Genomic DNA, 1,090,344 nt, shown 5'->3' with positions numbered 1-1,090,344 from the left:
ATAAAAAACGCAACAAATCTGCAGGTGCGTTTTCTGCCAGGAGAGGCAGAATCCGCACCAGAAATTCCTAAGCCTAATCTGCAACGTGTGCACATAGCCAAGGCCTCATTCACACGGCAGTGTTTAACCCCTTACCGGCATCGGACGTACTATACCGTCCGATGCCGGCTCCCCTGCTTTGATGCAGGGCTCCGCGGTGAGCCCGCACCAAAGCCGGGACATGTCAGCTGTTTTGAACAGCTGACATGTGCCCGTAATAGGCGCGGGCAGAATCGCGATCTGCCCGCACCTATTAACTAGTTAAATGCCGCTGTCAAACGCAGACAGCGGCATTTAACTACCGCTTCCGGCCGGGCGGCCGGAAATGACGTTATCGCCGACCGCCGTCACATGTCCGGGGGTCGGCGATGCGTCTCCATTGTAACCATAGAGGTCCTTGAGACCTCTATGGTTACTGATTGCCCGTCGCTGTGAGCGCCACCCTGTGGTCGGCGCTCACAGCACACGTGCAATTCTGCTACATAGCAGCGATCAGCAGATCGCTGCTATGTAGCAGAGCCGATCGGCTTGTGCCTGCTTCTAGCCTCTCATGGAGGCTATTGAAGCATGGCAAAAGTTAAAAAAAAAAGTTTAAAAAAATGTGAAAAAAATAAAAAAAACATAAAAGTTTAAATCACCCCCCTTTCGCCCCAATCAAAATAAATCAATAAAAAAAATATCAAATCTACGCATATTTGGTATCGCCGCGCTCAGAATTGCCCGATCTATCAAATAAAAAAAAGTATTAACCTGATCGCTAAACAGCGTAGCGGGAAAAAAACTCAAAACGCCAGAATTACGTTTTTTTGGTCGCCGCGACATTGCATTAAAATGCAATAACGGGCGATCAAAAGAACGTATCTGCACCGAAATGCTATCATTAAAAACGTCATCTCGGCACGCAAAAAATAAGCCCTCAACCGACCCCAGATCACGAAAAATGGAGACGCTACGAGTATCGGAAAATGGCGCAATTTTTTTTTTTTTTTTTTAGCAAAGTTTGGAATTTTTTTTCACCACTTAGATAAAAAATAACCTAGTCATGTTTGGTGTCTATGAACTCGTAATGACCTGGAGAATCATAATGGCAGGTCATTTTTAGCATTTAGTGAACCTAGCAAAAAAGCCAAACAAAAAACCAATGTGGGATTGCACTTTTTTTGCAATTTCACCGCACTTGGAATTTTTTTCCCGTTTTCTAGTACACGACATGTTAAAACCAATGATGTCGTTCAAAAGTACAACTCGTCCCGCAAAAAATAAGCCCTCACATGGCCAAATTGACGGAAAAATAAAAAAGTTATGGCTCTGGGAAGGAGGGGAGCGAAAAACGAACACGGAAAAACGAAAAATCCCCTGGTCATGAAGGGGTTAAAGACGTATAAGAAAAAATACCATGTCATCAGTGTGTCTGTTTTTACCATCAGTGTGTCATCCGTGTGTCTGTTTTTCCCATCCATGTGTCCGTTTTTACCATCAGAGTGTCATCCGTGTGTCCGTTTTTACCATCCGTGTGTCTGTTTTTACCATCAGTGTGTCATCCACAGGGCCGCCATCAGTGCATTACTGCCTTGATTGGCGTATGGGGCCTGGTGGGCAGAGGGGGCCCACATCGGGCCCCGTCTCATCTGCTCACCGGGCCCCTACCGGCAGGCTAAACCGGGCCCTTAGCGGCGCTGCGGCAACACTATTGACGTTCGGGTGCAGGCCCGCGCCCGCACCTCAATAGTTAACAGCCACCAGCCAGTCGGAGGCTGACAGCTGACGTCAGCCGCAGTGCGCACATTGCCGGCGTCTGACGTCAGTGTCAGTTGCTGGCAAGTGCGCGCTTCAGCTGAGTGGAGGGAGCTTTGTCTTCGCCACAGGAGCGCGGCCAGGTAAGAAGAACTTTTTTTTTATTACTGAGAGCGCCAATCCGGGGGGGGGCTTCCACAAAGAAATAGCAATATGAAACAGCCCCCCGCTAGCACTTTGAAGCGGGGTGTTTGTTTCGCTTATAATGATTCCTTTTGCAAATGGAACAATAATTGTAGATTCCGTCACGAATGCTCTTTCTGTGGAAACTCGCACCCAATGGTTAAATGCTTCAAGAAGCAAGCCGCTCAGCAGTCCTCTGTTAAAGAGCACATTAATAAAAGCGCAGACTCCAGTGAACCTGGCAAACATGTCCCCTTGGCTAAGCAAATTTCCAGATCGAGTGATCAGTGAATTGTTGTTTTCTGGGTTTTTAGAAGGATTTTTCGTACCTCAATTTAAAGGGGAGGGTTGTTTAGTCGTTCCTAATTTGCCGTCCTTAAAGGCCAATCAAGATGTTGCTAGGGATAAAATTATCAGTGAAATTCAACTTGGTGGAGTTTCTGGGCCTTTTGAATCACCTCCTTTTGTTAATTTTCGTATATCTCCTTTGGGCTTAGTACCTAAAAAAGATGAGGGCTCTTTTCGTTTGATTCATCACTTATCCCACCCACCAGGTTCTTCTTTGAATGATGAGGTGGATAAGTCCTTAGTTTCAGTAGCTTACTCTTCTTTTGATTCTGCATTAGAGATCCTTAAAAAATTCGGCTGCAATGCTTTGATGTCCAAATCGGACATTAAGTCTGCATTTAGACTCCTTATTTATTTATTTAACTTATGTAACCCTGAATAAACTACGCGGCCATTTTTATCCAAAAAGAACTTAGTGTTTGTGTTTTCTTTGTATGAATGGGTTTTGTGAGGCCATGTTAGCCCCCCCGCGTGAACCCAGAAGAAATACAGCGGGGCTCTCATGGCCTCATAGACCCTATAGTTTTTAATATGACTATTTTTCTATGGGTCATTTAGAGGTCAGGTCAGTCAGATGAGGTGAGGAGAAACTGGTTTTATCCAGTTCCTTCTGGTCTGCCTGGCGACCAATTTTAACTGTTTTGATTGGTTATTGAATTGCTGGGCGCCCAAATATTTGTGTATAAAAACCCTGGTTTCAGGGGATTTAGTCATTCTGCTGGTGAAGAAGAAAAGAAGAAGCCCGCCCTCCTTCCCCCTTTTTTAATGTTTGTAATGCACTGTCGTGTAGTTTAATTGTGGGAAAATCACCCATGTATGGGTGGATTGGTTTATTGGAGTAATATGGAAATTGAGTTTTAATTGAAGTATTTATTTATTGGTATTTATTTATTTAACTTATGTAACCCTGAATAAACTACACGGCCATTTTTATCCAAAAAGAACTTAGTGTTTGTGTTTTCTTTGTATGAATGGGTTTTGTGAGGCCATGTGTTCTGCAAGCGGAGCTCGAGATAACTGTGTTATTTCCTGCAGAGATGAGCCCTGGCTGGATGAAGTGACGACGGTTTGTGCTGGATGACAGATGAAAAACAAAGATGACGGACTTCACCTAGAGACGTCACTGGTGAGTCAGTGTGTTACCTATACACTGACACTATACACTGTATACTAAATACAGAGCTCCTGTGTATAATGTCATCGGTGATCACTGTATTACCTCTACACAGACACTGTATACTAAGTACAGATCTCCTGTGTATAATGGCACTGATGGAGATAGTATTGTGTTTTTTTTAATTACTGATCAGTATTGTAGTATTCAGTCACTATGTGGTGGTAATATGTGGTCTGGACATGGTGTTGCGGTATTTGTCCCTTGTATGTGGTATTTGGTCACTTTGTGGTGGTAATATGTGGTCTGGTCATGGTGCGGTGGTATTTGTTCCTTGTATGTGATATTATTCGGTCACTGTGGTGGTAATATGTGGTCTTGTCATGGTGCAGTGGTATTTGTTCCCTGTATTTGATATTATTCGGTCATTGGTGGTATTATGTGGTCTGGTCATGGTGTAGCGGTATTTGTTCCTTGTATGTGATATTATTCGGTCACTGTGGTGGTAATATGTGGTCGGGTCATGGTGCGGTGGTATTTGTTCCCTGTATTTGATATTATTCGGTCATTGGTGGTATTATGTGGTCTGGTCATGGTGTAGCAGTATTTGTTCTTTGTATGTGATATTATTCGGTCACTGGTGGTAATATGTGGTCTGGACATGGTGCGGTGGCATTTGTTCGTTGTATGTGATATTATTGGTCATTTTAAAAATTGAAAAATAAATAAAAATATACCTAAATTGTATTGCATATTTTAACAAATATTTAGTAGGTTACAGTAGAGTAGAGCCCGGCCAAAAGTGTCTACCTTTTTATGGTGGTGGCTTAAAAAATCTTTTGGCCAAATCAAAAGCTGCTGGCTATATGTGTGATCTGGTGATGGGAACTGTTAATGTGTGATAGGTGAGAAGTGGAGTTTTTCCAAGAGAGAGCTGGGGTACTGTGGACAGTTCGAGGGGTGGAGCCTGGGCGGAGTTTCAAGGGGGCCCCGAAAATTTTGCCAGTATGGGGCCCCGAAATTTCTAGTGGCAGCCCTGGTCATCCATGTGTCTATTTTTACCATCAGTGTGTCATCCGTGTGTCTATTTTTACCATCATTGTGTCATCCATGTGTCCATTTTTACCATCCGCGTGTCCGTTTTTACCATCAGAGTGTCATCCATGTGTCCATTTTTACCATCAGTGTGTTATCAGTGTGTCTGTTTTACCATCAGTGTGCGATCCATGTGTCCATTTTTACCATCAGTGTGTCATTCTTGTGTCCATTTTTACCATCAGTGTGAATGAAGCAGGTACCAGGATGCAGTAACGGTCGGAGGCAGATTAAGGGTTAACAGAGGAATTTAATGTAACAGCGTTACGCCACACAGGGAAGGGATAAATGGAGGGGAGGATAAACAAGTTATACTTTGTAAACTTAAGGGCAACAGTTGTGGGATTGGGTAGGGGAGAGTTCAAAGGTATCAAAACTTATCGATCTGACGTGGATGAGGAACAGTCTCTTCGACGATGACGTCACGGCTTGAACACTTGAAGGATCTGTAGTCTGTGGTGCAGAAGATGTCCTGGGTCCCGATGTCGTCGGTGGTCCTGAGATGTCCAGTCGTGGGTCCTGGATCCAAGAGAGGAACCACTGGAAAGGTGACAGTCCATTTTTTTAAGCACCAGCACAGCGCTACGGTATGCAGGAGCAGATATTTCAGGTAGCCGTATTCTTCCTGCGGCCTGGTTGTCCTGTCTCGAGGTACGCCCCCTGCGGTCGGGTCGTGAAGAGGAATCGCTCACGCTCAGTGGCGTTACGGGAGTTGGAACTGTCAGGGATGCGGGGAGGCGTCTCTGCCTTTTATCTCCGGTAAGTCTCCATGGGTCCCCCGGGCTTCGGCCTACTTTGTCCTGACTATACAGCAAGGGAGGACTCACAGTTGACCTCCGCGCACTACAGCTTCCCGACGCCACTCTGCCTGTTCCCGTTCACTGTCGCCCTTTTATATCCTTCACGCCTCCCGCTCTCAAGTTCAAAGGTCTGTCTAGAGAACTAAACTTACCCACCTGCAACTCGGGTGACAACACCGATGATTCCGGACTCGTCCCGGACAAGGCACACCAGGGTCGTCTCTCCTCCTTACATGTTATCCATGTATCCACTTTTACCATCAGTGTGTCATCCGCGTGTCCATTTTTACCATCACTGTCTCAGGGATGGATAAAGAAAGAAATAGCTTAAAGTTTCTCCTGTACTTTGCAATGTTAACCCCTTAGTAACCAGGTCAAGTTTTACAATTCTCACCAGTGTCATTTTATGTGGTAATAACTGGAACGCTTCAACGAATCCCACTAATTCTGAGATTGTTTTTTTGTGACACACTGTACCTTGTATTAGTGGTAAAAGTTGTCCTCTATAGCTTGTGTTTATTTATGAAAATATTGCAATTTTGCCCAAAATTTTGGGAAAAATATCACAATTTTCAAAATTTCAATCTTTTTATCCTTAAACCAGTTAGTCATGCTGTACAAAATAATTAATAAATAACATTTACCTTATGTACTTTATATCTGCATAATTTTTCAAACATCATTTTATTTTGTTAGGATGTTATCATTCAATATATTTTTATTAAACAATTTGAATATTTTTGGTAACATCTGAAACATTACATATTAAACAAATGAAATAGACAAATACAGAGTCAATCAAACCTCTTCCCCCTTTCAAATGCTATTTCTGTACTAGTATGGTGAACCATTTGTGTTCATGTTATAGCATGTAACTTGTATATAATTCTTAAATGCGGCGAGAGAGAGATTAATATCATTAAGGCTAGGTTCACATTGCGTTTAGTTCAATCCATTTAACGGATGCGTTAAACACATGTACTAAAACGAGCCAAATTTGGGGAAAATTTGGCTTCACCTTAACGCTTGCTTTAACGCACGTGACTGCGTTATGTCATTTTGTTGTCCATTCGTGAAGCATCTGTTTGTCTGCCTTCAGGCACTGTCAAAAAAGTTGTTCTCATTTTTTTTTTCTTTTGTCAGCATCGGGTGTGGGTGCATACACATTCTCCATTTTGAAAGCATTGAGTGAACTTCTGCAAGCAAGATGTTTGTGTCTGAGCTCGTTCGATTTTGCTTGATGCAGTTGCGATTTCGACAGAGAAGGCGTATTTCCCGATATTGGATTCATGAAGTGAATTTTTTACGGACTACATATGGTGCCTTTCACAACCTGTATGTTCAGCTTCGGGATCATCCATTTAAATTTCAACGTTATCTTCGGATGTCCATTGAGACCTTTGATGTTCTGCTCTCGCATGTGAAGGATGAGATACATTATCAGCGCAGCACTTTCCGTGACAGTATTTGTGCGGAGCAACGTTTAGTGGTGACTCTGAGGTAATTATTCTTTTTTTTAACATTGTTCTATTGACAAAGACAGGATGTAATTTATCGTGGATCATGTCTGTACACTTTGGCAATTGTCCTATTCCATTTGCCTTTATTTTAGTTGTCCGTTTAAATCTTAACAATATGTCCATAGTGCTAATTATTTTCTTGGGGGATTGTCGACAGATATCTGGCTACTGGAGAATCATTTGCGTCACTGCATTTTCAATTTCGACTGGGGAAATCAACCATTTGCCAACTAGTTCGTGAAACTTGTGATGCCATTTGGAACAACTTACAACCACTTGTGCTACCAACCCCGACAATAGAAATGTGGCTATCGATTTCCAAACATTTCGAGGATGTGGCTAATTTCCCCAATTGCATTGGTGCCGTGGACAGCAAGCACATTCGGATTCAGAAACCAGTGCTTAGTGGATCCCTATACTATAACTATAAAAAATACTTTTCCATTGTATTGATGGCTATTGCGGATGCTAGATACCGTTTTGTTGCAGTGGATAATGGTGCATATGGACGGACGAACGATTCCAGAATCTTCAAAGAGTCCAACATGGGGAAATGTTTGTACAGCAACAGCTTCAACATACCCTCAGCACGACCACTTCCGGGGACTGAAGGCCCAAGTTTGCCTTATGTTTTAGTTGGGGATGAGGTGTTCCAACTAGGACGCAATCTCCTAAAGCCATACGCAAGCCGTAGTCTAAACCACACAAGACGCATTTTTAATTATCGCTTGAGCCGGGCAAGACGTTATGTGGAGTGTACCTTTGGTATTTTGACCGCAAAATGGCGTATTTTACTAACTTGCATGCAACTGCAACCTGAAAATGTGGACCGTGTAGTGAAGGCATGCATCTGTCTGCACAAATTTGTTTCCAGACATGAACCCCAGGTGGCTGACCCCGATGACTGTGAGTCAAACCTTATGAGCATAGATTCGACAACTGTTCGGTCTACAGTTGAAATAATGAGGATTCGTGATCAATTTGCAAATTACTTCATACATGAAGGTCTTGTTCCATGGCAAGACATACAAGTGTGAAAATGTTGAAGCCTGTTTATATTGGTGCAATGTGTGGGGCAATTCTTTTTTTTTTTTTTTTAGTTTATATAACCTTAATAAATTTTAAAAAGTTAAATCCATACAAGAATATGAAATGTTAATAATAACTGTAAAATTTACTAAAAATATTTTGATGACATTGTTCGTCCAACCTGATTGTTGGTAGTCATTTTTAACATACATTGGTAGGCATTTTAACATATGAGATCCCATAGGGATGAACAAAAACATACACAATAGGTACACAAAAATTTTACCCAAACATTTTAAAGGGTGTAATTGCCAAAGTTTGGTGATTTTTTTAACAGTAGTTACAGACTGTGATATTGCGTGAGCGTATTGTCTGCCCAACTGTACGCTGGACTGCTACATTGCCTTTGCATTTCCATACTCGGTTCACCCTGGCCTCTGTATTGTGGTTTGTATGACGGCATGTCCATGGTTCTTGGTCTCGAGGAAGTGGGTTCCTGAGGGGCCAAAAATTCCTCAAACAGATCATGAAATCTTTGCCTAAACATTAAATTTCTGTGCGGCGGTATCTTTTGGGCTAAAGGCACATATGACAAAAACAGGAGCTTCCACTCATTGGCTGCATATACTGATTTACGGGATTGCAAGTCCGTAATTTCCCGTCTTAGATCTCTGTGTTCACTGCGACACAGATCCTCTAACCGTTGGAGTCCATCAACAATTATGGCATCGACTTCATCTTTGGCAGATGATCGCTTGCGTCCGCGGTGTGCTTGCAAACGGGCACTGACAACAGGAGCCACAGTACTACTTTCCATTGATCGTGGCTCGTTCAGGCCAGACACATCTTCAGCGCCAGTCTGCTGGCTTGTTTCCTGTTGACATGGCTCTGGTTCCTCTGCCTCTCGAAGCGCAGAGGTACTGCATATCGTTCTATAAAAAATATATATTATTTTAAGAGATTTTAATTAAATACTTGGTCCTCTATCACACCGTAAACTTTTTACTTACGAGCGCTGGGACAACGTTTTCTGTAGAAACAACAATTGCTCATAATGAATATACGAGGTGACACATTTGCCACCAGATCCACTGGGGGTGTTTTGGCTGCTGCGGAAGTCCCGTACAAATCGATCTCTAATGGATCTCCACCGGGTATGGACAGCATCGGCTTCAAAGAAAAAAAATTTTTTTCACAACTTGCAATCTTAACATTTGAGGAATTTAAGTTCAGCAATAATTACCAATTTTTTTCTTAGAGGATGCGGACTTATCCAAATACCGTGGGTCCAACTGGCATATTATATTCTCCCACAACTTCCAGTTTTTAATAATATCGTTGTGGGAGCTGTCACTTTGATCCCATATGGACGGATTCGCTTCCACTAGTGTTATAAGTGTCTCGTTTTCTATGTCCAAGGGCTCTTCGTCAACCGCTATGTTCCTTCTTTTTTTGGCGGGCTGCTTGGACTATGTAAACACAAAATGTTATATTAACATGTAGACGTTAATTTTGGGTTGCAAACATTTATCTCATCCCCAAAACTACATTATTTTTAAGGTCAGTTATCCAAATTTTTTACATTTTTTAACACTTTTAACATTTCAAAAATTATACTGCAATGTTTTATCGTTTTTTTGTTGGTGGTCCTTGTACTGTTTGGTTTATGTTATGACATGTACGGTATGTAGTTTTTTAAACCAGTGATTTAAACGTTGTTTAAATATGTTTCTTGTGTTATGTTTGTTTTGTATGTTTAATGATGTATTATTAAAAAAAATGAAAAAAATAATTTAGTATTTTTTGGTAAAAAAGGTATTTTTTGCATGATATTTACCACTTCTAGGTGAGGTGAAGACAGATGGCTAGGCTGAATTTTTTTTTTGCCTTTTTCAACAACCTACAGCGTAGGGAAAAAAAAGAAAAAAACATTACAATTCTTATCAATTAATTTATGTGTAAAAAGACACTTAATTTGTGGCATGTACCTTCTTGGACACTTTGGACACTTTTTTGGGGGGTGGCCTGGCAGGTTCGGGATCAGAAGATTCCTATATGCAATAAAAACATGATTACACATGATTACCTCAATACACTGGAGTGACACACAACATTATTGTGGCTTTTTAAATCGAAAGCCTACCGATTGTGATGAGAACACTGCAGACACGCTGCTGCTGCTGCTGCTCGATCCCTCACTATCCGACATCTGCATACAAACAAAACAATACATTTAGTACACATACATCCGACGGCCACTACACACTCAGATGATGTATACAGAAAAATGTAATACATAGAATTGTACTTACATTGCCTCTGATCGCTCACAAGATACACACCCTGTGTTGCTGGCATTTTCAGAGTGTGTTTGCAGAGTCTCTGCTCCAAAATGGCTGCAATCATATTTCCTGTCACATGACCACATGGACTAGCCTCATTAACGCAATCCAACGCATGGTTTCATTTGGACATTTTGCTTGATTTGCGTCTGGCTGCGTTAGCAATAGACTTCAATGGCAGAATTAACGCTTCCGTTAATCTTGCGTTAGCTTGACCCGACCCGAAAACGCTGCAGGCCGCGTTGGAAGGTGTGTAATAAAAAAACGGAATGTTGGAAACGCATGCCAATTTTGACATGCGTTACGATGCGTCATACAAATGCAAGTCTGTGGGTGCGTTACAATGTCTGTTACATTGCGTTTTACCTACTTAAAAAACGTGTCCGTTAGATGGACTGCCCTAGCGCAATGTGAACCTAGCCTAAGAAGTATGGTTGAAAGAAGGAAAAAGCAAAGTAAGAAAGAAAAGACAGAAGTAAAAGACAGAAAGAAATAAAGAAAGTGGATATCGGAGATCTCATATCCCAACAGCCCCATTTGTCAAGGGATTCAAAAACACACACCTTATGTTAACCACGTCTGAAAATATTGTGATTCTTTAAATTGGATCCATGGGTACCATATCGCAAACCACTTAGTACATGTCTTGTCATCAAATGCCCTGATCTCCTCCATGCGCTGTAAAGCATTCATCGCCTCTACCCAATCTATTTGCTTTGGTAAAACCGTAGATCTCCAGGGTCTAGATATAATTTGACTCATAGCTATTGCAAAAAATGGTAGCAGATCTTTCTTGATTTTCGATATGGTACCTGGAAAAATGGACAACAACTCTATTTCTAGAGATGCTTCCACGTGAGTTTTGGTAATATGGTTATATAGCTGGAATATTTCATTCCACAAGGATCTAACCCCTGGACAGTCCCACCATACATGTAACATTGATCCAATCGCGGCAGTACACATCCAGGACATATCTGAAACCGCTGGGTACATCTTATGTACGTTAACAGGTGTTCTGTACCAGCGCTTCAAGATTTTATAGTTTAGCTCCTGGATCCTGAAAGAGACCGACATCCCATGCGTGAGAGCAAATGATTTAGACCCCATCTTATCCGTAATTTCCTTATTTAACTCCTTTTGCCACTGAATCGTACATTTAAGTGGCCCATCTCCCATCCCCTCCAACACTATCAGACCATATATCATAGCGTGCGCCGGACTCTGTGACAGAAAACACAGGCGCTCAAAAGAGATAGGTGCATGTGGCGATGTCCACCCCAGAACCAGGGATGTAATATAACTCTGAAGTTGAAAGTATTGCAGCCAAAATCCCGGAGCTTGTCTTCTATCTCCCAAAATGTCCTCCATGGACTTGACACCCTTCTGATCAATAACATCTTTAATTCGTGATATTACTCCCTGGATGACGGGAGGTATGATAGAAGTTGATCCTTGCAACATAGTAGGGAGGTGGGGGTTGTCCATAAAAGGAGTCAGCGGTCCACGTATTATTGCCAACGAGAGGCGCTTTGCGAAACGCCTCCAAGCTAATACTATAGTGTATAATGTGGAATACATATCAATCTTCTTTAAATCAATATCATATGGTAGCCAGAACACCCACTGGTAAAGATTTGGAGATAATTCATGCTCAATGTCCACCCACAGTTTAGATGTCCTATTATGAAAAAGATCTAATATGCAATTTCCAATGCTCGCCACGTGGTATGCTTCTATGTCTGGAAGGCCCGTCCCCCTGTTATCCTTGTGTCTGATTAGTTGGGTGTGGCTAAGGCGAGAACCACCATTGTGCCAAACAAATTTCCTCATTGTTTCGTACTATTGGATTAATAATGGATAGGTGTCATAATTGACGCCTCTCCATTATTAACCTGGCTTAATGTCACCTTACAATAGCAAGGTGACATTAACCCTTCATTACCCCATATCCCACCACTACAGGGGAGTGGGAAGAGAGAGGCTAAGTGCCAGAATAGGCGCATCTTCCAGATGTGCCTTTTCTGGGGTGGCTGGGGGCAGATGTTTTTAGCTAGGGGGGGCAATAATCCTGGTCCCTCTCTAGGCTATTAATATCTGCCCTCAGCCACTGGCTTTCCCACTCTAGCGGAGAAAATTGCGGGAGCCCACGCCAATTTTTTCTGGGATTTAACCCTTTAAAATTTAATACCTAGAAACCCAAAATTTGACACACGGACACTTCTTACATTAGTAGTGAGGAATATGTAATAAAAGAAGGCATATGAGATGGTTTACTGTATGTAAACCATGTCTCATATCCTGTCGAGTTTGTGAAGGAGATAGGAAAAGCCGGCAATTGAATTACCGGCTTTTCTGCTATCTAGCGCTGAATTAAATATAAATATATATATATATATGTGTCTCACTGACAAATATATATATGTATATAGACTGTATATATGTTTTTAAGAATATTTGAGCCGATTGATCCATGATATGTCCATTTTGAAAGCCTGCGAGAAAAAAATCGCCGTACGGAAGCCATACGGATGACACACGGATAAATTTGTGCGTAAAAATCGCATCCTCGCATTGAATACGGAACAGTGTTTTGGGACAATTACTGCATATTACGGCTGTAAAAAACAGACCGTATTTACTTACGCCTAGTGTGACGCCGGCCTGAGAGTGGAAGATTCTGCCATGTTTCAATCTCCTTTTCCAAAACTCATTTAAGAGGGGGGAAATTGAGATCAAATATTTTCTGAGGGTCTGCAGGAATATTAATTCCTGGATATTTAATATAATGTTGACTCCATCGGAAAGAAAAGTCAGATTAAAGCTGATCCACTTCATACTCAGAGTGATGTTGAGCAATTCTGATTTCTGGAGATTCACCTTAAAGTTACTCAACCTACTAAATCTGTCAAATTCATTCAACATAGATGGGAGGCTAATTTTGGGAGAAGAAATACACATCAAGAGGTAGTCTGCGAATAAGGCTAACTTATGCTCTGTATGCCCCACTTGTATTCCCTTTATAGATGAATTCTGTCTAAGTGCATTTGCCAGTGATTCCAATACTAAGATATATAAATATGGAGACAACGGGCAGCCCTGTCTAATCCCATTCCTTATTGGGAATGAGGCCGACAGGCACCCATTTACCCCTACCCTAGCAGAGGGATCACAATATAGGGCCATAATCCACTGTATCATTCTTGGCTGTATACCAATTGCTTCTAATGTGGCCTCCATGAAGCTCCAGTTTACTCTGTCGAATGCCTTCTTGGCGTCTACTGAGAGTATTCATAATGGGATCTTCCTAATTCGGGACCTCGAGATCAGGAACATGGTTTTTACAGTGTTGTCCCTTGCTTCTCTACCCGGTACAAACCCCACTTGTTCTCTATGAATTATATTCGGGATATGGGGAGTTAATCTTAGAGCTATCATCTTGGAATATAGCTTAACATCGACATTGATCAAAGATATCGGGCGAAAACTAGAACATAATGAGGGGTCCATACCTTCTTTAAGCATCACTGTAATATGTGCCTGCGTGGAGTGGAGTGAAATGGGAAATGGCAAGTCTCAGATATTGTATTGAAAGCTTTCAACATTAATGGGGAGCATAATTCCTGGCAGGTTTTATAGAACCTGGGTGTGAACCCCTCAGGTCCCGGACTTTTTCCTACTATTAAATTCTGGATAGCCTCATTCAGCTCCTCGTCAGAGAAGTATTGTTCTAATGAATGAGTCACCTCTTGGAGAGCACTCGGAGAATAACTCTCCAAATACTCCGCTAATTTCTGTTTTGTGACTGAAGTAGAAATATTAATCTGCTGAAATAAATTATAGTAAATAGTATAATGTGCTCGAAATTCCTTCAAAATTTCAGATGTTGAATGAATTAAAGTCCCAGATGAAGAATTTATATTAAGAACTAGCTGAAGAGCCCGGCGTTGCCTGGGCATAGTAAATATCTGTGGTTAGTTATAGCACCTCACTTCTCTTATTTTCCCATCATGCCTCTCATTTTCCCAATCACATCTTTCATTTTCCCCCTCACATCTCTCATTTTCTCCCTCACACCTCTCATTTTCTCCCTCACTCCTCTCATTCCCCCCTAACACTTGTCATTTCAACCTCACATCTGTCATTTTCTGATCACTCCACTATTTTTCCTCACTTCTCTCATTTTGCACTCACACCTTTTCATTTTCATCTCACACCTCTCATTTTCACCTCATCACCTCAGTATATACATGTTTGTCATCTCCCTTATATATAGTATACATTTGTATGTCATCTCCTGTATATAGTATATACCTGTATGTCATCTCCCCTGTATATAGTATATACCTGCTGTGTGTCATCTCCCCTATATATAGTATATACCTGAATGTCATCTCCTTCTATATATAGTATATACCTGTATGTCATCTCCTCCTGTATATAGTATATACCTGTGTGTCATCTCCCCTGTATATAGTATATATCTGAGTGTCATCTCCTCCTGCATATAGTATATACCTGCATGTCATCTTCTATATATAGCATATACCTGTATGTCATCTCCTCCTGTATATAGTATATACCTGTGTGTCATCTCCCCTGTATACAGTATATATCTGAGTGTCATCTCCTCCTGCATATAGTATATACCTGCATGTCATCTTCTATATATAGCATATACCTGTATGTCATCTCCTCCTGTATATAGTATATACCTGTATGTCATCTCCTCCTATATATATATGTACCTATATGTCATCTCCTCCTCTATATAGTATATACCTGTGTGTCATCTCTCCTGTATATAGTATATATCTGTGTGTCATCTCCCCTGTATATAGTATATACCTGTGTGTCATCTCCTCCTGTATTAGACCTCGTTCACACGTTATTTGCTCAGTATTTTTACCTCAGTATTTGTAAGCTAAATTGGCAGCCTGATAAATCCCCAGCCAACAGGAAGCCCTCCCCCTGGCAGTATATATTAGCTCACACATACACATAATAGACAGGTCATGTGACTGACAGCTGCCGTATTTCCTATATGGTGCAATTGTTGTAGTTTGTCTGCTTATTAATCAGATTTTTATTTTTGAAGGATAATACCAGACTTGTGTGTGTTTTAGGGCGAGTTTCGTTTGTCAAGTTGTGTGTGTTGAGTTGCGTGTGGCGACATGCATGTAGCGACTTTTGTGAGATGAGTTTTGTGTAGCAACATGCGTGTAGCAACTTTTTGTGTGTCGAGTTACATGTGACAGGTTAGTGTAGCAAGTTGTGTGCAGCAAGTTTTGCGCATGGCGAGTTTTGCGCGTTGCGAGTATTATGTGTGGTGCCTTTTGAGTATGTGCAAGTTTTGTGTGAGGCAACTTTTGCATGTGTTGCAACTTTTGTGCATGTGGCAATTTTTCCGCGTGTACAAGTTTTGCGTGTGGCGAGTTTTTCATGAGGAGAATTTTGCACTTGTGGCGAGTTTTGCAAGAGCCTAGTTTTTGCATGTGGCGAGTTCTGCGCGTGGCGAGTTTTGAGTGGCGACTTTTGTATTTTGACTTTTATGTGGCGAGGTTGGTGTATTTGTGGTGAAATGTGTGCTGAGGGTAATATGTGTTCAAGCACGTGGTAGTGTGTGGCGCATTTTGTGTGTGTTCATATCCCCGTGTGTGGTGAGTATCCCATGTCAAGGCCCCACCTTAGCAACTGTACGGTATATACTCTTTGGCGCCATCGCTCTCATTCTTTAAGTCCCCCTTGTTCACATCTGGCAGCTGTCAATTTGCCTCCTACACTTCTCCTTTCATTTTTTCCCATTATGTAGATAGGGGCAAAATTGTTTGGTGAATTGGAAAGCGCGGGGTTAAAATTTCACCTCACAACATAGCCTATGACGCTCTCGGGGTCCAGACGTGTGACTGTGCAAAATTTTGTTGCTGTAGCTGCGACGCTTCCAACACTTTTCCTTTCACTTTTTCCCCATTATGTAGATAGGGGCAAAATTGTTTGGTGAATTGGAACGCGCGGGGTTAAAATTTCACCTCACAACGAAGCCTATGACGCTCTCAGGTTTTTGAAATGTATTCTCTAGCCTTCTGATCGTGCACTCCCCGCCTCCTAGCTTCAGGTGTTTTAATTATAGTAGGTCCAATACCCCTCCACATAGAGAGAGAATTTGAGTCCAAGAAGAGGTTTTTACATGTACCCATTCAGATGGAGATGTTTATTCTCAGTGAGGTAGGTCAAGCGTAGGACCTCGTATAAGAGAGATGCCTTAACGTGGCTACGAGGTACACATAAAATTGGCCATTTTTGTGTGCTAAAAGCTCTCATTTTTCATATTTCTAGTGCAGTAATGCAGTTCAAATTTCGTTTTTTCAAGTTTGCATGTTTTGGCGCTGCAGTGTGCTGCCCTATTTATTTAACTATGACGCTCTCAGGGTCCCGACGTGTGACTGTGCAAAATTTTGTTTCTGTAGCTGCGACGCCTCCAACACTTTTCCTTTCACTTTTTTTCCCCATTATGTAGATAGGGGCAAAATTGTTTGGTGAATTGGAAAGTGCGGGGTTAATATTTCACCTCACAACATAGCCTATGACGCTCTCGGGGTCCAGACATGTGACTGTGCAAAATTTTGTTGCTGTAGCTGTGACGCTTCCAACACTTTTCCTTTCACTTTTTTCCCCATTATGTAGATAGGGGCAAAATTGTTTGGTGAAATGGAACGCGCGGGGTAAAAATTTCGCCTCACAATATAGCCTATGACGCTCTCGGGGTCCAGACGTGTGACTGTGCAAAATTTTGTGGCTGTAGCTGCGACTCCTCCAACACTTTTCCTTTCACTTTTTCCCATTATGTAGATAGGGGCAAAATTGTTTGGTGAATTGGAACGCGCGGGGTTAATATTTCACCTCACAACGTAGCCTATGATGCTCTCGGGGTCCAGACGTGTGACTGTGCAAAATTTTGTTGCTGTAGCTGCGACGCTTCCAACACTTTTCCTTTCACTTTTTTCCCCATTATGTAGATAGGGGCAAAATTGTTTGGTGAATTGGAACGCGCGGGGTTAAAATTTCGCCTCACAACATAGCCTATGACGCTCTCGGGGTCCAGACGTGTGACTGTGCAAAATTTTGTGGCTGTAGCTGCGACGGTGCAGATGCCAATCCCGGACATACACACATACACACACACACACACACATTCAGCTTTATATATTAGATTGGTGTCTGAGCAATCCTAGGATGAAGCGACCTTGCCAGTAAGCATCCACATTTATCTCCAAATTCAAAATAATTTTTACGCATCTTGTCTCTCATACATAGAGTCTTTTGTTCCAAAATAGAAAGAGCTTTTTGTCTTAGAGACAAAATTTCTGCTTTAAGTATATCATTGGAGGCCGCTTTATTGGCTGTTTCTTTGGTACCCAGCAAAACAAGAGTATCTTTTAAGGTTTGGGCCCTTTCTTTCTTGAGTCTAGATCCATGAGTTATAGAAAATACCCCTCAATATACATTAAAGTGCTTCCTATTTAATAGGTTCCGGTGTGCAGTCATTAGAATGATCTATTGAGAAATTGTTAACCGCCCTTTTAATATCCGCCATACATGATTCATCCTTTAGGAGGTTGTCATTTAATCTCCATATGTATCCCCTACCTCCTCCCCCCTCGTGTATCTCCAGCTTTCCATATACCGGAACATGATCTGACCACAGAATAGTATCTACAGAGCAACCTGGATTATTGTCTAGTAGAGCGTGTGAAATTAATATATGATCTAGTCTAGAGTAACTGTTGTGTGCCAATGAGTGATAGCTATTGTCCCTGATCCCTGGGTTGAGCACCTGCGACATGTCCACCAGACTAAGAGCAAGCAGATCCTTTTTTAATTCACGCGGTGCCGGAAGGGAGACAGAGGACCTACCCGAAGATGAATCCAATGAAGGGTCCAGAGTGAGATTAAAATCTCCTCCCAAGATGATGTTAGAGCCATCTGCAAAATCCGTCAGCAATCGCAGGACCTCAGAACCAAAACTCACTTGACCCTGGTTTGGAAAATATAGTTCAAGAAAGTAGAGTTCAAGAAAGTAAGCTTGAAGAAAATAAATCTCCCTTCTGAGTCTATCTTTGTGTCAGTTACCTTAGGTTGGAATGTCTTGTGGAATGCGAACGAGACCCCACAAACCTTACGGGAAGGATGAGGGCAGTGATACCAGACTGGGTAGAATTTAGAGACACATTTGGGTTCATTGGTGGCTAAGAAATGAGTCTCCTGGAACATAACTACATTTATTTTTTTCCTATAAAAGCGATATAGTACTTGTCTCTGTTTTTCAGGTTTATTAAGACTCCGTGCATTATAGGTGCAAAATGTTAACCCTGACATCCACAAAAGTCGTCAGAAAGATTAGAAAAGATAATAGAAAAGAAAGATATAGAAAAAGAAAGCAAAAAAGAGAAAAATATAAAGGGTTATCTTTAGGATAACAACCCCAGAAAGTTTCTAATATAGACAATTGTCTAAAACAGCAGTTACGCTGTAAACCCTAGGTGAGGCAACAAAGCTGCACATGGCCAGTGGCAAGCTCCCCGCGTCTCAGCATATATATATGAGACCCCTCGGGTCATCTGCATAAAGAGACATATGAGAATATATATGCATGATATATAAGGCATAGGGAAGAAAAGGAGAAAAAAACTTAAATCAGTTCCTTTCCAGAAACTTCTGGTGAATCATGTTATAATATTTCCATGCCTTATCGGTATATTAACAGTAAACATGAGAAGAGACACAATAAGAAACATAGATCAAACCAAAGTATAGCTAAATAGGTAAGACTATTTCCATCTTCTTGAATCCAACTGCACAGTGGGAAAACCACTTCCAAAAGAACCATTCTCAGAAAGATATAAGTGCCCTGAGTGAGTTGAAGCCGACATCCCTTCACGGAACAACCGGGGACCGATTGTCTCCGGTCTGTCTTGATCTTGGAGAGGCTGGTTGCCATTGTTCTCTGGAAGGCAGGGGTTTCAGGGATTTCAGCGTCGGCCAGTCTGGAAGTTTCATCATAGGTATTTCAAATGTTCCAAGGAACTTTGGACGATCACTCAGATGACGAAAAATTGCTGTCTTTCCTCCTTTTCTGGCAATCAGTTGAAAGGGATATCCCCAACGAAATTGAATATCTCTGTCTTTAAGCGAGCTCAACATAGGCTTCAAAGCCCGGCGGAGCTGTAATGTTTTGCGAGCCAGGTCAGGTAATGCTAAGGAGGGAATGTCTTTATATGAAATGGGGCCTCCATCCCTGATTCCTTTTAGAATTGCTTCCTTTTCTTTATAAAAATGGATCCGTCATATAACATCCCTGGGTCTAGTTGAATCCGTGGGTTTGGGCCCCAGAGCTCTATGTATGCAATCAATTTCAATATTGCCCTGTTTTGTATTTTGCAATATGTCACTGGAAAATGTTTGGGCCCATTTTTCCAGTTGTGGAGGTTTCACTTCCTCACTAAGGCCACGAATACGTAAATTATTACGCCTGTGTCTGTTTTCAATGTCATCCAAGTGAGTGAGAATATCATTGATTTGAATGGAGTGATCTTGTAGCACTTGTCAATGACAGTATAGCTGTTTGTAATGCTGTTCCTGTATACCCTCCTTGTCCACAATGCGCTGTCCCACATGTTTTACTTCCCTTTTGAGAGTAAGGCTATGTGCACACGTTCAGGAATTCATGCAGAAAATTCCTGACAATTCCGGACATTTTCTGCATGAAATCCGCAAGAAAACCGCGTGCGTTTTTGCCGCGATTTTGCCGCGGTTTTGACGTGTTTTTGCCGCGGTTTTTTCCGGACACTTCCCAATGCATTTTGGGGTGGGAAATCCGCAAAAAAAACGCAAAAAGATAGAGCATGTCCGGATTTTGTGCCTGATGCGTTTTTTTGCGGAAAAAAACGCATCATGTGCACAAAACATGCGGAATTCATTATAAATGATGGGATGCTTATTGTATGTGGTTTTTTTGCGGTTTTATAGCGTTTTTATCGGGAAAAACCGCGAAAAAACCGCGAAAAAACCGGAACGTGTGAACACAGTTGGGATGGCTTTAATATGTGTTTTCCAGTCCCATTCCTTGTCTGCCATCTGCACCTGTGGGGTTTGCCCGCGCCCCGAGGACGTGCTGCAGGGGGAGGATGATGGTGATAGGGAGTTCTCACAGTGTCCGGGTGGCTAAGCCCGATATGATACGTGGGATGGGGTTTCTTTTGGAGTGATGCTGCTCCATTTTGTTCCCGCTCCCTTCCGCTGCCCGGAACCTGTTGCATACGAGGAACGCCAGCCAGCGCCATCTTGGACAGCATGTCTCCGGTCTGCTGGAGCGTGGCATGTTCGAAAAAGCAGGTAATTTCACCTTTTCCTCTGTTCAGGGATGCTGTAGCTGACGAGGATTTCGTCTTACGTCTCATTCCAGGAGCCTTGTTGTGGTTTTATGTCTCTGTGTTGGGTTTTTGCTGAAATCACGCCGGATCTCTGCCTCCCTGCTTCCTAACCGGCCATAGGCAAGCCACGCTCACCTATTTCGTTAGTATGTTAGAGGGGTTAAAAGTTTAGCAACAATTTCTCAATTTTTCAACAAATTTACAAAATCTGTTTCTTTAGGGACCTATACAGATTTCTATGGAAACTCCCCAAAAGTGATACCATTTTAAAAACCACACCCCTCAAATACTTGAAAACTACTGTCAGAAAAAAAATTAACTTTTCACTTGCTACACTGGAATTAATGCAATGCGGAATGAAAAAAGCTGCATTTTAATTTTAACTCTAAAATGTTGCTTTAGCCCCAATTTTTTCACTTTTGACAGAGGAAACACCAAATAGTGGACACCACAGTTTTTTACCCACTTTCTTACGAGTGTTTCGATACCCCACATATAGTCCAAAAGTTCTGTGTGGACAAATGACAGGGCTCGGAATGGAAGGAGAAACGTTTGAATTTTGGAACTTAAATAGACTGAAATAGATTGTGGGCGAATTGTTGCATTTGTAGGGCCCCTAAGCAGCAGAAACCCCCACAAATGACCTCAACTTGGAAACTACACCACTCAAGGATTTTATCCAGAGGTATAGTGATCATCTTGAACCCGAAGGTGCTACACAGAATTGTCGTCATTTTGAATATGTTGTCATTAGTGTTGGAAGAAACAAAACTTGAAGTAATGGGTTAATCTGCACTGCCGCAGCAAAAGAATGAGGGATGCAGATCTAAGTTTAGACGATTTAATGTCAACTCTTTTCAAAGTTTTACAACTTCTTCATCAGGACAAACCACAATATAGTCACAATCAGCCTGTTTTAAATCGGCGATGAGGGATTAAGGCTCCTTAGCGGGCACCATTTTAATGCATGTCGGCAGACGTTAAGGAGATAAACACGAACAACACACAGCTGGCTAAGGCCTCATTCAGACACCGGAGTTGCATGTGCGTGATCTATCTGTTCTTTTCATGGATACAACATGTGCCCATTATAATCTATTCACATGGGCTGAGCAAACAAGAAAAAAGACTAATGATGGTACAGTTATATGAAAAAGTTTGGGCACCCCTATTAATCTTAAGCTTAAAGGGACACTGTCACCTGAATTTGGAGGGAACAATCTTCAGCCATGGAGGCGGGGTTTTTGGGTTTTTGATTCACCCTCTCATTACCCGCTGGCTGCATGCTGGCTGCAATATTGGATTGAAGTTCATTCTCTGTCCTCTGTAGTACATGCCTGCACAAGGCAAGATTGCACCTTGTGCAGGCGTGTACTATGGAGGACAGAGAATGAACTTCAATCCAATATTGCAGCCAGCATGCAGCCAGCGGGTAAGGAAAGGGTGAATCAAAAACCCAAAAACCCCGCCTCCATGGCTGAAGATTGTTCCCTCCAAATTCAGGTGACAGTGTCCCTTTAATGTTTTATAAAAATTGTTTTTTTGCAACAGCTATTTCAGTTTCCTATATCTAATAACTGTTGGACACAGTAATGTTTCTGCTTTGAAATGAGGTTTATTGTACTAACAGAAAATGTGCAATCTGCATTCAAACAAAATTTGACAGGTGCATAAGTATGGGCACCCTTATCATTTTCTTGTTTTAAATACTCCTACCTACTTTTTGCTGACTTACTAAAGCACTTTTTTGGGTTTTCTAACCTCATTGAGCTTTGAACTTCATAGCCAGGTGTATGCAATCATGAGAAAAGCTACTTAAAGTGGCCACTTGCAAGTTGTTCTCCTGTTTGAATCTCCTCTGAAGAGTGGCATCATGGGCTCCTCAAAACAACTGTGTTTTTCGAGTACACAAAAATGTCTGAACAGAGCTTCCAAGAATTGCTGCTACGTGTCAGAGGATCCATCACCAGGCAGGACTCACAGCTACGTAGAGCAATTCCTGCTGAGGAACGTCTTTTGGTGACCCTTTGGTACGTAATTTTGAAAAAGAAACACCTGTCATTAATATTCTTGTAATAAAAGCCATGTACTGATTTTGTTTTCCCATTTTATTTTCAACAAATTCCTGGTTACCGGAGAGACCTTAAGATCTCTACATTTTCAATTTCGGATTGGACTGTGCACCCTTTCTGTGATTGTTGGAGACACCTGCCGTGCATTGTGTGACTCTCTGTGTGCAGAATTCCTCCCCCAACCGACAACTGAACTCTGGCTGAAAAATGCAGAAAAATTCAATGAAATTTGTAATTTTCCAAACTGTGTGGGGGCTGTGGACGGCAAACGTATTTGGATTCTTACACCTGCTGGAAGTGGATCCGAGTACTTCAATTATAAAAAAATACTTTTCCATTGTTCTCATGGCGATTGCAGATGCTGAGTGTCGATTTGTCGCTGTTGACGTTGGCTCATTTGGATGAGGAAATGACTTACAGACTTTCAAAAACTCTGACATGGGACAACGTTTGTATGGTAATAATTTTAATATTCCACCACCACAACCTCTTCTGAACAATGAAGGACCGCCAATGCCATTTGTTGTTGGGGATGAGGCGTTTCAAATGTGTGCCAACCTCATAAAACAGTGCTCGAGTCTGGACTTGATTCAAACAAAAAGGATTTTCGACTACAGACTGACAAGGGCACGAAGGACTGTGGAGTGTGCCTTTAGTTTGCTGATTTGTAAAAAATTAGTCTGCACTCTGCTAAAGAATTGTTTGGGGTGCTGGTGTAACGGACTAGAGTCCTAAGTACAGTAATCAGAGAATACACCGCACTCACAGGTGGAATATAATGCAACATTTTTTAACAATTTATTGTGTACATACACACATGAATCAGTGTTAACCATATATAGTGAAAAGCGTTACAAATACATGACATTTCGAACCCATCGGGTTCTTAATCATATATCGCTTTTACAAAATATAGAAAATATCAATACAATCCCAAATGTTTTCCCATTTGGGATTGTATCAATATTGCCTTTAGTTTGCTGGCAGCTAAATGGCACATTTTGGGAACACCAATCAATCTTACAATAGAAACAATTGATGATGTTGTGAAAGCATGTGTTGTTCAGCACAATTACATCATGTCAAAAGATCAACCCCACTTCGAACTTGAGGAACCTGTTAACACTACATTGCCGGATTACCATGCTCACCCTCTGAGGACAACAGTGGAAGTTGCCCAAATGAGGGATACATTTGCTGTCTACTTTGTCTCTGATATTGGACGTGTGGTATGGCAAGATGAAATGGTTCAAGCTGTATAAGTCAAATGTAGCTGTAATGTTATGTACCTGTAATTTTTTCTGACTAATATTAACACCTTGACTGTAACTTTAATAATAAACACCTTAACTGTAACACCCGTTAATACTTCAGTCAACAATACACTCAGCAATGCACACATGTTTAACCCCTTCCTGACCTGTGACACAGCATATGCATCATGAAAGTCGGTGCCAATCCGACCTTGATGCATATGCTGTGTCACAGAATGATCGTGTTACTGCGTGTCAGGTGACCAGGGTTAATGAAAGGTCACCCGACCCGCCCCCCCGGGGCTACGATCACTGCTGCTGACCTTTTTGTCACCTCCCTCAGACCTGATTGAAGCTAGCGTCCATGTGACGCTAGCCCTCCAATCAGATGTGAAGGGGTGGAGTAAATCAATGGCTGCCTCGCTCTTCAGCATCATCCCATCCGTGGAAGCTGAGGAGCGAGGTGCCTGACTTCTCACCTGTCCCACAGAACCCGTGATTGCCACCGCATGCTCCTGCACGCTGCTGCCACTGCCACTGCCAGCACCACCGCTGCTGCTGAGAACAGGTACCTCCCCTCTCCTGTCCTCCACTCCCCCTGACCTCCCAATCACCCCCCCCGCTCCGGTAATCACCCCCTGCCCCCCTTTATCACCTGCTGCTGTCTGCTCCATTTGCTCCTCACCTGCCCCCCCTGTGCCTGACAGCCCCCTCCTCCCCAGGTGTTGTCATGATTAAGGGAGCTTAGTCTCCAGAAATGCGTTGAGATTATTACCCATATGGTTTGTGCTGAAGTCTGTAGCCTCCATGTTTAAAGTTTGTGAATAAAGAAAACTCTTTTTACAGATTCAGTGAAGCTGGACATTCTCTTCTTTTTTCCTCCTGCCATCCCTGTGCCTGACAGCTCCATCCTCCCCTGGTGATCATCCCCTCAGTGATCACCCCCCGGCCCCCCTGACTGATCACCCCCTGCCCCCTGATCATCCCCTGCCCCCTGATCACCCCTTGCTCACCTGCTGCTGCCGGCTTCATCTGTAGCTGGTCCTCTGCTCCCCTTCTCCCCCCGTGTCTGACAGCCCCATCCGCCCTTGGTGATCACGCCCTCAGTGATCACCCCAATTACCCCTTGCCCCCCTGATCACCCCTTGCCCCCGATCACCCCCTGATCGCCTGCTGCTGCCGGCTTCATCTGTAGCTGGTCCTCTGCTTCCCTTCTGCCCCCCAGTGTCTGACAGCCCCATCTACCCCTGGTGATCACCCCAATCACCCCTTGCCTTCCTGATTACCCCCTGCCCCCCTGATCACCCCCTGATCACCTGCTGCTGCGGGCTTCATCTGTGGCTGGTCCTCTGCTTCCCTTCTGCCCCCTCGCACCTGACAGCACCATCCACACCTGGTGATCACCCCTCCAGTGATCACCCCAATCACCTCTTGCCCCCCTGATCACCCCCTGCCCCCTGATCACCCCCTGCCTCCCTGATCACCCCTTGATCACCTGCTGCTGCCGGCTTCATCTGTAGCTGGTCATCTGCTTCCATTCTGCCCGCAGCACCTGACAGCCCCATCCACCCCTGGTGATCACCCCCCAGTGATCACCCCCAGTGACCACCCCAATCACCCCTTGCCCCCGATCACCCCGAGCGCCCCTGATCACCTGCTGCTGTCGGCTTCATCTGTAGATGGTCCTCTGCTTCCCTTCTGCCCCCCAGTGCCTGACAGCCCCATCTACCCCTGGTGATCACCCCAATCACCCCTTGCCCTCCTGATCACCCCCTTCTCCCCTGATCACCCCCTGCCCCCCTGATCATCTGCTGTGGGCTTCATCTGTAGCTGGTCCTCTGATTCCCTTCTCCCCCCCGCGCTTGACAGCCCCATCCACCCCTGGTGATCACCCCTCCAGTGATCACCCCAATCACCTCTTGCCCCCTTGATCACCCCCTGCCCCACTGATCATCACCGCCTCCTGATCACCCCCTGCCTCCCTGATCACCCCGTGATCACCTGCTGCTGCCGGCTTCATCTGTAGCTGGTCCTCTGCTTCCATTCTGCCCCCCGCACCTGACAGCCCCATCCACCCCTGGTGATCACCCCCCAGTGATCACCCCAATCACCCCTTCCCCCCTGATCACCCCCCCCCCGCCCCCCTGATCACCCCCTGATCACCTGATGCTGTTGGCTTCATCTGTAGCTGGTCCTCTCCTCCCCTCCTGCCCCCCCTCCCGTGCGTGACAGCTCCATCCTGCCCTGGTAATAACCCCCCAAGAGATCATCCCAATCATCCCCCAGCCCCCCTGACTGCTCACCCCCTGCCCACTGATCATCCCCTGCCCCCCTGATCACCCCTTGGTCACCTGCTGGTGTCGGCTTCATCTGTAGCTGGTCCACTGCTCCCCTTCTGCCCCCCGCGCCTGACAGCCCCATCCACACCCCTCAATGATCACCCCAATCACCCCTTGCCCCCTGATCACCTCTTGCCCCCTGATCACCCCCTGATCACCTGCTGCCAGCTTTATCTGCAGCTGGTCCTCTGATTCCCTTCTGCCCCCCGCGCCTGACAGCCCCATCCACCAATGGTCATTACCCTCCTATTGATCAACCCAATCACCCCTTGCCCCCCTGATCACCCCCTTCCCCCTTGATCACCCAATGCCCCCCTGATCACCCCCTGATCACCTGCTGCTGCCGGCTTAACTGTAGCTGGTCCTCTGCTTCCCTTCTGCCCCCCAGTGCCTGACAGCCCCATCTACCCCTGGTGATCACCCCAATCACCCCTTGCCCTACTGAGCACCCCCTTCCCCCATGATCACTCCCTGCCCCCCTTATCACCCCCTGATCACCTGCTGCTGCGGGCTTCATCTGTAGCTGGTCCTCTTATTCCCTTCTGCCCCCCCGCGCCTGACAGCCCCATCCACCCCTGGTGATCACCCCTCCAGTGATCATCCAAATCACCTCTTGCCCCCTTGATCACCCCCTGCCCCCCTGATCACCCCCTGCCCCCTGATCACCCCCTGCCTCCCTGATCACCCCTTGATCACCTGCTGCTGCCAGCTTCATCTGTAGCTGGTCCTCTGCTTCCCTTCTGCTCCCCCGCACCTGACAGCCCCATCCACCCCTGGTGATCACCCCCAGTGATCACCCCAATCACCCTTTGCCCTCATGATCACTCCCTGCCCACCTGATCACCCCCTGATCACCTGCTGCTGCCGTCTTCATCTGTAGCTGGTCCTCTGCTTCTCTACGCCCCCCCGCACCTGACAGCCCCATCCACCCCTGGTGATCACCGCCCAGTGATCACTCCAATCACCCCTTGCCCCCTTGATCAACCCCTGCCCCCCTGATCACTCCCTACCCCCCTTATCACTCCCTGCCTCCCTGATCACCCCCTGATCACCTGCTGCTGCCGGCAACATCTGTAGCTGATCCTCTGCTTCCCTTCTGCCCCCCCCCCCCCCGCACCTGACAGCCTCATCCACCCTTGGTGATCACCACCCAGTGATCACACCAATCACCCCCTGCCCCCTGATCACCTGCTGCTGCCGGCTTCATCTGTAGCTGGTCCTCTGCTTCCTTCCCTTCTGCCCCCCCACGTCTGGCACTCCCATCCACCCCTGGTGATCACTTCCCCAGTGATCACCCCAGTCACCCCTTGCCGCCCTGATCACCCCCTGATCACCCCCTGCCCCCTGATCACCTGCTGCTGCCGGATTCATCTGTAGCTGGTCCTCTTCTTCCCTTCTGCCCCCCCGCACCTGACAGCCCCATCCACCCCTGGTGGTCACCCCCAGTGATCACCCCAATCACCCCTTGCCCCCCTGATCACCCCCTGCCCCCCTGATCACCCCCTTATCACCTGATGCTGTTGGCTTCATCTGTAGCTGGTCCTCTGCTACCCTCCATTCCCCCCCCCTCCCCTCCCCCCCGTGCGTGACAGCTCCATCCTGCCCTGGTAATAACCCCCCTAGTGATCATCCCAGTCACCCCCTGGCCCCCCTGACTGATCACCCCTTGCCCCCCTGATCACCCTTTGTCACCTGCTGGTGCCGGCTTCATCTGTAGCTGGTCCTCTGCTCTCCTTCTGCCCCCCCCCCCGTGCCTGACAGCCCCATCCAACCCCAATCACCCCTTGCCCCCTGATCACCCCTTGCCTCCCTGATCACCCCCTGATCATCTGCTGCTGCCGCCTTTATCTGTAGCTGGTCCTCTGCTTCCCTTCTGCCCCCCCCCGCGCCTGACAGCCCCATCCACCAATGGTGATTGCGCCCCCAGTGATCAACCCAATCACCCCTTGCCCCCCTGATCACCCCCTTCCCCCCTGATCACCCCCTGATCACCTGCTGCTGCCGGCTTCATCTGTAGCTGGTCTTCTGCTTCCATTCTTTCCCCCACACCTGACAGCCCCATACACCCCTGGTGATCACCCCCCAGTGATCACCCCAATCACCCCTTGCCCCCCTAATCACCCCCTGCCCCCCCTGATCACCCCCTTATCAACTGATGCTGTTGGCTTCATCTGTAGCTGGTCCTCTGCTCCCCTCCTGCCCCCTCCCCGCCCCGTGCGTGACAGCTCCATCCTGCCCTGGTAATAACCCCCCTAGTGATCATCCCAGTCACCCCCTGGCCCCCCTGACTGAACACCCCCTGCCCCCTGATCACCCCTTTGTCACCTGCTGGTGCCGACTTCATCTGTACCTGGTCCTCTGCTCTCCTTCTGCCCCCCCGTGCCTGACAGCCCCATCCACCCCTGGTGATCACCCCCCAGTGATCACCCCAATCACCCCTTGCCACCTGATCACCCCTTGCCTCCCTGATCACCCCCTGATCATCTGCTGCTGCCGGCTTTATCTGTAGCTGGTCCTCTGCTTCCCTTCTGCCCCCCAGTGCCCGACAGCCCCATCTACCCCTGGTAATCACCCCAATCACCCCTTGCCCTACTGATCACCCCCTTCCCCCTGATCACCCCCTACCCCCCTGATCACCCCTTGATCACCTGCTGCTGCGGGCTTCATCTGTAGCTGGTCCTCTTATTCCCTTCTGCCCCCCACGCCTGACAGCCCCATCCACCCCTGGTGATCACCCCTCCAGTGATCACTCAAATCACCTCTGGCCACCTTGATCACCCCCTGCCCCCTGATCACCCCCTGCCTCCCTGATCACCCCTTGATCACCTGCTGCTGCCGGCTTCATCTGTAGCTGGTCTTCTGCTTCCATTCTTTCCCCCACACCTGACAGCCCCATACACCCCTGGTGATCACCCCCCAGTGATCACCCCAATCACCCCTTGCCCCCCTAATCACCCCCTGCCCCCCCTGATCACCCCCTTATCAACTGATGCTGTTGGCTTCATCTGTAGCTGGTCCTCTGCTCCCCTCCTGCCCCCTCCCCCCCCGTGCGTGACAGCTCCATCCTGCCCTGGTAATAACCCCCCTAGTGATCATCCCAGTCACCCCCTGGCCCCCCTGACTGAACACCCCCTGCCCCCTGATCACCCCTTTGTCACCTGCTGGTGCCGACTTCATCTGTACCTGGTCCTCTGCTCTCCTTCTGCCCCCCCGTGCCTGACAGCCCCATCCACCCCTGGTGATCACCCCCCAGTGATCACCCCAATCACCCCTTGCCACCTGATCACCCCTTGCCTCCCTGATCACCCCCTGATCATCTGCTGCTGCCGGCTTTATCTGTAGCTGGTCCTCTGCTTCCCTTCTGCCCCCCCGCGCCTGACAGCCCCATCCACCAATGGTGATTACCCCCCAGTGATCAACCCAATCACCCCTTGCCCCCCTGATCACCCCCTTCCCCCCTGATCACCCCCTGATCACCTGCTGCTGCCGGCTTCATCTGTAGCTGGTCCTCTGCTTCCCTTCTGCACCCTGCGCCTGACAGCCCCATCCACCTCTGGTGATCACCCCCCCAGTGATCACCCCAATCACCTCTTGCCCCCTTGATCACCCCCTACCCCCCTGATCACCCCCTGCCCCCTGATCACCCCCAGCCTCCCTGATCACCCCTTGATCACCTGCTGCTGCCGGCTTCATCTGTAGCTGGTCTTCTGCTTCCATTCTTTCCCCCACACCTGACAGCCCCGTACACCCCTGGTGATCACCCCCCAGTGATCACCCTAATCACCCCTTGCCCCCCTGATCACCCCCTGCCCCCCTGATCACCCCCTTATCACCTGATGCTGTTGGCTTCATCTGTAGCTGGTCCTCTGCTCCCCTCCTGCCCCTCCCCCCCCCGTGCGTGACAGCTCCATCCTGCCCTGGTAATAACCCCCCTAGTGATCATCCCAGTCACCCCCTGGACCCCCTGACTGATCACCTCCTGCCCCCCTGATCACCCCTTTGTCACCTGCTGGTGCCGGCTTCATCTGTAGCTGGTCCTCTGCTCTCCTTCTGCCCCCCCCCCCCCCGTGCCTGATAGCCTCATCCACCGCTGGTGATCACCCCCCAGTGATCACCCCAATCACCCCTTGCCCCCTGATCACCCCTTGCCTCCCTGATCACCCCCTGATCATCTGCTGCTGCCGGCTTTATCTGTAGCTGGTCCTCTGCTTCCCTTCTGCCCCCCCCCGCGCCTGACAGCCCCATCCACCAATGGTGATTGCCCCCCCAGTGATCAACCCAATCACCCCTTGCCCCCCCAGATCACCCCCTTCCCCCCTGATCACCCCCTGATCACCTGCTGCTGCCGGCTTCATCTGTAGCTGGTCCTCTGCTTCCCTTCTGCCCCCCAGTGCCTGACAGCCCCATCTACCCCTGGTGATCACCCCAATCACCCCAATCACCCCTTGCCCCCTGATCACCCCCTTCCCCCTGATCACCCCCTACCCCCCTGATCACCCCCTGATCACCTGCTGCGGGCTTCATCTGTAGCTGGTCCTCTTATTCCCTTCTGCCCCCCGCGCCTGACAGCCCCATCCACCCCTGGTGATCACCCCTCCAGTGATCACCCAAATCACCTCTTGCCCCCTTGATCACCCCCTGCCCCCCTGATCACCCCCTGCCCCCTGATCACCCCCTGCCTCCCTGATCACCCCTTGATCACCTGCTGCTGCCAGCTTCATCTGTAGCTGGTCCTCTGCTTCCATTCTTTCCCCCACACCTGACAGCCCCATACACCCCTGTTGATCACCCCCCAGTGATCACCCCAATCACCCCTTGCCCCCCTAATCACCCCCTGCCCCCCTGATCACCCCCTTATCACCTGATGCTGTTGGCTTCATCTGTAGTTGGTCCTCTGCTCCCCTCCTGCCCCCTTCCCCCCCGTGCGTGACAGCTCCATCCTGCCCTGGTAATAACCCCCCTAGTGATCATCCCAGTCACCCCCTGGCCCCCCTGACTGATCACCCCCTGCCCCCTGATCACCCCTTTGTCACCTGCTGGTGCCGGCTTCATCTGTAGCTGGTCCTCTGCTTCCCTTCTGCCCCCTGCGCCTGACAGCCCCATCCACCTCTGGTGATCACCCCCCCAGTGATCACCCCAATCATCCCTTGCCCCCCCGATCACCCCCTACTTCCCTGATCACCTGCTGCTGCCGGCTTCATCTGTAGCTGGTCCTTTGCTTTCCTTCTGCCCTCCTCGCCTGACAGCCCCAACCAGCAATGGTGATCAACCTCCAGTGATCACCCCAATCACCCCCTGCCCCCCTGATCACCCTCTGCCCCATGATCACCCCCTGATCACCTGCTGCTGCCGGCTTCATCTGTAGCCGGTCCTCTGCTTCCCTTCTGCCCCCTCTGCACCTGACTGCCCCATCCACCCCTGGTGATCACCCCCAGTGATCACCTTAATCACCTTTTGTCCCCCTGATCACCCCTGCCCCCTTATCACCCCTTGCCCCCCTGATCACCACCTGATTACCTGCTGCTGCCGGCTTCATCTGTAGCTGGTCCTCTGCTTCCCTTCTGCTCCCCCGCACCTGACAGCCCCATCCACCCCTGGTGATCACCCCCCAGTGATCACCCCAATCACCCTTTGCCCCCCTGATCACTCCCTGCCCACCTGATCACCCCCTGATCACCTGCTGCTGCCGTCTTCATCTGTAGCTGGTCCTCTGCTTCTCTATGGCCTACCGCGCCTGACAGCCCCATCCACCCCTGGTGATCAACCCCCAGTGATCACTCCTATCACCCCTTGCCCCCCTGATCAACCCCTGCCCCCCTGATCACCCCCTACCCCCCTGATCACTCCCTGCCTCCCTGATCACCCCCTGATAACCTGCTGCTGCCGGCTACATCTGTAGCTGATCCTCTGCTTCCCTTCTGCCCCCCTGCACCTGACAGCCCCATCCACCCTTGGTGATCACCACCCAGTGATCACACCAATCACCCCCTGCCCCCTGATCACCCCCTGATCACCTGCTGCTGCCGGCTTCATCTGTAGCTGGTCCTCTGCTTCCTTGCCTTCTGCCCCCCCACGCCTGACACTCCCATCCACCCCTGGTGATCCCTTCCCCAGTGATCACCCCAGTCACCCTTTGCCCCCCTGATCACTCCCTGCCCACCTGATCACCCCCTGATCACCTGCTGCTGCCGTCTTCATCTGTAGCTGGTCCTCTGCTTCTCTATGGCCCCCCGCGCCTGACAGCCCCATCCACCCCTGGTGATCAACCCCCAGTGATCACTCCAATCACCCCTTGCCCCTCTGATCAACCCCTGCCCCCCTGATCACCCCCTACCCCCCTGATCACTCCCTGCCTCCCTGATCACCCCCTGATAACCTGCTGCTGCCGGCTACATCTGTAGCTGATCCTCTGCTTCCCTTCTGCCCCCCTGCACCTGACAGCCCCATCCACCCTTGGTGATCACCACCCAGTGATCACACCAATCACCCCCTGCCCCCTGATCACCCCCTGATCACCTGCTGCTGCCGGCTTCATCTGTAGCTGGTCCTCTGCTTCCTTGCCTTCTGCCCCCCCACGCCTGACACTCCCATCCACCCCTGGTGATCCCTTCCCCAGTGATCACCCCAGTCACCCCTTGCCCCCCTGATCACCCCCTGATCACCCCCTGCCCCCTGATCACCCCCTGATCACCTGCTGCTGCCGGATTCATCTGTAGCTGGTCCTCTTCTTCCCTTCTGCCCCCCCCCGCACCTGACAGCCCCATCCACCCCTTGTGGTCACCCACCCAGTGATCACCCCCTGCCCCCCTGATCACCTTCTGCTGCCAGCTTCATGTGTAGCTGGTCCTCTGCTTCCCTTCTGCCTCCCGCGCCTGACAGCCCCATCCACCCCTGGTGATCACCCCAATCACTCCTTGCCTCCCTGATCACCCTCTGCCCCCCTGATCACCTTCTGCTGCATCCGGCTCCATCTCCATCTGCTTCTGCATCTCCTCAGTGCCCCCTGCGCCTGACAGCCCCCCTGCGCCTGACAGCCCCCTCCTGCAGAAGAAAGTTTCACCAAACACTCGCACATACACACGCAACACTATAATAAAGTTTAGGTTTTTTTTACACACTCACACACACCACACGCACAATGTCCCGCTCTTCCCAGTCATCCCAATCACAAAGGCTGTACTCAGCTGAGGAGGCATATTTCTTTATTGCCTCCGAAGCTGATAGTGAGGGAGAGGACCCCACCTTTCTCTATTCCTCCCACTCTTCCTCCTCCAGAGACACGCACTCACCACCACCAAGAAGTCGCAGGACGAGAAATCATCGGGAGCCCAGGGAAGAAGAGCCGGAGCCCAGGCGAAGAGACCTACAGCAAAGTGTAAGTAACCCCCAACCCAGTGCTGGTCACGCCCAACCTAGCACTAGTGCCCCCGTCTGGACCCCCGACCCTGTAAATTTTGCTCCACGGATTCCTGATTTCATTCCCCAATCAGGAATCCAGTTCGAAAGTGCCAATCTCAGGGAAATAGACTTTTTCAATGTCTATTTCTCAGAGTCAATCGTCAGTCTCATGGTGGAACAAACAAACTTGCATGCCCTCCAATTTTTTTGCCCAAAACCCAAATTCATCATTTTCTGCTTGGAGTCCCGTTGACTCTGTAGAAATGTTGAAATATTTGGGACTTGTCCTTCACATGGGGATTGTGAAGAAACCAGAAATTTGCCATTACTGGAGTACTGATATTTTATATCAAACTCCAATATATGGCATGGTTATGATTAGCAAATTTGGTTATGATTCATAATTTTCTTCATTTTAGGAACAATACGGACATCCTTCCCCGTGATGACCCGAATTTTGATAGACTGTTCAAAATTCGGCCAGTCATCGAACACTTCAGCAACAAGTTTGCTGAAGTGTACATTCCCCGAAGGGAAATTTGTGTGGATGAATCCCTCATCCACTTCAAAGGGAGGTTTCAATTCCGTCAGTACCTGACCAGTAAGAGGGCGAGGTACGGGATAAAACTCTACAAGCTATGTGAGAGTACCTCAGGGTACACTCTCAGCTTTAGAGTTTATTAAGGAAAGGACACCAGGATCCAACCCCAGAATGTCCACCTGCTCTGGGGATGAGTGGGAAAATAGTGTGGGATTTGGTCCACCCACTGCTTGATAAAGGTTACCATCTGTACTTTGATAACTTTTATACAAGCATCCCACTCTTTCAATCCCTCTCTGCCAGACCTACCGTCGCTTGCGTACCGTGCGCAGAAACCAGAGGGGTCTCCCTTTGTCATTAATTGAGCAGGCTCTCCCAAAGGGTGAGAGCCGAGCCCAATGTAGTGACAACATGCTTGTGGTCATGTTCAAAGACAAAAGGGACGTCTTTTTCTTGATATGAATCCATGGTCCCGGCACCTCGGCCACCACCGTTTGAGGTACCCCAGCGCAGGTCCACAAACCGGTCTGTGCCCTGGGGTACAACAAACACATGGTGGGAGTTGATCTTTCTAATCAAGTCCTCCAGCCCTATAGTGCCATGCGGAAGACGAAGGTGTGGTATAAAAAAACTGACTGTTCACATCATACAAATGGTACTGTATAACGCATACGAGCTATCACAATGTGCAGGTCAAACCAACAACACCTTCCTTCAGTTCCATGAGGTGGTGATAAAGGCCCTGATGTTTGGAGATGAGGAAGGAGTGGGACCCAGCACCCCTGGACCTCAAGTTTCCCGTATGGTACCAGGGCAACATTTTCCCAGAGAGGGGATAAGAAAAAGGTGCCGAGTGTGCTATAAAAGGGGGACAAGAAAAACAACTAGTTTCCAATGTGAAACGTGTCCTGACAAACGTGGACTGTGAATGAATGCTTCAGAATTCATCACACGTCCGTGGACTAAACACATCGTGACATTCCACTACAGAACTCACCCACACCAGCCTGACATACACAACACCACACACACACCAACCTGATGTACACTACACCACACACCAACCTGACATACACTACACAACACACACCAACCAACCTGATGTAGTGTGTCAGGTTGGTGTATGTGGCGTAGTGTACGTCAGGTTGGTGTGTGGTGTGGTTTAGTGTACATCATGTTGGTGTGTGTGTGCTGTATACTACACCACACACACCACCCTGACGTACACTACACCACACACCATCCTGACATACACTACACCACACACACCAACCTGACGTACATTACAACACACACACCAACCTGACGTACACTACACCACACACACCAACCTGACGTAGTGTGTCAGGTTGGTGTATGTGGCGTAGTGTACGTCAGGTTGGTGTGTGGTGTGGTTTAGTGTACGTCAGGTTGGTGTGTGTGTGTGCTGTATACTACACCAAACACACCAACCTGACATACACTACACCACACACCATGCTAACATACACTACAACACACACACCAACCTGACATACACTACACCACACACACCAACCTGACGTAGTGTGTCAGGTTGGTGTGTGTGGCGTATTGTACGTCAGGTTGTTGTGTGGTATAGTGTACGTCAGATTGGTGTGTGTGTGTGGTGTGTACTACACCACACACACCAACCTGACGTACACTACACCACATACCAACCTGACATACACTACACCACAAACACCAACCTGACGTAATGTGTCAGGTTGGTGTGTGTGGCGTAGTGTATGTCAGGTTGGTGTGTGGTGTGGTATAGTTTACGTCAGGTTGGTGTGTGTGTGTGGTGTGTACTACACCACACACACCAACCTGAGGTACACTACACCACATACCAACCTGACATACACTACACCACACACCAACCTGATGTAGTGTGTCAGGTTGGTGTGTGTGGTGTAGTGTACGTCAGGTTGATGTGTGTGTGTGGTGTATACTACACCACATACACCAACCTGACGTAGTGTGTCAGATTGGTGTGTGTGGTGTAGTGTACGTCAGGTTGGTGTGTGTGTGCGCGGTGTATACCACACACCAACCTGACGTACACTACACCACACACACCAACCTGATGTAGTGTGTCAGGTTGGTGTGTGTGGTGTAGTATACGTCAGGTTGGTGTGTGATGTGGTATAGTGTACGTCAGGTTGGTGTGTGTGTGTGGTGTATACTACACCACAACACACAGACCAACCTGACATACACTACACCACACACCAACCTGACATACACTACACCACACACCAACCTGGTGTAGTGTGTCAGGTTGGTGTGTGTGGTGTAGTGTACGTCAGGTTGATGTGTGTGTGGTGTATACTACACCACACACACCAACCTGACGTACATTACACCACACACCAACCTGACGTACACTACACCACACACCAACCTGACGTACACTACACCACACACCAACCTGACATACACTACACCACACACACACCAACTTGACGTATACTACAACACACACCAACCTGACATACACTACACCACATACACCAACCTGATGTAGTGTGTCAGATTGGTGTGTGTGGTGTAGTGTACGTCAGGTTGGTGTGTGTGTGCGCAGTGTATACCACACACCAACCTGACGTACACTACACCACACACACCAACCTGACATACACTACACCACACACCAACCTGACATACACTACACCACACACACACACACCAACTTGACGTATACTACAACACACACCAACCTGACATACACTACACCACATACACCAACCTGACGTAGTGTGTCAGATTGGTGTGTGTGGTGCAGTGTACGTCAGGTTGGTGTGTGTGTGCGCAGTGTATACCACACACCAACCTGACGTACACTACACCACACACACCAACCTGATGTAGTGTGTCAGGTTGGTGTGTGTGGTGTAGTATACGTCAGGTTGGTGTGTGATATGGTATAGTGTACGTCAGGTTGGTGTGTGTGTGTGGTGTATACTACACCACAACATACACACCAACCTGACATTCACTACACCACACACCAACCTGACATACACTACACCACACACCAACCTGACATACACTACACCACACACCAACCTGATGTAGTGTGTCAGGTTGGTGTGTGTGGTGTACGTCAGGTTGATGTGTGTGTGGTGTATACTACACCACACACACCAACCTGACGTACATTACACCACACACCAACCTGACGTACACTACACCACACACCAACCTGACGTACACTACACCACACACCAACCTGACATACACTACACCACACACACACACCAACTTGACGTATACTACAACACACACCAACCTGACATACACTACACCGCATACACCAACCTGACGTAGTGTGTCAGATTGGTGTGTGTGGTGTAGTGTACGTCAGGTTGGTGTGTGTGTGCGCAATGTATACCACACACCAACCTGACATACACTACACCACACACCATCCTAACATACACTACAACACACACACCAACCTGACATACACTACACCACACACACCAACCTGACGTAGTGTGTCAGGTTGGTGTGTGTGGCGTATTGTACGTCAGGTTGTTGTGTGGTATAGTGTACGTCAGATTGGTGTGTGTGTGTGGTGTGTACTACACCACACACACCAACCTGACGTACACTACACCACATACCAACCTGACATACACTACACCACAAACACCAACCTGACGTAGTGTGTCAGGTTGGTGTGTGTGGCGTAGTGTATGTCAGGTTGGTGTGTGGTGTGGTATAGTTTACGTCAGGTTGGTGTGTGTGTGTGGTGTGTACTACACCACACACACCAACCTGAGGTACACTACACCACATACCAACCTGACATACACTACACCACACACCAACCTGATGTAGTGTGTCAGGTTGGTGTGTGTGGTGTAGTGTACGTCAGGTTGATGTGTGTGTGTGGTGTATACTACACCACATACACCAACCTGACGTAGTGTGTCAGATTGGTGTGTGTGGTGTAGTGTACGTCAGGTTGGTGTGTGTGTGCGCGGTGTATACCACACACCAACCTGACGTACACTACACCACACACACCAACCTGATGTAGCGTGTCAGGTTGGTGTGTGTGGTGTAGTATACGTCAGGTTGGTGTGTGATGTGGTATAGTGTACGTCAGGTTGGTGTGTGTGTGTGGTGTATACTACACCACAACACACAGACCAACCTGACATACACTACACTACACACCAACCTGACATACACTACACCACACACCAACCTGGTGTAGTGTGTCAGGTTGGTGTATGTGGCGTAGTGTACGTCAGGTTGGTGTGTGGTGTGGTTTAGTGTACATCATGTTGGTGTGTGTGTGCTGTATACTACACCACACACACCACCCTGACGTACACTACACCACACACCATCCTGACATACACTACACCACACACACCAACCTGACGTACATTACAACACACACACCAACCTGACGTACACTACACCACACACACCAACCTGACGTAGTGTGTCAGGTTGGTGTATGTGGCGTAGTGTACGTCAGGTTGGTGTGTGGTGTGGTTTAGTGTACGTCAGGTTGGTGTGTGTGTGTGCTGTATACTACACCAAACACACCAACCTGACATACACTACACCACACACCATGCTAACATACACTACAACACACACACCAACCTGACATACACTACACCACACACACCAACCTGACGTAGTGTGTCAGGTTGGTGTGTGTGGCGTATTGTACGTCAGGTTGTTGTGTGGTATAGTGTACGTCAGATTGGTGTGTGTGTGTGGTGTGTACTACACCACACACACCAACCTGACGTACACTACACCACATACCAACCTGACATACACTACACCACAAACACCAACCTGACGTAATGTGTCAGGTTGGTGTGTGTGGCGTAGTGTATGTCAGGTTGGTGTGTGGTGTGGTATAGTTTACGTCAGGTTGGTGTGTGTGTGTGGTGTGTACTACACCACACACACCAACCTGAGGTACACTACACCACATACCAACCTGACATACACTACACCACACACCAACCTGATGTAGTGTGTCAGGTTGGTGTGTGTGGTGTAGTGTACGTCAGGTTGATGTGTGTGTGTGGTGTATACTACACCACATACACCAACCTGACGTAGTGTGTCAGATTGGTGTGTGTGGTGTAGTGTACGTCAGGTTGGTGTGTGTGTGCGCGGTGTATACCACACACCAACCTGACGTACACTACACCACACACACCAACCTGATGTAGTGTGTCAGGTTGGTGTGTGTGGTGTAGTATACGTCAGGTTGGTGTGTGATGTGGTATAGTGTACGTCAGGTTGGTGTGTGTGTGTGGTGTATACTACACCACAACACACAGACCAACCTGACATACACTACACCACACACCAACCTGACATACACTACACCACACACCAACCTGGTGTAGTGTGTCAGGTTGGTGTGTGTGGTGTAGTGTACGTCAGGTTGATGTGTGTGTGGTGTATACTACACCACACACACCAACCTGACGTACATTACACCACACACCAACCTGACGTACACTACACCACACACCAACCTGACGTACACTACACCACACACCAACCTGACATACACTACACCACACACACACCAACTTGACGTATACTACAACACACACCAACCTGACATACACTACACCACATACACCAACCTGATGTAGTGTGTCAGATTGGTGTGTGTGGTGTAGTGTACGTCAGGTTGGTGTGTGTGTGCGCAGTGTATACCACACACCAACCTGACGTACACTACACCACACACACCAACCTGACATACACTACACCACACACCAACCTGACATACACTACACCACACACACACACACACCAACTTGACGTATACTACAACACACACCAACCTGACATACACTACACCACATACACCAACCTGACGTAGTGTGTCAGATTGGTGTGTGTGGTGCAGTGTACGTCAGGTTGGTGTGTGTGTGCGCAGTGTATACCACACACCAACCTGACGTACACTACACCACACACACCAACCTGATGTAGTGTGTCAGGTTGGTGTGTGTGGTGTAGTATACGTCAGGTTGGTGTGTGATATGGTATAGTGTACGTCAGGTTGGTGTGTGTGTGTGGTGTATACTACACCACAACATACACACCAACCTGACATTCACTACACCACACACCAACCTGACATACACTACACCACACACCAACCTGACATACACTACACCACACACCAACCTGATGTAGTGTGTCAGGTTGGTGTGTGTGGTGTAGTGTACGTCAGGTTGATGTGTGTGTGGTGTATACTACACCACACACACCAACCTGACGTACATTACACCACACACCAACCTGACGTACACTACACCACACACCAACCTGACGTACACTACACCACACACCAACCTGACATACACTACACCACACACACACCAACTTGACGTATACTACAACACACACCAACCTGACATACACTACACCGCATACACCAACCTGACGTAGTGTGTCAGATTGGTGTGTGTGGTGTAGTGTACGTCAGGTTGGTGTGTGTGTGCGCAATGTATACCACACACCAACCTGACATACACTACACCACACACCATCCTAACATACACTACAACACACACACCAACCTGACATACACTACACCACACACACCAACCTGACGTAGTGTGTCAGGTTGGTGTGTGTGGCGTATTGTACGTCAGGTTGTTGTGTGGTATAGTGTACGTCAGATTGGTGTGTGTGTGTGGTGTGTACTACACCACACACACCAACCTGACGTACACTACACCACATACCAACCTGACATACACTACACCACAAACACCAACCTGACGTAGTGTGTCAGGTTGGTGTGTGTGGCGTAGTGTATGTCAGGTTGGTGTGTGGTGTGGTATAGTTTACGTCAGGTTGGTGTGTGTGTGTGGTGTGTACTACACCACACACACCAACCTGAGGTACACTACACCACATACCAACCTGACATACACTACACCACACACCAACCTGATGTAGTGTGTCAGGTTGGTGTGTGTGGTGTAGTGTACGTCAGGTTGATGTGTGTGTGTGGTGTATACTACACCACATACACCAACCTGACGTAGTGTGTCAGATTGGTGTGTGTGGTGTAGTGTACGTCAGGTTGGTGTGTGTGTGCGCGGTGTATACCACACACCAACCTGACGTACACTACACCACACACACCAACCTGATGTAGCGTGTCAGGTTGGTGTGTGTGGTGTAGTATACGTCAGGTTGGTGTGTGATGTGGTATAGTGTACGTCAGGTTGGTGTGTGTGTGTGGTGTATACTACACCACAACACACAGACCAACCTGACATACACTACACTACACACCAACCTGACATACACTACACCACACACCAACCTGGTGTAGTGTGTCAGGTTGGTGTGTGTGGCGTAGTGTACGTCAGGTTGATGTGTGTGTGGTGTATACTACACCACACACACCAACCTGACGTACATTACACCACACACCAACCTGACGTACACTACACCACACACCAACCTGACGTACACTACACCACACACCAACCTGACATACACTACACCACACACACACCAACTTGACGTATACTACAACACACACCAACCTGACATACACTACACCACATACACCAACCTGACGTAGTGTGTCAGATTGGTGTGTGTGGTGTAGTGTATGTCAGGTTGGTGTGTGTGTGCGCAGTGTATACCACACATCAACCTGACGTACACTACACCACACACACCAACCTGACATACACTACACCACACACCAACCTGACATACACTACACCACACACACACACACACACACACCAACTTGACGTATACTACAACACACACCAACCTGATGTACACTATACCACACACCAACCTGACATACACTACACCACACACCAACTTGACATACACTACACCACATACACCAACCTGACGTAGTGTGTCAGATTTGTGTATGTGGTGTAGTAAACGTCAGGTTGGTGTGTGTGTGCGTGGTGTAGACCACACACCAAACCTGACGTACACTACACCACACACACCAACCTGACGTAGTGTGTCAGGTTGGTGTGTGTGGTGTAGTATACGTCAGGTTGGTGTGTGAGTGTGGTGTACACTACACCACACCACACACACCAACCTGACGTACACTACACCACACACCAACCTGACATACACTACACCACACACCAACCTGACGTAGTGTGTCAGATTGGTGTGTGTGTGTGGTGTAGTGTACGTCAGGTTGATGTGTTTGTGGTGTATACTACACCACACACACCAACCTGACGTACATTACACCACACACCAACCTGACGTACACTACACCACACACCAACCTGACGCACGCTACACCACACACCAACCTGACATACAGTACACCACACACCAACTTGACGTATACTAAAACACACACACCAACCTGACATACACCACACCACACACCAACCTGACGTATATTACACCACATACCAACCTGACATACACTACACCACACACCAACCTGATGTAGTGTGTCAGTTTGGTGTGTGTGGTGTAGTGTATGTCAGGTTGATGTGTGTGTGGTGTATACTACACCACACACACCAACCTGACGTACATTACACCACACACTAACCTGACGTACACTACACCACACACCAACCTGACGTATGCTACACCACACACCAACCTGACATACACTACACCACACACACACCAACTTGACGTATACTACAACACACACCAACCTGACATACACTTCACCACACACACCAACCTGACGTAGTGTGTCAGGTTGGTGTGTGTGCTGTAGTGTACGTCAGTTTGGTGTGTGATGTGGTATAGTGTACGTAGGTTGGTGTGTGTGTGTGTGGTGTATTCTACACCACACCACACACACCAACCTGACGCACACTACACCACACACCAACCTGACATAGTGTGTACGTCAGGTTGGTGTGTGCGTGTGGTGTATACTACACCACACACCAACCTGACGTACACTACACCACATACCAACCTGACATGCACTACATACTTTCAATATGTGACATGGTGTCCGCTAACGATTGGAGGTAATTTTCCATTCAAAAAGTCAAATAGCGCTCCTTCCCTTCCGAGCCCTGCTGTGCGCCCCAACAGTGGTTTATGACTACATATAAGGTATCAGTGTACTCAGGAGAATTTGCTCAACAAATTTTAGGATCCATTTTATCCTGATGCCCATGTGAAAATTAAAAAAATTGAGGCTAAAAGAAAACTTTCGTGAAAAAAAAGGACTTTTTCATTTTTACTGATCAATTTGTGAAGCACCTAGGGGGTTCAAAGTGCTCACTATGCATCTAGATAAGTTCCATGGGGGGTCTAGTTTCCAAAATGGGGTCACTTGTTGGGGAGCTCCAATGTTTAGGCACACAGGGGCTCTCCAAACGTGACATGGTGTCCGCTAACGATTGGAGCTAATTTTTCATTCGAAAGTCAAATGGCGCTCTCTCCCTTCCAAGCCTTGTAATGTGCCCAAACAGTGGTTCACCCCCACATGTGAGGTATCGGTGTACTCAGAAGTTTCCCAACAGATTTTAGGATACATCTTATGCTGATACCCATGTGAAAATAAAAAAATTGAGGCTAAATATAATTTTTGTGGAAAAAAGTACTTTTTCATTTTTACGGATCAATTTGTGAAGCACCTTGGGGTTCAAAGTGCTCACTATGCATCTAGATAAGTTCCTTGTGGGGTCTAGTTTCCAAAATGGGGTCACTTGTGGGGGAGCTCCAATGTTTAGGCACACAGGGGCTCTCTAAACTCGACATGGTGTCCGCTAAAGATTGGAGCCAATTTTTCATTCAAAAAGTCAAATAGCGCTCCTTCCCTTCCGAGCCCTGTCGTGCACCCAAACAGTGGTTCCCCCCACATATGGGGTATTGGCGTACTCAGGACAAATTGTACAATAACTTTTGTGGTCCAGTTTCTCCTTTTATCCTTGGGAAAATCAAAAAATTGTTGCTAAAAATAATTTTTGTGACTAAAAAGTAAAATGTTCATTTTTTCCTTCCATGTTGCTTCTGCTGCTGTGAAGCACCTGAAGGGTTAATAAACTTCTTGAATATGGTTTTGAGCACCTTGAGGGGTGCAGTTTTTAGAATGGTGTCACTTTTGGGTATTTTCAGCCATATAGACCCCTCAAACTGACTTTAAATGTGCGGTGGTCCCTAAAAAAAATGGTTTTGTAAATTTTGTTGTAAAAATGAGAAATCGCTGGTCAAATTTTAACCCTTATAACGTCCTAGCAAAAATAATTTTGTTTCAAAATTGTGCTGATGTAAAGTAGACATGTGGGTAATGTTATTTATTAACTATTTTGTGTCACATAACTCTCTGGTTTAACAAAATAAAAATTCAAAATTTGAAAATTGTGAAATTTTCAAAATTTTCGCCAAATTTCTATTTTTTTCACAAATAAACGCAAAAATTATCGAACTAAATTTACCAAAAACATGAAGCCCAATATGTCACGAAAAAACATGAAGGGGTTAAATAAAGAGATAAATACTTCACTCAACAATACACTTAACAATACACATGTGGCACCCCAGGAGTCCGGTTGCCACAGTGGCATTGCTTCCCTTACAGGGAGCAATGTCATGCCTGGAAGCAAGGAGGGGTCCCCTTACCAGGTGTTAAAGGGACACTGTCACCTGAATTTGGAGGGAACAATCTTTAGCCATGGAGGCGGGGTTTGGAGGTTTTTGATTCACCCTTTCCTTACCCGCTGGCTGCATGCTGGCTGCAATATTGGATTGAAGTTCATTCTCTGTCCTTCATAGTACACACCTGGGCAAGGCAAGATTGCCTTGTGCAGGCATGTACTTCGGAGGACAGAGAATGAACTTCAATCCAATATTGCAGCGAGCATGCAGCCAGCGGGTAAGGAAAGGGTGAATCAAAAACCCCAAAACCCCGCCTCCATGGCTAAAGATTGTTCCCTCCAAATTCAGGTGACCGTGTCCCTTTAATAGGAGAGAAGTAGAGCAGAACCTGGGGAGTGGAGTGATTAAACTAGCCCCCGAGCTGAGAGCTAGGAACCAGATACCAGAGTCCGTGGTTGTGTGGGTATTGAAGTCCCAGTAACTAAATCCGGAGGGCAGGGGACTGCAGGTCTCCTGGCCCAATCTAATACCCAGCGGCACAGCAGCATACCAGAGCCTGGAGCCGACACAAAGGAGCTGCACCTGTGATAGGCTCGAGCTGCCTGCCATGCGGGCAACAGTCCTTGTGTCCTCCAGTGATCTCTTGCGTCCTGAGTCCTGCACTACAAGGTACATGAAGCCTGACATAAACAGAACCGGTAGCCCTGGGGCCCTGCTCCACCTGTAGGTAGTAGAACCATCCCAGCTGCCTCACCATTAACCCCAGCGGTCTCCTTTAGCAGCGTTGGCCATACGTTGCCAAACACCACAGGTTGCGTCACGTTAAATCCCATATACATATTCCCCATTTTAATAATAATAATAATAATAATTTTATTTATATAGCGCCAACATATTCCGCAGCGCTTTACAAATTATAGAGGGGACTTGTACAGACAATAGACATTACAGCATAACAGAAATACAGTTCAAAACAGATACCAGGAGGAGTGAGGGCCCTGCTCGCAAGCTTACAAAGCAAGCTTATAAACTATTTTACTGCACAGCCAGGGCCACGGAGTCGAGTCACGGCCCCGTGACTTCCCCAAAGAACTGTCTGACCCGTTCCCGAGTACCCCATGGCCCTGGTGGGCATGTCACACACATGTTTAAATGTTTAAATAAAGAGCTAAAGAAAGCACAGTGAGACAGTTATTGTGAATCAAAATAATTTTTACTAACAAAAATAAAAACAATTTGACATTTTAATTAAAAAAGGACAATGTGATTTACTTTCGGGGTCTGCGGGAGGAAGTTACATGGTGGACCTGGGGGGTGTCGGGCTGAGATGGTAGGCTGGGGGTGGTTGGGGAAGTAGGGGAAGTGGAAGTGGCAATCAATTGGAGGATTGGGTCAGAAACATTGGCAGAGGACACATTAGGGGAGAGGACACATTAAGAGTGGAAAACAAGTTGGAAGGGTTTGACACATTGAATGGTAAAGAGCCAAGGGAAGGTGTGGACAGACTTGAAAAAAAGACACATTCGGAGGTGAGGGTGGATGGGGTGGGTAATGTCTCTTAGCAGCTTTTCGTTTCCTGGACTTTGTTTTGCTGCTTGCTCGGGCTTTTGGTTCCTTTTGCTGCATGTTGGAAGTGGAAGTCTGGGCTGCTGCACTCGGCTGCATGGTTGAAGTGGAAGGCTGGGCTGCTGCACTCAGATGCGTGATTGAAGGGGAAGGCTGGGCTGCTGCACTCAGCTGCATGGTGTAGCTGTGTACTATTGGAACAGTCCTAATGTCCAGCGGTGGTTGTGGTGGTGGTGAATAGTGCCACTGATGCTGTCCTGGAGCTTGTTGCTCTGTAGAGAATGAAGTTTATGCCTGCTGCTGATATCGGGACCGCTGCATGGCCTCTGTATAAGCAGCCTGACAGGCCTTCATCACATAGTGCTGGAAATCAGTACTAAGGTTTTCCGTCACGCCCCATTCTATAGCGGAAAAATAATGTCGCGCCTGGCTGTTAAGGTCGGCTTCCACGTCAAGGCACCTGTGGACTTCCTGGAATAGCATGTTCACATGAGTGAACCCACTATCCCGTCTTTCTACAACTGCCTTCATCCCAGCCTGGAAGACTGAGCTTAAGTGAATAAACTGGGGCATGACTGACCTCTCCCAGGCCCTCTGCCATTGGCTAGCAGACCCAAGTAAAGTAGTGGCAGAGGGCTTGGAGAGGGGAAAACCTGATGGCCCGGCTTCCTGTTCCTCAGCCTGTGAAGCCTGCCTGGTTGCTCCATTGCTGGTGGATGAATGGGACTGGGCTTGTTCGTTGGCTTGTCAATGAGGGGCCGCTCCAACAGAGGACGATCCAGGTTGTGTGGTGCTGCAACAGCTTCTGTGTGGAAAATAAATGAAAAACATTAGTAAAAGAAATTTGAAGTTTAAATAATAGTAAGACAACACAAAGATACTCATGTATGCTGAGCAAGCGCAAGCTTCAGAAAAGAAAGCCGATTATGGTACTGGCAGACGCGGTACTGAATAAGGTGCACGTCTCTGACTGGGGAGCACCCATGGAGAGCAGCAAGAAAAGGATGTCAGTGCCAGTTCCCTCCCTAGCATCACTCCCCCTTAGTGATGCACTAATTAGAAGACCCCCAGCCGGCCAGTGGTTACTAGAGGGGAGGGGTCCTACGGCCACTCCTACAGGGGTTAAATCCAGGTGTCCGGCCGAGAACTTCCTCTTTTCCTCTCGGCGGACACCTGGAAGCTTTTGTCCCACCCACCCTCCCTTTTTAAGGGCTATTGATGATACTAACCTGCGGTATAATGTAAATGTGTAAATTATGTTGTAATATTAAAAAAAAAAAAAATAATAAAATGTATATACGTATGTGATATAACTAACCTAGTAACTTTTATTCACAGCAGAAGAAGCGGAGGAGGGCAAAGGTCGTAACCACTCGTTGGGCCAATTCCCCTGTCAATCACGGACAGGAGCTCGGCGCGAGCCGCCCGTTACGATATCTAATTGCCTTTCTCTGCTTATTTAATTAATAAACTGTGACCGACCTGTTCAACCCATCCAGGACTGTGGGTGTTTCATTACGGAAGCGATGGGAGGGGGGAAGGCACTGGTTACGACACCCAGGTCTCCACAGTCTTATATTTCCTGACTTTTGGATCAGCATCACTTCAAACCCGAATCTCCTCTCCCATGTCCTTATTGAAGCGATCCTTCATCGAATGATGGAAGAAGCATAACGTGAAGCGGCTCTGTCGGGGTGAGCGCACGAGGTAGCAGGGAGTCTTTACATTCAGCACTTTACAGGTATTGTGCTGCTTATAACATTATGGGATACACAACAGACCTTTACTGGCATTTATCGCATTTATTAAGATTGGTTTGAAACCCATGCACAATTCATGGTAAATATTAATATTGCACTATGCACTATGCATTTTATTTGTAATTCATGAATTAGAACTGACTCTATGCCAAATTTTCTTTGCATGGGCTTTTTTTCCATTCATTCTAGGCAGTACAATTTTCCTTTATGCAGACAAATATTTTTCATGTCCCGATGCTCCTGCATTACTCGTATGTTCCTCAGCTTGAGTTCACTGTATTTAATATTTATTTTATTTCATGTTCATAATGAAAATTCAATTTTTTACCATACAACAGTTGTTGCAATTTATCGTCATGCCTCTATACTTACATTGATGTTGTGTTTGTAGATATTTAGAATAGACGTTTTTGCTCATTATTGTTTTTCTTGGACTGTGTTAATTTATGATTTTACATTAATACATGTATAGTATTGACAGTCAATACATACCAATCAGTAAACCAAATGTGATTACATAATCAGTGTCATGTCCACTTTCGGAAGCTTCAGTGGAGGACATGTTGGAAGAGCAGGCAGCAGTCAAGTGAAACACTAGAGAAAAAGAAAAGATAAGAAAAATTTAACTTGTTAAGAGCCAAACAAAATGTAGTCCAAAACAAAAAACAAACAATGGACACCAATACTTACATTACAGGCAGTAGTCCAACAGCACAGCAGTCAGGCAGCACCAGGACAGCAGCACCAGGAAGATAGCAGCACCAGGAAGACGGCAGCAGCACCAGGATGGCAGCAGCACCAGGAAGGCAGCAGATAAAGGGCGTTGATCCAGGGAACGAGTCTGATTGCCATATGTGGAGTCGGGAAGGAATTTTTTCCCCCAATGTGGAGCTTACTCTTTGCCTCATGGTTTTTTTTTGCCTTCCTCTGGATCAACATGTTAGGGCATGTTAGGTTAGGCTATGGGATGAACTAGATGGACTTAAAGTCTTCCTTCAGCCTTAATAACTATGTTACTATGTAGATAAAGGAAGATGGCAGCACCACTAGGACGGCAGCAGCACCAGGATAGCAGCAACAGGATGGCAGCACCAGGAGCAAAGCAGCACACAGTCTGCAAGGAACAGAAAAAAATTAGTACAGAGTACAGACTGCAAAGACAAGCATTTTTAAAGATTCTATACTTACATATAGAAACCAGGGATTCAAGCTTGAGGAGGATAATTTGCATATTCCAGGTGCCTTCTGGGAAAAGCGAAGAGTCTCCCTCAGCAAGAAGATCGTTGGGTACAGCCGGGACCAGCTGCTTGGAAAGCATCACCAAACCAGGGATTCAAGCTTGAGGAGGATAATTTGCATATTCCAGGTGCCTTCTGGGAAAAGCGAAGAGTCTCCCTCAGCAAGAAGATCGTTGGGTACAGCCGGGACCAGCTGCTTGGAAAGCATCACCAAACCAGGGATTTAAGCTTCAGGAGGATAATTTGCATATTCCAGGTGCCTTCTGGGAAAAGCGAAGAGTCTCCCTCAGCAAGAAGATCGTTGGGTACAGGCGGGACCAGCTGCTTGGAAAGCATCATCAAACCAGGGATTCAAGCTTGAGGAGGATAATTTGCATATTCCAGGTGCCTTCTGGGAAAAGCGAAGAGTCTCCCTCAGCAAGAAGATCATTGGGTACAGCCGGGACCAGCTGCTTGGAAAGCATCGCCAAACCAGGGATTCAAGCTTGAGGAGGATAATTTGCATATTCCAGGTGCCTTCTGGGAAAAGCGAAGAGTCTCCCTCAGCAAGAAGATCGTTGGGTACAGCCGGGACCAGCTGCTTGGAAAGCATCACCAAACCGCTCGCCTTACGGCGTGTGAATTTTTGCCTGTAGGACATTATTGCAAGAAAGCTTGGCTGAGTAGATTACACAAGAAGGAAAACACACAGCAAGTCAGCAGGATCTAGGAGCAACATGGCAGATGTGACAACCTACATAGTGAGCTGCAGCATGTGCTACATGTTCACAGATCAACCAGAAGAAGAATCCAATTTCACCTGTCAGAAGTGTAGACTAGTGGCCCTTTTAGAAGAAAAGTTGCAGGGTCTGGAAGAAAGAATAGCAACTTTGAAACTCATCAAAGAGAATGAAGACTTCCTAGACAGAACAGAAGCATCTCTACTGGTCACAGAAGGTGAAAAAAGTGTCAGAGAACCTCCAAAAGCAGATGAGTGGAAGCATGTGACCAAAAGATGCAAGAAGACCATGGAGAAATCACCAACCACACAACTGAAGAACCGATATCAAATCTTTGTAGAGGATGAAGATGGCACACCTAAGGATGAAGCAATACCAGCAAGCAAAAAAGAAAAGGGCACACAGCAACAAGTGACAGCAAAAGTACAGCCAAGAAGCAACGAAGAGTGGTGGTGGGAGACTCACTACTGAGAGGCACAGAAGCAGCCATCTGCAGACCGGACATAACCGCAAGAGAAGTATGCTGCCTTCCAGGTGCGATGATCAAGGATGTGACCGATAGGATACCAAAGCTCTTCAGCTCCAAGGACGTCCACCCATTTCTTCTGATACATGTTAGCACCAATGACACGGCAAGGAAGGACCTACCGACAATCTGCAAGGACTTTGAAGAGTTGGGGAAGAAAGTAAAGGAACTGGATGCACAGGTAGTTTTTTCTTCTATCCTACCAGTAGACGGGCATGGCACCAGGAGATGGAACAGGATCCTTGATGCGAACAACTGGCTAAGACGATGGTGCAGACAACAAGGATTCGGATTCCTGGACTACGGTGTGAATTACTTGTACGATGGACTCCTCGCCAGAAACGGACTACACCTCAACAAACCTGGGAAACACACATTCACCAGAAGACTCGCTACACTCATCAGGAGGGCGTTAAACTAGAAGAAGAGGGGACGGGAAGAAAAACATTAGACTCGAACAAAGAAGACCCAGGAAAACATACTCAGAAGGGAGGTAAGAACATTTCTAAAACAATCCACAGCGAGGAGATTAGAACAAAACAAAATCCTCTAAACTGCATGCTCGCAAACGCCAGAAGCCTGACAAACAAGATGGACGAACTAGAAGCAGAAATATCTACAGGTAACTTTGACATAGTGGGAATAACCGAGACATGGTTAGATGAAAGCTATGACTGGGCAGTTAACTTACAGGGTTACAGTCTGTTTAGAAAGGATTGTAAAAATCGGAGAGGAGGAGGGGTTTGTCTCTATGTAAAGTCTTGTCTAAAGTCCACTTTAAGGGAGGATATTAGCGAAGGGAATGAGGATGTCGAGTCCATATGGGTCGAAATTCATGGAGGGAAAAATGGTAACAAAATTCTCATTGGGGTCTGTTACAAACCCCCAAATATAACAGAAACCATGGAAAGTCTACTTCTAAAGCAGATAGATGAAGCTGCAACCCATAATGAGGTCCTGGTTATGGGGGACTTTAACTACCCGGATATTAACTGGGAAACAGAAACCTGTGAAACCCATAAAGGCAACAGGTTTCTGCTAATAACCAAGAAAAATTATCTTTCACAATTGGTGCAGAATCCAACCAGAGGAGCAGCACTTTTAGACCTAATACTATCTAATAGACCTGACAGAATAACAAATCTGCAGGTGGTCGGGCATCTAGGAAATAGCGACCACAATATTGTACAGTTTCACCTGTCTTTCACTAGGGAGTCACAAAAACACTGAACTTTAGGAAGGCAAAGTTTGACCAGCTTAGAGATGCCCTTAATCTGGTAGACTGTGACAATATCCTCAGAAATAAGAATACAGATAATAAATGGAAAATGTTTAAGAACATCCTAAATAGGCACTGTAAGCGGTTTATACCTTGTGGGAATAAAAGGACTAGAAATAGGAAAAACCCAATGTGGCTAAACAAAGAAGTAAGACAGGCAATTAACAGTAAAAAGAAACCATTTGCACTACTAAAGCAGGATGGCACCATTGAAGCTCTAAAAAACTATAGGGAGAAAAAATACTTTATCTAAAAAACTAATTAAAGCTGCCAAAAAGGAAACAGAGAAGCACATTGCTAAGGAGAGTAAAACTAATCCCAAACTGTTCTTCAACTATATCAATAGTAAAAGAATAAAAAATGAAAATGTAGGCCTCTTAAAAAATAGTGAGGAAAGAATGGTTGTAGATGACGAGGAAAAAGCTAACATATTAAACACATTCTTCTCCACTATATTCACGGTGGAAAATGAAATGCTAGGTGAAATCCCAAGAAACAATGAAAACCCTATATTAAGGGTCACCAATCTAACCCAAGAAGAGGTGTGAAACCGGCTAAATAAGATCAAAATAGATAAATCTCCGGGTCCGGATGGCATACACCCACGAGCAGGGCCGTATTTGCCACTAGGCACGCGATGGCACGTGCCTAGGGCGGCGACATTGCGGGGGGCGGCACCTGAGCAAGGTGTGTTTATTTTTTTTTTATTTTTTATTTTTTTTATAAGTCCCGGCCCAGGTCAAAAACGCGCCTGACGGCCCCGCCACCCCGCCTCCAAGTCCCCCCAGGCCCCCACCTCCGAGTCCCCCCACCTCCAAGTCTCCGAGTCCCACCCACCCTCCCTGAAGAGAATACTCACCTGCTCCAGCGATGCCTGGTCTCAGCGTCTGTAGCGCGTCCTGAGTGAGCGGTCATGTGGCACCGCTAATTAAGGTCATGAATATGCACATATTCATGACCTTAATTAGCGGTACCACATGACCGCTCACTCAGGAAGAAGGCGCTGCGGCGCCGCGGGACAGAGCCGGAGCCGGAGGGATGTCGGCGCGGCGTGTGGGACAGACAGGCAGCTGATAGGTGAGTATGACTGAGGGACGGGGGACGGGGGGAGGATGGAGGATGGGAAACCACCCGCGCCATGCAAGATGGCCTGGGAGAAGTAGCGGGGGAGGGGGTGGAGAGATGAGCCATGCCATGCATAGGGAGGGTGTTGTGAATTCTGTGGCCAAGCTCCCTCCTGTGGTCGTGAGTGGTACTTCGGCTGGTTCTGTCTATGAGCTTCCTTTGGTGGATGAGAGTGGTACTGCGGCTTCTGAGTTTCCTTCCTCAGGTGATGAGGTTAAGTCGTTAGGTGCTGCTCTATTTAACTCCACCTGGTGCTTTGATCCTGGCCTCCAGTCAATGTTCTAGTATTGGTCTTGCTTCCTCCTGGATCGTTCCTGTGGCCTGCCTATCCTGCATAAGCTAAGTTCTGCTTGTGTTACTTTTTGTTTGCTATATTTTCTGTCCAGCTTGCTATATTGGTTTTTCTTGCTTGCTGGAAGCTCTGAGGCGCAGAGGGAGCACCTCCGTACCGTTAGTCGGTGTGGAGGGTCTTTTTGCCCCTCTGCGTGGTTGTTTGTAGGTTTTTGTGTTGACCGCAAAGCTATCTTTCCTATCCTCGGTCTATTCAGTAAGTCGGGCCTCACTTTGCTAAATCTATTTCATCTCTGTGTTTGTATTTTCATCTTTACTCACAGTCATTATATGTGGGGGGCTGCCTTTTCCTTTGGGGAATTTCTCTGAGGCAAGGTAGGCTTATTTTTCTATCTCCAGGGCTAGTTAGTTTCTCAGGCTGTGCCGAGTTGCATAGGGAGCGTTAGGCGCAATCCACGGCTACCTCTAGTGTGGTGTGATAGGATTAGGGATTGCGGTCAGCAGAGTTTCCACGTCTCAGAGCTCGTCCTATGTTTTTGGTAAATGTCAGGTCACTTTGTGTGCTCTGAACTTCAAGGTCCATTGTGGTTCTGAATTACCTGTTCATAACAGGAGGGATAGGGAGGGGGGGGGGAATTATGAGCGCCATCAGCCATGCATAGTGAGGGGGGGGGAATTATGAGCGCCATCAGCCATGCATAGGGAGGGGAGGGGGGGGATTAATTATGAGCGCCATCAGCCATGCATAGGGAGGGGGGGGGAATTATGAGCGCCATCAGCCATGCATAGGGAGGGGGGGGGAATTATGAGTGCCATCAGCCATGCATAGGGAGGGGGGGGAATTATGAGCACCATCAGCCATGCATAGGGAGGGGGGGGGAATTATGAGCGCCATCAGCCATGCATAGGGAGGGGGGGGAATTATGAGCCATCAGCCATGCATAGGGAGGGGGGGGGGATTATGAGCCATCAGCCATGCATAGGGAGGGGGGGGGAATTATGAGCCATGCATACAGGAGGAGGGGAGGGGGATATGAGCCATGGCCATTATACAATATGGAGCATCATGTGCGGCCATTATACAATATGGAGCATCATGTGCGGTCATTATACAGTATTGAGCATCATGTGCGGCCATTATACAGTATGGAGCACCATGTGTGGTCATTATACAGTATTGAGCATCATGTGCGGTCATTATACAGTATGGAGCATCATGTGCGGCCATTATACAGTATTGAGCATCATGTGGGGCCATTATACAGTATGGAGCATCATGTGCGGTCATTATACAGTATTAAGCATCATGTGTGGTCATTATACAGTATTGAGCATCATGTGTGGCCATTATACAGTATGGAGCATCATGTGCGGTCATTATACAGTATGGAGCATCATGTGGGGTCATTATACAGTATGGAGCATCATGTGCGGTCATTATACAGTATGGAGCATCATGTGGGGTCATTATACAGTATTGAGCATCATGTGTGGTCATTATACAGTATTGAGCATCATGTGTGGCCATTATACAGTATGGAGCATCATGTGCGGTCATTATACAGTATTGAGCATCATGTGGGGCCATTATACAGTATGGAGCATCATGTGCGGTCATTATACAGTATGGAGCATTATGTGGGGTCATTATACAGTATGGAGCATCATGTGCGGTCATTATACAGTATTGAGCATCATGTGAGGCCATTATACAGTATGGAGCATCATGTGCGGTCATTATACAGTATGGAGCATCATGTGTGGTCATTATACAGTATGGAGCATCATGTGCGGTCATTATACAGTATTGAGCATCATGTGTGGCCATTATACAGTATGGAGCATCATGTGCGGTCATTATACAGTATGGAGCATCATGTGTGGTCATTATACAGTATGGAGCATCATGTGTGGTCATTATACAGTATGGAGCATCATGTGCGGTCATTATACAGTATTGAGCATCATGTGTGGCCATTATACAGTATGGAGCATCATGTGTGGTCATTATACAGTATTGAGCATCATGTGAGGTCATACAGTATGGAGCATCATGTAGGGCCATTATACAGTATGTGGAGCACTGCGTAGCCATTATACAGTATGGAGCACTGCGTGGCCATATTTTTTTGGTTTTAAATATTGTATATGAAACAGTGAGATCAGCAGTGCTGAATGGGTGTGGTTGGGACTTGGATATGGGTGTGATTAGTTGTGAAATGGGTGTGGTCAGAGGTGTGGCCCAAAATTTGCCGCAACCTTTACACCTTTTTCCCTTCTTCAAAAGTTGGGAGGTATGGTACCGCATTTCCCAGATCACAGCAAGTACCGCAAATCCCATAGGGAATGAATGAAACCAAACGCAGTGTTGCCGTAAGTGATCCGTTACGCGGCAGATGCAGAAAAACTGCCCGATCTGCTGCAAAAGGCGACTTTCACATCAGCGATTCTTGCCAAAGTCACTGCGGATAGTGTCATACTCACCAATGGGGGAGGAAGCACTAAAAGTGCCTAGGGCAGCAGAAACTCTAAATACGGCCCTGCCCACGAGTACTAAGAGAACTAAGTAATGTAATAGATAAACCATTATTTCTTATTTTTAGGGACTCTATAGCGACGGGGTCTGTTCCGCAGGACTGGCGCATAGCAAATGTGGTGCCAATATTCAAAAAGGGCTCTAAAAGTGAACCTGGAAATTATTGGCCAGTAAGTCTAACCTCTCTTGTTGGTAAAATATTTGAAGGGTTTCTGAGGGATGTTATTCTGGATTATCTCAATGAGAATAAGTGTTTAACTCCATATCAGTATGGGTTTATGAGAAATCGCTCCTGTCAAACCAATCTAATCAGTTTTTATGAAGAGGTAAGCTATAGGCTGGACCACGGTGAGTCATTGGACGTGGTATATCTCGATTTTTCCAAAGCGTTTGATACCGTGCCGCACAAGAGGTTGGTACACAAAATGAGAATGCTTGGTCTGGGGAAAAATGTGTGTAAATGGGTTAGTAACAGGCTTAGTGGTAGAAAGTAGAGGGTGGTTATAAATGGTATAGTCTCTAACTGGGTCGCTGTGACCAGTGGGGTACCGCAGGGGTCGGTATTGGGACCTGTTCTCTTCAACATATTCATTAATGATCTGGTATAAGGTTTACACAGTAAAATATCGATATTTGCAGATGATACAAAACTATGTAAAGCAGTTAATACAAGAGAAGATAGTATTCTGCTACAGATGGATCTGGATAAGTTGGAATCTTGGGCTGAAAGGTGGCAGATGAGGTTTAACAATGATAAATGTAAGGTTATACACATGGGAAGAAGGAATCAATATCACCATTACACACTGAACGGGAAACCACTGGGTAAATCTGACAGGGAGAAGGACTTGGGGAACCTAGTTAATGATAAACTTACCTGGAGCAGCCAGTGCCAGGCAGCAGCTGCCAAGGCAAACAGGATCATGGGGTGCATTAAAAGAGGTCTGGATACACATGATGAGAGCATTATACTGCCTCTGTACAAATCCCTAGTTAGACCGCACATGGAGTACTGTGTCCAGTTTTGGGCAACATTGCTCAGGAAGGATATAATGGAACTAGAGAGAGTACAAAGGAGGGCAACAAAATTAATAAAGGGGATGGGAGAACTACAATACCCAGATAGATTAGCGAAATTAGGATTATTTAGTCTAGAAAAAAGACGACTGAGGGGCGATCTAATAACCATGTATAAGTATATAAGGGGACAATACAAATATCTCGCTGAGGATTATTATTATTATTATACATTTTTATAGTGCCATTTATTCCATGGCGCTTTACATGTGAATACGAGGCAAATATAGACAAATACATTAAACATGAGCAGATAACAAGGCACACGGGTACATAAGGAGGGAGGACCCTGCCCGCGAGGGCTCACAGTCTGCAGGGGATGGGTGATGAAACACTAGGAGAGGGTAGGATCTGTTTATACCAAGGAAGGTGACGGGCACAAGGGGGCATTCTTTGCGTCTGGAGGAGAGAAGGTTTTTCCACCAACATAGAAGAGGATTCTTTACTGTTAGGGCAGTGAGAATCTGGAATTGCTTGCCTGAGGAGGTGGTGATGGCGAACTCAGTTGAGGGGTTCAAGAGAGGCCTGGATGTCTTCCTGGAGCAGAACAATATTGTATCATACAATTATTAGGTTCTGTAGAAGGACGTAGATCTGGGGATTTATTATGATGGAATATAGGCTGAACTGGATGGACAAATGTCTATTTTCGGCCTTACTAACTATGTTACTATGTTACATCCAGCAGCACCACGACGGCGGCAGCACCGGGAAGGTGGCAGCACTAGGAAGACGGCGGCAGCAGCAGGAAGACGGCAGCACTAGGAAGATGGCAGCACCAGGACCGGAGCAGCAAACGGTCTCCAAGGAAAGAAAAAAATTAGTACAGAGTACACACTGCAAAGACAAACAGACATTTTCAGAGATTCTATAATTACATCCATAGTCTTGTCTTGAGTCTTGTGCTTGATTCCAGAGTCTTGAGAGTAATGAACTTCCTGTCTCCATACTCCCTTTTATACATCAGTGATTTTGCTGGTGGTAACATCATTTCCTGGACATGATTAGTGTGAAGCACACATGTCCTTGCGTACCAATGCATTCCCTTAGAGAGTAATGCATCTTTTTGACGTAATTATCCGCGTGCGGACGTTTGCGCAATATTTGACGCCTCAAAGAATGCAACATATTGCGTTCGCCGGACACCGCCACACACCGCGAAACGATACATGCGTATGCATCCATATGCGAATGTATGTCCCTGTGTACACATGTTAAAGATATGGCCGCATAACGCATGCGGATGTATACGGATCATACGTTGCACACAGAAACGCTAATGTGAACCCGGCTTAAAGCAGCGAATTCTTGTTCAATAGAATTTATTCAAAATATCATAGAAATAAATGACAAATCATTGAAGAAAGTTGAACAAGATATTGAATGTCTGTGAAAAAATCTGCAACAAGAAATGAAAGCTGATGAATTTAAAGAAGCTCTTCTAACTTTTCACAAAGATTTTGAAAAGTGGGAAAAGACAATTAGCGCTGACAAACAGAAGAAATATGAACGAGACCTCAATGATTTTCAAAATCAGAAAATCTTCCAATGGCTGCAAAGAAAATTGACAAACAAAAGGGACATGTCCAGGACCTCTTCAACTCAGTCTTTGTCATCTCTCTAGGTGAAATTAGTACTTGTTTTTCTGAACCTGAAAGACCAAAAACTTGTCATTCTCAAAAGAAGAGAACATATGGAACTTTCTCCAACAGTTACTGTAGGGATGATTCTTTGAAGGTAGTTAATTTATCTTCACATATCCTGACGACAGAGCAAACAATGATTTTACAAAAAGGTTTAAACTTTTCTCCTTCATCCTGTTTAGACACGTTTTCAGCAAAAAAGGATATACACTTATTTGCGAGAAAACTGGTCTTAAAGGGAACCTGTCACCCCCAAAATGGAAGGTGAGCTAAGCCCACCAGCATCGGGGGCTTATCTACAGCATTCTGATAAGCCCCCGAAGTATCCTAAAAGATGAGAAAAAGAGGTTAGATTATACTCACCTGGGCGGGCGGTCTGATCCAACAGGCGTCGCGGTCCGGGGCCTACCATCTTCTTACGATCACGTCCTCTTCTTGTCTTCACGCTCCGGCGCAGGTGTACTTTATCTGCCCGTTTGAGGGCAGAGCAAAGTACTGCAATGCGCAGGCGCCGGGAACGGTCAGAGAGCCTGCTGTTATGAAAGGCAATTCAGTACTACAATGGACATAGCGGTCAGAGCACATACAGTGATCTGACAATAACCCAAAATCATAGAACGAGCTCTGAGACGTGGGAACTCTGCAGACCGCAATCCCTAATCCTCTCCAAACAACACTAGAGGCAGCCGTGGATTGCGCCTAACTCTGCCTATGCAACTCGGCACAGCCTGAGAAACTAACTAGCCTGAAGATAGAAAATAAGCCTACCTTGCCTCAGAGAAATACCCCAAAGGAAAAGGCAGCCCCCCACATATAATGACTGTGAGTTAAGATGAAAAGACAAACGTAGAGATGAAATAGATTCAGCAAAGTGAGGCCCGACTTTCTTAACAGATCGAGGATAGAAAAGGTAACTTTGCGGTCTACACAAAACCCTAAAGAAAACCACGCAAAGGGGGCAAAAAGACCCTCCGTACCGAACTAACGGCACGGAGGTACACCCTTTGCGTCCCAGAGCTTCCAGCAACAAATTAGACAAGCTGGACAGAAAAAATAGCAAACAAATAGCAAAGAAGAACTTAGCTATGCAGAGCAGCAAGCCACAGGAATGATCCAGGGAAAAGCAAGTCCAACACTGGAACATTGACAGGAAGCCAGGATCAAAGCATTAGGTGGAGTTAAGTAGAGAAGCACCTAACGACCTCACCAGATCACCTGAGGGAGGAAACTCAGAAGCCGCAGTACCACTTCCCTCCACCAACAGAAGCTCACAGAGAGAATCAGCCGAAGTACCACTTGTGACCACAGGAGGGAGCTCTGCCACAGAATTCACAACAGCCTGCACTCTGCAGTACTTTGCTCTGTACTTTGCACAAAGTACGCCTGCACCTGAGCCGCAGCATGAAGACAAGAGGAGGACGTCATCTGATGAAGATAGGAGGCGCCAGACCAGACCGCGACTCCCATCGGACCGGGACTGTGACCGCCGCCCCTGAGTGAGTATAATCTAACCTTTTTTTCTCATCTTTTAGGATACATCGGGGGCTTATCTACAGCATTACAGAATGTTATAGATAAGCCCCTGATGCTGGTGGGCTTAGCTCACCTTCCATTTTGGGGGTGACAGGTTCCCTTTAAAGAAGTTACACCATAAAACTGACCTCTATGAAATGTTTCCAGCAAATGAAGAGAGAGAGGCAGTGAACATTTTGCAATCACTGATCGAGGAGAATGAAAATGAGGTGAGTTCTTTCCCCACACAATTAGTGACTAGCTCCAAAAAAATCTCCCCCTCTTTCTCTGGTACCAGCCGTTAAGGTATTCACTAAAGTAATGAGCAAGGAAATAGAAAAATTGGCAGGAAATTCTGTACATTACTTAAATTCCAGAGAGAGAGAGAGTCACCCTGAAAGAGATGGAACAATGGAGTGGTGTTGTTTTCAAGAATGCTGATAATGGTGGCAATACTGTCATGTTATAAACTTTTAACATGTAATCCTACTAAAAAATGTCTGGAAGAATTGGTGGCAATCCTAATTTGAGGCTTTTGAAAAGGGCATCATTCCCAAGAGACTATAGGATCTCTACAAGAATTTGCATCCTAAATTAGCAACATTTTATTTAATTCCAAAAATACATTAAGATGCAGAGAATCCTCCAGGGACAACAATAGTCTCTGGGAATGATAGCCTTTGTGAATTGATTTGCAAAATTGTGGATCATTATTTGAAACCCTTGGTGTCAGAATTGCCATCACAATTGGAAAATTTGGACCACATGATTTTGAATGAAAATATGATGCTTGTAACAGCTGATGTTGAATATTTATATACGTCAATTCAAAATCATGATGGTCTGAAGGCAGTAGATTGTTTTTTTAGTCATGTAACATTGACAAACCTATGGTGAGTCTTTTGGTCACTCTGTTAAATTTCATCTTGACCCATAATGCTTTTAGTTTTAAGAAAAAAATCTATCTGCAACAACAAGGGATAGCAATGGGGGCAGCTTGTGCTCCCTCGTATGCAAACCTTTTTTGGGGGTATTGGGAATGAGAGATCTTTCAGAGTGAATCCATTCCTGGTATTGATAAAATCCAGGAACAGATAACATAGATGACATTCTGTTTATTTTTGAGGGATCAATAGAGGGCCTGACCAAATTAATGGAGAGACTCAATGCCAACAATTATAATATAAAACTAACCTTTAAATATGGTAAATCAGTTGAATTTTTAGATTTATTAATCTCTGGCTTTGATGGACATTTAACTACTACCATATTCAAAAAACCAACCGCGACCAATTCACTTCTTGAGGCCACATCCTCTCATTCAAGATCTATAATTAAAGGAATACCAGTCTGGCAATTTTTAAGATTAAAAAGAATCTGTTCAGAAGAAAGTGATTTTTTGACACAATTCAAACAGCTATCAATGTGCTTGACAGAAAGAGGCTATAGCCATTGCAACATCAAAAGAATCTTTCAACCAGCCAGAGATACTTCAAGAAATTCTCTACTATACAAAAATGATTCTAGAGATTCAAAAAGGACAATTGAAGATGAGGTACGATTAACTACTAACTTTCATTCACAGTGGTATGACTTTAAACAAATTATAATACGTCATTGGGACATTCTATCAACTGACCCCATTCTAAAAAGAATTCTAACCCCCAGCCCTTCTATTGTGGCTAGATGCTCAAAAAATGTGCGTGATCTCTTCATCCACAGCCATTATGAACCGAAACAATGGGGAAATAAAATTAAGAATGAAACCAATGGATTTTTCCCATGTGGGTTATGCAAGGCTTGTGCAAACTTGATAAAAAGCAAAAATTTTACCTCCAGGACTTATGAGATATGTAAACACATGTAGCTCAAATGGTATAATCCATCAGGCTAAATGTCCATGCCAGAAAATTTACGTTGATCTCACTAGTAGAGAAAAAGCTAAGAGCACAACCGATGACTCCACTCTTAAAATGCTCCCTAGGCATTTCAAGAGATTCCATTGATGTAACCCTAAACTTGTTAAAGTTCGAGGGATAGACCTTGTTTCCATGGGATTCATATTTGGTGATTTATGTAAACTGTTGGCAAAAAAAGAAAGTTGGTGGATTTTCAAGCTTGGTTCATTAAAACCACAAGGCCTTAATGAAAGCTTTTGCTTTGGGACTTTTCTTTAAAATTATTTGTGACGCCGCAGGGAGGTGAGCCCTAAGAGTGGACCCTCTGGACCGTGGAACAGACCTACCCCTGGGCAAGCTGGCCTAGTGAAGTCTGACCCCTATACAAGGATTGTCAGGAGCAAGCCTAGAAGTCACTAGACCACAGTAGCCGATACCAAAAGGGGCGGCTCAGACATTGAATGGAGACCGAGACTGAGTGGAACCATGGGAGAGCGCTGGATCCAGTAGTACAGGAGCCGGGGACACGGATGCAAGGACCCCATACGGGTACAGGAAGCAAGGACACTGGAAGTGAACGCCAGGATAGGACTACAGGAGGGCTGAAATGGGAGGCAGCTGTGAAGAGAGAAGGCATTAAACGGGAAGGGGAATATGCCGCTAGGGCAGTATACTGGAGTACTGCTATTCAGCTATTGACACGGTTGCCCCTCTCGTCCATGGCAGAGCGCGACGTATCAATAGACAACCTTGGCATAATAACACCACCAAAAAGCTAAGGCAAGTGTCCAGGGTTGCGGAGCGGCGTTGGAAGAGAACACACTCGCAAGACAACTTCACTGTATTCAAACAAGCAACACTCGCTTTTAAATCTGCACTCACCTCTGCTAAACAGGCCTACTTCACAACCCTCGTATCTTCCCTATCCCACAACCCCATACAGTTATTCAAAACATTTAACTCCCTCCTCCGCCCCCCACTGCCCCCTCCAACCTCCCTCATCTCTGCTGAGGACATTGCCACACACTTTAAAAATAAGATCGACCAGACAAGGCAAGACTTTATTGTTCAACCACCACAACCCCTTTGTATACGAGACCAATGCCCAAACCCCATAACCTCCCTATCCAACATCACTGAAGGGGGACTTAATTGTCTCCTCTCCAAATCCCACCTCACCACCTGTGCGCTCGACCCCATCCCATCCCACCTCCTCCCCAACCTCACCACCACACTTTTCCCATCCCTAACCCACCTCTTCAACCTATCACTAAATTCTGGCACCTTCCCCTCTGCGTTCAAACATGCCACAATCACGCCTATCCTTAAAACCAACCAACCCTCGATCCAACTGCTATGTCCAGCTATCGCCCAATATCGCTGCTCCCATTTGCTTCCAAACTCCTGGAGCAGCACGTCCATGCTGAACTCTCCTCCCACCTCTCATCTAACTTGTTGTACGACAATCTACAATCTGGTTTCCGCCCCCATCACTCAACTGAGACTGCCCTGACCAAAATCACTAACGACCTACTTACCGCCAAAGCTACAGGACAATACTCTGTACTCCTCCTTCTAGACCTGTCCTCTGCTTTCGACACAGTTGACCACTGCCTCCTACTACAGATCCTCTCCTCCTTTGGCATCAAAGACCTCACCCTATCCTCGATCGCCTCGTACCTTTCCAACCGCACATTCAGCGTCTCCCACTCCCATACTACCTCCTCATCCCACCCTCTCTCTGTTGGAGTCCCCCAAGGCTCTGTTCTAGGACCCCTACTCTTCTCAATCTATACACTTGGCTTGGGACAACTCATAAAGTCCCATGGATTCCAGTACCACCTCTATGCTGACGACACTCAGATCTACCTCTCTGGCCCAGACGTCACCGCTCTGCTGTCCAGAATCCCAGAGTGCCTATCAGCCATATCCTCCTTCTTCTCCTCTCGCTTCCTCAAACTCAATGTGGACAAATCTGAACTCATCATCTTTCCTCCATCCCACAAATCTTCCTTACTTGACCTATCTATCGCAGTCAATGACATCATGCTTTCCCCTGTACCCGAAGTCCGCTGCCTCGGAGTAACCTTCGACTCTGCCCTGTCCTTCAAACCACACATCCAAGCTCTTTCCACCTCCTGTCGCCTCCAGCTCAAAAATATCTCCAGGATCCGTCCTTTCCTCAACCCCCAATCTACTAAACTGCTTGTGCACGCCCTCATCATTTCCCGCCTTGACTACTGCAACATCCTTTTCTGTGGCCTCCCTGCTAACACCCTTGCACCTCTCCAGTCCATCCTTAACTCTGCTGCCCGACTAATCCATCTCTCTCCTCGCTACTCCTCCACTTCCCCCCTCTGCAAATCTCTTCACTGGCTCCCATTCCCTCAGCGTATCCAGTTCAAATTACTAATACTGACCTACAAAGCCATCCACAACCTGTCTCCTCCATATATCTCTGAACTAATCTATCGATATCTTCCCTCACGTGACCTCCGGTCCTCCCAAGACCTCCTTCTCTCCTCCACACTTATTCGCTCCTCATCCAATCGCCTCCAAGACTTCTCCCGAATATCCCCCATCCTCTGGAACTCTCTGTCCCAACACGTCCGACTATCAACCACAGTCGGATCCTTCAGACGGAACCTGAAAACCCATCTATTCAGGAAAGCCTACAGCCTGCACTGACACCGCTGCTGCCTCATCACCAACGAAGCTACCGCCTCACCAACACCGGAGCTACTGCCTCACCAACACCGGAGCTACCGCCTCACCAACACCAGAGCTACCGCCTCACCAACACCGGAGCTACCGCCTCACCAACACCGGAGCTCCTGCAACCCTCAACCTACTGTCTCCTTCCCCATAATCCTGTAGAATGTAAGCCCGCAAGGGCAGGGTCCTCGCCCCTCTGTATCAGTCCGTCATTGTTAGTTTGTTTACTGTATGTAATATTTGTAACTTGTATGTAACCCCTTCTCATGTACAGCACCATGGAATCAATGGTGCTATATAAATAAATAATAATAATAATAATAATAATACAGAGAGCAGGCAAAGCACAAAGACACGAGCGTACAGGTTGCAGGCAGGACAGCGCAACAGAGCAAGTGTACTTGGGTAGCAGAAGGAACGCAAGCGCATAAAGTAGCAGGCGCAGGCCAAAGTTACTGAGCAGAGAACAAACTAATAACCAGGCACCTCCCCTTAGAGGAGGTGTCCTGAAATACCCCATGATTTACCCAGATCGGCTGCCTGGGATTTCCGGGCTAAGGCATCCGAGGGCATAAAATGCTGAAGAAGTGTGTGGTTGCCTTTTAAGGGACCAAGGGCACATGCGCAGATGCCGGGAAGTCCTGGCAGATCGTGAAAGCGGAAGCTGAGGGGAAACATGGCGGGACCGAGCAGAGACAGTGCATCGGGGCCCGGGAGCGTAGCCAGAGGGGTCATCACCCACAGCGGAAGGGTTGACCGCAGCGGACCAAGTAAGTGACCGGTGGGCAGGCACAGCAGGGGTGAGATTATTCATGAGGGTTTGTCAATCATATAATGGTGTATTGAATTGGAATGACATTTTATTTGTAATTTACAATGGTTTTAGGATTTTTGTGTTATTTGTATTATATGGTGGATATGGTTTTAATTATTGTTTTTTTTATCAATTCTAGTCTGTGCATACTTACATGATGTTTTGGTCATGGCATCGATCATTGTGAGGACTGTATGTTGTCTTCGGGTCAAATCTGAAAAGAGAAAAAAGAAATTTAGGATAATGTCCAAGAATTATTTGTCTTTTTCGGAATGAAAAAGGAAAAGACATGAAACAATAGGAAATATTTTTTCCATAGTTTTTATGGACATGTTTTTTTCCTTATGATATTAATTAAAGTCATCTGTTCATCCTCAAATAATTACTGTGGCATTATTTGCAATACTGGTATATGGGGTACTAAATGGGGAAAAAATTAAGTATGTGAACAACACTATTCTTTTTTTCCTCAGTCAGTCCTTGTATGGTCTGAAAATTGTTGTATTATGAGGATCTGGCCATACATACCTCTTTTCTAGAATTTTCCATGTGATCTTTTTAGATCTTGTTCATCTTTTCATGTTATTCTACTTTCTTCATATTCTTTTGAATATCTGAGGTGGTTGGCAATAAAAATTACTATTTTATTTTTACTCTTTTGTCTTATTTTGTTTTATTTTTCTTCACCATTGCACATCTTTTCCTTAATATGTCATTATATTCACTTAATTAACTGTTGGTTAAAAAAATAAAGGGAACACTAAAATCCCACATCCTAGATATCACTGAATGAAATAGAAATATTCCATTTGTAAATCTTTATTCATTACATAGTGAAATGTGTTCAGAACAATAAAATTTAAAAATTATCAACGTAAATCACAATTAATATCTCACGGAGGTCTGGAGTTAGAATGATGCTTAAAATCAAAGTGGAAAATAAACTTACAGGCTGATCCAACTTCAGTGGAAATGCCTCAAGACAAGGAAATGATGCTCAGTAGTGTGTATGGCCTCCACGTGCCTGTATGACCTCCCTACAACACCTGGGCATGCTCCTGATGAGGCGGCGGATGGTCTCTTGAGGGATCTCCTCCCAGACCAGGACTAAAACATCCGCCAACTCCTGGACAGTCTGTGGTGCAATGTGACGTTGGTGCGAGACATGATGTCCCAGATGTGTTCAATTGGATTCAGGTCTGGGGAACGGACGGGCCAGTCCATAGTTTCAATGGCTTCATCTTGCAGGAACTGCTGACACACTCCAGCCACATGAGGTCTGGCATTGTCCTGCATTAGGAGGAACCCAGGGCCAACCGCACCAGCATATGGTCTGACAAGGGGTCTGAGTATCTCATCTCGGTACCTAATGGCAGTCAGGCTACCTGTGATGAGCACATGTAGGGCTGTGTAGCCCGCCAAAGAAATGCCACACCATTACTGACCCACTGCCAAACCGGTCATGTTGAAGGATGTTGCAGGCAGCAGATCACTCTCCACGGCATCTCCAGACTCTGTCACGTCTGTCACATGTGCTCAGTGTGAACCTGCTTTCATCTGTGAAGAGCACAGGGCAAATTTGCCAATCCTGGTGTTCTGTGGCAAATGCCAAGCTTCCTGCATGGTGTTGGGCTGTGAGCACAACCCCCATCTGTGTATGTTGGGCACTCAGACCATCCTCAAGGAGTCAGTTTCTAATCATTTGTGCAGACACATGCACATTTGTGGCCTGCTGGAGGTCATTTTGGAGGTCTTCGGCAGTGCTCCTCCTGTTCCTCCTTGCACAAAGGCTGAGGTAACGGTCCTGATGCTGGGTTGTTGCCCTCCTACAACCCTCTCCACATCTCCTGGTGTACTGGCCTTTCTCCTGGTAGCGCCTCCAGCCTCTGGACATTACTCTGACAGACACAGCAAACCTTCTTGCTACAGCTTGCATTGATGTGCCATCCTTGATGACCTGCACTACCTGAGCCACTTATGTGGGTTGTAGAGTCCGCCTCATGCTACCACGAGTGTGAAAGCACAACCAACATTCAAAAGTGACCAAAACAAAATGTTAGGACTATTTTTTCAATATATATACACACACACACACTGTATACGATGAATGCAAGATTGTGCGAGGTAGCACCAGCGGAACACCATCGCGTACACGCCGCTGGGATCAGCTAAATGATTTACTGACTGCAGCCATTTTTGTACAGGAGGAGCTCATGCGCAGTTTTAGTGTGACCGCTGCTATCTGTTTGCACAAAGATGGCGGCGGTCTTATTTATTGCACCTGCGCGAATTCCGCAATGAATCATTCGGCTGATCCCAGCGGCAGATGCACAACATGTCTACAGGCAGAGGAAGCCGGCCACATTAAAGGGGTTTTCCCACGAACGAAAGTTAATTTTAAAAATTGTCCGTGTCTGACGATTTACGGAGCATGCTACATCTCCTTGGCAGGGGGAGGTAGCAAAAGACAATACTGACATTACAGCAGGAGATCACAGAGGATTTCTTTTGTCAGGTAAAATATTTCACTGACTGTTTCTAAACAATATTTTACCTCTCAAAATGTATCCTCTGTGATTAAAGCGCACAAGGGTGAGAGAGACAGAGCACAGGGGGGAGGCAGCTCAAACGGGACAGCACATGAGGGGATAACACATAACAGGAAGGAGAGAGACAGCAGACAAGGGGATAGCACATGGGGTAGACAGGTCAAAGAAGAGAGCACAGATGTGAGTAGTCAGCACATGGAGAAAGAGAGAGTGGATAGGTGTGTGAGCACATGGGGGGTAGAGATTCTCAACACTGCAAAGCCTGCCTCCATCCTGACATTACCGCACTTCCGATGCGATAGCATCGAGCCTCCATCTAATATACACTACCATTCAAAAGTTTAGGGTCACTTAGAAATTTCCTTATTTTTGAAAGAAAAGCACATCAGGCGCAGGCCTGTACTACGGAGGACAGAGAATGAACTTCAATCCAATATTGCGGCCAGCATGCAGCCAGCGGGTGAGGAAAGGGTGAATCAAACACCTGAAAACTCCGCCCATATGACCCAAAACCAGTCCCGCCAAATTCAGGTGACAGATTCCCTTTAAATCCCCCTTTCGCCCCATTCAAAATAAAACGATAAAAAAAATCAAACCTACACATATTTGGTATCGCTGCATTCAGAGTCGCCCGATCTATCAATAAAAAAAGGATTAACCTGATCGCTAAACAGCGTAGCGAGAAAAAAAATTGAAACCCCAGAGTTAAGTTTTTTGGTCGCCGTGACATTGCATTAAAATACAATAATGGGCGATCAAAAGAACGTATCTGCACCAAAATGGTATCTTTAAAAACGTCAGCTCGGCACATAAAAAATAAGCCCTCACCCGACCCCAGATCACGAAAAATGGTATCGGAAAATGGCGCAATTTTTTTTTAGCAAAGTTTGGAATTTTTTTTACCACTTAGATAAAAAATAACCTAGACATATTTGGTGTCTATGAACTTGTAATGACCTGGAGAATCAAACGGCAGGTCAGTTTTAGCATTTAATAAGCCTAGCAAAAAAGCCAAACAAAAAAACAAGTGTGGGATTGCACTTTGTTTGCAATATCACCGCACTTGGATTTTTGTTTTACCAATTTTCTAGTACACGACATGCTAAAACCAATGATGTCGTTAAACAGTACAACTTGTCCTGCAAAAAATAAGCCCTCACATGGCCATATTGATGGAAAAATAAAAAAGTTATGGCTCTGGGAAGGAGGGGAGCGAAAAAGTAAAACGCAAAACCAAAAAAAGCTGGGGTCATGAAGGGGCTAATGTTAGGCCAGTTTCACATTAGCTTTGTGGACGGCTGCGGACTTCCTCCTTGAAGCCCCACCCTCGGCCGCACCTCCGCCGCTAGCTCCGCCTACTTCTGCATGCTGCTGGCATGCTGCCTGCGTACCTATCTTTAACATTAGGTACGCAGGTCATGCCGCTGTATGCGAATGCTTCCGCATGCGTCGTTTTGACGATGCGGCGACCAGCGTAGAACGCAGCTTGTAGCAATTTTTCATCCGCATACAGCGGCATGACCTGCGTACCTAATGTTAAAGATAGGTATGCCTGCTGCATGCCGGCCGCATGCAGAAGTAGGCGGAGCTAGTGGCCAAGGGCGGGATTTCATGGAGGAAGTCCGCAGCCCTCCGCACCTCCTCCAAACGTTAGTGTGAAACTAGCCTTAGATTGTTTGAAAACTTCAGAAAGTTTTGTATCTTAACCCCTTAGCGACCGCCGATACGCCTTTTAACGGCGGCCGCTAAGGGTACTTAAACCACAGCGCCGTTAATTAACGGCGCTGTGGAAAAAGTCAATAGCGCCCCCCAGAGGCCGATTTTCTCCAGGGTCTCGGCTGCCGAGGGTAGCCGAGACCCCAGAGAACATGATTCGGGGGTTTTTTAACCCACCCCGCATTTGCGATCGCCGGTAATTAACCGTTTACCGGCGATCGCAAAAAAAAAAAAAAAAAAACGCGATCTCTTTTTAATTTCTCTGTCCTCCGATGTGATCGAACATTGGAGGACAGAGAAAAGGGGTCCCAGGTGGCCCCCCAATACTCACCTAGCTCCCCCGATGCTCCTTGTGTCTCCCGGTGGGCGCCGCCATCTTCAAAATGGCGGGCGCATGCGCAGTGCGCCCGCCAGCCGGCACCGGGAGAATCTTTGGGATCTCGGCTGCCAGGGGTAGCCGAGACCCCAAAGAGCATGATCGGGGTCGGTATTACCGACCCCTGTTTAGCGATCGCCGGTAATTAACTGTTTACCGGCGACCGCAAAAAAAAAAAAAAGTAAAGTGTAATTCTCTGTCCTCTGATGTGATCGCACATTAGAGGACAGAGAAATAGGGGGATTCGGGGACCCTAGCATACTCACCTAGGTCCCTAGATCCTCTTCTGCTCCTCCTGGCCGCCGGCAGAAGAAAATGGCGGGCGCATGCCCAGTGCGCCCGCCATCTGTCTCCATCTGCCGGCCGGCAGGAGAACAGCAGTTGGGGCTAAACTTAGGGTTAGGGTTAGGGGTAGGGTTAGGGTTAGGGGTAGGGTTAGGGGTAGGGTTAGGGTTAGGGTTAGGGGTAGGGTTAGGGGTAGGGTTAGGGGTAGGGTTAGGGGTAGGGTTAGGGGTAGGGTTAGGGTTAGGGGTAGGGTTAGGGTTAGGGGTAGGGTTAGGGTTAGGGGTAGGGTTAGGGGTAGGGGTAGGGTTAGGGGTAGGGGTAGGGGTAGGGTTAGGGTTAGGGGTAGGGTTAGGGTTAGGGTTAGGGGTAGGGTTAGGGGTAGGGTTAGGGCTAGGGTTAGGGTTGGGGCTAAATTTAGGGTTAGGGTTGGGGCTAAATTTAGGGTTAGGGTTGGGGCTAAATTTAGGGTTAGGCTTCTTTCACACTTACGTCGGTACGGGGCGGTCGCAATGCGTCGGCCCGACATACCGACGCACGTTGTGAAAATTGTGCACAACGTGGGCAGCAGCTGTAGTTTTTCAACGCATCCGCTGCCCAATCTATGTCCTGGGGAGGAGGGGGCGGAGTTACGGCCACGCATGCGCGGTCAGAAATGGCGGATGCGACGTACAAAAAAACGTTTCATTGAACTTTTTTTGTGCCGACGCTCCGCCAAAACACAACTGATCCAGTGCACGACGGATGCGACGTGTGGCCATCCGTCACAATCCGTCGGCAATACAAGTCTATTGGCAAAAAACGCATCCTGCGGGCACATTTGCAGGATCCGTTTCTTGTCCAAAACGACGGATTGCGACGGAATGCCAAACGACGCAAGTGTGAAAGTAGCCTTAGGGCTAGGGTTAGGGTTGGGGCTAAAGTTAGGGCTAGGGTTGGGGCTAAAGTTAGGGTTAGAGCTGGGATTAGGGTTAGGGTTTGGATTAGGGTTGGTATTAGGGTTAGGGTTGGCATTAGGGTTACGCTTGGGATTAGGGTTAGGTTTGGGATTAGGGTTAAGGTTAGGGTTGTGATTAGGGGTGTATTGGGATTAGGGTTAGGTTTGAGGTTAGGGTTGAGATTAGGATTAGGGGTGTGTTGGATTTAGGGATTTGATTAGGGTTATGGTTAGGGTTGACATTAGGGTTGTTTTGGGGTAAGGGTTGTGATTATGGTTAGGGTTAGTGATTAGGATTATGGATCAGGTTGGGATTAGGGTTAGGGGTGTGTTGGGGTTAGGGTTGGAGCTAGAATTGGGGGGTTTCCACTGTTTAGGTACACCAGGGGGTCTCCAAACACGACTGCCAATTTTGCGCTCAAAAAGTCAAATGGTGCTCCCTCCCTTCTGAGCTCTGCCGTGTGCCCAAACAGTGGGTTACCCCCATATATGGGGCATCAGCGTACTCGGGATAAATTGGACAACAACTTCTGGGGTCCAATTTCTCTTGTTACCCTTGTGAAAATAAAAACTTGGGGGCTACAAAATCTTTTTTGTGAAAAAAAAAATATTTTTTATTTTCACGACTCTGCATTCTAAACTTCTGTGAAGCACTTGGGCATTCAAAGTTCTCACCACATATCTAGATAAGTTCCTTGGGGGGTCTAGTTTCCAAAATGGGGTCACTTGTGGGGGGTTACTACAGTTTAGGTATATCAGGGGCTCTACAATCGCAACATAATGCCCACAGACCATTCTATCAAAGTCTGCATTCCAAAAAGGCGCTCCTTCCCTTCCGAGCTCTGCCGTGCGCCCAAACAGTGGGTTACCCCCACATATGGGGCATCAGCGTACTCGGGATAAATTGGACAACAACTATTGCAGTCCAATTTCTCCTGTTACCCTTGTGAAAATAAAAACTTGGGGGCTACAATATCTTTTTTGTGGAAAAAAAAATATTTTTTATTTTTACGACTCTGCATTCTAAACTTCTGTGAAGCACTTGGGCATTCAAAGTTCTCACCACACATCTAGATAAGTTCCTTGGGGGGTCTAGTTTCCAAAATGGGGTCACTTGTGGAGGGTTTCTACTGGTTAGGTACATCAGGGGCTCTGCAAACGCAACATAATACCCGCAGACCATTCTATCAAAGTCTGCATTCCAAAACGGCGCTCCTTCCTTCCGAGCTCTGCCGTGCGCCCAAACAGTGGTTTACCCCCACATATGGGGTACCAGCATACTCAGGACAAATTGGACAACAACTTTTGGGGTCCAATTTCTCTTGTTACCCTTGTGAAAATAAAAACTTGGGGGCTAAAAATCTTTTTTGTGGAAAAAAAAAATATTTTTTATTTTCACGGCTCTGCATTATAAACTTCTGTGAAGCACTTGGGCATTCAAGGTTCTCACCACACATCTAGATAAGTTCCATGGGGGGTCTAGTTTCCAAAATGGGGTCACTTGTGGGGGATTTCTACTGTTTAGGCACATCAGGGGCTCTCCAAACGTGACATGGCGTCCGATCTCAATTCCAGCCAATTCTACATTGAAAAAGTAAAACGGCACTCTTTCTCTTCCAAGCTCTGCGGTGCGCCCAAACAGTGGTTTACCCCCACATATTGGGTATCAACGTACTCAGGAGAAATTGCACAACAACCTTAGTGGTCTAATTTCTCCTGTTACCCTTGTGAAAATAAAAATTTGTGGGCAAAAAGATCATTTTTGTAGAAAAAATGCAATTTTTTTTTTCACGGCTCTACGTTATAAACTTCTGTGAAGCACATGGGGGTTCAAACTGCTCGCCACACATCTAGATAAGTTCCTTAAGGGGTCTAGTTTCCAAAATGGTGTCACTTGTGGGGGGTTTCCACTGTTTAGGCACATCAGGGGCTCTCCAAACGCGACATGGCGTCCAATCTCTATTCCAGCCAATTCTACATTGAAAAAGTAAAACGGCACTCCTTCTCTTCCAAGCTCTGCGGTGCGCCCTAACAGTGGTTTACCCCCACATATTGGGTATCAGCGTACTCAGGAGAAATTGCACAACAACTTTTGTGGTCTAATTTCTCCTGTTACCCTTGTGAAAATAAAATTTGTGGGCAAAAATATCATTTTTGTAGAAAAAATGCGATTTTTTTTTCACGGCTCTACATTATAAACTTCTGTGAAGCACATGGGGGTTCAAAGTGCTCACCACACATCTAGATATGTTCCTTAAGGGGTCAAGTTTCCAAAATGGTGTCACTTGTGGGGAGTTTCCACTGTTTAGGCACATCAGGGGCTCTCCAAAAGCGACATGGCGTCCAATCTCAATTCCAGCCAATTCTACATTGAAAAAGTAAAACGGCGCTCCTTCACTTCCAAGCTCTGCGGTGCGCCCAAACAGTGGTTTACCCTCACATATGGGGTATCGACGTATTCAGGAGAAATCGCACAACAACTTTTGTGGTCTAATTTCTCCTGTTACCCTTGTGAAAATAAGAATTTGTGGGCGAAAAGATCATTTTTGTGTAAATAAAAGCGATTTTTTTATTTTCACGGCTCTACGTTATAAACTTCTGTGAAGCACTTGGGGTTCAAAGTGCTCACCACACATCTAGATAAGTTCGTTAAGGGGTCTAGTTTCCAAAATGGTGTCACTTGTGGGGAGTTTCCACTGTTTAGGCACATCAGGGGCTCTCTAAACGTGACATGGCGTCCGATCTCAATTCCAGCCAATTCTGCATTGAAAAAGTCAAACGGCGCTCCTTCACTTCTAAGTTCTGCGGTGCGCCCAAAAAGTGGTTTACCCCCACATATGGGGTATTGGCGTATTCAGGAGAAATTGCATAACAAAATTTATGGTTACATTTCTGTTTTTACACTTGTGAAAATAAAAAAAATGGTTCTGAATCAAGATGTTTGCAAAAAAAAGTTAAATGTTCATTTTTTCCTTCCACATTGTTTCAGTTCCTGTGAAGCACGTAAAGGGTTAATAAACTTCTTGAATGTGGTTTTGAGAACCTTGAGGGGTGTAGTTTTTAGAATGGTGTCACACTTCATTATTTTCTATCATATAGACCCCTCAAAATGACTTCAAATGTGATGTGGTCCCTAAAAAAAAATGGTGTTGTAAAAATGAGAAATTGCTGGTCAACTTTTAACCCTTATAACTCCCTAACAAAAAAAATTTTGTTTCCAAAATTGTGCTGATGTAAAGTAGACATGTGGGAAATGTTATTTATTAACTATTTTTCGTGACATATCTCTCTGATTTAAGGGCATAAAAATACAAAGTTTGAAAATTGCAAAATTTTAAAAATTTTCGCCATATTTCCGTTTTTTTCATAAATAATCGCAAGTAATATCGAAGAAATGTTACCACTAACATGAAGTACAATATGTCACGAAAAAACAATCTCAGAATCAGCGGGATCCATTGAAGCGTTCCAGAGTTATAACCTCATAAAGTGACAGTGGTCAGAATTGCAAAAATTGGCCTGGTCATTAAGTACCAAATTGGCACTGTCACTAAGGGGTTAATTTAAAATAGGTAAATATTTATGTATGATGTTAATTATTTCAGGATATTGAGGACTATAATCTGTAGAAAAAGCAATAAAAGACTTGTTGAGAATTTCCCTAGGATGATCTGATAATAGTTTTTGTCTATCAATTTTGCTAACAATAGATGCAGCTCTGTTAAGATGATGATTGGTATATCCTCTTTGTTTTAGTCTATTAATAGTTTTTAGTTGTTCTGTAGAGAAAATATCATTAGAAGAACAATTCTAGTTAATTTCCCAACAGGAATATTATGTACTAGATGGTGGCCTGATTCTAACGCATCAGGTATTCTAGAATATATATGTAGTATATAGCACAGCCCTCGTACTATATTGCACAGCCACACAGTATATAGAACAGCCCATGCAGTATATAACACAGCCATGTAGTATATAGCACAGCGCACGTAGTATATAGAACAGCCCATGCACTATATAACACAGCCCTCGAAGTATATAGCACAGCCCACGCAGTATATAACACAGCCCACGTAGTATATAACAAAGCCCACGTAGTATAGAGCACAGCCCATGTAGTATATAACACAGCCCATGCAGTATATAACACAGCCACGTAGTATATAGCACAGCCCATGTAGTATATAGCACAGCCCACGTAGTATATAAGAATTAAAATAAAAAATAGTTATATACTCACCTTCCGGCGGCCCCTGGATCCAGGCCAGGCCTTGACCGATGCTTGTCGCGATGCTCCGTTCCCAGTAATACATTGCGGCAATAACACGTGATGATGTAGCGGTCTCGCGAGACCGCTACGTCATCATCTCGCGAGACCGCTACGTGATCTCGAGTCATTGCGGCAATTCATTCTTGGGCCCGGAGCGTCGCGAGGACCGGAAAAGGCTGGCGTGAATGGCGGAAGGTGAGAATATAATGTTTTTTTATTATTATTTTTAACATTATATGTTTTTACTATTGATGCTGCATAGGCAGCATCAATAGTAAAAAGTTGGCCACACTGATACGGTAATGGCAACGTTAACGGACTGCGTTAGACCGCGTTATGTTGTGGTGTAACGCAGTCCTAAAACGCTATGTGGGCACTGACTGGAGGGGAGTAGGGAGGGGGAACTGACTGGATGGAAGTAGGGAGGGGCTAATTCACGGCCAGACTGTGCCTGTCGCTGATTGGTCGCGGCCAATCAGCGACCCGGGATTTCCGTTACAAACAGACGGAAGTACCCCTTAGACGATTATATAGATAGATAACATGTGGGGGAAGACTAGCCTTCCTCTGGATCAACATGTTGGGGCATGTTAGGTTAGCCTATGGGTTGAACTAGATGGACTCAAAGTCTTCCTTCAACCTTAATAACTATGTTATTATGTTACTATGTAAGATAGAATTGCTATCTGTAGGTTGTTTATATGGTAGAATTGAAATTTGATTAGTATTGTGATCTCCTATAAGAGTGACATCTAGATAATTAACATGTGTAGTAGACAAAATATGTGTAAATTTTAAATTAAAATTATTGTCGTTCATATAGGATATAAATGCATTAGCATTTGATTGCATACCTTTCCAAAATATAATTACATCATCAATGTAACAACCAAAAAATCTTGTTATGGAAAATATTTTTTGAGGAAAATATAAAATATTATTCCCAAACATGTACAACCACGTTAGCAAGGGAGGAAAATATTAACATCCCCTTGTCTGGAGAAAGAAATGACCTGCAAAAAAAAAAATAGTGCGATAATAAAAAAGAAACTGCTAGCAATAAAAAATCCTGTTTCTCCTTCTTGTAGTTGCTACATTTAGCCCAAAAAATTTTTAAGCTCGATAAGGCGACATCATGCGGAATAGAGCGATCTATTTGGACTATCTGTATTGTGCCTACACTGGCTGTATGATTTTAATGGACTAATTAAAAGCAAAAATCCAAACAATTACATTCTGAACATCTTTTAGAAAACAATGTAAAGAACAAATACAGAGATTAGAAGGACAAATACACAGTACAGTTAAATGAAAAATAAGGGATCACACCCCCTAGTGGTGAAAAACCAAAGTGTAAAGTGATACAATAATAATAATAATAATAATAATAATTTTTATTGATATAGCGCCAACATATTCCGCAGCACTTTACAATTAAGGCAGCACTTTTACAATGAATGTAAAAATTATGAAATATTTCCCAATAAAGGAATGTTTAACCCCGCTATGAACTACCTCCATCCATTAATCTACTATCTGATAACTGAATTTCACATAAAAAGACAAGGCTTAAACATTAAAGGATGGGGAGGAGGCAGCGTTGGACTGGAGCACCTTGGGCCCACCAGGGAAAATAATTCTTGGAGCCCACTATGTAGCTACATAGAAATAGATACAAGACCACCAATTGTGCGGTAAAAAGCGCTAATATCAGGGTATAATATAAGGTAGTACACGTCTCAATTATGTAGCAAGGGTTGGGGTAGCCCCCTCGCAGAATATAATTTAGCCCCCTCATAAAATATAACTCAGTCCCCTCTAATAGAATATAATGCAGCACCCCACAAAATATAATGCAACCCCCTCAGGTATAACGCAGTCCCCACCATAGAATATAACGTAGCACCCTCATAGGGTATAATGCAGCCCCCTCATATAGTATAATGCAGCCACCACAGAATATAATGTAGTCAACTGAGAGAATGCAGCCCCACCACAGAATATAATGCAGCCCCCATAGAGTATACTATAGCCCCCTCACATAGTATGATCTAGCCCCCATAATATAATGTAGTTTCCTGAGAATAATGCAGTCCTCCCACCGAATATAATGTAGCACCCTCATAAAGTATAATGCAGCCCCTCTCCACCCCCATCATTGTCCTGATCACTACCTCCATCATTGCCTTTTCCCCCACCACCCCTATCATTCTCCCCCACCACCTCCATCACTGCCCATTCCACCACCTGCATCATTGCCTCCTCCCCCACCATCATTGTTCATTTCATCACCTCCATCATTGCCTCCCCCACCATCATCATTGTCTCCCCCACCACCATCCTTGCCTCCCCCACCACCATCCTTGCCCATCACCTCCATCATTGCCTCCCCCCACCACCATCATTGCCCATTTCATCACCTCCATCACTGCCTCCCACCACCACCATTGCCCATCACCTCCATCATTGCCTCTCCCCCACCACCATCATTGCCCATCGCCTCCATCATTGCCTCCCCCACCACCATTGCCCACCACTATTGCCCATCACCTCCATAATTGCCTCCCCCCACCACCATCATTGCCCATTTCATCACCTCCATCACTGCCTCCCACCACCACCATTGCCCATCACCTCCATCATTGCCTCTCCCCCACCACCATCATTGCCCATCACCTCCATCATTGCCTCCCCCCACCACCATTGCCTATCACCTCCATCATTGCGTCCCCCCCACCACCATTGCCCATCACCTCCATCATTGCCTCCCCCCACCACCATCACTGCCCATCACTTCCATCATTGCCTCCCCTCACCTCCATCATTGCCTCCCCACCTCCACCATCATTGCCCATCACCTCCATCATTGCCTCCCCCATCATCATTGCCTCCCATCACCCTCATTGACCATCACCTCCATCATTCCCTCCCTCACCATGATTGCCCATCACCTCCATCATTGTCTCCCCCACCATCACTGCCCATCACTTCCATAATTGCCTCCCCTCACCTCCATCATTGCCTCCCCACCACCACCATCATGCCCATCACCTCCATCATTGTCTTCCCCCCACCATCATTGCCCATCACCTCCATCATTGTCTCCCCCAACCAACATCATGGCCCATCACCTCCATCATTGTATCCCCCCACCAATATCCTTTCCTTCACCACACACACACAGCTCACTACAGCTCATCACACACACACACACACACATACATGCACACACACACACACTCACACACACACACACGCAGGCAGGCACGCAGCACAGCTCACCTCCCCGCAGCAGCAGCTCATTCCAGCAGCCTCTTCCTCGCTGGATTCCTGGAAGCTTTCTGAATGAGACAGCAGCACGCTGGATGATGATGTCATCCAGCTGGGCTGTCTCAGACAGGAAGCAGCAGGACGTCGGGAGGTGAGCTGCTCTGTGAGTCTGTGTGCCTGCGTGTGTATGTGTGCGGTGCAGTGCTGTGTGGGTGTGTGGTACTTTGTGAGTGTGTGTGTGTGTGGTGCGGCTTTACATGCGCGCAGTGTTAGCTGCACCCTGCGGCTAACGCTGCCCGCTATTAAAGAGAAATGGTATTCACGCCTCTCCACTCCCATAGGAGCATGGGGAAGCGTGAATAATCATTTGGCTTTAGCAGCGGGGACAGGATCCTGTCTCCAGCTGCTGCTACTGGCACAGGGCGGGCCCCCTTGACTCAGGGGCCCATAGCCACTGGCAAGGGGCCCCTGGAGCAGTGGGGGCCCTAGGCAGCTGCTGGCCAGTATGCCAGCAGGTGTCAGTGCCTGGGCCCACCAGAGAATCCTGGGAGGAGGCACAGGTCCTAAAGAAGTAGTAAAAGAAGAAACACCCAGCCGCTAATCTGAGCCCAATAATAGTCCCAAGGGGCCAAAACTGTATCAAATATACCCAATTTCACTCCCAACAAGGCTGTCATATATTCCATCCTAAAAATGCCTGACATTCTGTTCAGTAAATGTTGATGAGAGGGGGGAGAGGTCTGCTTCCAGTTAAGAGCTATCAAGCGCCTTCTGCAGTAAGAATGTGGAGTGATAGTCTAGCTGAATCCTTCCCCATCCCTATAGGAGAGACTTTTAGGAGATAGATAGCTGGGTCCATCTCAACCTTCACAAAAGAACCCTACTTATTAAGGCTCTTACATCTTATCAAACACTAATGATCTCCAAACAAGACCAAAAGATGTGGTATTGAGAGGCCATCTCTGAGCCACAACGCCAACAGAGGATCGAGAACTGAGGGTTCAATTTGTGAAGGAGCTCTGGTGTATACCGTATCATCAAAATTTTGTACTGATTCTCCTTATAGAGAGTGAAAATTTAAGACTTGTCAGGGGTGACAACCCCTTCCTCAAAATTGACTCCCATCTACTCATGTATTATTATTATTATTTATTTATTTATGTAGCACCATTGATTCCATGGTGCTGTACATGAGAATGGGTTACATACAAGTTACAGATATCACTTACAGTAAACAAACTAACAATGACAGACTGATACAGCAGGGCGAGGAACCTGCCCTTGCGGGCTTACATTCTACAGGATTATGGGGAAGGAGACAGTATGTTGAGGGTTGCAGGAGCTCCGGTGTTGGTGAGGCGGTAGCTCCGGTAGTGATGAGGAGGCAGCGGGGTCAGTGCAGGCTATAGGCTTTCCTGAAGAGATGGGTTTTCAGGTTCCGTCTGAAGGATCCGAATGTGGATGATAGTCGGATGTGTTGGGGCAGAGAATTCCAGAGGATGGGGGATATTCGGGAGAAGTCTTGGAGGTGATTGGATGAGGAGCGAATAAGTGTGGAGGAGAGAAGGAGGTCTTGGGAGGACCAGAGATTACGTGAGGGAAGATATCGGGAGATTAGTTCAGAGATATATGGCGGAGACAGGTTATGGATGGCTTTGTAGGTCAGTATTAGTAATTTGAACTGGATACGCTGAGGGAATAGGAGCCAGTGAAGAGATTTGCAGAGGGGGGAAGCGGAGGAGTAGGGAGGAGAGAGATGAATTAGTCGGGCAGCAGAGTTAAGGATGGACTGGAGAGATGCAAGGGTGTTAGCAGGAGGCCGCAGAAAAGGATGTTGCAGTAGTCAAGGTGGGAGATGATGAGGGCATGCACACACAGTTTAGTAGATTAACGGTTGAGGAAAGGATGGATTCTGGAGATATTTTTAAGCTGGAGGCGACAGGAGGTGGACAGAGCTTGGATGTGCGGTTTGAAGGACAGGGCAGAGTCGAAGGTTACTCCGAGGCAGCGGACTTCCGGTATGGGGGAAAGCATGATCTCATAGATAGGTCAGGTAAGGAAGATCTATGGGATGGAGGAAAGATGATGAGTTCAGATTTGTCCACATTGAGTTTGAGGAAGCGAGAGGAGAAGAAGGAGGATATGGCTGATAGATACTCTGGGATTCTGGGCAGCAGAGCGGTGACGTCTGGGCCAGAGAGGTACTGTAGATTGCTAAAGGATCAGTTTATTGAGGGACTCCTGTCCAACACCCACAGGACACAGCTGCACATCATGGCCCTACAAAACTCTGACCTGGACTTTGCGCACTTTAAAGATAGGGCCATCCGGGTGCTGCTTGAGCCAAATTTCAGCGGCATCGCGCCATCTAGGCACCCAAAAATTACATACCACCAGGAAACGGAATCCTTTTCCCAGACCCTCGTGGAAGCCGACGTGCAGACCCTAGATAATGAGCCTTCTGCAGAACTTCATCTCCAGGTCCAGGAGCTGACCAAAAGTGTGGCTGCACTAAACAAAACCATGCGGTCCATGCAAGTGCCCCCAAAGGAGAAGATCCAGCTGGCCTCCACTCCAGATGATATCCCATGGCAACGGAGCAAGAGAATCACACTGACCAGAGGGAGAGGCAGCGCTCGCTATGATGAGGATGGACAGCCCATCTGTCGCCGCTGCAACAAGGAGTGCACATCGCAAGATTCTGCAATTTAAACGCGTAACCACTGGGGCAGAAGCCAACCGTCAAGAATAAGACAACCAGGCCCACAAAGCTGGGGAGACAAGTATGTCGGAGGACGACCAGTCCAGCCCATTGTGATTGATGGCATCCCGATGAATGCTTTACTGGACACGGGCTCCCAGGTGGCGACTATGCCATACAGTATATTATTTACGTTACTGGGCTGACTCTGATATTACCCGCAACCCAGATCATAATTTAACAATAGTCGCCAGCAATGGTCAGCCTTTGCCACAAGTGGGGTATAAAGAGGTGACTATTAAGGTGGGGTGAGTAGTTGAAAACCCAAGGTCTGATAATTGTAGATATTGATCGCGAGAATGTAACCCAATGATGACCTTAGGTACCAATGTGATAGAAAATTGTCTTGGCGAGGTTATTTTTTTATTGCAGCAGGTAGCCGAAACAGTCAGTTACGGTGAGGAGCGAGTCCTGCAAAAAGAGATAAAATCCCTGATGCAGAGGCAATAGGTAAAGCTATCTGGTGGAGAAGTCGGCAGTGTCTGAGTGAGTGACCCAATCCTCATTGCAATACCCTTTAGGAGTGAAATGTTAATCTGGTGTCAAGCAGCAATAGGCCTCAGGGTTCAAGACTACCAGGCCCTGGTAGAATCCGTGTACTCTGATAGTAGGCCCACTATCCTGACAGCCAGAGGGGTAGTCGATGTCCATAAGGGGAGGGTACCGATACACATTCTTAATTGTGGGGAAAAAGAGGTCTATTTACCCCGATACACCACCCTTGCTAAGCTGTTCACTGTTAGTAACAACGCAATACAGGCAGTAGAACCCTTGGTCCCATCCGACCAGGTGGAGGAAAATGGCTCTGCATAACAGCTGGAGGATTGGTATCAGAAAATGCACGTAGTCATTGACTCCACCCCTTTGCACCAAAAGCATGGGGCTTACCGAGTGGTCCAAGAATATGATCGGGTCTTTAGCAAAAACCCTCTAGACTTTGGGCAGGTAAAAGGGATCCAACACCATATCCCCACCAGAGATCATCCGCCCATTAAAGAGAGGCACCGTCCTGTACCTCCAGCCCCACTATCAATGTGCCACGGGTATGTTACGGGAGATGAAGGAGGCTGGGGTGATGAGAGACAGTTGTAGCCCCTGGTCAGCTCCGTTAGTCCTCATTAGAAAGAAAGATGGTACAATGAGTATGTGTGTTGACTACAGGCAGGTTAACCACATTACACATAAGGACGCCTATCCATTACCCAGAATTGAGGAATTATTAGCTGCCCTGAAATCCGCTAACTATTTCTCCACCTTAGATTTCTCCAGTGGGTATTGACAGGTTCCAGTGGCAGAGACGGATAGAGAGAAGACAGCGCTTACAACACCAATGGGCCTCTACGAGTTCAACTGCGTGCCATTTGGGCTCTGCAATGCTTTGGGAATGTTTCAGTGGTTAATGGAATGCTGCCAAGGACATAAATACTTCTGTTGTACCTGGATGACGTTATCGTCTTCTCCAAAACCTATGAAGACCACTTGAAGCTCCTGGCCGAGGTGTTCGAAGCCCTGTACAACTTTGGCCTGAAAGTGAAGCCGACTAAGTGCCACCTGTTGAATCCCAAGGTGCAGTACCTCGGCCACGTGGTAAGCACCGAAGGTGTGGCATCAGATCCTGACAAAGTCACCGTTATCAGGGAGTGACAAAACCCCAACACCATTCATGAAGTACGGCAGTTCCTTGGGTTGGTAGGCTACTACTGGAGATTCATCAAGGGCTTCATCAAGATAGCCACACCCCTGCAAGACCTTCTAGTGGGCCAATCCAAGAAGGCCAAGAACAAGAATCCGCTGTTCAAGTGGAACAGCAGGCTAGAAGAATCCTTCACCTGGATGAAGTTGGCTCTCACGGGAGATGAAGTCCTGGCCTATCCGGACTATGACCAACCATTCATACTTTACGCTGACACCAGCAACGTGGGAATGGGAGCAGTGCTGTCACAAGTGCAGAAAGGCAGAGAGAGAGAGAGTGATTGCCTATGCCAGCAGGAAGCTTCATCCCACTGAAAGGAACCCAGACAACTAAAGTTCATTCAAGTTGGATTTTCTCGCCATAGTCTGGGCTGAGACCGAGTGATTGAAACACTACCTGGCTTCAGCGAAGTTTACTGTCTTCACGGATAATAATCCACTGACTCACTTGGAAACCGCAAGGCTGAGTGCACTGGAACAGCGATGGATATCCCGGCTGTCAAACTACAAGTTTACCATCAAGTAACGAGCGGGGCATAAGAACGATAATACTGATGCGCTGTCCAGGATGCCCAATTTACCAGATGAGTGAGAAGAAATCAAGATACCAGCCTTCCACCACCGCGAGGCGATCCAGTGCTCCCATTGCGTGAGGAACAAGCGCTATGTCATGCAAGAGGCCACGTTTAACCTGTTGCCCCTCCATGGATGGGCAGATATGCAAGATAGCAACCCAGCAGTCCGCCTAGTAAAGGAGTTGCTGACATAAGCTGACTCACACCCTGGCTCAGATGCTCCACAGGAAACACAACAGTTTTGGAAGGAGAAGGGCAAGCTGTTCATCTATGAGGGTAAGCTGTGTCAGAGGAACATCAACTCGCGCACACACGAACTGGTCTGGCAAGTGGTAGTCCCGAAGTAGGATGCGCCAATGGTCTTAGAGGCGTACCACAATGGAGCAGGACACTTCAGATGGAAGAAGCTGGAGGTCCTACGTCGTGAAAGATTCTACTGGATTGGTGTGAGGAAAGTCATTGAGAGGTGGTGCCAAGAATGTGGCCCATGCAACCTGTGCAGGAAAGACCGTAACAGCCAGCGAGCCCCATTACAGACGATCATCAAAAAGCAGGTGCTTGAACTGGTAGCTTAGGATCACGTGAAGTTGACTCCGAGTAGGACTGGCTACATCTACGCTCTGACCATAGTGGACAATTACGCAAGGTTCCTGGGAGTCATGCCTGTCAAAGACCAAATAGTAACCGTGTTGTTGTTTTATCTTTTTGGGTTTTTGTAATTTTTTAAATTTTTTAAGACTTTGTAAATTTTCATTAATTGTTATTAATTGTTCACTTATTAATGTTTTATGTTTAGTCAGTCCTGGAATATTGAATTGCACTAGGGAGAATGTGGCACACCAGGAGTCATGTTGCCACAGTGGCATTGCCTCCCTCACAGGGGGTGATGTCATGCCTGGAAGCAAGGAGGGGTCCCCTTACCAGGTAATACCAGCATCCAACACCTTCCTGACTTCAGACCAGAAGGGGGAGCTCTAACACCCAGTTTCAGGGGAGCTTCCCTATAAGTTGTGGCCTGGGGGTGGAGTTAGTGGGTTTGAATGTAGTGAGGAGTCTGAGAGGGAGAGGGGAGCAGGCAAGTCTAGGAGAACCTGGGGAGTGGACCTGTAGCCAGGCTCACCCCAGAAGAGAGCGCTGACAAGAAAGGACACTAGAGTCCTTGGCTGTGTGAGTGCTGTACGCACCGACAGCCGAATCTGGAGGGCAGGGAACTGCAAGCTCCCTGGCCACACTGAATGCCTGGAGGCCCTGCAGCAGACCAAGACCTTGGGCTGCCAGTGAAGAGGCAGTGCTCGTGATAGGGTCACGCTGCCTGCCATACAGGTTAGAAGCAACACGCAGGAGAGGATCTTGAACAGAGCTTAAAGCAGCAAGGACCTAGAAGAATAATGCATAAGGAAGGCCTCCAAACCCACCTGGCTAGGTGGATCCCAAGTTGCTTCCAGGTTGCCCGGACCCCATCACTACCTGTTACTCGTGCCCCGGACTGCACCTGCAACTGGTAAAGGAAACTGCAATCCTTGTGTCCTCCAGTCATTTCCTGCACCCTCAGTCCTGCACCCCACCGTCTACGATCCCTTACCAACGATACCGGTTGCCCTGGGGCCCTGCTCAACCTGTGGGGAACAGAACCATCCCAGCTGCATCACCATCGGCCCCAGCGGTCCAATTAAGCAGCGTCGGCCATCCATTGCCGAACACCACAGGTGGTGTCAGGAACTAACTCCCTATAAACTCTATTTCCCCTTCATTTCATTAATTTTATTGGACGCCCAGGGCCACGGACCCGGTGACTGCTGCTGTGACGACCCCCTTGAGAACCATTGGACCTGGCCCGAGTACTCCATGGCCCTAGCGGGCGCTCCATTTACATGGCTTAGGTTTCCTGCTTGGCGATTGGTGTGGAACCAATATAGGGTAGGTAGGGTAGACAGGATGTTACTAGATCTCCCTAGGGGTCTCCACCCCCCCTTCCCCTAGCATTTGGGCTTCCTTTCCCTCATCCCCTCATGTTGCACTTAGTCTTCCTACACTATGCGAGACTATATCATCAGCCATGCATATTTTAGAAAAAAAAGAAAAGAAAACTGACACATTGTTTTATTTGTGTTTGTTTTTTTTCCTTGGGTGTGTTTTTTTTTTCTTTCTCCCTTTGTTATGGATATGGTCTCAGGGCTGGCAAAGCAGCTACGCTGTCTGTCTCTGGTGGTGAATGACCTCCGCTATGAGGTTCAGCAGCAACAACAGTGGCTGCAGGCCGATGATGTTGGGAACTCTGCAAGTAGGCCGATTGAGCTGGACCCCAAGATTCCTTCCCGGACAGATTTTCAGGAGGTAAGGACAAGTCTTTTGTGTTCAAGGAAGCTTGCAAACTGTATTTTAAACTTTCTCCTCACGCCTTTGGAAATGAGGAGCAGTGAGTTATAATTGTGATCTCTCTCCTGCAAGGAGATCCTTAATCCTGAGCTTTCTCTTTGCCGCAGGATTCGGTTTGCCTCCAGTCTGTGGTGGAATTTTTGGGCTCTAGCCCTTATCTATGATGATCCTGACCGAGTCTCCTTGGCTGAGTCCAGGTTGCATTACCTTCAGCAGGGAAATCGATCAGTTGAAACATCAGTTGAAACATACAGTTCCGAATTCGACAGATGGGCAACTGATACTAAATGGAATGATCCGGCTCTCAGAAGCCAATTTCTTTAATGTCTTACTGAAAGGTTGAAGGATGCTTTGGCAGTGTATGAAACCCCTAGGTCCTTGGAGGCTGCCATGTCATTGGCTATACATGTTGATAGACGTCTTTGGGATAGGTGGGTAAGGCCACCTTCTCCAGAGCCTCCTTTTTTGGGTATTGAATCAGTTCTGGGGAAAGTGGAGGGGGTGCTTCTGCATCGTACATTTCCCCAGAGATTCGCAAAAAGAAGGGAGCGTGGGTTTTTGTGGAAGAAAAGGTACATTTTATTGCGACCTGTCGTTTGATGCCTAAGCAAAAGGAGACTCGTTTAACCCTTGGTATTCTGGAGTTGAATAAGCAAGGGGTTATTTATTGTCAACCTGCAGATGCCGGTTTGTCCTGACAGTAGAGGTGGTGCTGGAGAGCAAAACCGAGGAGATTTCTATGTTTGTTGACAGTGGAGCTGGAGTCAGCATGGTTAATGCTGAGTTTGCTAGAACTCATGGGCTTGCTTGCTGTACTTTAGCTAAGCCCATTCCCATCTTCGCCATCGGCTCTGCGCCACTTGCACAGAAAGCTCTGACTCAGATTGTATATAATGTAAGACTGTGGGTGGGGTCGGATCATTATGAGATAATTTCTTGCTGTGTCCTAGACGGTCTTCCCACCCCAATTGTATTGGGTCTTCTCTGGTTGATGAAACATAATTTGTTGGTGGATTAGCAAGTCGGGGAGATAATTGAGTGGGGAGATTACTGCCATGAGAACTGTTTAAGGATTTCATTGGGGAAATTCTAGGGAAGGGACATATCCGACCCTTATCTTCGCCCGTGGCGGCAGGGTTCTTTTTCGTGAAAAAAAAAGATTGCTGTCTACATCCCTGTTTAGAAATGCAACACTCGCTAGGGCCGTGGGGTACTCAAAACTGGGACGGATGGCTCTTAAAGGGGTGATCACGGCAGCAGTGACCCGGTCTGTGGCCCTGGGCACGCAATAAAAGGGATGAGGGAAATGTATGTAGGTGATTATTCGTGATGCCACCTGTGGTGTTTGGTTAGAGATGGCCGACAATGCTTAAGGGGACCGCTGGGGCCAGTGGTGTTATAGCTGAGATGGTTCGACTCCCCACAGGTGGAGCAGGGCCCCAGAGCTACCAGAACAGTCTATGAGAGGTTGTGGATGTTGGGGTGCAAGCATAATTGGAGGACACAGGGACTGTAGTTTCTTTACCTTTAATTTTAGGTGCAGTACAGACACAGGTAACAGGTGGTATTAGAGATCCGGGCAGCCTGGAAGCAGTTCAGAATTCCCCTTGCCAGGTTGTGTTGGAAGCCTCCTTACTGCGCTGCTCTCTGATTTCCTGATGCTTGTAGTTCTCCTCAAGTCCCACTCTCAGTCTGTCCACTTAGTGAAATGCTAGCCGCATGGCAGGCAGCTTGAGCTTTTTCCAGGGGTGACTCCATCGTGGTGACTCCGGGGTCTGGTATGCAACTGTGCCTTCGGGTGTCAGTTGTGGCCAGGAGACCTGCAATCTCCTGTCCTCCAGATTTGGCTGTGGGGCCTGAAGTTCCCACACAACCACGGACTCCATTGTCTTCTCTGTTATGCTCAGTCCTGGGGTAAGCTCAGTCGCAGCTCCACTCCCAGGTTCTCCTAACATGCTTCCTCTCCCTTCACTATCTCATACTGAACTCACTAACCCCGCCTCCAGACCAGAACTTATAGGGAAGCTACCCTGAAACCGGGTTTAGAGCTCCCGCTTCTGGTCTGGAGTCAGGAAAGGTATTATAAGCCAGCATACCTGCTAAGGGAATACCTTCTTGCTTCCAGACATGGCATCATCCCCTGTGAGGGAAGCAATGCCACAGTGGCAATCGGACTTCTGGGGTACCACAGATTTCCGGAAATTAAATCAGATCTGAGATCCATTCCATCTTCCTCTGATTCCGGATCTGTTCAGCCAGGTCGTGGGAGCTAAGGTGTTCTCCAAGTTGGATTTAAGGGGGGCCTACAACCTGGTTAGAATCAGAGAAGGGAATGAATAGAAAACGGCATTCAATACTCCTGAGGGTAGGTAATTTCGAGAGTCTGGTCATGCCTTTCGGTCTGACTAATGCACCTGCACTAAATATATTTTCCATCATTTAGTGGGCAGGTTTATAGTGGTCTATCTGGACGATATTTTGGTTTAGGCTGGTTTCACATTTACGTTTTTTGTCGCTGCATTTTAGCGCAAAAAAACACATGCTTTTTTTTATATACTTAACATTAAAAATGCATGCGTCGTTTCTATGCTTGCGTTTTGTTGCAGAAATGCAACATGTAGTAATTTCTAGCTGTGTTTTTTTGCGGCAAAAAAAGTATTGCTGTCTATGTAAACGCATGCATTTTTAAGCACATGTGTTTGCATGCATTTTTAAACGCATGCGTTTCAATAGAAAAACACAAGAATACAAACTGATAAGCCACTCCCCAACCCTAACCCTAACCCTAAAGGGATCCTAACCCTAACCCTAACTCTAACCATAACCATAGGGATCCTAACCCTAACCCTAACCCTAGGGATCCTAACCCTAACCCTAAGGGTTAGGGTTAGGGTTAGGATCCCAAGGGTTAGGGTTAGGGTTAGGATCCCTAGGGTTAGGGTTAGGATCCCTACGGTTAGGGTTAGGATCCCTAGGGTTAGGGTTAGGGTTAGGATACCTAGGGTTAGGGTTAGGGTTAGGATCCATAGGGTAACTAGGGATCCTAACCCTAACCCTAGCTATTTCTGTTTATAGTGGGTTCTCTAGTTGATTTTGATGATTGGCAGCTGTCACACACTTCTCATCATGCGTTTCAAAAACGCAGGAAAAAATGTATGTAAACGCATCAAAACACCATGTTTGTTTTAACACATGCAAAAACGCATGTGTCTAAAAAATGCAGCGTTTGCACGCGTTTACATGCGTTTTTTTCACCACCTGCGTTTGCGTTTTTATCGCTGCATTTTTAAACGCAAATGTGAAACCAGCCTTACTCACTGGAATTTTGAGACACATCAAGTTAAGCACCACACCATGTTAAACAGGTGCTGCAAATATTAAGGGATAACAAACTACAGTGGGTACGGAAAGTATTCAGGCCCCTATACATTTTTCACTCTTTGTTTCATTGTAGCTATTTGGCAAATTCAAAAAAGTTCATTTTTTTCTCATTAATGTACACTCTGCACCCCATCTTGACTGAAAAAAACAGAAATGTAGAAATTTTGCAAATTTATTAAAACAGAAAAACTGAAATATTACATGGTCATAAGTATTCAGGCCCTTTGCTCAGACACTCATATTTAAGTCACATGCTTTCCATTTCCTTGTGATCCTCCTTGAAATGGTTTTACTCTTTCATTGGAGTCAAGCTGTGTTTAATTAAACTGATAGGACTTGATTTGGAAAGGCACACACCTGTCTGTATAAGACCTCACAGCTCACAGTGCATGTCAGACCAAATGAGAATCATGAGGTCAAAGGAACTGGCCAAGGAGCTCAGAGCCAGAATTGTGGCAAGGCACAAATCTGGCCAAGGTTACAAAAGAATTTCTACAGTATTCAAGGTTCCTAACAGCACAGTGGCCTCCATAATTCTTAAATGGAAAAAGTTTGGGACCACCAGAAATCTTCCTAGACCTGGCTGTCCAGCCAAACTGAGCAATCGTGGGAGTAGAACCTTGGTGAGAGAGGTAAAGAAGAACCCCAAGATCACTGTGGCTGAACTCCAGAGATACAGTAGGGAGATGGGAGAACGTTCCACAAAGTCAACTGTCACTGCTGCCCTTCACAAGACAGGCCTTTATGGCAGAGTGGCCAGACGGAAGCCTCCCTTCAGTACAAGACATATGAAAGCCTGCATAGAGTGCTAAAAAACACATGAAGAACTCCCAGACTATGAGAAATAAGATTCTCTGGTCTGATGAGACGAAGATAGACATTTTTGGTGACAATTCTAAGCGGTATGTGTGGAGAAAACCAGGCAATGCTCATCACCTGCCCAATACAATCCTAACAGTGAAACATGGTGGTAGCAGCATCATGCTATGGGGGTGTTTTTCAGCTGCAGGGACAGTATGACTGGTTGCTATTGAAGGAAACATAAATGCGGCCAAGTACAGAGATATCCTGGATGAAAACCTCTTCCAGAGTGCTCTGGACCTCAGACTTGGCTGAATGTTCACCTTCCAACGAGACAATGAGCTTAAGCACATCGCTAAAATAAAGGAGTGGCTTCAGAACAAGTCTGTGACCATTCTTCACGACTGGCCCAGCCACAGCCCTAAACCCAATTGAGCATTTCTGGAGAGACCTGAAAATGGCTGTCCATCAATATGTAAGAGGGTGGTGCTGTTATGGACAATAAGAAACACGCTGTCACTTTAAGAGGCTGCATCCCCTTGTCTGGTGTGATGGTATGTTCTGCTGTTCTCCCCTGCTCTTATGTTTGCTATGAACTGGTCGGGGCTGTGTGCAGGGGTGGAGCTGAAGCAGCGTGTGGAGGAAAAGTTTCAGAGGGAACTGAGAGAACTTTGTGCTGTCCTGTCTGCAAGGAAGAGTCGTTGGCTGCAAGAAAGATTACACAGCTTGAGAAGAACTGCATTTGTTAAATAGACTTTCCCGGTTTCAGCAAAGGGTGGCTGTTCTGTGCTGGTTTGTGAAGCCACGAAGATACTGAGAAGGGGACTTACAGTTTCCAGGAGCAAGGAGAAGACCACGCTTTGCAGAGCTGACAGGAATCCGTGCGCACCACCGTTTTGGACTTCGGGGTCCCCCTGGGACTGGACCTGTGTCCCCAACATCACCATGAGTTTGTTCCTGTATGGTGCACCAGTGAGGGCCTAGTGTAGGCTTCAGTAGTTAGAGCACGGTAGCCGTGCGGCCTGCGTAGTAAAGGCCAGGGAGGTTATATGCAGAGTAGCATTGATATATGTTTTATTGTGTAAAGTTGCTTGTGAGACAGATTCTGAGTTTGTAATTGTTGAAGCACTGTGCTATTTTACAGACAAGATAACTCATGTGCATTATCTTTTGCTATTGTAAACCCCTGTTTGCACCTTCCTTGTCCCTTCCATTCCCTGTCTCCCAATAAATCTATCCTTTGTTGTTTGCACCTCATCTTGTGTACAGTAGTCTTCCTGCACCGTGGTGGTCCCCCGGCTATCGCTTCAAGTGGCGCTGCGAGCAGGGTACTGTCACCAAGATGGAGGCAGCAGACAGCAATGGCGGGAATGCTAACATTAATAGGGATGCTGTGGGCATTGGTGGAACCCCTGCAAGGACACTCCCTATGGGCACCATATTTAGTGTGCTCCCAAAGTTTGATGGCAAGAATATGCCACTATCCGACTGGGTGTCCCGGCTGCAATGCACCCTGAAGATTTAAAACATCAGCCCAGACCTTGAAGCGGACATTGCTTTAACTGCCCTAGAGGGGGAAGCCCGCAGAAACGTCTGCTTACAACCAGAACTCACCCACAGTACCCTGAAGGAGCTAGTGAAGTTCCTGGAAGAGATCTACGGCGAGACTGCTAGCGCGGGACATCTAGCTAGCTAGCGCGCCAAATTTTTCTCTAGGCTGCAGCGGGAAGAAGAAGGAATTTCTCAGTATGCAACAGCACTGCAAGAAGTGTTTGAAGAGGTGCAGAGAAAGGAGGCAGATGGATTTGGCAGCATGGGCTCTAAAGACACAGCACATCCTTGAGGCGAGCACTGTCAGAACGGGTCCGGGCAGATCCAGCCCTTACGTTTCGTCAAGTTCTGGCGGAAACAGTGGCCCGAAGTAAAGAAGAAAGCAATGCGTCTGGAATGATGCGTGTCCAGGGCGCCAATTCCAGAGGGGACCCAAACCATCAAGACGTGCTGGTCCAGGTAATGCAAGACTTGCAGCGGTCCCTTGTTAACGTGCAAGAGAAACTGACCCAGATGGAGCGAAGAGTGGGGGAACTACAAGAGACTGACCCACCATACTCATGCAACAGTTCTTCAGCCCGATCGACAAGGGATCAGTGGGAACAAGCCCCCTCCCGTCAGGCATCGGCGGCACAAGGACAAGCTCGAAGTACCCCTCGGCGAGGAGGAGGCATTCAATGCTGGGAGTGTGGAGGACGGGGGCACCTTGCCAGAGACTGTCGGAACTATACTCAAGGCCAGTGGAAGCCGCCGTTAAACTACCAACCCCCGCAGTATTGCACTCTGCGGGGGAGGCGAGAAGAGAGGCCGCTTCATATCATAATGAACACTTGATTGCTGGGAGCCCCATCCTACGTGCTGAATTTGAAGGAGTTCTGGTGGATTGCCTGGTAGACACCGGGTCACAAGTGACAATGATGCCAGAAGCGTACTTCAAGCAGCATTTCCAGAACCTGGCCAAGCCAGAAAAAGAGACATTGATTCGCTTGTTTGCTGCCAACCAACAACTGATTCCGGTCACAGGGGTCGTGTGGATGAATATTCGAATCTGTGGGCAAGAAGTTGGAAGAAAAGGGATCCTGCTAGTCCCTGAGCCTGTCAAGGAAGATGTGCCTGTAGTACTGGGAATGAATATCCTACGTGAACTCGATCAGATTATGTTTACCAAACGGGGACCTGGATATTGGAAGAAGTCTACTCCACATAAGCCTACTCAAGAAGCCCTTCAACGACTGATCCGCATCTGTGGGACGCAGAAGAGTGTGCCATCTTATCAGACGGTAGGGGTCATCCGGGCTCCTGGTAAAGAACCTGTAATCCTACCTCCCGAGCGAGAAACTATAGTATACCTTCCAGTGGGGACTCACCGCAATCTTGATGGGTTGGAAGTGGTTGTTCAGCCTGTGGTAGGTGGAGGAGTGGATCAAGAAGTCATGATAGCTCGTACGATAGCTGTGGTCCAGCGAGGACATGTCCCCATAAGAGCTTTGAAGGTGAGCCCCAGGGAGGTCACCTTGCCACGAGGGACAGATCTGGCCCTGGGGTACCTACATAAGGGTGAAGTGGTGAGTCAGAAGGAGATGTCTTTATCACCGAAAGAAGGCGTGGGGTGGACCCTAGCAGTTGCTGCGGGAGATGAAGAGACACCATCCCTGGAGTGGACGGGTCATCCTTGAGCAAATGGAAGTGGATGTGAAGGCTATGGGCCCTGAGCATGTGCAAGCAATAGAAACTATGCTGTGGGAAAATCAGGCCGCATTCGCCCGTCATGCCGAAGATTTCGGTTGTACTGAAGCCATCACGCATGAGATCCCGACTGGGGAAACTCGTCCAATTCGAGAACGATACTGGCAGATCCCGCCCAAGATGTACCAAGAGGTGAAAACATTATTGAGGCAGATGCTGGATTCAGGAGTGGTGCAGAGAAGTCAGAGCCCTTGGGCAGCCCCGGTGGTGCTCGTCAAGAAAAAGAATGGGACCATCCGGTTCTGTGTAGATTACAGGAAACTCAATGCCTGCACTGTTCGAGACTCGTATCCATTGCCCCGCATCGAGGAATCCTTGACAGCGTTGGGGAAAGCCAAGTACTTCTCCACCCTGGACCTAGCAAGCGGATACTGGCAAGTAGCTGTTGCAGAGAAAGACAGAGAGAAAACCGCCTTCATCCTCCCTATGGGACTGTTCGAGTTTAACCGGATGCCCTTCGGGCTCTCCAATGCTCCAGGCACCTTTCAACGGCTGATGGAAAAGTGTTTGGGAGATTTAAATTTCGAGGCTACCCTGATCTATCTGGATGACATCATTGTGTTTCATCCTCAATCGAAGACCACCTTGCCCGGCTTGGACAGGTAGTCGGAAGACTGAGGGCGCATGACCTGAAGTTGAAGCCAAAAAAAAATGCCACCTCTTCAAGAGGGAGATCGAGTACCTAGGCCACATACTGTCGCAAGATGGAGTTCTACCCTCGCCAGAAAAAGTGGCTGCTATCCAGAAGTGGCCAGTCCCTCAAACAGTGAGAGAACTCCAGGCCTTCCTGGGACTCGCGGGGTACTACCGCTGGTTTGTTAAAGACTTCGCAAAGGTGGCAGGTCCTTTCAATGAGTTGCTGAGGGGGACCGCTGGAGTGCCGAAGACCCAGCGCATCCCCTGGGCACAGGGACAACACGAGGCCTTCCAGGCTATAAAGAATGCCCTTACTTCAGCCCCGATTTTGGCCTACGCAGACTTCGATCAACCGTTCCTGTTGTACACCGATGGTAGCCTTCATGGACTCGGTGCAGTACTTTCTCAGACACAGGATGGACATGAGAGAGTTATCGGGTATGCTAGCAGATCCCTGCGAGACAGCGAAAGAAACCCTGACAATTACAGCTCCTTCCGGTTAGAGCTCCTGGCCCTGGTGTGGGCCATGACAGAAAAGTTTGCAGGCTTCCTGACAGGAACCAAAATTCAAGTTCGAACAGACAATAATCCCCTGGCCCACCTTGAGAATGCTAAACTGGGGGCCTTAGAACAACGGTGGATGGCTCGCCTGGCCAAGTTTGACTTTACCATCCGTTATCGCTCTGCTACCGAAAACGCAAATGCGGATGGGCTGTCAAGAGTGTCTGTGGAGACTCCAGTGGGGGATCTTGATGAGCAACTCGAAGAGGAGGAAACCCCAGACTTCAATAAGTTCAAGCCCCCAATGGTTGTGGCCCAGTCAAGAAGGGAGGCCTGCGCATTACCCCGGTCCCTGGGGAGAACCAATGCGGAATGGGGACACTTTCAGGATGAAGACGAAGGGCTGAGACAGATGAAATGGTGGGTAACGCAAAAGCAGAAGCCTGGCAAACAAGAGAGAGAGATAATCTGGACTCTGAAATGAGGAGTGTGTTGCACCAGTGGGATAGACTGCAAGTGCGAGAGTCAGTACTATATCGTAAGAGGCAACAGCCAAAAGATATCGAAGTAAGGTGGCAAGTGGTCATCCCAGGAAGAATGGCTCAAGAAATAGCTAAAGTAGCCCACGAATTCGGAGCGCACTTCGGCCCCACAAAGACCTACCAATGGTTGCAGCGGTATGTGTATTGGCCCCGGTTGGAGCTTGTGGTGGAAGAGGTTTGCCGGCAGTGTCGAGTATGTGACCTCATTAAGAGTACTGAACAGAGGGCACCTGTTATGAATAGGTAATTCAGAACCACAATGGACCTTGAAGTTCAGAGCACACAAAGTGACCTGACAATAACCAAAAAACATAGGACGAGCTCTGAGACGTGGAAACTCTGCTGACCGCAATCCCTAATCCTATCCAACCACACTAGAGGCAGCCGTGGATTGCGCCTAACGCTCCCTATGCAACTCGGCACAGCCTGAGAAACTAACTAGCCCTGAAGATAGAAAAATAAGCCTACCTTGCCTCAGAGAAATACCCCAAAAGGAAAAGGCAGCCCCCCACATATAATGACTGTGAGTTAAGATGAAATTACAAACGCAGAGATGAAATAGATTTAGCAAAGTGAGGCCCAACTTACTGAACAGACCGAGGATAGGAAAGATTGCTTTGCGGTCAACACAAAACCCTACAAACAACCACGCAGAGGGGGCAAAAAGACCCTCCACACCGACTAACGGTACGGAGGTGCTCCCTCTGCGTCCCAGAGCTTCCAGCACGCAAGAAAAACCAATATAGCAAGCTGGACAGAAAAAACAGCAAACAAAAACAACACAAGCAAAACTTAGCTTATGCAGGATAGAAAGGCCACAGGAACGATCCAGGAGGAAGCAAGACCAATACTAGAACATTGAGTGGAGGCCAGGATCAAAGCACTAGGTGGAGTTAAATAGAGCAGCACCTAACGACTTAACCTCATTACCTGAGGAAGGAAACTCAGAAGCCGCAGTACCACTCACATCCACCAACGGAAGCCCATAGACAGAATCAACCGAAGTACCACTTGTGACCACAGGAGGGAGCTCGACCACAGAATTCACAACAGGCACCCATCCAGACCATACAAACTAAGGAACCGTTGGAAGTCTTGATGATCGACTATCTCCTCGTGGGACACTCGGCCCGGGGGCTGCAATACTGTTTGGTGATGACTGATCATTTCTCTAAATTCGCAGTAGTCACTCTGACTAGAGACCAGACTGCGGAATCGGCGGCGCGGGCCATCTGTCAAGACTTCATCCGGGTGTATGGGTGCCCAAAGCGCATCCACTCCGACCAAGGCGCATGTTTCCAAGGCAAGGTGATGGAAGAATTGTATCGCATGTATGGCATCGAGCGGTCCCGGACCACCCCTTACCATCCTCAAGGCAATGGAGCTTGCGAACGCTTCAACAGAACCTTGCTTCAGATGCTGAGAACATTGGAGGAGGATAAGAAGGTGTGTTGGCCAGACTATCTGCCAGAATTGGTCTGGACCTACAACAATCTGGTCCACTCCACCACGGGTTATACCCCCTATCTACTGTTGTTTGGAAGAGCTGGACGAGAGATCATTGAGCTGAATGTGGAACACCCAGAGGAGCTGATGGGGCGAAATGTCACCTCATGGGTGAAAGAGCATCGGCAACATTTGCAAACGATACGGCGGTTGGCGGGTCAGCAACTGCAAGAAAAAGAACATACGGCCCACAAACCGACTCAAGAGTTACCGCTCCAACCTGGAGACCGGGTATTGGTTAGAGAGAAACGCCCTAAGGGAAAACTAAGTGAGAGATGGGAAGTACAGCCGTACAAGGTTATCGAGCGAGTGTATGCTAACGGCCCTGTCTACAAGGTACAGATTGAAGATGGGGCATCTGCCCCTAGAGTACTTCACAGAAATATGCTGCGGCCTTGCCGGTCTGAGGTCTGTTCTATGCCATTGTCGCCTCGAGGCGCCACTCTACTTCCTGAATCTGTCATACCTTATGACCAAATCGATGATGGGTGGTGGACCGTCCCTGACACAGTAGGGGGTCCTCAGCCGCCCAGAGACGGTAATCTCATGGATGTACCAGTACCGCCATGCGAGGATGAGACCAGACAAGAGCGCACAATGTCCCCTGCAACAAGTTTTCCTCTGGAAGATAGTCAAGCCTTGCCTGACAGCCAAGAGCTTCGGAGATCCCAGAGGGCTAATGCAGGGGTTCCACCAGTCCAATATGTAGAACAGTGTGCTCTGTCTGTTTTTACACCTTTGTTGCCTCCTCCATTACACTTTTACCCTGATGCTGTGATGGCCGAGGACGACCATCAATAAGAAGGGTGGCATGTAAGAGGGTGGTGCTGTTATGGACAATAAGAAACACGCTGTCACTTTAAGAGGCTCATCCCCTTGTCTGGTGTGATGGTATGTTCTGCTGTTCTCCCCTGCTCTTATGTTTGCTATGAACTGGTCGGGGCTGTGTGCAGGGGTGGAGCTGAAGCAGCGTGTGGAGGAAAAGTTTCAGAGGGAACTGAGAGAACTTTGTGCTGTCCTGTCTGCAAGGAAGAGTCGTTGGCTGCAAGAAAGATTACACAGCTTGAGATGAACTGCGTTTGTTATATAGACTTTCCCGGTTTCAGCAAAGGGTGGCTGTTCTGTGCTGGTTTGTGAAGCCACGAAGATACTGAGAAGGGGACTTACAGTTTCCAGGAGCAAGGAGAAGACCACGCTTTGCAGAGCTGACAGGAATCCGTGCGCACCACCGTTTTGGACTTCGGGGGCCCCCTGGGACTGGACCTGTGTCCCCAACATCACCATGAGTTTGTTCCTGTATGGTGCACCAGTGAGGGCCTAGTGTAGGCTTCAGTAGTAAGAGCACAGTAGCCGTGCGGCCTGCATAGTAAAGGCCAGGGAAGTTATATGCAGAGTAGCATCGATATATGTTTTATTGTGTAAAGTTGCTTGCGAGACAGATTCTGAGTTTGTAATTGTTGAAGCACTGTGCTATTTTACAGACAAGATAACTCATGTGCATTATCTTTTGCTATTGTAAACCCCTGTTTGCACCTTCCTTGTCCCTTCCATTCCCTGTCTCCCAATAAATCTATCCTTTGTTGTTTGCACCTCATCTTGTGTACAGTAGTCATCCTGCACCATGGTGGTCCCCCGGCCATCGCTTCAAATGTTCACCATCCAATCTGATGGAACTGGAGAGGATCTGCAAGGGAGAATGGCAGAGGATCCCCAAATCCAGGTGTGAAACACTTGTTGCATCATTCCAAAGAAGACTCTTGGCTGTAGTAGCTCAAAAGGGTGCTTCTACTCAATACTGAGCAAAGGGTCTGAACACGTATGACCATGTGATATTTCAGCTTTTCTTTTTTAATAAATTTGGAAAAAATGTCTACATTTCTGTTTTTTTTCAGTCAAGATGGGGTGCAGAGTGTACAATAATGAGAAAAAAATATACTTTTTTGAATTTACCAAATGGCTGCAATGAAAGAAAGAGTGAAAAATGTAAAGGGGTCTTAACGCTTTATGTACCCACTGTATATGCCAAACTAGAAAAATGTGTTTTCGCCGTTCTGGAGGTGCTGTTTTTGGGGTACCTGTTGTCATCTTCAGATTTTCGGATGGATCTGGAGGTTTGATTGGGACCATCCCTAGAACCTGGTTCTCTACAACGTTTTCGGGGCTTTACTAATTTTTACCGGAAATTCATCCAAAATTATTCATTAATTGTGAAACCCCTTACTGTCATGACAAGGAAAGGGTCTGATTTTTCCAAATTGTCAGATGCTGTCCTACAGGCTTTTTCCTTCCCAAAGAGCTGTTTAACCATGGCCATGGCCCCCAATAGTCAACCCAGTGTTTCCCAACCCTTTGTTGTAGAGATTGATATGTAGGAGGTGGGGGTTGGGGCTGTGTTGTCTCAGGGTCCGTCCCCTGGTAAATGGCATCCATGCTCTTTCTTTTCTAGGAAATTGTCTTCAGCTGAAATTATGGCATGGGCAATAGGGAGCTTTTAGCGATTAAATTGGCATTTGAAGAATGGTGACATTGGTTGGAAGGGGCTGTCCATCCCATTACTGTTAATACTGACCATAAGAACCTTTCAAATCTTCAATCGGCTAAACGTCTCAACCCTAGGCAATTTAGATGGTCCCTGTTTTTTACTAGGTTCAATTTTGTTGTCACTTTCCATCCAGGGATCAAAAATGTCAAGGCAGATGCTTTGTCTAGGAGCTTCCCTGGTGACAGTGACCATGAGAACCCTGCCCTGATTTTGCTCAAGGGGGTAGTTATTTCAGCATTGTACCCTGAGCTGGAGGGTGAGATGTTGGAGGCCCAGAGGGACACCCCTGCCTCCTGCCCTTCAGGAAGGTTATTTGTACTATCTAATCTGCTCCGCAAAGTAATTAAGGACTCTGTGCTTGCTGGTCATCCAGGTGGTAAGGGTAACTGTGGACCTCACTTTTCATCTTTTTTGGTGGGCGTGGTTGCATTGGGATGTGGTTGAACACATATCTGCTTGTTGTATCTACACACGTTCTAAAGTATCGCATACCTGTCTGATTGATACTCTTCTTCCGCTACCTATTTCTAGCAGGCCATGGACACACTTGTCCACAGATTTTATTACTGACCTACCAGTATCTGCAGGCAAGACTGTGGTTTTGGTGTTTGTAGATAGGTTCAGTAAGATGGTTCATTTCGTCGCATTACCAGCACGTCCGAATGCCAAGACTCTTGCTCAGGTGTTTATGAATGAGATTGTGAAGCTTCACTGGGTTAATTTGAAGATCATGAGATACAGGTGCAAACAAATGGATGACAGAAAACGTTTGCCAGGTCTGGACCTGAATGTGAATGATTTTGTGTGGTTGTCTACCAGGAATATCAACTTGAGGGTTCCTTCCTTGAAGTTGGGTCCTAGATTTATTGATCCCTATAAAACAACTTCCGTCATTAACCCAGCAGCGTTTCGCCTTGAGCTACCTCAGGCCTTTAAGATCCACAATGTCTTTCAGAGGTCTCTGCTCAAGAAATATGTGAAACCTCGTGAGTCCTCACCCCTACCGCCACCCCCAATAATGGTTCATAGTAGTCTAGAGTTTCAGATTTCCAGGATTGTAGATTCTCACCTCCAAAGTCGTTCCCTACAATATTTGGTGCACTGGAAGGGTTATGGCCCAGAGGAAAGGATGTGGGTTTCAGCATCAGAGGTGAATGCCCCCAGGCTGGTTCGTTCATTCGAGATCTCTTATCCTAAGAAACCTTGTTCTGAGTGTCCGGAGGCCACTGGTAGAAGGGAGGGTACTGAGATGCAACAGACAGTCGCTCTGCATCTTGCTGCATAAGGTCTCTGCATTTGGCATTGTAGACACCTTCTTAATCCTTCTGAATTTTGGACCCAGTGGCAATCTCCCTCCGGCTCTAATTGACACACCTGTATCTGGGTATTTATAGACTCTCAGTCTGCTTCAGGGAGCCGCTGGTGATATTCACATTTTCCATTGTGAAGGCTTGGAGCTATAGCAGTTGGCTTACTTTCTCTATGGTGCTCTTGGAGGGTGTTTGGTGTTTCATCTCTGAAGTCTGCTCAAGCTAAGTTTCCTCACCCTTGTTTAACTCCCTTCTTGTCTTAAGTGTACAGTGGGAACAGATTGGTGCTCATCCCCCCTTCCCTATTCAGGGCCTAGCTCTAGGGATATACAGGGCTTAGGTTTCCTGCTCTGCGATTGGTGTGGAACCAATATAGGGACGGTAGGGTAGGCAGGGTGCTATTAGCTTTGCCTAGGGGTCTCCTCCCCCCTTTCCCAAGCATTTGGGCTTCCTTACCCTCATCCCCTTGCTGCACTTGGTCTTCCCACACTGTGTGTGACAGTTGATCTCTGTAATCAAGTCCTCCAGCCCTACAGTGCCATGCAGAAAGCTAAGGTGTGGTAATCAATTTGTCGGAACATGTACTTACTCAGCCGCAAATAGAGGTTCTTTCTAAGGCGTTAACTTTTTCTCCTGTTAACAACTTAGACTCTTTTACAGCAATAAAGGACCTTTTCCTTTTTTCACGGAAACTGATCTTTAAGAAGTTGCATACAAGGGGAGTAGGTGGGCAGCGTGTTAATGATCAGGCTGAGGAGGAGGCCCTATGGGCCATGGAAGAACTACTAAATGAACAAGAACCTGGTGCCGCAGGTTTGTTCCCTCTGTCAATATACCCACATTCCACCGGCTTTTCCCTCTTGTCGGTCTGCCCGGCAGTTGATATATTCACAAGGCTAGTTATGGATGATTTCAGACGTATATCTGAAACATGGGGAAAAGATAACCTCACGTCTGTACAACGAACTGCCTTAAAAGAGCTTAAGAACTATGATCATATAAAGCCGGCTGACAAGGGGGGAAATATAGTGATATGGCCACAACATCTGTACGAAAAGGAAGCACTGAGACAGTTAAGGGATAAAAGACATACCTTCGATTGGACTCTAGCCCATTGGCAGCTTTCTCTTCAGAATTGGAAATGATACTTTACCAGGCCTTTGAGAAGGCAATTATCCCCAAAAAGGTCTTGGAGGGACTGCTAACTAAATCCCCTAGAGTCCCTACAATATATTTCATACCAAAAATCCATAAGGAAGCAAAAGAGGGGAGAAGCCAGCGCTTCCTATGGTTAAAACGCAATACATAAATACAGTTAGAAATCAATATGTGCATTTGCACTTTATGTATTGCGTTTTAACCATAAGCAGTGCTGGCTTCTCCCCTCTTTTGCTTTGATATTGGTACGTGGCTGACCACCACTGTTGCCGTGCGCGCAGGGTTACGTGCGCCATTCTTTCTGTGTTTCTGTGATTGATAGGCTGCTGTACACACATACAGCAGCCCTGCCCTGCCCTAGGCTTTGTTTAATTTTGCACCTGTGTCTCAGCCTGTCTCACCCTTTATCTGTGGTGCTGGCTGGGCAGTGTGGAGGTTGGACCTGAAATGTCTATGTCTGCACCTGGTCAACCTTTGTCCTTGCTTGCCCCTTTGGCACCATGGGAGTGATTCAGTAATGCTCCAGGTACAGCTTGCATTTAATGTGGTCTAGCTTTTAATTCGTTTAGGAGGCCTTTATGGCACAGTGAATATAAAAAACGTAGAGTAGGACTGCCCCATTATGAGAATGCCGTGAAGTGGCGTAGTAGCTCAAAGAATTGATCAATTGTTTGCTAAATGTCTCATTTTGAAAATACAGTTAGAAATCAGTATGTGCATTTGCACTTTATGTATTGCGTTTTAACCATAGGCAGCGCTGGCTTCTCCCCTCTTTTGCTTTAAAAATCCATAAGGATCCACTTGATCCACCTGGCCGACCCATCGTGTCCGGCATTGGAGGGCTATGCGAACCCATATGCAAATTTATAAATTATTATCTGAAACCATTAGTGGAGTCTCTGCCCTCCTATGCTCGGGACACGATGGATGTTTTGGTCAGGATTGATGGTATGACCCTGGACCATGACATGTTGTTAGTTACAGCTGATATTGAGTCGCTGTACACATGCATCCGGCATCGTGATGGGCTGGCGGCCTTTCGCTTTTTCCTCTCCAACAGAAACTGGGATGGCCCCATGTGTGATTTTATTTTGGAACTGCTTCAGTACAGTTTGACTCACAACTTTTTCCGGGATATTTTTTATCTACAGAAATGTGCCACTGCCAAGGGGGCGGCCTGTGCGCCCTCTTTCGCTAACCTCTTCCTGGGTTTTTGTGAGAGGGGGTGTTTGGCGGGGAGGGCGCCAAGGCCGCGGACCATGTGCAGTGCTGGCTACGATATATAGATGACCTCCTCATTATTTGGCAGGGTAGTGAACAACAATTGCGGTCCTTTATGCCTAAATGCAAATGTATTCAATATTAAATTGACTTATAAGTACAGCAGGACTGAGGTGGACTTCCTGGATATTAAAATACTTGTTGATAGGCATATGCAATTGCAGACAGATGTCTACCGGAAGCCCACCTCGGTCAATTCATTGCTGCACGCGGGATCCAGCCATCCGCAGAGCACCATTAGGGCCATCCCGGTTGGCCAATTTCTGAGGATCAGGCGAATTTGTTCGTTTGAGGAGGGTTTTGAGCGGCAGGCCGCCGACCTAAGTGATCGGTTCCGGATGCGTGGGTACAGCGGCAAATCTATTAGAAGAGGGTACATACGAGCTTGGGGAAGCAGTCGTGCTACACTCTTGCATTCTCAGCCTAAGACCAAAAAAGGACAGGATCAGATTAGATTTATCTCAACATTTAATGGACAGTGGGCACAGATGAGGGAATGCCTCCAACGCCACTGGAATATCCTGCAGACTGCATGCATGCATGTTACTTGCATGATTGTATGGCTATTTTATATTTTTTCTGTCTTGTGTACTCACTTGTTGTTTTCTTTTTCTACTAAGTGACGAATTTTATCCACCATCCTATTTTCCTGACTAACAAGGGGTATTTCCAAGATGGATGAAGATTCCTCTGTCTTTCGCTTTCTGGATGGACAAAGTTTTTTACAATGTCGAAGAGAGGAGGGGCCACGGTCTATGAATTGACCGAAGAAATGGACTCTATATTAGTGCACTTTATTCTCCCTTTCCCTCGTCCCTCTTTTCTCTGATATTAAGAAAATGTGGACTTCTGATATATTGAGCTATACAAATGTTTATACATGAATTTGATGCATGTTGACATATGGATTATATATTTATATACGTGGCTAGCTATATGTATTTTTTGCAGTGGCTTTGTTATGTATTTGTTCTCACTATGTAGTTGTCCTTTGTCCCCATACATGGTCAGCTCTGGTGCGCGTGGGGTACGGTCCTATGTCTTCGCCCTGTGTGTCGGCGTCACGGTCTGTATACCTGGTTGCGTGGTGACGGCTAGGCGCCTGCCGCCCGACGTGACTGGGTTCGGATTGGTGGCGTCGATGTGCAGCGGTGAGCAGCGCTGTGGCCGTGCGCACGCGCACCAGGCATCCCCTTTGTTGATGTCTGGTTGCACGGCAACAGCTAGACGCCGGCTGCCCCATGTGATCGGGTCTGTTACTGTTAACGTCAGTGCATGTGTGCACTGGGCATCTGAGTTATTGGTGTTCTCCTGCCATGTGATCAGTTAGCCGGATATAAAGACAGGGATTCTCCCCTCCTTAAGCCATACCCCCTGAAGAAGGAGATCTGTACCGAAACATATGTCAGGGAGTGAGTTCCTGCTCACCTGCTCTGCACCATCATGGGTAATAGAATTTAACCTTACTTATTGATCTTTTTACTGCCTTCATATGTGGTATATAGTAAATGCGGCTAACATATATAGCTATTTGGGGCCAAGAGGTCTTTTCCTTGAACTCTTTGCTGGTAGCTGGTTGCACCTATTAGAAATTTACTATGACCACTAAAGGCATCTTAGCTGAGCCAAATCATTAGCCACTAGTGAATTAATATTTATAGCAGTAACTGTACACTTCTTTTTCTATATTTACCCACGGTGCTACGCATTGTGAGCGGTACTCATCATCTTGGAGTTTTTTATCACTGACCCAGTATACATATTTCATTTCTATACTGCTCTATACGTCGCTTTTTTAAATTTTGTATTGACTTGTGCGATTTACGGGCTTGAAATAAAATATTATCAACTTTGTTAAACTAGCATTGACTCAGTTTTTCTTTTGTTTATACGGTGTGATACAAAAGCTGGCCCTGCACATTGTACAGATGGCAATTATGTGCAGGCCAGACTGGGACTGTTAGGTTGAACAATTTAATAATAAAATGTTCACTTCACTTAAGTTGCCTACTCCTGGCCTAATGGATATTGATCAGGTGCGCACCAATGAAATAAACATATAACAACACACAGTCATATGTAAACTCTCCATGATCAATCTATGGCCCAGCTGCAAGGGAAAAAGAGACTTTATTCAGGCAAGACACAGATTTATATATCCCCTGTAAGGGGGCTCGGTTAGCTCTAAAATGGGAGTGATCGGATGCATTCCATTGGTTAGTGGGTTGGGCAATGAGCAAGTCCATGGGTGGATCCATGAGGTCATCAGGGTGGGTTGGTCCATGAGGTCATCAAGGTGGGCGTCACTGTGGGTGGATCCATGAGGTCATCAGGGTGGGCGTCATCTTGGATACCAGCCAGGCAGCCGCATGGTTCTCTGATACAGGAAATGGCAGCCATCTTTAGTGTCTTACTTTCATCTAAAAAAACTTATGTAAGATCAAACAATACCTGTTATGGGTTGCTTCTCTCAATCTCTTATGTCTTGGGGTTAATTAAGTATTTGATCTTATGGCTCTCCTCAACAGTCCCCCCTAAATACTTTATTAACCCTTTTTTTTATCTTGATCCCACCGTGGTTCCCTAACCCACCAGTGTTAAGTGTCACTATGACATCAGAGGCTTCATGACAATACAGATGCTATAGACACCAGAGAATGTGTGACCAATCATGGATATATCAGGAGGTATCTCGGAGCGCGCTACCAGCGTCCTCGGGACTTTTCTACCTGCTGGATCTATTACACTCCAATCTCCCATCTCCATGGTTACATAAAATACACATGTCACTCACCCTGATGTAACACATCCTAGATCTGACCGTCTTGCCCGGGAGGGGGGAATTGGAGTTTTCACCAGTTTGAGACAAGTTTTCCCTTGTGGAAAACCTCCCTTTGTAGCTGGACTTTGACAAGCAGGTCAGATCCTACTCTGTCCCTAACTGTCTAACAAGTTTATAACGTGAGAGATGGATTAAATGGCGCTATAACAATAAATAATAATAATAATAATAATATGGATCCAGGAGATGCTCAGCAATCCTGACTGAAGTAGGAGTAGTCAGGAGCACTTGGTAGGAACCCTCAAATCTCGACTCCAGGGATGTCTTTCTGATGAACTTCTTTACCAGCATGTAGTCACCAGGTTGGAAATCATGGGTACTTTCACTGGAATCTGGATCTGGAATGGATGATAAAACTTGTGATGTGTTACTGACAGTTCTTTTAGTAAGGACAATTACATAAAGAGTATCACTTCCTAAAGCTAGTTGTTGTGGAAAATATTGACCCAACCTTGGAGGCTCCCCCCAAAAAGAATCTCATGTGGTGTGTTTGGTGGGACCCCTTGGAGTGTTTCTGACTGAGTATAAGGCAATGGGCAAAATGTCTGTCCAAGTCTGACCTCCTAACTGGCTTTCAGTATTTTATTTTTCAAGGTAACATAGTAACATAGTTAGTAAGGCCAAAAAAAGACATTTGTCCATCCAGTTCAGCCTATATTCCATCATAATAAATCCCCAGATCTACGTCCTTCTACAGAACCTAATTGTATGATACAATATTGTTCTGCTCCAGGAAGACATCCAGGCCTCTCTTGAACCCCTCGACTGAGTTCGCCATCACCACCTCCTCAGGCAAGCAATTCCAGATTCTCACTGCCCTAACAGTAAAGAATCCTCTTCTATGTTGGTGGAAAAACCTTCTCTCCTCCAGACGCAAAGAATGCCCCCTTGTGCCCGTCACCTTCCTTGGTATAAACAGATCCTCAGCGAGATATTTGTATTGTCCCCTTATATACTTATAAAGAAGATGAACACTCTGGTTCCCCCACAGAGAAAGAGTAGGGCTCGTCCGGTGCCATTCAGTGTTTCTACTCTCCCACTGCTCTGTGGGTGATATGGAGTATGTAAACCCAAATCAGCTCCCACCAATGTCCATAGTTCCTTAGTCAGTGCTGCAGTGAACGCAGGTCCTTGGTCACTCTCAATTGTCTCTGGGACCCCATATCTGCATACTACTTCAGTCATCAGTCTCTTAACAGTCACTCTGGCAGTCATGTTGGTTACTGGATAGGCTTCGGGCCATCCTGAGAACATGTCAGTCACTACCAGTACATACTCGTACTTCCCTACTATTGGCATTTGAATGTGATCAATCTGAATCCTCCGAAAGGGAGAGTGGTTTAGCCAATGTTTCTGAGTAACTTTCTGGGGCGGTGCTGGATTGCATGTTGCACACACAAGGCAGGAATTGCAGTATTTTTGGGGTGACAGTAGATGTCCCAAGTGCCATGTAAGTCTTCCAAATCAGGTCAATCATCTGATTCCTGCCTCTGGGCGATACCGTGTGCCCATTCTGTCTCCGAGGAATACAGATTACGGGGTAGACAGAACTTTTTGTTCACCCTCCAGACGCCATCTTCATCCTTTTTTAGCTCCTCCTTCTTGCCATGGCTTCTTTTTATCATCCGATGTCTTGATGTAGATGGATAATCCTCATAAGAGAGCCTTTAGTCCCTTCTTCAGTGTTTTGTGACACGCACACCGCTGCTTTCTCTTTCCCAAATGGATCCGCAGCATAGGTTTTTGCTGTTTTGTCAGCAAAGAAGTTCCTCCTTGCTTCTGGAGAATCCAATCTTCCGTGAGCTTTGATCTTGATCACTTCAACCTCCGAAAGTAGATCAAGAGCGGCCACAAGTTCTTGTATGGTAGCAGCATGTTTTACAGGAGTTCCACTGGACGTTAGGTATCCTCTGGCTGCCCAGATACTGCCGAAGTCATGAGCCACTCCAAAAGCATATCTTGAATCCGTGTAGAGGTTGACCACCTTCTCCGTTGCTTCCAGACAAGCCAGCATCAAAGCTTTAAGTTCAGCTTCTTGTGCAGACATGTGCGGTGGTAGTGATCCAGCTGAGATGACCTGGTCATGTGTAACCACGGCATATCCCGTATGGAACCTTCCCGTTTCATCTGCAAATCTGGAACCATCAGTGAGGAACGTCAGGTCAGCATGTGGGAATGGGTCTTCAGACACGTTTTTCTTGGAGGCTACTTCTTTCTGCATTTGTTCAAGACAGTCATGATCCTCCTTTGAGTGTGTAGAGGCATCTTCTCCGAGAGCATCAGCATCATCATCCACATCCCCCCTGGAAAGAGGAAGCAGCATGGACAGTTTGAAGATGCTGCAGCGGACAAGAGTGACATTATCCGGAACCAACAGCGAATATTGTAGTCTCATATGACGCTGCACCAACAGATGTTTAGGGTTGCAGGAATAGCAATTATGTCGTGTGGAGCCATTAAGAGAACTGGATGTCCTCAGATGATATCAGAATTTGGGATTCCAAAAGCTGGTGCAGACTGTATGGCCTGTTTAAGAGCGTAGAAAGCTTCCACGGATTTGGTACATAGTGGAAACGCTGATGTCTTGAGGTCTTCGTACAATGGCTGCATCAGCTTTGAGGCATCTGGAATCCTTTGGCGACAATAAGTGATAGGTCAGCCAGCTCATCCGAGGCCCATGTCTTGGGTTCTTGGCAGAACTCAACACCAGAGTCCCATGTTTTGTCACTGGCAAGTGAGTCATCATTGAACACGATATCCATAACAGGCCAATATGCATCGACTGCTTTAAGATTTGCCAGGGAAATTAGATCTTGCCACGTAGCTGGGTAAGTACTTTGGATTTGAAGCATGCTTCTGTAGAAAGGCATCGGCTGTTTTTCTGGATCTGGAGCTTGGTACAACAGAGTAGCAGCTTGCTGGGGTGTAAACTTGACGTAGAGGGTGGGCTCCTCAGACATGAGCATTGGCACTGTTGGTGGTGACACCTGAGGCGGGAGTAGAGATGGCACCGGAATTGTCAAGGTCTCAATTTGCTCACTAATATTCGCATACTCTAAAATGCGAGTAATTGCTGCATGAAGTTGTTGAGCACTAACGTCTGGATGAATACGGTCAAAAGTAGGGGTCACAGCGTGTATGATCATTCTACATGGAAGATTGCCAGCTTTAGTCACCACTATGTCCCCAACAGCTATCTGACCACGTGACTCAACAATGATTTGACTGTCTGCTTGAATAGTCGCCCCTCCTGCTTCCACTATAGCTCTAGCTACACCTCCATTATGCTCTAACCGAGAATTAGCAGCATTAACAATAGCGTCTGTCTCCATTTTTGTTATGTCACCCTTTCCCACCACTAACAAGGGTCCCTCAGGAAGTTCTTTTTCGAAAACAGGTTGCCAACATTCCCTCCCCTTTGTGCTTCCTGTGCTATTGACATCCCCCTCCCAGATTGAGCCCCCCCTTGATACAGTTGCCACCGTCCCATACAGGTGTACGCTTGGCTGCGAGAGAGCCTGTGAGGTACCGGGTATAGGGTTAGGTACACTGCGTGAGAGTGCTGTTGTAGTGGAAGCATTGGGAGGAGAGGCCGTTGCTTGGAGCATCTCGTGTGGGTGTGTGGCTAAATTGGTAGTGGAAGTGACAGTAGAAAGGGTCGGTGCCGGGGACGATCCAGGTGGGAGGATAACTGGATTCACGACAGGAGTGATAGGGGAAAGGGTCGGTGCCCCATTGGAAACCACTGAGACAGGAAACATGGGTAAAGCCTGTTCACTTCCCGAAGGAATATAGTATTGGCCATTAGTGGTCATTACTGGGTAACAAGGGTTTGGTGATGTGGTGTGTAGCCTTAGACTAAGATGTTCACCACGAGTAGCATCACTTTTGCCAACCACAGAATGACTGCTGCTAGAACTAGTACCTTTGTCATTCACAGAATGGCCGCCGCCAGCATGAACACATTTGCCATCCATAAAATGGCTGCTACCAGCATTAACAAATTTACCATTCACAAAATGGTTACTACCAGCATTAACAAATTTACCATCCACAAAATGGATGCTACCAGCATTAACAAATTTACCATTCACAAAATGGCTACTACCAGCATTAACAAATTTACCATCCACAAAATGGCTACTACCAGCATTAACAAATTTACCATCCACAAAATGGATGCTACCAGCATTAACAAATTTACCATTCACAAAATGGTTACTACCAGCATTAACAAATTTGCCATCCACAAAATGGATGCTACCAGCATTAACAAATTTACCATTCACAAAATGGCTACTATCAGCATTAACAAATTTACCATTCACAAAATGGCCGCTGCCAGGGTTAGCACATGGCTCTGGGCCACCATTATAAGGTGGTGGCCGCTCACAGGATATATTTTTGTAATACACATAATTCAAAACTCTGCCCTTTTTATTCCTTTCCTCTTCTACCCAATTTTCTCTATACAGACTTTCAGAGACTCTCTCCCATGCCCTAGTAGTAGACAAAAATCCATTATCTTCTAGGATACCCTTTCTTTCTTTCAAGACAATCTTCCACTCCAGGGGCTGTAACCTTCCCCTTCTGGCATTCCACACAACTTCATAAGCTTTTTACATTGTTTAACATGACTCTTCCCTTCACAAGTCGCTACTAATGTGCACGAGTCTATCTTGCCATCTGAATTTGGCTTAGTGCCAATACAGCAGAACTGCATTAATTTCTCCATCTTTCTATAGATATCTATATCTCTCTCAAGATAACAAACACCAAACAAACAATAAGACGGGGGAGATGACTCAACCCTGAGATTCTAAAGAGAACTGAGTCTGCAGCACTCAGTTCCTACTCCCTCTTGTCACGTGGTCCCTGTCTGACTTCCGTGTTCCGTACTTTAGAAACCAATTATTCCCTACTTAGTCAAATTGCTCCCTAACTTACCAGTCCTCGTGCAGAGTCAACTCACTCGATGCCACGGGGCAAAAAAACTGCTCCCTAACTTACCAGTCCCCGTGCAGAGTCAACTCACTCAATGCCACGGGGCAATAAATTTATTTATTTGGCTCGAACTGAGTCATCTCACTCCAAGTTTTACCGGGCCCCCCTAGGCCGAGTCAATCACTCAAGGTCCTAGTCTCTCTTATACAGAACTGAAAATCTTATCACAGGCGACAACCATGTACTGTACCACAGACAAAAATAATAATAATTTTTTTTTTCTTACACTTGCTTGCTTTTCTTTTCTAAAAACTTGCTTTTCCTGTTCTAACACTTGCTTTTCCTTCTCTAAAAAAAAACTTGCTTTTCCTGTTCTAACACTTGCTTTTCCTTCTCTAAAAAAAAAACTTGCTTTTCCTGTTTTAACTACCAGTCATCTCCCCTCCTCACAAAACATACCAGGCAGTAGGCAACTAAAACATGTGACGGTTCTTGCAATTAAATGACCAGCAGCGGAAAGACCCTTCTGCCGTCTTACAGATACCACGAAGACCGGACACGGTCAGGCAATCTGCACAGGATACCCCGAAGGACACAGGTAAAGACTACAGATTATAAAAATCAGCAGACTTACAGTGTTCTGATAAGGAAGTGATCAGTCTCCACGTTCGGGGTATTCAGCGCGTTCTGCCGTTCCAGTCGCCGGTCCTCAGGGTTCAGGGCTCTTCCTCTGCTGGCCCCACGTTGGGCGCCAAATTGTTAGGTTGAACAATTTAATAATAAAATGTTCACTTCACTTAAGTTGCCTACTCCTGGCCTAATGGATATTGATCAGGTGCGCACCAAAGAAATAAACATATAACAACACACAGTCATATGTAAACTTTCCATGATCAATCTATGGCCCAGCTGCAAGGGAAAAAGAGACTTTATTCAGGCAAGACACAGATTTACAGTGGGGCAAAAAAGTATTTAGTCAGTCAGCAATAGTGCAAGTTCCACCACTTAAAAAGATGAGAGGCGTCTGTAATTTACATCATAGGTAGACCTCAACTATGGGAGACAAACTGAGAAAAAAAAATCCAGAAAATCACATTGTCTGTTTTTTTATCATTTTTTTTGCATATTATGGTGGAAAATAAGTATTTGGTCAGATACAAACAATCAAGATTTCTGGCTCTCACAGACCTGTAACTTCTTCTTTAAGAGTCTCCTCTTTCCTCCACTCATTACCTGTAGTAATGGCACCTGTTTAAACTTGTTATCAGTATAAAAAGATACCTGTGCACACCCTCAAACAGTCTGACTCCAAACTCCACTATGGGGAAGACCAAAGAGCTGTCAAAGGACACCAGAAACAAAATTGTAGCCCTGCACCAGGCTGGGAAGACTGAATCTGCAATAGCCAACCAGCTTGGAGTGAAGAAATCAACAGTGGGAGCAATAATTAGAAAATGGAAGACATACAAGACCACTGATAATCTCCCTCGATCTGGGGCTCCACGCAAAATCCCACCCCGTGGGGTCAGAATAATCACAAGAACGGTGAGCAAAAATCCCAGAACCACGCGGGGGGACCTAGTGAATGAACTGCAGAGAGCTGGGACCAATGTAACAAGGCCTACCATAAGTAACACACTACGCCACCATGGACTCAGATCCTGCAGTGCCAGACGTGTCCCACTGCTTAAGCCAGTACATGTCCGGGCCCGTCTGAAGTTTGCTAGAGAGCATTTGGATGATCCAGAGGAGTTTTGGGAGAATGTCCTATGGTCTGATGAAACCAAACTGGAACTGTTTGGTAGAAACACAACTTGTCGTGTTTGGAGGAAAAAGAATACTGAGTTGCATCCATCAAACACCATACCTACTGTAAAGCATGGTGGTGGAAACATCATGCTTTGGGGCTGTTTCTCTGCAAAGGGGCCAGGACGACTGATCCGGGTACATTAAAGAATGAATGGGGCCATGTATCATGAGATTTTGAGTGCAAACCTCCTTCCATCAGCAAGGGCATTGAAGATGAAACGTGGCTGGGTCTTTCAACATGACAATGATCCAAAGCACACCGCCAGGGCAACGAAGGAGTGGCTTCGTAAGAAGCATTTCAAGGTCCTGGAGTGGCCTAGCCAGTCTCCAGATCTCAACCCTATAGAAAACCTTTGGAGGGAGTTGAAAGTCTGTGTTGCCAAGTGAAAAGCCAAAAACATCACTGCTCTAGAGGAGATCTGCATGGAGGAATGGGCCAACATACCAACAACAGTGTGTGGCAACCTTGTGAAGACTTACAGAAAACGTTTGACCTCTGTCATTGCCAACAAAGGATATATTACAAAGTATTGAGATGAAATTTTGTTTCTGACCAAATACTTATTTTCCACCATAGTATGCAAATAAAATGATAAAAAAACAGACAATGTGATTTTCTGGATTTTTTTTCTCAGTTTGTCTCCCATAGTTGAGGTCTACCTATGATGTAAATTACAGACGCCTCTCATCTTTTTAAGTGGTGGAACTTGCACTATTGCTGACTGACTAAATACTTTTTTGCCCCACTGTATATATCCCCTGTAAGGGGGCTCGGTTAGCTCTAAAATGGGAGTGATCGGATGCATTCCATTGGTTAGTGGGTTGGGCAATGAGCAAGTCCATGGGTGGATCCATGAGGTCATCAGGGTGGGTTGGTCCATGAGGTCATCAAGGTGGGCGTCACTGTGGGTGGATCCATGAGGTCATCAGGGTGGGCGTCATCTTGGATACCAGCCAGGCAGCCGCATGGTTCTCTGATACAGGAAATGGCAGCCATCTTTAGTGTCTTACTTTCATCTAAAAAAACTTATGTAAGATCAAACAATACACGTTATGGGTTGCTTCTCTCAATCTCTTATGTCTTGGGGTTAATTAAGTATTTGATCTTATGGCTCTCCTCAACAGGACCTTCCTTCAGTTCCAGGAGGCAGTGATCGAGGCTCTAATATTTCTAGATCTGCAAGGGGAAGGGCCCAGTACCTCTGTAAGTGAAGGTGCCCGTATTGTATCAAGTCAACATTTCCTTGTTGAGGTCCCTCAAACAGAAAAGAGAGGATGGTTGCAAAATAGGTGCGAAGTGTGCTACAGATGGGGGATACGAAAGCAGAACACTTGTCTATGTGACACCTGCCCTGAGAAACTTTGCGTAACTTTCCCTTATCATCCCCTCTTTTGAAGTCAACTCTGTCCACATCTACTCTTTCTCCAGCCTCCAAATGACCGTCATATACCGACCTCCGGGCCCAACCACTGCCTTTATTGACCAATTCTCCACCTGGCTCCTTCACTTTCTGTCTGCTGACATTCCCACCATCATCATGGGTGACTTCAACATTCCCATTGACACTCACCACTCAGCAGCCTCCAAACTCCTGTCCCTTCATTCATCTTTTGGACTTATTCAGTGGTCCTCCTCAGCCACCCACACAGACGGACACACATTAGACCTGGTCTTCATCCATTTCTGCTCCCTGTTGTGAATTCTGCTCTTGGGCTCCCTCCGGTGGTTATGAGTGGTAGTGCTGCGGTAGTTGGATCGCAGCATTTATCAGGAGTATCTATTTTTTGCAATTTGGGCTGGGCTATATAGCCTTGCTTGTTCCTTTAGTCAGTGCCAGTTGTCCATTGTTTTTGGAGGATTCACATCCCTTCTGGTCTCTCCTGTTTGCTGTGCTTTTCTTCAAAGATAAGTCCTGGCTTTGTTTTTGCTGTCCACCTGCTGTGGACCTTATAGTTCTGTGCATTTTTCATGTTTTGTCTTGTCCAGCTTTGTTGTGAAGGATTTTTTGCAGCCTAGCTGTGTCTCTGGAGATGCAGATATACCCTCCATGTCTTTAGTCAGATGTGGTGTTTTGTATTTTCTGTGGTGGATATTTTCTAGTGTTTTAATACTGACCGCATAGTGTTCTATCCTTTCTTTTTAGCTAGTATGGCCTCCTATGCTAAATCCTGATTTCATGTCTGCGTATGTTATTTCCCTCTCCTCTCACAGTCAATATTTGTGGGGGGCTGTCTATCCTTTGGGGATTTTCTCTGAGGCAAGATAGGTTTCCTGTTTCTGTCTTTAGGGGTAGTTAATTCTTAGGCTGTGTCGAGGGGTCTAGGGAGCGTTAGGTACCCCCCATGGCTGCTTCTAGTTGCGCTGCTAAGTTCAGGGTTTGCGGTCAGTACAGGTGACACCTTCTCCAGAGTACGTCTCATGCTGCTCCAAGGCCACCAGATCATAACAGCTCCCTATCTAACTTCACCACCTCCCCTTTCACTCTATCTGACCACCATCTACTAACTTTCTCATCACTGTCCTCCACATCTGTCACCCATGTCCAGCAACATGCACACCTCTGCAGAAACCTCACACTGCCACTAATTTCTACAATGCCACTCTGGCATCAGCCATCAACTCAGTCGCTCCAGTCATGCATAGCAGAGTGCAATTAATCAATAGACAACCCTGGCACAACAACATCACTAAAAAGCTTCGGCAAGTATCCAGAATTGCAGAATGGCGTTGGAAGAAAACGCATTCGCAAGATGATTTCATTGCACTCAAACAAGCAACACTCACATTCAAATCAGCTCTCACCTCTGCTAAACAGGCCTATTTCACATCCCTCGTATCTTCTTTATCCTACAACCTCAAGCAGTTGTTAAACATCTTTAACACCCTCCTCCGCCCACCACTGCTCCCTCCGACTTCCTTAATCTCTGCTGAGGACTTTGCCACACACTTCAAGATAGACCAAACGAGGCAAGTCTTTGTATGACAACCCCTTTGTATGCCATACCAATGCCCTAACCCCATAACTTCCCTCTCCAAAATCACTGAAGGACAGCTTGCTCATCTTCTCTCCAAATCACACCTCACCACTTGTGCGCTTGACCCCATCCCATCCCACCTCCTCCCCAACTTCACCACTACACTAATCCCATCCCTAACCCATCTCTTCAATCCATCACTAACTTCTGGTACCTTCCCCTCTGCTTTTAAACATGCCACAATCACACCTATCCTCAAAAAGCCTTCCCTTGACCCGAGCACTATGTCCAGCTACCGCCTCAAATCTTTGCTCCCATTTGCTTCCAAACTACTTAAGCAGCATGTCTACGCTGAACTTTCCTCTCACCTTGCATCTAACTCTATTGTCAACAGCCTACAATCTGGCTTCCGTCCCCACCATTTCACTGAGACTGCCCTGACCAAACTTACAAGCAACTTACTTACAACCAAAGCTAACAGACAATTCTCTATAATCCTCCTTCTAGACCTGTCCTCTGCCTTTGACACAGTTGAACACTGCCTCCTACTACAGATCCTCTCTTCCTTTTGTGTCAAAGACCTCGCACTATCCTGGATCTCCTCATACCTCACCAACCGCACATTTAGCGTTTCCCACTCCCATACTACTTCGTCATCTCGCCCCCTTTCTGTTGGTGTCCCTCAAAGCTCTGTCCTAGGACCTCTTCTCTTCTCAATCTATACCCTTGGCCTGGGACAACTTATAAAGTCCTATGGCTTCCAGTACCATCTATATGCCGATGACACTCAGATCTACGTCTGTGGCCCAGATGTCAACTCTCTGCTCTCCAGAATCCCAGAGTGTCTATCAGGCATATCCTCCTTTTCCTCTCGCTTCCTCAAACTCAATGTGGACAAAACCAAACTAATGATCTTTCCTCCATCTCGCACACCTTCCCTACCTGATCTATCTATCACAATAAATGAATTCACACTTTCCCCCATCCCGGTAATCCGCTGCCTTGGAGTAACCCTCGACTCTGCCCTGTCCTTTAAACCACACATCCAAGCTCTTGCCACCTCCTGTCACCTCCAGCTCAAAAATACTTCCAGAATCCGTCCTTTCTTCAACCCTCACTCTACCAAAATGCTTTTGCATGCCCTAATCATCTCTCGCCTCGACTACTGCAACATCCTCCTTTGTAGCCTACCCTCTAACACCCAGTCCATCCTTAATTCTGCTGCCTAACTAATTAATCTCTCGCCTTGCTACACTCCTGCTTCCCTTCTTTGCAAATCCCTTCACTGGCTCCCAATTTCCCAGCGTATCCAGTTTAAACTACTAACACTGACCTACAAAGCCATCCATAACCTTCGTCCTCCATATATGTCCATACTAATCTCTCAATATCTTCCATTGTGTAATCTCCGGTCCTCCCAAGACCTCCTTCTCTCCACCACGCTTATTTGCTCCTCACCCAATCGCCTCCAAGACTTCTCCCGAATATCACTCATCATCTGGAATTCTGTGCCCCAACATGTCCGGTTATCCACCACATTTGGATCCTTCGAACGGAACCTGAAAACCCATCTCTTCAAAGAAGCTTACAACCTGTAATGACCACATGACCACCTCAACACCATCGGACCTACCGCAACCCCCGACCCACTGTCTCCTTCCCCACAATCCTGTAGAATGTAAGCCCGCAAGGGCAGGGTCATCTCCCCTCTGTATAAGTCTGTCATTGTTAGTTTTGTTTACTGTAAATGATATTTGTATTTTGATGTAACCCCGTCTCATGTACAGCACCATGGAATTAAAGGTGCTATATAAATAAATAATAATATTAATAATAATAATAATAATAATGAAAGACTGTTTCAAGGTCTAACATTCATCCATGGACTACTAAATTTATTTCTGCACAACTTGATGTACTCTACACAACTTAGATATGCCCACCTGATACACTCTACACAACTCGCATGTCAACCTGATATACTCTATACAACTCACATATTATAACACGATGCACTCTACACAACTCATATATTCTAACCCAATGCACTCTACAGAACTCACATATGCCAACATGATGCACTCTACACAACTTACTTATGCCACCATATTATGAAATTCACACACCAGGAAAACAGTAGTTCGATTTCAAAATAGGGTCATTTGTGGGGGGTCCATTTTGTCATGCTCCCCTTGAGAAAAGGAAAACCTTTGCCCTAAAGCAACATTTTTATAGGAAAAATCAAATTATTTCTTTTTCGTAGTTCAATGTTGTAAAATTCTGGGAAGCACCTGTGGGTTCAAGGTGTTCATGACCCATCTAGATAAATTCCTTGAGGGGTCTAGTTTCCAAAATTGGGTCACTTGCAGGGGGTTTCCATTGTTTAGGCACATCACGTGCTTTCCAAACATGATATGGTACCGACAGACGATTCTATCTAAGTCTGCAATTGAAAATGTCACTCCTTTTTGGAGCTTGGCAGCAATGTCAGACTGGGGTGCCAAGAGCCCTCCAGTAACCAAAACCAAGGCCAAACTTTTCAACTACATGTAAATGTGACAATATCCTCAATTACAAATACAGTGGGAAAAAAAGTATTTGTCAGCCACCAATTGTGCAAGTTCTCCAACTTAAAATGATGAGAGAGGCCTGTAATTGACATCATAGGTAGACCACAACTATGAGAGTCAAAATTGTGAAAACAAATCCAGAAAATCACCTTGTCTGATTTGGCAAGATTTATGTTCCAAATTATGGTGGAAAATAAATATTTGATCATTAATAAAAGTTCATCTCAATATTTTGTTATATATCCTTTGTTGGCAATGACAGAGGTCAAACGTTTTCTGTAAGTGATCACAAGGTTGGCACACACTGTTGGTGGTATATTGGTCCATTCCTCCATGCAGATCTCCTCTAGAGCAGTGATGTTTTGGGCCTGTCACTAAGCAACATGGACTTTCAACTCCCTCCAAAGGTTTTCTATGGGGTTGAGTTCTGGAGACTGGCTAGGCCACTCCAGTACCTTCATATGCTTCTTACAAAGCTACTCCTTCATTGCCCTGGCGGTGTGCTTGGGATCATTATCATGCTGAAAGACGCATCCATATTTCATCTTCAATGCCCTTGCTGATGTAAGGAGGTTTGCACTCAAAATTACATGATACATAGCCCCATTCATTCTTTCATGTACACAAATCAGTCGTCCTCATAGTTTTGCAGAGAAACAGCCCCAAAGCATGATGTTGCCACCCCCATGTTTCACAGTAGGTTTGGTGTTCTTTGGATGCAACTCAGTATTCTGTCTCCTCCAAACATGACGAGTTTTGTTTCTACCAAACAGTTCTACTTTGTTTTCATCAGACCATTTGACATTCTCCCAATACTTTTCTGGATAATCCAAATGCTCTCTAGCAAACTTCAGATGGGCCTGGACATGTACTACCTTAAGCAGGGGTACACGTCTGGCACTGCAGGATCTGAGTCCATGACAGCGTAGTGTGCTACTGATAGCAGCCTTTGTTACGGTAATCCCAGCTCTATGCAGGTCATTCACTAGGTCCCCCTGTGTGGTTCTGGGATTTTTGCTCACCATTCTTGTGATCATTTTGACTCAACAGGGTGAGATATTGTGTGGAGCCCCAAATCGAGGGCTATTATCAGTGGTTTTGTAAGTCTTCCATTTTCTTATTATTGCTCCCACAGTTGATTTCATCACACCAAGCTGCTTGCCTATTGCAGATTCAGTCTTCCCAGCCTGGTGCAGGGCTACAATTTTGTTTCTGGTGTCCTTCGACAGCTGTTTGGTCTTCACCATAGTGGATTTTGGCGTGTGACTGTTTGAGTTAGTGGACAGGTGTCCATACTGATAACAAGTACAAACAGATGCCATTACTACAGGTAATGAGTGGAGGACATAGGAGCCTCTTAAATAAGTAGTTACAGGTCTGTGAGAGCCAGAAATCTTGTATGTTTTTAGGTGACCAAATACTTATTTTCTACCATAATTTGCAAAAAAAATGTTTTGCCAAATCAGACAAGGTGATTTTATGGATTGGTTTTCTCAATTTTGATTCTCATAGTTGTGGTCTACCTATGATGTCAATTACCGGCCTCTCTCATCTTTTTAAGTGGGAGAACTTGTACAATTGGTGGCTGACTAAATACTTTTTTCCCCACTGTATATATAACAATGAACCTGATTGTTAAATGAATAAGATGCTGCCTTTGCCTGTAGATAGTGATTCAAGTATATTATGCCAAGTACTGCTCATATAAGAAGTATGTGGCCCACTCTTGCACAGGGGTCCTTCAGAGGATTTTTTTCTTCTCTGAGCCAGTAAAGGCCTGCTTTGCAGAGTATCAAAATAGTAGTTTCCCACCACATTTTGGGTATCTGCGTACTTAGGAAGAATTACACAACAAATTTTGGGTTCCATTATCTCCTGTTAACCAGATGATACAAAACTATGTAAAGCAGTCAATACAAGAGAAGATAGTATTCTGCTACAGATGGATCTGGATAAGTTGGAAACTTGGGACGAAAGATGGCAGATGCGGTTTAACGATGATAAATGTAAGGTTATACACATGGGAAGAAGAAATGAATATCACCATTACACACTGAATGGGAAACCACTGGGTAAATCTGACATGGAGAAGGACTTGGGGATCCTAGATAATAATAAACTTAACTGGAGTAGCCAGTGCCAGGCAGTGGCTGCCAAGGCAAACAGGATCATGGGGTGCCTTTAAAGAGGTCTGGATACACATGATGAGAGCATTATACTGCCTCAGTACAAATCTCTGGTTAGACCGCACATGGAGTACTGTGTACCAGTTTGGGCACCGGTGCTCAGGAGGGATATAATGGAACTTGAGCGAGTAGAAAGGAGGGCAACAAAATTAATAAAGGGGATGGGGGAACTACAATACACAGAGAGATTAGCAAAATTAGGATTATTTAGTCTAGAAAAAAGACAACTGAGGGGAGATCTAATAACCATGTATAAGTATATAAAGGGACAATACAAATATCTCTCTGAGGATCTGTTTATGCCAAGGCAGGTGATGGTCACAAGGGGGCATTCTCTGCATCTGGAAGAGAGAAGGTTTTTCCACCAATATAGAAGAGGATTCTTTATTGTTAGGGCAGTCAGAATCTGGAATTCCTTGCCTGAGGAGGTGGTGATGGCGAACTCAGTCGAGGGGTTCAAGAGAGGCCTGGATGTTTTCCTGGAGCGTAACGATATTGTATCTTACAGTTATTAGGTTCTTTAGAAGGACGTAGGTCTGGGGATTTATTCTGATGGAATATAGGCTGAACTGGATGGACAAATGTCTTTTTTCGGCCTGGCTAACTATGTTGCTATGTTACTTGTGAAAATGAAAAATTTGGAGCTTAAACAGCATTTTTGTGGTGAAAAATGTGCTCTTTTATTTCCACGGCTCAAATTTTAAAAATTCTGTTCAGCACATGGGAGTTCAAAGTGCTCACCACATGTCTAGATCAATTCCTTGAGGGGTCTAGTATCCAAAATTAGGTCACTTGGGGGGTTCTACTGTTTAGGCACACTGAGGGCTCTCCTAATGCAACACGGCATCCACTATCAATTCCATCCAATTTTGTGCTGAAAAATCAAATAGAACTTCTTCATTCCAAACCCTGCCGTGCACCCAAACAGTAGTTTTTCCCCACATATGAGATATTGTTGTACTCAGGAGAAACAACAAGTTGTAAGGTCCATTTTGTCCTGTTACCCTTGTGAAAATAAAAAAAAATTGGGGGTTAAAATAACATTTTTGTGAAAAAAGAAAAATGTTAATTTTTTTTCTTCCACATTGCTATATTTCCTGTGAAGCATCAGAAGGGTTAATACATTTCTTGAAAGTGGTTTTGAGGGCTAAAATAAACTTTCTGTAAAAAAAGAAAAAAAAACGAAGATGTTATTTCTTTTTTCCCTCCACATTGCATTAATTCCTGTGAAGCACCAGAAGGGTTAATAGACTTCTTGAATGTGATTTTGACGACTTTTTGGGGGCAGTTTTTAGAATGGAGTCACTTTGGGGTATTTTCTGTCGCATAGCCCCTGAAAGATGCTTCAAATGTGATGAGGTCCCTAAAAAGATTGTTTTGTAAATTTTTTGGGAAAAATGAGAGTTTGCAATAAAATTTCCACCCTACTACCTTCCTATCCAAAAAATGATATTTAAAAAATGATTTAGATGTAAAGTAGACATGTGGTAAATGTTATTTATTAACTACTGTATTTTGAATGACAAATTTCTGGGTTAAGGGCACTAAAAGTTTGAAAATTGCAACATTTTCAAAATTTTCTCCAAATTTCCCATATCTTCACAAATAAATTCAAGTCACGTTGAGCAAATTTTACCACTATCATGAAGTGCAATACGTTACGAAAAAACAACCTCAGAATCACTGGGATCCACTAAAGCATACTTTAATTTTGGTTTTGGCCCCCCAAAAAAGTGTGAAATAGCTATGAGTTGGATTTTTCTTTGGTTGCGCTCACATTATGTTCTTTTCCCTCTGTTGTTACCTGTTGGTTGGATGTAAATATTGCCAACTAATCACGGCATCTGCAAGCCCCGATGACAAGCCCCGAGCATATAAGTACAAGCTTAATGTATTCATAAATCAAACTTATTATATACACAGTAGCAGCATTAAATAATATCAGAAGAAATGCTTTAGCTATTTTGTTTATTTGTATTCAGCCAGCTAGAGAGGATGGATAGGTACAGGACACTTACATTATGACAAGAGGCTTTGTAGGACATTCAGTGTCAGAAAAGCAACGAGTTAAAGAAGTTATTTTCACAATTTCTTCTTGTTCTCTGTCACCCCATCCTGCACTCGGTTACTATCGGGAGTCTTGATACCCTTGTATGAACCCAATTTTTTTTTTATAAGCCTTCACCACCTGTCGTTCTGTATTCCACTTGTGTCTTTCTGCAGTTGGTAAAACTTTCTAACTTCAGACAATACTAATACACTGAATATTAATATCGCCATCTCCGAAGTTCTCTATCGGTGTTCATATGTAAGAGAATGGCAAAAAAGACACAGTAGAACTATCAGGACCTGAGGGGACACACGTGTGTGTGTATATATATATATATATATATATATATATATATATATATATACACACCCGATTTGTGATTTGCATAGACAGTTCATTTATAGAAATGTCCTGACATCCGTCCCTTAGTTGCAATAGTTCTCCAGTTCATACAACGAGCATGTGCTATGGCAGCACTGTTCAACGATGCCTCTCTTCCTCATCTGATATTCCTGTGATGGGAGCTGCATGCCATCCAGATCACTGCCTTGGCCTCCGTTCACTGCAGAAACAGGAAAATATAGAAGCACATTGTTAGATTAGACCAAGGTCTGGCCCCATAAAACTGTCCCAGCATCTCTACGTGAAAATATATTGCTATACTATGATACTATTATGGTGGTTTCATGATACTTTATGTTGGTCGGTAGAAAAAAATGAATTATAGTTTATTAGTTCATAAGGACAAAGTTAGATCAACTTTTATTTTTCTTCATTTATACAGTGCCATTACAGTATACTCTGCAGAGCTATAAAGAGATACTTACGGTATCTTTCATCGGTCATGGTCTCCAATAGGGCCCACTATCTACATTTTCAATGAATGCCTTGGGATAATTGACCTACAAAGCCGTGCAAGGGTGTGTACTGTACTATCTCTTTCCTGTCCCTGAGGACAACAATCACGTCTTGTCAACAGTGTCATGCGTTTTAATATATAGATACTGTATGTTGTGCCATGTGAAGTGTGAACTATGTCATGTGGTCCTTGGACGTGTTAGGTAGTCATCTGATGTGATGTGAATTGCATAAGCAATAAGAGGAAAAAAAATGATCAGGCAGCCCAAGAGTGAATAAAAATATAAATACTTTATTATCATAATTGTATCAAAACGCATGATGCTAATTGTGCCGCTTTATACCTTCATGGCCCAGCCACAATACCAGCTTATTTTACCTGCTATTTGACATCACACCACTTGGTACTGATTCTGGGCTATTGGTCTGTAAATTCTACATACTAATGTGATGACCTTTGGCCAAATGTAATATACTGTATTTACTGTTTGACCATCAGTTTGCACCGTGTATCCTGCACTCTGTACTGCACATATTCACTTTTTTCTCTCCCCTTTCATCTGTTTTGATACAATTATGATAATAAAGTGTTTATATTTTTATTCACTTTTGGGCTGCATGATCGGTTTTTCCTCTTCTTTGCTTACCTATGTATAGGTATCATAATGGATATTAATTATTAAATATTACTTATTAATTGATAACGGTACGGTTATCCCCGTTGGGCTATTTTTAATGTACAAATAATGTAAAGTGTAGGGATGATCGAGAACTTAAATGCTCAGCTGCTCGTTACTCGAATTGAGCAATTCCTAATGCTTAGATGCTCAAGTAGCGAGTATAATGGGAGTGAATGGGAAATCCAAGAATTTTTCTGGCAGACCCTACAAGGAGGCCTGGGGGGGCAGTGAAAATGTTGAAATGGATGGGAAAAGTGCTGAATGGAAGAACAACATCATGGGGAAGACCCCTGGAAGCATCTCTGATGCCCAGATCACTTCTGAGAACAATGGTGTAACACTTTTACTCCACTTTAAGGACTGACAATAAAGTATTCAAAGTCAACGAGAAATTGGAGTTTACAGGTAAAAAAAGTTAAGAAACCTTTTTTCATGTATACTTACTTGAATAAAAGTAACATTTTAAAATGATTAACAAAAAATAAGTAAACAAAATTTTTAATTTTTATTAAATCATTGGAAGTTTCAGTGTAATTTATGAATTATGCAAGAACTGCCAAAAATTTGGATAGAAGAGGGACTCAGAACCTGTATTAGACATAAAGGAGGGCTTGATTCACATTTTGTTCAAATGGTCATGTAGTAGTATGCCTAGATTCATAAAGGCTATGCACTAAATGCAAAGCCTGCCAAAAATTACAAGCAGGGTCATCCATACACCCTTGAAGACACCAACTGTAGTGCCTAATTCAAATATTGTGAGCAAACTGTAGTTGTAGTACTCTTACATTCATAAAAGCTTTGCATACAGTGCAAAACCTGTCAAATATTACAAGCAGGGTTATCCATACACCCTTGAAAACTCCAACTGTAGTGTCGCATTCAAATATTAAGAACGTGTAGTAATGGTACTCCTACACTCATAAAGGCTCTGCACACAGTGACAAGCTAGAAATAAATTATAAGGAGGGTCATACATACACCCTTGAAGGCACCAATTGGAGTGCCTCATAAAAAAATTATGCAAGTGTAGATATGGCACTTCCACACTCATAAAGGCTTTGCACACAGTGCAAAGCCAGGAAAAATTATAAGGATGGTCATCCAGTCATCCATCGACTCTTGAAGGTAAGAACTGGCGGGCCTCATTAAAATATTTTGAATGTGTAGTTGATGTACTCCTATGCTCATAAAGGCTTTGCACAAAGTGAAAGGCAGGAAAAAATTATAAGGATGGTCATCCAGTCATCCATCGACTCTTGAAGGTAAGAACTGGCACTCCTTATTAAAATATTTTGAAAGTGTAGATGATGTACTCCTACATTCATAAAGGCTTTGCACAAAGTGCAAAGCTAGGGAAAAATTATAAAGAGCATCATCCATAGACAACAATGGCATCAACAGGAGGACCTCATTAAAATATTTTGAAAGTGTAGTTGATATATTCCTACACTCATAAAGGCTTTGCACAAGGTACAAAGCCAGAAAAAAAATTATAAGTGCAACCATCCAGTCATCCATATACCTTTGAAGGCAACAACTAGTGAGCCTCATTAAAATATTGAAGATTAAAAACATCTTATGTGCTGCTGTCATTTGGTGGTGTAGAAAAGTCAGGGCTAATCCAGGCTTTAATTATTTTTATCAGAGTGAACCACCTTTTAACATTTTCTGTTGCCAGGTGAAAGTGCCTTTCTATTATGACCCCCTGCTGGCACTGAAACCCCTTTCAGACAAGACACTACCGGCAGGGCAGCAAAACACCTCCAAGGCATAAAGGAACAGCTCATGCCAGGTGTCCAGCTTTGAGATCCAATAGCTTAAGGTTGCAGAGGAATTAGGGAGTATGCTGTTTTTTCAGCCAAGTATTGCTTGACCATCTTAAAAACCTTTTCTCTACTTATCAAAAATACTTTGTCATCAGGGCTTGGAAGCTGTGAGGGTACAACGACATTAAAATAAATCTCAATAATTTTTATAAATACATCAATGTGAAAAAGAAAAAGATGGTATCGGGGCCTTAATGACAAGATAAATATAGTGGGCAAAGAAGAGGCTGAGATATTAAACAGGCACTTTTCATCCATTTTCACCAATGACCTGTCTGTGCATTGATTTTCAATAAGGCAAAACTCAAAGTTCACCAACTGATATAATTAGTTTAACACAAAAAGCAGTATGCCTGAGTCTCAGAACATTGACAAATCCAGCGATCCAGATGGAATTCCTCCTGATACTGAGGGAATTGAGCTCAGTAATTGACAGACCGCTGTATCTCTTATTCTTAGACTCTCTTGTAACAGGGGTGGTGTCACAGGATTGGAGGATGGCTGATGTGGTACTGATATTTAAGAAATGTAAGAAAGTGGATCCAAGTAACTATCATCCAGTAAGTCTGACATCAGTAGTGTGCAAAGTTTTGACAGCATCATAAGATATGGCCTGCAGAGAATTGCAGAATATAATCTAATAAATGACAGCTAGCACAGACTTCATGAAAGTTAGGTCGTGTCTAACCAACATGTTGAATTTCTGTGAAGAGGTAAGTGTAAATCTGGATGTTGGTCATGCGACTGATGTGATTTATCTAGACTTTGCAAAGGCATTTGATACTGTATCACATAACAGCCTTATACTGAAGTTATAGAAGCAAGGACTGGGGGAAACTATATGCAGATGAGCAAGAAATTGGCTAAATGACAGGAAACAAAGTCGTCATAAATAGTACGTTCTCTAAATGGGATACAGTCAGCAGTGGGGACTGCAGGGATCTGTGCTAGGACCGATTCTTTTTAACTTCTTTATTAATGACCTAGAGGATGGGATTGAGAGTAAAGTGTCAGTCTTTGCTGATGACCAAACTATGTAGGATATTAAAATCTGACCTTGACATTGCAATATTGCAAATCTATCTGGATAAGATGACTGGATGGGCAAACACTTGGCAAATTAGGTTTAATGTAGATAAATGTAAAGTAATGCACCTAGAACGTAATCCTATTGCTGCATATACATTAAATGAGAGTATACTCGGGACTACAGAACAGGAGAAGAACTTGGGTATTCTGGTTATAAGTAAGCTGAGCAGCAGTACTCAATGTCAAGCAGCAGCTGCAAAAGCAAACAAGATTTTATGATGTATAAAAAGCTAGATAAAATGCAGCAATCCCAACATATTGTTATTCCTTTATAAATCACTGGTGAGGCCACATTTAGAACATGGGATCCAGTTTTGGGCTTCATGTTTTAAAAAGGATATTCAGAAGTTAGAGTCAGTTGAAAATCAGGCAACTAGATTATTATAAGGGATGGAAGGCCTCTCATATGATGAGAGGATGGAAACGTTGGGCTTGTTTAGCTTAGAAGAAAAGATGCCTCAGAGGAGATCACATTTACATGTATAAATATATGTGTGTGGTCAGTACAAATGACTTGCACATGACTTATTCCTTCCAAAGACATACTGAGGACCAGGGAACATTCATTATGGGTGGAAGAAAGGCGATTCCAGCAGCTAAATAGGAACAGGTTCATTACAGTTAGAGCAGTCAGACTGTGGAATTCTCTACCACAAGAGGTAATAGTGGCAGACACTATAACTGCTTTTAAAAAAGGACTGGATTATTTCACATAACATTGTGGGTTATAGTTAAATTAGTGACAAAATGTACAATTGGTGGAGAATGGTTGAATTTGATGGACCTAGGTCTTTTTTTCAACCTATGTAACTATGAGAGGGTCACGGGAAAGGTATAGGTACATAAATTCGGCCATATGTGCCAAGCTACCTATAGTAAACCCTTCCCTGTCTCCACCATCATGACTACTCTCCATCTCCTCTTCTTCCTTTATTTCTACCTCCTCAATCCCTACCTCAGTCAATCCATGTAGGAGAGACAGGATGAAGCTTGTGTGGCTACTAGCCTCTGTTGCGCTATCAACTACCTCCTGTTCCTCCTACTCAGACCTCCTCCTCATTGGTACCCAAGCTGCGTTGAGCAGATGACTTGAGGCTTGGCTGGGTAGTACCTCCCTGTCTCATGTCTTCCTCCATCTCCAACTGGTCCATATGCAAAGCTTCAGATTTAATTGTGTGTAGTGACTGTTTAAGTAGGCACAGAAGCGGGATTGTTGCGCTGATTATGGTGTCATTGCCGCTTACCATCTTTGTGTAGTGCTCAAAGTCTTGGAGAGCAACACAAATCGCAGACATCCATTCCCACTCTTCAGTTGTTATGTGTGGAGGCTGACCAGAATACAGACGGGCATGATCTAGCTGGTATTACACAACTCGCCTCTGCTGCTCACAATGCCTTGACTGCATTTGCAGTGGGGAGTTCCAGAGCATGGTCACGTCACACACCAATTGATGTGCTGGCACTTGCATGCGCTGCTGCAGCATTGCCAGAACAGCGGCAGTTGTAGCCGGAAATGGATGCTGATGTGGCGTACCCTGACCAGAAGCTCTGGCAAATCTAAGTAGGTTTTCAGAAATTTATGAACCTCCAAGTTTAGCACGAGAGTTAAGCATGGTACATGTGTGATTTTGCCAAGCACCTCCAGGATGTGGCTATAATCACACACAACCATGCCTGATTATAGGTTTAGTGGGTAGAGCCACACATCTGTCTGGTTTGTTATTCCTTTCACTAACTGCCACGGTGTGTGGTTTGTCTCTTCGACATATTAGCTTAAACAGAGTCTGTTGCCGCTTCGCTGAGGAAGTGCTGTAGAGCTTCAAGCTTCAGGCTGATTTTGACCACATGCTCTGAGATAACATAGGTAACTTTTATTTTGTGGTTGAGGAAAGTCTGCTTGATAATGGGCGTAGCTAGAAAATTAGTTTGGCATTGAAATGGGCATGTGTTTTTAAAAGAGCGTGGTTTCCAAACACAAACTGGGAACCCGTTGTTAAAAAATTGATTCCCACCCTTGGCTGTGCCTCAATTGAAGCTGCAAATGGGGGTTCCCTGACTACCAAAATTTTAACCACATCTTGTGAATAGCGCATAAATGCTTTCAATGGGAAACGTTGGCACACAAGTAAAACCATCATATAAAAAAACATAATAGTCACTTATTTTACCTGAGATTAGTTATATTCCAGATTAGAAATTTTCAGTAAACCAGAATGATTTAGGTTACATAAAAAAGAATTATATAATTCACTCTTATGTGGAACATTACTATCAGGATATTGAAAATGATTATTCAAACCAACCACAAGCACTCGGTGCACCCTTAATGTGGCTCAGCAGTGCAGTGCAAATTTCATCTATCTCCCCATCCCTATTGCTCCTATAAATCCAGACCTGTCAATCAAGAAAGAAGAGCGCAAGTATAGATTATAAACAACTATGTGGGAATGGTGCACTGAACTGCGTGGCCACGCGAAGTGTGCATAAAAGATATGTGCTTGGTTAGAATAGTCACTTTTTGGCTTTTCCTTAAAGAGAAAATCTAAGATAAAAGTAAAGTGAGCAAATACCCTGCAGTAAATAAAAAAAATAGTAATAGTGCATAAAAATAATATAGGGTACTTGGTTAACATAATTTTGATCAAAAAAGTCAAAGCCACCCTACCACATCACAGGGAACCTTATCTGGATGCTCCTAACCTCTAATATTAAAACCTTACCATATGTCAAATGATGTAAATGTGAATAAGGACCGAGCAGGACCAATACCCTGACCAATGGACACCTAGCAATGAGGAGCTATATAAATGTAATGTCCAGCTCAAAGAAAAGTGAGGCCATTTCATTTTTTGTGCAGTGTGCAAAACCCTGAAGCAAAAACCTAAAGAAATGAACTGCACTTACAAGTTGGCATGCATGCATCATGTAGGCACATGTTCACACTGGCCAATAAACAAACAAAGCCTAAGAAAATAATAAGGTGAGCAAATACCCTGTAGTAAATAAATAGCAATAGGACATGAAAATAATATAGGGTACTAGGTTAAATTGGTTAACATAATTATTCAAATCAATAAAGGACGGATGTGCAGTACACGGCCACAACCATTATTAGTAAACTGAGCAGTTCCGTATCGGCTGGGGAAGTGTCCCAACGCAGTCTGACACTATAATTTGGTGTGAGTTTGGCATAAATACACATGGCCGCCTTTAGACGCATAGAATGTAAAATATATTGGGGCTTATGTTCAACTATTGCAAATAAAAAAGTAAAATGTGGCAAATGAAGAAACTGAAAGTAAGCTTTAGGCTGTTGTCATAGTCAGGGCCACTCTTACATTTTAGCACCAATTTTTAAGGATAATTCACCATTATCTACCAATCTGATCGACAAAATTATTTTGGCTCTATTGTCAAAATCTGAAACTTTATATCTGAATTTTGAAATTACGTTCACATCTTACCTAATGGCTGTTCAAGGTCTCGTCTGACCTTAGGGTAGTAATAGAAGCCTCTTTCACCGCACACCAAGTACAAGGCTTCTACAAGGTGAGGCCCACATAGGTGCTGGTTAGCTAAGGCTTGGGTGGTGGGTGTAAATAGGATTAGAAGAACTGCCAACGGGAGACATTGTATCCACAGGGCCATGATGGAAGGTGGATCTGTGCACAGAAGTAAAGGATTTATGAGCCGTACTTAACTGTGAGAAATATGCTGAAATAGTACATAATTTAAAGGGAACCTGTCAGCAAGATTGTGCGCAGTATCTTACACACAGCATCAGGTCGGCACCACTATACTGATTAAAATCATACCTTGATTGATGAAATCCGCCTTGTGTTAGTTGTTTAATCTTAATTTTCAGTTTTCAGTTAATGAGATTCTCGTGCTCCGGGGCGGCCTGTGGGGGAGGTCTTTATGTGGTGCTCTGATTAGCTATTCATCTGTATGGCTTCTGACAGGTCACTGATCCTTCAGTGACCTGCCCTCTAGTTTATATAATGAATATTTTATATATATATATATATATATATATATATATATATATATATATATATATATATATATATATATATATATATATATCTTGAAGAAAGAAAAATCCCCTTCTGCAGGCATTACTGTATATATGCATTATCACATATATAATGTGTATGTAATCCTTTTCTTTCATTTTATCCATACATTTCTAAAAAAAAAAACAGTTTGAAAATGGCACCAACAGCGCCTGCACAGTAGCAGCTACCAGCGGCGCCATCTTGGAGGAGGTAATTTTTCTTATCTAGCAAGATGGCGCGCTGGCGCCTGCGCAGTAACAGCTATCAAATCACCGATAGTGGACGCCGTTTTCAAACTGATATTTTTTTTAGGAATTTATGGATAACATGAAAGAAAAAGATTACAGACACATTATGCATGCGATCATGCTGCAGCGCAGATGCCACCGCTGGAGCCTGCATGCAGAAGGGGATTTTTTTTCAAGATATATATATAATATTCATTATGTAAAATAGGGGGCAGATCAATGACCTGTCAGAAGCCATACTGTCGAATACTTAATCAGAGCACCACATGAAGTCTCCCCTACAGGCCGCCCCAGAGCACGGGCATATCATTACCTCAAAGCTGAAAATAAAGATTAAACAACAACCACAAGACAAATTTTATCAACCAACGTATCATTTTAATCAGTATAATGGCGCCGACCTGATACTGTCTGTAGGTTACTGTGCACAATTCTGCTGACAGTTCCCTTTTATGAGTGTATAAAATAAAAAACTGAAATATTCTTTCACCCTTTATATATAGAAAAAAATATATATATATACTGTATATATATATTTGTACTGTTAGCCAGTAGAAAGAAAAATATAAACATTTGAGATTCCTCAGTGGTTGATACCTTATAATGGCTAACTGAAAAGATGGTAAATTGCAAGCTTTCGAGACTACTCAGGTCTCTTCATCAGGCATAGAATAACACACAATACTTATTCCTGAGTCCTGTTGCATATAAATAATGTTTTGTGTTATTCTATGCCGATAGAAGAGACCTGAGTAGTCTCAAAAGCTTGTAGTTTGTTACCATCTTTTCAGTTAGCCATTAAAAGGTATCAACCACTGAGGACTCTCAAATGTAAATATTGTTCATGCTTTATGTAGTGATTTAACATTGACATTAATCTTTACACAGACATAAATGGTACAAATCTATTGTTAAACGGTGGATATACAGTAGCTACAGTATGTCATTGGTTTAAATCAACATTTAAAGGCCATTTTTTCAGTAGGATCAACCCTCCTACGAAATGTGCATGGGCATGCAGTCATAGGAAGCTGAATAAAATGACACCTTGATATCTCTGATAAGATGTTTTATTACAAAAAAATCCATGTTTTTCTTAATATGTAAATGAGTTGTTACATATTATGGGCCTATGGGCTGAACATAGATATCCCTGAGAATCTGCTCCAAAGCTTATGAGCTTATTTTCAATAAAAGGAGGCATGGCCAGTGGGAAATATGTAGATCAGGAGATTAGACTGTCAGTTATTACATGGCTCACACTGCTAACACCCCCTTTATCTAATATAAGCTCTGGAGGCAGATTCTCAGGGAGATCTATGTCCGGCCCATAGATCTTAAACGTTCATTGCATATTAAGAAAATGTGGATTTCTCTGTAATAAGACATCAGACTGCAGATATCAAGGTATTATTTTATTCAACTTTCTATGATCTGTGTGCCTAAAGGAGAGTGGATCCTACTGATAGATTCTTTCTACTTCTCTGCCTCAGTATATATATTAGGTGGTGATTTGGTAGAAATTAATACACATAAAGAAACCAAACAAACTAGTACATAATGTAAGATTCTTAATCTTTTTTTCCACTCTATATCCAGCTTCAAACTTCTAAGCTAACCTCTTGTTAAGTAGCCATCCAAACCCCAACCACAATGACATGACACTTACCTAGAGAAGTGCTAGAGAAGGACCTTAAGGAGGGATAGCAGGTGTAAGTGTGATCTTCATGCTCCTGCAAACCCATTTTATACATCACAAAGCACCTTAGCTAAGCAGCCCTGCCAAATTCTGCCAGCTCATTAGCTGCTCCTCCCAATGAGGTGAACAGTTACCTATTAAATTTGCAAGTTCTCTGGAAATAAGGATCATTGACTTAATTTCTCAGCATCAACACTTGTTCTAATTAAATGACCACCTGCCAGACTAATTCTGCAAAAACGAATACACAAGGAAATAGAGCAAAGATATCTGTAGACATGACAATTTTAAAAACAGAAAACAAAATAAATGTCATTATATATACAGTTAGGGCCAGAAATATTTGGACAGTGACACAATTTTCGCGAGTTGGGCTCTGCATGCCACCACATTGGATTTGAAATGAAACCTCTACAACAGAATTCAAGTGCAGATTGTAACGTTTAATTTGAAGGGTTGAACAAAAATATCTGATAGAAAATGTAGGAATTGTACACATTTCTTTACAAACACTCCACATTTTAGGAGGTCAAAAGTAATTGGACAAATAAACATAACCCAAACAAAATATTTTTATTTTCAATATTTTGTTGCAAATCCTTTGGAGGCAATCACTGCCTTAAGTCTGGAACCCATGGACATCACCAAACGCTGGGTTTCCTCCTTCTTAATGCTTTGCCAGGCCTTTACAGCCGCAGCCTTCAGGTCTTGCTTGTTTGTGGGTCTTTCCGTCTTAAGTCTGGATTTGAGCAAGTGAAATGCATGCTCAATTGGGTTTAGATCTGGAGATTGACTTGGCCATTGCAGAATGTGCCACTTTTTGGCACTCATGAACTCCTGGGTAGCTTTGGCTGTATGCTTGGGGTCATTGTCCATCTGTACTATGAAGCGCCGTCCAATCAACTTTGCAGCATTTGGCTGAATCTGGGCTGAAAGTATATCCCGGTACACTTCAGAATTCATCCGGCTACTCTTGTCTGCTCTTATGTCATCAATAAACACAAGTGACCCAGTGCCATTGAAAGCCATGCATGCCCATGCCATCACATTGCCTCCACCATGTTTTACAGAGGATGTGGTGTGCCTTGGATCATGTGCCGTTCCCTTTCTTCTCCAAACTTTTTTCTTCCCATCATTCTGGTACAGGTTGATCTTTGTCTCATCTGTCCATAGAATAGTTTTCCAGAACTGAGCTGGCTTCTTGAGGTGTTTTTCTGCAAATTTAACTCTGGCCTGTCTATTTTTGGTATTGATGAATGGTTTGCATCTAGATGTGAACCCTTTGTATTTACTGTCATGGAGTCTTCTCTTTACTGTTGACTTAGAGACAGATACACCTACTTCACTGAGAGTGTTCTGGACATCAGTTGATGTTGTGAACGGGTTCTTCTTCACCAAATTAAGTATGCGGCGATCATCCACCACTGTTGTCATCCGTGGACGCCCAGGCCTTTTTGAGTTCCCAAGCTCACCAGTCAATTCCTTTTTTCTCAGAATGTACCCAACTGTTGATTTTGCTACTCCAAGCATGTCTGCTATCTCTCTGATGGATTTTTTCTTTTTTTTCAGCCTCAGGATGTTCTGCTTCACCTCAATTGAGAGTTCCTTTGACCGCATGTTGTCTGCTCACAGCAACAGCTTCCAAATGCAAAACCACACACCTGGAATCCACTGCTGACCTTTTAACTACTTCATTGATTACAGGTTAACGAGGGAGACGCCTTCAGAGTTAATTGCAGCCCTTAGAGTCCATTGTCCAATTACTTTTGGTCCCTTGAAAAAGAGGACGCTATGCATTACAGAGCTATGATTCCTAAACCCTTTCTCCGATTTGGATGTGGAAACTATCATATTGCAGCTGGGAGTGTGCACTTTCAGCCCATATTATATATATAATTGTATTTCTGAACATGTTTTTGTAAACAGCTAAAATAACAAAACTTGTGTCACTGTCCAAATATTTCTGGCCCTAACTGTATATATATACTGTATAGTATGATGGCTCCACAGCTCCTTATCTATATCATGATGGCCTCCCAGCCCATTATACGTGGAATTATGGCCCAACAGTCCACTAAATATACCATGATGGTGTCACGAGGGTGTCACGTCCATCTGGAAGACCTGGAGTTAGATGGTCACATTGGGTAATGAATCGCAGGTCTTCTTTAGAGATGGTGTGATTTGTGTCCCATATTAAATGGATTTAGTTTCTTCTGGTGCTGAAGCAGTTAATGACCTGTTGTATGCTGGTCAGAGAACATACAGTCCCATTCGGCTGCTTCTAATCATTACCTCTTCCTATATAAACTGGTCAGACCTTTTTGTCCCTGCCGGTGATAGATTAGTCTTCTTGTGCTGTGTGCTAAATCAAAATGTTTAGAGTAGAGTTGTTGTAATAGTGTTCTGTGGTCTGTTGTAGTACATGTGTGTTTATCTACTGGTCCCTGTTCCCGTTTAGTTTATTCCTCCATGTCTCTATCCTCCTCCCTATTGTTGGTTAGTGCTTTTGTATGATAGAGATTTCCTGTTATCCTTGTTTTGTTTTTTGTGTCTTGTTTACATTACATTTCTGTCCCTTGCCTTATGGGGTGGGGGAGGGGACAGACCAGGGCTTAACAGGAGCATAGTAAAATCGGAGACTCAGGTCTCCAGGGACAGTTTGATGCACCCTTCCTCACTGAGATAAAGCATGATGGGCCATTAGTCCTATTTTAAATAGTATGATGGCCCCACAACCCCTTTATATATAATATGATGTTCTTCATCCCCTCTTTATATATAGTATGATGGCCCCACAGCCTGATCATATGAAAAACAATAAATATTATACTCAACTAATCCTGATTGCCATCTCCTCTTCTATGACGGGCCTGCAGAGCAGCGAAATGCAATGACATCATCGCGCTACCTACGTGAGTATGCTGACCTCTCATAAACCCTTCTGTCTGTGGCTTTGAGACGAACAGTGATAGAACAGGAAGCTTGTTCCTCACTGCTCTATCACTAAATTGAATTGTGTCAGCGTCATTTGAACACTGACACAGTTCAATGCGGCAGTCATAAGAGATTCATGGCTCAAGGCAAGACGTTTGGGGCCGGGGCCTCGGAACCTTGACTCTAATGATGACCTTGAGTCTCACCAAGGGGAGGTATGTGAGCGTCACCTTGATCTAATAAAAAGTAGAATTTGGGTTATTGTATTTTGTCAGTCCTGGAAGTTACAACTTGATTCTGTCTGTTTTCCTAAGGAGTACCTCTCTCCACTAAGCTCTGATCCATTCCTGTGAAACAGGTTCAGTACTTTTTCTTTTGTTATCCCTTTTAGGCTATGTGCACATGTTCAGGAATTCATGCAGAAAATTCCTGTGGAAATCCGGACATTTCTGCCAGATTTCCATATGAAATCTGCATGCGTTTTTTTGCACGTTTTTGTGCGGTTTTGATGTGTTTTTTGCTCGTTTTTTGCGCGTTTTTTCCCGGACATTTCCCAATGCAATAGACAGTGGAAAATCCGAGAAAAAAACGCAAAATTAATGAACAGGTTCATTATATTTCCGCAATGCGTTTTTCATGCGGAAAAACGCACATCATGTGCACAGAAATTGCGGATTCCATTATAAATGATGGGGTGCTTAATATATGCAGATTATTTGCGGTTTTATAGCGTTTTTATAGCGCAAAAACGCTAAAAAACCTCAAATAATCTGCAACGTGCAACTATGTGATTGTATATGCTATATTGTTTTGTTCCCGTTTTGTAACATAACATCATTGGATATTTTTTTTATAAACACTGATTAAATTTCCAGATTAATTATATAAAATGTAATAGCTCTGTCCCTCTTGCTCTGTAAACCAAAGCCCTGAAACTATACTCTACCTGTAATAGGTGTCAAATTGGCCTATGTAAATGATTGGTGGTGCAACCGTAATGTCGACATCCCTGCATGATCCACCTCCCTCCTCCTGGCAGGGACACTGACATGATCACCGCCACAGGCGCTCTGTTCCAGTCCCTGCCACAGTTTCCTGCTCCAAGGGCCTGTGCATGCCATGCAGGTTTCCCAGCAACGCGCTTAAGGTGCGCGTGCTCCCAGCTTCTTAAAGGGGCAGTGCGTGCACTCAGGAAATGTCTACAGCTTATAGCTGGGAGGCATCAGGTACTTAAGGCACCCTCCTCTGTAGGGAGGTGCCTGAGCCATGTTAGTTCCTAGTTAGTGTTTGTATCCATTAGTCTGTTGTCAGGTCCCTTTTCCTGAACCCATTCTGTCTGAACCTGAACATGTTTCTAAGCCTGTCTTCTCTGAACCTATTCCATTCCTAAGTACTTCCTGACTGTACCTGATTCTGAGTCCTAAACCCATCCAGTCTGAACCTGCACCTGCATGCTCTGCCATTGTACCAGAACCTGTCTAAGGCCGGGATCACACTTGCAAGTGCAATGCGAGAAACTCACGCAAGTTTCTCACCTCAATACCCAGTACTGGGGCCGGAGCATGCAGCTGCATGTATTTCTATGCAGCTGAACGCTCTGGTCTCATGTGCCGGTGGCAGTGTTGGGTATTGAGGCGAGAGACTCGCGTGAGTTTTTCGCATTGCACTCACAAGTGTGACCCCGGCCTAAGTACTGCATCCATTCCATCTGAAGATACTGTTCTGTCTGAACCTAATCCTGTTTGAACTGGCTCCGATATCCATTCTAACCATGATTCTGAATCCTGTCCCGCCAGTGACTCCGGGTCCATGTCCGTATCTGTGATCCTGACCCATGGAGTCAACTGCTGCAGTATCCGGAGTTGCCTTGGAGTGGAACCTGGGGCTACTTGCAGCTCAAGCCTAATCCACCATCAGTGGCTCTAGTGAAATCCATGTATCTGCTTAGCCACGCTCCTCCAGAATAGGCCTGATCCATGCCACAGTAGGTTGGTCCACAGTTCATCAGCGTGACTACACAGCCAGCAATCCACACACTTGGACCTGCCCTCATATGCCTGCTACACCTAGATATGATGGAGATCCCAAGCAATGCCGTGGGTTCATCAATCAGTGGACGTTGTACTATGAACTGTTATCTCAGTAATGCCCCAGCTGTCTTTCAGGGATTAGTGAATTACATTTTCTGAAAACTCCTTTACTCTTGCGTGGTGGTTTCTCTGGATAATATCCTGGTTTTTCTCCAGATCTGAGGAATGCTCACCAATTCTTACAAAGACTTGCCAGAACTCTGAATTTGAGAAATGCATCTTTTAACATCTCTGCCTATCCTAGGATACATCATCTCAGATACTAGTTTGAAAATGGATCCAGAGAAGGTATATTCAATTCTGAAATGGCTGTGTCCTGCGGGCCTTATTATTGTTATTATTATTATTCATTTTTATAGCACCATTTATTCCATGGCGCTTTAAATGTGAAAAAAGGGGCATACATAGACAAGTACAATAAACATGAAGAAGAGAGGACCCTGCCCACGAGGGCTCAGAGTCTACAGGGTGTGGGTGAGGATACACAAAGAGACTGTGGAGCTGGTTGTGCGGCTGTTCAGTAGACTGAGGATCACTGCAGGTTGTAGGCTTGTCGGAAGAGGTGGGTCTTCAAGTTCTTTTTGAAAGTTTCCGTGCTAGGCGAAAGTCTGATGTGTTGGGGTAGAGAGTTCCAAAGTATGGGGGAAGCACGGGAGAAGTCTTGTATGAGAGAGTAGAGAAGGAGATCTTGATAGGATAGAAGGTTACATGTAGGTATGTACCGGGAAACCATGTCACAGATGTATGGAGGAGAAAGGTTGTGGATTGCTTTATACAGTATGTCATAGTTAGGGTTAGGGAGCTTCTGGACAATAGGAAGCCAGTGAAGGGCTTGGCAGAGAGGAGAGGCTGGGGAATAACGTGGAGACAGGTGGCTTAGTCGGGCAGCAGAGTTTAGGATAGATTGGAGTGTGTTGTGAATTCTGTGGCTGAATTCACTCCTGTGGTCACAAGTGGTACTGCAGCTTCTGAGCTTCCTCCCTCACGTGTTCTGGTGAGCTCGTTGGCTGCTTTGTTATTTAACTCCACCTGATTCTGTCTTCCTTGCTCTTTGTCAATGTTCCAGTGTTGGATCTGAGCTTCTGGATCTTTCCTGTGGCCTGCTGCTCTGCTTAGATAAGTGCTTCTTTGCTTTTGTTGCTACTTTTTCTGTCCAGCTTGTTAATTCGTTTTGCTGGAAGCTCTGAGACGCAAAGGGTGTACCGCCGTGCCGTTAGTTCGGCAAGGTGGGTCTTTTTGCCCCCTTTGCGTGGTTTTTTGCTTTAGGGTTTTTTGTAGACTGCAAAGTTCTCTTTGCTATCCTCGCTCTATCTAGAATATCGGGCCTCACTTTGCTGAATCTATTTCATCCCTACGTTTGTCTTTTCATCTTGCTAACAGTCATTATGTGTGGGGGGCTGCCTTTTCCTTTGGGGTATTTCTCTGAGGCAAGTCAGGCTTGTTTTTCTATCTTTAGGCTAGTCAGCTCCTCAGGCTGTGCCGAGTTGCATAGGTAGTGTCAGGCGCAATCCACAGCTGCCTTTGGTTGTGTTTAGGATAGGTTCAGGTATTGCGGTCTACAGAGATTCCACGTCTCAGAGCTCGTTCTATTGTTTTTTGGGTTATTGTCAGATCACTGTATGTGCTCTGATTGCTGGCACACTGTGTCACTGGATTGCCTACATAACAGTACAAGGAGCCAACCTAATGATTCTCAATAGAGGGAAAAAAGAAGTTCTGACATCATTTTTTTTTCTCAGCTCTGTGTTCAGTCTTTTTTTTCCCCTAGACATTTGGGTGTTTCAGGACACAGGTGTGGACATGGATATTCAGGGTCTGTGCTCTTCAATGGATAATCTCGTTACAAATGTACAAAGGATTCAAGATACTATTGATCAGAAATCTATGTTAGAACCAAGAATTCCTATTCCTGATTTGTTTTTTGGTGATAGAACTAAGTTTCTTAATTTCAAAAATAATTGTAAGCTATTTCTGGCCTTGAAACCTCATTCTTCTGGTAATCCTATTCAACAGGTTTTGATTATTATTTCTTTTTTGCGCGGCGACCCTCAGGACTGGGCATTTTCTCTTGCGCCAGGAGACCCTGCATTGAGTAATGTCAATGCGTTTTTCCTGGCGCTCGGATTACTTTACGATGAGCCTAATTCAGTGGATCAGGCTGAGAAAAATTTGCTGGCTTTGTGCCAGGGCCAGGATGATATAGAAGTATATTGTCAGAAATTTAGGAAGTGGTCGGTACTCACTCTGTGGAATGAATCTGCGCTGGCAGCTTTGTTCAGAAAGGGTCTCTCTGAGGCTCTTAAGGATGTCATGGTGGGTTTTCCTATGCCTACTGGTTTGAATGAGTCTATGTCTTTGGCCATTCAGATCGGTCGACGCTTGCGCGAGCGTAAATCTGTGCACCATTTGGCGGTATTGTCTAAGATTAAACCTGAGCCTATGCAGTGCGATAGGACTATGACCAGAGTTGAACGGCAAGAACACAGACGTCTGAATGGTCTGTGTTTCTACTGTGGTGATTCCACTCATGCTATTTCTGACTGTCCTAAGCGCACTAAGCGGTTCGATAGGTCTGCCGTCATTGGTACTGTACAATCCAAATTCCTTCTGTCCATTTACTTGATATGCTCTTTGTCATCGTATTCTGTCATGGCGTTTGTGGATTCAGGCGCTGCCCTGAATCTGATGGATTTGGATTATGCTAAACGTTGTGGGTTTTTCTTGGAGCCTTTGCGGTGTCCTATTCCGTTGAGAGGAATTGATGCTACACCTTTGGCCAAGAATAAACCTCAGTACTGGACCCAGCTGACCATGTGCATGGCTCCTGCACATCAGGAAGTTATTCGCTTTCTGGTGCTACATAATCTGCATGATGTGGTCGTGTTGGGGTTGCCATGGCTGCAAACCCATAATCCAGTATTAGATTGGAAATCTATGTCGGTATCCAGCTGGGGTTGTCAGGGGGTACATGGTGATGTTCCATTTTTGTCTATTTCGTCATCCACTCCTTCTGAGGTCCCAGAGTTCTTGTCTGATTATCAGGATGTATTTGAAGAGCCCAAGTCCGATGCCCTACCTCCGCATAGGGATTGTGATTGTGCTATCAATTTGATTCCTGGTAGTAAAATCCCAAAAGGTCGATTATTTAATTTATCCGTGCCTGAACACGCCGCTATGCGCAGTTATGTGAAGGAATCCCTGGAGAAGGGACATATTCGCCCATCGTCATCACCACTGGGAGCAGGGTTCTTTTTTGTAGCCAAGAAGGATGGTTCGCTGAGACCGTGTATTGATTACCGCCTTCTTAATAAAATCACTGTTAAATTTCAGTATCCCTTGCCATTGTTATCTGACTTGTTTGCTCGGATTAAGGGGGCTAGTTGGTTCACTAAGATAGATCTTCGTGGTGCGTATAATCTGGTGAGAATCAGGCATGGAGTTGAATGGAAAACTGCGTTTAATACGCCCGAGGGTCATTTTGAGTATCTAGTGATGCCGTTCGGACTTGCCAATGCTCCATCTGTGTTTCAGTCTTTTATGCATGACATCTTCCGTGAGTATCTGGATAAATTCCTGATTGTTTACTTGGATGACATTTTGATCTTCACAGATGATTGGGACTCTCATGTGAAGCAGGTCAGAATGGTTTTCCAGGTCCTGCGTGCTAATTCTTTGTTTGTGAAGGGATCAAATTGTCTCTTCGGTGTGCAGAAAGTTTCATTTTTGGGGTTCATCTTTTCCACTTCTACTATCGAGATGGATCCGGTTAAGGTCCAAGCCATCCAGGATTGGACTCAGCCGACATCTCTGAAAAGTCTGCAAAAGTTCCTGGGCTTTGCTAATTTTTATCGTCACTTCATCTGTAATTTTTCTAGCATTGCCAAACCATTGACCGATTTGACCAAGAAGGGTGCTGATTTGGTTAATTGGTCTTCTGCTGCTGTGGAAGCTTTTCAGGAGTTGAAGCGTCGTTTTTGTTCTGCCCCTGTGTTGTGTCAACCAGATGTTTCTCTTCCGTTCCAGGTCGAGGTTGATGCTTCTGAGATTGGAGCGGGGGCGGTTTTGTCACAGAGAGGTTCTGGTTGCTCAGTGTTGAAACCATGTGCTTTCTTTTCCAGGAAGTTTTCGGCTGCTGAGCGTAATTATGATGTGGGCAACCGAGAGTTGCTGGCCATGAAGTGGGCATTCGAGGAATGGCGTCATTGGCTTGAAGGAGCTAAGCATCGCGTGGTGGTATTGACTGATCATAAGAACCTTACTTATCTTGAGTCTGCCAAGCGCTTGAATCCTAGACAGGCCCGTTGGTCGTTATTTTTTGCCCGCTTCGATTTTGTGATTTCGTACCTTCCGGGCTCTAAAAATGTGAAGGCGGATGCTCTGTCTAGGAGTTTTGTGCCCGACTCTCCGGGTTCATCTGAGCCGGCGAGTATCCTCAAGGAAGGAGTCATTGTGTCTGCCATCTCCCCTGATTTGCGGCGAGTGTTGCAAAAATTTCAGGCGAATAAACCTGATCGTTGTCCGGCGGAGAAACTGTTCGTCCCTGATAGGTGGACTAGTAAAGTTATCTCTGAACTTCATTGTTCGGTGTTGGCTGGTCATCCTGGAATCTTTGGTACCAGAGAGTTAGTGGCTAGATCCTTCTGGTGGCCATCTCTGTCACGGGATGTACGTACTTTTGTGCAGTCCTGTGGGATTTGTGCTAGGGCTAAGCCCTGCTGTTCACGTGCCAGTGGGTTGCTTTTGCCCTTGCCGGTCCCAAAGAGGCCTTGGACACATATTTCGATGGATTTCATTTCTGACCTTCCCGTTTCTCAAAAGATGTCAGTCATTTGGGTGGTCTGTGATCGCTTTTCTAAAATGGTCCATCTGGTGCCCTTGGTTAAATTGCCTTCCTCCTCTGATTTGGTGCCTTTGTTCTTCCAGCATGTGGTTCGTTTGCATGGCATTCCTGAGAATATTGTTTCTGACAGAGGTTCCCAGTTTGTTTCAAGGTTTTGGCGAGCCTTTTGTGGTAGGATGGGCATTGACCTATCTTTTTCCTCGGCTTTCCATCCTCAGACTAATGGCCAGACCGAACGAACCAATCAGACCTTGGAAACATATCTGAGATGTTTTGTTTCTGCAGACCAGGATGATTGGGTGTCCTTTTTGCCGTTGGCTGAGTTCGCCCTTAATAATCGGGCCAGCTCGGCTACCTTGGTCTCTCCATTTTTCTGCAATTCTGGGTTCCATCCTCGTTTCTCTTCAGGACAGGTTGAGTCTTCGGACTGTCCTGGTGTGGATTCTGTGGTGGACAGGTTGCAGCAGATCTGGACTCAGGTAGTGGACAATTTGACCTTGTCCCAGGAGAAGGCTCAACTTTTCGCTAATCGCAGACGCCGTGTGGGTCCCCGACTTCGTGTTGGGGATCTGGTTTGGTTATCTTCTCGTCATATTCCTATGAAGGTTTCCTCTCCTAAATTTAAACCTCGTTTTATTGGTCCATATAGGATTTCTGAGATTCTCAATCCTGTGTCTTTTCGTCTGACCCTCCCAGACTCCTTTTCCATACATAATGTATTCCATAGGTCGTTGTTGCGGAGATACGTGGCACCTATGGTTCCATCTGTTGAGCCTCCTGCCCCGGTTTTGGTGGAGGGGGAATTGGAGTATATTGTGGAGAAAATTTTGGATTCTCGTGTTTCTAGACGGAAACTCCAGTATCTGGTTAAATGGAAGGGTTATGCTCAGGAAGATAATTCCTGGGTTTTTGCCTCTGATGTCCATGCTCCAGATCTTGTTCGTGCCTTTCATGTGGCTCATCCTGGTCGGCCTGGGGGCTCTGGTGAGGGTTCGGTGACCCCTCCTCAAGGGGGGGGTACTGTTGTGAATTCTGTGGCTGAATTCACTCCTGTGGTCACAAGTGGAACTGTAGCTTCTGAGCTTCCTCCCTCAGGTGTTCTGGTGAGCTCGTTTGCTGCTTTGTTATTTAACGCCACCTGATTCTGTCTTCCTTGCTCCTTGTCAATATTCCAGTGTTGGATCTGAGCTTCTGGATCTTTCCTGTGGCCTGCTGCTCTGCTTAGATAAGTGCTTCTTTGCTTTTGTTGCTACTTTTTCTGTCCAGCTTGTTAATTCGTTTTGCTGGAAGCTCTGAGACGCAAAGGGTGTACCGCCGTGCCGTTAGTTCGGCACGGTGGGTCTTTTTGCCCCCTTTGCGTGGTTTTTTGCTTTAGGGTTTTTTGTAGACTGCAAAGTTCTCTTTGCTATCCTCGCTCTATCTAGAATATCGGGCCTCACTTTGCTGAATCTATTTCATCCCTACGTTTGTCTTTTCATCTTGCTAACAGTCATTATGTGTGGGGGGCTGCCTTTTCCTTTGGGGTATTTCTCTGAGGCAAGTCAGGCTTGTTTTTCTATCTTTAGGCTAGTCAGCTCCTCAGGCTGTGCCGAGTTGCATAGGTAGTGTCAGGCGCAATCCACAGCTGCCTTTAGTTGTGTTTAGGATAGGTTCAGGTATTGCGGTCTACAGAGATTCCACGTCTCAGAGCTCGTTCTATTGTTTTTTGGGTTATTGTCAGATCACTGTATGTGCTCTGATTGCTGGCACACTGTGTCACTGGATTGCCTACATAACAGGAGTGGTGCAAGAGTGCTAGAGGGGAGGCCAGAGAGTAATAGGTTGCAATAGTCAAGGCGCAGTAGCGTAGCTACTGGGGGGGCAGAGGGGGCCATTGCCCCGGGCCCCGCGCTCTGAGGGGGCCCACCAGGAGCTATGGTACTGTAACTGCATCGGCACATGCAGCGCACCGATGCTGTTACAGTCTGCAGCAGAGCAGGGAGAATCGATCTCCCTGCTCTGCCGCTGTGGGGCCCTTGAGCAGGTGGGAGCCCAGTGCCAGCAGTGGGCCCCCTGCCCATTATCGCAAGGTGAGCTGTATTGGCATCTAGCCAATCCAGCTCACCGCAGTGATGAGGGAAGTTCAAGGAGCGCTGCGCTGCGCTCCTCCCATCATCCCCTACATCGTCCGCTGTCAGATGAGCGGGAGCAGGAGCAGAAAGCACCGCTGGGACAAGGAGTTAGAGGGGTGAGTATTTATTTACTGTGTTTTTATGGGGGCTGCCTTATTTTACAGTATCTGCCTATAGGGGGGAAGGCTGCCTTATATACAGGATCTGCCTATAGGGGCAGTGCTGCCTTATATACAGGATCTGCCTATAGGGGGAGTGCTGCCTTATTCTACAGTATCTGCCTATGGGGGGGGTAGTGCTGCCTTATATACAGGATCTGCCTATAGGGGGGGAGTGCTGCCTTATATACAGGATCTGCCTATAGGGGGAGTGCTGCCTTATATACAGGATCTGCCTATAGGGGGGAGTGCTGCCTTATATACAGGATCTGCCTATGGGGGGGTGCTGCCTTATATACAGGATCTGCCTATAGGGGGGAGTGTGGCCTTATATACAGGATCTGCCTATAGGGGGTAGGGAGGAGTGCTGCCTTATATACAGGATCTGCCTATGGGGAGGAGTGCTGCCTTATATACAGTATCTGCCTATGTGGGGGGAGTGCTGCCTTATATACAAGATCTGCCTATAGGGGGGAGTGCTGCGTTATATACAGGATCTGCCTATGGGGGGAGTGCGGCCTTATATTCAGCATCTGCCTATAGGGGGGAGTGCTGCCTTATTCTACAGTATCTGCCTGTGGGCGGAGTGCTGCCTTATATACAGTATCTGCCTATGTGGGGGGAGTGCTGCCTTATATACAAGATCTGCCTATAGGGGGGAGTGCTGCGTTATATACAGGATCTGCCTATGGGGGGAGTGCGGCCTTATATTCAGCATCTGCCTATAGGGGGGAGTGCTGCCTTATTCTACAGTATCTGCCTGTGGGCGGAGTGCTGCCTTATATACAGGATCTGCCTATAGGGGGAGTGCTGCCTTATATACAGGATCTGCCTATAGGGGGGAGTGCTGCCTTATCTACAGGATCTGCCTATAGGGGGGAGTGCTGCCTTATATACAGGATCTGCCTATAGGGGGAGTGCTGCCTTATATACAGGATCTGCCTATGAGGGGGAGTGCTGCCTTATATACAGGATCTGCCTATAGGGGGAGTGCTGCCTTATATACAGGATCTGCCTATAGGGGGGAGTGATGCCTTATATACAGGATCTGCCTATAGGGGGGAGTGCTGCCTTATATACAGGATCTGCCTATGGGGGGAGTGCTGCCTTATATACAGGATCTGCCTATAGGGGGGAGTGATGCCTTATATACAGGATCTGCCTATAGGGGGAGTGCTGCCTTATATACAGGATCTGCCTATAGGGGGGAGTGGTGCCTTATATACAGGATCTGCCTATAGGGGGGAGTGCTGCCTTATATACAGGATCTGCCTATGGGGGGAGTGCTGCCTTATATACAGGATCTGCCTATAGGGGGGAGTGCTGCCTTATATACAGGATCTGCCTATAGGGGGAGTGCTGCCTTATATACAGGATCTGCCTATAGGGGGGGAGTGCTGCCTTATTTACAGGATCTGCCTATAGGGGGGAGTGCTGCCTTATATACAGGACCTGCCTATAGTGGGGAGTGCTGCCTTATATACAGGATCTGCTTATAGGGGGGGAGTGCTGCCTTATATATAGGATCTGCCTATGGGGAGGAGTGCTGCCTTATATACAGTATCTGCCTATAGGGGGGAAGTGCTGCCTTATATACAGGATCTGCCTATAAGGGGGAGTGCTGCCTTATATACAGGATCTGCCTATGATGGGAGTGCTGCCTTATATACAGGATCTGCCTATAGGAGGAGAGTGCTGCCATATATACAGGATCTGCCTATAGGGGGGAGTGCTGCCTTATATACAGGATCTGCCTATAGGGGGGATTGCTGCCTTATATACAGGATCTGCCTATAGGGGAGGAGTGCTGCCTTATATACAGGATCTGCCTATAAGGGGGAGTGCCAAGGAAGGAGAGTTTGTTGGTGATAAAGAGGTCATGGATATATGACAGTTTGTTGCAAACAGAACGTGCGTTCCATAGTGCTCCAGGTAGGGGGACCGGGGGAGTGAGGGATGGATGAATAAGTATGAGGTTATCATCATTGCGAAAATGTGTAGAGGATTGTGGCAGGGGGTTAGAAATGAGTGTGGGGATGTGTTGGGGACATGAAGTGGACATGTGTGTCTGGAGAAAAAGGATTGTATGTGGAGGGACAGTTCTGAGAAGAAGGTGAGATGGCTGGGGAGGATGGAAGGAGAAATGACTAGTTCTTTACTAGGTGGAGAGATTGCAGGATATTGTAAGAAGGAAAGTAGTATGGAGTGAAAGTGAAAAGAAACAGAAACATTGTAGTGGTTTTCTATCCTATTACCTTACAGTCAATTCCAGTCCAATTCAAGTCTAATTCAAAGTATTGTACTTCGAAATCTGTACTTTGACAGATGTAATTTGAAAGATACATGGATCTGACTAAAGTCTGGATCAGACTCATGGGTCTGAATATATCTCCAGCTAAGGGCAATCAGGTGTGAATGAGGAGGTGGGTATGTATGGCGAGACCAGATGCTGAGAGTTAAGCAAAGGTCATAAAGATAGAGAGGGGTTGGAGTGACCACTCAAAGATATGCCAGAATAAAATAGGAAGAGAAATGAAACAGATCATGGATCATCTGGATCAGATGGTAGCTAAGAAAAGCATGCCATAAAAAGATTATATGCGCTGAACATAGACAGTCACATGCCAGGGAAAGCTGAGTAGATATAAAGCATACCAGAAAAAGATTATATGTGCTGCACATTGAGAGTCAGATGCCAGGGAAAGCTGAGTAAATTGGCCAATTCATGAGAGCCAACTAGCCATCAACAAGGTCTACCTTATTGTTAGGAGCCTATCCTAAATTACAACTCTCCTGGGCTGAATAGTTGGTGTGTTAGGGTCTCATGAATTGGCCAGTTTAAGTACATTTATATTTACAAAAAATATATACCCTAATTTTGGATATGCCAGTCAGTTTTTTCTATTTGTAACTCCTCCTGACCTGAGCACTCCTACACACAGAAGCCTATGGCGGTTTAATTAGCTGGATCCTGCCCTATAAATTGTAGGCTTTTCAGCCAAGGAGAGGTGTCAGTCAGGAAAAGTTCCCAGTAGGGATGAGCAGACCCGTGGATGTTCGGGTTCTTAGGGTTTGGCCGAACAGTCATCCAAAGATCGGTTCAGGCATCAGAACTTAACCTCGAACCCAATAGAAATCAATTGGGACCCGAACTTTGGTGTTGTAAAATGGTCATAATAAGGCCTATGGGGCTGCAAAAGGAAGGAAAATGGGGGTAAGAGCAGGACAACTGACCTGCAAACAAATGTGGAATGGAAAATGCCTATAATTAGCAGAACATCCCCAAAAAATAATAACCTTGAACCAGGAGGTGGAGGTCAAAGTGGAAGAGGAGGTGGAGGTAGACGTGGCAGTGTAGAAAGAAAAGACAGTGTAGGAGGTAGCCAAAACTTTGTTTGCTTGTTGTTGTTTTTTATTAATTTTTAAGGGGTTATTCTAAAAACAGGCTTTGTGTTTGGGGCACGCTGCAAACAGGCAGTGTAATAATCTGCTGACCTTTCCCTCTCTCTGTATATAGGCCGTGTAATACTCTGCACTTTTTTAGGGTGCAAAGAATGTGGAGAGCATCAAATATGGGATGTGGTTGTGTTGTTGCTGGTGGTGGTGTAGCTGATGCAGGGAGAGGACATGGTCAATTTGTGCTGTGCGCATGCGCTCAAATGGAACACCTTACTCTGGTGAAGGCAGGCAGCAGGACGTTCTGCGTAATTTCATAGGCCCGAGTATAGCTGGACAAATGGTGAGACCAGAACAAGTAGAGCCGGTTTTAGATTGGATGGGTAAGAGTGAATCATAGAATGTTAGACTTTAAAGGGACCTCCAGGGTCATAGTGTGCTACCTTTTGATCAATACAGGATTTATTGGGTGCCTCCAGTTTCTTCGGTTTGTCTTCCACCCAGTCCCCTGCTGAAAGCACAGAGTTTGCACCTGCAGACCATGGATATATGTCTTCCAAATCAGGTAAGCTGTTTGAGCCCCAAGTCATGCAGCAGTCACTTCTGCTTTTTGATGACTCTGCTGGCTGTGGTTCTGAGAGCCATCCACCTGGCCCTGCACCACAAGTCAAAGAGATTGAGTTCACTGAAGGTCAACCACTTGTTCTCTTTTAGTATGAGTATGTGGGGGGAGGGAGGGGTAGTTCAAACGTTCAATGGCCCACCACTCTCTGATGATGATGATGACGAAACACAAGTGCCAACTGTCTGCTGTCTGCAGACTGACAAGGAGAGCAGGAGGTGGGAACTGGGTGGAAGATCATGGGGGGAATATTATTATTATTATTTTGTGATGACACATTTATTTTTAATTATGCCGGACGTATATTTAGTAGGCCCAGGTATATGAGCTATTGTTCATATGAGCCTGAATGTTGACTCTTGTTGTAGATTGAATTGATGTTTGTGAATTATTGAATGGTTGCTGTTTACCTATTGTATCAGTCATTGCAGCTTATTGTTCAACTATCCTTGGGAATTCACCTGCTGCCTGGAGGACTACAAATTCTAGTGAGTCGAAGCGGGGCTGCAGAGCCGAGCAGAGGCTGCATTAAAGTGCAGAGGCGGCAGAAAGGTACATAGTTAAATACAAAATTATAGTTTAACTCAAGAACATTGATTGGTGTTTTCCTTACTAGCTTTACATTGTTTTTTCTGCTTTTATCTGTATTGTTTATCCCCATTTAATATGTGACTAATAGACAATTCTACCAGGTGGGCATCTTGTCAGATGTTTGTGTGTCTTGCACAGCCGTTTGAGGGTGAATATACAGTACAGACCAAAATTTTTGGACACACCTTCTCGTTTAAAGATTTTTCTGTATTTTCATGACTATGAAAATTGGACATTCACACTGAAGGCATCAAAACTATGAATTAACACATGTGGAATTATATACTTAACAAAAAAGTGTGAAACAACTGAAATTATGTCTTATATTCTAGGTTCTTCAAAGAAGCCACCTTTTGCTTTGATGATTGCTTTGCACACTGCTTGGCATTCTCTTGATGAGCTTCAAGAGGTAGTCACCAGGAATGGTCTTCCAACAATCTTGAAGGAGTTCCCAGAGATGCTTAGCACTTGTTGGCCCTTTTGCCTTCACTCTGCGGTCCAGCTCACCCCAAACCATCTTGATTGGGTTCAGGTCTGGTGACTGTGGAGGCCAGGTCATCTGGCGTAGCACCCCATCACTCTCCTTCTTGGTCAAATAGCCCTTACACAGCCGGGAGGTGTTTGGGGTCATTGTCCTGCTGAAAAATAAATGATGGTCCAACTAAATGCAAACCAGATGGAATAGCATGCCGCTGCAAGATGCTGTGGTAGCCATGCTGGTTCAGTATGCCTTCAATTTTGAATAAATTCCCAACAGTGTCACCAGCAAAGCACCATCACAGCATCACACCTCCTCCTCCATGCTTCACGGCCGGAACCAGGCATGTAGAGTCCATCCGTTTACCTTTTCTGCGTCGCACAAAGACACAGTGGTTGGAACTAAAGATCTCATATTTGGACTCACCAGACCAAAGCACAGATTTCCACTGGTCTATTGTCCATTCCTTGTGTTCTTATGCCCAAACAAGTCTCTTTTGCTTGTTGCCTGTCCTTAGCAGTGGTTTCCTAGCAGCTATTTTACCATGAAGGCTTACTGCACAAAGTCTCCTCTTAACAGTTGTTGTAGAGATGTGTCTGCTGCTAGAACTCCGTGTCGCACTGGTCTCTAATCTTAGCTACTGTTAACCTGCGATTTCTGAGGCTGGTGACTCGGATAAACTTATCCTCAGAAGCAGAGGTGACTCTTAGTCTTCCTTTCCTGGGGCGGTTCTCATGTGAGCCAGTTTCTTTGTAGCGCTTGATGGTTTTTGCCACTGCACTTGGGGACACTTTCAAAGTTTGCCAAATTTTTTGGACTGACTGACCTTCATTTCTTAAAGTAATGCTGGCCACTCATTTTTCTTTACTTAGCTGCTTTTTTCTTGCCATAATACAAATTCTAATGGTCTATTCAGTAGGACTATCAGCTGTGTATCCACCAGACTTCTGCACAACACAACTGATGGTCCCAACACCATTTTTAAGGCAAGAAATCCCACTTATTAAACCTGACAGGGCACACCTGTGAAGTGAAAACCATTTCCGGTGACTACCTCTTGAAGTTCATCAAGAGAATGCCAAGAGTGTGCAAAGCAGTCATCAAAGCAAAAGGTGGCTACTTTGAAGAACCTAGAATATAAGACATATTTTTAGTTGTTTTACACTTTTTTGTTAAGTATATAATTCCACATGTGTTAATTCATAGTTTTGATGCCTTCAGTGTGAATGTCCAATTTTCATAGTCATGAAAATACAGAAAAATCTTTAAATAAGAAGGTGTGTCCAAACTTTTGCTCTGTACTGTATCTGTGCTCGGTGTCAGCTATTACATGTTTTGAATCCCAGATAATGAATCTAAATGTGCAGCTTGCAACTCAGGAGTATTGCAGTCCTGGAGAGGAGTTTAGAGCTCACTGAGTATGCGATGGCTGGGGCCAGTGATATGGAGGAGGGAGTAGGTGGGGAACATCAGGACCCAGAGGTAGCTAGATAACAAAAGAAGGGATAGGGGGAAAAGTGGCAGGGAGCTCAGTCATGATCGAGCACAGCCTAGTACGTAAATATGACTGTTTGGCTGATATTAGGAATGCAAGCCCAGGACTGGGATCACTACAGCAGGATGTTGCCCCTAGTATCCAGGAACACTACTGCTATAAGAAGTATGAAGTTAAGAGTTAAATAAAGGCAAGACAGGTGTTGGTGGTAGGAAAATCTATAATTAGGCAGACAGGGTCATCTGCCGCCAAGACCGTGAATGCCGAACAGTGTGTTGTTTGCCGGGTGCTCAGGTTTGACATATTGAAGATCGGATAGACTGATTGCTGGGTGGGGCTGGGAAAAACCCAGCAGTCATGGTACACATCAGCAGCAATGACAGAGTTAGAGGGAGCTTGAAGGTCCCTAAAAATGATTACAGAGAACTCTGAGAGAAGGCCAGGACCTCCAAGGTGGTGTTTTCAGAAATACTGTCGGTGCCACGAGTGTCACTAGAAAGACATCGTAAGCTTAGGGAGATAAATAAGTGGCATAGAAATTGACGCAGGAAGGAAGGATTTGGGTTAATTGAGAACTGGGCTGAATTCACTGTTGGCTACAGGCTCTACGGTAGGGATGGGCTGCGCTTCAATGGGGAGGGTGCAGCTGTGCTTGGTGAAAAACCGTTAGAAGTATGGAGGAGCATTTAAAGTAGAATCTGGGGGGAGGGAGGGTAGTTGTGCTAGTAAGGGACTAGATAAAGTAGACAAAGAGAGTTAGACAGTAGGGGCCAATAAGGATTTAGGGGGCTGGGATATGCAAGGAAAGTAGGGAGCTGAATAGTTGTAAAAAAATGTGCTAATAGTATTAAATGTCTGCTGGCAAATGCAAGCAGTCTCGCAAACAATATGAATGAACTGGAGACTTTTTTGTAGTAAAGGCAGGGCCTGAGGCAAAAAGCGTTTTGGCGCATGTCCTACCAACACCAAGGATTGCTGGATGTCTTCTGGTCCATGTTGCCTCCTCCTCCTACTACGCTTCCTCCATCTCCTCCTCATTTAGTCAGTGTAACACCTGCATGGCACACTTCCGCACAGCCAGGAGCAAACAACAGCATGCTGTTCTGAAACCCATGTGTTTGGGGGAAAATTCTCACACCCAGGGCCGGACTGGGACTAAAATTCAGCCCTGGCATTTGAAGTTACACAGGCCCACTTGTCACATGGTGACTGTATAATATCTTTGTACACTTGTAGGCCGGGCCGGTTTTAGGCAAAGTGGGGCCCTATGCCTAGGCAAAGTTTAAAATGGGTCCCCAAATGCTAACATATTGCACATCACACAAAAGCATTTTGGTTGTATTTACAAGCGCTGAGTTCAGGCCACTAAATGAGTTTGATCAACAATACTGAAGTTGTTCAACACTTGTTTCCTGGCCTCTTTCCACCAGCTGAGGAACAATGATGGGACAGAACGATCACTAACAGATCACCATACAGTATCATGTTATAAGCAGCACATCTACAGTTTACACCGGCAATGTTCTGCTGAGAACAATGATTTTTGTTCCAGCAAAAACAATCTGAATATGCAGCATTTTACTTGTTTAGTAAAGTACACCCCATAGTCCTCCATATATTATAATGTGCACCACAGTCCTCCATATAGTATAATACACTCCCTATAGTCCTCCATATGTTAAAATACACTGCTCAGTCCTCCATATAGCATAATACACTCCTCATAGTCCTCCATATATAGCATTACACTCCTCATAGTGCTCCTTCTAGTATAATGCACCGCCATAGTCATCCATGTAGTACAATTCACTTCCTATAGTATAATGCACCCCATAGTTCTTCATATAGTATAACGTATTCCCCATAATCCTTGATACAGTATAATGCAGCCCACATATAGTATAATGCAGCCACCACCCTACAGAATATAATGCAGCCACCCCAGAGTATAATGCAGCCACCCCAGAGTGTAATACAGCTACCCCAGAGTATAATGCAGCCACCCCATAGAATATAATACAGTCCACCTCCCCATAATATATAATGTAGCCCCCATTGAATATAATGCAGCCCCCCATAGTATAACACAGCCTCCCCCATAGAATATATACTATTGTGGGGGTATATTATAACAGCCACATAGTATATAACACGGCCTCCTCCATAGAATATAATATACCCCCATAGTATATAGCACAACCCACATAGCAGATAACAGCCCACATAGCAGTATACAGCACAGCCCATGTAGCAGTATACAGCACAGCCCACATAGTAGTATACAGCACTGCCCACATAGTAGTATACAGCAGAGCCCAAACAGTAGTATACAGCACTGCCCACATAGTAGTATATAGCACAGCCCACATTGCTGTATACTACTATGTGGCCTGTGCTATATACTACTATGTGGGCAGTGCTGTATACTACTGTGAGGGCTCTGCTGTATACTACTGAGCCCTCACAGTAGTATATAGCACAGTCCACATAGTAGTATACAGAACTGCCCACACAGTAGTATATAGCACAGTCCATATAGTAGTATACAGCACTGCCCACATAGTAGTATGCAGCACTGCCCACATAGTAGTGTATAGCACAGCCCACATAGCAGTATACAGCTAGTAGTGTATAGCACAGCCCACGCAGTAGTATACAGCAGAGCCCACATAGTAGTGTATAGCACAGCCAACAGTAGTATACAGCACTGCCCACATAGTAGTGTATAGCACAGCCCACATAGCAGTATACAACAGAGCCCACATAGTAGTGTATAGCACAGCCCACACAGTAGTATACAGCAGAGCCCACATAGTAGTGTATAGCACAGCCCACATAGCAGTATACAGCAGAGCCCACATAGCAGTATACAGCAGAGCCCACATAGTAGTATACAGCAGAGCCCACATCTCCCCTCCCCCCTAGAATGGCCCCCCAGTACAGTAAAAAAAAAAACACTCCTCACCTCCCCTCGTGCCTGCGGTGCTCCCTGCTCCTGTCAGTGTCAGAGACTGAGCGGGGAATGATGGGAGAGGGAGCGTCAGGTGACGCTCTCTCCTCCATCATTGCATTCAACTGTACAGGCATCTATGACGCCGGTATAGTTGAATACGACAGCGGCGGCGCTGGGGGAGGGGAAGGGTGAGTCGGTGCGCAGCGGCCCACTACTGGCACCGGCCCTTCTGGCATTTGCCAGAACTGCCCGATGGCCAGTCCGGACCTGCTCACACCACGCAGGAGCTATGGACGGGGATGAAACAACAGACCAATGAGTGGTTGGTGTCGCTGTATGACAAGCTTGGCCTATTGATGTGGGATAGCGGGCAAAATCTCGTAGCAGGTCTGGGCCTAGCATCTCTTGCTTAATATGCATGTGCTAAATTTGGTGGTGCAGAGCTTCCTGAAAAATTACCCTGAAATAACAGAGCTGCTGCAGAAAGTGTGGGCCATGTGTGTGCACTTTCAGCGTTCTCACCCTGCTGCTGCTCACCTGTATGCGCTGCATCTTCACTTAAGACATCCTACTCACCACCTCATATGCGACATACCCACAAGGTGAAACTACACCTTGCATATGTAAGAAACAGCTGGAACACGGGATGCAGTTACAGGCAGGAGGCAGAGCAAAAGATTTATTAACAGGAGAATTCTCCACGCAGGGAAGTAAAGGGTTAAACAAGGGATTAACAGTATAAATGGTAAAAGGATAAGATGAGGCAAAGAACAATGATTAAGATAATGACAGTTTGGTAGCATGTGTATGAAGAAGTCCTTAAACCGTAACTCCTTCTGTGAACTCAATAGTGCCAGCAACGGCTGGCACAGTGTATCTTCCAAGGAGGTCCTGTAAGCAACAAAACCCCCATCTTCTGGTGTCAGCGGTCGGTCTCCGGCACCTTCCGCTGCCCCTAGTCTACATACTACTGTGGTCAGAGGAGCGTGGGTGATGGTATTGTCTGAGCCCAACGTGGCTCCACAACAGCGGTACTCACGGTCATGTAGAGTGCGGCACCCGGTTCTCTGGCAGTCCATGGATGCACACTGCACATCCCGCTCTCCCAGGTCCCCACTGTTGGCGGTGAGCGATGCTGGTCTGCGTGGCACTGGTGCTCCCGAGCAGAGCGCTTCCCTCTGTCGCTGCTGCAACACCTGGATCAGCTCTGTTCTGTGTGCACGGCTCTGCTCTGGACGGCTCTACTCTGCAGCCATCTCTCTCTCCCTCAGAGCTGCAGTCCTTGCCCTTCAGGCCTACTGCAGCTCGGCCCGTCACAGCCCCGGCACTCTCTGGTGGGAGAAGCAGAGCGCGCTACTCACTGCTCTGCGCTGGCGCCACACTCACTTGCTTCGTGCACTTTTTCCTTTTATTCCTTTTATTCCTCCTTCCCCTGACGAAGCCGTACGGGTTACGGCGATACGCGTTGGGTCGCTCCCATTTTCATCTGGGGCCCCCTCCTGGTTGGTATCTCCCTCCTTTGTTGCCCTGCTAGTGAAATATTTTTACTATGGCTTGTGCATTTGGCTCTGTGCTACTTCAGGTGCACACATGATTAGGGCCGTGTGTTACGGTTCTTCATCCGTGCTGGCCTGATTACATGTCTTCTATGGGCTATGGTGGCTTGCCTCTCGGATTATTCCAGAGCATGACCAATTCTCTGTTATGGGTCTATATTGGTCCGAGTAGGATACATATTAGCCACTTAACTAGCCGTGGCTGAGCGTTTTGTATGTTACATGGTCACTATAGGAGGTTTTATATATTTGCCATTCCAGATGCATTTGTATTAGCCTACATGGTTTTGATGACTATTATATATTTATATTTCTTACTATTTTGTATTTATTGTCATCATATCATTAATTGTGTATTACATGGTTGTCATGTTTGTAGGGGGTCCATGAGTGGGGTGCTATTGTGCTGTTTTTACTTATGTTTTATATGTGTTTTTTGCTGTTTTTGTGTACCCAATCAAAATTTCATACATTATTTGGTGTAGTGTGCGGGCTTTACGGTAGTCTTTATCTCCTTTTTGTTCATGTGGCTTCTTACTACCGGCCTTTTGGCACCTCCCTGCTATTTGATTCACGGTTGTGTGCCTTGTTTTTGTCTATTGTAGCCTCTGGGAACCTTTGCACATACTGTACGAGCGACTACATTCTGCTTTGCCTGCACAACAAGTGCCGAGTTGCCCAGATTGTTGCCTGGACTGCACACTGACTCAGTGGTTAGCACTGGGTTCTAGGTTCAAATCGCACTAAGGACTACATCTGCAAGGAGTTTGTATGTTCTTCCTATGTATGCGAGGGTTACCTCTGGGTACTCCGGTTTCCTGCCACACTCCAAAGACATATTGATAGGGAATCTAGTTTGTGAGCCCCAAAGGAGACAGTGATTATAAAGTATGTAAAGCGCTGTGGAATTAGTGGTGCTATATGAGAGAGTAAAATAAGTAAATATATTATTACCAGTGCTGATTACTACAACAGCATGGTGGAGGAGTATGTGTCCACACATCTCCACATACTGAGTGATAGGTCTGCCCCAGGCTCGGACTGGCCCACCGGGGAACCGGAGGATCCTCCGGTGGGCCCTGACACTGGCATCTGCTGGCAGGGCCTCCCCCAGCTCCAGGGCCCTCCCCCCGCTCCAGGGCCCCCCCGCCGCCGCCCGCCCGCTCGCTCGCTCGCTCGCCTGCTCGCCTTGAATACTCACCCTGCCTGCTCCAGCGATGGTCTCGGCGTCTGCACTGCACGAGCGGTCACGTGACACCGCTCATTAAGATCATGAATATGCACATATTCATGATCTTAATGAACGGTGTCACATGACCGCTCAAGCAGGAAGAAGGTGCTGCGCCGGCGCCGCCGCCTGGAGTCGGGACAGAGGGATGTCGGCACGGCCGTGCAGTGGGAAGACAGGTGAGTATGAGGGACGGGAGAACGGGGGGGGGGATGAAGGAGGACATAAGCCGGCGCCGAGCAGGAGCGGAGAGATAAACCTGCATACAGGGGGGAATATGAGCCATGCAGGGGGGGATATAAGCCATGCAGGGGGGAATATTAGCCATGCAGGGGGGGATATGAGCCATGCAGGGTGGGATATGAGCCATGCAGGGGGGATATGAGCCATGCAAAGGGGAATGTGAGCCATGCAGGGGGGAATATGAGCCATGCAGGGAGGGATATAAGCCATGCAGGGGGGAATATGAGCCATGCAGGGGGGGATATGAGCCGTGCAGGGGGGAATATGAGCCATGCAGGGGGGGATATGAGCCATGCAGGGGGGGATATAAGCCATGCAGGGGGGAATATGAGCCATGCAGGGGGGGATATGAGCCATGCAGGGGGGAATATGAGCCATGCAGGGGGGGATATGAGCCATGCAGGGGGGGATATAAGCCATGCAGGGGGGAATATGAGCCATACAGGGGGGAATATGAGCCATGCATACAGGAGGGGTAATATGAGCTATGTATATGGGATAGGAGGGAGATGAGCCATGCATACAGGAGGGGGGTCATTATACAGTATGGAGCATCATGTGTGGCCGTTATACAGTATGGAGCATCATGTGTGGCCGTTATACAGTATGGAGCATCATTTGTGGTCATTATACAGTATTGAGCATTATACAGTATGGAGCATCATGTGTGGCCATTATACAGTATGGAGCACCATGTGTGACCATTATACAGTATGGAGCATCATGTGTGGCCGTTATACAGTATGGAGCATCATTTGTGGTCATTATACAGTATGGAGCATCATGTGTGGCCGTTATACAGTATGGAGCATCATTTGTGGTCATTATACAGTATTGAGCATCATGTGCGGTCATTATACAGTATTGAGCATTATGTGGGATCATTATACAGTATGGAGCATCATGTGTGGTCATTATACAGTATGGAGCATCATGTGCGGCCGTTATACAGTATGGAGCATCATGTGTGGTCATTATACAGTATGGAGCATTATGTGGGATCATTATACAGTATGGAGCATCATGTGCGGCCGTTATACAGTATGGAGCATCATTTGTGGTCATTATACAGTATTGAGCATCATGTGTGGTCATTATACAGTATGGAGAACTGTGTGGCCGTTATACACTATGGAGCATCATGTGTGGTGGCCGTTATACAGTATTGAGCATCATGTGCGGTCATTATACAGTATGGAGCACTGTGTGGCCATATTTTTTTGTTTATAATTATTGTATATAAAACAGTGTGATCAGCAGTGCTAAATGGCTGCCGTTGGGACGTGGATATGGGTGTGACTAGTTGTGAAATGGGTCTAGTCAGAGGCGTGGCCTAAAATTTGCCGCGGCGCACTACGCGCGCCGCAAACTTTATACCTCCTTCCCTTCTTCAAAAGTTGGGAGGTATGGTACCACATTTGCCAGATCACGGCAAGTGCCGCAAATCCCATAGAGAATGACTGAGGCCGAACGCAGTGTTGCCATAAGTGATCCGTTACGCGGCAGATGCAGAAAAACTGCCCGATCTGCTGCAAAAGGCTACTTTCACAACAGCGATTCTTGCCAAAGTCACTGCCGATAGTGTCATACTCACCAAAGAGGGAGGCAGCGCTAAAAGTGCCTAGGGCAGCAGAAACTCTAAATACGGCCCTGCTTTTGGGCATAGTAGTAGTCCCTCAGAGGCTGGTGATTTTTGGCAGAGTACTCAGACAGAGATACATGCAGAATACACAAACAGGCTTTTGGGCAAAGTACTCAGACAGAAATGCATGCAGAGTAAACAAACATGTTTATGGGCATAGTGCTCAGAAAGAGACACATGCAGAGTAAACGAACAGTCTTTTGAGCAGAGTACTCATACAGAGACACCTGTTTGTTAGGCAATCCCTGCATTTGTTGTGTCTGTCGAACAACCGCGAGACATGCAGCTGCGGGGACTCTAACATATTTTTCGAGCATGCCGAAGACACTCGGTTAGCACACGAGCATGCTTGGATAACAAACTATCAGAGCACGTTCACTTATCACTAGTGTTGAGCGATACCTTCCGATATCGGAAAGTATCGGTATCGGATTGGATCGGCCGATATTCAAAAAATATCGGATATCGCCGATACCGATACCCGATCCCAATGCAAGTCAATGGGATCAAAATATCGGAATTAAAATAAACCCTTTCTTTCCTTGTAGGTTCATTGTACATGAAGGAAAACAACTAAGAATAATGCAGGATGTATTTGGGGAGGTGGCGGAGACATTAAAGTCATAGAGGTTTAGCCCAATCAAATAGAATAGCATTATTTTTTTTTTTCTTAAAGACGTTCGGAGTGACAAAGATATTGACTATGTAATTTTTTTTTTTATTTTGTCAGATATTGATGTTTCACTATTCCACGCCCTTCCCCTTCTTTTTTTTTACTTTTCCCATACTTTCATCTTCTTCATCATCAGCATCTTTGACATTAACTTCTTCACCTTATTCATCTTCTTCTTCATCTTCTACCTATTTTTTTTTTTATTACATTCTTCATATTCATTTTATTCAACTATTATTATTCTTCCTATTCTACTTCTTCATCATATTCTCATTTGTGACAGGCATTCCCGTAGTTGTAATCTATAAAAGTTTGAAGATTACACCTTCCGTTCTGCCAGTCACAAAAGTTACATTTGTCCGCGTTCAGTTTGGCCTGCAGCATCAGGCTTTATCCAGGGGCACCACGAGGAGGAACGGACTCACCCCCATACACTGCTTAGTCTTCTTCTGCATATAATTTAGATAATATCTTTTGCTCTGATATTAAGTGTTATGCTTGATGTTCTTCTGCTCTTTGTTCTGCAGCCTATTGTTCTTCTGCTTCTCGGTCTTCCATGTCGTCGTCTCCAGGGTCGTCGTCTCCAGGGTCGTCGTCTCCGCCGTCGTCGTCGTCGTCGTCATCGGGGTGGTCTTCCGGGTCGTCGACTTTAGGGTCTTCAACTTGGAAATGTAGCAGAAGGTACAAGAAGGCTGAGAAAATGCCAAGAACCAGCTGATGGAACTGGAACTCGGATGGCTACCCGAAGGTTCAAGAGCCTATGGAACTACCGAGGACCAGCTGACGTTACTGGAACCCGGTTACTAAGCAGGAGGTACCCGTGCTAAAAAGCACTACCAAGGACCGCCTGATGTTGGCGGAACTCGGATACCCAGAAGGAGGCACCTAAGCCAAAGGCTCTGCCCGGAACCAGCTGACGTTACTGGAACCAGGATGGGGAGCAGAAGGTACAAGAGCAAAAGACACTGCCGAGAACCAGCTGACGGTACTGGAACCCGGATGGGTAGCCGAAGCTCCAAGAGCCAATGGAACTACCGAGGACCAGCTGACGTTACTGGAACCCGGTTACTAAGCAGGAGGTACCCGTGCCTGAAAGCACTACCAAGGACCATCTGACGTTGGTGGAACTTGGATACCCAGAAGGAGGCACCTAAGCCAAAGGCTCTGCCCGGAACCAGCTGACGGTACTGGAACCAGGATGGGGAGCAGAAGGTACAAGAGCAAAAGACACTGCCGAGAACCAGCTGACAGTGCTGGAACCAGGATGTGGACCAGAAGGTCCACAGTAGAGGAGAGAACAGCTAGGCCGCGAGGCAGCCGCAGTTACTGAACCCCAACAGTCCTACAGGGGGAGCTTGGCCTACTGGCACTACAGAACCAGCCTTGACTACCAATTCACGCAGCCCACATAGGAAGCTCCTAAACTGGAGGCACCCTGGAGTTGGCTAACCCGACCACAACACGACGGGGCAAGCATAGGTGTCTCAGTGAGCTTGACACTACCCGGAAACAGCTGACGGTGCTGGAACCAGGCTGGGCACGAGGGAGTACCTGTGACAAAAACACTGCCGAGAACCAGCTGGCGGTGCAGGAACCCGGATGCGTCGCCCCAGTGTGCAAGAGCCAATGGCACCGAGGACCAGCTGACGGTGCTGGAACCCGATTACTAAGCTGTAGGTGCCCGCGCTTAAAAGCACTACCAAGGACCGCCTGACGTTGGCGGAACTCGGATACCCAGGAGGAGGCACCTAAGCAAAAGGCTCGGCCCGGAACCAGCTGACGGTGCTGGAACCAGGTGGTGGACCAGAAGGTCCACAGGAGAGGAGAGAACAGCTAGGCCGCGAGGCAGCCGCAGTTACCGAACCCCAACAGTCCTACAGGGGGAGCTTGGCCTACTGGCACTACAGAACCAGCCTTGACTACCAATTCACGTAGCCCACATAGAAAGCTCCTAAACTGGAGGCACCCTGGAGTTGGCTAACTCGACCGCAACACGACGGGGCAACGCATAGGTGTCTCAGTGAGTTTGACAGTACCCGGAAACAGCTGACGGTGCTGGAACCAGGCTGGGCACGAGGGAGTACCCGTGACAAAAACACTGCCGGGAACCAGCTGGCGGTGCTGGAACCCGGATGCGTTGCCCCAGTGTGCAAGAGCCAATGGCATGACCGAGGACCAGCTGACGGTGCTGGAACCCGGTTACTAAGCTGTAGGTGCCTGTCATGATCCCAATGGCAGGGGATCACAAAAGGACAAGCACAAAAAACAAAACAAGCTCTAGGGTGATGGAAACTGAGCTGACCGCGATCCTGAACCTAAACACACAACTAGCTGTAGCCGGGGAACTTGCCTACGATGATTCCTAGACGTCTCGCGCCAGCCGAAGGACTAACTTCCCCTATTAGAAGAAACACAGACCTCTCTTGCCTCCAGAGAAACACCCCACAGAAATAGCAGCCCCCCACATGTAATGACGGTGAAATGAGAGGAAAGCACATACGTAGTTATGAAAACAGATTCAGCAAAATGAGGCCCGCTAAAGCTAGATAGCAGAGGATACAAAAGTGAACTGCGCGGTCAGCGAAAAACCCTACAAAAAACCATCCTGAAATTACTTGAACTCATGTGCCAACTCATGGAACATGAGGAGTAATATCAGCCCACTAGAGCAACCAGCAAAAAGGAATCACATATCTGCAAGCTGGACTAAGACAAAAATTAAGCAAAACGTGGAACAGGGAAATCAAAAACTTAGCTTGTCCTGAAGATTACAGAAGCAGGAAGCAGAGGTAACAAGACACACTGATTACATTGATAGCCGGCGAGGAAATGACAAGAAAGCCAGGTTAAATAGGAAACTCCCATATCCTGATAGAACAGGTGGACACCAGAGACCGCAGAAAACACAAGTCACCCAGTACCATCTGTAACCACCAGAGGGAGCCCAAAAACAGAATCCACAACAGTACCCCCCCCTTGAGGAGGGGTCACCGAACCCTCACGAGAACCACCAGGGCGACCAGGATGAGCCCTATGAAATGCACGGACCAAATCAGCAGCATGAACATCAGAGGCAACCACCCAAGAATTATCCTCCTGACCATAACCCTTCCACTTGACCAAATATTGGAGTTTCCGTCTGGAAACACGAGAATCCAAGATCTTCTCAACAACATACTCCAATTCTCCCTCCACCAGCACCGGAGCAGGAGGTTCAAGCGAAGGAACAACAGGTACCTCATACTTCCGCAACAACGACCGATGGAACACATTATGAATAGCAAACGATGCCGGGAGATCCAAACGAAACGACACAGGGTTAAGAATTTCCAAGATCCTATAGGGACTGATAAACCGAGGCTTGAACTTAGGAGAAGAGACCTTCATAGGAACAAAACGAGAAGACAACCACACCAAGTCCCCAACACGAAGTCGAGGACCCACGCGGCGACGGCGATTAGCAAACTGCTGAGCCCTCTCCTGGGACAACTTCAAATTGTCCACCACATGACTCCAAATCTGATGCAACCTATCCACCACCATGTGCACTCCAGGACAATCAGAAGGCTCTACCTGACCAGAGGAAAAACGAGGATGAAACCCCGAATTACAAAAGAATGGAGAAACCAAGGTAGCAGAACTAGCCCGATTATTAAGGGCAAATTCAGCAAGCGGCAAAACGGTAACCCAGTCATCCTGATCAGCAGAAACAAAACACCTTAAATAAGTTTCCAAGGTCTGATTAGTTCGTTCCGTCTGGCCATTCGTCTGAGGATGGAATGCAGACGAAAAGGACAAATCAATGCCCATCTTAGCACAGAACGTGCGCCAAAATCTAGACACAAACTGGGATCCCCTGTCAGAAACGATGTTCTCCGGAATCCCATGCAAACGAACCACGTTCTGAAAAAACAGAGGGACCAACTCAGAGGAGGAAGGTAACTTAGGCAAGGGTACCAGATGAACCATCTTAGAAAAGCGGTCACACACAACCCAGATGACGGACATTTTTTGAGAGACAGGGAGATCCGAAATAAAGTCCATGGAACTGTGCGTCCAAGGCCTCTTCGGCATAGGCAAAGGTGACAACAATCCACTGGCGCGAGAACAGCAAGGCTTAGCCCGAGCGCAAACTTCACAAGACTGCACAAAAGAACGCACATCCCTCGACAAGGAAGGCCACCAAAAAGACCTGGCCACCAAGTCTCTAGTACCAAATATTCCAGGATGACCTGCCAACGCAGAAGAATGGACCTCGGAGATGACTCTACTGGTCCAATTATCCGGAACAAACAGTCTTTCAGGCGGACAACGATCAGGTTTATCCGCCTGAAACTCCTGCAAAGCACGTCGCAAGTCTGGGGAGACAGCCGACAAAATCACCCCATCCCTAAGGATACTAGTGGGCTCAGAATTTCCAGGGGAGTCAGGCACAAAACTCCTAGAAAGAGCATCCGCCTTCACATTCTTTGAACCTGGCAGGTATGAAACCACAAAATCGAAACGGGAGAAAAACAGTGACCAACGAGCCTGTCTAGGATTCAGACGCTTGGCAGACTCAAGGTAAATCAGATTTTTGTGATCAGTCAAGACCACCACACGATGTCTAGCACCCTCAAGCCAATGACGCCACTCCTCAAATGCCCACTTCATGGCCAAAAGCTCCCGATTACCAACATCATAATTCCGCTCAGTGGGCGAAAACTTTCTAGAAAAGAACGCACATGGCTTCATCACTGAGCAATCGGAGCTTCTCTGCGACAAAACCGCCCCCGCTCCAATCTCGGAAGCATCAACCTCAACCTGAAAAGGAAGCGAAACATCTGGCTGACGCAACACAGGAGCAGAAGAAAACCGGCGCTTAAGTTCCTGAAAGGCCTCCACAGCCGCAGGAGACCAATCAGCAACATCAGCACCCTTCTTAGTCAAATCCGTTAAAGGCTTAACAACACTAGAAAAATTAGTTATGAAACGACGATAAAAATTAGCAAAGCCCAAGAACTTCTGTAGACTCTTAAGAGATGTAGGCTGCGTCCAGTCACAAATAGCCTGAACCTTGACGGGATCCATCTCAATAGTAGAAGGGGAAAAAATATACCCCAAAAAAGAAATCTTCTGGACTCCAAAGAGACACTTTGAACCTTTTACAAACAAAGAATTGACCCGCAGGACCTGAAACACCTTCCTGACCTGCTGAACATGGGACTCCCAGTCATCAGAAAAAACCAAAACATCATCCAAATACACAATCATAAATTTATCCAGGTATTCACGGAAAATATCGTGCATAAAGGACTGGAAGACAGAAGGAGCATTAGAAAGTCCAAAAGGCATCACCAAATACTCAAAATGGCCCTCAGGCGTATTAAATGCGGTTTTCCACTCATCACCCTGCTTTATCCGCACAAGATTATACGCACCCCGAAGATCAATCTTAGTGAACCATTTAGCCCCCTTAATGCGAGCGAACAAATCAGTCAACAATGGCAAAGGATACTGATATTTGACTGTAATCTTATTCAAAAGACGGTAATCTATACAAGGCCTCAAGGAACCATCTTTTTTGGCCACAAAAAAAAAACCTGCTCCCAAAGGGGACGAAGATGGACGGATATGTCCCTTTTCCAAGGACTCCTTAACATAATCCCGCATAGCAGTATGCTCTGGCACTGACAGATTGAACAAACGTCCTTTAGGAAATTTACTGCCAGGAATCAAATCTATAGCACAATCGCAATCCCTGTGAGGAGGAAGCGAATTGAGCTTAGGCTCCTCAAAAATATCCCGATAATCAGACAAAAATACAGGAACCTCAGAAGGAGTAGATGAAGCGATAGAAATCGGAGGTGCATCATCATGAACCCCCTGACATCCCCAGCTTAACACAGACATCGTTTTCCAGTCCAAGACTGGGTTATGAGTTTGTAACCATGGCAGACCAAGCACCAAGACATCATGCAAACTATACAGTACCAGGAAGCAAATCACCTCCTGATGAACGGGAGTCATACGCATGGTCACTTGTGTCCAGTACTGAGGTTTGTTCATAGCCAAAGGTGTAGAGTCAATTCCCTTCAAAGGAATAGGGACCTCCAGAGGCTCCAGACTAAACCCACAGCGGTTGGCAAATGACCAATCCATAAGACTCAGGGCAGCGCCTGAATCCACATAGGCATCGACGGAAATGGCTGATAATGAACAAATCAGAGTCACAGACAGAATGAACTTAGACTGTAAAGTACTAATGGCAACAGACTTATCAACCTTTTTTGTGCGTTTAGAGCATGCTGATATAACATGAGCTGAATCACCACAATAAAAACACAACCCATTTTTCCGCCTATAGTTTTGCCGTTCACTTCTGGACGGAATTCTATCGCATTGCATTGTCTCAGGTGCCTGTTCAGACGACACCGCCAAATGGTGCACAGGTTTGCGCTCCCGTAAACGCCGATCAATCTGAATAGCCATAGTCATAGACTCATTCAGACCTGTAGGCGCAGGGAACCCCACCATAACATCTTTAATGGCCTCAGAAAGGCCATCTCTGAATCTTGCAGCCAGGGCGCACTCATTCCACTGAGTAAGCACCGACCATTTCCGAAATTTCTGACAATATATTTCTGCTTCATCTTGCCCCTGAGAGAGAGCCAATAAAGCTTTTTCAGCCTGAATCTCTAGGTTAGGTTCCTCATAGAGCAAACCCAATGCCAGAAAAAACGCATCCACATTGAGCAACGCAGGATCCCCTGGTGCCAATGCAAATGCCCAATTCTGAGGGTCACCCCGCAGGAAAGATATAACAATTTTGACTTGCTGAGCAGGGTCTCCAGAGGAGCGAGATTTCAAAGAAAGAAACAACTTGCAATTGTTCCTAAAATTCAGAAAACTAGATCTATCTCCAGAAAAAAACTCTGGGATAGGAATTCTAGGTTCAGACATAGGAGCATGTACAACAAAATCTTGTATATTTTGAACCTTAGCAGCAAGATTATTCAGGCTGGAAGCCAAACTCTGGACGTCCATGATAAACAGCTGAGGTCAGAGCCATTCAAGGATTAAGAGGAGGTAAGACGCAGCCAGGCTGCAATTAAGGCTAGGCAGCAAACTCTGAGGGGACAAAAAAAAAAAAAAACTTCCTCAGACTACTTTTCCTCCTACTTCAGCCAATACGATTACCACTTTCTGGCCGGCTATACTGTCATGATCCCAATGGCAGGGGATCACAAAAGGACAAGCACAAAAAACAAAACAAGCTCTAGGGTGATGGAAACTGAGCTGACCGCGATCCTGAACCTAAACACACAACTAGCTGTAGCCGGGGAACGTGCCTACGATGATTCCTAGATGTCTCGCGCCAGCCGAAGGACTAACTTCCCCTATTAGAAGAAACACAGACCTCTCTTGCCTCCAGAGAAACACCCCACAGAAATAGCAGCCCCCCACATGTAATGACGGTGAAATGAGAGGAAAGCACATACGTAGTTATGAAAACAGATTCAGCAAAATGAGGCCCGCTAAAGCTAGATAGCAGAGGATACAAAAGTGAACTGCGCGGTCAGCGAAAAACCCTACAAAAAACCATCCTGAAATTACTTGAACTCATGTGCCAACTCATGGAACATGAGGAGTAATATCAGCCCACTAGAGCAACCAGCAAAAAGGAATCACATATCTGCAAGCTGGACTAAGACAAAAATTAAGCAAAACGTGGAACAGGGAAATCAAAAACTTAGCTTGTCCTGAAGATTACAGAAGCAGGAAGCAGAGGTAACAAGACACACTGATTACATTGATAGCCGGCGAGGAAATGACAAGAAAGCCAGGTTAAATAGGAAACTCCCATATCCTGATAGAACAGGTGGACACCAGAGACCGCAGAAAACACAAGTCACCCAGTACCATCTGTAACCACCAGAGGGAGCCCAAAAACAGAATCCACAACAGGTGCCCGCGCTTAAAAGCACTACCAAGGACCGCCTGACGTTGGCGGAACTCGGATACCCAGGAGGAGGTACCTAAGCCAAAGGCTCGGCCCGGAACCAGCTGACGGTGCTGGAACCAGGTGGTGGACCAGAAGGTCCACAGGAGAGGAGAGAACAGCTAGGCCGCGAGGCAGCCGCAGTTACCGAACCCCAACAGTCCTACAGGGGGAGCTTGGCCTACTGGCACTACAGAACCAGCCTTGACTACCAATTCACGCAGCCCACATAGGAAGCTCCTAAACTGGAGGCACCCTGGAGTTGGCTAACCCAACCACAACACGACGGGGCAAGCATAGGCGTCTCAGTGAGCTTGACACTACCCGGAAACAGCTGACGGTGCTGGAACCAGGCTGGGCACGAGGGAGTACCCGTGACAAAAACACTGCCGAGAACCAGCTGGCGGTGCTGGAACCCGGATGCGTCGCCCCAGTGTGCAAGAGCCAATGGCACCGAGGACCAGCTGACGGTGCTGGAACCCGGTTACTAAGCTGTAGGTGCCCGCGCTTAAAAGCACTACCAAGGACCGCCTGACGTTCGCGGAACTCCGATACCCAGGAGGAGGCACCTAAGCCAACGGCTCGGCCCGGAACCAGCTGACGGTGCTGGAACCAGGTGGTGGACCAGAAGGTCCACAGGAGAGGAGAGAACAGCTAGGCTGCGAGGCAGCCGCAGTTACCGAACCCCAACAGTCCTACAGGGGGAGCTTGGCCTACTGGCACTACAGAACCAGCCTTGACTACCAATTCACGCAGCCCACATAGAAAGCTCCTAAACTGGAGGCACCCTGGAGTTGGCTAACCCGACCACAACACGACAGGGCAAGCATAGGCGTCTCAGTGAGCTTGACACTACCCGGAAACAGCTGACGGTGCTGGAACCAGGCTGGGCACGAGGGAGTACCCGTGACAAAAACACTGCCGAGAACCAGCTGGCGGTGCTGGAACCCGGATGCGTCGCCCCAGTGTTCAAGAGCCAATGGCACCGAGGACCAGCTGACGGTGCTGGAACCCGGTTACTAAGCTGTAGGTGCCCGCGCTTAAAAGCACTACCAAGGACCGCCTGACGTTGGCAGAACTCGGATACCCAGGAGGAGGCACCTAAGCCAAAGGCTCGGCCCGGAACCAGCTGACGGTGCTGGAACCAGGTGGTGGACCAGAAGGTCCACAGGAGAGGAGAGAACAGCTAGGCCGCGAGGCAGCCGCAGTTACCGAACCCCAACAGTCCTACAGGGGGAGCTTGGCCTACTGGCACTACAGAACCAGCCTTGACTACCAATTCACGCAGCCCACATAGGAAGCTCCTAAACTGGAGGCACCCTGGAGTTGGCTAACTCGACCGCAACATGACTGGGCAAGCATAGGCGTCTCAGTGACCTTGACACTACCCAGAACCAGCTGACGGTGCTGGAACCAGGATGCGTTGCCTATTAAAGATTGTCTTCCTACAGCCCCAACTATCGGTGTTGGAGCAAAGGGTAAGCAGGGGGAGCAGAGTGTAGGCCGAAGCCTGCACTGGAGGCAGCTTTGTGTCTGCGTTGCGTTTGCAGGACACTTTGCCGGCTACACAGTGGGGGAACAACTGGCGTTGCTGAACCCCACTGACACAATGGCGGGTGTTTTTCTCTGTGCAGCTAGCACTTCCGGGCAAAAACTAGCGGTGTTAGAGCCCAGGGGCAGCAGGAGGAGGAGAGGAGCAGAGTGTAGGCCGAAGCCTAGTTGAACCAATTTCAAAGGAAACCTTTAACCCCCCCTCAGGTGTTACAAAGTACAAGAGCCACACCTTGTGCAGTATTAATGCTGCACAAGTGAAAGGTTGCTTTATTAATTTGTCTACTTGCACACGCTGAATGAAAGACGTACACAATTTTGCCCATTCTACAGTCAAACTGTAGTGGAGGCGTGACTTGTCTTTTTAAGGAGACGCAGCACAGGTGTCCCAAATAACGCCTTGGTGCTTGGCGCAGCTTCCTGAGCGTTGTTATTTGCTGTACAGGAGTCTGCGCTCTTGTTAGCGCCCTGTTAGCGCTGCCCGTCTTATGACCTCATTTCATGTTGGCCGCTGCAGTTAACGATGGCCATAAATCCCAGACCCACAGTGCGTTTTCATAAAGTCACACTGCGGTGCTGGGATTCGTGGCCTTGAGCAGTAAATATTTTCGCCGCTCACACACTTCCTTACACCTGCTTCAGACTGGGCGGCTTCTGCTGATCCCTTCTCGCATGCCGCGGCCATGAGGCCGCACAGTCTGAAGAAGGCGGAAGGAGATGAGTGACGACAGGCGAACATATGCACTGATCGTGCCCATAAACCACACCCTCGCTGACAAAATAAATAAGACAACGAGGGGCGTTGTTTCAAGCAGGGCGGACGCACAGGCGCAGCCAGCTAACCAATGATGTCAACAGACGGGCAGCGCTACCAAGGGTGGTGCTGCGTATCATTAGAAAGGAAAGTCACAACTCAGGGACAGTGGAATGGTCTCAATGAGACACATTTTGTACGTGTTGAGTTCCACGTGGGCAAGTAGAAAAAGTCAGCCACCTTGTACAAATGCAGCATTACTGCTGTACAAGGTGGCTGTTATACATAGAAACACCTGGGGGTGGGGGGCAGGCTCCCTTCAATTTCAGTTCATGTGCCTGCGTGGCGTTTGCAGGTCACGTTGCCGGCTACACAGCAGGGGAACAGCTGGCGGTGCTGAACCCCACTAACACATTGGCTGGTGTTCTTCTCTGTGCAGCTAGCACGTCCGGGCAGAAACTGGCGGTGTTTGAGCCCAGGGTCAGCAGGAGGAGGAGAGGAGCAGAGTGTAGGCCAAAGCCTAATTGAACCAATTTCAAACGTAACCTTTAACCCACCCTCAGGTGTTACAATGTAGAAGAGCCACACCTTGTGCAGCAGTAATGCTCCACAAGTCAGAGGTTGCTCTTTAAATTTTGCTCATTGCACACGCAGAATGAAAGACGTACACAATTTTGCCCATTGTACAGTAGAACTGTATTGGAGGCGTGACTTGTCTTTTTAAGGAGAGGCGGCACAGGTGTCAAAATTTACACCTAGGTGCTGGGCGCAGATTCCTGAGCGTTGTTATTTGCAGTACAGGAGTCTGCGCTCTTGTGTTATCCCTTGGCAATACCCTGTTAGCGCTGCCCGTCTTATGACCTCATTTCATGTTGGCTGGTGCGGTTAACGATGGCCATGAATCCCAGACCCACAGTGCCTTTTCATAAAGTCACACTGCGGTGCTGGGATTCGTGGCCTTGAGCAGTAAATATTTTCGCCGCTCACACACGTCCTTATACCTGCTTCAGACTGGGCGGCCTCTGCTGATCCCTTCTCGCATGCCGCGGCCATGAGGCCGCACAGTCTGAAGAAGGCGGAAGGAGATGAGTGACGACAGGCGAACATATGCACTGCTCGTGCCCATAAACCACACCCTCGCTGACAAAATAAATAAGACACCGAGGGGCGTTGTTTCTAGCAGGGCGGACGCACAGGCGCAGCCAGCTAACCAATGATGTCAACAGACGGGCAGCGCTACCAAGGGTGGTGCTGCGTATCATTAGAAAGGAAAGTCACAACTCAGGGACAGTGGAATGGTCTCAATGAGACACATTATGTACGTGTTGAGTTCCACGTGGGCAAGTAGAAAAAGTCAGCCACCTTGTACAAATGCAGCATTACTGCTGTACAAGGTGGCTGTTATACATAGAAACACCTGGGGGTGGGGGGCAGGCTCCCTTCAATTTCAGTTCATGTGCCTGCGTGGCGTTTGCAGGTCACGTTGCCGGCTACACAGCAGGGGAACAGCTGGCGGTGCTGAACCCCACTAACACATTGGCTGGTTTTCTTCTCTGTGCAGCTAGCACGTCCGGGCAAAAACTGGCAGTGTTTGAGCCCAGGGTCAGCAGGAGGAGGAGAGGAGCAGAGTGTAGGCCGAAGCCTGCACTGGTGGCAGCTTTTGGTCAGTTGTGCCAGTGTGGCTTGTGCTGGACACGATGCCAGCTACACAGCAGGGGAACAGCTGGCGGTGCTGAACCCCACTAACACATTGGCTGGTGTTTTTCTCTGTGCAGCTAGCACTTCCGGGCAAAAACTAGCGGTGTTAGAGCCCAGGGTCAGCAGGAGGAGGAGAGGAGCAGAGTGTAGGCCGAAGCCTAGTAGAACCAATTTCAAAGGTAACCTTTAACCCCCCCTCAGGTGTTGCAAGGTACAAGAGCCACGCCTTGTGCAGCATTAAGTAAAAGGTTGCTCTATTAATTTTGCTCCTTGCACACGCTGAATAAAACACGTACACTATTTAGCCCATTATACTGTCAAACAGTAGTGGAGGCGTGACTTGTCTTTTTAAGAAGACGCAGCACAGGTGTCAAAATTTACACCTAGGTGCTGGGCGCAGATTCCTGAGCGTTGTTATTTGCTGTACAGGAATCTGCGCTCTTGTTATCCCTTGGCCATGCGCTGTGAGCGCTGCCTGTCTTCTGACCTCATTTCATGTTGGCCGGTGCGGTTAGCGATGGCCATGAAACCCAGACCCGCAGTGTCTTTTCTTTAAGTCACACTACGGGGCGGGGATTCGTGGCCTTGCGCAGTAATTTTTTTCGCCTGTCACTCATGTCCTTACACCTGATTCAGACTGGGCGGCCTCAGCTGATCCTTTCTCGCATGCTGCGGCCATGAGGCCGCACAGTCTGAAGAAGGCGGAAGGAGATGAGTAAAGACAGGCGAAGATATGCACTGCTCGTGCCCATCAATCACACCCTCGCAGTCAAAATAAGTAAGACAACGAGGAGCGTTGTTTCAGGCAGGGCGGACGCACAGGCGCAGCCAGCCAACCAATGATGTCAGAAGACGGGCAGCGCTACCAAGGGGGGTGCTGCGTGTCATTAAAAAGGAAATATACACCTCAGGGACATTGTAATGGTCTGTAATGAGACACATTTTGTACGTGTTACATTCAACGTGGGCAAGGAGAAAAAGTCAGCCACCTTGTACAAATGCAGCAGTACTGCTGTACAAGGTGGCTGTTATACATAGAAACACCATGGGGTGGGTGGCAGGGTTTCCCTTTAATTTCAGTTCATGTGCCTGCGTGGCGTTTGCAGGTCACATTGCCGGCTACACAGCAGGGGGACAGCTGGCGGTGCTGAACCCCACTAACACATTGGCTGGTGTTTTTCTCTGTGCAGCTAGCAGTCCCGGGCAAAAATTGGCGGTGTTAGAGCCCAGGGTCAGCAGGAGGAGGAGAGGAGCAGAGTGTAGGCCGAAGCCTGCACTGGTGGCAGCTTTTGTTCTGTTGTGCCAGCGTGGCTTGTGCTGGACACGTTGCCGACTACACAGCAGGGGAACAGCTGGCGGTGCTGAACCCCACTGACACATCAGCTAGTGTTTTTTCTGTGTAGACAACACTTCCAGGTGGCAACTGACAGTGTTGAAACCCAGGGAATCAAAGAGGAGCAGAGTGTAGGCCGAAGCCTGCAGTGGAGCAAGTTGAAAGGGAACCTTTAACCCCCCCCAGGCATTTGTTGCTGAAAGAGCCATCTTGTACAGCAGTAATACTGCACATGGAAAATGGTGGCTCCTAAAATTATGCTCCTTGCAAACGCTGAAGTACACACTCATATAATGTGTCCCCTCACACCGTCAAACCGTCACGGAAGTGAGACTTTCCTTTGTAATGTGACACAGCACAGCCGTCATTCCAACCCCCTTGGTGCCGTGCGCCACCTCCTCAACGTTGTTTGGTTCTGTCACGGAGCCCGCGCTATAATGTTATCCCTTGGCCATGCACAGTTAGCGGTGCCCGTCTTCTGACATCATTTAGGTGTCAGGCTGGCAGTGCCTGTGCGTCAAAGGTGCCCGAGATACAACCTCGCAGTGTCATCTAATGTAATCCCACTGCGGGCCAGGGATCCATGGGCATGCGCAGTGCATATCATCGCCTCTCACTTACCTCCTTCCTGCTTCTTCAGACTGTGCGGCGTCACGGCCGTGGTATGCTATTAGGGATCAGCTGACGCCGCCTAGTCTGAAGAAGCGTGAAGAAGGGGAGTGAGAGGCTAGTATATGCACTGCACATGGCCATGGATACCAGGCCCACTGTGGGATCACATTAGACGACACTGCGAGGTGTCATTTCGGGCAGCGTGGACGCACAGGCGCAGCCAGGACGACAACAAATGATGTCAGAGGACGGGCAGCGCAAACTGTGCATGGCCAAGGGATAACATAACAGCGCAGGGTCCATGACGGAATCAAACAACGCTAAGGAGGCAGCGCACGGTGCCAAGGGGGTAGGAATGACGGCTGTGCTGCGTCACATTACAAAGGAAAGTCCCACCTCCGGGACGGTTGGACGGTGTGAGGGGACACATTACATGAGTGTGTAGTTCAGCGTTTCCAAGGAGCATAATTTCAAGAGCGACCTTTTCCTTGTGCATTATTAGTGCTGCACAAGGTGGCTCTTTCAGTAACAAACGCCTAGGGGGGGGGACAGGTCCCCTTACATTTTAGTTGTGCCAGCGTGGCGGTCGCATGACACGTTGCCGGATACACAGCTGGGGATCAGCTGACGTTACTGAACCCCAATAACAGAGGAGCGACTGTTGACTGTGCAGACAGCACTTCCAGGCACCAACTGGCGGTGTTAGAGCCCAGGGACAGCAGGAGGAGTAGATTGGAGGTATTGCCGCACACACAGCTGGGGATCAGCTGACGTTACTGAACCCCAATAACAGAGGAGCGACTGTTGACTGTGCAGACAGCACTTCCAGGCACCAACTGGCGGTGTTAGAGCCCAGGGACAGCAGGAGGAGCAGAGGAACAGAGTGTAGGCCGAAGCCTGATTGGAGCAAGTTGAAAGGGAACCTTTAACCCCCCCCCAAGACGTTTGTAGCTGAAAGAGCCATCTTGTACAGCACTAAGGATGCAAAAGGAAAAGGTTGCTCTTTTAATTATGCTCCTTGCAAACACAGAAGTAAACACTAAAAATGTGTCACTTTATACGGTAAAACCGTCCCGGAGTTGGGAATTTCCTTCGTAATGGGACGCAGCACAGCTGTCATTCCTATCCCCTTGGTGCCGTGCGCTGCCTCCTCAGCGTTGTTTTAAGCTGTCACGGAGCCTGCGCTGTTCTGTTATCCCTTGGCCATGCCCAATTTGCGCTGCCTGTCTTCTGACATAATTTGGTGTCAGGCTGTCAGTGCCTGTGCGTCCACGCTGCTCCAGATCTCACCTCGCAGTGTCGTCTAATGTAATCCCACTGCGGGCCTTGGATCCATGGGCATGCACAGTGCATATCCTCGACTCTCACTCCCCTCCTTCCCTCTTCTTCAAACTGTGCGGCGTCACGGCCGTGGCATGCTATTAGGGATCAGCTGACGGCGCACAGTCTAAAGAAGGCAGAGGGAGATGGGCGAGAGCCCGAGGTGAAGACATGCACTGCGCATGCCGATGGATCCCAGGCTCGCAGTGTGATCAATCAGAAGACACTGCGAGGCGGGTTCTCGGGCAGCGCGGGCGCACAGGCGCAGCCATCCTGACACCAAATTATGTCAGAAGACAGGCAGCGCAAACTGGCCATGGCCAAGGGATAACAGAACAGCGCAGGCTCCATGACAGCTTAAAACAACGCTGAGGAGGCAGCGCATGGCACCAAGGGGGTAGGAATGACGGCTGTGCTGCGTCACATTATGAAGGAAAGTCCCAGCTCCGGGACGGTATAACGGTATCAGTGAACACATTTTATAAGTGTTAAGTTCTGCGTGTGCAAGGAGCTAAACTAAAAGAGCTACCTTTTCCTTGTGCAACATTACTGCTGCACAAAATGGCTCTTTCAGTAACAAACGCCGAGGGGGGGGGGGACAGGTTCCCTTACATTTAGGTTGTTGTACCAGCGTGGCGGTCGCAGGACACATTGCTGGCTACACAGCTGGGGATCAGCTGACGTTACTGAAACCCAATAACACTGGGTCGTATGTTTTGACTGTGCAGCCTGCACTTCTGAGCCGCAACTGGCGGTGTTGGAGCCCAGGAATAGCAGTTCAGGTGGTAGAAAGATGAACACATCAGGAGACCTGGATGACACTCAATTACTTAATCAGGCAGAGGAGTGGCAAATTCCTGCGAGATCCAGGCCTGGTTCATTTTCAGGAAAGTAAGCCGGTCAATGTTATCGGAGGATAGTCGCATGCGACGGTCTGTTAGTACACCACCTGCGGCACTAAAGACACGTTCCGATAAGACACTAGCCGCAGGGCAAGCCAGCACCTCCAATGCATACTGGCTTAGCTCTGGCCATGTATCCAGCTTAGAGACCCAAAACTTGAACGGGGAAGAGCCGTCTGGGAGTACACTAAGAGGGCAAGCCATGTAGTCTGTCACCATCTGACAGAACCGTTGCCTCCTGCTGACTGGAGCCACCGGTGATGGTGTAGACATTTGGGGCGGGCACACAAAAGTTTTCCACAGTTGTGCCATACTGGGCTTGCCTTGGGCAGAGGCACTGCTTCTGCTCCCTCTTTGTGCAGAGCCTCCTCCTCCACTGCCTCGACGCACTGAGCTGCTTTGTAAAGCACTAGCAGCACTCCTCTCAGTTGGACTGGAGAAGATGATGGAATTCACCAGTGTGTCGTGGTACTCCCGCATTTTACGCTCCCGTGTCAACGCCGGGATGAGGTTTTGGACATTGTCACGGTAGCGAGGATCGAGGAGGGCGTACACCCAATAATCAGGCACGTTGAGAATGTGGTCGATGCGGCGGTCGTCTCTCAGGTACTGCAACATGAAATCAACCATGTTAAGACCAAAAAGAAAGAAAAGATCATGTCCATAAAAATGGGAGCACCTCAGACAGATATATAAAATGCAAAGTTTTTATTATATATCAACAAGATAATGTACCACACACAAAGAAAACATAAGGTATAAAAACATTTAAAAGTGCAAAATGCAACAAACAAAGAGAAACACAGCAGTCATATCCTAATATAGGATATGACTGCTGTGTTTTCTTTGTGTGTGGTACATTATCTTGTTGATATATAATAAAAACTTTGCATTTTATATATCTGTCTGAGGTGCTCCCATTTTTATGGACATGATCTTTTCTTTCTTTTTGGTCTTATCGTAGTTTTTCAAGTCCATGGTGAGCCCCAGCATGTAATCATTTAGACATATATTTAGTGGTGCCCTCCACCTTTCTCTATTTCATCATGAAATCAACCATGTGCTGCAGACTGCCAACTGGCCCAGAAACGCTGTCCCCTGCTTGAGACATGATCTCTGCCCGCTCTTCATCACCCCACCCTCGCTGTACACACTGACCACTGGACAATGGTGTAACTCCCTCCTCTGGACATAGCTCTTCCTCATCCATTGACTCCTCCTCATCCTCCTCACAAAGGGTCCCCTGCCGACCCCTTTGTGAGGAACCACGTGGCGCTGACTGTCCAGAAGCTGATAGAAAAGGTGACTCCTCATCCTCCACCTCTTCCACATCATCCCTTATCCCTTGCAGGGTTTCTTGAAGCAAGCAGATAAGGGGGGCAGTCATGCTGACTAGTGCATCATCTGCACTTGCCATCCGCGTGAAATAATCGAAAGGACGCAAAACCTGGCAGACGTCCTTCATAGTGGCTCACTCTGTGGTTGTGAAGTCAGATCGGCGCTGACTGCGACTTTTTTGCGCCTGATGCAGCTGGTACTCCATTACTGCTTGCTGCTGCTCACACAACCGCTCCAACATATGTAATGTGGAATTCCACCTGGTAGGTAGGTCACATATGATGCGATGTTCAGGAAGGCGAAACCGACGCTGCAGAGCAGCAATGCGGGATCTTGCCAAGCTGGAATGCCGCAAGTGAGCACACTCTAGGCGGGCCTTGTGCAGAAGTGCATCAAGATCCGGATAGTCCCTCAGAAAACTCTGCACAACCAAATTGAGCACATGTGCCAGACATGGGATGTGAGTGAGGTTGCCAAGGGCTAAAGCTGCCACCAGATTTCGGCCATTGTCACACACTACCATGCCTGGCTGGAGATTCGCTGGCACAAACCACACATCGCTCTCCTGCTTTAGGGCATTCCAGACAGTGGCGTAGGAAGGGGGGTGCGGGGGGGCGGGCCGCCCCGGGCGGCACAATGCGGGGGGCGGGCATCTAGCAGTGCTGGCACAAGCATCTTTTCATTCAGTGAAGGGCCAGGCAGTGCAGGCACATCGGGGTTAAGAACGCAGCGTGACTTTGTTTGTGGGCGGAGAGAGCACTTCTCCTGCTCTGCTCTCCCGCCCGCCCGCCCCTCGCTGGCTGCTGTGAAGTGAACACTTATTAGGACAGGCAGATTCTGGAGGAGCTCCTTCCTTACCGCCCTGAGTGAGTGCGATGTATCTTTGTATTCTGACAGTCTGGGTGACCTGGGGCGGCCACAGCTGATATATACACACTTCAGCAGCCGCCCAGGCCCCCAGCACCTGTCCTGTATGTGTATATACTGTATCTGTACAGCCTGCATGACAGTATATATAATATATATACAGGACAGGTGCTGGGGGCCTGGGCTGGGCGGCTGCTGAAATATATACACTGCACAGTACCATCACTCCCCTGTATATATACACTGCACATAGTACCACTGCCCTGTATATATACACTGCACAGTACCACTGCCCTGTATATATACACTGCACAGTACCACTGCCCTGTATATATACACTGCACAGTACCACTGCCCTGTATATATACACTGCACAGTACCACTGCCCCTGTATATATACACTGCACAGTACCACTACCCTGTATATATACACTGCACAGTACCACTGCCCTGTATATATACACTGCACAGTACCACTGCCCTGTATATATACACTGCACAGTACCACTGCCCTGTATATATACACTGCACAGTACCACTGCCCTGTATATATACACTGCACAGTACCACTGCCCTGTATATGTACACTGCACATAGTACCACTGCCCTGTATATATACACTGCACAGTACCACTGCCCTGTATATATACACTGCACAGTACCACTGCCCTGTATATATACACCGCACAGTACCACTCCCCTGTATATATACACCGCACAGTACCACTGCCCTGTATATATACACTGCACAGTACCACTCCCCTGTATATATACACTGCACAGTACCACTGCCCCTGTATATATACACTGCACAGTACCACTGCCCCTGTATATATACACTGCACAGTACCACTACCCTGTATATATACACTGCACAGTACCGCTCCTCCTGCCCTGTATATATACACTGCACAGTACTGCTCCTCCTGCCCTGTATATATACACTGCACAGTACCACTCCGCTGTATATATACACTGCACAGTACCACTGCCCTGTATATATACACTGCACAGTACCACTCCCCTGTATATATACACTGCACAGTACCACTGCCCTGTATATATACACTGCACAGTACCACTGCCCCTGTATATATACACTGCACAGTACCACTCCTCCTGTATATATACACTGCACAGTACCATCACTCCCCTGTATATATACACTGCACAGTACCACTCCTCCTGTATATATACACTGCACAGTACCACTCCCCTGTATATATACACTGCACAGTACCACTACCCTGTATATATACACTGCACAGTACCACTGCCCTGTATATATACACTGCACAGTACCACTGCCCTGTATATATACACTGCACAGTACCACTGCCCTGTATATATACACTGCACAGTACCACTGCCCTGTATATATACACTGCACAGTACCACTGCCCTGTATATATACACTGCACATAGTACCACTGCCCTGTATATATACACTGCACAGTACCACTGCCCTGTGTATATACACTGCACAGTACCACTGCCCTGTATATATACACCGCACAGTACCACTGCCCTGTATATATACACTGCACAGTACCACTCCCCTGTATATATACACTGCACAGTACCACTGCCCATGTATATATACACTGCACAGTACCACTGCCCCTGTATATATACACTGCACAGTACCACTACCCTGTATATATACACTGCACAGTACCGCTCCTCCTGCCCTGTATATATACACTGCACAGTACTGCTCCTCCTGCCCTGTATATATACACTGCACAGTACCACTGCCCTGTATATATACACTGCACAGTACCACTCCCCTGTATATATACACTGCACAGTACCACTGCCCTGTGTATATACACTGCACAGTACCACTGCCCCTGTATATATACACTGCACAGTACCACTCCTCCTGTATATATACACTGCACAGTACCGCTCCTCCTGCCCTGTATATATACACTGCACAGTACTGCTCCTCCTGCCCTGTATATATACACTGCACAGTACCACTCCCCTGTATATATACACTGCACAGTACCACTGCCCTGTATATATACACTGCACATAGTACCACTGCCCTGTATATATACACTGCACAGTACCACTGCCCTGTATATATACACTGCACAGTACCACTGCCCTGTATATATACACCGCACAGTACCACTCCCCTGTATATATACACCGCACAGTACCACTGCCCTGTATATATACACTGCACAGTACCACTCCCCCTGTATATATACACTGCACAGTACCACTGCCCCTGTATATATACACTGCACAGTACCACTGCCCCTGTATATATACACTGCACAGTACCACTACCCTGTATATATACACTGCACAGTACCGCTCCTCCTGCCCTGTATATATACACTGCACAGTACTGCTCCTCCTGCCCTGTATATATACACTGCACAGTACCACTCCCCTGTATATATACACTGCACAGTACCACTGCCCTGTATATATACACTGCACAGTACCACTCCCCTGTATATATACACTGCACAGTACCACTGCCCTGTATATATACACTGCACAGTACCACTGCCCTGTATATATACACTGCACAGTACCACTGCCCTGTAAATATACACCGCACAGTACCACTTCTCCTGTCCTGTTTATATACACTGCACAGTACCACTGCCCTGTATATATACACTGCACAGTACCACTGCCCCTGTATATATACACTGCACAGTACCACTGCCCTGTATATATACACCGCACAGTACCACTTCTCCTGTCCTGTTTATATACACTGCACAGTACCACTGCCCTGTATATATACACTGCACAGTACCACTGCCCCTGTATATATACACCGCACAGTACCACTGCCCTGTATATATACACCGCACAGTACCACTGCCCTGTATAAATACACTGCACAGGACCACTGCCCTGTATATATACACTGCACAGGACCACTGCCCTGTATATATACACTGCACAGTACCACTGCCCTGTATATATACACTGCACAGTACCACTGTCCTGTATATATACCCTGCACAGTACCACTCCTCCTGTATATATACCCTGCACAGTACCACTCCTCCTGTATATATACCCTGCACAGTACCACTCCTCCTGTATATATACACTGCACAGTACCACTCCTCCTGTATATATACACTGCACAGTACCACTCCTCCTGTATATATACACTGCACAGTACCACTCCTCCTGTATATATACACTGCACAGTACCACTCCTCCTGTATATATACCCTGCACAGTACCACTCCTCCTGTACATATACCCTGCACAGTACCACTCCTCCTGTATATATACACTGCACAGTACCACTCCTCCTGTATATATACACTGCACAATACCACTCCTCCTGTATATATACACTGCACAATACCACTCCTCCTGTATATATACACTGCACAATACCACTCCTCCTGTATATATACACTGCACAGTACCATCACTCTCCTGTATATATACAATGCACAGTACCGCTCCTCCTGTATATATACACTGCACAGGACCACTGCCCTGCATATATACACTGCACTGTACCACTGCCCTGTATATATACACTGCACAGTACCATCACTCTCCTGTATATATACACTGCACAGTACCACTCCTCCTATCCTGTATATATACACTGCACAGTACCACTCCTCCTATCCTGTATATATACACTGCACAGTACCTCTCCTCCTATCCTGTATATATATATATATACACTGCACAGTACCACTCCTCCTGTCCTGTATATATACACTGTAGAATTTGCAATAGCTGTCACTCATGCTAGAAGTGAAATCTGGCATTGTACTATACCTAGATTTCTCTGCTGTATCTGGGCATCATGAATCGTGGTATGTGTTAAAGGGGGGACCCACTGAGACTCTTTTGCCCGGGGCCCTCAAAAACCTGGAGCCAGCCCTGGGGGTGGATCACTGGGCCGGCGCTGCAGCTGTTTAACGCTATTGACGTGCGGGCCCGCGCCCGCACGTCAATAGTTAACAGCCGCCAGCCAATCTGAGGCTGGCAGCTGACGTCAGTCCCAGTGTGCATGTCGCCGGCGTCTGACATCATTGTCAGTCGCCGGCGAGTGCACGTTTCAGCTGCGTGGAAAGAGCAGGAGCGCGGACAGGTAAGCAGAACTTGTTTTTTTTTTTTGCAGTCCCGATCATGTGATGGTAACATTCACCGGCGAAACAATTTAACTTCTCCATCTGAGGTCTTATTCCTGCTGAAGGGGGGGGGGGGGGGCGCCAAGCTCGGGAACAGCCCCGGGCGGCAAAAGCTTTAGCTACGCCTCTGATTCCAGAGCTCCTGCGCTGTGTGGCTTCGATTCCCCAAAAAAAACTAATTTCAAGACGGCCTGCTGACGTTTGGCCACGGCTGTGCTCATGTCAGTCATAACAGGTAAACGTTCACGGGTCCATGTGGAGGTGGACTGTGACGGATCCTGCAGCGATGAATATGAGGAACTTGTGTAAGAGGAGGAGTCAATGCGTACAGACTGGATTCCTGCAATCCTTGGAGTGGGCAGGACACGTCCTGCGCCACTCGCACGGTCTGTACCCGGCTCAACAACATTAACCCAATGGGCAGTGACGGAAAGGTATCGCCCCTGTCCATGTTGACTGGTCCACGCATCGGTGGTGAGGTGGACCTTGCTACTGACGGCGTTCAGTAGCGCGTGTTTTATTTGTCCCTCCACATGCTTGTGCAGGGCAGGGACAGCTTGCCTGCTGAAGTAAAAGCGGCTGGGCACCTTGTACTGTGGGACTGCCAATGCCATCAAGTCACGGAAGCTGTCAGTCTCCACCAGCCTGAATGAGAGCATTTCCAGCGACAGAAGTTTGGCAATGCCTGCATTCAGAGCCTGTGCTCGGGGGTGGTTTGCCGAGAATGCCCGCCTTTTCTCCCATGCCTGTACTACCGATGGCTGTAGACTAGGCTGGGAGTGTGAGGATGACTGGGAATGTGGTGCTGTGGGTGGAATTACACTAGGTCTCTGGACAACAGTGCCAGAGGTTCTTCCATGGCGATCCGGGGAGGACGCCAAACCAGCTGTGCGTGAGCTGGAGGAAGAGGCAACACGAGCTGAAGAGGTGGTAGCTGCCGCTGTTGGTTGGCCTAGGTCTTCAGTGTGTTTTTGTAACTCCACCGCGTGCCTGGTCCGCACATGTTTCCACATATTTGTGGTATTGAGGTTGCTGACACTTTTACCTCTTTTGACTTTCTGATGACACAGCTTGCATTTGACAAAACAAATGTCATCTGCAACTGTGTCAAAAAAGGACCAGGCACAGCAAGTCTTGGGAGCGCCCTTTTTGGCTTTTGAAAGAGACAGGCTCCTAACGGGTGCCAAAGTGGAGGCTACAGGCTCCGCAGTCTTCCCCTTCCCTCTCCCTCTTTGGCCCGTTAGGGGAATCTCTTGCTCTGAGCTGCTCCCACCACCTTCCTGTTCCTCACGCCACGATGGGTCAAGGACCTCATCATCTCCACTACCCTCTGCCACCAACTGCTCCTCCTGGGTAGTCTCGGCAGCACAGTGCGCACCAGAAAGCGGCACCTGAGTTTCATCATCAGATGCGTACTGCGCTGTGGTCACAGCAGGCACTGACCCACCCACCTCTTCAGAGTCAGAGAGACAAAGCTGTTGGGCATCACTGCACACTGCCTCTTCTTCCATTTCTCCAATACTGCTTGGCTGGCCCCCTGTTTCCAAGCCAAGAGATTCAGAGAACAGAAGTAGAGACGGCTCCTGTCCTGGGCTCTCTGACTGCCTGGCCAATTTGGCAGGTGGTGAAGAGACAGATGGCTGCTCTCCAGTGGTCTGTGCCTGAGAGGATGTGGCACTAATTGAAGTTGATGCGTTAGCTGCCATCCATCCGACAACGGCTTCAATTTGATCTTCACGCAGCAGCGGTGCACGGCGCTCTCCGACAAAGCTGCGCATGAAGGACTGTTCCCTGCTGAAACTGGGTGATGATGAGTCACCGGTGCCCGCAGCAGGCACAGAATCACCACGTCCTCTCCCTGCTCCTCTCCCTGCTCCACGCCCACGCCCACGACCCTTACTCCCTGCCCTCTTCATCTTGGTTGGCAGATAAAGATAAGCAGAAAAGTACTAAGGCCTTAGTGTGCTTATTCCTGAAATGCTCCTCCTAACAGGTGTAAGAAACACTAATGTTGTAAAGTGTGGACTATACTTTATTATTGATAAAAATGTGGCCTACACAAGTGTTAAGTGGTGTTTGGTGAACTTTACTTTTTTTTTTTTGTGCAGATCGGGCTACAGAGCGAGTTTAACTCACACGGAGACCGTGCAGACAGCCGTAAACGGCGCTGCAAGGCCCAAAAACCCTCCTCTAGGTTATCCTATCTAGTGTTTTTCCACTATTTTGCTGGAGACGGGTGGAAAGACACTAATAGGAAATTGTTTACAAAATTTTCAACAGGCTGCACTAGTTGAAAAAAAAGGACAAGTTATTTAACGGTATGAGGCAGTGACAAACCCTGAGCTGAATACAACGGGCTGTGGCTGCACACAGACTACAGGGCGAGCTGCGCTCACACGGAGACCGTGCAGACAGCCGTAAACGGCGCTGCAAGGCCCAAAAACCCTCCTCTAGGTTATCCTATCTAGTGTTTTTCCACTATTTAGCTGGAGACGGGTGGAAAGACACTAATAGGAATTTTTTAAATAATTTTTAAACAGGCTGCACTAGTTGAAAAAAAGGACAAGTTATTTAACGGTATGAGGCAGTGACAAACCCTGAGCTGAATACAACGGGCTGTGGCTGCACACAGACTACAGGGCGAGCTGCGCTCACACGGAGACCGTGCAGACAGCCGTAAACGGCGCTGCAAGGCCCAAAAACCCTCCTCTAGGTTATCCTATGTAGTGTTTTTCCACTATTTTGCTGGAGACGGGTGGAAAGACACTAATAGGAAATTTTTTAAAAATTTTTCAACAGGCTGCACTATTTGAAAAAAGGACAAGTTATTTTACAGTATGAGGCAGTGACAAACCCTGAGCTGAATACAACCGGCTGTGGCTGCACACAGACTACAGGGCGAGCTGCGCTCACACGGAGACCGTGCAGACAGCCGTAAATGGCGCTGCAAGGCCCAAAAACCCCCCTCTAGGTTATCCTATGTAGTGTTTTTCCACTATTTGGCTGGAGACGGGTGGAAAGACACTAATAGGAAATTTTAGAAAAAATGTGCAGCAGGCTGCACTATGAGCAAAAAAGGACAATGGATAGAACTGTGTGAGGCAGTGTGAACCCCCCCTGAGCTGAATACAACCTGGTATATGGCTGCACACAGACTACAGAGTGAGCTGCACACACACAGAGACCTTGCAGAACGCTGTTAAAACAGCGCTGCAAGGCAAGAGCAAGGTGAACTGAACAGTGAACACAGCGTTTGCTAAATTAGCCTTGGAAAAGCAAAATAAAGCAATTAGCTATCTCAACTGGCCCTCAGTTAGAACACAGCGTCCTGTCCCTAACTGAAATCACAGCAGAGTGAGCGCAAAATGGCGGCAGCGCTTTTTTATAGTGCAGAGTGACATCATTTCAGCAGCCAATCACAGCCTTGCCAGTACTTACATGCCCACCATGCTAAACAGGATGTGCCCACACTTCCATTCATTCCTCATTGGCTGCTGCGTGCAGTTTGAATTCTGGGAACTTCCGATTCCGGTATCCGATACGCGGGAAGTATCGGAATTCGGTATCGGAATTCCGATACCGCAAGTATCGGCCGATACCCGATACTTGCGGTATCGGAATGCTCAACCCTACTTATCACTAGTCTTCAGTCCTTCTATGGGATACAGTAATCCATAAAAACTCCAATGAGGTAAATACTTTTTAAAGTCACTATATTAGATTTTTCACACTTCTTTTATTATGCAAGTTCTAAAACCTTTTCTTTTATTTGAGAGCATAATTTAAGGCATCACATCATGCAAAATGTGATGAACTTTATTAGATATGTGGGAACTTTAACTCCGATTTGAGACTCCTTCTTTGAAAGGGAAAAATATAACAAATTCATCTTGTGAAACTGACACACTGAAATGGATGAGGCAGCTCATTCTGTAAAGTATTCAGTGTTAGTGGAGATAACAGGGCTATTAAACTGTTAACGAGCTTGTTTCCTCCATAGTCTAAATTGTCTGACAGCTGGAAACATGCAAAGTAAATAAATCTGTGTATTTTGATTTTCCAGCTCTGCTCAATTTGATGAGCTGCTCACTGGCTCGGGTGTGCTGAGTAAAACCTTTAGGAGTGGTGTGGAAGAAAATCAGCATAAAGCAAAGAAACTAGGGAGGGTCGGAAGAAAGAAAACCTCTTAATGAAGTTTGATTTCTGCACAGTTTAATGTGCATATGTCAATTCTCCTTATCATGTAGGTGACACCACTACAAATGTCCCTATGAGCCTAATGCAAGCTCAGTGTGGCATCTGCTAAATGGCGAGCTACTGGCTAATTGTAAAAACTGAAAAGGAACAATGATTAATATTATATTCCATTGTTATATAATGGCATATAATTCCTAAGATTGAATTTATTAAAATAGGTCTTGTTAACACTACATAGTCATGTCTATGTAAATTGAATACTTGTTTGTGTCTAATTCCCGTGGTACAGCTATTTAGGGTCACATATTAAGACACTAGTTTTACAAGTGTCACTGGTGGGTGCGGGACTTTCACCATTTCGCTTATAATATCTGTAAGGCAGTGACCAGTGTCACATGTAGGGACGCTATGTGTTCCCCCAGAATGTACACGGAGAAGTATTGAGGCCATGGGAGTGCATGGCAGTCGCATGCGTAGCTGTGATTGCAATGCGGAATAAAAAGTAAGTGTTAGTCTTGGACAAACTATTTGTCGAAAACAGATTTAAGAAAACCTTCTCTGGGTTTTTGTGTTTTGAAACGGACTACAGGATGGTAGTGGTGCAGTTCGTTTCACTCCTGGCCGGGTTTTCCATAGATCCCAGTTAAAATCCCTGCTGTAAAGGGTTTGGTTGTATCAGGTTCAGAGTTAGTGTCAGTCTGGTATTTGCAGGAGTATGGAGCAGTTGGCTCTGTAGAGCTCCACCTATGTGAGGCAACACAGGCAAGCGGAGTCAAACAGCCAAGGCAGCTGGAAGGCCTCGCACCACACAGCGTACACGGCTGTGCAGTCACCCACAGCAAGAGGTCATGGAGGCGGACCAGCGTGTTTATCAGCTGCAATCTGGAGGATATGTTTCCCGGCTGCCATCCGGAGGATATCGTGTGCTGTGTACTTTATGTGAGTTGAACATTAAAGAGACTTTTGTTTTGCACTTTTGTTGGTTCACTGCCTCATCACTGCATAGTGAGGATACCGCTGCATGACACATCGGAGGCCAGGATCACACATGCGAGAAATACGTCCGAGTCTCGCATGGTAATACCCGGCATTGCCGCCGTCACTCAGGAGCGGAGCGTGCGGCCGCATGTATTACTATGCGGCCGACGCTCCGCTCCTGAGTGACGGCGGCAATGCCGGGTATTACCATGCGAGACTCGGACGTATTTCTCGCATGTGTGATCCCGGCCTAATAGCAGAGACTAGCAGATCGGACAAAATTCTAATTCGCCAAATTGTGAGGATTTTCCCTGGAAATTTAATTTGCACCAAAGTTATTCTCCCCAAATTGAATGTCACTTATTATGCTATGGGGTCATAATAAACGTAAGATGTAATAAAGTCGTAGTCTAGAGTGTGAGGCCAGGGATCCAGCAGTCGTTAGCAATTAAAAGAAGATGTTACAAGGACCAAACAGATGATGGTGAGGAGCAGGGGGTCTGGAGTGGTGAACGGTAAGGAGTATGCATATTTTTTTTATTTTTTAACCTTTTGATGGCTATTTTAAGCTCCGACAGCCTCCACTCAGCTTAATCCGTGCAGAAGCGAACTACAAAAATACACATTTTGTTACATACATTGTCGCAAGTGTGTCATGTCCTCCTGGGATATCTGGGGTTAGAAGATCACTACGTATTGTGAATCACAGATCTTCCATTTAACCTGTGTGTGTCCCATATTAAATGGATTTGGTTTCCTTTGGTGCTGAAGAGGTTAGCGACCCTTTCTATGCTGGTCAGAAACATGCATCTCCATTTAAGCTGCTTCTGATCTGGTCATTACCTCTTCCAATAAAATCTGGACAGACTTTCTCTTTCTTGCCAGAAAAGCTTTGCTTTTTAGCTCCTTGGAAACGCTGTGCTAAATTGGAGATCATTGTTGAGACTCATACCGAGGGGAAGCCCCTCCTAACTGCATTAGTTCTTCAGAGCACACAGGGAGCACCTCGGTTTTAGGAAGTACCATGAGGGGCAGAGTAACAAAAGGTCTATCCCTGAGGCATCTGGAGCGTGGGGTACTCGGGCTGGGTCCGATGGTTCTTAAGGGGGTTGTCGCGGCAACAGTGACCCAGTCCGTGGCCCTGGGTGTCCAATAAAATTAATGAAAGGGGAATAAAGTTTATGGGGAGATTGTTCGTTATGCCACCCGTGGTGTTTGGCAATGGATGGTCGACGCTGTGATTCAGGTCCAATGGGGCAGTTGGTGACGCAGCAGAGTTGGTACAGCTCTCCACAGGTATAGCCAGCCCCAGGGCAGTGAACATGTTAAATGTGATGGTGGTGGTTGTAGTGCAGGACAGGTGGCACAGCAATAATTCAGAGGACACACCAGAGAGCGATTTCCACAGTTTACTCACAGTTTGACGTGCAGGCTGGGACACTAGTTACAGATGACAATAGAGGTCCGGGGAGCCTGGAAGTAACTTAGGATCCACTAAGCCAGATGGGTTTTGAGGCCTCCTTACTGTGCTGTCTTCTGAGGTCCTTGCTGCCTAAAGCTATGCCCAGTTCCTTATTGTTCTGAAATACTTGCCCCTATGGCAGCTTGAGCCAATTGCAGGTGTCGCTCCTTTATGGTGGCTCCGGGCTCTGGTCTGCTGCTGTGCCTTCGGGTGTCTACTAGGCCAGGAATCCTGCAATCCCCTACCCTCCCGATTTAGCTGCTCGGACTATTGTACCCATCAGCCACGGACTCCGGCACCCGGCTTCTAGTATTCTGGGCTGAAATTGGTCACAGCTTCACTCCCCAGGTTCACTTTTACTTCTCCTCTCTCTTCTCTTCACTCAGACTCTGTCTCTTCAGTTCCAGACACTGACTCTCTGACCCCTTCTCCAGGCCAGAACTCATAGAGAAGCTCCACTGAAACCGGGTTTAGAGCTCCCCCTTCTGGTCTGGAGTCACAAAAAGTGTTGGATGTAATTGTTATCTAGTCAGGGAAACTCCTTGCTTCCAGGCATGTCATCACCCAACTATGAGGGAAGCAATGTCACTGTGGCAACTGGACTCCTGGGGTGCCACACGTCTATCTATGCATATGGCCAGAGTCATGGTGGCCTCCAACGACTCAGTAGTGTAATAAAGAGCTAGTGCGTATTTTAATCTTTCAGACAGGCTTTGATAAAACTGACTCTTAAGAGCAAAATTGTTCCAATAGGTGTCAGTGGCCCATCTACAGAACTCTGAGCAGAATTCCTCTGCCGACTGATCTCCCTGGTGGAACTTACGTAGCTTAGACTAGACAACAGAGACAGAGTCCAGGTCATTGTACAAGAGGCCGAGAGCCTAAAAAAAAAAATCAACCAACTGCAGAGACAATGAGTCTGACGGAAGTGAAAAGGCCCAGGATTGACGATCTCTTTGAAGGAGAATAATAACACAACCAACCCGTTGCTCCTCACTCATAGATGAACGAGGGCGTAGCCTAAAATAAAGTTTGCAGGCTTAACAAAACACAACAAATTTATCCCGCTCTCCAGAAAACCTATCCGGGGGGCCATCTTAGGTTCTTGTTCAGCCAGACTGCCAACCATTTCGACAGTCTGGTGCTGTGAGACCCTAGGTTGCAGGTCTGATAGCTCAAGCAACAGACCATGCAAATGTTTGGCAAGGACTGCAATGGGATCCATCCCAAGATATAAAATGTGGGGCCGGTGAAAATGTCATGCTATGATGGTCATCGGTAAGGAAGGGGTGTCTCAAGCTATACCTGGAATTGTGACCCTAACTATCGCTGTTCCAGGGGTATTCTTGAAGGTAGAGAGGCCCAAGTCTCCGACCTTACTATGCTCCTGTTAAAAAAAACCCTATTAAAAAATAACCTTTATTTCTGTAATACAATAAAAGCACACAATCAAGATATCCCCTGAATAGAATTGCCTCAATACTCTGGACTATGAGATGCTAGAGGGAACCAACAATTCACCTCCTCTAGTCTCTTGGATTTACTAATATATTATCTACCTAGTAAATAACCACCCCTGCTTACAAAGATAGATGCAGAGATAAACCCAATCTAACACCTCTCATAAGGAACCAATAGCACCCAAGATCAATTACTTTATACAAACGGTGACATAGTTGTGCTGACATAAAGTGACACTCTCACTTATAGGATGTGTAGAAATGAGTGATTCAACCCTAGATATCAATCTGTCTGGATGCCTACCTAGATGCGGAGGTTGGAACCCTAAGAACACCGAGAATGGTGCTCCCGCTCGTGCGATGGCTGTCCCTTATCTCCTGATTTCACCCTATAAGAATACAGTCGGAAACAGAGGGCCAGATGGCCTGTACTGTCCATATGATGATATACTTGAATACTGTATATTAGATATATACAACAAACAAAAGGGTCTAGATATGTAAATGTGGAGAAATAAAGGAAGACAGGTGCACTCAATCTTTCCCACTCATAACCAATGCATATATAGATCATCAATATGCAGTCAAGGATTTCTTGGGGGGGTGGGGGGGTTGGGTACTATAGCAGCATTATGATTCCAACGATATCAACATCCCCATACCATTTAATTTACGCAGGGCTTACATGGTGCTGAACTAGGACAACATACTCAAACAAAATTAACAAATCCCATAGATATAATTCACACCAGAGTCACCACACAAAATACATTCCAAGACATCGCAGTATCACCTATGTAACATACAGTGTATACAGCAGTATCACCCATATATTGAATTTATAGCAGTCACAGTAATCCCTATATAATGTATATAAACTGCTGTATATATATTATATAGGTGATACGGCAACTCTGCTGTATATACATTATACTAGATGGTGGCCCGATTCTAACGCATTGGGTATTCTAGAATATGTATGTAGTTTATTTATGAAGATTTAAGAATAATGCAATGAATACACAGAATTTTCCGGGTAAAGTATATACATTATCAGTTAAACTGTGTTTAAATCCCGCGCCAATATCACTGATTGGTTGCGTCCGGCCGGACGCAACCAATCAGCACAGTGGGGTTTAAATCCCGCGCCAATATCGCTGATTGCTCGTGGCCTGCTGGGCCCGACCAATCAGCGAACCGTGGTTCAAATCCCGTGCCAATTCGCAGCCTGACTGCGCCTCTCGCTGATTGGACGCGGGCAGCTGGCGAGACCAATCAGCGATGCGGGATTTCCGTTACAGACAAACAGACAAAATTAAACGATTATATAGTAGATACCTGATGCGTTAGAATCGGGCCACTATCTAGTATTCATGTAAACATTGGTGCTTACATTTATGTTTTAACCCATTGGAAACACTACCATTGCTTTTCTCCTGTCTTTATTTTAAAAGTCAAAACTTTATTAGTTGTCTATCGCTGTATGACAGTTTGTTTTCTACAGGATGACTTATAGTTTTCAAAGACACCATTTATTTTACCATGTGATAAACTTAAAAATGGGGATAAATATAATTCTCTCCCTTACACACTGTCCTCCATGTTGTTCTCTCCCTTACAGACTGTCCTCCATGTTATTCTCTCCCTCACACACTGTCCTCCATGTTATTGTCTCCCTCACAGACTGTCCTCCATGTTATTCTCTCCCTCACAGACTGTCCTCCATGTTATTGTCTCACTCACACTGTCCTCCATGTTATTTTCTCCTTCACAGAATGTCCTCTATGTTATTCTCTCCCTCACAGACTGTCCTTCATGTTATTCTCTCCCTCACAGACTGTCCTCCATGTTATTCTCTCCCTCACATTGTCCTTCATGTTATTCTCGCCCTCACAGACTGTCCTCCATGTTATTCTCTCCCTCACACTGTCTTTCATGTTATTCTCGCCCTCACAGACTGTCCTCCATGTTGTTCTCTCCCTTACAGACTGTCCTCCATGTTGTTCTCTCCCTCACAGACTGTCCTCCATGTTATTCTCTCCCTCACACTGTCCTTCATGTCATTCTCACCCTCACACTGTCCTCCATGTTATTCTCTCCCTCACACACCGTCCTCCATGTTATTCTCTCCCTCACAGACTGTCCATGTCAGGGGTGTCAAACTGCATTCCTCGAGGGCCGCAAACAGGTCATGTTTTCAGGATTTCCTTGTATTGCACAGGTGATAATTTAATCACCTGCACAGAATGATTCCAGCACCTTGTGTAATGCAAAGGAAATCTTGAAAACATGCATGGTCTGAGGCCCTCGAGGAATGCAGTTTGACACCTCTGGTCCATGTTATTCTTGCCCTCACAGACTGACCTCCATATTATTCTCTCCCTCACAGACTGTCGTCCAATGCCGATTGGTCGTGGCTGGCCGGGCACGACCAGTCAGCGAAGGGTGGTTCAAATCCCGCTCCAATTCGCGGCCGGACTGCGCCTGTCGCTGATTGGTCAAGGGCAGCTGGCGAGACCAATCAGCGATGCGGGATTTCCGTTACAGACAAACAGACAGAATTAGACGATTATATAGTAGATATAGTATTCTCTCCCTCACAGACTGTCCATGTTATTCTCTCCCTCACAGACTGTCCTCCAACTCTGATTGGTTTTGCCTGGCCGTCCTCAACCAATCAGCGATGCGGGATTTCGTTTACAGACAAACAGACCATTAGACAATTATGTATATTGTAGCATGGCTAAAGGGTGTGTAGTAGATGGGAGGTATGTGTCACATAGGTGGCTTGTCGCTGTGATGTAGCCCAGAGTGTTTTCTTTATTTCATATAACCATGTATATCTATGTGTTTCAGGACCTGTGGTTATGTCAGACCACATGTCTAACCATGTGATGGGTTCCTGGGTGTGGTTAGCTCTATATAATACAGGCTAATGCTTTACACAGCAGATATGTGTGGAGGTGAAACCCTCCAGAGTGTGTTAAGGCTCCAGGACTGAGCCTGAAGGATTGGACACTTGTTTTTCTTTTCCTGAACTAAAGGCTATTTGCTTTCTGTTATTTGTGCCATGTGGTTTATGAAGCAATAAACCTTGTGAACTTTTAAAGGAACGTGCCTCGTGGGTGTCAGCCGTCGCACCTGAGTGAGTAAATCCCCTACTATATATATATATATATATATATATATATATATATATATATATATACACACACACAGGTGCATCTCACAAAGTTAGAATATCATCAAAAACTTTAATTATTTCTGTTCTTCAATACAAAACGTGAATCTCATACATTAGATAGTCATTACAAATAGAGTGATGTATTTCAAGTGTTTATTTCTGTTAATGTTGATAATTATGGCTTACAGACAGTGAAAACCCAAAAGTCATTGTCTAAGTAAATTAGAATACTTTATAACACTAGCCTGAAGAAATGATTTTAACATTCGAAATGTTGGCCTACTGAAATGTAAGTTCAGTAAATGCATTCAATACTTGGTCGGAGCTCTTTTTGCATCAATTACTGCATCAATGTGGCGTGGCATGGAGACAGTCTGTGGCACTGCTGAGGTGTTATGGAAGCGCAGGTTGCTTTGATAGCAGCCTTCAGCTCATCTGCATTGTTGGGTCTGTTGTCTCTCAACTTCCTCTTGACAATACTCCATAGATTCTCTATGGGGTTAAGGTCAGACGAGTTTGCTGGCCAATCAAGCACAGTGATACTGTTGTTTTTAAGCCAGATATTGGTACATTTGGCAGTGTGGACAGGTGCCAAGTCCTGCTGGAGAATTAAATGTCCATCTCCAAATTGGCAGCTTGGCTTGTCTGTCTCTCTACTCTTCCTCCAGACTCCGGACCTTGATTTCCAAGATTTAGTGAGAAGTATCCCCAATCAATGATTGTTTCGGGAGCCATGTCATCTGTTGGTGTAGGTCCACTGTGTTTTATCAAGACCAAAGTCAGCGCAGTCATCTACCAGGAAATTATAGAGCACTTCATGATTCCCTCTGCCGACGAGCTTTTTGGAGATGGAAATTTAATTCTCCAGCAAGACTTGGCACCTGTCCACACTGCCAAAAGTACCAATACATGGTTTAAAAACAACAGTATCACTGTGCTTGATTGGCCAGCAAACTTGTCTGACCTTAACCCCATAGAAAATCTGTGAGGTATTGTCAAGAGGAAGATGAGAGACACCAGACCCAACAATTCAGATGAGCTGAATGCTGCTGTCAAAGCAATCTGGGCTTCCATAACACCTTAGCAGTGCCACAGACTGATCGCATCCATGCCACGCCGCATTGATGCAGTAATTGATGCAAAAGGAGCCCCGACCAAGTATTGAGTGCATTTACTGAACATACATTTCAGTAGGCCAATATTTCGGATGCTAAAATCATTTTTTTAAGCTGGTGTTATAGCATATTGTAATTTACTGAGATAATGACTTTGGGGTTTTCTTTGGCTGTAAGCCATAATCATCAACATTAACAGAAATAAACACTTGAAATAGATCACTCAGATTGTAATGACTCTATATAATCCGCCACTTTTTTCACAATTTATCGGAGTGATATATATATATATATATATATATATATATATATATATATAATTGTCTAAGGGTTTTTCCGTCTTTCTGTCTGTCTGTCTGTCCTGGAAATCCCGCGTCTGTGATTGGTCGAGGCCGCCAGGCCTCGACCAATCAGCGACGGGCACAGCAACGATGATGTCATAAAGGACGTAGAAATCCGACGTTTCTGATTCAGCGACGGGCACAGTATCGACGTAGATGTCATAATGGTTGCCATGGCGACGATGATGTCATAAAGGTTGCCTCGACCAATCAGCGACGGGCACATTCTGTCGCGAATTCTGGAATCATCATTGTCCATATACTACGGGGACATGCATATTCTAGAATACCCGATGCGTTAGATTATACTGTATACATTATACTGTATGGCACCCATAATAGTGTATGGAGCATTATATGGGGTAATTCTGTATTGAGCAATATATGGGGCTCATTATACTGTCTGGAGCATTATATGGGGCTCATTATACTGTATAGAGCATTATATGGGGCTCATTATACTGTATGGAGTAATATATGGGACTCATTATACTGTATGGAGCACTATGTGGTGCCCATAATACTGTATGCAGCATAATATGAGGCTCATTATTTTGTATGGAGCATTATATGGGGCTCATTATTCTGTATGGAGCAATTTACTGTCTGGTTTCTGACCTATTGTACAATAGTTATCACTCATGTAATGTAAGAAGTGAAATCTTTGGCATTGTACTATACCTATATTTCTCTGCTGTATCTGTGCATTACGAATTGTGGTATGTGTTAAAGGGGCCCACTGAGACTTTCACTCGGGGCCCACAAAAACTTGGAGCCGGCCCTGTATCCACTGCACAGTATCACTTCTCCTGTCTTGTTGTCAAAGAGGCGACATTGGACTTTGGGAGGGTCAATATTGGCTTATTATTTTCAATGTTACTATGGCCAAACAAAAATAAAATATTGGAAAAGCTGTTTAAATGGATTATCCCAATTAACCCACTCTCCTCTGGATAGGGGATAGCAATCCAATTGCTGGAGATCTGACTGCTGGTGCCCCCATAATCCTAAATATCGGAGCTCTGTAGAGCTTCATGTAAATGCAATTGTGGTCGATCATGCGCACTGTGGCGGCATTCACATGTGGCTCTTCAAATATCTCCTTTTAGGAGAATGAGGGGCATGACAAAGTAAAGCATAATTCACTAATCGGTGGTGGGGACTGGAGTGTTATAGTTTGTGGGCTGGTGGGGTTTGTGTGGCAGGGCTGCTTTTTTGTCCCAGTTCGGCCCTGTTCAGATACATATGATCTTGTGAGGCCATGAAATCAGCCTTACAGCAGATCAATCATTTTTGATAATTGTGTGGTCCAGAGACACCAGGGTACATTTCAGCATATAACTCTTTTGTGCTACTAATATTGTGCTTGAGTCAGGAGTCCACATTTGAGAATATAAATTGTTTGTTCTAATAGCATGCTCCAGAAAGCAGGCCACATTTCTGCTGAAAACTATTTTGTGCTGGTAAAATATTTGGCCAGGCAGGAGTCCACATTTCAAAATACAAATTCTTTGCACTAATACCATGGTCCTGAAAAAAGGCCAAATTTCTGCATACAAATATTTTGCCTGGTAATAAATGTGTCCAGTCAGGAGTTCACATTTAAAAATACAAATTCTCTGTGCTAATAGAATGTTTCTGAAACAAGGCCATATTTCCACATAAAAATATTTTGTCCTGGTAATATTTTTTGCCAGGCAGGAGTCCACATTTGAAAATACAAATTATTTGTGCAAATAGTGTGGTCCTGAAAAAAGGCCACTTTTCAGCATAAAAATATTTGATACTGGTAATATTTTTGGCCAGGCAGGAGTTCATATTTGAAAATACAATTTGTTTGTACTAATAGCCTGTTCCTGAAACAAGACCACATTTCTGCCTAAAAATATTTTGCGCTGGTAATATTTTTGTCCAGGCAGCAGTCCACATTGAAAATATAAATATTTGTGCTAATAGTGTGGTCCTGAAACAAGGCCACATGTCTGCCTAAAAATATTTTATGCTGGTTATATGTTTGTCCAGGCATCTGTCCACATTTGAAAATACAAGTAGTTTAAGCTCATAGCATGGTCCTGAAACAAGGCCATATTTCTGCCTAAAATTATTTTGTACTGGTAATATTTTTGTCCAGGCAGCAGTCGACAGTTTAAAATACAAATGGTTTGTGCTAATAGCATGTTTCTGAAACAAGGCCACAATACTGCCATAAAATACTTTGTGCTGGTAATATTTTTTCCAGGCAGGGGTCCACATTTGAAAATACAAATTCTTTGTGCAAATAGCATGGCGGTCCTGAAACAAGGCCACACTTCTACATAAAAATAGTTGGTGCTAGTAATATTTTTGGCCATGCAGGAGTTCACATTTCAAAATACAAATTGTTTGTGATGCTTCTGAAGCAAGGCCATATTTCTGACAAAAAAAAAAAAGTGCTGGTAATACTTTTTACCAGACGGGAGTCCACATTTGAAAATACAAATTCTTTGTGCTAATATTGTGGTCATGAAACAAGGCCGCATTTCCACATAAAATTTTTTTGATACCGGCATTATTTTTGGCCAGGCAAGGGTCGACATTTGAAAGCACAAATTGTTTGTGCTAATAGCATGTTTCTGAAAGAAGGCCACATTTCTGCCTAAAAATATTTTGTGCTGGTAATATTTTTTACCAGGCAGGCGTCCACGTTTAAAAATATAAATTCTTTGTGCTAATATCGTGGTCCTGAAAAAAGGCCAGATTTCTACATAAACATTTTTTTTGTGCTGGTAATATATTTGCAGGCAGGAGTTCACATTTGAAAATACAATATATTTGTGCTAATAACGCGGTCCTGAACCAAGGCCACATTTCCGCATAAAAATATTTTGTTCTGGTAATATTTTTGTTCAGGCAGGAGTTCACATTTGAAAATACAATTTGTTTGTGCTAATAGAATGTTCCTGAAACAAGACCACATTTCTTCCTAAAAATATTGTGTGCTGGTAATATTTTATGTCCAGGCAGCAGTCCATATTTGAAATACAAATGCAAAACAAGGCCACATTTCAATATACCATATATTTTGTGCTACTAGTTTGGCTCTAGTGAGGAGTCCACATTCTGAATCTAAATAGTTTGTGCTAATAGCATGCTCCAGAAAGCAGGCGACATTTCAGCATGGGATAGGGCCTGGGAGAGAGCTTGGACCAGCATCTCTAGCTTAAACATTGATCAGCAACACGTTTATGAGTGACAGGTATAGGCCTAGTGTTCTGAGAGAACTGCCAAATTCAATCAACACACATGAAGGAGACCCAACTTGGAGTCCAAACATTACCTTAAATTAAGGTAGATGCCACTAAAGTGGAATCAATTTATTTTATTGATTTATTTATTTTGCTCACTTATATAGCCCTATTAATTCCACAACACTTTGCAGACATTATCAATTTACCCAGAGTAGAAATAGTATAATGGGGCTCTGACACATCTTCTACTACAGGCAGCACACCAGATGAATACCCAACTTGCAGTCTGCACATTTCAAAAAATTGTTTGCAACATCAGCAGCAGTAGCAACAGCAGGGACAGAAGCCACAAGAAAGGTGTCACAGACTGCAATAACGCGAAGATCAATGCAAGACACTAAGAACTACACCATCACCTACTCTGCCCAGCCTCCGACTGGGGTGCAAAATTCATTGGAGATCCATGACTTGTTCATTTTGATGAAAGTTAGGCGCTCTACACTTTCAGGGGACAGCCGGTTGCACTTATCCCTCAGGACACCATCAGCAGTACTGAGAGAATGCTGGCTGCTGGGCATGACAAAACCTTCAAGGCATGACAGGAAAGCTCAGGCCAATCTTCAATTTTTGAAGACCAAAATGCAAAAAGGGTCTAAACTCCCCCTGATGGCATTGATATTGAGCTCGAGATACTCCTGCACCATCTTCTGAAAGTCATTTAGTACGTGTTATGCTACAAGCCAAACTGATGAAATAACGCACAAAAATTGCTTATTTTTTTACATTTATTTGCCTCACTTATAGAGCGCCATTAATTACACAGCGCTTCACAGACATTTTTGGCACTGTCCCCATTTGGGCTCACAATATAAATTTCCTACCACTATCCCTTTGGTGTGTGTGTGAGGAAATAAGAGTACCCAGAATAAACCTACGCAAACACGGCGAAAACATATAAACTCCTTGCAAATGTTGTCCTTGGTGAGGTTTGAACCCAGGACTCCAGAGCTGCAAGGCTGCAGTGCTAACCATTAAGCCAAAGTGTTGCCTCTTCCACTTATAATGCCACAGCTACTGCAAATGTTTTGGCGTTGGCAACTCAATATTCCCAGGCTTGGAAGTCTATAACTGTGATGTACACTGTGTGCCTTACTGATGTCTTGGGAAAAAAAAACACTCTTACGGTGAAGCATCTTGCAAAAATTTACTCTTGTATCGTGGATCTAACAGACTGGCAACCCAGTAGTCAGCACTATTTCTAATCCTAACAATACGACCAACAATCAAGAAGGCGCTCATGTGTCGGGCGCTTCCTTGAGGTCCAAGTACATGGTGTGTTGGCGGTGGGGTAGCACTCAACCTTGCCTCCTCTGTCCCCTCCCACCAACCATGGACAAAAGAGAGAAGATTATTATCCTCTTTCTTTCCTTTCTGTTGCACGCCCATCACCTCTTCATCCTCGTCCTCCTCCATTTGTTCCTCGGCTCCTGCACCTTCACTATCAGCAGTCTGTCTGAGACCATGAGCCCCCCTCGATTGCTGTAATCCTCCCTCCCATGGCACCGGATTGTGCGATGACAGTCCAGAATTTAGATATTGTTATCACTTCCTCTGGGACCACCACCACCTCCTCCCGCAGACTATTCAAAGTGTGCTCCAACATATACAGTGGGGCAAAAAAGTATTTAGTCAGTCAGCAATAGTGCAAGTTCCACCACTTAAAAAGATGAGAGGCGTCTGTAATTTACATCATAGGTAGACCTTAACTATGGGAGACAAACTGAGAAAAAAAATCCAGAAAATCACATTGTCTGTTTTTTTTAACATTTTATTTGCATATTATGGTGGAAAATAAGTATTTGGTCAGAAACAAAATTTTATCTCAATACTTTGTAATATATCCTTTGTTAGCAATGACAGAGGTCAAACGTTTTCTGTAAGTCTTCACAAGGTTGCCACACACTGTTGTTGGTATGTTGGCCCATTCCTCCATGCAGATCTCCTCTAGAGCAGTGATGTTTTTGGCTTTTCGCTTGGCAACACGGACTTTCAACTCCCTCCAAAGGTTTTCTATAGGGTTGAGATCTGGAGACTGGCTAGGCCACTCCAGGACCTTGAAATGCTTCTTACGAAGCCACTCCTTCGTTGCCCTGGCGGTGTGCTTTGGATCATTGTCATGTTGAAAGACCCAGCCACGTTTCATCTTCAATGCCCTTGCTGATGGAAGGAGGTTTGCACTCAAAATCTCACAATACATGGCCCCATTCATTCTTTCATGTACCCGGATCAGTCGTCCTGGCCCCTTTGCAGAGAAACAGCCCCAAAGCATGATGTTTCCACCACCATGCTTTACAGTAGGTATGGTGTTTGATGGATGCAACTCAGTATTCTTTTTCCTCCAAACACGACAAGTTGTGTTTCTACCAAACAGTTCCAGTTTGGTTTCATCAGACCATAGGACATTCTTCTAAAATTCCTCTGGATCATCCAAATGCTCTCTAGCAAACTTCAGACGGGCCCGGACATGTACTGGCTTAAGCAGTGGGACACGTCTGGCACTGCAGGATCTGAGTCCATGGTGGCGTAGTGTGTTACTTATGGTAGGCATTGTTACATTGGTCCCAGCTCTCTGCAGTTCATTCACTAGGTCCCCCCCGCGTGGTTCTGGGATTTTTGCTCACCGTTCTTGTGATCATTCTGACCCCACGGGGTGGGATTTTGCGTGGAGCCCCAGATCGAGGGAGATTATCAGTGGTCTTGTATGTCTTCCATTTTCTAATTATTGCTCCCACTGTTGATTTCTTCACTCCAAGCTGGTTGGCTATTGCAGATTCAGTCTTCCCAGCCTGGTGCAGGGCTACAATTTTGTTTCTGGTGTCCTTTGACAGCTCTTTGGTCTTCACCATAGTGGAGTTTGGAGTCAGGCTGTTTGAGGGTGTGCACAGGTGTCTTTTTATACTGATAACAAGTTTAAACAGGTGCCATTACTACAGGTAATGAGTGGAGGAAAGAGGAGACTCTTAAAGAAGAAGTTACAGGTCTGTGAGAGCCTGAAATCTTGATTGTTTGTTTCTGACCAAATACTTATTTTCCACCATAATATGCAAATGAAATGTTAAAAAAACAGACAATGTGATTTTCTGGATTTTTTTTTCTCAGTTTGTCTCCCATAGTTGAGGTCTACCTATGATGTAAATTACAGACGCCTCTCATCTTTTTAAGTGGTGGAACTTGCACTATTGCTGACTGACTAAATACTTTTTTGCCCCACTGTAGATGACCGGAATAGTGTTGTTGTTGATGATGACAACGTCAACGCTCACCATCTTTCTTAGTAGTCATTTTGAAACTGTGCAGTAGAGTGAAGAGGTCCTTCATCTGTGCCCACTGTGCAAGCGTGATTTGCTGCACGTTCGTACTGCATTGGGCCAGACTTTGCAAAATGTCTTACTTTACCAGGGATCATCACTGCTGCCACAGTCGCTGCAACATGTGCAGAGTGGAATTCCACCTTGTCAGCAAAGCACTTATCAACTGGTTGAAATCAATATGTGCAATTGCACTTTATGTATTGCATTCTGACCATAAGCAGCGCTGGCTTCTCCCCTTTTTTTTATTTTGGGAATTGTTCTTTACTAGGTTTAACTTTTTTGTCACATATAGGCCGGGGAACAAAAACGTTAAGGCAGATGCCTTATCCCGTTGCTTTCCTGAGGGAGGAGATAAGTGTGAACCACTAACTATTCTTCAAAAAGGGGTGGTTATAGCGTCTATATGCTCCAGTCTGGAAAGAGAGGTTGTTGACGCTCGTGGGGACGCCCCTGCTACCTGTCCACTTGGTAAACTGTTTGTTCCTGTTAATCTCCATCTTAGAGTCCTTAGTGAACATCACTCTTAAGTGTTGGCCGGACACTTTGCTAATAATGCCACCACTGATCTACTTACTCAGTGTTTTTGGTGGCCAGGTGCTCATCAGGATGTCTGGGAATATGTAGACGCCTGCAGTGTCTCTGCGCTTTCTAAGACCTCTCATACTCATCCGTCGGGAGCTCTCCATCCGTTGAAGATTCTCAGTAGACCTTGGACTCACTTGTCAGTCAATTTTATCATGGATCTTCCCGTGTCAGGTGGGAATACTGTAATACTGGTGGTGGTAGATAGATTCAGTAAAATGTCTCATTTTATTGCTTTACCAGCTTTACCGAACTCCAAATCCTTGGTGCAAGTTTATCGCAGGGAAATAATTTGATTGCATGGGATCCCGGCCGATATTGTTTCTGATCGTGGGGTGCAGTTTGTCTCCAAATTTTGGAGGGCATTTTGCACCGGTCTGGGGATCCAATTGTCATTTTCTTCTGCTTTTCACCCACAGTCTAATGGGCAGACTGAACAGGTTATCCAGAATCTAGAGACGTACCTCAAGTGCTTTGCATCTGAAAAACAGGAAGACTGGGTTACCTGTTTACCGTTAGCCATATTCGCTGTAAATAATCATTGTTAGGGATCGACCAGTAAGTCCCTGTTTTTCGGGGCATATGGGTTCTATCCTCAGTTTAGTTCATTTAATAGTAATTGCCCTTCTGGATTATAGGAAGAAGAATGGTTTTCATCTTCTATTACTACCATATGGCAGAAGTTACGAATAATTAGAGGATGGGATCCAAATATAAGAGTGTGGCTGATCAGAGACATTTGGTGGGTCCGGACCTGTGTGTTGATGACTTGGTGTGGCTGTCCTCTAGGAACATTAAGCTGAAAGTCTGCCTTGGAAACTGGGTTCCAGGTTTATCGGTCCTTATAAGATCATAGCCACTGTCAATCCAGTAGCATTTCACCTTGCTTTACCTCCTACCTTTAGGATCCATAATGTATTCCATCGATCTCTCCTCCAAAAATACGTTGCATCTTCAGTATCATCACCTCTGCCACATCTCCTGTCATTTTTGATGGAAACTTGGTGTTTCAGATTGTGAAGATCTTGTATTCTCGTGTTGTTCGTTGGTCGTTTCTGTATCTGGTACATTGGAGAGGGTACGATCCTGAGGAGAGGAGGTGGGTACCAGCATCTAATGTTCATGCGGCCAGACTGGTCCGGGCTCGGGCTTTTCACGTGACACACCCCGATAGGCCTGGTCCTGAGGTTCCGGATGTCCCTTGGAGAAGAGGGGATACTGTCACGGGGTTACCATGACAGTGTGGAGCCAGGAGACTGCAACGTCCGATTGCTTCTACTCTGGTGCTGAGAAGAGATACTTCTTCATTTTAAATGGGTTTATTTCTTCTTGCAGAACAGGGGTTAATCGGCCATAATGGAAATCCCTGTGCTCACAGCTGAGCTCCGTTAGCCACTCCTTTCCCCTTTATAGCCTGGGCTCTGCTACAAATCCTTGTCAGAGCAGGCATTTGCTGCTTGGCTAACAGAGGGAGAGGAGTTCATATGAGAAGGATAGTTGGAGGAGTAGTCTGTGACTGTTGTTTGGTTTGTATGTGTGGTAACTCCCTATCCTTCTCTATTTTGATTTATTCCCCTACCTCCATGCCCAGGTGCATTCCTCTGTTATATGTGAGTGAATTTTTTGTATGGCTGGAGTTTTCTGTTAATCCTTATTTGTGTTGCCTTGTTTGTCGTGTTGGTGTACTATTGTGCACAGTAACACCCCTCTTCCCTGGGAGGGGGAAGAGAACAGATGGAGGGCTAACTCAGGAGATAAGGCAAGGGTGGAAGCACCAGCATCTTCACCTTTAGAAGTATCCCGGGGAGTAGGGTGAGCTAGGGAGCCCCCTAGTGTTAGGGACAGAGAAGGTGCCCCTGGTCCCGGGTCACCCGACAGCTGTGTCATGACAGCATCGCTGCAGATATCTTTTGGGCTACCATAAAATACTTTATGTATTGCGTTCTGACCATAAGCAGTGCTGGCTTCTCCCCTTTTTTGTAAAGAACAATTCCCACCTTGCCTGTGGAGGTGTTAGACATTTCGCCGATTTCAAATATACCAGATTCTTATGATCCGTGATTACCATAACTGGGTGAACCGCTCCTTCCAAAACATGACGCCACTCTTCAAAATCCCATTTGATTGCTAAGAGTTCCCTGTTACCAATGTCATAATTTTTCTCAGCCGGTGACAGTTTTTTAGAAAAACAAGCACATGGTTACATTTACCAAGAAACGCACCCTGCGACAATACAGCTCCCACTCTCCCCTCAGACGCATCGACCTCAATGATAAGAGGCTGAGAGACGTCAGGCTGTGTAAGGATCTGCGCAGAAGAAAAACACCTCTTCAACGTATTAAATGCCTCCCTGGCAGGACTTGACCATATGTAGAAGTTCGTCCCCTTTCTGGTCATATCCATAAGAGGTTTGGCTACTACCAAAAAGTTCTTCATGAATTTACGGTAGTAGTTGGCAAAAACCTAAAAACCTTTCTAACGCCTTCAAATCCTCAGTATGATCCCAATCCAATGCCACCCGGACTTTCGCACACAAATCCTAGGAAAGGGATCTCATCAACCGAGAACACTTCTACGGTTTGACATATAATTCATTGTCTCGGAGTATATATAAGACCTGCCTGACGTACCTGGTGTTACTCAAGGTCAGGTCAATAAATTAATATGTCAGCCAGATAGAGAACCACAAATTAGCCTACTAGGTGACTAAAGATGTCATTTATAAAGTGTTGAAAGATGGTGGGCGCGTTCTTCAACCCAAAAGGCATCACCAGATTCTTATAGTGTCCCTCTGGCGTATTGAACGCTGTTCTCCACTCATCTCCCTCTTTAATACAGCCAAGATTATACACCATCCTGAGGTTCATCTTAGGCTGGTTTCACATTTGCATCTGTGCGTGCAGCGTTTCATCCGCATAGATCCGATGCGTCACGCATACATATATTTAACATGGTGTACGCAAGGACATGCGTTTGCATGCGTTCGCAGACTTTTGCATACGCATGCATCGTTTTGCGGTGTGTGGCGGGGTTTGGTGAACACAACATATTGCATTTTTGGAGTTGTCAAATATTGCGCAATCGTTCGCATGCGGACGATTGTGTGAAAAAAAGCATTAGTGTCTATTGGAACGCATTGGTATGCAAGGACATGCATGCGTTCAGAACCAATGCTTACTTCACACTAATCATGTCCAGGAAACTATGTTACCACCTGCAAAATCACTGATGTATAAAAGGGGGTGTGGAGACAGGTAGTCCTTTACTCTCAAGACTCTGGATGGAAGCAGAAGACTCTCGATGGAAGCGCAAGAGTCGGCATGGAAGCACAAGACTCTGCACGCAAGCGCAAGACTGCACGCAAGCGCAAGACTGCACGGAAGCACAAGACTCTGCACGGAAGCACAAGACTCTGTACGGAAGTAGATCGCCCCCAGACACAGGGCCACGCGTTTTGGTACCGGGACTCTCTGGTTCGGTTCTGAGGTTGTCACGGTGGCTAGACCCAGTCCGCGACCCTGCTAAGGGGCGACCAATGAAGGTGGTGGTACAGTCTGTCAGGGGTTCGTGATGCCACCTTTGGTGTTCGGTGTGGGTGACCGACGCTGCTATGGGGTCCGCTGGGGTGATGGAATGGCAGCTGGATGGTATACCTTCCCACAGGTGAAGTATGTCCCCAGGGCTTCCCAGTTGTGTAGGTAGCGATGGTGTGAGGTGCAGGCAATAACGAGGACACAAGGTTGCAGTCTCTTTACCTCTTTACTGAAGACTTCAGGATCCTCAATCCAGAGCACATTTAACAGGACTATCAGAGACAGGCCGGTCTGATGGGCACTTCCAGAGTTTCCCTCGCAGATGGAAATCGTTGCCTACCACTAGCGCCTGTGTGTTGTAGTCCTACCCTGCTGAGCATTCGGAATAGTCCTCACAACTGCTGTTCTCGTTCGTTCATTCTCTACAGCTCTCTCTCTCTCTTTTGTTCCAGATGTTACTAGTTTCTCATCCCCGGTATGTTTTGGCTAGGACGCACCCGTATGACGTTAAGGCTTGGAGGTCTTCCGGGACCCTAGAGACGCCCCTCTCCCAATGTTGTCCCCAATGTCTGCTAAGGAAATTGAAGGTAGACAGCCAACCTATAATTAACTGTCCTGCGGAGTTCGAAGTAAGGCCTGAAGTCAGTTACTCCCGCGTTGTTCCGGCCACCGGCTACACGCCTCAGTAGGATGTTGCCTCGGTCTCACGGCACGACTCCTACTGGTACTCCTTTTTGCTTGATCTTGTTTACACTGTTCCACAATATCCTTCCCTTCTTATCTCTTTCTTAGGATGCTGCCGCAGGAGGTGCAGGCGCGGCTCCGTAACGTTCTGTTCTGTTCGCTAGGCACCTGCCAGGTTCCCACGCCTGACAGGGACCCCCCTGTGTCTTCTCCTCGCAACACCCCCTGCCACGGGATGTTGCCTGAATCCAACCCAGTCAGCTTCTGGCTAACTTCCTCCCCAGCCCCTAGTTTTACCAGTGTGAGGAGTGGCCCAATAAATAAAGCCTTTTTCTCCCCCTAGTGGCCGGAGTGTGAAGTGTAATGTGTTCTGGTGATACCTGGTCAGGAGAATTACTTCAGTGCCATCAGACGTACCATCACTCCCCTTAATGGCAGAGTGTCATACTGCAACGACCGGATCTCTGGGGCGCTGCACATCCCCCCCCCCGGTTAAATCCAGTACTCCTGGACTGGGAAGAAGAACAACAATATAATACAGCAGAAGACATACAAAATTTTTGAAATGCTTAGAACAAGTAAATAGAAAAGATGCTTCCCTTTATGGGAGGTAAGGACACTTGAACGTTACAAACAAAACAAACAAAAGTTAAATATTTTTAAATAACATTTTGACTATAAATAACTCTCAGTACCCAGCCGGGTATTCTGCCAAGTGCAAACTCTGAACAATAAGTTAACTTTTACTTTAAGGGCGTATATGCTGAACCCACTAAAGACCGCCCCCTGACGAAGCCAACGCGAAACGCGCGTTGGGGCTGCTCTGTGTGATCGCGCTGCACCTGCCACATGGGTAAGGAATAGTACCTAGGATAACAGACCTATATGACTGACTATTGGGTTATATGACACTATAGAAAGTGGGAGTAAGGAGGTGGTTTATCCCCACCTTCCCCGTTTCCTGGGGGGACTCTGGATCCCAAAAATCATACTGACAAGCACTGAGCATTGTATTTTTTGATAGTGAGCAGGTGTGTGTGGTCACACAGGTCTGGTGCCAAATGTTTCTTTTGCTGAGCATGTTTTTATAACTGTAGTTATACTTTGTAATATACCAAATTTATATATGTTAAATAAAACTGATTTTTTTACCTTCATTGAATTTGGGACTTGTACTCTGTTTTCCTTCGGGTTTATGGTATCTTGATAGTGGAGTGTCCTATGTAAAATTTATGGTCCCTATATATGGGGTTTCTCCACATGGAGATGACCCAATATAGAGGAACAAGTGTTCATTATGGGATTTAATTATTTGAACCCACTAAAGGCCTACCATAAAATACTATATAACTCAACTTTTCTTTCCGTTCTAACTTCCCCAATGCAGGACCGCCTAGCTCCTTGGCTGGGCCTACTGTCATTGTGCCGACCATCTTTCTACAGTTCTCAGGAGGACTCTCTCTCTAATCCCTACGGGTTCACTTCAAGCTTTCCTGTCCTCAATCTTTATTAACATTATCAAACTTTATTAACCTTCAACATTATTAACGTTTCAACTTTTATTAGAGCCATCATGTAATTATTCCCTTTAAGAGGGACCCAAGTCTCTAGTGCAGATTCTCTCTCTGTCTGCAAGTCCACCGAAAGCAAGACCCTCTGTGTCATGTTTGGAAGCATCATCTTCGCAAAGTCTTCTCTCGCTTGTAAAACTAGTAGTGAGCACCTTTAAGAAGGTGCAAACTATATACAAAAACAGTTTTGAATCATTCACCGTCCATGATCCGGCAGTCTTTGGACAATAATAACTCTGTGCAAAAGTAGAAAAAGAACTATAAACAATAGGGATCCCGGGTAAACAAAGGGACCCCTTTAAGAAATAACCCTGGTCGGGTTTGAAGCAGCAAAAACAGGAAACAAGTAACTATTTACATACTCGGTTCTTCGAGGTTTGTTACTGTAACTCAGGGGGTAGCACCAGTCGGAGTAGCCCAGCTGGATACTGGCGGCTACCAGGTGCCACATAAGGGGCTCCCTCACTCCAGATGGGGGTCTTATGGCTTTGCACATCTCTTTTCTCATCCGATGCGGTATCAATGTCACTAATCGGTTCTTCAGGTATAATCTGGGTTCGAGTGTCAATTTTGGTAGTAGAGCGGCAATAATGCCCACTGTGGTAGTAGTATTAGGATTTGTCAGTTCAGAGTTAGTCTTCGTCATGGCAGCAGGTGGCGCTGCTGCGGAGCTTATCAGTAGGTCTTCTGTCACTGGGGCAGGGTCATTCTTCATACCTGCTTCAGATGTGGTCCCTCCGGTGCTGATCTGCTTCGTCTCCGCTGGGATCTGGAACGCTGACTGCGGGGCCTTGCGCTGCGGCGTTGTCATCTCTGTTTGCAGCATCTCGCTTTCCGGCAGGGCCTTGCTTTCTGGCTTCGGAGCGCTGGAACTTCTTTCTTGCTCCGGACCAGACGAGGCTGCCGACAGACGTCTGGTGAGGCCCCCGACGAAGGTCTCCTTCCACCCGGCCTCAGTGCTCAGCTGCATCCGCTGGAGTTGATCGCTGAGCTCGTCCACTCCGGCCTGCAGGAAGTCGGGACCAACAGGTGATGCCTGGCCGCGGTATCTCTCCGGGTAGCTGGGGGAGTCCTCTGCTCCGACCCCACACTCCGATCCCGGGCGGTTTGTCATGGCGTCTCCCACGTGGTTCACTTCCTCTCCCTCTTTGTCCTTTTCCCGCTCTCTCCTTCGTGGGCGGTTTCGCTTCCTTTGTCTCCGCCCTCCACTGAGGATCAGGAGGCGGATCTCGGCTGCTGACGGACACGTCCTCAAAGTACAGAGATATTTAGACTGGGCTGCCATTACTTTTTGCGCTCTTCAGCTTGCTCACGCCCAATTCCACACCCTTCTTTTTCTCCTGCATTCCTCGTGGCGCGGCAATGGCGGCGATTTTGGCGGGAATCTTGTGGCAGATAGCAATACACAGTCCTTGCAATAAATCACAGTCCAACACGTTTCAATCACAATTCCAAGGCACACATGACCCAATTCTTCAGGCTTAAGTACGATTCTGTTCGTGACGCCAAGTTGGATCGCCCCCAGACACAGGGCCACGCGTTTCGGTACCGGGCCTCTCTGGTTTGGTTCTGAGGTTGTCACGGTGGTTAGACCCGGTCCGCGTCCCTGCTAAGGGGCGTCCAATGAAGGTGGTGGTTCAGTCTGTCAGGGGTTCATGACGCCACCTGTGGTGTTCGGTCAGGGTGACCGATGCTGCTATGGGGTCCGCTGGGGTGATGGAATGGCAGCTGGATGGTATACCTTCCCACAGGTGAAGTATGTCACCAGGGCTTCCCAGTTGTGTAGGTAGCGATGGTGTGAGGTGCAGGCAATAAAGAGGACACAAGGTTGCAGTCACTGTTATGATAAGGTAATTCAGTACCACAATGGACATAGAAGTCAGAGCACATACAGTGACCTGACAATAACCCAAAAACATAGGACGAGCTCTGAGACGTGGGAACTCTGCTGACCGCAATCCCTAATCCTCTCCAACCACACTAGAGGCAGCCGTGGATTGCGCCTAACGCTCCCTATGCAACTCGGCACAGCCTGAGAAATTAGCTAGCCTGAAGATAGAAAATAAGCCTACCTTGCCTCAGAGAAATACCCCAAAGGAAAAGGCAGCCCCCACATATAATGACTGTGAGTTAAGATGAAAAGACAAACGTAGAGATGAAATAGATTTAGCAAAGTGAGGCCCGACTTTCTGAACAGAGCGAGGATAGGAAAGGTAACTTTGCGGTCAACACAAAACCCTACAAAAAACCACGCAAAGGGGGCAAAAAGACCCTCCGTACCGAACTAACGGCACGGAGGTACACCCTCTGCGTCCCAGAGCTTCCAGCAAGCAAGAAAAAACAAATAGCAAGCTGGACAGAAAAAAAACAGCAATCAAAATAGCAAAAGCGGAACTTAGCTATGCAGAGCAGCAGGCCACAGGAACGATCCAGGAGGAAACAGGTCCAATACTAGAACATTGACTGGAGGCCAGGATCAAATCACTAGGTGGAGTTAAATAGAGCAGCACCTAACGACATCACCACATCACCTGAGGAAGGAAACTCAGAAGCCGCAGTACCACTCTCCTCCACCAACGGAAGCTCACAGAGAGAATCAGCCGAAGTACCACTTGTGACCACAGGAGGGAGCTCTGCCACAGAATTCACAACAGTACCCCCCCTTGAGGAGGGGTCACCGAACCCTCACCAGAGCCCCCAGGACGACCAGGATGAGCCATATGAAAGGCACGAACAAGATCGGGAGCATGGACATCAGAGGCAAAGACCCAGGAATTATCTTCCTGAGCATAACCCTTCCACTTAACCAGATACTGGAGTTTCCGTCTTGAAACACGAGAATCCAAAATCTTCTCCACAATATACTCCAACTCCCCCTCCACCAAAACCGGGGCAGGAGGATCAACAGATGGAACCATAGGTGCCACGTATCTCCGCAACAATGACCTATGGAATACGTTATGTATGGAAAAAGAATCTGGAAGGGTCAGACGAAAAGACACAGGATTAAGAACCTCAGAAATCCTATACGGACCAATGAAACGAGGTTTAAACTTAGGAGAGGAAACCTTCATAGGAATATGACGAGAAGATAACCAAACCAAATCCCCAACACGAAGTCGGGGACCCACACAGCGTCTGCGATTAGCGAAACGTTGAGCCTTCTCCTGGGACAAGGTCAAATTGTCCACCACATGAGTCCAAATCTGCTGCAACCTGTCCACCACAGTATCCACACCAGGACAGTCCGATGACTCAACCTGCCCTGAAGAGAAACGAGGATGGAACCCAGAGTTGCAGAAAAACGGCGAAACCAAGGTAGCCGAGCTGGCCCGATTATTAAGGGCGAACTCAGCCAAAGGTAAAAAGGACACCCAGTCATCCTGATCAGCAGAAACAAAGCATCTCAGATATGTTTCCAAGGTCTGTTGGTTCGTTCGGTCTGGCCATTAGTCTGAGGATGGAAAGTCGAGGAAAAAGACAAGTCAATGCCCATCCTAGCACAAAAGGCTCGCCAAAACCTCGAAACAAACTGGCAACCTCTGTCAGAAACGATATTCTCTGGAATGCCATGTAAACGAATCACATGCTGGAAGAAGAATGGCACCAAATCAGAGGAGGAAGGTAATTTAGACAAGGGTACCAAATGGACCATCTTAGAGAAGCGATCACAGACCACCCAAATGACTGACATCTTTTGAGAGACGGGAAGATCTGAAATAAAATCCATAGAGATATGTGTCCAAGGCCTCTTCGGGACCGGCAAGGGCAAAAGCAACCCACTGGCACGAGAACAGCAGGGCTTAGCCCGAGCACAAATCCCACAGGACTGCACAAAAGAACGCACATCCCGCGACAGAGATGGCCACCAAAAGGATCTAGCCACTAACTCTCTGGTACCAAAGATTCCAGGATGACCAGCCAACACCGAACAATGAACCTCAGAGATAACCTTATTCGTCCACCTATCAGGGACAAACAGTTTCTCCGCTGGGCAACGATCCGGTTTATTAGCCTGAAATTTTTGCAGCACCCGCCGCAAATCAGGGGAGATGGCAAACACAATTACTCCCTCTTTGAGAATACCCGCCGGCTCAGATAAACCCGGAGAGTCGGGCACAAAACTCCTAGACAGAGCATCCGCCTTCACATTTTTAGAGCCCGGAAGGTACAAAATCACAAAGTCAAAACGGGCAAAAAACAGCGACCAACGAGCCTGTCTAGGATTCAACCGCTTGGCAGACTCGAGATAAGTCAAGTTCTTATGATCAGTCAAGACCACCACGCGATGCTTAGCTCCTTCAAGCCAATGACGCCACTCCTCGAATGCCCACTTCATGGCCAGCAACTCTCGATTGCCAACATCATAATTTCGCTCAGCAGGCGAAAACTTCCTGGAAAAGAAGGCGCATGGTTTCATCACCGAGCACTCAGAACTTCTCCGCGACAAAACAGCCCCTGCTCCAATCTCAGAAGCATCAACCTCGACCTGGAATGGAAGCGAAACATCTGGTTGACACAACACAGGGGCAGAAGAAAAACGACGCTTCAACTCTTGAAAAGCTTCCACAGCAGCAGAAGACCAATTGACCACATCAGCACCCTTCTTGGTCAAATCGGTCAATGGTTTAGCAATACTAGAAAAATTGCAGATGAAGCGACGATAAAAATTAGCAAAGCCCAGGAACTTTTGCAGACTTTTCAGAGATGTCGGCTGAGTCCAATCATGGATGGCTTGGACCTTAACAGGGTCCATCTCGATAGTAGAAGGGGAAAAGATGAACCCCAAAAATGAAACCTTCTGAACACCAAAGAGACACTTTGATCCCTTCACAAACAAAGAATTAGCACGCAGGACCTGAAACACCGTTCTGACCTGCTTCACATGAGACTCCCAATCATCCGAGAAGATCAAAATGTCATCCAAGTACACAATCAGGAATTTATCCAGGTACTCTCGGAAGATGTCATGCATAAAGGACTGAAACACTGATGGAGCATTGGCAAGTCCGAATGGCATTACTAGATACTCAAAATGGCCCTCAGGCGTATTAAATGCAGTTTTCCATTCATCGCCTCACTTAATACGCACAAGATTATACGCACCACGAAGATCTATCTTGGTGAACCAACTAGCCCCCTTAATCCGAGCAAACAAATCAGATAACAACGGCAAGGGGTACTGAAATTTAACCGTGATCTTATTTAGAAGGCGGTAATCTATACAAGGTCTCAGCGAACCATCCTTCTTGGCCACAAAAAAGAACCCTGCTCCTAATGGCGACGATGACGGGCGAATATGCCCCTTCTCCAAGGACTCCTTCACATAACTCCGCATAGCGGCGTACTCAGGCACAGATAAATTAAACAGCCGACCTTTTGGGAATTTACTAACAGGAATCAAATCGATAGCACAATCACAATCCCTATGCGGAGGTAGGGTATCGGACTTGGGCTCATCAAATACATCCCGGTAATCAGACAAGAACTCTGGAACCTCAGAAGGGGTGGATGACGAAATAGACAGAAATGGGACATCACCATGTACCCCCTGACAGCCCCAGCTGGACACAGACATGGATTTCCAATCTAATACTGGATTATGGACTTGTAGCCATGGCAACCCCAACACGACCACATCATGCAGATTATGCAACTCCAGAAAGCGAATAACCTCCTGATGTGCAGGAGCCATGCACATGGTCAGCTGGGTCCAGTACTGAGGCTTATTCTTGGCCAAAGGCGTAGCATCAATTCCTCTCAATGGAATAGGACACTGCAAGGGCTCCAAGAAAAACCCACAACGCCTAGCATACTCCAAGTCCATCAAATTCAGGGCAGCGCCTGAATCCACAAATGCCATGACAGAATAAGATGACAAAGAGCAGATCAAGGTAACGGACAAAAGAAATTTTGACTGTACCGTACCAATGGTGGCAGACCTAGCGAACCGCTTAGTGCGTTTAGGACAATCAGAGATAGCATGAGTGGAGTCACCACAGTAGAAACACAGCCCATTCAGACGTCTGTGTTCTTGCCGTTCAACTCTGGTCAAAGTCCTATCGCACTGCATAGGCTCAGGTTTATGCTCAGATAATACCACCAAATGGTGCACAGATTTACGCTCACGCAAGCGTCGACCGATCTGAATGGCCAAAGACATAGACTCATTCAGACCAGCAGGCATAGGAAATCCCACCATGACATCCTTAAGGGCTTCAGAGAGACCCTTTCTGAAAATAGCTGCGAGCGCACCTTCATTCCACTGAATGAGTACGGACCACTTTCTAAATTTCTGACAATATACCTCTATCTCATCCTGACCCTGACACAGAGCCAGCAAATTTTTCTCTGCTTGATCCACTGAATTAGGTTCATCGTACAGCAATCCGAGCGCCAGGAAAAACGCATCGATATTACCTAATGCAGGATCTCCTGACGCAAGAGAAAATGCCCAGTCCTGAGGGTCGCCACGTAAAAAAGAAATAATGATCCTAACTTGTTGAACTGGGTCACCAGAGGAGCGAGGTTTCAAAGCCAGAAATAGTTTACAATTATTTTTGAAACTCAGAAATTTAGTTCTATCTCCAAAAAACAAATCAGGAATAGGAATTCTTGGTTCTAACATAGAATTCTGAACCACAAAGTCTTGAATATTTTGTACTCTTGCCGTGAGCTGATCCACACATGAAGACAGACCTTTAATGTCCATCGCTACACCTGTGTCCTGAACCACCCAAATGTCTAGGGGAAAAAAAAGGCAAAACACAGTGCAGAGAAAAAAAAATGGTCTCAGAACTTCTTTTTTCCCTCTATTGAGAATCATTAGTACTTTGGGCCTCCAGTACTGTTATGATAAGGTAATTCAGTACCACAATGGACATAGAAGTCAGAGCACATACAGTGACCTGACAATAACCCAAAAACATAGAACGAGCTCTGAGACGTGGGAACTCTGCTGACCGCAATCCCTAATTCTCTCCAACCACACTAGAGGCAGCCGTGGATTGCGCCTAACGCTCCCTATGCAACTCGGCACAGCCTGAGAAACTAGCTAGCCTGAAGATAGAAAATAAGCCTACCTTGCCTCAGAGAAATACCCCAAAGGAAAAGGCAGCCCCCACATATAATGACTGTGAGTTAAGATGAAAAGACAAACGTAGAGATTAAATAGATTTAGCAAAGTGAGGCCCGACTTTCTGAACAGAGCGAGGATAGGAAAGGTAACTTTGCGGTCAACACAAAACCCTACAAAAAACCACGCAAAGGGGGCAAAAAGACCCTCCGTACCGAACTAATGGCACGGAGGTACACCCTCTGCGTCCCAGAGCTTCCAACAAGCAAGAAAAAACAAATAGCAAGCTGGACAGAAAAAAAACAGCAATCAAAATAGCAAAAGCGGAACTTAGCTATGCAGAGCAGCAGGCCACAGGAACGATCCAGGAGGAAACAGGTCCAATACTAGAACATTGACTGGAGGCCAGGATCAAATCACTAGGTGGAGTTAAATAGAGCAGCACCTAACGACATCACCACATCACCTGAGGAAGGAAACTCAGAAGCCACAGTACCACTCTCCTCCACGAACGGAAGCTCACAGAGAGAATCAGCCGAAGTACCACTTGTGACCACAGGAGGGAGCTCTGCCACAGAATTCACAACAAGTCTCTTTACCGCTTTACTGAAGACTTCAGGATCCTCAATCCAGAGCACGTTTAACAGGGCTATCAGAGACAGGCTGGTCTGATGGGCACTTCCAGAGTTTCCCTCGCAGATGGAAATCGTTGCCTACCACTAGCACCTGTGTGTTGTAGTCCTACCCTGCTGAGCATTCGGCATAGTCCTCAAAACTGCTGTTCTTGTTCGTTCGTTCTCTACAACTCTCTCTCTCTTTTGTTCCAGATGTTACTAGTTTCTCGTCCCCCAGTATGTTTTGGCTAGGACACACCCGTATGACAGGAAGGCTTGGAGGTCTTCCGGGACCCTAGAGATGCCCCTCTCCCAATGTTGCCCCCTATGTCTGCTTAGGAAATTTAAGGTAGACAGCCAACCTATAATTAACTGTCCTGCGGAGTTCGAAGTAAGGCCTGAAGTCAGTTACTCCCACGGTGTTCCGGCCACCGGCTACACGCCTCATTAGGATGTTGCCTTGGTCTCACGGCACGACTCCTACTGGTACTCCTTTTTGCTTGATCTCGTTTACACTGGTCCACAATATCCTTCCCTTCTCATCTCTTTCTTAGGATGCCGCCGCAGGAGGTGCAGGTGCGGCTCCGTAACGTTCTGTTCTGTTCGCTAGGCACCTGCCAGGTTTCCACGCCTGACAGGGACCCCCCTGTGTCTTCTCCCCGCAACACCCCCTGCCACGGGATGTTGCCTGAATCCAACCCAGTCAGCTTCTGACTAACTTCCTCCCCAGCCCCTAGTTTACCAGTGTGAGGAGTGGCCCAATAAATAAAGCCTTTTTCTCCCCCTAGTGGCCGGAGTGTGAAGTGTAATGTTTTCTGGTGATACCTGGTCAGGAGAATTCCTTCAGTGCCATCAGACGTACCATCACTCCCCTTAATGGCAGAGTGTCATACTGCAACGACCAGATCTCTGGGGCGCTGCAGAAGCACAAGACTGGTTGTCTCCTGGTGCTGAAATCTCTCTCGGTGCTGGCGTCTCTCCTGGTGCTGCCATCTGTCTCTTGTGCTGGCGTCTCTCCTGGTGATGCCATCTGTCCTGGTGCTGCCATCTGTCCCTGTCCTGTACTCAGGGCTGCCACTAGAAATTTCGGGGCCCCATACCGGCAAAATTTTCGGGGCCCCCTTGAGACTCCGCCCAGGCTCCACCCCAGCCCCGCCTCCACCCTAGCTCCGCCTCCACCTCGCGAACTTTCCACAGTCCCTCCACCCTTTCTTTGAAACACTCCACTTCTGCACCACGTCCTCACCAATCACACATTAACACCATATCACACACACACAGCCTTCAGCTTTTGTTTTGATCAAAAGATTTTTAAGCCTGCCACCACGACAAGGTAGACTCTATTGGCAGAGCCCTACTCTACTCTAACCTATTAAACAGTTAACTTTTTTTTTTTTTGGCTAGATTTTAATTCTGTGTGACAGCTCTCCAGCGACCAAACAGCAACGCTGCAGCGATCGGCATCGTTGTCTAGATCGCTGCAGCGTCGCTAAATGTGACGGTACCTTTAGGTGAACCAAAACTTATAAGTTACTGGATGATCCTGAGCTGCTGCCTGATGTTATAATTGGGCATTTGGTTTTGCATCAGGTCAGGATCATCCAGTAGCTTATACATTGCTGTTGGGGAGGAGGAAGGTAAGGGGGAAGGTATGACTGTATCATACAATCACATACTGATATGGTGAACAAACGAATACATGGACTTGTTATTTACTCACACAGCTGGAGTTGGCGCTGCGCTCACCACCCAGTCAAGAATAATGGTCCTCTTAAGGTACCTTCACACATAACGATATTGATAACGATATTGTTGCTTTTTGTGACGTAGCAACGATATCGTTAATGAAATCGTTCTGTGTGACAGCGACCAACGATCAGGCCCCTGCTGGGAGATCGTTGGTCGCTGAGGAAAGTCCAGAACTTTATTTCGTCGCTGGACTCCCTGCAGACATCGCTGGATCGGCGTGTGTGACACCGATCCAGCGATGTCTTCACTGGTAACCAGGGTAAACATCGGGTTACTAAGCGCAGGGCCGCGCTTAGTAACCCAATGTTTACCCTGGTTACCAGCGTAAAAGTAAAAAAAGTATATACTTACCTACCGCTGTCTGTCCCCGGCGCTCTGCTTCTCTGCTCTCCTCCTGCACTGACTGTGAGCGTCGGTCAGCCGGAAAGCAGAGCGGTGACGGCGCTTAGTAACCCGATGTTTACCCTGGTTACCGGCATCGTTGGTCGCTGGAGAGCTGTCTTTGTGACAGCTCTCCAGCGACCAAACAGCGACGCTGCAGCGATCCGGATCGTTGTCGGTATCGCTGCAGCGTCGCTTAATGTGAAGGGGCCTTTAGCCTGCCCACCTCTGCCACCTCAGCCTGCAAAACAAATAAATAAATAAATAACTGGAAGGTGTATATTATTGCATATATAATCACTGGTTATACACTACCAAAAATTAACTATAAATTACATTAGAGACATGAAGATAAAAAAATCTTATTTTTTCAAATGATTTTTGCCCCAATTTTTTTGGGTAATCAAGGATAACAGGAGAAATTTGACCCCAAAAGTTGTTGTGCCATTTGTCCTGAGTACACTGACACCCCATATGCCGGAGTAAACCCCTGTTTGGGTGCATGGCAGAGCTTGGAAGGGAAGGTGCACCGTTAGACTTTTTTAACGCAGAATTGACTGGAATTGAGATCGGACGCCATGTCGTGTTTGGAGAGCCCCTGATGTGCTTAAACAATGGAAACCCCCAATTCTAACTCCAACCCTAACCCCAACACACCCCTAACCATGATAGCCCCAACAACAACTATAGCCCCAACCCCAACTATAGCCCCAACTCTTATCCTAATGGGAACGTGGAAATAAATACATTTTTCTTATTTTATTATTTTTCCCTAATTAAGTGGGTGATAAAGAGGGGTGTGATTTACTATGTTTAGTGGGTTTTTATGTTTGTCAGCTGTCACATGCTAAAAGCTCTTTTTTTTGCCCAAAAAATTGTTTTTGCGTCTCCACATTTTGAGAGCTAGAATTTTTCCATATTTCAGCCCACGGAGTCATGTAAGGTTTTTTTTTTGGCGGGACAAGTCGACGTTTTTATTGGTACCATTTTCGGGCACATTACATTTTTTGATCGCTTTTTATTCCAATTTTTGGGAGGCAGAATGAACAAAAACCAGCTATTCATGAATTTCTTTTGGGTGGGGCGTTTATACCGTTCCACGTTTGGTAAAATTGATAAAGAAGTTGCATTCTTTGGGTCAGTACGGTTACATCAATACCTCATTTATATCATTTTTATGTTTTGGCGCTTTTAAACAATAAAAACTATTATAGAAAAAATTATTATTTTTGCATCGCTTTATTCAGAGTGACTGTCACACAGCCGCGACACCTGCAGCTGCGGCGCCAAACATGTGATCATCGGGAGCGCTCCCGTTATCTGGGTTACTGCTGTAGCTTAATTGGTAAGCGCTACAGCTTGCCGAATAAGCAAGGTGTGATGTAGCGATGTCCTTGCTGTGCAGTGAATAGGCAGTGACCCATATAAAGTTCAAACAAAGTCTTGTTTATTACACAGCATACTCACAAACCGGAAAAGAAAGCAAACAAGTCCTTCAGTATGCAGCCGGGAAAAAAAATAACAACAGTCCATAGTCCGCTGCCGTGAGCGTATTACACCCCCGTGTACGCTGGGGTGTCTGGCTTTTCAGGCTCTGCCTGGCCCGTGTTTCTCCACACGGAAGGAGCTTTGCACAAGCCTCCTGCAAGGTCTGACTCCCAGACCAGACTGACACACCCAAACTCTCTTGCTGGGGTTTTTTTTTCTATCCTCCAGATTCTATGGCCATGGGCCACTATAAGATCTGGGCTGGAGGAAACGGACCGGCCCCACTACCATCCTGCAGTCCGTTTCAAAATAAAAGCCCATACCAGGTTTTCCTGAATAAATTCTGGGACAAATAACTTGACCCAGTTCACACTTACTTTTATTCTTCCCTGTGTCTCACAGGCAACCTGCTGTGAGCACAGGGCACTCCAGCGGATCTAATATGCTTCTAAGCACATCCGGGGGACACATAGCGACCCTCGCATATGACACCGGTCACTGCCTCACAAAGGTCACAAACAAATTTGCTCTAGTCTACTTATGACATAGCTTCTGACTTCCAGCCAGTCAGAACCTGCACCGAAATACCAGAGTGGCGCTGAAAATTTATGAAGATGTCGGACGGTGAGTATGAGAGGGAACTTCGGTTTAATGGGGCTGTCAGCATAGAGTGACTGTTCAAAAAAAGGCCCTCCATTCAGCTTCACAGTGGAGCCAATCATTTACGTTCACCTTGCCACCTTCACATTAAGCGACGCTGCAGCGATACCGACAATGATCCGGATCGCTGCAGCGTCGCTGTTTGGTCGCTGGAGAGCTGTCACACAGACAGCTCTCCAGCGACCAACGATCCCGAAGTCCCCGGGTAACCAGGGTAAACATCGGGTTACTAAGCGCAGGGCCGCGCTTAGTAACCCGATGTTTACCCTGGTTACCAGCGTAAAAGTAAAAAAAAACAAACACTACATACTTACCTACCGCTGTCTGTCCCCGGCGCTGTGCTCTGCACTCCTCCTGTACTGGCTGTGACTGAGCACAGCGGCCGGAAAGCAGAGCGGTGACGTCACCGCTCTGCTTTCCGGCTGACCGACGCTCACAGCCCTGCGCTTAGTTACCCGATGTTTACCCTGGTTACCAGTGAAGACATCGCTGGATCGGTGTCACACACGCCGATCCAGCGATGTCCACGGGAGATCCAGCGACGAAATAAAGTTCTGGACTTTGTTCAGCGACCAACGATCTCCCAGCAGGGGCCTGATCGTTGGTCGCTGTTGTTAAGTCCTTCTCAGTCCCTGGCTTACTAGAGGTAGGGATCCTGAGTAAATGACACGCAAACAAGGTATTGTGTGATCATACACAGGGGAAGCCCAGGAGCACATCTCTCTCTCTGGGCTTTGCCCTTCCTTTATATAGAAAAGAATTATTCTTTTACAGACATGCGCACAAGCGCTCATATTTCACTATCTCTTACATAAACAATCTATACCAGTCTTTATCAGTAGAAAGTTACATCATCTGGAAGGTGAATGAAAGGCTGCTATTGAAAGAAGGAATGCACACATGATTACTTCCATAAAAGGAAATGTCAAGTCAGCAGAAATGTATCTTGTTGTAAGCGAGATTTCTCAGGAAGAAGACAAGATGGATTCCTTTAGTTCAGTCTGATCTCCACAATTCCCCCCTTTGACATTTTCTTTTATTTATTTTATTACCACAGGGCCAAAGACAAAGCCTTTATTTGGTATTACACATGTACATGCTTGTATTCAATAAGAGAATCAAATCTAGTATTAATTCTTCCGTTTAACTCTCGCAACCTTTTCTTTGTTTTGCAATAAGTACAGATATTACAAAGGGATAGCAAAATAAGCGCAATAATCAGTATTAGCAAAGGATAACATAAGAGAAGAAGGAAAAAAAAACTTTATACTCTTGCATCTATTACACAAAGTTTATCTGTGCATACTGAGATACTCTTGAGCACAATCTGGAATAGTACGTATATGACTACAATAATCATAACTATATGTATTATGCTCTGCATAATCCCAGCAACCCACCCACCGATTCCTCTGAACCAGTTGGCTGGGTTAAGAAAAGAAAAGGTATCTGACCACCAGCTATCCTTATTCTGGTCATTGTCTTTGTCATACTGATCTCTGAGTCGTTGTACGTCCTTTAATTTAAATGTCATACTCATAGTACTATTCGGGTCTATATAATGACAGCAGGTGGGTCCGATGATTTGACACATACCCCCTTGTGAGGCAGTTAGGTAATCCAATACCAGGGTATGTTGGTTAGTGACTATTATAAGCTGATTCTGTACAGCTATACTAGTGTTTAGTATATCCAATATATCCCAGATCTGATCATCTAGATAATCCGTGGCTCTAACTAATTTATCCCACATCTGTGTTAACATAGGATAAATAAAAATGGTACTAGCAATTTTGTTAGGAATTCCCATTTGTACTATATGTGGCCTCCCCGAGGGACGTGGTGAGTTATCTGCAGCTCTTTTATACAGTGTGTGCTTGGGCACGGCTTGCATATTCACTTGTTTATTTGAAATTATGAATGTAGCCGGGGTTAGGCGTCCTAATGTACAAGTACCCTTTATACCTACGGGAAGCCATTTATATGCTCCTTCTCCGCATATCCAAAATGTACCTTCAGGCAGATCCCATAGAGCTGAGTGCTGCAATACCAATCTGTGAGCCAAGTCCACAAATCTAGATACATTCTGAAGCATACACCAAGAGGGTTTTTGTCCCAAGGGGCTACAGTACCCGGCTGCGGGATTCCCACATACAGGCATTCCTTTGATATACTCATCGGATTTATTACAAACCAGGTTCCCCAGCTTACTTGTACAACTGTTTGCATCACCTTGGGGGAACAATTTAGAATGTTTCCATTTTCTATTATGTATGTATCTTTCCAATACTACAGGTTTGAAAGCATCAGAGGGGGGGACGGTTGTACTGAAACTAAGCTGTAGATTTTCTGTGGGGACCTGTCCTAAATTAGTTAATCCAGTCTTATTTCTAGGTACCCATTTTCCTCCCCTAAATGCTAAATATTGTAGATGTGTGTTACTCCCTGAGAGATTACCCTGCCACCAAGGAAATTCTACCCATCCCACAATTGGTATGGCGATTGTAGTATTCCACAGCCTAGCATTACCAATTTGGTTGTTGGCCAGGTTATCTGAACAATTAGGCCAAGCGAATATTTCTTCTGCTAATACGGGAACTGCTAGAAAAGGTATACTTGTGGCTGATACCGGCGAATGGGTACAGATCCAACAATCTGTCAGGGTTTGTGTATTGTTTAACAAGTCATGCACTAATTTTCTATGATGTTGTACGAATCTATTGTTCAAAGGGGCTAGAGAATTCAGTCTATCCCACGCCTCCGTTGAGGTTATCATTATTAACATCAATATCATGAGTTTATACTGCTTTTCTTGCAATGGCTTGCATGTATCCATGATGCCTTTCCTTCAAGCTTGACTGATGTAGGTGTTGTCAACAGGACTTGGAAGGGTCCGTCAAACCTTGGTTCTAGAGCCTTTCTGGTGTGTCTTTTTACATAGACTTGATCACCTGGTTCCAACTTGTGACTTCCTTCTGTGTTGTCAGGATCTGGAAGGGAAGCAAAAACTTGTGCATGCACCTTAGTTAATTGTTTCTGAAGATTTTGCACATAAGAAGTCAATGACTCAATATTTAACACAAGTTGCTGTGGAAAATAACATCCTAAATTGGCAGTCCTGCCAAACAAAATTTCATATGGAGACAGTTTAGTCTTACCCCTTGGGGTATTGCGTATTGAGTAAAGGGCCAGTGGAAGGCATTCTGTCCAAGGCTTTCCTGTTTCAGCCATGGCTTTCTGTATTTTTAATTTTAAAGTTCCATTCATGCGTTCCACCTTACCAGAACTTTGAGGATGGTACGGAGTGTGTAACTGACTTTCAACACCCAACATTTTCAGTACATTTTGAAATATTTCTCCAGTGAAATGAGTACCCCTATCTGACTCGATCACTTCAGGGAGACCGTAACGGGGTATCAGTTCGGCAACTAGCTTTACAGCAGTGTTTTTAGCTGAAGCCTTCCGAACTGGATAGGCCTCTGGCCACCCCGAGAACATGTCCACACATACCAACACATACTCATACCCATTACTTTTTGGCAGCTGGATAAAGTCTATTTGTAATCGCTGAAACGGGTAGAGAGGTCGGACGTGGTGCTTCATAGGGGTCTTTGTTGTCTGTCCGGGATTATGTGCCAGGCATATAGCGCATGCAGCACAATAGTCTCTTGCATAGTTGCCAAAACCTGGAGCCAACCAGACTTGCTTTGCCAGTAGTGTCATTGCATTTGCAGACACATGAGTAGGGTGGTGCAGTCCACCAACTACAATCGGATACCAGGCTCTAGGTAGACATATTAGTCCATCTTTCTTCCAAATTCCCGCTTGTTCTTCTGCCCCTTCCTTTTTCCACCTGTCCCTCTCCTCTTCTCCTGCATCTTCCTGTGCTTGTCTCAGTCTATCTTCAGTATTTTCTGTGGGGTTTACAGTATGAACCTGTTGTAAGGGTTTGACAGCTGCTGCTTTGGCTGCTTTATCAGCCCTATCATTTCCCCTAGATTCCCTAGTGTCGAGTCTCACATGTGCAGCTACCTTGATTACTGCTACTTCTTTTGTTTCTTGTGCAGCCTCTAAGATCTGTTTGATCAGAGAAGCATGTTTTACAGGTTGTCCTGACGCTGTCATGTAACCTCTAGCTCTCCAGATTACTCTAAAATCAAACACAATACCATGTGCATACCTAGAATCAGTGTATATATTAGCTGTCTGGTTCTCAGCTATTTTAAGAGCTTCAATCAATGCTGTTAGTTCTGCTTCTTGTGCAGACTGTTTCGGTGGAAGTGGTTCTGCTTTGAGAGTTTCAGATTCTGACACAACTGCATACCCTGTATGGAAGTTACCTGTGTCATCTGCAAACCTACTACCATCTATAAACAGCTCTAAATCTGGATTTTGAAGTGGTGTTTCGGATACATTGGGTAAGCCTACCGTTTCTTGTAAAATGAGCTCTGTACAATCATGTGTGTCTGTAGGGAAAAAAATTTGGGTGTGGATCAGTGTCCTTATTCCCCCCTTCAGACTCGAGAGGTAGCAGTGTAGCTATATTGAGAGTCTGAAGCCTAGCAAATGTGATAGTAGAGGGGAGCAACAAAGAACACTGCAGCCGCAAATGTCTGGCCATGGAAATGTGTTTTGGTTGGACCTGGTTTAATATCCCATAAACATCATGTGTAGTTTGAACTGTGAGTGGATACTCTAGGACAATTTCTGATGCTTTGTCCAACAATAGTGAGACAGCAACAACTACACGTACACAGGTTGGCGCTGCTCTAGCTACGGGATCTAACCTTGCTGAAAGATATGCAATTGGTCTTTGTTTCCCTGCATGCTTCTGGGTAAGAACTCCTGTAGCATGGGAATCAACTTCTGCAGCCATAAGCTGAAACGGTTTGGTGTAGTCTGGTAGCCCTAACGCTGGAGCTGAAACAAGGGCATCTTTTAATTGTTGGAACGAAATCTGACCTTCTTTTGTCAACAAATAAGGTTCACTTTTTACACAGTCATACAGTGGTTGCATTAGTTGACTGGCATGTATAATCCATTGTCTACAATGAGACACTATTCCTAAAAATGCTCGTAGCTGTTTATGATTTCTAGGCTCATTCATCTGTCTTATTGCTTCAGTTCTTTGTGGTGTAAGATGCTTTTTACCTTGAGAAATGCAATGACCTAGAAAGACCACTTTGGTCTGACAAACTTGTAGCTTTTGTCTATTCACTTTACACCCTTCTTTTTCTAAAAAACATAGTAAACTCACAGTGGACATTTCTGCAGTTTCTAGATCTGGGCAGCAAAGTAGTAGGTCATCCACATACTGCAAAATTACTACCTGTGGTTCGGGTTCAAACCTCTGAAGGACTGTTTGTAGGGCATTTGAATAAAGAGTAGGGGAGTGTATCATTCCCTGTGGAAGGCGTGTCCACGCCAACTGTTTGCCCTTAAATGTAAATGCAAACAAATGCCAACTATCTTGGTGTAAAGGAACCGAGAAAAATGCATTTGAAAGATCTATTACAGTAAATACTTGAGAACTGGCTGGTATCTGTGATAGTAACGTATGAGGATTGGGTACAACTGGGGTGATTGGATCTAGAACTTTGTTTATTTCTCTTAAATCATGTACCATACGATATTTGGGCATAGAACTCTTATCAAGAGTTCTCTTTTTGACTGGATACAGAGGAGTGTTAGCAGGTGATTGTATCTCTACCAAAACTCCTTTCTCTTTATATCCCTCTATCTGTTTTATAATCGCTAGTTCCTGCTGGGCACTCACAGGGTATTGTCTGAGCTGTGGGAGAACAGTTCCTGGTTGCACAGATAGTTTTACAGGAGAGATATGCAATAGTCCCACATCGGTGTCACCCTGTGCCCACAGTGTTTCTGGGACCATTGAGAGGTCTAGATCTGTGGTGTACTCTTTTTCTTCAGCATAATCCTCAAAAGCCTGAATTCTAACATATTGTTCTAATGTTTCTGCATCATCAGGGATAGTCAGTATAACTGTGCCATCTTCCCTAAAATTGATGTTAGCTTCTAATTTCTTTAGGACATCAGTTCCTAACAAACATGTTGGGGCACCTCTGGCATACAAAAATCTGGATGCAAAACATTTAGGTCCTAATGAGACCTCTAGGGGCACAGTATATGGCAGTGTTCGAATTACCCCATCATAACCCTCAGCAAAAGTTGTTTGTTCTGAAATATCTTCCGGATTCGGAAGAAAATCCTGATTCAAAATTGAGGAAGTTGCACCTGTATCTATCAAAAATGGAATCTCTCTCCCCCCCACATTCACCTGTATCATAGGTCTTCTAGCTGGTAGGGAAGTTTGTAACACATCGAGTCAATCTGAATCTGGTATGGGACCATCTATGATGGTAGATTTCTGCTGGTTGTCCGTTTGGGGAGGGTTATTTCTGGGAACAAATTTGCCTGACTTTATATCTGCCAACTTCTTCCTGCACTCTCTTTGGAAATGACCTGGCTTTTTACAGTAGTGGCAAGGAAAGTTGTGTCTCACTCTTCCTCCTGTATTAGCTTGTGCTATTCTAACAGGCTTACGATTCTCTCTCATATCCATGACTATTCCTAAACATCGTTGTTTCACAATATTTGGTTGTTCAATTGTTCTCCAATCTGGAGTAGAGGATTTAAATTTTTTCTCTGATTTTCGGATCTAGCCCCTCTATTAATTGTTTTGTAAAAAGTCTCCTTACTGAAGCATCAGTCAAATCCAATCCTTCATCCCTAAAGCTATTTTCTAATTCTTGACTATATTCTTCAATACTTTGCCCAAATTTCTGCATAATCACACCCGTAGATCCCCTTTCCCTCTGTTTTTCTCTCATGAAAATTATTAATGCCTCTGTGAACTGGGTACCTGATGCTTCTGTCTGTAAGGCACCCCCTTCTGCCACTGGTCTATTGGGCTGTAGGTGTGTCAATAATTCCTGAAAAAGTCCGGGGGACATTTTCATTCTACATAATTCTTCCCCGTCCGCCCAGACCCCAGCATGAGTCTGCATGATTTGTTGTATGTATTGTGCAAATCGGATGGGATATTGAGTGGGATCAGGCGCATTATGCAGGAGGGACATACCTTCAGCAGGGGACCAAGGAAAATACTGTCGGGTCTGGTGATATCTAGTTCCCATTACCCCGTCAGCACCAGGTTCCCTAAAGGGTCTTGGTACTACCCTAACAGGGGCAAGTACAGCGCCATGTCTAGGTGTACCACAGACTAGGCAATCATTTCTCCAATCTGGATTTTGTTGTCCACAGTGTGAACATACCCATCCTCCTACCCCACCAAGATTGGGATACAAGGCTGGAAATTGTTTTCCTCCTTCTGCTCCTCCAGATGGTACAAATGATTGGGCTTTTGGATCTAGGTAAGGTGGTGGGATTATGTCACAACTTTTTCCCTTCCCCATAATCCATTTGGAAGTGTCTGGATCATACTTCCAATTCTCCTCTTTAGCTGTTTTTGAGACCTCTATCATACAGTGTATGATTTCTTCCCACCCATTGTCTTTGATAATTCCACCTCGTTCTTTACTCAGTTTTTCCCATTCTGTACTGAACATAAGTGCTTCTGAAATTCCCAATTTTTCTCTTACCCTTCTAATCTGACTTCTGACTGTCTTCCCACATCTTTCCTGTATGATATCTGCTGCTTCCACTTGTCCTAAGACGGTTTTTGTCTGTTTATTTCCCATTTTTCTTTTTTTTTTTTTTTTTTTTCAATATTAGCTATTTCTACCCCAGGTGACGTTTGGACAATCACTTATCCTAGGTGATGTCTCGTTGCCTTCTCTCCTAGGGAGCTAAAATATTGAAGGGCTGATCTGCTCCATTCTTTCTAATGTGCAGAATGTACTTAAGTGCTATTATGCACGCAAACAGACCCAGCAACACCATACAGATCACAAAACTTTCTGTGTCAGTTAGCATACTTGTCCCAGGCTCATGGACCCGCATCCTGGGCTCATTCTATCAAACCTTATCCAGAAATGAAGGAGGTTAAGCACTTAAATGAGAGTCAAGCATGGGCGGAGGTCTCCCCGAAAGGACGCAACCACATGACCCAGTTAGGCTGACTTCCGTGTATAAGGCTTATACCCCAACTATTTCGGCTTATTTTTCTACGCACTTTTGCTCTTCTTTCACAACATACCACAACCTTCACACTGTTCACACACTGCCAGGGACAGGACTCATAAATCTATACAATATAGTAACCCGAGTTTTATAGGTATCTACTCACTACTAGACTAACCCAGCGTGACACGGCTCATAGAGATCTTTCGGATAATACAAGGCAGATAAAAGAGAACTAATAATGTCTCTTACCTGGCCAGGTTTTTCAGTTCATTTGCCGTCCATTATCCCAGATCTCCATTGTCCGTATCTGCAGGTGAATCTCGAGCAAATACTCTCATCTCGGGTCCCTGTTCGGTGCGCCAAAGAAATGTTAAGTCCTTCTCAGTCCCTGGCTTACTAGAGGTAGGGATCCTGAGTAAATGACACGCAAACAAGGTATTGTGTGATCATATACAGGGGAAGCCCAGGAGCACATCTCTCTCTCTGGGCTTTGCCCTTCCTTTATATAGAAAAGAATTATTCTTTTACAGACATGCGCACAAGCGCTCATATTTCACTATCTCTTACATAAACAATCTATACCAGTCTTTATCAGTAGAAAGTTACATCATCTGGAAGGTGAATGAAAGGCTGCTATTGAAAGAAGGAATGCACACATGATTACTTCCATAAAAGGAAATGTCAAGTCAGCAGAAATGTATCTTGTTGTAAGTGAGATTTCTCAGGAAGAAGACAAGATGGATTCCTTTAGTTCAGTCTGATCTCCACACTGTCACACATAACGATTTCCTTAACGATATCGGTGCTACGTCACAAAAAGCAACGATATCGTTAACGATATCGTTATGTGTGAAGGTACCTTAAGTCCATCCGCTCTCCTTCACTAGACAGTTCTGGCTTCATATCAACAGAGAAGGTTGGAGATAGAGGGAAACCAAGCAGGTGGGAAGATATACTTAAATGATTGCCCACCGGGAAGCACCAAGTACCTTGACTTAAGGTACCTTCACACATAACGATATTGTTAACGATATCGTTGCTATTTGTGACATAGCAACGATATCGTTAATGAAATCGTTCTGTGTGACAGCGACCAACGATCAGGCCCCTGCTGGGAGATCGTTGGTCGCTGAACAAAGTCCAGAACTTTATTTCGTCGCTGGACTCCCTGGAGACATCGCTGGATCGGCGTGTGTGACACCGATCCAGCGATGTCTTCACTGGTAACCAGGGTAAACATCGGGTAACTAAGCACAGGGCCGCGCTTAGTAACCCGATGTTTACCCTGGTTACCATCCTAAAAGTAAAAAAAAACAAACACTAGATACTTACCTACAGCCGTCTGTCCTCCAGCGCTGTGCTCTGCTCTCCTCCTGCACTGGCTGTGAGCCGGAAAGCAGAGCGGTGACGTCACCGCTCTGCTTTCCGGCTCACAGACAGTACAGGAGGAGAGCAGAGAAGCAGAGCGCAGCGCTGGAGGACAGACGGCTGTAGGTAAGTATCTAGTGTTTGTTTTTTTTTACTTTTAGCATGGTAACCAGGGTAAACATCGGGTTACTAAGCGCGGCCCTGCGCTTAGTTACCCGATGTTTACCCTGGTTACCGGCATCGTTGGTCGCTGGAGAGCGGTCTGTGTGACAGCTCTCCAGCGACCAAACAGCGACGCTGCAGCGATCCGAATCGTTGTCGGTATCGCTGCAGCGTCGCTTAATGTGAAGGGGCCTTTAGGTGAACCAAAACTTATAAGTTACTGGATGATCGTGAGCTGCTACCTGATGTTGTAATTGGGCATTTGGTTTTGCAGCAGGTCAGGATCATCCAGTAGCTTATACATTGCTGTTGGGGAGGAGGGAGGTAAGGGGGAAGGTATGACTGTATCATACAATCACACACTGATATGGTGAACAAACTAATACATGGACTTGTTATTTACTCACACAGCTGGAGTTGGCGCCGCACTCACCACCCAGTCAAGAATAATGGTCCTCTCAGCCTGCCCACCTCAGCCTGCAAAACAAATATGTTTGAATCCATGCAGCAAACAAGCCCCCCCACCCCCGGGCCCCGTTTGAATACATGCAGGCAGCAAGCAAACCCCCCCACCCCACGGCCCTGTTTGATTCCGTGCACGGTGCGGTGCAGGCAGCAAACCCCTCCACCCCCCCGGGCCCTGTTTGAATCCGTGCACGGTGCAGGCTGAGGCAGCAACCCCCCCCACCCCACCCCCGGGCCCTGTTTGAATCCGTGCACGGTGCGGTGCAGGCAGCAAACCTCCCCCACCCCCCCGGGTCCTGTTTTAATCCGTGCACAGTGCGGTGCGGTGCAGGCAGCAAACCCCCCCACCCCAGGGCCCTGTTTGAATCTGTGCACGGTGCAGGCTGAGGCAGCAGACCCCCCGACCCCACCCCCGGGCTCTGTTTGAATCCATGCACGGTGCAGGCTGAGGCAGCAGACCCCCCCACCCCATCCCCGGGCCCTGTTTGAATCCGTGCACGGTGTGGTGCAGGCAGCAAACCCCCCCACCCCGGGCCCTGTTTGAATCCGTGCATGGTGCAGGCTGAGGCAGCAAACCCCCCCCACCCCACGGCCCTGTTTGACTCCGTGCATGGTGTAGGCTGAGGCAGCAAACCCCCCCCACCCCACGGCCCTGTTTGACTCCGTGCATGGTGCAGTGCGGGCAACAAACCCCCCCACCCCACGGCCCTGTTTGACTCCGTGCATGGTGCAGTGCGGGCAGCAAACCCCCCCACCACTGTTTTAATCCGTGCACGGTGCGGTGCAGGCAGCAAACCCCCCCACCCCAGGGCCCTGTTTGAATCCGTGCATGGTGCAGGCAGCAAACCCCCCACCCCTGGGCCCTGTTTTAATCCGTGCACGGTGCGGTGCAGGCAGCAACCCCCCCCACCCCGGGCCCTGTTTTAATCCGTGAGCGGTGCGGTGCAGGCAGCAAACCCCCCCGGGCCCTGTTTTAATCCGTGCGCGGTGCGGTGCGGGCAGCAAACCCCACCACCCCGGGCCCTGTTTTAATCTGTGCGTGGTGCGGGCAGCAAACCGCACCACCACACCCCCCCGGCCCCTGTTTTAATCCGTGCGCGGTGCGGGCAGCAAACCACCCCACCCCCCGGGCCCTGTTTGAATTCGTGCACGGTGCGGTGCAGGCAGCAAACCCCCCCACCCCCCCGGGTCCTGTTTTAATCCGTGCACAGTGCGGTGCGGTGCAGGCAGCAAACCCCCCCACCCCAGGGCCCTGTTTGAATCCGTGCACGGTGCAGGCTGAGGCAGCAGACCCCCCCCACCCCACCCCCGGGCCCTGTTTGAATCCGTGCACGGTGCGGTGCAGGCAGCAAACCCCCCCACCCCGGTCCCTGTTTGAATCCGTGCACGGTTCAGGCTGAAGCAGCAAACCCCCCCACCCCACGGCCCTGTTTGAATCCATGCACGGTGCGGTGCGGGAAGCAAACCCCCCCCACCCCTGTTTTAATCCGTGCATGGTGCGGTGCGGTGCAGGCAGCAAACCCCCCCACCCCAGGGCCCTGTTTGAATCCGTGCACGGTGCAGGCAGCAAACCCCCCACCCCCGGGCCCTGTTTTAATCCGTGCATGGTGCGGTGCAGGCAGCAATCCCCCCACCCCTGGGCCCTGTTTTAATCCGTGAGCGGTGCGGTGCAGGCAGCAAACCCCCCCGGGCCCTGTTTTAATCCGTGCGCGGTGCGGTGTGGGCAGCAAACCCCACCCCCCCGGGCCCTGTTTTAATCTGTGCGCGGTGCGGGCAGCAAACCCCCCCACCACACCCCCCGGCCCCTGTTTTAATCCGTGAGCGTTGCGGGCAGCAAACCACCCCCCCTCCCCGGGCCCTGTTTTAATCCATGCGCGGTGCGGGCAGCAAACTGTTGTGAATTCTGTGGCAGAGCTCCCTCCTGTGGTCACAAGTGGTACTTCGGCTGATTCTCTCTGTGAGCTTCTGTTGGTGGAGGGAAGTGGTACTGCGGCTTCTGAGTTTCCTCCCTCAGGTGATCTGGTGAGGTCGTTAGGTGCTTCTCTACTTGACTCCACCTAATGCTTTGATCCTGGCTTCCTGTCAATGTTCCAGTGTTGGACTTGCTTATCCCTGGATCATTCCTGTGGCCTGCTGCTCTGCATAGCTAAGTTCTTCTTTGCTATTTGTTTGCTATTTTTTCTGTCCAGCTTGTCTAATTTGTTGCTGGAAGCTCTGGGACGCAAAGAGTGTACCTCCGTGCCGTTAGTTCGGTACGGAGGGTCTTTTTGCCCCCTTTGCGTGGTTTTCTTTAGGGTTTTGTGTAGACCGCAAAGTTACCTTTTCTATCCTCGATCTGTTAAGAAAGTCGGGCCTCACTTTGCTGAATCTATTTCATCTCTACGTTTGTCTTTTCATCTTAACTCACAGTCATTATATGTGGGGGGCTGCCTTTTCCTTTGGGGTATTTCTCTGAGGCAAGGTAGGCTTATTTTCTATCTTCAGGCTAGTTAGTTTCTCAGGCTGTGCCGAGTTGCATAGGCAGAGTTAGGCGCAATCCACGGCTGCCTCTAGTGTTGTTTGGAGAGGATTAGGGATTGCGGTCTGCAGAGTTCCCACGTCTCAGAGCTCGTTCTATGATTTTGGGTTATTGTCAGATCACTGTATGTGCTCTGACCGCTATGTCCATTGTAGTACTGAATTGCCTTTCATAACAGCAAACCCCCCCCCCCGGGCCCTGTTTTAATCCGTGCGCGGTGCGGGCAGCAAACCACCCCACCCCCTGGGCCCTGTTTTAATCTGTGCGCGGTGTGGGCAGCAAACCACCCCACCCCCCCCGGGCCCTGTTTTAATCCGTGCGCGGTGCGGGCAGCAAACCACCCCACCCCCCCGGGCCCTATTTTAATCCGTGCGCGGTGCGGTGCGGGCAGCAAACCCCATCCCCCGGGCCCTGTTTTAATCCGTGCGCGGTGCGGTGCGGTGCGTGCAGAAAACCCCACCCCCCGGCCCCTGTTTTAATCCGTGCGCGGTGCGGGCAGCAACTCCCCCAGGCCCTGTTTTAATCCGTGCGCGGTGCGGGCAGCAAACCACCCCACCCCCCCGGGCCCTGTTTTAATCCGTGCGCGGTGCGAGCAGCAAACCACCCCACCCCCCCGGGCCCTGTTTTAATCCGTGCGCGGTGCGGGCAGCAAACCCCACCCCCCCAGGCCCTGTTTTAATCCGTGCGCAGTGCGGTGCGGGCAGCAAACCCCACCCCTCCGGCCCCTGTTTTAATCCGTGCGCGGTGCGAGCAGCAACCCCCACCCACCCCAGGCCCTCTTTTAATCCGTGCGCGGTGCGGGCAGCAAACCACCCCACCCCCCAGGCCCTGTTTTAATCTGTGCGCGGTGCGGGCAGCAAACCCCCCCACCACACCCCCCGGCCCCTGTTTTAATCCGTGAGCGTTGCGGGCAGCAAACCACCCCCCCTCCCCGGGCCCTGTTTTAATCCATGCGCAGTGCGGGCAGCAAACTGTTGTGAATTCTGTGGCAGAGCTCCCTCCTGTGGTCACAAGTGGTACTTCGGCTGATTCTCTCTGTGAGCTTCTGTTGGTGGAGGGAAGTGGTACTGCGGCTTCTGAGTTTCCTCCCTCAGGTGATCTGGTGAGGTCGTTAGGTGCTTCTCTACTTGACTCCACCTAATGCTTTGATCCTGGCTTCCTGTCAATGTTCCAGTGTTGGACTTGCTTATCCCTGGATCATTCCTGTGGCCTGCTGCTCTGCATAGCTAAGTTCTTCTTTACTATTTGTTTGCTATTTTTTCTGTCCAGCTTGTCTAATTTGTTGCTGGAAGCTCTGGGACGCAAAGAGTGTACCTCCGTGCCGTTAGTTCGGTACGGAGGGTCTTTTTGCCCCCTTTGCGTGGTTTTCTTTAGGGTTTTGTGTAGACCGCAAAGTTACCTTTTCTATCCTCGATCTGTTAAGAAAGTCGGGCCTCACTTTGCTGAATCTATTTCATCTCTACGTTTGTCTTTTCATCTTAACTCACAGTCATTATATGTGGGGGGCTGCCTTTTCCTTTGGGGTATTTCTCTGAGGCAAGGTAGGCTTATTTTCTATCTTCAGGCTAGTTAGTTTCTCAGGCTGTGCCGAGTTGCATAGGCAGAGTTAGGCGCAATCCACGGCTGCCTCTAGTGTTGTTTGGAGAGGATTAGGGATTGCGGTCTGCAGAGTTCCCACGTCTCAGAGCTCGTTCTATGATTTTGGGTTATTGTCAGATCACTGTATGTGCTCTGACCGCTATGTCCATTGTAGTACTGAATTGCCTTTCATAACAGCAAACCACCCCCCCCCCCCGGGCCCTGTTTTAATCCGTGCGCGGTGCGGGCAGCAAACCACCCCACCCCCCGGGCCCTGTTTTAATCTGTGCGCGGTGCGGGCAGCAAACCACCCCACCCCCCTCGGGCCCTGTTTTAATCCGTGCGCGGTGCGGGCAGCAAACCACCCCACCCCCCCGGGCCCTATTTTAATCCGTGCGCGGTGCGGTGCGGGCAGCAAACCCCACCCCCCGGGCCCTGTTTTAATCCGTGCGCGGTACGGTGCGGTGCGTGCAGAAAACCCCACCCCCCGGCCCCTGTTTTAATCCGTGCGCGGTGCGGGCAGCAACTCCCCCAGGCCCTGTTTTAATCCGTGCGCGGTGCGGGCAGCAAACCACCCCACCCCCCCGGGCCCTGTTTTAATCCGTGCGCGGTGCGAGCAGCAAACCACCCCACCCCCCCGGGCCCTGTTTTAATCCGTGCGCGGTGCGGGCAGCAAACCCCACCCCCCAGGCCCTGTTTTAATCCGTGCGCAGTGCGGTGCGGGCAGCAAACCCCACCCCTCCGGCCCCTGTTTTAATCCGTGCGCGGTGCGAGCAGCAACCCCCACCCACCCCAGGCCCTCTTTTAATCCGTGCGCGGTGCGGGCAGCAAACCACCCCACCCCCCAGGCCCTGTTTTAATCCGTGCGTGGTGCGGTGCGGGCAGCAAACCCCACCCCCCCCGGGCCCTGTTTTAATCTGTGCGCGGTGCGGTGCGGTGCGGGCAGCAAACCCCACCCCCCCGGGCCCTGTTTTAATCCGTGTGCGGTGCGAGCAGCAAACCACCCCACCCCCCGGGCCCTGTTTTAATCCGTGTGCGGTGCGAGCAGCAAACCACCCCACCCCCCCGGGCCCTGTTTTAATCCGTGTGCGGTGCGAGCAGCAAACCACCCCACCCCCCCGGGCCCTGTTTTAATCCGTGCGTGGTGTGGGCAGCAAACCACCCCACCCCCCCGGGCCCTGTTTTAATCCGTGCGCGGTGCGGTGCGGGCAGCAAACCCCACCCCTCCGGCCCCTGTTTTAATCCGTGCGCGGTGCGAGCAGCAACCCCCCCACCCCAGGCCCTCTTTTAATCCGTGCGCGGTGCGGGCAGCAAACCACCCCACCCCCCCGGGCCCTGTTTTAATCCGTGCGCGGTGCGGTGCGGGCAGCAAACCCCACCCCCCGGGCCCTGTTTTAATCCGTGCGTGGTGCGGTATGGGCAGCAAACCCCCCCCCCGGGCCCTGTTTTAATCCGTGTGCGGTGCGAGCAGCAAACCACCCCACCCCCCCGGGCCCTGTTTTAATCCGTGTGCGGTGCGAGCAGCAAACCATCCCACCCCCCCGGGCCCTGTTTTAATCCGTGCACGGTGCGGGCAGCAAACCACCCCCCCCCCCGGGCCCTGTTTTAATCCGTGCGCGGTGCGGGCAGCAAACCCCCCCACCCCCCGGGCCCTGTTTTAATCCGTGCACGGTGCGGGCAGCAAACCACCCCACCCCACCCCCGGGCCCCAAGTCCGGACGGACGGTACTCACCCCTGCTTGCCTGCCGCCTCCACTTGCTCATCGGTCTGCAGAGCAGCTGCAGCAGGCAGCCTGCACGTACGGACCTGGCTGCCAGTGTCTCCCCCCCCCCCGTCGCCTCGTCCGGTCCCTCATCGTCCGGTGACCGTGGTCCCCGCTGCCGTCTGCTCCTCCGCCGGGTCCCTCGTCGTCCGACTCCGGTGGTCCCCTCCCCCGCTGTCGCCTGCCTCTTCTCCTCCGCCGTCTGGTCCTCCGCCGACCGCCGGTCCCCCGCTGTTGCCGGCGCCTGCCTCTTCTCCTCCGCCGGGTCCCTCGTCGTCTGGTGGTCCTCCCGCGCTGCCTCCGCACGCTGCTCTGCTCCGGTCCCGGAATGAGGAAGTGCAGCGTGTGATGTCACGAACTTGCGGCGGGCCCATGATGCACCCCGGCCTTAAAGCTACAGGGGTCATTTATGCAGGCACAGCACAGTGGCAGCCGCAGCCTGAATAAAAATGTCAGGGGGAACCCGAGCAGAGCGCGGACCGGATCGGCTGCCATCGTGCTCGCTCGGGCCCCCCTTTTTGCTCCTCATCACCGGTCCCCATACGGCAGTGATGCCTGTAATGCCCTGATGGCGGCCCTGCCTGTACTGACTGCTGTGCTGTTGGACTACTGCCTGTAATGTGAGTATTGGTGTCCTTTTTTTTTTGGGGGGGGGGCTGCATTGTGTTTGGCTTTTAAATTAAATTTTCTTTTATTTTTTTATCTGTAGTGTTTCACTTGACTGCTGCCTGCTCTTCAACCATGTACTCAAGTGAAGAAGTGACTGCTTCCCAAGGTGGGTATGACACAGTTTAAGTAATCACATTTGCTATACTGATTGGTATGTATTGACTGGCAATACTATACCTGGGTTAAATCATGTAACTTCTTTGCAGGTACCTTCCACTGATGAAGAGCAGGAGCAGTCGTTGGGCTCATGTGTCTCAGGAGGAAAGACGTGGTGTAAGTATTCTTTTAATCAGAGTTGTAATTGATTTTTGTTTCATTTTTACTTAAAATTATTTTGTCTTATTGGATTTATAGGTTCACAATGGGAAGAAGCTCAACAGGACATTGGAAACGAACAACTAACTCACCTTGTGCAAGAGCAAGTACCATTGTGGGACACCGGTGATCGTCAGCACTCCGACGTTGGTGTCATTCCACGACTCTGGGAAGAAGTGGCCAGATCGCTGCTGCATTATTGGGACCGTGCCATGCCATGTACCAGAAATGATTTTTGTAAGTATTGCAATGTGGTTTGATGCGCCAGTGAAACTGTAAATGTAGCTGCATTGCTTTACAATAAATTTTTCCCTTATTTCCCCCTTCACGGTGAAAAGAATAAGAGTGCGTTGGCGCTCGATGAAGGATCGCTTCAACAAGGACATGACACAGGAGAAACCAGAGACCCTCATCGACCAGCCAATGAACAGATGCAGTCCCAATCATCCACCAGCGAAGAAGCAACCTTGCAGGCCTCACAGGCTGAGGAACAGGCAGACGCCGTTCCATCAGGTTTTCCCCTCTCCCAGCCCTCTGCCGCTGCTTTGGTTAGGTCTTCTTGTCAGCGGCAGAGGGCCTGGGAGAGGTCATTCATGCCCGAGTTTATGCACTTAAGCTTGGTCTTCCAGGATGGGATTAAAGTGCTTGGTGATAGACTGAAGAGAGGGTTCACCCACTTGAGCACACTTCTACAGGATGTCAACAATTTCCTTGACCGCCTGGTAGCAGACCTTGAGAGACCGGTACAACATTTTTTTTCTTCAATAGAGCGAGAAGTGTCGGAAAACCTTACGCCTCAATTCCAGATCAACGTCATGCAGGCCTGCCAGGCTGCTTACAGCCATGCATTGCAGCAGCAGCAGCAACAGTCCCAAAGCTACAATCCACATGCTGGAGGATATTACCAGCAGCCGAACATCTACTTTCAAACTCCCACAGCACCGAACTATCCACCACCACCACCAGTTCACAGATCCACCACACTGCCAACTTCATCATCCCTGTAGTCAGCATCATCCACGACACTCCCAAATTCAGCACCCCTGCAGCCAGCAGCATCCAACACGCTCTCAAGTTCAGCACCCAAGCAGCCAGCAGCATCTACCACTACTTTCCCAAGTTCAGCACCCCTGCAGCCAGCAGCATCCACCACGCTGTCCAGTCCAGCACCATGCCAGAAGACTGCTACAGAGGCCACCACTCCCACTCAGCCAAGAAAGCAAAGGTCCAAAACTAAAAACCTTCCCACCAGGACAAAGACCCAGAGTAATAAAACCCAGCTAAAATTGGAACCATCAACTGCACTCTCACCTACCAATGTGTCACTACCTTCCCTTGTGTCTGTCCCTACCAGTTTGTCTATCCATTCCCATGATTCCACTGTGTTGTCGACTCCCAATGTGTCCAGTCCGATCCATGATCCAATCTTTCAACTTGTAGCCCCTTCCCATGTAATCCCTTCATCAACTACCACCCAATCCTCACATCTCCACACCCACAAGATCCACCACATCTCACCCTCAGATAGACCCCAATCCTAAACCTTGTTATTTTTTTGTTAAATAAATGTTTATTTTGTTTGCACAATATCTGTGTTTTCTTTGTGTCTTTAAGCGCCTCCGCAGCAAACACACACGTGTGTATTGTATTGTTGAGGGAACTTATAAGGGGTGTTTTACTACAGGTATTTTACTATTTAATTCAGCAAACATTACAGGCACATTTTAACATTACAGGTTGTTAGGTGTTGAGTTCCCGCCGCTGCACAGGGGGAATCTCGAATCATGTCCGCTTCAGTCTTCCATTCTCCTCCAGCCGCAGTGGAACCTGCTCAGTGGAGATGTCGATCCCAGCATCTGGCTCAAGCTGATACTGTGCGAATGGTTACTGCTGCCTTTCCGGGCCCTGCCTTTGTAGCCAGCAGCACTGATCAGCAGCGAGCAGGCCTTTCTAGGACTAAGTCCTGCTTTTCCCATACTGAGCATGCCCACGGGATGACCTCCCATTGGAGGTCGGGGGTCACATGCTCAAGTCCTGTTGCAACTCCTATTGGACCATCAGGAAGGTCCCGGAGCACTACTGCTATAAAAGGTTCGCATGGCCGCTTGGCCATGCGCTAGTATAAACTTGCTAATGTGCGTGTGTGGATGTATGCCTGTCGATGGATGAAAGCTCTGAATCATTCCCATCCCTAGTGCTGTTGCCTGCTCGCGAATGGTGGAAGCTATCTAGCGCCAGACAATGCTGCTCTGCACATCCAGCACACAATTCAGCATCTCTCAGCAGCGACCGCCAGTGCGGCGCCGTGCGCTTAGTGCGCTTTCCTGGCCCTGGTTAGGGTGGTTAGTGGCGTCCGTCAGAGCGGCATTGTACGCACTCTTGTGCAATAAATTATTAGTTCAGTTCTATCCCTGACACCACAGTAGCTGTGTCGAGCGTAAGAGGTCTAGAGGAACTCTTTCCACGTGTCTTGGGACAGAGTTCTGTGACTCTTTACTTGCAATCTCTGTGCGGTATCGCGGCCTTGTTACACAACAGGGTTCGCTTCCTTTGTACCGGGTGAAGCTAACCCATGTGTGTATGTAAAGAAGCTGCGGAGACACCATCACGTGTTTCTCGACGCAAGCAGTGAATAGCCAGGCCTTTCCCCGGGAAGGAACAACCATGGGAAGGGCAGCATCCTATGAAGGAAAGCCACCTATGCCAAGCATGGTATCCATCCACAGACAGCTGTTTCGGGGTTTTTGCCCCTCATCAGTGTGGAGTAGGAATCTGGCTATTAGGAGCAGTGCCTAGTAAAAAGGCTATAAAGGCACAGATGATTGGCCTCGGGGAGACCAAAACATCCAACACCGCGGAGACACCATCACGTGTTTCTCAACGCAGTGATTCCAGAACACTGCCCCCATCCCTTATGGGAAATATGCAGATGCATGTAAAGAAGCTGCGGAGACACCATCACGTGTTTCTCGACGCAAGCAGTGAATAGCCAGGCCTTTCCCCGGGAATGAACAACCACGGGAAGGGCAGCATCCTATGAAGGAAAGCCACCTATGCCAAGCATGGTATCCATCCACAGACAGCTGTTTCGGGGTTTTTGCCCCTCATCAGTGTGGAGTAGGTTGTTCCTTCCCGGGGAAAGGCCTGGCTATTCACAGCTTGCGTCGAGAAACACGTGATGGTGTCTCCGCAGCTTCTTTACATGCATCTGCATATTTCCCATAAGGGATGGGGTCAGTGTTCTGGAATCACTGCGTTGAGAAACACGTGATGGTATCTCCGCGGTGTTGGATGTTTTGGTCTCCCCGAGGCCAATCATCTGTGCCTTTATAACCCATGTGTGTATTCACATTATTCTGCCATCTAGTCTGCCATTACCGACCAGCAGGTGTCCTTTCCGCACTTTGGACCCCGGACTGCGAACGCACCTCATATCCTCTCTAATTAATATTTGATGCATTCTGCCAGTCCTAACACAGGTACATTTTTGCATTACAAGTACATACTTAGCGGCTTAAACCATTCCGTCTTGCCATGCCACACATCCATTAAAACAGCAAAACTATCCGTCATCTGGGCAACTTCCACTGTAGTCCTCAGTGGGTGATCTTGGTAATCATGCAATGCAACAGGTTCCTCAGGTTCTAAGTTGGGTCGCTCTTTTGCCAGGAAATAATTGTGCATAACAATACATGCTTTCACAACCTCATCAATTGTCTCAATTTTTAGATTGATTGGTGTTCCCAAAATGCGCCATTTAGATACCAGCAAGCCAAAAGCACACTCCACAGTTCTTTGTGCCCTTGTCAGTCGGTAGTTGAAAATCCGTTTGGTGTGATACAAGTCTCTACTTGAGTAAGGTTTTAGGAGGTTGGCACACATTTGAAATGCCTCATCCCCAACCACAACAAATGGCTTTGGAGGGCCTTCAGTGTTGGAAAGAGGTTGTGGCTATAGAAAATTGAAATTATTATGATACAAACGTTGGCCCATGTCAGTGTTTTTGAAAGTCTGAGAGTCATTTCTTCGTTCAAATGAGCCAACATCCACAGTGACAAATCGACATTCAGCATCTGCAATCGCCATGAGAACAATAGAAAAGTATTTTTTGTAATTAAAATACTCCGTTCCACTTCCAGCAGGTTCATAATCCAAATGTGTTTGCCATCCAAAGCCCCCACACAGTTAGGAAAATTACAAATGTTCTGGATTTTTTCATATGCAAATTGCCTCTTCAGACAAAAAGAGGACTTGAACATTATAGCGCCACCTGTTGGAAGTAGCGATCCTACAAGTCACAATCAACCCTTTAACGAGTCTTGCAATATGACTTAGGATAAATAGCCAAATCAGTATCTCAATTCGCAGACACGGTGTTTCGGGCTGTTGGCCCTCGTCAGTGCAAAGCATCAGGAATGATTTGGCTAGGTGAGAGGCTCTGGACTGAGGTCTAAGGGGTAAGGTTTCTCCTTGTGGAGAGTGACATACTAGCTCTGGCTTGTCAAGGTAAGGAGGCTTATTCGCCATGCAATGGTCCTCTGGGAAATTTAAAATGCAAATTGCCTCTTCGGAGAAAAATAGGACTTGAACTCTATATCGCCACCTGTTGGAAGTAGCGATCCTACAAGTCACAATCAACCCGTTAACGAGTTTTGCAATATGACTTAGGATAAATAGCCAAATTAGTATCTCAACTCGCAGACACAGTGTTTCGGGCTGTTGGCCCTCGTCAATGTGAAGCATAAGAACTGATTTGGCTAGGTAAGAGGCACTGGGCTGAGGTCTGGAATTTTTCCGCATTTTCAAGCCAGAGTTCAGTTGTGGGTTGGGGAGGAATTCTTGATGCAGAACGTCACATAAAGCCATGCAGCTGTCTACAAACAATCCCAGAAAAGGTGGACACTCCAATCCGGAACTGGAAATGGAGAGATGATAAAGTCTCTTCGGTAGCCAGGAATCTGTCGAACAGAAAATGGAAATAAAAAAAATTAATACATGGGTTTTCTAACAATAATACTATGAACATGTGTTTGTTTTTCACAATTACATACTTCAGGGTCACCAACAGACGTTCCTAAGCAAAGGCAGCAATTGTAAATCCAAATTAGTATAGAAGCTCTCCATGTCAAGATCCACCTTGCAGCAAGATACAGCAGCAAACGATGAGGATTTCCTCAACGCAGTGTGTCTATATATATATATATATATATATATATATATATATATATATATATATATATATATGTATAAATCCCATGAGACCCGCCCATTGGGTGACCGATGTCAAGGAAATGCTACTGTAAAACATTGGAAATATCGAACACATGCACATAAACAACACAAACACATGCAAAAACGCATGCAAACGCAGCATTTTTTTTGCCATCATGCGTAAGATGATGCGGATAACAAACTCTGCGTAAGCATACGTTTTTCCATGCGCTTGCACATGCGGATGATACGCTGCAGACTCAAACGCTGATGTGAACCTAGCCTTAGAAAACCATTTTGCCCCTACAATTTGATTAAAGAGGTCTGGAATGAGAGGGAGCAGATAAGGATCACTGACATTGATCGTATTGAGTTAATGGAAATCCAGGCAAGGGCATAACCCCTATCTTTTTTCTTTACAAAAAAGAACCCTGCGGCAATGGGGGATGAGCATGGTCTGATGTGACCTTTAGCAAGGCTAAGGCGATGTAGTCCTTCATGGCCTGTCTCTCTGGACCAGAGATATAGAGTCTACTCTTGGGCAGCTTGTCACCAGGAATGAGATTAATGGTACAATCATAAGGACGATGGGGAAGGAGTTCTTGCCACCCCTGCTCCGAGAACACATCCCCAAATTCTAACAGGTAGCTAGGCACAGACTGGGTATCCACCCTAGCAAACCGGGTACTCTAGCAGTGTCCTTGACAATACCCACTCCATTTTACTACTTCCTGAGTCTGTCAATCTACTACAGGATTGTGCAGAGCGAGCCAAGGAAGTCCCAGTACCACAGGCGAGGGTAAGCTGTAATTCTCGCACGACTAGAGTAAAATGCCCCTGTCTCAAGGGTGTGGAGTCAATGGCAATTATGGGTGTGGATCTGGACAGAGTATGTGGGATGATGCATTGGACCTGGACGAACCTAGCGTCGATAAAATTAAACCCCTCCCCACTGCCAGAAATGCAGACACATCCACCTTAAACACACCCAGGTAAATTGCACCTGGAGGTGCATTTGAACAGCAAGGTGGTTTGCTGTTAAGGGAACTAGAGAAAGAAAAAAACAAAAATCTATAAATCTTCAGCATAGCAAGTGTGAGCGAGCTGAGTGTGGCCTGAGCGTAAGTGTGAACGGCGGTAAGTGTGACTTGTGATTCAGTGACTTTGGATTCAGGGAGTTTCCAAGGGAGGAATTACTGAATTACTGTCTGTTTCTTATTAATACTTTGTATTTATTTTTATTTAACGGTTCTGTCTGGTGCAATTCCCATTAGGAAATGTGCTCCACTCTTGTTAATGCCATCCAGTGCACATCTTGCCACATGTATGCAATCCTTGAGCAGCCGATCGAGGGTGCATACTGCTGTGCGAGATGTGATTTGGAAACCCAGATTCTGAATCTAAATGTGCAGCTGGCAACACTGAGATCCATAGACAATATGGAGAGGAGTCTTCTGCTCACTGAGCAGACGCTCAATGGGATAGATGAGGGGGGATGGTAGGATGGAGCTGCAGGATGGTGAAGTAGGAAGCTGGGTGACAGTTAGGAAGCGGGGTAGAGGGAAGAATGCTAGGGAGGCTAGTCCTGATCTGGAACACCCCAATAAGTTTGCTAAGTTGACAGATGAGGGGGGTGCCAGTACAGGGGTAGCACTGCTGCAGCCAGGCATGTCCTCTGAAAGCCGGAGGAGTGACTGCTCCAGTAAGGAGGGAAATAGGAGAGCAGGGCAGGCCAGACAGGTGCTGGTAGTGGGAGACTCAATTATTAGGGGAACAGATAGGGCAATCTGTCACAAAGACAGGGATCGTCGAATGGTGTGCTGCCTACCTGGCGCTCGAGTCCGACACATCGCTGATCAGGTGGACAGATTATTGGGAGGGGCTGGTGAGGACCCAGCGGTCATGGTGCACATTGGCCCAAATGACAAAGTTAGAGGTAGGTGGAAGGTCCTTAACCCCTTCATGACCTTGGGATTTTTCGTTTTTCCATGTTCGTTTTTCGCTCCCCTCCTTCCCAGAGCCATAACTTTTTTATTTTTCCGTCAATTTGGCCATGTGAGGGCTTATTTTTTGCGGAACAAGTTGTACTTTTGAACAACTTCATTGGTTTTAGCATGTTGTGTACTAGAAAATGGGAAAAAAAATCCAAGTGCGGTGAAATTGCAAAAAAAGTGCAGTCCCACACTTGTTTTTTGTTTGGCTTTTTTGCTAGGTTCACTAAATGCTAAAAATGACCTGACATTATGATTCTCCAGGTCAGTACGAGTTCATAGACACCAAACATGACTAGGTTATTTGTTACCTAAGTGGTGAAAAAAATTCCAAACTTTGCTAAAAAAAAAAAAAAAAGTGCCATATTCCGATACCCGTAGCGTCTCCATTTTTCATGATCTGGGGTCGGTTGAAGGCTTATTTTTTGCGAGCCGAGATGACGTTTTTAATGATAGCATTTAGGTGCAGATATGTTCTTTTGATCACCCGTTATTGCATTTTAATGCAATGTCGCGGCGACCAAAAAAACGTAATTCTGGTGTTTCAATTTTTTTTCCCGGTACGCTGTTTAGCGATCAGGTTAATGCTTTTTTTTAGTTGATTGGGCGATTCTGAGCGCCAAATATGCGTAGATTTGATATTTTTTTGATTGATTTATTTTGATTGGGGCGAAAGGGGGGTGATTTAAACTTTTATATTTTTTTTATTTTTTAAAAAAATTTTTCAACTTTTTTTTTTTACTTTTGCCATGCTTCAATAGCCTCCATGGGAGGCTAGAAGCAGGCACAACTCGATCGCCTCTGCTACATAGCAGCGATCTGCTGATCGCTGCTATGTAGCAGAAATGGAGGTGTGCTGTGAGCGCCGACCACAGGGTGGCGCTCACAGCCACCGGCGATCAGTAACCATAGAGGTCTCAAGGACCTCTATGGTTACAATGGAGACGCATCGCCGACCCCCGATCATGTGACGGGGGTCGGCGATGACGTCATTTCCGGCCGCCCGGCTGGAAGCGGTAGTTAAATGCCGCTGTCTGCGTTTGACAGCGGCATTTAACTAGTTAATAGGTGCGGGCAGATCGCGATTCTGCCGCGCCTATTACGGGCACATGTCAGCTGTTCAAAACAGCTGACGTCCCGGCTTTGATGCGGGCTCACCGCGGAGCCCTGCATCAAAGCAGGGGAGCTGACCTCGGACGGGATTCGGACGTACTATCCCGTCCGAGGTCAGAAAGAGGTTAAAGGTGATTTCAGGGATTTAGGCCGCAAGCTGAAAGCAAGGACCTCCAACGTGGTATTTTCCGAAATACTGCCTGTACCACGTGCCACGCCAGAGAGGCAACGGGAGATTAGGGAGGTTAATAAGTGGCTCAAGAATTGGTGTAGGAAGGAGGGGTTTGGGTTCCTGCAGAACTGGGCCGACTTCTCAGTTGGCTACAGGCTCTACGCTAGGGACGGGCTGCACCTCAATGGGGAGGGTGCAGCTGTGCTGGGGGAGAAAATGGCTAGAAGGTTGGAGGAGTGTTTAAACTAGGAATTGGGGGGAGGGTATTCAATTTATAGGAGGGGAAGATAGTGCAGATAGAGACCTGGGCACAAATAAGGAAGATGGGGGTGGCGGTGGCATGGGGGGTGGGGTTAGAACAGTTAATAATTTAAGAAAGAATAGAGGTACAGAGAGGAACATCAAGTGCATGTATACTAATGCCAGAAGCCTCGCCAACAAAATGGACGAATTAGAACTAATGTTGTTGGAGCATAATTATGACATGGTGGGGATATTTGAAACGTGGCTGGATGAGAGCCATGACTGGGCTGTTAACTTGCAGGGCTATAGCCTGTTCAGAAATGACCGTACAGATAAGCGAGGGGGAGGGGTGTGTCTGTATGTAAAATCATCCTTAAAACTAGGGTTGAGCGACCTTGACCTTTTTAGAGTCGAGTCGGGTTTCGCAAAACCCGACTATCTCAAAAGTCGAGTCGAGTGGAATCGGCCGATTATCGCGAAAAGTCGGGGATCAACCGAAACACGAAACCCAATGCAAGTCAATGGGGGAGCATAGTCGGCAGTGAGTAGAGGCCAGGAATACATGTACAGAGCCCATTTTAATGGCAAAAACATCCATTCTTGTTACTGAAGCTTGTCAATCTTAATTTAGCTTATAATAATTGTAAGGCATTTGAAATTGGGGGTCATTTGGCTAAAGTTGTGGGGGGTAGGGCTGGTTCAAGTAATTAGTGGGCCCAGTAAATCTGGACCACGTCACGGCAGTGGAGCAGGGAGATGTAAGTATTTCAACTTTGCAAGTGCTGTGATCCTGAGCAAGCAGGGGGGGGGCCCACTCGTTGGCATTGGCACTGGCACAGGGCCCCTCAAAGTACAGCGGTGTGTTTGCACAGCAGGGGCGCCTCCCACCGGCAGCAACACTTTTGCGTACTATGAGGGGCCCTGTGCCAGTGACGTCGCCAACGAGTATTCCTCCCCCCACCTGATGAAGGAACCTGCACCTTCATCTGCACCTTCCTCTTTGTCCCCGTGTAAGGTGGTATGGTATGCGGGAAGGGGGACCTGACTTTCAGCAGGGTCACAATCTTGTAGTGTAGCGTGCACGGGGAATGTTGCGTTATGGGTCAATGTACCAGCAGACTCATCTATCACTGGCTGGGCAGTGGGTAGGATGAGGGGGAAACAGATATGGGCCCAAAGAATAAAGTGGGCTAAATGCAGTTCAAAATTGGTAACAGGACTAACCAGGGGGCATTGTTTTGCTCAGTGGAGGACAACTGGAATGAGAGGCTGACACAGAGAGTAGGCCCAAATCAGTAAGTATTCTAAATGCAGTTCAAAATTGGCAACAGTAGTAAACCGGCGGCACAGCTTTGTTCACTGTAGGAGAACAGCAAGGAGCGGCAGACACAGATAGAAGGCCCCAACCCAACTAGTAGGCCTAATGCAGTGTTGTTTTCAACAACTACTAAACGAGAGCCAGAAGATCGAAGCAATGGAGATGAAACCTGGGGAACACCTTGGAGTGGAACACACCATCTCTACACCCCATACCCAACTAGTAGGCCGAATGCAGTGTTGTTTTCAACAACTACTAAACAAGAGTTTTAAGATTGAAGCAATGGAGAGGCAACCTGGAGAACACCTTGGAGCGGAAGACACCGTCTTTACAACCCAGACCCAACTTGTAGGCCGAATGCAGTGTTGTTTTCAACAACTACTTAAGAAGAGTCAGAAGATCGAAGCAATGGAGAGGCAACCTGGGGAACACCTTGGAGTGGAACACACCGTCTCTACACCCCAGACCCAACTTGTAGGCCTAATGCAGTGTTGTTTTCAACAACTACTAAATGAGAGCCAGAAGATCGAAGCAATGGAGACTGGAGAGGAAACCTGGGGAACACCTTGGAGTGGAACACACCGTCTCTACACCCCATACCCAACTAGTAGGCCTAATGCAGTGTTGTTTTCAACAACTACTAAACAAGATCTTTAAGATTGAAGCAATGGAGAGGCAACCTGGAGAGCACCTTGGAGCGGAGGACACCGTCTCTACAACCCAGACCCTAACTTGTAGGCCGAATGCAGTGTTGTTTTCAACAACTACTTAAGAAGAGCCAGAAGATCGAAGCAATGGAGAGGCAACCTGGGGAACACCTTGGAGTGGAACACACCGTCTCTACACCCCAGACCCAACTTGTAGGCCGAATGCAGTGTTGTTTTCAACAACTACTAAACAAGAGCTTTAAGATTGAAGCAATGGAGAGGCAACCCGGAGAACACCTTGGAGCGGAAGACACCGTCTCTACACCCCAGACCCAACTTGTAGGCCGAATGCAGTGTTGTTTTCAACAACTACTTAAGAAGAGCCAGAAGATCGAAGCAATGGAGAGGCAACCTGGGGAACACCTTGGAGTGGAACACACTGTCTCTACACCCCAGACCCAACTTGTAGGCGGAATGCAGTGTTGTTTTCAACAACTACTAAACAAGAGCTTTAAGATTGAAGCAATGGAGAGGCAACCTGGGGAACACCTTGGAGCGGAAGACACCGTCTCTACACCCCAGACCCAGCTTGTAGGCCGAATGCAGTGTTGTTTTCAACAACTACTAAACGAGAGCTTTAAGATTGAAGCAATGGAGAGGAAACCTGGAGAACACCTTGGAGCAGAAGACACCGTCTCTACAACCCAGACCCAACTTGTAGGCCGAATGCAGTGTTGTTTTCAACAACTACTAAAGTAGAGCCAGAAGATCGAAGAAATGGAGACTGGAGAGGCAACCTGGGGAACACCTTGGAGTGGAACACACCATCTCTACACCCCAGACCCAACTAGTAGGCCTAATGCAGTGTTGTTTTCAACAACTACTAAACGAGAGCCAGAAAATCGAAGCAATGGAGAGGAAACCTGGGGAACACCTTGGAGTGGAAGACACCGTCTCTACACCCCAGACCCAACTTGTAGGCCGAATGCAGTGTTGTTTTCAACAACTACTAAACGAGAGCTTTAAGATTGAAGCAATGGAGAGGCAACCTGGGGAACACCTTGGAGTGGAACACACCGTCTCTACAACCCAGACCCAACTTGTAGGCCGAATGCAGTGTTGTTTTCAACAACTACCGTATATACTCGAGTATAAGCCGACCCGAGTATAAGCCGACCCCCCTAATTTTGCCACAAAAAACTGGGAAAACTTATTGACTCGAGTATAAGCCTAGGGTGGAAATGCAGCATTTACGGGTGAATTTCAAAAATAAAAATAGATCATTATTTCCCCATAGCTGTGCCATATAGTGCTCTGCAGCGTTCATATTGGCCCATAGCTGTGCCCCATATAGTGCTCTGTGTAGTGATCTACAAGTGCAGCATCTGCCACCACCACCACATGCAGGCACCAGTGCCACTGAGCTAGGAGTGCAGCGTCTGCCACCAACACATGCAGGCACCAGTGCCACTGAGCTACTAGTGCAGCGTCTGCCACCAACACATGCAGGCACCAGTGCCACTGATCTACAAGTGCAGCGTCTGCCACCACCACATGCAGGTACCAGTGCCACACTGATCTACAAGTGCAGCATCTGCCACCACCACCACATGCAGGCACCAGTGCCACTGATCTACAAGTGCAGCGTCTGCCACCACCACATGCAGGTACCAGTGCCACACTGATCTACAAGTGCAGCATCTGCCACCACCACCACATGCAGGCACCAGTGCCACTGATCTACAAGTGCAGCGTCTGCCACCACCACCACATGCAGGCACCAGTGCCACTGAGCTAGGAGTGCAGCGTCTGCCACCAACACATGCAGGCACCAGTGCCACTGAGCTACTAGTGCAGCGTCTGCCACCAACACATGCAGGCACCAGTGACACTGATCTACAAGTGCAGCGTCTGCCACCACCACCACATGCAGGCACCAGTGCCACTGATCTACAAGTGCAGCGTCTGCCACCACCACATGCAGGTACCAGTGCCACACTGATCTACAAGTGCAGCATCTGCCACCACCACCACCACATGCAGGCACCAGTGCCACTGATCTACAAGTGCAGCGTCTGCCACCACCACCACATGCACTGCACCGTTCATATTGGCCCATAGATGCTCCCCATAAATCTGTGCCATGGCCGCTGCTGCTGCTGCAATAAAAAAAAAAAAACACACATACTCACCTCGCTACTTGCAGCTCCCCAGCGTCCGGTCCCGGCGTCTCTCTGCACTGACTGATCAGGCAGAGGGCGCCGCGCACACTATATGCGTCATCGCGCCCTCTGACCTGAACAGTCAGAGCGCAGAGACGCCGGGAAGATGGAGCGGCGCCCGGCGGCTGGAACGTGGACAGGTGAATATAACATACTCACCTAGTCCTGGCGATCCTCGCGCTGTCCCCTCCTGTCACAGCTGTCTTCGGTGCCGCAGCTTCTTTCTCTATCAGCGGTCACCGGCACCGCTGATTAGAGAAATGAATAGGTGGCTCCGCCCCTATGGGAGGTGGAGCTGCTTATTCATTTCTGTAATGAGCGGTCCCACGTGACCGCTGAAGAGAGGAAGAAGCTGCAGCGCCGAAGCCTGTGGGACGGCAGGGACAGCGCGAGGATCGCTGGGACTAGGTAAGTATACCTCAGCGCCCTCACCCCCTCACCCGCCGACCCCACCGCTACCGTGACTCGAGTATAAGCCGAGGGGGGCACTTTCAGCCCAAAAATTTGGGCTGAAAATCTCGGCTTATACTCGAGTATATACGGTACTTAAGAAGAGCCAGAAGATCGAAGCAATGGAGAGGCAACCTGGGGAACGCCTTGGAGTGGAACACACCGTCTCTACACCCCAGACCCAACTTGTAGGCCGAATGCAGTGTTGTTTTCAACAACTACTAAACGAGAGCTAGAAGCTCTAAGCTATGGAGAGGAAACCTGGGGAACACCATTGAGCGGCAGACACCGTTAGTAGGTCCTACCGAAGTAGTAGTAGTAGCCCCAATGCAGTTTTCAAATTCCTATAGGCTGAAAACCAGAGTATTGACGCTCAGCTTTTTTAAAAGGAGGACAGCTGTATTGAGTGGCGCAGACAGACACAGGTAGTAGGCCTTAAACACAACATTTGGCTCAATGCAGTTTAAAAAAGGTTACAGGGGTACACAGGCAGCATTGGTCTGTTCAGTGGAGGACAATTTCAATTATGGACCACAGACAGAGTTTGTATGCCTACTATTAAAAAAAGGATGCTCTATGCAATTTAAAATAGGTTCCAGGGGTACACGGGCAGCAGTAGACAGGACACTGGAGGACTAGTGGAAGGAGGGACCGCAGACAGGCGTAGTAGGCCTAACATAACAAAATTTGGCTGTAGGCACTTTTACATTGGTTCCAGGGGTACACGGGCAGCAGTAGACAAGTCACTGGAGGACTAGTGGAAGGAGGGACCGCAGACAGGCGTAGTAGGCCTAACATAACAAAATTTGGCTGTAGGCACTTTTACATTGGTTCCAGGGGTACATGGGCAGCAGTGGTCTGGTCAGTGGAGGACTAGTGGAAGGAGGGACCGCAGACAGGCGTAGTAGGCCTAACATAACAAAATTTGGCTGTAGGCACTTTTACATTGGTTCCAGGAGTACACGGGCAGCAGTGGACAGGTCACTGGAGGACTAGTGGAAGGAGGGACCGCAGACAGGTGTAGTAGGCCTAACATAACAAAATTTGGCTGTAGGCACTTTAAAATTGGTTCCAGGGGTACACGGGCAGCAGTGGTCTGGTCAGTGGAGGACTAGTGGAAGGAGGGACCGCAGACAGGCGTAGTAGGCCTAACATAACAAAATTTGGCTGTAGGCACTTTTAAATTGGTTCCAGGGGTACACGGGCAGCAGTAGACAGGTCACTGGAGGACTAGTGGAAGGAGGGACCGCAGACAGGTGTAGTAGGCCTAACATAACAAAATTTGGCTGTAGGCACTTTTAAATTGGTTCCAGGGGTACACGGGCAGCAGTAGACAGGACACTGGAGGACTAGTGGAAGGAGGGACCGCAGACAGGCGTAGTAGGCCTAACATAACAAAATTTGGCTGTAGGCACTTTAAAATTGGTTCCAGTGGTACACGGGCAGCAGTGGTCTGGTCAGGGGAGGACTAGTGGAAGGAGGGACCGCAGACAGGTGTAGTAGGCCTAACATAACAAAATTTGGCTGTAGGCACTTTAAAATTGGTTCCAGGGGAACACGGGCAGCAATGGTCTGGTCAGTGGAGGACTAGTGTAAGGAGGGACCGCAGACAGGCGTAGTAGGCCTAACATGACAAAATTTGGCTGTAGGCACTTTTACATTGGTTCCAGGGGTACACGGGCAGCAGTAGACAGGTCATTGGAGGACTAGTGGAAGGAGGGACCGCAGACAGGCGTAGTAGGCCTAACATAACAAAATTTGGCTGTAGGTACTTTTACATTGGTTCCAGGAGTACACGGGCAGCAGTAGACAGGTCACTGGAGGACTAGTGGAAGGAGGGACCGCAGACAGGTGTAGTAGGTCTAACATAACAAAATTTGGCTGTAGGCACTTTAAAATTGGTTCCAGGGGTACACGGGCAGCAGTGGTGTGGTCAGTGGAGGACTAGTGGAAGGAGGGACCGCAGACAGGCGTAGTAGGCCTAACATAACAAAATTTGGCTGTAGGCACTTTTAAATTGGTTCCAGGGGTACACGGGCAGCAGTAGACAGGTCACTGGAGGACTAGTGGAAGGAGGGACCGCAGACAGGCATAGTAGGCCTAACATGACAAAATTTGGCTGTAGGCACTTTTAAATTGGTTCCAGGGGTACACGGGCAGCAGTAGACAGGACACTGGAGGACTAGTGGAAGGAGGGACCGCAGACAAGCGTAGTAGGCCTAACATAACAAAATTTGGCTGTAGGCACTTGCAATTCTCTTTCAGGGGTACGCAGGCAGCATTGGTGTTGTCAGCGGAGGCCGATTGTAATGAGTGTCTGCCAGTTAGTACTCCAAAAAAATAAAGAGATGTTAATGTCTCGCATTACAACAAAACCAAAACACAAAAGGGTGGAATACTTAGGTACAGGGGTGGGCTCCTCTACTGAGTTTTAGACCTAGTAATTTGGCGCTAATTATTTACTGGTGTAAATATAGGCCACTGCCCCTGACTATGTTAAGTACCATCATACATGTCAACACAATGGTATTGTCAGTGCCAGGCATTGAATGATGTCAGCACATAGACTAAACATTGGTGGAACTGTGAGAGATAATTGTGCAAGTGGTAGAGCAATGTTTGAGCTGGGGGGGGGGGAACTCTCTTGTGGCCGGCGGTACAGGCCCAGGGCCCCTCATGTTACAACAGTGCGTCTGACGTTGGGTGCGCACCACCACCGCCAGAGACACTTTATTGTACTATGAGGGACCGAGTGGCAGTGCCGTCGACCAAAAGCGGGCACACCCACCTCTTCAGACAAACGGCACTCTCTCGGGTGCTTGCGCCAAGTGGCGAGACCACGGCCCCGTGGGGGGAGTTTGGCCATTTTGGGAGGTGTAAACATGTCGTATGCTGGACAATCAGCTGCTGCAAATTACGCGATTGGAAAAGTCAGTCAGAGTAGTCCACAAGCAAGATCTTTTCATAGGAAAGCTAGGTGTCAGCCGGGCAAGGTGGGGCAAAAGAATTCGAAATCCAGTTGTGGTTCATTTTAATGAAGGTTAGATCATCAACATTTTGGGTAGCCAGACGAGTCCTTTTTTCGGTTAATATTGAACCTGCAGCACTGAATACTCTTTCTGATAGGACACTAGCTGCCGGGCAAGCAAGCTCCTGCAATGCATATTCTGCCAATTCTGGCCAGGTGTCTAATTTGGATGCCCAGTAATCAAATGGGAATGACGGTTGAGGGAGAACATCGATAAGGGATGAAAAATAGTTAGTAACCATACTGGACAAATGTTGTCTCCTGTCACTTTGAATTGATGCTGCAGTACCTGTCCTGTCTGCGGTCATAGCAAAATCACTCCACAACCTGGTCAGGAAACCCCTCTGTCCAACTCCACTTCTGCTTTCTGCACCTCTAACACCTCTGGTCTGCTGCCCCCTGCAGCTCGTGTGAGAACGATCACGGGCGCTGTGTGCTGGGAATGCCTGAAGCAAACGGTCAACAAGAGTTGATTGTTTGGTTGCTAATATTAGTTCCAAGTTCTCATGTGGCATAATATTTTGCAATTTGCCTTTATAGCGAGGATCAAGGAGGCAGGCCAACCAGTAATCGTCATCGTTCATCATTTTAGTAATGCGTGTGTCCCTTTTGAGGATACATAACGCATAATCCGCCATGTGGGCCAAAGTTCCAGTTGTCAAATCTGCGGTTGTGCTGGGTTGAGGGGCTGTTTCAGGCAAATCTACATCACTTGTGTCCCTCAAAAAAACAGAACCCGGCCTTGCCACGCCACCAATTTCCAGTGGCCCCGGAAAAGCTTCCTCATTAAAAAAATACTCATCCCCATCATCCTCCTCGTCCTCCTCCTCCTGTTCGCCCACTACCTCGTCCTGTACACTGCCCTGACCAGACAATGGCTGACTGTCATCAAGGCTTTCCTCTTCCTCTGCTGCAGACGCCTGCTCCTTTATGTGCGTCAAACTTTGCATCAGCAGACGCATTAGGGGGATGCTCATGCTTATTATGGTGTTGTCTGCACTAACCAGCCGTGTGCATTCCTCAAAACACTGAAGGACTTGACACATGTCTTGTATCTTCGACCACTGCACACCTGACAGCTCCATGTCTGCCATCCTACTGCCTGCCCGTGCATGTGTATCCTCCCACAAATACATAACAGCACGCCTCTGTTCGCATAGTCTCTGAAGCATGTGCAGTGTTGAGTTCCACCTTGTTGCAACGTCTATGATTAGGCGATGCTGGGGAAGGTTCAAAGACCGCTGATAGTTCTGCATACGGCTGGAGTGTACGGGCGAACAGTGGATATGCGAGCAAAGTCCGCGCACTTTGAGGAGCAGGTCGGATAACCCCGGATAACTTTTCAGGAAGCACTGCACCACCAGGTTTAAGGTGTGAGCCAGGCAAGGAATGTGTTTCAGTTGGGAAAGGGAGATGGCAGCCATGAAATTCTTTCCGTTATCACTCACTACCTTGCCTGCCTCAAGATCTACAGTGCCCAGCCACGACTGCGTTTCTTTCTGCAAGAACTCGGACAGAACTTCCGCGGTGTGTCTGTTGTCGCCCAAACACTTCATAGCCAATACAGCCTGCTGACGCTTGCCAGTAGCTGCCCCATAATGGGACAACTGGTGTGCAACAGTGGCAGCTGCGGATGGAGTGGTTGGGCGACTGCGGTCTGTGGACGAGCTCTCGCTTCTGCAGGAGGATGAGGAGGAGGAGGAGGGGGTGCGAACGGCTACAGCCACCTATTTCCTAGACCGTGGGCTAGGCAGAACTGTCCCAAAATTGCTGTCCCCTGTGGACCCTGCATCCACCACATTCACCCAGTGTGCCGTGATGGACACGTAACGTCCCTGGCCATGCCTACTGGTCCATGCATCTGTTGTCAGGTGCACCTTTGTACTCACAGATTGCCTGAGTGCATGGACGATGCGCTCTTTAACATGCTGGTGGAGGGCTGGGATGGATTTTCTCGAAAAGAAGTGTCGACTGGGTAGCTCGTAGCGTGGTACAGCGTAGTCCATCAGGGCTTTGAAAGCTTCACTTTCAACTAACCGGTAGGGCATCATCTCTAACGAGATTAGTCTAGCTATGTGGGCGTTCAAACCCTGTGTACGCGGATGCGAGGCTAAGTACTTCCTTTTTCTAACCAGAGTCTCATGTAGGGTGAGCTGGACTGGAGAGCTGGAGATCGTGGAACTAGCGGGGGTGCCGGTGGACATGGCAGACTGAGAGACGGTTGGAGACGGTATTGTTGCCGCCGGTGCCCTAGATGCAGTGTTTCCTACTACGAAACTGGTGATTCCCTGACCCTGACTGCTTTGGCCTGGCAAAGAAACCTGCACAGATACTGCAGGTGGTGCGGAAAATGGTGGCCTTACACTGACGGAAGGGATGTAGCGTTGCTGACTAGCTTCATTGGCCGAGGGTGCTACAACCTTAAGGGATGTTTGGTAGTTAGTCCAGGCTTGCAAATGCATGGTGGTTAAATGTCTATGCATGCAACTTGTATTTAGACTTTTCAGATTCTGACCTCTGCTTAAGGTAGTTGAACATTTTTGACAGATGACTTTGCACTGATCAATTGGATGTTGTTTAAAAAAATGCCAGACTGCACTCTTTCTAGCATCGGATCCCTTTTCAGGCATTGCAGACTGAGCTTTAACCGGATGGCCACGCTGTCCTCCAACAGGTTTTGGCTTTGCCACGCGTTTTGAGCCAGATACGGGCCCGGCAGATGGAACCTGTTGCGATGTTGATGGCTGCTGCGGCCCCTCCTCCTCCGCTTCAGAACTACTGCCGCCTGCACCCTGTTCCCCCAATGGCTGCCAATTGGGGTCAACAACTGTGTCATCTATAACCTCCTCTTCTAGCTCGTGTGCAACTTCGTCTGTGTCACCGTGTAAGTCGGTGGTATAGCATTCGTGACGGGACACCATAGTCTCATCAGGGTCTGATTCTGGATCAGTACCCTGCGAGGGCAATGTTGTGGTCTGAGTCAAAGGACCAGCTTAGTAGTCTGGCTGTGACTATGCATCAGTGCACTCCATGTCAGATTCAACTTGTAATGGGCATGGCCTGTTAACTGTTTCACTTTCTAAGCCAGGGACGGTATGTGTAAAGAGCTCAATGGAGTAACCCGTTGTGTCGCCTGCTGCATCCTTCTCTGTTGCTGTTTTTGCTGAAGAGGACAAGGAAGCGACTTGTCCCTGACCGTGAACATCCACTAACGATGCGCTGCTTTTACATTTACCAGTTTCAGAAGAGAAGGCAAAAGAGCTAGAGGCTGAGTCAGCAAGGTAAGCCAAAACTTGCTCTTGCTGCTCCGGCTTTAAAAGCGGTTTTCCTACTCCCAGAAAAGGGAGCGTTCGAGGCCTTGTGTAGCCAGACGACGAACCTGGCTCCACAGCTCGAGACTTAGGTGCTATATTGTTTTTCTCACGACCACCCGATGCTCCACTACCACTACCATGATTACCAGCTGGCAATGAACGCCCACGGCCACGACCTCTTCCACCAGACTTCCTCATTGTTTTAAAAACGTCACCAAACTAACGGTATTTGTTACTGTCAAACAACTTACAAGGTGAACTCTAACTTCTGTATGATTTAGATATCCCTTTATAGGTGGGTGAGACCGCAAGGAAAATCAGGCACGATGTTACACACTCTGTTTTCTGTGGCACCAAATGAGAGAGATGCCACACACGCAGGACTGTCACTCAAGCAGAAAGGCCAATATTAATCTCCCACTGTTTTTTTTTTTTTTTTCAGGGAGAATTTAGAAACCAAATTTAAAAAAAAAAAAACACTAGGCTTTCTATGACCCACTATTTAAGAGAGATGGCACACTTAGGACTGGCAGACAAGCAGAAAGGCCAATATTAATCTCCCACGTTTTTTACGTTTTTTTTTTATTTTTTCAGGGAGAATTTAGATACCAAATTTAAAAAAAAAACACTTGGCTTTCTATGGCCCACTATTTAAGAGAGATGGCACACTTAGGACTGGCAGACAAGCAGAAAGGCCAATATTAATCTCCCACTGTTTTTTTTTTTCAGGGAGAATTTAGATACCAAATTTAAAAAAAAAAAACCACTAGGCTTTCTATGGCCCACTATTTAAGAGAGATGGCACACTCAGGACTGGCACACAAGCAGAAAGGCCAATATTAATCTCCCACTGTTTTTTTATTTTTTCAGGGAGAATTTAGATACCAAATTAAAAAAAAAAACACTAGGCTTTCTATGGCCCACTATTTAAGAGAGATGGCACACTCAGGACTGGCAGACAAGCAGAAAGGCCAATATTAATCTCCCACTGTTTTTTTTTTTCAAGGAGAATTTAGATACCAAATTTAAAAAAAAACACTAGGCTTTCTATGGCCCACTATTTAAGAGAGATGACACACACAGGCCTGGCACTCTAGCAGAAATGCCAATCTTAATCTCCCACAACTTATTTTTTTAGGGAGAATTAAAAAAAAAAAAAAAAAGGGACTGTCCTACAATTACTATCTCCCTGCAGTAATCTCAGCCAGGTATGGCAGGCAGCAATAAGAAGGAGTGGACTGCTGCACAAATTAAATCAAAAGTGTGGACAAACAAAAAAGATAGCTGTGCAGAAAGGAAGGAACAACAGGATTTGCGCTTTGAAAAAAGCAGTTGGTTTGCACAGCGGCGTACACACAGCAATGCAGCTATCAGGGAGCCTTCTAGGGCAGCCCAATGAGCTACAGCGCTGAGGAAAAAAAAATGTAGCTTTCACTGTCCCTGCAAACAAAAGGTGGTGTTGGACAGTGGAAATCGCTACAGCACAAGCGGTTTGGTGGTTAATGGACCCGTCCTAACGCTATCCCTGCTTCTGACGAAGCGGCAGCAATCTCTCCCTATGCTCAGATCAGCAGCAGTAAGATGGCGGTCGGCGGGAACGCCTCTTTATAGCCCCTGTGACGCCGCAGACAGCAAGCCAATCACTGCAATGCCCTTCTCTAAGATGGTGGGGACCAGGACCTATGTCATCAAGCTGCCCACACTCTGCGTCCACCTTCATTGGCTGAGAAATGGCGCTTTTAGCGTCATTGAAACGCGACTTTGGCGCGAAAGTCACGTACCGCATGGCCGACCCCACACAGGGGTCGGGTCGGGTTTCGTGAAACCCGACTGTGACAAAAGTCGGCGACTTTTGAAAATGAACGATCCGTTTCGCTCAACCCTACTTAAAACCCATCCTGCGTGATAATATAGGTGAATTTTATGAAAATGTAGAATCCCTGTGGGTGGAGATAAGGGGAGGGGGAAAAAATAATAAATTACTGATAGGGGTTTGTTATAAATCTCCAAAAATAATGGAAGCAAAGGAGAATATCCTCGTAAAGCAAATAAATGAAGCTGCGACTCAAGGAGAAGTCATTATTATGGGGGACTTCAACTACCCTGAAATAGATTGGGGAACAGAAGCCTGCAGTTCCAGCAAAGGTAATCGGTTTTTGACAACTATGAGAGACAATTACCTTTCACAACTGGTTCAGGACCCAACAAGAAGGGGGGCACTGCTAGACCTAATATTAACCAACAGGCCAGACCGCATATCAAACATAAGGGTTGGGGGTCACTTGGGGAATAGTGATCACAAAATAATAAGTTTTCATGTATCCTTTAATAAGATTTTTAGTAGAGGGGATACAAGGACACTAAATTTCAGGAGGGCAAATTTCCAACGGATGAGAGAGGATCTTGGTGCAATTAACTGGGACAATATACTGAGACATAAAAATACACAAAGAAAATGTGAGACGTTTATTAGCATCCTGGATAGGACCTGTGCACAGTATATACCGTATGGGAATAAACATACTAGAAATAGGAGGAAACCAATATGGCTAAATAGAGCTGTAAGGAGCGCGATAAGTGACAAGAAGAAAGCATTTAGAGAATGAAAGGAAGTAGGTAGTGATGAGGCATTAAATAAATACAAAAAATTAAATAAATTCTGTAAAAAGCAAATCAAGGCAGCAAAGATTGAGACAGAGAGACTCATTGCCAGAGAGAGTAAAAATAATCCTAAAATATTCTTTAACTACATAAATAGTAAGAAACTAAAAAATGATAGTGTTGGCCCCCTTAAAAATAGTCTGGGTGAAATGGTGGATGAGGATGAGGAAAAAGCCAATATGCTAAATGACTTTTTTTCATCAGTATTTACAGAAGAAAATCCCATGGCAGACAAAATGACTAGTGATAAAAATTCCCAATTAAATGTCACCGGCTTAACCCAGCAGGAAGTGAAGCGTCTAAAAATCACTAAAATTGACAAATCTCTGGGCCCGGGTGGGATACAACCTCGAGTACTGCAGGAATTAAGTACAGTCATTGATAGACCATTATTTTTAATCTTTAGAGACTCCATAATAACAGGGTCTGTACCACAGGACTGGCGAATAGCAAATGTGGTGCCAATATTCAAAAAGGGGACAAAAACTGAACTCGGAAATTATCGGCCAGTAAGCTTAACCTCTACTGTGGGTAAAATCCTGGAGGGAATTCTAAGGGATGCTATACTGGAGTATCTGAAGAGGAACAACCTCATGACCCAGTATCAGCACGGGTTTACTAGGGACCGTTCATGTCAGACTAATTTGATCAGTTTCTATGAAGAGGTAAGTTCTGGATTGGACCATGGGAACCCAGTGGATGTAGTGTATATGGACTTTTCAAAAGCTTTTGATACGGTGCCACACAAAAGGTTGATACATAAAATGAGAATAATGGGGATAGGGGAAAATATGTGCAAGTGGGTTGAGAGCTGGCTCAGGGATAGGAAACAAAGGGTGGTTATTAATGGAGCACACTCGGACTGGGTAGCGGTTAGCAGTGGGGTACCACAGGGGTCAGTATTGGGCCCTCTTCTTTTTAACATATTTATTAATGACCTTGTAGGGGGCATTCAGAGTAGAATTTCAATATTTGCAGATGACACTAAACTCTGCAAGGTAATTAATACAGAAGAGGACAATTTTATATTACAGGATGATTTATGTAAACTTGAAGCTTGGGCTGATAAATGGCAAATGAGCTTTAATGGGGATAAATGTAAGGTCATGCACTTGGGTAGAAGTAATAAGATGTATAATTATGTGCTTAATTCTAAAACTCTGGGCAAAACCGTCAATGAAAAAGACCTGGGTGGATGACAAACTCATATTCAGTGGCCAGTGTCAGGCAGCTGCTACAAAGGCAAATAAAATAATGGGATGCATTAAAAGAGGCATAGATGCTCATGAGGAGAACATAATTTTACCTCTATACAAGTCACTAGTTCGACCACACTTAGAATACTGTGCACAGTTCTGGTCTCCGGTGTATAAGAAAGACATAGCTGAACTAGAGCGGGTGCAGAGAAGAGCGACCAAGGTTATTAGAGGACTGGGGGGTCTGCAATACCAAGATAGGTTATTACACTTGGGGCTATTTAGTTTGGAAAAACGAAGACTAAGGGGTGATCTTATGTTAATGTATAAATATATGAGGGGACAGTACAAAGACCTTTCTGATGATCTTTTTAATCATAGACCTGAAACAGGGACAAGGGGGCATCCTCTGCATTTGGAGGAAAAAAGGTTTAAGCATAATAACAGACACGGATTCTTTACTGTAAGAGCAGTGAGACTATGGAACTCTCTGCCGTATGATGTTGTAATGAGTGACTCATTACTTAAATTTAAGAGGGGACTGGATACCTTTCTGGAAAAGTATAATGTTGCAGGGTATATACACTAGATTCCTTGATAGGGCGTTGATCCAGGGAACTAGTCTGATTGTCGTATGTGGAGTCGGGAAGGAATTTTTTTCCCCAATGTGGAGCTTACTCTTTGCCACATGGGTTTTTTTTTATTTCCTCTGGATCAACATGTTAGGGCATGTTAGGTTAGGCTATGGGCTGAACTAGATGGACTTATAGTCTTCCTTCAACCGTAATAACTATGTAACTACATCTGGTAGGAAAATGTGGGCTCTACCCACGGGGTGATGACGGCACCCGGATTGTTAACCTCTCCGCAACCTGGGTCACCTAGTTTTCTCGGCAGTTGTTTACTATGTCATCGGGAGGAACACATGACCACTAAATGGCACTTTTTACCACAATTGAAACACACTCGATCCTCACGCCAGACAAAAGGTAATTTACCAGAGTGAGGTGCCACCCCACCTGCATGGGTTCCTCAGCAGTCTCAGTGCTGACCTCCCTTGACATCGGATCTCCTGCACACAGAGGTGACTCCTTATGTCTCTGGCGAAGATGGCGAGCAACCCATATCACCAAAGACATGTCTGCCTCAAGGGAGTCAGGAGTCTCAAATAGAGCTAAGGCATCCTTCATCCTTGCTGTGAACCCCTCACAGAACTGACTACGGAGTGTGGGAGCATTCCACTTGGCATCCGTGGCCCACCTCCGGAACTCAGAGCAATATTCCTCCGCCAGCCGGTCTCCTTGCTGAAGTTGGTGCAGTGTGCTAAGGAGATGCGATCGGGTCATCATATATAAGGCCCAGTGACAGAAAAAATCCCTCCACCGTCTGAAGCGATTGAGAGTCAGATGGGACCCCCACGCTGAAGTACAGTTTACAGTCCTCCCGGAATACAGCAAACTTGTCACACCCCCCAGAGAACTTGTGAGGCAAAGCGATCTTGGGCTCCACTATGGTTTGCTGGGGAGATGGGAGTCCCACACCAGATGTATCAGGGTGCTGCAAAATCGCCATGTGTAAATCTGCCACCTCCAAACTGAGCTGCCACAGTTGCCCTGTCAGAGCAGTGATTGGATCCATAATGGATCACAAAAAATGGTTACGGTCAGAGCAAATGTCACGACACAGGTTTCGGGTGACTTGGGACCAGGGGCTCCTTCCCTGTCCCTAACACTAGGGGGCACCCTAGCTTGCCCTACTCCCCAGGATACTTCTGAAGGTGAATATGCCGAGGCCTCCACACTTGCCTTATCTCCTGAGTTAGCCCTCTGTCTGTTCTCTTCCTCCACCCAGGGAAGAGGAGTGTTACTGTGCACCATAGTAAACCAATATGTCATTCAAGGCAACACAAACAAGTGTTAACAGAGAACTCCAGGCATACAAAACTTTCACTTAGATATAACAGGAGAATGCACCGGGGCGTGGAGGTAGGGGAATAAACCAAAATAGAAAAGGAAAGGGAGTTACCACACATGCAAACAAAGCAACAGTCACTGTTAGCCATGCAGAAAATGCTTGCTCTGACAAGGATTTGTAACATAGCCCAGATTATAAAGTGGAAAGGAGTGACTTACCGAGTGTTAGGGGTCGAGTTCCTGCCTCTGCACAGGGGGAATCTCGGGCCATCTCCGCTGCGGTCTCCCATTCTTCTCCTGCCGCAGTGGAGCTTGCTCAGCAGAGACGTCGATTCCAGCGTCTCGCTCAGTCTGACTCTGTGCTAAGAGTTACTGTTACGTTTCCTGCTTCTCCCATTGAAGTCAGTGCTGGGCAGCGGCGAGCGGACGCTTCTGGGGCTAAGTCCTGCTTTTTACATTCTGAGCATGCCCAGAATAAGATCTCTCAGTGGAGATCGAGGGTCACATGATCAGATACTGCAGCTAAGGTCCTTGTAGCTGCTAGGACTAAATCCTGCTTTGCACTCTGAGCATGCCCAGGGCGAGATCTCTCAGTGGAGATCCAGGGTCACATGCTCAGGTGCTGCAGCACTCCATTGATCCTTCTTTGAAAGGTCCTAAACATGCTGCAGCTATTTAAGGCTCGCATGGCCGCACGGCCATGCGCTAGTATTGTCTTGATATCGTGTGTGTGTGTAGATGGATGTATGTCGAAGGATGAAAGCTCCTAATCATTCCCATTCCTAGTGTTGTTGACTGTTCGCGAATGACGGTAGCTATCTAGCGCCCGACTAAGCCATCAGCACGATACACATATTACAGCGTCTAGTTGCTGTGACTGCTAGTACGGCGCCGTGCGCTTTCTCTGCGCTTTCCTGACCCAAGCCTGGGTTGTTAGTGGCGTCCGCCAGTGCGGCACCGCACGCACTTTCGTGCCTCTAAAATATATTATTTCTGTCTCTCTGACACCCCAGTAGCGGTGTCGAGCGCATGAGGTCTTTATGAACTCAAATCCTGAGTCTTGGGATTGAGCTCTGAGACTCCTTGCTTGCGCTTTCGGTGCGGTACCGCGGCCCTGTGACGCAACAGGGTTCGCTTCCTTCACACAGGGTGAAGTTAACCCGTGTGTGTATTCATATTGTACCGCCATATCGTCCGTCTCTACTAGCAGCAGGGGGTTTTCACCTGCACGGTGGACCTCGGACGGCGAACGCACCTAATACCATTACATCTTATACTTGGTGCGTTCCGCCAGTCCTAACACCGAGCTCAGCTGTGAGCACAGGGATTTCCAACATGGCTGATTAACCCCTGTTCTGCCAGAAAAAATAAATACATTTAAAATGAAGAAGCAGTGCCTCTTCTCAGCGGTGGAAGAGGAGCAATCAGACGCTGCAGTCTTCTGGCTCCACACTGTCGCAGTAACCCCACGACAAATGCAGGGTGTGGATGCCAGAATGAGCACACAGCGATTGTGCTTTCTGCAGAAGCACATCCAGGTTGGGATAGGGACTTATGTGACATCCCAGAGTCCCGGTTGTCACATTGGCATTGCTTTCCTCACAGGGAGAGTGATGTCACGCTTGGAAACAAGGGAAGATCTCTTCTATCAGGTAGACACAAACATGCAACATGTTCAAACTCCAGGCCAGAAGGGGGAGCTCTAAACCTGGTTTTGGGGGAACTTCCCTAGATATACATTCTGGTCTGGAGGAAATGTCAGTGAGTCTGTCAGGAGGACAGAGAAGAGAGCAGTCAGACAGTTAGTGTCAGAAGGACTGAAGGGGCCATGCAGCCAGAGGTGCTGCAACTCCTGGGGAAAGAGAATAGAGAAGGAAAGAACAGATTGTAGAGAGCATGCAGGAGAGCAAAGCACAGGAGAGTGAAAACTGGGGAGGATAGCTGTGACTGGGCTACCTCCCTGCAGAGCATAGATTCCCAGTAGCTGGAAGACCAAGGTTGTCTCAGACTCTAGGAGGCACAGCAGAAACCAGCAGGACAGCTGGACTACATGCAACCTGTCTGCCATAACACCCAGGAGAAACAGTGACGCATAGAGCCTAGGTCGAGATAGAGACAATGTAAAAAAGCTTGAGCCACCTGTCATACGGGTTTGTGTCCTGTTGTGAATTCTGTGGCTGAATTCACTCCTGTGGTCACAAGTGGTACTGCAGCTTCTGAGCTTCCTCCCTCAGGTGTTCTGGTGAGCTCGTTAACTGCTTCATTTCTTAACTCCGCCTGATGCTGCTATCCTTGCTCCTTGTCAATGTTTCAGTGTTGGATCTGAGCTTCTCCTGATTGTTCCTGTGACCTGCTGCTCTGTATAGCTAAGTGCTTTTTGCTTTTTTTTTGCTTTTTTTCTGTCCAGCTTGTCTTTTGTTTTGCTGGAAGCTCTGAGACGCAAAGGGTGTACCGCCGTGCCGTTAGTTCGGCACGGTGGTTTTTTTTTGCCCCCTTTGCGTGGTTTTGCTTTAGGGTTTTTGGTAGACTGCAAAGTTCGCTTTACTGTCCTCGCTCTGTCCTAGAATATCGGGCCCCACTTTGCTGAATCTATTTCATCCCTACGTTTTGTCTTTTCATCTTACTCACAGTCATTATATGTGGGGGGCTGCCTTTTCCTTTGGGGAATTTCTCTGGGGCAAGTCAGGCCTATTTTTCTATCTTCAGGCTAGCTAGTTTCTTAGGCTGTGCCGAGTTGCCTAGGTAGTTGTTAGGCGCAATCCACAGCCGCTTTTAGTTGTGTTTAGGATAGGATCAGGTGTGCAGTCTACAGAGTTTCCACGTCTCAGAGCTCGTTCTTGTATTTTTGGGTATTTGTCAGATCACTGTGTGCGCTCTGATCGCTAAGCACACTGTGTTTCTGGATTGCCTTCATAACACCTGTCATTAGCAAACATAACAGTACAAGGAGCCAAACTAATGATTCTCAATAGAGGGAAAGAAAAAGTTCTGACATCATTTTTTTTTTTTTTTTTCTGCTCTGTGTTCACTTTTTTTTTTCCCCCTAGACATTTGGGTGATTCTGGACACAGGTGTGGACATGGATATTCAGGGTCTGTGCTCTTCAATGGATAATCTCGTTATAAATGTACAAAAAATTCAAGATACTATTGATCAGAAATCTATGTTAGAACCAAGAATTCCTATTCCTGATTTGTTTTTTGGAGATAGAACTAAGTTTCTAAGTTTCAAAAATAATTGTAAGCTATTTCTGGCCTTGAAACCTCATTCTTCTGGTAATCCTATTCAACAGGTTTTGATTATTATTTCTTTTTTGCGCGGCGACCCTCAAGACTGGGCATTTTCTCTTGCGCCAGGAGACCCTGCATTGAGTAGTGTCGATGCGTTTTTCCTGGCGCTCGGATTGCTGTACGATGAGCCTAATTCAGTGGATCAGGCTGAGAAAAATTTGCTGGCTTTGTGCCAGGGTCAGGATGATATAGAAGTATATTGTCAGAAATGTAGGAAATGGTCAGTACTCACTCAGTGGAATGAATCTGCGCTGGCAGCTTTGTTCAGAAAGGGTCTCTCTGAGGCTCTTAAGGATGTCATGGTGGGATTTCCTATGCCTGCTGGTTTGAATGAGTCTTTGTCTTTGGCCATTCAGATCGGTCGACGCTTGCGCGAGCGTAAATCTGTGCACCATTTGGCGGTACTGCCTGAGGTTAAACCTGAGCCTATGCAGTGCGATAGGACTATGACTAGAGTTGAACGGCAGGAATACAGACGTCTGAATGGTCTGTGTTTCTACTGTGGTGATTCCACTCATGCTATTTCTGATTGTCCTAAGCGCACTAAGCGGTCCGCTAGGTCTGCCGTCATTGGTACTGTACAGTCCAAATTCCTTCTGTCCATTACCTTGATATGCTCTTTGTCGTCGTTTTCTGTCATGGCGTTTGTGGATTCGGGCGCTGCCCTGAATCTGATGGATTTGGATTATGCTAAACGTTGTGGGTTTTTCTTGGAGCCTTTGCGGTGTCCTATTCCATTGAGAGGAATTGATGCTACACCTTTGGCCAAGAATAAACCTCAATACTGGGCCCAGCTGACCATGTGCATGGCTCCTGCACATCAGGAAGTTATTCGCTTTCTGGTGTTGCATAATCTGCATGATGTGGTCGTGTTGGGGTTGCCATGGCTACAAACCCATAATCCAGTATTGGATTGGAATTCCATGTCGGTATCCAGCTGGGGTTGTCAGGGGGTACATGGTGATGTTCCATTTTTGTCGATTTCGTCATCCACCCCTTCTGAGGTCCCAGAGTTCTTGTCTGATTATCAGGATGTATTTGAAGAGCCCAAGTCCGATGCTCTACCTCCGCATAGGGATTGTGATTGTGCTATCAATTTGATTCCTGGTAGTAAATTCCCTAAAGGTCGATTATTTAATTTATCCGTGCCCGAACACGCCGCTATGCGCAGTTATGTGAGGGAATCCCTGGAGAAGGGACATATTCGCCCATCGTCATCACCACTGGGAGCAGGGTTCTTCTTTGTAGCCAAGAAGGATGGTTCGCTGAGACCGTGTATTGATTACCGCCTTCTTAATAAGATCACTGTTAAATTTCAGTATCCCTTGCCATTGTTATCTGACTTGTTTGCTCGGATTAAGGGGGCTAGTTGGTTCACTAAGATAGATCTTCGTGGTGCGTATAATCTGGTGAGAATCAGGCAAGGAGATGAATGGAAAACTGCATTCAATACGCCCGAGGGTCATTTTGAGTATCTAGTGATGCCGTTCGGACTTGCCAATGCTCCATCTGTGTTTCAGTCTTTTATGCATGACATCTTCCGTGAGTATCTGGATAAATTCCTGATTGTTTACTTGGATGACATTTTGATCTTCTCAGATGATTGGGAGTCTCATGTGAAGCAGGTCAGAATGGTTTTTCAGGTCCTGCGTGCTAACTCTTTGTTTGTGAAGGGATCAAAGTGTCTCTTCGGTGTGCAGAAAGTTTCATTTTTGGGGTTCATCTTTACCCCTTCTACTATCGAGATGGATCCAGTTAAGGTCCAAGCCATCCAGGATTGGATTCAGCCGACATCTCTGAAAAGTCTGCAAAAGTTCCTGGGCTTTGCTAATTTTTATCGTCGCTTCATCTGTAATTTTTCTAGCATTGCCAAACCATTGACCGATTTGACCAAGAAGGGTGCTGATTTGGTTAATTGGTCTTCTGCTGCTGTGGAAGCTTTTCAGGAGTTGAAGCGTCGTTTTTGTTCTGCCCCTGTGTTGTGTCAGCCAGATGTTTCTCTTCCGTTCCAGGTCGAGGTTGATGCTTCTGAGATTGGAGCAGGGGCGGTTTTGTCACAGAGAGGTTCTGATTGCTCAGTGATGAAACCATGTGCTTTCTTTTCCAGGAAGTTTTCGCCCGCTGAGCGTAATTATGATGTGGGCAATCGAGAGTTGCTGGCCATGAAGTGGGCATTCGAGGAGTGGCGTCATTGGCTTGAAGGAGCTAAGCATCGCGTGGTGGTATTGACTGATCATAAGAACTTGACTTATCTCGAGTCTGCCAAGCGCTTGAATCCTAGACAGGCCCGTTGGTCGTTATTTTTTGCCCGCTTCGACTTTGTGATTTCGTACCTTCCCGGGCTCTAAAAATGTGAAGGCGGATGCTCTGTCTAGGAGTTTTGTGCCCGACTCTCCGGGTTTATCTGAGCCAGCGGGTATCCTCAAGGAAGGAGTCATTGTGTCTGCCATCTCCCCTGATTTGCGGCGGGTGCTGCAAAAATTTCAGGCGAATAAACCTGATCGTTGTCCAGCAGAGAAACTGTTCGTCCCTGATAGGTGGACTAATAAACTTATCTCTGAACTTCATTGTTCGGTGTTGGCTGGTCATCCTGGAATCTTTGGTACCAGAGAGTTAGTGGCTAGATCCTTCTGGTGGCCATCTCTGTCACGGGATGTACGTACTTTTGTGCAGTCCTGTGGGATTTGTGCTAGGGCTAAGCCCTGCTGTTCTCGTGCCAGTGGGTTGCTTTTGCCCTTGCCGGTCCCAAAGAGGCCTTGGACACATATTTCGATGGATTTCATTTCTGACCTTCCCGTTTCTCAAAAGATGTCAGTCATTTGGGTGGTCTGTGATCGCTTTTCTAAAATGGTCCATCTGGTGCCCTTGGCTAAATTGCCTTCCTCCTCTGATTTGGTACCTTTGTTCTTTCAGCATGTGGTTCGGTTGCATGGCATTCCTGAGAATATTGTTTCTGACAGAGGTTCCCAGTTTGTTTCAAGGTTTTGGCGAGCCTTTTGTGGTAGGATGGGCATTGACCTATCCTTTTCCTCGGCTTTCCATCCTCAGACTAATGGCCAGACCGAACGAACCAATCAGACCTTGGAAACATATCTGAGATGTTTTGTTTCTGCAGACCAGGATGATTGGGTGTCCTTTTTGCCGTTGGCTGAGTTCGCCCTTAATAATCGGGCCAGCTCGGCTACCTTGGTTTCTCCATTTTTTTGCAATTCTGGGTTCCATCCTCGTTTCTCTTCAGGACAGGTTGAGTTTTCGGACTGTCCTGGTGTGGATTCTGTGGTGGATAGGTTGCAGCAGATCTGGACTCAGGTAGTGGACAATTTGATCTTGTCCCAGGAGAAAGCTCAACTTTTCGCTAATCGCAGACGCCGTGTGGGTCCCCGACTTCGTGTTGGGGATCTGGTTTGGTTATCTTCTTGTCATATTCCTATGAAGGTTTCCTCTCCTAAATTTAAACCTCGTTATATTGGTCCGTATAGGATTTCTGAGGTTCTCAATCCTGTGTCTTTTCGTTTGACCCTCCCAGACTCCTTTTCCATACATAATGTATTCCATAGGTCGTTGTTGCGGAGATACGTGGCACCTATGGTTCCATCTGTTGAGCCTCCTGCCCCGGTTTTGGTGGAGGGGGAATTGGAGTATATTGTGGAGAAGATTTTGGATTCTCGTGTTTCTAGACGGAAACTCCAGTATCTGGTTAAATGGAAGGGTTATGCTCAGGAAGATAATTCCTGGGTTTTTGCCTCTGATGTTCATGCTTCCGATCTTGTTCGTGCCTTTCATGCGGCTCATCCTGGTCGGCCTGGGGGCTCTGGTGAGGGTTCGGTGACCCCTCCTCAAGGGGGGGGTACTGTTGTGAATTCTGTGGCTGAATTCACTCCTGTGGTCACAAGTGGTACTGCAGCTTCTGAGCTTCCTCCCTCAGGTGTTCTGGTGAGCTCGTTAACTGCTTCATTACTTAACTCCGCCTGATGCTGCTATCCTTGCTCCTTGTCAATGTTTCAGTGTTGGATCTGAGCTTCTCCTGATTGTTCCTGTGACCTGCTGCTCTGTATAGCTAAGTGCTTTTTGCTTTTTTGTTGCTTTTTTTCTGTCCAGCTTGTCTTTTGTTTTGCTGGAAGCTCTGAGACGCAAAGGGTGTACCGCCGTGCCGTTAGTTCGGCACGGTGGGTTTTTTTTGCCCCCTTTGCGTGGTTTTGCTTTAGGGTTTTTTGTAGACTGCAAAGTTCGCTTTACTGTCCTCGCTCTGTCCTAGAATATCGGGCCCCACTTTGCTGAATCTATTTCATCCCTACGTTTTGTCTTTTCATCTTACTCACAGTCATTATATGTGGGGGGCTGCCTTTTCCTTTGGGGAATTTCTCTGGGGCAAGTCAGGCCTATTTTTCTATCTTCAGGCTAGCTAGTTTCTTAGGCTGTGCCGAGTTGCCTAGGTAGTTGTTAGGCGCAATCCACAGCCGCTTTTAGTTGTGTTTAGGATAGGATCAGGTGTGCAGTCTACAGAGTTTCCACGTCTCAGAGCTCGTTCTTGTATTTTTGGGTATTTGTCAGATCACTGTGTGCGCTCTGATCGCTAAGCACACTGTGTTTCTGGATTGCCTTCATAACACCTGTCATTAGCAAACATAACAGTGTCCCACCTTTATGGAGGACAGAGAGAACTGTAAGGACCTTGTCAGAAGCCACAGGCAGCAAGGAACTACACCAAAGCGCTGGTAGGAAGGCTTTCATCTCCACCTGGTAAAGGGGACTCTGAACTTGCTTCCAAGCCAGCCAGACCCTGCCTGTACCTGTGATCTGGTGCCCTGGACTGTGGATACCTGAAGTCTTCAGTAAACCAGGTAAAGAGACTGCAAACCTGTGTCCTCCGTTCTTTACTGCACCACTCACCATCCTCATCTATACACCGGGAGCCCTGGGGACCTACTTCACCTGTGGGAAGTTATACCATGATAGCTGCCATAACATCCCCCCAGAGGACCCCTTTAAGCAGTGTCGGTCCCCACTGACCGAATACCACAGGTGGCGTCACGAACACAAATTTTATTAAACCCTTTAAAGACCTTTCCCTTTTTACTTGAGCACCCAGGGCCACGGACCAAGTTGCAGCCACGGTGACGTCCCCTTTAAGTTGCCTTCCTCTGGATCAACATGTTAGGGCATGTTAGGTTAGGCTATGGGTTGAACTAGATGGATTTAAAGTCTTCCTTCAACCTTAATAACTATATTACTCTGTTACCAGACCCGGTGCCGAGTACCCCATGGCCCTGGTGGGCGACTAACTTAGAAATTACTGTACCACCAGGTTGAGGACGTGGTAAGGTTGCCCTGGCGTAGGTCCACCACCAGGTTTGCACTGTTTTTGCACACTGCCTTCTCTGGTTCAGTGGACATAGCCATTGCTCAAACTTGGCCTGGATAGCTGTCCACAACTCTTGAACTGTGTGGCTGCGATCTCCAAGGCGTATTAATTTAAACACTGCCTGATTACGGTGAGCCATGGCTGCACAGTACAGAGGTGGGGTGCATTCTCTCTCCACTGTTGGAAAGCATGTCTCATTAAGGGAAAGTTTGAGGGCGCAGGTGGAGGCCCTACAGGAGGTGGAGGAGGCAGAAGCAGTGGAGGAAGTGTTGGATACAGAGGTTTGTCCCACAAGCCTTGGGGATTCCAAGATTTGCTGTCTATTGACACCATGATGTCTAGTGTTTTAGTTCACCATCCATTGGTGTGAAGTGGTTTAGTTCTCCATCCCCTGGTATGTAGTTGTTTAGTTCTCCAACTCTAGGTGTTTATGTGTTTAGTTTTCCAACCCCTGTTGTCTAGTATTTTAGTTCTCCATCTTCTGCTGTGTAGTGATTTAGTTCTCCAATCCTAGGTGTTTAGTAGTTTAGTTCTCCAACCCTTGTTTAGTAGTTTAATTCTCCATCTTCTGGTGTGTAGTGGTTTAGGTCTCCAACCCTAGCTTTTTAGCAGTTTAGTTCTCCAACCCCTGTTGTCTAGTAGATTAGTTCTCCATCTTATGCTAGGTGTAGCCCAGGCAAAGCTTTCTTAGATAAGTAATGGAGACTGGGCAACTGGTACTGGGAGACTGCGACGGGCATCAGATTTAGAAAAGCAACAAATATACCAGGTGGAAGAGCAGCATTTCCGTGGCCAAAAGATTGGAGATGGTGAAGTTCAAGCTCTTAGCTTTGCCATGTCTAGAAGGAAACAATCTTTTATGAGACCACAACTGCGCAAATGAGGGCTGGCTGCTGTGCTGACAGCGGATGGAGTAGGGTGAACACGACAAACTGCTGTACTGTGAGTAAGGTGCAGACAGGGATGTTATGGTGGATTGAGAAAGATGTGATGTGCTCCGTGTCTGAGATCGGTCAAAAACAGGACACATTCCCCTTCCATAACAGCTGAAGGGCTCTCACTCACCCTGACTGTAGTGGGTAAACAAGTTGAGGTTCTGCGGACATAGACCTGTGTGAGAACACTTGGCATGGTGACTGAGGAGGAAGAAGCAGCAGATGCGGTTGATGGGAGGGCTGGTGATTGACGAGGACCGCTAGTTCTCATTTTAGCCCAGTATGAGTCCCAAACTAAGGCATGTTGATCACGCATGTGCCGTTTCCTGCATGTAATAGTCAAATTATTTGATGTTTGGCCTCTACTCAGTTGTTTTTTACAAAACTGGCAGATAACCTGAACTTGGATCATCCTTTGTGGGATCTACAACCTCATCATCATCCTCTCTTTTCTCCTACTCCTTGCCCAGAGAGTCACCCTCCTCCTTTTCCTGCCCTGACAGCACAGTGCACTTCAGGTATCTGAGACTCATCAGGATCACCTCCACCCCCAGGGGGTTAACGTCTGGTGACCAGGATATGGATTATGCTCAAACCCTACATCGTCCAGCCCCAGATCCAACTGAAAAAAAATTGCCCATCGGTACAGATTATTAGATTCACTCGAGCTTGGGAATCTTTGGAGTAGACCTCTGATGCCCATGAAGTAGAATGTGCAAACGGCTCTGCAGACTCTCCCATCTCTGGTTCTCCACAGCCAGTTGGGCGGTTGGAGAGGTATGTGAGGCTAAACAATGGTAATTGGGATGCCACTTCTGAGGGCTGTACTGTGTGTGATGTTAAGATGGAGGAGGAGAGGCCATTGATGCAGAGCTTGCCATCCACTAAAGCAGAGCAGAGCTTGCATTCACTGCTCTTTCTGGCCCTCATCTACAAGGCATACTGCTGTGGGGCTGCCAAAGGAGGGAGCTGAGTAGCCCATCCAGTACCAGAAGTCATCAAAATGCTGTGCAATCACTCACTGCAGCAAAACAAATCTACTTCTCATCCCTCATATCATCCCTGTCTCACAACAGTAAACAGCTATTCTGTACTTTCAATTCTCTCCTCATCCCCCAGCTCCCCCTCCCTATCCACTCATCTCAGCTGATGACTTTGCCTCATTCTTTAAGCAGAAGATTACGACATATGGCAAAGCTTTTGCCTAAAGTCCCAACAACCCCTCCTCATAACTACTCAACTCTCCTCCGCCAAAACCAACTTCTCCACCATCAGGGAAGATCAACTTTCTTCTTTACTTTCCAATTCATATCTGATCACCTGTGAACTTGATCCAATCCCGTCCCACCTCTTTCCAAACTTTACCACAGTCTTCATCCCAACCCTAACCCACCTCTTCATATTGTCATGAACAACGAGTATATTCCCCTCATGATTCAAACATACCTTGATCACACCCATCCTCAAAAAACCCTCCGTAGACTCATGCTTTGTGTATAGCTATCACTTCTCTTTTATTCCTCAAAACTACTGGAACCACATGTAAATTTTGAACCTCTTTGACCGCTTACAATCTGGCTTAGGACAGCATCATTCCACTGAAACTGCACTGACTAAAGTCACCAACGAACTACTAACTGCCACATCCAAGTGACACTACTTTGTCCTCCTCATGGAGGACCTGTCATCAGCCTTTGGCACAGCGGTCCATTCCCTTTTACTACAGACTCTCTCATCTTTTGGCATCACAGACTCGGCCCTATCTTGGATCTCCTCATACCTCACAGACTGGACATTCAGTGTCTTCCACTCACACACTACCTCATTATCTCGCCCCCTATCTTTCGGTGTCCCACAAGGTTTAGTTCTAAGACCCCTGCTCTTCTTCATTTACACCTTTGGCCTGGGACAGCTCATAGAGTCTCATGGCTTTCAGAATCAACTCTATGCTGATGACACACAGATCTATTTCTCTGGACCTGATATCACCTCCTTACTAAACAGAATCCCACAATGTCTGTCTGCTATTTCATCTTTCTTCTCTGCTAAATTTCTAAAACTTAACATGGATAAAACCAAATTCATCATCTTTCCACTCTATCATTCAATCCCCCGCAACTGACCTATCTATCAAAGTCAATGGCTGTTCATTCTCCCCAGTCCCACAAGCTTGTCTCTGATCTTTCCTTCAAACCTAAGATCAAAGCCCGTTTCACTTCCTGCCAACTCCAACTCTAAAATATCTCTTGGATCTCCAACCAAAGAAGCAAAAAAGTAAGCGGCACAGCTCGACTTTCCGGAGATTATCTGCTCAATGTGGGAGGTTTCAGAACTAGGGTTGAGCGAAACGGGTCGAACATTTTCAAAAGTCGCCGACTTTTGGCGAAGTCGAGTTTCATGAAACCCGATCCGACCCCTGTGCGTGGTCGGCCATGCGGTACGCGACTTTCGCGCCAAAGTCGCGTTTCAATGACGCGAAAAGCGCCATTTCTCAGCCAATGAAGGTAAACGCAGAGTGTGGGCAGCGTGATGACATAGGTCCTGGTCCCCACCATCTTAGAGAAGGGCATTGCAGTGATTGGCTTGCTGTCTGTGGCGTCACAGGGGCTATAAAGGGGAGTTCCCGCCGACCGCCATGTTACTGCTGCTGATCTGAGCTTAGGGAGAGGTTGCTGCCGCTTCGTCAGAAGCAGGGATAGCGTTAGGCAGGGTCCATTAACCACAAAACCGCTTGTGCTGTAGCGATTTCCACTGCCCAACACCACCTTCGGTGTGCAGGGACAGTGGAAGCTCCTTTTTTTTTTTTTTTTCCTCAGCGCTGTAGCTCATTGGGCTGCCCTAGAAGGCTCCCTGATAGCTGCATTGCTGTGTGTACGCCGCTGTGCAAACCAACTGCTTTTTTCAAAGCACAAATCCTCTTGTTCCTTCCTTTCTGCACAGCTATCTTGTTTGTTTGTCCACACTTTTTATTTAATTTGTGCATCAGTCCACTCCTTATTGCTGCCTGCCATACCTGGCTGAGATTACTGCAGGGAGATAGTAATTGAAGGACAGTTCCTTTTTTTTTTTTTTGGTGGGAGATTAAGATTGACATTTCTGCTAGAGTGCCATCTCTGTCTGTGTCATCTCTCACTCAGTGGGCCATAGAAAGCCTATTTATTTTTTTGCTTGATTTGGGTTCCAAAATCTACCAGAAAAAATCACAACATCAATCAGTGGGAGAAAAATATTGGCCTCAGGGCTTGTGTGCCACTCCTTACTCCTGTGTGTGCCATCTCTCACTCAGTGGGCCATAGAAAGCCTATTAATTTTTTTGCTTGATTTGGGTTCTAAATTCTACCTGAAAAAATCAATAAATCAATCAGTGGGAGATTAATATTGGCCTCTGGGCTTGTGTGCCACTCCTGACTCCTGTGTGCGTCCTCTCTCACTCAGTGGGCCCTACAAAGCCTTTTTTTTTTTTTTTTTTCCTAAATTCTCCCTGAAACAATCATTTCATTTTATTTGTTTTATAAATTCTTCTGTAAAAAATAATTTTTTTTTAATTTTTTTTTTCTGAAGTCTCCCTTTTAAAAAAAACAAACACAAATCAGTGGGAGATAAATATTTACATTTGCGCTTCAGTGACAGTCCTGCGTGTGTGCCATCTCATTTGTTGCCAACAACAACAGAGTGTGTAACATTGTGGCTGATTTTCGTTGTGGTCTCACCCACCTGTAAAGGGGTAGCAAAATCATACTGAAGTTATAGCTCACCGTGTAAGTTGTGTGACAGCAACAAATACCGTTCGTTTGTTAACGTTTTTAAAACAATGAGGAAGTCTGGTGGAAGAGGTCGTGGCCGGGGGCGTTCATTGTCAGCTGGTAATGAGGGTAGTGGTAGTGGTGGAGCATCAGCTGGTCGTGGGAAAAAAAATATTGCACCTAAGTCTGGAGCTGTGGAGCCAGGTTCGTCGTCTGGCTACAGAAGGCCTCGAACGCTCCCTTTTCTGGGAGTAGGAAAACCGCTTTTAAAGCCGGAGCAGCAAGAGCAAGTTTTGGCTTATCTTGCTGACTCAGCCTCTAGCTCTTTTGCCTCCTCTCGTGAAACTGGTAAATGTCAAAGAGGCGCGTCGTTAGTGGATGTTCACGGTCAGGGACAAGTCGCTTCCTTGTCCTCTTCAGCAAAAACAACAACAGAGAAGAATGCAGCAGGCGACACAACGGGTTACTCCATGGAGCTCTTTACACATACCGTCCCTGGATTAGAAAGTGAAGCAGTTAACAGTCCATGCCCATTACAAGTTGAATCTGACATGGAGTGCACTGATGCACAGCCACAGCCAGACTACTATCCTGGTCCTTTGACTCAGACCACAACATTGCCATCGCAGGGTGCTGATCAAGAATCAGACCCTGATGAGACTATGTTGCCCCATCACGAACGCTATACCACCGACCGCCACGGTGACACAGACGAAGTTGCACACGAGCTACAAGAAGAGGTAATAGATGACCCAGTTCTTGACCCCGATTGGCAGCCATTGGGGGAACAGGGTGCAGGCGGCAGCAGTTCTGAAGCGGAGGAGGAGGGGCCGCAGCAGGCATCAACATCGCAACAGGTTCCATCTGCCGGGCCCGTATCTTGCCCAAAACGCGTGGCAAAGCTAAAACCTGTTGGAGGACAGCGTGGCCATCCGGTTAAAGCTCAGTCTGCAATGCCTGAAAAGGTATCCGATGCTAGAAAGAGTGCAGTCTGGCATTTTTTTAAACAACATCCAATTGATCAGCGCAAAGTCATCTGTCAAAAATGTTCAACTACCTTAAGCAGAGGACAGAATCTGAAAAGTCTCAATACAAGTTGCATGCATAGACATTTAACCACCATGCATTTGCAAGCCTGGACTAACTACCAAACGTCCCTTAAGGTTGTAGCACCCTCGGCCAATGAAGCTAGTCAGCAACGCAACATCCCTTCCGGCAGTGTAGGGCCACCATTTTCCGCACCACCTGCAGTATCTGTGCAGGTTTCTTTGCCAGGCCAAAGCCTTCAGGGTCAGGGAATCACCAGTTTCGTAGTAGGAAACACTGCATCTAGGGCACCGGTGGCAACAATACCATCTCCCACCGTCTCTCAGTCTGCCATGTCCACCGGCACCCCCGCTAGTTCCACGATCTGCAGCTCTCCAGTCCAGCTCACCCTACATGAGACTATGGTTAGAAAAAGGAAGTACTTAGCCTCGCATCCGCGTACACAGGGTTTGAACGCACACATAGCTAGACTAATCTCGTTAGAGATGATGCCCTACCGGTTAGTTGAAAGCGAAGCTTTCAAAGCCCTGATGGACTACGCTGTACCACGCTACGAGCTACCCAGTCGACACTTTTTTTCCAGAAAATCCATCCCAGCCCTCCACCAGCATGTTAAAGAGCGCATCGTCCATGCACTCAGGCAATCTGTGAGCACAAAAGTGCACCTGACAACAGATGCATGGACCAGTAGGCATGGCCAGGGACGTTACGTGTCCATCACGGCACACTGGTTAAATGTGGTGGATGCAGGGTCCACAGGGGACAGCAAGTTTGGGACAGTTCTGCCTAGCCCACGGTCTAGGAAACAATTGGCTGTAGCCGTTCGCACCCCCTCCTCCTCCTCTTCGTCCTCCTGCAGAAGCGAGAGCTCGTCCACAGACCGCAGTCGCACAACCACTCCATCCGCAGCTGCCACTGTTGCACACCAGGTCTCCCATTATGGGGCAGCTACTGGCAAACGTCAGCAGGCTGTATTGGCTATGAAGTGTTTGGGCGACAACAGACACACCGCGGAAGTTCTGTCCGAGTTCTTGCAGAAAGAAACGCAGTCGTGGCTGGGCACTGTAGATCTTGAGGCAGGCAAGGTAGTGAGTGATAACGGAAGGAATTTCATGGCTGCCATCTCCCTTTCCCAACTGAAACACATTCCTTGCCTGGCTCACACCTTAAACCTGGTGGTGCAGTGCTTCCTGAAAAGTTATCCGGGGTTATCCGACCTGCTCCTCAAAGTGCGTGGACTTTGCTCACATATCCGCCGTTCGCCCGTACACTCCAGCCGTATGCAGATCTATCAGCGTTCTTTGAACCTTCCCCAGCATCGCCTAATCATAGACGTTGCAACAAGGTGGAACTCAACACTGCACATGCTTCAGAGACTGTGTGAACAGAGGCGGGCTGTTATGTTTTTGTGGGAGGATACACATACACGGGCAGGCAGTAGGATGGCAGACATGGAGTTGTCAGGTGTGCAGTGGTCGAAGATTCAAGACATGTGTCAAGTCCTTCAGTGTTTTGAGGAATGCACACGGCTGGTTAGTGCAGACAACGCCATAATAAGCATGAGCATCCCCCTAATGCGTCTGCTGATGCAAAGTTTGACGCACATAAAGGATCAGGCGTCTGCAGCAGAGGAAGAGGAAAGCCTTGATGACAGTCAGCCATTGTCTGGCCAGGGCAGTGTACAGGACGAGGTAGCGGGCGAAGAGGAGGAGGAGGACGAGGAGGATGATGGGGATGATTATATTTTTAATGAGGAAGCTTTTCCGGGGCCACTGGAAATTGGTGACGCGGCAAGGCCGGGTTCTGGTTTTTTGAGGGACACAAGTGACGTGGATTTGCCTGAAACTGCCCCTCAACCAAGCACAACCGCAGATTTGAGAACTGGAACTTTGGCCCACATGGCGGATTATGCCTTACGTATCCTCAAAAGGGACACACGCATAACTAAAATGATGAATGATGACGATTACTGGTTGGCCTGCCTCCTTGATCCTCGCTATAAAGGCAAATTGCAAAATATAATGCCACATGAGAACTTGGAACTAATATTAGCAACCAAACAATCAACTCTTGTTGACCGTTTGCTTCTGGCATTCCCTGCACACAGCGCCCGTGATCGTTCTCACACGAGCTGCAGGGGCCAGCAGACCAGAGGAGTTAGAGGGGCAGAAATCAGAAGTGGCGTTGGCCAGAGGGGTTTTCTGACCAGGTTGTGGAGTGATTTTGCTATGACCGCAGACAGGACAGGTACTGCAGCATCAATTCAAAGTGACAGGAGACAACATTTGTCCAGTATGGTTACAAACTATTTTTCATACCTTATCGATGTTCTCCCTCAACCGTCATTCCCATTTGATTACTGGGCATCAAAATTAGACACCTGGCCAGAATTGGCAGAATATGCATTGCAGGAGCTTGCTTGCCCGGCAGCTAGTGTCCTATCAGAAAGAGTATTCAGTGCTGCAGGTTCAATACTAACAGAAAAAAGGACTCGTCTGGCTACCCAAAATGTAGATGATCTAACCTTCATTAAAATGAACCACAACTGGATTTCGAAATCTTTTGCCCCACCTTGCCCGGCTGACACCTAGCTTTCCTATGAAAAGGTCTTGCCTGTGGACTATTCTGAATGCCTTTTCCAATCTCGTAATTTTCAGCACCTGATTGTCCAGCATACGACATGTTTACACCTCACTAAATGGCCAAACTCCCCACACGGGGCCGTGGTATCGACACTTGGCGACAGCACCCGTGAGAGTGCAGTTTGTCTGAAGAGATGGGTGAGTCCGCTTTTGGTCGACGGCACTGCCACTGGGTCCCTCCTAGTACAATAAAGTGTCTCTGGCGGTGGTGGTGCGCACCCAAAGTCAGACACACCGTTGTAATATGAGGGGCCCTGGGCCTGTACTGCCGGCCACAAGACAGTATCCCCCCACCCCAGCTCAAACAGTGCTCTACCACTTGCAAAATTATCTCACAGCTCCACCAATGTTTAGTCTATGCACTGACATCCTTCAATGCCTGCCACTGACAATACCATTGTATTGACATTTTTGTTATGTTAGGCCTTCGATGCCTGTCTGTGGTCACTCCTTCCACTAGGCCTCCACTGACCACACCACTGCTGCCCGTGTACCCCTGGAACCAATTTAAAATTGCCTACAGCCATGTGTTATTATTTTAGGCCTTCGATGCCTGTCTGCGGTGACTCCTTCCACTAGGCCTCCACTGACCACACCACTGCTGCCCGTGTACCCCTGGAACCAATTTAAAATTGCCTACAGCCATGTGTTATTATTTTAGGCCTTCGATGCCTGTCTGCGGTGACTCCTTCCACTAGGCCTCCACTGACCACACCACTGCTGCCCGTGTACCCCTGGAACCAATTTAAAATTGCCTACAGCCATGTGTTATTATTTTAGGCCTTCGATGCCTGTCTGCGGTGACTCCTTCCACTAGGCCTCCACTGACCACACCACTGCTGCCCGTGTACCCCTGGAACCAATTTAAAATTGCCTACAGCCATGTGTTATTATTTTAGGCCTTCGATGCCTGTCTGCGGTGACTCCTTCCACTAGGCCTCCACTGACCACACCACTGCTGCCCGTGTACCCCTGGAACCAATTTAAAATTGCCTACAGCCATGTGTTATTATTTTAGGCCTTCGATGCCTGTCTGCGGTGACTCCTTCCACTAGGCCTCCACTGACCACACCACTGCTGCCCGTGTACCCCTGGAACCAATTTAAAATTGCCTACAGCCATGTGTTATTATTTTAGGCCTTCGATGCCTGTCTGCGGTGACTCCTTCCACTAGGCCTCCACTGACCACACCACTGCTGCCCGTGTACCCCTGGAACCAATTTAAAATTGCCTACAGCCATGTGTTATTATTTTAGGCCTTCGATGCCTGTCTGCGGTGACTCCTTCCACTAGGCCTCCACTGACCACACCACTGCTGCCCGTGTACCCCTGGAACCAATTTAAAATTGCCTACAGCCATGTGTTATTATTTTAGGCCTTCGATGCCTGTCTGCGGTGACTCCTTCCACTAGGCCTCCACTGACCACACCACTGCTGCCCGTGTACCCCTGGAACCAATTTAAAATTGCCTACAGCCATGTGTTATTATTTTAGGCCTTCGATGCCTGTCTGCGGTGACTCCTTCCACTAGGCCTCCACTGACCACACCACTGCTGCCCGTGTACCCCTGGAACCAATTTAAAATTGCCTACAGCCATGTGTTATTATTTTAGGCCTTCGATGCCTGTCTGCGGTGACTCCTTCCACTAGGCCTCCACTGACCACACCACTGCTGCCCGTGTACCCCTGGAACCAATTTAAAATTGCCTACAGCCAGCCCAATTTTTTTATTTTAGGCCTTCGATGCCTGTCTGCGGTCCATTCTTTCAACTACTACTACACTGACCAGGGCACTGCTGCCCGTGTACCCCTGGAACCAACATCAGAAAATATAAAAATAAGTATTTTGCTTACAAAAAAGAAAATATTGGAGAGATATCAAATGCAGACATTTTAACATTAAAAACAAACACACAACTAAAATCTGGTACAGTACTAAAAATGGCCACCAGCTACAATTACTTTCTCCTACAAGTAGTTAACTGAAAGGTTTTTTCAATTGAAAACACACATATGGCATCCACCGAGTGTTGTCCTGTCGCGTCTTCTTTATATTATTGCCGAGAAGATGCAAAACAATGAAAATAATAAAATCATTAATTACCAAAATAATAGAGAAAGTCAACACCACATTGCAAATAAACATTCATTCCAAATAAAGAAGCAGGGCGCGTCCGAGGGTGAGTATATACCTAATAAGAATATAATCACCCTCGGACGCGCAATGCTTATTTCCAACAGCCTTCCTTCCTAAGAATCAGCCCTTCCGTGGTGTAGAGAGACGTTGTGTTACACTCCAAGGTGTTCCCCAGGTTGCCTTTCCTGAGCTTCGATCTTCCGGCTCTCGTTTAGTAGTTCTTGGAAACTACACTGCATTAGGCCTTCAAATTGGGTATGGGGTGTAGAGAGAGGGTGTGTTCCACTCCAAGGTGTTCCCCAGGTTGCCGTTCCTGAGCTTCGATCTTCCGGCTCTCGTTTAGTAGTTCTTGGAAACTACGCTGCATTAGGCCTTCAAATTGGGTATGGGGTGTAGAGAGATGGTGTGTTCCACTCCAAGGTGTTCCCCAGGTTGCCTTTCCTGAGCTTCGATCTTCCGGCTCTCGTTTAGTAGTTGTTGGAAACTACGCTGCATTAGGCCTTCAAATTGGGTATGGGGTGTAGAGAGATGGTGTGTTCCACTCCAAGGTGTTCCCCAGGTTGCCTTTCCTGAGCTTCGATCTTCCGGCTCTCGTTTAGTAATTGTTGGAAACTACACTGCATTAGGCCTTCAAATTGGGTATGGGGTGTAGAGAGATGGTGTGTTCCACTCCAAGGTGTTCCCCAGGTTGCCTTTCCTGAGCTTCGATCTTCCGGCTCTCGTTTAGTAGTTCTTGGAAACTACACTGCATTAGGCCTTCAAATTGGGTATGGGGTGTAGAGAGAGGGTGTGTTACACTCCAAGGTGTTCCCCAGGTTGCCTTTCCTGAGCTTCGATCTTCCGGCTCTCGTTTAGTAGTTCTTGGAAACTACACTGCATTAGGCCTTCAAAATGGGTATGGGGTGGAGAGAGATGGTGTGTTACACTCCAAGGTGTTCCCCAGGTTGCCTTTCCTGAGCTTCGATATTCCGGCTCTCGTTTAGTAGTTGTTGGAAACTACACTGCATTAGGCCTACAAATTGGGTATGGGGGAAACATTGGCGCATCTGCGGTCCCTCCTTCCTCTAGGCCTCCACTGACCTGTCTACTGCTGCCCGTGTTCCCCTGGAACCAATTTTAAATTGCCTACAGGCAGCCCAATTTATTATGTTAGGGCTTCGAAGCCTGTCTGCGGTCCCTCCTTCCACTAGGCCTCCACTGACCTGTCTACTGCTGCCCGTGTACCCCTTGAACCAACATCATAAAATAAAAAAAAAAGTATTTTGCTTATAAAAAAGAAAATACTGGTGAGATATCAAATGCAGACATTTTAACATTAAAAACAAACACACAACTAAAATCTGGTACAGTACTAAAAATGGCCACCAGCTACAATTACTTTCTCCTGCAAGTAGTTAACTGAAAGGTTTTTTCAATTGAAAACACACATATGGCATCCACCGAGTGTTGTCCTGTCGCGTCTTCTTTATATTATTGCCGAGAAGATGCAAAACAATGAAAATAATAAAATCATTAATTACCAAAATAATAGAGAAAATCAACACCACATTGCAAATAAACATTCATTCCAAATAAAGAAGCAGGGCGCGTCCGAGGGTGAGTATATACCTAATAAGAATATAATCACCCTCGGACGCGCAATGCTTATTTCCAACAGCCTTCCTTCCTAAGAATCAGCCCTTCCGTGGTGTAGAGAGACGTTGTGTTACACTCCAAGGTGTTCCCCAGGTTGTTAGTTCTTGGAAACTACACTGCATTAGGCCTACAAATTGGGTATGGGGTGGAGAGAGATGGTGTGTTACACTCCAAGGTGTTCCCCAGGTTTCCTTGCCATTGCTTCGGTCTTCCGACTCTCGTTTAGTAGTTGTAGAAAAGTACACTGCATTAGGCCTACAAATTGGGTATGGGGTGGAGAGAGATGGTGTGTTACACTCCAAGGTGTTCCCCAGGTTGCCTTTCCTGAGCTTCTATCTTCAGGCTCTCATTAAATTGTGGTTAAATGGAACAACTGCATTTGGCGTACTAGTTGGTTTGGGGCCTACTATCGGTGTCTGCCACTCCTTGCTGTTCTCCTGTCCTGAAATTCCATTTTCAGGCTCTCGTTAAGTAGTTGTTAATGTTAGACTGCATTTGGCCTACTAGTTGGGTTGGGGCCTACTATCGGTGTCTGCCACTCCTTGCTGTTGTCCTCCACTGAACAAAGCTGTGCCGCCTGTTTACTACGGTTGCCAATTTTGAACTGCATTTCGACTACTTACTGATTTGGCCCTACTCTCTGTGTCAGCCTCTCATTCCAGTTGTCCTCCACTGCAATGCCCCCTGGTTATTCCTGTGTTACCAATTTTGAACTGCATTTAGCCCACTTTATTCTTTGGGCCTATATCTGTGTTTCCACTTCATCGTGCCCATTGCCCAGCCAGTGATAGATGAGTCTGCTGGTACATTGACCCATAACGCAACATTCCCCATGCATGCTACACAACAACATTGTGACCCTGCTGAAAGTCAGGTTGCTCTTCCCGCATACCATACCACCTTACACGGGGACAAAGAGGAAGGTGCAGATGAAAGTGCAGGTTCCTTCATCAGGTGGGGGGAGGAATACTAGTTGGCGACGTCACTGGCACAGGGCCTCTCATAGTACGCAAAAGTGTTGCTGCCGGTGGGAGGCGCCCCCGCCGTGCAAACACACCGCTGTACTTTGAGGGGCCCTGTGCCAGTGCCAATGCCAACAAGTGGGCCCCCCCTGCTTGCTCAGGATCACAGCACTTGCAAAGTTGAAATACTTACCTCTCCCTGCTCCACTGCCGTGACGTGGTCCAGATTTCCTGGGCCCACTAATTACTTGAACCAGCCCTACCCCACACAACTTTAGCCAAATGACCCCCAATTTCAAATGCCTTCCAATTATTATAAGGTAAATTACGCTTGACAAGCTTCATTAAGAAGAATGGATGGTTTTTACATTAAAATGGGCACTCTAGGTGTTTTCCTGGCCCCCACTCACTGCCGACTATGCTGCCCCATTGACTTGCATTGGGTTTCGTGTTTCGGTCGATCCCGACTTTACGTCATAATCGGCCGATTTCACTCGACCCGACTTTTGAGATAGTCGGGTTTCGCGAAACCCGGCTCGACTCTAAAAAGGTCAAGGTCGCTCAACTCTATTCAGAACAATAGGTAGTCTGATCAGGTGAAAGGAGGTGCTTGAAGGAGGAGTCGTCTTGTCTGTCGCACTCCTACTCTCACTCCCTCTCTCGAGCCGTGAAGATAGCTTGCTGCATGTTCTAATAAAGGACGTTTGAATTGCCACAGATCGGTGAGTGCTATTGCGTCTTTTCTACCTTCTTTTTTTGGTTTATCTCTTGGATCTGTATATTCCTCAACCATGAATCTGAAAAAATACTAGTACATGCCCTCATCATCTCTCGCCTTGCCTACGTCAACCTCCTGCTCTGTGGCCTCTCTTTGAACACTCTCACACCCCTCCATCTATCCTAAACTCTGCTGGTCAACTAATCCACCTGTCACCCCGCTATTCCCCGGCTTCTCCCCTCTGTCAGTCCTTGCACTGGCTCCCCACTGCCCAGAGAGACTAGTTCAAAGCCCTAACTTTTTCATACAAAGCCATCCAAAACCTGTCACCTCCTTACAGTTATGACCTAATCTCACTTGTACTTACTTGCAGGTAACCAGCTATTGTGACGCCCCAGGGTCCTGGTTGTCACAGTGGCATTGCTTTCCTCGCGGGGAGAGTGATGTCATGCTTGGAAGCGATGGAAGATTCCTTTTAACAGGTAATTAGCACATAAAGCACCATTCTGACTCCAGGCCAGAAGGGGGAGCTCTACACCTGACTTCAGGGGAGCTGCTCTCTCTGGTCGGGAGGAGTTAGTTGCTAGGCAGTTGCTAGGCAGTTGGGAAGATTTAGTCAGTTGGTGCCAGACAGGAGACTAGAGCAGTCTGAGGCAGAAGGACGGGTGTGCAGCCTGAGGTGCTGTAGCTCCTAGATAGCGAGATACAGAAGGAAGAACAGCCTTTAGCTAACGTGCCGGAGAGCGAAGCATAGGAGAGTGACAACAAGAGAGAATAGCTGGGACTGGGCTACATCCCTGATTGAGCGCAGACAACGGTAGCTGTTATGATCTGGTGGCCTAGGAGCAGCATGAGACGTACTCTGGAGAAGGTGGTACCTGTACTGACCGCAAACCCTGAGCTAGCAGCGCAACTAGAAGTAGCCGTGGGGGGTACCTAACACTCCCTAGACCCCTCGACACAGCCTAAGAACTAACTTCCCCTAAAGACAGAAACAGGAAACCTATCTTGCCTCAGAGAAAATCCCCAAAGGATAGACAGCCCCGCACAAATATTGACTGTGAGAGGAGAGGGAAATAACATACGCAGACATGAAATCAGGATTTAGCATAGGAGGCCATACTAGCTAAAAAGAAAAAATAGGAGAGTACTATGCGGTCAGTATTAAAACACTAGAAAATATCCACCACAGAGAATACAAATCACCACATCTGACTAAAGACATGGAGGGTATATCTGCATCTCCAGAGACACAGCTTGGCTGCAAAAAATCCTTCACAGACAAAGCTGGACAAGACAAAACATGAAAATGCACAGAACTATAAGGTCCACAGCAGGTGGACAGCAAAAATAAAGCCAGAACTTATCTTTGTTGAAATGAACAGCAGAACAGGAAAGACCAGGTATGGATGTGAATCCTCCAAAAACAATGGACAACTGGCACTGACTAAAGGATCAAGCAAGGCTATATAGCCCAGCCCAAATTGCAAAAAATAGATACACCTGATAAATGCTGCGATCCAACTACCGCAGCACTACCACTCATAACCACCGGAGGGAGCCCAAGAGCAGAATTCACAACAGGTAGCCGGAAGACCAAGGCTTTTGTGGGACTCTAAGACACATAGGAGAAACTGGCAGGACAGCTGAATTATACTGTACATCCTAATTTATGTACATCACCTGTTTGCCCTAACACCCAGGAGACACAGTGACACATAGAGCCCGGGTCGTGATAGAGACCCTGTAAAAAGGCTCGAGTCACCTGTCATTCGGGTTGGTGTCCCACTTATAAAAAGGACAGAGATATCTGAGAGGACCTTGCTACAAAGCCATAGGCAGTAAGGGACTATAACAACACAGCGCTAGAAGGAAGGCTTTTAACTCCACCTAATAAAGCTGGACTCTGAACTCGCTTCCAAGCCAGCCGGACCCTTCCTGTACCTGTGATCTGGATCCCTGGACTGTGGCTACCTGCTACCATCAGTAAACCAGCTAAAAAAACTGCACAACTGTGTCCTTCGTTCTTTACTGCACCACTCGCCATCCTCCATCTATTCACCGGGAGCCCTGGGGACCTACTTCACCTGTGGGAAGTGATACCATCTGGCTGCCATAACATCACCCCAGAGGACCTCTTTAAGCAGCATTGGTCATCCCTGACTGAATACCACAGGTGGCGTCACAAACATTTATTATTTTACAAATCCCTATAAAGACTTTCTCTTTAACATTGGCGCCCAGGGCCACATGACATCCACCTGTGAACATCGGACCCGGTACTGGGTACCCCACTCTCCTGACGGATGACTCACTATCCTCACAAGATCTCCTTTTCTACTCCCCTCTTATCTCCGTTTCCTACAATCGCATACAAGATTTGACCCATACATCTCCCCTACTCTGGAACTCTCTGCCCCAACATATCAGACTGTAGCCTACTGTGGAAAGCTTCAAAAGAAACCTGAAGACCTACCTCTTCCGGCAAGCTTACAAACTGCAGTAAGCCTCGCTTCACCATACCGCTGCATGACCAGTTCTACCCTCAGCTACTGTATCATCACTCATCCCTTGCAGTTTGTGAGCCCTCGCAGACAGGGTCCTCGCTGCACCTGTACCAGTCAGTGACTAATTTTCGTTCAAGATTATTGTACTTGTTTGCTATATATACACCTTTTCCCATGTAAATTGCCATAGAATAAATGGCGCTATAATAATAAATAATAATAATTTTACTATTTGTACTCTGGGTTAATTGATGTCACTTTTCCTGGTGTCTGGTGGTGTAATTTCAGCTGTTTTGACAGCTTTTGGACCCCTCCGAAGGTGTTGTGTATGTGTTTGGTTTTGAATTCAATGTGGTTTGGGTATGTTCGTCTAACCATTGAGCGACCATTTGTATGTGCGCTGAGCGAACCGAACCTTGAAAGGTTCTCTCATTTCGATTAAACACCCCAGAAGGGCATTATGAAAACCTTGTCATGCCTCTTGGTTTGACTAATGTTTTCCGCCGCGTTCCCACATTTTGTTAATAACATCTTCCGTCACCTTGTGGGTAGATTTGTAGTAGTGTATCATACTGATATTTTAATCTACTGACACGATCTCAAGTCTCATCAGGTATAAGTCAGGCAGGTGTTACAGGTTCTACAGAACAATAAACTGTAAGCCAAGTTGGAGAAGTGTGTATTCGCTGTACAGTAGGTTATTACTATTATTATTATTTATTGTTATAGCGCCATTCATTCCATGAAGCTTTACAGGTGAGGATGGGTATACATAATAAAAACAAGTACAATAATTTTAAACAATACAAGTCATAACTGGTACAGGAGGAGTGAGGACCCTGCCAGCGAAGGCTCACAATCTACAAGGGATTGGTGAGGATACAGTAGGTGAGGATAGAGCTGGTCATGCAACGGTTTGGTCGATCGGTGGTTACTGCAGGTTGTAGGCTTGTCGGAAGAGGTGGGTCTTCAGGTTCTTTTTGAAGGTTTCGATGGTAGGCGAGAGTCTGATATGTTGTGGTAGAGGGTTCCAGAGTAGGGGTGATGTGCGAGAGAAATCTTGTATACAATTGTGGGAAGACGAGATAAGAGGGGAGTAGAGAAGGAGATCTTGTGAGGATCGGAGGTTGCGTGCAGGTTCAGTTCTTAGGTTTACTAGTGTCAGCTGCAGGTTTACGCATGGATCCTGAGTTGCATAAATGGGCTGGTTTTATGTGGACATTCATAGACCGGGTGGGAGTGGGAGAATGTCCACCTTATCTCCACCTTCACCAACATGTCATGAAAAGACATGTGTGATGTAGCAATCATGTGATCAGTCACACGATGGAGGAGTCACATGGTCTGGAGCTTAATTAGCTGGCTTCCAAAGGCAACAGTGTTCAGTGTGCCTGGAGAGGAAGCACTCCAGGAAAGTGTTTGTGCCCGTGTTATTGGTTTAATGACCTGGACTGTTGATGTTGCTAACTGTGAGTGGGCTGATCCCCTCTAAGGCTATGTGTCCACTTTCAGGATGGCCGGCGGTATCGCCGGAGCGGCTTAGCCGCTCTGCGGTAAGCCCCGCCCCCTTTCTGGGACGCGATGATGCCGGATGTGTTCACAGCACACATCCGGCATCATCGCTCCCCACCATAGGGCCCTGTGCTATATCTTGCGGCGACGCAGCGTCGCCGCAAGATATACGGACATGCTGCGATCTGAAAAGACGCGCAGCATGTCCGGAGTCGCAGGGTCGCCGCGTGCGTGTTACCACGCATAGTGGAGACGGGATTTCATTAAATCCCCTCCACTATGCTGTAACATCTGGACGCTGCGTGTCTGACGCTGCGGCTCTATGCAGCGTCAGACACGCAGCGTTTCCTGATCGTGGAAACAGACCCTAAGAAGACTGTGTTTTGTTTTGCTGTTTTGTCCAGAGGGCCGTGTTTATTTTTCCCAGCCTGGTTTATGCAGCCTTTAATAAACCAAGCACGTTCTTTAAGAGACAGCTCTGTATCCAGCCAAGTGAGACGCTGTACCATAATATAAATAAATTATGCTTTACGATAATATTACATGAATTATTAATGCTGCATTGTGCCCACATAAACACATATTGATATCGAATATAGTCTGTATATCACACAAATAATGTAAAAAAGTATTCAAAGTGCAAAAGTCTATATAATGCATACAAAGTGCTTGAGTCTATCATCATAGATATCCCAAAACTTGCACCTTTATAATGCCATCACTTTATAGGGTGCAAGAATAAAGCATGTGCTTTACCTTTCACTGCTAGAAAGCTACTGACAACATCCTAACCTCTCAAAGAAAATCTTCACAGAATAATAAATCGCAAATTTACCTAATTTAGTTAAAGATATTACCATACAAATGAACAATTACAAATCGATGGAGGCTGATGTTCCTGAGAAAGTATACACCTTATAGTAAGGCTGGGTTCACATTGCGCTAGGTGTGTCCGTCTAACGGACTCGTTTTTAAGTAGTAAAAACGCAATGTAACGCACATACTAACGCGCCCATAGACTTGCATTGTCTGACGCATCGTGACGCATCCCTAAATTGGTATGCGTTTGTCACATAACGTTTTTTTTCTGACGGACCTTCAACGCGGCTTGCAGCGTTTTCGGGTCCGGCCAAGCTAACGCACTACTAACGGAAGCGTTCATTCTGCCATAGAAGGCTATGGCAAACGCAGTCAGACGCAAATCATGAAAAATTTCCAAATAGAACCACACGTTTTAATAGCGTTTGAGGGTGGTCACATGTGGTCATGTGACAGGAAATGTGACTTCGGCCATTAAAATATCCCACTCACACAAAGTCTCCTGCACGTGACAGAGTGTTTTGCCGTAGCTAAATTGTAAGTACATTTCTATATATTATATATCTCTGTATACATCATGGGAGTCTGTAATGTCCGTCGGATGTGTGTGTACTAAAAATGTATTGTTTTGTTGCACACAGATGTCGGATACAGATGTCAGCAGCAGCAGCGTGTCTGCGATTTTTTCTTCTGAGTCGGTAGGCTTGCACTTTAAAAAACCATGTTGTGTGAAACTCCATTGTATTGAGCTAGGCATAACAATCCTGTTTATTGTTTTATTGTGAATAGGAGTCTTCTGAGCCCGAGGCTGTTAGACCTCCCCCAAAAAAACACGCAAAAACAACAAAGGTACATAGCACACATGTTGAATTTTTCAGGCATAAATTTATTGATCCAATGAATGTTAACATTATTTAATGTTAAAATATTTTTTTTTACATTTTACATACACAATAGGTTGTGGCACAAGGAGGACAAAAAAGAAAAAAGGTCCCTAGACGTCTGTCGTCGCCACAACTGCCAGTGGTAAATATAAAATAGAAATATTCTATCCAATATTTACCAACAATCTATCTATTCACTTTCTATCTACTATACCTATAAACTATCTATCAACTATCTATCGCTCCATCTATTTGTCTATCTATATCTATGTATCTATCTATCAATATCTATGTATCTATCTATCTATCTATATATCTATCTATCAATATCTATGTATCTATCTATCTATCTATCTATCAATGTATATCTATCTATCTACATCTATCTATCTATCTATATTGACAGTGACAAACGCAGACAAACGGATACTTCGTAAACGGACATCAAAATGAAAAAACGCGATCACATGCGTTAACGCTAGCGTTACCGTGACGACGAATTTCACATATTTTTGCTCCGTTTCTGTACATGCGTTTAACACATCCGTTTGACGCCATGTACTTGACGCAATGTGAACCTAGCCTAAGGCTAAAGATGAGTACAAAGAATTGGTCATGATGAAATACAGCCACTAGATGGTGGTGGTGGATAGAGAATAGAAAGATCACAGGAAGAAATGTATACCTTTGGATGGTGCTTCCTCACCAGAACTGGACACACACTTTTCCCCAGGCTTTGCCACAGGGTACTGTAGTAGAGGAGATGAGAGAGGCCGCCACATAGACCTAAGTCCCTTGGTAATGGCTACAATTCAAAAGAGTTGTCAACTTGCCCAAAAAATTGACCAACATTTTTTATGGACATATTGAGAAACCACACTAAACCATATTAAATTATTAAGATTTAAGTCTACAGCCTATGTTTCTGATCTGAAGACATTAGCTGCATTCACTTTGAGCTATACAACAATGTGAATTACAGTCATAATAATCTAATAATCTGAACACGTTTTCTCCAGTTTAAAAAAAACAGAAACCCATAGAATTATTTTACAGAGAGCTGAAAAATACTTTATTTTTACAAACTGTCCCAAATCACAATCCCCTGGACAAAATAATTGACATGTACGATGCCCAAGCATCAAATCAGAAATTACAGAATGATCCCACTGCCACTATACGCCAAAAAATTGCGGACACCCTCCACAGATACACACATCTGGGGGTCCTTGATGCCAAAACCTGCGATTTCCTAACAACCCTCATCCGGTGATCCCGGTTTTCTATACTCTCCCAAAAGTACACAAAAATCTTGAGAAACCCCCAGGAAGAAATCAATAAAAAAAAAAAATCAAATCTACACATATTTGGTATTGCCGCGTTTAGAATCGCCCGATCTATCAATTAAAAAAAAGCATTAACCTGATCGCTAAACGGCGTAGTGAGAAAAAAATTTGAAACGCCAGAATTACGTTTCTTTGGTTGCCATGACATTGCAATAACGGGCGATCAAAAGAACGTATCTGCACCAAAATGGTATCATTAAAAACGTCATCTTGGCACGCAAAAAATAAGCCCTCAACCGACCCCAGATCATGAAAAATGGAGACGCTACGAGTATTGGAAAATGGCGCAATTTTTTAAATTTTTTTTAGCAAAGTTTGGAATTTTTTTTAACCACTTAGATAAAAAAAATAACCTAGTCATGTTAGGTGTCTATGAACTCGTACTGACCTGGAGAATCATAATGTTTTAGCATTTAGTGAACCTAGCAAAAAAGCCAAACAAAAAACCACTGTGGGATTGCACTTTTTTTGCACTTTCACCGCACTTGGAATTTTGTTCCCGTTTTCTAGTACACGACATGCTAAAACCAATGATGTCATTCAAAAGTACAACTCGTCCCGCAAAAAATAAGCCCTCACATGGCCAAATTGACAGAAAAATAAAAAAGTTATGGCTCTGGGAAGGAGGGGAGTGAAAAACAAACACGGAAAAACGAAAAATCCCAAGGTCATGAAGGGGTTAAAACTACATTTGGAGGTGTATGTATATTATATTCATTTCTCTATGTGTATTTGCCGCTGATGATATCTATTATTAATCTGTTCCTTCGGCCTCAATTCTAACAACTATTTCTCTTTCTTTTAGAGCCGACTATACTGATGTTGTAGGTGACTTCACTTTTCCGTCACAACACCTCCCACTGAGGATAGCTCCACTGGACCGCTCCACCATCACGAGCTGTCTTATAGACCTATCACTGGACCTCCGCCTTTCTATAGACTCCACCACAGTGCTCCAGACGCCTCAGGCACCTCCCCTGTACAGGAACCTCCCCCTACAATAACACAGACTGGCCTCTCACAGAGTAGAACGCACACCGCTCATCCTGTGACACGCACGGCCATACCACTTCCGCCAATGTCACTTCCGGTCTCACTGTGCGCTCTCCTATTGCCCGGTGACACATCCCTGGCACCGCCCCCTATCTACATAATGCGCGCATTTTTACCTTACATCAGACTAGCGGGGGACATCGCGTCTTGATACTAGGACACACCAGCCACAGGAGGTAATCTCTATACACCGATACTAGTCTTTCTCCTTACCGGCCGCTGCTTGCCGCATTTCCTGCGCATATACCTGAGTGGTACACTAATTTACTGCAACTTATTTTTGTTTTAGTCCACTCTTATTGCCAAAATTATAATCTTCGCAGCAACAGGTATGATTTCCTATACCCCCCACACGTCACCTTATGCGCACTGGCGCTATCAGCAACTTTGTTTACTGTTCCCCTAGACGCAGATCACAATGTGTCCTCTGACATCATTGTTATCATTATCAAAAAAATCATCCTATCAGTATGGTATGTTCCCTCATGTTCCTCTCTTCACCCTGTTTTCACTCACCCATGCCTGATACTTGTTGGGTCTCATCCGGCTGGACGCTATATTGTCTATTCCGTTTTTCTAATATGACCATGTTATATTATTTCTCGCTGCTGTTCTTACATTTTGCATTTTGTATATACTTTCTTTTATGTATTTACTTTTTTTTTTCTTTATGTATTTGTAAACATTATTTTTATATCCACTTAGTAGTAACTGATGAAGGTCCTGACATAGGACCGAAACGTTTTGGGTACTACAATTAAAACCTCTCAGGAGCATTAAGTTGAGTGCCAGGTTCTTTCTTTTGAGTTTCACATGGTGTGGGAACCTACCTTGGCACCACTAATAGTATTGCACACGCCTCTACCTTCCATACTGGTGTGCCAGGGCTGTCTGTTGATTTTGCGAGCTTTGTTATGTGTGAGAGGGGCAAAAGATTCCAAAGCTTCAGCTATTGTGGTGATTTATAGAGCGGCAGCGTCATCCGCATTGTGTAGGGAACTTATGTCTGTGAGAGGGAGGAGGGATTCAGAGAGTAAATGTAGGTCAAGGTGTTTAAGATTTCTGCGAGGGTGTGCAAGTTTGTGGGGTGGGTATTGTAGACAAGGAGAGGAGAGGGAAGAGAATGTGAGTAGATTGTGGCCAGACAGAGGAAGAGGTGAGTTAGAGAAGTTAGATAGGGAGCAGAGGTGGGTGAAGATGAGGTCCAATATGTGACCATCTTTGTGAGTGGCTGCAGAAGATCATTGAGTGAGGCCGAAGGAGGAAGTGAGAGATAGAAGCTAGTGGCAGCTGAGAGGGAAGTGTCAATGGGTATGTTGAAGTCACCCATGATGATAGTGGGGATGTCCGCAGAAAGGAAATGAAGTAGCCAGGTGGTGAAGTGGTCAAAGAAGGTTGTGGCTGGCCCTGGGGGGTGGTAAGTGACAGCCAGTTGGAGGTTGGTGGGGGCATAAAAGCGCACAGAGTGCACCTCAAAGGAAGGGAGGGTAACAGAGGGTGGCAGTGGGATTGGGGTGAAGGAGCAGGTACCTGACAGGAGAAAACCAACTCCTCCGCCATGCTTGCTGCTGGGGTGGGGTGTGAGAAAGGTGGAAGCCACCATAGGAAAGTGCAGCAGGAGAGGTTGTGTCAGAAGGGGTGAGCCAGGTTTCAGTGATGGCAAGGAAGGAAAATTTGGTAGTAACAAAAAGACTGTGGATTTAGGAAAGCTTGTTGCAGACAGAGTGATCGTTCCACAGAGCTCCTGTTAGTGGGACTGGGGAAGTGGGGGCTGGGCGAATGGGTATAAGGTTAGAGAGGTTACGGAAATTTGTGATGGAGCGTGGATGGGAGGTATAACTGACTGTGGGGATGTGGTGAGGAGGACCAGGATTTGGAGAGATATCACCAGCAGTGAGAAGGAGCAGAGAAAGTGTTAGCAGGTGGAAGCAGGAGGGGGCTTGAGGTGGCTGTCTGTGCTTGGAGACAGAGGACTGTATGTTAAGGAACAGTTCTGAGGCGGAGGTGAGATGGATGGGGAGGATTGAAGAAGAGATGAACAGTTCTTTACTAGGAGTAGGGATTAGGGTAGTTTGCAGAAAGTGAAGAATTCTAGGGGTGAAAGTGAAAACAAACAGAAACATTGTTTACAGTGACTGGCCAGTTACCTTCAGTTCCCTTCTGGTTCAATTCTGATTTTAATTCTAAATTAATCTTCACACTTCTAGGACACACTTATATGAATCACACAGCAGACTAAAGTCATTGCTGACTTGTACTATGCAATATATGTACAACTACAGTTATATGAAAAAGTTTGGGCACCCCTATTAATCTTAAGCTTAATGTTTTATAAAAATTGTTTTTTTTTTTTGCAACAGCTATTTCAGTTTCATATATCTAATAACTGTTGGACACAGTAATGTTTCTGCCTGAGGTTTATTGTACTAACAGAAAATGTGCAATCTGCATTCAACCAAAATTTGACAAGTGGATAAGGATGGGCAACCCACCAGAAAAGTGACATTAATATTTAGTAGATCCTCCTTTTGCAAAAATAACAGCCTCTAGTCGCTTCCTGTAGCTTTTAATGAGTTCCTGGATCCTGGATGAAGGTATTTTTGACCATTCCTCTTTACAAAACAATTCCAGTTCAGTTAAGTTTGATGGTCGCCAAGCATGGACAGCCCTATTCCGTTATTTTTGATTGTGGAGATTTATGACTGCATTTTTTCTTCCTTATGTATAAAGATATTTAAATCCACATGGGTATACAATAAATATAGCTCCATAATTCTATATAAATGAGGATGGCTTTTTTTGAGAGCAATCATGTATTTTAAAAGAATAGTTTTTTATTAATACCACTTCTTACTTGAATGTACCATGTATTGTCTAATCATGTGCTACCTTATAATTTATATGTTTTATTAATTAATGTGTTCAATAAAGATTTGTTGATTTTATTAAAATCCAGTTTTTTTATAGGATTATATGATATTCAGACTGGCACGGCAGGTGCAGGTGGGTCCAACTGATATACAGACTGGCACGGTAAGTGCTGATGGATGGAGAGGAGGGACACCAGTTTGAGATTTTAAAATGAGTAATGTGGTTATAAAGTCCAGGATGGCACATCAATGCGAGCTGTGGCAAGGTTTGCTGTGTCTGTCAGCGTAGTCTTCAGAGGCTGGAGGCGCTACCAGGAGACAGGACAGTACACCATTAGATGTGGAGGGGGGCCATAGGAGGGCAACAACCCAGCAGCAGGACGGTTACCTCAGCCTTTGTGCAAGGAGGAACAGGAGTAGCACTGCCAGAGCTCTGCAAAATTACCTCCAGCAGCCCACAAATGTGCATGTGTCTGTAAAAACGGTTAGAAACCGACTCCATGAGGATGGTCTGAGTGCCCGACGTCCACAGATGGGGGTTGTGCGCACAGCCCAATACCGTGCAGGATGCTTGGCATTTGCCACAGAAGACCAGGATTGGCAAATTCGCCACTGGCGTCTTCTGCTCTTCACAAATTAAATAAGGTTCACACTGAGCACATGTGAAAGACATGACAGAGTCTGGAGAGGCTGTGGAGAGCGATCTGCTGCCTGCAACATCCTTCAGCTTGACTGGTTTGGCAGTGGGTCAGTAATGGTGTGGGGTGGCATTTCTCTGGAGGGCTGCACAGCCCTCCATATGCTCGCCAGAGGTAGCTTGACTGCCATTGGGTACCGAGATGAGATCCTCAGACCCCTTGTGAGACCATATGCTGGTGCGGTTGGCCCTGGGTTCCTCCTAATGCAGGACAATGCCAGAACTCATGTGGCTGGAGTGTGTCAGCAGTTCCTGCAAGATGAAGGCATTGAATCTATGGACTGGCCCGCCCATTCCTCAGACCTGAATCCGATTGAACACATCTGTGACATCAGGTCTCGCACCATCCACCAACGTCACGTTGCACCACAGACTGTTCAGGAGTTGGCAGATGCTTTAATCCAGGTCTGGGAGGAGAACCCCCAGGAGACCATCTGACGCCTCATCAGGAGCATGCCCATGCACCATAGGAAGGCAAAACAGGCACGTGGAGGACACACACACTACTGAGCATCATTTCCTTGTCTTGAGGCATTTCCACTGAAGTTGGATCAGCCTGTAACTTAATTTTCCACTTTGAGTTTGAGCATCATTCCAACTCCAGACATTCGTGGGATATTAGTTGTGATTTACGTTGATAACCTTTAGGTTTTATTGTTATCAACACATTCCACTATGTAATGAATAAATATTTACAGCTGGAATATTTCATTCAGTGATATCTAGGACGCCAGGGCTGCCACTAGGAATTTCGGGGCCCCATAGTGGCAACATTTTTAGGGCCCCCTTGATAACTCCACCCAGGCTCCATGCCAGCTCCACCTCCACCCCTTGAACTGTCCACAGTCCCACCGCCATGTCTTAGAAAAACTCCTCTTCTGTACCATATCCTCACCAATCACACATTAACAGTTACCATCACCAGATCACATACATAGCTAGCAGCTTTTGTTTTGGCCAAAAGATATTTTAATCCACCACCACAACAAGGTAGACTCCTCTGGCCGAGCTCTACTCTACTGTATCTTATTAAACATTTGCTAAAATATCCAATGCTCTTTAGGTATATCTTTATTTATTTTTCAATTTTTAAAATGACCAATAATATCACATACAAGGGACAAACACCGCTATACCGTGACCGGACCATATATTACCACCACATAGCGACCGAATAATACCACATACTGGGGAAAAATATTGCCACACCATGGCCAGACCACATATTACCACCACAGTGACCGAATAATACCACATACTGGGGACAAATACCAGCACATCATGGCAAGACCACATATTACCACCACAGTGACCAAATAGTACCACATACAAGGAAAAAATATTGATACACGATGGCCGGACCACATATTACCACCATAGAGTGACCAAATACTACAATACTGATCATTGATAGAAAAACACAATGCTAATATCACCTTAAGTGACATTATACACAGGAGATCTGCACTTAGTATACAGTGTCAGTATACAGGCAATACAGTGATCACCGGTGACATTATACACAGGAGCCCTGTATATAGCATATAGTGTCAGAGTATAGGAAATACAGTGATCACTGATGACATTTTACACAGGAGCTCTGTATATAACATATAGTGTCAGTGTACAGGTAATACAGTGATCACCAGTGATATTATACACAGGAGCACTGTATATACTGTTGGTGTACAGGTAATAGAGTGATCACCAGTGACATTATACACAGGAGCTCTGTATATTGTGTCAGTGTACATGTGATACAGTGATCACCAGTGACAATTATACACAAGAGCTCTGTATATAGTGTCAGTGTACTTGTAATACAGTGATCACCAGTGACATTATACACAGGAGCTCTGTATATAGCATATAGTGTCAGTGTGCAGGTAACACAGTGATCATCAGTGAAATTATTGTCAGGCTGCTGCAATGCAGGTAGATGGCAGTAGAGTGGGAGCAGGACTGTATCTAAACAGAGCTGGCCTGCAGTGCAGCAGTGAGGCTACCTCAGGTAACAGCAGAATAGTCAAACTAGCCGGGTTAAATTCTATACTGTAGCACAGTACCAAGAGAATAAGCAAACTCACGGTCAGAGACAAGCCATGGAGTCAGTAATGGTCAGGAGCGGATAAGTTAAAAAGACAAAAGACAGAGCAGGTCAGGATACTAACCAAGTCAAAACCAGCGAGTCATTACACTGAAGGGAAACACGGCACAAGATGGGAATTGTTGTGGATTCTGTTTTTGGGCTCCCTCTGGTGGTTACAGATGGTACTGGGTGACTTGTGTTCTCTGCGGTCTCTGGTGTCCACCTGTTCTATCAGGATATGGGAGTTTCCTATTTAACCTGGCTTTCTTCTCATTTCCTCGCTGGCTATCAATGTAATCAGTTTGTCTTGTTACCTCTGCTTCCCGCTTCTGTATTCTTCAGGACAAGCTAAGTTTTTGATTTTCCTGTTCCACGTTTTGCTTAATTTTTGTCTTAGTCCAGCTTGCATATATGTGATTCCTTTTTGCTGGTTGCTCTAGTGGGCTGATATTACTCCTCATGTTCCATGAGTTGGAACATGAGTTCAAGTAATTTCAGGATGGTTTTTTGTAGGGTTTTTCGCTGACCGCGCAGTTCACTTTTGTATCCTCTGCTATCTAGTTTTAGCGGGCCTCATTTTGCTGAATCTGTTTTCATAACTACGTATGTGCTTTCCTCTCATTTCACCGTCATTACATGTGGGGGGCTGCTATTTCTGTGGGGTGTTTCTCTGGAGGCAAGAGAGGTCTGTGTTTCTTCTAATAGGGAAAGTTAGTTCTTCGGCTGGCGCGAGACGTCTAGGAATCATCGTAGGCATGTTCCCCGGCTACAGCTAGTTGTGTGTTGAGGTTCAGGATCGCGGTCAGCTCAGTTTCCATCACCCTAGAGCTTGTTTTGTTTTTTGTGCTTGTCCTTTTGTGATCCCCTGCCATTGGGATCATGACAGGGAATAGGGGGAAAACAGAGACATGGGTTTAGAGAGCAACGCAGCAGGACAAATCAGAGCAATCAGAGTCAGCTACAGCAGCAATAGGCAAAAACTATAACTGACATCGTCTGCAGGAAGCAAGAACCTGAACCAGAACAAAGGCTGAGAAAGGTTAACTCTTGACATGACCAGACCGGGAAAAAGGGAGAACAGGTCTCAAAACCAGGTCTGGATCATGACAGTACCCTCCTCTCAAGGGGGGCCACTGGACCCACAGGTTTCCCAGGATACTGCGCATGAAATGCCCAAACCAATTGATCGGCATGAACTGATCTCGCTGGGACACAGGATCGATCCTCAGGACCATAACCCCTCCAATGGACCAAATACTGCAGCGAACTGCAGACCATGCACGAATCCACAATCTGTTCCACCTCATACTCCATCTGTCGATCCACAGAAAGCGGAGGCAGAGGGTATGGAGAACCATCAGAGGAAGGGACAAATGGCTTGAGGAGAGACTTATGGAACCCATTGGGGATCTGAAGAGACGGAGATAGAGCTAAGCGAAAGGCAACTGGATTGACAACCTCAATTACCTCATAAGGAACTATAAACCTGGGACCTAGCTTAGCAGAAGGAACTTTCAGCCAAATGTTCTTGGTAGACAACCATACTTTATCTCCCACCAGGAATATGGGTCCTGTAGATCGTCGCTTATCCGCAAACTGTTTATGTTTGCCTTGAGCTTCCCCAATGTTCCTCTGGACCTCGCTCCAAACCTCCCTCAGCCGCTGAATGGTTGAATCAGCCCCTGGACACCCTGAGTCCATCCTCGAAAACTCACCAAAATGGAGGAGAAAGCCATAATTACAAAAGAACCGAGAGGTGCCCGTGGACCGATTAATACGACTATTAAAGGCAAACTCACCCACTGGTAACAAAGAACACCAATGATCCTGCTGGGACGTGGCAAGACACCACAAAATTTGTTCAAGAGACTGAATGGTTCTCTCCATCTGACCATTAGTTTCGGGATGATAGGCCGAGGAGAAGGCCAAAGTAATACCTAACCTTTTACGAAAAGCCCTCCAAAATTTGGACACAAATTGTACCCCCTATGTGAAACCACATTCAAAGGCACACCTTGCAATTGCATCACATGCTCATCAAACAACCTAGAAAGTGTTTCAGCATTAGGCAGTCCCGCCAAAGGTATAAAATGCACCTGTTTACTGAATCCATCCACTACCACCAAGACCACAGTTTTCCCATTGGAAGGAGAGAGATCAGTGATGTGAAGTCCATGGACAAATGAGTCCAAGGTCTATCCGGAATTGGCAAAGGCACCAATTCCCTGGACAGCCGGTTATGTGAGCTTTTAGCACAGGCACAAGTATCACAGGAAGACACGAACACAGCAACATCAGAAGCCACAGAGGACCGCCAAAACAGCCTAGCAATAGCTCTACGAGTGGCCGAGATTCTAGAATCCCCACTAAGAGAAGAATCTTGGAACTCATGGAGCACTCTCAACTGGTACTGAGCTGGGACAAAGAGCTTTTTGTCAGGCAAAGACGTAGGAGCAAGAGATTGAGCCTCATGAATCTCCTGCTCCAATTCTGAGGACACTGCCACCATGACCACCCCGTGCTGAAGAATGGAGGAAGGAAGATTGGGAGGTGATATCGGATCCAAGCTGCGAGATAAAGCATCCGCCTTGACATTCTTGGAACCAGGCAGAAAGGTGATAGAAAAATGAAAGCGTGAAAAAAAACCGACCACCTCACTTGTCTGGGAGTCAAACATTTGGCCGACTCAATATAAGACAGATTCTTGTGGTCTGTAATCACCGTGAGCCGATGAACAGCCCCCTCCAAAAAGTGCCTCCATTCTTCAAAGGCCAATTTGATAGCTAAAAGCTTCCGATTCCCAACATCGCAATTTCTCTCAACAGTAGAGAATTTTTTCGAGAAGAAGGCACAGGGCCTCAGTGTTAGTCAAAGTGGCGGGTCCTTGGGATAATACTGCCCCACCCCCACCTCTGATGCATCCACCTCAACGATGAATGGTTCAGGCGGACCAGGCTGGAACAAAACAGGGGCAGACTTAAAGCGTTTCTTTAATTAAGCAAACGCCTCTACAGCCGGGGCTCACCAGTTTTTGAGATCAGCCCCCTTATGAGTCAGATCACTGAGGGGCTTGACCACCTGTGAAAACCCCTTAATGAATTTCCTATAATAGTTTTTAAACCCCAGAAAACATTGAAGACCCTTTAAGTCACTGGGTTGCACCCAATCCACAATGGCCCGTACCTTTCCAGGGTCCATACGAAACCCCTTGTCAGACAGAATGAACCCCAGAAAGGACAATTCTTGGACAAAAAATGTGCATTTTTCAGGTTTCGCAAAGAGCAAGTTCTCCCGTAACCTCTGGAGAACCACACGTAGATGATCCATGTGAACTTGTTTGTTAGATGAAAACACAAGGATATCATCTAAGCATACCACCATAAAGTGCCCAATAAAATAAAAAAATACATGGTTGATAAAATTCTGAAAAAAAGGTGGCGCATTAGTGAAACCAAAGGGCATAAACAAATTTTCAAATAACCCTTCAGAAGTGAGAAATGCCGTTTTCAACTCATCCCCTTCCGGAATACGGATTGGATTATATGCTCCACTGAGGACCAATTTAGAAAAACATGTGGCCCCCGTCAATTGATTGTACAAATCAGGGATGAGCGGGAGGGGATAGGTATTTCTCACTGTGATCTTATTTAATTCCCGAAAATCGAGGTACGGGCGCAAACCACCATCTTTTTTTTTACACAAAAGAATCCAACTGCCACAGGAGAGACAGGGGGACGAATCTGGCCTTTACGTAGGCTTTCAGAAATATACTCCTTCATAGCGGTTCACTCCGGACCAGAGAGGTTGAACAAATGGGCCTTTTGCAATTTAGCACCAGGAGCCAGATTAATAGTACCGTCAAAAGGACGGTGTGGTGGTAAGACATTGGCCTCCTTTTTGGAAAAAAAAATCCTCAAAATCCTTCAGGTACTCCGGACAGTGGCGTAGGAAGGGGGGTGCGGGGGGGGGCGGTCCACCCCGGGCGGCACAATGCAGGGGGCGGCCGGCGCTGCAGGAGAAGAAAAAAAAAAAAAAAAAGACGCCCCTTTAAATCTTCGGGCGGCGCCGTCCGCCGCCACGACCAGGGCCAGCTCCCCCCACCACCGGACCCCGCCCCCCGCTCTATACTCACCTCTCCTGGTTCCTGCGGCGCCGGCAGCTGCAGCGTCCTCTGACTCTGCGACGTCTCAGAGCAGAGGGCGCGATGACGTCACTACTGTGCGCGCCGCTCTGCCTCTCTGTCCTGAGCGTCGCAGAGCCGGAGAGACGCTGACTGCACCGGACCTGCGCTAGGAACGGGAGAGGTGAGGATTTTACTTTTTTTTTTTTTTCTTTATGTCTGACTGTCTGGGGCTGGGGCAATGCTGGACACACTGGGGCAATACTGGAGACCATGGGGCAGATTGCTGGACACACTGGGGCAATACATGAGACCATGGGGCAGATTGCTGGACACACTGGGGCAATACATGAGACCATGGGGCAGATTGCTGGACACACTGGGGCAATACTGGAGACCATGGGGCAGATTGCTGGACACACTGGGGCAATACAGGAGACTATGGGGCAGATTGCTGGACACACTGGGGCAATACAGGAGACCATGGGGCAGATTGCTGGACACACTGGGGCAATACTGGAGACCATGGGGCAGATTGCTGGACACACTGGGGCAATACTGGAGACCATGGGGCAGATTGCTGGACACACTGGGGCAATACAGGAGACCATGGGGCAGATTGCTGGACACACTGGGGCAATACAGGAGACCATGGGGCAGATTGCTGGACACACTGGGGCAATACTGGAGACCATGGGGCAGAATGCTGGACACACTGGGGCAATACAGGAGACCATGTGGCAGAATGCTGGACACACTGGGGCAATACAGGAGACCATGGGGCAGATTGCTGGACACACTGGGGCAATACAGGAGACCATGTGGCAGAATGCTGGACACACTGGGGCAATACAGGAGACCATGGGGCAGATTGCTGGACACACTGGGGCAATACAGGAGACCATGTGGCAGAATGCTGGACACACTGGGGCAATACAGGAGACCATGGGGCAGATTGCTGGACACACTGGGGCAATACAGGAGACCATGGGGCAGATTGCTGGACACACTGGGGCAATACTGGAGACCATGGGGCAGAATGCTGGACACACTGGGGCAATACAGGAGACCATGTGGCAGAATGCTGGACACACTGGGGCAATACAGGAGACCATGGGGCAGATTGCTGGACACACTGGGGCAATACAGGAGACCATGTGGCAGAATGCTGGACACACTGGGGCAATACAGGAGACCATGGGGCAGATTGCTGGACACACTGGGGCAATACAGGAGACCATGTGGCAGAATGCTGGACACACTGGGGCAATACAGGAGACCATGGGGCAGATTGCTGGACACACTGGGGCAATACAGGAGACCATGGGGCAGATTGCTGGACACACTGGGGCAATACTGGAGACCATGGGGCAGAATGCTGGACACACTGGGGCAATACAGGAGACCATGTGGCAGAATGCTGGACACACTGGGGCAATACAGGAGACCATGGGGCAGATTGCTGGACACACTGGGGCAATACTGGAGACCATGGGGCAGAATGCTGGACACACTGGGGAAATACTGGAGACCATGGGGCAGAATGCTGGACACACTGGGGCAATACAGGAGACTATGGGGCAGATTGCTGGACACACTGGGGCAATACAGGAGACTATGGGGCAGATTGCTGGACACACTGGGGCAATACTGGAGACCATGGGGCAGATTGCTGGACACACTGGGGCAATACAGGAGACCATGTGGCAGAATGCTGGACACACTGGGGCAATACAGGAGACCATGGGGCAGATTGCTGGACACACTGGGGCAATACAGGAGACCATGGGGCAGATTGCTGGACACACTGGGGAAATACTGGAGACCATGGGGCAGAATGCTGGACACACTGGGGCAATACAGGAGACTATGGGGCAGATTGCTGGACACACTGAATACTGGAGACCATGGGGCAGATTTCAGGACACATTGAGGCAATGCTGGAGACCCTGGGCAGACTTCTGGACATACTGGGGCAATACTGGAGACCATGGGGCAGATTGCTGGACACACCGGGGCAATACTGGAGACCATGGGGCAGAATGCTGGACACACTGGGGCAATACAGGAGACCATGGGGCAGATTGCTGGACACACCGGGGCAATACTGGAGACCATGGGGCAGATTGCTGGATACACCGGGGCAATACTGGAGACCATGGGGCAGAATGCTGGACACACTGGGGCAATACAGGAGACCATGGGGCAGATTGCTGGAGACCCTGGGGCAGATTTCTGGACACATTGAGGCAATGCTGGAGACCCTGGGGCAGACTTCTGGACACACTGGGGCAATGCTGGACACTGGGGCAGATTGCTGGACACACTGGGGGTAATATGCTGGACACACTGGGGCAATGCTGGACACTGGGGGTAATATGCTGGACACACTGGGGCAGACTGCTGGACACACTGGGGAAAGGCTGGACACTGGGGCAGATTGCTGGACACACTGGGGGCAGTGCTGGACATACTGGGGCAGATTGCTGGACACACTGGGGGTAATATGCTGGACACACTGGGGCAGATTGCTGGACAACATGGGGGTAATATGCTGGACACACTGGGGCAGATTGCTGGACAACATGGGGGTAATATGCTGGACACACTGGGGCAGGACTTGAGGCATGGGCAGAATGTAGATACGGGGCATGATTGGAGACACGGGGCAGGATTGGATCATGGGGCAGGACGGATACGATGGAGGCTGGTGGGGCAGGATGTGGAGATCATATGGGGTAGAATGGATACTCATGAGGGCAGGATGCGAGAACATATGGCTGGAGCCAGGAATGAGAAACGGGGCCAGGGTGGGGAATATTATTACCATAGGGGCTAATTAAGGGATATTATTACTGCAGTGATGTATTTATTTTATTTTTTGAGTATACTGTTTTAAATGGGGGGGGCGGTCCTGTTACTGTGCAGAGTGACACTATATCACCTTTTTTTCTTCATGTGATGTAATGTAGAAGTTGTGAAAAATTAAGTAATGTGTTCTGCAAGCGGAGCTCGAGATAACTGTGTTATTTCCTGCAGAAACGAGTCCTGGCTGGAAGGAATGATGGCGGTCTGTGCTGGATGAAAGATGAAGGACTTCACCTAGAGACGTCACTGGTGAGTCAGTGTTACCTATACACTGACACTATACACTGTATACTATATAGAGGTCCTGTGTATAATGTCACCAGTGATCTCTGTATTACCTCTACACAGACACTGCATACTAAGTACAGATCTCCTGTGAATACTGGCACTTATGGTGATAGTATTGTGGTTTTTTTTTTATTACTGATCAGTATTGTAGTATTCAGTCACTATGTGGTGGTAATATGTGGTCTGGAAATGGTGTTGTGGTATTTGTCCCTTGTATGTAGTATTATTCGGTCACTATGTGGCCTGGTCATGGTGTGGTGGTATTAAGTCACAGGTGTGGCATGTGGGGGTGACACCATTAGGCCCAGTTTAAGTTCTACAAAACAGGAAAACCGTTTTTGGTAACCTTTGTGTGTATTGAGCCGGGGGGGGGGGGGGGGGGGGGGCGCCAAACTCGGGAACAGCCCCGGGCGGCAAAAGCTCTAGCTACGCCTCTGACTCCGGAATACCTTCCAGATTAACGAATGATACAAGTACAGTAGTAAGGCAACTTTTGACACAATTAGGATCCCATTTGACAATGTCTCGAGATTCCCAATCTATCACAGGGTTATGTAACTGTAACTAGGGGAACCCCAACACCAGTCCTGCAGGCGGATTTTCCAGGAACAAAACATGAAATACGTTCCTGGTGCAAGGAACCCACTTTAAAGAGAAACTCCTCCGAGACAAATTTAATGAGATTCTTAGCCAGCGGTGTTTTGTCAATGGCAACAATATGAATAGGAGTCTCCAGCCTAACTGTCCCTAACTTACACTTGGTCACCAAGTAAGAGTCAATGTCAGAAAGCTCTCTTTGCAGGTGGTTATGAGACGTGGCCAAGGCCCTTTGTTCCACAGACAGACCCTGCATCATTTGTGCCAAACTAGTCAGTTAATCCGCCATGGTATGGAGTGAATCTATAAAAAGCAGAGCAGAGGAAAAAAAAACAGTTTCTGGTCAGTTATAAAGTCACGCTGCTGAAATGCAGGTAGGTGCAGGTCTGCAGTGCAGCAGTGAGGCTACCATAGGTGGCAGAACCAGAAACACATGGGCTACTTGCACAATGAACAAGTCTGTAGGAACCTGTTCACACACCACCAAGAAACTTGAAGACACAAAAGAGCATAGTGAGGTAAAAAATACTCTGTTGTAAAAAAAAATCACAGTAATAAGCAAGTGCTAGTCAAAAGATGGAAAAAACAGGGTATTTAGTTGATACTTTTTTTTGCAAAAAAATGTATACTAAGCTGCTCCACCAATCGTCAAGGTGTGATAGAAATATGTATATCATGTAGATCTCACTTGCATGTATACTCCTCTATGATTATATATACTCATATAAACGCAAATATATCTATACATTATAATCAATGGCTTAAAATGGCTGACATAAACTGATATAAGCCAGACAGACTGTATGGGGGTTTTCCAGGCAAAAAGCGGAACAACTCCAGATGTATTAAGTGCTGATCAGATGTCTCAACTTTGTCCTAGATGCAGAAAGATGCAGACAGCTAAAATGTAGCTGCTTAATCAGCATTCATACGTGCATTAATCACAATATTCCATATATATTTAGATAACCAATAACAGAGGAGCTAGACAATATGGTAATTAACTAAGCACCCCTAACCACTCCTTTCTATATGCAACTATAAAACTATGTATGTACAATAAATGATCAGTAATGATGGAATGTTATTGACACAATGGTGTGCAGTCTCATTCCCGGAGCGCTCAAAATACTCAGTCTTATTGGGAATGGCCGCAGCACACACAGGGATAGATTTATCCAAACCAAATTTCCATAACAAAGGTATACCCATATAGAGCAGTCCTACCTAATGTATATAATCCCTATCTGATGTATTTAAAAACCTGATCATCTGTATAGTACCTGTATAAGCAGGGTTCAGAGAGGGAATTTTCATGTGGACATGCTGGATGGAACAGCTTTGATGCAAATGAACCATAAGGAGTGGTGAACTCCCTAGTATTGTTGAAACAAGAGAACAATTACAGAACCAGAATCACATGGGCTACTTGCACAATGAACAAGTCTGTAGGAACCTGCTCACACACCACCAAGAAACTTGAAGACACAAAAGAGCACAGTGAGGTAAAAAAATACTCTGTTGTAAAAAAAATCACAGTAATAAGCAAGTGCTAGTCAAAAGATGGAAAAAACAGGGTATTTAGTTGATACGCTTTTTTGCAAAAACATGTATACTAAGCTGCTCCACCAATCGTCAAGGTATACCCATATAGAGCAGTCCTACCTAATGTATATAATCCCTATCTGATGTATTTAAAAACCTGATCATCTGTATAGTACCTGTATAAGCAGGGTTCAGATAGTGAATTTTCACTCCTTACGGGTCATTTGCATCAAAGCTGTTCCATCCAGCATGTCCACATGAAAATTCCCTCTCTGAACCCTGCTTATACAGGTACTATACAGATGGTCAGGTTTTTAAATACATCAGATAGGGATTATATACATTATGTAGGACTGCTCTATATGGGTATACCTTGACGATTGGTGGAGCAGCTCAGTATACATTTTTTGCAAAAAAACGTATCAACTAAATACCCTGTTTTTTCCATCTTTTGACTAGCACTTGCTTATTACTGTGATTTTTTTTTACAACAGAGTATTTTTGACCTCACTGTGCTCTTTTGTACCATAGGTGGCAGAAATACCAAAGGAATAAGTAAACTCACAGTCAGAGACAAGCCAGGGAGTCAGTAACGGTCAGGAGCGGATAAGCCAAAAAGACAAAAGACAGAAGTAGGTCAGGATTCAAGCCAAGTCTAAACCATGGAGTCAGCACACTGAAGGGAAACACTGAGTTAAGATGGGAATAGGGAAAAACAGAGACATGGGTTCAGACAGCAAAGCAACAGGACAAATCAGAGCAATCAGAGTCAGCTACAGCAGCACTAGGCAAAAACTAAAACTGACATCGCCTGCAGGAAGCAGCGTCGATAAATAGCCAATCTGAACCCAAACAGAGGCTGAGAAAGGTTAACTTTTGACATGACCAGACTGGGAAAAAGGGAAAACAGTACTCAAAACCCAGTCTGAATCATGACAATTATACACAGGAGCTCTGTATACAATATACAGTGTATCGTGTGCGTGTACATGTAATACACTGACTCACCAATGACGTCTCTAGGTGAAGTCCTTCATCTTCGCTTTTCATCTTCATTCAGCAAAGACAGCCATCATTTCCTCCAGCCAGGACTCGTCTCTGCAGGAAATAACAGTTATCTAGAGCACCGCTTGCAGAGCACATTACTTAATCTTTCCCCAACTTCTACACTACAATAGATGAAGAAAAAATAATATCCCTTAATTAGCCCCTACAGTAATAATATCCCCATCCTGGCCCCCTTGTGTCTCATTCCTGGCTCCAGCCATGTGCTCTCCCACCCTGCCCTCATGAGTATCCATTCTGCCATGTGATGTCCTATCCTGCTCTATATGATCTCCCCATCTGTCTCTATTCTGCCCCATCTGCCTCCATCATGCCCCATGATCCTGCACCATGTGTCTCCATCTTACCCCATCTATATCCATCCTGCCCCATGATCCTGCCCCATCTGTCTCCATCCTGCCCCATGATCCTGCCCCATCTGTCTCCATCCTGCCCCATGTGTCTCCTTCCTGCCATCGAAACATATTGGGGCTTGCCCCTTTCAATAAAAAAAACAATAAAAAACGCTATCTCCTTACCTGGCCATGGTCCAGCGTTGACATCCTCCCCAGCCATTTCAAGTGCAGACTCGCCGTCGAATGACAATGATGTCATATGCTGGCAACGTGCGTGCTGATGTCAGCTGCCAGTCACCGATTGGCTGGCAGCTTTTAACTGTTGCCGTGCGGGCCCAGTGGTGACGTCACCCCCCAGCCATTTCAATGGCGGACTCGCCGGCGAATGACAATAATGTCATACGCTGGTGACGTGTGCGCTGACGTCAGCTACCAGCCTCCGATTGGCTTGCCTCTTTTAACTGTTGCTGTGCGGGCCCACACTGCAATAGATTTTAACTGGATGACTTTATCTCAGATGCAGGTTCAGTTACCGCACTGACAGAATCCTGCCGCTAGGGCCCGTGAGCAAAAGAGAGGCGAAACTGTGAGTAATGGGGAGGAGTTGGGATAGGTTAATATTATTGCAGCCAACTTCTTAGCTACCAAAATGGTGAATTTTGGCGCCAAAAAACAGCTGTAATGGCGTCCTCAGATGGGGAGTCAGAGAAGAAGATCTGTTCGCCCTCACCAGCCAACACACTCCCCTAGTAAGTCTCGCTGTCTCTAAACAGCCGACTTTAGCTATATAAGGGGGATCCTGAGTTTGGCAGGGGCAACTATTGCCTCCTCTCTGTCTGTACTGCGTGCTTGATGAGCTTTCCACAGCGCTTTTAACCCAGCACTTCTTCCTACCTCGGGCTGCTTCGTTGCTGTGCTCTCGTCGGAACCCCACGTACCCCAAAGGTCTGGTTCGGACGGCATATATTATAGGTGAGATGCTCTGAAGGACAGAAAATAGTATAGACTTATAGGTTAAATGCTCTGCAGGACAGAGGGATAGTATGCATGTATAAGTGAGATGCTCTGCAGGGCAGGAGAATAATATAAAGTTATAGGTGAGATCCTCTGCAGCACAGAAGAATGTCGGCGAAAATTGCCCACACGGAAAACTACCCACAAGTTTGTTAAGAACAGTTTATTAAGCAGGTCTAATAACAATAGCTTCAGTTTATTAAACAATCATTGCAAACCTGCAAATAACTAGCCGCGGGTGATAGTCCTTGATTTCCATGGGCTCCATTGAAATACAATACAGCACAACACAGGCAGCAAAGAAAATGCCGAATGGATTTCAACAAAGGTCTCTGGACCCAGTTTACTTCTCCAGGTTCTACAGGTTTGGTTCATTCATCCCTAGTCCCAGAGTACGGATTCTGTGCTTAGGAGTAGTGTTGAGCGATACCTTCCGAAATCGGAAAGTATCGGTATCGGATTGGATCGGCCGATATTCAAAAAATATCGGATATCGCCGATACCGATACCCGATCCCAATGCAAGTCAATGGGACCAAAATATCGGAATTAAAATAAACCCTTTCTTTCTTTGTAGGTTCATTCTACATGAAGGAAAACAACAAAGAATAATGCAGGATGTATTTGGGGAGGTGGCGGAGACATTAAAGTCATAGAGCTTTAGCGCAATCAAATAGAATAGCCTTTTTTTTTAAAGACGTTCGTAGTGACAAAGATATTGACTATGTAATTTTTTTTTATTTTGTCAGATATTGATGTTTCACTATTCCACGCCCTTCCCCTTTTTTTTTTAACTTTTCCCACACTTTCATCTTCATCATCATCAGCATCTTTGACATCAACTTTCTTCACCTTATTCATCTTCTTCTTCATCTTCTACCTATTTTTTTTTTTTATTACATTCTTCATATTCATTTTATTCAACTATTATTATTCTTCCTATTCTACATATGCATTTTCTTCAACTATTATTATTCTTCCTATTCTACTTCTTCATCATATTCTCATTTGTGTCAGGCATTCCCGTAGTTGTTATCTATAAAAGTTTGAAGATTACACCTTCCGTTCTGCCAGTCACAAAAGTTACATTTGTCCACGTTCAGTTTGGCCTGCAGCATCAGGCTTTATCCAGGGGCACCACGAGGAGGAACGGACTCACCCCCATACACTGCTTAGTCTTCTTCTGCATATAATTTAGATAATATCTTTTGCTCTGATATTAAGTGTTATGCTTAATGTTCTTCTGCTCTTTGTTCTGCAGCCTCTTGTTCTTCTGCTTCTCGGTCTTCCATGTCGTCGTCTCCAGGGTCGTCGTCTCCAGGGTCGTCGTCTACGCCGTCGTCATCTCCGCCGTCGTCGTCTCTGCCGTCGTCGTCGTCATCGGGGTGGTCTTCCGGGTCGTCGACTTTAGGGTCTTCAACTTGGAAATGTGGCAGAAGGTACAAGAAGGCTGAGAAAATGCCAAGAACCAGCTGATGGAACTGGAACTCGGATGGCTACCCGAAGGTTCAAGAGCCTATGGAACTACCGAGGACCAGCTGACGTTACTGGAACCCGGTTACTAAGCAGGAGGTACCCGTGCTAAAAAGCACTACCAAGGACCGCCTGACGTTGGCGGAACTCGGATACCCAGAAGGAGGCACCTAAGCCAAAGGCTCTGCCCGGAACCAGCTGATGTTACTGGAACCAGGATGGGGAGCAGAAGGTACAAGAGCAAAAGACACTGCCGAGAACCAGCTGACGGTACTGGAACCCGGATGGGTAGCCGAAGGTCCAAGAGCCAATGGAACTACCGAGCACCAGCTGACGTTACTGGAACCCGGTTACTAAGAAGGAGGTACCCGTGCTAAAAAGCACTACCAAGGACCACCTGACGTTGGTGGAACTTGGATACCCAGAAGGAGGCACCTAAGCCAAAGGCTCTGCCCGGAACCAGCTGACGGTACTGGAACCAGGATGGGGAGCAGAAGGTAAAAAAGCAAAAGACACTGCCGAGAACCAGCTGACGGTGCTGGAACCAGGATGTGGACCAGAAGGTCCACAGGAGAGGAGAGAACAGCTAGGCCGCGAGGCAGCCGCAGTTACCGAACCCCAACAGTCCTACAGGGGGAGCTTGGCCTACTGGCACTACAAAACCAGCCTTGACTACCAATTCATGCAGCCCACATAGGAAGCTCCTAAACTGGAGGCACCCTGGAGTTGGCTAACCCGACCGCAACACGACGGGGCAAGCATAGGTGTCTCAGTGAGTTTGACAGTCCCCGGAAACAGCTGACGGTGCTGGAACCAGGCTGGGCACGAGGGAGTACCCGTGACAAAAACACTGCCGAGAACCAGCTGGCGGTGCTGGAACCCGGATGCATCGCCCCAGTGTGCAAGAGCCAATGGCACGACCGAGGACCAGCTGACGGTGCTGGAACCCGGTTACTAAGCTGTAGGTGCCCGCGCTTAAAAGCACTACCAAGGACTGCCTGACGTTGGCGGAACTCGGAAACCCAGGAGGAGGCACCTAAGACAAAGGCTCGGCCCGGAACCAGCTGACGGTGCTGGAACCAGGAGGTGGACCACAAGGTCCACAGGAGAGGAGAGAACAGCTAGGCCGCGAGGCAGCCGCAGTTACCGAACCCCAACAGTCCTACAGGGGGAGCTTGGCCTACTGGCACTACAGAACCAGCCTTGACTACCAATTCATGCAGCCCACATAGGAAGCTCCTAAACTGGAGGCACCCTGGAGTTGGCTAACCCGACCGCAACACGACGGGGCAAGCATAGGCGTCTCAGTGAGTTTGACAGTCCCTGGAAACAGCTGACGGTGCTGGAACCAGGCTGGGCACGAGGGAGTACCCGTGACAAAAACACTGCCGAGAACCAGCTGGCGGTGCTGGAACCCGGATGCGTCGCCCCAGTGTGCAAGAGCCAATGGCACGACCGAGGACCAGCTGACGGTGCTGGAACCTGGTTACTAAGCTGTAGGTGCCCGCGCTTAAAAGCACTACCAAGGACCGCCTGACGTTGGCGGAACTCGGATACCCAGGAGGAGGCACCTAAGCCAAAGGCTCGGCCCGGAACCAGCTGACGGTGCTGGAACCAGGTGGTGGACCACAAGGTCCACAGGAGAGGAGAGAACAGCTAGGCCGCGAGGCAGCCGCAGTTACCGAACCCCAACAGTCCTACAGGGGGAGCTTGGCCTAATGGCACTACAGAACCAGCCTTGACTACCAATTCATGCAGCCCACATAGGAAGCTCCTAAACTGGAGGCACCCTGGAGTTGGCTAACCCGACCGCAACACGACGGGGCAAGCATAGGTGTCTCAGTGAGTTTGACAGTCCCCGGAAACAGCTGACGGTGCTGGAACCAGGCTAGGCACGAGGGAGTACCCGTGACAAAAACACTGGCGAGAACCAGCTGGCGGTGCTGGAACCCGGATGCGTCGCCCCAGTGTGCAAGAGCCAATGGCACGACCGAGGACCAGCTGACGGTGCTGGAACCCGGTTACTAAGCTGTAGGTGCCCGCGCTTAAAAGCACTACCAAGGACCGCCTGACATTGGCGGAACTCAGATACCCAGGAGGAGGCACCTAAGCCAAAGGCTCGGCCCGGAACCAGCTGACGGTGCTGGAACCAGGTGGTGGACCACAAGGTCCACAGGAGAGGAGAGAACAGCTAGGCCGCGAGGCAGCCGCAGTTACCGAACCCCAACAGTCCTACAGGGGGAGCTTGGCCTACTGGCACTACAGAACCAGCCTTGACTACCAATTCACGCAGACCACATAGGAAGCTCCTAAACTGGAGGCACCCTGGAGTTGGCTAACTCGACCGCAACACGACGGGGCAATGCATAGGTGTCTCAGTGAGTTTGACAGTCCCCGGAAACAGCTGACGGTGCTGGAACCAGGCTGGGCACGAGGGAGTACCCGTGACAAAAACACTGGCGAGAACCAGCTGGCGGTGCTGGAACCCGGATGCGTTGCCTATTAAAGATTGTCTTCCTAGAGCCCCAACTAGCGGTGTTGGAGCAAAGGGTAAGCAGGGGGAGCAGAGTGTAGGCCGAAGCCTGCACTGGAGGCAGCTTTGTGTCTGCGTTGCGTTTGCAGGACACTTTGCCGGCTACACAGTGGGGGAACAGCTGGCGTTGCTGAACTCCAATGACACAATGGCGGGTGTTTTTCTCTGTGCAGCTAGCACTTCCAGCCAAAAACTTGCGGTGTTAGAGCCCAGGGGCAGCAGGAGGAGGAGAGGAGCAGCGTGTAGGCCGAAGCCTAGTTGAACCAATTTCAAAGGAAACCTTTAACCCCCCCTCAGGTCTTACAAAGTACAAGAGCCACACCTTGTGCAGCATTAATGCTGCACAAGTCAAAGGTTGCTCTATTAATTTGTCTACTTGCACACGCTGAATGAAAGACGTACACAATTTAGCCCATTCTACAGTCAAACTGTAGTGGAGGCGTGACTTGTCTTTTTAAGGAGACGCAGCACAGGTGTCCCAAATAACGCCTTGGTGCTTGGCGCAGCTTCCTGTGCGTTGTTATTTGCTGTACAGGAGTCTGCGCTCTTGTGTTATCCCTTGGCAATGCCCTGTTAGCGCTGCCCGTCTTATGACCTCATTTCATGTTGGCCGGTGCGGTTAACGATGGCCATAAATCCCAGACCCACAGTGCCTTTTCATAAAGTCACACTGCGGTGCTGGGATTCGTGGCCTAGAGCAGTAAATATTTTCGCCGCTCACACACGTCCTTACACCTGCTTCAGACTGGGCGGCCTCTGCTGATCCCTTCTCGCATGCCGTGGCCATGAGGCTGCACAGTCTGAAGAAGGCGGAAGGAGATGAGTGACGACAGGCGAACATATGCACTGCTCGTGCCCATAAACCACACCCTCGCAGTCAAAATATATGAGACAACGAGGGGCGTTGTGTCGGGCAGGGCGGACGCACAGGCACAGCCAGCCAACCAATGATGTCAGAAGACGGGCAGCGCTAACAATGGGGGTGCTGCGTGTCATTAAAAAGGAAAGTCACACCTCAGGGACATTGTAATGGTCTCTAATGAGACACATTTTGTACGTGTTGAGTTCCACGTGGGCAAGGAGAAAAAGTCAGCCACCTTGTACAAATGCAGCAGTACTGCTGTACAAGGGGGGCAGGCTCCCTTCAATTTCAGTTCATGTGCCTGCGTGGCGTTTGCAGGTCACGTTGCCGGCTACACAGCAGGGTACAAGTTGGCGGTGCTGAACCCCACTAACACATTGGCTGGTGTTTTTCTCTGTGCAGCTAGCACTTCCGGGCAAAAACTAGCGGTGTTTGAGCCCAGGGTCAGCAGGAGGAGGAGAGGAGCAGAGTGTAGGCCGAAGCCTCCACTGGTGGCAGCTTTTGGTCAGTTGTGCCAGCGTGGCTTGTGCTGGACACGATGCCGGCTACACAACAGGGGAACAGCTGGCGGTGCTGAACCCCACTGACACATCAGCTAGTGTTTTTTCTGTGTAGCTAGCACTTCAGGGCAAAAATTAGCGGTGTTAGAGCCCAGGGTCAGCAGGAGGAGGAGAGGAGCAGAGTGTAGGCCGAAGCCTGCACTGGTGGCAGCTTTTGGTCGGTTGTGCCAGCGTGGCTTGTGCTGGACACGATGCCGGCTACACAGCAGGGGAACAGCTGGCGGTGCTGAACCCCACTAACACATTGGCTGGTGTTCTTCTCTGTGCAGCTAGCATGTCCGGGCAAAAACTGGCGGTGTTTGAGCCCAGGGTCAGCAGGAGGAGGAGAGGAGCAGAGTGTAGGCCGAAGCCTAGTTGAACCAATTTCAAAGGTAACCTTTAACCCCCCCTCAGGTGTTGCAAGGTACAAGAGCCACACCTTGTGCAGCATTAATGCTGCACAAGTCAAAGGTTGCTCTCTTAATTTTGCTCATTGCACACGCTGAATAAAACACGTACACTATTTAGCCCATTATACTGTCTTACAGTAGTGGAGGCGTGACTTGTCTTTTTAAGGAGACGCAGCACAGGTGTCAAAATTTACACCTAGGTGCTGGGCCCAGATTCCTTAGCGTTGTTATTTGCAGTACAGTAGTCTGCGCTCTTGTGTTATCCCTTGGCAATACCCTGTTAGTGCAGCCCGTCTTATGACCTCATTTCATGTTGGCCTGTGCGGTTAACGATGGCCATAAATCCCAGACCTACAGTGCCTTTTCATAAAGTCACACTACGGTGCTGGGATTCGTGGCCTTGTGCAGTAAATATGTTTGCCGCTCACACATGTCCTTACACCTGATTCAGACTGGGCGGCCTCAGCTGATCTCTCATCGCCTGCCACGGCCATGAGGCCGCACAGTCTGAAGAAGGCGGAAGGAGGGGAGTGAAGACAGGCGAAGATATGCACTGCTCGTGCCCATCAATCACACCCTCGCAGTCAAAATATATGAGACAACGAGGGGCGATGTGTCGGGCAGGGCGGACGCACAGGCACAGCCAGCCAACCAATGATGTCAGAAGACGGGCAGCGCTAACAATGGGGGTGCTGCGTGTCATTAAAAAGGAAAGTCACACCTCAGGGACATTGTAATTGTCTCTAATGAGACACATTTTGTACGTGTTGAGTTCCACGTGGGCAAGGAGAAAAAGTCAGCCACCTTGTACAAATGCAGCAGTACTGCTGTACAAGGTGGCTATTATACATAGAAACACCTGGGGGTGGGGGGCAGGCTCCCTTCAATTTCAGTTCATGTGCCTGCGTGGCGTTTGCAGGTCACGTTGCCGGCTACACAGCAGGGGAACAGCTGGCGGTGCTGAACCCCACTAACACATTGGCTGGTGTTTTTCTCTGTGCAGCTAGCACTTCCGGGCAAAAACTAGCAGTGTTTGAGCCCAGGGTCAGCAGGAGGAGGAGAGGAGCAGAGTGTAGGCCGCAGCCTCCACTGGTGGCAGCTTTTGGTCGGTTGTGCCAGCGTGGCTTGTGCTGGACACGATGCCGGCTACACAGCAGGGGAACAGCTGGCGATGCTGAACCCCACTAACACATTGGCTGGTGTTTTTCTCTGTGCAGCGCGCATTTCCGGGCAAAAACTAGCGGTGTTAGAGCCCAGGGTCAGCAGGAAGAGGAGAGGAGCAGAGTGTAGGCCGAGGCCTGCACTGGTGGCAGCTTTTGGTCTGTTGTGCCAGCGTGGCTTGTGCTGGACACGATGCCGGCTACACAGCAGGGGAACAGCTGGCGGTGCTGAACCCCACTAACACATTGGCTGGTGTTTTTCTCTGTGCAGCTAGCACTTCCGGGCAAAAACTAGCGGTGTTTGAGCCCAGGGGCAGCAGGAGAAGGAGAGGAGCAGAGTGTAGGCCGAGGCCTGCACTGGTGGCAGCTTTTGGTCTGTTGTGCCAGCGTGGCTTGTGCTGGACACGATGCCGGCTACACAGCAGGGGAACAGCTGGCGGTGCTGAACCCCACTAACACATTGGCTGGTGTTTTTCTCTGTGCAGCTCGCATTTCCGGGCAAAAACTAGCGGTGTTAGAGCCCAGGGTCAGCAGGAGGAGGAGAGGAGCAGAGTGTAGGCCGAAGCCTAGTTGAACCAATTTCAAAAGTTACCTTTAACCCCCCTCAGGTGTTGCAAGGTACAAGAGCCACACCTTGGGCAGCATTAATGCTGCACAAGTCAAAGGTTGCTCTATTAATTTTGCTCATTGCACACGCTGAATAAAACACGTACACTATTTAGCCCATTATACTGTCAAACAGTAGTGGAGGCGTGACTTGTCTTTTTAAGGAGACGCAGCACAGGTGTCAAATTGTACACCTAGGTGCTGGGCGCAGATTCCTGAGCGTTGTTATTTGCTGTACAGGAGTCTGCGCTATTGTGATCCCTTGGCCATGCGCTGTGAGCGCTGCCTGTCTTCTCACCTCATTTCATGTTGGCCGGTGCGGTTAGCAATGGCCATGAATCCCAGGCCCGCAGTGTGTTTTCAAAAAATCACACTGCGTGGCTGGGATTCGTGGCCTTGTGCAGTAAATATGTTTGCCGCTCACACATGTCCTTACACCTGCTTCAGACTGGGCGGCCTCAGCTGATCCCTTATCGCCTACCACGGCCATGAGGCCGCATAGTCTGAAGAAGGCGGAAGGAGATGAGTTAAGACAGGCGAACATATGCACTGCACATGCCCATCAATCACACCCTCGCAGGCAAAATATATGAGACAACGAGGGGGGTTGTGTCGGGCAGGGCGGACGCACAGGCACAGGCAGCCAACCAATGATGTCAGAAGACGGGCAGCGCTACCAAGGGGGGTGCTGCGTGTCATTAAAAAGGAAAGTCACACCTCAGGGACATTGTAATGGTCTGTAATGAGACACATATTTTACGTGTTTAATTCAACGTGGGCAAGGAGAAAAAATCAGCCACCTTGTACAAATGCAGCAGTACTGCTGTACAAGGTGGCTGTTATACATAGAAACACCTGGGGGGGGGTGGGGCCAGGTTCCCTTTAATTTCAGTTCAGGTGCCTGCATGGCGTTTGCAGGACACGTTGCCAGCTACACAGCAGGGGAACAGCTGGCGGTGCTGAACCAAACTGACACATTGACTGGTGTTTTTCTCTGTGCAGCTAGCACGTCCGGGCAAAAACTTGCGGTGTTATAGCCCAGGGTCAGCAGGAGGAGGAGAGGAGCAAAGTGTAGGCCGAAGCATCCACTGGTGGCAGCTTTTGGTCTGTTGTGCCAGCGTGGCTTGTGCTGGACACGATGCCGGCTACACAGCAGGGGAACAGTTGGCGGTGCTGAACCCCAACTAACACATTGGCGGGTGTTTTTCTCTGTGCAGCTAGCACTTCCAGGCTACAACTGACGGTGTTATAGCCCAGGGTCAGCAGGAGGAGGAGAGGAGCAGAGTGTAGGCCGAAGCCTGCACTGGTGGCAGCTTTTGGTCGGTTGTGCCAGCGTGGCTTGTGCTGGACACGATGCCGGCTACACAGCAGGGGAACAGCTGGCGGTGCTGAACCCCACTGACACAATGGTGGGTGTTTTTCTCTGTGCAGCCAGCACTTCCGGGCCCCAACTGGCGTAGTTAGAGCCCAGGGTCTGCAGGAGGAGCAGAGTGTAGGCGGAAGCCTACTTGAACCAATTTCAAAGGTAACCTTTAACCCACCCTCAGGTGTTACAATGTTGAAGAGCCACACCTTGTGCAGCAGTAAAGCTCCACAAGTTAAAGGTTGCTCTTTAAGTTTTGCTCATTGCACACGCAGAATGAAAGACGTACACAATTTAGCCCATTGAACAGTAGTTCAGTTCTGTATTGGAGGCGTGACTTGTCTTTTTAAGGAGACGCAGCACAGGTGCACATAAATAACGCCTTGGTGCTGGGCGCAGCCTCCTGAGCGTTGTTATTTGCTGTACAGGAATCTGCGCTATTGTGATCCCTTGGCCATGCGCTGTGAGCGCTGCCTGTCTTCTCACCTCATTTCATGTTGGCCGGTGCGGTTAGCAATGCCCATGAATCCCAGACCCGCAGTGTGTTTTCAAAAAACCACACTGCGTGGATGGGATTCGTGCCCTTGTGCAGTAAATATGTTTGCCGCTCACACATGTCCTTACACCTGCTTCAGACTGGGCGGCCTCAGCTGATCCCTTATCGCCTACCACGGCCATGAGGCCGCACAGTCTGAAGAAGGCGGAAGGAGATGAGTTAAGACAGGCGAACATATGCACTGCACATGCCCATCAATCACACCCTCGCAGCCAAAATATATGAGACAACGAGGGGGGTTGTGTCGGGCAGGGCGGACGCACAGGCACAGGCAGCCAACCAATGATGTCAGAAGACGGGCAGCGCTACCAAGGGTGGTGCTGCATACCATTAGAAAGGAAAGTCACACCTCAGGGACAGTGGAATGGTCTCAATGAGACACATTTTGTACGTGTTGAGTTCCACGTTGGCAAGGAGAAAAAGTCAGCCACCTTGTACAAACGCAGCATTATTGCTGTACAAGGTAGCTGTTATACATAGAAACACCTTGGGGTGGGTGGCAGGGTCCCTTTAATTTCAGTTCATGTGCCTGCGTGGCGTTTGCAGGTCACGTTGCCGGCTACACAGCAGGGGAACAGCTGGCGGTGCTGAACCCCACTAACACATTGGCTGGTGATTTTCTCTGTGCAGCTAGCACTTCCGGGCAAAAACTAGCGGTGTTTGAGCCCAGGGTCAGCAGGAGGAGGAGAGGAGCAGAGTGTAGGCCGAAGCCTGCACTGCTGGCAGCTTTTGGTCGGTTGTGCCAGCGTGGCTTGTGCTGGACACGTTGCCGACTACACAGCAGGGGAACAGCTGGCGGTGCTGAACCCCACTGACACATCACCTAGTGTTTTTTCTGTGTAGACAACACTTCCAGGTGGCAACTGACAGTGTTGAAACCCAGGGAATCAAAGAGGAGCAGAGTGTAGGCCGAAGCCTGCAGTGGAGCAAGTTGAAAGGGAACCTTTAACCCCCCCCCCAGGCATTTGTTGCTGAAAGAGCCATCTTGTACAGCAGTAATACTGCACATGGAAAATGGTGGCTCCTAAAATTATGCTCCTTGCAAACGCTGAAGTACACACTCATATAATGTGTCCCCTCACACCGTCAAACCGTCCCGGAAGTGGGACTTTCCTTTGTAATGTGACACAGCACAGCCGTCATTCCAACCCCCTTGGTGCCGTGCGCCACCTCCTCAACATTGTTTGGTTCTGTCACGGAACCCGCGCTGTAATGTTATCCCTTGGCCATGCACAGTTAGCGGTGCCCGTCTTCTGACATCATTTAGGTGTCAGGCTGGCAGTGCCTGTGCGTCCAAGCTGCCCGAGATCCAACCTCGCAGTGTCATCTAATGTAATCCCACTGTGGGCCAGGGATCCATGGGCATGCGCAGTGCATATCATCGCCTTTCACTCACCTCCTTCCTGCTTCTTCAGACTGTGCGGCGTCACGGCCGTGGCATGCTATTAGGGATCAGCTGACGCCGCCTAGTCTGAAGAAGCGTGAAGAAGGGGAGTGAGAGGCTAGTATATGCACTGCGCATGGCCATGGATACAAGGCCCACTGTGGGATCACATTAGACGACACTGCGATGTGGGATTTCGGGCAGCGTGGACGCACAGGCGCAGCCAGGAAGACAACAAATGATGTCAGAGGACGGGCAGCGCAAACTGTGCATGGCCATGGGATAACATAACAGCGCAGGGTCCATGACGGAATCAAACAACGCTAAGGAGGCAGCGCACGGTGCCAAGGGGGTAGCAATGACGGCTGTGCTGCGTCACATTACAAAGGAAAGTCCCACCTCCGGGACGGTTGGACGGTGTGAGGGGACACATTACATGAGTGTGTAGTTCAGCGTTTGCAAGGAGCATAATTTCAAGAGCGACCTTTTCCTTGTGCAGTATTAGTGCTGCACAAGGTGCCTCTTTCAATAACAAACGCCTGGGGGGGGGGGGGGAACAGGTCCCCTTACATTTTAGTTGTGCCAGCGTGGCGGTCGCATGACACGTTGCCGGATACACAGCTGGGAATCAGCTGACATTACTGAACCCCAATAACAGAGGAGCGACTGTTGACTGTGCAGACAGCACTTCCAGGCACCAACTGGCGGTGTTAGAGCCCAGGGACAGCAGGAGGAGCAGATTGGAGGTATTGCCGCACACACAGCTGGGGATCAGCTGACGTTACTGAACCCCAATAACAGAGGAGCGACTGTTGACTGTGCAGACAGCACTTCCAGGCACCAACTGGCGGTGTTAGAGCCCAGGGACAGCAGGAGGAGCAGATTAGAGGTATTGCCGCACACACAGCTGGGGATCAGCTGACGTTACTGAACCCCAATAACAGAGGAGCGACTGTTGACTGTGCAGACAGCACTTCCAGGCACCAACTGGCGGTGTTAGAGCCCAGGGACAGCAGGAGGAGCAGATTGGAGGTATTGCCGCACACACAGCTGGGGATCAGCTGACGTTACTGAACCCCAATAACAGAGGAGCGACTGTTGACTGTGCAGACAGCACTTCCAGGCATCAACTGGCGGTGTTAGAGCCCAGGGACAGCAGGAGGAGCAAAGGAACAGAGTGTAGGCCGAAGCCTGATTGGAGCAAGTTGAAAGGGAACCTTTAACCCCCCCCCAAGACGTTTGTAGCTGAAAAAGCCATCTTGTGCAGCACTAAGGATGCAAAAGGAAAAGGTTGCTCTTTTAATTATGCTCCTTGCAAACACAGAAGTAAACACTAAAAATGTGTCCCCTTATACCGTAAAACCGTCCCGGAGGTGGGAATTTCCTTCGTAATGGGACGCAGCACAGTTGTCATTCCTATCCCCTTGGTGCCGTGCGCTGCCTCCTCAGCGTTGTTTTAAGCTGTCACGGAGCCTGCGCTGTTCTGGTATCCCTTCGCCATGCCCAATTTGCGCTGCCCGTTTTCTGACATAATTTGGTGTCAGGCTGTCAGTGCCTGTGCGTCCACGCTGCTCCAGATCTCACCTCGCAGTGTCGTCTATTGCAATCCCACTGCGGGCCTTGGATCCATGGACATGCACAGTGCATATCCTCGACTCTCACTCCCCTCCTTCCCTCTTCTTCAGACTGTGCGGCGTCACGGCCGTGGCATGCTATTAGGGATCAGCTGACGGCGCACAGTCTAAAGAAGGCGGAGGGAGATGGGCGAGAGCCCGAGGTGAAGATATGCACTGCGCATGCCCATGGATCCCAGGCTCGCAGTGTGATTCAATCAGAAGACACTGCGAGGCGGGTTCTCGGGCAGCGCGGGCGCACAGGCGCAGCCATCCTGACACCAAATTATGTCAGAAGACAGGCAGCGCAAACTGGCCATGGCCAAGGGATAACAGAACAGCGCAGGCTCCGTGACAGCTTAAAACAACGCTGAGGAGGCAGCGCATGGCACCAAGGGGGTAGGAATGACGGCTGTGCTGCGTCACATTATGAAGGAAAGTCCCAGCTCTGGGACGGTATAACGGTATCAGTGAACACATTTTATAAGTGTTAAGTTCTGCGTCTGCAAGGAGCTAAAATAAAAGAGCTACCTTTTCCTTGTGCAACATTACTGCTGCACAAGATGGCTCTTTCAGTAACAAACGCCGAGGGGGGGGGGGGGGACAGGTTCCCTTACATTTAGGTTGTTGTGCCAGCGTGGCGGTCGCAGGACACATTGCCGGCTACACAGCTGGGGATCAGCTGACGTTACTGAAACCCAATAACACTGGGTCGTATGTTTAGACTGTGCAGCCTGCACTTCTGAGCCGCAACTGGCGGTGTTGGAGCCCAGGAATAGCAGTTCAGGTGGTAGAAAGATGAACACATCAGGAGACCTGGATGACACCCAATTACTTAATCAGGCAGAGGAGTGGCAAATTCCTGCGAGATCCAGGCCTGGTTCATTTTCAGGAAAGTAAGCCGGTCAACGTTATCAGAGGATAGTCGCATGCGACGGTCTGTTAGTACACCACCTGCGGCACTAAAGACACGTTCCGATAAGACACTAGCCGCAGGGCAAGCCAGCACCTCCAATGCATACTGGCTTAGCTCTGGCCATGTATCCAGCCTAAAGACCCAAAACTTGAACGGGGAAGAGCCGTCTGGGAGTACACTAAGAGGGCAAGCCATGTAGTCTGTCACCATCTGACGGAACCGTTGCCTCCTGCTGACTGGAGCCGCCGGTGATGGTGTAGACATTTGGGGCGGGCACACAAAAGTATTCCACAGTTGTGCCATACTTGGCTTGCCTTGGGCAGAGGCACTGCTTCTGCTCCCTCTTTGTGCAGAGCCTCCTCCTCCACTGCCTCGACGCACTGAGCTGCTTTGTAAAGCACTAGCAGCACTCCTCTCAGTTGGACTGGAGAAGATGATGGAATTCACCAGTGTGTCGTGGTACTCCTGCATTTTACGCTCCCGTGTCAACGCCGGGATGAGGTTTTAGACATTGTCACGGTAGTGAGGATCGAGGAGGGCGTACACCCAATAATCAGGCACGTTGAGAATGTGGTCGATGCGGCGGTCGTCTCTCAGGCACTGCAACATGAACTCAACCATGTGCTGCAGACTGCCAACTGGCCAAGAAACGCTGTCCCCTGCTTGAGACATGATCTCTGCCCGCTCTTCATCACCCCACCCTCGCTGTACACACTGACCACAGGACAATGGTGGAACTCCCTCCTCTGGACGTAGCTCTTCCTCGTCCATTGACTCCTCCTCATCCTCCTCACAAAGGGTCCCCTGCCGACCCCTTTGTGAGGAACCACGTGGCGCTGACTGTCCAGAACCTGATGGAAAAGGTGACTCCTCATCCTCCACCTCTTCCACATCATCCCTTATCCCTTGCAGCTTTTCTTGAAGCAAGCAGATAAGGGGGACAGTCATGCTGACTAGTGCATCATCTGCACTTGCCATCCGCGTGGAATAATCAAAAGGACGCAAAACCTGGCAGACGTCCTTCATAGTGGCCCACTCTGTGGTTGTGAAGTCTGAGCGGCGCTGACTGCGACTTTTTTGCGCCTGATGCAGCTGGTACTCCATTACTGCTTGCTGCTGCTCACACAACCGCTCCAACATATGTAACGTGGAATTCCACCTGGTAGGTAGGTCACATATGATGCGATGTTCAGGAAGGCGAAACCGACGCTGCAGAGCAGCATTGCGGGATCTTGCCAAGCTGGAACGCCGCAAGTGAGCACACTCTAGGCGGGCCTTATGCAGAAGTGCATCAAGATCCAGATAGTCCCTCAGAAAACTCTGCACAACCAAATTGAGCACATGTGCCAGACATGGGATGTGAGTGAGGTTGCCAAGGCCTAAAGCTGCCACCAGATTTCGGCCATTGTCACACACTACCATGCCTGGCTGGAGATTCGCTGGCACAAACCACACATCGCTCTCCTGCTTTAGGGCATTCCAGAGCTCCTGCGCTGTGGCTTCGATTCCCCAAAGAAACTAGTTTCACGATGGCCTGCTGACGTTTGGCCACGGCTGTGCTCATGTCGGTCATAGGTAAACGTTCACGGGTCCATGTGGAGGTGGACTGTGACGGATCCTGCAGCGAGGAATCTGAGGAACTGGTGAAAGAGGAGGAGTCAATGCGTACAGACTGGATTCCTGCAATCCCTGGAGTGAGCAGGACACGTCCTGCGCCACTCGCACGGTCTGTACCCGGCTCAACAACATTAACCCAATGGGCAGTGACGGAAAGGTATCGCCCCTGTCCATGTTGACTGGTCCACGCATCGGTGGTGAGGTGGACCTTGCTACTGACGGCGTTCAGTAGCGCATGTTTGATTTGTCCCTCCACATGCTTGTGCAGGGCAGGGACAGCTTGCCTGCTGAAGTAAAAGTGGCTGGGCACCTGGTACTGTGGGAGTGCCAATGCCATCAAGTCACGGAAGCTGTCAGTCTCCACCAGCCTGAATGAGAGCATTTCCAGGGACAGAAGTTTGGCAATGCCTGCATTCAGAGCCTGTGCTCGGGGGTGGTTTGCCGAGAATGCCCGCCTTTTCTCCCATGCCTGTACTACCGATGGCTGTAGACTAGGCTGGGAGTGTGAGGATGACTGGGAACGTGGTGCTGTGGGTGGAATTACACTAGGTCTCTGGACAACAGTGCCAGAGGTTCTTCCATGGTGATCCAAGGAGGAAGCCGAACCAGCTCTGCGTGAGCTGGAGGAAGAAGCAACACGAGCTGAAGAGGTGGTAGCTGCCGCTGTTGGTTGGCCTAGGTCTTCAGTGTGTTTTTGAAACTCCACCGCGTGCCTGGTCCGCACATGTTTCCACATATTTGTGGTATTGAGGTTGCTGACACTTTTACCTCTTTTTACTTTCTGATGACACAGCTTGCATTTGACAAAACAAATGTCATCTGCAACTGTGTCAAAAAAGGACCAGGCACTGCAAGTCTTGGGAGCGCCCTTTTTGGCTTTTGAAAGAGACAGGCTCCTAACTGGTGCCAAAGTGGAGGCTACAGGCTCCGCAGTCTTCCCCCTCCCTCTCCCTCTTTGGCCCGTTAGGGGAATCTCTTTCTCTGAGCTGCTCCCACCACCTTCCTGTTCCTCACGCCACGATGGGTCAAGGACCTCATCATCTCCACTACCCTCTGCCACCAACTGCTCCTCCTGGGTAGTCTCGGCAGCACAGTACGCACCAGAAAGCGGCACCTGAGTTTCATCATCAGATGCGTACTGCGCTGTGGTCACCGCAGGCACTGACCCACCCGCCTCTTCAGAGTCAGAGAGACAAAGCTGTTGGGCATCACTGCGCACTGCCTCTTCTTCCATTTCTCCAATACTGCTTGGCTGGCCCTCTGTTTCCAAGCCAAGAGATTCAGAGAACAGAAGTAGAGACTGCTCCTGTCCTGGGCTCTCTGACTGCCTGGCCAATTTGGCAGGTGGTGAAGAGACAGATGGCTGCTCTCCAGTGGTCTGTGCCTGAGAGGATGTGGCACTAATTGAAGTCGATGCGTTAGCTGCCATCCATCCGACAACGGCTTCAATTTGATCTTCACGCAGCAGCGGTGCACGGCGCTCTCCGACAAAGCTGCGCATGAAGGACTGTTCCCTGCTGAAACTGGGTGATGGTGAGTCACCGGTGCCAGCAGCAGGCACAGAATCACCACGTCCTCTCCCTGCTCCTCTCCCTGCTCCACGCCCACGCCCACGACCCTTACTCCCTGCCCTCTTCATCTTGGTTGACAGATAAAGATAAGCAGAAAAGTACTAAGGCCTTAGTGGGCTTATTCCTGAAATGCTCCTCCTAACAGGTGTAAGAAACACTAATGTTGTAAAGTGTGGACTAGACTTTATTATTGATAAAATGTGGCCTACACAAGTGTTAAGTGGAGTTTGGTGAACTTTACTTTTTTTTTTGTGCAGATCGGGCTACAGAGCAAGTTTAAATCACACGGAGACCGTGCAGACAGCCGTAAACGGCGCTGCAAGGCCCAAAAACCCTCCTCTAGGTTATCCTATGTAGTGTTTTTCCACTATTTTGCTGGAGACGGGTGGAAAGACACTAATAGGAAATTGTTTACAAAATTTTCAACAGGCTGCACTAGTTGAAAAAGAATGAAAAGTTATTTAACGGTATGAGGCAGTGACAAACCCTGAGCTGAATACAACGGGCTGTCGCTGCACACAGACTACAGGGCGAGATGCGCTCACACGGAGACCGTGCAGACAGCTGTAAACGGCGCTGCAAGGCCCAAAAACCCTCCTCTAGGTTATCCTATCTAGTGTTTTTCCACTATTTAGCTGGAGACGGGTGGAAAGACACTAATAGGAATTTTTTAAATAATTTTTAAACAGGCTGCACTAGTTGAAAAAAAGGAAAAGTTTTTTAATGGTATGAGGCAGTGACAAACCCTGAGCTGAATACAACGGGCTGTGGCTGCACACAGACTACAGGGCGACCTGCGCGCACACGGAGACCGTGCAGACAGCCGTAAACGGCGCTGCAAGGCCCAAAAACCCTCCTCTAGGTTATCCTATCTAGTGTTTTTCCACTATTTAGCTGGAGACGGGTGGAAAGACACTAATAGGAATTTTTTAAATAATTTTTAAACAGGCTGCACTAGTTGAAAAAAAGGAAAAGTTTTTTAATGGTATGAGGCAGTGACAAACCCTGAGCTGAATACAACGGGCTGTGGCTGCACACAGACTACAGGGCGAGCTGCGCTCACACGGAGACCGTGCAGACAGCCGTAAACGGCGCTGCAAGGCCCAAAAACCCTCCTCTAGGTTATCCTATCTAGTGTTTTTCCACTATTTAGCTGGAGACGGGTGGAAAGACACTAATAGGAATTTTTTAAATAATTTTTAAACAGGCTGCACTAGTTGAAAAAAAGGACAAGTTATTTTACAGTATGAGGCAGTGACAAAACCCTGAGCTGAATACAACCGGCTGTGGCTGCACACAGACTACAGGGCGAGCTGCGCTCACACTGAGACCGTGCAGACAGCCGTAAACGGCGCTGCAAGGCCCAAAAAACCCCTCTAGGTTATCCTATCTAGTGTTTTTCCACTATTTAGCTGGAGACGGGTGGAAAGACACTAATAGGAAATTTTAGAAAAAATGTGCAGCAGGCTGCACTATGAGCAAAAAAGGACAATGGATAGAACTGTGTGAGGCAGTGTGAACCCCCCCTGAGCTGAATACAACCTGGTATATGGCTGCACACAGACTACAGAGTGAGCTGCACACACACACACACACTGAGACCTTGCAGAACGCTGTTAAAACAGCGCTGCAAGGCAAGAGCAAGGTGAACTGAACAGTGAACACAGCGTTTGCTAAATTAGCCTTGGAAAAGCAAAATAAAGCAATTAGCTATCTCAACTGGCCCTCAGTTAGAACACAGCGTCCTGTCCCTAACTGAAATCACAGCAGAGTGAGCGCAAAATGGCGGCAGCGTTTTTTATAGTGCAGAGTGACATCATTTGAGCAGCCAATCACAGCCTTGCCAGTACTTACATGCCCACCATGCTAAACAGGATGTGCCCACACTTCCATTCATTCCTCATTGGCTGCTGCGTTCAGTTTGAATTCTGGGAACTTCCGATTCCGGTATCCGATACGCGGGAAGTATCGGAATTCGGTATCGGAATTCCGATACGGCAAGTATCGGCCGATACCCGATACTTGCGGTATCGGAATGCTCAACACTACTTAGGAGTTGTCATTCCACTGTGCTAACAATAATTCCACTCTCAGTGTGGTGTGTGTGGGCCTAGAGACCCTTATTCCACTCTCAGTGTGGTGTGTGTTGGCCTAGAGACCCTTGTTCAAATCCACTCTGCATTTCCTTCCATCATATGCCTGCCTACACCTGCAGTATATGTGTAGGATACATAATTACGTAGGATCTGTTCACCCTTACTCTTGGTAGTCATAAGTGGACCGGAAAGGAAGTGCAGGTGCCAGATTCTCTGCCACTGAAATCAATGGTAGAGTGGCACTGCTATGGCACTTCCGGATCCTCTGACAGAATCTGACCTTTCTGCGGTGCCTTCTGGGCTTCCAGGACCAACTATCTCTGCCAGCAGCACCCTGCTTTTGGTGGGCTCCCACTGAGATCATAATGTATTAGATGTGAACTGCAGTCCCATGTAACTCCACAGATAATACAGTGATACTTTTGTGAGTACTGATAGCAGTGATCGCTCCTCTGGATCACACAACTACTGGCTCTGCATGTGCTGCTGTTCTGGGCTTGTGGGAGGAGTAAGGCAGAATCAGTGTGAGATGAGAGCAGACTAGATCTATCTATTTCTGATAATGGCAGAGAGCTACAAACCACAGATCTTCAGCATTTTTGCAGTTTTACACTAGGTCAACTGTAAATCACAAACTGATCACATATCATGTGAACATCCGAACCTTGCACCTCAAATATCATAGATCTGAAACTTTGTGATGCTGCAATTAGCAATTTTCCATGGTGGCAATTTTCCATGTGGGCAATTTTCCGTGTGGGCAATTTTCCGTGTGGGCAATTTTCCTGTGGGCATTTTTCTTGTGGGCATTTTTCTTGTGGGCAATTTTCCTGTGGGAATTTTTCAGGGAACTGTAACACCCCAGATAACCAGTTGTTACAGTGATGTTGCCTTCCTTTCGGGGAGGGTGATATCACGCTTGGAGGCAAGGAGGAATCTCTTTCCCAGGTAAGGCACTCACATTCAACACAATCTGAATCCAGGCCAGAAGTGGGAGCTCAGGACCTGGATTCAGGGGAGTTTCCCTTAGCTATAGGCTTCCTGGTCTGGAAGAGGAGTGGGCAGTCTAGAGGAGAGAGTGAGAGGAGAAGGACGTCTGGAACAGACAGAGGGGCCGAGCAGCTATGTGGGCGCTGCGACCCCTAGAAAGAGTGAGAATTTGAAGGAGTTGAATAGTGGAGCTTAGAGGAAAGGAGCACAGAGGAGGAAGAGGCTCAGCAGGGGAACAGTGGAAGGGCACCCTCAGAGCCAGAGCGCAGAAACCAGGTATCGGGAGCCCAAGGTCGTGTTGTTCTCCAGGACGTGCAACAGAACCGGAGGGCATAGGACTGTATGTCAATTGCCCACATCAAGTCTGAGGTGAAGCAGTAACCTGAGAGCCCAGGTCGGGATAAAGACCCTATAAACCATCTTGCACTGCCTATTTTACAGACACCTGTCTTAGGACAGGAGTGAGGGGACTTTGCAACCAACTTCAAGTGGCAGGGACCTTGCCAACTAAATTAGCGCAAGTAGGAAAGGCTTATGGACCTCACCTGAGAGAGGGATCCCCTATTGCCTCCAAGCTGGCTGGACCACAGCTACCCTGCACTTGGTACCCTGGACTGAGGACTGCTATCTTCAGTAAACCAGGTAAAGACTGCAAACTTGTGTCCTCGTTCTTTGCCATACCATCCACCACACCATCGGTGCCTTACACCTGGGAAGCCCTGGGGATCCCGCTTCACCTGTGGGAAGCGTCACCATCTTGCTGCATACCATGACCCCAGAGGACCCCTTTAAGCAGTGTCGGTCCCCACTGACCGAACACCAAAGGTGGCGTCACGAACAGTAAACTTTATTCATAAAACCCCTAAAAGACATTCCCCTTAAATTGGGCGCCCAGGGCCACGGACCGGGTCGCAGCCACCGTCACATCCCCTTTAAGTGACTGGACCTGGTACCGAGTACCCCATGGCCCTGGCAGGCGTTCCATTTTAGCGTCAGGTAAAGGATGGACCGACCAGAAAAATCAGTTCCTATGTGCCTTAGAGACTGTGCCTAACTTTGTGACTATTGGACTATAAATTGCGCCCAAACCGCCACCATTATAGCACCATGTGGCGTTCAGGAGGAAATGGGCGCGTTGTCGTGGGCGGCACCTGGAGGAACGGTGCAAAAACCATGGCCAACCCTCATCAGTATTACTATGAGAAATATGCCCATCAACTAGAGAAATCCGCTTCCTGATCTGGGATGGCGGAGAGAAGAAAAGGAACCGCTCATGAAGACGGACGTGCTACAGCAAAAGCACGGGAACCAACACCAGAAATCAACAAAGTCTTGCCGGACAACTGCTAACTACCCTGACCAGTCCGGAGCAGAAGAGGAGTTCCGGCGCTCCGGAGGCAAAGGTAAGGGGTATGACCCTGACAACCCCGACGGTGGAAGGCCCAATAGACATCCCCGACTCACCTCCGCTGTACACAGGGTTACGAGGCCCTCAATGACACACCACCGCACCTCGAGGGTATTCCGGCCTCCAGCTCTACACCAACCTCTGGGCCTGATGACACCTTGCTAGGTCCCTTCCTGATTCCACAAGCACCACCATCCGGACAGACATGTCACTGGCTACCGCAGGACGCCAATGGCCTGAGGCAGATGACAGCTCCGATAATCCCCGTTAGTGGACCAAAGGCTAGCTCCCCAGAGCCCATGGTATTTGCAGGGGGACCCGCAGAGGAAGACATGATCGCGCTCCAGGGGGAAATCTCCATGATTACCTGGCGGGAGCACTGCAGGCGCCGGGAGGAGAGGGAGAGACTGGAATCACTGGCACGTGAAGCAGCGTTTGAAGAGAAATCTGGCAGGGAAGGCCTGTATGCATAAGATCCCACGGGCAGAAAAAGGACCACTGTGGCAGGGGGAGATAATTGTCTTCAATAAGCAGAGAGGCTGGGGCTTTATTAAAGAAGCTGGCATGATCAACGAGATCTTCATCAACCGGAGGGATGTGGAGTCTCATCTAATAGAAGGACACCCTGACAGGGATTTAAACGCTGGTGACCGTGTAACCTACACCCGCCAAATCGGTGAAAAGGAGTGGTATGTATTAGATTGCAAAAGATGTGTGCCACTCTCAGTCCCTGCAAGTGCAGCAGGCAAGGCCTGGCCAACTTCTAAATGTGATCAATCCACTCAGACACCAGTAGTGGAACCAGCCAGCAGGACCTGGTGTGCAGTACCCATGGAAATATACGATCCAGAATATTCCCAGTCAGGGAGTAGAAATCCTTCCTAGTTACCCTGGCAAAGGAAATAGACAGTTTTCAAAATTTTAATATGACTGCAAAAAGTTAAATTAACCCGGTTGGGTTCTACCTTTGTTGTTCTAGTTGGAACGTTTCATTAAACCTGATCAGGTTTCCGTTTTGAAAGTTTAGTTGATCATTAAAAGGACATATGGATCATGGACAGTGAATGATTCACAAACTGTGTTGTAAATAGTTGGCACCTCCTTAGGTGCTTCCTACTGGTCTTATGTGGAACCCTTAAAGGGACTGTTCCAAAGTTGCCTTAATTGTTGATCTGTTTACATAGAGACCTGAAGAAAAACCTGTTGGTGTGGCAGAACACGGGTCTGGATACACGCCTTGTAGCCCACCTAAGCCCTACGTTGGGGGTTGATAACGGGTCCCTCGCTTCGCTGCTGCTGTTAAAGAATGTTATTGATAGACTTGAATATTAATTTGGATGAAACAACTGCACTACCCCAGTACTGAGTAAAGTTAGAATGTTAGAATTCATTTTGATATGCTAGAAAGTTTTGTAGATTAAACTTTGCACTTTTGTACTAAGTAAATTTGATGTAGTATACCTGTAAAGGTAGTCGACAGTTATGAGAAAAGTTGAGCACTCTAATTGTGAAGATAGTATACCGTAAGAGGGTAATTGCACTGCATAGTCTGTGATAGTACGGTTATATATTTTTGAAAGTTAATGTATTGATCTTAATATGTTTGCAACGTTTGAATATTAATTCCTCCCATAAAGGCAAGTCAAAGTTAATATTAATTTGTTATACCTGTTCTTAAGCATTCCAAAAATGTTTTTGCATGTCTTATTGTAACCTGTTGTTTATGTTTCCTTTTACTAGTCCGGGAGTACTGGAGTTAACGGGGGGGAGTGTAACACCCCAGGTAACCGGTTGTTAGTGATGTTGCCTTCCTTTTGGGGAGGGTTATATCACGCTTGGAGGCAAGGAGGATTCTCTTTCCCAGGTAAGGCACTCACATTCAACACAATCTGAATCCAGGTCAGAAAGGGAAGCTCAGGACCCGGATTCAGGGGAGCTTCCCTTAGCTATACGCTTCCTGGTCTGGAGGAGGAGTGGGCAGTCTAGAGGAGAGAGTTAGAGGAGAAGGACGTCTGGAACAGACAGAGAGGCCAAGCAGCCATGTGGGAGCTGCGACCCCTGGAAAGAGGGAGAATTTGAAGGAGTTGAATAGCGGAGGAGCTTAGAGGAAAGGAGCACAGAGGACGAAGAGGCTCAGCAGGGGAACAGCGGAAGGACACCCTCAGAGCCAGAGCGCAGAAACTGGGTACTGGGAGCCCGAGGTCATGTTGTTCTACAGGACGCGCGACAGAACCGGAGGGCACAAGACTGTATGTCAATTGCCCGCATCAAGTCTGAGATGAAGCAGTAACTTGAGAGCCCGGGTCGTAATAGAGACCCTATAAACCGGCTCGCACTGCCTATAGTACAGACATCTGCCTTAGGACAGGAGAGAGGGGACTTTGCAACCAAGCTTCAAGCGGCAGGGACCTCGCCAACTAAAGTAGCACAAGTAGGAAAGGCTTACCGGGGAGAGGGATCCCCAATTGCCTCCAAGCTTTTCTGCACTTGGTACCCTGGACTGAGGACTGCTATCTTTAGTAAACCAGGTAAAGACTGCAAACCCGTGTCCTCGTTCTTTGCCATACCATCCACCACACCATTGGTGCCCTACACCTGGGAAACCCTGGAGACCCCGCTTCACCTGTGGGAAGCGTCACCATCTTGCTGCATATCATCACCCCAGAGGACCCCTCTAAGCAGCGTCGGTCCCCACTGACCGAACACCACAGGTGGCATCACGAACAATAAACTTTATTCATAAAACCCCTAAAAGACATTCCCCTTAAATTGGGCACCCAGGGCCACGGACCAGGTCGCAGCCACCGTGACATCCCCTTTAAGCGTCCGGACCCGGTACCGAGTGCCCCACGGCCCTGGCGGGCGTTCTAGAACCATCAGTGACTGGCACTTTCCCTTGAAACAATAAAAAATGCAAAACATGTACTCACATATTACCAACAAATGTAGTCCTCGTGCCAAACACAAATCAGGACTATAAGTTCACGGGTTCCTTTTCATGTACATCCTCCAATGTGGTGTACATGATACAATGCACGAGGTGTCTTGGAAGTATCTATATTGGGGAAATCATGCAAAAACTAACTACAAACAAGGATGAACCTACAGAGACACACAATCAGGAATGAAATGGACACACCTGTGGGAAAACATTTCTCTGGACCTGGATACTGTATGACAGACTTAAAAGTCTTAATACTAAAAGGTCATTTTACGAATGAAAGAGAAAGAAAAATCTGGGAATTCAAACTAATGAAGATGTTCAAATCTTTGACACTAGGACTCAATTTAACACCTGGATTTATGAGTCACTACATGGATACAATTCACACCTCCACCAGATGGACTCCAGATAACTAAGAACATCATTCCAACTGCCTCTCCATTTGTAAGAAAATGCTAAATTTGATTTCCTTGGCTTATCTTTAGGAGGCATCACACCTACCACTCCCTGAACAAATGTCCTTCTGTAGTATCACTTAAATATTGTGCCTTTTTCTTATTAATCTATTTGTAATCCTGCCTGAAGAAGGAGCCACTGTACTCTGAAAGCTTGCAAACATTATTTTCTGGTTAGCCAATAAAGGTATCACTCTGAGAATACTTTTGCCATCATTGGGCAGAAAAGTGTTCACATCGATTTTTCTGGTTAACACAGTACCACAACATAATTTGTTATTATCTACCTAAGCATAGAGTTTGCTCATAGAGTTTGCTTCTGCCACAATTGAAAAGGAGGGTTTAGCAATTGTGTGCTCTCTGCAAAAGGATGGAAGAGGATCTTCATGCGATGACATCCTCTTCTTTGCTTCCTTTTGTGGCTCTTGCACAGGCATACTTTATCTGCCCTGTTGAGGGCAGAGCAAAGTACTGCAGTGAGCAGGCGCTGGGCTTCTCGGACCTTTCCCGGCGCCTGCGCACTGCAGTACTTTGCTCTGCCCTCAACAGGGCAGATAAAGTACGCCTGCACAGGAGCCATGACAGGAAGCAAGGAAGAGGACGTCATCGCATGAAGATAGGAGGTGCCAGACCCAGACCGCGACGCCCATCGGACCGGACCGCACCGGACTGCCCCCCAGATGAGTATAATATAACTTGGTTTTCTTATCTTTTAGGTTACATTTGGGGCTTATCTACAGCATTACAGAATGCTGTAGATAAGCCCCTGATGGCTGTGGCCGAAGCTTCTATACATAAAAGTAGGTAACAGATTCCTTTTAAAAGCTGAGAAATCAAGGAAATCTCCATGGACGAGAAAGGAAAGCAGTGGTCTCTGGGAGCTCCCAAGAATATCCAAAAGCAGGTTGCATTTCTGGAATCTTATTTCATACAACGCATTTCGAAATCAGTGAGACTCATTTAGGTTTAGTAACTGCTTAGACGCAGCAACTTGATTAAATTGCTTCCACCTGAAAATTGCTACCAAATTGAACATTTCAAAAGCACCTTGTAGGAAAATGAAGGCTGTATCTCAGATTAAATAATAAAGATAAGATTACTAAATAGAACAAAATATAAATAGCATATGTAACACTCCAGGAAGCCGGCTGTTACAGTGGTGTCGCTTTCCTTTCGGGGAGGGTGATGTCATGCCTGGAAGCGAGGAGGATCCCATTAACAGGTGGTACATACATGCAACATGTTCTGATTCCAGGCCAGAAGGGGGAGCTCTAGGTCCGGTTTCAGGGGAGCTTCTCCAGATATACAGTACAGACCAAAAGTTTGGACACACCTTCTCATTTAAAGATTTTTCTGTATTTTCATGACTATGAAAATTGTACATTCACACTGAAGGCATCAAAACTATGATTTAACACATGTGGAATTACATACTTAACAAAAAAGGGTGAAACAACTGAAATTATGTCTTATATTCTAGGTTCTTCACAGTAGCCACCTTTTGCTTTGATGACTGCTTTGCACACTCTTTGCATTCTCTTGATGAGCTTCAAGAGGTAGTCGGTCACCTCTGACCAAATACCACAGGTGGCATCACAAACATTCTTATTTCTAGCAACCCCTTTAAAGACCTTCCCTTTTACCTGGATGCCCAGGGCCACGGACTGGGTCGCTGCCACCGTGACCACCCCTTTAATGACGACTGGACCCGATACTGAGTACCCCTAGGCCCTGGCGGGCGCGCCACGTACTAAGGTGAGAGATAGTAAGTAAATTACCATCCCCAATGTGTTCTAAAAGTTCATTTTATATCTATATGATGGAAGATCCACAATAGTTGTCCTTGGAATATAGAAAGTAGATTCATTGTCTTTGATGTATGGCATTGCCTTTAAGCTAAGCAATTGTCTTTGGTGTATGGCATTGCCTTTAAGCAATTGTGTTTGGTGTATGGCCTTTTAAGCAGTTTTCATTGTTATACTAATAGCGCAGAGATTACTTGCAAGCTTTATTCTGGTCACTCTTAAGCATAGAACCATAATTTCACTCCATCAGCTATCAGTGTGGCCACATTGCAGCTTGAGTTCTTGGATTGGGGGCACTGGTGTATTCACTATATATATTAGTAAGAGATCTGAATATATTCACATTATAGAGGAGAATACGTCAGGGTGTATACAGTGTGTTAATGTATATACATCATGCTGCATACAGATAGGAGAGAGCGGAGTCTGCCGGGAGAGCTCTCTGCATTCACAGATACCCAGTGAGTAGGGTTGAGTGACCTTTACTTTTATAGGATCGGGTCGGGTTTCACGAAACCCGACTTTCTCAAAAGTCGGGTCGAGTGAAATCGGCCGATCCTATAAAAAAAGTCGGGGTCGGGGTCGGCCGAAACCCGAAACCCAATGCATTGCAATGGGTTACTATGGTTCCCAGGGTCTGAAGGAGAGGAAACTCTCCTTCAGGCCCTGGGATCCATATTTAAGTGTAAAAGAAAGAATTAAAATAAAAAATATTGCTATACTCACCCTCTGACGCGCCCTGGTACTAACCGGCAGTCTTCCTTCCTTAGAATCAGCACTTGAAAGACCTTCGGTGACGTCACGGCTTGTGATTGGTCATGCGACGGCCCATGTGACCGCTCACGCGACCAATCACAAGCCGCGACGTCACCGAAGGTCCTTCAAGCGCTGATTCTTAGGAAGGAAGGCTGACGGAAAGAAGCAGGGCGCGTCCGAGGGTGAGTATATACCTAATAAGAATATACTCACCCTCGGACGCGCCCTGCTTCTTTCCGACAGCCTTCCTTCCTAAGAATCAGCGCTTGAAGGACCTTCGGTGACGTCGCGGCTTGTGATTGGTCGCGTGAGCGGTCACATGGGCCGTCGCGCGACCAATCACAAGCCGTGACGTCACCGAAGGTCTTTCAAGCGCTGATTCTAAGGAAGGAGGACTGCCGGTTAGTACCAGGGCGCGTCAGAGGGTGAGTATAGCAATATTTTTTATTTTAATTCTTTCTTTTACACTTAAATATGGATTCCGATACCGATTTCCGATATTGCAAACATATCGGAACTCGGTATCGGAATTCCGATACCAGATTCAGAAGATCGCCGACCTCATGGCCGACCCCACACAGGGGTCGGGTCGGGTTTCATGAAACCCGACCTTGCCAAAAGTCGGCGACTTCTGAAAATGGCCGACCCGTTTCGCTCAACCCTACCAGTGAGCTCTGCTGAATGCAGCCCCATCCAATGGTGTGGCAAGACCCACCCATCAGTTTCCAGACCCCAGAAATGAGAGAATATGTGATCTGACATGACAGGAAGCCAGAGATTCTCAGCCAGAGATCATGTGGCCAGAGGAGCAGCTCAGGTTACAGCAGGATTTGGCAAAGCAAAGTATTTAGTAAAATGCTTAGGTAACGTTCACATTAGCGTTTCCCGACGCAGCGTCGGGAAACGCTGCGGCGACGCATGCGTCATGCGCCCCTATATTTAACATGGGGGACGCATGGACATGCGTTGTGCTGCATTGTGCGACGCATGCGGTTTTTTTGCCGCAAGCGTTGGGCGCAGAAACCGCAACAAGTTGCATTTTTTTTGCGTCCAAATTTCGGCAAAAAAGGACGCATGCGTCGCAAAACGCAGCATTTTTGCGTGTTTTGGTGCATTTTTATTTGCGTTGTGCGTTGCGTCGCCGACGCAGCGGCGCACAACGCAAATGTGAACGTAGCCTAACCTATGGCAGTTAGGTCACATTAAAGGGACATGTAAAGTAGTGGCCAATCTACTTAATATTGTTAGCTTGCTTATGCTTGGGCTTTATGGCAAATTTGACAATAGCAGAGTTACGAGCCTAAAGATTACTATGTGCAGCTGTTACATCGCGAACTTTTGCTGCTTGCTTGTCATAGTACCATTGGTTTCAAAATGCGACCACATTCACCAATCTTTGGCCTAGTGATCTGTGTTGTGGCCAAAGTCGTTATGTGGCCCTAGCCTTAGAATATAGCTCATGAGCCTCACTAACTGGAAAATGACTTATTTTATAGTCAATGCTTTGTTTGCTGTGAACGATATTGGTCTGATCTTACTACCACAGTTTGTTTTTTTTCTATAGTTGTTTGTAGATTTTTGCTTATTTATATATCCTATATGTCAATGATGGCTTTCATTTGGTACAATATAACTTCCTAGCAGAGCCTCAGTGCATATGAAATGAGAAAATCCCAATTGGGACAAAACATGTGGTAATTATTACACAGGGTGCTCAGCGTGCTGCCCCATGCTGAGTGCATTGGTACAAACGTAGCCAGAATATTTGGTTGACTTTTAATGGAACCTGTCAGGTCCCCTGATGCTGTTAAACAGCGCCCATGCCATTTTGGAGCTCTGTTCAATTAGTCCTGTAATATTTGTATTATTTTATGGAAGTGAACATTTTCAGTAATAAGAAACAAAAAGTAAACAATGGCCTGGAATGGTGCGGAGGTGAGTGTATAGGATATTTTTATTTTACAAGGTAAAGTACTTTATCTAAAAAGGAGATGTTCAGGTAGTGGATATGTCTACATGAAAGTTACTACAACAGATTAGGACCCTGCAGTGTGGGGAGATCTTATTCAGATCCCATTTAGCTTCTTTTCCTGCCCTGAACTGACATATGAGGGCAGGGAGCGAAGGACTTGTGCGGCTGCACAGTTCTACCAATGATTTGGAAGGATGTGTCCTGTAGAGATGCTTTCTATTCTAAAGCGGTCACAAGACGGGTTGTTTTTGGCTGGCATGCCGGGCACCACAGCAGCTGCTATGGCTAGAAGTCCACTCCTGGATTTAAGGTATAACACAATGACAATCATTTAAATTAGTTTATATTTTATTGCCCCTTTCCCCCAAAAAAACATTTGAACAATTCTATAACAGTGCATGTGAATCAGATATCAGGTAAATAGTGAAAATGTGATATTTTTTTTTTACTGATAGCAGATAATATTGAAGGTAGTGGGAACATAACTTGGTAGGAAAGAGGAATACTTCTAATATTTCTGAAATTGATTAAACATGGCTTTGACATTTATGCCAGAACATGTACTCACATACATTCTGTGAAGAGATCAATCAATATACCTGTGTTGTTTCCATTTATGTATATATAAATGTCAAATGTATATAAATATAACCTCTGTGCAATATATTCAATGTGATCCTATACACAACAGAAAATCAAAATACAAAGCTAAAAATCAGCTTCAACCATGTCTTCTGCAACGTTACATGTTGCTACATCATTCACGGAAAACCTTGTAATGGACTTGCAGATAATAGACTCAGATTTAATGTTTTATTGATGTACAGCATGTTAAATAAATTAAAGAAGAAGAATATCGATACACACATTTCAGTAACTGCAATAAAAGTAAAAAAAAACACCTAAAGAATGATAACATTTGACTATTGCAAGGAAAAACACAACTCTATGCTGATGCTAGATCGACAGCAATAAAAAGCAGTGTTTGTTACAGTTTGCTGTGATTGAGTGTGATTCTTTTTTTCTGTACTGTGTTGTAACAATCTTTACATCAACATTAATCATGTGAGGCTTTGTAAAGGCCAAATAAGTTGTCATGGAACTTGAATTTCAATGGTTTTAAGGTTAAGGATATAGAAAACGTGGCAAGCGCACGATGTGTTGCATTATTTTGGTTATATCAAATAAAATAATAAAATGTAACAATTACATAAATAACACTTGTGAAAAATGTGTCAGTAAATAGGGGCTTTCATTGTGTAAAGGGGTTTTCTGATTTGTTTTAAAATTTGTTTAGCCATTTGTTTAGCTGAACTGACGATCTCCAGCAGATGGGAAGTGATCTTCTGATCCTGCATAAAATAATGATCTGTCCATGGTCATATAATGGACACGGTGAAGGATCATCACATAATCAGGACAGAGATCCTAAAATCAGCACAATCCATAACATTTGAAATTACAATGAACACAGAGAACTATTTGGGGCTGCGTCCAGAGGGCTAGAGTACAGGCACATTATGGCTTTAATAACTGGGGGTCCTGTAGTTTATCTAAGCCAATTAAGATCGCCATGAAAGCTACGTTTTGCGGGTGTAACATATAAACTAAAATGCTCAGTTTCTATTTCATAATCAGCTTACGTTGTTTCATTCCCAGCTTATTACTTACAAAAGTATGAATAAATTGACATTTGGGTGCTGCAAACAGAGGAAATAATAGAGGTCTAGCACTATGAAGAATGACAGTGCACACGCTGCCAGTTTGAATGCAGGTGATCAGATGAAATCTAGAATGCAGATGTAATACGATCATTCATATTTATTATGTAATGCCAATATTGAAGACTACCTAATTCTAGCTGGGTTTTTTGCGGGATAAATCTTATCTGGCTACATATTTGACTGTAATGTAAACTGCTCTCCATCTATTACATGGATGAGCAGAGTCTCCCAGAGCAGGAGTTCATTTTGCAGAACATTTCACTTTTCTGGAAGATAAAAGGAGACCCCAAATAGGGAAACCCTCTCCTAACTTAAGAGCAAATGTGGACCGCGATTGTCATGAGACAGATTTCATTGCATATTTTATTAGTTTTATTAAATGAAATTATACGCAGTTTATTATATTAGGTATCACATTTGGAGCTTTCTTCTGGCATGTTTTCCTAACTGCATGGTCACTGGATGTTAGAGAGAACAAAATGTACACAGACTTCAGTGAATGAGTATGAAGTCTGCAAGCCCAAGCTTTAGATAGTTGTCCAAAGCCCATAAACCATAATGAGTAATAAAAACTTATCAATGGCATTTAACAAGCACTGTAGACCCGGCACCGACCATCACATTGTAATTTAACATTCCGGTCTTCTCTGAAAGGCAAACATGCTTCTATAGTATGCCAGTATCTAGAATGGGGAGATGGTGCTGACTCTTGCTAAATTAAGCTGAAGGAGTTTATCCAGAATGGCAAGTTATCACCCAGCCATATAATTGGGGTTAAGTTGCCAACAGCGTCAGGTCCGATGGATGAGATCTCCAGTGATCAGAGAACAGGCTCCGGAACCAGGGAATAGGGATTTCTAGAGCCACAACTTCAAAAGAGCACAAGTGTGCCTGCTCTACTTTCACTCCATTCATTGTAAATGGGTCTGCTGGCATAGGAGAGCACTTGGCTTTCTCTCACAGTCCAATAGACAATGAATGGAGCACAGTCCTAACATATGCACTTGTGCTCCAGTGAAGCCAGGACTCTGCAGAGCCTTGTTGGGGTTGCAGTGTCCCATTCTCAGAATTACTGGGCGGGCTCTGAGGAGAAGGGATAACTTGTGATGTTGGGAAAACCAATTTAATGTATGTGTGAATAATCTTTGTGAAAACACTATTCAACACAAAAAAATCATCAGCAAAGGTAATATGTCTGTTTTATGGAGTTTGATGTGCTAATTCCAAAAATATACTTAGTTTTTCTCTCACATAAAGTTTCTGAGATAAAAGTATTTTGTTATTAGGTTATTTCTGCATTTTCAATGTATGTGATTTTTCCTATGTTATTCCCATATCTTTGCTTGTCTTACTTAATTGTGAATTTTCTTACAGGGACAACATCAGTAACGGTTTTAGTGAGTTTTATCGGAAGGAGTATTGACAGTGCAGTCAACCAATGACTGCTTCTCGGAAAGTCACATGTTATGGGGAGGAGCTAACTGTTATGAGGCGGTAAGATTTAAGTCAGTCAGAAAAGGATGGTGATGGCAGCAAGGACCGGTATGTGAGACTCTGACAGGAGACGGGCCTCTACAGGGATCTGAGCCCTTCCACAGGGAGATAGGAGGGAAGGCAGCGGACAGCCGCCATTGTGAGAGGATTTTCACTGCATTTCTGGGAGGGCAAGTCGCCTCAGAGGGAAGAAAACAGCTCAGCCACTGAGGTGTAACTGAGTGAAGGTCTCCACAGAGAGAGAACCTGAAAGCCAATATCACACTGAGAAACTGCCTGTCTGCAAATGTTCATCTGTAAGGAATAGGCTGACCCGTTTACCTCACAACTGTATATAGTTACCTACCAGATTACCTCAAGTAAAATCAGTCCTAAACATAAGCTGCCTCTGTCATCTCTGGGGAAATATCTACATATAATTCGGTCGGCTCATCACTTTATTTTTTAGTTTGTCACCACTATTGAGCTGAACTTACTCTACTGTTTGATCTGTTTTAAGGGAGAAAAATGCCCAGACAGTGTATCAATCATCTGAACATATTCTGCTATCATTCATGATATTAAAAGGATGTACCAGATGTGCTTTAAGTGACCACTTGGTGATCAAGACAAAAGCTGGGCCCCTCATGTGATATGCTCAAGTTGTTAAAATGGTCTTCGTGACTGGTTGAATATGAGGAAAGTAGCCAAGCCATTTGCTGTTCCCATGAATTGGAGAGAACTCAAAAATTATAGTGATGACTGCTACTTTTGTCAAACTGAAGAGTTTTTCCACAAAGAACAAACATAAGATTAATTACCCTGAACTTGAATCTGCGATTAGGCCAGTTCCACATGATGGTACCTTGCCAGTTCCTGTACCACCGTTGTCTGGATTGAATGAAAATTAAGTAGAATATGGAGACTATGGAGCTGACGCTACTGGCGAAGACATGGAGACCTCAAGTCAAGATGAGTATGTACCTGATGGAGCAGCCAAGCAGCCAGAACACTTTAATCAACATGAATTAAATCTCATCAGAGACCCTTCATTGTCAAAAGATAAAGCTGAACTTCTTCCATCTAGGTTGAAACAGAAGGCTCTTCTTCATAATGATGTCAAAGTGTGTTATTACCAAAACAGAAGTAACACTTTAACACAATTTTTCACAGTTCATGGACCAATGGTGTACTGTAACAATGTGAATGGCCTCTTTGAAGAACTGAATCAAGAGTATTTTGATGCAGATTGACTCATCCCAGAGAAGTTTGAAAGCAGTGTTGCTTCACAATGGAAATATGAAACCATCAATCCCTATTGCTCACTCATGTCATCTAAAGGAAAGTTATGAAAATCTGTCAGTTGTTTTGGATGCTATACAATATAAGCATCAACAATGGTATTTCTGTGGAGATTTGAAGGTTATTGGTCTGCTAATGGGAATGCAAGGAGGTTTGACAAAATATTGTTGCTTTTTGTGTTTATGGGACAGTAGAAGTACCGTAGAGCATTATGTTCTTCGTGATTGGGGACAGAGAAACATCTGTGCTCCAGGTAGAGACAATGTTCAGCATAATCCTTTAGTTGCTCCAACAAAAATCTTTCTTCCTCCACTACATATAAAGTTGGGATTGATTAAAGGGAACCTGTCACCCCGTTTTTTCAGTATGAGATAAAAAATACCGTTAAATAGGGCCTGAGATATGCTTTTCAATAGTGTATTTTTTGTCCCCTGATTCCCCACCTATGCTGCCGAAATACCTTACAAAAGTCGTCTTTTTCGGCTGTCAATCACGCAGGTCTGGTCAAAAGGGCGTGGTGAAATGGCTGTTTCTCCCCCACCTCTTGCTTTTCTTCCCGGCGTTGGCGTAGTGTTCTGCGCATGCCCAACAGCTGAATGCACTGCGCAATGGCAAAAAAAGAGCGCGATCTGCCCTATTCAGAGGTTTATCGGTGGGGGCGGCCATCTTCCTGAGACCGCGCATGTGCAGATGGAGTGCTCTGCTTCCCGGGGCTTCAGGAAAATGGCCATGGGATGCCGCGCATGTGCAGATGGAGATCACGGTGGCCATTTTCTGAAGCTGAGATGTGAACTCGACTTCAGGAAAATGGCCACCGCGATCTCCATCTGCGCACGCGTGGCATCCCGCGGCCATTTTCCTGAAGCCCCGGGAAGCAGAGCACTCCTTCTGCGCACGCGCGGACTCAGGAAGATGGCCGCGCCCACCGATAAACCGCTGAATAGCGCAGATCGCGCTCTTTTTCTACAGCTGTGCAGTGCATTCGGCACTTGCGGATGCGAGAAGCACTACGCCACAAATGGGACAATAAGCAAGATGTGAGGGAGAAGCAGCGCTGTCACCACGCCCTTTTCACCAGACCAGCGTGATTGACAAGCGAAAACGGCGACTTTTGTAAGGTATTTCGGCAGCATAGGTGGGGAATCAGGGGACAAAAAATATCCTATTGTAAAGCACAACTCAGGCCCTATTTAAAGGTATTTTTATCTCATACTGAAAAAACGGGGTGACAGGTTCCCTTTAAAAACTTTGTGAAAGCCATGGCAAAGACAAATTCACAAGGGTTCCAGTACATTTCACAGAAATTCTCCAACATTTCCGCAGCAAAACTGAAGGAAGGGGTATTTGTTGGTCCTCAGATCAGAGCGCTTATGAGAGATGATGTGTTTGAAGGAACTCTAAATGATAAGGAACTGAGATCTTGGATAAGCTTCAAGTGGATCTGTGAAAACTTCTTAGGAAAACAAAAATCTCCAGAATATGTTGAAGGTGTTAAGGAACTGCTAACTGCATACCAGTGTCTTGGATGTCGCATGTCTATGAAAATGCACTTTTTGCATTCACATTTAGATTTCTTCCCTCAAAATCTTGGGGATGTAAGTGATGAACAAGGCGAGCAGTTTAACCAGGACATTAAAGTAATGGAACACCGCTACCAGGGTTTTTGGAATGACTCAATGATGGCAGTCTAATGTCAAGCACTTTTAATTTATGTTTATATTTTGGTTTTGCATGTGAAATTATTTTGGTTCAATAAAAACAGTTTTGTGAGGTGAAGCATTTTTTTCTGATATGTAGATTACGGTTTTCTTAATGTCGCCAGTATATTTCCTATACTTTATAATAATGATGCAGCTCCATGGAAACTATAGATGCTACAGAAAAACTATATACATCTTTGAAATGAGGACAAAAAGATGATTCAGAAAAATACAAAGTCACCTGCGATGATTGCAAAAAAAAAATTTTTGTAGATCTGTGAATCAATCTGAATTTTAATTTAAAAACATAACTGTCTAATAGCTGGACAAACATTTATTTGTAAAAAGAAACCTACTATTTCAATACTGCATAGATATCAGTTCCTCTTCCTTGGCTTTAATGCTTATTACACTTTTCACAGAAAAATATAAATTATATGTTTATACTGAAATACTGTATATATTCCAGACAGGGAAATAGAAGCACAATATTTAAAGGCAGAATGAGCATTTTGTAACATACATTAATACATGTAAATGGTTACATATGCTGTTAACCAGTATGGAGCACTAGACATAACCACCGTGTGACTGCAGCCTACTCTGTGCGCATTTAGACCACTACGCATCCATCCCCCTCATGGAGGAAAGGTGTATTAATGAACATTTTGTACCTTTACTATGTCCAGCAGTGGGGACTGTCCACTGTACATCCTGAAGTGAACTGGTAAGCCAACAATGTATTGGTGAGTATGATCTTTTCCAGTGATATGCTAAACAATGAAAATGGTATACATTTTAACATATTTCAATTTGGAAAGGGGTTCCTTATTGCAAGAGCAGCATGGGTCCCTTTCCTGGTGCTATTCCATCTTCTTCCTTATTTCTTTTAGAGTGCTTTCACATTGCGTTCTGTGTCTCAGTCGGGGTATACATCAGAAATCCCCGGCAAAACGGGGTTTGGATGTATGGGCCAACAGGGCCTTAGACTGTAATGATGTAGACAGAACGAACATGCTCATGTGCACCATTTTGAGGATTGTACGCCTACAGGAGAGGGACCCCCAGACGTAGCAGACTGCCTCTAAGTGTCCGCCTCTTGTAGGTGTACATGCCTGAAAAAGGTGCATGTCAGAGTGCAGGTTCGCTCTGTCTACATCATTACAGTCTAAGGCCTCGTCATCACATATGTCCGGACCCGTTTTGCAAGGGATTTCAGACGTAAGCCCCGAAAGAACTCTTAGAGATGTGAATGATGCAAGTCTCAGGCCTTACTGCCTCTGTTGGGCTGGGTTTTTAGGTTATTCCTTTACGCAAAGGTTTTTCTGCCGAGGACCATTTGGATATTTATACCATCCTTTAGTTGTTGTACAAATCAAGTGCTAACTCCACTCACAAAGTACGTCCTGATGCTGGCACTGGAGTCAGGACATAGTCTTTCACTGCATGTGCCTGCCTGGATTCAGTAGTTAACACTGCATGCACGTGCTTACAGAGCAAGAAGAAATTAAAGGGCCGGTTGCTTCTAGCCCAGGAATCTGCCCAGGGATTGGTTAAAAGGTCATCGAGGGCCATAAACGACCTGCAGGCCAGAGGTTCCCCACCTCTGGTTTAAGGCCTTGCTTCCATTTCCAAACATGTTAAAAATTTAACAAAATGACATTTTATCAGCTGTTAAGTGAAATAAAAAATAATGATAAAAAATTATACTAAAAAATAGGGAGAGACAAACATGTGGCAGGTATCCCTACTATTAACACATATCTTACGAGAGAAAGTAGTATGTGAGATAGAAGACTAGAGCTTATTATGCTGTATGCTTCTTCTCTACAATTCACTGGCCTGTTGCTTTTCCAAGTTATAGAATAACAAATTGAAAGGGTCCGAGCTTGGTGTAAAAAGTACAACATAATAACCACTCAGGTATGAGCCAGACATGGTTCCATCATGAAAAGAAGAGTCAGTAAGTCTGTAAATTAGTGAATATATATATTACACGCGTGACAATAATACCCAATAATATAACAAATTAGGCTTGGTGGTACTGATATAATTAATTACCCCATGTAAATCTGTGGTGTCCTGTCAGTAACTCATAAAGGTATGAATTGTTTACAAAATATTGCATTAGTGTATTACATAAACTGATAATGTTTCTGAGTAGTCAGAATTTTTATTCCTGTACTGACCTGACGTTATCTGTTGTTGCCATTTTCTCTAATTAATACGATGAAACGGATCATGTAAAACTCAAATATATGATAATTACAAAGCAGCAATAATAATTATTTATTCTTCTTCTTTACAGAAGAGCTCACACACCTGTATAGTATAACACAAATGTATTCGAGGTAATGAGTGATGATTGGGAAGTCAAATAATTTATTGATACACATGATAGTTCACGCGAGTGTGTGTGATTTCTGTACAGAAGCGTTTGTATTACTCTATACATGTATACAATATCCAAGGACAAGACAATCATCCCACCAAAGGGAGCACAAAGTCAGCAGCCTGTGGTTCTCCTGCCAATGTGCCAATTAGGTGTTCCACAGAAACCAGAGTGTCACAGGTTGGAGACCACTGATCTAGGGGAACTTTGTCCCAAGGGGGTGCATTAACAATCTGCAGTTCAGTGCAACTATGTAGAATTGCTTTCACCTAATACATTAGGTGGGATCTGTACAAGTAGCCAGGCATCAGTGTGTTAGAGAATTGTACAGCTCTTCATTACATACAGTATATCTTCAAATATAGACAAGTTCAGTATAAAAGTCGATTAAAAACAAAAAAAATACTTCTTGGAAACCGCTTTTTCCCTGACGTTACACCACATACTTTATACTACATGGCTTCATTGCTATTGTCTGCAGTATGGTGGCCATATCTCTGAAGAGGGAACAGTCTTTCTTCAGTCACGTTGTGTTGATTCAGTGGTTGTTTAGGACACACTCTCCTTTGCTAGTCAGCCTGATTAAGGAATACACAGCATCAACAAGCCTCCAGAAAATCTGGAGAAGATTTTTTTTCTTCCACATATGGAAGATACAAGAGCAGAGCCAATTAGCTAGCAAATGTGTGTCAGGTGACTGGGCTGGCACATGCCTCTCACTGACTTTTCTGTACCCAGTCCCAACTTTCTTCGTAGTCTTTTCGATTCCGTTCCGCTTCAATGATTTCTTTATACCTCCGGCGGAAGAAGCCCATCTAAAAAACAAAACAAAAACACAATTTTGTTCCAAAGGTTGCTTGCTTTAACAATCACTATTAGGAAACAACAAATAGAAAAAAAGATAGATAGAAAAGAGAGAGAACCGGCTGGGAATTGTGCTATCAGAGATCTCACTGAGGTCACCACAATTTAGCCCGGCTGGGAACGCAGCCTCAGTGACCAGAGGTAACCTCGATGACATCACCGCTAGTCACTGAGGCTGTGCTCGTGGCAGATCAGTCACCAGTGGTTCTCAGCCTGGGTGGTCACATCTTGGCACCGTCCAGGTTGAAAACGGTTGATCCCACAGACATGGATTACGGCGTGGGACAGAATGACGGAGAGGTGAGCGATATTGTTGTTTGTCATTTTTGTTTTATTACAAAATACGAAGGCTTCGGTGGAATTAGGCGTTATACTCACCTAACGGTTTTTGTTATTTTTAAATAAAAAAGTAAAAGTGTGTTTTATTTTATTTAAAATAAAATACTTTATTCTTGCTGTGTCTTTATTTACAACTAGCTGAAGAGCCCAGCATTGCCCGGGCATAGTAACTAACTGTAGTTAGTTCTAAAACCTCACTTCTCTCATTTTCCCCCTCACATCTCTCATTTTCCCCCTCACATTTCTCATTTTCTCCCTCATATCTCTCATTTTCTCATCACACCTCTCATTTTCCCCCTCACACCTCTCATTTTCCCCCTCATATTTCTCATTTTCTCCCTCATATCTCTCATTTTCCCATCACGCCTCTCGTTTTCCCTCTCACTTCTCATTTTTCCCTCACACCTCATTTCCCCCTCACTTCTCTCATTTTCCCCCTCACACCTCTCATTTTTCCCTCACACCTCTCATTTTCCCCCTCACTTCTCATTTTCCCCTCACTCCTCTCATTTTCCCCCTCACGCCTCTCATTTTCCCCCTAACCCCTGTCATTTTCCGATCACTCCATTATTTCCCCTCACTCCTCTCATTTTCATCTCACACCTTTTCATTTTCACCTCACACCTCACATTTTCCCCTCATATTATACCTGTATGTCATGTCCCCTGTATATAGTATATACCTGTATGTCATCTCCCCTGTATATAGTATATACCTGTATGCCATCTCTCGTGTATTTATAATATATACCTATATGTCACTTACCCTGTATATAGTATATACCTGTATGTCATCTCCCCTGTATATAGTATATACCTGTATGTCATGTCCCCTGTATATCTACTATATAATTGTCTAAGGGTCACTTCCGTCTTTCTGTCTGTCTGTCTTTCTGTCACAATGCCTCTTTCTGTCATGGAAATCCAAGTCGCTGATTGGTCGTGGCAAAACGCCCACGACCATTGCCCCGACCAAACAGCGACAGCCATAGTCTGGCAGCGAAATGGCCGCTGCTTTACTGCCCTGCAGTCAAACGCTGAGCGCCCACACAGGTTTAATGCCAGTGTTAACGGATCGCGGTGTAACGCACTCCGTTAACTCTGCTATTAACCCTGTGCAACCAACTCTTTACTATTGATGCTGCATATGCAGCATCAATAGTAAAAAGATCTAATGTTACAAATAATAATAATAAAAATAAGGTTATTCTCACCTTCCGATGTCGCATGCTGCCCTCGACAGTGCAAGCGGCAGGTTCCGGTGCCAAGGATGCTATGCGAGAAGGACCTGTCATCACGTCACCATCATGTGACCGCGACATCATCACAGGTCCTGCGCTCATACCAACCCTGGGACCGGAAGCTGCCGTGTGCACCGCACACAGGCGCCAGGACTTCAAGGAGCCTTCAGAAGGTGAGTATATGTTTATTTTTTATTTTAAGTCTTTTTTAACCATGCATATAGTGCCTACATTGCTATATACTACGTGGGCTGTGTTACATACTACGTGGGCTCTGTTATATACTACATCTCTGTACTATATACTATGTAGCTGGGCAATATACAATGTGACTGTGCAATATTCAACGTGACTGTCCAATATACTACGTGGCTGTGCAATATACTAAGCGTTCAGTGTTATATACTACGTAGCTGTGCAATATACTATGTGGCTGTGTCGGTTCTGTTATATGCTACGTCGACTGTGCAATATACTACGTGGCTGTGCAATATACTACGTACCTATGCAATATACTACGTGCCTCTACAATATACTACGTGGCTATGTTATAAACTACGTTGCTGACCAATATACTACATAGCTGTGCAATATACTACGTAGCTGTGCAATACACTACGTGACTGTGTTATATACTACATGGCTGTGAAATATGCTACGTGCCTGTGCAATATACTACGTGGCTCTACAATATACTACGTGGCTCTACAATATACTACGTGGCTATGTTATATACTATGTGGCTCTGCTATATACTACATGGCTGACCAATATACTACATACCTGTGCAATACACTATGTGGCTATGTTATATACTACGTGGCTGTGTTATATACTATGTAGCTCTGCTATATACTACGTACACTGTGTTACATACTATGTAGCTCTGTTATATACTACGTAGCTATGTTATATACTACGTCCGTTGTGTTATATACTACGTCACTGTGCAATATAGTACGTAGCCTGTGCTATATACTACCTACATATCCTAGAATACCCGATACTTTAGAATCAGGCCACCATCTAGTAGTATATAACTGTATGTCATCTCCTCCTGTATATAGTATATAGCTGTATGTCATCTCCTCCTGTATATAGTATATACCTGTGTCATGATCCCAACGGCAGGGGATCACAAAAAGGACAAGCACAGATACAAACAAGCTCTAGGGCGATGGAACCTGAGCTGACCGCGACCCTGAACCTAACACACAAATAAAAGTAGCCGGGGAACGTGCCTACGATGATCCTAGACGTCTCGCTCCAGCCGAAGATCTAACTTCCCCTATCAGAAGAAACACAGACCTCTCTTGCCTCCAGAGAAATACCCCACAGCAAATAGCAGCCCCCCACATATAATGACGGTGAAATGAGAGGAAAGCACATACGTAGTATGAAAACAGTTTCAGCAAAATGAGGCCCGCTAAAGCTAGATAGCAGAGGATACAAAAGTGAACTGCGCGGTCAGCGAAAAACCCTTCAAAAAACCATCCTGAAATTACTTGAACTCATGTGCCAACTCATGGCACATGAAAAGCAATTTCAGCCCACTAGAGCAACCAGCAGCAGAGAATCACATATCTGCAGGCTGGACTAAAAACCAAATTAAGCAAAACACCAAACAGGAAAATCCAAACTTAGCTTGTCCAGAAGGTTCTAGGAGCAGGGAGCAGAGGTAACAAGACACACTGGATACATTGATAACCGGCGAGGAAATGCCAGCAAAGCCAGGTTAAATAGGAAACTCCCATATGCTGATGGAACAGGTGGAACCCAGAAACCCAGGAAAGACAAGTCACCCAGTACGATCAGTAACCACCAGAGGGAGCCCAAAAACAGAACTCACAACAGTACCCCCCCTTGAGGAGGGGTCACCGAACCCTCACGAGAACCACCAGGGCGACCAGGATGAGCCCTATGAAAAGCGCGAACCAAATCCTCAGCATGAACATCCGAGGCAACCACCCAAGAATTATCCTCCTGACCATAACCCTTCCACTTGACCAAATACTGGAGTTTCCGTCTGGAAACACGAGAATCCAAGATCTTCTCCACAACATACTCCAATTCTCCCTCCACCAGCACTGGAGCAGGAGGCTCAAGAGAAGGAACAACAGGTACCTCATACTTCCGCAACAACGACCGATGAAACACATTATGAATAGCAAACGATGCCGGGAGATCCAAACGAAACGACACAGGGTTAAGAATTTCCAAGATCCTATAGGGACCGATGAACCGAGGCTTGAACTTAGGAGAAGAGACCTTCATAGGAACAAAACGAGAAGACAACCACACCAAGTCACCAACAAGAAGTCGAGGACCCACGCGGCGACGGTGATTAGCAAACTGCTGAGCCTTCTCCTGGGACAACTTCAAATTGTCCACCACATGACTCCAAATCCGATGCAACCTATCCACCACCATGTCCACTCCAGGACAATCAGAAGGTTCCACCTGACCAGAGGAAAAACGAGGATGAAACCCCGAATTACAAAAGAAAGGAGAAACCAAGGTAGCAGAACTAGCCCGATTATTAAGCGCAAACTCGGCCAGCGGCAAAAAGGTAACCCAGTCATCCTGATCAGCAGAAACAAAACACCTTAAATAAGTTTCCAAGGTCTGATTAGTTCGTTCAGTCTGGCCATTCGTCTGAGGATGGAATGCAGACGAAAAGGACAAATCAATGCCCATCTTAGCACAGAAAGTCCGCCAAAATCTAGACACAAACTGGGATCCCCTGTCAGAAACGATGTTCTCAGGAATCCCATGCAAACGAACCACATTCTGAAAAAACAGAGGGACCAACTCAGAGGAGGAAGGCAACTTAGGCAAGGGTACCAGATGAACCATTTTAGAAAAGCGATCACACACAACCCAGATGACGGACATTTTTTGAGAGACAGGGAGATCCGAAATAAAGTCCATGGAAATGTGCGTCCAAGGCCTCTTCGGGATAGGCAAAGGTGACAACAATCCACTGGCCCGAGAACAGCAAGGCTTAGCCCGAGCACAAACCTCACAAGACTGCACAAAAGAACGCACATCCCTCGACAAGGAAGGCCACCAAAAAGACCTGGCCACCAAGTCTCTAGTACCAAATATTCCAGGATGACCTGCCAACGCAGAAGAATGGACCTCGGAGATGACTCTACTGGTCCAATTATCCGGAACAAACAGTCTCTCAGGCGGACAACGATCAGGTTAAGCCACCTGAAACTCCTGCAAAGCACGTCGCAAGTCTGGGGAGACAGCAGACAAAATCACCCCATCCCTAAGGATACCAGAGGGCTCAGAATTTCCAAGGGAGTCAGGCACAAAACTCCTAGAAAGAGCATCCGCCTTCACATTCTTTGAACCTGGCAGGTATGAAACCACAAAATTGAAACGAGAGAAAAACAGTGACCAACGAGCCTGTCTAGGATTCAGACGCCTGGCAGACTCAAGGTAAATCAAATTTTTGTGATCAGTCAAGACCACCACACGATGTCTAGCACCCTCTAGCCAATGACGCCACTCCTCAAATGCCCACTTCATGGCCAAAAGTTCCCGATTACCAACATCATAATTCCGCTCAGCCGGCGAAAACTTTCTAGAAAAAAACGTGCATGGCTTCATCACTGAGCCATCGGAGCTTCTCTGTGACAAAACCGCCCCCGCTCCAATCTCGGAAGCATCAACCTCAACCTGAAAAGGGAGCGAAACATCTGGCTGACGCAACACAGGAGCAGAAGAAAACCGGCGCTTAAGTTCCTGAAAGGCCTCCACAGCCGCAGGAGACCAATTAGCAACATCAGCACCCTTCTTAGTCAAATCCGTCAAAGGCTTAACAACACTAGAAAAATTAGTTATAAAACGACGATAGAAATTAGCAAAGCCCAAGAACTTCTGTAGACTCTTAAGAGATGTAGGCTGCGTCCAGTCACAAATAGCCTAAACCTTGACGGGATCCATCTCAATAGTAGAAGGGGAAAAAATATACCCCAAGAAAGAAATCTTCTGGACTCCAAAGAGACACTTTGAGCCTTTTACAAACAAGGAATTGGCCCGCAGGACCTGAAACACCTTCCTGACCTGCTGAACATGAGACTCCCAGTCATCAGAAAAAACCAAAATATCATCCAAATACACAATCATAAATTTATCCAGATATTCACGGAAAATATCGTGCATAAAGGACTGGAAGACTGAAGGAGCATTAGAAAGTCCAAAAGGCATTACCAAATACTCAAAATGGCCCTCAGGCGTATTAAATGCGGTTTTCCACTCATCACCTTGCTTTATTCGTATAAGATTATACGCACCCCGAAGATCAATCTTAGTGAACCATTTAGCCCCCTTAATGCGAGCAAACAAATCAGTCAACAATGGCAAAGGATACTGATATTTTACGGTAATCTTATTCAAAAGACGATAATCTATACAAGGCCTCAAGGAACCATCTTTCTTGGCCACGAAAAAAAAACCTGCTCCCAAAGGGGACAAAGATGGACGGATATGTCCCTTTTCCAAGGACTCCTTAACATAATCCCGCATAGCAGTATGCTCTGGCACTGACAGATTGAACAAACGACCTTTAGGAAATTTACTGCCCGGAATTAAATTTATAGCACAATCGCAATCCCTGTGAGGAGGAAGCGAACTGAGCTTAGGCTCCTCAAAAACATCCCGATAATCAGACAAAAACACAGGAATCTCAGAAGGAGTAGATGAAGCGATAGAAATCGGAGGTGCATCATCATGAACCCCCTGACAACCCCAGCTTAACACAGACACTGATTTCCAGTCAAGGACTGGATTATGAGTTTGTAACCATGGCAGACCAAGTACTAGAACATCATGCAAATTATACAGTACCAGGAAGCGAATCACCTCCTGATGAACGGGAGTCATACGCATGGTCACTTGTGTCCAGTACTGAGGTTTATTCATAGCCAAAGGTGTAGAGTCAATTCCCTTCAAAGGAATAGGGACTTCCAGAGGCTCCAGACTAAACCCACAGCGATTGGCAAATCACCAATCCATAAGACTCAGGGCAGCGCCTGAATCCACATAGGCATCGACGGAAATGGATGATAATGAACAAATCAGAGTCACAGACACAATGAACTTAGACTGTAAAGTACTAATGGCAACAGACTTATCAACCTTTTTTGTGCGTTTAGAGCATGCTGATATAACATGAGCTGAATCACCACAATAAAAGCACAACCCTTTTTTCCGCCTATACTTTTGCCGTTCACTTCTGGACTGAATTCTATCACATTGCATTATCTCAGGTGACGGTTCAGACGACACCGCCAAATGATGCACAGGTTTGCGCTCCCGTAAACGCCGATCAATCTGAACAGCCATAGTCATAGACTCATTCAGACCAGCAGGCGCAGGGAACCCCACCATAACATCTTTAATGGCCTCAGAAAGGCCATCTCTAAACTTTGCAGCCAGAGCGCACTCATTCCACTGAGTAAGTACCGACCACTTCCGAAATTTTTGACAATAAATTTCTGCTTCATCTTGCCCCTGAGAGAGGGCCAACAAAGCTTTTTCAGCCTGAATCTCTTGGTTAGGTTCCTCATAGAGCAAACCCAATGCCAGAAAAAACGCATCTGCATTAAGCAACGCAGGGTCCCCTGGTGCCAATGCAAATGCCCAATCCTGAGGGTCACCCCGCAGGAAAGATATAATTATCTTGACTTGCTGAGCAGGGTCTCCAGAGGAGCGAGATTTCAAAGAAAGAAACAACTTGCAATTGTTCCTAAAATTCAGAAAACGAGATCTATCTCCAGAAAAAAACTCTGGGACAGGAATTCTAGGTTCAGACATAGGAGCATGTACAACAAAATCCTGTATATTTTGAACCTTAGTGGCAAGATTATTCAGGCTGGAAGCCAAACTCTGGACGTCCATGATAAACAGCTGAGATCAGAGCCATTCAAAGATTAAGAGGAGGAGGAAGTAGCCAGGCTGCAATAAGGCTAGGCAGCAAACTCTGAGAGGAAAAAAAAAAAAAAAACTTCCTCAGACTACTTATCCTCCTACTTCAGCCAATACAATTAACACTTTGTGGGCCGGTTATACTGTCATGATCCCAATGGCAGGGGATCACAAAAAGGACAAGCACAGATACAAACAAGCTCTAGGGCGATGGAACCTGAGCTGACCGCGACCCTGAACCTAACACACAAATAAAAGTAGCCGGGGAACGTGCCTACGATGATCCTAGACGTCTCGCTCCAGCCGAAGATCTAACTTCCCCTATCAGAAGAAACACAGACCTCTCTTGCCTCCAGAGAAATACCCCACAGCAAATAGCAGCCCCCCACATATAATGACGGTGAAATGAGAGGAAAGCACATACGTAGTATGAAAACAGTTTCAGCAAAATGAGGCCCGCTAAAGCTAGATAGCAGAGGATACAAAAGTGAACTGCGCGGTCAGCGAAAAACCCTTCAAAAAACCATCCTGAAATTACTTGAACTCATGTGCCAACTCATGGCACATGAAAAGCAATTTCAGCCCACTAGAGCAACCAGCAGCAGAGAATCACATATCTGCAGGCTGGACTAAAAACCAAATTAAGCAAAACACCAAACAGGAAAATCCAAACTTAGCTTGTCCAGAAGGTTCTAGGAGCAGGGAGCAGAGGTAACAAGACACACTGGATACATTGATAACCGGCGAGGAAATGCCAGCAAAGCCAGGTTAAATAGGAAACTCCCATATGCTGATGGAACAGGTGGAACCCAGAAACCCAGGAAAGACAAGTCACCCAGTACCATCAGTAACCACCAGAGGGAGCCCAAAAACAGAACTCACAACATACCTGTATGTCATTTCCACTGTATATAGTATATACCTGTATGTCATCTCCCCTGTATATAGTATATACCTGTGAGTCATCTCCGGTGTATATAGTATGTACCTGTATGTCATCTCCTCCTGTATATAGTATATACCTCTATGTAATCTCCCCTGTATATAGTATATATCTGTATGTCATCTCCCCTGTATATAGCATATACCTGTGTGTAATCTCCCCTGTATATAGTATATTCCTATGTGTCATCTCCTCCTGTATATAGTATATACCTGTATGTCATCTCCTCCTGTATATACAACATATCTCTGTGTCATCTCCTCCTGTATTAGACCTTGTTCACACGTTATTTGGTCAGTATTTTTACCTCAGTATTTGTAACCTAAATTGGCAGCCTGAAAAATCCCCAGCCAACAGGAAGCCCTCCCCCTGGCAGTAGATATTAGCTCACACATACTAGACAGGTCATGTGGCTGACAGCTACCGTATTTCCTATATGGTACATTTGTTGCTCTTGTAGTTTGTCTGTTTATTAATCAGATTTTTATTTTTTAAGGATAATACCAGACTTGTGTGTGTTTTAGGGCGAGTTTCATGTGTCAAGTTGTGTGTGTTAAGTTGCGTGTGGCGACATGCATGTAGCGACTTTTGTGAGATGAGTTGTGTGGCGACATGCGTGTAGCAACTTTGTGTGTCGAGTTGCATGTGACAGGTTAGTGTAGCAAGTTGTGTGCAGCATGTTTTGCGCATGGCGAGTTTTGCATGTAGCGAGTTTTATGTGTGGTGCGTTTTGAGTAAGTGCAAGTTTTGTGTGAGGCAACTTTTGCATGAGGTGAGCTTTGCACGTGTGGCGAGTTTTGCGTGAGCCTAGTTTTGCACGTGGAAAATTTTGCGCGTGGCGAGATTTGAGTTGCAATCTTTGTGTTTTGACTTTTATGTGGCGAGGTTGGTGTATGTGTGGTGAAATGTGTGCTGAGGGTGGTATATGTGTTCAAGCACGTGGTATGTGTGGTGCATTTTGTGTGTGTGTTCATATCCCCATGTGTGGTGATTATCCCATGTTGGGGCCCCACCTTAGCAAATGTACGGTATATACTCTTTGGTGCTCATTCTTTAAGTCCCCCTTGTTCACATCTGGCAGCTGTCAATTTGCCTCCAACACTTTTCCTTTCACTTTTTCCCCATTGTATAGATAGGGGCAAAATTGTTTGGTGAATTGGAATGTGCGGGGTTAAAATTTTGCCTCATAACATAACCTATGATGCTCTCAGGGTCCAGACGTGTGACTGTGCAAAATTTTGTGGCTGTAGCTGCGACAGTTCCGATGCCAATCCCGGACATACACACACACATACATACACACACATTCAGCTTTATATATTAGATATATTTACAGGATTAGTAATGGAAGGTTGTCTTATAGATGACGCCTCTCCATTACTAATCCATAATCCAAGAAGGTGCCCCACCACATTATGGGTGTCAGGGCCGAGCATTCCTACATGAACAGTTTCCTGGAAAGTGGATTGGTCATCGTGAGCCAGTTGAATGGCCACCAAGGACTCCAGATCTGACCCCCTTAGAGTTTTATCTTTGGGGTCATCTGAAGGCAATTGTCTATGCTGTGAAGATACAAGATGTGCAGCATCTGAAATAACAGATACTGGAAGCCTGTGCTAGCATTTCTTCTGTGGTAGTGATATCAGTGTGTCAGGAGTGGGAGAAGAGGGTTGCATTGACAATCCAACACAATGGGCAGCACTTTGAACACATTTTATAAGTGGTCATAAACTTGTAAATAACTCATGAAAGAATAAAGTTACCTTACAACCAAGCACACCATTGTTTTTTCTTGTGAAATTCTCAATAAGTTTGATGTGTCACATCACCCTCTTACCATTAGAAAAAATAAAGTTGGATCTAAAATAGCCAACTTCAAAATGGCCGCCATCATCACCACCCATCTTGAAAAGTTTTTCCCCTCCCATACACTAATGTGCCACAAACAGGAAGTTGATATCACCAACCATTCCCATTTTATTTAGGTGTATCCACATAAATGGCCCACCCTGTATATTCACTATTATTGTGCTCTTTACCCACTGTGAGATTATTATTAGAGTGAAGCAAATATGTTCAGATTTGGTCGCTGAATATGAATTTGACATATTCATGCCATATTGCTACCCTATTCGTGCCGAATTTATGTTTGATGATCAGTTCGTTCATTTCTACTCCCATTCAATCCAATTACATTCCGCGAATATTGCAAAAACAATAGTTGCTGCCGATCGTAATTGGAATTGAATTTAGAAAAATTTGCTCAACTCCCTATTATATATATTGTTTTTATTCAAAAAGTATTTGTTTGCATATTTTTGCATTTTATATGCATTTTTGCCTATTAATTGATATTTTATGACAAGCAGTTTCTGATTTACATATATATCTCACTGATAGCAATCAGGGTATTTCACATTTTTGGTGTTGCCATTCATTATGTGTGGTGCACGTTTTATGCTGGCTGCTTCACACTTGGATTTTAATCTGTCCCATATGTGTACGGTATTTTTTGAATTTTTTGTAATATATTTTGTATCTATTAGATATAGATATGATATTTGGTTCATATGCATTTTTTTGTTTTTTTCTTGCACTGCAGTGCTTACTAATGCAGAACCTTGTTTAGTGGTTATATATGATACCATTCTGAGTATAGCTTAACTTTGCGGGTACCGTGACCATTTGTTACATAGGCATCCAAGGATATTTGTACATTCCAAATATAATGGGGAAAAAAATCTCCTAGTTGGATGTTTTTTATTCATGTTGGAATAAAGCTCATGCATATTTTTAAATCCGGAATATGGCTGAAAAGCGTCATACTTCAGCCTAATTGCTGTTCAACTCTGTGCAGTATCTTAAGTCACGTATCTTGGTGACAATGATTGGGACTGTTCAGCAGATCAATTCCAGGCTAGAGTCTCAGAGCCAATATCAGAGCATGCCACCCTAAAAAAATTCTCCCTGACATCCTGTCCCTTGTCAGTTATACATATTTATTCTGCTGCTGGTGCTAGATTCTTCATTGCTTATTCTATTACAAGATCCACACAGTTAACTACAACTCTGCTGCCTTTTACTTATTTACTTATTATTATTGATTTTTAAAGCACCATTGATTCCATGTTCCTGTACATGTGAAAAGAGTTTTCATACAAAATACTTCTATTAATTACAATTACCGACTAGCAAAGAAGGGGAGAGGACCCTTAAGATGTACAGGACAAAATTCTACTTGGGTTTGACACTGGCCTGCCTTTTTATGTAATCTGAGTGCAGCATGAAGTAGGGGCTGAGACAACGATTTCAGTGGTGTATCATTTATTAGACTTTGCGTAGTTTTTTCAATATAATGAGTGTTTTATCAGTAGGAGATTATCATTGCTGGACTGGTGCAGTGCATCCTGGTTTAGTAGCCGAAATCGGACTGAGAAAAAAATCGCAGCATGCTGCGTATTGCTGCAATTCTCGGACGAGACTCGCCAATGCAAGTCAATGGGTGCGACAAAAAAAACGCACAGCACTCGCATCATGCGAGTGCTGTCTGATTTTTACGCACCGGTGTCCTTTGAAAAGCCGGCAATTCAGCGCGGTGTACAGTAAAATCACACTGACAGGTTAGATTAGAGTAGATATATACACATAGAATAGGTATATATGCATATATATATGTCAGGGAGACACCTATATATATATATATTTATATTTAATGCAGCGCTAGATAGCAGAAAAGCCGGTAATTCAATTGCCGGCTTTTCCTATCTCCTTCCCAAACCCGACATGATATGAGACCTGGTTTACATACAGTAAACCATCTCATATCCCTTTTTTTTTGCATATTCCACACTACTAATGTTAGTAGTGTGTATGTGCAAAATTTGGGCACTCTAGCCAGTAAATTTAAGGGTTAAATCGCGGAAAAAATTGGCAATTTTCTCCGCCAGAGTGGTAAAGCCAGCGACTAAGGGCAGATATTAATAGCCTGGAGAGGGTCCATGGTTATTGCCCCCCCCATCTAGATGTCGGGTTTGTGAAGGAGATAGCAAAAGCCGACAATTGATTTACCGGCTTTTCTGCTATCTAGCGCTGCATTAAATATAAATATATAGGTGTCTCCCTGGCATATATATGTATATATACCTATTCTATGTGTGCATATCTATTCTATTCTAAGCTGTCAGTGTGATTTTACTGTACACTGCGCTGAATTACCGGCTTTTCAAAGGACACCGGTGTGTTAAAATCGGACAGCAATACGGATGTCATACGGATGTTGCGATAAAAAAAAAAATCGCATGACACTCGCATGACAATCACATACGTTACATCCGTTTTTTCGGTCCGTAAATCGGACCGTTTTTTTCCTGGCAAGTGGAAAGGAGCCCTTAATGTGAGAATTTTGATTCTCTCCCTCTCGCTTCTACTTCAACTTCTGTTATTACAATACTAAAGAATATTACACACAGTGCACTCATGTGTGTGAGGATGATGCTTAATATTATAATAATCGTATTATAATAAAATAATATTTAGCAATTAGAAATGTGAGCATAACAATTTTTTTCTTACTAATAGAACAGTTTTATTCACTCTATTTTAGATGTTTTTCAAAAACAGCCCTGGCCCGCTTCTACCGACTACGCACATAGCCTGTTAAGAAATCAGCCAGGATTTCTGAGTAACGTGTTCTCATGTGGAGCACGCTGGCATGAGATCTATGGTATGAGAGGTCCTGGTTTCCCCCAAACCTCACTCACAAAGTGAACTTACAGCCAAATAAAATAGGAGAACTATTTATGTCTACCAAAAGTAAAAAAAAATATTTTTACACTCATATTAAAAGAACTGTAATTTACTACATGGTATTGACTGCGACATTATCAGCAATGTAGAGACATATTATGGATATATGCAGTACAAAACTATAATCCAGTGATAATAGCCCACAAGAGGCACATACTATAATCTGCCTGAGTGCCTATGGGTCCTTAGGCATTAATCACTCCTCAGTATTTGGTCAGTATTTTGTATCAATATTTGTCAGACTGTGGAGTGCCTACCACAAGAGGTAGTAATGGCAGACACTATAACAGCCGTTATAGAAGGGCTGGATGATTTCCTCAATACACATAACATTGGGGGTTAGAGTTAATTTAGTGACAAAATGTACAATTGGTGGAAAAAGGTTGAACTTGGTGGACCGGGGTCTTTTTTCACCTTATGTAACTATAAAGGTAATTGATATGGCCTTACACCGAGTTCAGATACATGTGGGATCTCTTGGGGCAATCGCCTCCACAAACTGCAAATACGATAGGATCTGCTTACAGCTCCGTGCACTCATCCGCATAACAGACAGGTGCAAGAGCTACCTGGTATCTGTATATATTGTCAGAGGTTAGCAGGGGATCATGTATATAGCCATGCGCGTGGCAGAGCTTGGTGTATGCAACGTCCTTCGAAAGGGCACCTTTCTTTAGCGACGTATGTCGCATACACCAAGCTCTGCCACGCACATGGCTATATACATGATCCCCCTCTAACCTCTGACAATCAGTTCTGATGAAGATCTGGGTTAAGACAGAAAACGTTCAACTTTTGATTGCAACAACATAAAGAGACTGTTTCACCGTTCATCAATTTGAGTGCCAAGCTCTTTTCATGGTGCTACACACGGGCTGGTTACCATACTTGGGCACCTGCTCTGAAATTAGGAGTGCTGTATACTACTCTTTATAATTCTTTAAGAGGCGGGCGCCTTAAGAACTGCACATGTAAGAAGATCTAATGAAAGTAGTTTACTGTGAAAAGAGTTAGAACTGACTAATGCTTTATTCACACCATACACAAATATCAGAAGGATACAGTGGCATGTAAAAGTATGGGCACCTTTGGTCAGTGCATGCAATCTCACAGAATTGGAGTCTCACAGAATTTGAAGAATTTTCCAAGGAACAATGGATGAAAATCCATCAAACAAGAATTGAAAGACTCTTGTCTGGCTACAAAAAGCATTTGCAAGCTGTGATACTTTCTAAAGGGGGTGAAACTAGTTACTAACCATGCAGGGTGCCAAACCATTTGCATCAGCCCATTTTCCTTTTTGTAATTTTTAACCCCTTAAGCCCCGAGGGTGGTTTGCACGTTAATGACCAGGCCAATTTTTACAATTCTGACCACTGTCCCTTTATGAGGTTATAACTCTGGAACGCTTCAACGGATCTTGGCGATTCTGACATTGTTTTCTCGTGATATATTGTACTTCATGATAGTTATAAAATTTCTTTGCTATAACGTGCGTTTATTTGTGAAAAAAAATGGAAATTTGGCAAAAATTTAGAAAATTTTGCAATTTTCCAACTTTGAATTTTTATGCCCTTAAATCACAGAGATATGTCACACAAAATAATTAATAAGTAACATTTCCCACATGTCTACTTTACATCAGCACAATTTTGGAACCAAAATTGTTTTTTGTTAGGGAGTTATAAGGGTTAAAAGTTGACCAGCAATTTCTCATTTTTACAACACCAATATGTTTAGGGACTATATGACATTTGAAGTCATTTTGAGGGGTCTATATGATAGAAAATAACCAAGTGTGACACCATTCTAAAAACTGCACCCCTCAAGGTGCTCATTCAATAAGTTTATTAACCCTTCAGGTGTTTTACAGGAATTTTTGGAATGTTTAAACAAAAATGAACATTTAACTTTTTTTTCATAAACAATTTACTTCAGCTCCAATTTGTTTTATTTTACCAAGGGTAACAGGAGAAAATGGACCCCAAAAGTTGTTGTACAATTTGTCCTGAGTACGCTGATACCCCATATGTGGGGGTAAACCACTGTTTGGGCGCATGGCAGAGATCGAAAGGGAATTGAGATGGGACACCATGTTGCGTTTGGAGAGCCCCTGATGTGACTAAATATTGAAACGCCCCACAAGTGACACCATTTTGGAAAGTAGACCCCCTAAGGAACTTATCTAGATGTGTGGTGAGCACTTTGACCCACCAAGTGCTTCACAGTAGTTTATAATGCAGAGCCGTAAAAATAAAAAATCATATTTTTTCACATAAATGATCTTTTCACCCCCAATTTTTTATTTTCCCAAGGGTAAGAGAAGAAATTGAACCCCAAAAGTTGTTGTGCAATTTGTCCTGAGTACGCTGATACCCGATATGTGGGGGTAAACGACTGTTTGGGCGCATGGCAGAGCTCGGAAGGGAAGGAGCGCCATTTTACTTTTCAATGCAAAATTGACTGGAATTGAGATGGGACACCATGTCGCGTTTGGAGAGCCCCTGATGTACCTAAACATTAAAACCCCCCACAAGTGACACCATTTTGGAAAGTAGACCCCCTAAGGAACTTATCTAGATGTGTTTTGAGAGCTTTGAACCCCCAAGTGTTTCACTACAGTTTATAATGCAGAGCCGTGAAAAATTTTTTTTTCACAAAAATGATATTTTAGCCCCCAGTTTTGAATTTTCACAAGGGTAACAGGATAAATTGGATCCCAAAAGTTGTTGTACAATTTGCCCTGAGTACGCTGATACCCCATATGTGGGGGGGGAACCACTGTTTGGGTGCATGGCAGAGCTCGGAAGGGAAGGAGCGCCATTTGGAATGCAGACTTAGATGGATTGGTCTGCAGGCGTCACGTTGCATTTGCAGAGCCCCTGATGTACCCAAACAGTAGAAACCCGCCACAAGTGACCCTATATTGGAAACTAGACCTCCCAAGGAACTTATCTAGATGTGTTGTGAGAACTTTGAACCCCCAAGTGTTTCACTACAGTTTACAACGCAGAGCCGTGAAAATAAATCTTTTTTTCCCACAAAAATGATTTTTAGCCCCCCCAAATTATTATTTTCCCAAGGGTAACAAGAGAACTTGGACCCCAAATGTTGTTGCCCAATTTGTCCCGAGTACGCTGATACCCCATATGTGGGGGTGAACCCCTGTTTGGGCGCACGAGAAAGCTCGGAAGGGAAGGAGCACTGTTTTACTTTTTCAACGCAGAATTGGCTGGAATTGAGATCAGACGCCATGCCGCGTTTGGAGAGCCCCTGATGTGCCTAAACAGTGAAAACCCCCAATTCTAACTGAAACCCTAATCCAAACATACCCCTAACCCTAATCCCAACAGTAACCCTAACCACACCCCTAACTCTGACACACCCCTAACTCTAATCCAAACCCTAATCCCAACCATCAATGTAATCCAAACCCTAACTTTAGCCCCAACCCTAACCCTAACTTTAGCCCTAACCCTAACTTTAGCTCCAACCCTAACCCTAACTTTAGCCCCAACGTTAACCCTGACTTTAGCTCCAATCCTAACCCCAACCCTAACCCTAGCCCTAACCCTAACCTTAGCCCTAACCCTAACCCTAGCCCTAACGGGAAAATGGAAATAAATACATTTTTTTAATTTTATTATTTTTCCCTAACTAAAGGGGTGATGAAGGGGGATTTGATTTACTTTTATAGCATTTTTTTATACTGGATTTTTATGATTGGCAGCTGTCACGCACTAAAAGACGCTTTTTATAGCAAAAAAGTTTTTGCGTCTCCACATTTTGAGACCTATAATTTTTCCATATTTTGGTCCACAGAGTCATGTGAGGTCTTGTTTTTTGCGGGACGAGTTTTTATTGGTAACATTTTCAGGCATGTGACATTTTTTGATCGCTTTTTATTCCGATTTTTGTGAGGCAGAATGACCAAAAACCAGCTATTCGTGAATTTCTTTTGGGGGACGCGTTTATACCGTTCCGCGTTTGGTAAACTTGATAAAGCAGTTTTATTCTTCGGGTCAGTACGTTTACAGCGATACCCCATTTATATCATCTTTTTAATTTTTTGACGCTTTTATACGATAAAAACTATTTTATAGAAAAAATAATTATTTTGGCATCGCTTTATTCTCAGGACTATAACTTTTTATTTTTTTGCTGATGATGCTGTATGGTGGCTCGTTTTTTTGCGGGACAAGATGACGTTTTCAGCGGTACCATGGTTATTTATATCCGTCTTTTTCATCGCGTGTTAGTCCACTTTTTGTTCGGCGGTATGATAATAAAGCGTTGTTTTTTGCCTCATTTTTTTTTTCTTACGGTGTTCACTGAAGGGGTTAACTAGTGGGAAAGTTTTATAGATTGGGTCGTTATGGACGCGGCAATACTAAATATGTGTACTTTTATTGTTTGTTTTTTTAATTTAGGTAAAGAAATGTATTTATGGGAATAATATATATATATTTTTTTCTTTATTTAGGAATTTATTTTTTTTTAATACATGTGGAAATTTTTTTTTTTACTTTTTGACTTTGCCCCAGGGGGGGACATCACAGATCACTGATCTGACAGTTTGCACAGCAAATAGGTGATAGGCAGCTGACACCCGCCGCGATCGGCCGCGCTCCCCCCGTGAGCGCAGCCGATCGCATATGACGTACTATCCCGTCACTGGGAATTAAGTCCCAGGGCACCTTGACGGGATAGTACGTCATATGGGATTAAGGGGTTAATATGTAAAATATTATAATTTTTTTTTTGCCTAAAATACAAAGGAAATGTGTCATCTTTAACTTTAGTCCTTATAGGGATTATTTCATCTTCAACTTGCTATACTGTTCACAATAACAGTAATTTTGACAAGGAGCGCCCAAACTTGTACATGTCACTGTATGCCATATCTTTTTTTAATACTAAAAAGTGATGCAACTCTATACCTCCTTATGGTTCCCATTCAGCTGTGTCCCTTTTTCTGCTCTATAGTGTTTTTTTCCTTTACCCAAACAAAAATATATTTCTGATCCAAGATCATCCTTACATGAAAAATATCATAATTCCACTTAAATATACATTGCCCCCTCGAGTAACAATATTAATTCTTTCCAGACAGACCATTTAAAGGTGAAATCCTTGTAACTTGAGACAACAACTCTATGGTAAACCTTAAAACATTGTGCAAACGCTTTACAGACGACTGTAGTTAATCATTGCAATGATTCAGGGCAGTTGTCTGAAACACATTTGCACAATTTTTTAAGATTTGGATCTGAAGTTGCGACTTTTCCATTTTTTAATTTTTTTTGCTAAATAGACGAGGCTCTTAACATAAGAAACGGATGCTAGATTTTCATTTTTGCAACCCGTTTAAGTAGTCATCTTTTTTATGTAACCAGTGGAGTACCACTAATAGCAGCAGACCACGCAGCCACTAGCCGGTATCACACTTTCAAATGTATCTGCATCTTGAATGCAGATACAGTTGAAATCAATGATGGAACAAGGTGCCTTCAGCTTTCTCCATCTTAGCGCGTTGGAACTCTAAGGGGCTTCAATAGGACCAAAACTACGTGGCAAGGGCTGCAAGGTCATGAGATATGATCTCCTGCGACACCAATGTTTTTTTTTATAGGAAGGGGGTGGACCCAGTTAGGACAACTGCTATGGGCCACAAGACTTGTATGCAGGGCCGGCTCCAGGTTTTCGAGGGCCCCGGGCGAAAGAGTCTCAGTGGGCCCCCCCTTTAACACATACTCCGATTTATGATGCACAGATACGGCAGAGAAATGTATAGTACAATGCCAGATTTCACTTCTTACATGAGTGACAGCTATTGTAAATTCTGCAGTGTATATATACAGGAGGAAAGGTGCTGTGCAGTGTATATATACAGGAGAGGTGCTGTGCAGTGTATATATACAGGAGGAAAGGTGCTGTGCAGTGTATATATACAGGAGAGGTGCTTTTCTGTTTTGAGTTTTTCTATGAAACAAAGACTTTTCTACATAAACAACATTGTTTGGTTTTGCGGCCCCTACAGATCTGTGCTACAAAGTAACAGGCGGCTCGGGCATTAATGAGGGACCTGATGCTGAATCCTTTCCACAAACCCTAATGACCCAATTAGTGCCCTGTCATTAGAAGCTCATTAAACGCCTCCCTGTCCCGGGCAGTCATGTACAGTATGGGGGATCCTGCAGCCCACCCCCTGACTGCTCCACACCATACACTGCCCTCTGTCGCGCTCACTATTACCCTGTGCATTTCTCTGTCATCGTTACCCCATGTTACACTTGTCACCCCCCACTACAGAGTAGCAGGGCAGCCAATGTCACAGGTCACCCCCTCCCGGACCCTAATGGCAGCAGGAAATATCTGCTCCTCTATTGGGTTGGAACCTTATTTAATCAAGGAATAATGTGGATTTGTTGCTGGTGGCTGCAGGGGAAGGGTTACGTGATGCCATGTCCTTGGTGGGAGCAGTGGCAGCTGCTGGGACCTGGACAGAGACAACTAATGTTGCTGTGACTGCACAGTGTGATGTGGAGGAGAGAAGCTGAGACTCCGGAGCAGAAATCACCCACATGCCAGCACTGGGCAGAGTCCCTCCAGTCACCAGCCTGGGGCCACGGGGCCCCAAGGTACAGCCCACAGCTCAGTTTTATCCATGGCAGCAGCTCCCCTTCCTCCTGGCATCTGGTTAACCCCATTTATGCGGGTCGGATTGTTATCTTTAAGGTTTAGCAATAACCTTCATAAAGATGGGAAGGGGTTAAGCTTCTTCCTATCCCACTGGTGCAGGTTTGGTGCAGCATGCATGTATTCTGGGAGAGCTGGGTGGCTACAGGCTGCACCCCACCAGCTGCTCCTCCAGACATCACCCACATTTTTAGGCAGCGGAGACAGACAGCAGCAGACTGAGCCACAACTTCAACCACTGCTGGATACCATAACACTCACTCAGGCACTGGTAGGATGGAGCTCCTCGGAATCTGCCTGATAAGTTCAGCTCAGCACTGCAGCCACCCAGGGGGGAGAGCAGAGAAACGTGCTCTCTCCGCCCACAAACAGTCACACTGGCTGCCTTCTGTTAACCCCTATGTGTGCCTGCCTGGCTGCACTGACTGAGTGAGAAGATGCTTGTGTCAGAGCTGGCACATAGGGGTTAAGAGAACGCAGCCAGCAGTGACATTGTGGGCGGAGAGAGCATGTTATCTCCTGCTCTGCTCTCCCAGCTGTAAGTGGGCCCCCCTCTCTCCCCAGGGCCCCGGCATTTGCCCGGAGTGCCGGGTGCTGACGCCGGCCCTGCTTGTATGCCCCAGCATGACGTTTTAATACAACCTGTATAGGATTCATTCCTAGTCCGCACTTTCAATACTTTAGATGGGAAAGCATTGCAGTCTAATGTATCCAATACTACTTACGGTATTTAGCATCTCTATAACAGAATAGGATTATTCTCATACAACATATAAATAATACTGCTAATAAAGTGTTATTTCTTGTATTCCTGGAGACCTTCTTTTCATCTCTATTTCAGAGCTATCAAGTACATTCATGCATCTAATGCATTCCAGCAGGAGATGTGACAGTAATCATTTACTGGACAGAACTTCCATATGGTGCATATGCAGCTGAAAATAACATTTACAGCTATAAAAGTTCATCCAAGCATTCTAAGCTAAAGAGACGAAATGAACTATTCTGTATTCTATTCTGAACTCAGTTTCCTTCACCTGAAACTGGACTCAGAGGGTTTGTAAAAAGACTTGACTCCCTCATTAACGCAATGTGGCTGGGGTGCCGTTTATTATTGGCCATTAATTATTTCCAGGGCAGAAATTGGGAAATGAGTCACAATAAAATGAGTAATAGGATATCCACAAAGGCAAAATCAAGGAATGCATCTTGGAATGTTTTTTTTTCACAAGCACATCGGCCAAAGGAATTGAAGAGAATGCCAGAAGACAGAGCAGAAGCAGCTCTATTAAGGGGTTTTCAAATCAGCTTGGATTAAGTTCCTTAATAAAAAGCACTTCGTATTTTCTAACATATTCTATAAAGTCCTGATTCCGCACAGAATCACTGTAAAGTGTCCCATATCCCTGCTAAGAAGCTTCACTTTTTTTACAATGGCTTCATAGCTGCTAACACCTAATCTCAGTGTGTCAGTGTTCCAAAAGTTTTTACACAACTTCCTACCATAGTTATTAACATTAAAGAATTCATGGTGTGCCTAACATCCCAAGAAGCACACAAAGTTTTATGAGTACAGTATTTGACTGGTTAATTCACCAAAGCTTTACATCCCAGAATAACTTTCAGAGGGAAAAGCCACTTTTGGAACCATATTTTTGTTGTTCCAATGTATCCTGGAAAAAAAACATGAAGCCATTTTGCAAATAATCTTGGTTGAATGTCTCCTACTGTTTTTATATGTGGCTTCTTTGTTGTTTATAGTCCTGTGTGTCTTACAAACAAACTCAGTGTATTCTGTCTCTGCAGTAACAATTTTTTTCTGCCTGTCTTCTACTGCTTGGTAAAGATGTACAGTATTTTTTAGACAAGACAAGTGTACATGGGGTAGCAATGTCCAAGCTCACTATGCTAAGCCTATATTGGCATTGCTGGCTGAGACTGGCATATAAACTCCAAATGTCAAAATATTTGTGCGCAACATTCGAGCAGCATGAAAATATTGTGACTTATTAACGGGTTCTACAATAGAATTCTGGCACAAACATATTAATAAACAGGGCTGAAAGTCTCAGAGGGACACTGATTAAGTCGTATTAAAAGTATACATACAAGTGCTTCTCACTAAATTAGAATATCATCAAAAAGTTGAGTGATCTATTTCACGTGTTTATTTCTGCTTGTTGATGATTATGGCTTACAGCCAAAGAAAACCCAAAAGTCATTATCTCAGTAAATTAGAATAATTAACAAAAAACACCTGCAAAGGCTTCCTAAGCATTTAGAAAGGTCTCTTTAGTCTGTTTCGGTGGGCTCCACAATCATGGGGAAGACTGCTGACTTGACAGATGTCCAGAAGGCAGTCACTGACAAACTCCACAAGGAGGGTAAGACACAAAAGGTCACTGCTAGTGTTGAGCATTCCGATACCGCAAGTATCGGGTATCGGCCGATACTTGCGGTATCGGAATTCCGATACCGAGATCCGATACTTTTGTGGTATCGGGTATCGGATCAATAGGGATGTGTAAAATAAAGAATTAAAATAAAAAATATTGATATGCTCACCTCTCTGGCGGCCCCTGGACATCACGCTGGTAACCGGCCGGCTTCTTTGTTTAAAATGAGCGCCTTTAGGACCTGAGAATGACGTCGCGGCTTCTGATTGGTCGCGTGCCGCCCATGTGACCGCCACGCGACCAATCAGAAGCCGCGACGTCATTCTCATTCACAAAACTCCTAATTCTAGGAATTAAGGACCTGCGAATGACGTCGCGGCTTCTGATTGGTCACGTGCCGGTCACATGGGCGGCACGCGACCAATCAGAAGCCGCAACGTCATTCGCAGGTCCTAAAGGCGCTCATTTTAAACAAAGAAGCCGGCTGGTTACCAGCGTGATGTCCAGGGGCCGCCGGAGAGGTGAGCATATCAATATTTTTTATTTTAATTCTTTATTTTACACCTCACTATGGATCCCAGGGCCTGAAGGAGAGTTTCCTCTCCTTCAGACCCTGGGAACCATCAGGATACATTCCGATACTTGATGTCCCATTGACTTGTATTGGTATCGGATATCGGTATCGGCGATATCCGATATTTTTCGGGTATCGGCCGATACTATCCGATACCGATACTTTCAAGTATCGGACGGTATCGCTCAACACTAGTCACTGCTAAAGAAGCTAGCTGTTCACAAAGTGCTGTATCCAAGCATAATAATGGAAGGTTGAGTGGAAGGAAAAAGTGGTTGCACAAGAAAGCTGGATAACCGCAGACTTACATGGAATATAATGAAGTGGAGAGGCACACAATCCAAGCTGCTTGAGGTCTAGTGTGAAGTTTCCACAATCAGTGATGGTTTGGGGAGCGATGTCACCTGCTCATGTAGGTCAACTGTGTTTTGTCAAGAACAAAGTCAGTGCAACCGTCAACCAGGAAATTTGAGAGCTTTTCATGCTTCCCTCTGTCGACAAGATTTTTGAAAATGGAAATTTCATTCTCCAGCAGGACTTGGCACCTGTCCACACTGCCAAAAGTACCAATACCTAGTTTAAAAACAACAGTATCACTGTGCTTGATTGGCCTGCAAACTCGCCTGACCTTAACCCCATAGAGAATCTGTGGGGTATTTTCAAGAGGAAGATGAGAGACACCAGACCCAACAATGCAGACGAGCTGAAGGCTGCTATCAAAGCAAGCTGGGCTTCCATAACACCTCAGCAGTGCCACAGGCTGATCGTCTCCATGCCATGCCGCATTGATGCAGCAATTGATGCAAAAGGAGCCCCGACCATGTATTGAGTGCATTTACTGAACATACATTTCAGTAGGCCAACACTTCAGATTTTAAAATCATTTTCAAGCTGGTGTTATAAAGTATTCTAATTTACTGAGATAATGACTCTTGGGTTTTCATTGGCTGTAAGCCATAATCATCAGCATTGCAAGGAAATGAAGCGCGGTCTGGGGGAGCACTGGGGAATAGTCCTGTCGGCAGGTAAGGGGAGTTACAAGCGGTCCATCTGTAGCAGCTCTAGCTGTATTCCCCCGAGGGAGGGATGGAGTGTGAAGAAAAAAAATTGCAATGCAGTCTGCAGAGCGCTCAGATAAAAGTCGCAGGGGGCCAGTGTTGAAGAAAATAAAAACCACCTTAGTGGTTGTGGATTAAAGGTTTTTATTTTCTTCACCACTGGCCCCCTGCGACTTTCATGTGAGCGCTCTGCAAACTGCGTTGCAATTTTTTTTTCTTCATAATCATCAACAGTAACAGAAATAAACACTTGAAATAGGTCACTCTAATGACTCTATATATGAGTTTCATTTTTTGTATTGAAGAACTGAAATAAATTAACTTTTTGATGATATTCTAATTAGTGAGAAGCACTTGTCTAGGATTTGCCGGCACTTAAGATAAAAAATAAATGTAGTTGGAAATGTTAGTTTATTAGTAAACATTCTGTAAAAAATGGAAAAAAAAGATTGCAGCAGGGCCCGCATTTTACTACAGTTTACATATATGTATCGCTCCAACTTTTCACTTGAATGTTTATCTGAAAATGAGGTGAAGCAGCCCATTACTGGAAATGAAAATGAAAACTAAAAATAACAAAAAACAAGATGACTTTCAATTCAGTGCAGCCAGTCCATTGCAGGCATAACTTTTCATTAACCACTTAACAAAGATCCTACATGCAATGGAATGAGCCTAGGACAGATTCACATAGCTACATTTAGCATCTCATTTCCTCGGGGTTTCTGTGTAGCTCACCTTCCACAGCAGTACAGCCAGCAAAAGAAATATGAGGATCCCGACTAGTAAGCTAATGGCAATGATCCAACCCACCACATAACCACGTGGTTCCTGATTGTGTAGTGCCTCAAAAATAACCTGCAGAGAAAAAAGAATAGGGAATGATGACAATATACCTCACAACCAAGCATACATATAAGGCTACATTCACACTCATGCTTGCTTTGTAATTAACATTTTTTATAGAAAACCACAAAAAAACCCTCAATTATTGCCCTCATTGTTTGTTTTATTCTCATCGACAATTAAGGCTCCATTCCAAATGAACAAATATGGTGCCCATTTTCCGCTGACTTTTACAGTGCCAGAAATGTTATGTACATACTGCAAAAAATATCCACAGCATTAATTGACAAAATTTGCAAGTTCGAGAAATGCGGCAAGTAAGTTTATGCTATGGATGTAAGTGCGATTTTCATCCTTTGCAATGCATTGGGAGAAAATGTACGAGTCCTGCATCTGCTTTACAATGATATCGGCAGTGGTAAATACTGCTGTAACATTGGAATCTCCTCTGGCAGAGCTTAACACAGTGCTGGTCAAAAGTTTGGACGCATTTTTTAATGCAGGGGTGTCCAATCGGCAGCCCAGGAGAGCTATGAGTGAGGCACACAAAATCGAAAACTTACAAAGTATGAGATTTTTTTGTGATTACGTGTCCCAATGTCATGTAGAGCAAATATAAGTATGCCCTCTCATTATACTACTCGTGTGGCAGGGTGCAGCTTCTAATGTGATATCTTCCAAGCGCAGACAACTAACAGTGACACCATCAGACATTACATGTGCTCACGGCGACTTGAATTTCCCCCTCGCTTTATAATAAGCCCTCAGCAGTGCTCACATCAGCAGCAGATTTCAGGTGAGGCCACAAATAACAAAAAGGCCCCATCAACCCCTTGGTTGTAAAATCACAACTGGTAGGCACATGCCAGGCCTGTGTTGGGAGTGAGGGGGCCAAGGGCCCACATCCCCAAAGAGACACCTTGTGAGGCCACTGTTCTAATGGACATCACTTGTGTTGCTTGCTCCAAGTAAATCTCTAGTAACTTCTTTGCAGCAATTCAACCATTAAGGCCTGATTCTTTCGGTCTCCTCTGAACAGTAAATGCTGAGATATGTCTGTGCATCATTTATGAAGGCTGTTATATGAGGAGAAATCAATTTGCAGTTTCTAAGGCTGTAACTCTGATGAACTTATTTTCTGCAGAAGAGATAAGTCCTGGTCTTCCTTTCCTATGGTGGGCCTTATGAGAGCTGTTTTTTTAACAGAGATTGATGGTTTTCATGACTGCACTTGAGGATATCTTCAAGGTTCTAGCAATTTTCCAAACTGGAAAATAACAATGATATTCGCTAAATACACCTGTGGTGAATACTAATAAGAATGGGCTGATGAGCACCTACCTGTCAATATGAGTAGACTCTGTATGGATGGTGTCCTCCGTACTGAATGGCGATCTGTAGTATGATCCATGAAAGTGTGGTGGATATTGTACCTTGAATCCGTGCTGTGGTGGACAAACAGTGTCGGCAGCGTTCCAGCCGGCCATGCTTGCTCAGACACATGTTTGAAAAAATTGCTGCCCTGCGCACTCGTGACATCACTAGTTACCGGCTCTCAAGGCAAAAAAGAAGAGTGCTGATTATCCGAAGAGGCATTAGTGGCAGCGCTGGTGCATATTTGTAATTTGTGACTAATTTTACAAACTGATTGACCTTCATGTCTTAAAGTAATGATGTAACATCTATGCTGGTTTGTGCCTCTTCTGTTTCAGCTTTGGCGCCAGTCTTATTTATTCCCTGGGAGTTTTGGTGCTGCATTATGAAGGAGATTTGGGGTTAATTTTGGTCTAGGTTTTTATCACTCATTCACGAGAGCCCTAGGCAAGACAGTCAGCATTTTAAAGGGAACCTGTCACCAGGAATAATGCTGTTAACCTGCAGATATGGGGTTAATCTTCAGGTTAACAGCGTTATGATGCTGTCCGGCGCCAGCATGCCGCAGAATGCAGTGGGGAGAAAATTATCTTTATTCTCTAAGCCAGCATTCGGTTTCAGTCATGGAGGCGAGGGTGGCGTGGATCAGTCACCACTCTGAGTATACAGAGTGGCACTGTAACTGCACCCTCAGCTTTACCTGATACTCGCCCTGCATTGCGGACGGCTGTCAGTCAGGGCCAGGGCGCTGTTACAGCGGCGGCTCTGTATACTCCAAGTGTGACTGAACCACCACCGCCCCTATGACTGAATACCGAATGCTGGTGGGGAGAATAAACATTTTCTCCCTGCTGCATTTGACTACATGCAGGCGCCGGACAACATATTAACGCTGTTAAACTGCACATTAATCCCATATCTGCAGGTTAACAGCGTTATTCCTGGTGACAAGTTCCCTTCAAACCCCTAAAACTCTGACTCCACTGCCAGTCAATAGCACTGCTGTTCTGGTGTATACTGCTGTGCTGCGCTCCTTTTTGTTGTTCTGATTATTCTTGTTGTTTGACCTCGGCTTGACTTTTGACTACACGCTAGCTGTACGATTTTGTACATGACATGATCTTTTGGTTCTGACCCTGCTTGACAACCCTTCCTGCCTCTGGTTTGCTCTTCTTAGACCAGCCCTTCCAAGCAAGCAATCCACTCAACCCTGTTGTAGGAACAGATCCTTGTACAGGGGTTAAAGGTTGGTTGGGGTTCCTCTGGAATCTGCCAGACGATGCGGCTCTTGCGAAGTCTGTCCGAGGTAGCTTTTTTGACCCTGTGGCCTATGCCAGTTGTGAAAGATGATGGGCTGTTTTTTCTCTTTACTTAGTTGAGCAGTTCTTACCATATTCTGGCTTAGAAGAATTGTGGAATAGGGCCCTGCACTGTATTGAATTGTGTATCAACACGGCCTCTGCAAAATACGCCCAATGGTGGCACAGAGTTTCTGAAAAGTAGTGAAAAATGAATTCTTGATAAGGTATACCTATTTATTGGAAGCCATTCCAAGTGAGTGCCAGATTAAGCTGCTTGAGAAAATGCCAAGATTGTGTAAAGCTAACATCAAAATAAAACTGAAGAACTTTGAGAAATCCAAAATTTAACATATTTTGTCTTGGTTGACATGTGCCTCTTAACTCCTTGTTTCCTTATGTGTCGCTTTGTAGATTTGCTGCCATCAGTCTGAATCTTCAATGTGCACATTACAAGAAGAACAAGGAAAAACACTGCATAAACAGGGGTGTCCAAACTTTTGACTTGGGGATGTCGCATGGCAGTGACGTTATGCGCCCGTGTAATTTGCATACTCAAGTCAGCTGCAGGCTTCAGAAGAGAACGCTATGGAGGGAAGGTGAGTAGAATAATTTATGTTTTTACCAAGAGAAGGGACATATATACCAGGATGGAGCAGAGGATAAGAGATATATATACCAGGATGGGTGATATACACCAAGATGTGCCCAGATTTGAAGACATGTATATCATGATGGGGCCCAGGATAAGGTACATATATATCATGTTGGGGTACTTATAAACCAGGATGTGTCCTGGATAAAGGGCATACATACAAGGATGAGGCCCAGGATAGGGACATATACATGTGGCACCCCTAGGGGTATTTGCCACAAAAATAGTTACTGACACTAAATACAAATAGTAAAATAACAAGACTGCACTACCACCTCCGGCCAGAAGGGGGAGCTCCAGAGACTCCCCTTGATCCATTCTGGTCTGAGAGAAGAACTGGCAGTTGGGCTAAGGAGTTGAAAGTGAGAGGTCATACAGCTGAATTTCTAACAGCCCTATGACGGTTTCCAGGCCCAAATCACTGGCCTGAGGAGAAGAGGGACAGAGAAAAAGGACATTGCGAGAACCGGGTAGCATTAATCACTACCCAGAACAGGCGCAAAGACGGATACCGGATCCGCGGCTGTATTCATTATATATAATACAGCAACCGGAAAAACGTGGGGTGATATCAGCTTCACTAGGGCCGGACGCAGCAACAGACACAGAGTTCAGCGGTACTCCCGGAGGGGGTAAGCCGATAAAAGGACTCGGGTTGCCCGTCGAACCAGGGCCCGGAGGGGACAGATTGGGCCGGCAGCCAGTTCACATACAGCAGCAGGGCCACACAGAAACTGCGTACAATAAGAGGCGAAGACCCCGGCAGGGTCAAAGTAACTCAGAGTTCCCATACAGACTCCGGTGTCAGGACTGGTTGTAAATCCCTTTATGTTGAAGTAAACTGGTTAAATGTTTCAGTGCCTCAGTCTTGCATTTGGACAATAGCCATCTATCCAGGATCGGGATCATCACCGCTGGGAGAACCTGCTGCTGATCGAGTAAGTGCCTGTTCCCTCACGATACCCTTACACTGTGCATTGCCTGAGGCCACAGCACCGGGTCAAGCCACCCGTGACATCCCCCTCAAGAGACAGACCCTATTGGTCCGGTGCTGGGTACCCCGGTTTCCTGGGCGTCACAATTGGCGTCACGAACAGGATCGAGCCAGCCCGTATACCGGGTATTGTGTGCCGTGATTGGAGCCCAAAACTGTGAAAACTTGGATGAAAAATCTTGAAAATTGACTTTATTAAAGAAAATTCCGTTCCCCATTGAAAACTATTGAAAGTGACTTTTCCCCATTGGTTATAATGGAGTAAAGATGGCCGCCATCCCCTGAGGTAATCACCTCGTAACCGTTAGGCACGAGACTGTTAATTGGGCTACGCCATTACTTGAGCCCCAGTCTGACTGAAAAACTTCAGAATCCGCCATTACGGAGCGCGCGGCGGGCGGGAGAAGCAGGGGGCGTGTCATTGTGGGCGGCGTTAAGCTGAGCGCTCTGACGTCAGAGCAAGGGGAAAACCAATCCTGCTGCACAGCGGAACGAATCTACACTATCCCGACGGAAGCGGAGGACCGGAAGGGTCCGGATTAACTAAGGGGGCACAGTATGTCGCAGCACGGAGACGTCGCAGCACCCGTCGACGCTAATGCAGCTGAAAGACAGAGTGTCGATAGAGAGTCCAGCAGCGCAGCGGTGCAAGGAGTGGCACCCATCATGCCGGTGCTGATGCCATATACCCCGGGTGGCCCGTGGCTTCCAATGTATGAAGGTGAGCCTAATACCCTTGACAATTTCAGAGAAAAGATGCTGGCCCATTTTGACATGTTCCCCGTGGGTGAAGTTCAGCGTGTTAGTCTCCTGATGATGCAGTTAAGTGGCCATGCTAAGCGAGAAGTCACAGCATGGGCAGCTGATCTAAAAGGCACTATACAAAGTCCGATAGAAGAGAAAACACACATCCGCACTGCTCAAAGGTCGAACTCAATGACCGTATTATATTATCGGTCTAGCACCACAGAAAGTGATGCTGGCTGTATGAATCCTTTACACCTGAATCAACGGGGTGCTGCTGCCAGGAAAAATGTGTGCAGAATCCAAATGGCAAAAAAGAAAAAGTAGGCGCGCACTTACCCTGTTGCGGTGAATATCACTTTATTAGGACATATAAACAAACGGATAGCAGGGAGGGATAGGGTCAGCCACGGACAACGATCGTTTCGTGCTCTACGGCACTTCAACGGGTCCTAATGCTGAGTGGAACAGGAAGGAGTTTTATAGACCCATCTGGATCCCAGACTCCTCCCCCTGGACTCCAAACATAAACAGTGTTACATTTAAAACAAAATGGTATTAAAAACAACAATAATAAAATAGCACATGCTGAGAACTACAAATAAACCGAATACAGCTTTTAGAAACCAAGATTGAGACACTTTTATAAGAAAACCGACATGTCGACTTTGTCATTTAAACCAGATGGTCCTGCTGCGTCTGCGCGCAGGATCCATCTGGCTTCTCTGCGCAGCAGGAGGCGGCGCAAATCCCCTCCTCCCTCAGGCAACGAGACCCGCTCCAAACCCGCAAATCTTAGTACTTGGGCATCTCCTGCATGGCAAGTGTGTAGATGGTCTATTAACCTTGGAGCTCCTTTCCCTGTTCTAATGGAGTAAAAATGCTCCCTAATCCGAACAAACAGTGGGCGGAAGGTTTTGCCAATATAGAAGCGTCTGCACGGACAAAAAAGAACATAGACGACATGGGTAGTCCTGCAAGAAATAAAGTCCCGTACAGTGTGCTGGATATGACCTACTCTAATTCTATTACCCGTATGATGGTACTTGCAGAAGTTGCAACCCCCGCATGTGAAGTTGCCTTTAGGGATACTATCTGTGAGCCAATTATTTTTGGTAGTGACAAAGCGGTTGCGGACTATGCTGTCTCTAATGTTTGTACTGCGACGGCTAGCAAAGAGAGGTCCCCTATCTATTATTTCTTTGAGGTCAGTATCTTGACGTAAAATACACCAATTTTTACGTATGACAGTTCTGATGTGGTTGTCAAGAGGGCCAAACTTAAAACTGAAGACAAACTTTTTTTCTTCTTTTTGTCTTTTTTTGGAGGTGGTGGAAACATCCGTGGCTGCTGCTTTATCGTAGGCATTTTTTAAAATAGATGGGGGGTACCCACGTTTCTTAAATCTTCCAATCAAATCGACTGACTGCTGCGCAAAACCTGCAGGATCACTATTGATTCTCTTAACCCTAAGAAGTTGACTATAGGGCAGAGATCCCTTCATGTATGGCGGATGAGCACTGTTATAATGTAATAAAGAATTACATGCCAAGGGTTTACGATATACTCTAGTGGAGATCCCCCCGTCCTCAATGCATAACTGGACATCCAAAAAGACCAAGTTGGTGCCTCCAAATTGCGAGGTAAACCCCATGTTCATGGTATTGGATGTCCCCAGGTACCTCACGAACTCCGTGAAGGCATCCTGGTGCCCATCCCACACCATGAACATGTCATCCACATACCTAGCATATAGCTTGATATGTCGAAGAAATGGGTTTTTGTTGGAATAAATATATTCCTCCTCAAACCTCGCAAGAAAGAGGTTTGCCAGGGTACATGCGACGGGGGTACCCATAGCGGTACCCACCGTCTGCAGGTACCACTGGCCGTCAAAAGAAAAAGCATTGTGTTCTAAAATGAACGAGAGTCCATCACAAATGAACTCCACAGTGTCATGACCAGTGGGAGTATTCTCCAAAATGCTTCTAATTGTTTCCACCCCCAACTTTTGTGGAATACGTGTATAAAGACTTTCGACATCAATCGAAGTCAGAGCATATGACTCCTGCCATTCAAAATCCTTAATCACATTCAGAAAGTCTCCCGTGTCTTTAATAAACGAAGGGACATCCAACAGCAGGGGGCGCAGCAGCCAGTCGATGTAAGAGGAGATAGGCTCAGTTAACGAACCAACCCCTGACACTATGGGACGGCCAGGGGGGGCTTCCACTGATTTGTGTAATTTCGGTATGTGATACCAATGTGGGCGTCTCGGAAAATCCGGTAGTAGCTTTTCAGCCTGTTTACAAGAAAACACCTTTTTATCCACAAAATCTCTTAGCAACGAACGCAAGAGATTTTTAAATTTTACCGTAGGGTCCCCCTTAAGCTTCAAATACGTTGTATCATCTGACAACTGTCTCAATGCCTCTGTTTTGTAATATTCTCTTCTAAGCAGCACCACGTTGCCACCTTTATCCGCACTACGGACAATCACATCAGACCAGCCCTGTATTTCACCCAAAGCTTGTTTTTCCTTTAAAAGAAGGTTTTCTATGGGCTTTTCATATATTAAAGCCTCCATATCTTTTAAAACCTGCGATTGGAAAACATCTACAAGATTACCTGGGGCTACTGGGGGCATATAGGTAGATTTATTACCTCCAGTAAAAGGTGCAGTTACTTTATCTTTATGACTTGCAGAAACCGGAGTAATGCTCATAGAATCCAAAAGGTCACGGGTCTCTTCCCGCACATCACCAAATGGGTCCTCTGTGACAAAAAAGCCCAGGGGACCCACATGGCAAGGTGACTCACCTGGGAACACTTCACGGGGGGTGGCATGGTTACTAACTGCAGAAAACGACTTAAACAAATGGATCTTGCGAACCGCCTTGAAAAGGTCGATTTTAAAATCTACCAGATTAAATGGTTCTGCTATACAAAAATTCAATCCTTTGGACAACACCGACAGATGTGCTTCACTCAAGGTTCGTGGGGTTAAATTAACAACCGCTACTTCGTTGGCCGCCACGAAACTTGCCGCCTTTTTTTTGGATTTTCTTCTGCCATTTCTCCTACCCCCTCGGCGCGTCCTGCGTCTAAAGGGGAAACACCTGAGATAGATGCTGGTGGCAATGGCATTTGGTTTTTAGATGTACAAGGATCCTCGGTAGCACTTGAGTCTGAGTCTGTTGTAAGGTAATCTTTTTTATTTTTGTTCTTTTTAAACAGGGACTTGTTACGTCCTTGTCCCTTGTTCTGATTCCATTTGTTGCGGGATCTGCGATGGCCTTCTGATAGGCTGCCTTTATTCCAAGTAAAAATTCTGTCTGTTTCAAAATCAATTTTGTCTCTTATAAATTTGTCTCTTTTCCTTTGCTTTATATCATTTTGCAAAATGACCAGTTTTGTATCCAGTTTTTTGTCAATAGTTGACCATTGTGTGTCAGACAACCTGGTTCTCAATTCTTCTTTAGTTTTAGTAAGTTCGGCTTTAGTGGCTTCATAATTAATAATGTTTTGCTTCAACACGAGGCGGAGTAATTCCTGGGAGCATTGTAGTAAGATTTTCTCCCACTCTTTAATGAAGGATACATTATCTTTATATTGAGCCATTTCTTTTATGACACGCAGTCCTCGCGGTACTCGACCGCACTCCATGTAGGACTTCAAAGAATTATTTGTCCAAAACAAATTTACCTCTCTTTCTGCGGCCATAAATAGTTTGTGTTCCAGCGTCTTTGTGCTAAGTGAAAAAACGTTGTCGTGTAGTTCACATTCAGAAAAATAAGCATCCACATTTTCCCTCCCTGCTAGGAGTCCATGTGATAAGGTGCTATGGAGCCCGAGGCTGTTTCCTTATCACATGGACTCCTAGCAGGGAGGGAAAATGTGGATGCTTATTTTTCTGAATGTGAACTACACGACAACGTTTTTTCACTTAGCACAAAGACGCTGGAACACAAACTATTTATGGCCGCAGAAAGAGAGGTAAATTTGTTTTGGACAAATAATTCTTTGAAGTCCTACATGGAGTGCGGTCGAGTACCGCGAGGACTGCGTGTCATAAAAGAAATGGCTCAATATAAAGATAATGTATCCTTCATTAAAGAGTGGGAGAAAATCTTACTACAATGCTCCCAGGAATTACTCCGCCTCGTGTTGAAGCAAAACATTATTAATTATGAAGCCACTAAAGCCGAACTTACTAAAACTAAAGAAGAATTGAGAACCAGGTTGTCTGACACACAATGGTCAACTATTGACAAAAAACTGGATACAAAACTGGTCATTTTGCAAAATGATATAAAGCAAAGGAAAAGAGACAAATTTATAAGAGACAAAATTGATTTTGAAACAGACAGAATTTTTACTTGGAATAAAGGCAGCCTATCAGAAGGCCATCGCAGATCCCGCAACAAATGGAATCAGAACAAGGGACAAGGACGTAACAAGTCCCTGTTTAAAAAGAACAAAAATAAAAAAGATTACCTTACAACAGACTCAGACTCAAGTGCTACCGAGGATCCTTGTACATCTAAAAACCAAATGCCATTGCCACCAGCATCTATCTCAGGTGTTTCCCCTTTAGACGCAGGACGCGCCGAGGGGGTAGGAGAAATGGCAGAAGAAAATCCAAAAAAAAGGCGGCAAGTTTCGTGGCGGCCAACGAAGTAGCGGTTGTTAATTTAACCCCACGAACCTTGAGTGAAGCACATCTGTCGGTGTTGTCCAAAGGATTGAATTTTTGTATAGCAGAACCATTTAATCTGGTAGATTTTAAAATCGACCTTTTCAAGGCGGTTCGCAAGATCCATTTGTTTAAGTCGTTTTCTGCAGTTAGTAACCATGCCACCCCCCGTGAAGTGTTCCCAGGTGAGTCACCTTGCCATGTGGGTCCCCTGGGCTTTTTTGTCACAGAGGACCCATTTGGTGATGTGCGGGAAGAGACCCGTGACCTTTTGGATTCTATGAGCATTACTCCGGTTTCTGCAAGTCATAAAGATAAAGTAACTGCACCTTTTACTGGAGGTAATAAATCTACCTATATGCCCCCAGTAGCCCCAGGTAATCTTGTAGATGTTTTCCAATCGCAGGTTTTAAAAGATATGGAGGCTTTAATATATGAAAAGCCCATAGAAAACCTTCTTTTAAAGGAAAAACAAGCTTTGGGTGAAATACAGGGCTGGTCTGATGTGATTGTCCGTAGTGCGGATAAAGGTGGCAACGTGGTGCTGCTTACAAGAGAATATTACAAAACAGAGGCATTGAGACAGTTGTCAGATGATACAACGTATTTGAAGCTTAAGGGGGACCCTACGGTAAAATTTAAAAATCTCTTGCGTTCGTTGCTAAGAGATTTTGTGGATAAAAAGGTGTTTTCTTGTAAACAGGCTGAAAAGCTACTACCGGATTTTCCGAGACGCCCACATTGGTATCACATACCGAAATTACACAAATCAGTGGAAGCCCCCCCTGGCCGTCCCATAGTGTCAGGGGTTGGTTCGTTAACTGAGCCTATCTCCTCTTACATCGACTGGCTGCTGCGCCCCCTGCTGTTGGATGTCCCTTCGTTTATTAAAGACACGGGAGACTTTCTGAATGTGATTAAGGATTTTGAATGGCAGGAGTCATATGCTCTGACTTCGATTGATGTCGAAAGTCTTTATACACGTATTCCACAAAAGTTGGGGGTGGAAACAATTAGAAGCATTTTGGAGAATACTCCCACTGGTCATGACACTGTGGAGTTCATTTGTGATGGACTCTCGTTCATTTTAGAACACAATGCTTTTTCTTTTGACGGCCAGTGGTACCTGCAGACGGTGGGTACCGCTATGGGTACCCCCGTCGCATGTACCCTGGCAAACCTCTTTCTTGCGAGGTTTGAGGAGGAATATATTTATTCCAACAAAAACCCATTTCTTCGACATATCAAGCTATATGCTAGGTATGTGGATGACATGTTCATGGTGTGGGATGGGCACCAGGATGCCTTCACGGAGTTCGTGAGGTACCTGGGGACATCCAATACCATGAACATGGGGTTTACCTCGCAATTTGGAGGCACCAACTTGGTCTTTTTGGATGTCCAGTTATGCATTGAGGACGGGGGGATCTCCACTAGAGTATATCGTAAACCCTTGGCATGTAATTCTTTATTACATTATAACAGTGCTCATCCGCCATACATGAAGGGATCTCTGCCCTATAGTCAACTTCTTAGGGTTAAGAGAATCAATAGTGATCCTGCAGGTTTTGCGCAGCAGTCAGTCGATTTGATTGGAAGATTTAAGAAACGTGGGTACCCCCCATCTATTTTAAAAAATGCCTACGATAAAGCAGCAGCCACGGATGTTTCCACCACCTCCAAAAAAAGACAAAAAGAAGAAAAAAAGTTTGTCTTCAGTTTTAAGTTTGGCCCTCTTGACAACCACATCAGAACTGTCATACGTAAAAATTGGTGTATTTTACGTCAAGATACTGACCTCAAAGAAATAATAGATAGGGGACCTCTCTTTGCTAGCCGTCGCAGTACAAACATTAGAGACAGCATAGTCCGCAACCGCTTTGTCACTACCAAAAATAATTGGCTCACAGATAGTATCCCTAAAGGCAACTTCACATGCGGGGGTTGCAACTTCTGCAAGTACCATCATACGGGTAATAGAATTAGAGTAGGTCATATCCAGCACACTGTACGGGACTTTATTTCTTGCAGGACTACCCATGTCGTCTATGTTCTTTTTTGTCCGTGCAGACGCTTCTATATTGGCAAAACCTTCCGCCCACTGTTTGTTCGGATTAGGGAGCATTTTTACTCCATTAGAACAGGGAAAGGAGCTCCAAGGTTAATAGACCATCTACACACTTGCCATGCAGGAGATGCCCAAGTACTAAGATTTGCGGGTTTGGAGCGGGTCTCGTTGCCTGAGGGAGGAGGGGATTTGCGCCGCCTCCTGCTGCGCAGAGAAGCCAGATGGATCCTGCGCGCAGACGCAGCAGGACCATCTGGTTTAAATGACAAAGTCGACATGTCGGTTTTCTTATAAAAGTGTCTCAATCTTGGTTTCTAAAAGCTGTATTCGGTTTATTTGTAGTTCTCAGCATGTGCTATTTTATTATTGTTGTTTTTAATACCATTTTGTTTTAAATGTAACACTGTTTATGTTTGGAGTCCAGGGGGAGGAGTCTGGGATCCAGATGGGTCTATAAAACTCCTTCCTGTTCCACTCAGCATTAGGACCCGTTGAAGTGCCGTAGAGCACGAAACGATCGTTGTCCGTGGCTGACCCTATCCCTCCCTGCTATCCGTTTGTTTATATGTCCTAATAAAGTGATATTCACCGCAACAGGGTAAGTGCGCGCCTACTTTTTCTTTTTTGCCATCTAAAAGGCACTGTTGAACGCATATTTGCTGCATTTGAAACCACGGCCAGCAGCAAAGCTAAAATACGATTCTTTAATTGCAAACAAAAAGCTAATGAGGGCGTGAGAGACTTTGCCTTAAACCTGCAGTAAGCCCTTAAATCACTTACACTGGCTGAACCCATTTTTAACACCGGAGCGGATAAACTGCTAAGAGATCAATTTATTGAGGGACTCTACACCCCTTCTCACCGGGGGCATGTGAGGATGCTTGTTTTTAAGAACCCTGAATTGACATTTGCCCAATTAAAGGAGAGCGCTATACGTCTCCAGCTGGCAGAGGCACCTCGGGATCAGGATCCTGCGCAACCCATGGCAGAGGCACCTCAACAACAGGGAGTGCCAGTGACATCAGCTATGTCTGGGGCCATTGCTAAGCCCCTGGGGCCCAGTACTAATGAGGCTCTTCAACAAAAGCTTGACTCTTTAGCTGATGTTGTTGCTTCAATGGCTAAAACCATGCAGGAGATGAGAGGACACAAGATGGAGTTGGCAAACTGTAGAGAGGATGTTCCATGGATGAGACCCCGGAGATACCCGACATGGAGAGGACGACAACGCGACCGCTACCAACCGGATGGACAGCCCATTTGCCGCCGTTGCCAGCAGCCAGGCCACTTTGCACGAGATTGTGATTTAAACGGGAATCCCCTGGGAATGCGGGCCGCTTCGCAGGAATGAACTTTCAAGGCCCAACACCCTGGCACGACAGATACATCAGAGGACGACCCATTATCCCTATAGTGCTGGACGGAATTCCCCTCAACGCTTTGCTGGACACAGGTTCCCAGATTTCATCTATACCGTATATCCTTTATAAGAGGTACTGGGCTGATGCAGATATTGATAAAGGGCCCTCTGATGTTGAACTAGATATATGGGCCAGTAATGGTAAGTTGGTACCGAAACTAGGATTCAGGGAGATGACCATAAAGATTGGTAAAGTAGAATTGAAGAAACAGGGTATAATTGTTGTTGATGTTGACCGGCGGAACTGTGAACCCACTGTATTAATAGGAATGAATGTGTTAGAGAACTGCTTTTCCGAAGTTATTTCTGTCTTACAGCAAATTGCTGAAACTGCCCAATCCTGCCAGCAGAGAGTTCTCCGAAGGGAAATAAAAGTACTGATGTTAAGGCAACAGGTAGAAGTTGCAGGTGGAGAAATCGGCAGTGTGAGGGTAAGTGATCCGACATCTATTGTAATCCCACCAAAAACAGAAATGCTGGTATGGTGTAGAGCAGCCATTGGTACTAAGGGACGAGATTATCAAGCCTTAATAGAACCAGTGTACACCGACAGCAGGCCCACTATACTCACAGCACGAGGGGTAGTCGAGGTACACCGGGGACGAGTGCCGGTACGACTTTTGAACTGTGGAGAGGAAGAGGTCACTTTGCCAAGGTATGCTACAGTGGCAAAGCTATATACTGTTGACAACAATGCCATCACAACCATTGAGCCCTTAGAACCAACCTGTCAGGTGGAAGGCAACGGCTCAGACAGAGAATTGGAGGATTGGTGCCAACAGCTACACGTGGGCATAAATTCAACACCTACCCATCAAAAACAAGGGGTGTATAGGCTAGTGACGGAATATGAACAAGTCTTCAGTAAACACCCATTGGACTTCGGACGGATAGAAGGGGTAGAACACACAATCCCCACCGGTGACCATCCCCCAATAAAAGAAAGATATAGACCCATACCGCCCGCTCACTATCAGTGTGCAAAACATATGCTGAGGGAGATGAAACAGGCCGGGGTAATAAGAGACAGCTGTAGCCCCTGGGCGGCCCCTCTAGTGATTGTCAAAAAAAAGGACGGAACCATGAGAATGTGCGTAGACTACCGGAAGATTAATAACATCACCCATAAAGACGCCTACCCCTTGCCTAGGATAGAAGAGTCCTTGACTGCTTTGAAATCTGCTAATTATTTTTCCACCTTAGACTTAACAAGCGGGTATTGGCAAGTCCCTGTGGCTGAGAGAGATAAGGAAAAGACGGCATTCACCACACCAATGGGTCTATGTGAATTTAATCGCATGCCGTTCGGACTCTGCAACGCATCCGGTACCTTCCAGCGGTTGATGGAATGCTGCCTCGGACACAAGAACTTCGAGACCGTCCTCCTGTACCTAGATGATGTGATCGTCTACTCAAAGACTTACGAACAACACTTAATAGACCTGGCAGAAGTGTTCGAAGCCTTATCCAGGTATGGCATGAAAGTCAAGCCATCCAAATGTCACCTTCTCAAGCCAAAGGTACAGTACCTGGGACACATCGTGAGTTCGGAGGGAGTAGCACCAGATCCCGAGAAAATAAGCGCCATAAGGGATTGGCCAAGACCTACCAGCGCAAAAGAAGTGAGACAATTCCTGGGATTGGTGGGTTACTATCGCAGATTTATATAAGGATTTACCAAGTTGGCAGCACCCTTGCAAGACACCTTGGTAGGGCAGACGAAGAAACCTTCAAACCGAAACCCTCCTTTTCAGTGGAACGACGAAAGGGAAGACTCCTTTGAACAACTAAAGAAGGCACTAACCGGAGAAGAGGTTCTGGCATACCCAGATTACCATCAACCTTTCATCCTCTACACCGATGCCAGTAATGTGGGACTAGGAGCGGTGCTGTCACAAAAGCAAGAAGGTCGGGAGAAAGTCATCGCCTTTGCAAGTAGAAAGCTCCGGCCTACTGAAAGAAATTCAGAAAATTACAGCTCCTTCAAATTGGAACTACTGGCAGTAGTTTGGGCTGTGACTGAACGTTTCAAACACTATCTGGCCGCTGCAGAATTTATTGTCTATGCTGACAACAATCCGTTGACCCACCTGGACACAGCCAAATTAGGTGCGTTAGAACAGCGATGGATAGCCCGGTTATCTAATTACAACTTCATAATCAAGTATCGAGCAGGTCGCAAGAATGGAAATGCCGATGCCCTATCCCGGATGCCACACTTGAGAGATGTAGAAGAGGAAACGGGGGAGCTTGAAGAAATTGAACTACCAGCCTTCCATCGTCCCAAGGCAAAACATCATCAGTCAAGTACCTATCAGAAACAACAAGAGGTGAATTTTAATCCGTTAGCACACCATAGATGGGCTAACACCCAAGACAGCAATCCGGCTGTGAAGTTGGTGAAGGAACTGTTGACTGAGCAAAGTGCATATCCTGATGAGGATGCCCCAGAAGAGATGCATCAACTCTGGAAAGAGAGAGGCAAAATGTTCCTGTATCAAGGGAAGCTCTGTAGAAGATACACCAATCCGTAAACACATGAATTGGTTTGGCAGATTATTGTGCCTAAACAAGATGTGAAGATGGTCCTCGAAGCTTACCATAATGGTGCTGGTCACTTCGGTTGGAAAAAGTTAGAAGTACTTCTAAGAGAAAGATTTTATTGGGTTGGGATGAGAAAATCAATCGAACAGTGGTGCAGAAACTGTGGCCCGTGCAACCTCAGAAGAAACGATCAAAAGAACCAAAGAGCACCACTGCAGCCCATAATCACCAAACAACCACTTGAACTTGTAGCCATAGACCACGTGAAGTTGACACCAAGCCGGTCCAGCTATGTCTATGCCTTGACCATCGTGGACCATTATTCACGCTTCTTGGTAGTAGTACCCGTAAAAGATCTGACAGCAAAAACAGCGGCCAAAGCGTTCCAAACGTACTTTTGTAGACCCCATGGATATCCGGAACAGGTTCTCACCGACCAAGGTACAGCCTTTGAATCAGAGATCTTCAGAGAATTCTGTAATATGTATGGTTGCAAAAAGATCCGGACGACGGCCTATCATCCACAAACAAACGGCTTATGCGAGAAGATGAACCATATTGTAATAGACCTACTAAAGACTTTACCTGAGACAGAAAGGAATCAATGGCCAGAGAAATTGCCTGACTTGGTGGATCTGTATAATCATGTCCCGGTGAGCTCCACCAACTGCACCCCAGCTTACCTTATGCGTGCAAGACCCGGCCAATTACCAATCGATCTAGAAATGGGAATTCTGAAACCAGATGCAGAAGTTCAAGACTCCAATTGGGATATCATATGGCAAAAGCAGTATCGCCAAGTGCAAGAGAGTGTGGAAAAAAGCCTTCAGCAAACTAGAGAAAGACAAGAGCGAACTTTCAACCAGAATGCTCTAGCGACCCCATTAAGACCGGGTGACCAAGTGCTCAAGAGAAATCGTCGAACCAATAAACTAGACAATCAGTGGGAAGCCGTACCCTACACAGTTTTACCAACAAGAATGGATAATCCTAAAATGTGTCTCATTAGCAAAAACGGAGGCTTAACATCTGTACTAGTGTCAAGAGACAATCTTAAATTATGTCCGGAAGCACTGAAAGAGCCAGAAGTTGTCCAGCCAGAACCAGAAGTTATTCAACCCATACTGGTTCAACCAGTAAAGGAAAAAGAAGAGGAAATGTATCACACCTGTATAGGAGACTTTCCCAAAACCCTACTAACATACCATGGTGCAGTAGTGGTTCCCATGGTGGCATTTTACCCAACACCGAACCCAATACCAGAAGTCCCAAGACAGGAAGAGGCTGATCCCGTACTACAGGAGGTTCCAGGCCAGGAAGAACAGATTCCTGATCAGAGTAATCCCATTCACGGTGGACTTGCCAACTCCATAGTCGTGGAATTATCTTTAGCAGAGCGGGCAGATACTACATCCACAGTAGACAGTAGTACACCACATGAAGAGACACCGCTATTACGTAGATCACAGCGTAGTACCCAGGGTCAATTACCGGCCAGGTATGCGGATTACCAACTATAAAACTATAGTCATTGTTATCATTCTGCAACATTTAAGCCCAGTACCTACAGAGACTTGTCTGTATGAACTTCTTGCATATTCTTGAACTTTTTATCAGCCCGGAGGCGCTAAATCAAAACTCTGGAAAGTCTGCTTTTTGAACTTTGCTTTTTGCTCTTTTTGAACTTTCTTTAGACTTTATATTGATAACTCCGTTGGAAAAATGGAACTAAATTCCTGGACACAAAGTGCAATGCCTTTCCTAGTACCTTCAAGGATAGAACTGTATTAATGGACGCTATTTGAAGTGACTTTTTACAGAACTCTATTTTTGTTTCTTTGAGTGGTTTTTGTAACTTTTCATTTTTAAGACTCTGTACATATTAATTGTTATTTCAAAATGTTATCGTCCCACAGTCCCGGAGTACTGTTCTTAACTAAGGGGGAATGTGGCACCCCTAGGGGTATTTGCCACAAAAATAGTTACTGACACTAAATACAAATAGTAAAATAACAAGACTGCACTACCACCTCCGGCCAGAAGGGGGAGCTCCAGAGACTCCCCTTGATCCATTCTGGTCTGAGAGAAGAACTGGCAGTTGGGCTAAGGAGTTGAAAGTGAGAGGTCATACAGCTGAATTTCTAACAGCCCTATGACGGTTTCCAGGCCCAAATCACTGGCCTGAGGAGAAGAGGGACAGAGAAAAAGGACATTGTGAGAACCGGGTAGCATTAATCACTACCCAGAACAGGCGCAAAGACAGATACCGGATCCGCGGCTGAATTCATTATATATAATACAGCAACTGGAAAAACGTGGGGTGATATCAGCTTCACTAGGGCCGGACGCAGCAACAGACACAGAGTTCAGCGGTACTCCCGGAGGGGGTAAGCCGATAAAAGGACTCGGGTTGCCCGTCGAACCAGGGCCCGGAGGGGACAGATTGGGCCGGCAGCCAGTTCACATACAGCAGCAGGGCCACACAGAAACTGCGTACAATAAGAGGCGAAGACCCCGGCAGGGTCAAAGTAACTCAGAGTTCCCATACAGACTCCGGTGTCAGGACTGGTTGTAAATCCCTTTTTGTTGAAGTAAACTGGTTAAATGTTTCAGTGCCTCAGTCTTTCATTTGGACAATAGCCATCTATCCAGGATCGGGATCATCACCGCTGGGAGAACCTGCTGCTGATCGAGTAAGTGCCTGTTCCCTCACGATACCCTTACACTGTGCATTGCCTGAGGCCACAGCACCGGGTCAAGCCACCCGTGACATCCCCCTCAAGAGACAGACCCCATTGGTCCGGTGCTGGGTACCCCGGTCTCCTGGGCGTCACATACATCAGGGTGTTGAACATGTTACCAGGATATATCTAGGATGGGCCTAGGCTAGGGAGGATATACACCAGGATGGGAACCATATATACACGCATGTATATACAGTCATGGCCAAAAGTATTGACACCCCTGCAATTCTGTCAGATAATACTCAGTTTCTTCCTGAAAATGATTGCAATCACACATTCTTTGGTATTATTATCTTCATTTAATTTGTCTTAAATGAAAAAACACAAAAAGAATTGTCCTAAAGCCAAATTGGAAAGAATTCCACACCAAACATAAAAAAGGGGGTGGACAAAAGTATTAGCACCATTCGAAAAATCATGTGATGCTTCTCTAATTTGTGTAATTAACAGCACCTGTAACTTACCTGTGGCACCTAACAGGTGTTGGCAATAACTAAATCACACTTGCAGCCAGTTGACATGGATTAAAGTTGACTCAACCTCTGTCCTGTGTCCTTGTGTACCACATTGAGCATGGAGAAACGAAAGAAGACCAAAGAACTGTCTGAGGACTTGAGAAACCAAATTGTGAGGAAGCATGAGCAATCTCAAGGCTACAAGTCCATCTCCAAAGACCTGAATGTTCCTATGTCTACTGTGCACAGTGTCATCAAGGACTTTAAAGCCCATGGCACTGTGGCTAACCTCCCTAAATGTTAATGGAAAAGTAAAATTGACAAGAGATTTCAGTGCAAGATTGTGCGGATGTTGGATAAAGAACCTAGACTAACATCCAAACAAGTTCAAGCTGCCCTGCAGTCCGAGGGTAGAACAGTGTCAACCTGTACTATCCGTCGGTGTCTGAATGAAAAGGGACTGTATGGTAGGAGACCCAGGAAGATCCCACTTCTTACCCCGAGACATAAAAAAGCCAGGCTGGAGTTTGCCAAAACTTACCTGAAAAAGCCTAAAACATTTTGGAAGAATGTTCTCTGGTCAGATGAGACAAAAGTAGAGCTTTTTGGGCAAAGGCATCAACATAGAGTTTACAGGAGAAAAAAAGAGGCATTCAAAGAAAAGAACACGGTCCCTACAGTCAAACATGGCGGAGGTTCCCTGATGTTTTTGGGTTGCTTTGCTGCCTCTGGCACTGGACTGCTTGTCCGTGTGCATGGCATTATGAAGTCTGAAGACTACCAACAAATTTTGCAGCATAATGTAGGGCCCAGTGTGAGAAAGCTGTGTCTCCCTCAGAGGTCATGGGTCTTCCAGCAGGACAATGACCCAAAACACACATCAAAAAACACTAGAAAATGGTTTGAGAGAAAGCACTGGAGACTTCTAAGGTGGCCAGCAATGAGTCGAGACCTGAATCCCATAGAACACCTGTGGAGAGATCTAAAAATGGCAGTTTGGAGAAGGCACCCTTCAAATATCAGGGACCTGAAGCAGTTTGCCAAAGAAGAATGGTCTAAAATTCCAGCAGAGCATTGTAAAAACTCATTGATGGTTACCGGAAGCGGTTGGTCGCAGTTATTTTGGCTAAAGGTTGTGCAACCAAGTATTAGGCTGAGGGTGCCAATACTTTTGTCTGGCCCATTTTTGGAGTTTTGTGTGAAATGATCAATGTTTTGCTTTTTGCTTCATTCTCTTTTGTGTTTTTTCATTTAAGACAAATTAAATGAAGATAATAATACCAAAGAATTTGTGATTGCAATCATTTTCAGGAAGAAACTGAGTATTATCTGACAGAATTGCAGGGGTGTTAATACTTTTGGCCATGACTGTATATATATATAAATATAGGATGGGGCCACTATGAAAGACACACATATGAGGATGGGGGACATATGTACTAGGATAGGTCCGGGATGGGAGACATATACAGTGGGGCAAAAAAGTATTTAGTCAGTCAGCAATAGTGCAAGTTCCACCACTTAAAAAGATGAGAGGCGTCTGTAATTTACATCATAGGTAGACCTCAACTATGGGAGACAAACTGAGAAAAAAAAATCCAGAAAATCACATTGTCTGTTTTTTTAACATTTTATTTGCATATTATGGTGGAAAATAAGTATTTGGTCAGAAACAAAATTTCATCTGAATACTTTGTAATATATCCTTTGTTGGCAATGACAGAGGTCAAACATTTTCTGTAAGTCTTCACAGGTTTGCCACACACTGTTGTTGGTATGTTGGCCCATTCCTCCATGCAGATCTCCTCTAGAGCAGTGATGTTTTTGGCTTTTCGCTTGGCAACACGAATTTTCAACTCCCTCCAAAGGTTTTCTATAGGGTTGAGATCTGGAGACTGGCTAGGCCACTCCAGGACCTTGAAATGCTTCTTACGAAGCCACTCCTTCGTTGCCCTGGTGGTGTGCTTTGGATCATTGTCATGTTGAAAGACCCAGCCACGTTTCATCTTCAATGCCCGTGCTGATGGAAGGAGGTTTGCGCTCAAAATCTCACGATACATGGCCCCATTCATTCTTTCATGTACCCGGATCAGTCGTCCTGGCCCCTTTGCAGAGAAACAGCCCCAAAGCATGATGTTTCCACCACCATGCTTTACAGTAGGTATGGTGTTTGATGGATGCAACTCAGTATTCTTTTTCCTCCAAACACGACAAGTTGTGTTTCTACCAAACAGTTCCAGTTTGGTTTCATCAGACCATAGGACATTCTCCCAAAACTCCTCTGGATCATCCAAATGCTCTCTAGCAAACTTCAGACGGGCCCGGACATGTACTGGCTTAAGCAGTGGGACACGTCTGGCACTGCAGGATCTGAGTCCATGGTGGCGTAGTGTGTTACTTATGGTAGGCCTTGTTACATTGGTCCCAGCTCTCTGCAGTTCATTCACTAGGTCCCCCCGCGTGGTTCTGGGATTTTTGCTCACCGTTCTTGTGATCATTCTGACCCCACGGGGTGGGATTTTGCGTGGAGCCCCAGATCGAGGGAGATTATCAGTGGTCTTGTATGTCTTCCATTTTCTAATTATTGCTCCCACTGTTGACTTCTTCGCTCCAAGCTGGTTGGCTATTGCAGATTCAGTCTTCCCAGCCTGGTGAAGGGCTACAATTTTGTTTCTGGTGTCCTTTAACAGCTCTTTGGTCTTCACCATAGTGGAGTTTGGAGTCAGACTGTTTGAGGGTGTGCACAGGTGTCTTTTTATACTGATAACAAGTTTAAACAGGTGCCATTACTACAGGTAATGAGTGGAGGAAAGAGGAGACTCTTAAAGAAGAAGTTACAGGTCTGTGAGAGCCAGAAATCTTGATTGTTTGTTTCTGACCAAATACTTATTTTCCACCATAATATGCAAATAAAATGTTAAAAAAACAGACAATGTGATTTTCTGGATTTTTTTTTCTCAGTTTGTCTCCCATAGTTGAGCTCTACCTATGATGTAAATTACAGACGCCTCTCATCTTTTAAAGTGGTGGAACTTGCACTATTGCTGACTGACTAAATACTTTTTTGCCCCACTGTATAGCAGGAAAGAGACCAGGATGGGGACAATACTACAAAATGGGGGAAGGGTCAACTTGTATGTCCTTATAGGATTTGGAATGCTACAAGAGCCCATGCATCTGACCAATATGTGTGGATGGATGAGGAGGAGGGGTGTTAGTATGTGTGCATGTGGGGAGGATCCCAGATCAAAATTTTGCACCAGGGCCCATGGGAAAACTGAGCATCTACAGATGCATATTTATGACCATAATATGCACTATACCATACGAAATGGCAAGTCAATATACAGAATAATAATGTAAAATATACAGGGAATGAACAATCATTACTACAAAAAGCAGTTCTTGCTTATTTGTATTTTTTGTTGTTCTATGGGTAGATGTGCCTTATAACTTTGCTCAATATTCAAAGAGTTTACAAATTGAAGAGTTTATGTTGCTATATTGAACAAGATGCCTTACAGGGAACCCGTCACCCCCCCCCCCCCCCCCTCTCCCCTCAGCCATTTGTAACTAGAAGAGCCATCTTGTGCAGCACTAATGCTGCATTCTGACAAGGTGGCTCTTTTAGTTATTGTTCGTTGCACTGCAGAAATAATCGCTTTTGAATTTGGTCCCTCATACCTTCAAATCTTCCGGGGGGCAGGTCTTTCCCCCCTCATCCAGACACAACACAGCCATCACTCTGCGAGAAGGGCGCCACCTCCTCAGCGTTATTCAGTTGCCCAGGCGCCTGCGCGGTCATATTCTGCCTTGGGCATGCGCAGTTTACGCTGCCTGACAACTAACATCACTTGATGTCTTGTTTACTGCGCCTGCTCAAGGCAGAATATGACCGCGCAGGCGCCTGGACAACTGAATAACGCCGAGGAGGCGGCACCCTTCTCGCAGAGTGACGGCTGTGTTGTGTCTGGATGAGGGGGGAAAGACCTGCCCCCAGAAGATTGGAAGGTATGAGGGACCAAATTCAAAAGCGATTATTTCTGCAGTGCAACAAACAATAACTAAAAGAGCCACCTTGTCAGAATGCAGCATTAGTGCTGCACAAGATGGCTCTCTTACTTACAAACGCCGGGGTGGGGGGGTGACAGGTTCCCTTTAAGAAGTCAATGACTGGAAGTGTATGCACTTCATTTCAAAGCATGAACTTTTCAGAATATTTATTCACTTTTAGATTCCAGAAAAACATATTTCTCCCACTGTACGCCAACATCTATAATGCCTTTTATAGCTCCTTGAGGCTACTGAATTTCACTTTTCAATGTGTTAAAACATTTCCATCCATATAATCTGAGCTTAGTGAAAACACAGTATAGTTTTATTGACATTCCTATAAATTCGAGACAAAACTGAAATATATTTTGTAAGTGTGTACATTCATATACCATATGTGACTCTCATATCTATGAACTTACACTTCTTCTAAGGCTCCTTATTGTTTTATGGGGAATATACTGTAACTTTGTAGCATACGGTCAATCATAATGTATTTACTACATAGGAAAATTTCACTAACTCGCTTTACAAATTATAATGCAAATTACAAATACACAACGTTTTATGTTGTGTATTGGTGTATCTGTGCTCAGAGCCTTGGGTGCATTTCTACAGGCCAAGAATTCCCAATAATTGGCCAGGCTGACAATCCTCCAACAGATGAGCAAAAGTGCTTGTTTAACAGGGGAAATGAAATTGAAATTGCTTAAAAAACATCATTTTCGGCAGCACATCATCATCATGTGTAACCTGGACTGCGCTGTCGAACAATGTTGCACTCCACTGCTATTCTGTGTGCATAGATGCGCGGTCTGCCTATCTAAAAAGGCTATTAAATGATGGAATTTTATAATTTTTATTTAAAAGGGCAGTATCTTCAGATATAAGTGGAAATGTGCCAACTGTGTGTCACTGAAATATATTAGCAACATGCGCAAGTACAGTCAACAAAATGTAGTGCGGTCTCTCAAAATGAATAAAGCATAATTTATCAGATGGACAGGAATAAAAACACGTTTCCTAAAAGGGGTTTTTCCTTATATCTTTTTTTTTTCTTTTCGGACAGACTATTACAATAACAAACTGAGCTTTTAGGAGAAAAACTGTAGGGGAACAAAATCGCACTAGACCATCGGGTGATACCCTTTTAAATGGAGGTGCCCAGGCAGGCACAACTCCTATGATCACCTGATGATATCAGCTGCCCCGTGGCTGGGGGATCATTTCCTCCAAGATAGTTCACCAGTTTGGATGATAACATGATAGCAGGCTGCTGTAATGAAGAATCCTTAGAGCCAAGATGAGATAAATGGTTTTTATTTCCACAACGTGTTTTAACATTGACTAGGTCCGAAGGATTGTTTATCCCAGCAGCGCAGCTTGTACCCACCATCCCTGGGCTCAGTGAGGACTCTTCTGCGGTACTGTTGACCGGCTGCAGCAGTGAACTCACGTCCACAGAGATCATAACTGCTGTAGCCAATCTCGGGGCTTAGCATTTCTACTGATGTCAATGGCTCAAGTTGCTGCGCCCGATGATTTGCTGCAGCAGTTTTGGGCACGTTGGCATGATTTCACCGCTGCAGCTGATCAACAAAGGCCAGAGCAACAGAAGAGAGGTATCATAGGATGCAGAGAGGATGAATAAAAGTTATTTTGTTATATCTTGTCTGGAAGCCTATGGACTAAAAAAAAATTGCAAACAGGACTCCCCTTTTATTATTGGGCTGCACAAACTTTGGCAAAAATGACAGCCTGCAGAAGACTTTTGTAACCGTCCGTGAGATTCTTGCACCTGTCTACTAGCAGGATCTTCCACTGCACTTTTCTCAAACTGTTGAATGCTTGCATGGTTCATTTTCGTAATAAAGCATAAGTGGATAATATAAAAGGTAACTTTTAATAATTATAAACAACGTAAAAACCAAAAACAGTCACCCAAGTGAAAAACAAAAACAAAAACTGGTGCGTGGTCTCAACCATCTATAATATAACGCTGGGAGCGTCACTCTGTCCAAAGCCTTTATAAACTGCGCAGGCACGACACTCCTAGCGTTACATTATAGCCAGTGTCAGGAAAAAAAAATGGCGCCGGAAAGCGTGGACTGCCGGAAGCAGGGGGACATTTATAATCCGTGACGTGGGGACACCCTGATGATGCTGTGGCAGTTCATGCCACAGCAATTTGTTACTTACGCCACCTGATAACTCTCCGCTGCCATTTTCTTGGTCCTGCTGCCGGAATCGGCGCCTGCGCAGTCCGCGCTTTCCGGCGCCATTTTCTTGAAGACACACGCAGAATGGAGCAGCACATGACAGGATGGGGACGCAGGATGGAGCAGCACATGACAGGATGGTGATGCAGGATGGAGCAGCACATGACAGGATGGGGGCGCAGGATGGAGCAGCACATGACAGGATGGGGGCGCAGGATGGAGCAGCACATGACAGGATGGGGACGCAGGATGGAGCAGCTCATGACAGGATGGGGATGCAAAATGGAGCAGCACATGACAGGATGGGGGCGCAGGATGGAGCAGTCCATGGCAGGATGGGGACGCAGGATGGAGCAGCACATGACAGGATGGGGGCGCAGGATGGAGCAGCTCATGACAGGATGGGGATGCAGGATGGAGCAGCACATGACAGGATGGGGACGCAGGATGGAGCAGCACATGACAGGATGGAGACCATATACCAATATAAATGCTCGCCACCCGGGCGTAGAACGGGTTCAATAGCTTGTATAGTATAATGGCCATTTGAGACTTATAAACCCCTACTAGGATTTAAAGATTCCAGCTGCCGTAGTGCTTGCGAAATCAATATAAACTAAGGTATGATGTATAAGGAAGCTGTGAAAGGAATACTCTTGTAATCAACAGCATAAATTTCCATACACTTAAGGTACCGTTACACAAAGCGACGCTGCAGCGATATAGACAACGAGCCGATCGCTGCAGCGTCGTTGTTTAAGTCGCTATGAGACGTCAAACACTGTAACAGCTGAACAATGCAGGAGCGATCCAGTGACGTACTTATCATTCTCGCTGGTTGTTCGCTCCATGGAAAAACATTGCAGGCATCGTTGCTTTTGCTGTCAAACATGACGAATCACGCCGACCTGATGATCAAATAAAGTTCTGGACTTCTAGCTACGACCAGCGATGTCACAGCGGGATCCTGATCGCTGCTGCGTGTCAAACACAACGAGATCGCTATCCAGGACGCTGCAACGTCACGGATCGCTGTCGTTCTCGTTCTAAAGTTGTTCAGTGTGAAGGTACATTTAGTTGCATGTAAACACAATAAATAGCTAGTAGCAGTTATAGCACACAATGTAAACAGTGCCACTGATAATTATTAAATAATGGAAAAGGAACAGTCTCACCAATTCCAAGGTATAGGCATAGGAGCACCGGATATTCTCTGGTCAGGGGATGATCCGGAAAATGAAGAGATGACAATCCCTATGTCAATCCCTATGGGACTACCGGAAAGCTATCCCCAAAGCTCCTGCCCTTACAAGGGCAGTCCACATCTACCCCTGCACACACAGGCCCTGCACTCTCCCTGTTCAATCGTCCCGATGCGTTTCTTCCAAGCTAAATCATCAGGGGACTTGCTTGTATGAGGATCATTTTCCCATCTGAAAATTTCAGCTGTGTTCACACTCTTTGTTTTTTCTAGTCAATCACATTATTTTACGGCAACTTTCCAAAATCACAGCAAAAATGTTTTCGTTCTACTATGACAGAAAAAATACAAAGCAGCAACAATGCGCAGATGCAGCCTTAAGCTCTCTGAAAAGATTTTCAAGTAGGCCATGTTTACATATTCAATATTCAGCCAGTATTTTACATCAGTATTTGTAAGTCAAAATCAAATCAATAGCCCATGCCCATGCAGGCCATTAAAAAGTTTTTCAGATAATTGTCCAATTACCTTTCATCCCTTTAAGGCCATGTGCACACGTACAGTATTTTTCACGTTTTTTTGTGTTTTTTCGCTATAAAAACGTGATAAAAACGTGAAAAAAACGCTTACATATGCCTCCTATTATTTACAATGTATTCCGCATTTTTTGTGCAAATGTTGCATTTTTTTCTGCGAAAAAATCGCATCGCGGAAAAAAAAGCAACATGTTCATTAAATTTGCGGAATTGCGGTGACTCCGCACATCTAGGAGTGCATTGATCTGCTTACTTTCCGCATGGGGCTGTGCACACCATGCGGGAAGTAAGCAGATTATGTGCGGTTGGTACCCAGGGTGGAGGAAAGGAGACTCTCCTCCACGGACTGGGCACCATATACAGTTAGGTCCATATATATTTGGACAGAGACAACATTTTTCTAATTTTGGTTATAGACATTACCACAATGCATTTTAAACAAAACAATTCAGATGCAGTTGAAGTTCAGACTTTCAGCTTTCATTTGAGGGTATCCACATTAAAATTGGATGAAGGGTTTAGGAGTTTCAGCTCCTTTTTGTTTAAAATTCATTGTGGTAATGTCTATAACCAAAATTAGAAAAATGTTGTCTCTGTCCAAATATATATGGACCTAACTGTAATTGGTAAAAAAAAAGAATTAAAATAAAAAATAGTGATATACTCACCCTCGATGTCTTCCCGCCTCTCAGCGGTGCACGCTGCCGGATCCGTTCCTATGGATGCTCTGTGTGAAGGACCTGCGATGACGTCGCGGTCCTGTGATTGGTCGTGCGACCGCTCATGTGACCGCTCACGTGACCGCGACGTCATCGAAGGTCCTGCGCGCACCATCTATAGGAACGGACGCCGCTGAGGACATCGGCTGTCTGCAGAGGGTGAGTATAACCATTTTTTAAATTATTTTTAACATGATATCCTTTACTATTGATGCTGCTTAGGCAGCATCTATAGTAAAAAGTTGGTCACACTTGTCAAACACTATGTTTGACAAGTGTGACTGTGAAGAGCAGAACAAAAATGATTACCTCAATGAACAAAAATAAAAAAAAAAGAATTTGTGATAAATATTGACCTGTCCATTCAAGGACATTTTAGCTATAGTATGAAATCCTGTTTTTCTTGTCTGTGGAATTGCCTTTGTACTGTTTGTTGTGAAACTGCCGCCCACGAAACTGTTTTCTTTTCTTTCTTTCCTGTTTTGTCTCTTTGTTTAAACATGCAAAACTTGTATAACCACTAAACAACTATATAAAGAAGGGATAGCACTTTGAAGGCAGGCGTGCTTGAGAGACTTCCCAGTGATACACTATACAAGACGTGTCTTGTGTATTATTTCTGGTGAATCCCCACTTCCAAAGGCTGCTCCGACTGAGTGTGATCCCGACATTTCCTGGCGCCTGAACAGGGACCCGAGGTCTGTGTATTCCTTCAAGAACACCGGCAGAATAAGTACGAAAAGAGAATCTGGGATAATGGACGGCAGATGAACAAAAACCTGGCCAGGTAAGAGACACTGTTAGATCTCTTATATCTGCCCTGCACTGTCCGTAAGATTTTCTGTGTCGTGTTCTTTAGCGGGTAGTTCTAGTAGAGGAGGATACCTATAGCTCGGGTTCTTGAACTATTTAGGAATTGATCACCTCACGGAGTACGGCATTGAATGAGAGTGAATGTGAATAGAAGGTGTGTGGAAGTTGGGAATAGCCCTATAAGCCGCCCAGGGGGTTGAAACAGAAGAAGTGACTGTCCCACTGGGCAACGTGGTTGCGTCCTTTCGGGGAGACCTCCGCGCCTATGTTCAATCTCTGATCCTGTCTTTGACAAAAACCTGGTGACGGATAAGTGTATGATAGTATGAGCCCAGGACAGATAAATTAGCCTGGGACAAGAATACGTTGTATGTGATAGTATAAGCCCAGGACAGATAAATTAGCCTGGGACAAGATACGTTGTATGTTCTTTTTCTTTTTCTGTCTGGTTGCATTTGTGTTGTTTGCTATAGGTGTAGGAATCAGGATTTTCTTACATCAACACAGTTTAAACATCCTAGCTCCTTAGGAAGAAGGTAACGAGGTATTCTCATACCCAAACGCCACCTAGGGCAAGAAAAAGACATCCTAGCTCCTTAGGAAGAAGGTAACGAGGTATTCTCATACCCAAACGCCACCTAGGGCAAGAAAGCTCAGGATAAGAAAATGGGGAATAAGCAAACAAAGTCGGAACCAGAAGAATTAGATATCTATACTATCATAAAGGAGAGAAGTGGTGAAGATGCCACTAAGGGGCTGAAAAAGATTTTTAGTAAGTTTGGAGTTACTAGGGCAGAAGCTTTTAGTAGAAAACTATGGGAAGGAATTCAGGAAAGGAAAAAAGGCATAATCAGAGACAAGAAATGGATAGATCAGATCCAAGCATTGATTGATGTCTCTAGGGTAGCAGAAAATGAGGGATGGACATATAATCAACAGAGTAAAAAGTGGTGTATTAGACCCACAGGCTGTGGAGAAAAACAAAATGTGGAATCTAAAAATACCCCACCCCCATACCTTAACCCACATGCCCCATCTTTTCTCCAAACACCACCTCAAAGTTTAGCCGGACCAGGAGGATGGGTATGTCCGCACTGTGGACAACAAAATCCAGACTGGAGAAATGATTGTCTAGCCTGTGGTACACCTAGACATGGCGCTGTACTTGCCCCTGTTAGGGTAGTACCAAGACCCTTTAGGGAACCTGGTGCTGACGGAGTAATGGGAACTAGATATCACCAAACTCGACAATATTTCCCTTGGTCCCCCGCTGAAGGCATGTCTCTCTTGCATAACGCACCAGATCCCACCCAGTGTCCAGTTAGATTTGCACAATATATACAGCAAATTATGCAGACTCACGCTGGAGTTTGGGCAGATGGAGAAGAATTATGTAGAATGAAAATGACTCCTGGACTCTTCCAGGAGCTATTAGCAAATCTACAGGTACATAGGCCCCAAGCAGGAGATGGTGCCTTACAAACGATAGAATCAGGTACACAATTTGTAGATCACTTAATGGTTTTCATGAGGGAGAGACAGAGGCAGAGAGGAACAACGGGAGTGGTGGCTCAGAAATCTGGACAATCAGTAGACGAATATTATCTAAGTGTAGAAAATAATTTCAGAGATGAAGGCATGGATCTAACCGCTCCAGGAATGATGAGGTTAGTTACAAAAACCTTTATAGATGGATTGTCTCCAAAAGTGAAGGAAAAGCTTAAGGCCGCAACCCCTGATTGGAGAACCTTGGAAGACCCACACCTGGCTAGACAGAAAGCTGTAGGGATAGAAATGGACTTAAGAGAAAATTCTAAGCCAGTAAGAATTGCACAGGCTAATACTGGCTCTGCTAATCAAAAGTTTACTTGTCATTACTGTAAGAAGCCAGGACATTTCCAAAGGGAATGTAGGAAGAGAAAAGCAGATATAGATTCAGGAACCTTTGTACCCAAAAATAGGATAAATAACCCAGTGCCTGATCAAACAGACAGCTCAGAATGACTGAAAGTTATGCAGGTCTCTCTTCCTTCTAGAAGACCAATAATACAAGTTGAAGTTGAGGGTAAAAATGTACCTTTTCTGATAGATACGGGAGCAACATCCTCCATTTTAAATCAGGACTTTTTACCATATCCTGACAATATATCCTCAAAGGTTACATATGCAGAAGGGTATGATGGTAAAATTCAGGCGTTGCCCTTTACAAAACCTTTAAATGTGAGCTTTGGCCCTAAAACTTTTGTATCCAAATTTTTATTTGCTAAAGGTGCACCTACCTGCTTGTTGGGTACTGATGTCTTAAGTAAAATGCATGCAAACATCCATTTTAGAGAAGATGGCACAGTTATGCTGACCATCCCTGAAGATGCAGAAACTCTGGAACCATATGTTAGAATACAGGCAATGGAGGATTTTCCCGAAATTTACACTCAACAAGCAAAAATTGACTTGTCTCGGGTTCCTGACAGCCTATGGGCAAAAGGAGACACTGATGTAGGATTTTTATCAGTAGCTCCTATACTGTTAGAAACTGCCCCGGGAACCATATTACCTCAGCTTAGGCAATACCCCATCAGCGCCCAGCAAGAACAGGCGATTTCTCAACAAAATCAGGATTATGTGTTACAAGGTGTTTTGGTAGAAATCAGGTCACCCGCCAATACACCCTTATATCCTGTTAAAAAGAAAGTGTCCTCCAAAGAAACTATGGTGAAATATCGCATGGTGCACGACTTACGGGAAATCAATAAGGTTTTGGCACCGGTCACCCCTGTGGTACCGAATCCTCATACCTTACTGTCTCAAATTCCCAGCACTGCTGCATATTTTACGGTAATTGACTTATCAAACGCATTTTTTTCTGTGCCACTACATAAGAACTGTTGGCATTTGTTTGCCTTTACATTCAAGGGTAAACAATTAGCATGGACAAGATTGCCACAAGGTATGGTACACTCACCAACTTTGTACTCTGAAGCAATGCAGACCGTGCTAAAAAATTTCACCCCAGAACCAGGAGTAGTCATTCTACAGTATGTAGATGACTTACTTATTTGTTGCCCTGATGAGCAGACGGCAGTTACCTCAACTGTTAATTTCTTAATTTTCCTAGCGCAAGAAGGCTGTAAAGTAAATAGACAGAAACTCCAGGCTTGTCAACAAACAGTCGTGTTTTTAGGTCACTGCATATCACAGGGCATCAGACACCTCACACCTCAACGTACGGAAGCCATACGTAACATGCTTGAACCCAGGAATCACAAACAGCTGCGTGCTTTCCTAGGTATTGTTTCACACTGTAGACAGTGGATCATACATGCAAGTCAACTCATGCAGCCTTTATATGACTGTATTGCCAACACACCATATTCACTCAGTGAAGAGGCTAAACAGTAATTTTCCTCTTTGAAAACAGCACTGGTATCAGCTCCGGCTTTGGGACTCCCAGACTACACTAAACCTTTTCAATTGATGGCAGCTGAGATATCCTCACATGCTACAGGGGTGCTCACACAAAAACATGGAAACAAACAGAGACCTGTGGCATACATATCAGCTCATCTGGACCCTGTAGCTAGAGCCGCACCTTCTTGTGTAAGAGTAGTAGCCGCAATTTCACTGTTATTAGATAAAGCTTCTGAGATTGTTCTTGATCACCCACTTCTAGTTCAGACCACTCATGATGTACATGGCATTCTTAACCAGGTCCAACCTAAACATATTTCAATGGCCAGACACCTCCGTCTCCAATGTTCCCTACTACTGCCGCCCAACATTTCCTTTGCCAGGATTCAGACTCTTAATCTCGCGTCTTTGCTCCCTTTAGAGTCTGAGGGGGGTACCATACCTGAGGAAACTGCACTCTCCAACTCCTTTGAAACTGCACTCTCCAACTCCTTTGACCCATCAAAGTCAATGCATGATTGTGTACAATTAATGGAACAAGAGACTCAGGGCTTATGTAATGTACGTGACAAGCCACTCTGTAATGCTACATTTGAACTTTTCATAGATGGCAGTAGATATGCAGATATGAATGGACAATTTCATACAGGTTATGCGGTAGTAACTCAGCATGAAGTGCTGAAAGCAGAACCTCTCCCTGCTAATCAGTCTGCACAAGAAGCAGAACTTACGGCATTAGTTGAAGCTCTAAAAATAGCCAAAGATCAGACAGCAAACATATACACTGATTCTAGATATGCACATGGCATTATTTTCGATTTTGGCGTAATATGGAGAGCCAGAGGTTATATGACTGCTTCAGGCCAACCTGTTAAACATGCCTCCCTCATTAGACAGATTCTGGAGGCAGCACAAGAAACTAAAGAAATAGCGGTGATAAAGGTAGCTGCACATGTGAGACTCGACACCGAGGAAGCCAGGGGTAACGATAAAGCCGATAAGGCAGCAAAACAGGCAGCACGTAAACCCTTACATCATGCCCACACACTAGATAGCTCTGAAGATGATGAGGAAAGATTGAAGGAAGCTCAGAAACAGGTAGACGACGAAGAACGAGGGCAGTGGCAGAAAAAAGGGGCAGAAGATCAGCAAGGATTATGGAAAAAAGGAACTTTGTTGTGTTTACCCAGAGCCTGGTACCCCGCAGTGGCAAGTGACCTCCACCTACCCACGCATGTGTCGGCAAATGGTATGACGCTCAAGGTAAAAGAAAGGTGGTTGGCTCCAGGCTTTGGTAATTTTGCTCGGAACATGTGTGCTGCATGCGCTATATGCCTGGCACACAATCCAGGTCAGGCCATTAAAACCCCAACCAAGCATCATGTAAGACCACTGTATCCCTTTCAAAGACTCCAGATCGACTACATCCAACTTCCTAGGTACAATGGATACGAATATGTGCTTGTGTGTGTGGACATGTTCTCAGGGTGGCCAGAGGCTTATCCAGTTCGTAAAGCCTCAGCAAAAACTACTGCCATTAAAATAGCACATGAACTGATACCCCGTTACGGCATGCCTGAGGTGATCGAGTCAGATAGGGGTACCCATTTTACTGGGGAAATATTCCAGAATGTTATGAAAATGTTGGGAGTAGAAAACCAGTTTCACACTCCATATCATCCACAGAGTTCAGGTAAAGTGGAAAGATTAAATGGGACAATAAAATTAAAAATCCAGAAGGCCATGGCAGAAACAGGAAAGCCTTGGACCGAGTGTCTACCACTTGCCCTGTATTCCATCCAAAACACCCCAAGGGGGAAGGCTAAGCTGTCACCACATGAGATTCTTTTTGGTAGAGCAGCAAATTTGGGTTGTTATTTTCCACAACAACTGATGTTGAATACTGAGACTTTAACTGCTTATGTACAAGAATTACAAAAACGTTTAACTAAAGTGCATTCGCAAGTTTTTGCTTCCCTTCCAGATCCAGAAAATCTCGAAGGAGGCCACAAGTTGGAACCTGGTGATCAAGTCTACGTGAAAAGACACACCAGAAAGACTCTGGAACCGAGATTTGACGGACCTTTCCAAGTCCTGTTAACAACTCCAACAGCAGTCAAGCTTGAAGGAAAGGCATCATGGATACATGCAAGCCATTGCAAAAAAGCAGTATAAGACTCATGATATTGATGTTAATAATGTTAACCTCAACGGAGGCATGGGAAAGACTGAATTCTCTAGCCCCTTTGAACAATAGATTCGTACAACATCATAGAAAATTAGTGCATGACTTGTTAAATAATACGCAACCCCTGGCAGATTGTTGGATCTGTACCCATTCACCAGTATCAGCCACAAGTATACCTTTTCTAGCAGTTCCCGTGTCAGCTGAAGAAATATTCGCTTGGCCTAATTGTTCAGACAACCTGGCCAACAACCAACCTGGCAATACTAGACTATGGAATACTACAATCGCCATACCAATTGTGGGATGGGTAGAATTTCCTTGGTGGCAGGGCAATCTTACAGGAAAAATAGACAACTTACAATATTTAGCATTCAAGGGAGGAAAATGGGTACCTAGGAATAAGACTGGATTAACTGATTTAGGACAGGTCCCCACTGAAAATCTACAGCTCAGTTTCAGTACAACCACCCCTTCCTCTGATGCTTTCAAACCTACAGTTATGGTTATTGTAATTATATATGTATTATTCAAGGTTGTACTCAAGGGTATCTCGGTATGCACAAATAAATTTTGTGTAATGGATGCGAGAATATAAAGTTTTTTTTTTGTAATATCACAAAAAGAATGACTAAAATGATCGACAAGGTTTTGAATGGAATATGTCAAAGGGGGGATTGTGAAGAGCAGAACAAAAATGATTACCTCAATGAACAAAAATAAAAAAAAAAGAATTTGTGATAAATATTGACCTGTCCATTCAAGGACATTTTAGCTATAGTATGAAATCCTGTTTTTCTTGTCTGTGGAATTGCCTTTGTACTGTTTGTTGTGAAACTGCCGCCCACGAAACTGTTTTCTTTTCTTTTCTTTCTTTCCTGTTTTGTCTCTTTGTTTAAACATGCAAAACTTGTATAACCACTAAACAACTATATAAAGAAGGGATAGCACTTTGAAGGCAGGCGTGCTTGAGAGACTTCCCAGTGATACACTATACAAGACGTGTCTTGTGTATTATTTCTGGTGAATCCCCACTTCCAAAGGCTGCTCCGACTGAGTGTGATCCCGACAGTGACCAACCTGTCAGTCAGTTTTCCAAGCGATGCTACAGATCGCTTGGAAAACTTTAGCATTCTGCAAGCTAAAAATGCTTGCAAAATGCTAAGAAAACCGGGAAAAAAACGGGAAAAAAACGCAAAAAAAAATGCGGATTTCTTGCAGAAAATTTCCGGTTTTCTTCAGGAAATTTCTGCAAGAAATCCTGACGTTTGCACATACCCTAAAGGAGGCAGATACTTATTAATCACTTTCCAACATTGGGCGTACTAGTACGCTGATGTCGGACTCCAACCGGTTTGGTGCGGGCTTCGGCGCTAAGCCCCCACCTTTCCAGGCACATGACAGCCCATATAGACAGCTTACATGTGTCCGCAACAGGCGCAGGTGGCATCACGATCCACCGGCGGCTGTTAACTAGTTAAATGCCGCTGTCAATCTTTGACAGTGGCATTTAAGTCTTGCAAAGGAAATCCCCCCATCGGTGACCCTGTCACGTAATCACGGGTCACCAAAGGGTTGGCATGACAACCAGAGGTCTCCAGCAGACCACTATCATTGTCACTACCGGATTGCTATGAGCGCCACCCAGTGGTCGGCGCGCTTAGCAAGTGAGCATTTCTGCTACATACAGGCGATCTGATCATGGACAATGAATAATTTTTTCATATATTGTACCTGGTCACTCCGTTTTCTCCTTTCATATACATTTGATTTTGAGTGGGTACATAGTTTTTCGCTCTAATGGGCTACTTTTAGCCTGATTTATGACACCATGGTGTCACTGAGGTATATGTGTATACTCATGGCCTGTATGTAGCAGAGCCGATCAAAGTACTGCAGCTACTAGTCTCCCATGGAGACTACTGAAGCATGCAAAAAGTGAAAAAAATATAAAACAATTAACAAAATATAAAAGTTCAAATCACCCCTTTTTCGCCCCATTCAAAATAAAACAATACAAAAAAAAGAAATCAAACATACACATATTTAGTATTGCCGCGTTCAGAATTGCCCGATCTATCAATGTAAAAAAAAAAAATTAACCCGATCGTTGAAAAAAAGTCAAAACGCCAGAATTAAGGTTTATTTTATGTTGCCGCAACATTGCATTAAAATGCAATAACGGGTGATCAAAAGATCATATCTGCACCAAAAAGGTATCATTAAAAACGTCAGCTCGGCACGCAAAAAATAAGCCCTCACCCTTCCACATTGAACACATGTGGAATCACCGCATTGTATTCATAGAATGTGTTATTTATCTTTTGGAGATGGAGCGTCTCCGCAAGATAGACATGCTGCAGTGTGGAAAGACGCGTCGCATGTCCGGTTACGCAGGGCCGCCGGATGCATGCATAGTGGAGATGGGATTTCATAAAATCCCCTCTACTATGCTGTAACATCTGGATGCTGCGGATTGGACTGAAGGAATCCAGACAGTGAAAACATAGTCATAGTGTTCCCTTTAACCACTTAATCCCATGTGACGTACTATCCCGTCAAGGTGCCCTGGAACTTAATTTCCAGTGACGGGATAGTACATCATATGCGATTGGCAGCGCTCACGGGGGGAGCGCGGCCGATCGCGGCCGGGTGTCAGCTGCCTATTGCAGCTGACATCCGGCACTATGTGCCAAGAGCGGTCACGGACCGCCCCCGGCACATTAACCCCCGGCACACCATGATCAAACATGATCGCGGTGTGCCGGCGGTGCAGGGAAGCATCGTGCAGGGAGGGGGCTCCCTGCGGGCTTCCCTGAGCCCCCCGCAGCAACGCGATGTGATCGCATTGCTGCGAGGGTCTCCCTACCTCCCTCCCTGTAGCAGGCCCGGATCCAAAATGGCCACGGCATCCGGGTCCTGCAGGGAGGGAAGCCTGCAGCACTGTGATCTGACAGAGTGCTATGCAAACTGTCAGATCATCGATCTGTGATGTCCCCCCTGGGACAAAGTAAAAAAAAAAAAACCCTAAATAATAAAAAAGAAAAAAAAATATTATTCCCATAAATACATTTCTTTATCTAAATAATAAAAAAAACAAGAAAAGTACACATATTTAGTATTGCCGCGTCCGTAACAACCCGACCTATAAAACTGGCCCACTAGTTAACCCCTTCAGTAAACACCGTAAGAAAAAATAAAAACGAGGCAAAAAACAACGCTTTATTATCATACCGCCGAACAAAAAGTGGAATAACACGCGATCAAAAAGACGGATATAAATAACCATGGTACCGCTGAAAACGTCATCTTGTCCCGCAAAAAACGAGCCACAATACAGCATCATCAGCAAAAAAATAAAAAAGTTATAATCCTGAGAATAAAGCGATGCAAAAATAATTATTTTTTCTATAAAATAGTTTTTATCGTATAAAAGCACCAAAACATGAAAAAAGATATAAATGAGGTAATCGCTGTAATCGTACTGACCCGAAGAATAAAACTGCTTTATCAATTTTACCAAACACGGAACGGTATAAACGCCTCCCCCAAAAGAAATTCATGAATAGCTGGTTTTTGGTCATTCTGCCTCACAAAAATCGGAATCAAAAATGATCAAAAAATGTCACGTGCCCAAAAATGTTACCAATAAAAACGTCAACTCGTCCCGCAAAAAACAAGACCTCACATAACTCTGTGGACCAAAATATGGAAAAATTATAGCTCTTAAAATATGGTAACGCAAAAAATATTTTTTGCAATAGAAAGCGTCTTTCAGTGTGTGACGGCTGCCAATCATAAAAATCTGCTAAAAAAAACAGATATAAAAGTAAATCAAACCCCCCTTCATCACCCCCTTAGTTAGGGAAAAATTAAAAAAAGTATTTCCATTTTCCCATTAGGGCTAGGGTTAGGGTTAGGGCTAGGGTTAGGGCTAGGGTTAAGGTTAGGGTTGGGGCTACAGTTAGGGTTGGGGCTAAAGTTACGGTTAGGGTTTAGATTACATTTACGGTTGGGAATAGGGTTGGGATTAGGGTTAGGGGTGTGTCAGGGTTAGAGGTGTGGTTAGGGTTACTGTTGGGATTAGGGTTAGGGGTGTGTTTGGATAAGGGTTTCAGTTATAATTTGGGGGGTTTCCACTGTTTAGGCACATCAGGGGCTCTCCAAACGCGACATGGCGATCTCAATTACAGCCAATTCTGCGTTGAAAAAGTAAAACAGTGCTCCTTCCCTTCCGAGCTCTCCCGTGTGCCCAAACAGGGGTTTACCCCAACATATGGGGTATCAGCGTACTCAGGACAAATAGGACAACAACTTTTGGGGTCCAATTTCTCTTGTTACCCTTGGGAAAATACAAAACTGGGGGCTAAAAAATAATTTTTGTGGGAAAAAAAAAAGATTTTTTATTTTCACGGCTCTGCATTATAAACTGTAGTGAAATACTTGGGGGCTCAAATTTCTCACAACACATCTAGATAAGTTCCTTGGGGGGTCTAGTTTCCAATATGGTGTCACTTGTGGGGGGTTTCTACTGTTTAGGTACATTAGGGGCTCTGCAATCGTAATGTAACGCCTGCAGACCATTCCATCTAAGTCTGCATTCCAAATGGCGCTCCTTCCCTTCTGAGCCCTCCCATGCGTCCAGACGGTGGTTCCCCCCCCCCCCCACATATGGGGTATCAGCGCACTCAGGACAAATTGGACCACAACTTTTGGAGTCCAATTTCTCCTGTTACCCTCGGGAAAATACAAAACTGGGGGCTAAAAAATAATTTATGTGGGAAAAAATTTTTGTTTTATTTTTACGGCTCTGCATTATAAACTTCTGTGAAGCCCTTGGTGGGTAAAAGCGTCACCACACATCTAGATAAGTTCCTTAGGGGGTCTACTTTCCAAAATGGTGTCACTTGTGGGGGGTTTCAATGTTTAGGCACATCACTGGCTCTCCAAACCCAACATGGCGTCCCATCTCAATTCCTGTTAATTTTGCATTGAAAAGTCAAACAGCGCTCCTTCCCTTCCGAGCTCTCCCATGCGCTCAAACAGTGGTTTACCCCCACATATGGGGTATCAGCGCACTCAGGACAAATTGTGCAACAACTTTTGGGGTCCAATTTCTTCTCTTACCCTTGGGAAAATAAAAAATTGGGGGCGAAAAGATAATTTTTGTGAAAAAATATGATTTTTTATTTTTACGGTTCTGCATTATAAACTTCTGTGAAGCACTTGGTGGGTCAAAGTGCTCACCACACCTCTAGATAAGTTCCTTAGGGGGTCTACTTTCCAAAATGGTGTCACTTGTGGGGGGTTTCAATGTTTAGGCACATCAGGGGCTCTCCAAACGAAACATGGCGTCCCATCTCAATTCCAGTCAATTTTGCATTGAAAAGTCAAACGGTGCTCCATCGCTTCCGAGCTCTGTCATGCGCCCAAACAGTGGTTTACCCCACATATGGGGTATCGGTGTACTCAGGACAAATTGTACAACAACTTTTGGGGTCAATTTTCTGCTGTTACCTTTGGTAAAATAAAACAAATTGGAGCTGAAGTAATTTTTTTGTGAAAAAAAGTTAAATGTTCATTTTTATTTAAACATTCCAAAAAATCCTGTGAAGCACCAGAAGGGTTAATAAACTTCTTGAATGTGGTTTTGAGCACCTTGAGGGGTGCAGTTTTTAGAATGGTGTCACACTTGGGTATTTTCTATCATATAGACCCCTCAAAATGACTTCAAATGAGATGTGGTCCCTAAAAAAAAAATGGTGTTGTAAAAATGAGAAATTGCTGGTCAACTTTTAACCCTTATAACTCCCTGACAAAAAAAAATTTTGGTTCCAAAATTGTGCTGATGTAAAGTAGACATGTGGGAAATGTTACTTATTAAGTATTTTGTGTGACATATATCTGTGATTTAATTGCATAAAAATTCAAAGTTGGAAAATTGCGAAATACACAAGTAATATCAAAGAAATTTTACCACTATCATGAAGTACAATATGTCACGAGAAAACAATCTCAGAATCACCGGGATCCGTTGAAGCGTTCCAGAGTTATAACCTCATAAAGGGACAGTGGTCAGAATTGTAAAAATTGGCCCGGTCATTAACGTGCAAACCACCTTTGGGGGTAAAGTGGTTAAGCCCATATCGATTATATAAATGTATCTTGAATATGTTTTGGTAAACAGCTAAACTGCCAAAACTTGTCACTGTCCAAAAATTTCTGGATCTAGCTATATCAAAGAATCAAATCTATTTACGGCACTTTTGGATGAGAAATAAATGCCACAGATGTGTCTTTTATTTTACATTTGATTTTGCATGTGTTTATAGTAGTAAAAGGAATCACCAAGTTTCTACCACCTAATCTGAGAGCAGAGTAATGTGGAGACAGAGACCCTGATTTCAGTGATGTGTCACTTACTGGGTTGCTTGCTGTAGCTTTCAGAAAATAACTTTTTATGAGCAGGAGATTATCATTAGGAGACTAACTAGTAACACTGCTTTGAGGTAGTAAAGCATTTTCATGAGCTCTGTATAACCACGTCATCAACAGCGATTTGCAGCTTTCTGTGTACACTGTGCATAGGCAGAAAGCTGCCGATGGGTGGTGTGGGAAGAGTTATTCAGAGCTCAGCATTCAAATATCTGCTAGATCTGCAGCAGATAAAATTGTGCTTTTATAAAAATTATATCAAGCAGCCCGGCAAGTGATATATCGCTGGAATCAGGATTTCTGTCCCTATATTATGCTGCCTTTAGATGGAGTAGCAAAAACATGATAACAAATTCCCCTTAAGCATGGCTTATTCCAGGTTCAATGTTTAAGCAAAACTCAAGTTTGTTTCCATATGAAAATTGTATTATTATAATTCCTGAGAAGAAAAAAAACCTTGTCAATTGTGGACAATCTACCTATATAATTGTCTAAGGTCCATTTCCGTCTGTCTGTCTCGGAAATCCCGCCTTGCTGATTGGTCGCGGCCATCCGGCCGCGCCCAATCAGTGAATTGGCCCCTCCCTACTCTCCTCCTGTCAGTGCCCCCTCCATACTCCCCTCAGATCGGGGAGACCCTCAGCCTCCGAGCCGATGTCCAGATGTGCAGTGTGCTCCGTGTGTGCCGGGGTCGTGCCAGCTGCAGGGCTCCTCAGGCCCAGATTTAGGGGTGGGCTCAAGGGGCCCAGGCCCTGGGCCACACACCAAGCGGGGGCCTCCCACCAATATAGGGATAAATATCTCAAAACATGTAAAATACACGTCTCTTTGCTGTGAACCATTTCTAATGATAAGGAACATATGACTAAAGAGAAACTATTGAAAGTGTAGGGACCTGGCTACGGTCCTACATTTCAGTGGCTGGCGCAGAGTGGCAGAGTCATGGCACCTGACCTGCATCAGCATCCACTGACCTGGATAGCAAGGCTTCCTTAGTATCTTCCCTGCACCTAATGCTTAGCTTATGGCATGCAGCAGCCTTCTCCGAATCCAACAGAAGCTTCTAGGCGCTACCTATTCAGCTATATGATCGCTCCCTCGGATTAGATCAGAAGAGAGTTTGTTCAGCTACCTTCGAGGAAGGAGGTGGAGCCAGGATGTCGACGCGAGAAGAGGATTCTCCACCGCAGAGCGCGGCAGCACAGCAATAGCCTCTGATATATACAGCCCAACAGCAGCTTCTAATATATAAAGCCCAGCAGCAGCCCCTCATATATATATATATATACAGCTCAGCAGAAGCCCCTCATACATATACAGCCAGCACAGCAACAGCTTCTGATACCGTGTTTCCCCGAAAGTAGGACCCCCCCGAACGTAAGACAGGGTGGGGGTTTCGGGGGGGTCCTCCAATGTAAGGCCTCCCCCGAATGTAAGGCAGGGTTGGGGGCGCCGCTGTGAAATGTAAGGCCCTTACCTTTGGGCCGCCGCTGTCCCCCATTGGGTCCCCAGGCTCCAGAGGTGTCCTTAGGTGCAGCTGGGCGGGTCCAGCGCTCATGGGGTTAACTCGCCGTGTTAACCCCGCAATCCGCCCAGCTCAACAGCTCATTGGCCGCCCCTGCTCCCCACGTCACCGCCGGCCCCCGGCTCGAGCGCTGATTGGCCAATCAGCTCGAGTGCTGATTGGCCCAGCAGCTCGGGCTGTAATTGGCCGCCCCAGCCCCACGTCACCGCTGTTTCCCTGCTGATTGGCACAGCGTTCCCTGCAGCACAGGCCTTCCGCACCCACAGCCGCACCGCAGAGGAAAACGTCCAGCATTTAAAAACCAAGTAGGGAAACATGTACTGTATAGGGTATGGGGCTGTGTGCAGTGGGATACGGCACTGTTATGGTATGCAGGCAGAGGGTCTTTGTTTTATTCTACTGTTTGGTGATGACCGACTCTTCAGCATGTTAATAAATGTTAATTTATTGGTTAAAAAGAAATTGTCATTTTTTTTTCCGGCTAATGTAAGACCTCCCCCGAAAGTAAGACAGGGTGGGACTTTTTGGGGTAAAATTAATGTAAGACAGGGTCTTACTTTCGGGGAAACATGGTATATACAGGTAAACAGCCTCTGATATATACAGCCCAGCAGCAGCCCCTCATATATAAACAGCCCAGCAGAAGCCCCTCATATACTGTATATATACAGCCCAGCAGAAGCCCCTTATATATAGATATATATATATATATATATATATATATATATATATATATACACATATATATGTATATATACAGTTAGGTTCATATATATTTGGACAGAGACAACATTTTTCTAATTTTGGTTATAGGCGTTACCACAATGAATTTTAAACAAAACAATTCAGATGCAGTTGAAGTTCAGACTTTCAGCTTTCATTTGAGGGTATCCACATTAAAATTGGATGAAGGGTTTAGGAGTTTCAGCTCCTTAACATGTGCCACCCTGTTTTTAAAGGGACCAAAAGTAATTGGACAGATTAAATAATTTTAAATAAAATGTTTATTTTTAGTACTTGGTTGAAAACCCTTTGTTGGCAATAACTGCCTGAAGTCTTGAACTCATGGACATCACCAGACGCTGTGTTTCCTCCTTTTTGATGCTCTGCCAGGCCTTCACTGTGGTGGTTTTTAGTTGCTGTTTGTTTGTGGGCCTTTCTGTCTGAAGTTTAGTCTTTAACAAGTGAAATACATGCTCAATTGGGTTGAGATCAGGTGACTGACTTGGCCATTCAAGAATATTCCACTTCTTTGCTTTAATAAACTCCTGGGTTGCTTTGGCTTTATGTTTTGGGTCATTGTCCATCTGTAGTATGAAACGATGACCAATCAGTTTGGCTGCATTTGGCTGGATCTGAGCACACAGTATGGCTCTGAATACCTCAGAATTCATTCGGCTGCTTCTGTCCTGTGTCACATCATCAATAAACACTAGTGACCCATTGCCACTGGCAGCCATGCATGCCCAAGCCATCACACTGCCTCCGCCGTGTTTTACAGATGATGTGGTATGCTTTGGATCATGAGTTGTATCACGCCTTCGCCATACTTTTATCTTTCCCTCATTCTCGTAGAGGTTGATCTTGATTTCATCTGTCCAAAGAATGTTCTTCCAGAACTGTACTGGCTTTTTCAGATGTTTTTTTAGTAAAGTCCAGTCTAGCCTTCTTATTCTTGATACTTATGAGTGGCTTGCACCGTGCAGTGAACCCTCTGTATTTACTTTCATGCAGTCTTCTCTTTATGGTAGATTTGGATATTGATACGCCGACCTCCTGGAGAGTGTTGTTCACTTGGTTGGCTGTTGTGAAGGGGTTTCTCTTCATCATGGAGATTATTCTGCGATCATCCACCACTGTTGTCTTCCGTGGGCGCCCAGGTCTTTTTGCATTGATGAGTTCACCAGTGCTTTCTTTCTTTCTCAGGATGTACCAAACTGTAGATTTTGCCACTCCTAATATTGTAGCAATTTCTCGGATGTTTTTTTTTTCTGTTTTCGCAGCTTAAAGATTGCTTGTTTCACCTGCATGGAGAGCTCCTTTGACCGCATGTTTACTTCACAGCAAAACCTTCCAAATGCAAGCACCACACCTCAAATCAACTCCAGGCCTTTTATCTGCATAATTGAGAATGACATAACAAAGGGATTGCCCACACCTGTTCATGAAATAGCCTTGGAGTCAATAGTCCAATTACTTTTGGTCCCTTTAAAAACAGGGTGGCACATGTTAAGGAGCTGAAATTCCTAAACCCTTCATCCAATTTTAATGTGGATACCCTCAAATGAAAGCTAAAAGTCTGAACTTCAACTGCATCTGAATTGTTTTCTTTAAAATTCATTGTGGTAATGTCTATAACCAAAATTAGAAAAATGTTGTCTCTGTCCAAATATATATGGACCTAACTGTATATATACAGTGCAGCAGAAGTCGCTCATATATATAGAGCCCAGCAGAAGCCTCTCATACATATACAGCCCAGCAGAAGCCTCTCATACATATAGAGCCCAGCAGAAGCCTCTGACATATAGAGCCCAGCAGAAGCCCCTCATGTATATACAGCCCAGCAGAAGCCTCTCATACATATACAGCCCAGCAGAAGCCTCTCCTACATATACAGCCCAGCAGAAGCCTCTCGTATATGTACAGCCCAGCAGAAGCCTCTCATACATAGAGAGCCCAGCAGAAGCCTCTGACATATAGAGCCCAGCAGAAACCCCTCATCTATATACAGCCCAGCAGAAGCCTATCCTACATATACAGCCCAGCAGAAGCCTATCCTACATATAGAGCCCAGCAGAAGACCCTCATATTTATACAGCCCAACAGAAGCCTCTCATACATATACAGCCCAGCAGAAGCCTCTCATACATATACAGTTCAGCAGAAGCCCCTCATATATATACAGCGCAGCAGAAGCCTCTCATACATATAGAGCCCAGCAGAAGCCTCTGACATATAGAGCCCAGCAGAAGTCCCTCATATATATATAGCCCAGCAGAAGCCTCTCATACATATACAGCCCAGCAGAAGCCTCTCATACATATACAGCCCAGCAGAAGCCTATCCTACATATAGAGCCCAGCAGAAGACCCTCATATTTATACAGCCCAGCAGAAGCCTCTCATACATATACAGCCCAGCAGAAGGCTCTCAAACATATACAGCCAGCACAGCAACAGCCTCTGATATATATAGGTAAACAGCCTCTGATATACACAGGTAAACAGCCTCTGATATATACAGTTTGGCAGAAGCCCCTCATATATATATATATATACAGCCCAGCAGAAGCCCCTCATATATATATATATATATATATATATACAGCCCAGCAGAAGCCCCTCATATATATATATATATATATATATGTATATATATATATATATATATATACACAGCTCAGCGGAAGCCCCTTGTATATATACAGCCCAGCAGAAGCCCCTCATATACAGTGGGGCAAAAAAGTATTTAGTCAGTCAGCAATAGTGCAAGTTCCACCACTTAAAAAGATGAGAGGCGTCTGTAATTTACATCATAGGTAGACCTCAACTATGGGAGACAAACTGAGAAAAAAAAATCCAGAAATTCACATTGTCTGTTTTTTTAACAATTTATTTGCATAATATGGTGGAAAATAAGTATTTGGTCAGAAACAAAATTTCATCTCAATACTTTGTAATATATCCTTTGTTGGCAATGACAGAGGTCAAACGTTTTCTGTAAGTCTTCACAAGGTTGCCACACACTGTTGTTGGTATGTTGGCCCATTCCTCCATGCAGATCTCCTCTAGAGCAGTGATGTTTTTGGCTTTTCGCTTGGCAACACGGACTTTCAACTCCCTCCAAAGGTTTTCTATAGGGTTGAGATCTGGAGACTGGCTAGGCCACTCCAGGACCTTGAAATGCTTCTTACGAAGCCACTCCTTCGTTGCCCTGGCGGTGTGCTTTGGATCATTGTCATGTTGAAAGACCCAGCCACGTTTCATCTTCAATGCCCTTGCTGATGGAAGGAGGTTTGCACTCAAAATCTCACGATACATGGCCCCATTCATTCTTTCATGTACCCGGATCAGTCGTCCTGGCCCCTTTGCAGAGAAACAGCCCCAAAGCATGATGTTTCCATCACCATGCTTTACAGTAGGTATGGTGTTTGATGGATGCAACTCAGTATTCTTTTTCCTCCAAACACGACAAGTTGTGTTTCTACCAAACAGTTCCAGTTTGGTTTCATCAGACCATAGGAGATTCTCCCAAAACTCCTCTGGATCATCCAAATGCCCTCTAGCAAACTTCAGACGGGCCCGGACATGTACTGGCTTAAGCAGTGGGACACGTCTGGCACTGCATGATCTGAGTCCATGGTGGCGTAGTGTGTTACTTATGGTAGGCCTTATTACATTGGTCCCAGCTCTCTGCAGTTCATTCACTAGGTCCCCCCGCGTGGTTCTGGGATTTTTGCTCACCGTTCTTGTGATCATTCTGACCCCACGGGGTGGGATTTTGCGTGGAGCCCCAGATCGAGGGAGATTATCAGTGGTCTTGTATGTCTTCCATTTTCTAATTATTGCTCCCACTGTTGATTTCTTCACTCCAAGCTGGTTGGCTATTGCAGATTCAGTCTTCCCAGCCTGGTTCAGGGCTACAATTTTGTTTCTGGTGTCCTTTGACAGCTCTTTGGTCTTCACCATAATGGAGTTTGGAGCCAGACTGTTTGAGGGTGTGCACAGGTGTCTTTTTATACTGATAACAAGTTTAAACAGATGCCATTACTACAGGTAATGAGTGGAGGAAAGAGGAGACTCTTAAAGAAGAAGTTACAGGTCTGTGAGAGCCAGAAATCTTGATTGTTTGTTTCTGACCAAATACTTATTTTCCACCATAATATGCAAATAAATTGTTAAAAAAACAGACAATGTGATTTTCTGGATTTTTTTTCTCAGTTTGTCTCTCATAGTTGAGGTCTACCTATGATGTAAATTACAGACGCCTCTCATCTTTTTAAGTGGTGGAACTTGCACTATTGCTGACTGACTAAATACTTTTTTGCCCCACTGTATATACAGCCCGGCAGAAGCCTCTCATACATATACAGCCCAGTAGAAGCCTCTCATACATATACAGCCCAGCAGAAGCCTCTGACATATAGAGCCCAGCAGCAGTCTTTGATATAGACAGCCCAAACTTCTACAATATACATACATACATACATATGTACATATTTTAATCTTTAACGCCCTTTCAGGACTTCAAAAGCTGACAAGGTCAAATATACTGTACTGTGTGATTTGGACTTTAGTGACATCATTAGTGATTTTGCAGACCAAAAATCAAGGAAAGTGCCTGGATTGTAAAAAATGAATGATTTTACTTGAATTACTCTGCATAAATGATTTTTGTAAATAAACTTGCGTTCGTTTTATTTTGTGTTTTTGCATTACATATTGCAGCACCTTGAAAAATGGGCCTCCCTCCAAAATGGGCCCTGGGCCACCCACCTCTTAAATCCGGCCCTGGGGCTCCTCCAATGCCGCGACTAACAAAGAGCTGGATGTGGTGCGCCCCCCCACCACACAGACACGGCTGGATGTGGTGTGCCCCCCGCAGACGCGGCTGTGTGTGTGCGCCGTGCTCCGGTGTGCGCCGCGCTCCGGTGTGTACCTCCCTCCTCCCTGTGCTGCTATGTCACTGTGGAGGTATCGCTAGGGCAGACCATGTCCGCTGCGCACAGCTCTCAGCATCCTCCTCCTGATGTCTCCATAGCCCCGGCTCTCCTCACTCCATGTCCCCCATCTCTGGGCGCCCCCATCCCGCCTCCCTCCTTTCCTCGGAGCCTATCTGGAGAGTGTCTGTTCTGTTACCGTCCAGTCAGTGACTCCTCCTTCTCTCATCAAAAGTCAAATCAAGGGAGATAAAAGCCCCTCAGCTCCTGCCGCACATTGGGGGGAAATGTCGCTCATTTGTCAGCTATGCATGTAATACAGAGATGCACACACAGTATAGTGTATATACTGTACATATATACTGTACATATAGTTTTCATTGTGGATATATACAGATACAGTACATATATGGACACATGTATACATAGATAAATACACATACAGTACATATATACACCTAGACGTACAAGAATGCATTGCGGCAATGACCGCTGATGACGTAGCATCACGCGAGACCGCAACATCATTGCGTGTTATTGCCGCAATGCATTCTTGGGATCGGAGCGCAGCAAGGAGCATCGCTAAACGCCTGGCCTGAATCCGGGGGCCGCCGGAAGGTGAGTATATAACTATTTTTTATTTTAATTATTTTTTAACAGGGATATAGTGCCTACATTGCTATATACAACATGGGCTGTGTTATATACTCTGTGTGCTGTGTTATATGCTACATGGCTGTGTTATATACTACTTGGGCTGTGTTATATATTATGTGGCTGTGCTATATACTACGTGGCTGCTATATACTATGCGGCTGTGCAATATACTACGTGGCTGTTATATACTACGTGGCTGCTATATACTATGCGGCTGTGCAATATATTGCGTGGGCTGTGTCATATACTGCGTGGGCTGTGCTTTATACTACGTGGGCTGTGTTATATACTACATGGCTGTGCTATATACTACGTGGCTGTACTATATGCTACGTGGCTGTGCAATATACGTGGCTGTGCAATATACTATGTGGCTGTGCAATATACTATGTGGCTGTGCAATATACTACGTGGGCTGTGCTATATACTATGTGGGCTGTGTTATACACTACGTGGGATGTTATATACTACGTGGCTGTGTTATATGTTACGTGGGCTGTGTTGTATGCTGCGTGGGCTGTGTTATATACTATGTGGGCTGTGTTATATACTGCGTGGGATGTGCTATATACTACGTGGGCTGTGTTATACACTGCGTGGGCTGTTATACACGGCGTGGGCTGTGCTATATACTACGTAGCTGTGCTATATACCATGTGGCTGTGCTATATTCTATGTAGCTGTGCTATATACTACATGGCTGTGCTATATACTATGTGGGCTGTGTTATATGCTACGTGGCCTGTTATATACTATGTGGCTGTGCTATATAATATGTGGGCTGTGCAATATACTACATGGGCTGTGTTATATACTACGTGGGCTGTGTTTTATACTATGTGGCTGTGCTATATACTATGGCTGCTATGTACTATGTGGCTGTGCAATATACTACGTGGCTGCTATATACTACGTGGCTGTGCAATGTACTGTGTGGGCTGTGTCATATACTGCGTGGGCTGTGCTATATACTACGTGGGTTGTGCAATATACTACGTGGCTGTGCAATATACTACGTGGCTGTGCAATATACTATGTGGCTGTGCAATATACTACGTGGGCTGTGTTATATACTGTGTGGGCTGTACTATATACTACGTGGGCTGTGTTATACACTACGTGGGATGTTATACACTACGTGGCTGTGTTATATTTTACGTGGGCTGTGTTATATGCTGAGTGGGCTGTGTTATATACTGCGTGGGCTGTGCTATATACTACGTGGGCTGTGTTATACACTACGTGGGCTGTGTTATACACTGCCATGGGCTGTGCTATATACTACGTGGCTGTGCTATATTTCTCTGCTGTATCTGTGCATCATGAATTGTGGTATGTGTTAAAGAACGGGGCCCACTGAGACTCTTTCGCTCAGGGCCCTCAAAAACCTGGAGCAGTTCCTGGCTTCACTGATTGTTCGCGGCCGGCCAGGCGCGACCAATCAGCGACAGGCGCAGTCCGGCCGCGAATTGGTGCGGGATTTGAACTGCGCTTCACTGATTGGTCGCGCCCGGCCAGCCGAATCCTGTATATTCATTGCATTATTCTAAAATCTTCATAAATAAACTACATACATATTCTAAAATACCCGATGCGTTAGAATCGGGCCACCACCTAGTTTTTAATAAATGTCAAGGTTTTCATTTCAGCCCACTGTGTGTTTCAGTTTCACATTCCTGCATTACTCCTTCAATGGAGATGACGTATGATGCATAGAAGAAATCCTACTTGGAAGAAGTAAGTCCTTGTCTGATTCGTGGGGGTGCGATACCCTGCACTCCCTACAATCAGCAGTTGTCGGTGTCTCCGGCTACTGGAACTGACCTGTTACAGAGCTGCACTGGTGGCTGATGGGTACTGCACATCCACCCCTCATTGATTTTAATAGGGGGCAGATGTGCAGTACTGGCCTAGGACACTATATAGTGAACATTGCCCAGCTGTGAAACTGGTCAGCTCCAGTCGCTCCCAACAACGAGAACTGATGATTGGCGGAGCTGCAAGGAGTGACACCTTCACCGATCAAACATTGATAACCTTATCCTAAGGGTACCGTCACACTAAGCGACGCTGCTGCGATACCGACAACGATCCGGATCGCTACAGCGTCGCTGTTTGGTCGCTGGTGAGCTGTCACACAGACAGCTCTCCAGCGACCAACGATGGCGCTCTGCTTTCCGGCCGCTGTGCTCACAGCCAGAGCAGAGAAGCAGAGCGCCGGGAACAGACAGCGGTAGGTAAGTATGTAGTGGTTGTTTTTTTTACTTTAACGATGGTAACCAGGGTAAACATCGGGTTACTAAGCGCGGCCCTGCGCTTAGTAACCCGATGTTTACCCTGGTTACCAGCGAATACATCGCTGAATCGGCGTCACACACGCCGATTCAGCGATGTCAGCGGGAGATCCAGCGACGAAACAAAGTTCTGAACTTTCTTCCCCGACCAGCGATATCACAGCAGGGGCCTGATCGCTGCTGCCTGTCACACTGGACGATATCGCTAGCCAGGACGCTGCAACGTCACGGATCGCTAGCGATATCGTCTAGTGTGACGGTACCTTAAGTCATCAATATGAAAGTAGTGGACAACCACTATAAAGCAAAAAGAATGTTTTTTTCAAACGCATTTAATAGACTGATTTTATCTATACTCAGAACAATGTGTGTGTATGTATATACACTGCTTAAAAAAATAAAGGGAACACTAAAATCACACATCCTAGTTTCCACTGAATGAAATATTCCAGTTGTAAATCCTTATAAATTACATAGTGGAATGTGTAGAGAACAATAAAACCTAAATATTATCAACGTAAAGCACAACCAATATCCCACTGAGGTATGGAGTTGGAATGATGCTCAAAATCAAAGTGGAAAATGAAGTTACAGGCTGATCCAACTTCAGTTGAAATGCCTCAAGACAAGGAAATATAGTAGTGTGTGTGACCTCTATGTGCCTGTATGACCTCCCCACAATGCCTGGGCATGCTCCTGATGAGGTGGTGGATGGTCTCCTGAGGGATTTACTCCCAGACCTGGACTAAAGCATCTGCCAACTCCTGAACAGTCTGTGGTGCAACGTGACATTGGTGGATGGTGCGAGACATGATGTCCCAGATGTGTTCAATCGGATTCAGGTCTGGGGAACGGACAGGCCAGTCCATAGCTTCAATGCCTACATCTTGCAGGAACTGCTGACACACTCCAACCACATGAAGTCTGGCATTGTCCTGCATTAGGAGGAATTCAGGGCCAACCACAACCGTACCTAATGGCAGTCAGGCTAACTCTGGCGAGCACATGGAGAACTGTGCGGCCCTCCAAAGAAATGCCACCCCACACCATTACTGACCCACTGCCAAACCGGTCATGCTGAAGGATGTTGCAGGCAGCAGATCACTCTCCACGGCGTCTCCAGACTCTGTCATGTCTGTCACGCGTGCTCAGTGTGAACCTGCTTTCTGTGAAAAGCACAGGGCACCAGTGGCGGATTTGCCAATCCTGGTGTTCTGTGGCAAATGACAAGTGTCCTGCACGGTGTTGGGCTGTGAGCATCACCCCCATCTGTGGACGTCGGGCACTCAGACCATCCTCATGGAGTCGATTTTTAACAGTTTGTACAGACACATACACATTTGTGGCCTGCTGGAGGTCATTTTGCAGGGCTCTGGCAGTGCTCTTCCTGTTTCTCCTTGCACAAAGGCTGAGATAGCGGTCCTGCTGCTGGGTTGTTGCCCTCCTACGGCCCCTTCCACGTCTCCTGGTGTACTGGCCTGTCTCCTGGTAGCGCTTCCAGCCTCTACACTGAGAGACACAGCAAACCTTCTTGCCACGGCTTGCATTGATGTGCCATCCTAGATGAGCTTCCCTACCTGAGCCACTTGTGTGGGTTGTAGAGTCCGTATCATGCTACCATGAGTGTGAAATCACAGCCAACATGCAAAAGTGACCAAGACATCAGCCAGAAAGCATTGGTACTGAGATGTAGTCTGTGGTCCCCACCTGCAGAACCACTCCTTTATTGAGTGTGTCTTGATAATTGCCAATAATTTCTATCTGTTGTCTAATCCATTTGCACAACAGCATGTGAAATTGATTGTCAAACAGTGTTGCTTCCTAAGTGGACAGTTTGATTTCACAGAAGTTTGATTTACTATAATATACAATATACAGCTCTGGCAAAAATTAAGAGACCACCACATCAAAACCCTGTCATAAGCAGCCCAATCTCCAGATCTGAACCCCATTGAAACCCTCTGGAATGTAATCAAGAGGATTACAAGCCATCAACCAAAGAAGAACTGATTAAATTTTTGCGCCAGAAGTAGTGTGAAAGACTGGAGGAAAGCATGCCAAGACGCATGAAAGCTGTGATTAAAAATTATTATTATTATTATTATTATTTATTATTATAGCGCCATTTATTCCATGGCGCTTTACATGTGAGGAGGGGTATACATAATAAACAAGTACAATAATCTTGAACAATACAAGTCACAACTGGTACAGGAGGAGAGAGGACCCTGCCCACAATGGCTCACAATCTACAAGGGATGGGTGAGGATACAGTAGGTAGGGTAGAGCTGGCCGTGCAGCGGTTTGGTCGATCGGTGGTTACTGCAGGTTGTAGGCTTGTCAGAAGAGGTGGGTCTTCAGGTTCTTTTTGAAGGTTTCGATGGTAGGCGAGAGTCTGATATGTTGTGGTAGAGGATTCCAGAGTAGGGGGGATGCACGAGAGAAATCTTGTATGCGATTGTGGGAAGAGGAGATAATAGGGGAGTAGAGAAGGAGATCTTGTGAGGATCGGAGGTTGCGTGCAGGAGAGTACCAGGAGACGAGGTCGCAGATGTATGGAGGAGACAGGTTGTGGATGGCTTTGTATGTCATGGTTAGGCTTTTGTACTGGAGTCTCTGGGTGATGGGGAGCCAGTGCAGGGATTGACAGAGGGGAGAGGCCGGGGAATAGCGGGGGGACAGGTGGATTAGTCGGGCAGCAGAGTTTAGAATAGATTGGAGGGGTGCAAGAGTGTTAGAGGGGAGGCCACAGAGCAGGAGGTTACAGTAGTCAAGGCGGGAGATGATGAGGGCATGGACTAGGGTCTTTGCGGATTCTTGGTTTAGGAATGTGCGGATCCGTGAAATATTTTTGAGTTGGAGGCGACAGGAAGTGGAAAGGGTTTGGATATGTGGTTTAAAAGAGAGATCAGTGTCAAGGATTACCCCAAGACAGCGGGCTTGTGGGACTGGGGAGAGTGGGCAGCCGTTTACTGTAATGGATAGGTTCGTTGGGGAGGTTGTGTGAGATGGGGGAAAGATGATGAATTCTGTTTTGTCCATGTTAAGTTTTAGAAATCTAGTGGAGAAGAAGGATGAAATAGCAGACAGACATTGAGGGATTCTGGTTAGTAGGGTGGTGATATCTGGTCCGGAGATGTAGATCTGTGTGTCGTCAGCATAGAGATGATACTGAAAGCCGTGAGATTCTATGAGCTGTCCCAGGCCAAAGGTGTAAATGGAGGAGAGCAGGGGTCCTAGAACTGAACCTTGTAGGACTCCCACAGATAGGGGGCGAGGTGAGGAGGTGGTGTGTGAGTGGGAGACGCTGAATGTACGGTCAGTTAGGTATGACGAGATCCAGGATAGGGCCAAGTCTGTGATTCCAAGGGATGAGAGGGTCTGCAGCAGCAGGGAATGGTCCACTGTGTCAAAGGCAGAGGACAGGTCCAGGAGGAGGAGGATAGAGTAGTATCGCTTGCTCTTGGCGGTTAATAGGTCATTGGTGACCTTAGTTAGGGCAGTTTCAGTGGAGTGGTGTGATCGGAAGCCTGATTGAAAGCGGTCGAAGAAGGAGCAGGAAGATAGATGGGAGGACAGTTCAAGATGGACATGTTGTTCCAGTAGTTTTGAGGCAAAGGGGAGAAGTGATATAGGGCGATAGCTAGATACAGAGGATGGGTCAAGAGAGGGTTATTCCACAAAATATTGATTTCTGAACTCTTCCTGAGTTAAACATTAGTATTGTTTTTTCTAACTGATTATGAACATGCTTTCTTTGCATTATTTGAGGTCTGAAAGCACTGTTTTTTAATTTTGACCATTTTTCTTTATAAAAAAAAAATACAAAAATTATTGCTTGGAAATTCAGAGACATGTCATTAGTTTATAAAATAAAAGAACAATTTACACTTTGCTCAAAAATATACCTATAAAGAGAAAAATCAGACAAACTGAACATTTTGCAGTGGTCTCTTAATTTTTGCCAGAGCTGTATATACCTGTATATACTTAGGTATAAACTGAGATTTTCAGCACAATGGGGAGAGCCAAGCCATGCGGGATCGGGGAAGCCGAGCCATGCGGGACCGGGGGAACCAAGCCAGGCGGGACTGTGGGAGCCCAGCAACGCGGGACCGGGGGAGCCAAGCAATGTGGGACCAGGGTGCCATGCATACAACAGGGGGAGCCATACATACCAGGACAGGACAAGAGGAGTCACATACCAAGACAGGACAGGGGGAGCCACACATAGCAGGAAAGGACAGGGGGAGCCACACATAGCAGGACAGGGATGAAGGGTCAATGCATACCCGGCTTATACTCGAGTCAATGAGCTTACCCAGTTTTGCGTGGCAAAAGTAGGTGCCTCGGCTTATACTCGGGTCGGCTTATACTCGAGTTTATATGGTATATATATTTATACAAACACGGTGATAAAAATAAGTGTTTGACACGCTGCCAATTTTTCAAGTTTTCCCACCTAGAAAGAATGGAGTGGTGTGCAATTTTCATTGTAGGTACACTTTAACTGTGAGAGACAGAATTTAAAAATAAAGATCTCATCTCGCGGGGTAAGATGATTCTGAGAAAGGTCAGGAATCAGCCCAGAACTACATGCAATGACCTGGTAAATGATCTGTTACTGTTAGTAACACACTACGCCGTCATGGATTAAAATCCTGCAGGGCACGCAAGGTCCCTCTGCTCACACCAGCACATGTCCAGTCTCATTTGAAGTTCGCCAATGACCATCTGGATGATCCAGAGGATGCATGGGAGAAGGTCATGTAGTCAGATCAGACCAAAATAAAACTCCACTCGCCATGTTTGGAAGAAGAGAAAGAATGAGTACAACCCCAAGAACACCATCACAACTGTGAAGCACGGTGGGAGAAACATCATATTTTGGGGGTGCTTTTCTGCAAATGGAACAGGACGACTGTAGCGTACTGAAGGGAGGATGGATGGGGTCATATATTGCGAGATTTTGGCCTACAACTTCCTTTTCTCAGTAAGAGCATTGGGTCATGGTAGGGTCTTCCAGCATTACAATGACCCAAAGGACACAACCAGGATAAATAACTAAGGAGTGGCTATGTAAGAAGCATTTCAAGGTCCTGGAGTGGTCTAGCCAGTATCCAGACCTGATCTAAATAAAAAATCTTTGGATGGAGCTGAAACTCAACGTTGCCCATTGACTGACCTGAAACCTGAAAGATCTGGAGAACTGTATGGAGGAGTGGGCCAAAATTGCTGCTGCAGTGTATGCAAACTTGGTCAAGAACTTCAGAAAATGTCTGACCTCAGTAATTGCAAACATTTTTGTACCAAATATTAAATTCTATTTGTCTATTGTATCAAATACTTATTTTATACAATAAAATGATAATTATGTAAAAATTATACAATGTGATTTTATGGATATTTTTTAACCCCTTTCTGACATCCGACGTATGATCCCATGTGGGCTGGGCCTGTCTGACTATGGACGGGATAGTACGTCATAGCTGATCGGCCGAGCACACGGGTGGTGTGCGGCCGATCGGGCACGGGTATAAGCTGATTGTCCCACTCCGGCCACTATAACCCTCCGGAATACAGCGATCAAACATGATCGCAGCATTCTGGAGACGACATAGGGGCTGGCATGGAGACATCCGGGTCTCCTGAGCTGAGAGACATCCTGTCATGCGCAGTGCATGTCAGGAAGTCTCTCAGTGTCAGTGTAGAGAAGCTGCAGCGCTGACAGATTCTGCATGCTATAGAAGCGATCAGCCTGCACAAAATGAGTGTCCCATAGTGGGACACAATGTGAAAGTAAGAAGGAAATAAAAAAATTTTTTTAAAATAATTGTAAAAATATTTTAAAAAATAATTTAAAAAATCTATATTTATTCTATCACTATATAAATATGTGAATTAAAAAAAATCTAAGCAATAAAAGTACACATATTTGGTATTGCCACGTCCATAATGATCCGACCTATAAAACTGTCCCACTAGTTAACCCCTTTAGTGAACACCATTAAAAATAAACAAGCCAAAAAACAATGCTTTATCATCATACCGCCGAACAAAAGGTGGAATAACACGCGATCAAAAAGGCGGATATAAATAAAGGTGGTACTGCTGAAACTGTCATCTTGTCCTGCAAAATACAAGCCACCATATAGCTCCATCACCGAAAAAATAAAAAAGTTATAGCTCTCAGAATAAAGTGATGCAAAAATAATTATTTTTTAAGTAAAATAGTTTTTGTTGTAGAACAGCTCCAAAACATAAAAAAATGATATAAATGAGGTATCTGGATGCCACGGCCAATTTATGCGCTAAGCTTTCTCAATTTTTCATATTTTTAGTGCAGTAATGCAATTCAAATTTCATATTTCATGTTTGCAAGCATTGGCGCTACAGAGTGCTGCCTGATTTATTTTATTGTATATTAGTTGGTGACTCTAAGTAAGCACCTGTTCACACCTAGTCTATGTTTGGATGCGACGGTCAGTTTATTTAAATTTGTATAAATGAGGTATCGCTGTCATCGTACTAACCCAAAGAATAAAACTGCTTTATCAATTGTACCACACACGGAATGGTATAAATGCCCCACGCAAAGAAATTGATGGGTTATTGTTCATTCTGCCTCACAAAACTCAGAATAAAAAGTGATCAAAAAATGTCATGTGCCCGAAAATGGTACCAATAAAAACATCAACTCCTCCCGTAAAAAACAAGACCTCACATGACTATGTATGGAATAATGATAGCTCTCAAAATGTGGTGATGCACTAACAATTTTTTAAAATAAAAAGCGTCTTTTAGTGTGTGACAGCTGCCAAACATAAAAACCCACTTTAAAAACCCCCACTATAAATAGTAAATCAAACCCCCCTTTATGACCCCCCATAGTTAGGGAAAAATAATTTAAAAAAATGTATTTATTTCCATTTTACCCATTAGGGCTAGGGTTAGCGTTGGGGTTGGGGCTGGGGTTGAGGCTAAAGTTAGGGTTAGGGTTGGGGCTAAAATTAGGGTTAGGATTAGGGCTAAAGCTAGGGATAGGATTGGAGCTAAATTTAGGGTTACGATTGGGATTAGGGTTAGGGTTACAATTTGGGTTAGGGTTAGGATTAGGGTTAGAGTTGGGGTTAGGGTTGGGATTAGGGTTAGGGGTGTGTTAGGGTAAGGTTTGTGGTTAGGGTTATGGTTAGGGTTAGGGGTGTGTTGGAGTTAGAGTTGGAGTTATAATTAGGGGGTTTCCAATGTTTAGGCACATCAGGGGCTCTCCAAACAAGACATGGCGTCCGATCTCAATTCCAGCCAATTCTGCATTGAAAAGTCAAACGACGCTCCTTCCCTTCCGAAGCTCTGCCATGCGCCCAAACAGTGATTTACCTCCAGATCTGGGGTATCAGCATACTGAGGACAAATTTCACAACAACCTTTGGGGTTAAATTTCTCCTGTTACCCCTGGGAAAATAAAAAATTGGGGGCCAAAAAGATAATTTTTGTGAAAAAAACATGATTTTTTTATTTTTACGGCTCTACATTACAAACTTCTGTGAAGCACTTGGGGGTTCAAAGTGCTCACCACACATCTAGATAAGTTCCTTAGGGGGTCTACTTTCCAAAAAAGTTAAATGTTAAATTTTTTTAACCCCTTAATCCCATATCATGCACTATCCCGTCGAGGTGGCCTGGGACTTAATTTCCAGTGACGGGATAGTACGTCATATGCGATCGGCCGCACTCACATGGGGAAGCGCGGCCGATCGCAGCCGGGTGTCAGCTGACTATCGCAGCTGACATCCGGCACTATGCACCAGGAGCGGTCACGGACTGTTCTTGGCACATTAACCCCCGGCACACTGCGATCAAACATGATCGCAGTGTTCTGGCGGCATATGGAAGCACTGCGCAGGGAGGGGGCTCCCTGCGTGCTTCCCTGAGACCCTCGGAGCAACACGATGTGATCGCGTTACTCCAAGGATCTCCTACCTCCCCCCCGGATCCAATATGGCCGCGGGACTGCTTCCGGGTCCTGCAGGGAGGTGGCTTGCAAGCGCCTGCTCAGAGCAAGCGCTTGCAAGCGTCCCTGCAGTGACTGTGTGATCACTGATCTGACACAGTGAATTGCAAAGTGTCAGATAAGCGATCTGACCCTATAACATGATGTCCCCCCCCTTGGGCAATGTTATAAAGTAAAAAAATATATACATATAAGTAAAAAAAATAAATAAATTCCTAAATAAAGAAAAAAAATGTTCCCATAAATTCTAAAAAAAACAAACAATAAATGTACACATTTAGTATCGCCGTGTCCGTAACGACCCGACCTATAAAACTGTCCCACTAGTTAACCCCATCAGTGATCACCGTAAAAAAAAAAAAGGAGGCAAAAAACAATGCTTTATTATCATACTGCCGAACAAAAAGTGGAATAACACGCGATCAAAAATACAGATATAAATAACCATGGTACCGCTGAAAATGTCTTCTTGTCCCGCAAAAAACGACCTGCCATACAGCGTCATCAATGAAAAAATAAAAAAGTTATAGTCCTCAGAATAAAGCGATGCAAAAATAATTATTTTTTCTATATAAAATAGGTTTTATCGTAAAAAAGCGCCAAAACATAAATAAAGATATAAATGAGGTATCGCTGTAATCGTTCTATACCGAAGAATAAAACTGCTTTATTAATTTTACCAAACGTGGAACGGTATAAATGCACCCCAAAAAAGAAATTCATGAATAGCTGGTTTTTGGTCATTCTGCCTCACATAAATCGGAATAAAAAGCAATCAAAAAATGTCACATGCCTGAAAATGGTACTAATGAAACGTCAACTCATCCCACAAAAAACAAGACCTCACATGACTGTTGACCAAAATATAGCAAAAATTATAGCTCTCAAAATGTGGAGACGCAAAAACTATTTTTTGCAATAAAAAGCGTCTTTTAGTGTGTGACAGCTGCCAATCACAAAAATCCGCTAAAAACCCCGCTATAAAAGTAAATCAAACCCCCCTTCATCTCCCCCTTAGTTAGGGAAAAATAATAAAATAAAAAAGTATTAATTTCAATTTTCCCATTAGGGTTAGGGTTAGGGATGGGGCTAGGATTAGGGTTGAGGCTAGGGTTAGGGCTAGGGTTAGGGATGGGGCTAGGGTTAGGGTTGGGGCAAGGGTTAGGTTTGGGTCTAGGGTTAGGGTTGGGGCAAGGGTTAGTTTTGGGTCTAGGGTTAGGGTTGGGGTTAGGGCTACAGTTAGGTTTGGGGCTAAAGTTAGGGTTAGGGTTTGGATTACATTTACGGTTGAAATTAGGGTTAGGGGTGTGTCAGGGTTAGGGGAGTGGTTAGGGTTATGGGTAGAGTTGGGATTAGGGTTAGGGGTGTGTTTGGGTTAGGGTTTCAGTTAGAATTGGGGCTTCCACTGTTTAGGCACATCAAGGGCTCTCAAACGCGACATGGCGTCCGATCTCAATTCCAGCCAATTCTGCTTTGAAAAAGTAAAACCGTGCTCCTTCCCTTCCAAGCTCTCCCGTGCGCCCAAACAGGGGTTTACCCTAACCTATGGGGTATCAGCGTACTCGGGATAAATTGGACAACAACTTTTAGGGTCCAATTTTTCTTGTTACCCTTGAGAAAATAAAAATTTGGGGGCCTAAAAAACATTTTTGTGGGAAAAATTTATTTTTTATTTTCACGGTTCTGCATTATAATCTGTAGTGAAACACTTGGGGGTTCAAAGTTCTCACAACACATCTAGATAAGTTCCTTGGGGGGTCTAGTTTCCAATATGGGGGTTTCTACTGTTTAGGTACATCAGGGGCTCTGCAAATGCAATGTGACGCCTGCAGACCAATCCATCTAAGTCTGCATTCCAAACGGTGCTCCTTCCCTTCCGAGCTCTGCCATGCGCCCAAACTGTGGTTCCCCCCAACATATGGGGTATCAGCGTACTCAGGACAAATTGAACAACAACTTTTGGGGTCCAATTTCTCCTGTTACCCTTGGGAAAATATAAAACTGAGGGCTAAAAAATAATTTTTGTGGAGAAAAATGATTTTTTATTTTCACAGCTCTGCGTTATAAACTGTAGCGAAACACTTGGGGGTTCAAAGTTCTCACAAAACATCTAGATAAGTTCCTTACGGGGTTTACTTTCCAAAATGGTGTCACTTGTGGGGGGTTTCAATGTTTAGGCACATCAGGGGCTTTCCAAACGCAGCATGGCGTCCCATCTCAATTCCAGTCAATTTTGCATTGAAAAGTCAAACGGCGCTCCTTCCCTTCCAAGCTCTGCCATGCGCCCAAACAGTGGTTTACTCCCACATATGGCATATCGGCGTACTCAGGACAAATTGCACAACAACTTTTGGGGTCCATTTTCTCCTGTTACCCTTGGTAAAATAAAACAAATTGGAGCTAAAATAAATTTTTTGTGAAAAAAGTTAAATGTTCGTTTTTTTTAAATATTCCAAAAATTCCTGTGAAACACTTGAAGGGTTAATAAACTTCTTGATTGTGGTTTTGAGCACCTTGAGGGTGCAGTTTTTAGAATGGTGTCACACTTGGTTATTTTCTATCATATAGACCGCTCAAAATTACTTCAAATGTGATGTGGTCCCAAATTTTGCCAAATTTCCGTTTTTTTCAAAAATAAGCACAGGTAATATCAAAGGAATTTTACCACTCTCATAAAGTACAATATGTCATGAGAAAACAATATCAGAATCACCAGGATCCGTTGAAGCGTTCCAAAGTTATAACCTCAAAGGGACAATGGTCAGAATTGTAAAAATTGGCTGGGTCATTAACGTGCAAACCACCCTTTGGGGTTAAGGGGTTAAGCATTTCAAAGAATTTTGTCTTGCGAGACTGCTAAGTCATCTGGGTAATTTTGCAGTGCATCACTGGGAACGGAAGCTGGCGGCAGCATTGCGCGCATTGGGACAGCTTCATTGGACGCCGGAGGGCGAGTATATAACTATTTTTTATTTAAAAATTTTTTTAACAGGGATATGGTGCCCACACTGCTTTATACTACGTGGGCTATGTTATATACTGTGCGGGCTGTGTTATATACTGCGTGGCCTTTGTTAGATATTACGTGGCCTGTGTTATATACTGCGTGGGCTGTGCTATATACTACGTGGGCTGTGCTATATACTATGTGGGCTGTGCTATATATTATGTGGGCTGTGTTATATACTGCCTGGCTGCTATATACTATGTGGGAAGTGTTATATACTGCGTGGGCTGTTTTATATACTGCGTGGCCTGTGTTATATTCTACATGGGCTGTGTTATATACTACCTGGGTTGTGCTATATATTACATGGCCTGTGCAATATACTGCCTGGCTGCTATATACTACGTGGGCAGTGTTATATACTGTGTGGGCTGTTATATACTACGTGGCCTGTGTTATATACTGCATAAGCTGTGCTATATATACTGTGTAGGCTGTTATATACTACTTGGCTGCTATATACTACGTGGCTGTGCTATATACTACGCGGCTGGATGTGTTATATACTACGTGGCTGTGTTATATACTACGTGGCTGTGTTATATACTATGTGGCTGTGTTATATACTATGTGGCTGTGCTATATACTACATGGCTGTCTGTGTTATATACTAAGTGGCTGTGTTATATACTATGTGGTTGTGTTATATACTACGTGTGCTGTGCTATATATTACGTGGGCTGTGTTATATACTGCCTGGCTGCTATATACTACGTGGGCAGTGTTATATACTGCATGGGCTGTGTTATATACTACGTGGCCTGTGTTATATACTGCATGGGCTGTGCTATATATTACATGGGCTGAGTTATACACTGTGTGGGCTGTGTTATATACTATGTGGCTGCTATATACTACATGGCTGTGCTATATACTACGTGGCTGGCTGTGCTATATACTACATGGCTGTCTGTGTTATATACTACGTGGCTGTGCTATATACTACGTGGCTGTCTGTGTTATATACTAAGTGGCTGTGTTATATACTACGTGGTTGTGTTATATACTACGTGGCTGTGTTATATACTACGTGGCTGTGCTATATACTACATGGCTGTGCTATATACTACATGGCTGGCTGTGCTAAATACTACATGGCTGTCTTTTACATACTATGTGGCTGTGCTATATTCTATGTGGCTGTGTTATATACTACGTGGTTGTGTTATATACTACGTGGCTGTGTTATATACTACGTGGCTGTGCTATATACTACGTGGCTGTGCTAATCGCGACGTACATACATACATATTCTAGAATACCCGAGTCGTTAGAATCGGGCCACCATTTAGTATATATATATATATAGTATATTTACTGCAACAGAGTCAAGTAACACTGGGTTTAATGGAGTGGAATATTTCTCTTTGGTGCTTGGAAGCTTCTGGCGCTCAGGCTGAGATACCGAGACTGGTAGGACCGTACCTCTTCTGTGTATAAAGTTTGCTCCAGGAGAAAGGACTGTAATCTGTTCATTTGCGTCCACACTGACATCCATGTGCTGCTGAATGAAAGGTTTACTTTCTGTTATACCTTTGTACCCACAACAAGCTGTTTTTGTTTTGCATCCCCTGGAGTTTTATGAAAGCAATCCAATTGCACCTGTTTGGACCAAACCGCGCTGCCTTTATGAGCGCTACCTAAGGCTACGTTCACATTTGCGGTGCGTCGGGCGCCCCTATATTTAACATGGGGGGTGCATGGACATGCGTTGTGTTGCGTTTTGTGACGCATGCGTTTTTTGGGCGCAAGCGTCAGGGCGCAGAGGACGCAGCAAGTTGCTGTTTTTGCGCTATTAAAATGAACGCATGCGTCACAAAACGCAGCGCTTTGCTGCGTTTTGCATGCGTTTTTGCGTGCGTTGAGCGTTGTGTCGCCGACGCAGCACACAACAACGCAAATGTGAACGTAGCCTTATACACACCTGAAAGCATGACTCCTAAAAATATATTTATTATATATATTATTTATTTTCATTTTTATTTTTATTCTGATATATTTTTTCAAGGGTCTTTATTAATAATTCAACTCTAATCTGGTTTGTGACTTGACATTCCTTTTAACATTTGTGACTTTTGAAGAAAAGAAGGGGACTACACTGCACCCTTTATTGTTTTGTGGGTTTGAGACATAAGACGGTTTTATGAATATTAGCAGGAGTTAGATTATAATAGCTTACAATAGAGTTTTTCTTACTATGGTAGACATTTTCTTAAGACCCATAACTTTTTTAATATTCTGTTGATAAAGCTGTATGAGGGTTTTCGGCTTTTTTTCAGAACAAGCTGAAATTTGTATTGGTAGTATGTTGGGGTCATGTACAAATGGCCGCTTTTTATCCCATTTTTGAGGAAGAGAAAGTGATTTAAAAAAAACATTGCAATTATAGATTTTCCATTTTTTTTCTGTACAATTTTTACCATATGAGTTTCTAGATTTTTTTAGAGTTTCAAACATCAGATTTTTTATTTTCAGATTGGATAAAGATTTGAATTTGTAGTTTTTTTTTGTATTTTGTTATTTTTTAAACTATTATTTTCATATTTTATTTGGTTCTTTCTGTGGATGTTGACCTGTGTTTGTTTGATTCCTTACACAAACGTCTGTATATTTCAGGTCTAATAAAAAGGAAAATTCATAGGGACATGTGATGTTTTAGGCAGAGTTACATTACATGTACATTTATATTAGGTGATATTTATAACATGGGTGGTAGACAAATCTCCTTTAGGTTAAATTGTAAGTGTATACATTGTTATAGATAATTTATATAATGCATTCATATTCTATATAGATATTTACTAATAGGAGTATTTTCAAACCTATGTTTCATTCACTTGTAGGAAACTATTCAGAATCTGATATTCTGAAGTTGCATACATGGCTGTGCTGGTACATCACATTTTATATATATATATATATATATATATATATATATATATATATATATATATATATATATATATATATATATATATATATATATATGTATATATACTAGATGGTGGCCCGATTCTAACGCATCGGGTATTCTATAATATGTATTTATGTATGTATATAGCAGCCACATAGTATATAGCACAGTCCACGTAGTATATAGGAGCCATGTAGTATATAGCAGACAAATACTACGTGGCCTGTGCTATATACAATGTGGCTGCTATATACATACATATTGTAGAATACCCGATGTGTTAATACAGGCCACACAATATATAACAGTGGCCACGCAGTATATAACACAGCCACGTACTATATAACACAGCCCACGCAGTATATAGCAGCCAGGCAGTATATAACACAGGCGACGTAGTATATAACACAGGCCACATAGTATATAACACTGGCCACGTAATATATAGCACAGCCCACGCAGTATATAGCAGCCACGTAGTATATAACACTGCCCACGCAGTATATAGCAGCCATGTAGTATATAACACTGCCCACGCAGTATACAGCAGCCACGTAGTATATAACACTGCCCACGCAGTATATAACAGTGGCCACGTAATATATAGCACAGCTCACGCAGTACATAACACAGCCCACATAGTATATAACAGTGCCTATGTAGTATATAACACAGCCACGTACTACATAACACAGCCCACGCAGTATATAGCAGCCACGCAGTATATAACACTGGCCACGTAATATATAGCACAGCCCATGCAGTATATAGCAGCCACGTAGTATATACAGTAACACTGCCTACACAGTATATAGCAGCCACGTAGTATATAACACTGCCCATGCAGTATATAACAGTGGCCACGTAATATATAGCACAGCTCACGCAGTACATAACGCAGCCCACATAGTATATAACAGTGCCTATGTAGTATATAACATGGCCACGTACTATAGAACACAGCCCACGCAGTATATAGCAGCCACGCAGTATATAACACAGGCAACATAGTATATAACACAGCCCACGCAGTATATAGCAGCCAAGTAGTATTTAACACTGCCCACGCAGTATATAGCAGCCACGTAGTATATAACACTGCCCACACAGTATATAACAGTGGGCACGTAATATATAGCACAGCCCACGCAGTACATAACAGCCCACATAGTAGATAACACTGCCTATGTAGTATATAGCAGCCATGCGGTATCTAACACAGCCCACGTAGTATACAGCTGTGTGGGCACCATATCCCTGTTTAAAAAAAATAATTAAAATAAAAAATAGTAGGGGCGTGGCCTGAGCCTGGAGCCAAGCGGACGCATGTGAGAGGAGCTCCTCGGCTTTCCCCGTTTTTATCCCCCATAGCCAACCAAATTCAGCGGCAGTACGGGAGTGCACGACTTGCATCACCTCCCAGCACCGGAAAGCTGCAGCCGAAGAGGTCCGGAGTTGGAGGAAGCAGAGATGCGCCGGAGGAGTGCCGCCGTTACCGCTGGCCGTTCTGAGACCGGAGGAGGATTGCGGTCCCAGAGGCAGGGACGAAGTGACGGCGGGATCGCTGGCACAGGAGACAGCATCGGGGTCCACAAGACGCCGCAGGGAGGACGCGTTGAGGGAGCGGGCGGGAAGTCTCCCACAAGAAGACGCGGCGGCCATATTGGTCCTGGAGCCCGGTGGAGCAGGCGGCCTGCAGCTCCGCTCATCTTAAGCTCTGTCCCGCTCCCCTCCTTCAGCGGCCCCTCATCCTTCAGCCACCAGGTGTGGCCTTACCTGCCCAAAGCTGGGTGGTCAGATCAGAAATTAACTTGGCTTGGGGGACCTCTGTCGCACCCTCCTTCTCCCTGGTCCTGTTGTTGGTGCCAAAAGACGCCATCTTACTGAGCAGCACAGTTAGAGGTCTGGCTCACCTCCTACTTTACTACTGCAGCGCTGCAGCACGAGTTCTGCCTGTCATTTTAAAGACTCCAGGCCGCCCCTGCACACAGGGTGGAAGAGGGTGGAAGTCTCACTGGGGGAGAGGAGTCTGCTGATGGGGGACTAGGCTGCGTGATGTAGCTGCTCCTGCCCCACGTGCCCCCCTGTGGCCATATGCAATAAATCAAGCCCATTTATATTTATATATTTATATTTATGGGCAAAACCAAAAGGCGTGTTGGTCAGCCTCTAGATCCTAAGGTGCAATCAGAAGACATGGATCGCTATATAACCACAAAACACCAACAAAGAAACACTAGATCCCAGTCTTCCTCCAAGATTACGGAAGAACATTCCTCTTCACAGGACTCTTTAGCTTCCCGTGGCTCCCCTGATAGAGCGACATATGAGGGGGACGATAACTCAGAATTTCCTGATGATTTGTCTATTCAAGACCTTAGCAAATTTATTAGAAGTCTCCCCACTAAAAATGACCTGGAGGCATTTGCATGCAGAATTGAAAACTCTTTTAAAAAGGAACTGCAGGTCTTAAAGTCAGAATTCACCTCTAGAGTGGAGGATGTTGAGAAATCTCACAAACTAGTCTTGCAAGAACTTCAAACTCACAGAGAGGTTATAGCTAATCACACTATGAGGCTGGAGGATATAGCAACAGGATTAGAGGACCTGGAGAACCGTAACAGACGTAATAATATTAGAATACGGGGTCTCCCTGAGTCTGTGAACCCATCTGAGCTGGATATTACAGTCCAAAAACTGTTCCTGGAGATCTTAAATGACAAAGGAGCAAGCTCTATAGAATTTGACCGGATCCACAGGTCTCTTGGACCTAAACTTCAATCAGACTCCAGGCCTAGGGATGTTATCTGCAGAATTCATTATTATAAAGTCAAATAAACCATTATGTCAGCCGCCAGACAAAAAGGCACTATTACCTTCTGTGGAGCACAGATATTAATACGATCAGACTTGTCTAGGCGGACCCTACAGCTAAGCAGAGCTCTGCGACCACTTTGGTCTCTCCTCAAAGAAAAAGACATTCTTTACAGATGGGGATATCCATTTCAACTGATAGCCTTCAAAGACGGGAAATCAGCAATTTTTCGTAATTTGGGAGATCTGGCCACTTTTCTAGGAACTTTTGAACTACCACTGACTGAGCTCCCCGATTGGCCAAGATCCCCTCAGCTACCAGATATTCCACCTAGATGGCTGAAAGCCTCTCACTCTAAACAACACAAGAAGAATGGTTCAACTTCAGGTCAAACCTCAGGGTGCTCTCATGTTCTTTCTCTGATATTCAAAGTTTGTTGTCCGACACGCATATGTTCCAACAGGATACCCGGCCTTTGGGCCGAGGTGTGTTCGGTTTGCCCGTACTTAGTAGTGCGGTTAGTTCTCACTTTAGTGGACATCCCAACGTTTTTTATGTTAAGGATTAGTTGGTCCAATCTCCCTCTATACAGTTAGCATTGTGTAGTTAGAGCATAATTTTGATTCAAGAGGGACTAGTTGTTGGGGGGTCCCCCCCCCTTTTTTTTATCATTTCAACTGACCTGAAGCATTGTTTGCTATGTGTTACTGCTTGTCCTTGGTCGTGGGGGTGGTGGGTGGAGGTTGGAGCTAACCCTCGGCTTTTCCTCACTCAAATAGATGTGTATGGTGGACTCTGGACGCACCACCACGTCACGACTTCTTCCTATAGGTGTACACTCACCATACTCTGAACTCTCCTTTTCTACTCTCAAACTGTTTGTCCTCTTTTCTTCCTATCCTTCTGTGATAGCCAATTCTCAACTCCCTAACCCATTCTCTACCCTGGATTTACTAATGAAGGTCCAAGGGGCCCGGTTTCTGCTCTCGTACTATCAGTCCCTCAAACAACACCTTGACTATGGCTGAAGTTAAATTTTGCTCCTTTAATGCCAAGGGGCTAAACATACCAGAGAAGAGAAAACAGATCCTATACTCCAACCATACCAACCATGTCTCAGTTCTGTTACTTCAGGAGACCCACTTTAAGACGGGCGTGACCCCTAATTGTACATCCTTTTATTACCCGAAATGGTTTCATAGCACAAACCCCCATTCTAAGTCTAAGGGTGTATCTATAGGCTTTCATAAATCCTTTCTTCCAGAGGTCCTTGATTCAAAGATCGATGCAGAGGGGAGATTTATTTTCTTGAAGTTGGCCTGGGAATCTCGTGAGCTTATCGTGGCGAATGTTTATTTCCCTAACCAGGATCAGCAGAAATTTGGCTACTCGTGTAAAAAGCTCCTGGAGAATTTTGCAGGCGCCTCGCCGATCATCCTCGGAGGTGACCTTAATCTTCCAATGAACCCCTTAGTCGACGTGTCAACGGGTAAGACCGCTTATCCCTTATCTGCTATCAAAAAGGTGAGAAAGCAGATGAGTGATATGCGACTGGGTGATGTGTGGAGGGCTCTCCATCCGGGTGCAAGGGACTATAGTTTCTACTCTCAGGTACACTCCATTTATAGTAGAATCGATTATTTTTTTGTATCCCATTCCCTGCTAGATTTGGGGGTGGGAGCGGAGGTGGGGTCGATGCTGAGGTCCGATCACGCACCCATCTATTTCTCAATAAAATTAGATCCCTCAGCGAGACCTGGATTTTCTTGGCGACTTAATGAGAACCTACTACGAGATCGAGTCTGCGCCTCAGAGGTAAAACGCTCTATAGAGGGCTTTGTGGCGGATCATGCATCGGACCCCACGTCTCCTGCAATAAAATGGGAGGCTCTGAAGAGTGTCCTGAGAGGTGTTCTTATCTCGCATGGTACCCGCCTCAAAAAGGCCCATATAGCAGAGATAGCTGATCTCTCTGCTCAATTTTCTGAACTCGAGACAAAACATAAACAAGACTTCTCCCCGGTAACTCTATCAGATTTATCCATGGCCAGACAAAAATTGCTTACAATGTTAGACCAGAAATCCTGTTGTCTCAGGGAGAAAATTAAGAGTCGTTTCTATCAACTAGGTAACAAAAGTGGCAAATTTTTAGCAAGGGCTCTAGATCCACGAGGCCCACAAACATTTATCTCGTCCATAAAAAACGCTAAGGGTAAAGTAGTACACAGTACACGGGATATATTATCTAGTTTTTATGATTATTATAACTCCCTATATAATATAAAGGGTCATTTTAAAGATCTCCCGACACACGTGTTCCAAGACAAAATTAAATCATATATACAATCAAACAGTTTGCCCGTGGTTTCGGAGGAGTGTCTGGTGGGTCTGGAGGAGGACTTTTCATTAGAGGAGGTCACCTCAGTAATTGGAGATCTGAAACCAGGCAAAAGCCCTGGTCCCGATGGCTATTCAGCGGGATTTTATAAACAATTTTCGGATTTACTGGGCCCTCCATTCTTAGCCGCTTGTAACTTTGTTGCTTCAGGGGGGTCATTTCCCTCACAGGCCTTAGCTGCACATATAACAGTCATCCCGAAACCAGAGAAGGATCCCTCCCTATGTAGCAGTTATCGCCCTATTTCACTCATCAATATAGACGTAAAAATTTATGCCAAAATGATCGCTAAAAGATTACGTTGTCTCCTGCCTCACCTGGTAGACCAAGATCAGGTGGGATTCGTCCCGGGAAGAGAAGCCAGAGACAACACTATAAGATCCATTACCTTGATAGATTGAGCAAACAGGACAGGTGACCCTATGTGTATACTCTCAATCGATGCCGAGAAGGCTTTCGATAGGGTGGGATGGAATTTTATGTACCAAACGTTAGAGGGTATTGGTTTAAAACGGAAAATGTTGAGGAGTATCATGGCCCTTTACGAGTCCCCCTCCGCACAAATCAAAGTTAATGGCTCCTTATCAGATTCTCTGCATATACGAAATGGTACAAGATAGGGATGCCCCCTGTTGCCTTTGTTGTATATTTTGACCATGGAACACTTGGCCAACGCAATCCGCAATAATTCATCAATAAAGGGTGTGAAGATCCTCACAGAAGAGCACAAGTTGGCACTTTTTGCTGATGATGTGCTCATGTTTATTACCTCTCCTATAATCACTATCCCTAATATTTTATCGGAATTGCCGTGCTTTGGCCAACTGAGCAATTTTAAAATAAACTCACATAAGTCTGAGATATTAGATATTTCTTTATCTCCGTCACTAGCTACTCAGATACGCTCCTTCCAGTTTAAATGGCGCCCTGATTCCCTCAGATACTTGGGTATAGCCTTGACTGCCAAGTCGTCACAGCTATACGAAATTAATCATAAAATGGCTCTTCGTAGAGCAAAGCTTGATCTGGAGAGGTGGAGTAAACTACATCTGTCCTGGCTTGGGAGGATTAACACAATTAAAATGGATTTATTACCACGCCTACTCTATTTTTTTCAGACCATCCCAATGGTTCTGCCTGCCTCCTTCTTCTCCAGACTCAAGACAGCAATCACAAGATATATATGATCGGGCAGGCGTCCTCGCTTATCATATCAATTATTAAGTAGATCTAAATGGGAAGGAGGATTGGGGCTTCCCAACTTTCAGCTCTACAATCATGCCTCTCTCGGAACCTGCCTATTAGATTTATACCATCATAGACATAATAAAAAGTGGGTAGACTTAGAGTCACAAGTCTCAATAAATAACCCCAAGGTTAGCATCTGGCAGGGTGGGGGAGCTGGAAACCAGGTGGGGGAGCTGGAAACCAGGGGGGGGGGGGGGGGGGGAGTCTCTCCTTTCTTACAAGAAATTTGATTATCTTTGTTAAACGCAATAATTTAAAGTTCAACATTTCATCTATACCAGGTCCCTTGACCCCAATGTCTGATAAGCCAGACTTCCCCGCGGGCCTAGATAAATTTATATTCCTTCATAAACACAAAGTTAGCCATCCAATAGTCTATGACTACATTACCCATGCATCTGTAAAACCCTTACAAGCCTTCTTTGAGGGGTCGGAAATTCCTCCTGGGGTTTGGCTTTTTTATGAACAAATTAGAGGCTATATTCTTAAGATATCCAGACAGGTTGACCTATTTCGACCACTTCCCCACTTGTCTCTTCTTCTCTCTCTGTTCTTTCTCACTTACTTTCTCTAGTCCATCAATTCTTTTATTGGTTAAATTTTTGTTATAGTTATGAACAAGAAACAATTTCGTTACCTTATACTAGCATTGTTTTTGAATCTAGTCAATGATGATAAAGGAGTCAAAATATAGATTTATATGGATAAATTTATTGTATTTTTCCTGGATATAGTACTAAAAGCCAAATGTAGCCTTAAGTTATATCTATACGCTACCACTGCAATTTGATATGTATATATATTTGTGATATTAATAAAACTGATTTACACAAAAAAAAAATCATTTTATACTCACCCCCTTGGGTCCACCGAAGCTCCGGCGATACGCGTGCGGCTGCTGCCATCTTCCGTTCCCAGGATGCATTGTGAAATTACCCAGATAACTTAGTGGTCTCGCAAGACCGCTAAGTCTTCTGGGTAATTTCGCAATGCATCGCCAGGAACGGAAGACAACGGCAGGCGCGAGCGCATCGTCGGACGAAGGAGGGTGAGAATAGCAGGTTTTTTGTTTTTTTTTATTATTTTTAACATTACATTTTTTTACTATTGATGCCGCATAGGCAGCATCAATAGTAAAAAGTTGGGGACACACAGGGTTAATAGCAGCGGTTACAGAGTGCGTTACCCGTGGCATAACGCGGTCCGTTACCGCCAGCATTAACCCTGTGTGAGCGGTGACTGAAGGGGAGTATGCGGGCGCCGGCCACTGACTGCGGGGAGTAAGGAGCGGCCATTTTCTTCCGGACTGTGCCCGTCGCTGATTGGTTGTGGCTGTTTTGCCACGACAAATCAGCGACTTGGATTTCCATGACAGACAGAGGCAGCTACCAATGAATATCCGTGACAGACAGACAGACAGAAGGACAGACAGAAAGACGGAAGTGACCCTTAGACAATTATATAGTAGATATATATATATTAATCTTGACAACACAATAATATCAGTTGTTATAAATATCATTGGGACATCCATGGTAATGTATTTTCTTTTTAACTTAACCAGAATCCAATTCTCTCGGTGCATTTCCCAATACAATGAGCGGCAGCTTTCCGGAACTTTGCAGATTTGATTTGTGAGAGAAAATAAAACTTAGTTTGAAGTAAAGTAGCAGTTTTGTGTGCTGTTCAGTGTACCTGAGCCAAAAGTGTAGAATGACTATGCCAAAGAGCAGTGTCAGGGGAAAATGTACAATATTGTTGATCTTTTCTTACAAAAACATATTTCAGTTTCTCATTGCTATGGGGGTGGTAAGTAGAAAGGAGCCATTACTGCAACTCGAGTGCTAGATCCTTTGCCAAATGAAAAGGCAATCCAGAGCCACATTTGAGCTCGCGGTTACATTCAATAACTTGCATTAAAATTGAGCGCTCTGGACAGATTTCCCATATCTAGTATCTCCAAGAAAGACATGTGCTGCTAATATGGAAACCTTTGCTTTGTACAATTAGACCAGTACCTCATGTTCATAGATTACATGCCAGGATATTAGAACAGTCAAATACCTAAAGTTATCATTACATATAAAAATCTTTAAGGAAAACATACATAGATTGGTGTAGGTAGCGCCTGAGTTTTTTGTATATAGTAGTTGTACAACAGGAGATACAAGTGCTGGGGCAGAACAAAGCTGTAGCCGACATAGGGCCTGGGATCCAAGGGGGGACCAAGGAGCTGGCCAAAATAAAAATCCTCTCCTTTACAATAGTAAATATCCCTACAGGACACATCCTTCCCAGGCCTTACTGTGCAGACTCCTGCTGGGCCACTGAGACAGCACTGCAGCATTCAGGGGATAAAGCTCCGGGAGTGGCGCGGCACCACTTCTGGCACTGAGAAACAGATGTCAGCTGTCAGAATCCATTACCAAGCAACCTGGACAAAAGTATACGTCTAAGGTTGTATAAGGGCTAACAAAAAAAGCATTGCAAAAAATACATCAGACTCAAGGTGTGTTTTTGCAAGCCACAAATGAAAACTATTTTGTGAAGGAATCCTAACAAAGGTGCACTTGTGATTCAATGATTACATACACATTACGTACAGCCATTCCTAAAAATGAGCTGAGAGTTCACACTGGCATTTCCTAAATACAGGTTGTGATGAGTGTGTGTTTAGGTCAGCGCTTATTGCTGGTCTTATTTATGTTACAGGTGTCATGTGTAGATCCGCCATCATTGAATGATATGTATCATATCTCTAAGCAGTTCTTTGATTATCTTGCATCTACTGTATAGCATGTATGGGATTATTGAGGATTCACCACTAACTGTATTGGGCTTTTACCCTTGGGTATTATGTATCCCTCCACTAACCACTTTGTGGGAACACAGCCATAGTCTCTGTGTAGCCATGGCCTAACTGACAACTGGCTGGGACCATTTCTTCTCGGTGTGTAGTGACACACCCTGACCGAATACCACAGGTGGCATCACGAACACTTGACAAACTTATATCACCTTTAAATTGGGCGCCCCTTAGCAGGGCCACGGACCGGGTCGGGCCACCGTGACATCCCCGCAGAAGGGACTGAAGGACCCGGTACCAAGTATCCCATTGCCCTTACGTGGGGGCGATCCAAATCTTGGCGTCATGAACAGGATCTACTTAAGCCGGAGAATTCGGGTCATGTGTGCCTTAGGAGTGTGTCAGAATTGTGCTTGAACTGTGATCTGCTTAAGAACTGTGTATTGCAATTTACCGCAAAGATTCCCGCCAAAACAGTCGCCATTGCAGCACCATGTGGCGTGTTGGAAGAGTTGGGCGTGTCATCGTGGGCGTAGCATGGAAGAACGGTGCGAAAGTTAAGCCGGCCCCTCACAGATACTACTATGTCCGGGAAATATGCCCGTCAACGAAGAAGATCCGCCTCCTAGTCTGGGATGGCGGGGGACGAGGAAGGAACTGCGCTCCGGAGGAGGAGGAGCAAGAACCGCTGGACGCGATTCGGCAGAACCAGGCTGGCATCATGGCGAGCGAAGGCAGTCCAGAAGAGGGGTAGAACACCCGTCGCTGCTCCAGCCAATGGGAGCCGAGTGCAACCCTGCCAGGACGCACAAACCAGGAGGTTCTGGGAGCGGAAGTCGACGAGCTGTGTTGGCAGCTCTGGAACCTGTACCAGCGTGCAACTGCCGGCCCTGAGAAGCAACCATGCAGCCAACCATCCAAGCCCCAGCCCGTCGTGGAGGAGATCGGCGCCGGAGACGCCACGGAGGATCCTTGCAAGTGGACATAGATTCACCCCCACCACCACCACCCGGCTGGGTGTGTAGTCGCTTATAGTGGGAGAGGCCATGGGAGACTATGAAGACCTCACACGTTCTGCTGCAGCCCCTCAGGCAGAAAGTGGACATCCAGGGAGAGGTGATGACCTTTAAATGGACCCACGCCACCACCAACCTGATTAGGTTCCCTGGGGGGGACCAGTCAGAACAGAAAAGTCTGGCAGAGAACGCCCATGAGGAATACTGTGAGCGGATGCGTCAGCAGGAGGAGGAGTGGGCCAGAAAGAAAGAGCTCCGACGCCAGGCTGACCATGAGAGGGACCTGCAGGCCAAAGCAAAGGCTAGGCAGATGTCCGAGGAGGATTGGGGCCCCCAGCATTATGGGATCGTGGTGACCTTCCGTATGCAAGGGGGTTGGGGCTTCATAAAGGAGCGCGGCCTCGCCCTCGAAGTCTTTGTGAATCAGCGCGATGTGGAGTCGCACCTCATTGAAGGACACCCAGGCCGGGATCTGTACCCGGGTGATCGTGTCAGGTACACGCGGCACTGGGGTGGTAAGGGGTGGTATGCCCTGCATGTCTGCAAATACAAACCCGAAATCACAGTCTCATCGCCCTACTACTCCACACTCGAACAGGTGACCCCTGCACTGGTCACCATGTGCTCCAAGTGCACGCAGACCTCCATGGCAAGGAGAACTGTGAGCACCCAGACCCCAATCCAGAGTGAAGACGCACTCTATGTAGTACCCGGTGGTAGCTGCCAGTACCCAACAGGGCTACCCCCACCGGTACTACCCTGTTATGATCTGGTGGCCTAGGAGCAGCATGTGACGTACTCTGGAGAAGGTGGTACCTGTACTGACCGCAGACCCTGAACTTAGCACCGCAACTAGAAGTAGCCATGGGATGTACCTAGCACTCCCTAGACACCTCGACACAGCCTAAGGACTAACTTCCCCTAAAGATAGAAACGGGAAAACTATCTTGCCTCAGAGAAAATCCCCAAAGGATAGACAGCCCCCCACAAATATTGACTGTGAGAGGAGAGGGAAATGACATATGCAGACTGAAATCAGGATTTAGCAAAGGAGGCCTTTCTAGCTAAAAAGAAAGAATAGGACAGAGTACTATGCGGTCAGTATTAAAACACAAGAAAATATCCACCACAGAAAATACAAATCTCCACATCTGACTAAAGACATGGAGGGTATATCTGCATCTCCAGAGATACAGCTTGGCTGCAAAAAATCCTTACAGAGACAAAGCTGGACAAGACAAAACATGAAAATGCACAGAACTATAAGGCCCACAGCATGTGGACAGCAATAACAAAGCCAGAACTTATCTTTGATGAAAAGAACAGCAAAACAGGAGAGACCAGTCAGGGATGTGAATCCTCCAAAAACAATGGACAACTGGCACTGACTAAAGGATCAAGCAAGACTAAATAGCCCTAGTCCAAATTGCAATAAGTGGACACACCTGATAAATGCTGCGATCCAAAGACAGCAGCACTACCACTCATAACCACCGGAGGGAGCCCAAGAGCAGAATTCACAACAGTACCCCCCCCTTGAGGAGGGGTCACCGAACCCTCACCAGAGCCCCCAGGCCGATCAGGACGAGCCAAATGAAAGGCACAAACCAAATCGTCAGCATGAACATCGGAGGCAACAACCCAAGAATTATCCTCCTTGCCATAACCCTTCCATTTGACAAGATACTGAAGCTTCCGCCTCGAAAAATGAGAATCCAAAATCTTCTCAACCACATACTCCAACTCCCGATCAATCAACACCGGGGCCGGAGGATCAACAGAGGGAACAACGGGCACCACATACTTCCGCAACAAAGATCTATGGAAAACATTATGGATGGAAAAAGAGGCTGGAAGGGCCAAACGAAAACACACTGGATTGATAATCTCAGAAATCCTATAAGGACCAATAAACCGAGGCTTGAACTTAGGGGAAGAAACCTTCATAGGAACATGACGAGAAGACAACCAGACCAAATCCCCAACCCGAAGCCGGGAACCAACACACCGACGACGGTTAGCAAAACGCTGAGCCTCCTCCTGAGACAACACCAAATTGTCCACCACATGAGCCCAAATTTGCTGCAGCCTGTCAACCACAGAATCCACACCAGGACAATCAGAAGGCTCAACCTGCCCTGAAGAAAAACGAGGATGAAAACCAAAATTACAAAAAAAAGGCGAAACCAAGGTAGCAGAACTAGCCCGATTATTAAGGGCAAACTCGGCCAATGGCAAGAAAGCCACCCAATCATCCTGATCAGCAGACACAAAGCATCTCAAATAAGTTTCCAAAGTCTAATTAGTTCGCTCGGTTGGGCCATTTGTCTGAGGATGAAATGCGGAAGAAAAAGACAAATCAATGCCCAGCCTAGCACAAAAGGCCCGCCAAAACCTAGAAACAAACTGGGAGCCTCTATCGGACACAATATTCTCCGGAATGCCATGCAAACGAACCACATGCTGAAAAAACAACGGAACCAAATCAGAAGAGGAAGGCAATTTAGGCAAAGGTACAAAATGAACCATCTTAGAAAACCAATCACAAACCACCCAGATAACCGACATCCTCTGGGAAACCGGAAGATCTGAAATAAAATCCATAGAAATATGCGTCCAAGGCCTCTCAGGGACCGGCAAAGGCAGAAGCAACCCACTAGCACGGGAACAACAAGGCTTGGCACGCGCACTAGTCGCACAGGACTGCACAAAAGAATGCACATCCCGCGACAAAGAAGGCCACCAAAAGGACCTACCAACCAAATCTCTGGTACCAAAAATCCCAGGATGGCCAGCCAACACAGAACAATGAACCTCAGAAATCACTTTACTAGTCCATCTATCAGGAACAAACAGTTTCCCCACTGGACAGCGGTCAGGTTTATCAGCCTGAAATTCCTGAAGAACCCGTCGTAAATCAGGGGAGATGGCAGAAAGAATCACCCCTTCCTTCAGAATGCCGACCGGCTCAAGGACCCCAGGAGAATCAGGCAAAAAACTCCTAGAGAGGGCATCAGCCTTAACATTCTTAGGACCCGGAAGATACGAGACCACAAAATCAAAGCGGGAGAAAAACAGGGACCATCGAGCCTGTCTAGGGTTCAGTCGTTTGGCAGACTCGAGGTAAATCAGATTTTTGTGATCGGTCAGGACCACAATACGGTGCTTGACCCCCTCAAGCCAATGTCGCCACTCCTCAAATGCCCACTTCATAGCCAACAACTCCCGATTGCCGACATCATAATTGCGTTCCGCAGGCGAAAACTTCCGAGAAAAGAAGGCACACGGTTTCATCAAGGAACCATCAGAATTCCTCTGAGACAAAACGGCCCCTGCTCCAATCTCAGACGCGTCCACCTCAACCTGAAATGGAAGAGAAACATCCGGCTGACGCAACACAGGGGCAGAAGTAAATCGGCATTTAAGCTCCTGAAAGGCAGAAACAGCCGCGGAGGACCAATTCGTCACATCAGCGCCTTTCTTCATTAAATCGGTCAGAGGTTTAACCACACTGGAGAAGTTGGCAATGAAACGACGATAAAAATTAGCAAAGCCCAAGAATTTCTGAAGGCTCTTCACAGATGTGGGCTGAATCCAATCATGAATGGCCTGAACCTTAACCGGATCCATTTCTATACATGAGGGAGAAAAAATGAAGCCCAAAAAAGAAACCTTCTGCACTCCAAAGAGGCACTTAGACCCCTTCACAAATAAAGCATTATCACGGAGGCTCTGAAATACCATCCTGACTTGTTTCACATGAGACTCCCAATCATCGGAAAAAATCAAAATATCATCCAAATATACAATCATGAATTTATCAAGATAACTCCGAAAGATATCATGCATGAAGGACTGGAACACAGATGGGGCATTAGAGAGTCCGAATGGCATCACAAGGTATTCAAAATGGCCTTCGGGCGTATTAAATGCAGTTTTCCATTTGTCACCCTGCTTAATACGAACAAGATTATATGCCCCTCGAAGGTCAATCTTAGTAAACCAACTAGCCCCCTTAATCCTAGCAAACAAATCAGTAAGCAAAGGCAAAGGGTATTGAAATTTGACCGTGATCTTATTCAAGAGGCGATAATCAATACAGGGTCTCAAGGAGCCATCCTTCTTGGCAACAAAAAAAAAACCTGCTCCCAATGGTGAAGAAGATGGCCGAATATGCCCCTTCTCCAAAGACTCCTTAATATAGCTCCGCATGGCGGCATGTTCTGGCACAGACAGGTTGAAAAGTCGGCCCTTAGGGAACTTACAACCTGGAATCAAGTCAATAGCACAATCACAGTCCCTATGCGGTGGAAGGGAACTGGATTTGGGCTCATCGAATACATCCTGGAAATCTGACAAAAACTCAGGAATTTCAGAAGAGGGGGAAGAGGAAATTGACATCAAAGGAACTTGACCATGAACCCCCTGACAACCCCAACTAGTCATAGACATAGATTTCCAATCTAACACCGGATTATGTACCTGTAACCATGGAAAACCTAGCACAATAGCATCATGCAAATTATGCAACACCAGAAAATGACAATCTTCCTGATGGGCTGGCGCCATGCACATGGTCAGCTGTGTCCAAAACTGAGGTTTATTTTTAGCCAACGGTGTAGCATCAATGCCCCTTAAAGGAATAGGGTTCTGCAAAGGCTGCAAGGGGAAACCACAACGTCTGGTAAATTCTAAGTCCAATAAGTTCAGAGCGGCGCCTGAATCCACAAATGCCATGACAGAAAATGACGATAATGAGCAGATCAAGGTCACAGATAACAGAAATTTAGGTTGTACAGTACTGATGGTAACAGAACTAACGATTCTCTTTGTACGCTTAGGGCAATCAGAAATAACATGAGCAGAATCGCCGCAGTAAAAACACAACCTATTCTGACGCCTGAATCTTTGTCGTTCAGCTCTAGACAAAATCCTATCACACTGCATAGGCTCAGGGCTCCGCTCGGAGGACAACGCCACAGTGTGCACAACTCTGCGCTTGCGCAAGCGCCGATCAATCTGAATGGCCAGAGACATAGAATCACTCAGACCAGCAGGCGTGGGGAACTCCACCATAACATCTTTAATGGATTCAAAAAGACCCTTTCTGAAAATTGCCGCCAAGGCATCCTCATTCCATTTAGTCAATACAGACCATTTTCTAAATTTCTGGCAATACGATTCTGCCGCTTCTTGACCCTGACACAGGGCCAACAAGGTCTTCTCTGCATGATCCACTGAATTAGGTTCATCATACAATAACCCTAGCGCCTGAAAAAAGGTGTCTACATTAAGCAAAGCAGGATTCCCAGATTCCAGGGAAAATGCCCAATCCTGAGGATCACCACGCAGCAGGGAAATAACAATTTTAACCTGCTGAATGGGATCACCAGAAGAACGGGGTTTCAGAGCAAAAAACAGTTTACAGTTATTTTTAAAGCTCAAAAATTTGGACCTGTCCCCAAAAAACAAATGAGGAGTTGGAATTCTAGGCTCTAAAACCGGAGTCTGAACGATATAATCGGAAATACCCTGTACTCTAGCAGCAAGTTGGTCGACACGAGAAACCAATTCCTGAACCTCCATGCCAGCGCCTAACTCCTGAGCCACCCAGAGGAAAAGAGGGAAGGAAAGACAAAACAGACTACAGAAAAAAAAATGGCTCAGCACTTTTCTTCCCTTCTTATGAGATGCGTTTAACTCATTGTTGGCCAGTTGTACTGTTATGATCTGGTGGCCTAGGAGCAGCATGTGACGTACTCTGGAGAAGGTGGTACCTGTACTGACCGCAGACCCTGAACTTAGCACCGTAACTAGAAGTAGCCGTGGGATGTACCTAGCACTCCCTAGACACCTCGACACAGCCTAAGGACTAACTTCCCCTAAAGACAGAAACGGGAAAACTATCTTGCCTCAGAGAAAATCCCCAAAGGATAGACAGCCCCCCACAAATATTGACTGTGAGAGGAGAGGGAAATGACATATGCAGACTGAAATCAGGATTTAGCAAAGGAGGCCTTTCTAGCTAAAAAGAAAGAATAGGACAGAGTACTATGCGGTCAGTATTAAAACACTAGAAAATATCCACCACAGAAAATACAAATCTCCACATCTGACTAAAGACATGGAGGGTATATCTGCATCTCCAGAGATACAGCTTGGCTGCAAAAAATCCTTACACAGACAAAGCTGGACAAGACAAAACATGAAAATGCACAGAACTATAAGGCCCACAGCATGTGGACAGCAATAACAAAGCCAGAACTTATCTTTGATGAAAAGAACAGCAAAACAGGAGAGACCAGTCAGGGATGTGAATCCTCCAAAAACAATGGACAACTGGCACTGACTAAAGGATCAAGCAAGACTAAATAGCCCTAGTCCAAATTGCAATAAGGGGACACACCTGATAAATGCTGCGATCCAAAGACAGCAGCACTACCACTCATAACCACCGGAGGGAGCCCAAGAGCAGAATTCACAACACTACCCCCAGAACTTCAGTAAACCTCGAAGCCATGAAAAATGTATATAGTTAACTGTTTCCTTCTTTTGCTGCTTAAACCCGTTCAGGGTTAACTTTTAAAGGGATCCCTTTGTTTACCCGGGATCCCTATTGTTTCTAAGTTTTTGCACAAGTTTTGCGGTTATCAAGAGACTACCGAATCATGGACGGTGAATGATTCACAAACTGTTCCTGTAAATAGTTTGCACCTTCTTAAAGGTGCTCTCTACTGGTTTTACAAAGAAAGAAGACTTTGCGAAGAAACTGTTCCTGATGACGACGTGAAAGTTTCTATTGTCCTAAAGTTTATAACTGACTTGTTGGTTATTTGCACTACCTCAGAAAAGACTGATTTTTCCTCTTAAAGGGAATGTTTACTTGTTGCACTTTGATAATGTTTACATAGTAGATAGTATGTAGCTAGAAAGTTAGTAAATGATAGAATGTTTAATGACGTCCTTTAGATAAAAGTAAGGTTTTAGGAAGAAAGATGCAGTAGACCCACAGGGGTAGACAGAAAGTCCTGCATATGTGGAAGTGAAGAAAACGTTGATTTGCACTTAAGGGTTAACGATAGTACACCCTTAGAGGGTAATTGCACTTAGTAGAGTAGGATCCCTGGATGGGTAATTGAATTTCATAGTAAGTTAGTAATTGTTCTTTTTTTTTTATAATATGCATAATGTGAATATGTTTTTGTTTGCAAGTGTTCTCACCTCCCATAAAGGGAAGCACTGTTAATTTATTTGTTTAAAGCATTTCAAAAATTTTGCATGTCTTTTGCTAACCTGTAATTGTTGTGTTCTTTTCCCAGCCCAGGAGTGCTGGATTTAACGGGGGGGGGGGGGGGGGGGGGGGCATAGGGCAGCGCCCCAGAGTCCTGGTCGTTGCAGTAATGTCGTTCTTCCACCTGGGGGAGCGATGTTACGTCTGATGGCACCAAAGGAGTTCACCCTGCCAGGTATCACAGCTACACACACACTACACACGCCAGCCACCAGGGGGAGCAAAAGGTTCTATCTATTAGGCCACTCCTCACACTTGGGTAAAACTGGGGGTTTGGTTAGGAAGTTAGGAGACAGAAGCTGACTGGAGGGAGAAGGAGATAGTCAGGAGGAGAGGAGATGAGCAGACTGGGCTCGGCCCAGGAAGGAAAGAAGGACACGCAGCTGCGCCTGCAACCCATGCGGCAGCCTCCTAAGAAAGGACAAGAAAGGAAGTGTGCCGTAGTGAGTGAGCACCGAAGTCGTAGCCACATGAGTAAAACACCAGTGGGAGACCAGCTAGAAGCAGGCTGCCTCCCACTGAGCGCAGATCCGGTGGCCGGAACACCGAGGGAGTAATAGACTCTACGCTTTACTTCAGAGACCGGCAGGACAGTCGATTCCAAGTTGGCTGCCCGACCTGAGAACCTATGCAAACAAGGTGGCAATGCGGAGGAGGGGAGACACTAGGATCCCTATAAAATAGCCTCAGGCCACCACCGTCATACAGGTTTGTCCTATCCATCTGGGGGACAGAGAGAAGAGTAACAAGAGTGAGGACCCTATGGGAGCTCATGCACGTAGGGACCTACTACGTTACTGTGCGCAAGGGGAAGGCTACTGATTTCCACCTGGACAGGGGGACTCTGGCATTGCCATCAGACCGGCCGGACTCTGCCTACCCTGTCATCCGGCACCCTGGACTGTGGATGCTGAAGCCTTCAGTAAAGGTAAAGAGACTGCACCCATTGTGTCCTCATTATTTACCGCGCTTTGCACCATCCAACATCACCATCTACACCTCTGGGAAGCCCTGGGGATATACTTCACCTGTGGGAAGGTATACCATCTAGCTGCCATTCCATCACCCCAGCGGACCCCCTAAGCAGCGTCGGTCACCCTGACCGAATACCACAGGTGGCGTCACGAACACTTGACAAACTTATATCACCTTTTAATTGGGCGCCCCTTAGCAGGGCCACGGACCGGGTCGGGCCACCGTGACATCCCCGCAGAAGGGACTGAAGGACCCATTGCCCTTACGTGGGGGTGATCCATGTGTGTGCAGTGATGTTATCTGTACGTGTGCAGCAGAGCTGTGTGTGCAGTAATGTTATCTGTACGTATGCAGCAGAGCTGTGTATGCAGTGATGTTATTTGTACGTATGCAGCAGAGCTGTGTGTGCAGTAATGTCATCTGTACTTATGCAGCGCTGTGTGTGCAGGAATGTTATCTGTACGTATGCAGCAGAGCTGTGCGTGCAGTAATGTTATCTGAACGTATGCAGCAGAGCTGTGTGTGCAGGAATGTTATCTGTACGTATGCAGCAGAGCTGTGTGTGCAGCAATGTCATCTGTACGTACAGTGGGGCAAAAAAGTATTTAGTCAGTCAGCAATAGTGCAAGTTCCACCACTTAAAAAGATGAGAGGCGTCTGTAATTTACATCATAGGTAGACCTCAACTATGGGAGACAAACTGAGAAAAAAAATCCAGAAAATCACATTGCCTGTTTTTTTAACATTTTATTTGCATATTATGGTGGAAAATAAGTATTTGGTCAGAAACAAACAATCAAGATTTCTGGCTCTCACAGACCTGTAACTTCTTCTTTAAGAGTCTCCTCTTTCCTCCACTCATTACCTGTAGTAATGGCACCTGTTTAAACTTGTTATCAGTATAAAAAGACACCTGTGCACACCCTCAAACAGTCTGACTCCAAACTCCACTATGGTGAAGACCAAAGAGCTGTCAAAGGACACCAGAAACAAATTTGTAGCCCTGCACCTGGCTGGGAAAACTGAATCTGCAATAGCCAACCTGCTTTGAGTGAAGAAATCAACAGTGGGAGCAATAATTAGAAAATGGAAGACATACAAGACCACTAATAATCTCCCTCGATCTGGGGCTCCACGCAAAATCCCACCCCGTGGGGTCAGAATGATCACAAGAACGGTGAGCAAAAATCCCAGAACCACGTGGGGGGACCTAGTGAATGAACTGCAGAGAGCTGGGACCAATGTAACAAGGCCTACCATAAGTAACACACTACGCCACCATGGACTCAGATCCTGCAGTGCCAGACGTGTCCCACTGCTTAAGCCAGTACATGTCCGGGCCCGTCTGAAGTTTGCTAGAGAGCATTTGGATGATCCAGAGGAGTTTTGGGAGAATGTCCTATGGTCTGATGAAACCAAACTGGAACTGTTTGGTAGAAACACAACTTGTCGTGTTTGGAGGAAAAAGAATACTGAGTTGCATCCATCAAACACCATACCTACTGTAAAGCATGGTGGTGGAAACATCATGCTTTGGGGCTGTTTCTCTGCAAAGGGGCCAGGACGACTGATCCGGGTACATGAAAGAATGAATGGGGCCATGTATCGTGAGATTTTGAGTGCAAACCTCCTTCCATCAGCAAGGGCATTGAAGATGAAACGTGGCTGGGTCTTTCAACATGACAATGATCCAAAGCACACTGCCAGGGCAACGAAGGAGTGGCTTCGTAAGAAGCATTTCAAGGTCCTGGAGTGGCCTAGCCAGTCTCCAGATCTCAACCCTATAGAAAACCTTTGGAGGGAGTTGAAAGTCCGTGTTGCCAAGCGAAAAGCCAAAAACATCACTGCTCTAGAGGAGATCTGCATGGAGGAATGGGCCAACATACCAACAACAGTGTGTGGCAACCTTGTGAAGACTTACAGAAAACGTTTGACCTCTGTCATTGCCAACAAAGGATATATTACAAAGTATTGAGATGAAATTTTGTTTCTGACCAAATACTTATTTTCCACCATAATATGCAAATAAAATGTTAAAAAAAACAGACAATGTGATTTTCTGGATTTTTTTTTCTCAGTTTGTCTCCCATAGTTGAGGTCTACCTATGATGTAAATTACAGACGCCTCTCATCTTTTTAAGTGGTGGAACTAGCACTATTGCTGACTGACTAAATACTTTTTTGCCCCACTGTATGCAGCAGAGCTGTGTGTGCAGTAATGTCATCTGTACTTATGCAGCGCTGTGTGTGCAGGAATGTTATCTGTACGTATGCAGCAGAGCTGTGCGTGCAGTAATGTTATCTGTACGTATGCAGCAGAGCTGTGTGTGCAGTAATGTTATCTGTACGTATGCAGCAGAGCTGTGTGTGCAGTAGTGTTATCTGTATGTGTGCAGCAGAGCTGTGTGTGCAGTAATCTTATCTGTACATATGCAGCAGCGCTGTGTGTGCAGTAATGTCATCTGCACAGAGCTGTGTGCTTTTTGCACATCCTCCATAGACACACTAATAGGAGCTTACTGTACTGTTAACCATTTCCTCCCTTTTCTACCTTGGAGTAAGAATATTAGTGGTATTGACCCCTCCACTTATTTACACCACCAGGGAAGTATTACTTAGAATGTTTTCCAATCATATGTAAACTTGGGTTGCACTAATAGGGCAACCCCTCCTCATCCCCCATACTTGGCCCAGATAAAATAAAAAAGCCTATAATCACCTGTGTTGCTATTGTGGTTTCTGCGGTGTCGGCCCTCACGGTCCTGGAGCACTCGTGCGCTTGTATGACACGTGGTGCCTGGCGCCCAATCAGCGCTGGCATCACTGTTTCCGCCTTCAGACAAATTGAATAAGAAGAGGAAGTCCAGGCTGCAACTGATCCCTGGCTTCCTCTTCATGATCACTTTGTCCGAAGGCGGGGAAAATGATGCCAGCGTTGATTGGGCGCCAGGCACCACGTGTCATACAAGCGCATGAGAGCCCCGGGACCATGAGTGCCGACACCATAGCAGCAGTTGCGGCACGGGAAGTGAGTATTTCTTTATTTTATCAGGGCCAAACATGGGGAATGAGAAGGGGTTGTCCTAGTAGTGGACAACCCCTTTAAAGTAAGAGGTATCCTATAGCTAAAAATGACTCTGAAGGTCCTGTCTAGTCTGCGCTGTACTACTCACCGTCACAATGGGATGTCATGAAGTGGGGGCTCATTCAAAAGTTTGCAATGGGGCACTGGATTTTCTATGGAGCTAGGTCCAATCACTGCTGTTTAACAATTTAAAGGGAACCTGTCATGTCGGATAATGCTATTAACTTACAAATATATTGTTATTCTGCAGGCTAATAAAGTGAGAAAGGTGCCTGGCCACCATACAGACAGTTCGGGTGTTGGGAGGCACCTGCTTTCAGTCATACAGGCGTGCCGGCACAGCTACAGTCACTGCTCACACCACTGAGTGCTAACTATAAGCACACCTTAGAACTTTGACTGACAGGTGGCTCTGCAATGCATCAGCAGGGCCGCCATCAGGGCATTACCGCCATTACTGGAGTATGGGGCCCGGTGATGAGGAGCAAAAAGGGGGGCCCGAGCGAGCACGCTGGCAGCCCGGTCCGCGCCCCGCTTGGGCCTCCCTGACATTTTATTCAGGCTGCCTGCCACTGTGTAATGCAGCAAAAATGAGCGTGCTGTAACTTTAAGCCGCCGCACGCGGCCCGGTGCATCATGGGCGTGTGACGTCACACGCTGCCATGCTCCACTTCCTCATTCCGGAGCAGAGCAGCGTGCAATGTGCCACGTGGCTGCGGACGGCGGAGGAGCAGATGGCGGAGCAGAAGAGGCAGGCGGAAGCAGGGGACCACTGGACGACGACAGACCGGACGCGGCGACGGGGGACCCTGGCAGGATGGGCTGAGGTCGACATGCAGGCTGCTGCAGCTGCAGACCGGATGAGCAGGTGGAGGCGGCGGGTGAGTACAGTACAGTGAGGCGCGGCGTGAGCTGGGGGTGAGGGGTTTGATTGCCCGGATTCAAACAGGGCTCGGGGTGGGGGGGGGTTTGCTTGCCCGGATTGAAACAGGGCCCGGGGGTGGGGGGATTTGCTGCCCGACTGGGGGCAGAGATGCTGGACACACTGGGGCAGGGATGCTGGACACGCTGGGGCAGAAATGCTGGACACGCTGAGGCAAAAATGCTGGACACCCTGGGGCAGAAATGCTGGACACGCTGGGGCAGAAATGCTGGACAGGCTGGGGCAGAAATGCTGGGCACGCTGGGGCAGAAATGCTGGGCACGCTGGGGCAGAAATGCTGGGCACGCTGGGGCAGAAATGCTGGACACGCTGGGGCAGAAATGCTGGACACGCTGGGGCAGAAATGCTGGACACCCTGGGGGCAGAGATGCTGGAGACACTGGGGGCAGAGATGCTGGACATTGGGGGCAGAGATGCTGGACACTGGGGGCAGAGATGCTGGAGACACTGGGGGCAGAAATGCTGGAGACACTGGGGGCAGAAAGGAGATATGGGCATGATTGGAGACACGGGGCAGAATGAAAGACATGGGGGCATGATTGGAGACACTGGGGGCAGGATTGGAGACAGATCATGCAGGATCATGGGGCAGGATGGATACGATGGAGACAGATGGGGCAGGATGGGGAGATCATATGGGGCAGGATGGGGAGATCATATGGGGCAGAATGGATAATCATGAGGGCAGGATGCGAGAACATATGGCTTGAGCCAGGAATGAGACACACGGGACCAGGATGGGGGATATTATTACCATAGGGGCTAATTAAGGGATATTTTTACTACAGTGATGTATTTATTTTATTTTTTGAGTATACGGTTTTAAATGGGGGGGCGGTCCTGTTACTGTGTTGAGTGACACTGTCACCTTTTTTTCTTCATGTGGTGTAATGTAGAAGTTGGGAAAAATTAAGTAATGTGTTCTGCAAGCGGAGCTCGAGATAACTGTGCTATTTCCTGCAGAGACGAGTCCTGGCTGGATGAAGTGATGGCGGTCTATGCTGGATGAAAGATGAAGGACTTCACCTAGAGACGTCACTGGTGAGTCAGTGTTACCTATACACTGACACTATACACTGTATACTATATACAGAGCTCCTGTGTATAATGTCCCAGTGACCGCTGTATTACCTGTACACAGACACTGCATGCTAAGTACAGATCTCCTGTGTATAATGGCACTTATGGTGATGATATTGTGTTTTTTTTATTACTGATCAGTATTGTAGTATTCCGTCACTTTGTGGTGGCAATATGTGGTCTGGTCATGGTGCGGTGGTATTTGTTCCCTGTATTTGATATTATTCGATCACTGTGGTGGTAATATGTGGTCTGGCCATGGTGTTGTATTTGCTCCTTGTATGTGATATTATTGGTCATTTTAAAAATTGAAAAATAAATAAAAATATACCTAAATTGTATTGCATATTTTAACAAATATTTAATAGGTTACAGCAGAGTAGGGCCCGGCCAAAAGTGTCTACCGTGTTATGGTGGCGGCTTAAAAAATCTTTTGGCCAAAACAAAAGCTGCCAGCTATATGTGGGATCTGGTGATGGGAACTGTTAATGTGTGATAGATGAGAAGTAGAGTTTTTCCAAAAGAGAGCGGTGGGACTGTGGACAGTTTGAGGGGTGGAGCATGGAGGCGGGGCTGGGGTGGAGTCTCAAGGGGGCCCCGAAAAATTTGCCAGTATGGGGCCCCGAAATTTCTAATGGCAGCCCTGCGCATCAGTACAGACCCTGTCACAGTGCCAGAGTGTGTTTACAGCCACAGCTCACAGTGCTATAAGGGCTGAGTGAAGCTGCACCTGTATGCCTGTATGACTGAAAGCGGTGGCTCCAGGGAGGAATAAAGGACATTTCCTCCTGAATAGAGGCCAGAGACTTTTCTAAAGCTATTAACCCTAAATCTGCAGATTGATAGTGTTATCTAAGGTCACAGGTTCTCTTTAAATGCTGATGTCAATTACTGACTGTGGTATTTGACAACTTCACGAAATGTGCCACTCATGTACAGCGCCATGTTGTGTCCCTCCCTTTGATGTGGGCTCCGCTGCTGTGCCCACATCTTTCCTGACACGTTTTGAACAGCTGACGAGTGCCCCTAACAGCGATCCACCTGCGTCTGTTAACCCGTTAAATGCCGCTGTAAATCTCTGACAATGGCATTTAATGTAATTGCGCCGGAAGCGCGTCACTAATCCCACCCATTGGTGCCCGTGTCACATGATTGCGGGTTACTGATGGCTTGGCATAACAACCCGGGGTCTGCATCAGACCCCTGTAATTGTCATTGCCAGATTGCTATGAGCGCTGCTCAGCTGTTGGCGCTTATAGCAAGTGAGCATTTCTGCTACACACAGGCTATCTGACCATCACCTGTGTGTAGCAGAGGCAATCAGACAACTGCAGCTTATAGTCTCCCATGGATACTATTGAAGCATGCAAAAAGTAAAAAAAAAAGTTTTTAAAACTATAACAAACATATAAAAGTTCTAATCACCCCATACAAAATAAAACAATTTAAAAAAATACACATATTTGGTATCGCCGCATTCAGAAGTGCCCGATCTATCAATATGAAAAAAGAATTAATCTGATCAATAAACGGCATACGAAAAAAAGTCAAAACGCCAGAATTACATTTTTTCTGGTCGCCGCAACATTGCATTAAAATGCAATAACAGGCAATCAAAAGATCGCATGCACACCAAAATGGCATAATTAAAAACGTCAGGTCGGCACGCAAAGAATAAGTCTTCAACCAGCCCCAGATCATGAAAGATAGAGACGCTATGGGTCTTGGAAAATGACACGATTTTTTTTTAACAAACTGGTTTTTTTTTTCACCATTTCAATAAAAAAACAACCTATACATATTTGGTATCTACGAGCTCATAATGACCTGGAGAATCTTAATGGCAGGCCAGTTTTAGCATTTGGTGAATATGGTAAAAAAAAATCCCCCCAAAAATTGTGGAATTGCACTTTTTTTTGCAATTTTACTGCACTTGGAATTTTGTTTCCTGTTTTTGAGTACACAATATGGTAAAACCAATGGTGTCATTCAAAAGTACAACTTGTCCCACAAAAAAACAAGCCCTCACATAGCCATATTGATGAAAAAATAAAAAAGTTCTGGCTTTGGGAAGAAGGGGAGCGAAAAACAGAAACGCAAAAATGAAAAAGGGCTGCGACGTGAAGGGGTTAAATGCTTCATTTCCAGTAATGGCTTCATCCTTATGCCTATAATTCCCCACCTCTGAGGCAGGGAACTGTCTTAAGGCTAAAAAAACAACATTATTAATTTAAAAAATACAATTATTCATAATTTGTTAATAAGTAATTTCCTGTTTCAAAAATAAATATAAAAAAATGAAAAGAAACACATTTTGTAATACTGCATACAAAAAAAAATCTGAGCTATGAAAATATAAATTAAGCCATACAATAAATTGAAGAAAATAAAGTGATCAGTGGCTGAAACCATTCCCTACACCACCCCGATGACTGGAAGTGGGCAGCTGCAAGGAGAATAAAACTGAATTTTCTCCCTGTACCCGATGTTCCAGTAAGCTAGGCATTGTTTAAACACCACTTACCTCCAGATCACTACTATTACTAGTGCTCAGTTATTAGGCAATTTGTATTTTTGATAAATAATTATATTATTAAACATCTACAGTGATGTCTGTAAAAAAAACAGAAACCTGAATATTTAAGAAGATTATTTTCACATTAAAAGAAACCTATTACTACACTTAATGTATCACCAATGCATTATAAGCCGTATTAGAGCCCAATATCAGAGCATTGCAGACTGCAGAAAAAAAATAATCCAAATATAATCTGATGAATTTGTGCGCCTAATTCTTCTAGCAATACATTGTACTTACTGTTGCATCCTGTGAGTTCCCACGGGGCACTTCTACTGCCCATAACTTTAGATCTACTGATAAATGAGCCCGGGTCACAAACTGAATTACAGAGGAACTGTCCTGTGGAGCATAACATATTTAAAGAGCTATATTAGTTTACATGATGTTACATAGGAAACATGAGAACTTCATGAGATATTGCTTTCGATGGAATCCCCTGGATTTAGACATGTCTCAAAAATGTATACCATAATTTCACATTTGTTGTGATTTGCTTACATGGCAGCATTTTTCATTTCATTTTCAGTGAAGCATTTTTAGTAATGGAATAAATGTAATTGTTAGGACAACCAGGAGAAATGCATAGAAATATTATTACAAAGGGAATCATATGGATTACTGGGCCCAGGAGAAGCCAGTATTTTCTTTTCATACTGGACCTAATCAAAGCAGTAGGAGAGAAATGAACTGGTCTTAAAGGGGTATTCCCATCTCCAAGATCCTATCCCAATATGTAGTAGGTGTAATAATAATAATATAAGCAAATACCCCCAATTCCAAACGTAGTATAGTTTTTCTGAATCACTATGTCTCTTTCCTCATATGCAGGCATTGCAGGACTTTAGGTATCCATGGTTATGACAACTAGCTAACTTACTGTCACTATACCAGTGGTCATATCAATGGATACCTAAAGTCCTGCAATGTCAGCACACGAGGAAAGAGATATAGTGAATCAGAACAACTGTACTACATTTCTAATTGGAGGTACCGTATTTACTAATTATTACACCTACTACATATTGGGATAAGATCTTGGAGATGCTTTACCCTTGGAGATACTTAACTTAACCCTGACGCATATTTCACCCTTGATGAAGCTATATGGGAAATGTGCATCAGGATACTGGGCAGTGTGGTCCACTAATCGGTGCATCTAACCACCGATCGACCAAACCGCTGCACGGCCAGCTCTACCCTACCTACTGTATCCTCACCCATCCCTTGTAGATTGTGAGCCCTCGAGGGCAGGGTCCTCTCTCCTCCAGTACCAGTTGCGACTTGTATTGTTCAAGATTATTGTACTTGTTTATTATGTATACCCCTCCTCACATGTAAAGCGCCATGGAATAAATGGCGCTATAATAATAAATAATAATAATAATAATAATCTACCATGGCGCATTTTGGTGGGTACTAGTACTTTTGCGCTACTACTGCACTTTATTTAGAGCTTTGCTTTTGACGGGTTGTCTTGGGATTATAACTTGTATTTATATTTATTACCCTATTTTGTTCAGAGCCTTTGATTAATTACTGTTTGAATTGAGTCTTTTATATAATGGTTATTGCAGTATTTATTTATACAACTATGTGTTTGGTTCTCTGGACACATTTTTTGTGACTCTGCGTGTGTGCTTGGTACTGGAACTCCCCATTCTTCTCAGATTAATTTATGTTATTTATCTATTTATTTATTTGCAATGGTGTGTTATGCCAGTGTCCACACTGCCTTTTCTTTTTTTTTTCAGGTTTTATGGGGTCTTTTTAATTACCTTTTTTTATACTAATTTTTGTGTAGATAATTAATTGTAATTAGTACAACTTCACTTATTTATGTAGCTTTTTTGTAGTTATTTACTTAGAATATTGCTATTTATTGCTGAGTCATTTATAGGTCTAATATAGTGTTTTGGGGACTCTAAGGAGTATTTATTTCTTGGTAATTTTAGCATGGGTCTTCAGGTCCAATATTAGTTACTAAATTTAGAATTTACATTGTGGGACCCAGTGAGTGAAAGTATCTGTGAAAATTTTTTGGGTAATATGTTATATAGTGATGGGCGAAGCCGAACAGTAAAGTTCAGGGTCCGTACTGAACACCTACTGTTTGTGCACGGACCCCGGACATGGACTTCTCCCGGATGTTCGTGTTACTGTTCGGGTTAGAACCCCAAACGTCGGATGTTTCCCACACTGTCATCTGCATGACAGCACGAGAAACACCAGCGGCTCTGATCTGCAGGAAGATTATTACCACCGTTCAAAGCGCCTGAAGTTAGCCGTGACTTCATTGAGGTTACTGCAGGTCCCTGAAGCTGCGTTCCCAGCTCACTTCAGTGTGAGCTGGGCAGATGAACTGCAGTGACCTCAGTGAGATCACCGCTAGAACTGTGAAAAAATGTCTCACGGTGCAGAGCTGAGCTTAGTCAGTTCACTGCAGTTCTCTGCGGGAAGTATCTTGCGCTGAGCTCACTGAACTCAGCGCTGCATCATGAGACTTTTTCTCACAGTGCTAGCGGTGATCTCACTGAGGTCACCACAGTTCATCGGCCAGGCTCACACTGAAGTGTGGTGGTAATGCAGTCTCTGTGACCTGTGGTAACCTCACTGACGTCACCCCTAGTCACTGACACTGAGCTCGCAGCAGCTTAGTCTGCAGTGGTTTTCAGCCTGGATGGTCACATCTTGGCATCATTCATCCAGGTTGAAAACCAATTATCGCAGACATGGATTACGGCATGGGACAGTATGTCGGACAGGTGAGGAATATTGCTGTTTTTTATTTATTTATTTTTTACAAGAGACCAGTGCTTTAATGGAATGGGTGAAAGGTGAGTATCACTGTGTTTGTTATTTTAAAATAAATTTGTAAAACAGTGTTTTTTTTTTATTTCAAATAAAGAACTTTATTCTGGGTGTTTTTAACTGACCATATGACTATGGGTTAGTAATGGATAGCCTATCCATTACTAACTGCTGGGCTTGATGTCACCTGAAAAAACAAAGGTGACATCAACCCCACAAATATGAACCCCACTTGCCACTGCCACAAGGTAAGTGGGTAGAGCAGGACAAAGCGCCAGAATTAGTATATCTAATAGATGCGTCTTTTCTGGTCTGGCTGCTATTTTTAGGCTGGGGGGCAATATCCATGGCCGCTTAACAGCCTGAGAATACCAGCCTCCAGCTGTCTGCTTTAGCTTGGCTGGTTATCAAAAATGGGAGGGATCCACTCAGGCCCACCCAGTTTTTTAAAATTATTTAAACTATTTAAAAATACGGCGTGGGGACCCCTCTACTCTTAAAACCTAGCCATGATAAAGCTGACAGCTGAGGGTTGCAGCCCTCAGCCATTAGTTTTCCCACGCTGGTTATCAAAAATAGAAAGACTCCATGTCATTTTTTAATTAGTATTTATTTATTGCACAGGTGCCAGCTGATAAATACTCCCATCAGCCGTGCCTTCTTTCGCTGTTATTAGTGGCAGCAGGCATAGGTTGATAGGGTAGTACTCTCTTATCAGCCAATGCCTCTGTGACTGGAGGTAAATCTTTTACCTCCGGTCACAGCTGCTAGCTCACGCAGTCAACTGACAGCGTGGGAGCAGCAGCTCTCTGCTGATAATAATCATACCCCTGATAAGAGGTAGTGTTTGCAGCATGGCAAACAACGGATGTTCAGGCCCCCATTCATCTGAATTGGGTCTGAGTTCAGGTACTGTTCTGGTACCCAAACTGAACATTTTTTAAATATTCAGCTGAACCCGCCAGACCCGAACATTCATTTCACTCATCAATAAATGTTATACCAACACTATAAAATTAAAGCATGTGATTGAGGTCTCCATGATTTCTGGAAAAGGAAAAACTAGACATACTATGATAATATTATATTACAGAACATAATACTGCAGTCATCACTTAATGTAAAGTCCAGGACACTGTACAATCGAAAAGTTGGGCTAAAAAGATTATAAGTAATGTTTTATAGTAAAACTGTTGCAAATTCATCAGCATTCAAATTTCTTATCTGATGTCTATATTTACTATGTATGTGTGATTAACAACAAATAACCCAAATGGTTATCGTGATGACCCAGGATCAGTATAGACCTAAAGGATGCGGGGCCTTTGTACACGCCCCTATCCAACCATGATTGGATGGTAAGCTAATCCATTGTAGGAAGAGGTCAACTAAGACAAATGGCAGAGCAAGTGCAAAGGTACTTGTTGTGATGTGATTTCATTGGCTGGCTAGTAGTGAATATTATAGTGGGATGCTGTGATGACATGGGTAGCGTCTGACCCAGAAAAAGTGCATTGGTTTCTCTCCTTCTTCTGGTAATGATGTAGCAATAAAGGAGGTAAGTGTACATAGAATTATCCAAAGATTGATAGCTACATAAAGTTAAATGCATGGAAACTGGTCAATGATATGATCAACAATATGATCCCCATTGGACACTTAACAGAGGAGATTCAATTGTTCCATTTGTGTGCAAATAAGGATAGAACAAAGGCTTTAAGAGGTCCAACATGCCATTTTGTAATTCGTTATAGCCCCAGCCCCCTGAGAAAGCCTGTAAAGGTGACACTTGGTGGGCTGGCTAAGACTGATTTTTATTAGCCTCAGTGATTCTTGTGCACAGTAATATTGATAGTTACTGAATTATTCATTGTTGAGCCATGGACTGCAGCCGTGGCTAGTCAGGATAGACTAGTAATAATTGATTAACATAGTTAGTAATAAATAGGTAGGAGTTAATCATGAGCTAATATTCTCGGATAAGGTGTTAACCAAGCTTGGGCGCTAACCGACCGTCTTTGTCATGCATGAAAAATATGTTCGAGTCCCTGAGGATGCATGTCTTGTGGCTGTTCAACATCCGCAACACATGCAGGGATTACCTGTTTGTTAAGCAATCCCTTCATGTGCTTTGGCTGTCAAACATGCGCGAGATATGCGGGCGCGTGGACTCAAACATATTTTTTGAGCATGCCAAAGATACTCGGTTAGCGCACGAGCATGCTTGGATAACACCTTATCCGATCATGTTCGCTCCTCAGTAGTATGAGTCTCTAATTCAGGAATCTGATTGCATATGAAATAAATAATAAAGGTCACTTTAGTAAATTTTAATGTAATTGACCACTTTTTTAATTGAGATTTAAGAGAAGTCATGTTTTACTACATCCCTTAAGATAGGGCTTATTTACCTGTTTTGGTAATTTGTTGTTAAGAATTTACAGCCCCAAAGGGTTACTGTATTTATACTTTTTTGTTAGTGTGCATGTGCATGTGTGTTTGTGTGTACGCACATAACCATACTGAATAACTGTATTCTTACCTTTTTCAATATCTCTGTATTAAGCAACGTAAGAACATCAATATTTTGGGTTTCCTCTTTTGCTAAAGTTGTGAAGTTACATTCCACCTCTAAACATGGCAAATTTGTCTTGTCACAATCCTGTAAGATTTTAAATACATTTGGATTAAATACATTTGGATTAAATACATTTGGATGCCGTAATAAACACACAAAAACATGGGTAGGAGAGGTAGGCAGGAAGTGAATATTGGAGATAAATGAGAATCTATCATGACCAATGTTTATTTTGGGTTATATTTAGATACATAGTTTATTTAGAATTGCCTTTATCTTTATCCAGTAATATGTCTTTCTGTGCTAATAGTTCGTCATTTTTGCAGTATGCAGTATACTTTAAAATTAAGTTTTGATAACATTATATCTGACATTTAATTTCAATCGAACACATTAGAAAGACTAAGGCCAAGTAAACACAGAGCGTAATATTATGATTTGGTAATTTTGAATCAGCTTCAAAATTCCATGGAAATACACAAAAAAGTTTGCATGTAACATGTGCGGATTTTATCACAGATTTAGCCATGAATTTCACTTTTGGTGAACATTTGATTGATTTTCATAACTGATAGGCCATGCCCATTCACAGCATGTCTACAATCTGCTGGAGATTTCTGAGCTGCAAGTGGATATAGTTGGTTGTATTACATTGTAATGCACTTTGTTGATTTTCAAAATGCCTAAGATACATAGGTGATTTCTACAAGTTAAATCGCTGGTCATTGAATAGGTATAATAATAATATATAGTTGAGGTCACATATTTACATAAATTTACGTTGAAGTGATTCCATGTGAACAAGCTCTTTTTGTCTACTTCATGCCACGAACAATATTTCTAACAAATGTCAATAAATGTTAACAGATAATTTCATTTATAATTCACCATATCAATATTCTAGCGAGTCAGAAGTTACATACAGCAAGTTGATCGTGCCTTTACATAGCTTAGAAAATTCCAGAAAACGTTTTCATGGCTTTAAAAGTGTCTGATAGGCTAATTGACATAATTTGATTTAATTTGAGGTGTACATGTGGCAGCATTTTAAAGCATACCATCAGGGTCTATTTCCTCAATGCTTGACATCATGGAAAAACAAATACGTCAAGATGTCAGAAAAAGAAATATGGACATCCACAAGAATGGTGCATCCCGGGAGTACAGCAAAGAACTGTTCAAACAATAATCCTCCAAATACACCATAGGAGTACACAGCCATCATGCCGTTCTGGGAGTAGACACATTATGTTTCTTATAGATGAACGTACCTTGGTGCAGAAATTACAGGTACAAAAGTACTTATATCAACGGTAAAACGGTTCCTTTATCGAAATGTCCTGTCAGGCTTCTCCGCAAGGAAGAAGACATTTCTCCAAAACCATAAATAAAACAGCCAGGTTACAGTTTACAACTGCACATTGTGACAAAGATCTTACTTTTACAGAAATATGCTCTTGTCTGATGAAACAAAAAAGGAATTGTTCAGCCAAAATGGTCATTGTTACATACGGAGGACATCATCTCTAACATGACTTTAAGGGTAGAAGCATCATGTTGTGGGGAAGCTTTGCTTTGCCATTCACAAAACAGATAACATTATGAGAATAGAAAATGATGTGGAAATATTGAAGGAACATCTCAAGTCATCAGCAAAGTAGTTAAAGCTTGGGTGCAAATGTATTCCAAATGGACAATAACCCCAAGCATAATTCCAAAGTTGTGGCCAAATGACTTAAGGACGCCGAAGTGAAGATAATGGAGCAGCCACCATGTTATGAACAGGTAATTCAGAACCACAATGGACCTTGAAGTTCAGAGCACAAAAAGTGACCTGACAATTACCAAAAACATAGGACGAGCTCTGAGACGTGGGAACTCTGCTGACCGCAATCCCTAATCCTATCCAACCACACTAGAGGTAGCCGTGGAGCGCTCCTGACCAGTCCTATGCGCCTCGAGCACAGCCTGAGAAACTAGCTAGCCCTAAGAAAGAAAAATAAGCCTAGCTTGCCTCAGAGAAATACCCCAAAGGAAAAGGCAGCCCCCAACATATAATGACTGTGAGTTGAGATGAAAATACAAACGCAGAGATGAAATAGATTTAGCAAAGTGAGGCCCAACTTACTGAACAGACCGAGGATATGAAAGATTGCTTTGCGGTCAACACAAAACCCTACAAACAACCACGCAGAGGGGGCAAAAAGACCCTCCGCACCCACTAACGGTACGGAGGTGCTCCCTCTGCGTCCTAGAGCTTCCAGCAAGCAAGAAAAACCAATATAGCAAGCTGGACAGAAAAAATAGCAAACAAAAATAACACAAGCAAAACTTAGCTTATGCAGGATAGGCAGACCACAGGAACGATCCAGGAGAAAGCAAGACCAATACTAGAACATTGACTGGAGGCCAGGATCAAAGCACTAGGTGGAGTTAAATAGAACAGCACCTAACGACTTAACCTCATCACCTGAGGAAGGAAACTCAGAAGCCGCAGTACCACTCTCATCCACCAAAGGAAGCTCATAGACAGAAGCAGCCGAAGTACCACTCACGACCACAGGAGGGAGCTTGGCCACAGAATTCACAACATTACCCCCCCCTTGAGGAGGGGTCACCGAACCCTCACCAGAGCCCCCAAGCCGACCAGGATGAGCCACATGAAAGGCACGAACCAGATCGGCAGCATGGACATCAGAGGCAAAGACCCAGGAATTATCTTCCTGACCATAACCTTTCCACTTAACCAGATACTGGAGTTTCCGTCTCGAAACACGAGAATCCAAAATCTTCTCCACTATATACTCCAACTCCCCTTCAACCAAAACCGGAGCAGGAGGATCAACAGATGGAACCACAGGTGCCACGTATCTCCGCAACAATGACCTATGGAACACGTTATGAATGGAAAAAGAAGCTGGAAGAGTCAAACGAAAAGACACAGGATTAAGAACCTCAGAAATCTTATACGGACCAATGAAACGAGGCTTAAACTTAGGAGAGGAAACCTTCATAGGAATATAACGAGATGACAACCAAACCAAATCCCCAACACGAAGTCGGGGACCCACACAGCGCCTGCGGTTAGCGAAACGTTGAGCCTTCTCCTGGGACAAAGTCAAATTGTCCACTACATGAGTCCAAATCTGCTGCAACCTATCCACCACAGTATCCACACCAGGACAGTCCGAAGACTCAACCTGCCCTGAAGAGAAACGAGGGTGGAACCCAGAATTGCAGAAAAACGGCGAAACCAAAGTAGCCGAGCTGGCCCGATTATTAAGGGCGAACTCAGCCAAAGGCAAAAAGGACACCCAATCATCCTGATCAGCAGAAACAAAACATCTCAGATATGTTTCCAAGGTCTGATTGGTTCGTTCAGTCTGGCCATTAGTCTGAGGATGGAAAGCCGAGGAAAAAGACAAATCAATGCCCATCCTAGCACAAAAGGCTCGCCAAAACCTCGAAACAAACTGGGAACCTCTGTCAGAAACGATGTTCTCTGGAATGCCATGTAAACGAACCACATGCTGGAAAAACAATGGCACCAAATCAGAGGAGGAAGGCAATTTAGACAAGGGCACCAAATGGACCATCTTAGAGAAGCGATCACAAACCACCCAAATGACCGACATTCTTTGAGAGACGGGGAGATCCGAAATAAAATCCATAGAGATATGTGTCCAAGGCCTCTTCAGGACCGGCAAGGGCAAAAGCAACCCACTGGCATGAGAACAGCAGGGCTCAGCCCGAGCACAAAGCCCACAGGACTGCACAAAAGAACGCACATCCCGCGACAGAGACGGCCACCAAAAGGATCTAGCCACCAAATCTCTGGTACCAAAGATTCCAGGATGACCAGCCAACACCGAACAATGAACCTCAGAGATAACTTTATTCGTCCACCTATCAGGGAAAAACAGTCTCTCCGCTGGGCAACGGTCAGGTCTATTAGCCTGAAATTTTTGCAGCACCCGCCGCAAATCAGGGGAGATGGCAGACAAAATTACCCCCTCTTTGAGAATACCCGCCGGCTCAGGCAAACCCGGAGAATCAGGCACAAAACTCCTAGACAGGGCATCCGCCTTCACATTTTTAGAGCCCGGAAGGTACGAAACCACAAAGTCAAAACGGGAGAAAAACAGCGACCAACGAGCCTGTCTAGGATTCAACCGTTTGGCAGACTCGAGATAAGTCAAGTTCTTGTGATCAGTCAAGACCACCACGCGATGCTTAGCTCCTTCAAGCCAATGACGCCACTCCTCGAATGCCCACTTCATGGCTAGCAACTGTCGATTGCCAACATCATAATTTCGCTCAGCAGGCGAAAATTTCCTGGAAAAGAAGGCGCATGGTTTAATCACCGAGCAATCAGAACTTCTTTGCGACAAAACAGCCCCTGCTCCAATTTCAGAAGCATCAACCTTGACCTGGAACGGAAGCGAAACATCTGGTTGGCACAACACAGGGGCAGAAGAAAAACGACGCTTCAACTCCTGAAAAGCTTCCACAGCAGCAGAAGACCAATTGACCACATCAGCACCCTTCTTGGTTAAATCAGTCAACGGTTTAGCAATACTAGAAAAATTATTGATGAAGCGACGATAAAAATTAGCAAAGCCCAGGAACTTCTGCAGACTCTTCAGAGATGTTGGCTGAGTCCAATCATAAATGGCCTGAACTTTAACAGGGTCCATCTCGATAGTAGAAGGAGAAAAAATGAACCCCAAAAATGACACCTTCTGAACACCAAAGAGACACTTTGACCCCTTCACAAACAAAGAATTCGCACGCAGGACCTGGAACACCATTCTGACCTGCTTCACATGAGACTCCCAATCATCCGAGAAGACCAAAATATCATCCAAGTATACAATCAGGAATTTATCCAGGTACTCTCGGAAGATGTCATGCATAAAGGACTGAAACACTGATGGAGCATTAGAAAGCCCGAATGGCATAACCAGGTACTCAAAATGGCCTTCGGGTGTATTAAATGCGGTTTTCCATTCATCGCCCCGTTTAATACGCACAAGATTTTATGCACCACGAAGATCTATCTTGGTGAACCAACTAGCCCCCTTAATCCGAGCAAACAAATCAGACAGCAGCGGCAAGGGGTACTGAAATTTGACCGTAATTTTATTTAGAAGGCGGTAATCAATACAAGGTCTCAGCAAACCATCCTTCTTGGCCACAAAAAAGAACCCCGCTCCCAATGGCGACGATGACGGGTGAATATGACCCTTCTCCAAGTACTCCTTCACGTAACTCCGCATAGCGGCGTGCTCAGGTACAGATAAATTAAACAGTCGACCCTTAGGAAACTTACTACCAGGAATCAAATCGATAGCACAATCACAATCCCTATGCGGAGGTAGGGCATTGGACTTGGGCTCATCGAATATATCCCGGTAATCAGACAAGAACTCTGGGACCTCAGAAGGGGTGGATGATGAGATAGACAGAAATGGAACATCACCATGTACCCCCTGACAACCCCAGCTGGACACAGACATTGATTTCCAATCTAATACTGGGTTATGGACTTGTAGCCATGGCAACCCCAACACGACCATATCATGCAGATTATGCAACACCAGAAAGCGAATATCCTCCTGGTGCGCAGGAGCCATGCACATGGTCAGCTGGGTCCAATACTGAGGCTTATTCCTGGCCAAAGGCATAGCATCAATTCCTCTCCAAGGAATAGGACACTGCAAGGGCTCCAAGACAAACCCACAGCACCTAGCATACTCCAAGTCCATCAAATTCAGGGTGGCGCCTGAATCCACAAATGCCATGACAGAATGGGAAGACAAAGAGCAGATCAAAGTAACGGACAAAAGAAATTTCGACTGTACCGTACCAATGGTGGCAGACCTAGCGAACCGCTTAGTGCGCTTAGGACAATCGGAGATAGCATGAGTGGAATCACCACAGTAGAAACACAGCCCATTCTGACGTCTGTGTTCTTGCCTTTCATCTCTGGTCAAAGTCCTATCGCACTGCATAGGCTCAGGTTTATGCTCAGATAATACCGCCAAATGGTGCACAGATTTACGCTCACGCAAGCGTCGACCGATCTCAATGGCCAAAGACATAGACTCATTCAGACCAGCAGGCATAGGAAATCCCACCATGACATCCTTAAGGGCTTCAGAGAGACCCTTTTTGAAAATAGCTGCCAGCGCACATTCATTCCATTGAGTGAGCACGGACCACTTTCTAAACTTCTGACAATAAATCTCTATCTCATCCTGACCCTGACACAGAGCCAGGAAATTTTTCTCTGCCTGATCCACTGAATTAGGTTCATCGTACAGCAATCCGAGCGCCAGAAAAAACGCATCAATATTACATAATGCAGGATCTCCTGGCGCAAGGGAAAATGCCCAGTCTTGAGGGTCGCCACGTAATAAAGAAATAATGATCTTAACTTGTTGAACTGGGTCACCAGAGTAGAGGGGTTTCAAAGCCAGAAATAGTTTACAATTATTTTTAAAATTCAAAAACTTAGCTCTATCTCCAGAAAATAACTCAGGAATAGGAATTTTAGGCTCTAACATAGGATTCTGAACCACTAAATCTTGAATGTTCTGTACACTTATAGTGAGATTATCCATCAAAGAGGACAGACCCTGAATGTCCATGTCCACACCTGTGTTCTGAACCACCCTGATGTAAAGGGGAAAAGAAAGACAGAACACAGTGCAAAGAAAAAAAATGGTCTCAGAACTTCTCTTTTCCCTCTATTGAGAAGCATTAGTACTTTGGGCCTCCAGTACTGTCATGAACAGGTAATTCAGAACCACAATGGACCTTGAAGTTCAGAGCACACAAAGTGACCTGACAATTACCAAAAACATAGGACGAGCTCTGAGATGTGGGAACTCTGCTGACCGCAATCCCTAATCCTATCCAACCACACTAGAGGTAGCCGTGGAGCGCTCCTGACCAGTCCTATGCGCCTCAAGCACAGCCTGAGAAACTAGCTAGCCCTAAGAAAGAAAAATAAGCCTAGATTGCCTCAGAGAAATAACCCAAAGGAAAAGGCAGCCCCCCACATATAATGACTGAGTTGAGATGAAAATACAAACGCAGAGATGAAATAGATTTAGCAAAGTGAGGCCCAACTTACTGAACAGACCGAGGATAGGAAAGATTGCTTTGCGGTCAACACAAAACCCTACAAACAACCACGCAGAGGGGGCAAAAAGACCCTCCGCACCCACTAACGGTACGGAGGTGCTCCCTCTGCGTCCCAGAGCTTCCAGCAAGCAAGAAAAACCAATATAGCAAGCTGGACAGAAAAAATAGCAAAGAAAAATAACACAAGCAAAACTTAGCTTATGCAGGATAGGCAGGCCACAGGAACGATCCAGGAGAAAGCAAGACCAATACTAGAACATTGACTGGAGGCCAGGATCAAAGCACTAGGTGGAGTTAAATAGAGCAGCACCTAACGACTTAACCTCATCACCTGAGGAAGGAAACTCAGAAGTCGCAGTACCACTCTCATCCACCAAAGGAAGCTCATAGACAGAACCAGCCGAAGTACCACTCACGACCACAGGAGGGAGCTTGGCCACAGAATTCACAACACCACCACAAAGCATTCTAATATTAATGGGCTGTGTTATGAGCAAGGAGGCCTATAAACTCGATGGAATGAGAGAAAATTCAAACAACTTATTGTAAGAAGCTTGTGGAAAGCTACCTGAAACATGTAACCCAAGTTAGGCAATTTAAAGGCAATGCTCCCAAATGCTAATCACACGTATGTAAACTTTAGAGACAACAGAAGTCTGATAAAACCAGTAAAAGCTTAAATACTTCATTAACTAGAATTAATATGAAAACTACACATTCGTGAACTATAAGGTCACAGTCAGACGGTCATATAACACGGATGATGATCGCATCACAGTGCGTGGACTGGCCAGCAGCTCTCCTGACCCAAGCTGCATAGAAATACATGCTGTCACACTCGGGTCAGGAGAGCTGCGGGCTAGTCAAAGCACTGCATTGTGATCATCGTCCGCGTTATATGGCCTTCTGACTGCACCCTAATAGTGATACTAACATAAGAGAGGGAATGCGTACTGGAATTAAATGGCTGGAATTAGACTAATGAATGCAGCTAAGGTGTATGTGAACTTATGACTTCAACTGTATGTAAAGTATGTAACTGGATATGCAATTGCCAAGAATAGTTGACTGTTCTTACTTATATGTGAGCAAGCAAAATAAATCACTTTAAATAGCCCTACATGTTTTTCTTGAAGAGCACCTGTCAATAGTGATGAGCGAACATGCTAGGATAAGGTGTTATCCAAGCATGCTCAAGTGGTATCTTAGTATCTCGGTTGTGCTAGAATAATATGCTCGAGTCCCAGCAGCTGCATGTGTAGTTAATTTTTATGGCCTTTAGAGATGGTTTATTTGCCTCTGGCAATTTGTTAATAAATCTGTTAATTGGCAAGTGCTGCCGCCAGAAACGTACATTAGTTAGTGGTGTAACTTTTTATTAATTAGATGGGCATGCCCCATTAGGTCACTATGCCCATACTTGCGTTGCTGACTGAGAAATTAGTGGAAATGCTAAATGTTGCAATATTTTCAAAAATACTGCAAAAAAAGTTGTGCAAAAAACATTATGACTTATTAAAGGGTTTTATTCCATAATGAATCATGCCCTAAGTCTGTTTATCTCATATATGACAATAAAACCAATATTTAACTACAAAATTGCTCCCTCAATTGTGTGTTTAAGGCAAGTCAATGTTAACATCTGGGAAAACCACATAGCTCGTGCCCTTTGCTATAGGGTATGCATACAACGGTAAAGCTGCGGTTTCCAATTGCAATCACAACATCTCACACTATGCCTTTTTAATATGGCCTCAACTACCTACCATCAGAAGTATTTTGACAAGGGGATAACTGATTTTGTAAAAATATACACATTTTACTTTTTTAAATCTCAGAAAGAAGTAGTAACAGGAAGAACAACATTTTAAAACTACAGCTGAGAATAGCTTGCAGGCCTGACATATTTTATTATTCCAGACAACTCAGGAGAGTGAAGAACAAATTCTCCTCTGTGTCTATCCAGTGCAATCCAAATATTACTTGTTAATAATGGCAAATAACCATATGACACAGTCTGGACGGTAACAGATGACCTCCCCATCTAATTTAAACATACATTGTCTAATGAAGTTAGTGGAATATTGACTTTTTATCATTTTAATTATACACATATTTAAAAACCTTAACCAGTAAAAATGTAACTTTCCTGTTACTTTGTTATTCTATTGCTCTAACTTTAGTGAAACACTTAATAGATCTACAGCGCTCTTATCAATGTGATAATTACTTCATATACATAAAATGTATCTCTTACAAAAGATGAAACCTGGTACAGATGCTTCCTTTGGGACAGGCTCCATCATTACAAATATCTGTCTCTCACTCTGTGTATATTCTCTCATGCGAGAGAATGGGGCCAATTATGGAAATGACACGCGGCTCAAGCTTTGCTGTAAGGGAGATCCGAGTGTCAGTGCTCTGTGCTTTGATCCTCTCACATGAGAGCATCGCAGCACAGGTGTGGAGGAGATTGATACAGTCATTTCTCCATTTTCTCAATTGGCAGATCTGGGGGTGTCATGTTGCACATGGGGAAGCTATGGGGTGTCATGCTGCACATAGGCAGGTTGTAGGGGCCTGATCTAAGAACAGACTGATGTAGGCCCTGACCCTGAATCCAATGATGATGTATCACTTACATTACTGGGTGCAGCCGTTCTGACACAATCAGAGTTCCTAGATTTAGCAATGCAGCAGAGCTGAGAAAGTTGCCCACACCCACACCAGGCTCTTTGTGTACATAATCTATAGACAGTTAGCTGCTTATCACAGGAGAGGGCGGAGTAGAACTAGCATGCATGCGCTGCTGTAGCTATTGTAGTGATGATAATCACCAGATGATAAAACCTTTAATGTAAGTAAACAGCACACTGTCTGACATGTGACACATTGCTCACATCTGGAGTTTAACCCCTACCTCATGCTGTCCTCAGAAAAATAGCAAAAATCTGGTCACAGATTCCCTTTACCCTCCCCGACATTATGATCCTCTCCAAGGAATCTTCACGCCTGAGTTCTGACAGCCAGCATGTATGTGCATTGAAGCTGGTTTTACGTCCCCAGCTTCATTTTAGATTTGCGCATCCTCCGTAAACCGCTGGTACTCTGAGACTTTGCCATGAAGAACATGACTAAACTGATATCCAGTTCCACCCAAATGACTGGAAGCCCCCTGAGGAAGCCCACACGAAACGCGCTTTGGGGCTGCGTGGTCTGACCGTTTACAAGGACCTATTTGGGTGAGACTTTTTTTCTATGTACTAGATTTGGACTATTCATGTTTTGGGTGTTTATGGTGTTACAGCTATGATGGCAATAGGTCTCAACCTACCCTTGTTATACCCACAAAGTTATATTAACTTTCTAGTACTGTGACAGTGCTGCAATATTAATACATCTATATAATACTAGATGGTGGCCCGATTCTAATGCATCGGGTAGGCTAGAATATGTATGTAGTTTATGTATGAAGCAAATGTGAGTGAACTATGTGGCACTGTGACCAGGGCCGGACTGGCCATCGGGCACTTCTGGCAAATGCCAGAAGGGCCAGTGCCAGTCATGGGCTGCTCGCAGTGGCGTAGGAATGGGGGTGCGGGGGGGGCGGGCCGCCCCGGGCAGCACAATGAGACGTGGGCCCTTTAAATCTTCGGGCGGCGAAGACCGCCGCCACGACCAGGGCCCCCCCGGTGCCAGCGCTGGCATTGGGCCCCCCTTCTTCTAATACTCACCTCTCCTGGTTCCTGCGGCTGCGCGGTAGCTGCAGCGTCTTCAGCGCCGTCTGACTCTGCGATGTCTCAGGGCAGAGGGCGCGATGATGTCATCACTGCGTGCTCAGCCTCTCTGTCCTGAGCGTTGCAGAGCCGGAGAGACGCTGAGTGCACCGGACCTGCGCTGGGAACGAGAGAGGTGAGGAATTTACTTTTTTTTCCTTTATGTCTGACTCTGTCTGTCTGGGGGCAATGCTGGACACACTGGGGCAATACTGGAGACCCTGGGGCAGATTTCCAAGAATTTACAGGAACTGGAGGCTTTTTGCCAAGAAGAGTGGGCAGCTTTACCATCTGGGAAAATAAAGAACCTCCTCCACAACTTCCACAAAAAAACTTCAAACTGTCATTAATGTTAGAGGGGGCAATACACAATATTAAGAAATGGGGTATGTGAACTTTTGATCAGGGTGATTTGGATGTTTTGGGTTGTCATTATGATTTAAAAAGAGAAAATACATTAGTTTAACAATTAATGGCTTCACCCAACCACTAACCATGAGTGGAGATAAAATGTTGGTGTTATCATTCATATTCTTTGAAAAAAGGCCAAGAAAGTAAAAATTCTGCCAAAGGTATAATTTTTCATGTAATTGCTCATTTTCTGTGTGGGTCATTTATGCACTTGTACAAGCCAATCATGTCCACCCCTTAGATCTATTTTCTCAAAACTAACTAAATGTAATTATTATTTTTTCCTTTTAACCAAGATCCTCCATGCTCCCTATCAGTTTTGTGGCTCTTATTTGTCCCTGTTCTAACCTCAGAGCACATTTCTATGAACTGGTGCCCAGAACTGAACTGCATATTCCAGATGAGATTGCACTAAAGCTTTGTAAAATGGTAGAGTTACATCCCTGTCCTGCACAACTTAATACATGACAATATCCTGCTGACTTTAGGTGCGGCTGATTGACAATGCATGCTGTTATTTAGTCTGTGATCTACAAGTGATTCTCCTAGTTTTATTCCCCCTAGAACACAGGATGCCTGCATATTATTAGTGCCCAGTGCTAAACTTTACATTTCTCCACATTCAATCTCATTTTCCTAAGTGAATGCCCAAACACTCAGTCTGTAAGTCAGCTTATAACTTATGAACAGCCGTCATAGTTTCTACTATACAAGTTAACTGGTGCCCTGAACTGTTCTGCATATTCCAGAGGAGGTTGCACTAAAGCTTTGTAAAGTGGCATTAATACATCTCCGTACAGTGAGTTTTTACTTCTTTTAATATGTGACAGTATCCTGCTGACTTTAGACACTGCTGATTCACATTGCATGCCGTAATTTAGTTTGTGATCTACAATTACACCCAGATCCTTCTCTACACGTGATTCTCCTAATTTTATGCCCCCTTAGAACATATGATGCCTGCATATTAGTGCCCGGTGCATAACTTTACATTTCATTACATTCAATCTCATTTGCCAAGTGATGCCCAAATACTCACTTTCTCCAAGTCAGCTTGTAATTTATGATCACCCTCCATAGTTTTCTACATTACTACACAAGCTAACTAAATAGTGCCAAGAACTGAACTGCATATGCCGATAAGGTCGCATTATTGCGCTGTGAGGTGGCAGTATTACATCCCCGTACTGCGAGTCCATGCCTCTTTTAATACTTGACAATGTCCTGCTGGCTTTGGAAGCTGCTGATTGACATCATTTGCTGTTATTTAATCTGTGATGTACAAGTATGCCCAGATCCTCTTCTACAAGTGACTCGCCTAGTTTTGCTTGTAACTTAGGAACATCTTCCAAATACTAAACTATACTACATAGTATGGTGTCATCTGCAAAAACAGAAACATTATTAATCCTGTCTTCTATATCATAAAAAATAAGTGGGATAATAACGGTGCCAGAACCTGGAGAACATGCAAAGTAGCTGTCATTCACCACAATCACCCCGTGTGCAGTCTTTGAAACAGTTTATGCTACAAGTATAGACGTTACTTTCTTTACCTATAGACGGTAGTTTTCTCTCTTACCCATCTCTTCATAAACCTATCAGGTTAGTATGACAACTCCTGTCCTTACTAAAACACTGCTGGCTATTACTTATAATGTGATTTCTTAACCATTCGCTCAAATTTTTTCCCTGCAATTAATGTTACACTTACTGCTTCTTCAGAAATCTTGTATGCAACCCATCTGGACATGGGACCTTGCTCACATTGAGGTAATTACCGTAGCTTTGCTTGGACACTATCTAAACTTAGCCAACTGAGTGCATTAGATGACAAATTAAGAGCATTGGATTGACTACGTCAGCCATTCTCTCTTCTTTGGTACATACAGAGCTACAGAAGCCATTCAGTAATTCTGCCTTCTTTTGATTCTCAGTGGCCAACTTCGCCTTAACATTGTGACTGTCACTTTAATATAAATACATATACCGTATATTAGATATGTAAATAATCTTTTGCCTACCTGCCATTCATTTTCTACATTACTGTTCTGCAGACTCTATTCAGCTCAGTGTAGTGCTGTTATACACACCTAGTACTACGTCTCTGTGAGTGTAACCAATTATGGTATTGTTGAGCTAAAGTTGGATAAGCACAGTGCACAAGTTGTGCTCATGTTGCACAGTTATCACTTAAGTCTATACATATTTACACAGACACTGTAAATTATTCCGGCTAAGGAACGTTTCCTATCAGTAAGAAGAGAACTATAAATCCATTAATGCTCTACACAGAGATGGGAGATTGGATCTGCTTCCCCTACCTAGGTTTATGTACTGTACCAAGTAGCACATGAGTAGACCTCAAAAGTCATCTTTACAGTGCAAATGGTTATAATAAACTTCCCAGTCTAGACCACACAAGTAGTAATCCGTATCTGATCACATATGCCAGCAATATGGCGAAAAATGTGGAAGCCAAACCTTTACAGACAATGATAACACACTAGAAAAAGAAGAACATTACAAGGGTCAGTGACAATATTTGGAGTGTTTTTGGCTGTGATCTCACTATCAAAGAAGAAGCAAGAAGCTATCCGAAGCTATTGATCATCCCTAGTCATTATTTAAGCCCTAAGTGACTACTATACATATAATACTGTCAATGCTGCATGTGATTTTCTGAATTTTGTAAGAATTTAATTTACTTTTGGAGAATGTTTGGCCAACTATATCCATTTTACAAGAGGAGAGGTCATGAACAGGAAAATCAGGGTGGATAGAGGGAAAAAAAACTACTCTAAAAAGAAAAAGAAAACGGCTGCTCTTCTCCATAATCCACTAATGAAGTGAACATTTTTGTGCCGTAACTAGGGGGCAGCACATTAGTTAGTGGTCGGCACTCTGGTCCTCCAGTGCTGATATGTGAACAAGGGCAGCATATGCACAGAGCTTGTATGTTCTCCCTCTGTTTGTATGGTATTCCCATTGCCTTCATTATTCCAAAAACATCAGACTGTGTAGGTTTATTGATTTTTCTAAAAAAAAAAAAATGTCTCCAGTGTTTTTGTATCTATGTACAGTATGATGGATGAGAAATTTAGATTGTGGACCCCAACGAGCACATGGACTGCTGTGATTGATGACAATTTGTGCACAGCATTGGCATTACATGGATAACTGATTACAACTTGCACATTACACAACATAAGATACATTAATCACTTACCAACACTTTTCGGCCTGATTTTTTGAAGAATGAAAAAATTGTGTGAAATATGTTTTCCTTTTCCTGTGGAATCACACACGGTGCTGGATTTTTGTGGAACGTACACTTGGCTTTGTCTTGGGCAATCTACAGAGAAATGTATTGCATTGTTTAGTTTGTGTTTTTTGGCATAGTAAAATTCTTTACTGTGACCATTCATACATTTCTCCACCCCTTACCAATTCCTTAATAATGATATGGAGGAACAAAATTAAAAGTATTATTACTGGGAATTATTAAATAATATCTATTCTGAGTTACAGTATTACCCCAGTGTGAATACACCTTGAACATTTTTACTAGAATATGGTTATAAGTGGAAACACTATACTGAAGTAAGCACATAAAGACACCAATTGTATTACCAGTATTATTTATCGGATCTATTTAATGTCAGTAAAATACATATTGATTTGGTGAGCTTTTTTAAACTAATATTGCAATTTTCTCCCATATTGCAGTTGCAAGCATGGATAAAATATGGACATAATAGAAAAGTAAAATATGTTCACAAATTTTATACCGGCTGATTTTTTTTTGGCATACTGTTGCCTCTTATACAGTGCATTTAGTCGGTACACTACAGAAATAAAGATGAATAAATTGCATTATTTCCTTATTTGGAACCATTTAAATCTGGAACTTATGCAGAGGTGATAAGTGATGGTGATCAAACTCCTATTATACTCAAAAAGGTCCATTAAGCGCTGATGGTGTTTGTCATGTACTGGATCGGGCAGCTACTATATAATCGAACAGTTAAAGGGACACTGTCACCTGAATTTGGAGGGAACAATCTTCAGCCATGGAGGCGGGGTTTTTGGGTGTTTGATTCACCCTTTCCTTACCCGCTGGCTGCATGCTGGCTGCAATATTGGATTGAAGTTCATTCTCTGTCCTCCATAGTACACGCCTGCACTGTGCAATCTTACCTTGTGCAGGCATGTACTACGGAGGACAGAGAATGAACTTCAATCCAATATTGCAGCCAGCATGCAGCCAGCGGGTAAGGAAAGGGTGAATCAAACACCCAAAAACTCCGCCTCCATGGCTGAAGATTGTTCCCTCCAAATTCAGGTGACAGTGTCCCTTTAACCGATATGATATATGAACCTAGCCAAGGACAGCGGAGATGATTTTACAAAACTTTATGTATAAAGATAGATAAATACTAACGATAAATAGATAAATAGATAGATAGATAATTAGATAGATAGATAATTAGATAGATAGATAGATAGATAGATAGATAGCTATAAAAAAAAAAGTGGAACAGCACAATACCAATAAGCGGGTGCACAGGCCTCCTCAGCAAAGCACCCAATACTTGCTCCAACCCAGATAAATAGAAAAAGGAAGGCAGCACTCCATAAAGTTTTAGTTAATAAAATGTGTTCTTTATTGAGACCCACATGGCATGGCGACGTTTCGGCTTACACTTGAAAAAGGCTCAGTGTGAGCCGAAACGTCGCCATGCCATGTGGGTCTGAATAAAATCCACATTTTTTAACTAAAAATCTATGGAGTGCTGCCTTTCTTTTTCTCTTTATCTAGATAGAGAGATAGATAAATAGATATGGGATAGATAGATAGATAGATAGATAGATAGATAGATAGATAGATAGATAGATAGTCGGACTGGGGTGACAAGGCCCACCAATAACACTGACTTTGTGGGGGCCCACTTTTCACCTACATGCAAATATTATACTACCTTTGTTCACAAATTTACCTACATCTCTATATAATAATAAACTAGGTAGCATGGTTAATGAATGATGAGATGCTGCTTTTTTCTGTACAGAGTGAATCAAGAGAATTATGCTGAGTACCGCCCATACAGTGGGGTTGGGGGCCCAGATCTACACAAGGGCCCACTGGGGGATTCCCCTGTTACTCTGTGGGCCAGTCCAAGCCTGGATAGATAGATACAGTATGGGATAGATAGATAGATAGATAGATAGATAGATAGATAGATAGATAGATAGATAGATAGATAGATATAATTTCAAAGAGAAGGCAGCACTACAAAAGAGTGTATATTTATAGGTATCTTAACAATCTCCAATTGTAGCCAATCACATTATATATTCATAAAAGTGCATTACATCATATCATATTACAAAATCATTAAAGTGCATTATTCCATATTTCCATTTGGACGGTTTTTTCTACTAAAAACATGGAGTGCTGCCTTCTTTTTTTGAACTTGCATGTATCTGGGGCAATCATTGGACAGTTTGACCGGGGGGCCTTGCACCCGAAGAAAAGTAATTGTGCTGTTGAATTTTCTTATAGATAGATAGACTACAAAAAAATTAAATGAAAACCACCTTTATCTTGGTGGTATCTGTGGGCTGCAGAGTAACAGCAAGTGAAAGCATGCCATTTTTATTACTTAATGACGATCCTATAAGAGAAGTGATATTACCTATATGCAGCTGACACCACATAGTAGCATGCAACATTCCCAAATGAAACTGTGTACATTGTGCATACCAACACGCACACGTAAGATGATTCTCTAGTTCAAAGGGACTAAAATGGGAAATGAAAACAAGTTTTAATGACTTGTACCCCACCTCCAATTAGTGACAGCCGGAATGCTAGCGGAAAGTATAGCTTTTTACTGTAAGTTTTTGTGACTTGCTGAATCAGCCATATAAGAAATAACTGAAATTACAACAAGTAGACAATAAAATACTGTTAAATTGGGACCCAAGATTGCTGGAATTCTGATCATCTAGCTCTAGTCTCCATGATAAAGCTGCAAGATAAAAGGTAATGAAGATTCTCACTGTCATGATCCAGTCTGGGGTTTGTTTCTTATTATTCTCTCCCCGGGATGGTCATGCGGGGGTTAATCTTTCTTGCCTCGTTTTGGGATCGGTCTGGCTATTTCAGGCCGCTGTTACCTGCAAGCAGGGTCAGTTATAGTTCCTGTCTCTGGCTTGAGCAGCTGACCCATTATACCCTGATTTGTCCTCTGCTCGTTTACCTAGGTCCCGTTCCTGTGTTCCTCAGTGACTTGCTCTCTGTGTTGTTGACCCCCTGGTATTTGACTCGGCTGTCCTCTGACCTGTTTGATTGTCTGGCGTCTCTGGCTTTCATTCTCCTGATCGGCTCTGACTTCTTTGGCTTGTTTCTGACCACATGTATTGCTGTGACCTGGTACTTTGTTCCCTCTCTGTTGCTGACCTGGCTTTTCCTGACTACTCTTTCGCCCCTAGTGGCTTCTGCCTGCTGCTCTGTGATTTCACTGTGAGTGTACCTGTTGTCCTTCACCCGCACCCCTGAAGACTAAACTGATGTAGTCAATGATAAGACACCTTTGAATACAATAATGTAATAGTAATAGCTAAGGCTATGTTCACATGTTGCATTTTTGTTGCAGATTGCAACAAAAACACATATAAAAAATTAGACAAAAACATGCGTATTTAACGCAACGTATTTCCTGCTAACATTTCAGGATTTGCGGCAGAATTTTCTACAGCAAAACCTGAACAGGTGCACATATCCTAAGCATTTCATTACAGAATGTCATTCTTTACTCCACACTTTCAAATGCAAGTTGCTTTTTACTGGTAATTTTTCAATTATTCTTGTAATGGAAAATATTTATGTTTAATTCAAACGTTAACTTTATTTAGGATGGACAGAACAAGAATAACAATGAGTATACAATACTAAGAATAATGTCTAGATCTGATATTGCTAGAAACAAAGAGGTTCCAGTAGTAGAAATCCAATGTTTAAAGTCCACGTGCAGAAATTAGGTTGACATGGCAGACAACAAGATCAATGTACTTGTCACCTATGTACAAGATCCTCCTAAATTAATGAAAAGTATACATCCTGATAGAACATACTTTACATCAAAGGACTCTGAGAGCAAGCGGTAACTCTCCTGGAATATCAGAAATCAGTGTGATAAACCAGACCTTATGGCAGAGTTGGGATTTGTCCCAAATTTTATAGAATTTTTCAGGGTGATTCCGGGTGATGGTACAGCCATTTCTTATGGAGTAACATAGCATTAACGAGTTCAATCCAATCAGCTATAGTTGGTGACTGAGCTGTTACCTAGTTATTACTTTTACCTTGTGGCATGTTTCTCCACTATGTTGGAAAAAGCATTGTTCATCACCACATTCTGGATGGTTGGGAGAAGTTGCTCCTGTAGATTGTTCATGTACAATTCTATATTCATGGCAGTGTTCTTATTCAAAATGGTGAGTGAACCTACTCCCTTGCACGAAAAGCCAACCCTCAAGCGAATGGTCTCAGAATGCTTTACTGTTAGCCCATCTTTTCTTCCCTGTACAATCATTTTTTCAGATGTCCCAAACATTCTGAAGGGAGCTTCAACAGAGAAAATAACTTTGCAGAAAGTACATGGATTGACTTGCAGAGAATGGAGGTAAAGTTATTTTCTCAAATGAATCCGCCATTATGAAAAGTTTATAATTGTACTTCAACAACCATAGGAACATCTGAAAAGATCTAAAACCACGGAAGGAGTAAACTATGTTAAAATCAAGGTTTGAGTCGGTTTCAAAATTTTTGACCATTACTGTATAGTCCTCTGTTAGCCGGAGTATTACCACAGCAGCGCGTGTTACTTCATATAAGCAGCAGAATCCAACGTAAGGCAAACTGTGTTTAATATATGCAGCTTGAACTGGAACAAAATAAGAAAGCTTTGACAGTAACTACCGATATAATCTAGTCCATGTAACACATGTCTCTCTGTGAAGGAAACAGCAGCAGAATGATGCAATCAGTGAGAGTCCTCTGACCTTTTTGTACAAACTTTAACAATCACAGCATAGCTGACAAATGAACACTCATAGACATTCAATGCAGACTACAACAGGAATGGAGTTGTTGCATTTAAACTTATTCCAACACCCCCACTCAACAACTGCTTATCCTGTTAGTCCCATTGCAGTTCTGAATTCTTCAAACTTGGCTCTTGACAATGGCTTTGTCAAAACATCTGCTAACATCTTGTCAGATTCACAGTAAACAAACTTTAGAACTTCACGCTCTACTAAGTCACGCAAGTGATGATGTTTAACATCAATGTGCTTTGTTCTTGCACTTATCCTTTCACTGCTGGCGAGCTTGATACATCCTTGGTTGTCCTCATAGATAACAGTTGGTTCAGCTAGTGGTTTGCCGAATTCTTCCAAAAGTTGCTTCAACCAAATTAACTCTTGACTTGCATGAGCAGCTGATGTATATTCTGCTTCTGTAGAAGACAATGCAACTGACACTTGTTTTCTACTGGACCATGAGATTGAAGTGTGTCCTAACTTGAACAAGTAACCACTTGTTGATCTTCGATCACTTGAGTCTCCAGCCCAATCTGCATCTACATATCCTCTGAGAATTAGATCTCCTGATGCAGAAATCTTTAGACTTAACTCTTGGGTTGCCTTAAGATACTGAAGAAGTCTCTTAATTGCATTCCAATCTCTTTGGCGTGGCTTGCTTACACGTCGGCAGAGAATTCCCACTGTGGCTGAGATATCTGGACGGGTTGTGGTTGCTATGTATAGAAGTGCCCCCACTGCTTGTCTGTAACTGTCATTTGTGGGTAGCAGATCTTCTTCTCCTTCCAATTTTAGGTAAGATGGATCCATTGGAGTTGATATGCCTTTGGCTTCTGACATTCCAAACTGGTTTAGAACTGTGGAGATTTTAGAATTTTGATTAAGAAGAAAACTTCCATCTTCCTCTCTCTGGATTTGGATTCCCAAATAGTATGTCACATCTCCAAGGTCCTTGGTCTCGAAATGCTTGTTCAGAATTTGACCTAGTTTTGAAATTTCTCTCTCTTCTTGATGCGCTATTATTACATCATCCACATATAGAATAACATACATCCAATCTTGTGATACACCTTTTGTATACAAACATGGATCCGCTTGAGACCTTTTAAATCCTTCGTCGATTAACACTTTGTTCATCTTAGTGTTCCATGCTCTTGCTGATTGCTTAAGGCCGTAGAGAGATTTTTGCATTCTGCAAACAAGGTTCTCTTTACCCCTTTTAACATAGCCTTCTGGTTGAGTCATGTACAGCTCTTCTTCAATGTCTCCATGTAGAAAGGCTGTTTTGATGTCAAAATGTCTTACTTTCATCTGCTGAACAGCAGCTATGGATAATAAAGTTCTGAATGTAGTTTGCTTGGCAACTGGAGCAAAAGTAGCATCATAATCTTCACCATATTTTTGTGAATATCCTTTTGCGACCAATCTTGCTTTAAAACGGTGAACATTACCTTCGGAGTCATATTTGTTCTTAAAGACCCACTTACATCCAATTGCTTTCTTGCCTTGAGGTAGCTCTGTGAGCTCCCATGTTTTGAGCTTATGAAGGGATTCCATTTCTTCATCAGCAGCTTTTATCCATTTTTGCTTCTTATGAATAGGCAGTTTTTGCATTTCCTGCCATGACTGTGGCTCTTCTTCTGGAATTGATCTGACCATATAAGAAAGGCGTTTAGCTGGAATTCCTTTATTTGATCTTTCTGATCTTCTGATCTCCTGAGGTTGGCTTGGTTCTTCTGTTTCTTTTTCAGTACTTTCAGAGCATATCCAGACTTCAGTATTTTCTTTGAGATTCTCTTCAATGTCTGGAATCACTGACTGAAATTCTTGTTCCTTAGGTTGAATTATTTGCGTAACCTCATGAAATTTGAGCGATACTGAGTTTTCATCAATCACTACATCTCTGCTGATTGTTACTGTGTTGGTCTGTGGGTGCAGGATTCTGTATCCTTTCTGAGTTTCACTGTACCCCACAAGAACTCCTTCCTTTGCATGAGATTCCCACTTAGAACGTTTTTCTTTGGGAACATGCACAAAAGTTTTGCTTCCGAATATCCTGAGATGCTTCAGGTTGGGCTTCTCACAGTTCCATAGCTCATATGGAGTTTTACTTGTAGCTTTACTTGGCAGTCGATTTTGAAGATAGGTAGCAGTCATGATGGCTTCTCCCCAATATGTTGTAGGTAGGTTTCCATCAAATAGCATACTTCTTCCACTTTCACAAAGAGTTCGGTTCTTTCTCTCTGCTGTCCCATTCTGCTCTGGGTTGTATGGAACGGTTGTCTGGAACACGATTCCATTCTTTTTCAGGATGGTTTGCACTTTACCACTTGTATATTCAGTTCCATTATCTGCTCGCAGTACCTTTGGTATTCTTCCAAATTTGTTAAGAACTGCAGCAAGATATTCTTCAAGTTTCTGTGGAACTTCATCTTTACTTTGAAGTAGGTAAGTAACAGTATATCTGGAATAATCATCAATGAATGTGAGAAAATATCTCTTCTTGCTGGGAGTAAGAACACTCATTGGACCACACACATCTGTATGTATCAAATCCAGTATCTGTGCAGATTTAGTAGTGCTTACTTTAGGAAACGATTTTCTGGACATTTTCCCTTTTAGGCAACTTGTGCACTTCATTGTTTGATTACACTGGTTGATTGCAATACCATTTGCAAGTTGAGCTAGTTTCTTTACTGCTTCTGGATCTCTGTGGCCTAGGCGTCTGTGCCACACATGAATACAGTCCTTATGAAAATCTTGTCTAGCACTGTAAACAGTTTCATTGCATTTCAGCTGATAAAGTTCATCTTTGATTTTTCCTTCGGCAAGGGTATGACCCTTCTTTGAAATGATGCATCTGTCATCCTTAAATGTAACTATATTTCCCTGTTGTGCAAGCTTCTTTACAGATAAAAGGTTACTTTCAAGTTTGGGAACATACAGCACGTCTTTAACTGGGATTTTTCTGACTTGTGCTGAGGATTGAACTTGACAATGGAGATAACCATCTCCTATTCCTTCTGATGTCATATAGTGACCATTAGCTAAAATTACCTTTTCAGACTTGCTTTCATCTAGATTAATGAAGAAATCTTTATCACGTGTCATGTGAGCAGTCGCTCCAGAGTCAATACACCAAACATGGTTTGCATATGGGCTTGTGCTGACCCCAAATGCAGTCGCAATACATGCATCTTCCTTCTTTACAGCTGTTTTAACCTTTTGATGACTGTCCTGCTTTTTAAACTGATTCATTCTTGCTTTCCACACTCTGCAGTCTGCTTTAAGGTGACCAGGCTTTTTACAGACAAAACATTCACGAGTTTCCTTTAAATGACTCTGAGCTTTAGAAAAGTACTGTGTCTTTAATGCTGCTTCTGCTTTGCATATATTATTGCTAATAGTCTCTGACTTTCTCTTGTATTCATCTGCAAGTTTCCCTTTCACATATTCTAGTGTGAGTTCATCATCTGGTCTGGCATCTAATGCAGTCACAAGCGTGTCATAACTTTCTGGAAGACCACTTAATAGTAATGCAGCAACATGAAAATCTTTAATTTCTTCACCAATACCCCTTAGGCGCTCCACAATCTCTAGGGTGTTTCTGATATAGTCCTGCATATGCTGGCCATCACTTAATTTAGACTGATACAGCTTTCTCATAAGATATAGCTTATTGCTGAGATTTGACCTTTCATGCACTTTCTGTAATTCTTCCCACATTTTCTTTGCAGTATCACATTTGCATACATGTACAATCTGGTTATCATCTATGCTGAGGGAAATAGTGCTTTGTGCTTTCTGATCAGTCTCTAGCCAATCACCCGGTACTGGGTCAGGCACAGGCTGTTCAATACATTTCCATGTACCCTCTCTTATAAGTAACATCTTTACCTTGAATTTCCAGGAGCTGTAATTGTGATTTGTGAGACTTGGCACTGTGTACTTCACTGCATTCCTTTCTGTAGACATTCTTGTCTCTTGTACCTTTTTTTTTTTTTTGTTACTGGCCCTTTAAGCTGCGCTGTCCGGTGCTCTGTACACTGCGGTACCTTTGCGTTCCGGTGTCCTTGTATTCCGGGGGTTCCTCTGTGCTGTCTGCGCTTGGCTCGCTGCTTATTCCGGTGACTGGGCTTTTTACCATTTACTTTCCGGTGGCTGGGCCCATAACCTGTTAGCCGGAGTATTACCACAGCAGCGCGTGTTACTTCATATAAGCAGCAGAATCCAACGTAAGGCAAACTGTGTTTAATATATGCAGCTTGAACTGGAACAAAATAAGAAAGCTTTGACAGTAACTACCGATATAATCTAGTCCATGTAACACATGTCTCTCTGTGAAGGAAACAGCAGCAGAATGATGCAATCAGTGAGAGTCCTCTGACCTTTTTGTACAAACTTTAACAATCACAGCATAGCTGACAAATGAACACTCATAGACATTCAATGCAGACTACAACAGGAATGGAGTTGTTGCATTTAAACTTATTCCAACATCCTCTCAGGTTAGATCTGTGCATTTCTATATACGGTATATCTTAATAAAAGTAATGAAAATCTCTAATTACTCTTCAGTTTAAGGTCAGCCATCTGTTGCCAAATTAGTGATCTTTTTCATAGATCAATTACAATTGCAAAGCTTTTCCTATCCAATATAATGTTGTACAAGGCCGGCAATGTGTGCTGTCAGATATTTTTCATTGACTCATAGATTAATATGTGCAATTTTGATCCATGACTCAGGTAAAAAATTACTCGATCTACAAAAAAAATCCAGACATGTAAACAGCACCATTCTACAATTTGTATGTGATGTGGGTACGTACGAATGACCCCTAAAGTTATAATATTTTCACACTTTAATTTTCTGTTTGGAACATTAATTATTCTTTATAGTGAACCTGTCTTGTGGTTCTTGTGTGACCTTTATTTGCAGTTTTTGGTTAATGAGATTCTTTTTTGTAAAGACCACAATATAAACTGCACAAGCACAGTATTTAAAACAGGAGGCAGGACCCTGAAGGTTCAGTGACCTGTCATTTAAACCCAAAGGGTTAATATGCGGCCAGAGCACCACATAAAGCCCTGCACACAGGCCGCTCCGAAGCACAAGAATCTCATTAACTGAAAACTGCAAATACAGATCAAACAACCACAAGACAGACTTCTTCAACCAAGGTATCATTTTAATCAGTGTAACAGCGCCAATCTGACACTGTGTGTACTTTACTAAGAATAATCCTGATGACAGGTTCGCTTTTAGGACCAGGCCAAGTTGGGATTTAATGACCAAGCCTTTTTTTTGTGCTTTTTCTTTGTTCTATTCCATAAGCAATAATTTTTTAATTTTTTGTAAGTACGTAGCAGTATAGGGGCTTGTTTATATCAGGACGAGTTGTATTTTTCCAAGTCACCTTTTTGGGGTACATATAATTTATACATTAACTTTTATTTACTCTAAGTGGGAATGGGGAAAAACAGCAATGCCAGAATTACATGTTTTATTATAAACTGGAATGCTTATTGGATGAAGCAGATCAGGTGATTTGTATTTGTGTAATAAGGGAGGGTGAGGCCTAAGGATATCAGTATCCTTTATCATGATGTGCAGAATTATTAGCAGATAGTTTTCCTCAGGCAAAATGGGCCAATAAAGAGCTTTAACGGACTCTGAAAAGTCACAAATTGTTAAATGTCAATTTTTAACAATTGCTGCTACTTAAAAAAAAGGCTGGCTATATTGGTCACTGATATTTTTAAAAAAATATTAGAAATGTATTTGTACATTTTGAGTTGCTTGGTCATTATTGTCACTTTAACAGATGAAACAAACAGCTGAGATAGGAAAATTTACTGTTTTTCATTTAGTTGCATAATAATTCTGCACACTGAAATCTTCTCCTAAGAAAGACAAAACTTTACTTTTTCTTTCTTAAGTATTTAGGTTTCAGGCTTATTAACATTTTGGATTAACTGACAGCACTGTAGTTGTTCAATAATAGAATTTTTCATCAACAATACAAATTGCCTAATAATTCTAACCAACTTAATAGAGAACTAGGCAATGTGTTCTGACCTAGCCTTAAAGGGGTTTTCCAAAGAACAAAGCATATTTTTTAAATGCTCTCTTGTGTACAGTGTAATGACTGTTTGATCGTGCAGGAAAATGGTCTAATAATACTACAGATCCTGTGCAGGGGAGGAAGCAAAAGAGTATACAGACAGGATGGCATGAGGTTGTAGCTGATTCTTTCTGCAAGGTAAAACATTGTTTTTAAGCAGGCAGAGAAATGCTTTACCTAACAGAAACATTCAGCTGTGATCTCACGCAGTCCTGTCTGTATCTTCTCTTTTGCTTCCTCCCCAGTTAGCTGTGTTATGTGCAGACCATAAATTTGAATGTTCCTTTAAGGAATTTCAAAGAAACTGCCTTTTAAAGGGGTGGTTTGGTCTCTCTGTGTGACTGCAGACAGCTGAGTTGTATTCCCTGTGCTAGTGGGCAGTCATGTGACTGCATGTATGCGATTTACATGTGTGTGGTCACGTGCTGACTAGCCTCACTCCACTTCTCTCTGTGCTAGTGGGCAGTCATGTGACTGCATGTATGCGATTTACATGCTTGTGGTCACATGCTGACTAGTCTCACTCCACTTCTCTCTGTGCTAGTGGGCACTCATGTGACTGCATGTATGCGATTTACATGCTTGTGGTCACGTGCTGACTAGTCTCACTCCACTTCTCTCTGTGCTAGTGGGCACTCATGTGACTGCATGTATGCGATTTACATGCTTGTGGTCACGTGCTGACTACTCTCACTCTACTTCTCTCTGTGCTAGTGGGCACTCATGTGACTGCATGTATGCGATTTACATGCTTGTGGTCACATGCTGACTAGCCTCACTCCACTTCTCTCTGTGCTAGTGGGCAGTCATGTGACTGCATGTATGCGATTTACATGCTTGTGGTCACATGCTGACTAGTCTCACTCCATTTCTCTGAAAGGAACAGAGGTCTATTCGATATTTCCACTAGGGGAATACAGGGAAGACACGGTAATGTGCGCATTGCACACTGTAACAATCTGGCAGTCAGGAGAATGACAATGGTACAATCTAACCAATCTAATCAATGGAACATATTTGTTTGGACCTTTCTAGACTGCAAACTGATATTCAACACTCACAACTAAAGCCAGTGAGACGCTTTCTAAACAAGAAGAGCAAGGCAAAATTCAAGAAAGCTATTATATGTACATGCAAGATAATCCTAGAGGCCTTGCTTCCAAGGACTCTGCTGCTTGGTTGGCAAAAAGACGTTTCCAAGATGGCCTTTGTTTTTCACTCACACCCACAAATGTCTAATTAAAAACTTGTGGACTGGTCTACAGTATCAGGAATAGGCAAATTTTGCCAATAGCTTCTTCAGAGAAGAGGACTTGAACTGGAGCGCAACCTATTGAATGTTGCAATCCTAAAAGTCAATATCAAGCCTTTAACGATCCTTGCCGCTTTACAGACAAGTATTCGGGGTGTTTGCCCCCTCATCAGTGAAAAGCAAGAGATCTGTTCTGGCTACAAGACGAGGAAATGTTTCTCCTTGTAGACAGTGTTAAGCTCATGTTAGGAGACTTTTAGGCCATGCAATGCTCTTCTGAGAATTTGAATATGCAAATAGTCTGCAATAGGTGGTGCTAGAGTTTAAATCCTCTCCCTGTCTGAAGATGCTATTTGCATATTTAAAGCATAACCACCATTTTAATTTTTAATTCATAAATCAATAGTACACATGAAAAAAGCAACTTCATGGGTACCTATTGATTTATGGGGAAAAAATTAAAACAACAGTTACAAATAAATTTCCCAGATTAGTACTGCTTATCCTATAGGTCTCTAAATGCAAACTTGGTAGGCTGTGGTTACACTTTTTAGCTAAAATTGGTCATAATTTAATAAGGAAACTCGCAGTGCATACGATATGTACAAAACTGTGATCCTACTGTACTTTCTCTAGTGTCTTAACTTAATCCTACTAGTGGGTTAAATGGAGCTATGTCTGCCTAACTGTGGTCTTCTAAACACTTCAAGCTGTTTTAATCAATACAGATACACTCAGATTCCTTTCAGACATCTAAGACTTTGGCTTCTTTCCCATAACTAATCCTTTGTTAAGAGATTTTCCAAGAGACCTTATAACGCCTAAAAAAGAGAGCACTATGCACATCAGAGCTATTCCTGCTTCCAGCGTAGCACACTTTACTAGAGTTATGCTTGGACATTTGCTTCATTTCAAAACCAGTTGTCAAACTCAGCAGCAAAACACTTACAAAGAAACAGCAGGTAAATAGCATGCAGACAGATGATAGTGTTGAAAAACATCTCTCACAGGGCACATGCAGCTTTAATAAAGAACATTAATAACCCAAATCACGATATATTACTGTTGATGCTTGTGCCATGAGTTTAAAGTAAGGTATGAACACAGTATGGTATCCATTACATTCACATGAGTGCAGAAAGGATGGGCCCTGTTAGAGGGAATCTGTCAGCAGTTGTTGCAATCTGAAAGTAGCATGATATAGGGGCAGAGACCCTGATTCCAGTGATGTATCACTTATGTAGTTGCTTCCTGTTGTTTTGATAAAATCACCATTTTATGTACTACAGATCTCACAATTATCTGAATGCTGAGGTCTTTATAGCCCCGCTTAATGGCATCTTTCTGTTTACATTGTGCATAAGCAGAAAGTTGAAAATCAGTGGTGTGGGCGGGGTCCTACAAAACTCATGATTATGGAAGACTACATAGCAGGAGGTTTACTGGTCCTCTAGTGATAATCTCCAGCTGATAAAACATTGATTTAATCAAAAGTAGAGCAAGCAGCCCAGTAAGTGACAAATCACTGGAAACAGAGACTCATTCACTATATTATGCTGCTCTCAGATTAGATTGCAATCTTCCTGGTGATAGATTCCCGCTGTTCCATTGGGATTTTCAGGGGGAGAAGCTTGACACACCTGTGATAATTAAGGCATTTAGTAAGCTGTATAAGGAACCTTTTCAAGCACATTTTACCTGGACAACCCTTTAATGCAAGCACTTTTACTCGCCAGGTCCCTGTACATTTGGGTTATGATTTCCACATGTATCCTCAGCAACACACTCACTTTACAGAGTTCTGAGGAAATTACAAAATGATATTAAAACGCTCCACTTACTATCACGTCTTGGATCAGGAACATCTCCGCTCCAGAAGCAGAAAGGTGATTAGGAAACAACATTTTGATAGATGATCCAGGCAAAGTACTAGGTCCAGCATTGTAAACCTGAAATCATAGACCATTTGCATATAAACAGGTTTTACACATAGACGTGTAATGGTAGGAAACACAAATAAATGTACACGACAGAAGAAAATAGCTTCTTCTGCCACCAATAGCAGGCAAGTGTTTTAATTTTTGGCAATATTATTTTTGTAAGGTTACTACTGAAAAAACTAAATTGCTTTATTATTAAACCAAATGGCACTAACATATTCCTTATGGATAAACTGGATTACACAGGTTAAGGGTAATCCGGCAACCACAAGTCCTGAACACAACGAGCATACGTGATAGAAGCTTACAATTGAACAGAGGTTCATTTCTGGAACAGAAACCCTGCTTTCTCCATTCTAAAAAGACGTATCCAGATGTTTTATGACTTCTCAAAAACAGAGTATTGTATTGCAGATGTACTGCATAGAAGGGGGCATACGGCACATATGGTTGTGCCCATAGATAATCTCAAACATATCCAAAAGCTTGACATTCCTGCCTAATAAAACAAAACAGATTCTGGCCATTTGTCATGAAACCTCAGGTAATTCATCCAACCTCCTGTTTATTATTATGTTGCGATAGAAATATGTTTAGGATGAGTAACCTAAAAGCTACGGTGCACGAAGAGTTAAAATTACAGTGCTTCACAGTATGCAGAAAGGTGCTCCATTCAAACTACTGTTCACTGCATTGTATATGTTATTAGGGACCCTCAATCTGAAGGTCGGCAAGGGTCGCAGTGATGGGTTCCCCCCTGAAGTCAACTTGATGAACTAGCGGAACACAGCACTCGGCTGTTTCCATCATTGCCGGCTGCAGCTCTGTTCTAAATCCGCCTATTCCTGGTCTTGCAGGATGGAGAGCAGTGGTTTGGGGTCCCAGAGATCAGACTCCCATCTATCCATTATTTATCATCTATGGAGTTTCATGTTATTGCCTAGGATGTCTCTTCAATGACATACACAATGTTGGTCCTTCCAGGATTATAAGGGTATGTAGCACTGGTGTGCACCACCGCTGTAGTACAGTCTACCTGCATATGGTAACATTATTCCCAATTTGAGTATTTTGTGTTTGTATTGATTTTTAGGAAACACCAACAGACAAAGTGAGTTAATCACTACTGTATTTCATTGCAGTCATCATTTTTGTTGCATATTAATTTTCTTCCTAATTTAAGCAAGAAATTGTATACTAAACTACACTCATAAACATATATCTGGGACTCTTTGCATTTGCTTCATTTTCTTTTCTTTGTTTTTAGATCTTTCTAGTTTTTTTATAGCAGTTGTTTGGTGCCAGATTTATATTTTCCAGAGCAAACATATGTTACAATTTCTACATGTTCTTTCAGTGCTGGGAAAAAATTCCTGTGGTCACTACCGTTTGGTAACAGAACATAAACATTGGACACAGTTCCATGCATGTTCTCTAGTCTCAGCTGATGCAGACATAACTGGTGTAATGTGTGCGTGTGTACACATATAGAGACAGGGGTTACCTTATTACATTGCAGAAAAGCTCCCAACATACTGTACATCATGGTCCATATACAAACCATGAAAATGACCTCCGGCCCCATTCTTAAACCGGATTTTTGTGTATGTTTGCTGTTTTTTTTTTTTTAGCGGAGAGCACACAAACCTATTATAGCCTATGGGGGCGTTTACACAGCTTTTGTAGCTGACTTGTCAGAGTTTAGTCTGATGTGTGGACCAAACTCATACATTTCTATGAGTTGGTCTATAATTTGAACTGTATATTACGAATATAACTCGATACTTGTTCTCTTGACTTTATTCCATTCCATCTCCTCTCCAAACTCCCCACCCTGTATAACCTAACCCTAAGCCATCTCTCAAACCTATCATTAACCTCTGGGGTCTTCTCTTCTGCTTCCAAACATGAAACAAACACACCTATCCAGAAGAAGCCATCCATCACCCCATATCGCTACTCTCCCCTTCGCCTCCAAACTCCTCAGACATCATGTCCACATTGAACTTTGCTCCCACCTCTGAAACAATTCGCTCTTCAACAACCAGCAATCTGGCTTCTGTCCTCATCACTTCACTGAAAGTGCTCTAACCAAAATTACTAACAACTTACTGCTAAAGCTAACCGACAATTTCCAACACTTCTCCTTGAAGACCTGTGTCTTCGACACACTCAACCAATCTGTCCTACTACAGATCCTCTCTTCTCTCAGCATCAAAGACCCTGTTCATACTGTATGTAGTGGGCCGTGGGTGGACTCTTATGTTACAATAATGTATGTAAAGAGCTGTGGAATTAATGGCACTATATAAATCAGTAAAATAAATAAATATAGGAGGCTGTGTGTGGGCTCATACACATATAGGGGGGCTGTGTGCGAGCTCATATGCTATAAAGGGGATGTCAGCATACTTACCGTAATTAAAAAATTACTAAATAAATAATAATAATGGATAGGTGCCATGTGTTACTTCCACGGGCTAGCCATTAAAAAACATAATCATGTGAATTCTGTCTCAGGATGAAATCAGATGTAATTTGCAAAACATATGCTAGGTGGGCATGCTATGGCAGTGCGTGTACAGTACCACCTGTTTCCCCATAGTGCTCTTGTGAAATCTGACAATACAAGCAATCCTCACATAGGTCTATAAAGTACTTGTACTCTACTCATTCTTATATGTTTGTATCAGATGATAAACTCTCACTGCCAATTTCAAACTAATGTGCATATGTCTGGATGAGCAGGAGAAACAAATGATCACAAGTATGTGCCGCTAAACTGATCATGAATTACTTACTATACTCTTTTAATTATGTTTGTCCCAAATATTACTAAACACATAGTAAAGCTGACCTGTAATGTGAAATTAAGAGGCTGAAAGTGACATTCCAAATCCCGGAGTATAATGAAATGCGAACCATCCACTGTATCGCCGTACACAAAGGAGGAAGGGGAGACGGTTCTGAATGGAAGAATAAAACATACAAGTAAGAATCTGCTTTGTGCTGTGGTCCGTAATTACTACTACATGTATGGCTTATAAGAAAGGATCTGCAGGGCGCTCGTAACGTCTGTTTTAGTAAATAATTCTGTTTTCTATGAACTAACAATTGTAGCGCATCTTTTCCTGGAAGCCGGCATTGTGCCAATCCTCTGTTACTACTCAGAGAAATTCATCAATAAATTGACTTGAGTGTTACAAGTTGGAAGGGGTGTCGCCACACAGTCTGATATTATCCAATCAGTGCTGCTAATATCAAACTGCAGTGACACCCCCCCTTGATTATGGGAATTCTATAATAACCAGTAATCAATTTATTCATAAATTACCAGGAGAAATAACTGAATATTGACACATTGCAGAGTTAAACAATGTGCTACAAAAATGTTATTTCAAAAGAAATACAAAAACGGTATGTACCAAAATAGACAAGTCAGGAGATATGACAGGTCTACTTTGTGTGCATCTATATTACAATGACAGTGGTACACTGCATTCTGCTGCAAATTCAACCTTTAGAGCTCAGATCACATATTTATTGGTCTATATGTGACTGTGATATTTAGTCAAAATTGGAAGTATATTAATTTATATGCTTTGGCATTTCATTGTACACAAAATGAAGATCATATACGTTCATGGCCAAAAGTGTTGGCACCCTTGAAATTGTTCCAGAAAATGAATATTTCTCCCAGAAAAATGATTGAAATTACACTCATTTTGTTCTTCACATTTATTTCCTTTGTTTGTATAGGAACAACAACAAAAACTGATAAAAAAGGGCAAATTGGACATAATTTCACACTAAACCCCAAAAATGGTCCGGATATGTGATATTTGTTCAACCTCACCAGTGGCAAGTAACAGGTATGAGCAATAAAAAAAATCACACCTGAACCCAGATAAAAAGGGGAAAAGTTGACTCATTCTTTGCATTGTGTATCTGTGTGTGTCATACTAAACATGAAGAACAAGAAGAGGAAAAGAGAACTATCTGAGGACTTGAGAACCAAAATTGTTGAAATATATCTACAGTCTCAAGGTTACGAGTCCATCTCTAGAGATTTCGATGTACACATAATCAAGAAGTTTACAACCCATGGCACTGTAGCTAATCTCCTTGAAGACCTAGGAGGACCCCACTGCTGACAAAGAGACACAAAAATGCTAGACTGCAGTGTGCTAAAATTTATGTGAGGAAGTTAAAATCCTTCTTAGACCGCATCTTGTGGACAGAGGAGACCAAGATAGAGCTTTTTGGTAAAGCACATCATTCTACTGTTTATCAAAAATGGAACGAGTCGTACAAAGAAAAGAATACAGTACCTACAATCATATATGGTGGTGCTTCAAAGGTGTTTTAGGGTTGTTTTGCTGCCTGTGGTACTGGGTGCCTTGACTGTGTCCAATGCATCATGAAATCTGAAGATTACCAAAGAATTTTGGGTTGCAATGTAGTGCCCAGTGTCAGAAAGCTGGTTTTGCTGATGGTTATAGGAGGTGTTTGATTCCAGTTATTTATTCCAAAGGCTGTGCAACCAAATATTACATTGAGGGTGCAAACAATTTTGTGCGGCACATTTTTGGGGTTTTGTGTCAAATTATGTCTAATTTGCCTTTTTTTCTCAGCTTTTTGTATTGTTCCAATACATATAAAGGAAATAAAAAAGGAAATAAACATGTGTATAACAAAATGTGTAATTGTAATAATTTTCTGGAAGAAATGCTTCATTTTCTGTAAAGGGTGCCTTTTAGCCATGACTATATGAACACAACAGCATGGAATCATGGCTTGTTCAGAAATATACTTTTTACTGTGTGTACCCATCTTTAGTTCTCTGCAAACCGAAATAGTACACAAAAAATTCATACATCTGTCTTGTGATAACAACTATGTGCACGGAAGAAAATGAATAGATGAGCTGTTCTGCATCTACATTCCTTAACATTGAAATGGCAACACTGAGAAGAAAATTCACAATTTTACAAAAACTGCAGGATTAATAAACATGTTAATAATATGCAAATAATGAAATAATGAAAACTAAATTGTCAAAATATCTCAAATTATTCATTATTGAGTGTAACTGAGAGCCACATGGAGAAATGCCCACAGTTACACATCTTGGTGTTACACCGGCCACTCGCACGCCTTCTATGCGCTGTCCTACTCATGGTGTGTTTTCCTCTGCTCCACCCTTTACCTGACCATCACTCTGAGTTGCCTTTTACTGGTTGTGAACCATAGGGGGGCACGGCCGAGCTCTGCAGAAATTTGTATCCACTCTGTCCTGCAGAGATTTGCTTCCCCAGCCTATCACTTGCTTGCAGGTGATATATCAGGTGACTCCACCCTTCAGTCCTTGCCCGAACGTTGGTTCCTAGCCTGCTAACACCTTGCTTAAGTATATCTCCATATTTTGTCTAGTTATCGAACCAGCCTGTATACCTGCTCTGCTTGACTTCTCCATCCCTGACTGACTTTTTTTGTGAACCCCTGCTGCCTGCCCTGACCTCGGACCTTCTGACTATGCTTTTATCTCAACCCCTGTATCTTGTACCCGTGCCTTTGACCCTCTGGTCAATTGCTGAAGTCCTGGGGATTGCTCTAGAGTAGTAGTTTCATGGCAGCCCAAGCTTCCTCACCATAAGGGGCCCAAGTAGAGACCCGGTATAAACTTAGTCACATCCCTCCAGGGTAAGGCCAGTACATGGTGCAGTGGGTCCACACCCACCAGTGTTACACTTGGCTGCTATCAATAAAATTATGGATGGCTTTCTGAGGAATGATCTACCACAGTGAATGCACTTGGGCATGCAAATTGTCAAGATCCACTGCTGGCAGATCCCTTTGTAATTGCTGACCAATGGTGCCCATTTCTCTAAAGTATGCCATGAGCCATTTTTCAAGACTAATGTCTAACATTCCTCAAACACCCATTAAGTAAGTGTGTTGCTCATACTCGATGCTGAATAAATTGAGATGTTTTAAAACTTTGTTTTTTGATTATTAACATATCATTAACATGCCTTTCCGTCCTGACATTTCCAAAATTCCATGACTTTCTTCTTGGTGCTACAATTTTACTACTGAAGAGTGTTTTAAAGAGGAATTTGATGCCGTTTTTAAATACTTTTTAATATTTGGATTATTAGTCTGTGCATAGTTTATATAATTTATAAACAAAGAGCAAACCGAATTTGAACCCATGTAAATTAAACTCACTATTTTATTGAGAATCAAATATAAAATTGGTGTAGGTGGGAACAAAAACACAGGGAAGAGGGACACATGCAACTGAGGACCGGCTGGACATAAAATTAAAGGGAATCTGTGACCCCAAAACTGGCTTAAAAACCAAGGCCACCGGCATCAGGGGCTTATCTACAGCATTCTGTAATGCTGTAGATAAGCCCTCGATGTAACCTAAAAGATGAGAAATAAAGGTTATATTATACTCACCCGGGGGCGGTCCCGCTGCGGTTCGGGTCCAGCGCCTCCCATCTTCTTATGATGACATCCTCTCCTTGTATTCCTGTTGCGGCTCCTGCGCCGGCGTACTTTGTCTGTCCTGTTGAGGGCAGAGCAAACTGCAGTGCGCAGGCGTCGGGCCTCTTTTACCTTTCCTGGCGCCTGCGCCTGGTAGCAACACCATTGACCTTGAGGAAGACGCCATGAGCGTCGATACGCGTGGGTCTGAATACTGGCACAGCCTACTAAATCTACTCTGCCTGCTATGCTAATATCTGAAGGGATACCTTCTTGTTAGGTTGGGTAAGAAGAATAGGGTTTGTTTTGGGTGATAAACCTGTTGACTATTTATTCACTTTCGGATTCCCCTGAGATCAGTACACAACCTGGGGATCTTTTTCAGGCATAAATGCGGCTTTTTGGATAGATATTCATATCAGTTCAACTTGCTATATCTAGGGGTATTGGCATTCGTTGCAAATAACAGCATGCATATAACTGGTTATCAGGATTTGACTATGTGGATATGTATTGTACTTTAATTTGGCTGTAAAGTGTTCTTTTTGGTATTTACCTTATATTTATGTGGACCCGTAACCTCTACCCACTGTGTTGGGCCTTTTAAACTGTTTTTAATGTTTTTTGTTTTTTGGAGTTTTCAATAAACATTATTATATTTGTACTTTGAAGATTGTCGTGGTGATCCCATTTCTTTGATACACACGCTTTTTCTGTATGGTGGTAGCAACAACATTGCATGTACAAATGAGTATATATTGCTGCCAAAAAATAAATTACAGAAAGAATAAATAAATATCAAATAGGTACAACTGCAGCAGAATCACCAGACATGTATACAATATAAGCCCCATAAAAACAGGTAAAAGGTGATAAAAAAGATGGCAAAAATTGACAATGAAGTAAATCTAGGTAGGAAGGCAACTATATACCACAAAGTGCCCGTAAGCGCGTTGGGGTGGACGCATCTTCTGGACTGCTTGTTACTCATCACCCATTTTACAGGTACTCCATGACTTCAGTGAATGGCAGTATTTTGATAATTTTATCATCACCTCTACTTTGAGATTCTATGTGCACACTATGTGATCATTTATATTCCTAGTAGTACTGTCTCACATGCACGGGCACTTTATTGTGGTATATAGTTATCTTCCTAACTAGATTTATTTCATTGTGATATTTTGCCACCTTTTTTTATCACCTTTTACCTGTTTTTATGGGGCTTATATTGTATACATGTCTGGTGATTCTGCCGCAATTGTACCTTTTTGACATTTATTTATTCTTTCTGTAATGTATTTTATGGCAGCAATACATACTCATTTGTACATGCAATGTTGTTGCTACCATATTATTAATTTATGTCCAGCTGGTCCTCAGTTGCATGCGTCCCTCTTCCCTGTGTTTTTGTTCCCACCTGCACCAATTTTACATTTGATTCTCAATAAAATAGTGATTTTAATTTACATGGGTTCAAATTCGGTTTGCTCTTTGTTTATGAATTATTATTATTATTACTGATATGCCCCATTATATATCGGTGACACACATATAATAGTTGGAAAATGTCTACTATTCTTTTACACTTTATATCAAATACTATAATCAATTTTTTGTGTTCGTTGTTTTTGAGAATTTTGTGACTTATAGTTTATATAACGTACAAAAGTTGTCATGCTGCTGGTTTATAAATCACACTACAAAATATACCGGACGCCCCCTCATCCCAGCCTGCAGCAACAGTACCGGTAAGGTATATCTGCATTATAAGATGCACCCCCATTTCCCCCCCAAATTTTGGAGAAAAAAAGTGTGTCCAAAAATCCAAAAATCCAAAAAATACGGTACGTAGCAGCTGGAAAAAGCTGACCTTGGGGCTTTTCAGCTATTACTACTTTTGTGATTCTTCGTATCACATTAAATGTTAAACATTCTTATTAACACTAAATAAATAGAAGTCTTTTATTCTTATAGGAAAGAGTTGTGAGCTCGCCATCAAACATTACTCTAATATATCCTGTTTTTACAGCCTGAGAACTGAGGCTAGATGAAAGCTGGTACTGGAAAGTTTCACATACAAAACATGAAAAAAATGTGATTTTCCATTGGGGTGAAAACTGTACACTTCCCTTCAATAGTGTAGGATGGCCGGTTGTCGCTTACCCTGTTACAGACAAGTCCACTTCATGCTTTAGGGGCACGGCCAGAATGAGGGTGTTGTCATGTAAAGATTCAGCTCGTTCATTGTTTCCACTGGGCAGGGGGTGGGAAGATGCAAGAAAACAAAGATTTAAAGTCACTACTGGACGTATTTTTTCACATCATGAAGAATCACATATATTATTATTATACATTTAATATATAACTATTTTCATAAAAATCTGTAAGATACTGAATGACAAACCACAGGGAAGAAAGAATACTGCAGAGGGGCTTTCTTTCCTCATGAAACAGTAAAGATCCACATGCACTGTCACGCACAACGCTTGTAGTGTAGATTACAGTTTAATAAGAATACATCATTTTAGTAAATGTATTAAACTGTACCTGTGATTATCATAAACATTTGACATAGAGACATCCTCATAAGTGTGGACTTGGGATCTTTCCTAATGTCATTAACCCCTTAACAACCAGGGGTATTTTTGGTTTTGCATTTTAATTTTTCGCTCCCCTTCTTCCCAGAGCCATAACTTCTTTATTTTTCCGTCAATATGGCAATGTGAGGGCTTATTTTTTTGTGGGACGAGTTGTACTTTTGAACGACACTATTGGTTTTACCTTGTTGCGTAATAGAAAACGGGAAAAAATTTCCAAATTGCAAAAAAAGTGCAATTGCACACTTGTTTTTTATTTGGCTTTTTTTTACTAGGTTTACTAAATGCTAAAACTGACCCGACATTATGATTCTCCAGGTCATTATGAGTTCATAGACACCAAACATGTCTAGGTTATTTTTTATCGAAGTGGTGAAAAAAAATTCCAAAGTTTGTAAAAAAAAAAAAAAGTTGTCATTTTCCAAGACCCGTAATGTCTCCATTTTTTGCGATCTGGGATCGGGTGAGGGTTTATCTTTTGCGTGCTGAGCTGACGTTTTTATTGATACCATTTTGGTGCAGATACGTTCTTTTCATCGCCCGTTATTGCATCTTATTGCAATGTTGCAGCAACCCAAAAAAATAATTCTGGGGTTTCGATTTTTTTTTCTCGACACGCCATTCACTGATTGGATTAATTATTTTTATATATTGGTAGACAGGATGATTCTGAATGTGGTGATACCAAATGTGTGTATATTTGATTTTTTTATTATTATTTTATTTTGAATGGGGCGAAAGGGGGGTGATTTTAACTTTTATATTTTTTAATATGTTTAAAAACATTTTTTTACATTTTTACTTGCTTCAGTAGTCTCTATGGGAGACTAGAAGCTGCACTTGTCCAATCGCCTCTGTAACATAAAGCAGGGTTGCAGCCATGCTCTAAGTAGCGGATATGCTCACTTGCTATGAGCGCCAACCACCAGGTGGCCTTCAAAGCAATCCAGCAATGACAACCACAGGTCTCCTGCTGACCCTGGGTTGTCATGCCAGTGCATCAGCGACCCGAGGTCATGTGACACGGTCGCCGATGGGAAGAGGTAAAGACACGCTTCCTGCGCGTCCATGTTTAATGCCGCTGTCAGAGTTTGACAGCGGCATTTAACATGATAACAGCCGTGGGTGAATTGCGATTCCACCCTCGGCTGTTCTGGGTACATGTCAGCTGATCAGATCAGCTGTCATGTGGCGGAAAAGGTGCGGGCTCATCGCCGGAGCTAGCACCGAACAGGGGGAGGTGTCCAATGACGGACTGTGTCTGTCATTGGACGTTAAGGGGCTAAAGGGGTTTTCTTTCCTTGAGGTACAACTCTGCAGACTTGTGAATACTCACATTGCGTGCACTGCACACTGAGGATGTTCTGTGTCCGCACCAGAAGCAGGCAGTCATGTGACCTTGCGTATGCAATTTGCATTCTTTCAGCCACATTCCAATTAGATGTGTACAACCTCACTCAATACACTTGAATTGAGCAAGGCAACACATGTTTAGTCGGCACGTGACCACATGTAGTTCGCATACTTGCGGTCACACACCCGGAGCTCCCATCATCATTGAATCCTCCTCAGTGTGCGCAGATGTGAGGATTCACAAGTCTGCAGTCACTCTTTGGCCAAACGACAACAATGAGTTTGCAGATGATGTGGAGACCTCCAAGCTAAAACCTAATGGAACATGATGTCCAGCATTACTATAGAAAGAATCTTCAATTTTTGAAAGGCTGTTCTTGTTTCAAACAACTTAAGGGTATGTGTCCACGATCAGGAATTGCTGCAGCAGCCAGATCTTACAGCACAGTAGATAGGATTACTAGAACTGAAGGCGACTGTAATCACACAGCGATATAGAACTGCCATGATGAGATTTTGTATATTTTTGTATTTCACGGCCCTTCTAGTGTAAGCCAGCAGCAAATTATTCACACCCAACTAATGATAAGGATAATATAGATACATTAGGTGTATAAACATCAAAATAAACTTTCGGAAATGTACCTTTGAGCAGTGACCAGGAACTGAAGAACATCATCTTCTCCAGATAAGTGACTTGTATCAAAGATCACACTGAAGGCATACTATTAGGAGACGGAATAAGTGTCTATCAGATTAGGTGAAATTTCACTTTGAGATGTTTATACTGTTAACAAGTGGGTCTCCTAAACCATAAAGAACTTACTAAGTCAAGCGGACATCAATCTACATAACCTTCTTAATATCAGTTTTTTATAACATGGGCGAAAGTGACACATTGCAAAGTCAGAGGAACCAGTTATTGTCCTTTCTGACCTATGTGTAGGTGCATCTGCTACTTCTGCAGCATCTACAGCTATTCTTATGTCTATAAGTGACTGCTACCCAAATCTATTACCCAGACGGTAAATCGACCCTATTAAAGGGATTTAGTCAAACCTTAAAACTACTATAGTGGACCTGCATTGTTCCAATATGTTACAGGATTTTCTAGAATTGGGACACCACTCTTATCAGCTACATACAGTCATCCTTAGTATATATTTTCTTGTTCTCTAAATGATGGCTGCAGCCCGTGATTATATGTAGTGCTTTCTGAATATATTCATTTCATTTTCCTTCCCTACAAGTACCACCTAAGATACTAAAAAAACAGTTTTGCCTACACAGGCTTCTTCTTGGGGGGGATCAGAGCTATAATTTAATTTAGCAAGAGAGAAAGAACATATATACAAAGGATTAATGTATGTAGCTGATCAGAGTGGAGTCCCAATGCTAGGAAGCCCCGTGCTATATATCGGGAAAAACAGGTCCACGATAGTAGTTTTAAGCTTTGACCACTTTTTAAAGATAACTAATACAAATCATGTTTTAGCACATCCCTTTAAAAGGGTTTATTACTCTCTGGGTATTATGTGGCTTGAAATTTTCATCCCTGAAGGGTTGTTTCCACTTTAATGTAATGCCTGCTACCCAAATCTGACTCATATGATTATGATCACGGGATTTTCTGTCCATTTCTGCTTTTCATGTGCCCACTGTAAGTACATTTTGTGATAGAGGTCACTTTGGGCATTATAGCTGGTCTTTAGCTATGCAGTAACATACAGAGCAAGCTGCGAAGCACAGTAGTTTGAGACTCTTTGCTAACAGCCAGCATTAGTTTTTAGTCTGCTGTGTGATTCCTATAAGTGTGTCCTAGAAGTGTGAAGATTAATTTTAGAATTAAAACAAGAAGGATGTATACAGACAGTGCCCTGCTATCTGCCACCATCGCACTCTAACCAGCATGTCTATTCTTCCTACAGGTATGTTCATCCACCCAGCTCTCCTGCTCTCTTGCTCTCTGTCTATGAAGTGCACATAGTATATCACCCAGCTTTGCACATAGACTTCCCTCTGCTCCTAGCTTTCACATGGTATGACTTTCAGCTAACCCCAGCTTACCCTGTGATATTTATGACCTTGTTTACTCAATGCTTGATTGTATGCATCTGGTCCACCCTTAATTCTCTGACCAAGACGAGCAGAGGCCACTCCTCTCTGCTTCACACCTGAACGCACTTAGTTTTATATATATTGCATAGCAAAAGTCTACAATGACTTTAGTCTGCTGTGTGATTCCTATAAGTGTGTCCTAGAAGTGTGAAGATTAATTTTAGAATTAAAACCAGAATTGAACCAGCAGGGAACTGAAGGTAACTGGCCAGTCACTGTAAACAATGTTTCTGTTTGTTTTCACTTTCACCCCTATAATCCTTCACTTTCTGCAAACTCCCCTAATCCCTACTCCTAGTAAAGAACTGTTCATCTCTTCTTTAATCCTCCCCATCCACCTCACCTCCTCTTCAAAACTGTTCCTTAACATACAATCCTCTGTCTCCAAACACAGACAGCCCCCTCATGCCCTCTCCTGCTCCCACCTGCTAACACTTTCTCTGCTCCTTCTCACTGCTGGTGATATCTCTCCAAATCCTGGTCCTCCTCACCACATTCCCACAGTCATTTCTACCTCCCATTCACGCTCTATCACAATCTTCTGTAACCTCTCTAACCTTATACCCATTTACCCAGCCCCCGCTTCCCCAGTCCCACTAACAGGAGCTCTGTGGAACGCTTGCTCTGTCTGGAACAAGCTTTCCTACATCCATGATCTTTTTGTTACTACCAAACTTTCCTTCCTCACCATCACCGAAACCTGGCTCACCCCTTCTGACAAAGCCTCTCCTGCTGCACTTTCGTATGGTGGCTTCCATCTTTCTCACACCCCCCACCCCAGCAGCAAACATGGCGGAGAAGTTGGTTTTCTCCTGTCAGATACCTGCTCCTTCACCCCAATCCCACTGCCAACCTCTGTTACCCTCCCTTCCTTTGAGGTGCACTCTGTGCGCATCTACTCCCCCTCTAACCTCCAACTGGCTGTCATCTACCGCCCCCCAGGGCCAGCCACCACCTTCTTTGACCACTTCACCACCTGGCTACTTAATTTCCTTTCCGCGGACATCCCTACTATCATCGGCGACTTCAACATCCCTATTGACACTTCCCTCTCAGCTGCCATTAAACTTTTATCTCTCACTTCCTCCTTTGGCCTCACTCAATGGTCTTCTACAGCCACCCACAAAGATGGCCATACACTGGACCTCATCTTCACCCGCCTCTGCTCCCTATCTATCCTCTCTAACTCACCTCTTCCTCTGTCTGACCACAACCTTCTCACATTCTCTTCCCTCTCCACTCCACATCTACAATCCCCACCCCACAAACTTTCACACCCTCGCAGAAATCTTAAATACCTTGACCTACAGTCATTCTCTGAATCCCTCCTCCCTCTCACAGATATAAGTTCCTTCCACAATGCGGATGACGCTGCCGCTCTATATAACACCACAATAGCTGCAGCTTTGGAATCTGCTGCCCCACTTACACATACCAAAGCTCGCAAAATCAACAGACAGCCCTGGCACACCAGCCTGACCAAAGAACTGAGGCGAGCTTCCAGGACTGCTGAGCGCAGATGGAAAAGATCCCACTTCAACGAGCACTTCATCGCATTCAAACAGTCCCTCACTACTTTCAAGACCACACTCGCTACAGCTAAACAAACCTACTTCTCATCTCTCATATCCTCCCTGTCTCACAACCCTAAACAGTTATTCAACACCTTCAATTCTCTCCTCCGTCCCCCAGCACCTCCTCCCTCACCACTCATCTCAGCTGAAGACTTTGCCTAATTTTTCAAGCAGAAGATCGAGAACATCAGAGACAGTTTTGGTCAACAACCCCCAGAGCCCTTCCTCCCGACTTCCCAGCCCTCCACCTCCAAAACCAACTTCTCCACCATTACAGAAGATCGACTCTCCACTCTACTCTCAAGATCACATCTCATCACCTGTGCACTTGACCCGATCCCATCCCACTTCATCCCAAACCTCACCACAGTTTTCATCCCAACCCTAACTCATCTCTTCAACCTATCACTAACAACTGGTGTTTTCCCCTCAAGCTTTAAACATGCCTCCATCACACCTATCCTCAAAAAGCCCTCTCTTGACCCATCCTCTGTATCTAGCTATCGCCATATATCACTTCTCCCCTATGCCTCCAAACTACTGGAACACCACGTCTACCTTTAACTGTCCTCCCATCTCTCTTCTTGCTCCCTCTTTGACCGCTTACAATCTGGCTTCTGGTCACACCACTCCACTGAAACTGCCCTTACTAAGGTCACCAATGACCTCTTAACCGCCAAGAGCAAGCGACACTACTCTGTCCTCCTCCTCCTGGACCTGTCGGCTGCCTTTGACACAGTGGACCATTCCCTATTATTACAGACCCTCTCATCCTTTGGCATCACAGAATTGGCCCTATCCTGGATCTCATCATACCTAACAGACCGGACATTCAGCGTCTTCCACTCACACACCACCTCCTCACCTCGCCCCCTATCTGTCGGAGTCCCACAAGGTTCAGTCTTAGGGCCCCTGCTCTTCTCCATTTACACCTTCGGCCTGGGACCGCTCATAGAATCTCATGGTTTTCAGTACCATCTCTATGCTGATGACACACAGATCTACATCTCTGGACCAGATATCACCTCCCTACTAACCAGAATCCCTCAATGTCTGTCCACTATTTTATCCTTCTTCTCCGCTAGATTTCTGAAACATGGGCAAAACAGAATTCATCATCTTTCCCCCATCTCACGTGACCCCCCAATGAACCGATCCATTACAGTAAATAGCTGCCCACTCTCCCCAGTCCCACAAGCTTGCTGCCTCGGGGTAATCCTTGACGCTGATCTCTCCTTCAAACCACATATCCAAGCCCTTCCACTTCCTGCCGACTTCAACTCAAAAATATTTCACAAATCCGTTCATTCCTCAACCAAGAATCTGCAAAAACCCTAGTCCATGCCCTCATCATCTCTCGCCTTGACTACTGCAACCTCCTGCTCTGTGGCCTCCCATCGAACACTCTCGCACCCCTCCAATCTATTCTATATTCTGCTGCCTGACTAATCCACCTGTCCCCCCGCTATTTCCCAGCTTCTCCCCTCTGTCAATCCATTCACTGGCTCCCCATTGCCCAGAGACTCCAGTACAAAACCCTAACCATGACATACAAAGCCATTCACAACCTGTCTCCTCCATACATCTGTGACCTCGTCTCCCGGTACTTTCCTGCACGCAACCTCCGATCCTCACAAGATCTCCTTCTCTATTCCCCTCTTATCTCCTCTTCCCACAATCGCATACAAGATTTCTCTCGCGCATCACCCCTACTCTGGAACTCTCTACCACAACATATCAGACTCTCACCTACCATCGAAACCTTCAAAAAGAGCCTGAAGACCCACCTATTCCGACAAGCCTATAACCTGCAGTAACCACCGATCAACCAAACCGCTGCATGACCAGCTCTACCCTCTCCTACTGTATTCTCACCCATCCCTTGTAGATTGTGAGCCTTCGCGGGCAGGGTCCTTTCTCCTCCTGTACCAGTTATGACTTGTATTGTTTAAGATTATTGTTTTTATTATGTATACCCCTCCTTACATGTAAAGTGCCATGGAATAAATGGCGCTTTAACAATAAATAATAATAATAATAATAATAATAATAATAATTAGTTATTTGCATCTTAGCCTTTCAGTGCTGAGATGGGAATGACTTTGTCCAGGTTTTGACTTCTGAAGGCGGAACTACAAAAGCAGTTGAGAGCGCATACTGTATGCCGTTTCTATAACTCACACAGAAATGAATGGGAGTTAGGGAAACAACTTAGCACAGCGAGATGGGAAAACCCCTGTAACTGGATAATGAACACTTTGGTATAATACCTCTTCTGTGAGACAGGACGAGGTGGGCTATCCTTTTCAGTGGGGGAAATAAGTATTTGATCCCTTGCTGATTTTGTAAGTTTGCCTACTGACAAAGGCATGAACAGTATAATTTTAAGGGTAGGTTAATTTTAACATTGAGAAATATACGGTACTTATTTCCTCCACTGTATTTCCCATGTAAATCAATGAATGCCCATGATCCTGCCACTGTTCATTGGTTGCCTTTCTCAAAACCAGCTTTAGCAAGTACTAAATATCTGACCTGACCTGTCTTGGAGATGCTCTCACTTAGTTGCCTAACCATCACAATATGACTTTCACCATAGTCCCTCACATCCTTAAACGTTTCAAATCTTCCCTCTTTCAACATGTCAACTTCAATACCTGAGCGCTTACCTGCAGTCTAATAAATTCCACTCTTTCATGATAATTAACACAATTAATTTACCTGGCCAGTGTCTTTAAAGTGTATCAGTCGCCGGATTTTATAATAACACTTGCACAGATTGTTACATCTATATATATAACTAGATGGTGGCCCGATTCTAACGCGTCAGGTATTCTAGAATATGTATGTAGTTTATTTATGAAGATTTCAGAATAATGCAAGGAATACACAGGATTCGGCCGGCCTGGCGCGACTAATCAGCGAAGCGTGGTTCAAATCCCGCGCCAATTCGCGGCCCGACTGCGTCTTTCGCTGATTGGTCGCGGCCGGCTGGGCGCGACCAATCAGTGAAGCCAGGGAAAGAGTCTCACAGCCCACATAGCACATAGCACGGCCACATAGTATATAGCACACCCATGTATATTGCACAGCCATGTAGTATATAGCACAGCCCATGCAGTATATAACACAGCCCACGTAGTATACAACAAAGCCCACGTAGTATATAACACAGCCCATGTAGTATATAACACAGCCATGTAGTATACAGCACAGCCACGTAGTATATTGCACAGCCACGTAGTATACAGCACAGCCCACATAGTATGTAGCACAGCGACAGTATATAATACAGGCCACGCAGTATATAACACAGGTCACGCAGTATATAACACCACCCACGCTTTATATAACACAGGCCACGTAGTATATAACACAGCCCATGTAGTATATAGCAATGCGGGCACAATATCCCTGTTAAAAAAAGAATTAAAATAAAAATAGTTATATACTCACCTTCCGGCGGCCCCCGGATCCAGCCCCGGCCTTTAGCAATGCTCCTCGTGACACTCCGTTCCCAGTAATGCCTTGTGGCAATAACACGTGATGGTGTAGAGGTCTCGCGAGACCGCTATGTCATCTGGAGTCATTGCCGCAATGCATTCTTGGGACCGGAGCGTCGCGAGGAGCGGGAAAGGCTTCTGCGGACACTGGAGGGTGAGAATATAATGATTTTTTTAATTATTATTATTTTTAACATTATATGTTTTTACTATTGATGCTGCCTAGGCAGCATCAATAGTAAAAAGTTGGTCACACTTACAGGGGTAATGGCAGCGTTCACGGACTGCGTTACACCGCGTTATGTCGCGGTGTAACGCAGTCCATTTAATGGACTGCTAAAACGCTATGTGGGCGCTGACTGGAGGGAAGTATGGAGGGGGCACTGACTGGAGGGGAGTATGGAGGGGGCACTGTCTGGAGGGAAGTAGGGAGGGGCCAATTCGCAGCCGGACTGTGCCGCCCAGCCGGCCGCGACCAATCAGCGACACGCGATTTCCGTGACAGAGAAACCGACAGACAGACAAACAGATGGAAGTGGACCTTAGACAATTATATATAGATTGTCTAAGGGTCTGTTTGTCTGTAACCGAAATCCCGCGTCGCTGATTGGTGGCACCTGGCCGGCCTCCACCAATCAGCATTCATAAATAAACTACATACATATACTAGAACGAGAATAACATGAAAGGCAGACTGTGAGGGAGAGAATAACATGGAGGACAGTCTGTGAGGGAGAGAATAACATGGAGAACAGTCTGTGAGAGAGAGAATAACATGGAGGACAGTCTGTGAGGGAGAGAATAACATGGAGGGCAGTCTGTGAGGGAGAGAACAACATGGAGGACAGTGTGAAAGGGAGAGAATAACATTTTTCACTGTTTTTATGTTTATCAGATGGTAAAATAAATGGTGTCTTTGAAAACTATAAGTCATCCTGTAGAAAACAAGCTGTCATACAGCGATAGATGACTAATAAAGTTTTGACTCTTAAAATAAAGACAGGAGAAAAACAATGGCAGTGTGTCCAATGGGTTAAAACATAAATGTAAGCACCAATGTTTATATGAATACTAGATGGTGGCCCGATTCTAACGCATCGGGTATCTATATATATAATTGTCTAAGGGGTACTTCCATCTGTCTGTCTGTCTTTCTGTCGGCAATTTCCGTCACGGAAATCCCGCATCGCTGATTGGTGTCGCCAACTGCCTGTCATGGCTGCTGTGACCAATCAGCGACGGGCACAGTCCAATTAGTCCCTCCCCTACTCCCCAGTGCCTGGTGCCCGCATAATCCCCTCCAGTCACCGCTCACACAGGGTTAATGCCAGCGTTAACGGACCGCGTTATGCCACGGGTAACGCACTCCGTAACCGCTGCTATTAACCCTGTGTGACCAAGTTTTTACTACTGATGCTGCATATGCAGCATCAATAGTAAAATGATCTAATGTTAAAAATAATTTAAAAAAAAACAAAAAACCTGCTATGCTCACCTTCCATCGTTCGACGATGCGCTCGCGCCTGCCGCCGGCTTCCGTTCCCAGAGATGCATTGAGATATTACCCGCTAAGTCATCTGGTTAAGTTCGCAATGCATCCTGTAAATGGAAGATGATGGCAGTCACGCGCGCTTCGCCAGAAGTTCGGTGGATCCCGGCGGGTGAGTATATAACTATTTTTTATTTTAATTATTTTTTTTAATAGGGATATGATGCCCACACTGCTAAATACTACGTGGGCTGTGTTAGATACCGTGTGGCTGCTATATATTACCTGGCCAGTGTTAGGTACTATGTGGGCTGTGTTCTATACTGTGTGGGCTGCGTTATATACTACATGGCTGCTATATACTACGTGGACAGTGTTATATACTACGTGGCTGTGCTATATACTATGTGGGCTGTGTTCTATACTGCGTGCTATATACTACGTGGCCACTGTTAGATACTATGTGGGCTGTGCTATATATTACGTGGGCTGTGTTATATATTACGTGGCCAGTGTTACATACTACGTGGGCTGTGTTATATACTGCGTGGCTGCTATATACTGTGTGGGCTGTGTTATATACTACGTGGGCAGTGTTTTTTACTGCATTGCCTTTGGCCTATATTCACGCATCGGGTATTTTACAATATGTATGTATGTATATAGCAGCCACATGGTATATACCACAGACCATGTAGAACTCCTATATGTAAAAAAGGGAAAAAATCTTCAGCTCACCCAAATGGAGTCCAAATTCCAAGAAGAAATCCGAGCAAGGATCAAGCGTGCAGCCAACAACGTCATGGATACAAAAGAAACGAGGGAGATCCAGCTCCAGGAAGGGAAATAGTCTCTGATAAAATCCAAAATAGCTTTATTGTCATGAAAAAAATTAATACTGAGGACTAAGAACACAGCTGTGTTCGAAACGCGTTCAGTGCAGTGAGAGCTGCTATGTGATTCCTTTGTTATACCACTTGTCGTTGGAGTCCACATTTTAAATTTTTTCATGACAATAAAGCTATTTTGGATTTTATCAGAGACTATTTCCCTTCCTGGAGCTGGATCTCCCTCGTTTCTTTTGTATCCAGAACTCCTATATACTATGTGGCCTGTGCTATATACTATGTGGCTGCTATATACATATATACATACATATTCTAGAATACCCGATGCGTTAGAATCGGGCCACCATCTAGTCTACTATATAATCGTCTAATTCTGTCTGTCTGTAACGGAAATCCCGCATTGCTGATTGGTCTCGCCAGCTGCCCGCGATCAATCAGCGACAGGCCGCAGTCCAGCCGCGAATTGGAGTGGGATTTGAACCCTGCTGCGCTAATTGGTCGCGCCCGGCCAGTGATATTGGCGCGGGATTTGACACCGCTTCACTGATAAGGTATATATTTTACCCGGAAAATCCTGTGTATTCATTGCATTATTCTTAAATCTTCATGAATAAACTACATACGCATTCTAGAATACCTGATGCGTTAGAATCGGACTACCATCTAATGATCTGTCTGTTACTCCTCATTGCTGGTGACATATCCCCAAATCCCGGCCCTCCCCAATTCATCCCCACACTCGTTTCTAACCCCCTGCCACAATCCTCCGCACGTTTTCCCAACCACGACAACCTCATACCCATTCATCCAGCCCCCACTCCCCCGCTCCCCCTACTTGGAGCACTATGGAACGCACGCTCCATCTGCAACAAACTGACATTTATCCATGACCTCTTCATCACCAACAAACTCTCCTTCCTCGGCCTCACTGAAACCTGGCTCACCCCCTCTGACTCGGCCTCTCCAGCTGCGCTCTCCTATGGCGGATTCCACCTCTCTCACACCCCTCGCCCCAGCAACAAACGTGGTGGAGGAGTTGGCTTGCTCCTGTCCGACACCTGCTCCTTTACTCCAATCCCGCTACCACCCTCCGCTTCTCTTCCCTCGTTTGAGGTGCACTCTGTCCGCATCTATTCCCCCTCCAACCTCCAGCTGGCTGTCATCTACCGCCCCCCAGAACTAGCCATCTCCACCTTTCTCGACCACTTCACCACCTGGCTACTTCATTTCCTCTCTGTTGACATCCCCACTATCATCATGGGTGATTTCAATGTCCCCATTGACACTTCCACCTCAGCTACCTCTAAACTTTTATCACTGACTGCCTCCTTTGGCCTCACTCAATGGTCCTCTGAGGCCACTCACAAAGATGGCCACACGCTGGACCTCATCTTCACCCGCCTTTGCTCCCTTACTAACCTCACTAACACACCCCTCCCCCTGTCTGACCACAACCTACTAACATTCTCGTCCCTCTCCTCTCCTAGTGTGCAATCCCCACTCCACAAACTCACTCACCCTCGCAGAAATCTCAAACATCTCAACTTACAATCACTCTCTGAGTCCCTTCTCCCTCTCACAGACATAGCCTCCCTTCATGACACAGATGCTGCTGCCACTTTTTATAACACCACAATAACAACAACACTCGATTCGGCCGCCCCACTCATGCATAGTAAAACTCGTACAATTAACAGGCAGCCCTGGCTGACCAGCCTGACCAAAGAATTGAGACGGGCTTCCAGGATTGCTGAGCGGAGATGGAAGCGATCCCACTCTGCCGACCACTTCACTGCATACAAGCAGTCCCTCGCCAGCTTCAAGTCTGCGCTCACTGCCGCAAAACAAACTTACTTCTCATCCCTCATATCCTCCCTGTCTCACAACCCTAAACAGCTTTTCAACACTTTCAATTCTCTACTCCGTCCCCCCGCACCTCCTCCCTCCCCCCTCATTTCTGCTGATGACTTCGCCTCTTTCTTTAAACAGAAGATCGATACGATCAGAGAAAGCTTTGGCCCACAGCGCCCACTGCCCCTCTTAGCTGCTCAACCCTGCTCCTCCAAAACCAGCTTCTCCACCATGACAGAAGATCAGCTCTCCACCCTCCTGTCAAGATCACACCTCACCACCTGCACGCTTGACCCGCTCCCATCCCACCTCATCCCTAACCTTTCCACGGTCTTCATCCCAACCCTAACACACCTCTTCAACCTCTCACTCACAACAGGTGTCTTTCCCTCATCCTTCAAGCATGCCAAGATCACACCCATCCTCAAAAAGCCCTCCCTCGACCCATCCTCTGTGTCTAGCTATCGCCCGATATCTCTTCTCCCTTATGCCTCCAAATTGCTGGAGCAACACGTCCATCTTGAACTGTCCTCCCACTTCTCCTCCTGCTCCCTCTTTGATCGGTTACAATCAGGCTTCCGTTCCCATCACTCAACTGAAACTGCCCTAACTAAAGTCACCAATGACCTACTAACTGCCAGGAGCAAGCGACACTACTCTGTCCTCCTTCTCCTGGACTTGTCTTCTGCCTTTGACACTGTAGACCACTCCCTTTTGCTACAAATCCTCTCATCCCTTGGCATCACAGACTTGGCCCTTTCCTGGATCTCGTCATATCTGACAGACCGAACATTCAGTGTCTCCCTCCCCCACACCACCTCCTCACTTCGCCCCTTGTCAGTCGGTGTTCCTCAAGGCTCTGTTCTAGGACCCCTACTCTTCTCCATCTACACTTTCGGCCTGGGACAGCTCATAGAATCCCACGGTATGCAGTATCATCTCTACGCTGACGACACGCAGATCTACCTCTCCGGACCTGACCTCTCCTCCTTGCTTACCAAAATCCCGCACTGTCTGTCTGCCATTTCAGCCTTCTTTTCTGCTCGCTTTCTACAACTGAACATGGACAAAACAGAATTCATCATCTTTCCCCCATCTCACTCTACCCCTCCACCAGACCTATCCATCAATGTCAATGGCTGCTCACTATCCCCAGTCCCACACGCCCGGTGCCTCGGGGTGATCCTCGACTCTGCCCTCTCTTTCAAGCCACATATCCAAGCCCTTGCCTCCTCCTGTCGTCTCAAACTCAAAAATATTTCCCGGATCCGTGCTTTCCTTGACCGCAACACTGCAAAAACGCTAGTGCATGCCCTTATCATCTCCCGCCTCGACTACTGCAACCTCCTACTCTCTGGACTCCCCTCTAGCACTCTGGCACCACTCCAATCCATCCTACACTCTGCTGCCCGACTAATCCACCTGTCCCCCCGCTATTCCCCAGCCTCTCCCCTGTGTCAAGCCCTTCACTGGCTTCCTATCGCCCAGAGACTCCAGTTCAAAACCCTCACACTGACATACAAAGCCATCCACAACCTGTCTCCTCCATACATCTGTGACATGGTCTCCCGGTACCTACCTACACGCGACCTCCGATCCTCCCAAGACCTCCTTCTCTACTCCCCTCTCATCTCTTCTTCCCATAACCGCATCCAAGACTTCTCCCGTGCTTCCCCCATACTCTGGAACTCTCTACCCCAACACATCAGACTTGCGCCTACCATAGAAACCTTCAAAAAGAACCTGAAGACTCATCTCTTCCGACAAGCCTACAGCCTGCAGTGATCCTCAACCTACTGAACAGCCGTACAGCCAGCTCTTCCCTCTCCTAGTGTATCCTCACCCACCCCCTGCAGACTGTGAGCCCTCGCGGGCAGGGTCCTCCCTCCTTATGTACTCGTGTGCCTTGTTATCTGCTCATGTTTAATGTATTTGTCTATATTTGCCCCGTATTCACATGTAAAGCGCCATGGAATAAATGGCGCTATAAAAATGTATAATAATAATAAAATGTATAATAATAATAGTTGATATAATAAACCTGATAAAGCTGATGTACTTTTTTGATAATCCAGGCTAGAATGGCTGTGTTACACCCAAGTTAATATGAGCATAGTGTGAGTAGAGCTAAAGGTGAACGTCTAAAATGCTCATTTTTAGGCAGGAAAAAACAAATAAGCAGCCATTCTTACATGGATTTTTCAAAGTGAGTACATCGACCTCACCAGGTCTAATATATCTATGTAATAATTTGTATTGTGAAATTTGGAAACAGGTCTGCTCTTTTGTTAGGCTAAAATATCCTTCTCATTGTTATTTTCTGAACATTTCACTCATTCATTTACATTCTTTTGCTCAACTAGGAATACTGCCATACAATAATAAGCCATTAAAAGACACTAATGTGCAAAGCATCCATCTGCTGACACGTTCATGTTCATTCATTAAAGAAACCAAAAAACAGACCACTCCCGTAACAAAGCAATAAAATCTGTCAAGATTCCAGAGTTTCTATGTGATCTCAAGCCAAACTGATAACCCCCGAGTTACTATACAGAATTTAAATAGAAGCCATTCAGCCGCCTGTATTAGTAAAATATGTGCTGCTGAATTCCAGAGACACAAAGCTCACCCAACTACTGGTAACCACCGTGGTGTGATAGCGCCATGTGATATTAAGCACACGCGTGGCTCCACAACATTCCCAACATATGAGAATCCTTCAGAAGAGTCACACCAAGCTGATAAACATTGGCATACAGCTCATGACTTTACAGAAGAGATTATCCCTATATGAGAAACAGAAATCTGCAGAAAGTGTCGATGACCATCGGCCGATTCTTCCGCAGACAGCCATCTTCGGCCGAGTGCTCCTGTGTTCTCTATTAGAGAGCTGTCGCCAGTCAAGTCTGGCACCGGCTTATCTCCAGAAGAACAAAGTGATTGGCAATCCGAAATTGAACTTGCTCAACTGACTTCTCCCCCAATGACCAATTGTTCGGGGCCCCATATATATTAAATTGTTGTCCGAATCTGCCAATAATGGCAGGTTCAACTGGCAATCTAATGCCCCTTAATTTACAGCATCTGCCAGCTGCCTACACACCAGTATTAATATTTCTGCTATAATTTTTGTCAATTAGGCCGGAGTCACACTTACCGTATAAAAAAAAATCGGTCCGATTTTGATAGCCTAAAATCTTACAAATGTTCCCAAATAGTGATCGGTATGTCATCTGTGTGCAATGCGAGGATGCTATTTCCTCGCATGTAGTAACAGTGTGACATCCGTATGGCATCCGTATGCAATGCGATTTTAACATGAGCTTTTACATACAGCAGTTCTCTCTATGTAAAAGCTCATGTTAAAATCGCATTGCATACGGATGGCTTACGGATGTCACACTGATGGTCCGTGTGGTGTGCGTTTTTCTCGCACCCATAGACTTGCTTTGGCATGCTGCGATTTCACTCGGATCCTGAATACGGCCGAGAAAACAACGGATGATAGGAGCTGCCCCATAGATTAACATTGAGCCGAGTGCTATGCGATTTTTTATCGCATAGCATTTGTCCGTATTACGGTCCAGTGTGACTCCGGCCTTATAGCGAATCTTTGAGGTTATTTCCCTTTGCGCTTAGCTCCATCCTCTTTTCAGAAATGTTGCAGAACTGTCACGAAACACCAAAAGTCACAAATTTTGCAATTGTCAGAATAGAGTAAAATGCTTGATTAATTCGTTCCAAAGTGCAGCTACATTTTTTCTGAAATCAGACACCTGCACTTTGTCAAAATGCCACTGAGCACTCTATACATATGGACATCATCATGTAATTGCGTCAAAGTGAAATAAAAACAAAACAAAGCATACAAATTGATATCAGTGGCTATAAGTGTGAATTTTACAAGGAGCACTAGGAAAAAAAAAAACACCCCACAATTTGTTGCCCAATTTCTGCAATGCGCCTTACGTGGGCGTTCTCTACTGTGGGGGGCACAGCAGGACTCCGCCATTTGGCTTTTAGAGTGCACATTTTTCCAAATTGGATTTCATTTGCCATATCACACTGCAGTGCCCTGAGATATTAGCACAGAGAAACCCCCCATAAGTTACCCCATTTTGGAAGCTACGTTGGCTCTAAATTGAGATATACAGTGGGGCAAAAAAGTATTTAGTCAGTCAGCAATAGTGCAAGTTCCACCACTTAAAAAGATGAGAGGCGTCTGTAATTTACATCATAGGTAGACCTCAACTATGAGAGACAAACTGAGAAAAAAAATCCAGAAAATCACATTGTCTGTTTTTTTTATCATTTTATTTGCATATTATGGTGGAAAATAAGTATTTGGTCAGAAACAAACAATCAAGATTTCTGGCTCTCACAGACCTGTAACTTCTTCTTTAAGAGTCTCCTCTTTCCTCCACTCATTACCTGTAGTAATGTCACCTGTTTAAACTTGTTATCAGTATAAAAAGACACCTGTGCACACCCTCAAACAGTCTGACTCCAAACTCCACTATGGTGAAGAGTAGATTAAAGAGCTGTCAAAGGACACCAGAAACAAAATTGTAGCCCTGCACCAGGCTGGGAAGACTGAATCTGTAATAGCCAACCAGCTTGGAGGGAAGAAATCAACAGTGGGAGCAATAATTAGAAAATGGAAGACATACAAGACCACTGATAATCTCCCTTGATCTGGGGCTCCACGCAAAATCCCACCCCGTGGGGTCAGAATGATCACAAGAACAGTGAGCAAAAATCCCAGAACCACGCAGGGGGACCTAGTGAATGAACTGCAGAGAGCTGGGACCAATGTAACAAGGCCTACCATAAGTAACACACTAAGCGACCATGGACTCAGATCCTGCAGTGCCAGACGTGTCTCACTGCTTAAGCCAGTACATGTCCGGGCCCGTCTGAAGTTTGCTAGAGAGCATTTGGATGATCCAGAGGAGTTTTGGGAGAATGTCCTATGGTCTGATTAAACCAAACTGGAACTGTTTGGTAGAAACACAACTTGTCGTGTTTGGATGAAAAAGAATACTCAGTTGCATCCATCAAACACCATTCCTACTGTAAAGCATGGTGGTGGAAATATCATGCTTTGGGGCTGTTTCTCTGCAAAGGGGCCAGGACGACTGATCCGGGTACATGAAAGAATGAATGGGGCCATGTATCGTGAGATTTTGAGTGCAAACCTCCTTCCATCAGCAAGGGCATTGAAGATGAAACGTGGCTGGGTCTTTAAACATGACAATGATCCAAAGCACACCGCCAGGGCAACGAAGGAGTGGCTTCGTAAGAAGCATTTCAAGGTCCTGGAGTGGCCTAGCCAGTCTCCAGATCTCAACCCTATAGAAAACCTTTGGAGGGAGTTGAAATTCCGTGTTGCCAAGCGAAAAGCCAAAAACATCACTGCTCTAGAGGAGATCTGCATGGAGGAATGGGCCAACATACCAACAACAGTGTGTGGCAACCTTGTGAAGACTTACAGAAAACGTTTGACCTCTGTCATTGCCAACAAAGGATATATTACAAAGTATTGAGATGAAATTTTGTTTCTGACCAAATACTTATTTTCCACCATAATATGCAAATAAAATGTTAAAAAAACAGACAATGTGATTTTCTTGATTTTTTTTTCTCAGTTTGTCTCCCATAGTTGAGGTCTGCCTATGATGTAAATTACAGACGCCTCTCATCTTTTTAAGTGGTGGAACTTGACTATTGCTGACTGACTAAATACTATTTTGCCCCACTGTATGTGACTTGCTTTTTATTTCATCTTTTGAAAGACAAAATGTGACATAAAAACAACATTTCTGATATAATTTTAATGGTGTTTATAAAGTGGGATAAATAACGTGCTTATTTTATTGCTTGGCTCATTACAGACATTATGACACCAAATATGTATAGTTTATTCATATTTTAGCACTTTTTTACAATAATACCCAATATTTAAAAAATTTAAAACGTATGTGTGGCCATACTGTAAGAGCCATAACGTTTTGCTTTTTTAATTGATGGAGCTACGTTAGGGCTGATTCTTTTCATGACAAAATGGAACATTCAAAACCAAAGAAAAAGCAATGTGTGCATATACCCCAATGAAAATAAATACCGTATACACACGTGCATTAAATAATTAACATAGGGTACTTAGTAAACACTGTTTTTGATTTTTTTAAAAATCAGAAAGCTGTCCCAACACGACAAGGTGTACCCAATAAGGACAGTAACTACACTCTCTAATGTTAAACCTACCTAGTGTGAATAGTGGCAGAAAGTCGCAGGGTCCCAACCGGACACCCAGCTTTGGAGGAACTATATATGAACTGCCAGCTCAGTGAAAAGGGGGCCTACTTGCACTAAATACAAAAATACTGAAGAAAAACAGAAAACTGAGCCGGAGTATGACCTGAAAACATGCATGATATAAGAGCATGTTCACACTGGCCATGGAAACAAACAAAACCAAATAAAAAACAATGTGTGCATATACCCTAATGAAAATAAATACCGTATACACTCGAGTATAAGCCGAGATTTTCAGCCCACTTTTTTGGGCTGAAAGTCCCCTCTCGGCTAATACTTGAGTCATACCCAGGGGTCGGCAGGGGAGGAGGAGCAGGAGCTGTCTAATTATACTCCCCTACTCCTGGCGAGGTCCCTGCAGGTCCCTGGCTTCCCTGGCGCCGGCAGCTTCTTCCTGTACTGAGCGGTCACATGGTACCGCTCATTACAGTAATGAATATGTGGCTTCACCTCCCATAGAGGTGGAGCCGCATATTCATCACTGTAATGAGCGGTAACGGTGACCGCTCAGTACAGGATGAAACTGCGGCGTCGGGGAAGCAGGGACTGCACAGCACCAGGAGCAGGTGAGTATAATGAGGACGAGAGCGCTGCGCTGTGTGATATTCACCTGCTCCTCGTTCCGGCGCCACTCCGTCTTCTGCAGTGACGCTCAGGTCAGAGGGCACGGTGACGTTCAGGCAGAGGGCGCGCACTAACCACATCAGTGCAGAAGACGCTGAAGATGGAGTGGCGCCGGAACAAGGAGCAGGTGAATATTGAAAGTGCCAGGGGCCTGAGCGACGGAGAGGTGAGTATGTGATTTTTTTTTTTTATCGCAGCAACAGCAAATGGGGCAAGTGTCTGTATGCAGCATCTATGGGGCCATAACGTTTGTGCAGCACTATATGGGGCCATAACGTTTGTGCAGCACTATATGGGGCCATAACGTTTGTGTAGCACTATATGGGGCCATAACGTTTGTGCAGCACTATATGGGGGCCATAACGTTTGTGCAGCACTATATGGGGCCACAACGTTTGCGCAGCACTATATGGGGCCATAACGTTTGTGCAGCACTATATGGGGCCATGACGTTTGTGCAGCACTATATGGGGCCATGACGTTTGTGCAGCACTATATGGGGCCATAACATTTGTGCAGCACTGTATGGGGCCATAACATTTGTGTAGCACTATATGGGGCAAGTGTTTGTATGGAGCATCTATGGATCCATAACGTTTGTACAGCACTATATGGGGCCATAACGTTTGTGCAGCACTATATGGGGCCATAACGTTTGTGCAGCACTATATGGGGCAAGTGTTTGTATGGAGCATCTATGGGGCCATAACGTTTGTGCAGCACTACATGGAGCCATAACATTTGTGCAGCACTATATGGGGCAAGTGTTTGTATTGAGCATCTATGGGTCCATAATGTTTGTGCAGCACTATATGGGGCAAGTGTCTGTATGGGGCCATAATTACCGTTTGTGAAGCATTACAGTATATGGGGCAAGTGTCTGTATGGAGCACCTTATAGGGCCATAATCAAGGTTTGTACAGCACTATATGGGGCAAATATCTTTATGGAGCATCTTATGGGGCCATAATCAGCATTTGTGCAGCATTATATTGGGAAAATGTTTCTATGGAGCATCTTATGGGGCCATTATTAACCTTTATGCAGGATTATATGGAGCATCTTATGGGGTCCATCATAAACTTAATGGAGCATTGCAAGGGGCTCCTGATTCAATATGGATATTCAAAAACACTTAACCTACTGATGTCTCAATTAATTTTACTTTTATTGGTATCTATTTTTACTTTTGACATTTACCGGTAGCTGCTGCATTTTCCACCCTAGGCTTATACATGAGTCATTAAGTTTTCCCAGTTTTTTGTGGCAAAATTAGGGGGGTCGGCTTATACTCGGGTCGGCTTATACTCGGGTATATACGGGTAAGTAAAAAAGCAAGTGCATTATATAATTAACATAGGGTATGCTTTGGTATGTTACAGACACAGTGATGCCAAATATGTATTTTGTTTTTCCCCAAAAAAAGGACTTAAGACTAAAGGGTTATTTAATTTTTTTTTTTCTTAATATTGATAATTTACTCAGCAGCACACAGGGACAGAGGAGATCATCTCCTCCCTGTCCCTGCTGCTGCAGTAACCTTCCCCACTCCTACCATGGGGGCTCAGGCTGGGTTGCAAATACAGCAGTGATTCTGGACTCTTTTTAAGGCTGGAGTCACACTAGCGGGGAATACTGACAAGTGCTATGCGATAAAACATTGCATAGCACTCGGACCGCTGTTAGGCTATGTGCACACGTAAGAGCAGAGGTGCAGAATTTTCTGCACAAAATCCGCATCTCCTGGCAGAATCCGCAGTCGCGGATTTGCCGCAATTTTTGTGCGGTTTTTATGCGGAATTGATGCAGATTTTGTGCGGATTTTCTACGGATTTTGCCACTCCGGATTTTTAACATGGAGGGGTGCAGAAACGCTGCAGATCCACTCAAAAGAAGTGACATGTATTTCTTTGAAATTCGCAGCAATTCCGTACCATCTGCACAGCTATTTTTTTACCTCATTGATTTACATTGTACTGAACATCACAGTACGGATCTGCAGCGCTTCTGCGCGGAAAAATCCGCAGCAAATCTGCATCGTGTGCACATAGCCTAAATCCATGGGGCAGATCCCATCCCTGTTTTTTTTCTCGGCCGTATTATACGTAAATTTGCAACGTGCTGCAAGTCAAATAGAAACACGTCACCACTTCTGTATTTATCATCCACTCCTGGTTTTGACTTACAAATACTGATGTAAAATACTGAGCAAATACTGAACATGTGAATGTGGCCTTATTCTGAATCTCATATTTAGTGCCTGAGTCTGGCTGGTACAAAATTATTGTTATGGAAGAAACACATTCTGCTAGCAGAGATTTTGGATGCAGAATAGGATTTTTTATAAGTAGGTGGTTGAAACAAATTTTCTGAAAGGTGAACAAAACAATCCCTTGTCTTCAGTTGTAGCACATGAGGCCAAGTTATGCACTGGGCAGTGTGGAAACATACAGTTCCCAAGCAAAAATTACAACTCATCAACGCATGAAAACGCCATCTGCACCTTTCATTTTTGAATACTTTCATTTAAAAGGAATGTGTCACTTAGGCTGCCGTCACACTAAGGCTGGCGTCACACTAGGCATATGAAAATACGGTCTGTTTTTTACGGCCGTAATACGCAGAAATGTTCCCAAAATAGTGATCCGTATGTCATCCGTAGGCAGGGTGTGGCAGCGTATTTTGCGCATGTCATCCTCCGTATGTAATCCGTATGGCTTGCAAAACGGACGTACAATGGATCCATAGGCTCAAATATTTGTTAAAACATATATACAGTCTATATATATATATATCAGTGAGACACTATATATATATATATATATATATATATATATATATATATATATATATATATATATATATATATATATATATATATATATATATATATATATGTATATTTCATACAGCGCCCCCTGCTGGCATAACCTCAGATGAACTCGAGCGTGAGAAAATATTCAGAAAAATTCCCACGCTCGAGTTCATCTGAGATTATACCAGCAGGGGGCGCAGCACCGCAAGTCTAGGTAGCTACGTTCCCCTGCTTTCCATTCATTCCCCGGGTTTTTACAGGCAGGGGAGGCTGCATTAGCAGGCTTCTGCTTGTAAAAATTTTTAACCCCTTCACATGGATTTACAGCGTGGGACAAGACTGAACGATGGAAGGTATGGGATATTGTTGTTTTTTTATTTTAACTTAGTTTCAGGTGACAAGGGTCTTCAATTGGATTGAGAGTATAATAAACTATTACAACACCCTGTGTCTTTATTTAATTAAAATACTTTTTTCATAACGTGTGTGTGTATTATTAACCCTTTATTACTATAGGATTAATAATGGATAGGTGTCTTATTGACGCCTCTCCATTATTAACCTGGCTTAATGTCACCTTACAATAGCAAGGTGACATTAACCCTTTATTACCCCATATCCCATCGCTACACGGGAGTGGGAAGAGAGTGGCCAAGTGCCAGAATAGGTGCATCTTACAGATGTGCCTTTTCTGGGGTGGCTGGGGGCAGATGTTTTTAGCCGGGGGGGAGGGGGAAGTAACCATGGTCCCTCTCTAGGCTATTAAAATCTGCCCTCAGTCATTGGCTTTACCACTCTGGCGGAGTTTTTCCCGCAATTTAACCCTTTATTTTACCAGCTAGAGTGCCCAAATTTTGCACATACACACTACTAACATTAGTAGTGAGGAATATGCAAAAGAAAAAAAAGGGATATGAAAAGGTTTACTGTATGTTAACTGTTGTGAATTCTGTTGTCGGGCTCCCTCCTGTGGTCATGAATGGTACTTCGGCTGGTTCTGTCCATGGACTTCCTCTGGTGGGTGTTTCTGAGTTTCCTTCCACAGGTGACGAGGTTAATTCGTTAGCTGGCTGCTCTATTTAACTCCACTTAGATCTTTGCTCCATGCCACCTGTCAATGTTCCAGTATTGGTCTAGTTCACTCCTGGATCGTTCTTGTGACCTGTCTTCCCAGCAGAAGCTAAGTTCCAGCTTGTATTTCTTTGGTTTGCTATTTTTCTGTCCAGCTTGCTATTTTTATTGTTGTCTTGCTTGCTGGAAGCTCTGGGACGCAGAGGGAGCGCCTCCGCACCGTGAGTCGGTGCGGAGGGTCTTTTTTGTGCCCTCTGCGTGGTCTTTTTGTAGGTTTTTGTGCTGACCGCAAAGTAACCTTTCCTATCCTCGGTCTGTTCAGTAAGTCGGGCCTCACTTTGCTAAATCTATTTCATCTCTGTGTTTGTATTTTCATCTTTACTCACAGTCATTATATGTGGGGGGCTGCCTTTTCCTTTGGGGAATTTCTCTGAGGCAAGGTAGGCTTTATTTTTCTATCTTCAGGGCTAGCTAGTTCCTTAGGCTGTGCCGAGTTGCATAGGGAGCGTTAGGCGCAATCCACAGCTATTTCTAGTGTGTTTGATAGGATTAGGGATTGCGGTCAGCAGAGTTCCCACGTCCCAGAGCTCGTCCTTTATTATCAGTAACTATCAGGTCATTCCGTGTGCTCTTAACCACCAGTCCATTATTGTCCTGACCACCAGGTCATAACAGTACAGGTGGCCCAAAGTACTAATGCATCTCAATAGAGGGATAAGAGAAGTTCTGAGACCATTTTTTTTTCTTTGCAGTGTGTATTGTCACATTCAAGGTCTGTCCTTTTGGATGGATAATCTCACTACAAGGGTAACATTCAAGATTTTGTGGTTCAGAATCCGATGTCAGAGCCTAGGATTCCAATTCCTGATTTGTTTTTTTGGTGATAGATCTAAGTTCTTGAATTTCAAAAATAATTGTAAATTGTTTCTTGCCTTGAAACCTCGCTCCTCAGGTGACCCTGTTCAACAAGTAAAGATCATTATTTCTTTGTTACGTGGTGACCCTCAAGACTGGGCATTTTCCCTTGCGCCAGGAGATTCGGCATTGCGTGATGTTGATGCGTTTTTCCTGGCGCTTGGATTGCTTTATGACGAACCTAATTCAGTGGATCAAGCAGAGAAAATCTTGCTGGCTCTGTGTCAGGGTCAGGATGAAGCGGAGATATATTGTCAGAAGTTTAGAAAGTGGTCAGTGCTCACTCAGTGGAATGAATGTGCCCTGGCAGCAATCTTCAGAAAGGGTCTCTCTGAAGCCCTTAAGGATGTCATGGTGGGGTTTCCCATGCCTGCTGGTCTGAATGAGTCTATGTCCTTGGCCATTCAGATCGATCGACGCTTGCGTGAGCGTAAAGCTGTGCACCATTTGGCGGTACTATCTGAGCATGGGCCTGAGCCTATGCAATGTGATAGGACTTTGACCAGAGCTGAACGGCAAGAACACAGACGTCGGAATGGGCTATGTTTTTACTGTGGTGATTCCACTCATGCTATCTCCGATTGTCCTAAGCGCACTAAGCGGTTCGCTAGGTCTGCCACAATTGGTACGGTACAGTCTAAATTTCTATTGTCTGTTACTCTGATTTGCTCTTTGTCATCCTATTCTGTTATGGCATTTGTGGATTCAGGCGCTGCCCTGAATTTGATGGACTTGGAGTATGCTAGACGCTGTGGTTTTTTCTTGGAGCCCTTGCAGTATCCTATTCCATTGAGAGGAATTGATGCTACGCCTTTGGCCAAGAATAAGCCTCAGTACTGGACCCAATTGACCATGTGCATGGCTCCTGCACATCGGGAGGATATCCGCTTTCTGGTGTTGCATAATCTGCATGATGTGGTCGTTTTGGGGTTGCCATGGCTACAGGTTCATAATCCAGTATTGGACTGGAAATCTATGTCTGTGTCCAGCTGGGGTTGCCAGGGGGTACATGGTGATGTTCCATTTTTGTCTATTTCGTCTTCCACTCCATCTGAAGTTCCAGAGTTTTTGTCGGATTATCGGGATGTATTTGATGAGCCCAAAGCCAGTGCCCTACCTCCTCATAGGGATTGCGATTGTGCAATTAATTTGATTCCTGGTAGTAAGTTTCCTAAGGGCCGATTGTTCAATTTATCTGTGCCAGAACACGCCGCTATGCGGAGTTATATAAAGGAATCCTTGGAGAAAGGCCATATTCGCCCGTCGTCATCACCGTTAGGAGCAGGGTTCTTTTTTGTGGCCAAGAAGGATGGTTCTTTGAGACCTTGTATTGATTACCGCCTTCTTAATAAAATTACAGTCAAATTTCAGTATCCTTTGCCGTTGCTGTCTCATTTGTTTGCTCGTATTAAAGGGGCTAGTTGGTTCACCAAGATAGATCTTCGAGGGGCGTATAATCTTGTGCGTATTAAACAAGGCGATGAATGGAAAACAGCATTTAATACGCCCGAGGGCCATTTTGAGTACCTGGTTATGCCATTCGGGCTTTCCAATGCTCCATCAGTATTTCAGTCCTTTATGCATGACATCTTCCGAGAGTACCTGGATAAATTCCTGATTGTGTATTTGGATGATATTTTGGTCTTTCGGAAGATTGGGAGTCTCATGTGAAGCAGGTCAGAATGGTGTTCCAGGTCCTTCGTGCGAATTCCTTGTTTGTGAAGGGGTCAAAGTGTCTCTTTGGAGTTCAGAAGGTTTCATTTTTGGGGTTCATTTTTTCCCCTTCTACTATCGAGATGGACCCTGTTAAAGTCCAGGCCATTTACGATTGGACTCAGCCGACATCTGTGAAGAGCCTGCAAAAGTTCCTGGGATTTGCTAATTTTTATCGGCGCTTCATCGCTAATTTTTCTACTGTTGCTAAACCGTTGACTGATTTGACCAAGAAGGGTGCTGATGTGGTCAATTGGTCTTCTGCAGCTGTAGAAGGCTGATGCCCTGTCAAGGAGTTTTGTGCCTGACTCTCCGGGTGTTCCTGAGCCGGCGGGTATTCTCAAAGAAGGGGTAATTTTGTCTGCCATCTCCCCTGATTTGCGGCGGGTGCTGCAAAAATTTCAGGCTGATAGACCTGACTGTTGCCAAGCGGAGAAACTGTTTGTCCCTGATAGATGGACTAGTAGAGTTATCTCTGAGATTCATTGTTCAGTGTTGGCTGGGCATCCTGGAATCTTTGGTACCAGAGATTTGGTGGCTAGATCCTTTTGGTGGCCTTCTTTGTCACGGGATGTGCGTTCTTTTGTGCAGTCCTGTGGGACTTGTGCTCGGGCTAAGCCCTGCTGTTCTCGTGCCAGTGGGTTGCTTTTGCCCTTGCTGGTCCCGAAGAGGCCCTGGACGCATATTTCTATGGATTTTATTTCGGATCTCCCCGTCTCTCAAAAGATGTCGGTCATTTGGGTGGTTTGTGATCGCTTTTCTAAGATGGTCCATTTGGTACCTTTGTCTAAATTGCCTTCCTCCTCTGATTTGGTGCCATTATTTTTCCAGCATGTGGTTCGTTTACATGGTATCCCGGAGAACATCGTTTCTGACAGAGGTTCCCAGTTTGTTTCGAGGTTTTGGCGATCCTTTTGTGCTAGGATGGGCATTGATTTGTCTTTTTCCTCGGCTTTCCATCCTCAGACAAATGGCCAGACCGAACGAACTAATCAAACTTTGGAAACATATCTGAGATGCTTTGTTTCTGCTGATCAGGATGATTGGGTGTCCTTTTTGCCGTTGGCTGAGTTCGCCCTTAATAATTGGGCCAGCTCGGCTACTTTGGTTTTGCCGTTTTTCTGCAATTCTGGTTTCCATCCTCGCTTCTCTTCATGGCAGGTTGAGTCTTCGGACTGTCCTGGTGTAGATACTGTGGTGGATAGGTTGCAGCAGATTTGGACTCATGTGGTGGACAATTTGACATTGTCCCAGGAGAAGGCTCAACGTTTCGCTAACCGCCGGCGCTGTGTGGGTCCCCGACTTCGTGTTGGGGATTTGGTTTGGTTGTCGTCTCGTTATGTTCCTATGAAGGTTTCCTCTCCTAAGTTTAAGCCTCGTTTCATTGGTCCGTATAAGATTTCTGAGGTTATCAATCCTGTGTCATTTCGTTTGGCCCTTCCTGCTTCTTTTGCCATCCATAATGTGTTCCATAGGTCGTTATTGCAGAGATACGTGGCGCCTGTGGTTCCATCCGTTGATCCTCCTGCCCCGGTGTTGGTTGAGGGGGAGTTGGAGTATGTGGAGAAGATTTTGGATTCTCGTGTTTCGAGACGGAAACTCCAGTACCTGGTCAAGTGGAAGGGTTATGGTCAGGAAGATAATTCCTGGGTTTTTGCCTCTGATGTTCATGCTGCTGATCTGGTTCGTGCCTTTCATTTGGCTCATCCTGGTCGGCCTGGGGGCTCTGGTGAGGGTACGGTGACCCCTCCTCAAGGGGGGGTACTGTTGTGAATTCTGTTGTCGGGCTCCCTCCTGTGGTCATGAATGGTACTTCGGCTGGTTCTGTCCATGGACTTCCTCTGGTGGGTGTTTCTGAGTTTCCTTCCACAGGTGACAAGGTTAATTCGTTAGCTGGCTGCTCTATTTAACTCTACTTAGATCTTTGCTCCATGCCACCTGTCAATGTTCCAGTATTGGTCTAGCTCACTCCTGGATCGTTCTTGTGACCTGTCTTCCCAGCAGAAGCTAAGTTCCAGCTTGTATTTCTTTGGTTTGCTATTTTTCTGTCCAGCTTGCTATTTTTATTGTTGTCTTGCTTGCTGGAAGCTCTGGGACGCAGAGGGAGCGCCTCCGCACCGTGAGTGGGTGCGGAGGGTCTTTTTTGCGCCCTCTGCGTGGTCTTTTTGTAGGTTTTTGTGCTGACCGCAAAGTAACCTTTCCTATCCTCGGTCTGTTCAGTAAGTCGGGCCTCACTTTGCTAAATCTATTTCATCTCTGTGTTTGTATTTTCATCTTTACTCACAGTCATTATATGTGGGGGGCTGCATTTTCCTTTGGGGAATTTCTCTGAGGCAAGATAGAAAAATAAAGCCTATCTTCAGGGCTAGCTAGTTCCTTAGGCTGTGCCGAGTTGCATAGGGAGCGTTAGGCGCAATCCACGGCTATTTCTAGTGTGTTTGATAGGATTAGGGATTGCGGTCAGCAGAGTTCCCACGTCCCAGAGCTCGTCCTTTATTATCAGTAACTATCAGGTCATTCCGTGTGCTCTTAACCACCAGGTCCATTATTGTCCTGACCACCAGGTCATAACAGTAAACCATGTGTCATATCCTGTCGGGTTTAGGAAGGAGATAGCAAAAGCAGACAATTGAATTACCGGCTTTTCTGCTATCTAGCGCTGTATGAAATATATAAATACATATATATATATATATATATATATATATATCTTACAGATATATATATATATATATATATATATATATATATATATATATATATATATATATATATATCTTACAGATATATATATATATATATATACATATACATATACTAGATGGTGGCCCGATTCTAACGCACTGGGTATTCTAGAATATGCATGTCCACGTAGCATATTGCCCAGCCACGTAGTATATTGCCCAGCCACGTAGTATATTGCCCAGCTACATAGTATATTGCCCAGCCACATAGTATATTGCCCAGCCACATAGTATATTGCCCAGTCACGTAGTATATTGCCCAGCCACATAGTAAATTGCCCAGCCACATAGTATATTGCCCATATATTGCCCAGCCACGTAGTATATTGCCCAGCCATGTAGTATATTGCTCAGCCACGTAGTATATTGCCCAGCCACGTAGTATATTGCCCAGCCACATAGTATATTGCCCAGTGACATAGTATACAGCACAGAGCCACATAGTATATTGCACAGCCCACGTAGTATATTGCACAGCCCACATAGTATATTGCCCAGCCACATAGTATATTGCCCAGCCACATAGTATATTGCCCAGTCACATAGTATATTGCCCAGCCACATAGTATATTGCCCAGCCACATAGTATATTGCCCAGCCACACAGTATATTGCCCATATATTGCCCAGCCACGTAGTATATTGCCCAGCCATGTAGTATATTGCCCAGCCACGTAGTATATTGCCCAGCCACATAGTATATTGCCCAGCCACGTAGTATATTGCCTAGCCACATAGTATATTGTCCAGTGACGTAGTATACAGCACAGAGCCACATAGTATATTGCACAGCCCACATAGTAACATAGTAACATAGTAACATAGTTAGTAAGGCCGAAAAAATACATTTGTCCATCCAGTTCAGCCTATATTCCATCATAATAAATCCCCAAATCTACGTCCTTCTACAGAACCTAATAATTGTATGATACAATATTGTTCTGCTCCAGGAAGACATCCAGGCCTCTCTTGAACCCCTCGACTGAGTTCGCCATCACCACCTCCTCAGGCAAGCAATTCCAGATTCTCACTGCCCTAACAGTAAAGAATCCTCTTATATGTTGGTGGAAAAACCTTCTCTCCTCCAGACGCAAAGAATGCCCCCTTGTGCCCGTCACCTTCCTTGGTATAAGGAAGTATATAATAGTATATTGCCCAGCCACATAGTATATTGCCCAGTCACGTAGCATATTGCCCAGTCACGTAGCATATTGCCCAGTCACGTAGTATTCAGCACAGACACTTAGTATATTGCCCAGTCACGTAGTATATTGCCCAGTCACGTAGTATACAGCACAGACACGTAGTATAGTGCCCAGTCACGTAGTATATTGGCCAGTCACGTAGTATGCACCATATCCCTGTTAAAAAAAAGAATTAAAATAAAAAATAGTTACATACTCACCTTCCGGAGCCTCCTGATCGAAGCGGCCGGCTACCGATGGTCCTCGCGCGCTTCAGTCTGAAGAGTGCATTGCGGTCTCGCCAGTTGATGACGTAGCAGTCTCGCGAGTCCGCTACGTCATCATCTCGCGAAATCGCAGCATCGATTGGTTACCGGAGCATCGCGAGCGGGAAAGACCTGTTGTGAATCCGAGGGGCCGACGGAAGGTGAGTATATAACGATTTTTTATTTTTTTTATTATTTTTAACATTAGATCTTTTTACTATTCATGCTGCATAGGCCGCATGAATAGTAAAAAGTTGGTCACACAGGGTTAATAGCAGCGTTAATGGAGTGCGTTACACCGCGGTCAACGCTGCCATTAACCCTGTGTGAGCGCTGACCGGAGGGGAGTATGCGGGCGCCGGGCACTGACTGCGGAGAGGAAAGAGCAGCCATTTTCTTCCGGACTGTGCCCGTTGCTGATTGGTCGTGGCTGTTTTGCCGTGACCAATCAGCGACTTGGATTTCCATGACAGACAGAGGCCGCGACCAATGAATATCTGTGACAGACAGAGACGGAAGTGACCCTTAGACAATTATATAGTACATATCTAGAATATAACGGTGGGAGCATCACTCTGTCCGAAGCCTTTATAGACTGCGCAAGCGCGACGCACCGCTCCTGCGCAGTCTGGAACAGAGTGACGCTGCCTAACACCCGCGTGTCCCTCCTAATATACCGGCCATGGAGGCTCCGTGTTCTGCAGCTCCAGTTAGGGTAGCTGTAGAGCCCAGCGGAGCTCCAGGACCTTCGATGATGTCACCACAGGCATGTGACCAGTGACGCGAGTGGGCGGAGTCAGCCCTTTGCTGTGCTGCTGGCTGCAGGGATGTATCTATTATTGCTAGCGCCGCACTCAGGCACTCACGGCACAGCGCCGCCCGCACTCACGGCACAGCGCCGCCCGCACTCACGGCACAGCCGCACTCACGGCACAGCGCCGCCCGCACTCACGGCACAGCGCCGCCCGCACTCACGGCACAGCGCCGCCCGCACTCACGGCACAGCCGCACTCACTCACGGCACAGCGCCGCCCGCACTTACGGCGCAGCGCCGCACTCATGGCACAGCCGCCCGCACTCACGGCACAACTCCGCCCGCACTCACGGCACAGCCGCCCGCACTCACAGCACAGCACTGCCCGCACTCACGGCACAGCGCCGCCCGCACTCACGGCACAGCCGCCCACACTCACGGCACAGCGCCGCATGCACTCAGGGCACAGCCGCCCGCACGCACTCAGGGCACAGCCGCACGCACTCAGGGCACAGCCGCCCGCACGCACTCAGGGCACAGCCGCCCGCACGCACTCAGAGCACAGCTGCCCGCCCGCACTCGGGGCACAGCTGCCCGCCCACACTCCGCACAGCCGCCAGCACTCGGGCAGTAGAGCCAGAGAGAGAAAGATGGGAGCAACATATGGCAGAATGGAAACAGGAACAGGCAGAATGGGTGCAGCACATTACAACAGAATGGGGCAAAGGATGGGAGCAACACATGACAGAATGGGGGTGCAGGATGGGAACAGCACATGACAATGGGGGTGCAGGATGGGAGCAGCATATGACAGAATGGAGGCGCACACATGACAGGATGGGGGTGCAGGATGGGAGCACATGACAGGATGGGGACGCAGGATGGAGCAGCACATGACAGGATGGGGGTGCAGAATGGGAGCAGCCCATGACAGGATGGGGGCGCAGGATGGAGCAGCACATGACAGGATGGGGATGCAGAATGGGAGCAGCCCATGACAGAATGGGGGCGCAGGGTGGGAGCAGCACATGACAGGATGGGGGCGCAGGATGGGAGCAGTCCATGACAGGATGGGGGCGCAGGATGGAGCAGCACATGACAGGATGGAGACCATATACCAATATAAATGCTCGCCACCCGGGCGTAGAACGGGTTCAATAGCTAGTATATATATATACCCCTATACTATGTGTGGACATTTATTTTAGCTATTCTATTCTAACCTGTCAGTGTGATTTTACTGTACACCGCACTGAATTGCCGGCTTTTCTATAGAACACCGCTGCGTATTTCTCGCAAGTCACACTGTTGGTCTGTGTGTAATCCGTATTTTTCTTGCCCCCATTGACTTTCATTGGTGGATTTTTTGCGCAATACGCTGACAAACGCAGCATGCTGCGATTGTCTTTGGCAGTACAAGACCGTATAATACGGATACGTAAAATACGGCAGATAGGAGCTGGGCCATAGAGAATCATTGTACCGTGTGCAATCCGTATTTTCTGCGCCTCTCATACGTCCGTAAAACTCACTAGTGTGACGCCGGCCTAACAGTATTTGGTCAGTATTTTACATCAGTATTTGTAAGCCAAAACCAGGAGTGGGTGATAAATGCAGAAGTGGTGCATATGTTTCTATTTTACTTCTCCTCTGATTGCTCCACTCCTGGTTTTGGCTTACAAATACTGATGTAAAATACTGACCAAATACTGCTAGTATGACTGCAGCCTACTATGCAAATTGCCTCTTCTGAGAAAAAGAGAACTTAAACTCTATAGCGCCACCTATTGGAAGTAGCAATCCTACAAGTCACAAACAACTCTTTAACGAGTCGTGCAATATGACTTAGGATAAAAGCCAAATTAGTATCTCAATTCGCAGACACGGTGTTTCGGGCTGTTGGCCCTCGTGCAGCCTACTAGAGAGTTTTCTAGGAATGTTCCTTCCTTTGCAGAGGTTGTTGTACAGGGAGGGGGAGGAAGAGAGTGTATCATCACCTATTGTGAATGGTAGAGCCAGCTTTATCTATAGGTGTGTGATCCCTTTCATTATAACCCAGTGCTGATAATAAGTTGGCTACTGAAAAGTGATCTCTAGAGAACAGGAAATATCAGCCTAATATTAGACTTCAAAGTCAAAGTGAAAACTGCAAGCTCTTGTTTTTTGTCAGTATAGCGTGACATTGAAAAAAAAGACAAAAAAAATCACTATCAATTCTTAAAAACATGTCTACATTTCTGGAGGACCATACTGTTCACTGCCAAATGTTTGTCCTGTTCTTGGTTATCAGATGCAGACTGGCGCGGTGACACTGTATACACTGAGAATAATACTATATTGAAATTTGCCTTTAACCTCTGATATAAAAACTACATACCGTCACACAGTGCAATTTAGATCGCTACGACGGCACGATTTGTGACGTTCGAGCGATATAGGTACGATATCGCAGCGTGTGACACGCTCCTGCGATCAGGGACCCCGCTGTGAATCGTACGTCGTAGCACATCGTTTGAAACTTTCTTTCGTCGTCTAGTGTCCCGCTGTGGCGGCATGATCGCATGGTGTGACAAAGGTGTGCACGATATTGTATACGATGTAAAGGGCGGAGGAGCTGGCTACGTAGGAGCGCTGAATTCTCCACCTCCCGTGTGCTGATTGGGCGGTACAATACTGTGCGCTCATTCGACAAAGGACTATTGTTCCCAGCGGATAAAACCGGAGCTCTCGAGCGCGCTATTCATTTCTCTCTGTAGCACGTGCTGTGAACAGAACTCCTAAATTCGCTGGATTCCCTGGACTTTTAACTACTAGACTTTTACCGCAAAAGGTATGTATAACGCTACAGCGTAGCATATGTTGCGCTTCAACGGGGATAAACGCTGGAGTGTGGTTGATTGTTCCTTTGAGTAGGGTAGGCCTGAGAACCTCAGGTACACAGCTGTTGCGTGGCCCAATTAATTAATCCTTTTACAGATCGAGATGGTTGACTGCCCCATTTAATACCAGTAGTAACATATATAGTTATTAGATCAATGGTCAGAACATTGTTTTGTAAGCACGTGTATTTATTGTACGTTTGTTTTCTTTTTAGGAACTATGCTCACTTCCGATGAGAGTTCTGTTGTTGCTGCTGCCCTGGTGTTTGAGGCAGCACGTCTCCAAGAGGAGAGACGTCCTAAACGAAAACGTCGCATGTGGACCCGGAGCTGGCTGCAGAAAAGATCCACATTGTCACACATGGGTCTCATAAGAGAGTTACGTGACAATAACCCTCAAGATTTCCGAAACTACCTTCGGATGTCCGAGGAATCCTTCAAAATAATACTGTCTGCTGTTACGCCACTCATACAAAGGTGTGATACGCCGATGCGTGCAGCCGTGCCCGTGGAGGAAAGGTTGGCGGTGACACTGCGCTTCCTGGCAACAGGAAGGTCTCTTCAGGATTTGCAGTTTTCCGCAGCTGTTTCCAGACCTTTCCTGAGCGTTGTGATTCCGGAGACATGCGAGGCCATTGTGCAGAGCTTAAGGCATTATATGGAGGTACTACTATTTTTTTTTGGCTGCTGTGTTATGTCGATATATTATACTAGCTATTGAACCAGTTCTACGCCCTGATGGCGAGCATTTCTATAGGTATATGTTCTACATCCTATCATGTGCTGCTCCCATCCTGCGCCCCCATTCAGACATGTGCTGCTGTGATCCTGCGCCTCCATTCTGACATGTGCTGCTACCATTTTGCGTCTCCATTCTGATATGTGCTGCTCCAACCCTGCGCCACCCTTTTTTATTTGCTGCTCCCAACGTAATTTTATTGATTCTATTATTTAGATATATTGTTTAGCACCCCCTCTGAGTGACCGAAGCCATCTGTAAAAAAAATGGCTGCCTGCATACTCTGTGTTGTTGACTTTGTTATACTAATCCATACTGCGCCTCAATCGCTGTAGGATGTCCACATGAGAGTGTATGTGCATAATATATTTGACCAAATTTGTACATGTTTCCTTCTCATCTTGCAGTTTCCCAAGACGGCGGATGACTGGAAGAGGATTGGTTCCGATTTTGATGAGCTGTGGCAGTTTCCAAACTGCGGTGGTGCATTAGATGGAAAGCATGTGCGCATCACGCAACCAGCCAACTCTGGATCATTTTTTTTCAACTACAAAGGATATTTCAGTGTGATCCTCATGGCCCTTGTCAATGCAAACTATGAGTTTGTCGATGTGGATGTTGGCATGAATGGTCGAGTCTCCGACGGTGGTGTTTTTGAACACACTTCATTTGGGGAAAGCTTGAGGAACAATGAACTGCTGTTGCCACTAAATGAAGACACAAAAGCAAACCTAAATTTTGTCTTCATCGCTGATGAAGCTTTCCCTCTTCATCCACATTTGCTGAAGCCATTTGCACAGAGAACACTCACACCGGAGCGCAGAATCTTTAATTACCGGTTGTCGAGGGCCCGTCGTGTGGTTGAAAATGCCTTTGGGATAATGGCAAATCGGTTTAGAGTGTTCCACACAGCTATCAACTTGAAGCTGCCGTCTATAGACATTGTGGTTTTGGCATGCTGTGTGCTCCATAATTTCCTGAGACGTCATGATACGAACTCCTATTCTCCTCCTTCGTTTATTGATGCAGTGGACGCACGAACCGGAGATATTGTGCCCGGGGAATGGCGTACACAACCTGAAAATTTTACAGCTCTTCAAGCTCTTGGATCTGGCAGACAGGCAGACGATGCAAGGGACTGTCGCGAAAAATACTGTCAGTACTTTAATGGTTCTGGAGCTGTACCGTGGCAGGATCGCGCCGTATAACATAAAAATTTGTTTTTTTGCTTTGCTGTCATATAAACCTCGCTAAATAACTTTAAATGTGATGCCTATACAATGTTGCTGTTAACCCTTATAGCTTGGTAAACATTAAAGAAAGAATGCGAAGATTTTTGTTTTTTTTTGTAACACTTCTTGGTTTTAAATTATTTTACAACAAAATATAACATAACCCCCCCACCAAAAAAAATATTATCTCCTGCCCAAGAGGTGTCGCAGCGTCACGCCCTGCTGCTCCACTTGACTCTGGAGGAGCGCTGCTGTCTGCTGCAGGAGCGCTGCTGTCCGCTCCAGTCGCAATTGTCTCGCCAGGAGCTCTCTTACGGTGGCCGTTTCTGTGGATAGAAGAGGTTGGAGAACCAACGTTGATTCCTCTGAAAATACATCTCGACCTCTGGGGCAGGACCGAATTTTCTGTGTTGTAAATTTCTATTTGGTCTGGCACCACAGGGCGATGTAAATTTTAATATATTTTACAGTTTTGGTTGTCTATGGTGACATCCAGCAGAAAACCACTCGCATTATCTTGATACTTACGGAGAAGGGACGCCGGTTCCTCATTGCCAGAACCAGAGCTGCTAATGTCCCATCCCAGCGATCTGGCCACTGCTGCAGCACCTAAAAGCAAATAATAACAGATCTGGTTAACTATGGAACACGCCGTTGGGAAGCGCTCGCAGTTTTGGTCACTTACGTATGTTAGCTTCTGGGGAGAATGCCGCCGACCCGGGGGAGGAAGAGGAGTGTCGAAAGGGAGGTGTTGAGGGTGGTGTAGGGGTGCGAGGCCGTCTGCTCTCTGGTGGTGGCGTGGTAGGCCGCTGGGTCATTACTGCGTCTGTAATGTATTCAAATATTTCCGCTACCCTCTTATGTCCCGTATGCAGTTGAAAAATTGTAATCTATGATTGTTAACTTACGTGACGTCACGGACTGTGGGCTCCCGCTGGTGCTGGATGCTGTGGTGCTGCTGGCAATGGCAGGTACCTGTTGCTGCCGCTGTCTCTCTACACAGAAAGTTTACAAACGCAATCTTTAAAAACACATGTAGAGTGCTGCAGATCAAAGCTAACAATATACTGAAACATAAAATTTATATCACACTTCACAGGGGTGCGAGGGTGCATGGTCGCAACAGATGGTGGAGGTGTGGTAGGCCGCTGGGTCATTACTGCGTCTGTAATGTCTTCAAATATTTCAGGTACCCTGTTATGTCCCGTGTGATGTTAAAAAAAATGCAATAAATGATTGTGAACTTACGTGATGTCCCGGACTGTGGGCTCCCACTGGTGCCTGAAGATGGGGTACTGGTGGCAATGGTGTGTCTGACTTGCCGCCGCTGTCTCTCTACACCTAAAGTAAAGAATCACAATGTTTACACACAAATGTTGAGTGCTGCAGAGCAAAGCTAGTACTAGTACTTGCCTCGCCTTGCCTCCGCACGCAACTCCGCAAACATTTGTGGCGTTTTATAGCGGAGGTCAGCCCATTTTTTACGCAGCTGAAGCTGACTGCGGCAGACACCAAACCTCCTTTCCATCATTCTTGTTATTTGTCCAAGCACTTCTCGCTTGTGGATGTGTGGGTGGGCAGGGCGGCTCTCCAGACCCTCGTAATCCATGGCATCCATCTGGGAAATAAAAAAAAGGAGTTCTGGCTGCCCCAGAGGAGCAGAACGCATTCTCGCCGCCATTTTAGATGGAATGACCCTGAAGAGCAACGCCCAGAGGAGGAGCTGCGCTCCGCCGTCCTGCCGCGCCATTGGCATCGCAATAGCGTTGCCGTTTATGAACAGCGTCACATTTGTGACGACTGAGCGTTAAGAAAGGAACGCACATAGTAAATGCCGTTCGAAGTATCGTTATATAACGCCGGAGCGGCACGTTAAGTACGCTCGTGGTCTATGACGGCGTGATGACGTTACAGCGTTCCTGCGTGCCTGCCCTAGCTTGTTTTTGTCCCCTGACATCGTGATAATGGCTGCCAGTCGCCGTGGTCCACCTATGGGCATCCCAGAGCTCAAGTTCCTTATTGGAACAATGGATAGGATGCAGTATGAAACCACAGGGATGGTGCTGCACCGCAACCAGCACAAGGAGGAAGTTGTCCGTGTGGTGTCTGAGGGCCTCAGGAAGCGGTTTGGGATAACTCGGACCAAGGCCCAGATTGTTAAAAAATGGGGCGATCTCAAGTCGAAAAGCCCAGAGCGCCTGCAGGAGCTTCGCCAGGAGATTAGCAGAGGTTAGTACTCAGGTACCCAAAAGTATGTTGGACAGCTATGGGACAGTTTGAATGTTGCAGAGCCACTATGTGCCACAGCTATGGGACAGTATGAACGTTGCAGAGCCACTATGTGCCACAGCTATGGGACAGTTTGAACGTTGCAGAGCCACTATGTGCCACAGCTATGGGACAGTTTCTACGTTGCAGAGCCACTATGTGCCACTGCTATGGGACAGTTTGAACGTTGCAGAGCCACTATGTGCCACAGCTATGGGACAGTTTCTACGTTGCAGAGCCACTATGTGCCACTGCTATGGGACAGTTTGAACGTTGCAGAGCCACTATGTGCCACTGCTATGGGACAGTTTGAACGTTGCAGAGCCACTATGTGCCACAGCTATGGGACAGTTTCTACGTTGCAGAGCCACTATGTGCCACTGCTATGGGACAGTTTGAATGTTGCAGAGCCACTATGTGCCACAGCTATGGGACAGTTTGAATGTTGCAGAGCCACTATGTGCCACAGCTATGGGACAGTTTCTACGTTGCAGAGCCACTATGTGCCACTGCTATGGGACAGTTTGAACGTTGCAGAGCCACTATGTGCCACAGCTATGGGACAGTTTCTACGTTGCAGAGCCACTATGTGCCACTGCTATGGGACAGTTTGAACGTTGCAGAGCCACTATGTGCCACTGCTATGGGACAGTTTGAATGTTGCAGAGCCACTATGTGCCACAGCTATGGGACAGTTTCTACGTTGCAGAGCCACTATGTGCCACTGCTATGGGACAGTTTGAATGTTGCAGAGCCACTATGTGCCACAGCTATGGGACAGTTTGAATGTTGCAGAGCCACTAGGTGCCACAGCTATGGGACAGTTTGAACGTTGCAGAGCCACTATGTGCCACAGCTATGGGACAGTATGAACGGTGAAAAGTACTATGTGGCACAGCTAACTGCTGACCGAACTTTTTTTTTCCTTCACAGAGGCAAAGAGACAGCGCCGCCGTAGACACGAGGCATCACACACCGCCTCTGAAGTCCCAGAGCCCTCCGGGTCAAAGACAACTGATCCTAGTAGGTTCCCACAATAATGTGATTTGGGTTTGGTTGCAGGTCCCCTCCTCCCCCCCCCCCCCCGGCAGCCAGTGTTGCCATATATGCTGACAGACCTTTTTTTTTTTTTTTTCCCTTCACAGAGGCAAAGACACAGCACCACCGCCGCCACGAGGCATCCCGCCCAGCCTCTTCTGGCTCTGTGCCCTCAGGGTCAACTCCTCCAGATCCTAGTAGGTTCCCACAAAAATGTTATTTGGATTTTGTTTCTGGTCCCCTTCCCCCCCCCGGCAGCCAGTGTGGCCATATATGCTAACAGACCTTTTTCAAAAATTTTTTTTTTTTTTTTTTTTCTTCACAGAGGCAAAGACACAGCACCGCCGCCGCCACGAGGCATCCCGCCCAGCCTCTTCTGGCTCTGTGCCCTCAGGGTCCAATGTCCCGGAGCCCTCCGGGTCAACTCCTCCAGATCCTAGTAGGTTCCCACAAAAATGTTATTTGGATTTTGTTTCTGGTCCCCTTCCCCCCCCCGGCAGCCAGTGTGGCCATATATGCTAACAGACCTTTTTCAAAAATTTTTTTTTTTTTTTTTTTTCTTCACAGAGGCAAAGACACAGCACCGCCGCCGCCACGAGGCATCCCGCCCAGCCTCTTCTGGCTCTGTGCCCTCAGGGTCAACTCCTCCAGATCCTAGTAGGTTCCCACAAAAATGTTATTTGGATTTTGTTTCTGGTCCCCTTCCCCCCCCCGGCAGCCAGTGTGGCCATATATGCTAACAGACCTTTTTCAAAAATTTTTTTTTTTTTTTTTTTTCTTCACAGAGGCAAAGACACAGCACCGCCGCCGCCACGAGGCATCCCGCCCAGCCTCTTCTGGCTCTGTGCCCTCAGGGTCCAATGTCCCGGAGCCCTCCGGGTCAACTCCTCCAGATCCTAGTAGGTTCCCACAAAAATGTTATTTGGATTTTGTTTCTGGTCCCCTTCCCCCCCCCGGCAGCCAGTGTGGCCATATATGCTAACAGACCTTTTTCAAAAATTTTTTTTTTTTTTTTTTTCTTCACAGAGGCAAAGACACAGCACCGCCGCCGCCACGAGGCATCCCGCCCAGCCTCTTCTGGCTCTGTGCCCTCAGGGTCCAATGTCCCGGAGCCCTCCGGGTCAACTCCTCCAGATCCTAGTAGGTTCCCACAAAAATGTTATTTGGATTTTGTTTCTGGTCCCCTTCCCCCCCCCGGCAGCCAGTGTTGCCATATATGCTAACAGAACTTTTAAAAAAATTTTTTTTTTTTTTTTTCTTCACAGAGTCAAAGACACAGCACCACCGCCGCCACGAGGCATCCCGCCCAGCCTCTCCTGGATCTGTGCCCTCCGGGTCAACTCCTCCAGATCCTAGTAGGTTCCCACAATTATGTGATTTGGATTAAGTTGCAGGTCCCCTCTTAACACCCCCCCCCCTCCCCCGGCAGCCACTGTTGCCATATATGCTGACAGACCTTGTTTTTTTTTTTTCCTTCACAGAGGCAAAGAGACAGCGCCGCCGCCGACAGCACGAGGCATTCAACAGCGACTCAGATCCAGAAGTGCCCTCCGTGCCTCAACATTCTAGTAGGTTCCCACAATTAAGTTATTTGGATTTTGTTGCAGGCCCACTCTTTCACCCCCAACCCAAACAACCACCCTCCCCCCCCCCCCCTTTGCTTATTTTTTTTATATTTTTTCATTCACAGAAGCAAAGACACATCGGGAGACTACAGTGTTATTAATGTTATGTTTTTTGACCCACAGCTCTCGTCACTGTCAACAAAGAGGATATTGAAGCCGGCATAGACAAGTTACTCCACACTATGGCACATATTCAGGAGCAGCACAATGTGGCAATGGAGGAGCTGCAGAAGCTGCGGGACATGTGCCAGCAGTTGTAGGCGGGCCAATAATCCATTTTTTGTTGTTCCAATTAAAAGATTTAGTTAAACTTTCATTCGATTTTTTTTTTTTAGTTAACTGTACATGAATTTGTTACGTTAATTTGTTCCCTCATACAGTGCTGTGATTGAGACACACCAATCAAAAAGTAGTGATAGAATGTATAATAAAAGCTTTTATTTCAAACATTATTTTAACAAGACAAAAAAAAAAAAGGGATGTAAAAGTAGTTAGGAAATCACAAATTATGATACGACGATTGTTCCGGCTGAAAATTTTGGTGCCTGATGGGCGAAGCCATATGTAAAGGTATTGGTGTGTAGGAGTTATTAGGGGGTGGCTGGCCGAAGTGGGAAACGTGAGGATTGTGTCGCATCGATGTCTGACCCTGTGACCAACCATTGAAATTTGATGGCTCTGTCCGCTGTATTGGCCGGGAAGAGACCAAACAAGTGTTCTTGTCCAAATCGCCATCAGTACCCTTGTTTACTGCTTCCAGAATCAGACGCTCTGCTAGTATTCTTTGGTTGTCGTCCATTTTTGCCAGTTTGTCAACCACATAGTGTCCAAACCCCTCTAACGCAGGGCTAACATTTCTTGTCAACACCTTCTTTGCCAGGCTCAATAGTTCATTTGAGGCGTCTGAGGTGGCTTTCCGTTTTCTTTGAACTTGCCTCGATTGACTCCTGGCAGGTGCAGCCTCCACTAGATCTGTTGTTGTGCAGTCCTGTGAACAGTCAAGTGTACTCTCCTGCGCACTGTCATCCTGGGGGGGGGGGGAAAAAAAAAAAGTTATGAACCCGGCAACAAAAAGTAGTACCACCATAACCGCATCCAAACTATATATTCGTAGTAGGTAACAAAAAGATTATAATATATTTGATGCTTAGTAATATTCTTTAACCCTCCCTTTTATTGAATACTTTGAACTACACTGTTCTGACTGCTATGGGAACCTGACCAATATTTAATAGTCTAAATAGTCTCAACAAGAGTACATCGGCAGCTTGACGCGATACTATTTTCTATATTGCTTCGATGGTATGGTTTACATATATCTCCATTTCATACATATTACGTTCCCCTTATAATTCTTGACTGCAACAGGGTTACTTATGTGTACATGTTTTTGTAACAACTTTAAACTGATGTGATAATCAGAAGTATAAAACCTAAAATGCAGAGAAAAATTATGTAATTATAGGACACATTGGTGAACTTTCGTCCAAAGAGCTACTTACTTGTTGCCCTTGTGACTCCTGCTCGGCGTGGTTCTCCGAAACTATTGGTTCCACAGGTGCCAACAATCGAAGACACGTTGAAGTCCGTGGCACCTCTTGGTCCCTCAGAAAATTAAGATGCTCAAAATACCACAGTTTTGGCACATAAACTTCTTCAGTGGAAGCTCCGGACCTTGTAGTCTGAAGAACCTTGTTCAGCTCCTTCCTCCAGACCGTGCGGAGCGCCTGGATTTTCTTTTTAATAACTGCTTCGTTAGCTGCCTCATCTGGTGCCTGACGATTGTAAAGCTCAATGAGCTGTAAGTAACCCTCCCTCCTCTTTTCCCTGTTACAATACTCAGGAGATTTTATTTTCCAGAGGCAGGGAAAAGACTGATAAATCTCGATGAAATCCCGGATGAACTCCACACGATTTGACATCTAAAAAGTAATTAAAAAAAAAAATTACATGGTTGACAAAGCGTCCTATTAACAATACTTTTGCCAGTGTGCCAAACGCTTAACAACAGCAGCCACACAAAGCGCTCATGCCTACCATCGCTTCTTCCATCTGCCGCGCCTATAGTCCACCATAACCCAAAACAGTGTACCGCCCGCTTCCCTACAGCAGCCACACAAAGCGCTCATGGTGACCATACATTGTACCATCTGCCACGCTCTAACTCAACAGACACAACCGGTCATAAGCAGTCACAACAGCGTACCATCCGCATCGCTTCAGCGGTGGAACGAAGCGGTCATGCCGAACAAACTGAGTTCCATCTACCACGCTGTAGCCCACCAGTCACGACCAGTCACGACCAGTCACAACAGCGTACCATCCGCATCGCTTCTTCAATCTGCCGCGCCTATAGTCCACCATAACCCAAAACAGTGTACCGCCCGCTTCCCTACAGCAGCCACACAAAGCGCTCATGGTGACCATACATTGTACCATCTGCCACGCTGTAGCACAACAGACACAACCGGTCATAAGCAGTCACAACAGCGTACCATCCGCATCGCTTCAGCGGTGGAACGAAGCGGTCATGCCGAACAAACTGAGTTCCATCTACCACGCTGTAGCCCACCAGTCACGACCAGTCACAACAGCGTACCATCCGCATCGCTTCTTCAATCTGCCGCGCCTATAGTCCACCATAACCCAAAACAGTGTACCGCCCGCTTCCCTACAGCAGCCACACAAAGCGCTCATGGTGACCATACATTGTACCATCTGCCACGCTGTAGCGCAACAGACACAACCGGTCATAAGCAGTCACAACAGCGTACCATCCGCATCGCTTCAGCGGTGGAACGAAGCGGTCATGCCGAACAAACTGAGTTCCATCTACCACGCTGTAGCCCACCAGTCACGACCAGTCACAACAGCGTACCATCCGCATCGCTTCTTCCATCTGCCGCGCCTATAGTCCACCATAACCCAAAACAGTGTACCGCCCGCTTCCCTACAGCAGCCACACAAAGCGCTCATGGTGACCATACATTGTACCATCTGCCACGCTCTAACTCAACAGACACAACCGGTCATAAGCAGTCACAACAGCGTACCATCCGCATCGCTTCAGCGGTGGAACGAAGCGGTCATGCCGAACAAACTGAGTTCCATCTACCACGCTGTAGCCCACCAGTCACGACCAGTCACGACCAGTCACAACAGCGTACCATCCGCATCGCTTCTTCAATCTGCCGCGCCTATAGTCCACCATAACCCAAAACAGTGTACCGCCCGCTTCCCTACAGCAGCCACACAAAGCGCTCATGGTGACCATACATTGTACCATCTGCCACGCTCTAACTCAACAGACACAACCGGTCATAAGCAGTCACAACAGCGTACCATCCGCATCGCTTCAGCGGTGGAACGAAGCGGTCATGCCGAACAAACTGAGTTCCATCTACCACGCTGTAGCCCACCAGTCACGACCAGTCACGACCAGTCACAACAGCGTACCATCCGCATCGCTTCTTCAATCTGCCGCGCCTATAGTCCACCATAACCCAAAACAGTGTACCGCCCGCTTCCCTACAGCAGCCACACAAAGCGCTCATGGTGACCATACATTGTACCATCTGCCACGCTGTAGCGCAACAGACACAACCGGTCATAAGCAGTCACAACAGCGTACCATCCGCATCGCTTCAGCGGTGGAACGAAGCGGTCATGCCGAACAAACTGAGTTCCATCTACCACGCTGTAGCCCACCAGTCACGACCAGTCACAACAGCGTACCATCCGCATCGCTTCTTCCATCTGCCGCGCCTATAGTCCACCATAACCCAAAACAGTGTACCGCCCGCTTCCTTACAGCAGCCACACAAAGCGCTCATGGTGACCATACATTGTGCCATCTGCCACGCTCTAGCTCATCACACACAACCGGTCATAAGCAGTCACACCAGCGTACCATCCGCATCGCTTCAGCGGTGGAACGAAGCGGTCATGCCGAACAAACTGAGTTCCATCTACCACGCTGTAGCCCACCAGTCACAACCAAGCACAACAGCGTACCATCTGCCACATTGTAGCCCTCCAGTCACAACAGTGTACCATCCACTTCGCTTCAGTGGTGGAACGAAGCACTCATGCCGTCCATACAGCGTTCCATCCACCACGCCCAAGCGGTTTACATACCTCGAAGCAGCGGTGCAAAGCGTGGTATATTCAGCGAGGTACAAAATTCCGATGTCCAGGTCCACCAAGTGTCCAAGTACGAAGTGAAGAAAGGAAATTTTGAAAGCAGTGAAGTGGCATTGGGAACAATAGCGCTCAGGTGACAAATTTTCCAACCAATTGTGTGCACAGAACCTTTGGCCTATCACCACACTAACTAGTGGCACAACACGCCCCTTGTGAACAACGTCACGCACAGATTATGCAAAATTTGCTCTGAATCGTCGTGTGTGACACGACCGTACGACTGTCCCATACGACTTCTACATCGCAAATACGTCATGAATTTATCGCTTCAGCGTCGTGCATCGTGTAGTGTGACCGCAGTCTACGATGTTTGAAACGATAATTAAGCGACGATGCAACGTCACAAATCGTGCCGTCGTAGCGATCTAAATTGCACTGTGTGACGGTACCTTTAGAGTATGTTAACATTTGGAAAAAAAAATTGGAACTTGATGAACCTTTGGCTTTTCTTTCAACCCACTATGTGACATTTGGCAATATTTCAGAATCGTGTAACCAATGAATGATAGAGGTTGCACCACAATGATACTCCTCCTGCAATTTTACAGTAATTAACCCTAAACCTAACCTGTATCTTCTTGACATATGAAATATATGGATCTGTCATCATACTTAACAACACAAACTGCATACATTATAATTAGATCTCTTCAACCTAATGAGGCTGGTGACTTTACCTTGGGAATATAAGTCAGAATAAAATTAAGATTCTGATGAACATTTTTTAGACCAACTATAGAATGAAATTGCTCCAGGTGTAGACAGTATACATCTACTGTCACATTGATATTGAAAGTAAATACAGCATCTTCATCAGGGATCTATTTAGCAACATATGCCCTCCCTCCCTCCTTATGTACTCGTGTGCCTTGTTATCTGCTCATGTTTAATGTATTTGTCTATATTTGCCCCATATTCACATGTAAAGCGCCATGGAATAAATGGCGCTATAAAAATGTATAATAATAATAATAATAATATGCAGTTTAAACAGTGAAATCTATTGCCAGATCTGCCTTGAGGCTTTGATTACACTGATGATTTTCTACAAGAGCTAGTTTCATTAATCATGGTTTGGATTTTTTTTAATGTTGACTTATCAGTAGTGTTGAGCGATACCGTCCGATACTTGAAAGTATCGGTATCGGATAGTATCGGCCGATACCCGAAAAATATCGGATATCGCCGATACCGATATCCGATACCAATACAAGTCAATGGGACATCAAGTATCGGAAGGTATTCTCATGGTTCCCAGGGTCTGAAGGAGAGGAAACTCTCCTTCAGGCCCTGGGATCCATAGGGATGTGTAAAATAAAGAATTAAAATAAAAAATATTGATATATTTACCTCTCCGGCGGCCCCTGAACTCAGCGCGGGTAACCGGCAGGCTTCTTTGTTCAAAATCAGCGCTTTTAGGACCTGAGAATCACGTCCCGGCTTCTGATTGGTCGCGGGCCGCCATGTGACCGCCACGCGACCAATCACAAGCCGCGACGTCACCGCAAGCTATTAACGCGCTCATTTTTAAAAATGAGCGCGTTAATGACTTTCAAAGACGTAGCGGCTTGTGATTGGTCGCGTGGCGGTCACATGGGCGGCCCGCGACCAATCAGAAGCCGGGACGTGATTCTCAGGTCCTAAAAGCGCTGATTTTGAACAAAGAAGCCTGCCGGTTACCCGCGCTGAGTTCAGGGGCCGCCGGAGAGGTAAATATATCAATATTTTTTATTTTAATTCTTTATTTTACACATCTCTATGTATCCGATACCGATACCCGATACCACAAAAGTATCGGATCTCGGTATCGGAATTCCGATACCGCAAGTATCGGCCGATACCCGATACTTGCGGTATCGGAATGCTCAACACTACTTATCAGGTATCTGTGGTTATTTTTAAACCTAAGATAATAAGTAAGGTTTCAGTGGAGAACTCCTTCTGAACCTTTAGAAAATGTTCCGTCTAATGACTTCTGCAGCTGCTATACTGTTTCCTCCTCCCACATAGGCTAATTATGAGAGGCTGATCATTTTCCATGTGTTTGATTAATCACCAGTAATCCCTGTAGACTGCTAGGATGTCCAGCATTGGGTTTTGAAACACACTCAAATAAAAATAATCATAATGTATCACATCATTATTTAATGAGAAACTATTATGAGTTGGAGGGGTTTATCCAGGGCCGCCATCAGGGCATTACTGCCCTTACTGCAGTATGGGGCCCGAAGACTGGCAGCACACAGAGGGGCCCACAGGGTCCTGCCTCTTCTGTTACTGATCATCGGGCCCCATCCTGCACTAATGTGCTGTGCCCTGCGGGCTTGTGGCACACACGTCGGCGCCAGGGCCTCGGAGCTGTGCATGGCTGTTTACTTTGATGGCTGCGCAGCTCCGACTCCCTCCGCTCTCCCTGGACTTCTGGTCAGATGTTGGCATGTACACGATGACGTCATCGCGCCGACATGTACAAGGACGCTGTGACCTGAAGAGGAGCTGTGCCTATTGCTTATGAGGTAAGTATGTAAAACATTTTTTTTTCTTTATAAAATGAATAAAATGGATGAGGAGGGGGTCTGCACATGATGAAAGGAGGGGTCTGCACATGATGAAAGGAGGGGTCTGCACATGATGAAAGGAGGGGTCTGCACATGATGAAAGGGGTGGACTGCACATGATGAAAGGAGGGGTCTGCACATTATGAAAGGAGGGGTTTGATTGTGAGCCCTCGCGGGCAGGGTCCTCTCTCCTCCTGTACCAGTTGTGACTTGTATTTTTCAAGATTATTGTACTTGTTTTATTATGTATACCCCTCCTCACATGTAAAGCGCCATGGAATAAATGGCGCTATAATAATAAATAATAATAATAATAATAATGAAAGGGGGGTCTGCACATGATGAAAGGGGGGGGTCTGCACATGATGAAAGGGGGGTCTGCACATGATCAAAGGGGAGTCTGCACATGATGAAAGGGGGTTCTGCACATGATGAAAGGGGGGTCTGCACATGATGAAAAGGGAGGGTCTGTACATGATGAAAGGGGGTTCTGCACATGATGAAAGCGTAGGTCTGCAAATGATGAAAGGGGGTCTGCAAATGATGAAAGGGGGGTCTGCACATGATGAAAGGGGGGTCTGCAAATGATGAAAGCGGGGATCTGCAAATGATGGAGGGGGGCTGCAAATGATGGAGGGCCTGCAAACGATGATGGAGAGGGGCTGCAAATGATGATGGAGGGGGCTGCAAATGATGGAGGGGGGCTGCAAGTTGCAAATGATGGAGGGGGACTGCAACTGATGGAGGTGGCTGCAAATGATGTGAGGGAGGGGACAGGGGACTGCAAATGATAAAGTCTGGGGAGGTGACTGCACATGAACAGAAGGGGACTGGGAATGATGAAGTGGGGGGAAGGGGGACTGCAAATGATAAAGTGAGGAGGAAGGAGGACAGCAAATGATGAAGTGAGCGATGGGGGACACCAATTGAATTGAAGGTGGGGGATGGGGAGAGCAAATGAGGACATGGGGAAAGCAAATAATGATGAATTTTGAGAGTGGTAGGAGTCAATGATGTATTGAATGTGGGAGGAGAGCAGTTGATAATGAATAGAGGGTAGGGGTGGGAGAGAGAGAAGACATGACAATGAACTGGAGTGGAAGGGGCAAGTAAATATAATGTATCGGGGGAGCGGGAGGCACATAGTGGGGGGGCGTTGAGGATGCAGTGGCTAGTAATGAATTGAAGGAAAGAGTACAGGGGCTAATTCATGTATATATTTATTAAGTGGGGAAAATGGCTATTTAGAGTTGGTGGGGTGCTGTGGTGATTAATAATAACTAATTATATATTAATGGTAGGTGCATGTCTGTATTCAGATCTGTAGGGTAGAAGAAAGGGAAAAAGTGGGGAATGTGCTCTGGAAGTAAGGCTCTAGGTAACTATGTTATTTTATGCAGAGATGAGTCCTGGCTGGAAGAAATTATGGCGGTCTGTGCTGCATGAAAAAGAAAAGCAAAGATGAAGGACTTCAGCTAAAGACTTCACTGGTGAGTCAGTATGCTACCTGTACACTGACACTATACACTCTATTACCAGTTCACTGTACACTATATACAGAACTCCTGTATATAATGTCACTGTATTACCTGTACACTGACATTATATATAGAGCTCCAGTGTATAATGGCATTAGTGTTGTGTTTTTTTAATTAATGATCAGTATTGTAGTATTCAGTCACTATGTGGTGGTAGTATGTGATCTGGTTATGGTGTGGAGGTATTTCTCCCTGTATGTGGTATTATTTGGTCACTATGTGATGGTAATATGTGATCTGGTCATGATATGCAGGTATTTGTTCCTTGTAGGTCGTATTATTCTGTCACTATGTGGTGGTAATATGTCGTCTGGTCATGTGTGATGGTATTTGTCCCTTGAATGTGGTATTAATGGTCATTCTAAAATAATATGTGTGACTCATTCCCTTAACGAAAAATAAAGAAAAATATACCTAAAAAGAGTATTGGATATTTTAAGAAATGTTTAATAGCTTAGAGTAGAGTAGGGCCCGACCCAAAGAGTCTACCTTCTCGTGGTGGCAGCTTAAAAATTATTTTGGCCAAAACAAAAGCTTCTAGCTACGTATGGGACCTGGTTTCTGCTGGGAACTGTTAATATCAGATTGGCGATTACGTGGTGCAGAAGATGAGTTTTTCCAAGAGCAGGCGGTGGGACTGTGGAAGGTTCGAGATGTGGAGGCGGAGCTGCGGTGGAACCTGGGTGGAGTCTCAAGGGGGCCCGAAAATGTTGCCAGTATGGGGCCCCCGAAAATGGATAACAGCAAATATTGAATAAAGTGACACAAAATAGATTTATCATGCTGTATATAAAATAAAAGAAAATGAAAAAAAATTCAAAACCCTCGGAGAAGCAGTCTCTGCTGCAGTGTAGCATAATCTTTAACAGGTGAAACGTCAAATTAGTCTGATTAGAAAGGGGTCAGAAAAGAATTAAGGAGTTCTGTGAGAATAGAAAAGCATAATAAAAAACAAAAAATGTCAAAAGAAATAAACACGGTACCTAAATATCTTTAATTAGCAAATCAACTCGTTCTATCTATGGAAGTAATCTAAAAGGTAATGAAACAGCCATTGTCTTGTTACACTAAAAGAAACCTGGTCTATAAAGATAGTAGGATAAGTAGCTGGAAGGACATCCTCCTATACATGATGGGAGGGTGGTATTTAAAAAGTGGTTTAAATAATGGTTTAACATTAACAAAGCTGCCTCTCTACATCGCAGGGAATTAATTTAATAAGTAAAATAAGTAGCCCACATACATATTTGGTTAATTTGAGGTGTTGTGGTCCAATTGAAATTCCACTTTAAACAACATTGTCATACTGGTTGAGTCTATCTATAAGTCAATGAGTAAGGCCGCATTTACATTGGGTTTTGTGCAGCATTAAACTACTGTCCACCAGCAATATGTTTGCCAGTTGTTTAATAACCTACTTACACAGGCAGACCATGCATCAGATTCTCACTGAACCATCAGAATATTCAAGTTGCATAAGCTGCCAATGTTCTTGAAAGAGCGATTCCTGTTTACAAAAAAAGGTGGGCTGCTGAAAACAGTGATCTTTTTCCAGACCAAAAGATTATTTCACCTGACAAAAAAGCATTTTGCTTGCTCATTTGCAGATTGGCAGCCTACTCACGCACATGATTATTGTGAATGAGAACGTCTACAACACTCATTCTCAATAAACTTGCAGAGTAAATTGAGTTAAATGAGTTTGCGGAAAGGTTTTGTGGCACTTAAACAACCCGTTAAAAAAAGGCTTGGTGATTGTTAACATTAGGCAGACTTTAGTGATAACCAAATGTGAAGGAGAATCTGGAATACATTGGGAAGTTGTTGAGTAGATTACAGACTGTTTTTGGACAGGACCATTTAGCGCCGGTGTCCCCGCATGCTTCTCTCATCCCCTGGCAAGAGACGCCAAATCACTCACTGCCACGGCCCCCATTCCGCAATTCCTCCTCCTCCTTCTTCGGCCACTGCATGACACACAGATCTCCAGGCACTGTGCTCAAGGCATATGCGCTCCCTACTTCTTAAAGGGTCCACGCACCATCCAAAAGTGTCCCCAGCCAATGGAGGTGCCTGAGTAATGTGTATAGCGTCTTCTGCACGCTTGCTAGTTGTTAGGTCCCCAGTTACTGTCAGCCGGTCCACCTGTCCATTATCTGTCTGCCTGTACTTACCTTGTCTCCCTGCCAGTATATCAGCCATGCCAGCCTACCTGTATACCAGCCTGTACCTGCCGTGCTCATTTGTATACCAGCCTGCACCTGCCATGCTCATCTGTATATCAGCCTGCACCTACCATGCTCATCTGTATACCAGCCTGCATCCTCTCCCATTGTCTGTCTGTAAACCAGCAGTAACAACCTGCATCTGCCAGTGCCTATCTGTATACTAGCCATACCTGCCAGCATCTGTGGTTCCTGTGTTCATGCCGTGCCTGCCTGTATCAGCTGTATTCTCCCACCGGGGTCAGCTGACGTGTGTCTGAGGTCTGCCCTGGTGTACCATTTCGTGTCCATCAGGAGTCAAGTTTAACCCCACCATCAGGGGCTCTAGTGGAGAGTCAGGTGTTCACCTAGTCACTCCCCTCCAGGCTCTCCCTGGACCACGGCATAGCAGTTCCATCACTCCCGTTAAAGATCACAGCTGCCTTTAGTTTTATCAGTGTCACATAAAAACAAATGGGTCTTTTTCCAGCTGTATTGTCACATGTCAAAATCCCCTTTTCCATGCACAGTACCACATTAACCTGTAGAATCAATATGATATATTTAGTGGCTCTCTTTAGAATGAGAGAAGAAAACAATTGAGGCTTACAAATTTTGATCCACAGGCAATAAATGGGCTTTAATTCTAGGGCCAGGGTCATTGTGACCATGAGGATGGGCCATTGGCCCCTGACAGCAGTACTATCTTGATGGTGGCCCTGAGCAGGATACTAGCATTAATGATAGCAGTAGTAAACTTTAATAAGAAAAAAATAGTATATGGTTATTTGTACTTGCCTCCAAATTATATAGCATTTGGCATGAATTCATTTTATCAGCTTACCTTAGAACGTGATCTCATGAATGGAAATCCCACACTGCATTTCAGATAGTCATCGTCCAATAACTCACAGGAAATCCCCTGCTCTTCCTACAAAAGGGGAAAACATAGTGTTAACATATACGGTAAGTAAAATTCCTATTTTCCCATATAATATATTCATGATTTTAGCAGATAAAATATAAGGTTTGGATTTATGACGCCTAATCTTATTTATTTCTTGTTATGTATAAAGTACAAAACACATCTAACATGGTTTTATGAAGACTGTACTTCATCAGTGGTCTCAAAATCTCCGACGTGAGACATAAACTGGAACAAGCATAAAAAGAACATTACCACTAGGAGTAGATATTGGAACTGTTCTCATTTGTAGTTTTCAAATATTAAACAAATGTCCTATTTCACTGCATGACCAAAGAATGAAATTACAAAACCTGCGACCATCAACCATTTGGGGAAGCTTATACATGATCTAGTATAGAGTTCAATTGGAGCTGTACGTAGCAAGCGCCTTCCAATGCTAACAAATGCTTCTAGAATCTTTTGCATGTGAAACAAATAATGAAGCGTAAATGGGTTGCCCACTACTAGGACAACTCCTTCTTAAATACTATATTTCCCAGTGTAAAATAAAAATAACAGATAATCAACTCCTGTCCAGGAGCAGTTCCAGCGATGTCGGTGCCGGGTCTCCCAAGACTCGCATGACAATATTATGCCATGCAAGCCTTGCAGCAAACCAGTGTTGACCTGCTGTGCTCTCACATCCTGTGGATGAACCTTGGACGTCTGAAGGAATAGAGTGCGAAGCATCTCAATAGTGGATGATGATCAGCTTCAAGGCTCGCGTGGCATAACAATATCACGTGAACCTGTGGAGATCTGGCACAGACATTGCTAGAATGAGAGGTGAAGATTCTGGTCAGGAGTATGGATATTGAATACTTAAGGTCACGTGTCCACCATTCCTGGACCAGGAGAATCCTCACAGAGCGCAGTAAGTGTACTGTAAGGATTCACAAGTCTGCAGTCACATCAATTAATTGCAGACTTGTCATTTTAGACAGGACAACTCCTTTAAGGTGGTTTGTATCACTTTTATGCCTTTTTACTCTGTTGGCCATTGGTAGAAATGTTACTATGCATGCATCTTCCTTTGTGAAACCAAAAAGAGGAAATCACACTCCTTGTTGCCATAGTGTGCAAACAGTTTGGATAACAGTTATTTATAGCACAAGATTCCGATTGACGTCACTATCAATTCATCTAAATTGTGGGAAGCAGAATAATTAAAGTAGTCTGCATAATTGGTTAATCATGTCAAGCCAAGTCTTGAACATTTCATACGAATTGATGACGATATTTCAAATAATTAGATAATGTCAAAGGTAGACCTCTATAAATGGATATTTAGCAGTAACCACCAAACACTCATTAAAATATCATACTAAAACATGTTAGTGACATGGGATGCTTCATAAATATCAAGTGACTATTCACTATAAGCGGTGGAGATAGAATCTGATCTTTATCTGTTAATAATACACATACTTGGCAAGTCGCATGCTGTCTTCGTCACTCACATTTAGGCTATGATTTTCATCCAGAAAAGTTGAACAATTTTTTTCTCACTTGTCATCCATATGCAATCTTTTTTTTAAATTAGTAGCTATTAAACATTTATAGGACCATTTACACCTTCCTATGCCACAAAATTGTAATGTATCTGTAAAAGTCGGATGCTTTACAGTGGCTCTGTATGGCTGGTTTCACACTTGCGTTTTAAAACGCAGCGTTTTAAACGCAAATGAATTTGGTGCAAAAACGCGCTTATACGCGTGTAAACGCAGCGTTTTTTAGACGCATGCGTTCTTGCGTTTAAACGCGTTTTTTCCTGCATTTGTGTTTTTGAAACGCATGATGAGAAGTGTGTGACAGCTGCCAATCATCAAAATCAACTAGAAAACCCACTATAAACATAAATACCTAGGGTTAGGGTTAGGATCCCTAGTAACCCTAGGGATCCTAACCCTAACACAAACCCTAACCCTAACCCTAGGTATCCTAACCCTAAACCTAACCCTAGGGATCCTAACCCTAACAAAAACTCTAACCCTAACCCTAACCCTAAAACACAAACTCTAACCCTAACCCTAACCCTAGGGATCCTAACCCTAACACAAACTCTAACCCTAACCCTAGGAATCCTAACCCTAACACAAACTCTAACCCTAACCCTAAAACACAAACTCTAACCCTAACCCAAACTCTAACCCAAACTGTAAAACAAACTCTAACAAATCCTAACACAAACCCTAACCCAAACTCTAACCCTAACCCTAACCCTAGGGATCCTAACCCTAACACAAACCCTAACCCTAACCATAGGGATCCTAACCCTAACCCTAATGATCCTAACCCTAACCCTAACACAAACTCTAACCCTAACCCTAACCCAAACGGTAAAACAAACCCTAACACAAACCCTAACACAAACCCTAACACAAACTCTAACCCAAACCCTAACCCTAGGGATCCTAACCCTAACACAAACTCTAACCCTAACCCTAGGAATCCAAATTCAAATTCAAATTCAAATGAGCTTTATTGGCAGGACTAAGTACATGTTAGCATTGCCAAAGCATATGGTAAAAATACGGGGGTGGGGGAGGGGGGGCATATAGAGGTCCAGGGAATATCAAATTCCTTTTAGAGGATAGGGGATGTTTCCAGGGTGGGGTATAGGAGTCCATGACATATCGGGCTCTTTAGTCGGGGGATAGGGATATGTCCAGTGTTGGGGTACGGGAGTCCATGACATATCAGGCTCCTCTTAGTCTGTGGCAGGCACTGACATATTCCGCTGCTACGGCCACTGCACTTTCCTCTTCCCCCAGTATTATCGGCAGTTTCTCTTCCTCCTCCTTGGAGGTGAAATCTGGGAGGAGATCAGACAGCCTCTTGAAGTGAGTGTCCCTCACTGCGGAGTATTTGGGGCACCTCAGCAGGAAGTGGGCCTCATCCTCCACGGCCTCCTGGGGGCACTGCTGGCAGAGTCTGTTCTCTCGAGGCTTGTAGTTCTGTCGGTGCCGCCCGGATTCGATGAGTAGGCTGTGGGCGCTCAGTCTGTACCGGCTCAGGATCTGTCGATCTTTGGGGTTTTCTAGTTTCTCTAGATATGGGGCCAGTTTGTACTCCCTCTGTAGATTCCGGTATATTGTCAGTTTCTGGGATTTGTTTATGTCGTTCCTCCAGATGCTGAGATATTCCTCTTTGATTTTGTGTACCATTTTCTGGATTTCACCTTTTGTCAGGCCATGGAGGTTGATGGCTTGGTCAGACTGGCTTTGGGTACTTTTCCTTGGGAGGCTTCCTGAGGCTTCCTGGTGTAGGAAGGCTTTGTGATGGTAGGAGCTGGGACTGCTACTTTGTAGATGAGCCTTGAATGACAGCGCCTTCTTCTTTATTGTGATGTGTAGTGGGAATCTGCCCAGCTCTGCTCGGCAGGCGCTATTTGATGTGCTCCGATGGACTTGGAGAAGATGCTTGCAGAACTCTAGGTGGAATATTTCTGTCGGCCCAGCGTCCCACTTTGACCAGTTTGGGTATGAGACTGGGCCCCAGACCTCACTACCGTATAGAAGAATTGGGGCAATGATGGAGTCAAAAATTTTTAGCCATACGGTTACTGGTGCCTTGAGGTGGTACAGACGCCTTCTGATGGCATAGAAGGCTTTGGATGCCTTGTCTTTTAGTGACTCTATGGCTTGCTTGAAGCTCCCTGACTGGCTGAGTTCTAGGCCCAGGTAGGTGTACCTGTTGGTTTCAGTAAGTGGACGGTTGTCTATCATAAAGGTAGGATTGCCAGTGAGTTTCTGCTTTCTTTTCTGGAACACCATGATATTAGTTTTTTTCTCGTTGATTGGCAGTGCCCATGTGCTGCTGAAGGTCTCTAGGATTTTCAGATGATCTTGGAGGCCTTTCTCAGTTGGTGATAACAGCACGAGGTCATCTGCATACAGCAGAAATTTCACCTGGGTGTCATGGAGGGTGAGTCCTGGTGCTGAGGAGGACTCTAGGGCCACTGCCAGCTCGTTGATGTAGATGTTAAAGAGCGTTGGACTGAGGCTGCAGCCCTGTCTCACTCCTCGACTTTGTTGGAAATAGGCTGTCCTCCTTCCGTTGACCTTCACACTGCAACTGTTCTCTGTGTAGGAGCTTCGGATGACATCATATGTTTTGCCTCCTATTCCGCTCCCCAGCAATTTTAGGAATAGTCCTGGGTGCCACACTGAGTCGAAGGCCTTCTTGAAGTCCACAAAACAAGCATATATCTTCCCGTTCTTTGTATTGTGGACGTGGCTCTTGATGAGGCTGTGCAGAGTGTAGATGTGGTCAGTGGTGCGGTGGTTTGGCATGAACCCTGCTTGGCTCTTGCTGAGGACGTTGTGCTCGGTGAGGAAGGTGAGGATCCTCTTGTTCAGGATGCAGTTGAAGAGTTTACCCAGGTTGCTGCTGACACATATCCCTCGGTAGTTTGCTGGGTCGTACTTGTCCCCATTTTTGTGTATAGGGGTTATGAGGCCTTGGTTCCAGTTTTTGGGGAAGCAGCCGGCCTGCAGTACAATATTAAATAGTTTTGTTATCGCAGCCTGGATGTCTGGAGGGCTGTATTTCAGCATTTCTGGGAGGATCCCATCTGGACCACTGGCTTTTTTACCTTTTATCTGTGTGATCCTTCCTGTTATTTCTGTCAGTGTGATTGGTGTATCCAGAGGATTTTGGAAATCTTTGAACTTTTCCTCCATATCTTTCAGTTTTTTCACAAGCTCTTTTTGTGCCAGGTTCAGGTCTTCACTTGGGATGTCATTGTAGAGGTCCTTGAAGTACTGGAGCCAGATGTTGCCGCTCTGGATGTGGAGGCTGTTGCTTTTCTGGTTGGATCCAAGGTGATTCCACAGTTCCCAAAATTTGTTGTCTTCAAGGGCATCTTGGAGTTGGAGGAGTTTGGTAGAGATGTCGTTTTGCTTTTTCTTTCTGAGGATGGCTTTGTAATTTCGTTGTACGGTGTGGTAGGCTTCTCTCAGAGTGGGGTTATTGGGGTCTCTGTGTTTTTTATTTGAGGCCATTCTTAGGGCCTTCCGTATGGTCTTGCATTCTTTGTCAAACCAGTTGTTGGGATTTCCTAACCCTAACCCTAGGGATCCTAACCCTAACACAAACTCTAACCCTAACCCTAGGAATCCTAACCCTAACCCTAACCCTAGGGATCCTAACCCTAACACAAACCCTAACCCTAACCCTAGGGATCCTAACCCTAACCCTTACCCTAACCCAACCCCTAGGGATCCTAACCCTAACACAAACTCTAACCCTAACCCTAAGGATCCTAAACCTAACCCTAACACAAACTCTAACCCTAACCCTAAGACACAAACTCTAACCTTAACCCAAACTGTAAAACAAACTAACACAAACCCTAACACAAACCCTAACACAAACCCTAACACAAACCCTAACACAAACCCTAACACAAACCCTAACACAAACTCTAACCCTAACCCTAGGGATCCTAAACCTAACCCTAACACAAACTCTAACCCTAACCATAGGGATCCTAACCCTAACCCTAGCACAAACTCTAACCCTAACCCTAAAACACAAACTCTAACCCTAACCCAAACTGTAAAACAAACCCTAACACAAACCCTAACACAAACCCTAACACAAACTCTAACCCTAACCCTAGGGATCCTAACCCTAACACAAACTCTAACCCTAACCCTAACCCTAGGAATCCTAACCCTAACTCTAACCCTAACCCTAGGGATCCTAACCCTAACACAAACTCTAACCCTAACCCTAGGAATCCTAACCCTAACCCAAACCCTAACCCTAACCCTAGGGATCCTAACCTTAACACAAACCCTAACCCTAACCTTAGGGATCCTAACCCTAACCCTTACCCTAAACCTACCCCTAGGGATCCTAACCCTAACACAAACTCTAACCCTAACCATAGGGATCCTAACCCTAAGGATCCTAAACCTAACCCTAACACAAACTCTAACCCTAACCCTAAAACACAAACTCTAACCTTAACCCAAACTGTAAAACAAACCCTAACACAAACCCTAACCCAAACTCTAACCCTAACCCTAGAGATCCTAACCCTAACACAAACTCTAACCCCAACCCTAACCCTAGGAATCCTAACCCTAACACAAACTCTAACCCTAACCCTAGGAATCCTAACCCTAACACAAACCCTAACCCTAACCCTAGGGATCCTAACCCTAACCCTAGGGATCCTAACCCTAACCCTAGGGATCCTAACCCTAACACAAAACTCTAACACAAACTCTAACACAAACCCTAACCCTAAAACACAAACTCTAACCCAAACTGTAACACAAACTCTAACCCAAACCCTAACCCTAGGGATCCTAACCCTAACCCTAGGGATCCTAACCCTAACCCTAGGGATCCTAACCCTAACCCTAGGGATCCTAACCCTAACCCTAGGGATCCTAACCCTAACCCTAGGGATCCTAACCCTAACACAAACCCTAACCCTAAAACACAAACTCTAACCCAAACTGTAACACAAACTCTAACCCAAACTATAACACAAACTCTAACCCAAACTATAACACAAACTCTAACCCAAACTATAACACAAACCCTAACACAAACCCTAACCCTAACCCTAGGGATCCTAACCCTAACCCTAGGGTTAGGGTTAGGATCCCTAGGGTTAGGGCTAGGGTTAGGGTTTGTGTTAGGGTTTGTGTTATAGTTTGGGTTAGAGTTTGTGTTTTAGGGTTAGGGTTTGTGTTACAGTTTGGGTTAGAGTTTGTGTTTTAGGGTTAGGGTTAGGGTTTGTGTTAGGGTTAGGATCCCTAGGGTTAGGGTTAGGGTTTCTGTTACAGTTTGTGTTACAGTTTGTGTTTTAAGGTTAGGGTTGGGGGGTGGCTTATAAGTGTGTATTCATGTGTTTTTCTATAAAAACGCATGCAAACGCATGTGCTTAAAAACGCATGCGTTTACATAGACATCAATACGTTTTTTGCCGCGAAAAAAACGCATGCGTTTTTTCGCGACAAAAAAAGCCGCTAAAATTACTACATGTTGCATTTCTGCAACAAAACGCATGCAGATAAAAAACGCATGCATTACAAAAACGCGTCAAAACGCATGCAAAAAAACGCATGCGTTTTTAATGTTAAGTATAGGGGAAAAAAACGCATGCTTTTTTTGCGTTTTTTACGGCAAAAACGCAAAAAAACGCAAATGTGAAACCACCCTAAGGCATCCAATTTTTTTCTTGCACCCATCTGACTTCAGAGTGAAATAGCAGCATACCTTGATTTTTTCACAGACAGATTTTGCTAGTGAAAAACAAACTGTCATCAGCACTGCCCTATTGAATAACATTGGTCCGAGAGCTTTCGGATAAAAAATCAGATAGCCCTTATACTGTAGATGTACAGTTGTGCTTAAAAGTTTACATACCCCGGCAGAATTTTTGCTCTCTTGTCCTTTTTTCAGAGAATATGAATGATAACACCAAAACTTTTTTTCCACTCATGGTTAGTGGTTGGGTGAAGCAATTTATTGTCAAACTACTGTGCTTTCTCTTTTTAAATCATAATGACAACCCAGAACATCCAAATGATGCTGATCAAAAGTTCACATACTCTGGTGATTTTGCCCTGATAACATGTACAGAAGTTGACACAAATGGGTTTGAATGGCTACTAAAGGTAACATTCTCACCAGTGACCTGTTTGCTTGTAAACAGTGTGTGTGCATAAAAGCTGAGTGAGTTTCTGGGATCCAGACAGACTCATGCATCTTTCATCCAGCCACTGACGTTTCTGGATTGTGAGTCATGGCGAAAGCAAGAGAATTGTCAACGGATCTATGGGAAAAGGTAGTTGAACAAAGGTAGTTGATACAAAAAGATATCCAAGAATTGATTATGCCAGTAAGCAGCGTTCAAACTGTGATTAACAAATGGAAAATCAGGGGCTCTGTAAAAACAAAACCACGGTCAGGTAGACCAACAAAATGTCCACAACTGCCAGGAAAATTGTTCGGGATGCAAAGAAAAACCCACACAGCTGAAATACAGGACTCTCTGAAAACTAGCAATGTGACTGTTTCAAGATGCACAATAAGGAGGCACTTGAAGAAAAGTGGGCTGCATGGTCGAGTCACCAGAAGAAAGCCATTACTGTGCAAATGCGTGAGCTACAAAGCCATCAGAAACTTGGTCAAAGTGGAAGGAAAGATGAATGCAGCATGTTATCAGCAAATACTGGAGGCAAATTTGCACTAATCAGCCCGGAAGTTGCGCATGGGATGTACTTGGACATTCTAACAAGACAACGATCTAAAACACAAGGCAAAGTCGACCTGTCATTGGCTACAGCAGAAAAAAGTGAAGGCTCTGGAGTGGCTATCTCAGTCTCCTGACCTCAATATCATTGAGCCACTCTGGGTAGATCTCAAGCGTTCAGTTCATGCTAGACAGCACAGGAATTTACAGAAACTGGAGGCTTTTTGCCAAGAAGAGTGGGCAGTTTTATCATCTGAGAAAATAAAAAACCTCATCCACAACTACCACAAAAGACTTCAAGTTGTCATTAACCCCTTAAGCCCCGAGGGTGGTTTGCACGTTAATGACCGGGCCAATTTTTACAATTCTGACCACTGTCCCTTTATGAGGTTATAACTCTGGAACGCTTCAACGGATCTTGGCGATTCTGACATTGTTTTCTCGTGACATATTGTACTTCATTTTAGTAGTAACATTTATTCGATATAACTTGCGTTTATTTGTGAAAAAAACGGAAATTTGGCGAAAATTTAGAAAGTTTCGCAATTTTCCAACTTTAAATTTTTATGCCCTTAAATCACAGAGATATCTCACGCAAAATACTTAATAAGTAACATTTCCCACATGTCTACTTTACATCAGCACAATTTTGGAACCAAAATTTTTTTTTGTTAGGGAGTTATAAGGGTTAAAAGTTGACCAGCAATTTCTCATTTTTACAACACCATTTTTTTTTAGGGACCACATCTCATTTGATGTCATTTTGAGGGGTCTATATGATAGAAAATACCCAAGTGTGACACCATTCTAAAAACTGCACCCCTCAAGGTGCTCAAAACCACATTCAAGAAGTTTATTAACCCTTCAGGGGTTTCACAGGAATTTTTGGAATGTTTAAATAAGAATGAATATTTAACTTTTTTTCACACAAAATTTATTTCAGCTCCAATTTGTTTTATTTTACCAAGGGTAACAGGATAAAATGGATGCCAAACATTGTTGTACAATCTGTACTGAGTACGCTGATAGCCCATATGTGGGAGTAAACCACTGTTTGGGCGCATGGCAGAGCTCGGAAGGGAAGGAGCGCCATTTGACTTTTCAATGCAAAATTGACAGGAATTGAGATGGGACGCCATGTTGCGTTTGGAGAGCCACTGATGTGCCTAAACATTGAAACCCCCCACAAGTGACACCATTTTGGAAAGTAGACACCCTAAGGAACTTATCTAGATGTGTGGTGACCACTTTGACCCACCAATTGCTTCACAGAAGTTTATAATGCAGAGCCGTAAAAATAAAAAATCATATTTTTTCACAAAAATGATCTTTTCGCCCCCAATTTTTTATTTTCCCAAGAGTAAGAGAAGAAATTGGACCTCAAAAATTGTTGGCCAATTTGTCCTGAGTACGCTGATACCCCATATATGGGTGTAAACCATTGTTTGGGCGTATGGCAGAGCTCGGAAGGGAAGGAGCGCCATTTGACTTTTCAATGCAAAATTGACTGGAATTGAGATGGGACGCCATGTTGCGTTTGGAGAGCCCCTGATGTGCCTAAACATTGGAACCCCTCACAAGTGACACCATTTTGAAAAGTAGACCCCTTAAGGAACTTATCTAGATGTGTGGTGAGCACTTTGACCCAACAAGTGCTTCACAGAAGTTTATAATGCAGAGCCGTAAAAATAAAAAATCTTATTTTTTCACAAAAATGATCTTTTCGCCCCCAATTTTTTATTTTCCCAAGGGTAAGAGAAGAAATTAGACCACAAAAGTTGTTGTGCAATTTGTCCTGAGTGCGACGATACCCCATATGTGGGGGGTAAACCACTTTTTGGGTGCATAGCAGAGCTCGGAAGGGAAGGAGCGCCATTTGACTTTTCAATGCAAAATTGACTGGAATTAAGTTGGGACGCCATGTTGGTTTGGAGAGCCCCTGATGTGCCTAAACATTAAAACCCCCCACAAGTGACACCATTTTGGAAACTAGACCCCATAAGGAACTTATCTAGATGTGTTTTGAGAGCTTTGAACCCCCAAATGTTTCACTACAGTTTATAACGCAGAGCCGTTAAAATAATTTTTTTTTTTTTTTCGCAAAAATTATTTTTTAGCCCCCAGTTTTGTATTTTCACAAGGGTAACATAATAAATTGGACCCCAAAAGTTGTTGTCCAATTTGTCCTGAGTACGCTGATACCCCATATGTGGGGGGGAACCACTGTTTGGGCACATGGCAGAGCTCGGAAGGGAAGGAGCGCCATTTGGAATGCAGACTTAGATGGATTGGTCTGCAGGAGTCACGTTGCATTTGCAGAGCCCCTGATGTACCCAAACAGTACAAACCCCCCACAAGTGACCCCATATTAGAAACTAGACCTCCCAAGGAACTTATCTAGATGTGTTGTGAGAACTTTGAACCCCTAAGTGTTTCACTACAGTTTATAACGCAGAGCCGTGAAAATAAAAATTATTTTTTTTTTTCACAAAAATGATTTTTTAGCCCCCAGCTTTGTATTTTTACAAGGGTAACAGAATAAATTGGACCCCAAAAGTTGTTGTTCAATTTGTCCTGAGTACGCTGATACCCCGTATGTGGGGGGGAACCACTGTTTGGGCGCATGGCAGAGCTCGGAAGGGAAGGAGCGCCATTTGGAATGCAGACTTAGATGGATTGGTCTGCAGGCGTCACGTTGCATTTGCAGAGCCCCTGATGTACCCAAACAGTAGAAACCACCCACAAGTGACCCCATATTGAAACTAGACCTCCCATGGAACTTATCTAGATGTGTTGTGAAAACTTTGAACCCCCAAGTGTTTCACTACAGTTTACAACGCAGAGCCGTGAAAATAAAAAATCCTTTTTTTTCCCACAAAAATGATTTTTAGCCCCCCAAATTTTTATTTTCCCAAGGATAACAAGAGAACTTGGACCCAAAAAGTTGTTGTCCAATTTGTCTCGAGTACGATGATACCCCATATGTTGGGGTAAACCCCTGTTTGGGCGCACGGGAGAGCTCGGAAGTGAAGGAGCACTGTTTTACTTTTTCAATGCAGAATTGGCTGGAATTGAGATCGGACGCCATGTCGCGTTTGGAGAGCCCCTGATGTGCCTAAACAGTGGAAACCCCCCAATTATAACTGAAACCCTAATCCAAACGCACCCCTAACCCTAATCCCAACTGTAACCCTAACCACACACCTAACCCTGACACACCCCTAATTCTAATCCCAACCCTAATCCCAACCGTAAATGTAATACAAACCCTAACCCTAGCCCTAACCCTAGCCCTAACCCTAACCCTAATGGGAAAATGGAAATAAATACATTTTTTTTAATTTTATTATTTTTCCCTAAGGCTAGGTTCACATTGCATTAGGGAAATCCGTTTAGCACTAGCGGATTGCGCTAACGCAATGTCTTTTTAGGTGTCGTGTTTAGTGGTCGCGTTAACGTCCCCGCTCTGGAAGATCGGGGATCGGACCTCGGGCGCGCCGCGGACGCTGCAAGCAGCGTCTGAGGCGCGCCACAAAAGAACGGCACCTTGCTAGCGCGAGCCGAAAATGGCACGCTCTAGCGATGCGCTACACCCGAAAATCACATTGCTGTCAATGGTTGTGCTAACGGACCCGTTGCACGGCGTTAATTGTGACATTTTCGCCGTGCAACGCTGTCCGTTAGCGTTAACCCATTAACGCAATGTGAACCTAGCCTAACTAAGGGGGTGATGAAGGGGGGTTTGATTTACTTTTATAGCGAGTTTTTTATATCGGATTTTTATGATTGGCAGCCGTCACACACTAAAAGACGCTTTTTATAGCAAAAAAGTTTTTGCGTCTCCACATTTTGAGACCTATAATTTTTCCATATTTTGGTCCACAGAGTCATGTGAGGTCTTGTTTTTTGCGGGACGAGTTGACGTTTTTATCGGTTACATTTTCGGACATGTGACAGTTTTTGATCGCTTTTTATTCCGATTTTTTGTGAGGCAGAATGACCAAAAACCAGCTATTCATGAATTTCTTTTGGGGGAGGCTTTTATACCGTTCCGCGTTTGGTAAAATTGATGAAGCAGTTTTATTCTTCGGGTCAGTACGATTACAGCGATACCTCATTTATATCATTTTTTTTATGTTTTGGCGCTTTTATACGATAAAAGCTATTTTATAGAAAAAATAATTATTTTGGCATCGCTTTATTCTCAGGACTATAACTTTTTTATTTTTTTGGTTATGATGCTATATGGCGGGTCGTTTTTTGCGGGACAAGATGACGTTTTCAGAGGTACCATGGTTATTTATATCCGTCTTTTTGATCGCGTGTTATTCCACTTTTTGTTCAGCGTTATGATAATAAAGCGTTGTTTTTTGGCTCGTTTTTTTTTTTTTTTTCTTACGGTGTTCACTGAAGGGGTTAACTAGTGGGCCAGTTTTATAGGTCGGGTCGTTACGGACGCGGCGATACTAAATATGTGTACTTTTATTGTTTTTTTTGTTTTTTTTTTATGTAAAGAAATGTATTTATGGGAATAATATTTTTTTTTTTCTGCTTTATTTAGGAATTTTTTTTTTATTTTTTTTTACAAGTGTGGAAATTTTTTTTTTTACTTTTTCACTTTGTCCCAGGGGGGGACATCACAGATCACCGATCTGACAGTGTGCACAGCACTCTGTTAGATCGGTGATCTGACATACAGCCGGGCAGGATTAGAGCTGCAGCTGCAGCCTGATCCTGACCCGGAAGTGCTCCCTGCAGGACCCGGATGCAGCCCGGCGGCCATTTTGGATCCGGGGACTGCAGGGAGAAGACGCTCGGTACACGGTGAGCACATCACCGTGTACCGATCGTCTCAGGGAAGCCCGCAGGGAGCCCTCTCCCTGCGCGATGCTTCCCTGCACCGCCGGCACACCGCGATCATCTTTGATCGCGGTGTGCCGGGGGTTAATGTGCCGGGAGCGGTCCGTGACCGCTCCTGGCACATAGTGCCGGATGTCAGCTGCGATAGGCAGCTGACACCCGGCCGCGATCGGCCGCGCTCCCCCCGTGAGCGCGGCCGATCGCATATGACGTACTATCCCGTCCATGGGAATTAAGTCCCAGGTCACCTGGACGGGATAGTACGTCATATGGGATTAAGGGGTTAATGTTAGAGGGGGCAATACACGGTATTAAGAAATGGGGTATGTGAACTTTTGATCAGGGTCATTTGGATGTTTTGGGTTGTCATTATGATTTAAAAAGATAAAACACAGCAGTTTGACAATAAATGGCATCACTCAACCACTAACCATGAGTGGAGAAAAAGTTTTGGTGTTATCATTCATATTCTCTGAAAAAAGGCCAAGAAAGCAAAAATTCTGTTGTGGTATGTAAATATTTGAGTACAACTGTTGAGCAGGGGTCTCAAACTCACCTCGTTATATAGGCCGCATATGTAAAAAATTAGAATTTGTGGGACCGCATTCTTCAAACGACAAAGTGACATTTTTAGTGATGTCCTCATCCAGGTCCCCACATTGTAGCCATGTCCCCATCCAGGTCCTCATATTGTAGTTATGTCCCCATCCAGGTCCTCATATTGTAGTTATGCCCCTATCCAGGTGCCCATATTGTAGCTATGTCCCCATCCAGGTCTCCAAATTGTAGTCATGTCTCAATATCCTATCCATCAATGTCAATGGCTGCTCACTATCCCCAGTCCCACTCGCCCGGTGCCTCGGGGTGATCCTCGACTCTGCCCTCTCTTTCAAGCCACATATCCAAGCCCTTGCCTCCTCCTGTCGTCTCAAACTCAAAAATATTTCCCGGATCCGTGCTTTCCTTGACCGCAACACTGCAAAAACGCTAGTGCATGCCCTTATCTCCCGCCTCGACTACTGCAACCTCCTACTCTCTGGACTCCCCTCTAGCACTCTGGCACCACTCCAATCCATCCTACACTCTGCTGCCCGACTAATCCACCTGTCCCCCCGCTATTCCCCAGCCTCTCCCCTGTGTCAAGCCCTTCACTGGCTTCCTATCGCCCAGAGACTCCAGTTCAAAACCCTCACACTGACATACAAAGCCATCCACAACCTGTCTCCTCCATACATCTGTGACATGGTCTCCCGGTACCTACCTACACGTGACCTCCGATCCTCCCAAGACCTCCTTCTCTACTCCCCTCTCATCTCTTCTTCCCATAACCGCATCCAAGACTTCTCCCGTGCTTCCCCCATACTCTGGAACTCTCTACCCCAACACATCAGACTTGCGCCTACCATAGAAACCTTCAAAAAGAACCTGAAGACTCATCTCTTCCGACAAGCCTACAGCCTGCAGTGATCCTCAACCTACTGAACAGCCGCACAGCCAGCTCTTCCCTCTCCTAGTGTATCCTCACCCACCCCCTGCAGACTGTGAGCCCTCGCGGGCAGGGTCCTCCCTCCTTATGTACTCGTGTGCCTTGGTATCTGCTCATGTTTAATGTATTTGTCTATATTTGCCCCGTATTCACATGTAAAGTGCCATGGAATAAATGGCGCTATAAAAATGTATAATAATAATAATAATAATAATAATATCCAGGTCCTCATATTGTAGTTATGTCCCCATATTGTAGTTATGTTCTCATCCAGGTCCCCATATTGTATATATATCCCCATCCAAGTCTCCATATTGTAGTTATGTCCCCATCCAGGTCCTCATATTGTAGTTATGGTATGTCCCCATCCAGGTTTTCATATTGTAGTCATGTCACCATATCCATGTCTCCATATTATAGTTATGTCCCCATCCAGGCCCTCATATTGTAGTTATCTCCCCATCCAGGACCCCATATTGTAGTTATGTCCCCATCCAGGCCCTCATATTGTAGTTATCTCTCCATCCAGGTCCCCATATTGTAGTTATGTCCCCATCCAGGTCCCCATATTGTAGTTATGTCCCCATATCCAGGTCCCCACACTGTAGTTATGTTCAAGCCGTGTGTTTGAGACCCCTGATGTAGAGCAACACTTTCTGTTCAGAAAAATGAGCGAAGCTTTCACCTACTGTGCCCAATAGTGAATTAGATAATGACTTGTGGTTAGAAAGAAGTTGACATCCAACTTTTTGGAGCATCACCTTTACATAAAAATGTAATTTTAGCACACATTGGGAAGATTTACTATGCTAAATGTGCTAGCATACATTACTATGCTAAATGTGCTAGAATTTTGGCTCAATTTGGACCCAAACCAAGAATATATGGCTCAGCAGATTTATTATACAATGAACACATTGTGCGCAAGGGGCATGGCATAGCACAGTGTTTCTCAAACTTTACTACTCACACCTTGCCAGCCAATCTATGGTGATGCCAGGACCTCACCTGCAAACAAATCTACCACACAGCGGTCGTATTACCATCATATCAACCCTAATCAAGTAACCTAGTGCTACATTGTGACACCAAACAAAACCATATGACAGTGAAGCACAAAACACCTACTGTACCATGTCGGGTCCATATACTCCAGTAGCCTATATATCCTATAAATGTCATTCCTAAATAAATGTCACATTCCCCCAAAAGTGTCAGCTACTTTGACAGCCATAGGAGCCAGCCACATTGCCTGGTAAATACACGGTGATTGACTATCTACTTTACCCAGAAAAATTGTTGTAACTTCTAAAAGAGAAGGTCGACCGTACTGATATTTGGATTGTACATACTTTAGTTCATGAGAAGTGAGAGTGCAAGGAACCTCAGCAACAAGAAACATCCTCTCACCGAGTGGTGTTGCCGACTCGTCGCCCCGCCGCTCGACTCCACTATGAGGTAGACTTGCTGCACGCCTTTCGGCATGTCTGTAGTTTATGTGGTTCTTGTCTTTCTCTCCTGCCAAATTCCTTCTTCATTTGTTAACAATGTACAAATACAGTTTGGAGGAGTGTGTTTTCATTGTGAAAACTTATTGGAAAATGGAGAAGCCAAACTGATTTTCTAAAGAAGTTTGGTGCTCAAAATTCACGGTCCTAACCGTGTGTTGTATTATTGGTGAATAAGCTGGAACATTACTGGATAGTGAAGGACATCCAAAAATGTCTGAGGAACCAATTCAAGATGTGATACAATGACTTCTGACTTCTCCACATAAATTGTTGCACAGGTTTTTCCAAGAGACATGTCATATTCCATAAGTCAATGATGATAGATTAATCTCCAAGGGACTGTGGCCACCAAGATCACCTGATTTAACATTGACAGATTTTTATCCTTTGGAGTCGCAAACATTATCGGCACTCCCTGAGAACATACAGCGAGAAATTCAGGCTATGACCCCAGACATCCTGCAGAATACATTGATAAATATGGAATGGTATGTGCAGGTGTGCTTGGATGCGAATGGTGGACATTTTCAACACCTGCTTTAACCCCTTAACGACCAGAGGTATTTTTGGTTTTGCATTTTCATTTTTTGTTCCCCTTCTTCTCAGATCCATAACTTTTTTACTTTTTGGTTAAAATGACCATGTGAGAGCTTGTTTTTTGTGGAACAAGTTGCACTTATGAACGACACCATTGGTTTTAACATATCACTGGAAAACGGGAAAAGAATTCCAAGTGCGGTGAAATTGCAAAAAAAGTGCAATCCCACAGTTGTGTTTTGTTTTTACCATGTTCATTAAATGCTAAAACTGACCTGCCATTATGATTCTCCCGGTCATTACGAGTTCATAGACACGTCTAGGTTCTTTTTTTATCTAAGTGATGGATAAAAAATTCCAAAGTTTGTTGAAAAATAATTGTTGCTATTTTCCGATACCCGTAGCGTCTCCATTTTTCGCAATCTCGGGTTGGGTGAGGGCATATTTTTTGCGTGATTAGCTGACCTTTTTAATGATACTATTTTGGTGCAGATACAATCTTTTGATCACCTCTTATTGCATTTTAATGCAATGTTGCGGTGACTAAAAAAAAGGTAATTATGGCATTTTCATTTTTCTCACTACGCTGTTTTTAGCGATAAGGTTAATTTTTTATATTGATAGATTGGGCGATTCTGAATGCGGTGATACCTAATATCGGTATGTTTGATTTTTTTATTGTTTTATTTTGAATGGGGCGAATGGGGGGTGATTTAAACTTTTATATCTTTTAATTTTTTTAATAGTTTTAAAACCTTTTTTTCAACTTTTGGCATGCTTCAATAGTCTCCATGGAGACTAGAAGCTGACATAATCTGATCGGCTCTGCTTCATACAGGCGCTGATAAGATTGAATGTATGTAGCAGAAATGCTCACTTGCTATGTGTGCCGACCACCGGGGGTCACTCATAGCAATCTGGCTATGACAACCATAGAGGTCTGCTGGAGACATCTGGTTGTCATGCCAACCTATCAGTGACCCACGATCACCTGACAGGGTCACCGATGGGTGGGATTTCCGGCTTGCTTGCCAGAAGAGCAAGTTAAATGGCGTTGTCAAAGATTGACAGCAGCATTTAACTAGCTAACAGCCACGGGTGGATGGCGATTCCACCTGCGGCTGTTAGAGGCACATGTCAGCTGTTTAAAACAGCTGACATGTGCTGGAAAAGATGTGGGCTCAGCACCGGAGCCCACATCAAAGGGAGGGAGTCCAACATTGGTGTACTATTGTACCCGATGTCGGAAAGGGGTTAAAACATCAGTTTCTCATGAACCAAGGTAAGGACAGTTAAAATTTCAGTAAGAGAGATCGTCTCTTTTAGAAGTTACAGCAATTTCTCCTGGTAAAGTGGTGAGTGAGTCACCCGGTTACAACCTGTATTGCTTCATATATGAGCCTTACTGTTCCATAAGTGTTAGTGTTAACACACTTTTATTGTCAACCAACCACATTGCCCTCGTTGCCAACTTCACTGCCAAGAAAGAGTCAGTTGTTTATGCTCATCAGGCTGAAAAACGCTTCAAAACCATCTATAAGTAATAAAAACTCATTATTCCTTCCTATATACAGGAAGCACATTGATGACATTAGTATCTGTATCTTGCTTGATTTGTCTGTGAGGGTGTGCATGGGTTACACTGCCTTTCATCTCATAGAATGACAAAAAAGGGCGACCTCCTGAGAGGAAAGAGATAACTTCTAGTGAAAGGATACTATTCTCTCATCTGGCATATCAAGAGCTATAATTTAGGCAATAACTACAACGGCCGGAGTGATTTAGTCATTTATGCGCCTTCCTGTAATTGACTGGTACAAAGGACACACTATCCAAATACTTGTCACGTGCCCAGTACCATACATTACATTTATTGATCTTAAAATAATAGTTATCAGCTGGCACAACATTTTTATGAATGACTAAATATGGCAGTCTGGGAGAACAAATTATATTACTAACTTTGTTAATCATTGCCTGCTTTCCTAATTTACAGTGCCTTGAATAAGTATTCATACCCTGTGAACTTTCACAGTTTTTCACACTGCACTCACACACTTATTTGTATTTTATATGATACTTGCTACTTAGTATTGTTGTATTTGTGAAGTGTAAAGGAAATAACATGGTTTTCTATATAATTTAAAAATATGAATGTGAAAATCATGACATGCATTTGTATTCAGCCCCCCTGAGTCAATATTTTGTAGGACCACCTTTGGCGGCAATTATTGCAATCTTTTAGGGTATGTCTCCACCAGCTTTGCACATGTAGAGGCAGAATTTGTTGCCCATTCTACTTCACATAGGTCAGTGACATTGGATGGAGGTGTCTGAGTCATTTTCAAGTCTTGTTCAGATTCTCAATGGGATTTGGGTCTGGACTGCGCCTGGGCCAATTATACACATGAATACAGATGAAATAGCTCTGGCAGTATGTTTAGGGTCGTTGTCCTACTGGAAGGTGAACCTACGCCCCAGTCTCAAGTCTTCTGTAGCCTCTAATAGGTTTTCCTCCAGCTTTGCCCAGTATTTAGCGTCATCTATTTCAGCAATCTTCACATCCATCTCCATACACAGCTCAGAAATCTCACCACTGCTACGGCTACAAGAGAGAAAATAGGGATTCTATCAAAAGTACAAATAACTGCCCAGTAAGTGAGACATCCCTGGAATCAGGGTCTCAGCCACTACATTACACTACTCTCAGATAACATAGCATTCTCTATAAGGTGTGAAACGTTCCCATTAGATCAGCAGACACGTCCTTCCTAATAAATGTATGAAATAGCGCTATGTAGTTCCTTAGTAATTTATCCTGGAAATGTTTTTAAATTGTTGTATGATGATTCTGATGAATGTTACCTTATCCCTTGTTAAATGAGTGTGTCCCTACAGAATCTGGCAATGACAGCACTGACTGGACAGTGTCAGTACATTTCAGTAGGAATAACAGAAGCAGCAGTGTACTATTATTTGTTTATGCAATATCCAATAATTTACTAAGCAGACCTGTCAGGAATGGTGGCAGGTCCTCTTGAAATGGAATGTGTCAGTTGGATGTCACCCCCTCAAATTGTTTAACCCCTTCACGCCGAAGCCCTTTTTCGCTTTGGCGTTTGTTTTTTGCTCCCCTTCTTCCCAGTGCTATAACTTTTCTATTTTTCCATCAATATGGCCATGTGAGGGCTTGTTTTTTGCGAGACGAGTTGTACTTTTGAAAAACACTATTGGTTTTACAATGTCGCGTGCTTGAAAATGGGAAAAAAATTCCAAGTGCGATGAAATTGAAAAAAAAAGTGCAATTCCACAACTGTTTTTTGGATTTTTTTTTTTTTACCATGTTCACCAAATGCTAAAACTGACCACCGGGCGGCGCTCATAGCAATCCGGCAATGACAACCATAGAGGTCTGCTGGAGAGGCGGAGAACACTTAACTATGTGCATTGAACCACCACTTATAGATCAGTGCCCATAGGTGGCCATGGTTCTTGGTACAATGAGTCTTGTTGCCATAGGGCAATGCGCTGCCAAGAACAATTAACTTTTTTGAAAACCAAAGAGCTTATTTCAACCAATACATAAGGCTAATACATAAGGCGAATGGCAGCAACTTTACACTGCAAAATTATCGGGAAGTGAGTGTGTCCATAAATTTTCTTCATGATAAACTTGCAGTGAGAATTACTCTGGCTTTAACCCCTTCCGATGTGATGTGCTCCGTACATATACTGCTCTACAGGAGCTGTGTCAAAGAAAGAAAGGTATCCAGCAACAGATCCATCAGTGAATAATTATTTAAAAACAAAAATGTTTAATGTATTACATGGCTAAATTATGGTATAAAACCATTAGTTTAGAAAAAAGGCAAGTAACCCCGGAAACTTATATCCTTACACATTTCAAACCAACTGGTTCTTAATCACAGTTCAGAGTGTTCCCATACTCAAAGTAGCCGCAAAGAGAAGTATATATACGGCGCTGCAGGGGCTCACACTGAGTGCCGCAGCGATAGTGTGCGGGTGTCAGCTCTATGTGAGGCCTGACACCATGCAGCAATGCCCACGATCAATGCTAGCACCGATCACGGGCATTTAACACCTCTGATTCCGCTGTCAATAGTGACAGCGACATCGAGGGGCATCGCACAGGGAGGGCGCTCTCTGTGTGGCTCCATCAGCAAAACGCGATGCGACTCGCATTGTGCTGAGGGTCTCCATGGTGAAGCCTGGCCGAAAGATGGCCTTGGGGTCCTTCAGGGTAAGTGGCTTCTCAGTGCCTGCTGAGAACAGGAGCTGAGGCGACTCCTTCCCTTCATGTCAGACGCTGATCTAATGCTCTGCAGTGCAGAAGCATTGCCGAGTATCAGATCAGCGATCTGTTACTGTACAGTGATGTCCCATCCTGTAGCAATGTAAAGCAGTAAAAAAAAGTTATTAAAAAATGTAAAAATATTTTTAAAAACTCCTCAAATATAGAACAAAAAACGGAAAATAATATAATAATAATAATAATTTTTATTTATATAGCGCCAACATATTCCGCAGCGCTTTACAAATTATAGAGGGGACTTGTACAGACAATAGACATTACAGAAATACAGTTCAAAACAGATACCAGGAGGAATGAGGGCCCTGCTCGCAAGCTTACAAACTATGAGGAAAAGGGGAGACACTAGAGGTGGATAATAACAATTGCTTTAGTTATTCGGACCGGCCATAGTGTAAGGCTCGGGTGTTCATGTAAAGCTGCATGAACCAGTTAACTGCCTAAGTATGTAGCAGTACAGACACAGAGGGCTATTAACAGCATAAAGTGAATGAGAACATAATGTGAGGAACCTTTTTTTTTTTTTTTTTTTTTTTTTTTTAAATAGGCCACACAGGGATCGTTAGGTTAATGCATTGAGGCGGTAGGCCAGTCTGAACAAATGAGTTTTTAGGGTACGCTTAAAACTGTGGGGATTGGGGATTGATCGTATTAACCTAGGTAGTGCATTCCAAAGAATCGGCGCAGCACGTGTAAAGTCTTGGAGACGGGAGTGGGAGGTTCTGATTATTGAGGATGCTAACCTGAGGTCATTAGCGGAGCGGAGGGCACGGGTAGGGTGGTAGACTGAGACCAGAGAGGAGATGTAGGGTGGTGCTGAGCCATGGAGTGCTTTGTGGATGAGGGTAGTAGTTTTATACTGGATTATGGAGTGGATGGGTAGCCAGTGTAATGACTGGCACAAGGTAGAGGCATCGGTGTAACGGTTGGTGAGGAATATGATCCTGGCAGCAGCATTCAGGACAGATTGGAGAGGGGAGAGTTTGGTAAGAGGGAGGCCGATTAGTAGAGAGTTACAATAGTCCAGACGAGAATGAATAAGTGAAACAGTAAGAGTTTTTGCAGAGTCGAAAGTAAGAAAAGGGCGAATTCTAGAAATGTTTTTGAGATGCAGGTAAGAAGAGCGAGCCAGTGATCGGATGTGGGGGGTGAATGAAAGGTCAGAATCAAGGATGACCCCAAGGCAGCGGGCATGTTGCTTTGGAGTAATGGTGGAACCGCACACGGGGATGGCAATGTCAGGCAAAGGTAGGTTAGTAGAGGGAGAGAACACGAGGAGTTCAGTTTTTGACAGGTTTAGTTTCAGATAGAGGGAGGACATGATGTTAGAGACAGCGGTAAGACAATCACTGGTGTTTTCTAAAAAGGTCGGCGTGACAACAGGAGAAGAGGTGTATAATTGGGTGTCGTCAGCATAGAGATGTACTGGAAACCAAATCTACTGATTGTTTGTCCAATAGGGGCAGTATACAACGAGAAGAGGAGGGGGCCTAGGACTGATCCTTGAGGAACCCCAACAGTAAGGGGAAGGTGAGAGGAGGAGGAACCAGCAAAACATACAGTGAAGGATCGGTCAGAGAGATAGGAGGAGAACCAGGAGAGAACGGTGTCCTTGAGGCCGATGGAGCGGAGCATAGTGAGGAGGAGCTGATGATCCACAGTATCGAATGCTGCAGAGAGATCCAAGAGAATTAGCATGGAGTAGTGACCATTAGATTTAGCTGTTAGTAGGTCATTAGAGACTTTAGTGAGGGCAGTTTCAGTAGAGTGTAAAGAGCGGAAGCCAGATTGAAGAGGGTCGAGAAGAGAGTTATCTGAGAGATAGCGGGTAAGACGGGAGTGGACCAGGCGTTCGAGGAGTTTAGAGATGAAGGGAAGATTAGAGACAGGTCTATAATTAGCGGCACAGTTTTGATCGAGGGATGGTTTTAAAAGATTTAATCCAATAAATAAATTTATTTATGTAAAAAAAAAACAACTTACACATATGGTATTACCGTGTCTGGAATGACCTGCTCTATAAATCTGTCCCACTAGTTAACCCCTTCAGTGAACAACGTAAAAAACAAATAAATAAAAAACAAAGCAAAAAACAATGCTTTATCATCATACTGCCAAAAAAAAAGTGCAATCAGGGTATGTGCACACGTTGCAGATTCTCTGCGGATCCGCAGCGTTTTTTGCAGTGCAGAAACGCTGCAGATCCGCAATTGATTTACAGTACAATGTAAATCAATGAGAAAAAAAAATGCTGTGCACACTTTGCGGAAAATCCACTGCGGAAATGCTGAGGTTTAAAATAAGTAGCATGTCACTTCTTTTTTGTGAATCTGCAGCGTTTTTGTACCCATTCCATTATAGAAAACCGCAGGGGTAAAAAATGCAGCAAATCCGCAAGAAATCCGCAGCAAAAACGCACAAAAAACACTGCGGAACTGCACAAAAAACGCGACAAATCCGCAGGTGCGTTTTCTACCAGGAGAGGCAGAATCTGCACCAGAAATTCCTAAGCCTAATCCGCAACGTGTGCACATAGCCTAAAACACGAATGTAAATAAAAATGATATAGCTGAAAATTTCATCTTGTCCGGCAAAAAAAACCAAGTCACCAAAAAGCTTCGTCAGCAGAGAAAAAAAAAAAGTTATAGCTCTCAGAATAGAGCGATATAAAAATAATTATTTTGCAATAAAAAGCGTGTGACGGCAGCAAAACATAAAAACCCAATATAAATTTGGTATCACTATAATCGCACCGACCCAAAACATAAAGTCGTCTAATCACCTATACCACACAAGGACTGGCATAAAAAACAAACAAAAAAAAAACAATTCTTCACCCACTGTTGATTTTTTCATTCTGCTTCCCAAAGATCGCAGAAAGCCTTGCAGCACATTTATCCTACACTCTGTGCTGAGCGCTTACACCGAGGTTTCCAGGTAAATCTCTGAAATACGTAATTCAGACAGAATCCCCATTAGAAGATTCCCTAGAATAAAGCAGATAGAGGCACTGTGGACGCCATACAGCCTGTGATCCGGCAGTGTCCTTTTTAAGCGAGCATAAAAGAGCCAACTACCACAGTTTTGTGCACTTCTGAAAGGAAGGACAACGCCGAACAGAGTCCAGACGGAGTCCAGAGTAAGGCCGGCCTCACACTTAGCGTATAAAAATACGGTCCGTTATTTACGGCCGTAATACGCAGAAAAGTCCCCAAAATAGTGATCCGTATGTCATCCGTAGACAGGGTGTGTCAGCGTATTTTGCGCATGGCATCCTCCGTATGTAATCCGTATGGCATCCGTACTGCGAGATTTTCTCGCAGGCTTGCAAAACCGACGTACGGATATACAATGGATCCATGGGCCCAAATAATCGTAAAAACATATATACTGTATATATATATATATATATATATATATATATATATATATATATATATATATATATATATATATATATATATATATATATATATATATATGTATGTATGTATGTATGTATGTATATATATATATATATATATATAATATGTCAGTGAGACACATATATGTATATATATTAATATTTCATACAGCGCTAGATAGCTTAAAAGCCGGCAATTCAATTGCCGGCTTTTGCTATCTCCTTCTTAAACCCGACATGATATGAGACATGGTTTACATACAGTAAACCATCTCATATCCCTCTTTTTTTTTTTGCATATTCCACACTACTAATGTTAGTAGTGTGTATGTGCAAAATTTTATATATATATATATATATATATATATATATATATATATATATATATATATATATATATATATATATATATATATATATATATACTCCTGTACTATGTGTAGACTTTTATCTTAGCTTTTCTATTCTAACCTGTCAGTGTGATTTTACTGTACATCGCACTGAATTGCCGGCTTTTCTATAGAACATTGCTGCGTATTTCTCGCAAGTCACACTGCTGTTCCATGTGTAATCCGTATTTTTCTCGCCCCCATAGACTTTCATTGGCGTATTTTTTGTGCAATACGGTGACAAACGCAGCATGCTGCGATTTTCTACAGCCGTAGAAGACCGTATAATACGGATCAGTAAAATACGGCAGATAGGAGTTGGGCCATAGAGAATCATTGTACCGTGTGCAATCCGTATTTTCTGCACCTCTCATACGTCTTTAAAACTCGCTAGTGTGAGGCCAGCCTAACTGTACTGCATCATTATAGTGAGTGGATCCCTTGAGGGTTTCATCTGAATCACATCACTGTGAGATTTCCAAAGACATACTGATAGGGAATTTAGATTGTGAGCCCCATTGGGGACAGCGATGATAATGTGTGCAACCTGTAAAGCGCTGCGGAATATGTTAGCGCTATATAAAAATAAAGATTATTATTATTATATGGAAAACCAAAAGTAAGTGATCGGTGTAGAGCGCACAATAAATGTGATCCCAAATGTTATGTAACATGTTCGTAATAAAAGCTTCAACTCAATCCGCGAAGAAAGCAAATCCCCACTCAGGTGCGTTTCTGGAAAATGAAATGGCTCCTCGCCCCTCAAATGAAATTCAGCAAATACTGCACTCCCTAATACAAATGCCCCCTCCCTTCTGAGCCCCAGGGTGCCTAAACCACATATAGGGCCCACATTTTTGGCATTGCTGTAGTTATGAGAGCATGCCTAATTTACAGGTGTGTGTTCCCAGAAGCATGAGCTCGGCATAACGTACTGGTCACTACAAGGTACTGGTCACTACAACACACTTGTCACTACAACGGCAGCTTGCGATTTTCACTAACCTACATCTGCTACTGCTTGTTTCTGGAAAACAGCCATGGAGTCAAAATCATCACTACATCTGTAGATAAACTCTACAGGTATAATTTCCAAAATGGGGTCACTTGAAGGTGGAATTCTGCTTTTCTAGCACTTAGGGGCTCTGTATAAAGTGTCCACAAACTATTCTAGGAAAATCTGGCGCTCCAGGAGGCAAACTGCACTTCATCCCTCCTGAGTCTCTCCGTATGGCTAAGGCTAGGGTCACATTGCGTTATGTGACCGCGTTTAACAGACTACGTTACACCGCGGCATAACGCGGTGTAACGTAGTCCGTTAATGCCGCCATAGCCTGTAATGGCGAACGCCCACATTGGGCGTGCGCTAGCGATGTGCCATCATTTGCGTGACGGACCGCGAACGCTGCTTGCAGCGTTTGCCGTCCGTTCCTCGCTAGCGCAGATCGGGGATCTGCGCTAGCGAGGAGGGCGAACGCGGCCCCAAAATAAACATTGCGTTAGCGCAATCCGCTAGCGCTGGGCGCTTAACGGATTGCCCTAACACGATATGAACCTAGCCTAAGCAATACTGTACAGCCACACATAAGGTATTTCTACATTTAGAAGGAATTGTGGGACAAATTTTGGTGCCATTTTTACCCGTTTCCCAGTATGAAAATGTAAAATTTGGGGCTAACACACAATTTTGGTGGTAAAACTGTTAATTATTTTTTATTTAATGCCAAATGGTATAAAATTATATGACACACCTGTCTGTGGTGTCAATATGATCACTGCACCCCGTAGATGAATTAATTGAGAGGTTTAGTTTGTAAAATGGGGCCACTTGTAAGGGGAGTTTGCTATTCTGGCACCTAAGAGGCTTTGCCAATGGCACCCTCAACCCACTGCAGCACAATCTGCACTGTAATATGGCGCTCCTTCCCTTCTGAGCTTTGCACTGTGCCTCAACAGTAGTTTTTGACCACATTTGGGGTATTGAACTTAGTAGAAATTGCAAAACAAATTTTGGAGTCCATTTTTCCCTGTTACTCTTATGAAAATACTAAATTTGGTACTAAAAAAAATTTTGTGGGAAATTTATTTTTTATTTTCACAGCTCAATGTTATAAACTTCTGTCAAGCACCTGAGGTTTCAAGGTACTCACCACACTTCAAGATAAGTTCGCTGAGGGGTCTAGTTTAAAAAATGACGTCACTCGTGTGGCGTTTCCACTGTTTAGGCACATCAGGGTCCTCCAAATACGACATGGCGTCCGCTAATTATTACAGCAAATTTTACATTCAAAAAGTCAAATGGCGCTCCTTCCCTTCCGAGCTCTGCTGTGCACCCAAACAGTGGTTTTCCCCCTGTGATGCAGTGACCCCTATTACAGCTGGGGGTTGCTGTATGTGCTCCTCAGGATTCGCATGGAGGCGTATCTGTGATTATGATGGTGAAACAGTGACCGGCAGAATTGTAAATGGCCGGTATGTGTCGCAGAGGGAGTCTGCACTGTAAGCCTGAAGTGATTTTGGTGTTCTGGGACCTGTAATCCCACAAGTATTGTATAGTTTGTAAAGGGAGGCTTGCAGGGTTATCTGGAGAGCTGGGAGTGGTTACAACTACATAATGTGACCAGGGATTGGTCACATGGTCTCTGTAGTAGAGAGTGTGTAGATCCTGAATGGCTTGTGTGTTGGGAGGTCCTGTGTGTGGACCGGATCCCTGAATAGCACACTGAGAGGCCGTGGATCTGAAGACTTGTGTGTTGGGAGATCCTGGGAGAAGGATTGGATCCCTAAATAGCACACTGAGAGATTTGTGTGCTGGGAGATCCTGGGAGTAGGATCATATCCCTGAATAGCGCACTGAGAGGCCTGTGTTGGAAGATCCTGGGAGTAGGACAACCTGAAGGCACGTATGCAGAGTCTGTGATGGCACTGCTTTTTTGGGAGCTACAGCCCGTTTGAGGATCTGGACTGTCAGGTGGCCTAGTGAGCAAGGCATTGTCTGGGACAGTGATCCCAGTTCAAATGCTTCCCTGGGAACAAGGACTGACGTGGAGTCAGCATATGGAGCAGGAGCTCCAGGAAGGTAACCCAGAGATTGGGGAACTGTGTGCACTGACAGGAGGTCAGTTAATGAACTGTGCGGTCACTTATGGTAACTGGACGGAGTAAGGTCCAGCATGTTTAGAGACTGCAACTTAATGTCTTCTGTTGGTGCCTATTGTGTTCTATGAAGTATACAATGAACTGTGCATAACCTGGTTTATTACTACATAATAAACCCCATGGACTGTTTATGTGAGAAAAATGTGCCTGTGTGACTGAATACCGTTGCTAAGCGAGTGTCCCCCAACACATGCAGTAAGCGCTATCTTACACTCTTACACCCCATATATGGGGTAATGGCATGCTCAGGAGAAATTGCACAGAAAATTGTATGGTCCATTTTCTCCTGTTACCCTTGAAAAAAATGGAAAAAAAAAGGGTCTAAAAGAAAATTTTCATGTGAAACACCTGAAGGGTTAAAAAACTTCTTAAATGTGGTTTAAATTACTTTGAAGGGTGCAGTTTTTAGAATGGTGTCACTTGGGGTATGTTCTGTCATATTGATCCCTCAAAGTCACATCAAATGTGAGGTGGTCCCCAAAAAAATGGTTTAGTAAATTTTGTTGAGAAAATGAGAAATCGCTGGTCATTTTTCACCCTTATAACTTCCTAACAAAAAAATTATGTTTAACCCCTTTCTGCCAGCTGACGGAATAGTACGTCAGCTGGCAGATCCCCTGCTTTGAGGTGGGCTCCGGCGGTGTTTTGTACAGCTGACATGTGCGCACAATGAGCGTGAGCGGAATCGCGATCCGCCCGCGCCCATTAAGCAGTTAAATGCCGCCGTCAAACGCTGACAGCGACATTTAACTAGCGCTCCCGGCCGCGCGGCCGGGCGTACTCGCACTGCTGACCCCCGTCACATGATCGGGGGTCAGCAGTGCATTGCCATAACAACCAGAGGTCTCCTAGAGACCTCTATGGTTGTTGATGGCCGATTGCTTTGAGCGCCACCCTGTGGTCGGCGTTCAAAGCAACCTTGCATTTCTGCTACATAGAGGTGATCTGTGCATCACCTCTATGTAGCAGAGGCGATCGAGTTGTGCATGCTTCTAGCCTCCTATGGAGGCTATTGAAGCATGCCAAAATTAAAAAAAAAAAGTGATTAAAAATATAAAAAAAATAAAAAATATATAAAAGTTCAAATCACCCCCCTTTTGCCCCAATCAAAATAAAACAATTTAAAAAAAAATCAAACATACACATATTTGGTATCGCCGCGTTCAGAATCGCCCGATCTATCAATAAAAACAAAGGATTAACTTGACCGCTAAATGGCGTAGCGAGAAAAAAAATCAAAACGCCAAAATTACGTTTTTTTGGTCGCCGCGACATTGCATTACAATGCAATAACGGGCGATCAAAAGACCGTACCTACACCAAAACAGCATCATTAAAAATGCCAGCTTGGCACGCAAAAAATAAGCCCTCACCTGACCCCAGATCACGAAAATTGGAGACGCTACGGGTATCGGAAAATCGCGCAATTTTTTTTTTTTTTTAAGCAAATTTTGGAATTTTTTTTCAACACTTAGATAAAAAATAACCAAGACATGTTAGGTGTCTATGAACTCGTAATGACCTGGAGAATCATAATGGCAGGTTAGTTTTAGCATTTGGTGAACCTAGCAAAAAAGTCAAACAAAAAACAAGTGTGAGATTGCACTTTTTTTGCAATTTCATCACACTTGGAATTTTTTTCCCGTTTTCTGTTACATGGCATGGTAAAACCAATGAAATCGTTCAAAAGTACATCTCGTCGCGCAAAAAATAAGCCCTCACATGGCCATATTGACAGAAAAATAAAAAAGTTATGGCTCTGGGAAGGAGGGGAGCAAAAAACGAAAATGAAAAAGCGGAAAAAGCTCCGGGGGTGAAGGGGTTAAAAATTGTGCTGATGCAAAGTAGATGTGTGGGAAATATTTATTAACTATTTGTGTGACATAACTCTGATTTAAGGGCATAACAATTAAAAGTTTTAAAATTGCAAAATGTTCTAAATTTTGGCCAAATTTCCAATATTTTCACAAATAAACATGATGTCATATCAAAGAAATGTTACCACTATTATGAAGTACAATATGTCATGAAAACACAATCTCAGAATTAGTGAGATCTATTGAAGCGTTAGGCAGGGTTCACATTACGTCAATGGCAATGCGCTGACGGCATCCACGCAATAACGCTATGTAATGGATGCGTTAGCGCACCCATTGACTGCCATTATGTAGCGCATCGCTAGTGCGTGTCATAATCGGCATGCGATGTGCCGTCATTCTGTGGCGGATCCTCGGACGTGGTCTGCAGCGTTTCCGGGTCAGTCACCGATAGCATAGATGGAGCATCTGTGCTATCGCACAACGCGATCTTTAAGGCTATGTCCACACGTTCAGGATTTCTTGCAGAAATTTCCTAAGCAAAACTGGACATTTTCTACAAGAAATCCGCATGCGTTTTTCTTGCGTTTTTGGTGCGTTTTTTTTGCTGATTTTTCCGGAGGTTCCCAATGCAATAATATAATGGGAAATCCATAAAAAATCCGCAAAATTAATGAACATGCTGCGTTTTTTACCGCGATGCGTTTTTTTTGCGGAAAAACGCATCATGTGCACAAAAATTGCGGAATGCATTCTAAATGATGAGATGCATAATGTATGCATTTTTTTCTCGTTTTTATAGCGAAAAAAACGCAAAAAAAACGCGAAAAATCTGCAACGTGTGCTCACAGCCTAAAAGGCACTAGCGTTGGTGCAGTCCGTTTAATGCATGCATTGAACTGACTGCACCAACGCAATGTGAACCCAGCCTTACAGAGTTATTACCACATAAAGTGACAGTAGTCAGAACAGAAAAAAAATGGCCTGGTCAGAAAGGTGAAAACAGGCTTTGGGGTGAAGGGGTTAATAGATCTCTGCACAAACTTCCTGCCCTGTGACAAAGATATCAGGCACCTAAAATACATAGCCATATAGTAATAATTGAGAGATCATATTACTAAAAGTATACTATCCTCAAATCTGAGCTGTGCGTGGTTACAAGCCACACTATCTATAATATAACGGTGGGCGCGTCACTCTGTCCGAAGCCTTTATAGACTGCGCAAGAGCGATGCACCTGCGCAGCCGGGACCCCACAGACAGAGTGATGCAGCCGGGGACCCGCACGACAACTTCCTTATCCTCCCCCAATACACCGGCCATGGGGGCTCCGTGCTCCCCTGCATACCCGCAACATACCGGTCATGGGGCTCCTCACACCCCTGTATCCCTCCCAATATACCGGCCATGGGGGCTCCATGCTCTGCAGCTCCAGGACCATCGATGATGTCACCACCAACGCAGCCGCCCTCAGGCAGTGCAATGCAGCCGCCCTCAGGCCGTGCAACGCAGCCGCCCTCAGGCCGTGCAACGCAGCCGCCCTCAGGCCGTGCAACGCAGCCGCCCTCAGGCCGTGCAACGCAGCCGCCCTCAGGCAGTGCAACGCAGCCGCCCTCAGGCAGTGCAACGCAGCCGCCCTCAGGCAGTGCAACGCAGCCGCCCTCAGGCAGTGCAACGCAGCCGCCCTCAGGCAGTGCAACGCTGCCGCCCTCAGGCAGTGCAACCCTGCCGCCCTCAGGCAGTGCAACGCAGCCGCCCTCAGGTAGTGCAACGCAGCCGCCCTCAGGCCGTGCAACGCAGCCGCGCTCAGGCAGTGCAACGCAGCTGCTCTCAGGCGGTGCAACGCAGCCGCACTCAGGCGGTGCAACGCAGCCGCACTCAGGCGGTGCAACGCAGCCACCCTCAGGCAGTGCACGCAGCCGCCCTCAGGCAGTGCACGCAGCCGCCCTCAGGCAGTGCACGCAGCCGCCCTCAGGCAGTACAGCCATGCTCAGTACAGCCGCACTCAGTATAGCCGCACTCAGGTAGTGCAGGCACGCTCATTATAGCCACACTCAGGCAGCACAGCCGCACTCAGGAAGTAGAGCAGGAGAGAGAGAGATGGGAGCAGAACATGACAGAATGGGGGTGCAGGATGGGTGCAGCACATGACAGAATGGGGGTGCAGGATGGGTGCAGCACATGACAGAATGGGAGCGCAGGATGGGTGCAGCACATGACAGAATGGGGGTGCAGGATGGGTGCAGTACATGACAGGATGAGGCGCAGGATGAAAGCAGCACATTACAGAATGGGGGTGCAGGGTGGGAGCAGCACATGACAGAATGGAGGCACCGGGTGGGAGCAGCACATGACAGGATGGGGTCCAGGATGGGACCACCACATGACAGGATGGGAGCACTACATGACAGGATGGGGGTGCTGGATGTGAGCACATGACAGGATGAGGGCACCAGAAGAGTAGCACATGACAAAATGGAGGTGCAAAAAACAGGATGAGGGCATGATGGGAGCAGCACATACCAGGATGGAGACCATATACCAATATAAATGCTCGCCACCCTGGCGTAGAACGGGTTTAATAGCTAGGTCCACTATATCAGTATTCCCTAACTCCGTTCCTCCAGAGCCACTAACAGGTCATGTTTTCAGGATTTCCTTAGTATTGCCCAGGTGATCATTGCATTACCTGGAAAGGCAAGAATTCCATCACCTGGGCAATACTAGGGAACTCCTGAATACATGACCTGTTGTTGGCTCTTGAGGACCAGAGTTGGGGAGCACTGCACTATATGATAATATTAGACAGCACACCACGATAATGTAAATCACTTGTAAAGAAGAATAAAAATATACAACTAGCTCTATGTCATCAGCCTGGGCCGGAATTATCTAAATAACTAATGACATTTAACACTTGCCCAACAATTGTGGAATCCCCAGAGAAACTATTGTTCCCAACGGTGTCTACAACCGATCTGACGCATGGCTCCGTATTTATATAAAAAGCTCTCTACGCATGGCAAATACTGCACATCTTGGAAATTGTGTTAATGTTTCAATCAACTATTTATACAAAAGGCTTTCAACCCTTGGCAGGCATGTATATTATTTCACATCAAGATTAGAAATGTATAAAATCTTGATTTTTTTTATGGTCATTAAAATGTGAGAATCTCGAGATCTGTAACATCTAATATATTGGCCAGCACAGTCTATTTATCATAAAATTCACTTATGTAGGCCATATTTCACTATCTGTCAGCTTTACGGTGGTGACAACTTTCTACACACTGAGAAATAAGTATCTAATTACATTTATCATGCTAAGGAAATGGTAAACTAAGGAAAAGTTGCATTATCGACATTGTTCATTTAGTAGCTGGTGTGCCTTATAGGGGTGAGAATAAGCCTATGGCCATCGTCACACTACCATAGAATACGGCCGAGTGATATGCGAGAAAATATTGTGCAGTGCCCCAGGGTCCTGGTCGTTGCAGTAATGTAATTTTCCTCTAGGGGAGAGTGATGTTACATTTGGAGGCAATAAAGGAGATCTCTTTACCAGGTACCACAAACATTTCATACTCCAGTCCACCAGGGGGAGCTATGCTCCTATTTATTAGGGCACTCTTCACACTTAGATAAAACTGGTGTCCTGGAGTGGAAGTTAGGCAGTTGCTGGCTGAGCTTGGCTCAGGTAGTTGGTCCCTGACAGGGGTGGGAGCCTGTCAGATGCCCAGACAGAAGGTCACGGAGCTGCCCCTGCCCCACGTGCGGCAGTTCCTAAGAAAGGACATGAACAGAGAACTGTATTGTAGAGAGGGTGAAGAAGTCATAGCAAAGGAGTGGATACCAGAAGGAGTTCTGCCCTGCACAGGCTGCCTCCTTCTGAGGCGCAGGATCCCGGTAGCCGGAACACCGAGGGAGCAACAGTCCTTTATGCCTTGCTCCAGAGACCGGCAGGACAACTAATTGCAAATTACTGATCCGCCCTAAAGGCAAGGTGGCACCCACGAGAGGCCGGGGCATGATAGAGTCCCTGTAAAAAGCCTCAAGCCACCGGTCATACGGGTTTGTCCTATCCATCAGGGGGAGAGAGAGAGAGAGATAACATTGATAACATCTGCAAGATCTGTGAGGACTCTGACTGCCCTGTGATCTGGTGCTCTGGACTGTGGATGCTGAAGCCTTTAGTAAAAGGTAAAGAGACTGCAACCTTGTTTCCTCGTTCTTCTCTGCGCCTCACACCATTCATCATCTATACACTGGGATGCCCTGGGGACACACTTCACCTGTGGGAAGGTATACCATCTAGCTGCCATAACATCACCCCAGCGGACCCCTTAAAGCAGCGTCGGTCACCCTGACCGAATACCACAGGTGGCGTCACGAACATATCCCTTTAAAGATCCTTTCCTTTAACACGGACGTCCCAAGGGCCACGGATCGGGTCAGCCACTGTGACATCCCCCTTGAGAACCGAAGGACCCGGTACCGAGTACCCCACTGCCCTCCGGGGCGCTCCAATTGCATAGCACTCGGCCCATTGCTAATCTATGTGGCAGCTCACAGCACCTGGGTGAAGTCTCAAGGGGGACGAAAATTTTGACAGTATGGGGCCCCGAAATTCCTAGTGGCATCACTGACTGTAATGTATGTGTTCTGCAGGACTGGTATCTACCAATATACAGCTCCTGTAAGGTGGGAATATTGCTCTTTTTATTACCGGTAGCTTTTTAAATATTTGTTTAGTAACAGCTTAATGTGTTTCGGTCATTATATAGTAGAAGGTGTATGGTGGTGTCATTGGGCTTTGTATAGAGTGTTTTGCTATGTAAAGGTAATGGTCATATTATATTATGCATTCGCGGTGTGGTGATAATGGTAGTGGACATTGTGCAGCCTTATTGTTTTGGCTTTTTGATATTGCAGTGTGTGTTTTTTGTTAGCAACAGTGGTATGCTGTAATTATATATACATGCTATTTTAAATGGTTAAAGGTTGGTCTTATGGGGAGACATGCACTTTGGGGCTTGGGCCCTAGCAATGCCACTGCCATACAGTGTGTTTACATGTCCGTGTTTCTGGAGTTGTATGTATGTTTGTAAGTAAGCTCAGTTATGGTACCATATCCAAGCAGTAACCTTGGTTCTGGAACTATTTCGATGTAGTAATCTAGATTCTGGTGCCATATGTATGCTGTAAGATTGGTTCTGTTTCCGTGTCTTGTAATAGAGATTGTAAGCTCTGTTCTGCTCTCTTATCTCTGCAGTAAGCTCGGTTCTGCTCCCATATCTCTGTAGTAAGCTCGGTTCTGCTCCCATATCTCTGTAGTAAGCTCGGTTCTGCTCCCTTATCTCTGCAGTAAGCTCGGTTCTGCTCCCATACCTCTGTAGTAAGCTCGGTTCTGCTCCCATATCTCTGTATAAGCTCGGTTCTGCTCCAATATATCTCTGTAGTAAGCTCGGTTCTGCTCCCATATTTCTGTAGTAAGCTTGGTTCTGCTCCAATAGCTCTGTAGTAAGCTCCGTTCTGTTCCCATATCTCTGTAGTAAGCTCAGTTCTGCTCTTATATCTCTGTGGTAAGCTCGGTTCTGCTTCGATATCTCTGTAGTAAGCTCCAGTCAGTTTCTTTGTCTGCGTAGCAATCTTGGTTCCGGTCTTGTGTCTATGTAGTTAGCTTGCTTCTGTTACAGTATCTATGTAGGCAGCAAGCTTGGTTCTGCTTCCATATATATGCAGCTAGCTCCATTCTGTTCCCATATCTATGTACCAGCCTGTTTTTAAAGCCTGTTATCTCTGCTGCTTTAAAGCAGTGGCCAGAGATAAGCAGGGCAAAATCACCACAACTGGAGGGCCACTGCCTTATTATTGCCCCCCAGGCTGAAAAGTGCCAGCCACCCCCTGCCAAGAGCCTTGTTCCCTTTCACTACACATGTAAGGAGGAGGTTAAGGTCGCACATGCTCTCTACCATTCCAGTCAAAGTAATCTGGGCCAGAGAAAATACCAGATACTGAACAGCATGCAGGGCACATTCGTAAAAAGTGGGTGGCCTTAGAGTCCTGTTTTAGGGATTGCAGTCCAAGCAGAAGGCCCCCCAGTGACCAGACGTTTATCACCTATCTTGAGAACAGGAGATAAAGGTTCTATATGGCACAACCCCTTTAAAATAAACTACACCCATCCAAATAGTTAATTCTATGCTACTTCTGTAAAGAAAAGATCATGAATGATAGGTTTAGTTATTAGGCTAATTGATTTCACAGGCGTACATAAAGGCCTTTTTTTACAACAGAGTATTTTTTACCTCACTGTGCTCTTTTGTGTCTTCAAGTTTCTTGGTGGTGTGTGAACGGGTTCCTACAGACTTGTTCAATGTGCAAGTAGCCCATGTGTTTTTGGTTTTATAATTGTTCTCTTGTTTCTACAAGACTGGGGAGTCCACCACTCCTTATGGGTCATTTGCATCAAAGCTGTTCCATCCAGCATGTCTACATGGATATTCCCTCTCTGAACCCTGCTTATACAGGTACCATACAGATGATCAGGTTTTTAAATACATCAGATAGGGATTATATACATTAGTTAGGACTGCTCTATATGGGTATACCTTGACGATTGGTGGAGCAGCTTAGTATACATTTTTTTGCAAAAAAAGTATCAACTAAATACCCTGTTTTTTTCCATCTTTTGACTAGCACTTGCTTATTACTGTGATTTTTTTACAACAGAGTATTTTTGACCTCACTGTGCTCTTTTGTGTCATAAAGGCTCTTGGCCCCAAACCAAGATCTGTTTGTGGCTTCCTATGTACTAAGTGCTATTTATAATACTGGTGGCTTCCAATTTGGTAGGGAGGCCTTTGTGCTAACAGGCACCAGGGCACGGGAGCCACCTCTGCCCCCACGTCTCTGATCTATAACATTATACTGTCCTTTGGAATAATGGCAGAATGTTGGCAGTACTGCATTTATAGTAATAAAACATGGCTGCTGTTACATTCACTTTTGTGACAGAACTGAAAAGGTGATTGCTCTTTTGTGTTTTTCATCATATGTTTACTCTGTAACTAACAGCAGACTTTATGGTGACAGGTTTACTTTACATGTAAGTGACCTTTGTACATGTTAACAGTAGGAGTCAAAGAGTCAGTAGCAGGAAGTAGTATTTGATTGACGTTGCCGGCTAACATCCACAAGCACAAACATTTCAGTCCACTTTTATAATTCAGTTGTAACAGCAAACAATCAATTTCTCAGTTGTGCAGATGAAACCAAATACAATTCATACATGGATAAATCTATACTAGATCTGAGGACAGCATGCTGTAGAGGAAGACTGTCAGTCACTGAATAGGACCGCCCACTGGACTCATATGCATACCAGGAATTTAGCCAATTAGATCCAAGTTTTACTGAAAATGTTCCCACTAAATTGTCTATCAATCTGATCAGCTCCTCTTTTCCTATAACATCCAGCCTGCACATCAGATACCATTTTCAACATAACAGGTTGGCATTAATTTAAAGTTACACAACAAAAACATCCACAGTAATGAAGGGCCTAAGTGTATTGGAGTGTCATTACTCTAGAATTTTTACTTCCTGTGATATAGTTAGTTTGGGCTGGTAATAAGACTGGTATACAGCTGTGTGATTAACCCTTACAGTGCAGACATGTTTATGTGTAGAGAACATATGCAATGTTGGACAAAAACAGCAGAGGGCCCCAATGAAGGAATACTAAATAGCTTTCCTAATAGCTCATCACGGAGCGCCCCACTTATGTCTACTAATCTTCTAGTAATGGTTAGTCTTGAAGTTATAAATTCAGTCCTGTGCATGCAATGTAATAGAAAGTAGTAGTAGTAGTTAAGGTAACAGTAGGCCCCTATATCAGCGGGGCTCCTGTGCATATGGTAAGTCCACCCTTGTGTATGTCTCTAAACTGTGAAACATAATCTGGGATCAGTAACCAACTGTTTAATATCCTCGGGAAGGAGGGAGGGATTGCTGAAGTCCTGCATGGAGAACTTTTTCTTCTGTTCTATAAATAAACAATAAATTGAAAACAGACGGACCACAGAAAAACCGGTGGGGCCTCGCGGCTTCCATCCGAAACAGGAATGCATGCATACAAGGCTTACGCCGTGTACTTGTCCCATTTGCTTTAAACGGAACAGGCAAACGGAAAAGGTTAAAGGACATGTGAACAGTCTAAAGCTGTTCTTACACTGTCAGATAATCATGAATGAGTGTTCTTAAAGATGCTCATTTCACAATTATTTTGCCTAGTAAACAGAACTCAAAACAGGATTATGGGGTGCATTAAAAGAGGTCTGGATACACATGATGAGAGCATTATACTGCCTCTGTACAAATCCCTAGTTAGACCGCACATGGAGTACTGTGTCCAGTTTTGGGCACCGGTGCTCAGGAAGGATATAATGGAACTAGAGAGAGTACAAAGGAGGGCAACAAAATTAATAAAGGGGATGGGAGAACTACAATACCCAGATAGATTAGCGAAATTAGGATTATTTAGTCTAGAAAAAAGACGACTGAGGGGCGATCTAATAACCATGTATAAGTATATAAGGGGACAATACAAATATCTCGCTGAGGATCTGTTTATACCAAGGAAGGTGACGGGCACAAGGGGGCATTCTTTGCGTCTGGAGGAGAGAAGGTTTTTCCACCAACATAGAAGAGGATTCTTTACTGTTAGGGCAGTGAGAATCTGGAATTGCTTGCCTGAGGAGGTGGTGATGGCGAACTCAGTCGAGGGGTTCAAGAGAGGCCTGGATGTCTTCCTGGAGCAGAACAATATTGTATCATACAATTAGGTTCTGTAGAAGGACGTAGATCTGGGGATTTATTATGATGGAATATAGGCTGAACTGGATGGACAAATGTCTTTTTTCGGCGTTACTATGTTACTATGTTAATGAATGAGCATAGCGTTGCGTAAAATGTTTTTGCGTAAAACTTTCATTGTGTAAAATTATCGTTCTCGCGTCATCGTTCTCGCGGCTACATCGTTCTCGCCGCTACATCGTTCCGTGTAAACAGGAATCGCACTGCTCCGAAGGATGGCTGCCCAGTGCACTAGAGATCTATTACTGATCGCTCAGTGGGGCGCAGTTTATTTTGTTCTGCCTGAGTAAGCAACTGTCAGTCTATGATTGTTTATCGATCAAAGGACCCTGACTCAATAGAGAGTTATTAGAGAGTAACCATTGCTTTCACAAATCAACAGTACACATGAAAATAAGAAACTTTCTAATATACTGTATCTTATCAGAGAAATCTGCTCCTTTCACCCCCAGGAATGGTCTTAAGATACCGTCACATTTAGCGACGCTGCAGCGATATAGACAACGGGCCGATCGCTGCAGCGTCGCTGTTTAGGTCGCTAGGAGACGTCAAACACTAACAGCAGAACGATGCAGGAGCGATCCAGTGACGTACTTATCATTCTCGCTGGTTGTTCGCTCCATGAAAAACCATTGCTGGCGTCATTGCTTTGGCTGACAAACATGACGAATCACGCCGACCTGACGACCAAATTAAGTTCCGGACTTTCAGCTACGACCAGCGATGTCACAGCGGGATCCAGATCGCTGCTGCGTGTCAAACACAACGAGATCGCTATCCAGGACGCTGCACGGATCGTTGTCGTTCTCGTTCTCGTTGGTAAGTTGCTTAATGTGACGGTACCTTAACTTCATGGGTAAAATCTGTTTTATCTGAATTCAGATAAAATTACTTGTGAATTGGGAGTGAAAGATCAGTCCTGGAGGTGAAAGAAGCAGATTTCTCTGATAAAGATACAGTGCAGTATAAAGTTTCTTATTTTCATGTGTCTCTATTGATTTATGGAATAAAAATTAAAAAGACCTTTACACTTCAAATACCCTACAACCAGAACTATTTTTGGAGGTGATGTTATTTTTTTATTTTTTTGCTTTTGAATCATTTTTTTGTGTGAAAAACATCATGTTCAGGATGTGACTGCTATTCATGACTTTTCCTAAGAGTATGTGTGAATAAAAAAAAGGACCTAAAACACACGCAAATTTGCATGTTTTAACAAGCCAAAAACCTGCTTAACCCCTTTACCCCCAAGGGTGGTTTGCACGTTAATGACCAGGCCAATTTTTACAATTCTGACCACTGTCCCTTTATGAGGTTATAACTCCGAAACGCTTCAACGGATCCTGGTGATTCTGACATTGTTTTCTCGTGACATATTGTACTTCATGATAGTGGTAAAATTTCTTTGATAGTACCTGCGTTTATTTGTGAAAAAAACGGAAATTTGGCGAAAGTTTTGAAAATTTCGCAATTTTCAAACTTTGAATTTTTATGCAATTAAATCACAGAGATATGTCACACAAAATACTTAATAAGTAACATTTCCCACATGTCTCCTTTACATCAGCATAATTTTGGAACCAATTTTTTTTTTTGTTAGGGAGTTATAAGGGTTAAAAGTTGACCAGCAATTTCTCATTTTTACAACACCATTTTTTTTTAGGGACCACGTCTCATTTGAAGTCATTTTGAGGGGTCTATATGATAGAAAATGCCCAAGTGTGACACCATTCTAAAAACTGCACCCCTCAAGGTGCTCAAAACCACATTCAAGAAGTTTATTAACCCTTCAGGTGTTTAATAGGAATTTTTGGAATGTTTAAATAAAAATGAACATTTAACTTTTTTACACAAAAAATTTACTTCAGCTCCAATTTGTTTTATTTTACCAAGGGTAACAGGAGAAATTGGACCCAAAAAGTTGTTGTCCAATTTGTCCTGAGTACGCTGATACCCCATATGTGGCAGTAAACCACTGTTTGGGCGCATGGGAGAGCTCGGAAGGGAAGGAGCGCTATTTGACTTTTCAATGCAAAATTGACAGGAATTGAGATGGGACGCCATGTTGCGTTTGGAGAGCCACTGATGTGCCTAAACATTGAAACCCCCCACAAGTGACACCATTTTGGAAAGTAGACCCCCTAAGGAACTTATCTGGATGTGTGGTGAGCACTTTGACCCACCAAGTGCTTCACAGAAGTTTATAATGCAGAACCGTAAAAATAAAAAATCATATTTTTTCACAAAAATTATATTTTTGCCCCCAATTTTTTATTTTTCCAAGGGTAAGAGAAGAAATTGGACCTCAAAAGTTGTTGTCCAATTTGTCCTGAGTACGCTGATACCCCATATGTGGCAGTAAACCACTGTTTGGGCGCATGGGAGAGCTCGGAAGGGAAGGAGCGCAGTTTGACTTTTCAATGCAAAATTGACAGAAATTGAGATGGGACGCCATGTTGCGTTTGGAGAGCCACTGATGTGCCTAAACATTGAAACCCCCCACAAGTGACACCATTTTGGAAAGTAGACCCCCTAAGGAACTTATCTAGAGGTGTGGTGAGCACTTTGACCCACCAAGTGCTTCACAGAAGTTTATAATGCAGAACCGTAAAAATAAAAAATCATATTTTTTCACAAAAATTATATTTTTGCCCCCAATTTTTTATTTTTCCAAGGGTAAGAGAAGAAATTGGACCTCAAAAGTTGTTGTCCAATTTGTCCCGAGTACGCTGATACCCCATATGTGGCAGTAAACCACTGTTTGGGCGCATGGGAGAGCTCGGAAGGGAAGGAGCGCCGTTTGACTTTTCAATGCAAAATTGACAGGAATTGAGATGGGACGCCATGTTGCGTTTGGAGAGCCACTGATGTGCCTAAACATTGAAACCCCCCACAAGTGACACCATTTTGGAAAGTAGACCCCCTAAGGAACTTATCTGGATGTGTGGTGAGCACTTTGACCCACCAAGGGCTTCACAGAAGTTTATAATGCAGAGCCATAAAAATAAAACAAAATTTTTTTCCCACAAAAATTATTTTTTAGCCCCCAGTTTTGTATTTTCCCTAGGGTAACAGGAGAAATTGGACCACAAAAGTTGTTGTCCAATTTGTCCTGAGTACGCTGATACCCCATATGTGGGGGTGAACCACCGTTTGGGCGCATGGGAGGGTTCGGAAGGGAAGGAGCGCCATTTGGAATGCAGACTTAGATGGAATGGTCTGCAGGCGTCACATTGCGTTTGCAGAGCCCCTAATGTACCTAAACAGTAGAAACCCCCCACAAGTGACACCATTTTGGAAAGTAGACCCCCTAAGGAACTCATCTTGATGTGTTGTGAGAGCTTTGAACCCCCAAGTATTTCACTACAGTTTATAACGCAGAGCCATGCAAATAAAAAATATTTTTTTTTCCACAAAAATTATATTTTAGCCCCCAGTTTTGTATTTTTCCAAGGTTAGCAGGAGAAATTGGACCCTAAATGTTGTTGTCCAATTTGTCCTGAGTACGCTGATACCCGATATGTGGGGGGGAACCACCGTTTGGGCGCATGGGAGGGCTCGGAAGGGAAGGAGCATCATTTGGAATGCAGACTTAGATGGAATGGTCTGCAGGCGTCACATTGCGTTTGCAGAGCCCCTAATGTACCTAAACAGTAGAAACCCCCCACAAGTGACCCCATATTGGAAACTAGACCCTTCAATGAACTTATCTAGATGTGTTGTGAGAACTTTGAACCCCCAAGTGTTTCACTACAGTTTATAACGCAGAGCCGTGAAAATAAAAAATCTTTTTGTTTTTCCACAAAAATTATTTTTTAGCCCCCAGTTTTGTATTTTCCCAAGGGTAACAGGAGAAATTGGTCCACAAAAGTTGTTGTCCAATTTGTCCTGAGTACGCTGATACCCCATATGTTGGGGTAAACCCCTGTTTGGGCACACAGGAGAGCTCGGAAGGGAAGGAGCACTGTTTTACTTTTTCAACGCAGAATTGGCTGGAATTGAGATCGGACGCCATGTCGTGTTTGGAGAGCCCCTGATGTGCCGAAACAGTGGAAACCCCCCAATTATAACTGAAACCCTAATCTAAACACACCCCTAACCCTAATTCCAACGGTAACCCTAACCACACCTCTAACCCTGACACACCCCTAACCCTAATCCCAACCCTATTCCCAACTGTAAATGTAATCTAAACCCTAACCCTAACTTTAGCCCCAACCCTAACTGTAGCCCCAACCCTAACCCTAACCCTAATCCTAGCCCTAACCCTAGCCCTAACCCTAACCCTAGCCCTAACCCTAGCCCTAACCCTAGCCCTAACCCTAGCCCTAACCCTAGCCCTAACCCTAACCCTAGCCCTAGCCCTAACCCTAGCCCTAACCCTAGCCCTAACCCTAGCCCTAATGGGAAAATGGAAATAAATACATTTTTTTTTATTTTTCCCTAACTAAGGGGGTGATGAAGGGGGGTTTGATTTACTTTTATAGCGAGTTTTTTAGCGGATTTTTATGATTGGCAGCCGTCACACACTGAAAGACCCTTTTTATTGCAAAAAATATTTTTTGCAATACCACATTTTGAGAGCTATAATTTTTCCATATTTTGGTCCACAGAGTCATGTGAGGTCTTGTTTTTTGCGGGACGAGTTGACGTTTTTATTGAAAACATTTTTGGGCACGTGACTTTTTTTATCGCTTTTTATTCCGATTTTTGTGAGGAAGAATGACCAAAAGCCAGCTATTCATGAATTTCTATTGGGGGAGGCGTTTATACCGTTCCGCGTTTGGTAAAATTGATAAATCAGTTTTATTCTTCGGGTCAGTACGATTACAGCGATACCTCATTTATATCATTTTTTTATGGTTTGGTGCTTTTATACGATAAAAACTATTTTACAGAAAAAATAATTATTTTTGCATCGCTTTATTCTCAGGACTATAACTTTTTTATTTTTTTGCTGATGATGCTGTATGGTGGCTCTTTTTTTGCGGGACAATATGACGCTTACAGCGGTACCATGGTTATTTATATCTGTCCTTTTGATCGCGTGTTATTCCACTTTTTGTTCGGCGGTATGATAATAAAGCGTTGTTTTTTGCCTCGTTTTTTTTTTTTTTTTCTTACGGTGTTTACTGAAGGGGTTAACTAGTGGGCCAGTTTTATAGGTCGGGCCGTTACGGACGCGGCGATACTAAATATGTGTACTTTTATTGGTTTTTTTTTTTTTATTTAGATGAAGAAATGTATTTATGGGAATAATATTTTTTTTTTTTTTTCATTATTTTGGAATATTTTTTTTAATTTTTTTTACACATTTGGAAAATTTTTTTTTTACTTTTTTACTTTGTCCCGGGGGGGACATCACAGATCAGTGATCTGACAGTTTGCACAGCACTCTGTCAGATCACTGATCTGATAGGAGTGCAGGCTGCTTCACAGTGCCTGCTCTGAGCAGGCTCTGTGAAGCCACCTCCCTCCCTGCAGGACCCGGATCCGCGGCCATCTTGGATCCGGGGCTCGAGCAGGGAGGGAGGTGAGGAGACCCTCGCAGCAACTCGATCACATCGCGTTGCTGCGGGGGGCTCAGGGAAGCCCGCAGGGAGCCCCCTCCCTGCGCGGTGCTTCCCTGCACCGCCGGCACATCGCGATCATCTTTGATCGCGGTGTGCCAGGGGTTAATGTGCCGGGGGCGGTCCGTGACCGCTCCTGGCACATAGTGCCGGATGTCAGCTGCGATAAGCAGCTGACACCCGGCCGCGATCGGCCGCGCTCCCCCCGTGAGCGCGGCCGATCGGCTATGACGTACTATCCCGTCCAGGGTCAGATAAGCCCAGGGCACCTCGACGGGATAGTACGTCTAAGGTCACAGAGGGGTTAAAAATCTGTGTGAAGGAAGCCATAAACTGTTCTTGGCTTGTCTGTGACATGAATTGACCACTGTTGTCACCAGAGCCATTTTCATGCCCAACAAACAAACCAGTTTCTACTGTATGTAGGGCTAATCACCAGTAAAACTGCACGGTTGTGGGTTGGAAGGAACAGATTTCCATTGTGTACAGTGTTAGTGTTATACAAATAATCAGAATGAAATAATACATTAATATATCAAAACATAAATAGCATCTCGTATCGAAGTAAACAATTTATAAATGTGGCATTGCTGCAAAATATCCACAATTCATTCTTCTTCAAACATGTCCATATGGATCAAGGCCATCTAAAGAATATAATACTTTCAAATAGGCATTTATAAGGAGTCGGTGTCCAACAGCTACAATAACACATTCTGGGAAAACTCGAGCCAGAAACACCTCTGAACAGGAGCTCCACAATATATTAAAGCCTGAAATGGATTTCAGTAACAAAACAAAACAGGCACATACTATGCCAAGCTGGTTGTTGGAACTTCACTGTTTACCCAGAATGTAATTTATGACTTCTCGGTGGACGCTGTCATATGTCCAAGGAACACTGTCCCATATCTAACCTCACTGTTCACTAAGACTAATAAATAAACTACATACCAGAATGCTTGGTCTAGTATGACTGGTTACACCAAGGGTAAATTTACACTATCCGAACATTATGAACAAGCATTCCTAGGATAATCGACCAGTGTAAACAGGCTGCTTAGCTTACTTAAATATTATCATTAATCTGTAAACAGGACATGTGCTGCCGAGAACAATGACAGCCTATGAACACAGAACAATCTATTACTGATTGTTCTGCGCACATCTGAATTGCCAGTCTAGACCAACTATATGTTCAGCCTACTGGAGGTCATTTATCAGCTTTTAATAGTCAGTGTAAATGAGCATAATATTAACTACTTCCAGATCATCCATAAATGATTAATATCGGGGTGGTACGCATTCTACTCTACAGTGACATTCTAAAATGTCACTGCATACTAGAGTGGCTGGGCAACATCATGCAACTGAACGCAGGCGCAGATGGTCTCCGCAAAGGGAAGGTAGAGATGGTTTGTTACCATCTCTGCCTTCTCAATCCTGTATACAAGGTCATGGAAGCACTGAGTGTGAGGAGGAAGCAGGAGCTGCTGTTTCTAGAAGACCATAGCAGCTCTGCTATCATTTTATGGGGTGGACACAATATGTATAATAAAAATTTATAAATAAGTAAGTGTATCCACTAGATGAAGAAATAATTGTGTCATTTGTGGTTATAAATAAAATGTGACACATTTTAGTGTAAAACAGACACATGTTTCACAGTGGCTCAGTGGTTAGCACTGCAGTCCTGGATTCAAATCCCACCAACGACAACATCTGCGAGGAGTTTGTATCTTCTTGTGTTTGTGTGGGTTTCCTCCCACACTCCACACACTTCCTCCTTCGGCCTCACTCAATGGTCTTCTACAGACACCCACAAAGATGGTCACACACTGGATCTCATCTTCACCTGCCTCTGCTCCCTATCTAACCTCTCTAACTCACTTCTTCCTCTTTCTGACCACAACCTACCCACATTCTCTTCCCTATCTACTCCATATCTACAATCCCCACCAAACACAAACTTTCACACCCTCGCAGAAATCTTAAACACCTCGATCTACACTCACTCTCCGAATCCCTCCTCCCTCTCACAGACATAAGTTCCCTACACAATGCGGATGCTGCTGCCGCTCTATATAACAGCACAATAGCTGTAGCTTTGGAATCTGCTGCCTCTCTTACACATACCAAAGCTCATAAAATCAACAGACAGCCCTGGCACACCAGCCTGACCAAAGAACTGAGGCGAGCTTCCAGGGCTGCTGAGCGGAGATGTAAAAGATCCCACTCCAACGAGCACTTCATCGCATTCAAACAGTTCCTCACTAATTTCAAGGCCACACTCGCCACAGCTAAACAAACCTACTTCTCATATCCTCCCTGTCTCACAACCCTAAAGTTATTCAACACCTTCAACTCCATCCCCCAGCACCTCTTCCCTCACCACTCATCTCAGCTGAAGACTTTGCCTCATTTTTCAAGCATAAGATTGATAACATCAGAGACAGTTTTGGTCAACAACCCCACAGCCCTTCCTCCCAACTTCCCAGCCCTCCACCTCCAAAACCAATTTCTCTACCATTACAGAAGATCGACTCTCCACTCTACTTTCAAGATTGCATCTCACCACCTGTGCACTTGACCCGATCCCATCCCACTTCATCCCAAACATCACCACATTCTTCATCCCAACCCTAACCCATCTCTTCAACCTATCACTAACAACTGGTGTTTTCCCCTCAAGGTTTAATCCCTTAATCACATATGACATACTATTCCATCAAGGTGACCTGGGGCATAATTCCCAGGGACAGGATAGTACGTCATAGCGATCGGCCGTGCTCACGGGGGGAGCGCGGCCGAGTGTCAGCTGGGATCACAGCTGACATCCGGCACTATGTGCCAGGAGCAGTCACGGACCGCCCCTGACACATTAACCCCTGGCACACTGCGATCAAACATGATCGCAGCGTTCCGGGTCATTGGGAAGCATCGTGCAGGGAGGGGGCTCCCTGCGGGCTTCCCTGAGACCCTCTGTACAAGGCAATGTGCACACCTTGTACCGAGCGTCTCCTCCCTGCAGGCCCCAGATCCAAAATGGCCGCGGGCCTGCATCCGGATCCTGCAGGGAGGTGGCTTACCAAGCACCTGCTCAGAGCAAGAGCTGGTAAGCCTGCAGCCCTGCATGTCAGATTGCTGATCTGACACAGTGCTCTGCAAAGTGTCAGATCAGCGATCTGACCTTATAACATGATGCCCCCCCCGGGGCAATGTTATAACCTAAAAAAAAATATTTAGATGTGTAAAAAAAAAATAAAAAATTCCTAAATAAACAAAAATAAATATATATATTGTTCCCATAAATACATTTCTTTATCTAAATTAAAAAAAAATAATAAAAATACAAATATTTAGTATCGCCGAGTCCGTAAAGACCTGACCTACAAAACTGTCCCACTAGTTAACCCCTTTAGTGAACACCGTAAAAAAAAAAAAAAAAAAACGAGGCAAAAAACAACGCTTTATTATCATAATGCTGAACAAAATGTGGAATAACACGCGATCAAAAAGACGTATATAAATAACCATGGTACCGCTGAAAACGTCATCTTGTCCCGCAAAAAACTAGCTGCCATACAGCATCATCGGCGTAAAAATAAAAAAGTTATAGTCCTCAGAATAAAGTGATGCAAAAATAATAATTTTTTCTATAAAATAAATTTTATCATATAAAAGCGCCAAAGCATAAAAAAGATATAAATAAGGCATCGCTGTAATCGTACTGACCCAGAGAATAAAACTGCTTTATCCATTTTACCAGATGCGGAACGGTATAAACACTCCCGCCCCCCCCAAAGAAATTCATGAATAGCTGTTTTTTGATCATACTGCCTCACAAAAAATCGGAATAAAAAGCGATCCAAAAATGCCACGTGCCTGAAAATGTTAGCAATAAAAACGTCAACTCATCCCGCAAAAACAAGACCTCACATGACTCTGTGGACCAAAATATGGAAAAATTATAGCTCTCAAAATGTGGTAACGCAAAAAAATATTTTTTGCAATAAAAAGCGTCTTTTAGTGTGACGGCTGCCAGTCATAAAAATCTGGTTATGGTTGGGATTAGGGTTAGGGGTGTGTTGGAGTTGGGGTTAGGGGTGTGGTTGGGATTAGGGTTAGGCCGGGGTCACACTTAGCGTAGGGAAATACGGTCCGTATTTTACATGAGTAATACGCAGAAATGTTCCCAAAATAGCACCACAAGTCTAGGTAGCTAGGTTCCCCTACTTCCCATTCATTCCCCAGTTTTTACAGGCAGGGGTGGCTGCATTAGCAGGCTCCTGCTTGTAAAATTATTTAATCCCTTCAGATGGATTTACATCGTGGGACATGAATGACGGAAGATAAGGGATATTGTTGTTTTTTTATTTTAACTTTGTTTCAGGTGACAAGGGTCTTCAATTGGAATGAGAGTATAATGAACTATTAGGCTATGTTCACACTTTGCGGATTTTGCTGCGGATCCGCAGCGGATTTGTCCGCTGCGGATCCGCAGCAGTTTCCCATGAGTTTACATTACAATGTAAACCTATGGGAAACAAAAAACGCTGTGCACATGCTGCAGAAAAATCCGCGTGGAAACGCTGCGGATTACATTCCGCAGCATGTCACTTCTTTTCTGCGGATTTTCACCTGCTCCAATAGAAAACTGCAGATGAAAATCCGCAGAAGAAAACGCAGTAAAAACCGCAACGGGTTTTCACTGCGGATTTTGGAATTCTGCTGCGGAAAAATCCGCAGTGGAATCCGCAAAGTGTGAACATAGCCTTACAACACCCTGTGTCTTTATTTCATTAAAATACTTTTTTACTAATGTGTGTGTTTTATTAACCATTTACTACTATAGGATTAATAATGGATAAATGTCTTATTGACGACTCTCCATTATTAACCTGGCTCAATGTCACCTTACAATAGCAAGGTGACATTAACCCTTTATTACCCCATGTCCCACTGCTACAGGGGAGCAGGAAGAGAGAGGCTAAGTGCCAGAATAGGCGCATCTTCCAGATGTGCCTTTTCTGGGGTGGCTGGGGGCAGATGTTTTTAGCCAGGGGGGTCCTATAACTATGGTCCCTCTCTAGGCTATTAATATCTGCCCTCAGTCAATGGCTTTCCCACTCTGGTGGAGAAAATTGCGCGGGAGCCCACGCCATTTTTTTCCGTGATTTAACCCTTTATTTTAACAGCTAGAGCTCCAAAATGTTGCACACAGACACTTGGAACATTATTAGTGAGAAATATGTACAAAAATAAGGGACATGAAATGGTTTACTGTAAGTAAACCATGTCTCATATCCTGTCGGGTTTGAGAAGGAGATAGCAAAAGCCGGCAATTGAATTACCGGCTTTTCTGCTATCTAGCGCTGTATGAAATATATATATATATACACACACATACACCTATACTATGTGTAGACATTTATTCTATCTATTCTAATAAAACCTGTCAGTGTGATTTTACTGTACACCGCACTGAATTGCCGGCTTTTCTATAGAACACCGCTGAGTATTTCTCGCAAGTCACACTGTTGGTCCGTGTGTAATCCGTATTTTTCTCACCCCCGTTGACTTTCATTGGTGGATTTTTTGTGCAATACGCTGACAAACGCAGCATGCTGCGATTGTCTACGGCCGTACAAGACCATAAAATGCGGATGCATAAAATATGCCAGATAGGAGCTGGGCCATAGAGAATCATTGTACCATGTACAATGCATATTTTCTGCGCCTCTCATACGTCCATAAAATACGCTAGTGTGACCCCAGCCTTAGGGGTGTGTTTGGGTTAGGGTTTCAGTTAGAATTGGGGGTTTCCACTGTTTAGGCACATCAGGGCTCTCCAAACGCAACATGGCGTCCGATCTCAATTCCAGCCAATTCTGCATTGAAAAAGTAAAACAGTGCTCCTTCCCTTCCGAGCTCTCCCGTGCGCCCAAACAGGGGTTTTCCCCAACATATGGGGTATCGGCGTACTCAGGGCAAATTGGACAGCAACTTCTGGTGTCCAATTTCTCTTTACCTTTGGGAAAATAAAAAATTGGGGGGGCTAAAAACACATTTTTGTAGGAAAAAAAAGATTTTTTATTTTCACGGCTCTGCGTTATTAACTAGTGAAACACTTGGGGGTTCAAAGTTCTTACAACACATCTAGATAAGTTCCTTAGGGGGTCTACTTTCCAAAATAGTGTCACTTGTGGGGGTTTTAATGTTTAGGCACATCAGGGGCTCCCCAACGCAACATGGTGTCCCATCTCAATTCCAGCCAATTTTGCATTGAAAAGTCAAATGGCGCTCCTTCCCTTCCGAGCTCTGCCATGCGCCCAAACAGTGGTTTACCCCCACATATGGGGTATCAGCGTACTCAGGACAAATTGCACAACAACGTTTGGGGTACAATTTCTTCTGGTAACTTTGGAAAAATAAAAAATTGGGGGCAAAAATGTCATTTTTGTGAAAAAATATTATTTTTTATTTTTATGGCTCTACATTATAAACTTCTGTGAAGCACTTGGTGGGTCAAAGTGCTCACCACACATCTAGATAAGTTCCTTAGGGGGTCTACTTTCCAAAATGGTGTCACATGTGGGGGGTTTCAATGTTTAGGCACATTATTGGCTCTCCAAACACAACATGGCATCCCATCTCAATTCCAGCCAATTTTGCATTGAAAGTCAAATGGCGCTCCTTCCTTTCCGAGCTCTGCCATGCACCCAAACAGTGGTTTACCCCCACATATGGGGTATCGGGGTACTCAGGACAATTTATACAACAACTTTTGGGTTCCATTTTCTCCTGTTACCCTTGGTAAAATAAAAAAGTAAAAATGTTCATTTTTTTAAACATTCCAAAAATTCCTGTGAAACACCAGAAGGGTTAATAAACTTTTTGAATGTGGTTTTGAGCACCTTGAGGGGTGCAGTTTTCAGAATAGTATCACACTTGGCTATTTTCTATCATATAGACCCCTCAAAATGACTTCAAATGTGATGTGGTCCCTAAAAAAAAAAATGGTGTAAATATAAGAAATTGCTGGTCAAATTTTAACCCTTATAACTCCCTAACAAAAAAATATTTGTTTTCAAAATTGTGCTGATGTAAAGTAGACATGTGGGACATGTTACTTATTATGTATTTTGTGTGACATATCTCTGTGATTTAAGGGCATAAAAATTCAAATTTAGAAAATTGCGAAATATTCAAAATTTTCACCAAATTTCCATTTTTTTCACAAATAAGCACAGGTAATATCAAATAAATTTTACCACTATCATGAAGTACAATATGTCTCGAGAAAACAGTGTCAGAATCACTGTGATCCGTTGAAGCGTTCCAGAATTATAACCTCATAAAAGGACAGTGGTCAGAATTGTAAAAATTGGTCCGGTCATTAACGTACAAACCACCCTCGGGGCTTAAGGGGTTAAACATGCCTCAATCACACCTATCCTCAAAAAGCCCTCTCTTGACCCATCCTCTGTATCTAGCTATTGCCCTATATCATTTCTCCTCTATGCCTCCAAACTACTGGAACAACACGTCTATCTTGAACTGTCCTCCCATCTCTTTTCTTGCTCCCTCTTCGACCGCTTACAATCTAGCTTCTGGTCGCACCACTCCACTGAAACTGCCCTAACTAAAGACCTATTAACCGCCAAGAGCAAGCAACACTACTCTGTCCTCCTCCTCCTGGACCTGTCCTCTGCCTTTGACACAGTGGACCATTCCCTATTACTACAAACCCTCACACCCCTTGGCATCATAGACTTGGCCCTATCCTGGATCTTGTCATACCTAACAGACCGGACATTCAGCATCTCCCACTTACACACCACCTCCTCACCTCGCCCCCTATCTGTCGGAGTCCCGCAAGGTTCATTTCTAGGGCCTCTACTCTTTTCCATTTACACCTTTGGCCTGGGCCAGGTCATAGAATCCCACGGCTTTCAGTATCACCTCTATGCTGATGACACACAGATCTAGATCTCTGGACCAGATATCACCTCTCTACTAACCAGAATCCCTCAATGTCTGTCCACTATTTCATCCTTCTCCGCTAGATTTCTGAAACTTAACATGAACAAAACAGAATTCATCATATTTCCCCCATCTCACGCGATCCCCGCAAAGAACCTATCCATTACAGTAAATGGCTGCCCACTCTCCTGAGTCCCACAAGCTTGCTGCCTCAGGGTATTTCTTGACACTGATCTCTCCTTCAAACCACATATTCAAGCCCTTTCCACTTCCTGCCGACTTCAACTCAAAACTATTTCACGGATCTGTACATTCCTCAACAAAGAATCTGCAAAAACCCTAGTCCATGCCCTCATCATCTCTTGCCTTTACTACTGCAACCTTCTACTCTGTGGCCTCCCCTCAAACACTCTCGCACCCCTCCAATCTATTCTAAACTCTGCTGCCCGACTAATCCACCTGTCCCCCCACTATCCCCCAGCCTCTCCCCTCTATCAATCCCTTCACTGGCTCCCCATTGCTCAGAGACTCCAGTACAAAACCCTAACCATGACATACAAAGCCATCCTCAACCTGTCTCCTCCATACATCTCTGACCTCGGTCTGGTCTTGAACTGGTTAAGTATTTCAACTTCTCAAGCAATCCCAGACCAAACACATGTTTCCCTGTGGGTTTCAGCTGCTTATGGGTTATTCCTATAATCTGAATAGTGCAGCAAATCTGATAAACCTGTTTATTCCTGGCAATGACAGAAATTCAGACATATATTTAATGCATTTTTAGTTCTAGAAAAACAGGAATTCATTTGTTCTTTACTATCTATCCAATTTCACTGCACTAATATTTTAGTAATTTGGAAAATCTGTGTGCGATATTAAATGCATGAGACTGATGAACCCACTCTTTATGTCCTTTTACTTATGCTAGCTACTAATTTGCTTTTTCTATTCTACATACAGTAAATTATCCTCTTTAGGCCGGCCTCACACTCAGAGTATAAAAATACGGTCCATTTTTTACGGCCGTAATACGCAGAAAAGTACCCAAAATAGTGATCCGTATGTCATCCGTAGGCATGGTGTGTCAGCGTATTTTGCGCAGGCATACTCCGTATGTAATCCGTATGGCATCCGTACTGCGAGATTTTCTCGCAAGCTTGCAAAACCAACATACGGACATACAATGGATCCATGTACTCAAATAATCGTAAAAACATATATACTGTCTATATATACATATAGACAGTTAGACACATCTATATATATAATTGCCTAAGGGTTTTTCCGTCTGTCTGTCTGTCTGTCTCTCTGTCCTGGAAATCCCGCGTCTCTGACCAATCAGCGACGGGCACAGCGACAATGATGTCATAAAGGACGTAGAAATCCCACGTTTCTGATTCAGCGACGGGCACAGTATCGACGTAGATGTCATAATGGTTGCCATGGCGACAATGATGTCATAAAGGTTGCCTCGACCAATCAGCGACGGGCACAGTCTGCCGCGAATTCTGGAATCATCATTGTCCATATACTACGGGGACATGCATATTCTAGAATACCCGATGCGTTAGAATCGGGCCACAATCTAATATATATATATATATATATATATATATATATATATATATATATATATATATATATATATATATATATATATATATATATATATATATATATATATATATATATATATATATATATATATCTCAATCATACAGCGCTAGATAGCTTAAAAGCCGGTAATTCAATTGCCGGCTTTTCCTATCTCCTTCACAAACCCGACATGATATGAGACATGGTTTACATACAGATGAACTCGAGCCTGGGAAAATATTCTGAAAAGTTCCCAGGCTCGAGTTCATACGAGGACATCCAGCAGAGGGCGCATCACCGCAACTCGAGGTAACTACAGGTCATTCACCTACATTCCATTCATTCGCCGGGTTTTTACAGGCAGGGGCGGCTGCATTAGCAGGCTTCTGCTTGTAAAATTAGTTAACTCTTTCAGATGGATTTACAGCGTGGGACGAGACAGATCGTCGGAAGGTATGGAATATTGTTGTTTGTTTTTTTAGGGTGGTTTCACACTTGGGTTTTTGTCTGCAGCGTGTTTTGCACAAAAAAAGCGCATGCGTTTTTTCCCCTATATTTAACATTGAAAGCGCATGCGTTTTTTGTTGTACGCGTTTGGTCGCGTTTTTTTGCTGCATGCGTTCTTTTTCAGAAATGCAACTTGTAGTATTTTTGAGAGGCGTTTTTTTGACACAAAAACGCATGCGTTTTCATGCATTTTTTTGTGTCAAAAAATACATTGGAGTCAATGGAAACGCATGCGTTTTTTAGCACATGCGTTTGTTTGCTTTAAAAACGCATGCGTTTTTATAAAAAAAACAAACAGAAAACACACTGATATGCCACCCCCCACCATAAAGGTGATAAAGGGATCCTAACCCTAACGGGATCCTAACCCTAACCCTAACGGGATCCTAACCCTACCCCTAACCCTACCCCTAACCCTACCCCTAACCCTACCCCTAACCCTAAAGGGATCCTAACCCTACCCCTAACCCTAAAGGGATCCTAACCCTACCCCTAACCCTAACCCTAATCCCTTTAGGGTTAGGGTTAGGATCCCTTTAGGGTTAGGGGTAGGGTTAGGGTTAGGATCCCTTTAGGGTTAGGGGTAGGGTTAGGGTTAGGATCCCTTTAGGGTTAGGGTTATGATCCCTAACCCTAACCCTAACCCTAACTATTTCTGTTTATAGTGGGTTTTTTTCTTTATTTTGATGATTGGCAGCTGTCACACATTTCTCAGCATGCGTTTAAAAAACGCAAACGCATGAAAAAACGCATGTAAACGCGTCAAAACGCTGTGTTTTTTTCACCACATGCAAAAACATATGCGTAAAAAAAACGCAGCGTTTGCACGCGTTTACATGCGTTTTTTCACCATGCATTTTTTTTTTTTAAACGCATGCGTTTTGAAACGCAAGTGTGAAACCAGCCTTACATTTGTTACAGGTGACAAGGTTCTTCAGGTGGATTACCAGTATAATAAAATATTACAACAACCTGTGTATTTATTTCATTAAAATACTTTGTAATAATGTGTGTGTTTTTTTAACCATTTCATACTATTGAATTAATAATGGATAGGTGTCATAATTGACGCCTCTCCATTATTAATCTATCTTAATGTCACCTTACAATAGCAAGGTGACATTAACCCTTCATTAGCCCATATCCCACCACTACACGGGAATGGGAAGAGAGTGGCCAAGTGCCAGAATAGGCGCATCTTCCAGATGTGCCTTTTCTGGGGTGGCTGGGGGCAGATGTTTTTAGCCGGGGGGGGAGGGGAAATAACCATGGACCCTCTCCAGGCTATTAATATCTGCCCTCAGTCACTGGCTTTACCATTCTGGTGGAGAAAATTGTGCGGGAGCCCACAACAATTTTTTCCGCGATTTAACCCTTTAATTTAATAGCTAGAGCGCCCACATTTTGCACATACACACTACTAACATTAGTAGTGTGGAATATGCAAAAAAAAGGGATATGAGAGATGGATTACTGTATGTAAACCATGTCTCATATCATGTCGGGTTTGTGAAGTAGATAGGAAAAGCCGGCAATTGATATATATGTGTCTCACTGACATATATATATACCCCTATACTATGTGTAGACATTTATCTTAGCTATTCTAACCTGTCAGTGTGATTTTACTGTACACCGCACTGAATTGCCGGCTTTTCTCTAGAACACCGCTGCGTATATCTCGCAAGTCACACTGTTGGTCCGTGTGTAATCCGTATTTTTCTCGCCCCCATAGACTTTCATTGGCGTATTTTTTGCGCAATGCGGTGACAAACGCAGCATGCTGCGATTTTCTACGGCCGTAGAAGACCGTATAATATGGATCAGTAAAATACGGCAGATAGGAGCTGGGCCATAGAGAATCATTGTACCGTATGCAATCCGTATTTTCTGCACCTCTCATACGTCCGTAAAACTCGCTAGTGTGAGGCCAGCCTTAAACACCGGCGAATCACCAAAATGGATGACTAGGGCCTCTATTCTCACTGACGTGTTGCTATGAGGTGATGAATGAGGTGACTGGTCGCACATGAGCCCTGCCGCTCAATTCAAGCCAATAGCACCAAAGTTATGACATTATAAAGGGCATCACTGCACTCGCCAATCTGTGTCATAGACTACAAATGGACTGGCAGGGCACTCCATGGAACTTCTTCAGAACACCATTTACTACAGTGAAAAACCAAGAGGAACTGAAATCCCCTGTTCTGATTGGCAGGTGGGTCTCGCACAAATTGATGATTATCACACATCCAGAGAATAGATATCAACTTGTGTAGGAAAAACTCTTTAAGCCAAGCATGCTCGGTCTATGCCTGTAATACTGTAACCTCTAAGAAACAGCCCAGAATAACTACATAAGTGTATGAGTGATTAATCACAAGCCACTCTGCATGTATCCTTCTTCCATTACTGTGCATCTGCAAGTATATGCGAATAACATCTTCTTAGACCAGATCTTTACCGGTTTTGTCCACATAGTTGGAAGTTTTGAACGTCTGTCTGTAGCTAATAGCATTCTATCCTGCAAATGGGTTTTTGAAATCCTAAGGCTATGTGCACACGTTGCGGATTTTGCTGCGGATCCACAGCGGATTTGATGCTGCGGATTTGCAGCTGTTTTCCATCCAGTTTACAGTACCATGTAAACGTATGGAACCCAAAATCCGCAGTGCACATCCTGCGGAAAAAAACGCACGGAAACAAAGCGTTGTTTATTCTGCAGCATGTCAATTCTTTGTGCGGATTCCGCAGCAGTTTACACCTGCTCCTCAATAGGAATCCGCTGCAAATCCGCAGTGGGGTTTATCTGAGGATTTTGCAAAAACAGTGCAGAAAAATCCGCAACGTGTGCACATAGCCTTATGTGTGCCACACAAGGTGAGGGGGAAGGGTACATAAGTTAAAACCAAGAAATCACCTGGAGGAGGGCAGAGTTGCTAATTTAGCTTTATCTGTCTGAGGCTGCCGTCACACTAAGGCCGGCGTCACACTACCGTGTTTATGGACGTAAGAGGGGTGCTGAAAATACGGATTGCATACGGTACAATGCTTCTCTATGCCCCTGCTCCTACCAGCCGTATTTTACTGATCCGTATTATACGGTCTTCTACGGCCGTAGAAAATCGCAGCATGCTGCGTTTGTCACCGTATCCACCAATGAAAGTTTATGGGGGCCAGAAAAATACGGATTACACATGGACCAGCAGTGTGACTTGCGAGAAATACGCAGCAGTGTTAGAGAGAAAAGCCAGCAATTCAGCGCGGTGTACAGTAAAATCACACTGACAGCTTGCAATAGAATAGGTAGAATAAATGTGCATACATAGAATAGGTATATATATATATATATATATATATATATATATATATATATATATATATCAGTGAGACACATATGTATATATATTAATATTTCATACAGCGCTAGATAGCTTTAAAGCCGGTAATTCAATTGCTGGCTTTTGCTATCTCCTTCCTACACCCGACATGATATGACACATGGTTTACATACAGTAAACCATCTCATATTCCCATTTTTTTGCATATTCCACACTACTAATGTTAGTAGTGTGTATGTGCAAAATTTGGGCACTCTAGCTATTAAATTTAAGGGTTAAATGGCGGAAAAAATTGGCGTGGGCTCCCGCGCAGTTTTCTCCGCCAGAGTGGTAAAGCCAGTGACTGAGGGCAGATATTAATAGCCTGGAGAGGGTCCATGGTTATTGCCCCCCCCCCCCCCCCCCGGCTAAAAACATCTGCCCCCAGCCACCCCAGAAAAGGCACATCTGGAAGATGCGCCTATTCTGGCACTTGGCCACTCTCTTCCCATTCCCGTGTAGCGGTGGGATATGGGGTAATGAAGGGTTAATGTCACCTTGCTATTGTAAGGTGACATTAAGCCAGATTAATAATGGAGAAGCGTCAATTATGACACCTATCCATTATTAATCCAATAGCATGAAATGGTTAATAAAAACACACACACATTATTACAAATTATTTTAATGAAATGAACACACAGTTTGTTTGAATATTTTATTGTTCTCTCAATCCACCTGAAGACCCTCGCTCTGTAACAAAGGAAACATAATAAACCAACAATATACATACCTTCCGATGATCTGTAACGTCCCACGATGTAAATCCATCTGAAGGGGTTAAAATATTTTACAACCAGGAGCTCTGCTAATGCAAATCCTGGGTTCAAATCCAACCAAGGACAAGATAATCTGCAAGGAGTTTGTATGTTCTCCCTGTGTTTGTGTGGGTTTTCACCAGGGAACTTCAGTTGCCTCCCACACTCCAAAGACATACTGACAGGACATCAAGATTGTGAACCGCAAAGGGGACAGTGCAGATAATGTCTGTAAAGCGCTGTGAAATTAAAGGCGCTATATACGTGTATGAAATAAATAATTGGAGGTATTAGCTAATATCATTATTACACCTACTACATATTGGGATAGGATCTTGGAAATGGGTATACCCCTTTAAATGAATTCTGCAGTCCGCGGAATGGACAAATGACTGGTGTCGTAATAGAGAACAGATTCTGGCCTTCAGTGAGCAGGAACACATGGAACATATTTCAAAAGGCAGATTTCTCCCGGGGATCAGGTATGACGTCATAGTAATGCCTCCGTTTGTGCTTCTTTCTCATTGAAGATGCCATTTTATTACAGTTTGCTCATCTTGTAGTTAAGGTATTCCATCAGGAGAAACACACATATGAACAAAGTAAAAAAATTCCCCCCAGAAAAGAGAACATAATGCCAGACATTAACTTTAGTTTATGGGAAGACAGCTCACAGATCCAGGAAAAAGTACTTGAGATCCAAGACTTATAGGATTTGTCATTGGACGGAGTCTGTGAAAACAGAGGACTGCGCAGTTTACTTCTAAAGCAGCTGAATATTGGCAGCCAGAAGATATTCTCCGTCACTATACTTGTGTACAGTCTCAGGATTGACTTGTCATACTGATCAACCCGAACAAGGGTAATGATAGAAGACAGTCACACGATAACGCAGATAACGCCCACAGTGTTCCACATCAAAGCTTTACTGCAGTTAAAAAATCTGAAGTTTACAAGTAAAAGTAAAACATTTTTTTGTTGGTGTAAAATCAGACTGACAGGGATAGAGAGATGAAAACAAGTAATAACGTCTGTGGAACTGAGCCACTATAAGCCATAAGGTGGTCAATGAAGTCTGCCGTAAATTGTCCATGTCCACGTTGCAGAGGATGTTCCTTGTGGTTGGATTGGAGAGGAGAGGAAAGGAAACAAATTCAGAATTTTTTTTTTTTAATTCTAAGAAGTACTATCTTAAGTAATATTAGCCATAGGTTTTGAGACATATAAAATAACAAATTGCACTTTTACTCCCCCTCTCCCTTCCCAGGGTCCTTCCCGCCGTAGCATTTTGGGGCATATTTGGGGAACTGCTGTAGCAGAATTGTTTTCTTACATATGGGACCTGGTGGAGATTGTACATGAAGTAGATGGAGGCTCTGCATTTCTATACTAGGTTACTAAAAACATATCTTATGTTTGATTAGCTTATTAAAGCACCACTTTAGTGTTTTTCTTATTGCCGTGCTGGAGTGGTGCCACTAATCTCAGTTCTCAGCCCCTAACCTCATACTTACCAGCTGACATTTTCTTTACTTTTCAGCTCCGCTCCTGTTAATATCTGCCGGATTGCTCCAGAGTTTGCTGGGCGATCCGAAAATCACAACTTGAGGTAAGTCTATGAGAGCCAGAACGAGGTCACAACGAAGCTCCCATAGACTTGCATTGAGAGCTTGTGATGGTTACTTCTGACTTCCAGTGGGTAAGAATTTGCAGTCACAAGATGGCGGCACGGGACTGGAGCGGCGCTGGGAACAGCTGAAGGTGGCGGCTGGTAAATATAATACTAGGGACAGGGAGCGTACATTAGTAGCACCACTACAGCACTGAAATAAAAAATGCTGGAGTGGCGTTATAACAAGGCTTTCCCATTTCTGCTATAAGATTAGTTAGGATATCTCCAACAGTGCTGAAAGAAAGCAATTAGCCGCATGACGTTTTCTTTGGCTTGAGGCAGACTTTTCCTGTCATATTCCATGATCTCAATAGAAATGGAACCGACACACCCTGTTTTAACCAGACGCCGTGTTGCTTTCTAAACGCTTTAAACTACAGAACTAGAACCATAACTCATATATTTATAGGTCAGAGAGTTCATTTTTTTTTACATAAAAGGGACACGTTGATGTAACATCGTCACACAATCAGGAAAAAATGATAATCCTGACATTATATTAATAGCACAATCCTACAGCGGTAACCAGTGCTCGGCAATACAAGAGTTAACTCCAGGCTGACCCTTCTTTCTCCCACTAGACAGACAGGCTACACCCTGACTCAATTACAGCCATGCTCTTCCTATGGTATAACACAGCTGTGGGCTGTATGTAGGTGCATGGACGGAGGACGTGATCACCAGGCACTGGGTGTCATGTGTGCGCTCAGCCCTATCGTCTCATACTTGTACTTCTGCTTGTTCTCCACACCAAACTGCTACAGCCCCGAGTAAGAGCTAGAAATGTGAGGATTTATAGTGTTATTATATATGAACTGTTTAAAACTCCAGAATCCTAGTCTATTTTATGATGTTACAAATGTTAAACACGAGCCTATAAAAATCATCCTAGCCTCATCCAGAAACCCTGAGTGATTTTTTCTGACTTGTTATCCATGTGCAGTCTGTGCACAATCCACTTTTATACATCTGCAGTTATTAAAAGTTTCCTTTCCTATGTTAAAAAAATTGCAGTGTATGCATAAAAATTGGACACTATACTGTGGCTCTGTATGAATCTACATTTTTTGGGACACGCGAAGGCTGGAATGGTTGAGTCTCATTTGACACACAGATGACACTAGTGCATGCTGTCATCTTTATCATGCACAGATTTGGTCGGTGAAAAGAAAGATTGCTCATGTGCACTGCCCCAATAAATAACGCTGGACTTAGCGTCGTCCAATCGAAACTAAGGTAGTGTGAACTTAAAGTGAGGGTTAGGGTTCGCTCACACTGGCGTATAATACGGAGGAGTGCAATGCGAAAAAAACATTGCATTGCACTCCGACCAATGTTAGTAAATGACTCAGACCTTGGCAGTAATTTTTTACTCAGCTCGGATTGGACTGATAAACTTGCAGCACACTGCGAGAATCGAATCGCAATCGCCAATGCAACTCAATGGGTGCAAGAAAAAAATTGCACTGCACAGGGATCATGCGTGTGCCGTCTGATATTTATTTAAAAAGAAACCCAACAATTCACAGTAAATACACAGCACGAACCGTCAGAATAGAATATATAGAAAAAAATATAGATAGTCCTATCTATTCTATGTACAGTGGGGCAAAAAAGTATTTAGTCAGTGAGCAATAGTGCAAGTTCCACCACTTAAAAATATGAAAGGCGTCTGTAATTTACATCATAGGTAGACCTCAACTATGGGAGACAAACTGAGAAAAAAAAAATCCAGAAAATCACATTGTCTGTTTTTTTAACAATTTATTTGCATATTATGGTGGAAAATAAGTATTTGGTCAGAAACAAAATTTCATCTCAACACTTTGTAATATATCCTTTGTTGGCAATGACAGAGGTCAAACGTTTTCTGTAAGTCTTCACAAGGTTGCCACACACTGTTGTTGGTATGTTGGCCCATTCCTCCATGCAGATCTCCTCTAGAGCAGTGATGTTTTTGGCTTTTCGCTTGGCAACATGGACTTTCAACTCCCTCCAAAGGTTTTCTATAGGGTTGAGATCTGGAGACTGGCTAGGCCACTCCAGGACCTTGAAATGCTTCTTACGAAGCCACTCCTTCATTGCCCTGGTGGTGTTCTTTGGATCATTGTCATGTTGAAAGACCCAGCCACGTTTCATCTTCAATGCCCTTGCTGATGGAAGGAGGTTTGCACTCAAAATCTCACGATACATGGCCCCATTCATTCTTTCATGTACCCGGATCAGTCGTCCTGGCCCCTTTGCAGAGAAACAGCCCCAAAGCATAATGTTTCCACCACCATGCTTTACAGTAGTTATGGTGTTTGATGGATGCAACTCAGTATTCTTTTTCCTCCAAACACGACAAGTTGTGTTTCTACCAAACAGTTCCAGTTTGGTTTCATCAGACCATAGGACATTCTCCCAAAACTCCTCTGGATCATCCAAATGCTCTCTAGCAAACTTCAGACGGGCCCGGACATGTACTGGCTTAAGCAGTGGGACACGTCTGGCACTGCAGGATCTGAGTCCATGGTGGCGTAGTGTGTTACTTATGGTAGGCCTTGTTACATTGGTCCCAGCTCTCTGCAGTTCATTCACTAGGTCCCCCCGCGGGGTTCTGGGATTTTTGCTCACCGTTCTTGTGATCATTCTGACCCCAAGGGGTGGGATTTTGCGTGGAGCCCCAGATCGAGGGAGATTATCAGTGGTCTTGTATGTCTTCCATTTTCTAATTATTGCTCCCACTGTTGATTTCTTCACTCCAAGCTGGTTGGCTATTGCAGATTCAGTCTTCCCAGCCTGGTGCAGGGCTACAATTTTGTTTCTGGTGTCCTTTGACAGCTCTTTAGTCTTCACCATAGTGGAGCTTGGAGTCAGACTGTTTGAGGGTGTGCACAGGTGTCTTTTTATACTGATAACAAGTTTGAACAGGTGCCATTACTACAAGTAACGAGTGGAGGAAAGAGGAGACTCTTAAAGAAGAAGTTACAGGTCTGTAAGAGCCAGAAATCTTGATTGTTTGTTTCTGACCAAATACTTATTTTCCACCATAATATGCAAATAAATTGTTAAAAAAACAGACAATGTGATTTTCTGGATTTTTTTTCTCAGTTTGTCTCCCATAGTTGAGGTCTACCTATGATGTAAATTACAGACGCCTCTCATCTTTTTAAGTGGTGGAACTTGCACTATTGCTGACTGACTAAATACTTTTTTGCCCCACTGTAGGTGAGATATGTAATCAGTGTTTTGCGTGTGTAGTTTTCTGTACTCCTATATAGCGAATAAATAAATGAGAAAATGGTGTTGGTCCCCCTTATTTTTACTAGCAAGCTGAGAGAAAGCAGACAGCCGTGAGCTGGTGTTATTAGCCTAGGAAGGGGCCAATATCCATGGATCTTCCCAGCCTATTAATAACAGCTCACAGATGGCTACTTAGCCTTTGCTGGTTATTAAAATAGGGGGATCTCCAAGACCATTTATTTTTACATTTATTCCTAAAAAGCTGCTGGATAAGCTCCACAGAGCGTATTAAATATCCGACGATTATCTCTTTCAGCATCTATAGATCTATCTCTATCTATCTCTGTATGTAGCATTGCTTTACTATCTATCTATCTATGTCTATATATGTATGTAAGATTGATTTAATAGTTAGAAAACTAGCTGTAAATTACAGAGATTACAGTATATATAAGGTCATGTTAAAAACTCGTTGCATATGGATTGTATACGCATGTCATATGAATGCTAGCTGAGAAAAATCACATTGTATTTGCATGACGCATGACACTCGCCCTACTTGTCTGGATCAACATCAGGCAGATTTTTTATACGCTAATATGACTCCAGTCTTAACCCCTTACCGGCCTTGGACGTACTCAGTACATCATGGTCGGATGGTACTTATTGACGTTAGACGTGCTGAATACATCCCGGCAATTTTGCATGTACAGAGGCAGTGCAAGCGTGATCGCTGCCGAGCGCCAGCTGATTCTGACAGCTGACACTTGGCATTCAGTGTAGGAGCATTGCCCGCACGGCTCCTGGCACTTTAACCCCCTAAGTACTGTGTTTGCTAGCGATCCCAACATTTAGCAGGTGTGCAGAGGGAGGAAGCCTTTCTTCAACACTTGACCGAGCTACTCCCTCCTCCTCCCTGCCATGGACTCTTGCAGTGACTGATGAATCGTACAGGGAAAATTGACCTCCTATTTCTATATAGAGCTTGGAAGTATTCGGCTAGTGAGTGTATAATCACATGATATCATATACCTAATGTAAAACAGAAGAATTAACTGGGTAGAAAGGCAAAATGAGCAATTGTAAGTACATAGTGCCATATAATATGATGACTACAATATGTTAAGATAAAAAATGTTGAAGGGAGGAGTGCTTCTTTAACAATTCTAAAGGTATTCAGCTATTTCATTGTATTGTGTACAATCTATTTGATGACTAATGTCAATAAATAGAAGGACAGCTAAACCTGACCTTATCTGACCTAGCATCTTTTTGTATATCTCTGATTAGAACAGTGATCATGTGTCTTTAGTGTACAACAAATGGAATATCATAAAGGGATAACAAACTCAGACTACTGATGCTGACATTTCCTCCAATTTACAATGTTTCTTTCTTTGTAATTAGAAGTTCTATGTGTATCTACAGCTCCGGCCAAACTCTGTGTCAAGTAACAGCATTTAGGTCACGTCACGTCTATGAAGTGCCATAAGGGTCCTCTCCTAAGTATCTTACTTAGTTTTTTGCAAAGAGCAGGACTTCTTCTTGAGATCTTTTTAGCCATATATTGCAAACTCAGTAAGAGTTGGGCTGGTAATAATGTGATCATAACTTTAAGGGCCTGTGAAAAACTCCAAGCTGACGCCACAGCAGTTATGTGAGGGATGAGGTTCATGCTCTTTGCTTATTGTAACATCTGAGGAATTGCTAAGTAACATGAAATATTATCAACAGCAAAATGGCAGCTCACCAAGCTCAAGCTAAAAAAGGCAATGAGTCAGTACACAAAGCAGCTCTATGTATGGTTAGCACTTTTTATAAAAGCAAACCTGTCAGCAAGATTGTGCTGAGTAACCTACAGACAGTGTCAGGTCGGCGCTGTTATATTGATTACAGTGATACCTGGGTTGATGAAATCCGTCTTGTGGTTGTTGTTTATTCTTTATTTGCAGTTTTCAGTTAATGAGATTGTTGTGCTCTGGGGCAACCTGTGGGGGGTTATGTGGTGCTCTGCTTAGGTATTCATCTGTACAGCTTATGACAGCTCACTGATCCCTCCTGATGGAGCCTAATTTTTTCTCTAGCAAAATGGCAGAGGCAACTGCGCAGTAGCATCTATCGGAACCATTTTGATTAAGTTTTTTTTTTTTTTTTTACAACAAAACTATATTTCTAAAGAACATGAAAACAGCCATACTATCCACCTCATCATGCTACAGCGCAGGCATAGCCTCCGGGACCTGCCTGATGAATGCAAGTTTTAAAAAAAAAAATACAGATTAAACAACAACCACAAGATGGATTTCATTAACCAATGTATCATTTTAATCAGTATAACGGCACTGACCTGACATTGTCTGTAGGTTACTGTGCACAATCCTGCTGACAGGTTCCCTTTAAATTAATGCTAGAATATACCAGCTAAGTGGTAATATACTTTATACAGGAGTCCAACAGTGGAACATTACTTTATATGTTGCCCACGGTTACGACCAAGAGCAGACACAGACAGATAAAGACCCTGTAGAAGAACATTATATGGGCCCTTTGCAATCCAGTATTTAATCATGATGCACAATTCCCCCTGCTTTGGAGGTGGAAATCGGCCCTTTATCTCTTGGGACCCTGTGTCTCTGTCGAGGTTGCACCATTGGTATGTCTGCCCCTGTTCAGAACTACACTAATGTGATTAAACTAAAAGTAATGCTGAAAAAAAATTATTTGATTCATATGGGCAGTATAGTGGTTCAGTGGGTAGCATTGCAGCCTTGCAGCGCTGGGGTCCTGGGTTCAAATCCTACCAAGGACAGGATCGGCAAGGAGTTTGTATGTTCTCCCCATATTTCTTTGTGTTTCCTCCGACACTCCATACTGATAGGGAATTTTAGATTGTGAGCACTATTGGGGACATCAGCAGTAATGCCAACCTGCATGCCTGTTGTGGGTACTTTCCACATTGGGCACTATGTGAATAACAATTGGATTAAAAGTATTAACCTTTACATTCTGCTAAGAGGCCATTGTAAGAAACTGAGGGTGCCCAAAATCTTGAAGATTTTGGAAGTAATTTGACTTTTCTTAGGATTTGGGAAAAAAGGATTGCATAAAAAAGTGCTATATGTGTATATATAAAGCTGGATCACAACAGGGTTCTGAATAGTGTTATTCTGTTTCACATAAACAACTAAATAGCTGGAATTCATTGTAAGGATGAGACTGTCAAATGACATGAGGGTGTCTCACATGTTAACACAAAAAACAACTGCTATTTGTTCCGATAGAATTGACATGATCTACAAAGGCAGATGAACAGCTAGCTAGTCTAAGATTTTTCTTGTAACACGAATTTGGAATAAACTATTATCAAAAATAAATGTCACATTCTTTCAAAATATTTTCAACAGTGGCTAGCAAGTAATCCCATGCCATAGAAATCACATTTTGCAGGAATAACAATGGGACTACAGTGGTGTTTTCTATCCGATTTTGTTGGCCGTTATGATTTTACTGTGATGACAGCAAGACTGCAAGTTATTGTATATCCTGGCCATCAGAAAGAAAAGATGGTGGATTTCCATCTTGACTAGACGAGTCATGTTGGCCATATTCTGTACATCTTCATGTTCACAAGAATTCTGAATACATTTTGATAATCATTTAAAACTCATTGTCACATGTGCAAACAGTATTATCTAGATGTGGTAAAATGTGGGTTTGTCACTGTGGTCAGGCTGATTGTCACGCCGCTAACGGCGATAAAGGGGCAGGACGGTGTACTGGGACCCGCACCTGTCTCTGCCACTATAATGGGGCCCTGACTTTCCCTTATCTCAGGGGTACCTATGATGGTTAGGAGGCCTGAGCCACTAGCGTATCCCTGTCTCCTGTGCAGGCCCTATCAATGGCCCCCTCACCCCCCAAAGGAGGTGGACTGCACCAGTGTATAAATACAACAATAAACAAGGTATACAGACAAGGTAACTAAAAGTCTCAAACTCACCAAATGCTCACACAACCACAGAGGTACACATAGAAGGAAAGAGAAGGAAAAAACTAGAAAGGAAAACAGGTTTAACATGCAACCAAAACAGCAGACACCAAACTCTGTAAATAAACCTCCAAGCTCCTAAGGCTGCTTTCACACATCAGGTTTTTCATTTCAGGCACAATCCGGCAAATTTGCTAAAAAACAGATCCGGTGTAAATAGTGAAAAAACGGATGCAAACTGATGCACCGGATCCGTTTTTTTAGCTGGATCCGGCTCTATGTACTGCACATGTTTTTTGAGTTCCTGGGCATGGTTTTTGAGGGGGGGGGAGAGAGAGAGAGAGAGAGAGAGATTTCCCCATGCTAGAATCAAAAACATGCTCAGTGTGTTAAAAATGGATTCGGTCGTCGGAAATGTTCTTTCACACATCAGTTCCATGCGTTTATTGCCGGTAACGTCCCTTCAGGTTTTTTCGCCGGACACAAAAAACGTTGCAGGAGACGTTTTTTGTATCCGGCAAAAAAAGCCTGAAGGGATGGATCCGGCACAAAACGGATGCAACGCATGTCCTTCAGGCACAATCCGGCAGTAATACAACTCTATGGGGAAAAAACGGATCAGGCATCAGAAAAAAACTGATCCAGATTGTGCCTGAAACTGCCGGATTGTGCCTGAAACCAAAAACCTGATGTGTGAAAGCAGCCTAATACACCACGCTCCTTCAACCTCCAAGCCAGGCAGCTGAACTGATCACTGACAATAACTGAAGTCAAGGCTAGGTCTATATAGAGGAGGCGATTACAAAATCACCTTCAGCTGAGAGACCCAGCTCACAGCAACTCAGCAACAAGATTAACTCCTGCACTGCTGGCACAAAGCAGCCAGGTCAGAATACAGGAGAAGAGCTTCTGTTCACTGTGTGTGAACGATATCCAGAGCGCTGTGGTTCTCAGGAACCTCTCTGTCGCGGTAGCCCCGTGACACTGATGGTACCAGTACAGTTCCCAGTTCTTATCACATTTATGCCTCTCCGCTGTTTAGGTTCTGTGTTCTCACTGAGCTTTCTCAGGGAGCAGTGCTGTGTTGTTATCATACTAAATTTAGGCTACTTTCACACTGGCGTTTTTTGCCAGACGTCGCAATGCGTCGTTTATGGCAAAAAACGCATCCTGCAAAGTTGTTTGCAGGATGCGTTTTTGCCCCATAGATTAACATTAGCGACGCATTGTGACTCTTTGCCACACGTCGCAACCGTCGTGCGACGGTTGCGCCGTGTTGTGGCGGACCGCCGGGAGCAAAAAACGTTAAATGTAACGTTTTTTGCTCCTGACGGACTGCTTTTTCCGACCGCGCATGCGTGGCCGGAACTCCACCCCCACCTCCCCGCACCTCACAATGGGGCAGCGGATGCGCCGGAGAAATGCATCCGCTGCCTCCGTTGTGCAGTGCGTCAAACGCTAGCATCAGAATCTCTGCCCGACGCATTGCGACGGGGAGATTCCGACGCTAGTGTGAAAGTAGCCTTAGTAGTAAAGTAGTAAATTGGGATCATTTAGTGTAATGTGTAAACAGGATAATACTATTGCAGGCAATCCTGCTTTGTTTACTGCAGGTCTATTCCTAGATAGGCTGTAGTAACACTCGCCATATACAGCCATAGCCTGCTATCTACTTTTATCACTGGATATCATAAATCAGACAACCTGTTTAGTTACTGGAGACAATGCTGACCTTAAAATGGGTCAGCGGCCACTATTTCTAGAAAGATGTCATTGGTATGGTGAACATACTGTAAGCAGTAAGGTTTTGTGAGGTGAGAGGTTTGGCAGAGACTAGGACAAGGATGTGAGCTGCTATCACTGCCTCCTACGTTCTTGTCTACTCAAGTGTTACCGGAGGTTTCATTTCCAGGATTTTGTCCTGCATTGTTTTCACTGCTCAGTAATGTACAGCTAAACATCTGGGAATATTACTGATCAGTGGAGTATGATACGGGGTCCTCAACAGTGTCAGATCACTAGTAGTGATGTGTGAACGTGTTTGAATAAGGCGTTATCTGAGTGTACTTGAGTGCTAATAGAGTGTCTGTGGTGTGCTCTAATACTATGTTCGAATCGCCATGGCTGCATGTCTCATGGTTGTTCAACAGCCGCAACACATGCAAGGATTGCCTAACATACAGGTAATCCGTGCATTTATTGCGGCTGTCGAACAGCCACGAGACATGCAGCCATGGTGACTCGAACATAGTATTAGAGCTCACAGAAGATACTGTATTAGCACTCGAGCATGCTCAGAGAACACCTTATCTAAGCATGCTCGCTCATCACTAATCAGTAGCATATTTCAAGAGACAACTCCCATTTTTATTTCTTTTTTCGTGCTCATTCCAAGCTAGCTCTGTAAGTGCTGCACCTCAGCTCTGCTTACATGAATCGGTCTGAGTTACAGTTCACTGTGCACATAGAGTGCTGAGAGGGATGCCGTCACTGCGTAAAAGGTATTCATATGCATGATCATAACTATTTTCTTGTTTTCTATTCAATAATGCAAATGCCTTTTTTTCTATAGTGGAATAGAATATGTATGTAGTCAACAAACAAAACGTGTGATTCATGGAGTTCAGAGAGAAAAGAAAAGAAGATTTCCCATGAAGATTTCTTTTTACTAAATGTGTCTATACAGTGCCTTGCGAAAGTATTCGGTCCCCTGGAACTTTTCAACCTTTTCCCACATATCATGCTTCAAACATAAAGACACCAAATGTAAATTTTTGGTGAAGAATCAACAACAAGTGGAACACAATTGTGAAGTTGAACGAAATTTATTGGTTATTTTAAATTTTTCTAGAAATTAAAAAACTGAAAAGTGGGGCGTGCAATATTATTCGGCCTCTTTACTTTCAGTGCAGCAAACTCGCTCCAGAAGTTCATTGTGGATCTCTGAATGATCCAATGTTGTCCTAAACGCCTAATGATGATAGATATAATCCACCTGTGTCTAATCAAGTCTCCGTATAAATAAATGCACCTGCTCTGTGATAGTCTCAGGGTTCTGTTTGAAGCACAGAGAGCATCATGAAGACCAAGGAACATAACAGGCCGGTCCGTGATACTGTTGTGGAGAAGTTTAGAGCTGGATTTGGATACAAAATGATTTCCAAAACTTTAAACATCCCAAGGGGCACTGTGCAAGCGATCATATTGAAATGGAAGGAGTATCATACCACTGCAACTCTACCAAGACCCTTTAAACTTTCATCTCAAACAAGGAGAAGACTGATCAGAGATGCAGCCAAGAGGCCCATGATCACTCTGGATGAACTGCAGAGATCTACAGCTGAGGTGGGACAGGCTGTCCAAAGGACAACAATCAGTCGTACACTGCACAAATCTTTATGGAAGAGTGGCAAGAAGAAAGCCATTTCTCAAAGATATCCATAAAAAGTGTAATTTAAGTTTGCAACAAGCCACCTGGGAGACACACCAAACATGTGGAAGAAGGTGCTCTGGTCAGATGAAACCAAAATCCAACTTTTGGCAACAATGCCAAACAATATGTTTGGCGTAAATTTGGCATAAAGGCAACACAACTCATCACCCTGAACACACCATCCCACTGTCAAACATGGTGGTGGCAGCATCATGGTTTGGGCCTGCTTTCCTTCAGCAGGGACAGGGAAGATGGTTAAAATTGATGGGAAGTTGAATGGAGTCAAATTCATGACCATTCTGGAAGAAAACCTGTTGGAGTCTGCAAAAGACCTGAGACTGGGATGGAGATTTGTTTTCCAACAAGACAATGATCTGAAACATAAAGCAAAATCTACAACGGAATGGTTAAAAAATAAACGTATCCAGGTGTTAGAATGGCCAAGTCAAAGTCCAGACCTCAATCCAATCGAGAATCTGTGGAAAGGGCTGAAAACTGCTGTTCACAAACGATCTCCATCAAACCTCACTGAGCTCGAGCTGTTTGCCAAGGAAGAATGGGCAAGAATTTCAGTCTCTCGATGTACAAAACTGATAGAGACATACCCCAAACGACTTGTTAGCTGTAATTGCAGCAAAAGGTGGCGCAACAAAGTATTAAGTTAAAGGGGTCGAATAATATTGCATGCCCCACTTTTCAGTTTTTGAATTTCTACAAAAATTTAAAATAACCAATAAATTTTGTTCAACTTCACAATTGTGTTCCACTTGGTGGTGATTCTTCACCAAAAATTTACATTTGGTATCTTTATGTTTGAAGCATAATATGTGGGAAAAAGGCGTATACTTTCGCAAGGCACTGTATGTCCATGTATTGTATGCAATAATATACTCACCTACCGCCATCTTCTCTGGTATTCAGCTCCTCTTCTCAGTGACGTCACCGCTCTTCAGATTCTCCGGATCACACTGCCCTCTGTGTGACCCGGAAGTGACTTTTACAATGTAAGCCTATATAGCTTCAGGATGAAGCTTTACAGTATTACATTGTAAAAGAAATTTCCGTCTCACACATAGCAACCCAAATAGTCTGAAGAGCGGTGACATCACTGAGAAGAGGAGTAGAATGGCACTGGATCCCGGAGAAAGTGGTGGTAAGTGAGTTTATGAACACATACACAGTACACTGCGTGCACATATTAAATCTTCATGAGAGGGCTTCTTTAACCCCTTCATGACCAGGGGATTTTTCGTTTTTCCGTGTTCGTTTTTCGCTCCCCTCCTTCCCAGAGCCATAACTTTTTTATTTTTCCGTCAATTTGGCCATGTGAGGGCTTATTTTTTGCGGGACGAGTTGTACTTTTGAACAACATCATTGGTTTTAGCATGTCGTGTACTAGAAAATGGGAAAAAAATTCCAAGTGCGGTGAAATTGCAAAAAAAGTGCAATCCCACATTGGTTTTTTGTTTGGCTTTTTTGCTAGGTTCACTAAATGCTAAAAATGACCTGCCATTATGATTCTCCAGGTCATTACGAGTTCATAGACACCAAACATGACTAGGTTATTTTTTATCTAAGTGGTGAAAAAAAATTCCAAACTTTGCTAAAAAAAAAAAAAAAAAAAATTGCGCCATTTTCCGATACTCGTAGCGTCTCCATTTTTCGTGATCTGGGGTCGGTTGAGGGCTTATTTTTTGCGTGCCGAGATGACGTTTTTAATGATAGCATTTCGGTGCAGATACGTTCTTTTGATCGCCCGTTATTGCATTTTAATGCAATGTCGCGGCGACCAAAAAAACGTAATTCTGGCGTTTCGAGTTTTTTTCCCGCTACGCTGTTTAGCGATCAGGTTAATACTTTTTTTTATTTGATAGATCGGGCAATTCTGAGCGCGGCGATACCAAATATGCGTAGATTTGATATTTTTTTATTGATTTATTTTGATTGGGGCGAAAGGGGGGTGATTTAAACTTTTAGGTTTTGTTTATTTTTTTCACATTTTTTTAAACTTTTTTTTTTAACTTTTGCCATGCTTCAATAGCCTCCATGGGAGGCTAGAAGCAGGGACAGCACGATCGGCTCTGCTACATAGCAGCGATCTGCTGATCGCTGCTATGTAGCAGAATTGCACGTGTGCTGTGAGCGCCGACCACAGGGTGGCGCTCACAGCGACGGGCAATCAGTAACCATAGAGGTCTCAAGGACCTCTATGGCTACAATGGAGACGCATCGCCGACCCCCGGACATGTGATGGGGGTCGGCGATGACGTCATTTCCGGCCGCCCGGCCGGAAGCGGTAGTTAAATGCCGCTGTCTGCGTTTGACAGCGGCATTTAACTAGTTAATAGGTGCGGGCAGATCGCGATTCTGCCCGCGCCTATTACGGGCACATGTCAGCTGTTCAAAACAGCTGACATGTCCCGGCTTTGGTGCAGGCTCACCGCGGAGCCCTGCATCAAAGCAGGGGAGCCGGCATCGGACGGTATAGTACGTCCGATGCCGGTAAGGAGTTAAAGGGAACCTGTCACCCCGTTTTTTGAGATTGAGCTATAAATACTGTTAAATAGGGCCTGCGCTGTGTGTTCCTATAGTGTATGTAGTGTACCCCGATTCCCCACCTATGCTGAGAAATAACTTACCAAAGTCGCCGTTTTCGCCTGTCAATCAGGCTGGTCAGGTCGGGAGGGCGTGGTGACATCGCTGGTTCTTCCTCAGCTTTACGTTGGTGGCGTAGTGGCGTAGTGGTGAACAAGCAGCGCGCGATCTGCGCTGTCATCCCTTTCGTCGGTGGGGGCGGCCATCTTCCTGGGGCCGCGCGTGCGCAGATCGAGTGCTCTGCTGCACGGGGCTTCAGGAAAATGGCCGCGGGATGCCGCGCGTGCGCATTAGAGATCGCGGCGGCCATTTTCCCAAAGCCAAGTTTGCATCTCGGCTTTGGGAAAATGGCCGCCGCGATCTCTAATGCGCACGCGCGGCATCCCGCGGCCATTTTCCTGAAGCCCCGTGCAGCAGAGCACTCGATCTGCGCACGCGCGGCCCCAGGAAGATGGTCGCCCCCACCGACGAAAGGGATGACAGCGCAGATCACGCGCTGCTTGTTCACCACTACGCCACTGCGCCACCAACGTAAAGCTGAGGAAGAACCAGCGATGTCACCACGCCCTCCCGACCTGACCAGCCTGATTGACAGGCGAAAACGGCGACTTTGGTAAGTTATTTCTCAGCATACATGGGGAATCGGGGTACACTACATACACTATAGGAACACACAGCGCAGGCCCTATTTAACAGTATTTATAGCTCAATCTCAAAAAACGGGGTGACAGGTTCCCTTTAAGGACATATTTCAGAATTCTGCATTTAGAATACAGCTCCCTGATAACAGATACACCCCAACCGTGAGAGAGTCTGTCACAAGGAGACATAAAGTCAGAATATTTACCAACTGGATGGTGGCCTCATATGTCCCTAAGATAATGGAGGTCCTGTGTACCCTCTGTAATCCAACCATGACTCAATTCATATTGTAGCCCTACCGTTCAGCCTATGAAGCCCTTGAGAACGGAGTGCACAGAAGGATTAATTGTGCTTCACTGTACAATTGGCATAGATGTAGTTTGTATTACGTGGTACGTAGAGTAGGATTTATATTAGGCAGCACACTGAACTTCTAGTACAGATATACAACACATACCAAGAAGGCCCCAAATGACAAGGAGGGAACTAGAATTCTAGATATACAAGCAAAATCTCCAGAGCTGTGTCCAAAACTAACATGGTTGGTGTAGCTGTTGTTGACCTTCAAATGCAGGCACACACTTTAATCAGAATATTTATTTGTGCTTGTAAAGGGAAACATGAGGCTCCTCTGAAGGTGTTGCTGCAAGCCAGGAGATTATAGACACATATAATACTGTGCACACAAACCCTCTCTAGGCAGGGATGGCTGAGTGTCAGGGTAGCAAAATAGCATACTGTGACATACTGTATATACATCGCAGAAAGGGAAAGGTCAACACCTATGACTTGGCAAACTGAGACTACAACAAGTGCAATGAGTTAACTTGCCATCAGTATTTGCAGTGAATAGCACATTCCAAACAATTTATGGAATTGTTCCATAGATAAAAAGTCATCACTTGACAGAGAAATGTAGAAGATGACAGCATGTTGTCCAGAATGTGAAAAGATGATACAAAGCGGTCACTTCTGAGCATGTCAGAAGGTAGATACGATTAATGTTTTATACCATGTACAAATATTACTAAGAGCCCATGGCAAAGTTGATGGGATGATGACAGATTACATTTTTAAGGGAATAAATCCCTATAGATTGACCATTTGCAAGCCAGGTGTAGAGTGCAGGTGCAGGGATCCTCGGACTTGAGACCACTGGAACCATGTAGAGTAAAAGATAAAGGTTGCGTTATTGCCAAAACAGGCACTATGGTACCAATTCAATAAGAGTGGCATTTTGCACACAAACCTTAATGAAGGGAGAGAGATGCAACTCTTATTCGATTAGAAAAAAAACAAAAATTGAGCTTGGTTTGAGTTGGTATACAGGCAGCACATAAACACATGTTCACATGTTCACATTGGCCATAAAACATACAAAACCTACAAGAAACAAAATGAGCCAAAAACCCTGCTGTAACTAATTAAGTAAAAAAGCAAAAGTGCATTTACTCAACACAGAGTTCTTATTAATACGGTTTTTGATCAAAAATAGCATATAAGCCATCCCACCAACGACAAGGTGACTGATGGAGACGGTCCTACACTGTCTAATATTAAAACTCTTACCATGTGTCAGAGTTGACCTCAATGTGTGAATAGTGGCAGACAAAAGGATCGGGTCCCAACCAGTGGACACCAGTCTGGGGAAGCCTTTAAATGTAATTTCCAGCTCAGGAAAGGGAGGCCACACCCCAGCTTGTACAGAATGCAAAAACACAAAGAAAAAACACAAAAATTGACCATTGGCCAATGTGAACATGTGTTTATGTGCTGCATGTACGCCAACTCAAACCAAGCTCAATTTTTGTGTTTTTTCTTCGTATTTTTGCATTTTGTGCAAGCCGGGGTGTGGCCTCACTTTTCTGAGCTGGAAATTACATTTAAATGCTTCCTCAAAGTGGTGTCCAGTGTCCACTGGTTGGGACCCGATCTTTTTGTCTGCCCTTATTCACACATTGAGGTAAACTCTGACACATGGTAAGCATGAGCAGCACGGTGGCTCAGTGGTTAGCACTGCAGCCTTGCAGCGCTGGAGTCCTGGGTTTAGCTCCCACCAAGGTCAACATCTGCAAGGAGATTGTATGTTCTCCCTGTGTTTGTGTGGGTTTCCTCCAGGCACTCCGGTTTCCTCTAACATTTCAAAGACATGCTGATAGGGAATTTAGATTGTGAGCCACATCGGGGACAACAATGATAATTGTGTGCAAACTGTAAAGCACTGCGGAATATGTTAGCGCTATATATATATATAAAAAAGATTATTATAATATTAGACAGTGTACGATCTTCCCGATCAGAGTCACCTTGTCGACGGTGGGATGGCTTTTATGCTATTTTTGACCAAAAACAGTATTAATAAGTACTCTTATTTAAATGCACTTTTTCTTTTTACTTAGTTACAGCAGGGCTTTTGCTCATTTTGCTTTCTATTCAATTAGGTATATCCTTACACCGCCCTATGTGACCACCAGAAATGTTACATTACATTCCTACCAGAATGTATACCAGTTTTATGGCTTATATTATGAAAAATGTGTAGGGTAAGCGTGGTCATGACCAATCCCCCACAAGCGATGCACAATTTTCTAAAAGTTGGTGAAGCTGCCCAAGACAGGCATAAAAATGTTGCAATTTTACAGTTTAAGCCAGAATACTGTAGAAAACTGCTTGATGAATTGGGTACCAAGTTCCTCATTAAAGGGAACCTGTCACCCCGAAAATCGCGGGTGAGGTAAGCCCACCGGCATCAGGGGCTTATCTACAGCATTCTGTAATGCTGTAGATAAGCCCCCGATGTTACCTGAAAGAGGAGAAAAAGACGTTAGATTATACTCACCCAGGGGCGGTCCCGCTGCTGGTCCGGTCGGATGGGTGTCTCTGGTCCTCTGCGGCGCCTCCCATCTTCATTCCAAGACGTCCCCTTCTGATCTTCAGCCACGGCTCCGACGCAGTCGTACTTTGTCTGCCCTGTTGAGGGCAGAACAAAGTACTGCAGTGCGCAGGCGCCGGGCCTTTCTGACCTTTCCGGCGCCTGCGCACTTCAGTACTTTGTTCTGCCCTCAACAGGGCAGACAAAGTACGCCTGCGCCGGAGCCGTGGCTGAAGATCAGAAGAGGACGTCTTGGAATGAAGATGGGAGGTACCGCAGCGGACCAGAGACACCCATCCGACCGGACTAGCAGCGGGACCGCCCCTGGGTGAGTATAATCTAACGTCTTTTTCTCCTCTTTCAGGTAACATCGGGGGCTTATCTACATCATTACAGAATGCTGTAGATAAGCCCCTGATGCCGGTGGGCTTACCTCACCCGCGATTTTCAGGGTGACAGGTTCCCTTTAAGCAGAAAGACATCTCAAGTCTTCATCCAAGTTCCCCTTAAATAAGAGATGGCTGATGTCCATTGCCTGGAGATAATTTGTGTTAATTAAAAAAACACAAAACACATAGGCCGATTTCACCCAGCTGTGAAACATGGGAAATTCTCTCATTGGAAGATATAGCCCGACTGCCTGGTCTGTCATCCTGAGCTAACTGCTTCATATGAGGAGAGAACACTGCATGTTTCATGAAAGTTTGTAATTAGCCCAATGGAAAACATTTTTTGTACTTTTAGATGGATGTTTAGCATTATGTTGAGTGCTGAGGTATATAACAACACAAGTTAGATGCTATGTAACTTTATAGGGGTTTTGAACCACTGGGTTACAAATTATTGCAATTTGCATAAGATTTGAAACTTATGTGACCACTTAATTCCCGCTGCCTGCCTTTGCTAATAATAAGTTATAGACATTGGAGATTGTATGCTACCTAACTGCTGAGGAGACCAGTAGCTTCTCAAAGTTGTAATCTGGGTAGTAAATATGTAAGGCTATGTGCACACATTCAGGAAAGTTTGCAAAATTTTCTTGAGCAAATCTACTTTTGCAGGAAATCAGATAGCGTTTTTTTCGCGTTTTTTGTGCGGATTTTTCGCTGATTTTTCTGGAGGTTCCCAATGCAATAATATAGCGGCAAATCCGCAAAAAATCTGCAAAATTAATGAACATGCTGCGTTTTTTCCCGCGATGCGTTTTTTGTGCGAAAAAAAACGCAACATGGGCACAAAAATTGCAGAATTCATTAAAATTGATGGGATTCTTAATGTAAGCGTTTTCTAAGCATTTTGCAGCGAAAAACCGCCGAAAAAAACACGAAAAAAAGGCAAAAAATCCGGAACGTGTGCACATAGCCTAAATGGGCCTGGGCCTGACAGTAAGTAAAGCAAGTGAGTATGCTGAAGACAGGTCCTATCCACTGTCTTCGGAATAACCACTGAGACCTCCAGTAATTGCCAGAATGAGAGACTTGTCCCCATTTTCCCCTGGATCTAATTAGTCCTGCCAGTCTATTGAAATCTATGACACTGACAAAGATAGCCAAGTGCTGCACATTGGTAGGACACGCATGGGTGCTCAGAATGAGCCCATTCCACGACACAGACAATAAAGCGGTAAGCGCACGTGCATGCCTTTCTCTATTCATTGCCTGGGAGGTCCGAAAATTGTAGAGCAAGCTCACTCAACTATTTTTCAAGCTCCCATTCTAGAGATTTTGGAGTGATTGGAACGAGCAGCTATGTCTCCATTCCCGACATTGCACGGTGTGCCCCATTCACAGAATATGCTGTAAATGTGTATTAGACATTTAAGACATATTTTCTGGATATTCTATAAATGCCCAAGATGGAAATACCCTTTAGGAGCTACATATTTCCATTTCCATAATATCTATCTGGAACCGACACATTCGAGATGTGACTAATTATTCAGGTGTAGTGCCGTTCATAGACACACAAGGAGATCGGCTTCATCGTCAGGGGAATAACTTGCGAAGGCTAGAATATTATGTCTATGTCCAGTGCAATAACTGTGCTGGAAACACTCTAAGTAGCAATACAGTTAGTAATTATTGATAGTTTTCTTAAAAAGCTTACAGGCAGAACCATCTCCGTTGCCTGCCCGCTATTATATTTCAGTATACAGCATATCTTTAAGCAATGGAACAAAAGTCTTGACTCAGGTTGCAAGACAAATAATTCTTTGGCCAGTACCTCAAGCCGTAAAGAATAAGCTATTCAGAGTTGGCATTGGCTTTCTGCTTCTTAATGATCTATGCAGGTAATGGAAAAGAGCATTGAGACGTTGAATACTGAATCTGTAAATTCAGACTGAAGCATTACATTTTAACCGAAAATAGAAAATTTACATTTCATGTGTTGAACTGTAAGAAACAAAATTATAAATAAATTGAGAAAGCCATACTGATTTTCGATTCTCGGCTTAAATTACTGGGCGTCTGCAACACTGAAATCAAAGCTTCAATGATAAAAACAGCCAAAGTATTATTTGTAGATATAAGGAGGTCCCAGAGTCAGCTCCTCTGTCTGGACAGCGAAGGGAACTGCGGTGAGAATAATATTAAATAGCAATTTCTTGTCTTTCTAGAGGGCTGATCCAAGGACATTGTGTAACATTCATAAAATCCAGTCCGTCATAACAGCTAATGCTTAACATTTCCTAACTAGATGGGTATTTCCTGAAGGAACTACAGATAGTGCTTTGGAATGGTGCCCGGGCTGCCCCTGCAAGACTTTCACACTTGGGTGTCCCTCAGGCACTGGTTTGGTGAGTGGAGCCCCTCAGGGACCGATTTGGTGGGCGGGTTCACTCTAAGTCAAATTTGGTGGTCGGGGCCCCTTAGGGTCCGATTTGGTGGTCGGGGCCCCTCAGGGTCCGATTTGGTGGTCGGGGCCCCTCAGGGTCCGATTTGGAGGTCGGGGCCCCTCAGGGTCACATTTGGTGGTCGGGGCCCCTCAGGGTCCGATTTGGAGGTCGGGGCCCCTCAGGGTCACATTTGGTGGTCGGGGCCCCTCAGGGTCACATTTGGTGGTCGGGGCCCCTCAGGGTCACATTTGGTGGGCGGGGTCACTCTGGGTCACATTTGGTGGGCGGGGTCACTCTGGGTCACATTTGGTGGGCGAGATCACTCTGGGTCACATTTGGTGGGCGGGGTCACTCTGGGTCACATTTGGTGGGCGGGGTCACTCTGGGTCACATTTGGTGGGCGGGGTCACTCTGGGTCACATTTGGTGGGCGGGGTCACTCGGTCACATTTGGTGGGCGGGGTCACTCTGGGTCACATTTGGTGGGCGGGGTCACTCTGGGTCACATTTGGTGGGCGGGGTCACTCTGGGTCACATTTGGTGGGCGGGGTCACTCTGGGTCACATTTGGTGGGCGGGGTCACTCTGGGTCACATTTGGTGGGCGGGGTCACTCTGGGTCACATTTGGTGGGCGGGGTCACTCTGGGTCACATTTGGTGGGCGGGGTCACTCTGGGTCACATTTGGTGGGCGGGGTCACTCTGGGTCACATTTGGTGGGCGGGGTCACTCTGGGTCACATTTGGTGGGCGGGGTCACTCTGGGTCACATTTGGTGGGCGGGGTCACTCTGGGTCACATTTGGTGGGCGGGGTCACTCTGGGTCACATTTGGTGGGCGGGGTCACTCTGGGTCACATTTGGTGGGCGGGGTCACTCTGGGTCACATCTGGTGGGCGGGGTCACTCTGGGTCACATTTGGTGGACGGGGTCACTCTGGGTCACATTTGGTGGACGGGGTCACTCTGGGTCACATCTGGTGGGCGGGGTCACTCTGGGTCACATTTGGTGGGCAGGGTCACTCTGGGTCACATTTGGTGGGCGGGGTCACTCTGGGTCACATTTGGTGGGCGGGGTCACTCTGGGTCACATTTGGTGGGCGGGGTCACTCTGGGTCACATTTGGTGGGCGGGGTCACTCTGGGTCCGATTTGGTGGGCGGGGTCACTCTGGGTCCGATTTGGAGGTCGGGGCCCCTCAGGGACCTATTTGGTGGGCGGGGTCACTCTGGGTCCGGTTTGGTGGGCGGGGTCACTCTGGGTCCGGTTTGGTGGGCGGGGTCACTCTGGGTCCGGTTTGGTGGGCGGGGCCCCTCAGGGTCCAATTTGGTGGGCTGGGCACCTCAGGGTCAGATTTGGTGTGTGGGTCACTTTAAGAGCTGATATTATCTGGCAAAACTGTGTCCTGGTGGGGTCATGTAGAGTTCGTAGGCGTTGGCATAGTAACTGGGTCTGACTGCACATAGCAATGAGCTAATCAGCCAGGTGGCAGTTGGCAGTTATTTTGAAATTGCCTCAGAAATCAGCCATTGGAACAATTTCCCCATTGAAATGCATTGAGACAAAATTTTCAAACGCCAATTGCGCCAAAACTACATATCCGATCGACACGAAAAATACTTAGCACACCTGCCAGGAACGCTGGCTTCGAAATGACACCTCACTGGAGTCTGTGCGTGCAGCGGTTCGGGCCGCATTAATTGCGGACTGAATAATAATAAGAAGAATAAGTTGACTACGGTGGAATAACAATATAGTGCTTTTTACAAAGCACTATAATTATTTATAGGATTTGGAAGAAGATGTGTGCAGCCCAATAGGTTATGTGATGAACCTGACCAGATACAAGGCGTTCCTAGATAGGCACATATTACACGGCATTTTTGCTTTCCTCAATTCAGGTAGTGCTCTATGGAAATCAATATCAATGAAAAATGTAACAGCGCCATGGTAAAGACATCATCCCAGGTTTCCAGCTAATTTGATTCCAAGGTAAAACATAAAATAGAAGTAAATGCCAAGTCTCAGATATGAAATGTCTGCTTATCTGACTGAGCCTCAGCTCTGGCTGCGGAAAAGTGTCATACATCACATTTTATTTTCCTATTAGCAGGAGCCCAAGAGAAGAAAGTCAAAAAGAATTTCTTATTGCCATCATGTAATAATGGGGCTCACAGGGAGAGCTATTATGAAGTGACCTTATCTCCATCATGCCTCATCCAGCCTTATGGAAGGATCTCATCTACATCCCTATTGGAGGAGGAAGCCTTCGATGACCCATGATCGGTGCACCAGCATGATGTTAGTATTTAGTCATCAAACATGAGTAAGGATAGGTTCACATTTGCGGTTGAGTCCGCAGCGTATCATCAGCACCCGCATGCAAACGCATGATAACGCAGCACTTTTTATCCACATCAGCTTACGCATGATGGGAAAAAACGCTGCGTTTGCATGTGTTTTTGCATGCGTTTGCACTTTTTATGCGCATGCGTTCGATATTTCCAGGAGGGCGTGTCTCAATGGACTTGTCTAAATCAGTTCCTGGACATGCGCAGTCCGAAGTACGCCAGCGCGTCAAACGCATGCGTACGCAAAGACATGTGTACGCATGCGTTCCCATAGACAGTAATGCGTGTTTTTAACGCACTCATCAGCATGCGCATGCCTGCGCATATTTGATGGAAATTTGCGGCCTAAAAAATTGCAACATAGTGTGTTAGTCGCCTCCCGCCGCACACCGCGAATAGACACATGCGTAAGCAAACACGGGTGAACGCATGCAAACCTGCATGCACCTGCGTCTACAATGTTAAAGATAGGAAATCAAGACACATGTGAATGTATACGTCAGAAATGCTGCGGACACAACCGCAAATGTGAAACCGGCCTAATACTGGCAGGTATTCCACATCATTCTGTAGAATACTCAGGCATCTTACCTCTTGCCACATCTTTATGAAGTACAACTCTCTTGAAAAGTTGAAGAAGACATTGGTGTCATAAGCGTCGTCCCCTTTGTTTGAGATAGAGATGTTAAGTGACAGGTTCTTCACGGCTCCTAATGCCAAGTATTCCGTTTTGGAGTCATAGCTGCAAATACAAAAGTAACATACACTTATTTTTTAATGACTTCTGCATCCCGTATGCTATACCGGCCAAAGCTAAGTCATGTCACATCAATCCCATGATGCACAACTTTAAATAACAGAACTTTTACTACATTTTGAGTTTTGCTCCAAAATAAAGGAAAGTAAAAAATCTGCTTGTTTGGTCCCCATTCACACCTTCTGCTGTTAACCTCAATGGTACAGGTTCACTAAGTAGCACATAAAATGAAAGTTCACCTTTTTACTTATATTAGTTGCCATACAGCCAAGAAATAAACTTTTGGTGAAAAATAAAATCTAAATTTCCACTGTTAATATTATCAGTAATGCAGATTTTGCTGTGGATTGAATGAGGATTTGCTGCAAAATCTATGGCTTAAAAGACTCCTACAAGTAGCAATATCTGTTCATAGCTCAGACAATGTGCAGACTAATATTAGAAAATTTAAAATAATGAATAATGTATGAAATAATATTATGCACAGTACAGACCAAAAGTTTGGACACATTCTCATTTAAAGATTTTTCTGTATTTTCATGACTATGAAAATTGTACATTCACACTGAAGGCATCAAAACTATGAATTAACACATGTGGAATTATATACTTAACAAAAAAAATGTGAAACAACTGAAATTATGTCTTATATTCTAGGTTCTTCAAAGTAGCCACCTTTTGCTTTGATGACTGCTTTGCACACTCTTGGCATTCTCTTGATGAGCTTCAAGAGGTAGTCACTGCGAATGGTCTTCCAACAATCTTGAAGGAGTTCCCAGAGATGCTTAGCACTTGTTGGCCCTTTTGCCTTCACTCTGCAGTCCAGCTCACCCCAAACCATCTCGATTGGGTTCAGGTCTGGTGACTGGAGGCCAGGTCATCTGGCGTAGCACCCCATCACTCTCCTCCTCGGTCAAATAGCCCTTACACAGCCTGGAGATGTGTTTGGAGTCATTGTCCTGTTGAAAAATAAATGATGGTCCAACTAAACGCAAACCAGATGGAATAGCATGCCGGTGCAAGATGCTGTGGTAGCCATGCTGGTTCAATATGCCTTCAATTTTGAATAAATCCTCAACAGTGTCACCAGCAAAGCACCCACACACCATCACACCTCCTCCTCCATGCTTCACGGTGGGAAACAGGCATGTAGAGTTCATCCGTTCACCTTTTCTGCGTCGCACAAAGACACGGTGGTTGGAACCAAAGATCTCAAATTTGGACTCATCAGACCAAAGCACAGATTTCCACTGGTCTAATGTCCATTCCTTGTGTTCTTTAGCCCAAACAAGTCTCTTCTGCTTGTTGCCTGTCCTTAGAAGTGGTTTCCTAGCAGCTATTTTACCATGAAGGCCTGCTAAACAAAGTCTCCTCTTAACAGTTGTTGTAGAGATGTGTCTGCTGCTAGAACACTGTGTGTCATTGACCTGGTCTCTAATCTGAGCTGCTGTTAACCTGTGATTTCTGAGGCTGGTGACTCACATAAACTTATCCTCAGAAGCAGAGGTGACTCTTGGTCTTCCTTTCCTGGGGTGGTCCTCATGTGAGACAGTTTTTTTGTAGCGCTTGATGGTTTTTGCCAATGCACTTGGGGAGACTTTCAAAGTTTTCCCAATTTTTCAGACTGACTGACCTTCATTTCTTAAAGTAATGATGGCCACTCGTTTTTCTTTACTTAGCTGCTTTTTTCTTGCCATAATACAAATTATACAAACAGTCTGTTCAGTAGGACTATCAACTGTGTATCCACCAGACTTCTGCACAACATTGGTCCTAACCCCATTTATAAGGCAAGAAATACCACTTATTAAACCTGACAGGGCACACCTGTGAAGTGAAAACCATTCCCGGTGACTACCTCTTGAAGCGCATTTTGTTCAGTTGTTTAATTTTGTAGAAAAAAAGCAGATCACAGACATGGCACAAAACTAAAGTCATTTCAAATGGCAACTTTCTGGCTTTAAGAAACACTAAAAGAAATCCAGTCTCTTCTGCCAATACCTCTAGGAGGAGTCTATCACGATTACACTCTGACCCTAATTTGGTGGCTCCTATGGCAGGTATCTCAACATTTTCGGGTTCTATGACCGACACAGAACATAAGCACATTCTCTGCTACTTCCACTGCAGCTTCTGCTGCTGCAGAACCTCTTGCTACAACTGCAGCTCCTCTGCAACGCAGACTTCATGGACCCACCGATCCACAATAAATCTTCGTAACCCCACTGAGTTACCGCCAGAAGCCTTCAATATTTGTGGCCCCGCCGAGCCACAGCAAGCTGTCTTGAAATTTTTTTTCCAGCACATTTGCACAACGCTATGTAGCACACTTTGGGGTATGCCTCAGTTCACACTGCCTGCATTTTCCACCACATGTAATTCTGCAGTAGTAGTTCAAACACAAAGTCTCTTTGATGTGTTACTTCACACATAAAGATGCATAGCATTTTATAGTACACATTCAAAGTTCAATACACACAGTTGCATCTTGTCTCAGTGCCCGTTTCATAGCACTACACATATGGCTTTTAGATTGCAGTCCCTAAACATGCCGGACCTCTCCTTCTCCAGTATCAGTGGGGCGACCGCACGCCATATTATTGTCTTCAAACACAGCTTCACATGTTGAAGACACTACACACGCCAGTCCTCCTTTGACAAGTTCCAGTGGGTGTCCGGCACGGCTGTATCACAGACTCTATACTCACACAGCCGTACACAGCCCAGGATATCCTCCGGATAGCAGCCGGGCACCATATCCACCTGTTTGCAATTGTTACACATGCCAGTCCTCTTTCGGGCACAGGACATCCACCTCCAGGCACAGGTCTGTCCAAATCCGACTCTTTCGGGCACAGGACAACTGTTGTGAATTCTGTTGTCGAGCTCCCTCCTGTGGTCGTGAATGGTACTTCGGCGAGTTCTGTCTATGGGCTCCCTCTGGTGGCTATGAGTGAAGCTGCGGCTTCTGAGGTTCCTTACACAGGTGACGTGGTTTGTTCTTTGGTTGGCTGCTCTATTTAACTCCTCTCAGATCGTTACTCCATGCCAGCTGTCAATGTTTTAGCATTGGTTCAGTTCGCTCCTGGATCTGTCTGGTGTCCTGTCTTCTCCTGCAGAAGCTAAGTTCATGATTATTATTTTTGCTCTTTGTTTCTTGTCCAGCTGGTTATCATGATTTTGTCTTGCTAGCTGGGAGCTCTGGGATGCAGAGTGGCCCCGCCGCACCGTGAGTCGGTGCGGAGGTCTTTTTTGCACACTCTGCGTGGTCTTTAGTAGGTTTTTGTGTTGATCGCAAAGTTACCTTTCCTATCCTCTGTCTATTTAGTAAGTCTGGCCTCCCTTTGCTGAACCTGTCTCATTTCTGAGTTTGTGACTTTCATCTTTACTCACAGTCAATATATGTGGGGGGCTTCCTTTACCTTTGGGGAATTTCTCTGAGGCAAGGTAGGCTTTAGTTTCCATCTCTAGGGCTAGATAGTTCTTAGGCTGTGATGAGGCGCCTAGGGTCTGGTCAGGAGCGCTCCACGGCTATTTCTAGTGTGTGTGATAGGATTAGGGCTTGCGGTCAGCAGAGTTCCCACATCCCAGAGCTCATCCTGTATGAGGTTTAACTATCAGGTCTTTCCGGGTGCTCCTAACCACCAGGTCATAACAGTACAGCTGGGCCAAAGTATTAATGCATCTCAATAGAGGGATAAGAGAAGTTCTGAGACCATTTTTTTTTCTTTGCACTGTGTTTTGTCTTTCTTTTCCCCTAAACCTTTGGGTGGTTCAGGACACAGGTGTAGAGATGGACATTCAAGGTCTTTCCTCTTGTGTGGATCATCTCACTGCAAGGGTACAAAACATTCAAGATTTTGTGGTTCAGAATCCGATGTTAGAGCCTAGAATTCCTACTCCTGATTTATTTTCTGGAAATAGATCTAAGTTTCTGAATTTCAAAAATAATTGTAAACTGTTTCTAGCTTTGAAACCCCGCTCCTCTGGTGACCCCGCTCAACAAGTAAAAATCATTATTTCTTTATTGCATGGTGACCCTCAAGACTGGGCATTTTCCCTTGCGCCAGGAGATCCTGCATTGCGTGATGTTGATGCGTTTTTTCTGGCGCTAGGATTGCTTTATGATGAACCAAATTCCGTGGATCAGGCATAGAAAATCTTGCTGGCTTTGGGTCAGGGTCAGGATGAGGCGGAGGTGTACTGTCAGAAGTTTAGAAAGTGGTCTGTGCTTACTCAGTGGAATGAATGTGCCCTGGCGGCAATTTTCAGAAAGGGTCTTTCTGAAGCCCTTAAGGATGTCATGGTGGGATTTCCCACGCCTGCTGGTCTGAATGAGTCTATGTCATTGGCCATTCAGATCGATCGGCGCTTGCGTGAGCGCAAAGCTGTGCACCATTTGGCGGTGTTCTCTGAGAATAGGCCCGAGCCTATGCAGTGTGATAGAACTTTGACCAGAGCTGAACGGCAAGAACATAGACGTCGGAATGGACTGTGTTTTTACTGTGGTGATTCCACTCATGCTATCTCCGATTGTCCTAAGCGCACTAAGCGGTTCGCTAGGTCTGTCACCATTGGAACGGTACAGTCAAAATTTCTTTTGTCCGTTACTCTGATTTGCTCTCTGTCGTCATATTCTGTTATGGCATTTGTGGATTCAGGCGCTGCCCTGAATTTGATGGACTTGGAGTTTGCCAGCCGCTGTGGTTTTTCCTTGGAGCCCTTGCAGCATCCTATTCCATTGAGAGGAATTGATGCTACGCCTTTGGCCAAGAATAAACCTCAATACTGGACGCAATTGACCATGTGCATGGCTCCTGCACATCAGGAGGATATTCGCTTTTTGGTGTTGCATAATCTGCATGATGTGGTCGTTTTGGGGTTGCCATGGCTACAGGTTCATAATCCAGTGTTGGATTGGAAATCTATGTCTGTGTCCGGCTGGGGTTGTCAAGGGGTACATGGTGATGTTCCATTGTTGTCAATTTCGCCTTCCACTCCTTCTGAAGTCCCTGAGTTTTTATCAGATTACCGGGATGTATTTGAGGAGCCCAAATCCGGTGCCCTACCTCCTCATAGGGACTGCGATTGTGCTATTAATTTGATTCCCGGTAGTAAGTTTCCTAAGGGCCATCTGTTTAATTTATCTGTGCCAGAGCACGCTGCTATGCGGAGTTATATAAAGGAATCCTTGGAGAAGGGTCATATTCGCCCGTCTTCGTCACCATTGGGAGCAAGGTTCCTTTTTGTGGCCAAGAAGGATGGCTCTTTAAGACCTTGTATTGATTACCGCCTTCTTAATAAGATCACAGTCAAATTTCAGTATCCTTTGCCGCTGATGTCTGATCTGTTTGCTCGGATTAAGGGGGCTAGTTGGTTCACCAAGATAGATCTTCGAGGGGTGTATAATCTGGTGCGAATTAAACAGGGCGATAAATGGAAAACGGCATTTAAACGCCCGAGGGCCATTTTGTGTACCTGGTTATGCCATTCGGGCTTTCTAATGCTCCATCTGCGTTTCAGTCCTTTATTCATGACATCTTCCGAGAGTACCTGGATAGATTCATGATTGTATATTTGGATGATATTTTGGTCTTTTCGGATGATTGGGAGTCTCATGTGAAGCAGGTCAGAATGGTGTTCCAGGTCCTTCGTGCGAATTCCTTGTTTGTGAAGGGGTCAAAGTGTCTCTTTGGAGTTCAGAAGGTTTCATTTTTGGGTTTCATTTTTTCCCCTTCTACTATCGAGATGGACCCTGTTAAAGTTCAGGCCATTTACGATTGGACTCAGCCGACATCTGTGAAGAGCTTGCAGAAGTTCCTGGGCTTTGCTAATTTTTATCGTCGCTTCATCGCTAATTTTTCCAGTATTGCTAAACCGTTGACTGATTTGACCAAGAAAGGTGCTGATGTGGTCAATTGGTCCTCTGCGGCTGTAGAGGCTTTTCAGGAGTTGAAGCGACGTTTTGCTTCTGCCCCTGTGTTGTGCCAGCCAGATGTTTCGCTCCCTTTTCAGGTTGAGGTTGATGCTTCTGAAATTGGAGCAGGGGCTGTTTTGTCGCAAAGAAGTTCTGATGGCTCAGTGATGAAACCCTGTGCCTTCATTTCTAGAAAATTCTCGCCTGCTGAGCGCAATTATGATGTGGGCAATCGGGAGTTGTTGGCCATGAAGTGGGTATTCGAGGAGTGGCGACATTGGCTTGAAGGAGCTAAACATCGCGTGGTGGTCTTGACGGATCACAAGAATTTAACTTATCTCGAGTCTGCCAAACGGTTGAATCCTAGACAGGCTCGGTGGTCGCTCTTTTTCTCCCGTTTTGATTTTGTGGTTTCATACCTTCCGGGATCTAAGAATGTGAAGGCTGACGCCCTGTCAAGGAGTTTTGTGCCTGACTCTCCGGGTGTTCCGGAGCCGGCGGTTATTCTTAAAGAAGGGGTAATTTTGTCTGCCATTTCCCCTGATTTGCGGCGTGTGCTGCAAAAGTTTCAGGCTGATAGACCTGACCGTTGTCCTACGGAGAAACTGTTTGTCCCTGATAGATGGACTAGTAGAGTTATCTCTGAGATTCATTGTTCAGTGTTGGCTGGTCATCCTGGAATCTTTGGTACCAGAGATTTGGTGGCTAGATCCTTTTGGTGGCCTTCTTTGTCACGGGATGTGCGTTCTTTTGTGCAGTCCTGTGGGACTTGTGCTCGGGCTAAACCCTGCTGTTCTCGTGCCAGTGGGTTGCTTTTGCCCTTGCCGATCCCAAAGAGACCCTGGACACATATTTCTATGGATTTTATTTCAGATCTCCCTGTTTCTCAAAGGATGTCGGTCATTTGGGTGGTTTGAGATCGCTTCTCTAAGATGGTCCATTTGGTACCATTATCTAAATTGCCTTCCTCCTCTGATTTGGTGCCATTGTTTTTCCAGCATGTGGTTCGTTTGCATGGCATTCCAGAGAACATCGTTTCGGACAGAGGTTCCCAGTTTGTTTCGAGGTTTTGGCGGTCCTTTTGCGCTAAGATGGGCATTGATTTGTCTTTTTCTTCGGCTTTCCATCCTCAGACTAATGGCCAAACCGAACAAACTAATCAGACTTTGGAGACATATCTGAGATGCTTTGTTTCTGCTGATCAGGATGATTGGGTGTCCTTGCCTTTGGCTGAGTTCGCCCTCAATAATCGGGCCAGCTCGGCTACTTTAGTTTCTCCTTTTTTCTGTAATTCTGGTTTCCATCCTCGTTTCTCTTCAGGGCAGGTTGAGCCTTCGGACTGTCCTGGTGTGGATGCGGTGGTGGACAGGTTGCAGCAGATTTGGACTCATGTGGTGGCAATTTGACATTGTCCCAGGAGAAGGCTCAACGTTTCGCTAACCGCCGGCGTTGTGTTGGTCCCCGACTTCGTGTTGGGGATTTGGTTTGGTTGTCATCTCGTCACGTTCCTATGAAGGTTTCCTCTCCTAAGTTTAAGCCTCGTTTCATTGGGCCTTATAAGATTTCTGAAGTTCTTAATCCTGTGTTATTTCGTTTGGACCTTTCAGCTTCTTTTGCCATCCATAATGTGTCCCATAGGTCGTTGTTGCGGAGATACGTGGCGCCTATGGTTCCCTCCGTTGATCCCCCTGCCCCGGTGTTGGTTGAGGGGGAGTTGGAGTATGTGGTGGAGAAGATTTTGGATTCTCGTGTTTCGAGACGGAAACTTCAGTACCTGGTCAAGTGGAAGGGTTATGGTCAGGAAGATAATTCCTGGGTTTTTGCCTCTGATGTTCATGCTGCCGATCTTGTTCGTGCCTTTCATCTGGCTCATCCTGATCGGCCTGGGGGCTCTGGTGAGGGTTCGGTGACCCCTCCTCAAGGGGGGGTACTGTTGTGAATTCTGTTGTCGAGCTCCCTCCTGTGGTCGTGAATGGTACTTCGGCGAGTTCTGTCTATGGGCTCCCTCTGGTGGCTATGAGTGAAGCTGCGGCTTCTGAGGTTCCTTACACAGGTGACGTGGTTTGTTCTTTGGTTGGCTGCTCTATTTTACTCCTCTCAGATCGTTACTCCATGCCAGCTGTCAATGTTTTAGCATTGGTTCAGTTCGCTCCTGGATCTGTCTGGTGTCCTGTCTTCTCCTGCAGAAGCTAAGTTCCTGATTATTATTTTTGCTCTTTGTTTCTTGTCCAGCTGGTTATCATGATTTTGTCTTGCTAGCTGGAAGCTCTGGGATGCAGAGTGGCCTGCCGCACCGTGAGTCGGTGCGGAGGTCTTTTTTGCACACTCTGCGTGGTCTTTAGTAGGTTTTTGTGCTGATCGCAAAGTTACCTTTCCTATCCTCTGTCTATTTAGTAAGTCTGGCCTCCCTTTGCTGAACCTGTCTCATTTCTGAGTTTGTGACTTTCATCTTTACTCACAGTCAATATATGTGGGGGGCTTTCTTTACCTTTGCGGAATTTCTCTGAGGCAAGGTAGGCTTTATTTTCCATCTCTAGGGCTAGATAGTTCTTAGGCTGTGAAGAGGCGCAGAGGGTCTGGTCAGGAGCGCACCACGGCTATTTCTAGTGTGTGTGATAGGATTAGGGCTTGCGGTCAGCAGAGTTCCCACATCCCAGAGCTCGTCCTGTATGAGGTTTAACTATCAGGTCTTTCCGGGTGCTCTTAACCACCAGGTCATAACAGACATCCACCTCTGGTTCACCTTCGGGCACAGGACTGTCCACATTCAAGACCAGTTACCATGGAAGATTTGCACTGATGCGTACGCAGCAGGTGCCAGGCAATTCAGCTGCCATAGCTGCTCGCTCTGCTGGCCTGTGCTTCCTCCATGCACTAAGCCAGCTCTCTGCAGGCCTCTGCTCTGCACACCAGCACACACCAGACTGACACTGACGTTGCACCTGACACACCCATACCCCTTACTGCAGGGTTTTTAACAAACAAATGTGTGGCTTTCAGCCACATGGAAAACACGGACCAGAAATCCGTGACTGCCATGCACACCTATGGACTTCATCCGTCTCCATGCACAACCTGGGGAGAACACACAGCGACCCTTACCTGTGACACGAGTCACTGCCTCACACCCTTTAATATTAGACAATACATCAATACAATATCTCTACACATTTTTTCATTGAAAAGAAATATGTAGAAATCGGCAATACTATTTAATTTTTACCCAATGGCTAATGATTTACACATCCTTTTATTGTTTTAGCCTAATCATGTAATGTTATTTTTCTTTTGTTTTGGGGAGAAATAATATTGGCATTGAAGAAGAGGATAAGCATCATCTCCAGGTGTCCCCCCCCTGTGGGTTCTGGAACAACATAAAGGCAACCATGACGGAAGGATTGTGAGTTAGTACCTCTGACACTGCTGACATTTATGAGAACAGTGTGCTTGTAACATAGTCCAGATCCTCACAGGACAATGTATGGGAAATAACCTGTAAAATCCCTCTACATGATAGATAAAAAGATACCGTAAGTGGCAGTAATATTTCTTTATTAAGTATAATAAAACCTTAATGTGCCAAAATATGCCTGTGTTATCATGATAATGGTCGCAGGATTGTTCTTCTCACTGATGGAGAAGTCCTAAAATCTGCACATGGAAGCAATCCCTCATCTTTAGGAGAAATGCTGGAGAACGTGCTGATATCTCCTCTCCATCTCTGGACTGAGGAGCACAACCGTGCGTCTCCTGCACAGAATCCATAGCAGAGCAGCCAGCTCCAGCACCTGCGATACATCTGCCCTAGTAGCTGCTAAGTCATAAACTGCTCTCTGCTGAATCCACACAGCCCTTTATGAAATTGGATTTCACTGCACTCCCAGCGTCTCTCATAGCAGGGACATAAACACTTATCTGTGGGCTAGTAGCGTGCAATTGGCAACAGCCAGAACACATGGCTACTAGCAGCACGCTCACATTTACACATAGCTTCTACTTATGTGTTATAGATGCCCCCACTAGACCTCCGGAGGTTTCCCACTTCTGGCACATCAACCACACAGTAAATTCAGTAATATAATGGGATATGGCTATCTAGCTACGTTCATAAGGTATGACGACAAGCACGAGGAACTAAACCTGCCCACGGGTAGCTAAAAAACCAAGCCCCAGGAGCTAGACTTTTCATCATGTTTTGTGGGAAGAAGAGCCACAGCCTATTAATGTAGCAGCGGCGAGGACGGGATTTTACGAAATCTCAACCATGAGCTCCAAACTAATCTCAGTCTAATCTCTGGAAACTGACAAGCAGATTTTAACCCCTTCACTGCCAAGCCTGTTTTCAACTTCCTAACCAGACCAAATTTTACAATTCTGCCCACTTTCACTTTATGTGGTAATAACTCTGGAACACTTCAACGGCTCCCACTGATTCTGAGGATTTTTCGTGACATATTGTACTTCATGTTAGTGATACAATTTGTTCAATATGACTTGCGTTTATTTGGGAAAATATCGTAAATTTGGAGAAAATTTTGAAAATTTAGCAATTTCCAAACTTAATTCTTATGCCTTTAAACCACAGAGTTATATCACACAAATTAGTTAATAAATTAACTTTACACACAGGTCTACTTTACATCTGCATCATTTTTGAAACATAATTGTTTTTGTTAGGAAGTTACAAGGGTTAAAAATTGATCAGCAATTTCTCATTTTTCCAACAAAATGTACAAAACCATTTGAAGTGACTTTGAGGGAATAACATGACAGAAAATACCCAAAAGTGACACCATTCTAAAAACTGCACCCCTCCAGCTGCTCAAAACCACATTCAAGAAGCTTATTAACCTTTAGGTGCTTCACAGGAATGAATACAATGTGGAAGAAAAAATGAACATTTTACTTTTCTTCACAAAAATTTAGATTTAGCCCCTGATTTTTTATATACACAAGGGTAACAGGAGAAAATTGACTCCAAAATTTGTTATGCAATATCTACTCAGTACGCCGATACTCCTTATGTGGGGAAAAGACCGTTTGAATGCACACCAGGGCTTGGAAGGGAAGGAGCGCCGTTTAACTTTTGAACGCAAAAAGGTCTGGAATCGAGAGTGGATGCCATGTTGCCCTTTGAGACCCCCGATATGCTTAACCCCGTTCTGCCATCAGACGTATTCCGCCCATGTGACCTGGTCTTTAATTCCCATGGACGGAATAGTACGCCATCACTGATCCGCCGCGCACATGGGTGGTGTGCGGCCAGGGGTCAGCTGATTCTCACAGATGACACCCAGCACTAAGCGCCAGGAGCGGTCACGGACCGCTCTCGGCACTTTAAACCCCGGAATACTGCGATTGAACATGATCGTAGCATTCGGGAGCCAGCACTGGGGCTGACAGGCCCTCTGCCTTTGGATCGGAGACCCTGCAGCGTGACGCAGGGTCCTGCTCGCTGCCATGGAGACCCAATGTCGTTACGACGACATCCGGATCTCCAGAGCTGAGAAACTTCCTGTCATACGCAGTGCATGTCAGGAAGTCTCTGATGTCAGTGTGCACAGAGTGCAGTGCTGACAACTTATATGGCATGCAGATCTGCATGCTATAGAAGCGATCAGCCTGCACAAAATGAGTGTGCCATAGTGGGACACAGTGTAAAAGTTAGAATGAATAAAAACATTTTGTTTTTAAATACCGTATTTTTCTGACCATAAGACGCACTTTTCTTCCTCCAAATTTGGAAGGAAAGTGTGGGTGCGTCTTATGGTAGGGATGGGAGGGGGCAGCAGTGAGTGGGATTGCACTGGGAGGCAGAAGGCAGAAAAATATCCCTGCCAGGCTTCAGGAATGAGTGCTGGGGAAACCACATGGTCCCGATCATTAAAGTGCAGTGAATATTCATTAGCTGCTTCCCCGCCCACCTGTCACCTGAGCTGTGAGTCCAGAGCAGCAAATGAATACTCCTTCACAGGGACACACATGGTTTCTGCAGCCCTGGATTCCTGCAGCGGCTGGAGAGATCTGTGTGTCTGGTGGAGGAGGAAGCAGCAGTGGCCAGAGGAGACACAAGATTGCTGCATACCTGCCTGCTGGGGCTGTGCTGGATACTGAGTGCTCCTGCACAAGGACCTGTGTGATGTCATGAAGAGGGCGGGCTGGAGCATAACATGGCAGCACAGAGCCCTCCCTCTTCTGATGTCATCACAAGTCCTGCAGACACCACACTACAATCTGCTGGCTTCCTCCTGTGCTGTGGAGAGGCAACAAGAGGGAGCGCTCTGTGGTGTCATGGGATGGGATGCTCCATCATTTTACCTCACCACAGTGTGGCTGGCTGCCACAATTAAAAGGTTAGTCACTACAACACACAATAAAGCACTCTGCCACTTCTGTGGTGAACTACAACTCCCAGCATGCCATAGGTTCTGCAGGACATGCTGGGAGTTATAGTTCTCCCATGGGTTCTTAAAGCAGCACTCCAGTGTTATTTTTCAGTGCTGGAGTGGTGCTTTAAATATAAGCCCTGTGCCCCCATTCTTATACTCACCCTCCAGCGTCTTCATATAGTACTTTACAGACACCACACTGGTCCAGTAGCTTCTAACATAATAACATACTATTATATATAATAACAACACATGTAATAGTATGTTTATGTTATTAAATATTTTACCACCTTTTTTACTTCAAATATTTTTTTCCCTATTTTCCACCTCTAAAACCTGGGTGCGTCTTATAGTCTGAAAAATATGGTAACTGTAAAAATATATTTTTAAAAAAATAATAAAAAATAATAAAAAAATAATATTCTGTCAATAAATATTTGAATGAAAAAAAAAATCTAAACAATAAAAGTACACATATTTGGTATCCCCGCTTCGGTAATGACCCGCCCTATAAAACTGTCCCACTAGTTAACCCCTTTGGAGAACACCATGAAAAAGGCAAAAAACAATGCTTTATCATTATACCGCCGAACAAAAAGTGGAATAACACACGATCAAAGAGACAGATGTAAATAAACATAGTACCGCTGAAAACGGCATCTTGTCCCGGAAAAAACAAGCCACCCCTCAGCTCCATCATCGGAAAAATAAAATAGTTATAGCTCTCAGAATAAAGCGATGCAAAAATAATATTTTTTATATAAGGCTATGTGCACACGTTGCGGATTAGGCTTAGGAATTTCTGGTGCGGATTCTGCCTCTCCTGGCAGAAAACGCACCTGCGGATTTGTCGTGTTTTTTGTGCGGTTCCGCAGCGTTTTTGTGTGTTTTTGCTGCTTTTTTTTTTGCGGATTTGCTGCTTTTTTTTTGCGGATTTGCTGCGTTTTTTACCCCTGCGGTTTTCAATAATGGAATGGGTACAAAAACGCTGAAGATTCACAAAAAAGAAGTGACATGCTACTTCTTTTAAACCGCAGCGTTTCCGCAGCGGATTTTCCACAAAGTGTGCACAGCATTTTTTTTTTCTCATTGATTTACATTGTACTGTAAATCAATTGCGGATCTGCAGCATTTCTGCACCTCAAAAAACGCTGCTGTTCCGCAGAGAATCCACAACGTGTGCACATACCCTAAAATAGTTTTTATTGTATAAAAGCGCCAAAACATAAAAAAAATGGTATGAGGTATTGCTGTAATCGTACTATCCCGAAGAATAAAACTGCTTTATCAATTTTACCACACGAGGAACGGTATAAACGCCCCCCAAAAGAAATTCATGAATTTCTGTTTTTTGTTCCTTTTGTCTCCCAAAAATCGGAATAAAAAGCGACCAAAAAATGTCATGTACCCAGAAATGGTACCAATAAAAATGTCAACTTGTCCCGCAAAAAATGGTACCAACTTATCCCGCAAAAAACAAGTCCTCACGTGACTCTGTGGGCCAAAATATGTAAAAACTATATCTCTCAAAATATGGTGATGCAAAAACTATTTTTTGCAATAAAAAGCGTATTTAAGAGTGTGACAGCAGCCAATCATAAAAACCCGCAATAACGCCTCTTTCACATGTCCTGATATTTCCAGTACCCGAGATGTCAGTATCCGTGTGTGTAATACTTGCAGCACACATGTGGCATGCGTGTGCCGCATCAGTACCACATGGACGGGGCGCCAGGGAAGAAGCGTCACAGTAAGCGCTGTTGCCCAGCGCAAGGTGCTGAACATGGCTCTCATCATTCTCCCTGCTCTGCCGACGATCAGCGCAAGCAGGGTAAAATGATGAGAGTTTAATTTAAGTAATAAAAGAGCAGCCTACCCCTGCTGCTGCTAATAACAGTGACAGCAGGAGCAGCGGATGGGAGTATTCATCTGGCACTACTGGGATGTAAATAAGTACGATAATTTTAAAAAAAAAAACGGCGTGGGTTCCCCCCTATTTTTGATAACCAGCCAGACAAAACTCACAGCTCGGGGCTGCAGCCCTCAGCTGTCAGCTTCAGCATGGTTGGATATCAAGAATAGAGGGATCCCCACGCCATTTTTTTTTAAATTATTTAAATAAATAATAAAAAAAAAACGGCACTGGGTCCCCCCCATTTTTGACATCCAGCCTTGCTCACAGCTGGGGGCTTGTATTCTCAGGCTGGGAAGGGGCCATGGATATTGACCCCCCATCCTAAAAATAGCAGCCCTCAGCTGCCCAGAAAAGGCACATCTATTAGATGCAATTATTCTGGTGCTTTGCCCAGCTCTTCCCACTTGCCCTGTAGCGGTGGCAAGTGGGGTAATAGTTGTGGGGTTAATGTCACCGGTGACATTTCATGGCCCGTGCCGACATTAAAAAATGGACATTTCAGCGTGTTTTGCCCACGGACACACGGTCCATGGAAACACACTGACATGAGCGCAGACCCATTCACGTGAATAGGCAAATAGCACTCCGTTTTTCCTGAGTCTCTCAGCATGGCTAAGAAGCACTGTACAGCCACATATGGGGTATTGCCATATTCAGTAGAAATTATGGGACAAATTTTGTTGCCATTTTTACCCACTTCTTGTGTGAAAATGTAAAATCTTTGGCTAAAACAAAATTTTGGTGGTAAAAATGAAGTTATTTTGTCCTCACTGCCCAATGGTATAAAATTCTGTGACACACCCATGGTGTCAATATGATCACTGCACCCCTAGATGAATGCATTGAGAGGTGTAGTTCGTAAAATGGGGTCACTTATGAAGGGTTCTTCTGTTCTGGCACCTCACGGGCTCTCCCAATCGGTCATGGCACTTGCAAAACATAACAGTAAAATAAAAAAAATGGGTGCGAAAAGATCATTTTTGTGAAAAAAATATGATTTTTTATTTTTACAGCTCTACGTTGTAAACTTCTGGGAAGTACTTGGGGTTTGAAAGTGCTCACCACACATCTTGATAAGTTCCTTAGGTGGTCTAGTTTCCAAAGTAGTGTGACTTGTGGGGGGTTTCCACTGTTTAGGCACATCAGGGGATCTCCAAACACGACATGGCATCTGATCTCAATTCCAGCCAATTTTGCATTGAAAAGTCAAGCGGCGCTCCTTCCCTTCCGAGGTGTGCCATGTGCCCAAACAGTAGTTTACCTGCACATATTGGGTATCAGGCGTACTCAGGACAAATTACACAACTTTTGGTGTCCAATTTTTCCTGTTACCCTTGGTAAAATAAAAAAAAATTGTTCTGAATTAAATTTTTTGTGAAAAAAGTTAAATGCTCATTTTTTTTAAACATTCAAAAAATTCCTGTGAAGCACCTGAAGAGTTAACATCTTGAATGTGGTTTTGAGCACTTTGAGGGGTGCAGTTTTTAGAATGGTGTCACTTTTGGGTATTTCCTATTATATAGACCCCTCAAAATGACTTGAAATGTGAGGTGGTCCCTAAAACAAAAATGGTGCTGTAAAAATGAGAAATAGCTGTTTAACCCTTATAACTCCCTAACAAAAAAAGTTTGTTTCCAAAATTGTGCTGATGTAAAGTAGATATGTGGGAAATGTTACTTATTAACTATTTTGTGTGACATAATTCTCTGTTTTAATGGCATAAAATTTCAAAGTTTGAAAATTGCAAATATTTCCAAATTTTCGCCAAATTTTCATTTTTTGCACAAATAAATGCAAGTTACATTGAAGAAATGTTACCAGTATCGTGAAGTACAATATGTCATGGAAAAAACAGTCTCAGAATCACCAAGATGTGTTGAAGCGTTCAAGAATTATAACCTCATAAAGGTTCAGTGGTCAGAATTGTAAAAATTGGCCCTGTCATTAACATGCAAACTACCCTTGGGGGTGAAAGAGTTAAACAGTGGAAATCCCCCTCAAGTGACACTATTTTAGAAACTAGATCCCTCAAGGAATTTAACTAGATGTGTGGTGAGAACCTTGAACCCCCAGATGCTTCACAGAAGTTTACAACATAAAACTGATAATAAAAAAAAAATCACATTTTCCCACAAAAATGTTTATTAGCCCCAAATTTTTATTTTCACAAGAGTATGCAGAATTTGATGGGATGATCTGCAGGTGCCATGTTGCCCTTTGACGAGCCCCTTATGTGCCTATACAGAGGAAAAACCCAGCAGGCATTTTGGAAACTAGGCCTTTCGAGGCACTTATCTAGAACTGTTAAAATGAAAAAAAAAAAATACCGTATATTTTTCCAACAAAAATGATGTTTCCGTCTCATTTTGTTCATTTTCACAAGGATAGAAAATGCACTCCAAAATTTGTTGTGTGATTTCTTCTGAGTACACTGATGCACCATATGTGGTCGAAAGTTACTTTTGAAGCACAGTGCAAAGCTCAGAAGGGAAGCGCCATATTGGAGTTCAGATTTTGTTGGAATGGTTTGAGGGTGCCATGTCACTATGTCAGAGCCCCCGTGTTATTTTATTTTTAATTAAAAAAAAATATATTAGATTTTTAATTAATTTAAAAAGGGGTTGTCCAGGTTGTGGAAAACCCCTTTAACTGCTAAATCTGAGAATTGTTCAGACATACCATCACTGAATCTCAAAATGAGGTGTTGTCCATGCACCGTGCCACTCCTATGGAAGATATGGGCAGCACGGTGGCTCAGTGGTTAGCACTGTAGCGCTGGGGTCCTGGGTTCAAATCCCACCAAGGACAACATCTGCAAGGAGTTTGTACATGTGCTTCTCACAAAATTAGAATATCATAAAAAAAGTTAATTAAAGCAGAAAAAAAAATAATTTTTGTATTAAAAAATATTTTTTTTTATTTTTAATAAAAATTAATACAAGCAGAGTGATCTATTTCAAGTGTTTATTTCTGTTAATGTTGGTGATTATGGCTTACAGCCAATGAAAACCCAAAAGTCATTATCTCAGTAAATTAGGATACTTTATAGCACCAGCTTGAAAAATGATTTTAAAATCTGAAATGTTGGCCTACAGAAATGTATGTTCAGTAAATGCATTCAATACTTGGTCGGGGCTCCTTTTGCATCAATTACCACATCAATGTGGTGTGGCATGGAGGCTATCAGCCTGTGACACTGCTGAGGTTTAATGGATGCCCAGGTTGCTTTGATAGCAGCCTTCAGCTCATCTACATTGTTGGGTCTGGTGTCTCATCTCCCTCTTGACAGTACCCCACAGATTCTCTATGGGGTTAAGGTCAGGTGAGTTTTCAGGCAAATCAAGCACGGTGATACTGTAGTTTTTAAACTAGGTATTGGTACTTCTGGCAGTGTGGACAGGTGCCAAGTCCTGCTGGAGAATTAAATTTCCATCTCCAAAAAGCTTGTCGGCAGAGGGAAGCATGAAGTGCTCTAAAATTTCCTGGTAGACGGCTGTGCTGACTTTGGTCTTGATAAAACACAGTGTATCTACACCAGCAGATGACATGGCTCCCCAAACCATCACTGATTGTGAAAACTTCACACTAGACCTCAAGCAGCTTGGATTGTGAGCCTATCCACACTTCCTCCAGATCTGGGATCTTAATTTCCAAATGAAATGCAAAATTTACTTTCCTTGTAGAGTGTGTCAATGACAGCCTTCTGTCAAGTCAGCAGTCTTCCCCATGATTGTGGAGCCTACTGAAACAGACTAAGGGACCTTTTTAAATGCTTAGGAAGTCTTTGCATGTGTTTTTTGTTAATTTTCCTAATTTACTGAGATAGTGACTTTTGGGTTTTCTTTGGCTATAATCCATAATCATCGTTAATAGAAATAAACACTTGAAATAGATCACTCTATTTGTAATGACTATATAATATATGAATTTCACTTTTTGTGCTGAAGAACTGAAATAAATTAACTTTTTGATGATACTCTAATTTTGTGAGATGCACCTGTATGTTCTCCCCCCGTTTACGTGGAATTCTTCCGGGTACTCTAGTTTCCTCCCATACACCAAAGACATAGTGATAGTAAATCTAGATTGTGAGCCCCAATGAGGACAGTCCTGACAATGTCTGTAAGTGTTGTGGAATTAATATATATATACTCTATAAGTGAGTAAAATAAATGCGAAGACAGCCAAGTGCTGCCCTTTTGTCATCTGCCCTTGTCGGTGTCACAGACTTTAAAGACAGACTTTAAAGGGCCACTGTCACCCCCCTCCAGCCGTTATAAACTAAAAGAGCCACCTTGTGCAGCAGTAATGCTGCATTCTAACAAGGTGGCTCTTTTAGTTTTTTGTTCATGTATTACCAAAATAAAGCACTTTGAAACTTATCTAAAATACCTATCTTTCGCCAGGGAGGCGGGTCCTCACTCCCCAGCTTGAACCGCTACTCTGCCGTCACTCCAATCTTCAGGGGCTTTCGGTGCCGCCCCATCCCTGCTGTTTTAGCTTCAAAACCGGCGCCTGCGCTGTGTACAACTGTGTGTACTTGCAGACTGCGCCTGTGTGGGCAGTGCGGCCACCCACCTTGGGAATCCCAGCCCCGCAGTGTATTATCCATTATGCACAGTGCGGGGCTAGGATTCCTGGGCATGCGCACTGCCTGTGTCAGCCTGTCACCCAGTTCCCCCTCCTCCTCTTAGCAAACGTTGGGAAAGAATTGATAGGAGGAGGCACGATCAGCTGAATATACAGACGCTGAAAGGCGGGGGACCTGGGTGACAGGCTGACACACACAGTGCGCATGCCCAGGAATCCTAGCCCCGCACTGTGCATAATGCATAACACACTGCGGGGCTGGGATTCCCAAGGTGGGTGGCCGTACTGCCCGCACAGTTGTACACAGCGTAGGCGCCGGTTTTGAAGCTAAAACAGCACGGAGGGGCGGCGCCGAAAGCCCCTGAAGATTGGAGTGACGGCAGAGTAGCGGTTCAAGCTGGGGAGTGAAGACCCGCCTCCCTGGCGAAAGATAGGTATTTTAGATAAGTTTCAAAGCGCTTTATTATTTATTAAAAGAGCCACCTTGTTAGAATGCAGCATTACTGCTGCACAAGGTGGCTCTTTTAGTTTATAACGGCTGGAGGGGGGTGACAGTGGCCCTTTAATGGAGCGCCTGGGCAAATGCACAGACACAACTACAAGACAGTAAGAGGAAACAGTCTCAATTCTGGTGACCAGTGGAGGTCCCAAATAATCAAGTAAATAGGTGACAACTTTCTAAGACCAGAATACCCCTTTAAGATCATCAAATACAATAGCCAAAATTTTAGCAGAACCCGTTGATTTCAGCAACATATTATGTCTATTGGAGGGTCTCACATTTGTCCTGGTGTCAGAATGAGAAAAATTATTTGAACCTCCTCATTTTCAACAATGCTAAAAATCCTAACGATTGGACCCCCCAAATTAGCTATTAGCTCCACAGATTGTAACTGTAAAAGAGCTTTGGCAGAACAGGCTATGCCTGATCTTTTTTCTTTTGGTGTTTCAAGGTCAAGGTTGCTACTTTTCTTCCAGCTTCCTGAAAGTGCGTGAAGCAGATGGGTGACCAGTTGAATTCAATCCCAAGAGCTTTAGTAGAGACAAAATCAGAAGATCCCTCACCTTGACAGCAGCAACCGTCCCTTCACAATCAAATCAGCAGGACAATCATCAGAGCGACAATTTCTTTCAAAGAAAGTCTGTGAAGAAATAGGTAACAGAAATCGTCACAGAGTAATAATATGTGAATAAATGAAACCACACGAAGCAAAAGTCATTAATTTCTTACATTAATCAGATTTGGTATCTCGTAATAAAGTGTGTCCCAAATCTAAGCAGTACAGGTCTAGGTGTATCAATTAAGAACTAGTGGAAAGTTGGGAACTCACTTTGTCCTTATCTAGTTTAACCCATGACGCTCCAGATGTTGTGAAACTACAAGTCTCAGCAAGTTAAGACATACCGCAGCTTTCACAACTGCTGGATTCTGGACCAATGGTCTAGAGATAACGGACATTGTGTACAAGTGTCAAGAAGGGAGCTTCTCAAGAAGAACAAAAGAATCCTTGTCAGAAATACATATAAGAACAGCACAAGAAACACAAGTACAGCATGTTCTAAAGCAAGGTAGTGAAAAAATGTCTCTTCATAAGGGTGAATAAGACATGGAAATGATATCAGATGCCCAAGACATTTCCGGGTACCTGTATGGACATTTGCTATATGGTTACATCTGCTGGATGTGTTCTTCATTCACAGATTATGCTTTTATGATATACAGAATATACCGCTTAAAAGGTGACATGCATCACAGTAATGAGGAAGGTCTATGTATGCATTCAAAACTAGCACAGACCCTGTACAGAATTCTCACAACTCTATATTAGTAATGCATAACTGGATTAAATTCCTGCAAAATTTGACGTCATTTTTTAAATAATCCATAGTTTGTGACAGTGCGCAATGTGTTCACTGTCATGATTCCCCTACATTTCCCTTGATAGTGATTGGTCATGTAATCACATTCATACTCTTCGTACTTAGCATACTTTTCAGTCATGTGCCAACTGGACTCATCCAGCTTCTCTCAATAGAAGAGAATTAAGAAAAGCTGAAGAGTATAGATGGCACATGACCACAAGTATGATCGGAATACAGGGAAATACTGCCAGTTTGGGCATCGCACACTGTCATGATACAGCAACCTGCAGTTACATACAGTTGTGTGAAAAAGTGTTTGCCCCCTTCCTGATTTCCTATTCTTTCGCATGTTTTTACACTTAAATGTTTCAGATCATCAAATTTACTGTATTTTTCGGATTATAAGATGCACTTTTTTCCCCAAAATTTGAGGGGAAAATGGGTGTGCATCTTTTAATGTGGATATACCTCACCAGTACCGTTGCTGTAGGCCACGGGCTGGGATGAGGGGGTGTCCAGCGGAGCTGCCCGGCGGTACTGCTGTGGTTGCATGGCGCTGTGGGGGTGCCTGGCGGTGCTGCGGGGATGACTTGTGCAGCTGCTGCGAGGGGCTTTGCCGACATTTTGTGAAAGGCCAGAGCCCCCCAAAGTTCCATGGTTTCCTGTGCGGTGGACTCCAGGAAAATGGCAGCCAGTGGGCCAACGCATGCGCAGATGGAGCTCTCGGCACCAAGATCTTGGGAGATAAGATCTCTGCACCGCTGGGCACCCCCAGGCACCAGCAGCAGCACCGCTGGACACCCACAGCAGCACCGCACATCGGAACAACCCCTCATCTCAGCCTGCAAACTGCACCATCATCCCACTCCTGCCTCTTCCGCAGCCACCACCCCCCGGTGAGCAATAAAACACATGGATTATAAGAAGCATTACCATTTTACTAAAAAAAAAAAAAAAAATCTTATTTTTCTCCTCAAAATTTAGGGTGCGTCTTATAATCCTAAGCGCCCTATAATCCGAAAAATACGGTAAATATTAGACAAAGATAACACAAGTAAACACAAAATGTAGTTTTTAAATGAAGGTCTTTATTATTATCACAAAAAGAAATCCAAACCCGCAGGGCCCTGTGTGAAAAAGGAATTGCCCCCTAAACCTACTGGTTGGGCCGCCCTTAGCAGCAACAACTGATATCAATCATTTGCGATAACTGGCAATGAGTCTTTTACAAAGCTCTGGAGGAATTCTGGCCTACTTATCTCTGCAGAATTGTTGTAATTCAACCACACTGGATGGTTTCCGAGCATGAAGCGCTTTTGAAGGTCATGCCACAGCATCTCAATCAAATTATGGTCAGGACTTTGACTAGGCCATTCCAAAGTCTTATTTTTGCTTTTCTTAAGACATTCAGAGGTGGACTTGCTGGTGTGTTTTGGATCATTGTCCTGCTGCATAACCCAAGTGTGCTTCAGCTTGAGGTCACGAACAGACAACCAGACATTGTCCTTTAGGATTTTTTGGTAGGCAGCAGAATTAATGATTCCTTTTTACACAGAGTGTGTTCCAGTTTCTGAAGCAGCAAAACAGTCCCAGACCATTACACTACCACCACCATATTTTACTGTTGGTATGATGTTCCTTTTCTGAAATGCTGTGTTACTTCTACACCAGATATAATTGGATATACACTTTCAAAAAAGTTAGTTTTGGGGATCATCAATGCTTTCTGGCAGAACTGACACAAGCCTTTATGTTCTTATTGCTCAACAGTGGTTTTGTCTCAGAACTCTACAATGTAGGCCATTTTTGCCCAGTCTCTTTCTTATGGTGGAGTCATGAACACTGACCTTAACTGAGGCAAGTGAGGCCTGCAGTTTTTTGGGTATTGTTGTGGGGTCTTTTGTGGCCTCTTAAATGAGTTGTCGCTGTGCTCTTGGGGTAATTTTCATTGGCTGGTCACTCCTGGGAAGGGTCACCACTGTTCCATGTTTTCTTCTTTTGTGGATAATGGCTCTCACTGTTCACTGGAGTGCTAAAACTTGAGAAATGGCGTAATAACCTTTTCTACAGTGTCGGACTGGCCCACCGGGAGATCGGAGAATCCTCCGGTGGGCCCTCCCCCCAGAGGGCCCTCCCCCTCACCAGACTCCTGCTCTGTCCTGTATTATGATTGCAGGCACCCAGCAGTGAGTGTTATTCCATAACGTGGTGCCGGCCGCCTGCACTGCTTAGTAACAGGTGATGTGAGGTGAGAGCTTTCTCTTCACCTGCTGCGGCTTCTATTGATGTCTTGGCGCCTCTCTCTCAGATGCGCAGTGCTCATGAGATCAATAGAAGCGACAGCCGCAGGTGATAGAAAGCTCTCACCTCACATCATATGTTACTGAGGAGCAGTGCAGGCGGCCGGCACCGGGTATAGAATAACCCGCACAGCGCCACCACACAGCACAGAGCCACAGGCTGTGAGACACTGCACACAGCGTCTAGAACGGAGTTGATTTTTTGAGGGCATGATGTCACTGGAAGGGGCAGGGCCTCCATCAGACCAGTGACCTGATAGCAGGAAGCAGAGCTGTGCTGACTGAGGCTGCTGGAGCCCTGTAAGTAGAGGACCGAGGGGGCTGCACTATGGAACTGTGGGAGGAGAGGAATGAGGGTCTGCACAATGGATCTTGCACAGACAGGAATGAAGACCCAGGACTCAGTGTGAGTGGTCAGAGGATGAATTTATTTGATGTAACTTGAAAGGGGCTGTGTGGAGAAGGGGGGAGGATGAGGCTGTGTGGAGAAGGAGAGATGATGAGGGGGCTGAGTGGAGGAGAGATGAGGGGGCTGTGTGGAGAAGGAGAGATGATGAGGAGGCTGTGTGGAGAAGAGATGAGGGGGCTGTGTGGAGGAGGAGAGATGATGAGGAGGCTGTGTGGAGAAGGGATGATGAGGAGGCTGTGTGGAGAAGAGATGATGAGGGGGCTGTGTGGAGGAGGAGAGATGATGAGGCTGTGTGGAGGAGAGATGAGGGGGCTGTGTGGAGAAGGGATGATGAGGCTGTGTGGAGAAGGAGAGATGAGGAGGCTGTGTGGAGAAGAGATGATGAGGGGGCTGTGTGGAGGAGGAGAGATGATGAGGAGGCTGTGTGGAGGAGAGATGAGGAGGCTGTGTGGAGAAGGGATGATGAGGAGGCTGTGTGGAGAAGGAGAGATGATGAGGGGGCTGTGTGGAGGAGAGATGAGGGGGCTGTGTGGAGAAGGAGAGATGATGAGGGGGCTGTGTGGAGGAGGGATGAGGGGGCTGTGTGGAGGAGGGATGATGAGGAGGCTGTGTGGAGGAGGAGAGATGATGAGGAGGCTGTGTGGAGGAGAGATGAGGGGGCTGTGTGGAGAAGGGATGATGAGGAGGCTGTGTAGAGAAGGAGAGATGATGAGGGGGCTGTGGAGAAGAAGAGATGATGAGGGGGCTGTGTGGAGAAGGAGAGATGATGAGGGGGCTGTGTGGAGGAGGGATGAGGGGGCTGTGTGGAGGAGGGATGATGAGAAGGCTGTGTGGAGAAGAGATGATGAGGGGGCTGTGTGGAGGAGGGATGATGAGGGGGCTGTGTGGAGAAGGAGAGATGAGGGGGCTGTGTGGAGAAGGGATGATGAGGGGGCTGTGTGGAGAAGGAGAGATGAGGAGGCTGTGTGGAGAAGGAGAGATGATGAGGGGGCTGTGTGGAGAAGGAGGGATGATGAGGGGGCTGTGTGGAGATGGAGGGATGATGAGGGGGCTGTGTGGAGAAGGGGGGATGATGAGGGGGCTGTGTGGAGAAGGAGGGATGATGAGGGGGCTGTGTGGAGAAGGAGGGATGATGAGGGGGCTGTGTGGAGAAGGAGGGATGATGAGGGGGCTGTGTGGAAAAGGGGGGGATGATGAGCTTTGTGGAAAAAGAGGTGATCCAGGGCTGTGTGGAGAAGAGGGGGGGAGTGAGAAAAAGCCCATTGGTGAGTTCACCGCCTCTGCACTGTGGGACTTTCTCACTGCGCTAGTGGGGATCTCACCAAGGTCACCGCAGTTCAGGGGCCTGGCTGAGAACATAGCCTCAGTGACTTGCCGTAACCTCGATGAGGTTAGCCGACGCCAGTGACGGAGGTAAACTTTATACCTCCGATCACAGCTGTGGGCTCGCATCATTTGACAGCGTGTGAACATCAGCTGTCTGACTGGTGGTAATGATTTTACCGCCGATCAGAAGCAGTGTTTGCTGCTCTGTCTTGCATCTGACAGAGCGGTAAACACTGGATGTATTGGCCCCCCATTCAAATGAATAGGGTCCAGGTACTGTTCTGGTACCCGAACCTGGACTCATTTTTAGCTGTTCGGCCGGACCCAAACATCTAGGGGTCCGCTCATCTCTAATCCTGTGTCTAGTGTGTGACTGGTGTATGTATGGTGCGTGAGTGTGTCATGTGGCTAGCGTGTGACTGGTGTGTGTGTCACATGTATGTATCCTGTGTCTAGCGTGTGACTGGTGTGTATGTGTCGTGTCTATTGTGTGTATGTGGCACATGTCTAAATAATAAAATCTTTCTGTGCTTATAGAATATCATTGTTCTAGGTTTTACATAAAATTATCTGCTGCCGGTAAGGGTGCTTAACTAGATGGAAACTAAGGCTACTTTCACACTTCCATCTTCAAAATCTGCACAGGATCCATCAAGATGTTGAAATGACGGATCCTGTGCAGATTGTGGAAAACGTGTGCACTGGGCCCGTCTTTCTGACGGACTCGTCGAAGCTGTGTGCACCTGTTGTGTATGCGTCTTCACAGCGGTTTTCCGCTGCAAAAACGCATACACAACACAAACCAGGTAAAAAAAATAAATAAAAAAAATCGCGGTATTCTCACCTACCGGCGTTCCCACGCAGCGATGCTCTTTGTAGCTAGCATTCCGAGTAATACACTGCGAAATCTCGTGATTTTATTACTAGGAACGCTTGCTGCCGGGAGCATTGGTGACGCTGCGCGGGAACGCCGGTAGGTGAGAATACTGCGATTTTTTTATTTTTTAAATTATTTTTAACATTATATCTTGTTACTATTGATGCTGCATAGGCAGCATCAATAGTAAAAAGAGAGAGAGCGAGCGAGAAAGAATTTCCCTGACGGGAAATTCTTCCACGCATGCTCTCTTTGAAAAGATGGGACCTGTCGCTACAGGCATCGACGCTGACCAATTTTCCGACGTTCAGAAAAAACGTTCCTCTGAACGTTTTCTCTGCCTGACGGACCGTTTTTTTGATGCAGGATCCAGTGAAAAAGGGATGACTCTGCAGCTAGTACCCCTTAAGCATGGTGGGCCCTTAGAATGATTTTCTCTGGTGGGCCCACACTACTCCAGTCCGACGCTGCTTTTCTAGACTTACAGATCTCAATTATTTTGTTTCTTATTTGTTCCAGAATTTCTTTGGATCTCGGTGTGCTGTCTAGCTTTTGAAGAGCTTTTGGTCTACCTCACTTTGTCAGGCAGGTCCTATTTAAAGGATTTTTTTGTTTGAGAACAGGTGTGGCAGTAATCAGGCGTGGGTGCGGCTACTCAGCATCCCAAAAATGTGATAAACCAAAGTTAATTAACATTTTAAAGGGGGGCAATTACTTTTTTCACACAGGAACCTGTAGGTTTGGATTTCTTTTTCCCTTAATAAAAAAGACCTTCATTTAATAACTACATTTTGTGTTTATTTGTGTTATCTTTGTCTAATATTTAAATTTGTTTGGCGATCTGAAACACTTAACGGTAAGTGTGACAAACATGCAAAATAATAGGAAATCAGGAAGGGGGGACAACAATTTTTCACACAACTGTAGCATGAGTGCAGACATTCTGGGCAACCCCTTTAAATTGGAAGCACATGGAGCTACAGAAGAAGCCCATAGCAGCCCATGAGTACAATCTTATTTATATATGATCCCTACATGAAATTGCAAAGGAAGGTTAATACATGAAGAAATTATGTTTGACAAATTTATATTACCTTTTATATACCACTTTATGGGAATACAGGGGGAGGAGTTAAGAACCAAAAACAAAATGATGTAGTCCATATGTATAAATACAAAATAACTTTATTGATCGCATGAACAAGTAAGGATAGACGGGGTTAACAGGTGGGCAAACATACAGCCATGCAGTGCGGAGACCAAACATGCTGTAATACAACAATCTAATATATATATAGCTATGTTAGCCAGCATGGAAGGGATCCACTATCTGGGATCCAAAATGTATATAATCTGCATAAAAATATCAAGGCAACGATGCGGAGCATACAAGATAGAGATGCTTAATAACTGAGTAATATGCATTTAAAATTAGGAGTTTAAGAATGTGGCAGCAGAAACCCCAGTGGATGACCCGCTCACCCCTACAAGTTTCGTAATACTCCTTCCTCAGGGAGCATAGCTAGTGTCACCAAAAGTCAAGTTTACATAAATAGGGTAGAGACCGGAAATACATTAGGAAGAAAACCAGGAAGTAGCGACGCACTGCCATGGCAAACACAATGCCCGCCGGCCCGCATATCACACAGCAGCCAACGTCCTTTTGGGCCCCACGTGATCCGGCGCCAGGTGCATCGCGAGTTCGGAAGTCGGCGGAGACAGGACAGCACAAGCGCACTGGCCACAATTATCCATCAGCCATTTGACGTATTGGCAGGCCAGAAAAAGGTGGGACGGGGCCAGCATTTACTTATGAACAGCAGAGCAGAATGTCAAAATGAGACACAATTGGCATCAAAAAGCCGCACATAATGTAAATGATACAAATGAATAATTTCACAATAGATTACAGCAATTTCAAACGCCGGTCACCAAAATAAATAATTCATAAATTACATAATTGTATCAACAGTTGCATAAGTCAATTGGACCTTTTGATATAAAAGAGATGCGTGTACACACCCACACATTTGTGTGAATGGGTACACAAAACCCAAAAACCCACTGCAGCCTGGCTAACCCCTTTAAATTGGTTGCGCATGGAGCTGCAGTAGAGGCCTGTAGCAGCCCATGAGCACCATACTATTTGTATATGAGCCCTACATGAAATTGCAAAAAAGATTAATACATAAAGAAATTATGTTTGACTAATTTATATTACCTTTTATATACCACTCTATGGGAAAAAAGCTGCTCCCTCACAATTTTAAATATGTCAACAATTACCTCTGAATCGTCCTCTGCATCACACAGAGTGGATTACAAAATATTTAAACACAGGTAATGTAACAAAATAGATAAAAAGCCAAGGGGGTGAATACTTTCACAAGCCGGTGTACACTGTGTGCAGAATTATTAGGCAAGTTGTATTTTAGAGGATTATTTTTATTATTGATCAACAACTATGTTCTTAATCAACCCAAAAGACTCAAATATCAAAGCTTAATATTTTTGGAAGTTGGAGTGTTTTTTTTTTTTTTTTTAGATTTGGCTATGTTAGGAGGATATCTGTTTGTGCAGGTAACTATTAGGCTGCCGTCACACTAACAGTATTTGGTCAGTATTTTACATCAGTATTTGTAAGCCAAAACCAGGAGTGGGTGATAAATACAGAAGTGGTGCATATGTTTCTATTATACTTTTCCTCTATTTGTTCCACTCCTGGTTTTGGCTTACAAATACTGATGTAAAATACTGACCAAATACTGCTAGTGTGACGGCAGCCTTACTGTGCAGAATTATTAGGCAACTTAATAAAAACCAAATATATTCCCATCTCAGTTGTTATTTTCACCAGGTAAACCAATATAACTGCATAAAATTTAGAAATAAACATTTCTGACATGCAAAAACAAAATCACAAAAAATGAGTGACCAATATAGCCACCTTTCTTTATGATGACACTCAACAGCCTTCCATCCATAGATTCTATCAGTTGCTTGATCTGTTTATGATCAACATTCCGTGCAGCAGCCACCACAGCCTCCCAGACACTGTTCCGAGAGGTGTACTTTTTCCCTCCCTGTAGATCTCACATTTTATGAGGGACCACAGGTTCGCTATGGGGTTCAGATCAGGTGAACAAGAGGACCATGTCATTATTTGTTCTTCTTTGAGACCTTTACTGGCCAGCCACGCTGTGGAGTAGTTGGAGGCATGTGATGGAGCATTGCCCTGCATGAAAATCATGTTTTTCTTGAACGATACCGACTTCTTCCTGTACCACTGCTTGAAGAAGTCTTCCAGAAACTGGCAGTAGGTCTGGGAGTTGAGCTTCACGCCATCCTCAACCCGAAAAGGTCCCACAAGTTCATCTTTGATGATACCAGCCCATACCAGTACCCCACATCCACCTTGCTGGCGTCTGAGTCAGAGTGGAGCTTTCTGCCCTTTACTGATCCAGCCTCTGTTCCATCCATCTGGCCCATCAAGAGTCACTCTCTTCATCAGTTCATGAAACCTTTGAAAAATCAGTCTTAAGATATTTCTTGGCCCAGTCTTGACGTTTTATCTTATGTTTCTTGTTCAAAGGTGGTCGTTTTTCATCCTTCCTTACCTTGGCCATGTCCCTGAGTATCGCACACCTTGTGCTTTTTGTTACTCCAGTAACGTTGAAGCTCTGAAATATGGCAAAACTGGTGGCAAATGGCATCTTGGCAGCTTCACGCTTGATTGTCCTCAATTCATGGGCAGTTATTTTGTGCCTTTTTTGCCCAACACGCTTCTTGTGACCCTGTTGGCTATTTGCCATGAAACGCTTGATTGTTCGGTGATCACACTTCAAAAGTTTGGCAATTTCAAGACTGCTGCATCCCTCTGCAAGACATCTCACAATTTTGGACTTTCAGAGCCCGTCAAATCTCTTTTCTGACCCATTTTGCCAAAGGAAAGGAAGTTGCCTAATAATTAAGCACACCTTATATAGAGTTTTTATGTCAATAGACAACACCCCTCCTCATTACAGAGATGCACATCACCCGATTAACTTAATTGGTAGTTGGCTCTCAAGCCTGAACAGCCTGGAGTAGGACAACATGTATAAAAAGTTTCATGTGATCAAAATACAACTTGCCTAATAATTCTGCACACAGTGTATATGGTGCTGATTCATTGCTACAGGTAAGAATACATATTAGAATAAGGCCTATTGTAACATCTATTAGCAGTATCACCAGACTTAATTCTGCTCAATATTAAGTTATATAAATTATTGTAAAACAACAACAGTGAGCAGAGGTTCTGTCCTATTGGTTTGGTCACAGTATATCATGTGATCATTGGAAAAAATATTTGTCCATCCCTGCACTATAATAAAGTAAGAGAAGATAAACATGATTGCAACTGTTGCTAATAATAAATAGTGTGCTATATGCGGGTACATTATTACATTTATTCCATTATTATGCATATATTACCATTACAGTCTTCCAGCAACTTCACAGTTTACTTTTTCCAGTTTCATTTATGCTGGGTGATTTGCATTTAGAGTATCCAAATGAATTTCCCTTCCCATCTCATCTATCTGGCATATGGTTTCGCTGAGTAAAGCTAATTTAGAAGTTTTAAAGAATTTGCTGATTTGCTGCACTCAGACATATGGTTGTCAAGCTGCCAGCTCCTTGATACATCAGATTGGCATCTTTCCATGCATGATGTTCTCTTATTAGCTGCATGCCAAAGAATTTGTCTAGAAGTATTAAGACTGATCATAAAATGTCATCTATTGTCTCTCTAACTCTTCTTTCTCTGTTTTCAAGGTAGGATTACTTGGATATTTTGTGGCCAATATACACAAATTACCACATACATATCTAAGCAATTTAGGCTTTATTTAAATCTAGTTTTCAGCTATGTCAGAGTGAACCCTGACGTAGATCTCCGACATATGCCACCTAATAGGCATGCAGTGGAATATTTATTAGCCAATGACTAGTTTTTTGTACTGTGTGTCTATGCTCAGAAAATGTTTGCTACTATTCAGTATACTACGTGTATATACAAAGATATGGAAACAAATATTTCCCTACCGTTTGCCAGGGGGACACACTTTTGGCTTACACTAGGTGTATGGGGATCTGTGGTCATACCAGAGGTATGCATCTGGAAGTAAGCCCCAAGTATACCTCCAACATAGCCAAAACTAAGATGTGAGCATATCCCTACTCGCAAAATCAAACACAGCGTATAACCTGCATTTACTTTACCATTTCATCTATAGAAATAGTAAATTAGGAAACTAACATAACTATTTAACAGTGGATACAGTGGCAAAAGGCTTCATAACCATTTAATTGGCAATCGTAGGAACATTTTAGGAAACAAATTTTTACTTAAAGGGGTTATTCTCATTTTCTTTAGTTGTTAAAATTGTGACATTCTTATAAAAGCAAGTAACTTTGTCTACTGCTTTTTATTAAAAATAATCTCTATTCTTCAGAATGGAGGTATTTCTAATTTTATGGCTTACTGCTCGTTGACTAGGTTTCCAGCCACTGCTGCAGAAAAGCACATGCACATTGCTTACATGACATTTCCAACAGAGTATAAGCTTTGCTCTGAAGCTGCCCAGATTGCTCGAGAGCAATGTTAGCTCCCTATCCGGCCTTACTCAGTACAACTGCGCTCCTCAAAAGCTGACTTTGCTTGCAACATTGAAGATCCTACTTTTCGGACCAGTCGCTCAATGATGTCAGTGGTTTGAACTTTTAATCAAGCAGGAGCACAATGCCCTCCAAAGTCCTCCAGGTAGCCGGAAGCCAGGAGGCATATGAGTACCGCACATCCGAAGAGATACGACAACCGCTTTAAAATTATTTTCTGTTATATTACATTAATTGGGGTTGTTTTATGAAGATCTGCTAGAGTTTGTGAACCTGAAATCAAAGATACACTATCAAAAGCCAACATGAAATATTGTATTTTTCAGACTATAAGACACCCTGGACCATAAGACATGCCTAGGTTTTAGAGGAGGAAATTGGGAAAAAAAATTGAAGCAAAAAATGAAATGTGATCAATTCTGTACTAATATCCCCTATCCTGGTATATATATCTCTCCAAACCAGATATACATGATCCCCTCATCCCTGTTATAGCAGGATCGATTTTATCCTGCTTGCCTCCATTTTGTGTAAGTATTATTATAGGTCAGATAAACACGTTGTTATTCACTATTCTTCATTTTAGCTGTTATTGCAGATTGTAGCAGGGAATGTTCTTGGTAAAGTAACGAATAATGTACTGTGTAAAAATATGTTTGCGAAACCATAGGGAGGCAAGGGAGTAATACACTCCAACGCTTAGCCCATAATATGGAGAATCCGCCTCCAACACAAGAATGCATAAAAAGTGTGTGTAAGCTTATTAAAACTAGAGATATTTCAGATACAGCCCTGGTGCGTTGTGTCTTATCTCTCCGGTGCCGTGACGTCATCTCTACGGTGGACTCAGAGAGTAGGTCGAGACCTGCGACAACAATTCTGGCTGCCCGAACAGGGACCTGAGTGCTTCATCTGAGACCCGGCCGACTCCAGTAATGGACCAGGGGACTTCCCGGGACTAGTGGCATCACACAGCGCTGGGGTGAGAATACTGATTATATTCTGCCTACGTCATTCCACTTGTGGACGGGTTCTCCCCTTCTAGTCGACCAGGATCAGGTAAAATCACGGGCTTGCCCGGCTCAGGTACCCTTGAACCCAGATATTGACCCTCATTGTGTGGTTACTGATGACTCCACTGTTAGACTAAAATGATTGACCCCATGATCTTTGTGTGGTGTGCTTGTGGAGTGTTTGTTGTTTGTCTGTTCATATACCTGTGTTATCAATCTTGGAAGCAAGCTAATACAGTAACCTGTGAGCACAGTAAACCTATAGTTTAGGACTAAGGCAGGAGGACATAGCCTACTCTAGGTGAGGAGGAAAGGTCCGTCTGATAGTTTTCAGCCTGCATGTATAGGACTAACGCAGGATGACATAGCCTACTCTAGGTGAGAAGGAAAGGTCCGTCTGATAAGTTTTCAGCCTGCAAGTATACTAGCAATAGAATTGGGAACCAAGTACAGGGTTCCATAGTGCTAGAGAATTAGTCCAGGGAAAGTAATCCCAGAGAATTAGTCCAGGGAAAGTAATCCCAGAAGCGGGTTAGTGTGCTCTTGAAGGCAGGAGGCTTCCACCCCTCAGGGGAATTAGATTCAGGTAAATGACATGACTTCATGAAAACCAGTCTCAAATGGTACACGATCCAAAGTAGAGGACGGTGCAGCTGACAGTGGACCTCCGACTTACCATGTTGCTAGTAGGTATCAGCCATGGTCTCCCACAGAACAGATGTCTTTGACTGCACAGCTGCCAGACATTAACCAACGACCTATGACTTTTGCCAGACAGTGTGGGGTGATACAGCACACTTACCAGGCAACCAGACAGGACATGCAACAGTTAGTGCATTCAGCCCTGGGGGAAGCACCTTCTACTTAACTGACAGCTGAGACATTTAAAATGTACCCAGGGGGAAATGGTCCCCAAGGCGGAGAACCTAACAATGCCAGGTCAGGGTCTGACTTTGTTGAGGCACTAGAAAAAGCCTGTAAGATTAGACAGGAGGAAGTATCGGTGCATTTAGAAGACTGTGTACAGGACCCGAAGGAGCTCCCCATTGATTATTTCTACAGGTTGCAACAACGATGGTCTGATATGGGTTATGGTGAAGATGATAGAACTGCGACACGTTTGTTAAGTCATGCATATATGCAAGGGATTGATAAGTATGTGAGAGAGAAGGTGATGGCAAGTAGACCAGATTGGAGATCCTGCCCCCCAGGCGATCTTGCTAAGATTGCACATGGAGTCAGTTTGGACTCGCAGAAGCAAAAGACTAAGGTTCACTTTCAGAGGAGTGGACCCTCACAGAGAAGTGGAGGACGTGGAGGACCCACTACGGGTCCTAGATTGTGTTATGGATGTAAGAAACCAGGACATTTTAGGAAAGATTGTCGCACAAACCCATACCCAGATAAGGTTCCCACCCCTGCTACCCCCCAGACCGATGAATAGGTAATTGGCAGCCTGCAACTGTGTCCTCTAGTCACTCTACCTCCCACCCCCGACTGTACAGTACAGGTGAGCCTGCCAGGAGGAACTACAGCTGACTTTCAGGTTGACACGGGAGCTGACAACTCAGTTATCACGCTTTCAGACTGTCCATTACCCTTCCGTGACACCACCGACTTTGTCATGGCCACACCTTTCAATGCGCTGACCCAGACCTTGGGACTGACAGAACCCATTCCCCTCTCCATTTGTGAGAAGACCATTCTGACTCAGTTAATGGTAGCCCCCAGGGGACAATGTAATTTGCTAGGTGCTGACGTTTTACAGAAACTACAGGCGGTTATTACTTACCATGATGACGGAACAGTGACTATGACCCCTCAACTTAAACCCAGTACCCTCTGCAAGATCATGGCCCTGGATGCAGCTGCAAGTACTGCAGAAAGTGATCCGCCCACTGCACCTGCCCTGGATCAACTCCCCACTGATCTGTGGGCAAAAGACAAAACTGATGTGGGAAAACTCAAAGTTCCTCCCATAATAGTCAAATTGAAACCAGGGGCAGCACCACCCCTATTGCGTCAGTACCCTCTGAGTGCTGCTCAGGAGGCTGCAATAGACGCAAAGTTACAAAAATTGCTGGAATCAGGGGCTGTTGTGCCTACACAGTCCGTTTGCACCACTCCCCTGTATCCAGTAAAGAAGAAGGTTAGGCCTGGGGAGCCGGTGAATTATAGAATGGTCCATGACCTCAGAGCAGTCAGTCAATGCCGCAACAGAACTGCTTGCTCCCTTGGTTCCTAACCCACACACCTTGTTGGCACACATACCTGTTAATAGTATTTGTTTTTCAGTGATTGACTTGGCAAATGCCTTTTTCAGTGTTCCATTGCACCCAGATTGCCAGTATCTTTTTGCTTTTACCTTCCGCAATAAGCAGTATACTTGGACTGTCCTACCACAAGGAGCCCAGAATTCTCCTACTATCTTCTCACAGTGCATGGCACAAGTTCTACAAGGCTGGCATGTTAAAGGAGTAGTTCTCATTCAGTATGTTGATGACCTATTGCTGTGTGCTCCTTCTCGTTCTCTTTGTAAGATGGCCACGATCTCTTTACTCTTTTTTCTTTATGAATAGGGGTGCAAAGTATCCAAACAAAAATTACAGTTTTGCTTAAGTACTGTTGTGTTTTTAGGACATTGTCTCTCTCCAGGGAAAAAGCACCTCACCCCTGAGCGAAAACAGGCTATCATGGACATGCAGCCCCCACGGAATGTGCAGGGCCTCTGTGTGTTTCTAGGACTAACTTCCTACTGTCGTCCATGGATTCGTTCTGCCTCCATCTTAATGCAACCTCTATATGACTGTATGCAACCTGTCCCCTTCTGCCTTACACCAGAGGCACTTGACTGTTTTTACTCTCTGAAATTATGCATTGTTTCCTCTCCAGCTTTGGGCATCCCCAATTATGCCCTTCCCTTTAACCTCTTTCTTCATGAAAATGCAGGACATACTACGGGTGTGCTGACTCAGCTTCATGGAGACAAACAGAGACCTGTTGCTTATTACAGCGGCCGCTTGGATACAGTGGCAAGAGGAAGTCCCTCCTGTGTTTGGGCTGTGATGTCTGTCCAGCTGTTGCTACACAAGTCTTCAGAGATTGTTTTGGATCACCCACTGACGGTCCATACCCCACATGATGTACATAGTACCCTTAACCAAGTACAACCTAGCCACCTGTCCATGGCCAGACAGCTGCGACTTCAGTGTGCTATTCTCATGCCTACTAATGTGACTTTGAAAAGGTGCACTGTCCTAAACCCCGCTACTCTTCTCCCAGTTCCTATGGATCCAAATGGGGGAGGGGGAGGTGACATGGAAAAGGGCACTCTTTTTCTTTCTAGAATGGATCCAGAGGAACAAGATCAGGTTTCCAAACCACATGATTGTCTAGAACTGATGTCTCAGGAAACAGCTGGTCTCCCTACTGTGCCCATACCTAATGCTGATTTTGAGCTTTTTGTAGATGGATCCCGTCACCAAGATGACCAAGGACGCTTCTGTACCGGATATGCTGTGGTCTCAGAACATGAGGTAATCAAGGCAGAGTCAATGCCAGCTCATATGTCTGCACAAGAAGCAGAGCTCAAGGCGCTTACAGAAGCGTGCGAACTAGCAGAAGGTAAGACTGTAAATATCTACACTGATTCCAGGTATGCCTTTGGCATTGCACACGACTATGGGCCTATCTGGAGAGCCAGAACTTTCCTGACAGCAAATGGCCACCCCATTAAACATGCTGAGGCAGTCCAGCAACTTATGAATGCACTACAGCTTCCCACCCAAGCAGGCATCATAAAGGTAAAGGCACATACCAAAGGCACTGATGGACAGACGAAGGGTAATGCACTGGCAGACCAGGCTGCTAAGAAAGCAGCAAGCAGTCCTGTAGCCTCTAAAGTACGTCACCTGGACACCCCACCATCTCCACTTGTGTCAAAAGACATCTTAGCCCGGTTACAAGAACAGGCAAGTAAGGAGGAGAAAGATAGGTGGCAAAAGATAGGAGCCTGCTCTGATACAGTCACTGGACTATGGGGGAGGGGTGAAAAGGTCTGCCTACCACAGGCACTGTACCCAATGATGGCACAGGTTCTGCACGGGAATGTGCACCACTCGAAGACGGCCATGTGTGACACCCTACAGAAACAATGGATTGCCCCCGGGTTTTCCACCTGCGCAGAAAGGCAGGTACAGAGCTGCATGATATGTGCCACACATAACCAGGGTAGGACAGTGAAAACTCCATCCAAACACACTCCCCGGCCCCTTTACCCATTCCAGAGACTGCAGATTGATTATGTTCAGTTGCCTAGGGTAGGGACGTATGAGTATGTGTTGGTCTGCATTGATTTATTTTCAGGTTGGCCAGAAGCCTACCCAGTTGCCAAAGCTACGGCTAAGACAACGGCGAAGAAACTGATGGCTGAGATCATATGCAGGTATGGAGTTCCTGAAGTCATTGAAAGCGATCGGGGTTCCCATTTTACTGGAGAGATCATGTCAGAGGTAATGGCAGCACTGGGGGTAAGTCAAGCATTGCATACTCCATACCATCCACAGAGCAGTGGAAAAGTGGAGAGACTAAATGGAACTCTTAAGCTTAAAATCCAGAAGGCAATGGCAGAGACTGGTAAACCATGGACAGAATGCCTTCCACTGGCTTTGTTTTCAGTAAGATATACCCCAAACAGGAAGACAGGACTGTCACCGTATGAGATTTTGTTCGGCAGGGGCCCCAATCTTGGATGTTTCTTTCCACAACAGTTGCAGCTCAAGTACCAGGACTTGACTAGCTATGTGCAGGCCTTACATGGACACCTCGCTAAAGTGCATTTAACTGTCTTCAGTTCTCTTCTAGACCCAGACAAGGTTCCTGGATACCATCCCTTGGAGCCAGGAGACTGGGTAGTGATAAAGCGGCACGTCCGGAAGAGCCTGGAACCAAGATTTGACGGACCATACCAAGTGCTCCTGACCACAGCCACAGCTGTCAAGCTCGAAGGAAAACCTAGTTGGATCCACGCATCACACTGCAAGCGAGTTAAGGAACCCGATAGCCGATAAAAGAGACAATGTTTTGGCTGGTTTCGATTTCCATGATATTATGCGTAATCGCATGGGACAGTCTGAATTCTCCAACATCCTTGAACAATAAGTTTGTGCAACATCACAGAAAACTGATAGATGACTTGTTGAGAAATTCCCAGCCCTTATCAGACTGTTGGATCTGTACGCATTCACCGACATCAGCCACAAGTATTCCCTTCCTAGCCATCCCTGTGTCACCTGAGGAACTGTTTGCCTGGACTGTTTGTTCTGACACACTTGCCAACAACGCCACGAACAATGTTAAGTTATGGAACACTACCGTCGGTATACCGATTGTAGGATGGGTGGGATACCCTTGGTGGCAAGGTAATCTCTCAGGAAGTAGTACACATCTACAATATTTGGCCTATAAGGGTGGGGCCTGGGTAACTAGGAATAAGACTGGACTAACTGATTTAGGGCAAGTTCCAACATATGGTTTGCAAATTAGTTTTGATGTGACTTCATATTCTACTGATGCTTTCAAACCTATACTGTTAGAAAGAATGATACATAATACGCGCTTCAGGGAGACCACACATAGTGCAAATGGGCATAGCCAATAAAATTGTCAGTTCTATTTTTATTTACCCTATGATTACACAAATGTGGGATAAATTGGTTAGGGCCACATACTATCTAGATTGGCCAAATTTGGGATATATTGGATATACTAAATACCACCATTGCTGTCCAAAATCAACTCATTATAGTAACCAACCAGCATACTATAGTATTAGACTGTCTAACAGTAGCACAAGGCCGTATGTGACAAGTTATTGGACCCGCTTGTTGTCATTATATAGATCCAAATAGTACTATAAAGATGAAGCTAAAGTTAGAAGATGTTCAAAGACTCAGAGACCAATATGACAAAGATAATGATCGCACTAAGGACAGCTGGTGGTCAGATACTTTTTCTTTCCTAAATCCAGCCAATTGGTTTAAGGGGATCAGGGGCTGGGTAGCTGGGATTTTACAAAGCTTATTGCATATTGCTGCGATTGTCCTTATTGCATATATAGTGTTCAAAATAGTTTTTAAGTGTATCTCTGTATGTACTGGGAAATTCTGCACTCACACAGCTGATGATGATATATACTAACAAATCCTACCGCCAGTACAGTTTATTAAGAATAGTGAATAAAATGGGGGAATTTGTTATAGCAGGATCGATTTTATCCTGCTTGCCTCCATTTTGTGTAAGTGTTATTATAGGTCAGATAAACACGTTGTTATTCACTATTCTTCATTTTAGCTGTTATTGCAGATTGTAGCAGGGAATGTCCTTGGTAAAGTAACGAATAATGTACTGTGTAAAAATATGTTTGCGAAACCATAGGGAGGCAAGGGAGTAATACACTCCAACGCTTAGCCCATAATATGGAGAATCCGCCTCCAACACAAGAATGCATAAAAAGTGTGTGTAAGCTTATTAAAACTAGAGATATTTCAGATACAGCCCTGGTGCGTTGTGTCTTATCTCTCCGGTGCCGTGACGTCATCTCTACGGTGGACTCATCAGAGAGTAGGTCGAGACCTGCGACAACATCCCCATCCTTGTATGGATGGTGCCCTCATCCCTATCCTGGCATGCATGGCCTCTTCATACCTATCCTGGTATGCATGGCCTCCTCATATGTATCCTGGTATGCATGGCCTCCTCATCCCCATCTTGGTATGCATGGCCTCCTCATACCTATCCTGGTATGCATGGCCTCCTCATCCCCATCCTGGTATACATGGCTTCCTCATCCCTATCCTGGTATGCATTGTCACCTCATCCCTATCCTGGTATGCTTGGCCTCCTCATCCCCATCCTGGTATTCAACAGAGCTCATCCCCATCTTGGTATGCATGGCCCTCTCATCCCTACCCTAATATGCATAGCCTCCTCATCCTATCCTCATCCTGATATGCATGGCCCCCTCATCCTCATCCTGGTATGCATAGCCTCTTTATCCCCATCCTGGTATGCAGGGACCCCTCATCTTTATCCTGGTATGCATGGCTTCCTCATCCCCATCATGGTATACATGGTTTCCTCATCCCCATCCTGGTATACATGGCCCCCCTCATCCCCACCCTGGTATGCATGGCCCCCCTCATCCCCATCCTGGTATACATGGCCTCCTCATCTCTTTCCTGATATGCATGGCCCCCCTCATCACCATCCTGGTATGTATGGCCCCTCATCCCTACACTAGTATTCATGGCCTCATCCTCCCTATCCCCATCCTGGTATGCATAGCCCCCCCATCCCGGTATGCCTCCTGTTAAGGACTCACCTGAGTTGGAGTAGTGATATTACAACCAACTGGGGCAGCACCGGTAGATAGTGTAGTCAGAATATAGCCAGAGGTGGGTACACGGAGCAGCAGTGTAGTTGGAAAGATAAGTAGGAATCATAGTCAGGATATAGCCAGAGGTTAGTACACAGAGCGACAGTATAGTTGGGAGGATAAGCAGGTAACAGTCAGGATATAGCCAGAGGTCGGTACACGGAGCAGCAGTAGGATCTTGAGGATAAGCAGGTAACATAGTCAGGATATAGCCAGAGGTCGGTACATGGAGCAGCAGTAGGATCTTGAGGAAAAGTAGCAGGTGGGAAGAAGCTAGACTAAAGGCTGGGAGCTCAATAATCTCGCAATGAAGGAAGTGAAATGCCAGGTTTAAGTAGGGTGCTCAATTAGGAGATCACAGGGAGAGCCAATCAGGAACTTGGGGTGGAGACATCAGGAACAACACAGGCACTAGTAACTGATTTAGCAAGGAACAGTCCAGCGAGCTGAATAGTTCAGAGGGAAGAGCTGCTGCCTGGTGCACAAGAGCTGCTGGGTTCAAATTGTGACACCTCCTCAACACCATCCTGGTATGCATGGTCTCCTCATTCCTATCCTAAAATGCATGGCCTCCTCATCCCTATCCTGGTAGGCATGGCCCCCTCATCCGTAGCCTGGTAGGCATGGCCCCCTTATCCATATCCTGTATGCATGGCCCCCCATCTCCACCCTGGTATGCATGGCCCCCATCAGAAAAACATAAAAAAACCACAAACCATTATACGTTCCCTGCGCTCCCTCACAGCGTCCTGTTACAATGCCAGCAGCTGATTTATACTTGTAAGCAGTGCATGGCAGTGACGTCATGAACTGCCAATAAGCAGAGGACAGCTGCCGGAATACACATTGCTCAGGCCGGGACTATGGACGTGTGGAGCAGTGAATATTTACTGATATTTAAAGCGGGCACAGTTAGCCGCAGCTGCCAGGCGTTCACATGTTCTTTTTAATAACGGGCACATGTGATTGCCCAGCAGCTGCTGCTCCAGTGCCCGCTATTAAAGATCAATGGTGACGCAGTGGTTAGCACTGCAGCCTTGCAGCGCTGTCGTCCTGGGTTCAAATCCCACAAAGGACAATATCTGCAAGGAGTTTTGCGTGGGTTTCCTCCAGGTACTCCGGTTTCCTCCCACACTTCAAAGACATACTGATAGGGAATTTAGATTGTGAGCCCCATCAGAGACAGCGATGATAATGTGTGCAAACTGTAAAGTGCTGCGGAATATGTTAGCGCTATATAAAAATAAAGATTATTATTATTATCAATGAATATTCACTGCTATCCATACCTATGGGAGCGTATCTTAAGAATGTCCAGTCTAGGTTTACACTATCTAAATATTAGACAGCATCAGTAAATCTGATTGGTATAAGCCTCATTTTTTCAATACCTGCAGGTGATTTTTCTACGTGAGTAGGAATATTAATAGGGTTTGGGTAAAGACAGGCTATATGTGCTCTAGATAAACAGAAAAACAGCTCAAATACCAAACTTGTGAGACAAAGAGCTGAGATAACAGCTATGTTAGGATTTTAGCAAAAGTTGAATCTGGCCTACTTGCTTCCCAGTGATTCCAAAGGTCATAGGAAAAATACAGGAAGCTCGTATGACAGCTCTCCAGCCCTTATGGCCAAAAAGATTTTAGTCTGCAAAGAATAAAAAGAGTCAGTATTTCAGCAGATATATTACACAGATTCTTCTCCAGTCATCCACATTTCCTGAGACAAGGTCCAGGCTGTTTGATATTTCCTGAATAACTACATTTAAGTGCAAGTACATCTAAAGTATAAGTGATCTAAATAATGTAGCACATGTGGTTGCTGTATCTGACAACTCTCCCACTGAAATCAACACGACTGTAGGGTATACACATCTCCAAACGTTTTAGAAAATACACAAGATGCTATACAAAATATTTATGCTACTCAAAGGATTAGATGTGGTGACTCTAATTCAGATTTTTCCCTCTAGCTGTTGAGAATGGGTTCTTCTCTTACTGGCGAGGAGAAAGCGATTACAAATTCACTTCAATCAATGAGGGCAACTAGACCCCCGTCAAACCCCCGACATAAAAATAAGTACACCACACTGGCTGGATTTTATTTTCTAATTTTAAAGGAAATCTGTCAACAGGTTTTTGCTATATAATCTGATAGTAGAAGAAAACAGAGAAAAAAGCAGACCATAAAGTCCAAAGAATAGTACGGTAACAATACAATATTTATTAATTTCAATAATATACATGAATTATGAATGGGAACAATAAATCAATGTATACAAAAAATTAAAAACACACCCAGATGAGAAAATTGGTCGAAAGCAGTAAATACCGAGATGTAATAATGCCAAAAAAAGTGCCAATTTCAATGTGTTACAAAATTATCAATTAGTAAAAAATTGATAAATAATAACTGATGGATAAATGACAAACGAGAATATATAGCGCATACTAGCAGTTGATAAGAAATTATTGATAATAAAGTGCTTGGTGCTAATGTGTAGAGAATAAGAACAAGAGTAACTCAAGTGTAGAAAAAATATCCGAAAAGATATCAGCATAAATCCAAAGTGTGAATAGGGACGGTTTATAAAATAATGTGTAAACACATTGAAACCGCAATAGTACTGAGGGGGTAGAGGAGAGACCACATATAAGTAGGTAGAGATCAAGTCAAAAGTAAAGTAAACGTGGTAATGCTTAAATGCTTTCAGAAGAAGTATGGGTCTTGCTTTCCTGGACGGCGTTCTCCCCAACGCGTGTTTTGGCGACATCCAGGAGAGCGAGATCCACACTACCTCTGTAATTACTAAAATTAATGAATATTATATTGTTACCGTACTATTTTTTGGACTTCATAGTCGGCTTTTTTCTCTTGTTTTCTTCTGATATATTCTGATTGTCCTTTTTTAATTACACATGGTCCAGTTTTTCGGTTGCAGAGATATCATCTAAATTCACAGAATAATTTGATCTCTTTCACATATTGGCACCCTGCCACTGAGAGCATTCCTTTGTTTTGATCTTCAGTTTTATAATCTGATAGTAGCATAATGTAGGGCAAGAAAGACTGATTCCAACGATAACACGACTCTGTTGTCGGATGAACCGAGAGCAGGGGCTCCTTCCTGGTTCTTAATGCTAGGGGAGCCCTAGCTCGCCCTGCTCCCCACATTACTTCTGATGGTGAAGACGCCGGGGCCACACATCATGCCTTAACTCCAGAATCTGCCCTCCATTTGTACCCTTCCCCCACCCAGTGAAAAGGGGAGCAGCAGTGTATCGTAATACACCAGTCAGATGTAACAAGGTAATCCGAACAGGGGTAACGAGAAATACCAAACATACAAATATACACACACACATACAACAGAGGAATGTACCGGGAAGTGGAGGATGGGGTTAAACCAAAATAGGAAAAGGGAATTATCACACACTCAGAACCAAACAACTGTCACAGATAAATCCACCAACCGCCTACTCAAACAACAGCAACCTCCAAACCATGCAACAAATGCTAGCTCTGATGATGTGTGTTAGCCAGGACCCAGATTATATAGGGGATGGGAGTGGCTAACAGTGATCAGCTGAGAGCCTTAGCTCCAAGAGCTCTCAACAGGGCAGATTAACCCCTGCACTGCCAAAATAAATTTTTCTAGCTCCTCTCTGTCCTGTCTGTTGTGTAGTTTGTGTAAAGTGCACCACTCTCACTTTTGGATTGGGGATCTCCTTGGGTTCCACAGTCCCAGTTCCAGATGTCACCACATATTAACTGACAGACTCCAAGTCCATTTTTAAGATATCAACTTTACTCAACAAGTTCAGTTCAGTCACAAATGCCCAAACCATCACTGATTGTGGAAACTTCACACTAGACCTCAAGCAGCTTGGATTCTCTGTCTCTCCACTCTTCCTCCAGATTCAATGATGGTTTTGGGAGCAATGCCATCTGCTGGTGTAGGTTCACTGTGTTTTATCAAGACCAAAGACAGCGCAGCCACCTACCAGGAAATGTTAGAGCACTTCATGCTTCCCTCTGACAACAAACATAGGCTAGCTTCACACTAGCGTTCAGCAGGGCTGCGGAAGGCTGTCTTCTTTCTCCATGAAGCCCCACCCACTGCCTCTTCCTTCAGTTCCACCTACATCTGCATGCGTTCTGCCTACCCTATCTTTAAAATTGGGTATGCAGGCCTTGTGGATGTATGCTTCCGCATGCGTTGCCTTGACGCTGCGCTAACCTGCATCAAACGCATCATGTATAGGATTTTGTTGCGGTCGGCGCAGCTTCAAAACGACGCATGTGAAGGCATCCACATATATCCACATGGCCTGCGTACCCAATGAAGAAGATGAGAGACACCAGACACAACCATGCAGACGAGCTGAAGGCTGCTATCAAAGCAACCTCGGCTAACATAACACCTCACCAGTGTCACAGGCTGATCGCCTCCATGCCACGCCACATTGATGCAGTAATTGATCCAAAGGAGCCCCGACCAAGTATTGAGTGCATTTACTGAACATAAATTTAATTAGGCTAACATTTTGGATTTTAAAATCAGTTTTTCAAGCTGGTGTTATAATGTATTCTAATTTACTGAGATAATGACTTTTGGGGTTTCATTGGCTGCAAGCCATAATCATCAACATTAACAGAAATAAACACTTGAAATAAATCACTTTGTTTGTAATGACTCTATATAATATATGAGTTTCACTTTTTGCATTGAAGAACTGAAATAAATTAACTTTTTGATGATATTCTAATTTTTGTGAGATGCACTTGTATATATATATATGTATATATATTACATAGATAGAAGAAAAGCCGGCAATTCTGCAGCTGTGTAGTATAAAATCACAGCAGGAGCCGACAGGATAGAAGAGATGGATTACATACTGTAAATACCCATAAAATAGGTAGATATAAAGATGTCAGTGACATATACAATTAGTAGGGTGTGTGTGCAGCTTACTGTACATGTATTTAATTAATAAAAGATTATTTTTCTGAAAAAATTGTGTTGGGCTCCAGCATAATTTTTTTAACCAGCAGTGGGAAAGCCGACGGCTGGGGGCTGATGTTTATAGCCTGAGAAGGGGGTAATACCCATGGAGCTTCCCAGGCTATTAATATCAGCTCACAACTGTATACTTAGCCTTTACTGGCTATTAAAAAGGGGACCCTAAAAAAATGATGTAGGGTCCCCCTATCTATATATATATATAATTGTCTAAGGGTTTTTCCGTCTGTCTGTCATTCTGTCTGTCTGTCTGTCTGTCCTGGAAAACCCGCGTCTCTGATTGGTCGAGGCCGTCAGGCCTCGACCAATCAGAGACGGGCACAGCATCGACGTAGAAATCCCGCGTCTGATTGGTCGAGGCCGCCAGGCCTCGACCAATCAGCGATGAGCACAGCGACGATGATGTCATAAAGGACGTAGATATCCCGCGTCTCTGATTCAGCGACGGGCACAGTATCGACGTAGATGTCATAATGGTTGCCATGGCGACGATGATGTCATAAAGGTTGCCTCGACCAATCAACGACGGGCACAGTCTGCCGCGAATTCTGGAATCATCATTGTCCATATACTACGGGCACAGCATGGCGACGATGATGTCATAAAGGTTGCCTTGACCAATCAGCGACGGGCACAGTCTGCCGCGAATTCGCCTCGACCAATCAGCGACGGGCACAGCATCGACGTAAATGTCATAATGGTTGCCATGGCGACAATGATGTCATACAGGTTGCTTCGACCAAGCAGCGACGGGCACAGTCTGCCGCGAATTCTGGAATCATCATTGTCCATATACTACGGGGACATGCATATTCTAGAATACCCGATGCGTTAGAATCGGGCCACAATCTAGTAATTGATAACCAGCAAAGGCTACGCAGATAGCTGTAGGCTGATATTAATAGCCTAGGAAGGGGTCATGGATACTGCCCCCCACCTCCAGGCTAAAAACATCAGCTCTCAGCAATCCCAGAAAAGGTGTATCTCTAAGATGTGCCAATTCTAGCACTTAACCTCGCTCTTTCTACTTGCCCTGTAGCTGTGGCAAGTGGGGTAATAGTTGGGGGAGGTTGATGTTACCTTTGTATTTTCAGGTAACATCAAACTCCGAGGTTAGTAATGGAGAGGCATCAATAAGACGCCTCCATTACTAACCCCATAGTCATATCGTATAAAACACACACCCAGAAAAAGTCCATTAATTGAAAGAATTATACAGACTCCTTTAATAAATCTTAATTAAACCATACTTACGACCTCGCCCATGACACTGATGCCACTGTCTTCTGCAAAAGAGTTAAAAATAACAAACAACAATATTCCTCACTTTTCCGCAGAGAAGATGAAAATCCATTTGTCCCGCGACGGGTCTAGCTCTGCTACATCTAGATGGCAGGCTGTATAATTTCATGATTCGACCATACAGAGTGTCATCCAGCAGAGACACTGAGCAGAGTGTGCTACCACTGCCCATTGTCTCCCTGTGAACTGCCATTACCTGTCTGATGGCTCTGCGAGCGTGAGAAAGTTCTCCTGCTCACGGTGCCATCAGAAAGGTCCTGGGAGTACAAAGCCAATGAACTCACTTTACTTTTCTGACGTCAGCGCGAGCGCTGTGGGATATTTTCAGCATGGTCCGAGTGCTGTGCGAATATGCCTGAGAAAAAAAACGCTGATGTGAGCTACCCCATAGATTAACACTGAGTCGAGTGCTATGCGATGTTTTCTCACATAGCGCTGGGCCGTATTCTACGGTAGTGTGACTCCGACCTTTATCCAGCTATCATAACACATTAGAAAAATATGTATCTGAATGAATGGGAATGAATAAATTAATGAATGTGAATGAATGAATGAGAATGAATAAATCATTGAATGGAAGTATGCACAGCAATAGCCAAAAAAATTAATTTCACGTCTCATTACAACTAGAAATGAATTGTATGCATAAGGTTACTTTGCATTGTGCTGATATTTTGCGCACTCTTGGCTTAGGAGAATGTCCTTTCCTCTGTAGGAGACTAAGGGGAGTAAAAATATGTTATAAAAGCAAAAAGTATTCTAGTTTGTTAGAACCCTTCCATAGCTAGAACCAGACAAACACTCTCCTGTCAGCAATTAACTATGCAGTTCTGTACAATTCCTTCCTTTGACTGGAAGCAGACGCACAGGTTCTCTATTCAATGTATGTCGCCATTTCCTTGCATTATTCTCCTGAAGGAAAATACCATTATTAATAGTGGTTGAATTTAAAGGCCAAGTATAAAACCATATGACTAAATCTATTTTGTTACTCTGATCTTTACCTCCAGCCTAATGGACTTACCATCTGCTTGGTCTACAATATACAGTATAAGGCAATGTGAATTCCATACCCAAAGGAACAGCGAGTGTTTGTTAAAGATTAAATTGATTGATTTAGTAGTTTAGGAATAGAAATAGTTACAATCAATCTGATAAAATGGAGCAGAACACTACAATAGAAAGAGCAGCGGTAACAGATATAGTAGAAAATGGTGTTGTAAGGAGGGTGAACTGAAAATGGCACAAACAATCCACCCTACAAAGTTACTCAGTTATGTTTTCACTCGAAAAAAAAAAAAATCATATATATAAAAAGCCCAAAATGTGTGATAATGTTATATTAATACTATATACTGTATCATAGTTTGTGTGCCACAAAACACAAAAGCACATTTATACCTTGCCAATGTGTATACCACGTACTAACTGAATCAAAACCCCTCTGCCAAACCACTGTGTCAGTGGCATTCCTGGATGTCATCATGTAGAAGGTGGACATATTGCTTTGGTGCCCTGCACCTTGCATATGGTCATTTCAATGCTAGAAGTGGTGTGTCCAAACAAAACTGGGTGTTTGGTGTCACTAACGAATGTGTGGAAATAAGGGTATGAGAGACAATGAAACCTACTAAACTGAGCAGAGGTCTAAGCTTCTTAAGTCTCTGAGGAGCACACTATGAGCCATCAGACAATCGCCTAAGCAGCGACTGAAGCATGAGGAGGACAGAAGCACATTGAATCACTTTGTGAGGATGGTGTGAGAGAAAGTATAAGATGGTCCTGAAGTTGTCATCTATCAAGCAGCTAGCTCCAAGATTGAGAGAGAAGAAGAAGTTAGTGAATGTGAGAGACTGATGTATGGGAACCATAGAATTTGTAATGTCCCAGAGCATCATTTCAGACCCATCAAGTTCAGCATCAGATTAACACAAGTTACCCTACAGTATGGCAAAAAGCTACATGGAGGATACAGTTTGTGAGAGAACATGTGCTGTAGAGATTGTGTCTTTAGCTAACCACATCAGAGAGTTAAACTCCATTTACACTGCAAGATTATTGTGAACGAGTGTTCCTAGGAAGCTCATTCATAATAGTACATTCTAAAGAGGCTGATGATCATCAATCTGTTAATAGGTCCTTGGATGCAACAGCGCAGATAATGAGGAGACATTGGTACTTAAACCAACAACAATTTATTTGAATAACACAATGGAGATGAATCAAAAGTTATGTTACAATACAGCAATTCAGATGAACAGGATATTGACTCAATTATATTTACACACTATTGTTCTATTATCACCATTAAATAACTGCTATTGTCAGTGATGTCCTAGTCCTAATAATACCCCAATCTAAAGGGTGTAGGGTAACCGTCACAACTAGGCCTGTCATCGTCATCACTCTCTAGGCCAGTGTTCCCCAACTCCAGTCCTCAAGAGCCACCAACAGGTCATGTTTTCAGGATTTCCTTAGTATTGCACAGGTGATTGAATGCTTGCCTGTTCAGGTGATGCAATTATCACCTGTGCAATACTAAGGAAATCCTGAAAACATGATCTGTTAGTGGCTCTTGAGGACCAGAGTTGGGGAACACTGCTCTAAGCAATGCACAGCATCACACAGGCAAGTCCCTTGTTGGCGAGGCACTCGTCAAACTGGCCACCTTCATTTTCTGAAGCATGGTCCCGGTCACCAATTTGTACAGTACATCTACACTGGAAGCGGTTGCTCACACTAACGTCCCTCCGCTGCAGCCTAGTCGTCTCTCCCTCTCGGCTCTGCTCGCTCTGCTGAGCTCTTCCGGCTCTGGTCTCTTGGGTCTTCATGCGGATCTGGTCTTTCTCAGGTTTTCACTCGGGTCTGGTCTCTGCCGGGTCTTCACTCAGATCTAGTCTCTCTCAGGTCTTCACCTGGGTCTTGTCTCTCGACTCCTTCACCTGGATCTGGTCTCTCATAATAGCGGTTATAAGCCAGCTTGCTATTGCGCACGTTTGTCCTGCTACAGGTTCGGGCGCCAATTCCTACACTTCACTTCCCTCCTGGGCCTTTTATAATTATTAACTGCACCTCACCTGACCTGATGTCTTCTCCAATTTCTTCCCCTAGGGAACATGCACTTCACTCTTGGGTCCCTAATAATACAATTCTCTCTGCTTTCTCTATTGTCTTTGACTAGCAGATGGTAGGGTTAGTTTGAAACCACTCTGTTAGGCATTAAGGGGGATCTGTCAGGAGGTTCTTGCTTTTTAATCTTAAGACAACAGGAGATAGAGGCTAAAACACAGAATTCAGGGATATATCACTTGTCAAAGTGCATGCTGTTATTTACTAACTGTGAAGGATTTATCACTAAGACATTAACATGGCTAGAATACATCAGTCTGGCAACCCACCCTCAATGTGATAAGCACCTCACTGTCTATGGACTTTGTACATGGAGAGCCTGATATGGGAGGGGACAGCATTCTCAGTTCTGGTTCATTCTATATATAAAAGCTCTGATTGTGTTAGAACAGCTGCACCCAGAAATCTAAGTGATACATCATTGGATTCAGTTTACCTTTGCCAACATTGCGCTGCTCTCAGATGATATAGCAAAAATCTGGGGACAGATTTCCATTCACTGTATACGTCTTCTCACTTGTCTATCTCCTTACACTGCGAATGTGCACAGAGCTCAATTGTTTGAATGAAATTATATTTTGGTTTGAACAGAAGGTCATAGTTCTAAGTAGTGCATCATCCTGTGTAACAGGATCTGTGCTGCCAAGAAAAATGGATCTGAAGCAGGATCAGCCTCTGTAAAGAGGCTATTAAAACAATTGGCTGTGCATCATGCAGTGTGAATGGACCCTTAGGCAGGGGTCCCATTAGTTTATAGCATCCAATGATTCTCTCATGCGAGAGCATCGGATGCGATATGCCCCTCAGCTCCAGATCTGTTGTGAGTGGGAGTCAAGTGTCAGTGCACTGTGGTCCAATCCTCTGGCATGACAGGATCGGAGCACAGCTGCCAGCGTCAGCGGGAATTACACTGCACTCAGATTATATCCGAGCACAGTGCGATGTTTCACACACACCCATAGACTTACAGTGGGGGCATAATTATTAGATCCCTTGCTGATTTTGTAAGTTTGCCCACTGACAAAGACATGAACAGTCTATAATGTTAAGGGTAGGTTAATTTTAACATTGAGAGATAGACTATCAAAAATAAAATCCAGAAAATCACATTGTATAAATTATATAAATTTATTTGCATTTTGCAGTGAGAAATAAGTATTTGATCCCCTACCAACCATTAAGCGTTCTGGCTCCTACAGACCAGTTAGACGCTCCTAATCAACTCGTTACCTGCATTAACCCCTTCCCGACCCATGACGCCACGTAGGCGTCATGAAAGTCGGTGCCATTCCGACCCATGACGCCTATGCGGCGTCATGGAAAGATCGCGTCCCTGCAGATCGGGTGAAAGGGTTAACTCCCATTTCACCCGATCTGCAGGGACAGGGGGAGTGGTAGTTTAGCCCAGGGGGGGTGGCTTCACCCCCTCGTGGCTACGATCGCTCTGATTGGCTGTTGAAAGTGAAACTGCCAATCAGAGCGATTTGTAATATTTCACCCATTATAACGGGTGAAATATTACAATCCAGCCATGGCCGATGCTGAAATATCATCGGCCATGGCTGGAAATACTAGTGTGCCCCCACCCCACCCCTCCGATCGCCCCCCCACCCCCCCGATCTGGCCGGTACACTGCTCCGGCTCCCCTCCGTCCAGTGCTCCGCTCCCCCCCGTGCTCTTGTCCGCTCCCCCCGTGCTCCAATCACCCCCCCGTGCTCCAATCACCCCCCCTGCACTCCGATCCACCCCCCCCCGTGCTCCGTTCCACCCCCCCGTGCTCCATTCCAGCCCCCCCGTGCTCCGTTCCACGCCCCCCGCGCTCCGTTCCACCCCTCCCGCGCTTCGATTCCCCCCCCCGTGCTCCGATCCCCCCCCCTATCATACTTACCGATCCAGCCGTGGTCCCGTCCGTCTTCTCCCGGGCGCCGCCATCTTCCAAAATGGCGGGCGCATGCGCAGTGCGCCCGCCGAATCTGCCGGCCGGCAGATTCGTTCCAAAGTGCATTTTGATCACTGAGATATAATCTATCTCAGTGATCAAAATAAAAAAAATAATAAATGACCCCCCCCCCCCCCTTTGTCACCCCCATAGGTAGGGACAATAAAAAAATAAAGAAATTTTTTTTTTCCACTAATGTTAGAATAGGGTTAGGGTTAGGGTTAGGGGTAGGGTTAGGGTTAGGGCTAGGGTTAGGGTTAAGGTTAGGGCTAGGGGTAGGGGTAGGGTTAGGGGTAGGGTTAGGGTTAGGGCTAGGGTTAGGAATGTGCACACGTATTCTGGTCCTCTGCGGATTTTTCCGCTGCGGATTTGATAAATCCGCAGTGCTAAACCGCTGCGGATTTATAGCGGATTTACCGCGTTTTTTTCTGCGCATTTCACTGCGGTTTTACAATTGCGATTTTCTATTGGAGCAGTTGTAAAACCGCTGCGGAATCCGCACAAAGAAGTGACATGCTGCGGAATGTAAACCGCTGCGTTTCCGTGCAGTTTTTCCGCAGCATGGGCACAGCGATTTTTGTTTCCCATAGGTTTACATTGAACTGTACACTCATGGGAAACTGCTGCGGATCCGCAGCGTTTTCCGCAGCGTGTGCACATACCTTTAGAATTAGGCCATGTGCACACAGTGCGGATTTGGCTGCGGATTCGCAGCAGTGTTCCATCAGGTTTACAGTACCATGTAAACATATGAAAAACCAAATCCACTGTGCCCATGGTGCGGAAAATACCGCACGGAAACGCTGCGTTGTATTTTCCGCAGCATGTCAATTCTTTGTGCGGATTCCGCAGCGTTTTACACCTGTTCCTCAATAGGAATCCGCAGGTGAAATCCGCACAAAAAACACTGGAAATCCGCGGAAAATCCGCAGGTAAAACACAGTGCCTTTTACCCGCAGATTTTTCAAAAATGGTGCGGAAATATCTCACACGAATCCGCAACGTGGGCACATAGCCTTAGGGTTAGGGTTGGAATTAGGGTTGTGGTTAGGGTTAGGGGTGTGTTGGGGTTAGTGTTGTGGTTAGGGGTGTGTTGGGGTTAGGGTTGTGATTAGGATTATGGCTACAGTTGGGATTAGGGTTAGGGGTGTGTTGGGGTTAGTGTTGGAGTTAGAATTGAGGGGTTTCCACTGTTTAGGCACATCAGGGGTCTCCAAACGCAACATGGCGCCACCATTGATTCCAGCCAATCTCGTATTCAAAAAGTCAAATGGTGCTCCCTCACTTCCGAGCCCTGACGTGTGCCCAAACAGTGGTTTACCCCCACATATGGGGTACCAGCATACTCAGGACAAACTGCGCAACAATTACTGGGGTCCAATTTCTCCTGTTACCCTTGTGAATCTAAAAAAAATGCTTGCTAAAACATCATTTTTGAGGAAAGAAAAATGATTTTTTATTTTCACGGCTCTGCGTTGTAAACGTCTGTGAAGCACTTGGGGGTTCAAAGTGCTCACCACATATCTAGATAAGTTCCTTGGGGGGTCTAGTTTCTAAAATGGGGTCACTTGTGGGGGGTTTCTACTGTTTAGGCACACCAGGGGCTCTGCAAACGCAACGTGACACCCGCAGACCATTCCATCAAAGTCTGCATTTCAAAAGTCACTACTTCCCTTCTGAGCCCCGACGTGTGCCCAAACAGTGGTTTACCCCCACATATGGGGTATCAGCGTACTCAGGAGAAACTGGACAACAACTTTTGGGGTCCAATTTCTCCTGTAACCCTTGGGAAAATAAAAAATTCTGGGCTAAATAATTATTTTTGAGGAAAGAAAACGTATTTATTATTTTCACGGCTCTGCATTATAAACTTCTATGAAGCACTTGGGGGTTCAAAGTGCTCACCACACATCTAGATAAGTTCCTTTCAGGGTCTAGTTTCCAAAATGGGGTCACTTGTGGGGGGTTTCTACTGTTTAGGCACATCAGGGGCTCTGCAAACGCAACGTGACGCCCGCAGAGCATTCCATCAAAGTCTGCATTTCAAAACGTCACTACTTCAATTCCGAGCCCCGGCATGTGCCCAAACAGTGATTTACCCCCACATATGGGGTATCACCGTACTCAGGAGAAACTGGACAATAAATATTGGGGTCAAATTTCTCCTGTTACCCTTGGGAAAATAAAAAATTGCAGGCTAAAAGATCATTTTTGAGAAAATAATTTTTTTTTTTTTTTTCATGGCTCTGCGTTATAAACTTCTGTGAAGCACTTGGGGGTTCAAAGTCCTCACCACACATCTAGATTAGTTCCTTTGGGGGTCTAGTTTCTAAAATGGTGTCATTTCTGGGGGATCTCCAATGTTTAGGCACACAGGGGCTCTCCAAACGTGACATGGTGTCCGCTAATGATTGGAGCTAATTTTCCATTTAAAAAGCCAAATGGCGTGCCATCCCTTCCGAGCCCTGCCGTGCGCCCAAACAGTGGTTTACCCCCACATATGGGGTATCAGCGTACTCAGGACAAACTGGACAACAATATTTGGGGTCCAATTTCTCCTATTATCCTTGGCAAAATAGGAAATTCCAGGCTAAAAAATCATTTTTGAGGAAAGAAAAATTATTTTTTATTTTCATGGCTCTGCGTTATAAACTTCTGTGAAGCACCTGGGGGTTTAAAGTGCTCAATATGCATCTAGATAAGTTCCTTGGGGGGTCTAGTTTCCAAAATGGGGTCACTTGTGGGGGAGCTCCAATGTTTAGGCACACAGGGGCTCTCCAAACGCGACATGGTGTCCGCTAACAATTGGAGCTAATTTTCCATTCAAAAAGTCAAATGGCGCGCCTTCTCTTCCGAGCCCTGCCGAGTGCCCAAACAGTGGTTTACCCCCACATATGAGGTATCGGCGTACTCGGGAGAAATTGCCCAACAAATTTTATGATCCATTTTATCCTACTGCCCATGTGAAAATGAAAAAATTGAGGCGAAAAGAATTTTTTTGTGAAAAAAAATTACTTTTTCATTTTTACAGATCAATTTGTGAAGCACCTGAGGGTTTAAAGTGCTCACTAGGCATCCAAATTAGTTCCTTGGGGGGTCTAGTTTCCAAAATGGGGTCACTTGTGGGGGAGCGCCAATGTTTAGGCACACAGGAGCTATCCAAACGCGACATGGTGTCCGCTAACGATGGAAATAATTTTTCATTCAAAAAGTCAAATGGCGCTCCTTCCCTTCCGAGCCTTACCATGTGCCCAAACAGTGGTTTACCTCCACATGTGAGGTATTGGTGTACTCAGGAGAAATTGCCCAACACATTTTAGGATCCATTTTATCCTGTTGCCCATGTGAAAATGAAAAAATTGAGGCTAAAAGAATTTTTTTGCGAAAAAAAAGTACTTTTTCATTTTTACGGATCAATTTGTGAAGCACCTGGGGGTTCAAAGTGCTCACTATGCATCTAGATAAGTTCCTTGGGGCGTCTAGTTTCCAAAATGGGGTCACTTGTGGGGGAGCTCCAATTTTTAGGCACACGGGGGCTCTCCAAACGTGACATGGTGTCCGCTAAAGAGTGGAGCCAATTTTTGATTCAAAAAGTCAAATGGCGCTCCTTCCCTTCCAAGCCCTGCCGTGCGCCAAAACAGTGGTTTACCCCCACATATGAGGTATCAGCGTACTCAGGACAAATTGGACAACAACTTTCGTGGTTCAGTTTCTCCTTTTACCATTGGGAAAATAAAAAAATTGTTGCTAAAAGATAATTTTTGTGACTAAAAAGTTAAATGTTCATTTTTTCCTTCCATGTTGCTTCTGCTTCTGTGAAGCACCTGAAGGGTTAATAAACTTCTGGAATGTGGTTTTGAGTACCTTGAGGGGTGCAGTTTTTAGAATGGTGTCACTTTTGGGTATTTTCAGCCATATAGACCCCTCAAACTGACTTCAAATGTGAGGTGGTCCCTAAAAAAATGGTTTTGTAAATTTCGTTGTAAAAATGACAAATCGCTGGTCGAATTTTAACCCTTATAACTTCCTAACAAAAAAAAATTTTGTTTCCAAAATTGTGCTGATGTAAAGTAAACATGTGGGAAATGTTATTTATTAACTATTTTGTGTCACATATCTCTCTGGTTTAACAGAATAAAAATTCAAAATGTGAAAATTGCGAAATTTTCAAAATTTTCGCCAAATTTCCGTGTTTATCACAAATAAATGCAGAATTTATTGACCTAAATTTACCACTAACATGAAGCCCAATATGTCACGAAAAAACAATCTCAGAACCGCTAGGATCCGTTGAAGCGTTCCTGAGTTATTACCTCATAAAGGGACACTGGTCAGAATTGCAAAAAACGGCAAGGTCTTTAAGGTCAAAATAGGCTGGGTCTTGAAGGGGTTAAAGACAGCTGTGTTACATAGTCAGCTTTATAAAAGACTCCGGTCCACAGGCTCAATTAATCAGTCAGACTCTACAACATGGGCAAGACCAAAGAGCTTTAAAAGGATGACAGGGACAAGATCATAGACCTGCACAAACCTGGAATGTGCTACAAAACCATAAGGGTATGTTTCCACGTTCAGGAAACGCTGCGTTTGACGCTGCGTTGAGCCGCAGCATCAAAACGCAGCGTCCAGATGTTACAGCATAGTGGAGGGGGTTTCATGAAATCCCGTCTCCACTATGCATTAAAAGGCGTATGCGGCATGCCCGGGAAAACGCACATGCGGCGCGTCTTTTAAGAACGCAGCATGTCCTTACATTGCAGAAACAATGCAAGGACAGCGCAGGTGACCTGCCAGTGACCTCAGGTGCAGATTTGGTCAGGATTTTACCTGCATAAAATCCTGACCAAATCCTGATGCAATCCTGAACGTGGACACATACCCTAAGTAAGATGCTGGGTGAGAAGGAGACAACTGTTAGTGCAATAGTATGAAAATGGAAGAAATACAAAATGACTGTCAATCGACATTGGTCTGGGGCACCATGCAAAATCTCATCTCGTTGGGGTATCCTTAATCATGAGGAAGGCGAGAGATCAGCCTAAAACTACACAGGGGGAAATTGTTAATGATCTCAAGGCAGCTGAGACCACAGTCACCAAGAAAACCATTGGTAACACATTACGCCGTGAAGGTTTAAAATCCTGCAGCGCCCGCAAGGTTCCCCTGCGCAAGAAGGCACATGTGCAGACCCGTCTGAAGTTTGCCAATGAACACCTAGATGATTCGGTGAGTGATTGGGAGAAGGTGCTGTGTTCACATGAGACAAAAATTGAGGTCTTTGGCATTAACTCAACTCGCCGTGTTTGGAGGAAGAGAAATTCTGCCTATGACCCAAAGAACACTGTCCCCACTGTCAAGCATGGAGATGGAAACATTATGTTTTGGGGTGTTTCTCTGCTAAGGGCACAGGATTACTTCAACACATCAATGGGAGAATGGATTGAGCCATGTACTGTAAAATCCTGAGTAACAACCTCCTTCCCTCTGTCAGGACATTAAAAATGGGTCGTGGCTGGGCCTTCCAGCAAGACAATGACCCAAAACATACAGCCAAGGCAACAAAGGAGTGGCTCAAAAAGAAGCACAATAAAGGTCATGGAGTGGCCTAGCCAGTCTCCAGACCTTAATCCCATAGAAAATGTATGGAGAGAGTTGAAGCTCCAAGTTGCCAAGCAACAGCCTCAAAATCTTAATGATTTAGAGATGGTCTACAAAAGGGAGCAGACCATAATTCCTCTTGACATGTGCGCAAACCTCAAAAAAAAAAGTCTGACTGCTGTGCTTGCCAACAAGGGTTTTGCCATGAAGTATTAAGTCTTGTTTGCCAGAGGGATCAAAAACGTATTTCTCAATGAAAAATGCAAATAAATTTATATAATTTCTACAAAGTGATTTTCTGGATTTTATTTTATTTATATTTGATATTCTACCTCTCAATGTTAAAATTAACATACCCTTAACCCCTTCCCAACATGCGCCGTACTAGTACTGCTCTGCGGGGACTGAGTTCCCACAAACCGCAGTACTAGTATGGCGGCACGATCGCGCAGTCTCACGGTGAGCACCGTGGCGATCGCGTGCAGGTGTCAGCTATATGTGACAGCTGACACCGCACAGCAATGCACTAGCGCCAATCATGGGCATTTAACCCCTCTGATGCCGCTGTCAGTAGTGACAGCGACATAGAGGGGTATCGCGCAGGGACAGGGGCTCCCTGCGCTCTCCCACCGGAACCTCCGATGCGATCGCATTGTTCCGGTGATCTCCATGGAGTCCCTGGATCCAAAATGGCCGTGGGGCTCCTTCCGGGTCCTGAAGTGAGGTGGCTGAGAACAGGCACCGGAAAGCCTCTTGCACTGCCTGTCAGATCGCTGATCTGACACAGTGCTATGCAAATATAATGATATAGTGATGTAGTAATATATCATTATAGTGATGTAGTAATATATAGTAATATAGTGATGTCCCACCCTGGGACAATGTTATAAAGTAAAAAAAAAAAAAAATCCCCAAAATACAGAAAAAAAATAAATATTTTCCAATAAATCCATTTGTTAATAAAAGTACACATATTTGGTATCGCCACGACCATAACGACCCGCTCTATAACACTATCCCACTAGTTAACCCCTTCAGTGAAAACCGCAAAAAAAAAAGAGGCAAAAAACAATGCTTTATATCATACTGCCGAACAAAAAGTGCAATAAAACATGATCAAAAAGACAGATATAAATAAATATGGCACCGCTGAAAACGTCATCTTGTCCTGCACAAAAAAATCCGCCATAATAAATAAATAAAGCGATGCAAAAACAATAATTTTTTTTATATAAAATAGTTTTTATTGTGTAAAAGCGCCAAAACATAAAAAAATGATATAAATGAGGTATCGCTGTAATTGTACTAACCCGAAGAATAAAGCTGCTTTATCAATTTTACCACACGCGGAACGGTATAAGCGCCCCCCCCCAATGAAATTCAGGAATAATAATAATCTTTATTTTTATATAGCGCTAACATATTCCGCAGCGTTTTACAGCTTTTGCACAAATTATCATATCTGTCCCCGATGGGGCTCACAATCAAAATTCCCTGTCAGTATGTCTTTGGAATGTGGGAGGAAACCAGAGTACCCAGAGGAAACCCACACAAATATGGGGAGAACATACAAACTCCTTGCAGATATTGTCCAAGGTGGGATTAGAACCCAGGACTCCAGCGCTGCAAAGCTACAGTGCTATCCACTGAGCCACCATGCTCCCTTATTACACAAATACAAATCTCCTGATCTGCTTCATCCAATAAGCATTCCAGTTTATAATACAACATGTAATTCTGGCATTGCTGTTTTTCCCCATTCCCACTTAAAGAGTAAATAAAAGTTAATGTATAAATTATATGTACCCCAAAAAGGTGACTTGGAAAAATACAACTCGTTCTGATATAAACATGCCCCTATACTGCTACGTACTTAGAAAAATTAAAAAATGATTGCTCATGGAACAGAACGAAGGAAAAGCAAAAAAAAAGGTTTGGTAATTAAAGCCCAACTAGGCCTGGTCCTAAAAGTGAACCTGTCATCAGGATTATTCTTAGTAAAGTACACACAGTCTCAGATTGGCGCTGTTACACTGATTAAATCTGTATTTGCAGTTTTCAGTTAGGGCAGTCCCACACGTCCAGATAATTCCGGTACCGGAAAAATCGGTACCGGAATTATCCATGTCTGTGTGCCCGTGCGTTTCTGTGGCACATCAGTGTGGCACATGTGCGGCACACGTGTGCCGCCCGTGTGCCCACTGGGTACCACACGCACCGTGCAGGAGACAGCGCTAAAGTTTAGCGCTGTCCCCTGCATCTGGTGCTGAAGCCGCGATTCATATCTTCTCTGCAGCAGCGTTTGCTGTAAAGAAGATATATGAATAATCCTTTTTTTTTTGTTTCTCGTGTTTAAAATAAAGATCCCTGTCCCCCTCCCCCCCGCTGTTCTTAAAATACTCACCCGGCTCCCTCGCTGGCTGCCGCTGCTTCCTGTCCTGGCCGCACCTTCTACTGTATGAGCAGTCACGTGGGGCCGCCGATTACAGTCATGAATATGCGGCTCCACCTCCCATAGGGGTGGAGCTGCATATTCATCACTGTAAATGAGCGGCCCCACGTGACCGCATACAGGAGAAGGTGCGGATAGGGTTGGGATTAGGGTTAGGGGTGTGTTGAGGTTAGGGTTATGGCTGGGATTAGGTTTAGGGGTGCATTGGGGTTAGGGTTGGAGTTAGAATTGGGGAGGTTTCCACTGTTTAGGCGCATGAGGGGCTCTCCAAACACGTCATGGCGTCTGATCTCAATTCCAGCAAATCCTTCCGAGCTCTGCCGTGCGCCCAAACAGTGGTTCCCCCCACATACGGGGTATCAGTGTACTCAGGACAAATTGGACAACAACATTTGCAGTCCAATTTCTCCAGCTACCCTTGTGAAAATAAAAATTTGGGGGCTAAAATATAATTTTCGTGGAAAAAAATATATTTTTTATTTTCACGGCTCTACGTTATAAACTTTAGCGAAACACTTGGGGGTTCAAAGTTCTCACAACACATCTAGATAAATTCCTTGGGGGTCTAGTTTCCAATATGGGGTCACTTGTGGGGGTTTCTACTGTTTAGGTACATCAGGGGCTCTGCAAACGCAACATGACGCCTGCAGACCATTCCATCAGAGTCTGCATTCCAAAACAGCACTCCATCCCTTCCGAGCTCTGCCATGTGCCCAAACGGTGGTTCCCCCCACATAAGGGGTATCACCGTACTCAGGACAAATTGGACAACAACTTTTGGGGTCCAATTTCTCCTGTGACCCTTGGGAAAATAAAAAATTGCGGGCTAAAAATCATTTTGTGGAAAAAAAATGATTTTTTAATTTTCACGGCTCTACATTCTAAACTTTAGTGAAACAATTGGGGATTCAAAGTGCTCACCACACATCTAGATAAGTTCCTTAGGGGGTCTACTTTCCAAAGTGGGGTCACTTTCCAAAATGCGGTTTCCACTGTTTAGGCACATCAAGGACTCTCCAAATGCGACATGGTGTCCGATCTCAATTCCAGCCAATTTTGCATTGAAAAGTCAAACAGCGCTCCTTCCCTTCCAGGCTCTACTATGCACACAAACAGTAGTTTACCCCCACATATGGGGTATCAGTGTACTCAGGACAATTTGCACAACAACTTTTTGGGTCCAATTTCTCCTGTAACCCTTGGGAAAATAAAATATTTGGGGCAAAAAGATCATTTTTGTGAAAAAAATATGATTTTTTTTTACGGCTCTACATTATAATCTTCTGTGAAGCACTTGGGGGTTCAAAGTGCTCACCACACATCTAGATTTGTTCCTTAGGGGATGTACTTTCCAAAATGTTGTCACTTGTGGGGGTTTTCCACTGTTTAGGCACATTAGGGGCTCTCCAAACTCGACCTGGTGTCCGATCTCAATTCCAGCCAATTTTGCATTGAAAAGTCAAACAGCGCTCCTTCCCTTCCGAGCTCTGCCATGCGCCCAAACAGTGGTTTACCCCCACATATTGGGTATCGGCGTACTCAGGACGAATTGTACAATGACTTTTGTGGTCCAATTTCTCCTGTAACCCTTGGTAAAATAAAACAAATTGGATCTGAAGTAAAAATTTTGTGAAAAAAAGTTAAATGTTCAATTTTTTTTAAACATTCCAAAAATTCCTGTGAAGCACCTGAAGGTTTAATAAACTTCTTGAATGTGGTTTTGAGTACCTTGAGGGTTGCAGATTTTAGAATGGTGTCACTTTTGGGCATTTTCTGTCATATAGGCCCCTCAAAGTCACTTTCAAGTGTGAGGTGGTCCCTAAAAAAATGGTTTTGCAAATTTAGTTGTAAAAATGAGAAATTGCTGGTCAACTTTTAACCCTTATAACTTCTTAACAAAAAATTGTGCTAATGTAAAGCAGACATGTGGGTAATGTTATTTATTAACTATTGTGTATGATATGACTAATTTAAGGGCATAAAAACTAAAATGTAAAAATTGCAAAATTTTCAAAATGTTCGCTAAATTTCAGTTTTTTTTCACAAATAAACTCAAGTCATATCGAAATTTTACCACTATCATAAAGTACAATATGTCACGAGAAAACATTCTCAGGATCACCAGGATCCGTTGAAGCGTTTCAGAGTTATCACCTCATAAAGTGACAGTGGTCAGAATTGAAAAAAATGGCCTGGTCAGGGAGTTGAAAACAGGCTTCAGGGTGAAGGGGTTAAAAGGGATCAAATACTTATTTCCCCCACTGTATATTGGTGAGTCTGATCTGATTTTCAGGTGCAATCGCAGCATGCTGCCAATTTTTTATTGGATTGCACTCATTTGATTACATTGCAAGTGGGAATGAGCCCTTAAGGTACCGTCACACTCAGCGACGCTGCAGCGATATAGACAACGAGCCGATCGCTGCAGCATCGCTGTTTAGGTCGCTGTAGAGACGTCAAACACAGCAGCTCCAGAACGATGCAGGAGCGATCCAGTGACATAACGGCGACTCACTTATCGTTGTAGCTGGTTGTTAGCTCCATGTAAAATGTTGCTGGCATCGTTGCTTTTGCTGTCAAACATGACGAATCACGCTGACCTGACGACCAAATAAAGTTCTGGACTTCTAGCTCTGACCAGCGATGGCACAGCGGGATCCAGATCGCTGCTGCGTGTCAAACACAACGAGATCGCTATCCAGGATGCTGCAACGTCACGGATCGTTGTCGTTCTCGTTGTAAAGTTGCTGAGTGTGAAGGTACCTTTACTGATACAGGATCAAAGAATATAGCTTGTCTCCTGGTGCAATTAATTAAGAGGCAACAAGAGTTAGGGTACCGTCACACAGTGGCATTTTGATCGCTACGACGGCACGATTCGTGACGTTCCAGCGATATATCCGTGACGTTCCAGCGATCTCGCTGTGTCTGACACGCTCCTGCGATCAGGGACCCCGCTGAGAATCGTACGTCGTAGCAGATCGTTTGAAACTTTCTTTCGTCGTCTAGTGTCCCGCTGTGGCGGCATGATCACATGGTGTAAGAAAGGTGTGCACGATATTGTATACGGTGTGCGCATAGTAACCAACGGCTTCTACATCGCACATACGTCATGAAATTATCGCTCCAGCGTCGTACATTGCAAAGTGTGACAGCAGTCTACGACGCTGGTGCGATATTGTTACGATGCTGGAGCGTCACGGATCGTGCCGTCGTAGCGATCAAAATGCCACTGTGTGACGGTACCCTTACAGAGAGGTAAATAGTGAAGTTACTACCAAGTAAAACTGTGTGCTGTCAATCCAAGTTAAACTGTTACTCATTCAGACATCCATTTTCATGTACATGTTATAGCCATGATTTTCACAGATAAAACACATTCACATTAAAGTTATAGTGGAATTCACATGGTGTTTTCCAATAATGATTTGTTCGTTTCTGATCAGAATAATGAATGAAAATTACCAATACAAGTCTTTGGGTGTGTGAAAAATCAGTGACAGCACACGGATGGCATCAACGTGTGCTGTAAGTGATTAACATTTGTATAGGAGAAGTTTGAAACGTATTTATTAATTTTTTTCATACGTGAAAATTACTGATGAAAAACTGATTGTAAAAACTGACACACTGACCAAATAATGACTTAGGCCGGTTTCACACGTCAGTATCTTCGGTACGTGAGGTGACAGTTTCCTCACTTACCGGAGACACTGACACACGTAGACACATAAAAATCAATGCATCTGTTCAGATGTCATTGATTTTTTGCGGACCGTGTCTCCGTGTGCCAAACACGGAGAAATGTCAGTGTTCGTGGGAGCGCACGTATTACACGGACCCATTAAAGTCAATGGGTCTGTGTAAAACACGTACCGCACACGGTGCTGAATCCGCGATTCATATCTTCCCTGCAGCAGCGTTTGTGCAGAGAAGATATGAATAATAGTGTTTAAAATAAGGATCTATGTGCCCCCCGCCCTCCCACCCCCTGTGCGCCCCCCCCCCGCTGTTCTGAAAATACTCACCCAGCTCGCTCCCTCGCTGGCGCTGCTTCCTGTTCTGGCCCCATCTTCTCCTGTATGCGGTCACGTGGGGCCGCTCATTTACAGTAATGAATATGCGGCTCCACCTCCCATAGGGGTGGAGCCGCATATTCATTACTGTAATCGGCGGCCCCACGTGACCGCATACAGGAGAAGATGCGGCCAGAACAGGAAGCAGCGAATGCCAACGAGGGAGCTTGGTGAGTATTTTCAGAACAGCGGGGGGGGGGGGGGGGGGGGGGCACAGGGGGTGGACAGAGACAACATTTTTCTAATTTTGGTTATAGTCATTACCACAATGATTTTTAAACAAAACAATTCAGATGCAGTTGAAGATCAGACTTTCAGCTTTCATTTGAGGGTATCCACATTAAAATTGGATGAAGGGTTTAGGAGTTTCAGCTCCTTAACATGTGCCACCCTGTTTTTAAAGGGACCAAAAGTAATTGGACAATTGGCTCCAAGGCTATTTCATGGACAGGTGTGGGCAATCCCTTCGCTATGTCATTCTCAATTAAGCAGATAAAAGGCCTGGAGTTGATTTGAGGTGCAGTGCTTGCATTTGGAAGGTTTTGCTGTGAATTAAACATGCGGTCAAAAGAGCTCTCCATGCAGGTGAAACAAGCCATCCTTACGCTGCGAAAGCAGAAAAAACCCTTCCGAGAAATTGCTACAATATTAGGAGTGGCAAAATCTACAGTTTGGTACATGCTGAGAAAGAAAGAAAGCACTTGTGAACTCATCAATGCAAAAAGACTTGGGTGCACACGGAAGACAACAGTGGTGGATGATCGCAGAATAATCTCCATGGTGAAGAGAAACCCCTTCACAACAATCAACCAAGTGAACAACACTCTCCAGGAGGTCGGCGTATCAATATCCAAATCTACCATAAAGAGAAGACTGCATGAAAGTAAATACAGAGGGTTCACTGCACGGTGCAAGCAACTCATAAGCATGAAGAATAAGAAGGCTAGACTGGACTTTGCTAAAAAGCATCTAAAAAAGCCAGCACAGTTCTGGAAGAACATTCTTTGGACAGATGAAGCCAAGATCAACCTCTACCAGAATGATGGAAAGAGAAAAGTATGGCTAAGGCGTGGTACAGCTCATGATCCAAAGCATACCACCTCATCTGTAAAGCACGGCGGAGGCAGTGTGATGGCTTGGGCATGCATGGCTGCCAGTGGCACTGGGTCACTAGTGTTTATTGATGATGTGACACAGGACAGAAGCAGCCGAATGAATTCTGAGGTATTCAGAGACATACTGTGTGCTCAGATCCAGCCAAATGCAGCCAAACTGATTGGTCGCCGTTTCATACTACAGATGGACAATGACCCAAAACATAAAGCCAAAGCAACCCAGGAGTTTATTAATGCAAAGAAGTGGAATATTCTTGAATGGCCGAGTCAGTCACCTGATATCAACCCAATTGAGCATGCATTTCACTTGTTAAAGACTAAACTTCAGACAGAAAGGCCCACAAACAAACAGCAACTGAAAAACACCGTAGTGAAGGCCTGGCAGAGCATCAAAAAGGAGGAAACACAGCGCCTGGTGATGTCCATAAGTTCAAAACTTCAGGCAGTCATTGCCAACAAAGGGTATTCAACCAAGTACTAAAAATGAATATTTTATTTAAAATTATTGAATCTGTCAAATTACTTTTGGTCCCTTTTAAAACAGGGTGGCACATGTTAAGGAGCTGAAACTCCTAAACCCTTCATCCAATTTTAATGTGGATACCCTCAAATGAAAGCTGAAAGTCTGAACTTCAACTGCATCTGAATGGTTTTGTTTAAAATTCATTGTGGTAATGTCTATAACCAAAATTAGAAAAATGTTGTCTGTCCAAATATATATGGACCTAACTGTATGTGAACAGCTCCATAAGCTATAATAGGTATAAGTATTATTAAACCTCAGATAGAATTTGTATGACAAAAATTGACGTCTGAATGAGTCCTTAAGCTGCATACAAAAGAACAACTCAGCTGAATACAAGTGGCCCACACTGTGAGTGATAACGGCTAAATCTAAAAAATTATTATGGCATAGCTGTGTGAGATGCCAGGAATCTGGTTGTCACAGTGGTATTGTCTGCCTCTCGGGAAGGGTGATGCCATACTTGGGAGCGAGAAGGGATCCCCTTAACAGGTAACACTTACATACAACACTTTTACGACTCCAGGCCAGAAGGTGGTGCTCTAGACCCGGTTTCAGGGTAGCTTCCCTATAAGTTCTGGCTTGGAGGAGGCGTTAGAGAGCAGTCTGTGTGAGACAGTGAAGGGAGAGGTAGCAAGAGAGGAGAGGGACTGGGGCCTAGAGCTGCGATTGAGCTCACCCCAGAAGAAAGCACCAAGAAACCAGACACCGTGGTCCGAGGTTGTGTGGGAACTGTATGCTCCACAGCAGTCACCGCAGGGCAGGAGATTGCAGGTCTCCAGGCCACAACCACACCCAAAGGCACAGCAACAGATTAGAGCCCGGAATCACCACGAAAGAGGGACACCTGTAAAAAGCCTCCAGTTGCCTGCCATGCGGGTAGTGTTCCACCTGAGGGACAGATTGAGAAAGGGACTTGAAGAAAGCTAATGCATCAAGAACCTAGAATTCAGCGCAGAATGGAAGGCTTACAACCCAATCTGGTTAGGGGGATTTCGAACCACTTCCAGGCTGCCCGGATTTCAAGATCACCTGTAACCAGTGCTTTGGAGTGCAATTTCACCAGTAAAAGGTAAAGAGACTGCAAATCCTGTGTCCTCCAATTATTTTCTGCACTCCACCATCTATAATCCCTTACCAAACGCTACTGGTAGCCCTGGGGCCTCCGCTCCACCTGTGGGGAGCAGCACCATTTAAGCTGCATTACCATCCGCCCCAGCGGATCCCATTAAGGCAGCACGAACATAACTACATTAGACTTTATTTCCCACTACACTTCATCCCTTTAATTGGACGCCCAGGGCCACAGACCGGGTCACCGCTTCTGTGACCTTCCCCTTTAAGTACCGCCAGACCCTGCCCGAGTACCCCACGGTCCCGGCGGGCACTCCAGCTGTCATAAAGACCCCCTTCTATACGCAAGGGCCAGGACTTGAGTCATGTAGCTGGAAAGTGAGTCAACGTGGTAGGTTGTAAGCTCCTTCAGCCCCATTGCAGTATTTATAAGATTTGGGTAAGAGGTGGACGTCTGTTTTCTGAAACTGTTCTGCTCTTAAAAAGCATTTGCTGGGGAAGTGATAGAGTAACTGGCAAGCACTGTGCCACAAATAGAGAAGATTGCACTTGTATGCCACCTACAGTGACTGTAACCACCAAGATTAGGGTGCTTCATTGTGAGAGAACAATAATTAGAACAAGTGTCTGGATATTCCAGCTAGGGTAACATCCCTCCTCTCAAGCTCATCGTAGCCAATGCAGCCAGCATTTTCCTTCCGAAAACTTATTAGGGAGTGCTGCTGTTATCAAATGAATTTTATCAAATTCCACAAAGATCTTCTTAGGCTGTGTGCACACGATGCAGATTTGGTGCAGAAAAATCTGCTGCAGTTCTGCACTAAATCTGCATCTCCTGGCAGAATGTGCAGGTGCGTTTTTTGTGCGTTTTTTACAGTGCAGTTTTGGTGCAGATTTGAAGTGCGTTTTTTATGCGTTTTTTCATGCAGTTTTGTAAGCGTTTTTTAAAGCTAAATTAAGCCCTAACCCTAGCCCTAACCCTAGACCTGACCCTAGCCCTGACCCTAACCCTAACCCTAACCCTAGACCTAACCATAACCCTAACCCAAGACCTAACCCTAACCCTATTCTAACCTTAGTGGGGAAAAAAAAAATTCTTTATATTTTTTATTGTTCCTACCTATGGGGGTGACAAAGGGGGGGGGGTCATTTACTATTTTTTTTATTTTGATCACTGTGATAGATTATATCTCAGTGATCAAAATGCACTTTGGAACGAATCTGCCGGCCGGCAGATTCGGCGGGCAGATGGCGGCGCCCAGGGAGAAGACGGACGGACCCCGGGAGGAACGGTAAGTATGATGAGGTGGGGGGGCATCGGGCATGGGGGGGTGGATCGGAGCGCGGGGGTGGATCGGAGTGCGCGGGGGGGCGGATCGGGCACGGGGGGGTGGATCGGAGCGCGGGGGGTGGATCGGGCACCAGGGGTGGATCGGAGCACGGGGGGTGGATCAGAGCACGGGGGGGTGATTGGAGCACGGGGTTGAGCGGACAAGAGCACGGGGGGAGCGGAGCACAGGACAGAGGGGAGCCGGAGCAGTGTACCGGACAGATCGGTGGCTTGGGGGGGGGGGGATCGGTGGGGTGGGGGCACATGTTATATGTTGTATGTAATGTATGTTTTATGTGTGTTTGTGTTTTTAACCCATTGTAGTCAGTCGCCTGACGATGGGACAACTCTCACATCATCACATTTCGATGGGAGAAGTAGTCCCACCCGACAGAGAGACAGACACACAGACCGACACACACACACACACACACACACAGACACTACATACCATTTCCACCATACGCTTCACATCGACCATACACTAACTTCACTACACTCCGTCCACACACTTCCTCCACATCACTGACGTCACTTCCGTATGCTGCGGTTTTGACACCCTAATCCGCATAAAATCTGCAGATGGTTTTTACATCTGCAGTTTTTATGCGGATTTGACCCACAAAATGGGAGCCTATGGGTGCAGAAACGCCGCAGAACTGCACAAAAGAAGTGACATGCACTTCTTTGAAATCTGCAGCGTTTCTGCATGGATTTTTCTGCACCATGTGCACAGCTTTTTTTTTCTTTCTATTGATTTTCATTGAATTGTAACTCACAGTGCAGTTCTGCAGCGTTTCTGCTGCAAAAAAAAACCGCTGCAGAACTGCACTAAATCTGCATCGTGTGCACATACCCTTACAGCAATCAGTAATGGTAATTAGCTAACACCTAATAGACCATGGAGAGCTAACTGGACAATACAATGACATTTTTCACTGTGTAGGAGACGTTTGAAATCTCTGTTTAACCCATTACCTACCAATGTCCTTTTTTTGGGACGCCTAATCTTTAGCTTCTAGCAACTAAGATTTTATAATTTTTATAATTAGGTCCAATTTTTTGTGTTGTATTTGAAAAATGAATGTTTTCAAAATAGGAAATCATGTCATTGTCATTTTTAATTGAATATTGGGACGCTCTTTTCTGAAAAATCCGTACTTGTAAAAATTTTAATTTGGCAAGTAATGGGTTTAAGGCCACATTCACACATTCAGTATTTGGTCAGTATTTTTCATCAGAATTTGTAAGCCAAAACCAGGAGTGGACGAAAAATTCTGAAGTGGTGACGTGTTTCTATTATACTGTTCCTCTGATTGTTCCACTCCTGGTTTTGGATTACAAATACTGACCAAATACAGACCGTGTGAAGCTATGAGTAAGGATATTGAATAGGTCTAAGGCCTCTTTCACACATCCATATAAAACACATATGTGAAAAAATGGTTCCGGTGTCATAGTTGTTTTGCATCAGTATATCAAGTCTGTTTTTACCATGAGTGTTTTCCAGTATGGATAACGAAATAAATAAGTTACACAGCTTCTCCTATACTTTGCAATGTTAAACACAGACAGCACATGAACAGCATATGAACGGAGCACGGATGCCATCCGTGTGCTATACGTGTTTTACACGAACCCATAGACATGTATAGCTTCTTGCTGCCGGTATAAAACAGACATGTCTATATGTGGTTTGCACTTTATATTGGGTACATGTGGGATCCATGAAAAGAAACAGATACCATGCGTACTTTAAACATGGACTTGTGAAGGATCCGTGGTCTATGTCCATGTGTACATATGGTATATGACACCCATGGGACATATGTGTATCCATGTATCCATGTTTGCTGTCCGTTTGTCAGTGTGTCCTTGTGTTACATCCGTGTGCCGTCCATGTGACACGTAACGGTGCCTGGGAAGAGCAGTACAGTTAGTGCTGATCCCAGGTGCCGGCTGATGAAAACAGCTCTCATCATTGTCTCCTGCTCATGCTGAAAGCAGCGCCACCAGGAGACAATGATGGGAGTTGTATTCAACAGCAGCTCTGTAACTCCTGTGTAAAATAAAGCACTAAATAAAAAATGGCTGATGTTAATAATCTGGCACAATATCCCAAAAGGTTCCCAGGCTATTATTAACAGCTCACAGCTGTTTGCTTAGCTTTTCCTGTTGAATTTACAGAAACTCCAGAAAAAATGACATAGGGTCCCCATTTAAATTAAAACCAGCAAAGTCTAAACAGACAGCGATGGGTTGATATTAATAACCTGGGATATTGTCCCCCTCCCCCCCCCCCCAAGGCTGCGGACATCAGTCCTCAACCTCCCCAGAAATGGGGCATCTAGATGGCCTTCAGCTGCTGGAAGAAGCCGTACACCCTGTTCCCAGGTGCCGGTACGTGTCACGCTGATGACATACAGATGTCAGTGTGCAGCATGCATTTTGTCTGTACTGCGCAAAAAAACCTTACATGTCTGTAGGTTTTTACATGGACTCATGGTCCGTGTGAAAAACCTGACCCAAAACTTGACATGTGTGCACCACCATTGAATACAATGGGTGTGAATGTATCCATAATTGCGGCCGTTGAAAACTGTCCGCATACGGGCACAAAAAATGGAAGTATGACCAAGGCCTTAACTAATGTAAAAAAAAAAAAGACATTTCTAAAAAACAAACAAACAAAAAAAAGATTCACTTGACTTGTGAGACCATTTTCCGCGAGCTGTAACATTTTCAATACTCGAGTTGTGGAGCTGTGTGAGGGCTTGTTTGCCCGAGCCAATGTTTGTATTGATTTCATTTGGGGTAGATACGATGTTTACATTTTTTGTGTGTTGTTGCAGTGGCCGAAAAACGTTAGTTCTGCTTCTTTTTTTTTTTTTTATTCTTGTTACGCTGCTTATTGATAGGAATAATTAGGTTTTTATTGTGATAGATCAGACATTCACGAATGCAATGATATCAAATGTGTATTTTCTTTTTATTATTTCTTAATTTTTAATGGGGGGAAAGAAAAGGCGATTGATTTGAAGTTTAATTTTTTTTGTTTTTTCGTACTTTTTAAAACATTTTTTACTGTATGTATTAGTTCCCTTAGGGTACTTGAATCTGCATCTGATCGCTTGTGGTAAATGCAGTAGTGCCACACTATTTCTGTATATAGCAAAAATCACGGACTGCTGGTCGTCATAGCAATCCATCGACCTCCCGTGGTCACTTCGTAGGAGTGCTAATGGGCAAATAGAATGTCTCGCTCCTTGCTGCTGCCCTGTAAATGCTGCTGTCGCACACTGACAACAGCATTTGACAGGTTAACAGCCATGCACAGAGCTCCGCTCCACCTGCAGCTATTAGAGGATTATGGTGGCATATTATTAAAGCCATTACGGTATCTACTTGCAAAGATGCGGACTAGACTTGCGAGCCTGCATCAAAAGCAGGGAACCAGCATATGACGTAACCGTACGTCATATGTCATTAAGTGGTTGATTGATTGTGCTTTATTCTGTTGTCATTGCATATCATGTTGTATGGTTTGTAGATAACTACGAGCATTTACTATTTCCTCTTTGAACTTAAACATAAGCACTATAGTAGAACAGTCAGTAACCGTTCATTATGAAAAGAAAAAACATTGTATTTCAGCTCACCCGCATGGCAGAATTTATCATAGTCCAAATGTAATCCGAGCACGGAAAGCGTCTCTGTCCAATGCTGAGGTAAATGAGCAAAAAAGAAAAAAAAAAAAAATCCAGCTCCAGGAGTAAAATTAAACAAAAATTTTATTAAATATCTTTAAAAATTGGAAAGCTGCTTACCAAAAATATAAATCACAAAATAAGGATGAAGACAAACATCAATTCGCTGGACGCGTTTCAAGCGCCAAAAGCGCTCTTAAACTTCAGCATAAGAATAAACAGAAAAGTCCCGGATATAAACAGCAATACAACAGGTGAGTATAATCAGTCTAATGTGAATCATTATCAAGCCGACACAGCGGCGAGAGAGAGATCCAGAACCAACTTAAAAAAAAAAAAAAGGGGCACTGTGCATGACAAACATATAAAACAAATGCAAGAAAACATTGTAAAACACAAGTTAATAATGCAACATCGCTTCCTTCCTCAGATTTAATCCTGTGGGTACACGGGTATTAAGCAAATAAATCCAAAATGCTTCTTTATCGCGTAATTTCCTTTCTCTGTCTCCTCCTCTGTTGTTCCTATAGATCTGTTCAATTGCATAGACTTTTAAACTTTTGGTTTGCCTGTTATGAATTTTAATGAAATGATTAGAAACATTTGATACATGTCTCAATGTTGGTTGTGTGATATCATAAAGATGTTCACGAAATCTGTCCTTGAGTCTTCTAATGGTAGATCCAATATACAATAGTTTGCACTCAGTACATTCAATTACATAAACAATAAAATTTGTGTTACAATTAAGAAAGCTTTTGATGGAAAACATTTTTTGATTGTCAGAACAAGTGAATGTAGCAGTTTTTTTGATATATGGACAAGTTTTGCATGGGTGTGAACCACAACCATAAAATCCCTTAGTGGATAACCAAGTAGTAGAATTTTTACTGATTTTGGAATCTAAATAACTGGGAGATAAGACGTTGCCCAAAGTGGGGGCTCGTCTTGGTACAATTTTAATACCGTTTTGAAGAATGGTATCCATGATGTCATCATCTCTGAGAATATTAAGATTACGAAAAACAATATCCGAAATGGATTTAAAATATGTACTATATGTAAGTATTAAAGTTGGTGGATCCACAGATGTTTTGTTACTATTTCTTTTATTGTTTTTTTTGGAGCTAGTATTTATATTAATAAGATCTGATCTTTGTTTGGTATCCACTATATTAAAGGCACGTTCTATGCTCCAATTCGGATAATGTCTGGTATTTAAACGTTTCTTAATGGTGAGTTTTTCTTGTTCAAAGGCTTTATTATTGTTGCAATTTCGTTTGGCTCTAAGTGCTTCACCCAGTGGAATGGATTGTATGGTGTGAATGGGGTGAAAGCTTTTAGCATGTGAAATGGTATTACCTGCAGTCCTCTTACGATAGGTATGGGTTTGAATTGGTTCATCATGTGTGCCTGTGAGAACTAAATCCAAAAAAGTTATACATGCTTTGTCACAAACATAAGTAAATTTGAGATTAAAAGGATTATTATTGATGTAAGAGACAAATTGTAACATGGAGTTATGATTACCAGACCAAACCAGCAATAAATCATCTATAAATCTAGAATACCACTTAATGTGTTCAAAAAATGGATTATTGGAAGAATAAATATAGCTCTCCTCCCACCAAGACATTACCAAATTTGCTACGGATGGGGAAAATTTCGCCCCCATAGAAACTCCATTGTTCTGAATGAAATATTTCCTGTCAAACATAAAATAATTATGTGATAATAAAAATGCGAGCACAGAAATGATAAATGATTGAAACTCCTGAGAAAAGTCGCTATATTTAGCCAAATGAAATTGAATTGCATATAATGCGACTTTATGGGGAATTGAAGTGTACAATGCAACAATATCACAAGACAACCATGTCCACTGTGAATCCCATACAATGCCCTCAAACATATATAAGACATCCCTAGAGTCTTTCAAATAACCCGGGACTCTTTGCGCCAGAGGTTGCAATATAGTATCCAGCCATTCACCTAGGTGCTCACAATATGAGCCAATTCCCGAGATTATAGGTCTCATGGGAGGTGGAAAAATGTTCTTGTGTGTTTTAGGTAGAGCATGTAGAAAAGGAATCATAGGATTGTCAATGTAAAGGTAATCAGCCTGTTTTTGAGAGAAAAAACCTTGATTGAGACCATTGTCAACATGCTCTACCTAAAACACACAAGAACACATTATTTGAAAGACTCTAGGGATGTCTTATATATGTTTGAGGGCATTATATGGGATTCACAGTGGACATGGTTGTCTTGTGATATTGTTGCATTGTACACTTCAATTCCCCATAAAGTCGCATTATATGCAATTCAATTTCATTTGGCTAAATATAGCGACTTTTCTCAGGAGTTTCAATCATTTATCATTTCTGTGCTCGCATTTTTATTATCACATAATTATTTTATGTTTGACAGGAAATATTTCATTCAGAACAATGGAGTTTCTATGGGGGCGAAATTTTCCCCATCCGTAGCAAATTTGGTAATGTCTTGGTGGGAGGAGAGCTATATTTATTCTTCCAATAATCCATTTTTTGAACACATTAAGTGGTATTCTAGATTTATAGATGATTTATTGCTGGTTTGGTCTGGTAATCATAACTCCATGTTACAATTTGTCTCTTACATCAATAATAATCCTTTTAATCTCAAATTTACTTATGTTTGTGACAAAGCATGTATAACTTTTTTGGATTTAGTTCTCACAGGCACACATGATGAACCAATTCAAACCCATACCTATCGTAAGAGGACTGCAGGTAATACCATTTTACATGCTAAAAGCTTTCACCCCATTCACACCATACAATCCATTCCACTGGGTGAAGCACTTAGAGCCAAACGAAATTGCAACAATAATAAAGCCTTTGAACAAGAAAAACTCACCATTAAGAAACGTTTAAATACCAGACATTATCCGAATTGGAGCATAGAACGTGCCTTTAATATAGTGGATACCAAACAAAGATCAGATCTTATTAATATAAATACTAGCTCCAAAAAAAAACAATAAAAGAAATAGTAACAAAACATCTGTGGATCCACCAACTTTAATACTTACATATAGTACATATTTTAAATCCATTTCGGATATTGTTTTTCGTAATCTTAATATTCTCAGAGATGATGACATCATGGATACCATTCTTCAAAACGGTATTAAAATTGTACCAAGACGAGCCCCCACTTTGGGCAACGTCTTATCTCCCAGTTATTTAGATTCCAAAATCAGTAAAAATTCTACTACTTGGTTATCCACTAAGGGATTTTATGGTTGTGGTTCACACCCATGCAAAACTTGTCCATATATCAAAAAAACTGCTACATTCACTTGTTCTGACAATCAAAAAATTTTTTTCCATCAAAAGCTTTCTTAATTGTAACACAAATTTTATTGTTTATGTAATTGAATGTACTGAGTGCAAACTATTGTATATTGGATCTACCATTAGAAGACTCAAGGACAGATTTCGTGAACATCTTTATGATATCACACAACCAACATTGAGACATGTATCAAATGTTTCTAATCATTTCATTAAAATTCATAACAGGCAAACCAAAAGTTTAAAAGTCTATGCAATTGAACAGATCTATAGGAACAACAGAGGAGGAGACAGAGAAAGGAAATTACGAGATAAAGAAGCATTTTGGATTTATGTGCTTAATACCCGTGTACCCACAGGATTAAATCTGAGGAAGGAAGCGATGTTGCATTATTAACTCGTGTTTTACAATGTTTTCCTGCATTTGTTTTATATGTTTGTCATGCACAGTGCCTTTTTTTTTTTTTTTTTTTAAGTTGGTTCTGGATCTCTCTCTCGCCGCTGTGTAGGCTTGATAATGATTCACATTAGACTGATTATACTCACCTGTTGTATTGCTGTTTATATCCGGGACTTTTCTGTTTATTCTTATGCTGAAGTTTAAGAGCGCTTTTGGCGCTCGAAACGCGTCCAGCGAATTGATGTTTGTCTTCATCCTTATTTTGTGATTTATATTTTTGGTAAGCAGCTTTCCAATTTTTAAAGATATTTAATAAAAATTTTGTTTAATTTTACTCCTGGAGCTGGATTTTTTTTTTTTCTTTTTTAACCGTTCATTATGACTGAAACATAACATTGTTCTTTTTTCTAGTTGAAAGATCGGTTCCCATTTGGAAAAGAAAAGTAAAGAGGTCACTGCCTGTTCTATATTCCTTTCCTCAGTATTGTCATCAAGTGCATACAATAGTGAATACAAGGTTATATTTATCTAGGCTTTATACTTTATTTATAGAAATTACAAATATCAGAGAATGGCTAATAGTGTGCTACTAATAAGCTTGATCTAAGCTATAATACGTGCATTTTCCAGGAGGCCTGTATTAACATTATATTTTTATAACGTCTGCCATAAATCTTCTGGGTCAGGAAAATCCTTGGATAATTAACCTCTTAGTGACAGAGCCAATTTTGTACTTAATGACCAGGCCAATTTTTACAATTCTGACCACTGTCACTTTGAGGTTATAGCTCTGGAACGTTTCAACGGATCCCACAGATTCTGAGAAAGGTGTTTCGTGACATATTGTACTTCATGTTAGTGGTAAAATTTCTTCGATATATAGCTTGCGTTTATTTATGAAAAAAACTAAATTTGGCAACAATTTTGAAAATGTTGCAATTTTCAAACTTTTAATTTTTGTGCCCTTAAATCAGAGAATCATATCGCACAAAATAGCTAATAAATAACATTTCCCACATGTCTACTTTACATCAGCAGAATTTTGGAATCATATTTTTTTTTTGTTAGGAAGTTATAAGGGTTAAAAGTTGACCAGCGATTTCTCATTTTTACAACAAAATTTATAAAACCATTTTTTAGGAACCACCTCCCATTTGAAGTGAGTTTGAGGGGTCAATATGACAGGAAATACCCCAAAGTGACACCATTCTAAAAACTGCACACCTCAAGGTGCTCAAAACCACATTCAAGAAGTTTATCAACCCTTCAGGTGCTTCACGAGAACTAAAGCAATGTGGAAGGAAAAAATGAACATTTTAATTTTTTCACAAAAAATTTAATTTGGAACCAAACTTTTTTATTTTCACAAGGGTAGCAGCAGAAAATGGACCACAAAATTTGTTGTGCAATTTCTCCTGAGTACGCCGATACCCTGAATGTGGGAAGAAGCCACTGTTTGGGCGCATGGCAGGGCTCAGAAGGGAGGGAGACTTTTCAAATGCAAAATTGTCTGGAATCAAAGGCGGGCGCCATGTCGCATTTGGAGACCCCTGATGTACCTAAACAGTGGAAACCCGCCAATTCTAACTCCAACCCTAACACAGCCCTACCTCTGACCCTAATCCCAACCCTAACCCTAACCCCAACAGTACCCCCAACACAACCGTATCCCCAACACAACCCTAACCCCAACACAACTCTAACCACAACATAACCTTAACTCCAACCCTAACCCCAACACCACAACCGTAACCCCAACACAACCCTAACCCCAACCCTAGCCCCAACCATAACACTAGCCCAACCTTAACCTTAGCTCTAACCCTAGCCCCAACTCTAACCCAAGCTCTAGCCAACTCTAACCCTAGCCCCAACCCTTACCCTAGCTCGAACACCAACTCTAACCCTAATGGAAAAAAATACATTTTTTTATTTTATTATTTTTACCTAACTAATGGGGTGATAAAGGGGGTTTGATTTTCAGTTTTTTTACTTTGATCACTGTGATAGCATCTATTATAGTGATCAAATTGAACCAATAGGAAAAATCTTTTAGTGTTGCCGGGTGCCGGCGGGCAGAGATATCGGCAGGAGCACTGTGTGTGCATCCACCATTTTTTTCCTGCAAGAAGACGTCGGGGGACGTAGCCGGAGGATCCGGTGACAAGGGAGGTACTGTGGGGGGGCCTTAGGGGACCCCATTTCTCTCTCCTATCCATATCAGAGGAAAAGAGAAATAAATGAAAAACGGGACCTTTTTTTTTTTAGGTCGCCGTTGTTCGGTGAATAACGGCAATCACAACACTGGAGATTTTCTGACGCTGGGGGGCGCTATGCCTTTACTTACTGCCATTAAAAAGTGGCACTCAGGAATTAGTACCCTTAACTGCCGCCATTAAAAGGCATATCGTCGGTCGTTAAGGGGTTAAACAACCTTGAGTATTGCATGGAGATATACATTGGAAATGTCCCGTGTATGAACCCTGCTCAACTTGAGCTTACAGAGGTTGTCCACTACTCTTTTATTGATGGCCAGAAGTACTCACTTGCAAAACTGCTCCATCTTCTGGTAGTGGCCGAGGTTTGGCACTACACATCTTCCTCCAATTCAACTCAATAGGAGGCAGATGTACAGCCAGGCGTATCCACTGCTGCTACAGTGATTGTTTACCAGCTGCAATAGAAATGTCACATCATAAGCACTGACATCACCATTGCATCCGGCAAACAATTCCTAGAGAGGCAGCAGTGATGGTTGTCTGGCTAATTTCAATAGTACAGTGTACATTTTAGGACATGATCACATATCAAAGTCAAACATCAGAATAATGTCAGAACTGACTTTGACATCTGATTTTGACAACTGACTCTGATATGTGACTTTGACATCTGACTTTGATATGTGACTTTGACAACTGATTCTGATATGTGACTTTGACATCTGACTTTGGCACCCAGCCTGTGTACTCTTTATTAACACATCAGGATGTCAATAAGACTGTAAAAGTTTAAAAGTAAGATCTGAAGATATATATTTGGATGTATAAACTTCAGTTACCCTTCTTGATATTTTCTTTTGTCATAGTACACTGAGGAAGGTCTGAATGACTGACACGTCTGTTGTATTTTGTACTACTGCATTAAAATTATCTTCAGGTCATCCGATTGAGTGCCAAGTTGTTTCTACTATATTACGGTTTGGGACCATACTTGAGCACCTCATCCAGTAGTGCCACGGTTTAAAAGTAAAACATCACTGTAGTTTGTGTGCAAGCCAGCATAATTTTAAAAATAAAAAATTCTTCTTCTGGGATTAGACCAAAAGCTCTACTCTGTGAGGCTGAAGACTTAGCCACTCAGCCATAGGGTCTACTGATGCTGTCTATTAGTATTTCTTGGCTTATGGGATTAACCAAGAAAATACTCAGGGAGTCTAAAAGTTATTGTGATTCTCATTTTGATGTGTGCAGAATGTCAGATATCAGACTCAAACCTCACTGGAGTTTGTGTAATAGTGAGCATAATTCTAAAAAGCAAAGTTTAATTTTTCTTCTGGGATTCAAACTCAGAGGCTCCACTCCATGAGGCAGGAGCTTTATCATTGTGCCATAAGCTCAAGTGACATGCTGGCTGGTAGTTTTTCTTGGCTTATAACATTAACCATGTACATACTCAGGGTATCTGAAAGTCCTTGTGATTTTCATTCTGCTATGTGAAGAATGTCAGATATCAGAGTCAAACATCATTTAAATTTGGATTGGAGGAGGTCTGTGTGAAAGTCCCAATGAGTTTTGGACACATGTTTGCACTGGAAATCACATAAATAGTTCAATGCTAAGTGACGTCTATAAATAGAATTTTGGGTTCAAGTAGAAGACAGTGGACTTTTTTTTTCTTTTTTTAGAAGTCAAAATCAATGTAACATATTAATCTCAAATATCAGAGTCAGATGTCAAAGTCACATATTAAAGTCAGATGTCAAAGTCACATGTTAAAGTCACATGTCAAAGTCACATGTTAAAGTCAGTTATCAAAATCAGATGTCAAAGTCACATGTCAGAGTCAGTTGTCAAAGTCAGATGTCAAAGTCAGATATTAAAGTAAGATATTAAAGTCAGATATCAAAGTCAGTTCTCACACAGGTCATTTAGCCTCAAACTGACATTATTCTGATGTTTGACTTTGATATCGGATAATGTCCTAAAATGGACACTGTACAATAGATAAGACATCAGGTATATGACAGCTGATCAGTCACATCATCATGGGACACAGATGAGTTGGCATGACAACCCGGGGTCTGCAGGAGACCCCTGTGGTTGTCACTGTCAAACTGCTATGCGCATTTTTGTTACACATAGCAGGGCTGTAGCATAAGTGATCAAATGATCGCAGCTTCAAGTCTACTAAGGAGACTATTGAAGCATGTAAAAAGTAAAAATAAAGTTTTTAAAAATATTTAAAAAATGTAAAAATATAAAAGTTCAAATCACCCCTCTTCCGACCCATTCAAAATAAAACAATTAAAAAAAACATATATTTGGCATCACCACTTTCAGAAATGCCTGATCGTTCAAAACATAAAAAGAATTAATCTGACTGGTGGACGGAGTAATGAGAAAAAAAAAATCAAAAACGAATTACGCTTTTTTTGGTCGCCGCAACATTGCAATAAAATGCAATAACAGGCGATCAAAACATCATACCTACCCCAAAATGGTACCGAAAAAACATCAGCTCGGCATGCAAAAAATAAACCCTCACCCAGCCACAGATTTTAAAAAAATGGAGACGCCACGGGTCTCGGAAAATTGAGTCATTTTTTATTTTCTTATAGAAACTTTTGATTTTTTTTAACACTTAAATAAAAATAATGACATGGAGAATCGTACGGGCATTTAGTGAGCACGGTAAAAGAAAAAAAAAAACAATTATGCCCTTTTTTGGGGGAATTTCACAGCACTTGGAATTTTTTTCCGTTTTCCAGAATACTATATGTTAAAATCAATGGTGTCGTTCAAAAATACAACTCGCCCCACAAAAGTAAGCCCTCACTTGGCCATACTGACAGAAAAATAAAAAAGTTATGGGAAGGAGGGGAGCATAAAATGAAAATGGAAAAATCCAAGGTTGTAAAGGGGTTAAACATGAGCTATTAAATAATTGCTTGTGTTTCCTTGAAGACTGCAGATCTGAGTTACTCCATGCTCCAGTCTACAATGGTTATGTCATGCTGTGACTGTCCTGGTGTGACACGACCTGGTGGGTGGTCGGTCACAAAACGACGAAACACATAAGGGTACACCGGGGACACTTTAACAGCGGTGGGCCCTGTCGGTAGGGAACGGGGAATGGGCACCTCCTGAACTCACCTGAGGCTGTACCCTGATCTTGCTACCGTCCCTATACGGGTTCTTTCAACCCGTCGCCAACCAGGATACCTAGTCCCTCACTTGCCCTGCTCTAATCCCTATGTAGGGAACTGGCAGGTGAGAGCACTGGTCCCACCGCTGCACTAATACAACACTGGGAAAGTTACAAACAACAAGGGGACAAAGAAACAATAACACCACACTTAGCTTTCTCTGCTGCAATGCACTGCACAGCAAAGTAAGGCACCAGGAATAAGTATTCAGCTGTAGAACAACAGCACTAAGCAAGCTCCTATTCCAGCAAGGTTGGTATCCAAAGGACCTGTATAACCAACAGTCAGCTGATGCACCAGGTGACCTTTTAAAGGAAGGTGGGAGTGATCACCACCCACAACAGCAGAACAAGCTGCAATGCAATTACACCAGCGGCCACCGGGGAAAAACTGCATTAACCCCCGATGACCTGAAAGGAGAAAAGGTTTTAATCTGAAGGAAACCAGATCTGCCACAGATCCAAACATGGATCGTGACAGGTTATCCTTTATATCAGCAAAGAGGGACTCAATCTAATTAAACAGACATGACCCTTTCCACATTTACACCAGGATATCCTTACATTTGTTTAGTGATATTTATCACCAGTACCTCTTTGAGAATATTTCATTTTTTATCATGTCAAGCAAACTGTTTTATATAAATGTAATGTAACATCTGGTAAATTTAATCTATTATTACCTAATCTTTAGATGGGGACAACTGTTAGGTGATTGAGCTGGGACTCTTACCATTGCTCCAAAAATGGGGTCTTGGCAATCCAGTGAAATATCTTACTAGTCCCCACATTTATTCTATATTATTTATCTACTGCAGGCATTTATATTTATATGCTGACTGCACTTTATGTACTTCTGTTGTATTTTACTTTGCTATTTTCTGTATCTAGTACATTTTTCTAAGTGTATAATGTCACCATTCTATGGGTATTGGTTTTGTGCTTAGCCACACATTTTTGTCTTCTGTTTTTATGCTGCTTGATGTTACCTAACAAATGAAGATAAAGTTATTGGTTTTATTTAGAGTTTTATTTTCATCCTTCTTTTTTGCTTTTTGGGTGATTTTTTGCTTTATTTTAATTAGGCTTTGACAGATTACATAAGGTTGTTACATATTTTCTTATAGTTACATAATTAATATTAAAAAAATACACTAGTCCATGAATTTCAACTGAGGTTTATAAAATGGAAAATGTTTCAAATATTTATTCATCTAAATCTGATCAGCATAACAATGTATATCTGGGATGTTCCACTGATGGCCTATGCTAAAGGTACCGTCACACTCAGCGACGCTGCAGCGATACAGACAACGAGCCGATCGCTGGAGCGTCGCTGTTTAGGTCGCTGTAGAGACGTCAAACACAGCAACTCCAGAACGATGCAGGAGCGATCCAGTGATGTAACGGCGACTCACTTCTCATTCTCGCTGGTTGTTAGCTCCATGTAAAACGTTGCTGGCATCGTTGTTTTTGATGTCAAACACGACGATACACGCCGACCTGACGACGAAATAAAGTTCTGGACTTCTAGCTCTGACCAGCGATGGCACTGCGGGATCCAGATCGCTGCTGCGTGTCAAACACAACGAGATCGCTATCCAGGACGCTGCAACGTCACGGATCGTTGTCGTTCTCGTTGTAAAGTTGCTGAGTGTGAAGGTACCTTAAGGTCAGATAGAAGACTCAGTTTATTGTTTAATCAGGCACATTGACGTACATACAATTGTGTCTCTCCATGGTGCTACAGCGCTGATTGTTTTGCTTTGCAGCTTTGATCAGTTTGTTCCGAAAATTAGTGTGGAACAAAGGGATTAAAACAAACAGGTCATCAATTCAAGAGTCTAGTGAACTCTTTGAGAACTAGTGTTGTAAAACTGTATTAAAATAGAATATTTAGCTGTAAAAGTATTAAGAACAAGAATAGCTCAATGGCACTTTCTAGGTTAAAACTTAAGTTTATTACAATTAAGAGAAGAAAGAAAGAGACAAAAGCTTAGCCTACAGGAAGGTTTATAGCAATAGACTTCTTAAGAAGTTGCCTAAGGTTGTGTAAGATGTCTTGCTAAACGTTTTCACCCTGATCCCTCTTAAATAAAACACTCACATCAGTCGATGAGCCCCTAAAACGAGCCTTATACACGGCAAAAATTAAAATCATGCTGAGATTTCAGGCAGAATCCCATATATTTATTCCATTAGCAGCAACACAGAGAAGAAAGTCACCATATCTTTGGTCTACCAATGGTAAATTTGATCATTATTCACCTCTTAGTAAATGACTAGAACATGACAAGTATACAGAATAACATAGTGAATAGAATACCGTATATACTCGTGTATAAGCTGAGATTTTCAGCACAATTTTTTGTGCTGAAAACGCCCCCCTCAGCTTATACACAAGTAAATTGTCCAGAACGCTGGAGGGGGAGGGGAGCGATGGAGCAGCGGCAGGAGCTGGCAGCCATGGCACAGTGACAGCTGTAGCTGCAGCCGCTGGCTAACAGAAGACATCATACTCACCCTCCGTCGCTGCATCTCCAACCCTGTATCTCCGTTGTCACGGCGCCAGTGGCTCTCCTGCTCATTAAGGTAATGAATATGGATGCGTCTCCACTCCCATAGGCGTTAAGTGCATATTCATTACCTTAATGAACGGTACCACGTGACCGCTGAGAAGAGGAGAGGAGAGCCGCCGGCGCCGGGACAACGGAGATGCAGGGACAGAGAGGCAGCGACAGAAGGTGAGTATGACGGGAGAGGGGGGGCAATGTAAGCCATGCATACAACCATGGCACGGGGGGAGCCGAGCAATGGGGGAGCCGATCCATGTGGGACGGGAGAGCCAAGCCATGCAGACCAGGGGAGCTGAGCAATGCGGGACCTGGGGAGCTGAGCAATGCGAGACGGGGAGCTGAGCAATGTAGGACCTGGGGGCTGAGCAATGCATGACCGGGGGAGCTGAACAATGCAGGACCGGGGGAGCCATGCATATAATAGGGGAAGCCACATATACCAGGACAGGACGGGGGAGCCATATACCAGGACAGGACAGGGGGAGCCACATACCAGGACAGGACCAGGGGAGCCACATACCAGGACAGGGGAAGCATATACCAAGACAGGACAGGGGGAGCCACATACCAGGACAGGACGAGGGGAGCCACATACCAGGACAGGACGAGGGGAGCCACATACCAGCACAGGATGGGGGAGCCACATACCAGGACAGGACAGGGGGAGCCACATACCAGGACAGGACCGGGGGAGCCACATACCAGGACAGGACCGGGGGAGCCACATACCAGGACAGGACAGGCGAACCATATACCAAGACAGGACAGGGGGAGCCACATACCAGGACAGGACGAGGGAGCCACATACCAGGACAGGACAGGGGGAGCCACATACCAGGACAGGACCGGGGGAGCCACATACCAGGACAGGACAGGGAACCATATACCAAGACAGGACAGGGGGAGCCACATACCAGGAGAGGACTAGGGGAGCCACATACTAGGACAGGACGAGGGGAGCCACATACCAGGACAGGACGAGGGGAGCCACATATCAGGACAGCTTATACTCGAGTCAATAAACTTACTCAGTTTTCCGTGGCAAAAGTAGGTGCCTTGGCTTATACTGGGGACGGCTTATACTTGAGCATATGCGGTATATTGCCAACAGTGGTTTATCCGTAACATGGTGTGAACACTCAGCAAATACTGTAACATTTTAAACATACCAGGAAAGAAGAAGATACAACGTTCCTCAAAGAAAAATAAAATAAAACAAAAACATACAGTATAATGGCATGCATTATCACCCAGCATAAAGTAGATAAATGCCATATTGAAATCTTACCTGATTTCTCTGTGCGATTTTCTGTCCCTTTTTCCAGCGAAGAACAGGCTTCAGAGCAGGCAAGTCCTTCTCCTCTTTCCCAATCACATGTTCTCCAAGACTATAGGCGGTTTCAAAAACTATGGGTGAAATGACATCTTTCACTCTGCGCTGCAAGGAAACAGAGAAGCATACAGAATATTTATACCTAAACTTTACATGGCGGTCAATAAAACAAACACTTTAGTTACTTTTATTCACTAATTTATTTATATATGACACCCTTAGCTACTACTCGGATAAATACTTTAACGTTGGAGCTGCTTACTATAACATTTTGAAGATTTGTCCATCTTTACGGAAGTAACAACTCACTTTTTTCTGACAGAGATAAGTGGTGTGCAACCTTTCTCTGTCTTATGGAGCTACATCCATTGATATTAATGGAGGATTACATGGGAACAATTTGGAGCCTTTGCTCCTATCAAGCCATGGTTTATGTTACAGATGAGGGAATAAAGTGCCTTGAAGAAGTATTCATAACCCGTGAAATTGTCCATATTTTTCCGCATTACACACACAAACTTAAATGTATTTTATTGGAATTTTATGTGATATACCAACACAAAGTAGCAAAAAATTCTGAAAATTGTGACATGCATTTATATCCAGCCTCCCTAAGTCAATACTTTGTAGGACCATCTTTTGCTGCAATTACTGGTGCAAGTCTTTTGGGGTATGTCTCTACCAGATTTGCACATCTAGAGGCAGAAATGTTTGCCCATTCTTATTTGCAAACTAGCTCCAGCTCAGTGAGCTTGGATGGAGAGCATCTGTGAGTAGCAGTCTTCTCAAGGGTATTTAGTTCTAGACTGTGACTGGGCCATTCAATTTCATGAATATGCTTTGATCTAAACCATTTATTGCAGCTCTGGCAGTATGTTTAGGTTCAGAGTCCTGCTGGAAGATGATCCTACACCCCAGTCTCAAGTCTTTTGCAGCCACTCACAGGTTTTCCCCACAACTGCCCTGTATTTAGCTCGATCCATCTTCCCATCAACTCCAACCTGCTTTCCTATCCCTGCTACAGAAAGCATCCCACAGCATGATGCTGCCACCACCATGTTTTTTGGTGGGGATCGTGTTTTCAGGGAGATGCCCAGTGTCAGTTTTACGCCACACGTAGCGTTTTACATTTAGCTCTAAAAGTTTTACTTTGGTTTCATCTGAGCAGAGAACATTCTTCCACACACCATATATGCTCTGTACCCTACATGTCATGTGGAAGATGGTGCTCTGGTCAGATGAGACCAAAGTAAAACATTATATGCTCCACTACAAAAGAAGGGTCAGAGTCTGTTCATTGTGACTAATGTACATGTTTGTTTTATGAAACAAGACAATGGAGCCTAAAAAAACAGATTGTGAGATCGGAAACAAAAAACATTGTAAAAAAAAAAACACTTAACACAAAAAAATTTAAGCAATAGGTAATTTTCTGATTATAGCTTCCCTTTTAAGCAATATGGTTACATGTGAAAGGTAGCTCTGTAACTACTGAGGGAAGGTACCAATACTTAATTTTATATTATTTCTGGTTTTAGTATGTGTTTATATATGGTATTTTTCGGATTCTAACACTCACTTTTTTCCCCACAATTTGGGGTGAATACACCTTACCAGCTGCAGTGGAACGTGGTTCAAGGGTTGCTGCTGGCGATGCTGTGGGCCTCAAGCTCAGAGGAGGGGGTTTCTGAGGTGCGACACTGAGGGCTTTCAGTAGTGTGGGGGCTCCGCCGACATTTTTTTAAAGCCCGAAGCCCCTGCACTTCCATGGTTATATTGCGGTGGACTCCGGCAAAATAGCCACTGGGGGCGGCGCATGCGCACATGGAGATCTCGGCACCAAGATTTTGCGAGACCAGATCTCGGCATCGAGATCTTAACCTACACCTGCACCGCCCCCGGGGCCATTCTTCCGGAATGTAAACCATGGAAGTGCAAGGGCTCTGGGATTTCACAAAATGCCGCACCACCGAATACCCACAGCATTGCACCTCTGAATATCCCTTCCTCCAAGCCTGGGGTCCGCAGCCTCCGCCAGCAGCGATAATGGGACCCGGCTCCACTGCAGCCGCCAACCCTTTTAAGCAATAAGAAACATGGATTATTAGAAGCACCAACATTTTATTAAAGTTTTTTTCCTTTTTTTCTCACCAAATGTCTTATAATCTGGTGCGTCCTATGATCTGTAAAATAAAGTATGTACATGCTTTGTTACACTACAGAACTGCACTTTATGCTGTGTGGTACTTAGATGATTTTTTATATTGGCCAGGGACCTTTGTTTACAGGTGTGGTAGAAGGTAATTCTGGACACTTTTGATGAACCAGTTTGATTTCTGTGTGTGGCATTTTTTTTAAAGTGTTTTAACTCTTTTCCTCTTTGTGCTTTGTATTGAAGGTTTAATTCAACTGTATGTTTCACGTGGCTCTTGGTCTATTATCCTAGAAAAATATTTAGAATTGAGAGTCCTCAGTGGTTGATACCTTTTAATGGCTAACTGAGAAGTTGGTAACAAATTGCAAGCTTTCGAGACTACTCAGGCCTCTTCATCAGGCATAGACTAATACAAAATCTGAAGAATCACATATCAATACACAACACAGCAATCACAGAATAAATATGTGATTCTTCAGATTTTATATTAGTCTATGCCTGATGAAGAGACCCGAGTAGTCTCAAAAGCTTGCAATTTGTTACCATCTTCTCAGTTAGCCATTAAAAGGTATCAACCACTGAGGACTCTCAGTTCTAAATATTTTTCTATCTACTGGCTAACACGGTACAAAGATATTTATGGTCTATTATCCTGTAACTGTATTATTCATATAGTGTCTCTTTGGGTCTTTTTTTAGTACTAAATGGAAGGTGTGAACACTGCTGCCATTTCATTTGGGAGAGCACTTAATATTATGGAGGCAGTGTGCATAGACTGCTTTTGCAGAAAACTGCTGCACTACTGGAAGGGAGAGGGGAAGCACTGTTTAATGTCTGAGGGGTGGCAGCTACAACTATAGCATGATTACGTAGGAGTTCCGTAAATGTTCTACCAATCTAGTGTTCTCGTTTTTTAACACTATCCAGATTGAGTCCAACAAAATAAATAGGTGTGAAATTTCCATTACATCCCTTTTTTGCTTCCCAACTGTGTTCATTTGAAACATCTCATGCTTAACTAACTTTGCCTATCAATAACAAGAGCTTTTTGCAGTCAAGTAGAATAGAATAGAAGTAGGCAAGAGGTGAGGATGAAGGATATAACAATTTATGCGGCCTGAAAACATACATCAAATAACCCAAACATACTTGCGCCCTCTTTGTTTAAATGTAAGAACATTTCTTGACAAAATACCACACTAAGAAACATTTCATCTGCCTTCCCGGTCCACAAAGCAAGTTCCCAGCTATTAATCCTAACTTTGCTCAGAGAGCATAAATTAAACTCCACCTTATTGTCACGTAAGCTTATTGTTATATATAAATTACACCAACATATTTTAATATTATTTCTTAAATGTCTAGAATAATGAACCTCTGAGTAAGTAAAAAAAATGGTAAGCCACATTATGCAAAGTCTACCGTTATCTACAATTTATTGGACATAAAATATCAATGTAGACTTTTAAGTCGCTGATTGGTCGCTGCAAAACAGCCACGACCAATCAGCGAAGGGCACAGTCCGGAAGAAAATGGCCGCTCCTTCCTCCCCGCAGTCAGTGCCCGGCTCCCGCATACTCCCCTCCGGTCAGCGCTCACACAGGGTTAATGGCAGCGTTGACCGCGGTGTAACACACTCCATTAACGCTGCTATTAACCCTGTGTGACCAACTTTTTACTATTGATGCGGCCTATGCAGTGTTGTATTTGCTGGTCCTCAGATCAGAGAGCTTATGAGAGATGATGTGTTTGAAGGAACTCTAAATGATCAGGAATTGAGATCTTGGAAAAGCTTCAAGTGGATCTGTGAAAACTTCTAAGGAAAAAAAATCTCCAGAATATGTTGAAGGTGTTGATGAACTGCTAAATGCATACCAGTGTCTCGGATGTCGCATGTCTCTGAAAATACACTTTTTGCATTGACATTTAGATTTCTTCCCTCAAAATCTTGGGGATGTACAGTAACAAGTGATGAACAAGGTGAACGTTTCACTAGGACATTAAAGTAATGTAACACCGCTACCAGGGTTTTTGGAATGACTCAATGATGGCAAATTACTGTTGGATGTTATATAGGGACAACCCTGAAAAATCGTATCAACGACAGTCTAATGTCAAGAACTTTTAATTTCCATTCATATTTTGGTTTCTATTTTGCATGTGAAATTTTTTTAGTTCAATAAAAACTGTTTTGTATGATGAAGCATTTTTTTCTGATATGTAGATTACTGTTTTCTCAATGTTGCCAGCATATTTCCTATACCGTATAATAATGATGCAGCTCCAAGGAAACTTTACGTGCTACAGAAAAACTATATACATTTTTGAAATCAGGATAAAAAGATGATTCCGAAAAGTACAAAGTCATCTGTGATGATTGCTAAAAACATTTTTTGTAGACCTGTGTAATTGATAATATTTAATACATAAGGGAATACGGACATCGTCCGCTTTTACAGAATGTGAGGCACTGGTTATAAGCCATCATTTCACTATTAAACAAATGTGTATATTGCAGTAATATCAGTATAAAGAATATATTATTGTACATTTTGGGGTTGCAACCATGGTGTTATCAATAGATTCATTAGGATGAATTGAAAATAAGTAATAACTAGTAGTCAAGTGACTGCTGGAAGGGTGAACTTATTTTCACTATTTTCAAAATTCAATGTGTGGCACACATTGTTACACAGAACCAATGTCACATGTCAACAACTTAAACACTTGAGAAACAACAAAAAAAATGCAGTAATCCAAGTATGAAATAAAAAACACAGCCACAAACAAATTCCATCAGTTGCATAAGCCTTGGATATACTTATATATAAAAAAACAAGCATGGACAATTCTCTCCAGACTACAATCCCGCAGGCATAACACAAATAAACATTTTGCATTTATTCTGTCCTTAAAGGGAACCTGTCACCTGAATTTGGCGGGACTGGTTTTGGGTCATATGGGCGGAGTTTTCGGGTGTTTGATTCACCCTTTCCTTACCCGCTGGCTGCATGCTGGCTGCAATATTGGATTGAAGTTCATTCTCTGTCCTCCATAGTACACGCCTGCGCAAGGCAATCTTGCCTTGTGCAGGCGTGTACTATGGAGGACAGAGAATGAACTTCAATCCAATATTGCAGCCAGCATGCAGCCATCGGGTAAGGAAAGGGTGAATCAAACACCCAAAAACTCCGCCCATATGACCCAAAACCAGTCCCGCCAAATTCAGGTGACAGGTTCCCTTTAAAACTACAGGCACCTTTGAAATGGAAAACTGATTTCTACTTGTCATATTCTTGAAACATGGAACAATTATTCAAAACAGAAGTGTTATGAAAGGTAATTCACTACCACAATGGACATAGAGGTCAGCGCACATACAGTAACCTGGCAATAACCCAAAAAACTAGAACGAGCTCTGAGACATGGGAACTCTGTTGACCGCAATCCCTAATCCTCTCAAACCACACTAAAGGGAGTCATGGATTGCGCCTAACGCTCCCTATGCAACTCGGCACGGCCTGAGAAACTAGCTAGCCTGAAGATAGAAAATAAGCCTACCTTGCCTCAGAGAAATACCCCAAAGGAAAAGGCAGCCCCCACATATAATGACTGTGAGTTAAGATGAAAAGACAAACGTAGAGATGAAATAGATTTAGCAAAGTGAGGCCCAACTTTCTGAACAGAGCGAGGATAGGAAAGGTAACTTTGCGGTCAACACAAAACCCTACAAAAACCACGCAAAGGGGGCAAAAAGACCCTCCGTACCGAACTAACGGCTCGGAGGTACACCCTCTGCGTCCCAGAGCTTCCAGCAAGCAGTAAAAAACAAATTGACAAGCTGGACAAAAAAAAACAGCAAACAAATAGCAAAGAGGAACTTAGCTATGCAGAGCAGCAGGCCACAGGAACGATCCAGAAGGAAACAGGTCCAATACTAGAACATTGACTGGAGGTCAGGATCAAAGCACTAGGTGGAGATAAATAGAGCAGCACCTAACGACTTCACCACATCACCTGAGGAAGGAAACTCAGAAGCCGCAGTACCACTTTCCTCCACCAACGGAAGCTCACAGAGAGAACCAGCCGAAGTACCACTTGTGACCACAGGAGGGAGCTCTGCCACAGAATTCACAACACAGAAGCCAGTGACTTCTAATAGGTTTATACAGGTTTCACAGTGGTGTCCATCACTATGACAGACATGAAGAGTATCGCTGCATACTGCACTATTTTCCCATCAAACATTGTGTAATGTGAAGCAACCTCCAATGCTAAAGGGAATTAAGGGGCATAAGTGTAACAGCGACCGGGCCTCGGCAGGAGTGGGGCCCTCCGATAGAGACCAGCAGCGGACATCAGTGTGCTTGTCACAGACGGCGCATGGCAGTGAACCACTCGTGGCATAGCTCATGGCATGAGCCACCCGTGGCAGGCATTCCGTAGTCAGTTGACGGCCTTTGCGCCAGCTATAAAGGAGGACGCCGTGCCTTCAGGGAACACGGGAAGGTAAGTATAATCTTTTTCTTTTTTTAATGTGTTGAAAAAGAACAGAGGTAATTCTACCGGAACGGATTGGGAACATTATTACAAGAAGAGGCCCAGGATGGAGGACATTCTTAAAGGAAGGAGCTCAGGATTTAAAACATTATTACACTAAGAGCTCCAGGAAAAGGAAATTATAGGAAAAGGCTCAGCACGGGGAACACAATTAGGGTATGTGCACATATTGCGGATTTGGCAGCGGATCCGCAGCGGATTTGGCCCTGCGTATCTGCAGCAGTTTTCCATGCGTTGTACAGTACCAGGTAAACCTATGGAAAACAAAATTTGCAGTGCACATGCTGCGGAAAATCCCGGGCAGGAAACGCTGCAGTTTATTTTCCACAGCATGTCAATTCTTTGTGCGGATTCTGCAGCGTTTTACACCTATTCCTTTATAGGAATCCGCAGATGTAAAAATGCAGGTGAAATACAGACAAAATCTGTGCAAAATCCACAGTAAATCCGCAGGGAATCTGCAGGTAAAATGCAGAAAAATCTGCAATCGAATCCGCAATGTGTGCACATATCCTTTGAGAAAGGGGCCCAGGATGGTGAACATTATTATATGAAGGGGCCAAGTTGGAGGACATTATTACAGGAAGGGATTCAGGATGGAGGACAATATTACTGGAAGGGGTCCAGGATCGGGGACATTATTACTGGAAGGGTTCCAGGATGGAGGACATTATTACAGGATGGCACCGGGATGGGGACGTCATTACACGGTAGGTGAACATATATGTGGGGTGAACATGCAGATGGGGGTCCAGGTAAAAATTTTAGGGCCATTCTGACTCTAGTTAGGCCACTGAGAGAACCTATCATGTTGAAAATGGTATCTGATCTCCAGGCAGGATTTTATAGCGCAGAAGGTGCTGATCAGATTAGTATATTGTAGCGCCGGCGTCCCTGCATGCGGCTTCTCTTCCCTGGCAGGGGCGTCGACTCATTCACCGCCGCGGGCCCCATCCCGTACTTCCTCCTCCTTTCTCTCTGGCAGCTTGGAGACTGCGCAGATCCCCGGGCCCTATGTTTAGGCCACGCAAGCTACCTTTTTCATAAAGGGGCTGTCCTAAAGTGTTGCCAGCCAATGGCTAGGAGACACTTATTAATATAGGCACCTCCACCTGCATGAAGGTGTCTGTGCAATGTTGTTAGTTTGTTACCAACACGCTTGCTAGTTCTCAGATCCCTGTCCGGTAGTTCCCGTCTAGTTCCGCTAGTGACTGCCCGTCCCTAACCTTTGTGCCAGTACCTGCCTTGTGAGTCAGTATTTCAGATGGACACACGTGCACCTGCCATGCCAATCTATATATCAGCTGGACCCGCATACACCGGCTATGTCAATCAGTATATCAGCCGGGCCCACCTGCACCTGCCGTGCCAACCTGTATATCAGCTGGACCAATCTGTATAACAGCTATATATTAGCCATACCCACCTGCATCTGTAGTTCCTGTATTCTTGCTATGCCTAAATGCATCAGCTGTATTCTCCTACTGGGACATTCAAGCTTACTGTCCCTTGAGGGTCAGCAGCCGTGCGTCATTGGTCTGTCCTGGAGTAGCACCTGGTGTCCATTGGGAGCCAGTCCTAACCCCACCATCATGGACCATAGTGAAGATTCAGGTCACTCCCCCCAGGCTTTCCTTGAACCACAGCACAGTGGTTTCACTACTCTCATTACATATATATTTTATGGGAAAAGTTTTAGTAAATATTGTATTTTATTAATGGATATCCTTGGTATTTGAATGCATGAGTCCAGTAGGTGGTCCTATTCAGTGATTGACAGTCATCCATGACTATGCATGCAGAAACAGCTATCAAGCACTGAGTAGGACTGCCCACTGAACTCATTTGTATACAAACACTACGGAATTCTATGAATAAGATGGAAGTTAAATGTATCTTTTCCAGGAAAACCATATATCAGTCTGCTGAGCTTCTCCTTCTCTATACCATGGTGTCTACAAATCGTATTGAATGTACAATATGTTAGGCTTGATTTAACACACCCTTAAAAGCTACTGTTAGCACAGTACAGCCCATGTATTCCGCATTCTGCAAAGATCTGTAGATGACAAACTCTCTGCCCCTACATCAGTCTGCTCACATATTAAATAGTAAAACTGCTGACAGATTCCTTCTAAAGGGAACCTGTCACTAGAAATAATGCTGTTAACCTGCAGATATGGGGTTAATCTGCAGGCTAACAGCGTTATTATGTTGTCTGGCATCTTCACGCAGCTAAATGCAGCAGGAAGAAAATGATTTTATTCTCCCCACCAGCATTCGTTATTCAGTCATAGGGGTGGCGGCGGAGCCGATTCAGTCACACTCTGAGTATACAGAGCGGCTGCTGTAACTGCGGCCCTGGCCCTGACTGACACTGGATCTACATTATGGCCGGCTGTCAAGTCAGAGTTGGGGGCACACTTACAGCAGCCACTCTGCATAGTCAGAGCAGTGGTTGTACCAGTGCCACCCTGCCGCTATGACTGAATACCGAATGCTGGCGGGGAAAATAAAGATCATTTCTCCCTGCTGCATTCAGCTGCGTCCAGCATCATAACGTTGTTAGCCTGCAGCTTAACCCCATATCAGCTGGTTAAGATCGTTATTCCTGGTGACAGGTAACTTTTAAGTGATTTGAAATATACAAAATTGTTAGGATTATCATTACAACTAGATGGTGGCCCGATTCTAACGCATCGGGTATTCTAGAATATGCATGTCCACGTAGTATATTGCACAGCCATTTAGTATATTGCACAGCCACGTAGTATATTGCACAGCCACGTAGTATATTGCACAGCCACGTAGTATATAACACAGTCACGTAGTATATTGCCCAGTTACGTAGTATATTGCCCATCCACGTAGTATATTGCACAGCCACGTAGTATATTGCACAGCCACGTAGTATATTGCACAGCCACAGAGTATATAGCACAGCCACAGAGTATATAGCACAGCCCACGTAGTATATACTCACCTTCCACAGCTGTCACCGCCGCATGTGCTGCGCTGTTTGCTGCTGTCGCAGCCATCATCAATAACCGTGGCCGTCATCACTGACTGCAGCCGCAAACTTAGTCCCCGGCTTTTGGTGGCGGTAGGCCCAACAGCGCCCATGGTCCCGGCCGGCTCTGCCTTCCTCACAGTGACTCCGCCTCCTTTGCAGTGCTTCTGGCCGGGCCTGTACTGGTTGGCTGTGACCCGCGGCCAGTAATTTAGTCCCTGGCTTTTTGGCAAGGTAGGCCCAACAGCGTCCATGGTCCCGGCCTCCTCCGCCCTCCTCATGGCAACTCCACCCCCTTTGCAGCGCTCCTGGCTGGGTCTGTACTGGCTGGCCGCGACCCGCAGCCAGTAATTTAGTCCCCGGCTTTTTGGCGAGGCAGGCCCAACAGTGTCCATGGTCCCAGCTGCCTCCGCCCTCATCATGGTGACTCCGCCCCCTTTGCAGCGCTTCTGGCTGGCTCTGCATACTTCCTGGCCTCCCCTGCCCTTTTGTGTACGCCCACTGGCTGGCCGCGACCAATGAATATCCAGGACAGACAGACAGACGGAAGTGACCCTTAAACAATTATATAGTAGATATGATCTTATCTCACTTCAGGGCTATATGAGCATAGCTCCCAACCGTCCCTCATGCTGCGGGACTGTCCCAATTTTGAGGCTGTGCCCCGCAGTCCCTCACAGGACTCTACCTCTCCCGCACAGCCAGCAAAAGCAGCTAACACCCCTTGTATTAGGCCACGCCCCTCCATATCTTCTTCTTCCGGGACGGCTGTTCAGAGAGGGAGAGAGGACATTCTGAGGTACAGGTGTGTGTGTGTATACTGCACACATACATGCAACTGGCCCTGCTGTGCTTACAGTACAAGGCGTTATAACCAGGAGTCGTGCCAGCAGTTAGAGCAATCCAGTGTAGCCTGTTAGTCATAGGCACTATATATATATATATATATATATATATATATATCCTTTATATACTACAGCAGTTATGGAGTGGAACCAATAGATAGTGGTGTTGTCCGAGTGCGTGCAGAGTTCGCAGAGCTGGGCTACATTGCAATGTGCAGGATCTGTGAGGCAGCATGGACAGCGACAGGTGGTGAAATCTTTGCCTGCATTGTAAGCAGAGCTGCTGGAACACATCCACAGCCCCGACTGTACACTGGCATCGTCCAGTTGGGCCATTATACTGTACACAGCATCATGTGGGGCCATTATACAGTATGGAGCATCATGTGGGGCCATTATACAGTATGAAGCATCATGTGTGGCCATTATACTGTACGCAGCATCATGTGGAGCCATTATACAGTGCGCAGCACTGTGTGGCCATTATACAGTATTGAGCATCATGTGGGGCCATGATACAGTATGAAGCACTGTGTGGCCATTATACAGTATTGAGCATCATGTGGGGCCATTATACAGTATGCAGCACTGTGTGGCCATTATACAGCATTGAGCATCATGTGGGGCCATTATACAGTATGCAGCTCTGTGTGGCCATTATACAGTATTGAGCATCATGTGGGGCCATTATACAGTATGGAGCATCATGTGGCGCCATTATACAGTATGCAGCACTGTGTGGCTATTATACAGTATTGAGCATTATGTGGGGCCATTATACAGTATGCAGCACTGTGCGGCCATTATACAGTATTGAGCATCATGTGGGGCCATTATACAGTATGGAGCACTGTGTGGCCATATTTTTTTCTGTTTAAAATTATTGTTTATGAAACAGTGTGATCAGCTGTGCTAAATGGGTGTGGTTGGGGCGTGGATATGGGTGTGACTAGTTCTGAAATGGGTGTGGTCAGGGGCATGACAAAAAATCTGACTTTGCCCCTCTTAGCCTTCTTCAAAAGTTAGGAGGTATGATATGAGGAGCATTTGTAAGAACTTTTTATCCATGTGTGAGAAATGAACATTTCTGTATGACAACTTTATATCCTTCAAAGCTCCAAATAAATAATAACAATCAAAGTATTACTTCACACAGCAGTTGTTTTCAGTATCCTTATCCTTTAGCAGTAATCTGAAGTCATATTTATTCTTGGATTTCTTAAACTCCTTCATAGTAATAAAATATGTTCCCATTTTACACCGGAAATAAAAACTGATCACACAGATCAACACTCGAATTTATGGTTTTCAGAAAGGGCGTTAATAGAGCTGAGACAAAGTCTCACTTCCTGTTTCCTAATAACTTTGTATGTCTCTGTCTATGGCCAGGAATGGTCTGTTCTCTATCTGAACACCGTCCAACATATGTTCTCTAATCCAAGTCCCACAAACGATTGTCAGATCAACTCATTTTTTAAACAAACCTAGAATATGATCCACATTGCACTGAATAATGTTTTATGTCATACATATTTCAGTATTTATAAGGCCTTACTGTAAGTGTTTTCTTTCTAGTTTTAATTTATTTGCCATGTCCATTTAATTATTTTTAAATCTCTTCTATATCCTGTCTCCAAATACAGACAGCCCCCTCATGCCCTCTCCTGCTTCCACATGCTAACACTTTCTCTGCTCCTCCTCACTGCCAGTGATATTTCTCCAAATCCTGGTCCTCCTCACCACATTCCCACAGTCATTTCTACCTCCCATCCATGCTTTATCACACATTTCCGTAACCTCTCTAACCATATACCCATTCACCCAGCCCTCGCTTCCCCAGTCCCTCTAACATGAGCCCTATGGAACGCTCGCTCTGTCTGAAACAAACTTTCCTACATCCATGATCTTTTCATTACTAACAAACTTTAATTTCTCGCCATCACTGAAACCTGGCTCACCCCATCTGACACAGCCTCTCTTGCTGCACTTTCGTATGGTGGTTTCCACCTTTTCCACACACCCCGTCCCAGCAGCAAGCATGGCTGAGGAATTGGTTTTCTCCTGGCAGATAACTGCTCCTTCATCCACATCCCACTGCCATCCTCTGTTACCCTCCATTCCTTTGAGGTGCACTCTGGGCGCATCTACTCCCCCTCCAACCTCCAACTAACTATCATTTACCGCCCCCCAGGGCCTGCCACCGCCTTCTTCGACCACTTCATCACCTGGCTACTTAATTTCCATTCCGCCGACATCCCCACTATCATCTTGGGTGACTTCAACATCCCAATTGACACATCCCTCTCAGCTGTCACTAAACTTCAATCTCTCACTTCCTCCTTCAGCCTCAATCAATGGTCTTCTGCAGCCACTCACAAAGATGGCCACACACTGGACCTCATCTTCACTCGCCTTTGCTCCCTATCTAACTTCTCTAACTCACCTCTCCCTCTTTCTGACCACAACCTGCATACATTCTCTTCCCTCTCCACTCCTTATCTACAATCCCCACTCCACAAACTTGCACACTCTCGCAGAAATCTTAAACACCTTGATCTACACTCACTGTCTGAATCCCTTCTCCCTCTTACAAACATAAGTTCCTTACACAATGTCAATGCTGCTGCCGCTTTGTATAACACCACAATAGCTGCAGCTCTTGAATCAGTCACCCCTCTCACACATACAAAAGCTCGCAAAATCAACAGACAGCCCTTACACACCAGCCTGACCAAAGAACTGAGACGGGCTACCAGGGTTGCTGAGCGGAGATGGAAAAGATCACACTCCAACGAGAACTTCCTCGCATTCCTCACGAATTTCAAGGCCACACTTGCTGCAGCAAAACAAACATACTTCTCATCTCTCATATACTCCATGTCTCACAACCCTAAACAGTTATTCAACACTTTCAATTCTCTCCTCTGTCCCCCTGCACCCTCTCTCCACTCATCTCGGCCAAAGACTTTGCCTAATTTTTCAAGCAGAAGATTGATAACATCAGAGACAGTTTTGGTCGACAACCCCCAGAGCCCTTCCTCCTAACTGCTCAGCCCTCGCCCTCCTCCTCTAAAACAAACTTCTCCACCATTACAGAAGATCGACTCTCCACTCTACTTTCAAGATCACATCTCACCAGCTGTGCACTTGACCCAATCCCATTTCATCCCAACCCTAACACATCTCTCCAACCTATCACTAACAACTGGTGTTTTCCCCTCAAGCTTTAAACATGCCTCAATCATACCTATCCTCAAAAAGCCCTCTTGACCCATCCTCTATCTAGCTATCGCCCCATATCACATCTCCCCTATGCCTCAAAACTACTGGAAGAACACGTCAATCTTGAACTGTCCTCCCACGTCTCTTCTTGCTCCCTCTTTGACTGCTTACAATCTGGCTTCTGGCAGCATCACTCCACTGAAACCGCCTTAACTAAAGTCACTAATGACCTATTAACCGTTAGAGCCAAGCGACACTACTCTGTCCTCCTCCTCCTGGACCTGTCCTCTGCCCTTGACAGTGGACCATTCCCTACTACTACAGACCCTCTCATCTCTTTGCATCACTGATTTGGCCCTATCTTGGGTCTCGTCATATATAACAGACTGGACATTCAGCATCTCCCACTCACACCCACTCTTCACCTCACCCCCTATCTGTCGGAGTCCCGCAAGGTTCAGTCCTAGGGCCCTTGCTCTTCTCCATTTAGACCTCCGGCCTGGAACAGCTCATAGAATCTCACGGCTTTCAATATCACCTCTATGCTGATGACACACAGATCTACATCTCTGAACCAGATATCACCTCCCTACTAACCAAAATACCACAATGTCTGTCTGCTATTTCAACCTTCTTCTCCACTAGATTTCTAAAACACAATATGGACAAAACAGAATTCATCATCTTACCCCCATCTCACTTGACCCCCCCCAACAGACCTATCCATTAAAGTAAATGGCTGCTCACTCTCTCCAGTCCCACAAGCTCGCTGCCTCGGAGTAATCCGTGACACTGATCTCTCCTTCAAACCACATATCCAAGCCCTTTCCACTTCATGCCGTCTTCAACTCAAAAATATTTTCTGGATCCGTACATTCCTCAACCAAGAAAAAAAACCCTAGTCCATTCCCTCATCATCTCCTGCCTTGACTACTGCAACCTCCTGCTCTGTGGCCTCCCCTCTAACACTCTCGCACCCCTCCAATCTATTCTATACTCTGCTGCCCGACTAATCCACCTGTCTCCCCACTACTCCCCAGCCTCTCCCCTCTGTCAATCGCTGCACTGGCTCCTCATTACCCAAAGACTCCAGTTCAAAACCCTAATCATGGCATACAAAGCTATCCACAATATGTGTCCTCCACACATCTATGATCTCGTCTTCTGGTATTTACCTGCACGCAACCTCCAATCCTCATAAGATCTCCTTCTCTACTCCCCTCTTATCTCCTCTTCCCACAATCGCATGCAAGAATTCTCTTGCGCATCACCCCTACTCTGGAACTCTCTACCACAACATATCAGACTCTTGCTTACTGTGGAAAACTTCAAAAAGAACCTGAAGACCTACCTCTTCCGACAAGCCTACAACCTGCAGTAACCACCGATCCACCAAACCACTGCACGACCAGCTCTGCCCTCGCCTATTGTATCCTCACCCATCCTTTGTAGATTGTGAGCCCTCGCGGGCAGGGTCCTCTCTCCTCCTGTACCAGTTGTGACTTGTATTGTTTAAGATTACTGTACTTGTTTTTATTATGTATACTCCTCCTCACATGTAAAGCACCATGGAATAAATGGCGTTATAATAATAAATAATAATAATAATAATATTCTAGGTTAGAGAAACTATTGCTTTGCAATTTATTTTTTACAAGGATTTGTAATTCAATGAGAAAAAATGACATGTCTTTGGCATGACAAGTAGAATTCAGAAGATGGTGGACTGATAGATGTGGATCAATGTAAGCTATAAATGGTGTAATCACCTGTGGTAAAATGCCCAGCTATACAAACTACTGAATGTTAAAAGGAACCTGTAATGATATCTGATCAGCAGGCAGGGGGTTATAGAGCAGGACTAGCTGATCAGGTTGATGTATACTTGTGTAACGTCCCCTTCCTCCATGAGGGGACGCCGGCTTACTCACCACCCCAGCCACTTCCTCGTGAGCTGCCTCCTCCTCCCCTGTGCAAGCCACACTGTGTTGCAGCGGTGCACCTAGTGTACATGTGCTTCCCTGCTCTTAAAGAGATACTGCACACATGGTAAAATGCCCTCAGATAATAGCTGGGAGGCATTAGTAATTACCTGCAGGGCTTCTCCCAGCCAATAGCTGGAAGCATCTTGTATAAAAGGTACCCTCCCCAATAGGGAGGTGCCTGAGCAACCCCTTTGTTTAGTCTTAGTGGTGTTGGTGTGTGCGGCCAGTACTGTTTCTGTTGTCTCTGGTCCTAGTGTGGCCAAGCTGCAGAACTGTTTCCTGATATCTACGAGTGTGAACAAGAACCCAGCTACAGTCTGGCTAAGAGTGGCACAAGGTGGCTACCTGCAGCCTAGTCTGTCCCTACTATGAGGAGCTCCAGCGAACACCACATAGCCGCTTAGCTACACCCCTTTCTAGTCTGGCACAGTGGCACAGTGGGTCCACCAACCATGTGTGCCACCTGCAGACATGACAATTTGCTCAGGTCTTGGATTCTTCTGATCCCAAGATCGGGAGACCTTGGTGACCATTCAACTGGCCCACAATGACCAATCCACTTCATATAGGAATGCTCGGACCTGACACCCATAATGTGGTGGTGCATCATATTATGGGTGTCAGGTCCGAGCATTCCTATGTGAACAGTTTCCTGGAAAGTTGATTGGTCATTGTGGGCCAGTTGAATTGCCACCAAGGTCTCCTGATCTGACTCACTTATACTTTTATCTTTGGGGTCATCTGAAGGCAATTGTCTATGCTGTGAAGATAGATGTGCAGCATCTGAAATAGCGGATACTGGAAGCCTGTGCTAGCATTTCTTCTGCAGTGTTGCTATCAGTGTGTCAAGAGTGGGATAAGAGGGTTGCATTGACAATCCAACACAATGGGCAGCACTTTGAACACATTTTATAAGTGGTCATAAACTTGTAAATAACTCAAGAATGAATAAAGTTATGTTAAAACCAAGAATACCATTGTTTCTCTTGTGATATTCTCAACAAGTTTGATGTTTCACATGACCCTCTTCCCATTGGAAAATAAAGTTGGATCCAAAATGACTTGCTTCAAAATGGCCACCATGGTAACCACCTATCTTGAAAAGTTTTCCCCCTCCCATATACTAATGTGCCACAAACAGGAAGTTGCTATCACCAACCAATCCCATTTTATTTAGGTGTATCCATATAAATGTCCCACCCTGTACTAATGTCAACGCAAAGGCTTCTTCTGAGTTTCTACTGTCCAACGACAAAGAGAAGGAGTCCCAATCCATCTTTGTTTCTTCCAGGGGGACAGCTATTACTGCTGGACTAAGAGACTCAGCAAGTTAAGGTTCCTGTTTCCAAATCTGCTCCGTTCTGCTCCAAGGTTGTCCAGCCGATGAGAGGCATCATGGCTAAGAAGAAGCTGGGAGATGTAACCTTTCTTTCAGTGGCTTGAAGTGAACGTGGTCCTAATGAGAGGTTGTTTGAGTTCAGGAAAAGCAATCTGGCTCCATCTTCTCTGCAAAAATCCCCGGGGGTTTGAATAAGAGGGTCTGCCGGCGCCTCCTCATGGTTCCTAACCTCCCACCATTTGGGGATGGGCACGCCAGTTAATTCACCACCCCGGCTACAGCAGCTTCCTCATGAGCTGCCTTCTCGTCCCCTGTGCACGTCACATTGTGTTCTGGTGGTGCGCCTAGTGCGCACGCTCCCCAGCTTTTAAAGGGAAATCGCACATATGGTAAAATGCACCCAGATAACAGCTGGGAGGCATTTAAAGTAATCACCTGCAAGGTGTCTCCCAGTCAATAGGTTGGAGGCATCTTGTATAAAAAGCACCCTTCCCCAGTATGGAGAAGCCTGAGCAACCCCTATCTTGCAGTCTTAGTGGTGTTGGAGTGTGCAACTTTGTGTTGCCAGGTCCCGCGTCCTTAGTCTGTTAAAGTTATTCCCTTATCCTGTGCTCCAGTTAGCCTAGTATAATTTATCCTTGTTCCTGTGACCCCTTCGGCAGTATCCTAATCCTGAAACCTAGTCTGTGTTAGCTACACCCGGTCTCCTGGTCCCACTACGGGCAGTCCTGTTTCCTTTGTATCTGGTCCTAGTGCGGCCATCTCCAGAATTGTTTCCTGATATCTACGAGTGTGAACAAGAACCTACCTTCGATATTCAAGTTGTCCATATAGTCCATCAGTCTCTGGCACCTGCTTGCCAGTAACTTCAGTCACATATCCCCATGTCAGCCAATCCGACCCTAGGATCGGCAGCTGCAGCGCTGACACCTGCCTGCAGCCCTGTCTGTCTCCACCATCAGGAGCTCCAATGAACACCAAGTAGCCATTTAGCTATGCCCCTTTCTTGGTATGTCTGGCCCTGTGGCATAGTGGGTCCACAAACCACATGCCCCACCTGCAGGTGTGACAATTTGTAAGGGCTGCTTCCATCATCTTGGTTAGCTCTCCCTTAAACCGGAGTCATCGTTCGGCTGAACGCTCTTGTGTTCTCTGTTCTCTATAATAAAGCAACCAACAGACATCTCTGCCACCAGCTAATCTCCAGGGAAACCAAGCTATTGGCAGTCCAAAATCGGACATGCCTGATTGTAATCAGTTAGCTGTTGCCCCCATACACAGTAAAAAACACATCAATATCAGCAGCTTTGCTTGACATTAATTTAATGTGTATGAGATGCCTTAAGTGGTGTATAAATTAATGTCTCTTTCTCTGGGGAAGATGCAAAAGTTGCTGGACACCAGCCTATTGGAAGAAGTGCTAAAGTAAGACAATTACATTTTTATACACCTTGATACTGTATTAATGCTAATTATATTTTCTTTAACCTGAGCTTTATAGTGATAAGTGTTTATATCCAGACTTGCTGCTAGTAAAATCGCTATTAATCATAAGGACCACATTGTAATGTTTGAAGCTCTTAAAATGGATGTATTCATACTGCGTATGACATGGACCTCTAGACTTTTAATTTTTTCATTTACAGGGAAAAAATTGAGACAGTCCTATGGCTATTAATTTACATTAGTCACACCATTCTTTCTTAATACTCTTAAATAAGCATAGTAACAAACGGATTAAACAGTCTCTTAAGAGACAGCCTGCTGATAACCCGGTAGTTGGAGATCAGAAAAAACAGCACTGAAATAGCAGAAAAAAGGGGGAAAATAAACAGGATGACAATTAGTAATACAGAAGTCACAAGCACATCGCCAGATGGTTTAGTTTAAACAAAAAAACAGTGGGAATTTTAAGAGTGAGGATGCTAGGAATGTAACAGTCTACACATGGGTTGTATAGGAAAACACACAGAAGAAAAATCTGATAAAAGTGCACAAGATGCATGAGAATACTTTCCGCATAGTGCTTTGCTATGAAATATACGCTTTACATAGTACATAGAAGGTACTATTGGTCATCTGGATAATATAAGTGGCGATTTTGTCAGTAAATGGGGGTTGTAAAAAATGTAATTTTCTTTCCAATTGAAGGCTAAGTTACAGAATTGTATAATAAGAGCATTGTTTACAGCATAACTCCAATCAAAAGTAAAAGATCAGTTTGTGTTGGTTGGTTGGTCATTCTTACAACTTCTACTGTCGACAACACCATTTCCTTGTTTCCCATTTTCAGCAGGAGACTTTATCTGGAAACAGATTATTGGAATCCCACCAGCCATATAAATATGTCAAGTGGGTTTCGTGTTACCAGACCCAGCATGAAGGCGCGTGAAACAACGCCATATTGCAGCTCCAATTCTACTGTTGGGCCCCAACAGTCTGTAAGAATTCAATTTTACACAAAGGGGATATTTTGCCTAATTCCAATCAACTCTGACTGGAAAAAAGTGTCACGTTCCATGGAATTCTCACTAGCTGTACAGGTTGCACGGAAGAACCACAGGAAGAACACAGTCAATATGTCCCATAAAGTATAAAATGTAAATCTTTATTAAATATCTGTACATAAAAAATATATCAGAACAAGTACACGAAATATAAATGGGGCTAGTAAAAACCAACCAAATGTAGCACCACAATACACAAAAAGGGCTGCATGGTGCCCCCCATAGACAAAGGCACACCCAGGATATTGCTAGTAATAAAGTAGTTTAAAAATACCGAATATAGATGGGAACACGAGCCAAGTGTAAATATCTCATATCAATCAGCGATAAGGAACAACCCCCTGAGGAAGGAGCCGCTGTAGCGCTCCGAAACGCACGTCAGGGTGGGCTCTGGTTCCCCCCTTGCTGGCACATTACCAGGTAATCATTGGGAGTACACGTGGCCATGTCTTTTTTGTAAGTGGATATGTATATGGGGACAGCGGTGGACATATTGGGCGTCTGTGCCCATCTGCATTAGCAGTTCATTTCCATGTGTGTATGTCCATTGTTGTTCCTTATCGCTGATTGATATGAGATATTTACACTTGGCTCGTGTTCCCATCTATATTCGGTATTTTTAAACTACTTTATTACTAGCAATATCCTGGGTGTGCCTTTGTCTATGGGGGGCACCATGCAGCCCTCTTTGTGTATTGTGGTGCTACATTTGGTTGGTTTTTACTAGCCCCATTTATATTTCGTGTACTTGTTCTGATATATTTTTTATGTATAGATATTTAATAAAGATTTACATTTTATACTTTATGGGACATATTGACTGTGTTCTTCCTGTGGTTCTTTAGGATTCCTGTTGTACAGTTGTCCCTGCTACTTTGGTCCTTATATACGCACATAGCGCATCACACTTGGCTGTTGCTATTAGTTATTGGTATTTTCTGTATGTGATCTATGTGTGTAATATGTGTACTACAATCTCTTCACCTACAGGTTGCACGGAAGAGCAGAGAGGACTTTCTCGCAGAAGCTCACAGTTTTAGAAGCATCCGCATTCTAGAAAATACATATTGATATTTTTCTCCATCTTCACTGCACAGTGATTTGTAAATAGATAATTCTGACTTCTTGCAAATCTCAAAGATCTATTTAAAAGTCAATCACCGCACATAGAAACATGGCCCCAGTGGACCCTTCAACCTCTTAGGCTCTTCTTCTGGCACAGCATATTCATTTTGAAATGGTATGCTTATTACTGAGACTAAATTTGTAAACTATGTGGTTAGCCTCAAGTCAAAAGCATGCCCATTAGCTCTGCTTGGGGTAGCAGGAGTATCAAGTACACCCGTCAGTACGCAGCATTTTTTCAATATTGTCAATTTGTCTACTGTTCGTATTGTGCTTCTCCAGAGTTGGGGAATTTATATTGCTTGCTTCTCCAAATATGGTCCTGATTATACATCGTAATGAAAAATTAGGTGTTAATACGCATATCTGAAATCTTGCCCATTACTATTAGAAACAGATAATGAAACAAAAGATATTTTACGTGAAAGGTAATGCCACACATGGGAAAACAGCCACAGATAGCTCTTATTGCTGCCTAGAATGAGCCTCACAATTGCTGAAGAATGATCCTAGTGGAATATGAATAAGATATGAATCACATCTTATGTATGTGATAATGAGAACCACACATGGTATGTTAGCACAACTTACTGGAAATCATTGAAATGTGGATGAAGTTAAATATGATCAGTAACAGTTGACAATAGGAATATCAGCATTTCCAGAAATGTACACATCTTTCTCTGTTCTTTTATATCTGAATCAGGACACCAGTACCTAGCCCGTACCCAACCTAATGAAGCTCACAATCATCTGTACATATTCACGCATATTCTTATATCCCAATATACAAGAATATAGTATTACAACCTTCTTGTTTTGTATATTTTTGTGAGTTTTCCAATATTTTACAAAAATACAACCAAAATATGCCACATAAGTACATGACTGTAGAATATATGAGAGGCATGTCAACAATAAAAATTGTACAAACTGGGACACATATCATCAAGAGTTAGAAAGTGCTATCAAGGATAGAAGTGAGATAATGAGCATAAATTAGGACAGAAACTTAGCCCAAAATAGTAGCATTATTTGGAGCCATATAGTTAGTATTTAAGCCTCCAAAAATAATAATAAGAGAAACAGCGCCAGTCATGGACCCCGAATCCAAATTTTCTATCTATAGTTTTCAAAGAGGTACTGATAAAGCTACAGAGGTACTTTCAATGATTTGGTTCTTACAAATAGTCACTAATAGCATATGGCTGAGATATGGAGGGGTCCATGTGCATCAATTGCTCAAATCTTACCCCATACGGCACCACCTCCATCATTTGCCTCATCTTGTAATGCAGAGCGCACACATTGTAAACAGTAAAAGTTAAGGTAACCCTATGTAAAAGAATAAAAAGACTCCTGGTTACATGAAATAATCATCTCAATTTGGGTTGTCTTCTTGTAGAAAACATTTTTGCCTGGAAATTCAGTATCAGATTTAATGACAACCACTACTGCCTTCACTCACAGTATGTATGTTCTTTAATTTTTGCCTTCCTTTTTTATTTTTCCATTGATATGGCCATGTAAAGGTTTGCTTTTTTGTTGAGCGAGCTGTAACTTTGAATTAACTAATTCATACAATGTACTAAGAAACGGAAAAAATTCCAATTGGGATGAAATGATGAAAACATTCAATTCCACCATTATTTAGGGGATTTGTTTTTATGTTGTTCATTATATGGTAAAATGACCTGGCACTGTGGTTCTCCTGGTCAGTACGATTACAGAAATGCCAAATTTGCATGGATTTTTTTTAAGTGTTGAAAAGAAAATCAGAAGTGTGAAAAGTTAAAGTTTTGTTTGTGAGACCTATAACATTTTTATTTTCAATTAGATGGAGCTGTGTGAGGGCTTGGTATCTTTGTGTGGCGAGCTGATGTAATCATTAATACCGTTTTAGGGTATCATTTCAACGTAGTGATGTCCAAAAAACCTCAAATCTGGCTGAATATTTTTCTCCTTATGGCATTAACCATACAGGTAAATCAGTTTTATATTTTGACAGACTGGACTTTTATTGACACGGCGATACTGTATAAGTTTTCTTTTTTCTTATTTTAATAGGGAAAAATAATATTATTATTAGTAGTAGTAATATATATTGTATATATTTTTTTCTTAATTTTTACTTTATTTTTTAGTTTGCTTAGTTTACTTGAACCTATGATCACTTGCACCATAAATTTCAACACAGCAGTACTGCTGAATATTGCAAAAATCACCGTCTTGTATGAAGCTCAGGCTGAGGCTAAGCTTCACAGGAGTATCAAGATGGCAGCTATCTGGGCCTACATCAGGTAGCCAAGGTAACCCATCCCGCAATCCCGCAATTGTCTGGTATTCCCATATGCATGAATGGAGCTGCAATTTGCATGATCGACCACTGCTCCTTTCACTAGGGAATCTACGGAGCCCCGGTTCTTAGGGACAGTGGGGGTCCCAACAATCAGGACCACACCAGTCGAGAAGTTATCACCTATCCATATTGGGGGTAACTTCCAAGATACCAAAAAGTATAAAGGTCTCCTTTAAGGCTCAAATTTTAATAACACAATATTTGCATTAAACAAATGTGTCATCTAAACATTAACTTTACTGCTTTCTTTTACTTAGTTCATTTAGTAAAAGTGTTCTAACCAGGTAAATGACAGAAAATATCGGAGAACAGGGAAAGTGAAGCAGAATGATTGGCTTTATCATGAATTCAATCACTGCAGAAGAGTGTATACGTCTGATGGTCATTAGTCTTATTTCATGGAATGACAGTGTGACACTAAGTTCCTGACTGGAATTATTCTAGAATGTAAAGGTTTAGAAACAATGCAGACCTCTACCTGTGAAACAATGTTTCAGCCATAAAAGGAGAAGGTATGCACTATATGCATTAACTTGACAACTGTGAAAAAGTGAGAGAAATCTAGGGTCTAGTACGGCTTTAATAGAAAAGTGCACTACCACCTGCTGTTACTCATTACACATCTGGCTCACATCCAAGTGGGACATATGTATGGCATACATTATTTTCTACATTAAGTAACCTGGGATAATAGCTGCACGAAATAATACATTCTGAAAAAATATATATATTTTTTTGTTTCAGATTTTCTTTAACTAAAAATCAACATGAAATCAGAAACCAAAGACCCGTCATGTACCCTTCCTTACATGCATTCAGTTTCCTCTTCAATACCTGATGTGAACGGGAACTTTAACGTTCTGGGTCTTTCGGGAGATTAGCATCTACAGACTGTATACATAAAAATACCACTGCTAAAAACAGCTGTTGCTCCAAATAGTGATCTTCTAGATGCATAGGCCTGGTCTTTGTAAGATTACCAAGAGATTTGTTTTCTTTCATGTATATCCTGAAGTGTTTCACAAAATGAAATATCACACCACATCGCAATGCCCTGCTAACCTCTATAAGAAACACCATCTATGTTGTGTAGTATTCAGCATTACTGATGCACTAAGGATCCAGTCTCAAGAATTGAGAAAATACTACACTTGTATGTTCTCCCCGTGTTTGCGTGGGTTTCCTCCGGGTTCTCCTTTTTCTTCCCACATTCCAAAGACATACTGATTGGGAATTTAGATTGTGAGCCCCATCCGGGACAGCGATGATAATGTGTGCAAACTGTAAAGCGCTGCGGAATATGTTAGTTCTATATAAAAATAAAGATTATTATTATTATAATGCCACAGCATCTGCTTACTGATTTACTTAAACATACTTGCTATTGAAGTAATACTTGTAACTAACATTCAGGAGAACCAAAGCATCCTGTCTGTGTATTGAAGAACATATAAACATTTTTTCTTGAAGGTTCTTCTTTTCCGAACAGCAAATATCAATTGTATTAGATTTCTTTGAGGGTTGTGAATTATGTGACCATGTTCTCTGCTGCCTTCTGAATAGACATAAATATTCACATCAGTCTCATGAATATTTGTGGAAATAAAATTATCCAACCAACATCTTTTGTCTATGCTCATCTGTTAAAAGACAGAGATCCGAGATTTGACTGTCTAAAATATATTAAATTTGCTGCATGATGGCATTTACTTTAGACATGCACTGTGGTTACACAAGCACTGCTGTTTTCCATTAACCCCTTCATGACCAGGGGATTTTTCGTTTTTCTGTGTTCGTTTTTCGCTCCCCTCCTTCCCAGAGCCATAACTTTTTTATTTTTCCGTCAATTTGGCCATGTGAGGGCTTATTTTTTGCGGGACGAGTTGTACTTTTTAACGACATCATTGGTTTTAGCATGTCGTGTACTAGAAAACGGGAAAAAAATTCCAAGTGCGGTGAAATTGCAAAAAAAGTGCAATCCCACATTGGTTTTTTGTTTGGCTTTTTTGCTAGGTTCACTAAATGCTAAAACTGACCTGCCATTATGATTCTCCAGGTCAGTACGAGTTCATAGACACCTAACATGACTAGGTTATTTTTTATCTAAGTGGTGAAAAAAAATTCCAAACTTTGCTAAAAAGAAAAAAAAAAAAATTGCGCCATTTTCCGATACTCGTAGCGTCTCCATTTTTCATGATCTGGGGTCGGTTGAGGGCTTATTTTTTGCGTGCCGAGATGACGTTTTTAATGATAGCATTTTGGTGCAGATACGTTCTTTTGATCGCCCGTTATTGCATTTTAATGCAATGTCGCGGCGACCAAAAAAACGTAATTCTGGCGTTTCGAATTTTTTTCCCGCTATGCTGTTTAGCGATCAGGTTAATACTTTTTTTTAATTGATAGATCGGGCGATTCTGAGCGCGGCGATACCAAATATGCGTAGATTTGATATTTTTTTATTGATTTATTTTGATTGGGGCGAAAGGGGGGTGATTTAAACTTTTATGTTTTTTTTATATTTTTCACATTTTTTTAAACTTTTTTTCTTAACTTTTGCCATGCTTCAATAGCCTCCATGGGAGGCTAGAAGCTGGCACAGCACGATCGGCTCTGCTACATAGCAGCGATCTGCTGATCGCTGCTATGTAGCAGAAATGGAGGTGTGCTGTGAGCGCCGACCACAGGGTGGCGCTCACAGCCACCGCTCATCAGTAACCATAGAGGTCTCTGGGACCTCTATGGCTACAATATACAAGCATCGCCGACCCCCGATCATGTGACGGGGGTCAGCGATGACGTCATTTCCGGCCGCCCGGCCGGAAGCGGTAGTTAAATGCCGCTGTCTGCGTTTGACAGCGGCATTTAACTAGTTAATAGGTGCGGGCAGATCGCGATTCTGCCCGCACCTATTGCGGGCACATGTCAGCTGTTCAAAACAGCTGACATGTCCCGGCTTTGATGCGGGCTCACCGCGGAGCCCTGCATCAAAGCAGGGGAGCCGGCATCGGACGGTATAGTACGTCCGATGCCGGTAAGGGGTTAAAGTACCAAATGGTGTTTCAGCATGTCTTCTCAGAAAAGGTGTGTGTGTGTATACTGACTGACCATGTGACATTTAGACACAGGTGGACTTCCTTTCACTAACATGGGACTTATGAAGGTAATTGCTTGCATCAGAAATTTTTAGGAGCTTCATCGCAAAAGGCGTGAATACAAATGCACATGATTATTTTTAGGCCGGAGTCACACTACAGCGAGATACGGCCGAGTCTCGCAGGTTAAAACCAAGCTCTGGCACCGGCCCTCCAGAGCGGAGCGTGCAGCTCCAAGAATTGCTGTGCGGCCGCACGCTCCGCTCCACAGTGCCGGTGCCAGAGCTTGATTTTAACCTGCGAGACTCGGCCGTATCTCGCCGTGTGTGATCCCGGCCTTAATTATTTGATACATTTAATTTATACCTATATTTTTCTCACTTTACCAACCACCAACTATGCATTACACACAAATCGGATAAAAAAAATATTTAAGCACAGGTTATAATGTTACAAAATAGGTAAAAAGTCAAGGGGATGTATACTTTCGCAAACCACTGTAAAGCCATAGCTATCCAATATTTACGTACTATATATACTGAACAGGGCTTTACCGTATAGTATAGTAAGCACTGCACATACATGTTCAAAACAAAGTAATATATTCTGTACTCTGTAACCTATAGATATAATACACACATAAGACACATGTGCCACTCATAAGCTGGTCTAGAAATATACATTATTACAAAGAAGAATTACAACAACCGACAATATTACCAAATATTCAGAATCACTTCATAAAACATTGCTCTGCCACTCTGTCTACCACATACATTGTTAGCACCCTGTCATTATCACTTCACATTTTTCCTATAATGAATTTTATTATCTAAATTGCTCTTGGTGGGACTAAACAAAGCAAATACTTTAAGACAGTTTTTATGGTTTCTGTCTTTCAAGGTGGCAAGTACATGCTGCAAAATGACAGGAATTATTATAAGCTGAGAGCTGATTAATACACATAGAACTTCATAAGTCTGGAACTGCTAAAATGGTGTTTGCAATATTTTACTGAGCACAAAATCTTCAGCGTTCCTTGTACTACCTGTCACAACTCTGTTGTCGGATATCCCAGGGTAAGGAGCCCTAGCGCTAGGGTGCCCTAGATATCTCTGCTCCCCAGACTACTTCTAATGGTGAATACACTGGGGCCACGTACCTTGCTGAGCTCTTTTATCTGTTCCCTCCCCGCCCAAGGAAGAGGGAAGTAGTAGTGTATGAAGATACACAAACCAGACTAACAAGGGAATATGTACAGGGATAAAGGAAAATACCAATCACACAAAATGCACTCTCAATCAACAGAGTGGAACAGCAGGGAATGAAGGAAGGAAAAACCAAATAGGAGAGGATGAGGATTTGCGCATAACCGAATAACCAAGCAACAGTCTGTAGATAAAACTCCAAACACTTACTCAAACAACCAACTCCTCCAGTTCAAGAACCATGCAGCATGAAACTAACACTGGCATCAATGATGGCCAGTGAAGAATATATTTAGTAGAGGGGAGCGGCCACCACTGAGCAGCTGAGAGCATCAACCCTTGAAAGCTCTAGGAGCCTCAGGAGACTAGATCTAGACCTATGTACCCAAGACTAACATGCAGCAGCATAGATCCATAATTCATCAAGAAGAGAAGCTATGGAGATGAAAGACAGAGATGTATATGTGCAAGCACCACTTTTATAGGTTGAAGGGGTTTCTAAGCAGCCACAGCCTCAAAATCAACCTCTTCTGCCAATACCTGGCCAAAAGATACCCCTTTAGGGTTTTTTTTTTCAAGAATGTCATGATCATCTAGCAATGGCACCAGTTGTGACATTACATGCAAGCCATTTTGATGCAGTGCACAGCATAGCAGAAGTATCTCCAGTAAATAGACCAGTACTTGTGTGCTCAGACCTGTGTAGGACGTCACTTTCAGCAGACAATATCATGATTGGTAAAACTGAATCCTAGTGCCTCTCCGGTGCATTCCAAATGTTGATGCCCTGATAGTGGTGGAGGAAACAGTAGCGACACTAGTTCAGGAGGTTAGTATAACATTTTATTATTACTCTTGCCTAGGCCCACTGACTATAACTTTTAAACTAGGGGAAAACCTATTGGAAGTCAAATTACCACCACTGTATTCACAAGGTACAAACAAAAAAGATTTCATATTTCAGGACAAACTAATGCATACAAAAAGTCTATAGCAATCAAATAGATCACTTCCTTATATACTTACAAATCTGACAATTAAAATTTTATCTACTCAATTTCTTTCAAGTAGGGATCACAATATTTACATGAACATCCAGGGGTCCTTTAAAAATTAAGAGAATCATTCTTTTATTTGCTAGGAGGAGTGTAGAAGTAGTGACAGATTATGCAGCTATATACCGAGTTATATCCTCTTCTTTATAAAAGGAAATATTGGATCACGAGTGAGAATAACCCAAAAGAAAGCAATTATGGGCAGGTAACAACGTCCCTCTACACAGAAACGTGTGTTTGGTAGGAAGGTAAACTCAATCCAGCAGATTCCATCCAGCTAAAACCAAAAGCAAATACTGTCACCACCACAAGGCTTCGATTCAGCTTCACGGGAACCCAGCCGCTAAGTATCACAGTAACACTTCAGCAAAAAAATTTACCGCACCTTAAAGTGGATTTGTCAACATTATGTTGGAGTCGTGACTAAATACGTGGCTGTAATGGTTCTTTGAAGATGATTACAATGAGGCCCTTTTTTGGACAAATCAGTTTGTTTTTTTTCTTCTTCTGTAATCAGCGGTGGAAGTTTTATTTTAATCATTTGAAAGAGAAGCGGGGCTGGACATTGCCCTTGGTCTACTCCTGCCAGGCTGGATGTTATCTACCCCCCACCCCCGCAGGTGTTGAGGCGCTGTCTTGTTTGGAAAAAACAATTTTAAATCTGGTAAATTCTAAGCTGTTAGTAGATCCCTGAATCACAACCTCTATCTACTAGCCGGAGGAGAGAGTGGCTGCGACAAGTATCATCCTTTTCTGGAAGACCGATCATGCCAGGACACCTTGTGATGCGACATTTCCCTGTGATGTCGCTACAAGGAAATTGAACACTTACTACCAGATTTCCTGCAGATCTAGGGCTCTAGTCATGAGGACATCCAGTGCCTAGCTTATTTTTAGGAAACCCTTTCATAAAAAATGGATTGTAAAAAGCAGACAACCCTTCAGTGGGGTTATATACTTATCACAATTGTATTTAAAACTATTTTATTATTCAACACCCAGTCTGTTATATTTATCCTCTAATTACTATAGTCAAGCATATAATCTAAAAAAACATGAAAATAATATTGTTTCTTGCCCCCCAGTCTGGGTCTATTCTGCTTATATTGGAAACCTATCCCTACTCCAGGTAATATACAGAAGTCCTGTGTGTACTAATTGAATCACCATAGTGGCACATAGGCCTCCACGCAGACACACTGGTAGTTAAATGAATTCATCCATATTTCTGCATTTACAGGAACACACAGAGAAGAGAATTCCAGACATCCAGAAAGATTCCCACTAAAGATAAATAAAGCAGCCTCTTGCAAAGCTAAAGATGTAGGACTAGTGTCCTATTTTACTTCTATAAAATATGTATTACATTTGTTTACCATTTATTAATATATATAGTTTTCTTTGTGTGATGCTTTTCATCAATATCAATGTTTGATGTGTTCCATAAGCCTAATAAGACTGTCCAAAACTCCCAGCATAAAGCGCCACAAGGGTTAGACCCAAGAGATGCCCAATATCAGGATTTATCATATGTAATGAAATGCCGCTGAGTAATTGTAGCAGTTATTTATCTGTCTATGTCTGACTATATTCCTGATTTACATTTCACGTCCCATGCACGCTGCCATCTGCATGATGAGATATTCAATCTTATACTATATTTATAAGAGGCAGATTTATTAATACTGTCACACAGAGGTGTACGTGCTATGAAAAACCTTCCTGCAATAAATAAATGGCTGTGACCCATTTTATAATATAAATGCCCATAGAGCTGATAGTCTCAAATAGGCATGAGTGTGAAGCGCGCCTACTTATGACCTATGTACTGTACTTCTGTACAAAGAACATTGCCAACTGATAAATATGTCCCATACCTCAGTGCACAAGTAGCGCAATGCCATTGCCACATCAGACCGCCTTTGAAAGCCAAATTCAAAACCGCCTTTGGTGCCACAACAGTAACATAAGCTCGACACCTGCCACAGATTCCTCCTGTCTTTTATGCCATTTTCACAGCTGGAACGCATTGATAAACCCATCCCAATGTGAAGATGTACAGGAAGGTGGAAGGTACATGTACTCTTCCCAGCAAAGAACATTCATGCCGTGTAGAAAACATCTGTTCTTTTACAAGACCAATCACCTATGTGATTTGTGTAACATTAAATCACGTCGAACCGCACACTGCATTATGCATTTGGTCCCATGAGTCCTCTCAAAGTTTCTGTTTATGGCTAAATTTCACTGATCAATATGTTAAGAATGACATTGGTATCTTAAACATCCAAAACGGCCCCATGGTAGTTGAAGGGTGAAAATATCTAGCCTAAATCAGAGAAGAACAGGAAATAATATGTTCAAGGAAAGCAAACAATCTCAAGAGGAATCCAGAAGACCATCAAAATATTCAGGCTGGTTACATAAAGGCCTAAAATAAGCTCTGGCCGTTCCTCAGATGCCTGTAAAGAGGCAAATAGCAAACAGCGCTCTTCTCTGGATATTTATGACTGCATCATCAGAGAGGACTTGTTCCTTTGAGTCTTCTGTCATGAGAATTTGTCTACTTGGTTTTGGCACAGACAGTGAGAGTCAGAGAAGGGACAACCTTTCAGACGGGTCTGCAGATAGAGAGTGCAGCTGTGTTTATGTCCAGGCCAACCAGATGTGGACCGGCTGCCAGATGTACCAGTCAATGTAATCCCTCTGTCTTACTCTCTGGTGGCCACATTTCACGCCCTAAAGAACCAGATTATATGTAATGTAGCAGAACAGCTTCAATGTGGTATCTATTTAGTCACACAATCTGGTGGAAGCATGGGCAACCCAGAAACCAGCTAATTGTATCTATTATATGAGCTGGGTGCAGATCAGGAGAGCAGCCAAGCAAGAAAGGAGGAGGGTGATTGGTGCAAAAAAAACAAACAAAATAGCCATGTTGTTCTTATTCCCCCACTATATATCATGCATCTATTCTTTTGGACTTACCTCATGTTTATTTAATCAATCTGTCACCGATACAAATGGTATATATTATTATTAAATAGATCTCTTAGACCGGGTCTACTTGTTATTATTATTATTATACTTTTTTTTACATGTTAAACTTATCTGACATATATTAGAATGGATGTACAATCCTTTTTGAAACTTCCTCTGCCTATTGAGTCCAGAAACAACTATTCATAAAGATTTTTTTAGCTATCATGTCATGAATTTTTAAAGTAAGTATACCAGCTTCATTAGGTTGAAGAGATCTATTCAATAATGTATACAGTTTTTACTGTGAAATCATTTTAATCTAAGAATGATAAAGCTATTTAGCCACAAATTTTAAAAGTATACTAAGTAGCCTCATTAGGTTAATTAGATCTACTTAAAAGGGTAATCAAGAACTGTGGGATTGCTAACTACCTGTCTGTACTGCCTGGCTCAGAGAGTTCATGGATCATCCCTGCTAGCGATTCTCCAGCTCCTTCTCTTTTGCTCTGCTCTGAGATAGGGCGTCACTGCAGAAGTCATACTCAGGGTCAGGATCAGCACCCGGCGCACTCGGGCAAGTGCCAGGGCCCTGGTGAGACGAGGGCCCATTCACAGTATGGTAAACTGAGGCTCCGGGGGGCCCCTCCAGGCAGGGCCGGCATTAGGGGCAGGCAGCTGCCTAGGGCCCCCGCTTCCCAAGGGGCCCTCAGCGAGCGGCACATCACGCAGCCGCTATGGGGCCTCTGTGAGGCAGGAGGGCCCACCTGCCACCAGCGCTGACTCCCCAGCTGTCGCCGCATTGAACTATACCGACGTCTGCCGGTACAGTTCAAAGCAAAGATGGAGGAGAGAACGTCAGCTGGCGCTCCCTCTTCCATCATTCCCCGCTCTGCCACTCTACCTCTGACACTGCGGGTGCGCGATGACGCCATCATGCACTCACTGTGTGCCAAGCAGTGCAGCGGCTAAGACAGGAGCAGGGAGCAGCGTGGGCACGAGGAGAGGTGAGGAGTGTGGTTTTTTTTACTATAACAGTGAGTACTGGACTGTGGGGCCAATCTCAGGGGGGAGATGCGGGTTGTGCTATATTCTACATGGCTGCGCTATATGCTACGTGAGCTGTGCTATATACTACGTGGCCGTGCTATATACTACATGGTTGTGCTATATGCTACATGGGCTGTGCTATATACTATGTGCATGTGATATATACTACGTGGACTGTGTTATATACTACGTGGCTGTGCTATATACTACATGGCTGTGCTATATGCTACATGGGCCGTGTTATATACTACGTGGCTGTGCTATATACTATGTGGGCTGTGTTATATACTATGTGGCTGTGCTACATACTACGTGACTGTGCTATATACTACATGGCTATGCTATATGATACCCATTTTGCACTTTTACAAATGTTCTACGTTAATACTTTCTAATGTTTACTTTAAAAAGTTTTCCATTAAAAAATTTTCATATTCAATGTATGCAGTTTTTCTTTGCAGCAAGTTCAGCTAACAATAAAATGCCTACTGGTGAGGAAGACGGAGTAGGTCACAAAAATTGGCATATAAGGGGTTGACTTATATGAAGCCCCTCTGCTGTATGGTATTGTAGAATTTACAATAGCTATCACTCATGTAAGAAATGAAATCTGGCATTGTACTACACCTATATTTCTCTGCTGTATCTGCTTATCATGAATCGTGGTATGTGTTAAGGGGCCCACTGAGACTCTTTTGCCCGATGCCCTCAAAAACCTGGAGCCCGCCCTGGTCATACTGATTGACAGTCGGGTCCCCAGTTGTCAATCGACATGATGTCAGCAATGACGCCCTGTCGACAGAGCAGACCAGAAGGGAAAGAGCTGTTCCATTGACGTCAGGTCAAAGGAAGCAGGAGAACTGCTGCCTGAGTTGGGAGAGATTATCACAGTGTCCCATAGGAAAACTGCTACAGAGTACTGCTCACTGATCAGTCCAATGTTAGACCATGTGCACACATTGAGTATTTGGTCAGTATTTTACATCAATATTTGTAAGCCAAAACAAGGAGTGGGTGATAAATACAGAAGTGGTGATGTGTTTCTATTATATTTTTCCTCTGACTGTTCCACTCCTGATTTTGGCTTACATATATTGATGTAAAATACTGACCAAATACTGAACGTGTGAATGTGGCTGTAAATATCCCAGGACAGCAATGCGGGCGTCAAGGACACACTCTTCTGCTACAGCATGCAACTCACTTTTAGTACTAAACAGATTGCTGTACAGATCAGCCAGATCCTTATCACAGCTCTTCTCCACACCGAACAATCAGTTGCTAAAGGGACCTTCACACTCAGCGACGCTGCAGCGATACCGACAACGATGTCGATCGCTGCAGCGTCGCTGTTTGGTCGCTGGAGAGCTGTCACACAGACAGCTCTCCAGCGACCAACGATCCCGAGGTCCCCGGGTAACCAGGGTAAACATCGGGTTACTAAGCGCAGGGCCGCGCTTAGTAACCCGATGTTTACCCTGGTTACCAGTGAAGACATCACTGGATCGGTGTCACACACGCCGATCCAGCGATGTCTGCAGGGAGTCCAGCGACGAAATAAAGTTCTGGACTTTCCTCAGCGACCAACGATCTCCCAGCAGGGGCCTGATCGTTGGTCGCTGTCACACAGAACGATTTCCTTAACGATATCGTTGCTACGTCACAAAAAGCAACGATATCGTTAACGATATCGTTGTGTGAAGGTACCTTAAGGCTAACACTGATGGGAGGGCAGGCAGTCAGTGCTTGTGTTGGTTGTGTCCTCTTCCTCATTGCTGAACAGCATGGCCAGGTTCGTACTGGCCCATCGGAGAACCGGAGGATTCTCAGGAGGGCACTGGCACTGACACCTGCTGACATAGTGGCCAGCAGCTGCCTAAGGCCCTCACTGCTCTAGGGGCCCCCAGCCAGTGGCTATGTGGCCCCTGAGTCAAGGGGGCCGTCCTGTGCCAGCAGAGCAGCAGCGGGTGACAGGAAGCCACGCCTGTCCCCGCTGCTGAAGAGAAATGAATATTCACGCTATTCACGAGAGGAGTGAATACCATTTCACTTTAATAGCGGGCAGTGGTAGCCGCAGGCTGCAACTAACACTGCCCGTATGTAAAGCCCAACCACCACCGCACCACTCTCTCACACTCACACACAAAGCACCGCACCACATACACACACGCATGCAGACAGATACACAGCCCTACTCGCAGAACATCTTGGTGTCCTGCTCTCTGCCCGGCACTTCCTGTCTGAGACAACGCAGGTGGATGACGTCATCATTCAGCACGCGGCTGTTTCAGACAGAAAGCTGCCAGCGAGGAAGAGGCTGCCGGGATGTGATGCGAGATGTGAGTGGTGCTGTGTGTCTATCTGTGTGCGTGTGCATGTGTGTGTGTATATGTGGTGCGATGCAGTGCTTTGTCTGTGAGTGTGAGAGAGTGGTGCGATGTTGTGTATGTGGTGTGGTGCTTTGTGTGTGTGTGTGTGAGTGAGAGAGTGGTGCTGTGTGTGTGTATTGGAGATGTGTGTATTGGAGATTGGCAACGATGGGGTGGTGGGGAAGGGCGATGGGGTGGTGGGGAAGGAGGCAATGATGGAGGTGGTGAAATGGGCAATGATTGGGTGGTGGTGAAGAAAGCCGTGATGGTTGTGGTGGAAAGGACAATGATGGTGGTGGGGGTGGCAATGATGGAGGTGTTGAAATTGGCAATGATGGGGTCGTGGGAAGAAAGCAATGATGGCTGTGGTGTAAAAGACAATGATGGTAGTGGTGGAAAAGACAATGGTGTTGGTGGAATGGGCAATGATGGGGGTTGTGGGGGAGAAGGCAATGATGGAGATGGTGGAAAGGGCAATGATAGGGGTGGTGGGGGAGAAGGCAATGATGGGGTGGAGGGGGAGAACAATGATGGAGGTGGAGAGGGGCTGCATTATACCCTATAAGGGGGGCTGCATTACACTTTATGAGGGGGCTACATTATATTCTGAGGGGGGACTTAATTATTCTCTCAGGGGACTACATTATATTCTGGGGTGCTACATCATACTATATGAGGGGGCTACAGTATACTCTATGGGGGGCTACATTATATTCTGTGGTAGGGCTGCATTATTCTCTCAGGGGACTACATTATATTCTGGGGGCTACATCATACTATATGAGGGGGGCAGCATTATGCCCTATGAGGGGGTACAGTATACTCTGTGGGGGGCTGCATTACACTATATGAGGGGGGCTACATTATACCCTATGAGGGTGCTACATTATATTCTATGGTGGGGACTGCATTATACCTTATGAGGGGGTTATATTATATTTTGTGGGGTGCTGAATTATATTCTATGAGGTGGGTTTGATTATATTCTATGAGAGTGGGCGGCATTATATTCTATGAGAGGGGGCTGCACTATATTCTTTGTGTGGGCTACATTATTTTATGAGGGGGGCTGCATTATATTCTATGAGGGAGGCTACATTATATTCTATGAGGAAGGCTACATTATATTCTATGAGGGAAGCAACAATATATTCTATGAGGGGACTAGATTATATTCTATGAGGGGGATACATTATATTCTATGAGGGGGATACATTCTATACTATCAGGGGGCTACATTATATTCTATGAGGGGGCTACATTAAATTCTGTGAGGGGGCTACCCCAACCCCTGCTACATAATTAAGACGTGTACTACCTTATATTACACCCTGATATTAGCGTGTTTTACCACATAATTAGTGGTCTTGTATTTATTTCTATGTAGCTACATAGTGGGCCCCAAGAATGATTTTGTCTGGTGGGCCCAAGGTGCTCCAGTCCGACACTGAGCATGGCTCAGGTAATGAGCAGTGCTAAACAAAAAAACAATTGTGTAATTGCACTTTTTTTGCAATTTCACCGCACTTTGACTTTTTCCCGTTTTCCAGTAAAATATGTGGCAAAACAAATGGTGTTGTTCAAAACTACAACTCGTTCCACAAAAAAACAAGTCCTCACATGGCCATTTTGAATAAAAAATTAAAAAGTTATGGCTCTGGGAAGAAGAGGAGCAAAAAACGGAAACACAAAAATGGAAATACCCAAGGTGGTGAAGGGGTTAAAGGGAATCTGTCACCCTCTGGCACGATTTTAAGCTACTACTATGGGCATACAGGTTATAGAATGGTTAAATAGTCTTACCTGTATGACTTATAGCTGCAGTGTAGTTGCTGAGAAATTGAGTTTTAATCTTTTATGTTAATGATTTCCTCCAGGCTCCGGGACGTGTGGTGCCCAGAAGAAATCTCTGCCTCCTGCCTTCATTATCATACCACTCCACTCCCAAGGACGTCACACTGCCGTGACATGCAGCTGTGGCGCTGTTACTTCACACCTGCACTGTGCATTTGCGCTATTATCATAAACTTCTTCCTTCTGTGCAGGTGCCGGTTTTCTTCTGATGACTCTTCCATGAAGGCCATATTAGTGCAGCTGTCTCTGAACAGTAAAAGAATGTACCACAACTCCAGAATCTGTTAAATCTTTCTGAAGGTCTTTTGTAGTCAAGCGTGGGTTCTGATTCTACAAGCAGCTCTCACTGAAAGTTTGCTTGGTCTTTCAGACCTTATCTTGACCTCCACTGTTCCTGTTAACTCCAATGCTTTAATTACATTTTCAACTGAGGAAAGGGCAACTTGAAAACGCTTTGCTATCTTCTTATCGCCTTCTCCTGCTTTGTGGGTCTCCATCATTTTCAGAGTGCTGGGCAGCTGCTTAGAAGAACCCATGCCTGCTGTTTTTTGGCATAAGGTTAGAGGAGGCTGTTTTTTAATAAAGCTGGGAAATTTGCATAACCTGGCCTTTCCTAGACGATGATAGTGAACAAGCCATAACCCTGACAGGCTAATTAAGGTCTGAGACCTTGGTCAATGTTATCTGAGCCTGCAAATATCCAAGGGTACTCAAACTTTGCGTCAGCCTATTTTCCTTTTTGTCATTTTTAAAATGTAAAAAATGACAATATATATAATATACTGGCATACTAATAAAATACAGCACTGGAATGAAGTTGTGGCAAATTTAGCATCCTTTTAAAAAGACGCAATAGCTGAATCAGGCGAAACAACATCTGGAATTGCTAAGCAAAGCAGAAATCAAGAAGAAACAGGCAAGCACATATACAAGACTTAAAAAAGAGACACATACAATAATGAATTAGGTGTAAACAAAACAAGGAGCAAAACACACAAAAATAGACAAAAAAACAGTCTCAAAGGCAATGATGATTTAGGGCTGTGGACTTTATCGGAGCCTCAATTAGCACTTTAACACAATGATCTAGACTCAGTTGCTGTTAAAATCTGGATGTTTGGTTACAAGAAGACCCTTGTTCATTTTTTACATACATTTTCCGTATTACTCCGAATCGCCTACAGCATGAATCTCTGCTGCCACCAGCAATGTAGGTTATTTACCTAGTGAAACAGTACTTTTCTTGTCCTGCAGAACCACACCCCAGCTTTGCATCCTTTATCGTCTGCTCTGGTTCAGGGTACATTTCCGTTCCAAAATCAACTCTGAGAAACTGTGTAGTGATTTTCAATAAAAAGAGGCAGTTTTACCATGGGGAGCTGCAGGTGGGCATAGCATTAAATGCTAAGAAGTCCTAGCGGAAAAATCTAAATAGTCCCATGCCAAGGTAATCAATCTTCAGTGGCTTCAGTGGTTTAGAGAATAGTGCATTACTGTTTAGGAGCAAATGCATTATCCTAAAAGGAGCCATTTACATCATGACATAGATGTACACAGTTAAACATAATTTTTCATAACGGAACATTATTTATGCTAATTAAAACACTTAAAATGATTATTAAACTGTTTTGGGGGGTTTAATTTTACTAGGTAAGTGGATTCTGACACCATGGTAAACCATTTAGATTATGGTTTTTTTTTTAAATGCCCTAATAACAATAAATGAATGGATACACTCCTCCTCAGTAGTCTTTATCTACCTAGCAAGCAGAATTGAGCAGAATCATTGTGATAGAAAAATATTTAGAATTGAGAGTCCTCAGTGGTTGATACCTTTTAATGGTTAACTGAAAAGATGGTAACAAATGGCAAGCTTTCGAGACTACACAGGTCTCCATCAGGCAAAGACTAAAAGAAATTCTGGAGAATCACATATTTATGCACAACACATCACAGAAAAAAAACACAAAAAACCATGGATAAGACAGGTGACATGAAGCAGAATTACCATGAGTGATAAACAGTTGTGTCCATAACTTGCAAGCTTGCAATTTGTTACCATCTTTTCAGTTAGCCATTAAAAGGTATCAACCACTGAGGACTCTCAATTCTAAATATTTTTCTATCCACTGGCTAACACCGTACCAAGATATATATATCCTTCATTGTGATAGTCATTTATGGAGCCCAGGTTTCCACTTTAGGCACACAAGCAAGTCAAATTATAGTTATAAATTGAAAAACACTTTTGGCCTAAAGAGGTTTATCAGTGAATATTAATTACACTCCTCAACACACACATTGCACCATTAAGAAAGAAAAGTCATGGAATTATGGAAATCACAGGCCTGATAGACATGTTAATAACATGCAAGTGTTGACAAAATGGAAGCAAAATTGTCAAAACATCTCAATTTATTTGGCATCGAATGGGAGCGTCAGGTGTAGAAATAAACATGATTACATGCCTTTTCATGTTATCAATGAGGTTATTACTGGTTGTCTGAGGAATGTTCTGCCATGATCAATGTACTTGGTCATGCAAAACATCAAGATCTACTGCTGACAGCTCCCTTTGTAATATTTGACCAATGAAGACTCAAGTGTGCTTGATGGGAAAAAATCCAGAGACACTGGCCATGGTAGCACATTTAGGCTATGCAGGCTGCTCATAGTAACACAATTTACATGTGGCCTGGGGTAACACTAAGCTGTTAATGTACCTGGAATGAAGACTACGGTGTCTAGCGCTGTACTTTATGCCACCCCACATCGGAATGCTGATAACAGGACTGGTGTGACGTTCCATTGTGAAGACCCCTTCATGGCATTTCCAGCTGACATGCCTCTGAAAAGTCATGTTTAGGAGTATACTGTACAAGCCAATCCAGATAGAGACAAGGTAGGGTTGTCTGCTGACGCTTTTCCAATATATTATTTTAAACTCTAAGTAGACTAAGGGATGATGATAGTAGTGTGCAATAAATCATTATTTACCGTATGGGATATGTTGTCACGTACTGCGCTCTCATTTCTATGCAAGGTTATTTCCCACAAATCAAGAAGCCAAGAAAAAGATAATTTTAATAAAGCATGTAGCTGATAAATATAAACAATACTAATCTTTTGTCCTAGTGAAATCTAGATGTTATTGTTGACTTAAGTTCAAATGTTAGCATTTTTCTCATAGTTGTACTGAATAACTTCACTATGGCCATCCGAATATGGGAGATCGCAACATTAGAAGCAAATGAAAAAAGAAAATACGTGACAGGAACAATTCCTTGTAACTCAATAGGCATGTTAGGTATATATCTTCTTTACGCCGCCTAATGTCCCACTCCTCCTGAAGAAGAGACTTCGAAACGCGCATAGGGGTGGTAGGTTGGGGTCCTCATTACTATACACTACCAGTAAGTACCGGCTTTAGCACTTACCTTCCAGCTGATATATTTATGGTTATTGTGGCGGCTGCACTACGAGCACTTTAGCACTGGCACTTTAATACTGAATACATATAAGCTGCTATTATAATGAGTATACAGCTGTGGGGTCTGACAACGGTGGCATTTCTTTTTACACACGTGTACAATTTTGATAGTGTGCTACTGTTACCACTCTATGCTTTCTGGGAAGACAAAGTTCCAGTTAGCCTTTTAGATACATATATATTGTAACCAAATACTTTTCAATACAGATTGATTTGTGCTTTTTATATGGGACTATTATATGGGACTATTATAATCTTAAGCGCTGTTATTATTGGTAAAAAACAAGTTTATATTGGATCCCCTTTCCTGCATCGGCATTATTATTCTGTAAAAATGATTTTATACTATGTGTGAATAATAAAAATTGTTGTGGCATAAGATACTCCTTTCTACCGACGTTTTCGCTTTAATTAGCTTGTAGGGTTTCTTTTTTGTATAATATTGTCTATTGAGTTTTTGCCTATACCCAATTCCAAATATAGGGTTTTTCTTGGTGTTTACCACCTAGTGGCTGCAGCGCATGAAAGTAAAAATACAAACAAAAACAAAATGGCACAAAATTCCTGTGGATGAATGTAGCAAACTTTTAGATTGCATCATGCAACACAGTTTAAAGCAACATACAGGTAGTCCTCGACTTAGGACGTTGATCCGTTCTTACGCGGCGTCGTAAACTGAATTTCGACGTTAATCAGACCATACGTTCATACAGTACTGTACCATAATAACAGTACAGTACTGCAAACACTTAGCCTATCCAAACACCTATCCTAACACAGTACCCTACATAATTATCAATAAACATAACATAGTAAAATAGTAACATAGTTAGTAAGGCCGAAAAAAAGACAATTGTCCACCCAGTTCAGCCTATATTCCATCATAATAAATCTACGTCCTTCTACAGAACCTAATAATTGTATGATACAATATTGTTCTGCTCCAGGAAGACATCCAGGCCTCTCTTGAACCCCTCGACAGACTTCGCCATCACCACCTCCTCAGGCAAGCAATTCCAGATTCTCACTGCCCTAACAGTAAAGAATCCTCTTCTATGTTGTTGGAAAAACCTTCTCTCCTCCAGACGCAAAGAATGCCCTCTTGTGCCCGTCACCTTCCTTGGTATAAACAGATCCTCAGCAAGATATTTGTATTGTCCCCTTATATACTTATACTTGGTTATTAGATCGCCCCTCAGTCGTCTTTTTTCTAGACTAAATAATCCTAATTTCGCTAATCTATCTATAGGTACAGTAAAATATTGTGCAGTACAGTACGTTTAATAATGAAATACTGTACTGTACTGTAAGTGCTGTAACAGTAATAAACAGTGTACTCCTTCCTTTTCTTTGATGCACCGGTATCAGATGAGTCTAGCTTACGTTTGGCAGCCATAATGAAGGGTGTTATGGCATGCAGGAGACTCGTTTTCTTCCACCGCTGCACGTAGTTGCACGTAGTTCGACTTACGATGCAAAACCGCGTAAGTCAGAATGAGGCGTCGTATAAAGCGTCGTAACCATGAAACGACGTAACTCGCGACCGTCGTAACCCGAGGACTAACTGTATATTCTACTAGACCTAGTCTACTGGTCAAAGTTCCTTTCTGAGAGCAAAGGCACTTCATGGGTAGCTACAGCGCTATACGTGTAAAATCCATACCTACTTTAATATCTTTAATATCTTTACACCTACTGCACAAGCATCTATCATGGGGGCTTTGCCTTGCAGCATGGGTGCTGTGGGTCACCAAGTTGCACCCCAGCTTGTCCGCGGCCATTTTGCCAGTGGTTGGCACATAGAGCCACAAGTTTTCAGCTAGGAACCTACAGAGGTTTGCCGTGACATGTCAAAGGGCGTCATACAGTCTGATCAGAATGTTAAACCCTTAATCCCATATGACGTACTATCCCGTCGAGGTGACCTGGGACTTAATTCCGAGGGATGGGATAGTACGTAATTATTAGATTATTACAGCTGACATCTGGTACTATGTGCCAAGAGCGGTCACGGACCACTCCTGGCACATTAACCCCCGGACACTGCGACACTGCGATCAAACATGATCGCAGCGTTCCGGCGGTATAGGGAAGCATCGCACAGGGATGTGATTGCGTTGTTCTGAGCGTCTCCTCCCTGCAGGCCCCGGATCCAAAATGGCCACGGGGCTCCTTCCGGGTCCTGCAGGGAGGTGGCTTGCAAGCGCCTGCTAAAAGTACACATATTTAGTACCGCCGCATCCAGGGCTGGCTCCAGGTTTTTGAGGGCCCCGGGCGAAAGAGTCTCAGTGGGCCCCCCCTTTAACACATACCCCGATTCATGATCGCATATAAACACAGCCATGTAGTATATAACACTGCCCACGTAGCATATAGCACAGCCCACGTAGCATATAGCACAGCCCACGTAGCATATAGCAGCGCAGCCCACGTAGCATATAGCAGCGCAGCCCACGTAGCATATAGCAGCGCAGCCCACGTAGCATATAGCAGCGCAGCCCACGTAGTATATAGCAGCGCAGCCCACGTAGTATATAGCAGCGCAGCCCACGTAGTATATAGCAGCGCAGCCCACGTAGTATATAGCAGCGCAGCCCACGTAGTATATAGCAGCGCAGCCCACGTAGTATATAGCAGCGCAGCCCACGTAGTATATAGCAGCGCAGCCCACGTAGTATATAGCAGCGCAGCCCACGTAGTATATAGCAGCGCAGCCCACGTAGTATATAGCAGGCACTGGTAGGACTAGGAGCTTCTCCTGAACCTGCCTCATAACTTCAGCAGCACGGCAGCCAGCCAGGGGCGGAGATCAGAGCAGAGAATGTGCTCTCTCCGCCCACAAACAATGTCACACTGGCTGCCTTCTCTTAACCCCTATGTGTGCCTGCCTGGCTGCACTGACTGAGTGAGAAGATGCTTGTGTCAGAGCTGGCACATAGGGGTTAAGAGAAGGCAGCCAGCAGTGACTTTGTGGGCGGAGAGAGCATGTTATCTCCTGCTCTGCTCTCCCAGCTGTATCTATGACAGCGTGAGTGGGCCCCCCTCTCTCCCCAGGGCCCCGGCATTTGCCCAGGTGCGCCGGGTGCTGACGCCGGCCCTGGCCGCATCCATAATGACCCGACCTAAAAAACTGTCCCACTAGTTAACCCCTCCAGTGAACACCTTAAAAAAAAAAAAGAGGCAAAAAACAACGCTTTATTATCATACCACCGAACAAAAAGTGGAATAACAGGCGATCAAAAAGACGGATATATAAATAAACATGGTACCGCTGAAAACGTTATCTTGTTCCGCAAAAAATGAGCTGCCACACAAACGCAAAAAAATAAAAAAAGCTATAGTCATCAGAATAAAGCGATGCAAAAATAATTATTTTTTTATATAAAAGTTTTTATTGTATCAAAGTGCCAAAACATAAAAAAATGATATAAATGAGGTATCGCTGTAATGGCACTAACCTGAAGAATAAAACTGCTTTATCAATCTTACCAAATATGGAACGGTATAAACGCTTTTACCCCCGCCCCCCTCCAAAAAAAAAAAAAAGAAATGTATTAATTTCTGGTTTTTGGTCATTTTGCCTCACAAAAATCAGAATGAAAGCGATCAAAAAATGTCATGTGCCCGAAAATGGTACCAATACAAATGTCAACTTGGACCAAAATATGGAAAAATTATAGCTCTCAAAATGTGGAGACGCAAAAACTATTTTTTTGCAATATAAAGCATCTTTTAGTGTGTGACAGCTGCCAATCATAAAAATCCGGTAAAAACCCAGCTATAAATAGTAAATCAAACCCCCATTCATCACCCCCTTAGTTAGGGAAAAATAATAAAATTAAAAAAAAGTATTTCCATTCTCCCGTTAGGGTTAGGGTTGGGGCTACAGTTAGGATTGGGGCTAAAGTTAGGGTTAGGGTTGGGGCTAAAGTTAGGGTTAGGGTTGGGGCTAAAGTTAGGGTTAGGGTTTGGATTACAATTACGGTTGGAATTAGGGTTAGGGGTGTGTGTCAAGGTTAGGGGTATGGTTAGGGTTATAGTTAGGATTAGGGTTAGGGGTGTGTTGGAGTTAGGGGTGTGGTTAGGGTTGGGATAAGGGTTAGGGGTGTGTTGGGGTTAGAGGAGTGTTGGGGTTAGGAGTTTGGTTAGGGTTGGGATTAGGGTTATGGGTGTGTTCGGGTTAGGGGTATGGTTAGGGTTATGGATAGGGTTGGGATAAAGGTTAGGGGTGTGTTCGGGTTAGGGTTGGAGTTAGAATTGAGGGGTTTCCACTATTTAGGCACATCAGGGGCTCTCCAAACGCGACATGGCGTCCGATCTCAATTCCAGCCAATTCTGCGTTGAAAAAGTAAAACAGTGCTCCTTCCCTTCCGAGCTCTCCCGTGCCCCCAAACAGGGGTTTACCCCAACATATGGGGTATCAGCGTACTCAGGACAAATTGGACAACAACTTTTGGGGTCCAATTTCTCTTGGTACCCTTGGGAAAATGAAAAATTGGGGGCTAAAATATCATTTTTTTGGGGGGGAAATGATTTTTTATTTTCACGGCTCTGTGTTATAAACAGTAGTGAAACACTTGGGGGTTCAAAGTTCTCACAAAACATCTAGATAAGTTCCTTGGGGAGTCTACTTTTCCAATATGGGGTTACTTGTGGGGGGGTTTCTACTGTTTAGGTACATAAAGGGGTACATTGGTCTGCAAGTGCAACGTGAGGCCTGCAGATCAATCCATCTAAATCTGCATTCCAAATGGCGCTCCTTCCCTTCCGAGCTCTGCCATGTGCCCAAACAGTGGCTCCCCCCATATATAGGGTATCAGCGTACTTAGGAAAGATTGGACAACAACTTTTGCGGTCTAATTTCTCCTGTTACCCTTGGGGAAAGTACAAAACTGGGGGCTAAAAAATATTTTTTGTGGAATAAAAAAGAACTTTTATTTTCACGGCTCTGCGTAATAAACTGTAGTGAAGCACTTGGGGGTTCTAAGTTCTCACAACACATCTAGATAAGTTCCTTAAGGGGTCTACTTTCCAAAATGGTGTCACTTGTGGGGGGTTTCAATGTTTAGGCGCATCAGAGGCTCTCCAAACACGATATGGCGTCCTACCTCAACTCCAGTCAATTTTGCATTGAAAAGTCAAGCGGCGTTCCTTCCCTTCCGAGCTCTGCCATGCGCCCAAACAGTGGTTTACCCCCACATTTGTAGTATCAGCGTACTCAAGACAAATTGTACAACAACTTTTGGGGTCCAATTTATCCTGTTACCCTTGGTAAAATAAAACAAATTGGAGCTGAATTAAATTTTTTTGTGAAAAAAAGTTAAATGTTCATTTTTTTAAAACATTCCAAAAATTCCTGTGAAACACCTGAAAGATTAATAAACTTCTTGAATGTGGTTTTGAGCACCTTGAGGGGTGCAGGTTTTAGAATGGTGTCACACTTGGGTATTTTCTATCATATGGACCCCTCAAAATGACTTCAAATGTGATGTGGTCCCTAAAAAAAATGGTGTTGTAAAAATGAGAAATTGCTGGTCAACTTTTAACCCTTATAACTCCCTAACTAAAAAAAGTTTTTGTTCCAAAATTGTGCTGATGTAAAGTAGACATGTGGGAAATGTTACCTATTAAGTATTTTGTGTGACATATTTCTGTGATTTAAGGGCATAAAAATTCAAAGTTGGACAATTGCGAAATTTTCAAAATTTTTGCCAAATTTCAATTTTTTTTCCACAAATAAACGCAGGTAATATCAAAGAAATTTTACCACTATCATAAAGTACAATATGTCACGAGAAAATATTGTCAGAATCATCAGGATCCGCTGAAGCGTTCCTGAATTATAACCTCATAAAGGGACAATGGTCAGAATTGTAAAAATTGGCCGTCAATGTGCAAACCACCCTTGGGTTTAAAGGGGTTAAACTAAGAATCTCATGTTCAGTTTTGTAAATATTTGCCTAGTGGGCCTCTCTGACCTTTCCCGGGGCCTGCACACTGCAGTACTTTACTCTGCCATCAACAGGACAGAGAAGTACGCCTGCGCAGGAGCGCTGATGCGGGGAGCCATGAAGAAGCAGGAGGGCATCGTCGCAAGAAGAGAGAAGACCCAGACCTGCGACATCCATCGGACCGGACCGCACAGGACCGCCCTCCCGGGTAAGTATAATATAACTTATTTTTCTTCACTTGCAGGTCGGACCGGGCGCTTATTCTATAGCATTATAGAATGCTGTAGATAAGCCCTGAAATTCAGTAGCTGCATCTTATAGTGGCAAGATCTGTTGACAGGTTCCCATTAATGTATGATTTTTGGATGTGCGGTCCACGTCTTTTAGGGATAATAGCAGCATTAAAACCAAATAAAACAGTACACATATTAAGGCAAGTGACAATGCCTTTAAAAAGTAAAGATATTGTATAATACACATGGGAAAAAGACTACTATTCCCATGTCTCTCCTACCATTCTCTAACTATATAGACTGTAGGTAAAAAAGAACCGAGTTTGTTACAATACAGATCACTATATTCTTACCAAGGATTAACAGTAATGAATGGATGAATCACATTGGTGTATAAGGCTACTTTCACACTGGCGTTTTTTGCAATACGTCGCAATGCGTCGTTTATGGCAAAAAACGCATCCTGCAAAGTTGTTTGCAGGATGCATTTTTGCCCCATAGACTAACATTAGCGACGCATTGCGACGCATTGCCACACATAGCAACCGTCGTGCGACGGTTGCGCCGTTTTGTGGCGGACCGCCGGGAGCAAAAAACGTTACATGTAACGTTTTTTGCTGCTAACGGACAGCTTTTTTCCGACCGCGCATGCGCGGCCGGAACTCCGCCCCCACCTCCCCGCACCTCACAATGGGGCAGCGGATGCGCCGGAGAAATGCATCCGCTGCACCCATTGTGCGGCGCATCAAACGCTAGCGTCGGAATCTCGGCCCGACGCATTGCGACGGGCAGATTCCGACGCTAGTGTGAAAGTAGCCTAACTGAGATTACAGAAGGATAGTGCTGCTATTTTAACAGTAGCATACGTTACCATTAGTTTATCTAAAAGATCATTTATTATTTATCTACTGACCATTATAAAACCAGTTAAGCACAAGGGTGTCTTTACTTGAGATCTTGGATGTGTGAGATTATGTGTCTTTGTGCAATGCTTAACATCTATAACTTAGCTATGACTATAAAATATAATATATGGCGTACTAAGAGGTGATAAATAAAAGTAGCCATGCATTACAGCAACCGCACATTAAGATTTGCATATTTCCTCTGAGACATACGTTTTTGTATGTGGTCTTGAAGCCAAATCTATCAAATCTCTCGATGTCCTCACTTAATCACACACATGTTCTTCAAACATTTTTTGCCATGAGAATTCCAGCAGAGATCACTGGCTGATGCCCTCCAGTAAAACCACAGAAATAACTATCACGTTTGGCTTATTTAGTGGTTTCTACATTTATGCCTGCTGGGGAATTGAGGGCAGAGGTGTGGGCTGTGGTTTGTCTGTCCAAGTCACAGCGTTAGAGGAAGCTTAGTGGTTCTCACTTTAAAAGAAAGTTAAAATGAAAATAAAACACAATTCTGTACCAAATACTTTCTTGATCCTCATCTGGAATGCTGATGCCTCTTCTCTCAACAGAAGGCTTTCCCATATGCATTAGCCTAAAGACAAGGGCCAAGTACACTGGCATCCTTTCATATTGGTTTTTAATTTAAAAAAGGGGCCACAACAGATGCCAGAACTCTATACTAGAAGGCCACTTCTTTTGAAGAATCTGCACTGACCCTTTTTTTTTTATTAATTTCGTAACTTGAAGTCTCATTTACATAGAAAATCAGTTATACAATGCAGCTAAAAATAACGAAACAAAGCAGTACGGGACTAGATATTACTTTCATACTACCGGGATATCAAATTATCATAGGTATACCAGCCTGGAAAATAATTAAATGAGATAATTCCCTCCTTTTAAAGCTCACAGTCAGTACTGCTTCCTCGTTTACTGGGAGGCATCAACACTGCAGCTAATCAACAGCCGCTGATCAGCTGCAGCCTTCTGCCAGCTTCCTCCACTCCAATGGAATGTGATGGCTGCAGCCGATCAATGGCTGCTGATGACATGCAGCAATCACATGACACCCACCACTAAGTACTGATGTCAAGAGACTGGCGGGGGGGCACAGTACCAAGCGCAGGTCCGGTAGGTGAGTATAACCTTTTATTCATTACTCCACCGGTTCCCATAAACATTAGAAGGATTCTCCACTACTCCACTACCTTCTTTCAGATAGTCAGCTAGATAAAAAAAACACCAATATACCCTCACCACTTGGACTGGTGGCGTTTCAGTGATGTTAGTGTTGTGTTTCTCAGGGATCATGTGACATTCTTATGTCACGAGAACACTGCAGCCAATTAGACGCTGCATCCTTCATAGTTCTGTCAGATGGAACAGTTCCCTGGATGTAGCGATCACGCAATATAAAAATGTCATGTGACCACCAGGAGCCACAGCGCCGACATCGCTGAGACGGTGGCAATATGGTGTGATGACATATTTTTATTTTATCTGGAGGACTAAGCATTCGTTACTAGGTGGTCCAGTGCTAGACCACCCTTTAACTTATAAAGTAGGGAAGAACACGACTGACATAGTGGGGCTCATTAGTGTAGCTGGTGGCAGGTGATGGTAGAGCACCCTTGGCGCAATGCTGTGTAATATATGGGTGCTATAGCAATAGGATGTAATATAGGATTGTCTCCTGGCTTCTGTTACAATTTTGTTTTCACAAATGTTCAATATTTTTACATGAGAAGGGTCTGAACTAAGAATGCTAGAAATGTTCTATTAATCGCGGTCGGTTGTCCGCTGCTCTTTTCCATTCTCTGTTCTATATTCTACAGGAAATGCTGTGACCGCGATGAAAAGAAAACCAAATCATATTTATTCCTGAAGCCATCTAAACAGAACTGACCTGTCTGACATATTGCCTGACTTCATACTGTACAAGCCACGGCTGGTAGGACTTGATTAAATGAGTCTCCGGCTCATACCCGGCTGATTGCACTCAATTAGGCTCCCGCAAGTGGATTTGTCCTCAGCGTTACCTCATATCCTAATCAATAATGTACGGAAACTATAAGCCCTCAAAGTGCTGTTGTCTGTCTGACAGCTTCAATTATATATGATTTCTTCATAATCCTTTGCAGTCGGAGCAGAACATTGATATTTGTCCCACTATCGTGTGGCACGAGGGGCGGTAATATACAGGACAATGGTTCCTCCCTTTTGTGCCATACAATCAGATTCACTTTTATACAACTGTAAGGTACTCATATAGTGGTTGGTATCTTATTTTATTGGACAAAATAGTAGGGTGCATTAGTCAGAACAATTGTCCATCTTTGAAAACATTGTATGTTATTGGAATGCATGTAATAGGGGCAAACAAATCATTTTTGCAATTGGGCTTTATTAATAATTTTGCACCATTAAGCATTTCTAGGCTCTTTGTTTTCAACTCTGATTTGATCTGTGAGGATCTCAGAAAAAGAGACATAAAAAAGGTACAAACTCCCCATCAGACCAGCATAGTGGACGGACTGACGGACTCTCAGTTAACTCATTCTGCAGTCAGCAATAGGCAATGCAACACTAATGCCATAGAAGGCAAACAGTGCAACATTTTGTTTTATTAAAAACAAAAATGATTTTTCATGTCAGATTTGGCCAGCCCGCCAAAATGGGTGTATCTGGGGATGGAAGTCGTGTGGCTATGCCTACCTGTCAAATTCATTACTGACCACGTTCTTTACGCCAGAAATGTAACACCAGTGCCTGGTAGCATTCCTGGTGAGGCGACCACCACAGAAAATATGCCCTGAACTCATTAGTTGAAGCGTGCTTCTTAATGAATTTGGCGCATTGTACTCCAGCGAATCCTTCATTAAGAATGATGTGCGTAACGCCAGTCAAAATGAATATGCCCCATAGTTCACAGACTCAAATAAGATCAGTGATGCCCTGCTCCCAACAGCTTACATTTTACACAGACACAAAGGGTAAGAAGTGCGAGGTATATAATAAATAGGGGTACTCATGTAAAGCTGCTAACATATTCACATTAAGGGTTCAAAGATGGTAGAAACAAACCCTATATTATGGCGCTGCCTCCCCGGCCTTACTGTACCGTAACCTGAGCCTGTGCCGCACTACATTGTATGAGCCGTCCATATTAGTTATGGAGGGGGACATTTTCACTTACAGTTCCTTAGAAAAGAAGTGTGGGGAATAGTTTTGGTATTACACAAAACAGGACTGAGGAACGCAGAGTGAGCACCCTAGTAAATTCTGCAACATTCCCCTATACTACGGGTGGATTATATCACTGGTCTTAGCTTTGCGACATATAAACACAATGTTATTGCATATTTGCTATTCAATGTGATGAAACTTCCTCGCCCTCTGCTTTCTGGCCATTATTATAGGACATGAGTAGACAGCCAGAACAGAAAAGACTGTCAGGGACAGAAAGGAAGCAAGTTATTATGTATGAGGAGCTTTAGACTTTGATTTGTTATTTTTTCCTCCTTAAAGGGAGTCTTTCTCCTTAAAAATATCTGTATTAAACTAGCTGTATAGTGATATATGGGACGCAGCCCCTATATTCATCATACTAGCACTGTACATCTACTAAAATTAGTAGAACAGTACCTGAGAAAATGACTTGCAACTTTCATTTGCAACTGAAAAGACTCCTATTCACTCATAGGACCAGAGGTCAAGCACCATTACACCCACTCAATTAGGATTTTGGGGGCTTACCCGCTTTTGGTTGACGGCACTCACTTGCCCAAAGTCAGCAGTGCCTGACCTCAGCCCACCTGTCTGCACACAGGTTCAATGGGCTGGCGCATTCTTCTCCTTGGCGCCTTTCTGAAGCAAGTCACATGCTTCACTTCTGAGCTCATCAGTGTAGCGAGCGGAGGCCGGAGAGGAGCCAGGGTCTACAACGCGCTATCCCACCCTGTGTGTACGCGAGCACTGGCACCGCGTACACGTGGCCGGACTCAGGCAGTGTCAGTGCACACATGTGGGCTGAGTTTACGCAGCACTCACTCTGGGCAAAGAAGTGCCGTCAATCAGGAGCAGGGGACAGGCTAATTGAGGGGGCATGATGGTTCACTGAGCCCTTGGCCATGCAAGGGTGAATCAAAGCCCTCCATTTATATTTGAATTAAAAGTAATTTTCCCAAGTACTGTACTATCACTATCCATGGTACAGCGCACATGACGCACATGCTTCTTATTCTGACCCATCACAACAGTACACAGTGCAACTGGCCTAATAGGTAGTTAGCACATATGAGATGATGCCCAATAAAAAGCCAACATGTAGACTGGTCTGTGTAGCAATGACATACCTTCACATGTGCTAGATACTGGTCACACTTCTCCTTCATGTGGGTGAGCTGGAGCTTATCACTGACATGAGCCACAGTCTCGCCAGAGGAGACAAAAAACACCCTGGGCTGATGGCCACTTTCTCTTTTCACGATATCAGCAGTTAAATTGTACGTCAACTCTGCAAGACAAGGTGAGAATTTCTGAGTTTTTACAAATCCATTATGATGCTTGTAACCTGCAACACTAAAAAAAAAAATCTAAGTTAGCTGCATCAATGTCTTAATGCCAAAAATGGCAAAGATTATAAAAAATGAGTGGTATTAAGCTGAAGGCCATGGACAGTCAGACAGTCAGTCTTGACAGATATACTACAATTTGCACCAGAAATCTGCGTAAATTATAGAGGAAATCTTCAGTGGGTGGTCCTACTCCCTGTATAACTGTAAGCGGATACAGAGATACCTGTCGATCACTAAGTAGGACCGCCCACTGGACTCCTGAGCACAGATAGAGCAGAGATTTTGATTAAGAAACTACCGTACAAGTAAAACTGAATCTTTTCGCACAATCATTAAATATATTTAGCTCCTTCTGCTCAATAACATATTCCCCTCAGAGTGTAAAACACTTTGTATGTACAATGACAGGTTTTTATTAAATCACAAAAATGAAAATGCTCTTAGTTGTTTTTTTTTACATTCCATCAAAAAAATATAATTATAATATAACAAATACACTGCAAAAACAAACCTTGCGGCAGCAGCACAGAGATTAACTAGATGGTTAATCAATAAAAGTGCTTTTAAAGTTCACAGTCAGGCTATCTAATGTAAGCCTCCAAGATAAACAGTTCATAAACTCTGACTTGTGGACAAAATATTTACACTGAAAGCGAACCCTTCCTGGTAACATGAGTATACTCAAAAACAGAAATATTCGCTATTTAGATAACTAAATGACAAAGGAGAAAACTGTAGATATAATGCATCCACCCACGCATTGTGCTAAGTAAGCGAGGAAGAAGAATGACAACCACACAAATATTATTTTACCTGGATAAACATTCAAACAAAAAAGTTATGGTTTACAGAAAAGACTAAATGTAACATTATTATTAGTCAAAAGTTTTCATTTACAAAAATACAAATAATGGAGTGGCATAATATAGTGTGGATATCAAACGTCTACACACCCCTGTTACAATGCAAGGTTTTAGTCATGCAAAAATATCATACCAAGAAGGATCATTTCAGAACCTTTTGCACCTTTATTGTTACCCCAAATCTGAACAAATCCATTAAGAAACAAACTGAAATCAGTTTGATGGGGAACTTATAAATAATAAAATTAAATTAATATGATTGCATAAGTGTCTTATAATTTTGGATGTGACCGTGTTCCAAATTAGCCAATCACATTTAAACTCTTGATTGATAGTAGTTCGTACACGGCTGCTGCCATCGCGTTCATTGATTTTTATTAACCTCATTTAAGGTTTCTCTGTTCTAGTAGGGTTTTCCTGACATTTTATTAGTTACATTTTACAACAAAAGCCAAGGCCCGTGTGGCACCCCTAGGGGTATTTGCCACAAAAATAGTTACTGACAGTAAATGCAAATACTAAAATAGCAAGACTGCACTACCACCTCCGGCCAGAGCTCCAGAGACTCCCCTTGATCCATTCTGGTCTGAGAGAAGAACTGGCAGTTGGGCTAAGGAGCTGATAGTGAGAGGTCATACAGTTGAATCTCTAACAGCCCTGTGACTGTTACCAGGCCTAAATCACCGGCCTGAGGAGAAGAGGGATAGAGAAAAAGGACATTGTGAGAACCGGGTAGCATTAATCACTACCCAGAACAGGCGCAAAGACGGATACCGGATCCGTGGCTGTATTCATTACATATAATACAGCAACCGGAAAAACGTGAGGTGATATCAGCTTCACTAGGGTCGGACGCAGCAACAGACACAGAGTTCAGCGGTACTCCTGGAGGGGGTAAGCCGATAAAAGGACTCGGGTTGCCCGTCGAACCAGGACCCGGAGGGGACAGATTGGGCCGGCAGCCAGTTCACATACAGCAGCAGGGCCACACAGATATTGCGTACAATAAGAGGCGAAGACCCCGGCAGGGTCAAAGTAACTCAGAGTTCCCATACAGACTCCGGTGACAGGACTGGTTGTAAATCCTTTTTTGTTAAAGTAAACTGGTTAAACATTTCAGTGCCTCAGTCTTTCATTTGGACAATAGCCATCTATCCAGGATTGGGATCATCACCGCTGGGAGAACCTGCTGCTGATCAAGTAAGTGCCTGTTCCCTCACGATACCCTTTACACTGTGCATTGCCTGAGGCCACAGCACCGGGTCAAGCCACCCGTGACACCCCCCTCAAGAGACAGACCCCATTGGTCCGATGCTGGGTACCCCGGTCTCTTGGGCGTCACAATTGGCGTCACAAACAGGATCTAGCCAGCCCGTATACCGGGTATTGTGTGCCGTGATTGGAGCCCAAAACTGTGAAAACTTGGATGAAAAATCTTGAAAATTGACTTTATTAAAGAAAAATCCATTCTCCATTGAAAACTATTGAAAGTGACTTTTCCCCATTGGTTATAATGGAGTAAAGATGGCCGCCATCCCCTGAGGTAATCACTTCATAACCGTTAGGCACGAGACTGTTAATTGAGCTACGCCATCACCTGAGCCCCAGTCTAACTGAAAAACTTCAGAATCCGCCATTACAGAGCGCGGTGGGTGGGAGCAGCAGGGGGCGTGTCATTGTGGGCGGCACCAAGCTGAGCGCTCTGACATCAGAGCAAGGGGAAAATCGATCCTGCTGCACAGCGGAACGAATCTACACTATCCCGACGGAAGCGGAGGACCGGAAGGGTCCGGATTAACTAAGGGGGCACAGTATGTCGCAGCACGGAGACGCCGCAGCACCCGGCGACGCTAATGCAGCTGAAAGACAGAGTGTCGATAGAGAGTCCGGTAGCGCAGCGGTGCAAGGAGTGGCGCCCATCATGCCGGTGCTGATGCCATATACCCCGGGTGGCCCATGGCTTCCAATGTATGAAGGTGAGCCTAATACCCTTGACGATTTCAGAGAAAAGATGCTGGCCCATTTTGACATGTTCCCTGTGGGTGAAGTTCAGCGTGTTAGTCTCCTGATGATGCAGTTAAGTGGCCATGCTAAGCGAGAAGTCACAGCATGGGCAGCTGATCTAAAAGGCACTGTTGAACGCATATTTGCTGGATTAAAAGCTACATTTGAAACCACTGCCAGCAGCAAAGCTAAAGTACGATTCTTTAATTGCAAACAAAAAGTTAATGAGGGCGTGAGAGACTTTGCCTTAAACCTGCAGGAAGCCCTTAAATCACTTACACTGGCTGAACCCATTTTTAACACCGGAGCGGATAAACTGCTAAGAGATCAATTTATTGAGGGACTCTACACCCCTTCTCACCGGGGGCATGTGAGCATGCTTGTTTTTAAGAACCCTGAATTGACATTTGCCCAATTAAAGGAGAGCGTTATACGTCTCCAGCTGGCAGAGGCACCTCGGGATCAGGATCCTGCGCAACTCATGGCAGAGGCTCCTCAACAACATGGAGTACCAGTGACATCAGCTATGTCCGGGGCCATTGCTAAGCCCCTGGGGCCCAGTACTAATGAGGCTCTTCAACAAAAGCTTGACTCTTTAACTGATGTTGTTGCTTCAATGGCTAAAACCATGCAGGAGATGAGAGGACCCAAGATGGAGTTGTCAAACCGTAGAGAAGGTGTTCCATGGATGAGACCCCGGAGATACCCGACATGGAGAGGACGACCCCGCGACCGCTACCAACCGGATGGACAGCCCATTTGCCGCCGTTGCCAGCAGCCAGGCCACTTTGCACGAGATTGTGATTTAAACGGGAATCCCCTGGGAATGCGGGCCGCTTCGCAGGAATGAACTTTCAAGGCCCAACACCCTGGCACGACAGGTACATCGGAGGACGACCCATTATCCCTATCGTGCTGGACGGAATGCCCCTCAACGCTTTGCTGGACACAGGTTCCCAGATTTCATCTATACCGTATATCCTTTATAAGAGGTACTGGGCTGATGCAGATATTGATAAAGGGCCCTCTGATGTTGAACTAGATATATGGGCCAGTAATGGTAAGTTAGTACCGAAACTAGGATTCAGGGAGATGACCATAAAGATTGGTAAAGTAGAATTGAAGAAACAGGGTATAATTGTTGTTGATGTTGACCGGCGGAACTGTGAACCAACTGTATTGATAGGAATGAATGTGTTAGAGAACTGCTTTTCCGAAGTCATTTCTGTCTTACAGCAAATTGCTGAAACTGCCCAATCCTGCCAGCAGAGAGTTCTCCGGAGGGAAATAAAAGTATTGATGTTAAGGCAACAGGTAGAAGTTGCAGGTGGAGAAATCGGCAGTGTGAGGGTAAGTGATCCAACATCTATTGTAATCCCACCAAAAACAGAAATGCTGGTATGGTGTAGAGCAGCCATTGGTACTAAGGGACGAGATTATCAAGCCTTAATAGAACCAGTGTACACCGACAGCAGGCCCACTATACTCACAGCACGAGGGATAGTCGAGGTACACCGGGGATGAGTGCCGGTACGACTTTTGAACTGTGGAGAGGAAGAGGTCACTTTGCCAAGGTATGCTACAATGGCAAAGCTATATACTGTTGACAACAATGCCATCACAACCATTGAGCCCTTAGAACCAACCTGTCAGGTGGAAGGCAATGGCTCAGATGGAGAAATGGAGGATTGGTGCCAACAGCTACACGTGGGCATAAATTCAACACCTACCCATCAAAAACAAGGGGTGTATAGGCTAGTGACGGAATATGAACAAGTCTTCAGTAAACACCCATTGGACTTCGGACGGATAGAAGGGGTAGAACACACAATCCCCACCAGTGACCATCCCCCAATAAAAGAAAGATATAGACCCATACCGCCCGCTCACTATCAATGTGCAAAAGATATGCTGAGGGAGATGAAACAGGCCGGGGTAATAAGAGACAGCTGTAGCCCCTGGGCGGCCCCTCTAGTGATTGTCAAAAAAAAGGACGGAACCATGAGAATGTGCATAGACTACCGGAAGATTAATAACATCACCCATAAAGACGCCTACCCCTTGCCTAGGATAGAAGAGTCCTTAACTGCTTTGAAATCTGCTAATTATTTTTCCACCTTAGACTTAACAAGCGGGTATTGGCAAGTCCCTGTGGCTGAGCGAGATAAGGAAAAGACGGCATTCACCACACCAATGGGTCTATGTGAATTTAATCGCATGCCGTTCGGACTCTGCAACGCATCCCGTACCTTCCAGCAGCTGATGGAATGCTGCCTCGGACACAAGAACTTCGAGACCGTCCTCCTGTACCTAGATGATGTGATCGTCTACTCAAAGACTTACGAACAACACTTAATAGACCTGGCAGAAGTGTTCGAAGCCTTATCCAGGTATGGCATGAAAGTCAAGCCATCCAAATGTCACCTTCTCAAGCCAAAGGTACAGTACCTGGGACACATCGTGAGTTCGGAGGGAGTAGCACCAGATCCCGAGAAAATAAGCGCCATAAGGGATTGGCCAAGACCTACCAGTGCAAAAGAAGTGAGACAATTCCTGGGATTGGTGGGTTACTATCGCAGATTTATAAAAGGATTTACCAAGTTGGCAGCACCCTTGCAAGACACCTTGGTAGGGCAGACGAAGAAACCTTCAAACCGAAACCCTCCTTTTCAGTGGAACGACGAAAGGGAAGACTCCTTTGAACAACTAAAGAAGGCACTAACCGGAGAAGAGGTTCTGGCATACCCAGATTACCATCAACCTTTCATCCTCTACACCGATGCCAGTAATGTGGGACTAGGAGCGGTGCTGTCACAAAAGCAAGAAGGTCGGGAGAAAGTCATCGCCTTTGCAAGTAGAAAGCTCCGGCCTACTGAAAGAAATTCAGAAAATTACAGCTCCTTCAAATTGGAACTACTGGCAGTAGTTTGGGCTGTGACTGAACGTTTCAAACACTATCTGGCCGCTGCAGAATTTATTGTCTATACTGACAACAATCCGTTGACCCACCTGGACACAGCCAAATTAGGTGCGTTAGAACAGCGATGGATAGCCCGGTTATCTAATTACAACTTCAAGATCAAGTATCGAGCAGGTCGCAAGAATGGAAATGCCGATGCCCTATCCCGGATGCCACACTTGAGAGATGTAGAAGAAGAAATGGGGGAGCTTGAAGAAATTGAACTACCAGCCTTCCATCATCCCAAGGCAAAACATCATCAGTCAAGTACCTATCAGAAACAACAAGAGGTGAATTTAAATCCGTTAGCACACCATAGATGGGCTGACACCCAAGACAGCAATCCGGCTGTGAAGTTGGTGAAGGAACTGTTAACTGAGCAAAGTGCATATCCCGATGAGGATGCCCCAGAAGAGACGCATCAACTCTGGAAAGAGAGAGGCAAAATGTTCCTGTATCAAGGGAAGCTCTGTAGAAGGTACACCAATCCGAAAACACATGAATTGGTTTGGCAGATTATCGTGCCTAAACAAGATGTCAAGATGGTCCTCGAAGCTTACCATAATGGTGCTGGTCACTTCGGTTGGAAAAAGTTAGAAGTACTTCTAAGAGAAAGATTTTATTGGGTCGGGATGAGAAAATCAATCGAACAGTGGTGCAGAAATTGTGGCCCGTGCAACCTCAGAAGAAACGATCAAAAGAACCAAAGAGCACCACTGCAGCCCATAATCACCAAACAACCACTTGAACTTGTAGCCATGGACCACGTGAAGTTGACACCAAGCCGGTCTGGCTATGTCTATGCCTTGACCATCGTGGACCATTATTCACGCTTCTTGGTAGTAGTACCCGTAAAAGATCTGACAGCAAAAACAGCAGCCAAAGCGTTCCAAACATACTTTTGTAGACCCCATGGATATCCGGAACAGGTTCTCACCGACCAAGGTACAGCCTTTGAATCAGAGATCTTCAGAGAATTCTGTAATATGTATGGTTGCAAAAAGATCCGGACGACGGCCTATCATCCACAAACAAACGGCTTATGCGAGAAGATGAACCATATTGTAATAGAACTACTAAAGACTTTACCTGAGGCAGAAAGGAATCAATGGCCAGAGAAATTGCCTGACTTGGTGGATCTGTATAATCATGTCCCGGTGAGTTCCACCAATTGCACCCCAGCTTACCTTATGCGTGCAAGACCCGGCCAATTACCAATCGATCTAGAAATGGGAATTCTGAAACCAGACGCAGAAGTCCAAGACTCCAATTGGGATATCATACGGCAAAAGCAGTATCGCCAAGTGCAAGAGAGTGTGGAAAGAAGCCTTCAGCAAACTAGAGAAAGACAAGAGCGAACTTTCAACCAGAATGCTCTAGCGACCCCATTAAGACCAGGTGACCAAGTGCTCAAGAGAAATCGTCGAACCAATAAACTGGACAATCAGTGGGAAGCCGTACCCTACACAGTTTTACCAACAAGAGTGGATAATCCTAAAATGTGTCTCATTAGCAAAAACGGAGGCTTAACATCTGTACTAGTGTCAAGAGACAATCTTAAATTATGTCCGGAAGCATTGAAAGAGCCAGACGTTGTCCAGCCAGAACCAGAAGTTATTCAACCCATACAGGTTCAACCAGTAAAGGAAAAAGAAGAGGAAGTGTATCACACCTGTATAGGAGACTTTCCCAAAACCCTACTAACATACCATGGTGCAGTAGTGGTTCCCATGGTGGCCTTTTACCCAACACCAAACCCAATACCAGAAGTCCCAAGACAGGAAGAGGCTGACCCCGTACTACAGGAGGTTCCAGGCCAGGAAGAACAGATTCCTGGTCAGAGTAATCCCATTCACGGTGGACTTGCCAACTCCATAGTCGTGGAATTATCTTTAGCAGAGCGGGCAGATACTACATCCGCAGTAGACAGTAGTACACCACATGAAGAGACACCGCTATTACGTAGATCACAGCGTAGTACCCAGGGTCAATTACCGGCCAGGTATGCAGATTACCAACTATAAAGCTCATAATGTGAATTGTATATGTGTTATGCCGTATATAGTTAAACAGAAAATGTAGTATAGTCATTGTTATCAGTCTGCAACGTTTAAGCCCAGTGCCTACAGAGACTTGTCTGTATGAACTTCTTGCATATTCTTGAACTTTTTATCAGCCCGGAGGCACTAAATCAAAGCTCCGGAAAGACTGCTTTTTGAACTTTGCTCCTCGCTCTTTTTGAACTTTCTTTAGACTTTATATTGATAACTCCGTTGGAAAAATGGAACTAAATTCCTGGACACAAAGTGCAGTGCCTTTCCTAGTACCTTCAAGGATAGAACTGTATTAATGGACGCTATTTGAAGTGACTTTGTACAGAACTATATTTTTGTTTCCTCGAGTGGTTTTTGTAACTTTTCATTTTTAAGACTCTGTACATATTAATTGGTATTTCAAAATGTTATTGTCCCACAGTCCCGGAGTACTGTTCTTAACTAAGGGGGAATGTGGCACCCCTAGGGGTATTTGCCACAAAAATAGTTACTGACAGTAAATGCAAATACTAAAATAGCAAGACTGCACTACCACCTCCGGCCAGAAGGGGGAGCTCCAGAGACTCCCCTTGATCCATTCTGGTCTGAGAGAAGAACTGGCAGTTGGGCTAAGGAGCTGATAGTGAGAGGTCATACAGTTGAATCTCTAACAGCCCTGTGACTGTTACCAGGCCTAAATCACCGGCCTGAGGAGAAGAGGGATAGAGAAAAAGGACATTGTGAGAACCGGGTAGCATTAATCACTACCCAGAACAGGCGCAAAGACGGATACCGGATCCGTGGCTGTATTCATTACATATAATACAGCAACCGGAAAAACGTGAGGTGATATCAGCTTCACTAGGGTCGGACGCAGCAACAGACACAGAGTTCAGCGGTACTCCTGGAGGGGGTAAGCCGATAAAAGGACTCGGGTTGCCCGTCGAACCAGGACCCGGAGGGGACAGATTGGGCCGGCAGCCAGTTCACATACAGCAGCAGGGCCACACAGATATTGCGTACAATAAGAGGCGAAGACCCCGGCAGGGTCAAAGTAACTCAGAGTTCCCATACAGACTCCGGTGACAGGACTGGTTGTAAATCCTTTTTTGTTAAAGTAAACTGGTTAAACGTTTCAGTGCCTCAGTCTTTCATTTGGACAATAGCCATCTATCCAGGATTGGGATCATCACCGCTGGGAGAACCTGCTGCTGATCAAGTAAGTGCCTGTTCCCTCACGATACCCTTTACACTGTGCATTGCCTGAGGCCACAGCACCGGGTCAAGCCACCCGTGACACCCCCCTCAAGAGACAGACCCCATTGGTCCGGTGCTGGGTACCCCGGTCTCTTGGGCGTCACACCCGTAATCGGCTTCTAACACCGTAAAGGGATCCTATTGTTCAATGTTATTAGTCAAGAGAAAGGTACTAAAAAGTTTCAACAGCATTATATATACCATGAAATGCTGTAAAGACTTTCATGAAGAAGTGTCTGAAATTCAGCATAACAGTGACAATAACTAAAAAAGGACATCCCTGAAAAAAATCATAAAACAAAAAAAAAAATTGGTATGGGAGGCTACAAAGAGGACTACAGCAACATTAAAGGAGCTGCAGGCATTTCTGGGAAGTAATTTTGGATACTGCATGTAGCAACTATCTCCCGTATTCTTCATTTGCCTGACCTGTGGAGTAAAGTGGCAAAACAAATGCCTTTTCTACCTTACGATTTGCCAAAGCCTGCCTCAAGTCTGCCAAGAGTGGGAAAATGTGTTATGATCTGATGAGACCAAGGTTGAACTTTTTGGCCATACTTAGGGTATGTTTCCACGGTCAGGAAACATTCAGGATTTGCTGTGGATTGGATGCTGCGTACATCCACAGCGTCCGATCCGCAATTCCGCAGCGTCCAGATGTTACAGCATAGTAGAGGGGATTTTATGAAATCCCATCTCCACTATGCATGCATCCGGTGGCCCTGCGTAACCGGACATGCGGCGCGTCTTTCCAGACTGCAGCATGTCTATTTATCTTGCGGAAATGCTCCATTTCCACCAGATAAATAACACAGTCTATGAATACGATGCGGTGATTCCGCATGTGTTCAATGAACACATGCAGAATCACCCTGCGTACAACGAGGCGGTGCATTGGGCGGAGTGGGTTATCTGCTGTGTCCAAAGCACAGAGCTTCTGGACCGTGGATACATACCCTTACAAAAGGTCTGTTTGGAGCAAAGCTAACACTGCACAACGCCAAAAAATACCATTATCACAGTGAAGCATTGTGGAGGCAGCATTACGCTTTGGAGCTGTTTTCCAGCAGCTGGAACTTGGCTTTAGTCAGGGTGGAAGGAAATGTGAGCAGTGCCAATTATCCGTCAATTTTGCAACAAAACGTCAAGGCCTGTGCTTAAAAGCTGAACTTGAGGAATTTCACATTTCAACATGACAATTATCCTAAGTATAGACCCAATCAACAAAAACAAAAAATGGCTTTGCCAGAAGAGGATCATGTTTTTGGAATATCCCAGAGAGAGCTCAGACCCGAATCCAGTTGGAATATGTGGGTATACCTGAAGAGAGCGGCACGCAGGAGGTGTCTTCACAATCTGACAGATTTGGAGATGTATTGCAAGGAAGAGTGGGCAAAGATTGTCAATTCTAGATGTGCCAGGCTGATAGATTCCTACCGAAGAAGACTGAATGCTGTCATAAATTCAAAGGGAACTTCAACAAATTATTAGTGGGTGTGCATATTTATGCAACCATATTATTTTCATTTTTATTGTTCATTTTCCACTCAAAAAGATTTCAGTTTATTTTTCAATGGAATTGTGCAGATTAGAAGTGACATTAAAGATGGAAAAAGACCTGAATGATTCTTCTTCGTATGATTTTTTTACTTAAAAACCCTGCCATCTTAACAGAAATGTGTCGAATTTTCATATCCGCTGTAGCTTGTCAATCAATGTTGGAGGTAAGATATTCAATACATTTTAGCTTTAACAGTCTCTAAGGGAGTGCAGAATGTGGATGTCACTTGGTATATACAGTGGGGCAAAAAAGTATTTAGTCAGTCAGCAATAGTGCAAGTTCCACCACTTAAAAAGATGAGAGGCGTCTGTAATTTACATCATAGGTAGGCCTCAACTATGGGAGACAAACTGAGAAAAAAAAATCCAGAAAATCACATTGTCTGTTTTTTTTAACATTTTATTTGCATATTATGGTGGAAAATAAGTATTTGGTCAGAAACAAAATTTCATCTCAATACTTTGTAATATATCCTTTGTTGGCAATGACAGAGGTCAAACGTTTTCTGTAAGTCTTCACAAGGTTGCCACACATTGTTGTTGGTATGTTGGCCCATTCCTCCATGCAGATCTCCTCTAGAGCAGTGTTGTTTTTGGCTTTTCGCTTGGCAACACGGACTTTCAACTCCCTCCAAAGGTTTTCTATAGGGTTGAGATCTGGAGACTGGCTAGGCCACTCCAGGACCTTGAAATGCTTCTTACGAAGCCACTCCTTCGTTGCCCTGGCGGTGTGATTTGGATCATTGTCATGTTGAAAGACCCAGCCACGTTTCATCTTCAATGCCCTTGCTGATGGAAGGAGGTTTGCACTCAAAATCTCACGATACATGGCCCCATTCATTCTTTCATGTGCCTGGATCAGTCGTCCTGGCCCCTTTGCAGAGAAACAGCCCCAAAACATGATGTTTCCACCACCATGCTTTACAGTAGGTATGGTGTTTGATGGATGCAACTCAGTATTCTTTTTCCTCCAAACACGACAAGTTGTGTTTCTACCAAACAATTCCCGTTTGGTTTCATCAGACCATAGGACATTCTCCCAAAACTCCTCTGGATCATCCAAATGCTCTCTAGCAAACTTCAGAAGGGCCCGGACATGTACTGGCTTAAGCAGTGGGACACGTCTGGCACTGCAGGATCTGAGTCCATGGTGGCGTAGTGTGTTACTTATGGTAGGCCTTGTTACATTGGTCCCAGCTCTCTGCAGTTCATTCACTAGGTCCCCCCGCGTGGTTCTGGGATTTTTGCTCACCGTTCTTGTGATCATTCTGACCCCACGGGGTGGGATTTTGCGTGGAGCCCCAGATCGAGGGAGATTATCAGTGGTCTTGTATGTCTTCCATTTTCTAATTATTGCTCCCACTGTTGATTTCTTCACTCCAAGCTGGTTGGCTATTGCAGATTCAGTCTTCCCAGCCTGGTGCAGGGCTACAATTTTGTTTCTGGTGTCCTTTGACAGCTCTTTGGTCTTCACCATAGTGGAGTTTGGAGTCAGACTGTTTGAGGGTGTGCACAGGTGTCTTTTTATACTGATAACAAGTTTAAACAGGTGCCATTACTACAGGTAATGAGTGGAGGAAAGAGGAGACTCTTAAAGAAGAAGTTACAGGTCTGAGAGAGCCAGAAATCTTGATTGTTTGTTTCTGACCAAATACTTATTTTCCACCATAATATGCAAATAAAATGTTAAAAAAACAGACAATGTGATTTTCTGGATTTTTTTTTCTCAGTTTGTCTCCCATAGTTGAGGTCTACCTATGATGTAAATTACAGACGCCCCTCATCTTTTTAAGTGGTGGAACTTGCACTATTGCTGACTGACTAAATACTTTTTTGCCCCACTGTATATAGCACTACTCTGGATCCCACAGTACCAATCTGCAGGAAAGTAAACAGAAACTATATTGTCAGCTGCCAGGGGGGGAAGGAGACTGGTTTTGCCCAGTGATTGCCTATAGTGGCACCGATCTGTAGTAGTACCAAAATGGAAATGCAGAAACAATAAAATTATGAAACCTTTGTTATAATAGAAGCACCACAAACTATTGTCAAATATCAGTGCAAGATGCCTCATTAGGGCATCACCATTTAAAAAAAAGAAACTAAAAAACAACTGGTTATTCTACCACGAGAAGGATTCGCTCATCTAGCTGAATGCAGTTATGCAGCTTGCAGCCATGTTGGCGCATCTTGTATTTGAAAGAAAGTTAAAGGGAACCTGTCACTTCTAGAAACGCTGCTTAGGCTTCTTTCACACTTCAGCTGTTTAGCGTCAGTCTGCTCCGACATAGTGACGGATCGACGGATCCGTCACAATTGTTGAGAAAACAGTTGTAACGAATTCGTTACTTGAGGGTTGTCGGGGAAAAGTATCTACTTTTTGGAGCATGCGCAATTGGAAAAGCGGATTGGGGCGACGGATCCGCCGAAATGACGGTCGCGACGGATCCGTCGCCCATAGGCGGCCATTCTATGGAATGGCGGACATGACGGATCCGTCACGAACCGCCATTTCGGCGTAGACAAAAAACGTTATAATGTCCGTCAATGTCTAGATGACGTCCGCCAAATCTCGACAGATCCGTCACATGGCGGATGGAACGGACGACCATCCGCCACAATCCGTCACTAATGTATGTCTATGGGAAAATAGCGGATCTGCCAAAAAAAATGGCGGATCCACTATTTGAGGAAAATGGCGGTTTCAGACTGACGCCAAAAGACTGAAGTGTGAAAGAGGCCTAAGGCTGCACATGTAGAGGTAACCTAATAAATAGCATCAAAGCAAACTATCTTCACAATCCAGAATAATTTGATATCACATCAAAATAAAAATCTAGTTCTTGCTATCTTCAAGTATAGTATGGTAGAGATGTCTTAAAGTAACTGAAAGTGAGAGTAAATGTGGATTTGTAAAATACTTCTGGAGAGTCTCATTAAAAAAAAATCAATGCTAAATGAAAACATTATTTATATTTACCTATTTCACCAGGAACACGCTTGCCACGAAACCGGAAACAGACAGTGACATTGACACAGTTGACATTTTGTGTTCCATCATGGCACTGTGGAGCAGTGATGTTAATTGCAGAAGGCAGGATTATTGAAGCATCCACAGTAATAACTGGTCTTGTCCTGATGCACAGGAGAAAAATAAGCAGGACAATATGTAAAACCAAAACGCAACGAAAAGGTATGTGCACACGTTGCAGATTTGTCTGCAGAATTTTGCACAGAATCTGAATCTCTTGGCAGAAAACGCAAGTAAAAATCCACGTGATTTTTATGCGTTTTTGCTGCATTTTTTATGCGTTTTTGTGCGGATTTTCATGCATTTTTTCATGCGGATTTGTCTGCGTTTTTGTAACCTAAATAAAGATCTATTATTTAACAAAAACAAAAAGAATTCTGATGCTATTTCTTTGTCAAACCTCTTATGTTACATACTCTATTGAAGAATAATTTTTACACACACACGCACAGACAGACAGATATAGACAGACAGATAGAAGATAGATAGATGGATAGATAGATAGAAAGGAGATAGATAATAGATAGATAATAGATAGATAGGAGATTATTAGATAGATAGATAGATAGATAGATAATAGATAGATAGGAAATAGATAAATAGATAGATAGATAGATAATAATAGATAGATAGGAGATAGATAATCGATAGATAGATAATAGATAGATCGATAGATAATAGTTAGATAATAGATAGATAAATAGATAATGGATAGATAAATAATAAATACATAGAAAGATAGATAGATAATAGATAGATAACACCAAGGCCGATGTTTAGTAATGAACCTAATAAAATGGTACATAAATAGTTAAATAAAGACGCACACACACAAAATCTGCAACAATATCTTTAATATGAAAAAAAAGTGAAATAAATGGGGAGTGGGCTCCAGCGCAATTTTCTGGGCCAGAGAGGGAAAGCCGATGGCTGGGGGCCGATGTTTCTAGCCTGGGAAGAGGTTAATACCCATGGAGCTTCCCAGGCTATGAATCTCAGCCCGCAGCTGTATATTAAGCCTTTACTGGCTATTAAAATAGGGGACCCCCCAAAAAAAAAATTAAGTGGGGTCCCCCTATAATTAGTAGCCAGAAAGGCCATGCAGACAGCTGCGGGCTGTTATTCGATATTGCCCCACCCTCCCCCGGCTTCAACCACCAGCACTTAGCCTCTCTCTTTCCACTGTCCTGTAGCGGTGGCATATGGGGTAATAGGGGGTTGATGTCACCTTTGATTATAAGGTGACATTAAGCCCGGTTAGTAATGGAGAGGCGTCAATAAGATACCTATCCATTACTAATCCTATAGCAGTGAAAGAACTAAATAAAGACACAGCCAGAAAAAGTATTTTAATATTTACAATATTTAATATTCTTAATTTCACCATACTTACAACCATGCCTAATTCCCCGATGCCCTCGATCACCTGCAAAAAATAAAAAATAATAAACCAACAGTATACTCCTTGTTCCGACACAGTCAAATTAATAGTGTCCCATGACGATCTCCCCGGGTGATGTCACTGCTCTACAGGGCCTCCCACGATGCACTGACAGGAGATAATGGCTCCTGCAGTGCATCGCTGAAGAGGTTACCTGAGTTCAGGCTCACTTTACGGCAATGCTGCATGGGAATTTTCTCACACAGCTCTGCCGGTGAGAGAATGAACTCGAGTGACCTCTCTCCCGGCAGCGGTGGAGGGATACATCACGGAGGATTACCTCCACCTATCAGTTCATCGCGGAGGCCCTGTAGAGCACTGACATGACCCGATGTCACTGTTCTTCTACATGGGAGATCGTCGTGGGACACTCATTATTAACTAGACTACGGCGGAGAGGTATAGGTTGGTTTATTATATTGTTTTCATGACAGGAGATCGACGGCTTCAGAACTAGGTGATTAGTATGTACTGTATGTTATATGTTGTATGTACTGTCTGTAATGTATGTCCTGTATGTCTACTGTATGTTCTTTTTTTTACTGAACACATGCATTGTCTGATGGGGCTACTTTCCCATCATCGGCAATGCTGTCACTCTGAGCATTCATAGCCGGATGGGAGCAGTAGTCCCATCAGACAATGGCTGCTTACACAGACCAACACACACAGGGACACACGCACACACACAGAGACACACAGACTCCGACATACACGCAGACCCCCTCACACAGACACGCACATAGTCTCCAGCCACACACTTCCCTCCTCCCAATCTGCAGCATTTCTCGCACCACATCTGCAGCAAATTCTCTTTTTTTTTATGTTTTTTTACACTTGCGGTTTTGCTGCGGATGTGCCTGACTCAATGGAAGTCAATGGGTGCAGAAATGCTGCAGATCCGCAAAAAGAATTGACATGGTACGGAAAATAAAATGCTGCAAATCTGCGTGGATTTTTCTGCAGAATATGCACAATTCTTCATTTCATATAGAATAACACTGGTAGTGCACTACACTACGGATTTGATGCAATTCCGCGGACCCAAAAATGCTGCGGATCCACATCAAAATCCGCATCGTGTTCACATAGCCTTACAGTACATACCTTTCTGGGAAGAGACATTTAAACATGTAATACAGATAACGTCTGCCAGGACAATGTCATTTATATTGGTTTAGACGTTACAATATATTGTACATATGTTCTAACTCGTCAATGTTGTGATGACCATGTAGTCGTGTCTTGGTAAGAAGTAAGTAGGGTTGAATCTGCAAGACATTTTTCCTAAAAACAACTAATTTTATGCTGTTGTCAACTTGCTTAGCACCCAAACCCGTGCCCAAGCCAGTCTCACAATGGAGGTATCACATCTTAAAAGGTTTCTACCAAGTTGGTAAGTATCACTGATTGCTGGATATCCCACTGCAGGAATGCCCAACTTCCCATAAATGGGGCTCTGAAAAGCCTTGTCTAAAAGAAGCAGAAATGAAGTATCATGGGGACTATCTCTAGCAGGCCCTTAGACAATGAATAGAGTAGTGGTGCTTGACCCATGTGGTGGTGGTACTCGACCCATATTTAATTCATACCTGGCTTTGCATCGTTCTAGGGATTGATGGTTGTTTCTGCTGGTAGACTCGGCAGATCAACCAATAAATAGGTAATACCTTGCCAAATTCATACAAACCTCAATTACAAAATAAGACTCTGCTCATATTTGCATCAAAAAATAAAATGTGGATCGTAGGCGTCCACCGCAGTATTGATGAGAAAAATCATGTTGCATGTGCAAGTACAGATTTTACTGATCCTTAGCAAGGAACAGTAGCAAAATTATGTTTGAGCTTTAGAGAAAAAGAAAAGTGAACTCCTTAATGACGTTGACTCCTGACTGAACTTCCTTCAAAAAAGGTAGGAAAAGCAAAAAGGTGTAAGTCAACAGAATCTACTATGCTGTGAGAACTAGGCTACAACACTAAAGTTTCCAACATCCCCACTTGTAGTTACGTTTCCGATTCCGAGTGTATTGTCGTCAACATCCTCGTGCATCATCCATATCACCAGGAAGGGGAAAGATCAGCAAACGAATGACAAAGAACTTGGCAGCCTTCCAAGCGTTCTCACCCCAAGAGGATAAAATGCTTAATGAAACTCAATTTCCGTAATTGTTTGTATGAGCCAAGCAGGAAAATTGCACAAATTACAAATCAGATTCAGCACAGTAATCTCAGGAGAGCAGCTAATGCAATTCACGGCCTCTCTACAAAGATTTAACTCCCTTGGACTAAAAAAATGAAAAGAAAATGAAATTCGGCATGTCTGACAGCCAAAGCTCAAGAATAGTTCATCGAAAGAGTAAAGAGCAAGATCGGAGACACTCAGGTTTCAGCACAAGAGATTTGGAAAGGGTTGGAAGGTCATCGGCTGGTTGTCTCCTAATGACTGAAACATTATTTGTCTTTGGAAGTTCTGCCAAGACTCACAAGTGTCTTTACATTTACATTGTCCATTTACAACTACACTGATTATTGTGAAGGAGAGATCTAGGATAATCTTACAGTCTCACCATCACCAGACTGCCCATCACCTGACAATCAAGCTTACTGCTTGTTCCTCAGATGAAATGGTATTTTGGTTTGCGCAAAAGAACAACATTTTTGGCAGCACATCATCCTGTGTAAAAATAGCATCTTATGCACACTGAACCATCTATTACAGATCATTCAGTGCGCAACTGAAGTGTGTTCTCCCTGTGCACACAGACTATCAAATGACCACCTTAAATATTAAGCGATCAGTGATCACTTGCTGCAAAATTGTGTAGTGTAAACAGATCATGCTACAAACAGATAGATAGATAGATAGATAGATATGGGATAGATAGATAGATAGATAGATAGATAGATAGATAGATAGATAGATAGATAGATAGATAGATGGACAGATAGATGTATAGATAGACAGATATTAAAAAAATGGAGGCAGCACACCATTCAGGGTCTAAGTTGGAAGTGCTTAATGTAATAACCCATCACAGCTGCGTCTCTATACATCTTGTGATAACAAAAACTGAAAAAAGACATTTAGTAATCTTTACAATCTGTTCCTTTCATGGAATATTTAATGTGCTAATTTTATACATTTGTTATGCATAGTTGCATGCATTATATAAAAATGTGACACAAATAATAGAAAATAATGAGATGTAACATGGGAAATAGCTTTTGTTAATCACTAAAACAATACATATCAATAATAATATAACAGCATTAGGCTGCATAAAGAACCAAGAAAATGTTAATAAAATGTAAAAGGCAGAATACCGCAACAAAGTAGGGATATGAGATCCAGTCATATGAAGAGCAACACAAAGTGTAAGAAGATGAAACAGGTACGTCTTCATGTGAATATCAAAGGATGGGGAAGGAAACCAGAAGGGGATGAACTTTCAGCAAATATCCCTCATCTTATAGTTATCACACCTGTACAGCCCCCATACACATAAAACAAATGTTGGCTGAACCAGACGTTCGTGATGGGTTCGGCTGACAATCTAATGTGTATGGGGCGCCGGCTGTCGGGTGGTCAGAAGAGACGTCCGTCGTGCATGCCCGATTTCGGACTGCTGATCACATTGTTCTCCCTGACATAAGCAGCTGGCCGATGTGTCAGTCGGCAGGAGCACTGAGCCAAGAGAATGCTCCTCTGTATCAAAGAGCTGGCTGCGATGCCTGCCGGCCAAATGATCGACCAAAGCAACATGCAGCCAACACCCATGTAAGGTGTATGGCCGGCTTTAGGCCCAGACCTGAATGGAACAGTGAGCAAGGAGTATTATGAGCCAAGAGATTTCTTTGAAAGTCTGTCATGTTACCACATTGACCCCCGATCTTAATAAATTCCATGGTTTATGAACATCGAGTCTACACTGATTTTGATTGATGTAAACCTCCCTGACCTGAGCTAAATTATCGTCAAGCAGACCAATTGTCATTGCATATCTGCTAATAAAAAGAAACGTCTTGGCAGTACATGAGCTAAATGCAATGTCATGAATCCCAAAACTATAGCAATGCAATTAATTATTAGTGATTTATGAGTCCATATGTATTTTCATATTTCTGTATGAAAGATTTCTTCTCACCTTAGTAGCACCACACTGTCTGACATAAAAGCCCCGATAGTCACATCTGAAAACAAAAACACAAATGATCAGATATAAGTAATGGCTACTGTAAATGAGAAAAGTCAAAGTGACTTAACCTTGTAAGGCAGCTAAGTAGCTCATTAGTCCCCTAGCAATCCGTGTTCATCTAAATGGAGTTATAAGGTCAGCAGTAGGGGGTACGTCACCGCCATCCTGAGCCATAATGTCCAAGCAGGGTTTATAACAAGCATCACATACACCAATGGGGAACAGACTAAATCTACACCAAACAAGAGAGCACTGGGCAACGGAAAGTGCTGCCTGAGCTTATTATCATCCATAGCGTATGGCACATTAGGAAACTAGAAGATCTCTTCTTTCTACATCAATGAAGGAACGTGCTCCTACTTCTATGTCCTGGTGTGTTCACATATCGTGGTAAGCTTTGCCTGATGAAGTACCTACACTACAAGTACTGAGACACCTACACATCACACCTACACAAGTGTTTGTGACATCCCACTCTAAATCTATAGACGTTGATATGGAGTCAGTCCCCCCTTTACAGCTATGACAGTTACATTCTTCTGGGGAGGATTTCTACAAGAATATGGAGGATGACTGCAGGATTTTTTTCCATTCATCCATAAGAATAGTTGTGAGGTCAGACACTGATGTTGGACCAGTATCATCTGATTACAACTCATTCTTTTACATATATTTGTAAATGCAGACTGCGGGCAATGGGACTGAACAAAACGGAATTCAGTGATGAAGAGGTGTGACTCAATACTTCTGTCCATATAGTATATGTAGTCTGCTTATGATTTGTCATCATCTTTTCAGCGTCATTAAAAGTTAACTATTGAGGATTCTTAATGGGAACCTGACAGCTGTACATGTTGCCTGGTCCATGAGTAACATGTATCAGACACTGGCTGTACTATTTCAGCCACATATGTTTAACTCTGAAACACTGAGGAGTTTCAAATAAAACCACATTTTAAAAGCCGCCGGGGACCGAGCCACGCTGGAGACCAGTAGGACAAGCGGGTCCCCGGCGGCTTCTCCCTGCCCGCTCCCCTTGAGTGATAACTCTCTCCTTATACAGTGGGTACGGAAAGTATTCAGACCCCTTAAATTTTTCACTCTTTGTTTCATTGCAGCCATTTGGTAAATTCAAAAAAGTCAATTTTCTTTTCATTAATGTACACTCTGCACCCCATCCTGACAAAAAAAAAAAACAGAAATATAGAGATTTTTGCATATTTATTAAAAAAGAAAACTGAAATATCACATGGTCATAAGTATTCAGACCCTTTGCTCAGACACTTATATTTAAGTTACATGCTGTCCATTACCTTGAGCTTCTCCTTGACATGGTTCTACTCCTTCATTGGAGTCCAGCTGTGTTTAATTAAACTGATAGGACTTGATTTGGAAAGGCACACACCTGTCTATATAAGACCTCACAGCTCACAGTGCATGTCAGGCCAAATGAGAATCATGAGGTCAAAGGAACTGACCAAGGACCTCAGAGACAGTATTGTGGCAAGGCACAGATCTGGCCAAGGTTACAACAGAATTTCTGCAGTATTCAAGATTCCTAAGCGCACAGTGGCCTCCATAATCCTTAAATGGACGAAGTTTGGGACCACCAGAAGTTTTCCTAGACCTGGCCATTCAGCCAAATCGAGCAATCGTAGGAGAAGAGCCTTGGTGAGAGAGGTAAAGAAGAGCCCCAAGATCACTGTCGCTGAGCTCCAGAGATGCAGTAGGGAGCTGGGAGAAAGTTCCACAAAGTCAACTATCACTCCACCAGTCGGGCCTTTATGGCAGAGTGGCCCAATGGAAGTCTCTCCTCAGTGCAAGACATATGAAGGTCCGCATAGAGTTTGCTAAAAAACACACAAAGGACTCCCAGACTATGAGTAATAAGATTCTCTGGTTTGATGAGACAAAGATAGGCCTCTTTGGTGTCACCGCCGCTGTGCCTGCTTCCTGTTCACTTACCGGGTCTGCCATGGTCTGCCCTCTCGCTGTGGGTTTTGGTCCCTCTGGCTTCTCTCCTGGGTCCTGGCGCACTGTCTCTGCTCGGTCCCGAAGTTTCTCTCCTTGGCTTCCACTCGCAAGCTCTTCCCGGTGTCTGCGCATGCGCTGGGTCCCTTAAAGGGCACCCATGCATTACTTCAGTAATTTATGCCTCTGGGCGCCTCTGCTCAGTAAATCCCGGCAGCTAATCCGGGTAAATCATGTTTTTTTTTTTGGACACCTCCTCTAAGGGGAGGTACCTGGTTATTTATTTGCCAACCGCTCAGTAACCTTGGCCTGCACCTGCTGCCTCGTGCGCCCGCGCCCTCACTGCTATCCATGTACACTTGAGCTGCCCTGCCTGCTACCGCACGCTCAAGTCTTAGTAACTCTTCCTTTTCTCTATATACCAGTACCCCAGTATACTGCCCTGTCTGCATGATCCCCTTCCCATGTTATGCCTTCTCTTTTCACAGCTGCCTCCATTTCAGTCTTCCAATAGTCCCGTTCAGACATCTGCTCCTGGTGTCCATTTCACTCCTGTCTGGTTTCCTAGTATCTGTGCTCCCGGTTCCTGCACCTCTGGATCCCCCTTCCTCACTCAGTTCTGGTCCCTGTCCACTGCTTGAGCCGCCCCTCTTGGTATCGGATACCGTGGTTCCAGTGACCTCTGGGCTTGCGCCTGACGATCCCTGTATAGGGGCCGGTCTCCACTAGGCCAGCTAGCCCAGGGGTAGGTCTGTTCCATGGTCCAGAAGGTCCACTCCTAGTGCTCGCCTCCCTGCGGCGTTACATTTGGTGATAATTCTAAGTGGTATGTGCTCATCACCTGCCCAATACAATCCAAACAGTGAAACATGATGGTTGCACCATCATGCTATGAAGGTGTTTTTCAGCTGCAGGGACAGGATGACTGGTTGCCATTGAAACATGAATGAGGCCAAGTACAGAGGTATCCTGGATGAAAAACTCTTCCAGAGTGCTCTGGACCTCAGACTTCACCAAAGATTCACATTCTAACAAGACAATGATCCTAAGCAAACAGCTAAAATAACAAAGGAGTAGCTTCAGAACAACTTTGTGACCATTCTTGACTGGCCCAGCCAGAGCCCTGACCTAAACCCAATAGAGCATCTCTGCAGAGACCTTAAAATGGCTGTCCACCAACATTCATCATCCTACCTGACAGAACTGGAGAGGATCTGCAAGGAAGAATGGCAGAAGATCCCCAAATCCACGTGTGTAAAACTTGTTGCATCATTCACAAGAACACTCGTGGCTGTACTAGCTCAAAAGGATGCTTCTACTCAGTAATGAGCAAATGGGTCTGAATACTTATGACCATGTGATATTTTAGCTTTTCTTTTTCAATAAATTTGCAAAAATTTCTACTAAAATGGCTGCAATGAAACAAAGAGTGAATTGCCTAACAAACAGGGAATCCCCACATGTACTCTGGCTGTCTAGCAGCCACAAATCATGCAGCTGCGTGGACATAAACTAAATCTCCGAGCACGGCGAAATACTTGAAGACCACCCGAGCATGCTCGGAGAAACTCGAGTAACGAGCATACACGCTCATCACTTGTAATTACATAACATCAGTGGAAAAAATATGTTCTCTTAGAAAACTGAATCAAACCCATGTGTATGTTAGAAGCTGGATTAATGTGTATTTTTAAGCCAAAAATGTGAACATATCCTAAAATGGGTGAAATCCAATTCCAGATTTGGAAGAAAGCAATCATTTATTGATGGATCTGAGAGACATTCTGGAGTCTAACTTCAGAGCTTTCGAGACGTACAGTAAAGTTTTTACTAAACGCCAGGTATACTTACTAACCAAAAAAAATAGTATCAATACTTAGCATATTTATTACTAGAGCGAGCGATGGCAACCATAAAGCTGAAGCCTACTACACCACATCAGGCATATGTGTGATAGGTATTCTCTGATGGCTTTGAGTTTAGTGAACACTTGTTAATAGTACAACCCACTGCTTTTATTCATCTCAGTGTGTAATTTCTAGCTGACGGGTAATCCATTGTCTTCATGTTAGCAGAAACATTCTTGTGTGGCACAGCTTATAAATACCAGGGAGGAATGAAAAGTTTCCAGGCTCCTTTACCAGCTGAGTACGGATAGTTTTGTGACATATGTATATGGTGTATTATCCCAGGTCATACTAATGTAATATTAAACAGCTGTGCAGCAAAGGTAGATGAGAAGTGGCTCCATACAGTGCTAGAGAAAAATGGACACCAGTTGTATACATGTTCAGGTCTAGGACAATCGCAGCTGTTCAGCATCCTGTGTGTCAGGTATTACACCAAGAAACCATAAACTTTGTGCTTCTCCCCAATTATATGGCAGCCATCAAACTCCAAAGTGGCACGCTAAGAAGTGAAAAGGTTATCTGTCTGTAAATGGAGCAAAGAAACTGAAGTGTGTGTTAATACTGTCAAAAGAAAGACAAACAACATGTCAGCTTGGAATTCAGGGTAATAGTCAATGACTTGCTCCTAAACTCAGGCAGTAAGTGAACGCCTGATTCTACAGAGCTCATATACCAGCACCAGCAAAGTAAAAACATAAAAACACCTCTACAAGAAAAAATGAGAATTTTCTATCCTTTCTATAGCAATGGTTCATGATATAATGTCAAACCTCGAAGATGTTTGTTCTTATGCGTCATTGTAGAACAAAAGCCTTTACACAACGGTTATTGTCGGACAGTTATAAAATGACCGTGTCCTGAATACCTTTTATCTAAAAGACGCTGCAGCTTTTAAACGTACCTACATAACCATTCTTGTCCATATCAATGCCTCCAGAAATGGACTGCCCAAACATCTTCAGAGTTGGGTTGAGTTTTCTTCCCGATATTCGCTAAGAAGATTAAAAGCAATATTAGTATGAGGTTTTATTAAAGAAATGTTACTTTACTCTTTTAGTTGTACTGGAAATAAATGAAGACTTGGACTTAAAGCTGTTTTCCCAAGAACAAGGTACACTTTAATCAACAGATCATAGAATAAAAATAAGTTTAACAACTAGATGTGGTAAAAAAATGTTCCTGTGCTGAGATAATCTTCTACATGTGCCCCTGCTGTGTACTGTGTAATGGCCGTGTCTGACCGTGCATGAACATGGTCTGGTCATGCCTCCTGGGCAGGGGAGGAAGCAAAAGAGTAAACAGACAGTACAGCATGAGATTACCCCTGCTGGTTTCAGAAAGGAAAATGTTTTTCCCTGCTTGTTTAAAAACTTGTTTTACTTCAAAGAAAGAATCAGCTGTGATCCCGTGCTGTCCTGTCTGTATACTCTTTTGCTTCCTCCCCTGCCCAGGAGGCATGACCAGACCATGTTCCTGCATGGTCAGACACGGCCATTACACAGGGGCACATGTATAAGATTATTTCAGCACAGGGACATTTTTTAAACACATCCAATTGTAGACTTTTATTCTAAGATTTATTGATTTAAAATTAATTGATTAAGGACGGTAGAACTTTTTGTGCACGACGTGCCGTCTGCCTCATTTAAAGTGAATGGCACCATCAGGAGTTCTAAGTAGATCCCATATTTCAGTACTTCAGACGGAAGCCCCAAAGGAGCCACTGACATGTGGCAAAAATGTCTGACAAGGTATATTTCACGCTTTTGTGAAGTTTTTTTTTAAAAGACAACATAATACACCAACCATTGAATATTGAGGGACAATGCCATCTGCATCACCATGAAATATATAGACAGCGCCTAAAAATTCATCCTCCTTTGGCGCTCCAATTGCAACATCTGCATAAAAGAGACAAAAAAGGAAACAGCTAGAATGCAACGTAATATAGATTGATGTGAAGTGATGTGATATTCACTGCTACATGATAAAGATTGATGCAAATAATGTGTGTACCCAAAGCTAGGTACGACAGACTGATGTAAATCATGTCTGTATCTGTTGCTATGTATTACATGCATAGAACAAAAAAACGACAAATATTAGGTATCTATCCAGCCAGATATCTGTCCAGCACGTATCAGGCACTGGCTGGTCGAAATCAGTCAGAGGTATGTGTAGCTTTGAAATGCTGCAGGATTTCAGTGGGGACCAAGCAGTGTTACACAGCAGGGACCGAGCAGAATTTTACAACAGGGACCAAGCAGGGAATGCCGCAGCATTTCAGAGCAGGGAGCGAGTAGCGCTCTAGACTAGCCGGACAGGAGGTTCCATCCCCAGTGGTTTCTACCTGCCCGCTGACCTGGAGAGACACGTTTCTGCCATCGCAAAGTATGTTTCTCTCTAAAACTCTGCAGTGTTTCAGAGAAAAATATACCTGGCTGAGTTCATACAGCCGGTGCCTGATACATGATGCCAATGGACTAGGCAGTAAGTATCAGCTGACAGGTTCACTTTAAACAATAAAAAATATAGTAAAAGAATTTTTTTTTGTATATTTGCGTTTCAAGAAAAGTTGCATAAATTACACACTGATTTATCTGTACTCCAAAACAGAGGTAAACTATGACAATTTGCCCCACATAAAACAAAGCCTCATTCATTGAAGAATGAAAAAAACACAAATTATAACTGCTGCAAAGAGGAGAGGCAAAAATGTAAAATATTAGCAAGCCATTGGGATTCTTGCGTCTGTGTGTCCATCTCCAGTAGGCCCGAAAATGATGCACAACAGACCACACGTTGGCTCTGTTTGTACAATCACCATCTATGGCATACGCCTGAATACCGAGTTGGTCGCAAGCTCTGACGGGGTCAACAAACGGGTGCCTGAACACAATGTGAAAGCACTCTATGGGATTAAAGATGTCCCTTAGCTTCATTAATTCATTAATTTTTAGAACAATCTGATAAATATTACAGACTAAAGAAACATGATAAGTCAGCAGCTGCAACAATTGTTTATTCTCTTTGCTGCAATGGAGTATCAAAAGGATTTAACCGGTGAAATTTGGCATTAAAAACCCTTCCCTAATCCTGCGCTTACTCTCCGCCACTACTCCTGGTGTCTGTTATTGTCAGCAGCGCTGATATCATTTCGACTGCTCTGCAGCCAATCACTGTGCTCTGGGGGTCTAAGCGGATCGTGCCGTTTAATCAGGCAGAGCCAGTGCAGAGCTGTCAGTGTCATGCCAAGACTGCAGACCATATCAGACCCTAGGACAGCAACATAGACTGAGCGCTAGATAAGGGGAAAGTATGTAAGAACAGGTTTTTTGCTTTTCTTTAACCCCTTCACAATCTTTGATGCATATTTATCCCTGCTTTCCCCCAAATATAATGACTGATTTAATCAGCCGCCATGTCTCTTTCACAGATGCAGGTGGAGCAGTGCTTTCCAGCACAAACCGTTTTCTCCTGCAGCCTGATCATAGAGTGTAGATGTGCTATCATCGTAGATGGAAGAATACTGAAGGCCCCATTTCTGCCAAAATACTACCTGTATGAAGCCCAAACTGTGGCTGGGCTTCATAGGAGTCCAGTAATAACACAATAAAATGTAATTGTACAGCGAAAGCTTCCTGTCACGATTCCACTTATCAATGTGTCTGCATACAGTGAGTGACAGTTCAGCTGTCCAACGGGATGCTGGGGCGTGTTGAGCTGTCAGTGTCTTGAGGGACAGTTTAGCCGTCCAATCAGGGTCAGGGCAAGCAGGGGCTTCATCCATGTGCCTCCTGTTCGGAGAAATTACCTGGCTATTTGGACAAATATCTGCCTTAGGTTTCTGCCTAAGGTGTGTTTGTGCTTTGTGCTCCTAGTCTTGTATTCTAATCTTTGTTATTCAACGTTGGATTTGCCTTTGACCTTGCATTTGCCTAGCCCTTTTATCGTGATCTGCTTCTTTCAAGGAATTCTAACCTCAGACTGTGACCTGACTACACCATTTTCTCACCCCCTCTATCTATGACATACCCTCCTGGCTTTTGACTTCTGACCTCTTGGTTATGCAGCCACGCAGTTGTTCTGTGAGTAGTCACTAGCGTCACAATGCAATTGACACATACATTTGTCTTTTTCGCCAGTATGGATCTGTTCACACGCTCTGTAACCAGGTGGCGATTCGGGCACAGATGAATCATCAGAAAATCAGTTGCAGGGTCAGTTAATTAGTTTGATGAAAACGTCTCATAGTTCTCCAGATCCAGCAGTGGTTGTGACGTCAGTATCCTCTGATGTGCAGTTGGTTTGTCCCAAACCAAAAATGGCCTTTCCTGACAATATTCAGGGGAGAAAGACCTGTTTAGGGGGTTCAGTGAGAGCTGTAGGCTATTTGTTATCCAGCAAGCTCAGTCATTAGGAAATTAGTCTTAGCGAGTGAGAATAATCATGTCCTTACTGTGAGGGGGTCCTCAGACTTGGGCATTTTCTCTGTTCCCCCAAGACTCAGATTGGTCATCTGTTGATTTTTTTTAACATTTTAGGGTTAATCTATGACGAACCTGACAGATTCCTGGTTGCCAAGGCATAGATCATGAACCTGACACAGGAGGGCTGCACCGCTGAGGACTATAGTACTGAGCTCCGAGAATGGTCCACTGCAATTCTGTGGAATAAAGCAGCTCTGAAGTGTCAGTTTTGTCAAGACCCTTTGGATATACTTAAGGAAGCTCTGACTCTGCGTAGTCCATCCTGTTGCTTAGAGGAGGCCATGGATCTTGGGAGAGGCGTGATGAGCGACATGAGGCTTCAGTCATTTCCCCCGAATCAGGCCTACCTGAGGCAAAACCAATGGAAGTTGAAGCTGCCAGCTTTCGGACTATTGAGAGGAGACGTCGGCGATATTGGACTCTCCTTCTGCTGTGGTCGCACTGGGCATTTTCTCAAGGACTGCTCTATACGCCCTCAAGCAAACAAGCCATCGGGAAAACGCCTAGTTCTGGGTGATTGTCGAGGAGCTCACTCAGACTTCCATGTACCTTTTTACACCACAGATAGCACTGCTGAACGTGGAACTACTTTTCCAAAACCTATCATTATCAGCTGTAGTTTTCATTGATTGTGCCAACTTCATTGATTCAGGAATGGACCTGTGATTAGGACTAGGGACGGTTAGGTTGGAAAGACCTATTCAAATTGTTGACATTGACAGGACGCAGTTACTCCATAACCTTGTCCAACTGGTAAGGGTAGAATTCAAACTTAAAGTACTAACACTTCACACTCTGAGTCAATCTCCTGCTATGTTTTTAATAATTTGCCTGCTAGGTGGGTTTCCATGGCTGCGTATTCACAATCCTGTTATTGACTGGTCTCGGAAAGATATTGTTAAGTGGAGTCCCAACTGTCATAAGAGATGTCTTAGTTCTGTACAAATTTGCTCTGCAAGTCTGGAGTATCTACCGGGGTAACTGAAAAACTTCTGAGATATGTTCTCGGAAAAAGAGGCAAAGATATTATCTCCCCATCATCTTTATGACTGCGCTATTACTCTTATCCCTAAAGCTAAATTACCTAAAGCTCACCTGTATAATTTGTAGGGTCCTGATCGTACCGCCATAAAAGAATATGTAAACGAACATTTACGGAACGGTAAATGTCTTGATCTTTGGGCCCTTTCTGTCATGGTATCCCCAGTACAATGGTGGTTTTTACCCTTACCTCGAATTCCATGAGTTAAACAAAATTACGATTAAGAATACTTAGTCTCTTCCACTCATCTCTGACCTCTGTAATCAGCTTACGAAGGCCAAATAGTTTTCTAGATGAAAGCTATGACTGGGCAGTTAACTTACAGGGTTACAGTCTGTTTAGAAAGGATCGTAAAAATCGGAGAGGAGGAGGGGTTTGTCTCTATGTAAAGTCTTGTCTAAAGTCCACTTTAAGGGAGGATATTAGCGAAGGGAATGAGGATGTCGAGTCCATATGGGTTGAAATTCATGGAGGGAAAAATGGTAACAAAATTCTCATTGGGGTCTGTTACAAACCCCCAAATATAACAGAAAGCATGGAAAGTCTACTTCTAAAGCAGATAGATGAAGCTGCAACCCATAATGAGGTCCTGGTTATGGGGGACTTTAACTACCCGGATATTAACTGGGAAACAGAAACCTGTGAAACCCATAAAGGCAACAGGTTTCTGCTAATAACCAAGAAAAATTATCTTTCACAATTGGTGCAGAATCCAACCAGAGGAGCAGCACTTTTAGACCTAATACTATCTAATAGACCTGACAGAATAACAAATCTGCAGGTGGTCGGACATCTAGGAAATAGCGACCACAATATTGTGCAGTTTCACCTGTCTTTCACTAGGGGGACTTGTCAGGGAGTCACAAAAACACTGAACTTTAGGAAGGCAAAGTTTGACCAGCTTAGAGATGCCCTTAATCTGGTAGACTGGGACAATATCCTCAGAAATAAGAATACAGATAATAAATGGGAAATGTTTAAGAACATCCTAAATAGGCAGTGTAAGCGGTTTATACCTTGTGGGAATAAAAGGACTAGAAATAGGAAAAACCCAATGTGGCTAAACAAAGAAGTAAGACAGGCAATTAACAGTAAAAAGAAAGCATTTGCACTACTAAAGCAGGATGGCACCATTGAAGCTCTAAAAAACTATAGGGAGAAAAATACTTTATCTAAAAAACTAATTAAAGCTGCCAAAAAGGAAACAGAGAAGCACATTGCTAAGGAGAGTAAAACTAATCCCAAACTGTTCTTCAACTATATCAATAGTAAAAGAATAAAAACTGAAAATGTAGGCCCCTTAAAAAATTGTGAGGAAAGAATGGTTGTAGATGACGAGGAAAAAGCTAACATATTAAGCACCTTCTTCTCCACGGTATTCACGGTGGAAAATGAAATGCTAGGTGAAATCCCAAGAAACAATGAAAACCCTATATTAAGGGTCACCAATCTAACCCAAGAAGAGGTGCGAAACCGGCTAAATAAGATTAAAATAGATAAATCTCCGGGTCCGGATGGCATACACCCACGAGTACTAAGAGAACTAAGTAATGTAATAGATAAACCATTATTTCTTATTTTTAGTGACTCTATAGCGACAGGGTCTGTTCCGCAGGACTGGCGCATAGCAAATGTGGTGCCAATATTCAAAAAGGGCTCTAAAAGTGAACCTGGAAATTATAGGCCAGTAAGTCTAACCTCTATTGTTGGTAAAATATTTGAAGGGTTTCTGAGGGATGTTATTCTGGATTATCTCAATGAGAATAACTGTTTAACTCCATATCAGCATGGGTTTATGAGAAATCGCTCCTGTCAAACCAATCTAATCAGTTTTTATGAAGAGGTAAGCTATAGACTGGACCACGGTGAGTCATTGGACGTGGTATATCTCGATTTTTCCAAAGCGTTTGATACCGTGCCGCACAAGAGGTTGGTACACAAAATGAGAATGCTTGGTTTGGGGGAAAATGTGTGTAAATGGGTTAGTAACTGGCTTAGTGATAGAAAGCAGAGGGTGGTTATAAATGGTATAGTCTCTAACTGGGTCGCTGTGACCAGTGGGGTACCGCAGGGGTCGGTATTGGGACCTGTTCTCTTCAACATATTCATTAATGATCTGGTAGAAGGTTTACACAGTAAAATATCGATATTTGCAGATGATACAAAACTATGTAAAGCAGTTAATACAAGAGAAGATAGTATTCTGCTACAGATGGATCTGGATAAGTTGGAAACTTGGGCTGAAAGGTGGCAGATGAGGTTTAACAATGATAAATGTAAGGTTATACACATGGGAAGAGGGAATCAATATCACCATTACACACTGAACGGGAAACCACTGGGTAAATCTGACAGGGAGAAGGACTTGGGGATCCTAGTTAATGATAAACTTACCTGGAGCAGCCAGTGCCAGGCAGCAGCTGCCAAGGCAAACAGGATCATGGGGTGCATTAAAAGAGGTCTGGATACACATGATGAGAGCATTATACTGCCTCTGTACAAATCCCTAGTTAGACCGCACATGGAGTACTGTGTCCAGTTTTGGGCACCGGTGCTCAGGAAGGATATAATGGAACTAGAGAGAGTACAAAGGAGGGCAACAAAATTAATAAAGGGGATGGGAGAACTACAATACCCAGATAGATTAGCGAAATTAGGATTATTTAGTCTAGAAAAAAGACGACTGAGGGGCGATCTAATAACCATGTATAAGTATATAAGGGGACAATACAAATATCTCGCTGAGGATCTGTTTATACCAAGGAAGGTGACGGGCACAAGGGGGCATTCTTTGCGTCTGGAGGAGAGAAGGTTTTTCCACCAACATAGAAGAGGATTCTTTACTGTTAGGGCAGTGAGAATCTGGAATTGCTTGCCTGAGGAGGTGGTGATGGCGAACTCAGTCGAGGGGTTCAAGAGAGGCCTGGATGTCTTCCTGGAGCAGAACAATATTGTATCATACAATTATTAGGTTCTGTAGAAGGACGTAGATCTGGGGATTTATTATGATGGAATATAGGCTGAACTGGATGGACAAATGTCTTTTTTCGGCCTTACTTACTAACTAACTACTAACTAACTAGATATTATAGGGGCTTTATAACTTGATACACAACTGGAAGGGTGATGAGATGAAAACAGCATTTTTCATGTCTGAGGGTCTATTTGAAAATCTTGTCATGGCTTTTGGGTTAACAAATGCACCAGCAGTTTTTCCAAACTCTATGAATGATATCTTCTCTTTTCTGATTGCATTGGAAGGTTTATTGTGGTATACCATGATGACATTCTAATTTTTCCCCTGATTTGAATTCACAGTATGAACATGTCTGTTTTGTTTTATAAAAGCTTAGGGAAAATTCTTTGTTTGCTAAATTGGAAAAATGTACTTTGCTTAAGAAATATTGTTCCTTGGGATCATTGTATCAGCTCAAGCATTTAAGATGGATCCTGGAAATGTGAAGGCCATAATTGGTTAGGTTCAACATTGTGACCTTAAACATTGCAAAATTGTTCTATGATTTACTACAGAAAGTTTATTAGGGATTTTTCGCAGATTGTTAAGCCTATTGCTAATCTTGCACATAAAGGAGTAGATTTTAAGTTTTGCTCGTCGGATGCTACTGGGGCCTTTAATAAACTGAATGAGTGTTCCACTTCCACTCCAATTTTAATGCAACCAGATCTCTGGAAAACGTTCACTGTGGAAGTGGATGCTTCAGAGGTCGGGGTGGGGGCTGTATTATCAAAAGGTTCCTAAACTCTGATCAACTTGAGATCATGTGCATTTTTCTCTAGGAAATTTTCATCTGCTGAAAGAAATGATGATGTTGGGAACCGCGAGCTGCTCACTGTCAAATTAGCTTTTGATGAATGGAGACTTTTTGGAGGCAGATAGTCATAAGGTCACTGTGGTGAAAGATCATAAAAATTTAGCTTATATTGATTCAGCTAAATAGTTAAACCCAACACAGGCCATATGATCCTTATTTTTTTCTAGTTTCTAGGGTTGAGGACTTATCACTCAACCTTGATTCAGTTTCTCCTCCAGAACCTCCATCCTCCATTTTTCTTCCATTACTCTATAGAGATTGATGAACCTGAACAGTAAAGTTTGGCGTCTGTTCCGAACGCCTATTGTTCGGGCACGGACACAAAACATGGAAATCATCAGGAAGTCCATGTTACTGTTCGAGTTCAGCCCCTTGAACATCGTGTGTTTCTTGCCGTGTCATGTGCATAACAGCATGGCAAACACTACTTCTAATTGGTGGTAAAATCATTACCGCCAGTCAGACAGCCAAAGTTGCCACGCTGTCAAATAATAACGTGAGTCCACAGCTGATATCGGAGATAAAAAGTTTACCTCCAGTCACTGTCATCAGCTGATGAGGCTACTACTTCCATCAGCCTATGCCTGCTGCTGTTAATAACAGCAAGCGCAGGCAGAGGCTGATGGGAGTATTCATCAGCCGGCGCCTGCACTCTAAATAAATAATTTTTAAAAAATGGCGTGGGTTCCCATGTGTTTTTGATAATCAGCCAGGCAAAACTGACAGCTAGGGGCTGCAACCCTCATCTGTCAGCATTAGAAAGGCTACTGTAGTTATCAAGAATATAGGGGTCCCCACTGTTTTGTTAATTATTAAAAAAATGGGGTAGGGTCCCCCCCATTTTTGACAATCAGCCAAGGTAAAGTAGACAGCTTGGTGCTGGTATTCTCAGGCTGGTAAGGGGTCATGGATATTGGCCCCCAGCCTAAAAATAGCAGCTCACAGTCACCCAGAAAAGGCACATGTGTTGTGAATTCTGTGGCTGAATTCACTCCTGTGGTCACAAGTGGTACTGCAGCTTCTGAGCTTCCTCCCTCAGGTGTTCTGGTGAGCTCGTTAACTGCTTCATTACTTAACTCCGCCTGATGCTGCTATCCTTGCTCCTTGTCAATGTTTCAGTGTTGGATCTGAGCTTCTCCTGATTGTTCCTGTGACCTGCTGCTCTGTATAGCTAAGTGCTTTTTGCTTTTTTGTTGCTTTTTTTCTGTCCAGCTTGTCTTTTGTTTTGCTGGAAGCTCTGAGACGCAAAGGGTGTACCGCCGTGCCGTTAGTTCGGCACGGTGGGGGTTTTTTTGCCCCCTTTGCGTGGTTTTGCTTTATAGTTTTTTGTAGACTGCAAAGTTCGCTTTACTGTCCTCGCTCTGTCCTAGAATATCGGGCCCCACTTTGCTGAATCTATTTCATCCCTACGTTTTGTCTTTTCATCTTACTCACAGTCATTATATGTGGGGGGCTGCCTTTTCCTTTGGGGTATTTCTCTGGGGCAAGTCAGGCCTATTTTTCTATCTTCAGGCTAGCTAGTTTCTTAGGCTGTGCCGAGTTGCCTAGGTAGTTGTTAGGCGCAATCCACAGCCGCTTTTAGTTGTGTTTAGGATAGGATCAGGTGTGCAGTCTACAGAGTTTCCACGTCTCAGAGCTCGTTCTTGTATTTTTGGGTATTTGTCAGATCACTGTGTGCGCTCTGATCGCTAAGCACACTGTGTTTCTGGATTGCCTTCATAACACCTGTCATTAGCAAACATAACAGTACAAGGAGCCAAAACTAATGATTCTCAATAGAGGGAAAGAAAAAGTTCTGACATCATTTTTTTTTTTTTTTTTTCTGCTCTGTGTTCATTTTTTTTTCCCCTAGACATTTGGGTGATTCTGGACACAGGTGTGGACATGGATATTCAGGGTCTGTGCTCTTCAATGGATAATCTCGTTATAAATGTACAAAAAATTCAAGATACTATTGATCAGAAATCTATGTTAGAACCAAGAATTCCTATTCCTGATTTGTTTTTTGGAGATAGAACTAAGTTTCTAAGTTTCAAAAATAATTGTAAGCTATTTCTGGCCTTGAAACCTCATTCTTCTGGTAATCCTATTCAACAGGTTTTGATTATTATTTCTTTTTTGCGTGGCGACCCTCAAGACTGGGCATTTTCTCTTGCGCCAGGAGACCCTGCATTGAGTAGTGTCGATGCGTTTTTCCTGGCGCTCGGATTGCTGTACGATGAGCCTAATTCAGTGGATCAGGCTGAGAAAAATTTGCTGGCTTTGTGCCAGGGTCAGGATGATATAAAAGTATATTGTCAGAAATTTAGGAAATGGTCAGTACTCACTCAGTGGAATGAATCTGCGCTGGCAGCTTTGTTCAGAAAGGGTCTCTCTGAGGCTCTAAAGGATGTCATGGTGGGATTTCCTATGCCTGCTGGTTTGAATGAGTCTTTGTCTTTGGCCATTCAGATCGGTCGACGCTTGCGCGAGCGTAAATCTGCGCTCCATTTGGCGGTACTGCCTGAGGTTAAACCTGAGCCTATGCAGTGCGATAGGACTATGACTAGAGTTGAACGGCAGGAATACAGACGTCTGAATGGTCTGTGTTTCTACTGTGGTGATTCCACTCATGCTATTTCTGATTGTCCTAAGCGCACTAAGCGGTCCGCTAGGTCTGCCGTCATTGGTACTGTACAGTCCAAATTCCTTCTGTCCATTACCTTGATATGCTCTTTGTCGTCGTTTTCTGTCATGGCGTTTGTGGATTCGGGCGCTGCCCTGAATCTGATGGATTTGGATTATGCTAAACGTTGTGGGTTTTTCTTGGAGCCTTTGCGGTGTCCTATTCCATTGAGAGGAATTGATGCTACACCTTTGGCCAAGAATAAACCTCAATACTGGGCCCAGCTGACCATGTGCATGGCTCCTGCACATCAGGAAGTTATTCGCTTTCTGGTGTTGCATAATCTGCATGATGTGGTCGTGTTGGGGTTGCCATGGCTACAAACCCATAATCCAGTATTGGATTGGAATTCCATGTCGGTATCCAGCTGGGGTTGTCAGGGGGTACATGGTGATGTTCCATTTTTGTCGATTTCGTCATCCACCCCTTCTGAGGTCCCAGAGTTCTTGTCTGATTATCAGGATGTATTTGAAGAGCCCAAGTCCGATGCTCTACCTCCGCATAGGGATTGTGATTGTGCTATCAATTTGATTCCTGGTAGTAAATTCCCTAAAGGTCGATTATTTAATTTATCCGTGCCCGAACACGCCGCTATGCGCAGTTATGTGAAGGAATCCCTGGAGAAGGGACATATTCGCCCATCGTCATCACCACTGGGAGCAGGGTTCTTCTTTGTAGCCAAGAAGGATGGTACGCTGAGACCGTGTATTGATTACCGCCTTCTTAATAAGATCACTGTTAAATTTCAGTATCCCTTGCCATTGTTATCTGACTTGTTTGCTCGGATTAAGGGGGCTAGTTGGTTCACTAAGATAGATCTTCGTGGTGCGTATAATCTGGTGAGAATCAGGCAAGGAGATGAATGGAAAACTGCATTCAATACGCCCGAGGGTCATTTTGAGTATCTAGTGATGCCGTTCGGACTTGCCAATGCTCCATCTGTGTTTCAGTCTTTTAGGCATGACATCTTCCGTGAGTATCTGGATAAATTCCTGATTGTTTACTTGGATGACATTTTGATCTTCTCAGATGATTGGGAGTCTCATGTGAAGCAGGTCAGAATGGTTTTTCAGGTCCTGCGTGCTAACTCTTTGTTTGTGAAGGGATCAAAGTGTCTCTTCGGTGTGCAGAAAGTTTCATTTTTGGGGTTCATCTTTACCCCTTCTACTATCGAGATGAATCCAGTTAAGGTCCAAGCCATCCAGGATTGGATTCAGCCGACATCTCTGAAAAGTCTGCAAAAGTTCCTGGGCTTTGCTAATTTTTATCGTCGCTTCATCTGTAATTTTTCTAGCATTGCCAAACCATTGACCGATTTGACCAAGAAGGGTGCTGATTTGGTTAATTGGTCTTCTGCTGCTGTGGAAGCTTTTCAGGAGTTGAAGCGTCGTTTTTGTTCTGCCCCTGTGTTGTGTCAGCCAGATGTTTCTCTTCCGTTCCAGGTCGAGGTTGATGCTTCTGAGATTGGAGCAGGGGCGGTTTTGTCACAGAGAGGTTCTGATTGCTCAGTGATGAAACCATGTGCTTTCTTTTCCAGGAAGTTTTCGCCCGCTGAGCGTAATTATGATGTGGGCAATCGAGAGTTGCTGGCCATGAAGTGGGCATTCGAGGAGTGGCGTCATTGGCTTGAAGGAGCTAAGCATCGCGTGGTGGTATTGACTGATCATAAGAACTTGACTTATCTCGAGTCTGCCAAGCGCTTGAATCCTAGACAGGCCCGTTGGTCGTTATTTTTTGCCCGCTTCGACTTTGTGATTTCGTACCTTCCGGGCTCTAAAAATGTGAAGGCGGATGCTCTGTCTAGGAGTTTTGTGCCCGACTCTCCGGGTTTATCTGAGCCAGCGGGTATCCTCAAGGAAGGAGTCATTGTGTCTGCCATCTCCCCTGATTTGCGGCGGGTGCTGCAAAAATTTCAGGCGAATAAACCTGATCGTTGTCCAGCAGAGAAACTGTTCGTCCCTGATAGGTGGACTAATAAACTTATCTCTGAACTTCATTGTTCGGTGTTGGCTGGTCATCCTGGAATCTTTGGTACCAGAGAGTTAGTGGCTAGATCCTTCTGGTGGCCATCTCTGTCACGGGATGTACGTACTTTTGTGCAGTCCTGTGGGATTTGTGCTAGGGCTAAGCCCTGCTGTTCTCGTGCCAGTGGGTTGCTTTTGCCCTTGCCGGTCCCAAAGAGGCCTTGGACACATATTTCGATGGATTTCATTTCTGACCTTCCCGTTTCTCAAAAGATGTCAGTCATTTGGGTGGTCTGTGATCGCTTTTCTAAAATGGTCCATCTGGTGCCCTTGGCTAAATTGCCTTCCTCCTCTGATTTGGTACCTTTGTTCTTTCAGCATGTGGTTCGGTTGCATGGCATTCCTGAGAATATTGTTTCTGACAGAGGTTCCCAGTTTGTTTCAAGGTTTTGGCGAGCCTTTTGTGGTAGGATGGGCATTGACCTATCCTTTTCCTCGGCTTTCCATCCTCAGACTAATGGCCAGACCGAACGAACCAATCAGACCTTGGAAACATATCTGAGATGTTTTGTTTCTGCAGACCAGGATGATTGGGTGTCCTTTTTGCCGTTGGCTGAGTTCGCCCTTAATAATCGGGCCAGCTCGGCTACCTTGGTTTCTCCATTTTTTTGCAATTCTGGGTTCCATCCTCGTTTCTCTTCAGGACAGGTTGAGTCTTCGGACTGTCCTGGTGTGGATTCTGTGGTGGATAGGTTGCAGCAGATCTGGACTCAGGTAGTGGACAATTTGATCTTGTCCCAGGAGAAAGCTCAACTTTTCGCTAATCGCAGACGCCGTGTAGGTCCCCGACTTCGTGTTGGGGATCTGGTTTGGTTATCTTCTCGTCATATTCCTATGAAGGTTTCCTCTCCTAAATTTAAACCTCGTTTTATTGGTCCGTATAGGATTTCTGAGGTTCTCAATCCTGTGTCTTTTCATTTGACCCTCCCAGACTCCTTTTCCATACATAATGTATTCCATAGGTCGTTGTTGCGGAGATACGTGGCACCTATGGTTCCATCTGTTGAGCCTCCTGCCCCGGTTTTGGTGGAGGGGGAATTGGAGTATATTGTGGAGAAGATTTTGGATTCTCGTGTTTCTAGACGGAAACTCCAGTATCTGGTTAAATGGAAGGGTTATGCTCAGGAAGATAATTCCTGGGTTTTTGCCTCTGATGTTCATGCTTCCGATCTTGTTCGTGCCTTTCATGTGGCTCATCCTGGTCGGCCTGGGGGCTCTGGTGAGGGTTCGGTGACCCCTCCTCAAGGGGGGGGGTACTGTTGTGAATTCTGTGGCTGAATTCACTCCTGTGGTCACAAGTGGTACTGCAGCTTCTGAGCTTCCTCCCTCAGGTGTTCTGGTGAGCTCATTAACTGCTTCATTACTTAACTCCGCCTGATGCTGCTATCCTTGCTCCTTGTCAATGTTTCAGTGTTGGATCTGAGCTTCTCCTGATTGTTCCTGTGACCTGCTGCTCTGTATAGCTAAGTGCTTTTTGCTTTTTTGTTGCTTTTTTTCTGTCCAGCTTGTCTTTTGTTTTGCTGGAAGCTCTAAGACGCAAAGGGTGTACCGCCGTGCCGTTAGTTCGGCACGGTGGGTTTTTTTTTGCCCCCTTTGCGTGGTTTTGCTTTAGGGCTTTTTGTAGACTGCAAAGTTCGCTTTACTGTCCTCGCTCTGTCCTAGAATATCGGGCCCCACTTTGCTGAATCTATTTCATCCCTACGTTTTGTCTTTTCATCTTACTCACAGTCATTATATGTGGGGGGCTGCCTTTTCCTTTGGGGAATTTCTCTGGGGCAAGTCAGGCCTATTTTTCTATCTTCAGGCTAGCTAGTTTCTTAGGCTGTGCCGAGTTGCCTAGGTAGTTGTTAGGCGCAATCCACAGCCGCTTTTAGTTGTGTTTAGGATAGGATCAGGTGTGCAGTCTACAGAGTTTCCACGTCTCAGAGCTCGTTCTTGTATTTTTGGGTATTTGTCAGATCACTGTGTGCGTTCTGATCGCTAAGCACACTGTGTTTCTGGATTGCCTTCATAACACCTGTCATTAGCAAACATAACACACATGTATTAGACGCGCCAATTCTAGTGCTTTGCTCGGCTCTTCCCACTTGCCCTGCGGTGGTGGGAAGTGAGGTAATATTTGTGGGGTTGATGTCACCTTTGTATTGTCCGGTGACATCCAGCTCACGGCTTAGTAATGGAGAGGCGTCTATAAGACACCTATCCATTAGTAATCCTATAGTTACAGTAGTGTTCAAAATAATAGCAGTCCAATATGACTAACCAGATTAATCAATGTTTTTGGTATAAATTATATTACCACATGTCAAACAATTTACCAGTTGGCGCAAAAACCAACAAACTCCATATTCATGATCTGCAGGTTTTTGAGTCTCTGTATTAGAATAAGGGAAAGATATATATCTTGGTAGCGTGTTAGCCAGTAGATAGAAAAATATTTAGAATTGAGAGTCCTCAGTGGTTGATACCTTTTAATGGCTAACTGAAAAGATGGTAACAAATTGCAAGCATTCGAGACTACACAGGTCTCTTCATCAGGCAAAGACTAAAACAAATTCTGAAGAATCACATATTTATGCACAACATAGCAGAGAAAAAAAAATTATAATAATTAATTGAAAGGGGTGTGTTCAAAATAATAGCAGTTTGGAGTTCAATTTGTTAGGTTGGGTTCAGGTCCGGGTGAAATTATGGTTTTGTAGGATGAGTTATGGGTGTTCTCAAGTAGAGGTGGTCATATGGAAACTTGGGGATGTTTGGAGGGAGGTTCAAAATAATATTGGGGTGGCTCAGCTTTGCAAAAAAACGGAAGGCCAATAGGAAACGTTAGACAGATTCCATCTTTAATTCAGGTGATAAGGATTAGCTATCATCCAAAAACATTAAGCTGAAGCACCGCCAGTGAAATTGGGCCCTAAATTTATTGGGCCATATGAGATTCTGGAGGTAGTAAATCCGGTGGCTTTTAATTTCAGACCTGCTAAGATGCTTCGCATCCCAAATGTGTTCTACAAATCCCTGTTAAAAGGAGTTTGTCCAGTCAGTGTGCAGAGGATTGTTGATTCTCGGCAGGTCCGAAATTCTCTCCATAGCTTATTCACTGGAGGGGATACAGACCCAAGGAGAGATTCTGGGCTCCAGCTTGTTCCATGAAGGTTGACTGTTTGGTCATGGCCTTCAATTGTAGGTTTCCGTTGAAACCTGAGGGTCCGGTGGCCCTCCTGTCATGATTACACCTATCAGTAGTTCTCCTTAGAAGGAACAGTAATGCTTCTGAAAGTCTTCCCTTTACCCAGCTGGTCCAATCACTTAGTATTATTAGGAAGACAGGCCTTGTAGTTGGTTTCAGGACAGGCAGTCACGGTAACTACTTTTCACTCAGTGGCAGGGCATGTATACTTTTGCTAGCACTGACTAGTCAAAACTATCAGCGTTCTTCTGTCTCTTTGTATCTTCTATCTCTTTTATAACACTACAGTTCCTTCTAGCAGTATACATGGTCAGCCACTACTGCAGTATTCTACATGTCCTCTTTCTTGTATGAGAAAAGAGAGAGAGACAAAAGTGCAAATAGGGTCTTATCAAACGTTACACAAAGTTGCCCACCAAGAGAACTACTCACCTGGTGAGATTGAAGGAAGGACATATATTAATGGCAGCTGCTGCAGATCCACAGGTTAGTGCAGGACCTGATTGAAGCACACACTTAGGAGAAAAAAGGATCATCCCCGCGCTGTCGTAAGAAGAATTTCAAAAATTGTAGAGGTTTCAACGTGGTTTATTCATACTTTCTTGTATATGATCATATTAGTCCCTCACTATGCAGTATAGAACACCACCAGATTCTCTGATGGTGCTCACTCACTGCAACAATATTCCTCACTTACTCTTTCCTCCACCTAAAATGCAATATTGGTCCTCCTTACCCAGCCAAGCCATTTCACAGCACTCATCAGTGTAACAATCCCCTATATCAGCATCCTGAGCTGCAGGACCCTGCACTGAATACTCCTACAAATTGACAACTGAAAATCAGTGAGAGAGGGTCTCGATCCTCATTAATACACCAGCCTCATAAATTATCTCTGAGAACTCCTACTAGTCAAACTGCACAAATGTTTTCTGAATAGACTAGTGTAGACTGATGACAGATCTTCTTTACGCTTTACAGCAGAAAAGTCTAAATGTATCTTGTGATAAAACAGAGACATCAACACTCTCCACAAAATAACTAAAGGTGATACTGTGTTGCGTATAGACATAAAAACACCGGACAATACTTATAAGCAAGAAAAGTTCTTGAGGTTTTGTACTTTTACTTAAATGCTACTAGTAATGCTGAGTGTACTTTGATTTTAATTAATGGAGATCTGTAGATGTAAAACTAAAGTCCATGAGGGTAAACATGATTTTTTAAATCTAATGTTTTTACTTGGCCAGAAAACATTCTCTTCTCAATGATCACATCTACAATTCGGCATAGAAGTAAATATGCAAACATGTTAGGTCTGTGTTCATCTATTTTAATATTCATACATAATATGCAAATGACCTGGAAAATTCACCTTTATACATATATGCAATCGAGCATGTTTGTTATGAACAGACCTAGAGCAAAGTGAGGAAATTGAGAACTGCACCCATATAATGCAAAAAACCCTCAACTATTACCCAAAGTTTACATTGTAAAACTAGGTGAAATTTTGTTGAATTTGTCAAAAGTTGTTTTGCAGTAAATGACAAAATTTTGTTTCAATTTTCATTAATAAATGTCTCTCAAATGTCTTCTCTTTCCCATTATAAGAAAGATCTGCAATCCTAAAGGGGTTGTCCAATGAATAAAAATTACATTTCTGTTGTTAACAACTCTTGGTGCCCTCTGTTGTTCATATGACACCTACATAAAATGTCCTCCTAAAGGGTCTAATGATTGCGGACGTACATAACCTGTAGATCAAACCTAGGATCCAGATTGTCTAGTAAACTGGTGATGGAGTGACTCATCCTAATAAGCAACACAAGTCAACTGGGATCACTGCACTAGAAGTTTCTTCTCACATCAGAACTGAACACATTGGGTGGATATCATGAAAACATTGTCTATTCTAATGTGGAGGGCACTAGAAAAGAACTTAGAAAGATCATGTGCTACATCGAAACATGCAAATTGCCTCTTCAGAGAGGAAGCGGATTTGAACTTTTGTACCACATACTGGATGTACAATGCTAAAATGTAATATGCGTTGTTTTTGGTCTGACGAAGAAGAGCAGATCCCCGAAATGCACATTCTTTTAAGATGCTGCATAAATAAAATAATATCTTTTACGTTTATCTTTGAACATTCTGTGTGAGTGACAGTGCCGAGTATAGCATTTATTTTCCAGTATATACAAACCTACTATTGTTTGTTGAACAGTCCAGAACTCCTTTAGAGAAATAACGGCATGTCAGGAGAAGCGAGGCATCATCTGTCATTACCGTCCTCTTTACCCGTTGCCTTGTAACAGGGTGAGATATGCTTCTAACGACAGTTTATAGGTGAACACCTCCTTGTTATGTACCACTGCTTTGTACACTAATTTGCCAAAATGTATCACGCAAAGCATCGTCCTTTTTCCTTTTTTTATTTTAAGTCAAGTCTCATTAAAGGGTCGATACTGAATTTCAGGATTGCTAAACCCAATAGATTGCATATCGGTTTAAGTCATCTCCCTCTGAAGAGGCATTTTCAATATTTAACTTCCGAGAAAAGTATGTCATGGCCTGTAAGTCTCCTTATGTTGACTTCACCTTCTCTACAGGAAGAGATGTTACACGTTAGACTACATCAAGACCTGAAGTGACTTACAGTTTACCTTACCATATACCTTATATTGTTTTTACAGCCACAGTGTGAACTTGCCCTTACACTTTACAACTATACCTGCTTAGAGTACATCTCATTTCTTTGGTTTTGCCATAATCTCTTGTTCTTTGCACAAACCAGAGAGTGGTCCCACTTTCTGAGCTAAGTATTTCATCTGTACAGCTTCCCCTGGATGGTGTCTCAGTCAGGCCTTTTCCTGCTTTGTCCTTATTCACATTGAGGTCATTTGACACATAGTGAGGTTTTAATATTAGAGATACATTAAGACCATCCTGATGGGTACCCCTTGTTGTGGTGTGACGGCTTTTATGCTCTTTTGATCAAAATAGCGTTTACTAAGTATCCTATATTATCTACATGTGCTTTTACTATTTACTTATTTACTCGCTGTAGGGTATATGCTCATTTTGTTTTGTTTGTTTGCTTTCTTGGGTTTTACCTACCAATATAGATGAAAAATATACAAATATGCAATTTGTAATGATAAATAATCAAAAATGTACAGAATAAAATATATACAGGCTTAAAACTCAAAAACAGCAGAAAAAAGGCAGCGATTTTTATCTGCCCAGGCCTCCAAACAAATGCAAATCAGGATGCCGTGTATTTGTTTGGAGGCCTGGGCAGGTAAACATCACTGCCTTTTTTTCTGCTGTTCTTGAATTTTTGGAGGATTTTTAAGTCCTCTTTTTGTGGTTTTGCTGTTTAGTGACAGGCGTAAAACTGTAACAAATCAAGCAGTTGTATATGGTCTATAAGAATGAAAATGGCATTACTAAGTACTCACCTGGATACCCATCATCATCAATATCTCCAAGGCTAGCCATGCTTTCTCCAAAGTGTGCATTATATGCATTGTCTCCATTCAATGAAATCTGTTCATCCATTACACCCTAGCAACAGGAAACACAAAAATAATTATGAAAACAGCACACGTATTAACAGAATCATATCCCAATGGACAATGCCTTTTTCACAGGCAGGAAGCACCTGAGAAGGGAATGAGCTTTCTATATGACACTGGGAAGTAGGCTTTTTATAAACTATGAAAAACAATCAAGAGTAAATTACTATAGAAATGATTACATTTTAACAGTAAAACTTGTTGCTCATTGTACAATAGACCTTACATGTTGCATAGATCATGTAGCAATGTAGTCTCTCAATTATTCATTGGCTAGTTGGTCAAATGCTGTCTGCAAGGGGAGGGCTTGGAATCTGTCAGTAGGATCAACCCTCCTAAACTGTATATATGGACTCATAGGTCATAGGAAACTGAATAAAATGTTACATTGATATCTCTGATCCGATGTATTATTCCAGAGCAATCCACGTTTTTCTTAATATGTAAGTGAGCTGTTAAGATCTAAGGGCGGGACATAGGTCTCCCTGAGAATCTGCCTCCAGAGTTTATTTCAAATGAAACGGGGTGTTACTAGTGTGAGACATGTAACGACTGACAGTCTGCTCTCCTGATCTATATGTCTCACACACTGATAACACCCCCTTTTATCTAATGTAAGATCTAGAGGCAAATTCTTAGAGAGATCAGTGTTTGGACCACAAATCTTAACTGCTTATTTACAGAAAAACATGGATTTCTCTGGAATAAGACATTGGATTGCAGATATCAAGGTTGGGAATTAAGGGGTAACGTTTCTCCTTGTGGAGAGTGACATGCCAGCAGTGGCATGTCAGATTGATAAAACTTATAAGCCATGCAATGCTCTTCTGGGAAATTAAATATGCAAATTGCTTCTTCAGAGAGGAAAAGGACTTGAACTCTTGTGCCACCTACTGGAAGTAGCGAAAAAACTCAGAAAAATTACATACCATGAGATACGGCCTTCCCAAAACCCTGTCTGATGACAAATGCACACTTAGCAGGATGCAGCAGGCCTCCACTGATAAAGGCTAGGAGCGGCACAGGTGCAAACTACTTGATAAAAACAACCACCCCAACCAAACATTGCAGGGGTTGGCTGTCTAGCAGAAAAAATGCACATTGATATAACTCACATAGGACGCCAGTCACACTGATAGGTGCGGTGCACAGTGTCTGTATGCAACCTATTGATGACGCCCCTTGTATTAACAGGCGGGCTGCCCAGCACTATAAAATGCAGCGCACAGTGAAAGACGCCCCAGAAAAACCTAGCCAACATAAAGAGGCCTGGCCACATCCTGCAGAAAAGGATATGATATAGTGCAAAAAAATGCATGCATATGATAAATACATACACTATATGAGGTATTGGTTTAATATTTTGGCCAAAATAAAGTAAGCTCGCAACCCAACGTCAAGGGTTCCCATAATATTGCGGGTCCTACCACTAATATCAAAAACAGCTAACATAGAAAAAACTAGCATCCTGCTAAGTATGCATTTGTCATCAGACAGGGTTTTGGGAAGGCCGTAGCTCATGGTATGTATATTTTCACCTACTGGAAGTAGCGATCCTAAAAGTTAATTCTAAAATCATATGGCAAGGCCCGTTAATTGACTTTTAGGATTGCTACTTCCAGTAGGTGGCATTAGAGTTCACGTGCTCTTCCCCTCTGAAAAGGCAATTTGCACAGGTATCTAGGTATCATTTTATTCAACTTTCTAAGACGTGCATGCCCATATAGATGGCTCAGGAGCATTGATCCTACTGGCAGGTTCCCTTTACGCAGCACCCAAAGTTTGGACACTTGTCTACTAATATGCAGAGGTCATTATGGCTCATCTTTCCTTTAGTTGGCAAATCACTAAACATTGGTATTTTTTATTCTTAAAGACATTCCAGCAGACATAATAACAGTTCAAATTTTAGAATTAATAAAATGAATTAAAAAAGAACCTCTTTTAAAGAAAAATTACAAAAATATGATTCTGTTGAATAGAAAATAACGTTTGAAATTTGTAAACCAGAGAGAAATGAAACAAAACCAAATTTAGGCCCCAGACAATAGAAACTCGATTAATGTAATGGGTTCACTAGGGAAGCAGTAAACAGAGGATCTTCCATTTCCAGCTAGCAAAGCTGTACATCCATGATTTTTCTTTTCATGTCATAAAAAACATTTCGTAAGAAGGAAAGACCCACAATTGTTGAAACTCTGCCAAATGTAATGCTGGGTTACGAAGTCTGTAAATTCTAGGAAATGACTATACGTCTGCAAGTGCAAGAGATTTATGTCTAAGGGAAATCAACAGCGAGGAGGTCATATAGGACTCTATCTACTCAGCTTAATATGATCCTGAAGAAAGCAAAGCATAGTGGTGAGCATATGCCCGAGAAGCAGGACCTAACTGTGGCAAAAAGTTGCACTTTATGATAAAGACCAATATCTCTTTTTCTATATACAACTCTGGCAGAAATTAAGAGACCACCACATCAAAACCCTGTCATGGGCAGCCCAATCTCAAGACCTGAACCCCAATGAAATCCTTTGGAAAGCAATCAACAGGATGGTGGATAGTCACAAGCCATCAAGCAAAGAAGAACTGCTTACATTTTTACATTTTGTGTGCCAGAAGCAGTGTGAAAGACTGGTGGAAAACATGTCAAGACGCATGAAAGCTGTGATTAAAAATCATGGTTATTCCACAAAATATTGATTTCTGAACTCATCCTGAGTGAAAACATTAGTATTGTTGTTTCTAAATGATTATGAACTTGTTTTCTTCGCATTATTTGAGGTCTGAAAGCACTGTTTTTTTTTTTTCACTTTGACCATTTCTCCTTTTCAGAAAAAAAATCTGAAATGTATTGCTTGGAAATTCAGAGACATGTTGTCAGAAGTTTATAGAATAAATGAACAATTTACATTTTACTCAAAAATATACCTATAAGGAGAAAAATCAGACAAACTGAACATTTTGCAGTGGTCTCTTAATTTTTGCCAGAGCTGTATATCCTTAAAAACCTAAAAACCACAACAGTATTTTCTTAGAATTTGTATTGCTCCCCACTAAGCTCTTTTACACTCCTGATGGCAATTGTAGGTGGAACTGCTTAGGTTCAAGATTCAGTGAGATTTATACATAGATATTGCTTAATATATTGATCATTATTTAAAAAATTTGAAAAAAATGTATTTAACCTTTGAATCTTTGCTAAGTTCAGCATTGTATCATAAGACATACTTACATTTCCCCTGTTGATGTACACAGTAACTTGTCCTTCGTCTCTAACCTCTGAGTACATAGGGGCCCCCACCAGGAGGTCTGATAGGCCGTCAGCATTCAGATCAACTGCACATAAGGAGGAGCCAAAGTAAGAGCCCATCTGTAACCAAGTTGAGTTACAACAAAGCATTCAGTATTTCTGCCCATGTAAAGATTTTCTGCATTTAGGTTTAATAACAGATAAGAGAAAACATGATTGTCTTTTTTTAACTTTTAAAACTATTTTAGCTCAGTGGATAATATTTATTACGCTTTTTTAATGTCTTAATTTACTTATGTATGTATTAATTACTGCTTTAACATTGTTAGATAGTAGTGAGGAATGAGCTTGCTTGGACAAGGTGTTATCAGAGCATAATCGAGTTGGTGTGCTCGAAAAATATGCTTGAGTCGCCGCGGCTGTTTGACAACCACAACACATGCAGTGACTGTCTGCTTGTTAGACACGCCGAAAGTACTCGATTAGGACATGAACGTGCTCAGATAAAACCTTATCCGAGCATGCTCACTCATCACTATTAGGCCGGCTTCACACTTGCGAGTTTTACGGACGTAAGAGCGCAGAAACTACGTCCGTAAAACTCGCAAAAAATATGGCACAATTATTCTCTATGCCCCTGCTCCTATCTGCCGTATTTTACTGATCAGTATTATACGGCTTTCTACGGCCGTACAAAATCGCAGCATGCTGCGTTTGTCACCGCACTGCGCAAGAAATACGCCAATGAAAGTCTATGGAAGCGTGAAAAATACGGATTACACACGGACCAGCAGTGTGACTTGCGAGAAATACGCAGCGCTGTTAGAGAGAAAAGCCGGCAATTCAGTGCGGTGTACAGTAAAATCACACTGACAGCTTACAGTCCAATAGGTAGAATAAATGTGTACACATAGAATAGGTATATATATATATATATATGTCAGTGAGACACATATATGTATATATATTAATATTTATTCCAGCGCTATACAGCTTGAAAGCCGGTAATTCAATTACCGGCTTTTTCTTTCTCCTTCCTAAAACCCGACATGATTTGATACATGGTTTACATACAGTAAACCATGTCTTCTCTCCATTTTTTTTGCAGATTCCACATTACTAATGTCAGTAGTGTGTATCTGCAAAATTTGGCCGTTCTAGCTCTTAAAATAAAGGGTTAAATGGCGGAAAAAATTGGCGTGGGCTCCCGCGCAATTTTCTCCGCCAGAGTAGTAAAGCCAGTGACTGAGGGCAGATATTAATAGCCTGGAGAGGGTCCATGGTTATTGGCCCCCCCCTGGCTAAAAATATCTGCCCCCAGCCACCCCAGAAAAGGCACATCTGGAAGATGCGCCTATTCTGGCACTTGGCCACTCTCTTCCCATTCCCGTGTAGCGGTGGGATATGGGGTAATGAAGGGTTAATGCCACCTTGCTATTGTAAGGTGACATTAAGCCTAATTAATAATGGAGAGGCGTCAATTATGACACCTATCCATTATGAATCCAATTGAATGAAAGGGTTAAATAAAACACAAACACAATATTTAAAATTATTTTAATGAAATAAAAACAATGGTTGTTGGAGTATTTTATTCTACGCCCAATCCAATCACTGAAGACCCTCGTTCTGTGAAAGAAAAAACATAATAAACCAACAATATACTTACCCTCCGCAGATCTGTAACGTCCAACGATGTAAATCCTTCTGAAGGGGTTAAAACATTTTGCAGCAAGGAGCTTTGCTAATGCAGGCTGCTCCTCGCTGCAAAACCCCGGGGAATGAGTCTAAAAATAGATCAATGAGCTATATTTAGCTTCATTTGCGGTGAGGCGCCCTCTGCTGGCTGTTCATAGATCGTGGGAACTTTCCTTGAAAGCTCCCAGGCTTTCTAGGCAAGTTCCCACGATCTATAAACAGCCAGCAGAGGGCGCCTCACCGCAAATGAAGCTAAATATAGCTCATTGATCTATATTTAGACTCATTCCCCGGGGTTTTGCAGCGAGGAGCAGCCTGCATTAGCAAAGCTCCTTGCTGCAAAATGTTTTAACCCCTTCAGAAGGATTTACATCGTTGGACGTTACAGATCTGCGGAGGGTAAGTATATTGTTGGTTTATTATGTTTTTTCTTTCACAGAACGAGGGTCTTCAGTGATTGGATTGGGCGTAGAATAAAATACTCCAACAACCATTGTTTTTATTTCATTAAAATAATTTTAAATATTGTGTTTGTGTTTTATTTAACCCTTTCATTCAATTGGATTAATAATGGATAGGTGTCATAATTGACGCCTCTCCATTATTAATTAGGCTTAATGTCACCTTACAATAGCAAGGTGGCATTAACCCTTCATTACCCCATATCCCACCGCTACACGGGAATGGGAAGAGAGTGGCCAAGTGCCAGAATAGGCGCATCTTCCAGATGTGCCTTTTCTGGGGTGGCTGGGGGCAGATATTTTTAGCCAGGGGGGGGGCCAATAACCATGGACCCTCTCCAGGCTATTAATATCTGCCCTCAGTCACTGGCTTTACTACTCTGGCGGAGAAAATTGCGCGGGAGCCCACGCCAATTTTTTCCGCCATTTAACCCTTTATTTTAAGAGCTAGAACGGCCAAATTTTGCAGATACACTGTACGGACATTAGTAGTGTGGAATCTGCAAAAAAAATGGAGAGAAGACATGGTTTACTGTATGTAAACCATGTCTCAAATCATGTCGGCTTTTAGGAAGGAGAAAGAAAAAGCCGGTAATTGAATTACCGGCTTTCAAGCTGTATAGCGCTGGAATAAATATTAATATATATACATATATGTGTCTAATGACATATATATATATATATATAGACAGTATATATATATTTTTTTTTTCTTTTTGGGACACATGGATCATTTCTATAGCGGTATGTTGGTTTTGCAAGCCTGCGAGAAAACCACGCAGTACGGATGCCATACGGATTACATACGGAGGATGCCATGCGCAAAAAACGCTGACACACCCTGGCTACGGAGGAGCTACGGACCACTATTTTCGGGACATTTCAGCGTATTACGGCCGTAATATACGGACCGTATTTTCATACGCTGAGTGTGAAGCCGGCCTTAGTCTGTTAGGGTATGTGCACACAGATCGGGTCTGCTTAAAAAAAAAGCCAGAAAAAATGCTTCAAATTGCTTGAAAGGCTCTTCCTGTTAATTTCTATTGAAAAAACACTTGTTTCATATGTTCAGTTTTTTAAGCCTTGTTTTCCGTTTCAGATTTTGATAAATGCCTGTTGGGAAATAAATAAATTACTTGTCACTCCTCTCGACGCAACTTCTGAGGTAATCTGCTCCAAACTAGGCACTGTACAATCAGAAAGCTGTAAAGAATGCTTTAGGAAACAAAAACAATTCCAAACTGTTTATTTCAAAACTGCTTCGTGAAACAAAAACACATAAAAAACATAAACAAGAAGAAAAAAAAACTCTTAGGCCGGAGGCACACTAACGAGAAATACGGACGAGTGCTATGCGAGAAAAAAATCACATAGCACTCGCACCAATGTTAATCTATGGGACAGCTCCCATCTCTGTTTTTTTTTCTAAGCCGTATTATACGTGCGAAAACACTCCTACCCCGTGACCATAGACCCACCAGAGATTAACACCACACCAGGATCTTAATCATTAAAATTAATTCAAAATAGCAACATTACAACAACATATAAAATCAAATACCAGTACGCACAACAGGACAATAAAATAATAATATAATAATAATATAATATAATATACAATATAATAACAGCAATACCCAGAACAATATAGATCCCTACCAATGTTATATGTGCAGAATGCAGTATCCAAATTTAATATAATTAAAGGAGAACAGAAGGAGCATAGAACATACCAACGTAAAAAAGTACAAAATTTATTGAAACATAAACAAAAGACATAAACAAACACATACATGAAGATAAGGACACTAAAAAGCACCCCTAACACCCACACTGGTCCTCAAAGGTGTAGAACGTGTATAAGGCACCAGAAAAACGTGTCACGCAAGAGGCACAAAATGGGCAACCGTGTCCATATAGAGCACCCTGGGTCCTAGACTCAGCCCCTATGGTCTTAAGGTATAGACCTAAAGGGGGCTGACAGACAATGCTGCAATATAAACAGTCACTCGCTTGGCTCAGTAGCCTGGCTGGGCGGGGTGGTTGCGGCGTCGGGGGCCATGGACGCATGCGCCGTTCATTTGCAGCCGTAATGTCTTCCGGGTCACATGATTTTTCATGTGACCGGAAGTATGGGATATAGGGCTTCTTCGGTGGAGTTTTAGACAGTTCCCCTTGAGAAAGCAAAGAGAACGCTAGTGCGAAACGCGCGTCGGGGGTGTCGCCCAACTCTTTTGATCCCTTCACCCGGGTAAGAGGTACGTTTCTGTTACTGAATTCACTGCGTCTATTATGCTATATGCTCTCCTTATACCGGCAGTGCTATCGGTTTCTTAGAGTGTTTCTGGGATCATAGACTGTTTATATTGCAGCATTGTCTGTCAGCCCCCTTTAGGTCTATACCTTAAGACCATAGGGGCTGAGTCTAGGACCCAGGGTGCTCTATATGGACACGGTTGCCCATTTTGTGCCTCTTGCGTGACACGTTTTTCTGGTGCCTTATACACGTTCTACACCTTTGAGGACCAGTGTGGGTGTTAGGGGTGCTTTTTAGTGTCCTTATCTTCATGTATGTGTTTGTTTATGTCTTTTGTTTATGTTTCAATAAATTTTGTACTTTTTTACGTTGGTATGTTCTATGCTCCTTCTGTTCTCCTTTAATTATATCAGTACTTTTTGGAGTAGTGATTTATAGTGCCCAGGACATGGTACTTGGACACTTTGCATTATGAGCCTGGGGTTATATTTATTGATCCAAATATAATATATAGCAAAAAGAGCAATTTTTACAGAAAATATTGATATGAAATAATTTAACTGTAGAAATATTAAAAAGAAGACGAGATATAATAATTAAAGTGTTTATATGCTACAAAAATCTATTCTATCACAGGATGATCAAACCAAGAAAAAGTAATATATACACAAAAATCCGTGAGAAAACTAAAAATCTTGAAAAAAAAATATATATAAAAATATATGATATATACAGTGGGGCAAAAAAGTATTTAGTCAGTCAGCAATAGAGCAAGTTCCACCACTTAAAAAGATGAGAGGCGTCTGTAATTTACATCATAGATAGACCTCAACTATGGGAGACAAACTGAGAAAAAAAAATCCAGAAAATCACATTGTCTGTTTTTTTAACATTTTATTTGCATATTATGGTGGAAAATAAGTATTTGGTCAGAAACAAAATTTCATCTCAATACTTTGTAATATATCCTTTGTTGGCAATGACAGAGGTCAAACTTACGTTTTCTGTAAGTCTTCACAAGGTTGCCACACACTGTTGCTGGTATGTTGGCCCATTCCTCCATGCAGATCTCCTCTAGAGCAGTGATGTTTTTGGCTTTTCGCTTGGCAACACGGACTTTCAACTCCCTCCAAAGGTTTTCTATAGGGTTGAGATGTGGAGACTGGCTAGGCCACTCCAGGACCTTGAAATGCTTCTTACGAAGCCACTCCTTCATTGCCCTGGCGGTGTGCTTTGGATCATTGTCATGTTGAAAGACCCAGCCACGTTTCATCTTCAATGCCCTTGCTGATGGAAGGAGGTTTGCACTCAAAATCTCACGATACATGGCCCCATTCATTCTTTCATGTACCCGGATCAGTCGTCCTGGCCCCTTTGCAGAGAAACAGCTCCAAAGCATGATGTTTCCACCACCATGCTTTACAGTAGGTATGGTGTTTGATGGATGCAACTCAGTATTCTTTTTCCTCCAAACACGACAAGTTGTGTTTCTACCAAACAGGTCCAGTTTGGTTTCATCAGACCATAGGACATTCTCCCAAAACTCCTCTGGATCATCCAAATGCTCTCTAGCAAACTTCAGACGGGCCCGGACATGTACTGGCTTAAGCAGTGGGACACGTCTGGCACTGCAGGATCTGAGTCCATGGTGGCGTAGTGTGTTACTTATGGCAGGCCTTGTTACATTGGTCCCAGCTCTCTGCAGTTCATTCACTAGGTCCCCCCGCGTGGTTCTGGGATTTTTGCTCACCGTTCTTGTGATCATTCTGACCCCACGGGGTGGGATTTTGCGTGGAGCCCCAGATCGAGGGAGATTATCAGTGGTCTTGTATGTCTTCCATTTTCTAATTATTGCTCCCACTGTTGATTTCTTCACTCCAAGCTGGTTGGCTATTGCAGATTCAGTCTTCCCAGCCTGGTGCAGGGCTACAGTTTAGTTTCTGGTGTCCTTTGACAGCTCTTTGGTCTTCACCATAGTGGAGTTTGGAGTCAGACTGTTTGAGGGTGTGCACAGGAGTCTTTTTATACTGATAACAAGTTTAAACAGGTGCCATAACTACAGGTAATGAGTGGAGGAAAGAGGAGACTCTTAAAGAAGAAGTTACAGGTCTGTGAGAGCCAGAAATCTTGATTGTTTGTTTCTGACCAAATACTTATTTTCCACCATAATATGCAAATTAAATGTTAAAAAAACAGACAATGTGATTTCCTGGATTTTTTGTTCTCAGTTTGTCTCCCATAGTTGAGGTCTACCTATGATGTAAATTACAGACGCCTCTCATCTTTTTAAGTGGTGGAACTTGCACTATTGCTGACTGACTAAATACTTTTTTGCCCCACTGTATATAAGCTATAAAAAATGTGCCCACAAGATAATCAATATATATTCTGCCACACACTAGTGTATATATAAAAGTGCTAAAGTGCTATAAACTTAAATACCAAAGAAAAAATGCCACATGCAGGAGCATGCAAAAACCAAACTGTTTACTATTACCAAATAGACCTTCCTCACTTAGATGAGTAAAGATCACACAAAAAGTGCTATGTGCTGTGCATATGAAGACTATATATATGTGCCACAGAAAAAAGGTAATTGCTCAGCTGCAGGTGATGCACGGAATACAATAGAGCGCTATGATATCAGGGATACAATGAGGCGCACACAGAAAGTGCTATGTGCTGTGCATATAAAAAGTATATGTATGTACCACAGAATTACTACTAAATATAGTGCTAAGAAATATAATTGCTCAGCTGCAAGGGATGCCCGGGATAACAATAGAGCCCCGTGCTATCAGGGATATAATAAGGCGCACACAGAAAGTGCGCCTGACGAAGGAATTCTTCCGAAACGCGCATCGGGGTGCGTTTCCCACAGGACTCAGCAACCCAAGGTATATATTGCCAATATAATTTTAGATCCCTTTTCGTATTTGTTATAATTATATAGCACCTCATTGTATCTCTGGTAGCACAGCGCTCTATTGTATCCCATGCATTCCCCGCAGCTGAGCAATTACATTTCTTAGCACTATAACATAGCAGAACTTCTTGTGGCACATACATACTCTTTATATGCACAGCGCATAGCACTTTCTGTGTGCGCCTTATTATATCCCTGATAGCACGGTGCTCTATTGTTATCCCGGGCATCCCTTGCAGCTGAGCAATTATATTTCTTAGCACTATATTTAGTAGTAATTCTGTGGTACATACATATACTTTTTATATGCACAGCACATAGCACTTTCTGTGTGCGCCTCATTGTATCCCTGATATCATAGCGCTCTATTGTATTCCGTGCATCACCTGCAGCTGAGCAATTACCTTTTTTCTGTGGCACATATATATAGTCTTCATATGCACAGCACATAGCACTTTTTGTGTGATCTTTACTCATCTAAGTGAGGAAGGTCTATTTGGTAATAGTAAACAGTTTGGTTTTTGCATGCTCCTGCATGTGGCATTTTTTCTTTGGTATTTAAGTTTATAGCACTTTAGCACTTTTATATATACACTAGTGTGTGGCAGAATATATATTGATTATCTTGTGGGCACATTTTTTATAGTTTATATATATATCATATATTTTTATATATATTTTTTTTTCAAGATTTTTAGTTTTCTCACGGATTTTTGTGTATATGTTACTTTTTCTTGGTTTGATCATCCTGTGATAGAATAGATTTTTGTAGCATATAAACACTTTAATTATTATATCTAGTCTTCTTTTTAATATTTCTACAGTTAAATTATTTCATATCAATATTTTCTGTAAAAATTGCTCTTTTTGCTATATATTAATTTGGATACTGCATTCTGCACATATAACATTGGTAGGGATCTATATTGTTCTGGGTATTGCTGTTATTATATTGTATATTATATTATTATTGTATTATTATTTTATTGTCCTGTGGTGCGTACTGGTATTTGATTTTATATGTTGTTGTAATGTTGCTATTTTGAATTGTAAAATAAAAATTAATTTTAATGATTAAGATCCTGGTGTGGTGTTAATCTCTGGTGGGTCTATGGTCACGGGGTAGGAGTGTTTTCTGCTCCTTGTGGTGGTGGTAATCACACATCCTTTCACAGAGCTCCTGGAATCACTACTTTCAATAATTTATGGTATATGTGGCATAGACATAGATTTTGTGATATTCCGTGGTAACTTCTGTGTTATATGACAACTTATAGAATAGATAGAATAAGAGTCTGCACATAATATAGGTATATATATATATATATATATATATATATATATATATAGTGCCTTGCGAAAGTATTCGGTCCCCTGGAACTTTTCAACCTTTTCCCACATAAGGTGCTGAGGGTTCTGTAACACCATGCTTCAAACATAAAGATACCAAATGTAAATTTTTGTGCAGAATCAACAACAAGTGGAACACAATTGTGAAGTTGAAAGAAATTTATTGGTTATTTTAAATTTTTGTGGAAATTCAAAAACTGAAAAGTGGGGCGTGCAATATTATTTGGCCCCTTTACTTTCAGTGCATCAAACGCACTCCAGAAGCTTTGTGGATCTTTGAATGATCCAATGTTGTTCTAAATGCCTAATGATGATAAATATAATCCACCTATGTGTAATCAAGTCTCCGTATAAATGCACCTGCTCTGTGATAGACTCAGGGTTCTATTTGAAGCACAGAGAGCATCATGAAGACCAAGGAACACAACAGGCAGGACCGTAATACTGTTGTGCAGAAGTTTAAAGCCGAATTTGTATACAAAATGATTTCCAAAACTTTAAACATCCCAAGGAGCACTCTGCAAGCGATCATATTGAAATGGAAGGAGTATCATAACAATGCAGATCTACCAAGACTCGGCCATCCCTATAAAGTTTAATCTCAAACAAAGAGAAGACTGATCAGAGATGCAGCCAAGAGGCCCATGTTCACTCTGGATGAACTGCAGAGATCTACAGCTGAGGTGGGACAGTCTGTCCATAGGACAACAATCAGTCGTACACTGCACAAATCTGGCCTTTACAGAAGAGTGGCAAGAAGAAAGCCATTTCTCAAAGATATCCATAAAAAGTGTCGTTTAAAGTTTGCAACAAGCCACCTCAGAGACACACCAAACATGTGGAAGAAGGTGCTCTGGTCAGATGAAACCAAAATCGAACTTTTTGGCAACAATGCCAAATGATATGTTTGGCGTAAAGGCAACACAGCTCATCACCCTGAACACACCATCCCCACCATCAAACATGCTGGTGGCAGCATCATGGTTTGGGCCTGCTCTTCTTCAGCAGGGACAGGGAAGATGGATAAAATTGATGGGAAGATGGATGGAGGCAAATACAGGACCATTCTTGAAGAAAACCTGTTGGAGTCTGCAAAAGACCTGATACTGGGATGAAGATTTGTCTTCCAACAAGACAATGATCTCAAACATAAAGCAAATCTACAATGAACTGGTTCACAAATAATTGTATCCAGGTGTTAGAATGGTCAAGTCAAAGTCCAGACCTCAATCCAATCGAGAATCTGTGGAAAGAGCTGAAAACTGCTGTTCACAAACGATCACCATCAAACCTCACTGAGCTCGAGCTGTTTGCCAAGGAAGAATGGGCAAGAATTTCAGTCTCTCTATGTACAAAACTGATAGAGACATACCCGAAGCGACTTACAGCTGTAATCGCAGCAAAAGGAGGTGCAACAAAGTATTAAGTTAAAGGGGCCAAATAATCTTACACGCACCACTTTTCAGTTTTTGAATTTCCACAAAAATGTAAAATAACCAATAAATTTTGTTCAACTCCACAATTGTGTTCCACTTGTTGTTGATTCTTCACCAAAAATTTAAATTTGGTATCTTTATGTTTGAAGCATGATATGTGGGAAAAGGTTCAAAAGTTCCAGGGGGCTGAATACTTTCGCAAGGCACTGTATATATATATATATATAAATATATATATATATATATGTCATTGACACACACATATATATATCTATATATCTTTATATTTCATAGAGAGTTAGATAGCAGAATAGCCGATAATTCAATTGTCGGGTTCGGTAAAATCATTGCAGAACCCGGCAGGATATGAGACATGGTTTACATGCAGTAAACCATTGCATATCTGTTAGATTGATATATGTCCTCACTAATAATGTTAGTAGTGTGTGTGTAAAATTTTGGAGCTGTAAGTGTTAAATTAAAGGATTAATTCACGGAAAAAACTGGCGTAGGCTCCTGTGCAATTTTCTCCGCCAGAGAAGGAAAGCCAGTGACTGGGGGCAGATATTAATGGCCTGGTTATTGCCCCCCCTGGCTACAAAAATCTGCCCTAAGCCACTCCAGAAAAGGTGCATCTGTAAAATGCGGCTATTCAGGCACCTAGCCTCTCTCTTCCCATTGCCCTGTGGCGGTGGCATATGGGGTAATAAGGGGTTAATGTCACATCGCTATTGTAAGGTGACATTAAGACTAGTTAACAATTGAGAGGTGTCAATAAAACACCTATCCATTATTAATCCAATAGTATGAAATGGTTAAAAATACACACATACATTATAAAGTCTTTTAATGAAATAATGAAACACAGGTTTAACATCTTTATTGCACTCTCAATCCAAGCAAAGCCCTCGTTCTTCTGTAAAAAATGCAAAATAAAAAAGCAACAATATCCCATACCTGTTCGCCATACAGTCAAGTCCCACGCCGCAATCCATCTTAAGGGGTTAAATAGTTTACAACCCGCAGCGGTGCTAATGCTACCGGCCAGGCTGTAAACCATGAAGGAAGGACTGAAAAGCTGCCTGCGCAGCCTCCTCTCCTAACCAGACATGAACTTATTAGCATGGGAAAGTTTCTGAATATTTTCCCACGCTGTCAAATTCACCGCGTCAGGCGTCGATTGCAGATGATTGTGTCAAAAAAACGCATTACTGTATATGGGAACGCATTGGTATGCAAGGACATGCGTAAGCATGCGTTTGATACGCATGCGTACTTCACACTAATCATGTCCAGGAAATGATGTTACCACCTGCAAAATCACTGATGTATAAAAGGGGGTGTGGAGACAGGTAGTCCATTACTCTCAAGATTCTGAATGGAAGCACAAGACTCTGGATGGAAGCACAAGACTCTGGACGGAAGCGCAAGACTCTGGACAGAAGCACAAGACTTTGGACAGAAGCACAAGACTCTGGACAAGACTCTGGATGTAAGTATAGAAGCTTTGATAATGTCTGTTTCTCTTTGCATTCTGAACTCTGCACTATTTTTTTCAGGTCCCTTGTAGACTGTTTGCTACTTCGGTCCTGTTACTGTTGTCCTGTGTACTCTGTACTCATTTTTTCCTTTTCCTTGTAGACTATTTGCTGCTCTGGTCCTGGTGCTGCTGCTGTCTTCCTGCTGCTGCCATCTTCCTGGTGCTGCTGCCGTCTTCCTGGTGCTGCAACCTTCCTGTTGCTGCCGTCTTTCTGGTGCTGCCATCCTTGTGCTGCTACCTTCCTGCTGCTGCTACCTTCCTGCTGCTGCCTTCCAGGTGCTGCTGTCCTGGTGCTGCCTGACTGCTGTGTTGTTGGACTACTTTCTGTAGTGTAAGTATTGGTGTCCATTTTTTTGTGCTACATTGTGTTTGGCTGCTACCAAGTTTTTATATTTGTCTATTCTCTAGTGTTTCACTTGACTGCTGCCTGCTCTTCCATCATATCCTCCACTGAAGCTTCCGAAAGTAGACATGACACTGATTATGTAATCACATTTGATAGACTGATAGGTATGTATTGACTGTCAATACTATACATGTGTTAAATCATGTATTTTCTTTACAGGTACCTGACAGTGCAGAAGAGCAGGAGCAGTCTAGTGGAAATCATTCTTCACAGGGTCGTCGGCCTCAAGTTGCTGAGGAGGAAAGACGGGGTGTAAGTATCCTTTATCTGAGTTGTAATTGAATCTGTTTTCAGTTTCACTTACAAATTTTTTTTTTGTATTTCATCTATAGGTTCCACAACGTGAGGAAGGACAACTGGATATTGATAATGAAGTCCTTATTCAAGCTATGCAAGATCGAGCAGCGCCGTGGAACACCTGTAAACGGAATCATTCCGACTCAGCCTTGATCCGACAACTCTGGGAAGAACTGGCCAGATCGCTGTTGGATGATTGGGATCATGCAAGGCCACAAGTCAGAAAGGATTTTGGCAAGTATTGCAATGTGGCCTTTTACACGTCGGTTTTGCTGTAAATGTTGGTGTCTTTTTACAATAATTTTTTTTTCTTCCCCCTTCACAGTGAAGAGAGTAAAAGTTCACTCGATGAAGAATCGCTTCAGTAAGGACATGAGAGAGGAGATTCGGGTTTGAAGTGGTGATGCTCAAAAAGTCAGAGAATATAAGTACTATCAGTGGCTTTTCTTTCTGAGGCCTGTACTTGCTCAGCGAACGTGAGTATCTTTTGTGTTGTCTTACTATTATTTAAACTTTTAATTTGTTTACTAATGATTTTCATTTATTTTCCCACACAGAACCTGGTGCAGCACCACAGAACCTGGATCGTCTTCTGTTGGAGCGGCCCCTCATCGACCAGCCAACGAATAGGCCCAATCATCCACCAGCGATGGAGCAACCAAGCAGGCTTCACAGGCTGAGGAACAGGAAGCCGGTCCATCAGGTTTTCTCCTCTCCCAGCCATCTGCCACTACTTTACTTGGGTCTAATCGCCAGTGGCAGAGGGCATGTGAGAGGTCAGTCATGCCTGAGTTTATTCACTTAAGCTCGGTCTTCCAGGCTGGGATGAAGGCAGTTGTAAAAAGAAGAATAGTGGGTTCACTCACTTGAACACACTTTTCCAGGACGTCCACAAATGCCTTGACTGCCTGGAAGCCGACCTTAATAGACTGGTGCAACATTATTTTTCTGCTATAGAACGGGGCGCGACGGAAAAACTTAGTCCTGATCTCCAGCTCTATGTGATGAACGTCTGTCAGGATAGTTACACCAAGGCCATATAGCAGTCCTGGTATCGGCAGCAGGCAACAAGTTCTTTCCCTACAGGGTAAAAAGCTCCAGGTCAGCATCAGTGGCACTATCCACCACCAGCACAACCACCGCTAAACATTAGGACTGTTCCAACATTAACCAGCTACACCATGCAGCCGATTGCAGCATCCCTGCCTTCCACTTGTACCATGCAGCCAAGTGCAGCAGCCCAGACTTCTACTCCCACCACGCATCAACAGGAAGGAAAAGACCGAGGAAGCAGCAAAACCAAATCCAGGAAACGTAAAACTGCCAAAAAAGCATTAACCACCACCTCCACCCTCATCTCCGAATGTGTCTTTGTTTTCTAGTCTGTCCATACCCTCCCTTAGTTCTTTCCCATCCAATGTGTCAATCCCTTCCAACATGTTTTCTACTCCTAATGTGTCCTCTTCCCCCAATGTGTCCTCTGTCATTGTTTCCGACCCAATCCTCCAATTGTCTGTCACTTCCACTTCCCCTACTTCCCAAACTACGCCAAGCCTACCATCACAGCCCGACACCCCCCCCAGGTCCATCATGTCACTCCCTCCCGCAGAACCTGAAAATAATAACATTTTATTTTATTTTTTTAATTTTAAAATTGTTTTTATTTTTGTTAATAAAAATTCTTTTTATTCACAATAACTGTCTCACTGTGTTTTCTTTATCACTTTATTTAAACATGTGTGTAATGTTGAGTGTATTGTTGAGTGTATTAACAGGTGTTACAGTTAAGGTGTTTATTATTAAATTACATTAAAGGTGACAGTCAGAAAAAAGTACAGGAGCATAGCATTACAGGTACATTTGACTTATTTACAACTTAAACCATTTCATCTTGCCATGACACGAATCCAATATCAGAGACAAAGTAGGCAGCAAATTTATCCCTCATTTGAGCAACTTCCACAGTAGTCCTCAGAGGGTGAGCATGATCCAGTTCCAGTTGATCTTTTGCCAGGATGTAATTATGCAGAACAACACACGCTTTCACAACCTCTTCAATTGTCTCTATTTTAAGATTGATCCACAGTTTTTCGTGCCCTTGTCAGTCTGTAGTTGAAAATCCTTTTGCTGTGATTCAAGTCCTGACTTGAGTATGGTTTTATGAGGTTGGCACACATTTGAAACGCCTCATCCCCAACAACAAATGGCATTGGCGGTCTTTCAGTGTTCAGAAGAGGTTGCGGTGGTGGAAAATTAAAATTATTAGCATACAAATGTTGTCCCATGTCAGAGTTTTTGAAAGTCTGTGAGTCATTTCCTCGTCCAAATGAGCCAACGTCAATGGCGATAAATCAACATTCAGCATCAGCAATCGCCATTAGAACAATGGAAAAGTATTTTTTATAATTGAAGTACTTGGATCCACTTCCAGCAGGTTTAAGAATCCGAATGTGTTTACCATCCACAGCCCCCACACAGTTGGGAAAATTAGAAATTTCCTTCAATTTTTCTTAATTTTTCAGCCAGAGTTCAGTTGTGGGTTGGGGCAGGAATTTTGCATGCAGAACGTCACACAATGCACGGCAGGTGTCTTCAACAATCCCAGAAAGGGTGGACAGTCCAATCCGAAATTGAAAATGTAAAGATCTTAAGGTATCTCCGTGTGTTGTATGTTATATATTTTAAATGATTTCAACACTCCAATTAATACGAATTATAGAGCTATTGATATGGTTTCAATCAGATATATATATAATTCCCCCACATGAGTTCAGGGGCCCATCCCCCAGTTGTTGAATTTCTGGCTTGTGTCCTACATGAAGCCCCCTCCTCCAGTTGCAAAAAAACTGGCAAATCAGGTTTCATTGGGGATTGAGGGGATGTACCTTTGCCAGTGGACAAGAGACTGGTGACATCATTCCCCACACCTCTGGTAGCGGGAGAGATATAACAGAGCACATGTGCTGGGGCCCTCTCTCTTGCTTCCTGGCCGATGAATGATGGACTTCTACCTTGAGAGTGTAATGTATGACTATTGATTATGTGCTTTTTTGAGTGACTGTTTAAATTTATTATCTTTTATTAAGTAAATTCATTTTAGTTTATTCAATTGTCGTGTGAGCATTTATTTATTCATCACAATTCTTTGAACCTTAACAAAACACTCCGGTAGCCAGGAATCTGTAGAAAAAAAAAGAAAATGGGGAAAAAAATCAGTACATGGCTTTTATAAGAAGAAGAAGAATTACAGGAGTTTCTTTTTCAAAATTACATACCTTACGGTCACCAACAGAAGTTCCTCAGCAGTAATTGCTCCACGTAGTTGCGTGTCCTGCCTGGTGATGGATCCTCGCACACGATGCAGCAATTCTTCTTGGAAGCTCTGTTCCAACATCCTTGTGTATTCCAACTTAGCCTAACCTTGAGATTGTTGAACTTTCTGAACAATTATGGTATTCAAGTTCTCAGACAGTTCTCTTCTCCTCTCTCTGTTCTCCATGCTTAGTGTCACACACAGGCACACAATTCAAAGGTTGAGTCAACCTGGTTTCAGATTTTATATTGCCCATACCTGTTACTAGCCACAAATAAGTTTGAATGAGCATCACATACTTGAAACAAAGTTGTTTACTCACAATTTTTGAAAGGTAATAAATAAATAAGTGAAAGCGGTGCTAATGTCTCAAAAGTGTTATTTACCTGCAGCGAATAAAACAATCACAAGATTGCAGGAAATACAAAATAAAATAAGATACAGTAATTCGCGCTGGTAAAGCCAAGGTGTATCTTATAACTAGATGCACCGTTGTGTCCAATAAAGTTTGCAAAAAAGGCATAGAGGGTAATCTAGTGAACAGATACTACAGCCTATTGCTGTGTCCGAGATGTATAAAAATTGTAGTTCCAGATGTATATAGTCAATTCATATAGAATTAAAAAATCTATATAGTCAATACCTTGAAGCATGTAAATTGGTAGTTTCCAGACGTTCTCAGGTACGGTAAGTCTGATGAACAGGATGACCTGTAAATTTTTTCTTTATGTTACGTATGTGCTCATTGATTCTAACCCTCAGAGGCCTTTTTGTACGCCTTTTTTGCAAACTTTATTGAACACAACGGTGCATCTAGTTATAAGATACACCTTGGCTATACCAGCGCGAATTACTGTATGTTATTTTAATTTTTGAAAGGTGCCAACAATTTTGTCTGGCGCGTTTTCGGGTGTTTGTGTGCAATTATGTCTAATTTGTCTTTTTTCTGTTTTTTTTTTTTTTGCGTTGTTCCAAACACACAAAGGCAACATATGTATAACAAAACATGTGTAACTGCTACAATTTTCTGCGAGAAATACTTCATTTTCTGAAACAATTTCAAGAGTGCCAACACTTTCGGCCTTGACTTTATATGAGAACCCATCTGTGAGCTCATTCTGATAGGAGAGTTTCCTAGTTTTGGCTTACAAATACTGATGTAAAATACTGACCAAATACTGCTAGTGTGATGGCAGCCTTACAGTGGCTGATGCAAACTGAATGGGGTCTAAGTGCTGCCAAAAATACAAAGATATGTAGGCAGTCATAAAATATGCTGTCAGCTAACAAATTAGCAATTGATAATTTGTGGGCTGATTGCTGCCATATTTACATTGGCTAATGATTGGGAAAAGTGTTTTAACGAACACTGATTCATATATTTATGGGCACTGACAATTCTAACAGTCATTTGCCAGGTGTTAGGCAAAACAGGCAAAACTTTAAAGGGAATCTGTTACCAGCATTGTTCCCCTTTACCTGAGAATAGCATGATGTAGGGACAGAGATTCTGATTCCAGAGATATGTCATTGGGCTGCTTGCTGTAGTTTTGAAACAATCACTGTTTTATCAGTAAGAGATTATGACAACAGTACTAGTAAACCTGCTGCCATGTAGTCCTTCATATTCATAATAAGCCATACATCACTGTAATCAAGGCATTTGCCCTGTAAGGTTGCAGCCGGACAAGTCCTGGATGGAGTATTTGTGTCACCGAGGTGAAAACCGGAGAGGAGGCTCCAGCATGGATTGTACCGAGAGGATTTTTTATGGGCCAGAAATTTGGGTCCGGGTTTTAAGAAAAACTGGAAGAGCTGGGCGAGTCTGGTCATTCCCATCCTCCAATCCAAGAGGTACTGCTGGTGTAAAAGGGCGGCTGAGCTGCTCCGTGATGATCTGTGTGTAGAGGGTGAATGACCTTGTGTATGTGCTCAGTCTCTGGCAGAGGCTGAGTGAAGGACTAACATCTAAACGAATGAACCTGTGCTATATATGGACTGCTTATTTCTGATTGGTTCTGTTATACCTTTTGTGAACAGAAGAGGTTGCTTTGTATGGACTTTATCTGGAAGTTTATGCAAATAATAAACTTCACCTGTTCTGGACCCGACCACGTTGCCTGCCTGTGTGAACGCTACCGACTACCAAAGAGATCGATCCCTACATTATGCTGCTGGGGCAGCGAAAACCTAATTCTATTTAAGTATTATAAAGAGCTACATTACACAAAAGATACATTTTCTCTTTCAGTTCTATTCTAAAAGTAATAGAAGTGCAAAAATATAAATACAAAATTCCATTCTAATACGGTCATGTATATAATCTGGAAATCTCTATTGAGCTACATGCAGTTTTTTTTTATAGATATTGGTATATGAATAGAGCATAGATGGTTTTCCAAAGTCAACTTGTACAATTTGGCTGCTGAGCTTAGTGATCACAGCTGACAGATTACAGCAATATTAATTACCAAATACAGACTTGCTTTAACATTCAGTCAGTACCAACTTACTATTAAAGCAGTGTCTGAGAAATTCTTTAGTAATTCCACAAGGACACTTCACTAATCTATTTAATGGTTTGCTTTAGCATATTCAATAACTGCATATAGTCATGTTAATGTTCACTTGACAGTGATCAATGAGCACAATTACATATTAGTGACATCGATCTTGTAACATAATTCAAGAACTTGATGGTCTTGAGGTTAAGAGTGACAGACTGTATTTAAATGGCTAATACTTAGGAGGTAGCTAACTACACATCACTAATAAGAGCAGTACAGTGTTGTCTTTATCCACTCTTGGCTATGGCTATCTTGGATTTGTTATATACAGTACAAATATGTAAAGAAAATTTTTCTATAACATATGCCTCAGCCATTTATAAATTTAAAGCACTCTCATCAAAGTTTGTATCCTCTCAATATATTGCAATCACCACTGTTTACTTACAATTGCTCATTTTGCCTTTCTACCCAGTTAATTCTTCTTTTTTCCATTAGGTCCATGACATTACAAGAATAAAAACAGACTAGCTGAATGATAAGCTCTATGTAGAAACAGGAAGTCTAATTTCCCTGTATGACTCATAAGTAGGGTTGAGCGAAACGGGTCGGCCATTTTCAGAAGTCGCCGACTTTTGGCAAAGTCGGGTTTGTATATACCTAGGGTGAGTATATACCTAATAGGAATATACTCACCCTCGGACGCACCCTGCTTCTTTCCGGCAGCCTTCCTTCCTAAGAATCAGCGCTTGAAGGACCTTCGGTGACGTCGCGGCTTGTGATTGGTCGCGCGAGCAGTCACATGGGCGGTCGCGCGACCAATCACAAGCCGCGACGTCATCTAAGGCCCTTCACGCGCTGATTCTAAGGAAGGAAGGCTGCCGGTTAGAACCAGGGCGCGTCAGAGGGTGAGTATAGCAATATTTTTTATTTTAATTCTTTATTTTACACTTAAATATGGATCCCAGGGCCTGAAGGAGAGTTTCCTCTCCTTCAGACCCTGGGAACCATTGGAAACCCAATGCACTGCATTGGGTTTCGTGTTTCGGCCAACCCCGAACCCAACTTTTTTATAGGATCGGCCGATTTCACTCGACCCGACTTTTGAAAAAGTCGGGTTTCGTGAAACCCGACCCGATCCTATAAAAGTAAAAGTCGCTCAACCCTACTCATAAGTCACTGCATAAGTTCATGGCAGGGGGAGGAGGAAGCAGCTGGGTCAGGAGTTGAAGAGGGGAATGATTTATGCAGGGACAATAGGCTTTCTGTTTCAATATAGAACAGAGAAAAGAGAGGAATTAGATGGTTAGAAAGGCAAAATGAGCAATTGTAAGTACACATAATATGATGACTGCAATATATTAAGAGGATAAAAACTGTGATGGGAGGAGTAGTGCTTCTCTAAGAAGGAGGTTGCTGGATTTTTTTGTTTTTGCACTTTTGTTTTTTCCTCACCTTCTTTTAAGAGCCTATACTTTTTATTTTTCCATTGACATAGGCGTATGAGGACTTGTGTGGGAATTTTTTAGTTTCAATGGCACCATTCACTTTACCATGTAATGTATTAAAATCCCAGAAAAAAGTGTGCTGAAATTGTAAAGATAATGCAATCCCACCATTGTTTTCTGGGGGGATTTTGTTTTCATGGCCTTTAGGCTATGTGCACACGTTGCGGAATAGGCTTAGGAATTTATGGTGCGGATTCTGCATCACTTGGCAGAAAACGCAGGTGCGGATTTGTCGCGTTTTTTGTGCAGATTTTGTGCGTTTTTTTGTGGGGATTTGCTGTGGATTTTTTGTGGATTTACTGCGTTTTTTACCCCTGTGGATTTCTATAATGGAATGGGTACAAAAACGCTGCAGATCCGCAAAAAATAAATGAGATGCTACTTCTTTTAAACCGCAGGGTTTCCGCACGGAATGTTCTGCACCATTTGCAGAGTATTTTTTTTTCTCATTGATTTACATTGTACTGTAAATCAATTGCAGATCTGCGGCATTTCTGCACCGCAAAAAACGCTGCGGACCCGCAGTAAATCCGCAACGTTTGCACATACCCTAATTGTGCATGATTGTCCAGGTCAGTCTGATTACAGCAATACCAATACCAAATATACATCTATGAAAAATCATTCAACTTTTTTTGCTTAGTGTCATCATTTTCACAAACCTGTACCATTTTTCATTTTCTTTTGTGAGTGCTTGTTTTATGCACGGTGAGCTGATGTTTTTAACCAGATCAATTTTGTGTATATACGATTCTTTGATTGCTTTTTACATTATGTTAGGGAGGTAACTAAAAAAAAAACGCAATTCTGGCATTTTGATTTTTTTTTCTTTACGGCATTTACCAAAAGGATTAATTAGTTCTACATTTTAATATGTCAGGCTTTTATGAATGCGACAATTCCAAAAAATGTACGGTAGTTTTTTTCTTTAGATTTAACAAGGGAAAGATGGGTCAATTTGAACTTATGTTTTTTTTTATTTTTTATATTTTTAAAAAACATTTTTCTTTATTTTTTACATTGTTTTCGTTATTTTAGGGGACTTCATCCTTTAATCATTTAATTGCTTACACTATATACTGTAATAACACAGTATTGCAGCATAAAGTGAAAATGTTGGTTTCCTATGGCGCTCAGCCTGTGGCTGAATTTCACAGGCGGACTGAGATGACAGTGACAGGGGTCTTCAGCAGAGTTAAGAACACTTGTTTCCTAATAATCTTTTCAGGGTAAACAGACTGTCGATCCCTCAATGATCTTATGTGCAGCAAAAGATCAGCGTCCTTTATAAACAGGACTCGCACTGCTGAGAACTATGGCATCCTATGGGCACTGAGCAGTCAATTACAGATCTATTACAGATCGCTCAGTGTACATTGTTTATTGCGGTCTCCCTGTGTAAATAGGCAATTAAATGATCACCAAGTGGTAAAAATTTATCAATTGGTGATCATATAGGTGATATAATTTCGCCAGTCCATGTAAATCGACCCTTAGTGAACGCTCAGTTTGCCCCAGTACACATTAGTACTCTAGAACATTGGCTATCACTGTCAAGAACACATTTTTATTGCATATAGCCAGTCATATTGCAGAATGCCAGTATTATCACATTATAAATTATCACAAATGTAAGCTAAATAGAATGCAATATAAATGATCGCAGAAGAAACCCAGAAAATAATCAGAATACTCACCTTTTTCCCCAAAGCTTGAAAAATCCTAACAAGTGATCCAGAAGCTCTATCTGGTCTGAAGATGTAGACCTAAAAAAATGAGATGTAGTTTTTTACTTTTCTTTGCACTCACACCATAGTTACATAACAACTTTGGACTTTTTTTTATCTTCCTCACACATCACTGACATATTTCTGTTTGGGGGCACATATAAGGTAGGAGCAACAATTTGTATTTCAAAATACTATTACATTGTATGAGAGTTTATGACATTTCATTTACTCTGTTATAAATAATCTACCGTACTGGTATTCTGCACTGACATGTACAGTTAGGTGCAGAAATATTTGGACAGGGACTGAATCTTCGTGATTTGGGGTCTGCATGACGCTATTTTTAATTTTAAAATGAAACAACTAAGATGCGATTGAAGTCCCGACTTTCAGGTTTAAAGAGGTTTTAAAGTAAATTTTAAATAATAGAGCTAGGAATAATATTAATTTTCACAATTGATTGTGTTTAAAAAAATGTTCCTGAGCTGAGATAATCTTATAAATGTGCAGGGGCACATTTATATCTTTGTAATTGAGACAACGGAAATGTACACTTTCAAGTTTAATTAAAGGGGTTGAACAAAAATATTCTGTGAAATGTTTAGGAATTGCAACCATTTTTTTTTTTACAAGGAATCCTCATTTCGGGGGCTCAAAAGTATTTGGACAAATTAACTTTACCATAAATAAAATGTTCATTTTTAATCCTTTGCAGGCAATGACTGCCTGAAGTCTGGAAGCCATGGACATCACCAAACTCTGGGTTTCTTCCTTTGTAATGCTTTCCCATGCCTTCACTGCAGCTGACTTCAGTTATTGCTTGTTTGTGGATCTTTCTGCCTTAGGTTTTGTCTTAAGAATGTGAAATGCTGCTCAATGGGGCTGAAATCAGGTGATTGGCTCGGACATTGCAGAATATTCCCCTTCTTTGCCTTAAAAAACTCCTGGGTTGCTTTCGCCGCATGTTTATGACCATTGACCATCTGTACTGTGAAGCGCTGTCCAATCAACCTTAGTGCAATGGGTTGAATCTGAGTAGAAAGCATCGCCCTGTACACTTCAGAATTAATCTGGCTGATTTTCTTCAGTCCCATCATCAATAAAGACTAGTGACCCATTGCCATTGGAAGCCATGCTTGCCCATGCCATCACACTGCCTCCACCATGTTTTACAGAGGATGTGGTGTGATTTGGATGATGTGGAGTTTCAAGCCATCTCCATACTTTCTTCTTCCCGTCATTCTGGCACAGGTTGATCTTGATTGAGTAATTACTTTTGATCCCTTTAAAATGAAGCAGCTGCACATTACAGAGCTGTAATTCCTAAACCATTTCTCCAATTAGGATGTGAATACTCTCAAATTAAAACTGATAATTTGCACTTTAAGCCCATATTGATTATATAACTGTATCTTGAATATGTTTTGGTAATCAGCTAAACTGCCAAAACTTGCGTCATTGTCCAAATATTTCTGGATATAACTGTATGTCCATTATATTTCCTGATATAAGTCAATAATCTATTTCATTCACCTTTCATCAATTTGCGTGAATAGGGTTTAAACTTGACACAGCATATTAGAGTAGAAGACCTATCACTTGCCAAAAGTATGTATTTTTTACTTGGTGTAAATGCCACAGTTCTGAAGATTGCCTTGTAAATTTGTATCTCCTACACCACTTTGAATCTGAAATAAAGGTCTGAAATGTAGTGTTTGGCAACACAAAAAGGCACAGAAGTGAATGAGCGATATTTGATTTTTTGGAGCGTAAACTGGCTGGAATACCGTATTTTTCGTACTATGAGGTTTTAGAGGAGTAAATTAGGAAAAAAAATTTAAGCAAAAAATGTGGTCAATTCTGTACTTAATATCTCCTATTCTGGCATATATGGTCCCTCATCCCCATCCTGATACACATGGCCCCCTCATCCCTACCCTGGTATGCATGGCCTCCTGATCCCTATCCTGGTATGCATGGCTCCTTCATCCCTATCCTGGCAGGAATGATCGCCCTCATCCCTATACTAGTATGCATGGCCCCATTCTTATAATTGGCCCTCACCCCCATCCCCATCCTGGTATACATGGCCCCATCAGAAAACATTTAATAAAACAAACCATTACACTTACCTACCGGGCGCTCCCTCATAGCATCCTGCTCCGGTGCTAGAAACTGCTTTATGCTTGTAAGCAGCAGAGCACAGCTGCCAGAATACTCTCTGGGACTGTGCGTGCAAAGAGTAGTGAGTGTTCATTGCTCTTCAGTAGCGCGCAGAGTAAGCCACCGGCTTCCTTCAGCTGCCTGTGGTCACGTGTGCCGATACTTAAGAGAAATGAATATACATGAATATCCAGCCTCCTGTGACCCGCTGCTCCATCGATGCCATTCCCCCACCTATCCACCACAGCCACACTATACACCGTACCCCACTGTATATCGAGACTATAAGAGGCACCACCCATTTTCGTCCACATTTTTGGAGCAAAAAAAAGTGAGTCTTAGGCTAAGTTCACATTTGCGTATGCGTCCACAGCGTATCGTCTGCATGTGCAAACGCATGCCAAAACACATGCAAAAGCATGCTTACGCCTGCGCATCATCTTGCGCATGACACAAACCAAAACGCTGCGTGTGCATGGGTTTAAATGCGTGAACGCATGCGTATGCATGTCCTTGTGTACCAATGCATTCCCAAAGACAGTAATGCGTTTTTTGGACCAATGCGGATGATTGTGAAAAATTTTACGCCTCAAAAAATGCAACATGCTGCGTTCGCCGGACCCCGATGCACACCACGAAACACCGCATGTGTACGCATCCGCAAGCGAACGCATGCAAAAATATGTCACTACGTACATACGATGTTAAAGATATGTACGCATAACGCATGCAGATCGATGCGGATCGTACGCTGCGCACACAGACGCAAATGTGAACCTGGCCTTATAGTCCGAAAAATACGGTAAATTTCATACGCCTTGATGCATTTGTATTCCTTTATGATGCACAAACTGCAGAAACCACAAAAAGTGACCCAATTTTCAAAACTACTCCTTCACGGAACTATGGTGAGCATTTTGTGGTTGAATCAAGTTTTAATAGGAAACATATTTAATCAAGTAAATATAGTAATAAATGAGCAATATTGTGTATACATATTATGGCATTATTTCTAAGTAGTAAGGTATAATTCAAACAATTCCTAACAGGACAAACACATTACACTAAAAGAAGAATGAAGTACAGAGTGGAAAAGAGGAAAAAAAGAGGGGGAGGATGGGAAGAGGGAGGCAGAAATATCTCTACACACCTGTGCTCATGCATGAATGTCATACATTTCCATAGTACCCACTATGGGTTGTTAATCTTGTTTGAAATCATGATGAGTCGAGAAGCAAGGACCAACTGACCCAGTCATTAAGAAACTGATCACGGTCAGGTTGCCTTTAACTCTTCCGTATGCATTTTTATTTTACAAGGGGTAGAATAGAAAGTGAATTTCACAATTTGTAACGTATTTTCTCCCTAACATGTCAAACTCCATATGTAATAGCACATGGCAGAGCTTGGAAGGCAAGGAGAGCAAATTGGATTTTGGAATGCAGGTTTTGCTGGAAACAGTTTGCGGATGTGATTTGTAGACCTCCCGAATAGCAAAAAAAAAAATAAAGTGACCCCATGTTGGAAACTACACCCACACCTCAAACTATTAATCTAATAGAGTTATAGTGAGCATTTTGATGACACAGATGTGTTGCAGAATTAAATAACATTTTGCTGTGAAAATAAAACAATTTTTTTTCACCCTAAAATGTTTTAGCACCAGATTTTTCATTTTCCCAAGGAAAAATAGGAGAAAATGGATCTTACAATTTGTTACACAATTTCTTCCACATACGGCAATACCAGATATGCAGTCAGAAATTTTCAAGTGACATTTGCTTAACCTCTGAGGTGCTAAAGCAGCAGGAAACCCCCAAAGTGACTCCTTTTTGGAAAAGCCCTCTGTAATTGTCTGTCTGTACACTATCTCTTCCACTGTACAGTGTGACCAGACAGTCTAAGTATTGCATGGATCTGAACTTTGACAGACGAGTTCAGCACTCCATGAATTCCTATAACGTGTTTTTATTTTTACAAAGGCTGTCCATTATACTTGGAAGCTGGTCATGCTTACGACTGATCTCATGGAAGACATTAAGATTAGGGAAGGAACCCATGGAATACAACCTTAACATGACACAGACTGCAGCATTTCCTTCCGATTTCATGTTCTTCATTTACAACATAAATTATGCATTTAGTAATCCAGAGCCAAACTGCTTCGTCTGTAAGTGCTCAGTGTATGCTACCAAGCTTTATTTTCTATGGGTTATGGTTTATTAAGTTTAAGGAAGAGCAGTGAGTGATGTGGACTAGATTAGTAAACTCTCAAGATTTTTGGCAAAGCTCATTACACGTTTATCAAGGATCATATTCATAACACTTGAATGTATACTGTGTGGGTTTATGTTCATCTTATTTTTGTACAATGACTCAGGTCACGGCAGGGTTCACACAGAGGGTACAGGATCCTGGACAGAGGAGAGCACGCACTGGAAGCGTACAGGGACTGAGCAGAGCACGCACACACTGGAAACGTACAGGGACAGAGCAGAGCATGCACTGGAAGTGTACAGGGACTGAGCAGCTCATGCACGCACTGGAAGCGTACAGGGACAGAGCAGAGCACGCACTGGAAGCGTACAAGGAATGAGCAGCGAACGCACGCACTGGAAGTGTGCAGGGACAGAGCAGAGCACACACACACTGGAAGCATCCAATGTACAGAAACATAAATGAACTTGGAGGGAGCACGAAAGGCACAATAACAAACAAGCGCTTCCTCTAGCAGAAAGCGACCTGATATACCCGGAGGCTGCTGCCCAGGCAGGACAACACTTCCGGGTCAGTACAACCCGGCATCATAAAGAAGCCGGGAGTGCGCGTGACCGGAAGATGAGGAGGAGGGATGCGGCGAGGGATCCGGGAAGAAAGGTGAGTATCGCAGTGCGCCGTAATAGTACCCCCTCCCTTACATCCCTCTATCTTAAGGCTGGAAAGAAATCTCCTCAAGATATGAGGAGCGTTGATGTTCTCCCGTGGCTCCCATGACCTCTCCTCAGGCCCATACCCCTTCCAATCAATCAAGAAGAAGGTTCACCCCCTAACCTTTCTCCTGGCTAGTATATCTCTTACTTCAAAAACATTATCAGTCCTAACAGGTGGCAGAGAAGAACCAACAGAAGAATGATGGCGGGTAAGGACCACATGTTTAAGAAGAGACACATGGAAGGAGTTCGAGATACAGAGCTAGGCAAGCAACCTCAAATTGTAGGCTATGTCATTGATTCGAACCAGGAACTTAAAGGGACCAATGTAGCGAGGACCCAATTTATAGGAGGGAATATTAAGATGGATATACTTGGAAGAAAGCCGGACCTTATTACCTGGTTGATAAGGAGGAGCATCCAAACGCCTTTTATCAGCATGCTTTTTCATCCTAATGCAAGACCTCTCAAGCGCGTCCTTGGTCTCCTCCCAAATCTTAGAAACTTCCAAGGACAGGGAGTCGGCAGCTGGCACACCCGAACCAGTGGAAACTGGAAGAGGCAGGTTGTGATGTTGACCAGAGACGATGAAGAACGGGGACTTGGTAGAAGACTCACCGGAGTGATTGTTATAGGCAAACACGGCCCAAGGAAGGAGGTCAACCCAATCGTTCTGGTGGGCATTAGAAAAATGTCGGAGATACGAGGTCAAAACCTGCTTTATCCACTCCACCGTTGGACTGGGGATGATAGGCTGCAGAGAAATCTAAAGTCACGTTCAAAAGTTTACAGAGAGCTCTCCAAAACTGGGAGGTGAATTGGTCTCCCCTATCTGACATGATGTGTTGTGGGAAACCATGTAATTTGAAGATGTGATGAATAAAAATTCTTTCTAACTCATGAACTGAGGGCAAACCAGGCAGCGGGACAAAGTGGGCCATCTTAGAAAACCGATCCACAACCACTAGGATAGTTGTACAACCCATGGAGTGAGGAAGATGGGTGACAAAGTCCATGGCAATATGCCAGGGAACTGAGGGCACGGGAAGAGGATGCAGGACAGCAGAGGGTAGTTGTCTCAGAATCTTGTTCTGGGAGCACCCTCTCACCTGTCTTACCCGGCGGTAAGGTAGCAATCCTCAGGGAAGCCACCAAGATGATTTTGTAGAGATCAATAATGTGGGATGGTTCCTCTTCAAAATCAGCTGACTGGAAGGACCTCGACAGCGCATCAGCCTTAACGTTCTTGTCGGAAGTGAAGCTCAAAAGCAAAACGGGTGAAAAACAGGTACCACAGAGCTTGCCGAGAGTTGAGCCTTTGGGCCCACTGAATATAAGCCAGATTCTTGTGATTCTTGTGATCGGTGAAAATTATGAAGGGGTGTAACACACCTTCCAGAAGATAATGCCACTCCTCCAACGCTAACTTGATGGCCAATAGTTTTCAGTCACCGATGAAACAGTTGCGTTTCGAAGTAGAAAATGCCTTGGAGAAGAATCCCCAAGTGATCAAACGACCGGACGACGACCTCTGGGAGAGCACAGCCCCGGCCCCTGTGGAGGAGGCATCCACTTTGAGAATGAATGATCTATTAGTGTCTGGGTGATGAAGTACCGTCGCTTGTGCGAAGGCTTGTTTCAGAGTCAAAGAGGCGTCCTCGGCCTCCGAAGACCAAACACTGGGATCAGCTCCCTTGCGGATAAGTGATGAGAGGTGCATGGTCAATGAGGAGAAGTGGGGCACGAACTGCCTGTAATAGTTCACGAAACCAAGGAATCTTTGGATGGCCTTCACCCGAGGGGTCGTGGCCAGTTGAGGATGGCGGACACCTTCTCGGGATCCATCGCTAAACCGGAATCAGAGATGATGTACCCCAAAAAAGGCAGGGATTTCTGTTTGAAGATAAACTTTTCGTACTTGGCGTAGAGACGGTTCTCTCTCATCTCCAGCATGGATGCGGACTAAATTGTAGGCCCAACGGAGCGAAGGTCAAGCTTAGTAAAAATTCTTGCTCCTCTCAGGCAATCAAAGAGCTCAGGGATAAGCGGCAGTGGGTACTTGTTTTTGATACTAATTTCATTGAGCCCTCTGTAGTCAATGCAAGGACGAAGTGAGCCGTCTTTCTTCTTGACAAAGAAGAATCCAGCGCCAGTGGGAGAAGAAGACTTTCGGATAAAGCCTTTGGCCAGATTCTCCTTAATATACTCCGACATTGCTTGCGACTCAACTGGAGAGAGCGGATAGATTCTACCCTTGGGAGGCGTAGAGCCAGGAACGAGTTCAATCGGGCAACCATATGGCCAATGCAGGGGAACACTCTCCGCCTCCCTCTTTCAAAAGACATCTGCGAAGGACCAATAAGTGACTGGTAATGCGGCAGGCGCGAGGATGGGACGAGAAATTTTGGCAGGGCGAACTGATAACTGGCATTGATCATGGCAGTGCTGGCCGCAACGAAGAATGTTCCCTGAGCGCCAGTCCAGGATAGGTTCATGCACCCTGAGCCAAGGTAGCCCGAGAAGAATTGCATGGGACAAATTGGGCAAGACGTAGAACGCGATTCTCTCGCGATGCAAAGCCCCCACCTGTAACTCCACCTCTTCCATAACTTTTATGATGGTCTCTTGTAAAAGCCTTCTATCTGCAGATGAAATCAGACATGGGTCCTTCAGTATCCTGACTAGGGTTGAGCGAAACGGGTCGAACATTTTCAAAAGTCGCCGACTTTTGGCTAAGTCGGGGTTTCATGAAACCCGATCCGACCCCTGTGCGGGGTCGGCCATGCGGTACGCGACTTTCGCGCCAAAGTCGCGTTTCAATGACGCGAAAAGCGCCATTTCTCAGCCAATGAAGGTAAACGCAGAGTGTGGGCAGCGTGATGACATAGGTCCTGGTCCCCACCATCTTAGAGAAGGGCATTGCAGTGATTGGCTTGCTGTCTGCGACGTCACAGGGGCTATAAAGAGGCGTTCCCGCCGACCGCCATCTTACTGCTGCTGATCTGAGCTTAGGGAGAGGTTGCTGCCGCTTTGTCAGAAGCAGGGATAGCGTTAGGCAGGGTCCATTAACCACAAAACCGCTTGTGCTGCAGCGATTTGCACTGTCCAACACCACCCTCGGTGTGCAGGGACAGTGGAAGTTTTTTTTTTTTTTTTTTTCCCCTCAGCGCTGTAGCTCATTGGGCTGCCCTAGAAGGCTCCCTGATAGCTGCATTGCTGTGTGTACGCCGCTGTGCAAACCAACTGCTTTTTTCAAAGCACAAATCCTCTTGTTCCTTCCTTTCTGCACAGCTATCTTTTTTGTTTGTCCACACTTTTTATTTCATTTGTGCATCAGTCCACTCCTTATTGCTGCCTGCCATACCTGGCTGAGATTACTGCAGGCAGGGAGATAGTAGCTGCCTGCCATACCTGGCTGAGATTACTGCAGGCAGGGAGATAGTAATTGTAGGACATTCCCTGTTTTTTTTTTTTTTTTTTTTTTGGTGGGAGATTAAGATTGGCAATTTGGCATTTCTGCTAGAGTGCCATCCCTGTGTGTGCCATCTCTCTCACATAGTGGGCCATAGAAAGCCTTTTCATTTTTCTGTATTTTTTTTTGTGGGGTGTATAAATTCTCCCTGATAAAAATACAGTGGGAGATTAATATTGGCCTTTGGGCTTGTGTGCCAGTCCTGAGTGTGCCATCTCTCTCACAAATAGTGGGCCATAGAAAGCCTATTTTATTTTTTTTGGGGTTTTATAAATTCTCCCTGAAAAAAAGGGAGATTAATATTGGCCTCTGGGCTTGTGTGCCAGTCCTGAGCGTGCCATCTGTGCCAGCCCTGAGCGTGCCATCTCTCTCACAAATAGTGGGCCATAGAAAGCCTATTTATTTTTTTTTTTTGTTTTATAAATTCTCCCTGAAAAAAAGGGAGATTAATATTGGCCTCTGGGCTTGTGTGCCAGTCCTGAGCGTGCCATCTGTGCCAGCCCTGAGCGTGCCATCTCTCTCACAAATAGTGGGCCATAGAAAGCCTATTTAATTTTTTTTTTTGTTTTATAAATTTTCCCTGAAAAAAGGGAGATTAATATTGGCCTCTGGGCTTGTGTGCCAGTTGTGAGCGTGCCATCTGTGCCAGTCCTGAGCGTGCCATCTCTCTCACAAATAGTGGGCCATAGAAAGCCTATTTAAATTTTTTTTTGGTTTTATAAATTCTCCCAGAAAAAAAGGGAGATTAATATTGGCCTCTGGGCTTCTGTGCCAGTCCTGAGCGTGCCATCTGTGCCAGTCCTGAGCGTCCCATCTCTCTCACAAATAGTGGGCCATAGAAAGCCTATTTTATTTTTTTTGGGGGTTTTATAATTTCTCCCTGAAAAAAAGGGAGATTAATATTGGCCTCTGGGCTTGTGTGCCAGTCCTGAGCGTGCCATCTGTGCCAGCCCTGAGCGTGCCATCTCTCTCACAAATAGTGGGCCATAGAAAGCCTATTTATTTTTTTTTTTTGTTTTATAAATTTTCCCTGAAAAAAGGGAGATTAATATTGGCCTCTGGGCTTGTGTGCCAGTTGTGAGCGTGCCATCTGTGCCAGTCCTGAGCGTGCCATCTCTCTCACAAATAGTGGGCCATAGAAAGCCTATTTAAATATTTTTTTGGTTTTATAAATTCTCCCAGAAAAAAAGGGAGATTAATATTGGCCTCTGGGCTTCTGTGCCAGTCCTGAGCGTGCCATCTGTGCCAGTCCTGAGCGTCCCATCTCTCTCACAAATAGTGGGCCATAGAAAGCCTATTTTATTTTTTTTTTGGGTTTTAGAAATTCTCCCTGGAAAAAAAAAGGGAGATTAATATTGCCCTTTGGGCTTGTGTGCCAGTACTAAGCGTTCCATCTCTCTCTCTCTCTCTCTCAGTCAGTGGGCCATAGAACGCCTATTTTTGGTTTTATTTGTTTTATAAATTCTCCCTGAAAAAATCATTTTATTTTATTTGGTTTCTAAATTCTTCCTGATAAAATCTTTTTTTTTTTATTATTTTTTTTTCTAAAGTCTCCCTGAAAAAAAAAAAAAAAAACAGTGGGAGATTAATATTGGCCTTTCTGCTTGTGTGCCAGTCTTGACTCCTGGGTGTGCCATCTCTCTCTCTCTCTCTCTCTCTCTCTCTCTCTCTCTCTCTCTCCAATTGTGGTCCATAGAAAGCCTATATTTTTTTTCCTTGATTTGGGTTCTAAAATCTACCAGAGAAAATAACTACATCAATCATTGGTAGAAAAATATTGGCCTCTGGGTTTGTGTGCCACTCCTGACTCCTGTGTGCGTCATCTCTCAGTCAGTGGGCCATAGAACGCCTATTTTTGTTTTTATTTGTTTTATAAATTCTCCCTGAAAAAATCATTTTATTTTATTTGGTTTCTAAATTCTTCCTGATAAAATCATATTTTTTTTATTATTTTTTTTTCTAAAGTCTCCCTGAAAAAAAAAAAAAAAAACAGTGGGAGATTAATATTGGCCTTTCTGCTTGTGTGCCAGTCTTGACTCCTGGGTGCGTCATCTCTCAGTCAGTGGGCCATAGAACGCCTATTTTTGGTTTTATTTGTTTTCTAAATTCTCCCTGAAAAAATCATTTTATTTTATTTGGTTTCTAAATTCTTCCTGATAAAATCACATTTTTTTTATTATTTTTTTTTCTAAAGTCTCCCTGAAAAAAAAAAAAAAAAACAGTGGGAGATTAATATTGGCCTTTCTGCTTGTGTGCCAGTCTTGACTCCTAGGTGCGTCATCTCTCAGTCAGTGGGCCATAGAACGCCTATTTTTGGTTTTATTTGTTTTCTAAATTCTCCCTGAAAAAATCATTTTATTTTATTTGGTTTCTAAATTCTTCCTGATAAAATCACATTTTTTTTATTATTTTTTTTTCTAAAGTCTCCCTGAAAAAAAAAAAAAAAAAACAGTGGGAGATTAATATTGGCCTTTCTGCTTGTGTGCCAGTCTTGACTCCTGGGTGCGTCATCTCTCAGTCAGTGGGCCATAGAACGCCTATTTTTGGTTTTATTTGTTTTCTAAATTCTCCCTGAAAAAATCATTTTATTTTATTTGGTTTCTAAATTCTTCCTGATAAAATCACATTTTTTTTATTATTTTTTTTTCTAAAGTCTCCCTGAAAAAAAAAAAAAAAAACAGTGGGAGATTAATATTGGCCTTTCTGCTTGTGTGCCAGTCTTGACTCCTGGGTGCGTCATCTCTCAGTCAGTGGGCCATAGAACGCCTATTTTTGGTTTTATTTGTTTTCTAAATTCTCCCTGAAAAAATCATTTTATTTTATTTGGTTTCTAAATTCTTCCTGATAAAATCACATTTTTTTTATTATTTTTTTTTCTAAAGTCTCCCTGAAAAAAAAAAAAAAAAACAGTGGGAGATTAATATTGGCCTTTCTGCTTGTGTGCCAGTCTTGACTCCTGGGTGCGTCATCTCTCAGTCAGTGGGCCATAGAACGCCTATTTTTGGTTTTATTTGTTTTATAAATTCTCCCTGAAAAAATCATTTTATTTTATTTGGTTTCTAAATTCTTCCTGATAAAATCATATTTTTTTTATTATTTTTTTTTCTAAAGTCTCCCTGAAAAAAAAAAAAAAAAAACAACCAAAAAAAACAGTGGGAGATTAATATTGGCCTTTCTGCTTGTGTGCCAGTCTTGACTCCTGGGTGTGCCATCTCTCTCTCTCTCTCTCTCTCTCTCTCTCTCTCTCCAATTGTGGTCCATAGAAAGCCTATATTTTTTTTCCTTGATTTGGGTTCTAAAATCTACCAGAGAAAATAACTACATCAATCATTGGTAGAAAAATATTGGCCTCTGGGTTTGTGTGCCACTCCTGACTCCTGTGTGCGTCATCTCTCAGTCAGTGGGCCATAGAACGCCTATTTTTGTTTTTATTTGTTTTATAAATTCTCCCTGAAAAAATCATTTTATTTTATTTGGTTTCTAAATTCTTCCTGATAAAATCATATTTTTTTTATTATTTTTTTTTCTAAAGTCTCCCTGAAAAAAAAAAAAAAAAAAAAAAACAGTGGGAGATTAATATTGGCCTTTCTGCTTGTGTGCCAGTCTTGACTCCTGGGTGTGCCATCTCTCTCTCTCTCTCTCTCTCTCTCCAATTGTGGTCCATAGAAAGCCTACATTTCTTTTCCTTGATTTGGGTTCCAAAATCTACCAGAGAAAATAACTCCATCAATCATTGGTAGAAAAATATTGGCCTCTGGGCTTGTGTGCCACTCCTGATTCCTGTGTGCGTCATCTCTCACTCAGTGGCCCATAGAAAGCATATAGTTTGTTACATTTGTTTTCTAAATTCTCCCTGCAAAAATCTTTTTTTTTTTTTGGGGGGGGTTTCTAAAGTGTTCCTGAAAAAAATAAAAATAAAAAAAAAATAATAGTGTGACATTAATATTAACATTTGTGCTTCAGTGACAGTCCTGCGTGTGGGGCATCTCTCTAATTTGCAGCCACCAAAAAAAGAGTGTGTAACATTGGGCCTGATTTTCGCTGTGGTCTCACCAACCTGTAAAGGGGTAGCTAAATCATACTGAAGTTATAGCTCACCGTGTAAGTTGTGTGACTGCAACAAATAACGTTAGTTTGGTTACGTTTTTAAAACAATGAGGAAGTCTAGTGGAAGAGGTCGTGGCCGGGGGCGTTCATTGTCAGCTGGTAATGAGGGTAGTGGTAGTGGTGGAGCATCAGGTGGTCGTGGGGGAAAAAATATTGCACCTAAGTCTGGAGCTGTGGAGCCAGGTTCGTCGTCCGGCTACACAAGGCCTCGAACGCTCCCTTTTCTGGGATTAGGAAAACCGCTTTTAAAGCCGGAGCAGCAAGAGCAAGTTTTGGCTTATCTTGCTGACTCAGCCTCTAGCTCTTTTGCCTCATCTCGTGAAACTGGTAAAAGTAAAAGCAGCGCGTCGTTAGTGGATGTTCACGGTCAGGGACAAGTCACTTCCTTGTCCTCTTCAGCAAAAACAACAACAGAGAAGAATGCAGCAGGCGACACAACGGGTTACTCCATGGAGCTCTTTACACATACCGTCCCTGGCTTAGAAAGTGAAGCAGTTAACAGTCCATGCCCATTACAAATTGAATCTGACATGGAGTGCACTGACGCACAGCCACAGCCAGACTACTATGCTGGTCCTTTGACTCAGACCACAACATTGCCCTCGCAGGGTGCTGATCAAGAATCAGACCCTGATGAGACTATGTTGCCCCATCACGAACGCTATACCACCGAACGACACGGTGACACAGACGAAGTTGCGCAGGAGGTACAAGAAGAGTTATTAGATGACCCAGTTCTTGACCCCGATTGGCAGCCATTGGGGGAACAGGGTGCAGGCGGCAGCAGTTCTGAAGCAGAGGAGGAGGAGGGGCCGCAGCAGGCATCAACATCGCCACAGGTTCCATCTGCCGGGCCCGTATCTTGCCCAAAACGCGTGGCAAAGCCAAAACCTGGTGGAGGACAGCGTGGCCATCCGGTTAAAGCTCAGTCTGCAATGCCTGAAAAGGTATCCGATGCTAGAAAGAGTGCAGTCTGGCATTTTTTTAAACAACATCCAATTGATCAGCGCAAAGTCATCTGTCAAAAATGTTCTACTTCCTTAAGCAGAGGTCAGAATCTGAAAAGTCTCAATACTAGTTGCATGCATAGACATTTAACCACCATGCATTTGAAAGCTTGGACTAACTACCAAACGTCCCTTAAGGTTGTTGCACCCTCGGCCAATGAAGCTAGTCATCAACGCAACATCCCTTCCGGCAGTGTAGGACCACCATTTAGCGCACCACCTGCTGTATCTGTGCAGGTATCTTTGCCAGGCCAAAGCAGTCAGGGTCAGGGAATCACCAGTTTCGTAGTAGGAAACACTGCATCTAGGGCACCGGCGGCAACAATACCATCTCCCACCGTCTCTCAGTCTGCCATGTCCACCGGCACCCCCGCTAGTTCCACGATCTCCAGCTCTCCAGTCCAGCTCACCCTACATGAGACTATGGTTAGAAAAAGGAAATACTTAGCCTCGCATCCGCGTACACAGGGTTTGAACGCCCACATAGCTAGACTAATCTCGTTAGAGATGATGCCCTACCGGTTAGTTGAAAGCGAAGCTTTCAAAGACCTGATGGACTACGCTGTACCACGCTACGAGCTACCCAGTCGACACTTTTTTTCCAGAAAAGCCATCCCAGCCCTCCACCAGCATGTTAAAGAGCGCATCGTCCATGCACTCAGGCAATCTGTGAGCACAAAGGTGCACCTGACAACAGATGCATGGACCAGTAGGCATGGCCAGGGACGTTACGTGTCCATCACGGCACACTGGGTAAATGTGGTGGATTCAGGGTCCACAGGGGACAGCAAGTTTGGGACAGTTCTGCCTAGCCCACGGTCTAGTAAACAGTTGTCTGTAGCCGTTCGCACCCCCTCCTCCTCCTCCTCCTCCTCCTCGTCCTCCTGCAGAAGCAAGAGCTCGTCCACAGACCGCAGTCGCACAAACACTCCATCCGCACCTGCCACTGTTGCACACCAGGTCTCCCATTATGGGGCAGCTACTGGCATACGTCAGCAGGCTGTATTGGCTATGAAGTGTTTGGGCGACAATAGACACACCGCGGAAGTTCTGTCCGAGTTCTTGCAGCAAGAAACGCAGTCGTGGCTGGGCACTGTAGATCTTGAGGCAGGCAAGGTAGTGAGTGATAACGGAAGGAATTTCATGGCTGCCATCTCCCTTTCCCAACTGAAACACATTCCTTGCCTGGCTCACACCTTAAACCTGGTGGTGCAGTGCTTCCTGAAAAGTTATCCGGGGTTATCCGACCTGCTCCTCAAAGTGCGTGGACTTTGCGCACATATCCGCCGTTCGCCTGTACACTCCAGCCGTATGCAGACCTATCAGCGTTCTTTGAACCTTCCCCAGCATCGCCTAATCATAGACGTTGCAACAAGGTGGAACTCAACACTGCACATGCTTCAGAGACTGTGCGAACAGAGGCGGGCTGTTATGTTTTTGTGGGAGGATACACATACACGGGCAGGCAGTAGGATGGCAGACATGGAGTTGTCAGGTGTGCAGTGGTCGAAGATTCAAGACATGTGTCAAGTCCTTCAGTGTTTTGAGGAATGCACACGGCTGGTTAGTGCAGACAACGCCATAATAAGCATGAGCATCCCCCTAATGCGTCTGCTGATGCAAAGTTTGACGCACATAAAGGATCAGGCGTCTGCACCAGAGGAAGAGGAAAGCCTTGATGACAGTCAGCGATTGTCTGGTCAGGGCAGTGTACATGACGAGGTACCGGGCGAAGAGGAGGTGGAGGATGAGGAGGATGATGGGGATGAGTATATTTTTAATGAGGAAGCTTTCCCGGGGGCACGGGAAATTGGTGGCGTGGCAAGGCCGGGTTCTGGTTTTTTGAGGGACACAAGTGACGTAGATTTGCCTGCAACTGCCCCTCAACCAAGCACAACCGCAGATTTGACAACGGGAACTTTGGCCCACATGGCGGATTATGCCTTGCGTATCCTCAAAAGGGACACACGCATTACAAAAATGATGAACGATGACGATTACTGGTTGGCCTGCCTCCTTGATCCTCGCTATAAAGGCAAATTGCAAAATATTATGCCACATGAGAACTTGGAACTAATATTAGCAACAAAACAATCAACTCTTGTTGACCGTTTGCTTCTGGCATTCCCTGCACACAGCGCCCGTGATCGTTCTCACACGAGCTCCAGGGGCCAGCAGACCAGAGGTGTTAGAGGGGCAGAAATCAGAAGTGGCGTTGGCCAGAGGGGTTTTCTGACCAGGTTGTGGAGTGATTTTTCTATGACCGCAGACAGGACAGGTACTGCAGCATCAATTCAAAGTGACAGGAGACAACATTTGTCCAGTATGGTTACAAACTATTTTTCATCCCTTATCGACGTTCTCCCTCAACCGTCATTCCCATTTGATTACTGGGCATCCAAATTAGACACCTGGCCAGAATTGGCAGAATATGCATTGCAGGAGCTTGCTTGCCCGGCAGCTAGTGTCCTATCAGAAAGAGTATTCAGTGCTGCAGGTTCAATACTAACAGAAAAAAGGACTCGTCTGGCTACCCAAAATGTAGATGATCTAACCTTCATTAAAATGAACCACAACTGGATTTCAAAATCTTTTGCCCCACCCTGCCCGGCTGACACCTAGCTTTCCTATGAAAAGGTCTTGCCTGTGGACTATTCTGAATGACTTTTCCAATCTCGTAATTTTCTTCACCTGATTGTCCAGCATACGACATGTTTCCACCTCACGAAATGGCCAAACTCCCCACACGGGGCCGTGCTATCGCCACTTTGCGCTTGGACCCTTGAGAGTGCTGTTTGTCTGAAGAGGTGGGTGTGGCCGCTTTTGGTCGACGGCACTGCCACTGGGTCCCTCATAGTACAATAAAGTGTCTCTGGCGGTGGTGGTGCGCACCCAACGTCAGACACACCGTTGTAATATGAGGGGCCCTGTGCCTGTAACGCCGGCCACAAGACAGTTCCCCCCCCCAGCTCAAACAGTGCTCTACCACTAGCAAAATTATCTCTCACAGCTTCACCAATGTGTAGTCTAGGCGCTGACATCCTTCAATGCCTGGCACTGACAATACCATTGTTTTGACATTTTTGTTATGTTAGGCCTTCGAAGCCTGTCTGCGGTCCCTTCTTTCTACAACTACTACACTGACCAGGCCACTGCTGGCCGTGTTACCCTGGAACCAATTTAAAAGTGCCTACAGTCAGCCCAATTTTGTTATGTTAGGCCTTCGAAGACTGTCTGCCGTCACTCCTTCCACTAGACTTCCACTGACCATACACTGCTGCCCATGTACCCCTGGAACCAATTTAAAGTGCCTACAGCCAGCCCAATTTTGTTATGTTAGGCCTTCGAAGCCTGTCTGCGGTCACTCCTTCCACTAGACTTCCACTGACCAGACCACTGCTGCCCGTGTACCCCTGGAACCAATTTAAAAGTGCCTACAGCCAGCCCAAGTTTGTTATGTTAGGCCTTGGAAGCCTGTCTGCGGTCACTCCTTCCACTAGACTTCCACTGACCAGACCACTGCTGCCCGTGTACCCCTGGAACCAATTTAAAAGTGCCTACAGCCAGCCCAAGTTTGTTATGTTAGGCCTTGGAAGCCTGTCTGCGGTCACTCCTTCCACTAGACTTCCACTGACCAGACCACTGCTGCCCGTGTACCCCTGGAACCAATTTAAAAGTGCCTACAGCCAGCCCAAGTTTGTTATGTTAGGCCTTCGAAGCCTGTCTGCGGTCCATTCTTTCAACTACTACTACACTGACCAGGTCACTGCTGCCCGTGTACCCCTGGAACCAATTTAAAAGTGCCTACAGCCAGCCCAAGTTTGTTATGTTAGGCCTTGGAAGCCTGTCTGCGGTCACTCCTTCCACTAGACTTCCACTGACCAGACCACTGCTGCCCGTGTACCCCTGGAACCAATTTAAAAGTGCCTACAGCCAGCCCAAGTTTGTTATGTTAGGCCTTGGAAGCCTGTCTGCGGTCACTCCTTCCACTAGGCCTCCACTGACCACACCACTGCTGTCCGTGTACCCCTGGAACCAATTTAAAATTGCCTACAGCCAGCCCAATTTTTTTATTTTAGGCCTTCGATGCCTGTCTGCGGTCCATTCTTTCAACTACTACTACACTGACCAGGTCACTGCTGCCCGTGTACCCCTGGAACCAATTTAAAATTGCCTACAGCCATGTGTTATTATTTTAGGCCTTCGATGCCTGTCTGCGGTCACTCCTTCCACTAGGCCTCCACTGACCACACCACTGCTGCCCGTGTACCCCTGGAACCAATTTAAAATTGCCTACAGCCAGCCCAATTTTTTTATTTTAGGCCTTCGATGCCTGTCTGCGGTCCATTCTTTCAACTACTACTACACTGACCAGGTCACTGCTGCCCGTGTACCCCTGGAACCAATTTAAAATTGCCTACAGCCAGCCCAATTTTTTTATTTTAGGCCTTCGATGCCTGTCTGCGGTCCATTCTTTCAACTACTACTACACTGACCAGGTCACTGCTGCCCGTCTACCCCTGGAACCAATTTAAAATTGCCTACAGCCATGTGTTATTATTTTAGGCCTTCGATGCCTGTCTGCGGTCACTCCTTCCACTAGGCCTCCACTGACCACACCACTGCTGTCCGTGTACCCCTGGAACCAATTTAAAATTGCCTACAGCCATGTGTTATTATTTTAGGCCTTCGATGCCTGTCTGCGGTCACTCCTTCCACTAGGCCTCCACTGACCACACCACTGCTGTCCGTGTACCCCTGGAACCAATTTAAAATTGCCTACAGCCAGCCCAATTTTTTTATTTTAGGCCTTCGATGCCTGTCTGCGGTCCATTCTTTCAACTACTACTACACTGACCAGGTCACTGCTGCCCGTGTACCCCTGGAACCAATTTAAAATTGCCTACAGCCATGTGTTATTATTTTAGGCCTTCGATGCCTGTCTGCGGTCACTCCTTCCACTAGGCCTCCACTGACCACACCACTGCTGCCCGTGTACCCCTGGAACCAATTTAAAATTGCCTACAGCCAGCCCAATTTTTTTATTTTAGGCCTTCGATGCCTGTCTGCGGTCCATTCTTTCAACTACTACTACACTGACCAGGTCACTGCTGCCCGTGTACCCCTGGAACCAATTTAAAATTGCCTACAGCCAGCCCAATTTTTTTATTTTAGGCCTTCGATGCCTGTCTGCGGTCCATTCTTTCAACTACTACTACACTGACCAGGTCACTGCTGCCCGTGTACCCCTGGAACCAATTTAAAATTGCCTACAGCCAGCCCAATTTTTTTATTTTAGGCCTTCGATGCCTGTCTGCGGTCCATTCTTTCAACTACTACTACACTGACCAGGTCACTGCTGCCCGTGTACCCCTGGAACCAATTTAAAATTGCCTACAGCCAGCCCAATTTTTTTATTTTAGGCCTTCGATGCCTGTCTGCGGTCCATTCTTTCAACTACTACTACACTGACCAGGTCACTGCTGCCCGTGTACCCCTGGAACCAATTTAAAATTGCCTACAGCCATGTGTTATTATTTTAGCCCTTCGATGCCTGTCTGCGGTCACTCCTTCCACTAGGCCTCCACTGACCACACCACTGCTGCCCGTGTACCCCTGGAACCAATTTAAAATTGCCTACAGCCAGCCCAATTTTTTTATTTTAGGCCTTCGATGCCTGTCTGCGGTCCATTCTTTCAACTACAACTACACTGACCAGGTCACTGCTGCCCGTGTACCCCTGGAACCAATTTAAAATTGCCTACAGCCATGTGTTATTATTTTAGGCCTTCGATGCCTGTCTGCGGTCACTCCTTCCACTAGGCCTCCACTGACCACACCACTGCTGTCCGTGTACCCCTGGAACCAATTTAAAATTGCCTACAGCCAGCCCAATTTTTTTATTTTAGGCCTTCGATGCCTGTCTGCGGTCCATTCTTTCAACTACTACTACACTGACCAGGTCACTGCTGCCCGTGTACCCCTGGAACCAATTTAAAATTGCCTACAGCCATGTGTTATTATTTTAGGCCTTCGATGCCTGTCTGCGGTCACTCCTTCCACTAGGCCTCCACTGACCACACCACTGCTGTCCGTGTACCCCTGGAACCAATTTAAAATTGCCTACAGCCATGTGTTTTTATTTTAGGCCTTCGATGCCTGTCTGCGGTCCATTCTTTCAACTACTACTACACTGACCAGGGCACTGCTGGCCGTGTACCCCTGGAACCAACATCAGAAAATATAAAAATAAGTATTTTGCTTATAAAAAAGAAAATACTGGTGAGATATCAAATGCAGACATTTTAACATTAAAAACAAACACACAACTAAAATCTGGTACAGTACTAAAAATGGCCACCAGCTACAATTACTTTCTCCTGCAAGTAGTTAACTGAAAGTTTTTTTAAATTGAAAACACACATATGGCATCCACCGAGTGTTGTCCTGTCGCGTCTTCTTTATATTATTGCCGAGAAGATGCAAAATAATGAAAATAATAAAATCATTAATTACCAAAATAATAGAGAAAGTCAACACCACATTGCAAATAAACATTCATTCCAAATAAAGAAGCAGGGCGCGTCCGAGGGTGAGTATATACCTAATAAGAATCTAATCACCCTCGGACGCGCAATGCTTATTTCCAACAGCCTTCCTTCCTAAGAATCATCCCTTCCGTGGTGTAGAGAGACGTTGTGTTACACTCCAAGGTGTTCCCCAGGTTGCCTTTCCTGAGCTTCGATCTACCGGCTCTCGTTTAGTAGTTGTTGGAAACTACGCTGCATTAGGCCTTCAAATTGGGTATGGGGTGTAGAGAGATGGTGTGTTCCACTCCAAGGTGTTCCCCAGGTTGCCTTTCCTGAGCTTCGATCTTCCGGCTCTCGTTTAGTAGTTCTTGGAAACTACACTGCATTAGGCCTTCAAATTGGGTATGGGGTGTAGAGAGAGGGTGTGTTACACTCCAAGGTGTTCCCCAGGTTGCCTTTCCTGAGCTTCGATATTCCGGCTCTCGTTTAGTAGTTGTCGGAAACTACGCTGCATTAGGCCTACAAATTGGGTATGGGGTGTAGAGAGAGGGTGTGTTACACTCCAAGGTGTTCCCCAGGTTGCCTTTCCTGAGCTTCGATCTTCATGCTCTCGTTTAGTAGTTGTCGGAAACTACGCTGCATTAGGCCTACAAATTGGGTATGGGGTGTAGAGAGAGGGTTTGTTACACTCCAAGGTGTTCCCCAGGTTGCCTTTCCTGAGCTTCGATCTTCCGGCTCTCGTTTAGTAGTTGTTGGAAACTACGCTGCATTAGGCCTTCAAATTGGGTATGGGGTGTAGCGAGAGGGTGTGTTACACTCCAAGGTGTTCCCCAGGTTGCCTTTCCTGAGCTTCGATCTTCCGGCTCTCGTTTAGTAGTTCTTGGAAACTACACTGCATTAGACCTTCAAATTGGGTATGGGGTGTAGAGAGAGGGTGTGTTACACTCTAAGGTGTTCCCCAGGTTTCCTTGCCATTGCTTCGGTCTTCCGACTCTCGTTTAGTAGTTGTAGAAAAGTACACTGCATTAGGCCATACAAAATGGGTATGGGGTGGAGAGAGATGGTGTGTTACACTCCAAGGTGTTCCCCAGGTTGCCTTTCCTGAGCTTCTATCTTCGGCTCTCATTAAATTGTGGTTAAATGGAACAACTGCATTTGGCGTACTAGTTGGTTTGGGGCCTACTATCGGTGTCTGCCACTCCTTGCTGTTCTCCTCCACTGAACAAAGCTGTGCCGCCTGTTTACTACGGTTGCCAATTTTGAACTGCATTTCGACTACTTACTGATTTGGCCCTACTCTCTGTGTCAGCCTCTCATTCCAGTTGTCCTCCACTGCAATGCCCCCTGGTTATTCCTGTGTTACCAATTTTGAACTGCATTTAGCCCACTTTCTTCTTTGGGCCTATATCTGTGTTTCCACTTCATCGTGCCCATTGCCCAGCCAGTGATAGATGAGTCTGCTGGTACATTGACCCATAACGCAACATTCCCCGTGCACGCTACACAACAACATTGTGACCCTGCTGAAAGTCAGGTTGCTCTTCCCGCATACCATACCACCTTACACGGGGACAAAGAGGAAGGTGCAGATGAAAGTGCAGGTTCCTTCATCAGGTGGGGGGAGGAATACTAGTTGGCGACGTCACTGGCACAGGGCCTCTCATAGTACGCAAAAGTGTTGCTGCCGGTGGGAGGCGCCCCCGCCGTGCAAACACACCGCTGTACTTTGAGGGGCCCTGTGCCAGTGCCAATGCCAACGAGTGGGCCCCCCCTGCTTGCTCAGGTTCACAGCACTTGCAAAGTTGAAATACTTACCTCTCCCTGCTCCACTGCCGTGACGTGGTCCAGATTTCCTGGGCCCACTAATTACTTGAACCAGCCCTACCCCCCACAACTTTAGCCAAATGACCCCCAATTTCAAATGCCTTCCAATTATTATAAGGTAAATTACGCTTGACAAGCTTCATTAAGAAGAATGGATGGTTTTGACATTAAAATGGGCACTCTAGGTGTTTTCCTGGCCCCCACTCACTGCCGACTATGCTGCCCCATTGACTTGCATTGGGTTTCGTGTTTCGGTCGATCCCGACTTTACGTCATAATCGGCCGATTTCACTCGACCCGACTTTGGACATAGTCGGGTTTCGCAAAACCCGGCTCGACTCTAAAAAGGTCAAGGTCGCTCAACTCTAATCCTGACCAGAATCTGGTGCTTCTTGACCTCCTCCAGACTAATGAAGTTGCCTGCCGTGCTCAAATCCAAATACGCCAACATTAAGTAGCGCCCATTCACAGAAGATATCTGGATAGACATAAAGCTAGAGAGGAGTCACACACACACCCAGGGAGGCCTCTCCTACCTAACCTAGGTGGAGGATTTTCCTGGCTGAACGGGGCAGGAAAGGAGTAAATGCGAGGCACTACCACAATAAAAACAAAGCCCTTGTGCAACCCTCTCTTCCGATGCTGATCCGCCATCTTGACCTGATCCACCTGCATAGGTTCAGGCACGGGAACGGAAGAGGACTAGAAGAGAATCTATTAATGGAGGAAACCGGACGATGGTACCTCCTCTCCTCTCCTGGACTGCCGGGAGTGCTCCTGGAAGCATGGGTCAATACGTGTGGCCAGAGAGATCAAATCCTCTAGGAAGGTTGGAGTATCCCGACCCGCTAATTCATCCTTAATTCGACTCAACAACCCACGCCAGAATGCTCCGACCAGTGCCTCATTCCACTCCAGCTCCGAAGACAGAGTACGAAAACGAATAGCATATTGCCCAACCGTAAGGGAGCCTTCGTGGAGATTAAAGAGAGCCTCAGTGGCCAAAACTACACGACCAGGCTCGTCGAACACTTTGCGAAAGGTTTCTAAAAAAGTAGACAATTGAGAGGTTATGGGATCATCACGTTCCCACAAAGATTTTAGCCAGGCCAGAGCCTCGCCCTCCAAATGTGAAACCACAAACGCCACTTTTGCTCAATCGGTGGGATATTGGTGTGGCAATAATTAAAAATGTAAAAGGAATTAATTAAAAAAAAACCGAAACAGCTCGGGGTCACCATTATACGGGGGTGATTTACCAAGATGGGGTGGAGGATACGGAGAGGGATCAGGGTTACGAGACTGAGCTTGGGCAGAGGTTGTGGTGGCAGACTAAAGGGAGAGCAGACAGTCATCCAATGAAGCCATATAACTTAATATGAGAGTCTGGGTGTCACGCTGCTGAACTAGCTCCTGTTGGAGACTGGTGAGCTGGGAACCATTCACACGGTCAGAGGCCTGTAAAGCGGACATCCGAGATTCCATGGACTTCATGAACGACATTATGCGTGTCTGATTCTCCCGCAAGTACACCAACTCCTTCTGAGCGGCAGCTGAGGCACCAGCTGGGATCCAGCCGAGGACCCGGAACAGGAGATGGAGGGACACGGCGAGGGACCCGGGAAGCAAGGTGAGTATCGCAGTGCGCTGCAATATTCACTTTAGAATGCTGGATATCAGCTTCTGGGCCAGGCCTTGACTGGTGACAACCTATCCTCCGAGTCACGCAGTTCTCAATTTTGGGTTTGACATAATGTTACATCATGATGGAAAAGCATTGTTCATCACTAAATTGTCTCTGGATCATGGGAAGAAGTTGCTCATGGAGGATGTTCAGATACCCTCTTTATTCATGGCAGCGTACTTGGACAAAATTGTGAGAGTCCTCTCCCTTGGAAAAAAAGCAACCACACACAAGAATGGCCACCCTTCTTTATTCATGGCAGTATACTTGGACAAAATTGTGAGAGTCCTCTCTCTTGGATGAAAAGCAACCAGATGCATAAATGGTCTCAGTATGCTTTACAGTTGGCAGGTCACCAAACTGATGGTATAAACTCCTTGACAAAAGACCAGCCTCCAAAAGTCTTTTTCTCTCAGTGCATGCAAATGAACTGACACCTGCCTGCTGCCACTCCTGAACCAGCCCTGTACTGGTGTTAAGCTGATGCCATAGCTGAATCATCTTAAGGAGATGGTCTCTGTTCTCCGGCCGCTGGAAAAACAATTTTTGACAGATCTGGGAAAAAACAGATGAAACGTGAGGTCATCAGTCGCAATCCGTCGCTAATACAAGTCTATGAGAAAAAACGGATCTGGCTGCAACTTTTTCCAGATCCCTTTTTTCAAAATTCACCGGATTATGCCTGACAGCAAAAAACTGATGTGTGAAAGCAGCATTAGGTGGGCTGCGCTGCTGGAGTAAATCAATTCTTCAGAAATGATGATGAGGAAAAGGGTTTTTTTCACAACACATTTCAATTTAATGCCATACTGGCACCTTTTTTAGGTGAAAAAACCCAAATGTTTTAATGATCCAATAAATGGTTGATTTAGGTGCAATCTTAGAAGCAGCAATGTCTTTGCATATAATTACCTATTGATGCAAAGCAATGATGATTGCACGTGTTTCTTTGGAAGTAACCATGGTTAACAGAAGAAGACAATAATTTCAAGCACCAGCCCCCTTTTAAAGCAAGGAGTCTGCTTTTAGACTTTAAACAGAATTAAAGTGATATCAGCTGTCTTTTCCTCTGTAACACTTTCCCTGAGTTAATGAGAAGATCATTGAAATTATTTTAACAGGTCATTTTGTGACAGGGCGGGCTGAAATTCTTCAGAAGTGGGATCTTTATGATTAAAGGAAAACTTATATAAAAAAGCGCTAATAACCTGCAGTTATGGGGTTAATTTGCAGGTTAATAGTGATCTGAAGCTGACTGGCACCCACACTACGAGCCCCACTGAACTTTATTCCTTCCAGCAGCCTCAGGCTTTCAGTCGTAGAGGTGCAGCTTCAGTCAACAGTATACAGTGAGCGGTGGTGGTAATCAAGCCGGGAGTGAATGACAGCTGGGGTCACGGTTACAGCCACCACTCACGATTAGCTGAGCAGTAACTGCAGCTGAATCTGTGCCACTGCTATTGCTGAAAGCTAGAGGCTGCCGGGAGTTGTATTCCCAGGAACATGGCCCTCAGTATGAGTGCAGGGCAGTGTCAGAATGCTATTAACCTGCAGATTAATCCCATATCTGCAGGTTAACAGTTATTCTTTTACATGACCGGTTCTCTTTAAGCTAATTTTCAAACAAGTAAATACTTTGCAATTGTTTGCAATTCATCTGATCACCTGTCATAGTACTGTAGAGTCAATGCAAATTGCAGCTATAAAAGTCAGCAAACTTTGCAAAAAAAAAACTGAATTTGTGTCAGTTGTAGCACAACTGTACATAATCGAGATATACATTTCTGGGAGTGGGAATTCAAGGCTTCATACCAATTATTAAAACCTATATGGTCTCCTTCTTAGTAAAGAGAAACTGAACCTTAAGACAAAAATATTAAAGAAAATTGTTGACTAGAGGAAGTGAAATAAATAATATTAATTAAAAAAACATCCTTTTCACCTCCAATGGGGGTGGTCTTTTGTTGTCCTTTCTCATTCTTGATTCCTCTACCAGAGGCCTGGTAGTTTCAGGTTTCTGCGAAGGATCTCAGTTGTTTCCAGCATTGCACCTTTCTGGACAGAGAGCTCAGATGTTGCTCCTGGGATCTGTTGTAGCCATTCTTCCAAATTAGGGGACTGTTGTGAATGCTCTTGGGCTCCCTCCGGTGGTTGTAAGTAGCATTTTTGTGAGTTCTGCTCTTTGGCTCCCTCCTGTGGTTTTGAGTGGTATGGCTGCTTCTTGGATTTAGCTTCAGCAGCTGTTTTCACTGATCGTCTTTCTGGCTCGGCTATATTAGTCTGGCCTTATCCCTCATTCAATGCCAGTTGTCAATTGTTCCTGCCTGGAGTCATTGCTCTTAGGACTTTCCTGACACTCTGACCAGTTCATCAAAGCTAAGTCCTTGCTTGTCCTTTTGCGGTTCTCTTGTTGTGGACTTTGTTGTTCAGAACTTTCTTTGTTTTTGTTAATTTGTCCAGCTTTTCAGTATGGATCTATTCAGTTAAGCTGGAAGCTCTGGGCAGCAGAGTTTGCCCTCCACACCTTTAGTCAGGTGTGGAGATTTTTGCATTTCTCTGCGGTGGACTTTTTCTAGTTTTTTTTTACTGACCGCACAGCGTTCTGTTCTGTACTATTTCTATTTAGCTAGAAGTGGCCTCCTGTGCTAAATCTTGTTTCATACTACGTATGTCATTTCCTTCTCCTCTCACAGTCATTATTTGTGGGGGGCTAATCTATCCTTTGGGGATTTTCTATAAGGCAAGATAGTTTTCCTGCTTCTATCTTTAGGGGTAGTTAGCTCTTAGGCTGTGACGAGATGCCTAGGCTGAGTTAGGAGCATTCCACGGCTGCTTCTAGTGTTGTGTTGAGCTTAGGGACTGCGGTCAGTATAGTTGCCACATGCTCAGAGCTAGACGCATGTCGCTCCCCAATCACCAGATCATAACAGGGGACACTGCTCCAAGTGCTCCTATCACCACAGGAATCACGGTTGCCTTCACCTTCCACATCTTCTCCAGTTCTCCTTTGAGGCCCTGGTATTTCTCCAGCTTCTCATATTCCTTCTTTCTGATATTGCTGTCACTTGGCACTGCCACATCATTGCTGTCTTCTGATCCTTGTCTACTATCACAATGTCTGGTTGGTTAGCCAACACCTGCTTATCTATCTGGATCTTGAAGTCCCACAGGATTTTAGCCCTTCCATTCTCCACTACTTTTTCTGGGGTGTCCCACTTGGACTTAGGGGGACTTAGCCCATATGCTGTGCAGATGTATACAATTCCCGCTACTTGGTTGTTGCTTTTCGTATACGCTGCTCCTGCTTGCATTTTGCATCCTGCCACTATGTGTTGGACTGTTTCTGAGGTTTCTTTGCATAGTCTGCACCTTGTCTTGTGTGGTAGATTCCTGCTTCTTTGGATATAGTACTTAGTGCTTGCTCTTGTGCCACTATGGCTAGTGCCTCTGTGCTGTCTCAGAGTCCAGCTTTCTCCAGCCATTGGCAGGATTACTCCATGTCAGCCACCTCCATTATCTGTCAATGGTACATCCCATGCAATGGCTTGTCTTGCCATGGCGCTTCATGTTCCTGTTCTTCCTTCCAGATCTGTTGTTGAAAGCCTTAGGCTTTCTCTCAGCATCTCATCTTTTGGTGCCATTTTTCCGATGTATTCCTGCATACTTCTTACTTCATCCGTGATGGTGTCTTGGATGCTTATCAAGCCTCGACCACCCTCCTTTCTGTTGGTATACAATCTTTGGGTGTTAGACTTAGGGTAGAGACCTCCATGCATTGTGAGGAGCTTTTGTGTCTTCATATCTGCAGCTTCCATCTCTTCTTTTGGCCAGCACACTATGCCAGCAGGGTATCTGATAACTGGCAGGGCATACGTATTGATGGCGCAGATTTTATTCTTCCCATTGAGCTGGCTCTTCAGGACCTCTCTTACCCTTTGATGGTATTTGGATGTTGCCGCTTTCCTTGCCTCCTCGTCATTGTTACCATATCCCTGTGGGATGGCGAGGTACAGTACTTGTAGCATGTCTGTACATCTGCTATGTGCCCTGCTGGTAATTCCACTCCATCAGTATTGACTACCTTGCCTCTCTTTATTACCAACCAGCCGCACTCCAGTCCGAAGGACATCCTGATGTCTTCGCTGTAGATCCTTGTCATGTGGATCAGTGAATTGATGTCTCGTTCGTTTTCCGCATACAGCTTGATGTCATCCATGTAGAGGAGGTGGCTGGTGGTGCTTCCACTCTTGGTATGTATGGCTCCTCATCCCTATCCTGGTAAGTATGGCCCCCATCAGAAAAATATAAAAAAAAATAAACCTCCCTTCTTACCGTCCCTCTCAGCGTCTTGTTGCAATGCCAGCAACTGCGGCTGTAGGGCAATCATGTGTGCTCGCTGCTAAAGAGAAATGAGTATTCACTGTGCTCGCAGTGAATATTCATTCCCTTAAGTAGCGGGCACATGTAATTGCCTGGCAGCTGCTGGAAGCCGGCGGCTGTGACTACTGTGCCTGCTATTACACAGAAATTAATATACAGTGCGAGCACAGTGAATATTCATTTCTCTCTAGCAGCAGGCACAGGCTTTAGCTGCAGCAGCCGGCTCCTGCCTCCCGTGACCCGATGCTCTTGGACCTCACTCGAGTATAAGCCAAAGGGAGCTTTTTCAGCACAAAAAAGGGTGCTGAAAAACTTGGCTTGTACTCGAGTATATACGGTAAGTTCTCCTGTTTCTCTGCACCTGTGATCCAATTTTTCCCATTTGAGAGAATCGTATCACTGTAAGATGACACAAATTAAACTTTGACAGAGTCTGAACTGTGAGTCATTAGCATAATTGATCAGATTCTCTCAGAAGAGAGAATAATTGCTTGTGTAACCATAGACTAATACTTGCAAAGTTCAGTATATTGACTACTATCCTACAACAGTGATTGTACTACTATATAATTCATAAACATGATAAAACCATACATGGTTTTGTATAATTATTTTTTTTAATTAGTACAATAAAATGTTCCTATAACTAAAAGGAAAATTAGTAGATTTAGTTAACGATGTTTTTCTCCTTTGCAGAGGTCCAGTTTCACCTATGAAACAATGTGCTATTAATAACTCAGCAGTTATAAAGGAAACTAGAGTTCATGGCGTTTGTGGAAGTGAGACAGGCAGTTCTATCACATGCACGGTACATAATGACGGAAGCCTCACCTTTCCGATGCCACTATCTCGGGGAGCTCCACCAACTATGTCCATGGTGGTGGTTTGTGAAAAGTGACCTGCGGTGACGGCATATCCTGTGATAGAGAAAAGAGAGAACATTAAACAAACTCATCAGATGGTAAATTAGAGCTGTCATGCTTCAACACTCTACTTTTTGTATTAAACTATGTGCACAAGTAAAATATTGCTTTGTTATATCGAATATTGCTGAAAATCACTCACATACTTCTCTACAGCTGCCAAAGAAAACATCACTGGGAAATGTAGACAAATCCTTGTATTTCCAAATTGACATGCTACAAAGACAGACATCTAACCATAACATAGCCTATAGACCACAGATGTCAAACTCTGGCCCACAGATGATTACATTTGGCCCATGATGCCAGCATCACCCCCTATTATACTGTATGAATTATTTTGTGGGGCACATTATTCTGTATAGAGGACCATGTGGGGTGTTGTGAATTCTGTTGTCGGGCTCCCTCCTGTGGTCATGAATGGTACTTCGGCTGGTTCTGTCCATTGACTTTCTCTGGTGGCTGTGGGTGTTTCTGAGTTTCCTTTCACAGGTGACGAGGTTAATTCGTTAACTGGCTGCTCTATTTAACTCCACTTAGATCTTTGCTCCAGGCCACCAGTCAATGTTCCAGTATTGGTCTAGTTCACTCCTGGATCGTTCTTGTGACCTGTCTTCCCATAAGAAGCTAAGTTCCAGCTTGTGTTTCTTTGGTTTGCTGTTTTTCTGTCCAGCTTGCTATTTAATTTGTTGTCTTGCTTGCTGGAGGCTCTGGGACGCAGAGGGAGCGCCTCCACACCGTGAGTCGGTGCGGAGGGTCTTTTTGCCCCCTCTGCGTGGTCTTTTTGTAGGTTTTTGTGCTGACCGCAAAGTAACCTTTCCTATCCTCGGTCTGTTCAGTAAGTCGGGCCTCACTTTGCTAAATCTCTTTCATCTCTGTGTTTGTATTTTCATCTTTACTCACAGTCATTATATGTGGGGGGCTGCCTTTTCCTTTGGGGAATTTCTCTGAGGCAAGGTAGGCTTTATTTTTCTATCTTCAGGGCTAGCTAGTTTCTTAGGCTGTGCCGAGTTGCATAGGGAGCGTTAGGCGCAATCCACGGCTATTTCTAGTGTGTTTGATAGGATTAGGGATTGCGGTCAGCAGAGTTCCCACGTCCCAGAGCTCGTCCTTTATTATCAGTAACTATCAGGTCATTCCGTGTGCTCTTAACCACCAGGTCCATTATTGTCCTGACCACCAGGTCATAACAGTACAGGTGGCCCAAAGTACTAATGCATCTCAATAGAGGGATAAGAGAAGTTCTGAGACCATTTTTTTTTTCTTTGCAGTGTGTTCTGTCTCTCTTTTCCCCTTTACATCTGGGTGGTTCAGAACACAGGTGTAGACATGGACATTCAGGGTCTGTCCTCTTTGATGAATAATCTCACTATAAGTGTACAAAAAATTCAAGATTTTGTGGTTCAGAATACGATGTCAGAGCCTAGGATTCCAATTCCTGATTTGTTTTTTGGTGATAGATCTAAGTTCTTGAATTTCAAAAATAATTGTAAATTGTTTCTTGCCTTGAAACCTCGCTCCTCAGGTGACCCTGTTCAACAAGTTAAGATCATTATTTCTTTGTTACGCGGTGACCCTCAAGACTGGGCATTTTCCCTTGCGCCAGGAGATCCGGCATTGTGTGATGTTGATGCGTTTTTCCTGGCGCTTGGATTGCTATATGACGAACCTAATTCAGTGGATCAGGCAGAGAAAATCTTGCTGGCTCTGTGTCAGGGTCAGGATGAAGCGGAGATATATTGTCAGAAGTTTAGAAAGTGGTCTGTGCTCACTCAGTGGAATGAATGTGCCCTGGCAGCAATCTTCAGAAAGGGTCTCTCTGAAGCCCTTAAGGATGTCATGGTGGGATTTCCCATGCCTGCTGGTCTGAATGAGTCTATGTCTTTGGCCATTCAGATCGATCGACGCTTGCGTGAGCGTAAAGCTGTGCACCATTTGGCGGTACTATCTGAGCATGGGCCTGAGCCTATGCAATGTGATAGGACTTTGACCAGAGCTGAACGGCAAGAACACAGACGTCGGAATGGGCTATGTTTTTACTGTGGTGATTCCACTCATGCTATCTCCGATTGTCCTAAGCGCACTAAGCGGTTCGCTAGGTCTGACACCATTGGTACGGTACAGTCTACATTTCTATTGTCCGTTACTCTGATTTGTTCTTTGTCATCCTATTCTGTTATGGCATTTGTGGATTCAGGCGCTGCTCTGAATTTGATGGACTTGGAGTATGCTAGGCGCTGTGTTTTTTTCTTGGAGCCCTTGCAGTATCCTATTCCATTGAGAGGAATTGATGCTAGGCCTTTGGCCAAGAATAAGCCTCAGTACTGGACCCAATTGACCATGTGCATGGCTCCTGCACATCAGGAGGATATCCGCTTTCTGGTGTTGCATAATCTGCATGATGTGGTCGTTTTGGGGTTGCCATGGCTACAGGTTCATAATCCAGTATTGGACTGGAAATCTATGTCTGTGTCCAGCTGGGGTTGCCAGGGGGTACATGGTGATGTTCCATTTTTGTCTATTTCGTCTTCCACTCCTTCTGAAGTTCCAGAGTTTTTGTCGGATTATCGGGATGTTTTTGATGAGCCCAAAGCCAGTGCCCTACCTCCTCATAGGGATTGCGATTGTGCAATTAATTTGATTCCTGGTAGTAAGTTTCCTAAGGGCCGATTGTTTAATTTATCTGTGCCAGAACATGCCGCTATGCGGAGTTATATAAAGGAATCCTTGGAGAAAGGCCATATTCGCCCGTCGTCAACACCGTTAGGAGCAGGGTTCTTTTTTGTGGCCAAGGATGGTTCTTTGAGACCTTGTATTGATTACCGCCTTCTCAATAAAATTACAGTCAAATTTCAGTATCCTTTGCCGTTGCTGTCTGATTTGTTTGCTCGTATTAAAGGGGCTAGTTGGTTCACCAAGATAGATCTTCGAGGGGCGTATAATCTTGTGCGTATTAAACAAGGCGATGAATGGAAAACAGCATTTAATACGCCCGAGGGCCATTTTGAGTACCTGGTTATGCCATTTGGGCTTTCCAATGCTCCATCAGTATTTCAGTCCTTTATGCATGACATCTTCCAAGAGTACCTGGATAAATTCCTGATTGTGTATTTGGATGATATTTTGGTCTTTTCGGATGATTGGGAGTCTCATGTGAAGCAGGTCAGAATGGTGTTCCAGGTCCTTCGTGCGAATTCCTTGTTTGTGAAGGGGTCAAAGTGTCTCTTTGGAGTTCAGAAGGTTTCATTTTTGGGGTTCATTTTTTCCCCTTCTACTACCGAGATGGACCCTGTTAAAGTCCAAGCCATTTACGATTGGACTCAGCCGACATCTGTGAAGAGCCTGCAAAAGTTCCTGGGCTTTGCTAATTTTTATCGGCGCTTCATCGCTAATTTTTCTAGTGTTGCTAAACCGTTGACTGATTTGACCAAGAAGGGTGCTGATGTGGTCTATTGGTCTTCTGCAGCTGTAGAGGCTTTTCAGGAGTTGAAGCATTGTGTTTCTTCTGCCCCTGTGTTGTGCCAGCCAGATGTTTCGCTCCCGTTTCAGGTTGAGGTTGATGATTCTGAGATTGGAGCTGGGGCTGTTTTGTCGCAGAGAAGTTCTGATGGCTCGGTGATGAAGCCATGTGCTTTCTTTTCTAGAAAGTTTTCGCCTGCTGAGCGCAATTATGATGTTGGTAATCGAGAGTTGTTGGCCATGAAGTGGGCATTTGAGGAGTTGCGTCATTGGCTTGAAGGAGCCAAGCATCGCGTGGTGGTCTTGACAGATCACAAGAATTTGACTTATCTTGAGTCTGCCAAACGGTTGAATCCGAGACAGGCTCGATGGTCGTTATTTTTCTCCCGTTTTGATTTTGTGGTTTCGTACCTTCCGGGCTCTAAGAATGTGAAGGCTGATGCCCTTTCAAGGAGTTTTGTGCCTGACTCTCCGGGTGTTCCTGAGCCGGCGGGTATTCTCAAAGAGGGGGTAATTTTGTCTGCCATCTCCCCTGATTTGCGGCGGGTGCTGCAAAAATTTCAGGCTGATAGACCTGACCGTTGCCCAGCAGAGAAACTGTTTGTCCCTGATAGATGGACTAGTAGAGTTATCTCTGAGATTCATTGTTCAGTGTTGGCTGGGCATCCTGGAATCTTTGGTACCAGAGATTTGGTGGCTAGATCCTTTTGGTGGCCGTCTTTGTCACGGGATGTGGATTCTTTTGTGCAGTCCTGTGGGACTTGTGCTCGGGCTAAGCCCTGCTGTTCTCGTGCCAGTGGGTTGCTTTTGCCCTTGCCGGTCCCAAAGAGGCCCTGGACGCATATTTCTATGGATTTTATTTCGGATCTCCCCGTCTCTCAAAAGATGTCGGTCATTTGGGTGGTTTGTGATCGCTTTTCTAAGATGGTCCATTTGGTACCTTTGTCTAAATTGCCTTCCTCCTCTGATTTGGTGCCATTATTTTTCCAGCATGTGGTTCGTTTACATGGTATCCCGGAGAACATCGTTTCTGACAGAGGTTCCCAGTTTGTTTCGAGGTTTTGGCGATCTTTTTGTGCTAGGATGGGCATTGATTTGTCTTTTTCCTCGGCTTTCCATCCTCAGACAAATGGCCAAACCGAACGAACTAATCAGACTTTGGAAACATATCTGAGATGCTTTGTTTCTGCTGATCAGGATGATTGGGTGTCCTTTTTGCCGTTGGCTGAGTTCGCCCTTAATAATCGGGCCAGCTCGGCTACTTTGGTTTCGCCGTTTTTCTGCAATTCTGGTTTCCATCCGCCCTCTTCAGGGCAGGTTGAGTCTTCGGACTGTCCTGGTGTAGATACTGTGGTGGATAGGTTGCAGCAGATTTGGACTCATGTGGTGGACAATTTGACATTGTCCCAGGAGAAGGCTCAACGTTTCGCTAACCGCCGGCGTTGTGTGGGTCCCCGACTTCGTGTTGGGGATTTGGTTTGGTTGTCGTCTCGTTATGTTCCTATGAAGGTTTCCTCTCCTAAGTTTAAGCCTCGTTTCATTGGTCCGTATAAGATTTCTGAGGTTATCAATCCTGTGTCATTTCGTTTGGCCCTTCCTGCTTCGTTTGCCATCCATAATGTGTTCCATAGGTCGTTGGTGCGGAGATACGTGGCGCCTGTGGTTCCATCCGTTGATCCTCCTGCCCCGGTGTTGGTCGAGGCGGAGTTGGAGTATGTGGTGGAGAAGATTTTGGATTCTCGTATTTCGAGACGGAAACTCCAGTACCTGGTCAAGTGGAAGGGTTATGGTCAGGAAGATAATTCCTGGGTTTTTGCCTCGGATGTTCATGCTGCGGATCTGGTTCGTGCCTTTCATTTGGCTCGTCCTGGTCAGCCTGGGGGCTCTGGTGAGGGTTCGGTGACCCCTCCTCAAGGGGGGGTACTGTTGTGAATTCTGTTGTCGGGCTCGCTCCTGTGGTCATGAATCGTACTTCGGCTGGTTCTGTCAATTGACTTTCTCTGGTGGCTGTGGGTGTTTTTGAGTTTCCTTTCACAGGTGACAAGGTTAATTCGTTAACTGGCTGCTCTATTTAACTCCACTTAGTTTTTTGCTCCAGGCCACCAGTCAATGTTCCAGTATTGGTCTAGTTCACTCCTGGATCGTTCTTGTGACCTGTCTTCGCATCAGAAGCTAAGTTCCAGCTTGTGTTTCTTTGGTTTGCTGTTTTTCTGTCCAGCTTGCTATTTAATTTGTTGTCTTGCTTGCTGGAGGCTCTGGGACGCAGAGGGAGCGCCTCCGCACCATGAGTCGGTGCGGAAGGTCTTTTTGCCCCCTCTGCGTGGTCTTTTTGTAGGTTTTTGTGCTGACCGCAAAGTAACCTTTCCTATCCTCGGTCTGTTCAGTAAGTCGGGCCTCACTTTGCTAAATCTATTTAATCTCTGTGTTTGTATTTTCATCTTTACTCACAGTCATTATATGTGGGGGGCTGCGTTTTCCTTTGGGGAATTTCTCTGAGGCAAGGTAGGCTTTATTTTTCTATCTTCAGGGCTAGCTAGTTTCTTAGGCTGTGCCGAGTTGCATAGGGAGCGTTAGGCGCAATCCACGGCTATTTCTAGTGTGTTTGATAGGATTAGGGATTGTGGTCAGCAGAGTTCCCATGTCCCAGAGCTCGTCCTTTATTATCAGTAACTATCAGGTCATTCCGTGTGCTCTTAACCACCAGGTCCATTATTGTCCTGACCACCAGGTCATAACAGTGGGGCCTATTCTTCTGTATGGAGGATTATGTGGAGCTATTATACTGTATGGAGGACTATATGCAGCCAATTATACTGTATGGAGGATTATGTGTGGCCCATAATACTGTATGGAGGACTATGTTGGGCTCATTATACTCTACAGAGTGCTAAGTGGAGATCACAGTAGGGTTATTGTCAAGAGGAAGATGAGAGACACCAGACCCAACAATGCAGATGAGCTGAAGGCTGCTATCAAAGCAACCTGGGCTTCCATAACACCTCAGCAGTGTCACAGGCTGATTGCCTCCATGCCACACCACATTAATGCAATAATTAATGCGAAAGGAGTCCCAACCAAGTATTGAGTGCATTTACTGAATATACATTTCAGTAGGCCAAGATTTCGTATTTTAAAATCGTTTTTCAAGCTGGTGTTATAAAGTATTCTAATTTACTGAGATAATGACTTTTAGGTTTTCATTAGCTGTAAGCCATAATCACCAACATTAACAGAAATAGGCACTTGAAATAGATCACTCTGTTTGTAATGACTCTATATATGAGTTTCACTTTTTGTATTGAAGAACTGAAATAAATTAACTTTTTGATGATATACTAATTTTGTGAGAAGCACTTGTAGAATCTTCTCGTTGTGCTAAAAGCTGCAATTTTTTATCCACAGTTCAGGACAAATACTTCTCTCAGTTGGAAGATGAACCAACCAGGGGAGATAATCTGCTGGATCTGGTTCTGTCAAATAAACCAGATACAATTTCAGATCCACAGGTCAGGAACCATTTATGACGCAGTGACCATAATATAGTAAGTTTCAATGTAACTTTCAATCAAACATTCAACAGGTGAAATGCAAAAACCTGTAACTTTAGAAAAGCTGATTTCAACAAATTAAAGGAGGAGCTTAATTATGTACACTGAGACCATGTCATGGTAACTGGGGATACTGAACATAAATGCAGCATGTTTAAAGGGACTCTGTGAACCTGAATTTGGAGGGAACAATTTTCAGCCATAGGGGTGGGGTTTTCGGGTGTTTGATTCACCCTTTCCTTACCCGCTGGCTGCATGCTGGCTGCAATATTGGATTGAAGTTCATTCTCTGTCCTCCGTAGTACATGCCTGCACAAGGCAATCTTGCAAACCTTGCTAAACCTTTCAAACCTTGCTAAAAAAAAATAAAAAATTTGTGCCATTTTCCGATACCCGTAGCGTCTCCATTTTTCTTGATCTGGGGTCGGGTGGGGCTTATATTTTGCGTGCCGAGCTGACGTTTTTATTTATACCATTTTGGTGCAGATACGTTCTTTTGATCGGCCGTTATTGCATTTTAATGTAATGTTGCGGCAACCAAAAAAAGTAATTCTGGGGTTTAAAAGTTTTTTCTCGCTATGCCATTTAGCGATCAGGTTAAGGCCGGCTTCACACTTGCGAGTTTTACGGACGTAAGAGCGCAGAAACTACGTCCGTAAAACTCGCAAAAAATACGGCACAATTATTCTCTATGCCTCTGCTCCTATCTGCCGTATTTTACTGATCAGTATTATACGGCTTTCTACGGCCGTACAAAATCGCAGCATGCTGCGTTTGTCACCGTACTGCGCAAGAAATACGCCAATGAAAGTCTATGGAAGCGTGAAAAATACAGATTACACACGGACAAGCAGTGTGACTTGCGAGAAATACGCAGCGCTGTTAGAGAGAAAAGCCGGCAATTCAGTGCGGTGTACAGAAATATCACACTGACAGCTTACAGTAGAATAGGTAGAATAAATGTGTACACATAGAATAGGTATATATATATATATATATGTCAGTGAGACACATATATGTATATATATTAATATTTTTTCCAGCGCTATACAGCTTGAAAGCCGGTAATTCAATTACCGGCTTTTTCTTTCTCCTTCCTAAAACCCGACATGATTTGAGACATGGTTTACATACAGTAAACCATGTCTTCTCTCCATTTTTTTTGCAGATTCCACACTACTAATGTCAGTAGAGTGTATCTGCAAAATTTGGCCGTTCTAGCTCTTAAAATAAAGGGTTAAATGGCGGAAAAAATTGGCGTGGGCTCCCGCGCAATTTTCTCCGCCAGAGTAGTAAAGCCAGTGACTGAGGGCAGATATTAATAGCCTGGAGAGGGTCCATGGTTATTGGCCCCCCCCTGGCTAAAAATATCTGCCCCCAGCCACCCCAGAACAGGCACATCTGGAAGATGCGCCTATTCTGGCACTTGGCCACTCTCTTCCCATTCCCGTGTAGCGGTGGGATATGGGGTAATGAAGGGTTAATGCCACCTTGCTATTGTAAGGTGACATTAAGCCTAATTAATAATGGAGAGGCGTCAATTTTGACACCTATCCATTATTAATCCAATTGTAGTAAAGGGTTAAATAAAAGACAAACACAATATTTAAAATTATTTTAATGAAATAAAAACAATGGTTGTTGGAGTATTTTATTCTACGCCCAATCCAGTCACTGAAGACCCTCGTTCTGTGAAAGAAAAAACATAATAAACCAACAATATACTTACCCTCCACAGATCTGTAACGTCCACCGATGTAAATCCTTCTGAAGGGGTTAAAACAGTTTGCAGCAAGGAGCTTTGCTAATGCAATGCTACTCCTCGCTGCAAAACCCCGGAGAATGAGTCTAAATATAGATCAATGAGCTATATTTAGCTTCATTTGCGGTGAGGCGCCCTCTGCTGGCTGTTCATAGATCGTGGGAAATTACCTAGAAAGCCTGGGAGCTTTCTAGGTAAGTTCCCACGATGTATGAACAGCCAGCAGAGGGCGCCTCACCGCAAATGAAGCTAAATATAGCTCATTGATCGTGGGAAATTACCTAGAAAGCCTGGGAGCTTTCTAGGTAAGTTCCCACGATGTATGAACAGCCAGCAGAGGGCGCCTCACCGCAAATGAAGCTAAATATAGCTCATTGATCTATATTTAGACTCATTCTCCGGGGTTTTGCAGCGAGGAGTAGCATTGCATTAGCAAAGCTCCTTGCTGCAAACTGTTTTAACCCCTTCAGAAGGATTTACATCGTTGGACGTTACAGATCTGCGGAGGGTAAGTATATTGTTGGTTTATTATGTTTTTTCTTTCACAGAACGAGGGTCTTCAGTGACTGGATTGGGCGTAGAATAAAATACTCCAACAACCATTGTTTTTATTTCATTAAAATAATTTTAAATATTGTGTTTGTCTTTTATTTAACCCTTTACTACAATTGGATTAATAATGGATAGGTGTCAAAATTGACGCCTCTCCATTATTAATTAGGCTTAATGTCACCTTACAATAGCAAGGTGGCATTAACCCTTCATTACCCCATATCCCACCGCTACACGGGAATGGGAAGAGAGTGGCCAAGTGCCAGAATAGGCGCATCTTCCAGATGTGCCTGTTCTGGGGTGGCTGGGGGCAGATATTTTTAGCCAGGGGGGGGCCAATAACCATGGACCCTCTCCAGGCTATTAATATCTGCCCTCAGTCACTGGCTTTACTACTCTGGCGGAGAAAATTGCGCGGGAGCCCACGCCAATTTTTTCCGCCATTTAACCCTTTATTTTAAGAGCTAGAATGGCCAAATTTTGCAGATACACACTACTGACATTAGTAGTGTGGAATCTGCAAAAAAAATGGAGAGAAGACATGGTTTAGTGTATGTAAACCATGTCTCAAATCATGTCGGGTTTTAGGAAGGAGAAAGAAAAAGCCGGTAATTGAATTACCGGCTTTCAAGCTGTATAGCGCTGGAATAAATATTAATATATATACATATATGTGTCTAATGACATATATATATATATATATATATATATATATATATATATATAGACAGTATATATATATATATATATTTTTTTTTTTTTTTTTTTTCTTTTTGGGACACATGGATCATTTCTATAGCGGTATGTCGGTTTTGCAAGCCTGCGAGAAAACCACGCAGTACGGATGCCATACGGATTACATACTGAGGATGCCATGCGCAAAAAACGCTGACAAACCCTGCCTACGGAGGAGCTACGGACCACTATTTTCGGGACATTTCAGCGTATTACGGCCGTAATATACGGACCGTATTTTCATACGCTGAGTGTGAAGCCGGCCTAATCCTTTTCTTTACTGATAGGTCGGGTGATTCTGAACTCAGCGATATCAAATATGTGTATGTTTGATTTTTTTATTGCTTTATTTTGAATGGGGCGAAAGGGGGGTGATTTAAATTTTTATATTTTTTTATTTTTTTAAATATTTTTTTTTTTACTTTTGCTATGTTCCAATAGCCTCTATGGGAGGCTAGAAGCCGGCACAACTCGATCACCTCTGCTACATAGGAGGGAAGCTCAGATCGCTCTTATGTAGTAGAATTGTTACATCGCTATGAGCGCCGACCACAGGGTGGCGCTCATAGCAATCCGTATCAATATAGCAATCTGGTATTCAATAGACCTCTGGTTGTCATGCTGATGCATCGCTGACCCCCGATCACGTGACGGAGGTCAGCGATGTGCGCATTTCCGGCTGGATGACCGGGAGCGATAGTTAAATGCTGCTGTCAGTGTTTGACAGTGGCATTTAACTAATTAATAGAGGCGGGTGAATCGCTATTGCGGGCACATGTGAGCTGTACAAAACAGCTGACATGTCCCAGCTTTGATGCGGGCTCACCGCCGGAGCCCGCAATCAAAGCAGGGGATCTGACCTTGGATGTACTATCCCGTCCGAGGTCAGAAAGGGGTTAATAAGATAAAAACAAATGCCATTCAGAATCCTGAAGGCCAAGAATACAGAAATAGCATTTCAGGAGTATACAGATCTCAATATGAAATGTAAAAAAGAATTCAAGCTAGCAAAGTTACCTATAGAGAAACAAATCGCCAGCGATATTAAAATAAATCACCCAAATTTGTATAAACACATCAACGCCAAAACGAAAAGAAAAAAAAAACGGATGGTATTGGACCCTTAAAAGACGATAAGAACAAGATAATTATAGAGGACAAAGAAAAGGCTGAGATATTAAACAGGCACTTTCATCCAAACACAAAAAGAAGCACGCCTGCGTCTGAGCAATTTAAATATTGACAGATCCCCGATCCAGGTGGCATTCATCCACGGTTGCTGAGGGAATTGAGCTCAGAAATGGACAGACTGCTGTATCTTATATTCTTAGACTCTCTTATAACAGGGGTGGTGCTACAGGATTGGAGGATGGCTAATATCATACTGATATTTAAGAAAGGTAAAAAAGGTGGATCCAGGCAGCTACCGTCCGGTAAGCCTGACATCACTAATGTGCAAAATTTTTGAGGGTATTATAAGAGATGACCTGCAGAGATATATTGCAGAGGATAATAATTGAAAACTAGTATGAATTGATGAAGGAAAAGTCATGTCTAACTAACATGTTGGGTTTCTATGAGGAGGTAAGTGCAAATCTGGATGTTGGTAATGCAGCTGCTGGGATTTATATCGACTTTGCAAAGGCATTTTATACTGTACGACATAACAGCCTTACACTGAAGCTACAGAAGCAGGGGCGAGGGGAAACTATAATCAGATGGGTATGAAACTGGCTGAAAGAAAGGAAACAAAGTCATTGCAAATGTACCATTCTCTAAATGGGATATAGTCAGCAGTGGGGTACTGCAGGGATCTGTGCTGGGACCTTCTTTATTAGTTAATTAAACTGGCTATTATACTCTATGGAGTGGAGAGGGGAAAGCAGAATATGTGAGGAGCATAGTAAGGAAACAGGTAGAGAAAGACATAGGAAGATAATGCTAAGTTTTCTAACAAATCTTTTACCTCACCCCAAAGCTGGATTCACATCCACACAGTGTAGTATTGGTGTACAATGTCTGCAGCTGCCTATGTGTCTTAAAAAGAAGAGTAGGAATCCCATCCTGTGTGTCTTTCTGTGTATAACAGAGAATATAGCAGCTATTTTCCTACCACCAGCTTAAAATCAATTGCAAATTAAGAAATAGAGCCTGCGAATACAAGTCATATGATGGCCAGATAAAGCGTTCTTCTTTATGTACACACACATGATAGCTTATTCTGGTGTGTGTTAAAGAAAGTGAATCATAATCTACACATTCTTTTAGGTCTCCTAACAAATTTTAGGCATACAGTTTAACCTCTTGTTGGTCATTTGAGCAGATATCCAGACTTAGTGTGATACTTCTAAAATAGCATTTGTGTTTTCCATAATTGCTTCCAGCTTCATTGAGTCATTTTAATATACACAATTGCATTACTCAGCAGTTCTTTTCTCCTGTTTCATAGATAAATACTAAAACAGTGAATTTATCTTGTAACAGTGATAAACAATAAAAAAAATAGCATTAAAAATACTGCTTAGCTTATAGAGACACCCAGGCAAGCCACCAGTATTGTTCAATAGGGGTTGACAGATCCACTTCAACCGAGAAGAAGACACTTGCCTAAATATGTGGTGTAACCTTTGGCAATGACAGCTTCATTACTCAGCTTGAAGTATGTGTTGTCAGTAAGGTTCAGTACTTTAACTGTGCCTGTCCAGTAATACGACCCTGGAGCTCCCATAACAACCAGCTCCTAAAAAAGAGAAAAAATGAGAGTGTAAATCTCTTTCAGTCTTTATGGCAACAAAACGTGACAATGTAGAATAATGGCTTTCATACTTTTAGCTGGTAGAGTCAAACAAAGGGAATATGTTCTCTGTGTCAACTCCACATTTGTATGGAGAGCTACAATGTGACTAGCATTGTGTCATCTTAGATTCAACAAAATAATTATTATTAATTATTATTATAATGATAATACAATATATATCCAAATATTCTCTGTTCTCTTACAAAACCATGTCACTTGGGCTCTGGAGGTGCTTGAACATTACTTGTTAAATACTACATTCTCAGTGAATACTTGACGTCATTACCAAATGGAATAATTAAAACCCAATTCTCTGTGCTATGTTGATTTTTCTTCTCACCTGTGTAGCAATGGTAGCAGTTTGAGAAGGTGAAAACTACTGGGAGACTCCCTTTAATGTAACAAGATGATTGTGCTATTATGATACGGATCACGGATTGTGAATAACTCTAAAGTGACATTCAAACTCAAGAAATAGGGCCACATCTGCACCCCATAAACCAAAATGACATTCCTGATCTACTTCACTTTAACGCAAAGTTTCCATGGAAAACCAGCCCTTTCCAGGGATTACTTTTTGACAAAGTTTGGGTTTCATTTGGAGTCACTGGCAGCAAGGAACATAATATGACAGACATAGTTACAGAAAATAGATGATATATAAAAAGTGTTGTTATTCCCGCATTCCTCTCTTTATTGTCTTATTTGGAATCTGATGACATCTTTATGGCAATCCATGGGCATCTTGCCTGCAGAAAATTCAGTTTAGGACATCTGTTTTGGATCTGAACTTATCTCAGATTCAGAAATGTCAAACACATACATGACAATACCAAGATTGTAAAGGCCAAGGCTCATTACTCTTTTAGCAAAGAGAATAAAACAGGTTTTTATGGAAACAATCAATTGCAGGAATCTATTTAATGCTTTAAACACAGATTTTAATTTACTGGGTCACATTGACTAGTGTTAGTACTGCGCTGTGTGATTCTATTGCGGCATGCGCCATAATCCGCCACATATTTCCAAAGTTATATCTTTAGCTCTATGTAAAAAATTCTACTGAAATAAAGACTCTGTTAATTTAGTTACCAATAATAAAATGTGACGAAGTTAAACCCAATATAGCTCATTTATATTATACATATAATAAGTTACTGATCTTGGACCTGAGACACTGTGGACATAAAATCCATTTGCTCGTTCCCCCTTCCAAAAAACAGTAGTCGTCATTTAAAATTTTATATAACAAGTAATTAATACACATGAATATGCAACTTTTAATACAGCTCTGGCAAAAAAATAAGATACCACTGCAAAATTTTAAGTTTCTCTGATTTTTTTCTTTATAGGTATATTTTTTGAGTAAAATGTACATTGTTGTTTTATTCTATAAATTACTGACATGTCTCCGAAATGTAAAGCTAAAAATTTTGTATCTATTTGCAGCAAATGAGAAATCGATAAAATAATAAAAAAGAAACAATGCTTTCACACCTCAAATAATGCAAAGAAAACAAGTTCTTATTCATGTAGAAAAAACAATACTCATGTTTTAACTCAGGAAGAGTTAAAATAGAAATCAATATTTGGTGGAATTACCATAATTTTTAATCACAGCTTTCATGCGTCCTGGCATGCTTTCCACCAGTCTTTCACACTGCTTTTGGGTGACCTTATGCCACCCCTGGCACAAAAATGTAAGCAGTTCTTCTTTGCTTGATGGCTTGTGACTATCCATCTTCCTCTTGATTACATTCCAGAGGTTTTCAGTGGGGTTCAGGTCAGGACATTGGGCTGGCCATGACAGGGATTTGATGTGGTGGTCCTTCATCCACACATTGATTGACCTAGCTGTGTGGCATGGCGCATTGTCCAGCTGGTAAAAACAGTCCTCAGAGTTGGGGAACATAACCTTGTATGCGGTTTGATTGATATGTCCTTCGCAAAGATTAACCTGCCCAATTCCAGCCTTGCTGAAGCATCCCCAGATCATCACTGATACTCCACCAAATTTCACAGTGGGTGCAAGACACTGTGGCTTGTACACCTCTCCAGGTCTCCATCTAACCATTAGACGACCAGGTGTTGGGCAAAGCTAAAAATTAGACTCATCAGAGAAGATGCAAAACAAACAAGAGCTGGCCTAGCTATAAGCTGCACTTCCACATTAAAGATTAAACCAACAAATACACAGGAAGCATATGCCAAATAATTTGAGAAAATACAAAAAATTATTTAATAAATACTGAAAAACATACATAAATTAAAAGAATTAATCAGTGGGTAAACACCAAATGGATATGCAAGCACATGATAATTAATATCTACTGTATATACTCGAGTATAAGCCGAGATTTTCAGCCCAAATTTTTGGGCTGAAAGTGCCCCTCTCGGCTTATACTCGAGTCACGGTGGGTGGCAAGGTCGGCGGGTGAGGGGGAGAGGGCGCTGAGGCATACTTACCTAGTCCCGGCGATCCTGGCGCTCCCCCTGCCGTCCCACGGTCTTCGGGTGCTGCAGCTCTTCCCCTCTTCAGCGGTCACGTGGGACCGCTCATTAGAAAAATGAATATGGACTCCACTCCCATAGGGGTGGAGCCGCATATTCATTTCTCTAATCAGCGGTAACGGTGACCGCTGATAGAGGAAGAGGCTGCGGCACCTGGAGACCAGCTGTCCGGGAGAAGGAGCCAGGGACCGCGGCGGGAGCAGGTAAGTATCGCATATTCACCTATCCCCATTCCACACGCCGGGCGTCGCTCCATCTTCCCGGCGCCGCTTCATCTTCCCGGCGTCTCTGCGCTCTGACTGTGCAGGTCAGAGGGCGTGATGACGCATATAGTGTGCGCGGCGCCCTCTGCCTGATCAGTCAGTGCGGAGAGACGCCGGGACGAGACGCCGGGAGCTGCAAGCAAGAAAGGTGAGTATGGCTTTTTTTTTTTTATTGCAGCAGCAGCAGCAGCAATGGCAGAGCTTTCTATGGTACATCAATGGGGCAATAATGAACGGTGCAGAGCACTATATGGCACAACTATGGGGCAATAATGAACGGTGCAGAGCACTATATGGCACAGCTATGGGACAAAAATGAATGGTGCAGAGCACCATATGGCATAGCTATGGGACAAAAATGAACGGTGCAGAGCACTATATGGCACAGCTATGGGACAAAAATGAATGGTGCAGAGCACTATATGGCACAGCTATGGGACAAAAATGAACGGTGCAGAGCACTATATGGCACAGATATGGGGCAATAATGAACGGTGCAGAGCACTATATGGCACAGCTATGGGGCAATAATGAACAGTGCAGAGCACTATATGGCACAGATATGGGGCAAAAATGAACGGTGCAGAGCACTATATGGCACAGCTATGGGGCAATAATGAACGGTGCAGAGCACTATATGGCACAGCTATGGGGCAATAATGAACGGTGCAGAGCACTATATGGCACAGCTATGGGGCAATAATGAACGGTGCAGAGCATTGTATATGGGGCACAGCTTTATATGGAGCATCTATGGGGCAATAATGAACTGTATGGAGCATTATATGGGGCTCCTGATTCAATATGGATATTCAAAAACACTTAACCTACTGATGTCTCAATTAATTTTACTTTTATTGGTATCTATTTTTATTTTTGACATTAACCGGTAGCTGCTCCATTTTCCACCCTAGGCTTATACTCGAGTCAATAAGTTTTCCCAGTTTTTTGTGGCAAAATTAGGGGGGTCGGCTTATACTCGGGTCGGCTTATACTCGAGTATATACGGTAAGTATATATGAGTGATTATTTTTCTTTTAAATTAGTATCTCATAGTTAGTAAAAGCAAAAAGGAATCAACATTAATTCATTTATGAGAAATCATTTTCATAGTCAGTTAGTGCTTATAAAATTCGACGTATAAGCAAAAGATTTTCCAATCGGTGATGTATCCTTATACTAATAGAACCTTCAACAGTATAAGTAAAAAATAGTATTGGAAAGTTTCAAATTTAAAAAAGACAATATATTCAATAAATACTGTAGTATTAAGGTCTAGTAGTATACCTAGAAAATAGTCAAAAAACTAGATTCCAGTGCTAGGTAGAAAATCAAAGTCAAGAGGAGACCTACAAGAATACCACAGGGAAACACTCCTCACGTAAAAAAAAAACAATATGCACCCTTCATATTAACCCCTTCACGCCGCGGCCCTCTTTCGTTTTTGTGTTTTCGTTTTTCGCTCCTCTCCTTCCCAGAGCCATAACTTTTCTATTTTTCTGTCAATATGGTCATGTGAGGGTTTATTATTTGCGGGACGAGTTGTACTTTTGAATGACACCATTGGTTTTACCATGTCTTGTACTAGAAAACGGTAAAAAAAATTCCAAGTGTGGTGAAATTGCAAAGAAAGTACAGTCCCACACTTGTTTTTTGTTTGGCTTTTTTTGCTAGGTTCACTAAGTGCTAAAACTGACTTGCCATTATGATTCTCCAGGTCATTACGAGTTCATAGACACCCAACATGTCTAGTTTATTTTTTATCTAAGTGGTGAAAAAAAATTCAAAACATTGCTAAAAAGAAAAAAAAGCGCCATTTTCCAATGCCCGTAGCATCTCCATTTTTCGTGATCTGGGGTCAGGTGAGGGCTTATTTTTTGCGTAATAAGCTGCCGTTTTTATTTATACCATTTTGGTGCAGATACGTTCTTTTGATCGCCCGTTATTGCATTTTAATGCAATGTCGTGGCGACCAAAAAAACGTAATTCTGGCGTTTCAAATTTTTTTCTCGCTATGCTGTTTAGCGATCAGGTTAATGTTTTTTTTTATTGATAGATCGGGCAATTCTGAACGCGGAGATATCAAATATGTGAAGGTTTGATTTTTTTATTGTTTTATTTTGGATGGGGCGAAAGAGGGGTGATTTAAACTTTTATATTTTTTTTTCATATTTATTTATTTATTTTTTTTTACTTTTACAATGCTTCAATAGCCTCCATGGGAGGCCTGCCTCTAGGAGCCTGTTACGAACTGTTCTTGCCATGCACTTCACCCCAGCTGTCATTTGCCATTACTTTTGTAGGTCACTTGATGTCATGCTGCGGTTGCTGAGTGACATTCAAATAAGATGACGGTCATCCCGGTCAGTGGAGTGTCGCTTGTGCCCTCTGCTGATCTGTAGCTTTGTTGTCCCCAATACTTGCTGCTTCACCTTGTTGTAATGGACTGCCATCTTCAAAATATTAAGGATGGAGGCAACATGACGCTCATTATATCCCTCTGCTAGTAAAGCCAGAATTGAACCATTTTTTTCCTCACTCAAGACTTTTCTTTTCAACTCTTCTGACATGGATAAAAGTTATTTTTTCATTCAAATTAATTTTGGGCTATTCCTAGCACTTGTTTGGCCATCCAGCTTGTCCTATTGCAAGAAGATCACAGCAGTGTCTTTTAGACTTTCCCTCGTTAAATAATATTTGGTTCAGGTGATCACCTTTTCAGAAGCACATTAAGTAGAATGAGGTGCATTTTGGTTGGAATTCAACTGACACTGGAATAGAATGGCTGTCAGACAAGTAGAGATGGTGATTTTTAGAAAACTGTGCAGTGGTCTCTTAATTTTTGCCAGAGCTGTACATTCCATTAGATAAATTGTTATGATTGTGTAGCAACTCACTCGTGATAAATAGATAACACACTAAAAACTGCAACTGATCCTGCCGATTCCTGTACAGACTAGAGATGACCACGCAGTCTCTAGTAGTTCCTGCATGAGCTGGGATTGCCACAACCACAGACTAGACAATGGCAACTCTGAGTTTCGTTGCCTGAAAGGCCATGAAGGGCTTTATGTTCCTCTTAGGCCATGTTCACACCATCCTTTTTTTAATGCGGAACCGCCGCGATTTTCCCGCTGCGGGTCCGCAGCTGTTTTCCATGCAGGGTACATTACAATGTACCCTATGGAAAACAGGAACTGCTGTGCCCACATTGCGGAAAATCGCGAAAAAAGCCGCGCTGAATAGCCGCGGTAAAAAAGAAATACCATGTCACTTCTTTTTGCGGAACTGCAGCGGTTCTGCACCCATAGACCTCCATTGTGAGGTCAAACCCGCAGTAAAACCCGCAGATGAAAAAAATATCTGCGGGTTTTCTGCGGTTTGTGGTGCAGAACCGCTGCAGTGTGGCTGCCCCCCCGTGCCCCAATCCCACCCCCCCATGCTCCGATGCCACCCCCCTGTGCTTCGACGCCCCCCCGTGCCCTCATCTCCCCCCTTATACTTACCCGGCCTCCCGGTGTCCGTCCGGCCGTCTTCTCCCTGGGCGCCGCCATCTTGCAAAATGGCGGGCGCATGCGCAGTGCGCCCGCCGAATCTGCCGCCCGGCAGATTCGTTCCAAAGTGCATTTTGTTCACTGAGATATAACCTATCTCAGTGATCAAAATAAAAAAAATAGTAAATGACCCCCCCCCCTTTGTCACCCCCATAGGTAGGGACAATAAAAAAATAAAGAATTTTTTTTTCCCACTAAGGTTAGAATAGGGTTAGGGTTAGGGGTAGGGTTAGGGGTAGGGTTAGGGGTAGGGGTAGGGTTAGGGTTAGGGGTAGGGTTAGGGGTAGGGGTAGGGTTAGGGGTAGGGGTAGGGTTAGGGTATTTTCAGCCATTTTAACCCTAAAAAACTTCCTAGAAAACACACAGACTCTGCATAGAAAACTGCATAAAAAACGCACTAAAAAACGCATCAAAAAACGCATTAAAAAAACGCACCAAAAAAGCACCAAAAAAAGGACCTGCGTTTTCTGCCAAGAGCTGCGGTTTTTAGTGCAGAAAAAACAGCAGGGAAATCAGGAACGTGTGAACATGGCCTTAAAGAACCGGAGGGCAGAACAAAGTGCAAATTATCTACAGAAAGGATAGTGTGCTAAAATTGAAAGAGATTCCAAAGTGAGTAAAAAAAAAAAACATGAAATACAAAAAAAATAAAGTATGTACTTGTAGAGAATATGCTGCCTACTTCCCAAAAAGAAGCAGAAGATTGGAGCAGGGTAAAGAACATAAACCGCAGAGAGAGAAGCCCTAGCTGGTCTTTCACTGACTGACTTAAACTACAACAGTATGGCTGGACATCCAAATGAGAATATCACCAGCAGGAAATACTAGCAAGGAAAAACTATATAAACCTGCATCCGGAAGGTGATAGGGCACACAAATAAGTAAATGAAAATATGTTACCCTTAAAAAATTGAAGCAAGGATAACAGAAACTAAACACCCAGAAAATAGGTGTATCTGCTGTGTGTGTCAGCAGGGCAGAGAAACAGACCACAAAGCACAAGCTCAATGGTTCGAACCCAGACGCATGAAAAAAGTCTGATTTTCCCTTCTGGATTGATTGTTCGCTCTCAATTCATGGGTAAAATCTGTCTTCAGTGATGAAAGACTTTCAAATTACTGAGATAGGAGATACAGGAAAGAAATATATCTTGGTACCGTGTTAGCCAGTAGATAGAAAAATATTTAGAATTGAGAGTCCTCAGTGGTTGATACCTTTTAGCCATTAAAAGGTAACTATCAACCACTGAGGACTCTCAATTCTAAAAACTTATATAGGAGATGACATTTGGTGCTCATAAGATTCCATGGAGATGGGAGGGGGAGAAGCTAGAGGAAGACCCATATATTCTGCTGCAAGTGTTCCTGAAACAACAGTTACACCTTAATCCATCCTAAATCCAATAAATTGGAGCGGGTGCAGAGAAGAGCGACCAAGGTTATTAGAGGACTGGGGGGTCTGCAATACCAAGATAGGTTATTACACTTGGGGCTATTTAGTTTGGAAAAACGAAGACTAAGGGGTGATCTTATTTTAATGTATAAATATATGAGGGGACAGTACAAAGACCTTTCTGATGATCTTTTTAATCATAGACCTGAAACAGGGACAAGGGGGCATCCTCTGCGTTTGGAGGAAAAAAGGTTTAAGCATAATAACAGACGCGGATTCTTTACTGTAAGAGCAGCGAGACTATGGAACTCTCTGCCGTATGATGTTGTAATGAGTGATTCATTACTTAAATTTAAGAGGGGACTGGATACCTTTCTGGAAAAGTATAATGTTACAGGGTATATACACTAGATTCCTTGATAGGGCGTTGATCCAGGGAACTAGTCTGATTGCCGTATGTGGAGTCGGGAAGGAATTTTTTTCCCCAATGTGGAGCTTACTCTTTGCCACATGGGTTTTTTTTGCCTTCCTCTGGATCAACATGTTAGGGCATGTTAGGTTAGGCTATGGGTTGAACTAGATGGACATATAGTCTTCCTTCAACCTTAATAACTATGTAACTATGTAACTATACCTTATGCCACCATTTCCTATCTCAGTATGAAAATCTGTCTTCACTAAATATAGATTTTACAGGATTGACCCTTAAATTGACATTGTAAGATCAATCTAGGAATAGAAAGAAGCAGATTTCTCTGGAAAAATATTACAAAGTTGCTTATTTTCATGTGTATCCTTGTAATTTTTGATACAGTAGCTAAAAATTCACAGGTGGAATTAAAACATTTAAAATAAGACACAAGATACAGTCTACTGTACAGCACAGTGCATACATCACTGCGCTGAGTATTTTCTGTGCTATCCTGTACAGCACACAACTGAATGATATATATACTAAACACAAATAGCAAACTATTTTCAGAAAACGATTAATGTGGCAGACGTCCCAGGACAGATCCTGAAGATGTGACCTTGTTGGCTTTTGTAATAGAGTACTTTTCTAAAAATGTAGCATGAAGCCTTACTTCAGATTCCAGGTCAACATATGTGAACTATCTACTAATGTTATTGTTGGCATCCGTGTGTAATATGGAGAAATCAAACATACTCATATAAAAAAGTATAAAGAATGCATACCAGTATGGATCCATACCCAGAATATCATCGCTAGATATCCCAGTATAGACTACCAGAATTCTAATGGAAGTCAGACAACCTCTTTTTAACATGATCACTCCAGTAATAAGTTGATTTTTTTTGCAGACATCGTGACAAAGCTATTTTAAATATAAAGAGTGTACATGGCAAGGCATAAAATCATAAAATAAAAAGGCATAAATTAAAAAGAAAAAGAGGGGAGATGCAGAAGAAGGCAGATAGCAATACAGATTAAAGATGGATCTGAAGAGAATAAATCGAGGTACGTAAAAAAAAGGAGGGATGATAGCTACATGATAATCACCAGTTTTAAGTTAAAGGGGTGGTCCGAAGTTCAAAACAATTTTCATGCTAAGTCAATATTTAAGGCCATAATCTAAACTATTTTGTAATATTCTTGAATAAAAATTCCCTATTCTTCCCAAGCAACACTTTCTAATGGCCTTTTTTTTCCCACTTCCCTTATAATGACGCTTCATTTGAGAATCACAGTGCATGGTGGCATACTCTAAGGCTGGGGTCACATCTAACGTATAAAAATATGGTCCATTTTTTTACGGCCCAGATATGCAGAAAAGTTCCTGAACAGTGATCCGTATTCAATGCGAGGATGCGATTTTTTCTCCAAAAAGTATCCGTGTGTCATCCGTATGGCATCCATACGGCGAGATTTTCTCGACAGCTTGCAAAATAGACATATAATGGATCCATGGGCTCAAATATTCGTGAACACATATGTATAGTATATATATATATATACAGTGGGGCAAAAAAGTATTTAGTCAGTCAGCAATAGTGCAAGTTCCACCACTTAAAAGATGAGAGGCGTCTGTAATTTACATCATAGGTAGACCTCAACTATGGGAGACAAACTGAGAAAAAAAAATCCAGAAAATCACATTGTCTGTTTTTTTTTTAACATTTTATTTGCATATTATGGTGGAAAATAAGTTTTGTGTGAGGCAACTTTTGCATGTGTTGCAACTTTTGTGCATGTGGCAATTTTTCTGCGTGTGCAAGTTTTGCGTGTGGCAAATTTTCCATGAGGTGAGTTTTGCACGTGTGGCTAGTTTTGCGTGAGCCTAGTTTTGCATGTGGTGAGTTTTGCATGTAACGAATTTTGCGCGTGGCGAGGTTGGTGTATGTGTGCTGAGGGTGGTATATGTGTTCAAGCACGTGGTATGTGTGGTACATTTTGTGTGTGTGTTCATATCCCTATGTGTGGTGAGTATCCCATGTCGGGGCCCCACCTTAGCAACTGTACGGTATATACTCTTTGGCGCCATCGCTCTCATTCTTTAAGTCCCCTTTGTTCACATCTGGCAGCAGTCAATTTGCCTCCAACACTTATCCTTTCACTTTTTCCCTATTATGTAGATAGGGGCAAAATTGTTTGGTGAATTGGAAAGCGCGGGGTTAAAATTTCACCTCACAACATAGCCTATGATGCTCTCGGGGTCCAGACGTTTAACTGTGCAAAATTTTGTGGTTGTAGCTGCGACGGTGCAGATGCTAATCCCGGACATACACACATGCATACACACTCACCACACACATTCAGCTTTATATATTAGATATACAGTGCCTTGCGAAAATATTCGGCTCACTGGAACTTTTCAACCTTTTCCCACATATCATGCTTCAAACATAAAGATACCAAATGTAAATTTTTGGTGAAGAATCAACAACAAGTGGAACACAATTGTAAAGTTGAACCGAATTTATTGGTTATTTAAAATTTTTCTGGAAATTCAAAAACTGAAAAGTGGGGCGTGCAATATTATTCGGCCCCTTTAACTTAATACTTTGTTGCGCCACCTTTTGCTGCGATTACAGCTGAAAGTCGCTTGGGGTATGTCTCTATCAATTTTGTACATCGAGAGACTGAAATTCTTGCCCATTCTTCTTAGCAAACAGCTTGAGCTCAGTGAGGTTTGATGGAGATCGTTTGTGAACAGCAGTTTTCAGCTCTTTCCACAGATTCTCGGTTGGATTGAGGTCTGGACTTTGAATTGTCCATTCTAACACCTGGATACATTTTTGTGAACTATTCCATTGTAGATTTTCCTTTATGTTTGGGATCATTGTCTTGTTGGAAGACAAATCTCCGTCCCAATCTCAGGTCTTTTACAGACTCCAACAGGTTTTCTTCAAGAATGGTCCTGTATTTGGCTCCATCCATCTTCCCATCAATTTTAACCATCTTCCCTGTCTCTGCCGAAGAAAAGCAGGCCCAAACCATGAAGCTGCCACCACCATGTTTGACAGTGGGGATGGTGTGTTCAGAGTGATGAGCTGTGTTGCCTTTAGCACAAACATATCGTTTGGCATTGTTGACAAAAAGTTCGATTTTGGTTTCATCTGACCAGAGCACTGTCACCACCTCGCGGTCCGGGGCGCCTACTTTCTCTTCCCCGCCTGTTCTTACCTCCTCCAGTCCTGTCCTGAGCCAGCAGGGTCACGCTCCGGTCGTCCGCCGGCGCTCCAGGGTCCGTCCCTGCACACATGCTGTCCGGGTCCTTGCTTCCTTGTCTGCTGCACTTCCTCCTTCCTCTCCCTCTCCTAGGGAGTGCATAGGGGGAAGGCAGGCTAGCTCTCTGGCTTCTTAAAGGGCCAGCCCGACCCTACTCACCGCCCCTCCTCCCGGCCTATCACTTTGAGGCTGGAGGGATAAAAGGATCTCAGTCACTTCTGGTCGCGGCCTGGGCAACTTCTATTATCCTGAAGTTGCTTCTCCAGGTCTGCTCTAAGCTAGTCTTTCCAGTCTCATTTCCCTGACTTACTCTGTGTACCTTTTTCCATAGGTTCTAGCCTGGTCGTCTCAGCAACCCTAGTTTCGAATCCAGTTTCGGCTCCCTGCAGTCTTCTGCCTTCATCTAAGTTCCTCGTTCTGCCCTGTTTTTGCCTCTTCATTTCTTCCCTGCCTCCTAGGTCGGTTTTACACAGGTAACTGTCTCATCGGACCCTCTATTGGTGGTCAAGGGGAAATCCCTGTATAGGGGTCACTCCAAGCCTTGGACTCCTTAGAGGTTCTCTGGTGTTTTGGTCCTGTGGCCTTCCTTTGGGGTGTCTTCCCTAGTATATTGGTATTTCTGTACGATAAAGCTTTTGGACCTGCTTTCCTAGTCTGGCTCTCCCTTCCTGGTATCAGCAACCGTTGTACTTGCGGTCCAGTGGGTCCACCAGATAGATCCATATATAGGGCGTCACAGATTTTGCCCAGGCCATGGACCCCGCTGATGCCAGGTTCGATGCTCAGAGGGAGCTCGCTAGTCTCTGCCAGAGCCAGGAACAGGTAGTTGCGTTCATGCGTCCCCTTGAGGCCCGTCTAGCTTCCCCTCAGGGGGTGGATGCATCTTTCTCCTCTCATCTTGCAGATCTCCATCAGGAGCTGGATCAACAAGGACGGATGCAGACCCAGATGCTGAGTTATTATTATTATTTATTTATATAGCACCATTGATTCCATGGTGCTGTACATGAGAAGGGGTTACATACAAGTTACAGATATCACATACAGTAAACAAACTAACAATGACGGACTGATACAGAGGGGTGAGGACCCTGCCCTTGCGGGCTTACATTCTACAGGATTATGGGGGAGGAGACAGTAGGATGAGGGTTGCAGGAGCTCCGGTGTTGGTGAGGAGGTAGCTTCGATAGTGATGAGGCGGCAGCGGTGTCAGTGCAGGCTGTAGGCTTTCCTGAAGAGATGAGTTTTCAGGTTCCGTCTGAAGGATCCGACTGTGGTTGATAGTCGGACGTGTTGGGGCAGAGAGTTCCAGAGGCTGGGGGATATTCGGGAGAAGTCTTGGAGGCGATTGGATGAGGAGCGAATAAGTGTGGAGGAGAGAAGGAGGTCTTGGGAGGACCGGAGATCACGAGAGGGAAGATATCGGGAGATTAGTTCAGAGATATATGGAGGAGACAGGTTGTGGATGGCTTTGTAGGTCAGTATTAGTAATTTGAACTGGATACGCTGAGGGAATGGGAGCCAGTGAAGAGATTTGCAGAGGGGGAAGCGGAGGAGTAGCGAGGAGAGAGATGGATTAGTCGGGCAGCAGAGTTAAGGATGGACTGGAGAGGTGCAAGGGTGTTAGCAGGGATGCCACAGAAAAGGATGTTGCAGTAGTCAAGGCGGGAGATGATGAGGGCGTGTACAAGCATTTTAGTAGATTGGGGGTTGAGGAAAGGACGGATCCTGGAGATATTTTTGAGCTGGAGGCAACAGGAGGTGGAAAGAGCTTGGATGTGTGGTTTGAAGGACAGGGCAGAGTCAAAGGTTACTCCGAGGCAGCGGACTTCAGGTACGGGGGAAAGCATGATGTCATTGACAGCGATAGATAGGTCAGGTAAGGAAGATTTGTGAGATGGAGGAAAGATGATGAGTTCAGATTTGTCCACATTGAGTTTGAGGAAAGCGAGAGGAGAAGAAGGAGGGTATGGCTGATAGGCACTCTGGGATTCTGGACAGCAGAGCGGTGACGTCTGGGCCAGAGAGCTAGATCTGAGTGTCATCAGCATAGAGGTGGTACTGGAATCCATGGGACTTTATGAGTTGTCCCAAGCCAAGTGTATAGATTGAGAAGAGTAGGGGTCCTAGAACAGAGCCTTGGGGGACTCCAACAGAGAGAGGGTGGGATGAGGAGGTAGTATGGGAGTGGGAGACGCTGAATGTGCGGTTGGAAAGGTACGATGCGATCCAGGATAGGGCGAGGTCTTTGATGCCAAAGGAGGAGAGGATCTGTAGTAGGAGGCAGTGGTCAACTGTGTCGAAAGCAGGGGACAGGTCTAGAAGGAGGAGTACAGAGTATTGTCCAGTAGCTTTGGCGGTAAGTAGGTCGTTAGTGATTTTGGTCAGGGCAGTCTCAGTTGAGTGATGGGGGCGGAAACCAGATTGTAGATTGTCGAACAACAAGTTAGATGAGAGGTGGGAGGAGAGTTCAGCGTGGACGTGCTGCTCCAGGAGTTTGGAAGCGAATGGGAGCAGCGATATTGGGCGATAGCTGGACATAGCAGTTGGATCGAGGGTACCAACTGCTATGCAGTTGGATCGAGTTACATGACGTCTGTGGACGAGCGGCTTTCGAATCTGCAGCGATCTCCTTCTGCTCCGGTTGCCGCACCCGTGTTGGATCCCAGTGCCGTAGGAGGCGTCTTCTCTTCCCCTCGCCTCTGAAAACCCACCAGGTACTCTGAGGATCCAAAGATGTGCAGGGGTTTCATCAACCAATGCCAGCTGCATTTCAGGCTTCTCCCTCATTAATACCCTTCGGATGTGGCGAAAGTGGCCTTTCTGGCATCACACCTGGAGGGCGAGGAATTGGCCAGGTTCAACCCTCTACTTGAGAGAGAGGACCCCATTGTATCTGATCTGCGGGTCTTCTTGGACACCTTCCGGAAGATCTTTGATGAGCCAGGTCGGGTGGCTTCGGCCACGGAGGAGTTGTTCAACTTACAGCAAGGTACTCTCTTGGTTGGCCAATACGCCATACAGTTTCGCACTTTGGCTTCGGAGCTTCGCTGGTCTGACGAGCCCCTGATCGTCTGTCTTCCGGAGAGGGTTATCCAGTCGCCTGAAGGACGAGCTTGCCGTACGAGACCTTCCCGGTACCCTGGACAAATACATCTCACTTGCCGTCCGGATGGACCGCCGCCTACAAGAACGCACCAAGGAGAGAACCCAGGAGAGAAGACCACCTCGATTGGCACCCTCTTTTCAGAGGCCCCTGTTACCAGGTAACGCTTCATCTGCCGAAGCACCCGAACCCATGGAGGTGGATCGTCTCCGGCTGAGTCCCCGGGAGCGTGAGGAGAGAGTCGCCCGGAAGTTGTGTCTCTATTGTGGTGGCTCCAACCACTTCCGCCGGCAATGTCCCAGAAGACCGGAAAACTCCTCCACCTAGGACAGGTAAGAGAGGCCATCCTAGGTGAGAGTGATACCTCTCAACCGTTAACTGTTTCCATACAGGTGAGAGTCGGTGACAGGCGGTTCTCTGAGTTGGCGTATTTGGACTCGGGATCTGCAGGTAACTTTATTCAGCGAGACATGGCTCTCCGTCTCAGCGTCCCTATACACCCCCTGCAGCATACCCGCATCATCACCACCATTGACGGGAGACCCCTACAAGATTCCGTTGAGGGCATTACCAGTGAGGTGGAGCTTCAGATCGGAGCTCTCCATACTGAGAAAATTGCCTTTTACGTGCTACCCTCTCTCTCTCCACCTTTCATGCTCGGTCTGCCATGGCTGCATACGCATGAGCCAGTCATAGACTGGCGAAGTGGGGAGGTCCAACGTTGGGGCTCGGCCTGCCATAGCCATTGCCTGCTGCCCGTCCGGCCTATCCGTTTGCCTCCCTCACCTACGTCCTTGCCCGGACTTCCGGAGGCCTACTGGGCATATGCGGATGTCTTCGATAAACTAGAAGCAGAGGTCTTGCCTCCGCACATGCCTTATGATTGTTCCATCGATTTGGTTCCAGGAGCTTCTTTTCCTACAGGACGAATGTACCCTCTGTCCCCTGCGGAGACTCAGGCGATGTCAGAATACGTCACTGACAGCTTGGCCGGGGGATTCATCCAGAGATCCACATCCCCTGTTGGAGCCGGGTTCTTCTTCATGAAGAAGGACGGGTCTTTGCGTCCTTGCATTGACTACCGTGGATTAAACGCTATCACGGTAAAGAATAAGTACCCACTGCCTCTTATTCCAGAGCTCTTCGATCGGCTCCGGGGAGCCCGGATATTCACCAAGCTGGATCTACGAGGGGCTTACAACCTTGTCCGCATCCGGGCCGGTGACGAGTGGAAAACCGCCTTCAACACCCGTGATGGTCACTTCGAGTACCGGGTGATGCCCTTCGGACTGTGCAATGCACCAGCTGTTTTCCAGGAGTTCGCGAACGACGTCTTCCGTGACCTACTGTACGTACTGTATGTGTAGTGGTATACATCTTGGTTTTCTCCTCAGACCTACCCACACACAAAAGAGACGTCCGACGAGTTCTCCTTCGGTTATGGGAGAACCGCTTGTACGCCAAGTATGAGAAATGCCTCTTCGAGCGGACTTCCCTGCCGTTCCTTGGATACATCGTCTCTGACTCAGGTCTGGAGATGGATCCTGATAAGGTGTCAGCCATCATAAACTGGCCTCGGCCCGTCGGGATCAAACCCATCCAGCGGTTCTTGGGATTCGCCAACTACTATCGGCAGTTTATTCCGCACTTCTCGGATCTGGTCAAGCCCCTCACAGCGCTCACACAAAAGGGAACACCTGCTATTGGATGGACTCCAGAGGCCGAGTGCTCCTTCCTGGCACTTAAACGGGCCTTCTCCTCCACACCAGCCCTGCACAGGCCCGTCGCGGAGAAGCAGTTCTTTCTGGAGGTGGACGCATCCTCCACAGGAGCCGGGGCCATCCTCACGCAGAAAGCCGCCTCCGGACGTATGGTCTCTTGCGGTCTTGCGGTTTCTTTTCTAAGGCCTTTTCTCCCTGTGAGCGGAATTACTCCATTGGTGACCGTGAGTTGCTGGCCATCAAATGGCCTTGGAGGAGTGGCGTTACCTCCTAGAGGGAGCGGTGCACCCAGTGGTGATCTACACCGACCACAAGAACTTGGCCTATCTCCAGTCTGCCCTTAGGCTCAACCCTCGCCAGGCCCGTTGGTCCTTATTCTTTGCTCGGTTTGACTACCGTCTTCATTTTCGTCCCGCAGTTAAAAATATCAAGGCTGACGCTCTCTCCCGGTCTTTTCTTTCCGACGATCAGGAGGAGGAACCTCGTCCCATCATCGATCCATCCAAGGTGATCATGGTTGCACCGCTCTGACTGTCGCAGATACCCCCAGGTAAGATGCTGGTGCCCGAACTGAATCGAGAACGCGCCCTTCGCTGGGGACATTCCTCCTTACTAGCCGGTCACGCGGGTCTGACTAAGACTCTACAGTTGATCGGTCGGCACTACTGGTGGCCAGGGATGCGTCAAGAGGTGTCAGACTACGTCTCTGCCTGTTCTTCCTGTGCCCGCAACAAGACCCCCAAACGACTTCCCGCCGGTCAACTCTTACCCTTGCCTATACCATCAAAACCATGGCAACACATTGCGATGGACTTCATCATGGATCTTCCCGCATCCTCCGGCAATATTGTCATCTGGGTCGTTGTGGACAGATTTTCCAAGATGGGTCACTTCGTTTCTCTGCCTGGTCTTCCTTCGGCACTCAAGCTAGCCGAGTTGTTTGTTCAACATATCCTCCGGTTGCAAGGGTTACCCTCCAACATTGTTTCCGATAGGGGAGTTCAATTCGTGTGCCGATTCTGGCGGTCTCTATGCAGGAGACTCGATATTGCCTTGGACTTCTCTTCTGCTTATCATCCCCAGTCTAACGGACAAGTGGAACGGGTAAATCAGGTGTTGGCAGGTTTTCTACGACACTTTGTCAATGCACACCACGACAACTGGACGTCCCTACTGCCTTGGGCGGAGTTCTCGTACAATAATCATGTTGGTGAGTCCTCTCGTAACACTCCATTTTTTATTGTATATGGACAGCACCCGAGGATCCCGACTCCCTTGGATATCACGACTTCCAATCCTGCAGCAGAGGCCGTGGCTCGCGACTTCGCCAACATCTGGAGCAAGACTCGTGTAGCTCTTGAGAAAGCATCCCAGCATATAAAGGACCATGCCGACAAGAGAAGACTTGATGCCCAGATGTTTCAACCAGGTGACAAGGTATGGTTATCAGCCAAGTACGTCCACCTGAAGGTGCCCTCCTTCAAGCTCGGACCTCGGTACATCAGACCGTTCGAAGTATCCCGGAGACTCAACGATGTGTGCTATCAGCTACATCTGCCTGCCTCCTTCTCTGCGAATACATAACACTGGGGAACAATTTGAAAAAAAATTTCTGTTGAGTTAGGTTTTTTAGCTGATTTATACTAAAATTGGCATGCTGATTCCAAAAATGTAGTCAGTTTTTTTCTAGCATGTCAAGTTTTTCCTCCACAACTTACCTGCCAGAGAAGCACAATTGCACTGATATCTGTAATAAGACTTGTTATATGATTACAATTCGACTCATATAGAGCTACGTGCAACTTGTAAGAGTAGTCACAACTGAGACAGTGTGGTGAGAGGTGTGTGCAGCTCCCAATACGTCATAATTATCAATATCTTTACACAAAAAATTTATCATAGTAGGAATAAATAGGATTTGTGATAGCTTTTCTCTTTACATTGGGCGCTTAGTTGTAATTTATATATCTTTTATGATTTTTTTCTTTGTTAGTTTTCAAAGCTTGTAACTTTCCGTCTCAGTGTTTTATTTACATATGTACATATTTCCTTTGTTTCAGATCATGTCTGCTCCTTCTTCCTCTCGTCGTAAATGCCTATTTGTACTATTTAAAAAAAACAAACACTTTTTAGGTACAGTAGTTTACATATTTTTGAGAAGACAAAAATCCTATAGTTCAAAAACTTGACGTGATAGAGAAAAACTGAGATCATTTCTGGATTCAGCATCCAAAAATTAGTTAAGAACAGTTGTCTGACCTAACTCCTAAATAATTGTGTTCCCCAGTGTAATTCTTTACACCGTTCCCTCCTCAAGCCTGTGATCCTCAACCGCTTCTCCGAGGATCCGGGAGAGCTTCCTCCTCCGATCTCGGCCTATAACGAGTATGAGGTCAGTGACATTCTAGACATGAAGAAGAGAGGGCGTGCCACATGGTACCTGGTCGACTGGAAGGGGTTTGGTCCTGAGGATAGGTCCTGGGAGCCGGAGGGCAACGTCCATGCTCCTCGTCTCCTACGTCGGTTCCTTGCCAGTCGCCGTCCGGGGGGGCCTGGAGGGGGGGTACTGTCACCACCTCGCGGTCCGGGGCGCCTACTTTCTCTTCCCCGCCTGTTCTTACCTCCTCCGGTCCTGTCCTGAGCCAGCAGGGTCACGCTCCGGTCGTCCGCCGGCGCTCCGGGGTCCGTCCCTGCACACATGCTGTCCGGGTCCTTGCTCCCTTGTCTGCTGCACTTCCTCCTTCCTCTCCCTCTCCTAGGGAGTGCATAGGGGGCGGGCAGGCTAGCTCTCTGGCTTCTTAAAGGGCCAGCCCGACCCTACTCACCGCCCCTCCTCCCGGCCCATCACTTTGACGCTGGAGGGATAAACGGATCTCAGTCACTTCTGGTCGCCGCCTGGGCAACTTCTATTATCCTGAAGTTGCTTCTCCAGGTCTGCTCTAAGCTAGTCTTTCCAGTCTCATTTCCCTGACTTACTCTGTGTACCTTTTTCCATAGGTTCTAGCCTGGTCGTCTCAGCAACCCTAGTTTCGGATCCAGTTTCGGCTCCCTGCAGTCTTCTGCCTTCATCTAAGTTCCTCGTTCTGCCCTGTTTTTGCCTCTTCATTTCTTCCCTGCCTCCTAGGTCAGTTTTACACAGGTAACTGTCTCATCGGACCCTCTATTGGTGGTCAAGGGGAAATCCCTGTATAGGGGTCACTCCAAGCCTTGGACTCCTTAGAGGTTCTCTGGTGTTTTGGTCCTGTGGCCTTCCTTTGGGGTGTCTTCCCTAGTATATTGGTATTTCTGTACAATAAAGCTTTTGGACCTGCTTTCCTAGTCTGGCTCTCCCTTCCTGGTATCAGCAACCGTTGTACTTGCGGTCCAGTGGGTCCACCCGATAGATCCATATATAGGGCGTCACAAGCACCTTCTTCCACATGTTTGGTGTGTCTCCCAGGTGGCTTGTTGCAAACTTTAAATGACACTTTATATGGATATCTTTGAGAATGGCTTTCTTCTTGCCACTCTTCCATTAAAGGCCAGATTTGTGCAGTGTACGACTGATTGTTGTCCTACGGACAGACTGTCCCACCTCAGCTGTAGATCTCTGCAGTTCATCCAGCGTGATCATGGGCCTCTTGGCTGCATCTCTGATCAGTCTTCTCCTTGTTTGAGATGAAAGTTTAGATTGACGGGCAGGTCTTGGTAGATTTGCAGTGGTATGATACTCCTTCCATTTATATATGATCACATGCACAGTGCTCTTTGGGATGTTTTGGAAATCATTTTATATCCAAATCCTGCTTTAAACTTCTCCACAACAGTACCACGGACCTGCCTATTGTGTTCTTTGTGGTCCTCATGATGCTCTCTGTGCTTCAAACAGAACCCTGAGACTATCATAGAGCAGGTGAATTTATACGGAGACTTTATTACACACAGGTGGATTATATTTATCATTATTATCATTATTAGGCATTTAGGACAACATTGGATCATTCAGAGATCCACAATGAACTTCTGGAGTGAGTTTGCTGCACTGAAAGTAAAGGGGTCAAATATTATTGCACGCGTCACTTTTCAGTTTTTGAATATATATGGCGAAACGCGCAGGCTGGTGGATCCTGTCACTCTACCATACTAGTAAGCATTTGCCTAATATACGCACCCTATCAACACCTTTTCTATGCACGTCATGCACTTTGTTCAGCATTTTGCCTTCTACACCTTCTTGTGCTTCCACTCCCTCACATGGGGCTATCTTCTTACACTAGTTCTGCAGAGAGGTAGGCTGGTTCTTTTAGGGGTAATGAGGCTGGCATAATTTTGCTCATTTTGTGCAGCATTATATTTTGTACTTAAATTTTTAAACAGAGCTACAATACTTACATTTTCAGCAGTACTTCTCTGTTGGATCCCCAACGAAACCCTGCACAAGTAGCTTCCTTTTCAATGTGGTGTTAATACAATTTGTACATTCACATTTAATACACTATATGATTTCCTTTTTGCTCTAGTCAGCTGGTTGGGACTTTTGTTGCTATAGTGTTTTTTAGTTTTTTTTACTTCCTACTTATCCTATTGTATAGGAAATTCCAGTGTTTAATGATATACACAGAGGTGTGAAAAAGTATTTGCCCCTTCCTGATTTCCCATTCTTTTGCATGTTTGTCACACTTAAATTTTTCAGATCATCAAACAAGTTTAAATATTAGAAAAAGATAACACAAGTAGATACAAAATGCAGTTTTAAAATTAAGGTCTTTATTATTAAGGGAAAAATAAATCCAAACCTACAGGGGCCTGTGTGAAAAAGTAATTGCCCCCTAAACCTAATAACTGGTTAGCTCACCCTTAGCAGCAACAACTGACTAGGCCACTTCAAAGTCTTAATTTAGTTTTTCTTAAGCCATTCAGAGGTGGACTTGCGGGTGTGTTTTGGATCACTGTCCTGCTGCATAACCCAAGTGTGTTTCAGCCTGAGATCACAAACAGATGGAAGGACATTCTCCTTCAGAATTTTTCAGTAGACAGCAGAATTTATGGTTCCATTTACGACAGCAACTCTTCCAGGTCCTGAAGCAGCAAAACAGCCCCAGACCATCACACTACCTCCACCATATTTACTGTTGGTATGCTGTTCCTTTTCTGAAATGCTGTGCAAAGGGACATACACTTTCCCAAAAGATCAACTTTTGTCTGGTCAGTTCACAGAGCATTTTCCCAAAATCCTTAGGGATCATTGAGATGTTTTCTGGCAAGACTGAGACGAGCCTTTATGTTATTGCTCAGCAGTGGTTTTCATCTTGGAACTCTAGTTGCAGGCCATTTTTGCCTAATCTCTTTCTTATGGTGAAGTCATGAACACTGACTTTAACTAAAGCAACTGAGGCCTGCAGTTCTTTGGATGTTGTTGTGGGGTCTTTTGTGACCTCTTGGATGCGTCAATGCTGCACTCTTGGGTCATTTTGATTCGCCAGCCTCTCCTGAAAAGGTTCACCACTGTTCCATGCTTTTGCCATTTGTGGATAATGGCTATCACATTGCTTTGCTGGAGTACCAAAAGTTTTAAAAATGCATTTATAATGTTTTTCCAGACTCATAAATCTAAATTACTTTGTTTCTCATTTGTTCCAGAATTTTTTGGGATCGCGGCATGATGTGTAGCTTTTGAGGATCTCTTGGTCTACTTTACTTTGTCAGACATTGCCTACATAAGTGATTTTTTGATTGAGAACAGGTGTGGCAGTAATCAGGTGTGGGTGTGGCTAGGAAATTTAACCTCCACTTCCCAAAGATGGGATAAACCACAGTGAATTTATGTTTTAAGGGGGGGGGGCAATCACTTTTTTACACAGGACTTTGTAGGTTTGGATTTATTTTTGTCTTAGTAATAAAGGCCTTCATTCACACACTGCATTCTGTGGTTACTTGTGCTATGTTTGTCTAATATTTAAATTTGTTTGGTGATCTGAAATATTTAAGAGTGACAAATATGCAAATAGGAAAGCAGGAAGGAGGCAAACACTTTTTCATACAGCTGCATATATGTACAAAAAATAAAAGGAACACTTAAACAACTCGATGTAACTCCAAGTCAATCACACTTCTGTGAAATCAACCTGTCCAGTTATGAAGCAACACCGATTGTGAATCAATCTCACCTGCTGTTGTGTAAATGGAACAGACAACAGGTAGACATTATAGGCACTTAGGAAGACAACCCCTATAAAAGACTAGTTCTGGAGGAGGTGACCACAGACTAATTCTCAATTGTTTTGGTCACTTTTGCATTTTGTCATTGCTCTCACCCCTAGAGGTACTATACAGTAGCATGAGGCGATGTCTAAAACCCACAGAATTTGCACAGGTAGTGCAGCTCATCCTGGAGGGCACATCAAAGTAAGCTGTGGAACATTCTGCTGCCTGCAACATCTTCCAGAATGACCGGTTTGGAAGTGGGTCAGTAATAGTGTGGGAAGCCATTTCTTTGGAGGGCCAGACAGCCCTCCATGTCCTAGCCAGAGGTACCCTGACTGCCATTAAGTGCAAGGATGAGATCCTCAAACACATTGTGAGACCATATGCAGGTGCAGTTGACCCTGGGTTAATTCTGATCCATAACAATGCTAGGTCTTATGTGGCTGAAGTGTATCAGCAGTTCCTGCATGATGAAGGCATAGATGCTATGGGCAGGCTTGCCCGTTCCCCAGACCTGAATCCAGTAGTGCACATCTGGGACATCATGTCTCGATCCATCCACCAATGCCACGTTGCACCACACACTGTCCATGAGTTGACTGATGTATTAAAAGATCCAAGGATGACATCATACGAGGTTGCTCATGTCAGCATTTGGGGATATCATTAGAGACAGTATTTTTTTACAAAGTCCCAGGGGGGTATCTGGAAACTCTCATTCATTGTGAAACGAACTTAGTGACCTGTACATGTAAAACATATTATGAAAACACATTTTCTCACCCCTTATACTTGTATAGAATACTCTATAAAGCTGGTGCTTGGTGGCGCAAAATATCAGTATGCTAACCTCCACAAATGGTTTGTAAATATATATAAACTCTAAAACATCGTATACACCTAAGTGTATACAGGTATGCGCTGGATGATAGCAACAAGAGTGCTACTAGGTGACCTATGTAACAAAATGAGCTGATACAACAAAAGTGGTATAATGTAAGGATAAACTAAATAAATATCACTATGACGTGAATAACAGCCCGCTGGAAGGATAAAGTGCAAAGTATATATATTCGTCTTCCTACCTCCAGTGATGGGTCCTTGATAAACAGGAGGGCTGTAGTGTTGTGTCAATCTACCGACGCGTTTCGGAGACAGGGAAGGAGACAGCTGTCTCCGAAACGCGTCGGTAGATTGATCTCACTGCACTCCGTACTTTCTTTCACTCTCGGGTTCGGGTAGCGGTCACGTGACTGGTTACGTCACGAAGGTCCTGCGCACCGCTTTCACTCCATGCGGCGGCGTTCGGCTTCACAGGACCACGCTCCCACCCGGAGATCGGCTTAAGGTGGCTGCTACCGGCCGGGGCAGCCACTTGTTTGGACTCTTCACCTGCCTATTGGGAGCCTATTGGGAGACTCTCTGGAACTACATCAGCAACACTACAGCCCTCCTGTCTATCAAGGACCCATCACTGGAGGTAGGAAGACGAATATATACACTTTGCACTTTATCCTTCCAGCGGGCTGTTATTCACGTCATAGTGATATTTATTTAGTTTATCCTTACATTATACCACTTTTGTTGTATCAGCTCATTTTATTACATAGGTCACCTAGTAGCACTCTTGTTGCTATCATCCAGCGCGTACCTGTATACATTTAGGTGTATACGATGTTTTAGAGTTTGTATAGAATACTATATGCATATCAGGCAGCTGTTGACACGCAGATCCTATATTTATAGAAGCTTTTTAGAAGTGTGCATACAATCTCCAGTAAATGTGCACTGCATGTGAAAAGAAGGTTCAGCATGGGTGGTGAGGACAGTGTGCTGGCTGTCGAGGTTAGGTACATTTGGATGCAATTCACAGACATACCCGGAAGCATCTGCTGCTGATAGGGCTGTAACTGTTATCAGACACATGAGTGATCTCTGCTCACCGACTATTCTCTATTCTGCCACCTGTTTCCTTTATAAAAAAAAAGTACTGGAGAAATCTACATCTGAGAACACTAAAACCTCGTAATGTTAAAGGAGTTTTCCCCATTATAGGAAATTAGTTTAAGAATACCCTTTCACTTTCTAATTGTTAATGGTCTGACTGCCTGGACCCCCATGAACATTTACAAAAGATCGGTTGGAAAAATCGACAGCTTTATAGATTTTTTCTCTTGAGGTAAACATGTTGTATATGCCCTAATATTGTAACATGGGATTCCCCCATAATGAGACATTCCCATTTTAAAGAATATTAGATTTGCCATTAAGATTTGCTAACCATATGGCTCCCATTCTTCCCTCTTTGTAATATATAGTTTATCTAGTAAGGTGAGAATTAAATTAAACATTTTTTAACCTAACCCCCTGGACACATTAATAAGGGGTTGTTAAGTAGTGGATAATCGCTTTAATGATGGGAGTCTAATTGCTGGGACCCCATCAAGCCAGAGAACAGTGTTCCATTTCTCCCCATTTGGAGCAGGGAGGTGTCAGCAGTCTTCCTCATACTGGCAGGACAGTTTTGGTTTCTAACATAGATTCAACTGAAGGGTGTACCTCTGTAGCAGGACAAAAAGTATACAGTAATGTGCATCTGCGAGATGGAGTCCAGGCCACAGCTGCAGCCCCCACAATGTGGTATCTTTCCCAGCCTTAGACTGTAAGCTTGAAATATGCTGAATACCGTAATACAGAATAGCCCAAGTTCAGGACCTCAGTGGGACATTACAGTAATACAAAGCACAGCCGCTACTATGCAGACAATGCACAAGTAAAAAGAGAAGAGGCCACAGCACACACACAAGGGCAGCGGAGCATTCTAACAACTGATTGGCAGAAGAGTCAAGAGTTGGAACCTTGGAACCACATAGATCTAATCTCGAAGGCCTATTTTAAGGACACTTTGATCAGGAAGCCAGCTTCTGTAGGTTATGAGACTATGCACTTCTAGGATATCCTAAAAATAGGTGTCTATCTACCCTAGTGATCAAAGGAGAATTTCCTCATTTCTATCTATACACAACCCCTTAAGGTACCTTCACACTAAACGATATCGCTAGCGATCCGTGACGTTGCAGCGTCCTCGCTAGCGGTATCGTTCAGTTTGACACGCAGCAGCGATCAGAATCCTGCTGTGATGTCGCTGGTCGGGGCTAGAGGGCCAGACCTTTCTTTGGTCGCTGGCTCTCCCGCTGACATCGCTGAATCGGCGTGTGTGACACCGATTCAGCGATGTCTTCGCTGGTAACCAGGGTAAACATCGGGTTACTAAGCGCAGGGCCGCGCTTAGTAACCCGATGTTTACCCTGGATACCATCCTAAAAGTTACAAAAACAAACGCTTCATACTTACCTTCCGCTATCTGTCCCTCGGCGCTGTGCTTTCCTGCACTCACTGTGAGCACAGCGGCCGGAAAGCAGAGCGGTGACAGCTCTCCAGCGACCAAACAGCGACGCTGCAGCGATCCGGATCGTTGTCTGGATCGCTGCAGCGTCGTTTAGTGTGAAGGTACCTTAAGATGTGTCAACTGGCGGCAGGAAGCTACTTACCTAGGGCACAGCATGACGTTTCTGCCTGCATTTTAGGTTACAGATATCTATGCAGGAGGATTGCACAGCACTGTTCTTATCTGACACTACTTTGTGATCCTCTCTGCCTGGTGGTCAGTAATGGCTTATGGAGCTTTACCCTACTAGTGATAGATCTGAACTATAAATTTAAGGATAAAGAGGTAATAAAGTTAATACGCTCACTGAATCTAGATATCATACATTATTATGATTCCATACAATAGGTGAACATTAAAACAAAAATGGGAGGTGAGGGGTTTCGAGTAGCTATTTCGTGTGGGCACACCTGGAAGTACAGTGGGTACGGAAAGTATTCAGACCCCTTTAAATTTTTCACTCATTGTTTCACTGCAGCCATTTGGTAAATTCAAAAAAGTTCATTTTTTTCTCATTAATGTACACTCTGCTCACCATCTTGACTGAAAAAAAAAAATGTAGAAATTTTTGCAAATTTAATAAAAAAAGAAAAACTGAACTATCACATGGTCATAAGTATTCAGACCCTTTTCTCAGACACTCATATTTAAGTCGCATGCTGTCCATTTCCTTGTGATCCTCCTTGAGATGGTTCTACTCCAGCTGTGTTTAATTAAACTGATAGGACTTGATTTGGAAAGGCACACACCTGTCTATATAAGACCTCACAGCTCACAGTTCATGTCAGACCAAATGAGAATCAAGAGGTCAAAGGAGCTGGCCAAGGAGCTCAGAGACAGAATAGTGGCAAGGCACAGATGTGGCCAAGGTTACAACTGAATTTCTGCAGTACTCAAGGTTCCTAAGAGCACAGGGGCCTCCATAATCCTTAAATGGAAGAAGCTTGGGACCACCAGAAGTCTTCCTAGACCTGGCCATCCAGCCAAACTGAGCATTCGTGGGAGAAGAGCCTTGGTGAGAGAGGTAAAGAAGAACACCAAGATCACTGTGGCTCAGCTCCAGAGATGCAGTAGGGAGATGGGAGAAAGTTCCACAAAGTGAACTAACACTGCAACCCTCCACCAGTCGGGCCTTTATGGCAGAGTGGCCCAACGGAAACCTCTCATCAGTGCAAGACATATGAAAGGCCGCATATAGTTTGCTAAAAAAACACATGAAGGACTCTCAAACTATGAGACATAAGATTCTCTGGTCTGATTAGAGGAAGTTAGACCTTTTTGGTGATAATTCTAAGCATCAGGGCCGGATATCCTGTGGATAGATGATAACTTGTTTTCACCAGTCAACCCCTTTAATGCTCTTTTCTAATAATAAAAAGTGCAAGTCACAAAAAATCTAGGAAGGAAGTCCTTGCCTCTGTACAGCTGACACATTACCAAAGGAAAAAGCAGCTTGTGTATTGTGTAGAATACAAGTAACAGGTGGGTCAGTGTGGCCGATGTACTGTACATAAATACATCACTAGTAATTAGAAATCACTTATATATGACATATCCATATGTCCATATATAGCCTTATAATATAAGGCATGAAAGGCTTGTGTGCAGGCTGGATACTTAAAAGGGGAGGTTCATTAAAGTGGATCCATCCCCAAATTTGACACTACAAACTGCATATAAGGTTAAAAAGATCTGTTAGGGCAGGTGCCCGTGTTCAGGAATTGGCAGCGCTTTGGACCCAGCACATGTCCGCTCCGTCCAAAGCGCTGCCGGTTACTGAACGCAGGTGAATTTGTATGTGTTCACTGAACCGTGCGGAATCACCACGTTCAATACATTGTATGGGTGATATTTATCTTGTGGATGTCCGTCTCCGCAGGTGAGCCACAGGTGTCTCTGGACGCATAGTGGACATGGGATATTTTGAAACCCCATCCACTACACTGTAACAGCTGAACACTGCGGGTTGGACGCTGCACAAGTACCGAGTGTCCATCCTGCAGCACATACTCTTAGATCTAATTGGGCTAGTACACTTACCATGTTTGGGGGGTTATATCATCCTGAAATAAAAATGCTCACTTCAATATTACGCAGGGGAACCTTCACATGAATTTTCAAAGTAAGTGCACCAGTCTCATCAGGTCCAGAGACATTTAAAAAAATGTATGCAGTTTGCTTTGTGAAATCTGGTGACAGATCGACTATAATTTTGCAACTTTTTTTTTTTTCGTTTTTATGGCACAACACTTTTCAGAAAAGTGTGCAGGACCAGTTTACGGGGTAGACCACCCGAAGGCTGACAGATTTAATACAAATATATCAAACCCGTGATTAATTCTAGATAAAATCTATGTCTGCTGATAGCAAGAATAGATCAGCATTATTGCTGCACATACAGATAAAAATGCATTAAATGTAATGAGAGGTTTATGACTGCTGAAAGTTTGTTTCATTTTGCTCAAGCCCCAACCAATGTCATATAACCTGCACCCCTTCTCTAATTTGAGTAACCAGGGTCCCTTTTCCCATGCACACAGAGCAGTAATGTCATTGTACCGTCTGCACTGGGAATTTGACATATTTTTAGGAGAGCGTCCTTCAGCAGCCTGTGACCTACAGAGAGCCGTGGGGATTGGACCCTATTGCTACCAAGTGAGCCAACTGCATTGGGATGAAAGTGTTGTTTGCACATAGATCACTGCTTGGGGCATGTGCACAACATGAGCAACGCCACTTCTTATGTGTGCAACATTTCAGAAGAGAAAAAAGAAAGTAGTACTTTTTTTCATCTGAAATGTTTTGCACCTCTGAGAATTTCACCCCAGACTATGCTACTGGTCTCACCTCCTATTTTCCGATTATGGCCCATGTGAAAACACATGCAAGCAGGGCCAAGCTGAGCATGTGTCAAGAATTGTAGCTACAGCAGAAGAATAACCCTCTAAATCACATGGACACCATAGGGGAGATTTCCACTTTAAGAAAAGACCACAATTGTTGCCGCCATGTGAAATCAGTGGTGATATCAGCTGAGGATGTGCAGCCAAAAAGCTGTACCAGAACAACGGTGGCTAGCCAGTGCTGGACTGGGGAGGGCGAGAACCATCTCATTTGTTTATATGATAGGCGGTATTTGAGGTCTAATTTTCTAAAAATGAAAACCCCTTTAAGTCATTATAAACACCTTAAGAGGTACCTATTAAAATTATAATCAGACTGCACAACATACCGTAAATCATTAAAAATAGAACACAGGAACAGATCAGAAATAAAACTAAAGCTCTACAAACAGGGCAGGGATTGACGAATACAAGATTACAAATCTGTAAAAAACCTTCCAGTGAAGTTGTTCTGCATAATGGATTCAGTCAATAATATCTCTACTTCAGTATAATGAGGTTTTCCATCCAGAACAGGAGAGCCAAAAATATTACGGCTACTTTTGCTTTCTAATCCAGCCATTCTTAGCAAGCAGAAGAGGGTGAGGAGTGAAACGTGTGATTAAAGGGTTAGGATTTCACTGTAACATTACAGCTCTGGCTATATTAGTGGAAATCCTATACCCACTGACACAGCAGCTGTGCGCATGGAGGGAGCGTACAGGCCTCCTTTTTAGGCCTGGCTTTCATTAACGAGGGAGGACACTCCATTGACTGTGAAAATTATAAACTTTCTCCAGCTAAACACTAGACTTCAACATTTCCATTCTCAAAGGATAATTACGGGAAAGGTAATGGGTTAACGTAGGAGATTCATGAGTTGATTAACAAACCTTAAACGCACGAGTTTTTGTGCTGACTCATAAAACTAACTCAACTAAATATTTGGACAACCCTCAAACACCTTTTTATGCCCCTCCTAAAAATGATCAATTAAAAACATTAACAATGGAACATTTCATGTAAAGAACGTTACCGACCTCCATGAAAGATCCGGCAATCCCGGCTTGGCATGAGCCGTGCTCCTCTCCATATTTCTTCTTGTATTCTGGAAGGAATATACATGACAATGTAGTGAAAGCATACGGTACAGCTCGCGCCGGCTGTGTGAGGCCTAACATTGTTACACACAGTATATCTTACCACATGTACCACCCAACCACAGAAGCCTAAACCCCAGCCAGGTTGGGAAATGCCTGAGCCGCAAATATGCGGCCTGAAAATGACTGCATTCCACATCACGTATATGTTTCCCAGCCACACTGACTTCTAAGATGAGAGATTATCACATTAATGGCAGAAGGAACTGTATAACTGCAGAATCTTGGTAAAATATACATCTAAAGCTAATTCTAGCAGGAAAGGATAAGTCAAATAAATTGAAGATGGATTTAGTTGTGGCGGCCCATAGATTCACATTTGTTATTATTCAGCCCCTGGCAGGGCTCCTAGTTGTACAGTAATGCTTCACACTTCTATACGTGCAGCTTGTTAATAGGCTTTTATTCTCCATACTCCTGGATTCAAATAATAAGCCTATTTCATTATTAAGGAATTATCAAGGAATTCATCATTTTATTTAAAAACACACACATATGTTATACTGTATATATAACGCAAATAGTTCTGTGGGGAATTACATTATGCAATATGAAGTGAGTTAAATATGTACATGGCTTGGGTGGGCAAATTGCCTAATTTACAGTAGTTTTAAAAAGGATAAAGGGCTGTGGAAAGAAAACAGCAGGGCGCATCTAACCAATAATTTGTCCCTACTATGACTCTGTATTCATTTGGTCAACCCTATATGGGGTTGATCCTACTGACAGATTCCCTTTAAGGAATCTCTGTGCAGTATAAATGATAAATGTTTGCAGTGATTTAAAGATTTAAATTACGGTAAATATCTGTTTAGTACTGTTGAATAAGTAGTGGGGTTTGGATTCTGAGACCCTCAATGATCGTTGACCTCAATCATGGTATATATGTTCCCCATCCTGGGCCCATTCTACTATATATGTAATTTATCCTGGGCCACTTTTTGGTATATATATCCCCCATCTTGCTATATATTCCCTATTCTGCCTCTCCTCTTTAATGCAGATAAAAAAAAAATATTCTACCCCCCCCTCCCTCAGCTCCCCCTCTGTGTCATATCCTCTTCTGAAGCTGGTAGCTGACTTCAGCACCCCCAGTCTTGTGCACGTCAATGCCCGCTGCAAGTCTCTGATTAGCCGGCAGCTTGTATTGCAGTGCACAATACACAATACACTTCAGCTGAATGTGAATCCAAGGACGGACATCCAGTTGAAGTTTGTGCTGGCGTCGGCAGGCCCCTCACCCACGACCTCTGCGACCCCAATTGTTATGCCCTGCAGCTCAGCTCCCATTCACTACAATAGAACCTGAGTTGCGGTGAAACTGAACCCTTCCTTAGGCTGGGGTCACACTTGCGAGTTCAATGCGAGTAATTCTATGCAGCTGCCGTTCCCGAGTGTCGGCGGCAGTGCCGGGACTTGATGCGAGAGACTTGCGCGAGTTTCTTTAAGTAGTACTGCAATTCCTTAATTGACATGTACAACGATGCTCCAAAACCACCACATTCAGGAAATACAAAACAGGCCCATGAACTGAGCTGTGCTATAATTCTCCAAACACAGCTAGACAAAGGTCCCAGAAATCAGACCTCCACCACTGATCAGAAATATTATATACTAGCTGAAGGGCCCGGCGTTGCCTGGGCATAGTAAATATCTGTGGTTAGTTATAGCACCTCACTTCTCTTATTTTCCCATCACGCCTCTCATTTTCCCAATCACATCTTTCATTTTCCCCCTCACATCTCTCATTTTCTCCCTCACTCCTCTCATTCCCCCCTAACACTTGTCATTTCAACCTCACATCTGTCATTTTCTGATCACTCCACTATTTTTCCTCACTCCTCTCATTTTGCACTCACACCTTTTCATTTTCACCTCACACCTCTCATTTTCACCTCATCACCTCAGTATATACATGTTTGTCATCTCCCTTATATATAGTATACATCTGTATGTCATCTCCTGTATATAGTATATACCTGTATGTCATCTCCCCTGTATATAGTATATACCTGCTGTGTGTCATCTCCCCTATATATAGTATATACCTGAATGTCATCTCCTTCTATATATAGTATATACCTGTATGTCATCTCCTCCTGTATATAGTATATACCTGTGTCATCTCCCCTGTATATAGTATATATCTGCATGTCATCTTCTATATATAGCATATACCTGTATGTCATCTCCTCCTGTATATAGTATATACCTGTGTGTCATCTCCCCTGTATATAGTATATATCTGAGTGTCATCTCCTCCTGCATATAGTATATACCTGCATGTCATGTTCTATATATAGCATATACCTGTATGTCATCTCCTCCTGTATATAGTATATACCTGAATGTCATCTCCTGTATATATATGTACCTATATGTCATCTCCTCCTCTATATAGTATATACCTGTGTGTCATCTCTCCTGTATATAGTATATATCTGTGTGTCATCTCCCCTGTATATAGTATATATCTGAGTGTCATCTCCTCCTGCATATAGTATATACCTGCATGTCATCTTCTATATATAGCATATACCTGTATGTCATCTCCTCCTGTATATAGTATATACCTGTGTGTCATCTCCCCTGTATATAGTATATATCTGAGTGTCATCTCCTCCTGCATATAGTATATACCTGCATGTCATGTTCTATATATAGCATATACCTGTATGTCATCTCCTCCTGTATATAGTATATACCTGAATGTCATCTCCTGTATATATATGTACCTATATGTCATCTCCTCCTCTATATAGTATATACCTGTGTGTCATCTCTCCTGTATATAGTATATATCTGTGTGTCATCTCCCCTGTATATAGTATATACCTGTGTGTCATCTCCTCCTGTATTAGACCTCGTTCACACGTTATTTGCTCAGTATTTTTACCTCAGTATTTGTAAGCTAAATTGGCAGCCTGATAAATCCCCAGCCAACAGGAAGCCCTCCCCCTGGCAGTATATATTAGCTCACACATACACATAATAGACAGGTCATGTGACTGACAGCTGCCGTATTTCCTATATGGTGCAATTGTTGTAGTTTGTCTGCTTATTAATCAGATTTTTATTTTTGAAGGATAATACCAGACTTGTGTGTGTTTTAGGGCGAGTTTCGTTTGTCAAGTTGTGTGTGTTGAGTTGCGTGTGGCGACATGCATGTAGCGACTTTTGTGAGATGAGTTTTGTGTAGCAACATGCGTGTAGCAACTTTTTGTGTGTCGAGTTGCATGTGACAGGTTAGTGTAGCAAGTTGTGTGCAACAAGTTTTGCACATGGCGAGTTTTGCGCGTTGCGAGTATTATGTGTGGTGCCTTTTGAGTATGTGCAAGTTTTGTGTGAGGCAACGTTTGCATGTGTTGCAACTTTTGTGCATGTGGCAATTTTTCCGCGTGTGCAAGTTTTGCGTGTGGCGAGTTTTTCATGAGGAGAATTTTGCACTTGTGGCGAGTTTTGCAAGATCCTAGTTTTTGCATGTGGCGAGTTCTGCGCGTGGCGAGTTTTGAGTGGCGACTTTTGTGTTATGACTTTTATGTGGCGAGGTTGGTGTATGTGTGGTGAAATGTGTGCTGAGGGTGATATGTGTTCAAGCACGTGGTAGTGTGTGGCGCATTTTGTGTGTGTTCATATCCCCGTGTGTGGTGAGTATCCCATGTCGAGGCCCCACCTTAGCAACTGTACGGTATATACTCTTTGGCGCCATCGCTCTCATTCTTTAAGTCCCCCTTGTTCACATCTGGCAGCTGTCAATTTGCCTCCTACACTTTTCCTTTCATTTTTTCCCATTATGTAGATAGGGGCAAAATTGTTTGTTGAATTGGAAAGCGCGGGGTTAAAATTTCACCTCACAACATAGCCTATGACGCTCTCGGGGTCCAGACGTGTGACTGTGCAAAATTTTGTTGCTGTAGCTGCGACGCTTCCAACACTTTTCCTTTCACTTTTTCCCCATGATGTAGATAGGGGCAAAATTGTTTGGTGAATTGGAAAGCGCGGGGTTAATATTTCACCTCACAACATAGCCTATGACGCTCTCGGGGTCCAGACGTGTGACTGTGCAAAATTTTGCTGCTGTAGCTGCGACGCTTCCAACACTTTTCCTTTCACTTTTTTCCCCATTATGTAGATAGGGGCAAAATTGTTTGGTGAATTGGAACGCGCGGGGTTAAAATTTCACCTCACAACATAGCCTATGACGCTCTCGGGGTCCAGACATGTGACTGTGCAAAATTTTGTTGCTGTAGCTGCGACGCTTCCAACACTTTTCCTTTCACTTTTTTCCCCATTATGTAGATAGGGGCAAAATTGTTTGGTGAATTGGAATGCGCGGGGTTAAAATTTCACCTCACAACGTATCCTATGACGCTCTCAGGGTCCAGATGTGTGACTGTGCAAAATTTTGTTTCTGTAGCTGCGACGTGTGAAGAGCAGAACAAAAATGATTACCTCAATGAACAAAAATAAAAAAAAAAAGAATTTGTGATAAATATTGACCTGTCCATTCAAGGACATTTTAGGTATAGTATGAAATCCTGTTTTTCTTGTCTGTGGAATTGCCTTTGTACTGTTTGTTGTGAAACTGCCGCCCACGAAACTGTTTTCTTTTCTTTTCTTTCTTTCCTGTCTTGTCTCTTTGTTTAAACATGCAAAACTTGTATAACCACTAAACCTACTGAAACAACTATATAAAGAAGGGATAGCACATTGAAGGCAGGCGTGCTTCAGAGACTTCCCAGTGATACACTATACAAGACGTGTCTTGTGTATTATTTCTGGTGATTCTCCACTTCCAAAGGCTGCTCCGACTGAGTGTGATCCCGACATTTCCTGGCGCCCGAACAGGGACCCGAGGTCTGTGTATTCCTTCAAGAACACCGGCAGAATACGAACGAAAAGAGAATCTGGGATAATGGACGGCAGATGAACAAAAACCTGGCCAGGTAAGAGACACTGTTAGATCTCTTATATCTGCCCTGCACTGTCCGTAAGATTTTCTGTGTCGTGTTCTTTAGCGGGTAGTTCTAGTAGAGGAGGATACCTATAGCTCGGGTTCTTGAACTATTTAGGAATTGATCACCTCACGGAGTACAGCATTGAATGAGAGTGAATGTGAATAGAAGGTGTGTGGAAGTTGGGAATAGCCCTATAAGCCGCCCAGGGGGTTGAAACAGAAGAAGTGACTGTCCCACTGGGCAACGTGGTTGCGTCCTTTCGGGGAGACCTCCACGCCTATGTTCAATCTCTGATCCTGTCTTTGACAAAAACCTGGTGACGGATAAGTGTATGATAGTATGAGCCCAGGACAGATAAATTAGCCTGGGACAAGAATACGTTGTATGTGATAGTATAAGCCCAGGACAGATAAATTAGCCTGGGACAAGATACGTTGTATGTTCTTTTTCTTTTTCTGTCTGGTTGCATTTGTGTTGTTTGCTATAGGTGTTGGAATCAGGATTTTCTTACATCAACACAGTTTAAACATCCTAGCTCCTTAGGAAGAAGGTAACGAGGTATTCTCATACCCAAACGCCACCTAGGGCAAGAAAAAGACATCCTAGCTCCTTAGGAAGAAGGTAACGAGGTATTCTCATACCCAAACGCCACCTAGGGCAAGAAAGCTCAGGATAAGAAAATGGGGAATAAGCAAACAAAGTCGGAACCAGAAGAATTAGATATCTATACTATCATAAAGGAGAGAAGTGGTGAAGATGCCACTAAGGGGCTGAAAAAGATTTTTAGTAAGTTTGGAGTTACTAGGGCAGAAGCTTTTAGTAGAAAACTATGGGAAGGAATTCAGGAAAGGAAAAAAGGCATAATCAGAGACAAGAAATGGATAGATCAGATCCAAGCATTGATTGATGTCTCTAGGGTAGCAGAAAATGAGGGATGGACATATAATCAACAGAGTAAAAAGTGGTGTATTAGACCCACAGGCTGTGGAGAAAAACAAAATGTGGAATCTAAAAATACCCCACCCCCATACCTTAACCCACATGCCCCATCTTTTCTCCAAACACCACCTCAAAGTTTAGCCGGACCAGGAGGATGGGTATGTCCGCACTGTGGACAACAAAATCCAGACTGGAGAAATGATTGCCTAGCCTGTGGTACACCTAGACATGGCGCTGTACTTGCCCCTGTTAGGGTAGTACCAAGACCCTTTAGGGAACCTGGTGCTGACGGAGTAATGGGAACTAGATATCACCAAACTCGACAATATTTCCCTTGGTCCCCCGCTGAAGGCATGTCTCTCTTGCATAACGCACCAGATCCCACCCAGTGTCCAGTTAGATTTGCACAATATATACAGCAAATTATGCAGACTCACGCTGGAGTTTGGGCAGATGGAGAAGAATTATGTAGAATGAAAATGACTCCTGGACTCTTCCAGGAGCTATTAGCAAATCTACAGGTACATAGGCCCCAAGCAGGAGATGGTGCCTTACAAACGATAGAATCAGGTACACAATTTGTAGATCACTTAATGGTTTTCATGAGGGAGAGACAGAGGCAGAGAGGAACAACGGGAGTGGTGGCTCAGAAATCTGGACAATCAGTAGACGAATATTATCTAAGTGTAGAAAATAATTTCAGAGATGAAGGCATGAATCTAACCGCTCCAGGAATGATGAGGTTAGTTACAAAAACCTTTATAGATGGATTGTCTCCAAAAGTGAAGGAAAAGCTTAAGGCCGCAACCCCTGATTGGAGAACCTTGGAAGACCCACACCTGGCTAGACAGAAAGCTGTAGGGATAGAAATGGACTTAAGAGAAAATTCTAAGCCAGTAAGAATTGCACAGGCTAATACTGGCTCTGCTAATCAAAAGTTTACTTGTCATTACTGTAAGAAGCCAGGACATTTCCAAAGGGAATGTAGGAAGAGAAAAACAGATATAGATTCAGGAACCTTTGTACCCAAAAATAGGATAAATAACCCAGTGCCTGATCAAACAGACAGCTCAGAATGACTGAAAGTTATGCAGGTCTCTCTTCCTTCTAGAAGACCAATAATACAAGTTGAAGTTGAGGGTAAAAATGTACCTTTTCTGATAGATACGGGAGCAACATCCTCCATTTTAAATCAGGACTTTTTTCCATATCCTGACAATATATCCTCAAAGGTTACATATGCAGAAGGGTATGATGGTAAAATTCAGGCGTTGCCCTTTACAAAACCTTTAAATGTGAGCTTTGGCCCTAAAACTTTTGTATCCAAATTTTTATTTGCTAAAGGTGCACCTACCTGCTTGTTGGGTACTGATGTCTTAAGTAAAATGCATGCAAACATCCATTTTAGAGAAGATGGCACAGTTATGCTGACCATCCCTGAAGATGCAGAAACTCTGGAACCATATGTTAGAATACAGGCAATGGAGGATTTTCCCGAAATTTACACTCAACAAGCAAAAATTGACTTGTCTCGGGTTCCTGACAGCCTATGGGCAAAAGGAGACACTGATGTAGGATTTTTATCAGTAGCTCCTATACTGTTAGAAACTGCCCCGGGAACCATATTACCTCAGCTTAGGCAATACCCCATCAGCGCCCAGCAAGAACAGGCGATTTCTCAACAAACTCAGGATTATGTGTTACAAGGTGTTTTGGTAGAAATCAGGTCACCCGCCAATACACCCTTATATCCTGTTAAAAAGAAAGTGTCCTCCAAAGAAACTATGGTGAAATATCGCATGGTGCATGACTTACGGGAAATCAATAAGGTTTTGGCACCGGTCACCCCTGTGGTACCGAATCCTCATACCTTACTGTCTCAAATTCCCAGCACTGCTGCATATTTTACGGTAATTGACTTATCAAACGCATTTTTTTCTGTGCCACTACATAAGAACTGTTGGCATTTGTTTGCCTTTACATTCAAGGGTAAACAATTAGCATGGACAAGATTGCCACAAGGTATGGTACACTCACCAACTTTGTACTCTGAAGCAATGCAGACCGTGCTAAAAATTTCATCCCAGAACCAGGAGTAGTCATTCTACAGTATGTAGATGACTTACTTATTTGTTGCCCTGATGAACAGACGGCAGTTACCTCAACTGTTAATTTCTTAATTTTCCTAGCGCAAGAAGGCTGTAAAGTAAATAGACAGAAACTCCAGGCTTGTCAACAAACAGTCGTGTTTTTAGGTCACTGCATATCACAGGGCATCAGACACCTCACACCTCAACGTACGGAAGCCATACGTAACATGCTTGAACCCAGGAATCACAAACAGCTGCGTGCTTTCCTAGGTATTGTTTCACACTGTAGACAGTGGATCATACATGCAAGTCAACTCATGCAGCCTTTATATGACTGTATTGCCAACACACCATATTCACTCAGTGAAGAGGCTAAACAGTCATTTTCCTCTTTGAAAACAGCACTGGTATCAGCTCCGGCTTTGGGACTCCCAGACTACACTAAACCGTTTCAATTGATGGCAGCTGAGATATCCTCACATGCTACAGGGGTGCTCACACAAAAACATGGAAACAAACAGAGACCTGTGGCATACATATCAGCTCATCTGGACCCTGTAGCTAGAGCCGCACCTTCTTGTGTAAGAGTAGTAGCCGCAATTTCACTGTTATTAGATAAAGCTTCTGAGATTGTTCTTGATCACCCACTTCTAGTTCAGACCACTCATGATGTACATGGCATTCTTAACCAGGTCCAACCTAAACATATTTCAATGGCCAGACACCTCCGTCTCCAATGTTCCCTACTACTGCCGCCCAACATTTCCTTTGCCAGGATTCAGACTCTTAATCTCGCGTCTTTGCTCTCTTTAGAGTCTGAGGGGGGTACCATACCTGAGGAAACTGCACTCTCCAACTCCTTTGAAACTGCACTCTCCAACTCCATTGACCCATCAAAGTCAATGCATGATTGTGTACAATTAATGGAACAAGAGACTCAGGGCTTATGTAATGTACGTAACAAGCCACTCTGTAATGCTACATTTGAACTTTTCATAGATGGCAGTAGATATGCAGATATGAATGGACAATTTCATACAGGTTATGCGATAGTAACTCAGCATGAAGTGCTGAAAGCAGAACCTCTCCCTGCTAATCAGTCTGCACAAGAAGCAGAACTTACGGCATTAGTTGAAGCTCTAAAAATAGCCAAAGATCAGACAGCAAACATATACACTGATTCTAGATATGCACATGGCATTATTTTCGATTTTGGCGTAATATGGAGAGCCAGAGGTTATATGACTGCTTCAGGCCAACCTGTTAAACATGCCTCCCTCATTAGACAGATTCTGGAGGCAGCACAAGAAACTAAAGAAATAGCGGTGATAAAGGTAGCTGCACATGTGAGACTCGACACCGAGGAAGCCAGGGGTAACGATAAAGCCGATAAGGCAGCAAAACAGGCAGCACGTAAACCCTTACATCATGCCCACACACTAGATAGCTCTGAAGATGATGAGGAAAGATTGAAGGAAGCTCAGAAACAGGTAGACGACGAAGAACGAGGGCAGTGGCAGAAAAAAGGGGCAGAAGATCAGCAAGGATTATGGAAAAAAGGAACTTTGTTGTGTTTACCCAGAGCCTGGTACCCCGCAGTGGCAAGTGACCTCCACCTACCCACGCATGTGTCGGCAAATGGTATGACGCTCAAGGTAAAAGAAAGGTGGTTGGCTCCAGGCTTTGGTAATTTTGCTTGGAACATGTGTGCTGCATGCGCTATATGCCTGGCACACAATCCAGGTCAGGCCATTAAAACCCCAACCAAGCATCATGTAAGACCACTGTATCCCTTTCAAAGACTCCAGATCGACTACATCCAACTTCCTAGGTACAATGGATACGAATATGTGCTTGTGTGTGTGGACATGTTCTCAGGGTGGCCAGAGGCTTATCCAGTTCGTAAAGCCTCAGCAAAAACTACTGCCATTAAAATAGCACATGAACTGATACCCCGTTACGGCATGCCTGAGGTGATCGAGTCAGATAGGGGTACCCATTTTACTGGGGAAATATTCCAGAATGTTATGAAAATGTTGGGAGTTGAAAACCAGTTTCACACTCCATATCATCCACAGAGTTCAGGTAAAGTGGAAAGATTAAATGGGACAATAAAATTAAAAATCCAGAAGGCCATGGCAGAAACAGGAAAGCCTTGGACCGAGTGTCTACCACTTGCCCTGTATTCCATCCGAAACACCCCAAGGGGGAAGGCTAAGCTGTCACCACATGAGATTCTTTTTGGTAGAGCAGCAAATTTGGGTTGTTATTTTCCACAACAACTGATGTTGAATACTGAGACTTTAACTGCTTATGTACAAGAATTACAAAAACGTTTAACTAAAGTGCATTCGCAAGTTTTTGCTTCCCTTCCAGATCCAGAAAATCTCGAAGGAGGCCACAAGTTGGAACCTGGTGATCAAGTCTACGTGAAAAGACACACCAGAAAGACTCTGGAACCGAGATTTGACGGACCTTTCCAAGTCCTGTTAACAACTCCAACAGCAGTCAAGCTTGAAGGAAAGGCATCATGGATACATGCAAGCCATTGCAAAAAAGCAGTATAAGACTCATGATATTGATGTTAATAATGTTAACCTCAACGGAGGCATGGGAAAGACTGAATTCTCTAGCCCCTTTGAACAATAGATTCGTACAACATCATAGAAAATTAGTGCATGACTTGTTAAATAATACGCAACCCCTGGCAGATTGTTGGATCTGTACCCATTCACCAGTATCAGCCACAAGTATACCTTTTCTAGCAGTTCCCGTGTCAGCTGAAGAAATATTCGCTTGGCCTAATTGTTCAGACAACCTGGCCAACAACCAACCTGGCAATACTAGACTATGGAATACTACAATCGCCATACCAATTGTGGGATGGGTAGAATTTCCTTGGTGGCAGGGCAATCTTACAGGAAAAATAGACAACTTACAATATTTTAGCATTCAAGGGAGGAAAATGGGTACCTAGGAATAAGACTGGATTAACTGATTTAGGACAGGTCCCCACTGAAAATCTACAGCTCAGTTTCAGTACAACCACCCCTTCCTCTGATGCTTTCAAACCTACAGTATTGGAAAGATACATACATAATAGAAAATGGGAACATTCTGAGTTGTTCCCCCAAGGTGATGCAGACAGTTGTACAAGTAAGCCGGGGAACCTGGTTTGTAATGAATCCAATGAGTATGTCAACGGAATGCATGTATGTGGGAATCCCGCAGCCGGGTACTGTAGCCCCTTGGGACAAAAACCCTCTTGGTGTATGCTTCAGAATGTATCTAGTTTTGTGGATTTGGCTCACAGATTGGTATTGCAGCACTCAGCTTTGTGGGATCTGCCTGAGGGTACATTTTGGATATGCGGAGAAGGAGCATAGAAATGGCTTCCCGTAGGTATAAAGGGTACTTGTACATTAGGACGCCTAACCCCGGCTACTTTCATAATTTCAAATAAACAAGTGAATATGCAAGCCGTGCCCAAGCACACACTGTATAAAAGAGCTGCAGATAACTCACCACGTCCCTCGGGGAGGCCGCATATAGTACAAATGGGAATTCCCAACAAAATTGCTAGTACCATTTTTTATTTATCCTATGTTAACACAAATGTGGGATAAATTAGTTAGAGCCACGGATTATCTAGATGATCAGATTTGGGATATATTGGACATATTAAATACTAGTATAGCTGTACAGAATCAGCTTATAATAGTCACTAACCAACATACCCTGGTATTGGATTACCTAACTGCCTCACAAGGGGGTATGTGTCAAATCATCGGACCCACCTGCTGTCATTATATAGACCCGAATAGTACTATGAGTATGAGATTTAAATTAAAAGACGTACAACGACTCAGGGATCAGTATGACAAAGACAATGACCAAAATAAGGATAGCTGGTGGTCAGATACCTTTTCTTTTCTTAACCCGGCCAATTGGTTCAGAGGGATCGGTGGGTGGGTTACAGGGATTATGCAAAGCCTAATACATACAGTTATGGTTATTGTAATTATATATGTATTATTCAAGGTTGTACTCAAGGGTATCTCGGTATGCACAAATAAATTTTGTGTAATGGATGCGAGAATATAAAGTTTTTTTTTGTAATATCACAAAAAGAATGACTAAAATGATCGACAAGGTTTTGAATGGAATATGTCAAAGGGGGGATTGTGAAGAGCAGAACAAAAATGATTACCTCAATGAACAAAAATAAAAAAAAAAAGAATTTGTGATAAATATTGACCTGTCCATTCAAGGACATTTTAGCTATAGTATGAAATCCTGTTTTTCTTGTCTGTGGAATTGCCTTTGCCTTGAACCAGGGATTCAAGCTTCAGGAGGCTAATTTGCATATTCCAGGTGCCTTCTGGGAGAAGCGAAGTCTCCCTAAGCTAGAAGATCGTTGGGTACAGCCGGGACCAGCTGCTTCGAAAGCATCACCAAACCAGGGATTCAAGCTTCAGGAGGCTAATTTGCATATTCCAGGTGCCTTCTGGGAGAAGCGAAGTCTCCCTAAGCTAGAAGATCGTTGGGTACAGCCGGGACCAGCTGCTTCGAAAGCATCACCAAACCAGGGATTCAAGCTTCAGGAGGCTAATTTGCATATTCCAGGTGCCTTCTGGGAGAAGCGAAGTCTCCCTAAGCTAGAAGATCGTTGGGTACAGCCGGGACCAGCTGCTTCGAAAGCATCACCAAACCAGGGATTCAAGCTTCAGGAGGCTAATTTGCATATTCCAGGTGCCTTCTGGGAGAAGCGAAGTCTCCCTAAGCTAGAAGATCGTTGGGTACAGCCGGGACCAGCTGCTTCGAAAGCATCACCAAACCAGGGATTCAAGCTTCAGGAGGCTAATTTGCATATTCCAGGTGCCTTCTGGGAGAAGCGAAGTCTCCCTAAGCTAGAAGATCGTTGGGTACAGCCGGGACCAGCTGCTTCGAAAGCATCACCAAACCAGGGATTCAAGCTTCAGGAGGCTAATTTGCATATTCCAGGTGCCTTCTGGGAGAAGCGAAGTCTCCCTAAGCTAGAAGATCGTTGGGTACAGCCGGGACCAGCTGCTTCGAAAGCATCACCAAACCAGGGATTCAAGCTTCAGGAGGCTAATTTGCATATTCCAGGTGCCTTCTGGGAGAAGCGAAGTCTCCCTAAGCTAGAAGATCGTTGGGTACAGCCGGGACCAGCTGCTTCGAAAGCATCACCAAACCAGGGATTCAAGCTTCAGGAGGCTAATTTGCATATTCCAGGTGCCTTCTGGGAGAAGCGAAGTCTCCCTAAGCTAGAAGATCGTTGGGTACAGCCGGGACCAGCTGCTTCGAAAGCATCACCAAACCAGGGATTCAAGCTTCAGGAGGCTAATTTGCATATTCCAGGTGCCTTCTGGGAGAAGCGAAGTCTCCCTAAGCTAGAAGATCGTTGGGTACAGCCGGGACCAGCTGCTTCGAAAGCATCACCAAACCAGGGATTCAAGCTTCAGGAGGCTAATTTGCATATTCCAGGTGCCTTCTGGGAGAAGCGAAGTCTCCCTAAGCTAGAAGATCGTTGGGTACAGCCGGGACCAGCTGCTTCGAAAGCATCACCAAACCAGGGATTCAAGCTTCAGGAGGCTAATTTGCATATTCCAGGTGCCTTCTGGGAGAAGCGAAGTCTCCCTAAGCTAGAAGATCGTTGGGTACAGCCGGGACCAGCTGCTTCGAAAGCATCACCAAACCAGGGATTCAAGCTTCAGGAGGCTAATTTGCATATTCCAGGTGCCTTCTGGGAGAAGCGAAGTCTCCCTAAGCTAGAAGATCGTTGGGTACAGCCGGGACCAGCTGCTTCGAAAGCATCACCAAACCAGGGATTCAAGCTTCAGGAGGCTAATTTGCATATTCCAGGTGCCTTCTGGGAGAAGCGAAGTCTCCCTAAGCTAGAAGATCGTTGGGTACAGCCGGGACCAGCTGCTTCGAAAGCATCACCAAACCAGGGATTCAAGCTTCAGGAGGCTAATTTGCATATTCCAGGTGCCTTCTGGGAGAAGCGAAGTCTCCCTAAGCTAGAAGATCGTTGGGTACAGCCGGGACCAGCTGCTTCGAAAGCATCACCAAACCAGGGATTCAAGCTTCAGGAGGCTAATTTGCATATTCCAGGTGCCTTCTGGGAGAAGCGAAGTCTCCCTAAGCTAGAAGATCGTTGGGTACAGCCGGGACCAGCTGCTTCGAAAGCATCACCAAACCAGGGATTCAAGCTTCAGGAGGCTAATTTGCATATTCCAGGTGCCTTCTGGGAGAAGCGAAGTCTCCCTAAGCTAGAAGATCGTTGGGTACAGCCGGGACCAGCTGCTTCGAAAGCATCACCAAACCGCGCGCCGTAAGGCCTGTAGGACATTATTGCAAGAGAGCTTGGCTGAGTAGATTACACAAGAAGGAAAACACACAGCAAGTCAGCAGGATCTAGGAGCAACATGGCAGATGTTACAACCTACATGGTGAGCTGCAGCATGTGCTACATGTTCACAGATCGACCAGAAGAAGAATCCAATTTCACCTGTCAGAAGTGTAGACTAGTGGCCCTTTTAGAAGAAAAGGTGCGGGGTCTGGAAGAAAGAATAGCAACTTTGAAACTCATCAAAGAGAATGAAGACTTTCTAGACAGATCAGAAGCATCTCTACTGGTCACAGAAGGTGCAAAAAGTGTCAGAGAACCTCCAAAAGCAGATGAGTGGAAGCATGTGACCAAAAGAAGCAAGAAGACCATGGAGAAATCACCAACCACACAACTGAAGAACCGATATCAAATCTTTGTAGAGGATGAAGATGGCACACCTAAGAATGAAGCAATACCAGCAAGCAAAAAAGAAAAGGGCACACAGCAACAAGTGACAGCAAAAAGTACAGCCAAGAAGCAACGAAGAGTGGTGGTGGTGGGAGACTCACTACTGAGAGGCACCGAAGCAGCCATCTGCAGACCGGACATAACTGCAAGAGAAGTATGCTGCCTTCCAGGTGCGATGATCAAGGATGTGACCGATAGGATACCAAAGCTCTTCAGCTCCAAGGACGTCCACCCATTTCTTCTGATACATGTTGGCACCAATGACACGGCAAGGAAGGACCTACCGACAATCTGCAAGGACTTTGAAGAGTTGGGGAAGAAAGTAAAGGAACTGGATGCACAGGTAGTTTTTTCTTCTATCCTTCCAGTAGACGGGCATGGCACCAGGAGATGGAACAGGATCCTTGATGCAAACAACTGGCTAAGACGATGGTGCAGACAACAAGGATTTGGATTCCTGGACCACGGTGTGAATTACTGGTATGATGGACTCCTCGCCAGAGACGGACTACACCTCAACAAACCTGGGAAACACACATTCGCCAGAAGACTCGCTACACTCATCAGGAGGGCGTTAAACTAGAAGAAGAGGGGACGGGAAGAAAAACATTAGACTCGAACAAAGACGACCCAGGAAAACATACTCAGAAGGGAGGTAAGAACATTTCTAAAACAATCCACAGTGAGGAGATTGGAACAAAACAAAATCCTCTAAACTGCATGCTCGCAAACGCCAGAAGCCTGACAAACAAGATGGAAGAACTAGAAGCAGAAATATCTACAGGTAACTTTGACATAGTGGGAATAACCGAGACATGGTTAGATGAAAGCTATGACTGGGCAGTTAACTTACAGGGTTACAGTCTGTTTAGAAAGGATCGTAAAAATCGGAGAGGAGGAGGGGTTTGTCTCTATGTAAAGTCTTGTCTAAAGTCCACTTTAAGGGAGGATATTAGCGAAGGGAATGAGGATGTCGAGTCCATATGGGTTGAAATTCATGGAGGGAAAAATGGTAACAAAATTCTCATTGGGGTCTGTTACAAACCCCCAAATATAACAGAAAGCATGGAAAGTCTACTTCTAAAGCAGATAGATGAAGCTGCAACCCATAATGAGGTCCTGGTAATGGGGGACTTTAACTACCCGGATATTAACTGGGAAACAGAAACCTGTGAAACCCATAAAGGCAACAGGTTTCTGCTAATAACCAAGAAAAATTATCTTTCACAATTGGTGCAGAATCCAACCAGAGGAGCAGCACTTTTAGACCTAATACTATCTAATAGACCTGACAGAATAACAAATCTGCAGGTGGTTGGGCATTTAGGAAATAGCGACCACAATATTGTGCAGTTTCACCTGTCTTTCACTAGGGGGACTTGTCAGGGAGTCACAAAAACATTGAACTTTAGGAAGGCAAAGTTTGAACAGCTTAGAGATGCCCTTAATCTGGTAGACTGGGACAATATCCTCAGAAATAAGAATACAGATAATAAATGGGAAATGTTTAAGAACATCCTAAATAGGCAGTGTAAGCGGTTTATACCTTGTGGGAATAAAAGGACTAGAAATAGGAAAAACCCAATGTGGCTAAACAAAGAAGTAAGACAGGCAATTAACAGTAAAAAGAAAGCATTTGCACTACTAAAGCAGGATGGCACCATTGAAGCTCTAAAAAACTATAGGGAGAAAAATACTTTATCTAAAAAACTAATTAAAGCTGCCAAAAAGGAAACAGAGAAGCACATTGCTAAGGAGAGTAAAACTAATCCCAAACTGTTCTTCAACTATATCAATAGTAAAAGAATAAAAACTGAAAATGTAGGCCCCTTAAAAAATAGTGAGGAAAGAATGGTTGTAGATGACGAGGAAAAAGCTAACATATTAAACACCTTCTTCTCCACGGTATTCACGGTGGAAAATGAAATGCTAGGTGAAATCCCAAGAAACAATGAAAACCCTATATTAAGGGTCACCAATCTAACCCAAGAAGAGGTGCGAAACCGGCTAAATAAGATTAAAATAGATAAATCTCCGGGTCCGGATGGCATACACCCACGAGTACTAAGAGAACTGAGTAATGTAATAGATAAACCATTATTTCTTATTTTTAGTGACTCTATAGCGACAGGGTCTGTTCCGCAGGACTGGCGCATAGCAAATGTGGTGCCAATATTCAAAAAGGGCTCTAAAAGTGAACCTGGAAATTATAGGCCAGTAAGTCTAACCTCTATTGTTGGTAAAATATTTGAAGGGTTTCTGAGGGATGTTATTCTGGATTATCTCAATGAGAATAACTGTTTAACTCCATATCAGCATGGGTTTATGAGAAATCGCTCCTGTCAAACCAATCTAATCAGTTTTTATGAAGAGGTAAGCTATAGACTGGACCACGGTGAGTCATTGGACGTGGTATATCTCGATTTTTCCAAAGCATTTGATACCGTGCCGCACAAGAGGTTGGTACACAAAATGAGAATGCTTGGTCTGGGGGAAAATGTGTGTAAATGGGTTAGTAACTGGCTTAGTGATAGAAAGCAGAGGGTGGTTATAAATGGTATAGTCTCTAACTGGGTCGCTGTGACCAGTGGGGTACCGCAGGGGTCAGTATTGGGACCTGTTCTCTTCAACATATTCATTAATGATCTGGTAGAAGGTTTACACAGTAAAATATCGATATTTGCAGATGATACAAAACTATGTAAAGCAGTTAATACAAGAGAAGATAGTATTCTGCTACAGATGGATCTGGATAAGTTGGAAACTTGGGCTGAAAGGTGGCAGATGAGGTTTAACAATGATAAATGTAAGGTTATACACATGGGAAGAGGGAATCAATATCACCATTACACACTGAACGGGAAACCACTGGGTAAATCTGACAGGGAGAAGGACTTGGGGATCCTAGTTAATGATAAACTTACCTGGAGCAGCCAGTGCCAGGCAGCAGCTGCCAAGGCAAACAGGATCATGGGGTGCATTAAAAGAGGTCTGGATACACATGATGAGAGCATTATACTGCCTCTGTACAAATCCCTAGTTAGACCGCACATGGAGTACTGTGTCCAGTTTTGGGCACCGGTGCTCAGGAAGGATATAATGGAACTAGAGAGAGTACAAAGGAGAGCAACAAAATTAATAAAGGGGATGGGAGAACTACAATACCCAGATAGATTAGCGAAATTAGGATTATTTAGTCTAGAAAAAAGACGACTGAGGGGCGATCTAATAACCATGTATAAGTATATAAGGGGACAATACAAATATCTCGCTGAGGATCTGTTTATACCAAGGAAGGTGACGGGCACAAGGGGGCATTCTTTGCGTCTGGAGGAGAGAAGGTTTTTCCACCAACATAGAAGAGGATTCTTTACTGTTAGGGCAGTGAGAATCTGGAATTGCTTGCCTGAGGAGGTGGTGATGGCGAACTCAGTCGAGGGGTTCAAGAGAGGCCTGGATGTCTTCCTGGAGCAGAACAATATTGTATCATACAATTATTAGGTTCTGTAGAAGGACGTAGATCTGGGGATTTATTATGATGGAATATAGGCTGAACTGGATGGACAAATGTCTTTTTTCGGCCTTACTAACTATGTTACTATGTTACTATGTATGTTACTGTTTGTTGTGAAACTGCCGCCCACGAAACTGTTTTCTTTTCTTTTCTTTCTTTCCTGTCTTGTCTCTTTGTTTAAACATGCAAAACTTGTATAACCACTAAACCTACTGAAACAACTATATAAAGAAGGGATAGCACATTGAAGGCAGGCGTGCTTCAGAGACTTCCCAGTGATACACTATACAAGACGTGTCTTGTGTATTATTTCTGGTGATTCACCACTTCCAAAGGCTGCTCCGACTGAGTGTGATCTCGACAGACGCCTCCAACACTTTTCCTTTCACTTTTTTCCCCATTATGTAGATAGGGGCAAAATTGTTTGGTGAATTGGAACGCGCGGGGTTAAAATTTCGCCTCACAATATAGCCTATGACGCTCTCGGGGTCCAGACATGTGACTGTGCAAAATTTTGTGGCTGTAGCTGTGACGGTGCAGATGCCAATCCCGGACATACACACAAACATACACACACACATTCAGCTTTATATAGTAGATTGTGGATCAACTCTTTAAATCTATTTTTACGCATGGCATTTTCACATGGTGTTTTTTTTTTTTGTTTTCTATGCGCAACTATAACTTAATTGTGAAATATACCTGTATATAGATCAGCCATAACATTAAAATTATATTAGGCAAACCCTTGACCTTCCACCAAAACAGCTCTGACCAGACCAAGCATGAACTCCACCAGACTTCTCAAGGTGTCCTGTGGCATCCGGCACTAAGATGTTAGCATCAGCACATTTAAGGGGCGTCCATGGATTGGACTTGCTTTTTTAACACATTCCACAAATACTCAAGAGGATTGACATCTGACAAATCTGGAGGCAAAGTCAACACCCTGACCTCTTTTCATGCTTCTCAAACCAGTTCCTCGTGGCCTTGAGTATTTTCCTATTCAAATTAAATCCATATGAATGCCAGGACCCATAGTTTTCTAGTATCATACTGCTGGCAGCATGCCACTGCCTGTGGTGGCTTATCTTCTCTGCATATATTGTTCTTCCCTGGTAAACAGTACACAAACTACTGGACATCAATCATGTAAATCCACCAAACCACCTTCTTCTACTGTTTCATGGTCCACTGCCCATTGTAGGTGCTTTTGCCAGTGGCCAGGGGTCATCATGAGTACTCTAATCGGTCTGCAGCTAAGAAGTGATATACTCAGCATCTATGATCCATTGCATTTTCTGACACTTTCTATTGTAGACAGCATCAACTTTTCCAACAATTTGCACTACAGTAGCTCTTATGTGAGATGAGACTCTCGTCAGTGGGCGTCCATCCCCCTCTTGCATTTTCCCTCCTTGGACCACCTTTAAGTACTCTTCACTATCAGGAACCTTCCATAAGTCCTGAAATTTTTGGGACCGATCTTACCCTGGGGTCTAACCACAAAGTGTCTCTGGTTAGAGTGATTCAGATTTACAATTTATCCAAACTGGCCTGCTCCCAACACATCCATCAACTTCAAGAACTAACCATTCACATGCTGCATAAAATATCCCACCTCCTGACAGGTTGTCTGTATTATTCACTTCACATGTCAATGGTTTAAAGAAATTGTCCAAGAAAGGTACTAGGATTATTACTAAAAATACTACAGGTGTTAGTGTGTGGCCATTATACAAAATGGAATGAGGAAAATACAATCTGCGGTCATCATTACATTCAGGTTAGTGATATTCTATAGACTGAGCCTGGCGGTATTCCTGACACAGGTAAGAAAACTGACCACTCCTGCAAAGAGAGGAACCGTCACCAGGAAAACCTGGCCAGACTTTGCCCTTATTTTATTCACACTGCTCCCCTGAGTATTCCGATTGTTTTGTTATTTTTAGATCAGCTATAATGTTCCACAAACACGGGCCTTATTATTTGGTGCTAATTTTTACCATCTTTACCAAGGGGCGCTCACAGGATAGCAATGAATAGCAGCCTAAACACATCCCTAGAGAATCGTATGAGCCATGCCCCTTATTAGTGACGGAGCCAAATTTTTTAAATCTGACCAGTGTCACTTTATGTGGTAATGACTCTGCTACGCTTCAACAAATCTCAGTGATTTTGAGATTGTTTTTTGTGACACATTATACTTTATGATAATGGTAAATTTAGGTCAATATGTTTTGTGATTATTTTTAAAAAATATCAAAGATTTGAGAAATTTTTTTTGAAATTAGCAATTTTCTAAATTTGAAAGATTATCCCTTTAATCCAGATGGTCATACCACAGCAAAATATTAATAAATAACATTTCCCACATGTCGGCTTTACATCAGCACCATTTGTAAAATGTTATTTTATTTTGTTAGTGGAGTGCCCCCAGACACAGGGCCATGGGGTACTCGATCCGGCGTTGTCACGGTGGCTAGACCCGGTCCGTGATCCTGCTAAGGGGCGTCCAATGAAAGGTGATGGTGCGTGGTGCAAGGTGCGAGGAATAACGAGGACACAGGGTTGTAGTCTCTTTACCTTTTTACTGAAGGCTTCGGGGTCTGCAGTCCAGAGCACTGCTAATGGGGCTGGCTGAGACCGGCTGGTCCGATGGCACATCCAGAGTTTCCTTTGCAGGTGGGAATCAGTGTCTACCTTCTAGCGCCTGTGTGTTGTAGTCCTTCCCTGCTGAGCACCACGGGATAATCCTCACAACTGTCGTATCTGTTCCTTCTCTCTCTCCGTCCCCCAGATTATATGGCTAGGACGCACCTTTATGACAGGTAGGCCTGGAGTTATTCTGGGACCCTAGAGCCGCCCCAATCCCACAATTGCCTCCTATGTCTTCTTAGGTGATGTATGGTAGACAGCCAACCTGTAATTAACTGTCCTGCCGCTGTTTGAAGTAATGTGTGGAGTCTGTTACTTCCTCGGTGCTCCGGCCACCGGCTACGTGCCACAGAAGGATGTTGCCAATCTCGGGGCACGACTCCTTCTGGTTCTATCTCCTTCGTACTATGATCCCACTTCTCACTTCTCCACAATATCCTTCTCTTCGTGTCCTTCCTTGAGATACCGCTGCAAGGTAGTGCAGGCGCGGTCCCGTAACAATCCGTCCTTTCTGCTAGGTACCTGCCAGATTCCCAGTTCTGACAGGTCCTCCCTGGAGCTCTCCCAGGCTGCGTTCTGACCTAACTTCCTATCCAACCCCCAGTTTTACCAGTGTGAGGAGTAGCCTAGTACATAGTGCCTTTTGCTCCCCCTGGTGGCCGGAGTGTGAAGTGTAGTGTGTGACTGTGATACCTGATCAAGTGAACTCCTTTAGTGCAATCAGCCATAACATCGCTCCCCTTAGTGGCAGAGCGACATTACTGCAACGACCAGAACTCTGGGGCGCTGCATTACCATTTTAGGAGGTTTAAAAATGTAGCAGCAATTTTTCATTTTTTCAAGAAAATTAACAAAATTAATTTTTTTAGGGACTTAACCATGTTTGAAGTGACTTTAGGGGTTCCATATATTGGGAAACCCTCAAACGTGATACCATTTTAAAAACAGCACCCCTAGACATATTGAAAACTGCTGTCAGGTAGTTTATTAACCCTTCAGGTGCTTTACAGGAATTAATGCAAAGTGGTATGACAGAAATGAAAATGTGTATTTTTACCACCTAAATGCCTCTAACTTCTGAACCGATTACTAGAGCTAACAGAGTGTAAGGCCGCTATTTGGTTGTGAATTGCCATCGCAAACATCAGGACCACAAAATAATGATCTGAGGGCACCAGTTTGGATAAATAGGAAGCCCCCACACTCTGTTAACCATTTATAATTATGTAGTCACTATTGACAACACTGATCGTGGCTGATGTAGCAAGTTGTCAGCTATAGTGTACAGCTGACAGCTGCGGGATTGTCACCTGTATGGGGAGGCTATTCTCTTATATCTCAGGTCAGTTAAAAGACGTATTGGCTGTCATTAAGGGGTTAAACACCATAAAAATCTGCACTGAATAAACAAGCCTAGACATGAGGCAGATAAAAAAAACACAAACATAAAATAGTAAGCAAGGGAGCGTCTGGAATAAAATAAGAGCAATAAGCAATAAGAGCAATAAGAGCAATAACCGGCCACTTTTGACCTGGTGACAGGTCCTCTTTAGGGTCCTCTTACACTGCCTGATAATCAGGTGAACAAGGCACCAGCCCATCAAGCATCACCGCTATCAGATGACAAACACTGGCAAATTACATATTTTATGCAGTCTACGAAAAATATGCTTGTTAACAACCCTCCATGAAAACGGGGTGAGCTGCTACCAATATGCAAACTATGTGGGGACCGAACTATAAAGTTAACAATTGCTTGATCTCATGTAGTTCGCATCAATCGGCGTAAACAGACCTGTGAATGGACTTTGAACACCCTGTTATAGGCAGAAATCTACCAGGTTAATGGATTTAGTGGGATCCAAGACTTGTGTGGATGGCTTGTACAGAGAGGAAACATTTGCTTTAGCTTTTGCATTTTTCACAGTACTATGTTTTTATTATAAAATTGCTAAGTTCCTCTATGCAGAATTTCTACCTGTGAGAACACAGACTAATTCTCATGGCCCCACGACTTTATTACATACCGCCATTCACTGCTGTAAAGAATTTAATGGAGTGGAAATGCCTTTAAAGCCAGTGCATCCTATGGGCATTGGTGTTAATCAGGGGTATATTTCATTCTGCGGAGTATGGAAGTCATGGAGCAACATACTGTGGGCAGTGTAGAAACAGGAAAGAGTGATGTAATGTTATACGTCTTGTACAACCCCCTACAGTGAGATGTGCTCATGTCTGGAAACCATACACTAATGCCGAACTGTAGAATTATATAAGTGGTTTGTAGAAGCACGCTCCAATGTGTCTCATTAACAAAACCAAAAAAACTGAATACAGGTTCTGCTCACACACTTGTATTACCTTCTTTTCATGAAGATTCTATAGCTATTTATCAGAACAGCATAAAATGCTGCCATATTCTATCCAGTAGATTGAAAATGGAAATTTAGTGGCAATATTAATATCTATCTTAAATGGGTTATCAAAAAAGCAAGACTTATTACCTAGCCACAGGATTGATGATACATGTATGTTGGCTGGGATTCTCACTGCTAAGACCTCTATCAATCACAAGAATGGGGGTCCCAAGTCCCCGTGCCAATGGAACAGCAGTGCTCAAGAGTCAGCGGTACACTCTTCCATTCATTGTCTATTGGAGAGGTGGCCAGACATGTACAGTTGAAACCAGAAGTTTACATACAATATATAAAAAGACACATATGCATGTTTTTCTCAATATCTGACATGAAATCAGAATAAAACTTCCCTGTTTTAGGTCAATTATGATTACCATAATTATTAATATTTGCCAAATGCCATAATAATGAGAGAGAGAGAATGTTTTAAGGCATTTTTATTACTTACTGCAAAGTCAAAAGTTTACATACACTAAGATTAATCTGCCTTTAAACAATTCTGGACTGCCCATATGATGATGTCATGTGTTTGGAAGCTTCTGATAGTTTTATTGGCAATATCTGAGTTAATTAGAGACACACCTGTGGATATATTTTAATGCACACCTGAAACACACTACTTCTTTGTTTGGCATCATGAGAAAGTCTCAAGAAATCAGCCAAGATATCAGGAAGAGAATTGTGGACTTGCACAAGTCTGACTCATCCTTGAGAACAATTTCAAGATACCTGAAGGTACCTCGTTCATCTGTACAAACAATTATACACAAGTACAAACAAGATGGGAATGTCCAGCCATCATACTGTTTAGGAAGGAGATGGGTTCTGTGTCCCAGAGATGAACGATCTTTGGTCTGACATGTGCGTATCAACCCAAGGACAAAAGCAAAAGACCTCGTGAAAATGATGGTGGAAGCTGGTAAGATTGTGTCAATATCCACAGTGAAACAAGTATTGTATCAACATGGGCTGAAAGGCCAGGAAGAAGCCATTACTCCAAAAGAAACTGTAACGCTCGCACCTAGACTGATTGGCGCAAATGGTGATTGTGTCCCACTGTTCCACAAACCAGACTTACCATGGAGGGGCATGACTAAGCCCCATCACTGGAGCTTCTAGTGGTGAGGTCAGGCTTGTGCGACAGGTAGCTGCCAGGTTACACTCCAAGGCTGCGTCTGGCAGTAGAAGCTGACCCCACAGGGGGACAGGACACTGTAGCGACAGGGGCAGGCAAGTACTGTAGATAGCCGATGTATAGACATGCAAGTACTGGTGGGCACGGGTGATGTACAGGCGGACACGGCTGACACTATGGCAGGCAGGCGGGCATGGCGGACACTCTGGCAGGCAGTCAGGCATGGCTGACACTCTGGCAGGCAGGTGTGCACAGTTCAGACTGGAGGGACAGGAACTGCTTCTGTTTCGGGAAGGGCTGGGACACTGGCAAGTATGAGTGGAATATGGGGACAGGTGGAACCCAGTTCAGACTGGACGAGCAGGAACAGTTTTGGGAACGACTGGGACACAAGCAGGTATGACTGTGATACAGGGAAGGGTAGGAACCAGTTCAGATTAGGAACAGTTTCAGGAAGGACTGGGACAAAAGCAAGTATGACACAAATATGGGAACAGATAGGACCCAGTTCAGACTGGACAAACAAGGAGCTGCTGATGCGGAGTAGCAGCAGAGCCACAGATGCGGAGCAAGAGCAGACAGGACCAGATTCACACAAGTACTTACAGTGAAGTAACAAGTGTACACCAAGTTCACAAATGTTGTGTAGAGGCAATAGAATAGAGACAGTTGCTGGTATAGATGCTGCAAATTTAAGGAGTAGGAACAAGGATAGACACAGCAGGGTAGGGAAAGCTCCAGACTAGGATACAAACAGGTTCAGGAATAGAACTTAGTTTCAGACAAGGTTAGACACAGGTACTAGTTCAGGATACAAGATACAGGCCTGGGTATAGAGCCCCCAGGGTGGCGGAAACAACAGCAGAAACAGGGCAGGACCTGGCAACTAAATAGCTGTCCACAGACTGAAAGAGAATGTTGGTCAGGCATCTTCCCATTGGTCTTAAGTGCCAGGTGCCTTAAGTACCAGGTGCCTCTTGGCAATAGGCTGGGGACACATTAGGAATGAGCACACTGTCTCTTTAAGAAACAGGAAGAGCAAGCGCCGCCACCCTAAGCATATAGAAGTATGCACATAGCAAGCAGAGTACACTTGGTTTACAGCACTCAGAAAGCAGATGGTAGAACTCACTGAATGGCCCAGAGTAGTGAGTAAGTTGGTGTATCTGCTTGGTGAGAGATGGGAAGCCATGCAGCGATGCCAGCAGGGATGTTTCAGAAACATAAAAAAGCCAGATTAATGTTTGCAAATGCACACAGGCACAAAAACCTTAATTGTTGGAGACATGTCCTGTGGTCTGATTAAACTAAAACTGAACTTTTTGGCCATAATGATCATCGCTACATTTGGGGGAAAAGGAGAGACGCTTGGAAGCTCAAGAACACCATCCCAACTGTGAATCACGGGGGTGGCAGGATCATGTTGTGGGGTTGTTTTGCTGCAGGAAGGACTGGTGCACTTCACTAAATAGATGGCATCATGAGAAAAGAAGAATATGTGGCAATACTGAATCACCATCTCATGACATCAGCCAGGAAGTTAAAAATTGGGCAGAAATGGGTCTTCCAAATGGACAATGACCCGAAGCATACTGCCAAAATGGTAACAAAGTGGCTTAAGGATAACAAAGTCAATGCTTTGGAGTGGCCACCACAAAGTCCTGATCTCAATCCTATTGAAAATTTATGGGCAAAGCTGAAAAGGCAGGTGTGAGCAAGGCGACGTACAAACCTGGATCAGTTACACCAGTTTTGTCAGGAGGAATGGGCCTAAATTCCGACCAACTATTGTGAGAAGCTTGTGGAAGGATATCCCAAACGTTTGACCCAAGTCATTCAGTTTAAGGGCAATGGTACCAAATAGTAATGTAATGTATCTAAAATTTTGAGTTTGCAGTAAGTAATAAAAATGTCTTAAAACATTTTCTCTCTCTCTCTCTCATTATTCTGGCATTTGGCAAATATTAATAATTATGATAATCCTGATTGACCTGAAACGAGAAAGGTTTATTCTGATTTCATTTTAGATATTGAGAAAAACATGCATATGTGTCTTTTTATATAGTGTATGTAAACTTCAGGTTTCAACTGTATAACATCGCTCTATGCTCTGTTCACATGAAGAATGTGGGACCTCAGTACTTGTGAACAGTGGGGTCTTAGTGGTAAGACCCCTACTAATAATACATTTATCATCAGCCTGGTGGAAATGACATTCAGAGAGGACCGTAGTGCTTAGTTATGTTGCAACGAAGACAAATACAGCTATGGCAAAAATTAAGAGACCACCACATTAAAACTCTGTCATGGGCAGCCCAATCTCCAGACCTGAACCCAATTGAAAACCTCTGGAATGTAATCAAGAGGATGATGGATAGTCACAAGCCATCAAACAAAGAAGAATTGCTTAAATTTTTGCGCCAGAAGCTGTGTGAAAGACTGGTGGAAAGCATGCCAAGTAGCATTAAAGCTGTGATTAAAAATCATGGTTATTCCACAAAATATTGATTTCTGAACTCTTCATGAGTTAAAACATTAGTGTTGTTGTTTCTAAATGATTATTAACTTGTTTTCTTTCCATTATTTGAGGTCTGAAAGCAATCTGTTTTGTTTTTTAAAATTTTGACTAGAATTCAGAGACATGTCGTCAGAAGTTTCTAGAAAAAATGAACAATTAACATTTTACTCAAAAATATACCTATAAAGAGAAAAATCAGACAAACTGAACATGTTGCAATGGTCTCTTAATTTTTGCCAGAGCTGTATATAAACTCTTTATCCCTGATTAATCAAGCAGTCTTCTGGTGTAAAACTGCTTGTAATGTCACAAAATGTTTTTAGAACGCAAATTTTGCAATGTTTACTGTCTGTACACTAATTCTGGCCAGCTGCAACAACTTTCTGAAAAATAGGCAGAGGTCTGGCGGCTGCAAGTTCATCATAAAGTATGCGACAAACAGGAGTAAATCCTGATAGAAATGTACTTTAGTTCCTGACTACAGGACGCTTCTTGTGATGGCGCACTACAGTTCGTAGATGCACCAAATCCACGAACAGGAGTATGCCTCCTAATGAATGTGGCGCATATTACTTCAGCGCACAGTTCATCAAGAATGGCGTGGAAAACACAAGTCTTGATGAATTGGAGAAACTGTGTTATAAAATAGCTATCTGCATAGTCATAGACGTGATCAGCTGACATCATGCCTCACAAATCTGGGGACGTGGCACTCACCCTCGTAGCACGGCAACAGCTTCTTCCCAGTGGCCTGTAGATTTGGTGGGAGGATGACGCAGGAACCATATGGAAGGATTAGCTCACTTTCATAGTAGATATTCTTCCAGCGATGAGCACATGCCTAAATAGATATCACAGATATAGTTAATAAAGACGAAGACTAATCCCCAGGGAAAACAAACAGAGTTGTATCCGCACTGCCAGTAGGAGCTTCCATATCTGAAGGAATCTAGACTAAGAACAGCTGTCATTCTAGGGTCACTTCTGTCATTACAGCACTGGAATATTCTACTCATTACCAAGGAACAGTATTCTGGGGGACTGGCACCGCCTCTGGCATGTTAGGTCTAGGTAGTTATACACTGAACACTCTGGAATAATGGAGTAAACCTGAATATGGTGTATGCATGGTCTTCATTGAGTGGTACACTACGTATCTAGATAAGTGCGAAGAGCAACCTCTGGAAGGCAACACCAACTAACGGGCAGATTTACACTGAGAATTTAGATGGCATATCCTTGGTCAAGGTAGTCAGAAGACATGCCAAATCTACGAGCGTTGAATATGTTGTATGATAGATCTGGCACACAATAGGAGCACAATACACTATTTACGGCACCTCTTGGATAATCACAGTAAAATCACATTTTAGCACTTGATATTGACACGTCACCTTTTCTATACAATTGAAAAATGCCTTAAAAAAGGTAGCGCATCTCATTTGCACCAGTTTTTTGAGCACGTTAAAGGGCTGTTCTCATGATCAATGCTCAGGAGTACACCGCGGCCCGGCCCCTCGACTTCTTGCTGATGGGGAGTGTGCGCTTCTGATAGGTGGACAATTTAAACTAGTGGCATGGTAGAGCCACTGGTGCCACCTCTTTCCTCTCTGCCTCTGCAGCATTGGAGGTACACAGGGGCACTGTAGCCAGCGATCTGGCCAGTTACAGAGCAGCGCTTACTAGTTCTATTGGATAAAGCTTGTAGGAGCTGCGCTCCTTGTCTAGGAGACAAGTCATGTCAGACAGTCTACAGAGGTGGCCAGTAACCTTGACAACAAGCAATAAGCAAAAGCTAAAAACCCACTATTATCGAGAACAGCGAGGATTTGTAATAACAAATAAATTGCAAAGTTCATTGTTTTTACACACATTTTCCAATTCTAAGCATTTATGATACTGGAAAAATAAAAATCAATAGCCAAAATACTGGTATACTGGCCATAGTAAATCTGCCTATTTTCTGCAGGACAGTAAAACACTTCCCATTTTGTCTTTGTCTGCTATGCTCTCGTTTTGAAACAAGCCACACTCCTGGATTTGTCATTGAAGTGACAGGTGGTGCAAAAGGGTAACGTAATGTTGCACTATAAAGTACAGTGTCATCCAAAGCAGGACCATTCTTAGCAAAAGCGTGGCTGGTATTAGCATGGCTGAATAGCATATGATTAGGGAAGGGTTAAACGCAAGACAAACTGTGCTATTTAAACAGACTAAAACTGTAAATCAGTGTAAGTAATAGATATAGATACAATGGCTATATAGATATATACTGTAGATATACCACTTAAATATCTTCTATTTAGGGGGTTCCTTCACAGTGAAGCATGCCGTTATTACACAAGGATGCTTCTGTGAGTATAAGCTATAAGGACTTTATAAATAGCAAAATTGTCCGGGAAAACCAACATGTAAAACTAATGGATTTCCTGTTATAGGTTAGTAGAATACAAGTGTCTACATTTACAAATTCTCTCACTAAAAATACAGTGAAAATGAAAATCAGTGCAAGAGGCGGACTGCACAGCACTTCTATTCTTAATGATAGTAAATGAGTGTTTGTTGTAGGGTCCCTGCTGACGCCGGGGGCACGAGAATTCATGAACCATACATGACTTGCAATAAAACCAAAAATGTGTTTCCAGGATCAGGTCTCCCCCACAGCACTTCCCACATGCACAGTCATCCACATGTTTAAAGGATTAACCAAGCTGTGGAAATCGTGTTTTTCACTAACTTTTGGAACATCTTTTGATGACTGTAACACTAAGACTATTGTAAACCCTTGTAGCAATTAAGAGTTAGGTCAGACCGCCCTTCTAAGAGAGGTGCCAGTGATTAGAAAAACACTGCAGAATGCTGCTGCAGTAAAGTGGAGCGAATGAGTGACATACTGTCTGAGCCATAATCAAGTGCGAATGTCATGTAGGTCAACAACGAAGGACACATGGTGAATTGTGACCCTAGAAAAACATTTGTGGAAGTTTTCCACTAGACATTTTTGTTTTCTTCTAAATGAAATGATGTAATCTGTAGCATCTGTGGCCTCTCAATTTTTATCATAAATCTAAATGCAAAGTGTGGCCTAGCAACCTAATGATCTAATGACCTCAAGGCCAAGGTCTCTTCTTTCTTGCAGCAGTTATAAGGTTCTCTTACAGGGTTGTGTGGCTACTGCTGTGACCAGTGATTGGAAAACAACAGAGAATTGGGAAGCATTGCGGTGGGGGCTTGGCTGGGGATTGGTGAGGTGAGTTGGGTTTCGTATATTTTTTAAAATCAATCTGAAAAATGAAAAAAAATATTCCATTGACATCCCCCTTATCTATTAACAATACATGTTGTTAGTGCACAGGACAATCAGGTCTAAATTTTTAAGTCAACATTGAAAACACAAAGATTTTGGGTGGTCTATACAGTTAGGGCCAGAAATATTTGGACAGTGACACAAGTTTTGTTATTTTAGCTGTTTACAAAAACATGTTCAGAAATAAAATTATATATGTAATATGGGCTGAAAGTGCACACTCCCAGCTGCAATATGATAGTTTCCACATCCAAATCGGAGAAAGGGTTTAGGAATCATAGCTCTGTAATGCATAGCGTCCTCTTTTTCAAGGGACCAAAAGTAATTGGACAATGGACTCTAAGGGCTGCAATTAACTCTGAAGGCGTCTCCTTCATTAACCTGTAATCAATGAAGTAGTTAAAAGGTCAGGGGTGGATTCCAGGTGTGTGGTTTTGCATTTGAAAGTTGTTGCTGTGAGCAGACAACATGCGGTCAAAGGAACTCTCAATTGAGGTGAAGCAGAACATCCTGAGGCTGAATAAAAAGAAAAAATCCATCAGAGAGATAGCAGACATGCTTGGAGTAGCAAAATCAACAGTTGGGTACATTCTGAGAAAAAAGGAATTGACTGGTGAGCTTGGGAACTCAAAAAGGCCTGGGCGTCCACGAATGACAACAGTGGTGGATGATCGCCGCATACTTAATTTGGTGAAGAAGAACCCGTTCACAACATCAACTGAAGTCCAGAACACTCTCAGTGAAGTAGGTGTATCTGTCTCTAAGTCAACAGTAAAGAGAAGACTCCATGACAGTAAATACAAAGGGTTCACATCTAGATGCAAACCATTCATCAATACCAAAAATAGACAGGCCAGAGTTAAATTTGCAGAAAAACACCTCAAGAAGCCAGCTCAGTTCTGGAAAAGTATTCTATGGACAGATGAGACAAAGATCAACCTGTACCAGAATGATGGGAAGAAAAAAGTTTGGAGAAGAAAGGGAACGGCACATGATCCAAGGCACACCACATCCTCTGTAAAACATGGTGGAGGCAACGTGATGGCATGGGCATGCATGGCTTTCAATGGCACTGGGTCACTTGTGTTTATTGATGACATAAGAGCAGACAAGAGTAGCCGGATGAATTCTGAAGTGTACCGGGATATACTTTCAGCCCAGATTCAGCCAAATGCTGCAAAGTTGATTGGACGGCGCTTCATAGTACAGATGGACAATGACCCCAAGCATACAGCCAAAGCTACCCAGGAGTTCATGAGTGCCAAAAAGTGGAACATTCTGCAATGGCCAAGTCAATCTCCAGATCTAAACCCAATTGAGCATGCATTTCACTTGCTCAAATCCAGACTTAAGACGGAAAGACCCACAAACAAGCAAGACCTGAAGGCTGCGGCTGTAAAGGCCTGGCAAAGCATTAAGAAGGAGGAAACCCAGCGTTTGGTGATGTCCATGGGTTCCAGACTTAAGGCAGTGATTGCCTCCAAAGGATTTGCAAAAAAATATTGAAAATAAAAATATTTTGTTTGGGTTATGTTTATTTGTCCAATTACTTTTGACCTCCTAAAATGTGGAGTGTTTGTAAAGAAATGTGTACAATTCCTACATTTTCTATCAGATATTTTTGTTCAACCCTTCAAGCTAAACGTTACAATCTGCACTTGAATTCTGTTGTAGAGGTTTCATTTCAAATCCAATGTGGTGGCATGCAGAGCCCAACTCGCGAAAATTGTGTCACTGTCCAAATATTTCTGGCCCTAACTGTATATAATAACTAGTGATGAGTGAGTATACTCGTTGCTCGGGTTTTCCCGGGCACGCTCGGGTGTCCTCCGAGTATTTGTCACTGCTCGGAGATTAAGTTTTCATCGCCTCAGCTGCATGATTTACAGCTATTAGCCAGCTTGATTACATGTGGGGATTACCTAACAACCAGGCAACCCCTGTTGTGAATTCTGTGGCTGAATTCACTCCTGTGGTCACAAGTGGTACTGCAGCTTCTGAGCTTCCTCCCTCAGGTGTTCTGGTGAGCTCGTTAACTGCTTCATTACTTAACTCCGCCTGATGCTGCTATCCTTGCTCCTTGTCAATGTTTCAGTGTTGGATCTGAGCTTCTCCTGATTGTTCCTGTGACTTGCTGCTCTGTATAGCTAAGTGCTTTTTGCTTTTTTGTTGCTTTTTTTCTGTCCAGCTTGTCTTTGTTTTGCTGGAAGCTCTGAGACGCAAAGGGTGTACCGCCGTGCCGTTAGTTCGGCACGGTGGGGTTTTTTTTGCCCCCTTTGCGTGGTTTTGCTTTAGGGTTTTTTGTAGACTGCAAAGTTCGCTTTACTGTCCTCGCTCTGTCCTAGAATATCGGGCCCCACTTTGCTGAATCTATTTCATCCCTACGTTTTGTCTTTTCATCTTACTCACAGTCATTATATGTGGGGGGCTGCCTTTTCCTTTGGGGAATTTCTCTGGGGCAAGTCAGGCCTATTTTTCTATCTTCAGGCTAGCTAGTTTCTTAGGCTGTGCCGAGTTGCCTAGGTAGTTGTTAGGCGCAATCCACAGCCGCTTTTAGTTGTGTTTAGGATAGGATCAGGTGTGCAGTCTACAGAGTTTCCACGTCTCAGAGCTCGTTCTTGTATTTTTGGGTATTTGTCAGATCACTGTGTGCGCTCTGATCGCTAAGCACACTGTGTTTCTGGATTGCCTTCATAACACCTGTCATTAGCAAACATAACAGTACAAGGAGCCAACTAATGATTCTCAATAGAGGGAAAGAAAAAGTTCTGACATCATTTTTTTTTTTTCTGCTCTGTGTTCACTTTTTTTTTTCCCCTAGACATTTGGGTGATTCTGGACACAGGTGTGGACATGGATATTCAGGGTCTGTGCTCTTCAATGGATAATCTCGTTATAAATGTACAAAAAATTCAAGATACTATTGATCAGAAATCTATGTTAGAACCAAGAATTCCTATTCCTGAATTGTTTTTTGGAGATAGAACTAAGTTTCTAAGTTTCAAAAATAATTGTAAGCTATTTCTGGCCTTGAAACCTCATTCTTCTGGTAATCCTATTCAACAGGTTTTGATTATTATTTCTTTTTTGCGCGGCGACCCTCAAGACTGGGCATTTTCTCTTGCGCCAGGAGACCCTGCATTGAGTAGTGTCGATGCGTTTTTCCTGGCGCTCGGATTGCTGTACGATGAGCCTAATTCAGTGGATCAGGCTGAGAAAAATTTGCTGGCTTTGTGCCAGGGTCAGGATGATATAGAAGTATATTGTCAGAAATTTAGGAAATGGTCAGTACTCACTCAGTGGAATGAATCTGCGCTGGCAGCTTTGTTCAGAAAGGGTCTCTCTGAGGCTCTTAAGGATGTCATGGTGGGATTTCCTATGCCTGCTGGTTTGAATGAGTCTTTGTCTTTGGCCATTCAGATCGGTCGACGCTTGCGCGAGCGTAAATCTGTGCACCATTTGGCGGTACTGCCTGAGGTTAAACCTGAGCCTATGCAGTGCGATAGGACTATGACTAGAGTTGAACGGCAGGAATACAGACGTCTGAATGGTCTGTGTTTCTACTGTGGTGATTCCACTCATGCTATTTCTGATTGTCCTAAGCGCACTAAGCGGTCCGCTAGGTCTGCCGTCATTGGTACTGTACAGTCCAAATTCCTTCTGTCCATTACCTTGATATGCTCTTTGTCGTCGTTTTCTGTCATGGCGTTTGTGGATTCGGGCGCTGCCCTGAATCTGATGGATTTGGATTATGCTAAACGTTGTGGGTTTTTCTTGGAGCCTTTGCGGTGTCCTATTCCATTGAGAGGAATTGATGCTACACCTTTGGCCAAGAATAAACCTCAATACTGGGCCCAGCTGACCATGTGCATGGCTCCTGCACATCAGGAAGTTATTCGCTTTCTGGTGTTGCATAATCTGCATGATGTGGTCGTGTTGGGGTTGCCATGGCTACAAACCCATAATCCAGTATTGGATTGGAATTCCATGTCGGTATCCAGCTGGGGTTGTCAGGGGGTACATGGTGATGTTCCATTTTTGTCGATTTCGTCATCCACCCCTTCTGAGGTCCCAGAGTTCTTGTCTGATTATCAGGATGTATTTGAAGAGCCCAAGTCCGATGCTCTACCTCCGCATAGGGATTGTGATTGTGCTATCAATTTGATTCCTGGTAGTAAATTCCCTAAAGGTCGATGATTTAATTTATCCATGCCCGAACACGCCGCTATGCGCAGTTATGTGAAGGAATCCCTGGAGAAGGGACATATTCGCCCATCGTCATCACCACTGGGAGCAGGGTTCTTCTTTGTAGCCAAGAAGGATGGTTCGCTGAGACCGTGTATTGATTACTGCCTTCTTAATAAGATCACTGTTAAATTTCAGTATCCCTTGCCATTGTTATCTGACTTATTTGCTCGGATTAAGGGGGCTAGTTGGTTCACTAAGATAGATCTTCGTGGTGCGTATAATCTGGTGAGAATCAGGCAAGGAGATGAATGGAAAACTGCATTCAATACGCCCGAGGGTCATTTTGAGTATCTAGTGATGCCGTTCGGACTTGCCAATGCTCCATCTGTGTTTCAGTCTTTTATGCATGACATCTTCCGTGAGTATCTGGATAAATTCCTGATTGTTTACTTGGATGACATTTTGATCTTCTCAGATGATTGGGAATCTCATGTGAAGCAGGTCAGAATGGTTTTTCAGGTCCTGCGTGCTAACTCTTTGTTTGTGAAGGGATCAAAGTGTCTCTTCGGTGTGCAAAAAGTTTCATTTTTGGGGTTCATCTTTACCCCTTCTACTATCGAGATGGATCCAGTTAAGGTCCAAGCCATCCAGGATTGGATTCAGCCGACATCTCTGAAAAGTCTGCAAAAGTTCCTGGGCTTTGCTAATTTTTATCGTCGCTTCATCTGTAATTTTTCTAGCATTGCCAAACCATTGACCGATTTGACCAAGAAGGGTGCTGATTTGGTTAATTGGTCTTCTGCTGCTGTGGAAGCTTTTCAGGAGTTGAAGCGTCGTTTTTGTTCTGCCCCTGTGTTGTGTCAGCCAGATGTTTCTCTTCCGTTCCAGGTCGAGGTTGATGCTTCTGAGATTGGAACAGGGGCGGTTTTGTCACAGAGAGGTTCTGATTGCTCAGTGATGAAACCATGTGCTTTCTTTTCCAGGAAGTTTTCGCCCGCTGAGCGTAATTATGATGTGGGCAATCGAGAGTTGCTGGCCATGAAGTGGGCATTCGAGGAGTGGCGTCATTGGCTTGAAGGAGCTAAGCATCGCGTGGTGGTATTGACTGATCATAAGAACTTGACTTATCTCGAGTCTGCCAAGCGCTTGAATCCTAGACAGGCCCGTTGGTCGTTATTTTTTGCCCGCTTCGACTTTGTGATTTCGTACCTTCCTGGCTCTAAAAATGTGAAGGCGGATGCTCTGTCTAGGAGTTTTGTGCCCGACTCTCCGGGTTTATCTGAGCCAGCGGGTATCCTCAAGGAAGGAGTCATTGTGTCTGCCATCTCCCCTGATTTGCGGCGGGTGCTGCAAAAATTTCAGGCGAATAAACCTGATCGTTGTCCAGCAGAGAAACTGTTCGTCCCTGATAGGTGGACTAATAAACTTATCTCTCAACTTCATTGTTCGGTGTTGGCTGGTCATCCTGGAATCTTTGGTACCAGAGAGTTAGTGGCTAGATCCTTCTGGTGGCAATCTCTGTCACGGGATGTACGTACTTTTGTGCAGTCCTGTGGGATTTGTGCTAGGGCTAAGCCCTGCTGTTCTCGTGCCAGTGGGTTGCTTTTGCCCTTGCCGGTCCCAAAGAGGCCTTGGACACATATTTCGATGGATTTCATTTCTGACCTTCCCGTTTCTCAAAAGATGTCAGTCATTTGGGTGGTCTGTGATCGCTTTTCTAAAATGGTCCATCTGGTGCCCTTGGCTAAATTGCCTTCCTCCTCTGATTTGGTACCTTTGTTCTTTCAGCATGTGGTTCGGTTGCATGGCATTCCTGAGAATATTGTTTCTGACAGAGGTTCCCAGTTTGTTTCAAGGTTCTGGCGAGCCTTTTGTGGTAGGATGAGCATTGACCTATCCTTTTCCTCGGCTTTCCATCCTCAGACTAATGGCCAGACCGAACGAACCAATCAGACCTTGGAAACATATCTGAGATGTTTTGTTTCTGCAGACCAGGATGATTGGGTGTCCTTTTTGCCGTTGGCTGAGTTCACCCTTAATAATCGGGCCAGCTCGGCTACCTTGGTTTCTCCATTTTTTTGCAATTCTGGGTTCCATCCTCGTTTCTCTTCAGGACAGGTTGAGTCTTCGGACTGTCCTGGTGTGGATTCTGTGGTGGATAGGTTGCAGCAGATCTGGACTCAGGTAGTGGACAATTTGATCTTGTCCCAGGAGAAAGCTCAACTTTTCGCTAATCGCAGACGCCGTGTGGGTCCCCGACTTCGTGTTGGGGATCTGGTTTGGTTATCTTCTCGTCATATTCCTATGAAGGTTTCCTCTCCTAAATTTAAACCTCGTTTTATTGGTCCGTATAGGATTTCTGAGGTTCTCAATCCTGTGTCTTTTCGTTTGACCCTCCCAGACTCCTTTTCCATACATAATGTATTCCATAGGTCGTTGTTGCGGAGATACGTGGCACCTATGGTTCCATCTGTTGAGCCTCCTGCCCCGGTTTTGGTGGAGGGGGAATTGGAGTATATTGTGGAGAAGATTTTGGATTCTCGTGTTTCTAGACGGAAACTCCAGTATCTGGTTAAATGGAAGGGTTATGCTCAGGAAGATAACATAGTAACATAGTAACATAGTTAGTAAGGCCGAAAAAAGACATTTGTCCATCCAGTTCAGCCTATATTCCATCATAATAAATAAATACCCAGATCTACGTCCTTCTACAGAACCTAATAATTGTATGATACAATATTGTTCTGCTCCAGGAAGACATCCAGGCCTCTCTTGAACCCCTCGACTGAGTTCGCCATCACCACCTCCTCAGGCAAGCAATTCCAGATTCTCACTGCCCTAACAGTAAAGAATCCTCTTCTATGTTGGTGGAAAAACCTTCTCTCCTCCAGACGCAAAGAATGCCCCCTTGTGCCCGTCACCTTCCTTGGTATAAACAGATCCTCAGCGAGATATTTGTATTGTCCCCTTATATACTTATACATGGTTATTAGATCGCCCCTCAGTCGTCTTTTTTCTAGACTAAATAATCCTAATTTCGCTAATCTATCTGGGTATTGTAGTTCTCCCATCCCCTTTATTAATTTTGTTGCCCTCCTTTGTACCCTCTCTAATTCCATTATATCCTTCCTGAGCACCGGTGCCCAAAACTGGACACAGTACTCCATGTGCGGTCTAACTAGGGATTTGTACAGAGGCAGTATAATGCTCTCATCATGTGTATCCAGACCTCTTTTAATGCACCCCATGATCCTGTTTGCCTTGGCAGCTGCTGCCTGGCACTGGCTGCTCCAGGTAAGTTTATCATTAACTAGGATCCCCAAGTCCTTCTCCCTGTCAGATTTACCCAGTGGTTTCCCGTTCAGTGTGTAATGGTGATATTGATTCCCTCTTCCCATGTGTATAACCTTACATTTATCATTGTTAAACCTCATCTGCCACCTTTCAGCCCAAGTTTCCAACTTATCCAGATCCATCTGTAGCAGAATACTATCTTCTCTTGTATTAACTGCTTTACATAGTTTTGTATCATCTGCAAATATCGATATTTTACTGTGTAAACCTTCTACCAGATCATTAATGAATATGTTGAAGAGAACAGGTCCCAATACTGACCCCTGCGGTACCCCACTGGTCACAGCGACCCAGTTAGAGACTATACCATTTATAACCACCCTCTGCTTTCTATCACTAAGCCAGTTACTAACCCATTTACACACATTTTCCCCCAGACCAAGCATTCTCATTTTGTGTACCAACCTCTTGTGCGGCACGGTATCAAACGCTTTGGAAAAATCGAGATATACCACGTCCAATGACTCACCGTGGTCCAGCCTATAGCTTACCTCTTCATAAAAACTGATTAGATTGGTTTGACAGGAGCGATTTCTCATAAACCCATGCTGATATGGAGTTAAACAGTTATTCTCATTGAGATAATCCAGAATAACATCCCTCAGAAACCCTTCAAATATTTTACCAACAATAGAGGTTAGACTTACTGGCCTATAATTTCCAGGTTCACTTTTAGAGCCCTTTTTGAATATTGGCACCACATTTGCTATGCGCCAGTCCTGCGGAACAGACCCTGTCGCTATAGAGTCACTAAAAATAAGAAATAATGGTTTATCTATTACATTACTTAGTTCTCTTAGTACTCGTGGGTGTATGCCATCCGGACCCGGAGATTTATCTATTTTAATCTTATTTAGCCGGTTTTGCACCTCTTCTTGGGTTAGATTGGTGACCCTTAATATAGGGTTTTCATTGTTTCTTGGGATTTCACCTAGCATTTCATTTTCCACCGTGAATACCGTGGAGAAGAAGGTGTTTAATATGTTAGCTTTTTCCTCGTCATCTACAACCATTCTTTCCTCACTATTTTTTAAGGGGCCTACATTTTCAGTTTTTATTCTTTTACTATTGATATAGTTGAAGAACAGTTTGGGATTAGTTTTACTCTCCTTAGCAATGTGCTTCTCTGTTTCCTTTTTGGCAGCTTTAATTAGTTTTTTAGATAAAGTATTTTTCTCCCTATAGTTTTTTAGAGCTTCAATGGTGCCATCCTGCTTTAGTAGTGCAAATGCTTTCTTTTTACTGTTAATTGCCTGTCTTACTTCTTTGTTTAGCCACATTGGGTTTTTCCTATTTCTAGTCCTTTTATTCCCACAAGGTATAAACCGCTTACACTGCCTATTTAGGATGTTCTTAAACATTTCCCATTTATTATCTGTATTCTCATTTCTGAGGATATTGTCCCAGTCTACCAGATTAAGGGCATCTCTAAGCTGTTCAAACTTTGCCTTCCTAAAGTTCAATGTTTTTGTGACTCCCTGACAAGTCCCCCTAGTGAAAGACAGGTGAAACTGCACAATATTGTGGTCGCTATTTCCTAAATGCCCAACCACCTGCAGATTTGTTATTCTGTCAGGTCTATTAGATAGTATTAGGTCTAAAAGTGCTGCTCCTCTGGTTGGATTCTGCACCAATTGTGAAAGATAATTTTTCTTGGTTATTAGCAGAAACCTGTTGCCTTTATGGGTTTCACAGGTTTCTGTTTCCCAGTTAATATCCGGGTAGTTAAAGTCCCCCATAACCAGGACCTCATTATGGGTTGCAGCTTCATCTATCTGCTTTAGAAGTAGACTTTCCATGCTTTCTGTTATATTTGGGGGTTTGTAACAGACCCCAATGAGAATTTTGTTACCATTTTTCCCTCCATGAATTTCAACCCATATGGACTCGACATCCTCATTCCCTTCGCTAATATCCTCCCTTAAAGTGGACTTTAGACAAGACTTTACATAGAGACAAACCCCTCCTCCTCTCCGATTTTTACGATCCTTTCTAAACAGACTGTAACCCTGTAAGTTAACTGCCCAGTCATAGCTTTCATCTAACCATGTCTCGGTTATTCCCACTATGTCAAAGTTACCTGTAGATATTTCTGCTTCTAGTTCTTCCATCTTGTTTGTCAGGCTTCTGGCGTTTGCGAGCATGCAGTTTAGAGGATTTTGTTTTGTTCCAATCTCCTCACTGTGGATTGTTTTAGAAATGTTCTTACCTCCCTTCTGAGTATGTTTTCCTGGGTCGTCTTTGTTTGAGTCTAATGTTTTTCTTCCCGTCCCCTCTTCTTCTAGTTTAACGCCCTCCTGATGAGTGTAGCGAGTCTTCTGGCGAATGTGTGTTTCCCAGGTTTGTTGAGGTGTAGTCCGTCTCTGGCGAGGAGTCCATCATACCAGTAATTCACACCGTGGTCCAGGAATCCGAATCCTTGTTGTCTGCACCATCGTCTTAGCCAGTTGTTTGCATCAAGGATCCTGTTCCATCTCCTGGTGCCATGCCCGTCTACTGGAAGGATAGAAGAAAAAACTACCTGTGCATCCAGTTCCTTTACTTTCTTCCCCAACTCTTCAAAGTCCTTGCAGATTGTCGGTAGGTCCTTCCTTGCCGTGTCATTGGTGCCAACATGTATCAGAAGAAATGGGTGGACGTCCTTGGAGCTGAAGAGCTTTGGTATCCTATCGGTCACATCCTTGATCATCGCACCTGGAAGGCAGCATACTTCTCTTGCAGTTATGTCCGGTCTGCAGATGGCTGCTTCTGTGCCTCTCAGTAGTGAGTCTCCCACCACCACCACTCTTCGTTGCTTCTTGGCTGTACTTTTTGCTGTCACTTGTTGCTGTGTGCCCTTTTCTTTTTTGCTTGCTGGTATTGCTTCATTCTTAGGTGTGCCATCTTCATCCTCTACAAAGATTTGATATCGGTTCTTCAGTTGTGTGGTTGGTGATTTCTCCATGGTCTTCTTGCTTCTTTTGGTCACATGCTTCCACTCATCTGCTTTTGGAGGTTCTCTGACACTTTTTGCACCTTCTGTGACCAGTAGAGATGCTTCTGTTCTGTCTAGAAAGTCTTCATTCTCTTTGATGAGTTTCAAAGTTGCTATTCTTTCTTCCAGACCCCGCACCTTTTCTTCTAAAAGGGCCACTAGTCTACACTTCTGACAGGTGAAATTGGATTCTTCTTCTGGTCGATCTGTGAACATGTAGCACATGCTGCAGCTCACCATGTAGGTTGTCACATCTGCCATGTTGCTCCTAGATCCTGCTGACTTGCTGTGTGTTTTCCTCCTTGTGTAATCTACTCAGCCAAGCTCTCTTGCAATAATGTCCTACAGGCAAAAATTCGCGCGCCTTACGGCGCGCGGTTTGGTGATGCTTTCGAAGCAGCTGGTCCCGGCTGTACCCAACGATCTTCTAGCTTAGGGAGACTTCGCTTCTCCCAGAAGGCACCTGGAATATGCAAATTAGCCTCCTGAAGCTTGAATCCCTGGTTTGGTGATGCTTTCGAAGCAGCTGGTCCCGGCTGGGTTTTTGCCTCTGATGTTCATGCTTCCGATCTTGTTCGTGCCTTTCATGCGGCTCATCCTGGTCGGCCTGGGGGCTCTGGTGAGGGTTCGGTGACCCCTCCTCAAGGGGGGGGTACTGTTGTGAATTCTGTGGCTGAATTCACTCCTGTGGTCACAAGTGGTACTGCAGCTTCTGAGCTTCCTCCCTCAGGTGTTCTGGTGAGCTCGTTAACTGCTTCATTACTTAACTCCGCCTGATGCTGCTATCCTTGCTCCTTGTCAATGTTTCAGTGTTGGATCTGAGCTTCTCCTGATTGTTCCTGTGACCTGCTGCTCTGTATAGCTAAGTGCTTTTTGCTTTTTTGTTGCTTTTTTTCTGTCCAGCTTGTCTTTGTTTTGCTGGAAGCTCTGAGACGCAAAGGGTGTACCGCCGTGCCGTTAGTTCGGCATGGTGGGGTTTTTTTTGCCCCCTTTGCGTGGTTTTGCTTTAGGGTTTTTTGTAGACTGCAAAGTTCGCTTTACTGTCCTCGCTCTGTCCTAGAATATCGGGCCCCACTTTGCTGAATCTATTTCATCCCTACGTTTTGTCTTTTCATCTTACTCACAGTCATTATATGTGGGGGGCTGCCTTTTCCTTTGGGGAATTTCTCTGGGGCAAGTCAGGCCTATTTTTCTATCTTCAGGCTAGCTAGTTTCTTAGGCTGTGCCGAGTTGCCTAGGTAGTTGTTAGGCGCAATCCACAGCCGCTTTTAGTTGTGTTTAGGATAGGATCAGGTGTGCAGTCTACAGAGTTTCCACGTCTCAGAGCTCGTTCTTCTATTTTTGGGTATTTGTCAGATCACTGTGTGCGCTCTGATCGCTAAGCACACTGTGTTTCTGGATTGCCTTCATAACACCTGTCATTAGCAAACATAACAAACCCCCACATGTACTCAGCCTTGCTAGTAGCTGTAAATCATTCAGCTGCCGTGATGAAAACGAAATCTCCGAACACTAACAAATACTCGGATGACACCCGAGCGTGCCCGGGAAAACCCGAGCAATGAGTACACTCGCTTATCACTAATAATAACACCTGTGCCGACTTCTGTCCTTTTTGTTCCTGCTACAGCCACTAGGCGACGCCGTACCTTTGCTGCAGATGATGCGTAGCAGCATCAGTCCTATTTAATTCCTGGAACATTTGGTGCCATTAGACCAGGGAGCTATGGAGTTAATTGGTTTTTGATTAGTCCTTTCTGAGAGCCTAGGCTGAGGCTACCCGCTAATTATACCCCTAGGTCTCTGACTTCCACTGCCAGTCAATTACTTTTTGCTACCTGACTTGTACTCTTCTCCTTGCTTGTGGTGTTTTCCTGGCCTCTGCAGATTTCTGACCTCGGCATGAATTTTGACCATCTTCTTCTCTTATAATTATGTTGCTAATGTGACCTCTTGGTTCTGACCCTGCTTGGTGACCGTGCCTGCCTCTGGTTTGCTCCTCCTCACTGCAGACTTTTTGTGGAAGCGAACCACTGGAAAAGACCAGGATGGGGGGCCATGTATACGAGGATGGGGATCAGAGGCCATGTGTACCTGGATAGGGGGCCATATATACCTGGACTAGAGGCCATAAAAACCTGGGTGGGGACATATATACCCAGGATGGGGATCATATATGAACATATATAACAGGATGGGTACATATTTATACCAGGATGAGTGATATCAGTACAGAATTGAGGGACATTACCCCTATAACAGCGAGAGCAGGAGACACCCCCCTCCCCCGCACACACACACAACAGTGCGTCATAACCACATTTTTTGCTTCAATTTTTCTCCTCTTCCAAAACCTAAGTGCATCTTATGGTCCGGTGCATCTTATAGTCTGAAAAATATGGTATATATTCGTTTTGCTCATGAACTGAATTTGCACTAGTTTTGATTGATACCAGCTAGATTTCCTTACCTCCGTAGAATACTGTATATTAATATGGGAGTGTTTTCATGTGATGCTACAACAGACCCAATTGGTAATGATTTTTTTCTTTTGAAATCAGTAAGACTAAAGAATTACAGATGTAATCCCAATAGTACATAGTGTAAGGCACAGAACGTGGAGTTGAGACAGGTACTGCAGTCCACATGTCACCTCCGCGCACCTCAAGTCACCTTAGATTTGAGTAGATCCCAGTGGGGGTACAGTAGAGCTTGTAACATTTCTTGGAATCCTGGCTGTGAATGATGTCTAATGGTGTCACGTTACTGTCCTCTAAAGCCATACTAAAGAGCAAAAATCGGATTTTTATACAGTATTCTGCAGTTTGTATGTCACTTTTCCTCTACGTTGTTTAGATAACTTACATGTGCAGTAAAAGCAATAGTGCTGAACATGTTTCATGCAGCTTTGTATATACTGTACGTATAATATATACATTGGACATAAAAACAGACTTTCCAGAGAGGAAACTGGTTATAATGAGGAAGGAAACATTTTTAGAAACAAGGATAATATTAAACGTTTAGTAGCTGCTGGGTCACACCAAAAAAGGAGACTAATATGGCAGGTAGTACAGCTGGGCTATATTACCGCGGGATGTACTGCCGGCATAGAGATGACTCACAAGCTCTGTCACTGACAACTACCATCTATAAACCATACACGGGTCATCAGGTCAAGTTTCTGATATGATATCATTTATGAAACAGTTGTGAAATTACACTTGGATTACAAGCATTAAAGAGTTACTTACTCCCATCTTCTCAGCGATTATATAGGCATAATGCTTGTAAAAGCAAGCAAATCACATTTTTTTAAAATATGCTCTCGTTCTCTTGCTGGGTCTAATTTTTTTTTTTGTTTACTGTTTGTTGATAAGGGGACCAGCCACCTCTGCTGCCTAGGAGCAGTGGCCAAACCTATGCAGTGCTTACAAGCTTTTTCCTGGTGAGCTTGTAAGCACTACACTGGCTGGATCGCTGCAGGGCATATTAGCTCCTGATCCCCGGCCCCTTTCAGCGTCACTGCACTTCTGGTGCGGCAGGGGTAAAGCTGCTGACCTGAACTGCTAATCAAGCAGGAGCACTCCAGGAGATAGAAAACGTTACCACCCCTTTAGGATATTTAAAAAAAACCTGGGCCAGTCTAAATTTTTTTGTGTGCCTTTGAAGTAATCATTATAAATTTCCTAATGAGGCCAGGATCACACTTGCGAGAAACTTGCATGAGTCTCGCATCTCAATACCCGGCACTCGGCACTGAAGCGTGTGCGGCCACATAGAAATACGTGTCCGGTCTGCTTCCGTGTGCCGGATATTGAGATGCGAGACTCGTGCGAGTTTCTCGGAAGTGTGATCCTTATGCTAACTTACACTGCAGCTGTCCTTAGAGGGGTTGTCCATCTGCATATTGCACTCTCACTGTTCCAGAAAAGGCCCTCAACTGCTGATATTTGCGATGTATAAGCAAGAATCTGGTGATCACGGCCTCCATTCACTAACCACCACTGCTCAAGGCATGTTCCTGATTTTGTATATATCACGTGGATAACGCTTAAATTCTGTACTATGGAGAGCCCGGATTATTCCTCAGTCCAGGCGTATCAGATATAACCATTGAAGGCCAAGGAGTTTAAATATGGCGCTGTCATAGGATGTCATCTCTGCCACAAGTCCATGAAATGTAACACTTAGACCCGGTCCTGTCTACTGAAGGTGCCAGTATATTGATGTGAAAGCGATTAGAAATAACGATAACTATACACTATGTGCAGAATTATTAGGCAAGATGTATTTTGATCACATGATACTTTTTATACATGTTGTCCTACTCCAAACTGTTCAGGCTTGAGAGCCAATTACCAATTAAGTAAATCATGTGATGTGCATCTCTGTAATGAGGAGGGGTGTTGTCTAATGACATCAACACCCTGTATAAGGTGTGCTTAATTATTGGGCAACTTCCTTTACTTTGGCAAAATGGGTCAGAAGAGAGATTTGACGGGCTCTGAAAAGTCCAAAATTGTGACATGTCTGGCAGAGGGATGCAGCAGTCTTGAAATTGCCAAACTTTTGAAGCATGATCACCGAACAATCAAACGTTTCATGGCAAATAGCCAACAGGGTCGCAAGAAGCGTGTTGGGCAAAAAAGGCACAAAATAACTGCCCATGAATTGAGGAAAATCAAGCGTGAAGCTGCCAAGATGCCATTTGCCACCAGTTTTGCCATATTTCAGAGCTGCAACGTTACTGGAGTAACAAAAAGCACAAGGTGTGCGATACTCAGGGACATGGCCAAGGTAAAGAAGGCTGAAAAACGACCACCTTTGAACAAGAAACATAAGATAAAACGTCAAGACTGGGTCAAGAAATATCTTAAGACTGACTTTTCAAAGATTTTATGGACTGATGAAATGAGAGTGACTCTTGAAGGGCCAGATGGATGGAACAGAGGCTGGATCAGTAAAGGGCAGAGAGCTCCACTCAGACGCCAGCAAGGTGGAGGTGGGGTACTGGTATGGGCTGGTATTATCAAAGATGAACTTGTGGGACCTTTTCGGGTTGAGGGTGGAGTGAAGCTCAACTCCTAGACCTACTGCTAGTTTCTGGAAGACAACTTCTTCAAGCAGTGGTACAGGAAGAAGTCGGTATCGTTCAAGAAAAACATGATTTTCATGCAGGACAATGCTCCATTACACGCCTCCAACTAGGGAACTAGTCTGATTGCCGTATGTGGAGTCGGGAAGGAATTTTTTTCCCTAATGTGGAGCTTACGCTTTGCCACATGGTTTTTTTTTGCCTTCCTCTGGATCAACATGTTAGGGCATGTTAGGTTAGGCTATGGGTTGAACTAGATGGACTTAAAGTCTTCCTTCTACCTTAATAACTATGTTACTATGTCACTATGTTACTCCACAGCGTGGCTGGCCAGTAAAGGTCTCAAAGAAGAAAAAATAATGACATGGCCCCCTTGTTCACCTCATCTGAACCCCATAGAGAACCTGTGGTCCCTCATAAAATCTGAGATCTACTGGGATGGAAAACAGTCCACCTCTTGGAGCAGTGTCTGGGAGGCTGTGGTGGCTGCTGCACGCGATGTTGATTGTAAACAGATCAAGCAACTGACAGAACCTATGGATGGAAGGCATAAAGTGTCAGCATAAAGAAAGGTGGCTATATTGGTCACTAATTTTGGGGGGGTTTGTTTTTGCATCTCAGTAATGTTTATTTCTAAATTTTGTGCAGTTATGTTGGTTTACCTGGTGAAAATAAACAAGTGAGATGGGAATATATTTGGTTTTTATTAAGTTGCCAAATAATTCTGCACAGTAATAGTTACCTGCACAAATAGATATTCTAAGATAGCCAAATCTAAAAAAAAAAAACACTCCAACTTCTAAAAATATTAAGCTTTGATATTTATAAGTCTTTTGGGTTGATTGAGAACATAGTTGTTGATCAATAATAAAAATAATACTCTAAAATACAACTTGCCTAATAATTCTGCACACAGTGTATAATACCTGATTCATCAGAGTCTTCGCTGCAGTACCACTTACTCACTTATATAGCGCCATCATATTCTGCAGCACTTTACAGCCATCATCATGGCTGTTCCCATTGGGGCTCACAATCTATCATTATGTCCTTGGAGTGTGGGAGGAAACCAGCACAAACACGGGGAGAACATACAAACTCCTTGCAGATGTTGTCCTTGGTGGGATTTGAACCCAGGACCCCAACGCTGCAGAGCAACAGTGCTAACCACTGAGCCACCGTGCTGCCCTAGGCACATACAGGCACACAATCCACAACTATACAGTATTGTAACCTTAAGATATTCTGCATATCTACTTGTCTAATGGACATGTCTCTGCTTCTTTAAAAAGTTTGACTTCTATTCTCACAGATATTGGCGTTCCATTAGTGACTTTAAGGGACTGATTTTACGGAAGACTGATGTAAATCTGTGTGGGGACCACAAGTAAATTTGATAATAGACCCATCTTATGAACAGTGGTGACGCTGACCTCCTCTGCTCCCTGTTGCCAGTGCCATATACAGTAGGTGTTTGTGGAACGTTGCATTACGCTGCTGTTATTGCCATTCCAGTTGATTCCTTTTAGCCAGAAGGGAATAATGAAACAATGATCCTGTAAGGTAAGAACTTCCTAAACCGCTTGAAAAAAATGAATGTTTTCTGCAGGTGCCCAGACTGGAGGTCATACCGCTAACTATATACAGGGTGGAGCGCGGTAATTTGCTGATTTGGGAATGAAATAAAAAAATTATGATCATTAGAAAAATTTATTTTATATTTTAATTATACTGAACAGTAATGGAATTTTTAAATTACATGGTTTTAAATAGTGTATCTGGCAAATGTCGACCTTCGCTATCCACACACTGCTGCATACGTTTTCTGAAGTTTTCATGAACTCTAACAAGCATGTCCACTGGTATTCTGCCAATTTCAGCTTCAATATTGTTCCTTAGGTCTTCCAAGGTGTTGGGACGGTTGATATACACCTTAGACTTCAGGTAACCCCAAAGGAAAAAATCGCATGGGGCTAAATCTGGTGAGCGTGCTGGCCAGTTCACATCTCCCCTCAAAGAGATAAGCCGTCCAGGAAACATTTGCCTCAAACAATTCATGGTAACCCTCGCTGTGTGTGCAGTGGCACCATCCTGTTGGAACCATGTATCCTCTAGTTCCATTGCCTCAAGAGCCGGCTGAAAATAATCCTGTATCATAGACAAGTACCGTTCGGAGTTCACAGTTATGGCACGACCATTATCCTGAAAAAAGTAAGGACCAATGATGCCTACTCGTGATATGGCGCACCACACAGTGAAAATGAGGTGAAAATGTGCCTCATCAGAAAAAAACACAATTGCGTCACGGGGTATCGTTGCTAACATGTCTTCACAAGAGGTCCGCCGTGTCAAATAGTCCCATGCTGACAAATGTTGGACCACGCACATTTTATACGGGTGAAAATTCAGTTCATAATGAAGAATCCGGTGGAGAGAACGTCTTGAAATGCCAAGAGCAAATGATTGCTTCCGAGCAGAGCGTTTCGGAGATTGCAGTACTGCTGCTCTAACTCTCTCGATGTTTTTCTGGTGTTGTAATCCTTCTCTCAGGTCCCCTTCGTACACATGACACATTCCCTGCTGTTCTGAATGCATTCACCCAATTTACAATTGATTGCCGTCCAGGAACACGTCCGCGTGGAGGAACAGCGAATTGTAAACGAAAAGCACGCTGCACTGCAATGATCGAGTGGGCATTTGAAAAATACGCTTCAACACAAAATGACCTCTCCTCACGTGTCCACTGCATGATGGCAACTGAAAGGCAGAGGAATACAAATCTCCCATCAGCCACTGTAAGCCACACCCACTCTCCCCTCTCTTCGACCGACAGTGCCGCCACAGCATGCAGTGCAAAAAAGCAAATTACCGCGCTCCACCCTGTATATACCGTATGTCAGTATTTTACCTCTTTATTTGTAAGCAAAAACCAGGAGTGGGTGATAAATGCAGAAGTGATGACTTGTTTCTATTAGACTTTTCCTCTGATTGTTCCACTCCTGGTTTTGGCTTACAAATACTGACCAAATACTGAAGGTGGGAACGTGGCCTTTCTCATTTTTCCTCAGGCAAAATAGGCCAATAAAAAAAAAGATTTAACTGACTCAGACAAGTCAAAAATTGTTAAAAGTCTTAAAGAGGGATATAGCAGTCTTGAAATTGCTGAGATATTGAGCCGTGATCACAGAGCCATCAAAAGTTTTGTTGCAAATGGTCAACGGGGTCGTATATAATGGGCTGAGAAAAACAGACGGACAATAACTGGAGGTGGAGGGGCCCCTTGTAGGAGGGCAGGGCTGGCGTCATCACCAGATGCGTGCCAAGACCCAAGGACACGCTATGGGCCCCCCATACTTTCCTCTCTCTCTTCCTCCACAGGACCAATCTATTCTGCGTCTTGTGACTTTCTGACGTCTCAGAGCAGAGGGCACAATGACGTCACTGCAGCGTCAGAAGATGCTCAGGAGATGGCAGCAGCGAGGGAAGAGGGAGAGATAAGTATTTGATTTTTTTTATGTATGAAGCACTATATCAGTCTCATTCTATATGGATCACTATATGGGGCCCCTTCTGTATGGAGTGCTATATGGAGCCCATTCTTGATGGATCACTATATGGAGCCCATTCTGTATGGAGAGCTATATGGAGCCCATTCTGTATGGAGCGCTATATGGAGCCCATTCTGTATGGAGCACTATATGGAGGCCCATTCTGTATGGAGCACTATATGGAGCCCATTATTCTGTATAGAGCATAATATGGGGCTCATTATACTGTATGGAGCCATGTATGTTGTTCATTATTCTGTATGGAGCAATATATGGAACTTATACTGTATGGAGCAATATAAGGGGCTCATTATACTGTATGGAGTAATATATGGTGCTCATTATACTGCATGGAGCAATATATGGGGCCATTATACTGTAATGTTGTTCCTATGATACTGTATGGAGCACTATGTGGTGCCCATAATAGTGTATATTTTGTAGTACAGAGCCGCCAGTCCACCGACTGATCCGCTGACGAAGGATTTATCCAAAACGCGCGTCGGGGTGCGGTGTACTTGGATTGGATTACATACTATCTTTAATTACTTGGTTAAATTTTTGCTCTCAGTGTGCGCAGAGTATATATACCGGTATATATAATTTTCACCTTGTTTCTTTTCACTTTTGATTGTATTGTCATCCTATCTAATTTATCACCTGCTTATTAATTTTATTTTTTCTTGTATTGCACTTTGTTGCACTCAGTGGATATTTACTAATATATTGCTTTTAATGCACATAAAAGGATAATTTTTTAATGATATTAGCATACATATCTTTGGACATTATATATATTTTAGTATGCACACTACAGCATATCTCCTGATGTTCATATATGATCTCATATGATCTTATATTTAATTGTACTTTTTTGGCCCGCCTTTTTGCTTTTTATTATTTTTCTTATTTCTATTATATTTCATAATAACACATATAAATTTTTTAAACTATTATTGTCCTTCTGTAATTCTAAACTTTCCAAGTACGGGCACATTGTACTAGTGCTACCGTTTGCCAAATAATATTTAATAAAGGCATTTGCATTATTTCATTATATTTGTATTATTATTTTTGAGATCCAATGTGGCACCCCTAGTGGTATTTGCCACAAAAATAGTTACTGACAGTAAATACAAATACTAAAATAGCAAGACTGCACTACCACCTCCGGCCAGAAGGGGGAGCTCCAGAGACTCCCCTTGATCCATTCTGGTCTGAGAGAAGAAATGGCAGTTGGGCTAAGGAGCTGAAAGTGAGAGGTCATACAGCTGAATTTCTAACAGCCTTATGACGGTTTCCAGGCCCAAATCACCGGCCTGAGGAGAAAAGGGACAGAGAAAAAGGACATTGTGAGAACCGGGTAGCATTAATCACTACCCAGAACAGGCGCAAAGACGGATACCGGATCCGTGGCTGTATTCATTATATATAATACAGCAACCGGAAAAACGTGAGGTGATATCAGCTTCACTAGGGCCGGACGCAGCAACAGACACAGAGTTCAGCGGTACTCCCGGAGGGGGTAAGCCGATAAAAGGACTCGGGTTGCCCGTCGAACCAGGACCCGGAGGGGACAGATTGGGCCGGCAGCCAGTTCACATACAGCAGCAGGGCCACACAGAAACTGCGTACAATAAGAGGCGAAGACCCCGGCAGGGTCAAAGTAACTCAGAGTTCCCATACAGACTCCGGTGACAGGACTGGTTGTAAATCCTTTTATGTTAAAGTAAACTGGTTAAACGTTTCAGTGCCTCAGTCTTTCATTTGGACAATAGCCATCTATCCAGGATCGGGATCATCGCCGCTGGGAGAACCTGCTGCTGATCAAGTAAGTGCCTGTCCCCTCACGATACCCCTTACACTGTGCATTGCCTGAGGCCACAGCACCGGGTCAAGCCACCCGTGACATCCCCCTCAAGAGACAGACCCCATTGGTCCGGTGCTGGGTATCCCGGTCTCTTGGGCATCACAATTGGCGTCACGAACAGGATCTAGCCAGCCCGTATACCGGGTATTGTGTGCCGTGATTGGAGCCCAAAACTGTGAAAACTTGGATGAAAAATCTTGAAAATTGACTTTATTAAAGAAAAATCCATTCCCCATTGAAAACTATTGAAAGTTACTTTTCCCCATTGGTTATAATGGAGTAAAGATGGCCGCCATCCCCTGAGGTAATCACTTCATAACCATTAGGCACGAGACTGTTAATTGAGCTATGCCATCACCTGAGCCCCAGTCTAACTGAAAAACTTCAGAATCCGCCATTACAGAGCGCGGCGGGCGGGAGCAGCAGGGGGCGTGTCATTGTGGGCGGCACCAAGCTGAGCGCTCTGACATCAGAGCAAGGGGAAAATCGATCCTGCTGCACAGCGGAACGAATCTACACTATCCCGACAGAAGCGGAGGACCGGAAGGGTCCGGATTAACTAAGGGGGCACAGTATGTCGCAGCACGGAGACGCCGCAGCACCCGGCGACGCTAATGCAGCTGAAAGACAGAGTGTCGATAGAGAGTCCGGTAGCGCAGTGGTGCAAGGAGTGGCGCCCATCATGCCGGTGCTGATGCCATATACCCCGGGTGGCCCATGGCTTCCAATGTATGAAGGTGAGCCTAATACCCTTGACGATTTCAGAGAAAAGATGCTGGCCCATTTTGACATGTTCCCTGTGGGTGAAGTTCAGCGTGTTAGTCTCCTGATGATGCAGTTAAGTGGCCATGCTAAGCGAGAAGTCACAGCATGGGCAGCTGATCTAAAAGGCACTGTTGAACGCATATTTGCTGGATTAAAAGCTACATTTGAAACCACTGCCAGCAGCAAAGCTAAAGTACGATTCTTTAATTGCAAACACAAAGTTAATGAGGGCGTGAGAGACTTTGCCTTAAACCTGCAGGAAGCCCTTAAATCACTTACACTGGCTGAACTCATTTTTAACACCGGAGCGGATAAACTGCTAAGAGATCAATTTATTGAGGGACTCTACACCCCTTCTCACCGGGGGCATGTGAGCATGCTTGTTTTTAAGAACCCTGAATTGACATTTGCCCAATTAAAGGAGAGCGTTATACGTCTCCAGCTGGCAGAGGCACCTCGGGATCAGGAGCCTGCGCAACTCATGGCAGAGGCTCCTCAACAACATGGAGTACCAGTGACATCAGCTATGTCCGGGGCCATTGCTAAGCCCCTGGGGCCCAGTACTAATGAGGCTCTTCAACAAAAGCTTGACTCTTTAACTGACGTTGTTGCTTCAATGGCTAAAACCATGCAGGAGATGAGAGGACCAAAGATGGAGTTGTCAAACCGTAGAGAAGGTGCTCCATGGATGAGACCCCGGAGATACCCGACATGGAGAGGACGACCCCGCGACCGCTACCAACCGGATGGACAGCCCATTTGCCGCCGTTGCCAGCAGCCAGGCCACTTTGCACGAGATTGTGATTTAAACGGAAATCCCCTGGGAATGCGGGCCGCTTCGCAGGAATGAACTTTCAAGGCCCAACACCCTGGCACGACAGGTACATCGGAGGACGACCCATTATCCCTATCGTGCTGGACGGAATTCCCCTCAACGCTTTGCTGGACACAGGTTCCCAGATTTCATCTATACCGTATATCCTTTATAAGAGGTACTGGGCTGATGCAGATATTGATAAAGGGCCCTCTGATGTTGAACTAGATATATGGGCCAGTAATGGTAAGTTGGTACCGAAACAAGGATTCAGGGAGATGACCATAAAGATTGGTAAAGTAGAATTGAAGAAACAGGGTATAATTGTTGTTGATGTTGACCGGCGGAACTGTGAACCAACTGTATTGATAGGAATGAATGTGTTAGAGAACTGCTTTTCCGAAGTCATTTCTGTCTTACAGCAAATTGCTGAAACTGCCCAATCCTGCCAGCAGAGAGTTCTCCGGAGGGAAATAAAAGTATTGATGTTAAGGCAACAGGTAGAAGTTGCAGGTGGAGAAATCGGCAGTGTGAGGGTAAGTGATTCAACGTCTATTGTAATCCCACCAAAAACAGAAATGCTGGTATGGTGTAGAGCAGCCATTGGTACTAAGGGACGAGATTATCAAGCCTTAATAGAACCAGTGTACACCGACAGCAGGCCCACTATACTCACAGCACGAGGGATAGTTGAGGTACACCGGGGACGAGTGCCGGTACGACTTTTGAACTGTGGAGAGGAAGAGATCACTTTGCCAAGGTATGCTACAATGGCAAAGCTATATACTGTTGACAACAATGCCATCACAACCATTGAGCCCTTAGAACCAACCTGTCAGGTGGAAGGCAATGGCTCAGATGGAGAAATGGAGGATTGGTGCCAACAGCTACACGTGGGCATAAATTCAACACCTACCCATCAAAAACAAGGGGTGTATAGGCTAGTGACGGAATATGAACAAGTCTTCAGTAAACACCCATTGGACTTCGGACGGATAGAAGGGGTAGAACACACAATCCCCACAGGTGACCATCCCCCAATAAAAGAAAGATATAGACCCATACCGCCCGCTCACTATCAATGTGCAAAAGATATGCTGAGGGAAATGAAACAGGCCGGGGTAATAAGAGACAGCTGTAGCCCCTGGGCGGCCCCTCTAGTGATTGTCAAAAAAAAAGATGGAACTATGAGAATGTGCGTAGACTACCGGCAGATTAATAACATCACCCATAAAGATGCCTACCCTTTGCCTAGGATAGAAGAGTCCTTGACTGCTTTGAAATCTGCTAATTATTTTTCCACCTTAGACTTAACAAGCGGGTATTGGCAAGTCCCTGTGGCTGAGAGAGATAAGGAAAAGACGGCATTCACCACACCAATGGGTCTAAGTGAATTTAATCGCATGCCGTTCGGACTCTGCAATGCATCCGGTACCTTCCAGCGGCTGATGGAATGCTGCCTCGGACACAAGAACTTCGAGACCGTCCTCCTGTACCTAGATGATGTGATCGTCTACTCAAAGACTTACGAACAACACTTAAAAGACTTGGCAGAAGTGTTCGAAGCCTTATCCAGGTATGGCATGAAAATCAAGCCATCCAAATGTCACCTTCTCAAGCCAAAGGTACAGTACCTGGGACACATCGTGAGTTCGGAGGGAGTAGCACCGGATCCCGAGAAAATAACCGCCATAAGGGATTGGCCGAGACCTACCAGCGCAAAAGAAGTGAGGCAATTCCTGGGATTGGTGGGTTACTATCGCAGATTTATAAAAGGATTTACCAAGTTGGCAGCACCCTTGCAAGACGCCTTGGTAGGGCAGATGAAGAAACCTTCAAACCGAAACCCTCCTTTCCAGTGGAACGACGAAAGGGAAGACTAATTTGAACAACTAAAGAAGGCACTAACCGGAGAAGAGGTTCTGGCATACCCAGATTACCATCAACCTTTCATCCTCTACACCGATGCCAGTAATGTGGGACTAGGAGCGGTGCTGTCACAAAAGCAAGAAGGTCGGGAGAAAGTCATCGCCTTTGCAAGTAGAAAGCTCCGGCCTACTGAAAGAAATCCAGAAAATTATAGCTCCTTCAAATTGGAACTACTGGCAGTAGTTTGGGCTGTGACGGAACGTTTCAAACACTATCTGGCCGCTGCAGAATTTATTGTCTATACTGACAACAATCCGTTGACCCACCTGGACACAGCCAAATTAGGTGCGTTAGAACAGCGATGGATAGCCCGGTTATCTAATTACAACTTCAAGATCAAGTATCGAGCAGGTCGCAAGAATGGAAATGCCGATGCCCTATCCCGGATGCCACACTTGAGAGATGTAGAAGAAGAAACGGGGGAGCTTGAAGAAATTGAACTACCAGCCTTCCATCATCCCAAGGCAAAACATCATCAGTCAAGTACCTATCAGAAACAACAAGAGGTGAATTTTAATCCGTTAGCACACCATAGATGGGCTGACACCCAAGACAGCAATCCGGCTGTGAAGTTGGTGAAGGAACTATTAACTGAGCAAAGTGCATATCCCGATGAGGATGCCCCAGAAGAGACGCATCAACTCTGGAAAGAGAGAGGCAAAATGTTCCTGTATCAAGGGAAGCTCTGTAGAAGGTACACCAATCCGAAAACACATGAATTGGTTTGGCAGATTATCGTGCCTAAACAAGATGTCAAGATGGTCCTCGAAGCTTACCATAATGGTGCTGGTCACTTTGGTTGGAAAAAGTTAGAAGTACTTCTAAGAGAAAGATTTTATTGGGTCGGGATGAGAAAATCAATCGAACAGTGGTGCAGAAATTGTGGCCCGTGCAACCTCAGAAGAAACGATCAAAAGAACCAAAGAGCACCACTGCAGCCCATAATCACCAAACAACCACTTGAACTTGTAGCCATAGACCACATGAAGTTAATACCAAGCCGGTCCGGCTATGTCTATGCCTTGACCATCGTGGACCATTATTCACGCTTCTTGGTAGTAGTACCCGTAAAAGATCTGACAGCAAAAACAGCAGCCAAAGCATTCCAAACGTACTTTTGTAGACCCCATGGATATCCGGAACAGGTTCTCACCGAACAAGGTACAGCCTTTGAATAAGAGATCTTCAGAGAATTCTGTAATATGTATGGTTGCAAAAAGATCAGGACGACGGCCTATCATCCACAAACAAACGGCTTATGCGAGAAGATGAACCATATTGTAATAGACCTACTAAAGACTTTACCTGAGACAGAAAGGAATCAATGGCCAGAGAAATTGCCTGACTTGGTGGATCTGTATAATCATGTCCCGGTGAGCTCCACCAACTGCACCCCAGCTTATCTTATGCGTGCAAGACCTGGCCAATTACCAATCGATCTAGAAATGGGAATTCTGAAACCAGACGCAGAAGTTCAAGACTCCAATTGGGATATCATACAGCAAAAGCAGTATCGCCAAGTGCAAGAGAGTGTGGAAAGAAGCCTTCAGCAAACTAGAGAAAGACAAGAGCGAACTTTCAACCAGAATGCTCTAGCGACCCCATTAAGACCGGGTGACCAAGTGCTCAAGAGAAATCGTCGAACCAATAAACTAGACAATCAGTGGGAAGCCGTACCCTACACAGTTTTACCAACAAGAATGGATAATCCTAAAATGTGTCTCATTAGCAAAAACGGAGGCTTAACATCTGTACTAGTGTCAAGAGACAATCTTAAATTATGTCCGGAAGCATTGAAAGAGCCAGAAGTTGTCCAGCCAGAACCAGAAGTTATTCAACCCATACAGATTCAACCAGTAAAGGAAAAAGAAGAGGAAATGTATCACACCTGTATAGGAGACTTTCCCAAAACCCTACTAACATACCATGGTGCAGTAGTGGTTCCCATGGTGGCCTTTTACCCAACACCAAACCCAATACCAGAAGTCCCAAGACAGGAAGAGGCTGACCCCGTACTACGGGAGGTTCCAGGCCAGGAAGAACAGATTCCTGATCAGAGTAATCCCATTCACGGTGGACTTGCCAACTCCATAGTCGTGGAATTATCTTTAGCAGAGAGGGCAGATACTACATCCGCAGTAGACAGTAGTACACCACATGAAGAGACACCGCTATTACGTAGATCACAGCGTAGTACCCAGGGTCAATTACCGGCCAGGTATGCGGATTACCAACTATAAAACTATAGTCATTGTTATCATTCTGCAACGTTTAAGCCCAGTACCTACAGAGACTTGTCTGTATGAACTTATTGCATATTCTTGAACTTTTTATCAGCCCGGAGGCACTAAATCAAAGCTCCGGAAAGACTGCTTTTTGAACTTTGCTTTTTGCTCTTTTTGAACTTTCTTTAGACTTTATATTGGTAACTCCGTTGGAAAAATGGAACTAAATTCCTGGACACAAAGTGCAGTGCCTTTCCTAGTACCTTCAAGGATAGAACTGTATTAATGGACGCTATTTGAAGTGACTTTTTACAGAACTCTATTTTTGTTTCCTTGAGTGGTTTTTGTAACTTTTCATTTTTAAGACTCTGTACATATTAATTGTTATTTCAAAATGTTATCGTCCCACAGTCCCGGAGTACTGTTCTTAACTAAGGGGGAATGTGGCACCCCTAGGGGTATTTGCCACAAAAATAGTTACTGACAGTAAATACAAATACTAAAATAGCAAGACTGCACTACCACCTCCGGCCAGAAGGGGGAGCTCCAGAGACTCCCCTTGATCCATTCTGGTCTGAGAGAAGAAATGGCAGTTGGGCTAAGGAGCTGAAAGTGAGAGGTCATACAGCTGAATTTCTAACAGCCTTATGACGGTTTCCAGGCCCAAATCACCGGCCTGAGGAGAAAAGGGACAGAGAAAAAGGACATTGTGAGAACCGGGTAGCATTAATCACTACCCAGAACAGGCGCAAAGACAGATACCGGATCCGTGGCTGTATTCATTATATATAATACAGCAACCGGAAAAACGTGAGGTGATATCAGCTTCACTAGGGCCGGACGCAGCAACAGACACAGAGTTCAGCGGTACTCCCGGAGGGGGTAAGCCGATAAAAGGACTCGGGTTGCCCGTCGAACCAGGACCCGGAGGGGACAGATTGGGCCGGCAGCCAGTTCACATACAGCAGCAGGGCCACACAGAAACTGCGTACAATAAGAGGCGAAGACCCCGGCAGGGTCAAAGTAACTCAGAGTTCCCATACAGACTCCGGTGACAGGACTGGTTGTAAATCCTTTTATGTTAAAGTAAACTGGTTAAACGTTTCAGTGCCTCAGTCTTTGATTTGGACAATAGCCATCTATCCAGGATCGGGATCATCGCCGCTGGGAGAACCTGCTGCTGATCAAGTAAGTGCCTGTCCCCTCACGATACCCCTTACACTGTGCATTGCCTGAGGCCACAGCACCGGGTCAAGCCACCCGTGACATCCCCCTCAAGAGACAGACCCCATTGGTCCGGTGCTGGGTATCCCGGTCTCTTGGGCATCACACCTACGTTGGGTTATATTGTTCTTTTCAGTGTCCCCAATGGTCTGCCATTCTCTTTTCTCTAGCAGCCATGCTCTAAGGCTTTTAGAACAAGATGCACAGCATATATGAGGTGCCCACTGTTTGTCCTGATCTCCAATTGAACATTCAAAGCATAGTTCATATGCTTTCTTAAAAAGTGGAGTCATTTCCTTCTTTTTTGCTTTCATTGTATATTCTCCGCATATGTAGCAAAAATTATCACTGCTGTTGAGACACCGCCGTGACATTTCAAAATAAATCTTCAGTTTATAAAATGAAAAGTATTCAGGCGAATCACATACATGATAGTAACTAAGTCTAGACCTCAATCCAATCGAGAATCTGTGGAAAGAGCTGAAAACTGCTGTTCACAAACGATCTCCATCAAACCTCACTGAGCTTGAGCCACTGAGCTGTTTGCCACGGAAGAATGGGCAAGAATTTCAGTCTCTCGATGTACAAAACTGATAGAGACTTGCAAAGTATTAAGTTAAAGGGGCCGAATAATATTGCACGCCCCACTTTTCAGTTTTTGAATTTCCCAAAAAATTTAAAATAACCAATAAATTTCGTTCGACTTCACAATTGTGTTCCACTTGTTGTTGATTCTTCACCAAAAATTAGCATTTGGTATCTTTATGTTTGAAGCATGATATCTTGATATGTGGGAAAAGGTTGAAAAGTTCCAGGGGGCCGAATACTTTCGCTACGCACTGTATTTAATGCCCAATGGATACACAATCCTTTACCACGCCGTTGGACTTTAAAGTTCACTTTTTGGATTTTTCTGTGCTATTTCACTTTTTTGTTTATATATATATATGTATATATATATATATATATATATATATATATATATATATATATATATATATACGCTGCTCAAAAAAAATAAAGGGAACACTAAAATCGCACATCCTATACATCACTGAATGAAATATTCCAGATGTAAATCTTTATTCATTACATAGTGGAATGTGTTGAGAACAATAAAACCTAAAAATTATCAATGTAAATTACAACTAATATCCCACGGAGGCAGGGCCGGGCCCTGAACAAATGGGGGGCCCACTGGTGGCCGGGACACCAGGAAGCCCTGGCTGCTACCCCAGCAGCTTTGGCACTACTTAAGCTCAGCCATCACTTAAACAAACATGGTCGTGCACAGTGCAATCTGCAGCTGTAGTAATGATGCGGCCGGGCAGACACACAAGCACAGTTAAAGGCACAGTGCCGGCCCGACCGCATCATTAAGTAGCAGACACAGCTGCAAAGTGCACTGTGTGCAGCCATATCTGACTGCCATCAAACAGCGCGCACTCCATAGCCACATGCCAGAGCAGCCTGGTAGGCTTGTGTCTGTGTATGTATGTATGATGTGCATATCTGTGTGTATATCAGTGTGTATGACTGTATATATTTATGTATTTTTGTGTATTTGTCTTCAAATATATGTATGTACATATTATTATTATTATTATTTATTGTTATAGCGCCATTTATTCCATGGCGCTTTACATATCTGCGTATTGTGTGTGTATGGCAGCGTATTGTATATGTATATCTGCTTATTTTACTGTATGTGTGTGCTGTGCATGTCTCCGTATTATGTGTATGTGCATGTCTGCGTACTGTGTGTGTGCATGTCTACGTACTGTAAGTGTGTATGTCTGCGTACTGTATGTGTATATGTCTGCGTACTTTGTGTGTGCGCATGTCTGAGTACTGTATGTGTGTGCATGTCTGCTTATTGTATGTTTGTGCTTGTCTGCGTACTGTATGTATGTGTATGTTTACGTATTGTATGTGTACATGTCTGCGTATTGTGTGTGTGTGTGTGTGTGCATGTCTGCGTATTTTGTGTGTGCAGATCTGCCTATGTGAAGGATGAGGGGGAAGGCTAGGCCCTGTGTAGTATATCTATATTTCTCCTCAGTATCTGTGCATCATGAATTGTGGTATGTGGGCCCACTGAGACTCTTTTGCCCGGGGCCCACAAAAACCTGGAGCCGACCCTGCACGGAGGTCTGGAGTTGGAATGATGCTCAAAATCAAAGTAGAAAATGACGTTACAGGCTGATCCACCTTCAGTGGAAATGCCACAAGACAAAAAAATAATGGTCAGTAGTGTGTGTGGCCTCCACGTGCCTGTATCCCTACAACGCCTGGGCATGCTCCTGATGAGGCGGCGGATGATCTCCTGAGGGATCTCCTCTCAGACCTGGACTAAAACATCCGCCGACTCCTGGACAGTCTGTGGAGCAAAGTGACGTTGGTGTATGGTGAGAGACATGATGTCCCAGATGTGTTCAATCAGATTCAGGTCTGGGGAATGGGCGGACCAGTCCATAGCTTCAATGCCTTCATCTTGTAGGAACTGCTGACACACTCCAGCCACATGAGGTGTGGCATTGTCCTGCATTAGGAGGAACTCAGGACCAACCGCACCAGCATATGGTCTCACAAGGGGTCTGAGGATCTCATCTCAGTACCTAATGGCAGTCAGGCTACCTCTAGCAAGCTACCTTTGGTGAGCACATGGAGGGCTGTACAGCCCTCCAAAGAAATGCCACCCTACACCATTACTGACCCACCGCCAAAACAGTCATGCTGAAGGATGTTGCAGGCTGCAGGTCGCTCTCCATGGCGTCTCCAGACTCTGTCACATGTGCTCAGTGTGAATCTGCTTTCATCTGTGAAGAGCACAGGGTGCCAGTGGCGAATTTGCCAATTTTGGTGTTCTGTGGCAAATGCCAAGCGTCCTGCATGGTGTTAGGCTGTGAGCACAACCCCCATCTGTGGACGTCGGGCACTCAGACCATCCTCATGGAGTCAGTTTCTAACTCTTTGTGCAGACACATGAACATTTGTGGCCTGCAGGACGTCATTTTGCAGGGCTCTGGCAGTGCTCCTCCTGTTTCTCATTGCACAAAGGCTGAGGTAGCGGAACTGCTGCTGGGTTGTTGCCTTCCTACGGTGGTACCCTCCATGTCTCCTGGTGTACAGGCCTGTCTCCTGGTAGCGCATCCTGTTGTGAATTCCGCTCTTGGGCTCCCTCCGGTGGTTGTAAGTGGCACTTTTGTGAGTTCTGCTCTTGGGCTCCCTCCGGTGGTTTTAAGTGGAATGGCTGCTCCTTGGATTTAGCAGTCAGCAGCTGCTTCCACTGATTGTCTATTCTGCTCGGCTATTTAGCCTGGCTCTTTCCTTCAACTTGTGCCACTTGTCAATGGTTCCTGGTTGGATTCACATCTCTTTGGATTTCCCTGTTATCCTGACCAGTTCAGCAAAGTTAAGTCCTTGCTTGCTCTTTTCTGTCCACTGGTTGTGGACTTATCCGTTCTGTGCTTTCTATGTTTGTCCAGCTTGTCAGTATGAATTAATTCAGTGTAGCTGGAAGCTCTGGGAAGCAGATTTACCCTCCACACCTTTAGTCAGGTATGGAGATTTTTGTAAACTCTGTGTGGATTTTTTGTAGTGTTTTATACTGACCGCACAGTATTCCATCCTGTCCTATCTATCTAGCTAGACTGGCCTCCTGTGCTCATCCTGGTTTCATTCTGTGTATGTCTTTTCCCTCTCCACTCACAGTCATTACTTGTGGGGGGCTATCTATCCTTTGGGGATTTTCTCTGAGGCAAGATAGTTTTCCTGTTTCTATCTTTAGGGGTAGTTAGATCTTAGGCTGTGACGAGGTGCCTAGGGAGTGTCAGGAGCATCCCACAGCTACTTCTAGTGTTGTGTTGAGCTTAGGGACTGCGGTCAGTACAGGTACCACTTCCTTCAGAGCTCGTCCCATGTTGCTCCTAAACCACCAGATCATAACAGTACAAGTGGCCAAAAATGAATTAAATGCATCTCAAAAGAAGGAAAAAATTCTGAGCCATTTTTTTTTCTGTGCTTTGTTTTGTCTTTTTTTTCCTCTTGATCTCTGGGTGGTTCAGGATTTATGCTCTGGCATGGATGTTCAGGGTTTGTTTTCTCGTGTGGATCAACTTGCTGCAAGAGTACAGAGTATCCAAGATTATGTTGTCCAGACTCCAGCTTTGGAGCCTAGAATTCCTACTCCTGATTTGTTTTTTGGGGACAGATCCAAGTTTTTGAACTTCTGGTGATCCCATTCAGCAAGTTAAAATCATCATATCCTTGCTGCGTGGTGACCCTCAGGACTGGGCATTCTCCCTTGAATCAGGGGATCCGGCATTGCTGAATGTAGACGCATTTTTTCAAGCGCTCGGATTATTGTATGACGAACCTAATTCTGTGGATCATGCAGAAAAAAACCCTGTTGGCCCTGTGTCAAGGTCAGGAAGCGGCAGAATTATACTGCCAGAAATTTAGGAAATGGTCTGTGCTCACTAAATGGAATGAGAATGCTCTGGCTGCTATTTTCAGAAAAGGTCTTTCTGAAGCCCTTAACCCCTTCATGACCGGGGGATTTTTCATTTTTCCGTGTTCGTTTTTCACTCCCCTCCTTCCCAGAGCCATAACTTTTTTATTTTTCCGTCAATTTGGCCATGTGAGGGCTTATTTTTTGCGGGACGAGTTGTACTTTTGAACGACATCATTGGTTTTAGCATGTCGTGTACTAGAAAACGGGAAAAAAATTCCAAGTGCGGTGAAATTGCAAAAAAAGTGCAATCCCACATTGGTTTTTTGTTTGGCTTTTTTGCTAGGTTCACTAAATGCTAAAACTGACCTGCCATAATGATTCTCCAGGTCAGTACGAGTTCATAGACACCAAACATGACTAGGTTATTTTTTATCTAAGTGGTGAAAAAAAATTCCAAACTTTGCTAAAAAAAAAAAAAAAAATTGCGCCATTTTCCGATACTCGTAGCGTCTCCATTTTTCGTGCTCTGGGGTCGGTTGAGGGCTTATTTTTTGCGTGCCGAGATGACGTTTTTAATGATAGCATTTCGGTGCAGATACGTTCTTTTGATCGCCCGTTATTGCATTTTAATGCAATGTCGCGGCGACCAAAAAAACGTAATTCTGGCGTTTCGAGTTTTTTTCCCGATACGCTGTTTAGCGATCAGGTTAATACTTTTTTTTATTTGATAGATCGGGCGATTCTGAGCGCGGTGATACCAAATATGCGTAGATTTGATATTTTTTTTATTGATTTATTTTGATTGGGGCGAAAGGGGGGTGATTTAAACTTTTATGTTTTTTTTATTTTTTTCACATTTTTTTAAACTTTTTTTTTTAACTTTTGCCATGCTTCAATAGCCTCCATGAGAGGCTAGAAGCAGGCACAACCCGATCGGCTCTGCTACATAGCAGCGATCTGCTGATCGCTGCTATGTAGCAGAATTGCACGTGTGCTGTGAGCGCCGACCACAGGGTGGCGCTCACAGCGACGGGCAATCAGTAACCATAGAGGTCTCAAGGACCTCTATGGTTACAATATACAAGCATCGCCGACCCCCGATCATGTGACGGGGGTCGGCGATGACGTCATTTCCGGCCGCCCGGCCGGAAGCGGTAGTTAAATGCCGCTGTCTGCGTTTGACAGCGGCATTTAACTAGTTAATAGGTGCGGGCAGATCGCGATTCTGCCCGCGCCTATTATGGGCACATGTCAGCTGTTCAAAACAGCTGACATGTCCCGGCTTTGGTGCTGGCTCACCGTGGAGCCCTGCATCAAAGCAGGGGAGCCGGCATCGGACGGTATAGTACGTCCGATGCCGGTAAGGGGTTAAAGATGTTATGGTGGGCTTCCCTACGCCTACTGGTTTGAGCGAATCTATGTCTCTAGCCATTCAGATGGATCGGCGTCTGCGCGAGCGCAAAGCTATGCACCATATGGCAGTATCCTCGGAGCAGAGTCCTGAACCTATGCAATGTGATAGGATTTTGACTAGAACAGAACGGCAGGAATTCAGACGTCAGAATAGGCTGTGTTTTTACTGTGGTGATTCTGCTCATGTTATTTCTGATTGCCCTAAACGTACTAGGAGGGTCGCTAGATCCGTTACCATCAGTACTGTACAGCCTAAATTTCTTTTATCTGTGACCCTGATTTGCTCATTGTCGTCCTTTTCTGTCATGGCATTTGTGGATTCAGGCGCTGCCCTGAACTTAATGGACTTAGAATTCGCCAGGCGCTGTAGTTTTTCCTTGCAGCCTTTGCAGAGCCCTATTCCTTTGAGGGGCATTGATGCTACACCATTGGCCAAGGATAAACCTCAGTACTGGACGCAGATGACCATGTACATGGCTACAGCACATTAGGAAAATTGCCGTTTTCTGGTGTTGCATAACCTGCATGATGTTGTTGTACTGGGTTTTCCATGGTTACAGGAACATAATCCGGTGCTGGATTAGAAAACTATGTCTGTGACTAGTTGGGGTTGTCAAGGGGTACATAGTGATGTTCCTTTGATGTCAATTTCCTCTTCCCCCTCTTCTGAGATCCCTGAGTTTTTGTCGGATTTCCAGGATGTATTTGATGAGCCCAAGTCCAGTTCCCTCCCTCCACAAAGGGACTGTGATTGTGCTATTAACTTGATTCCTGGTTGTAAGTTCCCTAAGGGCCGACTTTTCAATCTGTCTGTGCCAGAGCATGCCGCCATGCGGAGCTATGTTAAGGAATCTTTGGAGAAGGGGCATATTCGGCCATCTTCGTCACCATTGGGAGCGGGTTTCTTTTTTGTTGCTAAGAAGGATGGCTCCTTGAGACCCTGTATAGATTATCGTTTTCTTAATAAGATCACGGTCAAATTCCAATACCCCTTGCCTTTGCTTTCTGATTTGTTTGCTCAGATTAAGGGGGCTAGTTGGTTTACTAAGATTGACCTCCGAGGGACATATAATCTTGTTCGTATTAAACAGGGTGACGAATGGAAAACTGCATTTAATACGCCTGAAGGCCATTTTGAATACCTTGTGATGCCATTCGGGCTCTCTATTGCTCCATCTGTGTTCCAATCCTTCATGCATGATATTTTCCGCAATTATCTTGATAAATTCATGGTTGCATATTTGGATGATATTTTGATTTTTTCTGATGATTGGGAGTCTCATGTGAAGCAGGTCAGGATGGTATTCCAGATCCTTCGTGATAATGCTTTATTTGTGAAGGGGTCTAAGTGCCTATTCGGAGTTCAGAAGGTCTCTTTTTTGGGTTTTATTTTTTCTCCCTCGTCTATGGAAATGGATCCTGTTAAGGTCCAAGCTATTCATGACTGGATTCAACCCACATCTGTGAAGAGCCTTCAAAAATTTTTGGGCTTTGCTAATTTCTATCGCCGTTTCATTGCCAACTTTTCCAGTGTGGTTAAGCCCCTTACTGATTTGACGAAGAAAGGCGCTGATGTGACGAATTGGTCTTCTGCGGCTGTTGAGGCCTTTCGGGAGCTTAAACGCTGATTTACTTCTGCCCCTGTGTTGCATCAGCCGGATGTTTCTCTTCCTTTTCAGGTTGAGGTTGACGCTTCTGAGATTGGGGCAGGGGCCGTTTTGTCTCAGAGGGATTCTGATGGTTCTTTGATGAAACCGTGTGCTTTTTTTTCCAGAAAGTTTTCGCCTGCGGAACGCAATTATGATGTCGGCAATCGGGAGTTGTTGGCTATGAAGTGGGCATTTGAGGAGTGGTGACATTGGCTTGAGGGAGCTAAGCACCGCGTTGTGGTCTTGACTGATCATAAGAATCTGATTTACCTCGAGTCGGCCAAGCGGCTGAATCCTAGACAGACTCGATGGTCCCTGTTTTTCTCCCGTTTTGATTTTGTGGTCTCGTATCTTCCGGGATCTAAGAATGTTAAGGCTGATGCCCTCTCTAGGAGTTTTTCGCCTGATTCTCCTGGAGTCCTTGAGCCGGTTGGCATTCTTAAGGAAGGGGTGATTCTTTCTGCCATCTCCCCTGATTTGCGGCGGGTGCTTCGGGAATTTCAGGCTGATAGGCCTGACCGCTGTTCAGTGGGGAAGCTGTTTGTTCCTGATGGATGGACAAGTAAGGTGATTTCTGAGGTTCATTGTTCAGTGTTGGTTGGTCATCCTGGGATTTTTGGTACCAGAGATTTGGTTGCTAGGTCCTTTTGGTGGCCTTCCTTGTCGCGCGATGTGCGTGCTTTTGTGCAGTCCTGTGGGACATGCGCCCGGGCCAAGCCTTGCTGTTCCCGCGCTAGTGGATTGCTTTTGCCTTTGCCGGTCCCTGAGAGGCCCTGGATGCATATTTCCATGGATTTTATTTCGGATCTTCCTGTTTCCCAGAAGATGTCTGTTATCTGGGTTGTTTGTGACCGGTTCTCTAAAATGGTCCATCTGGTACCTTTGCCTAAGTTGCCTTCCTCCTCAGATCTGGTTCCATTGTTTTTTCAGCATGTGGTTCGTTTGCATGGCATTCCGGAGAATATTGTGTCTGACAGAGGTTCTCAGTTTGCCTCTAGGTTTTGGCGGGCCTTTTGTGCTAGGATGGGCATTGATTTGTCTTTTTCTTCGGCGTTTCATCCTCAGACTAATGGCCAAACTGAGCGAACTAATCAGACCTTGGAGACCTATTTGAGATGCTTTGTGTCTGCTGATCAGGATGATTGGGTGGCTTTCTTGCCGTTGGCCGAGTTTGCCCTTAATAATCGGGCTAGTTCGGCTACTTTGGTTTCACCTTTCTTTTGTAATTTTGGTTTTCATCCTCGTTTTTCTTCTGGGCAGGTTGAGCCTTCTGATTGTCCTGGTGTGGATTCTGTGGTGGACAGGCTGCAGCAGATTTGGACTCATGTGGTGGACAATTTGACGTTGTCTCAGGAAAGGGCTCAATGTTTTGCTAACCGCCGTCGGTGTGTTGGTCCCCGGCTTCGTGTGGGGGATTTGGTTTGGTTGTCTTCTCGTCATGTTCCTATGAAGGTTTCTTCCCCTAAGTTTAAGCCTCGGTTTATTGGTCCTTATAAGATTTCTGAAATTATCAATCCGGTGTCTTTTTGTTTGGCTCTTCCAGCCTCTTTTGCCATTCATAATGTTTTCCATAGATCTTTGTTGCGGAGATATGTGGTGCCCGCTGTTCCCTCGGTTGATCCTCCTGCCCCGCTGTTGGTTGAGGGAGAGTTGCAATATGAGGTTGAGAAAATTTTGGATTCTCGTTTTTCGAGGCGGAGGCTTTAGTATCTTGTCAAGTGGAAGGGTTATGGCCAGGAGGATAATTCTTGGGTGTTGCCTCCGATGTCCATGCCGCCGATTTGGTTCGTGCTTTTCACTTGGCTCGTCCTGATCGGCCTGGGGGCTCTGGTGAGGGTTCGGCGACCCCTCCTCAAGGGGGGGGTATTGTTGTGAATTCCGCTCTTGGGCTCCCTCCGGTGGTTGTAAGTGGCACTTTTGTGAGTTCTGCTCTTGGGCTCCCTCCGGTGGTTTTAAGTGGAATGGCTGCTCCTTGGATTTAGCAGTCAGCAGCTGCTTCCACTGATTGTCTATTCTGCTCGGCTATTTAGCCTGGCTCTTTCCTTCAACTTGTGCCACTTGTCAATGGTTCCTGGTTGGATTCACATCTCTTTGGATTTCCCTGTTATCCTGACCAGTTCAGCAAAGTTAAGTCCTTACTTGCTCTTTTCTGTCCACAGGTTGTGGACTTATCCGTTCTGTGCTTTCTATGTTTGTCCAGCTTGTCAGTATGAATTAATTCAGTGTAGCTGGAAGCTCTGGGAAGCAGATTTACCCTCCACACCTTTAGTCAGGTGTGGAGATTTTTGTAAACTCTGTGTGGATTTTTTGTAGTGTTTTATACTGACTGCACAGTATTCCATCCTGTCCTATCTATGTAGCTAGACTGGCCTCCTGTGCTCATCCTGGTTTCATTCTGTGCATGTCTTTTCCCTCTCCACTCAAAGTCATTACTTGTGGGGGGCTATCTATCCTTTGGGGATTTTCTCTGAGGCAAGATAGTTTTCCTGTTTCTATCTTTAGGGGTAGTTAGATCTTAGGCTGTGACGAGGTGCCTAGGGAGTGTCAGGAGCATCCCACGGCTCCTTCTAGTGTTGTGTTGAGCTTAGGGACTGCGGTCAGTACAGGTACCACTTCCTTCAGAGCTCGTCCCATGTTGCTCCTAAACCACCAGATCATAACAGCATCCAGCCTATGGACACTATACTGACGGACAGAGCAAACTTTCTTGCCACAGCTCACATTGATGTGCCATCCTGGATGAGCTGCACTAACTGAGTCACTTGTGTGGATTGTAGAGTCCATCCCATGCTACCACAAGTGTAAAGGCACAACCAGCATTCAAAAGTGACCAAAACATCAGCCAGAAAGCATTAGTACTGAGATGTGGTCTGTGGTCCCCACCTGCAGAACCACTCCTTTATTGAGTGTGTCTTGATAATTGCCAGTATTTTCCATCTGTTGTCTATTCCATTTGCACAACAGCACGTGAAATTGATTGTCAAACAGTGTTGCTTCCTAAGTGGACAGTTTGATTTCACAGAAGTTTGATTTACTTGGAGTTATATTCTGTTGTTTAAGTGTTCCCTTTAATTTTTGAGCAGTATATATATATATATATATATATATATATATATATATATATATATATAATTGGATCTATATTGTATACATATAAATAACTAGAGTGGCCATAGCAGCGCCATGTGCAAGGAAAACTAGCCCAGAGATGCCCGTGGCTTACCTGCAGAGACGGACATACGGCGCGTCTTTCCAAATAGGAAACTATTCACCTCTCAGTATACATAGATTCATACAATACTAGGGTATATTCACATATGCAAATTTTTCAACTTGGATTTTCCACTATGGATTTTTACATGGATCGTAAGCATTTGTTGCGAAAATGTGCAGCAGAAATATAAACCTGCAATGCAAGGTCAATTTTCACTGAACTACTAGAGCAATGATTTGCTGCAAATTTTCTAATCTGGATGGGAAAATCAGAAACGTTTCCACTGTATGTGACCATACCCTAATCAAAAATAACTAGTACATTCAGAAAAGTTGTACATCCTTGCATTCATTATTCTAAGCCTTAGCATACAGTCTCTATTTCATGTGTCAGTTGCATGAAGACAGCTGAGCCCTTAAACATTTCACAGAATTGTAGAATAACATCCAAGACAATTTAAAGCATTCACATGAGAAGGTATTTTTACATTTTAAATATCATGCAGTCTGTTCTCATTACAGGGGCCATAAAGGTGTTAACAAAACTTCAAAAAAGCACACCAAATCCTGGGAGGATGGGAATGGTTGTCAGTGACCTACAGAAAGGGTTACATATGGATGACATCTTACTTTGCACATGATCACAATTACTTAAAAGGTCAACCCCATCTGGACCAGTTGACCTCTTTTGTTGAAATCATTGTTTACTTTGCATACAGGAATAGAGGTTAGGAGTACAAAGGAATGTGAGCACCAAGGACTGGCTAATGTAAGAAGTGACTGGAACTGATTCTTCTGTTTGCAGTGATACACTATGACTTCTCATCAGTGAAATAATTTAAGAAACCTTAGGTAAATTTTTAATATTAATACCTATAATATATATATATATATATATACATATATATATATATGTATATATATATATATATACATATATATATATATATATACATACATATACAGTACAGACCAAAAGTTTTTATATTCTAGGTTCTTCAAAGTAGCCACCTTTTGCTTTGATGACTTCTTTGCACACTCTTGGCATTCTCTTGATGAGCTTCAAAAGGTCGTCACCGGGAATGGTTTTCACTTCACAGGTGTAACCTGTCAGGTTTAATAAGTGGGATTTCTTGCCTTATAAATGGTGTTGGGACCATCAGTTGTGTTGTGCAGAAGTCTGGTGGATACACAGCTGATAGTCCTACTGAATAGACTGTTAGAATTTGTATTATATCAAGAAAAAAGCAGCTAAGTAAAGAAAAATGAGTGGCCATCATCACTTTAAGAAATGAAGGTCAGTCAGTCCAAAAAATTGGGAAAACTTTGAAAGTGTCCCCAAGTGCAGTGGCAAAACCCATGAAGCGCCACAAAGAAACTGGCTCACATGAGGACCGCCCCAGGAAAGGAAGACCAAGAGTCACCTCTGCTTCTGAGGATAAGTTTATCCGAGTCACCAGCCTCAGAAATCGCAGGTTAACAGCAGCTCAGATTAGAGACCAGGTCAATGCCACACAGAGTTCTAGCAGCAGACACATCTCTACAACAACTGTTAAGAGGAGACTTTGTGCAGCAGGCCTTCATGGTAAAATAGCTGCTAGGAAACCACTGCTAAGGACAGGCAACAAGCAGAAGAGACTTGTTTGGGCTAAAGAACACAAGGAATGGACATTAGACCAGTGGAAATCTGTGCTTTGGTCTGATGAGTCCAAATGTGAGATCTTTGGTTCCAACCACTGTGTCTTGTGTGAAAAGGTGAACGGATGGGCTCTACATGCCTGGTTCCCACTGTTAAGCATGGAGGAGGAGGTGTGATGGTGTGGGGGTGCTTTGCTGGTGACACTGTTGGCAATTTATTCAAAATTGAAGGCATACTGAACCAGCATGGCTACCACAGCATCTTGCAGTGGCATGCTATTCCATCTGGTTTGCGTTTAGTTGGACCATCATTTATTTTTCAACAGAACAATAACCCTAAACACACCTCCAGGCTGTGTAAGGGCTATTTGACCAAGAAGGAGAGTGATGGGGTGCTACGCCAGATGACCTGACCTCCACAGTCACCAGACCTGAACCCAATCGAGATGGTTTGGGGTGAGCTGGACTGCAGAGTGAAGGCAAAGGGGCCAATTTGTGCAAAGAATCTATGGGAACTCCTTCAAGATTGTTGGAAGACCATTCCCGGTGACTACCTCTTGAAGCTCATCAAGAGAATGCCAAGAGTGTGCAAAGCAGTCATCAAAGCAAAAGGTGGCTACTTTGAAGTACCTAGAATATAAGACATAATTTCAGTTGTTTCACACTTTTTTCTTAAGTATACATAATTCCACATGTGTTAATTCATTTGATGCCTTTAGTGTGAATGTACAATTTTCATAGTCATGAAAATACAGAAAAATCTTTAAATGACAAGGTTGGCCGAACTTTTGGTCTATATATATATATATATATATATATATATATATATACATATATATATATATATTGTGTATTCATGTAAAAAAAAGTGTCTATGGAGCATCTTATGGGGCCATCATCAACCTTTATGCAGGATTATATGGGGCATATTTTAATATGGAGCATCTTATGGGGCCATCATAAACTTTATGGATCATTATATGGGGCTCCTGATTCAATATGGATATTCAAAAACACTTAACCTACTGATGTCTCAATTAATTTTACTTTTATTGTTATCTATTTTTACTTTTGACATTTACCGGTAGCTGCTTCATTTCCCACCCTAGGCTTATACTCGAGTCATTAAGTTTTCCCAGTTTTTTGTGGCAAAATTAGGGGGGTCGGCTTATACTCGGGTCGGCTTATACTCGAGTATATAGGTATATACAGTTGAAACCAGATGTTTACATACACTATATAAAAAGACACAATATGCATGTCTTTCTCAATATCTGACATGAAATCAGAATAAATCTTTCCCGTTTTAGGTCAATTAGGATTACTATAATTATTAATATTTGCCAAATGTCAGAATAATGAGAGAGCGAGAATGTTGTAAGGCATTTTTATTATTTACTGCAAAGTCAAAAGTTTATATACACTAAGATTACTAAGCCTTTAAACAATTCTGTGAGTGTGTCTTTAAAAAGTACTTAGCCAAGTATTCATGTGTATAAATGGCCCAGTCACAGTCCAGACCTAAATCCCGTTGACAATCTGTGACAAGACTTCACTGATGCTCCCAGCCAATCTCGCTGAGCTACAGCTAGTCTGCGAAGTAGAATGGGCAACAATTTCTGCCTCTAGATGTGCAAAGCTGGTAGAGACATACTGTACCTCAGAAGATTTGCAGCAGAATTTGCAGAAAAAGGTGGTCCTACAAAGTGTTGACTTTGGGGGGCTGAATGCAAATGGAAGTCAAAATTTTCGTATTTATATTTTTAAAATACAACATTACTTCCTTTACACATCACAAATATTTGGTACTTTGAGTTGTTATTTCACATAAAATCCCAGGTACATTTAGAGGGGTGGATTTCTGCCACTTGTTTAAATTTCTGTTATTATTATTATTATTATTATTATTATTATTATTATTAATTATTGTTATAGCATCATTTATTCCATGGCGCTTTACATGTGATGAGGGGTATACATAATAAAAACAAGTACAATAATCTTAAACAATACAAGTCATAACTGGTACAGGAGGAGTGAGGACCCTGCCCGCGGAGGCTCACAATCTACAAGGGATGGGTGAGAATACAGTAGGTGAGGAATGTGCCAATATAAACTGTAAGGAAACAGAACTCTTGCCGACAACAATAACTTTCATCTACTATATAATTGTCTATGGGTCACTTCTGTCTTTCTGTTTGCCTGTCTGTCTGTCTTTCTGTCTGTAACGGAAATCCAAAGTCGCTGATTGGTCGCGGCAAAATGGCCAAGACCAATCAGCGATGGGCACAGACCGGCGGCAAAATGGCCGCTCCCTACTCCCCTGCAGTCAGTGCCTGCTCCATACTCCCCTCCAGTCAGCACTCACACAGGGTTAACGGCAGCGTTAACGGACCGCGTTTTGCCGCGGTGTTACGCACTCTGTTAACACTGCTATTAACCCTGTGTGACCAACTTTTTACTATTGATGCTGCCTATGCAGCATCAATAGTAAAAAGATCTAAAGTTAAAAATAATTAAAAAAAAATAAAAAATCATTATATACTCACCTTCCGTGGGCCCCCGGATCCAGCCGAGGCCTTTCCCGCTCCTCGCGACGCTCTGGTGACCGGTCCATGCATTGCGGTCTCGCGAGATGATGACGTAGCGGTCTCGCGAGACCGCTACGTCATCATCTCATGAGACCACAAAGCACTCTTGGGACAGGAGAGTAGCGAGGAGCATCGGTAAACGCCTGGGCTGGATTCGGGGGCCGACGGAAGGTGAGTATATAGCTATTTTTTATTTTAATTCTTTTTATAACAGGGATATGGTGCCCACAATGCTATATACTTATGTGGGCTGTGTTAGATACTGTGTGGGGTGTGTTATATACTACATCTCTGTGTCATATACTATGTGGGCTGTGCTATATACTACGTGGCTGTGGTACATATTACGTGGCTGGGCAATATACTACATCGATGTGCTCTATACTACGTGGCCTGTGTTATATACTGCATGGGCAGTGCTATATACTACGTCTCTGTGCTATATACTACGTGGCTGTGCTATATACTATGTGGCTGTGCAATATATTACGTGGCTGTGCAATATACTACGTGGCTGTGCAATATATTACGTGGCTGGGCAATACACTACATGTCTGCTATATACTATGTGTCTGTGCTATATACTATGTGGCTGGGCAATATACTACGTGTCTGTGCTATATACTATGTGTTTGTGCTATATACTACGTGTCTGTGCTATATACTATGTGGCTGGGCAATATACTAAGTGGCTGGGCAATATACTACGTGGCTGGGCAATATACTGCATGGCTGGGCAATTTACTACGTGTCTGTGCTGTATACTACGTGTCTGTGCTATATACTACGTGGCTGGGCAATATACTACGTGTCTGTGCTATATACTATGTGGCTGGGAAATATACTATGCGGTTGGGCAATATACTATGTGGCTGGGCAATATACTACGTGGCTGGGCAATATACTACGTGTCTGTGCTATATACTACGTGGCTGGGCAATATACTATGTGGCTGGGCAATATACTACATGACTGGGCAATATACTACGTGGGCTGTGCTATATACTACGTGGCTGTGCTATATAGTACATGGGCTGTGTTATATACTACGTGGGCTGTGCTATATACTACATGGCTGGGCAATATAATACGTGGCTGTGCTATATACTACGTGGGCTGTGTTATACGCTACTTGGCTGTGCTATATTTCTCTGCTGTGTCTGTGCATCATGAATCGTGGTATGTGTTAAAGAGGGGGGCCCACTGAGACTTCTTTTGCCCAGGGCCCTCAAAAACCTGGAGCCGGCCCTGGCGACAGGCGCAGTCTGCCCGCGAATTGGCGCGGAATTTGAACCATGCTTTGCTAATTGGTCGTGGCCGGCTGAATCCTGTGTATAAATTGCATTATTCCGAAAACTTCATAAATAAACAAAGTACATATTCTAGAATACCCGATGCCTTAAAATTGGGCCACTATCTAGTGCTGACATAAATGATCCAATTAGCTAATAAGGTGTTTTATTCATTCATCGGTAAATTTATACAGATCGATGATAGAGAATGAGTGTTCTTTTGAGCATTCATTCCCCACATATTGGCCTTTCTAAATGGGCCTTGAGGCTTTGCATAAAGGCGCCCATGCACTTTGGAAAATGCACTTGGAACCACTGATTCAGTGGGTCATCTTAGTTTAAAAACCTAACCTTGGCCTACAATTATGAGCTCCAAGCCAAGAACGGGTAGATATTTATGTAATCCATTTTAAAATATTTGTTAACAAAAATTGTCAGTATCCAAAACAAAGACGAAAGAATCACTGTCAAGACAGGCAAACTACCGTTCTAAAATCTGGACAGCAGGGGGATGCGTTATAGGAAAACCTTAGTATTTTATTAGCTTTATTAGTTAAAGTATTTTTAATGTTTGTATTTTACACTTATTTATTATAAACAAATGGATGATGAAAAGATAATAGGACATATTTAATTGACCTGCCCTCTGCAATGCTAAGGCAGGTGGGAGACAACGTATGTATGGCAGCTGGGACCAAAAAACCGTGTTTAGAAAATTACATCCTGTTATTAGTAAAACACTGAGGATTCTATACTTAATAGCCACTTTCAGTAGGTCACGAATCAGTATCATAGTCTACCACTCTTCCATCATTTCCACACTACTGCATCGGTCATCAAAACAATTACCGGTACATTTTCTAAAAACGCTCATCAAAGTGTTGAGGGTATATGGGCATCACAAATGGGGTCCTCACTCTATTATCTACATGATAAATAGTGATGAGCGAGCGTGCTTCGATAAGGTGTTATCTGAGCATGCTCGAGTACTAATAGAGTGTCTTTGGTGTGCTCTAATACTATGTTCAAGTCCCTGTGGCTGTATGTCTCGTGGTTGTTCGACAGCTGCAACATATGCAGGGATTGCCTAACAAACAGGTAATCTCTGCATGTGTTGCGGCTGTTGAAGAGCCACGAGACATGCAGCCGTGGCGACTCGAACATAGTATTAGAGCCCGACGAAGATACTGTATTAGCCCTCGAGCATGCTCAGATAACACCTAAAGTGATACTCAGCTGTCCCAACTCATGTGCTTTCCTTGTTTCCTTCCCATATGGAAGGTTTCCTTTGTGCTAACCTATGTCAAGTTACTGTGGTAACCATAAGGTTGCAATGATGTGATGTCAAAATGTGAGCCACGACCGACCTTAAGATGCACAGAGACCTCAGTGGCCTGCACATGGCCAAAGACCAGGTCTACAGTGAAGAGACTACAGATGTGGCACGTGACGCCGCAAAGAAGATGACCGGACAACAGACAATAAGCAGTAGGGTAGCCAGAGAACATTACAACTAGATGAATATTAGTTTATTCATTTGGAAGGGGGTTGTACCAATTGCCAACAAATTCAACTTACATAACCACTTTTAATTTTATAAAATTCCCTATTGTAATTCCTATACAGTTAATCCCTATATCTCTTTGTTTTGTTTCATCTGAGGGGAGACGGCATCACAAGGATGGCCTTTTAGTCACTTCTGTGCAGCTTCTATCATCCCCCTGAAACAAGCAGAAATCATGGAGCGGCGCTGCTGTCACTTCATCTTATTTCACTTGTGTCCCCTGATGATGTCCATAATCAATTGTGATGATGGAGGCAGGGAGAAGTTGTAGCTTCTGTGTCTCCATCGCCTCTTTCACTTAAACAAAACATGATGAGGGGATGGAGATAGAAGCAGGGTGAGTGACAACAGCGCCACCCCACATCTCCTGTCACTGCTCTAAAACAAGTCATCATTTGGGGACAGTGCTGATGTCACTCACGCTGCTTCTATCACCTACCCCGATGACATCTCGCTTCAATGAAAAAAGCTGTGTGGCGGTGGTGACATAAACTGTGTGCTGGTGATAAAAGAAGCTGCAGCACTGCAATCACTTCTCTCTGTTTGTATACCCACAATTATTTCCGGACGTCATCAGGAGATGGCAGTGACAAAGCTGTGGTGACTCCAGGGTAATCCTGCTGATGGTGTACCATTTTGAAAGACAGCATTCATTTTACCATAAAGAGTAAGGGAAAATGGCAAAACAATTCTAAAATTCAGACCTGACAACATGATTATCCAGATCATTTATAGTTTATTTTACTATTTTTGTGGTGAAAAAAAGATTTTGAACTCTGTGAAAAAAAGTAAATTTGATTTGTGTTGCCATTTTCGAAGATGCATATATTTCTTTTTACTTTTCACTTATTTAGTAATGGAGCTTAAATGGGTAGTCATAAGGGTAAAAATTATTACCTAAAAGCAGAGAATGGGTTAAAAAAATGAAAATGTCCACTAAGCCAATTCCCTGCCACAATAAGATAAGTGTCCCAAGACAAGATAAGTGGAAGTAAAGTGGCAGGGGATCGGGAGGTGAGTATTGCTTTTTGTCTATAGCGGCTGACAGACCTTCTACCAGCTTGTGATAAGGAACAAATTCATTAGAAATGTTGGATGTTTTTGGTCAGACCCTCACTTTCCCCCAATATGTCTAGTAGAGTAGACTCTTCTAACAGCTATATGTTGTGCTATCCCCATAGTATAACCATGGCTCTGCTAAATTTCAATGTCAAAGCAGTTGTCTAATGGATAAAAAAATTACTAATGGGTCAAATAGGTTAAAAGATTAAAATCTAAAGAGAATATGCTGTTTCAGCGTGAAGAGATGTAGAACCCCACGATTACACGATTATGGATGTGAGTGAATATGAGGAGCTGAAATGTAAGACTCCCATTTCTACACATCACGCACAGAATAGAGCCACGTATTCTTATGGCAGCACCATCAAGATTAGCCCCAAAATCAGCACTAAACAAGAAGCCAAAAAAGCATGGCAGAGTAACGCTTTCTCGTGACATATTGCAATGACTTGGAAAGGCAGCTGAAACAATAGGTCTACTTTTCTACTTTACAGATACATTTTTAACCCAGATTTAGCTTTTCGATGACCCATAATTATGATCTAACAGTCAGTTCATCGTCAGACCTTTTTTTGTCTGTGTTTTGCAATGACCCAACGTATTGACATATTATTACCATTCAGTAACAAAGAGACCATTCACCAACCACATTCCATTTCCTGAAGAAAATGAGGACGTGATTATTTTATCATGAGACATGTAGGTAACTGAAGATCTGGCAAAGCTGAACAAAACACATGGCCCCAGGCACATTTCTAACATGGTGCTCCTGACCTCTGTGACATTCGGCAGGGGGCAGGCAAATAGCCTCTTCACAGAAGAAGAGAGCAGGGACTCTAGCGCCACCTATTGGAAGCTGCAATCCTAAAAATTAATATTGACTCTTTAAAGAGCCTATCCACATGGCTGTCAGCAGTGGGTGCTACACTTTATTCTTGAGAGTCCTCAGTGGTTGATACCTTTTCATGGCTAACTGAAAAGATGGTAACAAATTGCAAGCTTTCGAGACTACTGTAGTCCAGAAAGCTTGCAATTTGTTACCATCTTTTCAGTTAGCCATGAAAAGGTATCAACCACTGAGGACTCTCAATTCTAAATATGTTTCTATCTACTGGCTAACAAGGTACCAAGATATATATCTTTGCTGTATCACACTTAATTCTGTGATTTACCTGTTCAGCATCATCATGATGCCCCAGAACGTAAGATGCCACAATGCTTAGTTATTAACAATAATAATCTATTTATATGGCGCCAACATATGCCGCAGTGCTTTACAGTTTTTGCACACATATTTCTCAAAAGTTCAGCACAAGCCATGACGTATAAAAATACACCAGATAGCCTGCAATGAATGTTTCTAAGTAAATCCATATGTTCTAGATAGCTAGCATTAGAGCATTAATGATATATATTGCATTGATGGGGGTGTATAGTCTTACCAGCACACTGCCATCAGACTTTGATTGTCTTGCCAGAGTAACTCCCATCCATTCATCATTCCTGTCCTCTTTACATGTCTTCCCACAGTAAATTCCTCGACTGTTTCCTAAAAGGAGGAAGTGAGAGAAATGGATTCAGTCTGTGCTCAGCATGAGGTACAGCATGGTACAGTCACTAAAAGCAAATAATCTGCAAAGATGACCTTGGTGTTAAGGATCTAATCGTAGAAGGAACTGGAAATGTCTTCCCCTTGCTTTAAACAAGCTTAAATGTACAAATAGATCTCTATACCATTCAGCTGTGCTCAGGTAAAGACCATGATGGATATGATGATAGTTTACATTAAAGGGATTATCAAAGTTTCAGAATCTGAAAAAAAAAAGACTTTGATGATTTTATAAAATAACATTACACTGCTTATTAATTCTTTCTCCCGATGATCCAGTGCTCACACTCTAGTATTGCTCCTGTTCTTGCCTTATGTGCTGCCAGGACAGTCAGTGGCGGTGATGTACCGTACTACTGGAAACACAGATGGCAATACGAAACACAACTATTGTAGTCACTGATTGCCTGCAGCGGTCATGTGGATGCTGCATGTTAAGGAAAACAAGGAGCACTGCTAGTGGGTCAGTGCTGGGTCATCGGGGGAAGGAATAGGAGAGTCGAGCTTCTTTTGTTAAAAAAATAGTTGGCTGTTTTTTAAAAAAATTGCAGAAGTTGGATAACCTCTTTCATGTCATTGAGATCTGATCACGAGAGGCAAATCTGATGTAAATATGAATCTGTTCCTCTATGATAAATGTTTTTTTGATCAATCACATTTATATGTGGGGTTTTTTCGAACTGAATTTTTATTGAAATTTTTATAATACAATACAAAACAATATAACTAATACTAATAGAAGTGAGGGAAGAAGGTAAGGTAAGGAAGGAGGAGAGGATTAGGAAGGGGAAGAACTGGGAACTACTAGGGAAGTGGGGAAATTAACTACTAAGGTCCTACTGGGAAATGTGCACTCTATATACCCAATTTAATTTCAAGCTGAAAGTACTGCTGCATGTATCATTAGGGATCATATGTCTAACCGGTATATTGAACTTAGATTTCGAAGAAGTCCTTTAATAGTTGAGTTTATAACATTTAAATGAAGACCAAACATTAATGTAAGTATAAAACCCTTCACATATGAGTCTATACTTTGCAATATGATTTTCTTTACATTGTCGTTTGTCTTTATATATTTGAGTTATTGTGTTTTATCTATCCATCAATTTAAAGTTCTTCTCCCAATGATTGTGTCAAATCTGATTGTGTCAAAACTGCTGCACCCAGTAAGCTAAATGATATATCAATGGAATCAGGGTCTCTTTTCCCACATTATGCTGCTGACAGATAAGTTAGCAAAAACCTGATGACAAATTCCCTTTAAGTTTGAGCTGAACAAAAGGATTGGCTATTAAAACACACAGACGGATCCTTCTCTCCCCCACAGATCATCTGTCAGAGGAGAATCAAGGAGACCCAATATACATTTAATGGTTTGTCAATCCTGTCGAAATCAGCGGGTTTGGCTGATTTTTACCTAATTTATATGGGCACCTTAAGAAGGGGTTGTCCGGAAAAGCCTGCAATCACCCTCACAATGTGAAACTGCTGTGAAATGTTTCATGGCACTCACCTCTTCCTAGATCCAGCTCTGTACACTGCTTGTCAGGATTGCTGTGAACTCTACACTTAAAAACTGCACCAGGAGCTTTTAGCAAGGAACTAAATTTCGAATCTGCTTTTGGGGCTCCCACAAGTATCCTAAAAACAGAAAGCCAAAATAATAAATACACATTTTAGTAAAGATAAATAGTCTTATATCCGAAGAGAATTTCTAATATTGGATTTTTGTATTTGTAAAATCTGTAAACTTGTAACATCTAAAAGGAAAGTCTTGCTTGAAGCATGTAAATGGCTGCATGGGAAAGCTGGTAGATGAGTAATGAAAGCCTTGTCATCGGAACACAACACAATAAAAGACAGGCCTCATATAGCAACTTCTTATCAATTGTTAGCAGCTCTCAATGTGCGACAATGGGACCAGATATGTCTTGGGGGCAAAATGAGGCAATACATAGTTATCACAATCACCCCCCACCGGGGTGGCGCTAACCTGCTGAGATCATTTTGACTATGCAGTAGTAGTCTCTATGTTTCCTGCTTCTCCCCCCATGATGTCATCCACACATTGATCTCAAGGTGTTTTACATTTACCTGGTCCAACCTTTACTGATGTCCTTCACTAGAGATCGGGACAGAAGAAAGATTTGGACAAAGTAGAAGCGCTCTACTCAATGAAACCAGAATTACTATCATATAAACCCACTAGTGTCTCTGACTGCAGGAATTAGGGATAGTGGACATAGATGAAGATTGGTGGATTAATGTGCATCAAAGACTTGCACTTAGTAAATGTTGTAATGATGTGACAAGTGATGTCATCTTCTGTCCGAGGTCCAGTGACATCTCATGTACTGATTACATAGTGTATACAGGACATCACCGGTGACACAGAGTTTGGAGGCAAGCTCTTTGGCTACAGGGAATACCCATGCACATTTCCCACAGTACTATTCTTCTTTAGTAAAGTGTGCACCCAGATATCTGCAGGAAGACTGCCAATGCCTTTCTCCTGAGATGCCAATCAAAGAACGATGGAAAATTCTGTCTTCACATGAGATAAAAGACACCAACACTAGCAGGACAGCTATCTCAACCGCACACAATGGGAGTGAGAATATTGATGATAGTTACCTTTCTTCGGAAACGACTAGTCTCATCATTGTTGGTATCAGGTTTTTTTACATTTTGTTTTATTTTGTGGGGGGTGGGGTGAAATCTCAGTAAAACTGCTCTAAGGACTCCAAAATGTAAGAACTAATGCAATAATAGATTCTAATTCATATCTCCTTTTCAGTAGGAAAACTATAAAAGAAATACTTATATTTCTCTCTTTTTATTATTTATTTTATAAATATATTGCAGAGAATAATTTATTAATCGACAACCAGTTTGGGTTCTGAAAAATAAGTCATGTCTAACAAGTTGGGTTTCTATGAGGAGGTAAGTGCAAATCTGGATGTTGGTAATGCGGCTGATGTGATTTATCTGGACTCTGCAAAGGTATTTAATACTGTCTACTATATAATTGTCTAAGTGTCACTTCCATCTGTCTGTCATTCTGTCTGTCTTTCTCTCTGTCACGGATATTCATTGGTCACGGCCTCTGTCTGTCATGGAAATCCAAGTCGCTGATTGGTCGTGGCAAAACGCCCAAGACCATTGCCATGACCAATCAGCGACGGCCATAGTCTGGCAGCGAAATGGCCGCTGCTTTACTGCCCTGCAGTCAGCGCTGGGCGCTCCCACAGGGTTAATGCCAGTGTTAACGGACCGCGGTGTAACGCACTCCATTAACGCTGCTATTAACCCTGTGTGACCAACTTTTTATTATTGATGCTGCGTACGCAGCATCAATAGTAAAAAGATCTAATGTTACAAATAATAATAATAAAAAAAAGGTTATTCTCACCCTCCGACGTCACGCTGTCCTCAGCAGTGCAAGCAGCAGGTTCCGGTGCCAAGGATGCTATGCGAGAACCTGCCATGACGTCAGGGTCATGTGACCACGACGTCATCACAGGTCCTGCGCTCATGCGTGCACCGCACACAGGTGCCAGGACTTCAAGGGCCCTTCGGAAGGTGAGTATATGTTTATTTTATATTTTAAGTCTTTTTTAACCACGCATATAGTGCCCACATTGCTATATACTACGTGGGCTGTGTATACTACGTGGGCTGTGTTACATACTGCGTGGGCTCTGTTATATACTACATCTCTGCAATATACAACGTGGCTGTGCAATATACTACGTGTTCTGTGTTATATAATACGTAGCTGTGCAATATACTATGTGGCTGTGTCGGTTCTGTTATATACTACGTAGACTGTGCAATATACTACGTGGCTCTGTTATATACTACGTGGCTCTGTTATATACTACGTGGCTGTGCGATACACTACGTAGCTATGCAATATACTACGTGCCTCTACAATATACAGTTAGGTCCATATATATTTGGACAGAGACAACGTTTTTCTAATTTTGGTTATTGACATTACCACAATTAATTGTAAACAAAACAATTCAGATGCAGTTGAAGTTCAGACTTTCAGCTTTCATTTGAGGGTATCCACGTTAAAATTGGATGAAGGGATTAGGAGTTTCAGCTCCTTAACATGTGTCACCATGGTTTTAAAGGGACCAAAAGTAATTGGACAGATTCATTAATTTTAGATAAAAAATTTATTTTTAGTACTTGGTTGAAAACCCTTTGTTGGCAATGACTGCCTGAAGTCTTCAACTCATGGACATCACAAGACGCTGTGTTTCCTCCTTTTTGATACTCTGCCAGGCCTTTACTGCAGTGGTTTTCAGTTGCTGTTTGTTTGTGAGCCTTTCTGTCTGAAGTTTAGTCTTTAACAAGTGAAATACATGCTCAATTGGGTTGAGATCAGGTGACCGACTTGGCCATTCAAGAATATTCCACTTCTTTGCTTTAATAAACTCCTGGGTTGCTTTGGCTTTATGTTTTGGGTCATTGTCCATCTGAAGTATGAAACGACGACCAATCAGTTTTGCTGCATTTGGCTTGATCTGAGCACACAGTATGTCTCTGAATACCTCAGAATTCATTTGGCTACTTCTGTCCTGTGTCACATCATCAATAAACACTAGTGACCCAGTGCCACCGGCAGCCATGCATGCCCAAGCCATCACACTGCCTCCGCCGTGTTTTACAGATGATGTGGTATGCTTTGGATCAAGAGCTGTACCATGCCTTCGCCATACTTTTCTCTTTCCATCATTCTGGTAGTGTTATGTTTGCTAATGACAGGTGTTATGAAGGCAATCCAGAAACACAGTGTGCTTAGCGATCAGAGCGCACACAGTGATCTGACAAATACCCAAAAATACAAGAACGAGCTCTGAGACGTGGAAACTCTGTAGACTGCACACCTGATCCTATCCTAAACACAACTAAAAGCGGCTGTGGATTGCGCCTAACAACTACCTAGGCAACTCGGCACAGCCTAAGAAACTAGCTAGCCTGAAGATAGAAAAATAGGCCTGACTTGCCCCAGAGAAATTCCCCAAAGGAAAAGGCAGCCCCCCACATATAATGACTGTGAGTAAGATGAAAAGACAAAACGTAGGGATGAAATAGATTCAGCAAAGTGGGGCCCGATATTCTAGGACAGAGCGAGGACAGTAAAGCGAACTTTGCAGTCTACAAAAAACCCTAAAGCAAAACCACGCAAAGGGGGCAAAAAAAACCCACCGTGCCGAACTAACGGCACGGCGGTACACCCTTTGCGTCTCAGAGCTTCCAGCAAAACAAAAGACAAGCTGGACAGAAAAAAAGCAGCAAAAAAGCAAAAAGCACTTAGCTATACAGAGCAGCAGGTCACAGGAACAATCAGGAGAAGCTCAGATCCAACACTGAAACATTGACAAGGAGCAAGGATAGCAGCATCAGGCGGAGTTAAGTAATGAAGCAGTTAACGAGCTCACCAGAACACCTGAGGGAGGAAGCTCAGAAGCTGCAGTACCACTTGTGACCACAGGAGTGAATTCAGCCACAGAATTCACAACAGTACCCCCCCCTTGAGGAGGGGTCACCGAACCCTCACCAGAGCCCCCAGGCCGACCAGGATGAGCCGCATGAAAGGCACGAACAAGATCGGAAGCATGAACATCAGAGGCAAAAACCCAGGAATTATCTTCCTGAGCATAACCCTTCCATTTAACCAGATACTGGAGTTTCCGTCTAGAAACAAGAGAATCCAAAATCTTCTCCACAATATACTCCAATTCCCCCTCCACCAAAACCGGGGCAGGAGGCTCAACAGATGGAACCATAGGTGCCACGTATCTCCGCAACAACGACCTATGGAATACATTATGTATGGAAAAGGAGTCTGGGAGGGTCAAACGAAAAGACACAGGATTGAGAACCTCAGAAATCCTATACGGACCAATAAAACGAGGTTTAAATTTAGGAGAGGAAACCTTCATAGGAATATGACGAGAAGATAACCAAACCAGATCCCCAACACGAAGTCGGGGACCCACACGGCGTCTGCGATTAGCGAAAAGTTGAGCTTTCTCCTGGGACAAGATCAAATTGTCCACTACCTGAGTCCAGATCTGCTGCAACCTATCCACCACAGAATCCACACCAGGACAGTCCGAAGACTCAACCTGTCCTGAAGAGAAACGAGGATGGAACCCAGAATTGCAAAAAAATGGAGAAACCAAGGTAGCCGAGCTGGCCCGATTATTAAGGGCGAACTCAGCCAACGGCAAAAAGGACACCCAATCATCCTGGTCTGCAGAAACAAAACATCTCAGATATGTTTCCAAGGTCTGATTGGTTCGTTCGGTCTGGCCATTAGTCTGAGGATGGAAAGCCGAGGAAAAGGAAAGGTCAATGCCCATCCTACCACAAAAGGCTCGCCAAAACCTTGAAACAAACTGGGAACCTCTGTCAGAAACAATATTCTCAGGAATGCCATGCAACCGAACCACATGCTGAAAGAACAAAGGTACCAAATCAGAGGAGGAAGGCAATTTAGCCAAGGGCACCAGATGGACCATTTTAGAAAAGCGATCACAGACCACCCAAATGACTGACATCTTTTGAGAAACGGGAAGGTCAGAAATGAAATCCATCGAAATATGTGTCCAAGGCCTCTTTGGGACCGGCAAGGGCAAAAGCAACCCACTGGCACGAGAACAGCAGGGCTTAGCCCTAGCACAAATCCCACAGGACTGCACAAAAGTACGTACATCCCGTGACAGAGATGGCCACCAGAAGGATCTAGCCACTAACTCTCTGGTACCAAAGATTCCAGGATGACCAGTCAACACCGAACAATGAAGTTCAGAGATACGTTTATTAGTCCACCTATCAGGGACGAACAGTTTCTCTGCTGGACAACGATCAGGTTTATTCGCCTGAAATTTTTGCAGCACCCGCCGCAAATCAGGGGAGATGGCAGACACAATGACTCCTTCCTTGAGGATACCCGCTGGCTCAGATAAACCCGGAGAGTCGGGCACAAAACTCCTAGACAGAGCATCCGCCTTCACATTTTTAGAGCCCGGAAGGTACGAAATCACAAAGTCGAAGCGGGCAAAAAATAACGACCAACGGGCCTGTCTAGGATTCAAGCGCTTGGCAGACTCGAGATAAGTCAAGTTCTTATGATCAGTCAATACCACCACGCGATGCTTAGCTCCTTCAAGCCAATGACGCCACTCCTCGAATGCCCACTTCATGGCCAGCAACTCTCGATTGCCCACATCATAATTGCGCTCAGCGGGCGAAAACTTCCTGGAAAAGAAAGCACATGGTTTCATCACTGAGCAATCAGAACCTTTCTGTGACAAAACCGCCCCTGCTCCAATCTCAGAAGCATCAACCTCGACCTGGAACGGAAGAGAAACATCTGGCTGACACAACACAGGGGCAGAACAAAAACGACGCTTCAACTCCTGAAAAGCTTCCACAGCAGCAGAAGACCAATTAACCAAATCAGCACCCTTCTTGGTCAAATCGGTCAATGGTTTGGCAATGCTAGAAAAATTACAGATGAAGCGACGATAAAAATTAGCAAAGCCCAGGAACTTTTGCAGACTTTTCAGAGATGTCGGCTGAATCCAATCCTGGATGGCTTGGACCTTAACTGGATCCATCTCGATAGTAGAAGGGGTAAAGATGAACCCCAAAAATGAAACTTTCTGCACACCGAAGAGACACTTTGATCCCTTCACAAACAAAGAGTTAGCACGCAGGACCTGAAAAACCATTCTGACCTGCTTCACATGAGACTCCCAATCATCTGAGAAGATCAAAATGTCATCCAAGTAAACAATCAGGAATTTATCCAGATACTCACGGAAGATGTCATGCATAAAAGACTGAAACACAGATGGAGCATTGGCAAGTCCGAACGGCATCACTAGATACTCAAAATGACCCTCGGGCGTATTGAATGCAGTTTTCCATTCATCTCCTTGCCTGATTCTCACCAGATTATACGCACCACGAAGATCTATCTTAGTGAACCAACTAGCCCCCTTAATCCGAGCAAACAAGTCAGATAACAATGGCAAGGGATACTGAAATTTAACAGTGATCTTATTAAGAAGGCGGTAATCAATACACGGTCTCAGCGAACCATCCTTCTTGGCTACAAAGAAGAACCCTGCTCCCAGTGGTGATGACGATGGGCGAATATGTCCCTTCTCCAGGGATTCCTTCACATAACTGCGCATAGCGGCGTGTTCGGGCACGGATAAATTAAATAATCGACCTTTAGGGAATTTACTACCAGGAATCAAATTGATAGCACAATCACAATCCCTATGCGGAGGTAGAGCATCGGACTTGGGCTCTTCAAATACATCCTGATAATCAGACAAGAACTCTGGGACCTCAGAAGGGGTGGATGACGAAATCGACAAAAATGGAACATCACCATGTACCCCCTGACAACCCCAGCTGGATACCGACATGGAATTCCAATCCAATACTGGATTATGGGTTTGTAGCCATGGCAACCCCAACACGACCACATCATGCAGATTATGCAACACCAGAAAGCGAATAACTTCCTGATGTGCAGGAGCCATGCACATGGTCAGCTGGGCCCAGTATTGAGGTTTATTCTTGGCCAAAGGTGTAGCATCAATTCCTCTCAATGGAATAGGACACCGCAAAGGCTCCAAGAAAAACCCACAACGTTTAGCATAATCCAAATCCATCAGATTCAGGGCAGCGCCCGAATCCACAAACGCCATGACAGAAAACGACGACAAAGAGCATATCAAGGTAATGGACAGAAGGAATTTGGACTGTACATTACCAATGACGGCAGACCTAGCGGACCGCTTAGTGCGCTTAGGACAATCAGAAATAGCATGAGTGGAATCACCACAGTAGAAACACAGACCATTCAGACGTCTGTATTCCTGCCGTTCAACTCTAGTCATAGTCCTATCGCACTGCATAGGTTCAGGTTTAACCTCAGGCAGTACCGCCAAATGGTGCACAGATTTACGCTCGCGCAAGCGTCGACCGATCTGAATGGCCAAAGACAAAGACTCATTCAAACCAGCAGGCATAGGAAATCCCACCATGACATCCTTAAGAGCCTCAGAGAGACCCTTTCTGAACAAAGCTGCCAGCGCAGATTCATTCCACTGAGTGAGTACTGACCATTTCCTAAATTTCTGACAATATACTTCTATATCATCCTGACCCTGGCACAAAGCCAGCAAATTTTTCTCAGCCTGATCCACTGAATTAGGCTCATCGTACAGCAATCCGAGCGCCAGGAAAAACGCATCGACACTACTCAATGCAGGGTCTCCTGGCGCAAGAGAAAATGCCCAGTCTTGATGGTCGCCGCGCAAAAAAGAAATAATAATCAAAACCTGTTGAATAGGATTACCAGAAGAATGAGGTTTCAAGGCCAGAAATAGCTTACAATTATTTTTGAAACTTAGAAACTTAGTTCTATCTCCAAAAAACAAATCAGGAATAGGAATTCTTGGTTCTAACATAGATTTCTGATCAATAGTATCTTGAATTTTTTGTACATTTATAACGAGATTATCCATTGAAGAGCACAGACCCTGAATATCCATGTCCACACCTGTGTCCAGAATCACCCAAATGTCTAGGGGAAAAAAAAAAAAGTGAACACAGAGCAGAAAAAAAAAAAAAAAAAAAATGATGTCAGAACTTTTTCTTTCCCTCTATTGAGAATCATTAGTTTGGCTCCTTGTACTGTTATGTTTGCTAATGACAGGTGTTATGAAGGCAATCCAGAAACAAAGTGTGCTTAGCGATCAGAGCGCACACAGTGATCTGACAAATACCCAAAAATACAAGAACGAGCTCTGAGACGTGGAAACTCTGTAGACTGCACACCTGATCCTATCCTAAACACAACTAAAAGCGGCTGTGGATTGCGCCTAACAACTACCTAGGCAACTCGGCACAGCCTAAGAAACTAGCTAGCCTGAAGATAGAAAAATAGGCCTGACTTGCCCCAGAGAAATTCCCCAAAGGAAAAGGCAGCCCCCCACATATAATGACTGTGAGCAAGATGAAAAGACAAAACGTAGGGATGAAATAGATTCAGCAAAGTGGGGCCCGATATTCTAGGACAGAGCGAGGACAGTAAAGCGAACTTTGCAGTCTACAAAAAACCCTAAAGCAAAACCACGCAAAGGGGGCAAAAAAAAACCACCGTGCCGAACTAACGGCACGGCGGTACACCCTTTGCGTCTCAGAGCTTCCAGCAAAACAAAAGACAAGCTGGACAGAAAAAAAGCAACAAAAAAGCAAAAAGCACTTAGCTATACAGAGCAGCAGGTCACAGGAACAATCAGGAGAAGCTCAGATCCAACACTGAAACATTGACAAGGAGCAAGGATAGCAGCATCAGGCGGAGTTAAGTAATGAAGCAGTTAACGAGCTCACCAGAACACCTGAGGGAAGAAGCTAAGAAGCTGCAGTACCACTTGTGACCACAGGAGTGAATTCAGCCACAGAATTCACAACACCTAACCCCAACACACCCCTAACCACAACCCTAACCCCAACACACCCCTAACCATAACCCTAACCACAAGCCTAATCTTAACCCTATTTCCAACCCTAGCCCTAATTCCAACCCTAACTTTAATTCCAACCCTAACCCTAAGGCTATGTGCCCACGTTGCGGATTCATGTGAGATTTTTCCGCACCATTTTTGAAAAATCCGCGGGAAAAAAGGCACTGTGTTTTACCTGCGGATTTACCATGGATTTCCAGTGTTTTTTGTGCAGATTTCATCTGCGGATTCCTATTGAGGAACAGGTGTAAAATGCTGCGGAATCCACACAAAGAATTGACATGCTGCGGAAAATACAACACAGCGTTCCCGCGCGGCATTTTCAGCACCATGGGCACAGCGGATTTGGTTTTCCATAGGTTTTCATGGAACTGTAAAGCTGATGGAAAACTGCTACGAATCCTGTTGTGAATTCTGTGGCTGAATTCACTCCTGTGGTCACAAGTGGTACTGCAGCTTCTGGGCTTCCTCCCTCAGGTGTTCTGGTGAGCTCGTTGGCTGCCTTGTTATTTAACTCCACCTGATTCTGTCTTCCTTGCTCCTTGTCAATGTTCCAGTGTTGGATCTGAGCTTCTGGATCTTTCCTGTGGCCTGCTGCTCTGCTTAGATAAGTGCTTCTTTGCTTTTGTTGCTGTTTTTTCTGTCCAGCTTGTCTATTCGTTTTTGCTGGAAGCTCTGAGACGCAAAGGGTGTACCGCCGTGCCGTTAGTTCGGCACGGTGGGTCTTTTTGCCCCCGTTGCGTGGTTTTTTGCTTTAGGGTGTTTTGTAGACTGCAAAGTTCTCTTTGCTATCCTCGCTCTATCTAGAATATCGGGCCTCACTTTGCTGAATCTATTTTGTGACGCCCAGGAGACCGGGATACCCAGCACCGGACCAATGGAGTCTGTCTTTTGAGGGGGATGTCACGGGTGGCTTGACCCGGTGCTGTGGCCTCAGGCAATGCACAGTGTAAGGGGTATCATGAGGGGACAGGCACTTACTTGATCAGCAGCAGGTTCTCCCAGCGGTGACGATCTCGATCCTGGATAGATGGCTATTGTCCAAATGAAAGACTGAGGCACTGAAATGTTTAACCAGTTTACTTTAACATAAAAGGATTTACAACCAGTCCTGTCACCGGAGTCTGTATGGGAACTCTGAGTTACTTTGACCCTGCCGGGGTCTTCGCCTCTTATTGTGCGCAATTTCTGTGTGGCCCTGCTGCTGTATGTGAACTGGCTGCCGGCCCAATCTGTCCCCTCCGCGTCCTGGTTCGACGGGCAACCCAAGTCCTTTTATCGGTTTACCCCCTCTGGGAGTACCGCTGAACTCTGTGTCTGTTGCTGCATCCGACCCTAGTGAAGCTGATATCACCTCACGTTTTTCCGGTTGCTGTATTATATATAATGAATACAGCCACGGATCCGGTATCCGTCTTTGCGCCTGTTCTGGGTAGTGATTAATGCTACCCGGTTCTCACAATGTCCTTTTTCTCTATCCCTCTTCTCCTCAGGCCGGTGATTTAGGCCTGGTAACAGTCACAGGGCTGTTAGAGATTCAACTGTATGACCTCTCACTATCAGCTCCTTGGCCCAACTGCCATTTCTTCTCTCAGACCAGAATGGATCAAGGGGAGTCTCTGGAGCTCCCCCTTCTGGCCGGAGGTGGTAGTGCAGTCTTGCTATTTTAGTATTTGTACTTACTGTCAGTAACTATTTTTGTGGCAAATACCCCTAGGGGTGCCACATTCCCCCTTAGTTAAGAACAGTACTCCGGGACTGTGGGACAATAACATTTTGAAATAACAATTAATATGTACAGAGTCTTAAAAATGAAAAGTTACAAAAACCACTCAAGGAAACAAAAATAGAGTTCTGTAAAAAGTCACTTCAAATAGCGTCCATTAATACAGTTCTATCCTTGAAGGTATTAGGAACGGCACTGTACTTAGTGTCCAGGAATTTAGTTCCATTTTTCCAACGGAGTTATCAATATAAAGTCTAAAGAAAGTTCAAAAAGAGCAAAAAGCAAAGTTCAAAAAGCAGTCTTTCCGGAGCTTTGATTTAGTGCCTCCGGGCTGATAAAAAGTTCAAGAATATGCAATAAGTTCATACAGACAAGTCTCTGTAGGCACTGGGCTTAAACGTTGCAGACTGATAGCAATGACTATACTACATTTTCTGTTTAACTATATACGGCATAACATATATACAATTCACATTATGAGCTTTATAGTTGGTAATCTGCATACCTGGCCGGTAATTGACCCTGGGTACTACGCTGTGATCTACGTAATAGCGGTGTCTCTTCATGTGGTGTACTACTGTCTACTGCGGATGTAGTATCTGCCCGCTCTGCTAAAGATAATTCCACGACTATGGAGTTGGCAAGTCCACTGTGAATGGGATTACTCTGACCAGGAATCTGTTCTTCCTGGCCTGGAACCTCCTGTAGTACGGGGTCAGCCTCTTCCTGTCTTGGGACTTCTGGTATTGGGTTCGGTGTTGGGTAAAAGGCCACCATGGGAACCACTACTGCACCATGGTATGTTAGTAGGGTTTTGGGAAAGTCTCCTATACAGGTGTGATACACTTCCTCTTCTTTTTCCTTTACTGGTTGAACCTGTATGGGTTGAATAACTTCTGGTTCTGGCTGGACAACGTCTGGCTCTTTCAATGCTTCCGGACATAATTTAAGATTGTCTCTTGACACTAGTACAGATGTTAAGCCTCCGTTTTTGCTAATGAGACACATTTTAGGATTATCCACTCTTGTTGGTAAAACTGTGTAGGGTACGGCTTCCCACTGATTGTCCAGTTTATTGGTTCGACGATTTCTCTTGAGCACTTGGTCACCCGGTCTTAATGGGGTGGCTAGAGCATTCTGGTTGAAAGTTCGCTCTTGTCTTTCTCTAGTTTGCTGAAGGCTTCTTTCCACACTCTCTTGCACTTGGCGATACTGCTTTTGCCGTATGATATCCCAATTGGAGTCTTGAACTTCTGCGTCTGGTTTCAGAATTCCCATTTCTAGATCGATTGGTAATTGGCCGGGTCTTGCACGCATAAGGTAAGCTGGGGTGCAGTTGGTGGAGCTCACCGGGACATGATTATACAGATCCACCAAGTCAGGCAATTTCTCTGGCCATTGATTCCTTTCTGTCTCAGGTAAAGTCTTTAGTAGGTCTATTACAATATGGTTCATCTTCTCGCATAAGCCGTTTGTTTGTGGATGATAGGCCGTCGTCCGGATCTTTTTGCAACCATACATATTACAGAATTCTCTGAAGATCTCTGATTCAAAGGCTGTACCTTGGTCGGTGAGAACCTGTTCCGGATATCCATGGGGTCTACAAAAGTACGTTTGGAACGCTTTGGCTGCTGTTTTTGCTGTCAGATCTTTTACGGGTACTACTACCAAGAAACGTGAATAATGGTCCACGATGGTCAAGGCATAGACATAGCCGGACCGGCTTGGTGTCAACTTCACGTGGTCCATGGCTACAAGTTCAAGTGGTTGTTTGGTGATTATGGGCTGCAGTGGTGCTCTTTGGTTCTTTTGATCGTTTCTTCTGAGGTTACACGGGCCACAATTTCTGCACCACTGTTCGATTGATTTTCTCATCCCGACCCAATAAAATCTTTCTCTTAGAAGTACTTCTAACTTTTTCCAACCGAAGTGACCAGCACCATTATGGTAAGCTTCGAGGACCATCTTCACATCTTGTTTAGGCACAATAATCTGCCAAACCAATTCATGTGTTTTCGGATTGGTGTATCTTCTACAGAGCTTCCCTTGATACAGGAACATTTTGCCTCTCTCTTTCCAGAGTTGATGCGTCTCTTCTGGGGCATCCTCATAGGGATATGCACTTTGCTCAGTCAACAATTCCTTCACCAACTTCACAGCCGGATTGCTGTCTTGGGTGTCAGCCCATCTATGGTGTGCTAACGGATTAAAATTCACCTCTTGTTGTTTCTGATAGGTACTTGACTGATGATGTTTTGCCTTGGGACGATGGAAGGCTGGTAGTTCAATTTCTTCAAGCTCCCCCGTTTCCTCTTCTACATCTCTCAAGTGTGGCATCCGGGATAGGGCATCGGCATTTCCATTCTTGCGACCTGCTCGATACTTGATTATGAAGTTGTAATTAGATAACCGGGCTATCCATCGCTGTTCTAACGCACCTAATTTGGCTGTGTCCAGGTGGGTCAACGGATTGTTGTCAGTATAGACAATAAATTCTGCAGCAGCCAGATAGTGTTTGAAACGCTCCGTCACAGCCCAAACTACTGCCAGTAGTTCCAATTTGAAGGAGCTGTAATTTTCTGAATTTCTTTCAGTAGGCCGGAGCTTTCTACTTGCAAAGGCGATGACTTTCTCCCGACCTTCTTGCTTTTGTGACAGCACCGCTCCTAGTCCCACATTACTGGCATCGGTGTAGAGGATGAAAGGTTTATGGTAATCTGGGTATGCCAGAACCTCTTCTCCGGTTAGTGCCTTCTTTAGTTGTTCAAAGGAGTCTTCCCTTTCGTCGTTCCACTGAAAAGGAGGGTTTCGGTTTGAAGGTTTCTTCGTCTGCCCTACCAAGGTGTCTTGCAAGGGTGCTGCCAACTTGGTAAATCCTTTTATAAATCTGCGATAGTAACCCACCAATCCCAGGAATTGTCTCACTTCTTTTGCGCTGGTAGGTCTTGGCCAATCCCTTATGGCGCTTATTTTCTCGGGATCTGGTGCTACTCCCTCCGAACTCACGATGTGTCCCAGGTACTGTACCTTTGGCTTGAGAAGGTGACATTTGGATGGCTTGACTTTCATGCCATACCTGGATAAGGCTTCGAACACTTCTGCCAGGTCTATTAAGTGTTGTTCGTAAGTCTTTGAGTAGACGATCACATCATCTAGGTACAGGAGGACGGTCTCGAAGTTCTTGTGTCCGAGGCAGCATTCCATCAGCCGCTGGAAGGTACCGGATGCGTTGCAGAGTCCGAACGGCATGCGATTAAATTCACATAGACCCATTGGTGTGGTGAATGCCGTCTTTTCCTTATCTCTCTCAGCCACAGGGACTTGCCAATACCCGCTTGTTAAGTCTAAGGTGGAAAAATAATTAGCAGATTTCAAAGCAGTTAAGGACTCTTCTATCCTAGGCAAGGGGTAGGCGTCTTTATGGGTGATGTTATTAATCTTCCGGTAGTCTACGCACATTCTCATGGTTCCGTCCTTTTTTTTGACAATCACTAGAGGGGCCGCCCAGGGGCTACAGCTGTCTCTTATTACCCCGGCCTGTTTCATTTCCCTCAGCATATCTTTTGCACATTGATAGTGAGCGGGCGGTATGGGTCTATATCTTTCTTTTATTGGGGGATGGTCACCTGTGGGGATTGTGTGTTCTACCCCTTCTATCCGTCCGAAGTCCAATGGGTGTTTACTGAAGACTTGTTCATATTCCGTCACTAGCCTATACACTCCTTGTTTTTGATGGGTAGGTGTTGAATTTATGCCCACGTGTAGCTGTTGGCACCAATCCTCCATTTCTCCATCTGAGCCATTGCCTTCCACCTGACAGGTTGGTTCTAAGGGCTCAATGGTTGTGATGGCATTGTTGTCAACAGTATATAGCTTTGCCATTGTAGCATACCTTGGCAAAGTGACCTCTTCCTCTCCACAGTTCAAAAGTCGTACCGGCACTCGTCCCCGGTGTACCTCGACTATCCCTCGTGCTGTGAGTATAGTGGGCCTGCTGTCGGTGTACACTGGTTCTATTAAGGCTTGATAATCTCGTCCCTTAGTACCAATGGCTGCTCTACACCATACCAGCATTTCTGTTTTTGGTGGGATTACAATAGACGTTGGATCACTTACCCTCACACTGCCGATTTCTCCACCTGCAACTTCTACCTGTTGCCTTAACATCAATACTTTTATTTCCCTCCGGAGAACTCTCTGCTGGCAGGATTGGGCAGTTTCAGCAATTTGCTGTAAGACAGAAATGACTTCGGAAAAGCAGTTCTCTAACACATTCATTCCTATCAATACAGTTGGTTCACAGTTCCGCCGGTCAACATCAACAACAATTATACCCTGTTTCTTCAGTTCTACTTTACCAATCTTTATGGTCATCTCCCTGAATCCTAGTTTCGGTACCAACTTACCATTACTGGCCCATATATCTAGTTCAACATCAGAGGGCCCTTTATCAATATCTGCATCAGCCCAGTACCTCTTATAAAGGATATACGGTATAGATGAAATCTGGGAACCTGTGTCCAGCAAAGCGTTGAGGGGAATTCCGTCCAGCACGATATGGATAATGGGTCGTCCTCCGATGTACCTGTCGTGCCAGGGTGTTGGGCCTTGAAAGTTCATTCCTGCGAAGCGGCCCGCATTCCCAGGGGATTCCCGTTTAAATCACAATCTCGTGCAAAGTGGCCCGGCTGCTGGCAACGGCGGCAAATGGGCTGTCCACCCGGTTGGTAGCGGTCGCGGGGTCGTCCTCTCCATGTCGGGTATCTCCGGGGTCTCATCCATGGAACATCCTCTCTACAGTTTGCCAACTCCATCTTGTGTCCTCTCATCTCCTGCATGGTTTTAGCCATTGAAGCAACAACATCAGCTAAAGAGTCAAGCTTTTGTTGAAGAGCCTCATTAGTACTGGGCCCCAGGGGCTTAGCAATGGCCCCAGACATAGCTGATGTCACTGGCACTCCCTGTTGTTGAGGTGCCTCTGCCATGGGTTGCGCAGGATCCTGATCCCGAGGTGCCTCTGCCAGCTGGAGACGTATAGCGCTCTCCTTTAATTGGGCAAATGTCAATTCAGGGTTCTTAAAAACAAGCATGCTCACATGCCCCCGGTGAGAAGGGGTGTAGAGTCCCTCAATAAATTGATCTCTTAGCAGTTTATCCGCTCCGGTGTTAAAAATGGGTTCAGCCAGTGTAAGTGATTTAATGGCTTCCTGCAGGTTTAAGGCAAAGTCTCTCACGCCCTCATTAGCTTTTTGTTTGCAACTAAAGAATCGTATTTTAGCTTTGCTGCTGGCCGTGGTTTCAAATGTAGCTTTTAATCCAGCAAATATGCGTTCAACAGTGCCTTTTAGATCAGCTGCCCATGCTGTGACTTCTCGCTTAGCATGGCCACTTAACTGCATCATCAGGAGACTAACACGCTGAACTTCACCCACAGGGAACATGTCAAAATGGGCCAGCATCTTTTCTCTGAAATCGTCAAGGGTATTAGGCTCACCTTCATACATTGGAAGCCATGGGCCACCCGGGGTATATGGCATCAGCACCGGCATGATGGGCGCCACTCCTTGCACCGCTGCGCTGCCGGACTCTATATTGACACTCTGTCTTTCAGCTGCATTAGCGTTGCCGAGTGCTGCGGCGTCTCCGTGCTGCGACATACTGTGCCCCCTTAGTTAATCCGGACCCTTCCGGTCCTCCGCTTCCGTCGGGATAGTGTAGATTCTTTCCGCTGTGCAGCAGGATCGATTTTCCCCTTGCTCTGATGTCAGAGCGCTCAGCTTGGTGCCGCCCACAATGACACGCCCCCTGCTGCTCCCACCCACCGCGCTCTGTAATGGCGGATTCTGAAGTTTTTCAGTTAGACTGGGGCTCAGGTGATGGCGTAGCTCAATTAACAGTCTCGTGCCTAACGGTTATGAAGTGATTACCTCAGGGGATGGCGGCCATCTTTACTCCATTATAACCAATGGGGAAAAGTCACTTTCAATAGTTTTCAATGGGGAATGGATTTTTCTTTAATAAAGTCAATTTTCAAGATTTTTCATCCCAGTTTTCACAGTTTTGGGCTCCAATCACGGCACACAATACCCGGTATACGGGCTGGCTAGATCCTGTTCGTGACGCCAATTGTGACGCCCAGGAGACCGGGATACCCAGCACCGGACCAATGGAGTCTGTCTCTTGAGGGGGATGTCACGGGTGGCTTGACCCGGTGCTGTGGCCTCAGGCAATGCACAGTGTAAGGGGTATCATGAGGGGACAGGCACTTACTTGATCAGCAGCAGGTTCTCCCAGCGGTGACGATCTCGATCCTGGATAGATGGCTATTGTCCAAATGAAAGACTGAGGCACTGAAACGTTTAACCAGTTTACTTTAACATAAAAGGATTTACAACCAGTCCTGTCACCGGAGTCTGTATGGGAACTCTGAGTTACTTTGACCCTGCCGGGGTCTTCGCCTCTTATTGTGCGCAATTTCTGTGTGGCCCTGCTGCTGTATGTGAACTGGCTGCCAGCCCAATCTGTCCCCTCCGGGTCCTGGTTCGACGGGCAACCCGAGTCCTTTTATCGGTTTACCCCCTCTGGGAGTACCGCTGAACTCTGTGTCTGTTGCTGCATCCGACCCTAGTGAAGCTGATATCACCTCACGTTTTTCCGGTTGCTGTATTATATATAATGAATACAGCCACGGATCCGGTATCCGTCTTTGCGCCTGTTCTGGGTAGTGATTAATGCTACCCGGTTCTCACAATGTCCTTTTTCTCTATCCCTCTTCTCCTCAGGCCGGTGATTTAGGCCTGGTAACAGTCACAGGGCTGTTAGAGATTCAACTGTATGACCTCTCACTATCAGCTCCTTGGCCCAACTGCCATTTCTTCTCTCAGACCAGAATGGATCAAGGGGAGTCTCTGGAGCTCCCCCTTCTGGCCGGAGGTGGTAGTGCAGTCTTGCTATTTTAGTATTTGTACTTACTGTCAGTAACTATTTTTGTGGCAAATACCCCTAGGGGTGCCACAATTTCATCCCTACGTTTTGTCTTTTCATCTTGCTAACAGTCATTATATGTGGGGGGCTGCCTTTTCCTTTGGGGTATTTCTCTGAGGCAAGTCAGGCTTGTATTTCTATCTTCAGGCTAGTCAGTTCTTCAGGCTGTGCCGAGTTGCATAGGTAGTGTCAGGCGCAATCCACAGCTGCCTTTAGTTGTGTGTAGGATAGGTTCAGGTATTGCGGTCTACAGAGATTCCACGTCTCAGAGCTCGTTCTATTGTTTTTGGGTTATTATCAGATCACTGTATGTGCTCTGATTACTGGCACACTGTGTTACTGGATTGCCTTCATAACAGTACAAGGAGCCTAACTAATGATTCTCAATAGAGGGAAAAAAGAAGTTCTGACATCATTTTTTTTTCTCAGCTCTGTGTTCAGTCTTTTTTTTCCCCTAGACATTAGGGTGCTTCAGAACACAGCTGTGGACATGGATATTCAGGCTCTGTGCTCTTCAATGGATAATCTCGTTATAAATGTACAAAAGATTCAAGATACAATTGATCAGAAATCTATGCTAGAACCAAGAATTCCTATTCCTGATTTGTTTTTTGGTGATAGAACTAAGTTTCTGAGCTTCAAAAATAATTGTAAGCTATTTCTGGCCTTGAAACCTCATTCTTCTGGTAATTCAGTTCAACAGGTTTTGATTATTATTTCTTTTTTGCGCGGCGACCCTCAGGACTGGGCATTTTCTCTTGCGCCAGGAGACCCTGCATTGAGTGGTGTCGATGCGTTTTTTCTGGCGCTCGGATTGCTGTACGATGAGCCTAATTCAGTGGATCAGGCTGAGAAAAATTTGCTGGCTTTGTGCCAGGGTCAGGATGATATAGAAGTATATTGTCAGAAATTTAGGAAGTGGTCAGTACTCACTCTGTGGAATGAATCTGCGCTGGCAGCGTTGTTCAGAAAGGGTCTCTCTGAGGCTCTTAAGGATGTCATGGTGGGTTTTCCTATGACTGCTGGTTTGAATGAGTCTATGTCTTTGGCCATTCAGATCGGTCGTCGCTTGCGCGAGCGTAAATCTGTGCACCATCTGGCGGTATTGTCTGAGATTAAACCTGAGCCTATGCAGTGCGATAGGACTATGACCAGAGTTGAACGGCAAGAACACAGACGTCTGAATGGGCTGTGTTTCTACTGTGGAGATTCCACTCATGCTATTTCTGATTGTCCTAAGCGCACTAAGCGGTTCGATAGGTCTGCCGTCATTGGTACTGTACAGTCCAAATTCCTTCTGTCCATTACCTTGATATGCTCTTTGTCATCGTATTCTGTCATGGCGTTTGTGGATTCAGGCGCTGCCCTGAATCTGATGGATTTGGATTATGCTAAACATTGTGGGTTTTTCTTGGAGCCTTTGCGGTGTCCTATTCCGTTGAGAGGAATTGATGCTACATCTTTGGCCAAGAATAAACCTCAGTACTGGGCCCAGCTGACCATGTGCATGGCTCCTGCACATCAGGAAGTTATTCGCTTTCTGGTGCTACATAATCTGCATGATGTGGTCGTGTTGGGGTTGCCATGGCTACAAACCCATAATCCAGTATTGGATTGGAACTCTATGTCGGTATCCAGCTGGGGTTGTCAGGGGGTACATGGTGATGTTCCATTTTTGTCTATTTCGTCATCCACTCCTTCTGAGGTCCCAGAGTTCTTGTCTGATTATCAGGATGTATTTGAAGAGCCCAAGTCCGATGCCCTACCTCCGCATAGGGATTGTGATTGTGCTATCAATTTGATTCCTGGTAGTAAATTCCCTAAAGGTCGTTTATTTAATTTATCCGTGCCTGAACACACCGCTATGCGCAGTTATGTGAAGGAATCCCTGGAGAAGGGACATATTCGCCCATCGTCATCACCACTGGGAGCAGGGTTCTTTTTTGTAGCCAAGAAGGATGGTTCGCTGAGACCGTGTATTGATTACCGCCTTCTTAATAAGATCACTGTTAAGTTTCAGTATCCCTTGCCATTGTTATCTGACTTGTTTGCTCGGATTAAGGGGGCTAGTTGGTTCACTAAGATAGATCTTCGTGGTGCGTTTAATCTAGTGAGAATCAGGCAGGGAGATGAATGGAAAACGGCATTTAATACGCCCGAGGGTCATTTTGAGTATCTAGTGATGCCGTTCGGACTTGCCAATGCTCCATCTGTTTTTCAGTCTTTTATGCATGACATCTTCCGTGAGTATCTGGATAAATTCCTGATTGTTTACTTGGATGACATTTTGATCTTCTCAGATGATTGGGAGTCTCATGTGAAGCAGGTCAGAATGGTTTTCCAGGTTCTGCGTGCTAGTTCTTTGTTCGTGAAGGGATCAAAGTGTCTCTTCGGTGTGCAGAAAGTTTCATTTTTGGGGTTCATCTTTTCCCCTTCTACTATCGAGATGGATCCGGTTAAGGTCCAAGCCATCCAGGATTGGACTCAGCCGACATCTCTGAAAAGTCTGCAAAAGTTCCTGGGCTTTGCTAATTTTTATCGTCGCTTCATCTGTAATTTTTCTAGCATTGCCAAACCATTGACCGATTTGACCAAGAAGGGTGCTGATTTGGTTAATTGGTCTTCTGCTGCCGTGGAAGCTTTTCAGGAGTTGAAGCGTCGTTTTTGTTCTGCCCCTGTGTTGTGTCAACCAGATGTTTCTCTTCCGTTCCAGGTCGAGGTTGATGCTTCTGAGATTGGAGCAGGGGCGGTTTTGTCACAGAGAGCTTCTGGTTGCTCAGTGTTGAAACCATGTGCTTTCTTTTCCAGGAAGTTTTCTGCTGCTGAGCGTAATTATGATGTGGGCAACCGAGAGTTGCTGGCCATGAAGTGGGCATTCGAGGAGTGGCGTCATTGGCTTGAAGGAGCTAAGCATCGCGTGGTGGTATTGACTGATCATAAGAACCTTACTTATCTCGAGTCTGCCAAGCGCTTGAATCCTAGACAGGCCCGTTGGTCGTTATTTTTTGCTCGCTTCGATTTTGTGATTTCGTACCTTCCGGGCTCTAAAAATGTGAAGGCGGATGCTCTGTCTAGGAGTTTTGTGCCCGACTCTCCGGGTTTATCTGAGCCGGCGAGTATCCTCAAGGAAGGAGTCATTGTGTCTGCCATCTCCCCTGATTTGCGGCGAGTGTTGCAAAAATTTCAGGCGAATAAACCTGATCGTTGTCCGGCGGAGAAACTGTTCGTCCCTGATAGGTGGACTGGTAAAGTTATCTCTGAACTTCATTGTTCGGTCTTGGCTGGTCATCCTGGAATCTTTGGTACCAGAGAGTTAGTGGCTAGATCCTTCTGGTGGCCATCTCTGTCACGGGATGTACGTACTTTTGTGCAGTCCTGTGGGATTTGTGCTAGGGCTAAGCCCTGCTGTTCACGTGCCAGTGGGTTGCTTTTGCCCTTGCCGGTCCCAAAGAGGCCTTGGACACATATTTCGATGGATTTCATTTCTGACCTTCCCGTTTCTCAAAAGATGACAGTCATTTGGGTGGTCTGTGATTGCTTTTCTAAAATGGTCCATCTGGTGCCCTTGGTTAAATTGCCTTCCTCCTCTGATTTGGTGCCTTTGTTCTTCCAGCATGTGGTTTGTTTGCATGGCATTCCTGAGAATATTGTTTCTGACAGAGGTTCCCAGTTTGTTTCAAGGTTCTGGCGAGCCTTTTGTGGTAGGATGGGCATTGACCTATCTTTTTCCTCGGCTTTCCTTCCTCAGACTAATGGCCAGACCGAACGAACCAATCAGACCTTGGAAACATATCTGAGATGTTTTGTTTCTGCAGACCAGGATGATTGGGTGTCCTTTTTGCCGTTGGCTGAGTTCGCCCTTAATAATCGGGCCAGCTCGGCTACCTTGGTCTCTCCATTTTTCTGCAATTCTGGGTTCCATCCTCGTTTCTCTTCAGGACAGGTTGAGTCTTCGGACTGTCCTGGTGTGGATTCTGTGGTGGACAGGTTGCAGCAGATCTGGACTCAGGTAGTGGACAATTTGACCTTGTCCCAGGAGAAGGCTCAACTTTTCGCTAATCGTAGACGCCGTGTGGGTCCCCGACTTCGTGTTGGGGATCTGGTTTGGTTATCTTCTCGTCATATTCCTATGAAGGTTTCCTCTCCTAAATTTAAACCTCGTTTTATTGGTCCGTATAGGATTTCTGAGATTCTCAATCCTGTGTCCTTTCGTCTGACCCTCCCGGACTCCTTTTTCATACATAATGTATTCCATAGGTCGTTGTTGCGGAGATACGTGGCACCTATGGTTCCATCTGTTGAGCCTCCTGCCCCTGTTTTGGTGGAGGGGGAATTGGAGTATATTGTGGAGAAAATTTTGGATTCTCGTGTCTCTAGACGGAAACTCCAGTATCTGGTTAAATGGAAGGGTTATGCTCAGGAAGATAATTCCTGGGTTTTTGCCTCTGATGTCCATGCTCCAGATCTTGTTCGTGCCTTTCATGTGGCTCATCCTGGTTGGCCTGGGGGCTCTGGTGAGGGTTCGGTGACCCCTCCTCAAGGGGGGGGTACTGTTGTGAATTCTGTGGCTGAATTCACTCCTGTGGTCACAAGTGGTACTGCAGCTTCTGGGCTTCCTCCCTCAGGTGTTCTGGTGAGCTCGTTGGCTGCCTTGTTATTTAACTCCACCTGATTCTGTCTTCCTTGCTACTTGTCAATGTTCCAGTGTTGGATCTGAGCTTCTGGATCTTTCCTGTGGCCTGCTGCTCTGCTTAGATAAGTGCTTCTTTGCTTTTGTTGCTGTTTTTTCTGTCCAGCTTGTCTATTCGTTTTTGCTGGAAGCTCTGAGACGCAAAGGGTGTACCGCCGTGCCGTTAGTTCGGCACGGTGGGTCTTTTTGCCCCGTTGCGTGGTTTTTTGCTTTAGGGTTTTTTGTAGACTGCAAAGTTCTCTTTGCTATCCTCGCTCTATCTAGAATATCGGGCCTCACTTTGCTGAATCTATTTCATCCCTACGTTTTGTCTTTTCATCTTGCTAACAGTCATTATATGTGGGGGGCTGCCTTTTCCTTTGGGGTATTTCTCTGAGGCAAGTCAGGCTTGTATTTCTATCTTCAGGCTAGTCAGTTCCTCAGGCTGTGCCGAGTTGCATAGGTAGTGTCAGGCGCAATCCACAGCTGCCTTTAGTTGTGTGTAGGATAGGTTCAGGTATTGCGGTCTACAGAGATTCCACGTCTCAGAGCTCGTTCTATTGTTTTTGGGTTATTATCAGATCACTGTATGTGCTCTGATTACTGGCACACTGTGTTACTGGATTGCCTTCATAACAGAATCCGCAGCGGCCAATCTGCTGCGGATCCGTAGCCAAATCCGCTGCGGATCCGCAGCCAAATCCGCACCGTGTGCACATAGCCTAATTCTAAGGGTATGTGCACACGATGCTGAAAACGCTGCGGATCCACAGCGTTTCCGCCGCTGCGGGTCCACAGCAGTTTCCCATGAGTTTACAAAAAACGCTGCGCACATGCTGCGGAAAAAACTGCGCGGAAACGCAGCGGTTTACATTCCGCACATTCCACTTCTTTCTGCGGATTCCGCAGCGGTTTTACAACTGCTCCAATAGAAAACCGCAGTGAAATCCGCAGAAAAACCGCGGTAAATCTGCAATAAATCCACAGCGGTTTTGCACTGCAGATTTATAAAAACCACTGTGGAAAAATCCGCAAAGGACCAGAATACGTGTGCACATTCCCTAACCCTAACTCTAGTTCTAACTGTAGTGGAAAAAAATATATATTTCTTTATTTTATTATTGTTCCTACCTATGGGGGTGATAAAGGGGGGGATTCATTTACTTTTTTTTATTTTGATCACTGTGATAGGTTTTATCACAGTGATCAAAATGTACATGGAACGAATCTGCCGGCCGGCCATTTTGGAAGATGGCGGCGCCCATGAAGAAGACGGACGGACATCAGGAGCCTCGGTAAGTATAAGGGGGGGAGATCGGGGCACGGGGGGGCGTCGGAGCACGGGGGGTGGCATAGGAGCACGGGGGAGCGGACAGGAGGATGGGGGAGCAGAGCACAGGATGGAGGGGAGCGGACCACAGATCGGTGGCTTGGGGGGGCGATCGGTGGGGTGGGGGGGTACATCAGTGTTTCTGTTGTGAATTCTGTGGCAGAGTTCACTCCTGTGGTCACAAGTGGTACTTCGGCTGATTCTCTCTGGGAGCTTCCGTTTGTGGAGGAAAGTGGTACTGCGGCTTCTGAGTTTCCTCCCTCAGGAGATCTGGTGAGGTCGTTAGGTGCTTCTCTACTTAACTCCACCTAATGCTTTGATCCATGCTTCCTGTCAATGTTCCAGTGTTGGACTTGTTTTTCACAGGATCATTCCTGTGGCCTGCTGCTCTGCATAGCTAAGTTCTTCTTTGCTATTTGTTTGCTATTTTTTCTGTCCACCTTGTCTATTTGTTTTGCTGGAAGCTCTGGGACGCAAAGGGTGTACCTCCGTGCCGTTAGTTCGGTACGGAGGGTCTTTTTGCCCCCTTTGCGTGGTTTTCTTTAGGGTTTTGTGTAGACCGCAAAGTTATCTTTCCTATCCTCGCTCTGTTAAGAAAGACGGGCCTCACTTTGCTGAATCTATTTCATCCCTAAGTTTGTCTTTTCATCTTAACTCACAGTCATTATATGTGGGGGGCTGCCTTTTCCTTTGGGGTATTTCTCTGAGGCAAGGTGGGCTTATTTTTCTATCTTCAGGCTAGTTAGTTTCTCGGGCTGTGCCGAGTTGCATAGGTAGTGTCAGGCGCAATCCACAGCTGCCTTTAGTTGTGTGTAGGATAGGTTCAGGTATTGCGGTCTACAGAGATTCCACGTCTCAGAGCTCGTTCTATTGTTTTTGGGTTATTATCAGATCACTATATGTGCTCTGATTACTGGCACACTGTGTTACTGGATTGCCTTCATAACAGAATCCGCAGCGGCCAATCTGCTGCGGATCCGTAGCCAAATCCGCTGCGGATCCGCAGCCAAATCCGCACCGTGTGCACATAGCCTAATTCTAAGGGTATGTGCACACGATGCTGAAAACGCTGCGGATCCACAGCGTTTCCGCCGCTGCGGGTCCACAGCAGTTTCCCATGAGTTTACAAAAAACGCTGCGCACATGCTGCGGAAAAAACTGCGCGGAAACGCAGCGGTTTACATTCCGCACATTCCACTTCTTTCTGCGGATTCCGCAGCGGTTTTACAACTGCTCCAATAGAAAACCGCAGTGAAATCCGCAGAAAAACCGCGGTAAATCTGCAATAAATCCACAGCGGTTTTGCACTGCAGATTTATAAAAACCACTGCGGAAAAATCCGCAAAGGACCAGAATACGTGTGCACATTCCCTAACCCTAACCCTAACTCTAGTTCTAACTGTAGTGGAAAAAAATATATATTTCTTTATTTTATTATTGTTCCTACCTATGGGGGTGATAAAGGGGGGGATTCATTTACTTTTTTTTATTTTGATCACTGTGATAGGTTTTATCACAGTGATCAAAATGTACATGGAACGAATCTGCCATTTTGGAAGATGGCGGCGCCCATGAAGAAGACGGACGGACATCAGGAGCCTCGGTAAGTATAAGGGGGGGAGATCGGGGCACAGGGGGGCGTCAGAGCACGGGGGGTGGCATAGGAGCACGGGGGAGCGGACAGGAGGATGGGGGAGCAGAGCACAGGATAGAGGGGAGCGGACCACAGATCGGTGGCTTGGGGGGGCGATCGGTGGGGTGGGGGGTACATCAGTGTTTCTGTTGTGAATTCTGTGGCAGAGTTCACTCCTGTGGTCACAAGTGGTACTTCGGCTGATTCTCTCTGGGAGCTTCCGTTTGTGGAGGAAAGTGGTACTGCGGCTTCTGAGTTTCCTCCCTCAGGTGATCTGGTGAGGTCGTTAGGTGCTTCTCTACTTAACTCCACCTAATGCTTTGATCCATGCTTCCTGTCAATGTTCCAGTGTTGGACTTGTTTTTCATAGGATCATTCCTGTGGCCTGCTGCTCTGCATAGCTAAGTTCTTCTTTGCTATTTGTTTGCTATTTTTTCTGTCCACCTTGTCTATTTGTTTTGCTGGAAGCTCTGGGACGCAAAGGGTGTACCTCCGTGCCGTTAGTTCGGTACGGAGGGTCTTTTTGCCCCCTTTGCGTGGTTTTCTTTAGGGTTTTGTGTAGACCGCAAAGTTATCTTTCCTATCCTCGCTCTGTTAAGAAAGTCGGGCCTCACTTTGCTGAATCTATTTCATCCCTACGTTTGTCTTTTCATCTTAACTCACAGTCATTATATGTGGGGGGCTGCCTTTTCCTTTGGGGTATTTCTCTGAGGCAAGGTGGGCTTATTTTTCTATCTTCAGGCTAGTTAGTTTCTCGGGCTGTGCCGAGTTGCATAGGCACGGCTGCCTCTAGTGTTGTTTGGAGAGGATTAGGGATTGCGGTCTGCAGAGTTCCCACGTCTCAGAGCTCGTTCTATTGTTTCGGGTTATTGTCAGATCACTGTATGTGCTCTGACCGCTATGTCCATTGTGATACTGAATTGCCTATCATAACATGTTTCCAGCCATGGCCGATGATATTGCAGCATTGGCCATGGCTGGATTGTAATATTTCACCAGTTTTTTAGGTGAAATATTACAAATCGCTCTGATTGGCAGTTTCACTTTCAACAGCCAATCAGAGCGATCGTAGCCACGGGGGGCTGAAGCCACCCCCCCTGGGCTAAAGTACCATTCCCCCTGTCCCTGCAGATCGGGTGAAATTGGAGTTAACCCTTTCACCCGATCTGCAGGGACGCGATCTTTCCATGACGCCACATAGGCGTCATGGGTCAGATTGGCTCCGACTTTCATGACGCCTACATGGCGTCATGGGTCGGGAAGGGGTTAAAATTTCACGGAGTAACTATTTAGCCAGTATATTCTATAACATAGGTAGAATACAGTTTTGTCTATAGCCTTATGTGCTCATCTTTGTTAGTGAGATTTTCAGGGATTTCTAAAACATTTACGCACGAGAAAGAAATGGGTTACAGAAAAAAAAAACCTCATCTTCTAATGCCCCTGTAACTACTGGCCCCCTTTGATACTTTCCTATTTCCTACAGCAATCATTTGCTGTACATGCATCATTTGACCACTTCAGACAATCACTAGCCTCAATTGTGATGTGACTGATGTAAGCATTGTGAGGCAGTGACCCATGCTGCAGCTAGGGGACGCTATATGTGCTCCACAGGATAGGCATGGAGGCGTAACTGTAATGGTGATAATGAGATAGTGACTGGCATTATTGTAAATGACCGGTATGTGTCGCAGAGGGAGTCTGCGCTGTAAGCCAGTAATGTTGCTCTGGAAACCTGTAGTCCCACAGGAATTTGCATAGTTGTAAAGGGAGGCTTACAGGGTTAGTTGGAGAGCTGGGCGGGTCTAACTAACCACACACACCTCCCACTCAGAGGAGGTGTTACAGGTACATAATGTGACCATGGTGTGGTCACATGGTGGAGAGTGTTTGGATCTGTTTGGTCCATGTGCAGGTTCCTGGAAAAGCCTATGTGTTGGGATTACTATCTCCCTGAAGAGCACGTGGCGAGTCTTTGGAACCTGGTGGCATGTGTGTTGGACAGTCTCAGGTGGGGACATCCTGAAGAGCAAACGGAGAGGCATGTGTGTTGGATGGTCCAAAGTGGGGACAGATGTCCTGCATAGCACACGGAGAGGCCTGTGTGTTGGAAGGTCCCAGGTGGGGACAGACTTCCTGAAAAGCACACAGAAAGGCCGAATGTGCAGAGTCAATGAAGGCACTGCGTTGGGGAGCTACCGACCTTCGGAGGGTTTAGACTGTTGTGAGTGCCTTGATGATCAAGGATTGTGATCCCCGTTAGGTTGCTTCGCAGGAGTGTGGAGTGACAAGGAGTCAGCGGGTGGAACAGGAGCTCCAGAAAGGTAACTTCAGATAAAGGGATTTCTATGAACTGTGCTGTCACCCACGGCAACTGGTCAGAGGAGGACCAGTGTGTTTAGAGACTGCAATCTCATGTCGTGATGCTATGTGAGTAGACATTGATACGGCACACGGACACCCCCGGGAACTAGTCAGGGAAGGACTGGCGGGTGTAGTGTCTGAACTTTGAGTTAAAGCAGTATATGAAGTATCAGAGTTAAAATGTATATAATGAACTGTGCATAACCCGGTTTATGCTGCATAAAAATAAACCGCATGGACTGTTTGTGTGAGAAACCCGTTCCTGTGTGCCTGAATATCGCGGCCAAGTGAGTGTCCCCCAACACACTCAGTAAGCGCTGTCTTACAGCATGTATGGCATGTGTCTGCAGAGGCCTCAAGGATTGGCTGCAGCGATCCAGCAAATGAAGTGATTTCTGCAGAAAGTAAGCAGATATACAGGTGCTGCTCACAAAATTAGAATATCATCAAAAAGTTAATTTATTTCAGTTCTTCAATACAAAAAGTGAATCTCATATATCATATAGAGTCATTTCAAGTATTTATTTCTGTTAATGTTAATGATTATGGCTTACAGCCAATGAAAACCCAAAAGTAATTATCACAGGAAATTAGAATATTTTATAACACCAGCTTGAAAAAATAATTTTTAAATCTGAAATGTTCGCCTACTGAAATGTGTTCAGTAAATGCATTCAATACTTGGTCAGGGCTCCTTTTGCATCAATTACTGCTTCAATACGATGTGGTATGGAGGCGATCAGCCTGTGGCACTGCTGAGGTGTTATGGAAGCTCAGGTTGCTTTGATAGCAGCCTTCAGCTCGTCTGCATTGTTGGGTCTGGTGTCTCTCATCTTATTCTTGACAATACCCCATAGATTCTCTATGGGGATAAGGTCAGGCGCGTTCTCTGGCTAATCAAGCACAGTGATACTGTTGTTTTTAAACCAGGTATTGGTACTTTTGGCAGTGTGGACAGGTGCCAAGTCCTGCTGGAGAATGAAATTTCCATCTCTAAAAAGCTTGTCGGCAGAGGGAAGCATGAAGTGCTCTAAAATTTCCTGGTAGACGGCTGCACTGACTTTGGTCTTGATAAAACACAGTGGACCTACACCAGCAGATGACATGGTTCCCCAAACCATCACTGATTGTGGAAACTTCGCACTAGACCCCAAGCAGCTAGGATTGTGTGCCTCTCCACTCTTCCTCCAGACTCTGGGACCTTGATTTTCAAATGAAATGCAAAATTTACTTTCATCTGAAACTGACACCTTGGACCATTGAGCAACAGTCCAGTTATTTTTCTCCTCGGCCCAGGTAAGACACTTCTGTCGTTGTCTATTGGTCATGAGTGGCTTGACACAAGGAATGTGACACTTGTAGCCCATGACCTACACACGTCTGTGTGCGGTGGCTCTTGATGCAATGACTCCAGCAGCAGTCCACTCCTTGTGAATCTCCTCCAAATTTTTGAATGGCCTTTTCTTAACAATCCTTTCAAGGCTGCGGTTATCCCGGTTGCTTGTGCACCTTTTTCTAACGTTTTCTAACACTTTTTCCTTCCACTCAACTTCCATTAATATGCTTGGATACAATACTATGTGAACGGCCAGCTTCTTTAGCAATGACCTTTTGTGGCTTACCCTCCTTGTGGAGTGTATCAATGACTGCCTTCTGGACATCTGTCAAGTCAGCAGCCTTCCCCATGATTGTGGAGCCTACTGAAACAGACTAAGGGACCTTTCTAAATGCTTAGTGTAAGGGCTAGCGGAATGCACCAAGTAAATAATAGATAATAATATATAAATAATATCTAAATAATAAATAAAAGATAATAATAAGGTTCGCAGCCCGGGGTCCACCGTGCAGAGATGGTGACTGCTGCTCGGTAATGGCGAACACAAAGTGGCGGTATTGCACTGGACACATGTGGGTTAACCGTCACCCGCTGTGTACTTGCGACGAGCTCTGTTACCTCACAGAACCAAGGAAATCGGATACCGTAACCTGTTAGCTGTCACAGGGTACAGCAGAATCCGCGCAAATGTTTGGTCACAAGACTCAGCCCCTGGGATGCGGGTAAAGAGTCTCTCTAGACCCACTGTGCACATGCACTGAGTTACAACTAGCTAGATTTAGTGCACAGAGTTTGCGCAGCATCCCGCTGGTGAACACCACTAACTAATCCTGACTAGAGAATTTAGCGCACAGTGTGCGCGCGGCGTCGCACTAGCAAATGCCACTAATAGATGCTGTCTTTCGTGTACAGTGCTGGCAATGCACTACTTGGCGCTGTATTTGCTCCAATCACCCTAACACAATCACAACACAAGGGGAGGGGAAAATTAGGAGCTTGCCCCAGACCCAAACATGCTTGCACTCACACCACGAATAGGATATACTAGCGCACGGCGGCCGTGCAATCCTTTTATAGCAGCAGCCTTCTGGGACCTTGCTACAGAACCACCAATGAGTGGTCTCACGGGCATGCTCAGAAGGCCAAAAGCAGGACTTAGTCCCAGGAGTGTCAGCTAGTTGCTGACTAATGCTGGTTGCTATAGCTGGACTTGGGACAGCAGCAGCAACCAGACGCACAGCATTAGCCTGAGCAAGACGCTGGGACTGACGCCTCTGCTGAGCAGGATCCTGTGCAGCTGAGAAAGAACGGGAGACTGCATAGGACATGGCTTGAGATTCTTCCCGTGCAGCGTGGAATCTCGACGCCTAACACTTAAGAAGCCTTTTCAGGTGTTTTTTGTTAATTATTCCAATTTACTGAGATAATGACTTTTGGGTTTTCATTGGCTGTAAGCCATAATCATCAACATTAACAAACACTTGAAATAGATCACTGTTTGCAATAACTCTATATGAGTTTCACTTTTTGCATTGAAGAACTTAAATTAACTTTTTGATGATATTCTAATTTTGTGAGAAGAATTTGTAAGTGGGGACCACCAAAGTAACGGATCTACGGCAAGGGGAATTGAAAAAGTAAGCAAAGATTTGTTATATTTAACCCACTTCCTTCTCCTAGCTACATTTATATAAATCTAGGTTAATGAATGAAAATAATATAACCAAGTGCAACTAATGTGCCAAAATTATATATATACACATACACTCTTGTAATACATGGAGAAAAATCGCTTTGAACAGTAAAAGTTGTTCACTAAGGCCGGTTTCACATTTGCGGTTGTGTCCGCAGCGTTTCTTCTGCAACTATCCGCATGCGTTGTGATTTCATATATTTAACATTAGGGACGCATGTGTCTGCGATCGGTTGCGTTTTGCCGCGTTTGACGACGCATGCCTCGTTTCGTCCTCTGCGGTTTGGCGCGTTCAACTCAGCATGTAGTAATTTTAGAGGCGTCAATTTGCCGCCTAGAAACGTATGTGGTTGTTAGCGTTACTGTCTATGGGAACGCATGCGTACACATCTTTGCGTACGCATGCATTTGATGCGCTTGCGTACTTCGGACTGCGCATGTCCAGGAACTGATTTTAGACATGCCCATTAAAGCCACACCCTCCTGGAAATACCAAACACATGCGCATAAAAAGCGCAAACACATGTAAAACGCATGCAAACGCTGCGTTTTTTTACCATCATGTGTAAGCTGATGCGGATAAAAAACGCTGCGGTAAAAGACGTTTGCATGCGTTTTTGCATGCGTTTGCGGTTGCGGACGATACGCTGCAGACTTAACCGAAAATGTGAAAGTAGCCTTACACAGCTTTTTTCATGACTTCAAGGTTTGTGCTGTGGGGAATCGCTGGAATGGATTCCTGTAAGAGTTTTAATGCATATGGAATGTAAAATAAAGCATATGATGGAGCTGAGCCAAGGATACATCAGAGAGGCCTTCAGATTTCCCACAAGTAGGAAAACCTTGCTAAAAAGCATGTGTGCGACACAGAGGACCAATGTGGAAAGTCACTGATGGAGAAAAGACACGGGCAATATATTTCTTGAAGACGATTTCCATACTGCAAGGCACTGCTGAGTGCTGACAATTCTTCCCATCATGATGTGCATGTACTATATATATAATCCATTGTTTTGTGTAAACTAGGCAGAATGGAAATGCAGACTAATTCACTTCTCCAAATCAATGCTGCCACCAGCATTTAATTTCATATTTAAAGATTCATTTCCTATTACTCAGCAATTTATTACTGGTTTTACTTTACAAACCTAATCATTCTTCTACTTAAACGTTCTGCAGTTGTTAAAGTCCATCCGCTCGCCATTAAATTGTCCGGGGGATTCCATTAAGTTCACTTGCTCTATTAACTATGATCCATTTGGCTGTTCTGGCACATTTGCAGCAAAACTAAGTAAGAATAGGGGATGTGATAAATGAGCCTTTATGGTTTACATGCAGGTAATCACAGTTCCCAAAAAAATAATTAACGTATTAGTAAATTAGATGTAAAACAATTATTCCTTTTCTCTAATACTGAAACACATTTTTCAGTCAAGTGAGAGGGAGACCCATGGTGACTTAACGGAATATTAAACCTGGAAATGAATTATTTAAATCAAATACGAAATATAGCTGGCCTCAGTGTCTGCAGCATTTTCTGCATGTCCCTAAAACGAACAGTCTCGCAGAAATCCTGAAGAGAACAGGTTAATCTGCTGTTAAGTTGCATTGGCTGGTGAACAGATGAAGTCAGGAGGGAAGGGCTTCATCTTTTGTCCTTCTACAGACAGGGCACACAGGGGTGTACATAGAAATCATGTGGCCTTATGGCAGACGTTCTAATTAGACCCTCCTCTCAAAAAAATAAACAACCGTCAGAGTCACAGAAGAGCATATCTCACAACTTTCCAGCCTTTACATATAGGAAAGAAATATATCTTGGTACCGTGTTAGCCAGTAGATAGAAAAATATTTAGAATTGAGATCAACCACTGAGGACTCTCAATTCTAAATATTTTTCAGCCTTTACATAGTAATTTTTCCTCTACTTAAGTCCTAGATTCCTCTTTTGCCCCCATAAAGTATGATGCCAACAAAAGTGCCCCCCAAACAAAGTATAATACCCCCATGGAGAATTCCTCCACATGCACAGTATACTGACCCTACTGTAACCCACCTCAACTCTCAAGGCAAAGTATGGTGACCACAACACAGTCTGCATCCGTGCAGTATGGGCCTATATACAGTATAATGGCCTCCACACCTCATCACAAGATATGCAAGCTCGCAACTCGAATCAAGGTTCCTTACACTTGTGAGTCCTAGCACTAAACTTAAAAGCAAAGCCACAAAAAGAGAACTAAAAATCATCCAAAAATTCAAGAATTAATATAGCAAAACACTGCTGCCCCTTTTTTGCTGTATTAATTCTTGAATTTTTGGAGAATTCCTCTTTTTGAGGTTTTGCTTTTAAGTTTTGTGCTAGGACTCGCAAGTGTGAGGACCCTTGACGCGAGTTGTGATCTTGCATTTTTGGTCAAAATATCGACCTATATCTCATATATTATGTATTTGTATTTTACCCATGAATCGAAAGTGAAAAAGTGTAAGATTAATTGAGTTGGAGAAAGAAGCAGATTTCTTTGAAATGTATAATACAAAGATACTTATTTACTTTTGTATTGTTGGTTTATGAAACAAAAATTAAACTGATGGTTACTTTTCAAGTGCACCACATAAAATAAAATATAAATAACTTCCCAGGATGGCATAGCTCCTAGATTTTCGTGCTGTAATTCCTGGAGTACACTTCACATTATTTCAGGTGATCGGCTATAGCCTTCATACTTCCATCCGTCTACCTCATTCTGTCTGATGGAATTATGAGCGCTGAAGATGATTTGTGGCTATTGATAGGCTGCAGCATTCACGTGACTGCCAATAATTACAGAGCTGACATCGCAGGAGCAGTGCTATCTTGAGGTTAAGTAGTTAAAGGGAATCTGTTAGCAGGTTTTTACTACCTCATCTGAGATACCCATGATGTAGGCAAAGAGATCCTGAATCCAACAATGTATCATTTAGTATACTGAGCGCAGCGGTTCTGACACAATCCGAGTTCTTAGATTTAGGATGCAGCAGAGCTCAGAAAGCTAATCCTGCCCCCACCAGGCTCTGTATGTACATTAGGTAAATCAAAACCATGAAGGGCCACATCAGTATAGAGGTGCCACAAAGACCAATGCCCATGTTGTTATCTTTAAGGTACACCTAGTGGACACTCCTGTGTGGGAATATGTTAACGGACTACCACCGCACCCTGAGAAAGAAAGGCGAAACGCACATTGGTGTCAGCGTGGCACGTGTCGGACTCCTTGTACCATGGGTAAGCAACTGTAATGTGGGGGTGGAACAGGCTCCATTGATTTTCCGCACATTCACTTTAATCTTTGGAATATATTGGCCTTAACATATTCCCCCACTGTGCCTTCCCGTGCACTAAGCATAGTACAAATTGAAGTGTTAGGACATTGGAAGCCATCATTACCTGATCCTAGTCTGTAATGTAATGTAATTTGTATGTATCAATAAATGTATACCTTTTTATACAATTGGACGCATCACTCCTATTTCTTTCTGTTTGACATCTCTATGTATATTGCGTATTGACAGTGAGCTATTTATCAAAGGATGGTGCGGAATCATACTAGCATGCACAAATTGCTGATGTCCAGGCAATGATTCACCAGATGAAAAAAAACGTCAGTGTAAACACATGGAGACATGTGCACATGGAAACATGAGAAGCAATGGAATGAAACTGAATGGGAGAAGATACAGATTAGATATTAGAAAACACTTTTTGACAGTGAAGTAGATCAATGAGTGGAACACTCTGCCACGAGAGGTGGTGAGTTCTCCTTCAGTGCAAGTCTTCAAAAAGAGGCTGGACAGACATCTGTTTGGGATGATTTAGTGAATCCTACATTGAGCAGGGGGTTGGACATGATGACCCAGAAGGTCCCTTCCAACTCTAACATTCTATGATTCTATGTCCTACATCCATCAGTTTTGTATATCGGACTCAGCCATTATAGCCTATAGTATCCATGTAAAACAGATGGCACTGTTTAAAATATACTGTACTTCAGAGTTTCACCTGAGTTTTATCTGTTTTTAACTGATTATTGCTAATAGTCAATGGATAAAGAAGTTCAGAATCTACTGCTTCAGTGAAAAACACTCACATTGATAACACATTGATGTGTGAATGTAGCCTAAAAATTAGAGGCATGTTGCCATCAACCTTATATCTTAAAACAATTTTGAAAAGTTATGAAAGACAAGAAAAGATAAATTGTGATGAATTTGTTGGTTGTGCTGGACAACTTGCCCTCCTCGGTAAAGTTCTCCCACCTTTGAAAAAATAAGTTATCAGAGCCCTCTCCTTTTAAGGAAAAAAATGTGGATCGCAGGTTTAGAAGCATCATAGAAATACTCCTATACGACTCATGGGATGCTGAAAACATTTCTTCATGAATATACGCATCTTATTGACAGACCACAAACAATATGCTGTCCGTGTCTATTGGGAACAGGTCGATTTATATATACGTAGCTGAAATCACTCTATTTCTACCACACACTGTGCTATTTCTATAGCTATCGCTTCACTTGAGCTGTTCTATTATTGAAACTACTTCACAGTGAACGCAGGCCCAGGGAAATAGTCTAAGTAAAATCAGCTTCACAAGCGCCGCCGGAGGTCTGAAATGAAGTGATGAGTGTGGTGTGAATGATATGCAGAGAATTGGACGTATTACTGCAGAACCTCATCTAGATCATGAGCCGACATTGTTGATGTCACAGACCTTTTCCTGGGACTCTAGATAAAACCAAGTACAGTGCCTTGCAGAAGTATTCGGCCCCCTGGAACTTTTCAACCTTTTCTCACATATCATGCTTCAAATATAAAGATACGAAATGTCAATTTTTGGTGAAGAATCAACAACAAGTGGGACACAATTGTGAAGTTCAATGAAATTTATTGGTTATTTTAAATTTTTGTGGAAATTCAAAAACTGAAAAGTGGGGCGTGCAATATTATTCAGCCCCTTTACTTTCAGTGCAGCAAACTCACTCCAGAAGTTCAACAGGCAGGTCCGTGATACTGTTGTGAAGTTTAAAGCCGGATGGAGCTACAAAATGATTTCCAAAACTTTAAACATCCCAAGGAGCACTCTGCAAGTGATCATATTGAAATGGAAGGAGTATCATACCACTGCAAATCTACCAAGACCCGGCCGTCCCTTTAAACTTTCATCTCAAACAAAGAGAAGACTGATCAGAGATGCAGCCAAGAGGCCCATGATCACTCTGGATGAACTGCAGAGATCTACAGCTGAGGTGGGACAGTCTGTCCATAGGACAACAATCAGTCGTACACTGCACAAATCTCGCCTTTATGGAAGAGTGGCAAGAAGAAAGCCATTTCTCAAAGATATCCATAAAAACTGTCGTTTAAAGTTTCCAACAAGCCACCTGAGAGACACACCAAACATGTGGAACAGGTTGCTCTGGTCAGATGAAATAAAAATTGAACTGTTTAGCACCAATGCCAAACGATATGTTTGGCGTAACAAAGACAACACAGCTCATCGCCCTGAACGCACCATCTCCACTGTCAAACATGGTGGTGGCAGCATCATGGTTTGGGCCTGCTTTTCTTCAGCAGGGGCATGGAAGATGGTTAAAATTGATGGGAAGATGGATGGAGCCAAATGCAGGACCATTCTTGAAGAAAACCTGTTGGAGTCTGCAAAAGACCTGAGACAGGGACGGAGATTTGTCTTCCAGCAAGACAATGATCCCAAACATAAAGCAAAATCTACAATGGAATGGTTCACAAGCAAACATATCCAGGTATTAGAATGGCCAAGTCAAAGTCTAGACCTCAATCCAATCGAGAATCTGCGGAAAGAGCTGAAAACTGCTGTTCACAAACGATCTCCATCAAACCTCACTGAGCTCGAGCTGTTTGCCAAGGAAGAATGGGCAAAAATTTCAGTCTCTCGATGTACAAAACTGATAGAGACATAACCCAAGCGACTTGCAGCTGTAATCGCAGCAAAAGGTGGCGCAACAAAGTATTAAGTTAAAGGAGCCGAATAATATTGCACGCCCCACTTTCAGTTTTTGAATTTCCACAAAAATTTAAAATAACCAAGAAATTTCGTTCAACTTCACAATTGTGTTCCACTTGTTGTTGATTCTTCACCGAAAATTTACATTTGGTATCTTTATATTTGAAGCATGATATGTGGGAGAAGGTTGAAATGTTCCAGGGGGCCGGATACTTTCACAAGGCACTGTAAATACATTATTGTTGATCACCTCTCTACCTGTGACATCCAGCATTACTTACATGCGGGTATATGTGAGGCTGCACAGGATACATACCTGGATGTGACGCCTGACTACCATTTTTTTCTTATTCACTCTTTTGCTTTATTTTTTTCTTCCTAAATCGATTTTTCTCTTGGATTCAGTTACACTATATTATAAGGGTGAAATGTAACAATGTACAACAATATTTCAGGCACATACATTGCCTGCTAAAAATAAATTGAACTATTACTAATTACACAAACAATATCATAGTCATCTGAAATTAGGCACCAATGTATTTCTGTGGGGTCATTGCAAACATTGGCCCTACACAAATGCAGTAGTGGCGTGGGGATAATATTTAGGTTTATTGTTCATAGCATTATGTAAAAGGGATTGTCCCATCAAAGTCTGAGTCTGCCAAAATGTTACATATAAGGTTGGGTTCTGAGTAAATGACTGACCTCTGTAGCAACCATATACCATAATATTGTCTAACGAGAGGAGTTGTATTCATGAGACAACAAAAGTGGCGTAAAAGATTTCAAAGACAGACTGTTTTTGCGGAAAGTGGAGTTTTCATGTCACTTTGTATCAGCTATGTCTAAATTAACGGAGTCGGGGCAGGACAGTGCATGGCCACACATGCCCTTCCGATTCATGAAAAGTGCTGACATCCTTTACACCATGATTGGAGCAGCACTTCTGGCACAGCACGTGGAGGCCACTCAGAAAAAGCACCAAATTCACTACGTGGCGTGTGTTGTGAATTCTGTTGTCGGGCTCCCTCCTGTGGTCATGAATGGTACTTCGGCTGGTTCTGTCCATGGACTTCCTCTGGTGGGTGTTTCTGAGTTTCACAGGTGACGAGGTTAATTCGTTAGCTGCTGCTCTATTTAACTCCACTTAGATCTTTGCTCCATGCCACCTGTCAATGTTCCAGTATTGGTCTGTTCACTCCTGGATCGTTCTTGTGACCTGTCTTCCCATCAGAAGCTAAGTTCCAGCTTGTATTTCTTTGGTTTGCTATTTTTCTGTCCAGCTTGCTATTTAATTTGTTGTCTTGCTTGCTGGAAGCTCTGGGACGCAGAGGGAGCGCCTCCGCACCGTGAGTCGGTGCGGAGGGTATTTTTGTGCCCTCTGCGTGGTCTTTTTGTAGGTTTTTGTGCTGACCGCAAAGTAACCTTTCCTATCCTCGGTCTGTTCAGTAAGTCGGGCCTCACTTTGCTAAACCTATTTCATCTCTGTGTTTGCATTTTCATCTTTACTCACAGTCATTATATGTGGGGGGCTGCCTTTTCCTTTGGGGAATTTCTCTGAAGCAAGGTAGGCTTTGTTTCTGCTGATCAGGATGATTGGGTGTCCTTATTATCAGTATCTATCAGGTTATTCCGTGTGCTCTTAACCACCAGGTCCATTATTGTCCTGACCACCAGGTCATAACAGGCGTGTGCCTCATAATGAATTCGGCACCTCTTCTATTCCATCAAGACTTGCATAGTTCTATGTAATAAGAGAGCCTCTAAGCATTAATACCAGTGTTTAGGGCAGCAAAAATCTACTGATAGATTCCTTTAACAATGGACTCATGACAAAGAATAAGGTGAATATTTCCAATCAAAGAAAACATTTCTCTGCTAAATATATCCAGAAGCAGTTACCATGTGTGAGTGGTTTAGGTGACAATGGAGAAACCTGTGTTAAACACAATTATGGAGGGAATAAACCTGTAGCTGCCCACAATTATTTACTGCAAGGATTCGGTGGCACAGACACTTGCTTTGATCACATATCACTCACCACCTATCCTGGGATGACCTTCTTGATAAGGTATGTCCTGCAGCTCCAAACAGTAAAGAAGCTAGTAGGTTTACACCCCATTCATCAGGATTTAATGGCCAGTACAATGGCCAATCTGACACCACTTTACAGCAATGGGGACTGCATGGCATGCTTATTGGTTTTATGTGAAAACACCCTAAATATTAGTAAAATGATGGAAAATATTTTTTCTTTCAGTATTAAAAAAGTTAATTTCTTCCTGGCTGCCGGGGTCTAAGTGCAGGCGCTGGTTAGGTTCAGAACGCTATTAACCTACAGATTAACCCCATATCTGCAGTTTAATAGCATTTTTTCATGTGATGGGTTCCCTTAAAAATGAATCACATGCTATACACAAAACTAAATTATTAAAATTATCTATAAAATTATTTAAAGTATTAAAATGCAACTAGAAGACTAATTCCAATATCTATGTTGGTGCTTTGCCTGCAGTACCACCTTCTCACTTGTGCAAGGGGCAGCTATCACAATTGTGGCAACCTAAAACATAAACCTTGAAAAGGATAAAGATGGGGCCCTAAACAATTTACCTACTAAAAAAGGTTTACCTCATAAAAAAAAAATCTTTATTAAATGTGCTTTAAAGCAGAGCACTAAGGTTACTTTCACACATCAGGTTTTTGCCGTCTGGCCGAGTCTGGCGAATTTTGAAAAAAACAGCTGTCGAAATCTGCCGCCGGATCCGTTTTTTTCTAATAGACTTGTATTACCGCCGGATGGCCTCCCGTTGCATTCGGCTTTCGCCGGATCTGGCGAAAATTGTGTTTACGGCATCTGGAAAAAAAACGTCGACAGTAATGTTTTTTGTCTGTGGTGAAAAACTGGACAGCGATACATCCGGCGCTTCCGGCTTTTTGCTACAATGGAATCCTATTGGCGCCGGAAGTATGCTCCGATACAATTGGCCAGCCCCCAGGAAACAGATATAAACACTGCCAGTGAGGCCTTCACTCATCCATTTACCTGCCAGCCAGCAAGCCATCCACAGAGCTAAAACCTGCCTGCCACAGAGCTAAAACCTGCCAGCCACAGAGCTAAAACCTGCCAGCCACAGAGCTAAAACCTACCAGCCAGAGAGCCAGGCCAGCCAACCAGCAGAAGCCAGCCACAGAGCCAGGCCAGCCAGCCAGGGGAAGCCAGCCAGAGCCAGGCAGTGGAAGCCAGCCAGCCACAGAGACAGGCCAGCCAGCCAGCCACAGAGCCAGGCCAGCCTCAGAGCCAGGCCAGACAGCCAGCGGAAGCCAGCCAGCCACAGAGCAAGGCCATCCAGCACTATGAGGTAAATAACATTTTTTTTTCTTTTTGGTGATGTTCACGTAATATATAATATATATATTATTAATATATAATTTTTGTATAACAGGAAGCTGCAGCACCTGAGGTGCTTCCAGAAGGAGACAAAAGGGGTGGAGAGATACAAACCACATCATCACAGACATGCCAGAACACACAATACATAAAAACAGATCATTACAAACATCACAGTACACACAACACATTCAAGCACATGTTTTTTCTTTTTTTTTTTATATAGTCTTCTGAATCTGTGGCTTGATCCAGAGGTCCTAAGTGCCTCCCAGGGTCGTTAGCGTGAGCGTCAGGGTGGTTGCACTGTGTGCAGAATTATTAGGCAAGTTGTATTTTGATCACATGGAACTTTTTATATATGTTGTCCTACTCCAAGCTGTTCAGGCTTAAGAGCCAAATACCAATTAAGTAAATCAGGTGATGTGCATCTCTGTAATGAGGAGGGATGTTGTCTAATGACATCAAAACCCTATATAAGGTGTGCTTAATTATTAGGCAACTTCCTTTCCTTTCACAAAATGGGTCAGAAGAGAGATTTGACGGGCTCTGAAAAGTCCAAAATTGTGAGATATCTTGCAGAGGGATGCAGCAGTCTTGAAATTGCCAAACTTTTGAAGCGTGATCACCGAACAATCAAGCGTTTCATGGCAAATAGCCAACAGGGTCGCAAGAAGCGTGTTGGGCAAAAAAAGGCGCAAAATAACGGCCCATGAATTGAGGAAAATAGAGTGTGAAGCTGCCAAGATGCCATTTGCCACCAGTTTTGCCATATTTCAGAGCTGCAACGTTACTGGAGTAACAAAAAGCACAAGGTGTGCGATACTCAGGGACATGGCCAAGGTAAGGAAGGCTGAAAAAGACCACCTTTGAACAATAAACATAAGATAAAATGCCAAGACTGGGCCAATAATTATCTTAAGACTGACTTTTCAAAGGTTTTATGGACTGATGAAATGAGAGTGACTCTTGATGGGCCATATGGATGGGCCAGAGGCTGGATCAGTAAAGGGCAGAGAGCTCCACTCTAACTCAGTCGCCAGCAAGGTGGAGGTGGGGTACTGGTATGGGCTGGTATGGGCTGGTATCATCAAAGATGAACTTGTGGGACCTTTTTGGGTTGAGGATGGAGTGAAGCTCAACTCCCAGACCTACTGCCAGTTTCTGGAAGACAACTTCTTTAAGCAGTGGTACACGAAGAAGTCAGTATCGTTCAAAATAAACATGATTGCTTCATCACATGCCTCAAACTACTCCACAGCATGGCTGGCCAGTAAAGGTCTCAAAGAAGAAAATATAATGACATGGCCCCCTTGTTCACCTGATCTGAACCACATAGAGAACCTGTGGTCCCTCATAAAATGTGAGATCTACAGGGAGGGAAAACAGTGCACCTCTCGGAACAGTGTCTGGGGGGCTGTGGCGGCTGCTGCATGCAATGTTGATCGTAAACAGATCAAGCAACTGACAGAATTTATGGATGGAAGGCTGTTGAGTGTCATCATAAAGAGAGGTGACTATATTGGTCACTAATTTTGGGGGATTTTGTTTTTACATGTCAGAAATGTTTATTTCTAAATTTTGTGCAGTTATATTGGTTTACATGGTGAAAATAAACAAGTGAGATGGGAATATATTTTGTTTTTATTAAGTTGCCTAATAATTCTGCACAGTAATAGTTACCTGCACAAACAGATATCCTAAGATAGCCAAAACTAAAAAAAAAACACTACAACTTCCAAAAATATTAAGCTTTGATATCTATGAGTCTTTTGGGTTGATTGAGAACATAGTTGTTGATCAATAATAAAAATAATCCTCTAAAATACAACTTGCCTAAAAATTCTGCACACAGTGTAAATTGTGGATGGTCCTAATTTCTTGGGTAGATCATTCCAGAGGATTGGCGCAGCACGGGAGTCTTGGAGTCGAGAGTGGGAGGTATGGATTAGTGCAGAGGTTAGTCGAAAGTCGTTTGCAGAAAAAAATGGTCGGTTAAGCCGATAGACAGAAATGAGGGAGGAGATGTAAGGGGGTGCCGCACTGTGGAGAGCTTTGTGGGTGAGAACAAGTACTTTGAATTGGATTCTATAATCAATGGGCAGTCAGTGTGGTGAGGAGCAGACACGTCTGATTACCGATTAGCTAGATGGACAACCCTGGCTGCTGCATTAAGGATAGACTGGAGAGGGGAAAGTCGAGTGAGGGGGAGGTCAATCAGTAGAGCGTTACAGTAGTCCAGGCAGGAGTGGATCAAGGCGACAGAGAGGGTTTTTGTTGTTTCCATGGTGAGAAAAGGGCGGATTCTAGAGATGTTCTTTAGGTGTAAGCGACACGAGTGGGCAAGAGATTGTATATGGGATGTGAAGGAGAGATCAGAATATTAAGTATTCAGAGTATTAAGAAGCTGATGCATGAACCTCAAGTTCTGTGTAGATAAAACTTGAATTACCCCATATAATCTACTCTCACAAGTTTTTTCTGCAACCAAACTATGCAACACTACCAGCAATCCAAACCCTATTGTTATTTTTTCCTGGTATACCTGTTGAATGCAGTGCAGGAGGGCAATGTACATTTAGCCTAAGACTGCTCCATAAACATGATTGTCAGAATGTGCACTATTGTCTTTGCAACCAACTGCCAACTAATTCCAAGACCCAAGTAAGCAATAATACATGCACAATCAATCTGTCATGATTCCACCACAGTTCAGCTGCCCAATAGAATCAGGGTTGTGCCAAGCTATCAGTATTGTGAGTGACAGCTCAGCCATCCAATCTGAGGCAGAGGCGTGCTGAGCTGTCATTATTGTGAGTTACAGTCTATCTGCAAATCAGGGCAGGAAAGTGCTGGGTTTTTTCCAGGTGTGTTCCATTTTGGGTGATTACCTGGCTATTTGGCTGGCTGTCAGTGTCTACTTATTGCCAGTCATAGCTTTAGTTTGGTGGTGTGTGTTTACCTTGTTTTCCAGTGCTCTGTTTCTGCTGCCTGACCTTGTACCTTGCCTTTGATGATCCATTTGCCTAGCCCCTTTGGCTTGATCTGCTACTTTCTTGGAGTTCTGACCTTACACTGTGACCTGACTAAACCTTTGTCTTACCCCTCTGTTTATGACAAGCTCTCTTGGTATCTGTCACCAGGCCTCTTAACTACCCTGTCTCATGGCTTGTCCGTGAGTAGTGACTCAGCATCACACAATGCATATATTGTTACCATTACCCATTCACATATAAAGATTCTTAAATATTACATATGTATGTCTAAATGAGGTTTTTGTGTTAAATTTGTTTATTTTTCCTTCATATCACCATCTTTATTAAAAAATAAAAATCTTGCAGTTTACATTCTGGCCTCTGTGGCTCTTTTTAGACTTGTACTTACTGTTGTTTCAGTCAATCCAATTGTGCATTTGCAGCAATAAACAGACTCTCTCTTTTGTATCGGCTCTAGTGGCCATCCTAAAAATTGCAAGTTTACGCACTTTGTTTTTTTTTAAAAAGATTGTGGCACGAAAATAAAAACAATGACAACATTAAAAAAAAAAAAAACACAAAAACCTGACATAAGCATTAAAGGGAACCTGTCACCCCCCTCAGGCGTTTGTAACTAAAAGAGCCACCTTGTGCAGCACTAATGCTGCATTCTGACAAGGTGGCTTTGTAGTTACAAATGCCTGCACATGCTGAAATAAACACTTATAAAATGTGCCCCCTCATACCCTGAAATCGTCCCGGGGGTGGGACTTTCCTTCCTAATTAGACACAGCACAGTCGTCACTCCGGAGCTGTGCATGCTGGTCGCCGCCTCCTCTTGCTGCACTATCGTCCCTGACACCTGCGCTGTAAGTTTTTTTTCCTGGCATGCACAGTTGCGCTGCCCTTCGTACTTACAGCGCAGGCGCCGTGGACGATAATGCAGCAAGAGGAGGCATAAATTATCAATAAGGAACACCTTTAGAGCATTTCGTGGGAGCATCAAGCAGCAGAATAACATTTCATTTTCTCATTGAGGCTGCTGGTAAAACAGTAGAGTAGGATAGGACTACATACATTTTACCTCTGTATAGTGTTAAGCAAGTATGAAATGTCCCTTTAACTATTTTATGTACCTCTTTTTTTCCGGAGTTGAAGCATAATTATCTAATACAACTTGTCATAATGACCTCTATGTCTGATCGTCTGGAATGAGAAGCTGGATCACAAAAATGAGTATGACTGTAAAGTTTCAACCTGATGATATGTGTGTATTGCGACCTCTGTGGGCCGGGGAAATCTACTAATGCTCTTCTTGTGACACACTGTGGCTGTAAGTGACAACCTGAATGGTGCACAGTAGCTAGACTAGTACTGTCTTCTGTGTGTTTGAGGTCACTTTCACCTGGCATTTGGACTTGCAGTGCTAAGAACATGATATATTACATCTGCAATAAGACATTGTGGTTGAACAGATCTAATTTTTTAACTTGAAATCATATAAAATAGATAGGTAATGGCTAAGGCTACTTTCACATTGCGACGTACCGACGCATACTGTGCAAGCGCTGCACAACGGGGGCAGCGGATGCATTTTTCCAGTGCATCCGCTGCCCCATTGTGAGTTGCGGGGAGGTGGGGGCGGAGTTCCAGCCGCGCATGCGCGGTCGGAAATGGCGGACACATCGCAGCAAAAAACGTTACATGTAACGTTTTTTGCTGCCGACGGTCCACCACAACATGGCGCAACCATCGCACGACGGTTGCGACGCGTGGCAAAGCATCGCAATGCGTCGCTAATGTTAGTCAATGGAGAAAAAACGCATCCTGCAAGCAGTTTTGCAGGATGTGTTTTTTCTCCTAAACGACGCATTGCGACGTGCAGTGCATGACGCTAGTGTGAAAGTAGCCTAAATTGTCACTATTTGACAGTGACAGGCTTACAATCTGGTGCAATGACCAGGTCAGACTATCATTTATGTTATCAGTAAGTACTGGATTCAGCAGATTTTAAAAGGGTCACTAAAATGCTAAAGTCCTTTTATGGACAAACTGGTATCGTAAAAGGCAAACAATGCAGCCATAGAGAGAACAAATATACAAGAATCTGTAAATGAAAGAGTGTTACAGAAATTCCTGTCCTCATCTGGCTGGGAAACCGAATACATGGAGCAGCAACACAGTGGTCTTCAGTTATCAGGCACACTGGGTACTGGATACTTGTTCCCAACATTTTCATACAACGTGGTGTTGATTCCTGTTTCCGGACTAGAGACTTGTAGAGCATGCTGGCAGGTCAGCACCCTGTCGTGCTCTGAAGAAGCCCTTGGGACACAAATCATTTTCATATGGACATGACAGGCTTCCAAGGGGTTACACAAATTTTAATGAGAGAAGTCGTGTTACAGATTGTATGTCAGTAAAATTCCACTAAAGACTAGGGACTGAGAAAAATCCATCATTCTCCATACTTACTTCATAAATGGAGATTTCACAAGAACACTCATCACATTAAAGGTGACCCACTTCTTCTCAACGGGTCAAGTCTGTCAATGTAAACCTATAATTTGGTGTATTTGTAGGTTATTAACCGAATTGGTAGACTTTGCCATTACAAATCAGTGTTATTATATTTCATCCCTTTCAGGTCTGTAGGGAAATCAGTAATTTTTTTTATAGCTGCACTGTAGATCCAGTGGGTAGAAAGAACTCTGTCCATTATAGACTGCCAGCATGTGTTCTGCTATTGCCTGTGAGCCTTCCAAATATGGTATATACCCTATAATAAGTGCGGATTGGAAGAAGCTCCAATAATGTGCCCTTAAAACTATAAATGTATCCAGAAACCAACGAGGCCAGAACCCTCATATTCTATACAAACCGGACAGCAGAATAGCAAAAACAAAATCAAAACAAAGGGTAGCATCAGCTGGAGCACGGACATGTATATGTCAATTGACGAAGCCATGGCTGACATGACGATACGCGTGGGGCTATGTCCTGGGTCCAATCTTGCTCTCCTGCTCCTTGTGTTCCTTGGATGACCTGAGTGTTTTCCAGCCTACAGGTATCCCCCCCGTGCTTAGACTACCCTATGCTCAGGCTGACTTTACAGTATTTGGGAGGCTGTATATACCTCCCCTCACTGCGGAATTAATTATTGATTTGGCACGCCATATTATCGTAAGTGATTGGACCCAACATTGGTTTTACTTGTTTTTAAATGTATGTTTTTTGTTTGCCATTAAAAAAATTTTTGTACATCTGTTATATTATCTTGAGTGTGCATATCATTTTAAAGTTTCTTTCGTTCTTCTTATTTTAGTACAGAAACAAATGTTCTCACCGCATGGATGCACGTCTGCCAATAGGACACGACCCCACTGTCCACCGCAGCGTGAAAAATACCCGCACATTTAGCAATGGGCTGAAACGTTTCTGTTCCCGTTTTTCTATATTTTTATGCCACAACAAATTAAGAAACTTGATTTGGAAGTTGTCATTATTCTTCTGTGTTGGAGCTTAATGGACAGGTGTAAAGAATAGAGTCAGGTGTGTAGCAGAGTTGGCAAAGAGGTTTCTAAAATTTTCTGTTTGTTACCAAGAATGGAGGATTGTAATGTGCCACTTACAATACAACTTACTACATCAGGAAGGAAGGGGAAAGGGAAACTGAATATAAAATTTAATCTTTATTAATCATATATCCAATTACAGTGGGGAAAAAGTATTTAGTCAGCCACCAACTGTGCAAGTTCTCCCACTTAAAAAGATGAGAGAGGCCTGTAAATGACCACAACTATGAGAGTCAAAATGAGAAAACAAATCCAGAAAATCACCTTGTCTGATTTGGCAAGATTTATTTTGCAAATTATGGTGGAAAATACGGTAAGTATTTAGTCACCTAAAAACATGCAAGATTTCTGGCTCTTATAGACCTGTAACTTCTTAAGAGGCTTCTCTATCCTCCAATCATTACCTGTAGTAATGGCACCTGTTTGAACTTATCGGTATAAAAGACACCCGCCACAACCTTAAAAAGTCACACTCCAAACTCCATGTTGGTGAAGATCAAAGAGCTGTCGAAGGACACCAGAAACAAAATTGTAGCCCTGCACCAGGCTGGGAAGACTGAATATGCAATAGGCAAGCAGCTTGGTGTGATGAAATCAACTGTGGGAGCAATAATAAGAAAATGGAAGACATAAAAGACCACTGATAATCTCTCTCGATCTGGGGCTCCACCCAAGATCTCATCTCACTCCGTGGGGTCAAAATGATCACAAGAACAGTGAGCAAAAATCCCAGAACCACATGGGGGACCTAGTAAATGGCCTGCATAGAGCTGGGACCACCGTAACAAAGGCTACCATCAGTAACACACTACACCACCAGGGACTCAGTGCCAGACGTGTCCCCCTGCTTAAGCCAGTACATGTCCGGGCCGTCTGAAGTTTGCTAGAGAGCATTTGGATTATCCAGAAGAGTATTAAGAGAATGCCATATGGTCTGATTAAACCAAAGTAGAACTGTTTGGTAGAAACAAAACTTATCGTGTCTGGAGGAGACATAATACTGAGTTGCATCCAAAGAACACAATACCTACTGTGAAGTATGGGGGTGGGAACCTCATGCTTTGGGGCTGTTTCTCTGCAAAGGGACCAGGACGACTGATCCGTGTACAGGAAAGAAAGAATGGGGCCAAGTATTGTGAGATTTTGAGTGCAAACCTTCATCCATCAGCAAGGGCATTGAAGATGAAATCTGGATGGATCTTTCAGCAAGATAATCCCAAGCAGACCGTTAGGGCAACAAAGGAGTGGCTACGTAAGAAGCAATATGAAGGTCCTGGAGTGGCCTATCCAGTCTCCAGATATCAACCCCATAGAAAACCTTTGGAGGGAGTTGAAAGTCCGTGTTGCCCAGCGACAGGCCCAAAACATCACTGCTCTAGAGGAGATCTGGAGAAATGGGCCAACATACCAACAACAGTGTGTGCCAACCTGGTGAAGAATTACAGAAAACATTTGACCTCTGTCATTGCCAACAAAGCATATATAACAAAATATTGAGATGAACTTTTGTTAATGACCAAATACTTATTTTCCACCATAATCTGCAAAATAAATCCTGCCAAATCAAACAAGGTGATTTTCTGGATTTGTTTTCTCATTTTGATTATCATAGTTGTGGTCTACCGATGATGTCAATTACAGGCCTCTCTCATCTTTTTAAGAGGCAGAACTTGCACAATTGGTGGCTGACTAAATACCTTTTTTCCCCCACTGTATTATTTAAATGAAATATACATACATCTATCGATGTACATTGGATCATAGTCTGTGATGAGTTATATTATAAACATCGCCATGATCCACTGATTCCTTAATGATAGGTCACAGAGAAATATTATAAATGCTGTAACAGCTTCGACCCTAAATGATATGCTGGATTTTGATTTAGTACATGCAAGAAAAATGAATAGCTATCATAATATGTGTTCCCTTATTTTATATGGGCAATTGGGATGCAACACATGCACTCCTATTATCACATACAGTTTGAAAGTGTGAATATAGGCTGTAACAGAATTAAATGCCGGTAATCGCCTCCTCATAGATTATTGCATATAGGAAGCACATCGGCAATACAGCTATATTATTGTAGCATAGCCACTAAATGGAGTGCTAACTGCCCTAAACAGAGACACTGTATGTACAAATCACTACCGGTGGTCTACGATTAGCTGCTAGATATAGATCAGAGAGACAGTCAGGTAATTTGTCTCGGAGCACCATGTTAATTGAGCTAACACACTGAAGCAGATCCACCAGCACAAACCGACAGGGCTGTTGACACAGCACATGTCTGCTCCGTCCAAAGCGCTGCCGGCTTTTGTATGCGTGGTAATTGCGCATGTGTTCATTAAACCGTGCGGAATCACCGCATCCATTACCTTGGACTGTGATATTTATCTTGCAAAGACTGAGAGTATGCATGTGCGTATACACAGGGAAGCCAGAGGCGTCCCTGCGTGCATAGTGGAGATGGGATTTCATAAAATCCCATTCACTATGCTGCAACATCTGGACGCTGCGGATTGGATGCTGCAGCGTCCAATCCACAGTATTTACTGACCGTGGAAGCATACCCTGAGTGTGTTTAGTTATCAGAATGCCCACCCTAGCCCTGACCTGGAAACTCAATGTAGTTTCTATAACCATCTGCTGGGTGTATGCAAGTCTGGAAATTGTGACTTCACTGGGAGACCAAATTATACTGACACATACTAATTATTTTGATTTTTATGTAAAACGGAATAAGAAGCTCACTTATGGCCATTAGTGTTCTTTGCAAAGAAAAAGAAAACTAGGTCTCACAGTTTTATTTCCCAAAGAAACCACTGCCACCCAACAGAATAGTATATGTGTAAGTCTCTTACATGATAAAGAATGCCCCCTTTCTGAACTTTCACCAGCAATCACATGACTGCCCCGGCAATGTAGTGATCGTGCGTTGCTGACGTCATGTCTACATGTGACATGGTCACGAGCCCAATAAGCATCGTCCTATCTATAAGGACATCAGCAATGATTCTACAATATGTAGAATGGAACATGAGCAAAGATGTCAGGGCTGATTCATAGCTACATTGCTCTGATTGATACTACAGTATATAGTGTACTCCGTGCTGCTGTTTCGGAATATGTGCTGCATTGAGATTGGAGAGCAGGACTCCATCACGTCTCTGTCTACTGTGTACATCAGGTATCATAGCAGCTAGCTCTGACAACACTAAAAATTAGAGACAGTGCCTGCTGAAAGGAAAAGTGAAAAATCCAGGACTCAATGGAATCCTCTGCTTTCTATGGAATCCATACCCGCCATGTGTGAGTGCTCAGCCAGGAGCTGTGCTCTCCTGTCTCCTGACCTGTGCACCTCCCAGGGGATTTTGGAGCAATCAGTGGGGTGTCAGGTAAGCAAACAGACATCTTAAAGGTGTGCTATTGTGTAGATTGCTCTATATTGCTGGAATATACAGTACTTGAATGCACACATTTAAAATGCCGTTCGCTGTCATAAGAAGCAATAGACCTGAGAATATAATTGAAATCATGCAATATATCTAGCTTTAGCAGAGTATAGAAATAGACCAGATATGACTGAGAGTCTAAAATAGCATCCTTTCCATTTAAACAGTTAAGAAACACCACAGAGTAGGTGGAAAAAATCTAGAGATCATGAAAAGTCAGGGCCTTATATATGTGCCAAATAAACTGAGAAATAGAAAGTCAGTCGGCAGTCGTTTTCTATCAATCACATGCCACCATGTAAGGGTGTTCATATAATATTCATTCTCTTACTTTCATTGCTGGTAGCACATTTACACCAGATGGTCCCAAGCAAAGATGATCTTTCCGTCCACATAAACGAGTTTTCTTATTTGGCGTTTAAGTGGGAAAGAACATTCATACTTCCTGCCACCTTCAACTCAAAAATATTTCACGGATCCGTACATTCCTAAACCAAGAATCTGCAGAACCCCAGTATATGCCCTCATCATCTCCCGCCTCGACTACTGTAACCTCCTGCTCTGTGTCCTCCCCTCGAACACTCTCGCACCCCTCCAATCTATTCTAAACTCAGCTGCGCAACTAATCGGAGCGAAGGTTCCAGCCTGTTAGATTGCCAATGGCTGTTCTGTTCTCCCGGAGACAAGCCACTATCAGGGAAGTCTGGCAGCGTCCGTCTCACAGGAGCGCTCAGACAACTAAGAATTCCTGTGTATGGGACAGAAGGGGGAATTAGCTGTCATTTGATAAACAGCTATCTAATGTGTATGTGCGCCTTTAAGTTCTAAATATTTAATTCAGCCAGGGCCAGATCAAGGTATACACCTCTCCTAAATACTGGAAGCTCCTTCTTCTATAATAATTATCTAAGGCTTGGCAGGATTGACTTCAGCCATCTTAGGCTACTTTCACACATGTTTTTTTCATTCTGGCACATTACAGCTATTTTTAGAAAAACCGGAACCGGCAAAAATAAAAACCGGAACTGGTTTTTCCCCATTGACTTGCATTAGCGCCGGATTGCGCCACATGGCCCAGCGTTCCTTCTGGTTTTTCACGGATCTGGTGAAAATTTCGATTCCGGTGTCTGGGAAAAACGTCTACAGTAACGTTTTTTGTCTGCAGCGAAAAAGCCGGAAGGGCTGGATCCGGCTCTTCCGGCTTTTCGCTACAATGCATGTCTATGGACGGCGGAATGCGCCAGATCCAGAAAAAGCCGGATCCGGCGGCCAGATCCGTTTTTTTAATCGGAGCATGCTCAGAACCTATTGGCCTGCCCCCAGGACACATATACAAAACAATCCATTTGAGGCCCTCATTCATTTCCAGCCATACTGCCAGCCAGAGATCCAACACCCTGCCAACACCCTGCCAGCAAAGAGCCTGGCTGCCAGCCAGAGAGCAGAGAACCTAGCCTGCCAGCAGAGAGCCAACACCCTGCCAGCAAAGAGCCTGCCAAAGAGCAGAGAGCTGAGCCAGCCAGCCAGAGAGCCTAGCCTGCCAGCAGAGATCCAACACCCTGCCAACTCCCTGCCAGCAAAGAGCCTGGCTGCCAGCCAGAGAGCAGAGAACCTAGCCTGTCAGCAGAGAGCCAACACCCTGCCAGCAAAGAGCCTGCCTGCCAGCCAAAGAGCAGAGAGCCGAGCCAGCCAGCCAGAGAGCCCAGCCAGCCAGCCAGAGAGCCCAGCCAGCCAGAGAGCCGAGCTAGCCATCAGCCATGTCATCTTCTGGGAGCCCTCCCCTGCGTCGGCAGCACACTGAGGTAAATATATTTTTTGTTTTTATTGAATTTTTGTGTCCTATCTCTCTCTCTGTGTATATATATATATATATATACTAATGTATTTATCAATCTTTAATTTTTGTAGGATGCTGATGCTGCTTTAGCAGAAGAGGGGCTTCCAGAAGAAGACCGAAGGGGTGGAGAGAGACCTGGAGTGGGATCGCAATTGGTATGTTTCTTGCATGCATCGCAGAAGCACAACCTCACACTATACCCAACACATAAAAGCAAAAGATCATCACAGAAAGAACACTGCACACAACACATACAAACAGATCATTACAGACATCACACAACAAATACAATATGATAATTATAGATATCACAATGCACACACCACATAAAAAGGCTACCTACAAGCAGATAATTTTTATTTTATTTTTCTTCTAGTGTTCGGATTCTGGTGCTCGATCCAGAGGTCCTCCGAGTGGCTCCCAGGATTGTCGGCATGAGAGTGCGGGCAGCCGTCATCGTGTAAGCACCATTTTTTTTTTCTTTATGTTGTTTTGAATCTAATTTTTTTTTGTCCTTTTTTAACCCCTTCATGACCCAGCCTATTTTGACCTTAAAGACCTTGCCGTTTTTTGCAATTCTGACCAGTGTCCCTTTATGAGGTAATAACTCAGGAACGCTTCAACGGATCCTAGCGGTTCTGAGATTTTTTTTCCGTGACATATTGGGCTTCATGTTAGTGGTAAATTTAGGTCAATAAATTCTGCGTTTATTTGTCATAAAAACGGAAATTTGGCGAAAATTTTGAAAATTTCGCAATTTTCACATTTTGAATTTTTATTCTGTTAAACCAGAGAGTTATGCGACACAAAATAGTTAATAAATAACATTTCCCACATGTATACTTTACATCAGCACAATTTTGGAAACAAAATTTTTTTTTGCTAGGAAGTTATAAGGGTTAAAATTTGACCAGCGATTTCTCATTTTTACATTTACATTTTTTTTAGGGACCACCTCACATTTGAAGTCAGTTTGAGGGGTCTATATGGCTGAAAATACCCAAAAGTGACACCATTCTAAAAACTGCACCCCTCAAGGTACTCAAAACCACATTCAAGAAGTTTATTAACCCTTCAGGTACTTCACAGCAGCAGAAGCAACATGGAAGGAAAAAATGAACATTTAACTTTTTAGTCACAAAAATTATCTTTTAGCAACAATTTTTTTATTTTCCCAATGGTAAAAGGAGAAACTGAACCACAAAAGTTGTTGTCCAATTTGTCCTGAGTACACTGATACCTCATATGTTGGGGTAAACCACTGTTTGGGCGCACGGCAGGGCTTGGAAGGGAAGGAGCGCCATTTGACTTTTTGAATGAAAAATTGGCTAAACTCTTTAGCGGACACCATGTCACGTTTGGAGAGCCCCCATGTGCCTAAAAATTGGAGCTCCCCCACAAGTGACCCCATTTTGGAAACTAGACGCCCCAAGGAACTTATTGAGATGCATAGTGAGCACTTTGAACCCCCAAGTGCTTCACAAATTGATCTGTAAAAACGAAAAAGTACTTTTTTTTCACAAAAAAATTCTTTTAGCCTCAATTTTTTCATTTTCACATGGGCAACAGGATAAAATGGATCCTAAACTTTGTTGGGCAATTTCTCCTGAGTACACCAATACCTCACATGTGGGGGTAAACCACTGTTTGGGCACATGGAAAGGCTCGGAAGGGAAGGATCGCCATTTGACTTTTTGAATGAAAAATTATCTCCATCGTTAGCGGACACCATGTCGCGTTTGGAGAGCCCCTGTGTGCCTAAACATTGGAGCTCCCCCACAAGTGACCCCATTTTGGAAACTAGACCCCCCAAGGAACTTATCTAGATGCCTAGTGAGCACTTTAAACCCCCAGGTGCTTCACAAATTGATCTGTAAAAATGAAAAAGTACTTTTTTTTCACAAAAAAATTCTTTTCACCTCAATTTTTTCATTTTCACATGGGCAATAGGATAAAATGGATCATAAAATTTGTTGGGCAATTTCTCCCGAGTATGCCGATACCTCATATGTGGGGGTAAACCACTGTTTGGGCACACGGCAGGGCTCGGAAGGGAAGGCGCGCCATTTAAGTGACCCCATTTTGGAAACTAGACCCCCCAAGGAACTTATCTAGATGCATATTGAGCACTTTAAACCCCCAGGTGCTTCACAGAAGTTTATAACGCAGAGCCATGAAAATAAAAAATAATTTTTCTCTCCTCAAAAATGATTGTTTGGGCGCACGGCAGGGCTCGGAAGGGAAGGCACCCCATTTGGCTTTTTAAATGGAAAATTAGCTCCAATCATTAGCGGACACCATGTCACGTTTGGAGAGCCCCTGTATGCCTAAACATTGGAGATCCCCCACAAATGACCCCATTTTGGAAACTAGACCCCCAAAGGAACTAATCTAGATGTGTGGTGAGGACTATGAACCCCCAAGTGCTTCACAGAAGTTTATAACGCAGAGCCATGAAAAAAATAAAAAAATTATTTTCTCAAAAATGATCTTTTAGCCTGCAATTTTTTATTTTCCCAAGGGTAACAGGAGAAATTTGACCCCAAAAGTTGTTGTCCAGTTTCTCCTGAGTACGCTGATACCCCATATGTGGGGGTAAACCAGTGTTTGGGCACATGCCGGGGCTCGGAAGTGAAGTAGTGATGTTTTGAAATGCAGACTTTGATGGAATGCTCTGTGGGCGTCACGTTGCATTTGCAGAGCCCCTGATGTGGCTAAACAGTAGAAACTCCCCACAAGTGACCCCATTTTGGAAACTAGACCCCGAAAGGAACTTATCTAGATGTGTTGTGAGGACTTTGAACCCCCAAGTGCTTCACAGAAGTTTATAACGCAGAGCCATGAAAAAAATAAAAAAATTATTTTCTCAAAAATGATCTTTTAGCCTGCAATTTTTTATTTTCCCAAGGGTAACAGGAGAAATTTGACCCCAAAAGTTGTTGTCCAGTTTCTCCTGAGTACGCTGATACCCCATATGTGGGGGTAAACCACTGTTTGGGCACACGCCGGGGCTCGGAAGTGAAGTAGTGACGTTTTGAAATGCAGACTTTGATGGAATGCTCTGCGGGCATCACGTTGCGTTTGCAGAGCCCCTGATGTGGCTAAACAGTAGAAACCCCCCACAAGTGACCCCATTTTGGAAACTAGACCCCGAAAGGAACTTATCTAGATGTGTGGTGAGCACTTTGAACCCCCAAGTGCTTCACAGAAGTTTACAACGCAGAGCCGTGAAAATAATACGTTTTCTTTCCTCAAAAATAATTATTTAGCCCAGAATTTTTTATTTTCCCAAGGGTTACAGGAGAAATTGGACCCCAAAAGTTGTTGTCCAGTTTCTCCAGAGTACGCTGATACCCCATGTGTGGGGGTAAACCACTGGTTGGGCACACGTCGGGGCTCAGAAGGGAAGTAGTGACTTTTGAAATGCAGACTTTGATGGAATGGTCTGCGGGCGTCACGTTGCGTTTGCAGAGCCCCTGGTGTGCCTAAACAGTAGAAACCCCCCACAAGTGACCCCATTTTAGAAACTAGACCCCCAAAGGAACTTATCTAGATATGTGGTGAGCACTTTGAACCCCCAAGTGCTTCACAGACGTTTACAACGCAGAGCCGTGAAAATAAAAAATCATTTTTCTTTCCTCAAAAATGATGTTTTAGCAAGCATTTTTTTATTTTCACAAGGGTAACAGGAGAAATTGGACCCCAGTAATTGTTGCGCAGTTTATCCTGAGTATGCTGGTACCCCATATGTGGGGGTAAACCACTGTTTGGGCACACGTCGGGGCTCGGAATTGAAGGAGCACCATTTGACTTTTTGAATACAAGATTGGCTGGAATCAATGGTGGCGCCATGTTGCGTTTGGAGACCCCTGATGTGCCTAAACAGTGGAAACCCCTCAATTCTACCTCCAACACTAACCCCCCCACACCCCTAACCCTAATCCCAACTGTAGCCATAACCCTAATCACAACCCTAACCCCAACACACCCCTAACCCTAACCACAACCCTGATTCCAACCCAACCCTAACCCTAAGGCTATGTGCCCACGTTGCGGATTCGTGTGAGATTTTTCAGCATCATTTTTGAAAAATCCACGGGTAAAAGGCACTGCGTTTTTGTGCGGATTTCATCTGCGGATGCCGCACGGTATTTTCCGCACCATGGGCACAGCAGATTTGGTTTTCCATAGGTTTACTTGGTACTGTAAACCTGATGGAACACTGCTGCGAATCCGCAGCGGCCAATCCGCTGCGGATCCGCAGCCAGATCCGCACCGTGTGCACATAGCCTAATTCTAAAGGTATGTGCACACGCTGCGGAAAACGCTGCGGATCCGCAGCAGTTTCCCATGAGTTTACAGTTCAATGTAAACCTATGGGAAACAAAAATCGCTGTACACATGCTGCAGAAAAACTGCACGGAAACGCAGCGGTTTACATTCCGCAGCATGTCTCTTCTTTCTGCGGATTCCGCAGCGGTTTTACAACTGCTCCAATAGAAAACCGCAGTTGTAAAACCGCAGTGAAATGCGCAGAAAAAACATAATAAATCCGCCATAAATCCGCAGTGGTTTAGCACTGCGGATTTATCAAATCCGCAGCGGAAAAATCCGCAGAGGACCAGAATACGTGTGCACATACCAAAACCCTAACCCTAGCCCTAACCCGAGCTCTAACCCTAACCCTAGCCCTAACCCTAGCCCTAACCCTACCCCTAGCCCTAACCCTAGCCCTAACCCTAACCCTAGCTCTAACCCTAACCCTAGCTCTAACCCTAACCCTACCCCTAACCCTAGCCCTAGCCCTAACCCTACCCCTAACCCTACCCCTAACCCTAACCCTACCCCTAACCCTACCCCTAACCCTAGCCCTATTCTAACATTAGTGGGAAAAAAAATTCTTTATTTTTTTATTGTCCCTACATATGGGGGTGACAAAGGGGGGGGGTCATTTATCATTTTGTTATTTTGATCACTGGGATAGATTATATCTCAGTGATCAAAATGCACTTTGAACGAATCTGCCGGCTGGCAGATTCGGCGGGCGCACTGCGCATGCGCCCGCCATTTTGGAAGATGGCGGCACCCAGGGAGAAGACGGACGGACCCCGGCAGGATCGGTAAGTATGATAGGGTGGGGGGGAGCACGGGGGGGGGATCGGAGCATGGGGGGGTGGATCGGAACGCGGGAGGGGTGGAACGGAGCACGGGGGGTGGAACGGAGCACGGGGGGTGGAACGGAGCACGGGGGGGTGGAACGGAGCACGGGGGGGTGGATCGGAGTGCAGGGGGGTGATTGGAGCACGGGGGGTGATTGGAGCACGGGGGTGAGCGGACAAGAGCACAGGGGGAGCGGAGCACAGGACGGAGGGGAGCGGGCAGTGTACCGGACAGATCGGAGGGCTGGGGGGGCGATCGGTGGGGTGGGGTGGGGGCACATTAGTGTTTCCAGCCATGGCCGATGATATTGCAGCATCGGCCATGGCTGGATTGTAATATTTCACCCGTTATAATAGGTGAAATATTACAAATCGCTCTGATTGGCAGTTTCACTTTCAACAGCCAATCAGAGCGATCGTAGCCACGGGGGGGTGAAGCCACCCCCCCTGGGCTAAACTACCACTCCCCCTGTCCCTGCAGATCGGGTGAAATGGGAGTTAACCCTTTCACCCGATCTGCAGGGACGCGATCTTTCAATGACGCCACATAGGCGTCATGGGTCGGATTGGCACCGACTTTCATGATGCCTACGTGGCGTCATGGGTCGGGAAGGGGTTAACAGGCTTCACAGTGTGCTCCTGATTCGGACGGTGAGGAGGTCGGGCTCAATATTGACCTCCTCATCGATCTGATCAGAGACAGATGACTCTGGGAGCAAGTCTGCCAACAGCTCATAGACAACGGGGAGGACCTCAATGTTCGGGCCCAGAATCAAGCACGTAAGTATACTGTACAAAGTTCAGTTATGTTGATGGATTCAAAGTATTGTATCCTAACCAATTTGTGTTTCTCCTTTTTTTACAGGTGGGAGGATTGTCAAGCGGTGGCGGTCGATCAGGGATCGCTTCAAGAAAGAGTTCAACAAAAAGATGCGGGCCCCGAGTGGTTCTGGAGGACGCAGGAGCCGATACAAATATACCCAAGCCCTGTCATTCCTCAGGTCAACGATGGTGAGCCGAAGGTAAATATTACCCACCACATTTAATAACCAATGTTTTACATGTCTAACCCTCTTTTGCTGTTTCAGCCAGGGCCATTCAATATCAGTATATTAATTTTTTTTTTCTCTTTGTTCCACAGCACCGTCGGGAGACCGCCACCGAGGGACACTTCGACAGTCCCAGCATCTCTGCTCCTTCCCAGCTTTCCCACACATCTGATCCCTCCGTACCATCCACCAGCGCTGGAGCATCCTGGCCGCCTGCGTTGCATGAATCTGCTGGTGAGGATATAGCTTTTCCTGTACCTCACCCCTCTGCTGCTGCCACCTCTAGTACACCTGTGGCTTTGGGGCCGCAGCGGCAGAGGGGTCAGGTACAAAGTTATGCGCCCGAGTTCTTGCACCTGAATGCATCCTTCTAGAACTGTCTCAAAATTTTGCCCGAGCAAATGGCTGCAGGTTTCAATTTGATAAATAAAGGCATTCTCGAGTTGCATACACTTCTGCTACGGATGCATTCAGAGGCAAGTCAGTCACCGAACCACACTTTCTTCCGGTCGGTACTCGAGCGCATGGAAAAGCTATCTCCAGATGCAAGTAATGGAATCATGCCAGTCTGCTCTAGCGCTCGTTACCTCCCAAGCCACCACACCTGCCCCCCTCCTGCACCTGCCCCCCCTCCAGCCACTGTCCCTCTCTCCAGCCACTACCATCCTCCTGACCTGTACCAGCATCCTGCCCATGCCCCATCCCAGCATCCTGACCATTACCAACATCATGCCCGTGCCATGTTCCACCATCCTGACCATTACCAACATCGTGCCCGTGCCCCATCCCACCATCCTGACCAGTACCAGCATCCTACCCGTGCCCCGTCCCACCATCCAGAGCAGTACCAGCATCCCGCCCGTGCCCCATCACACCGACCTGACCAGTACGAACATGCCGCCCCATACCAGTTCCCAACATCTTCTGCACCTCCTCTCCCTGCCCACTACCACCAGTCTCCTTCACCCATCATGTCACTAACCCACTCCTCTTCTCCACCCATCACCTCTTCTGCCTCCCAATCTATCAGCTACACCACTCCATCATACCAAATTCCCAATCCAACTCCCAGTTTCCTGTTTACCCATTCACTTTCTTTCTCCACCCCTTCATCGCTACCTACTGATCCTTCACAACCACCACCAACACATTCCTCTCTCTACACGCCCACTGTCGAAGTGTCCTGATCTGACAGCCCCTCCAGCAATATCTCCACCCCGACTTATTCAAAGTTATAAAAGTTTATTTTTGTTTTGCAAAAAAATATTTAATAAAACTATTTTGTTTAAACCAAATTTGTATTTTATTTATAAGGTATAGTTAAATACGTTGGGTAAAACAAGGTTTATTAGTTAGAGGTAAAATTCTTTGGGTACAATCCAAACAGGTACACAACTTGGGGAAAGTAAAATACTTTGGGTACAACCCAAACAGGTACACAATTTGGGTAAAAGAAGGTAAAATACTTTGGGTACAACACAAACCGGTAAACAAATTTGGTATTAAAGGCTAAATACTTAGGCGGAAACACAAACCGGTACACAACTTGGGTACTATATGGAAAAATACGGTTACAAGGTCCAAGACAAATTGTTCAAACTCGCTCATCCTGCCAGTCTACTCTTCCTTCAGGTGAAAAAAGTATTCTGCGAATTGGTCCCTCATTCAGGAAACTGCAACAGAACTTCTATATGTAATGTTGTGATAATCCGGCAAGGTGGTTTCTTATGAGTGGTCTTCACTGGAAATCTGTTCCTTGCATATCACATAATTGTGCAGGACAACACACGCTTTCACCACCTCGTCAACAGTGTCAGTCTTCAAGTTTATAGCTGTCAATAGAACTCTCCATTTTGCGGTCAAAATCCCAAAAGCGCACTCCACCATTCTCCATGCGCGTGTGAGACTGTAGTTAAAAATTATTTTAGTTTGCGTTAATCCACTGCTGGAGTAGGGTTTCAGTAGGGTGTTCCGATAGTTGGAACGCTTCATCGCCAACACAAACAAAAGGCATTGTTGGCCCAGAGGTTTGAGGCAGTGGTCTTGAGGGGGAAGGGGAAATTGAAAGGTGTTTCCATACAAATGACGCCCCATTGCAGACAGTTTGAAAACTTGGGAATCATTTGAGCGGCCATACGCCCCAATATCCACTGCTATAAATTTGTACTGCGCATCGGCGATGGCCATCAGCACAATGGAGAAGTATTTTTTATAGTTGAAATATTCCGAGCCAGAACCAGCCGGTTTCACGATACAGATATATTTCCCGGCCACTGTCCCCAAGCAATTGGGAAACTAACACACTTGCTGGAATTTCTCGGCTACTTCCAACCAACTCTCCATTGTGGAATGTGGTATAAATTCACCATGCAAAGAGTCCCACAGTGCACGGCAAGTGTGCTTGACAATTCCGGAAATGGTGGAAATTCCCAGTCTGAACTGGAAATATAGTGACGAAAGGGATTCTCCAATTGCAAGGAATCTGTGAATAAAAGTAAGGCAAAAATTACTACAAAATCACAGCAATAACATTAGTTATAAAGGCAGTAGGAGATATTATAAAAAAAAATCACTAAAAAGTATTCTAAAAAAACACCAGCAAAAACATTAAAGTGTGCTTTACAGGAGGAGATACAATAAAAATGGCTTACCGAAGAGTGACCATCAGACGCTCCGCCAGTGAAATAGAGAATTGGCAATAAGTATCACTCCTTCGGATTAGATGTCCAATTCGGTCAAAAGATCAAAGTTCTCCGCTTTCATCCGCACATATGAGAAAAATGTATCTGGGTCTCCTCATAGCTCCATGTACAGTGTAGAAAACACCCCACGTGTCATTGTCTGTGCAGTGATGGGGTGGATCCACAACGCATGATGCGTTGTCTCTCTCGCTCCTTCTCCAGAACAATTGTTTTCAAGCGATTCGCCTCCACAGTGAAATCCACGTAGATCTTCAGAATATTCGCAATAACGACATCCATCTTTCTCTCCAAACACTTGATGGGCTGTAGGAACACTGTATATATAGTTTTCAGGGGGCCAATCACCTTTTGGAGCCTCCCAGGGACGTTTTTAAAAACCGGATCCTTCAAAAACCGGATGAAAAAAACAGATAAAACGGATGCCAACCGGATTGAACGGATCCGGTTTTCAGCTTCCGTTATGTGGTGCAGTCCTATATTATGGTGCATTTTATGAAACAGAATAATATAGCAAAGCCATACGGTGAAGAAAATAAATTATTGCTAATAGCTGATTAACATGGGACACTGCCAGAGACTAAAGCTATAAAATTCATTCAACTCTTATAATCTAGATACTTCCCAAACAGTGGTCCCCAACCCCAAAAGCTCAGCCTTGTCTTTATATTTGTTTGAAACTTCAGATAATACATAATAGGCTCCTACTAATATCATCATTATCATATCGATCTCTACCAGTTGGAACAATAACAATGCAATGTCTCAACTTTCCAAAAAGAGTTTAAGAAGCTGGACCATACCACAAAGCTTGTAGAGACAGCGCAGAATTGTGCCTAGGACTGTACTAGCAAACCACAAACTATGTTCATGTTAGCAAGTCACTGAAAAATGGTGGGACTAAATACAAAGTTTTCAATGGCTCAGTCAGCAATACATCTAGTATTTTGTGAGCAAGCAGGATAAAGAAGAAAATCCATTAATGATGCACATTGACAATATCATGGTGTCTATGAATATAGAGCCCCATCTGTATAAAGAACATCTTGTGCCGGCCCCTGTGCAGATGCGTCCAAACTGTCTATCCCTTAATGGGATTATTCTATCACAGTGTACTGATCACCTAGGAATAGGTGACCAATATCAGATCAGTGGGGTACGATACCTGGCACCCCGACTGATCAGCTCTTACAAGCTCTGGCGGTGACGGCTGGCTGAAAATAATGTATGGAATGGTAATGTGCAGCGGCTGTTGCTGGGTACTGCAGAACATCTCCTAACAGAATAGGGGCAGTACGCGGGGGCCCTCTATATATTGAATGGAGCTGTGTATTACATCTCTGTTCAGTGTTCACATCCAGCCATCCCTACCAGAGCTTGGAGCAGCTATTTAGTAGGTGTACCAGGTCCCCACCAATCTGATATTGATCACCTTCCCTAAAAATAGATCATCAACATATTATGATTATTATGATATCATTCCTGTATTCAGCGGATGAAGTGATGGTCAAACAAGAGCACTACCGATCTGTTCATGCAGACCACTTAGGCACCCCTGTTCTTATGGTTATAAATGTTGTTTATGGGATACACTGATAAACCATCCCACCTTCCTGCTGTGTATTATTATTGTTTGCTTATATTATAACATTTCCAGTCCTTTTCCTTCTGTAATTCAGGGATAGGTGTTATTTCTATTGTGTATGCAGAGGTTTTAGAAGGGGGGATTGGCATGTATCATATGCAGAGCACACACAAGCCGGCCCCCCGCTGCCTGCATTTTCCATACCGTGATTTTCACAATACAGCTTGGCCATTCACATATAGCACTCGGGGCCGGGATGTCATATGAGACCTTGTGCATGCAGCTATGAAGATTACTTGTGAGCCGCCCAGCCAGGCCAAGTTATATCCGAAAGAGGGCAAGGCCTGGTCCACAGATAGTTTAGTGTATACAGTCATAGTTCTCCATGAATTTTGGCCATCCTGCTGTTCACTAGGTGCATCCAAAGCAAGCAGTCGAGACATGACTAATTCATGTGATCTAGCCGTGAACACATACCAGTGCAGATTGAATTTCAGTCATGATGGGGACACGATGCATGCTGGAATGCAGCTCCTCCATCACACCATGACTGTAACTTTCCTGTGTGAATCTTGCTCCTTGGAAAAAGACCATATAAAAAAGTATATTCTATAAAACTGTCCCACAGAGATAGCTATCTACCAGGTACTGGCTTCACAACTGGAAATGAATGTCTCAGAGTCCTGGAACCCTGTGAGTGTCCAACATGGGGGGCTACATGAGGGGGCAGAAGACATTAGGTTTGGTTCATTTATATGACTTGCCAGTTTTCAGTAGAGTAAATTTACATGTGCAAGATTTTTTTTTCCAGAAAATCATGTATATACTGCAGAAACCACACTAGGGCATAGTCACCAACACTGTCTAATACTTATTGGGGCCAGATTCATTAAGACTGGTGTTGTTTCCTTCAGTCTTAATGAAAACACCGCTGGACTAAGATGAGATAAATTCATTAATAGTTGGGCACCTCTTAATCAATTTGGAGCATCTTACAAGCGTCTGGTGCCTCTGCCAGGGGCTGGTGTACACTCTGGAGTCATTTATGCCAAATTGTGAAGTAACTTATGATACATTTGCTATGGGGGCTTTGTAGGGCCCATTCCCACCTTCGCCCACTATGGGATAGCTGGCCGAAACCAGCATAAAAACTCCAAAAGTTGCAACATAGCAATGTATTTTACAACAGGATTATGGTGAAAACATCCTACTAAATCAAGGCTTTAGTGTGAAAGTGGTTATGATGCTTCAAAAATTTGGTGCATCATTAGACTAAGGGCCCAATTCATTAAAGGCGTTCTGTGGGAATAGAAAAAAGTAAAATAATTTAAAGAAATGTCAGTATAAATAAATTCCTAAATACATTTAAATCATCACTCCAGCTTTTTCTTTTTATTGCAGCCCTGGGGAGGTGCCACAAATCTAAGTTATCTGCTCCGAGTCTTATACTCACCAGCTGTGGTCTTCATCCTTTATCGGTGCAGTCAGGTCGGTCTCCAGCATTTTGTGACCTTCCGGATCACTCCAGTGTTTGCTGGGCAAGCTGGAGGTCACTTTTTAATACAAATCTACGAGAGCTAGAATGAGAGCAGAGCGAGGCTCCCATAGACTTACATTGAGAGCTTGGGATCGTTACCTCTGACTTCTGGTCAGTCAGAAGTTGGGGTCACAAGATGGTAACATTGGACTGGAGCGGAGCAGGGAACAGCTGAAGGTGGTGGGTGATGAGTATGATATTAGTTACAAGGAACTTACAAAAGTAGCACCACTCCAGCGCTGAAATAAAAAAAAATTATGGAGTTGTGTTTTAATTAACAAATTACAATTTTTTTCTCTAGGGAAGTAATCACTTTAGAATTAAAATGGCTGCCTCCTTGTTTCTCTGAAGGAAACCTGTCCTAGAGTGTTAGGTCAGGTGGCTGTGAGCATGTGCAGTAGGAAGCTCCACCTTTCTTCATACATAGGAAGTGGTGCTCCACTAATACTACTTGAGATACCTGAGGTGCTGAGGGAAGAGGCTCCTCACAATGCTGTCCACTGTGGCTCCTGAGGTAAGAAGAGGCTGCTCACAATGCTGTCCACTATGGCTCCTGAGGTAAGAAGAGGCTGCTCACACTGCTTTCCACTATGGTTCCAGAGGTAAGAAGAGGCTGCTCACAATGCTGTCCACTATGGTTCCTGAGGTAAGAAGACGCTGCTCACACTGCTGTCCACTATGGCTCCTGAGGTAAGAAGAGGCACTCACAATGCTGTCCACTATTGCTCCTGAGGTTAAGAAGACGCTGCTCACACTGCTACTATGGCTCCTGAGGTAAGAAGAGGTTGCTCACACTGCTGTCCACTATGGCTCCTTAGGTAAGAAGAGGCTGCTCACACTGCTGTCCACTATGGCTCCTGAGGTAAGAAGAGGCTGCTCCCACTGCTGTCCACAATGGCTCCTGAGGTAAGAAGAGGTTGCTCACACTGCTGTCCACTATGGCTCCTGAGGCAAGAAGAGGCTGCTCCCACTGCTGTCCACTATGGCTCCTGAAGTAAAAGGCTGCTCACACAGCTGTCTACTATGGCTCCTGAGGTAAGAAGAGGCTGCTCACACTAGTCTCCACTCTGGCTCCTGAGGTAAGAAGAGGCTGCTCACACTGCTCTCACCTATAGGTCCTGAGGTAAAAAGCTGCTCGCACTGCTCTTCACTATAGGTGCTGAGGTAAGAGGCCACTCACACTGCTCTCCACTATAGGTGCTGAGGTAAGAAGCTGCTCGTACTGCTCTCCACTATGGGTGCTGAGGTAAGAGACCACTCACACTGCTCTCTACTATGGGTGCTGAGGTACCAGGAGGCCGCTCACACCGCTCTCCACTAAGGGTGCTGAGGTAAGAGCCCGCTCACACTGCTCTCTACTATGGATGCTGAGGTAAGAGGCGGCTCACATCGCTCTCCACTATGGCTGCTGAGGTAAAAATAGGCTGCTCACACTGCTCTCCACGATGGCTGCTGAGGTAAGAGGAGGTCACTAACACTGCTCTCCACTATGGGTCCTCATCACCCATAGTGGTGAGTAGTATGAGCGGCCTCCTCTTACCTCAGCAGCTATAGTAAAGAACAGCGTGCAACACCTCTTACCTCAGCAGCCATAGTGGACAGCAGTGTGACCGGCCTATTCTTACCTCAGCAGCCATAGACGAGAACAGTATGAGCGGTCTCCTATTACCTCAGCAGCCATAGTGGAGAGCAGTGTGAGCGGCCTCCTCTTACCTCAGCAGCCATAGTGGAGAGCAGTGTGAGCGGCCTCCTCTTACCTCAGAAGCCATACCTCAGCTCACACTGCTGTGTGCCCTGTCTTTCTGGATAACAACATAAGGCACTTCCTACTGCACATACTCACTGACATCAGTCCTAGCATTCTAGGAAGGGTTTCAGAGTAGCAATGTGACAGCCATTATAATTCTATACTAATTACTTCTCTAGACAAAGGATTGTCATTTGATAATTAAATGCATTTCGGGATTTATTTTGAATGACATTTACGCTAGTTTATTTTTTCTATTCCCTTGAGAACCCCTTTAATACTGGTATTGTACAAACCAGTGTTAATGAAAGGACATGGTGGAGTAAGATGGGTCTAATTCTATAGCTTATAAGTGCCGTGCACCTACATTTCTGGCAAAATTTACACCACCAAAGTGTAAACGCTCCTGAATTAGCACTGCCAATTTTGGTAAAACTAGACAGGACAGGCGTGAAAACACCAAAAGTTGCAGTATTTTTGCACTTTCATTGCAGAACAATTTTGAAACTTTTTAAGGTGTTTTACACTAGAAATCTGCCCCAAACTCCTTAATGATGATAACTGGGGAAGTGGTGCATAGTATATTCATACTTTGGTTTAGGTACCCAGTGCTACTGTCCTCATAGGAGGGGTATAGACCCAGTCACCCGCTCTTCTGTATGCCACTGGTCTGCAGCACTCAGGAAGTTTCTCTGACACTCTGGCGTGCTTCTTTATGATGAGATGTTCCAACACCCGATGCTGGTAAAGAACATTTACAGAACAAGTCTCCACAATAAGCAGAAAACTCCCACAGCTTCAGGAGCGCAGAGCAGAGGAAGGAAATCTGAGAAGAGATGCTGGAGCAGCTCCTATCACCCACTGTCTCGTGGCCAGGTACGGACTCGGGCTGAAATTCAGTCCTGGCATTTGAAATCACACAGGCCCATGTTGTCCCCGTCCGCATGAACCAGATTGGATATATTACTAATATTACCCTGGATGGAGGAAAGGAAGATTTACTACAAGACCAATATTTCTAATGATTCCACTGACCTGCTGGGGTGATAGTCAGTGACTTTGTGCTTTGTCGAAACTCTTAACAGTATGAGTGTCTTGAGAACACCGCTTCTGATAACAACTTAGCAGACAAGACAGCCCATGGCCAGACAGGCCCTTCTGGCATTTGCCAGAATTGCCCAATGGCCAGTCCAGCCCTGCTCGTGGCCATACAAGACACTCAGACAACGTGGAATCAGACACCTCCAGCCACCGCAATGTCTGCACACAAGGAGCCTTCTTAAAACAATAAAGGGGCTTTCCAACTTTCTATAAAAGTATTGGAAACATGCAGTGTACACACTCACACATTATCAGTATTCTGAAGTTTGGTCCCTGAGAGAAGAACCTGTGCATCACTGCCACCGCGACGCCATTAAGTGGCTGCACCATGTCCACGGACGCTCAAGACGAAGTGCACTGAAGCCCCTGACATCTACTCCAGGGGACCACGGGACCAATTCATAATTACATATCAGCCTTTTTTCTCTGTTTTTTGGTGTTTTTTTCTCCTGTTCTTCTTTTAAGCCCAATTCTTTTCAATTCAAAACTTTTTCAAAGTCTATTTTATATGTGTTCTGTGTATATATATATTCTATATATATATATATATAGAAAAAGAAAACAAAAAGCAGCACCAAAAGAAGACAGAGGGTGCAAAAAATCCTTCCAGGTATATACCAAACCTCATGCTATTGTCCAGAAAGATGAAGGCAGCACTCCAGTAGAAAAAATAAGAGTATTTTATTGGCCCATGTGCGACGTTTCAGTCCAAGGTGTAGACCTTTCTCAAGCTTGAGAAAGGTCCACACCTTGGACTGAAACGTCGCACATGGGCCAATAAAATACTCTTATTTTTTCTACTGGAGTGCTGCCTTCATCTTTCTGGACAAGATATATATATATATATCTATATATATATATATATATATATATATATATATATATCTATATAGATATATAGATATATATATCTCAACAAATATCACAAGACCAAAGAAGAAAAAAATACAATGGATGAATCGGGCAGACATGCCCATTCCTAAAAGATATGCCCATTCCTAAATACCTGAAGGTTGACCGTGCTGCCATTTGCCAGTAATACTGAATAACTTGGCGCACGATTACTTGCAGTGACTGCAGGAGGGTCTCAGTATCAGACATTACAACTACTGAGAGGAGGACAATTATTAGACAACTCTAAAGAGACATGAGGGTAAGAAAGTAAAAGGTATCAAGGGGTCTCATCCTATGTTTCTCAATGCTATTCCTTGTGTGCCTCAGGTTCTGAGTGCCAGGGAAGGTGCCAACTAGCCATTTGCCTTGGTTGTCAGCAAGGGCAGCGAGCTGAGCCTGTGTCAGGGTTGTCAGAGTGCTCCTAGCTCTCAAAGTGCTATGTGCACGTGAACACCAGGTGTGAATGTGGCAGCCGCCGGCACACTAGGTGGGCACACTAGGTGGGCACCAGCCCAGGGATGTGTGACCAGGAAACCATCATCTTACCATCTCGTATCATCATGGTGATGCTCCAGAACCGCATAGCCAAAGAAAGAGCCATTGGGACCATGGAAGAGCACGGGGTGATCCAGATCTATGTTGTAGGCACTCGCCAAACTGCAGGAAAGCAGAGCGAGCAGCACTTCATGGGCAGCCGTGCCCCGTGGTCCTGCAGCCATCATCCCGGGTAACATCCAACTGCTCAGCTTTATCTAACTCCGCGCTACGGGGGAAAGATGCCAATAACGCAATGATGTCTCCAAAGGGCAGAGTTGTGGAGAGAGGGCGACTTCTCACCGGGCTCCTCTCACCAGAACTACCGGGCACTGGAGCGGGGGGTCCGTCCTGGGAGGGAGTGGAGGAGTGAAGAACTCGGGGAAGACTTCTGCGGGAATCTCCTGCGGCACGGGCGCCATCTGGTGGAGGATGTGGGGTAGTGCATGGGGAGCGCTTCACAAGCTATCAATAATGTGTTCTGGGCAGCACTATGGATGGCCCGAAGAGTAGAAAGGAGACAAAGATTCGCAACAATGCAAATCTATGACTCACAATGTGTAGGTGATCATTTTAGCAGCAATTACTAGTCATTTTAGGAAAACAAGTACATCCAGGTACGGACTGGGGCTAATTCAGTCCTGGCATTTGAAACCACACAGGCCCATGGTGTCCCTGTCCCCATGAACCAGATGGGATGTATTACTAATATTACCCTGGATAGAGGAAAGGAAGATTTACTACAAGACCAATATTTCTAATGGTACCTGTGGGCTACTGGGGTAAGTGATGGAGTCAGCGACTTTGTGCTCCATCACAACTCTTAACAGTATGGGTGTCTTGAGAACACCGATTCTATTAACGTAGCAGACAAGGCAGCCCATGACCAGACAGGCCCTTCTGGCATTTGCCGGAATTGCCTGATGGCCAGCCTGGCCCTGAGTACATCATAGTATAGGAGTGGACACAGAAGAGGGCTCCTGTGCAAGAACAATATATGGGCCCTTTGCAGTCCTATAGCTCCTCGAAATACACAATGTCACCTGTTTTGGAAGTGGAAGTGGGCCCTCTTACCTTTTGGGTCTCTGTGTGGCGGCCCAGGTTGCACTGATTGTATGGCCGCCCCTGTCATGGTACTGCAATCATCCACAGGGCAGCACCACATACATATATGACATCGACAGTATATCAGTTTCTCATCTGCTTCAAAGTTCAGGTTTACTCGCCTTTAAAAACAGTATTTTGGCCGGTTTCACGCATCCGTTTATTTCCGATACTGGAAAAACCAGTATCGGAGATATCCGTGTCCGAGTGTCCGTATGTTGTGAATGTAATACTTGTGGCACACGTGTGGCAACCGAGTGCCACCCGTGTGCCGCATCAGTACCACACGGACGGCAGCCGGGGAAGAAGCGCTACAATAAATGCTGTTCCCCGGCGACAGGTGCTGAAGACGGCTCTCATCATTCTCCCCTGCTCTGCTGGCGATCGGTGCGAGCAGAGGAGAATGCTGAGAGTTATATTAAAGTCCGAATGAGGACAGCAGTTGGGGGCTTTTGGGACTCTTACTCCAATCATCTGACACCTGCTGCCGCTAATAACAGTGACACAGGAGTGGATGATAGGGGTATTCCTCAGCCGCCGCCTGCGAACTAATGAAATAAATGAATGAAAAACCCGATGTGGGTTCGCATCTATTTTCTTGAACCAACCAGACAAAACTCACAGCTGAGGGCTGCAACCCTCAGCTGTCAGATTCAGAAAGGTTATAAAGAATAGAGGGGTCCACACACTGGTTTTTTTTTTAATTATTTAAATAAATAATTTTTAAAAAGTCTTGAGGGGTCCCCCCCATTTTTGACAACCAGCCTTGCTAAAGCTCACAGCTGGGGGCTGGTATTCTCAGGCTGGAAATGGGCCATTGATATAGGCCCCCCAGCCTAAAAACAGCAGCCCCCAGAAAAGGCACATATATTAGATGCGCCAATTCTGGCGCTTTGCCCGGCTCTTCCTACTTACTCTGTTTTATTTTATTTTTATTATAGGTGATCGATGGCTTCGGGGAATTGGGTGAGGTTGTAAGTATGGTTTAATTTAGAATATTAAAGGAATCTATGTAATTTTTTCAAATAAAGAATTTTATTCTGGCTGTGTCTTAATTTAACATATAACTATAGGATTAGTAATGGGGTGGTGTCTTATAGACACCTCTCCATTACTGAGCCGTGGGCTTGATGTCACCTGACAATACAAAGGTGACATCAACCTCACAAATATTAACCCCACTTGCCACCACTACAGGGCAAGTGGGAAGAGCTGGGCAAAGTACCAGAATTGGCGCATCTAATAGATGCGTCTTTTCTGGGCAGCTGTGGGCTGCTGTTTTTAGGCTGGGGGGCTATATCAATGGCCCCTTACCAGCCTGAGAATACCAGCCCTCAGCTGTGAGCTTTAGCAAGGCTGGTTGTCAAAAATTGGGGGGACCCCACGCCGTTTTTTAAAAATTATTTAAATAATCTAAAAAAAACTGTGTGGGGACCCCTCTATTCTTGATAACCAACCTTGCTGAAGCTGACAGCTGAGGGTTGCAGCCCCCAGCTGTGAGTTTTGCCTGGTTGGTTCAAGAAAATAGGGGAGAACCCACGCCAGGTTTTACATTCATTTAGTTATATCGCAGGCGGTGGCTGAGGAATACACCCATCATCTGCTCCTGCTGTCACTGTTATTAGCGGCAGCAGGTGTCGGATGATGGGAGTAAGAGTCCCAAAAGCCCCCACCTGCTGCCATCGTTCGAACTTTATTATAACTCTAATCATTCTCCTCTGCTTGCGCAGATTTCCCGCAGAGCAGGGGAGAATGATGAGAGCAGTCTTCAGCACCTGCTGCCATGGAACAGCGCTTCCTGTTACGCTTCTTCCCTGGTGCCGATGCATGTCACATGGAGGACATCAATGTGTGTTCTCCGTGTGCGCGTGTGCGGGACGTTTTTCCGTCCGTGCTGACGGTAAAAAACGGACTTGTCTACTTGTGGGGCACACGGACACATGGTCCGTGGAAACACACTGACGTGTACAGACTCATTCATTTGAATGGGTCTACATGAGTATGTGTCTCCGGTACATGTGAAAACTGTCACCACACGTACTGGAGACATGGACGTGTGAAAAAGGCCTTAATGTGCAAAATAACCTAAGCTACTGTACAAGCCCATCAGTGTCCAGCCATTCCCATACACGTGCTCTATAGGAATGTCCTCGCAGGCTCAGTCCAAAGTTAGTGTGCAGATAATGAGCAATGCTTTACACAACCCACATCTAAACACAAGCAATGATAGAGGTCAAAGACATACTCAGGGCAGCAGATAGCCCCCCCCCCATAAGCAACAGTGCTACCTCTGAAATGGGCCAGCAGACTGCAGTTGTATTGTGGTGGTGGGTTAGGAGGGGTTAATAGTTACATGCCTGGTGGTCTGCGGTAGTAAAAAGTTAAAACTACCCTCCAGTGTGGGACTGTATCATTACCCTACATGGTGCCTTCTGTTTGCCTGCCGCTGCCTCTTCTGCTCATATTGGTGTTCTTTTCCTCCTACATTCAAGATGACCACCACATTGGCATGGAGAGTGCAATGGTAGGTAATCCATGCCTTCCTTGTCCTTTGTATCCCACAGCACATGGAAGTAATGGAGGATCGCTTTATTTGTCACATTTGTTTTATTAAAAAAATGTTTCAAAGTTCTATATTCCCTGGGGATGCCACAGAGTTGCTTTTCTATTAGTTTGGTGCGTTAAAGGGAATCTGTCAGCCCAAAAATCGTATATGAGCTAAGTCCACCGGCATCAGGGGCTTATCTACAGCATTCTGTAATGCTGTAGATAAGCCCCCGATGTAACCTGAAGGGTAAGAAAAACAGGTTATATTATACTCACCCAAGGGCAGTCCCTGCAGTGCACAGGCGCCGGGCATCTCTGACCTTTCTCGGCAGGGCAGACAAAGTACGCCTGCGCAGGAGCCGCGGCAGGAAAACAAGAAGAGGACATCATCGTAAGAAGATGGGAAGTGCCGGACCCGGACCGCGACGCCCATCGGACCGCCATGACCTGGAGTGTATACCAAAGCATCATATAAACTATCATCTGATCACATTGTAAAGTTCCTGGTGACTTAAAAAATCGGGAAATTTTGAGAGCTTTAGAGTTAAAAACATATTGCAAAAGTGTTTATAAAAATATACATATAGCAAAAACAACTGGAAAAATGCTTATTTCCCATTATTCCCTCAAAAAGTAGTAAAAGTGGATGAATAGCATACACAACCACTAAGGGTACGTTCCCATGTTCAGGATTTGCTGTGGTTTCATGATCCCCCCATGGCTGTTAACATATTAATGTCAATCTCGGACAACAGCATTTAACATGCATGCGTGGAAAGCGTGTCACTAATCCCGCCCATCGGCACCCATGTCACATGACTGCAGATCGTCAATGGGCTGCAGGAGATCCATGTGGATGTCGATGGCGGATTGCTATGAGCGCCACCCAGCAGTCGGCACTCATAGCATGTGAACATTTCTGCTACACACAGCAGATTTTTTTTTCACCACTTAAACAGAAAAAGATCCTATATGTGTTTGGTATCTCCAAACTCATAACGACCTGGAGAATCATCATGTCATTTAGTGGACATGGTTAAAAAAAAAGCTAAAAACAATAGTGGAATTGCACTTTTTTTGCAATTTCACCGCACTTTGAATTTTTTCCCCATATTCCTGTACACTATTTGGTAAAATCAATGGTGTTATTGAAAAATACAATTTGTTCTGCAAAAACCAAACCCTCACATGGCCATATTGAGGGAAAATAACAAAGTTATAGCTCTGGGAAGAAGGAAAGCGAAAAACAGAAACGCAAAAAGGAAAATACCCCTGGTCCTTAAGGGGTTAATAGTGTGTTTGAGAAAGAGAAATTAGGTCCTTTTGGGCAAAGGCTGCACATGGACATAGGAAAGAGATACGCTCCAATAACATGGCACACCCAATAATCACTGGAAATATGAAAAAAATACATGTTATTGACAAAGCCGCACGATATAGAGACAAAAATAAAAGCAAAATAGCATAAACAACCATGTAAACAACCAATCGCGTATGACCCTGATGCAGTCAAACATCCCCCACATGAAACGCCACAATATGGGTACAGGGTATAAAACCACTGCTGTCGCAAAGAATGCACAGTTATTATAGTCTAATATGACCAAACATATAGAGGAAATGAAAAATGCATTGAAATATGCATAGAAAAGGCCTCCTGCAAATGCTGAATAAAGTTGAGACGTGATGGGAAGGTGTAAATAGCTACCAATACTAACAGGGAAACCAAATATACCATGTGGAGGGGCTCATGTAGGGTTATTGGACCACATCAGCGTCAGACACAAGTGGCTGTGTGTATTTTGTTTGTTTCTATACAGTGTAGTTATAGAAATCATCTACAGTTGTGGCCAAAAGTATTGACACCCCTGCAATTCTGTCAGATAATACTCAGTTTCTTCCTGAAAATGATTGCAATCACAAATTCTTTGGTATTATTATCTTCATTTAATTTGTCTTCAATGAAAAAACACAAAAAGAATTGTCCTGAAGCCAAATTGGATATAATTCCACACCAAACATAAAAAAGGGAGTGGACAAAAGTATTGGCACTGTTAGAAAAATCATGTGATGCTTCTCTAATTTGTGTAATTAACAGCACCTGTAACTTACCTGTGGCACCTAACAGGTGTTGGCAATAAATAAATCACACTTGCAGCCAGTTGACATGGATTAAAGTTGACTCAACCTCTGTCCTTTGTCCTCGTGTGTACCACATTGAGCATGGAGAAAAGAAAGAAGACCAAAGAACTGTCTGAGGACTTGAGAAACCAAATTGTGAGGAAGCATGAGCAATCTCAAGGCTACAAGTCCATCTCCAAAGACCTGAATGTTCCTGTGTCTACCGTGCGCAGTGTCATCAAGAGGTTTAAAGCCCATGGCACTGTGGCTAACCTCCCTAGATGTGGACGGAAAAGAAAAATTGACAAGAGATTTCAACGCAAGATTGTGCGGATGGTGGATAAAGAACCTCGACTAACATCCAAACAAGTTGAAGCTGCCGTGCAGTCCGAGGGTACAACAGTGTCAACCCGTACTATCCGTCGGTGTCTGAATGAAAAGGGACTGTATGGTAGGAGACCCAGGAAGACCCCACTTATTACACCGAGACATAAAAAAGCCAGGCTGGAGTTTGCCAAAACTTACCTGAAAAAGCCTAAAACGTTTTGGAAGAATGTTCTCTGGTCAGATGAGACAAAAGTAGAGCTTTTCGAGCAAAGGCATCAACATAGAGTTTACAGGAGAAAAAAAGAGGCATTCAAAGAAAAGAACACGGTCCCTACAGTCAAACATGGCGGCGGTTCCCTGATGTTTTGGAGTTGCTTTGCTGCCTTTGGCACTGGACTGCTTGACCGTGTGCATGGCATTATGAAGTCTGAAGACTACCAACAAATTTTGCAGCATAATGTAGGGCCCAGTGTAAGAAAGCTGGGTCTCCCTCGGAGGTCATGGGTCTTCCAGCAGGACAATGACCCAAAACACACTTCAAAAAGCACTAGAAAATGGTTTGAAAGAAAGCACTGGAGACTTCTAAGGTGGCCAGCAATGAGTCCAGACCTGAATCCCATAGAACACGTGTGGAGAGATCTAAAAGTGGCAGTTTGGAGAAAGCACCCTTCAAATATCAGGGACCTGGAGCAGTTTGCCAAAGAAGAATGGTCTAAAATTCCAGCAGAGCATTGTAAGAAACTCATTGATGGTTACCAGAAGCGGTTGGTCACAGTTATTTTGGCTAAAGGTTATGCAACCAAGTATTAGGCTGAGGGGGCCAATACTTTTGTCTGGCCCATTTTTGGAGTTTTGTGTGAAATGATCAATGTTTTGCCTTTTGCTTCATTCTCTTTTATGTTTTTTTCATTTAAGACAAATTAAATGAAGATAATGATACCAAAGAATTTGTGATTGCAATCATTTTCAGAAAGAAACTGAGTATTATCTGACAGAGTTGCAGCGGTGTCAATACTTTTGGCCACAACTGTATAAAATGCGTACCTTTTTTTTGCATATTTACCCTTAATATAGCGGTTGGGCCAAGTTTTTACAGAGTCTCTCTCATAATTTTCCTAGTACTGTTCATAAGAGCAGTCCCCGCTTTATTTTGTGGTGTCCTTCTTAGTGCTTTGTTTGTTACTTATTTTATCTCTGTAAATCGCTGTAGAATATGTTAGTATTATTTAAGCCACAGAAATGGAGAAATTATAGCTAATTTTTGTAGGAACACTACACCCATTTCTATGTACAGGAATGAGTGCTGACTTATTTTGGATGTGTAAAATTCAATTCAGTATTTAGGAAGGAAGGCATCACAGTGATATGTACAAATATATCATATCGTAATCTTATAAAATCCTCCACAAATATGCCACCTCCTCTTTATTTCATTCTTCTAAGGTCACCTTATCAAATTATTTCTATTTCTTGTATTAAAGAAGAGGTCTGGTGTACCGAGCCATCATCTGCCCATTCCTGGTGTAAAAACTGCCCACTCCTAAAATCTCATTACATCCCACTACAAAACATACATCATAGTAATCCACTGGAATTTGTACTAAAAAACTAGAAAGCATTTCCAGCATGCCTCCTTGTCAGCGTCTCTTTGATACTTTTCATCATGTGGATTCTTACACTCATTCTTCAGAGTATTAAGCAATCTATTATATAATACAGCCATCATGGAGAGAAAGCTTGGTCACTCGGCGGCAGTGGTTTGCATAAAAAAGAATTTAAAAAAAAAAAAAAACCTTTAACATTATTATTGCAGTGTAAATTAAATGTATCCACATGACGGAAATAAGGTGAATGCTGGCGACATTAATAGGTGTCCTGCATAAGTGTACAGCTAAAAAAAACAGCGTGTGTGAATTAAGTGGCTTCCAAGGACCCTAGCAAGATGAGCACCTTTTTCCACAAGGTAGCTGTGTCGCCTACATGTCATGTGAAAGAGGGTACTCTAGTCAGATGGACCAAAGTAGAACTTTTTGGGCTAAATGCAAAGGGCTATGTATGGCGGAAAACTAACACTGCACATCGCCCTGAAATCACCATCCCCACCGTCAAACATGGTGGATGCAGTATATGCTGTAGGGATGCTTTTCTTCAGCAGGGACAAGGAAGCTGGTCAGAGTTGATGGCAAGATTTATGGAGCTATATACAGGACAATCCTGGAGAAAAACCTGTTACAGGCTGCAAAAGACTTGAGACTGGGGCGTAGGTTCCCTTTCTAGCAGGACAATGACCCTAAACATACTGCCAGAACTACAAAGGAAAGGTTTAGATAAAAGCATACCTGTGTGTCAAAGTCCAGACCTAAATGTCATTGTGAATCTGTGACAAGATTTGAAAATTGCTGTTCACAGATGTTCTCCATCCATTCTCACTGACCTAGACCTAGTTTACAAGGAAGAATGGGCAAAAATGGCAGCCCAATGCTGGTAAGAGATATACATCAAAAGAATTGTAGCAGTAATTGCAGTGAAAGGTGGTGCTGCAAAGTGTCAGACTTCAGGGGGCTGAATACAGAGGCATGTCAGAATTTTCATATTTATATTTTTCAAATATTTAGAAAACCATGTATCATTTCTAAGGATAAGCAAAGGTGCTCAGTGATACTAGGATGTCGCTTGAGTATCTGGGTGCTCGGATGTACTTGGCACTTGTCGAGCATTTTCTGGTGCTTGGATTTAATGCTCGAAACCCCACCCCTTTTTGCCACCTGTTACACAGCCAATAAACATGTGGAGATTACATGCCAGTCATTGTAATGTCATAGCCATCTTGGTAGTGGCATTACTGTGATTGGCTGGCTGCATTACCTCATCACCGGCGGCACCATGTTCGGCACACTGACACTATTGCACAGCTCAGGGACAGTTGTGATTGGAGGGATAGAGTAGTTGTCTAGGACCGTGTGCACAGTTTCAGGAAACAGAGCATTCTAGTGGTGATACTGTTGCTGAACCATATATAAAAAAAAAGGTTGCACTCTATCGTGCTAAAGCATGTCAGTGTGAAATATATGAAATATGAATAGCAATACGGCTTTTGAATATTAGGAAAAAGTAAAGGAGATGCTTTGCACAAAATTTGGCCAAGTAATGTCTGCCCATCAATCAACATCAAGGTGGTCTCAAGTACCTGATGGGTCCCTAACCAGTGTGAACACCTCTCTTAGGCTGATGTCTGAATTCCTGGGTGAATGTGGACACCTCTCTCAGTAAAGCCTGCATTTATGGGTAGATAGAAACCTGCTGCAATTAAAATCACCTGTTGCTGAACCACCATACAAAAAGTCCTTCTAAGGACTAATCTTGAGCTTTGCTGTTTCTATGCGATACATCCTGCATTTAACCTAGAGACAGCCTCTAGGCAGGGCTTAGGGCTTTGCAGTCCGTTGCTAAATATATAGCTGCTGCAGCTGACAAAATTTTTTTTTGGGTGGGTTGAAAAAAATGGCTATTGTCATCCATACAGTTTAACCTGCTTTCTGATGAATTCCAGTGGTTTTAAATTAAAAAAAACAAACACTTTTCCTGCTACCGGTGACCACATTTTTTTTGTCCAAAAATTGACATTTGTCATCCATATACTTAAACCTGCTTTGTGTGAAATTATGGTGGTTTGAAATTGAAAAAAGAACACGCCTAGCCTGCTACATTTTTTTGTCCAAAAATCGACACCAAAAATGACACCAGAGAGACCACTGCTCCAATTGTCAAGGAGCAACCAGGAGGGTCGGAAGTGAATCACCAAAACTGTTATCTTTTGTCACAAACAGCTCTCTGCTGCCCCCTATAGTTCAATTACGTGATTGATTAACAAAGGAGGCTGCGGCTGTTTCCATTAAGGCCAGTTTTTGGTAAACTAACATTGAGCGTATGGTATGTACACCTCCGATTCCAACGCGTGGAGTTTGTGTATATACACCCGGTACAGTCACTGCTAGCTCCAAGATAACCCAAGAACCACTCGCTGCCACTAGCAGTCTTTTTTTATATAAAGATGGTGAGCAGCAAAAACGCCATAATCAGTGCAATGATCCTGCTTCTGTGCCTACTTAAATAGTCGCTGCTCACAATTAAACATGAAGCTTTGCATGTGGACCAGGTGGAAATGGAGAAAGACGTGAGACTGAGTAATACTACCCATCCCAGCCTCATTTCATCTGCTCAGTGCATATTGGGTAACAATGAGGAGTTGGAGGCTGAGCAGGAGGAGGAACAGGAGCTTGTTGCTAGCGCAGCAGAGGCTAGTATCCACACCAGCTTTATCCTGCCTCTCTTACGAGGATGGGCTGCAGAGGGGATTGAGGAGGAAGAGAGGGAGGAGGAGATGCAGAGTCTTCATTATAGTAGAGACAAGAAATTGTTGGCTCTAGGGAGCTTGACACTTATGGCTGACTTTATGTACCACTGCCTTTCCTGTGACCCTCGCGTTATATTCACCTTAGCCAAAAAAGAGTACTAATTGTTCACCCTTTTAGACTTTAGACCCATGCTACAAGGAGAACCTTATATCTCTCCATCTTGAGGAGGATAGGTCTACTAAAATGGTGCTATACCAGAAGGCGATTGTGGAAAATATGTTGAAAATATTCTCAGACGATAGCGGCAGGGGCAAGCTAAAGTCAGGGGCACACTATCAAGGCCTGGTGTTGTGCTGCGTGACAGATAAGTAAGTGCATAAAAAAGGGGAAAAGGAGGGGGGAGCCGAAATACTAGGGGAGTGGGGAGTGGAGACCCCTAGGCAGATCTAAAATCACCCTGACTGCCCTAACCATCCCTATATAGGTTCTGCACCTATCGCCGAGCAGGAATCTAATCCCTGCCTCAACCTAGTGATAGGCCCTGGTTAGGGAGGGCATGGGGTATGCACTAGTCAGTCATCACTACAACTAAAGACAAAGAGGGTAGACAAACAAGGGGACACTTAGCTTGAGTAGACAAATGAGATGTCATGCCAGCAATCCTCCAAGAGTCTTCTGAGAAGAAACTAACCGACTGTTAGCACATTCAACTAGACAGAGACATGTAAGAGCTAACATCACCAACCTGCTGCAGCCATGGAATGAATATAAACCTTCAGCACAGGTGTTTAATTACCAACAGAAAGTGGAGGTAACCGTTGAGTCCTAAAGGGAGAGGGATATTTCTCCACAACAAAGATACAAAAATAGAAAGGGACTTGAGCTAATCGCAAAAACCTTCTATGGCTGGATCCAGAATAACTGTCTGTCACACCTGACACACGCGTGATGGTACACCTTCTACATCTACGAACGATCTCTGAACACTCAGTACCCAGTTTCTCAGGATGAGAGGCATGGAACGAACAAACGAACCAGTCTAGGGGCATTCACCTCTGATGCTGAAACCCACATCCTCTCTTCTGGATCATAACCCCTTCAATGCACCAATTTGCTCTGAACCCCCCACCACACTGAAGAGAGTGATGATGCAAAATATTCCTCCTCAGGAACGCAAAAAGCCCCTCCCCCACTAAAAGTACCAAACTATTGATGGAAACCGTATGCACCAAAGAATTGTGACCTGCCGGTAGATTCTTGGCAATGAATATTAACTTTCTGACACCAGATGTAATTATCCATCATGTCTGATAGTCAGCTGCAATTCCCCTCGTCTCCGCTCCACTCTCTCTCCTCCGACCAACTTCCTAACAGCCTAAACTGACTCCTCCTCCCAAACAGAGAGAGTAGCTCCCCTGAAGTCGGGTCCAGAGCTCCCTGTTCTGGCCTTGAGCAAGAATTGTGATGCATGCTCTGTATTACCTGGCATGGGGACCTCTTCCTGCTTCCAGGCATGACATCACCCTTCAGAGGGAGGCAATTTCACCATGGCAACTGGACTCTGGGGTGCCACACTTGCCTTCTGAGCTTTGCACTATGCCTGAAAAATATTTCCATATTACATGAAGGGTATGTCTTTGTGGTATTTTCCTGATGAAGGGGTCAGATAGACCTTGAAACACGTTGAATAAACCACCAGAGTATTTCATTACATTCAAATCTGTATCATTGTGGCAGCGCAAACTTAATCCACTAACTATCCTGTTTAATGTCTCTAACATAGGGTATCGGCATACTCAGGAGAAATTACAAAACAAAGTATGGGATCCATTTTTTCCTGTTACCATTGTCAAAATAAAAAAAAAATTGGATCCAAAGTAAATTTTTTGTGAAAAAAAGATAAATATTCGTTTTTTTTCACTTTCCCAAAATTCCTGTGAAGCACCTGAAGGGTTAATAAACTTCTTGAATGTGGTTTTGAGCACCTTGAGGGATGCAGTTTTTACAATGGTGTCACTTTTGGGTATCTTCTATCATATAGACCCCTCAAAGGGACTTCAAATGTGATGTGGTCCCTAAAAAAATAGTTTTGTACATTTTGTTGTAAAAATGAGAAATCACTGGTAAATTTTTAACCCATATAAGTTCTTAACAAACAAAAATTTGGTTCTAAAATTGTGCTGATGTAAAGTGGACATGTGGGAAATGTTACTTATTGAGTATTTTGTATGGCATATCTTTAAGATTTAAGGGCATGAAAATTGAAAGTTAGAAAACGGCAATATTTTCACCAATTTTCAATTTTTTTTCACAAAGAAATGCAAGTCATTGCAAAGTATCTTTACCACTATCATGAAGTACAATATGTCACAAAAATCAGTCTCAGAATTAACGGGATCCGTTGAAGCTTTCAGGAGTTATGACCTCATAAAGTGGCATTGGTCAGAATTGTAAAAATTGTTCATTAACATGCAAACCACCTTCAGGGTATAGGGGTTAATAGCAAACTCTGCCAAGGGTAAGTAAGATGCCAAATCCTCCTGGTTTTCGGAGACAAAATACTTGAGGTAAGTCTCCAAATTCTGATTAATGCGCTCGATCTGTCCATTCAACAGAGGATGGACAGCAGAGGAAAAGGACAGCTGCACCCCCAGTCAAGTACAGAACGCTTTCCAGAATTTAGAAACAAATTGGGCCCCCCGATCTGACACCACATCAGAGGGAACCCCGTGAAGCTTCATGATCTCATTAACAAAAACCTGAGCAAGAGTCCTGGCATTCGGAAGTGCCGGTAATGCTATGAAATGCACCATTTTGCTGAAGCTATCTACAATTTGCCAGCCGATACCGGTAGGAAAGTGATAAAATCCATAGACATATGTGTCCATGGCCCTCATGGTCACAACCATCAGGGAAGCTCCGGGACAAAGCATCCGCCTTGATGTTTTTAACTCCTGGAGGGAAAGTGACCACAAAATTGAATCTAGTAAAGAAAGGGACCACTTAGCTTGCCTAGGGTTTTAGACGTTTAGCCAATTGAAGATGACAGATTCCTGTGGTCCGTGATAGCATTAATAGGATGTACTGCCCCCTACAACCAATGTCGGCATTCCTCAAACGCCAATTTAATCGTCAAAAGCTCCCTATTACTCATGTCATAAGTACTCTCAGCCGAGGATAATTTTTTTGAAAAGAAGACGCACGGATGCCATTTACCCGGGGGCGGACCCTGTCCCAAGAATCTGAAGGCATTGCATCGTTTTCCGGGTTTTATTAATTTTTACGGGAAGTTTATTCAAAATTATTCGGTAATGGTGAAACCCCTTGCTGACATGACAAGAAAGGGGTCTGGTTTTTCTAAATGGTTGGATGCTGCTCAGCGAGCTTTTTCCTCCTTAAATAGATGTTTTGACACTGCACCTATACTCAGTCAACCTGATATTTCGCAGCCTTTTATCGTAGAAGTGGATGAGCCAGAAGTGGGAGTTGGGGCTGTGTTATCTCAGGGTCCGCCCCCGGGTAAATGGCATCCGTGCGTCTTCTTTTCAAAAAAATTATCCTCGGCTGAGAGTACTTATGACATGAGTAATAGGGAGCTTTTGACGATTAAATTGGCGTTTGAGGAATGCCGACATTGGTTGTAGGGGGCAGTACATCCTATTAATGCTATCACGGACTTTAGAACGATAATGATAGCGATCTGTGACGATAGCTAAGGTAGAGCAAGCTCATGAGTTCTAGCAAACTCAGCATCAACCATACTGAATTCAGATCCACTGTCAACAAACACAGAACTTTTCTCAGTCCTGCTCCCTAGCACCACCTCTGCTGTCAGAACAAACTTAGAATTACAGGTTGAAGACGAATATACCCCTTGATAATCAAACTCCAGGCTCCCAAGGGTTAATCTGGTCTCTATTTGTTTAGGAATCAAAGGACAGACCCCAATGAAATGTCCCTTCTTCCCACAAAAAAACACACCCTTTTTCTTGCAAATGTTGCGAGAGACATACCACGTGGAAACACCACCTAACTGCATGAGTTCCTTTAACTCCCCAAGTATAGGTTCACCCCCAGACCACCACACCCCCGACACAGGGGTAGTGTCCCACAAAGAGGGGACAGGAGAAGGTGGTCTTACTCATCTATCCCACAGGCGTCTATCCACCCGTACAGCCAATGATATAGCAGCCTCCAATGACTCAGGAGTTTCATACATTGCCAAAGCATCATTTAAACTTTCAGTAAGACCTTGCCAAAATTGGCTTCTAAGAGACAGGTCATTCCATTTGTTATTGGTTGCCCATCTGTGGAATTCAGCGCTATAAGTCTCCACTGAACGATTCCCTTGCTGAAGGCGGTGAAGCCTGGATTCAGCCAAAGAAATATGGTCAGGATCATCATAGATACAGTGGGGGGAGATAAGTATTTGATCCCTTGCTGATTTTGTAGGTTTGCCCACTGGCAAAGACATGAACAGTCTATAATTTTAAGGGTAGGTTAATTTTAACATTGAGTGATAGAATATCAAAAATAAAATCCAGAAAATCGTATTGTATAAATTATATAAATTTATTTGCATTTTGCAGGGAGAAATAAGTATTTGAACCCTCTGGTATTGTTTATACTTAATACTTGGTGGCAAAACCCTTGTTGGCAAGCACAGCAGTCAGACGTTTTGTGTAGTTGATGATTAGGTTTGCGCACATGTTAGGAGGAATTTTGGTCCACTCCTCTTTGCAGATCATCACTTAATTAAAATTTTGAGGCTATCGCTTGGGAACTCGGAGCTTCAACTCCCTTTATAAGTTTTCTATGGGATTAAGGTCAGGAGACTGACTAGGCCACTCCATGACCTTAATGTGCTTCTTTCTGAGCCACTTTTTTGTTGCCTTGGCGGTATGTTTTGGGTCAGTGTCTTGCTGGAAGACCCAGCCATGATCCATTTTTAATGTCATGGTGGAGGGCAGGAGGTTGTCATTCAGGATTTTATGGTACATGTCTCCATCCATTCTCCCATTGATTCAGTGAAGTAGTCCTGTGCCCTTAGCAAAGAAACACCCCCAAAACATAAAGTTTCCACCTCCATGCTTGACAGTGGGGATGGTGTTCTTTGGGTCATAGGCAGCATTTGTCTTCCTCCAAACACGGCGAGTTAATGCCAAGGAGCTAAATTTTTGTCTCATCTGACCACAGCACCTTCTCTCGATCACTCACAGAATCATCCAGGTGTTCACTGGCAAACTTCAGACGGGCCTGCGCATGTGCCTTCTTGAGCAGCTGTCTTTAATGCAGGTAATAAGTTGATTAGGAGCGTCTAACTGGTCTGCAGGAGCCTGAACTCTTAATGGTTGGTAGGGGATCAAATACTTATTTGTTACTGCAAAATGCAAATAAATTTATATAATTTATACAATGTGATTTTCTGGATTTTATTTTCTATCTCTAAATGTTAAAATGAACCTACCCTTAAAATTATAGACTGATCATGTCTTTGTCAGTGGACAAACTTACAAATTAAGCAAGGGATCAAATACATATTTCCCCCACTATAAGAGCTAAAGCCCTGAAAGACCCTTCTATGGCCTGTAGACACTTAGAATCCTGTGGCAGAGAAAAAGCCCATGATTGAGGATCATCTTGCACAGGTGAAATCACAATTCGCAAATGTTGATCCTCATCCCCAGAGGAGTAAGGACAAGAGGAGTCTGCAGCTGCTGTCATTGCTGCTGAACCTCAGAACGAAGGTTGGTCACCTCCAGTGCTCTGTAGCTGCTCTGCCAGCACAGAAACATTCTGTGAAGGTGGCTCTTCATTTTATGGGCCATTCCAACGCAGCAATATTGCTTTTTATAATTTGCGCGCCATACCTTTAGTCTGTCCGGAGGGCAAGTCTTTCCCCCAGGACACAACCGCCTCTCAGCCATCACTCAGCCCTTCCGTGCACCGGCCGCCGCATGCTCTGCCTTCAGTAACGTACCCGGCACCTGCGCAGTGCTCTCTTTTTTAGGCATGCGCCGTTTGCCCGAAAAAGGAAAGCACAGCACATGCGCCAGGTACGTTCCAGCATCATCACCTTGCCCAAGACAGATTCGCGATTCATCACTGAATATGACTTTCATCCAGTCATCCACAGTCCACAATTGCTTTTCCTTAACCCATTGTAACCTTGTTTTCATCTGTTTAGGTGTTAATGATGGTTTTTGTTTAGCATTTCTATATGTAAATCCCATTTCCTTTAGGCGGTTTCTTACAGTTCGGTCACAGACGTTGACTTCAGTTTACACCCATTCGTTCCTCATTTGTTTTGTTGTGCATTTCCTGTTTTGGCGACATATTGCTTTAAGTTTCCTGTCTTGATGCTTTGATGTCTTCCTTGGTCTACCAGTATGTTAGCCTTTAACAACCTTCCCATGTTGTTTGTATTTGGTCCAGATTTTAGACACAGCTGACTGTGAAAAACCAACATCTTTTGCAACATTGCATGATGATTTACCCTCTTTAAAGAGTTTGCTAATCCTCTCCTTTGTTTCAATTTAACATCTCTTGTGTTGGAGCCATGATTCATGCAATTCATGTCAGTCCACTTGGTGCAACAGCTCTCCAACATGTGATCGCTCCTTTTTAGATGCAGACTAATGAGCAGATCTAATTTGATGCAGGTGTTAGTTTTGGTTATGAAAATTTGCAGGGTGATTCCATAATTTTTTCCTCAGAATTGAGTGATTCCATAATTTTTTCCCCTATGCTTGGCCATTACTGATTACCACATTTTTTGTTCTTGATTTCTTTTAGTATATCTTAAAGCCAGAAAGTTGCCATTTGAAATTACTTTAGTTTTGTGCCATGTCTGTGATCTGCTTTTTTTCTACAAAATTAAACAACTAAATGAACATCCTCCAAGGCCAGTGATTCCATAATTTTTGCCAGGGGTTGTAGTACAGCTTCAATTTTTCAGAATTTTTTTGGCGTCAAAGGTAGGAAACTAAAAAAATGACCAGGAATTAAGAACCTATTTTTAGGTCTTCAGACAGGGCCGTATTTGCCACTAGGCACTTGAGGGCACGTGCCTAGGGCGCCAGGATGCAGGGGGCGGCACCCAAACAAGGTTTTTTTTTTTTGTTTGTTTTTTAAAGTCCTTTATGCAATGGAAAGAGCGGTCCCGGAAGCAGGACGCTCCGCCCTCATCTCAGATTGCTGGAGGACTGGGCGCCTCTTGCTGGTGGCTGCAGGGATAGAGCGGCTGTGCCAGGGGCGGCGCTCTCTGCTGCTTGGAGGACTGCCATGACGAGAGGAGCGGACAGAGGAGGAAGAGAAAATGTTGGTGTCCCAGCATCTGCCGCCTCTCCCACTGCTAGTAAGTACCTTGGTTCAGTACTTGCTCCTTCCATCCCTCCGGGTTGCTAGAGAAATGCCCCCTCCATGGCCGCCACTTACTTGTTGCAACTTGCTATGGCAACATCACAGTTTCTCCTTCTCCCGATTGGCTCCAGTACAGAAATGTGCAGCTCTTGTGGTATCTCCCTGTCAGCTCTGGTCACCGGCCGTACAAAGGAACCAGACACTGAGGAGGGGGAGGCGGCACCTTTAGTTTTGAGCGTCCTGCTCTGATCTGTGTAGTAACCAGGGGGCAAGTGCTACTGTACCTTGTGCTGCTGTGCCCCCTACATAACTGTCCTCTTCTAATGTACCCCATGTGCTGCTGTGCCCCGCTACACTACTGTACCCTGTGCCCCCTACTGTACTGTACTCTGCTAATATGCCCCATGTGCTGCTGTGCCCCGCTACACTACTGTACCCTGTGCCCCCTACTGTACTGTACTTTGCTAATATGCCCCATGTGCTGCTGTGCCCCGCTACTGTACCCTGTGCCCCCTACTGTACTGTACTCTGCTAATATGCCCCATGTGCTACTGTGCCCCGTTACACTACTGTACCCCCACTGTACTGTACTCTGCTAATATGCCCCATGTGCTGCTGTGCCCCGCTACACTACTGTACTCTGTGCCCCTACTGTACTGTACTCTACTAATATGCCCCATGTGTTGCTGTGCCCCTACACTACTGTACCCTGTGCCCCATGTTCTGCTGTGCCCCCTACACTACTGTACCCTGTGCCCCATGTTCTGCTGTGCCCCCTACACTACTGTACCTTGTGCCCCATGTGCTGCTGTGTCCCCTACAATACTGTACCCTGTGCCCCCTTCACTACTGTACCCTGTGCCCCATGTGCTGCTGTGCCCCTACACCACTGTACCCTGTGCCCCATGTTCTGCTGTGCCCTCTGCAATACTGTACCCTGTGCCCCATGTGCTGCTGGGCCCCCTACACTACTGTACCCTGTGCCCCCTACACTACTGTACACTGTGCTGCTGTGCCCATATAGTACTGTGCTCCATGTGCTGCTGTATCCTTTCCCCCATGCACCTCTGTGCCTTCTGCTTCATGCACTACTGTGTCCCATGTATTGTGGTGCCCTGTGTATTATGGTGCCCTGTGCCTCCTGTACTGCTATGCCCCATGTGTTGTGGTGCGCTGTGCCTCCTGTACTCCATGTGTTGTGGTGCCCTGTGCCTCCTGTACTGCTGTGCACCATGTTTTTTGGTGCCCTGTGCCTCCTGCACTGGTGTGCCCCGTGTGTTGTGGTGCCCTGTGCCTCCTGCATTGCTGTGCCCCGTGTGTTGTGGTGCCCTGTGTCACCTGCACTGCTGTGCCCCGTGTGTTGTGGTGCCCTGTGCAACCTGCACTGCTGTGCCCCGTGTGTTGTGGGGCCCTTTGCCTCCTGCACTGCTGTGCCCAGTGTATTGTGGCTGGGAGGTCCAATGTTACTTGTCCCTGCCCCAATGGTCAAGCAACCCATTGCTCCCAGGGGTCTGTGGCCCTCTAAGCGCCACATACTTGCTGAGTGTAACCTGGCGCAGCAGTGCCGTATTTGTCTTTAGTCACTTGAAGGCACCAGGATGCGGGGGAGGGGGGGGGGGGGCACCTGAGCAAGGTTTTTTTTTTCTTTTTATGCGGATGTGGAAAAGCTGCCGGATCTGCTGCGAATAGCAAAAATCGCTGATGTGAAAGTAGCCTAAGTCACTGCCAATAGTGTCATACTCACCAATGGGGGAGGCAGCACGAAAAGTGCCTAGGGCAGCATAAACTCTAAATACGGCCCTGTCTTCAGACAGACACTAAACAATATTGTAGAAAAACTTTTTTAGTTGAAAGGGGGAATCAACTCCATATTATTGCCTACAAATTTAGAATGTGTTTTTCTGTGTAAGGAACACAGCATGTCTTTAAGCACCATGTTTCCCATATTTTATAAGAATAATTTCTGCAAAATCTGTAACTATCTCTCGCAAATTAGGGAGTTTTTGCACTAATTTAAGTTACAATCTGATTTTCAATGAAACAAGGATGGAGGAAAGATCCTATTACTAATCATTGTTATTTTTTTTAAACTATGTGCTTCAATTTGTGTAGAAAGGCTCTTCCCCAATATACACGATCGTATTAGCTAGCACTAAGTTGGTGCCCATAGAGGTGATGTATGATGTGATGACAAACCTTACCTGATCCCCTCTGTCTATGCTAGGCAAACTGGTTCCCAAACGCATTGAATTTCTGAATCCGTTGAGATAAATTGGTTTGGAAAGCTTTCAGTTTATTAGTTTTGAGATTGGAAGAATCACATTAGATGTTTTACTTGACATAGAGTTTCAGCACCACTGCTATTAAGTTCATGGAGCTAGAGTTTATGTAGATAATGACATAAATCACAGAATTTTATATAGCGCAAATTGTATTATAAATAATTGTAATGTTAATTTGACTTAAATTAGCAATATATGAATATATCAATTTCCCACAGCAAGATTACGTCATAATTGATGCAGTTTGAAGAGACTTTTCATGAGTACCTGAAGATTAAATACCTGTAAAATCTGCCCTTGGGCACTAGGCTCAGGGACTGTAGGAACAGGGGAAGAGAAGATGAGATATCTACTTATGCATCATCAATATACATCAATAAATGTATAAGAAATGTACCCGTATATACTCGAGTATAAGCCGACCCGAGTATAAGGCGACCCCCCTAATTTTGCCACAAAAAACTGGGAAAACCTATTGACTCGAGTATAAGCCTAGGGTGGAAATGCAGCATTTACCGGTGAATTTCAAAAATAAAAATAGATCATTATTTCCCCATAGCTGTGCCATATAGTGCTCTGCACCGTTCATTATTTCCCCATAGCTGTGCCATATAGTGCTCTGCACCGTTCATTATTGCCCCATAGCTGTGCCATATAGTGCTCTGCACCGTTCATATTTCCCCATAGCTCTGCCATATAGTGCTCTGCACCGTTCATATTGCCCCATATCTGTGCCCTGTATGCTCTGCACCGTTCATATTGCCCCCATATCTGTGCCCCATATAGTGCTCTGCACCGTTCATTATTTCCCCATAGCTGTGCCATATAGTGCTCTGCACCGTTCATATTTCCCCATAGCTCTGCCATATAGTGCTCTGCACCGTTCATATTGCCCCATATCTGTGCCCTGTATGCTCTGCACCGTTCATATTGCCCCCATATCTGTGCCCCATATAGTGCTCTGCACCGTTCATACTGCCCCCATATCTGTGCCCCATATAGTGCTCTGCACCGTTCATATTGCCCCCATATCTGTGCCCCATATAGTGCTCTGCACCGTTCATACTGCCCCCATATCTGTGCCCCATATAGTGCTCTGCACCATTCATACTGCCCCCATATTTGTGCCCCATATAGTGCTTTGCACCGTTCATACTGCCCCCATATCTGTGCCCCATATAGTGCTCTGCACCATTCATACTGCCCCCATATCTGTGCCCCATATAGTGCTCTGCACCGTTCATACTGCCCCCATATCTGTGCCCCATATAGTGCTGTGCACCGTTCATACTGCCCCCATATCTGTGCCCCATATAGTGCTCTGCACCGTTCATACTGCCCCCATATCTGTGCCCCATATAGTGCTGTGCACCGTTCATACTGCCCCCATATCTGTGCCCCATATAGTGCTCTGCACCGTTCATACTGCCCCCATATCTGTGCCCCATATAGTGCTCTGCACCGTTCATACTGCCCCCATATCTGTGCCCCATACAGTGCTCTGCACCGTTCATACTGCCCCATAGATGCTCCACATAAATCTGTGCCGCTGCTGCAATAAAAAAAAAAAGCCATACTCACCTCTCTTGATTGCAGCTCCCGGCGTCTCGTTCCGGCGTCCGGTCCCGGCGTCTCTCTGCGCTGACTGATCAGGCAGAGGGCGCCGCGCACACTATATGCGCCATCGCGCC

At 44.5% G+C, this 1,090,344-nt stretch overlaps 3 protein-coding genes and 2 long non-coding RNA genes across 5 annotated transcripts; 2 read left to right on the top strand and 3 right to left on the bottom strand.

Moving 5' to 3' along the window:
• Positions 1 to 122,683: 122,683 nt before the first annotated feature.
• On the bottom strand, positions 122,684 to 130,779 carry INS (insulin). The gene is made up of 2 exons (XM_069732487.1): positions 130,595 to 130,779; positions 122,684 to 123,236 (listed from the first exon to the last, which is right to left on the bottom strand). Exons 1-2 carry the CDS (start codon positions 130,776 to 130,778, stop codon positions 123,100 to 123,102), a joined length of 321 nt encoding a protein of 106 aa, XP_069588588.1. The 5' UTR covers position 130,779; the 3' UTR covers positions 122,684 to 123,099.
• Positions 130,780 to 290,218: 159,439 nt separating this feature from the next.
• Positions 290,219 to 291,079, top strand: LOC138643630 (uncharacterized). The gene is made up of 3 exons (XR_011314220.1): positions 290,219 to 290,751; positions 290,843 to 290,902; positions 291,011 to 291,079. It is a non-coding gene; the product is annotated as an uncharacterized lncRNA (long non-coding RNA).
• A 56,943-nt stretch (positions 291,080 to 348,022) lies between these two features.
• On the bottom strand, positions 348,023 to 1,068,889 carry ITGA9 (integrin subunit alpha 9). Its single transcript, XM_069730329.1, has 28 exons — positions 1,068,568 to 1,068,889; positions 1,000,193 to 1,000,320; positions 998,510 to 998,616; positions 947,611 to 947,734; positions 919,722 to 919,789; positions 889,741 to 889,873; positions 876,986 to 877,071; positions 848,025 to 848,093; positions 826,611 to 826,748; positions 823,262 to 823,367; positions 804,360 to 804,454; positions 803,455 to 803,545; positions 798,622 to 798,667; positions 792,983 to 793,137; positions 779,105 to 779,265; positions 727,406 to 727,555; positions 663,287 to 663,363; positions 643,245 to 643,395; positions 560,534 to 560,620; positions 510,262 to 510,341; positions 507,830 to 507,919; positions 502,026 to 502,134; positions 499,070 to 499,177; positions 484,972 to 485,097; positions 470,368 to 470,487; positions 465,255 to 465,356; positions 374,041 to 374,160; positions 348,023 to 349,258 (listed from the first exon to the last, which is right to left on the bottom strand). Exons 1-28 carry the CDS (start codon positions 1,068,753 to 1,068,755, stop codon positions 349,160 to 349,162), a joined length of 3,114 nt encoding a protein of 1,037 aa, XP_069586430.1. The 5' UTR covers positions 1,068,756 to 1,068,889; the 3' UTR covers positions 348,023 to 349,159.
• LOC138642264 (uncharacterized) lies at positions 548,588 to 549,550 on the top strand. The gene is made up of 3 exons (XR_011314015.1): positions 548,588 to 548,701; positions 549,043 to 549,129; positions 549,310 to 549,550. It is a non-coding gene; the product is annotated as an uncharacterized lncRNA (long non-coding RNA).
• On the bottom strand, positions 549,603 to 551,501 carry LOC138642263 (uncharacterized). The gene is made up of 2 exons (XM_069730327.1): positions 550,689 to 551,501; positions 549,603 to 550,213 (listed from the first exon to the last, which is right to left on the bottom strand). Exons 1-2 carry the CDS (start codon positions 551,106 to 551,108, stop codon positions 549,686 to 549,688), a joined length of 948 nt encoding a protein of 315 aa, XP_069586428.1. The 5' UTR covers positions 551,109 to 551,501; the 3' UTR covers positions 549,603 to 549,685.
• Positions 1,068,890 to 1,090,344: the final 21,455 nt, after the last annotated feature.

Source organism: Ranitomeya imitator, chromosome 6, assembly GCF_032444005.1.
Source record: "Ranitomeya imitator isolate aRanImi1 chromosome 6, aRanImi1.pri, whole genome shotgun sequence".
Taxonomy (NCBI): domain Eukaryota; kingdom Metazoa; phylum Chordata; class Amphibia; order Anura; family Dendrobatidae; genus Ranitomeya; species Ranitomeya imitator.
Note: the sequence above shows the minus strand (reverse complement) of the source record. Positions and strands in the feature narration are given on the sequence as shown.

Coding starts and splice junctions, on each gene's coding strand:
- ITGA9 (XM_069730329.1), bottom strand. CDS start 1,068,755: ATGTTACCCGGGATGATGGCTGCAGGACCACGGGGCACGGCTGCCCAT. Junction 803,546..804,359: donor TTGTCCCTCAATATTCAATG/GTTGGTGTATTA, acceptor TAATCTTCTTAG/CGAATATCGGGAAGAAAACT. Junction 727,556..779,104: donor AGTATCTAGCACATGTGAAG/GTATGTCATTGC, acceptor GTTTCCTTGCAG/CGCAGAGTGAAAGATGTCAT.
- INS (XM_069732487.1), bottom strand. CDS start 130,778: ATGGCCCTGTGGATACAATGTCTCCCGTTGGCAGTTCTTCTAATCCTA. Junction 123,237..130,594: donor AGACCTTGAACAGCCATTAG/GTAAGATGTGAA, acceptor CTGTTTCTGCAG/TGAACGGAGGCCAAGGCAGT.
- LOC138642263 (XM_069730327.1), bottom strand. CDS start 551,108: ATGTCAAATCGTGTGGAGTTCATCCGGGATTTCATCGAGATTTATCAG. Junction 550,214..550,688: donor AGGAGTCACAAGGGCAACAA/GTAAGTAGCTCT, acceptor CCCCCCCCCCAG/GATGACAGTGCGCAGGAGAG.